At 52.7% G+C, this 1,108,528-nt stretch overlaps 56 protein-coding genes and 1 long non-coding RNA gene across 214 annotated transcripts in view; 24 read left to right on the top strand and 33 right to left on the bottom strand.

The window, feature by feature from the left end:
- The window catches only part of FAM83H (family with sequence similarity 83 member H), a 10,040-nt gene extending 6,496 nt beyond the window's left edge, over positions 1 to 3,544 (bottom strand). For 2 of the 5 annotated variants that reach the window (XM_049854180.1, XM_049854184.1), the window contains exon 1: positions 2,865 to 2,986. The gene's annotated coding sequence lies outside the window, so the exon portion shown is untranslated. The other 3 variants (XM_049854181.1, XM_049854182.1, XM_049854183.1) reach the window with 3 other exon arrangements.
- Positions 3,545 to 8,545: 5,001 nt separating this feature from the next.
- LOC126059065 (IQ motif and ankyrin repeat domain-containing protein 1-like) lies at positions 8,546 to 37,273 on the top strand. The gene is made up of 5 exons (XM_049854589.1): positions 8,546 to 8,653; positions 36,044 to 36,177; positions 36,500 to 36,664; positions 36,902 to 37,073; positions 37,170 to 37,273. The coding sequence occupies exons 2-5, from the start codon at positions 36,157 to 36,159 to the stop codon at positions 37,271 to 37,273; spliced, it is 462 nt and encodes a 153-aa protein (XP_049710546.1). The 5' UTR covers positions 8,546 to 8,653; positions 36,044 to 36,156.
- Positions 37,274 to 70,838: 33,565 nt separating this feature from the next.
- IQANK1 (IQ motif and ankyrin repeat containing 1) lies at positions 70,839 to 72,218 on the top strand. Its single transcript, XM_049853812.1, has 4 exons — positions 70,839 to 71,069; positions 71,175 to 71,265; positions 71,337 to 71,471; positions 71,544 to 72,218. The coding sequence occupies exons 1-4, from the start codon at positions 70,868 to 70,870 to the stop codon at positions 71,860 to 71,862; spliced, it is 747 nt and encodes a 248-aa protein (XP_049709769.1). The 5' UTR covers positions 70,839 to 70,867; the 3' UTR covers positions 71,863 to 72,218.
- A 133-nt stretch (positions 72,219 to 72,351) lies between these two features.
- SCRIB (scribble planar cell polarity protein) lies at positions 72,352 to 97,822 on the bottom strand. Of its 5 annotated transcripts, XM_049853811.1 has the most exons (38): positions 97,628 to 97,822; positions 96,505 to 96,622; positions 96,330 to 96,408; positions 96,145 to 96,234; positions 95,975 to 96,031; positions 95,816 to 95,879; positions 95,654 to 95,728; positions 95,425 to 95,569; positions 93,286 to 93,404; positions 91,874 to 92,073; positions 91,610 to 91,776; positions 91,409 to 91,539; positions 91,189 to 91,314; positions 90,647 to 90,814; positions 90,026 to 90,364; positions 89,164 to 89,226; positions 88,677 to 88,766; positions 87,805 to 87,882; positions 86,976 to 87,305; positions 86,786 to 86,866; positions 86,451 to 86,702; positions 85,860 to 85,970; positions 85,581 to 85,757; positions 85,383 to 85,499; positions 84,861 to 85,049; positions 77,709 to 77,819; positions 77,576 to 77,632; positions 77,239 to 77,313; positions 75,529 to 75,591; positions 74,578 to 74,685; positions 74,313 to 74,472; positions 74,088 to 74,235; positions 73,788 to 73,973; positions 73,527 to 73,669; positions 73,396 to 73,433; positions 73,190 to 73,264; positions 72,842 to 72,893; positions 72,352 to 72,763 (listed from the first exon to the last, which is right to left on the bottom strand). In XM_049853811.1, the coding sequence occupies exons 1-38, from the start codon at positions 97,784 to 97,786 to the stop codon at positions 72,618 to 72,620; spliced, it is 4,887 nt and encodes a 1,628-aa protein (XP_049709768.1). In that variant the 5' UTR covers positions 97,787 to 97,822; the 3' UTR covers positions 72,352 to 72,617. The 5 variants fall into 5 exon arrangements, 4 of the variants coding, with proteins under 4 accessions (XP_049709768.1, XP_049709765.1, XP_049709766.1 ...); XM_049853808.1 differs by lacking the exon at positions 73,190 to 73,264 and having other exon boundaries at positions 85,383 to 85,517; XM_049853809.1 differs by lacking the exon at positions 73,190 to 73,264.
- A 1,202-nt stretch (positions 97,823 to 99,024) lies between these two features.
- Positions 99,025 to 111,611, bottom strand: PUF60 (poly(U) binding splicing factor 60). 6 transcript variants are annotated; one of them, XM_049854491.1, is made up of 12 exons: positions 111,506 to 111,607; positions 106,433 to 106,513; positions 104,294 to 104,389; positions 104,091 to 104,180; positions 103,211 to 103,261; positions 100,921 to 101,082; positions 100,756 to 100,848; positions 100,463 to 100,676; positions 100,198 to 100,388; positions 99,972 to 100,107; positions 99,580 to 99,815; positions 99,025 to 99,468 (listed from the first exon to the last, which is right to left on the bottom strand). In XM_049854491.1, exons 1-12 carry the CDS (start codon positions 111,527 to 111,529, stop codon positions 99,169 to 99,171), a joined length of 1,674 nt encoding a protein of 557 aa, XP_049710448.1. In that variant the 5' UTR covers positions 111,530 to 111,607; the 3' UTR covers positions 99,025 to 99,168. The 6 variants fall into 6 exon arrangements, with proteins under 6 accessions (XP_049710448.1, XP_049710449.1, XP_049710452.1 ...); XM_049854492.1 differs by having other exon boundaries at positions 106,433 to 106,510; positions 111,506 to 111,583; XM_049854495.1 differs by lacking the exon at positions 106,433 to 106,513 and having other exon boundaries at positions 111,506 to 111,611.
- Positions 111,612 to 112,293: 682 nt separating this feature from the next.
- NRBP2 (nuclear receptor binding protein 2) lies at positions 112,294 to 126,317 on the bottom strand. 4 transcript variants are annotated; one of them, XM_049854499.1, is made up of 21 exons: positions 125,870 to 126,317; positions 125,383 to 125,505; positions 125,203 to 125,304; positions 125,013 to 125,102; positions 124,762 to 124,802; positions 124,574 to 124,668; positions 124,385 to 124,408; positions 124,227 to 124,310; positions 124,089 to 124,144; positions 123,913 to 124,008; positions 122,755 to 122,887; positions 122,579 to 122,681; positions 122,421 to 122,471; positions 122,213 to 122,348; positions 121,230 to 121,283; positions 121,034 to 121,097; positions 120,882 to 120,937; positions 120,479 to 120,718; positions 118,251 to 120,285; positions 117,783 to 117,923; positions 112,294 to 113,338 (listed from the first exon to the last, which is right to left on the bottom strand). In XM_049854499.1, the coding sequence occupies exons 1-18, from the start codon at positions 126,002 to 126,004 to the stop codon at positions 120,650 to 120,652; spliced, it is 1,512 nt and encodes a 503-aa protein (XP_049710456.1). In that variant the 5' UTR covers positions 126,005 to 126,317; the 3' UTR covers positions 112,294 to 113,338; positions 117,783 to 117,923; positions 118,251 to 120,285; positions 120,479 to 120,649. The 4 variants fall into 4 exon arrangements, with proteins under 4 accessions (XP_049710456.1, XP_049710454.1, XP_049710455.1 ...); XM_049854497.1 differs by having other exon boundaries at positions 118,251 to 120,718; XM_049854498.1 differs by lacking the exon at positions 117,783 to 117,923 and having other exon boundaries at positions 118,251 to 120,718.
- A 3,955-nt stretch (positions 126,318 to 130,272) lies between these two features.
- Positions 130,273 to 155,986, bottom strand: EPPK1 (epiplakin 1). The gene is made up of 2 exons (XM_049854588.1): positions 155,891 to 155,986; positions 130,273 to 148,571 (listed from the first exon to the last, which is right to left on the bottom strand). The coding sequence occupies exon 2, from the start codon at positions 148,555 to 148,557 to the stop codon at positions 130,273 to 130,275; it is 18,285 nt and encodes a 6,094-aa protein (XP_049710545.1). The 5' UTR covers positions 148,558 to 148,571; positions 155,891 to 155,986.
- Positions 155,987 to 232,691: 76,705 nt separating this feature from the next.
- On the bottom strand, positions 232,692 to 292,436 carry PLEC (plectin). Of its 11 annotated transcripts, none has more exons than XM_049854478.1 (33): positions 292,303 to 292,436; positions 291,038 to 291,236; positions 258,460 to 258,521; positions 257,914 to 258,003; positions 256,972 to 257,049; positions 256,734 to 256,826; positions 255,664 to 255,830; positions 254,991 to 255,106; positions 254,662 to 254,768; positions 253,121 to 253,240; positions 252,950 to 253,045; positions 252,722 to 252,849; positions 252,423 to 252,516; positions 251,583 to 251,737; positions 251,203 to 251,500; positions 251,051 to 251,128; positions 250,768 to 250,929; positions 250,491 to 250,595; positions 249,985 to 250,080; positions 249,512 to 249,637; positions 248,358 to 248,510; positions 248,097 to 248,251; positions 247,884 to 248,010; positions 247,594 to 247,777; positions 247,353 to 247,510; positions 246,917 to 247,095; positions 245,736 to 245,874; positions 245,296 to 245,652; positions 245,055 to 245,138; positions 244,787 to 244,891; positions 244,584 to 244,682; positions 240,273 to 243,653; positions 232,692 to 240,130 (listed from the first exon to the last, which is right to left on the bottom strand). In XM_049854478.1, the coding sequence occupies exons 2-33, from the start codon at positions 291,228 to 291,230 to the stop codon at positions 233,915 to 233,917; spliced, it is 13,701 nt and encodes a 4,566-aa protein (XP_049710435.1). In that variant the 5' UTR covers positions 291,231 to 291,236; positions 292,303 to 292,436; the 3' UTR covers positions 232,692 to 233,914. The 11 variants fall into 11 exon arrangements, with proteins under 11 accessions (XP_049710435.1, XP_049710440.1, XP_049710438.1 ...); XM_049854483.1 differs by lacking the exon at positions 292,303 to 292,436 and adding an exon at positions 291,699 to 291,717; XM_049854481.1 differs by lacking the exon at positions 292,303 to 292,436 and having other exon boundaries at positions 291,038 to 291,610.
- A 316-nt stretch (positions 292,437 to 292,752) lies between these two features.
- On the bottom strand, positions 292,753 to 306,415 carry PARP10 (poly(ADP-ribose) polymerase family member 10). Of its 2 annotated transcripts, XM_049854489.1 has the most exons (13): positions 306,297 to 306,415; positions 305,867 to 305,970; positions 305,239 to 305,329; positions 304,972 to 305,143; positions 304,638 to 304,892; positions 304,336 to 304,572; positions 303,537 to 304,264; positions 303,106 to 303,327; positions 302,934 to 303,015; positions 302,069 to 302,719; positions 301,840 to 301,976; positions 293,499 to 293,673; positions 292,753 to 293,424 (listed from the first exon to the last, which is right to left on the bottom strand). In XM_049854489.1, the coding sequence occupies exons 2-13, from the start codon at positions 305,905 to 305,907 to the stop codon at positions 293,099 to 293,101; spliced, it is 3,117 nt and encodes a 1,038-aa protein (XP_049710446.1). In that variant the 5' UTR covers positions 305,908 to 305,970; positions 306,297 to 306,415; the 3' UTR covers positions 292,753 to 293,098. The 2 variants fall into 2 exon arrangements, with proteins under 2 accessions (XP_049710446.1, XP_049710447.1); XM_049854490.1 differs by lacking the exons at positions 305,867 to 305,970; positions 306,297 to 306,415 and having other exon boundaries at positions 305,228 to 305,318.
- A 1,294-nt stretch (positions 306,416 to 307,709) lies between these two features.
- GRINA (glutamate ionotropic receptor NMDA type subunit associated protein 1) lies at positions 307,710 to 311,189 on the top strand. Of its 2 annotated transcripts, none has more exons than XM_049854502.1 (7): positions 307,710 to 307,823; positions 308,984 to 309,371; positions 309,450 to 309,562; positions 309,701 to 309,901; positions 310,045 to 310,173; positions 310,258 to 310,401; positions 310,484 to 311,189. In XM_049854502.1, exons 2-7 carry the CDS (start codon positions 309,008 to 309,010, stop codon positions 310,631 to 310,633), a joined length of 1,101 nt encoding a protein of 366 aa, XP_049710459.1. In that variant the 5' UTR covers positions 307,710 to 307,823; positions 308,984 to 309,007; the 3' UTR covers positions 310,634 to 311,189. The 2 variants fall into 2 exon arrangements, with proteins under 2 accessions (XP_049710459.1, XP_049710460.1); XM_049854503.1 differs by lacking the exon at positions 307,710 to 307,823 and adding an exon at positions 308,464 to 308,624.
- Positions 311,190 to 318,232: 7,043 nt separating this feature from the next.
- On the bottom strand, positions 318,233 to 348,635 carry LOC126059005 (uncharacterized). The gene is made up of 3 exons (XR_007513345.1): positions 348,582 to 348,635; positions 342,456 to 342,661; positions 318,233 to 318,729 (listed from the first exon to the last, which is right to left on the bottom strand). It is a non-coding gene; the product is annotated as an uncharacterized LOC126059005 (long non-coding RNA).
- On the top strand, positions 342,442 to 365,031 carry SPATC1 (spermatogenesis and centriole associated 1). The gene is made up of 5 exons (XM_049854501.1): positions 342,442 to 342,652; positions 353,845 to 354,531; positions 355,000 to 355,110; positions 355,190 to 355,329; positions 364,702 to 365,031. Exons 1-5 carry the CDS (start codon positions 342,442 to 342,444, stop codon positions 365,029 to 365,031), a joined length of 1,479 nt encoding a protein of 492 aa, XP_049710458.1.
- A 3,001-nt stretch (positions 365,032 to 368,032) lies between these two features.
- Positions 368,033 to 370,512, top strand: LOC126058820 (sphingomyelin phosphodiesterase 5-like). 2 transcript variants are annotated; one of them, XM_049854129.1, is made up of 7 exons: positions 368,033 to 369,277; positions 369,374 to 369,446; positions 369,648 to 369,788; positions 369,890 to 369,979; positions 370,063 to 370,126; positions 370,209 to 370,344; positions 370,420 to 370,512. In XM_049854129.1, exons 1-7 carry the CDS (start codon positions 368,453 to 368,455, stop codon positions 370,510 to 370,512), a joined length of 1,422 nt encoding a protein of 473 aa, XP_049710086.1. In that variant the 5' UTR covers positions 368,033 to 368,452. The 2 variants fall into 2 exon arrangements, with proteins under 2 accessions (XP_049710086.1, XP_049710085.1); XM_049854128.1 differs by having other exon boundaries at positions 369,374 to 369,788.
- Positions 370,513 to 370,602: 90 nt separating this feature from the next.
- Positions 370,603 to 382,198, bottom strand: OPLAH (5-oxoprolinase, ATP-hydrolysing). Of its 5 annotated transcripts, XM_049854125.1 has the most exons (27): positions 381,771 to 382,196; positions 381,057 to 381,280; positions 380,796 to 380,987; positions 380,183 to 380,282; positions 379,983 to 380,106; positions 379,700 to 379,895; positions 379,129 to 379,294; positions 378,914 to 379,052; positions 378,766 to 378,833; positions 378,364 to 378,629; positions 378,154 to 378,266; positions 377,899 to 378,069; positions 377,568 to 377,705; positions 377,334 to 377,472; positions 377,104 to 377,216; positions 376,713 to 376,864; positions 374,729 to 374,889; positions 374,539 to 374,640; positions 374,295 to 374,469; positions 372,704 to 372,888; positions 372,469 to 372,615; positions 372,259 to 372,393; positions 371,961 to 372,110; positions 371,474 to 371,631; positions 371,207 to 371,367; positions 370,968 to 371,065; positions 370,603 to 370,771 (listed from the first exon to the last, which is right to left on the bottom strand). In XM_049854125.1, exons 2-27 carry the CDS (start codon positions 381,225 to 381,227, stop codon positions 370,625 to 370,627), a joined length of 3,867 nt encoding a protein of 1,288 aa, XP_049710082.1. In that variant the 5' UTR covers positions 381,228 to 381,280; positions 381,771 to 382,196; the 3' UTR covers positions 370,603 to 370,624. The 5 variants fall into 5 exon arrangements, with proteins under 5 accessions (XP_049710082.1, XP_049710083.1, XP_049710080.1 ...); XM_049854126.1 differs by having other exon boundaries at positions 374,295 to 374,640; positions 379,201 to 379,294; positions 381,771 to 382,197; XM_049854123.1 differs by having other exon boundaries at positions 374,295 to 374,640.
- Positions 382,199 to 390,562: 8,364 nt separating this feature from the next.
- EXOSC4 (exosome component 4) lies at positions 390,563 to 393,045 on the top strand. Its single transcript, XM_049854251.1, has 3 exons — positions 390,563 to 390,858; positions 391,965 to 392,171; positions 392,271 to 393,045. Exons 1-3 carry the CDS (start codon positions 390,688 to 390,690, stop codon positions 392,628 to 392,630), a joined length of 738 nt encoding a protein of 245 aa, XP_049710208.1. The 5' UTR covers positions 390,563 to 390,687; the 3' UTR covers positions 392,631 to 393,045.
- A 742-nt stretch (positions 393,046 to 393,787) lies between these two features.
- Positions 393,788 to 397,281, top strand: GPAA1 (glycosylphosphatidylinositol anchor attachment 1). 3 transcript variants are annotated; one of them, XM_049854223.1, is made up of 12 exons: positions 393,788 to 393,917; positions 394,181 to 394,360; positions 394,445 to 394,556; positions 394,777 to 394,924; positions 395,042 to 395,101; positions 395,186 to 395,382; positions 395,452 to 395,599; positions 395,690 to 395,922; positions 396,083 to 396,178; positions 396,311 to 396,501; positions 396,575 to 396,745; positions 396,957 to 397,281. In XM_049854223.1, the coding sequence occupies exons 1-12, from the start codon at positions 393,844 to 393,846 to the stop codon at positions 397,198 to 397,200; spliced, it is 1,854 nt and encodes a 617-aa protein (XP_049710180.1). In that variant the 5' UTR covers positions 393,788 to 393,843; the 3' UTR covers positions 397,201 to 397,281. The 3 variants fall into 3 exon arrangements, with proteins under 3 accessions (XP_049710180.1, XP_049710178.1, XP_049710179.1); XM_049854221.1 differs by having other exon boundaries at positions 395,000 to 395,101; XM_049854222.1 differs by having other exon boundaries at positions 395,000 to 395,101; positions 395,452 to 395,648; positions 395,769 to 395,922.
- A 9,885-nt stretch (positions 397,282 to 407,166) lies between these two features.
- Positions 407,167 to 409,513, top strand: LOC126058937 (cytochrome c1, heme protein, mitochondrial). Its single transcript, XM_049854357.1, has 7 exons — positions 407,167 to 407,323; positions 407,855 to 408,051; positions 408,136 to 408,262; positions 408,351 to 408,508; positions 408,594 to 408,754; positions 409,025 to 409,125; positions 409,210 to 409,513. Exons 1-7 carry the CDS (start codon positions 407,195 to 407,197, stop codon positions 409,312 to 409,314), a joined length of 978 nt encoding a protein of 325 aa, XP_049710314.1. The 5' UTR covers positions 407,167 to 407,194; the 3' UTR covers positions 409,315 to 409,513.
- A 928-nt stretch (positions 409,514 to 410,441) lies between these two features.
- Positions 410,442 to 414,411, bottom strand: SHARPIN (SHANK associated RH domain interactor). 2 transcript variants are annotated; one of them, XM_049853965.1, is made up of 9 exons: positions 414,196 to 414,411; positions 413,572 to 413,746; positions 411,707 to 411,844; positions 411,492 to 411,633; positions 411,322 to 411,412; positions 411,094 to 411,247; positions 410,889 to 411,007; positions 410,664 to 410,792; positions 410,442 to 410,588 (listed from the first exon to the last, which is right to left on the bottom strand). In XM_049853965.1, exons 1-9 carry the CDS (start codon positions 414,397 to 414,399, stop codon positions 410,532 to 410,534), a joined length of 1,209 nt encoding a protein of 402 aa, XP_049709922.1. In that variant the 5' UTR covers positions 414,400 to 414,411; the 3' UTR covers positions 410,442 to 410,531. The 2 variants fall into 2 exon arrangements, with proteins under 2 accessions (XP_049709922.1, XP_049709923.1); XM_049853966.1 differs by lacking the exon at positions 411,707 to 411,844.
- A 701-nt stretch (positions 414,412 to 415,112) lies between these two features.
- On the top strand, positions 415,113 to 418,261 carry MAF1 (MAF1 homolog, negative regulator of RNA polymerase III). Of its 4 annotated transcripts, XM_049853967.1 has the most exons (9): positions 415,113 to 415,463; positions 415,740 to 415,859; positions 416,212 to 416,339; positions 416,427 to 416,579; positions 416,651 to 416,816; positions 416,918 to 417,039; positions 417,121 to 417,240; positions 417,412 to 417,549; positions 417,740 to 418,261. In XM_049853967.1, exons 2-9 carry the CDS (start codon positions 415,857 to 415,859, stop codon positions 417,759 to 417,761), a joined length of 852 nt encoding a protein of 283 aa, XP_049709924.1. In that variant the 5' UTR covers positions 415,113 to 415,463; positions 415,740 to 415,856; the 3' UTR covers positions 417,762 to 418,261. The 4 variants fall into 4 exon arrangements, with proteins under 4 accessions (XP_049709924.1, XP_049709926.1, XP_049709927.1 ...); XM_049853969.1 differs by lacking the exon at positions 415,740 to 415,859; XM_049853968.1 differs by having other exon boundaries at positions 415,115 to 415,859; positions 416,451 to 416,579.
- A 42-nt stretch (positions 418,262 to 418,303) lies between these two features.
- WDR97 (WD repeat domain 97) lies at positions 418,304 to 432,039 on the top strand. Its single transcript, XM_049853971.1, is given in 25 exon segments — positions 418,304 to 418,541; positions 418,734 to 418,870; positions 419,038 to 419,666; positions 419,818 to 419,939; positions 420,132 to 420,831; positions 420,912 to 421,054; positions 421,169 to 421,405; positions 421,483 to 421,573; positions 421,785 to 421,917; positions 422,001 to 422,122; positions 422,332 to 422,392; positions 422,618 to 422,761; positions 422,853 to 423,101; positions 423,181 to 423,306; positions 423,403 to 423,482; positions 424,365 to 424,494; positions 424,607 to 424,825; positions 424,930 to 425,091; positions 425,207 to 425,404; positions 425,504 to 425,625; positions 425,701 to 425,863; positions 425,944 to 426,212; positions 426,214 to 426,777; positions 426,876 to 426,937; positions 427,046 to 432,039. Coding segments are annotated over 25 exon segments (5,184 nt in total). The 5' UTR covers positions 418,304 to 418,411; the 3' UTR covers positions 427,237 to 432,039.
- A 3,690-nt stretch (positions 432,040 to 435,729) lies between these two features.
- On the top strand, positions 435,730 to 442,034 carry HGH1 (HGH1 homolog). Of its 2 annotated transcripts, XR_007513321.1 has the most exons (8): positions 435,730 to 436,433; positions 436,507 to 436,607; positions 436,692 to 436,790; positions 436,952 to 437,043; positions 437,127 to 437,249; positions 437,320 to 437,613; positions 440,791 to 440,835; positions 441,247 to 442,034. XR_007513321.1 is itself a non-coding variant. In XM_049854267.1 (6 exons), the coding sequence occupies exons 1-6, from the start codon at positions 435,799 to 435,801 to the stop codon at positions 437,497 to 437,499; spliced, it is 1,230 nt and encodes a 409-aa protein (XP_049710224.1). In that variant the 5' UTR covers positions 435,730 to 435,798; the 3' UTR covers positions 437,500 to 439,033. The 2 variants fall into 2 exon arrangements, 1 of the variants encoding a protein (XP_049710224.1); XM_049854267.1 differs by lacking the exons at positions 440,791 to 440,835; positions 441,247 to 442,034 and having other exon boundaries at positions 437,320 to 439,033.
- LOC126059062 (testis-specific serine/threonine-protein kinase 5-like) lies at positions 439,060 to 441,426 on the bottom strand. Its single transcript, XM_049854587.1, is given in 8 exon segments — positions 439,060 to 439,151; positions 439,253 to 439,368; positions 439,681 to 439,845; positions 439,918 to 440,050; positions 440,447 to 440,502; positions 440,594 to 440,796; positions 440,914 to 441,030; positions 441,223 to 441,426. Coding segments are annotated over 8 exon segments (1,086 nt in total).
- A 3,669-nt stretch (positions 442,035 to 445,703) lies between the features above and the next one.
- MROH1 (maestro heat like repeat family member 1) lies at positions 445,704 to 509,161 on the top strand. Of its 15 annotated transcripts, none has more exons than XM_049853603.1 (44): positions 445,933 to 446,306; positions 446,538 to 447,175; positions 457,989 to 458,071; positions 458,219 to 458,297; positions 458,579 to 458,724; positions 462,081 to 462,212; positions 462,667 to 462,829; positions 463,067 to 463,165; positions 463,564 to 463,715; positions 464,569 to 464,709; positions 465,032 to 465,124; positions 471,373 to 471,451; positions 472,134 to 472,247; positions 474,355 to 474,428; positions 476,102 to 476,227; positions 486,876 to 486,983; positions 487,409 to 487,553; positions 487,642 to 487,682; positions 487,826 to 487,967; positions 488,206 to 488,258; positions 488,381 to 488,488; positions 488,989 to 489,108; positions 489,542 to 489,664; positions 490,207 to 490,452; positions 491,481 to 491,603; positions 491,714 to 491,793; positions 491,984 to 492,098; positions 492,181 to 492,276; positions 492,353 to 492,457; positions 494,621 to 494,756; positions 494,865 to 494,977; positions 495,179 to 495,331; positions 497,475 to 497,629; positions 501,454 to 501,619; positions 502,168 to 502,364; positions 505,790 to 505,927; positions 506,337 to 506,451; positions 506,884 to 507,030; positions 507,162 to 507,350; positions 507,704 to 507,859; positions 507,937 to 508,071; positions 508,142 to 508,244; positions 508,323 to 508,388; positions 508,867 to 509,161. In XM_049853603.1, exons 4-44 carry the CDS (start codon positions 458,219 to 458,221, stop codon positions 508,950 to 508,952), a joined length of 5,058 nt encoding a protein of 1,685 aa, XP_049709560.1. In that variant the 5' UTR covers positions 445,933 to 446,306; positions 446,538 to 447,175; positions 457,989 to 458,071; the 3' UTR covers positions 508,953 to 509,161. The 15 variants fall into 15 exon arrangements, 14 of the variants coding, with proteins under 14 accessions (XP_049709559.1, XP_049709561.1, XP_049709571.1 ...); XM_049853608.1 differs by having other exon boundaries at positions 445,933 to 447,175; positions 476,105 to 476,227; positions 490,207 to 490,353; positions 490,426 to 490,452; XM_049853607.1 differs by having other exon boundaries at positions 445,933 to 447,175; positions 490,207 to 490,353; positions 490,426 to 490,452.
- Positions 509,162 to 509,213: 52 nt separating this feature from the next.
- Positions 509,214 to 531,155, bottom strand: BOP1 (BOP1 ribosomal biogenesis factor). The gene is made up of 16 exons (XM_049853617.1): positions 530,969 to 531,155; positions 527,926 to 528,105; positions 523,204 to 523,272; positions 512,112 to 512,266; positions 511,905 to 512,022; positions 511,729 to 511,830; positions 511,324 to 511,536; positions 511,083 to 511,244; positions 510,905 to 510,985; positions 510,749 to 510,818; positions 510,532 to 510,664; positions 510,275 to 510,455; positions 509,887 to 510,175; positions 509,723 to 509,807; positions 509,530 to 509,637; positions 509,214 to 509,452 (listed from the first exon to the last, which is right to left on the bottom strand). Exons 1-16 carry the CDS (start codon positions 531,080 to 531,082, stop codon positions 509,299 to 509,301), a joined length of 2,214 nt encoding a protein of 737 aa, XP_049709574.1. The 5' UTR covers positions 531,083 to 531,155; the 3' UTR covers positions 509,214 to 509,298.
- SCX (scleraxis bHLH transcription factor) lies at positions 513,729 to 515,683 on the top strand. The gene is made up of 2 exons (XM_049853618.1): positions 513,729 to 514,327; positions 515,313 to 515,683. Exons 1-2 carry the CDS (start codon positions 513,785 to 513,787, stop codon positions 515,349 to 515,351), a joined length of 582 nt encoding a protein of 193 aa, XP_049709575.1. The 5' UTR covers positions 513,729 to 513,784; the 3' UTR covers positions 515,352 to 515,683.
- A 155-nt stretch (positions 531,156 to 531,310) lies between the features above and the next one.
- HSF1 (heat shock transcription factor 1) lies at positions 531,311 to 561,258 on the top strand. Of its 4 annotated transcripts, XM_049853781.1 has the most exons (14): positions 531,311 to 531,615; positions 555,532 to 555,640; positions 556,771 to 556,907; positions 557,324 to 557,448; positions 557,981 to 558,056; positions 558,139 to 558,200; positions 558,274 to 558,370; positions 558,467 to 558,603; positions 558,734 to 559,003; positions 559,436 to 559,522; positions 560,180 to 560,285; positions 560,352 to 560,417; positions 560,520 to 560,589; positions 560,675 to 561,257. In XM_049853781.1, exons 1-14 carry the CDS (start codon positions 531,499 to 531,501, stop codon positions 560,878 to 560,880), a joined length of 1,665 nt encoding a protein of 554 aa, XP_049709738.1. In that variant the 5' UTR covers positions 531,311 to 531,498; the 3' UTR covers positions 560,881 to 561,257. The 4 variants fall into 4 exon arrangements, with proteins under 4 accessions (XP_049709738.1, XP_049709737.1, XP_049709740.1 ...); XM_049853780.1 differs by having other exon boundaries at positions 560,180 to 560,417; positions 560,675 to 561,258; XM_049853783.1 differs by lacking the exon at positions 559,436 to 559,522.
- Positions 561,259 to 561,593: 335 nt separating this feature from the next.
- Positions 561,594 to 574,059, bottom strand: DGAT1 (diacylglycerol O-acyltransferase 1). Of its 5 annotated transcripts, none has more exons than XM_049853775.1 (17): positions 571,707 to 573,885; positions 569,576 to 569,760; positions 569,183 to 569,270; positions 566,939 to 566,979; positions 566,744 to 566,829; positions 566,606 to 566,658; positions 566,343 to 566,448; positions 565,977 to 566,216; positions 565,570 to 565,673; positions 565,444 to 565,482; positions 564,674 to 564,715; positions 564,550 to 564,594; positions 564,359 to 564,471; positions 564,214 to 564,279; positions 563,233 to 563,374; positions 563,074 to 563,136; positions 561,594 to 562,992 (listed from the first exon to the last, which is right to left on the bottom strand). In XM_049853775.1, the coding sequence occupies exons 1-17, from the start codon at positions 571,881 to 571,883 to the stop codon at positions 562,837 to 562,839; spliced, it is 1,746 nt and encodes a 581-aa protein (XP_049709732.1). In that variant the 5' UTR covers positions 571,884 to 573,885; the 3' UTR covers positions 561,594 to 562,836. The 5 variants fall into 5 exon arrangements, with proteins under 5 accessions (XP_049709732.1, XP_049709734.1, XP_049709733.1 ...); XM_049853777.1 differs by having other exon boundaries at positions 563,233 to 563,320; XM_049853776.1 differs by having other exon boundaries at positions 565,462 to 565,482.
- An 8,527-nt stretch (positions 574,060 to 582,586) lies between these two features.
- SCRT1 (scratch family transcriptional repressor 1) lies at positions 582,587 to 585,887 on the bottom strand. Its single transcript, XM_049854023.1, has 2 exons — positions 585,483 to 585,887; positions 582,587 to 583,533 (listed from the first exon to the last, which is right to left on the bottom strand). Exons 1-2 carry the CDS (start codon positions 585,598 to 585,600, stop codon positions 582,587 to 582,589), a joined length of 1,065 nt encoding a protein of 354 aa, XP_049709980.1. The 5' UTR covers positions 585,601 to 585,887.
- A 9,225-nt stretch (positions 585,888 to 595,112) lies between these two features.
- On the bottom strand, positions 595,113 to 596,860 carry TMEM249 (transmembrane protein 249). Its single transcript, XM_049854034.1, has 6 exons — positions 596,621 to 596,860; positions 596,396 to 596,546; positions 596,141 to 596,235; positions 595,762 to 595,957; positions 595,584 to 595,669; positions 595,113 to 595,309 (listed from the first exon to the last, which is right to left on the bottom strand). Exons 1-6 carry the CDS (start codon positions 596,711 to 596,713, stop codon positions 595,121 to 595,123), a joined length of 810 nt encoding a protein of 269 aa, XP_049709991.1. The 5' UTR covers positions 596,714 to 596,860; the 3' UTR covers positions 595,113 to 595,120.
- Positions 596,861 to 597,204: 344 nt separating this feature from the next.
- On the bottom strand, positions 597,205 to 600,310 carry FBXL6 (F-box and leucine rich repeat protein 6). The gene is made up of 9 exons (XM_049854167.1): positions 599,818 to 600,310; positions 599,332 to 599,490; positions 599,126 to 599,189; positions 598,753 to 598,884; positions 598,572 to 598,679; positions 598,374 to 598,487; positions 598,074 to 598,305; positions 597,739 to 597,985; positions 597,205 to 597,448 (listed from the first exon to the last, which is right to left on the bottom strand). Exons 1-9 carry the CDS (start codon positions 600,222 to 600,224, stop codon positions 597,298 to 597,300), a joined length of 1,614 nt encoding a protein of 537 aa, XP_049710124.1. The 5' UTR covers positions 600,225 to 600,310; the 3' UTR covers positions 597,205 to 597,297.
- A 77-nt stretch (positions 600,311 to 600,387) lies between these two features.
- On the top strand, positions 600,388 to 603,741 carry SLC52A2 (solute carrier family 52 member 2). 5 transcript variants are annotated; one of them, XM_049854172.1, is made up of 6 exons: positions 600,388 to 600,964; positions 601,057 to 601,264; positions 601,361 to 601,918; positions 602,140 to 602,246; positions 602,339 to 602,462; positions 602,554 to 602,906. In XM_049854172.1, exons 2-6 carry the CDS (start codon positions 601,135 to 601,137, stop codon positions 602,757 to 602,759), a joined length of 1,125 nt encoding a protein of 374 aa, XP_049710129.1. In that variant the 5' UTR covers positions 600,388 to 600,964; positions 601,057 to 601,134; the 3' UTR covers positions 602,760 to 602,906. The 5 variants fall into 5 exon arrangements, with proteins under 5 accessions (XP_049710129.1, XP_049710126.1, XP_049710125.1 ...); XM_049854169.1 differs by having other exon boundaries at positions 600,388 to 600,722; positions 601,361 to 602,246; positions 602,813 to 603,741; XM_049854168.1 differs by having other exon boundaries at positions 601,361 to 602,246; positions 602,813 to 603,741.
- Positions 603,742 to 612,538: 8,797 nt separating this feature from the next.
- ADCK5 (aarF domain containing kinase 5) lies at positions 612,539 to 627,562 on the top strand. 2 transcript variants are annotated; one of them, XM_049853988.1, is made up of 15 exons: positions 612,539 to 612,623; positions 619,682 to 619,785; positions 620,312 to 620,461; positions 625,119 to 625,194; positions 625,353 to 625,553; positions 625,630 to 625,770; positions 625,892 to 626,005; positions 626,079 to 626,210; positions 626,279 to 626,362; positions 626,465 to 626,546; positions 626,623 to 626,701; positions 626,779 to 626,870; positions 626,946 to 627,198; positions 627,274 to 627,375; positions 627,457 to 627,562. In XM_049853988.1, the coding sequence occupies exons 1-15, from the start codon at positions 612,612 to 612,614 to the stop codon at positions 627,560 to 627,562; spliced, it is 1,728 nt and encodes a 575-aa protein (XP_049709945.1). In that variant the 5' UTR covers positions 612,539 to 612,611. The 2 variants fall into 2 exon arrangements, with proteins under 2 accessions (XP_049709945.1, XP_049709944.1); XM_049853987.1 differs by having other exon boundaries at positions 626,779 to 627,198.
- Positions 627,563 to 627,671: 109 nt separating this feature from the next.
- CPSF1 (cleavage and polyadenylation specific factor 1) lies at positions 627,672 to 650,506 on the bottom strand. 5 transcript variants are annotated; one of them, XM_049853983.1, is made up of 38 exons: positions 650,422 to 650,506; positions 648,673 to 648,831; positions 636,475 to 636,502; positions 636,246 to 636,388; positions 636,047 to 636,127; positions 635,801 to 635,952; positions 635,567 to 635,713; positions 635,289 to 635,428; positions 635,064 to 635,174; positions 634,854 to 634,947; positions 634,658 to 634,760; positions 634,461 to 634,583; positions 634,342 to 634,393; positions 634,158 to 634,252; positions 634,014 to 634,088; positions 633,853 to 633,933; positions 633,652 to 633,741; positions 633,053 to 633,163; positions 632,732 to 632,873; positions 632,478 to 632,656; positions 632,223 to 632,359; positions 631,972 to 632,146; positions 631,685 to 631,891; positions 631,365 to 631,454; positions 631,110 to 631,253; positions 630,880 to 631,032; positions 630,007 to 630,123; positions 629,842 to 629,932; positions 629,619 to 629,703; positions 629,404 to 629,545; positions 629,175 to 629,327; positions 628,893 to 629,069; positions 628,726 to 628,792; positions 628,606 to 628,653; positions 628,379 to 628,534; positions 628,180 to 628,309; positions 627,970 to 628,108; positions 627,672 to 627,894 (listed from the first exon to the last, which is right to left on the bottom strand). In XM_049853983.1, exons 2-38 carry the CDS (start codon positions 648,814 to 648,816, stop codon positions 627,847 to 627,849), a joined length of 4,350 nt encoding a protein of 1,449 aa, XP_049709940.1. In that variant the 5' UTR covers positions 648,817 to 648,831; positions 650,422 to 650,506; the 3' UTR covers positions 627,672 to 627,846. The 5 variants fall into 5 exon arrangements, with proteins under 5 accessions (XP_049709940.1, XP_049709939.1, XP_049709942.1 ...); XM_049853982.1 differs by having other exon boundaries at positions 650,412 to 650,505; XM_049853985.1 differs by having other exon boundaries at positions 633,667 to 633,741; positions 650,412 to 650,505.
- A 6,957-nt stretch (positions 650,507 to 657,463) lies between these two features.
- SLC39A4 (solute carrier family 39 member 4) lies at positions 657,464 to 662,056 on the bottom strand. The gene is made up of 12 exons (XM_049853921.1): positions 661,783 to 662,056; positions 660,891 to 661,175; positions 660,302 to 660,494; positions 659,987 to 660,132; positions 659,732 to 659,903; positions 659,248 to 659,417; positions 658,937 to 659,098; positions 658,736 to 658,855; positions 658,499 to 658,553; positions 658,198 to 658,350; positions 657,820 to 658,007; positions 657,464 to 657,724 (listed from the first exon to the last, which is right to left on the bottom strand). The coding sequence occupies exons 1-12, from the start codon at positions 661,972 to 661,974 to the stop codon at positions 657,596 to 657,598; spliced, it is 1,965 nt and encodes a 654-aa protein (XP_049709878.1). The 5' UTR covers positions 661,975 to 662,056; the 3' UTR covers positions 657,464 to 657,595.
- A 3,025-nt stretch (positions 662,057 to 665,081) lies between these two features.
- On the bottom strand, positions 665,082 to 670,717 carry VPS28 (VPS28 subunit of ESCRT-I). The gene is made up of 10 exons (XM_049854092.1): positions 670,613 to 670,717; positions 669,003 to 669,111; positions 668,486 to 668,514; positions 668,338 to 668,375; positions 668,067 to 668,156; positions 666,683 to 666,788; positions 666,463 to 666,564; positions 665,755 to 665,808; positions 665,543 to 665,634; positions 665,082 to 665,387 (listed from the first exon to the last, which is right to left on the bottom strand). Exons 2-10 carry the CDS (start codon positions 669,037 to 669,039, stop codon positions 665,270 to 665,272), a joined length of 666 nt encoding a protein of 221 aa, XP_049710049.1. The 5' UTR covers positions 669,040 to 669,111; positions 670,613 to 670,717; the 3' UTR covers positions 665,082 to 665,269.
- Positions 670,718 to 670,983: 266 nt separating this feature from the next.
- TONSL (tonsoku like, DNA repair protein) lies at positions 670,984 to 684,560 on the bottom strand. 8 transcript variants are annotated; one of them, XM_049854083.1, is made up of 26 exons: positions 684,482 to 684,560; positions 684,266 to 684,361; positions 684,012 to 684,154; positions 683,053 to 683,236; positions 682,596 to 682,725; positions 682,083 to 682,254; positions 681,888 to 682,002; positions 680,765 to 680,910; positions 680,438 to 680,590; positions 680,108 to 680,233; positions 679,745 to 679,922; positions 678,315 to 678,379; positions 678,124 to 678,213; positions 677,879 to 677,951; positions 677,618 to 677,781; positions 677,391 to 677,514; positions 676,490 to 677,265; positions 676,290 to 676,366; positions 675,822 to 675,975; positions 675,676 to 675,754; positions 674,897 to 675,198; positions 674,595 to 674,766; positions 673,601 to 673,776; positions 673,025 to 673,098; positions 672,361 to 672,494; positions 670,984 to 671,345 (listed from the first exon to the last, which is right to left on the bottom strand). In XM_049854083.1, exons 1-26 carry the CDS (start codon positions 684,504 to 684,506, stop codon positions 670,999 to 671,001), a joined length of 4,275 nt encoding a protein of 1,424 aa, XP_049710040.1. In that variant the 5' UTR covers positions 684,507 to 684,560; the 3' UTR covers positions 670,984 to 670,998. The 8 variants fall into 8 exon arrangements, with proteins under 8 accessions (XP_049710040.1, XP_049710041.1, XP_049710044.1 ...); XM_049854084.1 differs by having other exon boundaries at positions 674,897 to 675,195; XM_049854087.1 differs by having other exon boundaries at positions 674,897 to 674,946.
- A 1,933-nt stretch (positions 684,561 to 686,493) lies between these two features.
- Positions 686,494 to 701,211, bottom strand: ZFTRAF1 (zinc finger TRAF-type containing 1). 5 transcript variants are annotated; one of them, XM_049854044.1, is made up of 4 exons: positions 700,899 to 701,211; positions 691,907 to 692,145; positions 691,115 to 691,326; positions 686,494 to 689,696 (listed from the first exon to the last, which is right to left on the bottom strand). In XM_049854044.1, exons 2-4 carry the CDS (start codon positions 692,125 to 692,127, stop codon positions 689,305 to 689,307), a joined length of 825 nt encoding a protein of 274 aa, XP_049710001.1. In that variant the 5' UTR covers positions 692,128 to 692,145; positions 700,899 to 701,211; the 3' UTR covers positions 686,494 to 689,304. The 5 variants fall into 5 exon arrangements, with proteins under 5 accessions (XP_049710001.1, XP_049710000.1, XP_049709997.1 ...); XM_049854043.1 differs by lacking the exon at positions 700,899 to 701,211 and adding an exon at positions 699,974 to 700,456; XM_049854040.1 differs by lacking the exons at positions 686,494 to 689,696; positions 700,899 to 701,211 and adding exons at positions 689,987 to 690,935; positions 699,974 to 700,339.
- A 301-nt stretch (positions 701,212 to 701,512) lies between these two features.
- TMEM276 (transmembrane protein 276) lies at positions 701,513 to 703,138 on the bottom strand. The gene is made up of 2 exons (XM_049854045.1): positions 702,476 to 703,138; positions 701,513 to 702,253 (listed from the first exon to the last, which is right to left on the bottom strand). The coding sequence occupies exons 1-2, from the start codon at positions 702,566 to 702,568 to the stop codon at positions 701,768 to 701,770; spliced, it is 579 nt and encodes a 192-aa protein (XP_049710002.1). The 5' UTR covers positions 702,569 to 703,138; the 3' UTR covers positions 701,513 to 701,767.
- LOC126059061 (translation initiation factor IF-2-like) lies at positions 702,770 to 704,712 on the bottom strand. Its single transcript, XM_049854586.1, has 3 exons — positions 704,385 to 704,712; positions 703,888 to 704,006; positions 702,770 to 703,096 (listed from the first exon to the last, which is right to left on the bottom strand). The coding sequence occupies exons 1-3, from the start codon at positions 704,710 to 704,712 to the stop codon at positions 702,770 to 702,772; spliced, it is 774 nt and encodes a 257-aa protein (XP_049710543.1).
- KIFC2 (kinesin family member C2) lies at positions 704,395 to 711,510 on the top strand. Of its 7 annotated transcripts, none has more exons than XM_049854270.1 (19): positions 704,395 to 704,809; positions 705,044 to 705,125; positions 705,306 to 705,457; positions 705,746 to 705,860; positions 706,041 to 706,186; positions 706,266 to 706,331; positions 706,415 to 706,543; positions 706,928 to 707,005; positions 707,170 to 707,284; positions 707,359 to 707,468; positions 707,905 to 708,013; positions 708,117 to 708,274; positions 708,655 to 708,759; positions 709,974 to 710,078; positions 710,180 to 710,301; positions 710,400 to 710,523; positions 710,598 to 710,727; positions 710,811 to 711,070; positions 711,175 to 711,510. In XM_049854270.1, exons 1-19 carry the CDS (start codon positions 704,711 to 704,713, stop codon positions 711,427 to 711,429), a joined length of 2,460 nt encoding a protein of 819 aa, XP_049710227.1. In that variant the 5' UTR covers positions 704,395 to 704,710; the 3' UTR covers positions 711,430 to 711,510. The 7 variants fall into 7 exon arrangements, with proteins under 7 accessions (XP_049710227.1, XP_049710229.1, XP_049710228.1 ...); XM_049854272.1 differs by having other exon boundaries at positions 705,746 to 705,884; positions 707,221 to 707,284; XM_049854271.1 differs by having other exon boundaries at positions 705,746 to 705,884; positions 710,222 to 710,301.
- Positions 711,511 to 711,815: 305 nt separating this feature from the next.
- Positions 711,816 to 716,289, bottom strand: FOXH1 (forkhead box H1). Its single transcript, XM_049854275.1, has 4 exons — positions 716,206 to 716,289; positions 713,557 to 715,591; positions 713,134 to 713,238; positions 711,816 to 713,044 (listed from the first exon to the last, which is right to left on the bottom strand). The coding sequence occupies exons 2-4, from the start codon at positions 713,728 to 713,730 to the stop codon at positions 712,220 to 712,222; spliced, it is 1,104 nt and encodes a 367-aa protein (XP_049710232.1). The 5' UTR covers positions 713,731 to 715,591; positions 716,206 to 716,289; the 3' UTR covers positions 711,816 to 712,219.
- A 29,394-nt stretch (positions 716,290 to 745,683) lies between these two features.
- On the bottom strand, positions 745,684 to 756,982 carry LOC126058720 (uncharacterized). Of its 13 annotated transcripts, none has more exons than XR_007513269.1 (8): positions 756,810 to 756,980; positions 755,868 to 756,060; positions 755,696 to 755,758; positions 754,808 to 755,526; positions 752,110 to 752,228; positions 749,611 to 749,761; positions 748,632 to 748,983; positions 747,516 to 748,012 (listed from the first exon to the last, which is right to left on the bottom strand). XR_007513269.1 is itself a non-coding variant. In XM_049853964.1 (3 exons), exons 1-3 carry the CDS (start codon positions 746,744 to 746,746, stop codon positions 745,746 to 745,748), a joined length of 648 nt encoding a protein of 215 aa, XP_049709921.1. In that variant the 3' UTR covers positions 745,684 to 745,745. The 13 variants fall into 13 exon arrangements, 1 of the variants encoding a protein (XP_049709921.1); XR_007513273.1 differs by having other exon boundaries at positions 754,808 to 755,016; positions 756,810 to 756,977; XR_007513276.1 differs by adding an exon at positions 745,684 to 746,369 and having other exon boundaries at positions 747,808 to 748,012; positions 754,808 to 756,060.
- On the top strand, positions 747,263 to 754,094 carry PPP1R16A (protein phosphatase 1 regulatory subunit 16A). Of its 2 annotated transcripts, XR_007513264.1 has the most exons (11): positions 747,263 to 747,522; positions 748,471 to 748,541; positions 748,634 to 748,779; positions 749,713 to 749,816; positions 749,884 to 750,008; positions 750,130 to 750,255; positions 750,338 to 750,413; positions 750,501 to 750,630; positions 750,837 to 751,002; positions 751,329 to 752,101; positions 754,005 to 754,094. XR_007513264.1 is itself a non-coding variant. In XM_049853960.1 (10 exons), exons 1-10 carry the CDS (start codon positions 747,264 to 747,266, stop codon positions 751,701 to 751,703), a joined length of 1,578 nt encoding a protein of 525 aa, XP_049709917.1. In that variant the 5' UTR covers position 747,263; the 3' UTR covers positions 751,704 to 752,114. The 2 variants fall into 2 exon arrangements, 1 of the variants encoding a protein (XP_049709917.1); XM_049853960.1 differs by lacking the exon at positions 754,005 to 754,094 and having other exon boundaries at positions 751,329 to 752,114.
- Positions 754,086 to 757,549, top strand: GPT (glutamic--pyruvic transaminase). 3 transcript variants are annotated; one of them, XM_049853963.1, is made up of 11 exons: positions 754,086 to 754,249; positions 754,377 to 754,466; positions 754,558 to 754,666; positions 754,828 to 754,961; positions 755,095 to 755,326; positions 755,459 to 755,538; positions 755,634 to 755,770; positions 755,881 to 756,055; positions 756,837 to 756,992; positions 757,091 to 757,203; positions 757,272 to 757,453. In XM_049853963.1, the coding sequence occupies exons 1-11, from the start codon at positions 754,088 to 754,090 to the stop codon at positions 757,360 to 757,362; spliced, it is 1,479 nt and encodes a 492-aa protein (XP_049709920.1). In that variant the 5' UTR covers positions 754,086 to 754,087; the 3' UTR covers positions 757,363 to 757,453. The 3 variants fall into 3 exon arrangements, with proteins under 3 accessions (XP_049709920.1, XP_049709918.1, XP_049709919.1); XM_049853961.1 differs by having other exon boundaries at positions 755,095 to 755,338; XM_049853962.1 differs by lacking the exon at positions 757,091 to 757,203 and having other exon boundaries at positions 755,095 to 755,338; positions 757,272 to 757,549.
- Positions 757,550 to 759,202: 1,653 nt separating this feature from the next.
- MFSD3 (major facilitator superfamily domain containing 3) lies at positions 759,203 to 765,038 on the top strand. 2 transcript variants are annotated; one of them, XM_049854419.1, is made up of 5 exons: positions 759,203 to 760,460; positions 760,851 to 760,998; positions 761,086 to 761,195; positions 761,277 to 761,386; positions 764,713 to 765,038. In XM_049854419.1, exons 1-5 carry the CDS (start codon positions 759,725 to 759,727, stop codon positions 764,743 to 764,745), a joined length of 1,137 nt encoding a protein of 378 aa, XP_049710376.1. In that variant the 5' UTR covers positions 759,203 to 759,724; the 3' UTR covers positions 764,746 to 765,038. The 2 variants fall into 2 exon arrangements, with proteins under 2 accessions (XP_049710376.1, XP_049710375.1); XM_049854418.1 differs by lacking the exon at positions 764,713 to 765,038 and adding an exon at positions 761,458 to 761,631.
- RECQL4 (RecQ like helicase 4) lies at positions 761,638 to 767,897 on the bottom strand. 14 transcript variants are annotated; one of them, XM_049854367.1, is made up of 19 exons: positions 767,636 to 767,892; positions 767,465 to 767,562; positions 766,953 to 767,093; positions 765,803 to 766,775; positions 765,567 to 765,674; positions 765,387 to 765,470; positions 765,212 to 765,304; positions 765,007 to 765,143; positions 764,704 to 764,787; positions 764,431 to 764,619; positions 764,160 to 764,339; positions 763,948 to 764,083; positions 763,609 to 763,871; positions 763,264 to 763,534; positions 763,064 to 763,193; positions 762,632 to 762,982; positions 762,362 to 762,515; positions 762,009 to 762,117; positions 761,789 to 761,913 (listed from the first exon to the last, which is right to left on the bottom strand). In XM_049854367.1, the coding sequence occupies exons 1-19, from the start codon at positions 767,817 to 767,819 to the stop codon at positions 761,789 to 761,791; spliced, it is 3,810 nt and encodes a 1,269-aa protein (XP_049710324.1). In that variant the 5' UTR covers positions 767,820 to 767,892. The 14 variants fall into 14 exon arrangements, with proteins under 14 accessions (XP_049710321.1, XP_049710317.1, XP_049710320.1 ...); XM_049854364.1 differs by having other exon boundaries at positions 761,638 to 761,913; positions 762,438 to 762,982; positions 764,431 to 764,787; ... (1 more) ...; positions 766,192 to 766,775; positions 767,636 to 767,896; XM_049854360.1 differs by having other exon boundaries at positions 761,638 to 761,913; positions 762,438 to 762,982; positions 764,431 to 764,787; positions 767,636 to 767,669; positions 767,736 to 767,896.
- A 51-nt stretch (positions 767,898 to 767,948) lies between these two features.
- LRRC14 (leucine rich repeat containing 14) lies at positions 767,949 to 771,447 on the top strand. 3 transcript variants are annotated; one of them, XM_049854413.1, is made up of 4 exons: positions 767,949 to 768,032; positions 769,638 to 769,997; positions 770,200 to 770,784; positions 770,860 to 771,447. In XM_049854413.1, the coding sequence occupies exons 2-4, from the start codon at positions 769,663 to 769,665 to the stop codon at positions 771,425 to 771,427; spliced, it is 1,488 nt and encodes a 495-aa protein (XP_049710370.1). In that variant the 5' UTR covers positions 767,949 to 768,032; positions 769,638 to 769,662; the 3' UTR covers positions 771,428 to 771,447. The 3 variants fall into 3 exon arrangements, with proteins under 3 accessions (XP_049710370.1, XP_049710371.1, XP_049710372.1); XM_049854414.1 differs by having other exon boundaries at positions 767,972 to 768,028; XM_049854415.1 differs by lacking the exon at positions 767,949 to 768,032 and adding an exon at positions 768,208 to 768,842.
- Positions 771,448 to 772,469: 1,022 nt separating this feature from the next.
- LRRC24 (leucine rich repeat containing 24) lies at positions 772,470 to 778,330 on the bottom strand. 2 transcript variants are annotated; one of them, XM_049854417.1, is made up of 7 exons: positions 778,312 to 778,330; positions 777,784 to 777,832; positions 775,627 to 775,702; positions 774,496 to 774,739; positions 774,081 to 774,359; positions 773,713 to 773,881; positions 772,470 to 773,496 (listed from the first exon to the last, which is right to left on the bottom strand). In XM_049854417.1, exons 4-7 carry the CDS (start codon positions 774,670 to 774,672, stop codon positions 772,550 to 772,552), a joined length of 1,572 nt encoding a protein of 523 aa, XP_049710374.1. In that variant the 5' UTR covers positions 774,673 to 774,739; positions 775,627 to 775,702; positions 777,784 to 777,832; positions 778,312 to 778,330; the 3' UTR covers positions 772,470 to 772,549. The 2 variants fall into 2 exon arrangements, with proteins under 2 accessions (XP_049710374.1, XP_049710373.1); XM_049854416.1 differs by lacking the exons at positions 775,627 to 775,702; positions 777,784 to 777,832; positions 778,312 to 778,330 and adding an exon at positions 776,697 to 776,762.
- C15H8orf82 (chromosome 15 C8orf82 homolog) lies at positions 777,028 to 778,556 on the bottom strand. The gene is made up of 3 exons (XM_049854424.1): positions 778,312 to 778,556; positions 777,784 to 777,832; positions 777,028 to 777,521 (listed from the first exon to the last, which is right to left on the bottom strand). Exons 1-3 carry the CDS (start codon positions 778,459 to 778,461, stop codon positions 777,076 to 777,078), a joined length of 645 nt encoding a protein of 214 aa, XP_049710381.1. The 5' UTR covers positions 778,462 to 778,556; the 3' UTR covers positions 777,028 to 777,075.
- A 1,591-nt stretch (positions 778,557 to 780,147) lies between these two features.
- On the bottom strand, positions 780,148 to 883,109 carry ARHGAP39 (Rho GTPase activating protein 39). 6 transcript variants are annotated; one of them, XM_049854372.1, is made up of 12 exons: positions 882,955 to 883,109; positions 833,148 to 833,322; positions 804,888 to 805,325; positions 797,013 to 797,096; positions 794,327 to 795,740; positions 792,269 to 792,830; positions 786,280 to 786,372; positions 783,689 to 783,762; positions 781,857 to 782,056; positions 781,071 to 781,162; positions 780,423 to 780,592; positions 780,148 to 780,342 (listed from the first exon to the last, which is right to left on the bottom strand). In XM_049854372.1, the coding sequence occupies exons 2-12, from the start codon at positions 833,225 to 833,227 to the stop codon at positions 780,148 to 780,150; spliced, it is 3,402 nt and encodes a 1,133-aa protein (XP_049710329.1). In that variant the 5' UTR covers positions 833,228 to 833,322; positions 882,955 to 883,109. The 6 variants fall into 6 exon arrangements, 5 of the variants coding, with proteins under 5 accessions (XP_049710329.1, XP_049710330.1, XP_049710331.1 ...); XM_049854373.1 differs by having other exon boundaries at positions 833,148 to 833,317; XM_049854374.1 differs by lacking the exon at positions 882,955 to 883,109 and adding an exon at positions 847,462 to 848,970 and having other exon boundaries at positions 833,148 to 833,317.
- Positions 883,110 to 885,295: 2,186 nt separating this feature from the next.
- ZNF251 (zinc finger protein 251) lies at positions 885,296 to 951,379 on the bottom strand. 4 transcript variants are annotated; one of them, XM_049854393.1, is made up of 4 exons: positions 951,264 to 951,379; positions 949,863 to 949,995; positions 949,291 to 949,404; positions 885,296 to 885,492 (listed from the first exon to the last, which is right to left on the bottom strand). In XM_049854393.1, exons 1-4 carry the CDS (start codon positions 951,282 to 951,284, stop codon positions 885,476 to 885,478), a joined length of 285 nt encoding a protein of 94 aa, XP_049710350.1. In that variant the 5' UTR covers positions 951,285 to 951,379; the 3' UTR covers positions 885,296 to 885,475. The 4 variants fall into 4 exon arrangements, with proteins under 4 accessions (XP_049710350.1, XP_049710347.1, XP_049710348.1 ...); XM_049854390.1 differs by lacking the exon at positions 885,296 to 885,492 and adding an exon at positions 916,562 to 922,966; XM_049854392.1 differs by lacking the exon at positions 885,296 to 885,492 and adding an exon at positions 948,259 to 948,565.
- A 123-nt stretch (positions 951,380 to 951,502) lies between these two features.
- Positions 951,503 to 978,534, top strand: COMMD5 (COMM domain containing 5). Of its 3 annotated transcripts, none has more exons than XM_049854422.1 (2): positions 951,503 to 951,636; positions 977,627 to 978,534. In XM_049854422.1, exon 2 carries the CDS (start codon positions 977,686 to 977,688, stop codon positions 978,358 to 978,360), a length of 675 nt encoding a protein of 224 aa, XP_049710379.1. In that variant the 5' UTR covers positions 951,503 to 951,636; positions 977,627 to 977,685; the 3' UTR covers positions 978,361 to 978,534. The 3 variants fall into 3 exon arrangements, with proteins under 3 accessions (XP_049710379.1, XP_049710380.1, XP_049710378.1); XM_049854423.1 differs by lacking the exon at positions 951,503 to 951,636 and adding an exon at positions 954,337 to 954,684; XM_049854421.1 differs by lacking the exon at positions 951,503 to 951,636 and adding an exon at positions 976,183 to 976,265.
- Positions 971,371 to 995,716, bottom strand: LOC126058944 (zinc finger protein 7-like). 9 transcript variants are annotated; one of them, XM_049854388.1, is made up of 5 exons: positions 995,652 to 995,684; positions 993,838 to 993,886; positions 993,331 to 993,457; positions 990,835 to 990,951; positions 976,226 to 977,206 (listed from the first exon to the last, which is right to left on the bottom strand). In XM_049854388.1, exons 2-5 carry the CDS (start codon positions 993,838 to 993,840, stop codon positions 977,172 to 977,174), a joined length of 282 nt encoding a protein of 93 aa, XP_049710345.1. In that variant the 5' UTR covers positions 993,841 to 993,886; positions 995,652 to 995,684; the 3' UTR covers positions 976,226 to 977,171. The 9 variants fall into 9 exon arrangements, with proteins under 9 accessions (XP_049710344.1, XP_049710345.1, XP_049710341.1 ...); XM_049854381.1 differs by lacking the exon at positions 976,226 to 977,206 and adding an exon at positions 981,101 to 986,978; XM_049854382.1 differs by lacking the exon at positions 976,226 to 977,206 and adding an exon at positions 981,101 to 986,978 and having other exon boundaries at positions 990,835 to 990,948.
- A 24,225-nt stretch (positions 995,717 to 1,019,941) lies between these two features.
- On the top strand, positions 1,019,942 to 1,022,061 carry RPL8 (ribosomal protein L8). The gene is made up of 5 exons (XM_049854420.1): positions 1,019,942 to 1,020,079; positions 1,020,154 to 1,020,295; positions 1,020,509 to 1,020,727; positions 1,021,548 to 1,021,663; positions 1,021,869 to 1,022,061. The coding sequence occupies exons 1-5, from the start codon at positions 1,019,942 to 1,019,944 to the stop codon at positions 1,022,025 to 1,022,027; spliced, it is 774 nt and encodes a 257-aa protein (XP_049710377.1). The 3' UTR covers positions 1,022,028 to 1,022,061.
- Positions 1,022,062 to 1,025,996: 3,935 nt separating this feature from the next.
- Positions 1,025,997 to 1,046,193, top strand: ZNF34 (zinc finger protein 34). 11 transcript variants are annotated; one of them, XM_049854407.1, is made up of 8 exons: positions 1,026,038 to 1,026,063; positions 1,033,455 to 1,033,596; positions 1,039,167 to 1,039,219; positions 1,039,605 to 1,039,657; positions 1,039,979 to 1,040,066; positions 1,040,258 to 1,040,384; positions 1,040,855 to 1,040,962; positions 1,044,500 to 1,046,189. In XM_049854407.1, exons 5-8 carry the CDS (start codon positions 1,040,034 to 1,040,036, stop codon positions 1,045,861 to 1,045,863), a joined length of 1,632 nt encoding a protein of 543 aa, XP_049710364.1. In that variant the 5' UTR covers positions 1,026,038 to 1,026,063; positions 1,033,455 to 1,033,596; positions 1,039,167 to 1,039,219; positions 1,039,605 to 1,039,657; positions 1,039,979 to 1,040,033; the 3' UTR covers positions 1,045,864 to 1,046,189. The 11 variants fall into 11 exon arrangements, with proteins under 11 accessions (XP_049710369.1, XP_049710361.1, XP_049710363.1 ...); XM_049854405.1 differs by having other exon boundaries at positions 1,039,578 to 1,039,672; XM_049854404.1 differs by lacking the exon at positions 1,033,455 to 1,033,596 and having other exon boundaries at positions 1,026,028 to 1,026,063; positions 1,039,578 to 1,039,657.
- An 8,895-nt stretch (positions 1,046,194 to 1,055,088) lies between these two features.
- Positions 1,055,089 to 1,082,950, bottom strand: ZNF250 (zinc finger protein 250). 8 transcript variants are annotated; one of them, XM_049854394.1, is made up of 8 exons: positions 1,082,891 to 1,082,915; positions 1,072,807 to 1,072,942; positions 1,072,300 to 1,072,359; positions 1,071,434 to 1,071,520; positions 1,071,085 to 1,071,211; positions 1,070,679 to 1,070,792; positions 1,068,788 to 1,068,850; positions 1,055,089 to 1,056,831 (listed from the first exon to the last, which is right to left on the bottom strand). In XM_049854394.1, exons 2-8 carry the CDS (start codon positions 1,072,924 to 1,072,926, stop codon positions 1,055,507 to 1,055,509), a joined length of 1,896 nt encoding a protein of 631 aa, XP_049710351.1. In that variant the 5' UTR covers positions 1,072,927 to 1,072,942; positions 1,082,891 to 1,082,915; the 3' UTR covers positions 1,055,089 to 1,055,506. The 8 variants fall into 8 exon arrangements, with proteins under 8 accessions (XP_049710351.1, XP_049710355.1, XP_049710354.1 ...); XM_049854398.1 differs by lacking the exon at positions 1,082,891 to 1,082,915 and adding an exon at positions 1,072,524 to 1,072,639 and having other exon boundaries at positions 1,072,807 to 1,072,887; XM_049854397.1 differs by lacking the exon at positions 1,082,891 to 1,082,915 and adding an exon at positions 1,072,524 to 1,072,639 and having other exon boundaries at positions 1,072,300 to 1,072,331; positions 1,072,807 to 1,072,881.
- Positions 1,082,951 to 1,083,306: 356 nt separating this feature from the next.
- Positions 1,083,307 to 1,104,826, bottom strand: ZNF16 (zinc finger protein 16). Of its 4 annotated transcripts, none has more exons than XM_049854380.1 (3): positions 1,104,743 to 1,104,826; positions 1,100,858 to 1,101,053; positions 1,083,307 to 1,092,974 (listed from the first exon to the last, which is right to left on the bottom strand). In XM_049854380.1, the coding sequence occupies exons 2-3, from the start codon at positions 1,101,042 to 1,101,044 to the stop codon at positions 1,091,122 to 1,091,124; spliced, it is 2,040 nt and encodes a 679-aa protein (XP_049710337.1). In that variant the 5' UTR covers positions 1,101,045 to 1,101,053; positions 1,104,743 to 1,104,826; the 3' UTR covers positions 1,083,307 to 1,091,121. The 4 variants fall into 4 exon arrangements, with proteins under 4 accessions (XP_049710337.1, XP_049710334.1, XP_049710336.1 ...); XM_049854377.1 differs by lacking the exon at positions 1,104,743 to 1,104,826 and adding an exon at positions 1,104,276 to 1,104,521; XM_049854379.1 differs by lacking the exon at positions 1,104,743 to 1,104,826 and adding an exon at positions 1,103,799 to 1,104,265.
- Between the last annotated feature and the right edge of the window lie 3,702 nt (positions 1,104,827 to 1,108,528).

Below are 1,108,528 nucleotides of genomic sequence, written 5' to 3'. Positions count from 1 at the left end.
TCCCCTAGAGCCCTGAAGGGAGCACGACCCTGCTGACACCCTGAATTCAGACTCCCAGGCTCCAGAGCCGTGAGACGATAAATTTCTGTTCTTATAAGCCCACCACTGTGTTTTGTTACAGCTGCCTCGGGGCTCTAGGACTCTCCCACCCGAGCCTCAGCCCATCTGGTCACACCTCCTCCCTGTCCCCCCGCCCCCACCTATTCACAGAGCTCCAGCCCTTCCATCAATGTCCAAGGCCAGCTGATGGCCCTCTCCATCTCTGACAAACCTGCCTGGATCTGGGCTGCAGCCTATTCCTTGTCCAACCTTAGAGTCCTGTCCCCACCAAGCCTGTCCACGTGGCAGTGATGACCTCCCCAAGTCTTGGGGTCACCACCATGTTCCTGCTGCACTTGGAAAGCTAGGGCCTCTGTGGTGGCTAGCAGGCCTGTCCCCTCACCTCTCCCCCCAACTTCACACCCCCACCTGATCTCCACAGGGCCTCTGGGGCCTGGCCTCTCCTGGAACGTGGCAGTGCCCTTGGAGGCCAGGTGAGGCCACTCTTGGGCTCCTAGGGCCTGTCTGCACCTGTCACTGAAGTTCCTGGATACCTGTCTACCCCACCCCCGCTGTGCCCCCTCGTGACACCCGGGAGGGGGCCCTTGTCCTTCCTGCACTGAGGCTCCTGGCTGGGGTCATGGCTTTGCAGGCTGCCCAGAGGGGAACAACACTGTCCCCAGGAGCAACCAGGTCTGGCGGGACAGGGTGAGTGCTGGCTGGGTGGCTGTGCTGCACTGGGGTCAGAGGGACACAATTGCTTGTGAATGCGGGAGCCAGAATGCTTTTGTAGGACAGGCAATGTGAGGACCCATCCTGGCTGGCTTCCCCATGGGTGACATGCTAGCTGAATGTGGAGATGGGTGGTGGGGCACTCTGCTGCCGCCTGGGAGACACAGCCTGGTCTGAGAAGAGACTTGGTCCCAACATTCCTTGTGGGGTCATTTTTGCTATCCGACTGCATCCAGGTCCCCATTGTACCTGTCCTCATGAGGGCTGTACCAGGAACAGACTGAAGCTGACTACATGGGGTGAGTGGCGCTGTGGGGGCCATGCCTCATGCTATAACTGACCACAGTGGGCAAAATGTGTTTTTGAGGAGGTCTCACCATGTGTGACCATGGTGGACCCAACTGTGGTGTTTGGCTGTGCCAGGGTCATACGTTTCCAGCTACCCTGTCTCTGCTGAGGTTAGTGTTTGACTACACAGAGGTAGGAGACATTGCTCTGTATCAGACTGGAGCAGTGTCATGCACCGTGTCTGACCACAGGGAACGGGGCACTGCCCTATGGACTCTGAGAACTGCATGTCACCATCTGGAAGAAGCCACACAAGAAGTGATACTGTCCCATTTGATGTCCTCTGGAAGGGTCAGGCTGCATGTATGGGGGCGGTCTCCCGGAACTAGGGTACTGCTGTTGGCAGGGAACCTCCCACCAGACTTGACCTTCGAGGAGGGGCACCCAAATATGGTGTGATAACAGGGGGCTGCCCTAGGGCCCCACTCAAAAACACCAGATTTCCAGGGACTATTCCTTGGCCATTTCCTCTCGGGGTTCGCACCCCCACTGCGGACTCCCCTGGGCAGTGACCACGCCCCAGACAGCAGTTTGCTGCCAAACCCTGGTGGCATAGTGGTTAAGTGCTATGGCTGCTAACCCAAAGGTCGTGAGTTGGAATGCACCAGGCGCTCCTTGGAAACTCTATGGGGCAGTTCTACTCTGTCCTGTAGGGTCACTATGAGTCGGAATCGACTCCACGGCAACCGGCAACGCGTTTGGTTTTTGGTTTTGTCTGGGACCCGCTACAGTGCCCCTCCCCACACATTTACCTACGGAACACCTGCCCCGAGGTAGGGAGGCGCCTTAATCCCACCCAGGCCCATGACTCAGCAGAATCCACTCCTCTGTCGCTGACCTCTGACCCGAAGCCAGACAAAACCTTCAGATGCCTCCCCAGGGGTTCCTTCACTTCGGCCTTTGAGAACCTTGTCACTGCCCACCTTCACTGCCCACCGAGTAGAAGGTGGGCGTTTAAGTGCCTGGAACAAGGATCTCGAGGGAAGAGTGTGGGGCTAAGGCACAAAGGGGCGACTCTGCGCCACGTATGGCAGGGCGGGGCGTGAGACACGTTCGCGGGAGGAGGGGGCCTTATAGACATCAGGTTTCAGGCCAGGAGGTGGGTTCCAGTGGTTGGGGCTCCCCGACCGGAAGTTGGGTGAGCTGTAGTTTTATGGGGCGCTCACACAGGGGCGAAGGGGGTTAGCGGACACCAGGAAGTTAGCGGCTGGCCAGCCCAGGGTGCCATCCGCTCACTCCAGTCCAGGGGTGTGGGCCGAAAAACCGGGCCACTTGCTCTCCCAGGCCACCCAGCACGTCGCGGCTTGGGCGGGAAGTTCCCGGGGAAGGGTCCCACAGCGCCCAGGCCCTGCCCCCCCACCCCCGCCCAAGACACACACTCGAGCTAGTGCGCCAGGGCGAGAGCACCGCCTGGGTAGGCTCTCCTCGGGCCGGACTCTTCCCCTCGGCGCTTCCGGGGCCGGCATCGCCCGAGGCCGCTACGTCCACCCCGCACACGCGGTCTGTGGCCCCTGAGGAGCTGCCGCCCCCGCCCCCGCCCCCACCCGGGCCCGCGGCCCGCTCCGCGCACACGCTCGACTCCCGCCGCCCGGCTTGGGGTCGCGGCCCAGGTGCGCCGGTAGGGCGGCCAGGTGCGCGGCGCTAATTGCGGCGGCGCCGGGGGGAGACGGGCCGCACACCCCGCCCCACCCGCCGGCACCCCCTCGGGCACGCCTGCCCCGCCCGGCCGGGGGAGGGGTCCCTACCTGGCCAGGTGCGCAGGGTCTCGGCAGAGGGACAGCAGGAGCCGACCGCCGCCCAGCGGCCCTCGCGGTCCGGTCGGTCCGCCAGCCACTCCCTGCCGCGGCCCGCCCGCCGGCCTGATTCACGCGCCCGCCCCCGCCCCGCCCGCCGCCCCGCCGCCTGCCTGCCCGGGCAGCACCTGGAGGCGGGGCGCCCCACCCGCCGGCGCGCCCGCATTCCTCCGCCCGCGCCCCCGGAGCCCCCCACCCCCCGGAGCCCCGCGCCCCCGGAGACCCCCGTCCCCGAGCCCCGCGCCCCCGGAGCCCCCCCACCCCCCGGAGCTCCGCGCCCCCGGAGACCCCCACCCCCGGAGCCTCGCGCCCCCGGAGACCCCCGCCCCCGAGCCCCGCGCCCCCGGAGCCCCCCCAGCCCCCGGAGCTCCGCGCCCCCGGAGACCCCCACCCCCCGGAGCCTCGCGCCCCCGGAGACCCCCGCCCCCGAAGCCCCCCCACCCCCCGCCCGCGCCCCCCGGTCCCCCCGCGCCCCGCCCCCCGCCCCCCGAGACCCCAGCCCGCGCCCGGGGACCGGGGAGGCCCGCGCTGTGACCCTGACCGCAGCGCCCCCGGAGACCACTGAGGCCCGACTTCAGGGCCTTGGAGCCCGCGGGCGCCCGTACTGCTAACAAATTTCACGTCCCTACGCCTGACCCCTGACCCTTGCCCCGGAAATGGGGGCGAGTCGGAAGTTCCGGCTCTGTCGCTAGGCAACGGGCCAGCCCCGACGCGAGGGGCGGGGCTTCTGATCTGGGCGGTGAGTTTGGGAGGCAGGTGAGGCAGGTGAGGCCGTGGCGGCGGCTCTAAAGCCCGGGCGGGGCCGGGCCTGGGGACTCGACGCTCACACGGGGTCCCCTTCCATATACTGACTCCCACACGTATAGGGAGCCTCGCATGCAACCGTCTGTACACGCACAGGTGACCCCTCAAGTATCCGCCCCCGAAGGGACAGGGGATCCAGCACCCGTAAAGAATCCTACATGCGTACCAATCCCCCCACTCACACCGACCCCACAAGCAACCCAGCAAGTTAAGACTCCCGCAGGCATAGGAGACCCCCACCGGCATACGGGGACTCTGTACGCATCGACCCCACAAGCACAGGAGGTTCCCAAGGCACCGAGTGCGGCATTGGCGGATTCCCCACGCTGGCGGAGTCCCAACGCCCGCTCATCCCCGGCCCCAATTCCACCTTGAGCAGGGAAGGCTCGGCTGCCTTTCGGTCCCCAGCACCCCCAGTACCTACAAGCACTTCAGATCCCTTCTCAGAACCCCAGTTCCCTCTCAGACCCTCCCTGAAGGCTCCTCAGCCTCCTTTGTCCCTGCCCTGCCTGAACCATCAGTCCAATCAGCCTGGCTCCTGACCCCCTCCCGGCACCCTGCTCCTTCCCTGGTCACCCTCCCCTGCCCCCCAGCACCCTGCTCCTTCCCTGGTCACATCCCCACCCCCCAGCATCCTGCTCCTTCCCTGGTCACCCTCCCCTGCCCCCCAGCACCCTGCTCCTTCCCTGGTTACCCCCCCAGCACCCTGCTCCTTCCCTGGTCACCCTGCCTGTCCCCCCAGCACCCTGCTCCTTCCCTGGTCACCCTGCCTGTCCCAGATATCTCTTGAACCTCCTTTCTGCCAGTCTTGAGTCACATCCCATCTCCTTCCCTCTCTGGCTGTGGTGATCGAATTTTCTCTGTGTTCAGGGTCTTAGCGACACTAGTTCCTTCCTCACCCCCTCGGTGACACCGAACAGTGCCAGCTCGGTGCTGAGAACACAGGCATGGGGTCAAACCAGTGTCCAGGCCATCATGCTGCAGTGGGGGCGTGAGGGGCTCTGGGGAAGACCTCAGCGAGCCTGGGGGACCAGAGACGCCTCCCTGGGGAAGTGATCTGTGGGGTGAGCTGGCTGCACTGGGGAGGAATGTTCCCTCCAGGCCCCAACAGCCACATATACCAAGGCCAGGAAAAGACAGCATGGGGCGTCAGTGGCTACTGGGTGGGAAGGTGGTAAAGACTTCATCAGAGGGGGCTGTGCTCCAATGTGTGCCCTGGGATGCTGCCTGTCCAGCTGGGAGCCCAGTGTGGGGCAGGGAGACAGGTACCAGAGCCAGACCCTGGGGAGGATCGGGGAGCCAGGTAGAGGGTAGGCGAGTAAGGATGAGGGGCAGGTGGGCTGCAGCTAGGCACACAGACCCTATAGACCCCATGCCAGTGTGTGTAGGGGCTGCTCTGCTGCCTGGCCCTCTGCCACTCTAAGCACCCCCTCCGTGGGCCTTTTCCTACCTACCCTCAGGAGGATGAGCAGTAAGAAGAGGGAGACCAGATCTACATCAGGGAAGGGGCAGAAGTCAGGCCCCACGGCCAAGCCAAGACCCCCTGCTGGTGAGTGCACCCTCCGGCCTCCAGGGACCCCCATTCAAACACTGACCCTGGAAGACCCTCTCTGAAGCCACCCAGGACACCTCCTCTGAGAAGGCCCTTCCCCTGAGAGTGGCCTCCCAGAGCGCCCTGGCTTGGGCTCAGGTGTAAGAGATGGAGGTTTAGAGGTCAGATGTCTGTTCCGGACTTTGGCCCTGAGTCTTGTACCCCTGGTGGCTGGGTGGGGGCCAGAGATCAGGGTTCCAAGGAGCACAGCTTTAGAACACATGGAGATGGGAGGGAGCAAGAGGGGACAGAAGGGGCCAGTGTGGGCCAAGTCCGTGTTCTGAAACACGGTTCTCAGGTAAGTGCATGGGCCACTCTGAGCCTCTGCTCTACCTGGGCCATGCTATGCTTTTCCCTGCTTGACACTCCTCCCTTAGGCCAACCTCTCCATAGTCTCTTCCGGCTGAACAGTGACAGCTGGTCCTGGAGCTCAGCCTTGCTGTGGGTCAGGAAAGGGACCTCCTCCATGCTTCCCCATCACTCCTCCTGCCTACCCCCACCAGTTAGCACCCCCCTTCTCTAAGTTGCATTTATGCTGTCATGATACTCATCTGAGTTCTTTGCTAAGCTGTGGATGCCTTCCAGGCTGTGGCTCTGGGCCCTCCAGAGCGCAGGGCTGCACTGGGGCCTGTGTCTGCTAATGGGGTGTGGACTTGGCTGCAGAGACCACCCCTCCCCGTGTCCCCTAGACGCAGCCTCCCTGCTGGTCCAGAAGGCTCCTGGATTCACAGGGCCCAGCCGGAAGGAGTGGCTGTGCTTTTCTTCCCCAAAGAGCCCCAGCTGCCTCTGAGACCGGCAGCCCTCCTGGAATGAGGAAAATGGGCACAGGCACTGCGTGCTGCCTCCATGATCTCAGGCCACCGCGCACACACGTTCCCATAAACAGGAACTGGCCAAGAGCCTTGGGGGGCGTGTTCCCTGTTCTGCCACCTGCCACCTCTGTCCATCCAGCCACATCCTAGGCAGCTGCCTCAATGCCCCAGAACAAGTGCGCTCCCGCGGTGTACTCTGTGAATCAGCACGTCAGCCCTCAGTGAGCTTTCTGGTGCCATCTTTGCAGCACTCCAGGTGGTGGGCACCAGTGTGCTTTGACAAAGGGAAAATGGGCGTGCTGACCGTTGTGCCATGGCCAGGCCGTAGTGTGCAGTGCGCTGGGCTCTTCGCTTCCTGGTTCTCTGCAGGCATCCCCAGGTGCCTGTGTGGCCACTGCACCCCACACACTGTCTGGCACCCCACACTGCCCTGTGCCCCCCACAGGCCTTACCTGGCCTTGGGTCTGCAGCTCCTCCACGCCCTCACTCCAGAGCTGCTCCAGGGCCAGGGCCAGCTCCAGCCCCTCCACGTGCACCCAGGCCTGCTCCTCCTGCAGGTGCTGCAGCCACAGCTGCTCCTCCTGCCACAGCTGCTCCTCCTGCCACAGCTGCATCTGCAGCTGGATCTGCCGCCTCCGGTCCTCCAGCAGCAGCTGCTCCTGGGCCAGGCACAGCTGCACCTCGTGGAGCCTCAGCAGCTCTGGACCCAGGCCCAGCATGGGGCCCCCCTCCCCGCAGCCCTCCATGTCCACAGCAGGGACTAGCGCCAGCTCAGACCCAGGGGCAGCCGCCTGCACTGGTCTGGTGGCTTCCTGTGGCAGCTCTGGCCTGGCCTTTCTGGGGTGGCCCTGGGAAGCCGGCTGGCTGCTGGTCACATGCCCCGCGGGGCCCACCCCCGCCACCTCCCTGGGGCCCCCTGAGGCAGGGGGCGGGGGCTGAGCCTCAGGACCCGGCTGCCCAGCTTTCTGCAGAGCCCTGCCTGCCCTCCTGGCCCGGGCTTTTCGAGATCGACCTCGTTTCCCAGACATAGCCCTCTCCAGCTGCCTCTGCCAGCAAGTGTCTGCTCCCCAGGGCCTGGCTCATCAGAGTGCCTGGCTGTGGTCAGCTGCCTCCGAGGGCATCACGGAGGCTGTGGCAGTGCTGCCCCTGCCTTGCCTGGCAGTGCCGCGGCACTGGCTCAACTCTGCCTTTGGCCCTGGTGGGGCCCTACTCAGCAGGCTGGGCCACGCGAGGGTTTATAGGACTCCAGGTGCGGTGCTCCCGCCGTGCAGGCTGACTAACGTGCTGACAGGGCGGCGGCATTTACAGGCCACAGGCCCCACTGGCCAGACTGGGAGGGAGTCTGAGAGAAACTGGAGGCGGCTCTCTGTGGCTCTCCCAGCCGGACCTACGGCGGGGTGCAGGCTTGTCTGCACCTGCCTGGGCGGGTGCCTGCCTCTGCCCCACCCTGCTCGCGGGAAACTCAAACTCCAGGCCCTCAGGCCGGGAGCTACCGCCTCAGTGACTCTGTACCCAGACCCTCACAGCCACAGGAGACCCCAGTCTCAGCCCATACCTAGAACCCTACAGTTCCCTGCTCGGGTCCCAATGCAGACCGGGCTAGTCAGCACCCTCAGAGAAGCCAGCAGGGCTGGGGTCTGCTGAGGTGCCAGTGGGGCAGGCTGCATGTGGGCTGGGGCGGGGCACTGGGCTTGGAATGGCTGCTTGGCTTTCGTGGCCTGAAAATGGGCAGAAAGGGAGAGACCTGCCTGCCCCTGGGCCCTGGGAGGGAGCTCTGGATGCTGCCGCAGTTGTGGGCACTGGGCTGGGTTGGGGTCCAGCTCCCTGCCTACTAAAACATGGGCCCTGTCTGGGTCCCCAGGGACTGACGGGTGGGGGGGGGGGGGTGGCACAAGGCCAGCCGAGATGGTGGTGTTGGCTGGATACCTGTGGGAGGTGAGGCTCCAGCCAGCCTCTGCCCCAGCGTTTCCCCAGCCCAGGGCTGGCTGACTCACCCCCACGCCCAGGACCCAGGACCCAGGCACAACTCTACCACACTGGCCAGACTGGTTTGCTTGGCCCAGCCCTACCCAGCACCCCACCCCCTGCACTCCTCTCCACTGGTCCTTGACTCCAGAGGCCTGAGAAGATGGATGGACAGCCTGGGCAAGGGGTGGGAGGGAAGAAATGGGGAGACGCACAGACCAAAGAGCCTGGGTGAGGGAAGCCGGGTGGGCAAGATGTTAGGGTGCTGGGTGGGGCCGGCAGGCAGGAGGGGCGGGGACTGCCGGGTCCTCAGAGACGGTGGTGTTTGCTGTTGAAGGACGCTCCACCCTTCTTGTTAAAGGTCTCCCGTGGTGCCCCATAAAAAAAAGGAGGCTCATTAATGCCCAGGACGCAGCAGTTCTCCCAGTGCCCCATAAAAGCCTCCGACCCGCACTGACTGAGCACATCCCCTCCCTCAGGGAAGCCAGGAGAGGACCACCGACCACCCGGGAAGACAGGCGAGCACACAAGGGAGTCCGCGCCCCCCGTGGGCCCCAACGTCCCCAGAGGTGAGAGCCCCCCGGGTCCCAATCTGTTCTTCCGGGGCGGGGACGGGGGCCCGGACACGCTGTGTGTGTATGTGCGCGCGCACGCGTGTGAGTGTGTGTGTGTGGCGCGCACGCTTGTGAGTGTGCGCACCTGCGCGTGTGAGCAGACCCCTCCCCTGCGCCGCGGGCGTGTCCCTCGTGGAGGCGGATGGGCAGGGCGACCTCAGCCCCTCCTGGCTCACCGCCCCTCCTCCGCGCATCCTGCGTGAGGGCTGGTTTGGGGACAGCCCTGGGCTCGAGGGCCCTGCTCCCCACTTCTGTCCACCCCTGCAGCGCAGCTACCTGGGGAGCCCCTCCCGTTCACGCTTCTCACCCTCTTGGTTGGGCCGCGGTCCACCGTGTGCTCCTTGCCGTGCGTGTGGCCCCCTCTTGTGGCAGGGAAGGGAGCCAATCGCCCAGGGCTCCCTCGCAGGCGGCCTCAGGCCCAGCGCCGCATCAGACTGACTGTCGGGCTACAGCCCACCTGCAGTTCCTCCTCCCTCCTGGCTGGCGGTCCTCGGCCTCCTTCCTGGGTTCCTCCTGCCTTCGGCTTCTGTCCCCAGCCCTGTCTTCTCACTCCACCCGAAGCTTAGATTGAGGTTTCTTGTACTGAATTCTCACATCTGTATCTTTAGGCCAAACCTTTCTCTGGCGCTCCAAACCACACATTCAGCTGCCGACTGATTCTCCTACTGGGTGTTCCAGCAACCTCAGACTCCCCAATGCACCCAAAACGAAAATACTCCCTTCTTCTCCTGGGCCCCATCCCTCAGTGACTGCTCCTCACTGACCCCAAGCCCTGGTCATCCTAGTGCTGGTCCCTTTCTCCACCCTCAAAGACAGCTAATCGTGTTCTCTGCTTCTTTCCATCTCTCTTGTTTCCACCCTATTCCGCTCCATCTTCTCACCTGGCTGATGACTGGGCTGTAAACTGGCCTCCCGTCCTCCACCCTATTCCACTCCGTCTTCTCACCCGGCTGATGACTGGGCTGTAAACTGGCCTCCCGTCCTCCACCCTATTCCACTCCATCCTCTCACCCGGCTGATGACTGGGCTGTAAACTGGCCTCCCGTCCTCCACCCTATTCCACTCTGTCTTCTCACCCGGCTGATGACTGGGCTGTAAACTGGCCTCCCGTCCTCCACCCTATTCCACTCCATCCTCTCACCCGGCTGATGACTGGGCTGTAAACTGGCCTCCCGTCCTCCACCCTATTCCACTCCATCTTCTCACCTGGCTGATGACTGGGCTGTAAACTGGCCTCCCGTCCTCCGTTTTCTTCTCCTGGTCTGTTCTCCACAGAGTAGGCAGAGCCTTGCATGGCAGATTAAAGTTCAATCCTGAGGCCTCCGTGCTAAAAACCAGTGATTTTGTCCTACCTTGGGATAAACTCCTAGTGCCCGCCAGCCGTTTTTGTATGTGCCACCCCCTCAAGTGCCAGGATAAAGGACCTGACCTTTGCCCCGAGGAGGGGGTGGACCACAGAAGGTTTGGAAAGTAGTGACTTTATTGTTTTCATAAAAATTATATATGTTCAGTGTATTAATGTGGGTTCATGATTGCACACAGTAGAAACGGACTCAAAGGACATGTGCCTGGTAAAGTACAGGGTCAGTGAGAAGGAGGGAGAACCCCAGTGAGGTTGATTGACAGAATAGCCACAGCAGTGGATGAAAACAAACCAGTGAGACCGGGCGACGTTTCCTTCTGCTCTGCGCGCGGTCGCCGTGAGTCAGAGCCAACTAACAACCACCAAGCAGAAATGGAATTCATAGGAAAGACAACCGGGGATGTGAGGTGTTCCTTCTTGCTGGAGATATGGGCTTGGGAAGTGGGCAGAAATGAGAGGACATAGCCGAGGTCAGGCCCCAGAAAATGTCTGGGTAGGATGCCCCTGTGGTCACTGAAGATCACTACTGATGCTAGTCTGTCACCTCTGCTACCTTCACTGTCAGCCACCATCTCTAACTGCTCCTGTGTCTTGGTGTTGCTTTCTCAAGATTCTGACTCCCGGTGAAAAGTCTCACAGTCTGCTCTCACCTCACGGGCCCATGCTCTTGCTGTTAGGGCAGGGGGGCATGTCTGACCCCTCCCCCCGTCTTGGTTTCTGTAGCAGGAAGTGGGCCGCTACGCACACTCAACAACAGCACCCCAACCTTATAAGACACCAGTCCCTCAGGCTTCAGCAGGCCGCTCTGCTCTTCTCTAAGACCAGCTGTTCTGAGCGATGTGGAGTAAAACAAGACCAGTGTGTCCCCTGGGTCCTGTTTCATTGCTGATTTTTGCTATAATGTGAGTTTCTAGCCCAGAGACAGTGCTGTGTAGGGCACATGAACTGTATAAGCAGTTAGTGGGTCTACATAGGTGGTGGTGCTGGTAGAAGGGCAGGAAAGAACACACTAGCACAGTAGGAACATCTGTTTCAGCCCCTTCACAATGGAAGGTGTCAAATAAAACTGCCCTCCAGGTGGCTGGCTCACGGGCTGGGACATGCATAGACAGCACCCTGTCACCATGGCCATGTCGTACGTGAGCCCATGGAGCAAGTCACTGTGTCCGTTTGCTTATTGAGACCCATCTTTGCAGTGGGGCCACTTTGCCTGCGCTCACACGGGACACCAATACCTTCACACTCTGGGTCTGCTCTGAGAAGTGCACTGACAGAGCATCTTTTAACCTCCTCGTCACCATTCTTCAGCCTTGCTCTCTCCCACATTTCTGGTTCTCTCTGAACCATTAGCTAGAGCTAGTGAGTTGGCACAACCTTATTATTTGATGCATCCAGTTTTATAATACTGGTGAGCTGTTGCAATGTTATGCGATACCAGTAAATTGATCATTGCCATTTTTTATCATGGTAAAAATATATGTAATGTAACATTTGACATTTCAACATTTTTTATACGTACAATTCAGCGACGTTCATCCCATTCATCACGTTGTGGAACCATCACCACCGTGCCTTTCCAGACTGATCCCTTGTCATTCTGAAATATTTTTTTCTTTAGCTCTAGTAATATTTATTACCTTAAATTTAGTCCATCTGATATTAAAATAGCACAGCCAACTTTCTTGTAATTAATTGCTGCATAATATATATTTTGTCCTTTTATTGTTAATGTTTCTGTATCTTTATACTTCAGATGCGTTGATTTTAAGCAACATAAAGCTTTTTCAATCCAGCCTGGTAATCTTTGTCTTTTACTTGAAAATCTTTGTCTATTTACATTTAATATAATCTGTGACACATTTGGGTTTTAGTATTCCTTATTAGTATTTGCTATTTACTTTTCTACCTACTTGGTGTTCCTTTCTACTCACTTTTTTTTTTTTTTTGCCATCTTCTGAAGCATTAAAAATTTTTATTATGCAGGACTAATAGACCGCAACTACCACAGCCTCCACCAGATTGAGTCCAGCACAACTAGCTGGTGCCTGACTACCATTACTGACTGCTCTAACGGGGGTCACACTAGAGGGCCCCAGACAGAGATGGAGAAAAGCATAGAACAAAATTCTAACTCACACACACAAAAAAAGACCAGACTTACTGGTCTGACAGGGAGTGGAAAAACCACAAGAATATGGCCCCCAAACACCATTTTAACTCAGTACTGAAGTCACTCCTAAGGTTCACCCTTCAGCCAATGATTCGACAGGCCCATAAAACAAAACGAGACTAAGTGGGCATACCTGCCCAGGGGGAAGGATGAGAAGGCAGGAGGGGACAGGAAATCTGGTAATGGGGAACCCAAGGTTGAGAAGGGGAGAGTGTTGACATGTTGTGGGGTCAGCGAACAATGTCACAAAACAATATGTGTATTAATTGTTTAATGAGAAACTAATTTGCTCTGTAAACCTTCATCTAAAGTACAATTAAAAAAAATAAAGGGGAAAGTAAATGAACATGAGTTTATCTAGGAAAAAAATTTTAGTATCCAATTTTTCCTACTAGTAGCAAGTGTAAATTTGTATTTTCTAATACTGCATTGGAATGCAAAAGTTGGAAACAAAGAAGAAGGATCAGTAGTTGGAAAATATGGCCTTGGGGATAGAAACAATGCCAGAGATCGAATGATAGAATTTTGCAAGACCAACAACTTCTTCATTGCAAATACCTTCTTTCACCAACATAAACAGCATCTATGCACATGGACCTCGCCAGATGGAACACACAGAAATCAAATTGACTACATTTGTGGAAAGGGACGATGGAAAAGTTCAATATCATCAGTCAGAACAAGGCCAGGGGCCGACTGTGGAACAGACCATCAATTGCTCATATGCAAGTTCAAGCTGAAACTGAAGAAAATCAGAGCAAGTCCACGAGAGCCAAAATATGACCTTGAGTATATCCCACCTGAATTTAGAGACCATCTGAAGAATACCTTTGACACATTGAACACTAGTGACCGCAGACCAGACGAGTTGTGGAATGACATCAAAGACATCATCCATGAAGAAAGCAAGAGGTCATTGAAAAGACAGGAAAGAAAGAAAAGACCCAGATGGACGTCAGAGGAGACTCTGAAACTTGCTCTTGAGCGTCAAGCAGCTAGAGCAAAAGAAAGAATTGATGAAGTAAAAGAACTGAACAGAAGATTCCAAAGGGCCTCTTGAGAAGACAAAGAAAAGTATTATAATGGCACGTGCAAAGAGCTGGAGATGGAAAACCAAAAGGGAAGAACATGCTCGGCGTTTCTCAAGCTGAAGAAACTGAAGAAAAAATTCAATCCTTGAGTTGCAACAGTGAAGGATTCCATGGGGAAAATATTAAATGACGCAGGAAGCATCAAAAGAAGATGGAAGGAATACACAGAGTCATTATACCAAAAAGAATTAGTCAATGTTCAACCATTTCAAGAGGTGGCATATGATCAGGAACTGATGGTACCAAAGGAAGAAGTCCAAGCTGCTCTGAAGGCATTGGCGAAAAACAAGGCTCCAGGAATTGATGCAATATCAATTGAGATGTTTCAACAAATAGATGCAGCACTGGAGGTGCTCACTCATCTGTGCCAAGAAATATGGAAGACAGCTTTCTGGCCAACTGACTGGAAGAGATCCATATTTATGCCTATTCCCAAGAAAGGTGATCCAACTGAATGTGGAAATTATAGAACAATACCATCAATATCACACACAAGCAAAATTTTGCTGAAGATCATTCAAAAATGGCTGCAGCAGTATATCGACAGGGAACTGCCAGAAATTCAGGCCGGTTTCAGAAGAGGACATGGAACCAGGGATATCATTGCTGATGTCAGATGGGTCCTGGCTGAAAGCAGAGAATACCAGAAGGATGTTTACCTGTGTTTTATTGACTGTGTAAAGGCATTCGACTGTGTGGATCATAACAAACTATGGATAACCCTGAGAAAAATGGGAATTCCAGAACACTTAATTGTGCTCATGAGAAGCATTTACGTAGATCAAGAGGCAGTTGTTTGGACAGAGCAAGGGGATACTGATTGGTTTAAAGTCAGGAAAGGTGTGCGTCAGGGTCGTATTCTTTCACCATACCTATTTAATCTGTATGCTGAACAAATAATCCGAGAAGCTGGACTATATGAAGAAGAACGGGGCATCAGGATTGGAGAAAGACTCATTAACAACCTGCATTATGCAGATGACACAACCTTGCTTGCTGAAAGTGAAGAGGACTTGAAGCACTTACTAATGAAGATCAAAGACCACAGCCTTCAGTATGGATTGCACCTCAACATAAAGAAAACAAAAATCCTCACAACTGGACCAATGAGCAACATCATGATAAACGGAGAAAAGATTGAAGTTGTCAAGGATTTCATTTTACTTGGATCCACAATCAACAGCCATGGAAGCAGCAGTCCAGAAATGAAAAGACGCATTGCATTGGGTAAATCTGCTGCAAAGGACCTCTTCAAAGTGTTGAAGAGCAAAGATGTCACCCTGAAGACTAAGGTGTGCCTGACCCAAGCCATGGTATTTTCAATCGTATCATATGTATGTGAAAGCTGGACAGTGAATAAGGAAGACCGAAGAAGAGTTGACACCTTTGAATTGTTTCAGGGAAGAATATTGAATACCCCATGGACTGCCAAAAGAACGAAGAAATTTGTCTTGGAAGAAGTGCAGCCAGAATGCTCCTTAGAGGCAAGGATGGCGAGACTGCGTCTTACATACTTTGGACATGTTGGAAGGGATCAGTCCCTGGAGAAGGACATCATGCTTGGCAGAGTACAGGGTCAGCGGAAAAGAGGAAGACCCTCAACGAGGTGGATTGACACAGTGGCTGCAACAATGAGCTCAAGGATAACAAGGACTGTAAGGATGGCGCAGGACTGGGCAGTGTTTCGTTCTGTTGTGCATAGGGTCGCTATGAGTCGGAACCGACTTGACAGCACCTAATAATGACAACAACAATGCTGCATAACAAATTACCACAAACTTACTGGCCACAAGTTAAACTGGGTCCTTCCCGTCGTGGCTCAGGCTGTAGTCATGTTGTTGGCTGGGGCTGCAGTTTCATCTGTAGGCTTAACTAGGGAAGAATCCTCTTCCAAGTTTATTTATGTTCTTGGCAAAATTCATTTCCCCAGCATTTTACTGACTGTTGGCTGGGGGCCACTCTTCTGTCTCAGAGGCTGCCCACAATTCCTTGCCATGTGGCCTCTCCATAGGCAGTTGACACATGGCTGCTTCCTCGAGGCCAACAGGAGACCCATCTTAGATAACACAACATAACCATGGGGGTATATCCCAACACCTTTGCCGTATTCCATTGGCTGGAAGCAAGACAGCACTGATCTCCCCATACTCAAGGAGAAGGGCTTATACAAAGCGTAAAGCATTGGGTGTCACCGTAACATGGGTCTGCCATGACATTCTTTTAATAGTCTTTTAACAGGGTTTACAAAATAATCTAATTCTTCAAGTCTAGTATAATTGTCCTCTTCCCTGACGTTGCAGGAACCTTAGAGCAGTTTAACAACACTTACTATCTTGCCGTATATGTACTATTATTTTTTGTGTATTTTAATTTTCATATATATGTGAGGTTAGTGCTTTTGTTTTATACTATTTACTTACATATTTATCATTTTTATTGAACTTCATTCCTTCTTGCACCTGTAAGTCTTATTTGGCTTTTTCCTTTTGCCTGAAGAACATCTTTTGTATTTAGAGTGGGCCTGCTACTGTTGGATTCTTTTAAGGTTTTTTTTTTTTTTTTTTTTTTGCCCAAAGGTGTGTTATTTCGCCTCTTTTTAAAAACTTTGTAACCTGTTTGAAGACAATGTATCTCATTTCGTCTGACTAATTAAAATTTTTTTTTCCCTGTCTTTAATTTTTAGCTATATTACTGTGGTTTGCTTTGGTATATGTGTGGGGTTTTTTTGTATTTATCCTAATTGGAATTTACAGTGCACATCAAAGCTGTGAGTTGATGTCTTCTGTTAGCTTTGAAAATTTCTCTTCAAATGTTGCTGCCATCCTGTTCTGTCTGTCTTTTTTGTTTGCAGCTCCAGTTACACCTGCACTAGACCTTTTCAGTGTATACCGTACATTCCTATTTTCCATCCTTTTATCTCTCTGTTCATTAATCTGGAAAGTTTCTTTTGTATTATAGTCTAGTTTACTACTTATATTTTCAGTTATATCTATTATGCTGTTAAACTCATCCACTGAGTGCTTAATTTCAATTTTTGTATTTATACATTGCAGACTTTTCATTTGATTCTTTGTTGTTTCTACTTCTCTGCCCAAACTTTTCAATCTTGTCTTTAAATTTCTTGAACATACTGAGCATAATTATTTTAAGTAATGTCTAAGAAATCCATTATTGGATCTCTTTCTATTGTCCATCATTTCTCTTGCTTTTCAGTCATATCTTGTTTTTTCATTTGCTTGATTATTTTTAGAGTGCATGGGGCCCTGGTGGCACAGTGGTTAAGCGTTTGGCTGCTAACCAAAGCTTTGGCTGTTCGAATCCACCAGCTGCTCTTTGGAAACCCTATGAGGCAGTTCTACGCTGTCCTATAGGGTCGATGGCAATGGGTTTGGTTTGGTTTTTTGGTACGTACCATATTAAAAATTTTGGAGTGTGTTTAAGATCTGAACAATAGCACCTTCCTCCAGGGAAGATTTGTTTTATTTCTAGTAGGCAGCTAGGGACAGTCCCAGGTCACAATCCAATCAGGGATCGAGATGATTTGAAGCTGGGCATCTGTTCCAGAGAGTTGCTTTATTTCCTGAAGGATGTAGTCATTTAGGATTCCTACCCAGATACGGCTGCCTGAAAAAAATGAACACCCATTTAAATTTGAATTTCAGATAAACAGTTTTAGTGTAAATATGTCCCCAAAATTGTGTCCTGTATTTTTATTTGCTAAATTTGGCAGCACTAAACCCAAAGCCTTACCAAGTGCTACGAATTTCAATTTTCGTCTCCTCAGCTCTATGATCTGCAAAAGCCTTGTTTCGTTCCTTAGCCTTTCTACTGACACTTTTGCTTTCAATATTGGCAATTATCTCTAGGTAGAACTCACTGTCTTAGTTACCTGGTGCTGCCGTTACAAAAATACCACAACTGGGTGACTCTAAGGAACAGATATGTATTGTCTCACCGTTCTAGAGGTCGGAAGTCCAACTCAGGTCATTGACTAAGGGGAGGGTCCTTCCTTCTTGGCGTTCCTTGTCTATAGATGGTCCTTCACATGGCCTGTCTCCCCTGTGTGTCTCCGTGTTTATTCTGTGCTTTTTCTCCCTCTGAACTTTATTTTGTTGTTGTTGAGAATATACACAGCAGAACATACACCAGTTCAGCAATTTCTACATGTACGAGTCAGTGATATTGATTACATTCTTTGAGGTGTGCAATCATTCGCACCCTCCTTTTCTGGATTGTTCTTCTCTCATTAACGTAAACTCACTGTCCCCCCAAGGTTCCTATCTAATCTTTCGAGTTGCTGTCGTCAATTCGATCCCCTTAAAAGAACATAATGTTGAAGGCAGACCTTTTTTACTAGTTAAGCTAAACTATTGTTTGGTTTTAAGATGACTTCAGGGGATATTTTTGGTTTAAGGTTTGAAGATTATCTCAAAACAATAGTTTCAGGGGTTCATCCACCCTCCATGGCTCCAGAAAATCTAGAGCCCATGCAAATTTGAACTTGTGTCCTATAATTTTCCCCCTTTTGATCAGGGTTCTTCTATGAAATCTTGGATTTAAAATGTTCAGTAATGATAGCCAGGCACCGTCCAGTTCTTCTGGCCTCATGGCAAAGGAGGCAGCTGTTCATGGAAACAGTTAGCCACGGACTCCTTATCCTCCCCTTATCCCCGACTCTCCTTCTTCCTCTGTTGCCCCAGGCGAATAGAGACCAATTGTCATGCCTTGGGTGGCGACTTGCAAGCTTTCAATACCCCAGGGACTATGCAGCGAACTAGGAGGTAGAGCAGAAGCATTAAACATATTAGGGCAATTAACTGGGGTGTCCCATGAAACCCTAACTCTGAACCTCCAAACCGAGGTGCTCAATCCCACGAGGTGTTGGGATGAACATAAGCAGCCTCAGCAGCTACTCTCTCTCTCTCTTTTTTTTTTGGTAAATATGTTGTTGTAAATATCACGCAACTTTTGCCAATTCAACTTTTTACGGGTGTAGAAATTATTGGCAGTGTCTTAGTCACCTAGTGCTGCTATAACAGAAATACCACAAGTGGATGGCTTTAACAGACAGTTTATTCTCTCACAGTAAGTAGGACAGAAGTCCAAATTCAGGGCGTCAGCTTCAGGGGAGGCTCTCTGTCAGCTCTGGAGGAAGGTCCTTGTCGTCAGTCTCCTCTGGACCAGGAGCTTCTCCACACAAGGTACCAGGTACAAAGGAAGTGCTCTGCTCCTGGCACTGCTTTCTTGGTGGTATGAGATCCCCAACTCTCTGCTTCTCTTTCCTTTTATCTCTTGTAAGACAAAAGGTGGTGCGGGCCACATCCCAGGGAAACTCTCCTTACATTGAATCAGGGATGTGACCTGAGCAGGGGTGTTCCATCCCACCCTAATCCTCTTTAACCACAGGCAGAGATTATAATTTATAACACATAGGAAAATCACAAAATGGAGGACAACCACACAATACTGGGAATCATGGCCTCACCAAATTGATACACATGTTTTTGGGGGACACAATTCAATCCATAACAGATGGCAATTACAGTAATTGGCTGTGCAACCCTACCCTTAGTCAATGTGATTTTTCTATAACTGTTAATGCCCCTTCTCCGCTCCCCCCGTCCCTGGTAACCACTAATAAACTTCGATCTGTATACAGTTGCATTTTCTTGCCTCTTTTGTATCAGTAAACTCATATAGTATTTGTCCTTTTGTGGACTGGCTTATTTCACTCAGGATAATATCTTCAAGCTTCATCCATAGTGCAGCATGTATCAAGACTTCATTTGTTCTACTGACTGAGTAGTATTCCATTGTATGTACGTACCACATTCTGTTTATCCATTCACCTGTTGATGAATGTTTAGGTTGTTTTCACCTTTTGGTTATTGTGAATAGCACTGCAGTGAACATAAGTTGTATAAGTCTCTTTTTAAGTCTCCGCTTCCAGGTCTTTTGTGTATACATCTAGGAGTGGAGTTGCTGGGTCATATGGTAGTTCTATTTTTATTTTTTTGAGGAACCATCACACTGTTTTTCACAATGGCTGTACCATTTTGCATTCCTACCGGCAATGGATACCAGTAAAAGAAGTCAAAGCTGCCCTGAAGGCATTGGCAAAAAACAAGACTCCAGGAATGGACAGAATACCAATTGAGATATTTCAACAAACAGATGCAGCATGGAGGTGCTCACTCACCTATGTCAAGAAACATAGAAGACAGCTTCCTGGCCAACCGACTAGAAGAGATCCATATTTATGCCTACTCCCAAGAAAGGTGATACAACCCAATGTAGAAATTATTGAAAAATATCATTAATATTACACACAAGTAAAATTTTGCTGAAGATCATTCAAAAGCGGTTACAGCAGTATATCAACAGGGAACGGCCAGAAGTTCAAGCTGGATTCAGAAGAGGACGTGGAATGAGGGATATCATTGCTGATGTCAGATGGATCCTGGCTGAAAGCGGAGAGTACCGGAAAGATGTTTACCTGTGTTTTATTGACTATGTAAAGGCATTTGACTGTGTGGATCATAACAAATTATGGATAACATTGTGAAGAATGGGAATTCCAGAACATTTAATTGTCATCATGCAGAACCTGCCCATAGACCAAGAAGTAGTCATTCAAACAGAACAAGGGGCACCGCATAGTTTAAAGTCAGGAAAGACGTTCGTCAGGGTTGTATCCTTTCACCACACTTATTCAACCTGTATGCTGAGCAAATGTTCCAAGAAGCTGGATTATATGAAGAAGAACGGGTCATCAGGATTGGGGGGAGACTCATTAACAACCTTCGGGATGCAGATGATACAACTTTGCTTGCTGAAAGCAAAGAGGATTTGAAGCACATATTGATGAAGATCAAAGACCACAGCCATCAGTATGGATTACACCTCAACATAAAGAAAACAAAAATCCTCACAACTGGACCAATGAGCAACATCATGATAAACGGAGAAAAGATTGAAGTTGTCAAGGATTTCATTTCACTTGGATCCACAATCAACATCCATAGAAGCAGCAGTCAAGTAGTCAAAAGACGCATTGCATTGGGCAAATCTGCTGCAAAGGACCTCTTCAAAGTGTTGAAGAACAAAGATGTCACCTTGAAAACTAAGGTGCACCTGACCCAAGCCATGGTATTTTCAACAGCCATGGTATTTTCAATCCCATCATATGCATGTGAAACATGGACAATTAGTAAGGAAGACCGAAGAAGGATTGACACTTTTGAACTGTGGTGTTGGCGAAGAATATTGAATATACCATGGACTGCCAGAAGAATGAATAAATCTGTCTTGGAAGAAGTACAGCCAGAATGCTCCTTAGAAGCAAGGACGGCGAGACTGCGTCTTACATACTTTGGACATGTTGTCAGGAGGGATCAGTCTCTGGAGAAGGACATCATGCTTGGCAGAGTACAGGGTCAGCGGAAAAGAGGAAGACCCTCAACTAGGTGGATTGACACAGTGGCTGCAACAATGGGCTCAAGCATAACAACGATTGTAAAGATGGCGCAGGGCTGGGCAGTGCTTCGTTCTGTTGTGCGTAGGGTCGCTATGAGTCGGAGCCGACTCAACGGCATCTAACAACAGCTATGATGTGTCTTGGTGTAGATCTCTTTCAGTTTATTCTATTTGAGGTTCTTTGAGCCTCTTGGATTTGTAGATTCATATTCTTTGTCAGATTGGGGAAATTTCTGTCATTATTTCTTCAAATATTCTTCATGTCACTTTCTTTCTCTCATTGCCTTCTGGAATTCCCATAAGCATATTAGGTCTCTTGTTGTCCCATAATTCCATTAAACTGTGCTCAGCCTTCTTGAGCCTCCATTCGTGTTTCTCATCAGTGTCTGTAATTTTAACTACGTTTTTCTCTAATTTGTTGATTCTTTCTTCTGCCTGGTTAAATCTGTTGGTAACCCTTCTATTGTGTTTCTCATCTCGGTTATTGTCCCCTTCAGTTGCAATAGATCCTCATTTTGTTCTTGTAGTGTTTTCCTTATTTCTTTTAGCTCTTTTCCTATGTTATCCCTTAGTTCTTTAATTATGTTTAATGTTGTATTATGTTCTTTCATTGTTTTCATTATTTGGTCATCCATAGATGCTCCCTTTGTCATATTCATTTGGATGGGCCATTGTGTTTCTGTTCTTTGTGTGTCTTCTGATTTTTTCACTGGGGCATTGGAATTTTTCGAGGGTGTTGACTTTCTCAGTTTTCCCCAATATTTGGTGTTTTTGCCTGAGCTAATTTCTGCCTTCAGCCTTCGCTTACCGTTTCCTTTTCCGATCTGTGATAGTTCCTTCTCTCTTCCTGGTTTAATTGAGATTCAAAAGTTTCAGATCTTGTTTTTCAACTTTCAGCCTCTCCCAAACACACCTAAGAACATGCCTTGGTCAGTCTGTCCACCAGTAGCCACCACCACTCAGGCAAGACAATGCGTACTAATCAATCTGGCCACCAGGGGGAATAGTCCCCTCTCTCTGGTTATTACTTCCTTCCCTTCTCTATTCCTGCAATCATGTTTGGGGCTTGGTGTTATCTTCTATTTTTTTCTGAGGTTTCCTTCTCTGCTCTGTGGCAGCTGCTTATATCTGAGCTGGCATTCAGGGGGAAGCACAGGTAGACTTTCCTCCATTTCAGGAAGAGGAGCAGCTGGCACTCCCCAGAAGGACCTCTAAGAAGTCTGTCTTCTTGGTTTCACCGCCTCGCTGGCCCTGTGGTGGTTGTGGGAGCAGTCTCTGCTTTGGTTACCCACCTCCTGCCTCTGCTACTGTAGGAGTTTGTATCATCCCGGCAGCTGACAGTTACTGGCTGGAGGCAGGGTAATCACACTCCGAATAGACTCCCAGGGAGGTCTGCCTTGTTGCTATCAGGGCCTACCCCATAGTATGCGGGCTGTGGGCGTAGCCTCTACTGAAGATGCCTTCTTCCTAACACATAGCAGCCTCAGTCAGCAGTCCTCAGTGCCAGCTGTAAGGGGGAGCAGTCAGACCCAAACTGATCCCTGGGGGAGGTCTTTCTGGTTGGTCTCAGAGGCCTGAGCTATGGAGTGCACTGGAAGACAGATGGAGTACTGATTATGGGAGCAGACTCCACTGTAGGGGTCTTGTGTAGCAGTTTGCAACAGCCTGGCAGCCAACAAATACCAGGTGGGGGAGGGGGTGTCACGGTCTGGTCAGATCCCCACGGAGGTCTGCCTTGCTGCTATCAGAGTCCCTCCAGCAGATTGTTGGCTGTGAGCGCAGGTTCCACTTAAGACTCCTGCTTCCTAACACACAGCAGCCTCAGTCAGCAGTCTTCAGCACCAACTGGAAGTGAGGGCAGACTAAGCCTAATTGGCCCCCAGGAAGTTTTGTCCTGCTGGTGTCAGAGGCCAGAGTTGTGGGGTGCACAGGGCTCTTCTGTAGCAATTCACAGTAGGCTTGCAGGTGAGGACAGTGTCTGGATGGGGGAGGGGCTGTTTGTCACATTCCCAGCGGAACTTCGGAGAGGTCTGCCTCCTAGCTGTCAGAGCCCTCCCCGTAGTATGCTGGCTGTGGGCGTAGCTTCCACTAAAGATGCCTCCTTCTTCGCAAACCGCAGCCTCAGTCTGCAGTTATTCTGCTCCTCCTATAAGAATCCGTTCAGAAGGATTAGGTTTTAGGACTCACCCGACTCAGGAATAACCCCATTAACACAACAAAACAAAACTTTTATGTACAAACAGGGTCACATTGATAGGTACAGTGGTTAGGACTTCAACGTAACTTTTTGGGGGACACAATTCAACCCATAACGCCCACCTTCCCAGTCCACTTCCCTCTTCTTGGCCCCATAACCCTTTACTCCTTAATATCTTTCCAATGCCTTCAGACATAGGTTTTAGAAATAGATTTATTTTGTCCATCTTTTCTATTGCTGTCATTGGGAAGGCTCAGCTGACCCTCTGGCTCTGCCAGAGCTGGAAGCAGAACCTGTCCATAGCATCTTCTTGAGATACTTTTTTCACCTCAATATTTTGTGGGCACTGATTCACTGTCGTGTGACACTGAATGCTGCTGTAAAAAGCCTTAGGAGAGACCACTGTTAGGGGGTTGGAGCCACCAGCCTTTCAGTTGGCAGCCAAGCGCTAAACCATTGCACCAACGATTTTTCTTCAGGGCTGGTTCAGACACTGCTTCATCGGATAGAAAACCTGCATAGAGAAGATGGCAGAGTAGTTAGATGCTTCCTGTGGTCCCTCTTACAACGAAGACCCAAAAGAACAAGTGAGTCAGATATATAGGACAAGCTAGGAACCCTGAACATCAAAGGCAAAGTTGAGGAATCGGACTGAACAGCAGGGGGAGGGAGAAATGGTTCAGAAGCAGCAAAGAGTTGCCAGACCTGATTCGGTGGGAACCGACATCCTGCAGGCCAATTCCCGGGCACAAGTGCGGTGAGGCAAGCAGTGGCGTTCGGGATGTGTTTTCCACATTGGGAGCGAATGAGCAGTGGAGAGTCTGCTCAACCCTCCAGAACAAGGGAGAAGAGGCCCTCAATTAGCAAAAGATAAGTACCTGCATTTAACCTACTGTGTGGATTGAAAAATACCCCTTTGGGGAAAACCTCTCTCTCACTGTCACGGATTGAATTATGTCCACCAAAAAATGTGTGTATCCTTTTGCCTGGGCCATGATTCCGGTATTGTGTGATTTTCCTGGATGTTGTAAATCCTGCCTCTGTGATGTTAATGAGAGAGAATGGGTAGCAGTTGTGTTAGTGAGGCAGGACTCAATCTACAAGATTGGATTGTGTCTTGAGGCAATCTCTTGAGATATAAAACAGAGCAGTGAACATAGAGGCAGGGGGACTTCATACCCCAAAAAACAGTGCTGGGAGCAGAGTGCATCCTTTGGACCTGGGGTCCCTGCACAAAGAAGCTCCTAGTTTGGGGAAACATTGATGAGAAGGGAGGCAGAGAGAGAAAGCCTTCCCCTGGAGGTGACACCTTGAATTTGGACTTTTGGTGTACTTTACTGTGAGAAAATAAACTTCTCTTTGTTAAAGCCATCCACTTGCGGTATTTCTGTTATGACGGCAATAGATGACTAAGACAGACTTCGGTACCAGGAGTGGGGAGCTGCTCTAACAGACGCCTAAAATGTGGAAGCCGTTTTGAAACTGTGAATGGATAAAGAACCTGCAGTGACACAGGGCCAGCAGTAACAGAGATCTGGCAGGGGCAGAGAACCTGCAGCGGCAGAGAAGCAGCAGCAGCAGAACAAGGAGACCAGTGCCAGACAGCACTGGAGCTGACCTACTGACAAGAAAGCTGAGTGCCTGTGTGCAGGAGGCTTCCTGGCAGAGTGGGGTGCCTTCAGGCACTTATCGGTGGAACTACGGAGCTTTGGACCACTTGCCCCAGCAGGGCAGATTTGGGCATGAGGCCTCAGGAGCTGAGAGGCCAAGAAACCAGGAAATAGAAGCAGAAGAGACAAGGAGCACAAGAAACCGAGCTGCCTCAGTCTCAAAAGGTATGGCCGTGGCCTCAGGAGTTTCAGAGGGTGGAGCCATGGCCTCTGGTATTTCTAAGGGTGGAGGTGCCACTCAGGTGGACTAGAGAATGGTGCATCTAAAGCCAAGTGAGCAGAGTTGCTGTCCCATTGGGCCTGGAAGGTGGAGCTGAAGCCCAGGGCTGAAGGGCCTCCACTCAGAATCTGGGGAGCATGGCCAATACCTAGAGTTTGGAGGGCAGGGCCCCTGTGTAAATTGTCTCAGAGAACAGAGGATTATTTTCAAAGCTCTGAGGGCTAATGTAATGTGTTCTGCTGACTTGCTTGGTGCCTGTTACCCCTTTTTTTCCTCCAGTTTGTCCCATTTGTAATGGAAATGTGCCTGTTCTACCATTGTACCTTTGGAAACAACTTGTATTCTAGATTTCACAGATGAAGAGAAATTTATGGATTTTGGACTTAGAATTAAGACTTTTGCTATAATATGATGGGGTGAATATGTTTTACATGTGCAAAGATGTGGTTTTTTTAGGGGCCAAAGGGTAGAATGTCATGGATTGAATTATGTCCCCCCAAAAATGTGTGTATCAATTTGCCTGGGCCATGATTCTTGGTATTGTGTGATTTTCCTGTATGTTGTAAATCCTGCCTCAACGAAGTTAATGAGAGAGAATGGGTGGCAGTTGTGTTAGCGAGGCGGGACTGAATCTACAAGATTGGATTGTGTCTTGAGGCAATCTCTTGAGATATAAAACAGAGAAGCAAACAGAGAGACAGGGGGACTTCATACCACCAAGAAAGCAGTGCTGGGAGCAGAGTGCATCCTTTGGATCTGGGGTCCCTCTGAGAAGAAGCTCCTAGTCTGGGGGAACACTGATGAGAAGGCCGACAGAGAGAAAGCCTTCCCCTAGAGTTGACGCCCTGAATTTGGACTTTTAGCCTATTTCACCGTGAGAAAATAAACTTTTCTTTGTTACATCCATCCACTTGTGGTATTTCTGTTATGACAGCACTAGATGGCTAAGATACCCACTTAGCTGCTTCCTTCTTGCTCTGCACTGGGTCCTAGCTGGCTGCATCCCCTGGGCCAGAAGAGGGACCCTACACTTGCCCTGAGCCATTCTCCCAGCCTTGGAGAGGGAACAAATTAACAAACAGGGAAAAAATAATGTGCTGGCTCCACCAAGCCAGGAACTCAGGGCAGAAACAGCCCCTTTGTCTAGGCACACAGGCATATGGGGCCAAGGACTTTGAATGCCTTTCAGCCCCTCATAGACCTGTGTGGGCCCATTTCAACAGCATAGGCCCTCATTAGCACAGCACAACAAGGTATACCTGAAGTCTAACTTCAACTGTTTCAGCTAGATGGTGGAGAGGTAGGTTCATGACATTTGACACTGTTCTGCCTATTAACTCCCAGGGCCTGGGGAGTGGTGGCTCCGCTCATGATACCTAGCCACCATGACAGGTGTCCAAGAATAAGTGATGCCTCCCAGTCCTTACAGCCAACAGCATTGGGTACCCATAGTCCAGCTGCAAAACCTACCCACTTACATGCTCTAGGGAACAGGGACACGCTTTCCTCACAGATGCTCAGGGGCAGTTGTCAGCCCCTTGCTTTCTCAGCGTGTGACCCCCTACTGCAGCCAGATACCTGTGCCTACACCAATCACCCCTGCTCGTCTAAGACTGTAGGTGAGAGCCTGCACCACACACTTGGTGACTGACTACCTGGACACCTGAGCTGAATCCATACAAGAAAAGTGAAAAAACTTCTGGGCTCACATACATAGTAACGGATCTAACCACCTGAAGACAGGACGTTAGAGCTTCAAAGGCACCAATAATCAAATAGCTCACTCGAGCAGCCTATCTGGGCATCTCAAAACAAAACAAAACAAGAAGCTAGGACACAGTACACAAACATAAAATAAAGAAATACAATAACTTATTCATGGCTCAGAGACAACAGTCAATATCAAATCACATAAAGAGGCAGAACATGATGGCTTCAGCAAGCACCCAAAACAAAGAATCAAGAAATCTCCCAAATGAAGAGAACTTCCTGGAATTACTGGAGGTAGAATACAAAAGATTAATATACAGAGCTCTTCAAGAGATCAGGAAGGAGATCAGGCAAAATGTAGAACTAGCCAAGCAGCACACAGACAAAGCATTTGAGGAACTTAAGAAGATAAGAGCATAATGACAAATTTAATAGGCTGCAAGAATCCACGGAGAGACAGCAAACAGAAATTCAGAAGATTGACAGTAAAATTTCAGAATTAGACAATTCGAAAGAAAGTCATAAGAGCAGAATTGAGGCGATGGAAGTCGGAATTAGTGAGCCTGAAGATAAAGCACTTGGTGGCAACATATTTGAGGAAAAATCAGACGAAAAGAGTTTAAAAAAAAAATGAAGAGACCCTAAGAATTATGTGGGACTCTATCAAGAGGAATAACCTACGAGTGATTGGAGTACCAGAAGAGGGTTGAGGTGGGGGAGGCAGGGGATAACAGAAAATACACAGAGAATTTTTGAAGATTTGTTAGCAGAAAACTTCCCTGATATCATGAAAGACAAGAAGATATCAATCCAAGATGCTCATTGAACCCCACGCAAGGTAGATCCCAAAAGAAAGTCACCAAGACATGATCAAACTTGCCAAAATCAAACATAAAGAGAGAATTTTAAGAGTGGCTAGGGATAAATGAAAAGTCACCTACAAAGGAGAGCCAATAAGACTAAGTTTGGACTACTCAGCAGAAACCATGCAGGCAAGAAGGCAATGGGGTGACATATAGAAAGCCTTGAAGGAAAAAATTGGCAACTAAGAATTATATATCCAGCAAAACCGTCTCTCAAATATGATGGCAAAATTAGGACATTTCCAGGTAAACAGAAGTTTAGGGAATTTGCAAAAACCGAACCAAAATTACAAGAAATACTGAAGGGAGTCCTCCAGTTAGAAATTCAATAGCATCAGATAACAACCCAAAACTAGAACACAGGACAGAGCAACAAGATACCAACCCAGAGAGGGAAATCACAAAAATAAATCAAAGCTAAAACGCTCAGAACAGGGAAACAGAGACATCAATGTGTAAAAGATGACAACATTAAAACAAAAAAGAGGGACTAGAAAATGTAGTCATAGATCTTTCATACAGAGAGGAAATCAAGGCAATATGAAGAAATAAAAGATTGGTTTAAACTTAGAAAAATTGGGGTAAATATTAAGGTAACCACAAAGGAAACTAACCATCCTACACGTCAAAATGAAAAACACAAAGACTCAGCAAATACAAAATCAGCAACAATGAAAAAGAGGAAAAGAAAAAAAGTCCTACGAGAGCCCAGTTTTCTTGCTTGTAGGTGATTGCTTTTTTTTCCTTCAATTTTTATTGTGCTTTAAGTGAAAGTTTACAAACCAAGTCAGTCTCTCATACAAAAACTTATATACACTTTCTATATACTCCCAGTTGCTCTCCGCTTAATGAGACAGCACGCTCCTTCCCTCCACTCTGTCTTTTTCTGTCCGTTCGGCCAGCTTCTGACCCCTCTGCTCTCTCATCTCCTGATAGAGATAGTCCACACAGTCTCAGGTGTCTACCTGATCCAGGAAGCTCACTCTTCACTGGTATCATTTTCTATCCCATAGTCCAGTCCAATCCCTGTCTGAAGAGTTGGCTTTGGGAATGGTTCCTGTCCTGGGCCAACAGAAGGTTTGGGGACCATGACCACCAGGGTCCTTCTAGTCTCAGTCAGACCATTAAGTCTGGTCTTTTTGTGAGAATTTGGGGTCTGCATCCCACTGCTCTCCTGCTGCCTCAGGGGTTCTCTGTTGTGCTCCCTGTCAGGGCAGTCATCGGTTGTAGCCGGGCACCATCTAGTTCTTCTGGTCTCAGGATGATGTAGTGTGATTGCTTTTTTAACTTGGGTCCCTAAAAACTTTTTGTTTTGTTTTGAGGTTCAGCAACCTGAGGAAGATGTGTCTTGATGTCCATTGTTTCATGTCCTAATTTTCCTGGTGTATAAAAAAAAAAAAAAAAAAAAAATTTTTATATTTCTTGCCTTTTTTGTCTCAAGGTTTATTTCTTCCTCCTGTGAAATAGTGGCAGTAGCGGTAGTGTCAGAACCTGCCTAACTGTTGGGGGATAATCATCATCATCATCATCAGCACAAAGCGGATTCTCACCAGGGGAAGTCAGATATATCTCCACTCTTCAACCTTTACCAATTCTGACACGAGTCGTTCCTCCCATGGCAGTCTCTACTTCTGGGTTCTATGATCCATTGCAATGGCCACACAGAGCTCACAGACCATACTTACAGTTAAGTGGTTTATTAAGGAAGTGAATTAAGTTTATTAAGGATTGAATTGTGTACCCCCAAAATATGTATCAACTTGGCTAGGCCATTATTCCCAGTATTGTGTGGTTGTCCTGCATTTTGTGGTGTGATATAATTATCCTATGTGTTGTGAATTCTAACCTCTATGATGTTAGTGGGACAGGATTAGGGGCAGTTATGTTAATGAGGCAGGACACAATCTACAAGATTAGATTGTGTCTTGAGTCAATCTCTTTTGAGATATAAAAGAGAGAAGTGAGCAGAGAAGAGGGGTACCTCCTACTACTAAGAAAGAAGAGCCAGGAGTGGAGCATGTCCTTTGGGCCCAGGGTCCCTGCACTGAGAAGCCCCTAGTCTAGGGGAAGATTGATGACAAGGACCTTCCCCCAGAGCTGACAGAGAGAGAAAGCCTTCCCTGGAACTAAAACCCTGAATTTGGACTTCTAGCCTCCTAAACTGTGAGAGAATAAATTGATGTTTGTTAAATCCATTCACTTGTGATATTTTTGTTATAGCAGCACTAGATAACTAAGACAGGAAGCACCAGGGTACAGCTCAGGAGCGGGATCAACAGGCTACAACTCGGGGTCAGGATTAGGCAGTCTTCTGTCTTCAGTACAGGATAGATCTCTCAGCTTCTCTCTGCTGTGGAAGCAAGCAGGCCCTTCTCTCTGCTGTGCATGCCCCTGCTCAGCTATGCAGGGCTCCTTTCAACTTCCTGAGGACAAGCTCCTCTCAACCCCTTGAGGACAGGTTCCTCTTGGCCCGGCCATCTGTCACCACTGACTCTGCTATAGGGCTCCTTCTGGACCTGTTGCCACTTGCCCTGCCGCTAGGCCCCTTCCAGGCCTGTCATTGTCTTCAGTGTTACAGCCCTTGACCCATGTTACAGCTCTTTTGGGAGGTTCCTTGCCTCCTTTCTCTCTGCTTCTTCTCTCTTCTCCTTTCTGCTTCCTGTTTTCCTGCTTCCTTCTGACTGAAAAGCCTCTGTGAGGCTGGCTGCATATATACCACAATCTCCTCATCAATTTCAAGGCATGGCCCTCCCACCAGGGCCACAAACTAACCAATCTCCTCTCGGTAGGCTACAGACGCTTCATTTGCATAGTCTATTGACCAATCCTTGTGTCATGAATTATGTCCCCCCAAAAATGTGTGTATCAGTTGGGCTGGGCCATGATTCCCAGTATTGTGTGATTTTCCTGTATGTTATAAATCCAGTCTCTATGTTAATGAGGGAGGATGGGCAGCAGTTGTGTTAGTGAGGCAGGATTCAACCTACAAGATTGGATTGTGTCTTGAGGCAATCTCTTGAGATACAAAAGAGAGAAGCAAGCAGAGAGACAGGGGACTTCATACCACCAAGAAAGAGTCACTGGGAGCAAAGCATGTCCTTTGGACCTGCGGTCCCTGTGCAGAGAAGCTCCCGGTCCAGGGAAAGACTGATGAGAAGGTCAGCAGAGAGAGAAAGGCTTTCCCTGGAGCTGATGCCCTGAATTTGGACTTTAGCTGATGTTACTGTGAAGAGACAAATTTCTCTTTGTTAAAGCCATCCATTTGTGGTATTTCTGTTATAGCACCACTAGATGACTAAGACGCCCTGCAAGGTGCATCCCAATCACAGTTCAGGCTGCAGCCCGGGACCAGACAAAAAGTATCATAGCACAAGCTGTTTACAACGTACCCAGGAAATGTCAATCAACCCAGACAAAAGCACCAGACAGACCCTCTGGGGTAGAAACTAGAGCCAGGTAACGCCTCAGGGTTTAGGGGAAAATCTCTCAAGCTGTCTTTCCAAAGAACCAAGGCAGAAAGCCACATAAAGGAACTCATTTCACCACACCTCCCTTTCAGGAAAATTTTGTGTATTTTACCTCTAAGTTCCCCCCCCTCCCCGCCCCCACTGGCAGAGAGACACTATTCTTTCAAAAAAAAATTTTTTAAATTTTATGTTGGTGAAACACGCATAACAAAACCTACACCATCTCAGCAATGTCTACATGTACAATTCAGTGACGTTGATGACATTCACCTGTTGCGCAACCGTTCTCGCTCACCTTTTCCTAATCATTCCACCACCATTAACATAACCTAACAAAACCCAAAAAACCAAACTCATTGCCATCATGTTGCAGGGCAAGGCTTCCCAGCTCAGGACCAAGCCCTGCCTAGGTTCTCACCTTCTACTGACCCAGAATGACCAGGAGAGGCCCAGAGGTTCCAACGAACAAAGTTTTATTAGCGACAGAAAGAGAGTAAAGGCTTGCAACCAGGGAACAGAGAGGAACCAGGCATCGCTAGCCTCTGTTCTCCCGAACAAAGGTTTGTCTGGGGCTTATATGGGTTTGGCAAGGATGATCGGGTAATGAATATTTAGTAGGTTTCTTTCAAGCGGCGGGGGGCGGGGGGGGATGCTTCTCAGAATGGCGGTGCATGCTAAATTAGGTTGTGCACGCGTCTGGAATCTAAGATGGAACCCGTAGTAAAGGCCCTGGGACTGGGTGGCAGGACTTATTTTGGGGTGTCCCCCTGTGGCACTGGCTCGATTCCTGTCATGGGTACTTGCATCAGGCGGAAGTCACCCGTCAGCCACCTTGCGGATGTCTGCGCATGCTCCAGGGGCCAGATCGGTCGGTCCTTCTGAAAAACATCTTGCAAGGGAGTACATTGTTTGTTCTTTCCTTATTACACTTTCCAGGATGGGGGTTTTTGCATTAGCCAAGCACATAGTATTGTAAGTAAGTTGCATGTTGCAGTTGTTGCAGGGCTCCTTGCCTGGGGGCTCAGGCCCTGTCTCTTCCCTATCTGGATCTGGTTGATTCCAACTCATCCCCACTCCATAGAGCATAGTAGAACTGCCCTCTAGGGTTTCCAAGGAGTGACTGAACTGCAGACCCTTTGGTAACATAACCTTGGTGCCCTCTAACGTAAAACTCCCCCCAACCCTGGTCACCACTAATAAGCTTTGATTTTTATATATATTCATGTGTTTTTATTGTCTTTGTCCATTATCTAGTGCTGCTGTAACAGAAATACCACAAGTGGATGGCTTTAACAAAGATACATTTATTTCTTCATAGTAAGGGAGGCTAAAAGTGCACGTTAGGGCATCAGTTCCAGGGGGAGGTGTTCTCTCTCTGTTGGCCGTCTCATCGATCTTCTGCCAGACTAGGAGCTCCTCTGCGCAGGAACCCCAGGTCTGAAGGAGGCACTCTGCTCCCAGCACTGCTTCCTTGGTGGTATGAAGTCCCTCTCTCTGCTTGCTTCCCTTTCCTTTTTATCTCTTGAGAGATAAAAGGTGGTGCAGGCCACGTCCCAGAGAAACTCCATGTACACTGGATCAGGGATGTGACCTGGGTAATGGTGGTGGTGTTAGAATCCACCCTAATCCTCTTTAACATAAAATTACAATCATAAAATGAAGGACAGCCACAGAATACTGGGAATCATGGCCTAACCAAGTGGACACAATTCAATTCATGACACTCTGTGCCTCGTCCTTCTAAGTGTTTTCACTCTCGTTTTATCTGTATTGGATCTGATTTCCGCAAGCCTGTATTGTTCACGTCACGAACTCCACTTTCAACCACACTTACTCCTGCTTTGGTGATTGGGTCTTGCTATGGATTGAATTTTGTCCCCCAAAGATGTGTGTCAACTTGGTTAGGCCATGATTCCCAGTATTGTGTGGTTGTCCTCCATTTTGTGATCTGATTTAATTTTCCTTTGTGTCTAACTGTTATCAGAAATAAGGTTCTTGCCTCTCACTGGTCAAGAATGAGCAGGTAAGGCAACGAGAGTTTTCCACATGAGCAAAGCTTTATTGAAGAGGCTTGCAGGTAGAGATGAGGAGGGCCTAGGCAATGCTTACCCCGTCTCACAGAACAAAGTTTTGTACGGGCTTTTAAAGGTTTTTGGGTGGGAAAAGATGTATGTTTATTCATAGGTATAGGTGGGGTTTTCCAGGAGGTGGCTTGTCTGGGTGGAGATATGTCAATTATGGTGCGCTTGCAGCGGCTTCCTATGATGGCTTTAAGATGGCTCCTGTCCCAGAGGCCTCTGGGATTTGTAGCAGGACTGATTATGGGGTGTCACACCTGCACAACCTCTCACTCCCCGAGTTTGATTCCCCAGCTGCAGCCCCTCACTGTCCCTGGTGGAAGGTCACACAGTGGTCACAGGTGGATGTTCTGTGCACGTACTAGGGGCTGGTTTCATCCGGCTGCTTCTGAAAGACAACTTTAAGGAAGTTTCCAGGCTGTTTTCTGATACCCTGCCCCATTGTTCTGGGGAATAGCTTTGTTTCTGCACCCTGGCCCATTTCCTGTTGTTTTGTTACTTTAATTTGTTTATGTGAATTGCAGATTTGGGGGCCCCTCTATTCCCTGTCTTATAACCTTTATGATGTAATGAGGCAGGAGTAGAGGCAGTTATGTTAATGAGGCAGGACACAATCTACAGGATTAGGTTGTATATCGAGTCAGTCCCTTTTGAGATATAAAAGCGAAAAGCTAGCAGAAAGACTTGGGGACCTCATGCCACCAAGAAAGAAGTGCTAGGAGTGGAGCACGTCCTTTGGACCTGGTGTCCCTGTGCTGAGAAGTTCCTAGACCAAGGGAAGATTGATGCCAAGGACCTTCCCGCAGAGCTGACAGACAGAGAAAGTCTTGCCCTGGAGCTGGTGACCTAAATCTGGACTTCTAGTCCCCTGGACTGTGAGAGAATAAATTTCTGTTTATTAAAGCTATCCACTTGTGGTATTTGTGTTACAGCAGCACTAGATAGCTAAGACAGGTCTGTAGGACTGAGTTTTGTTTTTACTGTGTCTCTTTTGCTTTGCTTACTCCCTTCTTTACCTCATTCTGCCATCTCACCCATCTTATCTTTGACCCCTTGTTTCACTGAATTTAATGTTTTCATCAAGACTGTTTGTGGCTTGATGTGCTTGTGGAGACCTGGCTGGGTCGCATGTCTTCTTCTTGCCTGGTTCCTAGCTGTCCTCTAGCTGCCATGCTGTCCCCCCACAAGATGTGTGTGCTCTTTCCTTGCCTTGTCATGTCATGCTGAGCCTGGCTATGGTGGCCAGCTCTGATCAGGTCTTCTCTGTTCTGAGATACAGAGTCATAATTCTAGCACCCATATTGAGCATTTGCTAGGGTCAAGGAACTGTGTGAGTCACAAGTGTTCTGTTATTAGACTGTTATGAATGCTCTGAGGAGGGTATATGCCCATGTCTGGGTCGTTGTAGAGGAAAGCACACTGAGGCTGGTAAGTCGCATGGTCAGGCATGCATGCCCTCTGCAGACCGTGCCGTGGGACCCCCCTGGAGGCCAGCATGCGAGGGTCAGGGTCAGCCTCCTGTGTGTGGCCAAGGGCACAGGGTGGGGTGTGGCCGAGTCTGGTGAGCCCTGGGCTCTACTCCCTCTTCTGAGATCCTGTGGGGCTGTGATTGGGATCCTCTCCCAGGTTCCACCTTCTGAAGACTCAGAGCCTGGACACAGAGGGTCCTTCTGCCCTTCCAGGAAGGGGGTCCTCTGGGACCACAGGGCTCCTCTGCTCTATTTTCCTCATCTCTTCTCTGCATCTCTACCGACTCCTTCAGCCACGTCGTCCAGGTTGAGCTGTGTGTGGGTGGGTGGTGGGAGGTCAGAGATTTGATGAGAGATCTGGGTCCTCTATTTCCGCCTTTGGCAGCCACGAATTAGTCTGGCTGGGCTGTGTTGTGGGGCTGTGTTGTGGGTTTGTTGTTGGGCTGTATTGTGGAGCTGTGTTGTGGGGCTGTGTTGTGGGTTTGTTGTTGAGCTGTGTTGCAGGGTTGTGTTGCAGGGCTGTGTTGTGGGTTTGTTGTTGGGCTGTGCTGTGGGGTTATGTTGTAGGTTTGTTGTTGAGCTGTGTTGCAGGGCTGTGTTGCAGGGCTGTATTGTGGGTTTGTTGTTGGGCTGTGTGGTGGAGCTGTGTTATGGGTTTGTTACTGAGCTGTGTTGTGGGGGTGTGTTAATGGGTTTGTTGTTAAGCTGTGTTGTAGGTTTGTTGTGGAGCTGTGTTGTGGGGCTATGTTGTGGGTTTGTTGTTGGAGCTATGTTATGCGTTTGTTACTGAGCTGTGTTGTGGGGCTGTGTTGCAGGTTTGTTGTAGGGCTGTGTTGTGGGTTTGTTATCGAGCTCTGTTGTAGAGCTGTGTTGTGGGTTTGTTGTATTGGGCTGTGTTGTGGGGCTGTGTTACAGGGCTGTGTTGTAGAGCTGTGTTGTGGGGTTGTTGTGTTGTGGGGCTGTGTTGCGGGGCTGTGTTGTGAGTTTGTTGTTGAGCTGCGTTGCGCGGCTGTGTTGTGGGGCTGTGTTATGGGTTTGTTGTTGGTCTATGTTGTGGAGCTGTGTTGTGGGGTTGTTGAGCTGTGTTGTGGGGCTGTGTTGCAGGGCTGTGTTGTGGCGCTGTGTTCTGAGTTTGTTGAGCTGCGTTGCGGGGCTGTGTTGTGGGTTTGTTGGGCTGTGTTGTGGAGCTGTGTTGTGGGGTTGTGTTGTGGGTTTGTTGTTGAGCTGTGTTACAGCGCTGTGTTGTGGGGGTGTGTTGTGGGTTTGTTGTTGGGCTGTGTTGTGGAGCTGTGTTGCAGGGCTGTGTTGTGGGGCTGCGCTGTGGGTTTGTTATTGAGCTGTGTTGTAGGGCTGTGTTGTGGGGTTGTGTTGTGGGGCTGTGTCGTGGGTTTGTTGTTGAGCTGTGTTGCAGGGCTGTGTTGTGGGTTTTGGGGACATTCTTGGTCCTCTCTCACCTGTGGGGAGGGTCCCTCTTAGTATTAACACCCGGAGGTGATGGAGGCCTCCTGGCAGCGGTGGATGGAGTTTGGAGGGGAGACTGGCCTCCTGAGTGTGGCCTCTCCCCACCTCAGCTCTGACTGCGAAGGACAGGGCGGCCACCGTTATCCAGTGTGCTTTCCGGGGGCTCCTGGCCAGGCGGGAGCTGGTGCGCCGGCAGCAGGAACAGCAGGAACACCTGGAGCAGATGGAGAAGCTGCAGAGGGAGGTGAGGCCGGCCCGCTGGGCAGCCTCAGGATTCCCGGGGGCGGGAGCCGGGAGGAGACGGAAATACCGGGTGTCAGAGCCTGGGGGAGCTTAGGGTGGTGAGGTCATGACCTGAGGGTAGGTGAAGTTCTTGACTTCAGACTGGGGGCAGTGACCTCAAGGCTGGGGGGCAGAGGCCTCTTGGCTGGGAAACCGTGGCCTGGGGCTGGGACGCTGGCAGAGACCTCAGGGGAAGGGGAGGGGGAAGGTGGACCTCGGACGGGGCCTGGCTTTGGCCGTGGGCTAGGTCCAGGCTGGCGCCCCCAGAGCCCCTGCTCTCGCAGGCCTTCCTGGCCATGGTGCGCCGGGAGCAGGAAGCTGCACGGCGGCGGCGCGAAGAGGAAGAGGCTGCGCAGCGGAGGCGCCGTGAGGACATGCAGCGTCGCCACCGCCTGCTGGAGGCAGCCTTCGACGGCAACGTGGGCGAGATCCGGGCGGTGCTGAAGGAGGTTGGCGGGGCAGCGGGCAGGGTCGGGTGGGGTGGGGTGGGGTTCAGGTGGACGCCAGGTCTGGTTGGGCCGTGGTCCCGATGAGTGGGAGTCTGGGTGGCCAGGGGTCCAGGCAGGTGCTGGGTCCAGGTGGAGTGGGGCAGTTTTGGGGTCCAACAGGTGCGGGATGTGGCAAGTGGGGGTCCCGCGGTGCGGTCCAGAGGCGGCCCGGCTGCTGACCGGCCCCCCTGCACCGAGGTGGAGGACCTGCTGACCAGCGAGGGCGTGGGCCACGACGAGGCCGGCCAGGCGCGGCGGCTGCAGAGGTGCGTGGAAATGGTGGAGTGTGAGGACAGCAACCACAACACGCCGCTGTCGGAGGCGGCTGCGGGCGGGCAGCCACAGGCCATACAGCTGCTGGCGGAGCGAGGTGCCAGCCCCAACAGCAAGGTGGGTGGCGGCGCATCTAGGGGGTGTGCTCCCCATGAGGGGTGGGGGGCTGTTGCTTAGGGAGTCCTTCCCGCAGGGCGCCTTTGGCCGGACCCCGCTGTACCGAGCTGCCTTCGGGGGCCACCTGGAGGCGGTGGAGGTGCTGCTGAAGCTCGGAGCCGACCCCCGGATCTACGCTGACGATGGGAACACCCCGGAGCAGGTAGCCGGGCAGTGGGGACGGTGGGGACAACTAGGCAGGGGGCATAGCCACTCCCAAGAAGCCAGGAGCCCAGCGAGGTGCTTCTCTCCTAACTTCCAGAACCCAGTGCCATCTGCAAGGTCCTGGTCTTCAGCCTCCTTGTCACCCAGTAGTAATGGAACTATCTCTCAGTACCTTCCCCATGCAGGTTTACCTTACTTCCTTAACTCTCCCGTCAACCTTAGGAGATCTTAGATAAGGAAACTGAGGCTGACTCCCTCAGGGACTGGCCTGAGAGCTCACCTGGCCCTTACTCTGGGCTCCCTGTTCCTGAAATCTGGGAATCTGCTCATCACCCGCCCAACGCTGCGGCTTTGCCTCTGGGCAGCTTCTCCTTGCTCAATGAAGGTGGTAGAAATGGCAAAGGGGGAGTGGCGGGGGGCCAGAGAGGCATTTTGAGCGCCCTGGGTTGAGCTGGGGACAGAAGGGCCTGGACATGGGTGTGGGAGGCAGTCAGGTAGGGCTGGCTCAGGCTACCAGGGCAGGGATGTGTGGGAAATGCTGTATCCTTAATGTTCGTCAGTCAGCCTAGTCTGATCCCTCCCCCCCGCCCCAACTTGGTTATTGTGTGTGCCCCCATCCCCAGGATCCCACCCAGATCTGTAAAGCTAAGGGATTGCTTGGACCATGTGGGCCTCAGTCTGCTGGCAGGCCCATTGTGCCCAGCCCCTGAGATTCAAGGTCACTGCCCTGGGCTGGCCCCTCCTTGGCCTGTCCTGTCCTGGGGCTCACTGTTCCTTTTCCTGGACTGCAAAGGCGCCTCTGCTGTTTATCTCCAGGACCTTGTGTTGGCTCTTGAATGGACAAAGGGCTTTGAAAGGGCTTCTCACTGCCTCTGCTCTCTCCCCAAACAAAGGACAGTGAGGCCAGGAGGACAAAAGCCTGGCTCCTTGTTCAGGTAGTGGGCAGAAGGGTGTGCAGAGAACCCCATCCCTCATGCAGGGCTGGGGAAGGAGGAGAGGGGACAAAGGAGAGTGCCTTCTGGCAGGTGGGAAAGGCTGGGGGATCTGCGCTTAGAGGTTGGGGGAGCTGCAGGTGGGGTGTCACCAGGTCTTGAGGAGGCTCCAAGGCCATCTGAGGGTGAGGGTGGTCAGCCACAGGGACAGGGAAGGGGGCAAACTCAAGGTGGGGAGGGGCCTTAGATGCCAGAGTCCAGAGCTGTCTCAAGACTAGGGCCATGGGCACGTGGTTGCACTAGAGCACGCAAGTGGAGGGTGTGTGAAGTGGGGGAGCTCAGTCTGAGTGGTGTCCTTGGCGGCAGCTCCCTCAGAGGCTGACAGGGGCTGGGAGGCCAGGAAGCGGAGAGAAAGCAGCTGCTAGGTAGGAGGGCAAGGCTCAGAGACGAGCATTCCAGAGAGCCTCAGGGGAGAGAGGTGGCTGAGGTTGGAGCTGCCGGTGAAGAGTGAGCAGGTGTCAAGCCAGATGTGTGAAAACTCTTCAACAGGAAACAGCAAGGAATCCCTTCAGTTTTCCTAGGGTAGGCAGCAGCCTCATGCAGAGAACACAGGCTTCCACACACACAAGAGGGGCATTTTAAGCTGTGTGGCTGTGGGCATATTGTTTAACCTCTCTGAGTCTTGGTTTCTTCTTTGTAAAACCAGGATAATAACTACCTTTAAGAAGTGTTGTAAGAATGAGAATTAATGAACCAAAACTGTCTGCCCTCCACTGAGCATTTGGTACATATTAGTGATCAAATCATATGATGCTTTGTAATGATGAGGTAATAATGGGGGGAACAAATGGGGACTAAGCTGACCCCATGCTTTTAATCTCCCTTGCTTCAAATTCCCATTCAAATCGCCAACACAGTATTTACCCCCTCTTATGGATTGAATTGTGTCCCTCCAAAATGTGTGTAAACTTGACTAGGCCATGATTCCCAGCATTGTGTAATCTTCCACCGTTTTGTCATCTGATGTGATCTTCCTATGTGTTGCAAATCCTACCTCTGTGATGTTAATGAGGCAGAATTAGAGGCAGATATGTTAATGAGGCAGGACTCAATCTATTAGACTAGGTTGTGTCTTGAGTCAATCTCTTTTGAGATATAAAACAGAGATGCAAGCAGAGAGACAGGGGGACCTGATGCCACCAAGGATGAAGAACCAAGAGTGGAACACATCCTTTGGACCCGGGGTCCTTGTGCTGAGAAGCTCCTACACCAGGGGAAGATTGATGAGATGGACCTTCCCCCAGAGCCAACAGAGAGAAAGCCTTCCCCTGGAGCTGCCACCCTGATTTTGGACTTCTAGCCTCCTAGGCTGTGAGAGATAAATTTCTCTTTGTTAAAGCCATCCACTTGTGGTATTCCTGTTATAACAGCACAAGGTAATTAAGACAACCCCATTGCCGTCGAGTCGATTTGTACTCATAGTAACCCTATAGGATGGAGTAGAACTGCCCCATAGGGTTTCTAAGGAGCAGCTGGTGGATTTGAACTACTGACCTTTTGGTTAGCAGCCGAATGCTTAACCACTGCACCACCAGGAATCCAAAACAATATAGGAAAGGTAAAAAAAAAAAAAAAAAAGGAAAAAGAAAAGTTTTCATCTTCTCACTGCTAGGAACCTGTGCAGATGCCACCCATAGACCTGAAACACAGAGGGATTTCTGAGGAGCTGGGATAGGCTGGGTTGGAGGAAGAAAGGAAGGAAGGGACGGGGTGAAGGAAGGAAGGAAGGGACGGGGTGAAGGAAGGAAGGAAGGGGAAAGGCAGGCAAGCAGGCTGGTGATAACCAGCTCGTGAAGGGAAACTGTATCCATGTGGTGGCCCGTGCATGTGTGCTTACCTCTGTTCCCTGTGCAATGATAGAAAGAGGGTGATAAAGGCTTAAACCCATAGATCAAGCTGGAGGAAGGATGGACAGATGGTAACTAGCTCAGTCATTTAAGCCGAAATCTGTCAGTTGTGGAGCCCCAGATGGACTCAGGAATTGGAGGCACCTAGTACCTTGGAAACCCTGGTGGCATAATGGTTAAGTGCTATGGCTGTTAACCAAAAGGCCGGCAGTTTGAATTCACCAGGTGCTCCTTGGAAACCCTGTGGGGCAGTTCTACTCTGTGCTACAGGCTCACCCTGACTCGATTTCAACTCAATGGCAACGGGTTTTTAACAGGTTAGTACCTTTGAAGGAACCCTGGTTACACAATGGTTAAGAGCTCAGTTGCTAACCAAAAGGTCAGCAGTTCCAATCCACCAGCCACTCCCTGGAAGTCCTGTGGGGCAGTTCTACTCTGTCCTATAGGGTCGCCATTAGTAGGAACCAACCCGATGGCAATGGGTTTGGTTTTTTATTTGAAAGTGGAGGTGTGGGTGAAAAGCAGGCTCTTGGTTGGAAGCCTGGTCCCTTCCCCCACCCCAGCAGAGGACTGAAAGTTTGCTCTCTGGAAATGTTGACCCAAAGGAACCCTGTACGAAAAACATTGGGATCTGTATTGATAGAGGGGGACTAAGTGAAAGTGTCTGTCCTTACTCAACATTGAGACGGTCCAGACCCCTTCATCCATTTGGCCCCCAGGATGCCATCTGCCAGGTTTGTAAGCCCCAGGCTGACTCCTTTCAGATAAATTCACCAACCCAGAAAGAAGACCTATAGATACGCACAACCGGGGACTCCCAAGGTGAAATGGCTCACTTCTATCACCCTACAGTACTCCGCTACACAAATATCCTTGCCCAGGCGCACAGTTTCCCAAAGTATCTTATAAACACAGACAGCTCAGTATCACCAGATATTGAGGAAAGCTTCACTTCACCAACATGTAGATAAAAAGAACTTGGAAGAAACAGAGACAATGTACAGAATTAAAAAAAAAAAACTATGATGAATGTTTTTAGAGAGGTAAAAGATTTTATTCAAGACAAAGGAATAGGAGGCAATGAGGAAAGAATTTTCAGAAAACAAAGCAAAGCGAACAAGCAAAAAAGAACTAGAGCTCTTGGAAATTAAAAAAATATATACGATAGAAGTTAAAAATTCAGTAGAAGTTTTGGATGCTAAAGTTTAGGAAATCTCTCAGAAAGTAGAACAATAACCACGAAAACAAACAAATGAATGGATAATAGGAAACAATAAATAAGAAAACTAGATTTTTCAGTTCAGTGATCTATCACCAAAATAAAAGTAGCACCAGAAAGAACAGACAAAAAGGTGCCAAAAAGCTATTTAGGAAATTGTTCAAGAATACTCCCCAGAGTTGAAGGACATGAGTTTCTAAATTGTAACAGTTCACCAAGGGCTCATGGCTCATAAAAATAAAGAGATCCACACCAATGAGTATTAACACGTAATTTCAAATCACAGGCAATACAGAGACTCCTAGAGATGTTCAAAAACAAAAACAAAAAAACACCAAAAAATAGATCACATCCAAAGAATCTGAATGTCATCTGAATTCCCAGCAGCAACCCTTGAAAATAGAGTATAATAGAGAAATCGATGAGGAAAATGGCCTCCAATTTAGGATTTTAGACCCAGCTGAACTATCAAGCAAGTGTAAAGATAAAATAGAGATATTCTCAGACTTGCTAAGTCTCAAAAAAAAAAAAAAATTACCTCCTTTGCACCATTTCTTAGGAAGCAACTAAAGATGAAAGAAGAAACCAAGAAACGGAGATACGATACTCAGGAAACAATTCGAGTAGCCGCTATATGAAGAACTCAGTATCAGGGTTGAAGGAAGACTCATTAACAACCTGTGATATGCAGATGACACAACCTTGCTACTGAAAGTGAAGAGGACTTGAAGCACTTACTGATGAAAACCAAAGACTACAGCCTTCAGTATGGATTACACCTCAACATTAAGAAAACAAAAATCCTCACAACTGGACCAGTAAATATCATCATGATAAACGTACAAAGACTGAAGTTGTTAAGGACTTCATTTTGCTTGGATCCGTAATAATGTCCATGAAAGGAGAAGTCAAGAAATCAAACAAGGTATTTCATCGGGCAAATCTGCCAGGAAAGACCTCGTTAAAGTGTTAAAAAGCAAAGATGTCACTTTGAGAACCAAGGTGCACCTGACCCAAGCCATGGTATTTTCGATTGTCTCATATACACGCGAAAGCTGGACAATGAATAAAGAACACCAAAGAAGAATTGACGCCTTTGAATTGTGGTGTCGGCGAAGAATACTGAATATAACATGGACTGCCAAAAGAACGAACAAATCTGTCTTAGAAGTGCAACCAGAGTACATCTCACATACTCTGGACATGTTATCAAGAGGGATCAGTCCCTGGAGAAGGACACCATGCTTGGTGAAGTACAGGGTCAGCAAAAAAGAGGAAGACCCTCAACAAGATGGATTGACACAGTGGCTGCAACAGCGGGCTCAAGCATAGCTCTGATTGTGAGGATGGCACAGGACCAGGCAGTGTCATTCTGTCGTACACAGGGTCGCGATGGGTTGGAACTGACTCGACAGCATCTAACAACATCAACAAGACATACCATATAAGTGAAATCACACATGCTGTAATATTTTCCATCCGTTTTCTTTCACTGAGCATGGTGTTTTCGAGGTTCGACCGTATTGTAGCAGGGATCAGCAGTCCGTCCCTTTACTGCCGAGTGGTGGCCTGTCATGTGGGTGGACCGCACAGTGCTCATCTATATTGATGGACATCTGAGTTTTTCCTAATTTTTGCCTGTTATGAATAATGCTGCTTTGAGCATTTGAATATGAGTGTGCGGATGTATTTTCATTTCTCTTGGTTAGGTGCCTAGAAGTAGAACTGCAGTGTTGTACAGAAAGACTACAGAAAGTCTATGTTTAACTTTTTAAGAAACTGCCAAACTGTTTTTCAAAACGTCTGTACCATTTTATATTCCGCAAGCAATATATAAGGGTTCTAATTTCTCCATAACCTCTTCAGTCCTTGTTATTATTTATCTTTTTGATTATAGTCATTTTGGTGGGTGTGAAATGTTTCTCATTGTGGTTTTAATTTGCATTCCTTAATAACTAATGAGGAGCCCTGGTGGCACAATGGTTAAGTGCTCAGCTACTAACAAAAAGGATGGCCGTTTGAACCAACCCGGCGGCTCTGCTGGAGACAGATGTGGTGATGTTCCCATAAAGATTACAGCCTAGAAAATCCTATGGGGCAGTTCTCCTCTGTCACATGGGGTCACTGTGAGACAGAATGGACTGGATGGCGTCCAACAACAACACGGTGTCCTTTGAAGCATTCAGGTTTTTACTGTTGATGACGTCTGATTTACTTTTTTTTTTTTTTAATTTGTGGATCATGCTTTTGGTTTGTAGCTAAGAGCTCTTTGCCTAACTCTGTTTTGGGTTCTTTGACTTTTCATGTAAATTTTAAGATCAGCTTATCAATAATCTGCAGAAGAGCCCGTTGGGATTTTGATAAAGATTGTGCTGAATCTATAGATCGATTTGGGGGGAACTGACATCTTAATAATATTGAGTGTCCTTGTCCATGGACGTAGACTATCTCTCCATTTATTTAGATCTTTAATTTTTCTCAGTAACATTTTGTAGTTTTCAGTGTACAAGTCTTGCACTTCTTTTGTTAAGTTTTTCCTACATATTTTACTCTTTTTTTTTATGCTATTGTGAGTGAAATTGTTTTCTTAATTTCTTCTTAGATTGCTTCCAGATTGTTTATTTCTAGTGTATACAGTTCTGGTTGTTGTCTGAAAGCCTTCTGTTAGAAAGTGATAAAAATACAATTGATTTTTGTATATTGATCTTGTATCCCATAACCTTGCTGAATTTCTGTATTAATTCTAGTAGTCTGTGGATTCTTTATGATTTTCTGCATGTAGGATCATGTCATTTTTGAAGATATGAAACACTTGGATTGATTCAAATCCTTCTAGAACTTGTCCGCGTTATTGTAGATTGCCTCCCATACAGAGAGTCGGCACCCTTGTTTTTCACAGTTTGTGCCTGTGCTGCCAGCAGCGCTGGTGATGTAGCCTTTCTCGTAGAGTGCTCCCTTACTGTCTCGTGGGTACCTTCTCAAGCCACTGACCCCTATTTCACAAGTCTTGATGATGCCACTTTCTTGATCTCACCTGAAGGTGTCAACAAAAGATTTTCAGACAACCAAGACTCATATTTCTTCCTTTGTTGTTCTTAGCTGCCTTCAAGTCAGCTCCAACTCAGGGTGATCCCATGTACAACAGAAAGAAACATTTCCCGGCCCTGCACCATCTTCACGACAGTCGGTGTCCTTGAGTCCATTGCTGCAGCCACTGTGTATTTTGAGTGTCTTCTAACTTGGGGGGCTGAGACAACGATCTGTTGTGATCCATACGGTTTTCATTGGCTAATTTTTGGATGTAAATCTCTAGGCCTTTATTCCTAGTCTGTCTTGATCTTGAAGCTCTGCTGAAGCCTGTCCACCATAGACAGGGCTGGATTAAGGCATGTGAAGGTCCTAATCACTGATAATCTGTGGTGCCCCCTCCTCTGCCCACTCGTGCATCCAACATGATATGTGAGTTATATATATACATATATATGTATGTGTGTCCATGTTGTAACATTTTGGGTGTGACTATAATATTAGCAATTGAAGGCAAAAGTGGTGTATGCCATTATAGTGGAATGAGAAGAACTGGATTATAAAATTTTCAGTGAAGGCAGGGTATGAAGATTTTTACTATATACCACATTTTCTACAAAAAGAATATTCCACTACAAAGAAAATGAGTCAGTAAACCTAGTTGTTTTAACAATCAATGTAAAATTCTGTTGATATCCCACAACGAAAAATTGACTTTCACCAATTGTTAAGGTTGTGTGTCAACTTGGCTGAGCCATGATTCTCTGTGGTTTGGCAGTTATGATGTAGTTTGGCAGTTATGTAACTATGTGATCATGTCCATGATGATATCTGATATAATGTGATCTACCTCCATGATGGGATCTTCTGTGAGTAGCCAATCAGCTGAAAGGGAGTTTCCTGGGGGTGTGGCCTGCATCCAATATAGGTTGACTTTCTGGCAAGGCTTGAGGGCTTTTGCTCACTCTGAATCATGAAGCTGACTTCTGTTCATTTGACTTCTGGTTCTTGGGACTCGAGTTAGCGGCTTGCCTGCTGATTTTGGGATACGTCACCCTCCGCAGTCTGCAAGGAAGCACCTGCCAGCTTACTTGCAAATCTTGGGTTCACCAGCCCCTGCAGCTACGTGAGATAGGAGAAGCCTCCAGCCTGACCCATGGACTTGGGGCTTTCCAGCCTCAACAACTGGGCGAGCCATTTCCTTGATATAAATCTCTCTCTCTCTTTCTCTTTCTGTCTCTCTATATAGACGATTTACTGGTTTTGCTTCTCTAGGGAACTCAGCCTAAGACACAGCTCAACCTTCAGTTTTGATGCTTGTTTTGTAATAAATGCTGTAATTATAAATGAACAAATCAAAAGATGTCATAAAAGAAAATTTAATGATCAGAAAACAAATTACATTTTATTTTTAGATAGATTTTTCATCTCTAATATGTCATAATTAAAAACGTTTCTATGCTTTTACAAAGTCTTCAGTGATTTTGTCACAATTAAGCTGCCAAACAGTATCAACTTCCATACATAATAAGGATAGTGAATCGAGTCTTTCTTGTACACTGAGGCGTTTTGAGGCTCTTTAGGGATGAAAACGAGCATCCTGTTGTGCAATTTGTGATCATTAAAGTTAGGAATATGCACAAAGCAATTTCAACATTGGGAAATATGCACTGTATTTTATCTATTATGAAATCATACATGCCTACATGAGTAAAATTTGTCTTTCCTGAATCTGTAAACTTAGTTCTCATGTAAGAATGAAATTGTTGTACTTCTCTGTAAAGGCTTGCATTTGATTCATTGGGATAAGCCTGCAGTAATTTTTTGGATGCATTCATGCCTTCTCCATTGGGTATATCCACACTGTTTAAGAAGGAAAATCTACTCAAAAGAACTTCATACACCTTTGTCCTTCTTTTCATGCAAAATTCAAGTGTGTCAATGATGGCATAGTATGTGGTTACGTGGAATTAATCTCTGGCACTCTACTTCTGGAGCACTTCTGTCATTTCCTTGCTTCTTTCTAATGCTTCTGTGATGGTGAACTGCTTGGTGATCAGTATTTGGCAGTATTTATTTTGTTGTGTTTTCAAAATCATCTCTTAAATTATGTAAATACTGTGTTAATGACTGGGAGAGAAGTGTGCATGTCTTTAAATTTACTTCGAAACTTTGGAGAGTTGGACTTGTTTGATGGAAATTTTGTAATATATTATTCCATATAATCAACATAAATAGATACTCTAATGTTCGCATTTTGTTGACGATGTCGTCAGCTCTTTTCATATCCCCTTCCTGTGTCTGGTCTTCAGCAATATTTTGTAAGGCATCTAGAATCTGAGTGTACGATTCCGGGATCGCTACAGCATACACTTCCCAATGTGTATTAGAAAGACATTTTAATACTTGATCATTGCCTAAATGTGTTTTAAGGACTGCCCTTCAGTGAGTAGAGGCAGCAAAAAAATGTGGTGAGTAACTGAACAATAGAAAAAAAAATCAACTGCTTCCAGAGAACAATCTCCTGTGCTACTTCCTACAAAATTAAGCGAATACACAGTGTGCATAGCACATGGTATGAAAATGGCAGCATTGTCATAGGACTGGCCTCTGCACTTAGAAAAATCAATTTTGCAAACTTTACATAAATAGTGAAGTACTTGATTTGCAATTTCTTCACTGGTATGACTTTTTAAGAGAGTAAAGTGATCAATTGCTTGACAGGTTTTCCATCTATCGGAGCTATATATCTTAAAACAACACTTAGCTGAGCTGTATGAGAAAGATCAGGTGTGAAATCTACAGACAAATTGAAATATCGATCTATACTTTTTTCACTGAAAATAGTTGATCAAACTTTATCACTCATGAAGTTTATTAATTTTCCACGTTATTTTAGACATATACGATGGGTTGCTCCTTCTCGTCTTAACATGTTTTGAGATGTGACCTGCTAAAAATGGATCCAACTGAGCAACAAATTCAAGTAAACCCCCAAAAGTTCCATTTTTGGGGGATCCAAACACTTCATTTCTTCCCCCAAAAGATAGTCCACATTCAGCAACTGTTATAATGACAGCAACAATGCATTGCAAAATGGCTTTCCAGTAGTGATGTTCTTCAATAATTTGTGTTCCAGTTCGTGAGTTAAGCCAAAATCATGTCTTGGGTTTAAATATGACAACATACAATATCTGTGATTTAAACTGTTTTCATGTCTTTAAATCATATTTGAGTTGCTCTAGTAGCCAAATCCATCTGTAGCAAATCAAGAATTAAATTATTTGGGACTGAATAGTTTGCAAATAAAACAACATACAGAGCTGACTGTTGGAGAATAGAGTAGCCACTCCCTGTTATAATTTTCACCATTAGATTTTTACCCTAGAAATATGTTCTGGATACAGAACCTTGCTTTTTTACCATCCAGAAATTTTCAACATGAATTTTCAAATGTTCCTCTGTGATGGTGACAATCACTTGGCCCTCTTTTGATCCAATAATTTACATCATTAGAAGAAAAATTATTCCACAGAGCAGGATCTGTATTTCTGTTATTTATGGGGTCTGCAGATTCGACAATTTCAGATTCTATAATAGTTTCTCTTTCTACACCATTAATAATTTGTTACTACTGCCGGGAATGGATGCAGAATTTGGGACAAATTCTATAATATTTATATCGCTACTATGAGTCGGAATCGACTCTACGGCACTGGGTTTTTATTAGTAATTTCAGCACTAGTAGTACTAGTACAAACTTTTGTACCCGTTACACTTGAGCATTCAATGGAAGAAGTCTCTTCAGATTCATTACGTTTTAAAAGGAAGTTAATTTTGGAATTGTCTTCAGGTATTCACAAAAAACCTTTTCTTTTTATCTTCTGTGAGCTCTCGTTTTTGTGCTTCACTTAGTTGTTCACTTTTTAATTCTTTCAAGACCCAATTCTTTTCTCCCTCGAATTTTTTGTTGATAGTATATGTTTTCACTAATGAAAAAAAAAGGCATGCTTATTAAAGGACCAATTCAGACTTTTTGTTATGAGTTACAGATTTTGATACCCATTACCTGGGATCACATATGTCCCAGCAGCCTTGGACAATGTAAATCCTGCCAATATGAGTCAATGATAAAATTGGCTTTTAAATTTTTTAAATTTTACTTCTTGAAAATTTGCAAAACATGAGGTAAAGCATGAAGTCACCTGGCAATGACTACACACATATTTCATTCTAGTCTCCTCCTTCTTAGCCTTTTTATTGTTTTTCATGAAACTTTTCAAAACATTCTACAATGTGTTCTTCCTAACTTCAAAAGCAATACTTACAGCCAAAATAAATAAAGCCAAGGGATTTTTTTTATCTTAGGGAAATTACCACTACAATGGTCTCTTCATTACTGCAAAAGGAATACTTAGAGACAAAATAAATAAAACTAAAGGAATTTGAATCTCAGGAAAATTACCACTACTATGTATTCTTCATTGGAACAAAAGCAGTACTAACAGCTAGGGAGCAGAAACTGCTGCCCTGGGACACTGCAGGACTGCCCAGAGTGGTGCATTTCACCTGCCACATGTGGACACAATGATTGGGCCCTAAGATTGAATGCAGGGTAAAAATAACATAGGAGTTCCATCTCTTGAAAAGTACCACTGCAGTGCATTATTCCTTATTGGAAAGGCACTATTTACTGTTCAGAGGCTAGAAAAGAAAGGAGCCAGTAACACCTGGAAACCATAAATTGCATAAAGGAGAAAAGGGCCACTATGACTGAAGGAAGACTAGCAACAGCTTATTCTCACGATAAGCACATTCTCACGAGAACACAGTAACTGGAGGAGGCTTATTTCACAGGAATAGAGGTCAACCTGCCAAAAGTTTAGGAAATTCACACATCTGAGAGGCATCACCTAAGACAATGCTCCATCTACACAAAAATGAGGCTCCTACGCAGGATTTTTGAGTTTCATGCATTTCAAAAGGCTCCCACCTTGAGGATAAACGTGTTAAAATTGTGCTACCCCATTTCCAAAGAATTCAAGAGGCATAAAAAGTGAGCGAGATATCTTGAATGGGTTAAATTTAGTTCTTTTTTTTTTTTAAGTTTGTGTCAAAGACTCATTTTTATTTTTTAGTATAATTACCATATCTTATGCAAATAACGCTCACCTTCTGTGTTTGTTTGCCAACTGTCCCTTCTTCCTGAGAGGTATTTTTGTAAGTGCACTATGCTCATTTTTCTTTTTTTACAGCAACAAGTAAAAAAAAAAATTGCCACAGTAGCTGTCTTTGTTACCTAATGCTGCTGTAACAGAAATACCACAAGTGGATGGCCTTAACAAAGATAAATTTATTCTCTCACAGTCTAGAGGCTAGAAGTCCGAATTCAGGGTGCCAGATCCAGGGGAAGGCTTTCTCTCTGTGGGCTCTGGGGGAAGGCCCTTGCCATCAATCTTTCCCTAGTCTAGTAGCTTCTCAGCGGAGGAACCCGGGGTTCAGAGGACGTGCTCTGCTCCTGGTGCTGCTTTCTTGGTGGCATGATGTTCCCATCCTTTCTGCCTGCTTCTCCCTTTTATATCTCAAAAGAGATTGACTCAAGAAACAACCTAATCTTGTAGATTGCATCTTGCCTCATTAACATAACTGCAGCTAATCCCATTTTATCAATATCATAGAGATAGGATTTACAACACACAGGAAAATCACATCAGATGACAAAATGGTGGACAATCACACAATACCAGGAATCATGGCCTAGCTAAGCTGACACACATAGTTGGGGGACACAATTCAATCCATAACAGTGGTGTTTAGGAAAATACCTCGCAGAGGGAAGGCACAGTTGGCAAACAAATGTAAAAGGTGCACGCTACTTGTGTAAAAATACAGTACTCTCTAAACTTTCAGTGTTTTCAAATAATAATTTGAATTAACTGATTTTTTTTAAACATTAAGTTACAGAAAAATAAACTCTCAACTTAAAAAAATATATGGATCTACTTTTAAATGCTATGCTTGTTTGTTTTTTGCAGTTTATACTATGCAAAGAATCAACTCCAAGTTAAATAGCTTTTATGGTAATCAAATGGAAACTTCTCCCAAATAAAAGTATCCTAAAGTCAAATTTGTAGTTGTTGCTATAGTGACAAGCAAGAACTTATAAACCAACACATTAGACACATTACATTAGTGTCTGAATTTTTAGAGTGTTTCGTCAGAATGAAAAAGCTTTATTCCATTCAGTATGAGCCCATTTTTCTCCCTCTCCTGATGTCCCTTTTATGCTTATTTAAAGCTCCCTTTTATTTTATTTTATTTTATTTTATTTTATTTATTAACTTTTATTGAGCTTCAAGTGAACGTTTACAAATCAAGTCAGACTGTCACATATAAGTTTATATACACCTTACTCCGTACTCCCACTTGCTCTCCCCCTAATGAGTCAGCCCTTCCAGTCTCTCCTTTCGTGACAATTTTGCCAGCTTCCAACTCTCTCTATCCTCCCATCCCCCCTCCAGACAGGAGATGCCAACACAGTCTCAAGTGTCCACCTGATACAAATAGCTCACTCTTCATCAGCATCTCCTACCCACTGTCCAGTCCCTTTCATGTCTGATGAGTTGTCTTCGGGAATGGTTCCTGTCCTGGGCCAACAGAAGGTTTGGGGAACATGACCGCCGGGATTCCTCTAGTCTCAGTCAGACCATTAAGTATGGTCTTTTTGTGAGAATTTGGGGTCTGCGTCCCACTGATCTCCTGCTCCCTCAGGGGTTCTCTGTTGTGCTCCCTGTCAGGGCAGTCATCGGTTGTGGCCGGGCACCAACTAGTTCTTCTGGTCTCAGAATGATGTAGGTCTCTGGTTCATGTGGACCTTTCTGTCTCTTGGGCTCTTAGTTATCGTGTGACCTTGGTGTTCTTCATTCTCCTTTGATCCAGGTGGGTTGAGACCAATTGATGCATCTTAGATGGCCGCTTGTTAGCATTTAAGACCCCAGACGCCACATTTCAAAGTGGGATGCAGAATGTTTTCATAATAGAATTATTTTGCCAATTGACTTAGAAGTCTCCTTAAACCATGGTCCCCAAACCCCCGCCCTTGCTCCGCTGACCTTTGAAGCATTCAGTTTATCCCGCACACTTCTTTGCTTTTGGTCCAGTCCAGTTGAGCTGACCTTCCATGTATTGAGTATTGTCCTTCCCTTCACCTAAAGCAGTTCTTATCTGCTAACTAATCAGTAAAAAACTCTCTCCCACCCTCCCTCCCTCCCCGCCTCGTAACCACAAAAGTATGTGTTCTTCTCAGTTTATACTATTTCTCAAGATCTTATAATAGTGGTCTTATACAATATTTGTCCTTTTGCCTCTGACTAATTTCGCTCAGCATAATGCCTTCCAGGTTCCTCCATGTTATGAAATGTTTCACAGATTCGTCACTGTTCTTTATTGATGCGTAGTATTCCATTGTGTGAATATACCACAATTTATTTATCCATTCATCTGTTGATGGACACCTTGGTTGCTTCCAGCTTTTTGCTATTGTAAACAGAGCTGCAATAAACATGGGCGTGCATATATCTGTTTGTGTGAAGGCTCTTATTTCTCTAGGGTATATTCCGAGGAGTGGGATTTCTGGGTTGTGTGGTAGTTCTATTTCTAACTGTTTAAGATAACGCCCGAAAGATTTCCAAAGTGGTTGGACCATTTTACATTCCCACCAGCAGTGTATAAGAGTTCCAATCTCTCCGCAGCCTCTCCAACATTTATTATTTTGTGTTTTTTGGATTAATGCCAGCCTTGTTGGAGTGAGATGGAATTTCATCGTAGTTTTAATTTGCACTTCTCTAATGGCTAATGATTGAGAGAGCATTTTCTCATGTATCTGTTAGCTGCCTGAATATCTTCTTTAGTGAAGTGCATGTTCATATCCTTTGCCCACTTCTTGATTGGGTTGTTTGTCTTTTTGTGGTTGAGTTTTGACAGAATCATATAGATTTTAGAGATCAGGTGCTGGTCGGAGATGTCATAGCTGAAAATTCTTTCCCAGTCCGTAGGTGGTCTTTTTACTCTTTTGGTGAAGTCTTTAGATGAGCATAGGTGTTTGATTTTTAGGAGCTCCCAGTTATCTGGTTTCTCTTCGTCATTTTTGGTAATGTTTTGTATTCTGTTTATGCCTTGTATTAGGGCTCCTAAGGTTGTCCCTATTTTTTCTTCCATGATCTTTATCGTTTTAGTCTTTATGTTTAAAAGGTCTTTGATCTACTTGGAGTTAGTTTTTGTGCATGGTGTGAGGTATGGGTCCTGTTTCATTTTTTTGCAAATGGATATCGAGTTATGCCAGCACCATTTGTTAAAAAGACTATCTTTTCCCCAATTAACTGACACTGGGCCTTTGTCAAATATCAGCTGCTCATATGTGGATGGATTTATATCTGGGTTCTCAATTCTGTTCCATTGGTCTATGTGTCTGTTGTTGTACCAGCACCAGGCTGTTTTGACTACTGTGGCTCTATAATAGGTTCTGAAATCAGGTAGAGTGAGGCCTCCCACTTTCTTCTTCTTTTTCAGTAATGCTTTGCTTATCCGAGGCTTCTTTCCCTTCCATATGAAGTTGGTGATTTGTTTCTCTATCACATTAAAAAATGATATCGGAATTTGGATCGGAAGTGCATTGTATGTATAGATAGCTTTTGGTAGAATAGACATTTTTACTATGTTAAGTCTTCCTATCCATGAGCAAGGCATGTTTTTCCACTTAAGTATGTCCTTTTTAATTTCTTGCACTAGTACTTTGTAGTTTTCTTTGTATAGGTCTTTTACATCTTTGGTAAGATTTATTCCTAAGTATTTTATCTTCTTGGGGGCTACTGTGAATGGTATTGATTTGGTGATTTCCTCTTCGAAGTTCTTTTTGTTGATGTAGAGGAATCCAAGTGATTTTTGTATGTTTATCTTATAACCTGAGAATCTGCCAAACTCTTCTATTAGTTTCAGTAGTTTTCTGGAGGATTCCTTAGGGTTTTCTGTGTATAAGATCATGTCATCTGCAAATACAGATTATTTTACTTCCTTCTTGCCAATCCGGATGCCCTTTATTTCTTTGTCTAGCCTAATTGCTCTGGCTAGGACCTCTAGCACAATGTTGAATAAGAGCGGTGATAAAGGGCATCCTTGTCTGGTTCCCGTTCTCAAGGGAAGTGCTTTCAGGCTCTCTCCATTTAGAGTGATGTTGGCTGTTGGCTTTGTATAGATGCCCTTTATTATGTTGAGGAATTTTCCTTCAATTCCTATTTTGGTGAGAGTTTTTATCATAAATGGGTGTTGGACTTTGTCAAATGACTTTTCTGCATCAATTGATAAGATCATGTGGTTTTTGTCTTTTGTTTTATTTAAATGGTAGATTACATTAATGGTTTTTCTAATATTAAACCAGCCTTGCATACCTGGTATAAATCCCACTTGGTCATGATGGATTAATTTTTTGATATGTTGTTGAATTCTATTGGCTAGAATTTTGTTGAGGATTTTTGCATCTATGTTCATGAGGGATATAGGTCTGTAATTTTCTTTTTTTGTAATGTCTTTACCTGGTTTTGGTATCAGGGAGATGGTGGCTTCACAGAATGAGTTAGGTAGTATTCCGTCATTTTCTATGCTTTGAAATACCTTCAGTAGTAGTGGTGTTAACTCTTCTCTGAAAGTTTGGTAGAGCTCTGCAGTGAAGCCGTCCGGGCCAGGGCTTTTTTTTGTTGGGAGTTTTTTGATTACCGCTTCAATCTCTTTTTTTTTGTTATGGGTCTATTTAGTTGTTCTACTTCTGATTGTGTTAGTTTAGGTAGGTAGTGTTTTTCCAGGAATTCATCCATTTCTTCTAGGTTTGCAAATTTGTCAGAGTACAATATTTTGTAATATTCTGATATGATTCTTTTAATTTCAGTTGGGTCTGTTGTGATGTGGCCCATCTCGTTTCTTATTCGGGTTATTTGTTTCCTTTCCTGTATTTCTTTAGTCAGTCTGGCCAATGGTTTATCAATTTTGTTAATTTTTTCAAAGAACCATCTTTTGGCTTTGTTAATTCTTTCAATTGTTTTTCTGTTCTCTAATTCATTTAGTTCAGCCCTAATTTTTATTATTTGTTTTCTTCTGGTGCCTGATGGATTCTTTTGTTGCTCACTTTCTATTTGTTCAAGTTGTAGGGACAGTTCTCTGATTTTGGCTCTTTCTTCTTTTTGTATGTGTGCATTTATCGATATAAATTGGCCTCTGAGCACTGCTTTTGCTGTGTCCCAGAGGTTTTGATAGGAAGTATTTTCATTCTCATTGCATTCTATGAATTTCTTTATTCCCTCCTTAATGTCTTCTATAACCCAGTCTTTTTTCAGGAGGGTATTGTTCAGTTTCCAAGTATTTGATTTCTTTTCCCTAATTTTTCTGTTATTGATTTCCACTTTTATGGCCTTGTGGTCTGAGAAGATGCTTTGTAATATTTCGATGTTTTGAATTCTGCAAAGGTTTGTTTTATGACCTAATATGTGGTCTATTCTAGAGAATGTTCCATGTGCGCTAGAAAAAAAAAAGTATACTTTGCAGCAGTTGGGTGGAGAGTTCTGTATAAGTCAATGAGGTCAAGTTGGTTGATTGTTGTAATTAGGTCTTCCATGCCTCTATTGAGCTTCTTACTGGATGTCCTGTCCTTCTCCGAAAGTGGTGTGTTGAAGTCTCCTACTATAACTGTGGAGGTGTCTATCTCACTTTTCAGTTCTGTTAAAATTTGATTTATGTATCTTGCAGCCCTGTCATTGGGTGCATAAATATTTAATATGGTTACATCTTCCTGGTCAATTGTCCGTTTTATCATTATGTAGTGTCCTTTATCCTTTGTGGTGGATTTAAGTTTAAAGTCTATTTTGTCAGAAATTAATATTGCTACTCCTCTTCTTTTTTGCTTATTGTTTGCTTGATATATTTTTTCCATCCTTTGAGTTTTAGTTTGTTTGTGTCTCTAAGTCTAAGGTGTGTCTCTTGTAGGCAGCATATAGACGGATCGTGTTCCTTTATCCAGTCTGTGACTCTCTGTCTCTTTATTGGTGCATTTAGTCCATTTACATTCAGCGTAATTATAGACAAATAAGTGTTTAGTGTTGTCATTTTGATGCCTTTTTATGTGTGTTGTTGACAATTTCATTTTTCCACTTACTTTTTTGTGTTGAGACGTTTTTCTTTGTAAATTGTGTGATCCTCATTTTCATAGTATTTGACTTTATGTTTGCTGAGTCATCAGGTTTTTCTTGGTTTTTATTTTGAGTTATGGAGTTGTTATACCTCTTTGTGGTTACCTTAATATTTTACAAGTTCAATACGGTCCATATTTTTTGTTGAGATATTCTAGTCAAATGTTTTCAGAAAATCGGCAAAGTAAAAATTTATCTGAAGTTAGAGGTCTCACCCGTCCAGTTTCTGTTCCTGAGCTGAGGTGGGGACGCAGGGGACTTTGTCCCGAGCAGGAATCACAGTAACCGCCCAAGACTCCTTACCGATCAAATGAGATCAGGGTGCACCTTAAGGGGTATCGGGGTCCCGATACTCACTGCCCGGGTTTCACAGTCAGCTGTCCTGGCGGAGTCGCCAGAATTTGTAACCTAATGCCACTTGGGTTCTTGTCCTGTCTTATTAGCCGATTGAAATAAGAGGGACACTGCTTGCAAGGGAAACAGAAAGTGGCAAGTTTCTTGTCTACGCATACAAGGAGCGCGTGGGGTCTAGTGACCTTAAGGCCACGTGCTCCAAATTTAGTTCTACTGTAGCAAATAAATTTTAATAATTGGAAATAAGTAACATAAAACAAGTAAAATTTATAAAATAAGATTTACATTAGAATTTGGATGTTAACAGAAAAATTTATATTTGAAAACTAGTAAGTTAAAAAAGTTATTTGGAACACGTAATTTTGTTCTTCAGGTTTGAAATAGTAAAAAGAAATAGTACTTATAAGGCAACTGGAAATAATTTCATTCGTCATATGATGTTTGTTGGTGCACCCTTCGAAAATCTCCACGACCGTTTTTTGTCTTGAAATAATACCTAAAAACTTATGCACTCACTTTCCATCTTTTGATGCTGTGTCTTTACAGTTCCTTGACTACCGCTGACACCCAGCAGGGGTGAGAGTGATCACAAAGAGCATAATACAGAGATAAGCGTGTGCTCAATCTGAAGACGTGTGCTCAATCTGAAGACGTGTTTTGGTTCACTTTGCACACGACAGGACAAGATACGTCATGAGTCACATGATTATAGTGCTGCTGGTGTGTTCTTATGTGGTTGACAAAACAGAAGTGTATGTGAGGTTATACCTGATCAGCCCGAAATGAAAAGGAAAATATAATTGTCATTGTACATAAAATTTATGAAATGTACATTTCTTTGTGGAATTATTCAACTCCCATATCTGGAGATACATGCATAATTGATGTAACAATAGCATCACTGCTGGACAAGCAAGTGTGTTTTGCAAGTCATAACAACACAGATTTCTTAAAAGAAAGTCAGTCTGAAGGGAAATGGAAGATAAAATACATTTCTATAATTTTTATTTTAAAATTTATTTCCTTGAGGAATTGTTTGATTTCCTTACATAGAGATACATAAATATTCTGATAAAACATAAATGTAATGTTCTGATAAACGTCCTCTGTTGCTTTCTTGGAAGATGAATTTAGAAACACATTCATTGTTGCAAAATAACATATTTTGCACGACAAATATGGAATTTTGCGCCCTCTTAACATGCCTAATACTTTGGTTATTAGCGTATGTAAAGTACAGGCACATCCCAGAGATACTGCGGGTTCAGTTCCAGACCACCACAATAAAGCAAATATCACAGTAAAGCAAGTCGCGTGAATTTTTTTGTTTCCCAGTACACGTAAAAGTTATGCCTACACCATACTGTAGTCAGTCAGGCGCCCTGGTGGTGCAGCGGTTAGGAGTTTGGCTGTTAACCTAAAGGTCAGCAGTTCAAATCCACCAGCCTTTCCTTGGAAACCCTATGAGGCGGATCTACTCTGTCCTATAGGGTCGCTATGAGTTGGAATTAACTCAACAGCAATGGGTTGGGTCATCAGTCGGTAGTCTATTAAGTGTGCAATGGCATTAAGTCTAATTTTATATATATATAGATATAGATATACAGAAACCCTGACAGTGTAGTGATTAAGTGCTATGGCTAACCAAAGGGTCATCAGTTCAAATCCACCAGGTGCCCCTTGGAAACTCTATGGGGCAGTCCTACTCTGTCCTATAGGTCACTATGAGTCGGAATCAACTCGACGGGACTGGGTTTTGGTTTTATATATATATATACACACATACATACTTTAATTAAAAATACTTTATTGCTTTAAAAAAATGCTGGCCATCATCTGAGCCTTCAGTGAGTTGTAATCTTTTTGCTGTTGGAGGGTCTTGATTCAATGTTGATGGCTGCTGGCCGAGCAGGGTGGTGTTTGCTGAAGGTTGGAGTGGCTGTGGGAATTTCTTAAAATAAGACAGTAGTGAAGTTTGTCACATGTATTGACTCTTCCTTTCACAAAAGATTTCTCTGTAGCATTCGATGCTGTTTGATAGCATTTTACCCACAGTAAGTACTTCTTTCAAAATTGGAGTAAATCCTCTCAAACCCTGCTGCTGCTTTATCAACTAAAAAAAACTAAGTTTATGTAAATTCTTCATCTTTTGTTGTCATTTCAACAGTGTTCACGGCATCTTCACAAGAGTAGAGTCCATCTCAAGAAGACCCTTTCTTTGCTCATCCATAAGAAGCCACTCCCCATCCAGTGATGTTTTACCGTGAGATTGTACCAATTCAGTCACATCGTCAGGCTCCACTTCTAATTTTCGTGCTCTTCCTTTTCCCACCACATCAGCAATTACTTCCTCCGCTAAAGTCCTGAACCCCTCAGGCATCCATGAGGGTCGGAATCAACTTCTTTCAAACTCGTTAATGCTGATATTCTGACCTCCTCCCACGAATCACAAATTTTCTTCATGGCATCTAGAATGAAGAATCCTTTCCAGAAGGTTTTAAATTTACTTTGCCGAGACCCATCAGAGCAATCACCACGTATGGCAGCTAGGGCCTTATGAAATGCGTTTCTTAAATAATAAGACTTGAAAGCTGAAATTACTCCTTGATCCATGGGCTGCAGAATGGATGTTGTGTTAGAAAAAAACCAAACCAAACCTGTTGCTGCTCAGTCGATTCTGACTCGCAGTGACCCTGTAGAGCAGAGTGGAACTGCTCCTTAAGTTTCCAAGGCGTGCCTGCTGGATTTGAACTGCTGACCTCTTGGTTAGCAGCGGTAACACTTAACCACTACGCCACCACGGCTTCCAAAGAAAGTGTGTTGTTAGCATGCATAAAAACAACATTAATTTCTCCTTGTACGTCTCATCAAAACTTTTGGGTGACCAGGTGCATTGTCAGTGAGCAGTAATATTTTGAAAGGAATCTTTTTTCTGAGCAGTAGGTCCTAACGATGGGCTTAAAATATTCCGTGAGTCATGTCGTAAACAGATGTGCCATCATTCAGGCTTCGTTGCTCCATTTATAGAGCACAGGCAGCGTTGTTGCTATTGGTAGGTGTCATCGAGTTGGCTCTGACTCTTGGCAACCTTGTGTACTACAGAACAGAACACTGCGCCGTCCTCATGATCGTTGTTAGGCTTGAGCCCACTGCTGGAGCCACTGTGTCAGTCCATCTTGTTGAAGGCCTTCCTCTTTTCCGCTGACCCTCTACTTTACCAAGCATGATGTCCTTCTCCAGGGGCTGGTCCCTCCTGATAACATGTTCAAAGACTGTGAGACGAAGTCTCGCCATCCTCGCTTCTAAGGAGCATTCTGGCTGTACGTCTTCCAAGACAGATTTGTTCATTCTTTTGACGGTCCATGGTATATTCAATATTCTTTACCAACACCATAATTCAAAGGCATCAATTCTTCAGTCTTCCTTATTCACTGTCCAGCTTTTGCATGCGTATAAGGCGATTGAAAACACCATGGCTTGGGTCAGGCACATCTTAGTCCTCAAAGTGACGTCTTTGCTTTTTAACGCTTTAATGAGGTCTTTTGTAGCAGATTTGCCTAAAACAATGTGTCATTTGATTTCTTGACTGCTGCTTCCTTGAGTGTTATTGTGGATCCGAGTAAAATGAAATCCTTGACAACTTCCATCTTTTCTCTGTTTATCATGATGTTGCTTATTGGTCCAAGTGTGAGGATTTTTGTTTTCTTTATGTTGAGGTGTGATCCATTTTGAAGGCTGTGGTCTTTGATTTTCATCAGTGGCTTAGTTATCTAGTGCTGGTATAACAGAAATACCACAAGTGGATGGCTTTATAACAAAGAGAAATTTATTTCTTCACAGTAAAGTAGGCTAAAAGTCCAAATTCGAGGTGTCACCTCCAGGGGAAGTCTTTCTCCGTTGGCCTTCTCATCAATCTTCCCCTGGACTAGGAGGCTGTCTGTGTAGGAACCCAGGGTCCAAAGGATTCGCTCTGCTCCCAGCACTGCTTTCTTGGTGGTATGAAGCCCCCAACTCTCTGCTTGCTTCCCTTTCCTTTTATCTCTTGTAAGATAAAAGGTGGTGCAGGCCACACCCCAGGGAAACTCCCTTTACATTGGATCAGGGCTGTGACCTTAGTAAGGGTGTTACAATCCCACCCTAATCCTCTTTAACATAAAATAACAATTACAAAATGGAGGACAACCACACAATATTGAGAATCATGGCCCAGCCAAATTGATACACACATTTTTGGGGGGACATAATTCAATCCATGACAATCATTAAGTGCAAGTCCTCTTCACTTTCAGCAAGCAAAGTTGTGTCATCTGCATAATGCAGGTTGTTAATGAGTCTTCCTCCAATCCAGATGCCGCGTTCTTCTTCACATAGTTCAGCCTCTCAGATTATTTGCTCAGCAAACAGATTGAGTAAGTATGGTGAAAGGATACAACCCTGACGCACACCTTTCCTGATTTTAAACCATGCAGTATCCCCTTGTTCTGTTTGAACGACTGCCTCTTGTCTATGTACAGGTTCCTCATGAGCACAATTAAGTGTTTGGGAATTCCCATTTTTTGCAATGTTATCCATAATTTGTTATGATTCACACAGTTGAATGCCTTTGCATGGTCAACTTTCTGGTATTCTCTGCTTTCAGCCAGGATCCATCTGACATCAGCAATGATATCCCTGGTTCCATGTCATCTTCTGAATCCAGCCTGAATTTCTGGCAGCTCTCTATCAATGTACTGCTGCAACTGCTTTTGAACGATCTTCAGCAAAATTTTACTTGCATGTGATATTAACAATATTCTTCAATAATTTCCACATTCGGTTGGATCGTGGTGCCCCAAAACAATTACAGTAGTAACATCAAAGACCACTGATCACAGATCAGCATAACATATAATAATAATGAAAAAGTATGAAATATTACAAGAATTACCAAAATGTGACACAGAGACATGGAGTAAGCACATGCTGTTGAAAAAATGGCACTGATAGACTTGCTCAATGCAGGGTTGCCACAAAATTTCAATTTGTAGAAAACGCAGTATCTGTGAAGTGCAATGAAGCAAAGAGCAGTAAGAGGTATGCCTGTAACTTCAAACACTGTCCCCCACAAAAGACAATAAAAAGTGAAACTCACATGGTACGTGAATTAAAACATTGTGTTAGGTAATTATTAATATTTTCAGACGTTTGTTATGATAGTATTATATTAAATTATTACCCATGTTACCAAAAAAAAACCAAACTTGTTGCCGTTGAGCTGATTCCGACTCATAGCAACCTTACAGGACAGAGTAGAACTGCCCCGTAGGGTTTCCAAGGAGTGCCTCTTGGATTCGAACTGCCGACCTTTTTTGGTTAACAGGTGTAGCTTTTTAACCACTACGCCACCATGTTAGTAGTATATTACATGTATGTTAGATTGTGTCCGTATGTATGCCAAACATATTTTAAAGTTATGAATATTACTGTTTACAAAACTTAGGACATAACTCTGTACGTAAATGTTCCGCAGTTAAAGAGTAACCAATTGAATTCACTGCAGCGGTTGACTTATGTGAGTTCCCTCGCTTTTGTACATCGTGTGGGACTGGAGTTCCCATTGGCTGTTTATCAGGACATGCTCAAGAGCACGCCCTTGTGTTTGTATCACAGCCAAGAGCATTGCTGGCCCTCCTGGCTGGAGTTACTCAGTCAGCAGATGTGGATGTTCGAGACAGTTCTCTCAAAACGGATCAGGGATGTTATCTATTAACGTAATAGGTTTGTCCACTCCTGCTAAATAGCACATTGTAGTTGCCTTGCACCACATTTTTAGCAACACTTACATGGCCAGGATTTTTTTTCGTTATTTTAAAAATTTTGGTAAAATATATATAAAAATGCTGCTGTTTTGACCTTTTTTCCGTGAACGATCCAGTGACATTGATTACGTTCATCGTGTGGTGGAACCATCACCGCTGTCCACTTTCAGATGTGTCTATCGCCCTTCACAGACACTTAGTGCCCCTTGAACAATGACTTAACCTTTCCTCTTCTGTCCCACCCCTGAAACTTGGGTCTCTATACATTTACCTATTGTAGATGTTCCATGTAAGTGGTATCATGCAATATTTGTCCTTTTGTGCCTGGCTTCTTTCACTCAGAAAGATGTTTTCAAGGTTCACCCATGTCGTAGCATGTGTCAGGACTTCATTCCTTTTCATGGTTAAATAATATCCCATTGTATGGATAATATACCACACTTAGTGTATCCATTCATCTGTTGACGGACATTTGAGTTGTTTCTACCTCTTGGTTATTATAAATAATGCTGCTATAAATATTTATGTACAAGTCTTTGTGCCAAAGTATGTTTTCATTTCTCTTGGGTATATACCTAGGGATGGAATTACTGGGTCATGTGGTAACTCTATGTTTAACTTTTTGAGAAAGTCAGTGTTTTTTTAATGAAGACTTTATGGTTAATGTGTAGTGGTATATGATTCTGGTTTTAATTTGCATTTCCATGTTAATTTATGAAGGTGAGAATTCTGGCTTATGTTTATTGGTCATTTAGATATCTTCTTTTAAAAGTGCCTGTTCAAATTTAGTGACCACTCTTCTCTTGGGTTGTCTGATTTTTCTTTTTCCTTATTGATTTGTAAGAGGTTTTTTTTTTCCCTATGTTCTAGATCAAGGCCTTTACCAGTTACATGTATTACCGATATCTTCTATTTATTTTGCCTTTTCACCTTTTTTTCCTTTTTTTGTTTTATTGTACTTTAGATGAAGGTTTACAGAACAAACTAGTTTCTCATCAAACAGTTAGTACACACATTGTTGTATGACATTGGTTAACAACCCCATGACATGTCAACACTCTCCTTTCTCAACCCTGGGTTCCCTATTACCGGCTCTCCTGTTCCCTCCTGCCTTCCAGTCCCTGCCCCAGGGCTGGTGCGCCCCTCTAGTCTTGTTTTGTTCCATGGGCCTGTTCAATCTTTGGCTGAAGGGTGAACCTCAGGAATGACCTCATTACTGAGCTGAAATGGTGTCCAGGGGCCATACTCTCAGGGTTTCTCCAATCTCTGTCAGGCCAGCAAGTCTGGTCTTTCTTTTTGAATTAGAATTTTGTTCTACATTTTTCTCCAGCTCTGTCTGGGACCCTCTATTGTGATCTCTGTCAGAGTATTCAGTGGTGGTAGCCAGGCACCATCCAGTTGTACTGGACTCAGTCTGGTGGAGGCTGTGGTAGATGTGGTCCATTAGTCCTTTGGACTTATCTTTCTTCTTTTTTTTTTAATTTACACAAATTTTATTTCTTAGACTATTTGCAGTTTGTGTCCAATGACAAAATTTTAATATAACTTGGGATAGTTAACACGAAACACACACACACCCCAAATTAATCTTACCTTATTCAAGGGCTGCATTCCTTACACGTTGCATGTAAACTGATTATACTTAAATAATACCTTAAATAAGGCAATTTGTTATTTAAAGAAATATTAAATATTTAGTAAAAATAGGAAATCACTGTGAAATTTATAATTTTTTTTCTCTTTGGTAAATATGAATATTACTATCTTGAAGAGAGTCCACCTATATACTCATTTGGAAATAAACTTGATAAGAAATATAGAAAGAGCAATAATATCCATATAAAATTGTCAATTAGGTTGTCAGATGCCAGACACTGTCTGCCAGAAACTTCAGGGCAAAGTCTGTCACACATTATCTTTCCCTTGTATCTTTAGTTTTCGTCATTCTTCCTTGCTCCCAAAGGGGTGAGACCAGTAGAGTATACTAGATGGCCACTCACAGGCTTTTAAGACCCAGATGCTACTCATCAAAGTAAAATGTAGAACATTTTCTTTATTAACTATGTTACGCCAGTTGAGCTAGATGTTCCCTGAGACCATGGTCCCCACAGCCCTCAGCCCAGCAATTTGGTCAGTCAGGGAGTTTGGATGTGTCTGTGGAGCTACCATGATCTTGCCTGGACAGGTCCTGCTGGCTTCCCTAGTATTGTCTTCTGTCTTACCTTTCACCAGGGTTACCACTTAATCTATTGTCTATTAAGTGTTTTTCGATCCCCACCCCTCCTCTCCCTCATAACCATCAAAGATTGTTTCTTTTTGTATGTAAACCTTTTCATGGGTTTTTACATTGGTGGTCTCATACAATATTTGTCCTTTTGTGATTGACTGATTTCACTCAGCATAATGCCCTCCAGATTCCTCCAAGTTATGAGATGCTTCACAGATTCATCGTTGTGCTTTATCGTTGGGTAATACTCCATTGTGTGCATGTACAACGGTTTGTTCATCCATTCATCTGTTGGTGGGCACCTAGGTAGTTTCCATCTTTTTGCTATTGTGAACAATGCTGCAGTGAACACAGGTGTACATATATCTATTCGTGTGACAACTCTAATTTCTCTAGGATATATTCCTAGGAGTAGGATTGCTGGGTCATATGGTATTTCTATTTCTAGCTTTCTAAGGAAGCGCCATATCATTTTCCAAAATGGTTGTATAATTTTGCATTCCCACCAGCAGTGCCTAAGCGTTCCAATCTCCCTACAGCCTCTCCAACATTTGTTATTTTCTGTTTTTATTGATGCATGCCAGTAATGCTGGGGTGAGATGGTATCTCATTGTGATTTTGATTTGCATTTCTCTGATGGCTAGAGATCATGAGCATTTCCTCATGTGTCTGTTGGCCACTTGAATGTCTTCTTTGGTGAAGTGCCTGTTCATTTCCTTTGCCCATTTTTTAATTGGATTGTTTGTCTTTTTGTTGTAGAGGTGTTGGATTTTCTTGTAGATTTTTGAGATTAGAACTTTGTCTGATTTGTAATAGCTGAAATTTTTTTCCCAGTCTGTAGGTTCTCTTTTTATGGTTTTGGTGAAGTCTTTTGATGAGCGTAAGTGTTTAATTTTTAGAAGATCCCTCCCAGTTATCTAGCTTATCCTCTGGAGCTCGTGTGTTGTTGGTCGTGATTTGTATTCTGTTAATGCTGTGTCTTAGGGCCTTTACCATTGATCCTATTTTTACTTCGGTGAAATTCATAGTTTTTGGCTTTATGTTTAGGTCTTTGATCCATTTTGAGTTAGTTTTTGTATATGGTGTGAGGTATGGGCACTGTTTCGTTTTTTCACAGATGTACATCCAGTTTTGCCAGCACCATTTGTTAAAAAGACTGTCTTTTCCCCATTTGATGGACTTTGGGCTGTTGTCGAAGATCAGATGACCATAAATGGATAGATTTACATCTGGGTTTTCAATTCTGTCCCATTGGTCGATGTATCTGTCATTGTACCAGTACCAGTCTGTTTTGACTACCGTAGCTGTATAGTAGGTTCTGAGGTCAGGTAGTGTGAGTCCTCCTACTTTATTTTTCTTCTTCAATAGTGCTTTACTTATCTGGGGCCTCTTCCCTTTCCATCTCTTTAAAGAAAGTTGTTGGTACTTGGATCAGTGTTGTACTGTATTTGTAAATCGCTTTGGGTAGAATTGTCATTTTCACAATGTTGAGTCTACCTATCCATGAGCATGGTATGTTTTTCCATTTATGTAGATCTCTTGCAGTAGTGTTTTGTAGTTTTCTTTGTATAGGTCTTTTGCATCCCTGGTTAGATTTATTCCCAAGTATTTTATTTTTTTAGGGGCTATTATAAATGGTATTGTTTTCCTGATTTCCTTTTCCTCGTTCTCTTTATTGGTGTATAGGAATCCAACTGATTTTTGTGTGTTTATCTTGTATCCTGCTAATCTACTGAATCTGTTAGTTCCAGTAGTTTTCTCATGGAGTCTTTTGGATTTTCTACATATATAAACTGCAAATAAGTTCAGTTTAACTTCTTCATTACTAATTTGGATGCCCTTTATTTCTGTTTCTTGCCTTATTGCTCTAGCTAAGACTTCCAACACAATGTTAAATAGGAGTGGTGATAAAGGGCATCCTTGTCTTGTTCCTGTCCTCAAGGGGGATGTTTTCAGCCTCTCCCCATTGAGAATGATGTTGGCTGTTGGTTTTGCATAGATGTCCTTTATTATGTTGAGAAATTTCCCTCCTATACCTACTTTGTTGAGAGTTTTTAAAATCAGGAATGGGTGTTGGACTTTGTCAAATGCCTTTTCTGTGTTGATTGAGATGATCATGTGATTCTTTTCTTTCCTTTTATTTATGTGGTGGATTACGTTGATTGATTTTCTAATGTTGAACCATCTTTGCATACCTGGTATGAATCCGACTTGGTCATGGTGTATTATTTTTTTGATATGATGCTGAATTCTGTTGGGTAGAGTTTTGTTGAGAATTTTTGCATCTATATTCATGAGAGATATTGGTCTGTAATTTTTTTTTTTTTTTTGTGGTGTCTACACCTGGTTTTGGTATCAGGGTTATGCTGGCTTCACAGAATGAATTCAGAAGTATTGTTTCCTTTTCTATGCTCTGAAATAGTTTGAGTAGTAATGGTGTAAGCTTTCCTCTGAATGCTGTTTGATTTCTTGATTGCTGCTTCCATGGGTATTGATTGTGGATCCAAGTAAAATGAAATTCTTGACAACTTCAATCTTTTCTCCATTTATCATGATGTTGCTCATTGGTCCAGTTGTGAGGATTTTTGTTTTCTTTATGTTGAGGCGTAATCCATACTGAAGGCTGTAATCTTTGATCTTCATCAGTAAGTGCTTCAGTTCCTCCTCACTTTCAGCAAGCGAAGTTGTGTCATCTGCATATCACAGGTTGTTAATTAGTCTTCATCCAATTCTGATGCCCCATTCTTCTTCATATAGTCCAGCTTCTGGGATTATTTCCCCAGCACACAGACTGAATAAGTATAGTGAAAAGACACAACCCTGACACACACCTTTCCTGATTTTAAGCCGTGCAGTACCCCTTGGTCTGTTTGAACAACTGCCTTTTGCTCTATGTACATGTTCTGTATAGCACAATTAAGTGTTTTGATTCCTATTCTTCACAATGTTATCCATAATTTGTTATGATCCACACAGTTGAATGCCTTTGCATAATCAATAAAACACAGGTAAACATGTTTTGGGGTATTCTCTGCTTTCAACCAGGATCCATCTGACATCAGCAATGATATCCCTCATTCCATGTCCTCTTCTGAATCTGGCTTGAATTTCTGGCAGTTCCATGTCAATTTATTGCTGCAACCATTTTTTAATTTTCTTCACCAAAATTTTACTTGCATCTGATATTAATGATATTGTTTGATAATTTCCACATTCTGTTGGATCGCACCAGTCTTTTACTCTCCTATATTTTCCATCCTTTTGTCTCTCTTGTCTATTTATGTTGAAACTTTTTTCTAATCCATCTTCCAGTTCAGCAATTCTCTCTTCAGCTTTATCTAATCCACTGTTAAATCTATGCACTTTGTTCTTAATTTTGGTTAATTTATTTTTCATTTCCAGAATTCTATTTGGCTTTTTTTCTTTTTAATACATCCTAGCTCTCTGCCAGAATTCTCAATCTAGTCTTGTATTTCTTTGAACAAAGTGTAGTTATTTTAAAGTTTATAGCTGATAACTGCACTTTCTGATCCCTTGTGGGATCTATTTCTGTCATTTCGTAGTTTCTGTTGTTTTTCATTTATATTATCTTTTTTTTTTTTCCTGTTCATGTTTTATTTGCAGAAATAACTTCAGTCCTAGGAAAATATTATTTTCCTTCACTGAGGTTCTTTTGCCATTCACTTGGGGGCACTAGCAGTCTGATATCACCCCACCAATTTTAGGAGTTGAGATGATTTGAAGAGCTGCAATCCTTGTGAGAGTACATCTAATTCTTGGGTCACCCTTACTCTGAGGGTGCAGTCCTTTGGGCCCCAGTCCAAAAAAAAAGCAAGGGTAAAATTCATATGCTCATGAATTCATATTATGAATTAATTCAGTCATCCATTTATGTTTTTATTTCTCTGTTCATTTATCCGTGAATCCACCCCCATGTTCATCTATCCAATCCCTGTACATTTCCCCTGTCAATACAGATGATGTGAATCCATTCATTCACTCATTAATTCAGTCATGGGCTAATATATCTGTACTAGGCACTGTTCTAGGTGCTTGGGGCACATTTTTGAAAAACACAAAGCCCCAGCCATCACAGGGTTCATGCTCACCCTGTACTGGGAGGAGATGGACAATCAATCAATAAGTGCTATGGAGAATGGCTGCTAACGAAAAGGTTGACAGTCCGAATCCATCAGCTACTCCTTGGAAGCCCTATGGGGTGGTTCTACCTGGTCCTATAGGGCTGCTATGAGTCAGAATTGACTATCGGCAATGGGTTTGGGTTTTTACGGAGAATGGAAAAAACAGCAGGCAAAGGGGATGAGGCTACTGGGTTGGGCAAGGCTGGGGTTGTGATTATAAGAAAAGTCGAAGGCAAGGTAAAACGTGAAGGAGATGAAGGTGTGAGCACTGTGATTGGCGGGCTTCCAGGCAGAGTGAGCATGCGTGCATGCTTGAGGAAGAGGAAGGAGGCCTGTGTGGTGGCAGGGGAGGGGAATGGGAGTCACAGGGATGTACTGGCCAAAGCCCTCATTTACAGCATGTCAGTTTCACTCTGCCAGACCCAGGGACTGGCTGACCTTAGTCTGAAGCCCAAAGCCTTCATGACACCTGCTGCTGGTCTCCTTCCCTGTCTCCTGCACCCACAGATGATGCTCAAGTCAGCATACGGTAACTGAGGCTTCGTGGGCCAGGAGGTCACATTGGGCACCATATTGCTTCTGTCATCCAACTTGTTATATCTGTCTGTCTGCTCTTTTCTCCATTTTCCTTCCTGCCCATCCACAGAATTCTTCCCCTCTCTGCCCACACTCGGGCCCCCTTGGGGTCTCTCTGCTCCACAGCTTGGCCTGTCAAGGGATTTCCCTGGAAGGTGTGCAGGTGACCTTGCTTCTCTCCACCTTTTTCTGTACTCATCCTCCACACCTCATCACTACTGTCACCCTTGCCCCACAGACTCACCTATCCTTCTGTCCCTTCACTGTCTTCTCCCCAACCCAGTTCTCCCTCCACCACCCATCAACCGTTTATGTATTTGTACTTTATCGGAGTATCTGTCAATGGCACCCAACTCACATGTCTCTCTCCCTCATCTTCATTCATTTCCCGCCTGACACCACCACCACCATTCACTTACCCATCTGCTGACCAGCCCCTCCGCCTGTCCTTCTGCCTTGTTTTGGCTCCCGTGTTTTACAAGTCCTTCCCTCCACCAGCGTACGTGCAGACCCTGCATCGCTTTCTCCCACGGCTCCGCCCAGTAGTCCATAAAGGCTCCTTTGACCCCATTGTTTGGAGACCCGGTTCCACCAAGAGGGGCCCCCCAGCCCCTTCCACCGCGGGTTAGGGGTTAGTGAGCGTCCAGTCGGTCCCTTGGACAGCAGGGTCCCTGTGGCAGGCCTGTTCTGCTCCGCCCTGCAGTCATCCATTTAACAGCTGAAAATCTGAAAATGCCGAGGATGGCCCACGGAAGGGAGGGGCTAGCCTGTTCTCAGCAGCTGGGAAGTGCTTTTCATATATGCTCTTCATTTACTCAATGCAGCCCTGGGAAGCTCTCACTGCCCCGGAAAAAATGAGGCCCAGAGCGCCTGCTGGGGCGCCAGTGTGAGCCAGAGTGCCCGCGTGAGCTCGGGGCGCCAATGTGAGCGCCGGGCGCGGGTGTGAGCCGAGGCAGCGGACCGAAGCGGGAAGGGAAGCCTCGGAGCCTCCTTATGGCAGTGGGCACCAGCCTGGACTTGGGCAGGGGCTCGGGTCACGGCTCCGGCCCCATCACGACCAGCGAGGGGCGCCGTAACTCCTCCGGCCTGCGCCTTTACCTCCCCGCAGGTCGGGTGTTGCGCGCGGACGCTTCTGAGAGCCCGGTCCATCGCCCCCCCAGGTGGCCTCCCTGGACGCGGTGGTCAGCGTGCTGCAGTCGTGGGACCCGAGCCTCACCGAAGCCATGCTGCGGAACATGGAGGCGGAGCGGCAGCGCCGCGCGCAGGAGGCGCAGCGGCACACGGAGGCGGAGGCTCAGCGGTGCCCGAGGGCGGGCCGGGGCGCGCGGGGCGGTGGCATGGAGCGGCTCTGACTGCCCGCCTCCCCTCCCGCCCCAGCCTTAATTTCAGGGTGCAGCAGCTGACCCAGGAGCAGCAGCAGCGCCACAAGGAGGTGAGGGGCGGCCCGGGGCCTGAGCGGGACAGTGGCCGGGGCGAGGAGGCGGAGCCCGGCCTCGCGAGGCGGAGCTGGGTAGGCGGGGCCCGGCCGTGAGGGGCGGGGCGGGGCGGGGCCGGGACAGGAGGCTGAGGGGCCAAGGAAGGGCGGGGCAGTGGGGGCGGGGCCGGGCGGCGGGAGGCGCGGCCGAGGCAGAAGGCGGAGCCTGGCCACGGGAGGCGGGGCGGGGCAGCCGGAGGCGGGGCAGGAGGCGGAGCCCGGCCGCGAGAGGCTGGCTGGGAAGAAGCCGGGGTGCGGGTAGTGGGACCCGGGAGAACGGGGAGGCTGGGCCTGGTGGGTAGGAGCCTGGAGGGCCCGCGGCGGAAGGACTGGCCTTACGGAGGGCGGAGGTGTACCCTGGCCAGCGTCTGCCTTCGCCCCTGGGCGCCCCAGCTGCAGCAGGCCTACTGTGAGCTCAACCGTCGGATCACGGAGCACGACAAGTGTGAGCGGAGGCAGATGGGCAGAGCCGAGCTCACGCTGCAGGTGGGCGACACCTGCATGCGGCAGGGTCGGCTGGAGCTACACTGCCCAACTCATTTTGGCTTCGAACTGTCTTGCGTGCACCCTTCTTTCTGGATACCCCTTCTGGCTCACAGTCAGAGCCTCTCCCTCTCAGGCTGGGGGTTCCTGGGCCTGCCTTCCCTTCCCAAACATCTACCCCCTCCCCAGATGTCCGCACCATGTCCAGTGCGGAAGGAATGAAACGTTCAGAGGGGCTGATCTGCGCAGAGGGGGGTGGGAGCGGTGGTAGTCAGCCCCACCTCTCCTGCAAGGCCGTCAAAGACGCAGAGGCCCAAGTGGACAGACTGCGGCGGGAGGCCCAGAAGGCCGAGGAGACGCTGGCTATGGCCAGGCTGGCACTGCGGGAGCAGACCCAAGAGGGTGGGCTAGGGCTGGGGACTGGGGGAGTGGGGCAGGAGAGGCAAGGCCCAAGGAGGGGGGATCGGGGTCCAGCCCTCCATCAGCCCCACCTTGATGTCCCCACAGAGGAAGAGGTTCCTGGGCTGAAGTGCCAGGTGGCTGAGTTGCACGATGTGCTGATAAAAGATGTGGGCGACCGCATCCGCAACGACGGCCGGTCAGTGCTCCGGGACCGGGCGAGGGGCGTGTCGGGCCCAGAAACAGAAGTGACCTAGTGGCTGCCCCTAGGTGGCCTCTTGTCATCGATCCTTCAGGCCAGGCGGCCACTTTCCTGCGCTACCAGGACACTAACTACTTGGACACGATGAACCCAGAGCACCTGCGTCCGGAGAGGATGCGGCTGGCTCTGCTAGGGGCACTCAGGTGAGGCAGGGCAGGGCTCGGGTGCAAGGTGGGGAACGCCCCAGGCGCCCCCTCACCACTCCGCCCCCGCAGGTACGGGAAGCCGCTGGTGTTCGATCTAGGCGCGGTGGACATGTTCCCGGTGGTAGAGCGGCAGCTGGAGGAAGTGCAAGCGGGCCTGGCGCAGGAACTGCTGAGCCGGGCGCTGCTGCAGGAGGAGCGGTACCTGTCGCTGCTGCGCCCTGCCGATGGGCCCGAGTACGGCCCCACCCAGTTCCAGGCGGCGCGCCTGGCTCACTTCCACCTCTTCTTTGTCACCAAGGCGCAGTGGCCGCCGGTGGAACAGCTCCAGGCGCTGCTCCCGGTGCGCGTGCTGCTGCCTACCACGAGCCTCCAGCACCCGCCCCAGTAAAGCGCCTGGCTCCACGTTGCTGCGCCACTCTGCATGTGCCGGGGACCGCGCATGTCCGTGATTGCGGGCGGGCAGAGGGCGCCTGCCCGGTTCAGCCAGGCTGGACTAAGGCTGAACACTGGTTTGCAGGGCACTTGGGGAGTTATGTCTGCAGAGTCCCAAAGCGGTGCAAACGGAGTCTGGAGGTCTGGGTCCACCCAGAGGCGTCTCAGAAAGGCCAAGTAACCTACTTCCCAAAAAATCTGGCACTGAAAAGTGTAGGGACCGCAGTTCTGACACACATGCGGGTGCCATGGTTGTTTCTGGGGTGTAGGCAAGCCAAGCAGTCCCTCTCTGACCTGACCTGGCCCAGCCCAGCCCAGAGTCAAGTGCAGGGCAAATTGGGTCAGGCAGACCAGGGCAGTCAGTGGCCCCCAAATCTCTGCCAGCCCCAGGCTTAAAGGGGCAGAGGTTTGGTCTTGGTGGGTGGGGGGACAGACAGGCAGGGGGTAAAACGTAGTCAACTTTATTCTCCTTAAACCACAAAATAGAGTCTTTGGTTGTACAAACATCACTAGTTACAGTCTCGCCAGAAGAGGTCCCGGCTTGGGAGGGGGAGTTAGTCAGAGGCCAGAACTCCTGAAGGGTCTCTTTAAAACGCTAACACCCAGGTTAAAAGACTCGGGGCAAGGGTGGTGTTGGGAGCTGGCAGAACCCCCACCCCAAGTCGGGGAGGCCCGCCCTGGACAGGCGAGGCCCACAGTGGCCTGACCCCTCTAGGAAGGCACGGGGCCCAGGCCGCGGCGTCCCGGCCGCAAGGGGCGGCGGCTACTGCAAAGGGTCACCTCCTCAGGGCCGGAGGCACCGGACGAGGGTCTGCCCAGAAGCACCAGGGCCACCTCTCCGTCCTCCTCCTGTGGACCTGTGAGGTGGGGGAAGGGTGAGCTGTAGGCATCTGAGCACACCTGGAGCTCACCCCGTCTCCCACCTCCCAACTCACCGGGGCTCGGAGACTTTTCCAGAGACCTCAGCTCCTCAGCAAAACCCGGGGACTGAGACAACGAGAGAAGAGTTTGGTGAGGCCAGGGCGCAGAACCACCTGCAACTACTACCCACCTTGAGCTGGGGCCTGGGGTCCATCTGAGGCCCCACAGAGTCTGGGTAGGGTCTGGGCAGAGCCCAGGGCTCAGGACCCACCCTCAGGAAGGACAGGAGGTGGTGGAAGCCTCCACAACCATGGAGCAGAGGAAACAGCAAGGTGGGGGCCCCACTGGTGGAAGGGGCAGGCTGTGACAGGACAGAAGAGGGGCAAGAGTGTGGTGCCAGGCCCATGTGCGGTGGGCGGTACCTGGATTTCATAGACAGGTCTGGAAGAAGGGAGGGCTGCAAACACCCTGTAGTCAAACTTCTTTCCAGACAAGAACTTGAAAGGACAGCATGAAGAAGGAGATGGGAAAGTGAGAGAAACAGGAGAGCTTGGTCCCCACCATGACAGTGCGAGGAAGAGGAGGGGAGGGCCGTCCCACCACGGCCAAGGCTACCGGGGCGTCTCACCAGCCGTCCAGGGGAGCTGCTGGTCTGAAGGCCGAGGTCTGGGAGACAAGAAGCAGGCGCTGGGGGACATCCGTGTTGCCGGACAGGCCCTCAGCCTCCCCTCCTTTTCTTCCCCCGCCCCCTCCACAGACCTTCCAAGGGGGTGGGTGAGGGGGTGGGTGCAGGCGAGGGAGCTTCAGCCAGCCGCTCCAGGGGCCCACGCTTGCCCCGGCCCTCTTGGGACTTGCTGAGAACCATCTGTGCACGGAGAGCATCCTGCTCCAGAGACTTCATTCTGCGGAGACCAGCAGGCGGGGCTAGATGGTGCGGGTGGGCGTGACTGAACGGTGAGGCGGGCGTGGCTGGCATGGGTGGGCGGGGCTGGTCGGAGCAGGGCGGGGCCAGGGCCTCACCTGGCCGCCCTCCACAGCGCGCGCTTCTCTGCCTCCAGGGCCCGGCGCTCGGCGGGGGACAGGGCCCGCTCAGGTATAGGCAGTTCCGGGCTCTGCACCCGCAGCCGCTCCTGATGGCGCCGCTCAGCCTTGGCTGTCCGCACAGGGGCGCTGCCTCCCAGGGATGGAGGGGACGCTGAGCTGAGCCTGGGGAAGGGGACAGGACAGGAGGAGTCTGGCTGGCTATGGGCGGCAGGGCACGTCAGGTGTCAGAGATAGTGTGGGTCACGCGGGGACCAGCGAGCTGGGACAGCCCCTCACCCTTCTGCAGGGCCCGAGCCGGCCCAGGGCGGCTCCTCCTCCTGCCCGTCCAGGGCCTCCCCGTCCAGGGCGACCCCTGTTTCCGGCTCCCCGGTAGTGGCGGCCTCCTCGCGCAGCACCTGCGCCCTCTTCTGCTGCAGCTTGCGGGCTGGGGGGACGTTAAGGGGGGCTCAGCCCGGCCGGCCCCGCCCCCCGCTCCCGCCCCGCCCCCGCCACCCCACTCACCCTCCTCCTCCTGCATCTTGCGCAGGTCATCGGCGCCCACCAGGGACACGCGCTTGGGCGGGCCCTCTGCCTGGGGCACCCGCACCTCCAGCTCGAAGTACTTCTGCCGCTCGCGAAAGGACAGCTGCTCCGGGGAGGCCGCGGGCCCGGGTGTGGAGGGCTGGGAGGAGTGGGCACTGAGACGTGGCCGGCTGGGCCCCTTAGGGCTGGTGTCAGGGTGGGGCCCACACCCGGGCCGGAGAGGCCCTCAGCCGCCCCTACATACCTGGGCTGAGGCATCATCAGGGGGGTGCGTGATGGGCACGGCGGCGAAGGTCCGGTAGGCTTGCTTCACGTTGGCCGGCAGCTCGTCTGGGGAGGGCGGGGATGGCGGCTGGGGGACCAGGTGTGCGTGAGTGGTCCTGCCGGCGGGTGCTGCCATCCCCCGCTGCCAGCTGTCTCCGCTCAGCTAGGGCACTGGAGCCTGCCACCCCTCTGACCTCCATTCACTGTCCTACAAGGACCAAGCTGGCCCTGCCTACTAGCTGAGTGCACTCACAGAACCGGGGCCACCTCTGCCCCTGTGGGTTGGGGAGCCCTCGGGCCAGGCCTGAGGCAGTGGCAGGACACCCGTGGTTTGGTCTGCTGGGGGCAGGGGCAGAGAGCCACAAGGGAGAGATCTAGGGTTCAGATGGGGGGTGGGGGAGGAAAAGATAGAGAAGGAGCTGCAGTGGGTGCCCAAGTTGGAGGGCAGGGGCCAGGTCTGCATTGCTGGAACCTACTCCCATACTACAATGCAGCAGGGACCCAGAGCCTGGCTCCACTCCACACAGCAGAACCAGGCGGGGTGGTGGGGGAGCAGCTGGGGCCTGAAGGAGTACAGCGAGGAACTCAGGACAAAAGTGTGGGGTGAGATGGGCGGGCAGGGAAGAGTAGCCAACAAATGCCCTAGCTGTGCCTGTGTGGTGTTGGGGCTCGGGCCTCCTGGGGTTCTCAGGGCTGCAACTCCTCTAGGTACAGGGCCCTCCCCCACCCCACCAGGCAAGCTCCAGTCAGGAAAGTGTCCATAAGCTGTGCCCTCAGACAAGACTCCGTGTTATCCAAGGAGGTGGCTGGAGAGGCCCGAGTCAGCCCTGACGGTGATGGGTAGCAGCTGGAAGGGAGGCCTCGGAGAACTGCACCCAGCCCCCGCCACTGTCCTCCCCATCTGTGGGCACCCTTGTCCCAGGACACTCACCTGCTGGCTGCCAGGAAAGCAGGGGGCCTCATCGGTCCAAGTTCCAGTGACCCCTGATGGCACCTGCAGAAAAGGGGCAGCCAGTGGGCAAGGGCCAGGTAGGGCTGGTGACCTGGGAAATAGGGAGGTGGAGCTCCCAGCTGCCAGGTGGGTGCTTGCCTGGGCCATCCAAGGCTAGTCCTCACCTCCCCCACCTGACCCCAGCATGGGGACTGTCCCCAGGGAGGCTTGGACGACCACTTGGCCAGCACGAAGGGGTTCTCCCCAAAGGGGTGAGGCTTCGAGTCCACCAGGCTCTCCCCCTCCCCCCACAATGCTGGGGGATCCTGGCCCTTGGTTCTGCCCCCAGGCCTGGGCCGGGCAGCCAGGTTTCTGTCCACGGTGGTGGGCAGCAGTGGGCAGGGCTGTCCGGAGCTTCACAAGGAGAGAGGGAGACAGGACAGACCAAGACAAGTGAGGGAAGGTGGGCATCGGGAGGTGGGGCCGCAGGGAGAGGTTGACTGGAACCCTACCTGCACACCCCCAAGCTGTGCCTCCTGTGTGCTTCCAGCCTGTGGCCCCAAAGGTAGCCTCGGGCTCAAGGCCCCCCTCCCTGTGGGCCCCCGGAGCCAGCCAGGCCCCACGGCCTCTCAGCTCTCCAACGTCACAGCTGCTGCCCCTCCTGGGGGAGTCCCCCTCCTCAGCTTGGCCAGGCAGGGTCCGGGCCCCTCACCCTCACCCAGGGTGGCCACCTCACTCTCAGGAGGACAGCATCAGCAGCCCAGCCTGTGAGGCTCCTGCAGGCAGCTGGTGGGCGCACACGGGGAGGTTATCTTTAGCTCTGAAAGGCCTCCTGCCAGCCCTGCCTGTCACTGGCCTTCCACACCCTGCCAGCTGTCCAGGGCCCCGCCCCGGCCACCCTTGGCCTCGCAGCTGCTGCAGGCTGTCCAGGCTCATGCACCCCCAGCTCCACCAGGACACCATGGTTCTGGTGGCCTCAGCTGCCTCTACGCCAGCCCTCTGGGGCCCACCACCCCTTCCCGCAGCTCCAAGGCTGAGCTTGGCTCCATCCCCCAGCCTGTGGGGGAGCATGAGAGCGAGGATGGGGAGGGGCCAGGAGCGCCTTCAAAGGTCAGGCCTACCCCTCGCCAGGTGGACTCAGAAAGCCCCTACTTCCGTGCCCTGGGGTCCTCAGCTAACAGCTTGGCTCAGGGATTATGGGGGGCCGGGCCATGACAGGCTAGAAGGCCTGGGGCCTCGAGGAGCACGGGGACAGCCAGCCCAAGAAGCGGGCTTCTGACAGCCCCTAGCCCCTGCCCTGGGGCACCCAGACTTCACCTGGACCCTTGGGGGCTGCCCTGCTCCCACACAACCACACTCACTCCCAGGCCACTCTCATGGGCAGACCCTGCACTGGCTGGGCTTGGTCAGGGACCCAACCTGAGCCAACACCAAGAGGAGGGAGGGGGCTGGGCTCAGGTCCTGGCACCTGTCTTGCCACACTCTACATCCCTGTTCCTCGGCACACCCCTGGCCGCTCTGCTGCAGTGCCCCACCCCGCCAGGCTCCTGCAAGTGCCCAGTGGCGGGACCACCTGGCAGCCTGCTCCCCCACCAGACAGCCCTGTCCCTTGGTGTCAGGTAAACAGAACGCTAGGGCAGGGACACAGACTGATGGGACGGTGGGCAGAAGGGACAGAGGGCACGAGCCCGGCATCAGCCCAACACTGACCCTCTGCACGCTGCCACCGCTGGGCACTGCGGCCAGGGCACGGTAGTCCAGCTTCAGCGGCTCTGGGCTCCGGCCCTGGGGAAGCAGAACAGACAGTGCTGCAATGGCGTTGGCGAGGTGGGGGGAAGGCTGGGAGGGACAGCACTGCAGGGGACGCCTGTGGCTAGCAGAAGGCCCATACGTGGGAGGTGGGCTGTGCCCGTGGGGGCTGGGTACATGTGCACCCTGGGGTGCCTGGCCCTGTCCGCATGCTGCCCTATGGGTTTTGTCTACTTCGCAGCCCCCAGCAGAGAGAAGGCAGCCTGAGCTCACAGCCAGGGGATGGCCTGGCACTCACCGTGGCCTCTGTGGCCTCCAGCTCCCGTGGTGGGGTCTGTCTGGCCAGCTCCTTGTCCTGTGAGCAGAGCACACAAAGGTCAGGACTGAGGGCTGTGGGCTCCTGGCTCTGCCCAGCCACAGGCGACTCTGACCTTGCCAGGGCCCTCGGGGCTCAGCTCACGGTCAATGGAGGAGACACTCTCAAGGCTGTTCCGGCGGCCGATGCCTGCCACAAAAGGGTTGGCGATGACACCTGGGGACACCTGAGAAGAGGGAAGAGCAGCTGGGGGCAAGTCACGGTGCCACCCCACTGGGACGAGCCAGTAGTGTGTGCAGACCAGGGATTGACCTGGCCATGGCAGCCCCACAAAGGACTGTGGGCCGTGCTGGGTTCTGCAAGGCAGGGTGCCCAACGGCCCTGGACACAGTGTCATCATCCCAGGCTGTGTTCCTTGTCTGGGACATGAGGTGGCCGCAGTGCATGGCTCACAGGGCTGTTGTGGGCACAGGTTATGTCTGCTCGACTCCTGGCTCTGTGCCAGCACCCGAGGGGTCTGACCTGCGGCGGGGGCATAAGGGGGTAGGCGGACTGTCCAGGCACTCAGGGTGTAGACCGTACAAGAAGGATGGGGCACACGGACGGGCAGAGGGGAGTGGCGTATGCCCCTGCGGCCAGAGTGCCCTCCAAGGGGGGCTGTATCTGGAGCTTGTAGGTGAGAGCTAAGTACAGAGCTCTGAAACAAAAGCCGCGCTGTAAGAGAAAGTCTGACCGCTTCTGAACCTAAAAGGCCTCCACCACCTCATCCAGACCCAGGCCTGGGAAGGGCAGAAGGGTCCAGGGAGAAAGGCCACCCTGCCGGTCCATCTTGGCAGGGCAGGGGGGCAGGGCTCCCGGGGTGTGAGGGTGTCATCTAGTCAAGAACTATGCTTGGGCTGTGAATGTCAAGGACAAGCACAGGCAGCAGGAATGCAGAGAACAGTTTCACTCCCAACCACCAAGTGACAGGAGGGAAGGGCTGGTGCAAGCCGCAGCAGGGGTGCGGGGGGGGGGGGGGGTAGAAAAAGGGACGGAGGGAGGGGACAGGAATCAGACAGCAGTGGGCACCTGAGTGGGAGTGAGGAGCCCTAGAGGACAGACACTGTCAGTGTGGATGAAAAACAAACCCAGCTCCTTTTAAAGAAACACAGTGAAAATGATAAAGTGATGGGCAGTGGAGCCAGGCAGGGAGAGAACGCAAGGAGAGGAAGTCACTGCCCCCAGATCACACAGGGTTCAAGGTTACACAGGATGAGTGGCAACGTGGGACTCTAACAGGAGAAGGCATGATGCACAAAGATGCGACCGTCATACACTGGGCGCGCTGAACAAGTTAGCAGCTACATAGGTCAAGCAAAGACCACTAGAAATCTGGGAACTTGATAAATACACAGTTATAATGGCGGACTTAGACATGTCTCCTTCAGATTCTGACAAAGCTAGCAGGTTCAACAACGACAAAAGACAAGGCTCCTTCCTTCCCTTCTGCTTGAATACCTTAGTTAAAAAGCTACCAGGCAGACCCGCAAGGCAGGTACTGGTGGGCAGGGAGAACTGTCACACACACAGGGACCAGGCAGAGGTTAACTACAGTAAGGATGATTGGAGAAGGGCATTCTGGTACGGAAAGGGCTGGCCTGGGTGGGGAGGTATGGGTGGGAATGAGTGCTCTCCTGCAGTTATTAACAGACACAATGTGTGTACTCTGTCCACAGAGGGGTCTTGAAACCAGCCACACCTCACAGTAATAAGCACACCCAGTGCCCAGATCTTGGCGTCTAAACATCACTCTCTACTAAAAAGAGCAGTGGCTGACTCCAGGGCTGGGCAGGGAATGTACAAGATGACCTCAGAACACTCTGTGGCAGGAAGAGCATTCTAAGACCATGATCAGAGATCTGCGGCTCATGTCAAGTGACCAGAAGCCAGCCCGAGCCCCTTCTCACTGGCCAAGTCAGGGACAATGTGAGCATCAAAATGAATAACGATAGTAACAAATGACAACCCAGTGAATAAAATACAAATGCCCAAGTCCACACAGATGGGTAAGTAGGCGAACACATCAGTGAGAAGGGAAAGCTCTTCCTTACAGTTCAACAGCTGATAAATGCAGAAGGAACCACGGACGGGACCATCACCACTCAGCCCCCGCCAACAACTCACTGAACAAACACTGAAAGAGGCTGACACCAGCAGGTGGGAAGGTGATGAGGAAGGAGGTAGTGACATAATCTCACAGCACCTGCCACAAAATCCTTGTTAGTTACAAAGGGGAAAGAGTGACTTTGCAGTGGAGAAACCTGGCCGACAGCACCGTAGCCAAGTGATAAAGAGTGAGGTCATCAATAATAGGGAAGACACCATCCAGGCCTCCTGACGGGAGGTTCTGAGAAGACACAGTGTCACTTCTGTGATCATCCTGCCAAAACCACACACACTGAAACTTGTCATGAGGAAACGCCAGACAAACCCAAAGTGAGGGACGCTCTACACCACAACGGTCTCTGTCATCAAGTGTCAGGGTCCCGAAGGCCAAGACAGGAGGTGACGGAGTCATGCCACCTGAACCCAGTGTGGGGCCCCGGGCTGGACCCTTTAGCTATAGAGGACGTCCTCAGGATAGCTGGTGACACTGGGACAGAGTTTAAGAGCTTCCTTGTCTTGTTCCTGCAATTCTTCTCTACACCTAAAACTGGGTATTTGCTTATACTTTTTAGAAATAATGGCAGGATAAATGAAGAGTTAATCACATCGGAGCCTACAAGATAAAGGGACAGAGATGGAAGTGAGACCTTTCATAAGCGCCCTGTTTTACAGTTTGGACTTTGCAACATGTAATTACCTTATTTTATAGTTTAGACTTTGCAGCCATGTAATCGTTTACATAATTAACAGAACTTAAAAAAAAAAAAAAGCCATCTCTAAAAGCTGAAAGCAAATAAGTCTAACTATATGTCAAGTTGGTGGTATAACCATACAAAGAATTATTTCAATGACTTAAAAACACGGTATTTTGCCTGTGCATCCTAGGTAGACAAATCCTAGGGACAAAAAAGACCACAAACAAATCTTAAAACTGCAATGGTCTTTCTGTTGGTAATAATGTCGGTGCTGTTATTTGAAATCATTATGTAATTGTAACAATAACACAGGTGTAAGACTTTAAAAGTCAATAAAATCTGTAATCTTAAACATGAATTGAAAATAACAAACTCATCATTTTCCTTTTTCTAAAACGTCCACTCCCTAGCTCTAACCACTGCAGAGGTATGGAAGCAATGGCAACTCAGTAGGAATGAGCACCGCCCGCACACAACTATGGTCTCTAAACACCACTTCTTTGACCAAAGTCCAAAAGCTGGTTCCTTTAAAAGACCACTAAAATAAAGCCTTAGAAGTGCGATCAGAGAAAAAGGCGGCAAAAACATTACGCTCGAGAAGAGAGATGTAACGGTAGAAAACAAAGGTAACAAAAGGAGGAATAGTTTCTATACCAAACATGTTGAAGAGCAAAGTGAAAAGGTTCTTGGAAAGTGATGTCATCCCAGAGTTGCTTAGGGATCCTGCTGTTGCTGGCGCTGACAGCAGATGCCTGCTGGGCTCTGTCCACTTTATTGAACCCTCTCAACAACCCTATGCAGGAGGCACTGCTATCATCGCATCTTAAAGACGAGGACACTGAGGTGCCAAGAAATAGAGCACTTGCCCAAGGCCCTACAGCAAGGTTTATGCCTATTAGCAAGGAAGCCACTATGTAGGCACCCTAGACAGGAACCAGGCCCAGAACAAAGAGCAGACAAGAGCTGAGAACACCTCCTCCCCGTGCTACAGACTGTTCCAGAGGGCTGCGACAGCCGACCCCTAAGCTGATACAGAAGCTGGTTAGCTTGGGAAAAAGGAAACCACAGACCACAGATGGTGAACTCTAATGTCTGCAGGGCCAGACAGGTTAACAGAGGAGCCCAGTGAGCCAGGCTTAAGACAAACAGGAAGAAAAGCAGGGTGGTGGGAGGGGACTGTAACAAACTGAGAGCAATTCCCCCTGTACCACAGGGGGCTCGGAAACAGACAGTGGTCCTGTGGACTGAGAGGCCAGTGTGCCAGGGCAGCCAATTTGCTCTGAGAAGGCAGGAACCCAGGTATCTCCGTGAAGCAGCTGATTTGTAAGTGCCAGCTACACTGAACCACTGTGGGCTAAACCCCAGCCTCAACTTAGCACCTGCAGGTAAAAGCCAATAAACAGTCTCTAGAAAATTCAACACCCGTTTCAGGTAACAAGTCATACTAATTAGAAATAGAAACAGCTTTCCAAATGCAAAACCTGCTATGAAAGAATCCACAGAGCAATTATCAACATACATGAAAAAGCAGTCCCTTCAAAGTCGGGCTCGAGGCAAGGACACCGGCCACTCTTCAATGCACGTGGGAAGTACTAGCTAACCCGAGACTGGAACAGTATCTGAGAGATGAAATCCTGGACAGGGAGACCCACACCTCTGCCTCTTCAGACAGTGGGGCTTCTACCCAGAAAACTAAACACAAGAAATTTATTAGGATCTATCGGGAGTTCCTGGGTGACCCAAACAGTTAAGACACTTAGCTGCTAACCAAAAGGCTGGCAGTTCTAACACACCCAGAGGTGCCTCGGATGCAAGGCCTGGCAGTCTGCTTCTGACAAACCTGCACTGAGAGCCCTACGGCAGCTCTGCTCTGGCACACACACTGGCACCATGAATCGGGATCCACTTAACAGCAACTGGTTTGATTTAGGAGCTGCTAAAATTAATTTAAAAAAAACAAAGAGCAACCTGTAAATGTACTTGGAACAAGCTCATTCACACTAGAAATGAAGTTCTACAAAAATAATCCCAGTGTCCTAGCCTGGGCTTGTCATGGAACTCGGCAGATTCATTTACACGACAAAACATATGAAAACAGACAGAGACTTGAAAAGAAGAAAAGCAAACGACTTGGCCTGTTAGGTATCAAATCATACTACAGGCTCTTCCCCAGTCATATTTTGAGTGCCTTCCAACCTGGGGGTTCATGTTCTGGCACTTTATCAACGTTCCACTCCTGTTCATACGGTTTTCACTGGCTAGTTCTTTTCAAAAGTAGGCTGCCAGGTCCTTCCTCCTAGTCTGTCTTAGTCCGGAAGCTCAGCTGAAACCTGTCCGTCATGGGTGACCCTGCTGGTATGTGAACACCGCGGCATAGCTTCCAGCATCACAACAACTCGCAAGCCCCCACAGTATGACAAATTGACAGACGTGTGGGGGGAAACTACAGTATTTAAGGTGGTGTGGCATTGGGCCCAGGTCTAGAAAAAAAGCTGGGAATAGGTGAGAATTCAACACACAACAGAGGTAACATTCTTCCCCAAAAGGGGAAACTGACAGACTCTCCAATAAATGGTGTATGGACAACTATACACATTTACCTGGGGAAGAAAATTCTAGGTGGATTCCAGAGCTACATTACTTTTTAAGTTAAAAGATTAGACAAAAAAAGACAATATTTTATAATCTTGCAATAAGAAAGGTTTTCCTAAGCAAAACTCCAAACCCAGAAGTCACTTAACACAACAAAATTTAACTTGTAAAAAACTTAAATTTTGTAAACCTTAAGACACCATTTCAAAAGGGCAAAAGGTAAGTGACAGACTGAGAAAAAAGCCCACCTGCGCCCTATGTAACAGAGGATGGACACCTGTGCAAGAAAAGAGCACATGTATGTCCTGAGAGATAGGGGGCTGCAGAGTGGGAGGTGTGGGACCACAGGAAAGGACAGGCTTCTGACCAGCAACAGGCGTGCCAGACGTCATTCCCACCTGTCAGGTGAGACGGAAACACATTTTTACGACCCCGGGGGAGGACACAGGGAGAATGACGCAGGCTCCGTTCCCCGCAGGGTGAGTGGTGCTGCAATGTGGCCACATTGACTGTGGCTGTCTCCTGACACGGCCAGAATCCCGCCAGGAACAGTTCTTGCAGCACCCTCTGTGCCTGCACCAGCTGTGCGAGTACACGCTCAGGACTGCAGTGGTGAGCTGGACGTGCCACATGGCACGTGTCCACAGCCAGCACGGCAGGCCCCTGCAGTGGTCACACACGGGAAGGGAAGGTGCAAGCAGAACACCTGGGCACCACTGCACTGCTCACCAAGGGCAAGGCCAGGAGTGCATCCACCCACAGAGGACGTGGGCACACCCAGCACTGGCTGAACAAGGACACGCTCACATACACGCTCTAAGGTGCTTGAACGCTTCACAGGAACCACGAATTTGTTCTCCCTCTCTCTGAATAAAAAGCTTTAAGATACATAAATATGTTAAATAAAACATCTCTGATTTATACTTTGAAAAGATAAACACAAGGTAAAACCCTCTCTCCGTCACACGTTTGTCAACGTGTTGTACTGAGGTGGCTTGCATGTTGCTGTGATGCTGGAAGCTATGCTACCGGTATGTCAAATGCCAGCAGGCTCATCTATGGTGACCACGTTTCGGCACAGCTCCCAGACTAAGACAAACCAGAAAGAAGAGCCTGTAAATGTACTTTCAAAAATTAACCAATGAAAACCTTATGGATAACCACACTGATGAATAACATCACGATAAATGGAGAAAAACTGAAGTCGTCAAGAATTTCGTCGTATTTGGCTTGACGATCAACGTCCATGGAAGCCGCAGTCGAGAAATCAAACAACGTACTGCTTTGGGCAAACATACTGCAAAAGATCTCTTTTACATCCTAAAAAGCAAAGATGTCATTTTGATGACTAAGATGCTCCCGACTGACCCAAGCCATGGTCTTTTCAATCGCCTCACATGCATGCAGAGACTGGACAACGAAAAAGGAAAACAGAAAATGAATTGATGCATCTGAACTGTGGTGTTGATAAAGAACGGTGGAATACAGCCAGAAAGAACAAATTAGTCTTATAAGGATTAAAACTAAAACGTTCCTCAAAAATCAGGATGGCAAGATCTGGTCTGCTTGCTTTGGGCACATCATCAGGAACGGGCTGATCGGCTTGTGCTGCGGACAGTGCTCCCTGCCATGATGGGTCCTGCTTCCATCTCGGGACCCGTGTCGCGCTGTACTGGCCCCACCACACAATCCTGCCCACGCCCCTCGCTCTCCCTAGGCCAGCACTGCAGACAAGGTGGGATGACCCCACATGCACTTGGGCCCTCCAGGCTTCCCCACACACTCTTTGGGGGAGGGTCCCAGGACCTGGGCGGGGGCAGGGGTGGAGCACTGACCTCCAAAGCAGTGGCGGTGCTGGTGTCGAAGCCGTCGCAGACGAGCACGGTGAGGGTGTCGCCCACGCTACGCAGCAGCTGCACGGCCTCGGAGTGCGTCAGGCCCAGCAGGCTCTGCTGGTTTACCTCCAGCAGTCGCAGCCCCACCCGCAGCCGGCCGTCCCGGCCTGCTGCCCCCGTGGGGCTCACCTGCAGAGAGGCACGGCATGGGGCACGCAGGAGACCGGGTACCTGGCACCCACCATCCAGCACTTGTCTCCTGACACCCACCTCCTGCCCAGCACCCACCTCTCAGCACCCAGTGTTCGCCTCCCAGTGCCCAACTCCCACCTCCTAGCACTTGGTGCCCACCTCCCAGTGCCCATCTCAGCACCCACGTCACAGCCCCTCGCACCTGTCTCCCTAGTGCCCAGCACCCACCTCCCAACGTGCTACACCTGTCTCCCCAGTGCCCAGCACCCACCTCCCAGTGTCCTGCACCTGTCTCCCCAGTGCCCAGCACCCAAATCTAAGGCAGCCCACCTTGGAAATGAAAACGCCCTCATCAGTGGGGTCACAGGGGTTCCCCGCGTGGCCCTTGGCACCCCCACGGATGCTGATCCCCAGCTTCTCCCCAGGGGCCTTCTGGATGCAGAGCTCCTGGCGGGACAGGCAGGGCTGGGGTTGGCGGCAGGTGTGGGCATGGCCCCTGACCACCCGTGGCTCCAGCCCGGTACTTACCCTCATGCCTGGGGGCGGAGGATCCCTGCGCACGAGCAAGTGCAACTCGAGGCAGGGCCGGAGCAGGGCGCTGACCGCTTCCTGGTGTGTGGCTTCCCGCACATCCTGGCCGTTCACCGCCAGGATGCGGTCCCCGACCCGCAGGCCATTGCGCGCAGCCAGACCTCTTGGGAGCACCTGCAGAGAGAGGCAGGCTGGCAGGTGGGGCCTGCTATCCAGGCCGACCCGCACACAGCCTCCCTCCCTGTGCCCACCCAGGTGCTGCCGTATTCCCTCTACCTTGGAAATGAACACACCCGGCTCCTGGACGCCAAACGGGTGGCTTGAATGATCAGAACCCCCAACAATGCTGAGCCCCAGTGGGCCCCCTGCTCTGGGCAGCCGGATCTCCTGGGGACACGGAGACGGAGAAGACTTCAGGGGCTGTGTCACTGTCCATAAGGACCCATGTCGAGAGAAAACATGGCAGGAAGGATGCTCCCCCAGCCACAAGAACCCTAAGGACACAGCCTGGAGGAGGCTAGCATCCACCCCAGAACCCAGGGCCGTGATGCGGGACGCACGGCCAGTTGTTAGGGATGTGAGATGGGGGCAGGGCCCAACTGACATCTTGCCGCCTTGGCAGTGGACTCCAGCCACGGCCTCACTGACCACAGTCAAGTGACCAGGTGGGGAGAATAGCAGAGAGAGTGCAAACTATCTGGGGGTGCATAGCGGGAAGCAGGGTGAGGACCACACCGGGAAGAGGCCAACTGGGAGGCAAAGCCAGCCAGAGAAGACAGGGCGCCCTCACCACAAGAATAGGGCCTGGGTGACCATGGCCCACGTCCTCAGAGCTGTAGAGGTGGGGGAAGTACAGAGAAGTCTCACCTCCACTGGATAGGGCCCCTCCAGGGCAGTGGCTAGCAGGCTGGGGGCCAGTCTTGGTGGCCCAGCCTCCCCAGCAGTGGCAGTGGTTGGGATGGAGGCAGCAGCAGGGGGTGGTGGGGAGTGTCGGGGAGGGCTGGGGGACAGGGGAGCCCCAGCCTCCCGCTCCAGCAGCAGAGCGATGGTGGGTGAGGCTGCAGTGAGCAGGGACACAGCGTGGTCGTGCCGGGCCTCTGTCATGTCCACGCCATTGATCTGTGAGAGTGATGCCTGGTCAGGGGGCCCGCTGGGGTGGAGAGGGCGCTAGCCCACACCTCCCCCCAGCCCATCTCACTCACCGAGAGGACGCGGTCGCCAACCTGCAGGGTGCCTGCCCGGTGGGCAGCGCCACCCTCTGCAATGCGGGAAATGAAGATGCCCTGCAGGGGGGACCCCCGTGAGGCCTGCACCCGACCCTGTCACTGCCACCCTTGGGGAGCCTGATGAGAGGCACCCACGCCCAGGCCCCGCTAGCTCCCGAGGCCTTACCGCATCGCCGGCCCGGTAGGGAGTGGAGCCTTTCCCACCGGCAATGCTGAAGCCCAGCCCCTTCTCGCTGCGCAGAAGGCAAGCAGCGTGGCGCTGGCGCAGGGGCCCCGAGGCCTCAGGCTGGGGCAGGGGCAGGGGCAAGCGCAGGCTGCCCCCTCGCCTCTCCCGGGGGCTGTAGTCATCCTCGGGTCGCAGAGGCGTGACTGTGACGGCGTTCTCGGGCTCCACCATCCGCTCCCGCCACACCCGCATCCGCACAGTGGCCCCTGCCCCCCGCAGAGCCTCCACGGCCTCATGGTGCTCTGCGCTCTGCAGGGCCACGCCATTCACCTGTAGGGCAGGCAGGCCGTCACCCCACTCCACAAGGGAAGACCGAGGCTCCGGGCTCCGGCCCAGAAGCTCCTGGTGACTCCTGCTCTCCTGCCGACAGGTGCCGTGCAGTCCCAGGGCCAGGACACAAGCTGGCTGGGGAAGCAGACACCTGCCCACAGCACCCTGCTGGCCTGGGCCCAGTGTCCGCACATGCCCCTACCCGTATGAAGGGTACCCCCAGATGCTGGCCCTGGCTGCCCCGTGAGCTCCCAGCACACCTGGACGGCTGGGTGCCAAGGGGCTCCAGCTCAGGGCTTGCCCAGACCTGTGAGAAGTTGGACCCCTTCTGGGCCAGCCCCCTCCAGACAGGCTCCACAGCAGCAGCGCTTCCGTGGCTCCCCACTGCAGGGGCTGCCTGAGCACCTCAGGACCTCATCAAGAGCCCAGCAGAGGAGTGGGTAGGGGTGAGAAAAAGCCGCCCTGAGCACAGCCCCCCAGGACGCTGCCCGAGGCTCACCTCCAGGAGCTTGTCCCCCACCCGGACTCCGGCCCGGGCCGCGGGGCCCTCCTCTGACACGCGGGAGATGAATACACCCTGCAGAGTACAGGTCCGAGATCAGGAGGCAGTGGGCCAGCCACCTCATGTCCTTAGATAAATTCATAGCAGCTGAAAAGCCTAGACACCGCCAAGCCAAGGGAGAGACCCTGCTCCCAGCCCAGCCCTGACCCAGTCGTTCGCTGCCAAAGCTGCAGAGAACCGGCCCAGGTTTTGGTGTGTTGGGACTCGGGGATCAGAGCCCCAGTCTCTACTGCCAGCCGTAGGGTGCAGGCCACTGTGCGGTCCCAAGGAACAGGGTACAGGAATGTGTGTGCCCCATGATGACTTCAAGGCAACAAATGAGTAAGGCCACGGGGGACTGCACGGACTCAGGTGCCTTTTACATTGTTCCCCAACATTAACCACATAGATGTCCCTGTGAGCTGCCCTGATGCTATGTGGGGAAGTGTCGGGCCCAGGCTGCCCATAGACTAGGAACATGTATGTTCACCTGGTGTCAGAGAACTTCAAAAACAAATAAAGCCATCAGAAAACAGTGCGTCGTGACTCCCATGGTGACCAGCACCTCTCGAAGCAGCGAAAAGCCCCCAGACAAGCAGGAAAAGGTACTGAGGACTGGGCAGAGGGGACAGGACGGGGGAGGGCAGGTGGGACTCAGGGCCGACAGGGACAGGACAGCATGGGGACGGGGCCGGGGGAAAACTGGGCGAGACGGGGACAGGACAGGGCAGCGTTGGATGGGGTGGGGGGAAAAAGGTGACATGGGGACAAGAGAGGCAGCATGAGAATAGGAGGATATGGCGCGGGATGTGGGTAGCAGGGGCTCTCACCTCGTCATCTCCCTTGTAGGGACTGGAGCCCTTGCCCCCTGCAATGCTGATGCCCAGGCCCCCCGTCTGTCGCACAATGGTGAGTGTCAGCTAGAAACAAGCAAACACATGAGCATCCAGGTCTGCCCAGCAGGGGACGTGGGAGGAGCCAGTCCTCCCGGCAGCCAGGGCCCTGGTCAGGCCCTGCAGTCTGGAATTGGCCTGCCAGGGCCTGGTGAGGTCAGGGCGAGACCCAGAACAGGCAGCCAGGGCCCGGGAGCACAGGCTAGAGGGCTTGCCCGCCCCTGGTAGTGGAGGTCAGAGGCCACGCCCATGGTGGGAGGGCCTATGCCTCGTCTGCAGGCCTATGCCAGGGCAGCCCCAGCGGAGCAGCAGGCCAGTCTGCCCAGCGCCCTGGCACCCTCCCGGGAGGTGCCGTACAAGCAAAGGGAGGAAGGCGTGTGAGCCAGCAGCCCAGAGGCCAGCGAGAGTGGCGAGCGGTACAGACCTCCTCTTCCTCAATGCGGGCAGGCTCTATCAGCAGGTTATTGGCCTGGTCAAACGACACCCCCTGTTAGGACAGGACCAGCGAGGCATGCAGGTTAGCGCCACCACCACTGGCCCACCACCGCCCAGCCTGGCTGTGAGGCAAAGAAGAGAGAGCACACCAAGCCCCGCGGCCCCAGCACCCGCCCACCTGCACCACCCGCACCCTTGCCGGGGGTGTGCCCTGTGCTCCTTTGGCAGGTGTGAGGCCCTATGGACCCTCTGTGAAGGATAGGGGCCCAGACTAGGCTCGTTTGCTAGGAGATCTACCACCCTCTTGGCACCTCCAAGGTTAACCCACAAGGTCTCCACCTGGACTAGCTCAACACAGCCCTACAGCATGGGGAATCCCAGGATCTTAAACACAGTGTGATCACAAACCACCTCAGGGCAGAAACCGCTGAAGTACCAGAAACACTGAGGAAGGGGGTGGCCCTCCGGACGCCCAGCCCCTGTAAGGGCCGGCAGATGGCCAGACCCTCAGGATGGGGTTAGAAAGCCAGCAGTTGTAGTTGGCCTCCGTGGGCGAGGTGGCCCAAGAGGCGTAGGAGCGAGGAGAACACAGCCCTTGTCAGCAGCTCTGGGACACCCTCAGCTCCTCTGGCCCTGTGATCCCCTTGCCAGCCAGCACCTCGGCAAACATGGACCCCATAGGGCCACCACCAGGAACAGCAAGTGAAGCTGACGTAGGGTGGCCTGTGCAGGCACTCGTGGCAGGCTGGTTGGGCCACTGCTGGGACCGCATGCTGGCTGTGGAAGCCAGACCTGCATCCTGCTCCCTGTGCTCAGTCCACGGGCAGCAAGGGCACAGGGCTGGGACCCACCTTGACGGACGGTGCGGAGGCTGCGGCCTCCTCCTGGGCCTCTTCCTCAGGCTCCTCTTCCTCCTCAGCCTGAGAAGCCCAGGGCGCGTGGGGGCCGTTGTGCCAGCTGCCAGGTGCAGCCTGGCCCTCCCCGTCTGGCCGCATCCCCTGCAGCAGGGCCACAACTGCCTCCGGCTGCGGCAGCTTGGAGATCTTGAAGTGCTTTTTGTAGTGTGGCGTGTCCTTGCGGATCAGCCGTTGCCGCCCGCCCGGGAGGGGCCCGGGGGCCTCGAGCTGCCCCTCCTCGTCCTCACTGTTCATCTGTGGCAACAGTGTGTCCTCTGCGAAGTGCACTGTAGGCTGTGGGTGTGCGTGAGGAGGACGACCACCCAGCACGCCCCCAGCCCCACCTTCTCCAGGGCCGCGGGAGCGCTGTGAGGTCGGGCATTCTAGGTGGTTCCCGGAAAGCCCCACAGAGCAGCGCCAGGCAGGAGACAGAGGTTCCCCGGGGGGTTCCATGCCATGACAAGCCCCGAGTGGTACAGATGGCTTTGAGGGAGGACAGACCACCCGATCCCTCCCAGCAGGGCCCTGCTCCTGCCTCCAGGCTCAGCCTCCCAGCGTCCCCCGGTCTGTCCTTACCTCCTCGTAAGCCTCCTCCGTGTCCTCCTCTGGGCTGGCTGGAGTGGTCTCCTGCTGGTCCAAGTCCTCTTCCTCAGCCGGCGGGCTCTCAGGCTCCCCTGCGGAGCCAGTGCTGGCGGATGGGTGCGAGGCTTCGCTCAGCCCAGACTCAGTGCTCAGCCTCTTCTCCTGAGGTGGGGCAGTGGAGTCAGCCACAGCACCTACCCATTGCAAATGATGCCACCCCATCGCAGAAGGCCCCCACCTGGGGTGCCCTACCCTGGCCCCTCCCATGCTTGGCTATCGTCTGACCTTACCTGCTGCTCTGCACCAACCAGCTTTAGTCAGAGCATGCGAGTCCCCTGTGCTCCCCTGTACAACCCCAATCCCCTGCTTAACGGGCACTCCATCTCGCCTCTCCCGCTCCAGCCCTGCCCTCGCCAACCCTCGCAGCCCCCACCCACAGCCCCGCCAACCCTCATGGCCCCCACCCATGGCCCCGCCAACCCTCACAGCCCCCACCCACACAGGCCACAGCACCCCAACCACGTGCCCACAGGCACCTCCTCGGTGGACGAGGGTGGCTCAGGGCCTGGCTTGCAAGTGGGGACCTCTCCCCGACGCTCCTCAATGCCCCTCTTCATCACCTTCAGCTCGCTGGGGTGAGGCGTGGCACGGCGCTGCAGGCCCTGGAGGGGTGACGGGGTGAGGGGCAGGGGCAGGGCAGGGGTCAGATAGGGTGGCAGAGGTGCCCCGCCCGGGGTCCCCATCCCACCCCCATACTCGCGTCTCAGAAGCGGCCTCCTCAGCGTCCTCGTCGCCCACGGGGGCCTCCAAGAACTGGATGACGCTGACACGGCTCAGTGGGGCATCGCTCCAGTCCTCTGAGGGGCTGCTCTGCTGCCCCGGATCCTCTGTGGGAGACTAGCGTCAGGCTGCTGCGCCCCCGCCTAGGCTGTGCCCAACCTGGATGCTGACACCTACCAAGGCCAGGTGAGGGCTGCTGGGGCAGCAAGTAGCAGGTGAGCACCTTCTCGCCTGTCTGGACGTCATCCTCCGTCTGGAAGCGCAGCATGGGCTGTGCCTGGTTCTCCGCCAGCCACAGGGCCTTGAGATTGAGGTGGGTGAGTGCGAAGGGCAGACTCTGCAGCCTATGGTGGGCAGGCGGGCAGGAACGGTCAGTGGGGAAGGGCCGGGCCCAGGCGGGCCATGCGGTGGTAGTAAGCAGGGTGCGCAGCAGGTGCTCACCGGTTTCCGGCCACATCCAGCACGTGCAGCTCAGCCGTGTGGGCAAGCTCAGGGGGCAGGACGGCCAAGCGGTTGTCCCTCAAAGAGAGCACACTGAGCGCCGCACAGCCGCCTATCTCAGGCGGCAGCCCCTCCAGGCGGTTCCGGTCTGCATTGAGGTTGGTCAGCTTGGTCAGCTTTCCCAAAGATCTAGGCAGGGTCTGATTGAGAAAAGGCAGATGAAAGCTTCTCTAACTCTGACGGCTGCTCCCACCTCTGTCCCCCACCAACACGCCAAGCCAAGCGCAGCCAGAACAGCGGCCACCATTCCTGCATCTCCCAGTGTCCTGGCCGGAGCCCCTGAGGCCACGCCCATTGTCCCACTCTCCTTGCCCACGCCCCGGGAGCAACTGCAGCCGGCCATCTCTGCTGTGCCTGACCCCACTCCGCTGCGCCCTGCCTGCCTGGGGACACCCTTCCTGGGGTTCTGCAGCACTGGCTGCACTTCCCCTCTGCCCGCAAGAGGGTCCCCATACCCACTCTAGTATCAGGCATCACCTTCACAACCCTCCCCAAACCTTCTCCCTACCTCTACTCTCTGGCCTGACTGACTCCTTGGAAAAACAAATAGCCTCCAGCCTCCTAACTCATTCTCTCTAAACACAGGTTGACTCCTATCCCTGCCTCATCACTGACCTGCCCCTCACGCCCCATCACCAAGTTCTTCCTCCAACCTGCGAGGCCTCCCAGCCTGCCCCTCTAACCACCCATCCCAACTACACTTCTTGTCCAGTAAACTCCTTCCTGACAGACGGTTCTTAGCGCCACGTAGTCTCTGAGACGGGCCATCTCCACCTCTACACACACGTACCCATGCGCACACACAGTGACCTACACCGCAACACACAAGTGCACGCACTCACCTACACCTACAAACAAGAACACACACACCGTCACCTACATCTGCACGCTTATATCACACAAACATACCACCACACGCGTCTACACACACACAGCTGCACATGTGCTGACAACCATGGAAACCTGCATGAGCACAACTGCATACCTACGTGTATGCGTAACTCCGCGTGTACGTTTCCATGTGCTGGTTAGCATACACCGGCGTGACAACGTACGCTCCTGTAAACATACAGCCATACACATCTATGACTGCACAACGCACTCGCGCACACACCTGTACCTGTTTTGGCGGACACAGGCACAGACACGTAGGTCTGTGCTCACACACCTGCGTGCTCATGCCTGCACACGTTTCCACACACACATGCTTACCACCAGCACATGCCCACATGCATCACCAGCAGCCGTCACGTTCCCTCCAAGCTCTGGCCCTCCCGCCCTGTTCCAGCGCTCGCTCACTCCTGCCTGAGCTCCCTACCCCCTCTGCCGGGGCCCCCCGGGCTAGGCCCTACCGTCAGGAGGTTCTCAGTCAGGATCAGCTCAGACAAGTTCTCACAGTCCCCGATCGCCTCGGTCACCTCACACAGGCGGTTTTGGTCCACCTTCAGGATGGACAGCTGCTTCAACTGGCCTAGTGGTGGAGAGACACAGCTCAGAAGTAGGCGTGTGGAGACCGGGCACGTTCCTGGCCACCCGGCCGGCGACAAGGCTGCCACTGCTCCTCTAGCCTTAGACTACTCTCTCCTCCCGAGGGCCTACTCTCCCCTCCCGGGGGATTTCATGGCCTACTCCCTCCTCCTGAGGGGGTGCCCTTGGCCTACTCTCTCCTCCGGAGGGAGTCTCCTTGGTCTACTCTCCCCTCCCGACGGGATCTCCTTGCCCTACCCTCTCCGCCCGAGTGAATATCCATGGTCTACTCTCCCCTCCCGAGGGAGTCTTCTTGGCCTACTCTCCCTTCCCAAGCGGGTCTCCTTGGCCTAATCTCTCCTCCCGAGGGAGTCTTCTTGGTCTACTCTTCCCTCTTGAGGGGGTCTCCCTAGCCTACTCTCCCCTCCGGAGAGGATCTCCTTGCCCTACCCTCTCTGCCCAAGTGAATCTCCATGGTCTACTCTCCCCTCCCGAGGGAGTCTCCTTGGCCTACCCTCCCCTCCCGGGGGATCTCATGGCCTACTCTCTCCTCCCGAGGGGGTGCCATTGGCCTACTCTCCTCTCCCGAGGGGGTCTCCTTGGTCTACTCTCCCCTCCCGAGGGAGTCTTCTTGGCCTACTCTCCCTTCCCAAGGGGGTCTCCTTGGCCTACTCTCTCCTCCCGAGAGAGTCTTCTTGGTCTACTCTCTCCTTTTGAGGGGGTCTCCCTAGCCTACTCTCCCCTCCCGAGGGGATCTCCTTGGCCTACTCTCCCCTCCCAAGGGGGTCTCCTTGCCCTACTCTCTCCGCCCGAGTGAATCTCCATGGTCTACTCTCCCCTCCCAAGGGGGTCTCCTTGATCTACTCTGTTCCCTTCCGGTGGGTCTCCTTGGTCTACTCTCCCCTCCCAAAGGGGTCTCCTTGGCCTACTCTCCCCTCCCGGGGTGCCCCTGGCCTACTCTCTCCTCCCGAGGAAGTCTCCTTAGTCTACTCTCCTCTCCTGAGGGGGTCTCCCTGGCCTACTCTCCTCTCCCGAGGAGATCTCCCTGGCTTACTCTCCCCTCTCTATGGGGTCTTCTTGGCCTACTCTCTCCTCCCTGGGGGGTCTCCCTAGCCTACTCTCCCCTCCCTAGAAGATCTTCTTGGCCTACTCTCTCCTCCCGAGGGGGTCTCCTTGGCCTACTGTCCCCTCCCTTGGGGTCTCCTTGGCCTATTCTCCTTTCCGAGGGGGTCTCCTTGGCCTACTCTCCCCTCCCTAGGGGATCCCCTTGGCCTACTCTCTCCTCCAGAAAAAGTTTCCTTGGCTTATTCTCCTTCTCTAGGCGATCTCCTTGACCTAATCTCTTTCTCTAGAAAATCTCCTTGGCCTACTTCTCCCTCCCGAGGGGGTCTCCTTGATCTACTCTCTTTTCCTGAGGGAGTCTCCTTGGTCTACTGTCCCCTCTCTAGGGGGTCTCCCTAGCCTACTCTCCCCTTCCGAAGGAATCTCCCTAGCCTAATTTCCATTCCCGAGGGGATCTCTCTGGCCTAATCTCTTTTCCTGAAAGAGTCTCCTTGATCTACTTTCTCTTCCCGAGAGAGTCTCCTTGGTCTACTCTCTTCTTCCTAGGGGGTCTCGTTGGCCTACCCGCCCCTCCTGAGGGAGTCTCCTTGGCCTAATCTCCCCTCTCTAGGTGGTCTCCTTGGCCTACTTTCCTCTCCCGAGGGAGTCGCCTTGGTCTACTCTCTCCTCCCGAGAGGGTCTCCTTGGCCTACTCTCCCCTCCCAAGGGCATCTCCTTGGTCTATTCTTCCTCTCTAGGGGGTCTCCTTGGCCTATTCTCCCTTTCCTAGGGAGTCTCCCACCCAATTGAAGTCAGGAACCTTCTCCTCAGCACCATCTATTTAACCTCGACTCTAACACTGTACGTGCTAACCAACAAGATACCCCCAGGCCCACCCCAGGCAGGCCCTGCACTTCGCCCCAGGACCCACAAGTACTCTCCTGGTGCCCACCCACTAGCACACCCCCCTGGCTCGCACGCACCAATGCCGTCAGGTAGCCGCTGCAGCAGGTTCTGGGACAGCAACAGGTCCGTGAGCAGTGCCAGCCCACCAAGCTCTGCAGGGAGCTCCTCCAACCGGTTCTCTGACACATCCAGGCACACGAGGCGCCGCAGGTTCCCGAGCTCCTAAGGGCCAGGTGTGAAGGGTCAGGTGGCAGCGGGCACAAGCGGGAAGGAGGGCCCAGGGATCACAGCTGTAACCACACTCACTGGGGGCAGTGCTGACAGCTGATTCCGGTCCAGCCACAGTTCTCGAAGGTTGGGCAAAGCCCCCAGGGTGTCAGGCTGCAAGGGTAGGTAGGGCAATGTGTATGACAGGGAAGAGGCCCTGCCCCAGTGGACCTACCCCCGGGCCTTGGCCCCACCCCGCACCAGCACTTCCAGGTCGTTGCCTCCAAGATCCAGCTGTTCCAGCTTGACCAGGAAGGACAGGGACCTGTGGGGAAGCAAAGCATGGCATGGCGTGGCAGGCGCCCCAAGACTCTGGGCCACACACCTGCCCGTGAGGTGATGGAGGGCCACGACACTCACGCAGGCAAGGACTTGAGCAGGTTCTCCCGGAGTTCCAAGGTGACCAGATTGGCGAGGCTGAAAAAGATAAAGATGACGACAGTTGAACAAGAAAGACAGTGCTAACGATAGAGTACACAGAAACGAGACAGCAAGCACAATGGTGGGGCCCAACCCAGGAGAGCACTCACTTGCCCACGTCCCCTGGCAGTGCCTGCAGGGACACGTCATTCAGGGCCAGGTGAGCCAGGCTGCGCAGCTGAGTGAAGCCGTCAGGGAGCCTGGGGAAAAAGCCAGGAGTGCCACCTCACACACTCAGACCAGAGCTACAGATCCCCCGCTGTGACCAAACCTCAGCCCTGCGCTTACTCCCCACCTGGACAGAGGATTCCCGCTGAAATCAGCAATCTCCAAGGCCTTACAAAACTTTATGCTTTCGGGGATTTCGGGGATGTCTACAACAGAGAAAAAGTTGGTTAAGAAAACGCCCCACCCCCAGGATTCTGCACCAGCCTCCCAGAACTCCACAGCCCACCCCCAGGGTTCTGCACCGTTCCGAGACACGTCCAGCTCCACCAACTGCATGAAGTTGGCCACCTCAGGAGGCAGGCGCTGTATCTCGTTGTCACTGAGGCCCAGTTTACGCAGGTTTAGCAGGCGGAAAAATGGCTGTACGGGCAAGAACGGGGTCAACAAGAGGGCCCCCCAACCGAGAGCTCTCCAGGGCAGAGACAAGCACCTGGACACGGCCCTGCAGACCACAGCTGCCTTCCTCTGGACCCCACAGGAACCTGGGGGCCCAGCAACAACACCCCAGTCTACAGCAGTCAGGACAGCAAAGCACACGCGCCCCGCAAAGTACCAGACTCAAAAACTCCTGCGATCTCTGGGCTACCCGGATAGATGCACGTGACCACTGCCTCACCCCAACACTGGCCTCACCCTTCCAAATCCCGGCTAAAGAGTGTCCTGATTTCAGGTGGGCAAGTACCCCCTTCCCGGCTCTGCTGCTTTACCATAGAGCTCCAGCCCCCATCATTGCCTCTGCCACGCAGCAAGCGAGCAGCCAGAGAAACCCAGTTGCTTGCCCAAACCTATAACAAAAACTTGGTAGCTAATCAACAAGCAAAAAGTAGTAAAGACAACACAACATCCCAAACACGACAGTAACTGTGAGGCAGCACCATCATGCCTGGAACCCCGCCTCTTATGACACAGTGTCCCCAGGCATCAGGCGCTTAAGATCCATCTCCAGGAAGGAAATCCTTTTATAAGCTCCTTCCCCAACGCTCCTCTGTCACGTCCCGACAAAAAGGACCCGCTGTCGTGAAGGGACAGCGCCTGTGTGCGAAGGGCTGCGGGGGGCAGACCTGCTGGGCAGGCACCGCAGGCCGAGAACAGCACGCGGGAGGCAGCTGGCGTCCACCTCCGTAGCGCCGAGCCCCCCAGCACCCATCGGCCAACCCGACCCGTCCCACTGCCGCCACGCCTGCAAGATCGGCGGGTCTCCTGCTGGTGTCCTACTCCTGCAGCCGGCTGCTACCTGGTACCGCCCAGGCGGCTGAGCCAGCCGGGAGGGTGGGGCGGGCGAGCGCGGCTCCGGCCGGCAGGAACCAGCAGGGCCGGCTGGGAGGCATCGGCGCCCCACCCGGCCGAGCAGGTGCCGCCGCTCACCTTGGGCAGCTCGCGCAGCTGGTTGGCGTCCAGGAGCAGCTCCTCCAGGCTGCGGCTGTAGCGGTAGATCTCCTCGGGCACGGCCTGCAGCGAGCAGTGCCGCCGGTCCACCGACTCCACGTGCCGGTTGCAGCGCCACAGCGGGATGCACTTGAGCATGGTGCGGGCGGGGGGGCGCGGGCGCGGGCCGGGGGGCGGGCGCGGGCGCGGGCGCGGGCCGGGGGGCGGGCGCGGGCCGGGGGGCGGGCGCGGGCCGGGGGGCGGGCGCGGGCGCGGGCTCGGGCCGGGGGGCGGGCGCGGGCGCGGGCCGGGGGGCGGGCGCGGGCGCGGGCTCGGGCCGGGGGGCGGGCGCGGGCTCGGGCCGGGGGGCGGGCGCGGGCTCGGGCCGGGGGGCGGGCGCGGGCGCGGGCTCGGGCCGGGGGGCGGGCGCGGGCGCGGGCTCGGGCCGGGGGGCGGGGCGCGGCCCGCATCAGCGGCGGGGGAGAGGCCCGGCCGCGCTCGGGACGCTCAGGGTCCGGACGCCGGCGGCCTAGGGCGCGCGGCCCGGTGGCGCTCAGACGCTGAGAAGGAGGCGGCGGCGGCGGTTCCGCATCCCGCCGGCCCACTCCGCTCTGCCCGCCCGCTCGTCGCTGTGCCGCAGCCGGAACCGCCGCCGCTGCCCGCCGGACTGCCCCGCCGACACCCGCCCGGCCGCGCGCAGCCCGCCGGGAAGCCGAGTCCCGCCCTCGCCAACCGTGCGCCGCGAGAACTGCAAGCCCCAGAAGGCACCGCGGCGGAGCCGCCTCTGGGGACCCGTCGCGGCCGCGCACAGCCTGCCGGGAAGCGCCGCCCCGCCCCGGTGGAGACAGCTCCGGCGGTGAAGTTCACGGCCGCCCCTGCACCGCCCGCCCCCAGGGACGGCCCGCCCCCACGGGGCCCCGGGGCCCCGGATCTAAAGCGTGAGCCCAGTCCTGGCCCCTCAACAGTGACGCGGCCTATGGGACCGCCAGGGCCTCATGCGGGCTCCACCAAGGGTCAGGGAGCCAGCTCAAGCCAGGATAGGCTTCCCTCGACCTGTCCAGTGTTCCCTAGACGTGGGAGCGCTGGCCCGTCACTGCCACCACCTCCGCCGCAGGTAACAGCTGGGTACCGCGAGCCCCCTCGAGCCCACTCTTCCTGCACGGCGGAAAGTCTGGCCCCCTTCCCCTCCTGTCCACTGGGTCATCTGGCTGCCTGGGGTGAGAGAGAACCAGCCAGTGCTACAGAGCTGGTGAACCTCCCCGCGACTGAGTTCTCAGGCCTCGAGGCCCCCTGCCTCCCTCTGCAGCAGGGAAAGTCAGCACCCTCCAGCCCCAGGTCCTTGCCTGATGCCTCTACCCTCCCAGGCTGGATGACAAGACCGATGTCAGACACAGGACAACGGGGCCAGCAGCATCTGCACTTTTATCCACACTATGGACCAGGCTAGGCAGAGGGAGCTTGGCCCAAGAATACCACCAGACCATTCTATAAAACCCAGAGAAAACAAGGAGCAAGTGCAAGTCCTGGGAGGGGGGCCGAGGTCACGCAGAAAGGTCACTGTTATCGAAACGCTCCTGGTCATACACTTCAGCCACCACCTTTCGGCCAGCAAACCAGCGCCCATTGAGGGCCTGGATGGCCTTGTGAGTCTCTGAGGCCATGGAAAACTCCACGAAGATCTTGACAATGATCTCTGCATCCTCCTCCTCACCCTGCTTCTCCTGGTAGATGATGACACGGTTGACGGCCCCAAACTTGCCGCACTCCTCGGTGACCTCCCCCTCCAGGTCATCATCAATGTCCTTGGGGTCCACCATGTTGCGCAGAACCATCACCGTGGACTGTGTGTGTGGGGGGAGGGACAGCTGAGCTCTGTGGCCTGGCTGGACTGCTGCCCCACCCGGGGCCTCCAGCCTGCCCGCCCACCCACCCAGCCAGGGCTGGCTGCCCACCTCCTGCTTTCGGAGCAGCTTCTGCATGACCATGTGGCGGGCGCTGCTGCCTGAGATGCTCATGTGCTCCTGCTCGCTCAGCATCTCTGGCCTCTCCGACTCAGGGAACAGCTCTTCTTCTTCCTTCTCCTTCTTGGGCTCCAAGAGACCCAGCGTTGGAGGGCTGGCAAGGATGGGGTTCACCACCCCCACGGAGGGGATGGTGACCGGGATGGGAGGACGGGCCGGGGTCACACCTGCAGCACAACCAACCAGGTCCAGCAGTCACCCCCTCCCAGCCCTTTCCTGGAGAGAGCTGAGCTGGTCAGCAGGGCAAGTGCAGGCCAGAAGCTGAGGGTGGCTAGAGATGGAGGGTGGAACAAGGGAAGGAACCTCTACCCTCTCAGACTCACCTGTGATGACACCAGGGGCCTGGGCAGCCATGACAGCCTGAGGCAGAGCGCCTAGGGGCTGGGCCAGCGTCAGGGCAGGCGACACCAATCCTGGCGTGGCCAGCGTGCCCAGCACCGCCGCTCCAGCTACTGCTTCCTGCAACCCCAAAGGCCACCATGCTCAGTCCTCAGAAAACTGGAATTTGTCCACCCAAGATCAAACCCACCCAGCTACAGGAGCCCTTACCTGTGCGGTGATCTTGGCTGTGGCTGCAGCTGCGGCCACAGCAGCAGCAGGTGGGAGGCCCCCAGGTGTGGCAGGCGTGAGCAGGGGCATGGGGGGGGTAACGGCCTTGCCTACCCGCAGGTACTGACCGCCCAGGTCGAAGAGGTTCATGGAAGACACAGCATCTTGGGACGACTGGGCTTTCTCATACTCTGCAGGCAGAGACGGCAGTAAGAAAAGCAGCCCCTTCACTACCCCCCAGCCCCGCCTCAGTCCCCAAGCTTACCGATGAAGCCGTAGCCCTTGTGCTTGCCAGTTGTGGGGTCCCGGGCCAGAGTACAAGACTTGATCTTGCCGAAGGCCTCAAACACGCTCTTTATGTCATCATCTGACAGATCCTGATGCACCGAAGCCACGTAGATGCGGTTGAAGGCCCGCGCCTCCTCAGCCAGCTGATCGATGATGGGCTGGGCCTGCCCGATGTTGCTAGGCCTGCCGACCTGGGGAGGGGACGAGGCCACTCTGTGTTTCTGCGGGCAGTGGGGCGGAGCGCCAGGCGCAGAGGGTGCGAGGCCTCACCTTGATGTTCCTGCCGCCCAGCATCACCGAGTTCATCTGCTCCAGGGCCAGCTGTGCAGCTTCTGGGACCTCGTACTCCACAAAGGCAAAGCCCTGGGCACAGGGACGCGCCTGTTAGGCCGAGAACCAGCGCAGGGTGGGCGGCGGGCGGGCAGCGCTGCTCACCTTGTGCTTCATAGTGACCGAGTCCCAGGACATGTCGATGCTCTTGATGGGCCCAAACGGCGCGAAGGCTTGGCGGATAGTGTCTTCTCCCAGCTCGTAGTAGATAGAGCCCACGTAGACCCGGCACATGATGGCCAGCGCCCGCTGCCGCTGAGCTGCCATCTGGAGCAGGACAGAAGCGGGGAGAGAGAGCCACTGGCTTGTGAGGGGGGATGAGGGCTGGGAAGCCCGCTCCCCGTCTGGCCCACCCACCCAGCTCCACTGTGGGGAGGGCACCTCCCGCAGCAGCTGCAGCACAGGCTCAGCACCTGCACAGGACTGACCCCGCCCTCAGGAAGGCAGGCCAGAACCAAAGGCACAGCATCGAAGCACCCTAGCCCACCCAAGTCCCAGACCGACTGGCAGCAAGGCTGACGGTCGGGGGCAGGGCCACGTGCTCTCCCATCCAATCCACCCTCCAGTCTGGGATCAAGTGCACGAGCTGGATGGGAGGATCTCCCACCAGCCTGGCCACATCCCGTGGCAGAAGAAGGAGGGAGGGAGTAGCTACCCAGGCCGGGGCCCTGAGTCGGAGGCCAGAAGAAAGGAGGGCCGAAGACGGGCAGATGCGCCCAGAAGAGCGCCCAGGGGTGGGCAGGAGCCCAGTGGGCCCCGGAGGGAGGAGCAATTGCTTGTGCGGCCGGCCAGCTGGCAGGAAGTCAGTGCTCAATGCCCTCCCCATCCCCAAAACCCAGCAAAAAAGGGCTGCCTAGGGCCCCCCTCTGTAGCCAGATGGGCCTGGCCCCTAGGGGAAACACGAGGTTCCAGAGTCCCTGAAGGCAGAGCCACAAGGCTGCCTCGAAGCCAGGGAAATGAGCAGGATCGGCAGGCCCAGGGCCCTGGTTGGGATGGACTAGCCAAAGCACCAAGGGACCGGGCCCCTCCCACCACCTCACAGAAGACAGGCCAGGCAGAGGTCCCAGAGCCACAGGCAGCAAGCCGCCTGGAGGAACTGGGCCCTGGCCAGAGGCTTCAGCCCACAGCAGCAACTCAGGGCTGGCAGATGGGGCCCGAGCCGCCTGCCCCTCTCTGTAGATGGGGTTCCCTGCACCAAGGCCCCCAGAGTGAGAGGCCCATTTGACCTTTCCACATTGGCTGGCCTGGTATGGGCCAGATTCCGTCAGAGAAGGCCTTAGAAATAACACCCATGTCTCCCACAAAGCAGGACCCACGGCCTCCCCACACATGGGGCTCCCCAAGTAGGCATGGCTTCCCTCAGACCAGAAACTCCCCCAAAATGGGACTGTTCCCTCCTCAGACTGGGCTCCCCAACAAATAAGACTTAATCTATCTTCAGGGACAAGGACCCCGAAAGGTGGAACCACGTTCTCTCTTATCACCAAGACTCCCCAGCCATGGATCCAGGTCAGCCCTCAGGTGAAAGCTCCCCCAGACAGGGCCACATCGCCTCCTCTACCTGGGGTTCCCCAACAATGAGTGGGCAAAATGGCTGTCATAACCACTTCCCTCTCAGAGCAGGGCTCCCCTCCTGACAGATGCTTCCCAGACAAGACCTTGGTCAGCCTGCCCCACGTGAGGCTCCTGAGACCAGCACGCCCAGAGGTGGGGTGGGTCCACCTGCTCCCTCAGGGCAGAGCCCCCAGAGAAAGGGCCATGTCTCCCCCGCAGTCTCCCCAGAGTGAGACCTGGCCTCCTGAGCCTACCTCTGGGGGAAGGAGGAGGCTGTCTCCCTCCCCTGCCTCCTGGGGCCCCGCAGCCAAGGCGCCACTTCTCCCAGCCTCTCTGGCAAGGCTGCTTGCTCCCTGGCTGGTGCCTCAACCGCCACAGCCCAGGCCCAAGGCCCAAGCCCTTGCCCTTCCCTCTGGCTCGCTCAGGGCCCCCCAGCCCCCGCCCAGGCCGTCCACCCTCCCTCCAGGGTCTGATGGGGCCGTGAGTTAGGACCCCTCTCTCCTTAGGGGCCTGACCCCAGCCCAGGAGCCCAAGCAGTCTGGAGACTGAGCGGCCAGCCGCCGGGGGGAGCGGCCACGCGTGCAGGGCCTGGCGGCTGCCCTCCCTGACCGGCTGCCGTGCTGCCCTCCGCAGTTACCTGGCCGGTTAGACTTAAGGTGGGCCCTCAGAGCAGGTGGCAGCCTCCCCGGGGCGGTCCCGGGGGGTGCCCGTACACTGGCCCGCCATGCCTGGTGCTCGTCCAGAGCTGGCGGGCAGCGAGGCCCCAGCTGGCGGGCTGCACTGCCCCCCTCTAGCCCTGACTAAGGACATGAGCCCAGAAGAAGTGAGCATGTCTATTGACCGATTGCAAAGGTGAGAGAGGATCTCCAAAGCCCATTGTCACTGCTGCCATCTGAAAGACAGTAAAGACAGAGTTCAGTCTGTTGGAGCCGAGCAGTCCCCTCTCGTCAACACCTCACGCAGACAGCGGCAGGCCCGGATCCCCGCCCTGCAGCCAGGCCGCCTGCCTGCCTGCCTGCCTGCCTGCCTGCCCACGCTGCTGGCTGCGGGCCGGCGCCTACTCAGGGAGGCCTCAGAGCCCCCGCTGCCCAGCCCCGCAGCCTGGCCGGCCGGCAGAGGACAAGAAGGAAGGGAAGGAGGGGCGGACAGAGGAGGGACACGTGAAGAGCCAGGGCACCTTATAGCAACCTGCATGTCTGAGGGCTGGGTGGGGGTAGGGCTCGAGGCCCAGGGACCTGCCGGCCTCGCCTGGCTGCCCCCACAGGACTAGAGCACTGCCGGGGAGGCGCCTGCAGCCTGCCCTTCAGCCTGCAGCGGGGGCCTGTTGCTCTTACACATGGCCCAGGGCAGGGAGGGGTCACCTCCACGCTGCCACCACCAGCTGTGCACAGGCCAGGGGCTGGGTGGGGGACCCAGAGGCGACAGTGAAGAGCAGGAGGAGCCAGGCTGTGGAGAAGGGCTGGGGCAGAGGGACAGTTGCGCTCACAGGGTCTAGAGGGCCACAGGCAGGAAAGGCTGAGCCCCTTGCGCCTCAGGGAAGGCCCTGGGGGTCCCCAGAATAAGTCCTTGAAAAATTGAAACCATAAAACCTCCTGGGGCTGCAGCAGGAGCAGGAGGAGACAGCGCGGAGGAGGAGACGGCGAGGGGGGGTGGGGGCTTCCCGCCCAGGCTGAGGGGCGCCCAGCACTGGGGCGGGGGTGCGTGCAGCCCGGGCGGCTCACCTGCAGGTTGGTGAGCTGCTGCTGCTGGTGTGCGATGGTCTGCTTCACCAGCACGCTCTTGATGCTCTGTTCCATGGCATACTTCTTGGCCTGCAAGAAACAGTGGTGAGGGGTACTGGGGGGTGACTGGCCCAGTGGGGACACGGCCTTCCTCTGACCCGACCACGTGCCCCCCCACTGCCCCCCCCAGAACTCACGCTCACCTTTTGGAGGGCCTCCTGCTGCTCGGGCGTCAGGGGGGGCAGCCCCAGCTTCGCGGCTGTACTCTGCCCATTTTCTATCTTGATGGCGTCTGTGCCCTGGGGGGTGGGAAGGTCTTTAGGCAACTAGCTCAGGCCTCCTTCACAGAGCCCTGCCCCCCACAGCTGCCCACGGCCTCCAGCTATTCTCAGAGACAGATGGGGCTGTGGCGGCTTCTCTGGCCTGGCCAAGGTCTGCCCTCCCAACACCTGTCCCTGTCCTCTGCCTCCCCAGAACCCCTGGGGAGGACACAGACTGAGGTAGGCAAGCAGTAGGAGAGGATGTCCTGCCCCTTGTTTCAAGCCTGACCCCAGAATTCACCCCCATGCCCTGCAGTGGAGCCAGCCCTCAGTTCTCCTCCAAGGGTGTGGTGAGGGCCAGGGTTCTCTGGCCATCTGCGACTCCCTACTGCCAGAATGTCCATCACCCAGGCCTCCCTGACTTCCTCAGAGTCTGGAAGGAATCTGCCATGGCCACAGACTCAGTGTCCCTGGTTAGAAGGGCTCCCAGTACCACCCATGGAGCAAGTACGGGAAAGGGCCTCTCCCAGCACTCGGCTCCTGCCCTCCCTGCGGACAGTCAGTGCTCATGCCCCTAGTGCCCAGGGTTGCTCTCAAGGCCTCTGCAGCCCCAAGAAGGGCTTGTCTGTGGGCTGTACTGAGCACGTGGGGCACAGAAACAGAAGACCAGCCACGGGAGAGACACAGCTGCCCAGCATCCGGGACCCGCCAGCAGCCAGCTAGGCAAGCACAGAGCCCAGGTACAGCAGGCCTCGGACACACACAGTGCAACCAATGACGCCATACTCCTTCTGTTTCGAGGGGAGAAGGATACACCCGTGTAAGCAAAGGAGAGACCCAGAGGCCCAGGCGAAGGCGGGCATGGGAGCACTCCTGCCTATTGACCTGCTCGTGGTCCTGGGTGACCCATCACTGCATGGGAGACCAGATACAACCTGAGGCACACTCTGCAGGCCCCAAGCACGCAGCTGCACAGGCAGCAGAAGAAGGCACACTGGCGGGGGGACAAGAAGCACAGAGGATCCACAGACCCATGGCCCAGGAACCTACCAGCCAGCCCCTCATGCTGGGTTTGGGGCTCAGGACCAAAGGGCAGGAAGCCCCAGAGGTCCCTTGTGTCCCAAGCAGGCCCTGAGGTCAGGCCTCTCTGTCCCCTCATCCTTGCTGGCCCAAGCCCAGTGTGTTGCAGTGGGAGGGGCCGCAAGGGGAGAGGCTAGAACTCTAGAGCCTACCGTCACCATGGTAATCAATACCAACCCTCTCGGCCCCCTAGAAACTTTTCAATCCCTTCTTTGTCTCGGTTAACAAAAAGCCCTTCTCCACTAACCAACACCCCTGGACAAGCAGACCCGGGTGGAAAGGCCACCTCCCATCTGCCAGAGCAACTTCCCAGGACCCATGCGCATATCATGCTCCCCCCATCTCCAGTGTGCCTGGGGGGCCACAGGGGAGGGCTCAGCCCTGACAGGCCTCCCAGCCACCTTGTCAGCCCCTACTGGAACCCTCTGGAGGCGGGTGCTGCCAAGAAGCTGTACAAAGAACCCCACTGCCCAGTCAACGGGGGGGGGGCCGCCCCCACTGCCAGGACACACCCCCTCGGAGGCCCGGGAGCTCTGTGCCCCTGAGCCAGGGACTAAGTCCCCTCCAAGCCAATTTCCCACCTGCGCACTGCTGTTTTCTAGTCCTGTTCAATTAAGATAAATAATTTGATACGAACGTTTGTATTTCCAGACGTCACCAAGGGTGCAGACTCTGGCACGGCGCTCCCACCCCACCCCACGGCACTGGGGGTTGGAGCATCCGACGGGCTGAGGTCAGCCCCCACCAGCCCCCAGCCACGCCTGGCCACTACCTCCCAGGGCTGACCCAGGGCAGAGGCATAGACAGGAAGCCGGAGCAAGCTCAGAGGGTGGGGGAGAGGGTGGGCATAGTGGGGACCCACCACCCTGAGGCAGGCAGGGACCTTGCCTAGAAGGCAGAGAAGGGTCCCTGGGGTCCCCCAGCCAAGCCTCTCTCTTGGCCCAGGGATGCGCAGGCAGGCGGGCGGGCGGGCCTGAGGGAGAAGAGATTTAAAGTCAGTACCTGTGGAGGTTTCCACTTGTCTCCCGCCGCCGCTGCCGCCACCACCGACTCGGACCCCCCTCCTTGCTGGCCATTTACCTGCTGCAGGCAGGAATAAGATGCTGTAAGGCAGTCAGGCCTCAGGACTCCCCTCACCTCTCACCCGGCTAAGGGCTGCGCTCCTCAGGCTGAAGCAGAGGAGGCCTGGCAGGAGTAGGGGGGAACGAACCCCCTGTCCTGACGTCACCTCACACTGCCCACTCTCAACCCTACCAGCACACCAGAGCTGCCAGGGCCTGGCCAAGGTGCTGCTTAGCAGACACCAGCCAGGCCCAGGGGCAGCCCAGAGCTGGCAGCACATCCTCCAAGGGGCAGGGTGGAGGGCAGACAGCTAAGCTGTGCCCCTGCCCAAGGCCAAGGGAAAGCGACCCTCTCCTGGGCCTAGAGCTGCCCTGTGGCCACCAGCTCTGTGACCCCCAAGATCAGGTCTGCTGCACCCAACAGGCCAGGCCAGGCCCGGGACACGGTGCACAGACAGCTGTCCTCCACCTTCTCCCAAGGCTGGCAGGGCCACCTCCCTAATATCCTGCACAAGCCCTAGGAACAGCCCCATCCACCCCTGAAGACCTCTAAGGGGGCTTCCCTCTGAGCAGGGCCGGCAGATCGTTTGAGCTGCAACCCTTCCCCTCCCAGCAAATTACCCAGGGCTCCTGCCTCCTGGGAGGACAGCAGAGAGCCTGGCCTCACCCTCTGCAGGATGCTGAGGGGCACAAAGCCGTGCAGAGTCAGCCAGGCAGGGAGCCCCCATGGCTGAGGATAGGCGGTGGGCCAGACAGGTTGGGCTATGGGGACCTCACGGCCATGGAGTGGGGCCCAGAGGGCAGAATGCTCTTGCCCTGTTCCCAAACCAACAACACTATGGTGACAGGCAAACCTGGGGTTGCCTTCACCCCTGGACACTGAGGACAGGCAGACCCGCAGTTGCCTTCACCCCTGGAGCCTGAAGCGTATCACAGCAGCCCTAGCCTATTAAAGTGAGAGCTGGCACACAGGCCTGGAGGTCCCGAGAGCACAGACCAGAGCATCACCTCACTCAGGCCCAGCTGCTATCATAGAACGGTAGCCAGAATACAGCCAGAGCAAAGGTGAGTCACGGTGTCCGGGCTCCCACCCAGTGGGCACTCTGAGGTGCCAGAGTCCAGCTTTCCCCAAGAGCCCTGTGGCCCTCAGGAGGCCCGGGGCAGAGGGGCTTACTCTGACTGGTCATCTCCTAACACCCACAGCAAAAGCCTTCTCCAGGTCTGGGGGAGCAGCTCAACCCAATCCTATGATCAGTGTGAACATGTAGGCATATTAATAGCTTTTCGCTCCCCCAAATTATTGCAACAGCCCAGGACATGACTGAAAATCAGACAGACCCTCAGAAGAGACCTCTGGGGAAAGACCAGTTCCCTGGGGAGCCCACACTCACTTCAGAACCAGAGACCCTACCCCCTTCAGGCCTAGAATGCTGCTCTAACCAGATACGGCGCAGTAACTACCCAGCTAATCAGGTGGATGTCTGGCAAAGCTGTGGAGTCACGCTGCCCCCCAGCCTCGAACAGTGCCTCGGTGGGCAGGACACACCCTGAAAGGCGGTACAACCCATAGGTTCTGAGGTAGGTGCCGAAAAGTGCCAGCTCTCCAACCTGTCAACACGCGAAGAAAAGAACTAGGAGAAAATTAAGCGATCTAAGTGTTGTATAGTGAATTGCTTTAATACGGCCCTTCTAACCGTGGTCTTGTAACTCTCACAAAACGATTGGGTGTGACCGTTCAAATAAGGTGCTTGCGGTCCACCAAGGGGATTGGACAATTTTGCTAATTCAACTAAAATACACCGAACCTTTGTGTAGATGGGACCATAGAAATAAGATGCGTGGATCCCCTGTAGGGCATCGGTCAGTTCTGCCATTCCCCTAGGCTTAAAGGGAACCAACCCCAGAGGTTGTGGGGTGGGGGGGGAGCCCCCACCATCAAGCAGAAGAGCTGGGAGCAGTATGTGTACTTTGGTTGGACCCTGGGTTGCTATGCTGAAAACCTCCTAGACCCACGAGAAGGAGAGAGCCGTAGCACCAAAGATGGCACAAGATGGCAGCAAAGTGGGACCAGCAGGTAGTCTCCCTAACCCACTGAGCAAGAGAGCTCAGTGCCCTTAGGCAGGAGGCTTCCTGGTGGACTAAGGTGACTCCAGGCACTTATCTGTGGTGCTAAAGAACTTTCTAACACTTGCCTTAGCAGGGCAGAGGCCAGGCCAAGAGCTGAGAGCTGAAAGAAGAAGCTGTCCTGATCTAAGAACTGTATCCTAAATCATTCCTGTTATTTCCAAGTTGATCCAGGTTCTGATCCTGAACTGTAAGCTAATACTTCCGTGATAAACCCCATAAATGTAAATATGTTCTGTGAGTGCTATGTGGTCATTGCAATGAACTGCCTAACCCAAAAGAGAAGCAAAGAGTGCCATGTTAGTGGTGGCTGGCGTCAGAACAGATCAAGGTGGGAGCTGTCTGACCTCTGCCTCTTGGGGAGCAGCCTTGTGCTGATGTTGATGACACTCATCTCCCCCCCAGGTCTGAGGAAGTCTGAGACCACCACGCATTTCTACACTGGGCCTGGGGCCTCGTGTCTCATGTCTATAAGCTGGAGAGAACGATAACGAGGGTGCCTGTCTCCTAGGGCAGCTGCGCAGATTCTGAATCACTCTACGTAAAGTGCCTGGCCCGGTTCCTGCATGTGGCGCACATGCAGAGTCTCAGGGATCATTATCGTGATAACACCAAACGACAAATCCCCAAGGGGACGGTGGCCACAAGAAGCTGCTTCCACCAGTCCCTTGCTCCAGCCAGAGGGAAGCTGAGGGCAATAGCTGCAGGGCAGGGCAAGTGGAGGTCAAAGACCCAAAGCCACCAGGAGTCAGTGCTCCTGGCAACAGCTGCAGGGCAGGGCAAGTGGAGGTCAAAGACCCAAAGCCACCAGGAGTCAGTGCTCCTGCAGGGCAGGGGAAAAGCTGCATCCCGAAAAGGCTGAGCCACAGCTTAGCAGAGATCAGGGTCCCCAAACACGCATGACACGAGGAGGACAGAACACAAGCAACAGTTCTAGAAACCTTCCATTCAAAGGGTTAAAAGAGGACCATGTTAGAGCTCAGGGCAGCCCTCTCTCCTCATTCCTGGGGTCTGACGGGGTAAACCAAGGGTCGAGCCCAGAATTCACAGCAAAAACGTGTTAAGCTCTAGAGATGATTCCAATAGCCAAAAAACACCAGTGGGAACCCCTACCTGAAGAGGTTCAGGCTGACCGACCGCATCCACCCACGTCTGACAGCACACCACTGCAGAGTAGAGCACAGTTCACCAGCCCTCCTCATCCTCATCCCAATGAGCATGGGGAGCTGGCTAAGCAGCCAGCCCCCACCTCCAGGATCCCTCCCCTAGGCCAAGGTTTGGTGTTCATGCTGCTGTTTGGGTGCTCGGGGAGGTGGGGACCCGCTGCTGAAGATGCTTGGGAAGGTGGGGACCCGCTGCTGAAGGTGCTTGGGAAGGTGGGGACCCGCTGCTGAAGGTGCTTGGGAAGGTGGGGACCCAAATGCTGGCTTCTTCTCCTCTTCACCTTTCCCAGGCATCCCAGTACTTGTCTCCGAGCCTGCCTGCCCTTCCCTACCCAACTTTAACCATGTCCATGACCCTTACCTCTTTTCTCTCTGGCTTCCCCCTCACAAAGGTCATCCGCTCCTATATCTTCCCCAAAAAGCAGGACATGGTAGAAATAGGATGGTGAAGATGGCCAGACTCCAGAGTCACACATTGGCCCACAAGCTGGGGGGTCTTCTGCAAGAGCCTCTCCCTCTGGGAGACAAGGTCAGCCCTCAGCTCAGAGACTGGCTCAGTACTCTCCCTAACCCTCAGGCATCTCCTGCCAAACCTGTCCTTTTCAGACGTACCCTAACACATCACTCTGGTTGTGGGTTGGGGCAGGGTGGCAAATGAATAAAGGGATGAACTGTGGCTGTGAAGGCTCTCAGCTCCATGAGGTGGTGTCACTGGAGCCGAGAAGATGAGCAGATACTCTCCATTTATGCTGACCACCCCTGCGGCTAGACTGAGAGGGAGGCAGCCGCTGCACCCCTACCTGCAGAGGTGAGCACTGAGCAGGGCAGAGAAGCTCCTTTCTCTAGTGCCCACACCTCCCAAACATGACTCCCTCAGGTACCCCGTACATGGCACCAGACCTCTGAACAAGGCAGGAACAGCCTTTGTCTGGTTCCCTACTATGCCCTGAAGTCCTCGCACAGCGCTTGGAACAAAGTGAGGGCTCAAAAACGTTTGCCGAGAGGGGACTTTCTTTCTCTCTGATTGGGAATAACGGGATGAAATGCCTGGACCTAATAACCACTTCCCGCTGCAGAGCATCAGAGAGCGCTGACTCACAGCTGGGGGTGCAAGGAGCCAAGGCCACCTCTCCTCACGGAGCCACCAGTCCCTTCCCACATGTTGGGTCCCTTTCTGGTCCCCCCACAAGCCCGGTGGAGCAGCGCCCTGGGCACCCCGCTTTCGTGTACACCGCTTCAGACAAACGGGAGGAACAGAGGCCATCACTCCGAGGAGCCCCCGTTTCAAAGAGGGGCCGCGGGCGCACATCCCCGCCACCGAAGAGAAGACAACACCCTCTCGGCTCTGCAGGGAGGCGTCTCGCTTGGCGGGCACGAGACAAGGCCGGCGCCGGGGCCTGCTCCGTGCTCGGGAACGCCGAAGCCTTTACGGGCACCCCGAAAACGTGAACCAGGGGCCCACGCCCGAGCCGCCTGCGCCCCGACCCACCCGCGGGGGCTACCGGAAGCCGTACTCCGCGAGCCGGAAGCTGTATCAGCGGCCGGCCTCCGCAGCACACACCCGCCTCCGCCCCGCCCCCGCCTCGCGCGACGAAGAGCCGAGGGGGCCCACGCAGGGCCCGGGAGCGGCCGTCGAGCCTCCGGGCGGCCCTCCGCGCCCCAGGCCAGGCTGATGACTCGCTCTTGCCAGCTGAGGGGCGGGCCGTGGTCATCGGGGCTCCACTTACGAGAGCTATGGTCGCTGCCGCCATCTTGCGTCCGTCGCGGCCGCCGCGCGCGCCACTCGCTCCTGTTCCCTCTGCGGTCTCGCGCGATCTGAGGCCCGGAAAGGACGGAACTCTCGCGATAATAGGCCTTTTTCTCTAGCGACGTAGAGGGAAAAAGGAGCGTGCTTCCGGTGCTGGGGAGGCCAGTTCGCGGCCCCTAAAGGGGCGGACGGAAGTGGGCGGGGCCGGAGCCGTGAGGGGCGGGGCGGTCGCGGGGGCCGCTGGGAGCGTCCCGCGGCGACCGTCCGCAGCCCCAGCCACTCGGCTGCACCGGCCTGTCCGGCCGACCGGCCTCTGCAGGCCCGGCCCCGCCCCTGCCGTCCTCCGCCCGCCCCGGCCGGACCTCCGCGCGCAGACTTCGCCCTGCGGCCGCTGCACTGGTTCTCACCTCCAGGCTGCAGCCGGGCCCCTTCCAGGCTGCAGCCGTCTCCGCGAGCGCCCAGCAAGCTCAGCTGCCCAGACCCCACGTCGAGGGAGGCTACCGAAGAATCGCCGTTTCTCAGCGATTTTGTGCTGCGTCTTCTTTGCATTTTAGCATCTCTGAAACCAGGATGCGCCTAACAGGGGACGGTGTCACCATCTAATTGGCAGTGTTCTCTCTTTTCTAGCGCTTCCTAAAACGCGTTGTTGCCTCTCGTCTGTCTAGTCGGTAAATGCTGCCCCGTTCGCACCATCGCTAGTATCGGTTGTGGACTGCACCCTTGTTATCCTTAGGATTTTTTTTTCTAAGTTTTATTTATTTTGTTGTTGAGAATGTACACAGCAAAACATAAGCAATTCAGCAGTTTCCACATGTACCATTTAATTACATTGATTACATTCTTGGAGTTGTGCGGTCATTCTCCTCCTCCTTGTCTGTGTTGTTCCTCCCTCCTTGACATAAACTCACTGTCCCCTAAGGTTCCTATCTAACCTAATCCAGTTGCTGTTGTCAATTTGATTCCATATAGATAGTTCTTAAAAGAGTGTAATGCTCAAGGCAGACTTTTTTTTTTTTTTTTACTAGTTAAGCTATTGTTTGGTTTTAAGATGATTTTAGGGGATATTTTTGGTTTAAGGTTTAAAGATTATCTCAGGGCAATAGTTTCAGGGATTCACCCCTTCTGTGGCTCCAGAAACTCTGGAGTCCATAAGAATTTGAAATTCTGTTCTGCATTGTCCCTCTTTTGATCAGGATTCTTCTATGGAATCTTTGATCAAAATGTTCACTAATGGTAGCGGGGCACCATCCAGTTCTTCTGGTCTCATGGCAAAGGAGGCAGCTGTTCATGCGGGCAATTAGCCACATATTCCGTATCCTCCTCCTGTCCCTGACTTGGAAACCCTGGTGGCATAATGGTTTAAATGCTACAGCTGCTAATCAAGGGGTTGGCAGTTCAAATCCACCAGGAGCCCCTTGGAAACTATGGGGCAGTTCTACCCTGTTGTATAGGGTCGCTATGAGTCAGAATCAACTCGATGGCAGTGGGTTTGGTTTTTGGTTTTGGTTCCTGACTCTCCTTCCTCTGTTGCTCCAGGTGAATAGAGACCAGTTTTTGTGCCTTGGCTGGCTGCTTGCAGGCCTTTAAAACCTCGGGCACTAAACGACAAACTAGGGGCGGAGGGTTCTCACGGGCTGGTTTTTGGAGGTGGATTACCAGGCCTTTCTTCCTAGTCCCTCTTAGTCTGGAAACTGCTGAAACCTATTCAGCATCACAGCAGCATGCACTCCTCCACTGACAGGTGAGTGGTGGTTGTCCATGAGGTGCACTGGCAGGGAATCAAACCCAGATCTCCCTCGTGGAAGGCAAGAATCTGGAAACAAAACAATGGCTCTTAAAACTGATGGCATCATAAGGAAAAAAAAAACACTCCATGAAATTCAGTTGGTAAACTTCAACCCAAGGCTGAATTCATGAATCCAATCCCTCCAGAAGGGTTTGAACACAATCCTCAGCTATTTTTAAAAGGCTTGACATGCCCACGCCAGGTTTGGGAAGAGCTGCTTGGGACAGCTGCCATATGCCACACCAGACCCAAGACCCCAACGTAGCTATCTGGCTGGAAAGAAGGTAGGTACATCAGGTAACTGAGACTGCCTGCCCAGCAACCTCAGCTTGCTGAGGCAACAAAGTAGCATCCCTAGCCAGGCAGGTCTCTTTTCCACCCAGGGGGAGTTTAGAATTAAATACAGACAATCTTTAGTTCAATAGGAGCCCTGGTGGCTCAGTGATTAAGAGTTCAGCTGCTAACCAAAAGATCGGCAGTTTGAATCCACCAGTCACTCCTTGGAAACTCTGTGGGGAAGTTCTACTCTGTCCTGTAGGGTAGCTGTGAGTCAGAATTGACTCAATGGCAATGGGTTTGGGTTTTTGGTTAGTTCAATATGGGGAAATACCACATTTGCCTCCTGAAACCCCTCTAAGATGATAGAAAATACCACATTTGCCTCCTGAAACCCCTCTAAGATGATAGGAAACTCCTCTAGAGGTGAAAGCCCATAACAGCGGAGGGGGGATATTGTGAAGCTGGAGAAAAGTGGGCAGTGGTAGCTGCCTAAGCAAACTGGGGCGCGAGGTCAGCACCCCAGGGTCATAGGTGAAAGCCCAGTTGGAAACAGGAGTAGACCCCAGACCTCTATCCCTATGGGCTGTGGCTGGCAGACACCGCCCTATCCCAGCAGAGGCTGGGAAGTGAGAGGTCTGGGGGCAGAGCCCTGCTCTGAAAGGGCAGAACAAGTGGGACTCCTACCACTTCCCTACCTCCACCTGGGCTCCCAGAGTCTGGCCTGTGACACGTGCTGCTCAGGCTCCATGGAGCAGTGCGCCAGCTCAACAGAAGAGATTAGCACTTGGAGTCCTCCAGCAGGACAGCCCGGTAAAATCTCTGGCCTCAAAGATCCCCAGCCCAGCCACAAAGACTGCCTCACTCTCAAGTGTAACTGGACAGCCCAGGATCACCAGACACCCGAGAAAGAGGGAAAAAACTAAAAGGAAAAGGAGAAGGGACACAGAAGGAGCAGTTAATAAAGAAGCAGAAGAGCGAGGAAAAATAAAAAGATGCCCTCAGAGATATTAGCCAAGGTGTTGCATCTAAAACATAACAGGAGGCTAGAAAGAAGCATTCAGCGAATGAGAAAGAACTGTTGCAAATTAAAAATAAGAGAAGAGAAACAATTCGATAGAAAGTCAAAATCTTCCAAAGTGAATAGCAACAACAACAAAACCAGGTGGTTAGAAAACAGGAAATGAAATAGTGATCACGAGAAGCCCTGGTGGCTGGCACAATGGCTAAGCACTCAGCTGCTAACTGAGAAGTTGGCAGTTCGAACCCACCCAACAGCCACACTGGAGGACGACCTGGTGATCTACTCCACAGGGATTACAGCCATAAAGATTACAGTATAGGGCAGTTCTACTCTGTCGCGTGGGATTGCTATGAGTCGAAATTCAACGGACAACTCCTAACAACCAGAACGATAATAATCGCACCAGTCAATGCTCCCCAGGCCAGTTAACGGTACAGGCTCCCCAAGACTGGAGAATGAACACAGGGCTGGGCTCTCCATCACCACCAGGGGGAGCCACAAACACCGACCTCTGATGACAGCTTCCCCTGCCAATTTCACATTGACACAGAGTCCTCACGAGTCAGGCACTGTCCTTATTACTTTACACGTGTTACTCATGCGATCCTTACAACAACCCTATGGAGTGGATACTGCTATTATTCCCATTTTTGTTGTTAGGTGCCATCGAGTAGGTTCCAACTTGTAGCAGCCCTATGTACAATAGAATGAAACACTGCCCTGCCCTATGCCATCCTCACAATCATTGTTTTGTTTGAGCCCATTGTTGTAGTCACTGTGTCAATCCATCTCATCAGGGATCTTCTTTTTCACTGACCCTCTACTTAACCAAGCATGATGTCCTTCTCCAGGGACTGGTCCCTCCTAAACATGTCCAGTGTACATAAAGTGAAGTTTTGCCATCCTCGCTTTTAAGGAGCATTCCAGCTATACTTCCTCCAAGACAGATTTGTACATTCTTCTAGCAGCCCATGCTACATTCGATATTTTTCACCAACAGCATAATTCGAAGGCATCAATTCTTCTTCGTTCTTCCTTATTCATTTTCCAGCTTTCACATGCATTTGAGGTGAGTGAAAACACCATGGCTTGGGTCATGCGCACCTTAGTCCTCAAAGTAACGTCTTTGCTTTTTAACACATTAAAGAGGTCTTTTGCAGCAGATTTGCCCAACACAGTGTGTCATTTGATTTCCTGACTGCTGCTTCCATGAGCATTGATGATGGATCCAAGTAAAATGAAATCCTTGACAACTTCAATCTTTTCTCCGTTTATCATGATGTTGCTTATTGGTCCAGTTGTGAGGATTTTTGTTTTCTATGTTGAGATGTAATCCACACTGAAGGCTGTGATCTTTGATTTATATCTGTAAGTGCTTCAAGTCCTCTTCACTTTCAGCAAGCAAGTTGTGTCATCCTCATGTCACAGGTTGTTAATGAATCTTCCTCCAATCCTGATGCCCTGTTCTTCATATAGTCCCGTTTCTCAGATTATTTGCTCAACATACAGATTGAATAAGTATGGTGAAGGAATACAACCCTGACTCACGCCTTTCCTGATTTTAAACCAAGCAGTTGCCCCTTGTTCTCTTTGAATGACTGCCTCTTGGTCTATGTACAGGTTCCGCATGAACACAATTAAGTGTTCTGGAATTCCCATTCTTTGCAATGTTATCCATAATGTGTCATGATTCACATAGTTGAATGCCTTTGTGTAGTCACTAAAACGCAGGTAAACATCTCTCTGGTACTTTTTGCTTTCATCCAAGATCCATCTGACATTAGCAATCATATCCCTAGTCCCATGCCCTCTTCCGAATCCAGCTTGCCTTTCTGGCAGTTCCCTGTAGATATACTGCTGCAACTGTTTTTGAATCATCTTCAACAAAATTTTACTTGCATGTGATATTAATGACATTGTTCGATAATTTCTGCATTCTGTTGGCTAACCTTTTTTGGAATGGGCACAAATATGGATCTCTTCCAGTTGGTTGGCCAGGTAGCTGTCTTCTAAATCCCCATTTTTACAAATGAGAAAACAGAGGCACAGACCAATATCACACAGCAGGAAGCAGCCAAATGATGCCAGACCCTGTGCTCGTAACCACTACATCATAGTACCTTTCGAAAGGTAACTTCAACATCTAAATAATTAATCATAATAATATATTAGAGCTCCAGAAAATAAGGAGAGGGAGAGGAGAAATCAACAAAGAAACAATTCAAGAAAATCTCCTAGAACTGAGTGGGTTTCTTAACTGATAGATCCTATGGAGGGCCTAAGAAAATGGGTGAAAGAGAAGGTCTACATCAAGACATGTTGTTGAGAATTCCCAAAGCACTGGGGCAAAAGAAGGTCCTAACTGTTTCCAGAGAAAGAGAAAGAAATCACAGTTAAAAAGTCAGGATTCAAGAAGGTACGAGACTACTTGAGTCTAAAAGAAAATGACACAATGCCCTCAAAATTCTAGGGAGAAATGATTTTGAACCTAGCCGAACTTTTGTACCTTGTTACACTTCCAAACAAATGTGAGGGTAGGACAAAGACAAACAGGCCAAGTCTCCATAATTTCCCAGACATCCTCTTTCAGGAAGCCTGGAGATGTTCCTCCTCAAATGAAGGGAAAGGGAAGCACAGGATCCAGGACAAGGGAGAGGAGGTGGTCCAGGATCCTGGTGCAGGTGTAACCCAGAGTGACAGCTGGACCTGAACAAATGGCCTGGGGCAGAAGGCTAGCATGGTGAGGGCCACAGGAAAAGATGACACTAAGTGGTCAATTACATGGTGAGTCCCAAGTATTGAAAAAAGGTTCATACTTCTGTAGGGGAATCTAAGGATGAACTAATGATAAAAACCAAAAACCCATTGCCTTGGAGTCAATTCTGACTCATGGTGACCCCATAGGGCAGAGAAGAACTGCTCCATAGGGTTTACAAGGCTGTAATCTTTATGGGAGCATAGTGCCATATCTTTCTCCTGTGGGTGGCTGGTGGGTTTGAACTGCTGACCTTTCAGTTAGTAGCCAAGCTGCCTTAACCACTGCACCACTAGGGCTCCCTGAACTAACAATAAGCACTATAGAAAACAAAGCAAAACAAAAAACATTAGGCAATTATTAACTCCAGGAAAAACAAAAAGTTGTGCAAGAAAGGAAATATACCCTTAGCACACCTTGTTTGCTGCTGAGGATTCTGATAATAAAGCTGTAATAACCTAAGCAGCTATGATGCCCATCACACTGGGATGATGTTGGGTCAGGGGAGCAAAGCGGGTGGCAACCCTCCATCCCATGAGGATGACAGTAGAGGACACCTAATTTAGAAAAAGCAATAAATAGCAGTAAAAGCATACTGTGGTTGTCGTGGATTGAATTGTGTCCCCCCAAAATATGTGTCAACTTGGTTAGGCCGTGATTCCCAGTGTTGTGTGGCTGTCCTCCATTTTGTGATTTTCCTATGTGTTATTGATTTATAGTCTCTGCCTGTGGTTAAAGAGGATTAGGGTGGGATGTAACACCCTTGTTCAGGTCACATCCCTGAACCAATGTAAAGGGAGTTTCCCCAGGTGTGGCCTGCACCACCTTTTATCTTACAAGAGATAAAAGGAAAGAGAAACAAGCAGAGAGTGGGGACTTCATACCACCAAGAAAGCAGTGCTGGAAGCAGAACACATCCTTTGGACCTGGGTTTCCTGTGCGGAGAAGCTCCTAGTCCAGGGAAAGATTGATGACAAGGACCTTCCTCCAAAGCCGACTGAGAGAAAGCCTTCTCCTGGAGCTGAAGCCCTGAATTTGGACTTCTAGCTTACTAGACTGTAAGAAAAGTAATTTTTCTTTGTTAAACCCATCCACTTGTGGTATTTCTGTTATAGCAGCACTAGATGACTAAGACAGTGGTCTTATGAAACATGGACTTTAAATGCCTGAAGAAACAGCTAAGAGTTGAATTAGGGGAAGACTGCTTTTATTGTCTTTATTATTAGCCTAGAAAAAAATCATTTCATTTATAAAACAGGAGATTTATATAACTCTGAAAAGATAATATCTTAAGTGAAAAAGTAAGCATAGGCATTATTACATGAGCCAATGATAGTACTGATACTTTTGGATTCCGTTTGATCACTGGTACAATCCGTTATGTGTTTGCCACTTTAAGACAATGTGGAACCAGACAGCTTGGCCTAAGTGCTTCCACCTAGAATGTGTGAGTTATTTTAGATTTGTGATTTGAATTTGAAAGGTGTGAGAATTTGAATAGTTTTTAAACAGCATTGAAATGTTTAAGACAGCTGGAGATTCACTATATTTGTACATTTAATGTATTTGATAGGCCTTGGTAAGTTTGTTTTTTGTTTTTTGGTTATAGTGGTGTGGTAGGTGGAATAACGGCTCTCACATGTGTCCGTCCACACCCTAATCCCTGGGACCTGTGAATACTTCATGTTATGGCAATAGGGACTTTGCAGTTGTGGTTAAGGTAAAGAACCTAGAGATGGGGTGATGATCCTAGATTAGCCGGGTGGACACAACCTAACCACGAGTCCTTACAAACAGAGAACCTTTCTCGGCTGTAGAGCAGAGAGATGGGTTGTGTGAAAGACTCAGCTGCTATTGCTGGCTTTGAAGATGGAGGAAGAGGTCATGAACCTAGTGATGTGGGTGGACTCTAGAAGCTGGGGACAGACCTCGGCTTGCACCCAGCAACGAAATGGAGACCTAGGTGCTACAACTGCAGGGAGGTGAACTTCCCCAGCTGCCCGAGCGAGCGGGAAACGACTCCTCCCAGGGCCTGTGGAGGAGACCCAAGCTGCCATCACTGTGCCTTCAGGCTTGTAGGACCCGTCAGATCTGTGATTCCAGAACCGTTCGGTACTGTGTCTGTGTTGTTTTCAGCCTCTCAGTTTGTGGTCGTTTATGATGGCGGCAATAGAAAACAGATACAGCTTTCCTGGTTTGGGATTTGAAATGCTTAAGAAGGAATACTCTAGTTTAGACACGCAATTTTAAATGCTGAAAATGGAGACGGGGTGGCTCAAGGACTGAGAGGCTAGGGTCATGGAAAGGACACCCTCAACTCAGACAGGAGCTGAGGGAGAGACAGGGAGCCAGGGCCTGATATCTTCAGGAAGTCGGAGGGGGTGAGCTCAAGGGGAGGAGCAGGGTATGAAGGACAGAACACAGCCCCTTGGAGGCAGCTGCAGAGGTGGGTAGGAACAGCGTCGTGGGGGGCTGCAGGTCCCAGTCTTGAGCAGATGGAAGGAGCAGTCAGAGTGGGGGGCCTAAGGGTGGCCTGCATGGGACCCAGGGCTTTGCTGACAGTGGCCTCAACTCTGGGGCTGCTCTGAGGATCAGAGGTGTGAGAACCACGAGGAGCCCGGACCACAGGCTTCTCAGCAGTGTCTCTGTTGTCTGCTTCTCCCACCACGCCATTGCTCTGTGGTCACTGCTGGGCACCCATGGGCAGGTGCCCAGTGCCCAGCACCCAGCAGAGCCCAACACCTGAAGAAGCTCCACCCTGGGCTCCAGGCTCCGCTTGGCTGCTCTCCCAGGCAGGATGAAGCAGTTCTTTGGGCAGCTGCTTGTCCAGGGCTGACCACCCTGCTCCTTCCTACAGGCAGCTTCCCCAGGCAAGGGCTCAGAGGCCCAGGCACTGGCCAGCCAGGTTTCCAGGGGCTCCTGGCCAAGGAAAAGGGGGAAACCCTGCAAGAGATGCTGTGGTGGAAGCCAGGCTGGGTGGGGCACGGGGGTGGGGGGGTATCCTGCTCCTTATCCACACACTGGCCCTACCCACCCCCCACTCCAGGCTCCTTCATCCCAATGGGCTGGGCCTATAGGCCCCTCCACCCTCAGGGCCTCCTGGGGTCAGGACCTCAGTCCTGCCTGCTGTTGGCAGGCGTAGGTTCACTCGCAGGGTGTGTTCACCAGCACCAGGCTTGCAGGGTCACAGGAGGGAAGAGGCGGCCCTGGTCCAGGGGCCGCACTCCTGCAGGGCTGGGCTCTTCCCCATGTGGACTGTAGACCCCCAGGCTGTGCCGTGGGCTCAGGGCTGTGCCCCGCGGTACTTGTGAAAGGTGCTTTCCAGGAAGGTGGCCAGCTTTGGCCGGTCGTCCTGCAGAGGCAGGTGCAACGAGGTCGGAGGAGTGCGGACTAAGCACGGCTTCCCCAGCCCTGCTCAGAGGCCGCCCCAGCCCCGGCGCCCAGCTCCTGCGCGCCCTCGCCCCCCCATCTCCCCCCCCCAAGCCCCTTTCCCCAGGTGAGCGCGGGCCCCGCACCTCGTGGACAAAGCCGTAGTGCACGAGTTCAGCTGCTAGGTCCTTGGCGCTGTCGGCTGAGGCAGGTAGGGGGCGCAGGGCGACAGGTGAGGCCACAGCTCCATCCGCCCGGTCCCCCCGCCTGCGGGGGTCCCCACCCCCACCCCACCTACTTGGGAGCAGGTCATAGGTGAGCTGCCGGTGCAGGCGGTCCTCCAGAACAAGCAGCAGGGTGAGCTGAGGAGGGGGGAGGCGCGCAGTTGGGAGGCGGACTGGGGACCGGGAGCTCCGCCCCCATACCACTCAACATCCTTTCCGGCCTTCCCTGCCACCCCATCCCTGCCCGCCCCAGCCCAGGCCAGAGCTCACATGCCAGCGCGCCTTGTCCTCACTTCTCTCCATATTACACTGCATCTGGATCACCTGGGGTGGGGGGTCATCAAGGTCACCTACCCAGAAGAGCAGGTGCTGCCTCTAGGGGCCCCTGGAAGGGGCAGGGGTTGGAAAAGGGGACAATCTGAATGGGTGTCCAAAAAAGCATGGCACTACCCAAACCAACTGAGTTAAGGAAAATCTCCAGAAGAGCAGACATTGGGGCTGGGTAATGGAGGATAAACGGTAGGTTCACAGTGGAGAGAACACCTTGAACAAAGAGGTAGCTGTGGGCAGCACAGAGACACCAGCAGGAATGTGGCAGAGCAGGAGTGGGGTCAGGCTTAGGGCTTAGACACTGTCTGTTGGCAGCCAGGAGCCTACTGAGGGTGGAACTGGGGAGGGAGGGTTAGCTCACTGTTAGGTGTGAATTCTGGCTAAACTGAGGAGGCCAAGGGGAGGGAGGCCTGGGCGAGGGAGGCCAGGGCAGAAGCTGGCAAAGTGCCTAGGTAAGGACTCGAGGTGGCCCAGATTAGGGCAGTGGCCATGGGGACATACCCAAGGCCAAAGCCATAGCCCCAGGAAGCCCAGTGGGCAGGAACACAGTAAGGGAGATGGAGATGCAGAAGCTGGAGGAGAGCCCCTGGCTGGGGAAAAGTTTGGAAGAACACTGTGCCTGGGGGGTCTTGAGGGAGACATCAGGACACAGTGTCAGGAATCAGCACACCAAGGGGTGGGATCCGAGGGGCGAGGGGCGTGGGATCCGTAGGCTGGGGAAGGGGAGGGAGCCTTTGGCAATGGGGAGTATCCCAGCTGGTCGTCCCTGGCCCCTGGCCTCCACACAGGGCCCACCCTTGGACCCGGTCTCTGGCAGCCTAGAGGAGAGCTGGGTTGGGAGTCCCAAAGAGCCTGAGAGAGGAGCACCACTTGTCTGGGTGGGGCGGGTGTGAGCGGGCGTGGTGTAGCTGGCAGGGCCTCACCTTTCTGGTCTCCGAATCGAAGGGCTCAGGAGTGGGGGTCTTGACCTTCTGCGCCTCCTCAGGGGGTGGGGCCAGCACACGAGGCAGCCCCAGGGGCCGAGTGGTGGCAAAGTTCATCAGTGGGTAGATCCCATTCCTGGGAGCACACCAGGGTGGTTGGGGGTTGGGCCTGGCAGCTGTCATTACCCACCCGCACGCCAGTGCTCACCTGACGTCCTCCAGGAATTTGTCAAGCTCCAAGAAGGACACCTCCGAATACCTGACGTGGGGGGGCATGGGGGTGGGGAGGGAGGCACATGAGGGGCCAGCCAGGCTGCCCTGATGATGTGGGGTGGGGCCGGGTGGGTTTGGTAGGGGTGTGCTTACCGCCACTGCACTGGGGGCCGGTGGAGCCGCGGGATCTCAGCCAGGACTGCATGGAGGTCCACCGCCTTGGTCTTTTCCTCCACCGTGTTCTCAGGCATGAGGTCTGTAACAGCAGTGGTGCTCAGCGAGGCCTCCCTCCACCTGGCCCCCCGCCCCACCTGTGGGCCCACCCTCACACTGGTGCTGAAGGAAGCAATGTGCTGCCAGGAGCTTCAGTGAGTGCACCTCGAAGAGCACCCGGTGGAAGAGCAGGCTGTGGGCAGAGGGCCTCCGCGCAGGGTCCCGAGCCAGGCAGGAGAGGATGAACTCCTGGGGGCAGAGGGAGTCCCCGGTGGGTGCAGGTGCTCTCTTCTCGGCCACTTGGCCCCACGGTTCACCAGGGGTCCAATCCCACACCCTCCCTCCCAGGGACACTGAGGGGCCCTCACGCTGGACCATGCATGTGGAGCAGTGTTGCCTTAGCAGCCAGGCCAGAACCTGTCCACTTGCAGGAGGACAGCCCTGCCCTGGGCCCAGAACCTTGTCTGCTTTATTTCACATCACCCTCACAAGACCCTTGTGCAGTGGGTATCACTTTCCCCAGTTCACAGCTGTGAGGTCACCAGGTCCCCTTGCAGCCTGAACCACGTCCACACAGCCTGGTTCTCTCTTGGTCACCCCATCCTGGCCCCACGGTTCTGATCTCCAGAAGCCATGGGGTGCCAAGGTTAATTTGCCCGCCTCTGGCCAGAGAGATGGAGGCTGCAGCTTCCATCCTATCCTCTTTGCCTGGGCCACCGCCCACTGTGCTCCCCAACCCCCATCTCAATGACCTCCTGGAAGCTTAAAGGCAAGGACTGGAGTCAGGCAGACCTGGATGCGAACACTGGCTCCACCACTTACTCTAGGCCTTGGACTAAGTGCTCAGCATCTCTGAGCCTCAGTTTTTTCATCTATGGAATGGGCATAATGGTGTACATACAGGGATTATTTGAGGTTAATGTGGGAACTGCTGTGAAGGCCCATCAAGAGCTTGTCACATTGAGAAATGGGGGTGTCTGTCCACATGGGTGTCACCTCCTCCTCAGAGCTCATCCGTGGTTCGCCAGCGTCCCTGGGCCTGAACTTGGCACTATGCTGCAGGAAGTTGGGTTCTCTCTGGTCTTCCCTCCTGGGAATGTGCTGCCCCCTCATGGCTGTGCTCCCTCTGAGGCCCTCCTGGTAGGTGGCCTGGGGGAAGTTGGCTGGCACACCTCCAGCTGCATCGACCCACTGCATCTGCGCAGACGCCAGAGGTCCTGGCCCCACCTCAAGGACCATGAGCCTGCCCAGGAGGAGTGGGGCAACCTGCTCACCCGCATGTTAGGGTCGCTCAGTGAGTGCCTAGCTCGGGCGATGGCCTCCTCCGTGACGCGAGCGTCCCCATTGGCCTGGATCTCCAGCACAGCCATCTGGGGGGGAGGGTCAGGTCAGGCACGGGGCAGAGGCAGCGCAGGTGAGACATGGGGCCTTGAGGCGGTAGAGCCTGTACCTCCAGTGCACACATCCCGAAGGAGAAGATGTCCACGGCGGTGCCATCAGCGACCTCTGAAAGACGGGAGCAGGGAGGTCGGGTAGGGCGAGGCCGGCCCCGGGGTGCGAGCGAAGGCCGGACTCCACCTGGACTCACCGCCGTACTCGGGCGGGAAGAAATGCAAGTTCCGCAGCTCCTGGCGCTCGGCGAGGACTGGGCTCCGAAGGTGGTCCGGGAGCGCTGCGCGGGGCGCGGGGGTGAGCTGGCCGGGCATCTCCACCCTCCCTGCCCCGCTCCCCCCGGTCCCCACGCACCATTGGAGAAAATGCGGTGCCACACTGCGCCGGCCACCACGGGGAGAAAGATCTGCGTCAGCCCTTGGGGGCTCTGGGCTTCAGGGGCCCTCCGCCCGGGAAGAGGCCCACCACCCCGCCCCTGGCAGGCCCCGCCCGGCAGCGAGCACACGGAAGGCCCCTCCCCAGCGGGCCCCGCCCCGCCAGCACCCGAGCCGATCTTGATCAGGCCGTTGTGCTGGATGAAGATGGTGTCACTGGTCAGGTTCCCGTGGATGATGGGGGGACTGCAGGAGTGCAGAAAGCTGCGGGGGAGGGGAGCAGGCGGAACCGTTAGGGGGGCCCGAGGAGGTGGGAGCGGCGGCGGGGGCTAGGGGCGGGCAAGCTCGGGCCCTCACCTGAGTGCGGACAGGATCTGCGTGCACCAGCGCTTCCAGGCCTGGCGGCGGGCGGACGACTCCGTCGGGAGGGGCGCGGACTAGGGGGCTGGCCCTGGTGTTGCCCGCCCGTGTCCCCCCAGGTCCCTGTCCGGGAGGCCGCCCCGCCCGGTCCTCGTACTGGAGGCCTCCTAGCGCCTGCACCCTGTGCTCGTCCCCAGGGCCTGGCGCCCAACCCACCCTGCCGGAGCCCCGGAGCCCACGCTCCGTACCCTAGCGTTCATGGCCTTGTGGTTCTTCTTGGTCTTTTTGAGGAACTGCTTGAGGCTGCCCGATGACACGTATTCTGTGATGAAGATAACCTGCAAGGGGGCACCGGGTTCTCGGACTCTGCCAACTTCGTGGGTTCCCAAGCGCCCCACCCGGCTCAGCCTCAGCCCAGGCTGGCCTTCCCGGGCTCACCCTGGCACTGGCTTCGGACGCATCCAGCCAGTACTTGTGTAGCTTGACGATGTTGGGGTGGTCCACCAGCACCAGCTGCTCAAACATGGTCTGGATCTTCTCCTGGGGAAGGGGGGTGGGCACTGTCACCAGGCCAGGACCCCAGGTGAAGGTGGGATGGGGCCGGGAGTGTAGCTTCACCTCGTGGGCAGAGAAGGCCTTCCTGTCGCTGAAGTGCAGCTCATTCCACACGACCTCCACCCCCTCCTCCGTGTCCATGGCCAGGAACGTGCTTTGGACCCCTGGCATGTTACCCTGGTTCACCTGTGGAGGGGACCAGGCTGGAGGCTTGGCCTCTGCCATTCGTGTGGTTCAGGGCTGCACGACTCTGGGGGGAGAGGGGCCTGCCAGGGCAGTGTCCAGAGGATGGGCAGGAGGTTTGGAGTAGGTCCCAGGGAATCGAGGGGTGATTTCTAGGGAGACAGTAGCTGGACCCAGAAGCATCAGGGAGGTGGTCCCAGGAGGAGGCTGGAACTCAGGAAATGGGGGTTCCTCACGTGGGCGTAGGGGACTGGCCAAAGGGGTCCAAGGGCCGGGCCCCCAGTGAGTTTTAGGGCCGTCAAGCTCCCTCAGAGCCCCCGCGGCCCTGCACGGCCTCCCAGGCCTGAAGACCCCCGCCCGTACCCACCTGCTCCCGCCGCTTCTGCCAGCGCCCGCATGGGCTCTCCTCCAGGATGTCGCTCTCGTCCTCACTCTCGTCCTCCCGCTCCCGCTCCCGCTCCCGCTCCCGGCCCCGCCTCGGCGCCGGATCCGGGGCGGCCATGGCTCGGCGGGCCAGGCCACCGCCCTGCGCGCGATCCGCCCTCCCCGCGCCGCCGCTCCTCTCCCGCCCCTGGCCCCGCGCCCGGCCGCCCAGGCCCAGGAGCCAGAGCAGAGCTGCAGCCGCCGCCTCGAGCCCCCACCCCAGCTCAGTGAATCGGGAGACGCGGGCGCGCAGCGAGCGCGGGGGTGGAGCCGGCCAGCCCCTCCGGAGGCGCCTCCTCGGGCCGGAGCCGGAGCGGAGCTTCCCGGCGGCGGCGGAGCCTGCCTGCTCCGCCCGGTCCCGCCCGGTGGAGCCGGGTCCCAGGCACTGTCCAGCTCCGCCCCAGGGACCGCTCCCCCAGAAGCCCCGCCCCGCTCCGTCCAATGCCCCACCCAGTGGAGCCGGGTCTATGGCCCCGCCCCTCTAGAAACCGCGCCCGGTGCAGGGCCTCACCAGCCGAGCAATGCCGTCCAGGTCGCGGCCGGCCTCCTTCAGGCCTCCACCGCTGTCAGCCGCGCGGAGAGAAGACCCCTGGATCGACCTGAGCCGAGGTGGCCCAAGCCTGCGGCGGTGGCCCAAAGGCGAGCCCGTCAGGGCCTCCCGGGACGCACGACGGGCGCTTCGCTGCCTCCGTGGCCTGCCGGGGTCTCTGGGCACAGCCTCTGGCGAGCTCTCCAAGCTGCCACTGCCTCAGCACAGCTTCGCATCCCACTTACCCATACCTGGCCCGGACGGAGGTGCCCTCTAGAGGCTTCCTTCTGGGGGTAGGCCTGGCCTGGAGCAGGACCCTGGAGCAGCCACTCTGCCCAGGATGGTCCCTGAGGGTCTGTGGAAAGCCCTGGTGCAGCAGCTGGGGACCCACTAGTCCACAGCCACTCCAGCTGCAGGAGCTCCCTGGTTCCCAAATGGGGCCAGCTCGCCACACTAGCCCCCCCCCCCATTAGTAAGTGGGCAGATCACCAAAGGCTGGGGAAAAGGCTCACAAACAGGCTGTTCACCACTAAAGCATGGGCACACACTTCCTCTGGCCCTTAGTCTAGGTTTCCATCTCAGGCCCACAGGCCAGACTGCCTCTTTCCAGGTTAGCCACATAGTGCCTTCTGTCTGGGTGGCGCAGACAGTTAAGGCGCTCGGCTGCTAGCCCAGAAGAAAGGCCTGATGTTCTCCTGAAAAGTCAGCCACTGACCCCATGAAGCAGAGGCCTACTCACACATCCAGGTCGCCAGGAGTTGGAGTCAACTCCATGGCAACTGGTTTTTTAAGTGGTCTCCTCCCGCTTCTTCCCTCCTGAGCAGTGGAAGGAAGCACGGGAGGCAACCCTACCCCACTGTGGAGAGCAGGCTCGCTGAAAGCAAATGTAGAAGTAAACAACATGTGAAGAAAGGAGATAAGATGATGCAACCTAGAGAAGAAAAACAACCTTTTCAACAGAAGACACTGAGACCAACTAAGTCGTAAACAAGGACTTATCAATACCAACCAAATGGGCTCAAAGAGCTCCAACTTGTATGAAAGAAGGGACCCTAAGACTCGTCTTTGCTCGGAGTCACAACCAGAGCCAACTCGGTCATACACTGTGGACTGGGAAGTAGGCGGGTGTGGCAGCTTGCCCGGGCTTACTCCCAAGTCCTAGAGACGTTGCCTATCTCGGTCATACGTTGAGGACTAGGGCCCAGGAGGTCAAGAAGCAGTGGGCCGTGGCAGCTCACCTGGGCTTAATCTTAGTTCACTCCTGACCCAGTACACGTTGCTTTGACCAGACATTGAGAACTAAGGGATAATAAGCCCTTGTGCTCAAGAGACGTGATAGAGATCCAAGGGAGATTCTCGAGCATCAAGGCCAATTTGACACCCGAGCCATTGACGACGGCATGGTCAAGAGTTGGCCTGGACCAGAGAACGATGCTCAGATACCACCCTCATTTGCCGTAAGGTGGCCCGCTTTCCCTCTTCTTTCCCCTGGTGAATTGAGATCTCTGGCCTCCGGGGTAGCCAAGAGCCTGTGTGCCTATAATATTGATAACTAATAAAGACATTGTAGAAAGACACAAATCATTAGGAGTAGTTGTTGCAACCCTCTCCTCACGACACCCACTCCACCTGCAGCCCCACTCTCCCTCCTCACTGCCCTCACCAACCACCAGGCAGCCTCTCAGCAACAGGCTGGCTCCAGAATTCTCCCTCTACACCACCCCCCCCGCCCCCGCCGCCCAGTAACTCTTTTTTGTACTCCTGTGGTGGCACCCAGCCTCCGTCTTCTCTTCCTGGAGAGGAGCCGCTGAGCAGTCAGCCCACCCTCTCTCAAACCTCCCGTCCCCCACTGGTGGGCCTTCGCTCCCGCTGGCCTCTCCCTGTCTGCCACTCTTATGACCAGCATTTCCCACTTGGACCCTGCAGTGCCCTCTCCACGATCCCGGCTACCACCCAGCACCAGGTGACCCTGTGGACATGACACTCGCCTGCTCAGAAGCGTGTGCAGTGAAGGGCTGACACTCCCATCCAGGGCGTTCACACCCTGCACGCTGCAGAGAAAGGATGGACCCTTGACCAGTTCCTGGCAGGCAACCTCTAGGCCCTGGAACACCCTTTCTGACAAGGTGTCATCGTATGCCTGGGGCCTTGGGCCAGCCTGTGCGATTACACTGGGCCCTGGGCCATGGCATCCATTTGCCTGTGGAGGGGCCGCAGACTGAGCAACTAAGGTCAGTGATGCAGGTGCTCCATGTCTGTGTGACCAGCCCCCAATAAAACCCTGGACCCCGAGGCTGGTGCCAACACTTCGTAGGTATTGCACATCATTGCTGGGGGGATTAGGCGCTGTCCGCACGGCTCCACTGGGCAAGGGCAGGAGGGAGCTTCCACCTGGGCTCTCCAGGACTCCACCCAACATGTCTTTTCTGTGGTTGATTCCATCTGTCTCCTTTCTCTGTACTAAGCGGTAACCATAAGTTCAATGGCTTTCTGAGGCCTGGGAGTCCTTCTAGTGAATTATTGAACCTGAGGGTGGACTGGGGACTCCAACACACCCTCGGACAGTCCCGTCTCACTTGCTCAGAGAGGAAGGCCTAACCAAGATCCCCAGGCCACCGAGATGTACCCTGCTGCCGATCTCAGCCTGCAGCCCTCCCTCCTGCTGAGTCCACTCCAGCCACCTGGCCTCTGTGCTGCGTGTCTGGCATGACAGGCACCCGCCCAGAGCCTCTGCACCTGCCCTCTGCGTGGAATGCCCTCACATAATTGTCCTTGGAGTCTCAACTCAAGCGTCACCTTCCCAGAGAAGCCGACTGCAGACACCTGGCACCTTCAAAATAATCAGGCCTGCTTCTATCTCTTAGCAGTTCTGGGGCCTCTTTGCTCCATCTGACCAAACACCCCTGCCCCTGGAAGAGGGTTAGCTGACCCGTGCCAGGGCCATACGTACAAGAACTGAGCCAAAACCTAGAGAAAAAGTTCAGTTTTGCCTCCAGCTAGACAGCACTGGACTGGAAGCCACTGCAAACGGATGCCAAACCCGGAGCCCCAGCCACTTAAAGACACATGAGTGGACAGAAGATGAGTTATCCGCAAACACAGGAGATGTTTCATAATTTATACCAATGCATTTAATACCGTTTTGGAGAAAACCACAAAGTAATATGTACACTTCAGACTGACATGTCCAAGGCTCAGGAAAAGGGTTCTCCGATTAGACGGTGATAGAGTATTTCAGCAATGATCAACTGCAAATTTTCTATAAAATAGAAAAAGACTTGCAAGTGAAACACCTGGCAATTTCTCAAAAAGTTCAGCTTATTGAAAACCAAGCAATTTCACTCCTAGATATATACCCCAAAGAGTTAAAGCAGGAAATCAAACAGACGTGTGTACACCAATGTTCATAGCGGCATTATTCACAGTAGCCAAATGGTGGAAACAGCCCAAGTGTCCATCAACAGGTGAGTGGATAAACACAATGTGGTACCTATACACAATGCAGTACTATTCAGCCACCAAGAAAAACAAAGTTCTGATAGACACTACAACCTGGATGAACTGTGAAAACATTATACTGAATGAAAAAAATGAGACACAAAGGGACACATATTATATGAATACACTTAAACGAACTATCTAGAAAGGCAAATTGCAGGAGACAGAAAGAAGAATGGAGGTCCTCAGGGCTCTCAGGATGGGAGGATGGGGAATTAGGATTTAAGGGGCACTGAGTTTCTATCTGGGACGATGAAAGAGACCCGGAAATAGATGGTGGTGATGGTCACACAACATGGTGAATATATTTTCCACCACTCTCATTTCTCCCCTGAGACAGATAAAAACAGAAGACCAGTGTTGGGGTCGCGCACGCAGCGCCCCAGCAGCTGCAGGTAGGTGAGGTTCTCGTGCGTGTTGGGGTCGAAGAAGCCCTTGGTGTCGTCGCCGGGGTCCGCCAGCACGCGGTTCATGTCCTCGTCGAAGTAGCCGCGCTGGTAGGCCACCTCCACGGGCACGCGGTGGCTGTGCACCGGGTCGATGACGCCGCCCGTGGCGATCTGGGCCTCCAGCAGACGCACGCCGTGGTCCCGCACGATGAGGTCCTTCTGCATGGCCTGGAAGAGGGAGATCTGCTCGCCCGTGTAGGGGTCGGTGTAGCCGGTGACGGCGCGCTCGGCCGACAGCAGCTTCTCACGCACCTCGCCGCCCACCACGCCCTCGGCCACGGCCTCCTCCACCGACAGCCGCCTGTTGCCCACGGGGTCGATGATGAAGCCGGTGGCGGCCTGCGCCTCCAGCAGCACCAGGGCGGTGCCGGGCCGCAGCACGCCCTTCCACATGGCCTGGTAGATGCTCATCTTCTCCTGGCGGCTGGGCTCGTCCCTGCAAGGCGCCAGCACGCCGGCGATGCAGCTGGTGCCCTCCAGGTAGCGCTTGACCGCGTCCATCTCTGTGACCTCCTGCAGGGTCTTGGTGCCCTGGGCCAGGTCCCGCAGGGTCTCCGGGTCCAGGATCTTGGCCGTTCGAAGCTCGGAGGCGGACACCTGGCGCCGCAGGCCGCGGAAGGACACCCGGCTCAGCCGTTCCTCCATCTCCTCGACCACTTGGGTGAGGATGGCCACTAGGGCGGGCAGGGCCAGGGCGCCGGCCGCATGCTGGGCCAGCAGCTCCTCTCGGCGGGTCTCGCTCAGGTAGGAGGACCAGAGGACGTCCCAGGCAGACACCGGCTGGCCCTGGAACTGCCCGACGGCCAGCTCCATGGTGGCAGCACGTAGGACCTGCTCCTGGCGGCGCCGGGAAGCCTGGACGTCATCGTCTGTCTCGGTGTTGGCGTCACTTTTGGACTCCTTCTCGTCCTTGGCGTGGGAGGGCCCCGTGCCAGCCGTCACTTCCTCGTGACCACTCCTCTGTGCCCCGGGGCACCCTTCGGCCTCCTCGATGATGGTGGTCAGCCGGCGGGTCAGTGCGGGCAGGTCAAGCGCCCCCGAGCCGAACTGGGCCAGCAGCTCCTCGCGGGTGTGGACGCTCACGTAGCTGGACGCCAGCACGTCCCAGACGGGCACCGCCCGGCCCTGCAGGTGGCCCACCCGCACCTCCATCGTGGCGGCACGCAGGGCCCCCCGAGGGTCCTTCTGGGAGCCCCCGCGCTCCCCGTCTGCACGGTCCCCGTCCAGCAGTGCCGTCAGGGACGCGCCCACCTCCTGCACAGTCAGCGTGCCTGCCCGGTACCTGCGAAGCAGGTCCTGCCGCTGGCTCTCGGGGACCTCGCGGTGGAAGAGCAGGTCCCACACGGACACGCTCTGTCCCCGCAGGGCACCCGAGCCAGGCGTCACGCGGGCCCCGCGAAGCGCCGCGCGCAGCTCCTCGCCCAGTTGGTGCACGGCAGCGCCCGGGCCCGCCAGCTGCAGCATGTAGAGCCCGGTGTCGGGGTCGCGCACGCAGCGCCCCAGCAGCTGCAGGTAGGTGAGGTTCTCGTGCGTGTTGGGGTCGAAGAAGCCCTTGGTGTCGTCGCCGGGGTCCGCCAGCACGCGGTTCATGTCCTCGTCGAAGTAGCCGCGCTGGTAGGCCACCTCCACGGGCACGCGGTGGCTGTGCACCGGGTCGATGACGCCGCCCGTGGCGATCTGGGCCTCCAGCAGACGCACGCCGTGGTCCCGCACGATGAGGTCCTTCTGCATGGCCTGGAAGAGGGAGATCTGCTCGCCCGTGTAGGGGTCGGTGTAGCCGGTGACGGCGCGCTCGGCCGACAGCAGCTTCTCACGCACCTCGCCGCCCACCACGCCCTCGGCCACGGCCTCCTCCACCGACAGCCGCCTGTTGCCCACGGGGTCGATGATGAAGCCGGTGGCGGCCTGCGCCTCCAGCAGCACCAGGGCGGTGCCGGGCCGCAGCACGCCCTTCCACATGGCCTGGTAGATGCTCATCTTCTCCTGGCGGCTGGGCTCGTCCCTGCAAGGCGCCAGCACGCCGGCGATGCAGCTGGTGCCCTCCAGGTAGCGCTTGACCGCGTCCATCTCTGTGACCTCCTGCAGGGTCTTGGTGCCCTGGGCCAGGTCCCGCAGGGTCTCCGGGTCCAGGATCTTGGCCGTTCGAAGCTCGGAGGCGGACACCTGGCGCCGCAGGCCGCGGAAGGACACCCGGCTCAGCCGTTCCTCCATCTCCTCGACCACTTGGGTGAGGATGGCCACTAGGGCGGGCAGGGCCAGGGCGCCGGCCGCATGCTGGGCCAGCAGCTCCTCTCGGCGGGTCTCGCTCAGGTAGGAGGACCAGAGGACGTCCCAGGCAGACACCGGCTGGCCCTGGAACTGCCCGACGGCCAGCTCCATGGTGGCAGCACGTAGGACCTGCTCCTGGCGGCGCCGGGAAGCCTGGACGTCATCGTCTGTCTCGGTGTTGGCGTCACTTTTGGACTCCTTCTCGTCCTTGGCGTGGGAGGGCCCCGTGCCAGCCGTCACTTCCTCGTGACCACTCCTCTGTGCCCCGGGGCACCCTTCGGCCTCCTCGATGATGGTGGTCAGCCGGCGGGTCAGTGCGGGCAGGTCAAGCGCCCCCGAGCCGAACTGGGCCAGCAGCTCCTCGCGGGTGTGGACGCTCACGTAGCTGGACGCCAGCACGTCCCAGACGGGCACCGCCCGGCCCTGCAGGTGGCCCACCCGCACCTCCATCGTGGCGGCACGCAGGGCCCCCCGAGGGTCCTTCTGGGAGCCCCCGCGCTCCCCGTCTGCACGGTCCCCGTCCAGCAGTGCCGTCAGGGACGCGCCCACCTCCTGCACAGTCAGCGTGCCTGCCCGGTACCTGCGAAGCAGGTCCTGCCGCTGGCTCTCGGGGACCTCGCGGTGGAAGAGCAGGTCCCACACGGACACGCTCTGTCCCCGCAGGGCACCCGAGCCAGGCGTCACGCGGGCCCCGCGAAGCGCCGCGCGCAGCTCCTCGCCCAGTTGGTGCACGGCAGCGCCCGGGCCCGCCAGCTGCAGCATGTAGAGCCCGGTGTCGGGGTCGCGCACGCAGCGCCCCAGCAGCTGCAGGTAGGTGAGGTTCTCGTGCGTGTTGGGGTCGAAGAAGCCCTTGGTGTCGTCGCCGGGGTCCGCCAGCACGCGGTTCATGTCCTCGTCGAAGTAGCCGCGCTGGTAGGCCACCTCCACGGGCACGCGGTGGCTGTGCACCGGGTCGATGACGCCGCCCGTGGCGATCTGGGCCTCCAGCAGACGCACGCCGTGGTCCCGCACGATGAGGTCCTTCTGCATGGCCTGGAAGAGGGAGATCTGCTCGCCCGTGTAGGGGTCGGTGTAGCCGGTGACGGCGCGCTCGGCCGACAGCAGCTTCTCACGCACCTCGCCGCCCACCACGCCCTCGGCCACGGCCTCCTCCACCGACAGCCGCCTGTTGCCCACGGGGTCGATGATGAAGCCGGTGGCGGCCTGCGCCTCCAGCAGCACCAGGGCGGTGCCGGGCCGCAGCACGCCCTTCCACATGGCCTGGTAGATGCTCATCTTCTCCTGGCGGCTGGGCTCGTCCCTGCAAGGCGCCAGCACGCCGGCGATGCAGCTGGTGCCCTCCAGGTAGCGCTTGACCGCGTCCATCTCTGTGACCTCCTGCAGGGTCTTGGTGCCCTGGGCCAGGTCCCGCAGGGTCTCCGGGTCCAGGATCTTGGCCGTTCGAAGCTCGGAGGCGGACACCTGGCGCCGCAGGCCGCGGAAGGACACCCGGCTCAGCCGTTCCTCCATCTCCTCGACCACTTGGGTGAGGATGGCCACTAGGGCGGGCAGGGCCAGGGCGCCGGCCGCATGCTGGGCCAGCAGCTCCTCTCGGCGGGTCTCGCTCAGGTAGGAGGACCAGAGGACGTCCCAGGCAGACACCGGCTGGCCCTGGAACTGCCCGACGGCCAGCTCCATGGTGGCAGCACGTAGGACCTGCTCCTGGCGGCGCCGGGAAGCCTGGACGTCATCGTCTGTCTCGGTGTTGGCGTCACTTTTGGACTCCTTCTCGTCCTTGGCGTGGGAGGGCCCCGTGCCAGCCGTCACTTCCTCGTGACCACTCCTCTGTGCCCCGGGGCACCCTTCGGCCTCCTCGATGATGGTGGTCAGCCGGCGGGTCAGTGCGGGCAGGTCAAGCGCCCCCGAGCCGAACTGGGCCAGCAGCTCCTCGCGGGTGTGGACGCTCACGTAGCTGGACGCCAGCACGTCCCAGACGGGCACCGCCCGGCCCTGCAGGTGGCCCACCCGCACCTCCATCGTGGCGGCACGCAGGGCCCCCCGAGGGTCCTTCTGGGAGCCCCCGCGCTCCCCGTCTGCACGGTCCCCGTCCAGCAGTGCCGTCAGGGACGCGCCCACCTCCTGCACAGTCAGCGTGCCTGCCCGGTACCTGCGAAGCAGGTCCTGCCGCTGGCTCTCGGGGACCTCGCGGTGGAAGAGCAGGTCCCACACGGACACGCTCTGTCCCCGCAGGGCACCCGAGCCAGGCGTCACGCGGGCCCCGCGAAGCGCCGCGCGCAGCTCCTCGCCCAGTTGGTGCACGGCAGCGCCCGGGCCCGCCAGCTGCAGCATGTAGAGCCCGGTGTCGGGGTCGCGCACGCAGCGCCCCAGCAGCTGCAGGTAGGTGAGGTTCTCGTGCGTGTTGGGGTCGAAGAAGCCCTTGGTGTCGTCGCCGGGGTCCGCCAGCACGCGGTTCATGTCCTCGTCGAAGTAGCCGCGCTGGTAGGCCACCTCCACGGGCACGCGGTGGCTGTGCACCGGGTCGATGACGCCGCCCGTGGCGATCTGGGCCTCCAGCAGACGCACGCCGTGGTCCCGCACGATGAGGTCCTTCTGCATGGCCTGGAAGAGGGAGATCTGCTCGCCCGTGTAGGGGTCGGTGTAGCCGGTGACGGCGCGCTCGGCCGACAGCAGCTTCTCACGCACCTCGCCGCCCACCACGCCCTCGGCCACGGCCTCCTCCACCGACAGCCGCCTGTTGCCCACGGGGTCGATGATGAAGCCGGTGGCGGCCTGCGCCTCCAGCAGCACCAGGGCGGTGCCGGGCCGCAGCACGCCCTTCCACATGGCCTGGTAGATGCTCATCTTCTCCTGGCGGCTGGGCTCGTCCCTGCAAGGCGCCAGCACGCCGGCGATGCAGCTGGTGCCCTCCAGGTAGCGCTTGACCGCGTCCATCTCTGTGACCTCCTGCAGGGTCTTGGTGCCCTGGGCCAGGTCCCGCAGGGTCTCCGGGTCCAGGATCTTGGCCGTTCGAAGCTCGGAGGCGGACACCTGGCGCCGCAGGCCGCGGAAGGACACCCGGCTCAGCCGTTCCTCCATCTCCTCGACCACTTGGGTGAGGATGGCCACTAGGGCGGGCAGGGCCAGGGCGCCGGCCGCATGCTGGGCCAGCAGCTCCTCTCGGCGGGTCTCGCTCAGGTAGGAGGACCAGAGGACGTCCCAGGCAGACACCGGCTGGCCCTGGAACTGCCCGACGGCCAGCTCCATGGTGGCAGCACGTAGGACCTGCTCCTGGCGGCGCCGGGAAGCCTGGACGTCATCGTCTGTCTCGGTGTTGGCGTCACTTTTGGACTCCTTCTCGTCCTTGGCGTGGGAGGGCCCCGTGCCAGCCGTCACTTCCTCGTGACCACTCCTCTGTGCCCCGGGGCACCCTTCGGCCTCCTCGATGATGGTGGTCAGCCGGCGGGTCAGTGCGGGCAGGTCAAGCGCCCCCGAGCCGAACTGGGCCAGCAGCTCCTCGCGGGTGTGGACGCTCACGTAGCTGGACGCCAGCACGTCCCAGACGGGCACCGCCCGGCCCTGCAGGTGGCCCACCCGCACCTCCATCGTGGCGGCACGCAGGGCCCCCCGAGGGTCCTTCTGGGAGCCCCCGCGCTCCCCGTCTGCACGGTCCCCGTCCAGCAGTGCCGTCAGGGACGCGCCCACCTCCTGCACAGTCAGCGTGCCTGCCCGGTACCTGCGAAGCAGGTCCTGCCGCTGGCTCTCGGGGACCTCGCGGTGGAAGAGCAGGTCCCACACGGACACGCTCTGTCCCCGCAGGGCACCCGAGCCAGGCGTCACGCGGGCCCCGCGAAGCGCCGCGCGCAGCTCCTCGCCCAGTTGGTGCACGGCAGCGCCCGGGCCCGCCAGCTGCAGCATGTAGAGCCCGGTGTCGGGGTCGCGCACGCAGCGCCCCAGCAGCTGCAGGTAGGTGAGGTTCTCGTGCGTGTTGGGGTCGAAGAAGCCCTTGGTGTCGTCGCCGGGGTCCGCCAGCACGCGGTTCATGTCCTCGTCGAAGTAGCCGCGCTGGTAGGCCACCTCCACGGGCACGCGGTGGCTGTGCAGCGGGTCGATGACGCCGCCCGTGGCGATCTGGGCCTCCAGCAGACGCACGCCGTGGTCCCGCACGATGAGGTCCTTCTGCATGGCCTGGAAGAGGGAGATCTGCTCGCCCGTGTAGGGGTCGGTGTAGCCGGTGACGGCGCGCTCGGCCGACAGCAGCTTCTCACGCACCTCGCCGCCCACCACGCCCTCGGCCACGGCCTCCTCCACCGACAGCCGCCTGTTGCCCACGGGGTCGATGATGAAGCCGGTGGCGGCCTGCGCCTCCAGCAGCACCAGGGCGGTGCCGGGCCGCAGCACGCCCTTCCACATGGCCTGGTAGATGCTCATCTTCTCCTGGCGGCTGGGCTCGTCCCTGCAAGGCGCCAGCACGCCGGCGATGCAGCTGGTGCCCTCCAGGTAGCGCTTGACCGCGTCCATCTCTGTGACCTCCTGCAGGGTCTTGGTGCCCTGGGCCAGGTCCCGCAGGGTCTCCGGGTCCAGGATCTTGGCCGTTCGAAGCTCGGAGGCGGACACCTGGCGCCGCAGGCCGCGGAAGGACACCCGGCTCAGCCGTTCCTCCATCTCCTCGACCACTTGGGTGAGGATGGCCACTAGGGCGGGCAGGGCCAGGGCGCCGGCCGCATGCTGGGCCAGCAGCTCCTCTCGGCGGGTCTCGCTCAGGTAGGAGGACCAGAGGACGTCCCAGGCAGACACCGGCTGGCCCTGGAACTGCCCGACGGCCAGCTCCATGGTGGCAGCACGTAGGACCTGCTCCTGGCGGCGCCGGGAAGCCTGGACGTCATCGTCTGTCTCGGTGTTGGCGTCACTTTTGGACTCCTTCTCGTCCTTGGCGTGGGAGGGCCCCGTGCCAGCCGTCACTTCCTCGTGACCACTCCTCTGTGCCCCGGGGCACCCTTCGGCCTCCTCGATGATGGTGGTCAGCCGGCGGGTCAGTGCGGGCAGGTCAAGCGCCCCCGAGCCGAACTGGGCCAGCAGCTCCTCGCGGGTGTGGACGCTCACGTAGCTGGACGCCAGCACGTCCCAGACGGGCACCGCCCGGCCCTGCAGGTGGCCCACCCGCACCTCCATCGTGGCGGCACGCAGGGCCCCCCGAGGGTCCTTCTGGGAGCCCCCGCGCTCCCCGTCTGCACGGTCCCCGTCCAGCAGTGCCGTCAGGGACGCGCCCACCTCCTGCACAGTCAGCGTGCCTGCCCGGTACCTGCGAAGCAGGTCCTGCCGCTGGCTCTCGGGGACCTCGCGGTGGAAGAGCAGGTCCCACACGGACACGCTCTGTCCCCGCAGGGCACCCGAGCCAGGCGTCACGCGGGCCCCGCGAAGCGCCGCGCGCAGCTCCTCGCCCAGTTGGTGCACGGCAGCGCCCGGGCCCGCCAGCTGCAGCATGTAGAGCCCGGTGTCGGGGTCGCGCACGCAGCGCCCCAGCAGCTGCAGGTAGGTGAGGTTCTCGTGCGTGTTGGGGTCGAAGAAGCCCTTGGTGTCGTCGCCGGGGTCCGCCAGCACGCGGTTCATGTCCTCGTCGAAGTAGCCGCGCTGGTAGGCCACCTCCACGGGCACGCGGTGGCTGTGCACCGGGTCGATGACGCCGCCCGTGGCGATCTGGGCCTCCAGCAGACGCACGCCGTGGTCCCGCACGATGAGGTCCTTCTGCATGGCCTGGAAGAGGGAGATCTGCTCGCCCGTGTAGGGGTCGGTGTAGCCGGTGACGGCGCGCTCGGCCGACAGCAGCTTCTCACGCACCTCGCCGCCCACCACGCCCTCGGCCACGGCCTCCTCCACCGACAGCCGCCTGTTGCCCACGGGGTCGATGATGAAGCCGGTGGCGGCCTGCGCCTCCAGCAGCACCAGGGCGGTGCCGGGCCGCAGCACGCCCTTCCACATGGCCTGGTAGATGCTCATCTTCTCCTGGCGGCTGGGCTCGTCCCTGCAAGGCGCCAGCACGCCGGCGATGCAGCTGGTGCCCTCCAGGTAGCGCTTGACCGCGTCCATCTCTGTGACCTCCTGCAGGGTCTTGGTGCCCTGGGCCAGGTCCCGCAGGGTCTCCGGGTCCAGGATCTTGGCCGTTCGAAGCTCGGAGGCGGACACCTGGCGCCGCAGGCCGCGGAAGGACACCCGGCTCAGCCGTTCCTCCATCTCCTCGACCACTTGGGTGAGGATGGCCACTAGGGCGGGCAGGGCCAGGGCGCCGGCCGCATGCTGGGCCAGCAGCTCCTCTCGGCGGGTCTCGCTCAGGTAGGAGGACCAGAGGACGTCCCAGGCAGACACCGGCTGGCCCTGGAACTGCCCGACGGCCAGCTCCATGGTGGCAGCACGTAGGACCTGCTCCTGGCGGCGCCGGGAAGCCTGGACGTCATCGTCTGTCTCGGTGTTGGCGTCACTTTTGGACTCCTTCTCGTCCTTGGCGTGGGAGGGCCCCGTGCCAGCCGTCACTTCCTCGTGACCACTCCTCTGTGCCCCGGGGCACCCTTCGGCCTCCTCGATGATGGTGGTCAGCCGGCGGGTCAGTGCGGGCAGGTCAAGCGCCCCCGAGCCGAACTGGGCCAGCAGCTCCTCGCGGGTGTGGACGCTCACGTAGCTGGACGCCAGCACGTCCCAGACGGGCACCGCCCGGCCCTGCAGGTGGCCCACCCGCACCTCCATCGTGGCGGCACGCAGGGCCCCCCGAGGGTCCTTCTGGGAGCCCCCGCGCTCCCCGTCTGCACGGTCCCCGTCCAGCAGTGCCGTCAGGGACGCGCCCACCTCCTGCACAGTCAGCGTGCCTGCCCGGTACCTGCGAAGCAGGTCCTGCCGCTGGCTCTCGGGGACCTCGCGGTGGAAGAGCAGGTCCCACACGGACACGCTCTGTCCCCGCAGGGCACCCGAGCCAGGCGTCACGCGGGCCCCGCGAAGCGCCGCGCGCAGCTCCTCGCCCAGTTGGTGCACGGCAGCGCCCGGGCCCGCCAGCTGCAGCATGTAGAGCCCGGTGTCGGGGTCGCGCACGCAGCGCCCCAGCAGCTGCAGGTAGGTGAGGTTCTCGTGCGTGTTGGGGTCGAAGAAGCCCTTGGTGTCGTCGCCGGGGTCCGCCAGCACGCGGTTCATGTCCTCGTCGAAGTAGCCGCGCTGGTAGGCCACCTCCACGGGCACGCGGTGGCTGTGCACCGGGTCGATGACGCCGCCCGTGGCGATCTGGGCCTCCAGCAGACGCACGCCGTGGTCCCGCACGATGAGGTCCTTCTGCATGGCCTGGAAGAGGGAGATCTGCTCGCCCGTGTAGGGGTCGGTGTAGCCGGTGACGGTGCGCTCGGCCGACAGCAGCTTCTCACGCACCTCGCCGCCCACCACGCCCTCGGCCACGGCCTCCTCCACCGACAGCCGCCTGTTGCCCACGGGGTCGATGATGAAGCCGGTGGCGGCCTGCGCCTCCAGCAGCACCAGGGCGGTGCCGGGCCGCAGCACGCCCTTCCACATGGCCTGGTAGATGCTCATCTTCTCCTGGCGGCTGGGCTCGTCCCTGCAAGGCGCCAGCACGCCGGCGATGCAGCTGGTGCCCTCCAGGTAGCGCTTGACCGCGTCCATCTCTGTGACCTCCTGCAGGGTCTTGGTGCCCTGGGCCAGGTCCCGCAGGGTCTCCGGGTCCAGGATCTTGGCCGTTCGAAGCTCGGAGGCGGACACCTGGCGCCGCAGGCCGCGGAAGGACACCCGGCTCAGCCGTTCCTCCATCTCCTCGACCACTTGGGTGAGGATGGCCACTAGGGCGGGCAGGGCCAGGGCGCCGGCCGCATGCTGGGCCAGCAGCTCCTCTCGGCGGGTCTCGCTCAGGTAGGAGGACCAGAGGACGTCCCAGGCAGACACCGGCTGGCCCTGGAACTGCCCGACGGCCAGCTCCATGGTGGCAGCACGTAGGACCTGCTCCTGGCGGCGCCGGGAAGCCTGGACGTCATCGTCTGTCTCGGTGTTGGCGTCACTTTTGGACTCCTTCTCGTCCTTGGCGTGGGAGGGCCCCGTGCCAGCCGTCACTTCCTCGTGACCACTCCTCTGTGCCCCGGGGCACCCTTCGGCCTCCTCGATGATGGTGGTCAGCCGGCGGGTCAGTGCGGGCAGGTCAAGCGCCCCCGAGCCGAACTGGGCCAGCAGCTCCTCGCGGGTGTGGACGCTCACGTAGCTGGACGCCAGCACGTCCCAGACGGGCACCGCCCGGCCCTGCAGGTGGCCCACCCGCACCTCCATCGTGGCGGCACGCAGGGCCCCCCGAGGGTCCTTCTGGGAGCCCCCGCGCTCCCCGTCTGCACGGTCCCCGTCCAGCAGTGCCGTCAGGGACGCGCCCACCTCCTGCACAGTCAGCGTGCCTGCCCGGTACCTGCGAAGCAGGTCCTGCCGCTGGCTCTCGGGGACCTCGCGGTGGAAGAGCAGGTCCCACACGGACACGCTCTGTCCCCGCAGGGCACCCGAGCCAGGCGTCACGCGGGCCCCGCGAAGCGCCGCGCGCAGCTCCTCGCCCAGTTGGTGCACGGCAGCGCCCGGGCCCGCCAGCTGCAGCATGTAGAGCCCGGTGTCGGGGTCGCGCACGCAGCGCCCCAGCAGCTGCAGGTAGGTGAGGTTCTCGTGCGTGTTGGGGTCGAAGAAGCCCTTGGTGTCGTCGCCGGGGTCCGCCAGCACGCGGTTCATGTCCTCGTCGAAGTAGCCGCGCTGGTAGGCCACCTCCACGGGCACGCGGTGGCTGTGCACCGGGTCGATGACGCCGCCCGTGGCGATCTGGGCCTCCAGCAGACGCACGCCGTGGTCCCGCACGATGAGGTCCTTCTGCATGGCCTGGAAGAGGGAGATCTGCTCGCCCGTGTAGGGGTCGGTGTAGCCGGTGACGGCGCGCTCGGCCGACAGCAGCTTCTCACGCACCTCGCCGCCCACCACGCCCTCGGCCACGGCCTCCTCCACCGACAGCCGCCTGTTGCCCACGGGGTCGATGATGAAGCCGGTGGCGGCCTGCGCCTCCAGCAGCACCAGGGCGGTGCCGGGCCGCAGCACGCCCTTCCACATGGCCTGGTAGATGCTCATCTTCTCCTGGCGGCTGGGCTCGTCCCTGCAAGGCGCCAGCACGCCGGCGATGCAGCTGGTGCCCTCCAGGTAGCGCTTGACGGCTGCTTGCTTTTGGATTTCCTCCACTGAGCTCTGGCCTTTCTCCAGAGCCTCCAGCGTGTCCTTGGTGATGATGTGTGAGTTGAAGAGCTCAGAGGGCGTGATCTGCCTTCGGATCCCCTGGAACCATAGCTGCTTTGTGCTCCTCTCCTTCTCTGTGATTAGCTCCAGGATAACCTTCACCACTTTCTCCAGCGCGTGTGATGTTTCCTTTTTGTATTTTGCTACCAGCTCTTGCTTTTTTTCCTCTGTCATGTATTCCGAGTTCAGAAGTTTCCATACTGACCATCGCTGGCCACGATACCGTCCCACCTTGATGTCTACACACTCAGCATCTAGAGCCTTCCTGGTGGCCTCATCAACATACCTGCAGTCCTGTGTATCCTGAGCCACTGGGAGCAGGGCCCAGCCCGTTGCCTCCTCCATCTGGCACTGTGCCTGCAGGTCTTGGTACGTGACACTCTCCTGCGTGTTTGGGTCCAGAAACCGCTTCTTCATAAGCTTCTGGTCTGACACAAGCAGGTAAGTATCCTGGTGCATAAGGCCACGCTGGTAGGCCGTGTCCAGGGGCACTCGGTGGCCATGCAGGGGGTCAATGATGCCACCCGTGGCCACCTGCACCTCCAGCAGCCTCAGTGCGTCTTCCCTTGGGACCAGCTTCTGCTCCATGGCCTGGAACAGTGAGATCCGGTTGCCTGTGGCTGGGTCGATGTGTCCTTTGGCTGCCTTCTCTGCACTCAAGAGTTTTTCCTGTAACTCCGCACCTACCAGGCCAGCCGCCAGAGCCTCGTCCACAGGAAGCTTCTGGTGGCCTCGGGGGTCCAGCATGAAGCCTGTGGCCGCTTGTGCCTCCAACAGCTGCACCGCTATCCCCACAGGCACCAGCTCCTTCTTGCCGGCCTCGTAGATGCCCATGACCTCGTGGGTGGATGGAATGGTCACCCCTGCGATGCAGCCATGGCCCTCAAGGAAGCTCTTCACATGTGCCAGCTTAAGGAGGCTCTGCCCACCGCTCTTCTCTGTTTGCAGAGTATCCAGTGTTTTCTTATCAATGATTCCTGAGTTGAACAGCTCTGCTGCTGACACCAGTCCCTGAGGGCCTGTCACCTGGATGGCTTGGTTTTGCTTCTCGGTTTCTTCGACTGTCGTGGTGATGACTTCCAACAGTCTCTCCAGGGACAGCTTTTTGGTTTTGTATCCCTGGACGAGTTCTCGCCGCCTCTCCTCTGTGAAGTCCTGGGAAGACAGCACGTCCCAAAGGGAGACTGTCTGTCCTGCAAACCTCCCCACGTGCATCTTCATGGTTTTTGATCCCAGAAGGTCCCTGGTGGCCTTGTCGATGAACATGTAGGTTTCTCCTTTCTTGACAATCTGTAGCATGTACAGTCCGGTGTCAGGGTCACGCACGCAGCGCTCCAGCAGCTGCAGGTAGGTGAGGTTCTCGTGAGTGTTGGGGTCAAAGAAGCCCTTGGTGTCATCACTGGGGTCTGCTAGCACACGGTTCATGTCCTCATTGAAGTAGCCGCGCTGGTAGGCTACCTCCACAGGCACACGGTGGCTGTGCACAGGGTCGATGATGCCGCCTGTGGCGATCTGGGCCTCCAGCAGACGCACACCATGGTCCCGCACGATGAGGTCCTTCTGCATGGCCTGGAAGAGGGAGATCTGCTCGCCTGTGTAGGGGTCGGTGTAGCCGGTGACAGCGCGCTCAGCTGACAGTAGCTTCTCGTAGGTTTCCTTGCCAAACATTCCTGCTGAGAACGCCTGCTCCACCGTTAGCTTCTGGTTCTTCACGGGGTCGATGACAAAGCCAGTGGCAGCCTGGGCCTCCAGCAGCACCAAGGCGGTGCCAGGCCGCAGGATGTGCCGGCGCAGGGCCTCAGGGATGCTCATGGTCTCCCCAGTGGCCTGGATGCGCACGCCGGCGATGAAATTGCCTCCTTCCAGGAAGCGCCGCACGCTGGCCATCTGTGTGACCTCTTGCACTGTCTTCTTTCCCTGGGTCAGCTCGTCCAGTGTCTTCTTGTCGATCAGCTGGGACCGGAACAGGTCGCTGGCTGACACCTGCTTCCGGAGCCCCTGGAAGACAGCCCGAGAGGGGTGTGTCTCTGCCGCCTTGACAAGCGCAGTGATGGTGTGGACCACCTCGCGCAGTGCTGCGGCCCGCCCGGACCCGCAGAGTGCTGCCAGCTCCCTGCGCTGCTCTGCGGTGACGTACTCGGAGCGCAGGAGGTCCCACAGTGACACGGCCTGCCCCTTGAGCCTGCCTGCGTCCACCGGTACCTTCATGGCACGCAGGGCCACCGCTGTGTGCTCGTCCACGTCAAGCGTCATGTCCTGTGAAAGTTGCAGCAGCCACAGGCCGGTGGCAGTGTCCTGGACGCACCGGGCTCTGAGCTCCTGGTATGTCACCTTGTCCCGGGTGCTGGGGTCGAAGAAGAACCTCACGTCCTCATTGGTTGAGCTCAGTGCCTGGCCCATGGCCTCATCCAGTAGCCCGAGTCTGCAGGCCACAGGCAGCGGCAAGTGCACCTGGTGGGTGGGGTCCATGGCGCCCCCTGTGGCCAGCTGCGCCTGCAGCAGGGGGAGGCCCTCGGCTCGGGGCACCAGCCCCTGCTCCATGGCCTGCCACAGTGAGAGGGCGCGGCCTGAGCAGGGGTCCGGGAACCCAGCCACCACCCTCTCGGTCAGCCGGAGCTGCTCACTCAGCCCTCCGCCCACCAGGCCAGCCTTGACTGCGTCCTCCACCGACAGCCGTCGGTTGGTCACGGGGTCGACCAGGGCACTGCAGGCCACCTGGGCCTCCAGCAGCCTCTGCCCCAGGCCCACAGGCAGGAGACCATCCTGCATAGCCCGGTCGATGCTGGCTTTTGCCCCTGAGGGCTGCAGCAGCACGCCAGCCACGCAGCCTGTGCCCCATAAGCAGGCTCTCACCACGGGCTGCGAGGCCACCTCATCGGGGGACTGATGGCCTTGGGCCAGTGCCTCCAGGGTGTCTTGGGAGATGATGCCGGCGTCCAGCAGCCACACGGCGGGGACCTCGCCCCTTGGCCCAGGCACTGACACCTGGGTGCGTGCCCGCAGCTCTGCCCCGTGCAGCCAGCTCTGCAGGGCTTCACGCAGCTGCTGCTCTGAGCGCCGGCCCACCCGGAAGTCCTCCAGGAAGCCCTGGCGCTGCTCCTCAGTGAAGTGGTATGACCTGAGCAGGTCCCAGAGCGATGTGCCGTCCTCAGCTCCCTGTGCAGCCTGCAGGGCCTCCTGGACCTGCTCGTCTGTGGGGACGGAGGGGGCGCTGTCTGGCAGTGGAAGGAGGAGCAGGCCGGAGGCCTCGTCACGGGGACAGTACTCAAGAAGCTGGGCATAGCTGGTGTGGCCGCGGCCGTCGGGGCTGGGGAAGGTCTGGGGGGCCCTGCTCAGCACCTTCTCCATCTCCTGGTCGATGCAGCCGCGCTTGGTGGCTGCTGGCATGGGAAGGTGGTAGTGGCCAACAGGATCGACGACCCCTCCTGTGGCCACCTGGGCCTCCAGGAGGCGGGTGGCTTGCTCCACGGGGACCAGGCCTTTCTTCATGGCCTGGAAAGTGGACACTCTCTTCCCGGAGAAGGGGTCTCTGAAGCCAGTGACGGCATCCTCAGCCCGCCGCAGCTGGCCATATATCTCGGGCCCCACCAGCCCCCTGCGCACAGCCTCATCCACTGTCAGAGCCTCCTGGCTGTGGGGGTCCAGCAGGGCCCCAGTGGCTGCCTGGGCCTCCAGCAGGGCCAGGCCCACACCCGGGCCCAGCAGCTTCTGCTGCATGGCCTGGTAGAGGCTGAGGCGCCGGTTGGAGGGCTGCAGCAGCACGCCGCCCAGGGCGCCTGATCCATGCAGGCACCTGCGCACAGCGTCCACCTGGAGCAGTGCCTCAGGGCTCACGGCCCCTGCCAGCACACGGTCCAGAAGCTTCTCATCGATGACGCCAGCCTCCAGAAGCTCGAAGGCACGGACACGGCCGTGAAGTGTGGGCAGCGTGACGTCCGCCCACCGCCGTGACTCTTTCTGCAGCAGGTGAATGATCTGCTCCAGTGTCACCTTCCGTAGCCGGAACTGCCGGAGCAGCTGTCGCCGCCAGTCCTCACAGACATACTCCGAATTGACAAGCTCCCACAGAGTCACCCTCCGGCCCTGGAATCGCCCGTAATGCACCGACAGCAGCTGGCCCTGGAAGGTCTGCCGTGTGGCACCATCCACCAGCTGGGGCTGCCCACTGCTGAGCGGTAGGAGACACAGCCCGGTGTCGGGGTCGCGCACGCAGCGCTCCAGCAGCTGCAGGTAGGTGAGGTTCTCGTGAGTGTTGGGGTCAAAGAAGCCCTTGGTGTCGTCACTGGGGTCTGACAAGACCAGGTTCAATGCCCGGTCAAAGTAGCCACGCTGGTAGGCCACCTCCACAGGCACACGGTGGCTGTGCACAGGGTCGATGATGCCGCCCGTGGCGATCTGGGCCTCCAGCAGACGCACGCCATGGTCCCGCACAATGAGGTCCTTCTGCATGGCCTGGAAGAGGGAGATCTGCTCGCCTGTGTAGGGGTCGGTGTAGCCGGTAACAGCGCGCTCAGCCGACAGCAGTTTGGCATACACATCGGGCCCTATGACGCCGGCCTTCAGCGCCTCCTCCACAGAGTACCTCTTGTTCTCCTTTGGGTCGATGATGAAGCCGGTGGCAGCCTGGGCCTCCAGCAGCACCAGGGCTGTGCCAGGCCGCACCAGCCCCTTGCTGCGGGCCTCGTAGATGCTGAGCTGCTCCTGGGAGCTGGGCAGCAGCAGGCCGGCGATGCTCCCAGTGCCCTGCAGGTAGCGTTGCACCGAGTCCAGGAGGCCCACATCGCGCGCCGTGGCCTGCCCGCGCTCCAGCTGCTCGTACACGTCCCGATCGATGATCTCAGACTCCAGCAGCTGTCCTGGCGTCACAGTGTCCCTCAGCCCCGAGAAGGTGACACTGGCTGTGGCTGCAGCTGCAGCCTGCTCAACAGTGGCCTTCAGCTGGGTGGCCAGTGCCTCCACGGACAGGGCCCCCTCCTTGTGCTGCTGGGCCAACGTGGCTCTCTGCCCCGCTGGGATCACCTCAGAGAAGAGCAGCTCCCAGAGGGACACAGGCCGGCCCTGGAACTTCCCCGCGGAGACAGTGGCCATGGCTTCGCTCAAGGCCTGCCGGGTGCCGTGCTCAATGAATGGGGGCCCCTGGGGCTTGTCCTTGCAGGCCCCTCCTGTGAGGGGCAGGAAGGCAAGGCCTGTCTCTGGGTCAGTGACACAGTGAGCCAAGAGCTGCCCGTAGCTGAGGCTCTCCTGTGTGATGGGGTCTGAGAAGCCTGCAGTCTGTGAGAGGCACTGCCGGGTCTCCTCGTCCAGGCAGCCAAAGCGGAGAGCAGCCTCCAGGGGCAGCCGGAGACGGCGGGCTGGGCACACCAGGCCCCCTGTGGCCAGCTGGGCATCCAGCAGCCGCAGTGCCAGCAGCTTGTCCACCAGCCCCTTCTGCATGGCCTGGAACAGGGGGATGCGCGAGCCACTGAAGGGATCATGGAAGCCCGTCACTGCCTGCTCTGCCACCAGCAGCTGCCCATGGAACTCGGGCCTGACCAGACCAGCCCGGACTGCCTCATCCACCCACAGCTGCCAGCCAGTGGCTGGGTCCACCAGGGTGCAAGTGGCAGCCTGAGCCTCCAGGAGTGGAAGCACAGTGCCCAGTGGGAGCAGGTGCTCTGAAGCAGCCTGGCTAAGGCTCTTCTTGTGGCCAGAGGGCAACAGGACCACCCCAGCCACACCACCAGTGCCCTTCAGGTAGCGCTGCACGTCAGCACGGGCGCTCACATCCGGCACAGCCAGCTGGCCCTCCCGCAGGCCGCGGGATGTCTCCTCGTCCAGGACCCCCACCTCCAGCAGCTCAGCTGTGCTCACGGCCCCACTCAGGGTGCAGAAGGTGGTCTTCAGAGGCAGCAGGGCCAGCCCCGTGCTGGAGGCCTCCACACACCTGCCCAGCAGCTCACGGTATGGCAGCTGCTCCAGCGTGTTGGGGTCGCAGAAGCCAACAGCTTCTGATCCAGGTTCACACTTCTCCAGGCTTTGCCATGTCTCCTGGTCCAGGAGGCCCTGCTGGCAGGCGGACTTCGGATCCACGCGCACACCCTGGGCAGGGTCTACCAGGCCCCCAGTGGCCAGCTGGGCCTCCAGCCACTTCCTCCCCAGTGCCCTGTCTACGATCTCTTTCCCAATGGCCTGGAAGAGAGGCAGCTTTGTACCTCCGTAGGGGTCTGGGTACCCGGTAACTGCACGCTCGGCAGCCAGCAGCTTCTCCTTCAATTCCAGACCTACCAGCCCTTGGCTCAGGGCCTCAGACACGAGTAGCAGCCGGCCCTGGGCAGGGTTCACCAGACCCCCAGTGGCTGCCTGGGCCTCCAGCAAAGCCAGCCCAAGCCCTGAGGGCAGCAGACCCTGCTTCATGGCCACATAGAGACTCAGGGACTGGCCAGAGGCCTCCACGTACACCCCAGCAATGCTCCTGATCTTGGGGGGCAGGGCAGCCTCAGCCTGGGGTGCAGAAGAGATGCCAACTCCTGGAACGGTCTTCCCAGTCTTAGGGACTCTGGACACCTCGAGGCCGTTGGTCACTAAGATGTCGAGAGGAGTGGCGTGGCCGTTCATGGTGCCCGACTGGTTTGCAGAATTCATCAGAAGTCCGCTCCCTGGAGGGAATGAAAAGAATCAGTTAGGGATCCTGCAGTGGCCCCGGAGGGCTGCAGCCAGGGGTCGGTGAGGACACAGTGGGGAGCTCTATTCCCGACCTTACCAAACTGCTCTTAGCCCAGGCAGGGACTGTGTAGATAAACATGACCTGGACCTGCCTCCCAGACCTGGGACCAGGGCCTCTCCCCACAGACCCCTGCTTGTTTTTGGCTGGTACTCCCCTTCTCCCATCTCCACAGCCTGAGCCCAGCGCCACCTTAGAACCTCTGTCCCTTCTCCGCTGCTGGCCCCATGAGACATGCTCTTCTACACAGCTCCACCATCACCTACATCCCATCCTCTCCATGCACCACCTTGGTCTGGCCCCACAGCTAATGGGCATCTTGCAGCCTGCCTTCCCCCACTACTGTGTGCCTAAGGCTGACATCTACATCTCATGGAGCACAAGACCACCCTGCTCCCAACAACCATGCCTTGAAATTAGAAGGAATAAAGGGGTCACCAGTTCTAAGCAAGTTCCAGATCCAGCAGGGCAAAGTCCATTAGGTTTCAGGCCTGGGAATAATTCTCTGTGGCTCTTATCTTTGCCCTCTGGGCCCATGTCTTCACCACCCTCTGCATAGCCACTTCTTATCTATAGAATTTTGAAAGTCTGATAGCCTTCTCTCATTTCATTCTGTCTCCATCCCTTTCAGTTGAAGCTGGGGGAGTTTCTGCTGATAAAACATTCTCAGAAACCTTGTGCATCTCCTGTGTATGTCATGGGGATTCATGCTGTTGAACTAGAGGCTCCTCCACAGATCTTCCCTGGATAACCCATCTCTATTCCTAGCTTCTGCTGAGATGGCTGGGGGATCCAGGAGTCACACGCCTGAGCTCTTCAGGAAAAGATTGTCCAGGCACACCCTTGGCTCTTTCTCCAGAGCACACTATTTGGATAGACTGAGAATTTCCCAAATCATCAAGTGCTGGGTCCTTTTTGCGTAACAGTCCTCCTTCAATTTTTCTCTTTCCTCTTGCATTTTACTACAAGCAGCATGAAGAAACCAGGCTGCACCTTCTACACTTTGCTTGGAAGTCTAAGCTCAATATCTAAGTTCATCACTTGTAAGTTCTGCTTTCCACCCAACTGTAGAACATATTTCATCCAAGGTTTCTGATATTTTATAACAAGGACCTCTAATTTCACAAGGGGGAAGGAGAATCAAGATCAACAGCCCAAGGCTGATTCCTATGAGGCAAAGGTCAGACATGCCTCCTCTCTCCACCATCTTGACCAAATCTGACACCAGGTGTCCCTCCCATGGCACTCTCTACTTCTCTGCTGGGTTTGATAATTCATCACAATGGCTACACAGAACTCATACAATTATGAGGTTTATTAGGGAAGTAACAGGTTACAGTTCAGGTTCAGGAATGTTCAGGAAACAGTTCTTCCATCAGGACAGCCTCTTTTCAGCTTTGTCTTCAGACAAGCCTCTCTCTGGCCCTTGGCCTCTGTCCTGCTCTGGCAAGGGTTATAAAACTCTTTTAGCTCTGCTGATAAGTACCCAGAGGCACCCCTCTCTGCCAGTAAGCCTCCACTGGAACGCACTCAGCTCTAGCTCTGTGGGTCAGCAAACCTAGCTCCACGAAGTGCCCGGAGACACCCTACTCCTCCAGCAAACCTTCTGCCCAAAGGCACTTAGTTTTCTCATTCCGTGGGCCCGGAGGCCCACTGTGCCGTCTCCCGCCGCCATTTGTCTGCCACCGCTTCTCGCTGTCTTCTGTGTTACAGCTCTTCTCTCTCAGCCTCCTGGTTCCAGGAGCTTCTCAATACAGGAGTCCTGGGCCCAAAGGATGCACGCCGTTCTTGGCTTTCTTTCCTTAGTGGTGATGAGATCCTCTCTCTGCTCTGGAATTGGCTCTTTTTAAAGCCTAGCAGGATGGCAAAGCTGACCAATCCCGTTGGTGGGCCACAATTACCTTATGTGCACAGTCCCACCCAATCACTTGGGTGAGGGTTACAAGACCATGGTGAGAAAAGCCACACAAAAGCGACCCATCTGCATCGCATCTTCAGTTACCAGTGACATGCTCCTCATTTGTATCTGAAACCTCCCCAGAAATGTCTTTAGCTCCCATATTTGCACCAACAGCCTCAAGGCAATCTAGGCCTTTTCTATCATGTGGCTCAACATTCTTCAGGCCTCAACCCATTAGTCAATTTCAAAGCCACTTCCATGTTTTTAAGTATTTATTACCAAAGTACCCCACTCCCAGTACCAAAGTCATATTAGTTTCCTAAGGCTGCTGTAACAAATTACCACAAATGGGTGACTTTAAACAACAGAAATTTATTTTCTCACAGTTCTGGAGGCCAGGAGTCTGAAATCAAGGTGTTGGTAGGGTTGGTTGGTTACACGTGGAAGCTCTGAGGAAGAATCCATTTCATGCCTCTCTCCTGGCTTCTGGAGGTTGTTGGCAATCCTTGGCATTCCTAGGCTTATAGGTGCACCACTCCAATCTTTGCATCCATCTTTACATGGCGTTCTCTATTTGTTTGTGTCCAAATCGCCCTTTCCCTTCTCTTATAAAGATACTAGTCATTCAATTTAGGGCCCACCCTAAATCCAGGGGAATCCCTGGGTGGTGCAAACAGTTAAGGCGCTCAGCTGCTAACTGAAAGGTTGGAGGTTTAAAGTCTACCTAGAGGTGCTTCGAATGAAAGACTTGTCGATCTACATCCAAAAAACCAGCCGTTGAAAACCCTGTGGAGCACAGTTCTAATCTGACACACTTGGGGTCACCATGAGTTGGAATCAACTCAACCGCAACCAGACTAGGCTAAATCCAGGATGATTTAATCTTGAGATCCTTGACTAACTACATCTGCAAAGACCCTACTCCCAAACAAGGTCACATTTGGAAATGAAGACCAGACGGACATGAATTTTGGGGGGACACTATCCAACCCACTTGTCTTAGTTACCTAGTGCTGCTGTAACAGAAATACCACAAGTGGATGGCTTTCACATCCACTTAGATGTGAAAGCCATCCACTTTCTATCACAGTCTAGGAGGCTAGAAGTCCAAATTCAAGGTGCCAGCTCCAGGGGAAGGCTTTCTCTTTCTGCCAGTTCTAGGGGAAGGTCCTTGTCATCAATCTTTCCCTGGTCTAGGAGCTTCTCAGTGCAGGGACCCCAGGTCCAAAGGATGTGCTCTGCTCCCTTCGCTTTTTCCTTAGTGGCATGAGGTCCCTATCTCTTTGCTTGCTTCTCTCTCCTTTCACCTCTTGTAAGATAAAGGGTGATGCAGGCCAAACGCCAGGCAAACTCCCCTTACATCATTGGAACAGGGCTGTGACCTGAATAAGCGTGTTGCAGCCTACCCTAATTCTCTTTAACACATCCTAACTTTGCTTCATTGACCACAAGCAGAGATTCGGGTTTACAACACATGGGACAATTACATCAGATCACAAAATGGAGGACAACCACACAACACTAGGAATCATGGCCTAGCCAAGTTGACACATATTTTGGGGGGACACAATTAAATCCATGACAACACTATACACAGCCCCTGTTCCCTCTTCCCAAACCCTCAGTTTCCTCAAGGCACCTGCTCCTTCTGCATGTAGTTCCTTTGCCAAGAACATTCTCCTTACCTTCCCAACACAAACTTCTCTATCCCACGTCTGTCCTCTCCCCTTTCCTCCAGTCTCAGAGAAGCTACTGGCCCTGTGAACCAGCCCCCTTGCACCTGTCTCCCACCTTCCCCATTGTTATTTCCTGTGCCCCATCAGCTCTCCTGTGCCAAGCTCTGTGCTGAGCCTTCCCACGCACCCCCAACTTAACCCTCAGGCTCTTGCTCGCATTTGCCAGAAGAGGACACTGAGGCGTGGAGAGGGAGCTGTCAGCCCTGGTCAGTGGCCAGGGCATGTAGAGTGGGATGTTGTCCCTATATCTAGCGAGCTCCATTCATAAGAGGGAAGCAGGACACAGGCCTGACCCACGCTTCCCCCTTCCTTTTTTTTCTACAGCAGCCACTGCAGGGCCAGCCCTTTCCTGTGACTGTGGGGGGCTGCCTGGAACCATCTCCTTCCTTAGGTCCCTCTGCCTCGCCAGAGTTTGATTGTACCTCTCTGCTTCCTCTATCTCCTCGAGCAACTGTTGTTGTGGACATGGGTGTCCTGGCTCAGGGGTCCCCCCCTACAAGTGTCTGCCCATCCACTGCACAAACATGCTGGGGTGTGCTTGCCCTGGTCAGACTGGTACTCAGGGCCCCAGTGGGCCCAGCACCCCATGCAGCTGGGCTGTGGGAAGGCCAGACAGGGATGGCCCAGGCATGGAGAGGAAGGAGGGCTGTTTGGGAAAGGGGGAGGAGGTTGGCTCTGTGCCAGCTGGGGCAGGGGTGGGGCAGTGGGAATGTAGTGTGGATGGGGGGACACCCTGGGGAACAGCATGGAGGTAATAAGGCAGGGCTTTGCTGTCACAGGGGCCTGGTGTGGAGAGGCCGTGAGACACCCAGATGGCCTCCAGGACTAAACCCATCCCTCTGCCAGCTGCAGGGAAGGCTGTGGAGGGTGGCTTCAGCTGCTGGCCTCCTCGGGAGTCTCCCTGCCCAAGGTCACCCCTTCTGGGGCAGCCCAATTTGTCAGCATGGACAGTGCCGGCAGGGTCCCCTCAACTCTACTTAGGATGACTCAGAGGCCCTTCAGCTTCCAAATACTGGCTGAGGTCCTTGCTGGGACTGGCTGGGGCCGCCTCCCTTCCCTCTCCTCACGTTGGTCCGGAGCATGCAATTCAGGCATGAACTTAGGCAGCAGGTCTGCTTCTCGGAATTGGGCACCGCTGGTGCTAGGGGGAGTGGGAGAGTCCAAAGATGGGGCTTTGGCACTGGCCCCGCCGTCGGCCAGCAAGGGGCTTGTGGGCATCAGTGGAGCGCAGAGGACCCCTGGCTGGAGGAAACTGCAGTGAGCAGGGCAGTGCCAGGCAGAACACAGCAGGAACGCAGCCTCGGCCACCTGAGAATTGGGGGTGGGGGAGTGGTACCACAGGAGGCTGTTGCTGAGTGACTGAGGCTTTGGGAAAGGAAAGCAGTCCTCAAGCAATCAGCAGAAAATCGAGAGGCCGCTGTGGATGCAGGGGCCTCCACAGAAGCCCAAAGTTCCCACCGACTAGGGTGGGGTAGCTGAGGCCAGGCCCAGGCAATGAATCACCCAAGGTGAACCGCAGCCTGGCCAGGCCCTCTGCTGGTCAGCACCCAGGCAGATCGAGACCCCTGGGGTGGGGACGTCTTGGGACGCCCCTGAAAATCCTGGCCAGGGTGCAGGTAGCCCTGTTGCTTGGGGCGCATGATGGAGCAAGCCGACACTGTGATTGTGAGGAACGTGACGGAGAAGACGCAGGCAGGATCAGCTGTGAGCCCCGGGGAGAATCACAAGGTGGACCGTCAGACTCAAAAAGCCAGGACATCGTGCGCTAGGAGAGCTACCTTTGGCTCCCTGAGAGACACAGTGGCACCAGTGGCCCTGGATCCAGAACCAGCCGTCCTTAGCTTAGATGGAATCAGCCTCACTAAGTCACGAGGTCACCGGCCTGGCATTCTGGGACCCATGGCCCATCTCCCTGGGCATCGGAGTCTTGTCTAATGCGCCTGCTCCTGGCCTCCCTGGTAGGGTTTGAGCCCCAGGGTGCCGTGCCTAGGTGGCATCCGGCGCAGCCCAGGGTCAGCAGGAGAGCCATGTAAGACACCACCGGGGTGGCTGGGACCATGAGCCTGTACCAGGAATGATCAAGAAAAGGGACAGGTGAGCACAGCCTGGGTGGCCCTTGACCTGACATGGCAGCTGGAGACAGGCTGTGCTTTGCAGGAAGTGGCCTGGTGGGACCTGGAAAGCAGAGGAAGCCAGCACACAGCTCAGATTCCGGAAACAAAGGGGAGATTCAGGGAGGAGGCCAGGCTGAGGCTGCCCTGACCTGGGGGGAGGGCTCAGAGGGCAGGGGAGAGATTGTGAGTGCATGGGTGTCTGTGCGTGTGTCAGTGTGTGCACACGTGTGTGTGAATGTGTACGTGTGTGTGCAATGTGTGTGCAAGGATGTACACAAGTGCAAGAACATATTAGCATGTGCAGGTGTGTGCAAGTGTGTGTGAGCATGTGTGCAAATGTGCATGTGTGTGCACCTGCATGTGCAATGCAGCCTGTGGCTTGGTTGTGCCGCACCCCATTCAGTAGTGACCTTAGGCCCGGTACGAGTCTCCCCACCCACCCCTCCTCTTCCCAGGCTGTCCCCCTGGATGGTCTGGGAGTAAAGGTCCTTGGAGTGGACACATTGAGTCTGCGGTGGGGACGGAGCAAGGCTGAGGGACAGAGGTTCTGGAGCTCAGGAGAGACAGAGAGGCATTTGAGGGGTGTCGATGGGGGAGGCGGGGGTTTCGGGGTCGGAAACCCAGGCAGCCTGACGTCAGGAAGCCACAGGACCGGCCTCTGTGGGCGCGGTGTGAGAATGGGCTTGCCGAGATGGCTGAGATTCCCATGCGGGGCGGCCCTCTGCGCTTCCCTGAAGTGACCGCACCTCAGGTGCCCAGAGGCGCCAAGGGAAGGGAGGCGATTCCTGCTGAGGGTGGGTCCGCCTCCCTGGGCGTAGGCCACATCTGTCAACCCCGGGCGCACCGCCCGCGCCCAGCCCGGGACTGGGCGGGGGCGGGGCGCGCTGTCGGTCTGAGCCAGACCAGAGCACAACCGTGGCCCAGTGCGCACGCAGGAAGGCGGTGACCTTGGCCCTTGTCCGGCCCGGCGGGGCAAAGACCGGCAGGGGCCGATGGCCCGACCCAGCGTGGCGGGGGGCGGGGTGGGGGGAGAGGGGTCGGGCGGAGGCCGGGCCGAGAGCTGGGCTGTCTCGGCGGGTGCCCCCAGACAGCAGGTGGCGACCCTGTACGGCCGGCGCCTCCCGCCCTGGCCCCGCTGCCAGGCGCCCCAGCCTAGCAATCTGTCAGCCTAACTGCCTCGCACCGCCGCCAGCGCAGACGCCCCCCGGCCCTGGCCCGAGGAGGGGGCGGGACCACCAGACCTGCGGTACCGCCCAGCGCGGCACCCTCCTGCCCGGAAGCCCGGGCGGCTGGGCGGGCGAGATCAGCCCCGCGCCGGTCCTACTGCGTGCGGACCCCCACCGGCTTCCCAAACCTCCACCCGCGCCCCAGGCCCCCATCCGCCCCCTGACCCCCGCCAGCCGACGCTGCAGAGAGCCCAAAGCGCAGCCGCCGCCGCGCAGGTGCTTCGGTTTCGCCCAGCACCGCCCCCCCCTTCACCACCGCCCGGCCAGGCGTCGCCCACCTTCCGCGCGGTGCGGGCGTCAACGCTCAGTTCCTCGTCCGGACTCCGACTCTGTCCACACTCGCCCGGTGCCCACGCCGCCCGAATTTAAACTTGCGCCCAGGCCCCGCCCCCGGCGGCCGCGCCCTCCGTCTGGGGGTGGCGGCCCGGAGGTAGGGCGCCGCCAGGTGTGGGGGTTCCCCGAATGACGTAGGGCTGGCCGATGCGGGGCCTGTGCAGGGCCACGCCCCCTCAGAGAGCACCCCCCCCTCCAGGTAGGCGGATGGGGGCCGGCGGCAAAGCGGCGGTGGGCTGCCCAGGACCTGGGCCCCTTCTCCGTCACCGCTTTGGAATACAGGGCGGGCGCGGAGGGAGCGGACGTTTGAACCCAGTTCGCAAGCGAAACGCGGGCTCCCGGCCTTGCGGTTTTGCTTCCCAAAAAGGAACTTTATAGCCGTCTCGACCCTCCCCTTCCAGCCCTCTGTCTCCCGAGTCCCACCCAATTCCCTGGGGGCTGGCTCCCCACGGCTTCGCGTGCAAAGTCTGCTGGGTCCGGAGGTCCTGGGGGCTCCTCTCAGCGGCTGTCTGCGACCTGGGCCCGGTAGGAGCTGTGGTCCCTGCAACCCCAGCGGCTTTGCAACCCTGTCTGAGAGGTTGGCCAGCCTCACCCACCGTCCAGCCCCCCACCTGCGCAGAGGAGGTGCGCCCACCTGGGGAGGTCCTGGCCCCTCTTTTCTGAAGCCCATCTCAGCACCCACCTTCTGGGGCAGGAGGCTGCTGGAAGCGCTGGGGAGGGCGGCCACAGGGCCCACCACCCAGGACAGGGACGGCTGGTGGATCTTCTGACTTGTGGGTAGGCGTTTTCCACCTGCTCCTTCCCACTCCCCCAGGGCAGGTACTGAGATCTCTCCTCCTGTCTCCCAGTACTGGGCCCCAAGGCCAAGCCCCCCATGCTAGCCCTCACCTCTGCCTGGATCATCCTTGACTGGAACCTCATCCAGGGCCACCCAGCCACCTCCAACGTTCACCGTGAGGGCACCGTCCCTGGCTTGTGCAGGCCCAAGAGGGTGGGGGACAGGGCTCCTGGTCAGGAGGGCTCTTACCCCTCCCACTAGGCCACAGCTCACACCTGCTGGCTGAGACTCCCTGGACCCAGGACAGGCCTCTGGCTGCGCGCAAGCTCATCCCTGACTCTGCCCATCTCAATGGCCGCACTGCGTTACTGCTGGCTGCCAGGGAGCCCTGGCCCCAACAGAGTGGTTAGCCCCTGGCTGGGTCCACACCACCCCCTGGGGCTGTCCATCCTCAGCTCTGCTCACCAGCCTCCAGAACACTGTCCAGGAAGTCCTGCTGGGAAGCACAGCCATTTCTTTCTATGGCCAAGCCACCAAAGGTGGCACCCACAACGGCTCGCAGCATCCAGGTGAGCATCAGCGCCTCTCTATGGGAAGGTCTGTGAGACTGGCAGGCATAGTCCCACCAGGCCAGGTCCCTCTCCCCTGCCCCTCACCTCCTGCAGGGGCAGCTGGCCCTGACCCAGCCTCACCTTGGGCCTCAGCCACTACTGGGGTCCGCGCCAGTCTTTGGTCCCAGGCTCCTCTTCCTGGGCTTCAATGGTGGCCTTCAACTCGGTTCTTTCAGAAACTCTCCTGCGGGGGGGTGGGGGGGGGTGGTAAGTCTGAGCAGAGGCCCTACTCCCCAGGCCACCAGACCACCTCTGATTCAGGCCCTTCGGATCCAGTCCCTCACCTGGAGCTGTGGTCCAGTGCTTCAGCCCAGCAGTCCCCAAGATCCTGGGTAGCTCCACTGGCCCCCCAGGCTGGGCCAGCATCACCTACAGAGCAGGGCAGAGCACCAAGGAATCAGGAAGGGCTCTGGGTGTCAGGAAGCTAGCGAGGTGAGGCCCCCCGACACCCAGCACCTTGGCTGCTCTACCTGCCCTGTGGCCTGGAGCAGGTGCCCCTGCCTGAGCTGGCCACCCAGCACCCAGAGTCCCACATGAGCTGCGCCCAGCACAGTAGGCAGCCTGGCTTCCCCCAGAACACCTTTGAGGCAGAGGCCTCTCAGAAGGGAGGCCCCAGGGCACCCAGAATGGTGTCAGAGTCCACCCGCCCTGTGCTGACCCTGGGCTGGTCCTCAAAGCTGCTGTACAGGTCACAGCCTCTGGTCACAGGCCCCTCCTCGGTCCCACAGGGCACAGCTGAGCACAGCCTAGGCAGAAGCATGAGCAGTTCCTCCAAGTGGCCCGCAAACAGCAAGGTCTTCTCCAGGGTGGGTGGCCTAGAGAGGGCAGGTGGATGGGGTGGGCAGAGGATGGGCAGGGTAGGGTAGAGTGGGGCCGAGGGGTAGCTGACCCCTCCAGAGTGCACAGCCTAGAAAGGTTACAGGTGGACAGGGTGGGCAGGGCTACACCTGCCCTGCCAGATGAGGCCCTGCCACCTCCTGTTCCCCCCAGTGCCCACATCCTGGACCTCCACCTCCACACTTCCACTTGTGCCTCCATCAGACAGGGGTGGCCCTGGGCCAGATTGTCAGCATGGCAGGGGGCCTCGGAGGCACGGTGGGGGGTAGCAGTAGAGCCTCTGCCCATGGGGGCACCCTTGGGGGTGCTGGGGGCCAAGGGGGGAGAGAGAAAGCCAATAGAGCTGGCAGGGGTCACTCCCAAGCTTGAGAAATAAACCTGAGGAGAAGGTGAACAGGGGGTCTGGAACTTCAGAGCAGGATGCAAGCCCAGCTTCTCCCATTTTATAGAAGAGGAGGAGGAGGAGGAAGGCCCAGCCAGGGCATAAACCCAATCTGTCGACCCACAGGCTGGGGGTTGAGGTTGCATTAAACACAGGTGAGGAGGCCCAGCCACTACCTCAGAGCTAATTTTTTTTATATCTTGTTCCAAGTATTTTTTTTTTTCAGAGGCTGCATAAATGGAAGCCATAATTGTGATTTTATTGGGACGGCCACTCAGTAGAAAGGGTGGGTTGTGTGTCCAGTCCCTTGACCCTCTCTGTGTCCACCCCAGTATGGCTTAGAGGCCAGGCAGTGCTACAACAAGAGGTACTGCCCCTGGCTGGCCATGCTCTCCATCCCAGCTCCACTCGTGGGACTGGCACCCGGGGCCTGAACTGTACCTCCAGCCCCAGCCCCTGGAGGAGCAAGGTGGGCATATAAGGGGTCTGAGGTTGTTGGGGGTGGGAACTGAGTCCTGACATTGCCATGGAGATCCCCTTGTGGGTACCCTCCCCTGCTGCAGCCGCATCACCTCCCAAGAGGGAGGGTCTCCCCTCTCTGGGCCCTTCCCATCAGTAGGCAGTGGCTGCAGCCCCAGAGGCTCCCTGGGGTCACCCCTCCCCCACCACGGGGACTCTGGGCGCCTGCATGGGCCCAGAGCCAGCTGTTCCACCGCAGATCCTCCTCGAGGACTGCCAGCTCCACCGGGCCCCGCCAGACCCCCTGGGCCGCTCCCCACATGAACCCAATGTCCTGCTCCTGAGCCTCTGACCAGAGGTCTCCTGGGGGCACCCCTACAGCCTGAAGCACAGCTGGGGAGACAGGACTACCCTAAGAGCCGAACCCTGGATGCACCCCACTTCCACCCTCCTAGCCGGCTTCCTGCACACCTGGGGCCCCCAAGCCCACCTCCTGGGCCTGGCAACACACCATCTGTAAGGCAACCCCTGCAGGTCCCAGGGTGCCCAGTGGGAGGGTCTGCTCCTGGATGGATGCTGGGTGAGCTGCTTGAGCCGTTCTGACAACCAGGCCAGCTTGACACTCCGCTGGGGGGAGGCCAGCATCCTACCAGGTGCTCTGGTCTGGGACCCCAAAAGCCCTTGGTACCCACTCTCAGCCCTCCTGCACCACCACCCCCGGGCAGGCTAAGGTGGTTGCCAACACCTGTTCTTGCTCTTGAGCCCTTGATGTTCAGAGGCTGCCCCTTCCAGTTTCAGCTGGACACCCAAACCTGTCCACAGTGAGGGCACGAGAGGCCCCAACTCTAGGGCCCACAGTAGCTCCTGCTACACACAGACAGCCCCGTCCCCTGCCAGCTGTGCCCACTCCTGGAGCTGCTGCAGCTGCCCCCACACCAGCTGAGCCTCTACCACCGTGCCGGAGGGAAGGGCCATGATGGGCACAGGGACGGTGGGCATGTGGATGTGGGCTCGGGACACACAGAGGGTGGGGTGTTGGCCCTGGGACAGGGGCCCGAGGTGCTGGGAGGGCTGAGGGAGTCCCAAACTCAGAGCCCTGAGGACACTGTGGCAGGGCTGACTGCTAGGTGGAGTGACTTGGCCTCGGGGACCCCCCGCCCACCCACTCACCAGCCAGCAACTCCACCAGCCTCCAGCTGTTCTCCAGCACCTGCTCCGAGTCATCCGCCCATGAAGCAGCCTCCCAGAAGACAAGCTGTGGACACAGCTGTGAGGCCCACGCCATCCCTAGCTCCCACCCACCATGGTCCCCTATGGCTGGGTGGTACCTGCAAGCACTGCATGGCCCCAGGATGCCCACCGGGCCCCAGCCAGCCCTGCCGTAGCTCAGCCAGGAGTGCCCTGCAAGCCGCCCCAAAGTTCTGGGTTGCCAGTACGATCTGCCACAGGAGCCCCGACCTGGGACAGGATGGACGTCAGCACTGGCCTCCCCATGCCCTGCCCCTTCATGTCCTCACGGCCTCACCTGGCCTCTGCCTGCCGCACCAGCCGCTCCCACTGGGCACGCAGTTCTTCCGTGTTCTTTGCCTCCTGCAGCCTCAGCCTGTGGCCCCCGCTCCCGCAGCAGGTGCTGGAGCAGCTGCAGGGAGATGGGGACTTGGAGGGGGGCGCAGAGCATGCTGGCTGGGTGCTGGGTCCTGCAACCCCGTCCTGCCACTGGTACCCCTCCAGGTTTTTGGCATAAGGCCTTGGTAGGTGCTGTCCCCTGACTTTCTGTCGGTCCTGCCAAGGTGAGGGTCCGTGGGGACTGGGGGATCCCAAATGTGCCCAGCCCACCCCCGTGCCATGTACCTCCTGCTCCCGCAGCTGGGAGGCAGCTGCTGCGGCATTGGGGGCCAGGGCCCCTAAGAGGCCGGCGGCCCCTACACGGAGTCCAGCCAGCTGCACAGCACGGCCAGGGGTCCCAGGGGGGTAGGTTAGCCCTGGAAGAGCCTGATTCCCCCACCCTACACCCAGTTGGCAGTCTCACCAGGGCTGGCGGCCATTTTCCGCAGCTGGAACCCCTCTGCACACCCTTCATCACCACCATCTCCATCACCTCCATGACCTCCGACAGCTCCACAGAGTGGGGGCCGCACCAGGCCCAGGAGATCCGGGGTGGGAGTAGAGCCTGGGAGGCAGCTGGCGGTGGTGGGTTGCGTGGCCTGGCCCCTGCGCAGCTCCTCCACTCCTCCAGGCAGCTGAGGCACAAGGCCAGGTTCCCCATAGTGGATGGGCTAAGCACAGCCTGTGGGCAGGAGGGCAGGGTTCCTCCTTCCCACAGCCCCCCACAGGCCCCTGCACAAGGCTGGGGTCATACGCCTGTTAGGCCTGTGGTCACCGCAGAAGGCCCCAGACAGATGTGGGAGCCTATGGGTGGTAAGAGCAGGAGTTTGGGACCTGCACCCACCTTTGCCCGGGGCAGCTTTGGGTCCCCTCGCACTCCCCCCCAACCCTCCCCTCAGCCAGCAGCCTGTGGGAAACTGCCTAAGGTCTCAGCCATGCGGGTGGGGGAGGGGTGGGGAAAGGGCCAAGGCTGGAGCTTCCCACCCCTCCCCTTCCTAGGTGCCTGCACAGTGGACTTTCCCCCAGGCCCATCCGCACTGCTGTGGGCTGAGTTCCCATGGCAAGGTGGGGGCCAGCAGGGAGGGGCCTGCCCTGGGGATGGCCTGGGGGAGGAAACGGGGGTCGCACACACTCCTGGGATCCCCTCTGCAGGAGCCACGAAGGGCTGCGGAACCATGGGGGGTGAGCCCACCTTCTCCTCCTCATCAGCTGCTCAGACCTCTCCTCACTCACCCCCAGATCTCGTGTACTCTGGGCTGCAACCCCTCCCACCCACGTGGCCCTTGCTGGTTCCCCCATCCTCCTCCAGGTGCCCCTACCCCTGGGGTCCAAGATACCCCACAAGGCTTCTGGAGCCTCCACACCTGGGCCACAGGGTCCTCACTCAGGCCTGGGATAAGCCTGCCCTTCCTCTAGCCCAGAAGCCCCCTCCTAGGTTTGCTGGGCAAATGAGGACCTCCCCAGCAAACAGGGCAACCCCCATCCCTGTGGGCACATAAGGCATATGTGAGCACCAGTGTGAGCAGAGCCTGGTCCCGAGGGCCCTTCATTCATTCATTCACTCCTGCATGGATTCCTTCATGCAAAGGTGGCCTTGACTCAGGAGTCAACACTGCTAGTCTACAAACAAGCCAAGGGCCTCCTGTGTCCGCAGCCAGGTGGCTCCAGACCCTCCCAGGAGCCTTCCCTGCCTGGGGAGGGTAATGGAGAGCCCCAGGGTCCTGCCTGGAGGGGTTCAACCTACATGCCCCACGGTCCCTGGGCATGAAGCCACCTCTGCACCCCCCAGCCTTTTGACCACCTCGCTGGCCCTGCCCAGGCATCTCTGCGTGGGGTTGGTGCTGTTGCCCTGGGAACTTTGCATTGGAAAATGCCAGGCAGGGCAGGCAGAGGCAGGCCGGGGCGGGCCGGGCAGAAGAGGGTGTGGGTGGATGGGTGGCAGGCCCTGTGCCTCACCGGCCGGCCACGCCAATGCTGCAGGACCGCCCACCCTGTCCAGCCTGATCCCTGTTCTGGGCCTCTACCCCAGGCCTGGGGAGCGGTTCCTCAGCCTTGGTGGGCCCAGTAAGGGCACGCCCCACCTCGCACACAGACCTCGTCAGGCTCCAACCCAGCAGTCCGCCCAGGGTGTCCCAGGACCAGCACAGCAGAGCCCTCGGCCTCGATACCCTCTCCTGCCCCACTGGGCCTCGGCCCCCCAGGGGGAAGGGGAGCAAGTGTCTCCCATCAAGGCCCTGGGCCCGAACTGAGCAGGTGTCTCTGAACAAGAACAGTAACGCCCACCTCGCAGGCCCCCCACACGTCACTCGCTTGCCCAAGGCACTTGTGGCTACTGTCCCAGCTGCCAGATGTCCAGCTCCTGACAGCTCCAGGTGGCCATGTGCATTCCCAACGGGGCCTCCTCCAACACAGAAACAGAGTGACACCGAGGGATGGCAGAGACAGGCAGAGACCCAGACCCCCAGGCTACTCCACATACCATGCTAGTTCACTCAGAGGGAGATGGTTTCCTGGAGCTTGCAGCTGTGTGCCCCTAACTCCAGGGCTCAGCCTCACTTCTGCCCCTGGGCCTTTGCACTGCCGTTTCCCCTGCCAAGACCTCCTCACTCCATGCCCTGTCCTTGCACATTCGAGCTGGCCCGTCTGGGGTCCCCACCTGACCTATATCCCCACCTAGGTAAGGACAGAGCCTGGCCTCCCCCTCCCCGCTCTCAGCCTTCAGGCAGTAGGGCCCGGGACATGAGGCTCATCATTGGCCTTTCACTGCGCTGAGTGAGGGCATGTGTGCATACACACAAGTGCACACGCGTGTACACATACACATGCAGACGTGTGGACACCCACATGCACACACACAGTGTGTGGTGTGCCACTGCCGCGCCTAGGGGGAGACGCAGACAGATACAGATCAGGACTCAGAGATGGAGCTGGGCTGTGCCGCCAAGTTCTGCTGAGTCCGTGGTGGTTGCTCCTGGCCCTTCAGAGTCAATCCAGCAGTGAACATGCAGTCCATGCCAGTCCTGGGGGGGTCTGCTGGGTAGCTCCAGCTTGCGGAGCTAGGGTAGTGGCTTTCGCCAGCACCCCAGGAAGGACTTCTGCTCACTAGGCATCCATGAGCCTCAGCAGCCTGGACCTTCTGTGGCAGCTTCAGCTCTCAGCCAGGTCGGGGAGACATTGCAGGGCCCCAGCAGTGCCTGGAGTGCAGGCAGAGGGTCTGTTGGGCTGGTGGGACGGGTTAGCTTGGTCAGTGGCACTCTGGTGTGTTTATGGAGCCAGGAGCATGGCCTAGGTGTGGGTGTGGGTGTGGGCAGGAAGTGCCTTTCACCTTGCCTGCTGAGATAAGGAGGGAAGATGGGCCAGGAAGGGGGCAGGAGCCCGCAGGGGCAGCCCTCCTACCTGAGGCTTTCTCCAGTGGATGCGGTGGGGGGTTCTGAGGCCCCTGGAGGAAGGGCTGGCACTGGGGTGGGCATCTCAGGAGACCTGATTCAGGCCAAGCCTGTCTCCTTGGCTGGCAGGGGTGCACTTGGAGCTACATGGAAACCAGAGGTGGTTTTCTTAGCAAGACACAAAGGTTTATGGGGAAGAGATAACGTCAGAGGGGTGATCCTTTGTACACGTGTCTGTGATAGAAACCCCAGAGAGCGTGGGCAGCCTGAGATGTGGGAACACATCCCTGTTCCAGGTCAGTGGTTGGGGAAGTGCCAGCCCTTCTGAGAGCCAGTAGAGAAGTGCCTGCGGGGTAGGCTGGGCAGAGGCCCCACACCTCAGAGAGGAGCAGACTGAGCTGCCTGCTACAGAAACCCAACTCAAACTGGCTTAAAAAATAAAAAAGAGGCAACTCTTGACTCAGGACAATGAGAAGCTGGGAGGGAGCTTGTGCTGAGCCAACTCTTAGATGGTGTCAGGACCCATTTTCTCTGCTTCCCACCTCCTCACAATCCCCCCTGTGAGTCCCAGCAGCTCCAGGCTTTCCCAGTCTTGGGGTGCCAGAGGGAGAAAAGAGAAAGATCAATAAAACATCTCCTTCTCCACTGGCCGTGGGAGGGTGCATGCCAAGCTCTGAAGGAGTGCCTGTGTCCAGGTAGAGAGACCTGGGGGTGGTCACCTTCATGCCATGCACATGGGGAGAGGTGGGAGTCTGCAGGGGAAGCTCTGGTGAGCAGAGGTGGGGGGTCTGTAGGGGAAGTTCTGCTGAGCACAGGTGGGGGGTCTGCAGGGGAGGCTTGGTGGTCACTCAGGAAGGCTGGGATAGGCAGGCAGCAACTTGCCCCTTGGTTGCCCCGCACACACACACCCTTCCCCTGCACACGCATATGAAGTGCGGGCCCCACAACAGTGACTATACCGCAGGCCCAGCCCCTCCAGAGGGGACGCCATGCCAGCTCACCTGTGAAGGTGTTCCTGCTCCATGTCCACTCCTCCTGGTGACTCGTGTTCTTCTCAGGCAGGTGGAGACATTCAAGGCAACGTAGCATTTAACCACTCCTGCCACTCTGGGTGTATGGCAGAGGATAGGGGCCTGGAGGGGTTCTGATGGGGTCTCTGGAACGGGGAAAGAGGTCTGTGGCCCAGGGCACAGCTTACTCCCTGCTGGACACAAACGGCTAGGACTCCAGCCACTCGGGGAGTAAGTGCCTCGGTCAGTGGATTCAGCTGCCCCCAGTACTGCTCCGTGGGAGTATCTCCTGACCTTGATTATGGGGCACACCTGAGAGGGCACCAGGAACCAGGACCCTTCTGTGGGCAGCACCCTGTTCACTGGCCCCTCCAGCAGTCAGCTTCTCCTGACTCAGGTTCCACTGCTAAACCCAAAAAACCCCACCTGCCATCCAGTAGGACTGTGCTCCGTGGAGTTTTCAGTGGCTGACCTATTGGAAGCAGACTACCAGGACTTTCTCCCAAGGCACTGCTCATACAACCCCTTAAAGGCCCTGTGTGGTCACTTACGGCCACTCAGTCATTTCCAGGTCTTTCTCCAGCTGTCCACCCAGCCTCAGGGCAACATGAAACAAAGGAGGAGGGGGGCTCATCTGCCCCTTGCCCCAGGCTGAACTTTGCACCAACCTGGCAGACCACGAGACAGATCCCCGTGCCCTCTGCCCTAGTCTGCCGTAGTTTCACAACTCGCAACATCCCGTTCCTTCTCGTCAGCGGAGGTCGTTTTGATGCTGGTGACAGACCTTCACGGGTTGAGGGGGGCAGCGGCGGCAGGAAAGGGCATGTGTTGCTCACATGAGTAAGAAGTCCACTGAGGAATGACTCAATCTAGGGGGTCAAACAATAGCCTGCTGTTTGTCTCCCTATGTTTCCCACTGTCTTGATCACATTCTCGGCCATATGTGGAAATTCTGGAAGCTCTAAGCTTACATCATCACAGCAGGAAATAGGAAACCCACTTACCTCACTCTCAGAAGTTCTGGAAAAGGCCTATGGACTCTCTTTGGCTTGATTGGGTCCTCTGCACACCAACCACGTGGCTGGGCAAGGACGATGCTCCTGTTGACCTCATGGAGTCATGTGCTGATCCCAGCTGGGGACAAAGTCAACTGCACCCAATACACAGGCCTGGAAGTGGTTGGTGGAGTGTGTCTGAGTCACCTAGTGCTGCTTCGACAGAAATACCACAGTGGGTGGCTTTAAAGAACAGGGATTTATTGTCTCACAGCTTTGGAGGCTGGAAGACCAGATCAGAGCAGTGGCTCTGGGGAGGGCCCTTCCTGGTCGGGAGCCCCGGAATCCCTTGCTGTTCCCTGGCATCCGACCTCCCTCTGTGTTTGTCTCTGTGTCTATTCTACTCTTTTTATAAGGCACCACTAGGTTCAGGACCCACCTGCTCTGGCCTGACCTCATTAAAATAACAAAGAAATCCCCTGTCGTGGATTGAATTTTGCCCCCTAAAAACATGCGTATCAATTTGGCTGGGCCATGAATCCCAGTACTGTGTGATTTTCTACCATTTTGTCATCCAATGTGATTTTCCTGTGTATTGTAAATCCTGTCTATGATGTAGATGAGATGGGATTATTGGCAGTTATGTTAATGAGGCAGGACCCAATCTACAAGACTGGATTGTGTCTTGAGCCAATCTCTCTTGAGATATAAAAGAGAAGTGAACAGAGACACATGGGGACCTCATGCCAACAAGAAATCAGCACCGGGAGCAGAGCACTTCCTTTAGATCTGGGGTTCCTGTGCAGAGAATCTCCTAGTTCGGGGGAAGATTGATGACGAGGACATTTCTCCAGAGCCAACACAGAGAGAAAGCCTTCCCCTGGAGCTGGCACCCTGAATTTGTACTTTTAGCCTCCTCAACTGTGAGAGAATAAATTTGTTTGTTAAAGCCATCCACTTGTGGTATTTCTGTTATAGCAGCACTAGATGACTAAGACAATCCCTATTCCCAGACAGGGTCATACTTACAGGTACAGGAGTTAGGACTTCGGCACATATTTTGGAGGACACAATTCACTCCATAACAGAGTGGTTTCCCAGAGAATAATTGAGGCAATTTGGTTTCTTATTTCCTCCATGATAATGTGAACCTAGAGCTTCCAGAATTTCCACTCTTAGTCCTCATTTACCAGAAGAAGGTAACAGGATGTTGATGGGCAAAGGGGCAAACAACTGAGAGCCGGAGTTAGGCCAGAGTGTGGCTGAGAGCTGGAGGAGGTGGCCCTGGGGATGGGGCGATGGCATCTCAAAACAAAACCAAGCCCATTGCTGTTGAGTTGATTCCAACTCATAGTGACCCTATCAGACAGAGTAGAGCTACCCCATAGCGTTTTCAAGGAAAGCCTGGTGGATTCAAACTGCTGACCCTATTGTTTAGCAGCCACAGCTCTTAACCACTACGCCACCAGGGTTTTTCAAGGGCATCTCAGCAGGTGCCAAAAGAGGGAGATTGCAGTGATTCAAAATGCAAGGCACCCTCCTGGGTCCTCAGCATGCCTGAGCCCCTGAAACTGGAGGCGAACCTCCCAGGAGAGGGAGGAAGCTAGCTGGCTGAGTCAAAAAATCTGCAAAATGGGGGCTCAAGTAAAAATTAACTTCAATTACAAAAATAATACAGTGACATTTCATGCACACCTATGTTTGTGGTCTGAGGTTTTACTAGTTGTATGTTTCAAGTTACAAAGTCTACAAGGGTCCGTGTGGCATCAGAGGGCAGAGGGCAACACTAGAGACAGTTCTTCAAGTCCCTAACGGCTAAATAAGGTTCAGCCATGTCTAAGTAGGTCTGACAGCAAGCGCAGCAGGTGTAATGTTCTAGTGCCCAACCTACCCACGAACCTTCAGTGGCTTCTTTTTGCTGCTTGGATATAGACCCAACTTTCCATGGGTCTACAGACCTTTCCAGCGTCCTCTCTCATCCACGTGTCCTGAACTCCACCCACACTGATCTTCATTTCCATGTGGTCTTTGCCCAAAGAGTTCCTTGTGTCTGGAATGCTTCCCCGTTCACTTTTGCCCAATTTATCTCCACACTCTGGAGAGGGAGATGTCTGTTGTGGATTGAATTGTGTTTCCCAAGATCCTAACCTTGTACCTGGGGATATGACCCTGTTTGAAAATAATAAGTTTTCTCTTGTTTTATTAATGGAATCATATCAGAGTAGGGCAGATTCTGAACCAACTAAATCCCTTCTGAGTTGTCGAGTTGTTAGGTGCTGTCCAGTCACTTCCAACTCATAGCAACCCTATGTACAACAAAATGAAACACTGCCCCTTCCTGTACCATCCTCACAATGGTTGTTATGCTTGAGTCCATTGTTGCAGCCACTGTATCAATCCATTGCCTGTCTTCCTCTTTTTGCTGACTCTCTACTTTACCAAGCATGAAGTTCTTCTCCAGGGACTGGTCCCTCCTGATAACATGTCCAAAGTATGCGAGACAAAGTCTCGCCATCCTTGGTTCTAATGAGCACCCTGGCTGTACTTCTTCCCATAGAATCCTTCAAAATTGTAACTCGAGTCTTGAATTTTTTCTTTTAGTTCTTTCAGGTTGAGAAATGCCTAGCATGCTCTTCCCTTTTGGTTTTCTAACTCCAAGTCTTTGCACATTTCATTATAATGTTTTACTTTGTCTCTCGAGCTGCCCTTTAAAATCTTTTGTTCTGCTCTTTTACTTCATCATTTCTTCCATTTGCTATAGCTACTTTATGTTCAAGAGCAAGTTTCAGAGTCTCTTCTGACACCCATTTTGGTCTTTTCTTTCTTTTCTGTCTTTGTAATGACTCCTTGCTTTCTTCATGCATGATGCCTTGATGTCATTCCACAACTTTTCTGGTCTTAGGTTATTAGTGTTCATCACATCAAATCTATTCTTGAGATAGTCTCCAAATTCAGGTAGGATATACTCAAGGTCATATTTTGGCTCTTGTGGACTTGTTTTAATTTTCTTCAGCTTCAACTTGAACTTGCATTTGAGGAATTGATAGCCTGTTCTGCAGTCAGCCCCTGGCCTTGTTCTGACAGATGATACTGAGCGTTTCCATCATCTCTTTCCACAGATTTATCTGATTCAATTCCTGTGTTTTCTATCCGGTGGGGTCCATGTCCATAGTTGCCATTTGTGTTGTTGAAAAAAGGTATTTGCAATGAAGAAGTCATTGATCTTATAAAATTCTATCATGCCATCGCTTGCATTGTTTCTATCACAAAGTCAATATTTTCCAGCTACCAATCCTTCTGCTTTGTTTCCAACTTTTTTCCAATCATCAGCAATTATCAACGTGACTTGATTGTATGTTTGATCATTTCAGACTGGAGAAGTTGGTAAAAATCTTCAATTTCCTCATCTTTGGCATTAGTTGTTGGTGTGTAAATTTGAGTAGTAGTTGTATTAATTGGTCTTCCTTGTAGCCATATGGATATCATCCTATCACTGACAACAATGTACTTCAGAATAGATCTTGAGATGTTTTTTGACAATGAAAGCAACACCATTCCTCTTCAATTTGTCATTCTTGGCATAGTAGACCATATGATTTTCTAATTCAAAATGGCAAATACCAGTCCATTTCAGCTCACTGAGGCATTTGACTGTGTGGATCATAATAAATTATGGATAACATTGCAAAGAATGGGAATTCCAAAATGCTTAATTGTGCTCCTGAGGAGCTGTACACAGATCAAGAGGCAGTTGTTTGAACAGAGCAAGGGGATACTGCATGGTTCAAAGTGAGGAAAGGTGTGGGTCAGGGTTGTATCCTTTTACCATACCTGTTCAATCTGTTTCCGAGGACGGCACTGGGTTTTACTGGGTATTCAATCTGTATGCTGAGCAAATAATCCAAGAAGCTGGACTATATGAAGAAGAATGGGGCATCAGGGTTGGAGGAAGACTCATTAACAACTTGTGTTATGCAGATGACACAACCTTGCTTGCTGAAAGTGAAGAGGACTTGAAGTACTTACTAATGAAGATCAAAGGCCACAGCTTTCAGTATGGATTACACTTCAATGTAGAGAAAACAAAAATCCTCACAACTGGACTAATAAGCAACATCATGATAAATGGATAAAAGATTGAAGTTGTCAAGGATTTCTTTTACTTGGATCCAATCAACACCCACGGAAACAGCAGTCAAGATATCAAAAGATACATTGCATTGGGCAAATCCGCTGCAAAAGCCCTCTTTAAAGTGTTGAAAAGCAAAGATGTCACCTTGAATATTAAGATGTGCTTGACCCAAGCCATGGTGTTTTCAATTTCCTCATATGCATACAAAAGCTGGGTGATTAATAAGAAAGACTGAAGAAGAATTAAGGCCTTTGATTGTGGTGTTGAAGAAGAATATGGAATATACAATGCACTGCCAGAATAATGAACAAATCTGTCTTGCAAGAAGTACAGCCGGAATGCTCCTTATAAGCAAGGATGAGACTACATCTCACATATTTTGGACATGTTATCAGGAGGAATCATTCCCTGGAGAAGGACATTATGCTTGGTAAAGTAGAGGGCCAGTGAAAATAGGAAGACCCTCAACAACATGGTCCTGCATTTGCAGGACCGGGCAGTGCCTTGTTCTCTTGTATGTACGGTCGCTATGAATCAGAACCAACTTGACAGCACCTAACAACAACAACAATGCCCAGGATATCTATGTCTACGTGTTCCATTTAAGTTTGGTGACTTTCATTTTCCTAGATTTATACTTGGTACATTCCATGTTCTGAGTATTAACGGACGTGTTCTTCTCATTTTGAGTCATGCCACATCAGCAAATGAAGGTCCCGAAAGCTTGACTCCATGCATTCCATTAAGGTCAACTCAACTTTGGGGAGGCCGCTCTCCCATGGTCGTATTTTGAGTGCCTTCCAACCTGAGGGACTCATATTCTGGCACTACATCAGACAATGTTCCACTGCTATTCATAAGGTTTTCACAGGCTAATCTTTTCAGAAGTAGACTACCAGGTCCTTCTGAGTGGTGTCTTATAAAAAGAGCAGAATAGACACAGAGACACACACATAAGGGAGACATCATGTGAAGACAGAGACAGATACATCTACAAGCCAAGGAACGCCAAGGATTGCCAACAGCTACTGGAAGCTGAAATGAACAAAAAAGGACCTTTCCCTAGAGCTGATGCCCTGAATTTGGACTTCTAGCCCCCACAACTGTGAGAAAATAAATTTCCATTCCTTAAAGCCACTTACTTAGGGTATTTTTTTTATCACGGGAGCTCTAGGAAACTAAAGCAGTGTCTAAACAGGCCACTCAGAATATCACCAGGTACTGATAACCTCACCACGGTGGACCAGGGTCATGCTCTGTGGACTTCCAATCAGGGTTCCTCAGGGCCAAAGTGTGAGGGAGGGTGGGAGAAGAGACACTGCCCCGTGGTGAGATGGAAAGGTGCATTGTTAACCCTCCAAGAGAAGGTGAACCACTTTTGATCCTCCTCCTTGATGGGTATGGAAAAGAACACATTCTCCAGGGTTAATTTACCTATAGGGGCAATTCTGGATGCATCCATTCTCCAGAGAGTGATTTACTTACATTGGAGTCTGGCAAAGGAGGCATCACAACAGGTGCATGATCCCATATATGCCTCTCTGTGTCTATTCTGCTCTTTTTATAAGAGACCATTCAGAAGGACCTGGCAGTCTACTTCTGAAAAGATTAGCCCATGAAAACCTTATGAATAGCAGCGGAACATTGTCTGATATAGTGCTGGAAGATAAGCCCCTCAGGTTGGAAGTCACTCAAAATATGACTGGGGGAGAGCTACCTGCTCAAAGTAGAGTCAACCTTAATGACACAGGTGGAGTAAAGCTTTTGGGAGTTTCGTGGCATGACTCAATGAGAAGAAACAGCTGCAAATATTCATTAATATTTGGAACATGGAATCATTAATCATTAGTATCGCACACAAGTAAAATTTTGGTGAAGATAATTCAAAAGTGGCTGCAGCAGTACATTGACAGGAAACTGCCAGAAATACAAGCCGGATTCAGAAGAGGACACGTAACGAGGGGTGATATCATTGCTGATGTCAGATGGATCCTGGCTGAAAGCAGAGAATACCAGAAAGATGTTTACCCATGTTTATTGACTATTCAAAGGCATTTGACTGTGTGAATCATAACAAATTATGGATAACATTCCAAAGTACAGGGATTCCAGAACACTTAATTGTTCTCATGGGGAACCTGTACGTAGATCAACAGGCAGTCATTAGAACAGAGCAAGGGGATACTGCATGGCTTAAAATCAAGAAATGTATGTGACAGGGTTGCAACCTTTCCCCATAACTAGTCAATCTGTACGCTGAACAAATAATCCAAAAACTGGACTTCATGAAGAAGAACAGGGCATCAGGATTGGAGGAAAACTCATTAACAATCTGTGATATGCAGATGGCACAACCTTGCTTGCTGAAAGTGAAGAGGGCTTGAAGCACTTACTGATGAAGACCAAAGGCTACAGCCTTCAATATGGATTACATTTCAACATAAAGAAAACAAAAATCCTCACAACTGAACAATAAGCAACAGCATGATAAATGGAGACGAGGATGAAGTTATCAAAGATTTAATTTTACTTGGATCCACAATCAGTATCCATGGAACCAGCAGTCAGGAAATCAAACAATACACTGCATTAGGCAAATGTGCTGCGAAAGACCTCTTTAAAGTGTTGAAAGCCAAAGATGTCACCTTGAGGACTAAGGTGCGCCTGATCCAAGCCATGGTTTTTCAATCACCTCGTATGCGTGTGAAAGCTGGACAATGAATAAGGAAGACCAAGGAATTGATACCTTTGAATTATGGTGTTGATGAAGAATATCGAATATATCACAGACTGACAGAAAAACGAACAAATCTGTCTTGGAAAAAGCACAGCCAGAATGCTCCTTAGAAGCAAGGATGACAAGACTTCATTTCCTGTACATTGGACAGGTTTTCAGGAGGGACCAGTCCCTGCAGAAGGACATCATGGTAAAGTAGAGAGTCATTGAAAAAGAGGAAGACCCTCAATGAGATGGATTGACACAGTGGCTGCAACAATGGGCTCAAGCATAACAAGGATTGTAAGGATGGCGCAGGACTGGGCGGTGTTTCATTCTGTTGTACTTAGGGTCATGATGAGTTGGAACCGACATGACAGCACCTAACAACAACATGCCAGTGGACCAGCAGACAAGAGAAAGAGTCATTAGTCTGTCAGGGTGATAACCCCGGTCCTAATGAAGAGGTGGAGTTGCTGCATTGAGTGGAGGTGTGAAGGAGTGTGTTAGAACTCAGAAGGCCCATGCAGAATCCATGGGGTCCATGCCCAGTCTTAACTGCGCATGGGCACATACAGCCACCATAACTCACTACCCTGTCTGGCAAAGGCATGGTGACCAAGGCCTCAGACCCCTCGTGTCCGTGTTGCCCCACCAGGCAGGTTGTCTGGACCAACATTGAGAAAGGTAGAATCAGGAGAGGGTGGGTGGTGGAGGAGGGACATGGTGAGTGCCACTTGGTGTCTCTGCTCAAGGGCTGTCTTTAGGGACCAGATGCATGCTTTCACTGCCCACTGGGAGGATCCCCCTCTCTACCTACCTGCAGGGCCACCCCTGTTGGCTGCAGGGCCAGCGCTGTCCCTCCCAGCTGGGACCAACACATTGGTAGAGCCACCTGTTGGCTTGAAACCCCCACCCCTGTCTCCATGCCCTGGTAGTGGATGTGCCCTGGAGGAAGGGATGGAGTGTGGCAGGAGCAGACACATGGGGGGTCTGGGCCACCTGCTCACGCACATGCGTGTGTCCCTCTGAACCTGTACACACCTGGCGTGCCATTTCTCTCGATGGTGGAACGCTGTGGCTGACGCCCAACTTTATGGCCCGTGAACATATAACTCCAGTTTATGATGGGCAGTTCCCTGGTTGGTAATCTGTGTCAAGCAGGGCTGGAGCTGGCCCAGGGCTGGTTCTCAAAAACATGGTGTTAGCGCCCTGGGGCTGCTGCAACAAAGCACCACAAAGTGGGGGCTTTAAAGGACAGAAGTGTATTGTATCATAGTTCTGAGGCTGGGAGTCTAGATTCAGGGTTGCAGCAAGGCTGTATTCCCTCCAGAGTTTCTGGGAGAAGGTCCTTGTCTCACCTGGCTTCTGGTGGCCCCAGGCATCACTTGGCTCGCAGCTGCAGTGCGAACTCCATCTTGGCCTCTGTCATCACATGGCCATCTTCCCTCTGTGCCTCTTCTCCTCCTGTTATGAGGACACCACTGAGATGGGCTCAGGATCCACCCTGCTCCAGCGTGACCTCATGTGAACCTAACTGATAATATCTGCAGAGACCCTGTTTCCAAACAAGGTCACGGTCACAGGTACAGGGGTTAAGACTTTGACACATTTTGGGGGGACATAGTGCATCCCTTAACAGAGAGCAGTCATTGTTGGAGAGGGCATGGTTCTGCTCTGAAGCTCATGGATTCTGTGCTGGGACCCTCCTTGTGGGCTGTACCATAGGCTCAGTCCAGGCTGTTCTTTGGCGAGGACACTGGGCTACAACTCGAGTGGCAGTGTCCAAGAGCCATGGGGCTGACCAGCTTTCAGTGGGCCGGGGAAGTTGCAGAGCCTTCTCTTGCTCTGGGGCCTGCTCGAAGAGGTTACCAGAGAGGCCCCATTTCTCATGGAAATAGGGTTTCTTTGTTATGTTAGTAAAGCAGTATCACTGTGGAGTGTGACCCAAACCCAGTCATTTCTGAGATATAAAAACAGCAGATTAGACACAGATGTAGGCACACCTGGGGGAAGACGGATGCCATGTGAGGGTCACCAGGGAACCAAGGAATGCCCAGGGCAGCTGGCAAGGAAGGAGTCCACACAGCAGAGACCCTGATTTGGATTTTTAGCCTCCAGAACTGTGACAAAATAAATTTGTTTTTTAAAGTCACCCACTTAGGGTCTTTGTGTTACAGCAGCCCTAGCTACATCAGACACCCCCTCAGAAAACAGTCTGACAGCATCCTGAGAAACTTGCCAAACTCACGCCTCCTGTTTTTGGCTGCTGGAAATAGTGGTTTGTAGAAATTAAACGTTTTTCCTCTCCCCTAGAATGACTCTGTCAGGGGCCAGTAGAGATGGGATGGGTGTTCCTCAAAGTCACCTGAGGCCCAGACTCTGCATTTCTGACATAGCATCCTTACCTTTACTTCAATACTCATGATCAAAAGATGGCTGCTGGGGCTCCAGTTATCACATCTGCATGCTAGAAAGGAAGAAGGAAAAACCTAGGGGCAGAAGGGAAGCCCCTCTACCCCAGCAGTGTCTCTTCCAGTGGGCAAAATGGAACATCTCTGTGGGGGCAACTTGCCAGTCTCAGCCACAATCACAGAGCATTCAGCCTGGGGTCCCACCAGTTGTGGGCTTTCCCCACAGACACACCTGCTCTGAGGAAAGACTGGGAAAGTTCAGGGTTAATCAGTGCAGCACTGTTATCAAGGGGAGGAGATCAGAGATGATTTAAAAGGCCCATCTCAGGGACTGAGTAAGCAAACCATGCTGCATCCACACTCCCCAGTACTGGGCTTCTGCTGAAAGGAAGGGAGACTATCTCAGCTCTGCTATGGAGCGAGCTCGAGAGAGTCTGAGAGGACAAAAGGGCAGAACAGGTCAGTGTGCTCTTCTTTACATAGGGAAATGAGGAAATTACAGATTTGTACTTGCATAAAATTTTTTTTTAAAGACACCAGAAGTATGTATATGTAGCTTCCGTTTGGGCTCCAGCCAGGGTTTCTGTTGCTGAGTGGAGAAAGCAATGTGGATGTTGAATGGGCAGCTAGAATTTGCTGGAACAGCTCTTCTTGGTACATTTGTGGGACTTCGTTCCCTGCTCTGGCACGCAAATGTCTCCCACAGCCTAGAGCTGGTCTTAAGGAAGATGGCGAAGTGTACTGCTGCCTCAGGTGGATAAAAGAAAACTGCTCTGACATTTCTAGTTTATTGGAATGAGGGAAGAACGTGTCTTCTCCCAGAAGGCTGAGTCAGCAGCATGCACCGGGAGCACACCGGGAGCGTACCTGATCAAGCCTCTGATTGTCTCCTGTCACTCCCTATCGTGGATTGAATTGTGTTCCCCCAAAATATGTGTCAGTTTGGTTAGGCCACGGTTCCCAGTATCGTGTGTTTGTCCTTCATTTTGTGATTGTAATTTATGTTAAAGAGGATTAGAGTGGGATTGTAACGCCCTTACCCAGTGTCTTACTCATCTGGTACCGCTATAACAGAAATATCACAGGTGGATGGCTTTAACAAAGGGAAATTTATTCTCTCACACTCTAGTAGGTTACAAGTCTAAATTCAGGGTGTCAGCTCCAGAGGACAGCTTTCTTTCTCTGTCAGCTCCAGAGGAAGGTCTTTGTCCTCAATCTTCCCCTGGTCAAGGAGCTTCTCAGGCACAAGGACCCCGGGTCCAAAGGACGTGCCCTACTCTTGGTGCTGCTTTCTTGGTGGTATGAGGTCCCCAACTCTCTGCTTGCTTTCTTTTCCTTTTATTTCTTGAGAGATAAAAGGTGGTGCAGGCCACACCCCAGGGAAACTCCTTTTACACTTGATCAGGGAGGTGACCTGACTAAGGGTGGTGTTAAAATCCCACCCTAATCCTCTTAACACAAAATTACAATCACAGCATTGAGGACAGCCACACAATACTGGGAATAATGGCCTAACCAAGTTGACACCTATTTTGGGGAGACACTATTCGATCCATGACACCCAGGTCACATCCCTGACCAATGTAAGGAATACTTCCCTGGGGTGTGGCCTGAACCATCTTTTGTCTCTCAAGAGATAAAAAGGAAAGGGAAGGGAACAGAGAGGAGGGAACCTCATACCACCCAGAAAGCAGTGCCAGGAGCAGAGCCTGTCCTTTGGACCCGGGGTCCCTGTGCAGAGAAGCTCCTGGTCTTGGGGAACATTGATGAGAAGGTCAACAGAAAGAGAAAACCTTCCCCTAGAGCTGACACCCTGAATTTGGAGTTTTAGCCTACTTTACTATGAGAAAATAAACTCTTTGTTAAAGCCATTCACTTGCGGTATTTCTGTTATAGCAGCACTAGATAATTAAGGCAGAATTTGGTACCAGGAATGGGGTGCTGCTCTAACAGATACCAAAAATGTGGAAGCAGTTTTGAAGCTGTGAATGGATAGAACTCTGACAACAGCAGAGAACCTGTAGCAGCAGAGAAGCAGCAGCAGCAAAGAACCAGCAGCAAAGAACCAGCAGCAGCAGAACCAGGAGACCAGTGCCAGGCAGCACTGGAGCTGACCCACAGACAAGAAAGCTGAAGTCCTGTGTTCAGAATGTTTCCTGGTGGAGTGGGGTGCCTCCAGGCACTTATCAGTGGAGCAACAGAGCTTCGGAACACTTGCCCCAGCAGGGCAGATGTGGGCATGAAGCTCAAGGAGCTGAGGGGCCAAGAAACCAGGAAGCAGAAGCTGAAGAGGCAAGGAACACAAGAAGCTGAGCTGCCTCAGTCTCAAAAGTTATGGCCACGACTTCTGGTGTTTCAAAGGGTGGAGCCATGGCCTCTGGTGTTTCCGAGGGTGGAGTCACCACTCAGGTGGACTAGGAGAATGGTGCACTTAAACCCAAGGGAGCAGAGTTGCTGTCCCAGTGGGCCTGGAAGGCAGAGCTGAAGCCCAGGGCCGTGGGGCCTCCACTCAGAATCCAAAGAGTGTGGCCAATACCTAGAGTCTAGAAGGCAGGGCCATTGTGTAAATTGTCTCCGAGGACAGAGGATTATTTTCAAAGCCTTGAGGGCTAATGTAATGTCTTCTGCTGACTTGCTTGTTGCCTGTTATCCCTTCTTTTCCTCTAGTTTCTCCCATTTGTAGTGGAAAAGTCTAGCTTGTGCCTGTTCTGCCATTGTACCTTTGGAAGCAGAAAATCTGTATTCTAGATTTCACAGATGAAGAGGAATTTTTTAATTTTGGACTTGGAGTTAATAATTTTGCTATGATATGATGGGATGAATATGTTTTGCATGTTTCAAGGATGTGATTTTTGGGGGGCCAGAGGGTAGAATGTCATGAACTGAATTGTATCCCCCCAAAATATGTGTCCACTTGGATAGGCCATGATTCCCAGTATTGTGTGGTTGTCCTCCATTTTGTGATTGTAATTTTATGTTAAAGAGGGTTAGGATGGGATTGTAACACCCTTACTAAGGTCACATCCATGATCCAATGTAAAGGGAGTTTTCCTGGGGTGTGGCCTGCACTGTCTTTTATCTCTCAAGAGATAAAAAGGAACTGAGCAGAGAGTGGGGAGCCTCATACCACCAAGAAAGCAGTGCCAGGAGAAGCTCCTAGTCCAGGGAAATATTGATGAGAAGGCCAATGGAGAGAGAAAGACTTCCTTTGGAGCTGACGTCCTGAATTTGAACTTTTAGCCTACTTTACTATGAGGAAATAAACTTCTCTTTGTTAAAGCCATCCACTTGTGGTATTTCTGTTATAGCAGCACTAGATAACTAAGACACTCCTTGAGACTCACTGCTTCAGGCACTGGACAGATGGAGGAGTCAATGGGCTCAAACAGGCCTGATTTTGTGAAGGTGGCTCAGGAGTGGCCAACGTTTTGATTTGGAGCTGACTCCACAGCACCTAACGACAACAACCAAGAAACCCAGAAGTCTCCACTCTGCTACACCAAGGCCCCATTGCCCCAGGCTCTGCTCAGCCCTTCTGCCTGTTGACCCAGAGGGAGTGCCAAGAGCCCTGGTGGGAGGATCTAAGTGGGCACATTCAGCCCAAACAATGTGACTCTCCTCCCCCATAGCACACATATGCCTCCTGTGGTAGGGGGCACAGGGGGATGCTGCTGATATATGTTAGCAAATCTTCCTGCCAAAATAGCAGACTACAGGCTGCTGACCCTTCCCTCAAAATCAACCCTGGAGAAACTACTGAGCAAGAAGTGAAGTATGAATTCCAGGTAGCCCCTAGCAAGATATGCCTGGGCAGCTGTGGTGGGAGGTGGGTAGTAGAAACCTGGTCAGAGGAGTCCAGAGAGAGGACAGCAGAAGGAAGGCTCCTGGGCTGTGACCTCCCTGCACCATCACCTGGCCTTGGGCAATCTTTGCCTGCCCTTCTCTGCAGTAACTGGTAGCCACCACCATGGCCAATTGTGTCTTTAAGTAAAACCTAGAATGCAGAATAGCCCAGCCGTGTGAGTGGACAATAGGTGAGGGCTGACCAACCACACCCAGGCCTCTTCTTCTCAGCCTCTGCCTTCCAAACACCAGGTCTAGATGGTAAGAACCTGGGGGGATCTGCCTCCCCAAATGTGTTTCTCCCTGAGAATTCACCCAGCAACAGGGGTGATCGGGGTGGTCTTGTGGTACCCTGGGGCTCATCTCTACCCTCTTCTTAAAATCCCCAAGACAGACACTCATCAGGCCCAGCCTCCAGTGCATCACCCATCACACTGCAGAGAGAGGGCTGATGCCTCCAGGAGAACACGACCTTGGAAGCCAAAACCCCCTAATCCCTGAGGAGTAAAACGAGGTCAAAGGAGGACCACAGCTGAACAACATACAAACCAAATGTAGAATTGTTGAAACAGATGTACCCATAAGTTTCAAATAAACATATTTAGGAAACAAAGGGAGTCGTCAGTAATGTGAAGCAAGAACAAGAATTAATTTTACAAAAATAACCAAAGGCAAGTATCCTATATGAAAAAAATAATCATTGTTATCCATTAGGCAGGATGACAGGATGGGAGGTGCACACGGTGAGCCTGGGAACCAAACCGAGAGGTTTTTCAGGTGGCAACTGGGAAGGAAGAGGGGACAGAAAATGTAAAAGATATGCCAAATGGTATGGAGAATGGAGGTGGAGATGGCAACTTCCAGGTAAGAGAAGTCTGAGAAGATGAAAACAACGAACCCAAGTGTGATGGTTACGGTTGTGTGTCAACTTGGCTGGGCCGTGATTCTCAGTGGCTTGGCAGTCGTGTGATATTATGATCACTTCCATGATGGAATCTGCTGTGAGTAGCCAGCCAATCAGTTGAAAGGGATTTTCCGTGGGCATGTGGTCTGTATCAAACATAAGTGGACATTCTGACAAGGCTAATGGGCTTTTTCTCGTTCTGGATCCTGCAGCTAGCTTCTGTTCATCTGACCTCTGGTTCTTGGGACTTGAGCTAGGAGTTTCCCTGTGGTCTTGCCTGCTGATCTTGGTATTCATTGATCTTTTCAGCCTGTAAGCAAGAGCTCTGCTCTCTGATCTGCCAACCTTGGTTTCACCAGCTCACACGGCTACATGAATCAGGAGAAGTCTCTATCCTGAACAATAGACTTGGGACATTCCAGCTTCTACAGCCACATGAGCCATTTCCTTGATATAAATTTCTCTCCATATATATTTATATGCTTTACTGGTTTTACTTCTCTAAAGAACCCAGCCTAAGAGAGTGGTTCTAGAGAAACAAAATTGCAAAGATGAGTTTTCTAGATTTGTTCTCAAGTCTGATTAGTTTAAAGATGTTGATGACTCTGCTTCCAGTAGGAAAGAGGGCGCTGCTAATCCATGGTGTGAGGTGATGTCTTAGTCATCCAGTGCTGCTATAACAGAAATACCACAAGTGGATATTTTCACAAATATAAATTTATTTTCTCATAGCCTACTACGCTACAAGTCCAAATTCAGGGCTTCAGCTCCAGGAGAAGGCTTTCTCTCTCTGTTGGCTCTGGAGGAAGGTCCTTGTCACCAATCTTCCCCTGGACTAGAAGCTTCTCCACACAGGAACCCTGGGTCCAAAGGATGCACTCTGGTCCTGATGCTTCTTTCTTGGTAGTATGAGGTCCCCAACTCTCTGCTTGCTCACCTTTCCTTATATCTCTTGTAAAATAAAAGGTGGTGCAGGCCACACTCCAAGGAAACTCCTTTTACATTGGATCAGGGATGTGACCTTGGTACGGGTGTTACAATCCCACCCTAATCCTCTTTAACATAAAATTACAATCACTAAATGGAGGACAACCGCACAATAGTGGGAATCATGGCCAAACCAAGTTGACACATATTTTGGGGGGACACAATTCAATTCATGGCAGGTGGCAATACAAATGTGAAAATAACACCACTAATAGATCAGGTATTGATGAAAGGTGAAGCTCTGGGTGATTATATGTGTGATACCTTTCTATAATTTTGTCATAATGTGAAGCATAAGGAAGCTGGTTGGTTGGTCCTACTTTGGCTAGACAAACTGGTGAAAGAAAGAGACGAGCTCAGGACTTTAGAGTCAAAGCTCAAGAACCGCATAAATCACCTCAAAGTTTTCACTTGTGCTTTGGACAAAAAAAAAAGCCAACCAAACCCACTGCCCTCGAGTCAATTCCGACTCATAGCGACCCTATAGCAAGAAATAAGGTTTTGAAAGAAAGTCTTATCTCTTGTAGTAACAGAACTGATATTGCTGAAAACCAAAACCACAGTCTTATTGTAAGCATAGCTGAATTACAAAGCCAACTCAATTGTCAACCTCCAAATGTGTATGAAGTTAAATTGAGGGTATTGATTGGGAAGAAATGGGATCCTAAAACTTGGCATGGGGACATATGGGCAGATAATCAGGAAGCTGGAGACATTGAGCCCCTAAATTCCACTGAATCACTCCTGCCAACAGAACCAGCCCTCTCACTCCCACCTGAAGAGATTACTCCATGTTTGTCTGCTAAACCACCCTGCCCAGTAAAACCATTAGCCTCTTTACCCCCATCTAATGAGATTAACCCAGCTGCATCTAAAGAGCCTTTGCCTGAGTCTTTGCCTGGGGCATTGCCTGAGGCAAAACCTTTAGAAGCCAATGCTGAATGTTCTCAAAACACTTCCCCACCACAGATTTGGCTTCTAGACTGATAGCTAGATTTAAGTCCCAGGAAGCCCCAAAAGGGAAGTACAAAATATGACTCAGTAGAAGGTACGCCACACTCCAAAAGAACAGCTTGATTTTTCTAATATGTACAAACGGAAACCTGGGGCATATGTGTGGGAATGGCTGTTAAGGGTGTGGGATGATGGTGCAAGGAACATAAAAGTGGATCGGTCTGAGTTTATTGATATGGGACCACTGAGGACAGATTCTTTATTCAATGTTTCAGCTCGAGAAGTTAGGAAAGGACCTAATAGTTTATTTGGTTGGGTCACTGAAGCATGGATTACACGGTGGCCTACACTAAATCAAGTTGGAGTATCAGACCTGCCTTGGTATACCGTAGAAGAAGGTATCCACAGGCTTAGGGAAGTTGGCATGCTAGAGTGGATTTATCAGGTTAGACCCACAGACCCATACATGGAGTGCCCGGAGGACACACCTTTAGCACAACTGTGAGGAACAAATTTGTGAAGGGAGCCCCAGCATCTCTGAAGACTGCTGTGATTGCTATTTTATTTAAGTCAGATTTGGCAGTGGGAACTGCCCTAACAGAATTAAGACACCTAACTACAGTGGGGCTGACTGGACCCCATGGCATCAGGGCCAAGTTGTGGCACTCGGCCAGCAAAGACAAGGTGAGCGTGGTTACCATAATGGATGCCAGAGCCAAGCAGTAATTGGAACAGTCTGACTTATATGGAATTATGGCACTGGCTACTTAGTCATGGTGTCTCTAGGAGTGAAACAGACAGGAAATCTACTAAATACTTACTTGACCTGTACAAGTGGATGAAGTCTAGGTCAAGTGAACAGCAGTCTAACTTGAATCACCAGAACAGAGAGGCGCTGCCCCTCAGTCAATTCTCAGACCTGAGTGAGTGTAAAGACCCACAGCCCCTTGAATGAAGGGAAGGCTGGGTTCCCTTGAGGACGGACTCCAATACACTGCCCAAAACTTATACTGTCAATCTTCCTCCCAGTCATCCCCAAAGTGATCTATGGCCTTTTAGGAGAGTGTTGATTCATTGGGGAGAAGCAAATAATCAGTCTTTTGGGGGATTACTGGATACTGACTCTGAACTGACACTAATTCCAGGAGACCCAAAACTTCACTGTAGCCCACCAGTCAGAGTGGAGGCATCAGGAGGTCAGGCTATTAATAGATTCTTAGCTCATGTTTGTCTCACAGTAGGTCCAGTGAGTCCCCAAACCTATCCTGTAGTGATTTCACCAGCTCAGGAATGCATAATTGGAATAGATATACTCAGGAACTGGGAGAGCCCCCACGCTGGATCTCTGACAAGTGCCGTAAGGGCTGTTATGGCAAGCAAAGCCAAGTGGAAGCCATTAAAACTGCCCCTACCTAGCAAAATAGTAAACCAAAAGCAATACTGCATTCCTGGAAAGATTGCAGAGATTTCTGACACCATCAAGGACTTGAAGGAAGCAGGGGTGGTGATTCCCACCACAACCCCATTCAACTCATGTATTTGCCATATGCAAAAAGCAGATGGATCTTGGAGAATGAGAGTGAGTTATTGAAAACTTAACCAGGTGGTGACTCCAATCACAGCTCTGTTCCAGATGTGGTTTCATTGTTTGAGTAAATTAATCCATATCCTGGTAGCTGGTGTGCAGCTGTCGACCTGGCCAACGCCTTTTCCTCTATACCTGTTTCAAAGGACCATCAGAAGCCATTTGCCTTCAGCTGGCAAGGCCAGCAATACACCTTCAGTTGCTTACTTCAGAGCAACACCAACTCTCCAGCCCCATGTCATACTTTAATCTGCAGCGCCCTTGATTGCCTTTCACTTCCATAAGACATCACACTGGTCCATTACGTTGATGACATTATGCAGACTGGACCTAGTAAGGAACAAGCGTCAATGACTCTGGACTTAATGGTAAAACATTTTTGTGCTAGAGCGTGGGAAATTAATCCTACAACTTCCACCTCGGTGAAATTTCTAGGGGTCCAGTGGTGTGGGGCATGTTGAGATATTCCTTCTAAAATGAAGGATAAGTTATTGCAGCTGGCCCCCTCACAAAAAGGAGGCACAATGCCTAGCGGGCCTCTTTGGATTTTAGAGGAAACATATTCCTCATTTGGGTGTGCTACTCCAGTCTATTTATCAAGTGACTCAAAAAGCTACTAGTTTTGTATGGGGCCCAGAACAAGAGAAGGCTCTGCAACAGGTTCTGCTGTTCTGCAAGCCACTCTGCCACTTGGGTCATATGATCTGGCTGATCCAATGGTACTTGAAGTGTCAGTGGCAGATAGAGATGCTGTTTGGAGTCTTTGGCAGGCCCCTGTTTGTGAATCACAGTGCAGACCCTTAGGATTTTGGAGCAAAACCCTGTCGTCCTCTGCAGATAACTACTCTCCTTTTGAGAAACAGGTTTTGGCTTGTTACTGGGCCTTAGTAGAGATTGACTGCTTAACCATGGGACACCAAGTTACCACGCTGCCTGGGCTGCCCATCATGAACTGGATGTTTTCTGACCCACAGAGCCATTAAGTTGGACATGAACAGCAGCACTCCATCATTAAATGGAAGTGGTATATACGAGATTAGGCCCAAGCAGGACCTGAAGGCACAAGTAAGTTGCATGAGGAAGTGGCCTAAATGCCCATGATCTCCACTCCTGTCACATTACCTTCCATCTCCCAGTCTGCTCCTATGGCTTCATGGGGAGTTCCTTACGATCAGTTGACTGAAGAAGAGGAAACTCATACCTGGTTTACAGACTATTCTACTCAATATGCAGGCACCACTCAAAAGTGTACAGTGGCAGCACTACAGCCCTTTTCTGGGACCTCCCTGAAGGACGGCAGTGAATGGAAATCCTCCCAATAGGCAGAACTTTGAGAAGTGCACCTGGTTGTTCAGTTTGCTTGGAAAGAGAAATGGCCAGATGTGTGATTGTATACTGATTCATGGGCTATGGCCAATAGTATGGCTGGATGGTGAGGGACTTGGAAGGACCATGATTGAAAAATTGGAGACAAAGAGGTGTGGGGAAGAGGTATGTGGATGGACCTCTCTGAATGGGTCAAAGAAGTGAAGATATTTGTGTCTCATGTGAATGCTTACCTCAGGAGAGGAGGATTTTAACCATCAAGTGGATAGGATGACACATTCCACAGAAACCAGTCATCCTCTTTCCCCAGATACTCGCATCATTGCTCAGTGGGCTCATGAACAAAGTGGCCATGGTGGCAGGGATGGAGGTTGTGCATGGGCCCAGCAACATGGGCTTCCACTCACCAATGTTGACAGCTACAGCCACTGCTGAGTGCCCAATCTGCCAGCAGCAGAGACCAACACTGAGTCCCCAATATGGCACCATCCCTCGAGGTGATCAGCCAGCAACCTGGTGGCAAGTTGATTACATTGGACCACTTCCATCATGAAAAGGCAATATTTTGTTCCTACTGGAATAGACACTCTGGATATGGATTTGCCTTCCCTGCACACAATGCTTCTGCCAAAACTACCATCTGTGGACTTACGGAATGCCTTACCCACAGTCCTGGTATTCAACACAGCATCACCTTGGATCAAGGGACTCACTTCACAGCAAGTGAAGTGTGGCAATGGGCCCATGCTCATGGAATTCAGTGGTCTTACCATATTCCCCATAATCCTGAAGTAGCTGGCTTGATAGAAGGATGGAACAGCCTTCTAAAGACACAATTATGGCACTAGCTAGGTGGCAATACCTTGCAGGGTTGGGGCAATGTTCTCTAGAAGGCTGTATATGCTCTAAACTAGCATCCAATATATGGTGCTGTTTCTCCCATAGCCAGGATTCATGGGTCCAGGAATCAAGGGGTGAAAATGGGAGTGGCATCACTCGCTATTGTTGCTAGTGAGACCCACTTGCAAGATTTTTGCTTCCTGTCCCCACAACTTTATACTCTTCAGGTCTAGAGGTCTTAGTTCCAAAGGGAGGAATGCTCCCACCTGGAGACACATCATTGATTCCACTGAACTGGAAGCTAAGAATGCTACCTGGCCACTTTGGGCTCCTTTTGCCTCTGGATCAACAGGCAAAGAAGGGAGTTACCATACTGTCTGATGTGATTCATCTTGATTACCAAGAGGAAATCAGATTGATATTACATAATGTTGGTAAAGAAGAGTATGTCTGGAATGCAGGAGATCCCTTAGGATGTCCCTTAGAGCATCACTATCTTGCCCTGTGATTAGGGTCAATGGAAAACTAGGGCAACCCAATTCCAACATGACTACTAATGGCCCAAATCCTTCAGGAATGAAGGTTTGGGTCACCCCACCAGGCAAAGAACCCAGACCAGCTGAAGTGCTTTCTGAGGGCAACGGGAATACAGAATGGGTAGTGGACGAAAGTAGTTTTAAATACCGGTTACAGCCACACGACCAGTTGCAGAAATGAGGACTGCAATTGTTATGAGTATTTCTACTTTGTATGTGTGCATAAATATTTTTGTTTTCTTTACTCATAAAATATAAGATGTAAACAGGGCTGGTACGTTTTCAGTTGTATGTGTGTTCATTGTATCAAGTTAGGCACACGTATGACTTTATAGTTGTGTTTATTCAGAGATTATGTATGGTTTAAGGAGATGTGTACAGATGCCAAGTTGACAAAGGGTGGACTGTGATGGTTAAGGTTGTGTGTCAACTTGGCTGGGCCTTGATTCTTAGTGGTTTGGCAGTCGTATAATGTTGTGATCACTTCCATAATGAGATTTGATATAATGTGATCATCTCCATGATGGGATCTGCTGTGAGTACCCAATCAGTTGAAAGGGAATTTCCTTGAGTGTGTGGCCTGCATTGAATATAAGTGGGCATTCTGGCATGGATCTCAGATTTTTGCTCTCTCTGGATCCTGCAGCTGGCTCCTGTCTCTCTGACCTCCGGTTCTTGTGACTTGAGCTAGCAGCTTACCTGTGGTCTTGTCCTGCCGATCTTGGTATTTATCAGTCTTCGCAGCCTGTGAGCAAGAGCCCTGCTCTCTGACCTGCCGATCTTGGTTTCACCAGCTCCTTTGGCTTTGTGAATCAGGAGACAACTCTATCCTAACCCACAGACTTGGGACGTTCCAGCCTCTACAACCTCACGAGCCATTTCCTTGATATAAATTTCTCTCTATGTATATTTGTACTCTTTACTGGTTTTGCTTCTCTAGAGAACTCAGCCTAAGACGCTGAGAGAGGAAGCGTTTGAAGAAATAATGGAGATTTCCAGAATTGAAGGAGAAGGAAAGATCTCAGACCAAGGGCTCAGGGAGAACCGCAGAAGAGACAGAAGTTGAAACTCACCGTAGACAGAATGTGGTGACATTTAATAGTATCAAAGACAGAAGGAAAATTCTAAAAACTTCCAGATAGAAAGAGTTCATAACTAAGGCATCAGTTTCTAAGCGGCAACCCTGGATGCCAGGAGACAATGGAGCACTGTTTCTAAGGCACTGAAGGAAAGGAACTTTGGACCTCAGGCCTTCATGTCCAGCCATTCAAATATAATTCAAATGTCAGGTCATAATAGTAAGGATATTCTCAGGCCGCTAAGTCCTCCCACAGCAAGAGCCTTTTGGAGGCGACAAGCAGGACTCAAATGAGAAAATGAACGAATGCAAAAGAGGCTGCCAAAGATGATAGGAGGGCACCAGGGATCATAACCACAGGGTGAAGAGAAGGAGAGGGAGAGCAAGCACAGCCAGGACAAGCCAGAAAGACAGCTCCATAGACACTGCTCTTGAAAAAGAATATGGGCTGTGGGAGGGAGGCCAGAGGATCAGGAGAGCATGATAAAATGTTTGCCTTCTTAGGGGAAAATATAGATGTTGTTGTTATTGTTAGCTGCCCTTAGGGTCGATTCTGACTCATGGGGACCCCATGTATGCAGAGTATAACTGTTTCATAGGGTTTTCACGTCTGTGACCTTTCAGAAGCAGATCACCAGGCCCATCTTCTAAGGCACCTCTGGGTGTGTTCAAACCACTAACCTTTCAGCTAGCAGTAGAGCGCGTAACGGTGTGTGCCATCCAGGGACTCCATTTAGATGTTGAGAAAGGTAAAAGATAAAGGAGTAAATGAACATGCGTATGAAACTTAAGGGCGATCAACATACAAACAAAACTACAATATATAACTTTTAAAATCAGCAAAAGAAAAATTTGATTTATTCAATGGAAAGCAGAAAAGGAAAAAAAGAAACAAAAACAAAGCATGATAAATAGAATAAGTAAAATAAGATGGCAGAAATAAGTACAAATAAAACAGTAGATAGAACATACATGAATAGGTCAAACTCATCAATTAAGACAGATTCTTAGTTTGGATTTGAAAATAAAAACAAATAAGAGCCAACACAATGTAGTCTATAAGAGACGATCTTAAAATAAAAAGGAATATGAACCAAAAGAAAGTAATCCTAGTCTCTGGTTATTATGGATTGAATTGCGTCTCCCCAAAGTATGTGTTGTAAATCCTAACCCCTTTTTTATACCTGTGTGGGAAACCCTGGTGGCGTAGTGGTTAAGTGCTACGGCTGCTAACCAAAGGGTCAGTGGTTTGAATCTGCCAGGCTCTCCTTGGAAACTCTATGGGGCAGTTCTACTCTGTCCTATAGGGTAGCTACAAGTTGGAATTGACTCGATGGCACTGGGTTTGGTTTGGTTTTTATACCTGTGTGGAGGTAATCCTATTTGGGAACAGGGTTTTCTTTGTTATCTTAACCAAGCCACATCAATGTAGGGTGTGTTTTAAGCCAATTACCTTTGAGGTATATATAAAAGGGCAGAAGCAAGCACAGACAGGAAGACAGATGCCACCTGAAGAACACCAATGAACGAAAGAACAGAAGCTGAAAAGAGACAAGGACCTTCCCTTAGAGCTGACGGAGAATCTTCCCCTAGAGTCAGTGCCCAGAATTCAGACTTCTAGCCTCCTAAACTGTGAGAAAATAAATTTTTGTTCACTAAAGTTACCTGCTGGCACTGATTATGTAGGATTACAGACAGAAAGCATCATAAAAGAAAGGAGGGATGTTATATATACTGATAAAAGGAACAGTAAACCATATAGCACCCAGCGGCACCTCAAAATCTATAAAGGAATGCAGGGAGAAATAGATCTATCAGTAACACTTACCTCTCAGAAACTGGTGCATCAGGGAGAGAAAACATGAAGTGATGTGTTGAAGATCTGACCCACAGAAGTAGTAAATGCGATTTACACACAGCCCACAAACACAGCACACACATTCTTTGAGCCCATTGAGAATATTTCTGATCATTTATTGGGCCACAAATAAGCCTTAAAAAAAAACGTTACTGTAGAGTCAATTCCGACTCATGGCAACCCTAATAGGACAGAGTAGAACTGCCCCATAGAGTTTCTAAGAGGCAGCTGGTGGATTCTAACTGCCGAGTTTTGGGTTAGCAGCCTTAACCACAGTGCAACCAGGGCTCCAAAGAAGCCTTAGAACCACTCAAATAGTTAACCACACAAACACAATAAAATTAGAGATTGACAACATAAATTGGAGATTGCATCTGTTCATCCCCTCTCTTTTTAGTAATAGAACTTCTCCCACCCTGAATTTTTGATGGGCACATGGGAGCTTCATTGTAAACCATGTCTCCCAGTAACGATTGCGGTGAGGTGTGGCCACGTGACTAGGTTTAGGCTGAAGGGTTGTACACTGTCCACTTGTCCTGGCCCTGCCTTTTCCCATTGGCCAGGACACACATGCAGCAGTGGCCCAAGCTTCAACTATGGGCGTGAGTACAACTCCCTAGGGGATTGCAGGACAGCAGAATGGGAGGAATCTGGATCCCTGGTGAGTCCCTGGAGAGCCACCAGACTGCACAGCCCCTCCGGACTTTTTTTGTAATAAGGAAATGAGCTTCTATCTTAGTTAAAGCCACTATATCCTTAAGTATTGTCATGGATTGAATTGTGTCCCCGAAAAATATGTGTCAGCTTGGCTAGGCCATGAGTCCCAGGATTGTGTGATTGTCCACCATTTTATCATCTGATGTGAGTTCCCTTTGTGTTGTAAATCCTGTCGTTATGATGTAATAAGATGGATTACCTGCAGTTGTATTAATGAGATCTACTAGATAGTGTTTTAAGACAATCTCTTTTGAGATCTAAAGGGAGAAGTGAGCAGGGAGACAGGGGGACCTCATACCACCAAGAAATCAGCACTGGGAGCAGAGCGTGTCCTTTGGACCTGAGGTTCCTGCGCTGAGATGCTTCCAGATCAAGGGAAGACGGATGCATCACAAGGACCTTCCTCCAGAGCTGACAGAGAGAGAAAGTCTTCCCCTTGAGCTGACGCCCTGAATTTGGACTCGGAACCTACTAGACTGTGAGATAATAAGTTTCTTTTTGTTAAAGCCATCCTTTCTGTTATATTTCTGTTATAGCAGCACTAGATGACCAAGACAGGTATCTTTGTAACATCAGCCTATCTTAGGAACCTAATTAATACATCTTGTATGTTTAAAAACTAAATAAAAATTTACCAAATAACGCTTGGATTAAATAGAAATTATAAAGCAAATTTAAGATACTGAGAATGAAATGATAATGAAACTATCACATAAATTTAATCTTCTGAAGGTAATGCATTGTTTTAAACACATTTATCAGGTCGTAAGAAAAGGTAAAAGCAGAAGAGTTACACATTTGACTCAAAAAATTGACAAAAGAGGTAGCCAATGTCACAAAACAATATGTGTACTAATTGTTTAATGAGAAGCTAGTTTGTTCTGTAAACCATCTAAGTACAATAAAAAAAAAAAAAGAAACTTCTAAAAAGACCAGACTTACTGGTCTGACAAAGAGACTGGAGAAACTCCGAGAGCATGGCCCCCGAACTCCTTTTAACCCTGTACTGAAGTCATTCCTGAGGTTCACCCTTCAGCCAACGATTAGACAGGCCCGTAAAACAAAAGGAGACTAAATGGGTGCACCAGCCCAGGGGCAAAAATGAAAAGGCAGGAGGAAACAGGAAAGCTGGTAATGGAGAGCCCAAGGTCAAGACAGGGAGAGTGTCGGCATGTGGGGTTGACAACCAATGTCACAAAACACAAAGACAAACAAAAAATTGACAAAAGAAGAAAGGGACAAATAAAAGAAACTAGAAGTAAGGACACAGTTAAGTACAAGAAGAAATAAATGAACTGAAAGATGAAAACCAATAGAAGAAGAAAAAAAACCAAGAGAAAATAACAAAACCAAAAGCTGGTTTGTTGGGAATATTAATAAGATAAACATATTTTTGGCAAGAATGACTTAAAAAGATATATATGTGTGTGTTGTTGTTGTTGTTGTTAGGTGCCATAGAGTCAGTTCCAACTCATAACAATCGCATGCACAACACAACGAAACACTGCCCAGTCCTGTGCCATTCTCACAATCCTTGTTATGCTTGAGCCCATTGTTGCAGCCACTGTATCAGTCCATCTCGTTGACGGTCTTCCTCTCTTTCGCTGTCTATTTTTCCAGGCATGATGTCCTTCTCCAGGGACTGGTCCCTCCTGAGAACATGTCCAAAATACATGAGACAAAGTCTCGCCATCCTGGTTTCCAAGGAGCACTCTGGCTATGTTTCTTCCAAGACAGACTTGTTTGTTCTTCTGGCAGTGCATGGTACCTTCAATATTCTTCACCAACACCATAATTCAAAGGCTTCAATTCTTCTTCGGTCTTCCTTATTCATTGTCCAGCTTTCAAATGCATATGAGGTGATTGAAAATATCATGGCTTGGGTCAAACGCACTATCGTCCTCAAAGTGATATCTGCTTTTCAATACTTTAAAAGAGGCCTTTTGCAGCAGATTTGCCCAATGCAATGCGTCTTTTGATTTCTGGACTGCTGCTTCCATGGCTGTTGATTGTGGATTCAAGTAAAATGAAATCCTTGACAACTTCAATCTTTTCTCCGTTTATCACGATGTTCCTCATTGGCCCAGTTGTGAGGATTTTTGTTTTCTTTATGTTGAGGTGCAATCCATACTGAAGGCTGTGGTCTCTGATCCTCATCAGTAAGTGCTTCAAGTCCTCTTCACTTTCAGCAAGCAAGGTTGTGTCATCTGCATAATGCAGGTTGTTAATGAGTCTTCCTCCAATCCTGATGCCCCATTCTTCTTCATATAGTCCAGCTTCTCAGATTATTTGCTCAGCATACAGATTAAACAAGTATGGTGAAAGGATACAACCCTGATGAACGCCTTTCCTGATTTTAAACCATGCAGTATCATATATATATACATATATGTATGTATGTATATATATGCACATATATGTAATAAAAAATAAAAATAATAAGAAAGGGGAATAACTACAGATATGAAAAGATTTACCAAAAAACAAAGACATTAGAATACCTAGATATAATGGACACATTCCTAGAAACATACGAAATACCAAACTAGAAAATAAAAAATAGAAAATTTCAACAGACCAGTAAAGAAATAGCGGTTAAAGCGTTTACTGCTCTCAAAACTCCAGGCCTGGAGAGCTTTAGAGGTAAATTCCACCACACTTTCAAAAAAAGTTTGTCACTAACTCATAAACAGAAAAACCTACAAGCTCACTTTATGAGGCTGTTGTGTTGTTGATTCCAAAACTAGCTAAGAACAATATAGCACAGAAAAGTGTAGAACCATACAACTTGTGAACATAGATGCAAAATTTTTATATAAAAAATGAAATGCAACAGTGTATTTTAAATATTTAGGGTCAGAAATGCAAGGATGGTTCAACCCCAGAAAATCTATCAAAATAATTGACTTCATTAATAGATTTAAGGAGAAACACATTGATTATACCAACCGGTACAGAAGCATTTGATAAAGGCCAACACCCATTTATGGTTATAAAAAAACAAAAAGCTCTTAGCAAATTATCAATAAAGCGTAACATCTTCAACTGACTTTGTGTTATTTATTGAAAGCTAACAGTAAATACTTTGCCTAATGGAAAAGCTGTAGATGCTTTCCCTTCAAGACTGGGAAAAGGACAAGGATGTTCACAATCATAACCCAATGTACATAATATTTGTTATGGATTCAATTGTGTCCCACAAAAATACGTGTTGTAAATTCTAACCTCTGTACCTGCCATTTGGGAATGGGTATTCTTTTTAATGTTAATGAGTCATTATTAGTGTATACCCAGAAAATGGTGGGTCTTAAATCAATCTCTTTTGAGACATAAAAGAGATTAAACAAGCAGAGATGGGGGAAGATAGATGCCATGCCACAGGAAGATCAACAAGGAGCCAAGGAACAGAAGCTGAAGAGAAAATAGAGAGAGAAAGCCTTCCCCTAGAGCTAGTGCCCTGCTTTTGGACTTCCAGCCTCATTTGGTGGTAGCTGTGAGAAAATAAATTTTTGTTTGTTAAAGCCACCCATTTGTGGTATTTCTGTTATAGCAGCACTAGATAACTAAGACAGTACTGGCGATCCTGGCCAATGTTACAAGTAAATAAAAAGGATGAAGGAGTAAAGGATTGAGAGAAAAGAGAAATAACTGTGTTTATTTGCAAATTGTATTATCGTCTACCTTAAAAAACAACATAATCTTGCAGGCAAGTGATAAGAGCTACTACTATCTAATATTCAGATATAGATTGAATAGGTATGATGAAAGGATACAACCTGATGCACACTTTCCTGACTTTAAACCACTTAGTATGCCCTGTTCTGTTCAAACAACTGCCTTTTGCTCTACATACAGCTTCTTCATGAGCACAATTAAGTGTTCTGGAATTCCCACTCTTCACAATGTTATCCACAATTTGTTATGATCCACACAGTTGAAAGCCTCTGCATAGCCAATAAAACACAGATAAACATCTTTCTGATATTCTCTGCTTTCAGCCAGGATCCATCTGGCACCAGCTATGATATCCCTGGTTCCACATCCTCTTCTAAATCTGACCTGAATTTCTGGCAGTTCCCTGTTGATATACTGCTGCAGCTGCTTTTGAATGATATTCAGCAAAGTTTTACTTGTGTATGACATTAATGATGAGGCATAAATATAGATCTCTTCCAGCTGGTTTGCCAGGTAGCTGTCTTCCATGTTTCTTTACATAGATAAGTGAATACTTCCAGTGCTGCCTCTGTTTGTTGGAACATCTCAATTGGTATTCCATCAATTACTAGAGCCTTGTTTTTTGCCAATGCCTTCGATGCAACTTGGACTTCTTCCTCCAGTACCATCAGTTCCTGATCATATGTACCTCCTGAAATGGTTGAACATTCACCAATTCTTTTTGGTATAGTGACTGTGTGTATTTCTTCCATATTCTTTTGGTGACTCCTGTATGGTTTAATATTTTCCCTATAGAATCCTTTAATATTGAAACTCAAGACTTGAATTTTTTCTTCAGTTCCTTCAGCTTGAGAAATGCAGAGTGTGTTCTTTCCTTTTGGTTTCTTATCTCTAGGTCTTTGCACATGTCATTATAATACTTTACTTTGTCTTCTAGGGTTGCCCTTTGAAATGTTCTGTTCAGCTGTTTTACTTCATCGTTTCTTCCTTTTGCTTTAGCTACTCGACATTCATGAGCAAGTTTCAGAGGCTCTTCTGTGGTTTAAAGTCAGGAAAGGTATGTATCAGGGTTGTATCCTTTCACCATACCTATTCGACCTGTATGCTGAGCAAACAACCTGAGAAGCTGAGCTATATGAGGAAGAATGGGGCATAAGGATTGGAGGAAGACTCATTAATAACCTGCATTATGCGGATGATACAACCTTGCTTGCTGAAAGTGAAGAAGACTTGAAGCACTTAGTGATGAAGATCAAAGACTACAGCCTTCAGTATGGATTACAACTCCACATGAAGAAAACAAAAATCCTCACAACTGGACCAATAAGCAACATGATGATAAACAGAGAAAAGATCGAAGTCATTAAGGATTTCATTTTACTTGGATCCACAATCAACACCCATGGAAGCAGCAGTTAAGAAATCAAAAGACATATTGCATTGGGCAAATCTGCTGTAAAAGATCTCTTTAAAGTGTTGAAAAGCAAAGATGTCACCTTGAAGACTAAGGTGCACCTGACCCAAGCCATGATAGTTTCAACCACCTCATATGCTTTCAAAAACTGGACAATGAATAAGCAAGATCGATGAAGAATTGACGTCTTTGAATTATGGTGTTGGCAAAGAATATAGACTATATCATGGACTGCCAAAAGAACGATCAAATCTGTCTTGGAAGAAGTACAACCAGAATGCTCCTTAGAAGCAAGTATGGCAAGACTACATCCCACATAGTTTGGACATGTTATCAGGTGGGGTCAGTCCGTGGTGAAGGACGTTGTGCTTGGTAAAGTAGAGGGTCAGCAAAAAAGAGGAGGACCCTCGATGAGATGGGTTGACACAGTGGCTGCAACAATGGGGTCAAGCATAATAAGGATTGTGAGGATGGCACAGGTCTGGGCAGTGTTTCGTTCTGTTGTACATAGGGTTGCTCTGAGTCGGAACTGACTGGACGGCACCTAACAACAACAACAACAACAATGTTATTCAAAAGGAAATGGACAACCCAGATGAACCCCAGGGTGTAAGGACAAGGATACTGTCTGTCTTAGTTATCTAGTGCTGCCATTACAGAAATACAAGTGGATGGCTTTAATAAAGAGAAATTTACTGTCTCACAGTCCAGGAGGTGAGAAGTCCTAATTCAGGGCTCCAGCTCCTGGGGAAGGCTTTCTGTCTCTGTCAGGTCTGGGGGAAAGTCCTTGTCATCAATCTTCCCCTGGTCTGAGTTTTGCAGTGCAGTGACCCCGGGCCCAAAGCACGTGCTCCCCTCCTGGTTCTTTATTCTTGGTGGTAGGAGTTTCCTCTCCTCTCTTCTTGCTTCTCTTTTATAACTCAAAAGACATTGACTCAAGATACAACCTAATCCTGTAGATTTGAGTCCTGCCTCATGAACATAACTGCCTCTAATCCTGCCTCATTAATATCATAGAGGTTAGGATTTACAACACAACACATAGGTTAATCACATTAGATCATAAAATGGTGGACTACCACACAATATTGGGAATCGTGGCCTAGCCAAGTTGACACACATTTTTGGGGGACACAATTCAATCCACAACACCATAGGAGGATGTGGATGGAGGGGACAGTCCTGGGCTCTGTGGGGAAAGCAACCGCCTTAGTTTGTAGGCTGCTGCCCCAGATTTCTGAATCCGCGGAGACCACACTCCTACCTATTCTTCATTCAGCTGGTGGTAGTTTGGAGAGACGCTGGAACCCCTGGGAACCCTGAGTCAGAAGACCAAGGTGAGGAAGAGAGCCCACCTTTCCAGGGATCCATATCCGTGTCCCAGGTCCCTTGCTCAGGCTTGAGGGGGCGGGGCTGGCCTGGGGACAATCTCAGAGTGGTGGGCTCTGGGAGCTGAGCTCAGTGATGCCCATAGCTTGTTTAATATTTGGACATGGCTGGTGGCCTCAATTTTTGTGTTATAGGAGGGCCTTACAAATATAAGGGGCCTGGTTATTTGATGATATTAAGCATTGGCATTTTGGCACCATAATGTTATTGTGAGTAGTAATTTTTAAAAGAGTCCTGCCTTTCATCCATGTATACTGTTGAAGGGATGTGGAAAATGAATGAGGGTCTAGAGACCAAAGAAAGTTGGCCAAGAGTTCCTATTTGTTGAAGCTGATGGTGGGTACATGGGAGTTCTTTATTCTACTCTGTCTACTTTTGTTGTACATTTCAATTCCCCACTACAAGAACTTAAAACACACAAACACAGAGACACACAAAAAACTCTTTGGCTTCTCACCTGTCTGGTTCTAGTCAACTCCACGTGCCAGTGGCCACTTCCTTAGATCACCCTCGGACTTTTTCATGATAGACTCCGAAGATCCACCGTATTTCTTTGCTATGTATCTTCTGTCTCTTACTCTAGACTTGATTGTGGGTCCTTCAGTCCCATTTGGAACCTTCAGTGTCTTTTGCTTGAGTCATTTTGTTACTTGAAAGGATTTACCAGGCACCTTCCTAATCCATGCAAGGACTTACAGTGAATGCCACCCTACCTTGGAGCTAATCTTTGTTTTAAGGCTGAGATTTAATAGGCTTCTCTCACTGGAAGCATTTCTGTCCAGGACTGAAAAGCAGTTGTCTCTTCCAACTTCATAAATCCCTGGATTTATGGACTGGCTTGCTTCCACTTCATTCTTGCTCACATACCAGCCTGTTCTTACCTAAGCACAACTCTTTCCCTCTGTTAAAATTGAGATATAATTCATATATCATAAAATTGATCTTTTTGAAGTGTGCAATTCAGTGTTTTTTAGTATAATCACTATGTTGTGCAAACATCACCACCATCTAATTCCAGCACATTTTCCTCACCAGAAAAAGAAGTCCTGTACCTGTTTGGTATTCACTCCCCACTTCCTTACCCACCTCCAGCCCCAGCAACCTCTAATCTACTTTCTGTTCCTACAGATTTGCCTTTTCTGGAAATTTCATATAAATGGAACTATACAATATGTAGCCTTTTGCATCCAGCTTTTTTCACTTACCGTGATGTTTTCAAGGTTCATCCGTCCGTGTTGTAGCACATATTAGTACTTCATTCCTTTTACGGCTGAATAAAATTTCATTGTACGGATATACCACATTTTGTTTATCCATTTATCCGTCAGTGAACATCTGGGTTGTTTCCACTTTGGGCTGTTACGAATAACTCTGCTATGAACATTTGTGTACAAGTTTCTGCATGGACATAAGTTTCCATTTCTCTTGGATATATACCTAGGAGTGGAATTGCTGGTAACTCTGAGGAGCCCTGGTGGCACAATGGTTAAGCATTTGGCTGCTAAATGAGAGGTTGGCAGTTCGAACCCACCCAGAGGCTCCATGGAACCCTGGTGGCACAGTGCTTAAGAGTTCGAATCCACCAGCCACTCCTTGGAAAACCTCTGGGGCAGTTCTGCTCTGCCCTATAGGGTAGCTATGAACCGGAATCGATTCAACAGCAATAGGTTTGATTTTTTTGTTTTTTTTTTTGTTTTTTAGTGGCTCCATAGCAGAAGGACCTGGCAATCTGCTCCTATAAAAGTTACAGCCTAGGAAGCCGCATGGGGCAGCTCTACTCTGTTGCACGGGGCCTCCACGAGTGGGAACCGACTTGGTGGCACCAACGGGGCCTCCACGTGTGGGAACCGACCTGGTGGCACCAGCGGGGCCTCCACGAGTGGGAACCGACTTGGTGGCACCAACGACAGCCATGTGGTAACTCTATATTTAACTGTGAAGCAACTGTGACTGTTTCCAAAGTGGCCATACCATTTAACGCTCCCTCCAGCAATGTATGCGGGCTCTAATTTGTCCTCATTCTTACCAACACTTATTATTTTAATTTTTTTCTATTATGGCCACTCTAGTAAGTGTATGGAAACTCTGGTGGCGTAGTGGTTAAGTGCTTCGGCTGCCAACCAAAAGGCCAGCAGTTCGAATCTGCCAGGCGCTCCTTGGAAACTCCATGGGGCAGTTCTACGCTGTCCCATAGGGTTGCTATGAGTCGGAATTGACTCGACGGCACTGGGTTCTGGGTTTTAGTAAGTGTAAAGTGGTATCTCTTTATGGTTTTGATTTGCATTTCCCTAATGACTGACGTCAAGCATCTTTTCATGTGCTTATTGGCCATTTGTACATCTTACTCAAAAAAATGTGTATTCAAGTCTTTTGTCCATTTTTTAATTGAATTATTTGTCTTTTCAAGGTTCAGTTGTGTAAGAGTTCTTTATATATTCTGAATATTAGACCCTTATGAGATATATGCTTTGCTAGATTCTTTCTCCCTTTATGTGGGTTATCTTTTCAACATCTAGATAGTGTTTTTTATGGCACAAAAGTTTTCAATTTTGATAAAGTTTGTCAGTTTTTTCTTTGGTTGCTTGTGCTTTTAGTGTCTTATTCAGGAAACCATTGTATCACCCAAGATCATAAAGATTTACCCCATGCTTTCTTCTAAGGGTTTTAGAATTTTAGCTTTTACATTTATGTCTTTAATCAGTTGTGAGTTAATTTTTTGTATATGATGTGAGATAGGGGCCTGACTTAGTTATGTAGTGCTGCTATAACAGAAATGCCACAAGTGGATGACTTTAAGAAACAGAAATTTATTCTTTCATAGTCAAGGAGACTAGAAGTCCGAATTCAGGGTGCCAGCTCCAGCAGAAAAATTACACTCTCTGTTGGGTCTGGGGGAAGGTCCTTATTGTCAGTCTTCCCCTGGTCTAGGAGCTTCTCAGTGCAGGGACCCTGGGTCCAAAGGACAGGCTCTTCTCCTGGCACTTCTTTCTTGGTGGTATGAGGTGCCTTTCCTCTTTGCTTGATTCTGTCTTTTATATCTCAAAAGAGATTGACTCAAGATACAACCTAATCCTGTAAATTGAGTCCTGCCTCATTAACATAACTGCCTCTAATCCTGCCTCGTTAACATCATAGAGGTTAGGATTTACAACACATAGGATAAATACATTAGATCACAAATTGGAGGACAACCACACAATGCTGGAATCATGGCCTGGCCAAGTTGATACACATTCTTGGAGGACACAATTCAATCTGTAACAAGGCCCAACTTCATTCTTTTGTATGTAGATACTTGTTGTGGTTTTGATTTGCATTTCTCTGAGGCTAGAGATCGAGAGCATTTCCTCATGTGTCTGTTGGCTGCTTGAATGTCGTCTCTGGTGAAGTGTCTGTTCATTCCCTTTGTGCATTTTTTAATTGGATTATTTGTCTTTTTGTTGTAGAGGTGTTGGATTTTCTTGTAGATTTTTGAGATTAGAGCTTTGTCTGGTTTATAATACCCCCAAATTTTTTCCCAGTCTGTAGGTTCTCTTTTTACTCTTTAGGTGAAGTCTTTTGATGAGCGTTTAAGTGTTTAATTTTTAGAAGATCCCAGTTACCTAGCTTATCCTCTGGAGCTTATATGTTGTTGGTTGTGATTTGTATCCTGTTAATGCCATGTATTAAGGCCTCTAGTGTTGGGTTGATCCTATTTTTAATTCTATGAGCTTCAAAGTTCTTGGCTTTATATTTAGGTCTCTGATCCATTTTGAGTTAGTTTTTGTATGTAGGTCCTATTTAATTTTTTTTGCAGATGGGCATCCAGTTTTGCCAGCACCATTTGTTAAAAAGACTGTCTTTTCCCCATTTGATGGACATTGGGCCCTTGTCGAAGATCAGGTGACCATAGGTGGATAGATTTCCATCTGGGTTCTGAGTTCTGTTCCATTGGTCAATGTATCTATCTGTCTTTGTACCAGCACCAGAATGTTTTGACTATCCTAGCCGTATAATAGGTTCTGAGGTCAGGTAGTGTGAGTCCTCCTACTTTATTCTTCTTCTTCAATAGTGCTTTACTTATCCGGGGCCACTTCCCTTTCCATATAAAATTAATAATAAGTTTTTGCATCTCTTTAAAGAATGTCGTTGGTATTTGGATCGGTATTGTATTTGTAAATCGCTTTGGGTAGAATTGTCATTTTCACAATGTTGAGTCTACCTATCCATGAGCATGGTATGTTTTTCCATTTATGTAGATCTCTTTTGGTTTCTTGCAGTTGTGTTTTGTAGTTTTCTTTGTATAGGGCTTTTACATCCCTGGTTAGATTTGTTCCCAAGTATTTTATTTTTTTAGGGGCTATTATAAATGGTATTGTTTTCCTGATTTCCTTTTCCTCGTTCTCTTTATTAGTGTATAGGAATCCAACTGATTTTTGTGTGTTTGTCTCGTATCCTGCTAATCTGCTGAATCTTTCTATTAGTTCCAGTAGTTCTCTCGTGGACTCTTTTGGATTTTCTACGTATAGTATCATATCAACTGCAAATAAGGACAGCTTAACTTCTTCAGTACCAATTTGTATGCCCTTTATTTGTTTCTTGCCTTATTGCTCTAGCTAAGACTTCCAAAACAATGTTAAATAGGAGTGGTGATAAAGGGCATCCTTGTCTTGTTCCTGTCCTCAAAGGGAATGTTTTCAGCCTCTCTCCATTGAGAATGATGTTGGCCATCGGTTTTGCATAGATGCCCTTTATTATGTTGAGAGATTTCCCTTCTATACCTGTTTTATTGAGAGTTTTTTTTTTTAATCAGGAATGGGTGTTGGACTTTGTCAAATGCCTTTTCTGTGTTGATTGAGATGATCATGTGATTCTTTTCTTTCCTTCTATTTATGTGGTGGATTACGTTGATTGATTTTCTAATGTTGAACCATTCTTGTGTACCTGATATGAATCCTCCTTGGTCATGGTGTTTTATTTTTTTGATATTATGCTGAATTCTACTGGCTAGATTTTTGTTGAGAATTTTTGCATCTATATTCATGAGAGATATTGTTCTGTAATTTTCTTTTTTTGTGGTGTCTTCGCCTGGTTTTGGTATCAGGGTCATGCTGGCTTCATAGAATGAATTCGGAAGTATCACTTCTCTTTTTGTGCTCTGAAATAGTTTGAGTAGTACTGGGTGTAAGCTCTTCTCTGAATGCTTGGTAGAATTCTCCAGTGAAGCCATCTGGGCCAGGGCTTTTTTTGGATGGGAGTTTTTTGTTTTTGTTTTTTATTACCTTTTCAATCTCTTCTCTTGTTATGGGTCTGTTCAGACTTTCAGCATCATTTTGTGTTAGTTTGGGTGGGTAATGTGTCTCTAGGAATTTGTCTATTTCCTCTAGGTTTTCAGATTTGTTGAAGTATAGTTTTTCATAATACTCTGTCATGATCCTTTTTATTTCAGTTGGGTCTGTTGTAACGTCCCGCATTGCGTTTCTTATTTCTCTTCTGTTTTTCTTCTGTCACTTTGGCCAGTGGTTTGTTGATTTTGAGGATCCTTTCAAAGAACCAACTTTTGATTTTGTTGATTCATTGTATTGTTTTTCTATTCTCTATTTCATTTATTTCTGCTCTGATCTTTATTATTTCTTTTCTTCTGGTGGCTGTGGACTTCTTTTGCTGTTCTCTTTCTATTTGTTCTAGTTGTGTAACAAATGTTTTTATTTTGTCCTTTTCTTCTTTTTTGATATGTGCATCTAGTGTATAAATTGACCTCTGAGGACTGCCTTTGTTGTGTCCCAAAGGTTTTGGTATGATGTGCTTTCATTCTCATTTGATTCTGGGAACTTTTTGATTCCATCTTTGATTTCTTCTATTACCTAGTGGTTTTTAAGCAAGATGTTATTCAGTTTCCATGTCATTGATTTTTTCCCTTACTCTTCCTGTTGCTAATTTCTATTTTGATGGCATTGTGGTCAGAGAAGATACTTTGTATTATCTCAATGCCTTGGATTTTGTTGGGGGTTCCTTTGTGGCCTAAGATGTAGCCTATTCTGGAGAACGTTCCATGTGCATTGGAAAAGAGCATGTACTTTACAGCTGCTGGGTGGAGTGTTCTATATATGCCTATGGGGTCAAGTTGGTTGATTGTGCTTTTTACCTCTTCTCTATCTTTGAGTTTCTTTCAAGATGTTCCGTCCTTTACTGAGAGTGGTGTGTTGAAGTCTCCTACTATTATTGAGGAACTGTCAATTTCTGTTTTCAGTGCTGTCAGAGTTTATGTATTTTGGGGCCCTGTTGTTGGGTGTGTAGATGTTTATTATGGTTAAGTCTTCATGATGGATCACCCCTTTAATTGTTATTTAGTGCTCTTCTTTGTCTTTTATGGTGGATTTTGTTTTAAACTCCATCTTATCTGAGATTAGTATTGCCACTCCTGCTCTTTTTTGGTAGTTATTTGTTGATACATTTTTTGCATCCTTTGATTTTTAATAAATTTACATCTTTGTTTCTAAGGTGTGTCTCTTGTAGACAGCGTGTTCATGGATCCTGTTTTTTTTATCCATTCTATTAGTCTATGTCTCTTTATGGGTGCATTTAGGCTGCTTACAATCAATGTAATTACTGACAGGTGTGAGTTTATTGCTGTTATTTTCTAGTGCTTTTTTTTTGTGGTGCTAACATTTTCTTTGTTCCTCTTACTCTCCTGCGCTGAGTTCCTTTTGTTTGTGGATTTCTTTTTCATTTCTTTTGTTTTTGTAGATTTTGTTTTTATCAAGACTTTATGTTTTTCCTCTTTATTTTGATGAGTAGGTTTGTTAACTTTCTTTGTGGTTACCTTGAAATTTACCCTTATCTTCCTATATTTGAACCGGTCTATTTTTTTTTTTTTTTTTTTTACTTGGTATCGCCTTGACTTCCTCTCCATTAGAAAGTTCTACCGGAACTGGGTTTTTTCCTGGGTTATACATATACAGTTTAGTCCCTCTTTTATTGTTCTGATGTTGTTGCCATTTACAGATTAACCTCTCTGGTTCCCTGTTGCAATTGTTTTGGTTTTGGATAGTCCTTGAGAGTTCATTTCCTAGGTTGGTATCTGGCTGGTACAATCTTGCATCCTAGATGTTGTTTGTTCTCAGACTGAAGGACTCCCTTTAATAATTCTTGTAAGTTTAGCTTGGTTTTTACATATTCCCATAATTTCTGTCTATCTGGAAATGTCCTAATTTCACCATCATATTTGAATGAAAGTTTTGCAGGGTATATTATTCTTGGTTGGCAATGTTTTTCTGTCAAGGTTTTGTATATCTCATCCCATTGCCTTCTCGCCTGCATGGTTTCTGCTGAACAATCAGAGCTCAGTCTTATTGTTTCTCCTTTGTATGTGACTTTTTGTTTTTCTCGAGGAGCTTGCAGGATTTTTTCTTTGTCTTTGGTTTTAGTGAGTGTGGTCATGATATGCTTTGCTGTTTTTCTTTTGGAGTCTATCCTATATGGGTTTGTTGAGCTTCTTGGATGGTCAGCTTTTCATCATTCATGATATTAGGGAAGTTTTCTGTCAGCAATTCTTCAAAGATCCTTTCTGTGTTTTCTGTTTTCTCTCCCTGTTCTGGAACTCCAATCACTTGCAAATTTTTGCTTTTGATTGTATCCCACATAATTCTCAGGGTTTCTTCATTTTTCTTCATTCTTTTTTCTGATTTTTCCTCAAAGTTGTATCCAAGTGTTTGTCTTCAGTTATGCTGATTCTATCATTTCAAACCTGCTCCTCGGTGCTTCTATGACACTGTGCATTTCTGAAATCTTGTTATTTATCTTTTGGACTTTAATTGTTGTTTTTGTATGATTTCTAGTTGTGAATTTATTTTGGTATTTTGTTCCTGTATTACTTTCCTGAATTGTTCCATTTTTTGTCTGTATTTTCCATCAATTTGTCTGCCTTTTCCATAAATTCGTCTGTTTTTTCTCATTTTTGTCTGCTTTTTGCTTCAACTCTTGGATTGCTCTGAATATTAGAGACTTGAATTCCCTGTCAGGTAGTTCTAGTGCCTTTTCTTCTACTGGAAAGTCATCTGGTGTTTTATTTTAGACACCTACCAGAACCATCCTGTCCTGTTTTTTAGATATGTTTTTATATTGTCTGCTGTCTTCAGGACATTGAGCAGTTATTTTCTTCATTTCTTGATTGTAGATTTGTTTCATCCTGCTTTTTTTGTTTTCTGTGGTTATGCCTGAGCAGGCAGGCTATGCAGTCTTTGTTGTTTGTCCATCTTTAGTCACAGTACTTTTCACTTCCTTGTCAAAAGGGCAGGTCCAGTCAATCAGCTATGGTGCAGCAGGGCAAGCCCAGCTGAAGGGGAGAGGCTGGGATGGGTTGTTTGTGTACTAGGGCTGACAGGGCAGTCCAGGAATCAGTGCTGGGCAGGTTCCAGTAGACCTAGCCTGTGCTGCTCATGGGTGTGATGTTCAGCGCACGGGGCAGGTAGGCAGGAAAGAGGGGGGGAGGTTGTGATGTGTGGAGCTAATAGGGGTATGGGAAAGGGGAGAGAGAAAAGAGAGAAACAGGAGCCAAAAACAAACAAGCAAAGAAAGAAAGAAAAAAAAAAAAGGTGCTAAGGGAGCTTGGCATTGGAGTGGAGAGATGAGAAGCCAAGAAATGGAGAAAAGCAAAAAGGAAAAAAAGAAAACAGGAAAAAGAAAGAGAAAATAACTAGATAAAAATTTGGAAAAGAAAAGAAAAGCCCCCGGGGGTTCCAGAGTCCCACCAGTGGGGCTGCTAAGGCTGGGGTAGTGGCTCCCAGGCTGTGCCGTATAGCTGTCTAGAGGGGGTATAGATGTCACACGGCACCAGGTATTCAGCAGACAGGAAAAGCAGATAAATGTAGAGAGACAAGAACTGAGAAATGAGGAAAGACAGAAATGGAAAAAGAGAGAAAACAATAAAGAAAGAAATGCCCCCAGGGATCCCACCTATGCAGCTGTGCAGATTGGGGGAGTGGCTCCTAAGCCCTGCAATGCAACCCAGCTAGAAGGGGCTCCCAAGCTGGGAAAAGAAAAAGAAAACAAACAAAACAGGACAAAGCAAAACAAGGCAAAAAAAAAGCCCCAGGGATCCCACCAGCATGGTGTCACTGGCCAGGGGAGTGGTTCCCCAGTTGAGCATGGCTTCATGGCCTTTCAAGAAGAAGCAAAGATGGCACTTGGAGCCAGGTGTTCCAGAGAAAGGAGGGGGAGGTGGTAGGAGGCACAGAAAAAAACAAAAGAGACAGGAAGAACCAACACCAGCTCAGGGGCCCAGCCAGTGTGGGCAGGGAGAATCCAAGCAGCCTGAGGCCAAAGCAGTTGCCTCCTGGCCGAGAGACTGCTGCTAGCTAGCGGGAAGCAGAGGAGGCTGAAGGAGGAAGGAAAAGGGGGGGATTAGGAAAGCGTATGTCGCTGGTTACCGGGTGCTCTGTCTCCTGCTGGGAACTTTGTGAAGCTGCTTTCCCGTACTACCTGTCTGCCCATCTCCAACGTGGGTGGGACGAATCCAAGCTGCACAGACTCTACACTTCTCTGCCGGCTGACCCACAGCAGCCAGCTAGGAAGCTCAGAGGTAGGGCAGCAGGGAGAGAATGGGGTTGGGCAAGCGTGTATGGCTGGTTACGGGGTGCTCTGTCTCCTGCTGGGAGTTCTGGAAGCTGCTTTCCCATGCTCCCTGTCTGCCAATCCCAGACAGGATGGCAGATCCGTGCTGTGTTAGGTGATGGGGCCCTCCGCATGTATCTCTGTCCTCTGTCAGTTTCTTATTCCATTTGGTGCTTGGCTGAGTTCTTTATCTTTTCATTTGACACTTCAGGTTCCAGGAATGATGTTTGTCTCTGTTTTACTTAGTTTTTCAGGTCTTTCCTGTAGAGGGACGGCATGGTGCTTGCATGTAGATATTCACTTTCCCAACAAACTGTTGAAAAGATTATTCTTTCCCCCACTGAATGGTGTTGGCACCCTCATCTAAAATCCATTGATCATAAATGTATGGTTTTGTTTCTGGACTCTCAATTCTCTTTCATTGATCTGTATGTGTATCCTTATGCCAATGATACTGTCTTAATTACTGTAGCTCTATAGTAAATTTTGAAATTGGGAAGTTGAATGCTCGAAATTTGTTCTTTTTGAAGACCATTTTTGCTGTTATGGGTCCCTAGCAATTCCATATGAATGTTAGGATTACCTTGTCCGTTTCCGCAAAAAGAAAGTTGGAATTCTGATAGAGATTGCGTTGAATCTTGCCTGGCTAGAACATCTACAGTTCTACGCTGTTCCTGATCTAAGTGGAAAGCTTTCCCCATTAAGTACTAGCTGTGGATTTTCACAGATTCCCTTTATCAGATCGAGGCAGTTACCATCTGCATTAGTCTCCGAGGGCTGCCCTTACAAAGTACCACAAACTTGGTGGTTTAAAACAACAGAAATTTATCTCTCACAATTCTGGAGGATAGAAGTCCAAATTCAAGGTGTCAGCAGGTCACATTCCTTCTGAAGGCTGTAGGAAAGAATCCCTCCTTGCCTCTTACCTGGCCTTCGTCTCTGTGTGTCTGTGTCTCAAATCTTCCTCTCCTTTCTGTTATAAGGACATCAGTCATTGGATTTAGAGCCCTCCCAGATTATCCAGGATTATTTCTCCTCTAGATCCTTAATTTCATTACATCTGCACAGAGCCTATTTCCAAATGAGGTGACACTCACAAGTACTGGAGTAGGACTTGGACATGCCTTTTGGGGGGAAATATTCAATCCACTACACTTTCTACTCCTAGTTTACTTAATGCTTTTGTCATGAGAGTGTGTTGGATTTTTCAGGTGCTTTTGTTGCACCTCTTGATAGATCATGTGTTTTTCCTTATTCTGTTAATACGCTACATGACGTTGATTTCCTTATTCTGTTAATACGCTGCATTACGTTGATTTCCTTATTCTGTTAATACAGTTATTACGTTGATTTCCTTATTCCGTTAATATGGTACATTACGATCATTTCCTTACTCTATTAATATGGTTATTACGTTGATTTCCTTATTCTGTTAATACGGTTATTACGTTGATTTCCTTATTCTGTTAATATGGTGCATTACGTTCATTTCCTTATTCTGTTAATACGGTGCATTTCGTTGATTTCCTCATTCAATTAATACGGTGAATTACGTTGATTTCCTTATTTTATTAATACGGTTATTAGTTTGATTTCTTTATTCTCTTAATACGGTGCATTATGTTGATTTCCTCATTCTATTAATACGGTGCATTACGTTGACTTCCTTCTATTTCTACGGTTATTACATTGATTTCCTTATTCTGTCAATATGGTGCATTAGGTTGATTTCCTTATTCTATTAATGTGGTTATTACGTTGATTTCCTTATTCTATTAATATGGTGCATTACGATGATTTCCTTTTGGATTGGTTTTGTTAATACGGTGCATTACATTGATTTCCTTGTTCTGTTAATACGGCGCATTGCGTTGATTTCCTTACTCTATTAATATGGTTATTACGTTAATTTCCTCATTCTGTTAATACGGTGCATTACGTTGATTTCCTTATTGTGTTAATACGGTGCGTTACGTTGATTTCCTTATTGTGTTAATACGGTGCATTACGTTGATTTCCTTATTCTACTAATACGGTTATGACGTTGATTTCCTTATTCTGTTGATACGGTGCATTACATTGATGTCCTCATTCTATTAATATGGCACATTATGTTGATTTCCTTATTCTGTTAATACGGCGCATTACATTGATTTCCTTATTCTATTAATACGGCGCATTACGTTGATTTCCTTATTGTGTTAACACAGTGTATTACATCGATTTTCTTATTCTGTTAATATGGTGCATTACGTTGATTTTCTTATTCTGTTAATACGGTGTATTATGTTGATTTCCTTATTCTATTAACATCATTATTACATTGATTTCCTTATTCTATTAATACAGTGTATTACGTTGATTATATTTGTACATTGAACCAACCTTATATTCCTGGAATAAATCTTACTTGGGGTCATGGTGTATGATCATTTTATATGCTGATGGATTCAGTTTGGTAGCATTTCATTAAGAAAGTTTGTGGCTCTACTCATAAGGGCCTTTGGTCTATAGTTTTCTGCTCTTGTGACGTCTTTGTCTGGTTTTGGTACCAGGGTAAAGCAGGCCTCATATAATGAGTTAGGAAGCATTCCCTCCTCTTCCATTTTTGGTAGGAATTTGTAAAGGATTAGTGTTAACCTTTATTTAAACTTTTGGTAGAATTCACCAGTGAAGCCATTTGGTCCTGGGCTTTACTTTGTGGAAAAATTTTTAAATTACTATTTCAGTCTCTTTACTTGTTATAGGTCAACTAAGATTTTTTTTTTAATTTCTCCTGGAGTTGGTTTTAGTAGTGTGTGTCATCTCTCCAGGAATTTGTTCATTTCATCTAGCTTATTTAATTTATTGGCATAAAATTGTTTATAGTATTCCCTTATAATCATTTTTATTTCTGTAAGATCTGAATTACTTTCCTCTCATTCATAATTTTAGTACTTTCAGTCTTCTTTCCTTTTCCTGGTCGGTCTAGGGAAAATTCTGTCCGTTTTGCTGATCTTTTCAAAGAACAAGATTCTGGTTTTGTTGATTTTCTTCATTGTTTTTCTGTATCTATTTATGTCTGCTCTGATCTTTATTACTTTTGTCTTTCTGCTTGCTTTGGGTTTGGTTTGCTGTTCTTTTCTAGTTCTTTAAGGTGGAAGGTTAGGTTCACACCCTGCAGAACACCTAGCAGGCCAACAGGCCCGCTGTCGAAGATCTCTGGGTTTTTAATGCTTCATAGAACGTATGTATCTCTCCATACGCTATCCAGCAATATTTATACAGGAAATCTTATATTTCTATCTCCAAAAATCAATAAAGGAATTTTAACAAAACAGTGTGTGGGAAAAGTCTTATTAGTCATGCGAGAGTGTCTTGAGAAGCTTGAGGGTTAGGAACAGGAAGCGCGCACGGTGGGACGGTGCTGTGGCTGAGGGAGGCCCTGTTCCTACAGGCAGGTTCAGTAGCGCGCCTACTGTCACTGCCATTTGGAAGCAACATGTTAACATTTTACATCTCAACATTAGAGTTGTTACTTACAGGTAAATGTTTTACTGGTTTTTAGTTCCATTATAATTTTTCTCGCTTAAAGTAGATTCCCAGCTGATGTTTTTATGGGGAATGTCTGATTCTTGACATCCAGCAGAAAATTCCTGTGTAACAACAATCGGTAACAACACATCGTTTTTAACAGAGAGCTTGGTGTATGTAGTGTATGCTACAGCATAGATTATTTTTCCAGACTTAGTTTCCAATACTTTTGCTGACGTGCAAATTATGTCTTCATGTTTACTAAGATTGTGGGTAAACGCTGCCACACTTTACACCCACCCTCACTCGTCAGTTGATTTTTTTCCACAGCCAAAGAGGTTGAAATAAAAATACAATATAGACTGTCTTGAATATTATATATTATAAAGAAACCAAGATCTAGTTCCCCCCCCCCACACAAACACTGCTTGGAAGAATTTGTATTTAATAAGTTTCTAAACCTTTGCTACCTGTGAGTACTGTTTGGAAGTAGAAACTTATATTCGAAGAGGATAATTTTCAAGACCATTGTCCCATGTTTAATAGACTCAATGGGGGGTTTCTTTCAGACGCTGACTGGTCAGTTCACCTGTCACATGTTGAGAGGTGTCTGCACATTTGAGGCAATGATAGGGAACGAGGCCACTGAGCTGCTGGGCCCCCTCTCCCTTGGGGGTTGGTGCGGTGGGGTCACTTGGATCTGCTGGGAAACTGGGGTGAAGGACTTTGTTAGAACGAGGCACTTTACTGCCATCTGCTGGAAAACCCTCATAATAAATGCACTTCCTCCGTCAATATTGTGAAGACCGTGAAGCAAAATGTATTACAGTGAAAATGTGAAATGATTGTCCAGCTTAAGGAGCACATCTATTGCCAATGCCCCTCACATGTGATGCCCTGTGCAGCCCTGACCGGGCACCTCCTTGGGGCAGCTCCTTGGCTGCTCAGGAACCAATAGTTGACTACCCCCTTCCTGGCCTGGCCTCTGAACCGATGGAGAAGACAAAGGAGTCAGACAGAGCAGGATCCAATGAAGTGAAATCTGCAATGATGCGTCTCTTACAATCAGCATGGACCTCACACCTTTGGCCACTTGGCTCCTGCCCTCTGTCCGGCTCTTCTCAAGCACGCAGGTGAAGTCTTGTCCAAGTGAGGGACGGAGACGTGGAGGGTGTGTGGCTAGGTGGGACATGGCCAGGAAACCTGGCCCAAGGAGGTAAAGGGCAGACCCGTGGCTCAGCCCTTACACAGTCCAGGGTCTCTAAATCAAGCCTGTCAGAGAAGCGCCCCTCTGGGCAGCCTGAGGAGAGGGGGAGCGAGGGGCTTGGGAACTACCTCCCAGAGTGGGAGAGGGGTTTCCCCAACACTCAACAGCTTTAGTCCTCTAACCCCACTTGGCTATGGTCTCTAAAGCTGTCCACCAGGGGCATGGCTGTGCCCGGGTGGGGGCTCAAGACTGGCCATCCCTCAGGGCAATCTGCTCCCTTCTTCTTGGGCACCCCTCCTAACACCAACCACTGCCCCCAGGGAATCCTACTAGCTCTACAAGTGGGAGTGCAGACTTTGCCCCAGAAGGCTCTGAAATGTGTCAGAAAATGACACTGTTGACGTCAGCTGGGTCTTTTGGGAAGTCTGCTCGTGGTGGGTGGGAGCTCGTGGTGGGTGGGAGCTCATGGTGCCTGGATGTCTCTCTTGCACCCACTGGCCCAGGCCCCACCCACTGGCCCAGGCCCCACCCGCTGGTCCAGGCCCCACCCAATGGTCCAGGGTCCACCCGCTGGCCCAGGCCCCACCTGATGGTCCAGGGTCCTGCTGCAGAGCCACTGGCTTTGGGAGGACACCACTTCCGGGTGGGGTTTCTGGGTAGCTGTGGAGTAAACTGAATTACCAAGGTTGGATGGAATCAGCTGGGGTCCCAGGGAGAACAGGAAGGGGCCCCATCCTTGCCGAATCTGGGGAGGAGAGTCTGGAGACACAATATGGGACTCTTGAGGGTACACAGGACAGGGATGAGAGCTCAGGGGTCCCAAAGACCAGGTCCTGCCCGCGTATGAACAAGCAGGGGCCTACAGGTGCTGCCTCTGAGGTCTCTCCCCAGTGTGCTGGGGCTGTCTCCAAGGGACCCTCAGAAGACAGATGTCAGCTAAGGGGGTACATGAAATTGCCTCCTGCCAGGGTACAATGAAGGGGCTGCTCCTAACACAGGCGCAGACAGTGGCTGCTGACAGTCAGGCCCTCTGACAGCACCACGCACGGCCCCTGAAGGGCCTCAGCCCAGGATGGATGGGCCCAGTTCCCAGCAAGTGGGCTGCATTGGCCCCTGCCCGAGGATTCGCGTACGTCCTGGGGCACATCGTGTGTCATGGCTTGGCTGGATGGGCCCAGTTCCCAGCAAGTGGACGGCATCGGCCCCTGCCCGAGGATTTGCGTACGTCCTGGGGCACATCGTGTGTCATGGCTTGGCTGGATGGGCCCAGTTCCCAGCAAGTGGACGGCATTGGCCCCTGCCCGAGGATTTGCGTATGTGCTGGGGCACATCGTGTGTCATGGCTTGGCTGGATGGGCCCAGTTCCCAGCAAGTGGACGGCATCGGCCCCTGCCCGAGGATTTGCGTACGTCCTGGGGCACATCGTGCATCATGGCTTGGCTGGCTACGTCCATTTCCAGCACTGCAGAAGGAAGGCTTAAGGAGACTGCAGTCCAGGGCAGCCTTTCTGCTCAGGCGGTGCTGACCGCGGCGAGCGTCAGAGCAGCCTTGCTGTTGCTGTTAGTTGCAGGGCTTTGAACCAGTTCATTCTGGTTGAAATCCCGGCTGACAATCAGCATGTCTAACACGTTCTCAGGCAGTGCTAATGCTGCTACTTAGGGATCAATTTTGAGAAGCGCAAGTAGAGCAGTGGTTCTCAAGTTTTATTATACACAAGAATCACCTGGGGGTCATGTCACATTGTAGATTCTGATTCAGTATATCTGGGGTGGAAATGCAAATTCTCAGCAAGTTTGACGCCTGGTTAGTTGCTGCTGAGTCAGCTCGGACTCATGGTGACCCCACGTCCAGCAGAACACAATGTTGCCCAGTCTTGTGCCATCTTCACGATTATTACTGTGCTTGAGCCCGTCGCTGTGGCTACTGTGTGTCCTGAGTGCTTTCTGACCTGGGGGGCTCTTCTTTCCGATCCATATCAGACGACATTCTGTTGTAATCCATGGCTTTCATCGGCTAATTTTCAGAAACAGATCAGCGAGCATTTCTTCTTAGTCTGTCTTAGTCTAGAAGCTCCACTGGAACACGTTCACCATGGGTGACCTTGCTGGAATTTGAACTACTGGTAACAGGGCGTCCAGCATCACAGCGACATGCAAATAAAGGGGACAGCAGAACAGACACAGGCAGTGGTGGGAGGACAGCCTGGGCCCCTGGAACTTCCAGGCACTCACATGTTCCGGGACAGGGGTCAATAGTTTTGACAAGGAAATTCGTAATGCTGAATTGTCACCTGGGGCCTTTACAGAACCAGGTAACTAAATAGCAAATAAAACATCCTTAGAAACTGGGAAGAGAGAAATCCATTCCCCCGTAACAGGGATTGGCAGTTCCCAAACCAGGATATGCCTGATGCAGCAATTACAAGCTTTCCCTCAGGAGAACTTGCCTGGCCACCCTCCCTTGCTGGTTTGCGGCCACCCTGCTGGTATCTTTGTAAATGACCCCTTTGTTAAGCCCCTCTCAGTTATCCTATTTCCTGTCAACTCCAACGGACACAATGAATTTCCATTCTGTCAATAAAACCACCATTGCCTTCAAGTCAATTCTGACTCCTGGTGACCCTATAGGACAGAATAGAACTGCCCCATAGGGTTTCCAAGGAGCAGCTGGCAGATTTGAACTGCTGACCTTTTAGTTAACAGTCGAGCTCTTAACCACTGTACCACTAGGGCTCCCTTCTGTCAATGGTTATTCTTAAATTTTTAACATGAATATTTAACGAAAGCCAGAGTCCATCAAAATCTCTACCTTCTTCCTGGGAAGGCTTACAATATTTTAACTCATATCACCCCTATCATTTTACATGTTGTTGTTGTTAGGTGCCGTCGAGTCAGTTCCAACTCATAGTGCACAACAGAACAAAACACTGTCCGGTTCTGACACATCCTTACAATTGTTGTTATGCTTGAGCTCATTGTTGCAGCCACTGTGTCAATCCACCTCATTGAGGGTCTTCCTCTTTTCCGCTGACCCTGTACTCTGCCAAGCATGCTATCCTTCTCCAGGGACTGATCCCTCCTGACAACATGTCCAAAGTATGTAAGACGCAGTCTCGCCATCCTTGCCTCTAAGGAGCATTCTGGTTGTACTTCTTCTAAGACAGATTTGTTCGTTCTTGTGGCAGTCCATGGTGTATTCAATATTCTTCGCCAACACCACGATTCAAAGGCGTCAATCCTTCTTTGGTCTTCCTTATTCATTGTCCAGCTTTTCACATGCATATGAGGCAATTGAAAATACCATGGCTTGGGTCAGGTGCACCTTAGTCTTCAGGGTGACACCTTTGTTCTTCAACACTTTGAAGAGGTCCTTTGCGGCAGATTTACCCAATGCAATGTGTCTTTTGATTTCTTGACTGCTGCTTCCATGGCTGTTGATTGTGGATTCAAGTAAAACGAAATCCTTGACAACTTCAGTCTTTTCTCCGTTTATCACGATGTTGCTCATTGGTCCAGTTGTGAGGATTTTTGTTTTCTTTATGTTGAGGCATAATCCATAGTGAAGGCTGTGGTCTTTGATCTTCATTAGTAAGTGCTTCAAGTCCTCTTCACTTTCAGCAAGCAAGGTTGTGTCATCTGCATAATGCAGGTTGTTAATGAGTCTTCCTCCAATCCTGATGCCCCGTTCTTCTTCATATAGTCTAGCTTCTCGGATTATTTGTTCAGCATACAGATTGAATAGCTATGGTGAAAGAATACAACCCTGGCGCACACTTTCCTGACTTTAAACCAATCAGTATCCCCTTGTTCTGTCCGAACAACTGCCTCTCAATCTATGTAAAGGTTCCTCATGAGCACAATTAAGTGTTCTGAAATTCACATTCTTCGCAATGTTATCCATAATTTGTTATGATCCACACAGTCGAATGCCTTTGCATAGTCAATAAAATACAGGTAAACATCCTTCTGGTATTCTCTGCTTTCAGCCAGGATCCATCTGACATCAGCAATGATATCCCTGGTTCTCTTCTGAAACCCGCTTGAATTTCTGGCGGTAAATTATATGTTTATGTGTTACTCTTGCCTAATAAAGGAGCCCTGGTGGTGTAGCAGTTAAGTGCTATGGCTGCTAACCAAAGGCTTAGCAGTTCAAATCCCCCAGGTGCTCCTTGGAACCTCTACAGGGCAGTTCTACTCTGTCCTGTAGGGTTGCTATGAGTCAAAATCAACTCGACGGCAACTGGTTTGGCTTTTTTTTTTTTGGTTGGTGGCACAATAGCTAAGCGTTTAGCTGCTACCTGAAAGGCTGGTGGCTCAAGCCTACCCAGTGGCTCTGAAGAAGAAAGGCCTGGTGACCTGCTTCTGTACAGAGTATCGTTGTTGCTAGGTGCCGTCGAGTCAGCCCCAACTCACAGCCACCCTACGCACAACAGAACAAAAGCGTGCCCGGGCCTGCGCCACCCTCACAACTGTGGCTGTGTCAGAGCCCACTGCTGCAGTCGCTGTGTCAGTCCATCTCACCGAGGGTCTTCCTCTTTTTTGCTGACCCTCTACCTTAGCAAGCATGATGTCCTTTTTCAGGAACTGGTCCCTCCTGACAACACGCCCGAAGTGCGTGAGATGAAGTCTTGCCATCCTCACTCCCAAGGAGCCCTCTGGCTGTACTTGTTCCAGGACAGACTGGTTCGTCCTCCTGGTAGCCCAAGCCTCAGAAATCCTGTGGGGCAGTTCCACTCTGCCGCAGAGGGTCACTATGAGTCAAATTCGACTTCACAGCACCTAACAACAACAACATTGTCTGATATTTTTGTTTTATCTTTTTCTTTTCATTTATGTGAATATTTCACAATTTATATATCCATTCACCTGTCAGAGTTAACTTGGGTTACTTTCTGGGTTAGTACCTGGATCACTCCCATCTTTACTTATATACAAGAATGCTGGAAATGTGGCCTCTTCTCCTTGTGTACATGTGTAAGATTTTCTCAGAATAGAGACCTACTTTTGAAAATGCTAGGGCATAAGGGTTGTTTTTAAATCTGTTTTGACATACATGTACACATGTGAAACCATCACCACAATCAAGTTTCCTTGTGGTCCCTCCGTAATCTTTCCTTCCAGCCCCCTTCACACTTTGCCTATTCCCAGGCAACCACTGATATGCTTTCTGTCACTACAAATTAGCTTACGTTTTTTAGAATTTTATATAAATAAAATGTACCCATCTGGGTTCTTTCATACAGCGTAACTATTTTGAGATTCATTGATGTTGTTGTGTGTATTAGCTGTTCATTCCTGTTTATTGCTTAGTTGTATTCCATTGTATGGATATACCCCAATTTGGTATCCATCTAGTTGTTGAGCATTTGGATTGTTTTGAGCAATTACAAACAAAGCTACTATGAACAAGGAGGCTGAGCCAACGTGGTGCTATAGACAGAAGCACCACACTGTCCCTCTGCAGCAAAGACCTGAAAACTAAGTAAAACAGATACAAATGTCTGTCCTGGAACCCTAAGCATCAAATGAAGGAATAAAGAACTCGATCAAGCACCAAATGGAATAAGAAACTGATGGAGAATGACGAGAGCTATGGAGTGGAGGTCCCATACAAGCTAATGTGGCCAGGTTCACCATCTTGGGGTACAGCCACCAAAGAATGCAGACAGGGAGTATGGGAAGGCAACTTCATGAAGCTCCCAACAGGAGACAGAGCACCTGGTAACCCGGGTTACATGCTTTCCCATCCCCCTTCTTCCCTCTACTTGGCTTCCACCACTTTCCAATGGGTCACAGTTGCTCAGCCAGAGAGACACTAGCTCACTGCCGCCAGGGTCTGCCCCACCCCCACTGGCCAGCCCCTTCAGTGTCATTGTCTTGTTTGTTTGTTTTGTTTTTATTTATCTATTTTTGGCTTTCCTTTCCTTTCTCCCAAGTTTGCCCCATGTGCTATCCCCTCCCCTTCTTGATGGGCTCTGATTTTTTTGGTTTGTTTTTGTTTTATTCTTTTTTTTTTTTTCTGTTTCTTCTCTATCTCTCCTTTTCTTTCTCCTACCCACGCAGCGCTGTGTACTGCCCCCACCCCTTCTGGAGGGGCCATGCTGCACAGCTCAGTTGGAGAGTTACTGCACACAGCATTCCTGGGTCTGCACCACCCCCATAGGCTGGCCTCCTCAATGCCATATTTTTTATTTTTCTTTATCTTTCCCCTTCTCCTTTTCCTTCTCCCTTCCACCAAGGCCCTGCACTGCCTCTGCCCCTCCCTGATGGGCTGTGCTGTGCCACCCAGTGAGAGAGACATCAGTTCACTGACCCCCCCCAGCTCTGACCCACCCCCAAGGGCCAGTTCTCCCACCACCGTTTTTTTGTTGTTGTTGCTGCTGTTTTTTTTGTTTGATTGATTGATGGTTTCTTCTCTCCCCTCTTTTCTTTCCTTTCTCCCACTCACCTAGCCCCGTGTGCCACCCACACTGCTTCTTGACAGGACAAACCACACCTCTCAGCTAGAGAGCCACCAGGACACAGCCTCACTGGGTCTGCCCCACCCTCACCCACCGAATCCTAATGCACCACTATCTTATTTACTTTTTTTTACTTCATTTTTGTTTTTTTTAACTTTTTTTTGCTTTTGTTTTTTTCTCTCTTCTTTCTTTTCTTTCATCCACCCGCTTAGCTCTGCACATCACATCCTCTTCTTTCCCTCCTGCCTATCTGCACAGTGCGCTGAGGTCCATGTCCCTGAGTGGTACCAATGAGGTCCCCCAGAACCTGCTCTGCACTGCCACCCAGCCCCACCCCCTCACTCCCAGTTCATGCCACAAATTACCCATCCCCACCCCTCCACCCCGCTAGACCCACCCTGCTGCATCATAGCTGAGTGACCAGACCTGCACACCTGGACAAGGTGGTGAGAAGTATCACGCCCACAGGTGAGCAAGCAACAAAACACACCAGCCTGCCTACTCAGACATAACCAAATAAAACAAAAAGTAAGATGAAACAATCAAATCTACAACCCATAAATGAAAATAATTCCTGAATGTCCCAGAGACAGCAGGCAATATCAAAACATAAGAAAAAAAAAAAAAAGGAGAGGATGGCTCCAGGAAGCAACCAAAATCAAACACCAGATGACCTCCTGCTAGAATAATAGGCAGTGGAACTACCTGGTAGGGAATTCAAAACTCTATTATTCAGGGGTCTCCAACAGATGAAGGAAAATGCAGACAAAAGAAGGAAAAAAACAGACAAAATCATAGGAAAGACAGACAAAACAATGGAAGAATTCAGGAAAATAATACAGGAACAAAACGCCCAAATAAATAAACCACTAGAAATCATACAAAAACAACAATTAGAAATTCAAAAGATAAACAAAAAGATTTCAGAAATGGACAGTGCAATAGAAGGTTTTAGGAGCAAATTTGAAACAATGGAAGACAGAATCAGTGAAATTGAAGAAAATCTCTGGATACCACTTTAAGGCAAAATCAGAGAAAAGAATGAAGAAAAACAAGAAACCCTGAGAACAATGTGGGATACAATCAAAAGCAAAAATTTCCTTGTGATTGGAGTTTCCCTGGGGTGTGGCCTGCCAACACCTTTTATCTCTCAAGAGAAAAAAAGGAAAGGGAAGTGAACAGAGAGTCGAACCTCATACTACAAAGAAAGCAGAACCAGGAGCAGAGCACGTCCTTTGGACCTCAGATTCCTCTGCTGAGATGCTCCCAGACCAGTGGAAAACTGATGACAAGGACCTTCCTCCAGAGCCAACAGAGAGAGAAAGCCTTCCCCTGGAGTGGTGCCCTGAATTCAGATTTCTAGCCTACTGGCATGCTTGGCAAAGTATCGGGTTAGCAGAAAAGAGGAAGACCCTCAACGAGGTGGATTGACACAGTGACTGCAACAATGGGCTCAAGCATAACAACGATTGTAAGGATGGTGCAGGACTGGGCAGTGTTTCATTTTGTTTTGCATAGGGTCGCTATGAGTTGGAACTGACTTGATGGCACCTAACAACAACAACAGCCTACTGGACTGTGAAAGGATAAACTTCTCTTTATTAAAGCCATCCACTTGTGGTATTTCTATTACAGCAGCACTAGATGACTAAAACTGTAGGAGACTTCAACACACCACTCTCGGTAAAGAATAGAACATCTAGAAAGAAATTCAACAAAGATACAGAAGATCTAAAGGCCACAATCAACCAACTTGACCTCATAGATAAATATAGGACACTCCACTCAACAGCAGCGAAGTATACATTCTTTTCCAACGCACATAGAACGTTTTCCAGAATAGACCACATCTTAAGCTGCAAAGCAACAAAATCAACAACAAAATCCAAAGCACTGAGATAATACAAAATACCTTCTCTGATCACAACACCATCAAAGTAGAAATTAGCAACAGGAAAAGGAAAGAAAAAAAAAAACTCGAACACATGGAAACTGAGTAACACCCTGCTTAAAACCCACTGGGTGATAGAAGAAAGCAAAGATGGAATAAAAAAATTCCTAGAATCAAATGAGAATGAAAACACATCATACCAAAACCTTTGGGACACGGCAAAGGCAGTGCTCAGAGGTCAATTTACAGCAATAGATGCACACATTAAAAAAGAAGAAAGTGACAAAATCAAAACATAGCTACACAGCTCAAACAGAAAGAAAACAGCAAAAGAAGCCCACAGCCACCAAAAGAAAGGAAATAATAAAGATCAGAGCAGAAATTAATGAAATAGAGAATAGAAAAACAATACAAAGAATCAACAAAACCAAAAGTTGGTTCTTTGAAAGGATCCACAAAATCAACAAACCGCTGGCCAAATTGACAGAAGAAAAACAGGAGAGGGCACAAATAACCCAAATAAGAAATGAAATGGGAGACATTACAACAGACCCAACTGAATTAAAAAGGATCATAACAGAGTAATATGAAAAACTAAACTCCAACAAAGTTGAAAATATAGAGGAACTGGACAAATGTCTAGAAACACACTATCTACCCAAACTGAAGTTGAAAATCTGAACAGAGCCATACCAAGAGAATAGATTGAAAAGGTAATTAAAAAATTAAAAAAAAAAATTTAAAAAACAACTCCCAGATGGCTTCACTAGAGAATTCTACCAAACATTCAGAGAAGAGCTTACACCAGTACCACTCAAACTATTTCAGAACATAGAAAAGGAAGAGATACTTCCAAACTCATTCTATGAAGCTAGCATAACCCTGATTCCAAAACCAGGCAAAGACACCACAAAAAAAGAAAATTACAGACCGATATCTCTCATGAATACAAATGCAAAAATTGTCAATAAAATTCTAGCCAATAGAATTCAGCATCATAAAAATAATAATAATAATACACCACAACCAAGTGGGATTTGTACCGGCTATGCAAGGATGATTCGACACTAGAAAATCAATCAGTGTAATCCACCACATAAATAAAATAAAAGAATCATCTCAATTGATGCAGAAAAAGTCTAACACCCATTCCTGATAAAGACTCTCAATAAAATAGGTATAGAATGGAAATTCCTCAACATAATAAAGGGCATCTATACAAAACCACCCCCATGTGTCTGTCAGTTTGTCGTACTGTGAGGGCTTGCATGGTGCTGTGATGCTGGAAGCTATGCCACCAGTGTTCAGATACCAGCAGGTCACCCATGGTGGACAGGTTTCAGCTGAGCTTCCAGACTAAGACAGACTAGGAAAAAGGACCTGGCAGACTACTTCTGAAAAGAATTAGCCAGTGAAAACCTTGTGAATAGCAGCGAAACATTGCCTGATAATGTACCGGGAGATGAGCCCCCCAAGTTGGAATGTACTCAAAAGACTATTGGGGAAGAGCTGCCTCCGCAAAGTAGAGTCAACCTTAATGACGTGGGTGGAGTCAAGCTTTCGGGACCTTCATTTGTTGATGTGGCATGACTCAAAATGAGAACAGCTGCAAACATCCACTAATAATTGGAATTCATACTTCATATGAAGTATGAATCTAGGAAAATTGGAAATTGTCAAAAATGAATTGGAATGCATAAACATCGATATCCCTAGGCATTAGTGAGCTGAAATGGACTGGTATTGGCCATTTTAAATCAGAAAATCATATGTTCTACTATGCCAGGAATGACAACTTGAAGAGGAATGGCATTGCATTCATTGTCAAAAAGAACATTTCAAGATCTATTCTGAAGTACAACGCTGTCAGTGATAGGCTAATTACCCAAACACCTACAAAGGAGACCAGTTAATACAACTATTCTTCAAATTTAAACACCAACGACTAAGGTCAAAGATGTTTCAAGAAATGAAAGATTTTTACCAGCTTAAATTGATCGAACATGCAATCAGGATGCATTGATAATTACTGATGATTGGAATATGAAAGTTGGAAACAAAGAAGAAGGACCGGTAGTTGGAAAACACGGCCTTGGAGATAGAAACAATGCCAGCAGTCACAGGACTGAATTTTGCAAGACCAACAACTTCATTGCAAATACCTTTTTACACCAACATAAATGGCAACTATACACATGGACCTCACCAGATGGAATACACAGGAATCAAATCGACTACATCTTCGAAAACAGACAATGAAAAAACTCAGTATCAGTCAGAACAAAGCCAAGGGCCGACTGTGGAACAGGCCATCAATTTCTCATATGCAAGTTCAAGTTGAAACTGAAGAAAATTAGAACAAGTCCATGAGAGCCAAAGTACAACCTTGAGTATATCTGACCTGAATTTAGAGACCACCTCAAGAATAGATTTGGCTCGCTGAACACTAATGACCAAAAACCAGATGAGTTGTGTGTGTAATGACATCAAGGACATCATACAAGAAGAAAGCAAGAGGTCATTAAAAAGACAGGAAAGAAAGAAAAGACCAAAATGGATGTCAGAAGAGACTCTGAAACTTGCTCTCGAACGTCAAGCAGCTAAAGCAAAAGGGAGAAATGATCAAGTAAAAGAACTGAAGAGAAGATTTCAAAGGGCAGCTCAAGAAGACAAAGTATTATGATGACATGTGCAAAGATTTGGAGATAGAAAACCAAAAAGGAAGAACATGCTTGGCATTTCTCAAGCTGAAAGAACTGAAGAAAAAATTCAAGCCTCAAGTTGCAACAGTGAAGGATTTATGGGGAAAACATTATAGGACACAGGCAGTATCCAAAGAAGATGGAACGAATATGCAGTCATTAAAAAAAAAAAAAATTCAGTCATTATACCAAAAATAATTGGTAGACGTTCAGCCATTTCAAGAGGTGGCATATGATCAGGAACTGATGGTGCTGAAGGAAGAAGTCCAAGCTGCTCTGAAGGCATTGGTGAAAAACAAGGCTCTGGGAATTGACGGAATATCAATTGAGATGTTTCAACCAATGGATGCAGTGCTGGAAGTGCTCACTTGTCTATGCTGAGAAATTTGGAAGACAGCTACCTGGCCAATTGACTGAAAGAGATCCATATTTATGCCTATTCCCAAGAAAGGTGATCCAACCAAATGAGGAAATTATTGAGCAATATCAATATGACGCTCAACCAAAATTTTGCTGAAGATCATTCAAAAGTGGCTGCAGCAGGGTATCAACAGGGAACGGCCAGAAATTCAGGCAGGTTTCAGAAGAGGATGTGGAACCAGGGATATCATTGCTGATGTCAGATGGATCTTGGCTGAAAACATAGGATACCAGAAGTATGTTTACCTGTGCTTTATTGACTATGCAAAGGCATTCGACTGTGTGGATCATAACAAGTTATGCATAACATTGTGAAGAATGGGAATTCCAGATCGCTTAATTGTGCTCATGAGGAAACTGTACATAGATCAAGAGGCAGTTGTTTGGACAGAACAAGGGGGTATTGCCTGGTTTAAAATCAGGAAAGGTGTGCCTCAGGGTTGTATTCTTTCACCATACTTTTTCATGTAGTACAAGAAGCTGGACTATATGAAGAACAGGACATCAGGATTGGAGGAAGACTCATTAACAACCTGTGATGTACAGATGACACAACCTCCCTTGCTGAAAGCAAAAAGGACTTGAAGCACTTACTGATGAAAATCAAAGACTACAGTCTTCAGTATGGATTACGCCTCAACATAAAGAAAATAAAAATCCTCACAACTGGACCAATAAGGAACATCATAATAAATGGAGAAAATATTGAAGTTGTCAAGAACTTCATTTTACTTGGATCCACAATCAATGCCCGTGTAAAAAGAAATCAAGAAATCAAACGACGTATTGCTTTAGGCAAATCTGCTGCAAAAGACCTTTTTAAAGTGTTAAAAAGCAAAGATGTCACTTTGAGGACTAAGGTGCAACTGAAACAAGCCATAGTATTTTCAATTGCCTCATATGCATGTAAAAGATGGACAACGAATAAGCAAAACCAAAGGAGAATTGATGCCTTTGAATTATGATGTTGGCAAAGAATGTTAAATATATCATGGACCACCAAAAGATCGAACAAATCTGTCTTGGAACAAGTATAGCCAGAGTGCTCCTTGGAAATGAGGATGGCGAGACTTCATCTCACATATTTTGGACATGTTATCAGGAGGAACCAGTCCCTGGAGAAGGACATCAAGCGTGGTAAGGTAGAGGGTCAGCGAAAAAGAGGAAGACCCTCGATGAGATGGATTGACATAGTGACTGCAACAATGGGCTCAAACATAACAATGATTGTGAGGATGGCGCAGGACCAGGCAGCGTTTCGTTCTGTTGTACATGGGGTCACTATGAGTTGGAACCGACTCTACAGCACCTAACAACGTCTTTGCTGCACTGAATTGCCTTTGTGCCTTTATTTAAAATCAAATGATGTCTTCTGTCCAGCATGTAAAGAGCTTGGGAGTCATCACTCCAGGCCTCACAACAAGAAGATGAAAACCTGAAAATCAACAACTCTTCTTAGATCTCTCAGAGAGTTGAGGTCACAAGACAAACCACCACTCTGAAAACTGGAGATACAGGCAGATACAAAAAATCACAACTTATTGGAGCAGAAACCACAGCTCAGTCCAGCATTGAGTTGTTGTTGTCAGGTGCTGTCGAATCAACTTCAACTCACCATAAATATTTTAAACATATTTAACTATATATTCTTTTTTAAAATAATATTTTATTATGTTTTCAGTGAATATAATACTACATATTCTTTATTAAATACGTCTGGATCTAATTCTGCTGTTGTTTATACTGACTTATTCATGATGGCTTCTTTTCAGGTTTTGTAATTTTGGATATGAGATCATGTTTGGAAGCCAGGCTTTTATCTCCAGGAATCCTGTGTGGCCTTGGTTGGGGGCAAGACCTCCAGAGAAGATTATGTTTGCTTATGTCAGGCACCAGGGCCTAACAAATCTGGAACCATGTTGAGTTAGTTTCTCTGCAGGTGTTCCCCAGACCATACAGTGGGGAGACCTGAGATGAGAAATGCTCAGTGGAAGCTTTTTCTTGCCACAGTGTAGGCATAATCCAATCCTTGCTGTTGCCATTTGCTAGTGGTGGGGTTTTTCTAGTCCACATACATGTTCACTTAGAGTGTAGCCCTTTAAGGATCCAGAGCTTAGGTATGGTCCCTACTTGTTTCCTGCTGTCATGCGTTGAATTGTGTCCCCAAAAAATACATGTATCAATTTGACTAGGCCATGATTCCCAGTATTGCGTGATTGTCCACCATTTTGTCATCTGATGTGATTTTCCCATGTGTTGTAAATCCTATCTCTTTGAAGTTAATGAGTTGGGATTAGTGGCAGTTATGTTAATGAGGCAGGACTCAATCTACAAGATTAGATTGTGTCTTAAGCCATTCTCTTTTGAGATTTAAGAGAGAAGAAACCAGAGAGACATAGGGACCTCATACCACCAAGAGAGCAGTGCCAAGACCAGAGCACGACCTTTAGATCCAAGGTTCCTGCACAGAGAAGCTCCTAGACCGGGGGAAGATTGATGACAAGGACCTTCCTCCACAGCCAACAGAGAGAGAAAGACTTCCCCTGGAGCTGGTACCTTGAATTCGGGCCTCTAGCCTACTAGTCTCTGAGAGAATAAACCTGTTTGATACAGGCATCCACTTGTGGTATTTCTGTTATAGCAGCACTAGATGACTAAGACACCTGCTCAACTGTAAATCTTTGAGTTTATGTTTTCAGGGTCAGCAACCTCCTCAGAAAAGCGTTAGCCACCATGCTGAAGTCCCGCTTAATTTTTCACCCCTAGGGTTTTCCTTTTCTTTCTTGAAACCTCAGCTATGCATTCAAGAAGATATGTATGAGGTTTTCTCTAGGAGTTTTGTAGTTGGAGGTCTTTTCAGGTTATCTAGGCCTGTCACATTGCCGCTACTGTAGAATTCTCATTCTTAAAGCAGATGCTGGTGGTGACTTGCTCAGATCCCACTTTTGGGGTTGGGGTGCCCATCCTCCAGCTGCCACACCCTTCTCCAGAGGTCTGCCCTTGGCTGACAAGAGCTGCCTCACTCAGAGATTCCCAAGAGTTCATCTCCCCACCTCTAGACCCAAAGACTCATGATGTGGGGACATCAGCCCTGACCCCTCGTCTCCTGATAGAAGAATCTCTGAGGTATAATTCATGCTCCTGATCCCCATGGGATCAGGCTGAGGCTAGACTTCAGCTGAAACCACATTTTTGCTAAGCTCTTTCCCCTCTTCATCCTGCTTCTTCTGCATTCTTTTCTGAGGGCATGCCCACCATAAACCACTCACACATGAACCACAACCTCAGGCTCTGCTTCTGGGGACTTGGCCTGAGACAGATGGGGACAGGAGCGGTCCTGGAATGCACACTCTCTGGAAGGCATTTGGAGTTCAGGGGATCTCATCTCTGTGGTGGGTGGGTTTTGTTAGTCTTGGCACCTGTAACAGCGCAAGGTTAATTTTCACCTGTGGTAGAATGTGACAGCCTGTAGGTGGAAGGGGAAGGGCATACTTACCATGGGCAGCAAAGTCGAAATGCCAGCCAGGGGGCCCTGAAGAGACATATAAAGATGGCTTATGGAGCATGGTGTTCCAAGAGGTAAAATAGATGGGCAACCAGGATAGTATTGCTTATAACAGTGGTTTTCAAACCCTTTTACATCACACTCACCTGAAAGGCTTGTCAAAACACAGATTGTTGGGACCAGCCCCATAAATTTCTGATTCAGTAGATCTGGGATGGGGTCAAGAGTTTTTATCTCACAAGTTACCAGGTAATCCTGCTGCTGCAGTTCTCAAGGCTACACGTTGAGGCTCAATGGCTTATTCTATGTAAACAAATTTAAAAATGGGCGAGCAGAAGGTTGAGGTCAGCTATCTCAACAGAAAACAAAATAGCTTGCCTCGTTTCCTTATCTAAGTCGATCCTCAACTGGAACCCAGAAATTGAAAGAGCAGCCAGGTCCCCTTGAGGAAGGACCCTGCAACCCTACATGTGTAGGCAGTAGTGATTCCTCCAATCCTGGGACCTAAAGCCACTTACCTGGACAACTGTGCCTTGGGAAAGGGGAACACCCAGAATAGATCAGAGCTGACACTGATACCTGGGGACTCAAGAATCATCATGAGCCTCCTGTTTGAGTAGGGGCACATAGAGCCAGGTAAATAAATGGAGTCCTGGCTCAGGTCCCTCTCACAGAAGGTCCAGTGGTTTCACAGACCCACCAGGCGGTCACTCCCCAGTCCATGACTTTATAATCGGAATGGACAGACTTAACAGTCGGCAGAACACACACATTGGTCCTTCGGTCTATGCAGTAAAAATGATTTTTGTAGGAAAAACCAAATGGAAGCCCTAGAATTTTTCCCTCATCCCCAGCCAAGATAATAAATCAAAAATAATACTGGTGAAGAGTGAGCTTCTTGGATCAAGTAGACACACAAGACTATGTGGGCAGCTCCTGTCCGGAGAGGAGATGAGAGGGCAGAGGGGGTCAGAAGCTAGCTGAATGGACACGAAAACAGAGTGGAGGGAAGGAGTGTGCTGTCTCATTAGAGGGAGAGCAACTAGGAGTGTATAGCAAGGTGTATATAAGTTTTTTTTACAGGAGACTGGCTTGGTTTGTAAACTTTCACTTAAAGCACAATAAAAATCAAAAATATATGTATTGAATCTTGGCTGAAATGGCAGAGATTAACAGCACCTCAAACACTGAGAGGATGCCTGGGTGATGGTCACCATCTCCCCATTTAATTCACTGGTCAGGTCCCTGCAAAAATGGAATGGATCAGAGTGTATGACAGTGGACCACCACAAACATAACTGATAGTGGCCCTAGTTACAGGTTTTGTGCTGTCTGGCATCTTTCTAGAATAGATTCACATGACCTCTGATAAGTGGTCTGTGGTTATTGATTTGGTGAACGTTTCTTTTCCATACTGATAGAAGGAGGATCAGAAACAGTTCACAATGTTAAGGGATGGACAACAATATACGTTCACATTTTTGCTGTGAGGCTGTGTTACCTTTTCCGCTCTTTCACAGTACAGTCTAAAGGAACTTGGATCATCTGACCAACCCACAACAGAACTCTGTTGAAAACATCACAATAACAGGCCTGACAAGTGGGAAGTGGAAATTATTCTAAATGTCCTGTGAAGACACACGCACAACCAAGTACAGGAGATAAACCCAACCAAGATATGTGGACTGGCCGCTTCATTGAAGTTTTTAGGACCCAGTGATCTGGAGCATGCTAGGACATCCTCTCCAAGGTAAAGGGCATGTTTTGAACCTTACATTTCCTACCACCAAGAAAGAAATACAGCATTTGATGGGCCTCCCTGGGTTTTGGAGACAGCCTATAACACATTCGGGAATACTTCACCAATCCATTTATTGGATGACATGGATGGCTTTCAGTTTTGAGTGGATCACAGAAAAAGAAAGAGTACTGCAGCTGGCAAAGCTGTGGTGCAAATAGTCCTGCCACTTGGGCCACACGACCCAGCAGATCCCATGCTACTAATCTGTGGTAGGTACGTAGAGCTGCGATGTGGGTTCTCTGGCCTGAAAGGAGAACTACAACACAGGCTCCTAAGGTTCCGAAGCCATCCACATACTATCCATGAGTGACTCCTGGTGTGCTACGGGGGCCTGGTGGGGCTGAGCACCCAACCGTAGGACATCATGGTGTGCTACGGGGGCCTGGTGGGGCTGAGCACCCAACCGTAGGACATCATGGTGTGCTACGGGGGCCTGGTGGGGCTGAGCACCCAACCGTAGGACATCAGTAACTATGCAACCATGGCTTCCCAGCATGAGCTGGGTGCCACCAGATCCACCAAGCCATAAAGCTGAGCAGGCTCAGCAAGGATTCACGGTAAGATGGAGTGGGCATGTAGGAGCAGGCTCAAGCAGGGCCAGAGGGCAGGAGTAAGCCACACGAGCAGGTGGCCAAGGACCCCATGTCATCTATCGCTGTTATATCATGACCTCACAGAGGGCTCTGTGTGACCAGCTGAGGAGGCCATAAAACTGGGCCTGGGTCACAGATGGCGGGCATAGTATAATGGTATGGGCTTAGAACAGACAGCTGCGGTGCTACAGCTCCACTTGGGGTGGCCCTGGAGATGGTGCAGAGGGAAATGCACTGGGCAGAGCTTCGGGTGATGCACCGGGTCCTCCACTTTGTGTGAACCGAGAGTGGATCTAGGTGAGGATACCTGTGGAGAGACGAGTGGATCAAGGTGAGGATACATATGGAGAGATAGTGGATCAAGGTGAGGACACACATACAAAGAGAGTGGATCAAGGCAAGAATACTGGTGGAGAGACGAATGGATCACGGTGAGGATACACCTGGAGAGAGAGTGAAACAAGGTGAGGATACTGTTATGGATTTAGTTTTGTCCCCCCAAAATGTATGTCAACTTGGCTAGGCCATGATTCCCAGTATTGAGTGACTGTCCGCCATTTCGTCATCTGATGTGATTTTCCTGTATGTTGTAAATCCTACCTCTGTGAAGTTAATGAGGTGGCATTAGAGGCAGTTATGTTAATGCAACAGGACTCAGTCTACAAGATTAGATTGTGTTTTAAGCCAATGTCTTTTGAGACATAAAAGAAAGAAGCAAGTAGAGAGACACGGGGACATCATACCACCAAGAAAGTAGTGTCTGGAAAATAGTGCGTCCTTTGGACTCAGGGTCCCTGTGCTGAGAAACTCCTAGTCCAGGGGAAGATTGATGACAAGGGCCTTCCTCCAGAGCCAACAGAGAGAGAGCCTTCCCCTAGAGCTGGCATTCAGAATTCAAACTTCTAGCCTCCTAAACTGTGAGAGAATACATTTCTCTTTGTTAAATCCATTTACTTGTGGTATTTCTGTTATAGCAGCACTAGATAACTAAGACAGAATTTGCTACCGGGAGTGGGGTGTTACTCTAACAGGTGTCTAAAACGTGAAAGCCGTTTTGAAACTGTGAATGGATAGAGGCTGGAAGAGTTTTAAAGCGCCTAACAGTAAGAGCCTACGTTGCCTTGAAGAGACTGTTCATGGAATTATAGACATCAAAGACAATTCTGGTAAGGACTCAGAAGAAAGTGAGCTTTTACACTGGAGACGGCACAGACAGCAAGAAGTAGCAGCACAGAAACAGCAGCAGCAGAACCAGACCAGCACAAGGCAGTGCTGGAGCCAACCCAGGGAGCAAGAGTTGAGTGCCTTCTGGCCAAAGTTTACTGGTGGAGTGGGGTGCCTCCAGGCACTAATCGGTGGAGCTGAAGAGCTTTGGAACACTCACCACAGCAGGGCAGATGTGGGCAGTGAGGCTCGAGGGGCTGAGAGGCCAAGGAAGCAGAAGCTGAAGAGAAAAGAAACACAGGAAGCAGGGCTGCCTCAGTCTCAAAGGTATGGCCACAACCTCTAGGGTCTCAAATGGTGCAGTCACCACTCAGATGGACTAGGAGAATGGGGCCGCCCAAATTCGAAGGAGTTGCCCTTCCAGTGGCCTGGAAGGCAGAGCCGAAGCCCAGGGCTGTGGGGCCTCCACCCAGAATCCAGAGTTTGGCCAATACCTACAGCCTAGAGGGCAGGGTAATTGTCTAAACGGTCTCAGAACAGAGGATTATTTTCAAGCCTTGAGGGCTAATGTAATGTTTTCTGCTGACTTGCTTGGTGCCTGTTATCCCTTCTTTCCCTCCAATTTTTCCTATTTCTAATGGAAATGTCTACCTTGTGGCTGTTCCACCACTGTACTTTGGAAGCAGATAACGTGTATTCTAGATTTCACAGGCGAAGAAAGACTTTTGCTATGATGATTGGGTGGATGTGTTTTACATGTGGCAAGGACATGAATTTTAGGGGGCCAAAGGGTGGAATGTTATTGATTGAATTGTGTCCCCAAAAATGTATATTTGGCTAGGCCATGATTCCCAGTATTGTGTGATAGTCCACCATTTTGTCTTCTGATGCGATTTTCCTATGTGCTGCAAATCCTACCACTATGATGTTAATAAGGCATGATTAGAGGCAGTTACGTTAATAAGGACTCAATCTACAAGATCAGATTGTGTTTTAAGCCAATGTCTTTTAAGACATAAGAGAAAGAAATGAGCAGAGAGACATGGGGACCTCATACTGCTAAGAAAGTAGTGCCAGGAACAGAGTGTATCCTTTGGACTCAGGGTCCCTGTGCTGAGAAGCTCCTAGTCCAGGGGAAGACTGATGACAAGGACCTTCCTCCATAGCCAACAGAGGCTTCCCCTAGAGCTGACATCCTGAATTCGAACTTCTAGCCTCCTAGACTGTGAGAGGATTTCTCTTTGTTGAAGCCATCCACTTGTGGTATTTCTGTTATAGTAGCACTAGATGACTAAGTCAGATAAACACTGAGAGTGAGTGGATCAAAGTAAGCATACACATGGAGAGAGAGCAGATCAAGGTGAGGATACTCGTGGAGAGAGACTGGATCAAGGTGAGGATACTTGTGGAGGGAGAATCAAAGTGAGGATACTGGTGGAGAGATAAGCAATCAAGATGAGGATACACATGGAGAAAAAGTGGATCAAGGTGAGAATTTGTGTGGAGGCTCAAGTGATCAAAGTGAGGATACACAGGGACTCACAGTCAAGTAAAAGGCTCACTGGTTGGTCAGGAAGCTACAAGGAGCAAGATTGGAAAACTGGAAAGGAAGCGCTGGATGGACACGTGGGAGTGGGTCTTGTATAGCATGCTGACGACCACCTGAGAGCACCCCCTGCAGGGGAGGCACCAAACAACCCAGTGGACCAATGAAAAAGTGGAAAAAGTGACTTGGCCAGAATTTAGTGCTTGCATGGGGGGTTCCTGATGGAGCAGCCAAGGAGCACAGAAAGACCAAGCATGGTCCTAACAATGGCTCCCTTTTCACAACGCTGACCAGCTCCCCTCATTGCTGCATATCCTGCCTTCCCGCAATGAAGACCATCAGAGGCCCCTGACAAAATTGCATCCCTCCATGAGACCAACTGGTGACCGTGTGGCAAATTGATGACTCCAGACCTGTTCACCTTGGAAAGGACAATTCATGTTTTCCAGGTGGGGGCTTACCTTTCTAGCCTAGGGTGCCTCAGATATCTGACCTACCATAGCATAACATTGCCTCAGAGTACGAGACCCACTCCACAACAGAGGAGGTGCCAAGGTGGGTACTGGACACTGATTCACTGGTCCTCCCACACACCACACCACCTGGAAGCTGCCGACCTGGCTGTTGGAACAGACTACGGGAAGACAGCTGAGATGCTACCTTGACGATGACACCCTATAGGTCTAAGACATTGTCCTTCAGAATGTTGTCTTTACCTTCAGCCAATGGCCATTGTACAGTGCTGTGTCCCCCAGCAGGTATGACATGTGGGTTTGGAGACCACAGGGTGGAAGCAGGGGTACCCTGCTCACCATCGCTCCTGCTGCTCCACTGGGGAAATTTGTGCTTCCTGTCTCTGTGACTTAACTGTGATGGTTTTAGGGTCCTGGTCCCTAGAGTTAAAACACTACCACTTGGAGACACAGTATTAAAGAGTCCCACTTAAACCATGGCTGCCACCAGGTCACCGCGAGCTCCTCATTCCAGCGGACCAGCATGCACAGTAGAGTCACCATGCTGGCAAGTATGACCCTGACCACCACGAGGAGGTGGAGCTACTACTCCAACAAGGGAAGGGAGGAGTATGTGCCCCAGACGATTCCCAGGAGCACCACTCAGTATTTCCATCCTATTTTAACTGTGAATGGGCAAGGAGAGCAAACAGAGGCAAACAAGGGCAGGGAACAGACACTCATACCACTGAGGGACAGGGGGTTGTTTCCTCCCTCCTCCCGGTGAAAAAGGGAGATGAGGGTCAGTCGTGAGCTCAAAACAGCGGCAGCAGTGCAGGCTATGGTTCGTCCCACTCACCTCCTCTTGTTAAGTTTTTCCAGAAATTGCAACCAATCAGAATCCCAGAAAAGTGGAGTCCAGATGGGGCAAACCAAACGTGCGAAGCAAGTGAGTCAAGAGGCAGACTGTGGCAGATGCTGTTGGTGCTTTACCTATTGCCCAGTTACGAGGGGCACTGCTAAGGCCCACAGCAGGGCCCTTCTTTGAAGGAGTGTCCTTGGCTGGCAGAAACCACTTAGCCAGGGAGGTTACTCTTCTCCCTCCTGAGTGGCTGATACGGGGGTAAGATCCTACCTCAAAGGAAAACATACGAGCACATTAAGTGATGACAATGTGTCCAGCCTCAGGCAACAACCACCTGTCACCTGGACTGACAGCGAGGATAGGGAGACCGCTGTGCACAGGCCTCTGCTCTACCCTTTACTGCAGCCCGTTCAGGGCTGGTGTCTGCCCTCCTCACTGCGTGCCCTCCAGCCAGCCTGATGTTTGCTCTTGTCCCCACTGAGGCCCTGCTCCTGCCTCCGGCCGGCACACAGTGACTGACTTCAGAGCACCAAACCTGAGGCTGCAGCATCCACACCCAACACAAGCCTGGCCCAGGGCAAAAGACAGACAGACAGACTCGAAGGGCAAAAGACACAGACAGACTCGGAGCCAGGTTGGAACTGCTTTATTGGGGGCGGGTGCTGCAGGGCCCCCACCCATGGTCAGGTTAGTGTTCTGCCCTCATGGAGGCCCCTCCCCCTGCTGCCTGCCTGGGTTAGTGGAACATGCAAAGCTCAGAGGGTGGAGGCAAGGGTGGGAGCCACCAAGGCCAGGGCTGGGTGGGATAGGAGGGTGGGTGGCACCAGGCTGGGATGCCATGGCCAATACAGATCACCCAACTGGCATCCCTGGGCCCAACAGAGGGGCTACAGCTGCTCCGTGGGTGGGCTCCCTGGGAGAGACAGGCAGGCAACAGCCCCCAGTCTAGGTGGGCACCCAAGGTGCAGCTCCACAGGGCAAGACAGAACAACCCTCCAGAGCTCCCGACCCCACCAGGCCATCCTGGGCCAGCCCAGCCTGACAGCTGGGACCCCAGGGCAAGCCTTTCACAGGCATGTCTGTCTCCCACCCAGGTGTGGCTCCTTGGGGCCTGGGGATGAGGGAGGACACGGAAGGCACTTACTAGGGTAGCTGAGGCTGGAAGGCTACAGCCAGAGGCCTGGGGCCTAGGAGCACAAGAGTCAGGAGGGACTGACGAGCTGTGACGGACAGCTGAGAATGGGCCCCCAGCTCAGGCGGCAGCCGCAGGCGCCGAACAGGGGGCTGGGCCCAGCAGGGCCTGCAGACTGGACCCCCGTCTTCCCATGGGGAAGGGGCTTCTCTGGGCAGGCTGGAAGACATGGCTGACCTGGGGACTCCCACCCCAGCAAAGCCCACTGAGTGAACAGGCAGCCCTGGAAACACTGAGGAAAAATGTTGACCTCGGGGGTTGAGGCCCAAAAGAACGGAGGGCCCTGCTAGCCAGGGGCTGGCCCCAGCTGTGACCAGGGGTGGGACCATCCCCTGGGGAGACGGGAGGTGGCTGGGGCCTGACTCTGGACCCTCCAAGGCACCTGGCTGTGGTGAGTGGCAGGTAGTGGGGCAGTGGGGAGACCCGAGGGGGAAGTGGTCAGTGGGGCTGGCTGGCCCTGCCCCCATGTTCAGGCCATCTAGACAGCAAATATATATTACTACGTTAATCTGGTCTTTTTGGTTAGACTTGAGGCACCGCATTGGAGGAAGACTCCTTTAGACAAGAGAAAGCCCCAGCACCTTGTGCGGAGGGGTCTGGCCGCATGCAGAGCGGGGGCAGGAGGCAGGCAGGGGGTCAGGCCACCGCGGACTCGGGGCCCCCCAGCGAGGTTGAGGGCCCCGAAGCGTAGCGGCGGCCATAGCCTGAAGAGGAGTAGGAAGAGGAGGAAAAGGTCATGGAGAAGCCAGAGCCAGTGGCGTCGAAGCTGCCGCGCCGTGAGCCGGCCCGCGAGCCGGTACGGGAGCCGGTGCGGGAGCCAGTGGTGGAGCCGGAGCCGCTGACGCTGTAGGGGCTGTAGTAGCCCTTGCTAGACTGGGCGGCGGCCTCCAGCAGCCGCAGCCCTGTGCCCTCCTCCACCATGCTGCGATCCAGCGCGTCCTTGTAAGAGATCTTGAGCTTGGTCTTGGGACAGGTGAGGTACTTGGAATAGGCGCTGATGTCACGCAGCTTCTGGGCAGTACGGGCATCCACGGTGCCCTTCTGCAGGGCCTCATCAAGCGGCACACGGCCCGGCACACTGGGCTCGATCAGCCCGCCCGTCAGGTACTGCACCTCCAGGAAGCGCTGGCCGGCCTCATAATAGAGCCAGCCTTTCTTGAGTGCCTGGGCAGCCGACATCTTGGTCTTGGTGCGTGGGTCCTCGAAGCCGCAAAAGGCCTTCTGGGCCAGGCTGATGCGGTCCACCATGATCTTGTCCACCAGGCCCTTGTTGACAGCCTCAGTGACGGAAAAGCGCTCACCTGTGCTGGGGTCAATGATGCCGCCGGTACAGGCCTGAGCCTCCAGCAGCCGCTGCCCCGTGATGTTGTCCACCAGATTGCGGTGCATGGCCTCGGTGATGGACACCTTCTCCAGAGTCTCTGTGTCGAGAATGCCAGCCACTGGGCCTGTCTCCTCTGTGGGGTCAGACCAGGAGGCCAGCTGAGTGCGGGAGACCGCAGGACTGAGTGGGTAAGAGGAGGAGGAGCCCACCGAGGAGGAGCGGGAGCGGAAGCCGCCGGCATTGCCCGAGAGCATGTCGGCGAACTCGGTGATGGAGAGTGTGCCGGCGCGGTACTGGTCCAGTGCTGAGCGGTCAATGAGGTTCTTGGCAATGGCCTCATCGATGTCATACTGGCGGCCAGAGCGCCGGTCGATGATCATGGACTTGACCACACCATCTGAGGAGGAGATGGTGATCTCCTCCCACTCACACTCCTGCTCCGACAGCTCCAGGTACGTCTGGTGGTCAATGAGACCCTTGCGGTAGGCCTCGTACACTGACATCTCCTTGCCCGTCTCAGGGTCCACGATCACCACCCGGCGTTTGCGCACCGAGGACTTGGAGGACGTCTTGCGCTCCCGCTTCTTCTCCTTCAGCGGCAGCAGGCACAGTCCAGTCTGGGGGTCCGTAATGCAGCGCTCCATTAGCTGCAGGTAGGTGAGGTTCTCCTCCGTGTTGGGATCGAAAAAGCCCTTGGTGTCATCTGAGGGGTCGGTCAGGATGTCGTTCATCTCCTCGTCGAAGAGGCCACGCTTGTAAGCCACCTCCACGGGCAGGCGGTGGCTCTCCTCAGGGTCAATGATGCCACCTGTGGCAATCTGGGCCTCCAGCAGGCGGATGCCATGGTCCTTGAGGATCAGCCCCTTCTTCATGGCCTGGAAGAGGGAGATGAGCTTCCCGGAGTAGGGGTCCCTGTAGCCGGTCACAGCACGCTCAGCCGACAGCAGCTTGTCCTTGAACTCTGGGCCCACAATGCCCATGCGCACGGCCTCCTCCACGGTCAGCTTGAGCCCCTTGATGGGGTCGATGACGTAGCCAGTGGCAGCCTGTGCCTCCAGCAGCTCGAAGGCCGTGCCGGGCCGGATGATGCCCTTCTTCATGGCCTGGTACACTGAGAGCCGCTCTTTGGTGGCATCGACAAAGACACCGGCAATGCAGCTGGTACCCTCGAGGAACCTCTGCAAGTTCTTGGTGACCTCCTCGATGGAGGTCAGGCCTTCCTGCAGCTGCAGCGCTGTGGCCTCATCCATCACCTGGGAGCGCACCAGCTCCTCCACCGTGATCTGCTTGCGCAGCCCGCGGAAGGTCAGCTTGCGGGTGTCTGAAAGAGGCAGGAGCAGCTGGCCACTCTTGTCATCCTGGCGGCACCGCTTAAGTAGCTGCGTGTAGCTGAGCCGCTCGTCTGTGGAGGGATCCACATAGCTGCGGACCTCACTGGGTTCTGAGAGCTGGTCGTGTGTGTCCTTATTGAGGTAGCCACGCTGGTAGGCCACCTCCAGTGGCAGGTGGAAGCCCAGGCGTGGATCGATGATGCCGCCTGTGGCCAGCTGGGCGTCCAGCAAGCGCAGTGCTTCCTCAGCTGGGATCAGCTCCTTCTTCATGGCCTGGAACAGTGAGATACTCTGCTCAGTGTAGGGGTCGCGGTAGCCGGTCACTGCACGCTCAGCTGACAGCAGCCGGTCATGCAGCTCGGGCCCCACCAGGCCCTTGCGCACAGCCTCGTCCACCGTCAGCCGTTCGCCCTTCAGTGGGTCCAGCAGGAAGCCTGTGGCCGCCTGGGCCTCCAGCAGCAGGCGGGCCACCTCAGCGTTCACCAGCCCCTTCTTGAGGGCCTGGTAGATGGTCAGCGTCTGCCGGGAGCCAGGAACATAAATCCCAGCCACACAGCCCGTGCCATAGAGGTAGCGCCAGGCAGCCTCGGCCTCAAGCACCTCCCGCAGGGTCTTGGTCCCCTCACGCAGCAGGTTGTAGGTCTCGAGGGAAATGATGTGGGCTTCGTACAGGTCCTCAGCGCTGAGGCGGCGGCGCACATAGTCGTAGGAAGCCAGGCTCTGCTGGCGGACGATCTCTGTCTTCTCGATGATCTCAATGATGATGACGATCACGCGCTCCTTGGTCACCCGGCCAGCCCTGAAGTCCTCCATCAGGCGGGTCCGCTGCTCTGCAGGGATCAGGTCCGACTGCATCACCTCCCACAGCGACATGGAAGAGGCTCCGGGGCCACCACCTGGAAGCTCGATCTGCGTCTCCTCGAATGCCCTCCGGGTTTCCTCCTCCGTATATACCTGTGTGGTCTCCACCACCTCAGGCTCCTCTGCTGCTCTCAGGGGCAAGAGGAACAGCCCAGTCTCAGGGTCCTCCACACAGCGCCCCAGCAGCTGCCGGTAGGTGAGGTTCTCGTGTGTGTTGGGGTCCAAGAAGCCCTTGGTGTCGTCGCTGGGGTCTGCCAGTGCGCGGTTCATGTCCTCATCAAAATAGCCACGCTGGTAGGCCACTTCCATGGGCACGCGGTGGCTGTGCACGGGGTCGATGATGCCACCTGTGGCGATCTGAGCCTCCAGCAGGCGCATGCCATGATCCCTGAGGACCAGGCCCTTCTGCATGGCCTGGAAGAGGGAGATGGTGGAGCCCGAGTAGGGGTCCTTGTAGCCGGTCACAGCCTTCTCGGCTGACAGCAGCTTCTCGTGCAGTTCAGGCCCTACCACACCCGCCTTGACCGCCTCATGGACATACAGCTTTTGGTTGCGCACAGGGTCCACCAAGAAGCCGGTGGCTGCCTGTGCCTCGAGCAGCAGCGTGGCCGTGCTGGGCCTAAGCAGGCCCCGCCGCATGGCCTCATAGATGGTCACTTTCTCTTTGGAGTCCTCCAGGTAGATGCCAGCCACACAGCCGCCGCCCCGGAGCAGCGTCCGCACGGCATCTATCTCGGAGAGGTCCTTGACCGAGGTCTTGCCATCCTGAAGCTGCTCAAACTGGGCCCTGCTGATGACCTTGGCGTCCAGGAGCTCACTGGCCGGGACTGGGGCCCGAAGACCACTGAAAGACAGCTTTTCCTGCCGCCTGGTCTCTGTCTCCTCGATGATGGTGATGAGAATCTTGATGATCTTCTCCACGGTGACCTTGCCTGTGCGATACTGCCGTAGCAACTCCTGCCTCTGCTCCTCCGTGAAGTACTCGGAGCTGATGAGTTCCCAGACACTGACAGTCTGGCCCCTGAAGCCGCCCACAGGGACCTCAACGGTGGCCTTCTCAAAGGTCTCGCGGGCCTGTGCATCGGAATAGAGCTCCTCCTGCCGGGCCCGTGCGGCCTTCTCGGACAGCGGCAGCAGGCTGAGCCCAGTAAGTTGGTCGGGCCGGCACCGCTGCTGCAGCTGGCTATAGGTGACCGGCTCCTGCATGCTGGGATCAAAGAAGGTCTTGGCATCATCCTGGGGTGCCAACAGGGACCTGCTTGTCTCCTCATCCAGGTAGCCCCGCACGTAGGCCACATCCAGGGGCACGCGGTGACTCTTCCTGGGGTCCACGATGCCACCTGTGGACAGCTGGGCGTCCAGCAGACGCAGGCCCTGCTCCCTGGGGATGAGGCCCTTTTTCAGGGCCTGGAACAGAGAGACAGTCTGGCCTGAATAGGGGTCCCGGTAGCCTGTCACGGCCTTTTCGGCCGAGAGCAGCTTCTCATGCAGCTCGGGCCCCACTAGGCCGGCACGCACCGCCTCGTCTACTGTCAGCCGAGCGCTGGTGGCAGGATCGAGTATGTGCCCGGTGCCCGCCTGGGCCTCCAGCAGAGCCACAGCCACCTCAGGCTTCAGAAGGTCTCTCCGGAGGGCCTCGTAAATGCTCAGCCTCTGCCCTGCTTCCTCCAGCCACACACCCGCGATGACATCAGTGCCACGCAGGGCCCGCCGCACGGCATCCACCTCAGCCACCTCCCGCACGGACCGCTCGCCCCGCTGCAGCCGGCTGTAAACGTCGCGGCTGATGACCCCGCTCTCAAGCAGCTCAGCGGCGGGCACCAGGGCACGCAGACCCTCAAAGCAGAGCTGGCCCTTCTGCTCGTGCTCCTCCACCACGGTGATGACGATCTTGATGATCTTCTCCACCGTGATCTTACCCGAGCGGAACTGCCGCAGCAAGTCCCGCCGCTGCTCTGCGGTGAAGTACTCGGAGTTGATGATCTCCCAGATGGTTACTGTCTTGCCCTTAAACTTGCCAAAGGGCGCGGACACAGTGGCCTTCTCGAACACGTCACGCACCTCTGAGTCCGAGTAGACCAGCTCACCACTCTTCACAGCCTTATCCGTGAGCGGCAGGAGGCACAGACCGGTGTCAGGGTCACGCACACAGCGCCCCAGCAGCTGCAGGTAGGTGAGGTTCTCGTGCGTGTTGGGGTCGAAGAAGCCCTTGGTATCGTCACTGGGGTCTGCCAGTATGCGGTTCATGTCCTTGTCGAAGTAGCCGCGCTGGTAGGCAACCTCCACGGGCACACGGTGGCTGTGCACCGGGTCGATGATGCCGCCCGTGGCGATCTGGGCCTCCAGCAGACGCACGCCGTGGTCCCGCACGATGAGGTCCTTCTGCATGGCCTGGAAGAGGGAGATCTGCTCGCCCGTGTAGGGGTCTTTGTAGCCAGTGACGGCGCGCTCGGCCGACAGCAGCTTGTGGTGCAGCTCAGGACCCACTACACCCTCCTTCACAGCCTCATTGACAGTCAGCCGCCGGTTGTGCACAGGGTCCAGCAGGAAGCCCGAAGCCGCCTGCGCCTCCAGCAGCACCAGGGCGGTGCCAGGGCTCAACAGCTTCCTCTGCAAGGCAGTGTAGATGCTCAGCTTCTCGTTGGATGGCTTCAACAGCAGCCCGGCAATACTCCCGGTGCCCTGCAGGTAGCGGCACACATCCTCGCGTCTCGCGAGCTCGGCCACTGTGCTGTGGCCCTGCGCCAGCCGCTGCAGCTCCTCCATGCTCAGGATGCCTGCCTCCTGCAGCCACTGTGCCGGCACCTTCCGCCGCAGGCCCTCGAAGGCATGCTGCAACTCCTCCTCTGTGGTTGGGCCATCAGGTGCATCCCGGCCATTGGGCAGGGCCTTGACGGAGGCGGCCTGTGAGGCGATGACCTCCTCTGTGTGTGCCAGTGCAGCGCGGTGCTCCTCCTCCAGCCGTTGCAGCCGCTCCCGCAGCTTCCGGTTCTCCTCAGCCAGCAGCTGTTCCTGCTGCTGCCGCTGCTGCTCCAGGCGCTGCAGCTCCTCCTGCTTGCGCCGCACACCTTCCTCAGCCTCATGCTGCCGCCGCAGCGCCTCCTCCATGCTAGCCATCAGCTGCTGCTTCTCCTGCTCCATCTGCTGCTGCTGCCGCTGCTGCTCCTCTCGCAGCTGCTGCGCCTTGGCCACCTCATCCTGGAAGAGCTGCTCCAGCTTAGCCTTCTCTTGCTCGACGAAACGCTCACGCTGCAGTAAGCTGTCCTTCTCAGAGAGGAAACTCTGTTGCAGAGCCTGAGTCTCCTGCAGCAGCTGCTCCTGCTGCACTGTCTGCATCTGTGGAGGCAGGGGCGAGTGTCAGTGCCTGCAGGACCAAGCACCCCGTCCCATCCACGGGGCAGACCTCCCCACCCACCGATTTGCCTGCCCACCCACCCACCCGCCACGGCCATCACCGCGTGTGGCGCGGGGCCGGTACCTCCTCGGACTTGAGTTGCAGCAGCTTGGCCTCCTGCTTGAGCCGCTCCTTCTCACGCTCCAGCTCAGCGATGGCCTCCCGCAGGCGTTCAGCATCCTGGTCGCTCTGCTGCCGCTGGATCTCCAGCGTCTGCACCAACGTCATCTTCTCCTGTGTGGTTAGCTCGGTGAGATGCAGCTTCTCGCTGATCTCCTCGGCCTGCTTTCGGAAGCGCTGGGCGTCCTCCTCAGCACGGGCCTGGGCCAGGCTCATCTCGGCCACACGCAGCTTGAGCCGCTCGGCCTCCGCACTCATCTCCAGCTGTCGCTGCCGCTCCACCTCCAGCGTCCGCTGGAAGCCCTGTGTCTCCTGCGCCAGCTGCTGTGCCATCTGCTCCTTGTCCTCTTGCAGCCGCCGCGCCTGCTCCTGTGCCAGCTCCTTCTGCTGCTGCAGCAGCTCGGCCTCGGCCTTGAGCCGTGTGGCTTCCTGTACTGCCTGAATCTTCTCCTTGAGCATTTTCTCAGCCAGGGCCCGCTGCTGTGCCAGATCCTCTTCAGCCAGCTGCCGCAGCCGCGCTGCTTCCTGGGCTGCCACGCTCAACCGTGCTGCCTCCTCAGCCACCTGCTTCATCTTCTCGGCCTCCTCCTGCAGGAAACGCTGCGTGTTGTCCTTGTCTCGCAGAATGAGTGTGCGGTTCTCTGCTTCAATGCGTGCCTTGAGCTTGCTGAGCTCCTCCATCTGCACACGCACCGAGAAGAGCTCCTCCTCCACCTGGCTGCGCTGGCGCGCAGCCTCCGTCACCTCCGCCTTCAGTCGCTGCAGCTCCTCATCCAGGATGCCCTTCTGGTGATCCGTCTCTTCCAGCTGCAGGCGCAGCGTCGTCAACTCCTGCTCCACCTGCGCCTTCTGCCGCAGCGTCTGCTCAGCAAACTTCTTATGCTTCTCCATCTCTGCGTCAGCCACCTGCTTCTGCCGCAGGGCCGCCTGCTCTGCCTGTGCCCGCCGCGCCGCCTCCTGCTCCGCCTCCTTGCGCAGCTTCTCTGCAGCAGCCTGCGCCTGCGCCCGGGCCTGTGCCTGCTCCTCAGCGGCCTGCTTCAGCCGCTCTGCCTCCTCCAACTGCCGCCGGGACTGTGTCGCCTCGCGCTCGGCCCTCTCCCGTGCCTCCTCCGCCTCCTCGGCCGCGCGCCGAGCAGTGTCTGCCTCGCCACGCAGGCGCTCCAGCACACTCTGCTCCTGCTGCAGCGTCTGCTGCAGCTCCTGCTCCTTCTGCTGCACAGCAAAGGCGTGTGCCTTCTCCTCCGCCTGCAGCCGCTTCTGCGCGGCCTCCTGTGCCAGCTGCAGCTGCCGTGCTGACTCCTGCTCTGCCCGCTCACGCAGACGCCGGGCCTCCTCCACCTTGGCCTTGAGCCGCTCGACCTCATCCAGTGCGGCCTTACGCTGCCGTGCCGCCTCCTCCTCGGCCACCAGGCTCTTCTGCACACGCTCCTCGGCCTCACGGCGTCGCTGCTCCTCCTCAGCGGCTAGCTGCCGCTGCCGGGTGGCCTCAAGCTCTGCCTGCTCCTTGCTGCGCAGTGTGTCCTCGGCGTTGGCCCGGATGCGGCCCAGCTCCAGCTCCAGCTCCGCCTTGCCGGCAGCTGCCTTCTCAAAGCTGACCTTGAGAGCGAGGATCTCCTCCTCCACCTGCCGCCGCTGCCGCAGCGTGTCCTCCACCAGCCCCTTCTGCCGCTCCAGCTCGCTCTCTGAGGCCTTGCGCAGCTGCGCCAGGCGCTCCTCGATGTCAGCCTTGTGCTGTGCGGCCTGCTCCTCCAGCCGCCGCCGCTGGAAGGCCTCATCCTCTGCTAGCCGCCGCAACCGCTCGTTCTCCGCCTCCTTCTCCTTGAGCGCGATCTCCGCCTCTGTCTTGAGCCGTGTGGCCTCGCCAATGGCAGCCAGCTTCTCAGCCAGCACCCGCTCAGCCTCCGCCCGCTGCCGGGCCGCATCCTCCTCAGCCAGCTGCCGCTGCCGCTTGGCCTCCTCAGCCAGGGCACGCAGGCGGGCGGCCTCCTCGGCCAGCTCGCGGAACCTGCTGGCCTCGGCCTCCAACCTCTGTTTGGACTTCTCACTGGTGGAGCGAGACTCCTCCTCAGCCCGCGCCTTGCTGGACAGCAGCACCTCCATCTCTGCCCGCACCTTGGCCAGCTCAGCCTCCAGCTCCTGGCGCTTCTGCGTGGCCGCGACTGCCTCATGCTGCAGCCGTGCCAGCTCCTCCTCCAGCACCTGCCGCTGCTGCTCTCCCTGTTCGGTCTCGGCCCGCAGCCTGATCAGCTCCTGCTCAGCCATCAGGCGCTGCTGAGCGGTGCCCTCTGCCAACTGGCGCTGTCGCTCCAGCTCCTGCTCGGCCAGCTCCCGCTGCCGCACGGCCTGCTCCTCCGCCTTGCCACGCCGCCGTGCCTCGCGCTCGGCCTCCTCCTTCTGCTTCTCGGCCTCAGCCTGGGCCAGGCTCTTCTGCTGTGCCACTTCCTCAGCCTGCAGCCGCAGCCGCAGCGCCTCGTTGGCCTTGAGCCGCCAGCGTTCCAGCTCCCGTTCAGCCTCCTCACGGGCGTGCTCTGCCTCGGCCTGCTGCTGCATCCGACGCTCCGCCTCCTCCCGCAGCTGTGCCACAGCCACATGTTCCTCCTGCAGCGTGCGCTCCAGCTGGGCTGTCTTCTCCGCGAAGGAGGCGCGCTTGCTCTGCAACTCAGCCTCAGCGCTGCGCTGTGCTGACTCCAGGGCAACCTGCACCTGGCGTGCCCGCTCTGCCTCAGCCTGCCGCAGCCGCCGCTCCGCTTCCTCTGCCTGCAGCCGCAGCTCCTCCAGCGCCTGCACAGCCCGCTGCTTCTCACGCGCCGCCTCTGCCTCAGCTTGCACACGCAGTGCCAGCTCTGCCTCCGCCTTCTTCTTGCGCTGGTTCTCATCCTGCACCTGCCGCCGCAGCCGTTCAGCCTCCTCCTGCGCCTGCCGCTTCTGGGCCTCAGCCTCTTCGGCACGCACACGCAGAGCCTGCAGCTCACCCTCGGCCCCACTGCGCTGGTGCTCGGTGGCCTCCAGCTGCAGGCGCACCACACGGATCTCTTCCTCAATACGCAGCCGGCTGCGCTCAGCCGCCTCCGCCTGCCGGGCCTTGGCCTGGATGGCCGCCTCCGAGCTCTGCCGCACATGCTGCAGCTCCTCCTGGATGCTGTGCTTCTGCTGCTGTGCGTTCACTGCCGCCTCCTCCCGCCGCGCCACCTCCTCCTGCATGCGCCGCTGCAGCTCCTGTGCCTCTTGCTCTGCCTGCGCCTTGGCCTGGGCATGGGCCTCGGCCAGCTGCCGCTGCTTCTCCAACGCGGCCTCCACCTCTGCCAGCCGCTCTCGCTCCTCTGCCCGCTGCTGCTCAGCCAGCCGCTGTGGCCGCGGCAGAGAGAAGGAGAGACCAGAAAGAGCAGTGAGTGCGTGGCAGCACTCTCAGAACCACCACAGCTCACTTGGGACAGCGCGAGCAGGGCGGGACACGTGCACCCGCCCAGGGCTCTGGGGCAGCGAGCGCAGCCTGGCCCCCGTGCTCACCAGCCTGGGGAGAGAGACCCAGGTGAACTTCCCTCTTCCCGCAGACAGGCGACGAGACAGACAAACGGACAGTGAGAGAAAAAGAGAGCAAAGCAGCAGGTTCGCAGGGCCTGCAAGCTGGCCCCCTGCACGGCCCCCCAGAGCCCCAGTAGACGCAGTGGACCTGGCTCCAGCTGAGGAGCTCCTCCCTGACCAGGGCCATTCCCAGCAGCTCAGCGGGGTGAGGCAGGTGGCCAGGGGGGATAGCAGTGCAGACTGACCCAGCTCAGAAGAGAGCCCTGTGACCCGATAGGAGACAGAACCACACCAGGCCTCATGGCAGGGCCACCCAGGGGTGGGGAGGAGCAAAAGAAGTGGGCACCCACCCCACCAGGAGTACCTGGACACCTCTCCCAGCCCCCACGACCTTCTTGAGCAGGAGCGCAGCAGTCAACACCAAATCCCCAGAAAGAACGTGCACAAAAGCCAAAAGGACCATCAGGGAAGGACCACCAAGGAGGGGGTGGGAGGAAGGAAGCACGCCACCATCAGGCAGTAAGAGGTGGCAGCCAAGCTCCACCGCAAGGAGGGCAGTGCAGCCAAGTTACAGGTGCGGGAGGCTGGGGGCCAGGATGTGGTGTGGGTGGGGAGGGACCCTGGGTGGCACCAGGCCGGGGGAAGGGGCGCTGTACTGAGTGGTCTGAGTAGGGCTGCTGTCGGCTGCTTCTGGGGTGGGTGGGTGCGCAGCAGGATGCACTCTCCACCCCGTCCTACCCCCACCGCCCGTACCTCCTCCTCCTCCATGCGCCTCAGGGTCTCACTGATGAACCTGATGTACTGGCTTGTGAGTGTGGTCAGTTCACTGTAGCGTGTGCGCAGGTCCACGTACTGGGGAGGGGGGAGGCAGGGTCGAGGTCAGGGTCACCCTGCCAGGCTGCAGCCAATCCCCACCCTGTCCCCCCCCACCCCAAAAACACCAGCCCTTGGCTCACCTCCTGGATGACGCTCTCCGACCCTGACTGGACCTTGGGCTTCTTGGCCGGTGAGGCTACCGGCTCAAGCTGTGCCTTATATGTGACCAGTTGGAGCTCATAGTCCTGGGGGACATGCTGGATTGGCCACTAGCCCATGCCCTGGGGGCTGCCCTACATTTCCACCCATCACCCACTGTTGGCCCTACCCAGGGCTCAAACCCAGCCCCCCTACCCCCAACCCAGCAAGTCTCCCCAGCACACCAGGTGGGGCACTGAGCAGGCTTACCTTGATGGCATTGATGTACTGCTTCGCAAACTTTTGGCATTCCTCCACCTTCTCCCTGTGACGCTCGATCTCCTCCAGCAGCGCCTGGGAGGGGGTGGTCAGCAGGCACAGGGTGCACTCACCCCACAGCCCCACTTGCCCCTGACTGCGCTTACCCCAACCTCACTCTATTCTCTTCGCCCCGGCTCCACCCCTTGTTCTAGTCCTGCCTCCATCCCCACCCCACCCCAGCCTGGCCCACCTTCTCCTGCCGCAGCTGCTCACGCACAGCCCGGCTGTCGGCCAGTGGCACTGCTTGGATCTGCTCCTGCCGCCGCTTGGCATCCTGCAGCCAGTCGCCCAGTGCGCCGGCGCTCTCACGGTAGTAGCGCAGCTGGCGGCCCAGCTGCTCCAGCTCACGCTGCCGACCGTCGGCCTGGGCCAACACTGCCTGCCAGCGCTCCAGCAGCTGTGCTGTGCGCTCGCGCCAACGCTCTACCTCCACATCGCGCTCGCCATGCCGCTGCTGCAGTCGCTCGCCCACCTCCTGCGCCGCCCGCAGCTCCTCGCGCAGAGCGTCGAACACGGGCTGCTGTGCCTCGGCGCGGGCCCGCAGCTCCTGCAGGGAAGCAGTTCAGCCCGGGCCCGCCTGCCCACCCGGCCTGACTCCTGCAGCACTCACAGCACGTGCAGCGCACATACCTTCAGTGCGACCTTGGTGGCCTCAAGCTCCGGGAGGGTGGCGGGCACAGCCTGTGCGTCCTTGAGCTGTTCCTCATGGGCCCGCAGCAGCTCCTCAGCCCCCTGTGTGCTGCGGATCACCAGGCTGATGGTCTTGAGCCTGTGGGGAGAGCAGGCTCAGAGCTGGCAGAGGCTCCAGAAGCAATGAGCCCAGCTGGCAGAGCCACAGCCTAACATCCGCCACCCAGGCGCAAAGCCCAGGTTGAGCAGGCCAGAGTCCTGGTGGCCAGCAAGGACCGGTGGTCACAAGCTCCAGGGAGAAGAGAGGGAATCACAGACTTGGAGACGCTGAAGCTAAAGTCTGAAGATCTGGGGAGCACGTGCCCTGCCAGGGGGCAGGACAGAGCCCATCGGCCAGCCATCAGGGCAAACAACTGAGGAGCCAGGGGGTACGGGTCTCGTCTTCCAGTCCCCAGTGGGGGATGGGGGATGCGTGCAGAGAGGTTCGTTAGCCTCATGTGGGAGAGAAAGGCGGCAGCGAAAAGAAAGTCCTGCTTGTCTGCAGTCAGAAAACCCTGGGGTACATCTGAGGACAGAAGAGGGGGATTTATCACCATGCTTTAGAAAGTTAACCTTTGAACCACGTGAAAATAAAACCTTTTAAGTTTCTGTATCAAAATACACCGGCATGGAACATTTGAGGACAGAAAAGACCCTGTGTATGGCCGGTGAGGGCAGGAGATGGGGCGGGGGAAGCCCCGGGATGAGGGGGAAACTCTGTATTCCAGCCAGCGCTGGGGACGAGCAGAGGGGTGGTGGCAAGGACCCCAAAGGAGTCCTGCTCAGCACCCCGACCCTCTGCTCCTTCTCCAGGTTACCAAAGACTTCCACGCTGTAGCTCCTCCTGTCCTCTCCTAGGTTGGGTCCTGGTCTCTTCCTTTCTCCATCTACGCTCTTCCTGCCTACGACTTCCAGTACCCACATGAGATCACCAAGAAATCCCAAGAGTGCCATTTTGAAACTCAACTCCTCTGCACACCCTACCTTGGTCCACACCTGGCTTCCCGACCAGGAGACTCAACCATCCCTGCCTCCTGACGGTCAGTCTGCCCTCAGCCACTGCTGGTCGGGCCCTCCGCTGTGCAGACCCTACCCCCCCATCCTCCCCCTCGTGCGCTTCCGTCCACGAATGGCGCACTCACTTCTCCAGGTAGATGGCAGACAGGCTGCGGACTTGCTCCAGTTTGCCCAGCGTCAGCTCCAGCTCCGAGCGCAGGGTGGGGGCAGCTGGTGAAGGCTCAGGTAGGGCCAGTACCTTCTCAGCCTCGGCAGAGAGCCGGGCGACCCCCTTGCCCAGCCCCTCCACCTCGGCCTGTGATTTCTGAGGAGAGACAGAAGAGGAGACCAGTGACCACCGGAACGTAACCTACACCACCCCTTGGAAGGGAGACAGATGGAGGTTAAGCACAAATGGGGCAGAGAAGATAAAAATATGAAAAAAGACCAACTGGGTGGAAATGGGGGGAGACAGGGAAGAGAGAAGAAAAAGATTAAAATACGGTTGGGGGATGAGGGGACAGCAGACATGGGGGAGGTGAAGTGATGGTGGGAGATGACGGGGCAGGGCTGGGCGCCTGCCTGCTGCTCAGCCATGCGCTGGGCGCACTCGCGTGCCGGCTCTTTGTCCAGTGGTAGCCGCAGGCGATGCACGGTGCGTGTCTCGCAGGCCTCCAGCTGCAGCCGGATGTCCTTGAGCTCTGAGATGCAGCGCTGGCAGCGTGACTCCTCCTGCTCACCTGGGGGACATGCCACGGTCACAGCCAATGGAGCATGACCTCTCACCTGCCCTGCCCACCCACACCAGCCACCCACTGCATACCCTGCTCCAGGCTCTGCAGCAGCTGCTGGTAGTGGCGGCTGCAAGACCCATACTCTCGCTCGGCCTGCAGCCTGTCCTCGGGCCCAAAGCCGCCGGCGTCCTGGCTGTCCCGCAAGAAGGCCTGGTAGTGCAGCTCCAGGCTGCGCAGGGCTTGGCGCTGCTCCTCTGGCTTCAGCGTGCGGAACTGTGGGCGGCACGAGTGCTGAGCATAGCAGACGCAGACATGCAGCCCCAAGGGCCCCGAGGGGACGGGACAGGGATGGGACGGGGCACTCCCCTCACACCCGTACCGTCACCAATGACCAGGAGCGGATGAGCTGCACGTCACGGCTCAGGCTCTGCCAGGCCAGAAGGCTCTTCAGGTCCACGTGCAGCTGATGCCACCTTGCAACCAGGGCCTGGTGCTGGGCCTCCAGCCTGGTGGTCAGGGGCATAATCAGTGGGTCTCCTGAGCATCGGCTCACTGTCCACCCCTTCCTGCAGCCAGACACCCAGGCACCCACCTGGCAACGGCCTCCTGGGCCTCCTGGTTGGGTGGGGGCACAAGGAAGCAGACAGACGGCACAGCAGCCTCGCTGCCGGCACTGCTGAGGACTTTCCAGTGGGACGGCTGCGCGGGGCCCAGCAGCTGGCACTCGTCACCCTTGTGCATCGTCATCTGGGGGCCAGGGCCAGGTCAGCCTCCAGGCCTCAGTGCAGCCTCTGCTCCTGGCCCTCTGCCCCTAAGGCCCCTCCCACCTCCCCATAAGCCCCGCCCACCTCACCTCCACCTGCTTGTAGTCACACACGGCCAACAACAGCAGGCGGCCCCGAACCGGGTGGGCGGGGTTGCGGGGCTTCAGCTGCACAATGGCCTTGGCCCGCTTGGCCAGGCCAGAGAGGTGACCCTTGTACTCGTTCAGCTGCTCCTTCTCATCCTGGGGGAAGGGGGCAGTCAGGGAAGAGTGGCCCAGTGTCCAGACACCAGGGGCTGGCTGAGGTCCCGCCCACCCCCAAGCAACGCACAGGTACCCCAACACCTCCAAGATCAGGGGCAGCGGGGATGCAGTCCTTCTCAGGGCTCCTAGAGCCAGTGCTCTGAGGATGGGCAGGGCTGGAGGCGCCCCATGCTCGGACCTGAGCTGGCCTCCAGAGACCCTGCAACATCCTCTCCCCTACTCCCCTCCTGTGGCCAAGGTTGCAGAGACTACAAGGTCACCCACCCCACGGGGCCAAACCTTATCAAGGACTATTAAAAGCTGAGGAGCCAGAGACCACCCTCGAGCCGACTGCACCCCCCCCACACCTTTCCTGTCCCTACCTCCTGACCAAGGGGGCACCCTGTCCTATCCCATCCCCTCTTGTAAAGCTTCTCAGCTTGCCTCCACCATACCCAGGAGCGCCAGCTCCAGCCCTCCTCCCCTAGCTCCCCTTCTGCTCACCTTTCCACCCCCCACCCTGCTTCCAGAGCATACTGGCTGCCACTCTGCCCTCCCCTAAGCCCTCCACATACACCCCTGCTCTCCCTTCACCCCTCCTGCCCAAATGCCCATGGATCCAAAGGGCTGCCAACAGAGCAGCTGACTCTGACCTCTGTCCACCCAGGGGCTCGCTGGTGGGCTCACACCCTCTGCCCTAAGCCCCTGCCACCATTCCAGGGTCCTGCCATTAACCTCTAGGACCCGCCACATCGCATCCCTGCGCCCTGCTTGGACCTCCAGCCTTGCGCCCCCCTCACGCCTGCCATGTCTCCCGCCCCACTCTGCCATCCCTGCGGGCCTCACTAGTCCCCTGGATGCCTCCAGAAGACCTTCCCAAAGCACCTCTACAGCCATGGCAGGTGGCCAAATGCCAGGCCTCCTCCCTAAACTTGGGTGCCCGGCCAGCCCATGGCCCCACAGGCCTGGGCGCCAAGGCTGAGGCCAGGCAGTCAGCTCACCTGGGCATCCTGCAGCAGGTCCTCCAGGCGGGTGACAGTGATGGAACGGTCACAAGTGTACTTCCTGCGTAGGGTCTCCTGCAGCTTTTGCAGCTGCTCCTCAGCCTCCCGGACATCTGAGAAGAACTAGGGCAGCGGGTGGGGGAGGAACTGGGGGTCACGCTGGGCTCACAGCACTAGCCCCTGCCACAGCACCAGCCCCTGGCCAGAGCTGCCCCAGGCAGGCCTGAGAGGCCTGCTGACAGGACAGAAAGGGGCTGAGGCCAGAATGGGCTCTGGAGGGGGCACAAGAACAGGTTAATGATGGGCAGCTGGGCACGGGGTGGGCACAAGAACAGGTTAATGATGGGCAGCTGGGCACGGGGTGGGCACAAGGACAGGTTAATGATGGGCGGCTGGGCACAGGGTGGGCAGAGGGCTTGGTCAGGCTCCTGAGCGCTCTGGCTGCATGGGTTGGGAGGCTCAGTTTTTACCTGAAAGTAGGCAGTGTTCTCTTTCAGGTGTGTCTCAATGCAGCAACACAGCTGCAGCATCCAGCTCCACTGGGTCTGCAGGCCCGCCTGAAACGACTGAAGGCCCTCGGCCATGAAGCCCTGCCCCCGCCTCCCCCACGGGCCCTGCTCCCACCATGCTCTGACACCCCACCGTGGGCCACCTGGGGTGGTCCTGCCACAGCCTCACCCTCACCCCCACTGTGGGGGTCCTGGGGTGGTCCTGCCACAGCCCCGCCCCCAAACCCACTGTGGGGGACCCGGGGTGGTCCTGCCACAGCCTCACCTTCATCCCCACTATGGGGGACCCGGGGTGGTCCTGCCACAGCCCTGCCCCCAAACCCACTGTGGGGGACCCGGGATGGTCCTGCTGCAGCCCTGTCCCCAGCCCCACTGTGGGGGACCTGGGGTGGTCCTGCCACAGCCCCGCCTCCAACCCCACTGTGGGGATCCCAGGGTGGTCCTGCCGCGGCCCTGCCCCCACCGACCTCCACCGTGGCCCGTGCAGGGTGGTCCTCCCGCAGCAGCCGGTCTCCTGTGTTCTGGATCTGTTTGATTTTCTTTTCTTTCAGCTCCAGCTCACGCATCAGAGCCTAGCACAGAAACACGGGGTCTCAGAGACGTGTGCCCCCCTGCCGCCCCGTGTCTCAGCAAACGTGGCCCAAGGCCCAGTGCTCCCGCCCAATTGGTGGGAGACAATCTCAGGCACAGACAGTGCAAAGGGGCCTAGGCACGGAAGGCTCTGAGAGCCACCTGCCGCCTCACCGAGTAGCTCTCCTTCTTGGCAGCCATGTTGGCGTTACGCTCACTCCAGTCAAAGCCCACCTCCTCCTCCTCCTTCTCGCTCAACCACATCAGCTCTTTGGTGGCAGCTGCCACGAAGCCGTGCAGACTCTCCAGGGCTCGGAGCCGGGCCTTGGAGGAGTTCTGTGGGGAGCAGGTGGGCATCTCAGCAGGTCACCTACACTCCTGGGCCCTGACCTCTGTCCATCCCCCCACTCCAGGTCCCTGCCTCAGCCCCTCAATGCCCTGCCCGCTGGTCTCTCACCAGCAGCTTGGCATACTGCAGGTCCAACCGGCCCAGGCAGTCACAGTAGGCACCCCGGGTGGCTGGGGAGAGCTGGCCCTGCAGAAGATGGGGGTGAGCCCTGTGGTGGCATGGCCCACCTGCCACCCTGCCCACCGGTGGTGCGCCCTCACCTCATCACTGCGTGCCCGCTCAATCTTGGCCCGGAACTCCTCGACAGACTGGTGCAGGCCACGGTGGCTGCCCAGCTGTGCCTCCACACTGGGCAGGTCCACACCCCACTCGGCAACATCCACCCGCCGCTGGTTCTCCTCCACCCAGGCCAGCAGGTCCTGCAGGTAGCGTAGGGTGGAGCTCTCAAGCTCGTGGTCGGGGGGTCTCGGCATGCTCTGGGTCACGGAGGCACCCGCCTTCAGTCGGAGGTTATACTCGGTACGGATGGTGACCAGGCGCTCATGCAGGCGGTATACCCTGGGGATGGCATCAATGGCAGAAAGGTCAGCTGGGGCCTGGCTGCCCAGGCTGGGGCCAGCTGGGGCAGGGCGGGGCCCACCTGCGGTACATCTGCTCGCCCTGTGGGTGCCGCCCATCCTTGAGGGTCTGCACGTCGTTGAAGAGTAGCCTGATCATGCCATCTGCCTTGTCCAGGTCTCGCTCCACCTCGCCTGCCCGCTGCGGTGCCTTGCCTGCGGCTAGCAGCCGGATGTCCTGCAAGGCAGCTTCCACGCTCAGAGCCAGCACCTCAACCTCCCCACTGAGCCCCTGCATCTTCCTAGGGCGCACTCCAGGTGGGACGGGGTGGACCATAGGCCACCACCTGGTCAGGACCACAACCTTCGTGGCCTAACGGCGAGCTCAGGCACCTACCTTTCCCTGCCTCTCCATACCTCCCCCCGACCATCCTCCTCCTGGGTCCTCAACAAACCCCCATCCAGGCCCACACACCCTGCTCCCGCTGGCCCATAGCACTCAACCCACAATGGCCAGAGTACCCCCACAGTCCCCATGAGCTCTAGGGCAAGGCCTGCAAAAAAAAAGGGACCCACAGCCTCTTGGTCCCCTCTGCTGCCCAAAGTCAGCTCAGCACCAAGCGGGCAGTGAGGACAGGCTACACACCAGGGGGTGGAGCTCAGGCCTGGGCCACGCCCCCCAGGCTGCTCCCCCCCACACCCCCCGCCCACCCAGAGCCCAGCAGGCCTGCCCCACCCTCAGCATGCCTGCCCTCTGTGGCTCCCCAGCTATAGGGAGTGGCACCATCTGGGAGCACCTCCCCGCCTCCCTGCCCAGCTGCCTGGTCCCGACCCTCCCCTGCACTCTCCCCACACCCACCCTCCCACCCCCTCCCTGCCCTCTAGACCCCGCCTCCCCGTGCCGCTCCCATCCCGCCCCTCACCGCCTGCAGCAGGGCGTCGGCCTGGTTCAGCTGCTCCTCGCACAGCCCCGACTCCATCTGCAGTTTGCTGACGAGGCGCTGCAGACACTCCAGCCTGTGGCCCAAACGCCCAGCACCGTGAGAGGGGGCCCAAGGTCGCGGAACACAGCCCCGCTCCCCGCTTCCCGCCTGCTGCCTGCCCGCCTGAGGCCCCACTGAGGCGGCCTGGCGCTCCAGCCTAGGGGGGTTTCCTCCCCGCCATGACTCACCCTCAGCGGTTCCCCTGCCACCGCAGCCCCGCCCGCCCCAGGCCCACCCACCTCTCAAACTCGCTGCGGAGCTGCTTCTCCCGCTCCAGGATGGCCATGTGCAGCTTGCCCCACTCCTTCTCCACGTCCACCGGGTGGTAGCCCGGCGCCATCTTGAGCTGGCCCGCTTGCACCGCGCCCTGTGGGCAGGAGCTGAGCTCAAGTCGAGCCCCAGGCCTGCAGGCTGCCCCTCCCCGAGGCCCGCCCCTCCCCAGCCTGGCCCCCAGCACCCCCGCTCACCTCCAAGGACTGATAGATGCCTTTGGATCGGTTCTTGTCGGCCTCCTTGGCAGGAAGCTCTGTCTCCTTAAACTTGAGGAACTGACACCACAGGATCTGAGGGAAACAGGGGGTCAGCAGCTGCACCCAGCCCTGCGCCCGGCCCTGGACCCCGGCTGTAGCGGTCAGCACCTCAATCTCCTCGTAGCTGGTGGGGGACTTGCGCTCCTCAAAAGTGACGGTGTGGTGGCGGATCCACTGTAGCAGCAGCAGCACCAGCTCCCGGTACTCCTGCCATCGCAACTGCAGCTCCTGCAGGGGTTGGAGCGGGCTCAGGGTCAGGGAGGGTGGGCTCAGGGTCAGGGAGGGTGGGCTCAGGGTCAGGGAGGGTGGGCTCAGGGTCAGGGAGGGTGGGCTCAGGGTCAGGGAGGGTGGGCTCAGGGTCAGGGAGGGTGGGCTCAGGGTCAGGGAGGGTGGGCTCAGGGTCAGGGAGGGTGGGCTCAGGGTCAGGGAGGGTGGGCTCAGGGTCAGGGAGGGTGGGCTCAGGGTCAGGGAGGGTGGGCTCAGGGTCAGGGAGGGTGGGCTCAGGGTCAGTGGGCTCAGGGTCAGTGGGCTCAGGGTCAGTGGGCTCAGGGTCAGGGAGGGTGGGCTCAGGGTCAGGGAGGGTGGGCTCAGGGTCAGGGAGGGTGGGCTCAGGGTCAGTGGGCTCAGGGTCAGGGAGGGTGGGCTCAGGGTCAGGGAGGGTGGGCTCAGGGTCAGGGAGGGTGGGCTCAGGGTCAGGGAGGGTGGGCTCAGGGTCAGGGAGGGTGGGCTCAGGGTCAGGGAGGGTGGGCTCAGGGTCAGTGGGCTCAGGGTCAGGGAGGGTGGGCTCAGGGTCAGTGGGCTCAGGGTCAGGGAGGGTGGGCTCAGGGTCAGGGAGGGTGGGCTCAGGGTCAGGGAGGGTGGGCTCAGGGTCAGGGAGGGTGGGCTCAGGGTCAGTGGGCTCAGGGTCAGGGAGGGTGGGCTCAGGGTCAGGGAGGGTGGGCTCAGGGTCAGGGAGGGTAGGCTCAGGGTCAGGGAGGGTGGGCTCAGGGTCAGTGGGCTCAGGGTCAGTGGGCTCAGGGTCAGTGGGCTCAGGGTCAGGGAGGGTGGGCTCAGGGTCAGTGGGCTCAGGGTCAGTGGGCTCAGGGTCAGTGGGCTCAGGGTCAGGGAGGGTGGGCTCAGGGTCAGTGGGCTCAGGGTCAGGGAGGGTGGGCTCAGGGTCAGTGGGCTCAGGGTCAGGGAGGGTGGGCTCAGGGTCAGTGGGCTCAGGGTCAGGGAGGGTGGGCTCAGGGTCAGGGAGGGTGGGCTCAGGGTCAGGGAGGGTGGGCTCAGGGTCAGGGAGGGTGGGCTCAGGGTCAGTGGGCTCAGGGTCAGTGGGCTCAGGGTCAGGGAGGGTGGGCTCAGGGTCAGGGAGGGTGGGCTCAGGGTCAGGGAGGGTGGGCTCAGGGTCAGGGAGGGTGGGCTCAGGGTCAGTGGGCTCAGGGTCAGTGGGCTCAGGGTCAGGGAGGGTGGGCTCAGGGTCAGTGGGCTCAGGGTCAGGGAGGGTGGGCTCAGGGTCAGTGGGCTCAGGGTCAGGGAGGGTGGGCTCAGGGTCAGTGGGCTCAGGGTCAGGGAGGGTGGGCTCAGGGTCAGTGGGCTCAGGGTCAGGGAGGGTGGGCTCAGGGTCAGGGTCAGGGGCCGGCCCCACCCCTGCATGTCAGCCCCCCACTCACATTGGCCTTCACCCCATCCTGCACGTCTGGCACGCGGGGCATGGCATCGTACAGGGACGAGACGTACGTAATGATGGACTTCTCATCAGGATGAGGGACATCCACGTCTGCAGTGGGGAGGCCAGGATTGGGGGGGTCAGGACGGGGTGGGGTCAGGACCGGGCCGGGGGGAGACCAGGATCACAGAGAGGCAGCCTGGTCGGGAGAGGCCAGGACCTGGGGAGGGGGGTCAGGACCGGGTGGGGGGAGGCCAGGATAGGAGAGAGGCAGCCTGGTGGGGAGGGGCCAGGATCAAGGGCACCCTGGACGGATGGGAGTGGCACAGGTACCCTCAGGGTCCAGCAGCCGTGTCACTCCCAGGTCACGCTCCGCCACAGAGAAGGCCTGGTCCAGGTTCTCCAGGTTGGTCTGACGGTATACCTTATTCATGTCGATGAGCATGGGCCTGTGTCAGGCGGGCAGATGCAGGGGGGCCCCAGTCACACAGCCGAACCAAGACGCACACAACAGAACCCAACCCACCTCACCCCAAAAGGCACCCCGCTTGCCCCAACACAGCTGCTCCCTCCCACAGGCACACTTGGACACTGCGCAGTCTGGGCCCTAGGAACCGACAGTGGGACCAGGCATGGGGGCACCCATGGCCACCCTCCTACAGGGTCCAGTCCCGTGTGGGAACCAAGGTCTCTGGGAGCTCCAGCAGGCTGTCCCCACTGTGGTCGGGCTGCCCAGGCCCTTTCTGAGACTTCCGCAGAGCATGCACACACACTGTCGAGAACCAGCAACTCACTGGTCCCCCAGAGACGCTTCTGGAAGGATCCAGAAGGCAGGGAGGGCCCACATCCTCTGCAGCTGGCACCGGCACTCGCTGCCATGGGCCATGGCTCCTGCCAGCGCAGATGCCTCTCCTGCCCCAACGTGTTTGGAGCCACCAGCTGCGTATCCCACTGTGCCTTCCCCCATGCCCTCCACCCGCCGTGGCCCCAGCCAGCCTCCACATACTTGTGCCGATGGATGATGGCATTGAAGAGGCGGCCGTCACGCCAGCTGGAGGTGAAGTTGTCACAGCGCAGGCCCTGATAGCCCTCTACCATGCGCTGTGACCACAGCAGCAGCTTCTCCTTAGCCGTCATGTCCTCTGACTGCCCGCTCACCTGGATATCTGAAATCTGCGGGAGACCAACGGCAGGGCTCAGCCACAGCCATCCTGCCTGGCACATGCCACCCTGCGCCCGCGTGCTTGACACTGGAGCAAGTGAGCACCAGTCAGGGTACCCAGGAGGAAGCAGGGCCCCCACCCACCATCCGCTACCTCAGACCACAAGCTCAGGCCACCCCAGCCATGGCTGCCACAGAATAAGTCAGGGTCCCATCCCCTACTGCTGCCACTTGGGGTGGGTGCCCTGGGAGCTCCTCAGCCAGGGAGGGCCCTTCCTGCGTCCTCTGAGGCTGGCACAGAGGTAGAGAGGGATGGGCACAAGGAGGGAAACTGCACACACAAGAGCACCCCAAGAGCCCCCTGGCCTAGGAAAGGGTGGCAGGCAGCTCCAGCCTCCCTCTCTGCCTACAAGCTGCGGGGCTAGGCGGGGTCTGTGTGAGCCTGGCAGCTGGGCCTAGGCCTGCACTTTCTCCATCCCTCAGGCCTGGGTCTGCCCGCCTGCACGCCCGCGTGTCTGTCTCTTTCTGCCTGTCGGCCTGCCAGCCTGTGTGACTCAGCTGCCGTGCCAGCCAGGCTCAGCCTGCCCAGCTCTCAGATTTGCGGCTTCCTGTGCGGTAGGGACAGGCCCCCGGGTGAGTCAGCTGGCCCAGGCTGAAGTTTCCCCAGGATACTTCCCAGGGCAGGCTGCTGCCCTCAAGCACAGGACGCATTCTTCCTCCGGGAGGCTGCCTGCCCTGCCCATCTGGGGCCAGAGGGTGCAGGAGAGGCGAGGTGGGGGAGTAGCCTGGGCCTTCAGGCCATGGAGCCAGCATGGTACGTGGCAGGGGATCTGGCTGCCAGGCTCCCAGGGCGCGCCCCCCCCAGGGCACACAGCAGGCCTGGAGACCTGAGGGGCAGTGGGCGGCCACTCTACCTGGAAATGCAGGATAATGGTCCAGATGAGGCCCAGGGTCAGCTTGGGATTGCCGTCGGCAATGTCGTCATTTCTGATGTTCACCAGCTTCACCTGCAAGCAAGCTGCCCTCAGTCGCATACCCCAGCACCAAGCCCTGGAAGGGGCGGCGGCTGGCGGGCAGCCTCACCTGGCGGGCAGCCTCACCTTGCGGGCAGCCTCACCTGGCGGGCAGCCTCACCTAGCAGTGTAGCCTCACCTGGCGGTGGCGGAGGTAATCCAGGGCGATCTGGACGTTCTGCAGTTTGTGGAAGCGCATCCTGCCCTTCTCCCGGGGCTGTGAGAGGGCAGCGGTCAGCAACCGTGGAGCAGAGGGCACCACTGGACCCAGCGCTGCAGCGTCCGGGCCCCCCTCCGGCTCCTCCAGGCAGCTACAGCAACTATCCCAGGGTCCCCCCAGCAAAGCAGTAGCCCCGCACCCTGGTGTACCCTCCCCAGCTGGGAAAGGAGGGCCGCCAGGGGCCAGGCCCAGCAGGGGCCAGGGCGGTCCTGCCTCCTGGGCTTTGGGGAGGAAGGAAGGGGGTGGGGACGAGACAATAGCTAGGAAGTCAGGGGTGGACGGCAGTGGCACTGGGGTCCTCCCACCCGGCGGTGGTAGCTACGGCGGCTCCCAGCCCAGCACAGGCAGGGCAGCAGGCAGGTCAGCAGATGGCTCGGGTGCACAACCACCTACGGCCATCTGCGTCAGGCCAGATGACCCTGGTCAGGCCAGACAGGCTGTCAGGCCAGGTGAGCACAGCTCTGGCCGTCTGGGAGCCGCATGCCCAGCGGGCCCAACCACTCACCAGGCGCAAGCTCCTGACCACGTCCCGCTCTCTCGGCTGCCCGGCCAGAGCAGGGCAAAGGGTAAAGGGCAGAGGTCAAGGTTCAGAGTCCAAGCAGCAGAGAAACCAAAGCAGAGCAGAGCGTGAGGTTACTGTGTTGGGGCCTGATGCAGAGAGCAATCTGGGCCACAGTGGCCGTGGCCTGGGGTCGTGGCCTCTGCCAGGCGGGCACTCAGCTGTGGCTCCCGACACCCTGGACCGAGAGGCGCAGTGGGGGGCGAGGCCAGGTGGCCCTGAGAGAAGGCAGGAGGGGCAGGTGAGAGGCCCCAGGCAGGCAGGCAAGGTGTCCAGGTGAGAGGCAGACGGTGGGCACGTACCAGGCTGTCCCCTGAGAGGACCTCCAGCAGGGAAATGAGGTTGTGACCATCACGGAGGTCTTCATACAGGTCACTAATGTGCCTCTGGGCCTGCAGGGACAGCAGAGGGCTGATGGCCACCGATCCCCCAGAGCGACCCAAAGACCCTGGTGGGGTGCTGGCCTCAGAGGGAAAGAGGTACTCAAGGTCACGCAGGGGCCCAGACAGCATGCCCTCCCTGTCCACAGGGGCACCTACCTCTGCCCTCCAGTGCTACAAGGAGGCGCCAGGAGGGATGGAGCAAGAGGAGGAGGAAGAAGAAAGAGACAGGAGGGAGCATGGGGAAGGAAGAGGACAGAAAATCACAGGTTTCAGAGATGAAAGATGAGAACACAAGGCCGAGGGGCCAGCAAGAGCAGCAGGGCGGGATGCCACCCAGCAAGGGCCATCTCGGTCCTCCTCACCCCCATAGGATCTCCCCAGCCTGTGACACACACATGCACACATGTACACGTGCACACATCCATGCACATGTATGCATTCATGCGTGTCCACGCACACACGAACCTTGATGAGGTGCTTGTTGACCCACTTGGTGAAGGTTTTCTTCTGCACACGGTCTCGCTCATCTGGGGAAGACAAGAACTAGGTCAGTCTGGAGCAGGAGTAAAAGGCCACGGGGGCAGGAGGCAGTGCTCACTGGGCACAGACAAGGCCTGGCCAGCCAGATCCAGCCTGAGGAGAGCCTGGGAAACAGCCTCAGCCTCGGAAAGAGCCACAGCCTCAGGCCCCTGGGGACCACACCTAAGGTCCAGGCAGCCCTGGTCCCAGGTGCTCAGTCCTGGCTCACCGCTGAGATGGGTGGGGCCCAGGGCTGGCAGCTGTACCCAGAGCCCAAGGAGCAGCAAGTCTCAGCCTGCCCCACCCCCACACGTGTCTCCAGCCTCTGCCCCAGCCAAAACCTGAGCAGGGGTGCAGGGGTGCTGGCCCCGGGCTGGCCAGAGTGTGGGGAGAGGGGCTGGGAGCCCTCCCAATAGGGCATAGAGAAAACCCCTAGCTGCCCCATGCCCCGGAGGACCCTGCTGGCCTTGCTGACGCCACAGGCCAGCCCTCCTGGTGCTGGGCACCGGGGCTGCCCCCCAGCGGCCCTTCACCCCGGGCCAGGCCCCATCCCCTCATCTACATCTATACCTGACACGCAGACCCTGGCCAGTGCACAGCTTCCTGCCAAAGGAAGTGGCCCTTCCTGCCAGGGGCCCACCCTGCCCGGCAGCAGTGCTGCTACCTTTCTTGCCCTCGGAGGCCCTGAGCACAGCCAGGTAGAGGTTGTCCTCTGAGCTGGTTCTCTGCTGGCCCAGGCCCTGGGGGAGCCTGTGCTGAGACATCGTGGCCTCGGGTGCTGCTCGGGGCACCAGGGTGGCCCACGGGCGGCTGTGGCTGGCGGCAGACTGCTACACAGCTCAGTGGAGCAAGTCAGTGTGGCTGCTCCCTGCCTGCTTCTTCCCAGCCAATGCCCCCGCCCCCAGGGCCCCACCCTGCCCTGCCTGCCCCCCCAGAGAGGGGAGTGTCCGCCTAAGGCAACAGGCGGGAAAGAGGGTGGCCCCTCCCCTGCAGCCGCACCCTGGATCTCCAGAAACAGGAAGCCAGGGTTTCCTCACCCCCCTGCCCCTGCGGTGGGCCCTGGCGTGGGCCATATGTCGCTGCAAACCCAGTGGTACCAGGACTGGCTGGAGGGTACTCCACGGGCCCCCAGGAGGGTGTACCATCAGATTGGGGGAGGGACACCCCATGAGGCTGAGGCCATGAGCCCTCCGGAGAGCACTCCATCAGCCCTCAGGCCTCCCAGGGAACCCACCTGTGTGGCCTCTGACTGGGGGGCCCAGCTGCCCCTGCTTCCAGCGCCCCCACTCTCTCACAGGGCTATACTAAGCAAGGGCCACACCCTGCACCTTGACCCCTGCCCCCCCCCCCCAGCTCCCACTCCATTCCCTGGCTCCCAGAGGCTCTGAGCCTGGGCTGCCCACCAACCCCTCCTAGACCAGAGACCAGTCCAGACCCTGCGGGCCACCTTAGAGGCTGGGGCTTGAGCAGACCGGCACATGGCTGAGCAGTGACTCATCCCGAGGGCAGCCCAACACCAACGCAAGAACACTTCCCACATGGGGGGATGGGGCACAGGGGGCAGAGGGGGGCACCGGGAGAGGTGCAGGGTAGGGTGAGTCAGGCTGGGGAGGGGGTGGCATGAGTCACTGGAAAGGAAGCCACACCTGGGGCAGGACAGGTAGGGGGGGCCCTTTACAGGCAGGCGAGGCTTGGGGAGAGCAGCCAGTCAGGTTGTAAAGGTGGACACTAGGGGCAAAGGGCACCACTGATCAGCCCCGCCCCCAGGGAGCAGCCCCAGGCATTTGGAAGGCCCAGCCCGCCCAACCACTGCGGACCACAAGAATGTTCCAGTCCTGGCAGTGCATCTGTCCTGATAGGATCCAGCTGTGGGCTCACCCCTCCCTCCCACAGCGCCCCAGTCTGTTCCAGGAAAATCTCACCCCATCCTGTCCCTGCTGCCCCCTCTGTGGCCACAGGAGGGCACCAAACCCCGTGGGGTAGGGGTGCCCAAGCTGGCAGAGCTGCTAAAAGGAGGACACCTAGGGGCACCACCAGTCCCCTAGGACTTGGCCAAATGTCTTACACCCTCTCCCTCCCCCAACCTGGGCCCCCACAAGATGCAGGGGAGCCCCCCTGCTCCAACCACAGACTGGCCAGGGCCAGGGGAGGCTCACCAGCTCCAGTGGCCCCCAGTACCCCACCAGGTATCAGCTCTTCCAGAGATTCTCTAAAATCTCAAATCTGATCCCAAACTGGTCAACCCTCCCAGTACAGTCTGCCTCATGCCCCCACACTCCCCCCTGGACCCTCCTGCCCCAATGTGGCACCTCCCCAGAGGGTCCCTCACCCTAGCAACAACCCTGCATTCAAAGAGTCCATACTGAGCACTTGCTGGATGCAGGCTCTCAGCTGTCTGGGATTCATTCCAGTGAGGGGTACAGACACTAGAGGCTCCAATAAGGGGCACAGACACCAGAGGCTCCCAGGATGAGCCAGGAAGTGGGCCCAGGGAACTCCACGAGAGGTTGGAACCTGGAGAGGCCAGGGCCTGGCATCCAAACTTTGTGTGAGCCCCACCCCAGGCTTCAGCCCCTTCTCCAGCCTCCTCTCTGCCACTAACCGCCTCCAAGGACGCTGCCCCGGGCTGGAGGGCGTGGGCTGGGCGTTTACCTCCCCAAGGCCAGCTCTATCACCTGCTCTTCCTGGACGCCTCCTGCCTATGGGCACCTTGGCCTCTAGCCTCCTCCCCAGAGCCCTGATTTCTCCCTCTCCCCTCCCTCTCAGCCCTGACCCTTGCTCGGACTGGGGATACCCACTTCCTGTTCAGACTCTCCAACCAGGAGGCACCCCTCCTGGCTGGTCCAGCCCACCGGCCCCACTAGACCAAGCCCACTCCTCATTCACTGCTGGGCCTCAGCTGGCTCCCCACCTTCTGCCAACCCACCCCAGGAACAGCCCCCGACCCAGCACTGGCCGGCCCAAGACAGCTTGCTCCAGCCGCCAGCCCAGGGGCCCCCGGGGGACAGGGGTGGCCCAAGGCCCACTGAGGGGTGTCATCACCCCTTAGATAAATGTGGAAACCAATACTAGTGGAAGAAGGCTTGGGATAGGAAACCCACCTCAGTTACCAAACAGGTAGAGCTGGAGGGAGGAGCACCCCCTACCCGCAGAGGGCCCGAGCCCCGCCCTCCAGGCCTGCCTCCCCTCTTTCCTCCCCAGCGCCCTGACTGCCCAAGCCAAGCGCCAGGAAACCAAGGACTCGGCCTGCGGAACGCTGAGGGGAGGGCCTGGGCCGCCCTCTCCCATACCCCTCCCTCCAGGAAGGAGAGAGTGGAGCAGGGGACACCGCCATGCCCCACCCCAGGTGCTTCCGGAGCGGCTTGGAGGAGGGGCTACACCTGGGCCCAAGACGCCCCAGCCCAGCCACTCTCCTGCGGCTCGGCCTGGGCGCACCCACCTACGCAGCACAGCTGCCCGTAGAGGTAGCCCCTGCGTGCCCACTCGCAGTCCCCGTCCAGCCAGCACAGCCGCTCCAGCATGACCTCCCTGTGCCAAGCGAAGGCGCCCCCAGCCCCCCACGTCCCGGCCATGAGCCTGGCGCTGGGAGCCTTGCGCCCAAGCCTTCCAGCCGAGCAGCCGCCATTCAACCACATCCGCCCCCGCCCGGACCAGAAAAACCGGCCCGCCCCTCCCCGCCCCGGGAAAAGGACCAGCTGCCCACAGAGCCCAGAGGGAGCCCCGGGGGACCCACTCCACTGGGAAACTCCTAAGTGACGTCTGAGCACTCGCCCGGAGGGACCCCAGAGCAGGAAGGGGGGCCCCGGAGCAGAGCAGGGGCCACGGCGGGGGGGACGGCGGGGGACTTGCCGATGCGGTGACCAAGAACAGCTACAACAGAGGCGCAGATGCCATATCTGGTACCGCAGGGTGGGGGGCGACCGGGAGTCCCCTCCCCATGTGGGAACAAAGGTGGGCCGATGGGAGGACGGTGGGGTGGGTGGGCATTTCTTTCCTAACCAAAACTACTGGGAGGGGAACGCCCTCAGGAAAACACATAACAGAACCTGAGTCACAGCCTCCACTCACGCCCTCAGGCCACGACAGGAAGCCTGTCCTGACTCAGCCTTGGGTCCATCAACAAACGGAAGCGACACAGCAGGCCAGCTAGGGGGTAGTCCCAGTCAGCCTCCCAGCACAGGAAGGAATCCCCCCAGCCCAATGGGCCAGCCCCCATGTCCCATTAGGGCAGTGCCCCTGGCCAGAACCCCAAGCCCCTGTCCTATGCTGGAGCCCAAGGAGGTAGAGCTGCCCTCCATCCTGGTTGCTAGTGGCGTTGCTGCCTCAGATGAGCCCCCAGGAGCAGATGACTTCGGGCAGTGAGAGGGCAAAGCCCAGCCTGGCTGCCCACCGGCCTGGCCCCAGGGTCCTGCCCAGGGGCACTGGGCACCTGCCTCACCTCTGCCCAGCTCAGCCCTACGTCTCTGTGGGGAGAACTCTGGAGCCGCTTGTGGGGTGCGGGGGCGCTGAGCAGGGCCCTCCCCCTTCCTGGGCGGGCACCTCTTTCTCAGGCTCCCAGACATGAGCCCTGCACCTGTCAGTGGCAGTTTCTGTTTTGACATTCACCTGCACTCACCCTGTTCCTGGCAAGACGGCTGGGAGGGGCTGCCCTACAGGAGGTGGGGAGCGCTCCTGCACTGCCCAGGCCCCATCAGAGCCCACCCTAGCCTCTTTGCACCACCCCCACCCTATACGGGGCTCCCTCCAACAGCAGCCCCAGGGATTCAGAGGGGCGCTTTCCCGGACAGCTGCTGGTGTTTAGCTAAGGAACAGAAAGAGAACATGGGCAATGCAGTGGGCGGCCCCTCGGCCCGCCCCGCCCCCAGGCCCTTGGCAGGGGTGGTGGCCAGAGACAGTGGCCACGGTCGCCCGCCGGCGCTTACCTTGCTCATCCTCCACCTGCCGACGCCCCCCGCGCCAGTACCACACGGCAGCCAGGGTGACAACATGGCCCACGACCACCAGGGAGGGAAAGAGGTTGCCGGAAGGCTCCATGGCTCATGGGCCACACGGCTGCTGCCCTGTGTATGCTGCCCCGCCTGCGTCAGGAACCGGCTGCCTCCCCCCCGCTGCGTGGAGGGCGGGAGAGGAAGGGGCTCCCCGGGACCGCCCTGCCTCGATCTCCACCAGCCACCCCGCTGTGTCCCTTCCCGACACCAACTGGGCTCCCAGCCCGCCTCCTCCCTCCCTCCTCCCACCCTCCTGGCACCGTTCCCCACCCGCACTCCTCTCCACCGCGGCTCAGCTGTCCCTACACAGGGCGACTGCGCTCAAGGTTAGCAGAAACCTTAACCCCTGCCTACCCATGGCCACGCCCGCCAGGAGGGGGGACTGTGGAATGACAGTGGCTACTGCAGCCCCCCAACACTGCCTGGGTGGCCTGCAGCCGGTCCTCCCCCTCAATGACCCTGCCACAAGTAGGTTGACCACGGTGCCCAGACACCCCCTTCTGCCTCCAAGGGTGCCGTCTGGTGACAGGTGCCAGGCGCCAAGGGTGGATGCCAGTTCACTCGCCCCATCCACCCCCCCCCCGCAGCTGACCCGACCATACTCAAAGACAAACAGCCTCCCAACCAACAGTCCCAACACCCACCAAGTGGGACCTCGGACCCTGTGGGGACCTCAGGCAGGGTCCAACAGGGGGCTTAGGACGATGACCGAGGAAGCAGCTGCGGCATGCAGAGGAGGAAGGGCAGAACACAGCCTCTCCAGCCCAGGCCCCTGGGCCCTCCCACGGCCGCCAAGGGTGGCCCCACCTACCCGGCACAATCTTCATTGGGGATGGTGGTGGGAGCCCACAGGGTGGACAGGGTGTGGGCAAGGGGTGTGGGGAGGGTCACAGCCCCTCGGAGGCGGCGGGCAAGCCCGGAGTTGCGGCAGCGGCGGGAGGAGACACAGCCGCGCTGTCAGCAGCAGAGCCTTGTCCGTGGGGGAGGGGCAGGCAAGGGGCCGGGGAGGGGGGGCTATAAATATCCAGGGAGGGTGACCAGGGCCGTCATCTGTCCAGACTTAGAACATGACGTGCAGAACAGGGCATTGCGTCCCTCGCTGGAGCCTGGGTCCCGCTGGGCAGTGCCACCCGACACCCCCTCAGGCTCCCACCCAAGATCCTAATAATAAGGACCTGCCAGCTGGCCCCAGGGACCTGCCTCAGAACAAGGCACTCGCACGTGGAGCTTGGGGTATGGGGCACACAGCCCCCCACCCCCGGAAGAGGGCAGGACAGTGTGGCGTGCGCTTTGGAAATACCACGGGGGCCAAGGGAGCACGTTGGTCCCCTTTCTCCCAGAAGGCCCCAAGTATGTTACTTAACACCACACCTGGCCCCAGGGTGGACAGGACAGCCTCCCCAAGGTCAGGCTGGTGGCCAGAGATCCAGCAGCCCAAAATTGGGGCCTGGGCCACAGAGCACCCGCCCGATGGACAGGGCTGCTCCCTGCCCAGGTGGCACTGGTATCCTGGGGTCACTAGTGGGGAACAGCCCCTCCCAGCCAGGGAGAAAGCCTGCCTGGCCCCACCCAGTCCCCATCCAGCCTGGCCTGGGGAAGCCGGGTTGGAGGTCACCCCTACCTAGCAGGCAGGCAGACCCGGTTCACAGGGGACAGGATGTGACATGAGGGGATGATCACAGTCCTGCCCTGTTCTCCCAGGCGCCTGGCCCCCTTGAGCCTGCAGGAGCCCCATTGGGGCCTGGCCGACTGGAGCAGGTGTCACAAATTACATTCCGTGGAGAGCACTTCGTTTGTGTCCAGCACCATCCTATTTTGAGCCCAAGAGAACCTGGCTGATTAAGCTCTGGGTTAACAGCCTCTGGAGCCCCTGGGTGGTGCGGTTAGTGCCAAAAGGATGGCAGCTGAAGTCCACCCAGAGGAGCCTCAGAAGAAATGGTCCAGTGATCTTCCAAAAGGCCACAGCCTTGAAAACCCTATGCACACATGAAGTCACAGGATTCAGAACTGACTCGACAGCTAACAACGTGCTGTCAGCCCTGGGGGCCCCCGACTGGTGCAAACAAATAATACACTCAGGTACTAATCCAAAGCTGCTGGGTAGCAGTCCAAGCCTACCCAGAGGCACCGCAGAAGAAAAACCTGGTGATCTACTTCCAAAAAGATCAGCCACTTCTTAAAAACACGGTCCCACCCTGATGTGCAACAAAGTCACCAGGAGTCTACTTGCCGGCAGCTAATATGCTATTATTCCATTTTACAGATGAGCAAACCGAGGCACAGAAAGGGTGAGGCACTCACCCAAGGTCTTACAGTCAGTGTGTGGCAAGACCACGGTTTGAAGCCGGGTGGTCCGGCCCTGGAGTGCACAGCTTCACCCATGACTGCCCTGGGTGGGTGGGGGACCTGGTCAATGCTGGGGTGACTGCGGGACAAGGAGGATAGGGAGCCAAGCTCTTGAATCCTACCCTTCAGAAACTCATTTCCCAAGGAAACTGGACTGCAGCGGCCAGCTCCAGCAGTTCCAAGGGTCAGAGAGAGACGCAGGCTGTCCAGAATCAGACCTGAGACCCAGAGCCAGGCCAGCAAGGCCAGGACCCAGGCCGGGCCCAGGGCAGCAGCTGGCCAGCAGTGGGCAGGGGACAGCCAGGCACGCACGGGCCTTGGCCCTCTCACTGCCTGCTGTGCTCTGGAGGAACTGTCCCAGGAGCCTGTGACTCAGAGGGAGTGCCCAGGATCAGGAACACCCCTCGTGGCAGTACGCACCCCCTCCACTACCCCACAGCCTGCCATCCCTACTTCCCAGACATCCCTACCCCACGGCCAGACACACCCCAGGGCAGCTCTCAGGGGAGCCATGCTCTCCCTGCATCCCTGAGCTTTGACACCGGAGGGCATGGGGACCCTTCCCAGGCCCCTGCAGCAACCCCTGCCCCGGCTGGCTGCCTGAGAAAGCTGCTGCTGGCCCCATCTGGAGGCCTTGCCATGTCCTCCCCTCCCTCCCCTGCCCTGGCACCTCCAAAGACCCACCTTGGCCCCGCAGAATCAGTTCCTCCATGCTGTACTGGTCCATGGCCGCAGAGCTGGGCCTGCTGTCCAGAGCCACAGCACGCAGAGAGGAAGGGACGGCAGGAAGAAGGGGAGGGGAGGGAAGGGAGGGCACTTGTCCCCAGCTTCCCCACCCAGCTGGGGAGACAGGCTCCTCCTCAAGCCCCTTAGTCAGTGAGTAGAGCCTAATTCAGAGCTGGTGGACCAAGGGGTCAGACCAGCCCAGTCCAGGGACCAGCTGGGTGGAGCAGCAGCCATACGACCAAAACCCCAGCCCCCAGGGCCCACTGGCCTTCCCTATTGTGCCTACCCCACCCAGCCCACTCCCTTCCCTCCGCAGGCCCCACCAGCCTGGCCCGGCCACCCCTACCCCACATTCCGGGCAACTGCCCAGCGGTCCCTCCACGTGGCCACGTGGAGGCAGAGCCCTGTAACCTCCCCCCTCTGCCTCAACACCCCCATTCCCTCACCCCCAAAGCCAGCCAGGCAAACCCACCAGCTCAGTCCCCTCCGTCTGTGTCCCCTGCACCAGCTCCATTCTAGCCATGGGCATCCCTGGGCAAGGCAGTACCTCCTAACCTTCTTCCTGCTTCCTGCAGCCTTTCCACTTGGCCCCCGCAGAGCTCAGTAGAATGCAAACCTAGTCTCATACCAAAAACCAAAACCAAGCCCATTGCCACTGAATCGACCCTGACTCCTGACCCGACGTGGGTTAGAGCAGCGCTAGGCTCCATCGGTTTTCAGTTGCTGATTTTTCAGAAGTAGGTCACCAGGCCTCTCTTCCGCGGTGCCTCTGGGTGGACTCAAGCCTCCAACCTGTGAGCAGCCAAGCACATTAACTGTTTGTACCACCCAGGGACTCCAATCAGGCTATCACCCCACTTAAAACCTGCCAGATCGTCCTACAAAGATCACGTAAACATGCAAAACGACACATCTGCCAAGTTAGGGACTGCCACATACAGTCCCTCCAAGCAGGGACTACTGTTCAGCTGTGAAAACAAAAACCCTCCAGAACACATGCAGAACTGTGTGGTGGGGAGTCCACCTTGTACACAGAGCTGGGGGCAAGAAATACGCAGGCAGACCACCAGCTAGTTACAGGGTAAGGGCACGTGCCTCAGTGGGGCTCAGGTAGGACTTTTTCACTAAACGTTCCGCTTCACTGGCAATTCTGGCTCTCATGAAGCACTGCTATTCGGAGTATAAATGGGACTTACGTACACACACATATAACCTCCAGTAGCTTCCACCGTGCTCAGAGTGAACCCAAATCCTCACTGTAGCCAGGCACCACGTGTCCTCCCCTCGGGCCACCCTGCCTCTCCCTATCCCTCTTGCTAGATCTCAGGGCCTGTCCCTCCTCAGAGGCCCTGTCCCTGTTTACGACACCTCCCCAGACCCTGCCCCCTCGCCCAGCTCATCGTGTGGTCCCAGGCAGGACCCCCGCCTGAGCAGGCAGGGTCTCAGCAGGCGGGTAGCTAGCTCGACAAGGATCAGATGCAGTCCCACATGGACATGCGCATTGAGCACACAGGACACCCCGATAGATGACCATTTCCTTTCTGGAGACCCCAGGCACGGGGTGGGGCCTGGCCGCGCTAGCTGGGCTGGAAGGGCAGAGACAGCCCTTCAAGTGGGGCCACAAGTCCTGACCTCCTCCAGCCTCGCTCCCCACAGTCCCGGAGCTACACTGTGGCAGCTCACTTCTAGTCCTGTTTAAACCCAGGGAGGTGATGGTTTCAGATGTCATCAGAACAACCCCATGACATGAGCCTGGGGACCAGCCCTAGGCCCCCTCACAGTCCGTACTCCAGGCCTCCCAGCCTCTCCGCAGGAGCAAAGCGAGGGGACAGGCCTGGGCTGGGGGGCCAAGGGAGGGGAGTCCGCCCGCCCTGACTCAGCCGGGAGCTGGAGTCCATTTCCTGTTGGAAACTCTGAGCCTGCGGCTGCTGCGGCAGGGAACACTGAGTCACTGCCACGGGGCTGGGGGGGGACCCTGCGGCTCCGTCCGCTGGCCACACCCAGCCCCCTCCCAATGCTGCCAGCTGCCTGCCCTGCCAGCCTAGCCTGACATCAGAGAAGGAAAGAAGGAGGGAAAGGAGGGAGGGGCTGTACTCACACCCCACAGCTCCCCAAGGGGAGGAGAGGGAGCTGGTCTGAAGCCCCCAGGGCCACAGGAGCAGTGCAGTGAGGCTGTGGACCAGGGAGCTAGTTGGTGCTGTCCAAGGCCCCACCAAGTCCTCAAGCGACTGAGGGGGGCTACCACTTGCACCCAATTTACAAGAGTCAGAGGAGCCCTTCTAGCCCCCATATCTCAGCCTGCCAGACTCTGCCCTCAAGCCAACAACCCCATGGCCCCCCCATGTGGCCCTAGTGGGTCTGATGCAGACCAAACCCATGCCACTGCCAGGCCAAAAGCAGGACTCCCGCCCAGCACTCTGCACAGCCTCGGGCCTGCGCTGAGTCCCCTACTCCCACCCACCTGGCACACCCTGCATCCCCCTTCCCCCAGCCAGCCTGGTCCCAGGCCCCCTCCCTGGCCCCTCGGAGACCAAAATCCTCCCCAAGGGCTACCCAAGCCTCAGACCACACAGGACATGAGGGCCCTGCTCATGATCAGCACAGATCCAGGACAGAGGGGTGCCACGGGAGAGCAGAGCTTCCTCTGCTAGGAGGACAGGACCTGCCTCAGCCTTTCCGACCTACTTCCACCTCGACCCCCACCCATGCCCAACACCCGCCATACCTGGCCTCTGCCTGCCAGGGTCTACCTTCTCCCCAGCCCACTCGACTGCCCCAAGCCACCACCAACTCCAAGCCAGCCGAGCACCCCACAAAAAGGGAAATGCCTACCATTCACTAGTGGCACTCAGTACTCTTCACACACACCTGAGCCACCCACACCCCTAAGCAGTGGTCACCCCTGCACAGACCAAGAAACCGAGGCCTGGAAATTAAGCGATTGACCTGGGCCACGCTGCTGGAGAGGCACCAGGCACCCCTCTGTGCCCCCACCCCATGCAGAGGGCCTTGACAGACAAGACACTGGAATGGGGAGGAGTGAGCAGGTGGCATAAGGCGAGGGGCAGGCTGGGGAGGGTCCCTGAGCTGCAGGTAGGAGGGCTGGGCCCACAGCTGGCCCTGCCAGGCTCTGCTGCAGGCCCCACCCCCAGCCTGGGGCGCCTGGGATGGGCTGGCAGCACCCCAGGCTCTTCCTTGCCTACCCACCCCAAGGTCCTCACCCCAGGGGAGGAGCCACGTGGGTCGGCAGACTAGGGGTGTCCCCTGGCGGAGAGAGCGCCACCTGCTGGCATGAGTGGACTCTAAACATGTGCTAGGCCTGGGGGACCCCAGCCAGAGCACCCCTTTCCCATTCCTCGAGGCCGCGGGGACAGGACGCAGCTGACCTGTGGCTGGGGCGGGCTCCGGGCCGAGCTGTGCTAGGGTCCCCAAGGCGGTGGCAGGCACCACGGGGGTCTCAGGCACCCCCTCCTCAGGCTCCTTCCGGCGGTAGACCCGCCGCTCCTCTCTGCCCATATCCTCGGCGGGGGGCAACCCCCGTTTGGGTGGGCAACCCAGGGGTCCCTGCACAGCCTGCACGTGGGGGGTGCGGCGCGGCGGCGTCGCCACGGCGACCGGGCGCCGCACGCGCTGCAGGGAGGCTGGCACAATCTCGGGCGGCAGGTGCAGATACTGGCGCAGGTGGGCAATCCCCTCGTTGGTGAGGTACCAGTAGCAGTGGCGCCAGGCGAAGGTCTCCCGCACCAGGCCCCGTGCCCGCAGGGAGGCCATGGCACGCATGACCTGCAGGTTGGTGACGCCGGACACGTGCGGGTGCAGGCTGCGGGGCCGCCGGTCCTTCTTGGCCACCATCACGCCCTCACGGAAAAGCACCTCGTAGATGGTCCGCAGCTGGTCCAGCGGCATGAGCATGCCGGCCACCATGACTGCAGCCGGGTGGGGGACGCGGGCGGGCCGGGCTCCCCGGGCACCGAGCGCGGATGGCGGCGGGGGGCAGGCGAGGCAGGCTCGGGGCAGGGCAGGCCCGCCTGAGCACCAGGGCGCGGGCTCGGCTCTGCGGCTCGGCGGCGCCGGCTCCCTGGATCCTGCCGCTCTGCCCGCCCGCCAGCCCTCCAGCACGCCCTGGCCGGCCCCCTCTGACTCAGCACCCTGCGGCCCCGCCCACCCACACCACCGGGCAGCGGAGTCGGGGGCACCCGGTGGCCGCGGCCTCCACAGCTGGCCTCCCCGCCTGGGGCCCACGGCCCCAAGAGCAGAAATGACGTCACTTTCTAAACATGTCTTTCAAGGTTTCTAGGATTGGGAAGAGAGGAGCAACAGCTAGGAACCAGGGACACACACAGAATATAAAGAGAAGCAGAACGGGGTGGCGTGGGGTGGGTCGCAAGTAGGGGAGAGGAGGGAAAGAGAGGGGCAAGAGGGATCCGCAGGTAGGAAGTCCAAGCAAGGGTGGTGGTCTCCGGGGCTTGATGGACTCACAAAGAGCTCAGAGGTGCACGGGTGGCCAGGTCTGGGGGCTGACTCAAGAGGTCTCAGAGGCAGAGCTGGGGCCTGGGGGCAGGGATTCAGGGGGTGGAGTTAGGGTCCAGGGAGCAGAGGTCTGAGGGAACCACAGTGGCCAGAGCAGATGGCAGCAGGCACCACCACCAGCTGTACATTGGGCAGGGAAAGGGACAGAGCCCCCACCTCCACATACCTGGCCCAGAGCCACCCTGCCGTGCCAGGCTGGACAGGGGCTGCCGAGGAACACAGCGTCCCCTTCATGGCCCTGAGTCCATTGGCAGGGCTCAGGGTAGGGGGCTCCGAGCAGGGCTTCCATCCCAGCCCCACCAGCTGTCAGAGGCCAGAGACTCCCAGCTGCCACAGGGAATCAAAGTCACCAAATCACTGCCACCCCAGGGCTGGCACCCCTGCCACACACGCAGACACCCAAGTGGGCAGCTTGAATACTCAATGGTGGCCAGACAGATGAAAGGGAGAGGAGTCCACACCCAGGAGACGGTGAGGAACCCCAGCAAAAGAAGCTGCACCAGACCAGGGAGGGGCTGCAGTACCATGTGGGGGCCACACCCATCGATCCCCCCCTCCCCCACATAACTGAGATTTCAAGTTGGATATCCTGCTGGTGCCTCCATCCACCCGTAAAGCCCAACTCTCTTCACGCTGTGCCTGGATCTGCCTTTCCCTGGCCAGACACACCCATTTCCACCAAGCAGGGCACACCAGGGAACCAGTTATAAATAGGGTGGGGGGGCGGTAGGGGATCCCACGGCGGGAGGCACTGGCAGGCAGATAACCAGTGTGCATCAGCATGGAGGCGGGTTTATGGGGCCGTCACCATGGCAGCGCCCCTGCAGGCTCCAAACACACACACACACACACACACACATCACACATACAAACACACACAGCAGCGCCCCTGCAGGCGCCAAACACACACATGTGGCGGAAACGCTGGAGGCACAGCCAGACCAGGCCAACAGCTCCTGCCTGGCCAGTTCCCTGCCCTGCAGCCTGCCCACTCTCCACATCCCCACCCCCAGGCAGCCCGGCCAGGAAGGCGGCCAGCTCAGGAGGCCAACACCAGGAGAAACCAGCTCCCAGAGAGCAGGGAGGCAGGAGAATAGTGACCCTCCCCTCACCCGGTCCAGCAGAGTCTGGGGGCCTGGGCTGACTGGCTTTACCAGGGGTGGGCCCCAAACCACCACAGCTTGACTCTGGGGACCAGCACCAGCTGAGTGTCCAAGTAGGAACTAGGGCCACAGAAGGCCCCCTCAGCCAGGCCACTTAGGCCAACTGCCCCAACCTCCTAGCCTACCTCTCAACTCTCCCCACATCTCCTGGGTGGCCTCACTCTGGCCCAAAGCCTCAGGCCCTCACCCCACTGACCTTCTGAGCCCCCCACCCCCATCCCTCAGCTCCCCCCACTGATCTCCTGGGCACCCCCACCTTATGCCCACCCCTCAGGCCCTCCCCCCACTGACCACCTAGACTCCCCTCACCCCCATGCCTATCCCTCAGCCCCCCCCCCACTGACCATCTGGGCTCCCCCTTGCCCACCCCTCAGCCCCCGCCACTTACCTGGGCATCCCCACCTTTTGCCCACCCCTCAGCTCCCCACCACTGACTTAGGCTCTCCCACCCTGTACCCACCCTTCAGCCCCCCACCACTGACCTCCTGGGCTCTCCAGCGCCACTGCCGTGTGCGCACCCCTCACCTCCCCCCGCACTGACCTCCTGGGCTCCCCACCCCCACCCCCCGTGTGCACACTCTTCAGCCCTCCCCCACTTACCTCCTGGGCTCCCCAGCCCCACCCCCGTGTGCACACCCCTCGGCCCCCAACTGGCCTCCTGAGCTGCTTCCCATGCCCATCCCATACACGCACATATTGCTGACATTATTTCCCCGATCTAATCAAGCTCCCTACTCCGCGCCCCCACACTGCCCCCAAACGACCCCAAGCCACACCCACGACACCAAGCACTTGGACCCCAGTGTCTTCTCCTCCTGCACAGGCCTGCACGGGGTTCCTGGCCTACCCCTGCCCCCCGTAGCCCACCCACACAGCCCGGCCTCCCCACAAGACACCCTGGCAGAAGCAGCAGCAGCCCTGGCTCCCAGGAAGGGGGCGGGGCTCAGTAGGAAACCCCCTGCCCCCCCAGTGCTGCGGCGACTGAAGGAGCAGAGGGCAGCCTGGACCTGGACCTGTTCTGCCCGCCGGCTCGCTCCCCATGCCTACTTCCTCACCCCATGCTGGCCGGGGCGACCCCCCAGGTCCGGCTCGGAGAACGCCCCTCCCCGCCCCGCCCACCGCACCGCAGCCGCAGTTGCTGATTCAGCGATGGGAGGCCAGGGCGGGCAGTCCCTCTCCGCGACTCCAGGCCCCGCTGGGTTTCCAGGGTAACCAGACCAGGCCCTGGGGCAGCCCCCACCCCCCCAGCCCCCCACCCTGGACAAAGAGCTGCAGTGTGGACTTGCCGGGGCCAGCCCGCCCGGCGCCTCCACACAGCGATCCCCGGGGCCTTGTCCTGGCCCCTCGGACTCCTGCTGCTGGACCAGAACCTGGGCAGAGACGCTCCACGGGGTCCCCGAGGAGGGCAGGAGCCGACAGCTTAAAAGCCCCGCTATCGCCGCCCCGCCACCGCCACCGCAGCCCGCCCCGCCCCGCCCCTGATAGCTGCAGGGCCGCAGAGCAGCGGCTAGGGTCGCCCCCTGGGGACCCGACCAGGTGCAGCCCCTGCGCAGCCAGGCCCAGGGCCTCCCGCTGCTCCAGCTCCGCGCCCCCAATGCTGCCCGAGCCGCAGACACCGGCCGGCCTCCCCGCAGGGGGCTGCACCAGCCAGAGGGCACTTTATGGTCCGCACCCCCTGGGCGCGGGCCCAGCCCCGGCCCGCACCTTTGAGGGAGCTGATCTCGTGTTGGATGGCTCGTGAGGGGTCCATGTCTCCGCCGGGGGCTGCGGGCGGCACCACTGCGGCCCCGCAGTGTCCAGCCCCGCACCGCACTGCCCCGCCGGCGCCGCAGCCTGGGGGAGATGCCGCAGCCTGGGGGAGGGGCCGCAGGGGCGGGCGGGGCTTGACCGGCCGGGGGCGGGGCTTCAGCCGATCGATGCGCAGGACACTGGCCTCGCCGAGCGCATGCTCCACAGCTACGCACCGCCCCTCCCAGCCCCCGCCTCCAGATGCTAGACCCCACCGACTCCAGCCCACTGCGAGGTCGAATCCCAGGGCGCTCAGCTGGCCAGCCCGCCCACTCCGCAGTCCCTGGGCCCCGCCGCCACAAGCCATCCTCCGAGTGGCCTCTAGGACACACCTGCATGAGGCAGACTGCGCGCCCTCTCCTGGCCTGTGCGCGGTCTCTCACTCAGGTCTGCTGGCCACCCTGCCCAGCCCGCCTAGGGAGTTCACTCCCACCAAGAAGCCTCCAGGGCAGGCCTGCCCTCCCTCGTGCCCCAGGATCCTGGGCAGGCCCAGGGGGTCCGCCTTCAGGGCTGCCATTCAGGACAGAGGTGCCCCCCCTTCTCTGCCTCCCTCCCCAGCCCCACAGAACCTCCCCTCTTCCCCCTCCCCCCCCACGCCTGCGCACAGGCTCCGTGGGTCACCTCATCTCATCCTGTGGCTGGATGCCCTGTGCGCTCACCACTCCGAAAACGACACCCCCAGGAGGCTCAAACCGGAGCCCCCCTCACCTGCCACTAGCCTCTGCAGATAGCCCACCCACGCAGGCTCCTCATCTGTGGGCCACCACCATCCAAGGCCCAGTGGCTCAGGCCAAAAAACTCTTAAGCCTGCTTCAGCTGCCGCGGCCAACCCTGCCATCCTGCCAGTGCTGCCTCACAGTCTGGTCACCTTCTCCTCCGCCAACACTGGTCCAGGCTCTGCCGCATCACACCAGGACCACCGGGAGGCCTCCACTGGGCCACCACCAATCCTACCCACCCACTGCAGATTAGGGTGTGGACATCCTTGTGAGCCAATACCCTGCCTACCACATCCCTGGGCGGCACAGATAGTGGAGTGCTGGACTACTAGCCAAAAGGCTGGAGGTTCAACCCACCCAGAAGCGCCTGGGAAGACAGGCTGGCGATCTGCTTCCAAAAGGCCACAGCTTTGAAAACCCTACGGAACAGTTCTACTCTGCACACGTGGGGTCACCATGAGTTGGAACTGACTGTACGGCAACTCACGGCAACACAGAGATCACACACAGTTAAATGGTTTTTCACCTAACTTTTCAGAACCATGTGGACACCTGTTCAGAAAAGAACATTCTGCCCTGTGTGCAAAGACCCTGCCCCTAGCAGCTCCCGCCAGCAGGGCTGGCCACCTGAAGGCAGGGACGCTTAGAAAAGCTGTGTCAGCTTGGAGGTACAGGGGAGAAGCCCCCTTAGCCTGCTCTGCCTTACTTCCCGAATGCCGAACACTGGCCCCATGGTGTGAGCCCATCCCTTGGGTCCTTCTGGAGGATTCCTGGAGAGAGGGCGGCTAGTAGGGAGGAAGAGGGATAGGAAAAGGAGTGTGGCCAACCCCAAAGACACCATGGGGGGCTGGAGTGGGGTGCAGGCAGGGAGAGGGGCTGGAGAAGCTGGAGACAGTACAGGGATCTCACAGGGCCTGGGAGGAGCCTCAGGCTGCCAAGGGAAAGGGACTAGGTAAGGGGGGATGCTACTGCCTAGGGGGTATGAGCAGGGGAAGCACGGGTACTGGTGCAGAGGCCTCAGGGGGTGTGAGAAGCAAAGCCCTGGCCCCTCCCCATAGTCCTAGCCTTTACTGGCTTCAGCACTGCAACCAGTGACCTGCCCACGGATCGGAAATGTGTTTTACGTGAATAGCCTGTAGATTTGACCCCAGTTGGGCGGAGGAAACGCCCTGGGCTGGAGCTGGGCTCACCAGCACCACAGGCCAGCAGGACACCTTCAGCCAATGGTTCTGCACCAGCCACCCGGTGGGGTCCTCTAGAGGGCGGGCAGTCTGTCGCAGCCAGGCTTCCTTGCCCAGCTAGGGTCATATCAGGTCCCCTGGGCGAGCCCAAACCCTCTCAAAGCCTCTGCGAGCTCCAAGTGTCACCCCATACCCTGGGGGACCCCAAACCCTGTCGCACCCACACCACAGCCAGGCCCCTCTCCTTCCCAGCCCCTCCCCGCTCCAGGCACAAAGCAACCCCCTCTTCTCAAATCCCTTGATACCCTGGCAGCTTTGCCTCCACCAGAGGCCAGGAGGGGCTCTGACACTGCCCCCCACCCCAACGAACATGGCCTGCTCCCACTCCCCATGCCCTGGACCTGGCTTTCTCACCTCCCAGAAGGTAAGGGAAGCTAACACAACCAGCAATAACTAGCAGAAAAATATACTGGGCAAAACCTCTTCACTAGCAATCCAAGACGCGTATTCAGGAATAAGAAGTCAAGCAGAATTGAGGTACAGATCAGTCTGTAAAGAAAGACCGGCTGAGGGGAGAGTTGCACCCTGAAAACAGAGAGCAGCAGCGCAGACTCTGGGGCTCCCAAACTCATCTCTGCAGGCACTGCAATTCCGATTGACATTTCTGCTTGCTCCATGCCACGGCTCAGTTAATAATTGCTCCATTTGCTTACTTACATAATTTGGTATCAGACTGGCAAGGCTGTCGTTTGTTCTAAACCATCACACCGGGTTCTAGGCAGGCGTCAGGGGCTAACTACCGCTCTCAGGCAGTGCAGGGGGGCTACCTCCTTAGCAAACATCTTAGAAATTGAAAAAAAAAAAATCCTTTGAATAGAAAGTACTCACCTGACTCAAAAGTTACAAAAGTATAAAGACAAGTGCTGTGAAGTCTCCCTCCTGCTCGCCCACAAACCAAAAAAACCAAACCCACAGCCGTCAAGTCGATTCTGACTCATGGCGACCTCATGTGTTACAGAGTATAACTGCCCCACAGGGTTTTCTTGGCTGTAATCTTTATGGACACAGTTTGCCAGGCTTTTCTTCCATGGTGCCACTGGGTGGGTTCAAACCACCAACCTTTAGGTCAGTAGCCAGGCACAAACCATCTGTGCTACCCAGCAATCTTCCCACCACCACGCACGGTGGATGAAAACCATTGTTGCTGGCTTCTTGGTGCTTCCTCCAGAATTTCCTCATGGAGAATCAAGCAGCCATGAACATATTTCTTGGTTTTGCCCCAAACGCAAAAGGTGTCATAGTATATGCACCACTCTGCCCTTGCGTCTCATCAGGAGGGGTCACCTGCAGTCCCTGACATCCGTGCAGGGAGCCCGTCCACACCTGCTGCCATGCTGAGTGGTCCCCATCTCCTGCTCTGACACTGGCAGCACTCACAAACCTGACAGACACCATCATTGGCCTGGTTCCCACAGGCCTTGAAGCAGAATCCAGAAATCCAAATTTTGGGATTTTTGCCAACCTGATAGGTGAAAAGTGGTGTCTTGGTCCAGATAAAGCTCGAGTTTTACGTACCGTTTGACCCAGGAATTCTACTTCTAACTGTAAGTCATAGACTCACATAACCATCAGCTACAAAGCTGTTCACTGCAGCAGTTTCTAACACAAGAAAAACGCCAAAACAACCTTAATGTCCTCCAAGAGGGACTGACTTCAGTATAACATGGTTACTGTACAAACGTTTTGTTGTAACGAGATAGCTGTCCATTTGTATTCTCAAGTAAAAAGAAGTTACATGGCCTGAAGCACTTCATAATTTAATGTTAATTTGAAATTATGAATACATTTAAACACACCACAAAACACCATGTAAGGAGCCCTGGTGGCACAGTGGTTAAGCACTCAGCTGCTAACCAAAAAGTTGGCCGCTTGAACCCACCAGCTGCTCTGCAGGGTAAAGATGTGGCATTCTCCATAAATTGGTTTCAACCCACCTGGAACAAAGGAGAATGAAAAACACCAAAGACACAGGGTAAACATGAGCCCAAGAGACAGAAAGGGCCACATAAACCAGAGACTCCATCAGCCTGAGCCTGGAAGAACTAGTCCCTGACTACCACCGATCACCGCTCTGACAGAGAACACAACAGAGAACCCCTGATGGAGCGGGAAAGTAGTGGGGTGCAGACCCCAAATTCTCGTAAAAAGATCAGGCTTAATGGTCTGACTGAGACCAGAGGGACCCTTTGATAGCCCAAGATTGGAAACATTCTCGAAACCTACTCTATAGACAGGAATTGGCCTGGACTATAAGATAAACAATGATGCTGGTGAGCAGTGAACTTCGTGGCTCAAGTAGACACATGAGACTATGTGGGCGATCCCTGTCTGGTGGCGAGATGAGAAGGGAGAGGGGGACAGGAGCTGGTTGAACGGACACGGACATGGGGAATACAGGGTGGAGAGGAGGAATGTGCTGTCTCATTACGGGGAGAGCAGCCAGGACTGCGCAGTGGGGTGTGAATGGGTTTTTGTGTGAGAGACTGACTTGATTTGTAAACTTTCACCTAAAGCACAATAAATAAATGTTTTTTAAATGTGGCATTCTCCTTCTGTAAAGATTTACAATCTTCGAAACCTTATGGGGCAGTTCTCCATTCTGTAGGGTCACTAGGAGTCAGAATCGACTTGATAGCAATGGTTTTTTTTTTTTTTTACAAAACGCTATGGCACATTTTTTTTGAACAAGCACAAAAAAAGTTTTAGAGGTTTTACAAACATGGAGCAACTACTATAGGGCAACTGGGGTGGGGGTGGGGTTATGGCAGGGAGTAGGGGTGCAGCAGGGGATGGGGGTCTGGCAGTGGGTGGGGGTACAGCAGATTGAACATTGGCTCCAAATACATACGTCCAAGTCCCTGGAACCCGTGAGTATGACCTCATTTGGAAAATGGGTCTTTGCAGATATAGTTAAGGATTTTGAGAAGAGATCATCCTGCGTTATCCAAGTGCACCCTGAATCCAATACCAAGTGTCTCTATAAGAGATGAGAGAGGAGAAGGCCATGTCAACATGAAGGCAGAGTGATGCAGCCACGAGCCAAGGAAGCCAAGGACTGCCGGCACCACCAGAAGCTGGAAGAGGCAAGGAAAAGAATCTCCCCTGGAGCCATCTGAGGGAGCAGGGCCCGGCCAACACCTTGATTTGGGACTTCTGGCCTCCAGAGATGTGAGAGAAAGAACTGCTGTTTTAAGCCACCAAGCTTGTAGTAATTTGTTACATAGTCACAGGAAACTAGTAACAGATTTTGGTACCAGGAAGTGGGTGCTACTGTAACATACACCTTAAAATGTGGAAGTGGCTTTGGAATTGGGTAATAGGTAGAAGCTGGAAGAAATCTGAGCCACATGATAGAAAAGGCCTAGATTGCCTTGAACAGACTGGATGGATGTTAAAGATGTTGCTGGTAAGGCCTTAGAAGAAAATGAGGAAGACATTACTGGAAACTAGAGAAAAGGTCATCCTTGTTATAAAGTGGCAGAAAACTCGGCTGAAATGTGTTCTATGGCTGGCTGGAAAGAACTTGTAAGTAATGACCTTGGATATCAAGCTGAAGAGATTCCCAAGCAAATTGTGGATGATGTAGACTGGTTTCTTCATACTACTTATAGTAAAACATAAGAGGAAAGAGACCGAAAGGACCCGGCATTTGGTGATTTGGGAAATTCTCAGTCTATCCAGATAGTGTGCTCTCGAAAGAGAGCCAGGGTGTGCCTGGACAATCTTTTCCTGAAGAGCTCCAGTGTGTGACTCCTGGATCCCCCAGCCATCTCAGCAGAAGCTAGAAATAGAGATGGGTTATCCAGGGAAGATCTGTGGAGAAGCCTCTTGTTTAACAGCATGGATCCCCATGACATACACAGGAGACGCACAAGATTTCTGACAATGTTTATCAGCAGACACTCCCCCAGCTTGGACTTAAGGGGTCAAAGACAGGATAAAATGAAGGAAAGATGTCAGACTTGTGGGATTCTACAGCCAGAACACAGGTTGATAGAGCTATTCAGCTGTAAACATGTGCTACCCTTCAAGAAAAAGAATTACCCAGAGGGTGAGCATCAAGCCACAGAATATTATTCTGAGGTCTTGAAACCTAATGGAATTTTCCCTGCTGAGCTTCATACTTGCTTAGGGCCAGTGATCCCTTTATTCCTTCCAATTTCTCCCTTCTGGAATGGAAATGTCTATCCTATGTCTATCTCACCATTGTATTTTAGAAGCAGGTAAGTTGCTTTCTAGTGTCACAGGTCCACAGATGGAGAGGAATTCTGGCCCAGGATCTATCATACCCCTACATAGCTCACACCCAAACCAGATTGCAGGTAGACTGAAGATGGAGATGTTACACACACACACACACACACACACACCACTAATAGAAGAAATTACCAGCAGGTGCTTTAATGAATGAAGACCATTTTGACAAAATCAGAAATCAAAAAAGACTGACAATTTTTAAATGTTGATATGACCAAAGATACCACACCAAAACCAGTTACCGGGGAGTCAGTTCCAACTCATGGCAACCCCACGTGTGTCAGGGTAGAACTGTGCTGCACAGGGGTTTTTTATGGCCAATTTTTTGGAAGCAGACCACCAGGCCTTTCTTCCAAGGCACCTCTGGGTGGATCTGAACATCCAGTCTTTCAGTTAGCAGCCAGCAAGTTAACCATTTGCACCACCCAGGGACTCAAAAGACACCATAAACAGAATTAAAAGACAAGCAACCAAAACTAATCTATAATGTGAGATGTCAGGACAGCTGCTACTTTTTGGCCCAAGAAAAGTTCTGTTTCAAGAACTGAGTGTGATCACACAAGTGTGTCCACTTTGAAATTTAACTAAGCTGCATAAGTATAATTTGTGCACTTTACAGTAGGGATGCTATACTTCCATAAAAACTAGGCTTAAAAAGAAAAAGACAAGTTAACTATTGCCCTGAGATAATCTTTAAATCTTAAATCTTAAACCAAAAATATTCCCTGAAGTCATCTTAAAAACAAGCAAGAGTTTAGCTTAACTAGTAAAAAAAAGGTCTTCCTTGGGCATTATGTTCTTTTAAGAACTGTCTATATGGGATCAAATGGACAACAGCCACTCAAAAGATTAGACTGGAACCTTATGGGGGCAGTGAGTTTATGTTAATAAAGGAGGAACACCTCAGAAAAGGAGGATGAAGATAGTTGCACAACTTGAAGAATTAATCAGTGTCACTAAATGGTACATGTAGAAACTGTTGAATTGGTGTATGTTTTGCTGTGTATATTCTCAACAACAACAAAATAAATTTTAGAAAAAAAATTACATTCAACTGAGCTAGACCAATAGATCTGATCCACTGAAACTAAATTTAGTTAAAACTTACGTCCACACAAAAACCGGCAACGAATGTTTATGGCGCTGTATTAATAACTGAAAAAACTGAAAGCAACCAATACGTCCTTCAATAGGGGAATGGATGAACAACTGTGGTATATCCGTACAGTGGTGCACTATCCAGTGATAAAAAGTGAGCTGTGGTGCCGTGAAGAGACATGCAGGAAACGTGAACATGTACTGCTAGTGAAAGAAGCCAATCTGAGAAGGCTACACGCTGCCTGATTCCAACTACATGGCATTCTGGGAAAGGCAACACTAGACAGACAGTAAAAAGACCAACGGTTGCCAGGAGCTTGAGGTTCTGGGGGAGGCAGGAGGAGATGGAGCATGGGGCACTTTTTAGGACAGTGAAGTTATTCTGTAAGATACTGTCACAGTGGACACATGACATTTGTCACAATCCCTGGAACTGTACAACATGAAGAGTGAACTTAAACTATGACTTTAATTAATACTGTGTCAATATTGGTTTGATTGTAACAAATGTACCACAGGAATGCAAGATGTTAATAATAGGGGAATAAAAGGGGAAACGGTAGGGGAAGAGGGCGTTTATGGACACTGTACTTTTCTCAATTTTTCTGTAAACCTAAAACTGCTCTAAAAAATTAAGTTTATTCATGTCTTTAAAAAAAAAAAGAGACAAGCAACATATGTAACAGACAAGTGGTTAATATCCATAATATATAAATGCTCTTAAAGTCAAAAATAAAACCTCAGAGAAATGAGCAGCACTTTTGAATAGGCAACTGCAGTGCAATGGATCACTTTTATATGGCCTTCCATCGCTATGACTCGGAATCGACTGGATGGTAACAGGTTGCCATAGTCTTGTAATTCCTACCAAACGACTGGGTAAGTCTATGCAAAGGAGGTGCTTGTGGCCCATGACGGGGACTGGACAGTACGCTAATAACGCAAATGGTGTACACAGCCACCTTGTGAGGGTGGGACTATACACATAACACACGTGGAACCCTAACAGGTTTGCCATCCAGCTAAGCTGCTTAAACAGAGACAGAGAGAGGGAGGGAAGAGCTGTAACATGGGAGACAGCAACAGACGGCAGCAGAAGAGCCAGGAGATGGGCACAAGACAGAACAGTGGGCTTCCCAGCCACTGCAATGGAGCAAGGTGGTTACGGTGGGTGTACCAACCCACAAAGCGAGAGAGCTGAGCACCTTCAGGCTGAGGCTTACGGGCGGAACGGGGTGCCTCCAGGTACTTTTTTGCAGAGCTAAAGGGCTTTGTAACGCTTGCCCAAATAGGGCCGAGGCTAGGTCAAGGGGCCAAGGGGCCAAGGGCCGAGGGCCAGAGGGAGGCCTCCCTGTGGGTATGGCTAAGAAGAAGCTGTCTCGATTGAAGCTATCTTGGTGGGAGAATTGTATCATGAGTTGTAACCTGTTACTTCACTAGTAAATCCCATAACTGTAAGTACAATTTGTGAGTTCTGTGTGGCCACTGCAACAAATTATCAAACCCAGCAGAGAAGTACGGAGCGCTGTAGGACAGTCGGCTGGTGTCAGAATTGGTACAAAGATTGGAGTGTGGAGATATGTCTGACCTCCACCTCATGGGAGTCAGCTTTGGACTGTTGATATTGGTTCTCCTTCCCCCTTGTGAAGTCAGAGGAGGTCAAATGCCCCCACCATGCCATTTTTCCAGCAACTCATAAAAGAAAAATGCAAATGGCCAATAACTATACGAAATGATGCTCAACTTAATTAATAATCAAAAAACCCAAATTAAAACAAATTAGAATTTTTCAATCACTTAGCTTGTCAAGGGAGTGGAGAACTAGTCTGTGTCCTATCCGCTGGGCTCATCGACACCAAAGGGCACTTTAGAAACACAGTGTAACTTGTGAGAGCCGGAACTCGGCAGGACTGCCTTGTTTTTCCAGGTCTCACAAGCTTTCCGCCTTTCACATGATGCAGTCTTATCACTTTTCTATAGCTCATTTTAATGGAAAATATTTGGGTTTCCTTCTCTGACAGGACTGTACCAGCTTTTGCAGGTTCTACTGTACAATCGCGTTTAATGATAGGCCCAAATGTCCTTCCACAGAGATCAGATGAGTAAAGTGTGGTAGATTCATGGAATGGGATATTTTGTAGCCACTAAAAAGCATGAAGGTGGCAAGTCCATCCAATGGGGGAAAAAACTGTCTTTTCAACAAATGGCTCTAGGTCAACTGGACATCAACATGCGAAAGAATGAAGTTTGACCCCTACTAGATAAGCAAAAGTTAACTCAAAATGGATGGAAGACGAAATGTGAGAGCTAACACTATAAACCTCTTAGAAGAAAATATAGGGGTAAATCTTCATGACCTTGGATTAGGCAATGACTTCTCAGACATGACTACAAAAGTATGAACTACTAAAAAAATTAAGTAAATTGGACTTTGTCAAAATTGAAAACTTTTATGCTTTAAAGGACATTACCAAGAAAGTAAAAGGACAGCCACAGAGTAAGAGAGAATATTTACAAATAATTTATCTCATAAGGCACCTATGTCTAGAATGCATAAAGAACACTTACCGTTCGATAATAAAAAAGATAAAAACACAATTTAAAAATATACAAAGGATCTGAATAGACATGTCTCCAAATAAGAACGGCCACTAAGCACGTTAAGAAGATGCTCCTCATCAGCCACCTGGGAAACTCCAGTCAGAAATCACAACGAGATACCATTTCACATCTGCTTCCAGAAAGAAAAACAGTTGCCTTCGAGTAGATACCGACTCATGGTGACCCCATGTGTGTCAGAGTAGAAATGTGAACCCGAGAGCTTTCAGGGGCTGATTTTTCACAAGTAGACAGTCACGTCTTTCTTCTTTTGTCATATAATTCACAAAAACGTGGAGAGACCTGAACCCCTATACACCAATGGTGGGAACGGAAAATGGTGCATCTCCTTTGGAAAGCAGTCTGGCAGCTCCTCAAATGACTGAACGTAGAGTTACCATCTGACCCAGCAATTCCACTCCCAGATATAAACCCGCTGTTGTTGAGTTGATTCTGACTCATAGCAACCCTGCAAGTCAGAGTAGAACCGCCCCATTGGGTTTCCGAAGAGTGGCTGGTGGATTTGAGCTGCCAACCTTTTGGTTAGCAGCCAAGCTCTTAACCACTGTGTCGCCAGGGCTCCACTCCCAGATATAAACCCAAGAGAAATGAAAACATGCCCACATAGAAACTTGTACAAAACATTCAAAGCAAAATTATTCCTAATGCCAGAAAGCGGAAACAATTCAAATGTCTATCAACTGAGGAAAGGATAGGATAAACAAAACGTACTATATCCACACCATGAAATATTATTCAGCCGTAAAAACAAATAGTTCTGATACCTGCTACCATATGCATATGGGTAACGTTGGAAAATGTACTCTAAGTGAAAGAAGGCAGTCCCAAAGGGCCACAGAGCGTGTGATCCCCTGTACATGAAGTGTCCAGAATAGTCAAACTCAGAGAGGCAGGAAGTAGCTCAGCGACCGCTTAGGGCAGGGGTGCTGGGAGGAAATGGACGGTGACTGCTAACGGGCACAGGGCTTCTTTTTGGGGTGATGAAGATGTTCTAAAATTGACTGTGGTGCCGATGGTTGCACAACTCTGTGAACAAACTAAAAACCACTGAACTGTACACATTAGACGGTGACCTGTATGATACGTAAATCCAATCTCAATCAAGCTGTCACTTAAAAAAAAGCAGGCACAAGGTCAACCTAACCTGTGTGGGCAGGGGAAGCCAGCTACTCCCTATAAGGGTAGGAGAAAATCACACCCGCGTTCTCTCTCTCTGCCTCTCTCTCACGCACACAAAGTAAGGCCCCAAGAAAAGTCTAGAAGGGTCCACACCACAGACAGGGAGACCAGGGCTGGAGATGTGACCTCCACTGTTTTTCTTTATATACTTCCACAGTGCTTGATTTTTTTCTTTTTTAAACAAAGAGCACATTTGACTTGGACAGTAAATCCAGACCAAAAGCCCTCCCCAAAGAGTCCCAGTGACTGCCTGCCTGGGCTCCTGCCCACTGAGCTTGGCCCACAGACGATGCCCCAGCCATCACCCACTCACTCTGCAGGCACCCTGCAGACAACAGCCAAGGGCTTGGGCTGGTGCCAGGACACAGACTGCCAAACTCAGAGTCCAATATGAGGATGGTGGGGATATGGAGGGGGGTGTCAGGCACCCTGGAGGGCTTGGGTCCAAGAGGCAGCGTCAGGGCCCCAGGGCTGGTCATGACAAACCTCAGGAGAGCTCACTCACCCACACCCACTGCCCCCTCTGGGACCATCGCAGCAGCCCCTTCATGAGCCCCATGCCTACCCTCCAATCCACGTAGACTGTTGCCACCCTGCTCCCCGCCCCAACAATAGGACAACCTTCAAGTCCCTACCCCGGGCTGCCGGGCCTCTCCCTGCCCCTCCTGGCCCCATGGGTGGCTTCCTGCTCTCTCTGCAGCCGGCACCACTTCGGGGCTAGGGCTGCTCCTTCCGCCCCAACACCCACCCCCCCCATTCACCTGTTACCCCCACTCCCCTGGACGTCCCTGATTGCAGCTTCCAGCTGGGCTCCTATGGGGCACCCTGAGGTCCCCCATTATGGCCCAGGGGTGTCAGGGTCACAGGAATCTGCCCGGGCAGAGGCAGGGCAGCGGGGGCTGAGGGCTGCAGGCTGACCAAAAGCTGAAGACGCCCTGGGAGAAACACTGATCACTGGGCAGGACTGGAGATTTCCAGGGGGCAAATTTGGGAGTGACACATCCAGGCAGGGGAGTGGGCCTCAGATGTCGAGGTGTGAAGATCACTGGGTGGAAAGGCTGGGGGTGGACTTTAAAGGAGCAGAAGAGAAGTGACGTGTCCACGTGAGACAGCAGGCAGCGCTGGGGCTGGGGGCAAGGGGTGGTGTGGGGTAGGCCAGGAGACAGAGGCCAGGGACCTCGGCAGCCCTGGACAGGGGTCCCAAGGGCCTGGGCCTCCCTCCCCTCCTCGGCCAGCTACTGCTGTGCCAGGCTCTTCCTGTCTGTTACTCACCTGCTTACAGCATAGATGACTCGATCCCTTCCTCCATCCCTCTCGCATACGGTGGTCACTCACTGGCTGACATCAGACGCCAGCTCTTCTGTGTCCCCTCCACCTCCAAAGCCACCTACCTTGCCTCAGGCCTCTAGCAGGTCCAAGGGGCTCGCCAAGGTCAGGCCACCCCTGGTTCTTGGGCGGTGGCCTTGGCCAAGCCACAGGCACCAGCCCAGCCACTCGCCAGTCCCCTTGATATAGGGATCAAGGAGACGAGGAGGCCTCCAGTGCACCCCAGAAGCACCCCTTTCTCCTGGCCCTGCTCAGGAAGCTCCCCTGCCCCTGCAGTGTTGCTCTGGGACTCTCCAGCCACACCAGGCCAGTACCACATGCACGGCAGCTGCACCCGTCACCTGGCAATTCTACCTTAAGCAGGTGCCCCAGTGTGCTAGGTGAGGTCGAGCCTAGGAGGAGCGTGGGAGCCAGAGCAGCCAGCTGTGTCTAACACCAGACCTGGCTTTCAGAGCTGGGCTGGGGGCAGGGTCCTGAGGGGCTCTGGTACCCTCAGACGTGGGGGAGGCAGGCCCTGCCACAGAGAGCAGAGGTAAAACACACTTGGCTTGTGACCTGACCAGGCCGGAATGAGGATTCTGGAATGAAACGCTGTTCTGCGTCCATGTCCTGTTTTAAATGTAGTGGTCGGTTCATAAACAGGTCCACCCTGAGGTTTTCCAGGAGGGCCATGGCCCAAGTGGTCCCGCAGCCTGTGGTGAAACAGCCCTCCCTCTACAAACTGGCCTCACCGCCGCGCGGTGGTCAGGAGCCCACTTTCTCAGCAGCGTCTGTACCTGGCCCAGCTGAACTGTTCCTGGAGACAAACAGGTCGGCTGCAGCCCGGCAAGGCCTCACAGGGGACACAATGGCACCTCTGCCCTCCCTGGACCTGGCAAAGGCTGTGAGGGAGGACCGCCTGGCAGCGGTGAGCCTGAGGCACCATGAAGCTGCCCTGGAGAGGTCAGCGGGCAGAGGGCGCACACAAGGCTCCAGCCAGCACCAGCAGGACCTCTCCCTGAGCTGCCCTTGGGGACCATGCCAGCTAAACCTCACGCGGAGCTTGAAACCCACTCTGCTGGCTGTGCCCGGACCCCTCCCCAGCAGCTCACTCCCAGGCCTCTGAGCCTCAGCACCTGCAGAGAGCTCAGCCCCCCAACCTCAGGCAGCAGAGAGGGTCTGCAGGTGCAGACAGACCCCAGCAGGCTGTGGTGCCAGGCAAGGCGGTCTGCCAGAGCCAGGCACAGCAAACACTCTATACCCCTCCAGAGAGGAAGGGGGTTGGCCTGACTTCCCCACCCACAGCTGTCCCCAGGAGCCGAAAAGGGGTGCAGCGGGAATCCCTGCCAAGGAAGGGTGGCAGCAGCAGGCGCCCGCCAGTTTGGGGAGGTGAGGAAAGGCGGCAACTATGCGACCCATTGCCAGGCAGCCACAGCCGCCCCCGCCCCATGGGGGAGGCGCTGGCCGCAGGGCAGGGACCAGCTCAGCCTTGACCCACGTGTTTGCCGGGCACAGGCCCGCCGGCCCCGGACCCCAACGAGCCCTGCGCCCCCGCCCCTGCGCGGCCCACCCCACCCACCCGCGCTGCAAGATGTCCTATTAAGGGCATAGTAGCGGGGGCTTGGCGAGCGCGCTGAACCGCGCGCCCCGTCCCCGGACGCCGGCGGCGACAAAGTGTGAGAGGCAGCGGGGCTCTGCTTGGGGCAGACTCCGGACGGCCACTGTGGCCCCGGTGGTCAGTGGTGGGGCTGTCAGGAGGCCCGAACTGCCGGGCCCGTCCGGAGGGCAGCTCGCCCGCAGGGTAGGTGGGGGCGGCGGTCATACCTTTGTACTTCTCCCGCACCTCCTCGTAGGCTTGGATGAAGTCTAGCTCATCGGGCGGCAGGGGACCAGCCATGGCCAAGGGCGCGGGGCAAGGCGCGGCGCTGCACAGGGTGCGGGGCTCCAGCCCCTGGCGGCCGTCTGTCACCGCGGCCGCACTCGCCGCTTAAAGGGGCCGCCCCAGCCCCGCCCCCGCACCCAGGATGCCCCAGGGCGGGGCGGGGCCGGGGGCGAGGCCCGCCCGGCCCAGGGGAGCTGCGCAACCCCGACGCCCCGGCGGCTCTCCGCGTTGGCCCGGCCGGGGAACGCTCTGGCTCTCCGCGCCCTGGGCGAGTGCGTGGCCCACGCAAAGTGCGGACCCCATGTGCGTCCTAGCGGGCGCGCACCCTTTCCAGCTCCCGACCGAGTCGCGGGCAGCTGACAGCTGGGATCCTCTTCACCCCAAGTCCTACCCCAACCCCGCGGCCCCTTCCACCCAGTCTGACCTCTCCTGGCCGCCCCAGGCTCACCCTTCCTTGCTCCTTTCCACCGAAAGCTTTACAGTCTCAGAGGTCTGCTTTCTCCCCACTATTTAAATGCAACTTGCCAATGCAACATTCAAGAAATCAGTTATCTTCAATATATAAAAAGCTCTTAAAACACAACAACATCAAAGTAACCACAGATAAAAGAACCAAAATAGGCAACTCTTAACAAGAAAATGCAAATGCCTTAGAACAAATAAAAGAAAGATTTTTTTCACCATCAGACTGGCAGGGCGCCCCTCCCACATCTGCCATCTCCCAGTGTTGACAAAGGTCCTCCTTCCCAGACTGCCCCTAGCAATGCTCCTCTATAATCTTACAGTCCCAAGTCCTGTGACTGAGGAGAGGAATCCCACTTGTAGGAATTTGCCCCAAGGAAGCCATCATAACCCACACAGCACCCCAAGCCATCACTGCAGTACAGTGCCAGCCAATGACCCCAGTGCAGTCGATGACAGGGGCTGCCAAATTCCCTGTGGCTCCGGCCCCTCCCATCTTTAAAGGTGACACAGGAGAAGGGCCAGGGATGGGGAACGACAGTGGAGACCCGCTCTGAAACGGGAAGAAAAGATCTTATTCCTCACATTCCATATGTGATACACAAAAAGGATGGGAAGGTCAGGCGAAATGTCAACCCCAGCCCCTTGGCTAGAGGTGGCACACACAGTATTCATTTGCCCCCTTTTACTGGTTAAGAGCTTACCTGCTAACCAAAAGGTCAGGAGTTTGAATCCACCAGCTGCTCCTTGGAAACCCTATGGGGAAGTTCTACTCTGTTCTATAGGGTCACTGTGAGTCGCAAGCAATGTTTTGGGGTTTTTTATTTTTTGTGTGTGGATTTTGGCCTTGAGGACTAAGGTGCACCTGACCTAAGCCATATTATTTTCATTCACATCATATGCACGTGAAAGCTAGATAATGAGTAAGAAAGACCGAAGAATAGCTTCGAGTTATGGTGTTGGCGAAGAATATTGAATGTACCATGGACTGCCAAAAGAATGAACAAATCTGTCTAGGAAAAATTACAGCCGAAATGCTCCTTAGAAGCAAGGATGGCGAACTTCATCTCACATACTTTGGACATGTCATCAGGACGGACCGGTCCCTGGAGAAGGACATCACGCTTGGTAAAGCAAAGGGTCAAAGAAAAAGAAGAAGACCCTCAGCAAGATGAATTGACACAGTGGCTGCAACAAGGGGCTTAAACATAGCAATGATCGTGAGGATGGCGCACGACCAAGCAGCGTTTTTCGTTCTGTCATCCATAGGGGTGCTACGAGTTGGAACCGACTTGATCGCACCTAACAACAACAACTACTTTACCAAGCATAATGTCCTTCTCCAGGGACATATGGTCCCTATGAGTCGGGAACTACTTGGTGGCACTTAACAAACAACTCTTTTGCAGCACTGTGAACTGCTGCTTCTGCTATCACAACACTGAGAGGCTGGCCCGGTTCCTCAGGATCATAGCACCCCCATCCTAACCTGGCCTGCCTTCTAGTCTTCTCCCTACAAGACTCAGTCTACCCTCCTGGCCACCTCCAGATTCCTCAGCATCATCCAGGGGTCCTAGTGGAGCCAGTGGGGTCAGTAAGCCACAGCTGAGCATAGAGGGCTAAGTGAGATTGCCTTTGTCGTCTCCTTCCCAGCACCTCCCGGCCCTGGCCTCCTGGCCCCAGCTCAGGCACTTTCCAAGGCTCAAAGGCAGGGCCCAAGTCCTCCTCCTCCCAGGGACATCACTCTCCAGCTGCCAGACCCACCTGCCCAGGCCTCTCCCCAGTGTCCATCCTCCTCCTCACTCTGGCAGCTACAGGAGGGCAAGGCTCAGAGAGGGGCTGGCCAACCAGGTGCCCACCTCCTGTAGGTTTCCTATGTGCTCATGTCACCCCACTCCCGTGGCGGCTGCCAGCATCAGGGGCATTGGAGGGCCCCAAGCAGCCAGCAAAATTGTTATCACCGTGTCTAAGCAACGGACCGTTATCATAAGGCCACGGATGGCCGGCTGTCCACAGCCTGGTCCACACGCTAACCAGTAGCAGGAAGCCCCACCTCCGGCTCCGGCAGCTCACTGGGTGGCCAGCAGGTGGCGCCGTGCCTGTCTGCGTTCACCTCGGACAGAAGAGGCCCTCAAAGCTCTCTTCCCAATCGAATACCTGCACGCAGCACACAGCAGGTGCTCAATCAACAAGGTAGACCACCGAGGCCCTTCGCCCTTACCTGCAATGCGAATGACTGCCCGCTCAGCGGGGTCTAGGACACTCCCGTTGGCCCCGGAGCCACCCCCGCTTCGCCTGCTCCTCTGTGTCTTCCCCAGGTTCCAGGGCAGAGTGTCCCCAGGGCTGGGGGAGCTGCTGCCTCCATTGGAGCCATCCTCAGCCACTGGCCGCACCTCAGGGCCTTCGCCTGACATAGCCTCCTGGGGGGCAGTAGAAAGGGAGTCACACTGTGGAGGAGACAGACACCACACACTGACCCCACACCCTCTGTGTGTCATCAGGATCCTGACCCCGCTTCTCTGCAGCTGGCAGCAGCCAGTCCCTTCCCTTGGCACCGGGATTCCGACTCCCCATCCCATCACCACGACACTGACCTCATCCTCCACCCTCTACACTGCCAAGTCGGGGGCAATTACCTTCCTGTGGACGCTGCCCGCACCCCCAACCCCATCAGTCAGGTACTGACCACCCCAACCCAAGCCTGGATGGACTTTGATAAGGCGCTGCAGCAAGGAAGCCACCAGCACGCTCTGGCCGCTGACCACCGCCTGCCCAGCCTGCTCCCCAGGGAGAAGGCTCACCCCCGCCCTGGACACTGGCACTCTACCTCCAAGCTGTCTCCAGGACCCTCCATCACCCCCACCCTGCCCGCGCAGTTCCACCTCGGTCTCCGCAGTGAAGGTCTATTAATAGCTGGAGCCGCCGCCGCAGCGGCGTGGGCCGTAGGAGCTCGGCTGCGGGAGGCCGGGAGGAGCTGGAGCCGCCGTTCAGCAGCCCAGCCTGCGAGGCACTCGCAGCGGCTCCGCGGGCACAGCCAGAGCGCACGCACACCCACGCGCGCACGCCCCCAGCTCCCAGTCCAAGAGCGCTGGCGTGCGGAGGTGACCCGGGCTCTGTCCCGGCAGGGGCAGGGTGGTGTGAAGGCACAATGTGGGCTCTGTGCCTCCGCCCTCAGACTCAGGGCTGGGAAGGGGGCCGCGGGCATCGAGCCGGGCCCACGCCGCCCGGCCCCCCGGCTCCTCGCAGCCCGCCCGGCCCCAGCCCCCGTCCCGGCGCCCCGCCGTCAGCACCCCCAGCAGCCTTTCCTGCCCACGCCCCGGCCGCCGCCCGTCTAGTTCCGCAGTCGCGGGAGCGCGGGGAGGGGTGCCCGCCCCACGGCAGAAGGGGCTGAGGTGTGGCCCCTCATCTCGGGACGCTTGCGGCCGCCTCCCCGTCCACAGCTCTGCAGCTCTGCGTCCCTGAGGCCCCGACCCGGCTTGTACATGCCTGCTGGCTCCGCTCGGCTCGGCTCGGCCACCGCAGCCAAACTGCTCCGCCCGGAGAGCCGTGGAGGCGGCGCAGGCGGGGCGAGCGCAGAGCCCCGCCCCGGCCCCGAAGCCAGCGGCGCGGGTCCCGGCTTGAGCGAGCGGGCGGTGCGCGCGGTCCGGGCGCCGTGTACGCGCGGGGCGCGGGCCACGCAACGCGGCTGGAGCCCGCGGGGCACGGCCGGGCCCGGGAAGCCTGCCGCGGTGCGCACTCCCGTGGCCGGCGCGGCCCCCTCCCTGCGTGCCCAGGGCGGCAGGTCGTCAGGGAGACGTTGTCGGGCGCACGTGACACGGAAGCTGCGTGGGGTCGCGCCAGCGCGGCTCGGCCCGCCCGGGCTCCGCCACCGAGGGCTCCTCCCAACCGCCTAAGGAGGCTCGCAGCCCGGACCCCGTCCCCCATCACCCCCAGGCAGAGGTCGCACCTGGAGGTCCACCAGGTTTCAAGTACAGGTTTATTCAAATGGCAGAACCGCGGGGAGGTTCGGCTGAGGCGGGCGGGTCAGCCAGCCACCCTCCTCCAGGGCTCTGCTGACCCCTGGTGGTTGGGCCTGCTCAGCCTCAAACGGGACCCGGCCCTGGACCCTCCGCCGCGGCCGCCTGTCCCCACCCCGCCACAGAGGCTGGGGCACCTCCGGCGGCAGCTCAGCTGCAGGGGGACGGTAAAGCTATAGGGAGCAGGGAGCTTGGGAAGCAGGAAGCCAGCGGCTGAGCCGACGGTTGCGGGGGGGCTTCTTGGGTCAGGAGGTCGGGGAATAGCCTCAGACCCTGGACAGGTCCCCAGCGGAAGCCTGGTGCGTGCGCTTGCACGTGATGAGGTGGGTGGGCAGCGCCTGGGTGTCGTGAAAGATGACGAAGATGCTGGGTAGGCGGAGGTTATCCACGGCGCTGTCGTAGCGCAGGAGATGGTGGCCAGAGGCCCTCGGAGGGGGCGCCCGCAGTCCGCGATGGCCTTGCCCGTAGTCGCCGGTCAGCACCCGCGCCACGAACACCGCCTTGTGGCCGTCGGCGTTGGGTGGCGAGTAGCGGTCCTGCACCGACAGGGAGGCGCGCTTGGCAAAGTACACACCCTGCCCAAAGAGCGTACCTGCGGGGCGAGGAGGAGCGCGTGGTCAGGGGCGCCAGGGCCATCGAGCCCCGCCTGCCTGGCCTGCGCCTCACCGTTGCGGCCACAGAAGCTGCGGTTGAAGCCGTGCGCGCAGATGTCGGGCACGGCGGGCGCCGACGTGCCGTGGTACAGGACCTGCTCGACCGGCCGCTGCTCACAGCGCTGCTCCAGCCGCTCCCGGTGCAGCTCGTACTGTCGCTGTAGCAGCGGGTGCGACACGCGCTCCACCTGCGGGATGGCGCCATCAAGCGGGGCTGCGGGGCTGTGTTCCCGCTCTCCACCCAGGATCAGAGCTGAGCCCTGCCTCAGGGCGCCTCTTGGAGTTCAGGGGCGGGGAGACCAATGGAGCCCCCATGGCGTTATGCCCAGTAGCAGCAGTAGCAGATATTAGCCACCCCCGTCGGGGTTGAGTGACAACTGAGGTCTTTTAGGTAGACCTGGCCCCCTCCACGGAAGTCCCACCCCCTCCCCCTCTAGTGAAGTCCCATTCCCTCTAGGTAGGCCTGCAAGTGGGCACTCAGCCCACTCACCAAAACTTGGGCACCACACCACCAATACTGCCCAGCAGGACTTGATCCCAACACCATAAGATGCCAGCCACCACTCAGTGCTGGGTGGCACAGAAGGCTCAGAGTGACCAACCTCACAGTCTGCCCTGAAGCACAAATTAAGGGATCCACCAGAGCTTTGGAAAAAAGTCTGGAACCCACTCCCAAGGAGTCAGTTCTGACTTATGGCGATGCTGTAGCACACAGTAGAACTGCCCCACAGAGTTTCCAAGGAGCACCTGGTGGATCTGAACTGCCGAGCTCTTGGTTAGCAGCCATAGCACTTAACCACTACGCCACCAGGGTTTCCAAACTAGTCCGGAGGCAAAGGAATATTGTATCTACGAAGCAAGGCTAGCTGCCATGAAAAAGAAGTCTGAAAATAGAGGTCTTACACTGTGGGTGTGATCGCTGAGTGGGTGGGCTAAACACCCAGCTTGTGCCAGAGGGTCACGCTCAGGGGCCACCCAGTGCAGAGCTAACCAGAAAGAAGGGGAGAGTGGGTAGAGCGTGGAGGCAGGTGGGAGTCGGCTGGTCACAGCAACTCCACAGGAAGAGGACAGTGGAGGAAGAACCTGAGGAAACCCAGATGTTCCTAAGCCGAAGGCAGCACCTTCGATTGAAAGGACCACCAAACTACCAAGAAGGACAAGGGAGAAAGACGCACTGCTAGCACCTACCTGCCAGGGAGACCCCACACCTTCAAAGTGGAGGAAACCTCCAGGAAGTGTTCCGACACACATGCACACACCACCACCAACACCCAAGTGGATACACAAACCGAAGAAAACCTTACCCTGGGCTTCTCACCACCAATACTGGATCCTGAGACCAGGGAGAAATTATGTTCTAATTTCCAAAAATAAAAAATTTTAAGAGGAAAGAAAAAGAGCAATGTCTTCAAAGATCTGAGGGTAAAAGTCCTCTGAACTGGACTCTGTATACGGCAAAACCCTTAGTGAAAAATGAGGCCAAATGAAGGCATATCAGGACCCGCAAGGACAGGGAGAGCTTATACCAACGTCTAAAAGCTGCAAAACAGTTCTGTCAAGGCAAAATAAACTTAAAAATCAAAGATGTTCACCACCCACTCAAGAAGATACTCCTACTAAACAAGAATCCACACAGAAGGTAGCTGAGGGAGAAAGAGTGACCCAGTGGAAAGTCAGGGAAATGAGAAGATCCACTAGCCCTTGACCCGTAGAAAATTCTCTTCCATGAAGTAGTTTTAATGACTGGGATTTCATTTGCCTCTATGGTTCTCTGGGGACATTGGTGGATCCATGGTAGAATTCCCGCCTTCCATGCGTGGGAGCCCCCACCTTTCTGTCAGTTTGTTGTACTGTGGGAGCTTGTGTGTTGCTGTGATGCCGGAAGCTATCCCACCGGTATTCAGATACCAGCAGGGTCACCCATGGAGAACAGGTTTCAGCTGAGCTTCCAGACTAAGACAGACTAGGAAGAAGGAGCCAGCAGTCTACTTCTGAAAAGCATTAGCCAGTGAAAACCTTATGAACAGCAACAGAACATTGTCTGATATAGTGCTGGAAGATGAGCCCTCAGGTTGGAAGGCACTCAAAAGATGACTGGGGAAGAGCTGCCTCCTCAAAGTAGAGTCGACCTTAATGACATGGATGGAGTAAAGCTTTCGGGACCTTCATTTGCTGATGTGGTACGACTCAAAATGAGAAGAAACAGCTGCAAACATCCATTGATAATCGGAACCTGGAATGTATGAAGTATGAGCCTAGGAAAATTGGAAGTTGTCAAAAATGAAATGGACTAAAAGGACCCCGGTGGTCATGGTCCCCAGACCTTCTGTTAGCCCAAAACAGGAACCATTCCCGAAGCCAACTCTTTAGACAGGGTTTGGACTGGACAATGGGATAGAAAATGATGCTGGTGAAGAATGAGCTTCTTGGATCAAGTAGACACATGAGACTATGTTGGCATCTCCTGTCTGGAGCGGGGATGAGAGGGCAGAGGGGGTCAGAAGCTGGCAGAATGGACACTAAAAGAGAGAGTGGAGGGAAGGAGTGTGCTGTCTCATTAGGGGGAGAGCAATTAGGAGTATACAGCAAGGTATATATAAATTTTTGTATGAAAGACTGACTGATTTGTAAACTTTCACTTAAAGCACAATAGAAATTTTTTAAAAAATGAAATGGAACGCATAAACATCAATATTCTAGGCATTAATGAACTGAAATGGACTGGTATTGGCCATTTTGAATTGGACAGTCATATAGTCTACTATGCCAGGAATTACAGCTTAAAGAGGAATGGTGTTGTGTTCATTGTCAAAAAGAACATTTCAAAACCTATCCTGAAGTACAGCTGTGTCAGTGATAGGATAATACCCACACGCCTACAAGGAAGACCAGTTACTATGACTATTACTCAAATTTACGCACCAACCACTAAGGCCAAAGATGAATAGAAGATTTTTACCAGCTTCAGCAGTCTGAAATTGATTGAACATGCAATCAGGATGCGTTGATAATTACTGGTGATTGGAATGCAAAAGTTGGAAACAAAGAAGAAGGACCAGTAGTTGGAAAATATGGCCTTGGTGATAGAAACGATGCCGGAGATCACATGATTGACTTTTGCAAGACCAACAACTTCATTGCAAATATCTTTTTTCACCAACATAAACAGCAACTATACACATGGACCTCGCCAGATGGAATACAAAGGAATTAAATCGACTACATCTATAGAAAGAGATGTTGGAAAAGCTCAACATCATTAGTCAGAACAAGGCCAGGGGCTGGCTGTAGAACAGAACATCAATTGCTCGTATGTAAGTTCAAGTTGAAACTGAAGAAAATCAGAGCAAGTCCACGAAAGCCAAAGTATGACCTTGAGTATATCCGACCTGAATTTAGAGACCATCTCAAGAATAGATTTGACACGCTGTACACTAATGACCAAAGACCAGACAAGTTGTGGAATGACATCAAGGCCATCATACATGAAGAAAGCAAGAGGTCATTAAAAAGACAGGAAAGAAATAAAAGACCAAGATGGATGTCAGAGGAGACTCTGAAACTTGCTGTCGAATGTTGAGCAGCTAAAGCAAAAGGAAGAAATGATTAAGTAAAAGAATTGAACAAAAGATTTCAAAGGGCAGCTCGAGAAAACAAAGTATTATAGTGACACGTGCACAGGTCTGGAGATAGAAAACCAAAGGGGAAGAACACGCTTGGCGTTTCTCAAGCTGAAAGAATGGAAGAAAAATTCAAGCCTCAAGTAGCAATAGCGAAGGATTCTATGGGGAAAATATTAAGCGACCCAGGAAATATCAAAAGAAGATGGAAGGAATACACAGTCATTATACCAAAAAGAATGAGTCAACATTCAACCATTTCAGGAGGTAGCATGTGATCAGGAACCAATGGTACTGAAGGAAGAAGTCCAAGCTGCTCTGAAGGCACTGGGGAAAAACAAGGCTCCAGGAAATGATGGAATATCAGTTGAGATGTTTCAACAAACAGATGCAGTGCTGGAGGTGCTCACTCGTCTATGCCAAGAAATTTGGAAGACAGCTTCCTGGCCAACCAACAGGAAGAGATCCGTATTTATGCCTATTCCCAAGAAAGGTGATCCAACTGAATGTGGAAATTATCGAACAATATCATTAATATCACACTCAAGCAAAATTTTGCTGAAGATCATTCAAAGTGGCTGCAGCAGTATATCGACAGGGAACTGCCAAAAATTCAGGCTGGATTCAGAAGAGGACGTGGAACCAGGGATATCATTGCTGATGTCAGATGGATCCTGGCTGAAAGCAGAGAATACCAGAAGGATGTCTACCTGTGTTTTATTGATTATGCAAAGGCATTCGACTGTGTGGATCATAACAAATTATGGATAACATTGTGAAGAATGGGAATTTCAGAACGCTTAATTGTGCTCGTGAGGAATCTATATACAGATCAAGAGGCAGTTATTCAGACAGAACAAGGGGATACTGTCTGGTTTATTCAATCTGTATGCTGAGGAAATAATCTGAGAAGCTGGACTATATGAAGAAGACCCGGCATCAGGGTTGGAGGAAGACTCATTAACAACCTGTGTTATGCAGATGACACAACCTTGCTTGCTGAAAGTGAAGAGGACTTGAAACACTTACTAATGAAGATCAAAAACCACAGCCTTCAGTATAGATTACACCTCAACATAAAGAAAACAAAAATTCTCACAACTGGACCAATAAGAACAACATCATAAATGCGGAAAAGATTGAAGTTGTCAAGGATTTCATTTTACTTGGATCCATGAACAACATCCATGGAAGCAGCAGTCGAGAAATCAAAAGATGCGTTGCACTGGGCAAATCTTCTGCAAAGGACCTTTTTAAAGTGTTGAAAAGCAAAGATGTCACCTTGAAGACTAAGGTGTGCCTGACCCAATTCATGGTATTTTCAATTGCATCATATTCATGGAAAATCTGGACAATGAATATGGAAGATCAAAGAATTGACACCTTTGAATTGTGGTGTTGGCAAAGAATGTTGAGTATACCATGGACTGCCAGAAAAACTAATAAATCTGTCTTGGAAGAAGTACAACCAGAATGCTGCTTAGAGGCAAGGATGGCGAGACTGCGTCTTACATACTTTGGACCTGTTGTCAGGAGGGATCAGTCCCTGGAGAAGGACATCATGCTTGGCAGAGTACAGGGTCAGCGGAAAAGAGGAAGACCCTCAACGAGGTGGATCAACACAGTGGCTGCAACAATGGGCGCAAGCATAGCCACGATGGGAAGGATGGTGCAGGGCTGGGCAGTGTTTCATTCTGTGGTACATGGGGTTGCTATGAGTCGGAACTGACTCGACGGCACCTGACAACAATGTGTGGGAGACTCAGGTTCAATTCCCAGATGATGCACCTCATGTGCAACTACCTCCGCTATGTCAGTGGAGGCTTGCGTGTTGCTGTTCTATGCAGCAGGTTTCAGCGGAGCTTCCAGACTAAGACAGATTAGGAAGAAAGGCCTGGTGATCTGCTTCTGAACATCAGCCAGTGGAGACTGTGCAGCACAAAGGTCTGAGCGTGGGGTCACCGGGAGTCAGGGGCTGTCCTGACAGCAGCTCATGACAAAACCAACAACAGTTCTTTGATAGATATTTTATCATCATCCATCAGCCTACGGAGCACTGGTGGCACAGTGGCTAAGAGCTTGGCTGCTAACCAAAAGATCAACCATTCAAATTCAGCAGCAGCTCCTTGAACCCCGATGGGGCAGTTCCACTCTGTCCCATAGGGTCGCTGTGAGTGAGAATCTACTCGACGGCAAGGGGTTTTTTTCATTTATCAGCCTATGGCCAAAGCACAGAGGTCTCACGACAGTTACTGAATATAAAGTTAGCAAACTTGACTATGTAATAAAAATAATGTAAATGACCAAACTGTGACCCAGAGTAGGGAGGGAGATGCCAGAGAAGGAAGAGCAAACGTGCAGGTGGGCAGCAACGGTCTCTGAAGTTGTTAAATGAAGGAAAAGGTGTAGCTAGAAGAACCAAGTTGTGTATAATTAACAAAGCCAGCGAGGGAGGAGATGACACGAGGGCAGTGAGTCTGTCCTCTCAAAGTGCAGAGCTGACAGCTGCCGAGTCCGTAACTAGAAGGAGAGCACTGGATTCAGTCACAGCGGTCATCTCCTGGAAGGGCGTGGTGGTGGGTGGTGATTGTCGGGGGCAGTGAGTGGGTGGTAGTTGTGACCCAGGGAGAGAGGAGCCTGCAGTAGAGAGGTGGAGACCTGGCCAATGTGGGTGAGTATGAAGGAGGGGAGGGCAGCCATAAGCAACTCCCTCCTGCATCCTCCCCTCATACCAGGGCTCTCATCCTATAACTCCCAGTGTTCTCTGGGGCTCTGTGTCACCACTGGGCACATCCAGAGGCTGAGACCAAGCAGTGACACAGCCACCTCCCATGGAGCTAGAGGTCCTGGGCAGATGCTGCCCAGAAGGGGGACTCAGGACTGTTCCCCAGGGGGGCACCTCTGGGGCCAGCATGCTGAGGGGAGCAAAAGGGAAGTGTACTCTGTTCCTGCAGGGGTGCCTCAGAGCCCTCCCCTTCTCTCCTGGCCAGTCTATAGCTGGGAGCGACCCAGCACTCTGAGCCCCAGCTGGAAAAGGGCTCCGAGGGGGCGTCCTGAGCTTAGGGGCTGCGCTCCCCTGAGGAGCTTCACCCACCTCAACTTCTGAGCACTGAGATGAGAACCTTTCAGCAATGACCTTGCTTACAGGTGTTTACCCTTTGTGAGGAGTCCCTGGGTGACCCAAACAGTTAATTGCTCAGCTACTACCGAAAAGACTGTCAGTTTGAACCCACTCAGAGGTGCCTCGGAATAAAGTCCTGGCAATCTATTTCTGAAAGGTTGCAGCCTTGAAAACCCTATGGATTTTCTACCTCCACCCACACTCTTCCCTCCCATGAGGGTCCAAGCACCCCCTCCCCTACCAGCCCTCTCTAATATCCCCTCCTTCAGCTTGGATCAGTCTTGTCTGCTGGAAAACCTAGTCTCCAACCCTTTACTCCCCTCTACCCACCCCCCATGTCCCTCCTCCCTGGTTCAGAGCTGTTCACAACTGCAGCCTCCTTGTCCTCACCTTGCTCTCAACCTGCATTCACAAACTGCCCCCGCTTCCCTGCAGTGGAGACCCCTGCCTGCACCTGCTGCTCCGCCCACTGCTGCACCTGCTCTCAGCCCTTGGCCCCACCTCACCCACTCACCCACCTCCAGGCTGGCGTTCTTGAGGGTGTCACTCTGACTCCCCGCCTCAGCTCACAGCACTTGTGTTGCCCACCAATCACCCCTCTGAAGGCCCTCCCTCAGCCTAGACATTCTCAGTCCCTAGTTCTCCTCCTCCAGAAGGACCACTAGTCTTGGTCTCCTTTGCTCTGGGAGCCCTGGACCTCCTTCCTGTCCACCATCACTTTCCTGGTGGGGTCACCTGGTCATCTGACCACAGGCTGGCCCTCCATCTCAAACGCCCCAGCCAGCCCTGGCTCCATCCACATCTGCCCCTTCCCCGCTGCCCAGCTCAGCTGAGAAGAGCCCGCCCTTCCAATCGCTCAGGTTCAAACGTCGAAGTCATCCTGACTCTCTCTGAGGCCACATGGAATTCCATGGGAAATCTCCTCAGCCCTGCCTCTGAAAGAGCCCCATAACCCAGCACTTCCCCACCGCCCACCTGGCCTGTCCTGCTCTCATGGACCACAGGGTGGTGGGAGCCTCTGGCCGGCTTCCCCCTCCACCCTGTGGCCTCTCCTGACCCACTTCAGAGGGACCCTTGGGCACACAGGCAGCCTCCGCCACTCCTCCTGACGCCCTGCCAGGCCTCAGATGCCTGACCAACGCCCTCCTTCTGCTTTAGACCTCCTCACATTGGTGGCACCATCACAGATGACGCACTTGTCTTTGCCCGCTTCTCCCTGCTAGACGCCAGCACCTCAGAAGGGGCTGGTCTCATGCTCACCTGCGTCCCAGCACCTAGACCAGCACTAGGTATGTCCTCAAGTAACCACAACATGCCACTGACACCCCACCTTCCAAACAGAGAAACTGAAGCACAGAGCAGGTCAGCACCATCCACAGGCACCCACTGTAACAGGTGGAGTGGTGACCCTGGCTCAGGCTCATCAATTCCAGGGCTGACCCCCAACATCTCTGCCCTCTGTCTCTCCTACCCGACCTTGTGAACTCCCTCTGCCAGGGAATGAGGCTGGGAGCCCCAGTGAGCTTCATCCGTACCCCAGCTCCCGGCCAGCCTGACTCGGACACAGGGAGAACAACAGCCCACAAACTGGGCCAGGCCCAGATGGTGCTCACGCGGACAATGCGAATCCTACTGTGGGCAGCGTCCAGGGTGTCATAGAAGGCCTGCACCACCTCCTGGAACTCCTCGGAGCTCTCAGCCAGACACTCCAGCCCCCCGTTGGAGGGGCCCTCCAGCCTCGGCTGAGGCGCTGGCATGGGGAGAGAGGGGTGAGGGCTGTGCCTGGGGCCCTGGCCCCTGATGGCTGGGCCACCCACCCGCCACCGTGCTGTGTCCACTCACCGGAGGGGCCCGAGGCTGCCAGGGGAAAGACCTCACTCTGATCCCAGGGGCAGGCCAGCAGCGCTGCGAAGTGGCGGGCTGCACGGGCTGGCTGGGCTCCAAAGCCACGGAGGACAGCATAGTCCTCATGGAGGCCAATGCTCACACCATGGCACTTTTCCAGCTGGGCACAGAGCTCTGCAGACAGCACTCGGCCCCTGGAGTCCACTGTCTCCTCCCGGAGGTGGGCCTCCAGGGCAGCCTCCAGTGCCCGGTCCAGCTCCTCCATGTCCTGCTCGAAGGCTGAGTGCACCACCAGCTGGGCCGGCCCGCCTGCCCCACTCCCTGGGGGCTCTTCTGCCTCTAACAGAGGTTGCTCCAGCAGGGACAAGGCCAGGGCTTGCTGCAACGCTGCTGCCTCCTCCCGCTCAACTACGCTGTCTCGTGGCTCCAGTGACCGGTGGAGGGCCAGCTGCAGTGCGGCCTCCTCCTCTAGTCTCCCTAGAGTCCCAGGGTTGGGGGCCACAGGCTCCTCCACTGAGCACCCCAAACTCACTGCTTCCTCCTCCTCCTGGGGAGGCTCCTTCTCAGGCTCCTCTTCCCCCAGCTCCAGGGGCAGCCACTCCTCCCCATCCAAGCCCTCCAGGGTGGCCAGCAGCTCTCGGACCTCCTCTGGGGGCAGGAGAGGCCCCTGGGTCAGGGTCAGGGTCCCAGCCAGAGTGGGATGAAAGACATGATGAGTCAAGGAACAGTGAAAGATAAAGAAGGTTTAGGAGCTATAGGGTACGAGTGGGCAGGGTCAGGCAACAGGTAGATTGAGAAGCAAGGCAGAGAGTGAGATCAGGAAAGGCCCCAGGATGCATGGGGGGTCCCCAGGGAGCCTCACCCAGGCTCACGTTCTCCTGGACACTGCCTGCACTGTCTGAGGGCAATGGGATGTGGGCCTGGAGGGACTCAATGGGGTCCATCTGCAGGGAGAAGTCAGGGCCAACCAGGCTCACACCCCTGCTCGGTCCAGGGGTGGGAAGGGGGAGGGTTGGGCAGGACTCCACCTGTACCTCTTCAGGGCCTATGTCCAAGGCAGCCCTGGCCAGTCGCTCTGTCCCAAAGACACACTGGAACTGAGCTTCCAGTCCCCGAAGGAGGCACTGTCCCTCCGGGCCCAACAGGAAGCTCGCGCTGCCCGGGTGCCTAAGGCTCAGCACGTAACAGCTAATACTGCTCAGCAGGCTCCGAAGAAACTCCTCGGCCGCCTGGCACGGGGCCAGGGCGCCACAGAGCTGCAGGGCAGGGTAAGAGCTGTCTGCAGGGTCAGGGCACAGGGAGAGGACCCAGAGCCCCCGTGGGAGGAGGACCGACAACGAGGACCCAGAGCCCCCGTGGGAGGAGGACTGACAATGAGCAGAGCCCCCGTGGGAGGAGGACCGACAATGAGCAGAGCCCCCAGTGGGAGGGGCACCGACAACGAGGAGTCCCAGGAGTCACATACCCGAAAGCCAGTCACATCCATCCCTTCCAGGGGGAAGAGGGCAACATCTCCCAGGCTCGCCAGAAGGTCCTGGTGGTGGAGCTGCAGGAAGCGCAGCGCCCCGGGCTCCATCGACAGCACCGTCTCCACCGCACCCCTCTGCTCCGGAGACCCCACACGCCCCTCCTGCTCCAGAGACCCCGCACGCCCCTCCTGCTCCAGAGACCCCGCAGGTCCCAGGCCCACAGGCCCCTCCTGACCTGGAAATCCCACAGGTTCCAGGTGCACAGGCCCCTCCTGCTCCAGAGACCCCACAGGTCCCAGGCCCACAGGCTCCTCCCGCTCCAGACACCCCACAGATCCTAGACTCACAGGCCCCTCCTGCTCCACAGACCCCACAGGTCCTAGGCTCATGGGCTCCTCCTGACCTGGAGACCCCACGAGTCCCTGGCTCAGTGGCCCCTCCTGCCCCAGCAGCTCCACGGGCCCCAGCCTCAGAGTGGTCTCTGATTGCCCTGGTGCCTCCACAGGGTCTGTCATTGTCAGAGCTCCTTGGCCCTCCACAACCCTCGTCGGCCCTCCAGCCTCCAAGAGTGTGTGCTCAGAGGCCTCAGGACACAGCTGGGCCAGGCAATCCCTTTCACAGGTGTCCTTGGCAAGCTCCTGGGGTTCCAGGATGTCGTAATGGGGGATGAGGTGCAGCTTAGAGTCCTGCAGCCAGTGGTCCCGCTGCAGCACCCGCTCAGCCGCTGGAGGAAGGAATGGATGAGGTCAGTGCTCTGTGGTAGTGGGCCGGGCATGCCCAGGCAGTCCCACTCACCCCGCCACTGCTGGAAGGAGACGATGATGCCCAGGGCCCCAGGCAGGCTGCGCAGGTCTTCCAGCGGCCCCCCACCACTGCGGGGCTCATTCTCCAGATACAGCTCCAGCAGCAGCGGGTCTGGGGCCGGTGTGCCCCCCACTACCCGCACCGCTCGGGCCTGGGGCATGCGGGCCAGGGTCACTACAGCGCCGTCCAAGCCCAGTACTCGGGCCTCCTCCTCCAGGACACCAACCTCTGTGGGGAGGGCAGGAGTCAGCTGGGCACCTCCCTACCCACCCCCACGCAGTCCCGCCTCTCACCTGCCTCGGAGAGCTGCGTGGGCAGCTGGACCAGCGCACAGTCCGGCCGAGGACTGGCCAGGACACGGCAGGGCTGCTCTGGGAGCCCGGCTGCGCACAGCAGAGCCTGCACATGCTTCTCCAGGCGCGGGGCCGCGAAACCAGGGGGCAGCCCTTGCAGCAGCAGACGCCCGGGGGCCCGGGGCGGGGCCGGCCGCAAGCTCAGCCGCGCCCGGTGCAGCACGTGTTCCCCCTGCGCCAAGACCCTCACTGCATCTGCGGGCAGGGGCGGACGCGGGTCAGAGCTGGCAGGCTCTTGGGGCTCCCAGGCCGCCCCTTCCGCTAGCCCCCTCACCTGCGGACTCCTGAAAGGTAAGGACGCCTCCACAGCCAAGTCTCTGCCAGCTCAACACAGGACCGCCCCCAGAGCGCCGCCGGTTCTCGAAGTAGAGCGTAAGCAGCTCATCCGGCACGTCGGGAGGCAACCCACGGACCTCCACTGCCGCGGACGCCTCCGCCATCGCAACCTGGGGCCAAGCGGTGGGAAGGAAGAGCCCAGGCCCACTCCATCCTCAGCCCCTCCCCAGCCCCCCCGCCACGTGCCCTCTAACCTGTCACTTACATACACCCCACCAATCTGCGCCCGGTCCCCAGCCCGCAGCCTGGCTCCCGAATCTGCCCCGGGGTCCCGTCTCGCTCGCCGGCAGGCTTCGCTTGGAAACAAAAGTGAAACTGTCAGAGGGAACTAGAGAGGGAGGGGCCGGGCCTGAGGCTGGGGACTGGGTGCCTCCGGTCAGGTGCTTCTGCAACGTCTGCCGGCGGCCCCTCCTGCAGAAGCCCGCTCGCCCCGCCTCACCCCACTGCACCCCACCTGAGAAGCTTCTCCCACCAGCAACTGGGCCCAGAGAGCCCGGGTCACCAGGAGGTGCTGGGTGGCCTTGCCCCTCGAGAGGCCTGGCAGAGGGAGGAGTTGTTGGTGAGTGGTCTCTGGTACTCCTCAGCTTCAGCTGGCCTTTCCCTGTGGCCCCCCGAAATGACCAGTAACCCCTGCCCCACTAAATCCACCCAAGGGGACTCTGAGTCACTGCCCCAACTCAGGGACCCCAGACTTAGGGGCTCCCAGGCCTGGCTGTCACTCCAGCAGCATCTGCGGCTCTGGGGCCCTTTGCCTTCCTGAAGACTGAAGGTGAACGCTCCCACCCTGACCTACAAGAGCCGGGCTCCAGCCAAGTCTCCTTCCCCCTCCTCACCTCCTGGACCTGGCCAGCTGCCCAGTCACCATCACGGTCATTGTGGCTAACCCCACCAGGAGTGCTGTGCTGAGTGTCCACACACCTCACTTGCCTTTTCCTTGCTGTGCAGGGAAATGGGGTGCAGAGGGGCCTTGTGGCACCAGGCCTCACACCTGGGCTACGTCTCAGAATCCACTCCCTGCCACTGCCCTTGTCCCCCCACCCTCACTGTCCCTGGTCTCCATGTCCCTACCTCCCTTCACCGCTTGGCCCATGCAGTCTGCACCCCATTCCCTCTAGGGGCTGAGCATACCCATGGCCCCCCATGTCACTCAGAGTAAAAACCAAAGTCTCTCTGTGTTTCCACCTCCCTTCACCCCTCAGTCCATGCAGCCTGCACCCCACTCCCTCCAGGGGCTAAGCACACCCTCGCCCCCAAGTTGCTCACAGTAAAAGCCAAAGTCCTTTGGAGGGTCGTCCAGGCTCCGTCTGACCTAGCTCCAGTCCCTGTCGGCCTCATCCCTCCAGCAGCCACCCGGGTGGGCAGTGGACGGTGGGTGGTGGGCGGTGGGCGGTAGGCTCTAGCCTCCTGGCCTTGGGCTCTTCCTCCAGCACAACAGGCGACTTGCACCTCACCCCTGCCTCTGTCCCTCACTCTACCTGCGCCCCGTCCCCACAAAGCCACCTGGCCAGCCCTCCCCCTGCCTCTCCCACCATCTGCTCAGTGAGGCCCACCCTAACTACTCTTCACAGACAACCCACAAAAACTGTGCTTCCCCTATTTGGCTCTTAATGGCAGAATTAACATGAACTTAAAATCCCTGAAGGGCCTCTGACCTGTGTGGGCCCTCCCAAAGTCAGTGTGAAGCTTTGTCATTTTAAATTGTTCTGAAAGAGGCCCCTCAAAGTGTTTAAGCTTTTGGTTCTACCAAGCCTGAATCCATTCCTGTCTGCTCCACTTTTTTCCTCTCATGGAGTGTATCCCATTCTAACACACTGAATAACTCATGTGACTCGAGCCGCTGTTGTAGAGGACCTGCCGTAGGGAGTTCTGGGCTGGAGCCAGCTCCTATGGGACCAGAATGTCCCATTTTCTGGACTTTCTGTGAACTGGTTGTTGTTACATGAATTCAGCCACGCGGGAGTATATACACTGCACAAACGTACAAAGGCTAGAACCAGGGCCTCCCCGACCAGAGCCAGATGTCCAGCATTGAACTACTGGCACAGGACAGAGCGTTCCAGAACCACCACAGGCCGGGGAAGCACAGTAGTAGGTGGCCTCATGGGCGCTGGAGACCTGCTGAGTCCACGGCCCAGCCAGGAAGTTAACCTGCATCTCCAAACCTCAGACCCTTTAACCACCCTGACAGTTCGTTGTGGAGATGTGAGGAAGACGGCGAGGATAGCAAGTCTAGCACCGTGCTAGACACACACATGGTGTAGTCTCAACTGATAGAGACAGTAATGCAATTAAACCACTAGGCATCTGGATTTAGGAGACTCCAACGAACAGGAATAATGAACGTACTTTAGCTGCAGAAAGGGACGGACATGCGTCAATGGAACGTTGAGCCAAATTTGCCAGGCCTGGTCTCACCTCTGTCCTGGGCAGGGAGTAGGGGTCGGGTCTGCGCGGGAGGAGCCCCGCAGACCTAGCCTTGCGCACATGGGGGACTGGTCTAGCCACAAGCCCCGCCCCATCACAAGCCCCGGCCCCGCCCCATCACGAGCCCTCAGGCCTAGCCCCGCCCCCGGAGGCCCGGCTCCGCTCCGTCACAAGCCCCGCCCCGCCCATCTCCGTCACAAGCCCCGCCCCGCAGCTGGCCCCGCCCCGTCACAAGGCCCCTGCGTCTCCCAGCCGCAGGCGCAGGCCCAGCTGAGCCGGCCGCGGAGCGGTGTAGGCGGAGCGGCCCGTCGACCGCCCGGCCTCCCAGCGGACGCGAGCGCACCGGCCAGCGGCGCCCAGCGAGCGGTGAGCACCGGCCTGCGCCCCCTCGCGCCTGTCCGGCCGCCAGAGCCCCGGGCCCGCCGCCAGAGCCCCCGCGAGCCCTACGCAGCCACCGGCAGGGAGCGGTCCGGCGGGCAGGGCCGGCTCGGGGCCCGCGGGGGCGGCGGGGGCGGGGAGCGCGGCGGGCCGAGCGGGGGGCGGCGCGCTGCGGCGGGGCGAGAACCGCGGCCGGGCTCCCCCGCCCTGGGCTCCGGCCCCCGCCCTGGGCTCCGACCCCCGCCCTGGGCACCGACCCCCGCCCTGGGCTCCGACCCCCGCCCTGGGCTCCGACCCCCGCCCTGGGCACCGACCCCCGCCCTGGGCTCCGACCCCCGCGGCTGCCGCCTGCCCGCCCCCGCCCTGGGCACCGACCCCCGCCCTGGGCACCGACCCCCGCCCTGGGCTCCGACCCCCGCCCTGGGCTCCGACCCCCGCCCTGGGCTCCGACCCCCGCCCTGGGCTCCGACCCCCGCCCTGGGCTCCGACCCCCGCCCTGGGCTCCGACCCCCGCCCTGGGCTCCGACCCCCGCGGCTGCCGCCTGCCCGCCCCCGCCGGCTTTGTTCCTGCGCCCTCTGGTCGCCTCCGTCGCCCACACCCGCGCACCCCCCGTTCTGCGCACCCCACGGCAGGCTCCGCAGCCGACCCAGGCCTGCCCCTCCCGCGGAGGGCCCGTCCGCCGGGGGGTCAGCCCCCGTCGTCGCAGATGGCCTAGGGATTTCCTGGGATAGAAACAGCCGCCGGCGCCGGCCCTGAAAGCTGCTTACAGCGGGGAGACGAAGGGCAGGGTCGGCGCACCCCACCCCACCCGACACGGCCCGGCCGGCCGCGCTGCCACTGGGGGCGGGGGACCGGCAGCGCCCAGAAGGCACCTCCAGCTCCTTGTCCAAAACAACGGGGCCGAGTCTGGGGCTGATAGCGTCGCCCCATCGTCCTCCCCTCCCCCACCCTTGGGGTGGGCCTGGAGCCCCCTTCGGAAGCTCCAGGCTTGGCACCGTGTCCCCTCCCGCCTCTTCTAGCCCCACTTCTCGAGCAAAAATCGGAGACTTCCTGGCTTTCTTAACCCCTGGGCTGGGGCAGCAGGTGCGGCTTGCCACAGCCGGGTTCCAGGCTGCAGGTCGACGTCGTCTCTCTCTTTCTCCTCCAGGGGGAGGCCGCAGAAGCTGAGGCCATGTCCCATGAAAAGAGTTTCTTGGTGTCTGGGGACAACTATCCTCCCCCCAACCCTGGATATCCTGGGGGACCCCAGCCCCCTGTGCCTCCCTATGGGCAGCCTCCCTACCCTGGGGCCCCTTACCCTCAGCCCTCTTTCCAGCCTGCACCCTATGGTCAGCCAGGGTACCCCCAGGGCCCTGCCACCTACCCCCAGGGCCCCTCCCCATACCCACAGGGCCCCTACCCTCAGGGGCCCTATCCCCAAGGGGGCTACCCACAAGGGCCCTATCCCCAAGGAGCCTACCCACAAGGGCCCTATCCTCAGAGTCCCTTCCCCCCCAACCCCTATGGACAACCGCAGGCCTTCGAGGACCCAGGCTGTGAGTAGGGGCTTGGGGGGCAGGGGGGTGGGCCTGGGCTGAAGCCTGTGGTTGCTGAACCTGCCACCCTGCCCTCAGCTCCTCTGCGGGGAAACTACCATGAGGAAGGGCCCCCGTCCTATTATGACAACCAGGACTTCCCCGCTACCAACTGGGAAGACAAAAGCATTCGGCAGGCCTTCATCCGCAAGGTGGGTGGGGCGGGGGGGGGGGGACCTGGCTGCAGGGCAGGTGGCTCTCAGCTTCTTCCCTCACAGGTGTTCCTGGTCCTGACTTTGCACCTGTCACCTGGGTGCAGGCAGGCAGGGTCTGAACCTTTTCTCTCACAGGTGTTCCTGGTCCTGACCCTGCAGCTTTCAGTGACCTTGTCTTCTGTGGCCGTGTTCACGTTCGTTGGGGGCGTGAAGGACTTTGTCAGGGCAAACGTCTGGACTTACTACGTTTCCTATGCCGTCTTCTTTGTTTCCCTCATTGTCCTCAGCTGCTGTGGGGACTTCCGGCGAAAGCACCCCTGGAACCTCATTGCCCTGGTAACCCCGGGCCCTCGGCCCCCAGGCCCAGCCTTCCAACCCCACGGTCCCCCTCCCTGGAGCCTGGTCACCCTGGGATCCTTTTGTCTGCAGAGGGGCACAGTGGCGGCAGAGTGGCTCAGCACGCTCACATTTTCCCACAGTCAATCCTGACCGTCAGTCTGTCCTACATGGTGGGCATGATTGCCAGCTTCTACGACACGGAGGCCGTCATCATGGCTGTGGGCATCACCACGACCGTCTGCTTCACTGTCGTCATCTTCTCCATGCAGGTGAGGCCCCTGAGGCAGGCTGCAGCCCCCGGGGTAGGGGCCTCCGAGCCCAGCACCCAGGCCCGTGTCCTTGTGTCCCCGCAGACCCGCTACGACTTCACTTCGTGCATGGGGGTGCTCTTGGTCAGCGTGGTGGTGCTGTTCATCTTTGCCATCCTTTGCATTTTCATCCGGAACCGCATCCTGGAGATTGTGTACGCCTCGCTGGGCGCCCTGCTCTTCACCTGCGTGAGTGGGGCAGCAGCGGGCGGGCAGGTTTCTGTGCCGGAGGGGCCGAGCCTTCTCTCACTGTGGCGGCACTGTCACTCAGTTCTTGGCGGTGGACACCCAGCTGCTGCTGGGGAACAAGCAGCTGTCGCTGAGCCCGGAGGAGTACGTGTTCGCGGCACTGAATCTGTACACGGACATCATCAACATCTTCTTGTACATCCTCGCCATCATCGGCCGCGCAAAGGAGTAGGCCGTGCTGCTGGCTCGCCATGCCCCCCCGGGCTGGCCAGGACCCTGCCCCTGGCATGGCAGTGCCATCTGTACCTCCCCCCTCTGGCCCTGGGTGCAGCCTGGGGTGGAGGGCGCCCTCTCCAACCTGTACGTACACCGCAGATACTTTGTATGGACTCGCGTGGCCACGCATGGCCTCTTGTAGCCCTCCCGCCCCCGCCTGGGGTGATGGGCAGGATGTCTGTGCCACCTTCCGCCCCTCACTGTTGCATGAGCCCTGCCTGCCAGCCCCACCCAGGGTCTGGGGGCAATACCAGGTCCCAGGGAAGAGGAATTAAGACAAGAGAAGAGAGTGCACGTCCCCCTTTCTGTCCCAGCTCCTCAGCCTGGCATAGTCTCCCCTCTTCCTCCCCACCCTGGAGTGCCACTTTCTCGGGCTGGAGGGTGGGGGTCTGCATCTCTGTGCTGAGCCCCGAGGACAGAGGGGGTGCGGATGTTTCAGGGTTGGGGGGATACCTTCCTCTGTTCTGCCGTCATTAAAGTTCCAATAAGTGGAAACATCTCTGCCCTCTTCTCACCCAGGTGCTGGTGGGGGGGCGGGGGGCGAGCCCAGGCACCCCTGGGCAATGAGGAAAACAGAGCAGTGTCCACACTTAGAAGAAGGTCTGATAGGCCTGGAGGAGGCAGCCAGCAGTTAATCCTTTAAACACATCCACCTCTTCGCTTCCTGTTCCACAGTCTTTCTGGGAGCCACGTCACGAGGTATATATCTGCGTTCCCTCTGACAATGGGGACCCTGAGGCTCACAGCACCCTGCCTCGCCATACGGTGGGGAGGGGCCTGGCTGTGTACCACACTGGCTTCTGGAGATGGGTACAGAGTGATGGGGTGGGGTCTCCTGTGAGCCCCAGGCTTACCCCATGGCCAGCCTGTCCTACGTGGGGAGCCTAGGGCCTCCCAGTCTCTATACAGTCCCACACTGAGCACTCGGATATGCCACAGGGCTAGGCTCACACAAAGACCCCCACCCTCACTCCTCCACTTTCCCCACAAGGAAGCTGCAGGCTGGAGCCCAAGTTGGAGAGCTCTTGGCCAGTCAGGCCCCAGCCCACTTACGGCTCCCTGCGGGCCTGACCAGACCCCTTTCCAGGACCCTCAGCTCAGCTGGTTCTGCATTTCCTCCCCAGCCCACCCTCTGGATGCTCGGGCAGTGTTCACTGAGGGTCCCTCCACTGCCTGAGCCCTGTCCTGCCTGAGGACCCACCACCTTGTGCTCTAAACCACCCACCCCAGGCTCTGGGATAGAGACAGCCTTGGCCCTGGACACCCCACTGAGGCCTTCCTCCACTGCTTGTCCGGAGGCTCCAGCCATCTCCCTGCCACTGTGTCCTCTCCGCCTGTGTGCCTGGCACCCAGCCCCCACACTGGACCCCACGTGAAGACAACGACACTGCAGCCTACCCCAAACCTGCTGCCCTGCATCTCTTATCTACGTGACCGCTATCCCACCCCCAGGAACCCAGGCAGGGAACAAGCCATTCTCGTCCTGAGGTGACGACGTCCTGTCAGTCTGCCTCCCACCCCTCAGTGCACCCAGCCCCTCTGTCTAATGCAGGCTCCTCAGGCCCACTCCATGCTGCTGCCACTGCCCAGCCACCAGTGCGTCTCTAAAGGGCGGGATCATGTGCCACCACCCTCCCAGCCCTGGAGCCTGCAGTGGCTGCCTGTCAGATAAAGTTCACATCCTCAACCTGGTGTGTGGACCCTGCTATCTGCCCGCAACTTCAGTCCTGCTGCCGGTCTGACCTGCTGGGCCAGAGCCACAAGGAGGTGCCACCCTACAGCGCTGTCCACCATTCTGGCCCCCCGACACCCCTGGCCCCATGCTGGGTCCCGCACACTCTCCACAGCAGCTGCGTGTCTTGGCACTGCTAACCAGAGTTACACTGCCTGTTAACACTTCCCTCCCACACGGAGCACCCCTTAGCACAGGCCTTGGCAGCGGCAGCACCACCCATTTCCAGCCGAACTTCCACAGCAGGTGCCCATCATCGCCCTGCCTGGGGGCACTCGAGGCGGTGATGAGGGGAAGAAGGAACCCCTCAGTTCAACTCAGACCCTGGCCCATCAGGATTTCACAATGAAAGGGAAGCCACGGAGCATTTATATGGTTAAGGGAATGCATATGAATAATCCTAAATGCAAGGACAGTCCAAGGTGGGTGGAAACTCTTGCTAAGCTACATTTTGGGGGCAGCTCCCTGCGAGGGCTGAGTCTGCAGGTGTGGGGCAGGGGCAGCAGAGGCCTTGCTGCCAGATGGCCCAAGCCCCTCAGGTCCTGATGGGCAGATGTGTCTATAGAAGGTCGTTCTGTTGATTCACGAAGCAGAATGAGACCAGAGCAACCGTGGAGTTAACCAGCTTGAGTTTTCAGGTGAGAAGAGAGGCAGCCCCAGCACCAGGGGGCTGGGCACTCAAAACCTGCCCTGGTTATGCTGGGGGCTAGCCTGCACTCACAGATAGGCTTGGTGGCTGCTGGGTGCTAACCTGCATTCACAGATAAGCCTCTGAGTTCTGTTTACAATAAAAACAATTTAATCCTGTGACCGTGATGGATGAAGACATACATAAGACCACACAGTAGTCATGTCTGGATGAGACATTATCATCTTCCAAAACACGGAGGAGCAGACAGCCCCATCCTGGCCACTCCTAGTAGCAGCAGCCCCTTTACAATTCTGGCTCCAGCCTCACTCTGTCTGCCTTCTTCCAGAGATGTGTGTGTGTGGATGATGCTCGGGTGTAGACTGAGCTTGCTTCCTGACAACACCCAACCCTGAGCAAAGCCCCAGCGCCTCTCCAGACCACCTCAAACGAGCCCAGAGCCAACACCGCGCCTCTCCAGACCACCTCGAACAAGCCCAGAACCAACACCGCGCCTCCCAGCAGCCCCTCCGGAGAGTCCCCAGGCACACACAATTGTCTTCTCCTGCTGCAGTGAGCAGACCTCACTCCTTCAACCCCAGGCGAGTGCCTGCAGGCCCTCGGCTGCAGGGCACTGGCACGGGTTACCATACCATGGCCAAGGAAGGCATGGTAATTTTTCTATTGAAGATGTTTATTTACCTAAGTAATAATTAAATCCGGTCTTCTAAGGGTTGAAAAACATAGACATCTTGAAACAAACTATCAGAGTCTCCACTATACCCTGCCCTCCAGTGTGACATTCAACAAGTGCCTGTTTGAGAGCCAGCTGGGGCCAGGCCAGGAACCCCACCCTCTTCTCAACAAGACTGAAAATTTTCTAAAACTAGCGTCTCAGTCATCTAGTGCTGCCATAACAGAAATACCACTAGTGGATGGCTTTAACAAGGAGAAATTTATTCTCTCACAGTCTAGTAGGCCAGAAGTCTAAATTCAGGGTGTCAGCTCCAGGGGAGGGCTTTCGCCCTCTGTCGACTCTGGAGGAAGTCCTTGTCATCAAACTTTCCTGGTCGAGGAGCTTCTCAGTGCAGGGACCCTGGGTCCCAAGGACGTGCTATTCTCCCGGCTCTTGTTTCTTGGTGGTATGAGGCCCCCATGTCTCTTGGCTTGCTTCTGATTTTTATATCTCAGAAGAGATTGACTCAAGATACAATCTAATCTTGTAGATTGAGTCCTGCCTCATTAACATGAGTGCTGCTAATCCCACCTTGTCAACAGCATAGAGAAAGGATTTACAACACAGAGGAAAATCACATCAGATGACAAAATGGTGGCCACAATACTGGGAATCATGGCCTAGCCAAGTTGACACACATTTTGGGGGGATACAATTCAATCCAGAACAACTGGTAAAGTGCCAACCCACAGAGAAAGCCCTGCAAGCCCCAACAGAATACTTAAGAAAACCACACCTTGAAACTTTGTAGTAAAACTGATGAAAATTCAAAAAAGAGAGAAGTTTATTGTGCTTTAGGTGAAAGTTTACAGTTAAGTTAGTTTCTCATACAAAAATTTATACACACATTGTTATATGACCCTAGTTGCCATCCCATATCATGACAGCACACTCCTTTCCACCCCAGGTTTCCTGTGTCCTTTCAACCAGCTCCTGTCCCTTTCTGCCTTCTCATCTCACCTCCAGACAGGAGCTGCCCATTTAGTCTCGTGTATCTACTTGAACAAAGAGGCACACTCTTCACTAGTATCATTTTTTGTCTTATAGTCCAGTCTAATCATTTTACTTGGATCCACAATCAACACCCATGGAAGCAGCAGTCAAGAAATCAAAAGATGCATTGCATTGGGCAAATCTGCTGCAAAGGACCTCTTCAAAGTGTCGAAGAGCAAAGATGTCATCCTGAAGACTAAGGTGTGCCTGACCCGAGCCATGGTATTTTCAATCGCATCGTATGCACGTGAAAGCTGGAAAATGAATTAAGGAAGACCGAAGAAGAGTTGACACCTTTGAATTGTTGGCGAAGAATATTGAATATACCATGGACTGCCAAAACAACGAACAAATCTGTCTTGGAAGAAGTGCGGCCAGAATGCTCCTTAGAGGCAAGGATGGCGAGACTGCGTCTTACATACTTTGGACATGTTGTCAGGAGGGATCAGTCCCTGGAGAGGGACATCATGCTTGGCAGAGTACAGGGTCAGAGGAAAAGAGGAAGACCCTCAACAAGGTGGATTGACACAGTGGCTGCAACAACGAGCTCAAGCATAACAACGATTGTAAGGATGGCGCAGGACCAGGCAGTGTTTCGTTCTGTTGTGCATAGGGTCGCTATGAGTTGAAACTGACTCGACGGCACCTAACAACAACAACAATCTTTGTCTGAAGAGTTGGCTTAGGGAATGGTCAAAAAAGAGAGAAATTTTATCTCATAAATAGACCAGACTTAATGGTCTGACTGAGACTAAAAGGACCCCGCTGGTCATGGCCCCCAGACCTTCTGTTGGCCCAGGACAGGAACCATTCCCGAAGCCAACTCTTCAGACATGGATTGGACTGGACAATGGGATGGAGAGGGATGCTGGTGAGGAGTGAGCTTCTTGGATCAGGTGGACACTTGAGACTATGTTGGCATCTCCTGCCTGGAAGGGAGATGAGAGGGTGGAGGGGGTTAGAAGCTGGTGAAATGGACACGAAGAGAGAGTGGAGGGAGAGAGCGGGCTGTCTCATTAGGGGGAGAGTAATTGGGAGTGTGTAGCAAGGTGTATATGGGTTTTTGTGTGAGAGACTGACTTGATTGGTAAACTTTCACTTAAAGCACAATAAAAATTATTAAAAAAAAGAGGAATTTTAAAGCAACCAGAAAAAATATTCACATTACCTTAAAAACAAAATAAAACAGCATTAATATAGCTGTCTTCTCAACAAAAATGATGAAAGCCAGGAAACAATGGAATGATTTCTTTAAAGTGTTGAAAAGATAAATTGTCAAACTACAATTCTATATCCAGTGAAAATATCCTTCAAAAATGAAGATGAACTACAGGCTTTATCAAAAGAAAAAAAAGCTGAAGGAATTCACAGCCAAGAGGCCTACACTAAATGAATAATAAAAGGTGTTCTTTAAAGCCCAAAGGAAAATAGCCTCAGATTCTCAGAAACTGCAGGAAGAAATGAAGGCATCAGAAAAAGTAACTAAAAATGTGTTTTGACTGTTTAAAACATAATAACAATAATGTCTTGTGGAATTTACAAACTATGTAAAACACATGACAGCAATCATACAAAAATGGAGAGTGAAGCTGCTCTAAGTTTCTGGCATCGTTTGGGAAGGGAAAACTATTTAATGCAGAAAGTATTTACTTAACAAATCAAGGATACACTTTTTAAATCTCTAGGATAAGATAATAACAAAACCAAAATCCATCACTGTGGAGTCGATTCTGACTCATAGCAACCCTATAGGACAGAGTAGAACTGCCCGAAAACTCTTAACCACTATGCCACCAGGGTTTGCTGATAATGGGGACAAGGAATATACAAATAAAAAGCTAAGTGGGGGAAAGAGGGAAATCATAGATCATCTTCATAGACACAGAAGAAGCATTTCATAAAGTCCACTACGCATTCATGATGAGAACTCTTAGCAAATTAGGAACAGATGAAAACTTCCTTAATCCAATAAAGAATACTTATAAAAATTCTACAGCAAATATCATACTTAAGATGATGATTGAAAGCTTTCCTCCTGAGGCTGAGAATGAGCTGGGTGTCTGTTACCACCTCTTCAACTCAGCATTGTTCTGGAGGTTCTGGCCAGTGAAACAAGGCAAGGAAAAAAACAAAACCAAATCAAGACTGAAAAAAATAAATTTTTTTTCGAAGAAATGGAATTGTCATTATTTACGACATCATGATGGTGAAATACAAAATCCGAGCTAATCTGCAGGCAGACCATTTGACTTAAGTAAAATTAGCACGTCTCTCAATATAAGGTCAATGTAAAAAAAATCCATTGTATTTCTGCACACTACCAAAGAATAAAATTTTTTTTTTTTTTTACCGAAGAATAAATAGAAACTAAAATTTTAAACTTTAACATTTACAATAGCATCCTAGGTATAAATCCTAAGAATTAATACCTAGGGATAAATCTAATGAAAGATCTGTAAAATCTATACATTCAAACACACAAAGTGCTACTGAGAGAAATTAAAGTAGTCCTAAATACTTTGGACACAACTCCAGGAAAGACCAGTGGCTAGAAAAGGACATCATGTTTGGTAGAGAGTGAGTGAAAATGAGGGAAATCCTCCATGAGATGATTGACACAAAGCTGCAACGACGGGCTCAAGCGATTGTGAGGAGGGGGCAGGATGGGGCAACGTTCTGCTGGGCACAAGGTTGCCACGGCTCAGAGCCGACTCAGCGGCAACTAAGAACAAACACTACGTTCTCAGTAACTGATTAAACGAGAAGGGTGAAAATCAGAAAGTACATAAACCAAAAAAAAACCCAAACCCGTTGCTGTCAAGTTGATTCCAACTCGCGGCAACCCTATAGGACGAAGTAAGCTGTTTCCATAGGGTTTCCAAGGCCGTGATCTTTAGGGAAGCAGACTGCCCCATCTTTCTCCCATGGAACTGCTGGTGGGCTTGAACTGCTGACCTTTACCTTAGGAGCCAAGCACTTATCCACTGTGCCATTAGGGCTCCTTAGAAAGTACATTAAAAAAAAAAAAAAACGTTGCCATTGAGTCGATTCCAACTCATAGCGACCTTATAGGACAGAGCAGAACTGCCTCATAGGGTTTCCAAGAAGCAGCTGGCAGATTCAAACTGCTGACCTTTTGGTTAGCAGCCAAGCCCTTAACCACTGAGCCACCAGGGCTCCTTAGAAAGTACATAGAAGACATAAATACCACTAGCAACCAATTCGACCTAATTGACATAGAGCAATTCACTCAACAGCCAAATGCACCTTCAAGTGCACGTGGATCGTTCACCAAGAATAAACATATGCTGGTCATATACAGCATGTTCTCAAATCACAACAAATTGAATTAGAAATTATCAGAAAGATATCTATATATATATATATAAAAAAATAGATATACATAAAAACCAACAAATATTTGCAAATGAAACAACACACTTAGACAATCCATGGGTCAAAAAAAAAAAAAAAGAAATCACAAGGGAAATTGGAAAATATTTTGAAGTATATGATTACAAAAATACAATGTATAAAAATCTGTGGTGCAGCGGTTTAGCGCTGACTGCTAACCAGAAGTTAGCACCGATGTTCGTTACAGCACTATTCACAACTGCAGGAAGGTGGAAACAGCCCGAGCATCCATCAACATGTAAATTGATATGCAAAATGTGGTTCATGCATGCAAGGGAATATTATTCAATCATGAAGAGAAATGAAGTTCTGATAAATGCTACAACATGATGAACTTTGGAAATATTACGATGAGTGAAATAAATCACACACAAAAGGATAAATATCGTATGATCCTGCTTACATGAAATATCTGTTGTTGTTAGGTGCCGTTGAGTCCGGTTCCAATTCATACGACCCTATGCACAACAGACCAAAACACTGCCCAGTCCTGCGCCATCCTCACAATCGTTGTTATGTTGGAGCCCATCGTTGCAGCCACTGAAACATCTAAAATAAGGAAAAGCACAGACAGCAAAGTTAGTGATTACCAGCACGGGAGGGTGGGGGGAACAGGAGGGTGGGGGAAAGGGGAGTTACTGCTCGAAGGGCACCGAGTCTCTGTTAAGGATGATTAAAAACTGGAAACCGATAGTGGTAACAGTTGCAGAACATGGTAAACATAATTAATGTCACTGAATTGCACACGTAAAAAAGGCTGAAATGAAAACCATGCAAAATCTACAAAAAAAAAACTAGAACTAACAAATGAGTTTAACAAGGTCACAAAATTAAAGCCCAATAAAAAAAAAAATCATATCACTGTATACTAGCTACAATTACAAATTAAAAACACAAGTAAACACGTATGTGTATGTGTGTGTGTGACTCACAATAGTATTTAAAAAGACATGAGCTACTTAGGGATTTGTTCAGTGTCCCCAGACCAGCTCTGGATCCGATGGTCTGCTGGGGAGGATTCAGCGGACAGTCCACTCGTGGCTGAGGTTTGTTACAGAAGGGTACACAGCAAAATCAGCAAAGAGGAAAGATACATGGGCCACAGTCTGGAAGAAAGCAGGCGCAGGCTACCAAGAGTCCTCTCCCCTGGAGTCCTATAGGACATGCCAGGTTTCCCCAGCAACAAGCTGTGACGACACGTGTGAAGTGTCCACCAAGGAAGCTGATTAGAGACTCAGTGTCCAGGGCCGTGATGATGGGGGCCGGTCACTTAGATGCCCTCCTCCAGTATTCACCAGAGTCCCAGACTCCCAGAAGGAAAGTAGATGGTCAGCATAAACTGCACTGTTTGCACAGCTTAGACCTCGTGAGCCATTCTCACTCTTCTAGAAAGGGTGGGAACCCTCCCAAAATCCAAGTTCCCAGACAACAGCCAGTGGCCAACCATGCAAGCAGTCCTTTCTAAGGCTAGCGGCCTCAGGCCTGCCTTATTAACTCTTTTCTACACAGGGATAAATTTGGAGGACCTTTGCTACTACCTGATTTCAAAATTTAATCTAAAGCTACGTTAATCAGGACAGTGTGAAAGCCAAAGCCTTAGGGAAGAAACCCGTCTACAGAGCTAACAGCCTACACGAACCACGGCCTCATCTACCCTTCGACCAGAAGAACTGGATGGTGCCCAGCTACCCCTACCGACCATTCTGATCAGGGCCACAATACATGGACCATGATAGAAATGGAGAAAAACACAGAATATAACTCAAATTCTTAAAAAGTCCAGACTTACGGGACCAGTTGAGACTAGAGGACTCCCCGAGACTATCGCCCTGAGATACTTTTTAAACCTTGAACTGAAACTATCCCGAGGTCATCTTTTAGCGAAATAGCAGATTGCACACAAAATAAAGAATATTATCTGTGAGTACAGTGCTCCACTAAGAAACCATCTATATGAGACCAAAAGGTCAACAATAACTCTAAATCAAAGATGAGAATGTAAACGGGCAAGGAAACTAGCTACTGGAAATGGAACAACCAGAAAGCAGTTAAAGACAATGTTGACACAATGTGAAAGACGTAACTAATGTCACTGAACAATTTGTGTAAAAACTGTCAAATGGGAACCTAGTTTGCTTTGTAAACTTTCACTGAAAACACAGTAAAATATTTAAGAAAAGAAAAAAAAAAAAAAAAAAAACCTGGGGGAAGAGACCTATATGGAGCCTCTGAGCAGAAGAGGAAAGGGAGCTTGTACAGGAGCCTGAGAATTCCACACTACGGAGTTGGAACTGTACTTGGAGGACAGTGGGGAACCACTACAGGGTTTTGAGCAGAGAAGTGACCTAAGCAGAACCCTTTTAAAAGAAAATCACCCTCTGAGGACTAGAACTAATGGTGTGTGGAGGCCTAGGACCAGGTTAAATAAATGTTCTCTGAGTCTGTGGGGGAAAAAAAGATAGTGTGATACTGGGATAAGGATGTACATACAGACCAGTAGAACCAGAGAATCCAGAAATAGACAGGGAACAGGCCAGAGAATCCAGAAATAGACAAGGAACAGGCTAGAGAATCCAGAAAGAGACAGGGAACAGGCTAGAGAATCCTGAAATAGACAGGGAACAGGCCAGAGAATCCTGAAATAGACAGGGAACAGGCCAGAGAATCCTGAAATAGACAGGGAACAGGCCAGAGAATCCTGAAATAGACAGGGAACAGGCCAGAGAATCCTGAAATAGACAGGGAACAGGCCAGAGAATCCAGAAATAGACAGGGAACAGGCTAGAGAATCCAGAAGTAGGCAGGGAACAGGCTAGAGAATCCAGAAGTAGACAGGGAACAGGCTAGAGAATCCAGAAGTAGACAGGGAACAGGCTAGAGAATCCAGAAAGAGACAGGGAACAGGCTAGAGAATCCAGAAAGAGACAGGGAACAGGCTAGAGAATCCAGAAAGAGACAGGGAACAGGCTAGAGAATCCAGAAAGAGACAGGGAACAGGCTAGAGAATCCTGAAATAGACAGGGAACAGGATAGAGAATCCAGAAATAGACAGGGAACAGGATAGAGAATCCTGAAGTGGATCTACACACAAATGGTCAATTAGCTTTTAGCACAGGTGCCAAGATAATTCAATGGGAAAAGGTTGTTAATGAGTCTTCCTCCAATTCTGATGCCCCGTTCTTCTTCATTTAATCCAGCTTCTCAGATTATTTGCTCAGCATACAGGTTGAATAGGTACGGTGAAAGGATACAACGCCAACGCACACCTTTCCTGACTTTAAACCAATCAGTATCCCCTTGTTCTGTCCGAACAACTGCCTCTTGATCTGTGTGTAAAGGTTCCTCATGAGCACAATTAAGTGTTCTGGAATTCCCATTCTCCGCAATGTTATCCATAATTTGTTATGATTCACACAATCAAATGCCTTTGCATAGTCAATAAAACACAGGTAAACATCCTTTTGGTATTCTCTGCTTTCAGGCGGGACCCCTCTGACATCAGCAACGATATCCCTGGTTCCATATCCTCTTCTGAAACCAGCCTGAATTTCTGGCAGTTCCGTGTCAATATACTGCTGCAGCCGCTTTTGAATGATCTTCAACAAAATTTTACTTTCCTGTAATATTAATGATATTGTTTGATAATTTCCACATTCAGTTGGATCACCTTTCTTGGGACTAGGCATAAATACGGATGTCTTCCAGTCGGTTGGCCAGGTAGCTGTCTTCCAGATTTCTTGGCATAGACAAGTGTACACTTCCAGCGCTGCATCTGTTTGTTGAAACACCTTAACTGATAATCTGTCAATTCCTGGAGGCTTGTTTTTCACCAATGCCTCCAGTGCAGCTTGGACTTCTTCCTTTGGTACCATCGGTTCCTGGTCATCTGCTACCTCTTGAAATGGCTGAACATAGACCAATTCTTTTTGGTATAATGACTCTGTGTATTTCTTCCATCTTCTTTTGATGCTTCCTGTGTCATTTAGTATTTTCCTCATAAAATCCATCACTATTGCAACTCAAGGCTTGGAGTTTTTCTTCAGTTCTTTCAGCTTGAGAAATGCTGAGTGTATTCCTCCCTTTTGGTTTTCTATCTCCAGGTCTTTGCACATGTCGTTATAATACTTTACTTTGTCTTCTCGAGCTGCCCTTTGAAATCTTTTGTTCAATTCTTTTACTTCATCATTTCTTCCTCTTGCTTTAGCTGCTCTACGTTCAAGAGCAAGTTTAAGAGTCTCTTCTGACATCCATTTTGGTCTTTTCCTTCTTTCCTGTCTTTTTTAACGACCCCTTGATTTCTTCACATATGATGTCCTTGATATCACTCCACAGCACGTCTGGTCTTCGGTCATTGGCGTTCAGCGCGTCAAATCCACTCTTGAAATGGTCTCTAAATTCAGGTGGGATATACTCAAGGTTGTACTTTGCCTCTCATTGAGTTGTTCTAATTTTCTTCAGTATCGACTTGAACTTGCAAAGGAGCAATTGATGGTCTGCTCCACGGTCAGCCGCTGGCGTTGTTCTGACTGATGATGTAGTCGATTTGATTCCTGTGTATTCCATATGGTGAGGTCCATGTGTACAGTCACGGTTTGTGTTGGTGAAAAAAGGTATTTGCAATGAAGTGGTTGGTCTTGCAAAACTCTATCAGGCGATCTACAGCATCATTTCTATCACCAAGGCCATATTTTCCAACTACCGATCCTTCTTTGTTTCCAGTTGTCGCATTCCAATCACCAGTAATTATCAGTGCATCCTGATTGCATGTTTGATCACTTTCAGACTGCAGAAGCTGGTAAAAATCTTCAATTTCTTCATCTTTGGCCTTAGGGGTTGGTGCATATATTTGAACAATGGTCGTATTAACTGCTTTTCCTTGTAGGCGTATGGGTAATTAGTCTATCACTGACAATGCTGTACTTCAGGATAGATCTTGAAATGTTCTTTTTGACAAGGAATGCAATGCCATTCCTCTTCAAGTTGTCATTCCTGGCATAGTAGACCATATGACTGTCTGATTTAAAATGGCCAATACCCGTCCATTTCAGCTCACTAACACCTGGGATATTGATCTTTATGCGTTCCATTTCATTTTTGGTGATTTCCAATTTTCCTAGATTCATACTTCATACATCCACAGATTGAATAGGTATAGTGAAAATATACAACCTTGAAGCACACCTTTCCTGACTTTAAACCACGTAGTAGCCCCTTTATCTGCTCCAACAACTATCCTGAGCTGTTGCCTAGGGATCCAAAAAAGAAAAGTCCTGTTGGCTACAGAAACTGCTCCATGGCTTCCTGCAGAAAAGAAATGCCCAGCACTCCGCTGCTTGCCAGCACTTCCTGGCCTGTACTCTTCCAAATAGACTGGTGCCAAGTATAGCTTCGCATGTGTTTTTGTGAGTCTGGATGCTTGCTAGAGTTAAAACCCCGGCAGACCCTGCAATGGGTGTTTCACAGAAGAGTAAATGCAAATTGCCAGTAAACACAGGAAGAGATGTCCCACCTCTTAAGTTATCAATGGAATGCAAATCCCGTTCTAAAGGAATGCCTGGCACAGAGTAAACACTCGATAAGTACTTGCGGAATGACCTGATGAGATTAACATTAATTCAAATGAGAAAAATTAAGAAGTCTGACGATATCAATACCGAGTGTTGGAGAAGATACATATCAACATGATCACTTTGCACATTGCTGGTAGGCATGGAAATTAGTAAATCACTTTGGAAAACCAATTTGACATTATCTTGTAAAGATGAAAACTCACTTTCCTACAACCCAGAATTCTGCTCCCTAGGTATGCCCAAGGTAAATTCTTATATATGTATGACAGAGGCATGTATCAGAGTGTTCACAGTGAAATTGCTTACATTAGCAAAAACTTACAAACAACCTGAATGCCCAGAGAAAAGACTATGGACATATAAACCGTGGTACTCTTACACAATGGAAGAAGGTACAACAATCGGAATGAAAGATGACAGCTGTGTGAAGCAGCGTGGGTGAACCTGAGCAACACTACACAGAACAAAAACAGAAGTCCCAAAATCTATACGTAGCAATGTCCTTTAAAAAATTATTCATTGTAGTTGGGTGCCATCAAGTCCATTCCAACTCATACCAACCCATGTGACAGAGTAGACTGCCCCATAGGATTTTCTAGACTGTGATCTTCATGGTAGCAGATCACAGGTCTTTCCCCCATTGAGCCACTGGGTGACTTCAAACTGACAACAATTCTGTTAGTAGCTGAGCACTTAACCATTGGCGCCTGTATCTACATCTATAGATAACTGTTTCATCTATCTGTCTGTCTGTCTGTCTGTCTGTCTGTCTGTCTGTCTGTCTTCTTGATCTACTTGTTTCTGAGAGCACTGTGTCTCAATCTCCTACAACTGTGGATTTGTTTATTTCCTCTTACAGTTATGTTAATTTTTGTTTCATTAAGTATTAGAGCTATATTGTTACAGACATATACAGGTTCAGAATTGATTTATCTTCTTGACGAGCTGTTATTTTATCATTAACTACCTCTCTATCTTGAAATGACAAATTCACAGTTGTAGGAGATCCTGACATACCTCTCTCAGAAACAGGTAATGGATGGATAAGTAGACATACAAAGCAATTATATGTACACATTTTTTTGTTTTGTTGGTTTGGTTTTGGGTATACACGTAGATGTAGGTATAGGTATATTTCCCCAACAAATAGAAAAGTACCACCCATGCATGGAATATTTATGAAAATTAATTATGTAACGGGCCACAAATTTTTTTAACAACTTCTGTCTTAGACTGGGTTCTCTAGAAGAGCAAAACCAGTGAAGCCTATATATAAATATACAGAGAGAGATTTATTTCAAGGACATGGCTCATGCAGTTGTAGGGGCTGGCAAGTCCCAAGTTCAGGGGTCAAGCATTAGGCTGGAGGCTTCTCCTGACTCATGTGGTTGGATGGGCTGATGAACCCCAAGTCTGCAGGTCAGGTGGCAGGCTGCTGACTCGCATCTCAAGAACTGGAGGTCAAAGGGTAATGAGTTGGATGCAGGATCGAGAGAGAGTGATATTTGCAGACCATCCATGTATACTAGATACAGGCCACACCGCCAAGAGAAATTCTTCTTTCAACTGATTGGCTGCTTACATCAGATCGTAAGACGAAGGATGATTACACAGTACCTGCCAAACCACTGAGAGTCACGGCCTAGCCAAGTTAACACATAACCTCAGCCATTACAACTTCCAAATAATTTATATCATGCTGACCTTGTTTTCTGGTAATGAAATTAGAAATTAACAATAATAATGTAATATAAATACATTTGGAAACTAAAACACTCTTCATTGGCTATGCCTCGAAGATGAAGTATTTCTCAATAAGGAAGCTTCTGTATTTGGGCAGAACAAATCCTCTATTGTGTGGAACTGTCCTACATAGTGTAGCCTTGGTGGCATAGTAGTTAAAGAGCTTGGCTGCTAACCAAAATGTTGGCAGTTCAAATTCACCAGTTGCTCCTTGGAAACCCTATGAGGCAGTTCTACTCTGTCCTATAAGGTCGCTATGCGTCGGAATCGACTCCACGACAATGGGTTTGTTTTTGTTTTTTTGATCCTACGTAGTGTAGGAGGGCTTAGCATTTCTGCCATGAATGCCCATAGCATCCCACAGTCCTTGTGACAGCCAAAACAGCTGAGGATAAGGAGGAGGAGGAAGGGGCAGCAGCAGCAACAGAGACCATATGGAGCTGTAAAGCTTAAGTTACTTACTATCTGGCCTTTACAGTTTGTGACTCCCACCCCAGGGCGCCATCCCCCTCCCATTCAAGGCCAGTCCCTCCATCCTGGGATATGGATCCTGCTGCTTTCTGTCTCCTTGGGGAATGGGACTCCCCCAATCACCAATGCTTCCTCGCTTGTTCAGTCAGTGGGCTGCCCCTCACTGCAGGTCCCTCACACCTGCTTTCCCCTTCCCTCCCCTTCCCTCCCCCCTCCGTCATCCTCCCCATTCCCCATGCTGCCACACTGGCTTCTGCTCACTGTTCATGCCCTCCACTGGCTTCGGCCTATCGCTGCCCAGAGCAGCTCTTGCTAAGGAATCTCCCATTCAAGGGATACTTGTGTCCCCTCCCTCTTACTTTAAGGTCTCTGGACACTGGACACTGTTGCTGCTGCCCCTTCTTCCTCCCGCCCCTCCTGCAGCTCCTTCACTGCAGGGCTGCGGAGCCGCACTTGACCCGCTTGCTGGATTAAGTCCTATCAACTGATAAAAGTGGGCAACGGTGGTCCAGTGGTAGAATTCTCACCCTCCCTTTTGGAGGCTCCGTTCAATTCCCAGCCAATGCACCTTGTTTGTAGCCACCACCCACCTACCAGTGAAGGCTTTTGTGTTACTGTGACCCCGAACAGGTTTCAACAGAGCTTCCAGATTAAGACGGACTCGGAAGAAAGGCCTGGCAGTCTCTACTACAGAAGGGCAGCCAGTGAAACCCTGTGGATCACAACCGTCCTATCTGCAACTGACCACGAGGCGGCACGGGACCGGGTCGGCGGCTGACCGCGAGGCGGCATTACCTGCCTACAGCCACAGGCTCTGGGACCCTCTTGCATCTCTGTTTTCACCACCTGGGCTGTGGGATAGGCCAGAGTTCTATCCCAAACCCTTATAAGCCAGTTGGACTTATTATAATTTAAAACTACAAACAAAAAATAAAAGAAAAAAATTGTTGCTTCTATGATAACTAAGTTGAATGCTTTAAAAACAATAAAAAGTTGCTGAGCGCCCTTAAAAATAAATAGGAATAGATAATTTTCAGGTTTTCAAGACTTATTGAAAATAAAAGTCCTCATAATCCCACTTCCAAGAGGTAGACATGTTAAAGGTTTGAAATATACGTGTATGTTTGTATGTGAACATGTTTGTGAAAAATGACTTCCTCATGGTAGCGTAATTATGGAGAGTTTAACTAAGTAAACATTATAATTCACAATTTTATAATTTCTGTGTTTGCAGGGCAATGAATTACTTAATGTGGCCCTTCTAGACAAGTAACTCCCACCCAAGTGATCTGATGGGACTGTGCAATTAAGGTAATTCTGGCCCACCAAGGGGACTGGTCAGTTTTGCCTTAAGAGAGAGCCAATTCTAGAGCAGAAGAAGATCTCACCACCACCAAGGAAGAGTAATCAGGAGTGGAGGGCGCCTCCTTTGGACCTGGGACCCCTGCGCTGAGAAGCTCCTGGACCCAGGAGACAGACAGCCGTAACAGTGAAGACGGCGAGACTTGGAGGCAGAAAAACAGTGGCAGGAGAGACTGGCAGGAGAAATCGGCAGGAAACCGCACAGTGGGCTTCCCAGTCCATGGAGTGAGAAGGCTGAGTGCCTTTAGGCGGGAGGCTTGCTGGAGGAGTGGGGTGTCTCAGGGCATTTGGGGGAGCTAGGTTTGCCACCCACAGAGCTAGAGCTGAGCACCTTTGGGCTGAGGCTTGCTGGTGGAGTGGGGTGCCTTTGGGCACTTATTGGCAGAGCTAAAAGAGCTTTGTAACACTTGCCTAATCAGGGCAGAGGCTGAGGGGCCAGAGAGAGGCATGCCTGTGAACACAGCTGGGAAGAAGCTGTCCTGATGGAAGAACTATATCCTGAGTGGTCCTCAACCAGAATTGTAACCTGTTACTTCCCTAATAAATTCCACAGAGTATTGTCTGTGAGTTAGGTGTGGCCACTGCAATGAATTATCAAACCCAGCAGAAAAGTAGAGAGTGCTGTGGGAGGGACAGTTGGTGTCAGAATTGGCAAAAATGGTAGAGAGAGAAGGGATGTCTGATCTCCACCTCACAGGAATCAGTCTTGGGCTGCTGATCTTGATTCTCCTTCCCTTTTGTGAAATTAAAGGCCAGGCGCCGCCCCCGTGCCATTCTTACGATGTATAACTCTTGTGATCAGAAAAACACTACAAAGTAAAAGAAATAATAATGTTGCAAAAAAAATTTTGTGTTGAACTATGAGTACAGGAGACTACTTTTTTTTTTTTAATTGTGCTTTAGATGAAAGTTTACAGCTGAAGTTAATTTCTCATACAAAAATTTATACACACATTGTTATGTGACCCTGGCTGCCATCCTGTAATGCGATGGCACACTCCTCCCTTCCACCCCAGATTTCCAGTGTCCGTTCAAGCAGCTTCTATCCCCTTCTTCCTTCTCATCTCGCCCCTGGACAGGAGCTGCCCATCTTGCCTCATGTATCTACTTGAACTAAGAGGCACACTCTTCACAAGTATCATTTTATGTCTTCTTTTTTTTTTTAGCCCAGTCTATTCTTTGTCTGGCCAATGATCGTAAGCATTTCCTCATGTATCTGTTAGCCACCTGAATGTCTTCTTTGGTGAAGTGTCTGTTCATATGCTTTGCCACTTTTAAATTGGGTTATTTGCCTTTTTGTGTTGAAATTTTGCAGTATATTTTAGGTTTTAGAGATTAGGCCCTGATCAGATGTCGTAGCCAAACATTTTTTCCCAGTCTGTACGTTGTGTTTTTACTCTTTTGGTGAAGTCTTTTGATGGCGTGTTTGATTTTTAGAAGCTTCCAGTTATCTAGTTTCTCTTCTGTGTTTGTGCATTGTTAGTAATGTTTTGTATACTGTTTACACCATATACTAGGGCTCCTGGCATTGTCCCTATTTTTATTTACATAATTTTTATCATTTTAGATTTTACATTTAGGTCTTTGATCCATTTTGAGTTAGTTTTTGTGCATGGTGTGAGGTATGGGTCTTGTTTCATTTTTTTGCCAATGGATATCCAGTTATGCCAGCACCATTTGTTAAAGAGACTGTGTTTTCCCCATTTAATGGACTTTGGGCCTCTGTCAAATATCAGCTGCTCATAGGTAGATGAATTTACATCTGGATTCTCAATTCTGTTCCATTGGTCTATGTGTCTGTTGTACCAGTACCAGGCTGTTTTGACTACCATGGTGGTATAAAAGGTTCTAAAATCAGGCAGTGTGAGGCCTCTTCTTTTTGTCAATGCTTTACTTATCTGGGGCCTCTTCCCTTTCGAAATTAAGTTGGTGATTTGTTTCTCCATCTCATTTAAAAGTGTCGTTGGAATTTGGATGGGGATTGCATTGTGTCTGTAGATTGCTTTGGGTAGAACTGACATTTTCACAATGTTGAGCCTTTCTATCCATGAGCAAGGTATGTTTCTCCAGTTATGTAGGTCTCTTTTGGTTTCTTGCAGTACTGTCTTGTAGTTTTCTTTGTATAGGTCTTTTACGTCTCTGGTTAGATTTATTCCTAAGTAAATTACCTTCTTGGGGGCTATTGTAAATGATATTGATTTGATGATTTCCTCTTCGAAGTTCTCTTTGTTGGTGTAGAGGAATCCAACTGGTTTTTGTATGTTTATCTTGTATCCTGGTACTTGGCTGAAATCTTGTATTAATTCCAATAGTTTTCTTGTGAATTCTTTGGGGTTTTTTGCATATAAGATCATATCATCTGCAAATAGAGGTACTTTTACTCCTTTCTTACCAATTTGGATGCCCTTTATTTCCTTTTCTAGCCTAATTGCTCTGGCTAGGACCTTCAGCACAAAATTGAATAAGAGTGGTGATAAAGGACATCCTTGTCTGGTTCCTGTTCCCAGGGGAAATGCTTTCAGACTCTCCATTTGGGATGATGTTGGCTTTTGTATAAAAAAAAAATAAATGCCCTTTATTACGTTGAAAAATTTCTATTCCTATTTTGCTGAAAGTTTTTATCATGAATGGGTGTTGGACTTTGCCAAATGCCTTTTCTGCATCAATTGATAAGATCATGTGGTTCCTGTCTTTTGTTTTTTTTTTTTTTTTTTTATAATAACTTTTATTAAGCTTCAAGTGAACGTTTACAAATCCAATCAGTCTGTCACATATAAGTTTACATACATCTCACTCCCTACTCCCACTTACTCTCCCCGTCTTGAGTCAGCCCTTTCAGTCTCTCCTTTCTTGACAATTTTGCCGGCTTCCCTCTCTCTCTATCCTCCCATCCCCCCTCCAGACAAGAGTTGCCAACACAATCTCAAGTGTACACCTGATATAATTAGCTCACTCTTCATCAGCGTCTCTCTCCCACCCGCTGACCAGTCCCTTTCATGTCTGATGAGTTGTCTTCAGGGATGGTTCCTGTCCTGTGTCAACAGAAGGTCTGGAGAGCATGACCGCCTCCTGTCTTTTGTTTTATTGATGTGACGGGTTATATTAATTGTTTTTCTAATGTTGAACATCCCTATATTAAAAAAAAAAAAAAAATCCCTGCATACCTAGTATGAATCCCACTTGGTTGTGGTGAATTATTTTTTGATATGTTGTTGAATTCCATTAGCTAGAATTTTGTTGAGGATTTCTGCATCTATGTTCCTGAGGGATATTGGTCTGTAATGTTTTTGTGGTGTCTTTACCTGGCTTTGGTATCAGGCTTATGCTGGCTTCATAGAATGAGTTTGGGAGTATTCCATTCTTTTCTATGCTCTGAAATACCTTTAGTAGTAGTGGTATTAACTCTTCTCTGAAAGTTTGGTAGAATTCTCCAGTGAAGAAGTCAGGGCCAGGGCCTTTGCTTGTTGGGAGTTTTTAATTACCTTTTCAATCTCTTCTTTAATTGTTCTACCTCTGTTTGTGTTAGTTTAGGTAGGTAGGGTGTTTCAGAAATTTGTCCATTTCCTGTAGGTTTTCAAATTCATTGGAATACAATTTTTCATAGTATTCTGTTATGATTCTTTTAATTTCAGTTGGATCTGTTGTGATATCACCCACCTTATTTCTTATTCAGGTTATTTGCCTCCTCTCCTGTTTTTCTTTTGTCCATTTGGCAAATGATTTATCAATTTTGTTGATCTTTTCAAAGAACCAGCTTTTGGCCTTGTTAGCCCTTTCAATTCTTTTTCTATTCTGTTTCATTTAATTCTGCCCTAATTTTTATTATTTCCTTTCTTCTGGTGACCAAGAGCTGCTTTTGCTGCTCTTTTTCTACTCATTCAAGGTGTAGGGTTAATGTTTTAATTCTGGCCCTTTCTTCTTTTTGAATGCGTGCATTTATTGCTATAAATTGAGTTCTGAGCACTGCTTTTGCTGTGTTCTAAATGTTCTGGTAGGATGTGTTTTCTTTCTCATTTGAGTCCATGAATTTCTTTTTTCCATCCTTAATGGGCAAGGCGTTGTTCAGTTCCATGTATTTTTTTTTTTCCTTGCTGTTTGTGTTATTGATTTCTACTTTTATGGCTTTATGGTCAGAGAAGATACTTTGTAATATTTTGATGTTTCGGATTCTGTTAAGGCTTGCTTTGTGGCCTACTATGTGGTCTGTTCTGGAGAATGTTCCATGTGTGTTGGAAAAGAAAGTATACTTGGCTGCTGTTTAGAGTGTTCTGTATATGTCTATGAGATCAAGCTAGTTGACTGTGACATTTAGTTCTTCTATGTCTTCATTGTGCTTCTTTCTGGGTGTTCTGTCCTTCACTGAAAATAGTGTGTTGAAGTCTCCTACTATTATTGTGGAGCTGTCTATTTCTCTTTTCAATGCTGTTAGTTTGTTTTATGCATTATGGTTGTGTCCTCCTGGTGTATTGACCCTTTAATCATTACATAGTGTCCTTCCTTATCCTTTGTGGTGGATTTTGCTTTAAAGTCTATTTCGTCAGAGGATAATATTGCCACTCCTGCTCTTTTCTGACTGTTGTTTCCTTGATACATTTTTTCCATCCTTTGAGTTTTAGTTTGTGCCTTTAAGTCTAAGGTGTGTCTCTTGTAGGCAGCATACAGACAGATCATGTTTTTTTCATCCATTCTGCCACTCTCTGTCTCTTTATTGGTGCATTTAGTCCACTTACAGTCAGCGTAATTATTGATAAATATGAGTTTGGTGCTGTCATTTTGATGTCTTTTTTTGTGTGTGTTGTTCACAGTTTCTTTGTTCCACTTAATTTTCTGTGCCGAGTCATCTTTCTTTGTGCATTTTCTTTTCATCTTTTTCATTGTTGCTGATTTTGTATTTGCTGAGTCTTTATATTTTTCTTGCTTTTTATTTTGATGTGTAGGATTGTTAGTTTCCTTTGTGGTTACCTTAATATTTACCCCTATTTTTCTAAGTTTAAACCAATCTTTTAATTCTTCATATTGCCTTGATTTCCTCTCCATATGAAAGATCTATGACTACATTTTTTAGTCCCTCTTTTTTGTTTTAATGTTGTTGTCTTTTACACATTGATGTCTCTGTTTCCCTGTTTTCAGTGTTTTAGCTTTGATTTATTTTTGTCACTTCCCTGTCTGGGTTGGTATCTGGTTGCTCTGTCTCATGTTCTAGTCTTGGGTTATTATCTGATGTTACTGATTTTCTAACCAGAGGACTCCCTTTAATATTTCTTGTAATTCTGGTTTGGTTTTTACATATTCCTTAAACTTCTGTTTATCTGGAAATGCCCTAATTTCACCATCATATTTGAGACAGTTTTGCTGGATATATAACTCTTGGCTGGCAATTTTTTTCCTTCAAGGTTTTATATATGTCATCCCATCACCTTCTTGTCTGCATGGTTTCTGCTGAGTAGTCTGAGCTTAGTCTTATTGACTCTCCTTTGTTGGTGACTTCATTTATCCCTAACCCATTGACCCATTGCCATCAAGTCAATTTCAACTCATAGCGACCTGATAGGACAGAGTAGAACTGCCCCACATGATTTCCAAGGAGCACCTGGTGGATTCAAACTGCTGATCTTTTGGTTAGCAGCCATAGTTCCTAACCAATACACCACTAGGGTTTCCCATTTATCCCTAGCCTCTCTTAAAATTCTCTTTGTCTTTGGTTTTGGCAAGTTTGATTATAACATGTCTTGGTGACTTTCATTTGGGATCTACCTTGCATGGGGTTCAATGAGCATCTGGGATAGATATCTTCTTATCTTTCACAATATCTGGGAAGTTTTCTGCCATCAAATCTTCAACAATTCTCTCTGTATTTTCTGTTATCCCCCCCGTTCTGGTACTCCAGTCACTTATAGGTTATTCCTCTTTATTGATAGAGTCCCACATAATTCTTAGGGTTTCTTTATTTTTTTTTAATTATTTTATTTGGTTTTCCCTCAAACATGTTGGTGTCGAGTGCTTTATCTTCAGTCTCACTAATTCTGAATTCATTGCCTCAATTCTGCTCCTATGACTTTCTATTGAATTGTCTAATTCTGGAATTTTGTTGTTAATCTTCTGGATTTCTGTTTGCTGTCTGTGGATTCTTGCAGCCTATTAAATTTGTCATTATGCTCTTGTCTAATCTTCTTAAGTTCCTCTAATGCTTTGTCTGTGTGTTCCTTGGCTTGTTCTGCATTTTGCTTGATCTCCTTCATAATCTCTTGAAGAGTTCTGTATATAAATCTTTTGTATTCCACCTCTGGTAATTCTAGGAAGTTCTCTTCATCAGGAAGATTTCTTGATTCTTTGTTTTGGGAGCTTGCTGAAGCCATCATGGTCTGCCTCTTTATATGACTTGGTATTGACTGTTGTCTCTGAGCCATCAATAAGTTATTATATTTATGTTTGTTTACTGTGTCCTAGCTTCTTGTTTTGTTTTGATATGCCCAAATAGGCTGGTCGTGTGACCTAGTTTGATTATTGGTGTCTTTGAAGCTCTCATGTCCTGTCTCCAGGTGGCTAGAGCTGTTACTAGGTATGTGAGCCCAGTAGTCTGTTTACTTTCCTTGTGTGGATTCAGCTCAGGTGTTCAGGTTGTCAGTCACTGAGTGTGTGGTGCAGGCTCTCACCTAGTCCTAGATGAGCAGGGGTGATTGGAGTAGGCACAGGTATCTGGCTCCAGTAGGCGGTCATGCGCTGATCAAGGCAGGGGGCTGACTGCTGCCCCTGAGTGTCTGGGTGGAAGGCATGTCCCTGTTCCCTGCAGCATGTAGTAGGTGGGTTTTGCAGTCAGACTATGGGTACCCAATGCTGTTGCTGTAAGGACTGGAAGTCACCACTTATTCTTGGACCCCTGTCTCAGGTGGTTCAGTGGAGTGGGTACAGCCACCAGTCCTTAGGCCCCTGATGTGGGTAGGTGGGGACACTGCTTAACGGGCAGGGTGGTGTCAAATATCACAAATCTGCCACTCTCCCTTATAGCAGATACAGATGAAAATAGGCTTCAGGTATATACCCTGTTATACTGTGCTAATGTGGGCGTACACTTTTGAAATAGGCCTATACGAGTCTACGCAGGGGTGAAACGCGTTCAAAGTCTGTGGACCCCTTATGCCTGTGCCTAGGCAAAGCGGCTGTGTCTGCCCTGAGTTCCTGGCTTAGGGGAGCTGGCAGATTATTTCTTCCTGTTTGTTAATTTGTTCCCTCTCCAAAGCCAGGAGAATGGCTCAGGACACGCAATGGGTCCTACTTCTGGCCCAGGGAGCAAGCATTTGCTGAGGCAGACTGTGACCCAGAGCAGAGCAGAGAGGGGGGCAGATAAATGGGAGAGAGGAGATACTTATCAAAAGGGTTTTTTTTTTTTTATCTGTGCAGTAGATTAGACACTTGTACTTATCTTTTGCTGACTGAACACTGTTTCTTGCTGGTCCTGGAGGTTTGTGCAGACTCTTTGCCACTTGGCCTCTCCTCATGTGGAAAACTCATCCTGAGCACCACTGCTTGCCTCATCACTTGTGCTAGCTGATCCAGCCTATAGGGTGCCAGTACTGACCAGGTCTGGCAACTCCTCACTGCTTCTGAACTGTCTCTCCCTCCCCCTGCTGCTCAGTCCAATTCCTCAACTTTGTCTTTGATGTTCAGGGCTCTTGGATTGTCATATATAATCAATTCACTTGTTTTTTTGAGTCTTGTTATAAAAGGGACCACAGGAAGCATCTTACCACTCCACCATCTGGCCACACCTCCAAGACTACTTTTTGACAGAAAAGATTGGAAAATATATATATAAATTTAAAAGGATTCCATACTCAGATTAGTTTGCTCAACTTCAAAGAAATCACACTGTAAACAGTAAGTAATGACAGGGAACTCCAGACAACCAACCCACACACCAAAGAAAACAGACTTGATCCTTCATCAAAAAGTCAGTGAGTGAATGCATGTTCCTAGGCTCTAATTAAACTAGAATATAAATAAGTATACTGCCAGTTCTGTGATGGGAACATACATGATTTAACAACCACTGCTTTATGCAAAACTGTGTGATAAAACCCAAAAGACTTATGAACAAATGGAGTTGGGGCATGTCGTAGTTATCTAGTGCTGCTATAACAGAAATACCACAAGCGGATGGTTTTAACAAACCGAAATTTATTCTCTCACAGTTTAGGAGGCTAGCAGTCCAAATCCAGGGTACAAGCTCTAGGGGAAGGCTTTCTTTCTGTCGGCTCTGGGGGAAGGTCCTTGTCTCCATTCAACATCTGTGGGCCTGGCGTTCCTTGGAGATCTCTACGTATGTTGGCATCAATCTTTCCCTGGGTCTAGTAGGTTCTCAGTGCAGGGACCCTGGGTCCAAAGGATGCACTCTGCTCCCAGCTATTCTTTCTTGATGGCAGTAGGTCACTCTTCTCTGCTCGCTTCTCTCTCCTTTATATCTCTTTTACGATAAAAGGTGTGACTCAAGAAAGAACGGTGCATTCCACCCTAATCCTCATTAACATAACCTAATTATGCCTCATTAACACAATGGACAACTCACTTTCAAATGGGATTGCTCAATACACCATGCAAACGAAGTGAGTACATACCATGCAAATGAAGTGACTATAGCCTATTATGCAAACTAAGCATCTGTGGCCTACTGAGAAGGGATTGGTCATTTTGTGGCCCTGGTGGGAGGGCCATGTCTTGAAATTGACAAGGACTTTGTGTATTTTTTTTGTGTGTGTGTGTATATATGCAACCAACCCCACAGAGGTTTTTCAGACAGGAAGCAGATGGAAGCAGAAGGAAGAAAGAGGAGAGAAGAAAGAAGAAGCAGTGAGAGAGGAAGCAAGGAACCTCCTAAAATAGCTGTAACACAGGTCAAGGGTTGTAACACTGAAGATGGCAAAAGGTCCAGAAGGGGCCCTGTGGCAGAATGACAGCAGGGAGACCAAAGGCAGAGAGGCCTGTCCGGAGGGGGCCAAGAGGCAGCCTGTCCTGAAGGGGTGAGATGAATCCTGCACAGCTGAGAGGGGACATGCACGCCAGACAGAAGGGACTGCTTTTTTGCATGGCTGAGAGAGCAGTTCTGCACTGAAGAAGCGAGGAATGTGCTGTCTTCCAGGGAGTGTTCCAGAATGTCTAAACGCCTCCTGATCCTGATTCCAGTTGTAGCTTGTTGATCCCAATCCTAAGTTGTACCCTATTACTTCCTTAATAAACCACTTAACTGTAAGTATGGTTTGTGAGTTATGTGTGGCCATTGCAACGGATTATGAACCCAGCAGAGAAGGACAGAGTGCTGTGGGGAGGACAGCTGGTGTCAGAATTGGTAAAAAGTTTGGTGAATAGAGGTATGTCTGATCTCCACCTCACAGGAATCGGCCTCAGGCTGATGTTGATTGACATTATCCCCCCTCAAGTTGGACACGCTCCCACGCCGCTGCTACTACTACCACTTTACACACTGAGAATAGCTCCTTGCCATGCTCTATACACTCCCAGCCTTTCTGCTGCACTGGGTATAAAATCAAAGTCCCCATGACAACCGGCAGGACCCTATCTGGACCCCTGACTCAGCTCCCCACTCTGTCCCTGGCCAGTCCCACCCCACCACACAGCCTCCCTGATGCCCTCAGCATCACACCCAGATGCCTCAGGGCCTCTGCACTGGCTGTTCTGCAGTCCAGAAGGTGTCATCCCCTAACATCTTTGTTCCTTTTCTTCACTTCTTTCAGGTGTCTTCCCACACGTCACCTGGTCAGACGTCAAGCACCTCCCCCCCGTCACTCTTCTTTCTCCTTGTGGTGCCCATCTCCTCAAGGCCCATCGTCCATCTATCTGTGTATTGCCTGTTGTCCCTGATACAACACTACCTCCGCAGCCGCAAGGCTTCTCCGGCTCCCCGCCAGTGAGAGAAGGGGTTCGAGGCCTGCTGCAGAGTGAATAGCCCAAAAACAGTCCCAAACGAGCAAAGTGAGGCATAAAAGTTACCCAGTGGTAACAAGCAGAGCACGGACCCTCACTCAGGTCTGTCAGACCCCAGGCCCGGTAACCTCTCTGCCCACTGTCTCTTATGCCCAGACCTGTGAACTCCCTCTGGGCAGGGGACAAGGCTGGGGAGCCCCAGTGCACGCCATCCCTCAACAGCTTCCAGCTGGCCAAGTGCCAGGTAGCTCCCAGCCATATAAACAGTGGCCAGAGAGAAAGCAGAGGCTCTGCCATGTCTGGGCTGTACAGCTGTGTCCTCTAGGACCCATGAGAGTGTCTGGCACTTAGAGGGCTTCCAAGTTCCAGGGGCTGAAAAGAAAATGTAGTGACAGCTCCCTGTTTTACACACATTACATGAACCCTCACACAGCAGTATGAGGAAGGAACTTAACTGTCCCCACTGGACAGATGAAGAAACAGAGACACAGAGGGTCGGGGGCCTGCCCTAGCTGACAGTGGGACTGAAGGGATGCTGGGCTTGTAACTGCCCTGTGAGACTGCTTCCTAAGGAGCAGCTAGTGTGATGGGGCAGGGTCCCTAAGGGGTAGCCCGTGAGCTGAGGTCTGAAGGAGGCATGGGGATTAACTGAGGGCATGGCTGGGGCAGTGAAGCTGGCAGCAGCATGGGGTGGGGGCAGGGAAAAGGCAGACCTCTGTGTTGGTGGCCAAGTGCCACACTCCCAACAGACTCTGCCTCCAGCCTCGACCTCAAGGGCCTTTCCTCTGCCCCTCTGCCCAGATCCAGATGGGCAGGGCCTGGAGAGAGAAGCAGGTTCCTACTCTCAGAGCACCTGCCTTCCCTCCCCCTCCAGACCAGTCTGGGGATGACTGGTTCCCAAGGAATCTAGGGGCACGTCTGTCCCAGACACACAGAAGGCCACTTAGCACCTTATGTGTTTCTACTGCTGGTCCACACCACACCTTTTCCAGCTTCAAGGGGGATTCTCTTAGAAAAAAGAAAAAAGGTCAAATAAAAATGCACTCATGCATTTATTGAGCCCCCACTATGTGCAGGGCCTGTGCTGGGCTCTGGGATACAAAACAGGGTGTGTGTAGCCCTGTCCTCCCCCAGGACGTTGCCTGACATCCCTCCCTCATAGCTGTGTAGACAGAGGCTGAAGCAGAGGGGTGAGGCTGCAGTGGGAAGAGAGAGTGAGCAGTTAGCATGCCCAGCTGTGCCCTGACCCCAACAGCTGAGAGTGTGGGGGAATGGCAGGCACAGCCGTGCTGGTTCCTTCCTCTGTCTATTACAGCAAAGCCTGGCATACAGCAGGCACTCACCAAATGTCACAGTGGCCCTTTCACTGTGTGAGGTGGAGACAGAGAGAAGGAGGGGGCTCCGCTGAGGGTCCCCCCTAGAGCTCCTGGCCAGCAGCAGGCTGTGACCTCAGGCTGGTCAGCCTGAGCAGCAGGCAGGATGGGGGTCACTTGCCCAGATAGCATGGCACAGATGGTCCTGGTGGACAGAGGTAAGATGGGGCTGGACTCGGGCAGGAGGCTCTAGATGAGAGACCCCTGGCTGTCACGGATTGAATTGTGCTCCCCAAAGAAGACATACTGAAGTCCTAACCTCTGTACCTGTGAATGTGACCTTGTTTAGGGAAATGGGAATTTTCTTTACAGATGTAATCAGTTAACGAAGTCATACTAGAGTAGAGTGGGTCCTGACCCTAATCCCTTCTGAGTGGCATTTTATAAAAAAGGACCTGTAACCCATTGCCATGGAGTCGATTCCAACTCATAGCAACCCTAAAGGACAGAGTAGAACCCCATACGGTTTCCAAGGAGCAGCTGGTGAATTCGAACTGCTGATCTGTTGGCTAGCAGCCAAGCTCTTAACCACTATGCCACCAGGCTCCACAAAAGAGGACAGACACGGAAAAAGAGACATGCACAGAGGAAGAAGCATGTTAGGATCCGTGGACAAATCAAGGAATGCCAAGAAATGCCCAGGCTGCCAGAAGCTGAGAGAGATGAGGAAGGATCAGAACCTAAAGCCAAGAGAGAGCAAGGGCCTGTGGGCCCCATGAATTCAGACTCCTAGCCTCTAGAACTGCAAGAGAGTAAGTTCTGTTCTTTAGAACTGCCCACTCTGGGCACTGCAGCTCTAGGAGGAGAGACGCTGTCCTTCAGCAATTGTCTGCCTTGAAAGACAGTTTTAGAAGGAAGCTTGTTAAACCTGCCAAGAATCCAAAGCCAAGAGGCTCAGGGAGCAAAGATCCCTTACAGCCTCACCAAACTGGAACAATCAGCTGAATCTAATGAGGCAAATCCAAAAGGGGACAAACTGTGCAGAAGCCACTGGCCCAGGAACAGAGGGAGGGCTCTGACTCAGCACACACTGATGGGAAGACACTCAAGGAGGTGTGCATCGGATTCCAAATGAGTGTGCGAAGGGAGACACCAGCTGGACCTCAGCTGCATGGACACTGGGAGACGCTGGGTCCAATCACCTCCCCGCGGGGCTGATCCCTGCGGTTGGGTGTCCCATGCTGCCCTGAAGTGTGCTGCCCCAAAGCAATGTCCTCAAGGGGTTCAGACAGCTGGACCAAAGGCAGCATAGAGACCCAATGTCTCCCACGCCCCAGACTCACCCCCAAACACACAGTCCCAACTGGTGTGAATAAATTTTTCACCCTTGCTCTCCAAACTTTTGCTCAATCCCAAACTCAAAACTCAAACTCGACAGATCTGGATGCCAAAGGACACTTGTGTATAAACAACATAGCCCAAAACACGGCAAGCAAATTGGGATGAGGAGAAAATAAGAGTAGAGAGAAGCAATGAGGCCCAGAGGAGGGGCGTGCAGAGAAAGGAGCAGGAGGCTGAAGGGAATGCTCTGGGAGCCGGGGGGTCTTCTGAGGACATCTCCTACACCCTGCAGCTCCCAGAAGACCCATGGTGGCAGGGGCCTTAGCCATGGCCGGGTCGGGGGCTGTATCTGGCCTGGTGCCAGGCTCTGAGAGGAGAAGGGGGAAGAGAAGGGAGAATCTGTTCACTACCTCTGGTAGCCAGAAAGTCTCAGAAGAGCCATATGCCTACTGCCTCCTGGACAGAGCTTCTCGGCTGCCTCAAGGGCGTCTCGCTCTTAGCAAGCACAGTCAAACCCGGCTCTTGGTAAACTTCCTTCCAAACTGGTCTTTTTCCTTCACCCCTCCTTCAACCTCACAAAGACCTATCCATGCCTGCTAAACAGTTCTCAGATCTGTCCACTTCTCCCCACTGCCACCCTCACCTCTTGGATGACCATGGCGGCCCCCTTAGTCTGCTCCGCACAGCAGTCTTTCCCTCTGATCTATCCCCACACCCCTTTCTTTGGAACCATTCAAGGACTTCCCGAGGCTCTCAGGTTGAAGATCCACGTCAGTGCACAGCCACAGACCTAACCCCTCTGCCCTCCCAGCACACACATCCACTCCCTGCACTCTCTGTGGTCCCCCACATGCCTTCTCTCAGTTCCCCCCGTGCAGTGCACCCCCATGGCCAATGCACAGGCTGTCACTCTGTCGGAGAGCTTGTCCCCACTCTGCCCTTCACTTCATAATGTCAGCCATCACTTCCGCAGGGACGGCCGACTTCTCTGTGGGGTCTAATCCAAGCACCGCGTTTCTCCCCACATGGCCCAGCTGCAATGTGACTGTCCATGTGGCTATTCGATGAGTTCCTGCTTGCCGACTATACAGTAGGGCCTACTAGGCAGGGACAATGCCTGAGTTTGAGCAGCACTGAACCTCATCTCCTATCACAGTGCTGCCACACAGCCAGCTCTCAGTGCATATGTGGAGGAAAAAAGCACCACTATGACGGGAAACAGACAGCAAAGGTGGCACCAACCGGAGGAGAAGGCAGACAATAGGGTCAGGACAACAGGGAGAGAGCTGAGGGGACAATGGGAAGGTTATACTGGGGTGCACCCCTGAACAGAGGGTGTGGGGGCCTGTCCCACTGAAGAGGGTGATGGCCTGGTCCAGGATCTGCAGTGGCTCAGCAGGATCACAGTCTCAGGCATCAGGGCGGGTGGGGGCTGGCCCCCCATTATGAGGTCCAGTGGAATGCTCAACTCAGGTTGCCCCAGCCTAGGCCGGTTTCTCCCCCTTTTGGCCCACCAGAATTCTGCTCTGATCTATCCCTGGACTTTCCCAGCCTCCTGGCCCCCAAAAAGGCCTGAGAGCTGCCACCCGCAGAACCTGGGGAGGTCACAAGGACATGGCATTCCTCAGCCCCCCAGCCAGTCCCACTGAGCTCTCTGCACAGACAGCGCTGAGAGAGAGGAGCGCGATGCAGACTGAGCGTCTGGAAGGGGAGACCTTGAGCTCTTGAAACCAGAAGAGGGATGCAGTCTTGGGTTCTTGAAGGCCTAAAGTCAGGAAGATTTGGAGGGGCTGCTGCCACCAGAGGATCTGGACCTAGAGGGTCCTTCATCATCAGACATGGGCAAGCTGAGTTGCAGGAAGCCAGGTGCTCATACAGGGGGCTCAGGGCCAACAATGCAGGCCTAGCAAGACCCTGAAGGCCTGGGATCAGAAGAAACCACAGGCAGGTGTCCCAGCCAGAGCGTCCCCAGAGGACACCAAAAGACTCATCAGGCAGGCCCAAGATTGAAGGAGAGGGGCGCCTGGCCAGGAAGTAGGTGGTGAGTTTTCATTCTATACTAAACAAACATCTCAACTACCTACCACACTGGCCTTAGGCACATCGCTGGATGCTGGGGGTCCCTGCCCGCACAGTAAAATGAAAGGAACAGCAACAGAGAGCACCGCAGAGACCTGTGGTAAGGGCTCCAACGGGGAGGGACCACCAGCTGGGACCTAGCACCCGCTGGTACCTTGTAGGCAGCGAGCAGCATCCAGGGGCGTGAGGCAGCTTCAGGGAGGAGCGTCTTGAGAGCAGGGATGGCTAGGCAGAGCAGGGTCAGACATTCCAGGCAGAGGCCAGGCCGTGCACAAGTCTAGAGGCATAGGCAGCTGGGCCTGGCAGCCTCTGACCTCACAATACCGGCCCACTGGGCTGGCCTTGCAAACTCTGCGCCCGCTCCAGCCCGGGCCTCGCCCGGGGCCCTGGGCAGCCTCCAGGTGCAGTGCCCTCCTGCAGGCCGCACCTTCCCGCCACCCTGGGGCATGTCTCTGCTCACCAATTACGAGGGGCTGCGGCATCAGATTGAGAGGCTGGTGCGGGAAAATGAGGAACTGAAGAAGTTGGTGCGGCTCATTCGGGAGAACCACGAGCTCAAGTCAGCCATCAAGACCCAGGCAGGCGGTCTGGGGATCAGCGGGTTCAGCAGTGGGCTCGGAGAGGCGGCCGCCAACCCGGCGCCACGCCAGGGCAACTGTAAGAGGCCTGCGTGCAAGGAGAGCGGGAGGGAGGGATGAGGCTGGGCCCAGAAGGGGCCTGCGGTGGGCAGGGGTTGGGAGCTCCATGAGAGAGGAGCAAGCTGACAGCTGACAGGTGGTGGCCCCCCCAGGAGAGGGAGGATGAGAACACACGGCCATCAGGACAACAGGGCAAAGCTAGACCCCAATCCCATTCACCTACTGTGGGGACTGCCCCTATCATAGCTCTCGGCTAAACTTCCCAGAAGCTCACAGACGGGGGCATTTCCCAGCTCTGCTGGGCCCAATGTGTTGCTGACCCTCAGCCTCCCCACCCCTCCCTATCCTCAGTCTTCCCTCCCCCATCCCTTTGCGCCCCCATACCTCAGCCTCAGCCCATTTCCACCCTCTTCCATTACTGCCCAGTTGGAGACAGCCAGGGGCACTGACAATACGGGCCTGGAAGCTAGGAAAAAAGTCAGGACTGAAGACCCAGGTCTGGGTACCACATGCGCGATGGAGAAGGGGTACAGAGCAGGGTGGGCAGGAAGGGTGGGCATAGAGTGGTTTGCCCTGGAGGTATCAAAGAGAGAACGACTGGGGCCACGAGGCGCAGGTGTGGCCTCGGGCGTCAGTGCTGAGATGGCGTGCTGGGGGAGCCCACCAAGGGCGAGCGGGGAGTAGATACCGCAGTTGTTCGTGCGCACCCCCCTTACAGCCACCCTCCTGTCCTCTTGAAACGGAACGTCTCCATGCGCCCTCGGGAACCCCCAATGATGTGCCTCCACCACATGCCCCCCACGTCTCCACTGTGCTGGGCCCACACCCCTGTCCTCAGTCAGGCTATGAAGCTCCCTCCTTTCTGCCCTTCCTGGTCTCTGCCCATCCGAGCCTCTACAGCTGGCAGCAGACTCCGAAAGGGTCCCAGTGGCCTCCTAGGTGCCATATCCTTCTCAGCCTCTGCTTTGCATTGGGATCGATTGCCCCTTCTTCCCACCCCTCTCTCTAAACATGCCACACACCCACCCCCAGCTCAGCTCCCAGCTCTAGGTTCAGCCCCTGCCCCTCCACCCTCAGCCAGCACAGCATGTGTGGCTCAGCGCTCATCAAGTGGCCAGCTCCCCTGTGAGAGGGCCCATGGCCAATGAGTGCCTACAACATAAAAAAAAAACAAAAAAAAACTCATCACCTTGGAGTCCATTCAGACTCATAGCAAACCTACAGAACAGAGTAGAACTGCCCCCATAGGGTTTCCAAGGAGCGCCTGGTGGATTTGAACTGCCCACCTTTTGGTTAGCAGCCTTACTTCTTACCCACCATGCCACCAGGATTTCTGCCTGCAACTTAGCTGGCTCCAAACTAGATGTGTTTCTGACAGAGCATTTGAGCCTTTCCACTGGGACACTCAAGCCCCTGGAGTCTGTTCTCACCCCCTCCTCTCCTCTTGTTCAGGCTCAAAGCCTTTTTCTCTCACTCCTGACAGCCACCTCCACCCAGCTCCCCCTTACTGATCCCAATTACAAGCACACAAGTCCTGCCCCTTTTAAAGTTTATACCACCAAGTACTCTAAGATGACAGATAGGGAACCAAAAGAACACACATAGGGGAGGAAAACAGTCAAGAAAGCTAGGAAACTAGACTCTGGGTTCTGACTCCATGCTAACCAAGCAGGCCTTCTCCTCTTGTTTTGATTCTTAACGGGATCTTTGAACCACTTCAGATCTTGAAATGCCCTGGGGGCCAAGGACACGGCTTAGGCCAGGTTCTGGAGAAGGGGAATCACAGCCAGTGGTGGTGAGGTGGGAAAGGGCGTTGCAAACAGAGGACACGCTTAGGCAAAGCCTGGAACTTGGGAGTTACAGGAATGACAAGCAGATTAGTGTGGTTAAAGTCTAGGCTCTGTGTGTGTACGCGTCTGTGCGCGTGCACATGATAAGTGAGCGTGTGTGAGTGTGATATGTGTGGAGTACGTGTGGCATGTGTATGTGTACAAAGTGTGTGTGTGAGGTGTGCGGGAGTGTGGTGCGTGAGCGTGTTTGTGTAAGTCTGTGTGTTGTGTGTTTGTGATATGTGTAACTGTATGATGAGATGTGTGGGGGTATGCGTATGGGTTTGTGAAAGTGGAATGTGTGTGAGTGTATGGGTGTTTGAGTGTGTCTGAGTGTGCTTTGTGTGATTGAATATGTGAATGTGTGTGAAGTGTGTAAGTTGTATGCTATGTGTGTGTGTGAATGGGGCATGTGAGAGCACATTTGCATGAATGTATGAGTGTGAATGTGTGTGAAGTGTGTGGGGGAATGTGTATTTGTGTGGAGTGCAGTGAGCGTGTTTCTGAGTGTGAGTATACGTGTGGGTGGCTGTGAAGTGTATGAGTGTGTTTGCACGTTTGTGTGACTGTGTGAATGTGTGAGTGTGTGGTATGCACAAATGTGTGTGGTGAATGTAAGTATGGTGTGTGAGTGTATGTGGAAGACGTGTAATTGCATTCATGTGTGAGTGTGGAGTGTCTGTGAGTGAGTATATGGTGTTTGTGTTGTGGTATGTGTGAGTATGTGTGCTTGAGTGTGTGCTTCAGGTGATGGTGAGTTTGAGTGTGTTGAGTGTGTTAAGTGTGTGTGTGGCATATGGGTTTGTGGTGTGCATGAATGTGTGGTTGCGAGTGCGTTGAGTGTGTATCGGTGTGAGAAGGTGTGATGTGTGTGTTTGTGTACTATGTGTGTGTTTAGGAGTGTGCTACGTGTGTGTGTGGATATGTGAACGTGTGTGTCAGCATGTGTGTGAGTGTATGTGGTATGTGAGTGTGTATTAGTGTGGGGGTTGTGTGTAGTGTATGGTGTGAGTTGTGTGGTGTGTGTGTGTGTGTGAGTCAGCATGGTGTGTGGTGTGCGTGTGATTGTATGTGAGTGTGTGCTGGACCTGGTGAGTCGTGAGTGACAAAGCTAGAGAGGTCAGCAGGGGTCCCAAGGACTGTGAATGACATGCTAAGGAGCTTGGACTTGATCCTAAAAGCGATAAACAGACACTGGTGGTTTCAAGCAGAAAGTAGTCATGTTTGTGCCCCAAAAGACCATTCCAGCTGCCGTGGAAGAGATGGACTTGAAGGAGACCAGGGCGAGGTAGGGAGGCCAGTTACACTGAGGCTGTTGCGGTCCATCTCAGTAGAAGATGATGGTGGCATGAACTAGATGGTGGAGACACACTGAGTTAGGTTATTCAGTAGGAAAAGCAGACACCCTAACTGCTGGGGAGTGAGAGATGAAGAGGAAGCTTCCAGGGTGTCTTCTGCCTGATGGGGTAACTGGGCGACTAGTGGTGACACATCTGAGACTGTAGAACACACCATCCCCATCTCCAGCAAAAGTGAATTCCTGTACAGTGCCTCTTCCTCTGGACACTTCAGTGGCGTCATTGGGGGAGTGGGGGGGTCCTATTGCACTGGGTGACACTGTCAGAGGGGGTGACACTAAAATGACTGTCTATAAAAATATTCCTGTAGTTAGCTATAACAACAAAAACATTTTTCATAAGACCAGCTTACATGTATTAATATACCGACAAGGCTAAAACTCTATGTTAATTTACTTTTTGAACCTTCTAAAGCGCTCTGGTCAGAGCTGTCGTTATTACTCAATTACAATGAGCTTCGAATCACGTGGTTTCATCTTTACACACTACAAGCACGCACTGTTTTCATTGCTGCCGGTGTTTTTACAGTTGCTGATTTTGTCAAATTTTTCCGTGTTTTAAACTACGATATTGGGTAATTAATATTTGTGAACCCATATCAATAACTTTTTTGAGGATAAAGTAGTAATTAAGGGAAAAGGACTGATATACAGGAATTGCTACTTACAAGAAACACTGGTACAAAAAATTTACTAAAGATTCTGTGTGGTCTGGTATCGGAGGAAGTATATGGGGGGGTGACACCATGAGTTACTGCACTGGGTGACACAACCCTAGTGATGCCACTGGGCTACTTCCTCATCCTGGATATTCCTCCGCCCATTCCCTATGACTGCCCCTCCTCTTGGGGTCAGCCTCTTATTCTCCGTTTTCTCTGAGTATTGAACCTGACCTTCAGTTCCCCTCACTCTGGGCCCACTCTTCTCCCTTGTGCTCTTGTACACAGTCCTGTCTCCTAAGTTCCCTGGTCCAGAGCTTGGGCCCATCTCACTCAGGAGGGACACAGGAGTAAAGGCAGCTTGAGAGATGTGGTCATAGCATGGACGCATGGGCTGCGGGGGCTCACAGCATGTGCCCCATGCCCCTCACAGTTCAGGACTGAGCCCAGGTCTGGAAGAGGAGGGCACAGGATGAGGGTCAGGGCTGGGGCTGGCTCTCAGCCTGGGAAGGAATTCCAGGAATTCTAAGTTCAAACCTGACCTTCCAGGGTGTTACAAAGGATTATTTGTCAGGGTAAGAAGATAGGGCATAACATAACAGTTCTAAAGAAAACTTTTAAATATTTCGACATATGGTATGTGGGCCTCCATTTGTGCTCTTGCCCAGGTCCTGCAAATGTTAGGGGTGCTCCTGGGAGGAGGAAATGGAGCTTTGGAGGAAGAGAACAAGTTGTATTTTGGACAAGTTGACTTTAAGACATCCATGTAACATCTGCGTAGAGTGTCTACGAAGCGGTGGCTGTATGAGCCTGAAGCTCAGAGGAGAGATCAGGCCTAGAGAAGAGATTCAAGAGTTGGTGATAAGTGAAGCCACAGGACAGGTGAGACTGTCTGGGAAGAGTATACAGGAAGAGGAAAAGAAGGCTACAGGACAAGTCTCGAGTGAGGACAGGCAGAGGAGGAGCTGGCAGAAAAGGCAATGGGAACTTCAGAATGTAAGGGAAGGGAAGTCAAGAGACAGCTTCAAAGTCTGCCAAGAGGTCAAGCAAGAAGAATACTGAAAATGTCCACAGTCTAATGACTGAAACCATTAATGACCTTGGTTAGAGGGATGCCGAGATAGGTGGGAAAGGCAGACTAGAGTGAGGTGAAGACTGAGGGAGGAAATGGAGATAACAGATGGTGACATTAGTCCAGGAAGTTTGGCCATGAGGGGGAGGAGAAAAAGCAATAGCTGGAGAGGAGCAGGGAGTCAAGAGGATGAGACAGATGGTCAGAAGAGAACAGGCAGTCAGGATGGTACAATGAGTCAGGAAAGGACAGGTGGTCAGGAGGGGACATGCAGTCAGGACAGGACAGCCAGTCAGAAGGGAACAGGTGGTCAGGACAGGGGAAGTGGTCAGGAGGGGACAGGTGGTCAGGACAGGACAGGCAGGTGGTCAAAACCGGGCCTTTATCTCTGCTTTTTCCACCTGGCATGCCCTCCCCACTTCTCCCTCGACTAAGCCCACCTGCCTCCCCAGCCCCCCATTGTCCTCTTTTGGGGGTGCAGGCTGGTGGGGGCTTCCTGGGCAGGGGGCAGCCTGCCTCCTTTTTTCAGTAGGGTTCTTTACCACTCCTTTCCACCCTATCCACCCCATCTGTCCTGTCCCCCACACCTCTCAGGGGCTGTCCCTACCCTCATCCTTCCCCCTTACCTTCCGGCAGGGTCCTGCCCCCCCCCAGGCCCCACCTTCCCCTCAGGGCCCGACCCCTCCTCAGGTCCCGTCCACCTCCCTCAGAGACTTTACCACCCCTCTCAAGACCCCATCCTCCCACTCAAGGCTGTTCGCCAGCCTCAGGTCTTGAACTCATCTCAGGCCCTGTCCGCCCTCAGGTCCCATCCTCACTTCAGGTCCTGTCCCCTTAGGTCTCATCTTCACCTCAGGTTTCCTCCCGTCTTAAGCCCCGTCCCCTCCCTTCAGGGCCATCTCCTCTTCAGGGCCCATTCCTTCCCTCGGCCCTGCTTTCCCTCCGCCCACACCTCTGTCTCTCTCTCCAGCCCGCCACACCTCCACCCCTTTCGGAATCGCGCCCATAGCCGCCCTGGCTCACCAGCCTACCAGTCGCCCTCAGTCGGTCTCTTCTCCAGGACCTCACCAGTCCGGGCCTCAGCTTCCCGCCCAAACGCCCGGCCCCGCCCCTAGCCCCGTCTCCGGCCCGGGCCTCGCCCGACGCTCAGGCCCCGCCCCCGGCGTCAGGCACCGCCCGCCGCCCGCCGCCCGCCGCCCGCCGCCCGCCGCCCGCCGCCCGCCGCCCGCCGCCCGCCGCCCGCCGCCCGCCGCCCGCCGCCCGCCGCCCGCCGCCCGCCGCCCGACCGGCGTCCTCTCAGCCCTCCGGCCGGCGGCCCCCGGCGCCTCAGATCCCGGGCGGCCTCCGTCTCCGCGCGTGGGCCGGGGTCTCCGGGCGCCGTCCCGCCCGTGGAGCCTTGGAAAACCGGGACGGGCCGGGGCCTCCGGCCTCCGCGGGGGTTGCGTGCGGCGGGCGGGGACGTTGTCGGTCCGCGGAGACGCGGAGGCCCGATGGCCGTGTGGGCGGAGGCGGCTCCCGACCGAGCGGCTGTGGAGACCGGCGCGTCCCGGCGGGCTCCGAAGTGACGGGGAAGAGCCGGCGCGCAGGTCGGGTGGAAAGCGGGAGCTCCTTCAACAGTTGAAGGCGCTGGTGAATTTAAGACCTTGGCTTTTCTTCTTAACTCCAGTTGTCTGACGGAACAAACCTTTCTGGACCCGCAATAATTTCATCTTCCACATAAAGTGTATAAATGCAGAGATTCTCGAGTTCTCTTCAATATTCTAGTGCTGTACCTAAACCTTGGAAGATTTCCAACCCACAAATCTAAATCACTTACAAATCTGTTAAAGTTAAAAAAAGTGCTCGTTTGTACGTTTTACGTCAGATTACAAGGCTGTGGGACTCGGCCTCCCGTCTGAGGAGCATGCTGGTTGTAGATCTCCCACGACAGATTGGTTCCTTCTGGCAGTCCATGGTGTGTGTGTTCGGTACTCTTAGTCAACACCGTAATTCAGAGGCGTCAGTTCTCCAGTCTTCCTCGTTCGCTGTCCAGCTTTCACATGCATGTTGAAATTTTCTTGAGGCAACTGAAAATAAGGTCAGGCACACCTTAGTCCTCAAAGTGACATCTTTGCTTTTGAACACTTTAAAGAAGTCTTTTCCTGCAAATTGGCCCAACGCAATACGTCCTTTGATTTCTTGACTGCGGTTTCCATGGCCATTGATTGTATATTCAAGCAAAATGAAATCCTTGACAATTACAAACTTTTCTCCATTTATAATAATGTAGCTTATTGGTCTGTTGTGAAAATTTTTGTTTTCTTTATGTTCAGCTGTAATCCATACTGAAGGCTGTGGTCTTTGACCTTCATCAGTAAGTGCTTCAAGTCCTCTTTGCTTTCAGCAAGCAACGTTGTGTCATCTGCATAATGCAGGTTGTTAAAAAAAAGCCCTGGAATTCCCATTCTTTGCAATATTATCCATAATTTGTTATGACACACACAGTCGAATGCTTCTGCCTATTCAAAAAACACAGGCAAACATCTTTCTAGTATTCTCTGCTTTCAGCCATGATCCATCTGACATCAGCAATGATATCCCTCGTGCCACATTCTCTTCTGAATCTGTCTTGAATTTCCCTGTCAACGTACTGCTGCAACTGTTTTTTAGTTATCTTCAGGAAAATTTTAGTTGCGTGTGATTTCAATATTGTTAAATAATTTCTGCGTTCTGTTGGATCACGTTTCTTTGGAATGGGAATACGGATCTCTTCAAGTCAGTTGGCCAGGTAGCTTTCTTCCAAATTTCTGGGCATAGACAGTGGGTGCTTCTCGTGCTGCATCCATCTGTTGAAACATCTCAGTTGGTATTCCATCAATACCTACAGCCTTCTTTTTCACCAGTGCCTTCAGTGCAGCTTGGACTTCTTCCTTCAATACCATTGGTTCTTGATTATATGCTGCCTCCTGAAATGGTTGAACATTAACCAGTTCTTTTTGTTACAGTAGCTCTGTATTCCTTCCATGTTCTTTTTTTTTTTTTTTTTCACAGATCATACTCACAGTTATGATGTTTATTAGGGCAGTAACAGTTACAATTCAGGTTCAGGAATGCTCAGGGTACAGTTCTTCCATCAAGACTTCCATGTTCTTTTGATGTTTCCCACATCATTCAATATTTTGCCCATGGAGTCCTCTAAAATTGCAATTTGAGGCTTGAATTTTTTTCTTCAGTTCTTGCAGCTTGAGAAATGCCAAGGGTATTTTTCCCTTTTGGTATCTAACTCCAGGTCTTTGCACATTTCATTATAATACTTTACTTTGTCTTCATGAGCTGCCTGTTAAAATCTTCTGTTCTGCTCTGTAAAAACAGCTTGGGGGCCACAAGGGGGAGGGAGAACCAAGATCAGCAGCACAAGGCTGACTCCTTTGGGGTGGAGGCCAAACAAGCCTCCTTTCTCCACCGTCTTTACTAATTCTAACACCAACCGTCCTTCACAGAGCACTCTCTACTTCCCTGCTGGGTTTGATAATTCATTGCAGCAGTGGTTCTCCTTCCCACCGAGGCTCGAGGCTCCTTGAGTTCTTCCCCACATTTGGCCCTGGTTGTTTCCTCTCTTTCAGATTCTTCCTCTCCATGGGCTGCCTCTCTTTGGCCCACAAACATTATCGTCTCCTTACTCCTAAATAAAAAATGTCCATGAAATCAAAACTAAACTTATAAAGGAAAAGAGTAGTTGATTTGATTATTGTAAAAATGACAAAGTGGCAGTGTCTGGCCACCTCTAACTTCAGAAGGGGAAGAAGACTCAAAATCAACAGCCCAAGGCTGATTCCTGTGAGGCGGAGGTCAGACATGCCTCCTCTCTCTGCCATCGTTACCAATTCTGACACCAGCCATCCCTTCTACAGCACTTTCTACTTCTGTGCTGGGTTTGATAATTCATTCCAATAGCCACGCAGGACTTCCAGACTATACTCACAATCATGGGGTTTATTAGGGAAGGAAGACTTACAATTCAGGTTCAGGAATGCTCAGGATACAGTTCTTCCATCAGGACAGCCTGTTCTCAGTCATGCTCGCAGGCACGCCTCTCCCCGGCCCTAGGCCTCTCCCCAAAAGCACTCAGCTTTCTCCCCCCGTGGGCCAGGAAGCCCGCAGAGCCGTCTCCTGCTGCCAGGTCTCTCCTGCCACCGCTTCTCACAGTCTTCAGGGTTACAGGTTGCTCTCTCTCTGTCTCCTGCTTCTAGGAGCTTCTCAGCACAGGGATCCAGCGTCCAAGGGCGTGCTGGCTCCTGGCTGTTCTTCCTTGGTGTCAGTTGGACCCCTTCCTTCTTGCCTCTGGAATGACTCATTTCAAGCCCAGCAGGATGGCGAAATTGACCAATCCCCTCGGTGGGCCACAATTACTCTATCTGCACAGCCCATTCAATCACATGGGTGGGAGTTACAAGACCATGGCAAGAAAGGCCACATGAAAGCAAGTGATTCATTGCACTGCAATTATGTAATTTAAATTTATTCATTTGAAAAAAGAAAATTTAGAACTCAAAAGGCAAATGAAGCAGCGGGACACCTTACAACATGCGCTGGGTGAGGACCAGCAGAGAGTTAAGTAACATGTCAGACACTTCCAGGTGCATGTCGGAATATTTCTGGGAGGTTCTAAAAAAAGGAGATTTGGCCTTGAGCCTCTGAAATGTCCATTTCCAGAAAAATCAATAATAAATATTTGTGTAGTAGTATTGCTTGTTGGTGGGGGAAACTGGAATCCATTTAAATGCCCAACAATCAGAAAAGGCTCCATGAACAACGGCACATTCACAAGGGGAGTCTCAGCTGCCACAATACCGGCTGTTTCCAAGGAGGGACCCTGCTGGAAGCAGTGAGGTGCACCCAGAGCGGAGAAGCTGAATTCAAAAGACCTCCGACCCCCACCTGTTCGCACACAGCCAGGACTGAACTCGGCCTTTCACTGACAGTCCGTGAAACACAGCCATGCCCACTCATTTGCATCCTCTCTGAGGTGAATTCTGGATTTGACAGCAGAGTTGAGTGTTTGTGACAGAGAACACATGACCCACAAAGAGGCCAGAAATATCTGCCATCTGGTCCTTCACAAGGAAATGCTGGTGGCATAGTGGTTAAGTGCTGCGGCTGCTAACCAAAAGGTCGGCAGTTCAGATCCGCCAGGCACTCCTTGGAAACTATGGGGCAGTTCTACTCTGTCCTATAGGGTCACTATGAGTTGGAATTTACTCGAAGGCAACAGGGACAGACCTTTACAAAGAAGGTTTCCTGACCCCTGTGCTGTGCAAACACATGAAGAAAGTCAAGACAGGACAGAGCCTTACCTTGCGGTGACTGGACCAGCTGCGGTGCTGACTTTGACCTGTCTGTATTCCCATTTTTCCCTATAATGAACATTACTGCTTTTATCACAATACAAAGTGAATGGGGAGGATTTCAATTAAATTGCACACCCTCCAAAACTTCCTTGCACTTGCTGCCTCCTCGTCCCCCACAAGCTGCTGTGCCTCCAAGGGGTCTTCCCTCAATCCTACCCAAACAGTGGTGAGTGGGTTCTCCCCGGAAACCCACCCAGGGGTCCAGAAGGGTGAAGCCTATGAAGTAGGTGTCATAGGGGCTACTCCTCTCAGCTGCGCCTGCACTCCCTGTCACCAAGCAGACCCTGAGCACACCCAGCAGGAGCTAACCCCCCGCACCTGTTCTAGCTCTGGCCTCCCTGAGGGGCCCCTACCTTGTGAGTTGAGCTTCTCCCCCCAGAGATGGTGGTCAGGAGGCCCAACCCCACTCCTCCCTGAAGGGAACAGTGGGGCCAACTTGGTGACCTGAGAGTCGTGCCGGGTGACACACTCCTTGTGGGGACACGGAAGGCACCAACAGCTCAGAGCAGTGGGCAAATTTGGGGGGCATCCCCATGGCTGGGAGAGCAGGTGATCAGAGATGTGTGCCTGGGACTGAAGGGCGACTTGAGCTAAGGAGGGACCAAGGAGCCCACAGAGGATGGAAAGGAGGGGGTCTCTTGCAAAGGACAGAGGGGAGGGGTGCCCACAGAGGGCAGAGGCGGGGAGGCCCAGCAGAGAACAAGGGGAACGGAGCTGGGGAGCCCTGCAGGACAGAGAGGAGGGGGGCTGGGTAGATGCCCTTGGACATGACTCTGGCCCACCCAAGACCCAAGGTCACAGAGGTAAACTGGTCCCTAAGGGCACCCATCTAGTTGGGGACAGCCCATCCCTGCCCTCCCATGAAGGGGGCTGCCTGAGTGTCAGCACTGTCTCTGTGTCTCCCCAGATGTCTTTCTGCCCCCATCCTCAGCAGCAGCCAACCAGCCAGGCCTGGAAGATGTCGGGATGGTAGCCCTGGCACCCCTGGCTGACATGTTGAGCAGCCCGCAGCCCAGCCCTGCAATGGGCTCCATCGTGAACCCCCTGACAGGCCAGTTCAGCGCGCTGCTGTCCGGCTCCGTGCCCATGTCACAGAATAACCAGCTCAGCAGCCTCCTGGGTAGCCCAATGGCAGTGCCCCCGGCTAGCACATTGGCCAGCTCCCTGGGCCTGCCTTCGACCGGCCCCTTGAGCAGCCACCTGACCAGCACAGTGGCAGTGCCCCCAGCAGGCACGCTGACCAGCTCCCTGGGTCTGACATCCACTGGCCCCCTGACTCCAAGCAGCCCTATGGCGGTGCCTCCAGCGGGCACGCTGACAACCTCCTTTGGGCTGACTTCGACTGGCCCCCTGACTCCAAGCAGCCCCGTGGCAGTGCCCCCAGCTGGCACACTGACTAGCTCCCTGGGTCTGACTTCCACTGGCCCCCTGACTCCAAGCAGCCCCCTGCTTGCCCCCACGACGGTCCCTCTGGCTGTACCTCAGAACCTGCTGGCCAACCCCATGGGCAACCTGGTGCTGTCGGAGCCCATGCGAAGGTGCTCCTCTGGGCGCCACCCCTCAGCAGGCTCAGGGCCTGCTGCTCCTTCAAAAGGTAACAGGTGTGGGAAGGAAGGGATGGCGGGGTGCCCTGGGGAGACGCAGTGGGGCAAGTCCCAGTCCGCTTGGCTCTGACCCTCCTCCTCTCACCCCCCCACCACGTCCCTAGTCCTGATGTCTGCTGAGCACCCCCGGCCGTCCCAAGACCTGCAGACCCACAGCGTGACATTTGTGGGGGCACCTATCCAGACATCCACCCCCATCGGCCCCACCATGGCCTTCTCCTATGGCGTCTCGGACCCCCAGACCCAGCCCAGTGCCCCCCAGGGGCAGGTAGTCCCTGGCCCTGTCTGTGACTCCTCAAGTGCCTGCTCCACCACCCCTACTCCTGCCCCCCAAGCTGCTGCTGCCAACCACACTTCCTCAAGCACGACCCACATCGCCCACGCCACCACCCACTCCCCCACACGGGCTTTGCTCACCCTCAACTCCCCAACTCCCACATCGTCCTCCCCAGCTTCAGTCAACGACGCCCGGGGGTCTCGAACCTCAGAAACATCACGGAAAAGCATCCTGGATCTGGAGCGAAAGCTGGCCCACCGCAAGGCCAGCAAGTTCCCTGACAGCCCCCGAGGTGAGTGACTGCGGCTGCTGTGGCTCCTCCGACTGTGCCTGCAGGGTGGCTCCTCTGACGACACCTGTCTCACCCTCAGAGTCAAAGCAGCTGGCCTGGGAGCGGCTGGTGGGAGAGATTGCCTTCCAGCTGGACCGCAGGATCCTGTCCAGCATCTTCCCAGAGCGCGTGCGTCTTTATGGCTTCACTGTCTCCAACATTCCCGAGAAGATCATCCAGGTTGGTGGCCGCCTGCAGGGATGGGGTGTGCGGGCCCTCAAGGGGTCTTTGGAGGCCCTACCAAGGCCAAGCGAGTTGGAATCTGAAGGGTCCCTAGGATGATGGAAGCACAGTTCGTAGTCCAAGGGGCCAGAGAGTGTCCCAACTAGTCCTGCAGCAGGAGCAGCCCATGCCCAAGCCAGAGAAGGGGAGGGGAGGGGAGGATGCAGGGTACCACAGGCCACTCTCCCCGTTTGCCTCCTTTGGTGGCCTTAGGGTGGCTGGACAGCCTCAGGGTCGTTGAACGGCCTTGGGGTAGCCTTGGGGTGGCCAGGCAACCTCAGGATCCTACGCCCTCGATCCAAGGCTGCGCAGCCCATAGTGCACAGTCGCCCTCCTCCACCCGCACCTGCACAGCCAAAGGCCTCTCCCTGGCCCTGTGGGTCCCTGCGAGGGTCACTGGGGCTTCAGGGGACGCAGGTCCCTGAGCCCTCAAGCAGCTGGCTGCCTCGTCTCCAGGGACCTCAGGCCAGGGCTCATTCAGTGTACTCCCAGGACGCCATCCACGTCCTCCTGCGCCTGTGGAGGGGCATGGAGAGAGGAAGCTTCCCCTAGGGACAGTGGCCGCCACAGCGCAGCCTACAGAGGGTTGCTCCCTCCTCCTCCGCACAGACAGGGGGTGGGACCCCCCTTGGGAGGCAGCGTGGGTGGGCAGTGACCCAGCCTATCCTCTTGGAAAGCAGCTTCTCTGTATTCCCCGCCTCTTTCTCTCTTAAACCAAAAAAAAAAAAAAAAAACCAAACCCACCGCCCGTCGAGTGGATTCCGACTCATAGCGACCCTATAGGACAGAGCAGAACTGCCCCATAGAGTTTCCAAGGAGCGCCTGGTGGATTTGAACTGCCAACCTTTTGATTAGCAGCCGTAGCACTTAACCACTACACCACCAGGGTTTTCTCTCTTAGGTGGTTTTTATTCTGGATTTGAGACCCTCTGTGTATAATATAGAAGGAACCCTGATGGCACAGTGCTTAAGCACTGACTGGGCTGCTAACCGAAAGGTCGGTGGCTGGAATACGAGTTACTTTTGGGTCCGAGAAATGATTACCGAGCCAGGTGTGAAGCACCTCTTCCTTTTGGAGAGGTGTCCTTTGTTGTAGGATTTCCATTTCCACGTGGTCAAGATTATCCGTCTTTTCTTCTATTTGTGCTCTTCCTATCTTAAGAAATCCTTCCCTCTCAGAACCAAAAACAAAGCCGTTGAGTCGATTCTAACTCATAGTGACCCTATAGGACAGAGTAGAACTGCTCCATAGGGTTCCCAAGGAGCAGCTGGTGGATTCAAACTGCTGACCTTTTGGTTAGCAGCCCAGCTCTTAACCACTATGCCACCAGGGCTCCTCCCTCTCCAAAGATCCTAAAGATACTCTATAGTTTCTATTTTCTAAATAATTATGTACTTTCTTCTAACGGTATAAAGTTTAGTTTTTACACTGCTGCATCGTTAATTCACTATATGATAACTGTGGATGATGTAAGGTGAAGAACAGCTTCGCCCCATGTATGGACACCCCAGCCCTAGCACCAGAGGCCAGCAAGGACACAGGTGGCCCACTCAACTAGGACCGAGGGAACAGAGTTACTACAGGGCAGCATGGAAGGACCCTACCAGGGACAGAGCAGCCGTGGCCAGTAGACTGAGTGGGCAAGGAGGGGTGGCCAAGACCAGAGGCAAAAAGGGCTGGGTGGACAGGACCCCCGCCGGAAGGAGCTGAGACCTTCCTTCAAGGGGCAGAGCTGGCCCAGGTGACCCCATAGGGAGGGAGCCCATCCTCCCACCTCCTCATGGGCCCCCCGTGACTGAGTTCAACCAGAAGCTGGAGGACATGAGAGTCCACAGGTGTGGTCCTTTGAATCAGCCCCCCAAAGCTCAGTGCAGGCAGGGAAGGGTGGAGCAAGGTGGGGGCAAAGGGAAGCGGCCCAGCCCCACTGCTCAGTAAGGCCCCTGGGCACACCTACGGTTCTGAGTCTGTGTGGCTTTGGTCTGCTGCTCTGTCCTGCATCAGTTCCACACTGTCTGCAACACTGGAGGGTGGAGGAGCTCCGGGCCTCTTAGGGCCAGCCCTCCCACCTTGCTCCTCTTTCAACTTCTCTTGGCAATTCCGGACACTCTGCTCTCCAATATGGACTCTAGGGTCAGTCCGTCAAGTTCCAGGGAAATCCCAGTTTCCATTTTGGGTAGTTGTGCACTGGTTTCTAGATTAATCTTTGCAGTGCTGGTTATTCCTCAGCATCACTTCTGTTGCTCCTTCCAGGGGGCCTCTCCTGGACTTGCTTCTGGTTGATGACTCTTGATGGCGTCCAGGAGTGCTGCCTCTGCAGCTCTTCCCAAATGCATCCTGCTGACGGCTATTTAAAAATCACAACCAATGTTGTAGAAACACGGCTATTTATGTCTCTAAAATGCAGCATCTGATGTTCCTTTGGCAAAGACGACACTTAATTACAGTGTGACTCTAGCAGTCCACATAGAAATTAGATATCGCACTGTAAAAAGAAGTTTGCTATTGTGTAAAAAAAAAAAAAAAAAGGCAGTTCAAATAGGAGATTATAAAAATGCATCGATCTTTAATGCAGGAATTGGCTGTGCAAGAGCTCTACTGCCTCTCACAGAATTCCCTTTTACTTGGCATGCGAGTTACTGGTCACACCATAGAGTTAACAGTCACAGCACTAGATGCAACTCTTTAGGGAGGAGGCAAGAAAATCGTATTCATTTCCTAGGGCTGCCATAAAAAAGCCACAAATTAGGTGGACACAGATCAACCCATGACACCTGGTGATATCCAGATTTGGGTCATTGGCTCCACGAGCACTGTGTAGCTTTATATCACAAGGCTGAAAGGGATAACATAGTCCCATTACTCAATGAGCACTCGTTGATTTTCTTCATTGAACTTATCTTTTTTATGACTTCACAGACAATTATGCCATCTTTTAAGCCCAACTATAAAGTTTTGCTGAAGATTATTCAAAAGTGGTTGCAGCAGTACATCGACAGGAAACTGCCAGAAGTTCAAGCTGCATTCAGAAGAGGACATGGAACCAGGGATATCGTTGCTGATGTCAGATCTCAGCTGAAAGCAGAGAATACCAGAGGGTTTACCTGTGTTTTATTGACTATGCAGAGACATTCGACTGCGTGGATCATAACAAATTATGGATAACATTGCAAAGAATGAGAATTCTAGACACTTAATTGTGCTTATGAGGAAACTGTACATGGACCAAGAGGCAATCATTTGAACAGAACAAGGGGATACTGCATGGTTTAAAATCAGGGAAGGTGTGCGTCAGGGCTGTTTCCCTTCACCATACTTATTCAATCTGTATGATGAGCACATAATCCGAGAAGCTGGACTGTACAAAGAAGAACGGGGCATCAGGACTGGAGGAAGACTCATCAACAACCTGCGATATGCAGATGACACGGCCTTGCTTGTTGAAAGAAGACGTGAGGCCCTTACTGATGAGGATCAAAGACCACGGCCTTCAGTATGGATCACACCTCAGCATCAAGAAAACAACGTTGGTCCTCACAACTGGACCAATGAGCAGCAGCATGATAAATGGAGAAAAGATTGCAGTTGTCAAGGATGTAATTTTACTTGGATCTGTAGTCAACACTCATGGAAGCAGCAGTCAGGAAATCAAACGACACATCACGTTGGGCAAATCTGCTTCAAAAGACCTCTTTAAAGTGTTAAAAACAAAGCTGTCACTTTGAGGACAAAGGTTCACCTGACCCAAGCCATGGTATTTTCAATCACCTCAAATTATGCATGTGAAAGCTGGACAATGAATAAGGAAGACTGAAGAATTGACTCCTTTGAATTATGATGTTGGCAAAGAATTTTGAATATACCATGGACTTCCAGAAGAATGAACCAATCTGTCTTGGAAGAAGTACAACCGGAATGCTCCTTAGAAGCAAGGATGGCGAGACTGCGTCTTACATACTTTGGACATGTTGTCAGGGGGGATCCATCCCTGGAGGAGGACATCGTGCTTGGCAAAGTAGAGGGTCAGTGGAAAAGAGGAAGACCCTCAACGAGATGGATTGACACAGTGGCTGCAACAATGAGCTCAAGCATAATAACAATTGTAAGGATGGCGCAGGACCGGGCAGTGTTTCATTCTGTTGTGCATGGGGTCACTATGAGTCGGAACCGACTCAATGGCACCTAACAACAACAATAATAGCTTGCATATTGTCTTGGTTTTTCTGTACAGACAAACATATTGCCTACAGATAAGGACAGTTGCAACTCTCTTCTAATTCTCCAATCTAATTTCTTTATTGTCTTAGTTATCTAGTGCCGCTATAATAGAAGTACCACAAGTGGATGGCATTTTTTTTTCTTCTTATTGTGCTTTAAGTGAAAGCTTACAAATCAAGTCAGTCTCTTGTACAAAAATTTATTTGCACCTTGCTTTATACTCCTAGTTGCTCTCCCTGCAACGAGACAGCATACTCCTTCCCTCCACTCTCTATTTTCATGTCCATTCGGCCAGCTTCTGATCCCCTCTGCCCTCTCTTCTCCCCTCCAAACAGGAGCTGCCACAACTGGATGGCTTTATCAAACAAAAATTTATTCTCTCACAGTCTAGGAGGGTAGAAGTCCAAATTCAGGGTGTCAGCTCCCAGGGAAGGCTTTCCTTTTTTGTCAGTTCTTGGGGAAGGTCCTTGTCATCAATCTTCCCCTGGTCTAGGAGGTCTCAGTGCAGGGACCCCGAGTCCAAAAGACATGCTCCACCCCTGATGTTTCTTTCTTCATCACATGAGTTCCCTCTCTCCTCTGCTCACTGCTATCTTTTATGTCTCGAAACAGATTGATTTGAGATACAACATAATCCCGTAGATAGAGTCCGGCCTCATTAACATAACTGCTTCTAACCCTGCCTCACTAGCACCACAGAGACAGGATTTAGAACACATAGGAAAATCACATCAGGTGACAAAATGGTGGACAATTATACAGTACTGGGAAGCACCGCTTAGCCAAGATGACACACATTTTTGGGGGACATAATTCACTTCATAAGATTTATCGTCATACCTTATAACATCTAAATTCCCAGGTACGGTATCTAACAGGAGTAGATCTGATATGGGTAACCTCACCCACCCAGTTTCACCATTATGTATGATGTGTGTTCCAGGCTTTTTGACGGATCATCTTTAGGAGACGGATCAACCAGATTCTTTGTTGCAAACGACAAAATTCACACCAGCTGATTTTAGCAGAAAGGGGTTTATTACAAATGTTTAGGCGGTTGGAGAATCACCAGGAAGGACACAGAATCAGGGGTATTTGCTATATGGCCAGGAGAAATGCCAGCACACCAAAGGACTTTTCTATCGGGCACACCATTACCACCACTGCCCCAGAGACATTTGGTACAGCTCTCCCTGAAGACCCAGGACTGTGGTCCTTCTGCTCCCAGAAAACCTGCTCTCTCTGCCTGGGCCACCTCCTCAAGATGCTCACTTCCACCTACCAGTTCCACCCACGTGCCTGTGCTCGTTGGAAACCCGGGTCAGGGGGTAGCTATAGCTGCAGGGGAGTCTTAAAAGGTGATTTTAGCTTCCAGCTTCATGTAGTTCGGGAAGGCAACAGAAGGCACTCGAACACATGCTGGGTGAGCCAATTGCAGCAACTGCCACATCAGATTAGGAAGTTTTCTTTCTGTTCCTCATTGCTGAGTTTTTATCTAGAAAGAATGTCAAATTCTGTAAAATGCTTTTTCATTCTTTCATTGAGATGATCACGTTTTTTCCCCTCCTTTTATCTTCTAACCTGTAAAGCCGTTACATTAGAAGACTGATGGTAAACCACAGCAGTCACTGGTATAAACCTTGCTTAGACACAATGAATTGTTTTTCCTGCACTGGTAGGCTGTCTTAGTCACCTAGTGCTGCTGTAACAGAAATACCACAAGGGGATGGCTTTAACAAAGAGAAATTTATTTCTTCACAGTAAAGTAGGGTAAAGGTCCAAATTCAGGGTGTCAGCCTCAAGGGAAGTCTTTCTCTCTCTGTCGGCCCTCTCATCAGTCTTCCCCTGGACTAAGAGCCTCTCCACACAGAGACCCCAGGTCCAAAGGATGGGCTCTGCTCCTGGCACTGCTTACTTGGTGGTATGAGATTCCCCCCTCTTTGCTCACTTCCCTTTCCTTTTTATCTCTTGAGAGATAAAAGGTGGTGCAGGCCGCATGCCAGGGAAACTCTCTTTACATTGGATCGGGGATGTAACCTGGGTAAGGGTGTTACAATCCTATCCTATCCTAATCATCTTTAACATAAAATTACAGTCACAAAATGGAGGACAACCACACAATACTGGGAATCAGGGCCTAACCAAGCTGACACAATTCTGGGGGGACACAATTCAATCCATGACAGAGGCTCAGTTGTAGCTTTCCTTTGCTAGTTAGAGGTGCTGCTTCAGGAAGCCAAGAGTTAGGTCTCTGGGTGACACATACTGTTTGCTCTATGCTACTAACCAAAAAGTTGACAGTTTGAATCCATCCAGTTTGCTGTGGAAGAAAGGCCTGGCAATCTACCTCTGTAAGGTTACAGCCATTGAAAACCTACAGAGTACAGTTCTGCTCTGAAACGTGGGGTCCCCATGAGTCAGAATGGACTCCATAACGGGTTTGGTTTCGGCTTTTAATTTCTCCACAGGGACATTCAGGGCCCTGGTCTCCCTCTCCCCACCTCCTGGGCAACTCAGCCCCGGGGGCGGAGCTTGGTTCCCCAGGGGGCAGAGCTCACAGCCATAGTCTCAGCCCGTTGGCTCAGACCTCACCAAGGATGCGGAGAAGGAGACGGGAGGCAGGCGGGAGAACTGCCTGGGGCTCTGTGGCTGCCTAACTCTCAAGTGAGACGCGTCTGCTTTGTCCGGCTTCATCCCGCTGATCCTCTCCACTGAGTCTTTAGAGCCTGTTTCCCGATGTCCTTCTTTCTGTTTCCTTAAGATTTACTTTGTTATTTTTGGAGATTTAATCTACTTTCTCAAGTTGAACACCTAACTCTTTTTTTTTTACACATTTGTTTTTAAATAAATACGCGTAGGGCAATGAAGTACTCTCTAATGAGGGAGATACTCAAAATGTTTAACACCTGGTACAACATGCGCACCAGGCAGAGCGGACACTGGCCTAGGAGAAGATGGGGCAGCCGACTCGGCTACTATCTCCCGCTGGTTCCGAGACACTGCAGCCCCCCACGTGTGCCCCATATGTGCCCCGTGCATGCTTGCTGAGTGACCAGCCTGCCCTGCGTCCCACAGGCTACACAGGAAGGCTTGTGCCTGGCTCAGGTCCAAATGTTGGTCGGCCGCATTTGATTTCCTCTTTAACGCATAAGTCCATTAACCCCCAGTGCCGTCGAGTCGATTCCGACTCATAGCGACCCTATAGGATAGAGTAGAACTGCCCCATTGAGTTTCTAAGGAGCGCCTGGAGGATTTGAACTGCCGACCCTTTGGTTAGCAGCTGTAGCACTTAACCACTACGCCACCAGGGTTTCCAATTAGGATTTAAGAGCCTATCACCTGAGGGGCATTTGGCTCCATTTTTCCCCCACATAATTTTTTTTATTGTGGTAAAATATGCATAAGAAAATTTCAGTGTACGTCCAGGTGGCATTAGGTACAGTAACAGGGTGGTGTGGATGTACTTAATCACCACTATTTCCAGGCCTTTCACTTCATCCCAAACAGAAACTCTGTGCTCCTCAAACAGTAATGTCGTTCCCCGCTCCCACCACCTCCTGGTAACCTCTAATCCACTTCCTGTCTCTACACCTTGCCAGCAGGTGGGACCACACAATATTTGTCCTTTTTGTGTTTGGCTTGTGTCAGTGAGCACAATGATTTCAAGGTTCATCGACGTTGCAGCATGTGTCGAAACTCCGTTCCTTGTTATGGCTGCATAACATTCCATTGTACGGGGGTGCGCTGGCAGTGGGCCCCCACTCCCCACAGGGGTTGGGGCTTAAAGATGCCGTCCCACTCTACTTAGTGCATCAGGGGATCACTGGCTGCAAGCTCACCCACCACCCACACGTGTGCTGAGCGCCTGTGGTCTGTCCAGCCAGGGCCTAGGAATAGGGGATAGAGGGAGAAATCTCAGGGCCATGAGAAGCCCAGAGCTGGGGAGCTGGCATGTGCCCAGGTGGCTGGCCAAGCAGCAGCAGCAGCGAGAACAGGGCACTGGAACACCATGGAGGAGCCTGCTCTGCCCATATTGCTCAGCGAACACCCGGGGAAGGGGCAGGGGAGTCATCCCAAGAAGGTGCCGCTGAAGAACTTGGGCGACAGAGTGTGGGGAAGCACGTTCCCAGCAGGGAGGGAACCAGCATTGGGGGCATATGGGGGATAGTGTGGCACATTGGAGGGGCCGGATCGGGGACAGCCTGCAGGCCAGTCCTGGCCTGAGAGTTGGGCAATGGGGAAGTATAGCAGGGGTCAGACTGGGAGAGGCCCATCCAAGGAGGACTTCAGACCCATTGCTCTCCCAGCCACGCAGAGAGGCAGTCTGGAGGCTGGAGCCACCTCCATAGACTACAGGCTACATCATTTGCAGAGCTCAGTGCATATGAAAATGGGGGGATCTTGTTCAAAAATTACTAAGAATTCAAGATGCAGCAGCAGAGCACTGAGCCAAGAGAGGAACCTTCTGATAGTGGCCCATGTGACTGGCTGGTGGCAGTCAGGGACGCTGATGGAAGGGAGGACCAAGAGGTCACTGTCTGGCTGGGGGACACAAGCAGTGAGGAAGAGGGTAGGAACCCACAGGGCAGGACCCCAAGCGGGCAGGGTAGAGGCGGTGGAAAGCCAGAGGGAGCTCCCTCCCCAGGCTCTGGGCCTGGAGTCAGCAGTTCAGTGTGTGTATTGGGGAGGAAGGGAAGTCAGAGGAGCTGATGATGGAGCCCGGTGTGATGGAAAAGGGACCTGGAGAAGAGGCTGAGGGGTAGAGTGGAGAGCAGGAGGTCAGGGAGATTCCAGGGGTGTCTCCGGGGTCAGGCAACCTGGGGGCACTGGGAGGCACTGTGGGTCCCTGCCACCCCCACTGTCTTTCCTTCACCTCTGGACTCCCACCCATGATCCCTGTTCTGCTCTCCTGCCCTCAGCTCAGCCCCAAATCCCTGGTGGTGGGGGGGAAAGGACAGGGAGGGGGCGTCCCCTCATCCCCTGGACTGAGACTCCGCTGGGCAGCTGTGGGCCCTCCCACTCAGGCCCAGCCCACCCAGTGGGCTCCCCCTCAGCACCTTCCCCCTCCATAGTCCATGTGGGCAGGAGGGGCCCTGACGGCTGTGTCCCCACAGGCCTCCATGAACCCCAACGACCACAAGCTGGATGAAGAGCTGTGCCAGACACTCACACAGCGCTACGTGAGCATCATGAACCGGCTGCAGAGCCTGGGCTACAACGGGCGGGTGCACCCGGCACTGACCGAGCAGCTGGTGAACACCTATGGCATCCTGCGCGAGCGGCCCGAGCTGGCCGCCTCAGAGGGCGGCTCTTACACTGTGGACTTCCTGCAGCGTGTGCTGGTGGAGACCGTGCCCCCCAGCATGCTCACTGACGCACTGCTGCTGCTCTCCTGCCTTAGCCAGCTGTCACATGATGACGGCAAGCCCATGTTCATCTGGTGATGCTGGCACGTGGCCGGCCCCACCTGCCCCGTGCCCCGGGTGCAGCCAGTAAAGCTCCCACGGCCACTGGCCGCTGGCCTCTGGGCCCTCGCTGGCACTCTGATGGTGCTGCTTCCTCTGGGGAGCTCGCCATTGCTCCCCAGCGCCCATTGGTCCTGCCTCCCTTGAGGTCCATGCCCACCCTGGGCTCCCTCCGCGAGAGCCTTGAAACTCAGGTTCACCCCAAGGCTTCCTCCTGTCGCCTGGTGGTGGGCACAGAGTGCACCTGAGCCTCATAAGAGCCAAGTAGGAGGCCGGGAGGAGCTGGCAGCAAAGGGCTGTGGCCCACGGCTCTGTGCCCACCTGCAGCACCTGCTGGGGTGCAGAGCTGAGACCTCGGGGAGCAGGACCAGGATGTGGGTGTGGGAGGCCCTCCCCCCTATAGGCAGGGACAGGACTCCCAAAGAGGGGGCAAGAGGAAGAGGTGAGAGGGGTAATGAGGAGAAAGCAGTTACACCGAACCTAGGTGTGGGGCAACCCAGGGAGGCGGGGCCCCTTGCCAAGGCATCTGAGGTCCCAGAAGAGGGGGCTAACTCCCGATGCTGCCTGCAGATCCCAGATGGGGACTCAGAGCTGTGAGGATGGACACCACCTGCTGCAGGGGCTGAGGAGGGCGGGCTGGAGGGAAAAGCAGGGTAGGAGAGAAAGAGTGGAGGACTGTTAGGATGGGATGCAGTAAGCTGGCCTGTAGACACAGATGGAGGAGGGGTTGTGCAGGGTGCAGGGAGCTAAGGGTGTGTTGACCAGGGTGGGGTGTCCCTGGGGGCAGTGCAGGAAAGCCTACAGGTTAGCCTCGGGCCCACACAGTGGCAAAGGAGAGCACCTGCCCAAGGGGAGGGGAAGGGAGAAGGCTGGACCAACACAGGCTGCCAGGGATGGGCCAGGGATGGGCTTGTGGACCACAGCCAAGGAGGAGCCACGACAGCCAGCAGAGGGATCAGAGGGGTGCTGGGGCCTCCTACTGGGATGCCTAGTCCCCAGAAGCTCCAGCTCTCTGCCCTCCCCACTCCCAGACCTCCTGTGACTTCAGAGAAACCCGCCAGAATACTGTGCCTCTTGCTCAGCCCCTTTGAAGGGCAGAGAAGGATGACTGGCTCAGAGGACACCCTTTGCAGCAGCCCCGAACTGCGGTGCTAGCCTCAGAGCCCAGAGGCTCCCCCGTCTCCCCACCAACCAGGCTGAAGGGCAGGCCTGACCCAAGCCTCCTGGCCTATTAAGAGACACCTGTTCCCACACACTCCTTTGGGGCTGGAGCTGGTTCATAGCCCACAGAAGAAAGGGGGCCCTAGGCCCAGGTTCCACTGCTATTCCATATTTACACCTGTTTCAAAGAAAGGTGATCCAGCAGAATGCAGAAATTATCAAACAATATCGTTAATATCACACACCAGTAAAATTTTGCTGAAGGTCATTCAAAATCAGTTGCAGCTGTACTTTGACAGGGAGCTGCCAGAAATTCAGGCCGGATTCAGAAAAGGACATGGAAGAAGGGATGTCGTTGCTGATGTCAGATGGATCCTGGCTGAAAGCAGAGAGTACCAGGATGTTTACCTGTGTTTTATTGACTATGCAAAGGCAATCGACTGTGTGGACCATAACAAACTATGGATAACATTGTGAAGAATGGGAATTCCCGAACACATAATTGTGCTCATGAGGAACCTGTACTTAGACCAAGAGGCAGCCATTTGAACAGAACAAGGGGATACTGCGTGGTTTAAAGTCAGAAAAGGGGCGCATCAGAGCTGTATCTATTTACCATACTTGTTCAATCTGTGGACTAAACAGATAATCCGAGAAGCAGGACTATATGAAGAAGAACAGGGCATCAGGATTGGAAGAAGACTTATTAACAACCTGTGATATGCAGATGACACAACTTTGCTTGCTGAGAGTGAAGAGGACCTGAAGCACTTACTGATGAAGATCAAAGACCACAGCCTTCAGTAGAGGTTGCATCTCAACATAAAAATCCTTACAACTGGATCAATAAGCAATATCAGAATAAACGGAGAAAAGATTGAGGTTGTTGCGGGTTTCATTTTACTTGAATCCACGATCAATACCTATGGAAGCAGCCGTCAAGAAATCAAAAGACACATTGCATTTGGCAAATCTGCAAAAGACTTCTTTAAAGTGTTAAAAAGCAAAGATGTCACCTTGAGGACTAAGGTGTGCTTGACCCAAACCACAGTGTTTTCAATCGCCTCATATGCATGGGAAAGCTGGACAATGAACAAGGAAGACTGAGGAAGAATTGATGCCTTTGAATTATGGTATTGGAGAAGATATTGAATATACCATGGACTGCCAGACTAAAGAACAAACCTGTCTTGGAAGAAATACAGCCAGAGTGCTCCTTAGAAGCAAGGATAGCAAGACATTGTTTCACATACTTTAGACATGTTATCATGAGGGACCAGTCCCTGAAGAAGGACATTATACAGGTAGAGGGGCAGCGAAAAAGGGGAAGACCCTCGAGAAGATGGATTGACACAATGGCTGCAACAATGGGCTTAAGCATAACAACGATTGTGAAGACGGCGCAGGACCCGGCAGTGTTTCCTTCCGATGTACATAGAGTCGCTAGGAGTTGACTCCCCGGCGACTAAGGACAGGCCAAGGTACCGAGCTGACGGGGAGCGCGGTGCTGCGGTCCTGGAACCACCCGAGCGCGCGCGAAAGGCCGCCGCGGAAGGGGCGCTGGCGCCCTCTGGCTCGCGTGGCCCCGGGAGAGCGGCAGGGCAGACGAAATCAACGGTCCCTCCACCCGGACTGGGAGTTCCTTGGGGTATGGTTACAGGGCAGCCAACTCTGAGTGCGGCCTTTTGGGGGCTCTGCTCCGCGCTGGGCGGGAGGCCGGCCAGGACACTCCCAGCCCAACCTCCCTTCGAGGGTCGTGCCTTGAACTCAGGCTCCAGATACAACGACCCTGAGAGAAACTGTGTTGGTAGCGGGGTGTACCCCACTGTCTGGGAAGCCGGAGAGCCCACCGATTCCACGCAGAATGGCGGCAGGGAGAGGGCGAGTGGGACGCAGCACTACCAAATGGTCGCCCTCTGCGGGGTTCCCTTGCGGCTTCGGGAGAGGACTAGGCGGGGCGAGAAGGGCCGGGGCGGGGCCGTGAGCCCAGGGTCCCTTTCGTTTTCCACCAGAGCCGCCGAACTTCCGCGTTCATGAGAGGACGCCTTCCAGACGCGCCCTTTTCCCCCTGAGCCCGAGCCTCCAGGCTCGCGCAACACAGCATCTCAGCCACACGCACCGGCCGCGCAATATGGCCTTAACTTCAGTGGCTCCCCTGCAGCTCCCACAGACGCACGGACAAATCGACTCGTACGCTAGAAGCGAATGAGCTGCCGGGGTGCCCTGTGGCCCGCGCGCCATGCAATCCCCGCCCGACTGGCCCCCGGCGCCCGGCTCTCTACGGCCCTCGCCCTTCCCGCACCCCGTGCTGCACGCCCTCCACGGCCTGGCCCGCGCGCTGCTGTTCCCAGCCTACTGGGCCCTGGACCAGCTGCTGGGCTACTGGGCGCCGGCGACACGCTCCGGCGCCCTGGGGAGGCTGAGCGCGGCGGCTGGCGCGGGGGCGGCGCTGCTCCTGTTACTCATCAGCCTGCCCCTGGCGCTGCCGGGTCTGCTGCTCTGGCTGCCGCTACAGGCCTGGCGCCGCCCCTTCTGCTACCAGCCTCCCCCGCAGTCCTGGGCGCCACCAGCGCCCTGGCGCCCGCACTTTGAGCCGGCGCGCTGCTTCGGCTTCCTCAGCGCCAACCTCTGCCTTCTGCCCGACGGGCTGGCGCGCTTCAGCAACCTGCCGCACAGCCAGCGGCGAGCCCAGGCCGTGGGCGCCGCGCTGCTCGCCGGCCTGAGGTCCTCGCGCTACGGAGCCACGGACTGCAGCCCGCCGCCATCCGGCACGCCGCGTGGTGTGCTGGCGGCCGCGGTACCTGCAGGCCTGGACTTCGTGTGCCTGCAGGAGGTGTTTGACCTGCGAGCTGCACGCCTCCTCGTGCGCCGCCTGGCGCCCAACCTGGGCCCAGTGTTGTACGATGTGGGCGCGCTCGGCCTACGGATGGGGCCGCATCTCAAGCTTCTGGGCAGCGGGCTGCTGCTGGCCTCGCGCTTCCCGCTGCTGCGCGCCGCCTTCCGCTCCTTCCCCAATGGGCGCCGCGAGGATGCGCTGGCCTCCAAAGGGCTGCTGTCGGCACAGGTACAGGACCTCCGGGCTGCCGCGCGCCCTGGCGGGGGAGGTGGCGAGTGTGGGGTCAGACGGATGAGGGGAGCTGGGATGTCCGTGGTGTTGCAGGCGCAGCTGGGCAACCTGGACGGGCGCCGCATCGTGGGCTTCCTGCATTGTACGCACTTGCACGCGCCGAGCGGTGAGCCGGCCCACTCCCACTCCGTGGCGGCTGCGGGTCCCAACGCTGACCTGCACCTCCTCAACCCCTTCCCGTTGGTTCACCACCCAAGGCGCTGCAAGTCCCGAAGAGTGCCTGGGTGGGTCCACGGTCCAGGACCCGGCCGGGAGAGGCGTCCACGATGTGGATCCATACCCGGGGCTAAGCCCTCTCTCCCGGCAGATGATGGGCCCGTGCGCTGCAAGCAGCTGGGGCTGCTGCTGGACTGGGCTGAGCAGTTTGAGACCGAGAGCCGACAGGGTGGTGAGGAGGTGGCCTTCAGCGTGCTCCTAGGAGACCTGAACTTCGACAACTGCTCGCAAGGTAGGGGAGGGGGAAGGGGAGGGGGAAGGGGAGGGGGAGGGGAAGGGCGGGACTAGATGGGGGCCAACCCGGCGGCTCACTGAGAGCCCACCTGTCTGCAGGGGACTCCCGTGAGCAGAAGCACCAGCTCTTCAGCCGTTTCCAGGATCCCTGCCGGCTGGGCGTGCGCCGGGAGCAGCCCTGGGCCCTGGGTACGACCCTGGAAGGCGGCGGGCCTGGGGAGGAGCCAAAGGCCTGGCTCGTGCTGAAAGGAGCCTCCCTCTTTTGCCTCTAGGGACATTGCTGAGCACCCCGGTGCTCCACCAGTCAGAAGCTAGCTCCCCGGAGATGCTTCGCAGGTAAATGGCAGGCCGGGGGCCAGATACCACCGGCGGGGGGCGGGGGGGCACTCTGGCCTTGGTAACACCATCCCTCCCCCAGAGCCCTGGAGCAGGAAGAGGGGCGCCGCCTGTACTTGGCTGGCCATCCCCGCGTAAGCTGCCCCGCTGAGCCCTGGCGGGGCCGGCGCCTGGACTATATCTTGTACCGCGGAGTACCTGGGGCCCCGCTGAGCCCGGTGAGTCCCAGAACTGGGGGGAGAGGGGGACAAACCAGCGGAGGGGCGTTCTCTTCAACCTCACTCCCTCCCCAGGAGGTGGAACAGGTAACCTTCAGCACTGCCCTGGCGGGACTAACAGACCACTTGGTCGTCGGCCTGCGACTCCGAGTGTCAGCACCCTTGTGACCCGGGAACGTACAGACCGACAGTCGCGCGGGGTTGCAAAGATTGACGCTTAAGCCTATCAGGGGCCTCCGCCCCCCAGGATGGGCGGCTCCAGAGATCTTTATTGGGGGCCTCACACGGCCTCTTGGGCCCGGCGGTACTCGTACACGCTGCCGCGCTCGGGGAAGGCCAGGGCCTGCGGGGGCGATCCCGGGGCCGGGGCAGGGTCCTCGGGGTCTCCATAGCCACCCCCGCCAGGGGTATGGAGGCAGAACACGTCCTGTGAAGCAAAGGGGCAGCTCAGCACGGCGCCTACTCCACCGCCTCCAGCTGCACCCACCTCCCCAGCCGCCTGGACCTCAGCCCGGGGCCCGGGGCCCTTTTCCTCTGAAGCCAAAAGAAACTCGAGCTTTGGTAATTTCTGTAACTCTGTTGGCTTTCCATGGGGAGGGAGCTGGGCGGACCGGAGCACTTACCCCAGGGTTCACCGACACCGACGTCTTCCCGCCCAAGTTCACGGTGCGGCCATCCTTGCGAATCAGCAGGTTGAGGCCGCAGGCTCCCGGCTCGCCTCCTGCAGGGAGAGACATGTGGGGGCGGTTGGGCTGCAGGGTGGGGGCATCAGGGCGGGCTGAGGCAGAGCAGCAGAAGTCCAGCGGGGTGGGAAGGGGCCGGGCCGGGGGCGGGAGACCTGGCGGGACGCGGCGCTGCTCACCGTGGAGGCCGTAGGGCCGGAAGGCGCGGCGCTCGGTCAGCACCGACAGCAGCGCCTCCTCGCGGAAAAGCAGCTCACGGATGACGCCGTCGCCGCCCCGGAAGCGGCCGCGGCCCCCGGAGCCAGGCCTCAGCTCGAAGCGGCGCAAGATGACCGGGTACCTGCGCGGGCGGGGACGCTGAGCGGAGCGCCGCGCAGGCGGGGCGGGGCTGAGCGCAACCCCACCCCGGGCGCAGGCCCCGCCCTGCCCCGCCCCCGGGCCCTCACCGGCTCTCCAGGATCTCCGGGTCTGTGATGCGCGTGTTGGTCATGTGGCTGTGCACGCCGCTGCGCCCATGCCAGCCGGGGCCCGCGCCTGCGCCGCCTGCCACAGTCTCGTAGTAGCCCATGTGGGCATTGCCCAACGTCACGTTGTTCATGCAGCCCTGGGACAGGCAAGGAGCTGCGGGCTGCCCACCAGCAGGCCCCGCCCCCAGACCACGGCCACGCCCAGCAGGCCACGGCCATGCCCAGCAGGCCACGCCCCCGGCTCCACCCAGCAGGCCCCTCCTCGCTCGCAGCCCCGCCCGGCAGGCCCGCCCCCAGACCGCGGCCCCGCCCAGCAGGCCCCATCCCCAGACCACAGCCCCGCCCAGCAGGCCCCGCCCCGGTCACAGCCCCACCCAAGACGTCCTGCCCCCAGACCGCAGCCCCCCAGCAGGCACCGCCCCCGGGGGGGGGGAGCCCAGCCTCAGAAGGCCCCGCCCCGTCACACCTGTGAGGCGGCGCAGGCCCCAAAGGCCCCCAGTATGACATCCACCACGCGCTGCGAAGTGAGTACGTTGCCACCAACCACAGCTGCCTCTGGGGACGGGTCCAGAATGGACCCTCGCGGAATCACTAGGCGCACTGGCGCCAGGCAGCCCTGGGGAGCACCGCACTTAGGGGCGAGCGGGGTGGCCCCAATCTCAGAGTTAAGAAAGACATGCCCCCCAGCACCCTGGGGTCAGTCTCCAGCTGGGATGGCCCCACCCCCAACCCCCGTACCCATGCACCCTGGGTGACACACGTACCTGGTTAAGCGGGATGTCTCGGCCCACCAGACAGCGCAAACAGTAGATGAGGGCTGACAGCGTGATGGCCCGTGGAGCGTTGAGGTTGCCAAACACCTCGGGCCCGGTACCGCTGAAGTCAAACACCGCACTGCCCTGTGAGGATGGGGACAGTGAGCAGCTGGAACCCACGCCCAATGGCCCTGTGTGGGCGCCTCCCTGTGGCCTGACCTGACCCAAATTAATCTGCACCCGGAGCCGGATGGGGGAGCCGTCGTCCATGTGGTCCTCAGCAGACACCTCCAGGGGCAGACCCCGGGCCTGCCTGGAGGTCCCAAAGGCCCGAAGCATGTCCCGCACTGCCAGCTCAGCATTTGCCTGGCAGGGAGAGGGCCCAGGCCAGAATGCCACCTCCAGTGAGGGCCAGGCACCCCCCCATGCCCCCACCCCTGCCCCAGGGACCCACCTGGATGTGGCCCATGTAGGCCTGCACCACGTCCAGCCCATACTGCCCAATGAGCTCCCCCACCAGCTGAATGCCCTTCTGGTTGGCTGCCACCTGGGCGCGGAGATCCGATAGGTTGTCATGGAGGTTCCGGGTCCCACTGCAGCCTGGGATCTTTCCTGGTGCCCGCAGTGCCTCAGTCACCGCTGGGTGGACAAGGAGTCGCCACTGAGCCACCCTCTAGCACCCCCAGGCCACCTGGTGCCTTGTTCCCTGCCCCTGCACCGTACCGGGGCACTGTGCCCCCATCTTGGCCCTTTACTGGTTCCCTGCTGCCCCCCTCTGTGCCCCTTCAACCCCCAGCCTCCACCTCAACCCTCTGCTATACCTTCTCCCTCCCATCCCCCAGCACCCATGTGCCCTAGGCCTGGGCAGGCAGCTCCACCTCTGACTTTACAGGAGCCAGAGGCCTAGAAGGGGGTGGGCTAGTTCCTCCGCAAACTCCCCTCCCCCTTTCCATCCCTCCTGCTTCCCTCCCACTTGGCCCAACTCTTCTTGCCCTCTCTGGGCCTCCCTCTCCTCTTCAACTCTCCCCTCAGCCCTTCCGTTTTGACAATGGCATCAACAGGGTTGTCTCTACTACCCCGCCCACCTCTCCACTCCTAGGAAGTTTCCCAGGCCCCCCCTCCAAAAAAAGGCTGGGGACAAGGTCTCCATCCCTGGCAAACGGGCACAGCTTCCCCGACCCCAGAAGATCACTGCCCTGGGAAAGCTCAAGACTGGGGCAGGTCCTCTCCAAGCCTCCCTGGCATGTGCCTGCATGCATCTCTGACAACATCCAGCCCAGGAGACAGGCACAGAGCACGTGGGACAAGGCAGTGGCCAGGCCTGATTTGCCCCATTTGTATCCTTGACACCCAGACAGCCCATGGCTTGGCTACCCCTGCCCACTCAGGGATGACTCCCTGGGCTCCTGGTCCCCTGTGGCCTCAGCCCAGCTCAGTAGTTCCTGCTGCCCCCACCCCACTGCCACTGAACTGCCAACTTCCCTGAAGCCTGCTCTGTGCCCCATCAGTGCCAGACCTCCATTTCCCAACAGCCCAACCCAACCCCTCCCCCTCTCCCCCAAGTCCCGTCAAATACCACCTGCAGCCTCCATACCAGCTACCCCCCAACTGCTGCCCTGTTCAAGGCTCAGCACCATCCAGGGTGACTGCAGCCACCCCATCCCACTATCCCCGCGCAGCCTCTAGGCCGCCCTCATGGCAGGCAGGGGTTCTTCCCGGTGCCTGGACACACCACAGTATGTCCTGCTTCAGCTTTATAGCTGCCCCACCACAAGAGGGCTCGGGCCTGGGCCAGGAAAGCTCTCTGGGGCCTGCAGCCCTTCATCTCCCCACTGCTCCTCTGCAGCCCCCAGTTTAGGGCACAGGTACCAGAAGCACTACCCGCACCCCCTTCTGCACCCTACTCCAAGTCTCCTGGGCCATCCATCTCACCACACTGTGGGGTCACAGCCTGTCTCTGCCCCCTCGAGGGCAGGCCTAGGCTGATGGGTGCATCCCAGCATCTGTCCACCTGGCCTGCCCCACTCGCAGCCCCTCCCACTCACCCTCCTCCTGGAAGACGCCCCCCTGGACGAGTTTGAAAGATAAGAAGACAGCACCCTCCTGCTGCAGCATGGTGGAGTGGGGGGGCATGGAGCCTGGTGTGATGCCTCCGATGTCTGCATGGTGCCCGCGGCTGGCCACGTAGAACACAGGCCGTGTCTGGCCTGGCCAGAACACCTGGTGGGTGGAGAGGATGTTTAGCTGCATTGGCGGCCCCAGCCCCCAGATGGCAGGATGGGCTCTCACCGGTGTGATGACGGTCAGGTCTGGCAGGTGGCTGCCCCCCGCACTGGGGTGGTTGCTCAGCAGCACGTCTCCAGGGTGGAGGTCAGTCCCCAAGTGCTGGATCTGAAACCAGAAGACAGGATGGAGCAGAAAGACAGGGGAGCCAGCTGGCAGGGGAGGGGGCAGGAGGGGAAGGGGGAGGCCGCCAAACCTGGAACTGCACAGTCTCCTGCATGGCACCCAGGTGCACTGGGATGTGGGGGGCGTTGGAGACCAACCCCCCGTCGGGCCCGAAGAGAGCACAGGAGAAGTCCAGCCGCTCCTTGATGTTGGTGGAGATGGCCGTGCGCTGCAGGATGCGGCCCATCTGCTCTGGGGGCACAGAGGGACCAGATGCCCACCGGCCCGCACCCCACCACAGGCCACGACCCTGAGGAGCAGAACCCAGCAGCATTTCCGTACACTGGTGCACGAGGCAGCGGGTGTGTCCACCTGGCCGCTGTGAGGTGCGGCCCTAGATGTGGTGGCCCCTGGGATGTGCTGGAGGTGGGACTTGGGACCCCTGGAGCCAGCCCGCCCCCAGCCTGATGGCCCCATGTCACCTCTTCATGCTCACTGTCACCTGGACACCTCCCAGTAGGCCCCACAAGACCTCACCCAGACCCTGAGGCCAGAAAAACTAGACGGTGCCCAGCTACCACTACCGACTGCTCTGACTGGAATCACAACGGAGGATCCCAGACAGAGCAGGAGAAAAATATAAAGCAAAAAATCAAAGTTGCAAAAAAGATCAGACTTACTAGTCTAACAAAAAAAAAAAAGTCTGACAGAGACTGGAAAAACCCCCAAGACTATAACTCTTCTGATCTGGAACTGAAGCCATTCTCAGAGACCACCTTCCAGCCAAACAACAAACACGCCCATAAGATAAACAATAACACCCAAGAGGAACGCGCTCCTTAGAACAACCAGTATTACGAGATCAAAAAGGCAATATTTCCCCAAAAGCAAAGATGAGAAAGCAGGGAGGGGTAGAAAATCAGGAAAAAAGAAAACAGGGAACCCAGGGTAGAAACGGGGAGAGTGCTGACACATTGTGGGGAATGAAGCCAAAGCCATGAAATATTTATGTACGAACTATCAAACAGAAATCTAATTTGTTCTGTAAACTTTCACCTAAGGGACAATAAAAATTTTTTTAAAGACCTTACTGTTGGCATCTCTAGGGTATTTCTCTGACACTGGGCATGTGGCACCTCTGAGCAGTTTCTGTTAACCCGGTACTGCCCAACATCCTTCCTCAAGCGCGGTAACATTTTAATTAAAAGGTTAACGAGCTTCAGTAGTATTTTTGAGCTGATATTACGGTGACGTTATCTAAGAAGAGTGTCAGATGTTTGGACAGAGACACAATCTCAGTGTTTGCCATAGGCGCCATTTTCTGTAGGTAAGTACCAGGTTAAAAAAAAAACTGCCCAGTGGCCCCACACGTCCAGGGTCTGGTGTAGTACCTGCCATACCTGCCAACCCTAGTTATGCTCTGGCCCAGACCAAACACCTCTGCCCAAGTACATCAACTCCTCCCCCCACACACCCTACCCTGAGCTCCCAGAAGAACCTGGATCCAAGGCACCAAGCCCCTCCTACCCTCTACTCTGTACAGGTGAGCTCACTGAGCCTAGTTCCCATAAGGGTAGGGAGGGAAAAACCAAACCAAAAACCAAACCCATTGCTGTCGAGTTGATGCTGATTCATGGTGACCCTACAGTACAAAGCAAAACTGCCCCACGGGGTTTCCCAGGCTGTAATCTTTATAGAAGCAGACTGCCACATTTTTCTCCCAAGGGGCTGCTATGGGTTCGAACCGCAGAACTTTTGGTTAGTGCCTGAGTGGCTAACCACTGCACCACCAAGGCTCCTTGTAGGGAGGGATGGCCATCCCCAAATTGCAAGGCTGCTGGTAAGAGGAGGACACCCAGCCTCCCCGAGGCCACCCCAGGGCCACGCTGCCTGCCCTGTCGCCAGGTGGATTCTCAGTCATTCTTGCTGTGCACACTCCTGCTAGCCCACCCCATGTGACTGGAGCCAGCGCCCACCTCTGCCTGACATACCGACCACGGCCCACCCTGTGCTCCCACGCCTCAAGGAGAACTGGCTCTGCCCCCAGAGCCAGGGCTGTGGTGGGGGACACTCACCCGCGATGCTCATGAAGCGGTGTGAGAAGATGGACAGCTGGATAGGGTCGAGCCGGGCACCCACTGTGCTGGGGGCCTCAGCCCCGACGGAAATCCGGATGTCCCCTGTCTCTGTCACCTCTGCCTGGCAGCCTGGCTCTACCAGGATAGTGCTGGGGATGGGGGGACATAGAGGGGCTGAAAGGGCCAGGCCAGACTACCCCCCAACCATGGGCCCCACAGCCCCAGGCTAAGGGACACCCAACTATGGGACCCCCCTCCCCAGAAGCCCTCAGCCCTGAAGCCTTGGGCCAGAGAGCCGCCTGCCACGGCCCCACAGCTCATCCACCCCCAGTAGCTTTGGCCCCAGACCTCCCCTCCACGGCCTCCACCTGGCCAAGCCTCAGCCCACCTGTTGCTGTCGATGATGAGGCAGGGCCCCTGGAGCTTGTGCCCATAGCCCAGCTCTCCCAACAGGTACACAGGGGTCTCCTGGTAGCCCCCCTCAAAGTAGCACTGGGTCATCTGTGGAGAATGTGGGGTGAGCATGGCTCCTAGGCTCGGCACCCTCCCTCAGGTCTCTCAACAGGGCTCGCTCTCCCTGTCCACACCTATCCCTGTGCCCTGGACAGGACCACCAACCTTGTCCACTCGGGGAGGCCCGGTCTGGGCTTTGGGGTTGTCCTCAAGACGAAGGCCACTGCGGCCGGTGCCCCTCACTCGCACGTCATCCACCACAACGGGCCGCTCAGGGATGACGAAGCCGAATTCCCTCATGTACCTGCAGGACCACCAGTGCCAAGGGAGGGTCAGGGCAGGCTGCCAGGGGCCTGCAGGCCACCCTGCCATGCTCCCCAGGACACGGAGCCCACATACCTCTCAACAAAGGCTGCCCCAAAATCGCCAGAGCAGGGAGAACGGACAGTGGCCGGGTGCTGGTGGGCAGAGACCATCAGGGCACAGTCAGTGCCCTGGTAGCGCAGGTGTAGGAAGTTCTCAGTGCTGATCTGGGACCTGTGGGTGGGCAGGCTGGCAGAGCGCTCACGCAGGGAGCCCCTGCTCCCTGACCCTGCCCGGGGCCCTGCCTCCTTCAATGCTACCTGCTTCCCTACCTATGAAGGGGGTGGGTAAACCCATCTGGGGGGCAGCTGGGGAGGTATGAGCCCTCGGCCAGCCCGGCCTCTGAGACCCTGACCGCTGTGCCCACCTGGGGAAGCCCTGGGCCCGCAGGACGTCCACACACTGCTCCTCCAGGCGGCTCAGCCTCTGGTCCAGCTGCACGAAAGTCTCGGGGGCATACGGCAGGGAGCAGGGCTCCTGGGCCTCGTGTACCACATCTGCCAGGGCCAGCCCTAGCGCCGACAGCAGCCCGCTGTGCCTGTGGAGAGGGGGGTCACCACGACGACAGGCAGGATCCTATGGCTGCTCCCACCCCAGAATCCATGCGCACTCCCAGGCACACCTGTGGATGTGCACGGTGTCCATGCCCAGGGCCCGGGCGATAGCACAGGCATGCTGCCCACCAGCTCCCCCGAAGCAGGCCAGCACGTGAGCTGAGGGGTCGTGGCCTCGAGCCTGCAGGCCAAAAGGGGTTAGTGGCCTCTGCTACCCCACGTGGCTGGCCCCCCAGCCCCTCGCCCATCAGACTGCCCCAGTGGAGTGAGAGGAGTACCTGTGTGAGCGCACGGATAGGCCGGCACATGGCCTCATTGGCCACGCGCACGAACCCCATGGCCACCTCTTCCAGGCTCAGTGGAGAGGCTGGGCAGGGCCCATTTGCCAGGAAGCTGTTGATCTCGGTGGCCACAGCCTCCAGGGCCTTGCGGGAGGCCTCGGGGGACAGTGGTTGGTTCTCTCCTGGTCCAAAGATGCAGGGGAAGGAGGCAGGCAGCAGGCGACCCAGGACCAGGTTGGCATCCGTCACTGTCACAGGGCCCCCTGGAGGTGGGCATGGGGTGAGCTTGGGGGCTGGAGGTGGGGGTGGGCAGCAGGGCAGGGGCTAAAGGGTGGGTGCCCACAGGCCCGGGGCAGCATGGACAGGGTGGAGCCTAGTAAAGCAGATATCAGCTCTTACCTTTTCGGTAGCAGGCAGGGCCGGGGTGGGCTCCAGCAGACTCAGGCCCAACCACAAAGAGGCCCGACCTTGGAAGTAGAGGGAACTGGGATTGGAAGTGGGGAAAGGGAGGGGCGAGGGATTCCAGCCAGGTGGTGGGAGGGCTGACCTGAAAAAGAGGCGGGAGCCCCCACCAGCTGCCACCGTGTTGATGTCCAGCTGGGGGGCCTGGAGGGTGATGCCAGCTGTGCTAGCCTCAAAGACATGTTCAAACTCTCCAGCATAGCGGCTCACATCAGTGGACGTGCCTGGTGGAGAAGGGGTGGGGGTTACCCGCAGCCCCGATGCCCAGCCTCCCATGACCCCAGCCTGTGGTCCTCATACCTCCCATGTCAAAGCCGATGACTGGCTGGCCACCCTCTGCCCGATAGGTAGTGGCTGAGTAGCCAACCACACCTCCTGCAGGGCCCGAGAGCACAGCACGAGAGCCGCTGAAGGTGTCCATGGGCGCCAGTCCGCCATCGGAGCGCATAAACAGAACCTGTACGTCCTGGTGGTGATGGGCGGGTGGGCAGTGAGGGGCCAGACCAGGTGCAGGGGGCCACGTGGGCGGGTGGGTAGTGAGGGGCCAGGCCAGGTGCAGGTGGGTGGGTGGGCAGTGAGGGGCTAGGCCAGGTGCAGGGGCCAGGTGGGCAGTGAGGGGCCAGGCCAGGTGCAGGGGGCCAGGTGGGCGGGTGGGCAGTGAGGGGCCAGGCCCAGGGTGGGTGGGCAGTGAGGGGCTGGGCTGGACCTAGGGTGGGTAGACATTGAGGGCCCAGGGTGGGAGGGCAGTGAGGGACCCAGGGTGGGTGAGCAGTGAGGGGCCAGGCCAGGTGCAGGGGGCCAGGTGGGTAGGTGGGCAGTGAAGGGCTGGGCCAGGTGCAGGGAGCCAGGTGGGTGGGTGGGCAGGCCTCACCTTGAGCTGACCCTGGAAGCCGTGGCGGAAGCCCTGCACGTAGCGCTGGATGGTGGGCGTGAGGTAGGCATCGGCGCAGGCAGTGTGGCCCCTTGGCACGATGCGTACCATCGGCATGGCCTCCGAGGACAGTGAGACGTGCGTGAAACCCAGCTCCCGGGCCAGCGCACCCACCTGCTGCTCATGCTGGGCCCACCTAGGATGAGGCACCTGTAGCAATGTACCTACTGCCTACCACCTACCCACTGCCCACTGCGCACACGTGCCAGCCGCCCTCACTCACGTGTACGAGTGCATGAGCACCACGGCCAGGCTGCGGATGCCGCGGGCCAGGAGCCCCTCCAGCTTCCCACGCAGGCCACCCAGGTCCACAGGCTGCTGCACCTCCAACAGATCCCCTGTGCGACCTGCAACAAGTCCGTGACAGTTAGAGGCAGTCATGGCCTGGTGCCCATGTCCACCCCAATGTTGGCCAGCCCCCACCTTTGACAGGTGTGCCGGCGCCTGGCTCCCGGTGATACAGCACCACGCGTTCGTCTACCTCCAGCACCTCCTCGTACAGTACCTCAGGCATGGGCACAGCCTGGGGTAGGGGGGCAGAGGCTGAGGGCAGGCCAGGCCCGGGGAGGGAGCAGAGGCTGAGAGAGGCCAGGCCTGGGGTCTGTGGTGGGGTCCTGGTGGCTGGGGCAGTACAACCCTGGAGCTGTGTCCCAACAGGTCCATGGCCAGGACCAGGAGACAGAAGGGCAGGTGAGCTCCAGGGAGGCCCACCCAGAAAGGGCATCTCATTGCCCTGCCCCACAAGAGCAGCTCCTTCCTGGAACCCGTGTGGAGAGTGGGAGTGGGCGGATGGGGCCACCCCACAACCAAAATCCAGGACAGGATGTGGTAGTAGAAAATAACAGGGTCTCACGTGTCTACCCCCGAGGGCTTGGAGCATGTAGGGTCTCACGAAGAGTGACCACAACCTCTACTCTGCCCATCAGGTGGTGGCTTTGGGCTGACACTGACCCTCCCTAAGACAGCTCTCCCACGAGCCATAGCATGTGCGGGGTGGTGTAAGCCACACAACCCACCTTGGCGTCACGGGACTCACCAGGTCAAAGAGATCCTGGCGGGCCTGGGTGCCAATGTGCAGCAGGTCTCGGAAGCCGTGTGTTACCAGCAATGCCACCCTCTCCCCCCGCCGCTCCAGCAGTGCGTTGGTGGCTACCGTGGTGCCCATGCGGATGCTGGCAATACGGCTAGTGTCCAGCGGCCGGTCCCGGGGCAATAGCACACCCCCCTCCTGGGGGCGGAGGTCAGAGTCAGCCCTCTGGCCCAACCCCCTCCTCCCCAGCCCCCAACTGTGGCCCACCTGCTCCAGGATTCGTCGGATCCCCTCGGTGGGTGCATCTCCATAATTGGCAGGGTCCTCTGAAAGCAGCTTCAAGACCCGCACGTGCCCACCTGGGCACTGGGCGAACACATCGGTGAAGGTGCCCCCTCGGTCAATGGAGAAATGGAAGCGCCCCTCCGGGCTGCCCATGAGGATGGAGCTGGCGTCCAGGAACAACTCCTCCGCGGGTAGCTCTGGGAGAACTGGACAGACAAGGGGGTGGGGCGGCCTGGGTCAGCCACAGGTGGGGGGAACTGACCTCTGAGCAGAGACTCCGCCCCTCCGGGCAGGGCTGGGAGGGGAAAGGAAAAGTATGGAGAGGATGGGGGGCGGGCGGGCTTCAAGTCCAGGAGGAGAAACCCTCGGGTGCGACTCTGGGCGGAGCCAGAGCTGGGCAGGTTGGGGGGCGCACTCATTACCGAAACCCACCTGGACGGAAACCCAGCGCCCAAGCAGGCCTTCCCAAAGTGGAGGCGCCGCTGGGCCCCTGGAATCTCTCGGGCTAGGGCCCTGGGTGCTTCTAGCAGGAGAAGGCTGGAGGGCGGAGAGGGGGGCCGCAGGTGGGATAGCCTGTTCCTACTTAAATCCACCTTCACCCCCCAGGGGCGGGGCCGCGCAGACGACCGAGGGGTGCAGCGAAGTGGGGGGCTTGCCACGGAGGGCGGCAGGCCCCTCCGCTCCGGGAGAGCCCACCTGGCCTGTTGCTCCGGGTCGCTGGTGGTCTCTCGGCTGCGCGCCCTGAGCTCGAGTAGGGGCCTGGGGCTGTGGAAGCGGGCCCGCCCCCTCCTATCCCGCAGGACCGATGCCGGAGCCCGCCCCGCGGGTTACGTCAGCCCGGCCTGCCCCAGCCTCACTGCGCGCCGCGACTTGCCCCAGGACGCCGGCCAGGGCCCTGAGCCCGAGGCTCCACCCCCGCGGCCTGGTTCAAGGGCACCTTGGCCGCTTGGTGTCCGGGGCGCACGCCGCCTCCCCGCCCCATGGACCGACGAGCCCGGACTGCGTCCTGGAGGACAGCGGGGGTGCCCTGCGACGGGCCGGATTGGAGGGGACCGGCTGGGGGAGGGGCGCGCGCCCCAGAACCTCCACTCGTGCGCGCAGGCGCTGTGGGCAGGGGCCCCCAGCCACACCTGCCCTGTCGGTGCCGGCACACCTGCACACACCTTGACGAGCCGGCGGAGGGCGGACCGTCTGGAATGCCGGTGCGCCCACGTGTTCCCCTCAGCTGTACAGTGGGCCAGAGCCGCCCCATAACCTCCCGGGAGCGGCGGTGGGCAGACGGGACAGCAGATGGAGGGGCACAGAAAGAGGGGGCTCGGGAGCGCTGCCGGCAGGATCCTTGCCTCACCCCCAACGGCTCCCCACACCCCTTCACATTTGATAGTGTCATCTCCCCCTCACCTGATCCCCTCTCCGCCCCTCCCACCTCCCTGTTATCCCAACTCCCCACCCCCATCCCAGCCTGGTGGGAACCACCTTTCCCTATCGCAGGATTCCTCAGGAGCCTCCCTCACTCCAGCTAAAATGTGGATTAGATCACCAAACGGTGTACTTGAAGCCCTGAGGCCCTTGTAGCACCGAAATAAACCCACAAGGCTCACCCTGTCTTCCACCAGCAGCCGTTGAGCTCCCTCACTTTCGGCAGACTGGGGGGTCCTGTAGACCCTCCACTCACTTTTCCCTCATCCTGGGTGTCCACCAGCCTGCCAGGCAGTCCCCTAGACTTGCAGAATGAGGAATCCAGGAGACTTGGGCTGGGTCAGCCTGGCTGGAGCAGAAGGCAGGGGACATTGGCAAGCGCAGGCCAAGGCTGGGCTAAGGAGGGTCAGGAGCAGCCCCTGCAGGAGGTCACACCAAGTGAGAATGGGGAGCCAGGCTCTGGGACTGAGGAGCCTGGACAGGTGGACATGGCCTAAGAAGAGGTCCCAGAGAGTGCAGCTGTGGGGCCATGGAGGTCAGCTGAGCCTAGGTCCTCACTCAATGTACCAGGCCAAATGGCCATGTGCAGGGACCCCACCTGCCCCACCCTATGCCCCCAGGCTATCCTCATAGAGCTTTGCTGGCCCTTCAAGTTCACCCAATCTGCCAGAACTGGTGGCCTTAGGCCACAGTGTCCCCTCCGTGAGATAGTGGATTGAAGGACAGACGGGGACGAAAGGGAATGTGGTTTAGAAGCAACTGGCCCCAGTGCCTGGCCCAGGTTGCCACAGGAAAGACAGACCCCGTGGGTTCAGAGCAGCGCTGGCCCCTTCTCTGCTATTTCCAAGGACCCTCAACAGTCGCTGTGGGTGGAGGACTTCAGATGTCACAACAAACAGGGCCATCTGAAGAGAATTTCAGGCCTTACCCACCTTGACTCTGCCTGTGCTTCCAGCCAAGGTCTTTCTGCCCAAGGTCATCACCACAAGCCCTTTCTGCCCAAGGTCATCACCACAGCAGCCCCACCCCACTGTTTTCACTCCACAGAAAACAAATGCATCTTGAAAAGGCCTGTTCCCGTGCCCCTCTGACAGCACTGCTGGGGGCTCTGCTCCTTCATGGAGGGGTCCATCTCTCCCCTTCCCCCCATGCTCTCTTGGCCCCAACTCCACTAAGGCAAGAACAAAGGAAGGCCAAGCCCAGTGCCCAGTCCTCCTCTGGCCCCCATCCAGCACTTCCGCCCCACTCCCCACCACCCCCTCCTGGAAACACCTATCCTTTGGGCCCCAGCCCTGCCTCACCAGTGCCCGTGGCCTTCTTTACCAGATTTTCATCTCTCAGTCCCTGAATGAGGATGGTTCTGCTCTCCAGCTACACTCTCCTCCTTGGTAATGTCACCCAGACCCTCAGTGGAGAGGAAGAGTGGTACCAGTCCTGATGGGACTCCCATGTGCCCATCCTCCCACTTGTCCTCCACTGGGCTCTGTAGGGCCAAAGGCTCCCCCAGGGCATGGCACCAGTGTCCACTAGGACCAGGGTCACCTGCCAGACTGCCCTATCCCAGGACCAGTTCTCAGGCCAAAACCCTGCAAGCTACCGTCAAGTTTCTTCCTCTCATACCCCAGGCCCAAACGGCCAGAACTGTTACTTCAACTTTCAAAATGTATCAGAGTTAAAGATGTAATACATGGAGAGATGTTCCATGTTCACGGATAGGAAGACTCAATATTATTCAAATGTCAGTTCTTCCCAACCTGATCTATAGATCTCTGCAACCCCAATCAAAGTCCCAGCAAGTTATTTTGTGGATATTGACAAACTGATTCTAAAGTTTAAATTGAAAGGTAAAAGACTGAGACTGGCCAACACGATATGGAAGGATAGAGTTGGAAGACTGACACTACCCAACTTCAAAACTTACTATAAACCTACAGTGATCAAGACAGGGTGGTATTGGTGAAGGAAAAGACAAACAGATCAGTGGAACAGAACAGAAAGCCCAGAAATAGACCCATATAAATACAGTCAACTGATCTTTGACAAAGCAGCAAAGGGGACTCAATGGAGAAAGGATCATCTTTGTAACAAATGGTGCTGGAACAGCAGGGCATACACATGCAAAAAAAAAAAAAAGGATCTACACACAGAGCTTACATCTTTCACAAAAGTTCAAGATCACAGACCTAAATGTAAGATCTAAAACTCTACGACTTTTAAAATCTAACACTGGAGAAAATGTAGGTGAACTTGGGTTTGGTGATGACTTTTCAGATAGAACACCAAAAGCATGATCCATAAAGGAAAAAGGACACACTGGACTTTGTTAAAATGTAACCGTCTATCCTGTGAAAGACACTATTAACGGAATGAAAAGACAAGCCACAGACTGGGAAAAAGTAATTTACAAAATACATCTGATAAAGGATTTGTGTCCAGAATATAAAACCCACTCAAAAACCTAATAAGAACAAAACTCAAGAATAAGAAAACAAAATGGGCAAAAGATCTGGATAGTCACCTCACCAAAGAAAATATACTGGTGGCAAATATCATACGAGAAAATGCTCAACATCACGTGTCATTAAAGAAAAGAAAAAACCATTGCCGTCGAGTCAATTCCGACTCATAGCAACCCTATATGTCATTAAAAAAAATAAAATAATAAGGAGACACCACTACACTACACACCTATTAAAAAAAAAAAAAGAGTGGCTAAAATCCAGAAGCCTGACAACACCAAATGCTGACAAGGACATGGAGCAACAGCGCCCTCACTCATGGCTGGTGGGAAATGGCACAGCCATGGTGGAAGGCAGTCTGGCCGTTTCCTACAAAGCCCGACAGTCTCAACTTTGCTCCAGCGATCGTGCTCCTAGGCATTTACTCACGTGAGATGAAAACGTGTGTCCACATAAAAACCTGCACATGAATGTTTCCAGCAGCCGTATTTGTAATTGCCAAAAAGGGGAAGCAACCAAGATATCCTTCAACAGGTGCGTGGGTAAACTGCGGTGGCTGCTCACAGCGAAGTTATCATCCAGCGATAAAAAGAAATGAGCTCTCAGCCACAACAAGACATGCGGGAAACTTCAACGCATGCGCTCTGCTAGGTGAAGGAAGCCAGTCTGGAGAAGCTATGTTCTGTGTGAGTCCAACTACACGGCATTCTGGAAAAGCCAAAACTACGGAGACAGTGAGAAGAGCAGCGGTTGCCAGGGGCACAGGGGGAGGAGGGAGGGATGACCAGGTGGAGCATTGGGCTTTGGGGGGCAGTGAAACTGTCCTGTGTGATACTGTGATGGTGGATATGTGCATTATGCGTTTGTCATGATCCACAAAACTGTACAACACAAAAGTAAATCCCAGTGTAAACTATGGACTTAAGTTAATAATAAGGTACAAAAAAATACATATATCTCCAGTGTCTGGCTCCTCCAAAAAGTGGCCATGCCCCACTGATGGGAAGGCCAGCTGCCTCCCACTGCAGCCCAGCAGAGCCCCCCCAGTCTGAGCTGCCCACCTCTCTCGGCATCCTTGAACTTGATAGTCCTGCGCCGGGGCAGCCGGGGACTGGCGGGCACATTGGCCAGGAAGCCAGAGCCACAGAACCCCAGACCGCTGCTTCGGTTCCTGAGCACCAGCTTCAGCTCCTGGTTCTCCTGGATGAGCTGCACCAGCCGCCGCAGCTCCTCATTCTCTTGTGCCAGCCGCTGGATCTCCTGCCGCAGGCCTTCGTAGCTGCTGAGGAGGGACATGCCCGGAAGCAGGGGCAGCAGCTGGCCAGCAGCCAGCAAGCTGGCCCAGGGCAGTGGAGCCCACCATTGTGAGGTCAGCAGCTGCCCCTGCCCCGTGCCTCGGCCACATTCCACATTCCAGGGCTTAGGGCCCCAGGCCCAGTTATCCCAACCCCTCTGGGTAGGCTCACTTGACCTTTGACCTGTGGGCCCCTATGCCCTATGAGCTTGACAACCAGCAGGTGCCCAGCCCTGCCCCAGGTGGGGGAGGTGGGGGGTGGGACCCCAGAAAACCCCTTCCTCGGGGGTAAAAGCCTCTTTGTCCTCAGCTTCGCTGGGGTGTGCTGCTGGGAGGGGTGGGGGGCAGGATTCAAGCATTCCCACCCACCCACCTGGCCTCCCTCGCAGTGGCCACCAGAGGAATCAACATGGCTGACACCCTGGCCTTGGACTCTCAGCCTCCAAAACTGTGAGAATAAACTTCTATTATTTAAAGCCACCCACTTTGTGGTATTTTGTTATGGCAGCCGAGGTGGGAGCCCACCTGGGGGCACCTCAGAAGAAAGGCCTGAGGAAAAATCAGCCACTGAAAACCTTGTAGAGCACAGTTCTACTGTGACACACATGGGGTCAGCGTTGGGTCAGCCGCAGCTGGTTTAAGACATGGATGCACCCCTGACACCCATCTGTGGGCCAGAGGGGTTGCTATGGAAGAAGTACGGCATACCCTCTTCCCAGCCCTGGTACAGTACTGCAGGGGTTCTGCCAGGGTGACGGGAGGGCTGGCAGCTCCACAGCTCTGCTGAGCAGCTGACTCTGTTTGGAAGGCAGTGTGTAGAAACTCATGCCTCCGGGGCGTTGTTAAAAATTCAGCTCTTAGGGGTGTCATCAATCCCGAAAAACAAGTTATTTCTGATACTAATAGCAACAAATGAAACCAAAGACCACCCAGAAGTTTAACAGAGAAAATCTGGGAAAGAGACAGCTAAAAAGGACTCAGCCAAGACTACATTCATTCTTGGCGGCCCCGAAGGCTGTGCACAGGCACGAGGCTGTGCCCACTCGGGCTGCCAGAGCAGGTACTTGAGAGCCACTAGTCCCTGGGTGCTTTCCTCTCCAGCTGCTTCTTTAACAAACTGCCACAAGCTTAGTGGCTTAAAACAACAGAAAGTTATTCTTACAGTTCTGGAGGCCAGAAGCCTGAACTGAGTCTTCTGGGGCCAAAATCAAGGTGTCAGTGGGGCCGGTTCCTTCCGGAGGCTCCAGGGGGCCTGTGCCTTGCCTCTTGCAGCATCTGGTGGCTGGTGGCCCATGACTCCAGTCTGTTTCTCTGTGGTCACTTTGCTTTCTCGTCCGTAGTCACATATCCCTCTGCCTCCCTCTTATAAGAACACTTATGATTAGGTTTAGGGCCCACGGGGTAATCCAGGATCCCCTCCTCCATCCAGTATGGCTAGGAGAAAAGGACTATAACCCATCTCAGCGTCAGACCAGGTGCAGCCGCAAGGCTCTGGCTGGCTTGCTAACCCTGGTGCCGCCATGACTGACTAGACTTGTGCTCCCTGGGAGGTGGTATTTCCCTAGCCCATCACAGTAAATCCATCCCACGTGCTCTTTTTAAAATGCAACATTGGCATTCCTCTCATAGGGCAGTGGGGTCTATGTCCTCTCCCCTTTAGCCAGGGCAGAACTTTGGGACAGCCTTGACCCGTGGAGTGTTGCCGGAGTGACAATAGTGATAGTAATGTCTGGCTTCTGAGGCGAGGTCATAAAAACACCATATACATCACCCTGCCTCTTGGGATGCTCACCCTTATATCCCTGCCGCCATGCTTCGAGGAAGCCCAAGCTACATGGAGAGGCCACATGTAAATGTTCTGACAGCCCCAGATGAGGTTCCAGCCAACAGCCAGCATCAACCAGCAAACATGTGAGTAGGGAAGCCTTTAAGATGACTCCAGGCCCAGCCACCATCTGGCAACAACCACACAGAAGATCCTAAGTGCAAACCGCCTAGCTGAGCCCAAGTGACCCCTCGAACTGTGAGAGATAATAACATGTTTTTGTTATTTGAAGTCACTAGGGTCTGGAAAGTTTGTTATGTAGCAAGAGATAAATAGACACACAGTACCTTTTTGAAAAAAAATGAAGGTATCTTCATTCTCAAAGGAAAAATAAAAAGGAGGCCCATTTTATTGTGGTGTGGGGGCTGATGTAATGGGGAGACAAGTGGATCTGAATAGTGCCAGGTATGGACCAGGCTGGGATACAGCTGAGAACACCTTCTCAGCCCCCTTCAAACATGCCTCTGCTCTGGGTCAACGTTAGAACCATGTCCGTTCATCCCTTCACTTTCAAACTTATGGCGTGGAATCTGCCTCCTGAGCCGCTGCAGCGGGGCTGCATAATGCAGCCTGTAGGAGCGGAGATACTAGCTCCGCACTGGTGAATGGTAAGCGCTAGGAAACGGGAGACAGGAGGTGCCAGGGCAGGAGGTCCCCTTCATTTCTTCTTCCTGTAGGCAAAACAGCAGTTCCTGGAGGAGCAAATCCAGGTAACCAAGTCATCGGACCCCATGAGGTGAGATGCAGGAGTCCACCAGGGCCAGGAAATGCAGGAGAGAGTAACAAAGCTGTGCTGGGTAACACCTCGCAGGCTGGCCAGGATTATTTTAAAATCTGTGACATTTACTTCTGGTGGGAAAGAAGGGAAAAAGGAACTCTGGTACATACAACCTTCACCCAGAAATCCTACTCCTTGAGCACACTGGCTCCCCGTCATGGGAATGGCCAGAACGAATCCTGGTAGGGTACTCCATGGATGTCAAGCAGCCAACGAAAAACCAACACGAGCTCCGTTGGACTGTTTGGAGAGATTTCATGAGGAGTTTCTGGAAGAAAAACAGAAAAGTATGAAATGATCCCATTTTAAAAAATAACCAGAGATCCCAAAGTCCCTGTGTGGCTGTATGTGTACAAATGCATGTGTTGGTGTGTGATTTGTATGGAACTACGGGAGCATGAAGACAAATACAGAAGACACTATTTGTTAGATCATTAAAGTAGATGTGGAGGGTGGCGGTGGCAACATAAGAACCAAGCAAATGAAGAGAAATTTTAAATTGCCTTAGCAGCCATCTAAGATGCATCAATTGGTCTCAATCCACCTGGAACAAAGGAGAATGAAGAACACCAAGGACACGAGGTATTTATGAGCCCAAGAGACAGAAAGGGCCACACTAACCAGAGACTACATCAGCCTGAGACCAGAAGAACTAGATGGTGCCCGGCCACAACTGATGACTGCCCTGACAGGGAACACAACAGAGAACCCCTGAGGGAGCAGGAGAACAGTGGGATGCAGACCCCAAATTCTCATAAGACCAGACTTAATGGTCTGACTGAGACTAGAATGACCCCAGAGGTCATGGTCCCCAGACCTTCTGTTAGCCCAAGACAGGAGCCATTCCCAAAGCCAACTCTTCAGACAGGGCCTGTAAGACAGGAAATGATACTGGTCAGGAGTCACCTTCCTGGATCAAGTAGACACATGAGGCTATATGAGCAGCTCCTGTCTGGAGCGGAGATGAGAGGGCAGAGCGGGTCAGAGGCTGGCAGAATGGACACAAAAATGGAGAGTGGAGGGAAGGAGTGTGCTGTCTCATTAGAGGGAGAGCAGCTAGGAGTATACAGCAAGGTGTATGTAAGTTTTTGGATGAAAAACTGACTTGGTTTGTAAGCTTGCACTTAAAGCACAATTAAAAAAATATATATCCAAAATAGATAGTTTTTCCTTAAAAAAAAAATTAAACTGCCCTTCAAAGAACAGGACCACACATGCGTATGATGTAAAATTGTGTCTAAACGGTAAGAAAGTGAAACGACAGGAAACGGTCTGCTTGCAGAGTAGAGGCTTCCACTCCGACAACCGCTGGCTTCGCCCGGAGAACCTCGAAGGCGCCTCTCAAGAAGCAGCAAAGTCGAGCCAGTTGGCGCCGGGGACTGAGCGGAGCTGGACCCGCAGGCTCGGCGCCCTCGGGCCTCCGGGTTCTGGCCAAAGAGGTGCGCCCGGCGGGGCTGGGGCGGGCGTCCTCTGCCCACCGGTGTACCGAAGCGCAGCGGCGGCCAGAGCGGGAGGGCCCCGGGGCCGTCAGAACAGCGCCCCGCCGCAGGAAGGCTCCGCCACCGGCCGCGGCCACAGGCTTCCGTCCCGGGCCAGTGCAGCGGTCGTTCCCCGGGACCTGAAATGCGGAGTGGGGCCCTCGGAACTGTAGTTCCCGAGGTCGTAAGTAGTGACACGACCCCCGGAAACCCAAGTCCAATTGACCGGAAGTGGGCGCGGACTCGCCGGAAACCGAGATCCTGGAAGTCGGACGTAGGGAGCGGGGCCGCCGGGAACTGTAGTTCTCCGCGAGCGGGGCTGGCTACCTAGTGGCATGGCGGGGCTGGCTACCTAGTGGCATGGCGGGGCTGGAGCTGCTATCGGATCAGGGCTACCGCGTGGACGGGCGGCGAGCCGGGGAGCTGCGCAAGATCCAGGCGCGGATGGGCGTGTTCGCGCAGGCCGACGGCTCGGCCTACATTGAGCAAGGCAACACCAAGGCGCTGGCGGTGGTCTACGGGCCTCACGAGGCGAGTGGGTGTGCACCGGCCGGGCTACCTCCGGGCAGGTGGAGGGATCGGGCCGAGGCGGGAGCCGCGGGGCGCGCGGGCCGCGCGGGGCGCGCGGGGCGCGCGGGGCGGGGTGCTCCTCGGTTCACTGAGCAGAGGCGTCAGGGCCGCATCTCACTTGGAGTAGAAGCCGAAGTCTTCACTTGGGTGCCGCACGTGGTCCGCACTTCTCATCGGCCTTGTCCCTTGCGCGCTGCATTCTTGTTCGCTGTCCCTGCGGGTGCCGCGCGCACCCCACCGCCCCACCTGGGCACTCAGCCCTGTGGCTTGTCCGTCGCCGTCCGGATGATAGCGTAGCGGACCCCGTTATCCACGTGGCAAATTCTCTCTACGAGCGCACACCTCTATTCCTTTCTCTACCTTTTTGTGCCTATCACCTGAAAACATCAACTTTCTCAATAGATGAAATTTATGTTTGTCTCCCCCACTGGAACATAAACGCCACGAGGACACGGTGGGACCATTAGTTTTTCTGCCGCGCCCCCAGCACTGTCACAGTGACGGCGGCGTAGGCACTGAAGAAAATGTTTGCTTGGCGAATGAGTCTGGGGCTCAGCTTTCCAGACTGAGAGAACCAGAACGGTGGGAACCAGCACAGCGTGTGTGCAGAGCAGAAAGGCTACTGGTTGGTCGAAGGAGGAATAATTCCCGATGAGGTTGAGGGGTTTCCAGGAAGGAGAGGATCCGGGACCTTGTAGACCAGGGAAAGGTTTGGGGTTTATTTCACACGCGGTATGAAGCCTTTGAAGGTAAGCAGGACATGTGAGTGTGTAGGTGAGAACCAGACTTGGTGTTTGTAAATAAACTCTGGATGCCCCGTGGAGGGTGGAAGTGGGTGGGGCAAGGATGGAAAGAGGGAGGCAGTTTAGAGAGATGTGATGCCAGAGGTGATGGTGGCTTAGGCTGCCCAAGTGGGCCTCCCTCAGGCTGTGTTTCGGAGGTGAGTAGCTACCCTTTGGTGAGCCGTTGGAGGTAGGGGGAGGGGCTGAGGTTTGGGCCTGAGCCACAGAGGACAGGGAAGCGTGTGCTGGGAGAAGTGGTCCGGCTCATGGGCCCTTCCTCCCTAGATCCGGGGCTCCCGGGCACGAGCCCTGCCTGACCGGGCACTGGTGAACTGTCAGTACAGTTCAGCGACCTTCAGCACAGGCGAGCGCAAGCGGCGACCACATGGGGACCGCAAGTCCTGCGAGATGGGCCTGCAGCTGCGCCAGACCTTCGAGGCAGCCATCCTCACACAGCTGCACCCTCGTTCCCAGATTGACATCTATGTGCAGGTGAGCAGGCAGCAGCCCTCAGCCTGGGGGCAGGGATGTGGGGATGGAGCTGAGGGTTCAGCAGCCTGACCGACCGATGGCCTCGGGGGCTCCCTGCAGGTGCTGCAGGCAGATGGTGGGACCTACGCAGCTTGTGTGAACGCAGCTACCCTGGCAGTTATGGACGCTGGTATACCCATGCGGGACTTTGTGTGTGCATGCTCAGCTGGCTTTGTGGATGGCACAGCCCTGGCGGACCTGAGCCACGTGGAGGAAGCAGCTGGTGGCCCCCAGCTGGCCCTGGCCCTGCTGCCAGCCTCAGGCCAGATTGCACTGCTGGAGATGGACGCCCGGCTGCACGAGGACCACCTGGAGCCGGTGCTGGAGGCTGCTGCCCGGGCTGCCCGCGATGTACATACCCTGTTGGACCGTGTGGTCCGGCAGCATGTGCGAGAGGCCTCTGTCTTGCTGGGGGACTGACCACCTGGCCACCACGCTCTGAATAAAGTCCTGCTTCTCTGCTCACACGAGCCCTGCTGTGCTTCAGTCCCCACCCTCCCCACAGAGCTTCCACGCCCCATAGCCTGGCCTGGTGTTTGTTCCTGGGATAACCAGAGGCCCTCGACCATATGTCAAGTGCATACCTCCTGCACCCTCAGGTTTCAGACCTGAAGAGAAAGATGGAGCTGGGCCTGGGGGGTGGTCTCAGTGGAGAGAACAGCATGACCAGGAAAGGCTGAAGGCAGAGAGCTTTGACGTGGGCCTGGCAGAAAAAGCCAGGCCGCTACACTGTGGGGTTTGTACATCACCACCCACCACACCCTTCTAGGGGGCCTGAGCATAGGGCTTGAGAGAGAACTCAGTAGCTGTGGGTACCAGCAAGGGGATGTGGAGCCATCTCCCACATCCTCTGGGCCACGGCTCAGACTGCATGTCTCTTGGGCTCCAAAAGTACAGCAGACGCCTGCTCTCACTGGTGTCTTCTCCCTCCGAGGTCTGACCATCCCTGGTCGGACACACACACCACAGCCACTGCACCCTCTGCAAGCTTCCCTTTCAACAACCTCCTTTCTGAAGATTGGCTCCACCGCCTGCCACAAACCGGCCTGAGCCTGAGCACCAGCCCCTGCAGCGGGCACCAGGGTTAAAATCCCAGAGACCTGGACTAACCACCAACTCCAGTCACTCGGCTCTGACAGTGTCCAAACTTGCCGGCCTTCCACCCGCCTGCCCTTGTAACCCTTCTCTGATTCCCCTGCCAGGCGGGGACGCCCAGCTATCGGACGGCGCCTTCTTGCTGCCCCGTCCCTCCCCTGCCAGCTCAGCCGGCAGCCGCTCATCTTCACCACCTTCCCCAGTCGTGCGGCCACCCGCCTCCCTCTGGCGCCGCGGATGGCCGGCCCGACCCTCCCGGGGGCCGCTCCCTGCAGATCTCCAGTTTCCGACCCCAGCTGGGCCCCGTGACACCGACGCCGCCGCCCCGGGCCCGGCCGGCCTCGGCTCTGGGCATGCGCCGCGGGGGCTCCCGGGGCAGGAAGTGTGGTGCGCTCACCGGAAGTGCGTGCGTGCGTGCGTGCGTGCGTGCGTGCGTGCGTGCGTGCGTGCGTGCGTGCGGGCGGGCGGGCGGGCGGGCGGGCGGGCGCGGAGTCCCGGATGACGAGAGCGCTAGCTCGGCCGTCGGAGACAGCCAGCCATGGGTCTCCTGTCGGACCCGGTGCGGCGGCGCGCGCTCGCCCGCCTCGTGCTGCGCCTCAATGCGCCGCTCTGGTGAGAGAGAGGCGGGCCCGGGAAAGCAAGACCTCAGGGCCCGGGGCTCGAGCGGCCGTGCCCCGCGCCCGTTCCCACTCGCTCCCTTTCCCTCCCGCCCGCCTGCGGCGCTCGGGTCACCCGGCCCGGGGCTCAGCCCTCCTGCCCGGCGTCCCGGGTGCCCGGACGCGGCCCAGGTCCCTCAGACGTAGCGGTCGAAGCCGCGGGCAGGGCCCCGGGTCCCGCTGACGCTCCGCTGTTCCTGCCGTTTCCTCTCCCCGCAGCGTGCTGAGCTACGGGGCGGGCATCGCCTGGTTCCTGGCGCTGGCTTTCCCGCCGCTGACCCAGCGCACTTACATGTCGGAGAACGCCATGGGCTCCACCATGGTGGAGGAGCAGTTTGCGGGCGGAGACCGTGCCCGCAACTTTGCCCGGGACTTCGCTGCCCACCGCAGGAAGTCGGGGTGAGCGGCAGAGCCGTGGGCATGGGGGAGCAGGGGTGGCCAAGGCCAGGGAGTCGTGCTCAGGGGCTCTCCTTGTGTCTCCAGGGCTCTGCCAGTGGCCTGGCTGGAGCGAGCGATGCAGTCAGTGGGGCTGGAGGTGTACACGCAGACCTTCTCCCGGAAATTGCCCTTCCCAGATGAGACCCACGAGCGCTATGTATTTGGAGGGCTGTGCTTGCTGTCACAAAGCACCATGGTGGGGGGAGGTGACCTGGGTACGGAATTATTGACGGGGGGAACCCTGGGGCCAGAAAGGTCAGTGGAGAGGTTTTCTGAGACCAGGGAAACACTTGGTGGGGCGTGTTCTAGGGCCAGAAAGGGGGGCTTCAGGGCTCTGTGGTGGGTGCGCTCTGAACCCCCTCCCGTATGGCATACAGATGGTGTCAGGCACTAATGTGTATGGTATCCTGAGGGCCCCGCGTGCTGCCAGCACTGAGTCCCTGGTGCTCACGGTGCCTTGCGGCTCCGACTCTACCAACAGCCAGGCTGTGGGGCTACTGCTGGCGCTTGCTGCCCACTTCCGAGGTGAGGCTCAGGATGCTGATCAGGGAGGGTCTGGCCCCCACCCCAGGCCCAACTGACCCTGCGCCTGGCCTTCAGGGCAGATTTACTGGGCCAAGGACATCATCTTTCTGGTGACAGAGCACGACCTCCTGGGCACCGAGGCTTGGCTTGAGGCGTACCACGACGTAAATGTCACTGGTGGGTGCTCACAACTTGCTCTGGCCCCCTCCTGGCCCCTGGCCTCACCAACCTCTCATTGACAGCCCATTTCCATCCTAACAGGCATGCAGTCCGCGCCGCTGCAGGGCCGTGCTGGGGCCATCCAGGCAGCCGTGGCCCTGGAGCTGAGCAGTGATGTGGTCACCAGCTTGGATGTAGCTGTAGAGGGGCTGAATGGGCAGCTGCCCAACCTCGATTTGCTGAACCTTTTCCAGACTTTCTGCCAGAAAGGGGGACTGCTGTGCACGTTGCAGGGCAAGGTGGGGCTGCCGGCGGGGGCGGGGGGGCCTGCATGAGGACTTACCTTACACTGTCTCCACGCCCCCAAGCTGCAGCCCCAGGACTGGGCATCTCTGGACGGGCCCCTGCAGGGCTTGCAGACGCTGCTGCTGATGGTTCTGAGGCAGGCCTCTGGCTGTCCCCATGGCCCCCATGGCCTCTTCCTGCGCTACCGTGTGGAGGCCCTGACCCTGCGTGGTATAAACAGCTTTCGCCAGTACAAGTATGATCTGGTGGCAGTGGGCAAGTAAGTGGCTCTGACCATGTTTTCCTCTTCCCGTGTTTGAGGTCTGGCCTGGGGTGCTAGGCTCTGCGATGGGAGAGTTGGCGTTCTCTGGGCCTGCCATGATGCCACCTATGCTGGCAGGGCCTTGGAGGGCATGTTCCGTAAGCTCAACCACCTACTGGAACGGCTGCACCAGTCCTTCTTTCTCTACCTGCTGACGGCCCTATCACGCTTCGTCTCCATCGGCCTCTACATGCCCGCTGCCGGATTCCTGCTTCTTGTCCTGGGACTGAAGATATCCTCCTTCCCTGCTCCCACATGGTGCCAGCTCCGGCCCCCTCCCCCTAGGCTGGGGAAGCCCCGGTCCTGCTCCAGGTGCGGGTTGGGGGGTGAGCCCTGGACCCCAACGCAACAGGTCCCGTCACATTTCCTGTCAGGGTCCTTGACTGGCCCACGCTCTGGAACTGTGGATGCAGCTCCATGAGGCCGGAGTAGGTCCCGAGGAGGCTGGAGGGACCCCTGGACATGTGCCTCCCCTCCCCCCAGCACAGGTGACCGCACCCCTCCCGGGATCAGGACAGGCTTTTGGGGTCCATATTGGTGGTTCCTCAGTGGGGGTGAGGAGGGTCCCTGGGGTGCACTAGCGCATAGACCTGGTCTCCAGGCGTCCTTGTGCCCTGCAGGGTGTAGGGCTGGCCTCGCTCGTGGCGCCCCTGTTGATTTCACAGGCTGTGGGCCTGGCCCTTTACATCCTGCCTGTGCTGGGCCAGCATGTGGCTGCCCAGCATTTCCCCGTGGCTGAGGCAGAGGCTGTGGTGCTGACGCTGCTGGCCATCTATGCAGCAGGCCTGGCTCTCCCGCACAACACCCACAGGTGAGGGGCAGGACGGGTGCCCTGGGGCTGCAGGCGGCCCAGGAGGGGTATCTCTGAGTCACTTGCCTTGCAGGGTGGTGAACACACAGGCCCCAGATAGGGGCTGGATGGCGCTGAAGCTGGTGGCCCTCATCTACCTGGCCCTGCAGCTGGGCTGCGTCACCCTCATCAACTTCTCTCTGGGCTTCCTGCTGGCTGCCACCATGGTGCCCGCTGCTGCACTCGCTGAACCCCGTGGGCCCCGGTACTTGCCATTCAGCCCCCTACACAGCCCGTGCTCCTCTCACAGCGGCCCTGCCCTGATGCAGCCCCCTGCATCAAGATCTCATACCTGATGCAGTCTTCACCTCTTTCTGCTCCATGAAGCGCTCCCTAATTTTGTTGTCATTTTCCCCCCAACCCGCCAAAGCACCTGCTCTAACTGCCTCCTGACATGTGTGTGTCATTCTCCTCAGGCCGGTCTACGCTGTCTTGCTGGTGCTGACGAGCCCAGCAGCCACACTCCTGGGCAGCCTTTTCCTGTGGCGGGAGCTGCAGGAAGCGCCGCTTTCCCTGTCGGAGGGTTGGCAGCTCTTCCTGGCGGCGCTGTCCCAGGGCGTGTTGGACCACTATGCCTACGGTGCTCTGCTTTTCCCGATGCTGGCCCTGGGTTTCTATCCTTGTTGGCTGCTGTTCTGGAATGTGCTTTTCTGGAAGTGACATTTGCTGCCCTGACGGCAGGCTGTGGCGGGACTCCCCAAACACCCATTTTTCTGGGAAATAAACAGGTGTTTTGTTTCAGGTGCTCTGTGGATCCTTGGCCCGCTGTCTATGTGGGTCCCAAGGGTGGGGGTGGCACTCCCAGCTGCCCAGCACTGCTGGCGGGGGGGGCACCAGCTGTACCAGCCATGGGCAGGACCATGACCCCCAGCTTGGCCTGGGCTCTAGAAGGATCACAGCCCAGACACTACACTTCCACGGGTTGGGGCCTGGTGCTCTGTGAGGCGCTGTGCTGGGAGGTGGGCAAGTGGGCATGGCTAGGGGATCTGCAGAGCTCCAGGAGCAGCTCTGTGCTGCCCCACACTGTGCTGAGGAGAACTGAGAGCTGGAGCCTGTGGGGTGGGGCAGGGATGCAGAAAGTCGGGGGAGAGAGCAGAGCTTACCCACACCACCCAGAGCACAGACAGGACCCGGAACAGGCTCCCAAGAGCACCACTGCACAGAGGACCAGAGGTGGAGGGTGCTGGTAGGTGCTGGAGAAATCCCACATGGAGAACCTCCATCAGAGGAAAAGGAAATGCAGTGTAATCCTTTGGTGATACTTTCCGGTCACGTCAGACCTCAGAGGCTCCACTCAGCAGCCTTTCTTTCAGGGCAGGGTAGGAGTCAGAGAAGTGCTATCTTGTTCCTTCCAGTACAGATAGGGTGTTATGGGCCCGGGGCTCCCGGGACTATTCCCTCACGTCAGACAGTGGCTTGCCCTGCCCTTCGTCCTGTTTCTGCCTTGTTCCCTAAGGAGACCCTTCCCAACACGGAGCCTTGGCTATGGAGGTGCTGCTCAACTCTGGGCTTCCCAGGGATTGGGGTGAGCTCCCCCAGGGTCCAGTGAAGGGGTTCTCAAGGACCACTTTCTCCAGAGATGAAATGGCTGGTCTTTTGGATAGGGGACAAGCAACTCAGGTTGGTGTCACTGGGGCTCTGCGAGGCAGGAGACCTGGAGAGAGAAGGTGGCCTGGGGAGCAGGAGTAGCTCTGAGAGCCAGGGGAGGCTGTGTGGCCTGTGTGGATAGATGGTAGCCATGAAGGCAGGTCTCAATGCCCTGGATATCTTGCATCTCCACGGAGGGCCACGTGGTGGAACGTGCCAGTGGCTAGGCAGCTTGTGATGATGGGACAGTGGGGCTAGTGCTGCGTGGGAGGGTGGGTGGCCTGGGCCTAACCATTGGCAGGGGAGAAGGGGTTGAGGTTGGGGTATTTTTGGAGGCAGTAAAGAAAGTTGGCTTTGGCTTGGGAGTGGTGGAGGGCACAGAGAGCCGAGGCCAGTGCCTCCACCTGCCTTATGGACACAGGGTGTGGGGGCTCCTCCGTGCACTTCTCAGACCCTTTGCCAGATTTCCTGCCCCTGGGAGCATGAGCCGACCGGCACAGAACAGAGGACTGTTCACTGAGACTTGGGTACCCCGAGGCCAGCTTAGCCCAGACCCTGCTCTGAGGCCGTCAGTGGCCCGGATGGACCCAGAGCCATCAGAATGTGCCACAGGTACCCCACCCTCCTTCGCCTCCCTCCAGACCCCGGCTTATGCTCCCTACTCCCTGGGGGTTGAACGTGCACCCCCTCCCTCACCCACATCTGTCTTACCACTAGGCCTCATCTTCTCCCTTTCCTTCTCAAAGTCCATGCCTCTCCACCTTCACTGACGCAGTGGCGTCTGCTCTCCTGAGCCCAGGCACCCCTGAGATGCAGTGTAACTCTGCATCTGAGCTTTCGTTCCTTGGCTTGAGGGTCACGGCTTTCAGGATAAAACTCTTCCCACCTTGGTGTCCCAGATTGGCTCCACCACTGCCTGCCCTGCTCTTTGGGACATTTCCATGGCCCCCAAAAGAAACATACCCACTAAGCAGTCATGCCCCACGTTCCCTTTCCCTTAGCCCCTGACAGTCTACTTTCTGTCTCCCTGGATTTGTCTATTCTGGACGTTTCTTATAAATTACATGGGATGCAGCCTTCGGTGTCTGGGTTCTTTCACAGCATATTTTCAGAGTTCGTGTTGTCACGTGTATCCGTAATTCGTTCCTTTACGTGACTGACGTTCCGTTGTATGAGTATGCAACATCTGGGTTATCCATTCCTCAGTTGATGGACGTTTGGATTCTTATTGGCTATTGTGAATAACACTACAATGAATAATTCATGCACAGGTTTTTATGTGGGCATATGTTCATTTCTCTTGGGTATATGCCTAGCACTGGAATTTCTGAGTTACTTAGTAACTCTAGTTTAACTTTGTGAAACTGCCCAACTCTTTTCCAAGCAGCTGCACAATATTACAGTCCCACCAGCAGTGGCTGAGTGTTCTAGTTTCTCCACACCCTCAACAAAACTTTTTACCTCATGATCTTTTTTTTTTTTTAATAGCCATTCTAGTGGGTGTAATTGTGAGGGTGGCGAAAGACCAGGTGGTGCTTCCTTCTGTTGCACACGGGGTCACTGTGAGCTGGGACTGACCCGCGGCACCTCCTGACGACGGTGGGCGTGCAGTGAGGATGCGATTCTGATTTCCACTTCCCTGATGGCTGGTCATGATGAGCATCTTTTCATGTACTTCTTGGGCATTTGGAGCCCTGGTGGTGCAGTGGTTAAGTGCTTGGCTGTTAACCAAGAGGTCAGCAGTTTGAATCCACCAGCTGCTCTTTGGAAACCGAATGGGGAAGTTCTGTATCCTATAGGGTTGCTATAGGTAGGATGGCTATTAAAAAAAAAAAAAAAAATCAGTGGCAACAGGTTTTGTTTTTTGGGTTATTGGGGATTTGTATATTTTCTTCAAAGAAATGTCTAATTCATTATTTTTAATAATTTTTTTTTTTAGAGCAGTCTTCAGTTTACAGAAAAATTGTGCTGAAAGTTTATTGTCCCACTTCCCACTTCTCTGCTGCACTTTTTCCTGTTAACATCTCGCAGTCCTGTGGCACATTTGTGACAACTGATGAACCAATATCGATACGTTATTATAAACTAAGTCCATAGTTTACATTAGACTTCACTCTTTGTGTTGTACAGTTCTGTGGACTTTAACAAATGCATCACGTCATGTGTCCACCATTACAGTAACACGGAATAGTTTCACTGCCCTGAAAGTGCCCTGTGTTCCATCTCTTCTTCCACTCCCCTCCCCCTGAGCCCCCATAATGTCTTCACTGTACAGCTTTGGCACAGCTATCCATAAAGTTTTCACTAGCCAATTTTTTCAGAGGTAGATCATCAGGTCCTTCTTCCCACTCAGCATGGAAGCTTCACTAGAACTTGTCCACCACGGGTGACCCTCCTAGTACTTGAAATACCAGTGGCATAGCTTGCAGCAGGATCACAGCAAAATGCAAGTTACCACAGCACAAAAAACTGGCAGATGGGTGGTAGCGTGGCCTTGGTGCTGGAAACCATGTGGTAGATTGCATGATAGAATTTTGAAACTGAACAACTTACTCAATGCAAATACCTTTTTTCAACAACATAAACAGTGACTGTACACATGGACCTTGCCTGATGGAATACTCAGAAATCAAATTGACCACATCTGTGGAAAGAGATGATGGAGAAGCTCGATATTATCAGTCGGAACAAGGCCAGGGGCTGCCTGTGGAGCAGACCATCAACTGCTCATATGCAAATTAAAGTTAAAGCTGAAGAAAATTAAAACAAGTCCATGAAAGTCAAAGTACAACCTTGAGCACATCCCACCTGACTTTAGAGACCATTTCAAGGATAGATTTCATGCAGTGAACACTAATGACAGAGATTAGACGAGTTGTGGAATGATATCAAAGACACTGTCTTAGTTATCTAGTGCTGCTGTAACAAAAATAACACAAGTGAATGGCTTTAACGAAGAGAAATTTATCGTCTCACAGTCTAGGAGGCTAGAAGTCCAAATTCAGGGTGTCACCTCCAGGTGAAGAAGGCCTTCTCTATCGGTTTTGGTAGAAGTTCCTTGACATCAGTCTTCCCTGGTCAAGGAGCTTCTCAGCACAGAGACCACAGGTCCAAAGGACAAGATATCCTCCCGGCTTTTGTTTCTTGGTGATACGAGGTTCTCACGTCTCTCTGCTTGCTTGTGTCTTTTATATCTCTAAAGAAATTGACGTAAGACACAATCTAATCTTGTAGATGGAGTCCTGACACATTAACATAACTGCCTCGAATTCTCCCTCATTAACATCATAGAGGTAGAATTTACAACTCATAGCAAAATCACATCAGATGACTAAATCCCGTGATACTAGGAATCGTGGCCTACGCAAGTCAACGCACATCTTTGGCGGACACAATTCAGTCTGTTACAGACATCACACATGAAGAAAGCAAAAGGTCTTTAAAAAAAAAAGGAAAGAAAAAATCGAAATGGATACCAGAAGAAACTGAAGCTTGCTCTTGCATGTACAGTAGCTAAAGCGAAAGAAAGACATGATGAAGTAACAGAGCTGAACAGAAGATTTCAAAGGGTGCCTCGAGAAGATAAACTAAAGTTCTATAGTGAAATGTGCAAAGACCTGGAGTTAGAAAATCAAAAGGGAAGAACATGTGCAGCATTTCTCAAGCTGAAAGAATTGAAGAAAATATTCAAGCCTCAAGATGCAATATTCAAGTATTCTATGGGCAAAACCTGTTACGCAGATGACACAATCATGCTGGCTGAAAGTGAAGAGGACTTGAAGCACTTACTGATGAAGATCAAAGACCACAGCCTTCCATGTGGATTACACCTCAACGTAAAGACAACAAAAATTCTCACAACTGGACCAATAAGCAACATCATGATAAATGGGGAAAAGATTGAAGTTGTCAAGGATTTCATTTTACTTGTATCCTCAATCAACACCCATGGAAGCAGCAGTCAAGAAACACAAACGACTCATTGCATTGAGCAAATCTGCTGCAAAGGACCTCTTTAAATATTTGGAAAGCAAAAATGTCACCTTGAAGACTAAGGTGTAACTGACCCAAGCCATGGTATTTTCAATCACATTATATGCATGTGAAAGCTGGACAATGAATAAGGAAGACAGAAGAATTGACACCTTTGAATTGTGGTATTGGTGAAGAATATTGAATATATGATGGACTGCCAAAAGAACAAACAAATCTGTCTTGGAAGAAGTACAACCAGAATGTTCCCTAGAAGCATGGATGGCGAGACTGCATCTTACATACTTTGGACATGTTGTCAGGAGGGATCAGTCCCTGGAGAAGGACATCCTGCTTGGTAAAGTACAGGGCCGGCGGAAAAGAGGAAGACCCTCAATGAGATGGATTGACACAGTGGCTGCAACAATGGGCTTAAGCGTAACAATGATTTTAAGGATGGCACAGCACTGGGAAGTGTTTTTGTTCTGCGGTACATGGAGTTGCTATGAGTCGGAACCAACACGACTGCACCTAATAACAATGACAACAGGCAAAAAATTGAACAACACAGGAAGCATCAAAAAAAGATGGAAGGAATGCAGAGAGTCGCTGTACCAGAAAGAATTGGATGACATTCAACCATTTCAGGAGGTAGCATATGATCAAGAACCGATGGTATTGAAGGAAGAAGTCCAGCTGCACTGAAGGCATTGGCAAAAAACAAGGCTCCAGGAATGCCTGAACACCAGTTGAGATGTTTCAAAAAACGGATGCAATTCTGGAAGCACTCACTCGCCTATGCCAAGAAATTTGGAAGAGAGCTACCTGGCCAACTGACTGGAAGAGACCCATGTTGTTGTTGTTGTTAGGTGCCATTGCGTTGGTTCTGACTCATAGGGACCCTAGGAAACACTACCTGGTCCTGCTCCATCTCCACAATCATTATGCTTGAGCCCACTGTTGGAACCACTACGTCAGTCCATCACATTAAGGGTCTTCCTCTTATGCGCTGACCCTCTGCTTTACCTGCGTGAAGTCCTTCTTCAGGGACTGATCCCTCCTGATAACATGTCCAAAGTATGTGAGATGAAGTCTTGCCAGCCTTGCTTCTAATGAGCATACTGGCTGTATTTCTTCCAAGACAGGTTTGTTAGTTCTTTTGGCAGTCCATGGTACATTCAATATTCTTAGCCAATACCATAATTCAAAGGCATCAATTCTACTTTCGTCTTCCTTATTCATTGTCCAGTTTTCACATGCATATGAAGCAACTGAAAACATGACTTGGGTCAGACACATCTTAGTCCTTAAGGTGACATCTTTGCTTTTTAACACTTTAAAGAGGTCTTTTGCAGCAGATTTGCCCAGTGCGATGCATTGTTTGATTTCTTGACTGCTGCTTTCATGGGCGTTGATTGTGGATCCAAGTAAAATGAAATCTTTGACAGCTTCGAGATTTCCTCCTTTTGTCATGATGTTGCTTATTGGTCCAGTTGTGAGGATTTCTTGTGTTGAGGCGTAAGCCATACTGAAGGCCGTAGTTTTTGATCTTCATCAGTAAGTGCTTCAAATCCTCTTCACTTTCAGCAAGAAAAGTTGTGTTATCTGCATAATGCAGGTTGTTAATGAGTCTTCCTCCAATTCCGAAGCCCCGTTTTTCTTCATATAGTCCAACTTCTTAGATTTTTTGTGCATCATACAGATTGAATAGGTATGGTGAAAGGATACAACCCTGATGTATACATTTCCTAACTTTATTTTTTATTGTGTTTCCTGACTTTAAACCACATAGTACCCCCTTGTCCCGTTCGAATGACTGCCTCTTTATCTATGTACAAGTTCCTCATGAGCACAATTAAGTGTTCTGGAGTTCCCATTCTTCACAATGTTATCCGTAGTTTGTTATGATCCACACAGTTGAATGCCTTTGCATGGTCAATAAAACATAGGTAAACATCTTTTTGGTATTCTCTGTTTTCAGCCAGGATCCATCTGACATCAGCAATGATATCCCTGATTCAATGTCCTCTTCTGTATCTAGCTTGAATTTCTGGCAGTTCCCTGTCAGTGTACTGCTGCGGCCATTTTTGAATTATCTTCAGCAAAATTTCCCTTGAGTGTGATATTAATGATATTGTTCAATAATTCCCACATTCTGTTGAATTGCCTTTCTTTGGAATAGGCATAACTATGGATCTCTTCCAGTCAGTTGGCCAGGTAGCTCTCTTCCAAATTTCTTGGTAATAAGAAGGAGTACTTCCCCTGCTGCATCCATTTGTTGAAACATCTCAACTGATATTCAGTCAATTCCTGGAGCCTTGTTTTTTGGCAATGCCTTCAGTGCAGCTGGACTTCTTCCATCAATACCATCAGTTCTTGATCATGTGCTACCTCCTGAAATGGTTGAATGTCATCCAATTCTTTTTGGTACAGTGACTGTGTATTCCTTTCATCTTGTTTTGATGCTTCATGTGTTGTTCAATTTTTTGCCCATAGAATACTTCGGTATTGCAACTCGAGGCTTGAATATTTTCTCCAGTTTTTTCAGTTTGAGAAATGCTGAACATGTCCTTCCCTTTTGGTTTTCTAACTCCAGGTCTTTGGATATATCATTATAATACTTTACTTTGTCTTCTCGAGGTGCCCTCTGAAATCTTCTCTTCAGCTCTTTTACTTCATCATTTCTTCTGTTTGCTTTAGCTATTGGATGTTCAAGAGTAAGTTTCTCAGTGTCTTCTACATCCATGTTGGTCTCTTCTTTCTTTCCTGTCGTTTGAATGACCTGTTGCTTTTCTTTATGTATGATGTCCTTGGTGTCATTCCACAACTCATCTGGTCTTCAGTCTGGTCTGGTCTTAGTGTTCAACATGTCAAATCTATTCTTGTGATGGTCTCTAAATTCAGGTGCAAGATACTCAAGGTCGTACTTTGGCTCTTGTGGACTTGTTCTAACTTTCTTCAGCTTCAACTGGAACTTGTATATGAGTAATTAATGGTCTTCCACAGTCAGCCCCTGGCCTTTTTCTGACCGATGATATTGAGCTTTTCCATTGTCTCTCTCCACAGGAGTAGTTGATTTGATTCCTGTGTATTCTATCTGGTGAGGTCCATGTGTATGGTTGCTGTTTATGTTGGTGAAAAAAGGTATTTGTAATGAAGAAGTAGTTGGTCTTGGAAAATTCTATCATGCGATCTCTGACATCATTTCTACTACTGAGGCCATGTTTTCCAACTACCAATCCTTTGTTTCTAACTTTTGAATTCCAATCACCAGTAATTATCAATGCATCCTGATTGCATGTTCAGTCCATTTCAGACTGCAGAAGTTGGTAAAAATCTTCAATTTCTTCATCTTTGGCCTTAGTGATTGGTGCATAAATTTGAATAATAGTCGTATTAACTGGTCTTCCTTGTAGGTGTATGGATATTATCCTATCACTGACAGCGTTGTACTTCAGGATAGATTTTGAAATGTTCTTTTTGACCATGAATGCAACACCAGCCATCTTCAAGTTGTCATTCCCGGCATAGTAGACCATATGATAGTCTGATTCAAAATGGCCAGTACTAGTCCATTTCAGCTCACTAATGCCTAGGATATCGGTGTTTATGTGTTCCATTTCGTTTTTGACGATTTCCAATTTTCCTAGATTCATACTCATACATTCCACATTCCAGTTATCAATGGATGTTTGCAGCTGTATCTTCTCACTTTGAGTTATGCCACATTAGCAGATGAAGGTCCAGAAAACTTGACTCCACCCACTTTATTAAGGTCGGCTCTGCTTTGAGGAGGCAGTTCTTCCCTAATTGTATTTTGATTACCTTCCAACCTGAGGGGCTCATCTTCTGGCACTATATCAAACAGTGCTCCACTCCTATCTGTAAGGTTTTCACTGGCTAATTCTTTTCAGAAGTAGATCACCAGCTCCTTCTTCCTAGTTTGTCTTAGTCTGATAGCACAGCTGAAACCTATCCACCATGGGTGACCCTGCTGGTATTTGACCTTGCATAGCTTCCAGCACCACAGCAACACACAAGCCCCTACGGTATGACAAACTGACAGATGTGCGGGGGTCCGATGCAATGCATTGTTTGATTTCTTGACTGATGCTTCCATGAGTGTTGATTGTGGAGCCAAGTAAAATGAAATCCTTGAGAACTTCAATCGTTTCTCCATTTCTCATGATGTTGCTTATTGGTGTAGTTGCGAGCATTTTTGTTTTTTTTATGTTGAAGTGTAATCTATAGTGAAGGCTATAGTCTTTGATCTTCATCAGTAAGTGCTTCAAGTCCTCTTCACTTTCAGCAAGGAAGGTTGTGTCATCTGCATAATGCAGGTTGTTAATGAGTCTTCCTTGAATCCTGACACGCTGTTCTTCATATAGCTTCTGGGATTGTTTGCTCAGCATACAGACTGAATAAGTATGGTGAAAGGATGCAACCCTGATGCATATTCATGACCATTCCAAAGAAAGGTGATCCAACAGAATGTGCGAATTATCCAACAGAATCATTGATATCACAGTCAAGTACAATTTTGCTGAAGATCATTCAAAAGTGGTTGCCGCAGTACATCGACAGGGAGCTGACAAAAATTCAAGCCAAATTCAGAAGAGGACGTGGGAGATGAGATATCATTGCTGATGTCAGATGGATCCTGGCTGATGTTTATTTATCCGTGTTTTATTGACTATGCAAAGGCATTTGACTGTGTGGATCATATCAAATTATGGATAACACTGCAAAGAATGGAAATTATAGAACCATCGCGCCAGGAATGGAAATACTGCTAAACAGAAGCACTCGGTGTTGAAGACGTCTATGATTCCGGGCTGGGTATTTTCATCGGCGTTGGGCGGGGGGGAGGGGGGGGGAGGGGGGTTGTCATGGCAAAGGAGAGACGCGTCGGGGCCCCGCCCAGCCATCGGTTTCCCAGACGACAGGAGGAGGGCGAAGAGGCGGTGCGCCGGTCCCTTTAGAGCAGAGCCAGCGCCAGCCCCGCCCCTCTCGGGCGCCCCGACTCTCGCGACGTTTGAGCGCTCGCGGTGCCGCAGAGGCCGACGGGAGCGCGGCCGCGCTGAGGAGGGCCAAGATGGCGGCGGCGGCGGCTTCCGTGCGCCGGGCGGTGCTGGGTCCGCGGGGCGCGGGGCTCCCGGGCGCACGGGCCCCGGTGCTGCTGTGCGGCGCGCGGTCCGGACAGCTCCCGCTGCGGACGCCTCAGGTGAGCGCGCTGCCGTATCCCGCCTGGCGCAAGGCCCCGTAGCCCCGTGAAGGTCACGGCGGGGAGGTTCCGGGCGCGCGCTGGTCAGCTGGGGAGCGGTCCCGGCGACCCCGCCCCTGCCGAGCCCGTGGTGCCGGGCGACCTTGGACGCTCGGGGGCAGGACCGGGCGCCTACTCCCAGCGCCACGGGCGCCCGGTCCTGCGGCTGGGGGCGGCGGGCGGGCTCTCTGCCGAGTCGGGCTGTGGCGTCCGTCGAGGGCGCGCCGGCCCGGCTCCCGCCTCCGGGGGTCCAGACTGAGCCCACCGCCCGAATCGACCTCAGCCTGACCTGGGTCAGCCGCTCGTGACCTTGGCCGGCCGCAACTCCCCGGATCGCTTCCACCTGAGCCGGGTCGAGGGGTCAGCAGCGGCTTGGGTGGGCGGGCAGTGGGGCAGGAGGCGCCCGGTGCTAGGCGGATGAGAGCAGCCGAGAGTCAGATCCGCAGGTGGGCTGGGCCACGTTCTGGCCGGCGCTGAGCGGGGCTCTTGCAGGCAGTGTCTTTGTCGTCGAAGTCCGGCCTGTCCCGGGGCCGGAAGGTGATGCTGTCAGCGCTGGGCATGTTGGCGGCAGGGGGTGCAGGGCTGGCCGTAGCTCTGCATTCCGCCGTCAGTGCCAGTGACCTGGAGCTGCACCCCCCCAGCTATCCCTGGTCTCACCGTGGCCTCCTCTCCTCCTTGGACCACACCAGGTGTGCGGCTGGTGGGGGTGGGGGTCGTTTCTGGTTGGCCTGGGTGCGGTGAAATACTTGCACTAACCTTTTTTCTCTCTTTAGCATCCGGAGGGGTTTCCAGGTATATAAGCAGGTGTGTTCCTCCTGCCACAGCATGGATTATGTCGCTTACCGCCACCTGGTGGGCGTGTGCTACACGGAGGCGGAAGCCAAGGCACTGGCAGAGGAGGTGTGGAGCTCGCGGGTGTGGAGGACCCGGGGCTTGGGGCGTCCACTGTGGTGGACAGCACGGCAGTGATGGGGCATCTCGCTGGCAGGTGGAGGTGCAGGATGGCCCCAACGAGGATGGGGAGATGTTCATGCGGCCAGGGAAGCTGTCCGACTATTTCCCCAAACCATACCCCAACCCTGAGGCTGCCCGTGCTGCCAACGGTGGGGCTTTGCCCCCTGACCTCAGTTACATTGTGCGAGCTAGGTACATGGACACCTATGGGGTGATGCTGGGGAGGGTGAGGAGGACCTGATGCATGCAGGGCTGATGAGCCACGATCTGGACCCAGGCACGGTGGTGAGGACTACGTCTTTTCCCTGCTCACGGGCTACTGTGAGCCACCTACTGGGGTGCCGCTACGAGAAGGCCTCTACTTCAATCCCTACTTCGTCGGCCAGGCCATTGCCATGGCCCCCCCCATCTACAATGAAGTGCTGGAGTTTGATGATGGTGAGAGTCTCCCACCCTGGGAGTGGCATATAGGATCTGGGCCAAGGCCCAGCCCTCTTGCTGGCTGGGTGCTGTTTGTCTATCTGAGGTGTTGTTTCTGGGCAGCCCTCACAGCCCTGTCTCTGGCCGGGGTCCCTCTCTATGTCCTGGAGGTCCCATCCTGTGTGGACTTAGCACGGGCCTGTCTTTGTGGGAAGGAATGTGCTCTGAGGCACCCCAGGTTGAGCAGAATCCTGAAGGGCAGCCCTTACTAACTTGTTCTTGGCCCAGGCACCCCAGCCACCATGTCTCAAGTGGCCAAGGACGTGTGCACCTTTCTGCGTTGGGCCTCTGAGCCAGAGCATGACCACCGCAAGCGCATGGGACTCAAGGTGAGTGCACTGCCCAGGGGCATCAGAGGGCTGGGAGCTAGCGGGGGTCCTGGCTGTCTCCCCCTGAGCTGCCTTGTCCCGCAGATGTTGATGATGATGGGCTTGCTGCTACCCCTGGTGTACGCCATGAAGCGGCACAAGTGGTCAGTCCTGAAGAGCCGGAAGTTGGCGTATCGGCCACCTAAGTGACCCTGCTTGACATCTGCTGCCGTTTCGCCTGAACAGGCCCTGTGCCCAGGAGCCACCTTGGGCCTGGTCAGGCCTCAGCTGGGCCACACACCCAAACTCCTCTGCCTCTGGGACAACAGGGGATGGGGTAGGAGACCAGGCTCTGGCTCCAGTTCCTCCTCCACCCCTCTCATGGGAATAAATTAAGTTTCTAAACATATATATGTGAGCTCTTCTGTGAAGGAACACAGGCTTACAGAAGAGTCTGGGATCAGGGTTCTTGCCCCCCACAGCTCCCAGGGTTGTCTCACACATGGGGCCAGCACTGCCCTGGATTCATACGTGGCTGGGAGTCCAAAAAGGACCAAGCGAGTGTGGAACAGGGAACAGAGAACTGACTGTTCAGAGATGGCTGTATGGAGAGGCAGGAGGCAGCTCTCTGCCATGAGGGAGACAGGGATGGGCAGGCAGGGGAGGGTGCCTGGGTTGTCCCTGTGGCCTCTTGGTGGTCATGCTGGAGGAAGGAGTGTGTTTGTCATGGGGTGGCGCCTTACAGCAGTCCACAGGGCCCCTGGTGGCAGGTCCAGGCCCACTAGCCTAGCGTGGGTTGGGATCACAGCAGTATGTGGAGGAGAAAATGTCTGGTCTCTGAGCTTTTCTTGTCTAAGAGGAAATTCAAACACCTGCCTCTGTCACTGGTAAACATGATCCTGGGTAAGGTACAGGAAAGTTGTGGCCAGTCTAGGGAGGGCAAGAGCTGGGGGAACAGGTGGTAGACAGGCTGCAGGAGCTGAGGGCAGAGGAGGTGGTGAAGAAGGATGGATGGCCCTGGTGCTTGAGGCCCCCCCGCCCCCTGCCCCCCGCCTGCCCGCACCCCCGCCCCCCAGCAAACAGCATGGAGCGAGGCCAGCTGTGGAAGAAGGTCTCAGCCAAGTGTGTAGAGCACCACCCCCAGCTCCTGGTCAGCAGCCAGAGGGGACCCTGCACAGTCTGGGAAGCAGTAGAACTTGGTCTAAGCCCACTCCAGTAGCCACCTGGGCCTGCTGGGAGGCTGCTCAGCTGTTGAGACCCCAGCCCAGGCCCCACCTTCTGCCCTGCAGCCTTGAGCCTCAGCAGTGCCCTCCACCCAGTTCTGCCTGCAGCCCTCCCCACAAAACACTGAAGACTACTCGCTGGCTCAGAGTGTCTTTAATGTCTCTGCTTGTAGCTCCTCCAGCCTGGTCTGGCCACATGGCCCATCAGCAGAGGTCCCCTGAAAGACCTGGGAGGGAAGGGCCATCCTCTCTCCTGGTGACCTGCAGGGAGGCAAGGGTCATGCCAACTGCTTCTGTTGTACTGCCCGTTCCCTCCCCTGCCTCTGCCTCTGGTACCTTTGGTGGCTGCTGAGTGGAGGCTGTAGAGATGGGGTCCCAAGTGGAAGGCCTCTGGGTGCTACACATCTCACAACCAGGTCGGCTTGGGGCGTTGATGAAGGTGCAAGAAGGGCAGGACCAGCCGGGCTAGGGGGAACACCGCAGTTGCTGACCCTTTCCTTCTAGGGCCCACAGCAGCCCCTGTCCTGCCTCCCCCCACCTCCTGTCTGGTCCTTGGCCCACCTGCAGGGGGCTGGGGAGGCTGGAGCTGGCAGGCTGGGGGGCTCGAGGCAGCCCCAGTGACTGGGGGAACAGGCGGCCTAGCTCGCCATCCGTCTTCTGGGGTCGCTGAGGGCCACATCCTGTGGCAGAGTGGATAGGGTTCAGGGCCAGCTCAGACTGCAGCATCCCACCTCCCCCCACCCATGCACCCCAACCAAGGACTGACCTGGGGCTTCTCGTGGGGCTGAAAGCAGGTAGAGGAAAGCAGGATCCCCATCACGCCGCACCCCGTACGAGGCGAGGGTGCGCTCGGGCATGCACAGGCACCGCCCGACAACCCAGCGCTGCACAGCGGGCGGGAAGCCAAACTCGGAGAACACCTGGAGCAGAGGTCAGCCGGGACGTGGTCACCCACAGCTCTGCCCCCACAGGCCTCCCCAGAGGCTGTGCTCACCTGTTCCTGCAGGGCGGCGACAGTGCAGTGGGGGTGGACCTGCAGTGCAATGTGGGCAGAGGATGCGGCGTCTTCAACCGTGACCTGCAGCCTGGGCCAGAACATGGGTCAGGGGGACAGGCCAAAGAGACCTGGGAGAGGGCGGTGAGAAGTCCCAGGCCAGGCCTTACCTGATAGGGCCAGGAGGGAAGCAGGTCTCCTGGAGTTGGATGTTGAGGGCCACCTGACACTGGGCCAGGATGGCCGCCACTTGAGCTGCGCCCTTCTCGTCCCCACCTGCGATGGCCCGGGCCAGGCGCCCAGCCAGCTCTTCTGTGAGGAGAGAAAGACCACCATTACAGCTGGGCACCTGCTGCTCCCCCACCCCCTCGGCCCCTGTCCTTACCTTTCTCTGTCAAATTTCCAGAGCTCCAAGGAGGATCCACCTCAGGTCGGGGGGCTATAGGGGCGGGGGCTTCAGGGGGACTGGGAGGGGAAACAGGGCAGGTCTCTGGGCCCAGGACTTGGGGTAGGCTACTGCTGCCTAGGAGAGAAGATGGCGGTGCGCTACTGGCCTCGTGATCAGTCCCCACCAAGGCTGCCCCTCACCCTGGCCTCTCTGCTCTTGAACTTCCGGCTTCCGGGTCTTTTGCCTCTGTCCTCTGCACTACCAATATCAGTGCCCGCCTCAGTCACCTGTCAGCCATGCCTCCCCTCCAGCCTTGGCCCTGTAACCCCTTTAAGGCTGCTGCCTGACGTCTCCTGGTGCTAAAGCATGCAGCTCATGCTTGGGTCCCAGTGTCCTGCTGGACCCCTCTGCTGCCTAGTCTCGCCCATCCGCACCCTCCACAGAGACCAGGCCCCCTTTCCTGGCCTCCTGGGGCCCTCTCACCTCACAGCAAAAGCAAAGCACGCGCCCAGACAAGAGCCTGCCTTTCAGCAGCCCCATGCTTTGGCGGCCTCAGGACCTCTGTCCCCCTCTTCTGCTCCACTGTCATTACAGGACGTATTCGGGCTGCTCCCATTCCAGGCCCTCGTGGGCCACTGCCTATTTTGAGCAGCTTTTCAGAGCTGGGCATGCAGGCTGTCTCCTCTTCTTACCCCCCACTGCAATGGGGAGGGGTCAAACAGTTCCTGGATGGCCTGAGGCCCTCAGTTACGGAGCTGTCTCCCCACCAAGATGGAAGGTGCTCCCTGTTAGGGGCCCCCAAGCACCAGCACACACTGAGCCTCGGCTGAGCCTCAAACGCACGCAAATGCCACCTCAGGGTCTTCGTACTTGCTGCTCCCTTGGCCACGTGGTTCATGCCATAACCTTCCAATTTCACCCAAATGTCTCCTCAGTGAGGTTTCCCTGCCACCCTATTTTAAATTGTAGTCTGTCCAGTTTTAGCATTCTCATTCCCTCTACCACCAACAGAAATTTTATGTACTTATTTTGTATGCTTCCATCTCCTCAAAAAAAAAAAAAAATTGCAAACTTCCTGACAGCGGGAGGTTGAGGTTTTGTTTGTTGCTGACTCTCCAGGACTGGACAAGAGCCTAGTGCGGAGAACGAACCGAATACACGTCAGGAGAATGAACAAATACGTGAGACGACCAGCTCTCCACCTTGAGACTCTGAGCTGCCTGGGTCTCTGCTGCTTCTTCCGGTCTGGCTCTCATCTTCTCCACCTCCTTATGGGCTCTATTAGTCTCCCCACTATCTGCGTATCAGACCCCTCTCTTGCTTCTCTCTCCTGGTGACCTTGGCTGACCTCTACCCTTTTCCATCTTGACCTCTCCTGGACCCCAACTCTGGCACAGTTCCACCTACACCCCTGGATGTGTCAGAGCCAGGCCACTGCCAGCCCTCCCAGATGGGCCTCTACCTGGGAGTCCTGCTGCCCCTGGTCCCTCCAGCCTTCACTGCCTTGACTACTAACTCTTCCATTTAAAGCCCTGAAATCCAACCAATTCCATCTAACATCTCTGGCAACATCCCTCCTTTCTCCAGCCCTACCTGCACCACCCCACGGGACAACAGAAGTCTCTACCAGTCTCAAGCAGCACAAACCTAAGATTGTCACTGTCCCACAAACCCTTCACAGTGCTCCTGATAGCTTGTCCTTTTCATGCAAGTCTGAGGCCCTGCACACCTCTCTGGTACTCTAGCCTCCGGTGTCCTCCCTCCTGGGTACCTTCCCAGACCCCCACTCCCATCCAGGACTCTCTCCCAGCTTAAACACAGCCTCTAGAAAAGTAAATGCATTTTGACTCCAACATACTGACCATTCTGCTCGTCTGCAGTGGCACCTCGGACCAGTGCTGCCCACCGCTGAGCTTCCTGAGGGTTGGGGAAGTGCAGGCTGAGGGCCCCAGGCCCTCCTGGTGGAGGCTGCAACTCATGCAGGCTGGGGCCTCGGACCGTGTAGGAGACTGACTCCAAGGGCCACTCCAAGCTGACCTGAAAAGGGGGAGAAACCAGGCTCAGTGTCTCTCCCCAGCCCCGCGATAACCAAAACAAACGTGGCATTTACAGGCCACCTTCACTGCTCTGGAGCCCTGGTGGCACAACGGTTAGGAGATGAGCCTCTAACCAAAAGGTCGGCAGTTCGAACCCACCAGGCGCTCCTGGGAAGCCCTATGGGGCAGTTCCACTCGGTCCTGTGGGGTCGCTAGGGGTCGGGATCGACTGCACAGCAGTGGGTTTGGGTTTTGGAACACGGCTCTACTTCTCTCGGGAGACCAATCTCATAAAATCCTCACAAAACTCGCGGAAAGGTGGGCAGCAGCACTGCACCCACGTAACAGACAAAAAACAGGAGCAGAAAAGTGACTGCTCGCGGGCACGCAGCTGCCAAGCGGAGGAGCCTGGACCCAGGGCGACGGCGCCCGCCCCGCTGCCCCACTCACCGCCCCGGGCCCCGCGCTCAGCAGCTCCAGCCGGAAGCGCCCGGGCCGCTCGGGGTCCGCGCTCAGCTGCAGCCGCCGCAGCTGCGCCTCGACATCCGGCCCGGCGCCCAGCGGCCTCACGGCGGCGTGCACGGCCAGGAGTACGGCCGCTGAGCCCGCCGCCGCCGCCGCCGCCGCCGCCGCACCGCCCGCCGGCGGGGCCATCTCTGGTCCGGCTGGTCCCGGCCCTCCGAGCCCGCTTCCGTCGGCCGGGCCGCGCAGTAACTCCGCCGGCCGGAAACCGTGGCCGTGAGCCTCTGGTTCCGGGCGGGGCCCGAGCGGCGGAGATCGAGGGTCGTGAACCCGCCGAGCTGATCCGCCCGCCTCGCCCAAGGACGGACAAGGCCCGTGTTCGGCCGGAGCATCGCCAGGACAGAGTGTCCAGGGCGGTCACGTTAGAGCTGGGCCTTGAGGCCCGTGTGCGGGACCAAGTGTCACAGACGGAACCACGGCCAGAAGGGGAAGGCAGACGTCGTTCCTGCCTCTAGGAGCCAGGTGGGCAATGTCCGCCCAGCCGACGCCTGAAGGGGAAGCCGGCTCCCGGCCGGACGCTCCGCCCCTCGGGCTCAGAGGCGGAGCCTTGCCAGCCCGCCCCATCCGCCGCCTTGCGCTCCGCCCGCACTGCGCTTTGTCGGCGGCGGCGGCTTCCGGAGCCGGTCCGCCTCCAAGGGGCGGAGCAGGCGAAGCCGGGCCAATGGGTGCCAGGGAGAAAGGCGGGCTCGCACGGCCCAGAAGAGTGACCGACGGGAGCGCCAGCCAGTAGGAGTGGAAGAGGAGAGTGAGCGGCGGGTAGCTCTCCCAATGGCAATCCGAGCTCTGGGTCCCGGCGGCTGGAGCGGGCCATTCAGAGGAGTGGGGCCGGGCTTTGCGGACGCTTGTTGTTGTCCGGCCGAGAGAGGCGGAGGTCGCTTGCTCGCTCGCTCGCTCGCTCGCTCGGTCGCCGGGGCGATCTGTGGCGGTCGGCGGGCAGGTCGGTCGCAGTAGTCGGCGCTGTGCAGGGGGGTGAAGCTATGTCGCGGTGGCAGCCCGGATGGGCCGGTAAGGCCGGGAGTAACGGGACGTCGTCGCGGAGCTTCTTCCCCCGGATACAGTGCGGCCCGAGCGGAGGCCGCGTCGCCGCCCTCCGGTCCTGAGGAGTCCGCGCTGCCCAGAGCCTGCACCGCTCTCTCTCCGGCACCGACGCCAACCGACTCGACCCGGCCCAGCCGGACCTAGCCTGGCCCACACAGGTAGGTGTCCATCCTGCACCTGGCCGCTGTCTCCGGGCCTGAACTACAGCGCCCAGCAGGCCTCGCGCCAGTTGCGCATGCGCCCGGCCCGGCCGCACTGCCTCCTGGGATTTGTAGTTCCCCCACCCCGTTTCGGTCGGAGCTTCCCTTAGCGGCTCGCGTTTAGGCCTTTTGGGGACCGTGGGGCCTCCTCCGCCCTGGGGCGTCCGAAGTAACCAGACGCACTCGCGGAGAACGGAGGAGCTTATGGGTTTCCTCGACCCCTCGCCGGGGAAGAGCGCCTCACCCAGGTGACTGCAGGGAGCCCCAGGTGTCCTGAAATCCTGGCTGAGCCCAGCCCAGGTGACGGGTACAGCAGGAGTCGTGTCCCTTCGCGGACTCAAAGGAGCCCTCATGGTAGGTGGGGCTCTTCTGAGGGAATAAGGGGAAGTTGGAGAGATTCAACCAGCAGCCCCAGGGGGAGCAGGACCCCCAGCTCTCCCTCCTAGCCTGGCCCAGAATTCGTGTGAGGTGCGGGGGGGTGTGGCTGAGCTGGGGCCCTACTTGCCACCAGCCTCAGGTAACAGGATCCCGTTCTCTCTCTGGCCAGCTGCAAGGGCTTGAGAACAGACGGGAGGAGGTGTGAGCTGGTGAAACCTGGGCAGGGGCCAGGTCTAGCTTGCTTACACCGTCTCTGTTCACTGGGGCAGAAGGGCGAAGGTGGAGCCCCACGGCCAGGTATTCATGGCCTGGTCTCCTGCACCCTCAGGAAGCACTAGCCCCTCTGGAGCACAGAGCCCACTTCTCAAGGAGCATGAAGCTGTTGGAGAACTCAAGCTTCGAGGCCATCAACTCGCAGCTGACTGTGGAGACAGGAGATGCCCACATCATTGGCAGGTGAGGTGGGGGCTCTGGGAATGACGTCTCAGGGGTCACTCCGTTCTGGTGCCCTAATTCAAGCCTGGGCTGTGATGTGCTCCGTAGTCCCGCCCGTACTCCTCCCTGTAGGATCGAGAGCTACTCCTGCAAGATGGCGGGGGATGACAAGCACATGTTCAAGCAGTTCTGCCAGGAGGGTCAGCCTCACGTGCTGGAGGCACTGTCCCCACCCCAGACCTCAGGGCTCAGTCCCAGCAGGTGAGCGGGGGCCTGGTCTGCCCACAGCTGGGGGGACAGCGGAGAGCTCCGTGACGCTTCTTTCTGTGCAGACTGAGCAAGAGCCAGGGTGGCGAGGATGAGGGTCCCCTCAGTGACAAGTGCAGCCGCAAGACCCTCTTTTACTTGATCGCGACGCTCAACGAGTCCTTCCGGCCCGACTATGATTTCAGCACAGCCCGGAGCCACGAGTTCAGCCGGGAGCCCAGCCTCAGCTGGGTGAGGGGGGTGGATAGGACCCATGACCCCACAGCCATTCCCACTATACCCCCTGCCCCGGCACCCCCAGGCCCTGCCAGCCTGACGGTGACCCACTTTAGGTGGTGAATGCTGTCAACTGCAGCCTGTTCTCGGCTGTGCGGGAAGATTTCAAGGCCCTGAAGCCACAGCTGTGGAATGCAGTGGACGAGGAGATTTGCTTGGCAGAGTGTGACATTTACAGGTGGGCTAATATCCCTCCAGGCGTGCCTCTGGCCAGTGGGGCACCTGGGGTCTCATGGTGCTTCTCACCCACACTCCCCAGCTACAACCCGGACTTGGATTCAGACCCCTTTGGAGAGGATGGAAGTCTCTGGTCCTTCAACTACTTCTTCTACAACAAGCGCCTGAAGCGGATCGTTTTCTTCAGTTGCCGCTCCATCAGGTTGGCAGTGTCCACTTCCCTTCCCCAACTCCCCATAGGCCCCCAAACCATTTCCAAAGCAGTTCCCACCCTGCTTCTTACTCTGTCCTGGGCCATCTTCCTTGGGCCTCAGAGGCCAACGGTAGGCCCGGGGTAGGTGGTTCTAAGACTAGTCCTCCCACCTTCCTCAAGTGGCACCACCTATACCCGCTCGGAGGCGGGTAATGAGCTGGACATGGAGCTGGGAGAGGAAGAACATGAGGAGGAAGAAAGCAGAGGCAGAGGCAGTGAGGGTGGGGCTGAGGAGACCAGCACTATTGAGGAGGACAGGTGTGTGATGGTGGCAGTGACCAGGGCCCCTGGAGCCTGGGGTGGGTAGGGCAGGGAGGGGAAACAAGTGTGATGGTGGTGTGGCCAGGGTCCCTGGAGCCTGGAGGGGGGGGCGGGTAGAGAGGGGACCTTCTGCATGGTCTCTAGGTTGTGGCTTCTCAAACTTCTCTATGTGCCCACTGCTGCCCAGGGTCCAGGTGATCTGTATGTAACTAGGAAGAACAGAGGCCCCAACTTCATCCAGCTTCAACTGACGCCTGGATCTTCTGCCTGAGGGGCCTGAGTGCCTCCCTCAGCTGCTGGTCACAGCCCTGGCACTGCCAAGGCCAGCCTACTAGTCCTTTGGCTCCAGCCTGTGAATGTCCACTCACCCCCACAGGCTCCTGCTGCCCACACTGCGGATGGATGGAACAGCGTGGGGCCTGCTGGGAAAAGCACCTGCCCTGCCCAAACGAACTGCCACAAGGCAGGGACAGCTGGACCACAGAGTTTATTTTTCTATTTTGTATGGAGCTAGATGTGGGCCTTCACACTCCAGTCCCAAAAGCCCACTGCCCAGACCCGGCAACAGGCCCCAGAGGTCATCAGCTCTGGGCTTGGGCTGGCCAGACCTGGCGTCCACCTGTATCCCCCAGTTCGCCTGTCAGGCCACGTGCACTGAGTGTCACTTTGCTGCAGCTCGTTTGTTTCCAATAAAAGTTTCTGTGACTTAGTGCGGAGCCGGACGGACGGTGGTGGTGGGGGAGGGGGGCTTGCGTCGGGGGCGGGGCCTGCGGCGTCAGGTATCGTAGCAACAGCCAGTGCGGACACTACCGCTAGGTGCTCCGGAGCTGTTGGGTGGCCTAGAACCTCAGCCTCCGAAATGGAGCCAAGAGTGTTCAACACAGGCAGCCCCTTTCCGGCGGAGGGCGACAACCTGACTGTGGACGTGGGCCTGTATGACACAGACGTCAATGATGCTCCTGACCCGGGACTGCTCAAGGAAAGGAATGGTGAGGGCCGCCTGGCCTGGTCCTGCTCCCAAAGCTGACCTCAGGCACACCTCCTTTCCCTGAGGAGGTGCCGGCCCTTGGGCAGTCTCCTGACCTGGGGGGCCCCTTAGAGCTGTTCTCCAGGCTGCCCAGGACTTCCAGGGTTGGGGCACGAGGCCATGCAGTGATGGCGTTTCCGCTGTCCACACACAGAGTCATTGTTACCAGAGACAACGCAGTTCCTGCGGAATTTTACCACTAGCCCACAGTGGCTCAACATGACCCCACGGGCCCGTGCCCGTCAGCTGTGGCTACTCCTGCGCACAGGTCTCCACGACATGGTGGAAAAGGTGCGACCTCAAAGTCTTCTCTCCGGCTCCGTCTTTCCCCTAGGGATCCCCAGCATGACCCTGCTTGCCCCGCTGGCTTCTCTTGTGCTCCCCCAGGCAGGAGAGCGCCCTGTCCCCTCCTTGACCCCCTCAAGGGCTGGCTCCCCCCATTGACCCCCGTCCCGCAGGAGAAGAGAGCCGAGCTGCGCGTGGAGCGCTTGACACACGGGCTGGAGCCACTGCGCCGCCTGGACATGGCGGCGGGGCTGCGCTCCGTAGCGCAGGACCCGCTGGGTAGACGCCTGGTGGTGCTGGACGGCGCGGGCAGCCTGCACCTACACAGAGAGGACGGCTGGGTGCGTGAGAAGCTGCCGGCCCCTGCCGAGATCACAGGGCTGGTGGTTGTGCCAGGCCCGCTGGGTGACGTGGGCCGCTTTGTGGGCTGGGGCCCCGTGGGGCTGGCTATACTAGGACCCGACCTCCGCCTGCTGTGGCAGAGCAAGCTGGGGGTGGGCAGGACAGGGAGCCTTGAGCCCACCTGCTGCCTGCCGGTGCCCGACTCCGGGCTTCTGGTTGTGGCCGAGGCGGGCGGCGGCCTGGAGCTCTGGAAGTTCCGCTCGGGCGGTCGCCTCCTGGTGCCGCGCGGGCCTCTCCTGCAGCCTCCGCGGAGCTTCGCGGGCGCTCTCACGCGTCTGGCCCTAGGGGGCGCGCCGCCCTGCCACCTCCCGCGCTGCTTCGCCGCCTATGGCTCTGCGGTGCTCACCTTCGACCTGCACAGCTGGACTCTTGTAGATGTGCGCCGAGACCTGCACAAAACGTGAGAGGCCACCGGGCCGGGGACACAAGGCGGGGGCCGATGGCCAGGCGGTGGGGGCGAGCCGGTGCAGGCAGGACCCAGGCGCTCCCTCTAGGCGTGGGGCCGAGCCGAAGCGGCCCCGCTGAGTCCGCCTGGCCTCCGTCACCCGCAGCACCATCTCGGACTTGACGTACTGCGAGGAGGTGAACGCCATGGTGACAGCTTCCCGGGATAGCACGGTGAAGGTGTGGGAGGCCGACTGGCAGATCCGGACAGTGTTCGTGGGCCACACAGGTGCGCTGCTCGCCACGGTGGCTCTGGAGGCAGCTCTCCCCCCACCTCCGCGCAGCCCTCTGCCTTCAATTAGTACTTGGCTGCCCAGACTTCCCAACGCCTCTGGCTGCGTTTCGCTGCGCTGGCCGCCACCAGGGCTGATCCCTCCACCAGAGACCCTGACGCGCCAGGGCGATGCGCGCTCTCCCACAGGTCCCGTGACGGCTCTGGCCGTGCTTCCGAACACCGCCCTGGTACTGTCGGCCTCACAGGACGGGACCCTGCGCACGTGGGACCTGCAGGCGGTGGCGCAGGTGGGCGAGGTGGCGCTGTGCAGTTGGGGCCGTGACGTGCCGTTGGGGCGTGTGACCAGCCTGCTAGCGCCTGCGAGCCCCGGCTGGCCAGTGCTGTCGCTGAGCCCGGGCAGCGTGGAGCTGTGGCGCGTGCGCGAACTCTACTCGCCGCTGGTGCAGCTGCCCGCCCCGGTGCTCCACCTGCAGGTGGCACCCGCTCTACCCGCTCATCCTCACCCGCCGCTGCCCATACGCCTCCTGTGTGCGTGTGCCGACGGTTCGGTCTGCCTGGTGTCGGCAACCACCGGGCGCACAGTGAGCGCGCTGCTGCTAGGGCCGGAAGACTGTGCCGCCGCGGTGGCCTACTGTCTGCCACGCGAGGCGCTGTGGCTGCTGACGCGAACCGGGCACCTGGTGCGCGCCAACGCGGCGCGGTGCCCCATGCGAGTCCTTCATCGCGTGCGCCCGCCGCCGGCCCCCGCGCCGCGGCCCTGCTGCCTACACCTGTATAGCCACCTCACTGACCCTGGGGGCGCGCGCGACTCCTGGGAAGTCGTGCGCGAGCACGGGGGCGAGCTGCACCGCAGCGACACGGCTTGGGCCCTGAAGGACAAGAACCGGTGGGCGCCGGGGCTGGCAAGGGCCGGGCTGGAGGACAGGGGTCTGGGCCCGCACCAACGCGCTCTACTGCCGCCCGCAGGTACCTACCCGTGGTGGGGCACACGGACGGCGCACTGTCGGTGCTCGAGTGGTGCTCGTCAAGGACTGTCTTCCATACAGAGGCGCATACCCCAGGCCCTGTCACCGCCATCGCGTCCACCTGGAATAGCATCGTGTCTTCGGGTTAGTTCCTCCCCAGCTCCGCCCGGCCACCTGCCCAGGGGAGGAATCCTCCCCCCCTCCCCTCCCCCTCCCCCCTCCCCCTGCCAGGCCCAGCCCCGCTCCTGCCGCTCACAGGCGGAGACCTGACTGTGAAGATATGGCGCGTCTTCCCCTACGCCGAGGAGAGCCTGAGCCTGCTGCGCACCATCTCCTGCTGCCACCCAGCAGTGGCGCTCTGCGTGCTTGACAAGCGCGTCACGGTGGGCTTCGAGGCCCCTGCAACCGCCACCTATGGCCTTGTGCAGTTAGGCCTGGATGACCACCCGCGCTGTGACCACCGACCCCAGGACGACCCCACGGACCACATCACTGGTGAGGGCACAGGGCGAAGCTGAGGCCCAGGCCCCAGTACTGCTCCGATTTCTTACCCTGACACCACCCCGACCCAGGCCTGTGCTGCTGTCCCACGCTCAAGCTCTACGCGTCCTCCAGCCTGGACTGCACCGTCCGCATCTGGACAGCTGAGAACCGCCTGCTGCGGTGGGCTGGGCCCAAGGGGGCGGGGCTGGTGCCGAGGGAGGAGGGGCTAGTGCCGAGGGAGGCGGGGCAAAGGACATCCTATGGCCTCTGGTATTCCTGCCACCAGCAGATGCCAGTAGCTGGGCTGAGGGGAGAGGGCCTTGCCCCTGCTCCTGCCTCAGGTTCCAACCTGTGGAGCAGGGGCTGGACTCTGGCCCTGGGCACCCTCCAGGCTCCTGCAGCTGAATGGCGCCCCCCAGGCCCTGACCTTCTGCAGCAACAGTGGAGACCTGGTGTTGGCACTGGGCTCCCGCCTCTGCCTGGTGCCCCACAGGCTGTACCTCCCCACTTCCTACCTGGTTAAGGTGTGCAGTGAGAACAGGGTGAGGCTGCTCGGGGAGGACAGAGGCCCCTAAGCCAGGGCTCCAGGCTTCTCTCTCTTGCTCAGAAGCTGTGCCAGAAGGCCCCTGAAGTGGTGGATGACCCTCCGCTGCCACTGACCAGCCAGGAGTCGCTGACCTCTGCCCAGCTGCAGAGGCTTGCCAACCTGCATGGAGTAGCCAGTCTCAGGTCTGCTGCAGGCCCACCCAGACATGCTGGAAGCCCCAGGGTTTCTGGAGCCTCAGAGGTCACCGCAGCTTGTTCCATCCCTGGCATCCCCACTGCTGATTATTGTGTCCCATCCTGGGCCTTGCAATCCCAGGGTCCCTGTCCCAGCCCCTGCCTGTCCCACTGGTAATGCTGCCCATCACCCCACTTGTGTACATCTCTGTCTGCAGTTCAGCCTTGTCTTTCATCCATCAGCAAAAGGCAACATCTCTGCAGCCAGTGTTGAAAGAGGTGAGATGGGTCCCTACCACTCCCCAGTCCCTCCCCATTCTTCCCACCACCTCCCTGTCCCTCACCACCCCCACCCCATCCCCTCACCACTACAGTACACCAACTTCCCCTTGTCCAGGCTTGGGCCACACCTTCTTACCCTCTCAGGCCTAGAATCCCTGTGGTTGTCTGGGTAGGACAGGGTAAAGTTCAAGGAAAAAGTGGCTGACCACTGCCCCCATCCAGGACTTCGAAGCCCTAGCTGCCCGGGACCTTCAGAGGCTGAGGCTGGGGCTGGTGGTCCCTGCAGTCCGGCCCCCATCGTCCTTGCAGCAGCGCCAGGAAGCCTTTGACAACTACCTGCGTCTGATCTACGGGCCTAGCCTGGTGGTGGGTATGGGGCTCCCCAGGCCCCTCCCTGACCTGGCCCCTCCCTCTGCACTGAGGTCTCTGGTGCCCCCACCTGCTCTCTCCCTCCTAGGGGGTGCAGCCTGGAAGGGCATCCCACCAGTGGAGCTCCATGACCCTCTCCAAGGAGAGAGAGGCCAGCACTCTGCCCACAGCTGCCCCCAGCCTCCAGTGGGCTAGGGTCTGCACAGAAGGACAGACAGTGTCAGCAGTCCAGCCCCCAAAGGACCTGGGGACCCTGCGCCAGCGATTGGCCCGCCCTCCCCGGGTCGCCTTGCCCATCCCACCTGCCTCCCGCAAGGTGCACAGCAGGGCATCGCAGGTGAGGCCTCCCACCCTCCGTACCTCTGCACTGCCCTAGTGACCGCCACCCTGCCCATGCCTCCTCCTCTCACCCCTAGCTGCTGGCCCAGTCCTCACTCAGCTGCAACCTGGGCCTCAGCCTGGACCTGCAGCTGCAGGCAGAGCACCTCCGGGAGGGGGAGCAAGTGTCCCTGGAGCCATCGTCCTCCCATGAGCCGAAAAGGGTGAGGATTCCAGGCAGGCAGGTAGCCCCTGCCTGGGGCAGAGCTGCAGGAGTGCTATGGTCCTTGCTCAGCTCTGAGCCCCCATCCCACCCCCAGATCCCGCTGAAGAGGCACCCCAAGGAGCTTCTCTCTAACCTCAAGGGCTTCTTTCCTGCCACTGTTGAGCCCCTAAACCAGGTGAGAGCCCCTCCTGGTTCTCCCTAGAGGCACCCTACGGGGGGGGGCGGGACACCCTTCTTGCCCACCCCAGTTGCCCTTTGCTGTGAATCTTTATGTGTAAATCTGACCTGACAGCAAGCCACGCCCACCTGTAGCCTAGAGGTCCATGGTCCAAGCCCCTTCACCCTGCCAGCCAGGTCTGGTGCAGCTGCCCTTCAGGCACAGGCTCCCTGCTGCTCTGGGGGCAGGCTGCCTCCCAGGCCTGAGCCTGGGCTGGGTGATGGGCCCTCCCAGAGGCTCCAACAGCGGGCTGTGCCTGCATACCACCCCTCCCTAGAAAGTGTCAGGTGTGGGTCCACCTGTGGACTCTGTAGTTGACCCTGGGAGACCAGAGTCCCTGCCCTTCAGAGGAGCAAAGCCAAGGGGAGCTGGCCCCTTGCTTTCTACCACCTTCCTACTCTGACCCACCCCGGGTTCCTGGGCAGGCCTCGGCTCCTTCCCATCACCTGCGCAGGTGAGTCATCGGTCTTCCAGCAGTTGCACCTTTTGCCCAAGTCCTCGCTTGCCCCCTCTCCATGCCCTTTCTCACCTATTTCCCCCATGAGCTTTAGACATCTCTCCAGAGCTGGGACCAGAGTCCCGTGGAGGGCATACGGGGTGCTAGGGCTCCCCAGGGGCCAGCGGCTCCCCAGGTCTCCCTCCCTGACGCCTCACTGCGGCCCTCCCTGCTAGTCTCTAAAGGTTTTCTCTGCCCGTGTGTTGGGAGGGCAGGAACGCCCGTCAGCTCTCGGAGACCTGGAGGGCAAAGCCAGGCTCTGCAGAGGGTGGGGTGATCCAGGCCCCCGGGTGCCTCACCCTGCTGCCGCTCTGCCCCGCCCCGTCTAGTTCCGGCGGCAACCCGTCCCCAGGCCCCTCATCTTCCCTGGCTTCCTGCCCAACTCGGTTGTGCTGCAGCACCTGTGGCTGCCAACAGACATGGGTGGCCTCGGAGCCCTCGCCCAACTCTCCCCTGACCTCAACAGACCCAAGGCAAGCGGCAGGGCTTGGGGGGCTGGCTCGCGGGAGGGGGTCAGGCAGGGCTCGCGGCGAGGCCCTGTCCCTGCAGCCTGCGAGCGCCACCTCGCACTGTCTTCTTCCGCAGCCCGGACAGAGCCAGGACGACTTCTGGCTGTCGAGGGGCAGAAGGTATACTGCCACGTGGCACCAAAAGCTCCTCGGCTGGCTAGGGGGGAAGGCCGGGGACGAAGAGGAGGAAGAGGAGGAGGTCGAGGAGCTGGACTGGCTCTCCGCCGCCTTGGGCCCGTGGAGTCCTCGCTCAGAAGAGCCGCTCGAGCCCTCGATGCTGGAGCCGGAGGTTCAGGTACGCTCCCGTGCGGCCGCGGGAGGGCCGGGCTCCACCCCAGGACAGGCAGGACCTGCAGTGCCCGCCGCCTCACCTAGAGCCCCGCGTACTTGACCTTAAAGCGCCGGGGCTCCCGCTATGCCCACACCTCGGCGGAAGTCTACGCACGCTCCCGGACCCGCCGCTCACCCTGGGAAGAGCACTACGCTCACCTGCCCAGGTTCCTGCGGTACTTCGTCGGCCAGAACTGGTTCAAAAAGCTGTTTCCCATCTTCACCCTGGAGGTGAGACGGAGTCTGGGACGTTTGCGAAGCACAGGTCGGGGAGGGGCGAAGAGCAGCAAACGGAGCGCACCTGGTGCGTGTTTGGGGGCCGGGCTTCAGCACACGGGTTCCGCAGGCATACCCCGAGGTGGGCACGGTGGAGGGCCTGGCCTCGCTGCTCCTGGACCTGCTGGAGGATGCCTCCTGGGGGGACGGCGTGCACATCCTGAACGCGTTGCTGAGGTTGCTGCCTGACACGAGCTGCGACCTCCGCAGCCGCCTTCAGGACATCCTTGTGCGCTTGCTCAACCTGGACCAGCCCCCTAGCCTCCAGGTGTGTCCCCACCCCCTGCACCCCCTGCGCCCCACCGTGCCCCCCGCGCCCCACCGCTTGCCTCCCACACGGCCCACCCTCCACTCCGCCTGCGCTCAGGACGGAACACAGAAGCAGTTCGTGATGCTGGCGCTGCAGCTGCTCCTGGCCTGCTCCCTGGAGTCCAGGGATGTGGTCCTGGAGCTTCTGTCCTATTTCCTCTACTCACCAGCCAACTGCCAGTGAGTATCACCCCCACCCGCCTCACCTTCCCACTGCCGCAGGCTTCGGGCTAAGCTGCATGCCCATCGCCCCAGGACGGAGCTCAAGAAGCTACTGAGTGCACTGGGCCTTCAGGATCCGCAGGGCTTCCTGTTCAAGGAGATGGTGACCTGGGCCCAGGGCTCAGAACGCGACTCCAAGGCCTTGCTGCGCAATCGCTGCAGCCAGAAGCTGGAGGACATGATCCAGAACCTGCAGGTCTGGCTGGCGGTGAGGGAGGGGCGGGTGAGTCACCTCAAGCCTCTTGCCTTCTTGCCTGAAGCTTTCCTGAAGTCTAGGTCGGAGAGCCAGGCCAGGCCTGCAGGCTCCTGTCCCTCCTGCTTCCCCGATGCATCTCTCGGGATCTCCCTAATGCTCCCCCGCCATCTGCAGCGGAGTCTCGGGCTTGGGGCCAGGACAGCACCAGGCGGGTCGCCCTGTTAGGGGAGGGCCTCTCACTTGGGCCGTGGTTCTGGCAGGGGCTCAAGGAGCAGAGGGCCCTTCCGCTATTGGCTACGTCTCCCACAGATGGAAACCTTGCGGCCATCTGCAACCAGGTTGTCTGTGGAGCAGCCCAACTCTTCTGAGCCTTCGGGGCTGACGCTCCCCAAGGCGACCCTGACGCAGGCCTCGCAGGTCTCAGGGCCGGCGTCTCACGTCTTCCGGACGTCCTCGCGCGTCTCCGGGACCTACTCAAATATCTCTTGTGCTCCCTCGCGCGTCTCCGAGACGCCCTCGCTGATGATCTTGTCTTCCGGTCTGGACTTAGCCGCTCAGGAGTGGCAGGCGGAGCCGGTGCAGCTGAGCACCCGACGGACCCGGCGGACACTCTCGGACTCGCTGCAGGCCTTCTGCGTTGTGCCGGAGGCCTGCACGCGCTTCTCAGCGCCCGCGGCGCTGCAAGGCCTGCCACTGCCGCTGCCGCTGGAGCAGACCGACTGGTCGCGCTCGCAGCTGCTGGACCTGGGGTACATCGATATGCTCAACTTCTTCTGCGAGCGGCAGCTGGAGCGGCACCAGAGCTCGCCGCTGGAGGAGGCGGAGCCTGAGCGCCCGAGCTCGCTCGTGCCCGTGCCCGTGCCCGTGCCCGTGCCCGTGCCCAGCACCGTGGTGCCGCAGCCCCTGGATCGCCGGTGCGGAGGGCGCGCGAGGGTGCAGGCGGGCGGGCGCAGGGAGGGGCGGCACGGGTGCAGGGAGCCAGTGCGCCCTAACCGGCCTCCTCTTCACCCAGGTACCAACCCATACTCCGGCTTCAGGAGTCCAGGGTCCAGATGGCTCGGGTGAACCTGAGTGGTGAGTAGGTAGTGGGGTAGAGAGAGGGCCCTGGATCACCCCAGCCCCACTGGACCCACTAGGTGTGGGTCCCACCCTGTTCAGCCTCATTGTCCCGCCCACCCCCAGGCCGGAAGCCGCGGTGGCCCTGTGTAGGCGGCCCTCTGCGTATGATCAAGCTGCCGCTGCCACGGGTGGAGCTGGAGCCTTTCCCCCCGAACTGGCCCACGCCAGCCCGCCCGCTACCCCCGCTGCTCCTGCAGCCCGCGCTGCGGCGCTACTTTGTGCCAGAAGATGCGGACCCTGACAGCTACAGCTGACCTCGGAGCAGACAGCATGCACCTGGCCAAAGGGCTGGAATAAAGTACAGAGGCCAGCCAGCAAACTAGATGTCACCTTCCTCTTTAGGGGCGTCTGGAGCAGGCAGGGCAGTCTGCAGCTGTGGCCTGAACTCAGCGGGGGCCAGTCACATGTGGAGGCTGGAGCTGGGGCAGTGGAGCCTGGGGTGTGGTCAGCTTCTGTAGTGGAACAATGTTCCTGGTGGGGTGTAGCCCCCAAGGGCCTACCTGGTGTTCAGCCAGCTTGTATCTGTCCGTTACTGGGTGCCAAGATTTTGGGGGAAGGGCAGACTCTGGAGAAGGTTCTCCGTGCAAGCTTCTCCTGGATGGTTGAGAGTTCGTCTTCCACATCTGCCCCCCAGGCCCCCAGCCCGCCAACTGCACAAAGGCTCTTTCCACAGGGTGAGTGGCTCACCCCAGGGCCAGCCAGGGCCTTCTTTCCTGGAAGGGAGTCAGAACATGCTAGGCCCACCTGACATTAAGAAAAAGGAATTACACATGCTAAAACCAAAAGATGGTCTGCTCCAACTGGTGTCTCATTCTTCAAATTCTAAAAACAACAGGTGCTTTTAAAAATACAAACATGAGAAAGTAGGGAAGAAAATTAAACAGGCCACAAAAAAGAATTCACAAGAGAAAATATCAATTTATTAACACACGCTAATATACAGTTATTTCTTTAAGAAATCTGTTCATCTCAGTATATCACAAAGAGAGTAAGCCACAGAGTGGGAGGAAGATGTAACTGAAAATGGCTCATATCCAGAATATACAAAGAACTACAAATCAACAATAAAATCAGACAACCCAACAGAAAAATGTACAAAAGACTAGAACGGAAATTTCACAAAAGAATTAGTCAAAATAGCCTATGTATATATGTTACGTAAGCAGCTACCGTGAATCAGAATTGACTCAATGGCAGCTTTTTTTTTAATGTACACACATATATGGAAAGTTTCTCAATGTCACTGTAATCAGAAAAAAGCAAACTAAAGCCATGATATATCCCCACGATGTTCACCAGATGGAGTAAGAATTAAAAATCTAACAAAATGTGAGGATGTGGAGACAGAAACACTAGGCTCTGCTGGTGGCAGCGAAACCCCTTGGGAGAACAACTGGGCACTTCCTAGGGAGCTGGACATACACAGTCCCTGTGGCCCAAGGATTCCACTCGAGAGGGGCATGCTCAGGCCTCAGGCTACACAAACAAACATGTTGGTGGCAGCACTGTTCAAAACAGCGTGAAATTGGGAATGGCCCACATGTATGTCATCCGAGGAACCCATGGATAAATGGGGACAAAAGCACACAATACAGCTGTGGTGATGAAGCAGACAAAGCAGGGCCATTTCCACAATGTGCACGAACCCTAAACCCACGGTCGAGCAAAAGAACCTGCCGTATGATGCCACGTGTGGAGTTTGCTTCGTGTTTTTTAAAGCTGAATTATCCCGAATGCATACTTTGGTGGTATCACTCTAAAGTAGGAAGTGTTTATCTGAAATTCAAGTTTAACTGGGGGTGTCCTGTATTTTTTAGCAGCCTGAGATATAATTCACGTACTATGAAATCCACCCATCTGAGGCGTGCAATTCAGTGGTTTTCGGTACGTTCGACAGTTGTGCAGCCATCACCACCATCTAATTTTAGAATATTTCCATCATCCCAAAAAGAAACCCTGTACCCATTAACAGTCATTCCCCACCCCTCACCGTCCAGGCCTAGGCAACTATTGATCTTTCTGTCTATGGATTTGCCTATTCTGAACGTTTCATGTAAATGGATTTATACAATAGGGGGTCTTTTGTGTCCTGCTGCTTTCACCTTCCATAATGTTTTCGAGGTTTGTCTGTGTTGTAGCACGTATTAGAACTTCATTCATTTTTATGGCTGAATAATATTCCATTGGGGTCCCTGGGAGGCACAAACAGTTAAGCGCTTCACTACTAGCCAAAAGATTGGCAGTTTGAACCCACCCAGAAGTGCCTAGGAAGACAGGCCTAGCAATGTGCTTTCAAAAGATCACAGATTTGAAAACCCTACGGAGCAGCTCTACTCTGCGCTCATGGGGTTAAAATCGACCTACGAAAATAATATTCCATTGTATCCATGTGCCACGTTGTTTATCCATTTATCAGTTGATGGACGCTTGGGTTGTTTCTACTTTTTAGGTATTATGAATACGCAGCCCTGAATGTTTGTGTACAGGTTTTTGTTTGAACACCTGTTTTGAATTCTCTTGGGTGTGTACCTAGGAGTGGAATTGCATGGTCATATGGTTAATTCTATGCTTAACTTTTTGAGGAAACTGTTTTCCACAGTGGCTGTAGCATTTTACATTCCCACCAGCAATTTTTGAGGGTTCCAGTTTCTCTCCATCCTCACCAACACTTTTTATTGTCTGCCTTTTTTATTATACCCATCCTAGCTAGGGTGCTTGGCACCCATGTTTGCTACATCCTACTTTTACAAGTTTTGCAAAACCACAGGGTCATGTGAAAATTTTGCTAGGGCTGCTCTCGGACTTTGGAAGGGACCCATGGAAGTGAGGGCCCTGAAGCTTAAATTTTATTGTTAGTTGCTGTTGTTGTTAGGTGCCGTCAAGTTGGTTCCAACTCATAGCTACCCTATATACAACAAAATAAAACACTGCCCAGTCCTGTGCCATCCTTAGGATTGTTGTTATGCTTGATTCCATTGTGTCATTCCATCTCGTTGAGGGTCTTCCCCTTTTTCACTGATCCTCTACTCTACAGACATGACGTCCTCCAGAGACTGATCCCTCCTGACAACATGTCCAAAGTATGTGAGACATAGTTTCAACATCCTTGCTTCTAAGGAGCATTCTGGTTGTACTTCTTCCAAGACAGGTTTGTTCATTCTTTTGGAAGTCCACGATATATTCAATATTCTTTGCCAGCACCACAATTCAAAGGCATCTATTCTTCTTCAGTCTTCCTTATTCAGTGTCCAGCTTTTGCATGCATATGGGTGATTGAAGACACCATGGCTTCAGTCAGGCGCACCTTAGTCTTCAGGGTGACATCTTTGCTTTTCAACACTTTAAAGAAATCTTTTGCAGCAGATTTGCCCAATGCAATATGTCATTTGATTTCTTGACTGCTGCTTCCATGGCTGTTGATTGTGGATCCAAGTAAAATGAAATCCTTGACAACTTCAATCTTCACCATTTATCATGATGTTGCTCGATGGTCCACTTGTGAGGATTTTTGTTTTCTTTATGTCGAGGTGTAATCCATACTGAAGGCTGTGGTCTTTGATCTTCATTATTAAGTGCTTCAAGTCTTCTTCACTTTCAGCAAGCAAGGTTGTGTCATCTGCATAGCGCAGGTTCTTAATGAGTCTTCCTCCAATCCTGATGCCCCGTTCTTCTTCATATAGTCCAGCTTCTGCTTATTTGCTCAGCATACAGACTGAATAGGTATGGTGAAGGGCTACAAAGTGACTCACACCTTTCCTGATTTTAAACCAATCAGTATCCCCTTGTTCTGTTCCAGCAACTGCCTCTTGGTCTATGTACAGCTTCCTCATGAGCACAATTAAGTATTCTGGAATTCCCATTCTTCTCAATGTTATCCATAATTTGTTATAATCCAACAGTCAAATGCCTTGGCATAGTCAATAAAATACAGGCAAACATCTTTCAGTGAAGATCCACTGACATCAGCATTGATATCCCTGGTTCCACATCCTCTTCTGAATCTGGCTTGAATTTTGATGTACTGCTGCAACCCTTTTGAATGATCTTCAGCAAAATGTTACTTGTGTGTGGTTTAAACACAAAAGAAAACATTCTTTGATGGTTATAAGGAGGGGGAAGGAGGGAGAGGAGAATTCAGTAAGTAAATAGTAGACAACAATTAGCTTAGGTGAAGGGAAGCACAACACACAATACAGGGAAAGAAGTCAGCAAAACTGGATTAAAGCCAAAGCTAAGAAGTTTCCTCAACACAGCCAAACACTTCAAGGGACAGAGTAGCAGGGGTGAGGGTCTGGGGACCAGGGTTTCTGGGGACATCTGAGTCAATTGACATAGCAAAGTTTATTCAGAAACTGTTCTGCATACTACTTTGGTGAGTGGCGTCTGGGGTCTTAAAAGCTAGCGAGTGGCCATCTAAGACACATCAATTGGTCCCAAACCACCTGGAGCAAAGGAGAATGAAAAACACCAAATACACAAGGAAAATATTAGCCCAAGAGACAAAAAGTGCCACATAAGCCAGAGATTCCATCAGCCTGAGACCAGAACTAGATGATGCCTGGCTACCACCCTGACAGGGAACACAAGAGAAAGTCCCTGACGGAGCAGGAGAAAAGTAGGGTGCAGAACTCAAATTCTAGTAAAAAAAAAAAAAAAAAAGAAAAACCAGACTTAATGGTCTGATTGAGACTGAAGGAACCCCAGAAGAACCCCTGGACTCTGTTAACCCAGAACTAAAACCATTCCCGAAGCCAACTCTTCAAAGATTAGACTGCAGTGTAAGACATAAGATGAAACTTGTGAAGAGTGTGCTTCTTAGTTCAATCAGATATGCGAGACCAAATGGGCAGCTCCTGTCCAGAGGTGAGATGAGAGGGCAGAAAGGGATAGAAGCTGGTTGAATGGACACAGGAAATCCGGGGTGGAAAGGAGAAGTGTGCTGTCACATTATAGGTATAGCAGCTAGAGTCGCATTAACAATAAAAATGTGTGTGTAATTTTGTATGCAAAACTAAAGCTGTAAACCTTCACTTAAAGCTTAATAAAAATAAAATTTATTTGTGTGTGATATTGTTCGATAATTCCCACATTCCAATGGATTACCTTTCTTTGGAACGGGCAAATATGCATCTCTTCCAGTCAGTTGGCCAGGTATCTGTCTTCCAAATTTCTTGGCATAGACGAGTGATCGCTTCCAGTGCTATATTTGTTCGTTGAAACATTTCAATTGGTATTCCATCAATTCCTGGAGTCTTGTTTTTTGCTAATGCCTTCAGCGGAGCTTGGACTTCTTCCTTCAGTATCATCAGTTCTTGATCATATGCTACCTCCTGAAATGGTTGAACATCCACCAGTTCTTTTTGGTATAGTGACTGTGTATTCTTTCCATCTTTTGTTGCCTCCCTTGATGTTTACTATTTTCCCCAAAGAATCCTTCAATACTGCAACTTGAGGCTTGAACTTTCCGTTCTTCCAGCTTTAGAGATGCTGAGCGTGTTCTCCTTTTGGTTTTCTAACTCCAAGTCTTTGCACATTTCATTATAATACTTTGTTTTCTCAAGGTGTTCAGTTCTTTTACTTCATTTCTTTCTTTCGCTTTAGCTACTCAATGTTCAAGAGCAAGTTCCAGAGTCCCTTCTGACATCGATTTTGGCCTTTTCTTTCTTTCTTGTCTTTTTAATGACCTCTTGCTTTCTTTATGTACGATGTCCTTCATATCATTCCGCAACTCAACTGTTCTTTGGTCATTAGTGTTCAATGAGTCAAATCTATTCTTGAGATGGTCTATAAATTCAGGGGGAATATACTCAAGGTAGCACTTTGGCTCTTGTGAACTTGTTCTAATTTTCTTCCACTTCAACTTGAACTTGCATAGGAGCAATTGATGGTTCATTCTACAGTCAGCCCCTGGCTTTGTTGACTGATGATACTCAGCTTTTCCATCATCTCTTTCCACAGAAGTAGTCAATTCGATTCCTGTGTATTCCATCTGGTGAGGTCCACATGTATAGTTGCCATTTATGTTGTTGAAAAAAGGTATTTGCAATGAAGAAGTTGTTAGTCTTGCAAAATTCTATACGCGAACTCTAGCATTGTTTCTATCACCAAGGCCGTAGTTTCCAACTACTATTCCTTCTTTTTTTTTTTTTTTTATTCCTTCTTTACTTCCAACTTTTGCGTTCCAATCACCAGTAATTAACCATGCATCTTTTTTTTGATTGGGCATTTAATCAATTTCAGACCGCAGAAGTTGGTAAAAATCTTCAATTTCCTCATCTTTTGAGAAGTAAGCTCTTCCCCAGTCATATTTTGAGTGCCTTCCAACCTGAGAGTCTCATCTCTTGGCGTGGTATCAGTGTTCTGCTGCTATTCATAAGGTTATCACTGACCAATTTTTCAGAAGTGGATCACTAGGTCCTTCTTCCCAGCCTCAGTCTGGAAGCTCTGCTGAAACCTGTCCACCACGGGTGACCCCTCTGGTATTTGAAATACCAGCGGCATAGCTTCCAGTAGCACAGCCACACACAAGCCATCACGGTAGAACAAACTGACAGATGTGTGGGGTCCTCTGGATACTGGTATCTTTTTGTGTGTGCGTGGTGAAAACATGCACAATACATACCACTTCCACAATTTCTACACGTACAATTCAGTGAAACTGGCTACATCCTGTAAGTGGTACCACCTTTCTCGACAGGTTTTTCCAGACTATTTCACCACCACTGACACAATTTCACTGCCCTCCTAATCTTTTCATTTATCCTTTCAATTGTTGTTGTCAATTTGATCACATATAATTCTTCAAAGCATTGGGTAAATCTGCTGCAAAGGACCTCTTCAAAGTGTTGAAGAGCAAAGATGTCACCTTGAAGACTAAGGAGCGCCTGACCCAAGCCATGGTATTTTCAATCACATCATATGCATGTGAAAGCTGGACAATCCATAAGGAAGACCGAAGAAGAATTGATGCCTTTGAATTGTGGTGTTGGCGAAGAATATTGAATATACCATGGACTGCCGAAAGAACGAACAAATCTTCCTTGGAAGAAGTACAGCCAGAACGCTCCTTAGAGGCAAGGATGGCGAGACTGCGTCTTACATACTTTGGACATGTTGTCAGGAGGGATCAGTCCCTGGAGAAGGACATCATGCTTGGCAGAGTACAGGGTCAGCGGAAAGGAGGAAGACCCTCAACGAGGTGGATTGACACAGTGGCTGCAACAATGAGCTCGAGCATAACAACGATTGTGAGGATGGTGCAGGACTGGGCAGTGCTTCATCCTGTTGTGCATAGGGTCGCTATGAGTCGGAACTGACTGGACAGTACCTAACAACAACAACAACAATTCTTCAAAAGAGTTGGGCACTGTTACCTTGGAGGAGGATAGAAACTGAGCAGTCATGCGGTGGGAGGTGAAGGGGACAGTTTAAGTGCCAACCTTGTGCACAGCTGGAGGAAGAGTTTTCCAGGTAAAGCAGACAGCAAGTGCAAAGGCCCTGAGGCTGGAAAGACCCTGATATACTCTGGGAAGATCCAGACATCCTTTCTATCTTGTCCTCTGTGTCCTGAGGAACCAACCTAGCACCTGGCAGGTGGAAGGTGCCAAAAAAAGGTTGGTTGAGTGAATGAATGCCTTCTTTTGCCCTCCCTCTCCCCTTCCTGAGACCGTGTGTTTCTAGAGGGTGGTTGCTTCACCCACAGTGGTTGACCCAATGGAGGACAGGAAGAACTGAGTGGAGTCCCTCCCAAGTACAGATCTCCAGATGCTGGGGTCATAGTAACCATCTTCTGCTCAGACCATGTAGCCAGGAGGCCCCAGATCTGCTGAGAAAATCCACCAGCAGCAGGGGAAGGTGCTATGGAACTACTGAGAAGCAGGGGTGAAAGAAGGGGAGAGAGCTGTAGAGTAGACAGCCCAGAGATTGAGAGAACTCCTGGATCCAGCAATGCCTGAAGCCAGATACCCCTCTGGACCCCCTGATTATGTGGGTGCATTACTGATTTTCCTTTCTGTGCAAGCCACTTTGAGTTAGGTTTTTGTCACTTACAACCCAAGTCCTGACGAATGCCCCCAAAACAACCCCCTTGTAGATGCCCACAGGCCTGCCCAAAGCTGCCATCTCAGTGCTCACCCTGGGTCCTGTTCTGCCCAGTTCCCTGGTGGTTTGGCACCAAGGTCCTGGTGGTGGGAACAGCTCAGAAAACAAGGGCGGGGCCTTCTTTCCAGGAGGACCTGAAGGCCGCACCCTCATTCAGTCATCCACTGAGATGTGCCGGGGCCTCCGTGTGCCAGACCTGGGCGGGGAGCTGGGGTGCAGACCCTAAGCCTCTCAAACACCTCAGAGGCCACTGGCCAGTAAACCACGGGCCAGGCAAGTGGAGGAAAAACATTGTGACCTGACCTGAGTGGGCACTGAGCTTCCCCCGGCGCATGTGGCGACGTGCCCGGGTCTGGTGTACAGGCTAAGGAGGGGGTGCAGGGGAGCTTCTGGACGGACCTTCTAAATTAGGGCAACGAGGTTAGACCTGCAAAACACCACTACGCCCCCGGCGTGACCTGGTGAACCCAGTAACGGTGGCGCGGCAGTCGGGGTCCTCGGACAGCACGGAGCTGCGCCTGAAGTCTACGACTTCCGGCAAGGCGCCGAGTCCCACAATCCTCCGGGCCTCGGCGTCTCCCCGCCCCCTGCGCAGAGCGCGCGGCCTGGGATTGGCCACGGAAACGTCTGCGTCCCTGTGGGCGGGGCCGCGGCTCCCGTGGCGGCTCTGGGAGCTCGCCGGCGGGTGGCGCCCCGGCTCTCCCCGGGCCGGCGGCATGGAGGAGGAGGTGGCGGCCACCCGCGCGCCGGGAGGAGCGGAGGACGGCGGCGCGTCCGCGGGCTCGCCGACCCTGGAGGCTGGCATCGAGGCGGAGGCGGCGGAGCTGCTGCCCTTCTTGACGCCCGGGGCGCGAGCAGAACTGCAGGCTGAGGCTGCACGGCACGTGCTGGCGCTGACGGGCTCCGGGCCGGGCCGCGCGCTGCTAGCAGGGCAGGCGGCGCTGTTGCGGGCACTGGCTGAACTGGCGGCAGCTCCGGTCCCGGCTCCGGCCTGCGATGCCTCTCGCGCGCTGGTGAACCTGGCGGCCGACCCGGGACTGCACGAACTGCTGTTGGCGGCCGACCCCGGCCTGCCTGCCCGCCTGCTAGGCCGCGCGTTGGATCCACAGTGGCCCTGGGCGGACGAGGCGGCCGCTGCGCTGTCCAACCTCAGCCGCGAGCCGGCGCCGTGTGCCGCTGTAATGGCGGTGCTGGAAGCCGCGGAGCCGGGGGAGCCAGTCCTGGAGCGCTTGGTGCGCGCGCTGTGCACGCCCGGCTACAATGCCCGTGCGCCCTTGCATTACCTGGGGCCCCTGCTTTCCAACCTCTGCCAGCGGCCGGCGGCGCGTGCCTTTTTACTGGACCCAGACAGGTGAAGATCTGGGCGGCCGACGGGTGGGTGCTTGGAAGTGAGCCGGCCGGCACTGATAGGCGCCTCTCTCCAGGTGCATGATTCAGCGGCTGCTGCCTTTTACCCATTACCCAGATTCCTCCGTGCGCAGGGGCGGAGTGGTGGCGACGCTAAGGAACTGCTGCTTGGAGCACCGTGAGTGGTGCTGGGGCGTTGCCGGGGGTAGGGACTGGACTTCGCGGGTGCCCTAGATAGCGCTCATCCTTGTTTTTCCCCCAGGACACCACGAGTGGTTGCTCGGTTCCGAGGTGGACATTCTCCCGTTCTTGTTACTTCCACTGGCTGGGCCTGAGGACTTCTCCGAGGAGGAGATGGAGCGTGAGTGGCTTGAGTGGAGCCTCAGGGTGGGCCCGGTAGAGGGGCGGTGGCCAGGCGTAAAGTTCTAATGACTCCTTCCAGCAGCGAGTTCTGAGACCACGGGTGGGCGTAAAAGGCAGGGCCCAGCCTAGGGACCCAGCGCTTCTCACACCTGCCCCTAGGGTTGCCTATCGACCTGCAGTACCTGCCTCCTGACAAGCAGCGAGAACCCGATGTCAACATCCGCAAGATGCTTATTGAGGCCATCATGCTGGTGAGCCAGGGTCCTGCTACGATAATACCATCCCCCACCCACATGCACACTCTGATCTCTGGGTGATCCCTACTCCTTCCTAGCTGACAGCCACAGCGACAGGTCGGCAGCAGGTGCGGGACCAGGGCGCCTATCTGGTCCTTAGAGAGCTGCACAGCTGGGAGCCAGAGCCTGCCGTTCGGGTGACCTGTGAGAAGCTCATCCAGGTGGGCACAGCACTGGGTGGGAGGCAGTGTCCACACTAGCCAGCTGCTCACCTATTTCCCCTGCTGGCAGGTGCTTATTGGGGATGAGCCAGAACGTGGCATGGAAAATCTGCTGGAGGTGCAGGTGCCCGAGGATGTGGAATGGCAGCTGCAGCAGCTGGACCGCCAGGAGCAGGAGCAGTGTGAGCAGGAGCGGGAGGCGCAGCAGCTGGCACCAGAGCAACCGCGGGAGAGGCCTGTTCCCCGCTGAGGCCTCTGCAGCCTCCACCACCTCCAGGCCCACCTTCGCTCCCCACAGGCCTCTCTGGACCCCTGAATGGAAGGCTGTGTCCTGCTAAGAGGTGGAGCTACATTTAGACTCCAGGTGCGAGCTGAGGACTCCAGTAATGGCGAGTGTCCAGTAAACATTAGGGCAGCTGAGGGCACCTCCCCATCCTGTGCCCTGTGGCCACCAGCAGGAGGTGCAGGTCATCAGAAGAGCACCGGGCTCTCATCTGCTTCCACATGGGATGGGGGTAATGGGGGGATGGCCAGCGGAGCCACTGGACAGAAAAATATTCAAGCCCTGAGGGGCCAGCTGGAGCCTCCCATGTTGAGGGCACCGCAGGGGCCTGGATGGAAGCAGTACCCCATCCTGTCATCCCCACCCCAAGTTCATCCTGGGCCCCCAGGCTCTGCCTGCCTGACACCCAGCCTCAGAGTGGGCCTTTAGTGACTTTCCTGCTGTTCCAGGCCCACCTGGATCCTGTCCTACGTCTGCTTGGGGCTGTGTGCCCTTCCACACCTGCACTGGCTCCCCACTAGCCTGTGCCTAAAGTGTTTACTGCTGCTGCTTCCTTCTGTGACTTCCACCTCCCTTTCGGATCTGTGCCCAGGGCCCTGCCCTTAGCCCTGCCAGCTCCCAAGTCCTCCCGTGTCTAAGCCTGTTGGCCTGGCTCCCTCCCTCTCCCCTCTTCTAGGCCCTCTCCCTGGTCAGCTCCCTTGAGCCTTAGCTGCTCTTCAAGACATTCTAGACCCTCTTCCCAGAGCCCTTTGCCTACCTCTGCTGAGGCTTTCTAATATGCCTATGGTCCTACCCTCTGCCCAAGCCTGTCCCCTTGGATCCCACCATGGGCTCCATTCGAATCCCCAGTTCTCCAGCTGCTGAGGCCCCAGGCTGCTGTAGTGGCCCTCCTCCCATTCTGCTATCTTCCTGAGCCAGACATCAATGCCACCTGCACGTGACCCCTAAGATTTGTCCTTTCCTCACCAATGGGCCCCCAGGGACCCCGTACTGTGGTACCAGCATGTAGCTTGTCTTCCCTGCTGACCATGACTGGGGCCTCCCTAACGCCCCCACTGCAAATCCTTAATCTCAAAGCTGGCCAGCAGAACTGGGCACCAGAGAGCTCCCTCCATGTCCCCCACGTATAGCTCTCCCATTAAAGCTCTGGCACTCTAGGCTGGTGTGGTCTGTGGTCTGTTTTCCCCCATGGGGAGCCCCAAGGGTCTGTGATACCCTAAGGCCACCAGCACGGAGGTATCCACACTCTGGGCTCTGACAGAATAAATACTTTATCTGGCCCCGCCCTGCCCTGCCCGACCCCTCCTGACCCCTCAGTTAGCCAGGTAATTCCTTGGCCCTTTGGGGATTGCAGACACAGAGCACAGTGATAGCAGCTGCCTGGAAGTTCAGACAGCCCCTGAGCTCGAGTCCCAGCCTGGCGGAAGCTGTCCCTGGCCTCAGGTGGGCCTCCGGTGGCCTGGGCACCCCGAAGACAGGCTCCAGGCCAGGGGTGCGCTCATGGGGGGTGCTGGGCCACGGGGGGCACTACAGCTGCAGGGGTGGCCCTGGGGGTTCGGAGTCCGTGCAGGGCTCCGCAACATCTGCAGCCACCAGGAACTTGCATTCCATCTGATTCTCTGCAGCGGGTGGCAGCAGGGTCAGGCGGGGTGCAGAGGGCTAGGCTGGCCACCTGCCGGGTCCCCACTGCCCGGCCAGCACCTGGTGTGGTGCCCAGCACGTTGCAGAAAAACATGTGTGGCAGGCAGCATCCAGCGGTGCGCGGCCACCTGCTGCAGGTCGAGGCGCGCGTGTGGGTGCGGCTGGAGCAGGCCACGGATCAGATCCTGGCACTCTCTGGATGAGGGTCACGCCTGCACCCAGCTGCCACGCCCATCACCACCAACAGTGCGGGCAGCTTTGAGGGGTCATCCCAGGTGCCAGAACAGCCTGTGGGCCAGCCCCGGTGGGGACACTAAGGCACACAGAGGTGGGCGATTGTCCTATGAGGCTAGCTTGGGTTTGAGCTTAGTGGGGCTAAGAGTCATCAGGCCCTTCTTCCCCAGACCACCTTCCCCATCTCCAGGTGCTGTGCAGGGGGTGCTGAGTCCCCTCCACCCTACCCAGCAAGGTGAGCCTTCTGCAGCCCAGGCCACTCCTGCTGTCCACCTTCCAGGTGTGAGCTGGATTTTGGGTGGGGCACAGGTGGTGGTCTCCCCTGGGGACAGGCCGGGTTGAAAGGTGGGGCCATGGCGAATCAGATGCAGCATGCAGTGGGGTTGGCGCTCCTTGAAGGGCAGCTTCCCAGTCACCATGGCGTAGAGGATGACGCCTCTGGGGGCACAGGCTCCTCAGGCCGCGTCCCCAACCCAGGGTCTGGCCATGGTGTGCCCTGGGGGTACTCACAGGCTCCACAGGTCCACCTGTTCACCACTGTACTTCTTGCTCATGAGGATCTCTGGGGCCGTGTAGGCCACTGAACCGCAGAAGGTGCTTAGCAGCGTGTTCTTCGATCCAGTGCAGCTGGCAAAGCCGAAGTCTGGGGAGGGAGGTGCAAGAGGAGGGTGAGGGAGGGGCAGGGTGTAGAGAGAGGGGCTCAGGAGGCTGTTTTGGTCCAGAAGGATAGTGGGGGCATGTGGAGTGTTTGGGTGGCAACAGGACTGGCCGGGGCAAGGGGTAGCTGGTCTGGGGGAGGGGGTAGGGCTGGCAAGTGAGGCTGGGCTAGAGTTGAGGGTGGGGGGTAGGCCTCCTGGGAGGGTTGATGACCAGGATCAGGCCAGGAGCAAAAGTGTGGCCCTGTTCAGGGTTGAAAGTAGGGGCTGAGCCAGGTTGAGGTTGGGGCCTGGTCAGGTGACAGTGAGCTATGGACCTCCTGCAGAGCTGGAAAGCTGCGTGAAAGGTGGGCGTCAGGTGGAGGCTGAGAGCGCCCACTCACCTGTCAGCTTTAGGAGGCCTCGATCATCCAGCAGGATGTTCTCACACTTTAGGTCCCTGCATGGGGAAGGGGAGGTGGGGCTGGGCCTGGTGCTTGGTGGCCTCGCCATGTGGGCGGGCAGGCGGGCAGGCTGGGCAGCACCCTCACCGGTGCACAATGCCTGCACTGTGGCAGTGTACCATGGCGCTGACCAGCTGCCAGAACAGTCTGCGGGCCTCCTCCTCCTCCAGCCCCAGGCAGCAGCGGAGGTCTGACACGGTGTTGATGTGCTCCAGCAGGTCCCCACGGGCTACCAGTTCCAGCACCAGGTAGGAGCGCTGATTGTTCTGGTATGTCTCCTACAGCTGGACCTGCCGGACCCCCGCCCTCTTCCATCACCTCAGGACAAGGTCAGCTGGACACAGGTTGCGGGGGGAGGAGGGCCAGGGCTGGGCGGGGCAGCAGATGTGGGGTGGGGGGGTGCGGGCTGTCTTGGGGCATCTCAGGTGCTTGTAGGTGGCATTGAGAGATGAGATCTCACGGGGCAAGAACTTTCGGGAGAACTCCATGGGGGCCTTAGCCATGGAGACAATCTTGATGGCCACCTGTGAGGGGAGGGGGCCGTGGGAGGGGCCAGGCTGCCATCCCCCACAACAGGGAGGAAGCAGGACTGGGGAAGGAGTGGGGTAAGATGAAGGAGCACCAGAAGTGCCTGAGTGAGTTTGAGAAGGGTGGCCTGGGCCAGGCCAGGCACTGTCCCTGCCCTGCAGAGCCCATGGGGGGTTGGGTGGCCTCACGATGGTGTGACGCTTGCCTTGCAGGTCAGAGGACAGCTTGAGGTTGTGCTGTATCCGCTCATGGGTGGCACAGGCCAGGTAGACCTTGGAGAAGGTGCCAGAGCCGATCTGCTTGAGGGAGAGCAGGTAGCCGTTGTCCCGGCACTCCCGTATCTGCTCCATGAAGGCCCGCTGGTCCAGCCTGCGCCTGCTGCTGCCCTTCATGGGGGGCAGGGACCTGTAGTGGGGTGTGGAGGTCCAACTCACCACAGGACCATGGCAGGGGTTGGCAGGGCCATGGCTGAGACCACACTTCTACCGGAGGGGCAGCAGGCAGCAGGGGCCGTGTGGGGCTTGTGCTCCTTTCGAGGCAGTAGCCAAGGCTCTGGAGACTCCGGGGCTGGGCAGGTGCTGGGCAGGGACTGAGCAGGGATGAGGGCGCAGGGCAGGAGGTTTAACACAGCGGGGGCTGGCACAGGGGAAGGTGGCTCTGAGAAAGCTGGGGCAGGTTCTAGAATGGGGGGTTCTAGAGCTGCTCCTGCATTGTGCTCTCAGAGTGGTTCTTCCTGCCCCAGGACCTGCCGCCCTGAACACATCACGCTGGGTGCCCTGCCATCTGTGGGGTGAGAACCCACTTCAAGGGTAGGACCCCAGTGCAGCCTCAGTGGCTTGCCACAAAGGCCCTCAAAGAACCCGGGGTGGGGGGAGGGGAGGAAAGGAAGAAGGGTAGAGCTTTTTCCTTAAACTTCCCAACTCGAACGGCATGAGGAAAAAGAGAAAATTACCTGCACCAGCAGCCCTTTTAAGCAGACCCTCTCCCATTGAGAAAGTGCCATGGCATCAGGGGCGGGGGGTGGGGTGGGTGGGTGGGGACTGTAATAGAGGCTGAGCTGGGAGAGGGCATGGGGAGGGGGGCTTCTGGTTCTCCCTCTGCTGGGGCCTGGAAGCTTCTGGTCCAGGTCAAGGCCCTGCTGTAGGAAGCCTTCCCTGCTAGGCTGGCAGCCCCGAACTCTCCATGGTACTTGATCACACTCCCCCATGGCAAGCAAGAACCCCAGGCCTGGGCCCACCTCAAAGACCCCAGCCCTGGGAGAGAGATGCCAACCAACACCACTTCTCCCTCTCCTGGCCCCCAGAGTTCTCTGTGAGCAGCGTTACCACTAGGAGTAGCAGCAGCATTTACAGAGCACCTGTTGTATGCAGGCATCCTTCTGAGCAGTTCAGTTAGCTGTAGCTGCCCCCACAGCATGCTGCTTCCTGCTGGCAGAACACACCTGGTGTACCTGCCTGTGCCACGTAGCTTCTATCCAGGATCTCACATCCAAACACCACTTGAGATACCCATTCTCTGGTCTGAGTCGGAAGGCACAGTGGCTGTGGGCCTGGAAGGCAGGAGCCACCTGGTAGGTGTGGCTCCCTGGAGTGTCCCACAAGAGCCTGGCCCTCAGGAGGATCTCCATGAGTGCCTGTGGGACTAACCTGCCCTGCACTGCAGTCGGGATGGGTGTGTGCGTACCCACTTCAGCAAAGGCCACAGCAGTGGCAGGCTTCAACTGTTGGACCATCAGCTTTTTGAGAGCAAGGCTTCTGTCTGATATTCCCTTGGTCACCTGAGGAGTGTGGCTCCTGGCCAAAACCCTAACTGTGACCTTTCTGGTTTGACTACAGGAATTACAAGGCTGTGTTTGGCAGGCCTCCGGGGAATGCTGCCTTCCCCAAGCAGACTTGGTGGGTGGCCGGTGCCCTGCATCTCTGGAGGGAGTTGCAGCCAAGGACTCAGGGCCCCTGCTGGCTACACATGCTCTTTCCCATATCTATACTCCTAGCCCAGGCCCCTTCATTTGGGGTCTTCAGCTTCAGCAGAGACCTTCCTCAAGCTCCTCTGTTGAAACTCCTATATGGGGGGGGGGGGTAGGGAATTTTGAAAACACTTTTCCCCACTCTAACTCAGTACTTTTCCATGCCTACCCTCCCTTCCCCAGGAGAAGTCTTTTGTTCAAAGCTCCCAGGGCAGGAAGATGGGGGGAGGGGGTGGACTTGATGCTTTCTTCTGGGTTACTCCCTTGCTTATACTTTCACAGTAAGTTATTAAAAGCTTGGCTGTTTCTTCCATTTTGGCTCATTATCTTAATTAGCTCCTCCAACACCTGGCAGCTCAGCACCTTGATCTCACCTACAGCACTTGTCTAGCAAATTGCCTGGAATTTAGAAAAGATACTGACCTGGAAGTTAGGAACAGAGAGCCCACTGCAGATATTTCAAGCAGAAGGTATTTGATATGGGGATGAGTTACTCCTGTGTTAGAAGCGCTGGAGAAACATGGACAACGTGAGGTTAGTCTAACACACAGCCATCTCCAGAGCTGGGGCAGCAAAAGGGAACTCGTGTGACCCCAGGCAGGGGTGGTGGTGCTGCAGAGTGCTGCTGTTGAGCCTGGGGGCTGTGAACACCAGCCACGTCCTCCTCTCACCTTTCCGGCTCCCACCAGTGCCAGCAGCCAACTGGACACTGGTGAGTGTTGAGCTGAGAGGCAGCAGGCAGGACCCAGGCTAGTCATCGGCTCTTGTCCGCCTTCCTTCTGAAAGCCATTGCTATTCTTTTTCTCTTCACCCTAGTTCATCTGTCCATCCATCGAAATGCACTGGGTACCCATTCCCCAGGCTCTGTGCTGGGCACTTGGGCACAAAAAGCAGATGTGGGCCTCAGGCCTTTCCCTCACGGAGCTTACCCTGAGTAAGGGAGAGGGGCATTAATGATGTAATAAATGTAAAATGACAACCTCAACAGATGTGGGGCACAGTGTGTGCTCAAGGAGTGGAAGATGGCCTCTGGGACTGGAGATCCAGCTGGGGCTGGGAGGTGGCAGGATCATAGGGCCCTGTAAACCCTGGGCAGAGGTGCTGTGCATTGGAAGAGGCTGTGGGGACCAGTGCAGGGTTTTGGGCGAGTGAGCTAATAGTCTAGGGGTGGGCTGGGAAAAGGCCTCTTGCCTCCTTCATGGCAACTTCCTCTGGTTAACTCCTCCCACCCGGCTCTGCCTGCTTCTCTTCCTGGAGCTGTTCCTGGGCCAGGCTCCCCAAAGCACCCCACTCTCTCTGTTGGCTCCATCTGAACAACAGAAACAGGCTCGAGGCTATCCCCTGTGGAAAAAGAACATCCTCCCCTACTCTGTTCTTTCAGCTGCCATCCTGCCTGGTGTGCACCATGGGCTTCCCAGTGTGCCTCCCCACCTCCTTTTGGCCCACTGCTGGCCACTGACCCACCCACAGCAAGACAACTTGACTTCCAGCCTTAGAGACATTTGCAGGCAGTGGATGGAGGGCTAGTGACCACTTCCTCCTTCTCAAATTCCTCTCTCCACTTCCTTAGCTTCCAGAATGCCACTCATTCCTTCTTTTCTTTTTGGTTTGTACACTCAGGTGATTCCAGCCTTGGGGACTTTGCAGGGGCTGGTATGTCTGCACAGAACCTTCTTCTCATCCTTCTTTTAGCAGTCTCCATGGAACCTCCTTTGGGCGTCTCTGGAGAAGTCTGCCCATCCCCCACTGCACCCCTTCACAGGACTTGGCCCAAACTGTCATTTGTCTTGTTAATTTGTTACTTGCATATTATTTGGAGCCCTGGTGGTGAAGTGGTTAAGAGATGGCTGCTAACCAAAAGGTTAACAGTTCTAACCCACCAGCTGCTCCCTGGAAACCCTGTGGGGTAGTTCTATAGGATCACCATGAGTCAGAATCTACTCCATGGCAATGAGTTGGTTTTCTTTTGCTGTGCGTATTATTTGCCTTTCCAGATTCTAAGGTCCTGACCCAACGATCTTTTCATCTTGATTTCCATTGTCTGTTGGTAGAGTGAATGTGTGCTGCTTTTGTGTGTGTGCCTGTGTGTCTGGGAGCTTGTATCTGCATTGTGTGTCCCTGTGAATGTCTGCGAGCTGTGTCTGCATTGTGTCAGCGCGTAGGTGTGCCTGCATCTGCTGTGTGCTGCGGGGTCTGCCACCAGGGCCTGCGGGGGTGGTGTTGGGTGTTCACTGTGTGTGGTTATGTGTGGCAGATATAGGGCATGACCGTGGCCCCGTGTGTGTCCGGACTCGTCCCTGTTACGTCCCCGTTGTGTGAGAGGGCGGGTCTGGAGCTGTGAATGCTGAGGACGGGGACACGGAGCTGAGGGGGACTGGCGCCCAGGTGCAATACCTCTGCGCGAGCAGCGCGCAGAAGAAGGAGGGCCAGCGGCTGGTGCCTGCGTAGCTGCCGGCCGCGCCCACGCGGGTCTGCGGCGCCCGGGCCCCAGCGCTCGCGCCAACAGTCAGGTGCGGAGGTCACCGGACGTCGGGGCTGGGCGGGCCGGGGTGGCTGCGGAGCATGCGCACTCCCTCCTGCCGGGGGCCAATGGGCGGGCGGGAGCGCGGGACAGACGCGCGGCAGGCCAATGAGCGCAGGAGCAGCGGGGGGCGGGGCTGCGCCGCCGAGCTCAGGGCTGCGGTTGGTTAGGGCGGCGGGGCCGGCCGTGCGGCTCCGCCCACTCCGGTTGGCGCGGGAGGGAGGGCGGCGCCTGGGCGGCGGCGGCGGGTTCTGAGGTAAACGGCGGGCGGATCCCCGGCGGGGCGGCGAGCGGGGAGGCGGGTCGGGGCCTCCCCAAGGTCACCGGCCGAGCCCCGGCCGAGCAGAGCACCGGCAGGGCCCGGCGTCGTGGGGACCGGGCCCGCCCCACCGGCCCAGGTGCCAGGCCTCCCGCCTCCCACCCCGGAAGAGAGGCCGGGGAGTCCCGCAGCCCCCTTTCTCCCCAGCGCTGGCGCGGGGTCCCCCGGGGGACGTGGGGTCCCCAGTCCCCGTCCTGCTCCCCTGGCGGTGTCCCGGGCTTCCCCTGTGGAAGCCGCCAACAACCGGGCCGTCCCCGAAGCCCCGACAGCCAGGCGCCCTGCAGCCCCGGCAGGGAAGCGGTTGTCCGGGGCCTCAGGCCGGGGCGCGCGCGGGCTGGGGTCTCACAGCCGGGAGGGCCTGTCCGCCGAGGCGGGAGCTGCAGCCGCGGAGCCAGCGCCTGACCTTCCCGGCCGCGTCGGCCCGCAGCGCAGCTGGCTCGGCAGCTTCCGGGCTTCGGCGGCTCAGGTGGCGCCCTTCACAGGCTCGCGAGTCCCAGTCTCCACCCGGGTGGAGGGCCCTGGAGCGGGGCGTGAGCTGGAGGGGCTGGCGGGGCTGCGGTGGCCTGCTCTGTGGGGGCGGCCCCGGAGGCCCCGTGCTTTGGAAGGGGTGGTGGTAGAGACGCCCCTCTCTGATAGTGCAAGTGGGGGGAGTGGACGCCTTCACAGGGTTGCAAATACTCCCTGTCACCCACCCTAGATGGCATCCAGGATCCTGGTCCCAGGCAGGGAGGTCAACATCCATACTTTGACACAGGTGGAAGGAGATGTCTTGAAACCCCAGGGTAGGGAGACCCATTCACACCTCTGCCAGCCCGATCCCCTAGGTCATTCCTGTGCCTGATGCTGGAGGTAGAGGCTAGAGAGCTGAGTGTAGGATGATCCAGGGACAGGGGAAGGTGGGGTGACTTAGGCTGGGGTGAAGAGTGGGGTGTTGGAGCTGTTGGGTATGACTGGCTGAGACACCCAGCGCTGGGCCCTGGGGGGCTGGAGACCGGTGTGGGATTGTGGTCCTGGCATGTTTCTGCAGTGGCGTGTCTGTGAGGCCCTGGGCTGGTGTGTCAGCATGTTTTCCTCTGAGGCCTAGGTCTTTTGTGACCATGTTGTTGGGAGGGGTCTCTAGTCTCTCATGGCATCAGTGGAATCACCTGTGATTGATCCGGTGTCCTTGTTGCTCTGAAATCGATGTTCGGACCTGCATCTTGTTTTCTGGGCCCCCGGGTTCTTGGTGGCCTGCTGGAGAATGGCAGATTGGAGGTGCAGCCCCCTCCCTGCAAGGAGTGCACCTGCTCTTCTTTGTGACCTCTCTCGCAGTGGAGCCTGTCCACACTGGCTCAGGTGAGGGCTTGGGCTGCTGCCCGAACATTTGTGACCAGAGGCTCCAGACGTTGTGACCCACGTTCAGATCCCTGAGTTACGGTTTTAAAGGCATGCCTTGTGTCTGCTCATGCAGCTTAATCTTTGTGGGACAGGTACAGGTACGCAGGAAAGGGGCATGTGGTTCCCTCACATTCCTGGCCAGCGCTCGGAGGAGCTGCAATGAGCCTTCAGGGCTTAGAGTGTTCCCTGCAACCCAGAGATGCAGCCGGGCCTGGCGTAAGCTGAGAAATCATTTTCTCAGATACTTCATGAGTCAGATTCTTGCTGGTAACTCTGGAAGCTGCTGTGTAGCCGTTGTGTGGGTGGGGCACTTCCTGTGAGTGAGCATGCCTGCGGGGACAGCCCCGCCATGAGGTGACCCCTGGGTGCCTCCACTGCGATTGTTGGAGGGCAGTGCCTCAGCTCCAACTGCACTTGAGACTCACCAGGAGCATTTTCTAACCAGGGATACCTGGGTTTCCTCCCTCCCCCAACTAGCATTTCTTACCTAATTGGCCCGATATCTTACAGACTTCAGGTAATTCTAGTGGGCAGCCAGTCTCAAGACATCTGTACAGCCTTGGTGGTTATTTTTTGTCATTCCAGGGAGGGCGGTGTTGAGACTTGGGGATCCAGTATTTAAAGACCATAACCCTCTGGGATAGCTGACCTCTAACAGATGCCCCTCTCTGATAGTGCAAGTGGGGGGAGTGGACGCCTTCACAGGGTTACAAATACTCCCTGTCACCCACCCTAGATGGCATCCAGGATCCTGGTCCCAGGCAGGGAGGTCAACATCCATACTTTGACACAGGTGGAAGGAGATGTCTTGAAACCCCAGGGTAGGGAGACCCATTCACACCTCTGCCAGCCCGATCCTCTAGGTCAGTCCGGTGCCTGATGCTGGTGGGGACCACCAGGGACCTCAGGCCTGCTCCGGCTCTGCAACCTTTCCCCTTCCCTGCACACATTCAACCCTCCAGGCAGGCTTATGCTGCCTCCTCTGCTGGCTTACCCCCCTAACGCTTGCAGGGCTCACCTGCAGGCCTGCCCTTGGAGTCCTTGTTGACCTCCCCACCCCAGCATGCCTCTGTTAGTGTGTGGGGGCACACCTGAGCTGTGGGGCACATTGAGCACACCTGTTATTATATGCCCTGTTTTGTGGTGTTGTAGCCATGGTATGCTTGTATGTGCTTTCTGCAGGCTGAGAGAGTCTTCAGGCCAGGGAGTGTATGGGCCCGGGATGGCGCCTGGTGGGCTTAAGGAACTGCGACTGAATGGATGTTGGGTGCAGAGGGAGGACAGGAAGCCGTGTCTACACATTGAACAGTGTGCATGACGTGGTGGGGAGTGCCTACGGCCATCACCTGGCCTGTATCAGCTTCGCTTTTCCTTCCCAAGGGTCCCCTGTGCTTGTGCTAGCCTGTATCACAACAGGGTTGGAGGTGGGGTGTGGGAGCCAGCCTGTTGAGTCCTGCCCACCACTAACTAGCCACTAGCCAGCTACTAACTCGTGGTGTGTTGTTCAGCCTTTTGAGGATTAAGCTTGAGGGGCTTGGTGTGTGCCAGGCACGATCTGTGTTGTTCAGAGCATTTCTGCAGGAGATGGGGACCCTTTTCTGCTCCCACACCGCCTGTTCCCTTCAGAGCGCTCCTCTTGGCTCATGGTCAATAATGTGCTCATGGGCTGTGCTGTTCCTGTCCGTGTACGATGACTGTTGGCACACACTGCCTGGTGGCCAGGGCAGGTGGGGCACCAGCTGCACATACTCTGCTTTTCCATGATGTGATGAGAGACTTTGCTGTTCCTCTGTGCTAGTACACACCCACTTACTTACCCACCCACTTACTTACCTACCTACCTGCTTCTGCTGGTTTTTTTTTTTTTTTTTTTTTTTTTTTTTTTTTATAATAACTTTTATTAAGCTTCAAGTGAACGTTTACAAATCCAATCAGTCTGTCACATATAAGTTTACATACATCTCACTCCCTACTCCCACTTACTCTCCCCGTCTTGAGTCAGCCCTTTCAGTCTCTCCTTTCTTGACAATTTTGCCGGCTTCCCTCTCTCTCTATCCTCCCATCCCCCCTCCAGACAAGAGTTGCCAACACAATCTCAAGTGTACACCTGATATAATTAGCTCACTCTTCATCAGCGTCTCTCTCCCACCCGCTGACCAGTCCCTTTCATGTCTGATGAGTTGTCTTCAGGGATGGTTCCTGTCCTGTGTCAACAGGAGGTCTGGAGAGCATGACCGCCGGGATTCCTCCAGTCTCAGTCAGACCATTAAGTTTGGTCTTCTTATGAGAATTTGGGGTCTGCATCCCACTGCTCTCCTGCTCCCTCAGGGGTCCTCTGCTGAGCTCCCTGTCAGGGCAGTCATCGATTGTGGCCGGGCACCAACTAGTTCTTCTGCTCTCAGGATGATGTAGGTCTCTGGTTCATGTGGCCCTTTCTGTCTCTTGGGCTCTTAGTTGTCATGTGGACTTGGTGTTCTTCATTTTCCTTTGCTCCAGGTGGGTTGAGACCAATTGCTGCATCTTAGATGGCTGCTTGTTAGCATTTAAGACCCCAGACGCCACATTTCAAAGTGGGATGCAGAATGATTTCATAATAGAATTATTTTGCCAATTGACTTAGAAGTCCCCGCAAACCATGTTCCCCAGACCCCCGCGCTTGCTCCGCTGAGCTTTGAAGCATTCATTTTATCCCGGAAACTTCTTTGCTTTTGGTCCAGTCCAATTGAGCTGACCTTCCATGTATTGAGTGTTGTCTTTCCCTTCACCTAAAGCAGTTCTTATCTACTGATTAATCAATAAAAAAACCCTCTCCCACCCTCCCTCCCTCCCCCCCTCGTAACCACAAAAGTATGTGTTCTTCTCAGGTTTACTATTTCTCAAGATCTTATAATAGTGGTCTTATACAGTATTTGTCCTTTTGCCTCTGACTCATTTCGCTCAGCATAATGCCTTCCAGGTTCCTCCATGTTATGAAATGTTTCAGAGATTCGTCACTGTTCTTTATCGATGCGTAGTATTCCATTGTGTGAATATACCACAATTTATTTACCCATTCATCCGTTGATGGACACCTTGGTTGCTTCCAACTTTTTGCTATTGTAAACAGAGCTGCAATAAACATGGGTGTGCATATATCTGTTTGTATGAAGGCTCTTGTATCTCTAGGGTATATTCCGAGGAGTGGGATTTCTGGGTTGTATGGTAGTTCTATTTCTAACTGTTTAAGATAACGCCAGATAGATTTCCAAAGTGGTTGTACCATTTTACATTCCCACCAGCAGTGTATGAGAGTTCCAATCTCTCCGCAGCCTCTCCAACATTTATTATTTTGTGTTTTTTGGATTAATGCCAGCCTTGCTGGTGTGAGATGGAATCTCATCGTAGTTTTAATTTGCATTTCTCTAATGGCTAATGATCGAGAGCATTTTCTCATGTATCTGTTGGCTGCCTGAATATCTTCTTTAGAGAAATGTGTGTTCATATCCTTTGCCCACTTCTTGATTGGGTTGTTTGTCTTTTTGTGGTTGAGTTTTGACAGAATCATGTAGATTTTAGAGATCAGGCGCTGGTCGGAGATGTCATAGCTGAAAATTCTTTCCCAATCTGTAGGTGGTCTTTTTACTCTTTTGGTGAAGTCTTTAGATGAGCATAGGTGTTTGATTTTTAGGAGCTCCCAGTTATCGGGTTTCTCTTCATCATTTTTGGTAATGTTTTGTATTCTGTTTATACCTTGTATTAGGGCTCCTAGGGTTGTCCCAATTTTTTCTTCCATGATCTTTATCGTTTTAGTCTTTATGTTTAGGTCTTTGATCCACTTGGAGTTAGTTTTTGTGCATGGTGTGAGGTATGGGTCCTGTTTCATTTTTTTGCAAATGGATATCCAGTTATGCCAGCACCATTTGTTAAAAAGGCTGTCTTTTCCCCAGTTAATTGACAGTGGTCCTTTGTCAAATATCAGCTGCTCATACGTGGATGGATCTATGTCTGGGTTCTCAATTCTGTTCCATTGGTCTATGTGTCTGTTGTTGTACCAATACCAGGCTGTTTTGACTACTGTGGCTGTATAATAGGTTCTGAAGTCAGGTAAGGTGAGGCCTCCCACTTTCTTCTTCTTTTTCAGTAGTGCTTTGCTTATCCGGGGCTTTTTTCCCTTCCATATGAAATTGGTGATTTGTTTCTCTATCCCCTTAAAATATGACATTGGAATTTGGATCGGAAGTGCGTTAAATGTATAGATGGCTTTTGGTAGTATAGACATTTTTACTATGTTAAGTCTTCCTATCCATGAGCAAGGTATGTTTTTCCACTTAAGTATGTCCTTTTGAATTTCTTGTAGTAGAGCTTTGTAGTTTTCTTTGTATAGGTCTTTTACATCCTTGGTAAGATTTATTCCTAAGTATCTTATCTTCTTGGGGGGTACCGTGAATGGTATTGATTTGGTTATTTCCTCTTCGGTGTTCTTTTTGTTGATGTAGAGGAATCCAAGTGATTTTTGTATGTTTATTTTATAACCTGAGACTCTGCCAAACTCTTCTATTAGTTTCAGTAGTTTTCTGGAGGATTCCTTAGGGTTTTCTGTGTATATAATCATGTCATCTGCAAATAGTGATAACTTTACTTCTTCCTTGCCAATCCGGATACCTTTTATTTCTTTGTCTAGCCTGATTGCCCTGGCTAAGACTTCCAACACGATGTTGAATAAGAGCGGTGATAAAGGGCATCCTTGTCTGGTTCCCGTTCTCAAGGGAAATGCTTTCAGGTTCTCTCCATTTAGAGTGATATTGGCTGTTGGCTTTGCATAGATGCCCTTTATTATGTTGAGGAATTTTCCTTCAATTCCTATTTTGGTAAGAGTTTTTATCATAAATGGGTGTTGGACTTTGTCAAATGCCTTTTCTGCATCAATTGATAAGATCATGTGGTTTTTGTCTTTTGTTTTATTTATGTGATGGATTACATTAATGGTTTTTCTGATATTAAACCAGCCTTGCATACCTGGTATAAATCCCACTTGATCAGGGTGAATTATTTTTTTGATGTGTTGTTGGATTCTATTGGCTAGAATTTTGTTGAGGATTTTTGCATCAATGTTCATGAGGGATATAGGTCTATAATTTTCTTTTTTTGTAATGTCTTTACCTGGTTTTGGTATCAGGGAGATGGTGGCTTCATAGAATGAGTTGGGTAGTATTCCGTCATTTTCTATGCTTTGGAATACCTTTAGTAGTAGTGGTGTTAACTCTTCTCTGAAAATTTGGTAGAACTCTGCAGTGAAGCCGTCCGGGCCAGGACTTTTTTTTGTTGGGAGTTTTTTGATTACCGTTTCAATCTCTTTTTTTGTTATGGGTCTATTTAGTTGTTCTGCTTCTGAATGTGTTAGTTTAGGTAGGTAGTGTTTTTTTTAAAAACTATTAACCAGACCCCCACGGGCATCCTGTCTTCTCCATCATTCACACATGTGGGTCTCTGTGTAGTTGTGTGAGCAGACATGTGGAGACAGAATTATCTTCTTCACAGTCTGGCTATCCTGGCTGTGGTGGACGATGCTAGGCTACCTCCCATGAGGCCCTGCCAGCTCTGCTCACACAGTAGCACCAAGGCTGCCCCGTTTTCCCTGGAATGGTGACCATAGCACCGTGATGTCCAGTGCTTGCTGACCACCTGCCACGTGGCGGGTCTGTTTTCACCAGGTACAGGTGATGGTGCACAGATAGTTATATAGTGTGCAGTGTACAGGGAGCTCCCAGGTGTCTGGCCCTGGGCTGCGTCCTCAGCTGACCACTCCCAGCTCAGGAGAGGCAAGCAGACCTTGTCCTCACAGGTGGTGGTCCGCACTTTTCTCACGTGCCTGGCGGCTGTTTCTTCTGAGGATTGCCTGTATGCATCTTCTGCCCATTTTTCTGTTTGTGTTATTGATGGAGTAGACTAGCTGCTTTTTGCACGTTAATATTTGAGAAGTTTGCCTTTTGTCCTACATGTTATGAGTGGTTTGTCATGCTTTGTCCTTTATATGCCATGTGTGGGGATGTGTGTGTGGGAACATGGGATTGTGTGTATGGTTTTTTTTTTTTCAGTATGTTTTTTAACATTCAAAAATTTGAAATTTTTCTGTAGTCAAACTGAACAATGATCATTTTGGTTTCTGGGTTCAGTTTAGAAAGTCTTTTCTTGCTCTAAGACTGTTAAATATTTACCAGTGTTTTCCACATGGAATTTATTTTGAGGTGAGGAGAGATGTGTGGAGGGAAAATTTACCCCCTAAGTGCCTAGCTAGCTGTTTCAACACTATTTACTGACCTGTCTGACTATGATTTAAAATCTCACCATTCTCTTATGGTACCTCTGCTTCCTTCTTGGTGTTTATTTGTGGACTTTCTACACTGTTTTGCTGATTTGCGTGTTGTAGCAATATCATAGTTTTAGTGATTGTAGCTTTTAAATACATTTTGTTGCTGTTGTTAGGTGCTGTCAAGTTGAGCGACCCTGTGTACAATGGAATGAAACACTACCCTGTCCTGTGCAATCCTCATGGTCATTGTTACACATTGTTAGCCACTGTGTCAATCCGTATTGTTGAGGGTTTTCCTCTTTTCTGCTGACCATCTACTTTACCAAGCATAATGTCCTTCTCCAGGGACTGATCCCTCCTGACAACATGTCCAGAGAATGTGAGACATAGTCTTACCATCCTTGCTTCTAAGGAGCATTCGTACTTCTTCCAAGACAGATTTTTCTTTTTTTGGCAGTCCATGGTATATTCAGTATTCTTCCCCAACACCATGATTCAAAGGCAGTAATTCTTTGGTCTTCCCTATTCATTGTCCAGCTTTCAAATGCATATGAGGTGATTGTCAGGCGCACCTTAGTCTTCAAGGTGACATCTTTGCTCTTGAACACTTTAAAGAGGTCTTTTGGAGCAGATTTGCCCAATGCAATGTGTCTTTTGATTTCTCCACTGCTGCTTCCATGGCTGTTGATTGTGGATCCAAGTGAAATGAAATCCTTGACAACTTCAATCCTTTCTCCATTTATCATGACGTTGTTTATTGGTCCAGTTGTGAGATTTTCATTGTCTTTATGTTGGGATGTAATCCATACCGAAGGCTGTGGTCTTTGATCTTTGTTAGTAAGTGCTTCAAGTCCTTTTCACTTTCAGCAAGCAAGGTTGTGTCATCTGCATAATGCAGGTTGTTATGAGTTTTCCTCCAGTCCTGATGCCCCGTTCTTCATATAGTCCACTTTCTTGGATTACTTGCTTAGCATACAGATTGAATAAGTATGGTGAAAGGATACAACCCTGATGCACACCTTTCCTGATTTTAAATGACACAGCATCCCCTTGTTCTGTTTGAACGACTGCTTCTTGATCTATGTACAGGTTCCTTGAGCACGATTAAGTGTTCTGGAATTCCCATTCTTTGCAGTGTTATCCATAGTTTGTTATGATCCACACAGTCGAATGCCTTTGTATAGTCAGTAAAACACAGGTAAACATCCTTCCAGTATTCTCTGCTCTCAGCCAGGATCCATCTGACATCAGCAATGATATCCCTGGTTCCACGTCCTCTTCTGAATCCGGCCTGAGTTTCTGGCAGTGCCCTGTGGATACACTGCTGCAGCTGTTTTTGAATGATCTTCAACAAAATTTTACTTGCTTGTGATATTAATGATATTGTTTGATAATTTCCACATTTGGTTGGATCACCTTTCCTGGGATAGGCAGAAATATATTTTAATGTGGGACAAATCCCCCTTCTTGTCATAACATTTTCAAAATTTAAGTTTTATTTGTTGTTGAGAATATACACAGCAAAACATACTGTTGTCGATTTGACCCCATACAGAGACGTCTTAAAAGAGCACAGTGCTCAAGGCAGACATTCTTTACTAGCTATGCTAAACTGTTGGTTGGTTTTGAGAAGACTTGAGGGGATATTTTTGGTTTAAGATTTAAAGATTATCTCAGGGCAATAGTCTGTGGGAGTTCATCCAGCCTCCATGGCTCCAGAAAGTCTGAATTCCATGAGAATTTGAAATTCTATTCTGCATTTTCTCCCTTTTGATCAGAATTTTTCTATAGAATCTTTGACCAAAATGTTCAGTAATGGTAGCTGGGTACCATCCAGTTCTTCTGGTCTCATGGCAAAGGAGGCCGTTGTTCATGGGGGCAATCAACCCCAAGTCCCGTTTCTTCCTTCTGTTCCTTACTTTCTCCCTCAGCTGCTCCATGCCAGGTAATTTTTGACTGAATGCCAGACTGTGTGTATTTTGTTGGCTGCTGAGTGTTTCTGTATTTCCGTAAGTGCCTTGTGCTCTGTGCCGTGATGTGGCTGAGTTACTCAGGAATAGTTGGATCCTTTCAGGTCTTTCTTTTACTTTGTTAGGCGGGACCAGAGGAGCATTTAATTTAGGACAAATTTTGCTTCACTACTGAGACAAACCCCTCTGAGTACTCTACCTGGCGCCCCATGAATTTCGATGTTTTCCACTCTGGCTTCTGGGAACAGGTGCTGTTCCTGGCCATTTGTGAGCTCCAGGGATTACTCCTGCTAATCACCCTCCCCCACTTTGGGTAGTCTCTTCTCATTGTGGCTCTTGTATTAATTTTCTATTGCTGCTGTAACGAAGTAACACAGACTTAGTGGCTTAAAACACCCCAAACCCAAACCAGACTCATTGCCGTTGAGGCAATTCAGACTCATGGCGACCCTATAGGGTAGAGTAGAACTGCTCCAAAGAGTTTCCAACGCTGTAAATCTTTGAGAAGCAGACTACCGCGTCTTTCTTCTGTATAGTGGCTGGTAGGTTTGAACCTCCAACCTTTCTGTTAGCAGCCAAGTGTTTAGCCACTGTGCCACCAGAGCTCCTGGCTTAAAACAACGTAAGTTTATCATCTTATGTTATTAGTTCTATAGATCAGAAGTCCAACATGTCTCACTGGGCTAAAATCAAAGCGTTGGCAGGGCTGCGCTCCTTTCTGGAAGCTCCAGGGGGAATGCATTTCCTTGCCTCTTCCAGGTTCGTGAGGCCTCTGTCCAGCACTCCTCTCAGCCCCTTTCAGAACCAGCGCAGAGGGCTGACTGCTCATAGGCACCATCTCTCTCTCAGCCAGCTGCCATCGGTTCTCCCCTTTGAAAGATTCATGTGATTGGATTGGATTCATCCACATAATCCAGGCGAATCCCCCATCTCATGGTCTTTAACCGTAATCACATCTGCAAAGTCTCTGTGCCACGTGAGGTGACAAATTCACAGGTGCTGGGGATTACGTCTGGGCCTCTATGGGGCTATTATTCTGTCAACCCCTGCGGTGACCAGCAGCTGTCTCTGGGCAGCTCCTTCTTTGGTGCTGGACCCTGCAAACTGTAGCTACCTCAGGCTACCGACACACCCAGTCTCCTCTCTTCAGCTCAGGTGTACCTCTGGGCCCCCACAGAGCTCGCCTCGTGGTGGTGGTGGTGGCGGGGGGCAGGGGTCGCTGTTCCTCCTTTCCTGGTGCCTAGCATCCTGAGAAATTGTGGCTTTATGTAGTTTGTCTGATTTTTCAGTTTTAGGCTGGAGGGCAAATTCAGAAGCCAAGGCCTCTGCAGGTTACTTACTGTTTACTCGGGTTTGAATTGGGCCAGGGAGCACAGCCATTTGCACTTGTGTGAAGGGTGTCCCAGATGGGGTGGAGTCAGAGCTGGCTTAGCCTTTCTTTACTTCCCATAGGAGGAGGGAGGTGGGCGGCTATGGAAACCCATGCAAGCTTCGCCTTAGATGGGCTCTTGATGACAGGTGTTTCAGCTCAGACTGGGCCAGGGAGCATGGGACCTTGGGGTCCGTCTTGGGGTGTGCCCTTGCCTCTGAGAAGCATCTTCTGTAGCCTCCATCTGTAAGCTTCCGCCCAGTACCCCGTACCCCTTCATGGTGTGGGACATTAGCTGTCTCCTTGCTGTGCTGCAGACAGGGTATGTGTTTTTATTTCCTGTTCACGTTGTGACTCTGAGGCTTTCTCCAGGAAGGAAGGGAAAATGCTGGCTGACGCCTCTGTCTGCAGTCAGAGTCTTCTCCATCTGCTCTTCAGCTCCCGGAATTCCTGGAGATTCCTGGCCTGCTAATTTTGTCCTTGCTTGTCTTCTAGTGCTCTCACGGTGTATTCTTTAAAACGTGCATCCTTCCCGTCATTTTACTGGGGTCAGGGTGGGCCAGGTGAATACTGGTGACCATTCTGCTCTCTCCAGCTAGAGTGCTCTCTTATTTTGATTTGACTGCCTCCTGGACGCTACACGGCCCCTCGGTGCTCCTGCTGTGGCTGCCCAGCCAGCGAGCATGTCCTGCTGGCCAAGAGGGCTGTGGGCATCCATCCTTGGTTTCCCCAGGAGTGCGTCAGGGAGGAGGGTAGGGTGGGAGGTGATGGCGGGAGTGGGGCCCGTGGCATCACTGGAGAGGAATGTGCAGGTATAGGAGTGGGGGCCCACGCTGGGGCAGGTGGTGGTGCTTCGAGGCACGTGGTGTTTGAGTCCCTGTGGGTGTGTCTGAGACTGTGGGCCTCAAGCACAGTTCTCCTCTGGTCCCTGGGTGGGACAGATGGGGGCTGACCTCCTAGTCCCCTGCTGGCCACCAGAGGGTTGTTTTACTTAATGCTGTGTTAGGACTTGTAGGTTTGGGAAGTCCTGCCTAACACACCACAGCTGCTGTTCTCAGTCCTAACAGGAGGGAGGAGCCATTTGCCTGCTGTGCAAAGCTGGGAATCAGGGCCCAGCTCAGCTCTCCCCTCTCTCCCCTGCAGAGTGAAGAGGACAGTGCTTTAGGTGGCAGTGGCTGTGCACTCCACGGCGGCCCCTTGTGCGCGACTTGTGCGGAGGCTGTGCTGTACGTGGTGGGCTGTGGTGCCCTCGGTCCTTGGGGTGGCTGGCAGCAGAATGCGGCACTGTCATTCCCCCCAGAGTGAGTTGATTGACGGGGTGTGTCCTGCACACATGTCATAACTGCTGTTGATGTAGGAATCACGTCTTGCAGATGCCAGAGGGGGCTGCACGCTTCTGTGTTGGACACGAGGAAACTGCAGCTGTGGACATGGCTGAGTCATACGTGAAGAGTGAGTCATGGCTGGGTGGGCGGGGCTGTTCCTTGAGGTCATTTAGCCCTGGGCTGTGGGCTGAGGCAGTCCCAGCCCTTGCGACCTTGAGGGGGTGTTGAGATGGGGTGGGGGTGGATGGAGCCATGCTTGGGAGAACCTGGTGACAGTGCCAGGTGTGGAGTAGCCGCAGGTGTGTGCTCCCAAGTCTGCTCGCCTCTCAGGCATCTGCAGGCTCTGTCCTGGCACTGTGCCCAGTGGAGCAGTGTGCAGACAGGGCCGACCAGGCTGTCATTCTGCAGAGTTGTGCACCACCCTGATGGACGCGGTTACCGACAGGGACCCGCAGGTGCAGGAGCAGATCTGCAGCGCCCTGTGTGCCCTCGGTGAGGCCCAGCCAGGGGAGACGCTCCGCGCCTGTGAGAGGTACCTGCAGCGGCATGAGAAGGTACACCTGGCCCTTGGCAGCCTCCCTGCTCGGGAGGTAGTGTCGTCATGGTGCATGGTCCACATGTGGGGTCTCTCCAGCCAGCCCTTGGGGCACGGTGCTGTGAGAACCTGTCTTGGGTGGGACAGGGGTCCTCGCACCTGGGGCAGGGGGTGTTTTGTGTCCAGGGCTGGGGTTGGGAAGGTGAGGGGGCTGGTGGGGAGTGAGCACGTCCTCTCAGCTCTCTCAGGTCCGTCTTGGACCACAGGGTCATTTCCAGGACAGGCAGCCTGGACTTTTCCTGTCATACACGGGTGTGGCTGCACCCCCTGCAGAACCGAGGAGCCCCGTTGTGTAATAACCGGCATTCACAGTGTGGTCTTTGACACGCACGACACCAGGGCTGGCTGTGGCAGGCACAGGAGTTGTTGCTGTGGTTGCTCAGGACTGTCTGGGTGACTCATGACTCCCGGCTGTCAAGTGCCGTGTATGGAGCTGGGATGCAGACATGGTCCCTGCCTGGGCAGAGGAAGGGTCCCCGGTGTGCAGGCCCAGGAAGGCCCCTGGGAAATGCTGTGAGGGAGCGCCCAGGCTTGGCATTAGATAGGGTTAAGAATTCTGGGATGACTGCTTTGGTCCCTTGGCCCTACCCTCCAGAGTGCTGCCCTGTGACGGTGGACCACCCGCAGTGGTGACAGCCACCACCCTGCACTCCTGTGCAGACGCTGTGACTTGGAGGAAAGGCCGGAGCTTCACAGAGCGGCTGAGCTCTTGGGCTCTGCAGGGGTCCCAGGCTGATGGTGCCCAGGGCCACCCCTTAGCCTGTAGTCCTCCTCCTCTAGAGTGGTGACCCAGCTTTATCGTGGTGGTGGTGGAGAGCTGTTCCTGGCAGAGGAAGAAACTTCTGCAGCCTCTAGAGCTGTTTTCTGTTTTACTGATAACTTGACATGTAAAAAGGGTCTTTATACAATGTGGTGGAGTCCCTGGGTGGCATGAAGAGTTACGTGCCTGACTACTAGCTGAAAGGCTGGTGGTTTGAAGCCACCCAGAGGTACCTGAGAAGACAGGCCTGGCAGTCTGCTTCTGAAAGGTGAGAGCCTTGAAAACCTTGTAGAGCAGTTCTGCTCTTTCACTGTGAATCGGAACCAACTTGATGGCAACTCACAACAGCAGCACAGAACGTGGATTGGTTCTCTCTTACCTGCTGTATCCTGGGGAACCAGCCAGCAGGCTGACTGCGGCTTTAGGATCTCCTGGCTGTGAGCATACCTCTTCCTCTCCCTCTCCTTTTCCAGCTGTTATAGCTCTTCTTGGCCTTGGTATTTGCACCTGAGTGTTGGGTGGCCCGGTGGGCCTTTGGCTGGAGTTGTGTGGGGCTTGCAGGCCAGCCGGGGAGAGTTGCCACCTTGTGTGTGAGTGTGGTGCGTCAGGCCCTGGGTGAGAGACTGAAAGGCTATGTCATGATGACGCCAGCGTCCTTGTCCTATGGGCAGATGAGGGGAATTGAGCTGACTCTGCAAAGCGCATGAAGGCAGGTGGGAGCCTTTATTGTTTCCAGCGATTCTGGCAAAACTAGGTGTGCCCTGGCCTCCTGTTCTCCCCCAGCTCGTTTTTTCTTACCCTCTTGTAGCTTTTTTCTCTTAGTTGTTCCTTCACTGTTCCACATTCCTAGTGAGTTCACGTTAGACTGGAACTTCCGATCCTGTGAGGTAATGCCATGTAGATGTCTCACCTGCATGCCACCCAGAAGCTTTAGATCCCTCCCACTTTGGTCACTCCCTGACACGTTGGCTGCACCTTACCTGGATGGCTTGTACGTTTCAGAGCCCTTAAATCCCCCCACAGGGTACGGACAACAGGGAAAATTGTGTGGCACCGTCTGGTATCATGTCTGTGGTATCACGTCTGGGTCACCACGGTGCTGTTTCCACAACCCCAAGGCCTGGGTGTGTGTGGCTGCTTACAGTCAATCCCACCCCACCTGGTGCCAGCGAGCCTGGGCTCTGCAGTCTTTAGACGCTGCAGCAAACACCTATGCCCAGCGTCCCCCAAAGCAGCACTGCTAACATGGTGACAGGCTCCGTCACACACGCCAGCTGGGCTGGGCTGGGAAGAGGCAGGAAGAGTGAGACCACATTTTCAGATGGTAGCTGAATTTCTTTCCTTCCTTTTCCATTTCCTTTTTTTTTTTTTAATTTTCTGCTGGCTTCATTTTCAAACATGACTGTCTGGTCCCTGCTCTGTGGTTTCTCTAGATAGCCTCCTCCCCACTTGGTAGGTTTAATTGGCCCACATCCACGTGTGCTTGTGGGGTGCTGAGAGGTTGCATGGTGGCCCGTGTGGTGTCGGCTGTGCCAGCATCCATCCGCAGAATGTGACAGTGACTCTACCTGGCGTCAGCCGATGAGCCCACTGGCTCCATCAAAATGGAGTTGATTAGAGAGTTACATAAGGTCTGTTAGAGCCCAGCATCGAAAATACGTTAATGCTTGATGCTGTTTGAACTGGAATGTAGACTTTTGCTTAGTCTTAGGTTTTCTTCTAGGGGCCTGATCAGAGTTTTCTTACGTGAGTGGCTCTGCTCACCTACTGAAGACTGGAGGAGATACTGGGGTCCACCATGTGCCAAGGGAACGGCAGCACGGCCCCTTGTAAATCTGAGCGCATTAATAAGCTCAGGAGGGCCACAGTCCTCATGGTCCTCTGGGCCTCATGGTCACAGAGCATTGTGTTACTATGGGACTGGTGAGCTGAGGGCAGGAGGCCACTTATCCTCAATGTGGGAGGATGGGGGGCAGAGTCTGCCTTGCACAGACAGCCCTTGGCACTTTTGGAGGGTGGGCGCCCAGCGACTGAGGCCGTGTCTGCACAAGCACTCATCCAGGCTCTGAAGGGCATGGAGACTGGGCAGGTGAACCAGGCACTTCCTTCCTCCATGCTAGGTGCAGAGGTGGGTGATTGTGTGTGTGAGATGCAGTGGCCACCCTGGGCCCTCATGGCTTTCTCCCCTCGGCTGGCCCACCCGGGCCTCATGGCGTCCCCCTCCCCTCAGCTGGCCCACCCGGGCCTCATGGCGTCCCCCTCCCCTCAGCTGGCCCACCCGGGCCTCATGGCATCACCCCTCAGCTGGACCACCTGGGCCTCACGGCGTTCTACCCCCAGCTGGCCCACCTGGGCCTCGTGGCTTTCTACCCCCAGCTGGCCCACCTGGGCCTCGTGGCTTTCTACCCCCAGCTGGACCATCTGGGCCTCACGGCTTTCTACCCCCAGCTGGCCCACCTGGGCCTCATGGCATCACCCCCCAGCTGGCCTACCTGGGCCTCACGGCTTTCTACCCCCAGCTGGCCCACCTGGGCCTCGTGGCTTTCTCTCTTTAGCTGGCTCATCCGTACCGTGCAATGATCCTGAAGGCTGTGGAGGCGGTTGTGCGTAGTCACATCAGTAACCTTGACAAGGACATGGCCAGGGCCATCATCCTGCTGGCTTCCAGCGAGATGACCAAGGCTAAGGTGAGCGTGCATGCCCATCTGGACTTGCGGCTGTCTGCCTGGGCTGAGGCATGGAGAGCTGGTTCTGTCTGGTGTCACCTGCTCTCCTGGAGGGCTCACCTGTAATTTTCAGGAGGGAACTGAAGCAGAGAGCAAAATACCTAACTCTTATGGAAAATACCAGGGTGTTGGTGTCTGCTTAGGCTGTAGCCGTGGAGGGGGTCACCCTGGTGTTTCGGGGGGCCACATGGGCTCAAAGGTGACGCTGGGTGGTGGCAGGCTGCTCCCCTTACGGGTGTGTGGCTTTTCAGTGGTGAGCCAGTGGGCACGTCGTCACCTGTGCAAGCAGCTCTGGATGGGAGGCTGGCTTGCACTCAGTAGGGCATCTGGCTGTGCCTCCTGGGCGCCATCAAGGTGAGGCTCTGCCAGTGCCTTGGGAGCAGGTGTCAGCTCAGACTCTGTTCCACGGATGTAGGACCTGGTACCTGACTGGCAGCAGGCTGCAAGCAGTGTCCTTGTGGCTGTGGGCATGCGGTTCATCAATGCCGTGATGGAGGAGCTGCTAAGTCGGTTCCAACCGGGGCTGCTGCCCCACCACTTTGTCGTGCAGACGCTTGCCAGCCTCGCAGCGTCCAACGGTAGGCATGCTAGCCCTCCCCTCCCACCGCCAGCCTTGGGCTGTTGTGAGCCTAGGTGCCCACATTGTGTGAGCTCCTCCCCCTAGGAAAACCTGCAGGGGGTGGAGGGCATGTGGGGCCTGGGGGTGGCAGGCTGACCCAGCCTCCCCTGCAGTGTCCGGCATGGCTCCTGTGGGCCTGCGGGGGCAGAGGGCATGTGGGACCTGGGGTGGTGGGCTGTCTCGGCCTCTCTTGCAGTGTTCGGCATGGTGCCCTTCCTGACCTCCATCCTGAGCACCATGCTGCCCATGCTGCCTATGGCCAAGCAGGACGTGACGCGGGTGGTGTTCTGCTCTGGTGAGATGCCCACCTGCCCCCTGCCCCTTCGTCTCAGAGCCCCCTCCTGGGGCATACTTGGTCTCAGCACCACCCTGGGGGTCATCAGACTTTGGTGTTGGGGGATGAGAGGGACAGTGGAGAGGAGGGAACACCGGCCTCTGGCCCCCGGCCCTGCCCGGCACCTGCTGGCTAGCTTGCCCATCTGGTTGCCCACCCCACAAACACCAGCAGCCTCAGGGTCTGGACCTCATGCTCACGGTGCTGAGGCTGGCCTATGGCAGGAGCCCTGATCATCAGTGCTGCCCCTCTCCCTCGGGTACTGCACCCCTGGGCCGGGGCTCCCCTGGTAGTTCTCCTTTAACCCTGCATGCTTCTTGAGTGTACATAGCCTGCTCACCATCACTGAGTCCTTGCAGCACTGCGGCACTTCAGTGAGAGCACCCTAGAGTACCTGGCCAACCTCGACCAGGCCCCAGACCCCACGGTCAGGAAGGACACCTTCTCCTCTGAGATCTTCAGTGCCTATGACGTGCTTTTCAATCACTGGCTGCAGAGTCGTGAAGCCAAGGTACACCCCTGCCCCATTGACGACCCTACACCTGACCCCACTGGGCTCTACCCCCTACGCATGCCTTGTGTCCGGCTCGGGCTCTGCTTGGGACACTAAGCGTCTCCTCTGAGGGTGGGGTCATGGGGGGCTGTGGCATGTGCTGTCCTCCCAAGGGCCCTGAACAAGTTGGAGCTCAGGAGGCAGGGCCTTTGTGATGTCTCACCTGTGTGTCCCTACACCTGTGTGGTGTCTTGCCTGTGGGTCACCACACCTGTGAGGTATCTCACCTGAGGGGCCCCACACCTGCGCGATATCTTGACTGAGTATCCCCACACCTGTGCGGTGTCCTACCTGTGGATCCCTACTGTGGCTGTCTGGCAAGCTCTGGGCTGTGCACCCTGCCCACCTCGTGAGCATGTGCTCCTGATGACCAGTTGCCACAGACACTCCCCCTTCCCTCACCCTGAGCAGCACAGTGTTGGCTGGGGAGGGGGAGACACAGCGTGACAGCCACTTAGTGCTCGCACTGCTGCGTGTCTTGCACACAGGGCCCCACCGCCCAGTTGCAGCCTCACCTCTTGCTGCGATCACCCCACGGTCACTCGGTGGTCACCCCACGGTCACTCGGTGGTCACCCCACGGTCACTCATTCACCTCATGATCACTGCAGTCACCATGTAGTCACTTGATGGTCACCCTGTGGTCACCGTGTGGTTACCCCACGGTAACTCGGTGGTAACTCTGTGGTTACTTGGTGATCACCCCACGGTCACTCGGTAGCACCCTGCAATCACTTGCTGTCACCCAGCACCCTGTATCTGGGTCCTGATATGGGCCCTGATATGCACCCTGTGTCCACGTCTGCCTGCAGCTTAGGCTGGCTGTTGTGGAAGCCCTGGGGCCCATGAGCCACCTGCTGCCCAACGAGAGGCTGGAAGAGCAGCTCCCCAGGCTCATCCCGGGGGTTCTTGCCCTCTACAAGAAGCATGCTGAGACCTTCCACGTGTCCAAGGTGTGCCCACATTCCTATATCTGTGTGCACTGCACTGGAAGGGCTCAGCCCTGAGCTGGATTCTGGGTGGGGTGTCTGCATTCTGGGGGGAGCTTAGCCCAGTGCCAGGGTCCTGGGGGGGGGGTGTCTGTGTGTAGGAGGACTCAGTCCTACACTGCCCCCCTGCAGTCCTCTGACCTAGAAGGCCATTTCTTGACACCCCCGGCCTCTTCTGAATTTAGTGAGGGAGCCAGCACTTCCTCATTGGCCCTGTGGGGGTCCATGCCATCTGGTCTACCCCGTGGGCTGGCCTCTCCTGACGCTTCTTCTTCCTGCCGGGCAGAGTCTAGGTCAGATCTTGGAGGCGGCCGTGAACGTGGGCAGCCGCACGCTGGAGATCCAGCTGGATGCACTGCTGGCTGCCCTGCATGCCCAGGTAGGCTGTGGGGTTGAGGCCAGAGAGGAGCCTTTGGTAGGAATGTTATCCTGTGAGGAGCTAGGCCAGGAGCCTGGGGCTGGGTGGTCCAGCTGCGAGGGGCTAGCAGATGGTCCCCACGAATTGTCCAACGTGATCTTCCTGTGCCCCAGCCACGTGCCTCCTTCTGTACTCAGTGTGGTACTTGTGTTATGTCGGTGCCCCAGGGTGGGAGGGAAGGGTGGAGAGAAGTGGGGTCAGCCTGTGTTGAGCCCTGTTGCAGGGGCTGCTGCTGGGGTCTCTGTGTGCATGGGATTGGCCTGGCGTTGGGATGTAGGCCTGTTCAGGCATAGCTGTGTTTTTGCTCTGTGTGCTCCACCAGTCTTTCTGGTTATTCTTCGCATTGTGCTCGGTTCCCTCTGCTAGCCTCTCCCCGGATGTTCTCCATGCCCCTCAGCACTTGGACAACTCACTCACCACTGGGCAGACTCCCACGAGCGGGGGCTTTAGTCCTAGGAGGGGGAGAGTTTTCCGGGTCTGGACGAAGGTCCCTGCTGTGGAGAAAACAGCAGAGGAGGGAGGTGGGACAGTGAGGGGGCCGGTGTGGCTGGAGTGGGCCTTGCCCTCACCCTGAGAGAAGTGGGTCCTGTGGCCAGGCTTTGGGCAGGGAGCTGACCTGGAGGGACTCCCTCCAGTGCATGGTAGGCGGTGGCAGGAGGTGGCTGCAGCATCGAGGTAAGGGGGACTGGGGCTCAAGTGGGGTGGGCAGAGGTATACTGAGTGGCGAATTCTGGGGTGAGAGAGGGAGGGACGGGTGACTGCCCACAGGGGTGAGGGCTGTGGTGCGTGGAGTACCTGGCAGGGCTCTGTAAGGAGGTGCTGGCCTGCAGTGATGGCCAGTCAGGGAGGGGCCTAGGGGCATCTGCATGTCACTGCATTGGGTGGGGATCCTGAGGAACTGAGTGCACACAGGGTGGAGGCCCGGGTGGGCTGTGGGTACCCAGGGTAGGCAGAGGCTGTAGCAGGAGCCGAGGAGGAGGGTCTTTAAGGGGCGGCTGGCCAGCTGTGCAGATGCTGCCTGAGATCAAAGCTGATGAGGCTGAGACTGGCTGCTGGCTTGGTGTTGGTCATAAGGTGTCCCCAGAGGGCAGTGAGGTGGGGCTGTGGGGATGGAGGTCTGATTGGACTTTCTGGATGAGAAAAGAGGAGCGCAGGAGGCTGGAGACTGCGAGGGTAGGTAGCTCTTACAGAGATTTCGTGGAGGAGAAGCACAGAAGTGTGAATTGGCTTATTTGCACCATGCCCACTGTAGCCTCTGCTGGCCCCTCCCACCCCTGCCGGAATGCTAACTGGATCTAGGAATACTCAGCTCCCTGATGTAATGGGCCATGCTGCCCGGATCCTTGGCCCTGGCACTGCCAGCTGAACCCTCAACCCTTGGTCCTTGCCAAGGGGAAGGCCAAGGGCTATAACAGAGCTATTAAAAAGTAATAAAAGCATTTTGAACGATTACATGGTGGTGAGCTTGAAAACTATCAAATGGATAGATTTCTAGAAAAATAGAAAATGTCAAAATTGGCAGAAGAAAGAGAAAACTTGAATAAACCAATAAAGAAATGGAAATAATATTCCAGGACTGTCCCTCCTTAAAACAAACTCAGGACCCAAATGGTTTTGCGGTTGGGATCTACTGAGCTTTTGAGGAAAACTTAATTCCTGTCCTCACAATTGCTTTGGGAATCAGAAAGATCCAAAGCTGCCTGATTTGTTCTGTGAGGCCAGCCTTCATTCCAAATCCATATTGGGCCCTTTGAGAAAATCTAAGTGTGTAGTTTTGAGTGTTGATGTAAAGATCTCATAGAAAATAGCTGCTAACTGCATCTAGCACTGTACTTTTGAAACACGTGATCAAGTAAGTTTAGCCCAGGAATGCTAGCCTTGTTCAGCTTTCAAAATCTATTGGCGCATCTTATCACCGTAATAGATAAAAGAAAAATATCTGATCCCAATCGATGCCGCAAAAGCTTATGATGAAGCTCAACACCTATTTACCATTAAAAACTCTTAGCAAACTAGCACTAGAAAAGAGCTTCTTAACCTTATACAGTTTACACACCTGTCTTAGTCATCTAGTGTTGCTGTAACAGAAATACCACAAGGATGTCTTTAACAAAGAGAAGCTTACTCTCTCACAGTCCAGTAGGCTAGAAGTCTGAATTCAGGGCACCGGGTTCAGGGGAAGGCTTTCTCTCTCTGTCTGCTCTGGAGGGAAGTCCTATTCGTCAGTGTTCCCTTGGTCTGGAAGCATCTCAGCACAGGGACCTCAGGTCCAAAGGATGTACTCTGCTCCTGGTGCTGCTTTTTTGGTGATATGAGGTCTCCATGTCTCCCTGCTTGGCTTCTCTCCTTTATATCTCAAAAGAGATTGGCTTAAGACACTACCTAATCTTGTAGCCCTCATCAGTGTAACTGCCGATAATCCGTTTTATTATATCATAGTGATAGGATTTACAACATATGGGAAAACCACATAAAATGGTGGACAATCACGCAATACTGAGAATCACGGCCCAGCTCAGTTGTCAGAGATTTTGGGACACAATTCAATTCGTGACATATACCCAAACCCCCAGTACACATCCCAGTTAATGGGAAACTTGGGGTACGGTCCCTTTAAGATCAAGAGCAGAAAGAACCTTGACCATCCCTTGGGTGTAACCCATGGCCAATGCAATAAGGAAAGAAAAAGGCGTGGGGCTTGAAAGAGAAGACGGATTGTCATTTGTCATCCGCTGCCCCACCTTTCTTGTCCTATTCTCAGCGTTGTATTCATAGCACATGCATCCTTTTAACATAGCTCTCCTCAGCTAGCATGTATACTGCATAAGGTCAGGAGTTCGGTCTGTTGTTCGTAGGCTATGCCCATGCACCTAGAATAGCACCTGCCCCTTAGTGAGCACTCAGTAAGTACTTGTTCAATGGATGACTGAGTCATCCATCTAGAAAACTAGCTGAATCCATGCATAAACTGTTAGAGCTAATAAGAAATTTCAGGAACGTCGTCAGATACAAGCCCAACCTATAAAAATCAATAGCACTTCACTACACCTAGTAACCAACTGATGCCTTTGACTTAATGGTGTTGGCAAAGAGTATGAGTATACCATGAACTGCCAGAAGAATGAACAGACCTGTCTTGGAAGAAGTACAGCCAGAATGCTCCTGAGAAGCAAGGATGGTGAGACTTCATCTCCTATACTTTGGACATGTTATCAGGAAGGAGCAATCCCTGGAGAAGGACATCATGCTTGGTAAAGTAGAGGGTCAGCGGAAAAAAGGAAGACCCTCAGTGAGATGGATTGACACAGTGGCTGCAACAATGGGCTTAGACATGACGACGATGGTGAGGCTGGTGCTTTCGTTCTGTTGTACATAGGGTCCTTATGACTCGGAACTGAGTCACCTAACAACAACAAGAAGTAACCAACTAGAAGGTGTATTTATGATGGCAACAAAAATTTAGAAGTACAGGCAGTCCCCGGGTTACAAATGAGTTTCCCTTCCTGTCTTTAATTTGCATTTGTACATTAATCAGAACAGTTAGGTACAGCTCGTATCTAATGCCAGTTAGTCACGTATTTATCTTAGTATGTAGTGTACTTTCTATGCTAAAAAACATTAAAGAAATACTTCCAGATGCACTAAACATCTTTAACATGATAATACAGTGATAACGATTTTTTTTTTTATTCATAGTGACCCCACATCACAGACTAGAGCCACTCCATAGGGCTTTCTTTTTTTAATTTTTATTATGCTTTTAAGTGCAAGTTTACAAATCAAGCCAGTCTCTCAAACAAAAATTTATATACACCCTGATATATACTCCTAGTCGCTCTCCCCCAATGAGACAGCACTCTCCTTCTGTCTACCCTGTATTTCTGTGTCCATCCAGCCAGCCTCTGTCCCCCAATAATGTTTTGATGCACGTTGTACAGTAGCACCTGTTTGTTATTGTGAACCATTGCCACGTACCTCGAATTTTTAATATAGTAGGCTTTATGGGAGTTGGTTCCTAACTACAGGTTGTACGTAAGTTGGACGTTAGTAACCATGGGACTGCCTGTATCTGGGAATTAACCTAACCAGACGTCCAAGACCTCGATAGAGAAAAGTTTACACTTCTAAACACATAATAGAAAAAATGACAGATGTAGCACATATCATTCACTTGATATAAGTAAGTTTGGTTAGATTGGCTGCTAACCAAAAGGTCAGCAGTTTAAATTCACCGGCCACCCCTCAGAAACCCTATGGGGCAGTTCTACTCTGTCCTCCTACAGGGTCACTGTGAGTTGGAATTGACTCCATGGCAATGGGTTTTTTTAATATAAAAATGCACAAAACAACAGACATTTGCAAAAACTATAAAAACAGATACTTGTTGCTTTAGAATGGTTACTATGGTGGATGGGAGTGGGGAACAGGTAGAAAAGGGAAACACATATACACTCTGAGAAGGTGGGAAAAAATGTCATTTCTTTTTCTTTGAACTCTGTTCATGTCTTTTTTTTTCTTCTTCCTATTGGGTTTTAGGTCTTTTACATATTAATCTGTAGCAGTTTGTTATAGTCTAGTATCATATATGCCTAAGTATTTGTTCCTACTTTATCCTTTGATTTTATGGTACTTTTTTTTGCCACGCAAATTTTTACGTCATCTTTTACCCACCTTCTGCGTTTTAGTTTGTTTTGTTATACTTAGAAAAACCTTTCAAACAGGCAATGTCAAAGTCTCTATTCCCCTCCTACTTTTTTTCTTATTAATATTTTATTTTGCACAGCAAAGTCTGCTCCCATTCAGCAATTTTTAGACATAATGGTCAGTGATATGGGTCCATAAAGTTTTTATTTTGTTGTAGTTGAGAATAGATTCAGCAAAGCAGACACCAGTTCAGCTGTTTCTGCACGTACAATTCAGAGACAGTGACGACATCCTTTGAGTTGTGCAACCATTCTTACCCTCCTTGTCTGAGTTGTTCCCCCTCATGCTTTTATTGTTTGATCCATTTGAAATTTATTTGAGGGAAGGAGCGAATGAGAATTGACTTTTTTTTTCCCCCCAGATGACTACCCATTTGCTTTAGTTGTCATATTACCCAAACATAACACCTTAGAACAACCACCGTTTACAATCTTGTGGTCACTGTGGGTCGGGAATCCTGGGTCAGCTCAGCCAGGTGGTTCTGGCTCAGGGTCTCTTCCAAAGGTGCAGTCAAGGTGTCTGCCAGGGCTGCATCATCTGAAGGCTCCAAAGGCTGGAGGGTCCCCTTCCAAGATGGCTCCTCACATGGCTATTGGCTAGGAGGCTTCAGTTCCTCACTGCGTGAACCTCTCCAAAGGGCTGCTTGAGTGTTCTCACAGCATGGGAGCTGGCTCCCCTGCATGGCTCATCCTGCAAGAGAGCAAAGAGGAGGCTGTAGCTCCTTTTGCGATCAGATTTGGTGTTTACAGTGGAAATGACAGGGCCTCACCTGGGAGCAGAGCCCCTCGGCCAGAGCCTCCCCTTCTCTCTCCTTCCGTCTGTTCCTGAGAACTGCCAAAGTCCGGCTTGTGGTGGAACTTGAGGCTCTGGGGGCTTTGTTCCATGCTCGGTCTTCTCATGGACCGTAACATGGCTTTAGTGCCCTTTGCTATGACACTGGGGACTGAGAGTGGGAAGCCAGGGTGTCACCCCCAGCTCCTAACAGGTGAGAGTGGGAGGAGCCTCTGGGAAAGCCCCAAAGTCAAGACTGCTGCAGCCTGGTGTTGACTTGTTACCAGTGCAACAACTTTTTACTTAATTTACTATTTTTGAATGAATGTTTGCCCAGGGAAGTAGGTAACTGTCGTCTTTATAAAAAAGCTTCTTCTGGGGATTTGTCCTCTTGGGCGCTCGTGGGAAGGCAGGAGGTAGTGGAGTGAGGACTTTTCCAGGCTCTTGAGATGAGGAACAGCTGTGAGAAAGTCTGTGTGTGTGTCCCTGACCAATGGGGGTGTGTGTGCGTGTGTGTGTGTGTGTGTGTGTCCCATCCGTCTGTCTCCCTCCCCACCACAAGGGGGCAGGTGTGGACCCTGAAGCAGTCTCTGATTATGTGGGAGAGGCCCCCAGCTCCCCTGCCTTTGACCTGGACCGCTGGGACCCACCCCTTTAAGTGCTTCATTTCCTCATGGCTGGGCCCCAGCCCCCAGCTGCCCCTTGGTGACCCCTGCCCTCTGTCCCTGGAACAGATCTGCGTGCCGGTAGAGTTGTCCAGCCCCTTGGTGGTCAGCAACCAAAAGGAGGTGCTGCGCTGCTTCACTGTGCTTGGTGAGCAGGTGGGGAGGGTGGGGGCTCTCTGGACTCAAGGGTCATCCAGCTTTAGGCTGGCCCAGAGTCAGGACAGAAGGAGGGGTGCTGGGGGCTCTGTGGGCACTCCCCAGCATATGAGAAGCTTCAGTGGGCCTCTGAGAATCTGTGTCCCACATACCACCACACTTCCTGTCCTATGAGAGCACTGAGGTCTCAGGCTGTAGAGCACTCCCCAGGGAGCCTGGCAACGCTAGGCCATTGGGGTCCTGAGCACAGGAGCACCCAGACCTGTGTGTAGAACCCCTTCATCCCCCCAAGGCTTCTCTGGGTGGTTCTAATAGGAACCCTTTGGTTGCCCTGTGACAAAGGCCAGCCAGTGGTGTTGCGGGGGCTGCCATGTAGATCCTTGCCCTTGCTGGCCCCTTGGGGACTTGTCCCTGTGACTCCGCCTGGTGGGAGAGGCAGACACAGATAGTTGTCCTGTTAGGCCCAGGTAGGGCTAGGCAAAGGGCTGGCTCCTTACGCCTGCCTTCTTGTTCGGGAGGCTGGGCAGGGGCCTCCCCTGGGTGGTGGTGTAGGCTCCAAGGAGGGGGTTCGGCCTGGTGATGGGGACGAACAGACAAGTTCCTAGCCCACCCGAGAAGTTCAGCCCTTAATGAGTAGGTGTGGGGCAGAGCTGGCTGACTGCAGGTTTTTGCAGCCTGCTTCGCCCCTGACCGCCTGCTGGCCTTCCTGCTGCCCAAGCTGGACACCAACAACGAGCGAGTCCGTGTGGGCTCCCTGCAGGTCCTAAGGCATATCATCAACTCGGCTGGTGAGTGCCCTTCGCACCCGAGGAAGGCGCCGTCCGTTGTTCAGGTGAAAAGTAGCACCCTGACTTGAATTCTTGAAAGATTTTTCCCAACTGCCTGTTTTGCAAGATTTCAGGCTTTTTTAAAGTTGCAGGAACAGTACAGTGGAGCTGTCAGCCTGCCTGCCACTTAGAGGTCTAGTGCTGCACTCCTCCCACAGACGGCTGTGCCAGGGTGCTCTTGGGCTTTCCCTATGACGGGTGGGCGGGCAGCCGGTGTGACGTGGCCAAGTGTCAAATGCTGTCTCTTCTCACAGCTTTCCCTCCATTGAGGGCTAAGCAGGGGCACACGTGGACTGGCTGTCTCTTTAGACTCTTGGAGTCAAGAAAAATTCCCCACGTTTTTTCTCTTGGTCTTTCCCGACACTGACATTTCTGAAGAGTCTGGCCGGTTAATTATAGAATTTCCCTGTGTCTGATGCTCCCTCGTGATTAGACCCAAGGGACCAGGCTGGTGGGATGGGTGCTAATGACAGGGCCCTGCGTTGAAGGCTGGTGGGATGGGTGCTAATGACAGGGCCTTGCGCTGAAGGCTGGTGGGGTGGGTGCTAATGACAGGGCCCTGCGCTGAAGGCTGGTGGGGTGGGTGCTAATGACAGGGCCCTGCGTTGAAGGCTGGTGGGTGGGTGCTAATGACAGGGCCCTGCGTTGAAGGCTGGTGGGGTGGGTGCTAATGACAGGGCCCTGCGTTGAAGGCTGGTGGGTGGGTGCTAATGACAGGGCCCTGCGTTGAAGGCTGGTGGGGTGGGTGCTAATGACAGGGCCCTGCGCTGAAGGCTGGTGGGGTGGGTGCTAATGACAGGGCCCTGCGTTGAAGGCTGGTGGGGTGGGTGCTAATGACAGGGCCCTGCGTTGAAGGCTGGTGGGGTGGGTGCTAATGACAGGGCCCTGCATTGAAGGCTGGTGGGGTGGGTGCTAATGACAGGGCCCTGCGTTGAAGGCTGGTGGGGTGGGTGCTAATGACAGGGCCCTGCGTTGAAGGCTGGTGGGGTGGGTGCTAATGACAGGGCCCTGCGTTGAAGGCTGGTGGGTGGGTGCTAATGACAGCGCCCTGCGTTGAAGGCTGGTGGGGTGGGTGCTAATGACAGGGCCCTGCGTTGAAGGCTGGTGGGGTGGGTGCTAATGACAGGGCCCTGTGTTGAAGGCTGGTGGGTGGGTGCTAATGACAGGGCCCTGCGTTGAAGGCTGGTGGGGTGGGTGCTAATGACAGGGCCCTGTGTTGAAGGTTGGTGGGTGGGTGCTAATGACAGGGCCCTGCGTTGAAGGCTGGTGGGGTGGGTACTAATGACTGACAGGGCCCTGCGTTGAAGGCTGATGGAGTGGGTGTTAATGAGCTAGGCCTGTTTCACACAGAGCATGTTGGTACCTTGTCTGTGCATTGCCTGTCTTGGAATCAGCAATCTGTGGCAATGCTGGTGAGCTCAGAGAGGGTTTTACGTCTTAGAAGGTCATAAAGGTAAATAGGAGTATGTGACAGAGACCCAAGTGGCGGGGACACCTGCAATGGCACTTTCCACAATGGGTATGGCCCACCCTGTGAGGATCTTCCCTGTGGGGATTTTTGCTGGCCTGACAGGCTTGGCTGCAAGCAGGCAGTTTTCAGAGCTGTGGGAATGATGTAGAAGCAGCTTGGGAAAAGGGCAAGGATTTGAGAGGGTAGTGGCATTGGGACCACAACCCAGATTGTGCCACTGAGCTACAAGTCTGCTGATGGCGCTGCAGAACCCTGGCACCCTTAGCGGGCCAGCACAGCCCACGATGGCCAGACTGCCTCCGAGGGCCTGCTACTTTGGATGATACTCCACCCGAGCCCAGGTTGGGTGCTGCGGAGGGTGCGGGGCAGCTGAGCGGAAAGGAAAGCACCCCCTCCTTAAGCAGTGCTTTAGCCGCCCCATGGGGACCCCATGAGGTAGCATGCTGTCCTCAGGTAACTGAGGTTGAGAACTGTAAAGCTACATGCTGTCTGGCACATCCGGGGGGTGGTATGGAGATGAGGCCCTGGCCCTCTAGGGGCCGGTGGCTTCGGTCTGTGTCTTAGTGGGGACTGAGCCATCCTGGGGGTCTCTTGCAGCTGCTCAGATGGAAGTCCGGAAGCTTTTCATCCTTTCCTCCATGCGGCACCCCCTTCTGGACACCAATAACAAGGTAGCCGTGACCGGAGCACAAGCAGGGCCAGTGCAGGGGCACCTGCTGCCTCCTATGGGGGCTGGTGCTCCTGCACCTTACTCTCAATGCCGGAGACCAGGGTGACAGCGACCAGGTCAGTCCCCTGTGCCAGCTCAGGATTGGCTTCCCTGCAGGACCCAGAGGGTTCTCCTGCCACCCCAGGGTCACTGCAGCCTGTGTGCTGCCTACTGGGCCTGCTCGCGGGGCCTTCTCTGAGAAGCTCATCATTCTCCCCCAGCAGTCACTGACATTGACCCAGCAGGCTCAAGTGGCCTGCATCCTCAGCCTGAACGCCCACGTGCTGCCACTGCCCACTTGGTCCATGGGGGGCTGGGAGTCAGGGCAGTGGCCGCCGAGGCTGGGGTTGCCTGGGTTGGCAAAAGAAGGCTGAGGTGGGCAGCGTGTGGGAGGAGCTGGCCAGGGCGGGGCCTGCATCTCTCCCTGAGGTGGGGAAAAGCATGAGGTGAGGGGCGCTGGCTTGAGGAGAGAGAAGCTGTTCTTGTCCACGGAGGACTGCCAGGTCCTTAGACACCAGCAGGTCATTGAGTGGAGGGTGGGCACTCAGGGTCAAACTGCCAAGGACTGTTTGGACAGCAGCTGCAGGCCAGGTCCTCTCCCTAAAGGGCAAACAATCACAGGGTGATGTACACCAGCCCCAGAGGACACCAGCACGTGTAACTGGGTCAGGGAACACATGCTTGGGGCTAGGGGAGCCAGAGAGCCCAGCCCAGCGGTGGGTGAGCAGGGCTGGGTGTCTAGGGAGTGGGGGCTGGTGGTGGTGAGTGGGGCTGGGTGTCCAGGAGGTGGGGGCTGGTGGTGGTGAGCAGGGCTGGATGTCCAGGAGGTGGGGGCTGGTGGTGATGAGCAGGACCGGGGTGTCCAGGAGGTGGGGGCTGGTGGTGGTAACCGGGGCTGGGTGTCCAGGAGGTGCGGGCTGGTGGTGGTGAGTGGGGCTGGGTGTCCAGGAGGTGGGGGCTGGTGGTGATGAGTGGGACTGGGATGTCCAGGAGGTGGGGGCTGGTGGTGGTGAGTGGGGCTGGGTGTCTAGGGAGTGGGGGCTAGTGGTGATGATTGGGACTGGGTGTCCAGGAGGTGGGGGCTGGTGGCGGTGAGCGGGGCTGGGTGTCCGGGGGTGGGGGTGGGCCCAGAGCCTCTGAAGCGTCGCTTTGATGGAGCTGGGGCCGACACTCCATCAGAGTGGATGAGGAAGGAAGTCAGTGAAAGGGGAGCTTGGAGGGGAGCAGGGGAATTGAGGTCAGAGCTGCTTTCCCCTAAATACCCGAGCGTGACCCCAAGCTGGAGGGAGCCCCTGTGCAGCCGGAGAGACTGCAAAGAAGGCAGATTGGGTGCAGGTACAGGTGTAGGTATGGGTGGGGGTACAAATGAAGGTGTGGGTGCAGGTACAGGAGTGGGTATGGGTGTGTGTGCAGGTGTGGGCAGGAGTACAGGTGCAGTGAGGGTGCAAGTACAGGTGTGCGTGCTGGTGCAGGTGTAGATGTGGGCAGGCGTACAGGTGCAGGTGTGGGAGCAGGTTGAGCGCAGGTGGGGATGTGGGGGCAAATGCAGTGCAGGTGGAGGAAGGGCGAGCCTTCATCTCCCAGCAGGACCGTGAAGAGCCTGCCTTGAGCACTCTGTCTCCCCCCTTGTCCCAGCAGGTGAAGCGGGCTGTGGTACAGGTGATCAGTGCCATGGCCCACCACGGCTACCTGGAGCAGCCCGGAGGCCAGGCGATGATGGAGTATATTGTGCAGCAGTGTGCACTGCCCCCTGAGCTGCAGGTGAGGCCACCATACCTGCTCCCCGGTGGCACCTCCTTTGTCAGGCTGTGGGCATCTGCTGGAGGGGCCTGGGCTGAGCACCAAGTGCTCTCTCCAGTTGTGAGTCAAGGTCGGTGCCCCAGCGGGGCCTGGTTCACATCACTTGGCAGAAGCAGGAGAGACACTTCGCTATCTTTGGGCTTTTCTATTTAGAAAGTCACCAAGCAAGTGCCAAGGTCAGGAAAGGACAGGTGCACTGTCCTCACAACACTGGCATCTTGACTGTGGTGCCCTCTATACCCAGAATCGAGCAGTAGAGCTCAGTAAGAGTGTGTGTGGTCATGGGCACGTTGTTGCTCTTAGCTGCCATCAGATTGGCCCCCAGCTCACAGTGACCCACGCACAATGGAACGAAACACTGCCTGGCCCTGTGCCATCCCCACGACTGGTTGCAGATCAGACCGTTGTGACCCACAGGGCTTTCACTGGCTGATTTTTGGAAGTAGGTCACCATGCCTTTCTTCCTAGTCTGTCTTAGTCTGAAGTTCTGCTGAAACCTGTTCAGAATCACAGCAACACACAAGCCCCCGCTGGCAGATGGGTGATGGCTGCACACGAGGCGTTTGCTGCGTTGGCTGAAGACTGAATGCAGGTCTCCCGCATGGAAGGCAAGAACTCCATTGCTGAACTCCACTGCCCTCTGTGGGTATTTCGTTCCTTTGCGTTTAATAAAAGGAAGCTTTCTCAAGCATGAACGTTTGCTAAGAGCGTCAGATCTGGGGCTTTCCTGCAGGCCTCTGGGGAGTGGGGTCCTACTGTTCTTGTGGCCCCTCTTTTTGGCAGCGCTGAGGGTCTCCAGGTATGAGAGTTCCTGCTGCTCGTCAGCACCTGCTCAGTGTCTTGTTCTCTTAGCCATCCCAATAGGTGGTACTTCACTGTGGCTTAATGCCAGCTGAAAGTGAAGAGGACGTGAAGCACTTGTTGATGAAGATCAAAGACCACAGCCTTCAGTATGGATTACACCTCAACGTAAAGAAAACAGAAATCCTCATAACTGGACCAGTCAGCAACATCATGATAAATGGAGACAAGATTGAAGTTGTCAAGGATTTCATTTTACTTGGATCCACAGTCAACACCCATGGAAGCAGCAGTCAGGAAATCACACGACCTTTGCTTTGGGACAATCTGCAAAAGACCTCTTTAAAGTGTTCAAAAGCAAAGACGTCACTTTGAGGACTAAGGTGCCCCTAACCCAAGCCATGGTGTTTTCAGTTGCTTCACATGTGTACGAAAATTGTACAATAAATAAGGAAGACCAAAGAAGAATTGATGCCTTCAAATTACAATGTCGGTGAAGAATATTGAATACACCATGGACTGTCAGAAGAATGAACAAGGCTGTCTTGGAAGAAATACAGCCAGAGTGCTCCTTTGAAGTGAGGATGGTGAGACTACGTGTCACGTACTTTGGACATGTTATCAGGAGGGTCCAGTCCCTGGAGAAGGACATCCATGCTTGGTAAAGTAGAGGCAAAAAAGAGGAAGACGCTCAATGAGGTGGATTGACAGAGTGGCTGCAACGATGGGGTCAAACAAGAGCAACGACGGTGAGAATGGCGGAGGACCAGGCACTGTTTCATTCTGTCGTATACAGGGTTGCTATGAGTCGAAACCACCTTGGTGGCACCTAACAGCAACAACAGGGATTATGGTTGGTTATGACTTATTACTCTTGTACTGTACTGCTGGAAGTGATCTGTTCATATTTTGTTGAGAATTTTTATATTTCTTCATGAGAGATTTTGGTCTGCCCTTTCTTTGCCTTGTCTGTAATGCTAATGAGTTTAATTTCTGGAAGAGTCTGTCAAGAATTATTTTTCTCTTAAATCTTTGGTAGAACTCACCAGTGAAACCATGTAGGCCTGGAGGTTTCTCTGTTGGGACATTCTTAGTCGTGAATTCAGTTTCTTCAGTAGGCAGGACTATTTGGGGTATCTGTTTTTCTTGAATAAGCTTTGGTGGTGTATCTCTGGGTTGCGGGTCCCAAGACCACCTCTGTGTTTGGTGATTTGCCTAGAAGGACTCAGCAGGGCTCAGAGGCAGTTATACTCACAGCTGTAGTTTATCACAACGAGTAAATGACCCATATCAGGTGGGTTCTGAGGGAGGGGCAGCACAGTATACTCCCTCTTGCAGCAACGGGATGCAGCAGCGTGTCAGCCCAGGGACACCTATCAAAAACTGAGTCCAGGGTTGTTATTGGGGGCTGGTCATATAGGCGCTCTGCCAGCCACAGCCACCCAAGTTCCAGACTCCCAGAAGGAAAGCAGGCGCTCAGTGCCTCAAGCAGCCCAACCATCTTAATACTTAGAGAATGTTTCAAAAAGCCGTTCCAGGACTCTAGGCACAGTCCGGCCCTGCAAGCAGACCTTCTAAAGATCAAGCTGCTGCTAACACATTGTCTTTCCAGAGTTTTCTCCTTTTGTCTAAGTTGTTGAATTTGTGGGCATAAAACTGAGATTGCTCTTTTAACATATTACAAATTCAACTTTTTAATAGTCTTTCTAGATGATACACTTTTTTCCCCCAACCCTAGAGCTAGGCAAGCTGATTCTAAAACAACATGGGAAAAACAACAAGCAAAACATGCCTGCGCAACCACGTGTATTTATCACTTCTTTCCCCAATAGCAAGTTATTTCTAATATTTGATACCTTTTGTGCTAATTAATAAACACTCCCTTGCAGAAATATTTGAAACTTAGCATGACTACCTCTGAAGTGAGGATTCCATTGGGGGCTAAGGAGTGCTAACTCGCTTCTGGGATGCGCAGCACTACCCAAGGGTGTGGGTGAAACATTGACACAGACGCACACGCAGCTGTGTTTATCCTGGAGTTAGACAACACGTTTCTAAGAAAAAACTGATTATTGCTGAGTTAGTGGTACTTTCTACTATCATTAATTTTCAGTTAAACATGGTTTTATGATTTTTTCACTTTAAGTAGTTTGTTAATCCTTAAAACTAACTTTAATCCTTGAAATTAAGTATAAAGGCCTTGGACTTCTTTATCTCTTCTTAGGCACTCTGTCAGTTTCTGCAAAAACAGCTGGGAGTTTGATAGGGATTGTGTTGACTCTGTAGATCAGTTTGAGGAGTATTGCCATCTTAGGGAAACCCTGGTGGCACAGTGGTTAAGTGGTACAGCTGCTAACCAAAAGGTCGGCAGTTCGAATCCACCAGGTGCTCCTTGGAAACTATGCAGCAGTTCTACCCTGTCCTATAGGGTCACTGTAAGTCGGAATCGACTCGACAGCAATGGCTTTGGTTTTGCCATCTTAGCAATATTAAGTCTTCTGATCCATGATGTCTCTCCATTTATTTAGATCTTCTTTCATTTCCTTCAATAGTGTTTTGTACTTTTTAGAGTATAAGTTTTATACTTCCTTTATTAAATTTATTCCTAAGTATTCTTTTGATGCTACTGTAAATGTAATTGTTTTCTTAGTTTAATTTTTGTTTTGTTCATTGCTACTGTATAGAAACAAAATTGTTTTTCATATTGATCTTGTATATTGCAACCTTGCTGAGTTCATGTGTTAGCTCTAATAGTTTTTTTAATTGATTCCTTAAGATTTACTGTGTACAAGATCATGTTATCTGCATATAGAAATAGTTTTACTTCTCCCTTTCTTATCTGAATGCCTTTTATTTCTTTTTTTGGCCTAATTGCCCTGGCCAGAGCCCCCAGTACACTGTTGAACAAAAATGGTGAAAGTGTACCTTCTTGTCTTGTTCCATTTCTTGGGGTGAAAGAATTTACTGTTTTACCACTAAGTGTGATGTTAGCTGTGGGTTTTTCATAGGTGCCCTTTATTAGGTTGAGGAAGTCCCCTCTGTTCCTCGTTTGTCGAATGTTGTTATCATGAGGGGATGTTGGATTTTGTCAGATCTTTTTCTGCGTCTACTGAGATGATCACCTGGGTTTTGTCCTTTATTCCAGTGATAAGCTGTGTCACATTAACCGACTTTTAGATGTTGGACTACCCTTGGATTTCTAGGGTACATCCCACCTGGTCATGGTGTATAATCCTCTTTACATGTTGCTGGATTCAGTTTACTGCTATTTTGTTGAAGATCTTTGCATCTGTATTCATGAGGAATCTGGGTTTGCAGTTTGTTTTCTTGTGATGTCTTTGGCATTCTTTATTTTATCCACACACATGCATACACTGCACGTACACACACAGTTTCTTTTTTTCTGAATCATTTGAGAGTAAGTTGGAGACATTTTGCCCGTTTAAAATCCCTAAATACTGAGCATGTTGTTTATTTTCTGAAAATAAAGACAGTCTCCTACCTAATCATGGTACAGTTGTCAGAATCAGAAAATTCAACATGAGACCATACTGTTACTTTGTTGTTGTTAGGTGCTGTTGAGTCTGTTCTGACTCATAGCGGCCCTGTGCACAACAGAACGAAACACTGCCCGGTCCTGCGCCATCCTCAAAATTGTTGCTATGCTTGAGCCCATTGTTGCAGCCACTGTGTCAGTCCACCTCGTTGAGGGTCTTCCTCTTTTCCGCTGACCCTGTACTCTGCCAAGCATGATGTCCTTCTCCAGGAACTGATCCCTTCCAACATGTCCAAAGTATGTAAGACGCAGTCTCGCCATCCTTGCCTCTAAGGAGCATTCTGGCTGCACTTCTTCCAAGACAAATTTCTTCGTTCTTTTGGCAGTCCATGGGGTATTCAATATTCTTCCCTGAAACAATTCAAAGGCGTCAACTCTTCTTCGGTCTTCCTTATTCATTGTCCAGCTTTCACACGCATACGATGCGATTGAAAATACCATGGCTTGGGTCAGGCGCACCTTAGTCTTCAGGGTGACATCTTTGCTCTTCAACACTTTGAAGAGGTCCTTTGCAGCAGATTTACCCAATGCAATGCATCTTTTGATTTCTTGACTGCTGCTTCCATGGCTGTTGATTGTGGATCCAAGTAAAATGAAATCCTTGACAACTTCAGTCTTTTCTCCGTTTATCATGATGTTCCTCATTGGTCCAGTTGTGAGGATTTTTGTTTTCTTTATGTTGAGGTGTGATCCATACTGAAGGCTGTGGTCTTTGATCTTCGTTAGTAAGTGCTTCAAGTCCTCTTCACTTTCAGCAAGCCAGGTTGTGTCATCTGCATAATGCAGGTTGTTAATGAGTCTTCCTCCAATCCTGATGCCCCGCTCTTCTTCATATAGTCCAGCTTCTTGGATTATTTGCTCAGCATACAGATTGAATAGGTATGGTGAAAGAATACAACCCTGACGCACACCTTTCCTGACTTTAAACCAATCAAATCCCCTTATTCTGTCTGAACAACTGCCTCTTGATCTATGTAAAGGTTCCTCATGAGCACAATTAAGTGTTCTGGAATTCCCATTCTTTGCAAAGTTATCCGTAATTTGTTATGATCCACACAGTGGAATGCCTTTGCATAGTCAATAAAACACAGGTAAACATCCTTCTGGTATTCTCTGCTTTCAGCCAGGATCCATCTGACATCAGCAGTGATATCCCTGGTTCCATGTCCTCTTCTGAAACCGGCTTGAATTTCTGGCAGTTCCCTGTCAATATACTGCTGCAGCAGAAATGTGGATCTCTTCCAGTCAGTTGGCCAGGAAACTGTCTTCCATATTTCTTGGCACAGACGAGTGAGCACCCCCAGTGCTGCATCCGTTTGTTGAAACATCTCAGTTGATATTCCATGAATTCCTGGAGCCTTGTTTTTTGCCAGTGCCTTCAGAGCAGCTTGGACTTCTTCCTTCAGTACCATCGGTTCCTGGTCGTATGCTACCTCTTGAAATAGTTGAACACCGACTAATTCTTTTTGGTATAATGATTCTGTATTCCTTTTATCTTCTTCCTGTGTCGTTTAATATTTTCCCTATAGAATCCTTCACTATTGCAACTCAATCGAGGCTTGAATTTTTTCTTCAGTTCTTTCAGCTTGAGAAACGCCGAGCGTGTTCTTCCCTTTTGGTTTTCCATTTCCAGCTCTTTGCACATGTCATTATAATACTTTACTTTGTCTTCTCAAGCTGCCCTTTGAAATCTTCTGTTCAGTTCTTTTATTTCATCAATTCTTCCTTTTGCTTTAGCTGCTGGACGTTCAAGAGCAAGTTTCAGAGTTTCCTCTAACATCCATCTTGGTCTTTTCTTTCTTTCCTGTCTTTTCCATGACCTCTTGCTTTCTTCATGGATGATGTCCTTGATGTCATTCCACAACTCGTCTGGTCTTCGGTCACCAGTGATCAGTGCATCAAATCTGTTCTTCAGATGGTCTCTAAATTCAGGTGGGATATACTTAAGGTCATATTTTGGCTCTCGTGGACTTGCTCTGATTTTCTTCAGTTTCAGCTTGAATTTGCTGTTCCACAGCCGGCCCCTGGCGTTGTTCTAACTGATGATATCGAGCTTTTCCATTGCCTCTTTCCACAGATGTAGTCGATTTGATTTCTGTGTATTCCATCTGGCGAGGTCCGTGTGTCAGGTTGTCGTACTGTGGGGGCTTGGGTGTTGCTGTGATGCTGGAAGCTATGTCACCGGTATTCAGATACCAGCAGGGTCACCCATGGAGGACAGGTTTTAGCTGAGCTTCCAGACTAAGAGAGACTAGGAAGAAGGACCCGGCAGTCTACATCTGAAAACATTAGGCAGTGAAAACCTTATGAATAGCAGTGGAACATTGTCTGATATAGTGCTGGAAGATGAGCCCCTCAGGTCGGAAGGCACTCAAAAGATGACTGGGGAAGAGCTGACTCCTCAAAGTAGAGTCGACCTTAATGACATGGGTGGAGTAAAGCTTCCGGGACCTTCATTTGCTGACGTGGCATGACTCAAAATGAGAAGAAACAGCTGCAAACATCCATTACTAATAGGAGCCTGGAATGTACAAAGTATGAATCTAGGCAAATTGGCAATCATCAAAAATGAAATGGAATGCATAAACATCGATATCCTAGGCATTAGTGAGCTGAAATGGACTGGTGGCCATTTTGAATCGGATAATCATATGGTCTACTATGCTGGGAACGACAATTTGAGGAGGAATGGTGTTGCATTCATTGTCAAAAAGAACATTTCAAGATCTATTCTGAAGTACAACACTGTCAGTGATAGGATAATATCTATACACCTACAAGGAAGACCAGTTAATACGACTATTATTCAAATATACGCACCAACCTCTAGGGCCAAAGATGAAGAAATAGATTTTTATCAGCTGCTGCAGCCTGAAATTGATCGAACATGCAATCAAGATGCATTGATAATTACTGGTGATTTTAATGCAAAAGTTGGAAACAAAGAAGAAGGACCAGTATTTGGAAAATATGGCTTTGGTGATAGAAACGATGCTGGAGATGGAATGACAGAATTTTGCAAGACCAACAACTTCTTCATTGCAAGTACCTACTTTCACCAACATAAACGGCGACTGTACACACGGACTGTTACTTTAGTGTGACTAATCCGTAGTCCATGTTCTTATCTCAGCAGCGTCTCAGTTACATCCTTGGTAGCTACTTCCTTGTCCAGGATCCAGTCCAGAGTCATGCATTGTATTTAGTTGTTACGTTTCTTTAGCCTCCTTTCTTTGTGCTTCTGGACCTTGATATCTTTTAGAGTTCGGAAAGGCTGTTTTGCAGACTCTCCCTCTGTTGGGGTCTGGTTGGTGTTTACAGGTGGTGAGATTCTGGTGTTTCTGCCGGGAATGCCGTGTGTCCTCCAGTGCCTCACGTGAGAGGCTGGTGGTCTGGGCTGTTAGGGTAGTGGTGCTGCTGGCTCTGATTGCTTGCTGGGGCTTGGCCTCTGCTCTAGGGAGTTACCGCCAATTCCCTGGTCATTAAGAAGTCGTTTGTAGGGAGTTGCTTTGAGACTCAGTCAACATCTTCTTGCTCATCAAACTTTTACCCACTAGTTTTAACATCGACTGGTGATTCCTTAACTCCATTAATTTGTCTTTGTTTATTCTTCGGAACTCTGCTGTAATAAAGTTGTATGTTTGTACATGCACACATTCATATGTTCGTATACACATTCCTGCGTCCACACGGGCGCACGTTCCTGCGTCCACACGGGCGCACGTTCATGCGTTCACACGTTCATACACTCATGTTCATAACTCACAGATTTATGTGTTCATACAATCACACGTTCATATTTGCATAGTCATGTGTTCATGCATGTTCGTGTGTTCATACTTTCACAGTTCATAACTCCTGTTCGTATGTTTATAACTCATATTTGTACGTTCATGCAATCATATATTCGTATTTCTAAAAGTTCACATGTTGCTGTATCCATATGCTCACGTTCATATGTTCATACAGACATGTTCTCATGTTCATACGCTCACGCGGTCGCACGTTCACACATTCATATGGACATTTACCTACTCACTTGTTACTATGTTCATGCATTCACACATTTCTGTTTATAACTCACATGTTCCTGTGTTCACGTGTCCTTATGTTCACACAATCGTATGCATGCCTCAGTGTGGACCTTGGGCTCCTACCTCATGCAGTGGTCTGTACCCATTACTGCCGTTGGTTTTGGTGCTCAAGCTGTCCCAGATTTGGCCAGTGGAAGCCCCTTTATGCTGGCTCCTGTGTCCTTTTTTTTTATTATTGTGGTAAAATATATATAATAGAACATTTACTGTTTCAACGTTTTTTGCAGGTACAACTCAGTGGCATTAATTACAGTCACCATCACTGCAACAGAAACTCAGTCCCCGTCACGTGACACCTGCCCTTTCTACCCTGTGTCCTCTCGACGGGTCCCCACCGTCCTTTGCATGCTCCCATACTTCTTGGCACAAAAAGTCGCCTAGGCCCACCTCAGGCTTCCCTGCCCAGTACCGTGGGCCCTTTTCAGATGAGAGGTTGTTATCCCTCATTTCTGGGACTTTCATCTCTGTCATTTCTATAAACGCTCCCTGTTCTCTGTCGTCTCTGATGCTGGCCCTTCTGTTGTCTGTCAGTGTTTGCCCTCTACATCTCGTAGGCTTCTTTTTTCTCGTTCTTTTAAAATTTCTGTTCTTTCTCTCTCCTTGCAGGCTTCTTCAATCTATTCTTCAAAGTTGGTAATTTCTTCCTTGGCTATATCCATTTACTATTTTTTTTTTAAACTTTTATTGTGCTTTAAGTGAAAATATATCCATTTAACTATTAATTTCCTGAATCGAATTCTTTATTTTAACTGTTATAATTATTCACATAATATTCCTGGAGTGTTTTTCTTGTTCTTGCTTCATATTGCTCCCATTTTCCCATTTATAGTATGTTTATGAGGCTAAGCACTCGTTCTTGGCCTGTGTGTGTGTCCGGTGGCCTTGGCGTCTGGGTCCTCTCGATGTTCTTTATCAGGTAGTTTGCATTTTCTCTTGGATTTCTTTGTTAACCCAAATGTATTTTTTAGGGTGTTTAAACATGTTCATCTTTCCATTTGCGGGTTTGTGATTTTATTGCATTGTATACACTGAATTTGGCCAGGATGATTTCTGCTTTTGAGTGTCTGCTGAGATTTCCTTTTCAACCTAACAGATGATCAGGTTTTAAAAATTGTTTGAGTGCGTTTGGTGTAAAGTTCTATCTGTATTTTAGAGCATGCTTAAAAGTTGTTGTTCAAGGCCTTGATGTCGATTATTTCTTTGCTTCGACCTTTGGTTTCCAGGGGAGATGTGTGAAATTTTCCCACAATCTCTGTGGTTTTGCAGTTTCTCTCTGTAGTTTCAGTTTTTGCCTTTTGGTGTTCAGAGCACCCTGTGTATGTGCTTCCTGTGGCTGCTGCAACGCATACCACACACTGGGTGACTTCTGAGAACAGAAATTCGTTGTCTTTCCGTTCTGGAGGCTGGGAGTCTGAGTTCAGGGCACCGGCAGGACCACGCTCTCTATTGGCCCTAGGGGGGGAGCCTTCCTTGTCTCTGGTTTCTGGTGGCCCCAGGGGTTCCTTGGTTAGTAGAGGCGTCTTCACACGTCTGGCTGTCTTCCGTCTGTGTGTGTCTGCGTCCCTTCTCCTCTTTTATGAGGGTACCACTCAGTGAGAATAGCATCCGCCCTACTCCAGTGTGATCTCGTGTTAACCTAGCTGACCACATCTTCAAAGACCTGGTTTCTAGACAGGGCCACGCTCACAGGTACCGGGGTTAGGACCTGATGCATCTTTTTTTTGTGACACACTTTATGACACCCTTGCAGAGAAGTCTCCCGGATCCAGGTTTTGGGGCCTTAACTCCGTGGGTGAGGGGACCACAGCCGCTGCTGGGAGTGGCCACTTACCTCCCGAGGCTGCTGCGGTAGACAGTTGGTGGTAGGAATGCAGCAGCTCTTCTGTGGTGCCGTTTTCCACATTATCTGTGCCTCCCATGTCAGTAGACGGAGGACTTGGCGCACCACTGCTGACAGGAGTGCTTGGTGTCCTTCACTTTGCAGACCAGCACTGAGCCAGCACCTGCCTTCAGGGTGGCCACAGCGCAGGGTGGGGTTTCAGTCTGAGGCTGGCAGGGGCCGGATGGTGCCTTGCGGCGGAGTGCCTGGCCCTGCTGGTGAATCATACATAAGAGGGCAGGTTGCCCTGCGGCCACCCACACACACTTTTGCCCCCAGCCCAAGAGGCAGGGCCTGGGCAGTGAGGACCTGCCTGCGGACAGCGTACGCGCGATCAGCATCAGCACCCTCTACCTCATCAGCACCACTGTGGACAGGATGAGCGACGTGAGTGCGTGGCCCCCGCCAGCCCACCCCCAGCCTGTCGGGGAGTACCCCGTTCTGGCTGTGCCCCCGAGTAGAGCCCTCAGCACAGGGTCCCCCCCACCCTCCTCTGAGCCCTTGCCCATGTGGGGTCACACCTGCTCTGTGACGGACCATTCTCCCTCCAACCCTGGTCAAGTTGACCATAAAGGGCGGCAGTGGGCAGCCCTTCCTGGGGCCCTCGCAGCTTATTGCTCTTAGCAGGACAAGCAGAGAGTCTGCCCAGCCCTTCCTGAGCCTGGAGCAGGGATGGGCACACATGGGACAGACTGGCCTCCAGAGCGGTCCAGGCCCCCACGTGTCTCCTGTGGGCGCTGCCTCTCCGGGCCTGTCCGGGCTCCCCTGCCCACTGGGGACCACCGCCCGCAGACCAGGCACTCTGCCCCCAGGTGCTCTGGCCGTACCTGCTCGAGTTCCTCACACCCGTGCAGTTCACCGGAGCGCTGACCCCACTCTGCCGGAGCCTGGCACATCTGGCCCTGAAGAGGCAGGAGGCTGGGGCCGACGCCTTCCTCAGCCAGTACGAGGCCAGCGGTGTGTGCCGTCCTGCCTGGCGCCGAGGGGTCTGGGAGTCTGGGGCATGGCTTCCCCGTGTGACGGCGCCCTTGTGCTCTCGTTTCAGCGAACCTCCCGTCACCCTATGCCATAACTGCCAGACTGCTGGTGAGCGCTGCCCTGGTTCTGGGTCCCAGGAGGTGGGGGGGGCGCTCCCCTGCTGCTCAGTTCTGGCGGCCACCTGGGGGGAGCTGTGTGCAGCCAAGCATGCCTCCTCCAGCCAGCCTGCTTCTCACCGCCACCCCCTGCAGGTCGTGTCCTCTGACCCCTATGTGGGGGATGGCCGTGGTGCGGCCTCACTGCGGCTGCTGCACGTCCTTCATCAACACATCCACCCTCTGCTGGGCCCGAGGTGGGAGACGACTATCCCCCGGCTGGTGCAGCACCTGGACGGTGAGGCCCCGCAGCCCCGCGGGGGGCTGGGGTCTGGTTGATGGGAGGAGCAGCCTCTGTGGTAGGTCAGGATGGCGCTCCCAGTGCAGTTACATTGTGGGAAGTGGCCCAGCTCTAGGCCTGGTCACCTGGGCAGGTAGGGCAGGTACTGGCTGCTGGGTTGCCGAGGCCACACCTGTGTGTATGGGGTAGGCCTGCATGGCCAGGCCCAGGCCGACTGGGTTTCTGCTCCTCCCAGAATGCACCGAGGAAACCCTGTCGCGGAAGGAATGGGAGGAAAAGCTTTTGATGGTGAGAAACGAAGGGAAGGCAGGGTAGCCTGTCCCAGCACAGAGCCCGCAGATACTAGGGGTCTGTGGTGCCCTCTCCCCTGGACATACTCCATCCCCAGTGGCATCTCTTCTCGCTCACAGTTCCTGAGGGACACTCTGGCCGTCGTGTCTGACAACACATGGGTCTCCCAGCTGAGCCTGGAGATGTGCAAGCAGCTGCCCTGCTACAACGGGATGCCCCAGGAGAAGGTGCGTGGGTCCTGAGTGCCAGGCCCCTTCCATTGCAGGTTGGGGGTCAGCTACCCTGCTACAACGGGGCACCCCAAGAGGTACGGCCTGTGCACTGGGCCCTGTTCCATGACAGGTCAGGGGTCAGCAGCCTGCACCACCCAGGGAGCAAACACTGGAGCCAGGGCCTGACCCGGGCAGTCTGGCTTGGGACCAGTTGAATGGTGCAGCCTCTCCCTCCTCTGGCGCTGCTGGCCGTGACTTCTTCGTGCCTTTGCTGGGCCACGTTTGCACCAGCTCAGGGTCCTGCTATGGCTCAGCTGGTGTTTTCTCCAAGCACACTGCCCCTTGTCCCCCCAGCCCTGATGTCCTGTCACTTGGTGCCTGAGCTCCCACTCTGGTGGCCCCGGCGTCCGGCACAGCCTTCTCTGGGTCAGCCAGGGCATTATTGGCAGGGCTGTGGCTCCCGTGCATCTCTCCACTCTGGAGTGAATGCCCCCGTGCTCTGTGCTCTGTTCCAGAACTTCCTGTATAAATGCATAGGGACCACCTTGGGTGCTGTATCCAGTAAGGAGGTGGTGAGGAAACACCTTCAAGAGCTGCTGGAGACGGCCAGATACCAGGAGGAGGCGGAGCACGAGGTGCCCCAAGAGCCACTGTGTGTGCAGTCTGGACGTGTGTGTGGGGGCAGTGTTTGCACATCATGCGCACACGTGCACATATGTGTGTGCATGCGAACCCTGTGCATGTGTGTGTACCCCTGACACGCTGCTCTCAGGGCCAGCCCAGGCCCCTCCCCTGCTTGTCAGGCATCTTCCTCCAGGCTGGCCTGCCCTGCCTCCTACCCTGAGACCAGTGCCTTGTGCAGCAACAGGCCCCTCCTGGGAGGCCAGCTCTGCTCCTGAGTCAATGGCAGGCCCACCAGGCCCTCGCCGCAGGCTCAGGTCCAGGAGAAGCCTCTGGGCAGAAGTGGGGCGCAGTGCTGTCCTTTGTGCCCCTCCCACCCTTTGGCCAGATGTCCCCAGGCCTGTGTGTGGGAGGCCCTCACCTTGCAAGCCCCTGTGTGACCCCCAGGGCCTGGCCTGCTGCTTCGGCATCTGTGCTATTTCACACCTGGACGATGCCCTGGCCCAGCTGGAGGACTTTGTAAGGTCTGACGTGTTCAGGAAGTCCGTCGGCATCTTGAGCATTTTCAAGGTATGGAGGGCAGGCAGGTGGGGGTGGGGTGGGGTGGGGGACCCAGGGACATGCCCGGTCCAGATCTGTGATCTGTGTCCCTGTGGCATCAGGGGAGGGTGTAGTGCCCCTTGGGACAACTCTGTTTCTCTCAGCAACGTGGTCCCGCCGGACGCCTAGGCCCAGCCCAAGTGTGGGCTCCTCCCAAGCAGAGGAGGGCAGGACTGAGCAAGCCAGTGAGCAAGCCTTGGGACTGCCTACCAAGCGTTTTGGAATCTGCTCTGCCCCCTGGTGGCCATGGCTACTAAGCATATTTGGAGCCAGGCACCATTAAAGAAGAAGGGATAGCAGAGGCCATATATGTCCCCTTGGTCTTGTTCTGCTCACCCGTCCCCCTTTGTCCCCAGGCCCGGCTGGGCAGTATCCCTGTGGTCAGCGGTGCTTTTGCCGTCATTGACCGACTCTGGCCCTTCTTCCCTGGAAGGACTTGCTAGTTAGAGCCCCGACGCCTGCCTTGGTGGAGGGCATTTGTATAATCAGAGTTGTGCCCTTCACTGACCCAGGATCGGAGCGAGAGCGAGGTGGAGAAGGTGAAGGGCACCCTGATCCTGTGCTACGGGCACGTGGCTGCGCAGGCGCCCCGCGAGCTGGTGCTGGCCCGGGTGGAGGCAGATATCCTGCGGAACATGTTCCAGTACTTCAGCACCAAGGTGGGCCGGTCCCCGCCCTGGGGGCACTCACATGGGCCTCGTCTTGTGACTCTCTTGCTTTCTGTTGTTCAGGTTCTGGGGATAAAAGTAGAAACCAAGGTACAGTGCTCAGAGCCGAGCGTGACTCTGCTTTCAGGCTCTCTCCTCCTCTGCTTGGTTGGGGGCTGCAGGGCAGAAGCCAGACGGGCACACTGGGGCCTCTGGTCCCAGCCCACAGGAACGTTCTAGAATACCACTGCAGGGCCCAGCACTGTCCCTGTGTCCTCAGGAGCAACCCCTCCCCTTGGCGTGGGGAGGAGATGGGGGCTGCTGCCCGCAGGCCTATGGGGAGCCCAGCGGCCGACCTACCTCACGGCCACAGCACAGCTGTCCCCTCTGGCTCTGCCCCCAGCGCCTGCTGGCTGGCTGTCTGTCCCCAGCCAGGGCCGACGTCTCCTGGCCTCGCTAACGTGTTTCCTTTTTCTGGACTTTCTTTGGCACTAACTTGATGGGGCACAGCCTCCGCGAGTGACCGGAGACCCACGTTGGGGGTGGAGTCCTTCTCTTGAAAAGCAGCCCTTCCTGGGACTCCCGTGTTGGCGGGGAGTGAGAGAAACAGCCACACCACCTGCTCTGAGATGCGCCCCTGTTCTTGAACCTATCAGAACGGGAGCCCCTCTCCCTCTTCCCCCGTGGCACACAAGGCCGCTGCCTCTGGACCCCGGGCTGCCACAGGCCGGCTCACTCATACCCTCAGGAGAGCTGTCCCCTGTTCCTTTTCTGACCTCACAGGGCCTGTCGGCAGCATGGAGGGGGTGCCTTTCCACTCCCCGCGAGGGGAGGTGGGAGGCAGCGGAGGGGGCCCCTCTGGCCACGGGGTAGAGCCCAAGGTTGAGTCCCAGGCCCTGTGGTGCGGGCAGCAGAGCCAGGACATCCCATGCAGTTCTCTGTCCACGTGTGGCTTTGGGCAGGGGAGTGGCGGCAGGCTACAGGGCCGTGGCTAGCTTCGGAGTGTGGGCGCTGTCTCGGGTTTCTTTCAGAATGGGGGGGGGACCGTTTCCGGGCTCTGCTGCTGCTCTGGGGTGCCACTGTTTAGGTAGAGGCTGGTTAGGGGTGGGGTGGGCCCCTGCAGCGCACTGTCTCCCCAGGACCCGGCCTTGAAGCTGTGCCTCGTCCAGAGTGTCTGCATGGTCAGCCAGGCCATCTGTGGCAGTGCGCAGGCTGGCGCCTTCCATTTCTCATGGAAAGCAGAGCTGGTGGCACACATGATGGTGAGCGGGAACATTTGGGACAGCACAGCACACAATGGGCAGCACAGGGGGAGGTCAACGTGGGAAGGCAGCTGGGCCCCCGGGTGCTGAGCTGGGTGCTGCCTGGGTAGGAGTTCATCCGGGCAGAGCCCCTGGACTCCCTGAGGACACCGCTGCGGAAGATGGCCATGGTGGCGTGCACACTGCTGGTGTATCCTCTCCTTCCTTGTTCATGCGCAAACGTGTGTGTGCCAGTCTGTGTGGAGGTGTGTTGGCACGTGACTACGTGTCCACTCTGGGGAGTGGGGTGCTGTCTTGGGCCTGGAGTGCCTGCGAGCACATGGGGCACTGTGCTGATCCACTTGGGGACTGCCCTGGTTGCCCCTTGACTGGCTGCTCAGCTCCCTGGAGCCACCGCTAGAAGAGCAGATGCGGGCAGAGGTGACCCATGGCTGCCTGCACAGCGTCATGGCCTTGCTGCCGGAGCCCGAAGGCGAGGATGCCAGCGACCGCAAGGTGTGCATCCCCTGCTGCCCGCATGCCCTGTGCCACAAGCAGGTCACTCAGGGGAGGTGGTGGCCTCATGCTCCTCTTCCAGGCCCTGTACTTGGACACGGTCCACGCCCTGGAGGACCTGCTGACGAGTCTCCTGCATCGGAACATGACCCCTCAGGGCCTGCAGATCATGGTGGAGGTATACAACACCCTCGCCCTGCGTCCTGCCCTCAGCCAGCCCCTGCAGCCTGTGGTGCAGCCCCCCTCTTCCCCAGCACCTGAACCCATGGATCAAGTCACCCCGCAGCCACGAGCGGGAGCGTGCGCTAGGGGTCAGCGCCTGCCTGCTGCGCTACTTTCTGGAGCACCTACACGTCAGTGTGAGTACGGGCCACCCCACCCGCCACACCCCGACCTGTGGCCTGGCCCGCCCGCCACACCCCAACCCGTGACCCATCCTCCATGGCCCACCTGCTGCACCTCTGCTTGTGACCTGCCCACCAGCCTCCCTCTCATGGTTCTTGTGCTATTCCAGGCCCAGCACACCTGCCCTGGCCTAGAACCCTCTTTCTGGAGAGAATGGTCGAGGACATGCAGGGGCAGAAATCACCCCAGGCAGACACGGGCTCAGGGCTAATGGGATGATACGTGTGCTGTGTTCCCCAAACTGGGGCCAGAGGTGATGGGGGATTGGGTCTGAAAGCAGCAGAGCCAGGGCACTCCAGGCAGAAGTAGCCATTGGGGCAAAGGCAGGGGCTGGGTGCCCAGCATGGGGTGGGAGCTTGTTTGACAACCGCACTTGCGTTACACGCACTTCACTATTTGCTAAGAGCAATCGCGTAATGCTATGCTTTTGCAGAATTTTCTGTGGCTCCTACGAGGTCATTAGTTGGGGTGATTTTGAAACAGACATGGGCGTTCCTGTGCGATGCTGTTGAGGATCGCGTTGACCCGATGGACCAGTTTGTTGGGCAGCAGCATCCTTGAATGAGAAACCCGCTTGAATAATGAGGCACATCACCTTTAGGTTCCTCAGAAGCAACGTCCGGTCTCCTTCACGTGCCCTGGCTTTGGGTTCAGGGTCTGGCTAGAGCCTTGTTGGCAGTGTAGTTTTTCTTCCACTTTGTGATGGGTCATTGCTGGTGTATAGGAGAACTGTGGGTTTTTGGATAATTATACTCTGGGTAGTTTGTGAACTCTTTTGTTGTTTCTGATGGTTTTCTTAGTCTGCTTAACTCTTGTGCTTTTTTGGTGTCGTCAGATCATTTGCAAATGCTGATAACAAAATTATTTTGCCTCTTTTCCCGGTATGTTCACACCTCAGGTCCTCCTGCCATCTGGTGCCTCCAGAGCAAAGACCAATGAGGCAGCAGCAGCACTGGGCCTTGGAGCGTCACTGCTCAGCATAGTGCTTGATTTCCGTGGCAGTGTTTAGTTTTTTATCATGTTCTGGAAGCATCTGTCTGTCTTAATGAGGACTTTTGTCAGGAACAGAGACTATAAGGATCTTTTGTCATTTGTCAGAATGGCTGCACACTTTTCCCCCTGGTGTTTTGTTTTTTTCAAATGAACCAAACCTTTAGTGCCTACACAGGCGGATCCGTGCTCTGGTCTCCCTGTGGCTGCACCTTGTGTGTCCCTTCGCAGCCCTTCCTGCTCCCAGCCTCGCACGGCCCGTTCTTCAGAGTTTGTTCTGGTGCTGGTGGCACGCGCCCATCCCGTGAAGATGGGAGCCCCAGCCTTTCCCTCCCGACTTGAACCACTTTCTCTTCGTTGGCGACTTTTGGGACATGGCCAAAACGTGGTCATTGCTTCCTTGAAGGGGCTTGAGAAGGGTGGGCTGGGCACTCTTGGGTGCTGCAGGGGACATGGGGTGAGGCAAGAAGGCTTGGGCTGGGGGGTTCTGGACATGTGTCACAGGACCTACTGCAAGGAGTAAGGTTGTTGTCAGGAAGGTGGGGAAGGGGCAGGACCTGAGGCTCTGGAAAGGCTTAAAAGGGTGGGATCCAGCCTTTTCCTGTTGCACAGCCCCTTCCCTCATCCTCCACACCAGGATCTGCCTTCTGGGGAGGGGACTTCCCAGGGTGGCGATCGAGCCTGGTCTGTGCCCTCCCCCTGTGTTCTGGGCACCCCAACTCTGCTGCACTGGGTGGGGGGCTGCTCTTGCATGCCGGCCAGGCCTCTGCCTGTGACCTGCAGCCTCGCCCTCCTCCTCATCCTTGTCCCCAAGGTCAAGGGTGAAGGTTCCCTTCTGAGGGGCACAGGTAGCTGGTTGTGGTCAGAGTTGAGGGGCGGGAGCCTGTGTGGAGCGTGGGGCATGGTGTGGTGGGGTGTGGAGGGTGGGGTGTGATGTGGCAGGCAATCCTGGAGGTAGGGCATGCAGGTATCAGGAAGCCCAGGGCTGCGTTCCAGCCACTGGCTGTTGCTGGCCTGACTTTCCTCGCCTAGCAGATGGTTCCCACGGGTTGGGGGATGCAGGCTGGTGCCGCCTCCCATGAGTGCTCACACAGCCCAGCTCCTCCCTTTGGCCTCCATTGTCCTAGGCACTGGTGCCCTTCCACAACCTGGGCCTCCTTGTCGGCCTCTTCTCCCCGCGATGTGCTGACCTATGGCCAGCTACCCGCCAAGAGGCCGTGGGCTGCATCTACTCGCTGCTCTACCTCCAGCTGGGCTATGAAGGTGAGCCCCTGGGTGGGTGAGGTCCATGGATCCCCCAGGGTAGTGGGCTGGTGGGTGACAGGTAGGCAGCTGGTGGCCTCAGTAACCCTGGCCCTTCTGTCTCTGCAGGCTTTGCCCGGGACTACCGAGACGACGTGGCCGAGCAGCTCCTGGCCCTCAGAGACAGCCTTGTGCACCCCGACCTCTCTGTGCTCTTCCACACCTGCCACAGCATTGCCCAGGTGCTGTGGGCTCCACATGGGGAGGGGGCTACCTGGCCAGCATCACTTCACTGTCCTGTGAGCGCACTGGGCCAGAGTGCAGGGATCCTGTGTGGAGGGAGGCATGTATCGGGGGTGCTGACCCGATGTCCATCTCACTGAGGCCTAGGAGGGCATCACCTGCTCATCTCCCCTGTCTGTGACACCACTGTCTCCTCTCAGATCATTGGGAAACGCCTCCCACCGGATCAGCTCATCAGCCTCCTGCTCACTATATTTGAAGCTCTGGGGGATCCCGACAAGAACTGCTCCCATGCGGCCACCGTCATGATCAACTGTCTGCTGAAGGAGCGTGGCGGGGTTCTACTGGAGAAGGCAGGTCGGGGGACGGGGGAGGCCTGAGGGGGCAGGGCTGGGGTGAAGGGCAGGGACTGAGGCAGTGGGGCAGAGTGGCATGGAGCCAGGCCAGAGTGGGCCAGAGTGGGGCTGGATGGGCTGGAGGGGTGATGTGGTGGGTGAGGGCCGGAGTCCATTGAATAATAAGATTTAGTTCAGAGAGATGACAAGGATGACTGGGTGAAGCACAGGGCTTTTAGGAACAATGAAAGTATCCTACTGTCCTACTTAGTACTGAAATGCAGGCTGGGAAAGACCTGATGGGGGAGCGATCCTTCCAGACCTTGCTGGGATTTGACCCTCCCTGCCCTGCTCCCTTGCCCCGAGGGCCTGATATGAACAAATCTTTCGCTTGTCTGAAGACAGAGGTTAGGGTCTGGCAAAAGCAGCTCTGCTAAGGAACTAAGGGGGCAAGAGAGAGGAGAAACTGCCAGAATGTAGCAATCCTGCCAGGAGCTGGTGTTGCTGAGCTGGCTGCTCGCAACACTCAGTGTGGATGCAGTGCAGAACCACAGGGTTCCTATGCCCACCATGTCAGGTCCATGTGGGGTGAGGGTCTCCACGCTGCCCCTCACTTGGCCTGTGCCTTGGCACCATGCAGTAGTGATTCCCAAACAGGTGCTTCACCTCCTCTGAGTCCCACGTGGTGGGGAGTGGTGACTGAGCCTGTTTGCGGTTGGGTAGAGGTTCTGAGGCTGGGGGCTGCAGAGTGGGTGTGCATATGCTGCTGGCAGGTGGCCAGGAAAGGCACCTGATCTCTGTTAGTAGGAGGGAACTCGTGCTGAATCTAAGCACAGAAGCAGAAAGGGGAGCTTATTGCAAGGGCCTCCCGGTGATGTCCCAGAGGGTGGCACAGGCGGTGTGGCCTGTTCGGCAGTTATGTAAGGGGGACATGCGGTGGGTCCACCTTGTGTTATCATACCGAGAACCAGCAAAGTGTCAACTTGAATGAGAAATACTATCAACCGATACCAACACCAAGACGCCTCGGATGATGGGGCTGTCTGATAAGGACTCGAAGCAGTCGTCGTAAAAATGCTTCAACGAGCAGGCTGGAAACATGAGAAATTAGAAAGTCATAGTATGGGAATAGAGCAGAACTGAGACATACAGCAACACAAATTAAAACTACTATTAAAACAGAACCGAGGACTAAAGAAAGAATCAGTGAAATGGAAAATAGAACAATAGAAAGTACACAATCTGAACAATAGAAAAATAACAACATGAACAGGGCCCCAGGGACCCGTGGCCAACAACAAAAAATCTAACGTGCGTCTTATCAGAGTCCCAGGGAGAATGAGAAAAAAGAATGTGTGGCTGAAAAAATATTAGACATTTCTCACATTTCTCAAAAGACATAACCTACTGATTGAAAAAGCTGAATGAATCCCAAACAGGATCAACTCAAAGAAATCTACCACAAGACATCTCATAGTCAGACTTCTAGGAAGTAAAGAGAAAGAAAAACCTTGAAACAGTGAAGAGAATACCTTATTGGTAAGGGGAAAGCAATTCAAATGATGGTGGATTTCTTATCAGAAGCCAAGGAGGCCCCAAGGAAGAGCATACATTTTTCAAGTGCTGGAAGAGAAGAACCGTCAACCCAAATCCTATTTAAAAAAAAAAAAAAAGTTGCCGTTGAGTCAATTCCAACTCATAGTGACTCTATACCCAGTGAAAATATCCTTCAAGAGAGAAGGGGAAGTCAGACACCTCAGACACCATCTTGGCAGTTTTCACCCCAGACCTTGGCATTTCCCAGTTGTGTGGCCTTGGTGGTTGGGCTCCCTGTGGTAGAGTCCAGGCCAGCACCCCCACAGGCACGGGGTACCCACGAGAGTGTGGCTGTCAAGTCCCTGCAGAGCCGGGGCCAGCTGAGTTGGGCGACCTGGGCTTCACTCTGTCCTATTCTGTACCTTGCATTTTATTGTCCCTTGAGATACGGTTTCAGCCAGGCAGCAGTCCCCTCTGTCCTCTCTGCCCCCAGCTTGCGTCAGTGCAGGAAGGCCATGTGGGGGCTGTTGGTAGGCCAGTGCAAGTCCCACCTGGGGGGGCCTTGGGCCATCGGGGCAGGTGAGGCTACATCCTGACCACATGGCCCATTGTGTGCCCCATGCAGGTGCCCGAGATCATAAGCATGCTGCGCTCCAAGCTTCAGGGGACCCAGGAGGAGCACGTCTTGAAGGCTGCCCAGCACAGCGTGTATCTGCTGGCCTCCCAACACCGCGCTGCTGTTGTGTCCAGCCTGCTGGGCAGCCCTCTGCCCTTTGACAGGTACCGTTTCACCTCTGCTTGACACCAGGCCCTCTCTTGCCCCCCCTTTTTTCATGGAAACCTTGAGCCAAGTGTGGTGTGACAGTCACATGGAGAGCAGGGCCCGGGGATCAGGTGCTCTTGGTTCAGCCCACCCCATCCCCAGGCTCTCCCTTATGGCCACCCGGTGGGCAGTGGGTCCGATGTCCCTGTCCATCCTCCCCTGAAGCCCCTTCTGTAGCCATGAGGCCACCCTGGCCTCTCCGTTGGATGCATTGCAATGTACACAGGCCATGTCTGGCTCTTGGCGTGCTCCTTCCCAGCACACTGCCAGGGAAGGGTCACCTGCAGCCATGGCCACACTCCAGCCCCCAAGCTCCCATCAGTGGCCTGTGCTTTGTAGCCCTCCCTGCAGCTGCCCCCAGTCCAGCTGCCCCTGCCCTCAGCCCACTCATTCCCCTTGCCCTCTGCCTGAAGACTTTGGGCAGCCCCTGACTCCTTGGGCTGCCTCCCTCCCTGCTTGCCCTGGCCTGTCGGCACACTGAGCACCCAAGTCCCCCAGGGAGGCCAGCCCTGGGCAGCAGTGTGAGCTCTTGGAGACTCTGTGCTGGACGCAGTCCCTTGGCCCCTGCAGCTGTGCTTGACATTTTTCGCAATGTGCAGTCTCTTCCTTTGCTTTTGTTGGGTCTTGTTTCTGTGTGTTCTGAGGCTATGTTGTCAGGCATCTCCACGTTTAAACTCCTTGGTCCCCCCAGGTGGGTGGTGTCTCGTGTCCACTAGGGCACTGATTGCATCATGCCCCCAGTGTGTCCACAGGAGCGCCCTTCCAGCCAATCTGTCGCCGTGGGTTCCAGAGGTGTTCCTTCAGAGCACGAGCCACTGCACCTCGTGCTCCTGTGTTGGGTTCAAGTCCTATGTCTTGTCTTGTGCTTTCTGCTAGTGTCACATGTTGTTGTTGTTAGGTACCATCGAGTAAGTTCCGACTCATAGCGACCCTGTGCACCACAGAACGAAATACTGCCCAGTCCCATGCCATCCTTACAATCATTGTTATGCTTGAGCCCATTGTTGCAGCCACTGTGTCAGTCCGTCTCGTTGAGGGTCTTCCCCTTTTTTGCTGACCCTCAACCAAGCATCATGTCCTTCTCCAGGGACCGAACCCTCCTGACAACATGTCCAAAGTATGTAAGATGCCCTCTTGCCATCCTTGCTTCTGAGGAGCATTCTGGTTGTACTTCTTCCAAGACAGATTTGTTCATTCTTTGGGAAGTCCACAGCATATTCGATATTCTTCGCCAACACCACAATTCAAAGGGGTCAGTTGTTCTTCAGTCTTTCTTATTCACTGTCCAGCTTTCACATGCATCTGGGCGATTGAAAACACCATGGTTTGGGTCATGTGCACCTTAGTCTTCAAGGTGACATCTTTGTTTTTCAACACTTTAAAGAGGTCCTTTGCAGCAGATTTGCCCAATGCAGTGCTTTGTTTGATTTCTTGATTGTTGTTTCCATGGGTGTCACCTAGTCTCTCTGTTTTTATAGCATTTTTGTTGTTGAATTTGTTTTTATTGTTGATTTGTGACTTGGGATACCCCAGGTGTTACAGAGTGGAACTGCCATAATAGAGTTTCCTTGGTTGGAATCTTTATGGAAGCCTATTGCCAGGCCTGTTTCATCTGCGGAGCCACTGGGTGGGTCTGAGCTACCAACCTTGTGGTTACCACCTGAGTGCAAACCATTTGCACCATCCAGGGGCCTTTGTTTTCATACTCCGTACACCTCTGCTTCTTTGCTTTTCGCAGTTGCCCTACTCTGACATTGACGGCAAGCGCAGTTACCCATGTGTGAAGTCTGGCGCTCACGCAGCCTCCAGGCTTCTGACTGCTGTGCCTCCTTGCTGGGTTGGCCCACAAGCTTATCATCGCTCTGCACTTAATGTCCAGTGTCCTTTGTCACATAGCTGCCACTTGCTTTGCTCTCCACTCACCTCTGTGCCCCCTCAGCCAAGTCCTCTGGGAGGTCCGCACCATCTGGGCCTGTCACCAGACCAGGACTTGGTGTGTATGGATTTAAGCAGGCCGTACTTCCGCTGCTCACACCTTCCCGTGGACCTGTGGTGTTGGTGTTGCTGTGTGCACTGCACACTTTATCTGGACACTTAGGTGGCTTGCACTTCAGAGCCATCAGGGACGATGATGCTGCGGACATTCTTGGTCATCCTCTTGGTGAGCAGAAGCCTGTTTGTCTCTTGCATACACATGGAGGAGCAGAATTACTCTAGGTCTGGATTGCCAACTACAGCCCTGGGCCACACCTGGCCCACCTCATTTTTTTGTGCGGCCTATGAGCCAAGGATGGATTTTACATTTACAAATGGTTTTAAAAAATCAAAAAGAACGGTAATATCTCATGACAGTTGAAAGTCATACGTAAGTCAGATTTTAGTGTCCACAGATAAGTCTTGTTGGAATGCTTCCATGCCCACCGTTTACATCTTGCCTGCGGCTGCTTCCGTGCTTCAGCGGCAGAGACAGTGAAGGGATATCCAGAAAGCCTGAGGTTTTCGCTCAGGGTCCTTTTGGGAGACGTTCTGGGCACTGCCCTGGCTGCAGGTTGGTGCGACTCCAGCAGACGGGGCTGCACATCCTCTGGTGGAAGCCGGGCAACTGTAGCACTCTCACGCACATGTGCTGTAGTCACGTCCTCGTCAGCACATGGTGTTTCCTCGTCCTGGGTGTGTGCCGTTGCCCACATATTTCCCACCTTGTCCATGGTCCCAGGTTTCCGTCACTTTCCTTCTGCCTAAGGTGAGGGGTGTGTGGGTGACAAACTCTCCACTTTTGCTTATCTGAAAATATTTTCATTTTGCCATCACTCTTGAATACTATTTTTGCAGGGTCTAGAATTCTAGTTTGGCAAGTATTTCCTCTTAATCCACCTAAAAAGAATAAAAGACATTTTATTCTTTTTTGGCTCAATTGTTGTTCTTGGGAAAGCAGCTGCAAGGCTAACCATTACTGCAGGAAGCTGCTGCGTCTCTTGGTGTTTTGCTGGGGTCCATGCAGAGTTCTTTTCTTTATTTGGCCTGGCCCTGCTGGCTGCTCGGGTCTGAGCGTTAGTGTAGTCCATCAGGTCTGGAAGGTTCTTAGCCTTTCCTCTCAAGTTGTGACCACTGCCTCATTCTCTCCCTCCTGCCTCTGGGATTCCAGTCAGACGTGTGTTAGACCTTTGCATCCTGTGACCCACCGTCTCCCGTCTGTCCCTGAATCTCTCCCTTGTTCCATCTCAGTGCTGGGTTCGGGTAATTTCTCCTGGTCCGTCTTCTTGCTCACTGTCTCTCTCTCCTGCTGTATCCAGGCTGGCACCAGTGTCTAAAGAGCTGTTGGGTTGTTCCCTTTCCAATCTGCTGTGTCCAGTAGTCTGATACCTGCCACTTGTTCCTTTAAGTACACAAAGCAGAGCTGCTCCTCTGTCGGCATTGACGTCTATAGGGCACTGGGCCAGTCTCTTCTTGGTGGCATCTGCGTGACCTCCTTTGTTTCTTTGTGTGCCTGACTCTTGGCCATGGAGTGCTCATTGCTCTTGAAAAGTTAATTGTATAGGCTCTCTGAAGCCGAGATGGACCCACCCCCTGCAGAAGGGCCCTTCCTGCCATCCTGCTTCACGCCTCCACATCTGGGCCCAGACCTGTTTCCCATTCTTCTCTTCCTGTTCTGCTCAGCACCAGGGCAGCCTGTGCACAGAGCCCAGGGCCAGAGGAGGCCCATCCCTGTCTGGCGGGTGTGTCTGAACAGCGTGGGGCTGTGCTGGCATGCCTGTAGGTGACTGTCCCCCGTCTGCCACAGCCACACCTGCACTCTTTGGCGGGCTCTGGCCGTGGACCCCAGCCTCACCACCCAGGTGCTGAGGCTGCTGTTGGAGAAGATGAACAGGGACGTCCCATTCAAGGAGAGCCGGGCCTTCCTGCTGAGCAGCACTCCTGACCGCGTGGCCACCCTGCTGCCCCTCGCGGTGAGTGCACCCAGGGGCCCCCAACATGTACCATCCCTTCTCTCTCCTCAGTCTCTGCCCACGCCACCTGGGGTCATCATAGGCCAGGAGGCCAAGCGGGGGCTGGCCTTATGGAGTTAGTAGGCCCCTCCCCACAACAGCCTGGGCTCACCCGCCAACACCTGGCCACTGCCCCTGGGGACGCTGGGCCTGCGAGCGCCATAGCCAGGCTCGTAAAAGGCCTCTCAGGTGTCTGTCCCCAAGGGAGATCATTTTGCGTTTTATCCTGCGAAAAAAAAATAAACCCAGCTTGGCCACTTTTTAAGCAGTAAAGCAGCTGTGAAAATTTCCTCCTCCCACCCCGCAAAGAGCCGAGAACAGATGGTCTGCGGCCTGACCTGTGGAGGCAGGCACTGTGGCCCCTGCCCCAGGCTGAGCAGTTCCTCCCACTCCCCTGACGAACGCGACCTCCCAACGGGGTTACAGGCTGAGTGGGTCCATGGGGTTGTTGGGCCCAGCCTTTGCTGCTGGAGAAGGCCGGGGTGGCATGTCTGATGGGTCCCCACCAGGCCACGTGTGCGCTGTACGAGGTCCTGTCCGCTCCGGCCTCTGGGGCCGCGGTGCTAGAGCTTTACCCCGAGCTATTTGTGGCACTTCTGCTGCGTATCAGCTGCACCGTGGGTGTCCAGCTGCCCCGGAACCTACAGGCCAAGGAGAGAAGGAGCTCCGGTGGCCCCCCGGCCATCAGGAACCTGGAGCCCTGCAGGTAAGTGAAACCTCAGGTCCCAGCCCACGGTGGTGGTTGTCAGCACAAGCATGTGTGCGTGCATACTGCGTGGTGTGTCTGCATGTGTGTGTGGTGGGTGCTGATGCATCCATGTGGTGTGCTCGTGTGTGGCGGGTGTACGTGTGTGTGTTCCTGTGTATGCATGCATGCGTGATGGTTGTGCATGTGTGTGGTAGGTGTGCATGTGTGTGGGGTGTGCACACCCTTTCTGTGTTGGAGGTGAAGATCTCCCCTTGGCTGCCTCCCAGGTCCCACTCCCAGGCCTCTCACTCACCTCCCATGTCTGGTTGGGGGATGAGGAGAGGGGCCCTGCTTCCCATGGGAAGTCAGAGCTGTAGGGATGCTGTGGCCTTGGCCTTGTGGGGCCTCTTGTCCTGTGGCACTCTGGCCGTCCTACAGCAGAGGACATTGCCAGGAGGTGAGCCTCTGTGCAGCGCCCTGTGGCTGGAACCTCAGCCGCTTAACTCAGTTCTGGCTTCCTACACTCAGAGCCCCGCTTCAGATGGAAACTCAGCGGAGACCTTCATGGCTGGGTCAGTCCCCAGCTCCCAGGTCCCCCAGACCCTCTGGCCCTGGCTCCTCAGCCCCCCAGTTCCCCCAGCCCCTTGGCTCCCAACTCTGTTGGGAATGGGGTGTGGCTCAGCTCAGTCTATCCCTGCTTGTGCAGACACCTCATGGCTTTGGCCCTGTGGTCTCTGCAGAGTGGGTGCCAGGTCCCAGACAGGAGTCAGGGCGGGTGGGTACGTGGTGCTACCAGCTGAGGGCATCTATACCTTGCCTGTCAGTCGTGGCCTCCACAGCCTCTCCCCACATGTCCTTCGTCCATGGGCCCTGCCCACCCTGGGATCTGGCCTGAGTGTGCACACATATGTGAGGGGAAGAGGCAGCCCCACTGCAGGACCAACCCGTAACCTTTCCTGCCCTGCTCTCCGTAGATCAAGTGGGAAGAGTGAGCAGGGACCGGCATGGCAGGCCCACATTTCCTCCAGGCACCCCACTGCCCTTCTCTAGCCTGTGGATGGGGGACGAGCCTCTCAGGGCCTAGCCCCATGTCTACCACAAATGCTTTCAGAGCCTAGGTCTCGGCCCAGAGGCAATTCACCGGGAGAGTGGGCCCTATCAACGCCAAGCCTGTCAAGACTGGGCAGGAGGTGGACTGGCAAGGGAGGCCTGAATCTGAACTATCAACACATTATGAGTCTACACTGAGGTTCATGGCTATTCATGGCTGCAGCCTGCCCCGCAGTCGGAGTAGGTGGAACAGGACAGGGAGCCCACCAATCCCCTCACCCTGCTGGCCACCTCTCCCACGACCCACAGGGGCACAGTTCTGCCTGTGGTTCATGCAGCCACCCAGGCCAGAACCAGGCTCTCCGACTGGAATCACGGGGTTCCTAGTCTTTCTCTCTGGTGAGGGGAGTACCAGAAGTGTGGGACCTGCTGACACTTCCTATGGCAGTGGCTGCCACCCCTGTGCTCTGATGTCCCCACAGTCCTTGAGGACCATGCTGGCTGAAGTGCCACCAGCAAGGACGCTGGGCTGCAGGAGGCAGCCGGCTTCTGCCCAGGGCAGGGCCCCTGCAGTGTCTGCTCTGCAGCGTGGAAGTCCTTGGGACCTCAGAGGTCCCAAACCAAGCTTGTCACCCTATGCCCACCCTTCTCTCCTCCCCAGACGCCCTCACCCCGCTGAGCTGCTCAGAGGCTCTGGCATACTTGCCCCTTACGCCCAGGGCAGCAGCCACCCAACCCACCCACTCCCCACCACTGTCCATGCCTTGGCCCCCGGGGCCCCTGCTGGGCTCTGGTCTCCCAGGGCAGGGGGCGGGCAGCTGTTCTCCTGGCCCCGCCCACAGGCTGCTGAGCCAGGAAGGGTTTTATCTGTGAGAGGGGCAGATGCTGGATTCCAGACAGGCCCTGGAGAGGCTACAGTATCAGACTCATTTCCTGTGCGGAGGGCTCTTGGCTCCTCCTGCAGGGAGGCAGCGAGGGTGGGAAGGCCTGGCTTGTTGGCACGACAGGAAGCCAGAGGGGCTCTGGGGAGTCTGGGGGCCCACAGAAGTCACCCCGGGGGAAGGCCGGCCCCTCCTGCCCTTCAGCCCACCCCTACCCATACCCCAGGCCTGGCCTAGCAGGGTCTCTTTGCTGTTCGTCTGTGGCCCCCTCTCGGAGTGGACATGCCTGTGCAGGTGGAAGAGTCTGAGGTTGCCGAGAGCCAGGAACAGAGCTCTTAGGGGTCCCGGCTCGGGCGGTGGAAGTGGCCCTGAGGGCACCAGCGGTGCCGGCCCACACATGGGGGACAAGGCTCCTGGGAGGAGAGCTGGCTGTCGGATGTTTGCCTCAGCCAGCAGTCCTGGGCAGCAGTGCCACTCCAGGTGCCCAGGTTAGCACCATCTCCAACAGGGCAGCTGACCGTGAGCCCTGTACTCCTGCCCACGTGGATAGCACAGCGGCCCCCAGGCTGCACTGTTCCCCCGGGGGCTGTCACCTAGGGCCTCCTGGCTATGGCCCAGACCTTGCCCTCACAGCCATCTTCCTTGCGCCCCACTCAAACTCTAGGTCCCTGGGGGGCTCAGTCAGTTGAACTCAGGGTGTGCCTGGCCAGCTTTTTTAATTACAAGCCTTGAAGGCAGTCAAAGCTGCTGGCCAATAGCCAGGAAGTCCCAGCTGTCCCTGTCCCCACTGGGGCTAGCACCAGCGCACTGCCAGCTTCTGTGGATGAGCCCTGCCTCTCCTTCCTGGCCCAGGCCCTGGCATTCACTGCTCTTGCCCACAGGGCTGCCTGATGTGGAGCGGCTGGCAGCCAAGCCCCGTTTGTGTCCACACACGAGTTCTGCAGCCCTCTGCATCCTCAGGCACCGTGTCTGGCCAGGAGGAATCAACACAGGCTGGGACTTGCATAAGAACCTGGGTCAAGGGTCAAGACCTGTGCGAGGCCCCAGGGTGTGGCATCCGCGGCAGATGGCTCCCCTGTGCCTGTTTTCTGAACCTGGCAGAGACCTCGCAAGCCCCCCACCCAGCCAACAGCTCAGCTGGCAAAGGGCCCTCCTTGGTGGGCAAGGGGCAGAGGCATAGGGAGGGTAACAAGCACCCAAGGGCAATCTAAGCTTGTGGCACTCCTCTTCCCCCTGCTGGCCTCATCAGCGGAGGGTAGGGGTGATTCACTGGCCAGCCTTGCTGGCACCCCCTTGGACTTGTGCCCAGAGTCAAATACCCACCTCTTACAACAGCTCACTATGCCTCTAGAAGGGGGGTCTCATTGGGGGGTATACCGAGGGCCTCCCAGCTGTACTTGGAGCCTGCTCCCTGAAGGTTGGCCCAGACCAGGCACAGGACAGTGGGGGACACGTGTGCACATGTGTGTTTGGGGGGTGGGGCAGGAGGAGCTGAGCGAGGTGTCCCTGCAGCTCTGCGGTGGATACGCTGCAGGCCATGCTGCTGAGGGGTGGCAGCGAGGAGGTGGTGTGGCACCTGGAGCTGGAGGGTGGCTGGGAGCTGCTGAGGACCTCTGAGGGGCATGAGGAGGGCGTCACTCAGCTGGCCAGGTAAGCAGGCCCCCCTCCCTTGTGCCTAGGAAGCGGGGAACAGCCAGGAAGGCACAGGACCAAAGGGAGGGGGGGAGATGCTGAATGCTCATGGGCTGGTGGGAGCCAAGGACCAGGCCAGCTTGGGGCCCCCTTTCAGCACAGTGGTAGGTCAGGTGTGGCCTCATGTGGGATGTCCAGGATGGCAGTGGGACATCAGATCCCTGCACACCCCCAGCAAGTGTGTGTGTGGGGCACGTGTCTGAGCAAAAGGATGTGACCTGGCAGCTGGTGGGGCAGCGCTCGTGGACAGGAGCCACTGCCACAGCTCTCAGCATGAAGGTGGGGTCTGGGGCACCAGGTCCTGGAGGTGCATGGATGGGGCAGGGTAGACGGCAGCACACCCTCTGACACCCCTGCCCCCCTCCAGGGCCATGGCAAAACATGCGGGCCCCCGGCTGCCGCTGGTGATGAAGGCCCTCATCTCCACACAGAGCAGCGCATACGAGATCCAGCGGGTCACCTCCACGGCCTTCTTAGCAGAGGTGAGGCCCGTCGGGGCAGTCCCACTAGGGAGCTGCTGGGCAAGGATGCAGTACGCCTCCATACACCCTGTCTCAGCCTTCTCGGGCTCAGCAGCTCGAGGCCAGCCCTGGTGGGGGTAGGCCGCTCACAGGGGGCACAGGCCTTCGTGGACGTGGTTTTGTCCATTGTGTCCCAGGGCCGTGGCGGGGGGACCAGGGGCACGTGGGGTCAGCTCTAGAGGACCCAGGTGCACAGCCTGAAGTGGGGGTCAGCACAGGCCTCCCTGCTGGCTTGCTTTGTCTGCTCCTCACATGGCCTTGGCTGTAGACCTGTCTTTGCACCCATATGGTGTCACTGCCAGGGCACTCTGGGCGAGGCTGGTTGGGGGGCCCCTAGGGATGGGGGAGCCTCCAGGACAGGGGCCATGGGGGTCAGAGCGCCTTTGTCTCCAGCTGCTCAGCAGCAACGTGGTGAATGACCTGATGCTTCTGGAGTCACTGCTGGTCAACCTGGCGGCCCGGCAGAAGGACACGTGTGCCAGCGTGCGGAGGCTGGTGCTCCGTGGGCTGGCCAACCTGGCCTCCAGCTCCCCTGACAAGGTGGGCCCATCACTGGCTTTGCCATGGGCACCCAAACAGACCCAGGAACGGGTGGTGGCAGGGCCACGCATGGGCATGGGTGAGCTCTTGAGGTCAGGGCCCCAGGACCCTGAGTGTGCGCCGGCTCTCAGGTTCGGGCCCATGGCCCCCAGCTCGTAACAGCCCTGATTGGTGGGTTGGATGATGCGGACGACCTGCACAGTCTGGTGGCCCTGGAGGCCATGGCGGGCCTGGCAAGGCTGCTGGACCTGGTGGAACCGTGGGACCTGCGCTCGGTGCTGCTGCACGTGGCCATCCGCATCCGGCCCTTCTTTGACAGTGTAGGCGAGGGTGGGCTGAGGAGACATCCTGACCCTAGCCAGGCCAGCTCCTGCCAGTCCCCAGAGCCCTAAAACCTGCCCAGTTCCCAGGAGTGGCCTCCACCATTCCTTCCCGACCCCCATACTGGGCAGCACCTCTGGTGCTCTCCCAAACCCACTCCCCCCGTGGCTGCCAGTGGGACCTTCTTCAGGCAGGCCCTGCTGCCCCCGGGGCTGAGTGTCCCCTATTACCACCTCTCCACCCTGAATCCCCAGTCCCTGCCGTTCTCAGGTGGGGACAGCATGCACAGTGGGAGGGTAGCAAGGGCTGGCTGGTCATGGGGGCTGTGTGGGGTGACGCCTCGCCGCCCCAGGAGAAGGTGGAGTTCCGGCGGGCATCCATCTGCCTCTTTGGACACCTCAGCAAGGCCTGCCACGGGGACTGTGAGGATGTGGTCCTGGAGCAGACCCTCAGCGCACTGGCACCCCTGCTGCTGCACCTGTGTGACCCCCAGGCCGCTGTGGTCACCGTGAGCCGCTGGGCGGGGTGGGGTGGGAGGGGGAGGCTGGGGCAGTGGGGGGGCCTCAACACAGTGCCCCCCACCAGGCCTGCAGGTTTGCTTTGCGCATGTGTGGCCCCAACCTGGCCTGTGAGGAGCTAACAGCCGCCTTCCAGAAACACCTGCAGGATGGCCGCGGCCTGCACTTTGGTGAATTCCTCAACACCACCTGCAAACACCTGGTGAGGCAGGGCAGCCAGGCAGTTGGGTGGGCTGGGGCGGTAGGCCCAGGACTGATGGCCTCTGCTGCAGATGCTCCACTTTCCTGACCTGCTGGGTCGCCTGGTAAGCACCAGCCTGTTCTACTTCAAGAGTAGCTGGGAGGACGTGCGGGCCGCCGCCCCCATGTTCACGGGTGAGTGCCCCGGGGCCCACGCGCCTGCCTTGGCTCCGTGGAGCTCCCCACCCTGACCTGGCCCACCTCCCGCTGCAGGCTTCCTGGTGCTGCATGCGGACCGCGAGCTCCGGCATCAGGTGGACCTGGAGCAACTCTTAGCTGGTGAGCGGGTGGGCCTTCCCAAAACTGCCCGCCAGCCCCCTCCACTGGCACCAGACACGGGCTGCCCCACCTCCCCCCCACCCCTCCCCCCCACAGCCCAGGGGGTGGCCCACAAATCCCCAACCTGTCCGGCCTGCTGGGCCCTGCTGACCCGGGAGGCGGGGTGGGGGGGGGGCCTAAGTGATTTTCCTGGATTTCAAGGATTTTTCCCTGTCATTGGTGACCTCATCGTCTCTGGTAATTCACGGAAACTTCCTAACTGTTCCAAAAGAGCTTAAAAAACACTAAAAAAGGAAAAACTATCTTTCCGTTGGCTCCCGAGCTCTGCCGGCAGAGAGGCCTGTTTGGAGGGTGGCGGGGCCCCACGCGCAGGCACCAGCGTACCCTGGACTGGGGTGGCAATGTGCCCGGGGGGTCAGGTGGGGGCCCTCAGAGGCCCATGGCTCAGGCGTGGCTGGTGCCTTCTGTCCCCACCCAGCACTCCAGCTCCTGCTGAAGGACCCTGTGCCCATGGTGCGCATGAAGGCGGCAGAGACACTGGGCCGCCTGGTGAAGTTTGCCTGAGTCCCAGCCAGCCCATCCTCACAGCCATCCCCCAGCAGGACCCTGACCTGGGCTGGTTCAGATCCTGAGCCGGTTTGGGGCCTTGCAGCCCCTGCCTGGGGTGGGGAAGACACGAGAGGCTGAATGAGGTGGAGGATGGCAGTTCCTGTGTGCCCTCTCATTTCTCAATAAAGCCGTGTGCCCCCCAGCAGTGCTGTGGGGGGCTGACACCTGGCCTGTCTTCTGAGGCTGCAACGATCCCACGTGGGAAGGTTCAGGGCCTTGAGTGAAGGGTCTACACATAGGCAGCGGTGACAAACAGCTGTATTTCCCCCCCAACCCCGCCCACGGAGCGCTGGGCTGGGTGCTAAGTAAAGAGGCGGAGGGTGCCGTCAGCGCCTGAGGAGAAGAGCCAGGGCTGGGTAGGGTGGAAGGCCACGTCAAGCACGCCCAGGCCTCGGGTCAGCACATGGCCTTTCAGCACCTTCACAGGTACCAGCAGCGGGTTCTGCAGCAAGTCGCTGTGGAGAGCAGAGGGGCTCAGAGACCCGCGGGGCACTGGGGGGTGAGGGGGGCGCCCTGGGGGAGGGGCACTCACTTGTACACCATGCCGTGACAGACAATGACACTGCCATCGTCAGAGCCCGATGCAAAGAGCGGGTACCGGGGGTGGAAGGCCACGGCCCGCAGGGCCTTCTTGTGGTGCCTGGGGAAGGAAGGAGCTGATGTGCTCAGGGCAGCAGAGAGAGGCTACCTGCCCTGCCCAGTCCCCATAACTGCCCCACTCTCACCTCAGCACTTTGTAGGGCCGGGTAGAGAGATCTAGATCAAACCAGACCAACTTGCTGTCGTAGCTGCCACATATGATGTTGTCACCTAGGGGCAGAGCATGGAGCGTGGGTCACAGTGGCCTCACCTGGCCCTCCACCCCCGGCTCCCCTCCCAGCGGCCTCACCTGCTGGGTGCACAGCAAGGCTGGACACCCACTTGCAGTTAGGCATCAGCTTCTTCGTGAGCTCCTGGCGCAGCAGGTGGTAGAGGCGGATGCTGCGCTGGGAGGCCACCAGCAGGAAGGGCCGGGAGGGGTGGAAGGCCACACGCTGCACCTGGCCGTGGCTGCGGCGGAAAGGGCTCTGGCTGCGGCGCCGGCTCAGCTGGTGGATCAGCACCTGCGTGTGGCCCTGGGTTGCCAGCACCACAGCCAGGTAGTCCCCACGCCCATGCCAGGCCACCTGTGTCACTGGCTGCAGGGATGCAGGAGAGGTGGGCTGAGCTGGCCTCTCAGCCCTGCCCTACCCCGCCCCCACGACCCGTGCCCCCACGATGCCCGGCCCTCCCCGCACCTTCCCGTGGCAGATACGCAGACGCAGGCCACCCTGGCGCTCCTCCTCGGCGGCCTCCAGCCACTGGGCAGGCTGCAGGGCTGGCTCCTCAGGCGGGCAGAAGGCACTGAGCAGCTGATCGGTGCCGTCTGCCACTAGCCGGTCCCCGAGGGCTGGGTTCAGCAGTAGCACAGCATCCTCCCTGCAGGCCACACACAACCCTCAGCTCCTACTGGCCCCGCTGGCCCAGATCCTCCCCTCCCCCAGCCCCCACGCACACGGCCACAGCCACCAGGCAGACGGCAGGGTTGGGGTTCCAGGTGATACTCTTCACCACGGCCCCCACGGGCACCGTTTTCATGCAGCGGGCACTGGCCACCTCCCAGAGCCGTACTGATCCGTCGTCTGAACCTGGACACAGGCGAGAAGACCCTCAGCAAGTGGCCCCTTGCCTCTCCCCTGCCCCCCCAGGACTGCCTCCAACCCCGGGCCCACCTGATGCCAGCCACTGGCCCCCCGGGGAAACACTGAGACAGCGGACCAGGTCACTGTGGCCCCTGTAGACCTACAGAGGAAAGGGGTGGGGATGAGGCCCCACCCAGCAGATCCCTCCCTCATGGAGCGGCCCCTGCTGACCCCACCCACGCTCACCAGTGCCTGGCAGGTAGGGAAGGGCTGCAGGTCCCTTGGCCTAGGCAGTTTGGGGATGAGGTCTTCGGGGTCCACGTTCACCTGTGGCAGGGAGAGCACACAGTCATGGCCCCCACACGCACCCCCCCATGCCGGCCTTGGGGCCCGCCCCACCCATGTGCCCGCCCCACCCGCGCACCCGCATCTTGCGCTGTCGAGGACACAGATAGAGGTCAAGGCAGCGCTCAAAGCGTTCCTGGATGAAGCGGCTGTAGGCAGGCACAGCCCGCAGGCTCGGGAACTTGCGCGGCAGGAAGTCAAGCTTTCTCTCTCCAGGTTCCTGCCGTTCCCATGCAAGGCGCTGTGGAGCCAGGAGGTGAGCCCAAGATGCGGCTAGCCAGGGCCCCTGCCCTGCCCCCACCCACCAGCACCAGGTCCACCTCCTCTTCACTGGGCAGGTACTCAGGAGGGGGGTTGTACGACTCAGCGTGACCGGGCAGGGCCAGCTTGGGGGCGGGCACGTGCATCTTGTGACGCCCCAGGACAGCATTGGGGTCCTCCTGGGCCCACAGGTCGTAGTAGCTGGGGGCTGGGTCACGGGGCCGGCGAGGCTGGATCCAGCCCATCTTGATGGCGTGCACCATCCTAGAGACCTGGGCACACATAGCAGCAGGGGTCCACCTTAGGGTCGGGCGGGGCGGTGGTCAGCCATACCCTGGGGTCAGCGCAGGAGTGGAGAGCCCACCGACCACTGTGGGGTGCCATACCCTCAGGAGCAGCACCACAGGGCCAGGGGCAGCACTATGGGGTCGGGGGTAAGCAATGTAGGGAGGGGCTGCACGCACCTTCTCCTTCTCCACGAGCGATGGGATGAAGCTGCGCTTGTCGGCAGGGCGGTTGGTCACCGGGTGGATCATGAGGTCCCCGCTGAAGAAGTCCACAGCCGGCTGGGGGGGAAGCATGGGTGGGCCGGGGCCCTGCCAGGTATCCCTGCCCCTGGGGCTGCCGCCCAGCCACATACCTCATAAGGGTCGAAGCTCACGTCCCCGAACTGGCCCCTCTGCAGCCGCCGCACCAGGGCCACCTGTTCGTCGGTCAGCTGCACCTCCCTGCCTGTCGCTCGGTCCTGCACCGTGCGCCTGGGGGCAGCCCGCCCACCCAGTCAGATGGCCATCCCCCAGGCCCCCCCCGACCTTGCCCGGCTCCTGCCCCCCAGGCCTAGGCCCACCAGTAGTTCGGGTCATCCATCTTGTCCAGGAACTGGTCAAGCTCATCGCGGGTACGCAGGGGCTTATAGATGCGCCGGCCATCCAGGTCATAGCCCACGTGGGGGAAGTCTGCGTACCACTCCAGGGGCACATTGCCCACAGTGTTCCGGATGTCCTGCAGTGGGGGGGGGGGGGCAACCTATGTCACCCCGACCCCGGCCCTGGCTGTGCCCTCCTGCTGCCCCGGGTCTGACGTGGCACGGCGGCCGGCTCTGCCCCCACCCGGCCTCGGAGGCGCCGGAGCTGCACCTTCACATTTTCCACTGAAGTGGTGCCAGCCCCGCGCCTCCCCCGCCGCCAGATTCCTTGGCCAGGGCTCTGGGCAGCCACAGACAAGGTGACCTCATCGCCCGTGGGCTCCCTCCCCTGGCGGGGCCCTGAGGCATCGAGGTGGCAGCCACAGGGCAGGGACACCAGGCTGAAGGGGAGGCAGCTGCTGCTAGCCCTGCTCTTTGGGCGCTTGGGCCCCCACCTGCCAGTCCTGCCCCTGGCCCTCTAGCCTCCAGATCCCCTGCCCCCTCCCATTCTCTCCAGACCTTTTGGTCCTGCCCCCCACCCCCTGCGCTGCCCCCGGCAGGCCGAGCAGCTGCATTCCTGGACGCACATTCCTGGTCGAAGCCCTGCCAGCCACCGCCACCTCATTCCGCCCAGCTCGGGGACTGCTGCCCAGGCGGCTGCTGGCTGCAGCAGTAGCCATGTGGGGGAGGGGCCCAACAAGACGGGGCACAGCTGGGAGCCCAAGGACCCCCAGACACAGCAAGACAGAACCCCCAGGACCCCCTGAATTTGTCCCTCCTGCCCCTCCCGTGGCATGGCCCTCGTGTCCACTGCTGTCCCCTCTGCTCACGTCTACGTCACCACCCCAAGTAGAACAGATGGTGGGAGGGTCCTGTGTTTGTTTCCCCAGGGAGTTGATAGCCTGAGACCTGTCCCTGCAGTTATATGGCCATCCACAGGGGCAAGGTTCCTGGGAGGGCGTCAGGTAGAGAGCTTGGTTGTGTCAGACCTGGGGCGCCGGTGCCAGGTGGGGGACAAGATGGGGGATGGGGACAGCCTATGCCTTTTGTGATCCCATACCATCACCTCCACAGCCCGACACAGAACGCCCAGGTACACGCGGGAGAGACAGACACGGTGGCTTAGGTGCCAGTGGAAGGCCAGACCAGGGCACTGAGGGGAGAGAGTTGGGGTCATGGTAGAAGGTGACCCCCTCCACTCAGCCTAGGCGAATGCAGCAGCAGGCACTGGACAGCCGAGCCTTGGGGGCCCAGTACCACCCAGAGGGGGCCCCGTTTCCTCTGCATCCCCTAGAGAAGGATGCTTCAAATACCTGCCCCCCTAAGCGAGGCCCGGAGAAGGCCGCGGGAGGACGAGGGCGGCTCGGCTCCGACCATCCTCCAGGGGCTGGGGGCGGGGCTGGGGGCGGGGCGGGCCCGAGCGGCCCCGTATAAAGGCCGGGCCGCCCGCTCCAGGTCGGGACGCACATGTGTGCGCGGCGCCCGGAGCCGGCCCCGCCCGGCGCTGCGCAGACCCCGGCCCCGGGCTGCCCGCGAGGCCCGCGGCGGCGGCGGCGACAGGCGGCGGCATGTGCGGCGGGCGGCGGCGCTGACGGCCCGGCCCCGTGTCCTTCGCCATGCTGCGCGCGGCGCCGCCCGGCCGCTACCTGTGCCCCGAGGTCAGCATGCTGTCGGAGGACGAGGACAACGGCAGCGAGAGCTCGGGCTCGGACGGGAAGCCCTGCCGCGTGCACGCGGCGCGCTGCGGCCTCCAGGGCGCCCGGCGGCGGGCCGGGGGCCGGCGGGCGGGGGGCGCCCCGGGTCCCGGGGGACGGCAGGGCCGAGAGCCCCGGCAGCGGCACACAGCGAACGCCCGCGAGCGGGACCGCACCAACAGCGTGAACACGGCCTTCACGGCGCTACGCACGCTCATCCCCACCGAGCCTGCCGACCGCAAGCTCTCCAAGATCGAGACGCTGCGGCTGGCCTCCAGCTACATCTCGCACCTGGGCAACGTGCTGCTGGTGGGCGAGGCCTGCGGCGACGGGCAGCCGTGCCACTCGGGGCCAGCCTTCTACCACCCAGCTCCTGCCGGCAGCCCCCCGCCCCCGTCCCGGGACAGCGAGAACGCACAGCCCAAGCAAATCTGCACCTTCTGCCTCAGCAGCCAGAGAAAGCTGGTGAGCACTGGGGGCCAGGACCACCTCCAGCCCACGTCTGCTGGGCAGAGAGGCAAGGCACAGGGGGCTTGCAGGCAGGAGCAGCGCAGACCGGGCCAGAGGCAGGCAGAACCCCAGCAGCACCTGTAACCCAAACCCAGCCTGACTTCAGGAGCCCCAGGCCCAGGGGAGGGAGAAGCTGGGAGAGCAAGGCTGGGCACCTCTTTGGGGCCCTCTCCCCGTGAGCAACCTGGACACAGGCTCCTGCAAGACTAGGGGGAGAGGGCAGGAGGTAGGGACAGTCCAGAGGGGTCCACCCAGGCAGGACCAGGAAGGGGTCTGGGGAAAGGACCAGAGTGGGTTCAAGTAGCTCTGGCCACCCACCTTGCCCCCACAGGAAGGGGACTCGAGGGGCAGTGAGGAGGGGCCCTGGGGCCACCGCACAGCTCATAGCCCTGCGGCCTGCCCTGGCCTAAGGCCTAACAGGCACCTGCTAACTTTTGCCTCGGTCCCTCCCCCGTAGCCTGGGGCTCCATGTCCTCAGACACCAGGCCTCTGGGGACTCCAGGCTGAGACATCCAGGGGCCCTCCAGCTGCCAGGGGGCTGGGGGGAGGCAGGGGGCTGGGTGGGGACACACCAAGGGGATGGCGTGGCCCGTGATTTACAGCCCTGCTATACTTGGTGGCACCGGAAAGGCAGGGTGAGTGAGGAGAAAATACGGCCTGGCCTTCCCCAATCCCCATTTCCTCTCCAGACAGCACGGGCAGGAGCTCCTGGGGCGTGCACATCTGGGGAATTTAATTTTACAATTTCGGCTGTGCAAAGTGCTCCCCCCGCCCCCCACAACTGCACGAGAAAGCTGGGGCAAGTTTGCAAAGGCAGTGCCTCAGCGCCTGCTCCCCGGACAGCACCCAATGGGAAGAGCTACAGGGGGCTGCACAAGTGGGCTGGCCTGGGGGGCCTGGGCCCCCCGCCCGCCTGATGCTCCCCCCCACCCCTCTGCAGAGCAAGGACCGGGACAGAAAGACGGCAATTCGGAGCTAGAGGCTGACCAGCCAGCTTGGAGGTGGCCCACTGGGGGGAGAGCCGGGAGAGCCCCCACGGACCCTTCGCAGGACCCTCCACGAGCGCCCAGCAGGCTGGGGCCAGGACAGAGGGCGGCCAGGCCTAGCCCAGCCCAGCCCAGCTGGAGTGGGGTCGACAAACAGATGGCGGAGACAGTGGCGGCGGCAGGACTCTGAGCCCCAGCACTCACCCAGGCCGCCTGGAACTTTCTCTGCTGGCTTTCTACCTTGGTTTTCTCTTGGGTCACTATGCTTTGATATGATAATATAAAGTCTGGAAATTTTGTATAATTAAAAACAAAACTGTACCTTCCAGACATGGAGATGCTGTGTCCTCTCATATGCTTCCGGCCCACACTCCCTCCTGTCTCTCGGGCAGAAGCACTGCAGAGCAGGTGCCCATTCTGAGAAGGGTGGGGGCGGCCCCCTTGGGCCCCTAGTGGGCTGAGCGAGACTGGGGAGGAGGCAGAGAGCCAGCGAGGAAGCAAAAAGTACGTGGCAGCGATGAGGATTCTCCCCCACATGCACACTTGGCCGCCGGAAGAGACACTGGCCAGGCAGCCCGCTGGGGTGGTAGGAGAGCCCGGGCTGCTCTGCCGGCGCCCAAGGGCCACTGAAGGCTAAGGAGGGTGGAGGCTCCAGCACACCCGCCTGGCCCAGCCCGAGAGGTGGATTCATTCTCCATGCTGGCAGCCAGTCCTCAGTGGAGGTGTGGGGAGGCCAGCACACAGGGGTGGCCCTCAACTCCCACCCTACTCAGGAGGGTCAACGCCTGCCCCATGGCCTGCCCAAGCCCAGAACCCTGGCACTCTGCAGTCCGTCTTCCTGGACGGCTCCTCACATCCCACAGGGCCAGCCTCGAGTCACCCGTCTGGTCAGAACCAGGCCTGGGCCCATCCTTTACCGCAGCTCACCACCCCCAGCCCAGCACGTCAGAAGCACGTCTTTGGAGAAAGTCCCCAGAAGCCTGTCCACCTCTCTAGGTGGGAAGCACCTCCCCACCCACCCCCCACCTGGCTGCCCTGCCCCCATACGGACAAGCAGCAAGTGCACAGGCCACCTTCTGCCTGACCTAGCCTTCTCCGCACTGTCTGCCTGGGCGGAAAGACCCTGGGTAGCCCACCACTCCCCCACCAAACTCCCAGGCTCCACCCGCCCTCTCAAGGGGGGTGACTAAGCCCCCCACCATGTGCTCCGCACAGCTGGCCAGCCATTAAAATCCTACAGGTGACAATTATAGTTTAGTGGTGTGAGCCCCATGGGGTATGGCGGAGAAAGCAAGGGGGCAGGCGGCCCCAGCGGCCACCCCCTCCAGCCCAGGAGGCGAAGCCTGACTTCCGGGCGGGTGGGTGTGGGTGTGATGCAGGCAAGCGCCAGGTGCCGTTGACTGCTGGGCCAAGGCAGCTCCCCAACTCTGGCTGGCAGCGGGGATGGTGAACCCGGCTCCTGAGCCTCCCTCCTGCCCCCCCAGAGCAGGCTCAGAACTGGCACGGCGAATGGGAACACACACGGGGTGCCTCCCAGAGCGCAGCAGCTGAACCCCGGCTGGACACGTGTGCCCACCCCCCACAGCCCCACTCTTCTGCTGGGACGGGGCTCCAGGGACATACAAGGCAGGAAGCGGCAGTGTAATTTTGGAGGAAATTCTCAAAGCCAGACCCATTAAGGGCTGGGGGCTGTGTCCAATCTGACAGAAATATAACAGGACAAAAACCCTAATGGCTGGCTCCATTCGGAGAGAAACCCAACCCCAAATTTCCTTTCCCTAATCCTGCAGGAACCACAGCTGGCGGGGGCGGGGGCGGGGGCGGGCAGCCACGGTCACCACGGAGGCCCCCGCCGGCCATCCCGGAAAGCCAGGCCAGGATGAGTGAGGGGTGCAGCTGGGGTGGAGCCAGGCACCCCAGTCCTTCTCCTGCCACTCTGGCACAGCATCCTGCCCCAGCCTCCTCCTGGACTCCCCGGGCACCCAGGCCAGCAGCACGCGGCCACTGGGGGGATGAGGTGGCGGGAGGAGGCCCCCCAACAGGGTCTGTGCCAGCCTCCCCGGGGTGACCCAGAGTCTCCACACCCATCCCCATTCCCCATCCACAAGCCACGCACGGCTCAGGACCTGCCCCCCGCCACAAACCCCAGAGGACGGGAGCCCACACACCACTACGGATACAGGTTCCGGAAGAGCAGACCCCACTGAGGGTCTCATGTAGAGGGTGCACCCCTGGGCGGAGGGAGGACCCTGTGGTCCTTGTAGCACCCCCCTCTGCCCAACTGGAGGGGCAGTGACCTTCAGCCTGAGGGCCCGGCACAGGTGTGGAGCAGGCAGCACTAGCAGGAGCATTGGGCGTGGTGATACTGGGACCCCAAGGAGCGAGTGGGGGAGGGGAGAAGTGATGGGAAGAAAGCCTAAAATTCTAGGAACATTTCCAGGGCCAAACAGGAGAACAGGTAGAAGTTTGACGCAGAGGGTGAAGAGAGGAACCAAGACACACCCAGCTGTCAGTGGACTAGGCGCAGGCCTGGGTCTGGGGCAGCCTCGAGCTGAGGCCCCGATGCAGGCGAGGGCCTGCAGGCCCGGTTGGTCAGGGCTGTCCCCTGCACCCTGGGGCTTTCCCACAGCTGCCCAGCCCTACGCTGCCTCAGTCCGTGGCTCCAAAGCAGCAGCAGCTTGGCAGGAGCGGGCGGCCGGTCAGGCGGCGGCCCAGAGGTCCTGGTAGCAGCCGAGATCCCAGGCAGCCAGCAGGACTGGGAGAGAGGGAGGGGGCAGGAGGCGAACGCTCCATCACCCTCCACTGCTCCAGAACTCAAACCAGATCTGGGGCAGGGCCGTCTCGCTGCCCCAGTGTCCACATGGCACCGAGCGGGGCCCCAGGGCCCAGGACGGCAGGTGCTCCCTGCCTGGCTCAGCTGCCCCTGCCCAGCCACAGGGACACAGCTGGCAGCACTCAGGCCCCCTGTGCTCACATCCCAGAGGGGGCTGAGGGTGGGGGCCGCCAGCCGCCCTGCAGCCGCTGGGCTGGGCTGGAAGTGCTCTCAGCCTCAGCTGTCAGCTCCCTGTCCCCGGCCGGCCGGGAAGGAGCTGCGGGCCGCACCACATGATTCATCACCGGCCGCCTGCGCCCAGACCAGCCCCCGCCCTGCTCGGCACCTGCGGCTGCCAGGAAACACATGTGACCCCTGGGCGCACGGGCCCAGGACCCCCACCCAGCAGGCACTGTTCCTGGGGACCCCAGGCCGGACCCGGCCAAGGGTGCAGCCGGCCAAGGGTGCAGCCAGCCCAGGACCTGGCTGTCCTCTCGGGGGCCGCCACGAAGATGACGCTTGAGGGATGTGGCCCGCCTAGGGTCCCACGCCACCCACTGCTGCGTGCCCCCCCAGACGAAACCGGACACAGGCCAGCGACGGGCTGATGTGTCGGCTGGGATTTTTCCGCTCTCGATGAGCTCCCTCCCCTCCCCCTCCCCAAAGTGGCTGCAGCTGTCAGGACCACAGATTGGAAGTGCAGGTACAGCCTGGCCGGCTGCCCGCCCCCAGTGTCTGTCTGCAAGAGAGGAAGCCGGCCCACCTCTGGAATCCTTCACTCTCTCCTCGTTCCCGCTCCCCACCTGTCCCCCGGGAGTGCGGGGTCAGCCGCCCTCGCTGGTCCCGCTCTCCCTGCCCCTCTCCGATTACAATGCCGGCAGTGTTCCTATGCTCCCCCGCTGCACGCGGCCCCTCTGTCTCCCAGCACCACTCAGCCTTCCTGCTCCTCCAGCGTCTCTTCATCTCTGTCAGATGGCGCAGGGCTGCGGGTGGTGCAGGGACAGCCGAGCCTGGGCTCACCTGCAGCATGTCGTCCACAGAAGGTTCCGGAGTCCTGGCTGACAGACCAGAGGGGAGGAAGCCAGGTCCTGCTGGGCCCCCTTCTTGCCCCCAAAGGCCAAAGCCGGCCATAGGCCCCGGCCAGGACAGCTCAGCAAGCCTTAGCCCCAGCCCCTCCCAGGAGCGCAACCTCCCCCCACAGCGCCCACTCACCACTCATGAGCCCACAGGAGCGCTGCCAACACTCAGACTCCACTACTGTCCACGGAGACAGCATCCCCCCACGGGGTCCCTGCTTCAGCTCCTCAGGTGCCCCAGACCCCCACCCCAGTGCCTACATCAATCTCCTGAGCCCACCCAGCAGCACCCCCACCCACCAGTACCCTCACTCACCCTAAGCCACACCCCCTCGCCCCACCTCCAAGCTCCCACCCAAGGGTCTGGCCTCCAGCAAGCCTTGCTGAGCAGCAGAAGTCTGTGTTAAGGCCCCTTCTCAGACACAGAAAAGTAGCTGCATCACGTCTGGGGCTACCGGAGCCCCCACCTGTTCAGCCTCCAGCCCCACCCCCAACTCCAGGCACCCCAAAAGCTCCCTCTGAATGAGCCCTCAGCCTCCCCCCCGAGCCTCACCCCATACTCAAGCCCTACCCGTGCCACCCCCTGCAGCCAGCTCCTTGCAGGGTGCAGGGTCCCGGACCCACATCCCACTCCAGAAAAGCCTCTCACCCACCTGTCCCCATAGGACTCACAGGGGCAAACCCTTCCCACCCACTGCCTGGGTCCCCCCTGCCCTACACCACTGCCTCCATGGCCCAGGGGACCTGTAGCTGCCCCTTCCCCACACTGACCCACTCCTCCCAACCAGAGCGATAAACAGTAAGGACAGCTGAGGGCCACCAGGCCTGCGGAGGCCCAACAACCACAGCAGGCGCACCTAGGAGGCGGCCGGAGCAGCCAGCTCCACCTCATTCCACCTCACACCCTGGCATGCCCCCCACCCCAGTACAGAGTGGGACAAGCAAAGCCCAGGGGCCAGCTGCCCCTGCCATGGTCCCCAACCAGCCTGGGGCTTCAGTGCCCACCCTCAGGTGCCCAGGCAGGTGGCTTCGGCCCTGAGAACTGCACACAGGCCCACCCTGCTGGGAGGACGAGGTAGGTCCCAGAATGCGGAGCCAGCATCCCCATCAGAGGGAGTGTGCTGCTGGCGGCAGCAGGAGGACAGGCGGTTTCAGGCCCCAGAGGCAGCAGGGCCAAGCCGGCGCTTCACAAACAGCGGGGAGGGAAACTACTCCAGGGCTCAGAAACCTGAGCTGCCGGCCTGGCTGCCAGAGCCGAGCTCCCGGCTCTGTTCCCCGCTCCCAGCCGGCAGGCGTCCAGGCGGGCGGGGCCGCAGGAGGAGCCGCCAGCACGGAGGCAGCTGCCGTTCAGTAGCCGGGAGAAGCCATTAACGGCGTTTGGCCCAAGAGCAGAGGGGATGGCGGGCTCTGGATGCAGACAGGCCGGCCGTCCCTGTGGGCTCCCGAGTTACAGCCGGGCCAGGATGGGGGGCCTGGCGGCCAGGGAGGCCTGCAGTCCAGCCCGGCCAAGTTCACAGCCACATGACCCTCACCCTGACCCTACCGTGCTTCTTCCATATGTGCCCACAGGCCACCAGGGCCTCAGTTTCTCCCAGCCGCTAGGCAGAGAGGGGGAGGGGGTGCTGCTGGGAAGGCTGCCACCCCTCGCCCCGCCCCTCGCCCCCAGCCCACCTCCCTGGGGGTCCCAGCAGCGGATGAGATCACGTCTGTGAAGCACGCCACGGTGTGGGGAGGTGTGAGGTGGACATGTGGGGGCGGGGTGGATAGCAGGCGCGGGCCTGCTCCTGGGGGGCCACCCCCGGCTCTATTGCGGCAGAACCCATCCTGCAGCGCCCCCTCGCCCACAGAGTATGAGTTTGGGGGAAAAAGAAGGAAATGATCAAGTGCCTCCATGAGGCCTGGTCAGTGTCAGTGCTGGGGGTCACCCGAAGAGAGGCCCCAGAATCCAGCGGTCAGAGGCCCCACAGTCCCAGCTGCCCCTCACCCAAGGCCCCTTTGACCTGCTCAGACCCAGGGTAGGTGAGAGAAAATGCTGGTGGGAGAGGGTGGGCAAGGGATCTCCCCAGGACACCCCAGCTGCGTTCCCTCCTGCTGAACTCATTTCTTCCAGAATAGCTCATCACCAGGACCCCAGCCCCGCCAAGGGCCTGTGCCTGGGGCCTGTGGTAGGTTGGGGCAGAAGCGAGGCTGCACGGGCCTGGTTCTAATATGCCAGTACCGCCTGGCCCATCTGGGTTTTCTAGGCTGCTGTGCCAGCAAGCAGGGGGATGCCAAGAGAAGTGTCCAGAGAGGGTCCTGGCACTGTGGCTACCACCAAGAACACACCAGATGCCCCCTCTCCAGCAAGAGCCCAGGTCTTCTTGCAGGTGGGGCCCAGCTGAGAGTACAGGGGTGCATCCTGACAGAGACACACCCCTCCGACCAGGGACTCCTGGGTTGGACACTTGGCCGAGGCGGAATAGTGGTCCCAGACCCATAGGGGGCAGCCTGGAGGGCAAGGCTCCCAGGCTGCCTGCCAGTCCCACACCCCAGGGTGTGAGGCCCGAACACCGGCAAAGGTCGGGGATGGGCCCGTGCTGCCTCCCCTTCACCATGCTTACGGACTTGGGGACCAGCTGTGACACCCTGGCCTGGCTCCTGAAAGCTGAGCTCTGCCGCCCCCTCGAGCCACCACTGGCTGGCTGTGCTGGCGGGAACCCGGGAGGGGTGGGGGGCAGCACGTCACTCAGTCCCAGGGCCATATGGGATAGTCATCGCAGGAGGAAGTGCCCCACCCCCACCCCTTCCTCCGCCCTACAGGCTGCCTACCGCCCTACAGGCTGCCTACCGCACCCCCTGCCGCGCGCCATGGGCTGCCCCAGGACTCCTTGCCAGGGCTGGGAGTCCGCCCCCTTGCCTCCGCCACACTTGCAATCATCAGTGACTTCTCACAACACCAAATATAAAAAAGCAGCCGACAGGATGTGGCTGCCGACGGCCAGGGCCCCTGGGAAGGGGGATGGGGAGGTGGTGGAGGGCCATGCTGCACCCCCTCGCCGCACGCCTGCCGCTCCCGGCCAGGAAACCAATTTATTTTGTTTTGTCTCTGTTCTCTGAACGCACAGCAGAGCCCGGATTGGGCGGAGGGCCAGGCCCGTGCAGGCGCTGCCAGGAGTGGGAGGAGGGAGGCCATGCAAAGGGAGGCGTGTCCCCAGGGCCCTAGTGGGGCCTCCCCAGGTTGGCAGGAAGGGCTCCAGAGGGTTTGTCCTGCAGACCCCACACCGGAACCTCCCCTCCGGCCGCCCCAGGCCCAGGTGTGCCTAGCAGAGGGTGGCAGCCTGGCCCACAAACACCATCACTGTACCTGGGCTCCAGCTCCCAACGCCCCCTGACCCGCCAAGGGTCAGCCCAGGCCCAGGTCACCCAGACGCAGCCTCAAGGACATTGCTCCCGGGCTGATCACATCTGCAGGGCCTCTGAACCTGCCCAGGGCACCACCCTGACTCACAGGACTGGCCACTATGTCTGCTCATGCAGACCGCAGCCCACCCCACAGATGGGCAGTGTGAGCCTCCTGGGCAACCCAGGGCACGTGGGGTGAATACGGGGCACCATCTGGCCAGCCCCCTCCCCAGGGTCCCAGAAGAGGCTAGGTGGGTACAGAGAAAGCCACCTGCACTCAGGGACACCTGGACTGGCCAGCACAACCCTGAACATGCCCCGGATGCAGAGGCCTGGCCCAGAACCATGCAGGGGCCCTCCACCTTCCCGGGCAAAGGGCAATGACACATGCCACCAAAGTCATGCATCCTGGACCCCGAATCGCTCCTCCAGAAGGATACAGCCCTGACCAGGATGCCCACTAGGACTGCTGCAGCCTCACCAGCACCCCCCCACCCAGCCCACGCACCGCCCGGTGCCAGCCCAGCTCAAGCCAGGACCCCCTGGCAGAAGACTCCACCCTCCAACAAGTCCTACCTCCTCATCAGAGCTATCCTCCGCGTACTCGTCATCCGTGGCCTCTGTCCTTGGCGAAGGGGTGCCAGCCTGCAGAGAGGGGGGAGCTGTCATGACGGGGGACGCGTGATGAAAGCCCAGGGTCACAGAGAGGAAAGCACTCGGGAAGAAGCCTTTGCTGAGGCCTGGGTTCCCACAGCCCTGCAGGGCACCCACCACCCCAGCCCACGGCCCCTCAGGGCATCTGCCACCCCCAGACTTCTGAGCAGCCTGGCCACAGTCCCAGGACAAGGCCAGAACACCCAGCTCTGAGTGAGTCTTTTGGGCAGCCCTGCCAGATTCCAACACCACAGGCCTCTGTCAGGGCCGGGACCCACCACTGTCCAGACCTCAGGTACACAGCCAGGGCTCCGTGTCCCCCCAGTCTTGCACGTGGGGCTGACCCCACCAGGCCGCACAGGGCACGGTCAGGTCACATCGTCCAGTAACGGGGCCCTTTCCTGTCCTCCCCCACACAAGCCATAACGTGAACACCGGCTGCGCAGCCCTGGTCCAGGGCCCCCATGCTCTCCCCACTCTGGGCTCAGACCCAGCAGGGGCGGCTACAGTCCACAGGCGACAGCAACGCCAAGGCTCGGGCTGAGCAAGCCTACGCCTGGGCCATCCCTACCTGGGCAAGACCCTCACCAACATCCCACCCATGTAGGACCATGCTAGACACCTCTAACTCAGGACTCGGGAGGAAGGTGCACACGCCCCCCCACAGCACGGCAGCCTCCCTCTGGGGCGGCAAGCTGTGCTGTCAGCACTCACACTCTGAGCTGAAATACAGATTCCCTGAGGTACCCAGACAGGAAAGGGCTGATGGGAAAAGCAGCTGACTCCCACCCCTGGGGCAGTGGAGCACTGGCTGCCCCAGCCCAGCGTGCCTGCTCTCCCTTCAGTACTCAGCAGGGTGAGCGGGTAAGTCTTTTTCCAGGAAGGATTCCGTTTCCTATCAGCCTCCCATGCTGCCCTGCTCACCCTACTGCATGTATGCAAGCCCACCAGGAGCCCACCCAAGGCTCCTGACCCACCGGGCCTCCAGGTGCCAAACCCTCATGGCAGGGCCAGAGCTGCCACAGCACCCTAACCGGGCCCACAGGCCGCCACCATGCCAACCTGTCATCCAGTGCGCACACACCCCACGCTGCAGGGCGGTGTGCGCTGGACCATGGGGATCAGGGATGGGTGCCCCACGCACCCCCATTCTGCAAGGAAAACCCTGGGGAGCAAGGAAGGGGTGCCTCATGCACCTCACACTGCAGGGAAAATCGTGCGGAGCAGGGAGGGGTGCCCCCGCGGACTTCAGTCTCCAGGACCGACCTCACACGGGGCCCTGAGCGACCCTCCTCAGGGTTCAGAAGAGGCTGCAGTGCCGGCGGGGCCCACCAGGGGGCAGCCGCGACGCCGCAGACGTGTGGGCTCCACGCCAACGCAAGAGACGGGAAACCCCTTCCAGCTTTGGAAACAGTGCTCTTTGGTGGGGTTTAAAAAAAACTTAAAAATTAAGAAAAAAAAAATCCATAAAAGAGCGCTGACACCAAAAGTTAGGCAGACGCAGCTATGAGCAGGGCCGGCCTCCCGCCAGGCCCACCCAAAGACTGGCTCGACCCGGTCAGCGGAGGCGGGCCGGGGGGCGCGGAGTCGGGAGGCTGGGGACCAAGGGCTCTCTACAGGCAGGGTCCCCTACGCAGAGTTAGGACACAGGACGCGGACAGGGTGACAGCTGGTGGGGGGCGTGGGACCTCCATCCACAACCGCTGGCCCCCAAGCCCACGGGGCTGCGGCAAATCAGGGGTAACGGGCGGCGGTGGGCGAAGCGAAAGCCCAGAGACCGCGGTTCAAAGAAGCGCCGGCTGGGGGCGGGGGCAAGCGGGGAGCCGGACCCAGCCTGAAACAAGCGGGGAGAAAGGCGCCCCCAGGGGCCAGCAGAGGACAACCTGGGAGGAGGGCAGCAAGAGGGGCCTGAGCCCACCGCAGGACCAGCGGGCTGCAGTCCAGGCCCCAAACGGCCTAGAGAGCGTGCAGGCCCAGGGGGCCTGCGCAGAGCTCCCACCGAGCCCTATACTGAGACTGACGCTTAGAAGCTTTACCCTGGGAGCCCCAAGAGACCCATCAGAAAAGCCCGGGGTGCAACGTGTCTGCCAGCAAGCAGTCACCCGCAGGCTGGGCTGGACTGGGCAGAGAAAATCGAAGGTGCTTTCGAGCCCCCCTCAGACCGTCAGGAAAAGAGAAGAGACCCCCCCCCCCACTCTTCCCACCCTCCAGCAGAAGAGTTGCAGTCCTGCCCCTGCACAGTCCACGCAAAGGACACGGGAACAAAGGGCCGCTCTGGGCCTCCACCAAGTGTGGGTGCACAAGGACCTCACCTATGCCAAGCCTGACTTCAGTGACAGTGCCCCAGGGCAGGGAGCAGGGAGCAGGGGGCAGGGGGCCCTAGCATGTGGGAGGCACTAGGCAATCTTCTGCCAGCAGGTGGCTTTAAACATGGCTGCAGATCTTTGATTTTTCTTCCTGTTGAGAGCCAAGCCCCCCTTAATTTAAGGGCTGGGAGGCACTGGGGGTTCTGGGGCCACCTGCAACCCAAGTGGGTGGCTTTACAAGACAGCCCCCCACTGCCACCTGGCTGATCTGGGCCTGACCCTAGCTGCCAGCCTCATCCTGACCAGGGGGCTGCAGGGGCCTGCCCTGGAAGGGGAGGGCAGAATGACAGCCGTCTACTCTGCAGGGACAGGAAGGGCTCTCGTCCTCCAGAGAAGGCTGAGCATTTACTATCTTGGGCTGTGGCCAGGCCCGAGTGGTGTAAATAGTGAACGTGCCTGGCTGTTAACCAAAAGGTTGGAGATTCAAGTCCACCCAGAGGCACCTCGAAAGAAAGGCCTGGCCATATACGTCCAAAAATCGGTCATTGAAAACCCTGTGGACTACAGTTCTATTCTGACATCCACTGGGTCACCTTGAGTCAGTCAACTTGAGGGCAACTGGTTTTCATGGTTGGGCTGTGGATACCAGCCCTACAGTATGACCAAGCAAAGGGACCTGGGTGACCAGATAATACGGGACACACTGTGGGGGCACTTACGGACATCCAAGCAGAGAACTGAGGGGGACACGTACTACCCCCGACCCCTGCTGGGAAGGGGAGGGGGTGCCATGCTGGTCACACCCAGCTCAAGCTCCGTGTAGCCCTGTGCAGCCCTTCCTGTCACCACTCAGGCCCACAGCGGAGGAGACCTGCCCTCCCCCTCAACCCTCACTGCGATATCATCTGAGATACCCAGACACGTCACCTGTTTTAGAGAATCCAGTGAAAGGAAAACAACTTAAATCTAAACAGGTGGATTTCTTCACTTAAAAAGCGGGGAGACTTGGAAATCAAAAACTATTAACTATTGTTATGGACTGAATTACGTCCTGTCCACAAAAAATACCGTGTTGTAAATCCTAACCTCTATGAGTTGAAATTGACTCAACGGCAAAGGCTTTGGTTTTTTCCGGGGTATGCCTGTGGTTATAATCCCATTGGGGAATGGGTTGTCTATGTTAACGAGACAGGATTAATTTAGAGTGTATCTTGAGTCAATCTCTTTTGAGAAATAGAAGAAAACAAAGGAGCAGAAGCTCAAGGAGACAAGGAGAGAAAGCCTTCCCCTAGAACCAGAACCCTGAATTCAGACTCCAGCCTATGAGAAAATAAATTTGTTAGAGCTACCCACGGTTACAGCAGCACTAGGTGACTGAGACAGCTGTACTCACCACCTGGGGCCAAGGGCACTGCAAGGGAACACACACTCATTACTGAACATGCTGACATATCATCAGACTTTTCTTCAGAGAGGGCAGATTTTGTACTTTTGAGAAGAGAGGGAAAGTTTCCCATGATCCTACAAGCCAAAACAGGCACAGTGCATGTGGCCCTTCCCAACGGGGATGACGTGCCCCGCGGCCATTCGCACCAGGGTCAGTGCAGGTCCCAAATGGCAGATGCTGAGGACGTGAACTGTGGCTCCATCTCGTCTTCCTTACCAAACAAATCAAACCCAGTTGAAACAACCACAGCATTCTTGGTGCTCTTACAGGAGTAGACTTCTGTGTAAGTCAAAGTCACGAATACCAGAACACCAGGGCTGTTTGAAGTACAAACTGGTGTAAACTAGTTTCTAGAACTTTTTAACATAGTCAGTTTGTATTTTGTTAAATTAAGCTTTTCTCCCACTTTCCTTAAATCAAGAGCAGGGATCAACCTTCCCCATCATCACAGTACCCGGCCCCGGTCCCCGCAGGGCTCCCATGGGTCAGCCAGGCTCCGTGCTCTCTTCCGTCGCCCAGGTGCTCCACCTACTCCTCATAAGTACCCTGGGCTGGGACACGGGCCTCACCCCAGGCTCTGCTAAGCTAAAGTCTGGCTGGGCCAGGAGAGTTCACCCTTGTCCTGTGGGGGTGACATAGTTTTTCCCCAGTGACTGACACCCACTGTGGCTGGAACCAGTGTTCTGGAGCCCAGCTACCCCAGCTACAAACAGGTGGCTGCACTTGGCACTAAAGGTGCCCCAGGGGCACTGAGGAAGGGGTGCCCACGGGGTTCCCGAGGGAGCTGTGGAGAAAGGCACAGCCTCTTGGTGAGCCCCAGGCCTGGCAGGCACTGCTTGCTCCTGGTTGCCTGGCTTCTGGGGAGGCCCACAGGAGGCCCTGCCCACCCACCTGTGACTGCTTCTCAATGGTCTTCCCCGTCCCGACATGACCTTCATCACTGTTGGCCCCATCCTCACTGTCGTTGTCACTGCCAGAATCTTCTAGGCCGGAGAACACGCTCTCCTCGCTGTTAGAGAGGCCAGAGTCACTGGTATCGATGTGACTAGGAGCAGGGCTGCAGAAAGAGGGCTGCAGGGAAGGAGAGTGTTGGTTCAGCTGGAGCTGCCTGCCCACCTGCCTGCCCACCTGCTTGCCCACAGGCCCTGTGCTGAACAGGGAGGCACAGCAGAGACCGGCTCCTCCAGGCGCCACCACAGCTCTGAGCAGCAGCAACCCTCCACCTCCACCCAAGCCATCCAGCCCAACCCAGACCTTTCCCATCTTCCACCTCCACTGACAGCATCGCCGTTCACCCTTGAATGGGCGTTTTACTTCCCAGTATCTCACAAGACACAGAGACTTTTCAAGGACACCATCCTCTTCTTAGAGTTTAGTTCTCACTGCCTTCCCAAAACCGGCTTTCCATGCCAACTGAAACCCCCCATGCCTCACCCTGATATTCGAGGTCCCCAGAGCCATGAGAGCACTACTAGGAAAGGGGCTGGGGACAGCAGAGAATTAGAATCCACGAGGGACTTTTACTACCCGAAGCAAAAGCCTCCTCATCGCATGAGATTGGGACAGCCAGTCAATCAGTAAACTGACAATGTTGGTTAAAGTCATTCATAAACGTGATGCAGTGTAGGGCCTGGCTCTCTGGGCCAAAGTCTGAGACTGAGGAGGCACAGTGGGCGATCCTGGCGTGGCCTTTACCAAAGGACAAGGACGCAAAGGCGCTTAGGAAGCAAACTGAATGCAGAATTCTGGATTCCCACCTTCTTCAACATTTCACAACCATCTCGCCTAATTGGACAGCCTGTGTTTATCAGCGGTCCCTAGCACTCAACTTCATCTTTGCCTATGCTCACCAGCTGTTTCTAGCATCAAACTTTGTTTTCACAGATATGACCCTCTCATACGCTCACACTATATCTCTGACGTTTTGATAGCTACACATCACAAAAGCAAGTAGAAATGGCATAAGCTGGTTTGGAAACAAACACGACAGAAACTCTTGATGAGTGCCCAGCCCAAGTGATGGCCGCAGCCACGACCAGAGTGGAGCACTGCCTGCTGGGGATGAGGGGTGGGCAGCAGCAGAGGCGGTGTAGGTGAATTTATCTCACAAAGAGGAGGGACAGCTCCCACCAATCCAGCTAAGTGGTGTCAGCTGTGAGAGGATCCAGCGGATGTGCCTCTGTGCTCCAGATGTGACGAAACCCCCAACCAAGCAGGATTGAGCTGGGAAGCAGAACCAGCAGTGCTAAGTGGGTTCAGTTAAAACAACGTGTCCAATGCAAGAGGCTCAAAGGCAGACTGTCCACTGGGCTCTAGTTACATTTCTGCGTTCTAACATCCTTTTCTCCTTGCTGTAATATATCTAACATATTAGCCTCATAATACAAACAAGTACTGCATAATTAAGCGTATATTGGAGGAGCAAGCTCAAGTGTTCTTTAAGTTTTCATTTATTGGTTCTTGTTGAGAACGTACACAGCAAAACACACCAATCCAACAGCTCTACAAGTACAATTTAGCAATGATGATTCCCTTTGAGTTGTGCAACTATTCTCACCCCCCTTTTCTGAGTGGTTACTCCTCATTAACACATTCTCACTGCTCCCTAAGGTTCCAATCTAATTCTCCAGTTGCTGTCGCCACTGTGGTCCCATATAAACAGTGCTAAAAAGACCATAATGCTCAAGGCAGACATTCTTTACTGGCTAAGCTAAACTACTGTTTCGTGTTAAGAAGACTTCAGAGAATATTTTTTATTTAAGGTTTAAAGATGATCTCAGGGCACCCTCTGTGACTCCAGGAAGTCTGGATTCCATGAGAATCTGAAATTCTGTTCTGCATTTCCCCCCTTTTATCAGGATTCTTCCACAAAATGTTTCATCAAAACATTCATTCACGGTAGCTGGGCACCATCCAGTTCTTCTGGTCTCATGGTAAAAGAGGCAGTTGTTCATGGGGGCAGTTAGCCACACGTTCCGTATCTTCCTCCTACTCCTGAATTTCCTTTTTCCTCTGTTGTTCCAGGTGAATGGAGACCAATTGTGCCTCAGATGGCAGCGTGCAAGCTTTTAAGACATCAGGCACTACACAGAGCGCCAGGCAATAGTACAGAAGCACTGAACAGTGACCTGGGATATGCCGTGAAACCATGAACCTCCAAACCAAGAAACCAAATCCCACGAGGTGTTGGTGCACAAGCAGTCTCAGCACTGCTCTCTGGTCCTTGTAGTTCAAATGTTCTTAATGACAGGGTGATGCCCTGCCCTCCATTCCCACCCTCTTCCCATTTCGCTCCTCCTTAGACACTGTTCTCCAACCCCACAGAAGTGCCCCTGATTCCAGACTGCCTAGACACCTCTGCCTGGACCCCTCCCCTGCCGCCGCCTCCACTAGAAGGCAAGGCCCGATTCCCACGGCACCTTTCCTAGATTCCTAGTTCCCCCACGCGACTCAATCCTCGCTCTCAGCTCCAGCCCGACACACACTTCGAGTGGGCTCTCCTAGCTGCGTGCCGGCGAGGTTTGCTTGAACAGCCATCAACAACAGGCCTCCACTAGGATGCCACCCGACACTAGGGCGGGAACGCCTGCGCCGCCTGTGAAATTAATGCCGAACCCCAGGTTGCTTAGGGAGGCGGCTGTCCCATCCTACCCGCCCTGGGCACGCCTGGAGCGGTCCCCTGCAAACAGCAGCCCGGCACCGATACCCTTTCGGTTAAAGGAAACCCCATCCCCGACCTTCACCTCCGAAGCCTCGCCAACTCTGACGCCTCCTCTCCGCCCAGCCACCGCGCGATGTGTCGCTGCCACAGCCACGGAGGATGCGCCCAGCAGCCTCGGGGCGCCCCGCACGTGCGGCCGCGTGGGCTCGGCCTCGCCCGCCCGCCGCCGCCCCGGCCCCAGCGCCCGCCGCCCCGGCCCGCGCCCGCTGTCACCTCCTCCTGCTCCCGCTCCGACTCCCGCTCGGGCTCCGGGTCTGGCTCCGCGGGCCGCTTCCCGGGCCGCGACTGCGTAGCCGCCCCACGTCGCGCGCCCCGCGCGCCCGCCATCCTCCGGTGAGCCTGCTCTGCTTAAACAGCCGCTTCCGGCAGCGACCCGCCGCGTGCGCCTGCGGGGCGTGGCAGCGGGGTCAGAGGGCGCGGCCGGCCCGCCCCGCCCCGCCTGCGTTGATTGGTGAACGGTGGCGGGGGGCGGGGCAGAGCCATCCCGCGCAGGCGCGTGGCGGCCGGGAAGGGGCCCAGAGCCGGGAGCGCGCGCGCGCCGGTGGGGACGCAGGCCGCCGGGCGGCGCCAGCGGGAGCGCGCCCGTCCCAAGATGGCGGCGGCCATGGTAGGCCCCGGGGCTGTGTGTGCGCAGCGGGAGGCTGCGGCGGCGCGGCGCTGGCTGCGGGTGCAGCGACGGCGCTAGCCCGTTCCTCGGCCTCTGCTCGCGGCCGCTGTCTCTGCCTCTCCCTGCCTTGTCCGAAATGGATCTGCCCGTGGGCCCCGGCGCGGCAGGGCCCAGCAACGTCCCGGCCTTCCTGACCAAGCTGTGGACCCTCGTGAGCGACCCGGACACCGACGCGCTCATCTGCTGGAGCCCGGTGAGGGGGCCGCCGGCCTGTCGGAGGGCGGGGAGGGAGCCCGCCGGGCGGCGGGAGGGCGGGTCCTGCCCCGCCGTGGGAGGGAGGCCGCTCCGGGAGGGGCGAGGGCCGCCCGCGAGTCCCGGTGGGAGCCCGGGAAGGCGGGGGCCAGGTTCCCGCCTCTCACCCCCCGTGGGCGGGGCGGGGAGCCAGCCAGCCAGCCACCGCCGTGGGGGCGCGAAGTTTTCAGGGGACGCCTCCCCGCTCGGTTCCAAGGCCTGCAGGTCTCGAGTTTGCCCCGTAGGAAAGGGAATTCCAAGACTCGGTCCGCTTTGAAGCATGTTTAGGGTCCTGGGGGTAACGGCCCTGCTCTTCCCACACCCCGACTTGGTTTCAGGGATTTTCAGCAGGTGAGGTGGCAGCCTCTAGCAACGCTGCTGTCCTCAGCCTCCTCCTCGTTCAGCTGCTGACCGGCTGAAGATTCTCCGGGACGGGAAGGGAAGGCTGGACCTTCTCGTTCTTTGCTCCTTTGCTAAGTGTTGGACAAGCGTGGAGATGTACTGTCCTTAGACCAAACGTCCAGTTTCTCTAACGAACATTGTGCCAAAGTGGTGATTTTTATCTCCAACGTGTTACTGCGGTGGTGTTACTCAGAGGCAAATCAGAACTTGGCACATGAATCGCAGGGCGCTGCTCTAGTGGAGAGGAAAGGGGATGAAAACAGAAAGTAAAACGTCATAAACTCAAGCTGATCTCCTGTGCGTTTCCGGATCCCAGAAGTGGGTTTCCTTAGAGCAGTTTTGTTTTTCGTTCCTGGTGGGGCATCTCTGTTCACGTCCTTGTAGTCCGTTGCCCGGCAGCAGGCTTGTTTACGCGACCTGACCCTGAAGTACCCGACAGCTCTGGTTTGTAGGAGTTAATCCGTGATTATGTCTGGAGTTGGCGTTCAGATGGCTGTTCACATCCTGGCTGTGACAGTGTGTCTGATGAGGGCCACAGACCCAGCTCAGGGCTGGGATGTGATTGGTGGCCTGAAGGAATGCACTTTTGGAGACACCATGTTAGGGCTGGGTGCTTCCAGCCATACTTAGACTTCCTGTGAGCTCACACATTGGAATTTCTCAGACTGCAACTATGGCCCTTTTGTAGGCCAGTTGCTTAAGCTTAGTTGCCATCAAGTGATTCCGACTGCCAGTGACTCCATGTGTGTCAGACTAGAACTGTGCTCCAAATGGTTTTCTGTGGCTGATTTTTCTGAAGTAGATTGCCAGGCCTTTCTGCTGAGGTATATCTGGGCAGACTTGAACCTCTGACCTTTTGCTTAGCAGGTGAATGTCTTAGCCATTTGCACCACCCGAGGACTCCTCCTTGAGCCAGTAGGAATGAAGAGAAGTCTGGGCTGAAGCTCTGCCTTGTCAGAGGGCATTTGGGGATAAAGAGAAGGGTAGAGCACTCACCCTGCACTCCCTCAAAGCGCTTTTCTGAGAAATTTTTGCCTCTGCTCCCTGCCATCTCCTGTGTGGGTATCCCCTACCCCACCCACCCACCCCCCCATCCCCTACCACCATTTCTTTAATGCCAGGTACAGGTCCCTGGAAGAGGCAGTGGGCTTCCCCCGCATGCTCTCTTCATGTTTCCGCCATCCCTTCCATCTAGACCTCAACCCTTCCTGGCCAGACAAGATGACCCAGTGCTTCTTTCTCCCTGACCCTCTCCTCCCACCTCTTGCTCATTCCCCTTAGCTCACAGGAGGGGGAGGGGTATTAGGGGGCTGATCCTAGAGGTTGCAGAGGCTGTGAGGCACCACATCTCAGGCCTCTGGGCCAGCACACTCTCTTCCGGGACCCTCTGTGTGTTCTGGGAAAGGCCTTTGCCTGGAGCATTGTACTTGGCTGGGTTTGCGGCCATCGTCCACCAGGCATAAGCCTGGGCAGGGTCCCCAGAGAGGCTTTGCTCTTGTATCACAGCCATCTGTGATCCCATCGATGGGGCGGGAGCCAGCCAGGGTGCAGGCGTGTGGTTCTCCCTGGTTAGCACGCAGCCTGAGTGGCTGGGGTCAGTGCAGGACACAATGGGGCTGGTGGTGACAGTGAGCCCCAAAACCCAGCTCTGGCAGAGAGAGGACTGCGGGCTACCTGGCCCTAGAAAGGAGGGGATGTTCCCATCCTGCAACATCTGAGGACACCCACCAAAGCCCTGCAGCCCCTCTTTCAGCTCAGCCCCAGTCCAGGACCCTGCAGATTCTGTCACCCAGAGCCCAGCCCCCAAAGGCCTCAGGGAGGCTGATGTTCGTGCCTGTGCTGGAAGCGTTCTCCCGCTCTGCCCAGAGGTGCTGGCAGGCAGGCGCAGTGCTCCCTTGTGTGACACGGGACGGGAACTAGAGGCCTAGTGAGAATAACTCACAAGACCGACCTGCATTTGCTGGGCCATCAGAGTGAGCACCTCCTTAAATGTTGTGCCCTGACAGGAGAGTGGGGACGCTGTGGTCCCCAGGGCATGGGCCCTTCCCAGAGTGCCCGTAGTGTCAGTCTTCAGAGGCCTTGCTCGGAGAGGTGCTGAGCCTCTGTGTGGACTTGGTCCTGTGGCTGGGCAGGAGTCAGGCCAGCCCAGGTATTCCCTGGGCAGTCACACCAGACTCCAGGAGTTGGCAGGAGCTGGACCATGGGGTGCACGGGCAGTCTCCCATCCGCCCCAGAACCCACCCAGCTTCAGGGCCAGGTCTGTTGGGTAGGGGAGCTCATTCAACTCAAGCTCTTGAACCCCTGGCCTCGGACTGTTGCCAGGGCTCCCTAACAGAGGCAGAGCACCTCTCTTCCCTCAGCTCTGAGGTGGGCGTGGTGGTGCAAGCCTGCAGGCTCATTCTTAGACCAGTGCCTGGGCAGGACCCAGCCTGCCTGCCCAGAGCATGTACAAAGGGCAACAGCTGCAGCCCCACCCATGAGGTGGCAAGGGAGCCCTGGGCCACTGTACCCAGCACAGGCTGTGGGTACACCCCAGGGTCAGGAGGCCCCAGGCTCCTTTTCTGATCCTACGGTGAATCTGGTAGTGACCTTCAGGTGGACATACCATATCATGCATGTTGTCTGTGTGTCAGGACTAAATCAGGCATTTTCACATGTTACTTCTGTCTCTGCACGTGGATGACTGGCTTCCCATTTTAGAGATGAGAAAACTGAGTCACAGGGCCATCGAGCGCTAAACGAAATCAAAGCTTGAAAAGCAGGAAACCAACCCCAAAGTCTACGTTCTTTGCCCAGTGCTGTCCACTGCCTGTGTGTACCCAGCGCCCCATAGTGTTTCCCATGTCAAGGGCAGCAGGAGACCCCCCACCTCTCCCCATCCCTCAGAGTGAAGCCTCTACCCGTCATGGGAGGAGCTGGGAGCCTGGGCCATAGTGGTCTGGGAAGGAGGTAGATGCCTGTTGCATACCAAGCCAACAGACGGCCAGAGCCAATGTCTGCATGTGGTCTTCATTGAGGGCCCAGGGCAGGCTGAGGGATCCATGCTGGCCCCGGGAGTCCCTGGTGGTAGAAGAGTGGGGGTGGGGGGGCTCAGCTGGGCCCACAGCACCCACCCTGGGCTGAGCAGACTGCACAGCGCCAAGCGGGTCTTCCTGGGGTGGGCAAGCACTCACGTCAGTGACCCCGGGCCTGCTCTGGCTGTAAGGCATCCTCAAGGCCTGGAGGAATGGGGGTGGGGGCAGCCCTGAAAGTGTTTTGGAACACAGGGGAGGCAGCCTGGTACACAGCCCCTGCTAGCTGCAGGGTGAGGACGGTCAAATGCCCACGTGTCTGGTAGACCCAAGATTGGCAACAGAGTGACTGGAAATGGGTACTGTGGGTTGTGGTGCTTGTGCTGCAGGAAAACCAGTGCCCACTCTCTTCAGCATAATAAGAAATGTACTTATGACAGGGCATGGGGTCTCTCTCTCAGATGTCAAAGAGAGGGACAGAGGGCAGCCCAACCTTGTTCTGACCCAGCTCTGCAGCACCTGTCTGCCTCACCTGGAGCCACCAGGAGCCAGGAGAGAGGCAGGAACAGATTCTCCTCCAGAGCCTCAGGAACCAACATGGCTGACATCTTGGTCTCGGACGCCTAGCCTCCAGGCTGGAAGACAATAAATTTCTGTTGTTTGAAGCTCTTATGTTGTGGTACTTTGTTACGGCGGCCCTAGGACACTAATACACTGGTCTGTCACTTTTCGCCGCTCTTCCATATTTCAAATCACAAGTTTTCTTTTCTTATGTCCAACAATAAGCTCAGACCCCTTCCAAGAATTGCCTTGTTGGCTGTGGAGAAGAGGGGACCTTGAACCAGTGAGACAGTCAGATGAGACTTTGGGTTCTCAGATGGAGGGGCTTTCTTTAGCAGCAGACCCTCTGAGACTCACTGCCCTTTAGAACAGGACTGTCATGAAATGTTCAACTTGGACTTCACCCATAAGGCCATTCAACATTGGAAAACAGGGAGGCAGGGCTGAGGTGAACCACAGATTGCTCAGACTTTCTGCCTGGAGACAGCTTTCAGCCTGCATTGCAGGGAGGGAGATCCTCAACCACCCAGATGCTGGGGAAGCTGAGGCAGCGAAAATATACGGGGCATGGGATCAGAGGGGAGGAGCTACATCAAGAAAGAGCTCCAAGCAACAATAACCAAAAAAGGAGTGTGTGGTCATATAGGTAGGTGTATAGGTATATGTGTATACAGGTAGGTACAGACGTATGTATGTGTGTGTAGATAGAAATACCTATATAGAGAGCTAATACAGGTATGTACGTACATGCATATACACAGAGGACAGAGTTACAGATACTTCTCAGACATAATCAAACACCTCGCGAGAATAGTTTTCTGGATTTGAAGGCTTAGGTCTTTAGTCTGATGGAACAACTCAGTTGGCACCACAAAGTTCACATTTTGCGTACTAGTAAGGTGAGAAGTGTCTGGGGTCTTAAAAGCTTGCGAGCAGCTATCTAAGATGTAACCATTGGTATCTACTCGTCAGGAACAAAAGAGAAAGAAGGAAACCAAAGTCTCAGAGAAGAAACCAGTCTACAGGGCTAATAGCCTATACAAGCCACGGCTCATCTACCACGAGACCAGAAGAACTAGATGGTTCCCGGCAACCACTACCGTTTTGATCAGGGCCACAATAGATGGACCCAGATAGAATGAGAGAAGAACACAGAACAGAACTGAAATTCTTAAAAAGCCTAGACTTACTGTACCAGTTGAGCCCGGAGGACTCCCTGAGACTGTTGCCCTGAGATACTCTTTAAACCTTGAGTTGAAACTAGCCCTTGATGTCACCATTTAGTGAAGTAACAGATTGACACACTGTTATTTAAGATATATAAAGTAAAGGATATTACCCATGAATACAGGGCTCCATTAAAAAACCGTCTGTATGAGACTAAAAGGTCAACAGTTACTCTGAAGCAAAGAGAGAAGACAAGGGGGGCAAGGAAACTAAGAGTACTGGAAGCAGAACATTGTGGAAAATGTAACTAATGTCACTGAACAACTTGTACAGAAATTGTCAAATGGAAACCTAATTTGCTGTGTAAATTTCCACCAAAGATGCAATGAGATATTTTTTTAAAAAGCTACAGAAGTTCGCATGTGGGTCCTTTTGAGTCCTTGTCTAAATACTGATTGGCTCGTGTAGGGTGAGACCTCATGAAGCCAGGCAAGGAGCAGCTTCCAGGGAGAGAACAGCTGCCGGGAATTATAAGGGGCGGAAGACCAGGGCTTACCCAGAGCTACGAGCTGCTCGAGTCTCCACCACCCAGGGTAGGGGAGCCCCTCCAAGTGCACAGAGCATTCTACAGAGACCTCCAGAGCCACCACTGGAAGTGGGGCTGAACTGGCCCAGAGTAGGGGCTACCCTCACCACCTAGAAAGCTCCAACCAATTTTTGAAAGGACCAAATGAGTCCACACAGAACTTAATTGTCTACCAGAGCAAAGCCTAACACTCTTTAAAGGAAGACAGCAAAACCCAGGCACACAACATAAACGTCCTGGACCCAGGCCAGGAGTCAGTCAAAACCTGGTAGATGTGCTAGTAAGCAGGACAGTATGACCTGAAACGTGGGGAAAGCCCATGGTGATAGACCCAGACATGGTGGGATTAGCAAACAAAGACATTAAGACAATTATAAATATGCTCTGTATGGAAACCCAGGTGGTGTAGTGGTTAAGTGCTAAGGCTGCTAACCAAGAGGTCAGCTGTTTGAATCCACCAGGCGCTCCTTGGAAACTCTATGGGGCAGTTCTACTCTGTCCTTTAGGGTCTCTGTGGTCAGAATTGACTCGACGGCAGTGGGGGTTTTGATGCTGTGTATGCTCCAGGATGTAACGAGAACGTCAAGACAGAAATGAAGGGTGTGAAAGAAGCAAATTGAGTAAACCGTCTCTGGAACAAATCTCCCATGCAGAATAATTCCAGATAATTTGTGGAGCCCCCCCCCCCTTCAGGGAGATGTCTCATAACTCCTGCCCTTTAAGTGTGACTTCTTTCCCAAGAGGACAGTATTAAAAGGAGGGAAGAGCGATCTTACAGCAGAGAAACTTAATATCACCTCAGCCAGGTGATTGCTGTCAACATCAACAGTGACAAATCATGTCTGTAGCGTGTGCCCTTGATATGACATGATGAAAATGGAACTATACTTCTATGGCCTTCCTTTCAAAAACTTACGTAGCTCCTCTAATATGAGAAAAACATCAGATAAATCCAAATTGAGAGACATTCTACAAATACCTGACCAGTACCCCTCAGAACTGTCAATGTCATCAAAAACAAAGCCTGAGAGACTGTTACAGCCAGGAGGAGCCTAAGGAGGCATGATGATTAAGTGTTATGTGGTGTCCTGGAAAGGATCCTGAAACGGAAAAGGGACGTTACGGAAAAACTAAGGAAATTTGAGTAAATTGTGGGCATTAGTTAATACTAATGTTTCAATATTATTTCATTAATTGTGACAGATGTAGCATACTAATGTAAGATATTAGTAGTCGGGGGACTTTCTGTACTGTCTTCTCAACTTTTCCGGAAATCTAAAGCTTTAATAAGATGAAAATATATTCAATGTTTAATCCCAGTCAAACTCCTAGCAGGCTTTTTTGTAAATATCAATAAGCTGATCCTACCATTAGTAAGAAACGAAGGACAGAGAATACCCAAAACCGTCTCTTTAAAGGATGACAAATTTGGAAGACTCACACTGTCTGATTTCAAGATTTCTGTAAAGTCGACTCAAGGGCACTGGGTTTGGGTACAGGAAACCCTGTGGCGTAGTGGTTAAGTGCTGTGGCTGCTAACCTAAAGGTCAGCAGTTCAGATCCACCAGGAGCTCCCTGGAAACTCTATGGGGACAGTTCTACTCTGTCCTATAGGGTCGCTATGAGTCGGAATCGACTCGACAGCAACGGGTTTTGTTTTTTTTTTTTAATAAAGCTGCAATAATCTGGACTGAGTGATAGTGACATAAGTGTAAACATACAAATCGGTGGAACAGAATAGAGAGCCCAGAAACAGACGCACACATCTAAGGTCAGTTGAGTTTTTACGAAAGTGCCAATGGGATTCAATGGACGAAGATTCATCTTTTCAACAAATGATGCCGGGATAATTGGACACGAGCCTCATTCTTTACCTCACACCATATACAAAAATAACTCATAATGAGTCATAGGCCTAAATGTGAGAATCAAAACTATGAACTTCTAGAAGAAGAAGAAAATCTTTGTGATCTTGAAGTAGACACAAAAAGTACAAAGCATAAAAGAAAAAAATGATAAAGTGGACTTTGTCAAAGTTAAAAACTTCACCTCTTCAAAATACACTGTTAAGAAAACAGAAAGCAAGCCACAGAAATGGATGAAAATGTTTGCAAAGCGTGTATCTGATAAAGGACCCGTAACCAACGTATGTAAAGAACTCTTGTAACTCAGTAAGACAAACAACCCGTTTTAAAAAAAAAAAAAGGCAAAAGATTTGAGCAGATACCTAACTAAAAGAAAATATAGGAATATCAAATAAACAATGAAAGGACTTTCAGCATCGTCAGTCATCAAGGAAATGCAGATTCAAAGGACAGCGACGTACCAGTACGTACCTACTAGAACGGCTGAACTCAAAGACTGCTGACGAGGATGTGGAGCCACTGGAACTTTCCTGTCTTGCTGAGTATACAAAATGGCACATTCAGTTTGGAAAACGGTTTGGGAGTGTCTTGTAAAGTTAAACATACATTCACCCCATGGCCCAGCAGTCCGACTCCTAGATTTTTCCAAAGGTGAATTAAAACATACATTCACATGAAGATCTGCACACAGATATTCATAGCAGTTTTATTTATAACTAGCCAAAAACTGCAACAACCCAAATGTCCATCAGCTGGTGAGTGGACCACAAACCGGGGCAATTATACAATGGAGCACTTTCTGGCATTGAAAATGAGTGAACTGCTGACCATGTAATGATACCGATAAATCTCAAATGTATTATGATGAGTGAAAGCAGCCAAACACAAGATGCACATACTGTATGATCCCATTTATATGACATTCTGGAAAAGGCAAAACCAAAGGGACAAAAATCAGGTTAATTGTCGCCTAGGGGCGAGGGTAGAAGATTGACTACACAGGGACACCGGACCACATTTTAGGGTGATAGAAACTTATTTTCTTGTGGTGATTAAATAAACCATATATCAAAATAGATTGAACCGTGGTAATTTTTACTTATATAAATTATATTTTCCTTTTTAAAGACAGAGGGGAAAAAATCCTTGATGTCTACCTGTGTAGAGATGCCTAGTAAGCAAGTTTGGAGCTCAGCAAAGATTCCGTGCTGGGGATGGAGACCAGATGTGATTTAAGTCATTGTTTTTCTTAGGTGCCTTCAAATCGGGTCCGACTCATAGCGACCCTGTGTACAACAGGACGAAACACTGCCCGGTCCTGTGCCATCCTCACAATCGTTGTTATGCTAGAACCTACTGTTGTAGCGACTGTGTCAGTCCATCTCGTTGAAGGTGTTCCTCCTTTTCATGGACTGCCTACTTTACCAAGTATGACGTCCTTTTCCAGGGACTGATCCCTCCTCATAACATATCCAAAGTATGTGAGACGTAGTGCACACCACCTCCATCCGAGGTTTAGGGAGGGGTAGACCCCCTAGAAGGAGCCATCTTTTCCTTACCTCATTTTCTTCCATCTGAGAGGATCTTCATCAAAAAAGAAATCTCCAGACTCAGGTGGCTTCACTGGTGAATGCTACCAAACATCTGAAGAAAAAATAACACCAGCTTTCTGCTACCAGCGTTAGGCAAAAACAGTCCAGGGTGGAGAGGAAGCAAAATTACAGAATAATACCCCTCAGAAGTGCAAAGATCTTCTATAAAATATTAGCAAATAAAATTCAGCAAAATATAAAAATAATGCCACACCAACTGGATTCCTCCCAGGAATACAAGGCTAGTTGAACACTCAAAATCAGTCAATATAATCTACCATATCAACAGTCCAAAAAAGAAAAACCACATTAATAACAACATATTATTTGATAAAAACCATTTGACAAAATTTGCAATTTATTCACAATTTAAAAAATTCTCAGGAAACTAGGAATAGCAGAGAACATCCACAACCTGATTAAAAGGATCTACAGAAAACCTACAGCTAACGTCATGCTTAATGGTGAAAGGATATTTTCCACCTCAGATTAGGAACAAGGCACAACATCTACTTTCACTCGTCCTATTATACATTGTGCTAGTACTGTCTACCCAATAAGACAAAAATAAAGACATACAGATTGGAGAGGAAAAAATAAAATTCCTATTCGCAAAAGACACGATTGTATACACAGAAAGTCCCAAGGAATCTACCCAAAAAACCCTAAAAACTAAGTTTTGCAAAGTCACTGGATACAAAGCCAACATGCACAAGTCTTCTCATATCCCTACATACTAACGGTGATCTATAGTAAACCAAACTTAAAAACGATACCACTTAAAATAGTTCGAAAAGTAAATATAGATTTACATAATATATTAACATATGAGTATACATAATTATCAGTACATATGTAATTACACAAGCGATCTGTTCCACAGTCAGCCCCTGGCCTTGTTCTGACTGATGTTATTGAGCTATTCCATCGTCTCTTTCCACAGATGTAGTCAATTTGATTTTTGTGTGTTCCATCTGGCGAGGTCCATGTGTATAAAAAAAATTTTTTTCTTTTTTTTTTTGGTGTATACTCGGTGTTTATGTTGGTGAAAGAAAGTATTTGCAATGAAAAAGTCGTTGGTCTTCCAGAATTCTATCATCGGCTCTCCGGCATTGTTTTTGTCACCAAGGCCGTATTTTCCAACTACTGGTCCTTCTTCTTTGTTTCCAACTTTCGCATTCCAATTGCCAGTAATTATTAACGCATCTTGATTTCATGTTCGATCAATTTCAGACTGCAGCAGCTGATAAAAATCTTCTGTTCCTTCAACTTTGGCCCTAATGGTTGGTGCGTAAATTTGAATAATACTCGCATTAACCGGTCTTCCTTGTAGGCATATGGATATTATCCTATCACCGACAGCGTTGTACTTCAGGATAGATTTTGAAATATTCTTTTTGATGATGAATGCAACTCCATTCCTCTTCGAGTTGTCATTCCCAGCATAGTAGACTATATGATTGTCCGATTCAAAATGGCCAATACCAGTCCATTTCAGCTCACTAATGCCTAGGATATCAATGTTTATGCGTTACATTTCATTTTTGACAGTTTCCAATTTTCCGAGATTCATTCTTCGTACATTCCAGGTTCCGATTATTGATGGATGTTTGCAGCTGTTTCTTCTCACTTTGAGTCATGCCACATCAGCAAATGAGGGTCCCAAAAGCTTTACTCCATCCACGTCATTAAGGCCAACTCTACTTTGAGGAGGCAGCTCTTGCCCAGTCATCTTTTGAGTGCCTTCCAACCTGGGGGGTTCATCTTCCAGCACTATATCAGACAGTGTTCCGCTGCTATTCATAAGGTTTTTACTGTCCAATGCTTTTCAGAAGTAGACTGCAAGGTCCTTCTTCCTAGTCTGTCCTAGTCTGTCAGCTCAGCTGAAACCTCTCCTCCATGGTAGCCCTGCTGGTATCTGAATACCGGTGGCATAGCTTCCAGCATCACAGCAACATACAAGCCCCCACAGTACGACAAACTGACAGACATGGGGGGGCCGACTGTGGAACAGACCATCAATTGCTCATATGCAAGTTCAAGCTGAAACTGAAGAAAATCAGAGCAAGTCCATGAGAGCCAAAATATGACCTTAAGTATATCCCACCTGAATTTAGAGACCATGTCAAGAATAGATTTGATGCATTGAACACTAGTGACCGAAGACCAGACGAGTTGTGGAATGACATCAAAGACATCATCCATGAAGAAAGCAAGAGGTCACTGAAAAGACAGGAAAGAAAGAAAAGACCAAGATGGATGTCAGAGGAGACTCTGAAACTTGCTCTTGAGCATCGAGCAGCTAAAGCAAAAGGAAGAATTGATGAAGTAAAAGAACTGAACAGAAGATTTCAAAGGGCCTCTCGAGAAGACAAAGTAAAGTATTATAATGACATATGCAAAGAGCTGGAGATGGAAAACCAAAAGGGAAGAACACGCTCGGCATTTCTCAAGCTGAAAGAACTGAAGAAAAAATCCAAGCCTCGAGTTGTAATAGGGAAGAATTCCATGGGGAAAATATTAAAAGACACAGGAAGCATCAAAAGAAGATGGAAGGAATACACACAGTCATTATACCAAAAAGAATTAGTTGATATTCAGCCATTTCAAGAGGTGGCATATGATCAAGAACCAATGGTACTGAAGGAAGAAGTCCAAGCTGCTCTGAAGGCATTGGCGAAAAACAAGGCACCAGGAATTGACGGAATATCAATTGAGATGTTTCAACAAACAATTGCAGCGCTGGAGGTGCTCACTCGTCTACGCCAAGAAATACGGAAGACAGCTTCCTGGCCAACTGACTGGAAGAGATCCATATTTATGCCTATTCCCAAGAAAGGTGATCCAACCGAATGTGGAAATTATAGAACAATATCATTAATATCACATGCAAGCAAAATTCTGCTGAAGATCATTCAAAAACGGCTACAGCAGTATATCGACAGGGAACTGCCAGAAATTCAGGCCGGTTTCAGAAGAGGACATGGAACCAGGGATATCATTGCTGATGTCAGATGGATCCTGGCTGAAAGCAGAGAATACCAGAAGGATGTTTACCTGTGTTTTATTGATTATGCAAAGGCATTTGACGGGGTGGATCATAACAAACTATGGGTAACACAGTGAAGAATGGGAATTCCAGAACACTTAGTTGTGCTCATGAGGAACCTTTACATAGATCAAGAGGCAGTTGTTCGGACAGAACAAGAGGATACTGATTGGTTTAAAGTCAGGAAAGGTGTGCGTCAGGGTTGTATTCTTTCACCATACCTATTTAATCTGTATGCTGAACAAATAATCCGAGAAGCTGGACTATATGAAGAAGAACGGGGAATCAGGATTGAAGGAAGGCTCATTAACAACCTGCGTTATGCAGATGACACAACCTTGCTTGCTGAAAGTGAAGAGGACTTGTAGCACTTACTAATGAAGATCAAAGACCACAGCCTTCAGTATGGATTACAACTCAACATAAAGAAAACAAAAATCCTCACAACTGGACCAATGAACAACATCATGATAAACGGAGAAAATATTGAAGTTGTCATGGATTTCATTTTACTTGGATCCACAATCAGCAGCCATGGAAGCAGCAGTCAAGAAATCAAAAGACGCATTGCATTGGGTAAATCTGCTGCAAAGGACGTCTTCAAAGTGTTGAAGAGCAAAGATGTCACCCTGAAGACTAAGGTGCGCCTGACCCAAGCCGTGGTATTTTCAGTCACATCATATGCATGTGAAAGCTGGACAATAAATAAGGAAGACCAAAAAACAGTTGACGCCTTTGAATTGTGGTGTTGGCGAAGAATATTGAATATACCATGGACTGCCAAAAGAACGAAGAAATCTGCCTTGGAAGAAGTGCGGCCAGAATGCTCCTTAGAGGCAAGGATGGCGAGACTGCGTCTTACAGACTTTGGACATGTTGTCAGGAGGGATCAGTCCCTGGAGAAGGACATCATGCTTGGCAAAGTAGAGTTACAAGGTCAGCAGAAAAGAGGAAGACCCTCAACGAGGTGGATTGACACAGTGGCTGCAACAATGAGTTAAAGCATAACGACGATTGTAAGGATGGCTCAGGACCGGGCAGTGTTTCGTTCTGTTGTGCATAGGGTCGCTGTGAGTTGGAACCGACTCAATGGCACCTAACAACAACAACAATGACATGTAATTACACATGTGTAAGTATAACACTCTACCACTTACCTGTAAGTTTGTTGTTCTGTGGTGCCGTGCCTGTTGTTGTGATATTGGAAGCTATGGCACCAGTCTTTACAGTAGCAGCAGGGTCACCCATGATGGACAGATTTCAGCACAACTTCCAGAGTAACACAGACTGGGAAGAAGGACCTGGCAATCTATGTCTGAAAAAACTGGCCAGTGAAAACCTTATGGATGGCAGCGGAATGTTGTCTGATATAGCGCCAGAAGATGAGCCCCTCAGTTTGGAAGCCTCTCAGAATACTACTGGAAAAGAGCTGCCTCTTCAAAGTAAAGTTGACCTTAATGATATAGATGGACTCAAGCTTTCGGGACCCTCATTTGCTGATGTGGCACCGTGCAAAATGAGAAGAAACAGCTGCAAACATCCATTAATAATCGGAACGAGGAATGTCCAAAGCATGAATCAAGGAAAATTAGGATTCATCAAAAATGAGATGCATTAAGATTGATATCCTAGGCATCAGTTAGTTGAAAAGGACTGGTACTGGCCATTTTGAATTGGATAATCATATGGCGTACTAAGCCAGGAATGACACATTGAAGCGCAGTGGCATCACATTCATCATCAAAAAACAATATTTCAAGATCTGTCCTGAATTACAGTGCTGTCAGTGATAGGGTAATAGTCATACGTCTACAAGGAAGACCAGTTAATACGCCTGTTATTTAAATGTACACACCAGCCACTAATGCCAAAGACTAAGAAATTGAAGATTTTTACCAACTTCTACAGTCTGAAATTGATCAAACATGCAGTCAAGCTGCATGAGTAATTATTGGTGATTGAAATGGGAAAGTTTGAAACAAAGAAGATGAATCGGTAGGTAGAAAATGTGGCCTTGGTGATAGAAATGATGCCAGAGCTCACATGATAGAATTTTGCAAGAGCAACAACTTGTTCATTGTAACTACCTTTTTTCAACAACATTAACGGCAGCTATACGCATAGACCTCACCAGGTGGAGTATACAGGAATCAAGTGTATTACATCTGTGGAAAGAGATGACGGAGAAGCTCAATGTCATCAGTCAGAGGGAGACCAGCAGCTGGCTGTGGAATAGACCATCAAATTGCTCATATGTGAAAATCACCAGCTCAATACTATTTACAGTAGCCCCCAAGAAGATAAAATACTTAAGAATAAATCTTAGTAGAGATGTAAAAGAACTATACAAAGAAAATTACAAGACACTACTGAAAGAAACAAAAAGAGATCTACGTAAGTGGAAGAACGTACCTTGCTCATGGATAAGAAGACTTAACATTGTAAAAATGTCTATTCTACCAAAAGCAATCTATGGATACAATCCAATTCCGATCCAAATTCCAACAATGTTTTTTAATGAGATGGAGAAACAAATCACCAACTTAATATGGAAGGGATAGAGGCCCCAGATAAGTAAAGCATTACTGAAAAAGAACAAAGTGGGAGGCCTCACTCTACCTGATTTCAGAACCTATTATACTGCCACAGTAGTCAGAACAGCCTGGTACTGGTACAACAACAGAAAAATAGACCAGTGGAACAGAATTGAGAATCCAGACATAAATCCATCCACATATTAAAAAAAAAAAAAAAAGGCAGCTGATATTTGACAAAGGCCTAAAGTCAGTTAAATGGGAAAAAGACAAGTCTCTTTAACAAATGGTACTGGCATAACTGGATATCCATCTACAAAAAAAATGAAACAAAACCCTTGCCTCATACCATGCACAAAAACGAACTCAAAATGAATCAAAGACCTAAATATAAAATCTAAAATGATAAAGATCATAGAAGGAAAAATAGGGACAACGCTAGGAGCCCTAATACGTGGCATAAACGGTGTACAAAACATTACTAACAATGCAGAAAGAGAAACAAGAAAACTGGGAGCTCGTAAAAATCAAACACCTGTGCCCATCCAAAGACTTCACCAAAAGAGTAAAAAGATTACGTACAGACTGGGAAAAAGTTTTTGGGTATGACACTTCCAGTCAGCATCTGATCTCTAAAATCTACATGATACTGCAAAAACTCAACTACAAAAAGACAAATAACCCAATTAAAAAATGGGCAAAGGATATGAACAGGCACTTCACTAAAGAAGACATTCGGGTGACTAACAGATACATGAAAAAATGCTCACGATCATTAGCCATTAGAGAAATGCAAATCAAAACTGCAATGAGATTCCATCTCACTCCAACAAGGCTGGCAGTAATCAAAAAATATATAATAAATGTTGGAGAGGCTGTGGAGAGATTGGAACACTTCTACACTGCTGGTGGGAATGTAAAATGGTACAGCAACTTTGGAAATCGATTTGGCACTTCCTTAAAAAGTTAGAAATAGAACTACCATAAACCAAAACCAAACCAAACCCAGTGCCATCAAGTCGATTCCAACTCATAGCGACCCTATAGAACTACCATATGATCCAGCAATCCCACTCTTTGGAACGTATGCTAGAGAAATAAGAGCCTTTACACGAACAGATACATGCACACCCATGTTCATTGCAGCATTGTTTACAATAACAAAAAGATGGAAGCAACCAAGGTGCCCATCAACAGATGAATGGATAAATTATGATACATTCACACAATGGAATAGTACACATCAATAAAGAACAATGATGAACCTGTGAAACATTTCATAACTTGGAGGAACCTGGAAGGCATTATGCTGAATGAAATTAGTTGCAAAATGACAAATATTGTATGAGACCACTATTATAAGAACTCGAAAAATAGTTTAAACAGAGAAGAAAATATTCTTTGATGGTTACGAGAGGGGGGAGCGGGGGAGGGAGAGAAAGGTGTTTGTACTGATTAGATAGTAGATAAGAACTATTTTAGGTGAAGGGAAAGACAACACACAATATAGGAGAGGTCAGCACAACTGGACTAAACCAAAAGCAGCTTCCTGAATAAACTGAACGCTTTGAAGGCCAGCGTGGCAGGGATTTGGGGACCATGGTTTCAGGGGACATCTAAGTCAATTGGCATAATAAAATCTATTTAGAAAACATTCTTCATCCCACTTTGGAAAGTGGCATCTGCGGTCTTAAATGCTAGCAAGAGGCCATCTAAGATGCATCAATTGGTCACAGCCTACCTGGAGCAAAGGAAAATTCCAAACACCAAAGACACAAGGTAATCATGAGCCCAAGAGACAAAAAGGGCCACATAAACCAGAGCCTGTATCAGCCTGAGACCAGAAAAACCAGATGATGCTCGGCTACAACCAATGACTGCCCTTACAGGGGACATGACAGAGAACCCCTGAGGGAGCAGGAGAGCAGTGGAATGCAGACCCTAAATTCTTGTAAAAAGACCAGATTTAATGGTCCGACTGAGACTAGAAGGACCCCAGAGAGCACAGTCCCCAGACCTTCTGTTAGCCCTACACAGGAACCATTCCCAAAGCCAACTCTTGAGACAGGGATTGGACTGGACTATGGGATAGAAAATGATACTGGTGAAGACTGAGCTCCTTAGATCAAGTAGACACATGAGAGTATGTGGGCAGCTCCTGTCTAGAGAAGAGAAGGCAGAGAGGGGCAGAGGCTGGCCCAATGGACACAAAAATAGAAAGTGGAGGGAAGGAATATACTGTCTCATTAGAGGGAGAACAACTAGAAGTATATAAAAAAAAAAAGGAGTATATAGCAAGGTGTATATAAGTTTTTGTATGAGAGACTGACTTGGTTTGTGAACTTTCACTTAAAGCACAATAAAAAAAAATTTTTTTAATTGCTCATATGCAAGTTCAAGTTGAAGCTGAACAGATTTGACACATTGAACGCCAGTTACTGAAGACCAGACTAGTTGTGAGATGACATCAAGGACCTCATACGTGAGGAAAGCAAAACGTCATTAAAAAGACAGGAAACAAAAGATCAAAATGGATGTTAGTAGAGACTCTGAAACTTCCCTTGAATGTAGAGTAACTCAAGCGAAAGGAAGAAATAATGAAGTAAAAGAGCCAAACAGAAAATTTCAAAGGAGGACTCAAGAAGACAAAGTATCATAATGACACATGCAAGGAGCTGGAGATAGAAAATCAAAAGGAAAGAACGCGCTCGGCATTTCTCAAGTTGAAAGAGCTGATGAAAAAATTCAAGCCTCGAATTGCAGTAGTGAAGGATTCTATGGGGAAGTATTAAACGACACAGGAAGCATCAAAAGATTGTGGAAGGAATACACAGAGTCGTTATACCAAAAAGAATTAGTCTACATTCATCCATTTCAAGGGGTAGCATATGATCAAGAACTGATGGTACTGAGGAAGGAAGTCCAAGCTGCACTGAAGGCACTGGTGAAAAACAGGGCTCCAGGAATTGACAGAATACCAGCTGAAATGTTTCAGCAAATGGATGCAATGCTGAAGTGCCGAGTCATCTGTCCCAAGAAATTTGGAAGACAGCTACCTGGCCAATTGACTGGAAGAGATCCATATTCATCCGCATTCCAAGGAAAAGTGATCCAACAGAATGCAGAAGTTATCTATCAGTATCATTAATATCACATGCAAGTAAAACTATGCTGAAGATAATTCACAAATGGTTGTAGCAGTACATTGGCCGGGAACTGCCAGAAATTCAAGCCGAATTTACAAGAGGACGTGGAACGAGGAATATCACTGCTGATACCAGATGGAACTTGGCTGAAAGCAGAGAATACTAGAAAGATGTCTACCTGTATTTTATTGACGATGCAAAGATATTCAACTGTGTGGCCCATGACAAATTATGGTAACATTGCAAAGAACGGGAATTCCAGAACATTTAATTGTGCTCGTTTGGAACCTGTACATAGACCAAGAAGCAGTCGTTATAACAAAGGGATACTTTATAATTTAAAATCAGGAAAGGTGTGTGTCAGGTTTGTATTCTTTCACCATACTTATTCAATCTGTATGCTGAGCAAATAATCCGAGAAGCTGGACTATATGAAGAAGAATGGGGCATCAGAATTGGAGGAAGACTCATTAACAACCGCATTATGCAGATGACACAACCTTGATTGCTGAAAGTGAAGAGGACTTGAAGCACTTACTGATGAATATCAAAGACCACAGTCTTCAGTATGGATTACACCTCGCCCTAAAGAAAACAAAAATCCTCACAACCGGACCGATAAGCAACATCATGTTGAATGGAGAAAATACTGATGTTTTTGAGGATTTCGTTTTACTTTGGTCCACAGTCAACACCCTGGACAGAGAAGTCAGGAAATCAAACGATGTATTATTGCATTGGGCAAATCTGCTGCAAGACCTCTTTAAAGTGTTAAAAAACAAAGGTGTCCCCTTGAGGACTAAAGTATGCCTGACCCAAGCCATAGTATTTTCTTTCACCTCATATGCATGTGAAAGCTGGGCAGTGAATAAGGAAGACCAAAGAAAAATTAATCCATTTGAATTATGGTGTTGGTGAAGAATATTGAATATATGGACTGCCAGAAGAACAAATTTGTCTCTGGAGAAATACAGCCAGAATGCTCCTTAGCAGCAAGGATAGCGAGACCTCGTCTCACTTACTTTGGACATGTTATTAGGAAGGACCAGTTCCTGGAGAAAGACATCATGCTTGGTAAAGTAAAGGGTCAGCAAAAAAGAAGACCCTCAACGAAATGGATTGACACAGTGGCTGCATTAATGGTCTCAAACATAGCAAAGATTGTGAGGATGGCACAGGACCAGCAGCGTTTCATTCTGTCATACATAGGGTCACTATGAGTCGTAACCAACTCCAGGGTCCCTGTCTTAGGCTGGGTTCTCCAGAGAAGCAAAACCAGTTGTGTTAGTCATCTAGTGCTGTTATAACAGAAATACCACAAATCGATGGCTTTAACAGAGATTTATTTTCTCACAGTCTAGGAAGCTAGAAGTCCAAATTTAGGGCATCAGCACCAGGGGAATGCTTTCTCTCTCTGTTGGCTCTGGAGGAAGGTCTTTCTCGTCAATCTTTCCCGTGGACTAGGAGCTTCTCAGGCGCAGGGACCCCAGGTCCAAAGGACACACTCTGCTCCCGGTGCTGCTTTCTTGGTGGTATGAGATCCCCCCTCCCTGCTTACTTCTCCTTCCTCTTATCTCTTGAGAGAGAAAAGGTGGTGCAGTCCACATGCTGGGGAAACTCCCTTTACATTGGATCAGGGATGTGACCTGGCAAGGGTGTTACAACCCCACCCTAATCCTTTTAACATAAAATTACAATCACAAAATGGAGGACCACCACAGAATACTGGGAATCATGGCCAAACCAAGTTGATACACACATTTATCTGTAAAGCATATAAATATATATAGCCCCCAGAATAGAGAGAAATTTATATCAGGGAAATGGCTCATAGGATTGTAGAGGCTGGAATGTCCCAAGTCCTTGGATCAGGACAGAACCTTCTCTTGATTCACAGATCTGCATGGGCTGGCGAACTGAATATCAGTAGGTCAGAGAGCAGGGCTCTTGCTCAGTCTGTGAAGATCGACAAATCTCAAAGTCAGCAGATAAGCTGGTAGCTCAAGTCTCAAGAACTGGACACAGCCATAGGATCCAGAGTGAGCAAAAAAGCCAGACCGTCTGCTTATATTTGGATGTAGGCCACACCCCCAAGGAAACTCCTATTCACCTGATTGGCTACTCACAGCAGATTCCATCATGGGAGTGAGCAGATATAAACACTGAGAATCATGGCCCAGCCAAGCAGACATACAATCTGAACCACAGCACCTATCAACAACAACAACTTGTATAATACTAATATACATGTGCAAGATCTGTATGCCAAAAGTTGAAGAGTTATAAAAAACTTACAAATCAAAAATGATCTAAGTAAATGGAGAGGTATACTGTATTCATTGATTGGGAGACTCAACATAGTAAAGATATCAGTTCTCCACAAATTGACCTGTAAATTTAATTGCAGGCTTGGTTTCTCTTACCTCCTGCCTACTTCCTATTCTGGATTCCTTGAGAGCCTTGCCTGGTAGGGAGCTTCTGGGAATTAGAAACACATTACATTTGGGGAGGATAAGGGCTTTTTAAGTCCAAGATGAAACAACAGACAAAAAAAATTGGTGGAGCCCAGGTAGTTGTTCCCTCACCTTACGGGAGGTTGTGGCTTGGCAGACACCAGCTGTAATGGCTATACCTGGGACCAGATCTACCTTGGAAATCTAAGCAACACATTTTTTTCCTTGCTTTTTACAAGTAACTTTTTTCTTTTTTGCTTTAAAACAACCTCATATAGAGAAAAAATTACAAGTAAAGATTTTTTACCTGAACCATTTGAGAGTAAATTACTGGCATGATGTCCCACCACTCCAGAATACTTTGTGCAAATTTCCTACACACAAGCTCTCGCAGCACCTCATCACAGACATGGACACAGGACATTAACTTTAATACATCCCCCATCTAACCACTCAAGACTCCATTCACATTTCTCCAGTTATCCAGTGTTGACTTGGACTGCAGAGTATCCAGTTTGGAATCTCATGCTACATTTACTTGTTTCTTCAGTCTCTTTCAATATGAAGTGCTTCCTCATTCTTCCCTTGGTTTTTATGACCTTGACACTCTGGAAGGTCACCGGTCAGTTATTTTGTAGCATGTCCCTCAATTTGGTTTGTCTGGTGTCTCCTCTCAATTATCGTTGTTAGGTGGTGTCAGGTCAGCCTCCGACTCATGGTGACCCCATGCACAACAGAACGAAACATGGCCTTCTGGCCTCCATGGTTTCTGATTTGAAATTAGCAGTTAGTCTTATTGATCCCTTGTTCATAATGGGTTGATTTTGTCTTGGTACTTTCAAGATTCTTTATCTTTGGCTTTTGGCAGTCTGATAGTGATGTGTCTATGTATGGATCTCTTTGAGGTTATCCTACTTAGAGCTTGTTGAGCTTTCTGTATGTATAATGTTTTTCATCAAATTTGGGGAGTTTTCAGCCATTATTTTTTCAAATATCTTTTCTGCCCCTTTCCCTCCTTTCCTTCTGGGACTCCCATTATGCATATGTTGGTATACTTGATGGTGTCCTACAAGTTTCTTGAGCTCTTTTTATTTTTCTTTATCCTTTTCTCTTTTGGTTCCTCAGATCGGATAATATCATTTAACCTATCCTCTAGGTTGCTGGTTTCTTCTGCCGGCTCAAATCTGCTCTTGAGCCCATCTAGTAAATTTTATTTCTGTTATTGTACTTTTCAACTCCAGATTCTCTCTTTGGTTCTTTTGTATAATCTCTGCTTCTTTATTATCTCTATTTGGTGAAACATCATTCTCATATTTCCCTTTAGTTTTTTGGTCTCCTTTAATTCTTTGAACATATTTTAAACAGCCGATTTTAAAGTCTTTAGTAAGTCCAACATCTGGACTTCCTCAGGGACAATTTCTATTGATTGCTCTTTTTTCCTTTGTATGGCTCATACTTTCTTGTTTTGTTGTTTGTTATTGGTTGTTTTTTGCTTTTGTTTTTTGGCATGCCTTGTAATTTTTGTCAGAAATTGAACATTTTAAATAATATAATGTGGCAACTCGGGAAATCAGATTCTCCTGATTCCCCAGGGCTTTTAGTATTTGTTTGTTTATTTAGTTACTTTTCTGAACTAATTCTGTACAGTCTGTATTTTTTGTTGTACGTGGCCACTAAAATCTCTGCTTGGTTAGTTTAGTGGTCACCTAATGACTGGACAGAGATTTCCTTAAACACCTGGAACCAACAAGTTTCCCAGTCTCTGTCCAGGGACTTTGTGTTAGGGTGCTCCTTCAACACTCAGCCAGATATCTTGACTTAGTTTTCCCTTCCTTCTGCACAGAACCTCAGGTTCAGCCCGAGGTGAGAGCTTAGGACCCTCTCGGACCTCTCCTGAGCGTACGAGCAGCGCTTTTTGTGTATGTGGCCTTCCAGATTCCCAGTTAGCCTATTGTTTACCCTGTTATCCACTGCCTCAGGCAGCCACAAGGTTTAAAAAGTACCCGTTAATATTTACAACAAACACCCCCAGGGAAAAGGCATTTTGGACTGGGAGAGCTCGGGGTCTAGTCCGATAAAGACAGCCTTGTGAGTAGGTCTTCCAAAGAACTGCCAGGCAGGTCAGATAACCACCATTCTCTGGGAAGGGGCTTTGAAGGAGTTCCAGCCCAAAGCTTTCCCCTTCGGTTGCTGCCAGACTACTGGCTTTCTCCATGATGGCCAGCTGTTGGCAACTACTGTATTTTTATGGAACTAATATGTGCATTAAACCAGAACTGTTTTTCTTAATTTCATCATTTCCATACGTTATATGTGTGGGCATGTTATTTGCGGGGAAAATAGTACAGAGCTGGAGAGAGGGGCTGGAAATGGAACAAGTTAACAGGCCCACAAGGCTTACTGTTCTTATTGAGATTCAGCCATTTTTCTTGAATAAATGCTCCTTGGATTGCTCCAAGCCTTTGGTTAATTTCCGGGATTCGGAAAAATTTGACATATTTGCCAGTTTTCTCATTGCTTTCATGGAGGAGAGAAGTTTCAGAGGTCCTTCTTCCCGCATTCTCACTGACCTCACATGTTTACCTCTGTGTTTATGTTTCTACATATTTAGAAACGATACTGTAGTTCTGTTTACATCATACGAGTCATTCTAGGTGCTGCCTTCCCATGTCTGTGACTCCCTCCTCCAGCAGTGAGAAACCCGGCTCCCCTCGTCCTGTCCTTATTTGGGTCAAATCATCCTGAAGGTACCCAGCCAATGGCCCATCTGCCCTGCCCTGTATGGACAGGGTTCCCTGCTCTCTCGTCCTGCTCTGGCACCCACACTGCCCCTCCCCCCCCCCCACTGACTGACCTCATCCCCACCCCACACAGTCTTTGACAACCTACTCTGGACCACCTGGCTACACCAGCACAGACCCCAACCTTGTAGCCCCATTAATGGCTTTTGGACTGAGTTCAGGAAAGAGAGGGAAGAAGGGGGTATACACAGTTTTTGACAGCCTCTTTCCTGTCTCATCTGCCCGATGAATGATGAATTTGCATTTCTGAACACAGTGTGTGTTTTCTACCACAGTAACTGAAGTTGAGTCCGCATTTCCTTGGTGGCCTCAGTTGGGGTCTTAGCTGTTCTTAGGGGAAACGTGTTGATTAAAGCCAAAGCAGGTCCCAAAGCGGGGGGTGTGGAACATGCAGTCAGTGTTTGATGAATTTAAACCTGGCATCTGGGGACCTCCAGAGCCCTGGAGGAGCTCCCACCCCGAATCAGGAAAAGGCCCTGGGACAGAGGGTCACACACTGCACAGGCCTGCGTCTCCAGCTGCCCGGCTGCCAGCACCCAGGATTTGACCTCAGCAAAACGCAGGCAAAGCTGTAGGGCAGAGATGAGGCCTGTCTGGCTGGGGCTGCAGGGCCACATGCTGTCTTCCTCCAGCCCTATGTGGCAGGAGCGTGGCCCCAGCTACACGCCGCATGAGGCGCTCAGACAGTGACCCTACCCTGTCTCCTGACAGAGCGGGAACAGCTTCCATGTGTTCGACCAGGGCCAGTTTGCCAAGGAAGTGCTGCCCAAGTACTTCAAGCACAACAACATGGCCAGCTTCGTGCGGCAGCTCAACATGTGTGAGTACCCTACCTTTCAGGCCACCCAGGATCCAAGCTCTGCTGGGTGGAGGCAGGGGTTCTCCTTCCCAGAGGGTTCTGGTTTGCCGGGGCCAGGGTGTGTCCATCCGCACCCCCATCATTGCTCCCACCTCACCACTCCACCACTTCCTCCACTGCCATCCCTGTCGCCTTCCCCTTAGTAACCCGGAGTCCCTGGTGGACCCCATCTGCCTCTGACAAATGTCTGTCCAGTGACTAAGAAGACCAGATGGGAGCTAGGAGCCTCCTCATTGTCAGAAGAATACTTTGCTTTTCTTTGGCCTTTCACAGTTGTTCTGGCCTCAGGAGCTCCTCGAGGTCTGGGATGAGGTGGGGTCCACACTTCTGCAGACCAAGCAGTGCACACTCGGGCCAGCCATTCCCTCTCAGGGGTGACCTGGGTGCTGTCGGGGGCCGAGCAGCATCCTGGCCTTCACTTGCTCAATGCAAGTAGCAGCTGTGCCCATGGTTGTGATGCCCAGAACTGTGTTCAGGCTTGCCTCCAAGCCTGGCCTGCCTCGGGCTTACCCAGGGTGGGACAATGCCCGCCCAGCACATGATCTGCTTCTGGCCTCTCTGGCAGCCCATGGGGTCGGAGCTGTGACCCATTTCTCAGATGAAGACAGTGAGGCTCAGAGAAGCCAAGCGGCCCGAGACCACCCAGCACTGAGGTGGCAGGGCAGGACTGTACACGGAACACCAGGAAGCGTGTGGCTCAGCACTCAGGTGGTGGAGAGATGAGATGGTGAGAGGGTTACCAGCGCTGCCATTAGGGACGTGGTGTCCACATCCCAACACGGCCTTGCGGCCCTGGGCAGCCCTGCTCCAGCCTGCCCCACCCTAAGAAGCAGGGGCCCCTACTGTTCAGGTGCCCTATGGCGGAAAGACGTAGGGGTGCACCCATTGTGCAGAGCAGCCTAGCCCTCCTCAGGCCACTCCTTCAGGCTGTCCGTGGGGCCTCACTCTCTACAGTTCTGAAGGTGATGGAGGCTGGCAGGGCTGTCATATGACCAGCTGGGAGACCTGGGATGAGAGGCAGAGCCAGCAGCCCCGGGCCTTTGTGGTCAGTGTGGTCCCAGCCTTACGTAGAGGTGCCCTCTTGTATGCAGACGGCTTCCGGAAAGTGGTCCACATTGAGCAAGGTGGCCTGGTCAAGCCCGAGAAGGACGACACTGAGTTCCAGCACCCATGCTTCCTGCGCGGACAGGAGCAGCTCCTAGAGAACATCAAGAGGAAAGTGACCAGCGTGAGTGGTGGTCTCCCAGGCAGCTTCCTCTCCTGCCACCTCCCCTGTCCCCTTGCAGCCCATGGGGCAGGAGGAGGCTCATGGGAGTGGCATCCATTCTGTGTCCTGTGCGGGCTGACCCGGGGCATGAGGAGGCTGCTGGCCCAGGTCGGCCACTGCATGTGTGTCACAGACCCCCATAATCGAGCCCATAGCCACCCCTCCCCACCCCTCTTCATTGCTCTTGGACCAGCGTCAGGCAGCAGCAGCTGGGGCCCACCCTCTGAGTGTCCTGGGGGCAGGGGGCTGGGTGACTGGACAGGGAGCCGGGGTGTCCCTGCTGCTCCCCTCCTCCGTGCAGTGGGACACAGCTCCATCCCAGACCCCATGCTATGGGCCACCCCAGTGACCCTGGCTCCTGTCCCCTTGGGACCCAGGTGTCCACCCTCAAGAGCGAAGACATAAAGATTCGCCAGGACAGTGTCACCAAGCTGCTGACTGATGTGCAGCTGATGAAGGGGAAACAGGAAAGCATGGATTCTAAGCTGCTGGCCATGAAGCAGTAGGTCCCTCTGCTGGACGGGTGTGGGTGCCCCCCTCAGTGAGGTCTCTTGGCTGGACAGGGCACGGGCAGCCCCGCTGAGTGAGGTACCTTGGCTGGATAGGGCATGGGCAGCCCCCTCAGTGCACGTGGAGCTGGGGGGCAGGGGTAGAGTTCAGGGATCTGCCACCACAACCCTGTTTCTAGAAGGCCCCATTTAGTCTTGGCCGGGACACCCAGCAAGGACTACCCTGGGTCTCTCCTCTGCCCAGCCCCTCCCCTGGGAGCCCCCAAGCAAGGTGCACACCCCAGCTGACCTAACTGGTCCATTACGGCTCCTCACCTTGAAGTGTAGCACAGCCAGCAGGCCCCCGCCCGGCCCCATCAGGTGGCCATCCTCATAGTGGGGGGACAGGATGACAGCCAGGCTCAGACATCACAAGGTCCCTGGAACCTGTCCCTCTCAGCCTGCCTGGGGGCTTTGGCTGGGCTCAGACATGGTCAGCCCCTGCCTGGCAGAGTGCAGGGCCTCGCTGACCCTGAGTCATTGCAGTGAGAACGAGGCCCTGTGGAGGGAGGTGGCCAGCCTGCGGCAGAAACATGCCCAGCAACAGAAAGTCGTCAACAAGGTGCGGGCTGGCGGCAGGTAGGGAGGGTGGGGGAGGGCAGACTAGCCAAGCGTCCAGGTGACTGGGTCCTCTCTGCCGACAGCTCATCCAGTTCCTGATCTCCCTGGTGCAGTCAAACCGGATCCTGGGGGTGAAGAGAAAGATGTGAGGCCCGGGGACACCTGCCCATGGAAGGGCCCCGCAGCGCAGGCCCTCACTAACCCCCCCTCCCCCGCAGCCCCCTGATGCTCAGTGACAGCGGCACGGCGCACCCCATGCCCAAGTATGGCCGGCAGTACTCGCTGGAACATGTGCACAGTGCTGCCCCATTCGCGGTGAGCGCTGGGCCTCACCAGTGGGGTGGGCACAGGGCAGGCAGGTTGCGCGGGGTGGCCCCGCGCGTGCATGCCGCCAGCCGGCTTCCCTTGCAGGCCTCATCCCCCACCTACAGCGGCTCCAGCCTCTTCTCCCCAGACACCGTGGCCAGCTCCGGCCCCATCATCTCCGACATCACTGAGTTGGCTCCAGCCAGCCCCTCGGCCTCCCCAGGCGGGAGCATCGACGAGAGGTGGGGGCCACGTCACCCTCCCCAGTCCTCCAGTCCCCACCTGGGACAGAGGTGGGGGTGGGGTAGGGCCCTGGCCAGGAAGACTTGCTGAGGTCGCGCCCCCACCCTGAGCATCCACGTGCCCTTCCAGGCCTCTGTCCAGCAGCCCCCGGGTGTGTGTCAAGGAGGAGCCGTCCAGCCCCCCTCAGAGCCCCCAGGTGGAGGAGGTGAGCCTCGGGCAGCCTTCCTCTGAGGTGGAGACGCCCTTGTCCCCAACTGCCCTCATCGACTCCATCCTGCGGGAGAGCGAGCCCACCACCGCCCCCTCGGCCACCCAGCCCACACACGACGGGGATCGAAACCCCACGCCCCTGTCCGCCACCGCCCCGGAGAAGTGCCTCAGTGTGGCCTGCCTGGACAAGTGAGTGGCCCCTACCCCTGCCACTAAGCCCCTGGGAGCAGGGGGAGGTGGCTCCAGCAGGATGTCCAGGACCTGGACACCCGCCCAGCCTCAGGCCGCCCCCAGGGCCTGTGGGTGCAGGGCTGCTGGGTGGTGAGAGGGCCCTTGCCGGCCTCTGAGCTTGTAGCCAAGGAGGGTGCAGACACTAACCAGATCAGCCGCAGCCCCCATTGTGCAGGAGCCAGGGCATGTGGCAGGCCACCCCACGACAGGCCCTCCCTTGCATCCTCCCTCGTGTCCTCGCCTTTGTGTGCTGCCCAGCCCTGGCCTTAGACCGGGCAGAAGATGGTGAGCGAGCCGGCCTCACCCCGGCTACCCGGACTGGGTGAGCGAGGGTGGGGCGGAGCTGCCCGGCCCCCTGCAATCGGGGGTTCTTGTCTTTGTATCTTGCAGTTGGGCTCGCGCTCCACAGATGTCTGGGGTCGCCCGCCTCTTCCCCTGCCCCTCCTCTTCCTCTCTGCATGGCCGAGTCCAGCCAGGGTTAGCGCCGCCCCACCCGGGAGGGAGGAGGGCTCCACCAGAGTTCCGGTCCTCCCTCACCAGAGCCTGGCCTGTGCTCGGGTACTCAGCCCTGCCCAGTGGCGGGCAGGCATCCTGGGCCCTCTGTCAAGGGAGTGGCCTCGGGTCTGCATCTGCGCTGACCCCTGGGCAGAAGCCAGCCGTCTAAGTCAGTGCTGTTCTGGGGATGAGCCCTCTAACCTGACGCCCTTGCTTGGCACCCAGGCTGTTGTGCTGGGGCCAGTGCCCCTGCTCTGGGCTACTGGGGCTGTCACAGGGCCCAGGTGAGCCAGGCAATCCAGTGAAACGGGTTGCCCACAGCCCTGTACCTAACATAAGTCTTCGTTGTCCTCTGTCCGAAATTTGTCCCAAGTGCAAAGGCGAGGCCTTGTCCAGCCTGTCCCCGGAACAAAACCACCGAGGGGCCTGCTGGCCTCATGGCAACAGGCAGGTCCACCACACACTGCCCCATAGCCCTGCCTGGCCCCCACCAGTGCAGGGGCTCCTGGTGAGCCCACCATGCACCAGGGACTCCAACCGCCCGAGCCAGCAGGCTACTGTGGCAAGGGAGGCTATGCTCTGAGGGCTGTCCGGGGTGCCTGGGCTACACTTCACCCACCTCCTGCTCACCTGGGCCAGGAACGAGCTCAGTGACCACCTAGATGCCATGGACTCCAACCTCGACAACCTGCAGACCATGCTGAGCAGCCACGGGTTCAGTGTGGACACCAGCGCCCTGATGGACGTGAGTGCCTGCCTTCCCCACCCCGCCCCATTCTGGGCACAGCCCCTAACTGCCCTTTTCCCACAGCTGTTCAACCCCTCGGTGACCGTGCCGGACATGAGCCTGCCAGACCTGGACAGCAGCCTGGCCAGCGTGTGTGGGGGCAGGGTTGGGGGAAGAGTGGGGGAGCAGGGTGGAGTGGGTGAGGAGCAAGGCAGTAAGAGCCCTCATGTGCCCCCTCCCTGCGGCTGGCAGATCCAGGAGCTCCTATCCCCCCAGGAGCCACCACGGCCTCTGGAGGCAGAGAGCAGCAGCCTGGACTCAGGTGAGCGGCTTCCCCTGCCGCCCCGCCCCCACCCCTGGCCCCACTCTGACCCTACCCACACCCTGACCCATGGACCCCCCCACAGGGAAGCAGCTGGTGCACTACACAGCGCAGCCCCTGTTCCTGGTGGACCCTGGGCCGATGGATGTGGGTGGCAGCGACCTGCCCGTGCTCTTCGAGCTGGGGGAGGGCTCCTACTTCTCTGAGGGGGATGACTACGCAGAAGACCCCACCATCTCCCTGCTGACAGGCTCTGAGCCCCCCAAAGCCAAGGACCCCACCGTCTCCTAGAGGCCCAAGGAGGAGCCAGGTGGGGCCACCCACCCTCCCCCCAGCTCAGGGCTGGCCGAGGGCCCAGGACCAGGGTCCTGGGGCAGAAAGAGGACCTGCGGGGCAGGCTGGGAGCGGCCAATTGGCAGCCCCGCCGCAACCCCACCTGGGTCAGGGTGACGCAGTCCCGGGACCTGCCCAGCCCGGTGCCTTCACTTCCAGCCCTGTGAGCCCCCTGATCTAAGGGGGGGCTTGGCAGCCACACTTTGGACTGGCCCTGCTGTTGTTCATAGTCAGAGTTGTATTTTGAATTTTTACAGAGAAGTCCCACTCCCTTCTGTAGAGATTCGCAGACACACACGGACGGAGATCTATAAACAACATGCTCTACGCTTAAGGCCCCCGTGTCTGTGTGCTTCCTCCCACCCCAAGCTGAGGAGGTGGGAAGTGGGTACAGTGAGGAGGGGTGGCCTGGGAGGGGCCCAGAGGCTAGGCCATGGTGGCCACGGGGGGTAGATGCCCCCCGCACACTGAGCGGCCAGATGGCCAGGGTAGTGTTTGCCCAGGGTCTTTATTGAGGGCTCAGAGTAGGCTCCAGAGGGAGGGCAGTGGCCTGGAGACAAGAGTCCTTGGGAGTTCACTCTTACCAAGGCCAGGGACAGAACAAGCAGAAGGGAGGTGGCCAGGTCTTGACCCCACCAACAGGATGGCTGAGGTGCCACCCTGCACTTTCCTCCAGGCCCTGATGTCACTCTGGCCTGAGGACACCCAAGAAGAGCCCTTCCCACATACTGAGGTGCTGGCCACCTGGACGGCCCCCAGGGTCAGCAGGCGAGCCTCTGCCATGGGGCAAAGAGAGGACTTGGTGCCAGCCTCAAGGAGGGTGGCCAAGACAGAGTGGGAGGTGGTCCTCACCTCAGTGGCCCAGAGCAGAGATGACCCTGGGGTCACAGATGCAGGATGGAGCTGGGGTAGCCAAGTCCTGAGGGTGCCTGCCACCTGCACGCACCCAGCCCTCCCTTAAGCCTTGTCCAGCCACAGTTGAAGGGTCAGGGCACCTGGGGCCAAGGCTGTCCCCATCTCCCTCCACCACCAAGGTCGCAGCCTCACATCTAGCTGGGTGGGTGTCAGGGCCTGGGGAACAAGACCCCCATCAGAGGACCACTCGGCCCAGCACAGGGCAGGAGGGCAGAGAGCCTGTTCCTGGAGAGGGGGGTGACAAGCCCCATTCCGGGACCCCCCCGGGTGTCCGGGGTGAAGGCACCATCTGCCCCTAGGTGAGTGCCTCAGCCAGTAGGCCCACCTATTGGGATCAGTCTTCATTGTGGGGAGTCCCTGCCCATCAGACACTGAGTGGAGAGTGGACACGGAGAGTTTCTATGTCTGCCCCAGCTCCGCATCACCCGCAAACCACAGGTCCACTTCCTAAAAGCCCACTGAGCCCGTTTGGGGCTCCCGCAGTGGAGTGCGCCTACCCAACCCGTGGGGGGCCAGCAGGGGCAGCGCCCCTATGAAACCGGTTGATGCGGGGCAGGCTGTGTCACCCCCTGCCAGCCGCCCTCCGTGCTCCCTGCAGGGGCTCAGCCAGGCGGTGCTGCGCGGTCCCTGCCAGGTAGCGAGGGGCACTGTGGAGCTCAAACTCTCCAGAGAGTTCCGTGGTGGGGCACAGCAAGCGGGGTGAGGCTGATGGCCCCTGACTCCTGACCCGACAGGCAGCTGCCCCCAGCAGGCAAGGGACTCGCTCCAGACAGCGCTTTAATAACACACGCAGCCCAGTGAGCACAATCTGTAGAAACCGCAGGCGGTGGCCCTACCCACCCGCCCCCTGCTACAGTGTGATTCCTGAGTGGGACGGGGGTCCCGTACTGGCAGAGGTCTCCTGGCAGGGAGGAGGACAGGAGGCCTGCGGGGAGTCGCCCCCATCCCCACCCCAGCTCTGGGCGGTGGGTGGTGGGCAGGAGTGGGCAGCCGGAAGGCTCAGGCGCCCGTCGTCGCAGCCTCATGGTGGAGCACGTAGTAGTCATGGACGTACATGAGCACCGCCACCGGCTGCCCAATGATCAGCGTTAGCCACACGGCAGCGTTGCCGTAGTTGCCCTGGAGGAAGCGGCCAGTGATCCAAGCCAGCGGGACCTGGGGGTAGGCGGCCAAAATTAGACTTTCACTTGGCCCGGGGGTGGATGGTGGGTGGGGGAGGGAGGGCGGGACACTCACCTGAGCCATCATGCCCGTGAACGCCCAGAGACGGAACATCCGCAGGGGGATGCTCACCAGGTACTGCGGAGAGAGGGGGAGCTCGTCAGCAGGCCTCACGCCCCGCCCCGGGGGGGCCCCTCCCGTGGCCGCAGATGGAGGCGGCCCGCCTGCACTGACCTCGTGGAAGAAAGCGGAGGCTAGGAACACCCCTATCCTTGCCATCCCTGGGCTGACGCCCTTTCGGAGCATGGGCTTGTAGAAGTGTCTGCAGACAGAAAGGACCACGATGGGATGGAAACCTAGGTCCATACGTACACATCTGCAAACACACAGTACACCCAAGGATGCCCACCCTAGCACGTGAGCACACAGGTGTACACAGCACACCCAAGGGTGCCCACCCTAGCATATGAGCACACAGGTGTACACACAAAGCACACCCAAGGGTGCCCATCCTAGCATGTGAGCACACAAGTGTACACACAGCACACCCAAGGGTGCCCACCCTAGCACGTGAGCACACAGGTGTACACACAGCACACCCAAGGGTGCCCACCCTAACACGTGAGCACACAGGTGTACACACAGCACACCCAAGGGTGCCCACCCTAACACGTGAGCACACAGGTGTACACACAGCACACCCAAGGGTGCCCACTCTAACACGTGAGCACACAGGTGTACACACAGCACACCCAAGGGTGCCCACCCTAGCACGTGAGCACACAGGTGTACGCACACAGCACACCCAAGGGTGCCCACCCTAGCACGTGAGCACACAGATGTACACACAAAGCCCACCCAAGGGTGTCCACCCTAGCACGTGAGCACACAGGTGTACACAGCACACCCAAGGGTGCCCACCCTAGCATATGAGCACACAGGTGTACACACAAAGCACACCCAAGGGTGCCCATCCTAGCATGTGAGCACACAGGTGTACACACAGCACACCCAAGGGTGCCCACCCTAGCACATGAGCACACAGGTACACACACACAGCACACCCAAGGGTGCCCACCCTACCACATGACCACACAGGTGTACACAAACAGCACACCCAAGGGTGCCCACCCTAGCACGTGACCACACAGGTGTACATACTTTTGTACACCACACTCCTGCACTCAAGTGCACCTGTGCACACACTCCACCCACCTGAGGCACCACTTGTGGACAGGGATGTTCCAGTTCTGCCAGAAGTAGCTGACCGACTCCGAGTTCCTGGGGATGAGAGAACAGGAGTGCCCCGTGCGCACGACCATGCCCGCCCCCAGCCCCCGGCCGGGCCAAGGCCACCCACCACCAGTCCCGGTAGAACTCCCGGTCTCCAAACCGCATAAGCTCAGCCACGGCGTTCAGGCAGGAGTGGAAGAGCCAGTAGAAGAAGATGAGCCAGATGAAGTGATTGGGGACCTGCGCGAGGGCAGCTGTGGGTTCCAGAACGCCCCCGGCCCGCCCGGCCCCCGCCCGGCCCCCGCCCGGCCCGCTCACTGCCAGCTTCAGGAGGCGCTCGATGATACGGGAGTAGTCCATGTCCTGCGGCGGAGACAGCGGTCAGCCGGCCCTCGGCCGCCGGACCCCCACCGCCCGGCCCAGGACGGCCCCAGCCGCTCACCTTAAAGGGCTTCATGGAGTTCTGGATGGTGGGCACCATCCACTGCAAGGGAGGGGGCACAGCGTCGGCCCGCGCCCCTCCGCCCCGCCCCTCTCCGCCCCTCTCCGCCCCGCCCCGAGCCCCTCGCCGCCCCGCCCCGCGCCCCTCGCCACCCCGCCCCGCCCCTCTCCGCCCCGCCCCGCGCCCCTCGCCGCCCCGCCCCGCCCCTCTCCGCCCCGCCCCGAGCCCCTCGCCACCCCGCCCCGCGCCCCTCGCCGCCCCACCCCGCGCCCCTCGCCACCCCGCCCCGCCCCTCTCCGCCCCGCCCCGAGCCTCTCGCCTCCCCGCCCCGCGCCCCTCGCCGCCCCGCCCCGCGCCCCTCGCCGCCCCGCCCCTCTCCGCTCCGCCCCTAGCCCCGCCCCTCTCCGCCCCCGCCCCGAGCCCCGCCCCTCTCCGCCCCTCGCCGCCCCGCCCCTCTCCGCCCCTCGCCGCCCCGCCCCGCGCCCCTCGCCACCCCGCCCCGCCCCTCTCCGCCCCACCCCGCGCCCCTCGCCACCCCGCCCCGCCCCTCTCCGCCCCGCCCCGAGCCTCTCGCCTCCCCGCCCCGCGCCCCTCGCCGCCCCGCCCCGCGCCCCTCGCCGCCCCGCCCCTCTCCGCTCCGCCCCTAGCCCCGCCCCTCTCCGCCCCCGCCCCGAGCCCCGCCCCTCTCCGCCCCGCCCGCCCCCGCCGCCCCGCCCCTAACCCCGCCCCCCGCCGCCCCGCCCCGAGCCCCGCCCCCCTCCGCCCCGTACCTGCTGGATCAGCCCCACCTGAAGCTGCGTGAAGAACAGCTGAGGAGGGAAGCAGAGCAGCCCGCTGAGCCGCAGGCCGCCGAGTGCCTCCCGGGCGCTCACCCAGCCTCCCGCGGCCCCGCTCACCATCTCCAGGAGCCGCCGCAGGAGGAAGCGCTTCCGGATCCGGGGCGAGCGGGGAAAGTTGAGCTCGTAGCACAGGGTAGGGGCAAAGAGGAAGTAGTACAGGTCTGAAAGGGGGACAGGTGGGCTGGCACCGGGACCCGCCGGTACGGTCATGACCCTCCGGCTGCCTTCTAGTCCTGCCCTCAGGGGAGCTCACCTTCCTCTCGGCCTGGCCCCGCCTGCCCCTTACCCCGATCCCCAAGACCTGCCTTTCCCGTAGTCCCGCTCCTCCGTGTCTACCTTCCCCTTAGCCCCACCCCCCGGGGGGGGTCCACCTTCCGTTTGGCCCCGCCCCACAGGCCCCACCTTCCTCCAGACCCCTGCCGTCTGGACCCCGCCTCCTCTAAGCCCCGCCCCGAAGCGCTCACCTCCGTAGGTCAGGTTGTCTGGGTAGCTCACGGAGGGCTGTGCTGCAGCCCCGTTGGCCTTCTTGTCTGCAGAGGCCCCGAGCTGGGCCCTCAGGCTGACCGTGCGGGCCCCAGCCCCTGGCTGCCTCTCACCAGCCTTGGCCCCGGCCCTGAGCTCACGGCACCACAGGTTCACGTCGCGGTAGGAGAAAAGCTTAAGGAAGAGGTTGGTATACACGAACAGCGCCAACACGGAGCCCACTGCAGGAGAGAGGCAGGCTGGGAGCGCAGTCCTATCCTCCAGGGAGCCCCGGCCCAAAGGAGCCACCGCTGGCCAGGGCTCTCCTGCGGACACCCAGAACGGGGAGGGGATGGGACGGGGCACACCTGGAGTGATGGACTCCACCAGGCAGGCCACTGCCGCTGGCAGGCAGAGAATGGTGACCAGGTTGGCCACGTGCAGCAGCAGCCCTGCCCGCTCCGTCAGGGCCCCCTGTGGCAGGGAGGGGGCAGGAGCTCAGCCAGGGCACTCAGTCCCCTCGGGCCTCTGATGAAAAGTACATGCAGTCCTGGCTCGGAGCCCCCGCACTGGTGGGGACAGCTAGACAGGTAAGTGGGGACCATGGTAGGCGGCAAGGGGCACTTCTTACCACTGCCAAACGTTTCTCAACCTGGAATCCAACCAGAGCAAAGACGTTGGCCACTGGGGACAAAAACGCCAATGGTAGGTTCAAGACCGGAGTGTCTAAACGTCCCCACCCAAAGCCCCTCCCCAGTGCCCAGCTCACCAATAACCAAGCACAGGGCGGGCCAGCTGTAGGGGTCCTTCAGAAACAGAGACACCACTTGGATGGGATCCACCAGGATGCCGTACCTGGGGGAGTGGAGGGATGGTGGGTGGGGCCTGAGCCCTGTAGGTGGGGCCACAGTGGGTAGGACCTGCCTGGGGCAGACCACGCGAGGAGGGGCTGTGAGGGACTCACTTGATGAGGTTCTCTAAAAACAACCGAGCGTTGCTCAAAATCTGAAAGAGAGAGGGCAGGGGTTACACCCCCGTTAGCCCCGGCCAAGGGGCACCCCCAGCATTTGTCAGGTAAAGCCAGGGACAGGGTGGTGCAGCACCAGTCCTGCAGGAGGACCCCTTGCTGGCTGCCTACCCACCTCTCCCCACGTCAGTGCTGGAGCAAGCAGAGGTGACTGCCATTCTGTCCACAGGAAGGGTCCCAACCACAGAGGGAACAGCCCTAGCACCAGCACCCACGAGCTGTTCCAAAGCCCTTGCCTGCCCCTAAACTGGTGAGGGCATACAGCCCCAAAGCCCAAGACTGCCCCCCAGAGAAGCAGTGTACCAGGGGACAGTCCCTCCTGGTGATACAAGCTGAGGAGTGGAAGGGCACCTCCCCTGCCCAGGGCACGCTGGGCAGAGGTGGGACAGCATGATCAGCACCTGCCCCCTCCAGCCATGAGGCAAGAGGCTGCAGCAAAGGAGCCCAGGCACTGGGGGACAGTGAGGGACCAGGCGAAGGGATGGAGAGAGCTGCTTGTGTCCCCTGCCCTGCTCAGCTGCTGCCAGCAGCACCCACACCCCAGGTGCCTAGCCCCAAAGCAGCTTCCAAGGACCTGAGCCCTCATCCAAAGTGGATCCTGATTCCAGCCTGGGGCTGGGGGTGCCTGGCCTCTGAGGGGACAGGGACCTCCTCACCGGCCCACGGGCACCTCTGGCACTTCCGTAAGCCCGCCTATCCCTAGAGCCCAGCCCATGATGAGTACTGTGACAGGCAGTGCAGCCAAGGGGTCACTGGTGGGTGGCCCTCACTGGGGGGCCCAAGGAAGGCAGCAGCAGAAGACACAGGGCCAACTGCAGGGCTGCTCTGCCTGCCTCTGCCAGACACACACAGGGGCCTACAGTCACCACCTGGTAGTGGCCTATCCTGTCAGGACCCACAGCAGGCGGGAGCTGTAGTTGCCAATGGTGGCACCCATGGCGCCCACCTCGAGGTCCAGACCACCGTGGGGCAGCGGGAGCCCAGCACATAGACTGCAATCTTCCACAGGGACAAGATGGCCACAAGAAGGGAAAGGTTCTGGGGCTGCTCATAGGGCCTGGCCGGCCCATAGGACTGCTGGGAGACAAACAGTGCCTCCTGACAGAGCCACCCCGTGGCCAGAAATGGCCTCTGGAGGGCCAAGAACACATCACTGCCCCCTGCTTCCTGCCACCAGGCTGTATGACCCCCACTACAGGTGGCTGAGACTGCAGGCAGGGTATGGTGTATAGAGCCTTTTCCCCACAGGCACCCTGCCCAAGAGCAGGTGCAATACATCTGGGCAGGGGTCAGGGGTCAGGACCACAGGCCAGATCAGCCCTGAACAGCAGAGGGTCAGCCCAGAGAGGCCTGACTCTCCCTGCCCCTCAGAGCCCTGGATGCCAACTGCTTCCAGGGCAGGGCGGCCTGGTCCTGGCACCATCAAGGGCCAGCCTGAAAGAGGCTGCTTGCTAAGAGGCAGTGGGCCCCTCTCCAAGACACTCACCATGGTGCATAGGCCACAGGGTAAGGCAGAGGTGCTGCCGACTCACCTTACAGGGAGCCTCCTACCCCCAGGATAGGGAGGTAGGGGCTGGGGACAGAGTTGGGGCCTGGGTGGCCTAGCCAAAATCCAGGCTCCAGCAGTAAGTACCACAAGCCAACCTCTCAGCGCTGCTCTCTCCCAGCTGGTGGACTGGGCCCCAGCCACGCCCACGAGGGCCCCATAGACGCCCCTCAGACACCTTTCCAGGGAGGCTTTATATCCACCATGTGCCCCCAGCCACAGCCCCAAGGCCCTCCACAGCCCAGGGCCACCTGCCCAGTGGTCACCCAGCCTGTCCCCTCCCTGTCTCCATGGGCCGACACCCGTCCGGCAAAGCCTCCAGAGAAAGTCCTCTACTCTGTAGGCCCAGCTCACAGCACAAAGGTTTTCTGTCCCGGTGTCACCACCCCAGACTCAGGCAAGCCCCCAACACCCAGTCAGCAGCGCCCCCATCACCCTCTGGACTGTTGGGTTTAAGTAGGAGGCACACCATGTGTTGGCCCACAGAGCCCACTTGTGGCCGCTGCAGGGAAAGCTGCTGAGCCCTCCCCACACCAGCCCCACATGTGCTCCTGGGCCCGTTCCTTGGGCCCACCAGTGCCTTAACAGAACCTGGGCCAGGTGGCCAGCGCCACAGTCAGTGGAGCCCCACTCACCAGCATCACCACACACCAGTTCAAGATGCCACGGTAGTTGCTGAAGCCACTGTCAGAGCTGAACAAGGACTCCTGAAGGCGGTGGCAGCTGGCAGGGCAGGAGATGAGACACCTGGTGAGGCCCATGAGCAGAGCAGGCAGCCAGCGGCCTGGGTCCCCTGGGCTGCCTTGACCCCAGGCATTGAGGACTTCACAGGGAGCTAGGGCAGGGCCACAGCACATGTGGCTGCCACCAAGCCCAAGAGCTCACCAGCAGGGACCGGAAGATTTGGCCGGAGTGAGGCCAAACCCAGCCCCTCCATCTGAGCTGAGCCCTTTGTCCTGACCCACCAGTCCTGATACACACACCTACCCTAAACACTCTCCGCCCCACATGCCCAGGGCCCCACTTACAGCTGGAAGAAGACAGTGGTATGCAATTGAGAAGGGCCACTTGGCCTATAGCGGGCAGAGCTTCGGGGACCACTGACAGGCCTGCCCCTTGGGCTGCTGGAGGGGCTCAGCTTTGTGGAGGCGGGCACTCCCAGGCAAGGATCCCCAGCATTGTTCCAGGGCCTCTGGCTGCTGCCATGCCCTGGCTACACAGAGACATTGGAGCCATAGAAAGAGTCCACCCTGGGCGTCCACAGGATGCAGGGCAGGGCACTGAGGCTGGCCTCACTCAGTTGCTCATCCAGCGCCCTGCAAAACCCCACACCCAGCTGCACCTCTGTCCCCTCACTGGCCATGCAAGTCATGTGGGGAAGGATCCCAGGCCTGAGCCCTGGCCTGACCAACACCTCCCTGGGTGGGACCTGGCCTCCTTGCTTTTCTCAAGTTTCTGAAAAATCACAGCCTGGCCGTTAACTCAGGGGTCCTGTATCCTTCCAGGGCTGAAAAGCCCCCTTGGGGAACAAACCCAACCATGAGGAGGGCTCAGGCAGGAGCCCAGCCCCCACCTGTGCACCCAGGGGCTGGGCTAGGGCTCAGGCCAAAGGCCACCTCTCATGCCCCCGACAAAGATAGGCCCGGGGCAGAGGAAACTTCCACTGCTACAGACCCTCCAGTCTCTGCCCATTTGAACGAAGCAGGTAGGGGAGGGGTGCCTGGCCCAGAGGAGGGTGTACCCCAGGGCCTCCCTGGAACCAGAGCCCTAGAGCCCACACAGCTGTGCCCCTGGTGCCTCCAGCCCATAGCTGTTTCTCCCCAGGAAGCCTGGCAGGGGAGCCCCACTGAGGCCTTGATCAAGGGCTACTCCGTTTTGTAAGAGGAGAGGGCAGGGCCTCTCTTCCGCTCTGGATGGGGGCACAGGGCTGGGAGTACAGGGTAAGACGTACCGGAGGATGCTGGGGGCATGGGTCAGGAGCACTGAAGCGAGGCTCAGTGCACCAGAAGCGAGTGCTGGAGGTGAGCACTGGGCTCCAGGAGGGGCTGCTCCCCCAAGCCTTCGCCAGGGCAGTGGCAACAGGCTGACCTCTGCCTGCCCAGATCAAGGTCTGCCACCTTGCCCGGCCCACCCCACTCTGGCCTGACCCCCAGTGCCACGTGCCAGCAGGCACCTCTCTAAGCACCAACCTGGGGCAGCTCCTCCAGGGCTCTCCCTTGCCCCCTCCCCCAGGCCTGTCCTGGGCCACACAGTGGGGCTGTAACCTCCACCTGGATCAGACGAGCCCCACCCTGAACCTGAACCCTCCCCCTCCCACTGAAGCTGCACCTCCAACTGGCCACTGGGTGCCCTTCCCAATGCAAGCAGGAGGCTGGGTCTGTGCCTGTCCACCAGCACCTGGAGGCGAGCAGGTGCAAGGCCCACCTTTCCTGCGAGGACAGTCTCCCTGAACCCACAGCTGTCCCTTATCTTTCATCCCCACTGCCTCCCCTGCCAAGTTTCAAGCCCATTTGTGCTCATCAAAACTATCCCCAAAGACCCTGCCCAGCCTCCTTGGGCTTATATGGCTCACACAAGTGGTGACCCCTACCCCCTGGGCCACCAGGCCGTGCTGACTTTATCTGTGGCAGTCTCAAAGAAAACAGCGAATCTGACATTAGACAATCTCATGAAAGCATTTTTCACGTCCCCCCTCCCTTGAAAGCCCCAGATCGCTCTCCATGTAAAACCTTGAGCCAGGCTTTCCACACCTTCCCCCACCCACCCATGCCTACCTTCTGGGGTGCCTCCACAGGCCTCCTGGCCACCCCCAACCCCAACCCCACAGGTCAGGGGTCCCCTGCCCCAGGAGGATGCCCACTTCCCACTAGGTCCAAAGGCCCAGCCCTGCGGTGTGATCAGCTGCAAGTGGCACAGGGGGCAGCAGGTGACGGTGCCAGCATGCCAGAGCCCTCACTGCCACCCTCTCCCCCACCCACTCCCAGACCCCACCTCCCACAGGGCCTAGCCCGGAGGACAGGGATCAGGACTGCCTTCATGATCGCGCTCTGAGCTCACCCAGATCCCAGGCCACCAGCCAGCCCTGCACTGACTTCCCCTATTGTCTCTCCCGATCCCAAGTTAACACTGTGAGCAGGCATAACTGTCCCCCATGCACACCAGGGCACGCAGAGGCTTGTCAGGGTTCGAAGACTGCCCGAGTGTGGAGACGAGTCCGTCGGGGCCAGGACGCAGCACAGCACAGCGGCAGACAGAATTCAGCCTCCCCGCCAGCAGCCGCGTCCTGTATACTTCCTGCCCAACAGCCTCTGGGCCACAGGTGGACTGAGAAGGCATTCTGGGACAAACACCCCTGAAGGCCCTGCCTAGAGGCCATGTCTGAGGGCCTGCAGGAGTCCTGGGCACTGGGGATGATGCATAGAGCCTGGAAGTGGTGGGCCGAGGGGCAGAGCAAAAAGGAGTCCCTTTGGTTTCACCCCACAGCCTCACCTTGCCACAGCCAGAAGAAAGGAGCTCACACTCAGGCTGAACCCCTGTTCAGCCCAAAGTGAGCAGGAAGTCTGGGGGAGGGGAAGAGGCCCAGAGCACAGGGAATCATGAGGAAGGGCCGGGGGGCAGGTGTGGGAGGGTGACAAAAGGAGTGGCTTGGCCACATCCAAGAGGGCAGCCAAAGCAAGGCTCCAGGGACAAGTACACAGAGCCGGCATGTCTCTAGACCCCCAGCAGGGTCCCACCGTATCCTCCCCAGGGCTCCCGCTTCCTGGCCTCACCCCAGCCCCAAACCAGCAGAAGTACAGAAGAGGTTTGCTGGCCATCTGGTCGGAGCAAAGCAGGAAAGTGACTGCTCTGCCTACCTCTCCCAGGGGTCAGCTCTGCCCAGCGCTGGAACCCCCATCTCACACAAACGACCCCAATTCCCATCCCCGCCAGAAATCACACAGACCCTCCCCCTGCCTCCAGGAGAGAACTTGGTTAGTTAGCAGAGATGAGCACCAGGAACCTCCGTTCCAGGCAGGAGGTACTGGGCCAGCCCCCTCAGCACCCCCAGCCCTGGTCCACAGGAAGGAAGCCCCCTCTGGGTAGATCCACATCTCTGGCCCCATGGTGCCTCCTGACCTTTGCTCACACTGCTCCCTGTTCCATGCCTGCCTAGCTCTGAGGCTATCTTATCTCCCAGGTGGACTGTGAGCACCCCAAGGACAGGGGCAGTGCCTGCACCCTGGCTCCAGGGTGTACCCCCCAAGCCCCACCCACAGTGTCTGATGAAGACATCCTCAGTTCTTGCTTACTCAGAGAAGAAACCCTTGTCAACCAGTTGACCAATCACCCACTTCCTCCTTGATAATCTCTATCCCTTCAGCTGCTCCCTAAACCAGAGCCTCAAGGGCCCCTAGGCCAGGGTGAAGGCCAGAAGTGGGGTAAGAAAGGCAAAGGGACCACCAGGGTCAGCTTAGAGGGGAGAACCGATGCCCAAGCTTGCACCCCCAGGCACACCATCCGTCATCAGCTAAGCAGGGCACCCACCTGTGGGATGTCCACTCCAAGCCTGTCTCCTGAACCACAGCTACCAGAGTCCCTCTACCAGACCCAACTCTGTCTTTCTGTCACATGAGCAGGACCCTGGCTGGGCAGCCACTCGGTAAGGGTGTCCAAGACAGGAAGGAAGGGACCCCTGTGAAGACCACCCTCTGGTGGGTCTGCAGGAATGAGAACTTATTTTTCTGCACTGCCGCTGGCCCTGGGCAGAAACACACGGACACCAGCGTTCCTGTACACACACAGTCCCGGGCTCCTGCCGGCCCCCTCCCCACCTGCCTGCCCTGCCCTCCTCTGGAAGCCTTCCTTAACCGCCAAGGCACTTCTCCTAGATCTCAGAAGGGGCCCCAAACCCATCTCTCTCCTGCCAGACAGCAGAGACTTCTGCAGGGCGCTGAGCAAGCCCACCAAGGCTCAAGGAGGAGCCCCCCACCCGCACACCTGAGAATGCACAGACGGGGGGGTCTGCGGGTGGGGCTGGCACCGGGGTCCCTTCAGCTCCGCGCCCGCGCCTGAGTGACCTTGGCAGGTCGCCCTTCCCTAAGTCTCAGTTTCCCCGCGGGGACCCGCGCGGTCCAAGCGAAGTCTGGGATCAGGCTCTCGGACTAGAGCACGCGCGGCTCCCGCCACTCCTGGGGGACCGGAGAGGGTCGCGGAAGCCGGGGCGCCGGGGGCAGTTCCGAATTTAGGGGTCAGGCACACCGTTACCTCAGCTCCCGGGGGCTGCCCCCCGCAGCGTCCCCGTCCTTGTCCGGATTCGGGGCCGGCGCGTCCCCCCCGGCGCCCACGTCGGGGCCCGCGGGCGCTCCCCGCACCGCCTCTTCCGCCGCCTGGCTCGAGGGCCGCGGACCCGTCCTCCGGCGCCGGGAGCCGCCCGCGCCGCCGCGGTCCCCCATGGCCTCGCCGCTCCTCGCCGCGGCCAAGTGCTCGCGCCCGCCGCCTCCCCGCGCGCAAGGCCGCGGCCCCGCCTCCGCTCCGCCGCCAACGGCCGCCGCCGCCCCCTGCCGGCCGCCGTAGCCCGGGCGCCCGAGCCCGCCCGCCGCGCTCCGCCCACGCGCGTCACCAGCCTCCCCGGGCCGCCGCTCCTCCTCCCCGGGGCCGCTCCTCCTCCTCCCCGGGTCGCCGCTCCTCCTCCTCCCCGGGGCCGCTCCTCCTCCCCGGGGGCCGCCGCTCCTCCTCTCCGGGTCGCCGCTCCTCCTCCCCGGGCCGCCGCTCCTCCTCCCCGGGGGGCCGCCGCTCCTCCTCCCCGCGGCCGCTCCTCCTCCCCGGGTCGCCGCTCCTCCTCCCCGGGTCGCCGCTCCTCCTCCCCGCGGCCGCTCCTCCTCCCCGGGTCGCCGCTCCTCCTCCCCGGGCCGTCGCTCCTCCTCCCCGGGGGGCCGCTCCTCCTCCCCGGGTCGCCGCTCCTCCTCCCCGGGTCGCCGCTCCTCCTCCCCGGGCCGTCGCTCCTCACCGGGGCCGCTTCTCTCCAGCGACACCCGCGCGCCTTTGGGGCCCGCAGGCCGGGAGCTGAGGCGGGGCTCCGGGAGGGGCGAGGCGTCGCGCGTCCTGTCTGCCCCTTGTCCCAGTTCTAGAAACATATTTCATTACTCTCGGCCCAGGAGACCGGTTTTTGGGATCTAGGTTAATGAAACGCCTCTTGTGCTGCCACCCAGCGGCCCAGGTCCGCGAGTATACGAGCACGGGCAGGTCACGCTTCAGACTAGGGGCGCAGTGCAGGGTGGTCTCGAATCGCCCCCCTTCCAGGGCGTGCGCGTTCATGTCGAGCGCGTACCTGCGGGAACGCGTCTCAGCGCAGTCTCGTTACATCAGCCTCCCCCACCCCCCATTTAACACTGGTGGGACCCGTTTTTCTCCAGCTTAGGGAGACCCGACAGCGGCCGGGTCAGAGGATCGTGCAGGGAAAAGGCCCAGGCCCCGCATCACCCGGGAAGCTGGTCCTCCACCTCTTGCAGGCTCGCCAAGTCTCACCCTGTAGGGCCGGCAGGAAGTAGGGCGAGGGCACAGGTTCTCGGGCAGCCTTGCGCCAGCAGTCCCACGCAGCTGCCCAGGTCACTGCAGCCCTCACCCAGGCCTCCGGCGAGGGAGCGCCTGCCTTGTCCCGGGCTGCGTGTGTACCTGCGTAAAGTACAAGGTTGGAAATTTCCTGGGGTCGGCGACCAGAGATAACCTTACCAGCGACTCTGTGAATTCTCACTCGGCCCTGGCTTGCTCCTGCCAGAAATTCTTCATAAAAAGATTCCCTCTAGAGTGACTCGTGGCTGCACTTGGCACGTTCCACCCGGGCCCACCACCCTATTCACAACCCTCTTCCCAGGTCCTGCCCTGGGGGGGCTTCTCCTTAGGCGACATCCTTGGTCGCAGGGGTGAGGGAGAGCGCCCACCTGGAAGCCTCCCCTGTGGGTTTCCAGGAGCAAGTCCTTGCAGGGCCTCCCAGTGTCCTACCAGGGCAACCTCATGAAAGCATGGTAGGGCCTGGGGTGCCCGATCGCTCAGGACCCCAGAGGTGATTGGCAGGTCATTCAGTGAAACCTAACAGCCTCCCAGTGCAGCCCACCTTTAAGACAGTTGGAGTCCCACTCGGCCTGACACGCATCTTGCTTGCACAGGGCATGGAGCAGAGCGTCCTGGATCTCGGGTGCCAGGGCTAACTGGGGTGCGGGGCCTGGTTTACCCAAGAAACTTCTCTGGAAGCAGACAGCCTTCACCCTGCAGTGAGCAGGGACTCCAGGAGCACCTTCTGGGTACAAACAAAGCAAAGGGCTCAACCTGAGGCCAGCTGTCTTCCCTATCCACTGGCTATAGGCCTCCTGCTGGCTCAACCTTCTGCCCCACCACCACCACTGACAAGTGGCACACCCCCACCACCATGTTCTTGCGCTGATGCCAGCCTGGTGGGTTAGGCTACCCTGTAGGTAGCCGTCTTGATGTAACCTGGTGAGGTGTCCACCCTGATAGGGCCGAGAGCCCCTCATGCCTGTCCATGGCAGCTGGCCTCAGTCAGGGCAAGCCCTGTCTCCCACCTAGTCTGGGCCTCCCAGAACATTCATCCATGTATCCCATCGCCCCTGGCCGAGTACACTGCAGGCTTCCGGGGGCAGGCAAACCTAGGCCTTCCCTAGTAAACCCCATTGCCGTCTCATAGAGACCCACTGTGACAGAGTAGAACTGCCCACAATGTTTCCAAGGCTGTAAGTCTTTACAGAAGCAGACTGCCACAGTTTTCTTCTGCAGAGCAGAACTGCTGGTGGTTTCCAGCCGCCGACCTATGGGTTACAGCAGACCTCTTAACCACTAGGCCGCCAGGGCAGCACACCCCTCCCCCGGCTGAGCACACTGCAGGAGTCAGGGGCCAGGCAGAGCTGGGCTTTCCTGACTATTCACCCCAAAAGGAGAGAGCGCGGCGCGCCGTGTGAGCCACGGGAGCCCTGACACACGCGTGCACGTGTCCCCGCGTGCTCACGCCGGGCGCCGACCCTAAGAACCAGGAACCACAGCGTGCGGGCCTGCCCGGGTCCCGCCTGCCGATTGGCGGAGGACAAGATTGACGGCTAAGCCTGCCAGTAAAACCGAGAGGCTGACGGCAGCGGCCAATGAGGAGTGACACGTCGCTTTGGAGGCGGCTGCCCGCGCTCCTGTCCCGACCTCAAGCTGTCGGCCTGAATGTGGCCGCAGGAGTGAGGTGACTAGAGGGTGGGCCGGGGGCTACGGGGGAGGGCCGGCCCGGCTGGGGGCAGGGGAGCCCAGGAAGGGAGGTGGGCCCGTGGCCGGGGCCCGGGAGAGGGAAGCGGGACTGCGAAGCAAGAGGGCGGGGCGCGCCAGGGGCTGTGGGCGCCGGTTCCTGGCCGCCCTTGCGCAGGGGAAGAGCGCAGGGCCTGAATCGCCCGGACAGCCCCAGCGCCCCGGGGGTCGAGGACGAGCCCAGGGCGCTAGGGGAGAGGGCAAAGTCAGGGTGAGGAGGGGTTGCGGTCAAAGTGTGCACAGCCTGACGGGTGTGGGGGAGCCTCGAAGCCTGGGGGAATAAAGGCCGGGATGGGTCAGAGCTTAGGAAGGGCCTCGGGCTGACTCTGGGGCAGAGGGGCTGCGGGCCAAGTGAGAAGTGTGGCCAACAGGGTGGGGTTCATGGGAGGTGATGGTCAGCGCCGGTGTTGCCTAGTCTCTGGGAGGGAATGTCGTGTCCACGGGCAGGTGGGGGCTCTCTGAAGACTTATCCCAGGCCTTAAGGAGGCCGCCTCCATCCTTTCCCCACCCCCAGTCAGAGTCTTTGCTAGGAGACTGAACCTTGAGTGGGGACTCCCAGGCTGAGAAGCCTTGTGGGAAAGGAGTGGGCAGCCAGAGCCACCCTGCGACTGGCACCCATCCAAGTGTAGATTCAGGTGTAGGGTGGGTGGACTATTGGGCCAGGGTTTATGTCACAGGCAGCCGAGGGTTTGTGACCTTGAACAAGCTGTTCAGCTCACTGAGGATCAGATTCTTCACCTGTGAATAGGGTGGATGACACCTACCCGACCGGGGAGAGCAAAAGTGAAGAGTCACGCAGGGCCTGGCCAACACCGCGTGGCTCTCTAGTCTGGCCATGGGAGGCGCACACTACCTCTTGGGGCTACCCTAGTGTGAGGTCACCCTCTACACACCACCACTCACACCTGCCAGGCTAGGTGGGGAGCCTGGGTGGGAGGGCCTAGGCACTATGACCCCTGCTGACACCAGGTGCACCTTCCCCCACTGTGTCTGCTGCTGCTGGTAGTGCTCACTAGAAGGGATGGTCTCCTCCACTGGAGGCCTCGCCAAGCATCAGGCCCACAGCTCGACTGCCATTCACTTCGCTTAAGTCTGGGGGACGTGATGTCTGTGCGGCCTGTTCCTTGCCCCTGCCAGGGTGCTGGTGGCCATAGTGACCCTGGGGCTACTGATGACCTACTTTGACCTCATGCAGTGCAATGAATTGCTTTTATATAGACTTTCTAGCCATGGTCTTGTAACTACCACCAAATGATTGGGTGGGACCATGCAAATAAGGTGCTTGTGGCCCACCCAAGGACATTGGACAGCTTGCTAATAATGCAAATAAGGTGCATGCCCTCGTGGGGGTGGTTCTATACAAATAAGGTGTTTGGAACCCTAATGAAGGAATTGGTCAGCTTTGCCATCCCACTAGGCTCAAAATGAGCCATCCAAGAGGCAGCAAGGGGGGACCTCACTACCACCAAGAAGAAAGTACCAAGAGTGGAGCATGTCCTTTGGGCCCAGGGTCCCTGCACTGAGAACTTCCTAGACCCAGGAGACAGACAGTTACAACGCCAGAGATGCCACAAGACAGCGAGAAGCAGAGGCAAGGGCGGCAGAAAGCTGGCAGCAGCAGAACCAGGAGACCAGCAGGAGCCGGCACAGTGGGCTTCCCTGCCCACAGAGTGCCTTCACTGGAGGTTTGCTGGTAGAGTGAGGTGCCGCCAGGCACTCATTGGTGGAGTTAGGCTTGCTGTCCCACGGAACTAGACAGCTGGGTGCCTCCAAGCGAGGGTTTACTGGCAGACTGGGGTACCTCTGGGCACTTATCGGTGCAGCTAAAGAGCTTTGTAACACTTGCCCGAGCAGGGAAGAGGTTGGGCTGGACAGAGGGGCCGAGAGACCCAGGGCCAGGGTGAGGCCTGCCTGTGGGCATGGCCAAGAATCTGTCTTGACCAAACAACTGTATCCTGAATTGTTCCTGATGCTGAATTGTAACCCGTTACTTCCTTAATAAATCCCATAATCGTTGATTATTATCTGTGAGTTCTGTGTGGTCCTTGCAAGGAATAAACAAACCCAACAGAGAAGCCGAGAGTGCTGTGGAAGGGACAGCTGGTGCCACAACTGGTTAAAAAGACTGGATAAAAAAACCAAAAACCAAACCCAGTGCCGTCGAGTCGATTCCGACTCATAGTGACCCTATAGGACAGAGTAGGACTGCCCCCATAGAGTTTCCAAGGAGCGCCTGGTGGATTCGAACTGCTGACCCTTTGGTTAGCAGCGATAGCACTTAACCACTGCGCCACCAGGACTGGATAGAGGAGGCATATCTGACCACCACTTCATAGCAATCAGCTTTGGGCTATTGACCTGATAATGCTTCTCCCGCTCATGAAGTTAGAGGTCAGATGCCCCCACCATTACCACTTGTACACCTTATATGCCCCCAACACTTTAGGCCTCTCAGCTCATGCCTGCTTACCTGGTCACCAGGGGGGACTGTGGGCAGGGGTCTTTGCCACCAGGCTTTCCTAGCCAGCACAGCCCTGCCCCTTATATCCCCAACCGGGCTCATCCTGCCAGGAACCTGAGGGTTGTGGGCAGCTGCAGAAGCTTCTCTGCCTACTGGGCACCTCCTCCTGGGAACCGGCCCGGGCCAGCTGTCCATGGGGCCTCCTCAGGCACTGGAGGAGTCTGGGGGTCAGGATATGGGCAGCAGGCTGCAGGAAAGGGCCAGGTCTCACACCCTCTGCCATCCCCGATCCCTCCAAAGGTTGCCCTGAGGGCTTGCAGGTGGCTCCCAGGCCCACACAGGGTCGGTGGGAGGCCAGGCAGAGGGCTGTGGCTACAGGCCCTGCTGTGCCTACTCTGGCCATTCTAGGTCGGCCTTGGGCTGGATCTGACTTCCCTTACCATCCCCAATTCCTGGTGGAGGGTGGGTTCACCTGCCCCAGGGGAGATGGGAGATACCAAGTGCTCTACATTTGGACCGGTGCTCCTGTGGCCACGCCCCTGAAGTCGGCCCTTCTGGCGGAAGAAAAAGTGCTCCCTTGCCAAAGGCTGCGGAATCACCCCGCGGCTGGATGAGCCCAAGGTGGGCCAGCCATCTCGAGTGCTAGCGGGGCCCGGAAGACGCCCCCAAACTCTCACCGGCCGCCTCAGCGCCCCCTGCGGAGCCGGCCCGGCCCTGCACACATCAACCTGAGACACCAGTTCTATCAAGAGTGGCATTTATTCTCCTCATGGAGGCGCGGCGCTCCGGGGAGCTGGTGCTATTGTGCTTAGGAAGGAGGTCTGTCCGTCCGTCCGTCTGTCCGGCCGGCCCGGCCCCAAACGGGGGCGGAAGAAGGGCGCGGCCCGAGTAAAAATCCCGGCCTGTTCCGGGTGGGAGTATGTACAAGGCGGCGGGGCGCAGGCGGGGCGGGGGGCGGAGCGGGCCGGCGGCCGCAGCCCCCACCGGAGGGCCCCTGCACCTCGGGGCCTCCTCGTAGACTCAGTACAAAATAGGTGCTACCTAAACGTTCCTTCTACCTGAATTCGCTAGTCGGTTATTGTGCTGCTTCGTTAGGGGCGGAAGGGGGCCATGGCTTTCCACGGCGGCGGGTGGGGTAAGGGGGAGGCCCTGGCCAGCCCACGGCCCTCCGGCCTTCTCCTCAGGCAGGCGGACAGGCGCGTGCGGGCGGGGGGGCGCCTGTGTGGACGTGTGCATGCGGGATGCCCAGCCTAGAGGAGCAGGCCCCTGTCCGGAGCTGTGGGCACCGCGCCCGGGGCCGCGGGGCGTTCTGGGCGTGGGCACCGCTGCGCTGGGCCCCCGCTCGCCCCTGCGGGGGCAGGCGGGGCGTGCTCGCCGGGGTGGGCTGGCCGGGTCTAAGCTCCAGCTGCCCTCCTCTCGCCCAGTCCTGGCCTGTGCAGAGCCGCGGGGCTCTGAGAATTGGCCGCCGGCCGGTGTGGACCTCCGCAGAGGCCCCCCCGGCAGCCGGGGCCCTGAGTCTGTCCGGTAGGAGCTGGAACGCAAGGCCCAAGTCAAAGGTAGAGCCTGGCTGCGCCAACACGGACCGGGGCTGGGAGCAGAGTGGGCACTGTCTTGGTCTGGGTCCGGGTCTCTGCATGTGCAGCCCTCCCTGGCCCACCCACGCCGGTCGGGCCCAGGTCGCTGAGATCACGTCGTGGACACGCCCCCCCCAGGGCGCTGCATCCCTCACGGACTCAGCAGCGAGCCTGGCACTTAGTAGGCGCCCAGCGAGCCGTCGGTGAGTGATGGACGAGTGAAGAAGGGGTGTGGGGTGCAACCGCCCCGCCCCGCCCCGCCCCAGAACCGCTACACCCGCCGGGCTCCGCCGTGGGGGGAGGGGGAAGGCGGGGAAGAAAGTCTGCGCGTCCGGCCCCGCGCAGCGTCCCTGATCTAGGGGCCTGTGGGGCGGGAAGGGCAGGGGATACCTGATTCTCAGTAACTCTAGAGGCGGCGGCAGCTTCGCATGCAGTGCGCATTATTGCTCTATGGTCGGCATCTGACTAACTAAGGGGGACGGGAGCCGGCAGCCCCGGGAAGGGACAGGAGGGGGTGGGGCTGCATGCAGTGACGTCTCACGGCGGCGGCCAGAGGGGCGGGCCCTTGGGGCGGGGTCGCCGCCGAGGCTTTGGCATAGACGGGCGAAGTTGGCAACCGCGTGGGGCGGGGCTCGGGGAAGGGCCGGCCTCCGAGAGGCGGGGCCCGAGGCTCCCGGGAGGCGGAGCCCAGGTGGGGGTGGGGCTTGGGGTGGGGAAAATGATCCTGGACATCCCAAACCCCTGGCGTCGGCGGGAAGGATGAGGGGCTCAGCGCCCCCTCCCTGACCCGAGTGCAATCCGTTCATAAACAAAACGTACAAATACAGAAAGAAAGAAACCCGACGCGTCCGCGACCCCCCCCCGGGGGGCTTTACCCGCAAAGCAAATACAGAGAGGTGTGTAGAGGGCAGTGCCCAGACCTGCCTGCCAGCCCCGGGTGTCCGTCCTCCAACACCGAATGCCCGGGGTACGAGGGTGGGGGCCCCGGGGCAGGGCGAGAGCCGGGTCTGAGGAGGTCGGATAAGTTCATGCTATTCGATGTGCGTCATTATTATTCGTTATGGAGGACAGAGCCTGGGAAGCTGGGCTGGAAGAATTCGGATTTGGCAGAGGATACGAGGCAAGGGTAGCAGGGCGACTTGGATGAGGCCCCAGAAGGGACCCGAGGGAGAGGGTGCCGCCGTCCGCCCCCCTCCCCAATTCCCAACGCGTCTAACCCTCCTGTGGGGTTGGCCAAGGCTGCAGGGCAGGAATGCCTCTGCAGGCCCGCTCCCCCGCTCCTCCTCCCTCTGTGGGCTGGCTCCCTGGACGTCTGGGCCCAGGCCCGACCCTGGAAGGCTTGGGGAGGGTGGGGAAGTCCTGAGTCTCTGCGACGCGATGCCGGGATGCAGAGGAAGGAAGAGGAGGGCGCCCCTCCCCTACCTGGCCCCGTCTTCAGAGACTTAACTCGGAGATGAGGTTCGGTACTGGGTCTCGTCGACCCTATTGCTGGGAGAAAGCCTAGGGGCACCCTGGACGGGAGGGGAGGGGCTCGGGGTGGGTCTCCCCTCGGGACCCTATTGCTTGAAAGGGCCGACAAGGCCCCTGGCGGGCGGGGCGGGGCCGAACCCCTCCCCCTATTGCTGCGAGGAGGGGCCCGTCCTCCAGCCCCTCAGCCCCGGCGCCGGCGGAGACTTCCCTAGGGGCCCATATTGCTGAGAGCAGAGCCGGCTGGCGAAGGCGCCGCTGCCCTAGGCCTGCACCGGGCTGAGCTGCGGCGGCGCAGCGGGCGCGGGGGCTGCGGGACCGTCGGTGCCGCCGCCGCCGCCCTTAAAGCAGGCCGACTCGTAGTGCTTGTTGAGATAGGACTTGAGCGCGAAGCTCTTCTTGCAGCGCTTGCACTGGAAGTGCTTAAAGGCCGAGTGCGTCTGCATGTGCGCGCGCAGGTTGGAGCGGTCGGCGAAGGCCTTGCCGCAGTGCGCACAGCCAAAGGGCTTCTCGCCAGTGTGCGAGCGCATGTGGCCTTGCAGGAGCCAGGGCCGCGAGAAGGCCTTGCCGCACACGCCGCACTTGTGGCGCAGGTCGTGCGTGAGCAGGTGCATGGCCATGGCCGGCATGGACACGTACACCTTGCCGCACGTCGGGCAACGCCGCGCCAGTTGGCTGTCTAGGCTGCGGTGCGTCTGCTTGTGGCGGCTCAGGTTCGACGACGTGGCGTACGTCTTGCCGCACTCGCCGCACGCGTGCCGGCCCCCCGCGCCGCCAGCCCCGGGCCCCGCGCGCGCCTCCGGGCCCGCCCCCGATCGCGTGCCACCCCGGCCTCCGGCCCCCGCCCCCGTGCTGCGTGCACCCGCCCCGGCCCCGCCGCTGTCGCCGTCCGGAGCCGCCGCCGAGACCGTGGAGGGGGCGGCGGTGGCGTTGACATTGGCTGCCTTACGGCGCGAGCGGCCGTCAGTGATGAAGAAAGCGTCGGCCGCATAGCCCTCGCTGACCGCCGCGTCGCCGTTGATGTAGCCGCCCGCAGCAGTGGCCAGCTCCGGGCGCGGGGTAGGCGGCGGTGCCGAGCCAGCGGCCGCCGGGCCCAGCTCTCCCCGCACAGCCGCAGCGTACATGGGCTCCGGCGACGGCCCTTTGAGCAACGCCGCCTCGGCGTCGCCATCGTAGACGGACGCGGGCCCCGAGTAGTCGCTGAGGTATCCTGCGGGGCCGAGGCGGACAGACAGCGGGAGGGGAACGGGGCAGCGGGTGAGACACACACGGGACGGGCGGCGGGAGACAGAGCAGACACAGGCCGGATATACGGGGATCCGGGAGGCAAACACCAAGAAGGACAAAGAAGAAGGGACCGAGGGAGAGTGGGGCAGGGAGGATGGAGACGCGGGGCGGGGGGGGAGGGGGAAGAGAGGAAAGAAGAGATGAGACAGGGGCAGACCCCGGCTCCGCCTCCGCTCGCCCCTCCCTCGCGGGGGGGAGGTGCATCTTTGGGTGCGGCTACCCCCTTCCGAGGAATCTCAAGGTCAGGGGGGAGGGGCGGCGCTTCACTCGCCCTCCTCCCCCTTCCGCCCTCCCCTCCCCCTCGGGTTCTCCCCACTTCAGCAGTTTTCCCTGATTATGCAACACACTGCAGACCCGCAGCCGCACAAAGCCAGGCCCGCCGGGCTCGGGGACCCGGGATCTGCCCGCCAGGGTGCCCGCCGGCTTTGTCCCCGCCCGCAGCACCCGCGCCCACCATTGATGTTGCGGTCCACTGGTCTGCTACCCCCACTCCCTCTGGCCCTCACTAGCACCGTCTCTGATGTTCCAAGTCCCCACTGCTAACTGGGCTTGAACCCTACTCTTCCGACTCCAGCGCCATCTCCAGCAAGTCTGCTTCTCTCCTACTCTCTGCTGGCATCCCCACCCTTGGATAGTACCCTGTTCCACCTTGCTCTCTTCCCCCAGGCCCTAAGCCTTGCAGGGGCCTTTCCAAGCCCTGGCAGGTGACTAGGGAGACTCTGCAGCAGGGAGAGTGCCAGGGCCACCAGAGGACACCTCCCCGGGGATGAACCGTAGGCGAGCAGTGTCATTCATGCCAGTAACTGCAGTCGTGCCCAAGGTATATGATGGATCTCACAACCTGAAAGTCACAAACGCACGCCCCTCATGCTGCAGGCTCTGGCTCCTTCAAGCTTACACCCAGCCACCCAGCCTGTCAGACCCAGAGACTCCTCACAGGGTCAGCACACTCCAAGGGTCACACATGCAGCCACCCCAGCCACACTCTCAGCCAGGGTCGCCAGTCACATGGTTGCACAGCCGGCCTGAGTCACATGGTTCCATGTAGTGGCACACAGGCAGGCACACACTCACACAGGGTCACACACAAGCAAACACAGTCACATGGCCACACGCAGTCACATGGGCACACACAGGCTCACACTCCTGCAGGTCACACTTGTTCTGCCACCCCATGCTGCTGGCACTCCCTGCCCCCTTGCCTGCATGCTAACAGTTGTCCTTGAACTTGGGCACGCTTACACAAAGAGCCTCCCCCTGCCTCCAGCACTTTGGGCTTTCCCTGCCCTCACCCTTCTCTCTGACCCTGGCTTCAGGCAAGATACTGCTGCTGCCTCTGCCGGCACCATAGAGTTTACAGGTGGGCGGCCCCCGCTGGACCCCATGCCTACTCCCTGGAGCTCCTAGCACTTCCCGGCTGGCCCTAGCAGGGGTCCTGGTGGGGCAGCCAAAAAAGGGACAAGGGTACTGCGGCGGCCCAGGTTCCTTGGTGTGTGTGAGTCTGCCTGTGCCAGCTCACTAGGTCCTGTCCTGGCAGCAGGTGTCCATGAGGCTGTGTTTGTCTGGGCAAGGGGCAGGATGTGGGCACCTTCCGCTCCAGTCCCCCTACTCCCCTCCATTTCTCCGGGTCGACACTCTCCCTGCTCTGCTTTGGCCCGGTTCTGGGCTGCCTTTGCATTCCCCTTCCCCATCCCCCATCTCCATCCACAGTCCTGGCTCCAGCCACCGCCTCCTGCTGTTTCTGGCTCCCTTGGGTCTATTTTCTGGCCCCTGCTCCCTCCACCCCCACACTGTGCCCTCCACTCCTTCCAGCAATGCCCTGGCACCTCGGCCCCAGCCTCAGCTGAGGCTGGGAATCTGCCCAGCTCGCACCTTTCTCGTGCAATCGCACGCCGAGGTCGCTGCGGGTGCGCCCGTAGGAGCTCTCGAGGTCTGCCGAGGAGGAGAACGTGTCAAGTTTGACCTTCTTGACCAGGAAGGACCTGGGCATGGTTCCTGCGGGGCTCCGGCGCTGAGGGCCTGCGGAGCCGGGGCGCGGGGGGGCTGCGGCCGCGGCGGGGCCTCGTCACCATCCGAGGAGTGGCGGAGGCAGCACAGTCCCCACTCTGGCCTTCAGAGGCTACCCTGAGAGTGCGTTCTCTCTCCTCCTTGCTCTGCGTCTCAGCCTCGGCTCTTCCGGATCCTTCTGCTCCTTCTCCTTCCTTCCCTTATTTTCTTGTCTATTCACTGCTGTTCGTTTCCTTCCTTCCTTCCTTCTTCCTTCCTTTCCTCCTCTGGTCCCGGCTTCCCAGCCCGCAATGCCGCCCCTGGACAGGCGGGGGAGGAGGCTGGGGGGCGGGGAGGGGGGAGCGGCTCCGTCCCGGGCCCGGAGGCTGCGAGTGGGTGCAGGGCTGGCCCGGCTCCGCGGCCCCCTTCCCCTCCCCCCCGCCACCGCGGCGGAGCCTCAGTCAGCGGCCCCCCATGCCTCCGGGGACGGCGGTGCCGGGCCGGGAGAACGCGGCGACGACGGCAGCGCCGGCAGCTTCAGCACCGCGGCCAGCGCCGGCCCGGGCAGCACCGCGGCCAGCGCCCGGGCGCGCTCGGCCGGCGCGGGCGGCGAGGGGCGGGCTGCGAGGGCTCGGCCGCGGGGCGGGGGTCCTCGGCGGGGGTCTCTGGGAGGCTTGCTTTATTGTTCTGCAGCCGGAGCCAGCGGCGGCGGCAGCGGGCGGGGGGCGGGGGTCCTGGGGGGAGGGGTGCGCAGGGAGGGCGGGCCGAAGGAGGGAGGGAGGGCCGGGGCTCCGGGGGCGGAGCTCGGCGTTCGGACAGCTCCTGGGCAGGCCTCCGCGCCCGTGGCCGCCTCTGCCAGAGGCCGGGCCCAGCCTCTGGCTTTTAAAGCCCAGGATCTGGGGGCGGGGGGAGGAGGGAGGAGGAGAGGCCGGCGGAAATGGCTGCGCAGGGCCCGGCCGGCCCTACTCTCCTGGGAGGGGTCGCGGGAATACCACCGCCCCGCGCGTAAGGAGTTCCCTCCCGCGGCTCAGGATGCAAAGAAGGCCCAGTGGTCGGCGGCCTTTTCAGACGTGGGGAAAGAGATGAAAACAGGCCTGGGACCCATGCGCCCCGGATTTGGGATATTTGGGGGAGGAACGCAGGGCGGGTCCCAGCCGGGTCCCGGCCTGCCTCGCTGCGGGTCTGGAGGCGCGGGCTCTGCAAGGGGGGGGGTGGGGGCGGGAGGCGAAGAGCGAACGCTGAGGCGGCGGAAATGCAGTGTGGAGTGCCGCGCTCGCCCGGTGGCGCAGTGTCTCCCTGCCACCTGGTTACCCGGGCTGACCCCATGCCCGCTGTAGGGTCCTCCCAGGCGTCCCCCTCCCGTGGGGTGGATGTCGGGCGCGGAGGCGATGCGGCGAGCCGGATGTGGAGGGTGAGAGGCGTTGCCATGCCCATGCTCCCGAAATTCAGCTTCATCGGTGATTTTGCGCCCTTCCGCGCAGCTGCAGTTCCCCCCGGCGGCTCCGCAACCAGGCGGATAACCCTTCTCGCGGCCGCCCGCCCCGAGTTTGCAGCCCCCATGACGTCAGGCCCAGCGGCCAATAGCGGGGCTCGGTGGGCTCCCGGGCGCACAATGACCGCGCTCGGGGACATATGTCCCCAGTTAGGGGCCGACGCCACCATTGTCCCTTCACCCGGCCCTGCCCGGACGTTCGGCTCTTCGCGCTCCTAGAAAGCCCCCACCCAGCCCGCTGTCGCTGGGGACCAGGGTCGTAGGGTGGCTCTGGGCGGAGCTTCGCCGGGGGCGCGCCCGAAGCGGGGGGCGCGCGCTCGTGGTCGTGGCTGCGAGGCTTGACCTTGCGCGTGGTGGCCCCGTGGACACAGGCCGGGCGCGCGCCGCGGGGGCTGAGCTCGGCGCCTCGGCGGCCCACCGGGGCCGGCTGTGCCTCGGCGCCGGCTCGTCCTGCATTCCGTGCGGGCGGAACAGCTAGGGTGGGCGCTTAGGGCGCGGAGCAGACTGCGGGCAGTTTTTGTGCGGCGGCGCCGCACGGCAGCGGCGGGTCATCCATCTCTCCTGGCAGGCGCTCCCGAGGGGCGGGGCGCGGCGCGGCCGCCCCCTTATCGCTGAGCGGCAGCCGGCGAGGCCGCAGTGGGGGCGCCGGGGCGGGGGTCTTCTAGGCCTGCCACTCGCCCCCTGCTCCCTCCCAGGAGGGCAGGGCCGAGGCGCAGCCGGAAGCTCGGGGCCAATTAGCATTTTGATTGCAGGACTGGGGGGGCCCATCTGGACCGAGGCCTAATTACCGGGCGGACCCTCGGGGAGCTGGCGAGACGTGCCAGGCGCGGTCCCCTCGCCCCGCTCTCTCGCCTACTTCCTCCCGGACCTTCTGTCTCCGCCACCGTCTCTCTGTCCCTCTAACTCCATCCCTCTGTCCTCCTCCCTCAGTCCAGTCACCCTGTCGCTCTGTCCTCGTCCTTTTGTTCCTTCGGCCCCCATCTCTGTCCTTTTCCCTCATTCTCTAACCTCATTCTTCCGTTCCTCTATCCCAGGACCCCGTCCCGTCCTTTTGTCCCTCTCTCTTCACCGATCCCATTCCTCTCACTCTCTTTACTTTTCCCTCGTGTCTCCATCCCTCCATCTCCCGTCTCTCTGCCCGCGTCCTTTCCTCTGTCGATTTCCCCGCTCTCCTGGCCCCCACCCCCCTTGACGAACCAGGAGTCAGAGCACAGACACGTGTCCGGCGGTCGTGCGCTCCCCAGGGGACCATTCCGACGGCCCTTGCTAGCCCTCCGGTGGATCCCACAGCCCCCCGGGACGCCCGACTGGGAGTGGCAGCTGCGCCCAGGCCTCAGCCTGATGGCCACAGCGTCCCGGGTGCGGAGCGCACATGTGGCCCGGGAGCAATCCCTTGGGCCTCCGTGCCTCGCCTCTTTTCAGGCAACCGGATCCTGCTCGCTTCCGGAGGTTGCCACCCTGACCCAGTCCGGGCCGGTCAAGACAGGCTAGGGAAGGACAGTTGAGGATTCTCACCACGAACTTGAAAAGTTTTACCTTCCTCTACTGGAGACTGCTCTCAGTCTCTCCCACGGAGAGCTAGGGGCGTGCGGGGCCTTGTTGCAGGAGAGGAGACAGTCTGGAGGCCGCCTCCTTGACCCCCATGGGATGCTGCAGTCTTCCCAGGAGATCCAGGCTCCAACTGCTCTTGGCCTCCCCACCCAGGCAGTACCGGTTTACTCTGTCCAGCCCCTTAACCGTGGTGGTGGGAGGGAATACGGTGTTGGTTCTGTGGCTTCCATCTGCTTCTGGGTCTGCCACTCCAAATCCTGAAGAGTCCGAAGTTGCCCCAAAGGGCCTGGTTCATGGCAGGGCTCCCACTGCTGTCCCCAGCAGCCGTCTGTCCCCAGGTGAGCTGGGTAAGGAGCCTGTGTGTGTCCTGCTCACAGCCACTTCCACCCTAGTGGCTCCACCCCTTCTGTTCTCGGGTGCAGCAGACTCCTTCCAGCCTACCTTTTTTTGTCAGCTGGTATACAGCCTAGCCTCAAAGGATCACCTCTCTCTTTTTTTGGACATCCCTCTACTTGACTGCTGAGACCACACCCTGGGTAGGAGCCTCCTCTGGTCTGACTCCTTGGCACCCTGGCACCCCCTCAGCCTTCTCTTCTACTGCAGAATGGAGGGCGTTGTTCCCTTTCCAGAATCCATGTAGATAGGGTCCTGCATGCAGAGCAGTTTAACCCTGATCTGCTGGCTCTGCTCACCTCCACTCAAGCCTCAGCCCTCAGTTTCCATACATGCAATAGGCTCACAAGCTCTAAGCAGCGCCTCCTCCACCTGCACTGGCCACCCTTCAAGGCCCTCAATACCTGGGGCCTTGCCCCCCTGGGCCACAGCAGAACCTGCCTGTCTGGGGGCTTCCTGAGAGAACAGGCTGGGTTGGTGTGGGTGGAGCTAACTGAGAGCTTGGGAGGCCTGGGTGGGTCTAGAACCATTTCTGCCTTCATTCCACACACCTGTATTGAGAACCAACCTGTGCTCTGCCCTAATCCTAACCCTAACCTTGCCATCCTGGAGCCCACGTTCCTGTGGAAGACACAGGTGCTAACTAGAAAGAGGTGAAAGCAGGAGGGGTGGGGGGCATTGAAGCTGGAGATGAGCAGTGGAGGGGCAGTGAGCCTCAACAGAGAAGATTACTGTCCCAAGGCCCTGAGGCTAGAGTGGGAGATGTGTGAGCAAAGCCAACTGCCAAGAGAAAGAGGTGTGTGAGGTGGACAGTAGCATCAGATTGAGGCAGGAGAGGAGGAAGGGGCAGATTCTGCTGGGCCAGGTCCCAGAGCGGAGGCTGGGGGGATCTGGGCCAATTCTAGGTGAGGTAGGATCCAGGGGAGTTTTGGTGAAGGAGGGACATGCTCTGACATCACATTTAAAGTGTCTGAAGCTCTGCTGATAGACACTTGGGTTGTTTCCACCTTTTGGCTATTGTGAATAGTACAGCAATGAACAGTCATACAAGCATCTGTTTGAATCCCTGCTTTCAGCTCTCTTGGATATATACCTAGGAGCAGAATTGCTGGGTCATATATATGATGATTCTGTTTAACTTTTTGAGGAACCACCAAACTGTTTCCAAAGGTCGCTGCACCATTTTACCAGAGCTTGGTTTTTGACCTGTTAATTTTGAGACGCTTGACCTTCTTGTGGAGGTGTGGACTTGGCAGTTCTGGGGAGAGATCCCACAGCTGCAGACTCTGGGGAGTCGTCAGCATGTGGTCAGCACTTTCAGCCTGGCCAAGATGCCAGGTGGCATCACCAGGAGAAGAGAGTATGGCAAGAGAAGAGGAGAGGGGCAGGCCTGGGCCAGCAGAGGAGCCGGCAGAGGGGGCTGGGAGGAGGTGGTCAGAGCAGGAGGAGGTGTGAGAGAGTGTGGGGCTGGAAGCCAGAGGGGTTGGGGAGGAGTGGACCACAGGAGGGTCTTGGTGACCACGAGAGGGGCTGTTGAAGTGGCATGTGGGGACAAAAGAAATGGGAGAAGTCAGAGATAGCCAGTGTGGATGACCCTGTTGGGAGGTTTTCTTTTAAAGAAAGAGGTGGAACAGCAGCTGGAGGTGAGGCCGGGGCCAAGGAGGGTGTTTCTTGAAGATGGGCAGGATCACAGCAAGTCTGTGTTTTTGAGGAGCAGCCAGGTGGCCAGTGGGGCTGGAACCAGTGAGCAACTGAGGGGGTGCCTGGTGTGAGATGAGGCCAGAAGGGCAGTGGGGATGATGGATGAAGCTGGACTGCAGGGCCTTGCAGGCCAATGCCTTGAGTGAGTGAGGGTGGGGTTCTAGTGGCCATGTGAGGGCTATGAGCACAGGTGTTCATCCTGGGGACAGGTGGGCAGCAGGGCCTGTGGCCAGGTGCTAGGGTAGACGCTGGAGTGGTGGGCATCCCAGGATGTTCTCTTCTGCTTGGTTCTATTTCTTCAGTGAAGTGGGAAGCAAGGGCTTCGGTTGAGAGTGAGGTCAGAGGAGGAAAAGAGGCTGGCAACAGTCCCCCAGAAGAAGCAGTGGATGACCCAGGCAATGTGACAGGATCGCTTGGCAGCACCGAGGCATGTAAGATGAGAGGACATGAACTTAAATGCAGGTGTGGGTTTTCTCCAGCCACGTTCAGCTGCCCAGGTGCAGTGGGCTAAGTGGAGGGGTTGGGTTATCCAGTTTTGGGGTTTTGCCAGGTGAGCTACAGAGAGGGGCAGTTCAGTCAAAGGGCTGTGCAAGAAAGGGATGGTGGTGATTGTGGACTCTACAGAGTGGAGGGGGTGGGGAATGGCATGAGGATAGGGCGGGAAGTCCCTGGAGTGGGGGTCAGGCTTTGCTGGAGTGAGCTGGGAAGAGGAGGTGATGGGCAGAGAAATGGGCTTGGAAATGAGATGGAGAAGTCATTGGTAATGATGGGGTCAGGGCACAGTCATGGAGTCGGTGGGCGTGGTGGGGCAGAGGACAAGGTCACTGGTGGGACAAAGTTCAAGGATGTGAGGGGCTGGGAGTTGAATGGTGGCCCAGGAGGATATTGAGACTCCCAGGACTGAAGATATGAGCCCAGGGTGAGGGTGGGAGCCAGAGCAGATATCTGCAGAAAAAGGGGTGATGCCCTCAGCAAGGGGTGTTGTGGGGTGGTTGGTACAGTCATAGCCCAAGTGTCACAGCTGGGACTCGTTGCGGGGCGTGGTCTGCAGTCAGTAGAGAGAAACTGGGAAGTGGAGACTCACCTCTGGGCAAGGGTGCTGAAGTGTGGAAGAGAAAAAGCTACCTCAGAGAGAGAGGCAGCAGCGTGGTGGTAAGGCACAAGGGCAGAGCCCCAGGGCTGGGGGCAGGCCTCAGAGCTGGGTCTGTATCCCAAAGGGTATTGCCTATTCTATGTAGAGAAGCTCATGGGGACAGGGCCTGAGTAGCTGGGTAATGGCCGGTCAGGCCAGCCCAGAGAGCCCGTCCCTGCTGGGGGTAGGGAGCCTGGGTCACCAGACAACTGAAAATTTCCACACAAAAGAGACAAGCAAAAACAGAGGCAATACCAAAAGATTAGAAAATATGTGAACTGGACACAACAAAGGGCTAATATTCTGATTATAAAGAGAAATTACTTATAGAAGAAAACAATACTGAGACTCCCAAGGGGCTACCAGACAATCCACACAAGAAATGAGACACCTCACGAGGAACCAAAGAAAAACAAATTGAAACAACAAAACACGGGTTTCAGGGTTAAAAAATATATATATATTATAGAAAATATCAAATCTACACTAAAGTGGAGAAAATATGAAACCTACAGCACAATAAGGTGCCCCTAGGCACCGTGCCCACCCTCCCTCAGACCAGCGCATAGCCAGCCTGCTCTCCTCTCTACCCTCACTGCCTCCCCTCGTCCTTTTGGACAAACCCAAGATATCTTATCGTAAAATCCCATTTTTCTGTTAATAAATAAGCAAAGACGCAAGAAGTGCAGCCAGGGCCAGGCAAGTGGGCAGCTAGGGGGTGGCTGCCCTGGGTTGGCCCAGCCAGGTGGGGCACTGAACATGTGGTCGGGCCTGCCACCTCCTTGCTTTGGGCAGAGCCACCCCTCAGCTCCTTACCCAGCATGGGCTTCCCCCTCCCCTCCTTGGGCACCCACCTGGCCCATAGCCTCACACCCAGACCCCTCCAGGTCTGTCCTCCTGCTTTCCACCCCTTTGTAGGAGACTTGTGAGTGTCCACACGAACAGCCTCCCCACCCTCGCCCCGGCACCATCCCCATCCCTGCCCAAGGTCATGGTGGCCATCAGCAGCCTCCTCTCTGGTTGCCCCTTCACCTTTCCACTCTCACAGGAGCCCTGCCGCCCTGAATACTGCACTTCCTTCGCATCCTCCACCCCAGGCAGCCCAGAGCCCAGATGTGGGGCCTCTTTCTGGGCCCCATGGCAACGTCCATGCTTGCTCTCCCAGGAAGGACTTTAGCCCCACTGCTGGGGCGCTCAGAGTGGACACCTAGGCTGTGGAGAGTGTCTAGCCCAAGGCCACATCCTCCTAGGGGCGGCCCGTGTCCTGCAATGACTGATGCACGGAAGAGCCAAAGATCTGGCCACTTCGGCCCCATGAAGGACCTCTTTGACCAGCTGTTCCAACTCCAGAGCTCCTGATGGGTGGTTGTGGCCAGCGGGCCTGGCACCCAGCTTAGCTTCTCTCTCTGCTCACCCTGCTTCCTCCTCCTCCATCCTACAGGCGCTGTGGGAGACTCTGGCTCAGATTATCCTTCCTGGAGAACACAAAACTGCTGCAGTTGAGGCCAGGAGTGTCCAAGGAGTTGGGCAGTAGAGGTTTGGGGGCTGGAGGGTACTGGCTGTTGTTGGTAAGGACCCGTCAGTGGCGTCTGCGGTGCTGAAAGTTGTTAGAACTTTCACTGCGGCAAACCGAGATCACCCAGGAGGGTAGGAATGTGCAAACTGATATGGGTATCAGAAAGCCAGCACACCCTGAGCGGCTTTCCTCCTTGCAGCCCACCAGCAAATCCTGCTCCCGTGCCTTCAAGATGTGGTCAGGCATGAGCCCCGGCTGGCCAAGCCGAGCAGTCTCCCGGAGCCCAAGGGGGTGGTGTGTGCCCTTCAGACCTCCATCAATGCCGACCAGCAGCCTGGACATCCCAGGCCTGGCTCACCCACAGTTGTCACCCAACTAGTCTATACCCTCGGCCCACCCCTCACACTCCTTGTCTCCACCTGCTGCACTCTGCTTTCCAACCTGCCCCAACTCTTCAGGCGCTGGCACCTGACCACCACCTCAAGACTGCCCCTTTGGTAGAAGCTGGGCTCTGTCGCTCTGTAGCCACCCTGGCCCCCATCTTCTGGGGGGCGGGGTCCTGCCCTTGTCCCTACAGCAATTGTGACAGCCAGGCCCTGCCCTAGAGATAGGCAGAGTGCTAGTGCCCCCGTGGGGCTGGCCAGCCTCTAGACCTGGAGTTGACCCTGATGCTGAGCCACAGTCACAGGCTACAGGGTATGATCTGGGCAGCCAACCAGCCCCATGCCTGGTTATTGCCCTGCTGTAGCCGTGTTGAAACTCTTGGCAATTTGAGAATAAGGGCCTCCAGACTATCATTTTGCACTGGGTCTGGCAAATTATGTAGCTGGTCCTGGTTCTAGGGACACTCGGCTGACTGAGTCCCTGATGGCCTTGGTCATCAGCCTGGCCCTGAGGCCATGCTGACCTGGGAGAGTCAGTTAACTGTGCCAGATGCCACCCACTCCCTGGACCCTGTGGCCCATTGTCTTCCCTGCTCCCACAGGAGGTCCTGGCCCCCAGGCTGCTGCAGGTGCTGGAGTGAGATTTGGGGAGCTCCTCAGGTGAGGGAACATGGACACCCAAGTCAACGGATCCAGCAGGCTTTGTGCCCTGGCCTGCATCTCTAGGTAGTCTACACCCTAGGGTTTGGGCAGAAGCAACTTTGGGATGTGTCTAGCTCAGAATGAACCCCCACGCACGAGGCTTGTCCAGGGCCCTGCCCCATCCCATTGCTGATTGGACAAGGAACAGACACCTAACCCAGCATAGACTAATCAGATTCCAACTCCTAGAGCTCTACTTATTGGTCATGCCTGTGCACCTGGTAGGCCCAGTTCTGGCCACCAATTTCAAGGGGAGTGGGTGGGAGCCCAGAGTAGGAGAGAAGTACTAGTGGCTAAGAGGGGCACTGGGTCTTGCACCTGTCCCATGGTGAGTCCAACCTCTAAGACCCCCACTGCCCTTGGTTCCCACTCTACATCGGTATTCCATCTGGAAAGGCCACCCAGGACAGGCTCCCTAAAGCCCTTAGAGGTGTGTGCTAGGGGAAGACCCTGGAGGGCAGCCCTTCCCATCCCCATCCCCAGCAGAGGGAGACCCAACCTTGGGTCCAGAGCAGAAAGGTAGCTTTATGGAAGGGAGGTCGGTGGGTGAGACTACCACGCTGTCCGCCCTAGGGTGGGGTGGAAGGGCTCATGGGCTGGGTGGGGGTGGAGGAAAAGGGAGTGGGGTAAGGGCTAGGGTGCAGGCACATGCTGTCACACGTCCAGGTCGGACAGAGAGCGGTTGGTCTTGTCGTATGTTTGGTTCTTGCCAAGCACAACGCCTGGGCTGCAGGTGGCCCCCAGCGGCCAGTGGCGGATCACGTGCCGGTAGGACGTGGTCAGGTAGTCGAAGTAGTTGATGTTGAGCTTCCGGGCGATACGACGGCCCAGGAATTCCATTTGCTGTGGGAGCGGCGGCGTCAGCTCTTGCCCAGTCAGGAGAGAGCTCTCCAGGTGTCACCACCGCCCCCTGCCAGGACGAGGGCCTCAGCCGTGGCCAGCCAGGCCCTCGCTGGGGGCCGCTATGGCCAGGCGGCTTCTGTCCCGTTTCACATACTGTCAGCCTTCTAAACGGCCGGTTCTATGACCGTGAACACTGTCAAGCCTAATTTTGTCCCAAGGAAGGCAGGCGGCGCCCCACGAGGGGTCGTGTCGGGGGCGGCAGGGCGGCACCCACCTCGTAGTGCTCAGACAGCTGCACCAGCACCAGCGGTTCCAGCTTGTGGCCGCACAGGACCAGCTGGAAGAAGTACCTTCCGTAGGCTGGAGGGGTGAGCGGGGCGAGCGGGGCTCAGGCCTAGGCTGCCCCGGGCCCGCTTCCCGCGCCCCGCCCCGCCCATCCCAAGAAGCCTCACCGTCAGAGCTGAGCGCCAGGCGCACGTAGACCAGGTGCATGGGGCCCTGATACACGGTGCGGCCCTGGATGGAGAAGTGGTATAGGCCGCGCGTGTGGTTCAGCACCAGGCGGCGCCGCGGCAGCGACGAGACCATAAGCCACAGACCCACGCCCACGCCGTACGTGGGGAAGCCCCAGGTCTCCTGGTCCTGCACCTGCGGGGCACGCGAGGAGTCGGTCTGTGCGGCCCCGGAGGGCTCGGGGGCGGAGCGCCGGGTTGGGAGGGGCAATTAGGACCGGGCGCCCAGGTGTTTGGGCTTTCATGGGCGGGGCGCCGGACGACGGGGTCCCGCCCCCTGTGGAGGAAGGCCGTGGGGGTCCCGCCCACCCGCGCAGACCTTGCTCAGGAAGCCGCAGCTGACTAGTGCGAGGCAAACGACGAAAAGCAGCGTCCCCTTCCACAGCGTGTCCAGGTAGTACTCGAGCACGAAGACTGCGGGCGGGGCGGCGGGTGAGGATGGCCGGTCCCCGCCCGCCCCACGCAAGCACTCGGGGCTGCAGCCTGCATCTTGCGTGAGGTCTCTGCAGCCCATCGGTCCCCGCCTCGCCCGCGCCCTCAGCCGCGCCCTCAGCCCCGCCCTTCCGGCGCGCACCGTTGGGCTGCTGCCGCGAGAACGGGTAGAAGCTGTTGTTTTTGAGGCGCTTGGCCAGGTGGCGCTCGGTGCAGAAGCAACCCAGTGCCCACAGCTGGAAGTGGTTCCCGCTGAAGATAGTGGGCAGGCCGCTGATCTGGCCCTTGGGGACCTGGTCAGGCACAGGTGGTCAGTGGGGCCGGGTCACCTGCGACCGCCGCCCGCTGCCCGCAGTCTCGCTCCTACCTGGGGGAGGAGCGTGTCCAGGGCTGCGGCTCGCGAAAGACCACAGGGGCGACAGGTGCAGGGCCAGGCGGCTGTCCAAACCAGGCCGAGCATAGGTTCTAGAAGTTCTGGGCTGCACGTTCTAGAAGGGGCCCACTCTGTTGACCTCCTTTCTTCTGGGTCCCGGCGTCAGACCCCGCGGTAGGTGTGCACTTCCTTGCCCACCTCCCCCTGCCCAGTACAGCCCACCTCAGAGTCCTCACCTGAAGAGTGGGATGGTTGAACTTGGCATCCAGGCCTTAGCTGGAGTGAAATCTACAGGCCACCCCAAACCCCAAGGTGGAGCAGGACACTACCTCCTGCTGGAGCCAGAGCCTCCTGGCACCAGGAATAGCCCACCTCAGTGTCCTGGGCTCAGCATCTGTCTGTGCCTCACCCACCACACATTTGGTCCTAAACAGAAGCCCAGTAGAGGTATAAAGGTACAGTACCACTGGGCCCATGAGCACCCCCTCCACTGGGCTGGCACTAGGACCTCAGTGGTTAGTTCCCTCAGGTGTGCCCCTACCCCTCACCCCTACCCCACGGATTACACAGAGTTCCTAAAAGTTTTTTATTGTAACAAAATACTCAAACATCCGACACTGGTTAAGAGGAACAGAGCAGGGCTGGCTGAGGGGTCTGAGGCCTGAAGCTGCCTAGCTGGGGAACAGGGGGCTGGTGAGCAGTTGCTCCAGGCACCACTGGACCTCCTCTGGGCTCCGGTAGGCCCGCTTCAGGCCCCGGGGAAGGCAGCGGCAGCATTCCAGGTTGAGGTACACCAGGCCTGGGCAGCTGCTTATCACAGAGCTGTGAAGGTGCGACAGGGCCATGGGATTGAATCCTGCCCAGAGTCACAGCCCCCAGCCAACCTGGCCCAGACTCTGGAGTCTCTAAGCTCCAAGCCTGCCTGTCACCCACAGCCCAGTACCCTTACCATACCGGAGCCAAGCACCACCTGAGAGCCAACCCCAAGCAGGTGCTTGTCCAGTGTGTGCTCCCCTCTCTGGCCCCCCTAGAGGTAGTGTGACAGGCTGCACACACCAGACAAGCAAGGTAGCAAGCCATACTTGCTCCAGGGCCTGGGGGTGGGTGCTGACCTGACTGTGCTGGCTGTGACCCGTGTGCCCCTGAGGTTGAGGGAGCACAGGACCGGGTGTGAGCCCCGAGGGACACCCGAGAAGGCCGCTAGTGCCTGCTCCAGGTCCTTCTCACTGAAGCCCTGGCCGCTCAAGTCCAGTTCCCGCAGGGTGCAGTACCACTTCTGGGTCAGCAGAGGGCTGCCCTCCTTGGCGAGAGACAGCCTGTCGGACATGCCATACAGGCCCAGGTACAGATGCTCCAACGCTGGAAGCGGGAGGGGCAGCATGAACCGGGGTTGTGGAGGGCCTCCACAACCCACTTGCCCCACCACCCACCACCCAGGTCAGCTGACCCTGACAGGGCAGATGGTGCAGGCCGGCAGGTGTGATGCGGGCACAGCCGCGAAGATCCAGTAGGCGCAGGCGGGGGGAGCTGTGCAGTAGGCGGCCCAGGACCTCGTTACTCACGAAGTTGCAGGTGGAGCTGGCGAGGCAGAGCTCCTCCAGGTCAGGGAAGCCTGGGCCTGGGGCCACCCCATGCCCCAAAGGCTTGGGCAGCCACATCAGGTTCAGTAGCCGCAGCACCTGGGGATGAGGCCCAAGCTGCAGATGGGGACTGGGGTGGCAGGCGTCGGGGGTGGGGTATCAGGTACCTGCAGCTGGGGGCAGGCTTTCTGCAGGGCCTCGACCGGCAGCTGGAGAGGGGTGGTGTTGCGGCTGATGCCGGTGCTCACCGCCAGGATCCGGAGCTGGGGGCAGCAGCTGCCCTGCAGGGATAGGGAAAACGGGATCAGTGGCCTGGCTGGGGCTGGGCTCAGCATCTGTAAGTGCCTCACCCACCATCAACCTACCAGCAGTGCGCCCAAGATGGCTGTAGTCTGGGAGCTATATGTCAGCCACAGCCTGAGCATTCGGGGCCCCGCCTCCTCCAAGAAGCTCACCAAAGCTGTGGACTCCACCTACGGATCCAGCACAAGAGTGCCTGTCACCTCAGCCCGTCTTCTCCAGGGCCCCTGGGGACACGGATCTCACCATGGAGTGCTGTAGATCCAGGCTGTGGAGCTGGGGGCAGGCTTTGGCCAGCATGACCAAAGTGTCAGGGGTCAGCCCATGGCAGTCAGCAAGCTTGAGGAAGGTGAGCCGAGGACAGGACTCACTAGCCAGCTGTGGAATACAGGGGGCCAGCCAAGAGTGGGGAGGACAGGCTGTGGTCCACAAGGGTGATGTGATGTCTCTTCTGCCCATACCTGGACTCCCACCCCTGACACCACCCTGCTGGGTGCAGGGCAGATGCAGCTGAAGAAGATGCCAGCAGCCTGCGCTGGACTCCTGCAGTACCTGACCCACTCCTGGAAGTGCTGAGTAACCCCAGAGGCTCACACTGGTGTGCAGTCTCCATGCTCACCTTCAACACGGGGTGCACCTGGCACTTCCAGTGGAGGAGGGTCAGCCTCTGGAGCTGGGAGAACCTGGGGCAAAAGCAGAACCAGAACTGCCCCATTGTCCTCCCCACCCAACGCCTCAGTGCAGGGAAAAACAGAAGGGGTCCTCAGGCTTTCTACACGCCACAAAGGTAGAGTGAGAAGATAAAGAAAAAGGGAAACTCCTCACCTGTTGGGTATAAGCCATTCCAGGGAAGCAAGGAGCTTCTTTTCTCCCTTGGCTCCGCCCTTGGTGGGACGGCCGGCCAGAGGGGGCGACAGGGTCACCGTGTGCCAGAGTAAGGGCTGGGAAGCGGCCTCGTGCCAGCGGCGGCACACGCGCGCAGCCCTGGAAAGAAACAGCTCTGCTGAGGGGCTGGGTCCCTCCTGGGCGATGCCCGCCACCAGCTGCCGCTGTAGGGTTTCCCAGGAGGGGGTCCTACTCCCCCAAGTCTCGGAGTGCGACGGACACCCCAGCTTCAAAGCCAGGCACCTGGGCTCCAACTGAACCACCTGAGAGAAGGCGCCTTGCGGCTGGATCCCCGGGTACACGTGTGTGCCATTCAGACGTTCTCACTGTCCCCCGCCCCGTCCACCCGCTCGGTAAACAACAGGTCAGCCCGGGGCGCCGCCGTGAAGCCGCCCGCCGTCCCCAAGGCATGGGGTGTTGTGGTACCTGCCGAGGAAGGGCATGGGCCCCTCGGCCGCCACCAGCAGCCCGAAAATCTGCACCAGGATTTCCAAGGGGAGGCGGTCGCCCCAGCCCGGGTCGGGCCCCCGCTCGGGCTCGGGCTCGGGCTCGGGCTCGGGCTCCGGCTCCGGCCTGGGTCTGGCCTTGGCCGCGGCGGCGCGGGGTCCCGGGAGCGGCTGGCGCCGCGCACGGCGGGCGGCGCGCCTCTGCGCGCGGGCTCGGGCGGGGCCTGGGCCGGGCAGCACCAGCAGCATGCTGTCCGACGGCAGCAGGTGGAGCCCCGAGCCGCTCGGCGCCAGCCGCTCCCACCACCAGTCCTCTGCCGAGCGCGCCCGGGCCGGCGGCGCGCTCCGGGGCCTGCGCCGCGCCCGGCGGGCCGTCCCTGGCGCCATGCCACGCGCAGCGCTCGGCGGGAGGGCCGGGGCGCGGGGCTCTGGCGGGACCGCGAGGCGAGGAGCAGCCGGGACCGGCGGCCGGGCCTCCTCCCGCCCGCGCCCCTTCCCGCGGGCTCACTTCCGGGGCGGGACTTCCGGCGCGCGGGCCGCGCAGGGGCGGGTCCGGGGTGGCGGCCGGCGGCCTCGGCGGGTCGCGGCGGGTGAGCTCACGCGCGTCCTGGCGCCGGGCCGCCTCCCCTGCCGGGCGGGCAGTGGACGGGGACAGCGCCCCTCGCAGCGCCGCGGAGCGGCCGGCGGCTGGTCAGGAGCGCGCGGGCTCCTGGACCCAGAGGCGCAGGGTTTCGGCGCGCTCGGCGCGGTCGCGTCGCCCTCCTGACGCCGGCAAGCGGACGGTGCCCGGGGCGCTGCTCGGGGCAGAGCCGCCGCTGCCACGCCCTCCTCCCCCCTGCCTGGCGTCCTGCCGGCGTGGGTGTTGCCGAAGCCACGGACTCACAGGTGGGCGCGGAAGCCCTGGGGGTGTGCGTGGCGCCTGGGAGGCGCCCCTCTCTCGGGGTCCTTGTTCCGTGTCTCTTTCGGGGTGAGGGTGGTGGTGGCGGCTTTGGCGGTGCAGATCCGTGAGTAGGAGGAGCGGCTCCCCACCATCCTGTCCTGGGGCTGTGACGCCTGCGGTGCGACTTCCTGCTCCCGCACCTGCGGGCGTTGCTGTGCCGAATCCCTCGGGCAGGCGGCGTTTCTTGGTATGCTTCAGTCTTTTCTCCCCTGTGCTACCTTCAGTTCTCGGAAATCTGAGCTCTTCCCTGACCCCAGTCACGTGTCCTCTTGTTTCAAGCTGGAAGAGACCTTCAGCTCCCAGGAGAGGCGGAGAGGTGAACTGGGCTCTGCACCGGAAGGTCCAGCCTTGAACTGCATGGCAGCACCCCCGCTGGGCCTCCTGGTGCTGGCCCACCTGCTGGTGGCCCTCTTCGGCATGGGCTCCTGGGCTGCCATCAATGGGATTTGGGTGGAGCTGCCTGTGGTGGTGAAGGACCTCCCTGAGGGTGAGTGGGCCTCGGAGGGAAGCGGGCAGGTGCGCCTTGAAGGCTGCTCCAGGACCTTTGGCCACCTTGCCCCTGACAGTCCCCCCTTCCCTGCAGGTTGGAGCCTCCCCTCATACCTCTCTGTGCTGGTGGCACTGGGGAACCTGGGACTGTTGGTGGTGACCCTGTGGAGGCGGCTGGCCCCAGACAAGGGCGAGCGGGCCCCTATCAGGGCTGTGCAGGCGCTGAGCGTGATGGGCACGGCCCTGCTGGCCCCCCTGTGGCACCGAGTGTCCCCTGTGGCAGGGCAGCCCCACTCAGTGGCCTTCCTAACATTGACCTTGCTGCTGGCCCTGGCCTGCTGTGCCTCTAATATCACTTTCCTCCCCTTCTTGAGCCACCTGCCACCTCCCTTCCTGCGGTCCTTCTTCCTGGGTCAAGGCCTCAGCGCCCTGCTGCCCTGCATGCTGGCCCTGGCTCAGGGCGTCGGTCGCCTTGAGTGCCCACCGGCTACCTCCAACGGCACGATGGGGCCTCCCCACTACTTCCCGGAACGCTTCTCGGCCAGTTCCTTCTTCTGGGCACTGACTGCCCTTCTGGTCATCTCAGCTGCTGCCTTCCAGAGTCTCCTGCTGCTGTCGCCATCCCTGCCCCTGGCACCCACAGGGGGGCCAGGTTCGGACCGTCGGGTGGGGGCCCCACAAGCTGGTCCTGAGGAGGGGGAGGAGGAGGAGGAGGCGGCTTTACCCCTGCAGGAGCCACCAAGCCAGGCAGCAGACACCACCCCTAGCACTGACCCCAAGGCACACAGGCTGCTGTCAGCCCACAGTGCCTGCCTACTAGGCCTGCTGACTGTCACCAATGCACTGACCAATGGCGTGCTGCCTGCCGTGCAGAGTTTCTCCTGCCTGCCCTATGGGCACCTGGCTTACCACCTGGCTGTCGTGCTGGGCAGCGCTGCCAATCCTCTTGCCTGCTTCTTGGCCATGGGCGTGCTGTGCAGGTGAGAAAGGGGCCCCAGTCCCCTTGAGAATGGAACATGGGGTTGGGGGTAGGTGTTGGTGAGGCCACCCTTGAGTCTCCGCTCCCTTACAGGTCACTGGCAAGCCTGGCCAGCCTCTGTCTCCTGGGTGTGTTCTTTGGGGCCTACCTGATGGCACTGGCGATCCTAAGTCCCTGCCCACCCCTGGTGGACACCTCTGCAGGGGTGGTCCTTGTGGTGAGTGCTACCCCACACTGAATCGAGGAGGGTGGCAGGAGGAGAGGGGAGGGGGCATCCCTGCTCAGGCTCCTGCTGTGCCCACCCTCAGGTGGTGTCCTGGGTGCTGTGTCTGGGCTTGTTCTCCTATGTGAAGGTGGCAGCGAGCTCACTGCTGCACGGTGGGGGCCGACCAGCACTGCTGGCAGCAGGTGTGGCCATCCAGGTGGGCTCCCTGCTCGGCGCTGTGGCCATGTTCCTTCCCACCAGCATCTACCAAGTGTTCCACAGTGGGAAGGACTGTGTGGATATGTGTGACCCCTGAGCTGGATGGATGGAGTCCTCACCCACCCACTGCCTTCACCTTCCAGTTGCCTCAGTGCCTCAGTGCCTGCGACCCCACACCACCACACTCTGAATACCTGCACACTTCTCTGGCGATCCTGGCACTCAGGCCAGGGTGGGGACCAAAGAGCAGGCAAGGTCAGGACAGCCCTGGCTGTGGGTCTGTCTGTCTCCCCACACTAGGGACGTGCTATGAAATGTGCACAATAAAACCTTTTGTTTCTGGAGAAGGAGTTATTATGAGAGAGAAACAGACAAACAAATGTTTGCACATATACTGGAAGTAGTGGCCGTGTCTGTCCAGCAGGAACCCCCAGCCTCCCCACTTCCCAGGACCCTGGGACAACCTCTGGGGAACCTGGGCGGGGCCCAGCCAAGGTTCCCAGCCACCCCCAGGCTGCTCTTAGAGGTCCCGGCCCACTGCCTGAGCCCAGGACCACTTTCTTTTCCTTGGAGCCGCCCAATGGAGAACTGCCTGGAGGTGGGCCGGAGGCCAGCTCCCAGAACACAGAGTTAGTCTTCTGAAGAGTTTTTCAGAAGCCCCCCCTCTCCCCCACTGGGTATCTCCTCCACAGGTGGCTCTGGAAGGTGGTGGGGGCAGAGCCAGCTGGGGATGAGGGTCATATAGTATGGATGTATTAGTTGCCTAGTGCTGCTGTAACAGGAATACCACGAGTGGTTGGCTTTAACAAAGCGAAATTTATTCTTTCATAGTCTAGGAGACTAGAAGTTCAAATTCAGGGTGCCAGCTCCAGGGGAGGGCTTTGTATGTTGGCTCTGGTGAAAGGTCCTTGTCATCTATCTTCCCTGGTCAAGGAGCTTCTCAGCTCGGGGATCCCTGGTCCAAAGGATATGCTCCCCTCTCGCTTCTTCATTCTTGGTGGTAGGAGATTCCCCTGTCTCTCTGCTCTGTTTTGCATCTCAGTTTGACTCAAAATACAATCTTGTAGATGGGTCCTGCCTCGTTAGCATAACTGTCTCTAATCCTGCCTCATTAACATCGTAAAGATAGGATTTACAACACAGGAGAATCACATCAAATGAGAAAATGGTGGACAATTACACAATACCGGAAATCAGGGCCTAGCGAAGCTGACACACATTTTTGAGGGGCATAATTCAATCCGTAACAATGGGACTATTTCACTTGGGGTCCCTGTCTCACATGGCACTTGGGAATGGATGCTTACCTCTGGTGATTTCGGCTAGGGTTTGGTGTGAGATGGAGCTGTGCTAGGAGATGGGCGAGTGGTACTCAAAAGAGACCGGGTCCTATGGTGCCAGCCACCCATCCCAGGACCCTCCTGCCCAAGAGCATTCCCCTCTCTGGGGCCACCAGCCTTTCCAGCTTCCACAGTCAAGCCCCCAAACCCTTTACTCTGGCAAACTCAGCTGCCTTCTCCCTGGGCAGGTGGCCTCTGGCCCCAGGAGACCCATCCCTGGCTCCAGCCCTGGGGTCAGCAGTCAGACCCTTTGAATTTTGGCGTCTACCAGGGGCCTCAGCACTGGCCACAGCTGTCCTGGGCAGGTGGCCTGGTGCTCCTGCATGGACTGGAAACACCTGGCAGAGGTGTGCGCCTGAACTGGGCAGGCAGAGCTAGGAGGGTCTTGGGGGGGGCATATGCTAGGGGGCGCGGGCAGGGGCTGGGCACTGTTGCCTCCTTTTGGCCTCGTGAGAGGCAGGTAAGAAGGAGAGAGTCCCAGAGGAGGCAGGACAGACCCAGGTTTTGATCTGGCATGGCGCCCAGTCTCCACAGATGAGGGAGGTGGCCTTGCAGCCTCAGCTGCTGCGAGTGGAGGAGATGCTAAGGGAGGTGTCTCCTGCCCTGGCTGTCCATGGTCCTCCCCAGGTTGTTCTGGTCTCCGGATGCTTGTCCTGAACTTCAGAGACCTGGCCTTGACTTTGGCAGCACATGGGCCTTTGAAAGGCTTCCTCTTCCTCCCCTTGTCCCTGCCTCCCTGTCTGGGCAGGACCAGCGAGCAGGAGGCAGCTCCTGCGGGAGGGTTCTCCTAGGCTATGACCACAGGAGCTCTGGTCTGGGGCAGGCTGGGCTCTGAGCTGGCTCAGACACAGCCCAGCTCTGGGTGGGAGGCCTCCGGACCACCTCCTCTCAGGATGTTCCGCACATGGGCGGAAGGGCTGGGGCAGCTTGACGAGACGGAGTTTTCTTCCTTTTGGAGGGTGGGCTTTGAAAGCAGCCCCCGTTGGTGAGCAAGGAGAGAGTCAGAGGCAGAAAGACTAGGGGTGGAGTCACTGGCACTGGTCTCGAGCAGTGGGGCCTCAGTTCCCTCGCTGAGCTGGCACCCCAGTCATTTGGGGGCTGTTGTCCCTGCCCACCCTGGGATGGGGCCTGGCAGACCCATCTCCCAGTACCCTCCTGTCCAGCCCTGTGGGTATGGGTCCTCTGTACTGTGTGGGTGTTGAGCAGATAGGTGTGGGCCACCTGAGGACCAAACGGTCTGCTCTCCTGGACGGGAAAGGCAGGTGGCCCTGACCCTGGGAGTGGGGCTGGGGCTGGGGCTGGGGCTGGACAGCTCTAGGGGCAGCAGGAGGGCTGTGGGAGGAAGGCACTGCCCTTTGAAGTCCCCACAGGCCTTCCTGTTGGTACCCGGCAGGAAACAGGGTAGGGTCAGAATAACAAGGGGAGGAAGATGAGGAAAAGCCAGGGCCTTGACAGCGACTCCCTGGGCCAGGCCACCAGGCCCCACAGAACCCCTCAGAGGCAGGAGAACCCACTGCCATAGCGCCACCCCCTTGGAGCCAAGCACCTGCTGGCTAGCTGGGCAGGGCCCCCAACCTCCGGCAGGACAGCAGGGTGGCCAGTGGCCTCCAATGCTCACAGCCCTCCCGCGGGGCCTCTCAGAGCTGTGGGACTGGGGTAGTTAGAAGACCCAGAGGGCAGGCAGCGGGCGAGACGTGACCTACAGTGCCTGACGTTCTCCAGAGGGCAGTCCCCAAGTTGGGCAAGGCCCGACCCCTGAAGCCACCCACTGCCCTGCCACAAGGAACAGGGCTCTTTTGGTTCCTTGAACTGGAAAGGGGCCACCCAGGCTGTGGCCTGCCACAGGTAACCAACCTCTTCTCCAGTGTGGCTGTCTCACCCCCAGACTGAGCCCACAAAGGCAAGGAAGGCTCACCTGGCTGAATGACTGAAGGTAGAGGGCCTCTGTTCCCTCCAGTCCCATGCCCTCAGCCCATTGGAATCCCAGGCAGGTGTGGGGTCTGATGTGGCTGCAGGTGTGACAACGCCTGGTGAAAGAACAGTCATGTCCCTTTATGTAGGCACATCTGCTCAGAGCCCACTGCCTGTCAGGACAATGGCTTTCAAAGGGCTCCCTCCCCTTAATGGAATTCAGAGGCGACCCAGGTTCTGTGGTGCCAGAAAACAGGGATGTGGGAGCTGCTGGTTTAGACCTCTCTGGTAATGTTGAGGGGTAGGTACAGGTCATAAGCGATTCCGGAATCAGCTACACTGGCCACTTCTATGCCCATCTTGGGGGAGTTTGCTGCCCACTCCCATAGGGCCACTTTGGCCTCCCCCACTCAAAGCTCTGGCCTCATTCTCCCCACTGCACCTTCCAGGGGCTCAGAGGTCACTAGGCTTCTGGTGGGGTTGTCAATTACAGGACCCCCCCTGCCCCTGCCTCCCCCCCATATGGATGGCCAGTCTTGGTGCCCATGCTCCCTGCTCACAGTGACTGAGCTGGGTGGGCAGTGAGCCCTCCAGAGCTAATTAGAGTTCCCCAGGTATCTGTCAATGGTTGTCAGGCTTAAAAGCTGTAAAAACTAACTTCTCAGGAAGCCTACCTGAGAAGCTGGCAGCTCAGAGGCTAGCAGAGCCAAGAGGTGGAGGGACACAGAGCATCCTGGCATCGCCTGAATCCAACTGTGTCTGAAACTAGACAGCGCTGGACTTGCCAGTTATGTGGATCACAAATCTCCTTATTTGTTTAAGCAAATGTGAGTTGGTTTCTGTTTTAGTCATCTAGCGCAGCTATAACAGAAATACTGCAAGTGGATGGCTTTAACAAAGAGAAATTTATTTTCTCAGAGTAAAGTAGGCTAAAAGTCCAAATTCAGGGTGTCAGCTCCAGGGAAAGGCTTTCTCTGTTGGCTCTGGATAAAGGTCTTTGTCCTCAATCTTTCCCTGGTTGAGGAGCTTCTCAGGTGCAGGGATCCCAGGTCCAAAGAATGCGCTCTGCTCTTGGTGCTGCTTTCTTGGTGGCATGAGGTCCCCAACTCTCTGCTTCCTTCCCTTTTATCTCTTGAAGAACAAAAGGTGGTGCAGGCCACACCCCAGGGAAACTCCCTTTACCTTGGATCGGAGAGGCGACCTGAGTAAGGATGAGGGTACAATCCCACCCTAATCCTTTTAACCACAGGCAGAGATTATGACACATAAGAAAATCACAAAATGGAAAACAACCACAGAATACTGAGAATCGTGGCCTAACCAAGTTAATATACACATTTGGGGGGGGGGGACATAGTTCAATACATGACAGTTTCTTTCTGTGGCTCACAACTGAGGGAGTGCAGACACCCAAGCCCTCTCTGTTCCCTCCTTGAAGCACTTGGGACAGCTCAGACCATTGGAGGACGACTTCTTTGGCTAGCATTAATTAATAATTTTAATAGAACCTTTGACACATGTTCATTTTATGTCTGTATGACAGCCGTGATTTTACTCTATTCTGAAAATTATTCTTTAATAGTCTTGAAGGTCTTCTTCAAGGAAACGCAAATAAAAACCACAATGAGATAGCACCAGGATGGCTGAAAGCAGAGAATACCAGAAGGATGTCTACCTGTGTTTTATTGACTACGCAAAGACATTCCACTGTGTGTATCATAATAAATTATAGATAACATTGCAAAGAATGGGAATTCCCGAACACTTAATTATGCTCATGAGGAGCCTGTACATAGACAAAGAGGCAGTCATTTGAACAGAACAAGGGGATATCACACGGTTTAAAGTCAGGAAAGGTGTGTGTCAGGGTTGTATCCTTTCACCACACTTATTCAATCTGTATGCTGAGCAAATAATCTGAGAAACTGGACTATATGAAGAGAATGGATTGGAGGAAAACTCATTAACAACCTGCGTTATGCAGATGACACAACCTGGCTTGCTGAAAGTGAAGAGGACTTGAAGCACTTACTAATGAAGATCAAAGACCACAGCCTTCAGTATGGATCACACCTCAACATAAAGAAAACAAAAATCCTCACAACTGGACCAATAAACAGCGTCATGATAAATGGAGAAAAGATTGAAGTTGTCAAGGATTTCATTTTACTTGGATCCAAAATCAACACCCACGGAAGCAGCAGTCAAGAAATCAAACAACACATTGCATTGAGCAAATCTGCTGCAAAAAAATCTCTTTAAAGTGTTAAAAAGCAAAGATGTCACTTTAAGGACTGTCTTGGGCTGGGTTCTCTAGGGAAGCAAAACCAGTAAAGCATATAAATATAGATAGATAGATAGATGATAGAGAGGTAGAGAGATAGGGAGATAGAGGTAGATAGAAAATAGAGAGGTAGGTAGGTAGGTTAGATAGATGATGATAGATTGATTGATTGATTTAGTGAAGGCTGACGAATCCCAAGATTGGCAGGCAAGATGCAAGGCTTCCATTGATAGATGTAGCTGCAGGGGCTGGCGAACCCAAGATTGGCAAGGTGGAGAGCAGGACTCTTGTTCACAGGCTGTGAAGTGTGATGAATCCCAAGATTGTCAGGGAAGACCGCAAGTCTTCTCCTGATTCACGTAGCTGCAGGGTCTGCCAAACCCAAGATCAGCAGGTAAGCTGCTGGCTCAAGTCTAAGAACCGGAGGTCAGATGAACAAGAGGCAGCTGCAAGATCCAGATCAAACCAAAAGCCTTGGCAAGGCAGGGAGGAACGAAGTAGACAGGAGAGGGTGGAGAGATGAAGGCTGAGAGGGCAGTGAGCTGCCACAGGCCCCACCCTCACGGATACCACTCAGCAGATTCCATCATGGGGGTGATCATGTATCAAATCTCAACAAGGAAGTGATCACAGCATTATACAGCTGCCAAAACACTGAGAATCCTGGCCCAGCCAAGTTGACACACAATCTTAATCATCACAAGGACTAAGGTGCACCTGACCAAGCCATGGTGTTTTCAATCGTCTCATATGCATGTGAAAGCTGGACAATGAATAAAGAGGACCGAAGAATTGATGCATTTGAATTATGGTGTTGGTGAAGAATGTTGAATGTACCATGGACTGCCAGAAGAATGAACAAATTTGTCTTAGAAGAAGTACAGCCAGAATGTTCATTGGAAGTAAGGATAGCGAGACTTTGTCTCACATACTTTGGACATATTATCAGGAGGGATCAGTCTTTGGAGAAAGACATTGTGCTTGGTAGAGTAGAGGGTCAGCGAAAAAGAGGAAGACCCTCAAGAGATGGATTGACTCAGTGGTTGCAACAGTGGGCTCAAGCATAGCAATGATTGTCAGGATGGTACAGGACCAGGCAGTGTTTTGTCCTGTTGTACACAGGGTCACTATGAGTTGGAACCGACTCAATGGCACCTAACAAGAACAACACCAATGAACAATCAGAAAATGAAATTAAGAAAATGATTAAATTTACAATAGCATCAGAAATAATAAAATACAGTGAGACCTGCAAAAGCCAGAACCTGTGCAAAGCAGAAATCTGTCAGAGAAGGAAAACTAAAATATTTTCCGTAGCAAATAGATATGGACTGACACAGTGGCTGCAACAATGGGCTCAAACAATAATGATCCTGGTCATGTTTCCTACCATTCTACGTAGGGTAACTATGAGTCGGAACCAAGTCAAGGGCATGAAACAACAACAATAGAGAGAGTGGGACCCTCCTCTGGTCCTGCCTGGCCCTCTGTCTGGGAGGGTCCCTATGATGTCCCAGCCTGGGCTCTGTTCCTTCCCGTAAGAGCCTTCCAAGTGGGCCAGTCATGGAGAAGGCATCCCCAGGCTGGAAGGAAGCTTCCCAAGTCATGGCATGAAGGTGTGGGGAAAGGGGAGATGAGGCCCAGGGTGGCCCCAAGGGATGCAAGCAATGAGCACTGCACAGCACACCCAGGCATCAAGACTAGGGCCAGACCTGGCAGAAGGGCCATGCTGAGGTGGCTGAAGCCTTGCCAGGGCAGATGTGTCTGAAGAAGCTGTGGTCTGAATGGAAGCTAAGCCATTGGGTAGGCCCTGGGGCAAGGTGAGGCACTGACTTCCAGAGGAGAGAACCTTGATGTGATGCTGGCAGGGAGCAGAGGAAAATCAGGGATGGGAGGGAGGAGAACCATTGGCATGTCTGGCAAGGGTGGCAGGCTGGTAGAGAGGCCTTCGAGGGGGAAGGGACAGTCCTGCTTGCCTGGAGGGAGGTAGGGGAGGGGGCTAAGTGAGGATGGGGACAGACATGCAGGAGGAGGGGGCTTCTCCTTTGCCTTGTTCTCCCCCATGCTCCCCATCCACAGCATCTCACTGCCTACCTTCCAGACCACGTCAGGGTCCTCCGCTCCACACACATTCGGTCTGGGGGAACATGGGGCTCCCGCTAGACATCGCACCCATCAGCGAGCCTGTATTAGCTTTTATTGTTACAACCTCATTTTGCAGAGGAGAGAGTTCTGAAGAAGCTAAACTGGCAGTCTGGCTGTGAAGACCTCTGGAAGCTCCCAGCCCACCTCAATCCCTGTGACAGGCCCACTTCTCAGCCCCTCCGCCTGTCTCTCAGGTCTTGGGCTCCAAACTCAAATTCCTAAAAAAAGGCCAGACTTACTAGACAAATAGAGTCTATGGGAACCCCCAAGACTATCACCCTGGAATAACCTTTGTCTTGGTCATCTAGTGCTGCTATAACAGAAATACCACAAGCGGATAGCTTTAATATAGAGAAATTTATTCTCTCACAGACTAGTAGGCTATAAGTCCAAATTCAGGGCGCCAGCTCCAGGGGAGGGCTTTCTCTCTCCGTCGGCTCTGGAGGAAGGTCCCTGTCATCAATCTTCCCTTGGTCTGGGAGCATCTCAGGGTAGGAACCTCAGGTCCAAAGGATGCGCTCTGCTCCTGACACTGCTTTCTTGGTGGTTTGAGGTCCCCATGTTTGTCTGCTCACTTCTGTCTTTTATATCTCAAAAGAGATTGGCTTAAGACACTACCTAATCTTGTAGCCCTCATGAGTGTAACTGCTGCTAATCCATCTTATTACATCTTAGTGATAAGATTTACAAAATATAGAAAAATCACATAAAACGGTGGACAATTACAATTACGCAATACTGGGACTCATGGCCCAGCTAAGTTGACAGACATTTTGGGGGGACACAATTCAATCCATGACGCCCTTTAAACTTGGAACTCAAACCACTCCTGGCCATCACCTTTCAGCCAAATGACAGACTGGCACATAAAATAAATAGTGTCACCTGTGAGTACTGTGCTCCTCTGTCTTAGTCATCCAGTGCTGCTATAACAGACATACCACAGGTGGATGGCTTTAACAAAGAGAAGTTTGTTTTCTCACAGTAAAGTAGGCTAACAGTCCAAATTCAGGGTGTCAGCTCCAGGGGAAGCCTTTCTCTCTCTGTTGGCCTTCTCATCAATCTTCCCCCAGACTAGGAGCTTCTCTGCACGGGGACCCCGTGTCCAAAGGACGTGCTCTGCTCCTCGTACTGCTTTCTTGGTGGTATGAAGTCCCCCTGTCTCTCTGCTTGCTTCTTTTATATCTCAAGAAATTACCTCAAAACACAATCCAATCTTGTAGATTGAGTCCTGAGTCACTAACACAACTGCCGCCCATCCTCCCTTATTAATATGATAGAGGCAGAATTTACAACGTATAGGAAAATCACACAATACCATGAATCATGGCCCAGCCAAATTGATACACACATTTTTGGAGGGACACAATTCAATCCATGACACCCTCTAAGTAATCATCTAAATGAAACCAAACAGTAAACATTTCAAAGATGAGAAGTTAAAGGGGCACAGGGGAGCTAGATTAATGGAAACAGAGCTACCAGAATGGAAATGAGGATGCTGACACATTGTGAAAAATGTAACCAATGTCACTGAACAATACGTATAAACCCAAAACCAAACCCACTAACATCCTGTTGACTCTGACTCATATCAACCCAATAAGACAGGGTAGAGCTGCCCCATAGGGTTTCCAAGGAGCGGCTGGTGGATTCAAACTACCCACGTTTTGGTTAGCAGCCAAGCTCTTAACCACTGCGCCACTACGTTCCTAAAATATGTATCCTGAAACCCATTGCCCTCAAGTCCATTCCGACTCATACCGACACTGTAGGAGAGCTGAACTGCCCCATAGGGTTGAAAATATGTATAACAAAAAAAAAACACCTAATTTTCTGCGCAAACTTTCACGAAAAACACAATAAAATATTTTCAAAAAAAGAAGACCCTATGGAGCAGTTGTCCTTTGTAACGCGTGGAGTCGCCATGAATCAGAATATACTCAAAACTATAAAAAACAAAATTTATCCCCATTTCGCCAGCCAAAATCCTCCGTGGGGAGTGTGGGTCTCGAACCCTCAGCTTTCTAGCGGGCGGTCCTAGTTGCAAGAGCTAGGCCGCCAGTGACCGCCAGGGGCGCTGGTCCCCACGGAGGCGGGACCGACTCGGACGTGATCTCCAGTCCCCGCCCACTGCCGCGGGGCGGTGCCCGGGCCCTGGCGCGCGTGCGCACTAGTCAGCAGGTGTGCGCGCGGCGGCGCGGGGAGTGCTGGTCCGGGCGACGCGAGCCGGCGCTGAGCGAGCGGGCGGAGCGCGGGGCGATGCGGCGACCGGTGAGAGCAGGCCGCCGGCCGGCGTGGCGCCCCTCTGGCGGCCCCGTCAGCGGCTCTCTGGCCCGCGGATTCCGACCCTCGCCCCCGTGCCCTGCAGGGACCCCCGGGCCCCCGTTAGACACTGAGAGACCCCCCAGCCCCATCAGAGACCCTCGCTGTTGTCAGAGCCCGTCGGGTACGCCCTCCTCTTCAGAGCCCCGCCTGACCCCAGACCCTGCCGGGAGACCCCAGGTGCCGCTTACAGCCTAGCAGACAGCGTGTCACCGAGGCTCACCCCCAAGGTCGCCTCCCCTCCCCAGAAGCCGACTTTGTCCGGGTATGAAGCCCCCTGGCTGTGCACCCCCTTCCCAAAGAGAAACCCTTTCCCAGGGCAGCTGCTCAGTCTGCCCTACGGCTTCCTGGGCGGGTGAACACCCCTCTGACCTTCTCCTGCCCTGTCTCCACCTTAGGCCCCCCTCACTGCTGAGGCGGCCGGAGCGGAGTTCCTTGACCCCCCCCCATCTTTGACCTGCTCCTTGAGAGCCTCTGCCCCAGTTTCCTAGAGGACTCTCTCAGCAACCCCCACCTAAGATCGCCCCACTGATGTCCACCCCCCAATTCAGAGACACACCCTTTCTGGACTTCTGCCTCACTCAAGGCAAATTTCCACCAAAAAAAAAAAAAGGGTGAAACCATACCCACTGTCAATTCTGACTCATACTGATCCCACAGGGCAGAGTAGAACTGCCACATAGGGTTTCCAAAGCTGTAAATCTTTATGGAAGCAGACTGTCATATCTTTCTCCTGCAGAGTGGCTCCTGGGTTCTAACCGCCTATTTTAAGGTTAATAGCTGTGTACTTTAACCACTGTGCCACCAGGGCTCTCTTCCAGTTTCCACAGTCCTGGGCATGGTGGACTGCTCAGCCCACCCCACTGGACTCCGACTGTTTGGACCCTGAAGATGGTGGCCAACTTCCCTGTTCTGTTTCCTGGTTGAGCCTACAGTTAGGATTGTCACCTTTCCAACCCATGGTGTCATAGCCATCAAATCCCTTCTCACACACTCCCATCCCAGGAATATAGCCCTTGCCCCACATGGCTTAGATCTGAAGAGACAAAAGGAGCCTGTCAGCATTGCTCCTTTTTAACTTGGAATTTTCTGTCAAACTTGTATTTTTCTAGTAAGCCTCGTAGGTTTAGATACTAAGAAAAAAACAAACGGTTGCCTTTGAGTCCATTCCAACTCATAGTGACCCTATAGGACAGAGTAGAGCTGCCCCAAGGAGTGCCTGGTGAATTCAAACTGGCAGCCTTTTGGTTAGCAGCCATAGCACTTAACTACTACATCGCCAGGGTTTTCCTAGGCACTAAGAATAGAAATGAATTTCCCCCGGCTTTGTGTGGCTTACAGTTAGCAGCTGTAAGGTGTGTTTTATGGGCTCAGATGATGAGGGGTTAGTCTGAGAATCAGGCAGAGACACTGACTGGCCTTTGGTACAGCACTTTACAGTTTACAAAGCTTCCTCCTCCATCTCAGGCCCCTGAACCCTTCAGACAGCCTTTGGAGTAGATGGGGCGGGTTTCATCCCCTGATTCGGAGCTGCTCACAACCAGTGGAGCTGGGCCCGCTGTGCTTTGGAGTTCTGTCCGTCGTTGAAAGGTCACAGAGCCTTGGAAAAAGGCAGGACATTTGTGATCATTCAGACCTACCTCTCCTTGGTACCGATTTTCTGCGGTGTGAACATTTCTGTGCCTTAACTTCTTCTCTGATTGAGATGTGAAGGGCTGTTGACCCTGCCACTAATGTGCCTAGGTTCTTGTAACCTCTGTATAGTGTTTCTTACTGCTGTGGGCCTTCTTGTCTGCAGTGACCTTTCTGATCTGTGTGTTAGAAAACCAGGGAGCGAAGCTTGTGCCTGGAGTGTGAGCGGTGATGGTCTGCCATGAAAAAGCGCACTTGCTCTTGTTTGTGAAGTTGGAGTGTTACTCAGTGTTCTGTTTGCAGCCTCATGAGCTGTCAGCTGTGTTCCAGATGAATGCTGGAAAAGAGTGTTTTAGATAAGTGAGGAGTTTGTGTTGGTGCAGAATACAGCTAGAAGGAGGGCCAGTATCTTCTTATCCAAAAGGACAGTTTGGAGGGTGAAGGGTTGCTGGGATGACAGGTGTGAAGTTGGGCTGCCCTGGGCAAGCCAGCACATAGGCCATCCTGGTTAGAAGGAACTGGTGTGTGGGAGGGTATCTGCCGCCACGGTGCCTGGTGATTGTATTCTGTCTGCATTGGGGTCACGTGTGGTGTGGCGGAGTCAGCCTGAACTGCATCCCAGGAGGTCTGGTTGCAGGCTCACCCCCAGCACTTAAAGCCACATGACCACTTTGGGCTTTGGGGCATCTCCTGTGGGACAGGGCATCTCAGGGAAGGTAGTTTGAGGAGCACTGGAAGGAGCTGGGCATGTGAAAGTCCATGGACCCTGGCAGGTAGGACTGTCAGCACAAGGCTGAGCCCACTGGTGTCCTGTCAAGGGCCACACTGCTCCAGGGGCCGCTGCTGTCTCGTGCCTGCCTGTGCGCCCCCCACCTGTTGCTGGGGGCTCCTAGCTTGGGTCATGTGGGGGATCTGGTTAGAGCTGTGCTTTCCAGTCGTCTGGTTCAATTCAGTAAGCATTTGTGGGGTTCCTGTCTGGATCTTGGGACTGCAAAGGGAGGTGGACCCTGCCCGAGAGCTCACGGTCTAACAGGAGGCAGATAATGTGAGCTCAGTGTGATAAGGATGGGGAGAGGTGTGCAGGGTCCAGAGAGGCCTGAGGGAGGAGGGGCAGTGGGAGGGCTGGAGGCTGGGAGACGGGAGGAAGGCACCAGGTGGGGCTGTCAGGTGAAGAGGGTGGACAAAGGGGTCTCAATGAGCGCACAGAATCAGCACCTGCAACCCTGCAAGCAGGAGGGGACCATGTGACGCTGTCACTGCACCCCAGGCGCTCGGCCTCAGGGCTTTGTGCGGTTCCTTTCTTGCCCTGAATCCACTTGGCCGTTACCCTGCCCTTCCTTCCTTCCTTCCTTTGCCACTGCCCTGACTCTGGCTGCGGTCCTTCTGGTTGGGCACTTGTCCTTGATGACCTCCCAGCTGACAGACCCGCACTCCCAGTACCTTCCCTGACCCGGGTCCTTGTACTCCCTCCTGACTGGGGGCTAAGGGAGCCCTGGACACTCCCCCTCCTGGCTCCAGCTTGCCTTGCGCCCACCTTCTTTGGGGGTGGTGTCCCACCCAGGACATATTATGATTCCAAGCCGTGCTGTCCTTTCCTCAGATGTGCCTTGTACTTTGACTTGATGAAGCTGTGACCCTGCCTAGGGAACCCTCCCCCAGTATCCACATGAAGACCCAGCTCTCATGCTTGCCCCCCCAGGCTGTAGTCCTTTCCCACCCCCACGATTTCCTGCCCCTGTTGTAGGGCCAGCAGCTGTGTGATCATGGGATCAGGGTGGGTGGTCCAGGGAGAAAGGGAGGAGTTCCTCCTCGGGGGATGTGAGTAGGCTCCTTAGAATGGGCCTGGAGCTGGGAAGACAGCACCTGGGAGGGGAATGGGCAGGGACACAGTGGGGTGTGAGGAAGCAGACTTGGTTGGATCGGGGGATACAGGACCCTTCTGGGGGCATGTGTAGATCCTGGTCTGGTGGATGATGTCGGCAATGGTTGGGATCTATCTGGACCCAGCCATCTGCCGGCTGGTGCCCTGAGTAAGTGTATTGGCTGGGCCCAATGCCCGGCCCCATGCCTGCCTCTCCAGCACGGTGGCCCTGGCACCGCGAGGAGGCAGGGGGAGGCAGTGTGTTGTGCTGCCGTCCTGTGCAGAATACCTGGGGTCTGGATGGCAAGCCCTGCCTGCAGCCGCCTCCCGGCCTGCGGTGCCTTCCTGGCCTCTTTGGGGTTTTCCTGGAGGGTCGACAGTGGCTGTGTGTGTGGCCTTGCCGAACAGAGATTTTCTCTCCTCTCTGTGCTTCTCTTGGGACAATAGGTCATGGGTCTTTGCGTTGTTTGCCGTCCTTGGACCTGTCGGAAGGGCCAGAATGTGATAGGGAAGTCGCTTCTTACTTGGAGCAGCATTCATGACGACAGTAACTGCCAAACCTTGGTCATGACTCATTAAGTCTTTTTTTTTTTTTTTTAATAATTTATTTTTGTTATTGTTGAGAATATACACAGCAAAACATGCCAATTCAACAATTTCTACATGTATCGTTTAGTGACACTGATTACATTCTTTGATTTATGCAACCATCCTCACTCTCCTTTTCTGAGTTGTTCCTCCCCATTAACATAAACTCAGTATTCCCTATGGTTCCTATCTAAACTTTCAAGTTGCTGTTGTCAATTTGACTCCATATAGATAGTTCTTAAAAGAACATAATGCTCAAGCAAACCTTTTTCACTGGTTAAGCTAAACTATTGTTTGGTTTTAAGATGACTTTAGGAATTTTTTTTTTTTTTTTCCAGGAAATGTTTTTGGTTTAAGGTTTAAAGATTTTTCTCAGGGCAGTAGTTTCAGGGGTTAAGCTGGCTTCCATGTCTCCAGAAAGTCTGGAGTCCCTGAGAATTTAACATTCTGTTCTACGTTTTCCCCTTTTTGATCAGCCTTCTTCTATGCAGTCTTTTATCAAAATGTTCATTAACGGTAGCTTGGCATCATCTAGTTACTCTGCTCTCATGGCAGAGGAGGCCATTGTTCATGAAGGCAGATAGTCTCACATTCCATTTCCTCTTCCTGTTCCTGACTCCTTCTTCCTCTGTTGCTCCAGGTGACTAGATGCCAATTACCGTGCCTTGGATGGTCGCTCGCAAGCTTTTAAGACCCCAGGCACTACGCAAGGAACTAGAAGATAGAGCAGAAGCATTAAACATGTTATTAGGCCAGTTACTGAGATGTGTGAAACTGTGACTCTAAACCAAGGAACAAAATCCCATGACATATTTGGTTGTACATAAGCAACCTCAGCAGCTATGCTTTCTTTTTTGTCATTGTTATAAATATATCCATCACACAACTTATTGCCAATTCAGCTTTTTAGGTGTACAGCTTATTGACTGCACTTAAAATAATTTGCTTTGCAACCCTATTCTTAATCCGTGCAATTTTTCCATTACCGTAAACTGAAACTCACACTCCATAAAAAATAGCACCCCTCCCTTTTTCCATCCCTCCTGCCCCTAGTAACCACTTGTAAGTTTTGATCTCTATACATTTGCCTTTTCTTGTCTTTTTATATAAGTGAGTTCATATAATATTTGTTCTTTCGTGATTGATTTATTTCACTCAGTGTATCTTCTAGCTCCATCCATATTGTGTGTATCGAGACGTCGTTTCTCCCCTGGTTGAGCAGTATTCCATTGTACACATGTACCACGCAGTGTTTATCCGTCCGTCTGTTGATGGGCATTTAGGTTGTTGCCACCTTTTGGCTGTTGTGGATGTTGCTGCGGTGAATCTAAATCAAAAAACCAAACTAACTGCCGTCGAGTCGATTCTAGCTCATAGTGACCCTATAGGACTGGGTAGAACTGCTGCACAGGGTTTCCAAGGTCGTAAATCTTTACAGAAGCAGACTCCCACATCTTTCTCCCACGGAGAGGCTGATGGCTTCGAACTGCTGACCTTTTCAGTTAGCAGCCAAGCACTTAACTGTAACGAACGTCTGTTTGAGTCTCTGCTTTCAGGTCTTTTGGGTACATACCTAGGAGTGGAAGTGCTGGATCGTATCTACTTTTAGTTTTTTTAGGAACCGCCACACTGTTTTCCACAAAGGCTATACCATTTTGCATTCCCACCAGCAAAGGATGAGGGTTCCAGTTTCCCTACTTCCTCACCAGCATTTGTTATTTTCTCTGTTTTTGTCCTGGCCGTCCTAGTAGAGTGGAAGGGTATCCCGCCGTGGTCCTGATTTGTGTCTCTCCAGTGACTAATGATGCTGAACATCTTTCTATGTGTCACTAAGTCTTTCCTCCTAAAACTTTCTTGTTAAGAGGGTTTACAGTTGGGGAATTTGTGGTTGAGGAACTTTTAAGACCTCATAGTTAAGATCAGATCGGGATTCTGGTTGCAGGTAAACACAAGAAAGCCCCAGTCACTGAAATGAGGTTGCGCATGATACGACAGTACCATGTTTTCACAACACGCACATGGAAATGACATGCCCACACTTATAATGTGTGAAAATGAAGAAATTAAGAAAAACAGCTGTTTGCCTGAAAACATGGTAGTGTCCCGATCCTCTAGGACTCCTATTCCCGCCTTCTGCATGGTTGTTCAGGCGGAAGCCTTCCAGGGCCCTCACCTCGCAGCTTTAATGAGTTACAACTTACTGCACACCCACTCACTCTCGCAACGCCAGCATACCTGGGGGCAGTTTTCCTGTGTCTGGCCTCTGCCTTAGAGTGGGGCGCCTTCTTTCTGGTGGTGTGATTATGCATTCTTGACACCCTGCCTGGGGGTGAGGATGGCCACCCCCTGGTGACTTGTGAGACGTTACAGCAGCGAGAAGTGGTAGATGACTCACAGGACGTCACAGCCCCTGGGGTCCCGTGCGCAGGGGCTGTGGTGGGCGGGGTCTCATCCTAGGCAAGGTGGTCAAGGTGCACGTTCTTCCTTCAGAGCCTGGGAGACATTCAAAGGGGCGTTTCAGTGGGCTGCAACTAGCCCACAGTTCGTGGTGCAATGGGGCAGAAGCCTCAGCTGACCCTGCGTTGGTCTTTCCTCTCCTCTCAGATGATACTGTTAACCCTCATCCCAGCTTTTAACAGGTGGCATTTCCATTCTGAGTCAGGCGTGTGAACCCAGCCTGGCGCGGGAAAGCACAGCCTATCAGTGGACGTGCTGACGGTGTGGAGGGTCTGCGTGGATGTTGGTGTTGGCCATGTGGAGGGGGGTGCGGCAGCCCAGGCTTTGGGCTTACATAGAGGTCGGCACTGGCCGCATGGAGGGTGGTGTAGTGGCCCGGCACGTGGACGTTGGTGTTGGCCACATGGAGGGTGGTGTAGTGGCCTGGCACGTGGATGCCACTCTGACCTTGCTGCTCGCTCTCTCACAGTCATGGCTTTGCCACTTCCACTCTGCCCTGCTGCTGAGCAGAAGGAAGCCCCAGCCACCCCCCACCACTTTCTTGAGGAGGAACATCAGGGTCTTGCATGCAAGGTAAGGTCAGCATGGCACCCTCACCAGGCAGGGCAGTGACGCCTGTGTGGACGTGGAGGTGAAGGTGTAAATGGGGTGGCCTCCCTGGCTCTGTGGGAGCAGTTCAGGGAGCCTGAGTCTGGCCCTCCTCCCGGCCCCTCCAGACAGGATATGTCTGCCCCATGGGATCCTGCCCTGACTTGCTTTCCTCTGGGTGAGCAGGGCTGGACACTCGGGCCAGAGCATCTTTGCTATGGTTGACATGACTGAGGGTCGTCATCCCAGGGCTGCGTTGGGGGCACTTGGTGCCCATGTAATGGTGCCTGAGTATAGAGACAAATGGTGCTCCACCGTGTGCAGTGTGCATCAGGCTCCGACTGTATACAGCGTGCATTGCGCTCCAGCTGGGTTCGGCACGCATTGAGCTCCAGCTGTGTACAGTGTGTATCTTGAGCTTTGGCTTCAGCTGAAAGCTGGCCTAGCAGGAGTGGGGGAGGGAGGGACAGAGTCAGGGAGTAACCAGGGCCCGTGTCTGTCTCCCCTCCAGCTCCGGGTGCCCCAAGCCGCTGTGGAAGAAGATGATGTCTGCTACGGTGGTGGGAGTACCTCTGCTCCTTGGCGCCCACTACCTTATGGCAGAGGCACGGGAGAAGAGGAGGATGCGGCTCGTGATAGAGGGTGTTGGGCGTTTTAGTAGGTCAGTGGCCGCCAGGCCAGGGTGGAAGTGTTGCAGCCTCGTCCCCTTTGTGGCTGCTTAGGTTGGCCTCAGTGTGGCTGGTCCCACTGGTCACGTGGCCTGTGGTCACCTTAGGAGGGGTTGCAGGGAGTCCACATGGGCCTGGGTTGGAGGGGCTGGACCACTGTCAGTGACGTCAGGCCCCACAACCTTTTCTTCAGACTAGCCTCTGCCCTCGTGGGGAGGGGCTCTGCACATGGCTTGCCCCTCCCCAGCCCCAGCCACCAGGCAGACAAGCCTTTCTCTCCCTTCCTCCTCTTCCCTCTCTTTCTTGCCTCCCCCTGCTGTACCCCTACAACAGAGGCCAAGCAGAGTTGGCACCCAGACAGGGAGAAATTTGGGACGCAGACAGAAGGCTGCTGCTCTCACCTCACTCCTGGCGAGTGATGTCCAGATGTGGGCTGATCTGTCCTTGCTGTTGGGTCCTCAGCTGATGGTTTTACTGGAGCCCTGTCATCTCCTTTACCTCCCAGCACAGGCTTCTGGGTGGGCACTTCCTGCCAGAGGGCCTTGGTTCACATTCTGCTCCTGGTCAGCTCTGGGGCTCCTGCGGCTGTAGGCCTGGTGCCTGAGCTGCTCGGAACCAGCTCCTGGCTCTGAATGAAGCTTCAGTTAGCTGGGACCCAGTTCATCCAGTGCCCGTTAACCACAGGGGTCAGTGACTGCCTCACTCCAGACCTTGATCAAAAGGTTTCAGGTTCCCGGGGGCCTCTGTCCTCGCTCTGATGTCTTCTGGCACCTCCATGTCTCCAGGTCCAGGCTGACTTCCAGAGGAAGCCGCTTAGGACCCGCTGGGTCTGTGGCAACAGGGGGGAGTCATGTAGGTTCATTCTGTTCCCAGAGGGCATGTGGCACATACATGGATGGATGGATGGATGGGCGGATGGATGGGCGGATGTGTGGGTGGACAGGTGGATGGACGGACGGACGGACGGGCAGATGCGTGGGTGGACAGGTGGACGGATGGATGGACGGATGGATGGGCGGGCAGATGCGTGGGTGGACAGGTGGATGGACGGACGGATGGATGGGCGGGCAGATGCGTGGGTGGACAGGTGGATGGACGGATGGATGGATGGATGGATGGGCAGATGCGTGGGTGGACAGGTGGATGGAAGGATGGATGTGTGAAGATTTCCAGCCCAAGGACAAAACAGACAACCAGAGGTTGCTCCTCTAAGCCCCATCTCCCTGAGTGCTGTGGTTAAGGGGGTTTTCCTGGCACTCCTTCTTGTCATCCTTGTTAGTAGGTCCTGGGAGGTGTCCTCTGTTCTGTTCTCTCTTTTCCAGCCCTGGGGCCCCTGAGGCTCGAGCCTGGGGCTGTCAGTGATGTCTGTGGCCCCTCCACTGCGGTCAACTGGAGGGAAGGGGAGGTGGGCATGCCAGGTGTGTCGGGTCCTGGAGTGCGTGCTCTGCGATCTGGGTTTGTCTTCACATGTCTGGTCTGCCTCACTGCATGTGCTGTCTCCTGGTGCTCAGAGACCCAGTGATGGCCTGGTCTGTGCCTCACTGCTCTCGGCCTGAGCTGGGATCGGAGGGAAGGAAGCTCTAAGGCTTAACAGTTGCCAGGGCCAGCAGGCCTCGCAGAGCCCTGGTTGGGCACGGGACCCGGGGCCCTGGGGTGTGGGCAGATGTGCAGGGGTCCAGGGAAGTGTGAGGTGTGTGATCACTCGGCTGGCGCCCCAGAGAAGGGTCTGGAGGGGAGGAGAAGTCAGGATTGTACACGCCTAAGTGCTCTCACCCTGTCTGGAAATGGAAGGTTCCGGAGTGTTCCTCTTTGCATCGTTGGCCTGGCTTCTTGCCCCTGCCCACTTAACTTCATCTAAAATTTTTACATCACCTGTGGGCTTTTGTTTTTCTTCTTTTTGTTTTGAAATAATTTCAAACGTCCAGTAACATTCCAAGAATAATGCAAACAACTTTTGTTTTTCCATGTATTTTTCTTTGCCCTGGACCATTTGAGAGTAAATTGTCCACATGCCCCATCATGCCTGCACCCTTAGTGTGTCCTTCCGTGAAACAAGGCCATTCTCCGATGTAACCACAAAGCCGGGAAATTGGTACGTGCCTGCCGTCTAACCCTCAGACCCCACTCAGGTGTCGCCGTCCAGGGTCATGCCTAGTTGTCACAGCTCTCGTCCCTTCTAAGCTGGAGCAGTTCCTCAGTGTCTCCTTGGCTTTCACGAAGTGACATTTCAAGATAACAGACCAATTATGTTATACAGTAGGCTGGCAAACCATAGCTCTCAGGCCAAATGCTTCTGTAACTCAAGTTTTATTGGAACACAGCCACACCCGTTCATGTACAAACTGCCTGTGGCAGCTTTGGCTTGTGCTACAGCGGCAGAATTGAGTGACAGCAACACAGACCGGGTGGCCCCCAAAGCCTGAAGTATTTCTGTCTGGGCCTTTCAGAAGTCTGCCGACCCCTGCTGTCAGTGTGGGTTTGAGTTTGTCTGGTGTTTCCTCATGGTTAGATGCTGCAGAGTGAGGCTGCTCCTCTCATTGGGTCCTGTCAGGCCGTGCCTGCCAGGTCTCACTGCTATGCAGCTCCTTGTCACCAGCAGCCCCGGCAGCTGCTGTTTGGTGTGTCAGTGGCCTGTTGCTCATTGCACTTCCACCCTCTGGCTTCAATACGCGTTGATCCTTCTTGAGTGAATTGACTGTGGCTCTGACGTTGCCGAGTGGTTGTGGCTCGGATGCTGCCGTTGCTTCTGCGTTGGTTGGTGGCATTCTGCTGTAAGGAAGGATGTTGCCCCTATTTGTTCATATCAGTGTGGATGTGGGGATTTCTGCATTATTCAGTGGGTTGTTATCTGTTCACGTCATTGTCGTTTGGTTGTGACGGTTGTCCCAGATTTGATTCCTGGAGCCCCTTTTTATCCCCAATTTTTTTTTTTTTTGATTGTGCTTTAAGTGAAAGTTTATAAATCCAGTCAGTCTCTCATACCAAAATTTATATACACCTTCCTATATACTCCTAATTGCTCTCCCCTTAGTGAGACAGCACACTCTTTCCCTCCACTCTCTTTTCATGTCCATTCGGCCAGCTTCTGACCCCCTCTGCCCTCTCATCTCCTCTCCAGACAGGAGATGCCCACATAGTCTCATGTGTCTACTTCATCCAAGAAGCTCACTCTTCACCGGTATCATTTTCTATCCCGTTGTCCTGTCCAATGCCTGTCTGAAGAGTTGGCTTTGGGAATGGTTCCTGCCTTGGGCTAACAGAAGGTCCGGGGACCATGACCACCGGGGTGTATCCCCAACATTTTATAAGGAAGAATTTCAAACACAGCAAAGTTGAAAAAGTTTTATAATCAACACCCACATGCCCACCACCTAGATTTTACCAGGAGCATTTGTGTATATTTTTGACATGTCAGCATCATTCTTTGAGTGTTTTATTCCTCCCTGACCCTGAAAACCGAGAATCTGCATTGAAACCCTCCAGTCTGATCTAGCACAGGGCTCTGTCTGGTTCTGCCTTCCCATGTCTGAAGCTTTCTCCCATTGTCCATGGCACTCTCACTCACTCAACCAGTCGCCAAGGGTAGCCACAGCCCCGCTGGGTCCCCACACTGCCCCTGCATAGGCACCCCCTTGTCCTGCTGGGCTCCTGCAACCAGGCCAGTCACTGCTACCCCCCAGGCCTGCCAATTGGATCCCCTCCTTGATTCAGCATCCCAGGTAGGGCGGGCCTGCACCTCATGGCTTTTGGATCGAAGTGTTCAGGAAGGAGGGAAGCCCAACACTTTGGATTTTTTAAAAAATAGGTTTTGTTTTTAGAGCAGTTTCGGGTTTACAGAGCAATTGTGCAGAAAGTAGAGAGGCCCCCTTTGTGTAAGCCCCTCGCCCACGCACCTGTCATTAACATCTTGCACTCCTGTGGTGTGCCTGTTAACGATGCGTGAACCAGCGTGGATATGTCATTGTTAGCTGGTTTGTGGTTCCCGTTAGGGCTGACTCTGTGCTATTCTGTGGGTTGTGACAAATGCCTCACGTCACGTCACGTCACGTCACGTCACGTCCACCATCGAAGTATCACACAGAACGTTCACTGACCTAAAACTGCCCTGTGCCCGCCTGTGGAATTTTTTTTCCAAAGCAAAAGTCTACAGAATTTTTTCACCTTTTATTTTTATTACAAAAGTATTTTGTTTAATATAAAGATTCTTATAGAAGTAAAACAATGTGAATGCACCTCCTGACCCTACACCAAGGGCGAAGGTCAGGGTTTGTCGGTGCGTATGCTGAATGTGCACCGTCTGACTGTGCTCACACAGCAGGGCAGAATAGAAACAGGCTCGTGCCATGGACACTGCCCCAGGGACCCCAGCCCCTGGCCTAGGAACCCTTTAGCCAGTGCATGGGGAAGTGGGCACCGCACAGGACAGTCTCACATGGCTGCACATGGCTGCTCAGTGTCCTGACAGTAAAGAAGCCCTGGGTGTAAGATTCTCGGGAGCATGTGTCAATGGGTCGTGGCCCACCAGGCAGAGCTCTCAGTCCCGGGTGGTGCGTTATTCAGATGGGCTCCCAGGGACAGGCTTCGGGCCTATAGTAAGCTGTGTGGAGGGGCAGGGGGCCTGGCCCAGTGCTCAGTGGCCTCTGCCCGCAGGTCCCTGTGTGTCGGCTTGCAGATCTCCATGGACTACTGGTGGTGTACCCACATTCTCCTGCGAGGCGTGGACGAGGTTTGTCCTGTGTCCTGGGTGTGGCTGCAGGCGCTGGTGCCAGTCCCGCGGGGGGGGGGTTGGGGGGGTAGGTGCCCGGGATGAGGCGGGTGGTGGCCCAGGCTGGGAGGAGGTGGTTTGCTGCTCCCACCCCATCCCTTCCCTATGCCTGTGGTCAGAACAGCCCGAGGTATGCAGAGGTGATGTCTGCATGCCACCAGAGGGCAGCAGATGCCCTAGTGGCCGGGGCTGTCAGCAACGGGGGCCTCTACATCAAGCTGGGCCAGGGCCTGTGCTCCTTCAACCACCTGCTGCCCCCTGAGTACATCAGGACCCTGCGTGTGCTGGAGGACAAGGCCCTCACGCGGGGCTTCCGGGAGGTGAGCATGGGGCCGGGAGGTGGGGCTGGTGGAGCCCCCATGGTCGGTGGTGGTTGCACCAGGCCTCCCCGCCCAGGTGGACGAGCTGTTTCTCGAGGATTTCCACGCGCCAGCCCACGAGATCTTTCAGGAGTTTGACTACCAGCCGATGGCCGCAGCGAGCCTGGCCCAGGTGCACAGGGCCAGACTGCACAGTGGCACTGAGGTGGCCGTGAAGGTGCGTGGGGGGCCACTAGAGGGAGTGAGGAGCACGGGGGCTGTGGGGGCTGCACAGCCACGCTACCTGCATGTGCCCAGGCCCAGATGCAGTACATCGACCTGCGCCTTCCCTGGCCCAGGTGCAGTACATCGACCTGCGGGACCGGTTCGAGGGCGACGTCTACACACTGGAGCTGCTGCTGCGGCTAGTGGAGCTCATGCACCCCAGCTTTGGCTTCAGCTGGGTCCTCCAGGCCAGCCTCCGCTGGGTGGTGGTGGTGGTGTGGGGGGGTGCCCGGCACAAGCCTGACGCCGTGTGGCCCCCAGGACTTGAAAGGGACGCTGGCGCAGGAGCTGGACTTCGAGAACGAGGGTCGCAACGCGGAGCGCTGTGCGCGGGACCTGCGGCACTTCCGCTACATCGTGGTGCCACGCGTGCACTGGGACAAGACCAGCAAGGTGGGTGGGGCCCGCCCATGGGGCGGGGGGCGGCTGGGCCTGCTTAGCCAGTCCCTTGTCTCTGCCAGCGCGTGCTGACCGCCGACTTCTGCGAGGGCTGCAAGGTCAATGACGTGGAGGCTATCAAGGCCCAGGGGCTGATGCTGCAGGACGTGAGTGTGCCGCAGGGGGCGGGAGTGGGCTGACACTGCAGGACGTGAGTGTGGCACAAGGCGGGAGGTCCGAGCACCCCATTCCCACCTGTCCTCCCCCAGATAGCCCAGAAGCTGATCCAGGCCTTTGCAGAGCAGATATTCTACACGGGCTTCATCCACTCTGACCCACACCCCGGCAATGGTGGGAGAGGTCCCCGGGGGGAGGGCTGAGGGGGTGGGCTTAGGGGGCAGGCCTGAGCCTGCTGCTGTGTCCCCAGTTCTGGTGCGGAAAGGCCCAGATGGGAAGGCAGAGTTGGTGCTGCTGGACCACGGGCTCTACCAGTTCCTGGATGAGAAGTAAGTGGGGGTGGGGTGGGGGTGACTGCCCATGGACCGGCCTGCCCCGGCTGCTCCAGGTGACTGCTGACTTGCAGGGACCGCTCAGCGCTGTGCCAGCTGTGGCGGGCCATCATCCTGCAGGACAACACGTCAATGAAGGTGCACGCTGCAGCACTTGGGGTGCAAGGTGAGGGTGCTGGAGTGCCAGGACGCTGGGGCGGCAGGTCTGCAGACCTGCTCAGCCCTGCCCATCGCCCCCCAGACTATTTCCTGTTCTGTGAGGTGCTGATGCAGCGGCCGGTGCGCCTGGGCCAGCTGTGGCGCTCCCACCTGCTGAGCCGCGAGGAGCTGGGCTACATGCAGGACATGGCCCGTGAGCACTTTGAGGACATCATGAGCGTGCTCAAGGCCCTGCCGCGGCCCATGCTGCTCGTGTTGCGTAACATCAACACCGTGCGGGCCATCAACGCCTCCCTGGGCGCCCCCGTTGACCGCTACTTCCTTATGGCCAAGAGGTTGGTGGCTCCCGGTGGGGAGGAGGGGGGAAAGGGCATGAGGGGGGCACGGGCTGACCCATATGTCTCCGGCAGTGCGGTCAAGGGCTGGAGCCGCCTGGTGGGTGCCAACCGCTTCAGCCTCTTGCGCCAAATCAAGGTGGTCTGGGAAATGCTTAAGTTTGAAGTGGCCCTGAGGTGAGTGGGGGGGCGGTGTGGGTGGGCAAGGCCCAGGGCCAGCTCCCCACCAACCTGTGCCCTGTGACCTGCCCACTCCAGGCTGGAGATTGTCCTGATGCGGCTCACAACCCTGGTGGTCCGTACCCTGGTCCACTTGGGCCTCATGACTGAGCCCGAGGGCCTCTATGAGTACCTGGAGACCTAAGCCATCCTTCCTGCAGGACAGGAGGACCTCAAATGCAGAAGGGCTCCCAGCAGTGGCCCAGCGGAGCCACCACTCAGGACTGGCGGTGTGGATGCTCAGACCTGGCCCCAGAGCAGCTGCAGCCTGGTGGGGGTGCAGTGGGATGCAACAGTGGCCTGGCTGGGAGCCCTGCAATGACCACACGCTTTTCTCAAACAAATCTTCTCAAACAAATTGTTTTGTGTTTTGTACAAAAAGGGTGGAGAGCGGGGGTTGGGGCGGGGGCAGCAGCTTCAGCCGTCGGACTAGAAGTGGGCGGTAACACGGTCCGTCTCCAGCAGGTCATCCAGAATCTGTGGGGACAGGTGAGGCGGTTGAGGCCCGTAGGATGGGGCAGCGGGTTGGGGCGGGTGGGTGGGGGCACTCACGATGTCGGGCGTGGTGCCGATCTTCTTGGCTAGCTCGCCGCGCTCCATGGTGCTGAGGTAGAGGTAACGGTTAAGCAGCTCCCCATCCAGGACGTTGCGCACAGCATTCTGCAGGACACGCCGGTCCACGTGCAGCATACTGGGGGCGAGGCAGGGAGTTAGGGGGGACTAAAGGGGGCGTGGGCTGGGGGACCACGGGCCAGCACCTACCGGAAGGCGCGGGGGTTGAGGCCGGCGTGGTGGGGCAGCATGGTGGTGAGCGCATTCTGCAGCATCAGCAGCCGCCGGTAGGTCTTCTCCTGCATGGGCAGTAGGAGCCCCACGCCGCCATCCAGGGTGGCTGTGGGCCAGACACATCAGTCAGCTGGTGCCGCTGCAGCCCCCGCCCCCAGCCCCCACCAGCACTCACCGAACCATGTGATATGCTTGTTCTCCCACACCACGGACTTCTTGCTGGGCCCTTCAGTGGCACCCCGGCACGGGGTCCTCCAGAAGGTGTTCACGTGGGCACCCACGTGGAAGTCAGCCCGGCGCAGCAGGCGCATACCCCCAAAACTCTCTTTGGCTAGATGGAGACCACAGTCACTGCCCACCCTGCCCCCAGCCCCCCACCCCAAGGGGAGGGCGTCAGCTCACCTTCCGGCAGGTACATGTACACCATGAGGTTGCGGTCTCGGTCGGACACTGGGCAGGAGAGACCAGAGTCAGCCACCAGCCTGCAGAGCCCGTCCCTGTGCCCGCCCTGCACCCACTCACCCAGGAAGCCCAGCTGGGCATTGTCCACCATGAAGTCCACGCTGTACACCTCAAGGGGCTTTGCGTCCTAGGGAGGGGAAGGAGGGAGTCAGGTCTGCCTGGGGCCAGCCCCATGTGGTCATGGGGCATCAGCCACACCCGGACACGGGGCGCCAGCCCCCAGGTACCCGGGACACGAGGCTCAGGGTCTTGCTCTCCTCCTGGTAGCGCAGCAGCGAGATGCTCTTCATGACGTCAGCAGCCAGGATGAAGTTCTTCACGCTGATCATCTGGTGGATGTAGAGCTGTGTGTCGATGAAGGCCATGCCCGTCAGCTCGCTGGCCCGCAGGCTCCACAGGAAGATCTGGGGGGGGGATGCGGGGGGGGGTGAGCGGGGGGGATGCGGCGGTGGGTGCAGCTCCCAGAGGGAGCAGGGTGGGAGGGGGCTCACTCCTGGGGGACACCACACCTTCTGGCCGATGGCTGACACCAAGTGGCCATTGCAGTGGCACAGAGCAGTTACTGGCCCTTTCTGCTCCTTCTCGTACAGAACCTTGAACTTGTTCTTGGTAAGGGGCTGGCCGGGCTCAGGCACCACCTCGATGACGTCCATGATCAGGATCTGGGGGGTGTGGGGGCTGTAGCACGTGGCAATGGCAAAGGAGTGTGGGGACAGCTCCCCAGCCGCCCTGCCTTACCCGCCCTCGGCACGTAACCTCCTCCCCCTGCATGAGGCAGGTGCCGGCGGCCACGTAGCCCTTGAGGCCTGACACGGTCTCCTCACTGCGCAATGACACCGTCTTCATGCAGGTCACATGCTCCCACTCCTCCAGCTCGATCCTGCGGGGGGGGCCTCATCAGGATGTGCCACACCACACCCAGCCCACCCCCATTCGCCCAGGCTGAGCCCCACCTGGCATTGGGAATGGCCTCCCAGCTGACCGGGGAGATGAGCTGAATGGAGAAGGCTTCCTGCTGGGGGTGGATGTAGCGCTCATCTGTGGGGAGAGGGGAGCAGATAACAGGGTGGGGGCAGAGGAACATTGGTTACAAAGTGGAAGTTGCAGGGGGGAGATGGCAGTGGGGTGGCAGTCAGGCAGCATGTCCCAGACGGGCCGTGTGAACGAAGGACACACCCCTCTCAATGGTCTCAAACTCCTTCTCCTCGCCCGTCATGCGTGGGATGCGGGTGCAGGGCGCGTTGGTGCTGGTGGCCACAGCGTACACCTGGGGGTGAGGCTGGCCGTTAGGAACCAGCCAAGAGCCAGGACCAGAAAGCCCCTGTGGGGTGGGGGTCAGACCTTAGACTCCACGTGGTAGGCCACGTAGTGGGCCGTGCAGCGCAGTGGGACCTTCCTGACTGGCCACGGAGCATCGTAGGACAGGTAGGCAGGCAGGACGCTGATGCGCAGCTCGCCCTGGGGGCACAGGGTCAGGAGCGGGGGTGGGCAGGCCAGCCCACTCCAGGAATGTCCTGGATTCCTGCCCTCAGAGCTGGAGGTGTTGGGGCACCCCGTTGGCTGGTGCACCCCAGGGGCCATGGCAGTGGGTGTCCAGAGCTGTGTCAATCTCTTTCCTTGGGCCTCTGCCCACCCCCCACACTCACCGAGGCTGGGCACAGGGCAGGGGTGGGTGGCTGGAGTGTCATGGGAACCCAGGCAAGGGACCACACAGATGAGGCTGAAGGAACCATGCGAGACATGGCCACCCCTCCTTGAGTGGGCTCCCCATAAAGTACTCCCGTGTGTAGCTAAGCTCATGCTTTATGGCCCAGGTGGCAGCTGTCCCATTTTGAACATGAACAAGGACACTAAGGCTCAGAGGGCACGTGGCCTGCCCCCTCACACCGCTGGCTTCAAACCACACGTGCTGAGACCAGACCCAGGCAAAGGACAGGCCAGCAGAGTGGTGACAGGACATTGCCCCCAGCGTCAAGCCCAACTAGGAACTCCAGCTGGTGGCCACATCAGCCTGCCCTCCACCCCTAGCTGCCTCATCTTCCAAGCCTCCCCAGCATGGAACCCCATGTCTGCCTCATTGCCCTTGGCCTCCCTCTGGATGCACCTCCCTGGCCCAAGTAAGGAAGGGCCCCTATCCCAGAATCTGAGGGCCTCACCTCCAGGTCCCAGCACCCAGCCCAAGAGGCATCAGCAAGAGTGGGCAGGGGCCCCTACCTGTCTGTTGAAATAAAGGAACCCACGGGGACAGTTGACATTGTGGAAGGGGGCGAAAGAGTCGATGGGGCCATCAATGCCCATGGGGTGCAGCCGCAGGGCCCCCCGCCCGGTCACCAGGAGCCAGTGGGGCGAGGGACCACAGATGAACACCTGGGGGCGGGTGCCATGAGGAGGCTGGCCCTTCCCCCTTGCCCACACCCGGGCACTCCAGGACCAGCCTGCCCTACCCCTGAGTAGCCATAAATGTCCTCAAAATAGCGGAAGCGTGCCACACGGGCCCGGGCGCCAGCCCCCTCCTCAGCACCGCCACCCTCGGCCTTCTTCTTGGATGGCTTTGGTCTCTTCTCCCGAAAGTTGATGTTGTGGGGGACCTGGGAAAGGCTGTGTGAGGGCCTGGCACCCAAGGGCCCTGCTGATCAACCCACCCCTCTCAGCTTGAATCTACCCTTCCCCACACCCCCAGCCCTGCCAGCCACTGGCACCTTCTTGAAGCGAACTTTGAGGTTGCCCTGGCCAAGCTGAGAGTCGTGGGAGAAGGCCTCGTAGATGAGCAGCTCCTGGTCCACGTGTACCTGGAGGGGCGGCGTGGGGCCATCAGTGGGGTGAGCAGGAGGCAGTGTGGTGCCATCAGTGGGGTGGATGGGGGGTGGTGTGGGACTGTCAGTGTGGTGAGCGCGAGGCAGTGTGGGGCCGTCAGTGGGGTGAACGGGGGGTGGTGTGGGGCCGTCGGTGGGGTGAATGGGGGCAGGGTGGGGCTGTTAGGGGGCTAAGTGCGTGGAACGCACTGGCCCTTGGCCCTCACCAGCAGGTAGGGCCGGCTCTGACGGCTCCCCAGCGCCACCAGCAGCACCTCCTTGACGAGGGGCAGCTCGCCCTGGCGTGTGACCTCCTCCTTGCGGGTCTCGCCTTGTGTGGTAGGCTGTCCAAAGGAGCTGTCCACCAGCACACGCTGCCCCACAGGGAAGTTCTTTACCAGGAACACCAGGCGCCAGTCAGGAAGTTGGTAGATCTGGGGGGGTGGCAGTGGTTGGCCAGAGCAAGGTGCAGGTGAGGGGCCAGGCTGGGCTGCGCAGGGTCGAGTCCACCCACCTCCATCGCTCCATTCTCCCGCACCAACAGGCACCAGTGGGTGGGCTCGGCACGGAAGGGTGCAGGCTCTCGGTCAGCCGGGGGCTGGCTGCTCCTGCGAGCCTCCTCCTTGCTGGGGCTGAAGAGGGAGCTCGAGTCCCCATACAGCATCTCCTCCTCGTCGTCCACTGTGGGGCTGGGCCAGGCAGCACATCACGGGGCTGCTGCGGGGCTGGGCCCCGTAGCTGCCCCCCCCACCCCCTGCTACATACCTGGTCTCCGAGCCCAGGCCCTCGGCCTCGGAGCCACTTCGGGTCCCCAGCTCATCACGGGCCCCGCCCAGACGGCTCTCAGTGGTGAACATGCCGCTGACATCACGGTACACACACAGCGTGATCACCTTGGACTGCTGCGGGGAGAGGGGGGCTCAGCAGAGTGGGGTGAGGCACGGGGGCGTGGGGTGCAGGGACAAGGGGGTGAGGCGCCGGGCACAGGGACAATGAGGAAAAGTGCTGGGCGGGGCCTACATGGTGCAGCGGGGGCTTGTGCAGCGCCAGGCGATGGTGGCGGCCCCCGTATGAGTCACTCTTGAGCAGGAACGTGGTAACGTGGCCCTCGGCACTCATGATAACCACGTAAGGGTCAGCCACAGCGCACTGCACAATGGGAGAGCCCAGGTCCACGGGGATGAAATGCAACTGGTTCACTGCGGGGCACAGACGGGCGGTTGGCTCGGCCCAAGCACTCAGCACCCCCCACTCCCCCAGCCCTTTCCATCCACCTCCTTCCAGCAGGCGGATGCCCAGCGGTGACACTTGCACGATGTAGCGGTTGTCCCCAATGTTGCCGGCAAAGACTGTAGGGCCCTGTGTGGCAAAGCCACTGGTGTCCAGCTCCATGATCTCTTGCCCTGTCTGCAGGATCTGTGGGTGGCAGGGTGGTGGGTGAGGTACCGCCCTCACGCGGACCCTGTGGCCCCGAGCCCAGGCCCACCCTCACCATGGTGGAGTCCTCCGGGCTTGGGATCTGCAGGCAGGAGGGCAGTGGGTAACATGCCGCACTCACGCAGACCCTGCAGCCCCGAGCCCAGGCCCACCCTCACCATGGTGGAGTCCTCCCGGCTCAGGATCAGGAAGCCATGCCTCTTCCCCTCCTCTTCTGCTTCAGGGGTGCTGGGCTCCTGCTCCACCCCCTCCCCCTTGGGGGTCTCATCCTGTAGGAGTAGAAAACCAAAACTCACTGCCATCGAGTCGATTTCGACTCACAGGACCCTATAGGACAGAGTAGAACTGCCCCATAGAGTTTCCAAGGAGTGCCTGGCAGATCTGAACTGCCGACCTGTTGGTTAGCAGCCTTAGCATTTAACCACTACGCCACCAGGGTTTCCGTAGGAGTAGAAAGGGAGCAAAAATCCCCACCTGGCCCTCCCGACCCCTTTCTCCTGCACAGTCAGGGCAGCCATCTCAATATAAGCCACCAGCCGGGGAGGCCTGGACTCCCTAGGGTCTGAGAGGAAGCTGGGCCCATGGTGGGGAAGGCCCCCACCGGACAGCCCCCAGGGTTAGCCAGGGGAACAGGGAATCTCTGCTGAGATACTCAGGTCAGAGCAAGCATGCACTGTGACCTCCTCAACTGCTCTGGGCACGCTGCTCTGTAGGCTGCCCTTCACACAGCTCACCAGACGGCCCCTATCCCACCTACCTCCTCCTTACGTACAGGAGCAATGACCGTCCACATGTCGTAGCAGCCAGGAAGCTCAAAGGTTGTCACCACCTGGGGCCGGATGCTCTTCTGCGATTGGCGAGGGGATCAGCCCAGCCCAGGCCCCCGATGCACCCCTCCCGCCCAACCACACACCTGCAGCACCAAGGCCCTGTGCACTCCTCCCGCCCGACCACACACCTGCAGCACCGATAGGGCTCCGTTCTTCCCGTAGCCAGAACAAACCACGATCTCCAGGTCTGGCTCAGGACTGTTCTGGAACTACACCGGAAGGCAGGGCGGGTGGTAAGAACCACTGTTTCCCTGTGGTACACCCCGCCCCCAACCATCCCTGTGGGCACCTCTTCAGAGAGGAAGGCAGGTTCACCCATGGTGGCGTTGGCACAGGGTCCAATGTTGAGGATGCTGTCACATACCTGTGGGCACAGCAACAGTCAGGCGGGCCAGCTGGGAGGGTGTCTGGGCATCCCCTGCCCCAGCCTTACCTCAAAGGAGTAGGTGGCCAGCTGCGTGCCTGACTGGGCCTCGCTCCCGTACACTTCAATCTCATCCACCTCGTCCTGAGGCACCGACTTGCCCCCTGCAGCACCAAGAGCCCTCTGAGCACACCTGCGCCCCCTGGCCCCCATTCTCCAGCCCCCTGGATTCACCGATCTCCTAGCTCCTCACCTGACCAGCCCACTGCAGCATCCACCCGCTTCTTCTTCACGGGTGGTTCCTCCTGTGGGTGCAAGAGACAGTGAGCCACCTGGGCCCCACCCCCCCAGCCCCTCCCCTACGCCACCCACCTTGTCGGCAGTCTCTCGGACGGAGCTGGCCAGAGGCTCCTGCAGCTTCTCTGTGTACTTGAGGAGGAGGGAGTTACCCAGGCGAGAGCCCAGAAACAGATACCCAGGCTCCATAGTGACCATCTGAGGGGAGACAGCACGTGAGGGCATGCAGAGGCCCAGGACCTGCCCCCATTCCCCACCTGGCCCCCACTCACGCTGGTGGTGAGGACGCTGGCAGCCGCCTTGTCAAAGTGGAAAGCGCGGACGCTGCGCATGCCATCGGTGATGAGGGTCAGCACATAGCTGGGAGAGTCAACACTAAGTGGGGGCAGGGCAGGGCTGGGGGTAGGGAGAGGGCACTGATTGGGGGCAGGGCTCACGGGCAGGGAAGTGTCAGGATGGCACACTCACATCTCACCACCCTTGAGAGAGATAACCATCTTGTCATAGGAGATGAAGGCGGCCTGAGCACAGTCGAGGGTGATCCTCACGCCCTCCTGTATGCCTGTGGTGGACGGGGCAGTCAGGCAGTACTGGGGAGATGCCCCACAGCCCCGCCCCTCAGCCCCCACCCCCCCAGCCCACAGCCCCATCCCTCTGTCTGTGGCCACCTTCACTCACGCAAGGGGAAGGCGGTGGTGCCTGTGGTGAGGCTGTTAAGGGCCACACCATAGGGCGGGACGCTCTGGTTCAGGTACAGCAGTGAGTTGACAGCGAACACCACCACCCCGCCTGGAGGACATAGGAAGTGGGCAGGACTTGGCAGCCTCTGCTCCACTGGATGGCCCCTAGCCCCACAGCCCTTTTCCACCCACTAGGCAGACCCACAGCCCCCAGACCCCTCACCTATGGGCTTGGGCACGGCCAGAGCCTGAGTGCAGTCAAAGGGCAGGTTGGTGAGTGACCAGATGACAGGGTGGACCTTCTGTGTGATGTTCAGTGAGATGGCCACGATGGAGCACGTATCCTGTCGCACGGCCACCCGCCTAGGGGCACAAGCAGGGTTAGCGGGTGCCAGGCTCACCGTGCTCCAGGCCATCACCTCCTCCTCAGTGGACTCCTGCCTGCACTCCCCAACCCCATCCACCCCTCAGGGAAGGGGGACAGTTAGAGCCCAGTCTCACCCAGGCCAGGTCTGGTTGGGCTCAAAAAGGATGAGCAGGGTGGGCTCGTAGTAGCCATGCAGGAACTGCAAGTCAACAATGTTGAGCAGCTTCTCGTCCAGGGCCCGCACGTCGATGATGTAGCTGGGCAGGAAGCTGGACCTCTGCCTGGGGGGTGCGGGGCCTCAGTGGGGGAGGCTGGGGGAGCCCCACAGCTCCTGGAATGCAGGCACCCACCATCTGCACAGCACTCACCCCTCACCCATGAGCCCCTCGTGCTCCTCGGCCAGGCTCTCCCTGCGGAAGGGCAGCACCACCAGCCGCGTGCCGTAGGTGAGCATGACAGCACAGCGCCCGTCGGGGTCCACCCGCACCCGTGGTGTGTGCACGTTCTGCACAAACCCATCCTAGGGGCAGGGGGCATCAGTCAGACCATGGGTAGGAGGTCTCCGACCCAGGGAACAATGAGGATGGGTGTGGGGGGAGCCAGGCCGGGCCTACCCGTAGCTCAGGCTCCTCGAAATAGTGCAGGGACAGAGTCTTCAGGTCATGGGTCCCTGGGTCGTACTCCACCACTGACAGCTGGGGGCAGTGGGGCAAGGGTCAGGACTGTGCCCAGCACTGCCAGCAGCCTGGCACCTCCACCAGCCCCTGCTTCTCCTCGCCGGCCCCCACTCCCACCACCTGCTGGCCCACCCACCTTGGCATCCTGGAAGCTCAGGAGCAGGGCATCCCTCTTGGCACCTGCCAGCTGCACGCTGGCCATGGACATGACGTTCCCAAAGAAGGAGAAGGAGGCTACCAGCTCCAGCCTCTCCCGGTGCTCCCGATGGGCTTTCCCCTCTGCGGGAGAGGCCAGTGGCATGTGCTTGGACCCCCACCACCTCACATCAGCAGGCACGGAGCCCGGCAGCTGCCCCCTCACTCACCTGTGCTCCGGTCATTTTTGGTCAGTGCCTGGAAGAGAGGGAACAGCAGTGAGGAAGCATATCATGCCACTGCACACCGGGCCACCTCCCCCTAGGGACACAGGCAGACTGGAGGGCTACTGCAGAGCGAGCCCTTGCTGCACAGAAAGTCCTGCAGGCACCTCCACCAGGCGGCCTCCATGAGTTACCTCCAGGAGGCAGCCTTTCTTTATCACTCGGCTTCGACCAGGCAGCCTCCAGGAGGCACTTCCGCCAGGCAGGGCAGGCCTCCAGTTGCCCCACCCTCATCTTCTGTAAGCAAGGGAAGTGTGGACCTGTTGCTGTGCAGGTTTTCTGCCTGTCACCTGGCAACGTGCTTAGACAGTCAGCTTCTGAAGGAGACAGGCTTTCTCTGGCAAAAAGGCACTGATCCCCAGTTCTGTTTCCTTTTTATTACTATAAGAGACTGTTTGTTCTTAGCTACTAAGTAGGCAATTAAAACAAACTGTTACGGATTGAACTGTGTCCTCCAAAAATGTGTGTCGACTTGGCTAGGCCATGATTCCCAGTATTATGTGACTGTCTACCATTATGTCACCTAATGTGATTTTCCTATGTGCTGTAAATCCTACGAATGTGATGTTACTGAGTTGGGATTATCAGCAATTATGCTGATGAGGAGAACTCAATCTACAGGATTAGGTTGTGTTTTAAGTCAATCTCTTTTGAGATATAAAAGAGAGAAGTGGAGGCGGGGCCAAGGTGGCTGACTAGGTAGAAGCCACCTCCGATCCCTCTTGCAACAAAGACTCAGAAAAACAAGTCAATCGATCACATACATGACAATCTACAAACCCTGACCATCAAACACAGACCTAAAGAGTTGACCTGAGTGACACAGACTGAGAACAAGCAGCCACGGGGAAGCAGCAACTGTTTTCGGAACCTGGAGCCAGCGTCCGAGTCAGGAAACCTTGGCGCCGGGCTTTGGACTGGGCGCAGGGGAGCTGAGCACGGCATCCTGAGAGGGCACAAACACGGGGCGCAGCCCTAGCCCCCAGAAGTGACCTCGGGGGAAGCCCAGCCAGTGCACACAGGCAGAGCAGTGAGGCAGCTGACAGGAGGAGGAGTCACCAGGAGGCAGCGACTGATTTTAGAGCCGGGAGTGCGGTGTCCCAGCCAGGAAACCTTGGCGCTGGGCTTTGGACTGGGAGCAGAGAAACTAAGCACAGCTTCTGGGACAGCACAAGCATAGGACGTGGGCCTGACCCTCGGGGGCAATCTCTACCCACCCAGCACACACAGTCGACGTGCCCCTCGGGAATTTCAAATAAAACAGTCATCCCAAGCAAGATAAGTAACTTTGTCTATATTCCGGGGTGCTACTCTCTCCTATTTATCTGAACCCTCCCCTTCCCTTCCCAGGTGGCTTCATTTACATTGGAATTTCCTGAGCCAGAGAGTGAACTGCTCTGCGGTTTTTCTTTTTTTTTTTTTTGGTCTTTTCCTAACCCTTTCTCCTGGCCTGAGAGAAGCAGCTACAAAAAACCCAGGGACCAAAAATCCTTCCCTAATTGGACTAAAAACACAGAACCAGCTCCAGCCAAGCATATGTGATCCACAGTCTTGGGCTCTCATCCCTACAGGGAACAAGGTGGCTATTATAATGCAAAGGCAATTCTGATAGGGATCTGACTGTAATGGTTTTAGCAGATTACTGGAAAGACAAGTTTCCCAGGTCTGATATCTCTGCTTATTCAGCAGAGCCCTCACTGACCCACAACAGGGAACTGAGGGCTGAAGCTCCCCCCAGACCACCTAGCCTCCTGCCTTAGGGGTCTAAGGAGGGTGACACCTACCAATCTGTAGAGGTACCTGCATTGGGGGCCTAAGGTACAGCTGCAGAGCCCACCCACCACAGTGCTTTAGGAATAGAGACACACCTACCTCACTGACACTTGGGGGAAGCCTGTCAGCATCCTGCCCCCCTTAGAGTGTGAACCTCTGCTGCTACTAGAATCTGGTGCACACAACTATCACCACTACTTCTCTAGGTGGGTAGGTGACAGTCTGCACCACACACCTGATGACCCAAAATCAGATTCTACTCAAGAATAGTGAATGGACTCTTAGGCTTATATATCTGACAACAGCCCAAACCAGCTGGTAATAGGACATAAGTGACTCAAGGGCTACGACAATCAAGACAGCGCAATCTAGTAGCCCATCTACGTATATTGAAAGAAAACAAGATAAGACTCAGTGAGCAAATATAGAATAACTCACTACAATATCTTAGTGATGGCTTGGAGACAGCAGTCGATATCAAACCACATAAAGAAGCAGACCATGATTGCTTCTACAACTCCCCAAACTAAACAATCAAAATCTTTCCCAAATGAAGATACAATCCAGGAATTGCCAGATGCAGAATATAAAAAACTAATTTACAGAATGCTTCAAGACATCAGGGATGACCTCAGAAATGAAATAAGGCAAGCTACAGAAAAAGCCAAGGAACACACTGATAAAGCAGCTGAAGAATTCAAAAAGATTATTCAAGAACATAGTGGAAAAATTAATAAGTTGCAAGAATCCATAGAAAGACAGCATTCAGAAATCCAAAAGATTAACAATAAAATTACAGAATTAAACAATGCAATAGGAAGTCAGAAGAGCACACTCGAGCAACTGGAATGCAGAGTGGGAGATCTGGAGGACCAGGAAATCGATACCAATATAGCTGGAAAAAAAAATCAGATAAAAGAATTTAAAAAAATGAAGAAACCCTAAGAATCACGTGGGACTCTATCAAGAAGAATAACTTGCGTGTGATTGGAGTCCCAGAACAGGGAGGGATAACAGAAAACACAGAGAGAATAGTTGAAGATCTGTTGGCAGAAAACTTCCCTGACATCATGAAAGACGAAAGGATATCTATCCAAGATGCTCATCGAACCCCATTTAAGATTGATTCAAAAAGAAAATCACCAAGACATATTATCATCAAACTTGCCAAAACCAAAGAGAAAGAGAAAATTATAAAAGCAGCCAGGGATAAAAGAAAGGTCTCCTACAAAGGAGAATCAATAAGTTCAGACCACTCAGCAGAAACCATGCAGTCAAGAAGGCAATGAGATGACATACATATAGCACTAAAGGAGAAAAACTGCCAGCCAAGGATCATATATCCAGCAAAACTCTCTCTAAAATATGAAGGCGAAATTAAAACATTTACAGATAAACACAAGCTTAGAGAATTTGCAAAAACCAAACCAAAACTACAAGAAATACTAAAGGAAATTGTTTGGTCAGAAAACCAATAATATCAGATACCAGCACAACACAAGGTCACAGAACATCCTGATATCAACTCAAATAGGGAAATCACAAAAACAAATTAAGATTAAGTTTAAAAAGAAAAAAACGCTCAAAACAGGGAATCACTGAAGTCAATATGTAAAAGATCACAATAATCAAAAAGAGGGACTAAATACAGGTCGCACAGAACTGCCACACGGAGAGGGATACAAGGCGATATAGGACAATACAAGTTAAGTTTTTACTTAGAAAAATAGGGGTAAATATTCAGGTAACCACAAAGAGCTATAACAACTCCATAACTCAAAATAAAAACCAAGAAAAACATAACGACTTAGCAAACATAAAGTCAAATACTACGAAAATGAGGAACACACAATTTACAATGAAAAATGTCTCAGCACAAAAAGTGGAAAAATGAAATTGTCAACAACACACATAAAAAGGCATCAAAATGACAGCACTAAACACATAAAAAAAAAAACCACACACTTATCTATAATTACGCTGAAGGTAAATGGACTAAACGCACCAGTAAAGAAACAGAGTATCAGAATGGATAAAGAAACACGATCCGTATATATGCTGCCTACAAGAGACACACCTTAGACTTAGAGACGCAAACAAACTAAAACTCAAAGGATGGAAAAAAAATAGATCAAGCAAACAATAAGCAAAAAAGAGCAGGAGTAGCAATATTAATTTCTGACAAAATAGACTTTAAACTTAAATCCACCACAAAGGATAAAGAAGGACACTACATAATGATTAAAGGGACAATTGACCAGGAAGATGTAACCATATTAAATATTTATGCACCCAATGACAGGGCTGCAAGATACCTAAAACAAACTTTAACAGAACTGAAAAGTGAGATAGACACCTCCACAATTATAGTAGGAGACTTCAACACACCACTTTCAGAGAAGGACAGGACATGCAGTAAGAAGCTCAACAGAGACACGGAAGACCTAATTGCTACAATCAACCAACTTGACCTCACTGACTTATATAGAACACTCCACCCAACTGCTGCAAAGTATACTTTTTTTTCTAGCGCACATGGAACATTCTCCAGAATAGACCACATATTAGGTCATAAAACAAACCTTTGCAGAATCCAAAACATCGAAATATTACAAAGCATCTTCTCAGACCATAAGGCCATAAAAGTGGAAATCAATAACAGAAAAATTAGGGAAAAGAAATCAAATACTTGGAAACTGAACAATAATACCCTGCTGAAAAAAGACTGGGTTATAGAAGACATTAAGGAGGGAACAAAGAAATTCATAGAATGCAACGAGGATGAAAACATTTCCTATCAAAACCTCTGGGACACAGCAAAAGCAGTGCTCAGAGGTCAATTTATATCGATAAATGCACACACACAAAAAGAAGACAGAGCCAAAATCAGAGAACTGTCCCTACAACTTGAACAAACAGAAAGTGAGCAACAAAAGAATCCATCAGGCACCAGAAAAAAACAAATAATAAAAATTAGAGCTGAACTAAATGAATTAGAAAACAGGAAAACAATTGAAAGAATTAACAAAGCCAAAAGCCGGTTCTTCGAAAAAATTAACAAAATTGATATACCATTGGCCAGACTGACTAAAGAAATACAGGAAACAAATAACCCGAATAAGAAACGAGATGGGCCACATCACAACAGACCCAACTGAAATTAAAAGAATCATATCAGATTATTACCAAAAATTGTACTCTAACACATTTGCAAACCTTGAAGAAATGGATGAATTCCTAGAAAAACACTACCTACCTAAACACAATCAGAAGTAGAACAACTAAGTAGACCCATAACAAAAAAAGAGATTGAAACGGTAATCAAAAAACTCCCAACAAAAAAAGGCCCTGGCCGGGACGGCTATACTGCAGAGTTCTACCAAACTTTCAGAAAAGAGTTAACACCACTACTACTAAAGGTATTTCAAGGCATAGAAAATGACGGAATATTACCTAACTCGTTCTATGAAGCCACCATATCCCTGATACCAAAACCAGGTAAAGAAGACATCACAAAAAAAGAAAATTACAGACCTATATTCCTCATGAACATAGATGCAAAAATCCTCAACAAAATTCTAGCCAATAGAATTCAACAACATATCAAAAAAATAATCCACCACGACCAAGTGGGATTTATACCAGGTATGCAAGGCTGGTTTAATATTAGAATAACCATTAATGTAATCCACCATATAAATAAAACAAAAGACAAAAACCACATGATCTTATCAATTGATGCAGAAAAGGCATGTGACAAAGTCCAACACCCATTCATGATAAAAACTCTCAGCAAAACAGGAATTGAAGGGAAATTCCTCAACATAATAAAGGGCATCTATCCAAAGCCAACAGCCAACATCACTCTAAATGGAGAGAGCCTGAAAGAGAACCCTTGAAAACGGGAACCAGACAAGGATGCCCTTTATCACCGCTCTTATTCAACATTGTGGTAGAGACCCTAGCCAGAGCAATTAGGCTAGACAAAGAAATAAAGGGCATCTGGATTGGCAAGGAGGAAGTAAAATAATCTCTATTTGCAAATGACATGATCTTATACACAGGAAACCCTAAGGAATCCTCCAGAAAACTACTGAAACTAATAGAAGAGTTTGGCAGAGTCTCAGGTTATAAGATAAACATACAAAAATCACTTGGATTCCTCTACATCAACAAAAAGAACATCGAAGAGGAAATCACCAAATCAATATCATTCACAGTAGCCCTCAAGAAGATAAAATACTTAAGAATAAATCTTACCAAAGATGTAAAAGACCTATACAAAGAAAACTACAAAGTACTACTGCAAGGAACTAAAAAGGACCTACTTAAGTGGAAAAACATACCTTGCTCATGGATAGGAAAACTTAACATAGTAAAAATGTCTATTCTACCAAAAGACATCTATACATAGAATGCACTTCCGATCCAAATTGCAATGACACTTTTTTAATGTGATGGAGAAACAAATCAACAACTTCATATGGAAGGGAAAGAAGCCTCAGATAAGTAAAGCATTACTGAAAAAGAAGAAAGTGGGAGGCCTCACTCTACCTGATTTTAGAACCTATTATACAGCCACAGTAGTCAAAACAGCCTGGTACTGGTACAACAACAGGCACATAGACCAATGGAACAGAATTGAGAACCCAGATATAAATCCATCCACATATAAGCAGCTGATATTTGACAAAGGACCAGTGTCAGTTAATTGGGGAAAAGATAGTCTTTTTAACAAATGGTGCTGGCATAACTGGATATTCATTTGCAAAAAAATGAAACAGGACACATACCTCACACCATGCACAAAAACTAACTCCAAGTGGATCAAAGACCTAAACATAAAGACTAAAACGATAAAGATCATGGAAGAAAACATAGGGACAACGTTAGGAGCCCTAATACAAGGCATAAACAGAATACAAAACATCACCAAAAACGACGAAGAGAAACCAGATAACAGGGAGCTCCTAAAAATCAAACACCTATGCTCATCTAAAGACTTCACCAAAAGAGTAAAAAGACCACCTACAGATTGGGAAAGAATTTTCAGCTATGACATCTCCTACCAGCACCTGATCTCTAAAATCTATATGATTCTGTTAAAACTCAACCACAAAAAGACAAACAACCCAATCAAGAAGTGGGCAAAGGATATGAACACACACTTCACTAAGGATATGAGCACACACTTCACTAAAGAAGATATTCAGGCAGCTAATAGATACATGAGAAAATGCTCTCGATCATTAGCCATTAGAGAAATGCAAATTAAAACTACGATGAGATTCCATCTCACTCCAACAAGGCCGGCATTAATCCAAAAAACACAAAATAATAAATGTTGGAGAGGCTGCGGAGAGACTGGAACTCTTATACACTGCTGGTGGGAATGTAAAATGGTACAATTACTTTGGAAATCTATCTGGCGTTTTCTTAAAAAGTTAGAAATAGAACTAGCACACAACCCAGAAATCCCACTCCTCAGAATGTACCCTAGAGAAATAAGAGCCTTCACACGAACAGATATATGCACACCCATGTTTACTGCAGCTCTGTTTACAATAGCAAAAAGCTGGAAGCAACCAAGGTGTCCATCAACGGATGAATGGTTAAATAAACTGTGGTATATTCACACAATGGAATACTAAGCATCGATAAAGAACAAGTGACGAATCTGTGAAACATTTCATAACATGGACGAACCTGGAAGGCATTATGCTGAGTGAAATTCAGTCAGAGGCAAAAGGACAAATATTGTACAAGACCACTATTAAAAGATCTTGAGAAACAGTGTAAACTGAGAAGAACACATACTTTTGTGGTTAGGAAGGGGGAGGGAGGGAGGGTGGGAGAGGGTTATTTACTGATTAGTTAGTAGATAAGAACTACTTTAGGTGAAGGGAAGGACTCAATACAGGGAAGGTCAGCTCAACTGGACTGGACCAAAAGCAAAGAAGTTTCCGGGATAGACTGAATGCTTCAAAGGTCAGCGGAGCAAGGGCGGGGGTTTGGGGACTATGGCTTAAGGGGACTTCTAAGTCAATTGGCAAAATAATACTATTATGAAAACATTCTGCATCCCACCTTGAAATGTGGTGTCTGGGGTCTTAAATGCTAACAAGCGGCCATCTAAGATGCATCAATTGGTCTCAACCCACCTGGATCAAAGGAGTATGAAGAGCACCAAGGTCACACGACAACTATGAGCCCAAAAGACAGAAAGGGCCACATGAACCAGAAACTTACATCATCCTGAGACCAGAACTAGATGGTGCCTGGCCACAACCGATGACTGCCCTGACAGGGAGCACAACAACAGTGGGATGCAGACCCCAAATTCTCATAAAAAGACCAGACTTAATGGTCTGACTGAGACTAGAGAAATCCCAGCGGTCATGGTCCCCAAACCTTCTGTTGGCCCAGGACAGGAACCATTCCCGAAGACAACTCATCAGACATGAAAGGGACTGGACAGTGGGTAGGAGATGCTGATGAAGAGTGAGCTATTTGTATCAGGTGGACACTTGAGACTGTGTTGGCATCTCCTGTCTGGAGGGGAGATAGGAGGGTAGAGAGGGTTAGAAACTGGCAAAATTGTCATGAAAGGAGACTGGAAGGGCTGACTCATTAGGGGGAGAGTAAGTGGGAGTATGGAGTAAGGTGTATATAAGCTTATATGTGACAGACTGACTTGATTTGTAAACGTTCACTTAAAGCTCAATAAAAATTATTAAAAGAGAAAGAAGTACGCAGAGAGACGGGGACCTCATACCACCAAGAAACAAGAGCCAGGAGAAGGTTAATGACAAGGACCTTCCTCCAGAGCCAACAGAGACAAAAGCTTTCCCCTGTAAGTGATGCCCTGAATTTCCACTTATCACTTACCAGACTGAGAGGATAAATTTCTCTATATGAAAGCCATCCACTTGTGATCACTTACCAGACTGAGAGGATAAATTTCTCTATATGAAAGCCATCCACTTGTGATATTTCTTTCAGCAGCACTAGATAACTAAGACAAAAAACCTACAAACACTTTTATTCACCATCCCTCCATGGCAAAAGAAAAGTTTAAACAAAGAATTAAAGATAACGGTTTTTAAAGCCACACTATGCCCCGGAGAAGCACCAGGTAAACAGCCGCAGGCTTAGTAAATACTGCCTGTCAACTCCACAGCCACAGAGGGCGTGCGTGCCCTGAGTCCAGTGCCCACCTCCCAGCAAACCAAGAAAACTCTAGACCTCACCAGCAAATTCTACCTAACCGCTAAGAAGTAATGACCTACAGTAAAATAAAACCAAATTAACACCCAAAACTGAAACCCAAGGCACAACGTCAACCTCACACATCTGCACACGGAGCTGTCGTGAGCAAGAGAAGACCCTGCCTCTGCCAGGTTAGCTCCAGGGATGCAGTTACCACAAGGCATCTGCCTACACCATTTACCACAGTCAGAACTGAGAAAGCTGACAGACAGGGAAGGCATGTGACAACACTCAAGACCCATTCGTGTGCCTCCAAAAAAATCTACGGCCAACATCACAGGTGGGTAAAGCATTAAGCTGAGATCAGGGTGCAGGAAAGAACACCTGCCCCCTCCTCGTCCCTCAACATAGTGCAGGGTGTCCTGGCCAGAGCACTGAAGAAAGACAAGGAAACAAATGCCCTAAGGGGGTGGGGAAGACTATTGTGATTTGCAGATAACTGTATATATGAAGCCCTGGTGGTGCAGTGGTTAAGAGCTACGGCTACCAACCAAAAGGTCGGCAGTTTGAATCCATCAGGTGCTCCTTGGAAGCTCTGTGGGGCAGTTCTGTTTTGTCCTGTAGGGTCACTATGAGTCAGAATCCACTCGATGGCAGTGGATGGGTATATATGAAAATGGAAAATAACTTACAAATCAATTGCTGGGTACATGGCATTCCTGCACACAAACAAGAAACAGCCTAGGAGATTTTAAAAGAATTTTAAGACAGAATTAATAAACTTGAAGCCCAGTCAGTAAAATATATTTAAAGTGAAGCAGAGGAAGAAGAAAAGAGCGTGGGTAACAGGCATGTGGTCACAGGATGGCACACACACTGGAAGGAGAGGGGAAAGGGGAAGGGCGAGAGGACTGACCAACGTCTGAAGGAATAATGGCCAGAAGCTTCCCAAAACGGAGGAAAAGCATCAGTCCACAGGCCCAAGGAAGTCAGCGAATCTCAGGCAGGTCAAGTGCAAAGGGATCCACACTCACAGGTGTTGGGGCACCTTGCTGCGTAGCCACAGGTGAGACCATGTCGACCCCACCTCAGGCAGCAGCACCTCCACCCTTCTGGCTGTTGCTCTGACCCTTCTCTTCCACGCCCACACCCTGTCCACTGGCCAACCCTGCGGGCTCCCCAGAACCTGGCCAATGCCCACCTCATCCACGGCCACCAACACCCCTTGCCCTTCACTGTGTCCCCTCCTTTTTCTTGGTCTCCCTGCCCCCACCGCCACCTCCCTGCGGTCTCTTCTCAGCAGAACCACTGAAGTAACCTTTTAAAACCTGAGTCAGAGCAGCTCCTCCTCAGAGTCCATCCTTGCAACGGTGCTCCACACCCACTCCAGGACTTCTGCCCTTCTCATCCCCGCCACCACTCTGCTCCAGCCACAATGGCCTCCTGGCTGCACACTTGCACACCTGCCCCAGGACCTTTGCTGTTCCCTCTGCCTGGAATGTTCTTTCCCAGACACCCATGGGCTCTCCCTCCCCTTCACATGCTCAACTCTCACCTTCTCAAGGAGGCGCCCTGCTCCCCTGATTCTGCTGTATGCTCTTTCCCATACCACTAGTTACCTCCTCCCCCTCGACTGTGTCGTTAGTCTGTGGTTTGACTCCCTGCAGGCATCTGACTGCCACTCACTGACATCGCCCAAGATGCCTGGCACACCAAACCCGTTGCTATAGATCCCAACTCACAGTGACCCCACAGGACAAAGCAGGACCACCCCATAGCGTTTCCAAGGCTGTATCTTTACGGAAGCAGATTGCCACACCCTTCTCCCATGGAATGGCTGGTGGGTTTGAACCACAGATAGGTTAGCAGCCAAGTGCTTAAACACTGTGCCACCAGGGCTCCTTGCCTGGCATACAGCAGGCGCTTAATAAATCTCTGTTGGAAAGACGAATAAATTAATTTCAGTGAGTGAGCTTTCAATCCACTTGTTAAAAGTGTAACAACGGAACAACTTCCAGTTTGTTGTAAAAGTTGACTGGCATCAGGAAAAAGGGAACTTTACCGGCTAAAAAAATTGAATATTTGGAAGATTAGCCTGCAAACACCAGTTTCAAGATTCAGTAACAACAGCCAAAGACACTCCCGTTCAGTGTGGAGCTATGTGTACTCATCCGCAAGATCACTTTTTCAGTTTTAATCTCCGTTAAAGCTAAGTACCCACCTCAAAACTGCTGTATTGAAGAAAAATAAACCAAGACAGATACTTTTATGACAACGCACATTCAGTCACAACGTTCTCACTGAAATACTGCATCATTTTCTATTGTGTCTGCTTTATCACGTATATGGTAGTCCAGCAGTACACACATTAAATGAGAAGACAAACGCGTGCCCTATGGTGGGTGCCCAGCAAGGTCAGTGCTTTCCGTTGGCCTCTGACCTGCTGCAACAGTTATGCGGAACCCTTCAGTGACTCTTCACTGCTTTGTGGGGACCAGACCTCACCACGGTCTGCCATCTAGGGCATCCCAGCCCTGCCACGTCCACCTTACAATCCAGCCACACCAGGTATACCCCCTACTCCACCTCAGCTGCCTCTGCTCTGTGCAGGGGTGCTCCTGCCTGGCTAAGTCGTAGGCCTTCTTCAAGAACAGCTAAGACATGGCCACTTCCAGGAAGCCGTCCGGAGCTACCTCTGTACTTCCTCCGTTGAGTAGACAGACTGTACCCTACCAGACACAGCCATGTTCCTTTTGTGGGAACATTCCTCCCCGACTAACAGCTTTGGGGAGGCCTTGCTAATCCACCAACTGGGACTAGGCTGCCTCCCTTGTCCCTCCTTTATCTCCTGGGCGCCCTTTGTTGCAACCTGAATGGTGATGGAAGTATCTGCTTAGTCATGTCCCCCGTCTGGACTGCGGGCAGGTTTCATTCAGCGCCATAACCCTACAGCCCGACACACTTTAGAAAAGGGGGGCAAACCCGACGGCCGAGGGGTGAGAGGAGAGGGAAGCCGGGTTACACGGTGGGAAGAGGATGGTCCAGGATCGGATCCCGACTCCTTGGCCCCGGAAACTGAACCAAGTCCTCTGAGTTCTCCTTCCATAACCACGGACTGTAACGGACTGTAACGGTGCCCCCACAGCTGCCGTGAGGACCCACCTCCGCGTCGCGGCTGAGGCGATAGACGTAGAGCTGCGAGGTGCCGGCCACCACCAGGTTGCGCTCGCTGTTGCTGAAGAAGTTGCAGTACATGGAGAACTCCAGGCCGGTGGGCGGGTGCGCCTGCTTGTATACGGCGTACATGGCGCCGAGCCCGGGCTGCGCGGGGTGAGGAGACGGGGCGAGCGGGGTGAGGAGACGGGGCGAGGAGACGGGGCGAGCGGGGCGAGGAGACGGGGCGAGCGGGGCGAGGAGACGGGGCGAGCGGGGCGAGGAGACGGGGCGAGCGGGGTGAGGAGACGGGGCGAGGAGACGGGGAGAGCGGGGCGAGGAGACGGGGAGAGCGGGGCGAGGAGACGGGGAGAGCGGGGCGAGGAGACGGGGACAGCGGGGTGAGGAGACGGGGCGAGGAGACGGGGAGAGCGGGGCGAGGAGACGGGGCGAGGAGACGGGGCGAGCTGGGCGAGGAGACGGGGATAGCGGGGCAAGGAGACGGGGCGAGCGGGGCGAGAAGACGGGGATAGCGGGGTGAAGAGACGGGGCGAGGAGACGGGGCGAGCGGGGCGAGGAGACGGCGAGGAGACGGGGCGAGAAGACGGGGCGAGCGGGGTGAGACGGGGCGAGGAGACGGGGCGAGCGGGGTGAGGAGACGGGGCGAGACGGGGCGAGCGGGGTGAGGAGACGGGGCGAGACGGGGCGAGCGGGGTGAGGAGACGGGGCGAGAAGACGGGGCGAGCGGGGTGAGACGGGGCGAGGAGACGGGGCGAGCGGGGTGAGGAGACGGGGCGAGACGGGGCGAGCGGGGTGAGGAGACGGGGCGAGGAGACGGGGAGAGCGGGGCGAGGAGACGGGGACAGCGGGGTGAGGAGACGGAGTGAGGAGACGGGGCGAGGAGACGGGGAGAGCGGGGCGAGGAGACGGGGCGAGGAGACGGGGCGAGCTGGGCGAGGAGACGGGGATAGCGGGGCAAGGAGACGGGGCGAGCGGGGCGAGAAGACGGGAATAGCGGGGTGAAGAGACGGGGCGAGGAGACGGGGCGAGCGGGGCGAGGAGACGGCGAGGAGACGGGGCGAGAAGACGGGGCGAGCGGGGTGAGACGGGGCGAGGAGACGGGGCGAGCGGGGTGAGGAGACGGGGCGAGACGGGGCGAGCGGGGTGAGGAGACGGGGCGAGGAGACGGGGCGAGCGGGGTGAGGAGACGGGGCGAGAAGACGGGGCGAGCGGGGTGAGGAGACGGGGCGAGAAGACGGGGCGAGCGGGGTGAGGAGACGGGGCGAGAAGACGGGGCGAGCGGGGTGAGGAGACGGGGCGAGGAGACGGGGCAAGCGGGACGAGGAGACGGGGCGAGCGGGGTGAGGAGACGGGGCGAGCGGGGTGAGGAGACGGGGCGAGGAGACGGGGCGAGCGGGACGAGGAGACGGGGCGAGCGGGACGAGGAGACGGGGCGAGCGGGGTGAGGAGACGGGGCAAGCGGGACGAGGAGACGGGGCGAGCGGGGTGAGGAGACGGGGCGAGGAGACGGGGCGAGCGGGACGAGGAGACGGGGCGAGCGGGACGAGGAGACGGGGCGAGCGGGGTGAGGAGACGGGGCGAGCGGGACGAGGAGACGGGGCGAGCGGGGTGAGGAGACGGGGCGAGGAGACGGGGAGAGCGGGGCGAGGAGACGGGGCGAGTGGTCCACCCCCACAGAAGCCCCTCCCGACGCCCCCTCCCCGGCCACGCGCCCCCGCCTCACTCACCCCGGCCCACCTGGCAACCGGAGCCAGCTCGCTGAGGGACCCGGAATAGCAGCGCCTACGGCCCGTCGGGACCCGAAAGCTGGGCACTAAGGTTCCGGGCACTAATGGTCCGGGCTCCTGCGCCTGCGCAGCCCCACCGCAGCGGAAGAGGCTGCAGGGACGACAGCGGCCCCTCGTGGTCGGACGCTGCGGCTCGAGTGTGGGCGGTGCCCGTGGGGACGGCTGGGTCCCACCACGTCCTGGGAACGCCCCGGCTACAACTGGGCCGCCCCGTCTGCCCCTCGCTCCCAGGGCCCTGGGCCGGGAGCATGGCGCTGTAAGGGAGCACTTGCCCCCCGGGACTCAGGCAGGACATCTGACTGAGGACAGGAAAACAATCGTAGAGATCAAACAAGGGAAGAACAGCGTGGCAACTCTTCAGAAAGTTAAGCAACACACCGAACCGTTGCCATCGAGTCCGTTCCGACTCATAGTGACCCCATAGGGTTTCCAAGGCTGTAAACCTTTACCAAAGCAGACTGCCACATCTTTCCTCCGCGGAGACCACTGATGGATTTGAACTGCTGACCTCTTGGTTAGCAGTCAAGCACCTAACACTGCGCCACCAGGGCTCCTTATAATTTGTAAACTAAAGCCAACGACTTATTGCCGCCTAATCGATTCTGAGTCTGCGACCCTGTAGGACCAGTATTCAAGTACCAGTGGGGTCACCCATGGAGGACAGGTTTCAGCTGAGCTTCCAGACTAAGACAGACTAGGAAGAAGGACCCGGGAGTCTACTTCTGAAAAAAATTAGCCAGTGAAAACCTTATGAATAGCGGCGGAACATTGTCTGATATAGTGCTGGAAGATGAGCCCCCCAAGTCGGAAGGCACTCAAAAGATGACTGGGGAAGAGCTGCCTCCTCACAGTAGAGCAACAATGGGCTCAGGCATAACAAGGACTGTGACGATGGCACAGGACGGACAGCGTTTCGTTCTGTTGTACATAGGGTTGCTATGGGTCAGAACCATCTTGACGGCACCTAACGACAACAATAACAGGATGGAGTAGAACTGCCGCATAGGGTTTCCAATGCTGTAAATCTTTATGGAAGCGGACTGTCACATTTTTCTCCCACGGAGCAGCTGGTGATAAAGGACCCAGCAAATCCACAACTAGGTATATACCCAAAATGAATAGAAATCAGGGACTCAAACAAATACATTCACACACATGTTCACAATCACTGAAAGATGGTAAGAATCCAAGTGTTAACAGATGAATGGATAAACAAAATGTGGTATATAAAAAAAAAAAAAAAACAACCATTGCCATTCCGACTCATAGTGACCCTAAAGAACAGCCCCATAGGGTTTCTAAGGAGTACCTGGTGGATTTGAACTGCCAGCCTTTTGGTTAGCAGCTGTAACTCTGGACCACTATGCCATCAGGGCTTCCCAAATGTGGTATACACATGTTAAATATTAAATAAAAATCAATAGCTGAATTAATGCTGACTGAAATAATTCAGTCGCAAAAGGACAAATACTGTATGATTTCACTTACATGAAATGAGCAAATACACAGAAAAGCAAAGATTATTAATGGTCACCAAGGGTGAGAGGGAGGGGAAAGGGGGAGTTTTTGTTTAGAAGGTGTTGCATTTATGTGAATGGTGGTGGGAAGCTTTGGATAAGAATGTGGATAAGGGTGGTACATCTTGAAAATGTGATCAATGTGATTGAGTTGTAAATGTAGACATTGTTTTGGCATGTATGTTTTCACCACAATAAAAAGGAGAGAAATTAATTGGCCCTTTTTAGCCAGATGCAAAGCCCGTCTGAGAATAAGAAATCAAAATGGCCACTTGTGCCAGGTACAAACCTTGCCAGAACAAGAGGGAGTTCTCAAAGAGTTCTAGCCTCAGGAACACGCCTAGAAGACAACTTGACATTGAAAAATGTTTCTGACTCACCATACCAGATTCCACCAGTTCCCAAGTGTACTTATAAACCAATAAAAGAAAGACCCCCGCTTTGTAAGACCCTCAGCTCAAGTAAAGACATACCTAAGATCCAGTCATTGTAACTTCCCTGCTGGAAACCCCCCAACTGCCTTTAAAAATCCTGTAGTCACGCTGCTTGAGCAAGCTCATTACCTCTTTCAGTTTGGAGGAGCCCTGTCCATAAACAGCTTCTGAATCAATAAATCCTATTGATGAATTGAATTAGTTGATTTTTTTTCCATTAAACACATACAATGTAATTTTATTGAGCCATAAAGAGAAATAAAGTTCAGATATCTGCTACAGCCCAGATGAACTTTAAACATCCCATGCTGAGTGAAAGAAAACAGACACAGAAGGCCACATGTTGTGTCTGGCTGCTTGGGGCAGGAATGGGGCTGGGCTCTCACACATGGACCAGGCATCTGTCCTAGGTGTTAGGGTCTCACGGTTTAGGAAGGAGGTGGGTACAACATCCTCATGCCCAGGGACCTGCCCCAGCCTCTCTCCCACTCTCCCACCCTCTGCCCCCAACCCTGCCTCTTCCACCCTCACCCCTGCTCCCCAGGTGGTCGGGTGCCATCCAGACCTCATTCTGCCTCCCATCCCCTAGCCCAGCATCCTCAGCTAAGTGGGCCCCAGCACCCACACTGCCAGCACCCCTGGGCATAGCCAGGCAGGCACAACTGTGCCCCACCTCGCTGAACTCAATTCACAATGACCAACAGGCGGAACTGTTCAAACGTCCAGCAAAAGATTACACACAGAAGCACGATATAACCACATAATGGAGTACTTTTCAGCCACATCCACAAAAGAGAATGAAGTACTGATGCAAGCTTCAGTGCGCACATGCCTTGAAAACATTATGCTGAGTGAAAGAAGTGAGGCTTTAGGGGTCACGTAATATTGTAGGATTCTATTTATGTGAAGCACAAAAAACAAATCAAACCGCTGCCGTCGAGTTGATTCTGACTCATAGTGACCCTATAGAACAGAGTAGAACTGCCCCATAGAGTTTCCAAGGAGCGCCTGGCAGATTCGAACTGCTGACCTCTTGGTTAGCAGCTATAGCACTTAACCACTACGCCACCAGGGTTTCCAGTCCACCGAGACAAAGTAGATAAGTGGTCACCAGGGGTTGGGGAGGGGGTTGTTGTAGTTGTTAGGTGTCGAGTCAGTTCTGACTCAGAGCAACCCCATCTGTGTACAACAGAACAAAACACTGCCTGGTCCTGCACCATCCTCACAATCATTGTGCTTGCGCCCATTCTTGCAGCCACTGTGTCAATCCATCTTGTTGAGGGTCTTCCTCTTTTTCGCTGACCCTGTACTTTACTAAGCATGATGTCCTTCTCCATGGACTGATCCCTCCTGATAGGAGATCAGTAGGGGAGCGACTACTAAATGAGCCTGAGGTTTCCTTTGGAGACCTTGGAATTGTTGTAGGGGAAAAAAATCACAAAGTTTTGTAAAGCAAAAAGACAGTTTTATTGGGTATATATTCAAAAAGACAAAAGTTGAGAAGCAGGCAGGCTAGCTGCCAGAGCTAATGTCTGCCCAAGTCCAAGGAAATATTACAGAGTAAGCAAGAATGGGAAAACAGATGAGCACGTTTCACAGTCAGGTCTGCCGGAGTCCAGGGAAATTACAGAACAGACAAAACGGGGAAAACAGGCAAGCATGCTGCCACAGTCAGGTCTGCCCGAGTCTACGGAAGGTTCCGGAGTCATCAGTATATACTAACATTACAAATGGGCAAAACCTTCACCTTTTCAGATTGGTCAGAAACTGTCGTCCCACATTTTGAATTGTCTTTCTTAACAATCAATCATTGGTACAGGTTTCAGTAATGACAGGAGGGTCTTCATTGGTCCAACAAATTTCTATTCGCTGTATGTTAATAGACAAAGGTAACAGTGGGAAGTCTTTTGTGTTGTTTGATTATCTTTATGTGCAAATTCCCTGAAAGATATTTTCCAAGATTATCTTAGCTATTGTCTTTGTACCCCAGGGCCCAGATGATGTGTCCTTGTGAATCCTTGTGAGCCCAACTCCAGCTAGGCCACGTTCCCTATACTCAAGGACAGGGAACGATGACTCCAATATTATTTCCTAAAGCGGAACTCAGTGGCAAATGTACCGAATGCCCAGCAGGGCCTTGTGAATGTGCTAAATGCCACGGAAGTTTTCTCTTTAAACGGTTGATTTTATGTTGTGTCGATTTCACCTCAATAAAAAAAGCCAGGGAGAAAACAAAAAATTCACTCAGCTCCTGCTGGGCTCTTTTGGGGTACTCCCCTGGGGAAGCCCACCACGGTGCAGGAAGGCCGACTTACCTGAAACGGTGCTGGGGAGGCAGTGTGTCCACGAGTCAGCTGGCAGCCTGGCCTCCGGGCGACGGTCAGCACCAACCTTCAGCCCTCTGAGCTGCCACGTAGTTGTCTACCTGGTCACATGTCCAGGTGACCGCATCCCCAGCTGATGTCTGAGTGCAACTGCACGAGAGACCCCAATCAAGGGATGCCTAGCAAAGACCTCCCCAAATTCCCAGTGAAACATGTTGTCTGACACCAAGAGAAAATAAAATAAGAAAATATAGCCGCACCCCAGAAAATGGCCTGGAAATGTGTTCATGTTTAGCATGAAGATCGGCCCACTAACATGGGTCTTCCAGGGTGAAGAGAGGAGCCCTGGACCCCTCGGGTGACCAGCTGTGGTTCCTGGGCCACATCCATATTACCTGATTAGGGTCCTGCCGTGGAACAATCAAGCCAGTGAAACGTACTCCAAGTCAGAAAGAGTGAGAAAGTTTATTTAGGGGATGTATACATCACCGGGAACCTAACAGCAACACAGGCTGTCTCTATGGAGTCCCAAAGAGCGATTTTACGTTAACGCTTACATAGAATCTTACAAGGGTTAGAAGTGTCTTTGTGGCCCGCAGATGGCCGGAGGAGTTATTCATTACAAGATAGAGACAAAAGACTCTTTATCAGACTGAAGAGATATATGCTGGACATCTTTTATCAGGCTAAAGACATACATATTAGACACCTGGGCTCTGATTTTCCTGTAGGGGGCTTGTAAGTCACAGGCGGTTGGACAGAACAAAACAAAGTTATTTGCATCAGATTGAAACAAAGAACAAAGTTATTAGCATTAGGTCAAAACAAGTCATTAACAGAGGAATGTGAAGGAGGGTTCAGGCAGAGGAAGGAGAAAAACTTACACACGTTCATCGTGGCGGTAGTTATGTCAAGCTCTCAGTCACCCATTTTGGAAAGGAGAAAACATGTATTAGGGTCAAACCCAGCCACCTTTAAAAGTCATAAGAAAAACTGTCAGCCCAGGACACAGCGAGACGGTTTGTGACCATGTGTGTGGCACTGGAGGCAGCTGGGGCAGAACGGAGGCCCCAAGGCTCGAGCAGGACACCAACACTCCATGTCCATCTGCCAGGTGGACACAGTCGAGGCAGCAACACAGGGCGCCTGAGATGGCCCATAGAAGCCTAACTATGGGCTCAGACTGGCCAATCCCCTCACACATGAAAGAGCACTCATCTGTGGGAGAGGGGTGGGCAGTGCTAGCAAGCCGGAGTCAGGGGGAGAGGGAAGAAGGCTGGAGGAGCTGCAGAGGGGGAAGAGTCTGGATGATCATGGAGTGGTGGTAGTGAAAACCCCAGTCAACACCCTTCTCCCCCCACTTTCTTCGTCTTGCTAACCACAAGCTTGTTTTGAGCAACATTTTTCAGGAAATCGCAGCAGGTAGTGGCTCCATCCACTGAACTAGCCCCAAGCTATACCTTGAAGCATGCGCAAATGGAAGAGACCAAGTCCTTCAACCCATCCTGGACCCGATTGTCTCAGGAAAGAACAATATTTCCCAGCCCATGATTTCACCCGATTCCATTTTAGAAGCGAGGGGTCCCACTACACGCACATCCGATGGAAGATGATTTAATATCCGGACCTCCAAGTATAGGCATGGGAGGGCTAAAGGCTGAGAGTTCCGGGTACCAAACCTAACCCCCGATGCCACTGAAAACAAAAATCTCCCCAGCCCCCTCAGATGGTGAGCACGTGACCTTATCCACTTTGTGTTTCCCTTAAAACTGGTGGTGCGGCGTCTGTCGTATTTCCATCGGCTAATAGGACAGGACAAGAACCCTTGTTCAGTTACAGTAGAGGGGCCGCTTCTGGAAGCTGAGGTCAACAGTCTTCTAGGGCTCTCAGCTGCTCCATTCAGAGGCTTTTGCCCCCCAAAACCAACTGCATTCTCCCTCAGACCTTGCAGCTTGGGCCCCCCGCCTCCAGGCCTGCATGGCCTACTGCTTGCTGTCCCAGCCATCTTCGTGGGGGAACCCTGGCACAGGCCCTGTGCTGGGAGCCGGTGGTTTTCTGCAGGCACACACCCCATGCTCTTGGACATCTCTTTATGTTTAGGAGGGTGGGATGGACGTCCTTGTGCCCTGGGGATCTGTGTCAGGCCAGCCAGCATTCAAGATATGGCCCTTCCTGCCAAATTTATCTCAGAGGCCTGGCAGGTGAGTCCTTCTCTGCTACCCCTCTCCAGTGCAGGTGGGCCTATGAAGCCTAATGGGAGCCCGACTTCTAGCTTTCCTGTCCGAGCGTCTGCGTGTTGGGTGAATGGGATGCTGGATTTGATGTCCCTCTTAGGCCCCTTTCCGTTTTGTTCTTTCCTACCTCCTTTCGGCTGCCTGGAAAGTATATGGTGATGGCTAGAGCTCTGGCAGCCATTTTGGATCATGAGGGGTGATATGGGATGAATTGTGTCACCTAAAAATATATGTTGAAGCCCTAACCCCCACTACCTCAGGATGTGACCTAATTTGTAAATGGCGTTGTTAGAGATAGAATTAGTTAAGTGAAGGTGTGGTCATCCTGGAGTAAGGTGGGCCTGCAATTCATGGTCTGTGTCCTCATCAGAAGAAGAGAAGAGGCAGTCCTTCAAGGGCCCCAGGCAGAGAAAGGAAGAAGCCCCCTCCACTGCCTTTCCTTAGATCCTTCCATCCCATTGAGGAGGCCAGGCCTGGCCCCAGGGCAAGAGCATCTTTATTGAAGCTGGTGACTTGAGCAGGAGAGGGTGCCTTTCAAAGACACATAGGTTGTAGGTGTGCCAGGGGCCAAGGTAGCCTGGGGCTGGGGTCAGAGTCTCAGCCAAAGACTATGGGTCAGAGGGAGATTTTGTCCTCGTATACGGACAGCAGCAGCAGGATGACCCAGCCGCCCAGCAGGCCCACGTTGTGCAGCAGAAAGAGCAGCCAGGGCCGCGGGTCCTGCACGTGCAGCATGGCTGGGAGCTGGGGAGCAGATGGGTCCAGTCAGCGGCAGCTGGGCCCCCACCCGACCGGATCCCGGGCAGCCTCCCCCCGCCCCCGTTCGCCCACCACCGCACCATGTCGCAGAGCGCCACATAGAGGAAAAAGCCCGCGGCCACCGCCAGGATCCAGGCCTGGCTGTCCTCGCCGACGCCGACCGCGAGCGCCACGTAGAGGCCGAAGAAGGCTGTGAGCGCCGAGACCAGGTTCAGCAGCAGCGCGCGGCGCACCGACAGCCCGGCGTACAGCAGGGTTGCGAAGTCACCTTGCAGGGGGCGGGGGGGGGGATTCGGACCGAGATGTGCACCTCATCCAAGTAGACTATGCCCCCGCCCCAGGTGTCGCCCACCCTCCCCTATTGAACCCCGTCTCCCGCTCCCCCCACCCTTCCCTCTCTGGATGTCCTGCCTGCCCCAGGTATCCTCCACGGCCCCAGGCTGGCCCTGCCTCCTCACCCAGCTCGTGTGGCAACTCGTGGCAGAGCACAGCCAGCGAGGTGGCCAGCCCGGTCTTCCAGGAGGAGGCGAAGGCGGCGCCCATGGCCAGCCCGTCGGCAAAGTTGTGCACGGCGTCACCCAGCGTGATCATGTAGGGCAGAAGCCGCGACTCTGGAGGCGGTCACAGCAGGCGTGGGTCCCGGGTTCACGGGGGAACCCACTTCTCAGGTCCCCCCTAACCCCCAGCCCGCAGTCCACACCAAATCACACTCGGACTGCCCAGGTGCCTCAACACCCCCAGGCCTCCCTGAGTGCTTACCTGAGCTCAGTTTCGGGGTCTCCTGACTCTGCTGGTCTGGGCTTTCTGCCACGACCTGGGGGGATCCATGTGGATGAGGCTCCGGCAGGGGAAGTGGAGGAGGGGTGCAGGGCTGGGTCCCCAGTCAGCATTGGACGCCAGTGGAGGAGGTCTTGGGGTGGGGCCTGAGTGTAGGAGTGGGAAGGGGCTCCTGGAGGGCGCTTAGTATAGGATGGGGGAGTCAAGGTGCTCACTCACCAGGTCAGCCTGCGAGCCCTCCTGGGGCTGCCTGGGTGGCTGGAGCTGGCTGGGCTTCAGCTGCAGGGACATACTGTGGCTGTGGCCGCCACGGCTGCAGGACTTGCCCTTCTCCAGGTCCTGTGGAGAAAGCAGCTCAGGCCCTCCACTCCCCACCCCGCCTTGCCTGTCCTCCCGGGCCTGGGCTGTGGGGAGCCTGACCTCTGGATCCTGGGGCAGCAGCAGGTTGAAGAGGTTCTCAAACAGGAAGAAGGCATAGATGCCACCAAGCACAGCCAGGAGGCGCCAGGTGGACTGGGGACTGAGACCCTCCTCACCGTGGCTGTGATCGTTGTCATTGTCATGGCTGTGCAGCCCGAGCACCTGGGGGATGGGGTGCGGGGTCAGACTAGCATCTCGGGGCCCCCCCTCTTTCCCCTGCCTGTGAAGGAGGGCTCCCCCAGTAGGGTGTGCCCTGGAGGGTGGGAAGAGGAGTCCCGTGAGGGGAAGGCTGTGGGTGTCTGAAGCCTGACCTGCGGTGTCAGGTGCAGAAGGGCATCGCCAGTGAGCGCGCCTACAGCCATGCTGAGAAAGGTCTGGATGATGTAGTGAGTGGCAGTGGGGCAGCCCTTGCAGGCCAGCAGTGCACCTGGCACCGAGAGCAGGCAGATGAGCAGCGTGGCCAGTGAGCCATACAGGTACTCTGGGCGGAGGAGGGGGGAGTGAGGGGGGGCATGAGTCCTCCCATCCCCTATCCCTGCCCCTAGCCCTGCTTCCAGGTGAAGGAGCCTGACTCAGGCCTCTGCTCATGGTGACCCTCCAGCTCAAAGCCCTCACTCCCCTTCCTCCTTTCCCTTTCTATCCTCAGCTCCTCCTACCCCTGCCCAGGGCTTGCCACTCCTCCCCCAGCCCAGTGCCCTCTGCCCACCATCACCTCTTCCTCCCGAGTGCATCCCACTGTCCACACTGTCAGCACCCCTGGCACAGCCAGACAGACACAACTGGGGAGGCACTCACTCTCTGCCTGGCTGAGCTGGTCCTGGGTGGGGTTACTGGGCTGGGGGCTGCAGGCCCCACTCAGCTGCTGCTGCACCAGGGCAGGGCTGAGTTGGGCCCAGGCCTCAGGGGCCACCCCGGTCTGCTCTGACAACCCATACACGGCCATCACATCGCTCGGGCTCAGGCATACCTGGCGGTGGCAGGGTGGGATGTCAGGGGCTGAGCAGAGCTGTGGAGCCCACCTCCCCAGGACCCTGGCCACAGAGTACTCACTGTGTCCCACACATTGGAGCTGCTGTTGGGGGTGGCAAGGGGCACAGGGCCCTGGCGGCTATGGCTGCTGTGGTCACTGTGGTCCTGGGACCCATGGGCCTCCCCTTCTCCTCCTATCCCCAGGCTCTCCATCAAGGCGGCCAGCTCTGGCAGGGGGAGATAGCCAATGGCCACCATTCTTCGGTGTGGGCCCAGCTGTGTTCTCCAGGAGAGGGGCACAGGGGTGAAGATCCATAGGCCACAGGCCCTCCTCAGCCCTGCATGTATACCCAGCAGCCCCATGGCACCGCTCGCCTGCTCCAGGCCGGACCTCACCAGTCAGTGTAATGTTGGGGGCCTCGCTGTTGTGTTGCCGAAACACAAAGTCCACGAAGTACTGTGGGGTGGGCAGGGCGTGGAAGCAGGCGCCACTCTTGACGTGGTCCAGGAGGGCGGCCAGGGCTGGGCCGGGGCCCCCAGGGCCATCCGCCGATGCCTCTTCCAGCAGCTGAGGTACGTCCACACAGGCCTGGGGGAGAAAGGCAGCCCCGCCCTCAGGGTCCGCCACTGCCTCGAAGCCTCCTGCCAGCACCTGCCCGGGGAACATCACCTCCTCAAGCCTTTTCTGGATTCCTCACCACCTCCTCCTGCCTCACCCCAACCTGGCCCCCTACCACAGCCTGGTCCACTGCGTTCAGCTTTCCCAGGCTCCCACCATCTCTCTGGTGCTCCTCCCTGCTGCCCAGAAGCCATGTCTGCTCTCCAGGCTGATATCTATGGCCGTCTTTCTCCATCCTTCTCCCCTGGAGCACCCCCCCACCATAGTTGCTGGGAATTTCCGGTGAGGCTTTGCCAGGTGTTCTCTTGCCATGGCCAGGCCCCGGGCCTCCTCTCCCCTGCCTCACCCACCTGCCAGAGCCCTCACCTCCTCCGAAGCACGCTGGGTGCCTCCCTGGATCTGGATCCTCTGGAGCAGCCGGCTCAGGCCCAGGGTCAGGGCCTCAGGGCGTTCAAGCGCAGCCAGGAAGTGGTCCGCGCGGGAGCCCCAGCGGCCCCCCTGGATGTCAGCACATGTGCCCTCAGGGTCGCTGAGGTAGAGGGCCACAGCCGCGCTGAGGCGGGCAATGTCCCCAGCGTGCAGGACAGGCTCCGGGGGAAGCCCTGGCTTCCCAGGCCAACCAAGGGCCAGCACATCCTCCACAGACAGACACTGTGGGCAGAGGGGCAGGTGGGCCGGGGCTGGGGCCACAGAGGACACCCCCTCCCTCACCCCCTATGCCTCCCTACCACTCTGGGATGCAAGTGGGGGCCTTGGGCATGGGCCTTTCTCCTCCTGGAACCACAGCCAATGTGACAACAAGGGGGTAGGGGACCCCAGGCTCCGGGGAGAACTGTGTGCCCCCAAGTCCCTGCCCACCCACCCCCAGCCTACCAGGGAGAACTGTGTGCCCCCAGTCACTCACCCACCTACACCCAGCCCACCAGGGAGAACTGTGTGCCCCTAGCCACTCATCCACCCACACCCAGACCCTGCCCACCAGGGAGAACTGTGTGCCCCAGCCACTCACCCACCCGCACCCAGCCCTCCGCCCACCCACTCCCAGCCCACCAGGGAGACCTGTGTGCCCCCAGCAACCCGCCCCCCCAGCTCACCAGGGAGAACTGTGTACCCCCAGCCCCCTGCCTACCCACCTCCAGCCCACCCCTTCCAGGACAGGCCCTGGTCACCTGGTGCCGCCCCCTGGAGTTTGCCCGGGGCCCTTTGTGGTAGCCGGGGTGAGGCGGGTGGGGGAGGGACGAGCCTGTCGGGTTCTTACCTTTCCACACGGCCCAGAGGTGCAGTGCACACGGGCCGCTAGCGTATTTAATAGGCCGCCCAGTGCCAAGCGGTCCAGAGCACCGCGACCCGACGTGAGCACAGTCAGCAGACGGACAGGCTCAGCTGCTGCTGCCACCACCAACAGTGTGGCCAACAGCAGCCCTGGGCCAAGTCGGGCCAGGTAAGCCATGCGCAGACCCCGGACTCTGTGCTGTAGGAGGAGGTTAACGTCTGCAGCTCGACCACCAGGGCTGCTTGGGCCAGACTGAGGCCGAGCTGGGACCTGCCCGGCTCAGGCACAAGACCTCTCCTAGGTATTTTCTGTGGGGCACTGTGATTGGCTGCCAACACGGCCACAGATTAGGCTTTCCAGTGGCAGATCCTCCCAGATAGTGCTGGGGGCGGGGGCCGCACCCCTTCCCCTGAAGGGGCAGCCTAAGCCTCTGAGGGAGCTTGGGGTGTCCCCCCGCCCCGTAACCCTTTCTCTGGGGCTGCCCTGAGCTGAGGGCCTGGGGACAGGTGATGCCACCACGATCACAGCGGGCCAGAGTCACAGCCTAGTCCCACTGGGGACATTCTCAGCCCTAGAGCCCGCCCCTCCTGGTGGAACCTTCCTGGCCCTGCTACTCAAAGCTTCTCAGAGGCTCAGAATCTTTGGGGCCTCAGTTGGGGGTGGGAGGTGGAGGATCTCATCTGGGGCAAGAGTGGAGAGAACAGATAAGCTCCTGGCAGAGTCATACGCCTTCCAGGCAAATTCCCCAGAAATAGACAAAGAGGGAGGAATGTGGTCTTCTCTCCTGCCCCTTGAGGGGGACTTTGTGGGCCAGGCCCCTTCTGGGACTCAGGCGAGGTGCCTGGGGCCTGTGGGGAGAGGACTGGTCCCAGTACTGCCTCTTCCTGCTGATCATTCCTCGGCCTTTGCACCCCTGCGGCCTTATCTCTGGTGGCCCAATACTGCTGAGTCAGGAGGCTGAGGGCGGGGTGGACCCCAGGGCACCGACCCCCCCCCCCCCAGATGGATGTAGGTCTGTCCTGGGTACTGGGAGTCTCAGGACAGCCTGGCCTCCTGACTCCCTAATCAGTCAGGTAACAAGTTGCTGCCTGCCACGTCAGCTCAGCCAAACCCTGACCCCAAGCTCTCTGCTATCCAGGGAGCTGGGCGTCTGCATAGGAGCCTTGGAATTCCCCTGAGGTGAGGTTGGAGGACTCTGTCCGCTGGCCCTGTGCCGATGGCAAGGCGGGCAACAGCAGGTAAGGTGGGGCAGCTACTCAACAGCAGGTAAGGTGGGGCGACAGCTCAGAAGGAACTCTAAGAATCTCGGGTTCCTGTTTGGAGAATGGGGCCTCCAAGAGATGGCATGCAGGTACTTGCGCACGTGTGCACACGTAACAGGACCCTCCTGCACACTTGCTGGGCACACATGGTGGCTCTTCTGACCCGAGCAAGAACACGGGCAGTGTAATATCCAGGGATCCTAAGAGCAGCTGGGAGAGGGGAACCTGGGGAGGGGCGAGGAGACACCTGCCTGCTGGAGGTTCAGATGATGCTTGTATGCCTGAGCCCGGTGCTGGGTCAGTGTGGTAGGAAGCAAGACAGAAGGAGGGCAGCTTCATGCCCAAACCACTGCACCAGGCTAGCCTCCTTTGAACTGCCTCTGGCCACCCCCTGCTCAAGGGGTCAGCACAAAGGTCCTGGCCCAGGTTCCTGGGTTGGTCTAAACAGGCCTCCCATGGCCCCACTTCATCCCTCTCCCCCAGCGTACCTCCTCTCAGTCACCAGCTTCCTGAAATCTTCCCATTGACCCATGGCTCCTCCTAAAGCCAGACCCTTCTCTGGGCCCCCGGACCCTCTGTCCTGCATCACCACACCCCTCTCCACTGCCATCCCTTCATCCCCACCATGTTCTCATTAAGGTCATCAAAGGCCCTCCTGCCAGTCCAATGGGGCTTTTCCTGTCACATCAACCTGCCCTTGACCCCACTCCATTCCACCTTCCTGTCTGGGGGCTTCTGCCCCCACTCCCGCCCTTCTGAGGCTCCTTTTCAGGGTCTCTCCCCAACCTAGCCCTGGAGAGTGCCCAGGCAGGTCCTGAGACCTTCTGTGCACAGACTGGTAGCTGGGATGGCATCCCCCTGTGCGTCAGGACTTCTTCTCACAGGACCTCTTTCTAGAACAGCAACCTTGTCCAGCCACCCCCTGGACACCTGCCTCAACCCCAGCCCCCACATTTCCGCAGGAGCCCCACCTCCTCCCAGGTACTCAGTACCTTCTTTCCACCCACCACACCCATCATACACCCTTTAACCCTGCAGACAGACCGGTTCTGCCCTAGCACAGCCTCCAGGTCATTCCGGGCTGCCTCTCCCAACCCATTAATATAGCAGTAGTCTCTGGGTGCAAGGTGAAAGCCAGCCCCCCCGCCACCCTTTCAGCTGCCCCTCCCCACCTCTGCTTCAGGAACAGGATTCCACCATAGACCCTGACTTCCTGCCAAGAAGCAGCCTTGTTTCAGGAGAAATAAAAGTGCTACAGTTACTCTGCCTGCCATTGTCCTGATTCCAGTTGTTAAAATGTGAAAGACAAGTGCATCTCACAACCGAGGTGTACTGTTGTGTGATTTGTTTGGTTTCCTTACAGGGCAGGGTGCTGTTGGCACTCATAGTCCTCTAGTGCTCGTGAACAGACACCCCCAGCCCTGGGCAAGGGCCACTAAGCCCCGGGGCCCTCTTGGCATGGGCCTACCATGAGCTGTCCACAGGGCCCCACACGAGCTAGGGTTTAAGGAGGGCCCTGCAAGGGAAGGCTTGACCCACCCTGCAGCTGGGAGTGTGGGTGCCCCACCCTCTTCTGTGGGCCCTCAGATGCCTCTCTGTTCATGGTGAGGGACAGGTGGTCTGGCAGGAATCCATGAGGACTGGCAGTTGGCTGGAGCCTGGGGCAGGATGGACAACACTGCCCCTGCCCCTGAAACATGCCCTCAGCTAGAGGGGAGCGTGCCTGCAGCCTCTTCTACTGCTGGACTCAAGCCACACCTGGTCCAGGTGCTGCAGAGCCCCCGACACAAATACGAAGGCCGCCCCTGAGCTTAGCCTGCTGCCCCCAAACTGGCATCTGGGCTCTTTTTGACGAAACGGGCTATGTGAAGGACACGGGGGCAGTGACAGAGCCAGCTCCCACGCTGGCGGGGGGTGGGGGGTGGGTACAGCACAAGGCCACAGAGCTTGGAGCACCCTCTCCAGAAGCAGATGGGGGACCCAACACCAGGCCCAGAGAGTGACAGAACACACAGGCTAGCCTCTGGGAGACCCCATAGCATGTGCAAGGTCAGACAGCATCTTTATTGTAGGCAGGACAGGAATACGCCCTTGGGTTGAGGCCATGCCCCCAAGCACTGATGCCTCAGACACATGGACAACACCCGTGACCATCCAGGAAAGAGCCACCACGGAAAAGGCCACCCCCAGGCCAGGGTGGGGGCCGAGCCTCAGGCGTGCAGGAAGCGGTTGAAGGCATTGTAGGCTGACTCCAGGTCAAAGAGCATCTGGCGCACCTGGGAGTCGTCCAGCTCATCCGAGGCGGACATGCCGCTCAGGGTCTGCAGCCTGGAGGGAATGTGGTGGGTGTGTGGCTGTGTGGTGGGGAGTGGGAGAGCCTGGGGATAGTGGGGGGGGGGGGCAGGGAGTAGGGTGGTGGGGGACAGGGAGCGGGACAGGAGCTCCCAGGGCTGGGAGGCTCTGCCCAGCAAGGACAGACTCACCACTGACTGACCGTCTGGCGGCCCTCAAAGTCGGGGGGCAGGTGGCTCATTCGGTGCATGGTCTCCATCAGCTCCCGTAGGTCAGGCTGGATCTGCAGACACCACAGCCCCACTTGGACCCACCACCCCAGGCACTCACCTCCCAGGAAACAGGAGGGCCCCACAGCCCTAGCTCCTAGCAGCCCCAGCCCCAACCCCAACAGGTGGGCGACCTCGTCCATAGCTCGGATCTCCAGGCGCAGCTTGTCCATCACTGTGATGAAGAGCTAGGGGGAAGGCACTGAGTGAGTCCACTGCCTGGTTGAGCCTGAGCTGGGGCGGGGGGGTAACTGCAGCCGTTCTCCTGGCCTCTCGTCTCCCAGGCCCCTCGCCTGTCCTCTCCTCCTCAGCCTCGGCTCCTGCCTTTGCTGGGCCCTCCTCACCGCACCCCTGTCCTGCTGCCCCTTGGCATCCTGGCATGTGGCTCCCCAGGTCCCACACCTCCCAAGGGTACCTGAGGCACTCAAGCCCCTGCCCAGTGTGACCCTGAAGGCATGCGGCACCACCTGCGTGTCTGGATGTCCCAGCCACGGGGATTCTCTAATGCCCGGGGGGAAGCAGTTGAAAGAGACTGGTGGATACCCACATACACTCCAAGGAAGGGCACGACCCCAGGAGCTCCGCCAGGGTGGATTCCATACTCGTCCCAGCAGAATGCCCCCCAGGAGTGGCTCCTCTCCCCCATCACACGCTGCCAGGGTTCTGGGGGGAGCTGCCTAGAGACCCTGCCTCCAGGGAGACAGCCTGCCCATCTCTCTTATCCCTGACTCAGAGCTCATTCCCAGCTGGGGACCGGTGCCCCAACGAGTCAGGATCCCAACCAGTTCAGGACGCTGGGATCCTGGGTGCACCCCCCACCCCCCAGATGGGCCCCTGCCCACCGAGACAACGTCGGCAATGCAGCGGTTGAGGTTGCCCTTGTCATCCTTTATGGTGATGGGCCGGTCCTCCTTGATCCTCTCCATGGCCAGCGGGCAGTCCAGCTGCAGGGAGGGTGGTGTGGGTACCTGGCCTCAAGGAAACGATGCCCTGGAGCAGATGGGCCCCGCCCCAACAGCATCCCCATACACCCCCTATTGGGGCAGAGGACTGAGAACTCACGCGAAACTTGCGACAGAACTCATCGATGGAGCTGATCTCGGAACCCTGGACCTGCCGGAAGGCAGCTTTGTACTGGACCAGGAGCCGGGAGCAGGCAGCCGTGTACCTGGGAGGCCAGGGCTGTGTCAGCACATGCCCAACCATGCTGCACACCTTGCTGCTCCCCTGGGCCATCCAGACACACAGATAGCTCTCCTAGGAAGAAAGAGGCCTGGTGCGTCCAATGAAAAAGCTCTGGAGAGCAGGGGAGGACGTGCCACAAACCCGGGCAGCCTGTGTGGCCTAGCCTTTTGCCCCCTGACCACGCTGTCCATCCCTCAGCCTGGCTCTCGTTGACAGCCGACCTGCACACTAGACAGGCCCTGTACACTACTATGCATCAGGTCCCTGGTGGCTGCCTGAGACCCTCCCACAGGTGAGGGGACCCCCAGGGAGCACAGTAGGAAGCATGCCCCTCCCCTGGGATCTTCTACCACAGCTGCCAGCCTGATGGCTAGATACAGTGCGGTGGATCCCTTTTGTGTGGGTTTTCTTGCCGTGCTCATGTAACTCCCGCCACGTGATTGGGCAGGACCCTTGTGATAAGGTGACTGTGGGCCACCAAAGGGACCAGTTGCTCTGCCATCCTGCTGGACTTGAAATGAGCCACCTCAGAGGTGGGAAAGACAGCATCCCACCACCACCAAGTAAGAACAGCCAGGAACCAGCAAGTCCTTCGGATTTGGGATCCCTGTGCTGAGAAGCTCCTAGAAGCAGATCAGGAGAGAAGATGAGCTGTAACCCTGAAGACAGTGAAAAGTGGTGGCAGGAAAGACCTGCCAGCAGGAGATGGCGAGGTGAGCTTCCCAGCCCACAGAGTGAGAAAGCTGAGTGCCTCTGGGCAGAGGCCCAGGCCCAGGGAGAGGCATGTCTCCCAAGCGTGGCTAGGAAGAGGTTGTCCTGACTGAAGAACTGTATCCTGAGTGTTCCTGAGCTTGATTTATAACCTGTTCCTTCCCTAATAAACCCCATAATCGTGAGTAGGGTCTCTGAGTTCTGGATGGCCACTGCAATGAACTAATGAAGCCGACAGAAAAGTAGAATGCCGTGGAAGAGGTGGTTGACGTCAGAATTAGCGAACACGGTGGAGAGAAGAGACCATATCTTTACCTCACATGAATCACCTCTGGGCTGCTTAGCTTGATTCTCCCTCCCCCTTGTGAAGTTAGAGGAGGTCAGACACCACCCCCACATGGTTTTTACATGGGGGCAAAGGGAGAGCCCTGGGGCTCCTGCTCCCACCGGCCACCCAGGCCACAAAGGGCAGGAACAGGCTTCCGACGACAGGTACAGGGTGACACCGGGCACCGGCCAGAGGCCATAGGGTGGTATGCTACAGACTCACTCATTAGGGGTGACACAGTCTTTGATGTATGCCTTCTCCAGGGCCTGCATCGTCTTCACAACCGCAAAGAGCTCTGCCATGTTGTCGTACCTGTGGGTATGCTACCTGTCAGACCCCCATTGAAAGTGCAGTTGAGCAGACACCTCTGCCCACCTCCCTAGCCAGGCCTGACCACTGTCCTCCCCGGCCCTTGAGGTGCGGGTGGGCAGAGAAGCTGCTCTGAGGAGGAGACCGGTGGGCATGGGGGATTGCATGAGGGCCCTGGACTCACTTCTCACGCTCACGGGCGTTCTTGTACAGCTTCACTTCCTGTGGAGAGAGCGGGGAGTGTGTCAGACCAGCACCACAAAGGCGGCTAGGGACCCTGATGAGGGTCGCAGGGCGTGATCCCATGGCGTGTGCTGTTATCTGGCACTCACCTCATACAGCTCAGGCTTGTTCCCTGGAGCTGCAACAGAGCAGGCAGAGCTGGCAGGTGGCCATGGAGGCAACCAGGACATATGCCCCCTCCACCCTAGCCCCCTTCACAGATGCTGCCCCTGTGCTGTATACCAAAGAGCCGTAGGGAACTGGAAGACAGGGTTGGTGTCTCCGCCCCCTACCAGCTTGCGGGAGGACCAGGCAGGGGATGTTGCCTGGGGGCCAGGAGACTAGGTGTCAGGCCTGGCCCCCCCACTCAGTTGCTGCTCCTCAGCCCCCTCGCCTGCACAGTGGGGTGACAGCACCTGGTGAGCGGCATCGTACAACAGGACTCACACTTCCTTTGCAAACTTTAGGCCTGGACCACGCCCAGGCTTCGTGACCCAGGAGGCCAGGACACCTGAGGTTCAAGAACTAAAGGTTCACCTTCTCTGTGCCTACAGCTCCGGCCACCCGAGTTATAGCTCCCTGCCCGTCAGCCCTGCAGCAGGGACAGACAGCTCCAGCGACACTTACCTCCCAGGCCTGGAGTGGCTGGGATCCCGTGGAACATGCTGGAGGTGCAGGTGGTGCAGCACAGATCTCAGTGTGACCCTGAATGGGAAACACCCGACCCACCTGGGACCTGTCTGGAAGAAATGAGGCCAAAACCAAGGCACGGGGGTCAGGGGCCCGAGTGGAAGCTCAGAATGGCTCAAAGAGTGGAGCCTTTAGGTGGGCAATGTGCCACAGTGAAAGAAATGGGGGCATCCGGGATGGCCCTCCTAGGCCAGGATGCCAGTGGCTGGGGCCAGAGGGCAGCAGTGGAGGCAATTCCAGACTGGCTTTCGAGGTAGAGCCATGAGGCCCCGTTCAAGAGTTTGAAATTGGGGTGAAAACCAGGAAGGAGCCAAGACTGATGGCAGGGTGAACTGAGACAGGCAGAGCAGAGGAGCAGGTGTGGGGGCAAGCAGGCAGATGCCAGGCGTATCCTGGTTGGGGCCCTTGGTTTCAAAGGCAGTCACCATCAACGGTGACTGGTCACCATGAAGACAGCGTTTAACACCTGGGAGTGCGTGGGTACCTGGGCATGGTGGCCAGTGGGGGAGGATACGAACTGGAAAAAAGAGTGGTGCTAGAGAAGGAGGTATGGCTTGTGTTAAATTCTGATTGGGCACAACCAGAAAACAACTGCTGGGTGGGAGCCCAGGAGCTGAGGGAGAGAGCCTGATCAGAGCAGGTAGAGAACCACACGGTGGGATGCCACTCAGAACAAACGCCAATGTCCCATGGCTACAAGCGAACAGTAGACCTCACCAACCAGCCAAGGGGCAAGCAAAGCCAGGCTCCAGGGAAAGCTGGAGCCCTGGTGGCGCAGTGGTTAAGAGCTCCGGAGTAGATCAAAAGGTTAGCAGCTGGAATTCGCCAGCTTCCTTGGAAACCCTACGGCGCAGTTCTACCCTGTCTACACTGGTCGGCACGGTGTTTGGTTTGGTTTAGGGAAAGCACAGCGTAACCGTTGTGAGCTTCAGGTTGCCACAGGCCATCTGGCAGACAGTGGTGGCGACCCCCGGCTGGGCAGCTAGAATTCGCAGAACTTAGGGGCGGACCGGATGTGGGGCCTGGGACGCCCAGGTCTCTGTCCTGGGCGATAGGGGGTGGCCACGCAGTCTGAGATGCTCAGACAGAACAAGGGGCTCCGGCGCAGTCCAGTGGAGAGAGGCCCGGGGAGCCGCGGGTCAGGGGTCTGGGCTCCAGACACGAGACAGCTGGCGAGGGGCGCGGGGCAACTCCCCTAACCCCGGGGAAACGGCTGCAAGCCACGAGCCGCTCCGCCGGGAGCCCCCGCACTCCGGGACCCCGACCCGGCCGAGTCTACCCCTCGGCGCGAAGGCCGAGACTTCACGAAATGGGGGGGCGGGCAGAACCCCGAGCGAAGAGGCAGGGCGCAGCCCCCGTCGGGGGAGACGAGACCCCAAACCGTGGAGTGTAAACACCGGGACGCGCCTGGCGGCCCAGGAAGCCCCAGCGGGGGCAGGGGTCCCTCTAGCGACCGCACGACGCCCGGACACTCCAGAGCCCAGACCAGAGTCGTCCTCTCTCGCCCGGCCTCACCACCTCCTCCCCTCGGCTCCGGCCCCAGGTACCTGGCTGCCTCCGCGGCTCCGGGAGATGGCGCCGGGGGCGGGACGCTCCCGACCGATGGCCCGGCGCTCGACCCTCACGCCTGCGCCTGCGCACGGCGGGGACACTCCCGCTCTACCGCTCGGCGCTAGCCCGTCCCATCTGCGCCCTGGGGCGGAGCGGCCCTGACTTCCGGCCACGCCCGCGACGCGGCTGGGGGCGGAACCAGGCTGCATGTGGCACGTGCGGCCGCGCGCTCTCCTGACGCTTGAGGCGGTTGGAGCACGAGGGCCAGCCCCAAGGCTCCGCATCCCAAGTGCGGTGTTCAGGGTCTCCGTGGGCAGGGTCTACGGGGGAAAGGGCCCTGGCTTCCCCACCGCGATGAGCCGCCGGTCCCACACTCCCCATTTCAGACAGCAACGGTGGAGGCAGCACGTCGTTTATTAAGGCTTTCGCAATGTCCGCAGCAGGGTGCATCTGGTGCGCCGGTGGGTGAGGGGGGTGCCGGCTTGTCAGAGGCGCCTGAAAAAGAGTTTGGCGCCACGGTCCAACGTGCACATGGCGAGGCCCGGCTGGGTGGGCAGCACTCTGTGGCGTAGGGCGTCCCGGTCCTCGGGGGCGAGATGGAGGCTGCACAGCTGCAGCTCCTGCAGATGCGCGGTGATCTTGTCCCAGAGGCCCAGGCCCAGGGGACCCTGGACGGCGCAGCCTGCGGGGTGGCAGGAGCAGACCTGAGGGAGCTGCTTCTGGCAGGTCCTGCGTGGGGGACCGCAGGTGCCAGGGGTGTTTAAATGTCTTGCCACAGGTCCCATGGAGGCTCCCAAGCCCACGTTCTTCCCTCTTTACCAGTGTGGCGCTTGGGAACAAACACACTTCCCCTGGGACCCCAAGGGCTCAATGGAGGGCCCGAGAAACATGGGCTCCACTGGATAGCCAGTAATGGGGCAGGAGGGAGGTTGGCTTAAATAAACGCTGGGTTCAGTCTCTGCCTGGGAATGTGCTGTGCTATTAAGGTGTGACTGTGCCTCAGTCTTTCTATCTGTATTATGGACATGTCTACCCCTGAACATGTAAACTGTGGGTCCAAGTTGGCTCTGGAGAGCAAGGTTTGATTTTCAGAGGCCAGGGAGCCCCAGCAGGCTCAGGACCCTGGGAGCTGGGTGAGAGTATGCAGACACCAGGTGCCTGGGTGCATGGGGAATGGCCCTCAGCGGAGTGCAGATTTCCCACCAGCCTGCCTTCAGAGGTGCCTCACTGGAGGAGTCAGTCTGGTCTTGGGGGAGGGGGACAGCACAGGAGGAACCCAGGGTTCCGATGTGCACTCCCACCCCTGGCCCCTTGGCCTGGAAAGTGGAAGCCCCAGCTGTGCTGCAGGCCAGAAGAGTGGGTAGTTGTCCAAACAGGTCAGTGGGGAGGACTGCCCTGCCATGGCTGAGATGAGAATAAGTTACAACTGACTACAGAAGGGCCAGGACAGCCCCTGCCAGGAGATGGGAGGGCCCTTGGTGGCACCCCTAGCCACCCTGAACTGGGACTCCCTCTTCTCACCATGGAAGGGGTTCCATTTGGCACACTGTTTGCCAAGGATCAGGTGGTGGCCCAGAGGCTGGGCCTGCTCCCTAGAGCTGCCCTGCGGTCTTAAGAGCTGGGCTCATGCCCCCATCCTGGGGGCTGTCCCTCACATCACCACCACATTACCATCCCCAACACCCAGTCCCCTGGGCATGAGCAGGGTGCCATGGTGGCAGAGGAGGGGGGCCCAGGCCCTGACCTGACAGGCTGAGGAAGCTAAGGCTGCGGGGCCGCTCCTGGAGGGCAGACAGGAGCTCCTTCAGGCCAGCACAACTGACCTCGGGGTTGGCAGACAGGTCCAGTGAGACAAGCGAGGGACAGAGAGGGAGACATCTGAGGGGGCCAGGGGAGAAGCACAGGGGTCAGCTTCCTGGGACGGAGCCCCCACCCCATTGCCAGGGAAGGCAGCTGCACAGGGAGCCCCAACAGGCAGGCAGGTCTGCCCTGGCCAGCACTGCTGGGCGTCAGGACCGAAGTGGTCAGGTCTGGGTATGCCTGGCTCTGCTTGGGCACCTGCTGATACCCCCCTAGAGCCAGCTGGGGCTCGAGTGCTTGATGCAAACAGGGTGAAAAGGGGACATAACCAGAGCGGAAGGGCCAGAGAGTGCTAGAGAGAGAAGCAGGAGCTGGTAGGGCAGGTGGAGGGCGGGGGGAGATGCCACATGGCCAGAACCTGGGGGCAGGGCAGAGCCAGGGGGAGAAGGGGTGGCTGGATCACCCCAAGGGGGCTCACACCACCTCTGCAGCCTGCCTCTTCTGACCAACTCCACCAGGATCCTAGGCCATGAACTCAGACCCTTCCCTCAGGACAGTGGGCAGCAGGACAGTGGGCAGCAGGACAGTGGGCAGCAGGACAGTGTCACCTGCTCAGGTCTCTCACAGCCTTGTCGTCCAGGTGGTTTCCAGACAGGGTCAGGTATGACAGCACACAGCCCTCCTAGACACAGCAGCAGTCGGGGTGGCCAGGTCACTTGGGTCTGGGCCAAGGAAGAATGCCCCCCAAGGCCGTTGCAATGCCCCCCTTCTCAGGAAGGGGTACAGAGAGGAAGCCTGATCCTCTAGCCCCAAGGTGGTGCCCCTCAGTTTAGAGTTCAGAAGACATTTTTAGGGGCCTGGTTCTCCTTCCAGGTGTGAATGGAGCTCAGCACACTGTGCCTGGACTCACAGGGTCTCCGTGAGCCCTGGGTGTGGTTCCTGGACCTGGGACCACCTGCTTGGAGTATGGGTGGGGGGAAGCAACCCTGGAGGCAGGCTGCCCCTGCAGCTTTTCTTTCCAAGCCCCCAACCCCTCAGCCAGAGCTCATCACTGGTGGATGGGTCCCACCCACCTAGAATCTGTACAGATGAGGCCCTCCCAGCCTACCCACAGCTCACCAGCCAGGACCCTGTGACCAAACCTGGGGTATGGTGGCCCCTTCCCGTCTTGGCCCACTTCGTACCTTGGTCAGGTACCTGACCATGGGTTCCATAAGCCCTGCATCTCTCTTGCTGGCCACCACGGAGCTGAGCTCTAGGCGCAGGAGGGCATGGATGGGCAGGCTCTGCAGGGCCTGGGCCAAGGCTTGGGCACCCAGGGCGTTGTAGGACAGGGACAGGGTCTTCAGGCGCTCGGCATCTGCACAGGGCAGGGCCTCCGTCAGCCCCATGTGGCAACCCCCCCACTCAGGACCCTCAAGACTCCTCTGTGGCGAAGCTGTCATCCTGACTTCTTGTGTGCAGAAAACAGGTTCAGAGAGGCTGGGAGGGCAAGACTCTGGAGCCTAGCTTCTCTCCATCTCTGAGGGCCCCTCTTCACCCATCCCCACCCCAAGACAGGAGGGTCCCAGGGGCCTGAGGCAGTGCCCCAGGCCAGGATGTCTGTGTGGGGCAGAGAGTGGTTGCTGTGTGTGGTGGAGTCAATTCAGACTCATGGTGACCCTGTAGGACAGGGTAGAACTGCCCCATAGGGTTTCCCAGGAGCAGCTGGCAGATTTGAACTGTCGACCTTTTGGTTAGCAGCCTGAGCTCCTAACCACTTTACCACCAGGGCTTCGCAGAGAGTGGGGGCGGTGTTCTAGCTGGGCAGAAGCTTGACTAGGTGAGCCTGTGCCCTGGCTCTAGGTGCACCGTGGGACCACCGCTCTCTGCAGCCTGAGGTAGGCTCACAGTGGGACTGCTTTAGACAAAGACAACACTCAGAGCTGGTGAGCACAGGGGGCTGGGTGCCTGGGACTCGCCCTGGGGGACACAAAGCCCAGGCTGGCAAGCACTGAATGCCCCTCACAGGCCCTCCACCCACACATCCGCCCACCTGCACACTCCTGGAAGCCTGGCCCCTCCTGGAAAAGCCTGGCTTGGGTGTTTTCAGGGCCTCTAAGCCTCAAAACACACCCTCCCTCGAGGCAGCTGGAACCCAGCCCTTCGGCCAGGGAGTGAACGTGCCTGCCAGCTAACCTCGGAAGGCGTCACCCAGGGCTGCCTGGTGGCTCAGGAAGATGCTGGGGCCGAGGCCACAGGACTGGAGGTGCAGGGTGCTGAGTGAGGGGCACGCTCGGAGAATGGAGGCCAGGGCCAGGCCACAGCTGTCTCCAAGGGGGTTCATGCTCAAATCCAGCTCTTCCAAGCTCTGCAGGAGACACAGGCTGGCACTGGGCTCCCAGAGCCACAGGAGCCAGCTCCTCTCCCCAAAGAGCCCGTCCTGCCCCTCCACGGGACCCAGGACCATGCATACCCCTGGCCCCTGCTCCAGGCTCTACCTGAGAGGCAGCCTGGCCTGGGAGGCCTGACGCAAGCTGGTGAAGGCCGGCTGAGCCCAGGTGGTTAGAGGAGAGGTCGAGGAGAGCCAGGTTAGGCATGGTGCCCAGGGCAGCCAACAGCTCAGCAGCACATCCGTCCCCTAGCCGGTTCCCTGCCAGCCGTAGCTCCCGCAGCGCTGTGTGCAGCTTGAGGGCCCGCAGCAGGGGGGTGAGCTGGGCCTGGCGCAGGGCCAGGGAGCAGGCACCAAAGGCGGGGCCAGAGCCCTGGCGCTCCACAGCCTGCAGCACCTGCGGGTGCTCTGCTGTGGGGGGTGTGGTGTCATCATGACAGGCTGGGCGATGCCCTTCTGCCCTGAATCCTGTGGGTGACCAGGCAGCCCCACCTGGGGTACTTCTAACCCATCTGTCATGTCAGCTCCACACCCTGCCAGGCTTACCCTCCGCCGACTGTCCCTGCCCCCCGCCACTGCTCAGTCCTCAAGATGAGCTTTCTCTGGGGGGGTCCCAGCTTCCGTCAAACTCTCCTTATGTGACTTTCAGGGGCCCTACCCTGACTTCCTCCAGGCAGAACCTGGAAGCTTGGGGCTGTCTTCACCCACCTGCCAGCCCCAGTGCCAGCACAGAGCTCAGCACCCACCAGACACCAGACCCCGTGGGAGGGAGGGAGGGAGGGAGGAGCCACCTAATTGCAGCAGTGAAGGCTTGGATAAGTCTGGAGGGAGGGGTGTCCAGGCCCTGACACGGCCTCTGCCCCACAGCAGTGGCTCTTGGGTCCTCACCTTGCCCCAGGCTCTGACAGGCCCTGTGGTAACGGTCAGCCAGTGGGGGCAGGTCCCACGAAGTCACCTGGGCCAGCACCTGGATGACACGGTCAGTGAGGACCCTGTGGTGCCTGATGCCCAGCCCCCTTAGTCCCTGTGCTCACCTCCTCATTGCTCTGTAGCACGTCGGGGATGGCATCCTGAGGGGCTAGCAGGGCCCCCTCCTTCTGCAGCGTCAGCCGTGGCAGCAGCCCACAGGTCTGGTAGTAGCGCTGGGCAGCCCGCTCAGCCAGCCAGGCCACAGAGTGGGCCTCGGTGCTGTGGGGCAGGGGGGGCGGCCTGCTTGGGGTTCTCAGCTCCCCCTCTGGCTCCTCCCTGGGTCACCTGGCTCCTCACTGCCCTGCTTGGGACGCCCCAGGCCCTTCCTGTAGCTGGGCACACCTCTGGCTCTTCTGGGCTGTTCTAAACGGCCACAGGGCCTGCCGGGACCACCAGGGACTCTGCTGGCCTATTCTTGTACTCTTGCCCAGGCCTGTGGCTCCACTCTGACCACCAGAGACCTGCCAAGCCTCGTCACATGTCCCAGGCCACCGAATCTGCAGCAGGATGGGGGAGGCAGGCTACAGCCTTACCTGTGTGGGACGGGAATGAGGAAGAGATTATCCTGAACTCGGACTCGAACCCGGATGGGCGGGGCCAGGGCTGGGCCCTTGTGGACAGATGGGGAAGACAGGCAAGTCAGGAGACAGCCCCCTACTGCACTGCAGTTATCCCTGCCACCCCCACTGGCCCCGGGCTAGGGAGCACTCTGCTCCAGTTAGCACACACCCACCGAGGGCTGGCCTGCCAAGAGACTCTCCTGGCCAGGACCTGAGGCCTCCGGAGTGACAGGGCTCCCTGCAGCTGAGTTGGCCTCTGTGCTAGCTTTGACCTCCACATTCCAACTTTTGTGGTAGATCGGGGTCAGATGGCTCTGCCGGGTCCGGGGCCTGGTGGGACGCTCACTGCCACCTGAACCTGAGGCGTTGCACCTGGTGCTGTCCCCACTGCCCGGAGGGTGGGGCCGGCGACTACCCCTCTGGCGTCCGAGAATCACGGGTGAGTCGTCTTCCAGCCAGTCCCTAGTCAGGCACTTCTCCTCAGGAACCAGAGCTGCCCGGGGGGCTGGGGTCTCAACCAGGCCCCAAGGCTGGCTGGGTCCCAGATGTCGGCTCTGGGCACTGCCCACGCCCCGGATGGCTGACTGGTAGGCTGCCCGACTGGCACTGGCCATGGCTGCCTGTCTGTCTCCAGCAAAGCTGGCCATCTGGGCCGGGGCCTGATGGATAGACGCTGAGGGCCGAGGCCTCTTTTGGGCTGGCTGGCAGGGCCCCTCGCTGTCCTCACTCTCCGAGCTGCTGCTGCTGGCCAGCCCGAGCCGGCTCGTCCGAGGCCTGGCCACAGTCGGTGCTGCCTGCCTGGGAGAGAGCCTGGCACAGGCCTTTGAGGCCTCTGAGGGCCTCAAGTCACAAGAGGGGGATCCTGGGCAGGGGCTCGAGGGAGGAGAGGTCTCAGGGTCAAACAGGGGGTTACTTGGAAAGGCCTGGGGCACCTGGGAGCCCTGGGGAGCTGTGGGGAGGAAAGGATCCAGGTAAGACAAGGGGGCTGGGCACCGTCTCTACCATGTCCACTACAGTTTACCATCAGGGCACCCCCAGGTGCTGTCCCTGGGGCTAACATGTGTCCCTGCTTGCCTTGGCCTGCAGCAGCTGTCTGGAGCAGCCTCTCCATGGCACCAGCCTTCTGCCATGTCTCTTGGTCGAGATCCCTGCTATATAGCCGCACCCACTCCTGCAGTGTCTCCAGGGGGCTATGGCCCTGAAGGGGGTGACAGTGGGCCCTGAGTGAGCTGGCAGAGCAGCCCTCTGCCTGTGGCCCCACTCCCACCTGCCTGCCCCGCTCACCTTGGTTGTTTGCTCACCTTGGTTGTTCGTAGGGTAACAGATGCACCGCGCTCAATGAGCAGCTCAGCCACCTCGAAGTGGCCGCAGGTGAGGGCGTCATGCAGCGGGGTGATGCCCTCACAGCCTGAGCCACCTGGGTCGTCTACTGTGGCCCCGTGGTCCAGCAGGAAACGGACGATCTCTGTGGGCCGGTGGAGAATGTGAGCTCAGCACCAAGTTCCCTCCTCACCCTTGGGCCCCACCCCATTGTACACAGACCCCACCTGGCTCACACTCACCCAAATGCCCGTGGTTGCAGGCCTCATGCAGAGGTGTCCAGCCACAGTAGTCCCGAGGGTTGACAGGGTGGCCCTGGGCCAGGGACAGCAAGCAGCCTGGCTAGAGAGTGCTCCAGGCTGCAAGCAGCTGGAAGGAGCCTGGGAGGGCCAGGATGGACATGGGGGCCCCAGGGGGCTGGGACAGGTTAGGGGTCCCCAGGTGGGCCAGGACAGAAAGTAGGGATCTGGGGGGGCTGGGGCCCCACCTGCTTCACCAGGTCCTGGATGCGGCGCAGCTGGCCCTCAATGCAGGCTCGGTGCAGCAGGGTCTCACCCATGTCGTTCCGCCGGTTCCACTGTGGGCACAGCCGTGGGTGAGGACAGGGCTCAGGGGTGTCTAAGGGGGGCTGGATGGGGCTGGGATGCCCAGGAGCAGGGGTGGTCACGGGGCCCTCACCTTGTTCATCTTTCGCTGGCCCAGGCAGCCCCGGAGCTCCTCATCCTCTTCTGGGTTCTCGTTCTCTGGAAAAGCCAAGCCCACTCACCCCCCTGAACATCTGAGCCCCGCAACTGGCTCTCCAACCAGGGAGGGCTGAGCTGTGGCCAGGGGGCTCTGGAGGACTCCTCTGCCGGGTGGGGACCCAAGTCAAGGGCAGTGGCCCTCCTCTGCTGCTATGCCCCCTCTGGGGACAGCCCCACTTCCATTCACTGGCCCTTGCTGCCCTCACCCTCTGCCCCAGGGGATGCTTCTGACTTTCCTTCCTGATCAAGCCCCCTCCCTCATCCTGGCTGCCAGCTCCTGCTCCACTCACGGTCTTCCCCACCAAGACCTCTGCTCACCCCTCTCACTGCACTGGTCCTTGGGCCAAGGCACCCCCCATGGAGACCACTCATCCTTGGAACTCACGCTCTCTGGCTACACCCTTCACCTGTGTCTGTGTGTGCTGCCATACCCCTCCCCAGCAGCTCCCACACCCCCATGCCCAGTGCAGTGAACACATCCCACCCCCCACCTCCTCCTGGGATGTCATGCCAACCCCAATCCTCAGGATGCCCTCTGTTCCCTTTTGGCTGTCCTGCTGTCTGAGCCTTTCCGGAACCCCTCTTACCCTGTCCATCTCGAGTGGCACCTCTAAAAGCTCCTGTCCTCAGTCCTCTACCCCTGCAGGGCGCGTACCACCTGCACCCCCAGCAACTAGCCTAACTCCCTCTTAAGCCTGAACTTCCCTGGCCTCCTGGACCCCTCACCTGGGGGTCATGGCATCTCAATTTCAAGATGGAAGTCACGGCTTTCCCATGGTCCCCCGGCTCAGGGAATGCCTCAGCCACCTGTCACTCCAGCTAAAAACCAGCACTCTCGACTGCCTCCCTCTTACTCCTCCGCCCCACCTCACCCCTTCTACCTGGCAACCAGGCCTAACTCCTCTCATCTGTCCCAGCCTTGAGCTCACACCTACCCTCACATAGCTGACCTTGGCAGTCCCTGGAGAAGCGCCAGCACTAGCTCTCAGGGTTTTCTGGGATGTGCTAACTCATGTTTCCGACGGCCCCCATGATGTGCCCTGCCTGCGCTGGGCTGGTTTCACGTCTGTCCCACCTCTGGTGGCACTGTCACTGGCCTCTGGCCCTGCTGCCCCCTCACCTGGCTGACAGCCTCCTCCGACTGCCTCTACCTGCAGGTGCTTCTGGGCCTGCCCTGGGCTCCAGGCACACAATTAGCCTGGACGCTGGGGAACACGGTCCTTCCACCTCTGCCCGCCTCCATGGGACACGGGGGACCCCTCTTGCACAAGCTGTTTACCCTGAGGCCTCAGGGCAGCTCCACCCAGCCCTGCTCAGGAGGGCACTGGGTGGCTGACACAGCACCAGGGTGACACGCGCCCTCACCACTCTCTGAGAGCTCCACCTCGCTGGCCTCCAGAGCCTGGCTGTCCTCCTCCTCCTCTTCCTCCTCCTCCTCCCCATCCTTGGCCACATCTAGCTCCTGAAGTCTGGCCTCAGTGCCAGGGGCCTCCTGGGGCTGCAGCCTTAGCTGTACCACCTGGAAGTGCTGCAGGATGCGCCTCTGAAGGACAGGGGGCAGAAGGGTGGTTTAGATGGCTTAGGGGAATGTTCAGGCAAGGGTGAGGGGGGACGCCAGCTACCCCGTGGTGGGGAGAGATGGGCGATGCAGGACAAGGGGGTCAGTCGGGCTGTGAGGGAGGCCTAGGTTTGGAGGGGCCTGCAGTGTGGGTGGGAGGGCTCCTGCACCTGCAGCCGGAGCTGCTGGGCCTGCTGGGCACAGCTGAGTGCCTTCTGGAAGCACGGTGCCAGCAGCTCATAAGCATCCCCAGCCTCCTCTCGGGACAGCGCAATGTTGAACCAGGTCTTTGCCTCCTGAAGATAGAGGGGGAAGGATGAGCCTGGTAGCCACACCACCTGCCACATTGGACCAGCTTCCCCCTACCGCCTTGCCCAAGCCTGTGGGGGAGGGGGATGCCTGTCAGCCCCATCCCACCCCCAGTGCAGGGGTCCCGAGGCAGAGCCCTTGGGACAGTAGGGGAGACCGGTGCCACATGGGCGGGACACAGTGCATCTCACCTCCAGGGGGTTCCCGCTGCGCAGCTTCAGCTCCTCCTCATAGTGGTGCACTGCCCGGCCCGGCTCCTTCATATCACCCCAGGTGGTAGCCAGGGACACATGGATGACAGCCAGCTCAGGCCCCGGCCGGCCTAGCAGCTCCGCAAAATGCAGCTGGGAAGCCAGCACCAGTGAGGACCACGTCACCACCCCCACCCTATTCCCTCCTGGCCCCACCCCAGACAGGGCCTGGCCATCCCCGCTTTACCTCCTGCGGCACCCTTTCCCAGCCAGGGGCTGCCACCCCCTATCCCTCCAGAAGCAGCCCACCCTAGCTGGGCTGCATACCTGCTTCTGGTAGGCCTTAGCTGCCCTGGGGAAGTCGCCTGCCTTGGAGAACAGGTCCCCTAGTTGTTCACAGATTCCCATGGCACTTTCAGGGTCACAGTCCTTGGCCTCCTCCAGCTGCTGCTGTAGCCGGATCACCTTCAACACTGTGGGAAGAGCCTCGTGCAAGGGGGCAGCACAGGGTGGAGCCCTGCTCCTGGCGCTGTCCCTTGTTGGCTGCGTGCCCACAGGAAGGCCACCAACCCTTCCAGGCCTCCATTCACTCTCTGGTAAAAGGGGGTTGCAAGGAAGCCTATCCCATAGGAGAACTAATGAACTTAACAACTGAGAACACCTGGCTAGGGTGAAGCTGGCTACTGTCACCTACTTGGAAACCCCACTGTCATTAGTGGCCCTGAGCTAATCAGCCCATGGGCATTGGGTCCCTGTCCCACTATGTGGAGGGACACAGGTTACCTTGAGCTTGTCAATGAAAAAACTAGCGTTATAGATTAAATTGTGCTCACAAAAAAGATATGCTGAAATCCCAACCTCTGTATGTATTTATGACCATGACTGTGTTCGCAAACAAGCAGTTTCAATACGTTATCAGCTATGTTTATGTGAAGTCACACTAGGTGACCCACCGTTAGGGCGAGTCCTGATCCTATGTGAGCGGTGACCTCATAAAATGGTAAGAAACACAGAGATAGGAGACAGCCATGGGATGCTGCAGCCATGAGCCAGGGAACGCCTGGAGCCACCAGAAGGTGGCAGAAGGGCCTGGAACAGATTCTCTCTCGAAGCTCAGAAAGAATCAAAATGACCAACACCCATATCTTTGCTTCTGAGCCTCCAGAAGTGTGAGAGAGTATATTTCTGTGGTTTCAAGCCCTGGCTTTACAATACTTTGCGCCGCAGTCCCAGGATACTAACAGCTGGCTCACAAACCAACATCCTGCTAGTCTCCGACCACCTCGCTAAGGCATCGTGCCACAGGCTCAGAGAAGAGACCCTGGTACTGAAGGTGCTGCCTTCCCCAAGGAGGCATGCCTTGGCCCCTCTGCTAGGGGCAGGGAGCCCTCCCCAGCTCTCCACCCCTTCCTGTGGGGTTTCTGCACCCAAATCCCCCTTTCAGTCTCACCATACTTCAGGTTGCTGCAGACTACCTCCCTCTGCAAAGGCTTTTGGGAGCCCAGCCTGTAAGCCTTCTTCAGGGCACGTTTGGCAGCTAAAAAATCCCCCAGGTCTTGGAGGATCTGGGGGGCAAGGGAAGAAGGCAAGACTCACACCTTGCCCAGAGGCCTGCCCGACCAGGGCCCCAGGGCTGCCTGCATACCTGTGAAATTGCCAGGCAGCACTCACTCTCCATGAACCCCCTCTTCAGTGCACGGGCACACTCCCGGGCACCCTCCAGGCAGCGCATGGCCTTGGAGTGCTGCCCCCTGCGCCAGTGGATGGTACCCAGGTTGTAGCGGGCACGGAACAGGTCCTCGTGGAGGTGGTTCTGCCTGTGGGGCGCGGGGGGGGGGGGGCAACAGGTGCTCAGGGTCTTTGGGAGACTCCTGTTTGTAGAACAGCGACGGTCTGGCACCTGAGGCACCTCAGGGGGTCGCTAACGAGCAGTGAGCGCTCAGCAAGTTATAGGTACTGACACCACCACTATGCTGGAGTCCAGCCCTGCTGAGCCTCAGTCAGGGGCTTCTCCACTCACCTCCCTGCCCCTGCCAAATCCAGCCTGCTCCTCCTGGCATTCAGGGCAGAGGGAGGGCCAGATTGAAAGGTGGTCCAGGGACCTGCCACCCATGCCTGCTTCCCCCGGGTCAGGGAATAGGGCCAAAGAGGGCCTTACTCAGAGAGGAAGATGCTCTTCTTGAAGTAGTTGCTGCACAGGGCCGCCTGCTGCAGGCTGTCAAAGGTGAGGCCCAGGTTCAGGTAGAGCCGAGTCCTCATCTCAATCAGCTCTCGACGGGCCACAGCCCCTGCAAGGCGCACCCCTAAACGTTCAGCTGCCTTGTCCCCAGTTGGGGTCTCTAGCCTGGCCCTATGCCCTGTCCAGCCTCACTCCACCCCCAATGCGGGCCATCAAGGGCCCTGCTGCGGACACATCAAGGGTGAAGGGCGAGAGCAGACGGTTTTTAAATGAGGTCTCCGAGGCAGGGTATCGCATTCCCCCTCAGGAGGGGCTTCTAGCACAGGGAGGCCCCAGGCGGAGACGATCGGCCAGCAAGCTGGGCTGATGGTGAGGCAGCAGTCTCCTTGCCTGCAGCTAGTGGTGGGCAAGGGCCAGGCCTCTGCTGGGCACCTACCCTCCAGCTTCTCGTCCACAATTGCCAAACTCTTCTCAAAGGCAGCCTGGGCCTGCAGCAGGGCATCCCGCGACTGGCTGTGGTCATAGATGTCCAGGTAGGTGCGGCCGATGGTGGCCCAGGCCCTCTGCAGCTCGACATGGTTGGACAGGGAGTAGGCCAGCTCCAGGTAGCGCTGCTGATGCTGGGGCAGGAGGGGTAAGGGCTGCTGTAGGCTGACAGAACTCAAGCAAGCTTGACCTTCCCCAGGGGAGCCCCCTCCCCAATAAGATCTCTATAGAGTAGGTAAACGTCAGGTCCCACATGTCCCAACTCCTCTGTGCCAAAGGCTGTCTGTGGTGAGAGCTGCCCCCGATGCTCCAAACAGCTGGTGGCATCACAAGGGAGAAAGAGGCGTCAGCATCAGAAATGCCAGGAGCTGGGGTGCCACAAGGAGCCCTGATGGTGCAGTGATCAAAAGTACAGCTGCTAATCAAAAGGCTGGCAGCACAAATCTGCCAGGCGCTTCTCGGAGACCCTATAGGGTTGCTATGAGTTGGAATTGACTTGATGGCAATGGGCTTCGTTTTGTTTGTTTGTTGGGGTGCCACAGCCCTGCTCCCAGCAGCCAGGGTGTCCTTGTGTGGACACTTGGATCCTGGTCCTTCCAGCATCTGACCCACAAACAAAGCTCTATTAACGTTTTCATTACTGGTTCCTGGGCAGGGAACTTGCTCCTGCCCGGGCTCTAGGAGGAGCTGCTGTGCCCCACTCCAGGACCAGGCTACCTGACCAGTCCTGGGCTCCCTGATACCTGACCACTCACAGGGCTCCCTGAGGCCCTGTCACAGCACACTTCTCCTCTCCCTCTGCTGGAGACTGTGCCTCCCTCCTCAGAAAGGGACCCCAAGAAGTGCAGGCCAACCCCAGGCTGGGGTGCGGCTCGTGTGAGTGAGAGCTGGTCCTCCCCATCCGCATACCTTCAGGGCAGCTGAGTAGTCCTCCATCTCCGCCAGCCGCTCTCCGATCTTGCGGTGGGCCACGGCGCAGCCCAGGGCGTCGTCGGCGCTCTCCAGGAGCTGCAGCTCCCGCTGATGCTCCTCCAGGGCCTCCGCGTAGCGGCCTGGTTAGTGGGGCACAGAGGGCCTCAGGCTCAGCCCGTCCGCAGCCTCGGGTGCAAGGCGGGTGCTGGTGCTCCACCCTCCCTGGACCGGGCCCAGCGGGTGGCACTCACCATGGCTGGCCAGGAGCTCCCCCAGCTGGTGGCAAGAGGCGGCCTCTTCCCGCAGCTGCCCGTTCCGCTGGGCCTTGGCTTTGGCCTTGCTCAGCTCTGCGGAAGAGAGGAAAGGAAGCGCGCGCAGAATGAGCGGGGCCGCTCCGTCCAAGAGCCGCCGGCTCCGGCTGGGTCCCAGTCCCGCTCCCCGGCGCTCCGGGTGCCCGGGGGACTCACGGCGAAGCTCGCGCTCCAAGCTCATGGCGCTGTCGGGGCGCCGCGGCGGAGATCCGGACTTCCCGCGCTCCTGCGGCCCCGCCCCCGGCCCCGTGCGCAGGCCCAGCCCCACCCCTCAGGCCCCAGACCCCGCCCCGCCGTCAGCTCCCGAGTTCCCGCCCCCAACCCTGAGGCCCCGCCCCCAGGCTCGCGCAGGCCGGGTCCCACCCTTTCGCCTTCCGCGGCTTCGCCCGCAGCCCGGTGCGCAGGCTCAGTCACATTTCTCTGCTTTGGCGTTGGCGTTGGCGTCGGCGGCGGGAGCTGGGGCGGAGCATTCTGGGAGTTGCAGTCCGGCTGGCGCAGGGGCGGAGAAGCGGCACCAATGGGGCGAGCCCGGGCGGACCGGCGCTTCCCTGGACTCAAAGGGCCACCCCAGCTGAGCGCCCTGCCGGGGCCTGGGGTCTCCCGAGCCCGCGGTGTATCTGGTGGAGACTCCGCTCCTCCTAGCAAGCGGCGAAGACACGAGCGGGGAGTGCGGGGCTCCAGACAGACCAGGCATCGGCCCAGCCCACGGACCTCCGGCGGTGGTGCAGCCCCCTGCCCGTCCCCGGCCCCGGGCTGTCGGTCGATCCCTCCGACCAGCTCCCCGCCGTGGACAGCAGCGGGCCCTGTGAGGCAGAGGCCTTTCACGCAGGCCGCCCCTCCCCCCTGAGGTGGGGTCTCCGCTCCAGTCCCTGAGCTGGAGCCCGTGGGCCCGGAGTCCACCGCCCCCTTCCAATATTCTGTAATGCCGCCCCTTACTGCCTATTGAAATTCAATTTAAAAAACACCCTCCTACATACAGGATTTAGAAAAAGGAACATAATGCTCTGATATAAGGGGACGTGGAAGTCACTGATGTTTGAATGTTTGGATACATGAACAAGAGCGTCATATGCACCCCTTCCACGGAGCCCAGGACACAGGCCTGCTGCAGACAGGGACAGCGGAGTCCTATTTGATGGCTCAAACCCCCGTGCTGCTGGGAAGGGGAAGGTGATTTCCAAAATGTGCAACGGAACTACTGTGTGCGCCAATTGCATTCCTGGAAAATTCAGTGTATACACATTAAAACTGCAGAAATGGTTTGTGTTGAGGGGTGAACGAGTTAGGATCTAGGCTCAGGGACTGTAAACCAGGCTCCTCACCTGCGTGAGTTGTGTGGCAGTCAGTGGACTTGGGGCAGCCCCAGATGTCTGTTGTCCCCCAGTACTGGGAAGATCAAAAGCTCCCAGGGGCAGGCCTGGTCACCTCTCAATCTAGGCTGCTCCTTGAGCTCAGCCCTGGCCTGCCTGGTGCCAGCAGGTGGGTGCAGAGCTCCCACTGAGGTCCGGGGGGCAGGAATACACGCGTTTCTCCCATAACCAAAACAGGCCCAATGGGGTAAAACCCTCGGCCCCCCGGGTAGACAGCGGTGGCCAATGGCAGCTCAGCCTGGGCTCCTGGGTCTAGGGATGGCTACCTCCTGCCCAGGCTGATGGGCAGCAGAGCCTGGGCTCCAGGTATAGTGCAGAAGCTTACTGGTGGAGCCGTACAGGTGCCGGCCACCACTTGAGGTGGATGCTTGATCCAGGTAGTCTTCCTCTTGGGCAGGAGAGGCTCTGCCCAGCCTGGGTGTGGGAGTAAGGACAGGGAGACTTACACCACCCCCTTACCAACCCAAAGCACAGCTGGCGCCAAGGCAGCCACTGGGAGGGTGGTGTAAGGTGTGAGGCTGGCTCAGTGAAGGGTCTGGGGGACACGGCCACTCAGAGGAAGGGGCGTAGGGGAGGCTCCAACTACTCCTTGTCTATTTCCCCACTGACCAGATAGGGATTTGTATACGAGGTGGTGCTGCCAGAGGCCAGGGAATGGTGGCCAGAGACTGGTGGGCGACAGGGACTGCCGACCCCTGGCAAGGGGGTGCCCATCCATGGGGGCTGGCTTCTCTTAAGGAAACACAGACAGGATGTGGTTTGGAATACTTTTTTAAACTACAGTTACATACACAAAACTTCCAGAGAACACAGACCACAAAAGTGACATGTGAGTCATTGCCAACAGGGGTAAAAACGCCTCTCGCTCACTCTTAAAAAAATTATTTTTATTATTTTTGTAAATTTCTCACTTTGGGCAAACTGAGGGGTGTAGTGTTCACAGGGTAAGGGCCACTCTCTCCCTCTCCCCTTGAGGCACCCCCGATCCTCAAGGGATGAGAGGGCAGTGAAGGAGGTCGGGAGGCTGAGATGATGCAGGTCAGGGGACGACAAGGACGTGACATTTGCCAGTAAGTCCATTACCCACGGTGGCTGTGCTGCCAGTTGCTCAGGGTGCCCCCCTCCCAGTGGTGGCAAGGGGTATACTACAATCTTCCAGGGTACCTGGTCGACCAGGCTGTAAGGCTCAGCTTTTGGTGAACTTTGAGGGAGGGAGGGGACAATGCGGCAACACTCCTGCAGACACACAGCACGTTCCCATGGGGCCTCGCCCAGACCTTGGACACTGCCTGCTTACCCTGGCGGCCCAGCTGCCCAAAGTAGGGGACTGTGCATATCCTGCCCTCTCTCCCCACAGGGCCACCTGCCTGCAAGACTGCTCAGCCAGCCTCGGACTCCCCCTCCTCCAGGCAGGTGTTTATCCTCAGCCCCCAAAGCAGCCACATCCATTTACCTGCACACAAGAGACCTGCTGCCCCAAGCCCTCCCAGGTAGCACACCCCCAGGCCACCATCCCAGCCTGGCTATGCCCAGCAAAGCCAACCATGGGACACACCCAGCACCCCCTCCCCACCTAGGACACCCACCAGGTTGGCTTTCTGCCTGAATCCCTCTCTCACAGGCACCCACACACACGTGGACAGGAGCAATCCCCCAACACAGTCGCTTTAGAATCCTGAAACACTCTTGAGACGCTGAGATAGTGTGGCACAGCCCCCAAGAAACACAAGGCCCCAAGGACCAGCGTGCCACCCACACAACCCTGAAAGACACCGTCTACCCTGAGTGCCGTCCTCTGCCCTGAGGGGCGGCTGGGAGCAGGGGTGCAACCCCGTGGTGGATAGTGCTTGGTGGGTGGCCCGAGTTAGTGGGACTCACACAGGGAGCCCCGAGTCAGTCTTGCAGCCCAGAGCTGCACGGAAGATCTTTCTGTGCAGCAGCAGCAGCTTGGAAACCTAGCGTACCTTTTCTACCTTGGTGTGGGAGGTAACATTCCCCTCGATGCTTGGCTGTGAACAAAACCCAAACGAGCTTCTTGTCAACAGCTCTGAGAAGCTAACTACTAGACAGCGAGGGGCAAACGGCACCCAGGAATGGAGGCCCAACATGGAGGCCATGTCCACCCAGCTGTGCTCAGGGATCTGGGCTCAGTGCCCCACTCCACAGCCCCTCTGTCCACCAAATGCCCCCCTTGGCTGTCCACGATGGGTGGGCCCACTGCCAGGCCCAGGTGACCTGCTCAGACCCTCCTCTGGAGGGGCCAGCCGGGTCAGCAGTGCTGTACCCATAGGCAGGGGGCTGCCCCCGCTCCCAGGTAGGCACCCCAGGCCACCTTCTCTGCAGGCGTCACCCAGGCAGGCATGGGGGCAGAGGAACCCCGGTTCTTTGGTATCGAAGTAACACAAAACTATGGCAGAACAGCCACTTCTCCTAAATGACAGGGGGCTTTATCCTTCTCAGGGGCGCTGAGGGTCCCAGGGGAAACAAAGACACCCTGGTCAGCCCCTCCAGTACAGGCTCCTTCTGCCCTGGCCCCTGCGCACACCCAGCCTAAGAGAACCAGCCAGCTGCCACCACACAGACTGGGAAGAGCCGGCCTCCTTTAGGTGAGGGGCCAGGAACTCCAACCTCCTCGATGGACCCTCTCTCAGCCAGGCCTGCTCTGCCACTTGTGGCCCCCAGAGCTCTCTCCACAGCCTGGAGCCTGGGGACGCTGGGCCTTGGGGCTGGAGATAGAAAATGGATTTTCTTGCTAAATTGCATAATCTATAGAAGAGCCTGGGAAGTTTAATTTTTTTCCTAGGAAGAGACAGAATTTCACCCTGCATTCCGAAAACGTCTGCTGAGCCCTGGTGGCCAGTCCTGCCTCCCTGGGTGGGCTGGACAGGTGGCCCTGGTCAGTCCCCTCCAGAGCGGGGGACCGCCCAACTCTCCTGCTGTTTGCACCCCGTGACAGGGTGGGGGTGGTATCTCAAGTCTCTTGGGGGGCACACAGGGCGCAGATGATGGGCAGGGCAGGCTGACTCGTGTTGCGTCCCATGTGCTGTCAGGCTCCAGGCCACACCAGAGCTGGGCTTCCGCGCTGTCCACTCGCGGCCACACCTTCCCCTCCAACAAAACAAAAAGTAGGAAGCAAGGGAGGCTTTTTAATTGCAACCAAATACGCCTTCTGCAGTCAGCAAGGACCCAAGCCAGCCCGGAGCTGAGCGTGGAGCCACAGAAGGGCGCGCCACACTGCCGCCGGGAACACAGTCCAGGCGACTCACACTGTGCCCGCCCTGTGACCCTCCAGGGCTCAGGTGTCTCCTCTGCCACCTGCAGGCAAGGCAGGGTGGAGACGTGGCTGCCACACGTCCCACGTGCATGCAGACTTTTACCGATGTGTTTTGGTTCATGCTTTCCTCCTTCTGCTGAAATGACCGGGTGTGAAAAGCGCCCAGCCTGTGGTGGCCTGGGCTGCAGTCGGCCTGGCGTCCCTGTTGCTGAAATGACCGGGTGTGAAATGCGCCTGTGGCGGCTGCAGTTGGCCTGGCGTCCCTGTTGCTGAAATGACTGGGTGTGAAATGCGCCTGTGGCGGCTGCAGTTGGCCTGGCGTCCCTGCGGTGCGGCTACTTCTGGATTTGGAACAGGAAGAGCCGCAGGTTTATGTTCTTGGCGGCCAGCAGCTTGTTGCACTCCACCGAGTCGGTGATGGGCAGCGGCACGTAGTCGGTCTCGTTGCTCTCATTGGTGAACACGAAGTGGTAGATGACGGGGTTGATCTTCACATCGTCGTAAGGGCCCTTGAGCAGCAGGAAGGAGCACTCCAAGGGCGCGTTGACCTTGCTCTTGAGGATGAGCTGGAAGGAGAGGGTGCGCTTGCATGACAGGTTGGGGTTGCGCTCTGAGTCGTTCACTCGAGCCTTCAGGACCCACGTCTGGTTCAGCACTGTGAACCGGGGCGTCTCATAGTAGAGGCGTGTGATGAAGTCGTCCGTGCGGTATGGCCGGAACTGGACCTCTGCAGAGACAGACAGGGCAGGGGTGGCAGTCAGAGTGGGCAGGGCAGGTGGGAAGAGCACTTACCGGAGGACATTCAATGTGCTCTACTGGCCCAGTTTTTTTACTGGCCCAGTGGCAAAGAAACGGCGTAGACATACGCCTTGGGGGAAACAACTGCAGACAGAGGTCACGTGAACTGGTCTGGAGGCTGCCAGAGGCGAGCGAGTGCCCAGGGCCAGGGTGCCCCTGACAACGTGGTCCCCTTGCCCCAGGCCCAGCCCAGGCAAGGGAAAGGCTTCTGCCCATGGGGCGGGGCAAGCAGACACACAGACAGGGTGCAGTTCTGAGAAAAAGTGTACTTTATTGGTTCCGATACAGAGCTGCCAGCAAAGCCGGTGGGCAGACGCCCAGCACCCACCCTGCCTGCACAGTGAGCTGCACCCAGGGCTGGCCTCTTGCTAGGGGCTGGGGCTCTGTCGCTGTCTCGGAGGGTCCATGAGGCAATGGCAGCCCCTGCCTTCTGCACAGTCCTCTCAGCTCTGCCCGCAGACTATGGCTGGCGAGTCCATGTCGGAGGGGCCAGCGCCCAGTCCTTCCTGCACAGACAGGGCCTCCGCCCCGCCCCTGTCACATGCCCAGCCACCCGGACCCCAAGAGGCCTGGACTGCCTGGGCCACGGCACCCACCTGGGGCCGTGGCCTCCGCTGCTGTCTAAGGCCATGTGGGCCCTCGACCACGTGGGCACACACAACCCACACCTAATGGACTGGCCCAGGCAGTGAGGTGTGACTGGCTACTGGCTGCCCATGACCACTCAGACTGTGAGTTGGCTGCCAGGATGGAGGTCAGTGTCCCTGTGCAGGCTGGCGTCAGCAGCTGCTCCATGCTCCTCACAGGTGGGCTCGTCCTGGGCCCTGGCCCCCGGCACGTCCGAAGGCAGACGGAGGCCGGGAAGCCCACGAGGCTCATGAGCCTGCCCAGCTGCCAGCTGGGTTGTGGTGTCCACTCTGTTCTGCAGTTCAGGCTGGCGCACTCAGTTCGTTCTGGAGCCTCTTAGCTTTGTGCCGGCCTCAGGCCTGGCCCCACAGTGACCGCCCAGCAAAACACGGCCCAATGAGCATCTTCTTGCCTGCTGCCTGGGCCTCCCACAGATGCGCCTGTCTTCTGGTCAGACACTGCCTGTTCCGAGTCCGAGGAGCCCCTTGCAGTGAGGATGCCCCCCTGCTGGGCGGCGGCCAGTGGAGAGGATGGTGGGGGCCTGTGAGAATCACGCAACTGCACCCTGAGGCCCAGCCCACCCTCGGATGTCTGCTGTCTCCGGCCATCTTCCACCCAAGGCATCCCCCACGGTATGGCCATGCCCTTGCAGGGGCTCCCCCCACAGCCCGTGAGCAGCCCCCGCCTAAGCTGCATGCAGTGGGCCGTGCGGTGCCTCACCTGTGTAGCCGATCTTTTCGAAGCTGAGCAAACTGAAGATGCTGTTGTAAAGCTGCATCTCCTTGCGGCGGCCCTGGTCCATCTCGTCCAGAATCTCCATCAACTCATTGCCTGTCTTGGTCGGGTGGGCACACGCGGCCTCGTGTGCTGTCAACTCATGGAAGGGGCCATGCCATGGGCAGCCGATGCGCTTGTACTTGCACTGGGTAACCCTAGGGAAGGTGGCATGGCAGGGTCAGGGCCTGCACCCCCGTGGCAATGGGCCCTACCCGCTCACACGCACCACCTCCTAGACATGCTCACCATGTGTGCGTGTGTGCGTGACACAGAGGCAGGGACAGAGGCAGGGAGCAGATGTGTGGAGTGTGCCGTCAGGGCCCCAGTTGCAGGGTGGTCCCCTGCTTGGCAGTAAGCGGTGCTGATGGCGGCCCTGCATAGCAGCACCCAAGGCTCGTTTCTGAGCAGCAGTATAAGTGAGTGGCCAGCCAAGGCTGGGCTGGTGGCCATAGGACCAAGACAACTACCCCCCACAGGGAGCTTAGGGCCAGGTGGGGCCCTCCAACAGTCCCTCAGAGCCATGTCCTGGGCTAGGTGCCAGAGAGACCTCCCAGGCCACCCTGCAGCCACAGGACCTCAGCCAGGCTGCTGTGCAGACTCAGCCCCCACCCCGTCCTCACGCAGAGCCCTGGTGGTAGCTGAGGAGGCCTGGGGACCCGTGACAGGGCCTTCTCTGGCCCGTGGCCCCTGAGGCTGGGGCAGCGAGGACTGGCAGGCCCGCAGCACCAGCGGTACCTGTCCTGGCACTCCTCCTTCTGGTGCCGCTCCAGCAGTGAGCGGGGAAACTGGCGCAGGCAGAAGCCACACTCAGATGGCAGCTCACTCACAGCCTTCTCCACGGCCAGGTTCCGGCAGCAGAGGCTCTTACTGATCTCACAACGGCAGTTGGGGCATGTGGCCTGTTCCTCCTTCAGCCGGGCATCTGCTAGTAGGTGGATAAAACAGCCAGCGCACATCAAGTGACCGTTAGTACACTGCGAAGAAGGAAAGGGAGATGATGCTCACAGACCTGGAAGGACCAGGCACGCGCCCACCACCGCAGCTCCAGCCAGGCTGCCATCCTCTGGGGACTCCAGGCAGGCAGGTTGGCTGGCGGCAGAGGTACACGTGGCTCTCTTCCCAGGGCCCCTCCAAGGATAGCCGACTCGGTTCCCCTAGAGATGTGGCGTCTTGAGGATGTAGCCCCCGTCGCAGGCCGAGGTCGGGGCTCTTCACTGAGGCAGACCCCACAGGAAGTAGTCAATTTGCCCATACCAGGGCTTGAGGCCTGACCCATCCCCAGTCTCCTGCAAGCCCTTGACTCCAGGACCTACAGGAGTACCCAGATGGCAGCCCGCATAGGCACACACAGTATGCCACTGCTGAGCAGAGGGGCGGACGCTGCTCCCCCCATGCCCAGGTGAGCACGTCTGCTCCTCAGCCTTCAGAAAGGTCATCTGCACTAGAGACAGGAACCTGCTTAGATGGGTCCCTGTCCTGGTCCCTGGCTCCATCACCTGCCCAGTGAGGCCAGCCACCTGCAGGGCCGGTGGGAGGCCAGGTCTGCCAGGAGCCAGAGGAAGTGTCTTTGGGGGCAGGAGCAGGGGCTGCAGATCTGGGGCTGGTGGGTTGGCACAGGCGATGTGAAGTCAGCTAGCCGGAGCCAGTCTGCCTTGGGGCCTAAGGTAAGACCTACTTCTGGGTCTGCAGGGCTGAGGACAGACCCTGGGGCCCTGTCCATGTGGATGGCAGGCGGCTGCTATTCTGGGTCTCTTTCTTGTTCAACACCCCCAGAGTGCCCACTCTGCCTGTCAAGTGGAAACACAGGGCTTATGGCCCTGGCCTCAAGGTGGTACTGGTTCCACGGGGTCCCACATGGAATCAAAGTGTCTTATGGAGCAGACAGCTCCCCATTCTAGCCTGGCCTGTGGCAGGTGCAGGGAGTGGGGCAGGGCAGATGCGGCCCTGAGTGCAGGCACAGGCTTTGTTTCGAGAGGCTGCTCCAGCACTGCCTGGGTCTCACCAGCTGGGGCGAACCTTGAGAAAGCCACCAGGTCAGGGGTCCCTTGGGGCCCAGGTCCTTTGAGAGCCGGATGCAGCACAGAAGGAAGGGGGGCGTACCTATGTGTGCCGAGACCCCATCAGTGCTCACTGAACTTCTAGTGTCTGTTTCAGGGCCATGGGCCCCGAGGAGAACACTATGGAGGCTGAGCATGGCCCCGTGTCCCAGGCCTGGGTCCTACACACTGAGCAGCTGGGGCAAAGGCTTTACTCACAGAACTCAGTCACACCAACTCCATGGACTTTGCCACATTCAAGTCTCAAGTTCTGAATTAGGCCAAAAATTAAGACGCATCCAGTGAGGAAGGGAGCAGGTCCAGCTTAGCCCAAGGAACAGGCCGTGTGGCAGCCAGTGGGAGAATGCACGCTGGCTGCGGGGTGGGAAGTGAGGACTCAGCCTGCCCAAGGAAGAGCAGGGAAGGACAGCTGGCTGGCCCGTTCCCCCTGGGGTTAGCAGAGGAACCACAGGTGTGGGGAGTCCAGCTGGCAGGCAGGCAGCACAAGAGCTGTCTGCTACCACCTGGCTACGGAGGTCACAGACCAGAGCCCAGGTCACCCTGCCCAGGGCCCCACAGACGAGATGCCCAGGCATGCCATTGGGCCCACAGCAGATGCAAGAGCAGCGCCAAGGGCTTGCATCTGCCCCATTTGGCAAAGTACCCCTGGTGGCCACAGCCCTGCACCCCCGAGTGTACATCCAACATCCATTTTCCTGGGAGGCCTGTGTGCCTGGGGCTACCCCCACACCTCGGAGCCCCACTTGCCACTGAGCCCCTCGCTGGCCAAGCCCCACACTAGCCTTGGCCTTTGTGGCTACCCTGGACCACAGCTGACTGGCAGGAGAGAGGTGGGGCTAGACTGCTTAGCACTAAGGTCCAGGCTGAGGCCTGTCACTGCTCCTCAAAGGCGGGAGCTGAGCAGTGGAGGGCCAGGTGGCGGGGCAGGGGGAGAGAGAAACCTCAGGCGCCTGCCCTTACTTGGAGTGAGGCTGAGACATACAGCACTGTGCTTGGTGAGGCTCCTAATACCCACCACGTCCCCCACCCTGAAACCCCACGCCCTCCCAGGGCCTGAAGCTCCACAGATGCCTCTCAGAGGAGGAGCTGCACAGCTGCTCCAGGGCTCTCCGCCCAGCCCAGGTTCCCCAAGCAGGGCTGGGGTACCTGCGCCCCATGCGTCCAGGCCTGCCTTGCCACTGTGAGCGACTCAGGACTGAGTCCAGGCCTAGCTGGGGGCCCCAGCACCATGCCCTGCCATCGTCCCAAGGCCACATCAGAGGAAGAAGAGAACAGACCTGGTGGGCCCTTCCTCAGGCCCTGGCTCCAAGACTCAGCTCCCAGCCGGGGCCCTCTATGCCCGTCACCCCCACCACACTGCTCCTCTCCTCTAGATTCCAACACGAGTTCAGCTCATTCGGTCACTGGCCTGAGCTGGCTACATCATAAGTGGATGGGATGCTAGTTCTGGGTGCCTTGACTCTGCCCTCCTCTGGGCCCCGCCGGACTTCCAGAGGGAGTCCAGGAGCTCTGGGAGGGATGGGTTCACTGCCCCTGCAACCCTAACAGCTTGGCTGTGTTGGAACGTCATGAGCTGACACGACGTTCACAGGTGCCACTGGCTTAGCCAAGGGACAAGCCACCCCAAGGATGCCAGGCTAGTGGACACCAGACTGTTGGCCTGCCTAACTTTCAACCCAGGTCTCTCCATGGAAGGTGGTCACCATGCTCCAAAGCCCCCCACCTGCTATTGGGCCCACAGCTTCCCGAGCAAAACCTGTCTCTTTGTGTGCAGCCCAGCCACAGGGCAGCCACTACCTCAGCTGCCATTTGAGGGCAGGGCTGGGCTGACCCCCCCCCCCCACTTTTTTGCCACCACCTAGCTAGAAGCCAGGCCCAGAGCCACTGCACCAGTGGACAGCATAGCTCATGGCACTACTGAGAGTCCACGCATGCCACGCGCCAGGGCCTGGCTGGCACCTCCCACCACGCAGGTCTGCAGGGGCCCCTCAGCCCGAAAGACCAGGGCGGAACAGTTGCCCCTGCGAGCGGGCACTGCTGGCCACCCAGCCCAGCTTACCAGCAGTGTGCCCTCAGGCTGGTCACCTCCTCCCTGGGCCTTAGCCTACTCATCTGTAGGCACTGACGATAGGCTGGCCTCACACCACGCTCGTGAGGTGACACAGGATAGCACGTGTCACCAGGCATGCAGCAAGTGTCGAACAGATGCCACTGTCCCACGGCCCCTCCTTCCACCTTGGAAGGGACTCCAGGCACAGCACTGTGATTTCAGCAGAAGCCCACCCCTCGTCTCCCCACCATGGTGACCAGGAGCCAGTGGATGCGCCTCTGCACTAAGACACCAGCAGTCCACCCTCCCTGTGCCAGAGGCCTCTTTGTCAGCTTCTCTCAGGATGAAGAAAGGGGCACTGGATGGTCCATCAGAACCACAGGGGGCAGCCCTGGCCCCCAGGCCTGGACTGTAAGCAGGCCTTGAAAGATGGACCCCTCCCAGCTCTCGGGGACAAGTTGGCCCTGTGGCCAGCAGGCCTAAAACAAACTTTCATGCCTAGGGGTCCTCACATACCCTGAGCACCCCTCATTCCACTCTTTTCCCTGAATGGCCTGGGGCACAGATGCCCAGGCCCATCTGGCCAGCCCACAGCCCACCCAGAGGTTCAGTTACCCAGAGGCCTCAGAGGCAGCCATGATTCCAAAGCATAACTGAGGGATTCCCTGTAACACAAAACCCAAAAGCACCGCCCACCCAGCCCCAAAATACCCATCCTTCCTCCTGCACCGTGCTGGTGCCCAGCATCACTGCCCCCCAGTGTCACCTGAGGAAACCCCCTTCTCCTCAACCTCTTCAATCAGAAATTGCTGCCCCACTGTCACCGGGAACCCGTGGTCTTCTGCAGCAGCACCACCCCGAGATCAGGGCCGGCGACGCAGCACTTCCTGCCTCCTACCAGCTCTCACGAACACTGCTTGTGCCTGGCCAGGGTCTTCCGAAACCACCCGCCCTCCCCCTCACCAGTGTAGTTATCGGGTACCTAACCACGCATGTCCAGAAGCTCTTTCCCACAACCTTCCTCACCTCCAAGAACACACCTGCTATAGCCCTGTGCTGCTGTTGCCATCGCCTCCCAGGAGCTGAGAAGAGGCCTCTGAGGGCCCAGGCCACCTGGGTGAGGCCCCCCCACACCCCAGGGAGGCCTCACAGGGAGTTCCTTAAGCAACACTCAGAAAGAGCAGATAGTACATCAACACAGACAGCTGGCCTGGGCCCTCAATAGTCTTGGGGCTGAGCCCCTGGGCCTGTCCTCCCACACTGCAGGGTACCCGATGAAGGGTCTGGGCAGCCCGGGCAGGGTGTTCTCTGTCCACTGTCACTGCAGCCTCAATTCCTGGTGGGCCTAGTGGCCAGAGCGCCCTCACCCTGCCTGAGAGCTGCCTTGCCTTCCACCCAGGCCCGCTTCACAACATGACTGTCCAGCAAGTAACCATCCCCACGGCCAGATCCTGCACTGAGTTTGGGTAAGGTGCATAGCAGGACATGACTGGTCCCTACAAGCAGATGGTGGGAGTGTTCAGGGGAGGGAAGCACTCTGGGGGAGAAAGGGCATGCTCACAGCAGTGGGCGGGGGCGTCGGAGTCAAGGCTGCCTTGGTTGGGCCTAGGAGAGCAGAGGTGGACAGACAGATGGGAGGTCTCTCCAGGCAAGGGGGTGCATAGGGGGCAGAGGACAATCCTGTGGGGGTGGGAGACGTGCAGTACTTCTTCCACACGGGGGTCAGGGCTCAGGGCTCAGACCAAGCAGGAAGGGTCAGGGCCAGCTCTGTGCTGAGGATGGGGCCAGCAAGGGGAGACCAGGGAGGAGTCAAGGATCAGGCGCTGATAACTGTCCACAGCAGAGGTGGTGGATTACTCAGCCCAGGCTGTGCCCAGAGCCAGTGGTGCAGTGCTGCCTGGCAGCCTGGGAGGCCGGGAGTCCCTGGTGGTGTCCTTTTTGCGCCTCCAGCCTGCCTGCTGCCCACCTGCACGCCTGCCCAGGACTCCAGGAGGTGACTGTGTACCTCGTCAGGCCTGTCACAATGGGCACACCCCACACCCACGTGAGGACGTCAAAGCTGATACTCCTGCTGTACCTGCTGCGGCCCTGGCGCAGTGCTGGCCATGGCAGGGAGACAGCTGCCTGTGCTGGCCCTGATGTGACACCTGAAAGAGGTCCCCAACCTGCCCACTCACACAGAAGGGAGCTCGCGCCACACCAGGGGGCCCTAGCAGGTTGGAGGGAGAGCTGGAGGGCAGGTCTCGGGTTACCAAATCAGGCTTAGCACACCAGCTCAACACAGCCTCCTGCTCCTCTTTTCACCCCAGAGCTGGGCACACCACCCAGCCCTGGCCCCTGGCCATCTGAGCCAGCACCCACGGCACACAGTGTGGCTGGTGCGCTCCCGAGTTATGTCCTGCTAGATTCAGGCAGGACACTGCCAGCAGGAGTAGAGGGCAGGACACATTGACCACCTGAGATCTGCTCACTAGATAGCTACCAATCAACAGGCCTTAGCCAGAGACCCAGCCCAAGACAAGGGGCCAAGCCAGTGAGGGGAACCCAACACATTCTGAAGCAGCTTGCATGGCCCACACCATCCAAGACTGGACCCCCAGGGAGCAGACCCACCTCTGATGCCAATCAGGCAAAATGGCCCAGGGCTTGCAGGCCCATCCCGATCTGCCCCTTGACACCCCCATCAGTAAAACGTGGACAGCAAAAATGACTGCACACAGGGCCACTGGTAGGATCAAGTGAGACACCGCCTGCAGCAGAGTCGGAGCCTGAGGGGTCACAACGAGCTGTCCCTCCTTCCCCAGCACAGCACCATGGTGCATTCTCACCCCACACCCCACCCATGTAACACGTCAGGTCTGTGTGCAGCCAACGAGGCCTGGAGCAGGGCTCCAATCAACCCCTGAGAGGCAAGGCTGTCCTACTGACAGCACATCCTAGAGCTTCTCCAGGACTCTAGAGACGTAATGGAAACACCCCTGTAACCAAGACCCAGGTGTCACCTGGAGAGTGGGGTGGTAGCTGGGTGAGAAGCCAAACCTGCAGCTGGGCATCAGCACCTGTGGCCCTCATCCCAGCTGGCTCACAAGGAACAGAGCAGAGCCCTCGAGGCCCCAGTGCCTCACTCCCCACCAGAGCCTGCCCAGGAAGGAACTGAGCTCCCAGCATAGCGCAGGTCCAGCCGGTCTGAACCAGCCGGCTCAGAGGCTGGGCCACCTCAACTCTGGCTGTGCTAGGCCAGCCACAGTTGTGGGGCAGAGTGGACTAAGAGCCAGCACCGTGTGGCCCATCCTCTCCTGTGAGGCGCCTGTTCCAATCCACCCATGGGAAGAGGAGACAAGGAGATTCTTGAATTCCTCTCAGATCCCTACCATGGTCTCAGCCCCCTCGTCTCTCACTCAAGGCCCAAGCAAGTAACTCTTCCACCAGAAAGAATTACAAAGTTGTGGAAAAGGGGCTGGAAAGTGAGGAGATCCGGAGGGGACCTGAGGCTGGGTGGTGACTGCTGCTCTGGGAGCCAGCAGCTGTTAGAAGTGTTCCTCTAGCTGGCGCTGGGCCAGGAGGCCACAGGATTCGCAAGCCAGGGCCTCTGGCCAGCAGCTTTCCGAGTCCCAGGAGAGTCAGTTGAGAGCCAGTGTCCTCTCCCCAGACAGCTCAACCTACTTTCCCTCCAACCCCTTTCCTCTCCCCATTGTCCAGGCACATTAGGGTCCTCCTAAACAAACTTCCAACAGAAAACAGAACGACTTGGAGCTCCAGAAGTAGGAGAAGTGGCACCCAGACCAGGCCCCTAAGAAAGGTGCTGGCTACAAAAGTGACTCCCTGGTCAGGCTCCGAGCTTGAAAAGAAAGAGTACAAGCCCACCACCCACTCCCAGCTCCCATAAATGTAAACAAAGCCAATGGGAAACCAAAACAGTTTCATTCCTTATTCTTCAGCAGGACTCGAGAAGAGTAGAGATAAAGGACGGGACCACATAAGGTCTCAGCTCAGAGATTTGCTTTGCTGTTTCATGGGAGGGGCACTCTGTGGGTCTTGATGCAGACAGCTCATCCAGACAAGGGTGAAGGGAAGGGCAAGGAGAGGAAAAAGAAATGGTCCTGCCTCTCCTCAATGCTCTTTGGGAGGGAAATGGCCAAGGACGCCAGGAGCCTTCCATGGGGCAGAGAGAAGCAAGTACAGAGTAAAAGGGTACAGGAAGGGAAAAGGTAGCCTTGGGGGTGTGGCTGCCAAAAGGATAGAGAAGCTCTAGGTGAAAGGGAGAGCCCAGGGGCTCCCTGGGCCCAGAGGACTTACGAGTGGGGGCAATGAACCTGTCACCAGACCTGGCTGGGTTCAGCTTGAGATGGCGGGATGGGATGGTGAGGAGGGGCAGCAGCGGGGGAATGTGGAGAAGATACGGGAGTCTAGGTAGCAGACAACTGATTCAGACCTACGTCGGAAGATACGGTAATCAGAGCACGGAAAAGGGGGATTCAGGGCAGAAATGAAAAACTCTGGAAAAGAGAATAGGAGCTTCAGAATCGGCGCTGGAGACCCGCCGGCGGAAGAACGCAGATGTGAGGACAGGAGGGGGCTCCCTAGTGGTGGGTCCCGGGGCCTCCAGGCCGGGCCTCGGGCCAACGCAGTACCTGGGGGCGGCCGCGGCAGGGGTTCGAGCCCCGGGCCGGGTCGGGGTCGGGCCGGCGGCCCTACCTGGTACACGGAGGCCTTGGGCAGATCCAGGCAGACGGTGCAGCACAGCACAGAGTAGAGCCGCTCCTCCAGCTTTCCGCTGCCGGCCGCCGCCGCCGCCGCCGCCGCCGCCTCGGCCGCCTCGGCCGCCCGCAGCCGCTTCTTCGGCGGCGCGTCGGGGTCGCCGGCCGCCTCCTGCAGCTGCAGCTGCCGGGCACCGGCCAGGCCCGCCTCGTCCGGGAGCCCAGGCCCCGCCGCCTCGCCCAGTGCCGCCGCCGCCGGCCCCGAGGCCGCCCCAGGCCCAGCTCCGACCCCGACCCCGGCTGGCACGGCGCCGGCGGGCCCGGCGGCCGGGCCGCCCCCGCCGGCCTCCTCTGCGCCGGACATCGCGGCGCGGCCGGCCGGCCCGGCGTGCGGCTGCCGGCACGCTCCTGCGGCTGAAGTTACCGGCGCCGCGCGCTCCCGCCGCCCTCTCGCCGCCGCCGCGACCCCGCAAACCCCGCTCCCGCCGCCGCCGCCTCACAGGGCCCGGCCCGCACGTAGCCCCGCAGCCGCCGCGGCCACCGAACCCGGCGCGGCCGCCATCTTTGTTTTCGCTGCGCCGAGACCCCCCCCCGCCGCCACCGCCCCCTCCATCCTCCCGGTCACGTGAGGGCGCACAGGGCCAATGGGAGCGCCTCTCGGCGTTAGGCTCCGCGGCGGTCAGAGCCAATGGGCGCGCGAGGCCGCCTGAGGGCCCACCCCGGCAGCTGATAGGCAGGAAGGGGGCGGGCCCGCGGCGTCACCCCCGGGGCGCGCGCCTGGGGCGGGGAGGCCCCCGCGGTGGGCAAGCGCCGCGCTCAGATTCGCCGGGCCAGCTAGGCGGAGGGCAGCCCCGGGCCCCAGGCACAGGAGTGTGCTGCACCTTTGTCCCCGGGACTCGGGCTTGCGGGTGGGGTGCTCTGACCTGGCTCGCCGGATTGGATGGGCCCGAGCGAGCAAACGCGCCCGGCGCCCCTCTCCATCCTGTGCGGGACCGGATGTGTTTCAGAGAGGCGGCAGGGGAGGCACTGTCCCCGGGGAACCCACTGCTCTGCCCAAGCCAGTTTCCTGACCCTGCGGTGGGGGGCTGACGAAGGGTCCACGGAGGAAAGTGAAAGTTTTGGGTAATTAAACTTGGCTGGCACAGGCCGCAGAGAAGCCGGAGGGCAAAGAGGTAGAGGTCGTCACCCAGGGAGGGGACTTGCGTTTCTGGGAACAGCTGTGTGGTAAAGGCCTCCCCTGCCCCCACCCCAGCCGGCAGCCCGTGAAGGTCGCTGCCCTACAGAGCCACCTGCCAGCCTGTGCAAGGATATCTGGAGCTCCACGATGTCCCAGGAGAGCGAGAGCCCGGGAGTGTATCCTCTCAGCCCAGGGGCCCTCCTGACAGGTGCCCGCAGGAACCCAGGCTGGGTGAGGCCGTGCTAGTCTCACAGCACCCCCTCCCTTTGCTCAGGAGAACCAGTTGCTGCCCTGGCCCTTAGGTAGCTCACTGGAGGTCCCCTTAATCCCTTTAAGAATGGGCAGATTCCATATTCCTGCCGAATCCATAAGGTTTATTGGAGACCAAGCCTCACTCTGGACCCATGACCATGTCCAGCCCAGAAATAGGCCCCATAATGTGCCTCAGACTCTGTTCACCTTGACTCTGGTCTAGGCAAGTCCCTTCTTACGGTCAGAGGAGGAGCAGCCCCAGACTCTGTCCCCTAACCAGTGTCAGAAGGAGGCCCCAGGAGCAGGTGGTAGGAGGGGGAGGAGGTGCAGCCAGGCAGCAGCCCTGCCCTGTGGTCCCGACTGTCACTCCCACTGCAGGTGCTGTATATGCAGGGCCCGGCAATAGGCCCAACTGCCTGCAGCTAGGGCCCAGCGGCAGATGTCCTCCTTGGGCAGCAGCAGCAGTCTGTCCTCCTCCAGCCGGCTCAAGAGGCCAGCTGCACCCAGCATGGCGCCCCCCCACATCCCATAAGTGTTGGCTGTGAAAACAGCCACGATGAGGATGGTCACCGAGACCACCAGCACCACTGCCTGACCAGCCACAGATCGGCCCTCACTGCCGAGGTGGTCACCAGCCACAGCCAGCACCATGCCTCCTCCCAGGAGCAGGTTGGCAGAGGAGCGGTCCCCATTCATCCAGTGGAAATCAAAGGCCAGAAGGGGCAGGCTGATGACGGTGGCCACCCAGGCTCCAGCAAGACAGTCTTCATCTGTGCCCAACCCTGGCACCAGCATGGTGGCAGAAGACACGGCCTGGAGCAGGAAGCCAGCAGCAGCCCCTCGACTCGCCTGTGAACACAGGGAAGGGAGAGGATGTGAGGAAGGGGGCCAGCTGCCATCCCTCTAAGCAGGAAGGATCTGGGGCTCTCATGGCAGCCTGGCCCCCAGACTTATCTCCCAACACCCCTCCCCAATTCCAGTGAACTGGCCTAGATCCTTGGGTTTGGGGTGGGAATCAGAGCCCAGAGGGAGAAGGACTATGGAGCACCTAGCCCTTCCCCATCTACTCACCTGGGCAGTGCACACAGCTGCATGCAGAGACACCACTCCAAGCACCAGGTGGGAGAGGGCTGTACCCCAGTCTTCCCCAGATTTGGAGGTCATGGTGGTAGCGTTTGATGAGGTGCCAGGAAGGGGATCCTCAACTTTGGAGAGAAAGAAAGTGCAGAAGCCAGCGGCCTGGAGTCCTAAGGGCTGCTCTCCAGGAATTCTAGGATCCACAACCCCTTGTATAAGTGTTGGGATAGGTTCATCCTTAATTTTCCAGGGCCCTGAAGCCACTGGAACACAACAGCGAAGAAGAATCTAATTCGGCAGGGAAAAGAGTGGGGGAAGCAGCATGGTGTCTAGGCTGGATGGGTGTGAGTCCTGGGGCTCCAGAGCCCAAGAGGGACGCGTGGGGCCGGGGGAGAGGAGGGCTGAGCCGTGGCAGGGAGGTGCCTGCCTCGGCCTGGTGCCTGCGCTCGGAGAGGCGGGAAGGGCCGCGGGCTCGTCCTCGGAACCCGAGCTTCTAGGGATCAGCCGGCCTCGGCAATTTCCAAGCCCCAGACGCAGCGACGAGCGAGAGACTGGGCCCGCTTGCTGAGCCGTCCGCCGCGCCTGTGGCTCTGCGTCCAGGCGCCCGGCCTCGGGCTGTCCGGGACAGCACAGTCACAGCGCCATGACCAACGAGAGGAACAGAGGCTAGAGCGGCGGGGGGGGGGGGGGGGGGGGCGGGGCCTGGGGCGGACGATTGGGAGGGCTGTATGAGACGTGTGGGTTACACCTCCACATAGAGAAAATAAAAATTCTCACAACTGGACCAATAAGCACCATCATGATAAACAGAGAAAATACTGAATTTGTCAAGGATTTCATTTTACTTGGATTCACAATCAATGTCCATGGAAGCAGTAGTCAAGAAATCAAAAGACACATTGCATTGGGCAAATCTGCTGTGTTAAAAAGCAAAGATGTTACTTTGAGGACTGAGGTGCACCTGACCCAAGCCATGGTACTTTCAATCACCCCATATGGATGTGAAAGCCGGACAATGAATATGAAAGACCAAAAAAGAATTGATGCTTTTAAATCACGGTGTTGGCAAAAAATATTGAATATAACATAGACTGCCAGAAAAATGAACAAATCTGGCTTGGAAGAAGTGCAGCTGGAATGCTCTTTAGAAGCAAGGATGGCGAGACTTCGTCTCACATAGTCTGGACATGTTACCAGGAGGGACCAGTCCCTGGAGAGGGACATCATGCTTGTTCGGCAGAAAAGAGGAAGACCCTCAAGGAGATGGATTGACACAGTGGCTGCAACAGTGGGCTTAAACACAGCAACGATTGTGAGGATGGCACAGTACCGGCAGTGTTTCGTTCTGTGGTGCACAGGGTCTCTATGAGTGGGAACCGACTGCAGTGCGCCTAAGGACAACTTACGAAGGGAGTGGTTTTGTGGGATCCGGTTAAGGAGTAGTGGGGGTGTGAGAAGAGGGGCCTGGGGAAGAAGCTGGGAGAAGAGGAGGGGCCTGGGGCGGGGCTGTGAGGGGAGGAGGGGTCTGGGGAAGGGGTTGGGAGAAGAGGAGGGGTCTGGGGTGAGGCTGGAGGGGAGTAGGGGTCTTGGGAACAGGCTGGGAGAAGAGAAAGGGTCTGCGGAAGGGGCTGGGAGGAGAGGAGGTGGTAGCACACCTATCAAAAGAAGGCTTTAGAAACCGAGAGCAATGGGGGTCTCAGCGAAGAACAGGGGTGGGGATTCCGAGAATAGGAGCAGGAGAACGGGCTGCGAGAGGTGGGACTTAGTCACGTGGAGCGATGCTGGGAGAAGGAAGGGGTCTTGGGCGGGGCTAGGAGGAAGGGCGGGTCTGAGAGGAGAGGCGGAGTCTGGGGAGGGGCTGGGCAGGGCTGGGAGGAGGGGACCAGCAGAGGAGGTAGCGCACCTGTCAGCCGAGCAATGGGGAGTCTCCGCCAAGGGGGGGTATTCCGAAAGGAGGGAGCGGGGGCCGAGGCCATGGGCGCTCTCAGCCGGGGGTCCCCGCAATGTAGGAATGGAGAGCCGGGGACGGGGTTGTGAGGAGGACGGGTCCTTGGGGTGCGGCCCCGGACATCGGTTCCAGGCGCTCTCCTCGCTCCCCACTGCTGCGCGGGAGCGGGCCTGGGGGCGGCCGGCCGAGCATGCGCACCGGCGCGGCTGCGGGCGGGTGCGGATCCAGGCGCGGGGACGCGGGGCGGCCTGAAGCGGGGTCCTCTGCCGCCCCGCGCTCCCATGTACGCCTTCTACTCGCTGCTTATCTACATCTTCTACAGCCTGTTCCGCAGGGATGGCAGGACCGCGGCGGCCGCGGACCCCGGGGACTCCACCCAGGTGAGCGGGGGCGGGAGCTGCGCCCCGCTGAGGAGACAGATGGGGTCCTGGCAGGCCCACGCAGCCTACGTCCTCGGGCGCTGCCCCTGGGGAGTGGGGGCCATGATGAGAACTCCGTCTCTGTTCAGGTGTTGGAAGCCAGAGACCTCGGTCCCAACCCCTCCGGGCCAGCCCCTGGAGGGAGCCCCGCAGGCTGTCTGCCCCCTCCCCAGAGACTCCTCTGCTCCCCCCTAGAGTGTCCACTGTCATACCAAAGGCCGCCGCCGCCCCGGCCAGCCCCCGCCGCACCTGTGGACCGAGCTGATCGGCCTGGCCGGTAGGTGCTCCGCGGTTCGGGAACGCTGCGCCTGAGGCGGCGTGCGGGTACCGGCCATCCTAGAGAGGGAGGGGCGCAGTGACCTCATTGGGAGGGAGGGACACGGCAGGTGACAGATGGAGGCCGGGCCTCCTGCACGTGATCTGGAGTGCCCCCTCCTCTCACTCCCTGGCCCCGCAGGCTGCTCCGAGTCCGAGGATGGACCGGGAGGGGCAGTCGAGGGCCGCCCGGCCGAGGTCTCCCTGGAACAGGCTCTCACGCGCCTTGCTGAATTCCTCTCCGTCCACTTGGGGGCGGAAGAGGGCTACGGGAACCCTTCCGAAGCGGGCAAGGTGAGCAGGGCTAAGGGTTGCATCCCCACTTTGCTTTGCTCCCCATTCTCCTGACCCTTCTCTGTTCCTGTGACCTCATCCCCAAGACCTTCCTTATATACCGTGCACAGACTCCTGCCTTTGACCCGCATCCACTAAAAAAATGACAGCTCCCTCAGGAAGTTTTTTCTTTCCTAGGAACTACTCCCCACCCCTTCCCTCTAGACCTGTTCTTTCTCCCCAGCCCTGCTGCCCCCAGCCCTGGCCCATTTCCCCAGAGTGTCCCTGCCCTGGTCTTATCTTCTACAGACCGTTGAGACTCCTCCACTGTTGACAGTTACCAGTCAGCTCTTAGCTCTCCTAGCATGGATTTGGGGCCCCAGAGGAAGGCAGGCCTTGCTCCAGGGGACTCAGCCAGCCGCAGGTGTGCAGCCCCCTACTCCAGATGGTATGTAATGGGTATTGAGTTGAAAGGAACCCTGTGGAAAGAACAAAGTCACACAGATCTGGGCAGCTTGGGGTCCAGGGTCCTGAGCCCTGCTCCCAGGGTGCCTCCTTCAGGACAGAGACCTCTTCATTCCTAACTGGGTCTACCGCACCCCAGGACTCCCATCCCAAGAAGAAAGCTCTTCTTATCCTGCCGCAGACTCGGGGGAGGCACCAAGGAGTGAGGCCCAAGTGCGGCAGCCCCCCCAGTTGGAGGAGGAACAGAGGGCTTGGCATAGGTTGGAGCAGCTCATCCTGGGACAGGTGAAAGCCCAGGACTTGGCAGGGTTGGGGGTGGGGGTGCAAGGAAGTGTTCTAGCCTGTGCCCCTCCCACCTCCCCAGTTGGAAGAGCTGAAGCTACAGCTGGAACACCAGGAGGAGGAGCTCGGCCGGCTGCGCTTGGGAGTGGTGAGGCTGCTGGGGGTGCAGGGAGAGGGGTGTGAAGGGGCATGGCTTTCAGGTTAGGTGCTGAGGGTTTCCCTCTCCACCAGGGAGCTACGGACTCTGAGAAGAGAGTTCAGCACCTTACTCTGGAGAATGAGGCCCTGAAACAGAGCCTGAGCCTGATGCGGGACCTCTTACTGCACTGGGGGCCTGGCCCCCACTCCAGGGACCCTCAGGTACCCGCTCCTCAGCTGCTACTACCCAAGCTCCCCCAGGGCCTCATGCTAAGAGATCACCAGGAGGTCTCTTAACCTTTCAGTTTCCCTGCCCCAGGCTTGTAGATGAGCCCTGGAATGGTATGGCAGGACAGTGCCACCCAGAGGCTGATGCTCATGGGAGAACCTCCCCCCCACCCCCGCCCTGGGCCTCTCTGAGTACCTGACCCCAGGAGAGCAAAGGAACTTGGAGGATGGAGCCCCATATGCAGTTGGGAGGTGTGGGCTCACACCTGCTTGGCCTGCCCCTCCTATCTCCCTATCTGGGAAGTGGGGCCATTGGAATGCCTGTCCCCAAGTTCCCTCCCAGCTCCACAGCCCACCTGGGTCCTGCCCCGCCAACAGGGAGAAGCTGAGGCCCTGGTGGAACTCCAGAGCCGGCTTCAGGAGGCCCAGGACACCATGGAAGCCCTCCGAGTCCAGGTGGGCTGGGCAGAGGGGGTGCACCCAGAGGGCCTGAAGGGCTGGGGCACATGGAAAGGGAGACAGGGAGAGAGGGAGATGGGGAGGAGGATGGGGGACACAGGTAGGCAGGGCCTGGTAAGTGCCTGTTTCCTCAGTGACAGGGGTGGGGTGGGGTGGGGTAGCTGGGGGTCCAGGAGGTACAGCTGCAGGGCCTCCGGGGGGCCCTCCGGCAGCTCCAGCAGGAGACAGAGCAGAACTGCAGGCAGGAGCTGCAGCAGGTGCACGGGCAGCTGGCAGGTAAGGGCTGGGAGTGTTGCAGTGGGGGCGGGGCCGGGGCCTGGGCTTTCTTTCCAACAGACTTGCCCCACCAGGACTCCGGGCGCGCATGGCCAGCCTGCGTCAGGGCTGCGGGGACCTCCGAGGGCTGGTCAGCACCTTCACTCAGAGCTGTCAGGGCTCGCTGAGCGAGGCCCAGGGCCAGGTCAGACCCCTCCCCTCCTGGCACCCATCTCTGGGCCAGCCCTTCTCTGTCCTCCTCTGGGGACCTGCCCAGCCTGTTCTCCCTCCCCCCTCCCCGTGGGGGGAGGAGTAGTTGCATGCACTGATGCTGATGGCGGCTCTGTTACAGCTTCTGTGTGACCCTGACCTTACTCCTGGGTCTCAGTTTCCTCATGTGCAATTGAGGCGTTAGCAAATCCTTCATAGGCTTACCATGAAGCTCAGAGGTGTGTGGGTGTGATGTCCTTGTACATGAACCCCTCAGACTTCATCCCAGGCCCAGAAGACCTCATGCCACTGAAAGTTGTGGGTGGCCACTGTGGTCAGTCTACAGTGTCCCCTGTTCTGCCCTTAGCAGTACCCGTCCCCCAGCTCCTCCTGCTGCCCTGAGTGTTCTCCTCACATCTCTGTCCCCCCAGGTATCCTGGGCCCTGGGGGCGCTGGCAGCTGAAGGCATTGGGACTCAGCTCTCTGAGGAGCAGCAGGAGCCCACAATGGGGTGCCCAGGGCGGCTGCTGGAGCTGAAGGGTAGGGCAGACTTGAGGGGCGGAGGAGGGCAGGGAGGAGGGGAGCCTCCCTGAGCTTCAGACTTGGGCAAGGAGGCAGCCCACTGACCTGACCTCCACTCCAGGGAATATCCGCGTGCTGTGCCGGCTGAGGCCAGGGACACCCTGTGGCCTAGTGAGCACAGAGCCTGGCCCTGGCGGCACTGTCACTACCTGCTATCGAGGGCGCCAGCGCCGCTTCCGTTTGGACTGGGTCTTCCCTCCCGATGCCAGCCAGGAGGAGGTGACGACACACCTTGCCTCTGTCCTGATCCCCCCTCAGAGTCCTGGAGTCCAAGGAAGCCCCAGTCTCCCCTTCTCTACCTACTCTGTGGGGGGCTGGGCTCCAACAGGGCAGGGAAGGGAGCAGCAGGCCTGGGGGCAGGACAGCCAGCCCAGCTGGGTGTCTGCTTCTTCTGGGGTTCTTCCTATCTGCCTTTCCCATGGAGCTCTGCAGGCCCAGGGGCAACAGTCTCCTTGGTTTAGACAGGAAAGTTAACATCTCACACATGAAAGACCACGAGCTCATGTGTGGTGACAGTCACTGCTTATGCAGAACTGACCACAGAGCGTGGCTGGGACTCCACAGGCAACGTCTTGGTGCCTCATCCTCTTGGGCAGCAGTGGCTGCCCCTTTCCAGGGCCTGGAGTTCACCCAGCGGTGCAGGCAAGCAAGCCCCCAAGCTCTGCCTCATTCTGTGGCCGAGGCTGATGAGGGTGTGTGAGCAGGTGAGCTTGGTGCCTCAGCGCACTCAGGCTGCCCACAACCACCCTTCCTTTTGCTACTAGACTCAAGTGGGGAAGCAGGGGTGTTGGAGTGGCCAGACAGATGTGGGTTCAAACCCTAGCCCACTGCCAAAAGCGACTGTCTCTCTGACATAAACGTTGACCCTAGAGCTTTCTGTAGATGAGAAGGAGGAGGTTCAGAGTGGGCAGGGGCTGGGCAGAACTGGTAGGGACTCAGACTGGGTGCCCAGTGGCCTCTGTGGCTCTTTTACCACAGGCACCTGTGGGGCCCCCAGGGATGAGAGTGTCCACCGCTGGCAGGTACTCTCTCCCCATCTCCTAGGATCTCAGTGATCCTCTTTCCCACTTATTTTCTGTCTAACCTACATATCCCTGGGTCTCAGCCCACCACCTGCACAGTCCCCAGAACTCCAGTCCCACTTGTCCACTGCCCTCCAGGTAGTGTTTCTGGACAGAGGCCTCCAACTCAACATGTCCAAACCAAAGAGCCAACATCAACTGTGGCAATGGTGCCACAGTACACCCTTCCACACACCACCCCCAATGCCTCCTTCCTCCGTGGAATCTCAGTGGTCACATTGGTCAGCCTTTCAAGCAAAGTTGAGGAGTCCACAGAGTTAACAGTCCCCTTCCAGTTACTGCAGGATGAAAGTCCCAGCCCCGTTTCCTGACAGCCTCCTCTGCACTGGGAAGGCCCAGGCTCCAGCTGTCCAGGCTGGCTGCCCCCCAGGGCCCTTCCTTTAGGCTCCTCCACGTGCACATTCTCCCATTGGGGGACAGGTGCATTGCAGCCTCACTTCACAGAGGGGAAATCTCCAGGAAGGGCTGTGGGTGAGGAAGAGTAACTTACCTTCAATCACACCCAGTTTGAACAGGCAGTCCAGGCTCCTGACCACTATTCCATGGGCTCCCAGTGATCTTCAGGACTCCAGTCCTTCCCACAGGCTGTGTCCACTGCCTGTCAAGTCTCTTCACTCTTTGCCTGGCAAAACTTTACTTCTGCCTCAGACCCCAAGCAAATGCCACCTTCTGTATAGAGCCTTTTGTCTGGGGGGGGGTCCACCTTCCTGCTGTGCCCCTCTAAAGCCCTTGTCTCACACTCCACTGCTCAAGTAACCCCCCCCCACTCCCCACCAGTCCTTAACAGGGGACCCCTGGGAGGCACCCAGCACACCCCTCCTGCCCCTCTACCCCAGGTCTTCCGGGAGCTCCAGCCAGCTGTGCTGTCCTGCCTCCGAGGCTACAGCGTCTGCATTTTCACCTATGGTCAGACAGGGACCGGGAAGACCTACAGCATGGAGGTGGGGTAGTGCCCACTCCTTGATGGAAGAAGCCAGGGGGTTGGGTGGTCCTTAGGCTGGGTGGAATGTGAACCCAGATGTGGCACCTCACCCCGCCCCAGGGTCCACCTGAGGACCCCGGCATAGCTCCTAGGGCTCTGCAGTCCTTGTTCCAGGAGATGGGGGCCGGAGGGCAGCACCGAGTGACCCTCAGCATGGTGGAGATCTACAACGAGGCTGTCAGGTCAGGCAGTGAGGGCAGCTTCCCCACCCCCTCCCACCCAAGGTCCCCCACAGCCACCCTCAGAGTCTGAAACCAATTCTTCCCTTCTTTCTCACCAGGGACCTCCTGGCCCCAGGGCCTCCGCAGCGCCTGGCGGTGAGGCAGGGCCCAGCAGGCCAGGGGGGAATCCAGGTGGCTGGCCTCACCCACTGGGACGTGCCCAACCTGGAGACGCTGAACCAGGTGAGGCCCTCTCCCTGTCCTCGACCTGGGGGCAGGGGACCTGCACAGGTCAGCCATGTCGCTCTGCCTTCCAGATGCTGAGCCTGGGGAGGAGCAACCGGGCCACTGCAGCCACAGCCATGAACCAGCACAGCTCCCGCTCCCACGCTCTGGTCACGCTGACGTTGCGCGTGGCGTCCCTGCCGCTCGGTCCCGGCACTGCAGGTATCATTGTTGCGCCACGCCCTGCCAGGGCCCACGCCTCGCTCGGACCCGCCTTCCTCCAAGTCTGGCTTCGCTCGCCCCAGCAGGCACGCTGCACCTGGTGGACCTGGCGGGATCCGAGCGCGCCTGGAAGGCGGGGTCGATCGGCGCGCCCCCGGGAGACAAGGACCGGGCTCGGCGGCTGCGGGAGGCCCGGACCATCAACCGCTCGCTGCTGGCGCTGGGAGGCGTCATGGCCGCGCTGCGCGCTCGGCGGCCCCACGTGCCCTTCCGCGACTCGCAGCTCACCCGCCTGCTGCAGCCGGCGCTCGGGCCCGGCGCTACCGCCGTGCTGCTGCTGCAGGTGGGCGGCTCGGGCTGGCGGGGCGCGGAGGCTCGTTTGCATAATCTTTGCATGCCAGGCACCGCCCACTCCGGGGTCCGGGCACTAGCGCCGATTCCTCGCAGATCTCCACGCGGCCAGAGGACCTCGGGGAGACTGTCTGCTCCCTCAAATTCGCCGAGCGAGTGGGCCAAGTAGAGCTGGGGCCAGCCCGACGCCGCAGAGCCCCGCGCTCCGGGACGCCCTCCTCCTTCAGCACGGACACCCAGCTCACGGAGACCCCCTGCACTCCCACACAGTCCCCCGGCAGCCCTCAGAGCCCATTACCCGACAGCGGCTCTGGCTTGGCTTTAGCGGTCGCAGAGGGCCTGCCCCGGTAGTCCTACACGCGGCGGTGCCCAAGGGGTCTGGGGTCGCGCCTCTGCCGGCAGAGGCTGCAGGAAGTCCCCACACCCTGCCTTGTGGGGTGCAAAATCCCCTTGACCTCGGGGAGTCCACTGAATCCCCCGACTCCCAGAGTCTCCCCTCCCCCCACGAGGAGTGTTAAACCTAGAGAAACGATGCCCCCGCCCCCTGCCCACAGGTCCTCACCTCCCACCTTATCGCCATTTGCTGTTATCGAGACACACAGCAGGGGATCCCAGAGCCGCACTGAATGGTTGCTCAAATCACCAACCCGCCCCCAAAAACCAGACATGGCGTTAGAATGCTGTAAGTTCCTTTATTGTTATCGCCCCCGCCCCCCCAAGACCACATAGGGCCCGGTTTTTATTCACTCCCCCTTCCCCCAAAAGGTGCTATGTCCTTCTCAGACAGCTGAGGGAGGACTAATAGACTGGAGCCATCACTGAGTTCTCCTTCCCCCAGCCCAGAGCCAAGGAGGGGAAGGGACAGATGTTGATGGATGGATAGACAGACTGACAAGGCTGAGAACATGGGACAGGAAGGGCTAATCCAGGCGGAGCCCTGCTCCTTCCAGACTTGCATCTTCGGGGTGGGGGTGGGGAAAGGCATGACTGACCCAGGCTAGGTTTGGGCCCAGCCTGGCTGCCACCCTTCTGTGGGGTCATCCAATAAACGTCCTGGACTCTCACCTGGTGACGTGAGGCTGCTGTGGCTGCAGGCACCCTCCCTTATGGCAGGAGAGGACAGCACCTCTCCCACGGAGCCTCACAGGCTGTACCAGGAGAGCAGCCAGCCCGGGGCCGGGGCAGTCAAGTCCCGAGGGTGGCTGACCCACACGTCGTAGATGCTCTTGTTGGGAGGCACCCCCTGGAAGAGGGCATCTAGATCCCAGAACAGCCCCGGGGGCCCTTGGGCTTCAGGGGCCACCCCCCAGTAGGCTGGGCTTGCTGCAGGTGGGCACTGGGGGCAGGAGGTGGGTGGTAGGCGGGCCAAGGGCATTACCACATTGGGGGTGTATATGGGCAAGTAGGAGGTGGGCAGCTGCCCCAAAAATGGCGTTCTGTGTCCCCCGCCGGCCAGTCCCTGAGTGTCTGGAGTACCCTGAAGTAGGTGGAGGGGCCAGGCCCTGGGCTCTGGGGAGAGGGCCAAGGGCCGGGTGGTCCCACCCCTGGAGTTCTCCTCTCCTCTCGTGGGCCCGGGGAGTGGACAGAGAGGCCACAGAGGCCTCTCAGAAGAGGGCAGGGGTGCAGCGGACACCCCCTCCCACTCCCCAGTGCACCCTGTGTCGGCTAGAGCTGGACTTTTCTTCGGCGGTGGCTGCGGCCAGGGTGGCCCCTCCCCAGGGTCCCCTAGCAGGGACTTGATGCTGAAGCCCTCGTTGGGTGCCGACGGGGGGCTGGGCGGCTGATACGGCTGACCATGTAGGACGTAGGGGCCCAGGTCCTTGGCAAAAGTGCTGCGAGCGTCCCTGCTTTGCCAGCGCCGGCACAGGGCCGTGTTCTGCAGCCTCAGTGCCTCAGCCGGGATCAGGCTCACGTCGACTGCCCAGAAGTTGCCCTTGGCCTGCGGCTTTGAAGGGTCTTTGGGCACCTGGAGAAGTGGGGACAGGCTTGGGTGGCACTGCCTGACCCTGGATCCCCAGGACCCCCCTGCCCACCCGGCCCCTGGCCCGGCCCCACCTTGTGGAAACATCGATTGGAGGATAGGTTGTGGCGAATGGAATCCTTCCAGCCTTCATAGTCATCCCTGAAGAAGGGGAACACGGCCTGGACCTGACGGATGATCTGAAACCACACAGGAGCCCCGTGAGCTGGGCAGGGAGGGCAGCACCTCACCCCTTCCCTAGAGCCTGGCCAGAGGCAGTTCTCTCAGAAGGGTCCTATGTAAGCCCCTCAGCTCTCCCCCTCTGTCCAGGCCGAGTGCTGGCCCCACTTTGGCATAGCTGGGTGGGGCGGGGGTGGGTGGTGGAGGCTGGAGCTTGAGCTGGGCAGTGGGTGGGAAACAGGTCTGGGGAAGGAGGAGCCCTACCCCAAGGTGGGAGTTAGTGGGGTGTCTGAAGAAAGGTCCGCCCACTGGGTGGGGGGGTGGGGGTACCCTCTCACCTGGGCCAGCTTCAGCCTGCGTGAGGGCGCGGCCTGGATCACCAAGGCGATCATGGCCAAGTAGGTGTAGGGGGGTTTGTCATGCCGCAGGTATCTCTTCTTCCTCCTCTTGGGGGGCTGGGAGGGGGGCTCCATCTCTGGGGGACCCGGGCGAGGGTCTCTGCAGGGCCCCATGCAGGGGAAGCAGGCAGCCTGGGCCCAGCCCGGTGGAGGGGTGCAGGGCACTGGGGCTGTGTGGTAAGGCAAGGCCCGGGCCTGGGGCCGGGTGGGGGCAGGCGGGCCAGGTCCTTTATCATTCGGATGGAAGGGGGAGGGGAGGGAGAGAGGCAGGAGGCTGTGGGGGAGGGGAGAGGGGTTTGGCTGCCACAATTAGCAAGTTTCTGTTAATCTGGAAGGGAGGGGCAAGGAAGTTTCTAGTGGGGACTTCCCTCAGCCCCCACCCCTAGGCTGCCCTCAACTCCCGAGGCAGCGCCTTTCAAGCTAGAAGGAAAAGCCCTTTGAAGAGGCACACAGTCTGAGGTTCCTGCATCTCATTCCTGGGTGGTGGTCTCAGGCCCCCATCAACAGATGGGGAAGCGATTTACCCAGGCTGGCAGCCAGTGGACATACATGCTGGACTTCCCTTCTCAGCCCACTTTCCCTGCCTGAGAAGGGTCAGGAGGTCCATTGGAGTTCAAGGCCAAGCACTAGGGCCAGGGCTTCGCAGGCTGGGACATTGACCGAAGCTGCCCTTTAGGGAGGGTTTGAGTCCCTGAGTGGTGCAAATGGTTAACACACTCGGCTGAAAAGTCGGAGGTTCCAGTCTACCCAGAGGTGCCTCGGAAGAAAGGCCTGGCTATCTACTTCTGAAGAGTCAGCTGTTGAAAATCCTATGGAGCATAGTTCTACTCTGACACATGTGGGGTTGCCATGAGTCAGAATCAACTGGATGGCAACTGGTAGTCCAACTGAAGGACCCACATCGGAGCCCTCATCTCTGGACCAAAAGAGGAGAGCAAGTGACTCCAGCGATTTGCCCTAGGGCATGCTGGGTGGGCTCTTCTGGGGTCCTGGAAGCCATATTCCTCCCATCCTGCCTGGGGCCTGTAAACAGTGGCTCCTGGCAACTGATGGCCCTCTTCCTTAACCATCGAAAGGAAAGCCTCGGTGGGCCCTGGGTGAGCTGGCCCTGCCTGGAAGCAGCACTTGCCTTCCTCTTCCTCCTCCAGTTCTCCAGGTCCACGTGCTCTGGAGGTTGCTCTGGGGAGGATGCCCCTTGCCCTCGGGTGGGTGTGTGTGGAGAGGTCTCCTTGTTGTAGGGGTTTATTAGGCACCTCTCACGGCCAGATCTTGAGGAAATGGCCCAGTGGGCCATGGTCCCTGCCCTGGAGGGGACTGCAAGGACCACCTGGAGTCCTCTTGAGTGCGAGAGTGTGGGTGTTTGTGGGTGCACAGGAAGGGCTTCCCAGGCACCCACAGGGCCCAGGGACTTGGTCTGGAAGGAGGAAGATGCCTCCCAGGTGAGCAGGTGACCTGGTAGGAGGAAGAGGCATGCTAGAGAGGGGAGGTCTGAGAGGCCAGCACCCAGTGCTCAGGCCTGGAGGAGGAGCTTCAGGCAAGACCTTCTTCTGAGGGTGTTGTTCCAGAAAGATGCCTCTTGCAACTGCCCTGAGAATGGTCCTCCTAAGTCCAGACTCTTCTGTCCCCTTACCTTCTCTGCCCTGGCCATCTGATCTCTGGCTCAGTCAAGGCCTGTGCTCTGTATGCTGCCCTTAAGCCAGACACATCTGGGTGAGTCTGCCCAAGAGGGTACCAGGTCCAGGGCACTGGCTGGTGGACGGTGCCAGTACCAAGCCCTGGGGGGAAAGGAGGGCCCCTAGATGTGAAGTGAGACTGCAGGAACACAGGGACAGCACCCTAACATCTGTGGCCCCAAGGCAGGGTAGAGGCGGGAGGATTAAAAGATGTCAAGGGGTGGGAAGATGTTTGGGAGCTTCCAGCTTCCGTGTAGGAGGGATCCTGGGAATTCAGCTTTTCTTGTACAGCCCCATTACACCTATAACCAAAAAGAAAAAAACCAAACCCATTGCCATCGGGTCGATTCGTCTCATACAGACCCTACAGGATACAGTAGAACTACCCCATAGGTTTCCAAGGAGAGGCTGGTGGATTCGAAATGTTGACCTTCTAGTTAGTAGCCGAGCTCTTAACCACTGCACCACCAGGGCTCCATTTTTGGTTTTGGTTATTACATCTTTAAAGGGTTGAAAATCTGCAGTATACAGTGGCTGCCCAACACATGTTGAAGAAGCATGCTGGAGGAGGAAGCCTGCCATTTCGCGCTGCTCATGTCCCAGCCAGGTCCGGGTCGTGCCCTCCCCAAATCAAACCGGGCCTTCAGCTCTCACCTGGCTTCCTCCGGACTCCCCCTCCCCTCGCCATCCTTCAGGGCTCTAGTTGGAGAGGTCCCGTGTCTCACCTGGGCCACCACTAACGACCTCCCAAAGCTCAGCCTGCCCCACTCGGCCAGCAAAGAGGTCTTTCTCTCCTGGTCGCGCCCCCTCCCCAGGATAAAGCCCGGCTCCTCGGTCTGTGGCTTAAGGCTCCTCCTGTCCGGACACCGCCCATCTCTGTGATCGCACTCCGTCTCCAGCCTTCCTAAACCACTACCTGAGTGCCTTTCCATTCGCCCAGAGCTCATGCTGGTCCCTCCCCCTACGACGCCTCTGCTTTGTCGGGTCAACTCCTGGTCCGCCTTCGAAGCCCAGCCTAGCTGGCCGGTCCCGCTCCCGCGAGGCTTCCCGAGCCTGCCTCCCCCCACTCCCCGCCGCTCCTCAGGCCCCGCCCCCAGTCTAGCTCCCGCTCCCTGCTCCGACCCGGCGCCACGACTTCCGGCTCTGGGCCACTCGGGCCGGAAGTGTAGCGTTGCCATGGCGAGGGCCGGCGCGGGGTCCGCCCCCGTGGCGCCGGGAGGAGCGCGGGGCTGACTGACTGGTCCGAGCAGACCCGATCGAGGCGCGGCGGTGGCGGCCTGCGCCAGGCGGAAGGTGAGGCACGGATTTCCGGGGTCTGTGGCGGGAAAGGAGGCCGGGCTCGAGACGGGGAGGAGGCCGGGTCCGGGGGACAGGAAGCCAGGAGAGGAGGCCGGGCCTGGGGGGAGAGGAGGCCGGGCCTGGGGGGACAGGAGGCGAGGCCTGGGGGGACAGGAGGCGAGGCCTGGGGGACAGGAAGCCGGGAGAGGAAGCCGGGTCGGGGTGACAGGAGGCCAGGAGAGGAGGCCAGGCCTGGGGGGGAGAGGAGGCCGGGCCTGGGGGGACAGGCGGTGAGGCCTTGGGGGAGACTGGGCCCTGGGGGACCGGCTTGTGGGGGGCGGCCAACAGGAGGTCGGGCCCTAGGGCTGAGGGGGGGAGGCCCAGAGAGGGAAAGAGAAGAGAGAAAGGAAGGGGGCGGGGAGAAGAGGCTGAGTGTGAGAGGGAAGAGAGGGAAAGGAAGGCTTGGGGGGGCAGCTGGGGGAGTCTTGGGGAGGGTCTGCACTCAGAGCAGGCCAGGGCACTTTGGCAGTAGGGCCACTTGGGCCCTGGTGGGTGAGGCCCAGGGCAGCAAGTGCTAAGGTCAGGAGAGGCTGGAGGAGTGGCAGCCACCTGTTGGTCAGGTAGGCAGCACTGAAGTTACCTCCATTTTCAGAGCAGGAAATGAAGGCCCACAGAGCATAAGTGATTTGCTCGAGCTTCATGTGGGCGTTGGAGTTAGGCCAAGGGGGAGAAACTGGATCCTCTCTGGAGCAAGTTATGTAACCTTTCAGAGATTCAAGTGAGCTGCAATGTGGGGCTCATGGGCCCCTCACAGACGGGGGTCAGCATGAGAAGTACTAACTAAGCTGTGAAAAGCACCTGGCCCTGTGCAGGTGCAGGAGAGGTGCTCCCAGCCTGGGATGGACTCTGGGACTGTGGGATTAATTTCCATGGGTGCAGGGAGGGAAGGAGCATGTGGAATCATTCCAGGCTTAGGGAAGCCAGAGCAAGGTTACCAACCTGTTGCTGTCCTGCATCAGAGTAGAACTGCAGTCCGTAGGGTTTTCAACGGCTGTGATCTCTCAGAAATAGATTTCCAGGCCTTTCTTCTGAGGAACTTATGTGTGGATTCAAATCACCAACCTTTCTCATAGTAGCCAAGTGCTTGACTGTTTGAGCCACCCAGGGACCCCTCCAAAAGCCCTGTGTCTTCCTTTTCGTCTGGGATCCTCAACTTAAATGGGGACATTGCTCTTCTCAAACTCAGTCTGGCCCAGCAGTGAGCCTTCCTGGCTGCCATTGCCTTTTCAGGTGCTCCCCTGGCAGAATTGGGGTTCCCCCAGGAGAAGTGTCTTGGCCTGCAGCACGCTGGCTGCTACCCCCGTTCGGTTCAGGGCCACAGAGCTGCCATTGGATGGTGAGGCAGGGTTTGCACTGCTCAAGACCACTTGACTGAGGGGCTAGTGAGGGCTGGAACACAGCCTGTCTCTGGGTCTGGGTAGGGAGCGCCACCACGGGGCTGAGCTTTATGCTTGTCCTATGGGAGGTGCTTGGGGTTGAGGGGCCAGCAGCCTGCCCCTGCCCCCAGTCTTGCTCAGAGCTGGTGTCAGGAGGCCTTATCTGGTCCTTCCTTCCCTGGGCTGGAGTTCTACACTATTGGCTGGGGCCTCACTCCTTGTCTAGATTCTCTCGTCTTGACCTTCTCATTGGCCTGTTTTGGGCTTTCCTGGACTCAGCTCTCCCCAGGTAGTTGCCTAGGCATCTAGGAACAGGGCTCCTTTATCTTTGGGCACAGATTTTGGGGTCTGTTCTACATATTTCTGAATCTCCAGTCTGTATCTGGATGTCTCCTCTGCATGGGCCTTAGGAGCATCAGGTGAACTTCAGGTCACCCAACAGACCAAGTGTGCCCCACCCCAGTGCCTCTGTCACGGTCCCCCCATTGGCCAAAGTGGGACATCTGGGCAGCAGTTCCAGGCTCTTCTGTCATCTCCATGCTCTCTCAAAATTTCTTCCTAAATACTCTTCAATTCCTGCCCATCCCTTCTACCATATAGCCTGCCTCTGTGGCTCCTGTTCCCTCAGGCATCCCAGCAGTTGTCCCTAGCTGATCTTTTTGGCTCCCTCTCAGCATCTCAACTTCATTCTGCTCACCTCAGCTGGAGTGATTTACCTGAAATGCACATTGAATCTCTCCTACTTGAGGTCCTTCCTCACTGACTTAGATCAGGCCAGCTGTCTCTGCAGGCTGACCCCAGGGGCAGGTAAGGCTGGCCCTGGCCTCGTTGCTGACCATCTGTCCCTGAGCACTTCTTGCCTAGCCACACTGAGCCTGCTCAGTGGTAGGATGGGAGCAGACCAGAGGAAGGAAGCAGAGAAGCCATATCCATTTCCAAGTGCTGTGGCCGTGGCCAGGCCTAAGAAAGGCAGACTGAGAAAGGAGTGCTAGAGAAGTACAGGGAAACCCCAAGAGTCCAGTTTCACAGAAACCAAGGGAACAGGGCTGGTCTCTCCTGAAGGAGGAGGATGGGATGGACTGTTGGAAACAGCACGAAGGCAAATTAGGTGAGCTCCAGAATGAATACTGTGTAGTATGTGAGGCGAGATCTAGGGTGGACACTGTATACTGTGTGAGGTGGGATCCAGAATGGACACTGTACTGTGTGAGGTGAGGTCCAGAGTGGACACTGTGTAGTGTATGAAGCGAGGTCCAGGGTGGACATTATGTACTTTGTGAGGCGAGGTCCAGGGTGGACACTGTGTACTGTGTTAGGTGAGAACCAGAATGGACACTGTGTACTGTGTACTGTGTGAGGTGAGGTCCAGAGCGGACACTGTGTACTGTGTGAGGTGAGGTCCAGAGTGGACACTGTGTACTGTGTGAGGTGAGAACCAGAATGGATACTGTGTACTGTGTGAGGTGAGGTCCAGGGTGGACACTGTGTACTGTGTGAGGCGAGGTCCAGAGTGGACAATGTGTACTGTGTGATGTAAGGTCCAGGGTGGACACTGTATACTGCATGAGGTGAGGTCCAGGGTGGACACCGTGTACTGTGTGAGGTAAGGCCCAGGGTGGACACTGTGTACTGTGTGAGGCGAGGTCTGGAGTGGACACTGTGTACTGTGTGAGGTGAGGTCTGAAGTAGACACTGTGTGCTGTGTGAGGCGAGGTTCAGGGTGGACACTGTGTACTGTGTGAGGCAAGGTCGAGGGTGGATACTGTGTACTGTGTGAGGCGAAGTTCAGGGTGGACACTGTACTGTGTGAGGCGAGGTCCAGGGTGGATACTGTGTACCGTGTGAGGCGAGGTCCAGGGTGGATACTGTGTACCACGTGAGGCAAGGTTCAGGGTGGACACTGTGTATTGTGTGAGGTGGGGTCTGAAGTGGACACTGTGTATTGTGTGAGGCAAGGTGCAGGGTGGACACCGTGTACTGAGTGAGGTGAGGTCTGAAGTAGACGCTGTGTACTGTGTGAGGTGAGGTCCAGAGTGGACACTGTGTACTGTGTGAGGCGAGGTCCAGGATGGACAGTGTGTAATGTGTGAGGTGAGTTCCAGAGTGGACCCTATATACTGTGTGAGGCGAGGTCTGAAGTGGACACTGTATACTGTGAGATGAGGTTCAGGGTGAACACAGTGTACTGTGTAAGGTGAGGTCTGAAGTGGATGCTGTGTACTGTGTGAGGCGAGGTCCAGGGTGGACACTGTGTACTGTGTGAGGTGAGGTCCAGGGTGGAGACTGTGTACTGTGTGAGGTGAGGTCCAGGGTGGATACTGTGTGCTGTGTGAGGTGAGGTCCAGAGTGGACACTGTACTGTGTGAGGTGAGGTCTGAAGTGACACTGTGTACTGTGTGAGGTGAGGTCCAGAGTGGACACTGTGTACTGTGTGAGGTGAGGTCTGAAGTAGACACTGTGTACTGTGTAAGGTGAGGTCCAGAGTGGACACTGTACTGTGTGAGGTGAGGTCCAGGGTGGACACTGCATACTGTGTGATGTAAGGTCCACAGTGGACACTGTACTGTGTGAGGTGAGGTCTGAAGTGACACTGTGTACTGTGTGAGGTGAGGTCCAGAGTGGACACTGTACTGTGTGAGGTGAGGTCCAGGGTGGGCACTGCATACTGTGTGATGTAAGGTCCCGGTGGACTCTGTGTACTGTGTGAAGTGAGGTCCAGGGTGTACACTGTGTACTGTGTGAGGTGAAGTCCAGAGTGGAAACTGTGTACCATGTGAGTCAAGGTCCAGAGTGGACACTGTACCGTGTGAGGCGAGGTTTCTGGAGTGGACACTGTGTACTGTGTGAGGTGAGGTCCAAAGTAGACCCTGTGTACTTTGTGAGATGAGGTCCAGAGTGGACACTGTACCGTGTGAGGTAAGGTCTGAAGTAGGCACTATATACTGTGTGAGGTGAGGTCCAGAGTGGACACTGTGTACTGTTTGAGATGAGGTCTGAATTAGACACTGTGTACTGTGTGAGGTGATGTCCAGAGTGGACACTCTACTGTGTGAGGTGTGGTCTGGACTGGACCCTGTGTACTGTATGAGCTGAGGTCCAGGGTAGACACTGTGCACTGTGTGAGGTGAGGCCCACGGTAGACACTGTGTACTGTGTGAGGCTAGGTTTACGGTGGACACTGCTTGCATACTGTGACTTTCCTTACGAGCACAGATTGGACTGGTAGCTGGTAGAGAAGCACATAGGAGGGCAGGAAGTAGAGATAGGCAGACAAGTTTTAAGAAGTTTTGATGTGAAGAAGAGGGTTGTAAAGTCCTGGGAGGGCTTCGTATGTGTGTGTGTAACAGGGGGATTGAAGTAGGCTTGAATGGTAAGGTTGGTCAACACCCAGAGAGACTGCAGACTGGGCAGAGGAGGTCAGACTGACAGCTTAGAGGTCCTGGGAAGGTGGAAGAGGGATGGGCTGCAGCAGGGAGGTAGAAAAGCTGGCCGTTGGTGACAAGAGGTGGGTGGTGGTGCTGCCAGATGCCCTGAAGGGGCTTGCGTCTCCTACTCAACCCTCAGCCCCATCTCACCATGCCAGGGCTCTTTGATCTGACTATCGCTGTTTTCATTTTATGTGTTGTGCTGTGCATTCATCCTCCTCCCCATGTGCCCTAGAACCCCCTCCTGTTGCAGGATCGGGGGATGGCACGGATGCAGGTGACACCCTGGAGCCTGTAGGACTCAGTTGCAGAGTCACTCTTGTGTGGAGCCCTCCCCACTGAGAGGTGGGGTTGGAGGTGCCTCCCTGTGCTGGCTGGGCACAGAAACCTCATATTGCTGATCCACCACTCCCTCTCCCTGTGCATGGCTTTTTGCCAGCAAGCCTTATTTATGGTCACTGAAATTGGAATTTCATGTCCTTTTCACATGTCACAAAATACTTCTCTTTTGACTTTTTCCAACCATTTAAAAATGTAAAACCCATGCTTAGCTCACAGGCCAGATTTGGCCCACAGGTCCTTGTTTGCCGACCCTTGTGCTAGACTTCAAAAGCACTCTGCATTAACTCATTGAATCCTCACAGGAACCTCATGAAGAAGGCACTATTAGCATGCCACTTACAGATGAGGAAACCAAGGCAAAAGAGGTCAAGTTCCCATAGTGTAGAAGTGGTGGAGCTGAGCTCTTAGCCCTGAGATACGTGGAACCTGATGCTTGTGAGGTGTGGAAGGAGGGTGGTAGAGGATGGGATTGGGAAGAGAAGCTGGGGCCTGAGTTTTATAGGCTAGGGTAGAACTTCTGCATTTTATACGATTTTTTTTTTTATAAGAAACTTTATTGAAGTATATTTACATACAATAAAATGTACCTCTTTTAATAGTTTTTGGCAGATTTGCACATTCTTGTGAACACCACTATAATCGAGATATAGAAGAGCATTTCCATCACCCCAGAAAGCTCCCTTACCCCCCGTTGTAGTCAGCTACCCCCAGCCCCAGGCAATCACTGATCTGCTATACTATAGATTCAATTTCCCTTTTTTAGAATTTCACATAAACAGAATCATACAGAGTGAGCTCTTTTGTTTCTGACTTCTTTCTCTAGGCATAATGTTTTGGAGATTCACGTTGGGTGTATCAGTAGTTTGTTCCCTTTTTAGTGCCGAGTGGTTTGGTATTCCAGTATATGGATATGCCACAATTTTATCTACACCTGTTGATGGATACCTGGCTTCTTTCCAGTTTTTGGTCATTATGAGCAAAACTGCTGTGAACATTCATCTGTGCAAGTCTTTGTGTAGGTGTGTTTTTATTTGTCTTGGGTAAATACCCAGCATTAGAATCGATGGGTTGTAGTGTGTGTTTATAAGAAAGTACTAAAATGTTTTCCAAAATGGTTCTACCATTTTACATTCCCAGTTGCTCCACATTTTCTTTAACTTGGTATTGCCATTCTTGTAAGTTTTAGCCATTCTTATGGGTGTGTCACAGGAGAAAGATGTGGCAGTCTGCTCCCATAAAGATTTACAGCCTTGGAAATCCTATGAGACAGTTTTACTCTGTCCTATAGGATTGCTATGAGTTGGAATTGACTAGATGGCATTGGATCGTGTACTGCTATCTTGTTGTGGTTTCAACTTTCAATTCCCCAGTGATGAATGGTATTGAGCATTTTGCCATGTGCTTGTTGGCCATTTGTGTGTCTCCTTTTGTGAAGTGTCTGTTAAAATCTTTTGCCTGCTTTAAAAAATGCGTTGTTTATTTCATTGAGTTCTAAGAGTTCTTTTTATATTCAAGATGCTAGTCCTTTGCAGATGTATGTTTTACACATACTTTTTCCCAGTCTATGGCTTGCCTCTTAATTTTCTTAACAGCATCTTGAAGAACAGATGTTTTTAATTTTGATGAGTTTATGAATTTTCTTCTATTATGGTTCGTGCTTTTTTTTTTTTTATGGTATGACTAGGAGTCCAGGTTCATCTTTTTCTGTAGGGATGTCCAGTTTTTCCAGCACCATTTTTTGAAAAGACTTATCATTTCTCAATGGTATTACTTAACACCCTTGTCGAAATCAGCAGTATATGTGTGGCCTCTCTTTCTGGATTCTCTATTCTATTCATTGATCTCATGCCAATAGCCCACAGGTTTGATTATTGTAGTATCATAGTAAGTCCTGAGGTCAAGCAGTGTAAATTCTCCAACTTTGTTCCTCTTTTTCAAATCATTTTGGTTATTCTAGATCTTACCAATTTTAAGAGTATAAATTTTAGAATCAGCTTGTCAAGTTCTACAAAAAGGCCTACTGGGATTTTGATTGGGATTGTATTGAAACTAGATTTATTTGGGGCAGAATTGAGATTTTAACAATATTGAGTGTTCAGATCCATGAACATTGTATATCCCTCCATTTATTTAGGTCTCTGTATTAGTTATCTATTGCTATGTAACAAAGTAGCTCAAGACTTAGTGACTTAAGGCAATAAACATGTGTTACCTCACAGTTGCTGTGGGTCAGGAATTCAAGAATGACTTAGCTGGTGGTCCTGGCTCAGAGTCACCAGTGGTTGCCTCAAGGGCTGCGGTCATCTGGGGCCTTGGCTGGGGCCGGAGGATATACTTCCAGGGTGTCTCACTTATGGGGTTGTTGGCCAAGGTTGCAGTTCCTCACACAAGTGCCTCACAACTTGGCAGCTGGTTTCTCCCAGAGTGAGCCACCTAAGAAAGCATGCAGGAAGTTGCGTTGCTTTTATGCCCTCTTCTCTGAAGGTGTACGGTGTCATTTCTGTTACTGTTCTTTGTTTTTGTTTTTCTATTTGTTAGAAGCGAGTAACTAAGTCCAGCCCACACTCAAGGGAAGGGACTAGGCTCCACCATTTGAAGGGAGTGTCAAAAAATTTATGGACATGTTTTAAACCACCAACATTTTCTTTTTTGTTTAAATGGACATTATTTCTCGGAGCAGTTTTAGGTTTACCGAAAAATTATGCAGTGAGTTCCTGTGTGTCTCTCTGCCTCCTGCACACTGTTTCTACTGTTATTAACATCTGCTTTCCTGTGGTACATTTGGTACAATTGATGAACCAATTTTGATACATTATTATTGACTAAAGTCTATAGTCTACATTATGGTTCACTCTTTGTGTTGTACAGCCCTGTGGTTTTTGACAAGTGCATAATGTACATGTCCACCATTACAGCATCATGCAGAATAGTTTCACTGCCTAAAAATGCCCTGTGCTCCACCTGTTCATCCTTCCCTGAACCCTGGGCAACCACTGACTTTTTACCATCTCTATAGTTTTTTGTTTTCCAGCATGTTATATGCCAAACCAAAAACCAAACCCACTGCCATCAAGTGGATTCCAACTCATAGGGACCCTGTAGGCAGAGTAGCACTACCCCCTAGGATTTCCAAAGTTGTGAATCTTTACGGAAGCCAACTGCCACATTTTTCTCCCACAGAGTGGGCTGGTGGATGTGAACTGCTGACTTTTTGGTTAGCAGCCGAACACTAACTGCTGTGCAACCAGGGCTCCTAGAATGTCATATAGTGGGCATCATATCATATGCAGCCTTTTCAGACTGGTTCGCTTCACTTAACAATATTCATCTAAGGTTCCTCTGTGTCTTTTCATAGTTTATTTTGTTGTATCACTGAATAATACTCCATTGTTTGGATGTTCCACGGTTTGTTTATCCACTCATCTATTGAAGGATGCTTTGTTTGCTTCTAATTTTTGACAGTTATGAATAAAGCTGCTGTAAACATTCATGTCCAGGTGTTCTGTAGACATACGTTTTCATCTAATTTGCATAAATACCTAGGAGCATGATTGCTGGATCATAAGGTAAGCCTATGTTTAGTTTTGTAAGGAACTGCCAGACTGTCTTCCAAAGTCCTGAACCATTTTGCATTCCCACCAGCAATGACTGAGAGCTCCTGTCCCTCCACATCCTCTCCAGCATTTGGTGTTGTCAGTGTGTTGGATTAACCATTCTAATAGGTATGTAGTGATATCTCATTGTTGTTTTGATTTGCGGTAACCTACTGACATGATGTTAAGTGTTTTTCATATGCTTATTTTTCGTCTGTATATCTTTTCAGTGATGTTTCTGTTCAGATCTTTGGTCCATTTTGTGATTAGGTTGTTTATTTTCATATTGTTGAGTTTTATGAATAATTTTTTATATATTTTGAATACAAGAGCTTTATCAGGTCTGGGTTTTGCAAATATTTTGTCCTAGTCTGTGGCTTGTCTTTTCCTTCTCATAGTAGTGTCTTTCCCAGAGCAGAAATCTTAATTTTAATGAAGTCCAGCTTGTCAATTTATACTTTTTTGGATTGTGCTTTGGGTGTTGTGTCTAAAAAGTTGTTGCCAAACCGAAGGTCACCTAGATTATTTCCTATGTTATTTTCTAGAAAGTTATGGTTTTGTGTCTTAGATTTAGGTCTGTGATCCATTTTGAGTTAACTTTTGTGAGAGATAAAAGCTGTGTGTCTAGATCTTTTTTTTTTTTCATGTGGATGCCCTGCTGTTCCAGCACCACTTGTTGAAAAGATGATCCTTTCTCCATTGAGTCCCCTTTGCTCCCTTGCCAAAGATTATTTGACTGTATTTAAATGGGTCTATTTCTGGGCTTTCTGTTCTGTTCCACTGATCTATTTTTATATTTATATTTTAGTTATCTATTTTTATCTATTCCTTTGCCGAAACCACATTGTCTTGGTTATTGTAGCTTTATAGTAAGTCGAAGTCAGGTACTGTCAGTCCTCCAACTATGTTCTTTGGTATTGCGTTGGCTATTTTGTGTCTTTTACCTTTCTGGATAAACTTTAGAATCAGTTTGTTGATATCCACAAAATGTCTTGCTAAGACTTTATTGGGATTTCGTTGAATATATAGATTAAGTTGTGAAGAACTCATGTCTTAATAATATTGAATCTTCCTATCCATGAACATGGAATATCTCTACGTTTTATTTAGCTCTTCTTTGATTTTTTTCATCAGAGTTTTGTAGTTTTCGGATGTAGCTCTTGTCCGTATTTTGTTAGATATGTACCTAAGTACTTATTTATTTATTGCTGCTAATGTCAGTGGTGTTGTATTTTTTTTTTTTTTTTCAAATTCCAATTCTTCATTGCTGATGTATAGGAAGCAATTGACTTTTTATATTAACTTATGTCCTGCAACCTTGCTATAACTGCTTGTTAGTTTCCAGGAATTCATTTGTTGGTTTTATTGAATTATCTACTTAGAGAATCGTATAACCTGCCAACAAAGTTTTATTTTCTTTTTCCCAATCTGTATACCTTTTTTTTCCTTTACTTGTTTACTTTCATTAGTGAGGACTTCAAATATGACATTCAATAGTAGTAGTGACAGGGGACATCCTTGCCTTATTCCTGATCTCAGGGTAAGGCATCTAGTGTCTCACCATTAAGTATGATGTTAGCTGTTTTTGTAGATGCTTTTTTATCAGTTGGAAGAAGTGCCCTCTATTCCTAGCTTGCTGAGAGTTTTTACCACAAATGGGTGTTGGATTTTGTTAAATGCTTTTCCTGCATCTATTGATATGATCGTAAGATTTTTCTTCTCTAGGCTGTTGATATAATGAATTCATTAATTGATTTGTGAATGTTGAACTAACCTCGCATACCTTAGATAAATCCCACTTGATTGTGTTTTTTTTTCTTATATTTTGCTAGATTCGATTTGGTGCTTTTTTGTGTAATAAAGGACTTTTGTAACTATAAAAAAAACCGTAACTGTACATGAGGGAAATTGGTCTGTGTTTTCTTAAGTTGTCCTGTCTTTGGTTTTGGATCAGGGGAATGCTGGCATCAAAATCATTTGGAATGTGTTTCTTCCTCTTCTGCTTTTAAAAAGGTTTTTGTGGGATTGATATTATTTCTTAGGCAAATGTTTGATAGAATTTGCCAATGAAGCCATCTGGGCTTGGAGTTTTTATTGTGGGAAGGTTTTTAATTAAAAATTCAATTTGCTTAATAGACATAAGGCTATTCAGATATTCTTGAATCTATTTTGACACTTTGTTTCCTCCAGAAAGTTTGTACATCTTATCTAAATCAAACATCAGCAATTTTTTTCTGTAAAGGGCCAAATAGTAAATACTTTAGGCTTTTTAACCTATTTGGCCTCTGATGTAACTACTCAAATCTACTGCCAAAGCACAAAACAGCCATAGACAATATGCATACAAATGAGTATGACTGTATTCCAATAAAACCTTATTTACAAAAACAAATGGTGGGCCAAATTTGGCCCAGGGGCTATAGTTTGCCAATCCCTGATCTAAGTTTTTCAGTTTATTGTCATAAATTATTCATAATATTCCAATTTTTATCCTTTTAATGCCTGTAGGATTGGTAGTGATGTCCCCTTTTTCATTAATGATATTGTAATTTTTGTCTTCATTTTCTTGATCAGTCTAGCAAGAAGTTTATCAATTTTACTGATATTTATTTTCAGAGAAACATCTTTTGGTTTCAGTGTCTTTCTCTGTTATTTGTCTGTTCCTAGTTCATTAACTTCTGCCCTTATTATTTTCTTCTACTTTGGGTTTAATTATTTTATTTTATTTTTTTTAGCTTCTTAAGTCGAAAGTTTAGGCCGTTGATTTGAGCTTTCTTATGTTGCTGTTGTTAGGTGCCTTCGAGTCAGTTCTGACTCATAGTGACCCTATGTACTACAGAACAAAACACTTCTCAGTCCTGCACGGGTGCTCACAATTATTGTTATGCTTAAGCCCACTGTTGTAGCCACTGTGTGAATTCATCTCATTGAGAGTCTTCCTCTTTTTTACTGATCTCTTTTTTTTTTCCTAAGGGCTACTTTAACTATATTCTTATATTTTGATATTTTTTCTTTTTCATTAGGTTCAAAATATGTTCTAATTTCCATTTTGATTTCTTCTTTAACCTATAGGTTATTTATAAGTGTGTTTAATTTCTAAATATTTAGGAATTTTTCTAGATCACAGATTTCTAATTTAATGCCACTCGGTCAGTGAACATACTCTGTATGTTTTCAGTACTTTCACATTTATTGAGCCTAGTATTGTGTCCCAGTATATGGTCTATCTCAGGGAATGAATTATTATATATTTTTTAATTTTATATTATGGAAATTTCCAAACATCTACCCAAGTAGGCAGAATAATACAGTGATTCCCACATATTCATCACCAACTTCGACAGTTGTCATCTCATGATCATTTTCTTTCATCTGTACCTTTACCCACTTTCTCACCTCTTATATTATTTTGAAGCAAATCTCAGATATCATGTAAACTCTAAATATTTTTGTGTATATTTCTAAAAGTGATACTTAAAAAAATACATCACTTTAATAACATTATTACATTTTTAAAAAAATGAGTACAATTCCTTAATATAGTCAGTGTTCAAATTTCCAGTTGCCTCATAAACGTTATTATTGTTGTATTTTTTACAATTTGTTTGAATCTGGATTCAAATAAGTGCATACATTTCAAGTGTCTCTTAAGCCAAGTCTCTTAAAATATGTAGCTTCCTCAATCATTTTTTTTTTTTTTTTCCTACTCAATTTATTTATTGAAGAAACTGGGCCACTTGTTCTGCAATTTCCTGTACTTTGGATTTTCCTGATTGCACCCCGTGGTGTCATTCATCACCTTCCCTGTCCTGCGCATTTCTTATAAATTGGTGGTGGAATCAAGGTTTGATCAGATTCAGATTGAGTTTTTTTTAGGACATGATGTGGTGGTTAAGAGCTCATCTGCTAATCAAAAGGTCAGCAGTTGGAATCCACCGGCCGCTCCTTGGAAACCCTAGGGGGCAGTTCTACTCTGTTCTATAAAGTCACTGTGAGTTGGAATTGACTCAGTGGCAATGGGTTTGGTTTTGCTTTATTTTACGGAAGATTTATTGCATTGGTCAAATCTGCTGCAAAAGACCTCTTTAGAGTGTTAAAAAGCAAAAATGTCTCTTTGAGGACTAAGGCACACCTGATCCTGTTGTACATAGGGTCGCTATGAGTCTTCACAGAAGGCAGTTGTTCTTCCATCATGAGGCATGTTATATCTATTCGTCTCTCTTTTTGTGATTAATGAACATTTCTCCTCATCACTTGTTTGGTACAGCTGTGTGGGAAAGGGCAGCTGTCTTACACTGGGTTCTCTAGAGAAGCAAAACCAGTAAAGTGTATAAATATATACATATATGGAGAGATTTATATCAAGGAAACAGCTCACGTGATTTTAGAGGCTAGAACATGCCAAGTCCATGGATCAGGATACAGGCTTCTCCTGATTCACGTAGCTGCCAGGGCTAGCCAACCCAAGATCAGCAGGTTGGAGAGCAGGGCTCTTGCTCACAGGCTGTGAAGATTGACAAATCCCAAGATCAGTAGGCAAGACTGGAAGGCTTCTCCTCATTCAGATGGCTGCAGGGGCTGGCGAACCCAAGACCAGCAGGTTGGAGAGCAGGGCTCTTGCTCACAGGCTGTGAAGATTGATAAATCCCAAGATCAGTAGGCAAGACTGGAAGGCTTCTCCTGATTCACATGGCTGCAGGGGCTAGCGAACCCAAGATCGGCAGGTTGGATTCTTGCTCGCAGGCTGTGAAGATTGACAAATCCCCAGATCAGCAGGTAAGCTGCCAGCTCAAGTCCCAAGAACTGGAGGTCAGATGAACAAGAGGCAGATGCACCTGAACACATCTCCCCAAACCATGCATAGTCTCTGAATGAAGATAATTACAAAGTCACACTTGCACTTAACATGATACAATTAACACACATACAACCAAAACACGCTAGCCCCGTTTACATCTTATATTTTGTAAGTGAAGAAAACAAAAATGTTTGATGTACACATACAAAGCAGAAATACTCTTTAACAATTATAGTCCTTGTTTGTGCAATGGGCTGCATGGCTGTAACTAGTATTTAGAACTACCTTTTTCCACCACCCTTTCCGTATTCCCTTTGCCCTCAGCAAGCACCTCAGCTGGTTGTGGTTCTTTGGCTGGTGGGGTGACCCAAACATTCATTCCTGAAGGGTCTGGGCCATTAGGAGTCATGTCGGAATTGAGTTGCTGCAGTTTTCCATTTGGAAACCCTGGTGGCGTAGTGGTTAAGTGCTATGGCTGCTAACCAAGAGGTCGGCAGTTCGAATCCGCCAGGCTCTCCTTGGAAGCTCTATTGAGCAGTTCTACTCTGTCTTACAGGGTTGCTATGAGTCGGAATCGACTCAACAGCAGTGGGTTTGGGTTTTAATTTTCCATTGACCTTAGTCACAAGGTGTGGTACTACTAAGAGACGCCTTAAAGGATTTCCTGCATTCCAGACATACTCTCCTTTACCTCCAGTATGTAATATCAATCCGATTTCCTCTTGGTAATCAGGATCAATCACACCAGCCAGTATGGTAACCCCTTCTTTGCCTGTTGATCCAGAGGCACGAGGAGCCCAGAGTGGCCAGGTGGCACTCTTAGCTTCCATTTCAGTGGAATCAGTGATGTGTCTCTAGGTGGGAGCATTCCTTCCTTTGGAACTAAGACCTCTAGACCTGCAGAGCATAAGGTTGTGGGGACAGGAAGCAAAAATCTTTTGAGTGGGTCACTAGGGCTAATAGTGAGTGGTGCCACTCCCATTTCCAGCCTTTAATTCCTGGACCCATGAATCCTGACTATGGGAGAAGCAGAACCATATATTGGACGCTGGTTTAGAACATGTACAGCCTCCTGGAGAATACTGCTCCAACCCTGCAAGGTATTACCACCTAGCTGGCACCATAATTATGTCTTTAGGAAGCCAGTCCATTGTTCTATCAAGCCAGCTGCTTCAGGATGATGGGAAACACAGTAAGACCAGTGAATTCCATGAGCATGGGGCCACTGCCACTCTTCATTTGCCGTGTATTGAGTCCCTTCATCAGAGGCAATGCTGTGTGGGATACCATGACAGTGGATAAGGCATTCTGTAAGTCCACAGATGGTAGTTTTGGCAAAAGCATTACGTGCAGGCAAGGCAGATCCATATCCGGAGTAAGTGTCTATTCCTGTAAGGACAAGATGCTGCCCTTTCTATGATGGAAGTGGTCCAATGTGATCAACTTGCCACCAAGGTGGCTGGCTGATCACCTGAAGGGATGGTGCTGTATTTGGGACTCAGTGCTGGTCTCTGCTGCTGGCAGACTGAGCACTCAGCAGTGGCTGTAGCCAAGTTAGCCTTGGCAAGTGGAAGTCCATGTTGCTGGGCCCATGCATACCATCCATCCCTGCCGCCATTGTCACTTTGTTCTTGGTCCACTGAGCAAAGACGGGAGTTGCTGGGGAAAGAGGGTGACTGGTTTCCACAGATGCGTCATCCTGTCCACTTGATGGTTAAAATCCTCATCTGCTGAGGTCACCCTGTGGTGAGCGTTCACATGGGACACAGATACCTTCACTTACTGCCCCATCCAGAGAGGGCTGTCCACGTACCTCTTCCCCACAAATCCTTGTGTCTAATTTTCCAATCATGTTCCTTCCAAGTCCCTGACCATCCATCCAAACCATTGGCCACAGCCCATGAATCAGTATACAACCACACATCTGCCCACTGGGAGGCTTTCGCTTCACCACTGTCCTTCAGGGAGGTCCCAGAAAGGGGCTGTAGTGCTGCCGCTGTCCACTTTGAAGTGATCCCTGCATGTCACGCAGAACCATCTGTAAACCAGGAATGAGTTTTCTCTTCTTCAGTCAGCTGATCATAAGGAACTCCCCATGAAGCCATAGGAGCAGACTGGGAGATGGAAAGTAATGTGACGGGAGTGGAGACCATGGGCATTTGGGCCGCTTCCTCATGCAACTTACTTGTGCCTTCAGGTCCTGCTTGGGCCCAGACTCTTATATACCACTTCCATTTAATGATGGAGTGCTGCTGTGCACATTCAACTTTATGACTCTGTGGGTCACATAACATCCAGTTGACATTCACCCAGCTCAGGCCACATGGTGACTTGGTGTTCCATGGATAAGCCTTCAGTCTCTGCTAAGGCCCAGTAACAAGCCAAGAGCTGTTTCTCCAAAGGAGAGTAGGCATCTGCAGAGGATGGTAGGGCTTTGCTCCAAAATCCTAAGATTCTGTCCTATGGTTCACCAGTAAGGGTCTTCCAAAGGCTCCAAACAGCATCTCTGCCACAGACACTTTAAGCACCATTGGATCAGCTGGATCATATGGCCCAAGTGGCAGAGCAGCTTGCACGGCAGCCTGAACCTGTTGCAGAGCCTTCTCTTGTTCTGGGCCCCACACAGAACTAGCAGCTTTTCGAGTCACTTGACAAATAGGCTGGAGTAAAAAAAAACCCAAATGAGGAATATGTTGCTGCCAAAGTCCAAAGAAGCCCACTAGGTGCTGTGCCTCCTTTTTAGTTGTGGGAGCAGCCAGATGCAACAACTTATCCTTCACTCTTGAAAGAATATCTTGACATGCCCCACACCACTGGACCCCTAGAAATTTCACTGAGGTCGAAGGTCCCTGAATTTTTGTGGGATTAATTTCCCACCCTTTAGTACACAAATATTTTACAGATAAGTCCAGAGTCATTCATTGATGCTTCTTTACTAGGTCCAATCAGTATAATGTCATCAGTGTACTGGACCAGTGTGATGTCTCATGGAAGGGAAAGGCAATCAAGTTCCCTGCTGACTAAATTACAACATAGGGCTGGAGAATTGATGTAGCCCTGAGGTAGGCAAGTGAAGATGTGTTGCTGGCCTTGTCAGCTGAAGGCAAACTGCTTCTGATGGTCCTTTGAAACAGGTATGGAGAAAATGGCATTAGCCAGATTAGTAGCCATATACCAGGCACCAGGAGATGTATTTGCTCAAGCAACGAAACTACATCTGAAACAGCAGTTGCAATGAAGAGTCACCTCCTGGTTAAGTTTTCGATAATCTACTGCCATTCTCCAAGATCCATCTGTTTGTTGAACAGGCCAAATAGGTCAGTTGAATGGAGACGTGGTGGGCACCACCACCCCTGCATCCTTCAAGTCCTTGATGGTGGCAGTAATCTCTTCAATCCCTCCAGGAGTGCGGTATTGCTTTTGGTTTACTCTTTTCCTAGGTAAGGGCGGTTAAATGGCTTCCACTTCACTTTTTCTACCATAATAGCCCTTACTCCATTTGTCAGGGATCCGACGTGGGCGTTCTGCCAGTTGCTGAGTGTATCTATTCTGATTATGCATTCTGAAATGGGGGGAATCACTACAGGATGGGTTTGGGGAACCACTGGACCTACTGTGAGATGGACATAAGCCAAGACTCCATTAATAACCTGACCTCCGTATGCCCCTACTCTGACTGGTGGGCCACAGTGACGTTCTGGGACTCCTGGAATTAGTGTCAGTTCAGAGCCAGTATCCAGTAATCCCCCAAAAGTCTGGTTATTTCCTTTTCCTCAAGGAATAGGCACCCTCATAAAAGTTCGTAGATTGAGTTACATTCTGCCTGTCACCATAGTTGGCAGTCCTGTAAGGCGTCGATGGCTGGATTCTCAGAGTTGGAGACCACGTCATTCTCACTGTCTGTAGGCTGCCTCTGTAGAGGCAATAGCTGCACAGATTTCATTTCCTTTTCTGTGGACCCACTGTCCCAACTCGTGCCTCCAGAGGAGTAACATTCTTGGCTGGCTTCAGGTCAAATGCTTGCTTTCTTTTCTAGGATTCATCAGTCACCCTTATCATATCCTCAAGTTTTTTTGAACTCTGTCATCCTGTATATTGTATCCCTTTCTGTTTTCCTCCCCCAAGACATCCCTCAAGGAGTCGTCTTTTCTGACCCAGCAATGGTGATGCTCTTAGACTCCCTTGCTTGCTGCCACGCCCTTGTCCTCCTCCCTGTGCCCTGCAACACCTCAGCTTCCTGGATGCTTGTCCTCCCTCTGCCGGTACTCACCCCCTCCACCTGCAGCTCCTTTCATCACTGTGTGAGAAGAGGAAGTGAGGGAGGCAGATTTCCAGTTCTTGAGTCTGGAAATGTTTGGTTCAGTCCTCACACCTGGATCTTGATTTACCTGGTGTCTTAATCATCTAGTGCTGCTATAACAGAAATACCACAGGTTGACGGCTTTAACAAAGAGAAGTTTATTTCCTCACAATAAAGTAGGCTAAAAGTCCAAATTCAGGTGTCAGCTCCGAGGGGAGGCTTTCTCTCTCTGTAGGCCTTCTCGTAGACTTTCCCCTAGACTAGGAGATTCTCCATGCAGGGACCCCAGGTCCAAAGGATGTGCTCCATTCCCGGCACTGCTTCCTTGGTGGTATGAGGTCCCCCCTCTCTGCAAGCTTCCCTTTACTCTTTATCTCTTGAGAGATAAAAGGTGGTGCAGGCCACACCCCAGGGAAACTCCCTTTACATTGGATCAGGGATGTGACCTGGGTAAGGATAGTGTTAGAATCCCACCCTAATTTTTTAACATAAAATTTCAATCACAAAATGGAGGATAACTACATAATACTTGGAATTGTGGTCCAACCAAATTGATACATGCATTTTTTGGGGTGACAGAATGCAATCCATGACACCTGGGTATAGAGTTCACAGTTGTCTTCAGAACGTGAAGGCGTTGCACTGTTGTTTTCCAGAATCTAAAGTTGCAGATGAGAAGTCCAGAGCCATTCTAATGCTTCTTTGTAGGTGCCTTCGCCTCTGGAGGATTTGAGGATTTTCCTTTTATCCTTAGACTTCTGAGATTTCTTAACAACTTGTCTCACCACCAGTTGCCATGGAGTTGAATGAATTATTTAGGTGTGAGTTTTTCCTCCCACTCCCTCTCCCCCTTTTTTCCTCACTTGTTGTGCTGGGTTCTTGGTGGGCTCTTTCCACTCCGAGAAGTCATTCCCTTTAGTTCTGGGAAGTTCTCTATTTCTTTGATATTTTCCAAGCCTCCTCATCCCCCACTCCTTTTTTGTTTTCTCTCTTTGGAGCTTTTGTTAGTCTCTTGCTGGACCAATATGTCTATTTTGTTTTTTGTTTTCCTCATATTTCTTTTCTCTGTCATTTTGTTCTACATTTCACAGATTGCCTCAGCTTTGGATTTCAACCCACCTTTACATTTTTTTTTTTTATGGAGCCATATTTAATTTCCAAGAATGTGCTCTTGCTTTTGACTGCTCCTCCCGTCGCACCCGGTTCTCGGTTCTCACTGTGAGTGCAGTTTCTTTTCAGTCTGAGTTTGCGGATTCTTTTCTTAGCTCCGTTTCTCTGAAGATCTCTGCTTCTTCTTTTTCTTGACTTTTTTTCCCTAAATTTGATTTATTCTGATGTTGTTGAGAATACACAGCAAAACATATACCAGTTCAGCAGTTTCTACATGTGCAGTGACATTGATTACATCCTTTAAGTTGTATAACCATTCTCACCCTCCTTTTCTGAGTTGTTCCTCCCTCGTTAACATAAACTGCTCCTAAGGTTCTTACCTAATCTCTCTATTGCTGTTGTCAGTTTGATCCCATATAGATAGTTCTTAAAAGAGTATAATGCTCAAGGCAGACATTTTTTACTAGTTAAGCTAAACCGCTGTTTGGTTTTAAGATGACTTCAGGGAATATTTTTGGTTTAAGGTTTAAAGATTATCTTAGGGCAGTAGTTTCAGGGGTTCATCCACCCTCCATTACTCCAGAAAGTCTAGAGCCCATGAGAATTTAAAATTCTGTTCTGTATCCCCCCTCTTTCGATCAGAATTCTTCTATAGAATCTTTGATCAAATGTTCTGTAATGGTAGCTGGGCACCATCCAGTTCTGGTCTCATGGCAAAGGGTACAGTTGTTCATGGAGGTTATTAGTCACACACATTTCATATCCTCCTCCTAGTGTCTTGAGTCTTTTTCATCTTGATCCTGCTCTTTCTAGTTGAGGCTCCCTTCACATGCCAGGGCCTTGGCTGACTACATTGCTGGAGAGTGAGGAGGAGAAGGCTCAGGAGATGGCTCTATGGCTGGCAGGCTTTGTGGTGTCAGCCTGGGAGCCCAAACTGCCTAGGCAGGGCTTATTCTTGGGGCCTAATCCTTATTCCCATTGTCTTGATGGTTCCCTCACAGCTTTCTCAGTTTGCTCTATATATGGGCTTACCTACTGCCAAGGATCAGGATCAACTTGGAAGTGACAGGAGCAATTTGGGAGATGGAATACAGTTCATCAGCCAGGACAGCTTTCAACCTCAGCTCCTTCTCAGCTGTGTTCACAGGCAGGGAGACCTTGCTCTTGGCTGTGCATGCCCCTGGCCCTCGCTTTTGGTCTCCGCCCTGCACAGGCAGGTGTTACCACTCTTTAGCTCTGCCAATAAGTGCCTGGAGGCACCTTACTCTGCCAGGTGGCCTCCTGCCTGAATGCACTCAGCTGTTTCCGTGGGCCAGGAAGCCCACCACAACCATCTCTCATCTCCTGGTTCTTGCTTCTCGTACCATCTTGTGCCATCTCATGCCATCTCAGTGTTACAGCTGTTTCTTTCTCCTGAGTCTAAAAGGTTCTCAGCACCAGGACCCTGGATCCAAAGGACATGCTCCACTCCCAGGTCATCTTCTTGATGGCTGTGAGGTCCACTCTCAACCTCTAGGATTTGCTCTTGTAAGCCTAGCAGGGTTGCAAAACGAACCAATCCTCTTGGTGGGCCACAGGCACCTTATTTGCATAGTCATTGTCCAATCCCTGCAAGAATTTTACACACTTTATTTGCATAGTCCCAGCCAGTCATTTTGTGGGAGTTACAAGACCATGGCCAGAAAGACCACATAAAAGTGGTTCACAACACCTCACCTGCATTTCTGTGTTGGAACCTCTCCTCGTCAGTCCCTGCGTCCCTTGATCTGGGCCCTGCTTCTCACGCTGCCTCCACCCTCTCGCCAGCCATCCTCAGCCTGGGTTCTCTCTGGGTTACTGTGAAGCACCCATGTTACATCTGCTCGGTTAGCTCCCATCAGTCCTCCCATCACTTCCTAACTTCCATAAATTGGCAGAGTAACTGTGAAGTCTCTTCTTTGTGAATGCTGCCCACCAGTTCTCTTCTTGGGGCTTTTAGAGTCGCAGACATTGTGGTGCTTGCCTGCTCATGTCATCATCTTGACCCCCTATTGCGTGACCCCAATGCTGGGCCCTGTGCTGCTGGCAGCAGCCCACCCCCACTTCCTCTTCCTGCTGTCCCGTTGCATGGAGGGTCACCATCTGTGTGGGGGTGGGTCTGGAGTCAACCTGACCCAGGGTTGCAATACCAACCCTTCTGAGGGGCTTTTCCCTATACTTGCCAGGCCTCAGTTTGCAGATCTATGCAGTGGGGGTCGTGGCCCTGCCAGAGCCATGAGGCTAAGGAGACTGTGCTCGTGAATTGGGGTCTGTGACCCTGGTTGCTAGCAGGGTCCTGGAGTCCCGCCCTGCCCTTCTTCCCTGTCTCCTGGCTTGTATACTCAGTTCTCCTGAGTCTCTTCTTAAATGTGGATATCTAAAGCCTCTGACACCTTGTTGTGAGTTGGTTTATTAGATTTGTTTGGAGCTGGGTGGCAAAGGGAAAGAGAATCGAGGAGGGCAGTTGGAGGCCTCCCTGATTTCTGGGCAGAGACCCTCCCCGATTTTCTACTCTGAACGGTACCAGGCAGGCTGGAAGCTTGGCCGAGCACAGGCACCATGGGATCATCCCACCCACTGTCAGCCTGGCAGAGAGGACTGACCAGTGAGGGACAAGTATTATTGAGCCAAATGAAATTATCCCCATAGTAGCTTACAACAACAGACATTACCTTGCAGTCACTGTGGATCAGGAATTGTAGAGCAGCTCAGCTGGGTGGTTCCGGCTCAGGGTCTCTCCCAAGGGTGCAGTAAAGATGTCTGCATCATCCGAAGGCTCCAAGGGCTGGAGGATACCCTTCCAAGATAGCCCCTCATGTGGCTGTGGGCTACAGGCCTCAGTTCCTTGCCACATGGAACTCAGAGCTGCTTGAGTGTCCTCACAACACGGCCACTGGGCTCCCCCAGAATAAGTCATTGTCCAAGAGAGTGCAGAGAAGCTCCCGTGCCTTTCATGTCCTACTCTTAGACATTATTTGTGTCACTTCTGCCATAATCTGTTCATTATAAGCAAGTCACAGAGTACAGCCCTCACTTAGGAGGAGGGCATTTACTCTACTCTTTGTCCTTTGAAGGAAAGAGCAGTATCAAAGAATCTGTAGACATGTTTTCTTTTTTTATTGTGCTTTAGGTGAAAGTTTACAGCTCAAGTTAAATTAATTAAATTTATACACAATGTTATGTGACACTTGTTGCAATCCCTATATAATGTTAAAGTACACTCCCCATTTCTACCCTGGGTTTCCCGTGTTCATCCAACCACCTCCTGTCCCTTTCTGCCTTCTTGTCTTGCCTCCGAACAGGAGCTGCCTATTTGGTCTCCTGTATCTGCTTGAACTAAGAAGCACAGTCTTCGTGACTATTATTTTATGTTTTATAGTCCAGTCTAACCTTTGTCTGAAGAGTGGGCTTCGGGAATGGCTTTAGTTCTTGGTTAACAGAGCGTCTGGGGCCATGGCTTCAAGGATTCCTCCAGTCTCAGTCAGACCATCAAGTCTGGTCTTTTTTCATGAATTTGAGTTCTGCATCACACTTTTCTCCTGCTCTGTCAGGGACTCTCTGTGTGTTCCCTGTCAGGGCAGTCATAGGTGGTAGCGGGCACCATCTAGTTCTTCTGGTCTCAGCTGATGGGGTCCCTGGTTTATGTGACCACTTTGTCTCTTGGGCTAATATTTTCCTTGTGTCTTTGGTGTCCTTCATTCTCCTTTGCTCCAGGAAGGTTGGGACCAATTGATGCATCTTAGTTGGCGGCTTGCAAGCTTTTAGGACCCTGGACGCCACTCACCAAAGTGGGATGCAGAACATTTTCCTAATAAACTTTATTTTGCCAGTTGACCTAGGTGTCACCTGAAACCGTGGTGCCCAGACCCCAACCCCCTTGCTGCTCTGTCCCTTGAAGTGTTTTGTTCAGGAAACTTCTTAGCTTTTGGTTTAGTCCAGTTGTGCTGACTTCCCCTCTATTGTGTGTTGTCCTTCCCTTCACCTAAGATGATTCTTGTCTGTTATCTAGTTAGTGAATTCTCCTCTCTCTACCTCCCCACCCTCTTAACCAACAAAGAATATTTCTTTATGTGTTTAAACCTTTTCATGAGTTCTTCTAGTAGTGGTCTCATACAATATTTGTCCTTTTACGACTGACCAATTTCACTCAGCATGATGCCTTCCCGATTCATCCATGTTGTGAGATGGTTCACAGATTCATCCTCGTTCTTTATCTTTTTGAAGTATTCCATTATGTGTATGTACCATAATTTATTTATCCAGTCATCTGTTGATGGGCACCTAGGTCGTTTCCATCTTTTTTGCTATTGTAAACAATGCTGCAGTGAACATGGGCGTGCATATATCTATTCGTGTGACGGGTCTTATTTCTCTAGGACATATTCCAAGGAGTGGGATTGCTGGATCATATGGTACTTCTATTTTTAGCTTTTTAAGGAAGAGCCAAATGGATTTCCAAAGTGGTTGTACCATCTTACATTCCCACCAGCAGTATATACGTGTTCCAGTCTCTCCACAACCTCTCCAACATTTATTATTTTGTGTTTTTTGGATTAGTGCTAGCCTTGTTGGGGCAAGCTGGTATTTCACTGTAGTTTTGATTTACATTTCTCTAATGGCTAATGATTGCGGACATGTTTTACAACCACCACAGTCCTCCACTTGACACCACACACAAACAGCAGCTCCAGGTGTGTTACAGACCTAGATGGGATGCAGACTGAACTATAATCCTCAGAGAAATGCAAATTGTAGCCATAGTGATGTCCCACTACCCACATACCAGCTTGGGAAAAATTTAAGTTTGAAAAAAACAAGTGTTGGGGAGAATATGGAGAGTAACCGGAACCCTCTGATGTTTGTGGGAATGGACATCAGTACGGACACTTGGAAAGCAGTTTAGTGTCCAGTATAACCCCGTGATTGCTCCCAGATTTTGCACAGGTATTCACAGCTGCACTGCCTGGCACAGCCCTGGCATACCTCGGCAGTAGGAGGCTGCATCATGGGAACTGAGCAACACGGTGAAAACTAGAGCCACAGGCCACAAAATGGACAAACACCACAAACATAATGTTGAGTACACTAGCACAAGACAAAAGAATGCACATAGTATGACCCCATTTGTGTAAAGTTCAAAGCTGTGAGCACTGAGCACTGTTGTCACTGAAAAAGTGCTCTGGGGGGGATATGGCTGTGGGGTGTAGAGGAGGGAAGGGAGGGGCTCTGGGAACTGTTCACTTTCCTGCTGGGTGTGGTTACAGGGTGTTAGTGTGTTCCTATCACAGTATGGTGTTTTATGCACATGTCCATATTCACATGTCCATTTTCCGTGTTGGAAAAAGCTTGGTGTTTTACTCTTTTCCTTTGTTCTTTAACTTTTTAGATAATTCCAAATTCACACACCTGTTTCCATCGAGTCAATTCTGACGCATAGTGAGTCTATAGGACAGAGTAGAACTGCCCCACAGGGTTTCCAAGGAACAGCTGGTGGATTCGAACTTCCGACCTTTTGGTTAGTAGCTGTAGCTCTTAACCACTGTGCCGTCAGGGCTCTCGATTCACATACCAGGCCCAGTGCATACAGCTGCAAGAAATAATCCAGAGAGATCCCTCACGCACTTGCCCAGCTCCCCCTAGTGGTAGTATCTTGCATAACTAAAGTACGCTGTCTGCAGTGGGACATTGACCTTATTCAGATTTCACAAGTTGCATGTCTGTGTGTGTGTGTGTGTGTGTGTGTAGTTCAGTGTACGTAGTTTTGTCATACTACCAGTCAAGACACAGAACAGTCTATCACGACGACGACTCCTTCCCTACGCCTCTGCTGACTACTCTCCTGACTATGCTTGACCACCTGGACACATCCTCGCAGCCTCCTTGGGCCCTGGCCTCTCCCTGGGGCCCTCTGTCCACCCTCCCTGCTGTGCCTGTGGTGGGGCCACCTGGGCTCCTTTCTGCAGTGTTGTAACTCCCCTTACGTCTACTTTTCTCTGGTGTCTGAGGAGAGCTGGGTTGGATCACACCCTCATTTCGTTGAAAGCCTTCTGTGGTTCCCACGGCCTGCTGGATGGAGGCCAGACACCTCAGCCTCAGACAGAAGACACACCAGGATCCAGACGAGGTGTTGCAGGGACCTTGGTCCCCTGCAGTCTCCACCTCTGCTGCAGCCACTCCCGATGCTTCCAGCTTGCTCTTCTGGGGCAGGACCTGGCACTCACTCTTCCTTTCCTTCCATCCTCATCCCCACCCTGCCCTCCCTGCCCCATACCGCCATATCCCTCTGCCCACTTGCTATCCACCTGATGTGCTGGGGCACTGCAGCCCTCCCACCCAAAGCAGAACTCCTCAGGTTATTTGTGGAGAGGTTTTCCTTCAGGTGGCTTGGAAGTTAACACAACACAATCTCCCATCTCTCTGCTCCCTCCCCACCCTTCCCTGTAATCTTGCTTTTGTGTGTCTTTCTCCTTTTTCTTATGCAAACATAAAGTTATATGTTTTTTCCTTCTTACGAAAACCAAAAACCAAAACAAATGTTGAGCCTCTTCCAACTCATAGCAACCCTACAGGTCAGAGTAGAACTGCCCCGTAGGGTTTTGAAAGAGCAGTTGATGCATTCGAACTGCCAACCTTTTGCTTAGCAATCGAGCTCTTAACCACTGCGCTACCACAACATATACACGATTTTATACCTTTTCGCTAAACCAGTATTTCTTAGAGATCTTTCCGTAGTAGTACATAGAAACCTTCCTCATCTTTTATTTTTAGCAAATGAGTAATATACCATTATATGAACATACTGTAGTTTATCAGACCCCGTTGATAGATTATTTCCGTATTTTCTGCTGCGGCAAATGCCTGGCCGTCGTGTGCCCTGTTTCGCACGCGCACGGGGAGCGCTGCAGAGCAGGATTGCGCCCCCCGGGGGAGAGCACCAGAAGCAGAACTCCTGACTTCCCTGCGCGCCCCTAAAGCTGCTCTGGGGTCGGCCCTCTCAGTACGGGACCCCTGCCTCCTGTCTGTCCCTATCCCGCACATCCCACACACCTGTCCACTCTTCCACTCCGGCTGCGCCATCTCCTTAACTGCTGCGCTCACGCTACCCGCCCCTCAGAGCAGTCGGGCGGTCGGCGGCCTCGCTCGGGCCGGGGCTTCTGGCCTCCCCACTGGCCTCCGAGCGAGCGGACCCAGGCTCCTCGCTCCCTGGGGAATTCGCTGGTACCCCCTCCTTTGTCCTGGAGTCTCAGCGCAGTGGCCGGCAGACAGAGAAGGCCACTGGTGCCCTGGTTCTCCGCCTGCAGCCTCAAGGTGCCCCAAGGGCAGGGGTTTCCTGTGCAGCCCATGCAGGACGCAGACCCCTGTGACAACCCAGGTGCTGGGTGTGCCCACTGCCTTCCCGCCCACGGCCTCAGGGAGACCCCTCTTCCAGGCGCTGGGTGCATCCCCGAGGAGCGGTGGAGAGCAGGGCGTGGACCATTCCTGCCAGAAGCTTGCGGGTCTAGGGGAAGAGACCAGCGGAAAAACAGCTCGGTGTCAGTACAGGGAAGCCCGCTGGACCGCGCCCTCGAAGGTGAGCGCTGCAGCCCTCTGGGACGTGGAACCTGCGTATGTGTGTGTGTGTGGGTGGCCTGGGGCGGAATGGGGTGGAGTCCAGGGCGGGGCCAAGTACCTAGGGGGCGGAGCCCAGGGGAGGGGTGGGGTGGGGTGGGGTCCAGGGCGGAGCCAGATCCGTTATGGGTGGGGCCCAGGAGAGGGTGGGGCTCAAGAGAGACAGGCTCTTTGTACCTCTACAGACGAGTCCTGTCCTGGTACCTCTAGCCTGACGCGCTGGTGTGAGCATGGGATTTGCAGTAGGGCGGGCTGTGCTTGGACATGCGCAAACAGTACACTGGTCCGTGTTGTGACCCGCGAGAGTAAGGCCTACCGGGGCTCTCCCCTGTTTTCAGCCTGGGAGGCGCTGTCAGCCCGCCTCCACCGAGGCTGCTCTCTGCAGGGTCCACAGCGACTTTTCTAGTGGCCAGAGCCAAGGCTTGCCCCTTTCCCTCACTTCAACTTAAATACTGTTTCTCTCAACCCCCATGGGCCAAGAGGTGGACCCGAAGTCTTGTCCACACCAGGCTTCCGCCCTGTCTCTGTCCAGAGGCGGTGCTTGTCTGGGCCAGGGGTATCTTCACTGACACACTCAACGCAGACCCAGGAGTAACACACACCTATGAGTGTGTGGGTGTCGTCTTTTCTGCACACACAGCAGCATATGGCACACGTTGGCACCATGCGTGAGGAGAGCGTCCTGTGATGGGTCAGGACTTCCCCACCCGTTTCCAGAATGGTCTTGGTCCTGCTTTGGGCCAGGACACCTGAGCTGGCGGCTTAGTAGATGCTGCCCTCCTGCCTTCCAAGGACTGACCCTCCACAGCCTCACTGACTTCGTGCCTTTATCTTCCCACCTCCTGCTTTTCCTATGTCTCTTCCTCACCCTTCTTTCTCCCCCACACCCCTTGTTCTTCCCTCCTTATCCTCATCCCCCTCACCCCCTTCTCCCCATCCTCTGCTTTCCTTTTTCCCTCCCACAGCCCCTCTTCCCTGCCTCCCCTCCCTCTCCCTGAACAGACCAGGCCTCCACCTGCCTGCATCCAGTCCTGGTATACCGCCCTCAGAGGGCATCCCTTCCCCATGGCACAGCACAGGCTCTCTGCCTCTGACAAGGCTTGGCTGGGAGGCCCTGGAGGTCACCAAACCCAGAGTGACCTCCATCTGCCTGCATCCAGGGCTTGCTGCCCTTGTAGGCGCCAGCTCTGCTCTGGCTGCACCTCCGCCATGAGTTCTCAGAAGGACTCTGTGAGGCCCGCAGAGAGACAATGTGGTAGAGTGATTAACAGGCGAGTCCTGGGTCTAGACCTGGCCTCAGTTTCCCCACATGGAGCTGGGATGACAGGGATTTACCAGAGGAGGGCTGTGGTGGTGGAGACAAGGTGAGGGGGACCAGGCATCCTGGCCCATGTGAATTTGTCCTGGCTGGTGCTGCCAAGAGCTGGGCTGGTATCTGGATGAGTGCCCCCCACCCCGAGGCTGGTGCCTGGGGCCCAGAGGTTCTGGGTAAGGGGGAGAAAAAGGGGGGTCCTCCCACCCTGGGGCACACACTGCTCTTGGACTTGGGACAAAGTGATCAGATTGTCTCTGTTTGACATTCCAGGGAGGCTTGGGGCAGGATTTGTGGATGGTGCAAGCTGCCCTGCTCTTGGCGTGGGTGTGTGTGTGGTGGTTGTTTGGTGGCTGGCAGAAGGGCGAGTCCTGCATGCTCTGGTGGGCCATTTTCTGGACCACCAGGTAGCTAGGAGGAGGTGGCAGGGTGGGTGGTACTCAGCTGCAGGGCAGCTAAGACTCAGGTAGGAGAGAGGTGGCCTTTCCTCTCAGAACCCCCAGACCCACCACCGGCCTTTCCTCTCAGAACCCCCAGACCCACCACCGGCCTTATCCTCTCAGAACCCCCAGACCCACCACCGGCCTTTCCTCTCAGAACCCCCAGACCCACCACCGGCCTTTCCTCTCAGAACCCCCAGACCCACCACCAGCCTTTGGCCAGCCTGTTCCCTTTGAGGTGGCCTTTGAGCAAGGGGACTGGGCAGACACAGAAGGGCAGTGACTCACAGCTAAGAACTCAGCCTGGGGGAGGTGGGCGCTGTGACAGCCCCTCGAGGACCATTGGGACGGGCACCCCATTTCAGCATGGATGTCCAGTTTTTGGGTCACCTTGGATAGCTGCTTTTACCTTAGAGGAGAAAGCTGGGCCCTGGAGCAGGGAAGTTATCCAATCTAGGTCACCCTGAGACCTCCCTCAAGAGCTTTTGACAAGGAGTGCCTGCTAAGGGGCTCTCAGGGGGGCCGGCCTCACAGGGGGGCCTGGAAGACTGGCCTGTAGAGGTGAGGCCCATGTGTTTGGAAGGGCAGAGCAAGCCTCCCTCGTGCTTCAGGGACCCAATGTGGTGCTTTCTGTCCACTGCAGCCATAGCGGGAATGGGTGGGGTACCCCAGCTCAAAACGACATTTTCAACCCAAAGAACTGTTTTCTGTTCTCAGGTTGTCTTTTCTTTTGGAGAAGGAGAAAGGCACTTAGAATATTGTTTATTTTATGAAAGGATGGGGTAGTAGATGATTCTTAAAAATCCTTTAAGGTTAGCGGAATAAGGAGTTGGCACCGACATTGGTGCAGTCTCTGAGAAGTGAAGCTGGCCCCTGAAGCCCCGTGAGGGCCCCTCTGTAGATACGGGCAGCCTGGAGTGCTCTGCAGGGTCCTCTCCTTGGCCTGGGACTGTGGAATGGGCAGGGGCAAGGGGTTGCTCTCCAGGTGCCTTCTCTGAGGTCCCACAGCTAGGTGTGGCAGAATATGGAGGTCCCAGCATGCTGTGGGTGGCCTGCAGGGAAAGGGAGCTCATACGGGGATTAGGGCCAGTATCATCATCTGTGTGGACTGGGGAGCAGCCCAGGTGCTGTCAGACATGGCCCTTTGGCCCTCCTGGGGTTTGGGAAGCTGTCTCTAGAGGGGCTTGGGCAGGACTCTGGCACCTGGAGAGGTGGTCTTTCTTGGGACAGCAGCCCAGGGGGAGTGTGCCCAGGATGGCAGTCCGAGAGCAGCCCAGGAGCCTCCCAAGTCCCCGGACTGTGGGTCCTGAGGTGCTAACCTGTCCCTCCCTGGTCCTCGGTCCCCCAGGGAGATGATGAGCCCTCGGGGCACCAGCCTGCCATTGCCCTGTGCTTGCAGCTTTGCACTGTGCAGTGCTCTCTGTGGGGAGAGGGTGGGCCCCACACAGGTCAGCCCCTGGAGATGGCACTGAGCCCATGGTTTTGCCAAGGCCCAGGGGCAGGGACCTGGGTTCCCAGAGCCTGCCCTGCAGTGCACCAGCCTGCTCTGATGTGCTTCCTCTTCAGGCCGGTGCTCCAGCTCCTCTGTGTTTGTGCTGCCGGAAAAGGTGACTCCGCAGACTGGCCAGCCTGCCTGCCCTCAGGGCCTTGGCCGCCTAGACAGCCTCCCCACAGCAGCCCCCCATGCACCTGGGGCCCAGGACTGTGAGCACGTGCTGAGTGGCCCAGCCCACAGGCCTTTGTGCCCTGACAGCACCCTGGGCCATACACTGTGGGGGTAAGGGGAGGCCAGGCCATGGCTGTTCGCAGGCCCCACCCAGGGTCCTGAGGCCTGAAAGGTGAGCAGCAGGGCTTCTAAGACTCAGGGGTCACAGGTGGCTGCTGCCGATTGGCCCCTGTGTGCCCTTCCCCCTTGGCGAGGTGCCAGGAAGCTGTGACTCTGTTATCTGGGTAATTAGCTTCAGACCCTGGACCGAGGCCGGCCAGTTCCTGCAGCTGCTTCCCACAGGCTGTGCACCCTGACCCTGAGAGGGAAGTGAGGCCCAGCTTGGCCAAGCAGCTAAGGTGCCAGGTGGCCTGGTGAGTGGGCCGCAGTGCCTTCCCAGCTGCTCCCTTACTGGGGCTGTGCCCTCAGGTCAGCCTGAGCCTGGTGAACTCCAGGGCCTCCCGACCTGGCCTTGCCAGTGGCGGAGGGCCTGTGCCTTGGGGAGGGGATGCCCCCTGAGGGTGCCAGTACAGCCAGCCGCCCCACAGGCCAGGCCCCTGTGCCCCTCCGCGGGCCCCTTGAGCTGCCACGCCAGCTGCAGCCCCTGCCATGGCCGAGCACTTGGAGCTGCTGGCAGAGATGCCCATGGTGGGCCGGATGAGCACCCAGGAGCGGCTGAAGCACGCCCAGAAGCGGCGTGCCCAGCAAGTGCGGCTGTGGGCCCAGGCCGAGAAGGAGGCGCACGGCAGAAAGGACCCCCGGGAGCAACCGTGGCGGAGCACAGACTGTGGCCGGTTGGAGAAGCGGGTCCTCTTCCCTCCTGGTGTCGTCCTCCTGGAGGCTGCTGCCCGAAACGACCTCGAGGAAGGTATGTGGATGCAGAGACCCAGCCAGCGGCCATCTTGTTGGGCCCCAGGCAGCACCCCTCTCCACAAGTGCCCAGGCACAGGCAGGCCCTGCTTTGGCTCTGTTACCCTCCTGTGCTGGGCTCCGGCCTCAGCTGCAGCTGCCTTGGGCACCCCACCAGGCAGTCACCGTGTGGGCTGTGTTAGGGAGCAATCTTGGACAGGGCAGGGCAGGGTGGGGCCGTGGAGCTACCCTCCCCCCACGCGATGCCCCACCTCTGTGGGTTCTTCACTTCCTCCCTCCTTACCTGAACATCCTAGTGGGGCAGGCAGGCCCTGAGGGGTCAAATGTCGCCATGGATCCTGTGAGAGGGTGCTCAGCAGTGGACAGCTGCCTTCCAGCCCTCGCACTCCAAGCCCAATGCTGGGTTGAGGCCACCTGCCTTCATTGAGGCAGGGAGGTTGGCCATAGCCCCTGGGAATCCCCGTCCTCTCCAGGCTGGTCTTAGGGCACTGTGGCAGCAGGACAGAAGGAAGGAGAGGGATAGTCCAGGTCACACCCCAGAACGTCCCTGTGTGAACATAGCCCCTCTGGGCTCCAGAGGATTCTGCTCTAGAGGGGTGCTGACACCCCCCAGGCCCCACACCTCCCTACAGCCTTCCCTACGGGCAGGCCTGCCCCATATGCTCCCTCTCCTGAGGGCACAGCTTAAGGCGTACATCCGGGCCTGGCCGGGGCAGATAGGATGCCTGGGCTCCTGGCCTCTGAGCCCTTGCCCTGGGCTTTGCGATCCCTCTACCATCTGTACCACTGTCTGTACCACAGGGACCCCAAGTACAGTGGGCCCAGGTGGCCTGGAGCACAGGGGCCTGGGTAGGTTCTAGACTGCAGCAATGGGGACCAGGGGTAGCGTGCAGGCTGGACAAAACCTCTACCCCAGTCTTGACCACAGTCTCCCTCCTCCTTGCAGTCCGTCAGTTCCTTGAGAGCGGTGTCAGCCCCAACCTGGCCAATGAGGATGGCCTGACGGCACTACACCAGGTCAGCGTGCACTGTAGGGGCTGGGGGGTGGGGGTGAGGGGGCTGGTGGGGCCCAGATGTGATCCAGTCACTCAGGTCCCTGTGGCTCACAGTGCTGCATCGACGACTTCCGGGAGATGGTGCAGCAGCTCCTGGAGGCTGGGGCCGACGTCAATGCCTGTGACAGTGAGTCCTGGACGCCCCTGCATGCTGCAGCCACCTGTGGCCACCTGCACCTGGTGGAGCTGCTCATTGCCCGGTAGGGCCTGGGAACAGGTGCAGCCTCGGAACCAGGGCAACTGCAGCAGGGAGGGGATGTCTTCTCCTTGAAGAAATAGCCCAGCCCTTGGCCTCCTGTGTCCCCACCTTTGGTTGTGCAGATCATGCCTGCATCCTGGCTTGGGGGGTGGGGCTGGAGCGGGGCCTGGGGCAGGTGCATCAGGCACTACTGCCTCTCCAGGGTCTGCGCAAAAAGAGGCCCAAGAAATCTTGGTCAAAATGATGAGAATAGACTTGGAAAAGGAGAGAGAGCAGAGAGCCAAATTGCGACCCTGAAGGAGGGACCTGGGGCACAGGTGGGGCCTTTAACTTTAGCGAGGAAGAGGGCAGACCAGGGACTGGGCTCCTGAACTGACCTCAGCCAGCATGGGGAGAGGACGCTGGCTTTACCAGGGTCCAGAGGGTGGGGTCCCACCCTCACCATAGCTCCTGAGCCCTATGCTCACTCTGTCCATCCTTGGAGCTGTGGGGATGAGGTGTGTCCCCTTCACACACAGGCGCTGTGGACTAGGAGGGGCTACTGGTGCAGACTGGAGCTCCAAGAGCTGCAGACCAAGGCCTGGCCCCCAGCTCCTTCTGCCCTGGGTTCCACTTACCCTAGGCAGCAATCCTGCTGCCCCACAGGGTCTCCTAACCAAAATGGGTCTGCTCCCCCCTCAGTGCCCTCTGTTCCCTGGGCTCCCAGGGTCCCTGCACCTCCCAGGGGGCCTTCCTGTGTACCTTCACCGTCTGGGCATCCGCTCTGCACAGTACTGGGCAGCCCTGGGCAGAGGGAGGACCCTGAGAGGAGGGGGCTGCCAGGGGCCAGGACCTTGTGCGTCTGGGAGGGCCTGGTGGCGGCACCCCTGCAGCCATCCTCCTCATAGGGCTGGGTGCCGGCTGGAGCCTCTCCCAAGCCCCGCTTTCTCCCCAGTGGTGCCGATCTCCTGGCGGTCAACACCGACGGGAATATGCCCTATGACCTGTGTGAAGACGAGCAAACGCTGGACTGTCTGGAGACAGCCATGGCCGACCGTGGTGAGTGAGGGAGCCACAGCGCGGGGTGGGGCTGTGCAGACAAGCGTCTGAGCCTGCCGCTCCGCAGGCATCACCCAGGAGAGCATCGAGGATGCACGGGGTGTACCAGAGCTGCGGATGCTGGAGGACGTCCGGTGCCTACTGCATGAGGGGGCGGACCTCAATGCCCCCCGGGACCATGGGGCCACGCTGGTGAGGGTGGGGCCTCAGGGTCGGGATCCGAGCCAGCCAGGGATGCCACCGGGTTTGGGGAGCCCTGGAGGGACTTCCTCTTGGCCCTCCCCCACACTCAGGGCTGGCGCTTTGCCTGCAGCTACACATCGCTTCAGCCAACGGGTTTGGGGAGGCAGCCGCGCTGCTGCTGGAGCACCGGGCCAGCCTGAGCGCCAAAGACAGTGACGGCTGGGAGCCGCTGCACGCAGCAGCTTACTGGGGCCAGGTGGGTGCGGTGGCAGGGACACGGGTGGAGGCATGCCCCAGGCTCCGTCAGCCTCAGCGTGCACCCCATCCGCTGCCCGCAGGTGCACCTGGTGGAGCTGCTTGTGGCACATGGGGCGGACTTGAACGGGAAGTCCCTGATGGATGAGACCCCGCTCGGTGAGCCTCATAGGGGTCCTGCCCCCAGACTAGCCCACAGGGAGGCGGGAGGGCCACCATGTGACACCTGCGGTCCCCCTCCCCCAGACGTGTGTGGAGACGAGGAGGTGCGGGCCAAGCTGCTGGAGCTGAAGCACAAGAGGGACGCCCTCCTGCGGGCTCAGGGCCACCGGCGCTCCCTGCTGCGCCGCCGCACTTCCAGTGCTGGTAGCCGGGGGTGAGTGCTGACACGACCCACCCTCTCAGCACCCTGCCAACTGGCACCGTCCCCATACCGGCCCTGCCCCTTGTGCTTTGCCCTGACACGGGGAGGGCCTGGTGACGTCGGTTGGTGTACGGATGTGCCAGCTGGAGCTTGGAGTCCCCAGGGCAGGGCCAGCTGGGTGGGTGGCTTCCCCAGCCCTTCGCCTCCCCCTCCCCCAGGAAGGTGGTGAGGCGGGCAAGCCTGACCCAGCGCTCCAGCCTGTACCGCAAGGAGCATGCCCAGGAGGCTATAGTGTGGCAGCAGCCTTCACTGACCAGCCCTGAGCCCCCTGAGGAGGATGAGGACCGCCAGACCAATGCTGAGCTCCAGCCACTACCCCCTGAGGTGAGTGCCGGCCCCTGTGCTGCCCTGTCTCCAGGATGAAGTGCTAACCAAAAGGGCAGACCTGGGTGGATCTGAGTCCCTCCCACCATGGCTGTATAACCTGGAGTCCCGTGCCTTGGTTTCTCCCATGCACCAGCAGCTCCCTTGGGGTGGTGCTGCAGGGCCCAGTGACCTATGTCTCTAGTGCAGGTTAGCGGCCCCGCCAGGGGCCTGCTGCCCCCCTCCCCCGCATCTGTTCCTCCACTACTGCTCTGCCTCTAGTACATTCAAGGCTGGGGAGAGGAAGGGGCACCCCCTGACGTCCACTGGCCTGGCTCCATCCACAGGAGGCAGACCCTGAGGCTGCCCACCCACATAACGGCCGTGTGGGGAGCCCCCTGGGGCGGCACCTGTACTCCAAGCGGTTGGACCGCAGTGTCTCCTACCAGCTGAGCCCTCCTGACAGCTCCACGGCTGAAACTCTTGGGAGGGACAAGGCCCACCACACCCTGGCGGAGCTCAAGCGCCAGCGAGCCACTGCCAAGCTGCAGCAACCCCTACCTGAGGGGCCTGGGGCCCCCAATTCTGGCCTGTCTGCTGACACTGAGACCCCCCAGTCTGAGTACGGCTCTGGGGCTGGCGGGGACCCGCCCCTGCTCAAATTGACAGCCCCCTCGGAGGAAGCCCCTGGGGAGAAGAGGCCATGCTGCCTGCTCATGTGACCCAGTTGAGGGTCCTGCTGCAGGCCCCACCCTGGATGCCCACCCAGAGTGTGCTCTGGTGCTGTGGGCAGGCGGCCAGCATGGGCCTAACCCTCCTGTTAAGGACCGACCACATGGGGTGGAAGCCATATCTGAGTGGGGCTGGGCTGCAGAGACTGCTTCTATCTGTGACTGTTGATAAAAAGGACCGCCTGCCACTGTGCTGTGTTGTATGTCTCCACCCGGCCACCGTCCCCACTTGGGGAGCAAGTTGTGCTGCTGGGCCCTAGGCTCCTTGCCACCGTGCCCCACCCCACCCCTGCAAGCACTCTTCTGGGGCCTGTAGGTGCACGCTAAGGCCTGCTGTGGCAGCCGCAGCCCTTGTGTGGGAAAGGCCACAACCGGGAGCAAGAAGCCTGGTACTTACTGCATCTTCCAGAGTCCTCTTAAGTCTTTGCTTCCCCAAGGGGAGCAGAGTGCTGTGGAGGGAGGCTCCTCAGGGGCCAGGACTGGGGGTGTCCATGCCGGAGGGCCAGGGACTCTGGCCTGGAAAGGGAGGGGGCTGTTTTCCTTGGCACTGCTGAGCCAGAGCCAGAGAGGGGAGGCGGGTACAAAGTGGTGTCAGAAACCTCCCTGGGGGGAGGGGTCCTTGGCATGCAGCCCTGACCCAGGGGCCTGCTGCCAGTTCCGCCTGGGCTGGCAGAAGGGACAAGCAGTTGGCCACTCCAGCTCTAAGCTGGCCAGGCACAGTGTGTCAGGGTGAGGGGCCCCTTAGGAGCCTTCAGTGGGTTGGTGGAGGGCACTGCCTGCACATATGCCACCAGTGCTGGGTGTGGTGGGCTTGGGCCTCCCCTCCCCTCTGTGCCTGGGGCCCACTGGGACAGCCCGGTATCCCTGGGGCCAGCCATTCTCAAGGTGTCTGTGGTCGGAGGGCTATCCTCACAGGGCTGGGGGAGGAGTGGGAGCAGGCATGGGGGGGGTATTAAATTTAGTGTGGGGCAGTGAAGCTGCCAAAGGTCCACCTGATGCCTCTTGGGGCCTGCTGCCAGGGACGGGAGCGGGCTGGCCCTGCCTGGGACTGGGCCCATATTAACCGGTATTCCCACTGGAGGCAGAGGGGAAGCCTGTACGCTAGGAAATCACAGTGACAGCAGAGCCAAGAAATTTGAGGTGAGAGACTGCGGGCAGGGACAGCTGCCCTGGGCTTCCCTCCCAGCCATCAGGGGACTAGCAAGACCAGAGGGAGCCAGGGCTCCCCCTCCAGCCCAACCAGCCACCCACAGCCCAGCTCAGAAGGCCAGCTCCCTGACCCTCTGCCCAGACTCAGAAGCCAGCTGGCAGCCACCAGGGAGGCCACCCCTGGGCATGGCCTATCAGCACCTGGCAGGCCTGTGGAGGCGGGGCCCTGAGGGCCTATCCCAACTTGTTTCCCACTCCACCCACCAATCAGAAGCAATTGGGAAGGGAAGCTCAGGTCACTTTCTGCTCCGCCAGGCCCTAGAGTGTGGCCTCAAGGGCAGCCCTAGGCTGGGTGAGTAGTGAAAGGGCAGGACAACCTTCTGGGCAGCTGAGGCATCAGAAGGACCCAGAGTAGCCTTTCCCTGTCCCCAGCCTCCTCTCCCAGAACCACAATGGAGCCTTGAAGCCTCTGATTGGGGACCAAGGTCCGACCACTGGGCCTTTGTAGTGTTCAGGATGCAGCCGCCAGGCTGGGAAGGGTGGATGAAACCCAGAATCTGAATACCTCACTCCCCTTCCCCAACGGCCCCCAGGATTCCTGAGGAGGCCTGGCTCGGTTACCTAGGAGACGGGTGTGCTGGCCCAAGCAAAGATGGGGGCCCAAGAGGGTTAGGCCTTGGCCAGTCCCTGCCGGGCTCCTGTCTCACCACAGCAGTGCACCGTATCACCATGCTATCTCTTCCCTGTTCACTGCTGCCCAGCTCTTTGAACCCCTCAGGGCCCCCTGGGCCCAGGCTCCCTTCTTCCCAGGCGCTCAGCCCACCTTTCCCTCTCCCACTCAGCCCCTCAGATCTTCTCAAACCACAGCCATGCATGACTATCTGTCTGTCTCTACCCCCCACTCTGGGTCTCCTGCTACCCTACCACGGGGACAGGCACTGGGCCTCGACCCAAGCCCCGCCTGTGTCCTTACCCACTCCCTCTGGCTCCCTGGAGCAGAACTGTGCCCAGGCGGGTGGGGCAGGGCCAGGCCGGCCCAGCACCTTCCTCAGTCTTTTTTGTCCCTCTCAGCGGGCTAGCAGGCTACAGCAAAAGAGGGCGCTCTCTTACTCCAGCCTTTCTAGCCAGGCTCCCCTTTCCCAGCCCAACCCCCAGCCTCCAGCCTGCTGCTTCTGGATCCTGAGGCTGCCTCTTGAGCTTCTCTCCTGCCCAGCCTGAGAACGGTCATGGCCTTGAGGGCAGGTGACCAGGGGCAGGTTGCAATGAACGGGCTGAAAGAAAAGGTGCTGACGCTGGACACCATGAACCAGTGTGTGCGCAGGGTGGAATATGCGGTACGTGGCCCCATCATGCTTCGTGCCCTGGAGCTGGAGCAGGAGCTGCGCCAGGTATGGCCCTGGGCCCACTGCTGTTCTTTAGGCTACACCTGAGCAGCCGGGTCTGTCCCCAGCCCTGTGGCAGGTAGGGCCAGAGGGGGGTAAGGCCAAGGCGTCTCACTGCCCCCACTCCACCCAGGGCATGAAGAAACCTTTCACCGAAGTCATCCGTGCCAACATCGGGGACGCACAGGCCATGGGGCAAAAGCCCATCACCTTCATGCGCCAGGTGAGGCTCCAAGGTCCCAGCCCCCTCCGGCTTGGCCCTCCTTCCCTGACCTCACACTTGGTCCTCCCAGGCTCACACTTGGCTCTCCCAGGTCCTGGCCCTCTGTGTTGACCCTGAGCTCCTGAGCAGCCCCCACTTCCCCAAGGATGCCAAGAGAAGGGCAGAGCGCATTTTGCAGGCCTGCGGGGGCCACAGCCTGGGTAAGTTCCGGGTGCCCAGACGAGGCCCAAGTCCCAGGAAGGGTAGGAACTAGAGAGAGGAGGTCTCAGAGAAAGGGTGGATCTGCCCACTGGAGGGGGCGGATCCCTGCGGGAGGACTGTGGGGTACCCTGCTCCCTCACCTGCCCTTCCCTGAGCCTAGGGGCCTACAGCGTCAGCTCCGGCATCCAGCTGATCCGCGAGGACGTGGCGCAGTACATCGAGCGGCGCGACGGAGGCATCCCCTCAGACCCCAACAACATCTTCCTGTCCACAGGAGCCAGCGACGCCATAGTGGTAGGCCGGGGTTAGGGCAGGAAGGCACAGTGGCCTTTTGCGTGCAGCACGGTGGCTGGGAAGAGAGATCGGCAGTCCCTGGGGCAGCCTGGGCCCGTGCCCCCACAAAACGCCCTGTCCCGGTCCCCCGCAGACGGTGCTGAAGTTGCTGGTGGCCGGCGAGGGCCGCACGCGCACGGGCGTGCTCATCCCCATCCCGCAGTACCCGCTCTACTCCGCCACGCTGGCCGAGCTCGACGCCGCGCAAGTGAACTACTACTTGGACGAGGAACACGCCTGGGCGCTCGACGTGAGCGAGCTGCGGCGCGCGCTGGTCCAGGCGCGCGACCGATGCCGCCCGCGCGCGCTCTGCGTCATCAACCCCGGTAACCCCACCGGTGCGCCGCCCCGCCTCGCGACCCTGCCCCTCCCGGCGCGGCCCCGCCCTGCCCCGTTCCCGTTCAGGAGCAGTGTGCGCCCTCAGCTGACCCGGTCGTGCCGCGCCCCCACGCCCCCAGGGCAGGTGCAGACCCGCGAGTGCATCGAAGCCGTGATCCGCTTCGCCTTCGAGGAGCGCCTATTCCTGCTGGCTGACGAGGTACCAGCTAGGACGCGCGGGGGCCGGGGAGCGCGCGGAGCGAGGGGAGGGGAAGGGCGCGCGGCTCCGCCTTGACGGCCCGCCCGCCTCCCCAGGTGTACCAGGACAACGTGTACGCGGAGGGCTCGCAGTTCCACTCCTTCAAGAAGGTGCTCACCGAAATGGGGCCGCCGTACGCCGCGCAGCAGGAGCTCGCCTCCTTCCACTCCGTTTCCAAGGGCTACATGGGCGAGTACGTCCGGGACAGGGGCTCAAGGGGCCCTGGAGCGGCCGGACCCACTCGGCCTGCCAGGCCGACCCCTTTTCCCCGGGCCACCCTCGACGCCCACCTCGCCCCGGCAGGTGCGGGTTTCGCGGCGGCTACGTGGAGGTCGTGAACATGGACGCCGCGGTGCAGCGGCAGATGCTGAAACTGATGAGCGTGCGGCTGTGCCCGCCGGTGCCCGGCCAAGCCCTGCTCCACACGGCGGTCAGCCCGCCCCAGCCCTCCGACCCCTCCTTTGCGCAGTTCCAGGCGGTGAGCTGGGGGCGCAGAGGGGGCGGTAAGGGAGGTCGGCAGTGGGGAGGGGGCGGCGAGGGGCGGGGAGAGGCGGGACGAGCACCGGAGGAAGCGGGGCCTGAGGGCCGGGCGAGGAACGGGAGGGGGCCTGGGGGCCTGGGGGCCGGGCGAGGAGCGGGAGGGGGCCTGGGGGCCGGGCGAGGAGCGGGAGGCCGGGGGCCTGGGGGCCTGGGGGCCTGGGGGCCTGGGGGCCTGGGGGCCTGGGGGCCTGGGGGCCTGGGGGCCTGGGGGCCTGGGGGCCTGGGGGCCTGGGGGCCTGGGGGCCGGGCGAGGAGCGGGAGGGGGCCTGGGGGCCTGGGGGCCGGGCGAGGAGCGGGAGGGGGCCGGGGGGCCTGGGGGCCGGGCGAGGAGCGGGAGGGGGCCTGGGGGCCTGGGGGCCGGGCGAGGAGCGGGAGGGGGCCTGGGGGCCTGGGGGCCGGGCGAGGAGCGGGAGGGGGCCAGGGGGCCGGGGGGCCTGGGGGCCGGGGGGCCTGGGGGCCGGGGGGCCTGGGGGCCGGGGGGCCTGGGGGCCGGGGGGCCTGGGGGCCGGGGGGCCTGGGGGCCGGGGGGCCTGGGGGCCGGGGGGCCTGGGGGCCGGGGGGCCGGGACTTGGAAGGGGCGGGACGAGAGCGGAGCCAGTGGTCCGGGCGGGCAGAGGAGGCCTAGAGGGATGGGGCCTGGGCGGGAATGGGGGCGGGAACGGGGCGGGGCCGCGCCCCCCGCGCGCTCTCACCGGCCGTCCCTCACGCTGTGACCTCAGGAGAGGCAGGCAGTGCTGGCCGAACTGGCGGCCAAGGCCAAGCTCACAGAGCAGATCTTCAGCGAGGCTCCCGGCATCCGCTGCAACCCGGTGCAGGGCGCCATGTACTCCTTCCCCCGCGTGCAGCTGCCCCCGCGCGCCGTGCAGCGCGCGCAGGTCAGGCGGGGCCCGGGCTTGGGGGCGGGGCCGGGCTTGGGGCGGGGCCGGGCTTGGGGCGGGGCCTGCCTCCCCGCCCTGACCCGCCCGGGCCTCAGGAGCTGGGTCTGGCCCCGGACATGTTCTTCTGCATGCGCCTGCTGGAGGAGACCGGCATCTGCGTGGTGCCCGGGAGCGGCTTCGGGCAGCTGGAAGGCACATACCACTTCCGGTGAGGCCCGGTTCGCACAGCCCCTGTCCACATGCAGTCCCCTCCGCTGACAATCCCCCGTTTTTTAGGATGACCATTCTGCCCCCCATGGAGAAGCTGCGGGCCCTGCTGGAGAAGCTGAGTCAGTTCCACGCCAAGTTCACCCTCGAGTACTCCTGAGACCGTCTGGGGACTGCGCAGACCAGGCCAAGCCGGCAGGGCCACCCTGGGAATCACCGTGCCCAGGACCCTGGGAATTTTTGGGGCCCTCTGGACTCGCTCTTGTTGCCTAGAGAGCTGCGCCCCTGCCTCTCTGCAGGCTCCTAATAAAACTGGGACACAGCCTGACTCCCTGGTGGCTTTCTGGAGGCTCTGCGTGCGACCCTGGCTTTCTCAACTCCTAAATGCCTTTCCTTGCTGGTTCTGTGCAGGCCTGGGGACCCAGCCCTGAGTGGACACTCTTCCTGTCTTTCGAGGGGCAGCATATTCTGGTGGGAGGAGGATCCAGGATCCAGACGGGCTCCCAGAGGAGACAGCCTCTTTGGGTCTGTTCCTCCTGCCAAGGCCAGTGCATCCTGGGTGGAGCCTCCAGAGGGAAGAAAGAGTTGCATACTCTAAAGAGAATAAAGATACGAGGGCAGGCTCCTCAGGGGGAGACTCCAGAGCTGTTAGGTGAGAGGGTGTGGCTTCTCAAAAAATCACAGGAGCAGGAGGCTCAGGGTGGTCAGGTCAGAAAAAAAATAGCCTTTTCTGAAGAAGACATAGAAAGGGGAATCCCCCATCCTGGTACTGCTCCTGGACTGTACAGCTCTTCCCTAGCAGCACAGGGGAAATGTTAAGCCATAAGAAGTTGGCTGGACAGTGACCCTCAGGGTACAGAGAGTGACAGTGAGAGCTCAACGGTGAAGTCTTGGTTTTCTCTTAACTGGGCTGACAGTTGGTCGTGGTGCCCCCATCAGGGGGCTCTGGGAGAGCAGGAGGGAAGGAGTGAATGGGGTGTTGGGTTTGAAGTGTACAGGGTGCATTTGTGTGACATCCAAGTGGAAATGCAGTCTTTTGGAGGGGAGGGACTGGGGGGCAGGGAGAGAGCGCAGAGGTCCAAAGTTTGAGCGAGCTCTGGAAGGGGAATGCAGAGGGAAGTTTTGAAGACAATGCTGCTGGGGATTACTTGCTTCATCTGCACAAGCGGTCCTCTGAGGTTGGGCTGGTAATTTCACAGATAAGGAAACTTGAGGCCCAAGAATATGTTGCCAGTAACAGAAAACCAGCTCACAGTGGTTTCAGCAGCAGGGGCTGTTCATTGACTCACTTGCCCACCAGTTGGCCCAGGGGTTGGGCCAGCTTCAGGGACCCACGAACTTGAGACAGGACCTGCTTGTCACCTGGACACCGAAGGGCGTTGAGGGCAGCATGGCTGTGTCCTGGCTGAACCCTGGGCCCAGACCGTTGACACAAAGCCCCTGCCTTCCGAGGTCTTCTGCAGCCACAAGCAAGGTGGTTGTGGTGGTGGTTGGGCGGGGGGGGGGGGGACCCCATAGTGGGGATATCCAGAAGTAGATAGTGGCACTGTGAAGAGGCTCACCCATCCCTCCATGGGGGTTCCGGGAGGCACCGGGCCCAGTTCACTGTAGCAACCAAGTCCCAGGTCAGTCTGACACTAAGAAGCACTACAGGAGAGTTAGGGTCCAACTCACAGATTGGGGGCCCAATCTGATAACCCTGGCTAAGGACCAGGGCTGGTGATCACTGTGAGGAGAGGATGGGGCCACGGGTACAGGTTGATTCCTACGTTCAGTTCCTCTGCAGCTTCCCTCTGATCCTCTCCCATTCTCGGACGATTTCAGTGTATATTTGCGTGTCTATGAATTTTTTTATGAGACAGGGGTCCCATGAGCTCGGCCTGGCGCCTTTACCCAGGTTTACCACCGGAGGCGCTAGGGAGCAGGAGGGCCGACGCTCTAGCTGGGTTGAATTTGTCTATGACCGCCGCGCAGTTTCCCGACGCTTCCGGGCGGACTTCCGGTGCTGGAATCTCAAGGACCGTCTGCCCGGCGCTCAGCTTCCCGGTCTGCAGAAGCGGGAGGGTGCTAGAGGTCGGGCGGCGGCAGAGCGGGCGGTGCCGGACTCGGGGTGAAGTGGACGCAGGTGGAGCCTGCGAGCCCCCGCCGCTGGAGGCGTTCCCCTCCTGGGCGCTTTACTTGCTGCCACGCGAAACATGCCTGCATCCCGGGGCCTCCTTTCTCCCCGGAACCCCCTCGCGTGTCTGGAGCATCCACCCCTGGGAGGAACTACCTCTCTCGCCGCAATTTGGACCCAGTTTCGGCTCTTCTGAGGCATTAACACCCCCAGGACCTGAGGGCGCGAGTCCTGACCCCACCTGTCCAACCCTGACCCCATCACCAAATCCAAGCCGAATTGTGACCTCTGACCCTATCCTGACCCGACCATACTTTGTTAGGCCCACCTGGAACCTGACTTGCCCTCCCCGCGGCTGTGACCTCTGGCCCCACTCAGACGGCGTCTTGCACCCAGCCGGACCGCCATGGCCCGGCGCTCCCACTCTGCCGCTGCCCTGGACCCTTTGCTGGCTCCAGCCGCGCGTGCAAAGCTGCTGTCGATGGCCGCCCTCTACCTGGTGCAAGGCCTGCCCTACGGGCTGCAATCTGGCCTGCTGCCTATGCTGCTGCGGGTCCGCGGCCTCTCATTGACGCGAGTGGGGCTGGCCAAGGGGCTGTATGCGCCATGGCTGTTCAAGCTGGTGTGGGCCCCACTAGTGGACACAAGGGGCCCTCCACGGGTCTGGTTGGCGCTCAGTACGGCTGCACTGGGTGTAGTGTGTGCGCTGCTGGCAGCGCTGCCTCCAGCAGAGGCTGGCCAGGTTGGGCTGCCGGTCTCCGCAGCAGTGTTGCTTCTGTTGCTAAACCTGGGAGCAGCCGTGCAGGACGTGGCCCTCGACACACTGGCTGTGCAGCTCCTGGAACCAACCGAGCTGGGCCCTGGCAACACAGTGCAGGTGGTTGCCTACAAGCTGGGAGCGGCTCTGGCTGGGGGTGGGCTGCTGGCCCTGGTGCCCACTCTCTCCTGGCCCCTGCTTTTCCTGCTCCTGGCTGTCACCTATCTGCTAGCTGCTGCACTGGCTTGGGCCTCACCAGCCCTGCAGCAGCTGTCACAATCTCAGCCTTTAGAGCCAGCCCCTCACCCTGGGCACCACCTGCAGGCCCTGCTGGCTGTGCCTGGGACTTTGTGGATGGCCGGCTTCGTGCTTACCTACAAGTTGGGTGAGTGAGGCCTTGAGCCAGGCAATACAGGGCTGGGGCTTGGGGGCAGCTAAGGTGGGTCCCCAGGGTCTCTGGAGCCCACTTGTGGGGTTGCCCCCCCCCAGCTCTTGGGGTACAACCTGTGAGTCAAGTCCAGGACTGCAATTGAGACTCATTCCTTCTGTTTCCCTGCTCCAGCGACAGCCCCAGGTCTTGCTGAGGCCATTTTGTGCTGACCCTGGGCATAAAGCCGTTTTCTTCCAGGGCTATTTGCCTGCTGGGGCTGGTGTTTGGGCCCAGGAGAGAGGCAGGGCAGGGACCTGGCTGGGTAGAAAAAGAATGGGGCCCCAGCTGGGGAGAAGGAAGAGGGGGCCAGGTTTGAGGGTGCCCCCATCACCCTCTACCCTACAGGTGAGCAGGGCGCTGGCAGCCTGTTCCCACTTCTCTTGCTGGACCATGGCGCCTCTGCCCCGGAGCTAGGACTGTGGAATGGCATGGGTGCAGTGGCCTGTTCCATCGCTGGCTCCTCTCTGGGTGGGGCCCTGCTGGCCAGGCACCGGTGAGCCCAACTCCCTGCACCCCCAACCTGCCAACCCTCCCCATTCCCTGCACCCCCTGACCTGTCCAACCCCTACCCCTCCCCCAGGCAGCCGCTGCCCCTCCTGAGGCCAGTGCTGCAGCTCCGCCTGGTGGGCCTTGCGTGCCAAACTGCTCTACTCTTTCACTTGGATGCCCTGGGGACCAGTGTGGGCCCAGGTACAGCCCTGAAAGGTGAGGGCCAACTGTGGGGGGACAGCTGGAGCCCTGGGCCCTGCTGACCTCAGCCCTCCCTTACAGGGCTGGCCTTATTGAGCCTGTGTCTGCAGCACTTCCTGGGGGGCCTGGTCACCACTGTTACCTTCACTCTGATGATGCGGTGTAGCCAGCTTGCACACAGTGCCTTGCAGGTGAGGGGCATGGTGGGGCTGGGGGGCTGTAGGCTGGATGCCCCCAGGCTCTGATCCTCTTTCTCCCCCAGGCCACACACTACAGCCTCCTGGCCACCCTCGAGCTGCTGGGAAAGCTGCTGCTGGGGACGCTGGCTGGGGCACTGGCCGACAGCCTGGGGCTGTGGCCCTGCTTCTCCCTTTTCCTGGCTCTCTCGGCTGTGCCCACTCTCTACTTGGGCCTGGCACCCAGCTCCTTGGCCTAGTAGCCAATAAAAACGAGTGTGCGGGGCCCTGGCTGTGTGTGCAGTGCATGAAACTGCTGTTGGGAAGCAGGGTTCTGAAGATAGTCAAGGTCCTTTTATTCTACGTTTGGGGCCCCTGCCCCCCACAGCCCTGCTGGTGCGCTTTTGCCCAGGGTGATCAGTGGCCCCGCAGCAGCAGCTCCTCCGTGGCCAGGCGCATCAGGGCGTGGAAGCTCACATGCAGGTACCTCCTCCAAAAGCGCCTGTCTCGCCCGAACACCTGGGCTGGATAGCAGGGGCTTCCTGTGGTCAACAGGACACAGAGGGGTTGTGAGGGCTCTTGGCCGGTTCCGGCTCTCAGCCCCTGCTGTGCCAGGGCCAGGCCCCCAGCCTCTCACCAATGCCGTGAAAGATGCGGGCCACAGCCCTGCCTGAGAACTTCTCCTCCGGCCGCAGGGACAGGAGCTGGCGGATGTCTCGGCGGATCTGGTCCTCCCAATCCTGAAGCTGGAGTAGGATGAGTGAGAAGCCTTCCCTGCGCTGCTACAGTAGGGTGCTTCCACATGCTGGGGGTACCTGGGGGCTTTACCCCCAATTACAGCCGCCTCGGGTTCTTCTGGTTGGGGAGGCAGGACAGAACCCGTCACAGTGTCAGGCAGGTGTGTGTATGTATGTATGTCACTGCTCCCACCTGTGCTTGGCCAGGTCCCCTCAGTAACCCTATTCTGTGCCAGGAGAGGCTGGCACTCACTCTGGCCTGCCCAGGCTCTGGGCCCTCTTCGTCCTCCATGCCCTGAGGCCCCAGTGTCTCCTCCTCAAAGTAGCACCTGAGCAGGGTCTTGAGCTGGACGCTGCGTTCCTCATTAGGCCGTTCCAGGCAGGGCCCACAGCTGGGGTAGGCCACGCTGCGGGGAAGGAACCTGTCAGTGCTGCCCAGCCTCGGGGTGGGGATGGGCTGGGGGCAAGAACAAGGTACAAGTACGGGCAGCCTGGGCCCTGCCCCCTCCCCCGCCCCTGACACCTGTGAAAGGCCTGGAAGGTGCGGCGCAGGCGGGCCAGGGCCTCCTGCTCTCGCGCCTGCACACGGCCATGCAGGAACTCGCAAAGCTGGTCCTTCTCCTCGGCGGTCAGGTTCCTGGGGCAGTGTACGTGGAAGGCCAGCTCCCCAAACTCCACGAGCACCCCTGTGCCCTGCGGCATCCCTGACCTGGGATTTTGGTCCCACTGCAGCTGACACAGGGCCCGCCGCAGGGGGGCCAGCTCCCAGCCCATGGAGTCTGCCAGCTCAACCACGTTGAACTCCACGGAGCTGCTGCCACCACCTGTGTCTTCAGGTGGCTGCTGGGCCAGGCACACTGCCACAGGGGGACACCTGTGCCCAGGGTGGGAAGGGGCGTGTGACCACCGGCCCCCATCCTACTGTCCCCACCCCCAAGTGTGGGCACATGCTCACCTGAGGGCCAGGGCACTGAGCTGAGCGGGGCCCCTCGGGGAGTGCAGGCGGCAGTGGGCGTAGGTGGGTGCCAGTAGTTCTAGCCAGCGCTGTGGGTGCAGCTCCAGGTAGCACAGCAGGGTCTCAATGGCTGGTGGCAGAGCAGAGTCAGGAGATGCAGGGGCATGGGAACAGCCCAACCTCCAGCCCCAGGTCCTTACCCTCCTGGGGCATGTCCAGGGTCTGCTCCATCGGCTGCACAGGAAGGGCCCGTGTATGGCCCAGGCAGGCGCTTGACCCAGAGGGTGTGTCCTGGCTGCCACACTGCCTAGTCTCTGGTGGGAGTGTGACCTGCTCTCTCTTCCCACCGCCCTCCGGAGACGGGTGGGCACAGGAGCAGGGGGGGAACACGGTCTGCACCAGCCTCTTCACGGTGAGGAAATCCACGGTGTGGGCATGCACGTGCCTGCGCAGTTCCTGCAGGTCTTCCCCCTGCGCAAAGCATTGTGAGGGGAGAGGATAGGAGTGTCTTGTGTGAGGGAGGGGGCAGCCACCATGGCATGTACCTGGGGCTGCAGGAAGAGGTGGCAGTGGGCAGGCTGCCCATCGCGCCCCGCCCGGCCTATGGCCTGCACGTAGCTCTCAAAGCTCGGGGGCAGTCCCAGGTGCAGCACGGCCCGCACGTCTGGCCGGTCCAGCCCCATTCCAAAGGCCACTGTGGCCACCACCACACGCAGCCGACCCCGCATGAAGGCCTGCTGCACCCGCCGCCGCTCCTGGGCACACATGCCAGCGTGGTATGCTTCGGCCACAGCCTCAGGGACGCCACCTGGGGACAAAGACAGATGGTGGAATGGGGCTGGCACTGTGGGCTGCATGTGGGCCCGAGCCCACCTGAAGCTCACCTCTGGGGCCTGGGGTCTTGTGCAGGCAGGTGCGGAGGAGGGCGGCGACACGCTCTGTGTCCTCGCGCCTGTTGCAGTAGACGATGGCGGAGTCCAGGCTGCGGAAACGTTCCCCTTGCAGCAGCGTCACCAGGGCCTGGGGGAGGGTAGTCAGTGGAAGGGGGGGAGGTGCAAAGGGGCTGGGGGGGCACTCCCGGCCTGCACAGCTCTACCTGTTCAGGATCTCTGTCCATGGATACAGACAGGTGCAGGTTGGTAGGGATGGTTGGGAGCCCACTGGGGCTTGGCCCTTCAGTCACACCCAGATGCCGGGCCACATCCAGGGCAGTGCTGCGTGGGGCGGTGGCTGTCAGACCCAGAAAGCAGTGCACGCCCATGTGTTCCCGCAGCACCTACCGAGCAGAGGGGTGAGGGCTCTGTCCCATCCTGCCCTGCCCTGTGCCAGCCCCCCTCAGCCCCGTTCCCGCAGGCAGACAGCTGCACCTTGCACACGCGGAGGTAGCAGGGCCGGAAGTTGTGGGACCACTGTGAGAGGCAATGCACCTCATCGATGCAGGCAAATGCCACTGGGGGCAGCTGTGAGGCGGGGGGCAGGCAGACAGGGCCCCCTGTTCCAGCATCCACCAGCGCCTCAGGTGACAGCATGAGCACATGGACCTGGGCCGCCAGAACCTGGAGAGGCAGAGCCAGAGGCAGAATGGAGGCAGAGCCCAGGTGTCCCCCCCACCTACCCTCTTCTGAGACCACGCCTCTCACCTTCCGCAGGACACCCTCCCGCTGTTTCCTGTTCATGCCTGAGTGGAGGCAGGCGGCCTTCAGACCTGGAGGCAGGTGCGACACCTGGAGGCAGGAGCTCACCCATTATGGCCTGTCTCCCCCAGATGCCTTCTCTGGGACAGAAGGCCTGGACCAGAACTCTGGATCTTTAGACTGAGGGTTCCAAACCCTAAGGGCAAGGTCTGGCCTGCCATGTGTACTTATAGGCCACAAACAGACCTGGGGGGTTGACGACAGCCAGGCTGGGGTGGGAGTGGGTAGGAAACAGCAGCCCCCACACACCTGGTCATCCATGAGCGCCAGGAGCGGGGAGATGACTATTGTGAGGCATGGGCTGCGCTGGGCATAGAGCAGTGCTGGGAGCTGATAACACAAGGACTTGCCGGCACCCGTGGGCAGCACCAACAGGGTGGAGATACCTGTGGGGCCCAGGAGTCAGCAGGAGGCTCTGCCCACACAGCTCCCCTGGCCCTGGCCCCTGGCTCACCTGACAAGATCCGCATAACCGCCTGCTCCTGCCCGGGGCGGAAGGCTTGGTACCCCAGCTGCCCCAGGGCCTGGAATACCTCAGGTGGGGTTTCTGGGGACATAGGCACTGGGTCAGTGTGGCATTTGGATCACCCCCTCCCCACCGAAGGCTCTGGGTGGCAGTATCTGCTCACCTGCCACCTGCCCCAAGGGTCCTGGCAGGTAGAGCGGGAGCACCACATTGGGTGTATGGGGCCTGGCAGATGCAGTGTCCTCATCTGCTGGATCAGACAGCAGAGGGTGTGGGGTGGGTGCTAGCTGGGTTAGAACCATCTTAGTAAGACAGCTGCTGTCCTGCTGCACCCCCCACTCACCAGAAAGTTTGCAGTGGGCAGCACCTGTCTTCTGGGCCACTTCTTCTAGAATAGACAGGAGCTGTGTGCCCTCGTCTCTAGTGCCCTTCTTTTGGGCTGGGGCAGGCTCTGGGCCGGGGTGGGAGGGAGGTAAGGCCTCTTGTTTAGGCCAAAAGTATCCCTCGTAAAGAACACAATGCCTGCCCCGCACCCCCTGCTGCTGCCCAAGCCTGACCTATTCTCTGGATGGGACCCACCTGGCTGGTGGCACTGGGAGGCCCAGTGGCCAAGCTGCCCACAGCGGAAACATGAATTCTTGAATGTGGATTTGGGGTGACTGCCCCCAAAACATTCCTGTTTCTTTTGCCACTTCTGCTTCCACACCTGGGAGACAGAGAAACAGGTCACAAGGGTGCAGACAAGGTAAGGGTGAGGGGCACTCCCCACCCACCTCACCTGCTTTCGGAGTTGACTGCCCCGCAGGGCTGGGCCCCGCACGTAGCGTTTCTGCCTCAGGTTGAGCCTCACGTAGTTGCCCCCTTCCTGGAGAGTAGACCTAGGAGAGATGTCAGGGTGGGCTGTGCCCACAGCCCTTCGCACCCAGCTCAACTCAGAGGTGACCCACCTGGTGGCCAAAGCCAGGTACCTGGGTGCTGTGGGGCCACTGGGAGGCCGAGGTGACTGCTCCCCCAGTGGGTCTTCCTTAGGCTCTGCAGCCCCAGCATCCTTTGGCTGGGGTCCCACATAGCTGCTGTCCCACTGAGCCTGTGAAGGGGCCCCCCCAGCATCCCCACTCTGTCTCTGCTTCTTGTTGGGCTGAACGCTCCTTTTATTGTCACTGGCTCCCTCTAGCACTGGAGCCTCAGAACCGCTGCAGGTACGAGGGGCGGCCAGCACACCTGAGGTGGGAGGCTGTGACCCCTCACCAGGGCTGCACAGCTCTTCTGCACCTAGGCTAGGCCTGCAGGCCCCGGGAACCCCCAGCAAATCTGGGGCCCCATCGTGACATCGCTGCAGCCAGCCAGGATCCAGGGAGCCCAGCCGTAGGCTCAGGGATGACTGTAGATGCTTGAGCCGGCCTGGCCTTGGCTGGGGCCCAGGGCACTGGGGGGGCACCTGGCTGAGTCCTGGAGAGGTGAGGGTAGTCCCTGTGTCTGGCAGCCCCAGGGCAGGTGTCTCAGATGAGGGTCTTCGTGGAGCCCGGGGTACATGGCCTAGGGCTGGCTCAGCCTGGAAAGAGGGTACACCAGCAAACAGCTCAGGTCCTGGCTGCTGCAGATTTTGAAAGCTGTCCCAGGGCCCCCACCCTCAGTGATTGGGCACAGGGAAGCTGGGACAGAAAAGAAGTTGCGAGTGAGATCCTAAGTTAGTGCAGGTGACCATACCTGTGTGTAGCATGCCCCTCACCTGCAGGGTGCCCTTTAGATTGGCCTTAAGCCTCTTCCCATAGTCTGGCACGGACCTCTGGGTGCTGGGTGCTGGGGTAGGGTGTGGACTCTGCCTCACAGCCCGATTCAGGTGAGGCCCCCAGCAGGTGGGCTCCAGCTCCTACAGGGGGAGATGGCAAGGGGCTCGGGACAGGAAGAGGCTGGAAAGCGACACAGGACTTAAGTGTTTCCGCCCCCTCCCCAACCCACCCAAACCCACTACCGTCATGTTGTTCCCGACTCCCAGTGGCTGCATGGGACAGACTAAAATGGCCCCAAAGAATTCCTGAGGCTGTAAGTCTTTACGGAATTAGACAGTCACACCTTCCCGAGAAGTGGCTGGTGGGTTCCCACTGCCAACCTTTCGGCAAGCAGCCGAGCGCTCTAGTCACAGAGCCACCAGAGCTCCTAACCCCTCTCCAGCCCCCCAGGAACCCGCCCAGCCCTCCTCCCCACCCTCAAATGGGCGGGTGATCGGACGACAAGTATCACCTGGGTCGTCACAGGAGCGGCCTGCTCAGGGCTGCGGGGCCGGACGCCGCCTGCCTGGCCCAGGACCTGCTTCAGGTCGCGGTACTCCCGGTAGAGCGCTGGGAGGGCGGAGAGGGGTCAGGGTTGCACCGGTCCACGGGCCCCGCGACCCCGCTCCGGCACCACGCTCACCCTGGGTCTCCTCGGTCGCCGCCGCCACGTCCGCCTGTGGAGGGAGGGCGTCAGTCCCCGGCCGCGCCCTCCGCCCGCTCCTGCCCCGAGCAGCCCGCACCTGGCCCGGCCTTCGCCCGCGCCGCCGCCGAAACGCGCGCTCCCAAGCCTGCAGACGCGCCCGCAAGTCACGCAGCCTCTCCATGGCGCTCCCGCGCGCAAACCTCCCGCCGCCGGTGTCGGGCCGGCCAGCCAATGGGGGCGCAGGGCGGGGGCGGGCAGGCGTTTCATCCAATCGGTGGGCCCTGGAGGGGCTGCCAATGGGAGGCGTTAACGTCATCGCGGCGCGCCGCGGCGCTGGGTGGGGCGCGCGGACAGCCAGGCGGGGCCGGCGGCGGTGGCGGCTGCTGGGGGGTCGGTGAGGCTGGCGGACGGGCTCGGGGACGGGAGGGGACGGGCGCGGGGGAGCGGAGCTGGGCGGCCAGCGCCCGCCAGCCCTGCCTGCTGCGGGGGGCGCTCGGGCCTGCCCCCAGGGGAGGCGGGGGCGTGCGTTGGGTGCTCTGGGCCGGGGGCGGGAGCCAGGCGGGCCCAGCCGGGGGGGGCGGGCCCGGGGCGTCCCGCGCGGGGCCAGGCGGCCTCGGGGCCTGGCAGGACTACGCAGCCCGGTTCGCGGAGCCGGCCTCACCCGGGTGGGCGCAGCGAGTACAGAGAAAGGGCGTCGATGCAGCAATCCCCAAGGCTCGAAGCCGGGAGGAGCCGGCGGGGGCGCCTTCAGGAAACGCAGGAGCCACGGACCGAGGTGTTCCCCTGCGGATCAGCGGGAGGGAGCGGGGGGCCGTGGCGCAGGAGGCTCCTCCCCTAGTGGCCAGCCTGGGTGCTTTCGTTGCCTCTCGTGACAGGTGATCGGTTGGTTTGTTGCAGTGAGATATGAGTCGTTCTCGCGAGATTTGTTTACAGGTTGGTGTCGGGGGTTTCTCGAGAACCAGCGCCTAAGTACTAGTTTGTCTGTGGAGAAGATAGGAAGATTGGGGGCCATGGGGCCGGACGTCTCCTTTTGGGCAAGGCCTAGGTTTTAGCTTTCTAATGTTTTGGACGGCCACGATGACGCCCACTTTCTGGGCAGTTTTTGAGCCCGAGATGCCTGATGCATCGTAATCCGCTAACTGTTGCTGCTGCTGCGTTCGTCTCCTCAGATCGGCTGCCAAGTCTACAGCTACCTCTGCCCTGGGTAATGTCCGTCCTGGGGCCTTCCAAATCCTGTGGGTTTGAGACTTCGTCTCTCAACGTCCGTTCCCCAAGGAAAAGGAGATGTGGCGAGGATTGTGCGTGTGTGGGTGGCTTCTTTCTTTCCGTGGGCCTCCAGGGGCTTCCATGCTTGTGGTTGCCCCAGATGATTGTAGTTGTAGCTGGGACTGGTGTTGACGGCTTGGGTTCATACTGGCTGCCTTGTGCCAGCTCAGCCGTCTCTTCCCTTTGCTTTTGTCAGGTCTTTATTAAGCTGCCTTTGCGCACCCAGTTTTCTCTGCTGCTCTGTGCTGGATCCAGGGGTGTCCTTCCAGAGTCCCTGTGAGGGGTGAGGGAGGCAGCCACTGTTCCTGGGAGCGTCCCAGCCCTTCTAGCACAGACGAACATACTTGTATTCTGTGGTGGGGTGTGCGATCTGGGGTTTGTTTTATTTTTGAGGAACGACTCCTAAATAATAATTTAGTGATTTGACAGCTACGAGAGGCTCGGATGGTGGGCCTTGGAGAGCAGCAATCCCATATCAAAGGCATGACACAAGCGGGCTGGTTGTTGCTTTTGCTATCTGTGCACCTTGTGGCCATCCTGTTTGATTTGAGAGACGCTATGCTCCAAAGGAGCACAGACTGTGGTGTGGCTTTGTCCCATTCTCTCTCTACCCAGCTCAGTGCTGGTTTGTGCAGCAGCCTCCACCCAGCACCAGTTCTGTGCTGGGCTGTTCTACCAGTGGGGCATGGAGTTACTGGGGTCTGCCCTCCCTCTGAACACTGTTCTTCTGCAGGTGGCCGCCTGCCCGGCCCAGCGCCATGCACACATTGGTGTTCCTGAGCACGCGGCAGGTGCTCCAGTGCCAGCCAGCTGCCTGCCAGGCCCTGCCCCTGCTGCCACGTGAGCTCTTCCCACTACTGTTCAAGGTGGCCTTCATGGACAAGAAGACAGCCGTGCTGCGTGAACTGGTACACACCTGGCCCTTTCCTCTGCTCAGCTTCCAGCAGCTGCTGCAGGAGTGTACCCACTGCAGCCGCGCCCTGCTGCAGGAGCGGCCTAGCACAGAGAGCGTGCAGGCTGTGATCTTGGGGCTCACCGCCCGGCTGCACACACCGGAGGCCGAGGCCGACAGTGGCACACAGCCCCTCTGCAGGTACAGAGCCACCTGAGGGGTTCTCAGGCTGTGACGGGTGGAGCTAGAGGTACAAAGAGGGTTCTCAGAGGAGGTTCTAGGCTGGGGTTCTGAGGCTAGCAAGCATTAGGTGCAGGAGCTGGCACACTGCTCCTGTCTCAAGGTGGTTGGGGAAGATGGGTGTGCCCCTGTGCACAGCCCCTTCAGAGCCCACTTCCCCCAGGAAGCATGTGTTGCGTGTGCTGGACATGACTGGTCTCCTGGATGACGGTGTGGAGCAGGACCCTGGCACCATGAGCATGTGGGACTGCACTGCGGCCGTGGCCCGCACCTGCATTGCCCAGCAGCAGGGGGGTGCTGCGGAGCCTGGGCTGGCGCCTGCCCCCGTAGAGGTTCGTGTGGACCTGCGCGTGAACCGGGCCTCCTACGCCTTCCTACGGGAGGCACTCCGAAGCAGTGTGGGTAGCCCGCTGCGCCTCTGCTGCCGCGACCTGCGGGCTGAGGACCTGCCCATGCGCAACACGGTGGCCCTGCTGCAGCTCCTGGATGCAGGCTGCCTTCGCCGTGTGGACCTGCGCTTCAACAACCTGGGGCTGCGTGGCCTGTCCGTCATCATCCCACATGTGGCCCGCTTCCAGCACCTGGCCAGCCTGCGTCTGCACTATGTGCATGGAGACTCGCGGCAGCCCTCCGTGGATGGCGAGGACAACTTCCGCTATTTCCTGGCCCAGATGGGGCGCTTCACTTGTCTGCGGGAGCTCAGCGTGGGCTCCTCTCTACTTTCGGGCCGGCTGGATCAGCTGCTCAGGTGAGCTGGCCCGTACCCTACAGGGCTCTGCGCAGGCCTGCATGGAGGTGACCCCTACCCCTTTGTCCCCTGCAGCACCCTGCAAAGCCCGCTGGAGAGCCTGGAGCTGGCCTTCTGTGCCTTGCTGCCTGAGGACCTGCGCTTTCTGGCCCGGAGTCCGCACGCCGCACACCTCAAGAAGCTGGACCTGAGCGGCAATGACCTGTCTGGCAATCAGCTGGTGCCCTTCCAGGGCCTTTTGCAGGCGGCGGCAGCCACGCTGCTGCACCTGGAGCTGACTGAGTGCCAGCTGGCTGACACCCAGCTGCTAGCCACGCTGCCCACCCTGACTCGCTGCACCGGCCTCCGCTACCTCGGTCTCTATGGCAACCCACTGTCTATGGCAGGCCTCAAGGAGCTGCTGCGGGACTCAGCAGCCCAGGCTGAGCTGCGCACCGTGGTGCACCCCTTCCCTGTGGATTGCTACGAGGGCCTACCCTGGCCACCGCCCGCCTCCGTCTTGCTGGAGGCTTCTATCAACGAGGAGAAGTTTGCCCGCGTGGAGGCCGAACTGCACCAGCTCCTTCTGGCCTCAGGCCGTGCTCATGTGCTCTGGACCACGGACATCTACGGGCGCCTGGCTGCAGACTACTTCAGCCTGTGACTGCCAGACTTGGGTACAGGTGGCCATCCTGAGATCAGGGGCAGGCAGAGCCGTTGCCGGGACCCTGCTGAGGTCTCGAGGACCCACTCAAAGGTACTTGTCTCAGGTTTCCTGCAGGTTCCTGCTACCCTTTCCACAGGGTCTGTCTTGCTCCTGTCCCGCCTGCAGCATTCCACATGGTGTGGCCCCGACCTACTCCCAGACTGTGGCTGACCTGACCACCCCTGGGCCCGAGGCCTGCAGGAGCCCTGCCAGTTGGCTGCACTTGCCAGGGCCCTCCTGGGTTATGGCCTTTTCCACAGAATACTCCTAGGGTCCCAGCTGTAAACTTCCTAGGTTTTCTCTCTAGGCCTTTCCCACCCCCTTCCCAAGAACCAAGTGCCCTGGGGGTGAAGTTGGAGGAGGTGTCTGTTCCAGAAGAGGGGAGGGTCTCCTGCACTCTGTGTTCTCCCCACCCAGCACCCAGGAGACAACTGTCCTGCACCACTTCAGCACTTGGGCCTGGGTGGAGGAGTGTCAATAAGGTGCAGAATGTGCAGTGTGTTTGGAACTTGAGTCTACGGCTGTGTTGTCCTTATTAGCCGAGCCAGTCGTGCCCATCTGGGTCGGGCCGTTAGGTAACGGCTGCCGTCCAGCGGGTCATCACCCCCCCTCCCAGCCTTTCCTAGGAACCCCAGGCAACTCCCCTGCTTCTTGTCACCCGCGAGCCCTTGTTCCTCCGTCCGGCAATCTCCACAGCCCGGGTCCCTGCACCTTGGGGCGGCCCCACAGCAGGACAGGCCGGACGGGGCCAGAGCTGAGCCCCTGCAGAGCGTGGGGGCTGGGCAGATGGCGGGAGGGTGATTTCTCGGGGCTCAGCGGGGTGTTCCGGGAGTCTCCCGGCCGCCCGTCCCTGCGGAGCCCCTCGTCCGCAGACCCGGACGCGGGCTACCGGCGGCCAGGTGGGCGGAGCGGCCTCTGGCCCCGGCCGGTGCAGCCCGCGACCCCGACACACGGCTCGGCGCACACTGCGCAGCTTCCACCCTTTACTGACGCTTGCGTCGGAGCATGCGCGAGGCTGGGCAGCCAATCCGCGGGGCCCGCCGGACACGTCATCAGCGCGCGCCGCCCGCCGCCGCCGCCTCAGCAGTGGAGCTCGTAGGCGACCGGCGGCGGGAAGAGGAGGCCCGGGGCCGAGCCGGGCGCGGCGCCCTCGGCGGGAGCGCGGTCCGGAAGCGCCTCGGCCACCGGCCCCTCGGTGAAGAGGGGCTTGGAGCGGTCGATGACGAACATCTCGTGGCCCCGCTCGTCGCGGAGCTCCTCGAGCTGGGCGAAGGTGCAAGGCCCGTCCGAGTAGTCGTTGACGAAGAGCACGCTCTCCCCCGGCGGCCCCGCCGCCTTTTTCCGCTTGCGCCGCTTGCGGCAGATCATGGCCGCCAGCAGCAGCGCCGTGAGCGCGAGCAGCGCGATGCCTGCCGCGATGGCCGTCTGCGTGGCCAGGCCCAGGGCGCGGAAGGCCATGCTGCCCGCCTCGTACAGGGGCTCGCGGCTGACCGGGCCGGCGGCCGGGGGCGACGGGGGCGCCGGCAGCCGCTGCTGCTGGGACAGGTTGACCAGGAGCTGGAAGGGCACGCGGGCGGCGCCGCCGGCGTTGGAGGCCTCGCACTCGTACTTGCCCGCGTGCGCCAAGGAGATGTTGGTGAGGAAGAGCATGCCGCTGCCCGTGTCGGGGGCTCCGTGCCCGCCCAGGCCCGGCGCCTCGCCTTCGGCCTGGGCCTGGGCCCGAGGCCGTCCCTCGCGAGGCTGGCTGACCTTTCTCCAGGTGACCAGGGGCTGCGGATAGCCGGAAGCCTGGCAGGCCACCCGCAGGTCCTCACCCAGGTTGGCTGTCATCTCCAGAGGATCCACGTGCACAGAGGGTGGGATGCAAATGAGGCTACTACCAGATACGTCCAGGAGACTCTGAAGTGCCAGGCGCGGGGGCTCTGCACACACTATCTTCTTGTCCCTGGAGCTGAGCAGCCGCTGCCCCCCCTCTTTGATCCAGGTGCCTAACCAGTGCAGGGCACAGTCACAGCGCCATGGGTTCTCTGCAGGCAGAGCAGCAGGCGTGTGGGCTCAGGAGCAGCCCCAGAACACAGCCTGTGCAGTTGGGGGTTTCTTGGCCAGGGCAAGAACTGTTTCTCTTCTTCCATCTCCCACAGCCTCCTCACATGGACTCCAGGAGCCCCACCACCCCTTCTCAGACCCCAGGTGCTTTGAGATGCACCCTCGCCAGAGACCCGTGTGCCTGCAGAGGGAGGTACCTGTGAGACGCAGGACCTGCAGGCTGGCCAGGGGCCTCAGGGCCTCGCGGCTGATGGTGCCCAGCTGATTCCTGCTGAGGTCCAACAAGGCCAGAGAGGAGAGCCCTACCAGGGCTTGGTCCTCCAGCAGCTCAATGCTGTTATCTTGCAGGTGCAGCTCCTGCAGGCGCTGAAGGAGAGACAACTGGCCATCAGGGAAAGGGCCCTGGGAGCAGGCCCCAGCGTCCCCCATTTACCCTGCAGACTAGCCCCTGCTACAGGCCAGGGTTTAGGCTACGTTGGGGGTGGCTTTTCTCCCCATCACTATTCCAACCCTGCAGGGCGAGTGGCGGCACAGAAGGACCCCCACCCCTTTTGGCCCCGCTTACCGGCAGGTGTAGGAAAGTGAAATCCAGCAGTCGCTCCAGCTGATTGCCCGCCAAGTAGAGCACGCGCAGCTGCGCCAGCCCGGCAAAAGCGCCGCCGCGCAAGCCGCGCAACCGGTTGCCAGTGAGCGCAAGTTCCAGCAATCGCGACTGCGCGCGGAAGGTGTCGGGCTCCAGGGCGTGCAGGCTGTTGTTGTGCAAGTAGAGACGGCGCAGGGCGGCGAGCGGCGCCAGGGCGCCCGGCTCCAGGCGCGCGATGCTATTGTCCTGCAGGAACAGCGTCTGCGGGCGGGGAGGGGGTGCTTACCCCGCCGTAGGGTTGCCCTCGCCACCAGAGCGCCCCATACCCCGCCCGTACCTCTTCCTCTCAGATCAGGGCCCCTCCGCCCGCGTCCCGGCGAACTCACGCGGAGCCCACCTGCGTGCCCGGCGGGATTCCAGGCGGGATGGCGCGCAGCCGCAGGGCGCCGCACTCCACCGTGGCGCTGTAGCAGCGACAGGCGGCTGGGCAGCCGGCGGCGCGTGGCGGGAGCCCGGGTAGCGGCGACGGCAGCAGCAACAACAGCAACAACAACGCGGGCACCCCCGGGGCCATCTCCCGCGGGACTCACCGCAGACCTCAAAGCTGCGGCCTCCCACGGGCCGCCAGGGGTGGGGTGCTCCTGAAACACAGTGAGCAGACCTGGCCCTAACTTTTGGGAGCCGGCGTAAGGGCAAGTGCAGGTGCAGGCCACATCATACGTCTGTATTTCAAAAGTTACAAATCAGATTCAGAGATAGATATATAAAACGATTTAGTCTCCTCCCTTGACAAAAACACTTCCATAAATTTCTGGGACATCAGTTTCGAAGTTGGAATTCCTGGTCTCCTCAGTCTTGTCCCAGGATGTGGGTGTTGGGGGGAGAGCCGCCTGACCCAGAGCCCAAATCCCATCCCACCCTGCTCTGTGCTGAGGGGCTTCCTGCTCCTGCTTGTGGACAGCCCCTCACACTCCTCCCTGCCCCCTGGTGGGGCACTACAAGTGGGCTGGGAATATGTGGGCAGCGAGTTCCTGCCACTACTCCAGCATGGGCAGAGGGAGAGCACTCCCGGTCCACAAAGTCTCCTCACCCTGTGAGGCAGGCATGAAGCCCAGAGTTGAGGTCCCTTTTGTACCCTCAGGATAAACACACAGCCCCACGATGCCAGTGTCCTGTCTCCATCGCAGGTTGACCCTACATCTCAGGCTCTGCCCCCTTCCTGGGTTTCACCTGTTGGACTTGGTGGGGGCATGGGTAGAGCTGACCTCAGAGGAGCCACCGGCCACAGGGGAGGTTCAGGGCATAGCTCTGTCCAGTCCCTGCCCTCCTGGGGGGGGGGGGTGAGGTGACTTAACTAGAATTGTGGCTTTTTCTCAGGGAATTTGTTAGCGAGCAGGGAGGGGATGAGGCAAGCAAAAGGAAAGGCAGCCCAGGGGCCACAGCTGTGCTCCCCATGCTGGCTCCCGGAAGGACAGCTCTGTCTATCGGGGTAAGTGGGGGGTGTGAGACAGGGGCCCTGGGCCACCACCTGGGTTCTGTGGGTAGTGATTCCAAGACTGCAGGGCTGGATGGCTCCTGGGGATTCACACACTGCAAATGCGTCCCTAGAGAGATGGAAGGTGGAGTCTAGCTCCTGGCACAAGCCCCATTTCAAAGGTGGGGACCCAGCTGAGAAGTCCAGTTCTTCTGGAGCCAGGGACAACAGGGCAGAGGGTGAGCCCCCAGCCCCTACCTGTCCACCGGTCTCCCCACAGACTGTGAGTCTTCAGGGGAGGTGTCACATGGGCTTGTTATTTGTTTAAATCTTATCCTAAATTGTAACTCATGTGATTATGTAAATTAATAGAGATGAGGTGTGAGAACTTAAGCACAGCAACGAAGTTTTAATGGTAGAGCTTTGGCCCAGGCAGAGGCAGTTCCTAGGTGTCCACGACTTGTATGAATCCCAAGAATATGGGGGCGTTCTCTGGGCCCCTGCAGTCCATTTCCCTGAGCACAAAGGCTGACCCAGGGCTCCAGGCCTTGCAAACGAGCCTCCAGCAGTCAGGCCTGAGTTGGAGAGCCTTCTTGGCCTCCTCGTCGGACTCAGAGCACTGCTGCCCGCAGGAACCTCTGGACGCAGGTCTGGGTAGTAGAGCCAACAGGGGCAGGGATGGGAACCCAGTGTGGGGAGAGGGGAGAAGGCCAGAGCAGAAATTCTTTACCCAGCAAACAACCCCCTAATCCGGCTGGACAGAAGGCCGGGCACCACGCACAGGAGTTGGCGGAGCCTGTTACTGCTTTGCGGGCCCCCATCTGTGTGCGGGCTGGGAGGAGAAAAGCCTCGCACCTGTCCTCGGGTGCACTGCATGGCTCCTTCAGGATCTGTGGGCGGCTCCCGCGCATCCCCGCAGCGCTGCCGCTGGGGGTGCCCTTGGCACCCCCAGCGCCACCCTTCCCCGCCACCACCTCCCGCGCGGGTCGGCCCAGGGCGTGGTTTCCGCGTCTCCCACCACCGCCGGGAAGCACGTCCTTCTCGGTGTGCGCCAGGGTCAGAGCCAGGGCCGTGCCCGACCCCGACCGCCCGGCCCGGTGACCTTGGCTCGCGCGCCCCCTCACCTGACGCTCTGGCGGCGCGAAGCTCCCCAGCCTAGCCTGCGGCGACCCCGGCCCAGCAGAGCTGCGGTACGGGGAGGGGCGGGGCTCCTCTCGCGCACGCGCACTGTGGGCTCGTGCCTCCTGCCCCAGCCGCCTCGGCCTGACGTCGCGACCGCAGGTCAATCCAGAGGACGCCCGAAGCCGCGGGGTGGGGGCGAGGGGCGAGGGGCTCGTGGAAGGCCCGCTACCTCCGGCCCTAGCAGCGGTCGGGTCCCGGAGAGGCGCTCGTCGCCCGGCTGCGGCAGCACCTCGGACAGCGGCGGGCGGGCGGGCGGGGCCGGCAGTACACCCCGCCGCGCACGCGCGCTCGGCCCACCGCGCTCTCGGACGGCGCGTGCGCTCAGACCCGCGGGGCAGCGGGCAGCAGCCGAGCCAGGTCCATGGTGAGGGCGAGGCGACGGCCCCGCCAGCGTACGTGCGAGGGCAGCGCGGGCGCGCCGGGCCTGTACTCGAAGCAGGCGCTGAGCTCGAAGGCCAGGGCCGAGCGCACCAGGCCCACGCCGCCCGCGCGCTCCGGTGCCGGGTGGTAGAGACGCCCGTTGGCGGCCAGGGGCAGTAGGCGCGCAGGCTCGAAGGGCACGGCCAGGGCCTCGCCGCCGCCGCAGTAGGAGAGGCGGGGGGGCCCGGTGCCCTCGGCCAGCAGGTGTGTGAAGACCACGGGCAGGTCCTCGCAGCGCAGGAAGTTGCGCTCTCTGCCGCAGAGCGAGAGGAAGGGGAAGGCGGCTTCGTACCGCCCGCTGCGGTTGGGTCTCAGGCGGGAAAAGAAAGCGACCAGAAACTGCGGGTCTGGGGGGACGAAGGGCGCAGCTACAAACCTCGTGGGCCGGGCGCCCCAGTCCCTGCCCCTCATCGGGTGGCTCGCCTTGGCCACATCGCAGGCCGGCACCGGCTGTCCCGAGGGCCAACCCGATCTTGGCCTCACTTTAGACAGCGGGGCCCTGAGAACAGGACTTCCAGTCCCTCGCTATGTCCTGCCACTGGCAGCGTTTGTATAGGGGAGCGCACCCGGGCTGTCCCGAAGGTGGGAGGAGGGGGAAGGTCGCGGTACCTTTGTAACAGGTGATGAAGTTCTTCATTTTGGAATCATCCAGGAAAAGCTGGAGACAGAGGGCAGGCCGTGGCCCATGAGTTCCACAGCCGGCCCAAGGGGGCAGGATGGGGGAGCCCCGGGGGGCCTGAGCTCTGTGTCCGGGTGCAGGGAGGTGCGTGGGAAGGGAAAACTGGGGGCCCTTCCCCGCGCCTCTTCCCTCCACGTGTCTAATTTGATGTGCCAGCGCCTCCGTGGAGGCGGTCTTGCCTCTTCCCGGACGAGTAGGACGCCCCATACAGGGCTTCCAAAGCAGGCGGGCGGCGGGCGTGTCCCGGGCAGCGGTGGCTAGAGTCCACGCCGGGCTGGGGCCCAGGTGGGTGGGACGGGTCCTCGCCCCGTGTGAGGCTGAGCCGCTCAGGCCCGCACTCGGCGCCAGGAGTCTCCGGGGCGCCGTCCCAACGCTGCAGCGTCGGGGTAGTTCGTCTTTAGGTCCGCCCTCCCTCGGGTCCCGCCGCCTCCTGCACAGGGGCCCTGCCCCCGGCTCACCTGGCCCTGGTGGTCCACGTAGTAGAAGTACTCGCGCGTCCGGGGCTCGGGGCTCTGGCCCTGCGTGTAGGAGACGCCCCCGCTGCAGGGCCGGATTCCCCGAGGCTGCGCCAAGGCCAGGGCCCGGAGCGCCCCGCACCGAGGCCACATCCTGCTCCCGCGCCGGAAACGGCCGCCGGTCACGGGGCGGCGCTGCGCGAACACGCATCCCCCTACGGCTTCCGCACTGCGCTTTGGGTTCCGCGCGGCCGCCTGCGCCCGTCGCCCCGCCCGCGGTTGGCCCCTGGCCACCTCCTCCTCCCGCGGCTTCCCCGGGCCCGCTCGCCCGCTCGCCCGCCCTGCCCTGCCCGGGGCCCAGCGCGCTGGGCCGGGCGTGTGCTCCGGGTCGGGTCTGCGCTCGGCGAGGTGCGGAGGAAAGGCGTGGCGCAGACACGCGCGGGCCCGCGTCCGGCCGGGGCTCGTGGCGTCAGGCCCGACCACACCACCCCCGCGGCCCGCGACGACGGAAGGAACAGGAGGCGGTGACCACGGCCGGCCAGTGTCCATACGTAGTTTATTCACAGAGTGGAGTCGCCTCTCCAAGAGTCAGACTCCCACCGCCGCCCTCGGCCCGCCGTCCGGGACACCCGGGCCTGGCAGGGCTGGGCTTTTTAATAATAAATAAAAACTCTAAAAATATATATATATAAAACCTGGGGGGAAATTAAGTTTTACAACAATTGGAACTCAAAATTCCAAAATGGAAAATGTACAAACCGGGGGCCTGGGTGCCCCCCAACCCCCAGCAGCTCTGGCCTCTAGGAAGGGCGCCCTCCGCTCGTCTGCTGCAGGTCGGGGGATGATGGGTCGGGCAGGGCTGGGTTTTGGTCAGAAGCCAAGAAAGGTTGGAGAAGAAAATCAAAAAATGACATTAAGTTGCTCTGCACAGAGGGCGGCCAGGACGGCTCAGAGAGAGATAGCATTTGGGTTAAAACTATGTCATTAGCAAATTTAGTCCTTAGAACTTTCGCTCTATTTACATCTCTATACACAGGCTGGGATGCAGAATAGATTCTGGGTTTATAGTTACACTAACAAAAAATACTCTCGCCTCACAACCACCCCGCGCCAAGAATGCCTGCCCAGCCCTGCTCCCCACCCAAAGACTTTGGTTTGGGGGCCCCTCCCACCCAGAGATTGCCTGCCAGTCCTGGGCTCCCTAGACCCTGCTCGGTGGAGGACAGCCAGTGCCCTGGAGCCCCCAAACCCGTGTGTAGTCACCATGCTCGAGGCAACAGGTGGGCAGGCGGAAGAGAGAGGAGGGGACAGGGAAGGTCAAGGGTGTAAGGCAGCTCCCTGGATAGGCCTGGGAGCTGCAGCCAGGAGACCCAAGGGGAGAAGGGGGTGAAGAGGGGAGGGGGGCGGGCAGGGCCAGGCAGATTGGAGCAGAGGCAGGCAGCCCACCCTCAGGGAGGGCGTATGTGCTCGCCGGCCAGGAGGGGCAGTGTCGCTCGGCTCCGGGAAACAGAAGGCACTTACTTAGGGCTGCGCTGCTGGCTCACCGGACTGACCCACGGTCGCAGTGGGCAGGGAGGGCCGGCAGGAACTGGCCGTGAGGTGGGGGGCCAGAGGCGCTCTTCCCGTAGTCAGAGCTCTGTCCTGGCCAAGGTGCACCCTCACACCCAGCAGGGTACGTGGGGAGCCCTGGGGGCACGAGGGCCTGGGTGGGGGAGGGGAGGGTGGGCTCCAGGCGGCACGTCTACTCTGAGCAGGCAGGTCGGCGGCATGGAGGGGCTAGGCATGCGACCCTTGGGCTGAGACGGCCCCCCTCCCACGTGCTCCCGCCCCACCCACCCGCTATAGCACGCCCTCCATGAAGCTGGTGTCCAGGTGCTGGATGAGCACGCGCAGGAAGGACATCTCTTTGCGCGTGTTCTCGAAGATGACGCGAGGGTCATCCGACTGGCAGCGCAGGCAGTTGGGCGCCATCACCATGGCCAGGTTGCTCACGTCCATCTTGGTGATGGCCACGTTGGCGGGTTGCACGAACACCTGTGGGGAGGGGCGGGCGGAGGGTAGAGCCGGCAGGGGGTTGCAGGGACCGGCTGAGGGCGGGCTCAGGGAAAAAGTACCTGGAGGAAGCGGATGAGGTAGCACAGCACCATGCGGTTGATGCGCGGCAGCGCATGCACCACGGCCACCGCGGCCTCCGGGCTCTCGTAGTGCGCGATGCACTGGTCGTAGAACTCGTGTGGGATCAGCGGCTCCTCCAGCTCCCGGTACCACAGCTTCAGCAACGATGCTGCAGACACAGCGCACGGTGCTCAGCCAGGGCCCAATGGCCAGCACCCAGGCAGGAAGCACATCCGCCCAGCGAGTGGCCACAGTGTAAGGGGCGCTCTGGGCTGAGGGGGCCTGTCAGGAAAGGGGTCCACTTGCAGACATGGTGGGGATGGTAAAGACCCTAGAGGGTCTCCACTAGGGGAAGGGGCAATCCGCAGGGGGAGATGCTGCGGGAGCAGACTGTTAGAAGGCGGCGTGAGCACCCAGGTGTGGTGGCCAGCTAGCTTAGATGATGGGCAGGTACCAGGAAGTGGGGGGCCAGCCATGCTGAGGGGCAGGGAGCACAGGCCGGGGTGGGCGTGGGGATGGCACTTTATACAGGCTGAAGCTGAGGTCACCGCTGGGCCTCAAATGGACCATCGACCCCTGGGGCCCCTGAGACCCCACTGCCTGCACTGCCAGGCCCAGGCTACCACAGAGGGTTGGGGGACCCTCACCAGGGACGTGGGGGTCTTCCAGGCCTGTCGGCACCTTCCACTGGTCCACCTGGAGCTTTAGGGCGTTCACTTCATCAATGTCTCCAGGCACCCTGTGGAGCACAGGCCAGTCTCAGATGGTGTCTGCCACAGACCCAAGGTGGGTAGGCAGGGCCTAGCAACCAGAACCCCCAGCCCCACACAGCTGTTCTCAGCCCTCCTGGAGGCCCCTGGACTATGCAGCTGGACCTAGGGGTGAACAGCTCTGATCCTTTCTGGACCTTGCCGGGAGCAGGAGGCAGAAGGCCCTCTGTGAAGCCCAAACCCAGCAAGCCTCAGTTTCCCCAGCCATCCTCCTGCCTCCTGGAGCCTGGGGGTCCAATCCTGACAGGCGAGTCACGCAGTTTAAGTCACCTCTGTGGCCACTGCAGCACAGCAGATACCACTCGGACTTGTGGCCAGCCTCACTGGTAGGGGACCTGCTGCTCCTCACAAGCCTGTGCAGCAGGGCCATCACCGTCCTGTTCAGAGCCGAGGACAGGCGTCTGGTGGGGTGGCAGAGCTCTGCTTGAGTTGGACGCATGGCTCAGGGAACACTCATGCCCTGCCCCGTGACTGGAGTCCACACACCCTCTGGGCCTTCGATGGCCATTTCTGCAGGGACCACCTTCACTGGCCACCCACCTACCTAGGCTGAGTGGCCTGGGGTTGATGTAGCAGCCAATGGGCTGGGTGTGGGAACCCTTCATCACCACATGCCCATCTCCCCTCACCCCGTGCCCAGGGCCAGGCAGCATGGTGTGGCACCTGAAGATGCCCTCTGTCTGGTCGCCATTGAGGGCCAGCACCTCCTCCGAGAGCCGCGTCTGCACCCAGGGCAGCTGCCGCTCAGGGTAGCGCTCCTTCTGCATGCTCATGACCTCCTGCAGTGCGCTGCCGAACATGGATGGGCTGAACACGGCGTTCTTAGCGTGCCGGATCTCCTCCACGGTGGGCTTCCGCAGCCCCTGGAAGAGAGCTGGCTCTCCTACTTGTCCTGGCCTCCCAGGATCACCCCTGGGTTTGGCCACCAGGCCCTCCCTGTCTGGGCTTCTCTATCCTCTTGTCCCTGTAAACTCCAAACTTCTGCCCACCGCCATCCTGGGGGCCACCTGGGTGTACCCACAGCTACATGGTCCCCAAGTCCTCAGCCACCAAGGGGCCTCCCGCTAGCCACCTACAGTGCCCTGAAACTTCAAGAGGCCTGGTGGGCACGCAGGAGGCAGGCCGGAGAGACCCCTGGACAGACCAGTCCAAGAGCCACCTAGGGACCACAGCAGGGGCCTGGTAGCTGATCTGGGTCATGAGACCACCCTGGGGGGGGGTCCATCCTGGGGGTGAGGGCAGGCGGTGGTTTCTGGAGGTCTGGCTATGACAGAAGAAATGGCTGAATAAAGCCCTGGGTAGGCGCAATGTGTTAAATGGCAAGAGGGCCTGGGCTGGAGCTGGGCAGTAGCCTCCACAGAGGCAGGCGAAGGCAGGGGGGCAGGAGGGTCTCTGGGTTGAGTCGGGGAGGGGGACAAGGACACTGCACCTGGGTGGGGTACAGGAGGGAGGAGGGACAGAGGGCTGGCACGTCCCCGTGAAGCCAAGGAACAAAACCCACTGGAGTGGGCAAGTGAGGGGGGGGAAGGGGCTGGTCAGGGAGCTCAAGGGCCTCCGGGATGTGTCCTCCTCTGCCTGTCCTGCCAGACCTACACTTGGCTGCAGGGGTTTCCCACTGGCCATGGGCACAGCCTCTTCCCCAGCCCGACGGGCCCCAGGCAAACTCGTAGAGAATTTCCAACGGCTTCTCCCAGGTCCGGTGTGACCCTCTCAGGTGGACACCCTGCAGTCTGTGCCCTCCCTGGAGGAGGGAATATGAGCACCCCAGGGACCAGGAGGGCAGGACTGGCTGAGCCCTGCTGGGTGTGCAAAGGCCCCAGGTCAGAGTGGCAGCTGGGCGGGAGCAAAGACAACCAGGGCTGGTGGCTTGTCCACAAGAAGCGTTTCTCCTGACCGCCCCGGGAGGTGAGGCTGACAAGGCCAGGTGTCCTTGGACTGGTCTGCCTGGTCTTCATGGGCTCAGAACAGTACGCCCTCTGGGGGTATCCCCAAGCCTCGTTGCTGGCACCAGACGAGTCCTAGGATGGGGTCTGGGGCTCTCCGGTGCTGGGAGGAGGGTGCTGCATAGACTGTGGACCCCAGGACTTCGACCTGCCTGCTGGTGGGAGCGGCCACTGCTGGGCTGGCGGCTTGATGTGGAGAAGGACCTGTGTCTGGTCCCTGGCAGGTGATTTCTGAGCTTGCCCGGGAGTCCAGAGTGGGGCCTTGCACAGGCTAAGGGGCAGCCTGCAGGGGTGGTGGGGCAAGGGTCCCCTGGGGAGGAGTCATCTCATGGTCCAGACCCCCCCGCAACCTGCTGCCCTGGCTTGGCACCTGGACGGGGGTTTAGGCACCAGTGGGACCTCCTTGGGGGAAAGGTGAGGCAGCCCCTGCAGAAGGGTCTTCTCCCAGCCCAGGGCCTCTGGGCCCAGAGTGTATGGCTATCTGCCAGCAACCCCTGCCTGCCACAGAACCTTGAACTTGGAGCTTCGCCACCAGGCCTGCCTAGCTCTTACCTTCTTGGCCCCAGTCAGGGCGGCCTTCTGTAACTTGTGGTAGCAGTACTTGGCATATGTGCTTATTGCCACCCCTGCAAAAGAGTGGACACCGTCAGCCAAGGCAGGGCACGCGGGGAGACTACAAAGAGGAAGCATAAAGAGGGCAAAGAGAAGCAGCTCCTGGGAGACCCTGGGGCCAGGCCCACCTCTCGGGGCAGCAAGTCCTCACGCTGTCCCTGGAAACAGAGACCACTTGGGAAGGGGTGAGGCTCAGGGTGGGCAGAGGCTCATGCCCCTAGAAGTCACAGGGAGGACCCTTCTGCCTCAGGCCTACTCTGTGTGGAGCCCCTGGAGGACAGGGGTTATTTCCAGGTGCCCATTCCCAATGACACAGGCCATTTGGTACCCATGGCCTGGAGGTTAGCAGGCCTGCAGCAGGAGAGGGCCCCCCTCTCAGCCTCCTCCCCTGGCTAGGTGCTCATGGACCTGTTCTCAGAGGGGCGGAGGAAGGTGCTCAGACAGACAGACCTGCCAGCCAGACCACCCAGGTGTATGGAGCTTCCACAGTCCAGGGCAAGGGCCGTGGACCCAGGGCTGGAAGGTGCTCCCAGGTGGGTGCTATTAAGGGCCGCAAAGCAGAGGTCAAGGGCATGGCCTGGGGGGCAGAAGGGGCAAGCCTGGCACTGCAGAAGAGCTCATCTGTGGGCCCCTCATGACTGAGGGTGGTGCCTCAAGAGACCTCAGGCCTCCTGTTCCAAGGCGGGGCGTTTCCCTAGAGCTTCATGTTGGCAGCAGAGCCCAGGCCCTGGTGGTCCCAGCACTCTAGGGGCAGGACAGGCAACCTGGAGACAGGCCAGACAGAGACTCCACCTGGATGGGTCTGGGAGGGAGGAGAAGCAGGAAAAACGTACACCAGATAGAGAGTCAGAAGAGTCGTGGATGCTGTCTGGGCCAGGGGTAGCTCAGACAGGTGCAGACACACAGGGCCACGTGCACGGCCCCAGGACCCAAGCCAGTGATATCGTCCATGCGCCAGGGCCAGAGCAGCCTCAGATCTGAGCCCTTGAGTCTTGCTAGTCATTATGAAATAGCTGTCACTCTGTTAAAGGGATTTTTTTTTTTTTAAAGACTAATCAAAATGAAGACATGATTAAGCATTTTTCCTGGACAGTTCTGGAGAATCTGTCTTGGCCTCTGGGGACCCCAAGTGCCCATGGGGAGAGCCCCAGTTCCAGCCCTGTCCTTGCACTCGGGCCCAGTTGGCCCCTCAGGGCCACTCCATGGCTCCCTAGGTGGGTCCTGCTCCCTCCTGCCAGAGAATGAAATGTAGCTAGCGAATGGGACCTGGGCCAGAGCCGGCACAGAGGAGAGTGTTGCAGGCAGGAAGCCAGGGGGCAGCGCCTGCCTTTCCCCTAGGTCTCTGGCCAGTGCAGAAGGGGCTGAGCATCTGCTGCCTTCCCCTGGTCTCAGGCCCCGTGGAGCCACAAGCAGAGCCCTGTCCCAGGCTGCCCTTGATGGGGGGCCAGGCCTCACCTCTCTGACTGGCCTCCTCTATAGGATGGGGACAGGACAAGGCCTGCCTCGAGGGCTTGGGAGGGACAGCTAGAGAACAGGCCATGGGGTGGAGCACGGACCCTCACTCAACAGCCGAGGTCGCTGGTGTCCTAAGTGGCATTGGGTGCGGCACATGCACCAGGAGTCCAGGGTCTACAGTCTCTAACCTGGTACTGCCCATGGGTACGGCCTCCAGGTCCAGGACTGCAGGGCCAAGAGGCCAGATGCCCACCCAGCCTTCCCCCACTGTGGTGCCCACAAGCCCAGGCTGTAAACCCTCCACACCCCTCCAGCCTTCTCCTGGCTCAGGAGTTGGTCCCCAGCAAGCCTCCTCTGGAGGAAGTGCCCCTGGCCTTGTCTTGGGGCCCTACAGGCGGCGTGCAGTCAAGGAGGACCTCCCCAGTCTGAGTGGCCTCAGAGGATTTGTGTGTTCCCAGACGCAGAGTGAAGACAGCTCAGCCCAGAGAGGTGCCCAAGGAGGCCAAAGGCGGGCTGACTACAGCACAGCTCCTGGCAACAGGGACAGCCTTGGGCATATGGCATCTGCCCTGGGCCAGGGCCCAGGAGAAGAAGTGGGGACCAATTAGGAGGGACTGGCAATGGATTGGGAGGATGCTGGAGGAGGCAGGAGCACCCAGAGAGAGGTAATTCCTGCCAGCTTCTGAATGCTGGGCTTTGCTCCCTCAGGGTACCCCCTCACCCACCCATGAGCCTCCCAACAGGCCAAGCCCACTACACTCACCTGGGGACTGCACCTCCGGGAGGCCTTGGTAGACTGCTTCCTCCTCCCCCTCCAGCATGCAAGCTGGAAACGGCTGGAGCCGTTTCCAAAGAAAAACATCACAGGGGCAGACGCCACCTCTCCTAGCCCAGGATCTTGGGGTTCGGCACCGCAGGTGAACCCGGGGCCTCAGCTCACTTGAGGCAGCTGCAGGCCTGAGGGTTAGTGCTCCCGCCCCCCAGCCCAGAAGCAGTTAGAGGCAAGGCCAAAGGCGGAGAGAGGAGAGCTAGGCACAGGCGTAGCCGCCACGCTGGGTGGCGGGAGAGGCCCCTACCATCCGGCTCTTCAACATAAGGCTTGGGTTTCTTTCTCAATTTGGACTTCTTCTTAGTGTTTCTCTCCAGGAGCTCTTTTATGTGCTGTGTCACTGGGGAGCAAACACAAAGGTGAGGACCACGGAACAACAGGCTGGGAGTGCGGGCCCATGGGGCCTCCATTCAGAGGAACACAGCTAGGGGGATGCTGCACCTTATTGGGATCCTGAAGGGAGACAGGCCTGGGTTTTGCTGGCTGACTGGGGTCAGCTGCTGGTCTCTGGGGACACTGGGGTTGATGCCCATCTGTGGGCTGGCAGGGCTGGAGCCTGGGAGTGCTGGGGTGGGCAGTGGGGGTGATGAGTGTAAGTGGCTGTTTCCTGTCCAGACCCTGGGGACAGGAAGGATGAGTGCGTGTGCACATGCAGGCTCCATGAGAGAGTTTGGCCATCAGAGCACTGTCTGGACTAGAGAGCAGCTCCTCTTGCTGGCAGTGGGCAGGAAGTGCAAGGGAGGCGCCAGGGCAGCAAGCCCCTCTGCCCCACAGCTAGGCTAAGGGGGGCTCCTGAGGGGACCCTGGCCCACCCTTTGGGTTCCTAAATGGCTGTGCACTGGGGGCAGAGGTGGGCCTGGGTACTAACTGGGCTGCTGCTCAAGGTGGCTCCAGCCTGCCAGTTTCAAAGCCCCTAAAATTGGGTCAGTTCAGGCTGCCCAGGACGGGGTGGGAGGGTCAGGGGAGGGGGAGGCAGCTTTAGTGTGCTCAAAGGATGCCCGCTGGGCTCTCACAGCCCTCCCAGCACACAGTCCCCCACCCTCAACCTTCCCACCCTCAGGCCTTCTCCACGGGGCTGAGTGTGGTTCTCTCTTGCTCCCATCCACCTGTGTCTCTGATGCCACCTCATGCGGTCATCCCCCCAAAACACCAGGCCACATGCCTCTCACCACCTGGACAGCCAATGTTTGACCAGCATGCACTGGACTACACGGCATCACCAGTCCCCCACCCACCTGTCTAGGGCTTTGTTTTGGCTTCCCAGGACCCTCAGGGCCAGGACAGTGGCTGCTCTGGTGGGGAGGTGGAGATGGTGGCTATGAAGGAGGATTCCTTGATCTTAGAAGATACACGCTGAAATATTTTGGGGTGAAGAGTCATGATCTTTGTAGCCTAACCTCAAATGGTTCAGGGTTAAAAATGTATCTCAGGGTGACCAAACAGATGCTATGGGAAGAGAGCATGAGAAAAAGAATGCCAACAGGGCAAGATGTGAGCCTGTGAATTCTGGTCAAGGAAGTGGGAGTTCTTCACATGTCCCGTGTGCACGTGAGAAGAGTGTGTATCCACTGTTGGGAGGAGTGCTCTATACGTGTTAGGTAGAAGTGATTGACAGTGTTAAAGTCCTCAATTTCTGTACTGATCTACTTGGTTGTTTTATACATCATTGAAAGTGAGGTACTGAAGTCTCTATTATTGTAGAACTCTATTTCTCCCTTCAATTGTCATTTTTTGCTTTATATATTTTGGTTTTGTTGTACATTAAAAAACAAAAACAAAACAAGCCACCAAAGCCATTGCTGTCCAGTCAATTCCGACTCAGCAATCCTGCAGGACAGAGGAGAACTGGCCTATACGGTTTCCTAGGAGCAGTTGGTGGATTTGAACTGTCAGCCTTTTGGTTAGCAGCTCAGCGCTTTAACCACTGCTCCACCAGGGCTCCAGCATACACACAGGTTCATAATTATTCTATCTTCTTGATGGATTGAACCTTTTGTCGATATATAATGTCCTTGTCTCTTGTGATCTTTTTAAAGCCTATTTCGTCTGACAAAAATATAGCCACCTTGCTCTTTTGCATGGCATTATTTTTTCCCTCATCCTTTTCCTTCTAACGTTTTTGTTGTGTCTTTGTATCTAAAGTGAGTCCCTGTAGACAGCATATAGAAGGTGCCTGTTTTTTAAATTCAACCTGGCAATTTCTGCTTTTTAATAGATTTTAATCCATTTACATTGAACGTGACTCTTGATAAAGAAGGATTTACTTCTGTGAACTAGGTATTTGTTTTTTGTACGTCTTAAACGTTTTTGTGCTTTAATTCCTCCATTAATGCTTTATTTTGTATTTACTTATTTATTTATTTATTTTGGGTGTTTTATTCCCACTTTCTTTCCTTTTCTTTCTCTCTATATATTTAGCTGTCTCCTTAGTGGTTACCTTGGAGATTACAAATAACACCTGAAACTTACGGCAATCTAGTTTGAATAATATCACCTTTGTTTTAATAATATACTACCCCCTGCTCCTATATATCTCTATCCTTCTCCCTTAATGTTCTTGTCACAAATCCCATCTTTATATGCTGTATGCCTGTTAACATAGATTATAATTAAGCACTTACTTTCTAAATCATATACAAAAAAGAGAGGTTACAAGCCAAACAGAAAGGACATAATATTAGCTTTTATATGTACCTTTTAAGTTACCTTTACTAGTGTTATTTTTTCTTATGGCTACAAGTTACTGTCTAGTGTCCTGAAGGACTCCCTTTAGCATTTCTTGTAGGGCAGGTCTATTGGAAATGAACTCCCTTAAGCTTTTGTTTATCTGAAAATGGCTTAATTTTTCTTTCATTCTTGAAGGATAGTTTTGCTGGATTTAGAATACTTGGTTGACAAGTTTTTTCTTTCATTCAGGACTTTAAATATGTTATCTCACCAATTCTGTCCTCCATAACTTCTGAGGTAAAAATCAGCTGTTAATCTTATTGAGGGTTCTCTATATGTGATGAGATGCTTTTTTCCTGCTGCTTTCAAAATTTTCCTTTTCTTTGGATTTCAACAATTTGATTACAAAGTGTCTTGGTTTAGATCTCTGGATTTATCCTGCTTGGAGTACGCTGGGTTTCTTGGATGCATATAGTTATGTCTTTTACCAGATTTGGGAGGTCTTCAGCCATTATTTCTTCAAATATTCTTCCTGCCCCTTTTTCTCTTCTGGGATTCCCATAATGCATATGTTGGTATGCTTGATGGTGTCCCACGGATCCCTCAAGCTCTGTTCATTTTTCATCATTTTTTTTTCTTTCTGCTCCTCAGAAACCCCTGAGAAGAACTGGTCAAGGATTTTGCAGAATGTCCTTCAATTGGGGTTTGTCTGATATTTTTCTCATGGTTAGACTAGGGTCAGGGCTTCTTGGGACCACATTATATCAAGGGCACGTCATATCCACATGACTTAATACTGTTGATGTTGGCCCTGGTCACCTGGATGAGGCAGTGTTTGTCATGTTTCTCCACTACAGTTACTGTTTTGTTCCCCATTTCCATTCTTTATTTCCAAAGGAAGTCACTATGTTCAACTCAACACGTAAGGAGTGGGGAGTTATGCTCCACCTCAAGGAGCTACATAAATTACTTGGAATTCTTCTGCACAGACTAGTCTGTTCTTATTTTATCTAACTCATCACTTATTATCAGTGTTGACTTATGGATACTCATTTTATACTTCCGCCATAAAATGAGTGTCTGTCTGGCTGTCGTACTGTGGTGGCTTGGGTGTTGCTGTGATACTGGAAGCTTTGCCGCTGGTATTTCAAATACCAGCAGGGTCACCCTTGGTGGACAGGCTTCATCTGAAATTTCAGACTAGGAAGAAGGACCCGGCAGTCTACTTCTGAAAAAATACTGATCAGTGAAAACCTTAGGAACGGCAGCAGAATGCTGTCTGATATAGTGCTGGAAGATGAGCCCCTCAGGTTGGAAGGCACTCAAATATGACTGGGGAAGAGCTGCCTCCTCAAAGTGGAGTCAACCTTAATGATGTGGATGGAGTCAAGCTTTTGGGACCTTCATTTATCTGATGTGGCATGACTCAAAATGAAAACAAACAGCTGCAAACATCCATTAGTAACAGGAACATGGAATGTACAAAGTGTGAATTTAAGACCCCAAGTGCTTTCCAGCTTCCAAAAGACCGTTGCTCCTTTTCCTTCACTTTGTCATTGTAGGTATTCGTCTTTTAAAAATTCCTTCCGTTATTTTAGCAGGAGTTCAAGGCAGAGTGTAAGTAAATGCATAACATTCAATCTGCCATCTTTAACTGGAAGCCAGGAAGTCTTGTTGAATGAACAAAAGCACGAGCAGTGAATGAAAGCTCAGGATCTGTCGCGTCCACTGCCAAGCACTTCTGCAATGTCTGTGCTAAGAGAGCCTGTTTCAGGGAGGTCACAGTGAGATGAACCCCAGCTGGTGCCTGCAATGAAGGTGTGACCATTTACAAGACAAGGCTAAGCCAAGAGGGGCTCATGAGACCTTAGATGGACAGTGTGACTCTCGGCGGTTCACCAGGGGGAGCCACCACACAGTAAACATCACACAGATGCTGATATTGGTGGATGAATCAAAGGCTCCTGAGGCCAAGGCAGGCAGTACAGAGGGGGGTGATGGAGCCACTCACAGAAGCTGGACTCAGCTGCGCCTCTCACCAGCCACATCCCCCAAGGAAGGTACTCATCCCTCTCAGCCTCAGTCTCCTTTCTGGTGACAGCCATGTTTCTCAGGACTACGCAGCAGACCTGTTCATCCTTTGGAGGAAAGGCAGCCCCCTCCTAGGCTGATAGGGCACGACTTTTCTGACACGGAGCAGCCAGTGCACTGATCCACGTGGGTCTGAGATGAAAGGACAGTTACCAAGGCTGGATGGACCTCCTCAGACAGCAGGCTGATCTGGAAGGGTGGAAGGGCCATCTGAGATGGGGGTGGACACCCTGTGTGGAGGTAGAAGGCCCTCAGGCAGAAGACAGGGGTTCTGGCTGCCAGGCTATGCTGGCCACAGACGTGAGACCAGACCCCACAGTTGGGACACAGGACCTGCTGGCAGACCACACAGACCCCCAAGTCCTTTCTGTGGTCCCGGTTCAGCTGGCGGCTCTAGAACCACACAGGCCTTACTTGGGTGCCTCGAAGCCATGGTTGCTGGGGCTGAAGCCCACTCATGCTCACATGGAGGCTGGGGCCCCATGGGCATAGAGCACGTACAACCCCTGGGTGAAGGGGAGCGAACTGCGGGGCCCATGATAGAGATGGCTGGGCAGAACACCTAGTTAGCTGGCTCTTCTAGGCTGGCCTGTGCCTGGCCCTGTGGCCTCTGGCTGTCCATCTCCTACCTGTTCTCTTTTTCCCCAGCAGACATTTTGTGGGTGCTTGCTATGGGCTGCATGCCATGTCGGCAATGGAGACACAAATACTTCTGCTGCGGCCTCTGGCTCAAGGGTCCTCTGGAAGGGATGAGGTGAACTGTGAAGCTGATGGGGACGCAGCTCCCAGAGAGGCCCTGAAGACCAGGGATGGGCGCACTGGTCCTCACTGCAACCCCAGCCGAGAAGCGCCACCTGGAGGTGAGGCGCTTCTGCTGACTCGGCGATTTGTGTCTGACACTGCACCCCTAGGCTTCAGAACCTCCACTGACACAGACATGCTGGATGGCACTACACTGCCCCAAGCAGCCTCACCGAGGCCTCTGCTGCTCTCCCTACAGCTGGACTCCCCCCTCCCCAGCACTGGAACCTAGACACTGAGGCCAGGCCAGCAGTTGCCCCAGTGGTGCCCCAGGACCCTCTGCTAGGTGTAAACACAGCTCTTCTCAGGACCCAAGACACAGACTCGAGTCTGCATGCCATGAGGGTGCCCTGAGCACACCCACGCGCAGGGGACCTGCACAGAGTTTTCTAAGGGGCATGGCACGCACGTCTTCACGGAGGCAGCACTCCTGTACAGCACTTTGCCCTCCCTATGCGCCGCCCCACGTACCTCCTGCTCCCACGGCACCAGTCTGCAGCAGGAGCTGTTAAAGCCCCTGCACTCACCAAGGGTGGCCAGCACAGCCAGGAAGCTCTCACCATGGTCCCAACCTTACCTCACAGCAGGCCTGGGGTGCAAAGGGGTCAGGTGGGCCCAGGACTGGGTGCTGTGGCTGCGCTGAACTGGGCAGCTGAGCTTCTGCGCTCGGGCCTTACCTTTGGTGTCGTTGACAGGGTCCATGTGCCGGTATATGTAGCCTTCCAGGTAGGAGTGGAACTTGGGCGTGGGCGGGAAGAAGGCCAGGCAAATGGCCATGAGTTCCCAGCCGCGAGCCAGGCTCTCAAGGCGGAAGTTCTCTGTGGTCTGCCGACAGAGCTGGATGTAGAGCTCGTCCCGCAGGCCCTGAGTGCTCCAGCCCTTGGTGGCCACCTCCAGGGCTACGTGCAGTGGGTCAGCCTTGGCCCGCCGGTCACCCATGTACATCTGGATGAGCTTGAAGATCTCACAGGCCTCCTTCTTCACATGCCGGTCGCTGGTCATGATCATGGGCTTCTTGATGGACTCACTGCTCCAGGCCAGCATGTTGGCGATGGATACCTTGCGCCGGAAGAGGCCCTGTGTGTGCTTGTTGAAGTGTTTAGAGGCCCAGTTCTCAATGTCCGTCTCCGAGGAGGGCTTGCGCAGTGTGAAGGCGGGGAAGACGCAGCTGGCACTGGGCACCATGCTGCGACCCTGCCGGCCACTCTCAAACTGGGCGCAGCTGCCGAGGTCTTCGGACTGGGGAGGGCAAGTGGGCTGTTAGGGGCAGGGCCAGCTGACTGTAGCCCAGGGGTGTGAGTCAGGCCTACCTGACCAGTGTAGGAGCAGAGTGTGAAAAGGTGTGAGGACACCAATGTCACTGGGTCCTGGGACCAGGCCCAGGCTGGCTTCCCATGTTCGCTTTGCTCTGTCCACCTGCCAGGGAACTAACACCCACCCTGGAGCTGGGATGCGGGGATGCAGAAATCAGACAGGGCGCAGGCTGCAGGTGGGAACAGGGACAGGAACCCAGGCTCTGTGGTTCCAAAGTCCATCCCCATGTCCATTATCCCTGAGGTCTGACTCAGGGAGTGACCCCAGGGCTGACACTTCTCCCAAACCTTGCCCGAGGGACATGCCCTCTGGTGGAGGTGCACCCTGAGTCACTGGAGGCACCCCGCACCCAGGCAGTGCCTGAGGAAGGAGGCCTATGGCTGCGGAGGGGCAGGGTAGAAGGAAGCTGAGCCCCACCCCAAATGACAGCACTTAATGCAGACAGTGCCCATTCCCTCACAGGTATAACATTGGAAGGAGACAGCCTTCAGCTTCCAATGGCTCAGGGGCTACAGGAGACGTGAGCTGAAGACGCAGGTCTACCCGGCCGGCCCATGGCAGTCCAAGCCCTACCTAGGGGGCAAGAGTCCCAGAAAAAGGGAGGGACAGAGGCGGCAGAGGGTTGAGCAGGAGCCCATCCTTGTCTGTACAGGCGGTAAAGGTCCATGAGAGCAGGGGGGTTTGAAGCGGAGCTGACATGCAGGAAAACCCCAAGTGTGAAGCCCTGAGCTCCCCAGGTGCAGGAGGGCAGGTCCCTCTCGGGTCCTGGCGGTGATGCCCTCACCTCCACCAGCCAGGTTCCTAGGACCTCTTCCTCCTGTAGCCATGAATGGTCCTGTACCCCTACATACCCCTAGAAGGCCCTTTACCCCTCTGTGGGTGGCCCTGCACCCCCATACCCCCAAGGGCAGCCCTATCCCCCCACACCCCCATGGATGGCCCCGTACCCCCACGGCACTGCAGTGGGCACTGCACACCCAAACACCCCCAGGTGACATTGGATACCCCCATGGACATCCCTGCACCCCACCCCAGGGCAACCTTGCACCCACACACCCCCAGACAACCCTGCACTCCTACCTCCTCCCCCCGGATGGCCTGAATGCCAGGTCGCCTGCCCCCCTTCAGGCATGCCTACTCTCTCCTGTCTTCTCCACTGCCCACCTCTGCATCCTGCAGTCATGGCCAGGTCTCCTGGGACCCAAAGCTAAGGATGGCTGTGTGATGAAAGCCCCGGGGCCCCCACCTCAGGGCCTCACAGCAGGCAGGGGTGCTGGGGCAGGGCCGCATCTCAGGAGGCCAGGCTTGAGAATGGTGCCTCATGGGGATCCCACCCCTGCAACCGCCCAGGCCCCACCACTGCAGACAGTTGTCTCAGGGTAGCATGGGCCCCGTCCTTCCCCGCCCACCCACCACATTACCTGTGAGGGGTGCAGGTAAGGCTCCGGGGAGGCCAGGTTGGTCTGCACGGAAATGCTCTTCTCAAGCAGAATCTGGGGGAAGCCGAGCTTCTCAAAGGTGCTTCTCTTCCAGTGCTTGCTCTCCTGCTGGGCCAGGGCCTCATCCTCACTGAAGGCGCGCACCACGGGCCCCGGCATAGGCAGCGGCACCGCACCGTCACTCTCGTAGCCCGAGCCGTCTTTCTGTGAGTCCCAGCTACTCCGCTGCTTCATGTGGTGGTGCACCTGCTGCGCCTCCCAGGCCAGCCGTGCCTGCGCCAGGAAGGGCTCACAGGCACCCCGTGCCCCCTCTGCCTCGCCCAGCCGCCCATCTGCCCGCTTCAGCGGGGCCAGACTGGGCCCGCACGGAGGCCTCTCCTCAGCCAGAAGGGGCTCGCTGAGAGGGTTGCGGTCCCCTGAGCCGTCGGTGGACGAGGTGTGGGGATCCTGGCACAGGGAGGGTTTCCTGCTCTTCCTCTTGCGAGGGCCGGGGGAGCAGCCTGTGGAGGACATGGTGTCCTGCTGGCTGCACCAGGACATGGTGTCATCCTGAGCGGGGGGCAGTGGTGTGGACGGCGGTCCGTGCCGGAAGTCGGGCCCCTCCATGCTGCTGTAGTCTCCCGACCGAGCCTCCAGGCGCTGATCCCTCACCAGGCAAGGGCTGGGCTGCAGTGAGTAGGAGCCACCGCCGGGGTTGGGCGCGTACTTGTGGCGCGGGCCGGCACGCAGCTTGGGGCTGGAGCCGGCCTGCTCCACATAGACCAGCTGCCGTACATACTCCTTGCCCGCAGGGCTGTAGTCCAGGCTCAGGAAGCGCTCAGGGCCTCTCTGCTTGGTGAGTACCAGCTGCTGGTAAGGCGAGGGGGATGCGTGTTTGGGCGACTGAAGGAAGGGGCGTGGCTTGCGCACAGGTGATTTTTGCGGTGAGCCGGCCTTGTAGCCCCCGCTGACTTCATACTGCATGTCCACAGGGGGCTCATCATAGATGGGGGCCTGGTACTCCACAGGGGGTTCCTCATAGAGGGGAGGCTCGTAGGCATAGCGCGGGGAGGAGGGCTGGGAGTCACTGGAGGGCTTTCGGGGCTGGGCCTGCAGCGGGCTGCAGAAGGCTTCGCCCCCACGTCCTGGAAGTGGGGAGCAGCTCCCCGTAAGCTCAGTCCTCTTCAGGAAGGGTGACGGCCGCCTCTCAGGGAAGAAAATGGCACTGTCTGTGTCAGGAGCGAACGTCTGCAGGCCTGGGGAGTGCTGGCCACTGGACGGCCTCTGGGTACGGGCCCCAGGCTGGCCATCAGTGGGGAAGCCATTGCCCTGGGGGGTGAGGAAGCTGGGCTCGCGGTCTGTGACCTTGATAAGCATGCGTTCCTTGGTCCCCGTGGTCCACTGCAGTGAGGAGGCCCTGCAGGGAGGAGAGCACAGCTCACTTGAGGCCCTCGCCAGTTTCTGTGAGTGACTGTGTGCCCCTAATTGTGGGTCCTGGCCCCTCTTGTCTGTGGGCGCCCCCACGCGCCTCCTGCAAGGATGCTGAGCCTGTCACTGCCTCATCTCCAGCTCCCAGCCCGGCACCAAGCAGAGGGAGGCACGAACCAATTTCCATAACTGAACAGAGGCTCCAGATCGGAAAGGGCCCTGAGCCCGATCCCGGCCCACCCAGGCAAGACACACAGGTTCTTCGGCCTCCCCTTTCCATCCACGGTATCTCCAGTGAGGCTCAGAGAGGATGGGAGCCCTGCTGGCCTAGGCCAGAGCACCGCTCGTGGTCCCTGCTCTGCACCCTGCACCTAAACAGAAGCATGACTACCCAGTGCTGCCACGCCTTCGCCTACAGCCCCTGGGGAGTGCTAGACCTGAATCCCAGCCCCGCCCAGCAATGACTGTGCTGGACATTTGGCCTCTTGAGCCTCAGGCAGCTTGTTTCCAACCTGGGACACAGCCACTGACCGGTGGACACGACACTCATATCATGCCTGGCCCAGCCCTGCATGTGCTCAGTGCGACTCCTGCACCCCACGTCTGTGCCACCCACCACCTGATGCTGGCCTTTATCTATGCTTGCTCCTGTAGGCTCTGGTCAAGGCTGGGCCAGCATGTCTGGACAAGGGACCACGCCTCAGACAGGCGTTCAGGCTCCGAATGCCTTCTGGGGCTGGTAGAGCACGGGGCACAGGGAGGCAAGTGCTCACCTTCTTCTCTGGGCTCCATCCATGGCCTGCCCACCCCAGGATATAAAGACATGCTGCTGGTCACCTGTCACCCAGTATCCCTAGCACGTCCATCACCACATCCATGGGAGCTGGCTGGCCTGTGGCACTCCTGGCGCAGCCCAAGGGACCCAGGCTGCAGGGCTGGCACTGCCCGTTAGCCAACAACAGGTTGCCTACACCCTGTACCTGGACAGCCCGACTGCTCTGTAGGTGGGAACCGTGTACCACTAGGTGGGGTGCTCACGTTTGCCCTGTGAGGAGAGGCTGACGGGCTCCGAGTGGCCATCCTTCTCTGTCCTCAGTGATCACCCCCCTGCATCCATTTCAACCTGAAGACAAACCACAGCCCCACAGCCTGGCTCCAGCTTCTGTCAGCCTCCCTACTGTGCCACCCACACATTGCACCTCCCTGCCAGGGCAGAACCGCCCCCTGCCCAAGCCTGTCAGACAGAGGCAAGCAGGTCTACCTGTAGTGGAGAAGTGGGCCGTCCATGCCATAGTCCCGGTAAGTCTCATAGTCCTTCTCAAGGAACACGCCTGGTGGCGAAGAGCTAAAACAGGGCAGCAAAGGAGAAGTGACTGTAAATGGCAACTTAAAAATACGGTGCATTTAAAATAACCCATCTTTCGCTGCCTCTTAAGAATGTTGGTGTCACCCAATTGCTTTCTATTTCCCCAGAATGCACCCCCAAGCCCTGGCCCATCCCCTCCTTCATTTCCTTTGGCCCAGTTCTCTGCCCTCAGCCCGCACCCTCCAGTACTGCTGGCCAGATCCAGAAGGGATAGCTCACGCTGTGGCCCTGCCCCGAAGCCACGGGGCAGACAGGACACTAGAGGAGCAGGGCCACCAAAGGGCGCTATCCTGGATTTCAGGACTCTGACCTCCAGAGCTTGGCCCAGCGCTGGGTTAGTGGGAACCACAGCTTCAACCAGAGGTGACACGATGGTCTGGGAAGGAAGTGCAGACGGAAAATCCTCGGGGCACTCACAAGCTTCATGAGGGTCCCCCACTGAGACCTCGCCCCTATCGTGGGACTTGGCACACAACAAGCACTTGATGACTATTTGTGAAATGAAAGAATAAGTGGGTGACTACCTTGGCAGATGTCCAAATGCCTGATCAGATTAATACCTATTTATGATTTAACAACTTCTCAGTCATCCAGAGTAAAAACACATTTAACCTGATGCAGAATACCCATATTAAACCAAAATGCCTTCACGGTGTTCAGTAGTGAAGGTGGATGCACACCCATTAAAAACGGGAACGAGACTATCTGCTCTCACCACCAGTAGTTAATACAGTTTTGAAAATACCTGTCAGTGCAATAAGACAAGAAAAAAAGTGATCTAAATATATGAAAGAAAAAGATAAAACCATCATTAGCTGTCAACCTGGAAAACCCAAAAGAATCGACTAGAAGTACTAAGAGAGCCTAGTGATGTATTGCTCACATATGGAACACATGAAATCAGTGGCTTTTCTGTGTGTTAGCAGTAACTGGTCAGAAAAAATTATAATGAAACTGAAGTTCACTTTCACGATAGGAACAAAAGAACAAAAACAAAATCCCTAGGCATACGTTAACAAGAAATACGTAGGCCCACTATAAGTAGAACTATTAAACTTTATTGAAATCCTTAAAGGAAGACCTGAATATACAACACAGAAGCACGTATTCTCGGATGGAAAGACTTTGTAAGTATTAAGATATACCTTCTCTCTAAATTAGTTAGTAAATTTAATCTAACTCTCACATAATAAAATTTCCAATAAAGCTTTTCTTCTTTAGAACTTAAAAATAGTGTGGGACTGGTAGCAGAAGGGCTGATTCTGAAGAAAGCCAAATATTAACCCAAACAACTGTCCAACTTTTGCAGGCACACGAAGAGCCTGAAAACACCACGGCTTGGGGCAGGCTGACTTCGTCCTCACGAGGACATCTTTGCTTTTCAACACTTTAAAGAGGCCTTTTGCAGCAGATCTGCCCAATGCAATGAATGCATCATTTGATTTCTTGACCCCTACCTCCACGGATGTTGATTGTGGATCCAAGTAAAAGGAAATTCTTGACAAATATTTTCTCTGTGTATCATGATGTTGCTCATTATTGGTCCATTTTTGTTTTCTTTATGTTGAGGTGTAATCCATACTGAAGGCCGTAGTCTTTGATCTTCATCAGTAAGTGCTTCAAGTCTTCTACACTTTCAGCAAGCAAGGCTGTGTCATCTGTATAACACCGGTTGTTAATGGGTCTTCCTCCAATCCTGATGCCCCGTTCTTCATATAGTCCAGCTTCTCGGATTATTTGCTCAGCACACAGATTGAATAGGTAGGGTGAAAGAATACAACCCTGACGCACACTCTCCTAATTTTAAACCACGTAGTATCCCCTTGTTCTGTTCAACGAGTGCCTCTTCATCTACGTACAGGTTCCTCATGACCACGATTAAGTGTTCTGGAATTCCCATTCTTTGAGATGTTATGCATAATTTGTTATGATCCACGCACACACAGTCGAATGCCTTAGCATAGTCAACAAAACACAGGTAAACATCTTTCTGGTATTCTCTGCTTTCAACCAAGATCCAGCTGGCGTAAGCAATGATATCCCTCATTCCATGTCCTCTCCTGAATCTGGCTTGAATTTCTGGAAGTTACCTGTTAATATACTGGTGCAACCGTTTCTGAATTATCTTCAGCAAAATTTTACTTGCATGTGATATTAATGATATTGTTCAATAATTTCCACATTCTGTTGGATCACATTTCTTTGGAATGGACACAAGTATGGATCTCTTCCAGTCGGTTGGCTAGGAGGCTGTCTTCCAAATTTCTTGGCATAGATGAGTAAGCACTTCCAGCATTGCATCTGTTTGTTGAAACATCTCAGTTGGTATTCTGTCTCAACTGGTATTCCATCTCATTAGCCACTAAAACCAAAAAGACCCATTGCCATCGAGTTGATTCTGACTCATAGTGACCCTATAACCTACTAAACCAAAAAACCAAACCCATTGCTGTCGAGTCAATTCCAACTTATAGCGACCCTATAGGACAGAGCAGAACTGCCACAGAGAGTTTCCAAGGAGCCCCTGATGGATCTGAACTGCCTACCTTTTTGTTACCAGCCATAGCTCTTAACCACTACGTCACCAGGGTTTCCACTAAGCCACTAAAAAAAGGGAGACGCAAATTGAAACTACAATGAGATACTGCGTCGCCCATTTAGAATGGCAGTGATCAAAAAAATGGAGAACGGGTACCGGAGGGGTTGTGGAGAAACTGGTGCCCTCATGCACTGCTGGTGGGAATGTAAAATGGTACAGCCACTGTGGGAAACAGTTTGGCGGTTACTCAAAAAGTTGAACATAGAACACCCATGTGATCCAGCAATCCCAACCCTAGGTATACATCTAGAAGTGAAGATCTGTGTCACTGACACAGACGATTAAGCGTTTTCAGCACCCACTCCTGATCAGCCTCATGAAGCAGCCACAGAAGCTAAGGAGGATGGCTGAGGTACAAGGGCTGGCCTGGACACAGGTGAAACCCAGTAGTGGCTCCACACTGTGTTGAGAAGTCCAGGAAAAAAAACGCACCACAGTGTCCAGGGGCCTGGATGGCCCACGTCTGACCCTACACTTCAGGCATTCCCCCAGAGAATCGTGGAAGGGCCATTCCTTCCAGAACCAACCGGAAGCCACAGCTGCTAGGGGCCCTTGCTACACTTTGTTACTGTCCCTAAGTCTGATCGAGCCTTGTTGGGCTGTGTGGCAGCACCCACCAGGGACTTCAGGTGCCTTTTGCGACAACAGAGGATGTGGAGCAACTCACCAGGTGCTGGGCAGCCTCCTTGTCGTCCACTGTGAGGGCCATGCCTTCTGTCCATTTTAAAACTGGACTGTCTTATTACAGGGTTGTGACAATTCTTCATATATTCTGGATTCAAAGCCTTTGTCAGATTATGTACGTCTGTGATTACTCTCTCCCCACCTCTAGCTTGTCTTCTATTCTACTATCAGTATCTTTTGAAGAGCAATGATTATGGTTTTGACCAAGTCTAACTGATCAAGTTTTCCTGTTATGATCAGTGTTTTTGTATCCTAAGTCCCCACCAACCAACCCCAAAGTCTGGAAGAGAATTAGGTCTACGATCCCATTTCAATTAGTTTTTATGTATGAGCTGAGATAGGGTTTGAGGTTCATTTTTGTCCTTGAGGATATCCATTTGTTCTAGAATGATCTGCTGAAAAGACTCTTTCCTCGTTGAGCTGCCCCAGCACTCTGTCCAGCTCACTGGCCGCGTACACAGGTCCACTTCGGGCCACATGCCTCTTCTCCAGTGATGACCACCCCTGGTCTTGTCTATTCTTCCCACCAACTATTCCTCTTCCTTTTAAAACTTATTTCAGTTGTTGTTGAGAATAGAACATACACCAATTCAACAATTTCTACATGTACAATTCAGTGACATTGATATTTTAGAGTTGTTCAACCAGTCTCACCATCCTTTGCCAAATTTTTCCTCTGCCATTAACATAAACTCACTACCCCCTAAGTTTCCTGTGTAATTGGTTGAGTTGCTGTTGTCAGTTTGATCCCATATAGATAGTTCTTAAAAGAGCACAATGCTCACGGCAGTCATTCTTTACCAGTTAAGCTAAACTACAGCTTGGTTTAAAGATTATCTCAGGGCAATAGTTTCAGGGGTTCATCCAATCTCAATGGCTCCAGAAAGCATGCATTCCATGAAATTTGAAATTCTGTTCTGCATTTTCCCCCTTTTGATCAGGATTTTTCTACAGAATCTTTGATCAAAATATTCAGTAATGGTAGCCAGGCACCATCCAGTTCTGGTCTCATGGAAAAGCGATTATTCTTCTTTTTCAGAACTGCTGGCTATTCTAGGTCCTTTGTAATTACAAATACATTTTAGAATCAGTTGTCAATTTTTATTTACAAAAAAAAAAAAAAAGAAATCCTGCTATGACTCTCCCCGGGACTGAGTTGACCCTACAGACTATTTTGGGAGTGTGGATCTGCCTTGCCCACTGGTCTGTGGTCCAGCATCACCCACAGCTCTTGTGGTCCAGTTCCCTTACAAACAGCTTTAGCAGCATCTCCCTTCGTGTGGTGGAGCTCTCACTCATGTTTGTGGACGTGACGTGTCTCACGTGAGCTGACGTGTGGGTTGACAGCCCACCCACCTGGTAGCCCACATCTCCTCTCATGTGAGGTAGGTAGGCCCTCTCTTGTGCACCCTGTATGGACTTCCACCCAGTCTGCCGCATTTCCTAACTTTAGAGTTTATGTCCTGTCATGCTCGAGTTTACGTTTTTATGAACTCCATATTGGGCAAAGCGGTGTCATGTGAGCCCCACCTGACCAATGCTGGGGTCTCATATTTAAATATGGAGGCCCAGAGGGTCACTTGGTGTTAGGGGTACCCCAGAGATGGGGCCACACCCTTGGTTTCACCTTGCACATCTGGTTGCCGAGGACCCTGGTCTCTATGTGAAGCTGAGACTACCCAGATCTGAGATGCTGGGCCAAGTCAGGCAGATTCTTGAGGGCGTTCTAGTACTTTCCAGCACTTGCTGGCACATGGGCACATGCCTGACCAGACTCTACACTCCCTTCCTTCTCCCACCCCACCCCATCTCCCACAGTCCCTGCCCCTCACTCCTCAGACCCCCTTGCGCCCTTAGGCCCTTCCTCTGCAGCACAGGCAGGCATGGGCAGTATAGCTGGGCCATGGTGCCTGGAGGCACCTCCAGCACATTGGCCAGGGGACAGAGTACCAGGTACCCCCCCTCAGGTACTCACCACGCCATGGATGCTGAGGTGTGCAGGGCCCCAACACAAAGCTGGCGAGAGGGGTCAGAGCAGGACATGGGGGGCCAAGAGGTCAGAGCAGGACACAGGGAGGGACGAGAGGGTCAGAGCAGGACACAGGGAGGGACGAGAAGGTCAGAGCAGAGCACAGGGAGGGAGGAGAGGATCAGAGCAGGATATGGGGAGACGTGCAGAACAAGGGCGTGTTGTGCAGGTAAGAGCCAAGGATCTACAAGCAGCAGGGTCCTCAGCCACGGCCTGTCTGGACATGTCGGCACATGTCCCATGGCTGCCAGACCCCATCTGTCCAGTGTGTTCACGCTGCCCCTCCAGTGCACAGCTCTCCTGCCCTTTACTTAGCCCCAAGAGCCTGCACTTTGGCTGGGAGTGTTAAGGGGTCGTGGGCAGTTTTCAAGCATGGCTCCATGCACTCACAGGCTTGCCTCAAGGCTCAGGTGGGCACCTCACCTCTCCACGGAGGCACTGACACTCGGGTTTCTTCAGAATACCTCTGCTGTGCTGAGCACCTGGAATCTTCCTGCGTCCCCGCCCTTCACTTCCTGGTGGAGGCTTAATTTGGCTGCCGCTGCCAGATGCTGCCAGGGTTTCCCACCATAGCTGGGTGCCCCCGTCCCTGTCAGCCACTTGGCTTGACCCCTTGGCTGTGCCTAACCTTCTCCGCCTCAGGTCTCTTCAGCCCCATTTTCTGTGGTGGCATCCTTCATTGGTGTCCCCAATACTTGGAGGCCGCACCCTGGGCTCAAGGTGCGTGCCCCAGAGCTCCCACGCTGTGTGGGTGCAGCACACCCCTTCACACCCAAACAGATTCTGAAGCTGCTGGCTTCTGATTGCTGTCACGTGGCTGCCTCACAAGCCCTCATCTTTGTCAGCAGCAGCAAAGGGGCCCCCAAGTGTAAATCGGGTCGGGATGCCCTGATCCAATCATGTTAATGCCACTTGCCCATTCCTTTCATCTCCAGGATGTGCCCAGTTTCCCCTGCCCCCCGACCCCGGGGTGCGCCACCTCTGTTCTCATCTGTCCCCCCACTGAGCTGGCCTTTTCCAGGGCCGGGGCTTGGCTGCCCTGTGGCTCCAAGTTGTGCATGCACACAGCAGGCGCTCAACAAGGGCATGCCGTCTCTGAGCACCGAAGAAGGGTGCCCGGGGATTCTGTGACTGTGTGGAAGGTTGTCCACTGCTGGCCAGGTAATCAGAGAGCACGGGATGTCTCTAGTCTCGTCTCCATAGCAACAGTAACAATACACGTAAACTACACACAAGGAGGGGTTGGCAGTGTGAGCGCCAGGTACCCAGTGCAGGCTCTGGTTGACACATAGGGCCCTCGGAGCACAGGGCACCCACACAGCTCACCAGGACAGGCAGGGTTGCAGTGTCAGGAGGGAAGGACTGAAGAAAGGTCCGGGCACACAGAGCCTCGCAGACTGGCTGGGCCTTGCCTGCCTCGAGCTTGTGGTGGCCCCCAGGATTCTGTTACGCTGGCAGGTGCCAGCCTTCTGGTCCCCATGGATGGGGCAGGTGGCAGCAGGAGTTCCAGGTGATGGAGGCGACGCGCACCCACGATGTACATCACAGGTTGTAAAAATGACTGAGAGACAACAGGACCAGTCCTAGAGGAGGGGGAGGGGTGCCCAGGGCCTAAGCATGAGGTGCCATAGGGGGCTGTCCAGGCGATGAGGGTGCACAGCCTGACCACCAGGGCTGAGAGGGGGCTAAGGGAGCCCCCCTTATGGCAGGTTTACTGGGTGGACGGTGGTGCCCTTGTTGGCAATGGCAGCTAGACAGGGATGGGTTGGGATAGGGTGACAAGCTCCGAGCTGTGGCACAGCTTCTGTGCTTGCAGAGAGGGGGCACTGCCTGCTCACCCTGTTACTAGACAGGAGATCAGGCATCGATGCTGGCACCACGCCTGGCACCCTGACCATGTGAATGCCCTGATGCTGCTCCACTGGCCACTCTGCCCTGCACAGGACAGATGTTACACTCCTGACGCGGGCTCCGCTTTGGAGCCTCCAAAAGCCTATTCCACAAGCAGACGACACCCACCTGAACCAAACCCAGAACCCTCCACCACAGATGCTCCCAACAGGACAAGCAGCACTGAGGACACTTGGGATGGAAAGCACTCAGGTTGGCTGCATCTGAGGAGGGAGCAGAGGAAGTTCTCAACATTCCTGACACTCATGGGTGTCCCCCTGCTCCAAGTCTGAGCTCTGCAGCACTACACAACCCACCAGAATGTTCCAGGGGGTGAAGGAAGAGTGCCGGGCAGACGGGTCCAGCTGGACTGCCAGTGACCATCACCCACCAGATCTACCCAGGCAAGGAAGGTGGACGTGACCAAGAGGGGGATGGTGGTACAGAGATGACAATCCTCTTACCATGGACTACAGGTCACAGTGTGGTCACCTGGAAGATCCTGGCTCTGGCACAGCCACACCCACACGCTCATCCCACCCCTTGCCCTCTACCCCTGTCCCCTCACCTGCCACCATGTTCCTCCTTAGTGGCCCCGAATGGCACTGGCCGCCCTGTTTGCCCTGGCAGCTCCTGCGCCTTCTCGCTTGTGTCAGGCTCCGGCTCAAGGGAGGTGCTGGGGCTGCCCTCACGGCTGATGGCGCCGCCCCGCCCAGGGCTGCTCTCAGCAGAGACACGGGGAGACTCGGTGTTCTGCTTCAGGGTCTGCAGCTTGGCTAGCGGGATGATGTCACAGTTCTGTGGCCGATGCCACACAGTGCGCTGGGTGGTGGCATTGTAGTAGTAGAAGCGCGATGTGTTGGGGTCGAAGAGCTCCCACCACTGATTGTCGCTGGTGCGCTTGATGCGGACGCCGGTGGGCGGGTCCCACACACACTCGCCTGTGACCAGATTGGCATACATGCGCTCTCGGGTACGTGGCTCGATGATCTCCACCCACTCCAGCCTGGGAAGGAGCAAAGACAGTGTCAGCTGGAGGGGACACAATGGTGGGCCCCATGCTGGCAGCCGAAGACAGGCCCTCATACCCAGCTGTAAGACCTTTCCCACATCCACCAGCTTCAAGCGCAAGAACCTGGGCCACTTCAAACAAGAGAGCCCAAGCCACAGCCCCAGAACTGGTTCCTAAGTGGCCAGAACCCCAGAGGGGTGGGTGGCCCTTCGTATGTCCCCTGGGCCTTCCCTGTCTGGCCCCAAGGTGAGGGACGCCACTCCACGCTGCCCAGTGCTTCCCCATCCTCACCCCATCCAGGTCTGGCTATCACGGGAATACTGCTGAGGGTCTGGCGCCACCCCAGGCTGCACCACTCCTGCCCCTCTATCCTTCATGTGCTCCCACTGCCCCCTGCTCTGTGCAGAGGTAGGCCTACCCAGCACCAGCAGCCCCGGCAAGCTCTGGGGACTCCTTCTGGGCCTCCAGAAGCCTGTGGGGCTTGGCGTGGGTTCCCTGGACACCCCCCAAAAAAGGTTTCAATGGCAGGGTCAGGGTGAGACCTTCTCCAGTCTGAGCAGCAGTGGCACGTGGAACAGAAGGCCTCGCCAGGTGTATGATGTAGTTCAGACGGATGAGACCAGTGTCCGGTACTGACGGGCAACAGGGAAGGGCGGAGGGCCAGGTGGCCATGGCGACATCTCCATGACATAGCTGTTTGTCAGCGTGATGGGGCACGAAGGGAGGGAGTGGAGGGAGCCCCAGCCTCATCCCGTCCCTGGTGCATCACCCACCACCGTCACTGTGGGAGGCGTCAGCTGACGGGAGGATCTAACTCCTGGGCAGCCACCCTTGTCTCCACTGATTCCTTTCTTCAATCCAAATTCCCTGACAGGTGCGGGCCTCAGCCAGGCAGTCCCCCGCCCCATCCACAGCCGCTCCCACATGTGTGCCGGGCCCCCGTGTGAGGTGAGGCAGAAGCGAAGGCAGCTCTGGAGGTTGCTGACAGACGTCTGTATGTGCACCCACATTACTGAAGGCAGGGACGGGCAGCAGAGCCCATGGTGTACGCGCACTGTCCTTCACAGACGCCCCGGCCCAGCCTCACTGAGGGGTCCAGAGGTGGTTCCACTGAAGGTATGTCACGAGAGCAGAGACACAGACGCACCAGGGCAGGGAGGGGCCCTGCTGGCCACCTGCCCTCATTGAGGCCTTGGGGACCGGGACACCCCCACCCTGTGGTTCCAGGACATCTACTGGAATGCCCCCCTCACAACCAGGATGATTCCATCAACAGGCTGGGCTGCCTGCACTACCGGCTGGGCCAAGGCAAAGGACAGCGCTGGCTTTCTCACGGCATTACTCCCCGAAGGCGACGGGGAACAGGCGTGGCAGCATGCGGGGAAGGCTTTAGGTGCCGCGTCTGCACAGAGGGTCAAGGACGCTGCGGCCAGCGGGTTTCTGTCTCAATGGACTGGGCCTCTTTAATACTTCAATCACGCCCTCTTTCTTTTATCTATACATTCTTAACTTCTGTTTGAAAGAACTGCAGATCTACCAAATTTTGAAAAACAGCCCTCGCCCAGTCCTCACATACCACAGGGTGTGATGGGCGTCAGGAAGCTGTACACTCTGGACAGGAAGGAGGGGGGAGGTTGTGAGCTCAGCCATTTTGTGGGGCACGGGTCTGTCCCCTTCCCAACCACAGCCACTTGGCCCCTCGCCCAGTGTCCCCACAGCGACCTCACTGCTTTCTTCTTTCTCTTTGTAATCAGCACACAGTTCGTAGGGTGATGCTGTCAGGCCACGCAAATCCCACTTCTCATGGTACTGCCACCCGCTAACGTTACCCAGAGCTTCTGAGGCCTCAGGCTCTTTCCTGAAGTTGAGTCAGCCCAGGGGACACGCCACGTCCCTCGGAACCCACCATTAGGACTGCTGACAGCCAATGGATGGGGCCGAGGCAGGGGAATGCAGGAAAACATACTGACAGAAACAAGTGAGTCAACAGATACACAAGGAGGAGGCAAATCTCCAGGCAGAAGAATCCAAATAACTTGTGTGGGAGCTCCCAACGGAGGGCAGCTTCACTTCCAGTCCTCAGGTGTGGCCTACACAGGCCTTTCAGGGCACAGTGAGCGAGGTAGAAAAAAGAAACTGCGGCAGGGACCTGGGGACTGGGGCCAACAGCACCAGCGGTGGGTCATGCTGTGATGAGGACAAATCACTCCATGGTCCTAAGAACCCAACACCCCAGTCTAACACACCAGACAAATCCCAGTTGAGGGGCATCCCACAAAATACCTGACCAGCACGCCTCAAACTCTAGGATCCAAATCCCTAGAAACAGTAAGCAGATAGTGGTTTCTAGGGGCTGGACGGGGGGTGGTATGGAGAGTGGCTGCTAGCAGATACGGGTTCTTTCTGGGATGATGAGACCGCTCCAAATTATTAGACTGTGGTAATGGCTGCATGAAGCAGCTCTGGCGGTTCAGTGGTTCAGCGCTTAGCCGCGAAGCAGCAGGTCTATGGTCTGAAACCATTAGCCACTCCGCAGGAGAAAGACCTGGCAACCTGCTCCCATAAAGATTACAGCCCTGGAAACCCTAGGGGGCAGTTCCACTCTGTCTTACAGGGTCGCTGTAGTTGGAATCAACTCAGCGGCACACAACAAGAGTCGCGTATACTAAAAATCACTGAATTGTACACTTTGTTGTTGTTAGGTGCCACTGAGTCAGTTTTCACTCATAGTGAAACCATGCACAAAAGAACAAAACACTGCCCCGTCCTGCGCCATCTTCACAACTGCTATTATGCTTGAGCCCATTGTTGCAGCCACCATGTCAATGCATCTCATTGAGGGTCTTCCTCTTTTTCGCTGACCCTCCACCTGACCAAGCGTGATGTCCTTCTCCAGGGACGGCTTCCTCCTGACAACATGTCCAAAGTATGTGAGACGAAGTTTTGCCATCCTTTCTTCTAAGAAGCATTCTGGCTACACTTCTTCCAAGACAGGTTTGTTTGTTCTTCTGGCAGTCAGTCCATGGTATATTTTATATTCTTAGCCAACACCAAAATTGAAAGGCATCAATTCTCTGGTCTTCTTTATCCACTGTCCAGCTTTCTCATGCATATGAGGCAATTGAAAACACCATGGCTTGGCTCAGGCACACCTTAGTCCTTAAAGTGACATGTTTGCTTTTTAACACTTTAAAGAGGTCTTTCGCAGATTTCCCAAATGCAATGCATTGTTTGCTTTCTTGACTATTGCTTCCGTGTGCACTGATTGTGGATCCAAGTAAAAAGAAATCCTTAACAACTTCAATATTTTCTCCGTTTATCATGATGTTGCTCATTGGTCCAGTCGTGAGGACTTTTGTTTTATGTTGAGGTGTAATCCGTACTGAAGGCTGTAGTCTTTGATCTTCATCAACCAGTGCTTCAAGTCCTCTTCACTTTTAGCAAGCAAGATTGTATCACCTGCATGTCGCAGGTTGTTAATGAGTCTTCCTCCAATCCTGATGCCGCATTCTTCTTCATATAGTCCAGCTTCTCAGGCTATTTGCTCAGCATACATATTGAATAAGTATGGTGAAAGGACACAACCCTGACACACCTTTCCTGATTTTAAACCACATGGTATCCCCTTGTTCTGTTCGAACAACTGCCTCTTGATCCACGTACAGGTTCCTCATGAGCACATTAAGTGTCCTGGAATTCCCATTCTTCCCAATGTTATCCATGATTTGTTATGATCCATACAGTCAAATGCCTTTGCATAGTCAATAAAACACAGGCAAACATCTTTCTGGTATTCTCTGCTTTCAGCCAGGATCTGACTTCAGCACTGATACCCCTGGTTTCAGGTCCTCTTCTGAATCTGGCTTGAAGTTTCTGGCAGTTTCTTGTCGACGTACTGCTCCAATTGCTTTTGAATGACGGTTCAGCAAAATTTTAGTTGTGTGTGGTATTAACGGTATTGTTCCATCACTTCTGCGTTCTGTTGGATGAGCTTTCTTGGGAATAGACATAAATCTGGATCTCTTCCAGTTGGTTGACCAGGTAGCTGTCTTTCAAATTTCTTGGCATAGAGGAGTGAGCACTTCCAGTGCTGCGTTCATTTGCTGAAACATCTCAATTGATATTCCGTCAATTCCTGGAGCCTCGATTCTCGCCAGTGCCGTCAGTGCAGCTTGGGTCTCTTCCTTCAGTACCATTGCTTCCTGATCTTATGCTGCCTCCTGAAATGGTTGAATGTCAACCAGTTCTCTTCTTGGTGCAGTGACTGTGTACACTCCTTCCATTCTCTTTTGATGCTTCCTTAAAAAGGGTGAATTTTTGGCACGTGAATTACATCTCAGTAAAGAGCTGCCAAGGTCCTCAGAGACAAAGAAAGTCTAAGAACTGCTACAGCCACAAGAAGCCCAAGGAGACGTGACGACTAACATGACGCAGTCAGGATGGGATCCTGGACAGAAAAGGGCCCTAGGGGACACCAAGAAAGCCCGCCTACACCCAGCCACAGTTGCTGCTGCCACTCTGATGCACCACCCTCACATGGTGTTCAAAGCTGGATGGGCCTGGAGCACAGCGTCTTTGTAACTAGCTTCACACCTTTTCTGTAAATCTAAAACTCTACTAAAATATAAAGTTTATTTTAAAAAGTAAACAGTCTCCTTATTTTCAAATGCTAATTTTATACCTCATAAGGTTTAAGAGGAAAATCTCCTCAAGTTCCCAGCCAGTGACTGTTTCAGTGCTTCTTCGTACCTGGCAGGGGACCTACTTCCACTTGGTGAGGAAAGAGCCTGCTCAGGGCTGCACCGGGGGCACAGGCTGGCAGAGGGATCTGGCTTCCAACCTCAGAGGACAGGGTGAGGTGGGGAGCCACCAAGAGGGAGTCACCAAGGGGCACAATAGAAAGCCTTTCCTGAAGTCTGGCAGCCTGGAACACCCCTCCCCACACTAACAAAGGTGATTACATCATCCCATCACCATTACATCACATCATCCTACCACATCACCCACCACGTCACCCCATCACATCACCCCACCACGTCACCCGTGTCACCCCATCACGTCACCCCGTCACATCATCCACCACGTCACCTCACCACAACACCCCACCATGTCACCCCATCACATCACCCCACATCACCCCACATGTCACCCCATCACATCACCCCACCACGTCACCCATGTCACCCTGTCATGTCGCCCCGTCACATCACCCACCGCATCACCCTACCACATCACCCACCATGTCACCCCGTCATATCACCCCATGTCACCCACCATGTGACCCCATCACATCACCCCACATCACCCCATCACATCACCCCACGTCACCCACATCACCCCATCACATCACCCACATCACCCCACCATGTCACTCCCGTCACGTTGCCCTGTCACATCACCCTGTCATGTCAGGGCGCTAACAGCCCCTCGGGGAACTGGGCACCAGAACTGGGCTGTCAGTCAGGCGCCCATGATATGCTGGCAGCTCTAAGAGAAGAATGAGGTCCTGGGAATGCCTGGCAGGAATCACTGCAGGACAGGCTCAGGGGCCGTGGAGAGGTGTGCACCCCCAGGCAGAGCTGAGCAGTCGCTGGAGACCCTCAGTCCCCTGGCAACGCAGACTATCCCTGACAGGCAGGGGCTGGTTGCCAGCACTGACCATGGGCATATGCAGGGTGAAGAGATGGGTAACACCAGCAAGCACACCCACATCCCATCCGCTATGGGCCTGATGACACACAGACGCCGGGGCCACCCTGGGCAACGCAGTGAGCATGGACTGCAAGACTCAGTGTGGTCAGTCACCCCTGGAGCCAGCTGCTGCCTGGGCACCCTCCTGAGCCCACACCACTCATGGCTCCCAAGAAGTGGCCACTTGCCTCCTGCACCCACAACACCGTGAGAACTGTCATAACTCACAGAGCAAGGCCAAGACATCCCCAAGTCATTCGGAGCACAGAGACACGCAGAAAGCTTAAAATACACTTTGATTGAATTTAAGCATGATAGCCCCTCCCCACAAAGAATAGCCGTTTGTTCCCTTTCCAACGCACCCTTACATGCAAGTAGACAGGACACCAGCTCTTCAAGGACAACATCCGGGCCACCTCCTGGGGCACCCACCACATTATCCTGAGGTCCCCAGGAGGCCCAAGTACAGAGAAGGGTGTAGGACGTGGTATGTGGACTGTGGGGTGGCTGCAGCAAGGGCTCCAGAGGGCAGACAGGGCACACCAGCCTGAGCAGACTGTGGCGGGGGGCTGGCCCTCAGGACAGGGACGGGCATGACTGGTGGCCACAAGTAGGGTCTCCATCCCTGTCACCTGTGGCCATGCCAGCAGTCAGCTCTTCACTCAGCAACTCACGGCACAGTGGGAGGGCAGACGTGGTGAAGGTGAGAGAAAGCCCTCACTTGCCAGTTGGGGTCCCACTGCTCTACCCACTCAGTCCTTAGCAGCTATGATTCTTCTTGGCCAGGGGTGGCAGGTGCACAGACCAGGAACCAGGCATGGTGCAGATGCTGTGGCATCTGTTGGCTTGGGGACAAGGTCACACAGCAGTTTGGGATTGGCCCCTGGGGGCTCTGCCGTCAGGACAGAGAGTCAGGACTTTGTCCTGCAAGAAGTGGGTGTCAGCACTGACATGACCCAGGTTGTGTTTGGGGAAGTTATATTTGTCAACAGTGTTTAAAATGAGGAAGAGAAAAAAAAAAAACAAGCCATCTGGTGACAGGGTGGACACTGGGGGACTTCCCACGTCTTGGGGAACTGGCAGATGGGATGCACTGCCTGAGGGGCCCTGGGGCTGCTTACACTGATCCTTAGGAAGACAGCACAAGATAGGACCCCCTCCTTAGCTGTCACCTGGTATATACTAAAGTCAATGCAAAAACAATCTCCCTGTCTCTCCCACTTCCTAGAAATGTGTATCTGCAGCCAATGTTTAATGTTCAAATAACTATTTCTTGAATGAACTTAATGAATGCCAAGTATGTGCTAGGCAATTTGCCAGGTGTTAGGGACACAAGAGTGAAAAAATACATTTCCGGCCCTCAAGTTTCTTACAACCAGGGTGCCAAAACCATTCAACAGAAAAAGGATGTCTTTTTAGTAAATGATCCCGGGACAACTGGATCTTCACATGCAAAAGAACAAAGTTGGACCCCTACCTCACACCACATACAAAAACTAACTCAAAATGGATCAAAGACCTAAACGTTTAAGAGTTAAAACTATAAAACTCTTAGATAAAAACACAGGACTAATCTTTAAGACCTTAGATTAGGCAATGGTTTCTTAGATATGACACCAAAAATATAAGCAACCAAAGCAAAAACAGATAAACAGAGCTTCATCAAAATTAAAATCTTTTGTGCTACAAAGAATACCATCAAGAAAGCGGAAAGACAACCCACAGATTATGAGAAAATATTTGCAAATAATATTCTGAATATTTGCAAATATTTATAAATCATATTCAAAATAGATAAAGAACTCTTAAAGATAAACAGCCCAATTAAAAAATGGGCAAAGGGTCTGAAGAGGTATTTCTTCAAAAAAGATACACGAATAACCAATAAGCTCATGAAAAGATGCTTAACTTCATCAGTCATTAGGGAAATGCAAATCAAAACTACAAGATACCGCTTCACATTTACTAGAATCAAAAAGTCAAATAACAGTGTTGATGAGGATATGGAGCAATTGGAACCCTCATACACTGCTGGTGGGAATGGAAAATGGTACAGCCATTGTGGTTCTTCAAAAAGTTAAAACATAGAACTACCACATGAGCCAAAAAATTCTACTCCTAAGAATATGCCCATGAGAATAAGAAACCTACATCCACACAAAAACTCGCACACCAGTGTTCGCAGCAGCATTATTCATAATAGCCAAAAATTGCCACTGTACTTGGCCACCCACCTATCTGTCTCTCTTCCAGGCCGTGGTCCCAGGAATCTGCCACCAAATCGCCTTAGTCATGATGGGCAACATGGGCAATCACAGACAGCAACCCTAGAGACAGTGTCTGAGCTCCCCTCCCTCACAGTGTCGCTTTCCTTGGTAGGCGACATCAGACATGGGAGCAAGGTGGACAGATGGTAGGGAAACACCAAAGACACTCAGGAAAGAGGACAGAGGGTGAAGAGTAGGCAAAAAGACAACCTCAGTAAGAACAAAACCACAGCAAAGATGAAAAAAGAAGGGGTGGACCCAGGTGACAGGCTTCAGCAGGCCAGGACTCCTGCTATCTCTCACAGCCATGTTCTCCCAACACCAACCTAGTATTTCATTTCAAGAATATTCTTGACAAAATCCCAACAGGACACTGGCTCTGGGACAAGGGATTACCTAAACAAGCTAATTCTATCACTTGTATAGCAGAGCAGAGAATAGCCAAGAAATCACTGAAAAGAAGGAGGGGTGGGGCAGGGACCTGTGAGACCAGACAACAAGACTGGAAGCTGAGGAGCGTCCCAGCTTGGACAGATGGAGGGGAGCCCTGCAGACAGGCCTCACACTGGGGGAGGAAAGACGTTGTGGATGGGCTGGAATTGACGCTGTCCCGTGACAGCACCCAGAGAGGAACACTCCTCACTAACACCTCCTGGGTAAATTTAAAACACACAAGGAAAGGCAAAACCTTTCAACTTCTAGAAGAAAATACACAGACTGCTTCATTACCTCAGTTTAGGGAAGGATTTCTCAAAGAAGACAGGAAGGACATGAAACTTGTCAAAACGGAAAGATGGAAGACTGATTACATTAAATCGTAACATTTCTGTTCTCCAAAAAACTCCGAAGGCAAAGAGAAAATCCAACTGCAGGCTGAGACCAACTATGCAGTACGTACAATCAACAAGTGGCTGTGTCCAGAGCTCACCGGAGCACACCAGTCACCCCCGAATGGCCAGAACACCAGACAAACACAGCATCGCAGAGACTGGCCACTGGCCACGCCAGCCGCAGCAAGCCTACCACAGCGGGCACAACTGGCCAGATGGCTGTTGGAGTAGCGGGGCAGCACCCAGGCAGCTGAGGGTTCATGGCCCAGCCTCGCCCTACAGCAGCAGCAGACTGCACGTTCTCTGCAGCGCCGCCTGCGAGCGGGATTCCAAACACAGCCCACATGTCTGTCGTCTGTTGGTGGGAGTCGGCACGGCTGCGGCATACTCTGCCAAGGACGCTTTGTGCAGTTACGGTATGTGGCCCCATACGGGAGAGTTGGCATGCACGAGAGCTGAGGACACGCTGGGGGGAAGCTCTGAGGGGGCTGTCCTACCAGAGTTAATGCCGCAAAGCCTCTATGTAAGACAGGCGGGCACGTCCACAGACATCCCCCAAAGAGATCTGCTGTCCTACAGAAATCGGTGATAAGACCAGGGGACAGCCTTCTCAATAAAAAGTGCTGGGACAACCGGATGGCCGTGTGGAAATTGAAAAAATCAGATCCATATCTGACACCACAAACAACAAAAAACTCAAGTGGATCAGAGCTCTAGATGCAAAAAATGAAACTGCCTCAGCGCTTATGAAAGCACGGTGTGTTCCCTCAATACCGGGAGAGAGGAAAAGATCTCCAAAGAGGACTAAGGATCCAGATGCACGAGAAGAAAAGACTGGTAAATCTGACCACATAAAAATTTAAAAACTTTTGCAAGGCAAAAACGCCCTAAGTCAAGCCAGAAGTCTTTGAACTTTTTGGACATACCGAGTGATACTATTTACAAGATAAGTCACCCATATAAGGGTAATATCCTCAACATATAACTATGAGCAGGAAAAGACCAAAATACTCTACAGAAAAATGTCCCAGCCCACCTGTCCAAAAAAAACAAACCTCCCACCATTGAGTAGATTCTGAATCATAGAGGCCCTACAGGACAGAGTGGAGCTGTCCCGGGGGTTTCTAAAGAGTGACTGGTGGATTCGAACTGCCAACCTTTTAGTTAGCAGCTGAGCTCTTTAACCACTGTACCACCAGGGCTCCACTACTTCACCTGTAACCAGAGGCAAACCCTCACTCCCCACCAGGCAGCCCTACCCAAGCTAGACAACCCCTCTTTTGGTGAGGTTGCGGAGGGGACATGACATGGCAGGACTTATTGGAGCAGGTGTGATGATAGCAACAAGGACTCTTGGGCTCGCCTGCGACCCAGTGACCCCTCCCCAGCATCATCCTGAAGAGGCACCTCCACCAGTACAAACACGTGCATCTGCAAGGCTAGCACTGCAACGGCAAAATATTGGAAAGCCAGGATTTGCTGAGTTAAGTGCTGGTAGACACACACACGTGAGGATGAGGAAGCTGCAGGGAAGATGGAGGAGGCCTCCATCCAGAGACTGTGATCACTGGGAGGCACTGCTAAACAGAAAAAGCAAACGCACACTGGGCAGGCACAGGGTGCAGGAACGGAGGAAAACAAAGCTGTAATGCCGTGGTAGTGGTGTCAGGCCTTGTCTAACTTCAGGGAGAACGAGAATCCCCATCAGATCAGCCCAAAGCTGATTCCCACGAGGTAGAGGTCAGATACACCCCCACTCACCAACCTTTACCAGTTCTGACACCGGCTGTCCCTCCCACAGCACGCTCTACTTCCCTGCTGGGTTCGGTAATTTGCTGAAATGGCGACACAGAACTCAAGAGACCATATTCACAGTTATACGGCTTACTAGGGAAGGAACATGGGATCAAGATTAACTTGGAAGTAACAGAACAGGATCAGTGTCAGGAAGCACAAGGGCAAGGTCTGGAAGTCTCCCCCAAAGTTAGGAGCACACCCCTCCCTTCTTTTGTGTAGGACAGTACGCTCTCTTGCTCGTACTCTCTGTCTCTCATGTACACCCCTTAAGACAGGCCTCCCGTTGGCTGTGCACCCCCATTCTCAGACATGCACATCCTCTCGACCCCTGCTCTGCTTGGGCAAGTGTCACAGCTCTTTCAGCTCTACTGACAAGTACCTGGAGGTACCCCACCCTGTCAGCAAGTCTCCTGACTGAAGGTGCTCAGTTCTCTTGCTCCATGGAGGGGCAAGCCCACTGTAGCCGTCTTGCTCTGTGGGCCAGGAAGGCCACTGCACTCTCTTGCACTGGTCTCCTGGTTCTGCTGCCGTTTCTCTGCCGCACTTGCTGCTGCTTCCTGCCGTCTCCAGTGCTACAGCTCTCTCTGTCTCCTGGGCCGAGGAGGTTCTCAGCACAGGGATCCAGGGTCTAAAGGACACACTCCACCCCAGGCTGCTCTTCTTGATGGTAGTGAGGTCCTCCCGGAACGTCTGTGGAATGGCTACTTATAAAGGCAAGTGGCTTAGTTCTACTGGGGATCTTATAGACCCTATTTGCATAGTGGAGCCCTGGTGGCGCAGTGGTTAAGAACTCGGGCTGCTAACCAAAATGTCGGCAGTTAGAATCCACCAGCTGCTCCTTGGAAACCCTATTGAGCAATTCTACTCTGTTCTGTAGGGCTGCTATGAGTCAAAATCGACTTGATTGCAATGGGTATGGGTTATGTGCACAGTAAACTTGACCAATCCCCTCACTGGACCTAACTGACAAATTCCCCTTCCAAGTGGCTTCATCTATTTGCATAAATGACGTTTTCTGCCAGCAGGGAATGGCTTCTTGCCTGGGCAAAAGTTACAAGCCTCTCCAAAGGACTAAGGCAATATAACAACTCCTTAGCCCAGGGGAAAAAATCTCCCAAGTTGATTTTTTTTCTTCCCCTGTTTCACGGAACCAAGGCAAAAAGCCACATAAAGGAACTCATTTCCCCAGAAAAGCACACCTACATCTGTTGGTCTTATAAGCACAAAATGGGAGTGGGATATCAGGACATGGGAACCAGGTACGTACAAGGGTTGGCAAACAGAGTCAATGTACAGAGGAGGGAGTGACCCTTCTTGGAATAAACCACTGTGTGACCTTTGAAAACTAATGTTCTACATATTAAAACAAAATCAGTGGAGATGGAAGGGGCACAACTCAAACTGTTGTTGAGAATATACACAGCAAAATGCACACCAATTCAACAGCTTCTACACGCACAACTGGAGCTATGCAACTGCTCTCATCGCCTTTCTGACTTGTTCCTCCCCCATTAACAGAAACGCACTGCTCCCTGAGCTTCCTACCTTTTGAGTGGCTGTTGATCCCATACGAACAGATCTTAAACATGCGTTATGTTCAAGGCAGACAGTTTTTGTTAAAAAAAATTTTTTTTTTTTTTATTTATTAGCTAAGTTAAATTATCATTCGGTATTAAGAAGACTTTAGGGGATATTTTTGGTTTAGGGTTTAAAGATTACCTCAAGGCAATAGTTTTAGAGCTTTATCCAGCCCCCATGGCTCCAGAAAGTGTGTAATCCGTAAGAATTTGAAATTCTATTCTGTATTCTCCTCCTTTTCATCAGAATTTTTCTATGGAATCTTTGATCAAAATGTTCAGTAACGGTAGCCGGGCACCATCCAGTTCTGATCTCATGGCAAAGGAGGCAGCTGTTCATGGGGGCAATTAGCCACACAATACATTTCTTCCTCCTATTCCTGACTCTTCTTCTAACTGTTGTGCTTTGGACGGCCATTTGCAAGCTTTTCAGACCCTAGGCCACCAGGTGTCTGTCAGTTTGTCGTACTGTGGGGGCTCGCATGTTGCTGTGATGCTGGAAGCTATGCCACTGGTATTCAGATACCAGCAGGGTCACCTATGGAGGACAGGTTTCAGCTGAGCTTCCAGACTAAGACAGACTAGGAAGAAGGACCTGGCAGTCTACTTCTGAAAAGCATTAGCCAGCGAAAACCTTATGAACAGCAACAGAACATTGTCTGATATAGTGCTGGAAGATGAGCCCCCCAGGTTGGAAGGCACTCAGAAGATGACTGGGGAAGAGCTGCCTCCTCAAAGTAGAGTCGACCTTAATGATGTGGATGGAGTAAAGCTTTTGGGACCTTCATTTGCTGATGTGGCACGACTCAAAATGAGAAGAAACAGCTGCAAACATCCATTAATAATCGGAACCTGGAATGAATCTAGGAAAATTGGAAATCATCAAAAATGAAACGGAACGCATAAACATCGATATCCTAGGCATTAGTGAGCTGAAATGGACTGGTATTGGCCATTTTGAATCAGACAATCATATAGTCTGCTATGCTGGGAATGACAACTTGAAGAGGAATGGTGTTGCATTCATCGTCAAAAAGAACGTTTCAAGATCTATCCTGAAGTACACTGCTGTCAGTGATAGGATAATATCCATACGCCTACAAAGAAGACCAGTTAACACGACTATTATTCAAATTTACGCACCAACCACTGGTGCCAAAGATGAAGAAATAGAAGATTTTTATCAGCTGCTGCAGTCTGAAATTGATCGAACATGAAATCAAGATGCATTGATAATTACCGGCGATTGGAATGCAAAAGTTGGAAACAACGAAGAAGGACCAGTAGTTGGAAAATATGGCCTTGGTGATAGAAACAATGCCAGAGATCGAATGACAGAATTTTCTAAGGCCAATGACTTCTTCATTGCAAAAACCTTCTTTCACCAACATAAACGGCGACTATAAACATGGACCTCGCCAGATGGAACACACAGAAATCAAACTGACTACATCTGTGGAAAGAGACGATGGAAAAGCTCAAAAAGGCCAGGGGCTGACTGTGGAACAGACCATCAATTGCTCATACGAAAGTTCAAGCTGAAACTGAAGAAAATCAGAGCAAGTCCACGAGAGCCAAAATATGACCCTTAGTATATTCCCCACCTGAATTCAGAGATCATCTCAAGAATAGATTTGATGCATTGAACACTAGTGACTGCAGACCAGATGAGTTGTGAAATGACATCAAGGATATCATACATGAAGAAAGCAGGAGGTCACTGAAAAGACAGAAAAGAAAGAAAAGACTAAGATGGATGTCGGAGGAGACTCTGAAACTTGCTCTTGAACGTCGAGTAGCTAAAGCAAAAGGAAGAAATGATGAAGTAAAAGAACTGAACAGAAGATTTCAAAAGGGTATCTCGAGAAGACAAAGTAAAGTATTATGATGACATGTGCAAAGAGCTGGAGATAGAAAACCAAAACGGAAGAACATGCTCGGCGTTTCTCAAGCTGAAAGAACTGAAGAATAAATTCAAGCCTCGAGTTGCAATAGTGAAGGGTTCCATGGGGGAAATATTAAAAAACACAGGAAGCATCAAAAGAAGATGGAAGGAATATACAGAGTCATTATACCTAAAAGAATTAGTCAATATTCAACCATTTCAAGAGGTGGCATATGATCAGGAACCAATGGTACTGAAAGAAGAAGTCTAAGCTGCTCTGAAGGCATTGGCGAAAAACAAGGCTCCGGGAATTGGTGGAATATCAATTGAGATGTTTCAACAAACAGATGCAGCGCTGGAGGTGCTTACTCATCTATGCCAAGAAATGTGGAAGACAGCTTCCTGGCCAACTGACTGGAAGAGATCCATATTTATGCCTATTCCCAAGAAAGATGATCCAACCAAATGTGGAAATTATAGCGCAATATCATTAATATCACACACAAGCAAAATTCTGAACATCATTCAAAAACGGCCGCAGCAGTATATTGACAGGGAACTGCCAGAAATTCAGGCCGGTTTCAGAAGAGGACGTGGAACCAGGGATATCATTCCTGATGTCAGATGGATCCTGGCTGAAAGCACAGAATACCAGAAGGATGTTTACCTGTGTTTTACTGACTATGCAAAGGCATTTGACTGTGTGGATCATAACACACTAGGGATAACACTGAGAAGAATGGTAATTCCAGAACACTTAATTGTGCTCATGAGGAGCCTTTACATAGATCAAGAGGCAGTTGTTCAGACAGAACAAGGGGATACTGATTGGTTTAAAGTCAGGAAAGGTGTGCGGTAGGGTTGTGTTCTTTCACCATACCTATTTAATCTGTACGCTGAGCAAATAATCAGAGAAGCTGGGCTATGTGAAGAAGAACGGGGCATCAGGATTGGAGAAAGACTCATTAACAACCTACGTTATGCAGATGACACAACCTTGCCTGCTGAGAGTGAAGAAGACTTGAAGCACTTACTAATGAAGATCAAAGACCACAGCCTTCAGTATGGATTGCACCTCAACATAAAGAAAACAAAACTCCTCACAACTGGACCAATGAGCAACATCATGATAAATGGAGAAAAGATTGAAGTTGTCAAGGATTTCATTTTACCTGGATCCACAATCAACAGCCATGGAAGCAGTAGTCAAGAAATCAAAAGACGCATTGCATTGGGCAAATCTACTGCAAAGGACCTCTTCAAAGTGTTGAAGAGCAAAGATGTCACCCTGAAGACTAAGGTGCACCTGACCCAAGCCATGGTATTTTCAATTGTATCATATGCATGTGAAAGCTGGACAATGAATAAGGAAGACCGAAGAATAATTGACGCCTTTGAATTGTGGTGTTGTCAAAGAATATTGAATATACCATGGACTGCCAAAAGAACGAAGTAATCTGTCTTGGAAGAAGTGCGGCCAGAATGCTCCTTAGAGGCAAGGATGGCAAGACTGCGTCTTACATACTTTGGACATGTTGTCAGGAGGGATCAGTCCCCGGAGAAGGACATCATGCTTGGCAGAGTACAGGGTCAGCAGAAAAGAGGAAGACCCCCAACAAGGTGGACTGCCGCAGTGGCTGCAACAATGAGCTCAAGCATAACAACGATTTTAAGTATGGCGCAGGACCGGGCAGTGTCTCGTTCTGTAGTGCATAGGGTCGCTATGAGTCGGAACCGACTGGATGGCACCTAACAACAACAACAACAAGACCCCAGGCACTACACACTGAACTAGGAGGCAGAGTAGAAGCACTAAACACATTATTAGGCCAATGAAACGGGATGTTTCATGAAACCATAACCCTAAACCTCCAGACCAAGGAACCACATCCCATGAGGCGTTTGGTTGTACATAAACAGCCTCAGCAGCTATTCAACTGTATTTCAATGAACATCATAATCACAATGTAGGGGAAAAACACTAATCCCAGTAACTTAGGAGCACAGGGTTGAGACACTGTACCCTCTTTCTTGAAGGAATGTGAGCAGACACTGAGCAAGGCTGTGGAGGGGACACCGTGCAGCAGGACCACCGCAGTGCAGTGGATGAAGCATTCTGAAACCATCTCAGACGTGCCCATCAGATTAGCACAAACGTAAACCTGGTTCTTACCAAGGAAGGGGGCACACGAACATACAGAAAGGGAGAAGGCATGAGGATAACCTGTGGGGCCGCATGTGTGTGTACGTCCGTAAACGAGTGTGTGCAGATATACGTAGGGTTATGTGTGCACTGTGCACACACATGCACGCGTGCATACAGGCAGGCATATGTGTTCTCATTTCATTGGCTAAAATGGCAAAGAGGCAAGTACACCCAAGATGTGTACAAGATATGTGGGCAACCATGACAGCCCAGCTATTGTTCTCTAGCATGTGTTCCCTGAAAGGAAGCAGGGCTCCTAGGGAAATGGCCAATTCCAGGGCCACATCCAGTCATACAAGATGAACCAGGAGCGTCTTTTGTGCCAGAAAGAAAGAAATGCTCCAAAGATGACAAGACCATGACACAGGGCCTGTGGTGCCAGCTATAGGTTCTCAAGGACCTGCCTGGGACAGTGTGAGCAACAGGACAAGTGAGGACAAACGGGCTACAGCCCACTTACAGAAAAAAGGCATGAACGTGAAGACATCAACACTGACAGTGAACAAATGCATGAAGGGCAGAGGGCAGGGCTTTTTTTTTTTTTTAAATTTGCTTTAAGTGGAAGTTTACAAATCAAGTTGGTCTCTCACACAAAAATTTATACACACCTTGCTATATACTCCTAGTTGCTCTCCCCCAATGAGACAGCACACTCCTTCCCCCCACTCGCTACTTTCATGTCCATTCAGCCAGATTCTGACCCTCTCTGCTTTCTCATCTCCCCTCCAGACAGGAGATGCCAACATAGTCCCATGCATCTACCTGGTCCAAGAAGCTCACTCTTCACCGGTATCATTTTCTATCCCATAGTCCTGTCCAATCCCTGTCTGAAGAGTTGGCTTTGGGAATGGTTCCTGTCTTTGGCTAACAGAAGGTCTGGGGACCATGACCTCTGGGGTCCTTCTAGTCTCAGTCAGACCATTAAGTCTGGTCCTTTTACAAGAATTTGTGGTCTGCATCCCACTGATCTGCTCCCTCAGGGGGTTCTCTGTTCTGTTCCCTGTCAGGGCAGTCATTGGTTATACCCGGGCGCCATCTAGTTCTTCTGGTCTCAGACCGATGCAGTCTCTGGTTTAGGTGGTCCTTTCTGTTACCTGGGCTCATAATTACCTTGTGTCTTTGGTATTCTTCATTCTCCTTTGCTGCAGGTGGGTTGACACCAACCGATGTATCTTAGATGGCTGCTTGCTAGCATTTAAGACCCCATATGCCACTCTCTGAAGTGGGATGCAGAATGTTTTCTTAATAGATTTTATTATGCCAATTGACTTAGATGTCCCTTGAAACCATGGTCCCCAAACCCCCGCCCCTGCTACGCTGGCCTTCGAAGCATTCAGTTTATTCAGGAAAATGCTTTTGGTTTAGTCCAGTTGTGCTGACCTCTCCTATATTGTGTGTTGTCTTTCCCTTTACTGAAAATTGCTGTTGTTGTTAGGTGCCATCGAGTCGGTTCCGACTCATAGTGACCCTATGCACAACCAAACGAAACACTGCCTGGTCCTGCACCATCCTTACAATCACTAGGCTTGACAAGCTCATTGTTGCAGCCACTGCATCAATCCACCTCGTTGAGGGTCTTGCTCTTTTCTGCTGACCCTGTACTCTGCCAAGCATGATGTCCTTCTCCAGGGACTGATCCCTCCTGACAACATGTCCAAAATATGTAAGACGCAGTTTTGTCATTCTTGCTTCTAAGGAGCATTCTGGTTGTACCTCTTCTAAGACAGATTTGTTCGTTCTTTTGGCAGCCCATGGTATATTCAATATTCCTCGACAACACCACAATTCAAAGGCGTCAACTCTTCTTCGGTCTTCCTTATTCATTGTCCAGCTTTCACATGCACATGATACGACTGAAAATACCATGGCTTGGGTCAGGTGCACTTTAGTCTTCAGGGTGACATCTTTGCTCTTCAACACTTTGAAGAGGTCCTTTGCAGCAGATTTGCCCAATGCAACGCGTCTTTTGATTTCTTGACTGCTGCTTCCATGGCTGTTGATTGTGGATCCAAGTAAGGTAAAATCCTTGACAACTTCAATCTTTTCTCCATTTATCATGATGTTGCTCATTGGTCCTGTTGTGAGGATTTTTGTTTCCTTTATGTTGAGGTGTTACTGAAAATAGTTCTTATCTATTATCTAACTAGTGAAATCCCCTCTCCATCACTCCCTCCCTCTCTACTCTCCCAGCCATCAAAGAATATTTTCTTCTCTGTTTAAATTATTTCTTGAGTTCTTATAATAGCAGTCTCATGTAATATTTGTCCTTTTGCAACTAATTTCACTCAGCATAATGCCTTCCAGATTCCTCCATATTATGAAATGTTTCAAAGATTCATCGCTGTTCTTTATCAATGCGCAGTGTTCCATTGCGTGAATGTACCATGATTTATTTATCTATTCATCCATTGATGGGCACCTCGGTTGCTTCCATCTTTTTGCTATTGTATTGTAAACAGTGCTGTAATGGACATGAGTGTGCATGAATGTGTTTGTGTAAAGGCTCTTATTTCTCTAGGATATATTCCAAGGAGTGGGACTGCTGGGTCATATGATAGCTCTATTTCTAGTTTTCTAAGGAAGAGCCAAATCAATTTCCAAAGTGGCTGTACCATTTTACATTCCCACCAGGACTGTGTAAGTGTTCCAGTCTCTCCACAAACTCTCCTACATTTATTATTTTGTGTTTTTTGGATTAATGCCAGCTTTGTTGGAGAGAGACGGAATCTCATTGTAGTTTTTTAGAAATCTTTATTGTGCTTTAAGTGCAAGTTTACAAATCAAGTCAGTCTCTCACACAAAAACCCACATACACCTTGCTACATACGACCAATTACTCTCCCCCTAATGAGATGGCCCGCTCTCTCCCTCCACTCTCTCTTTTCGTGTCCATTTCGTCAGCTTCTAACCCCCTCCACCCTCTCATTTCCCCTCCAGGCAGGAGATGCTAACATAGTCTCAAGTGTCCACCTGATTCAAGAAGCTCACTCGTCACCAGCATCCCTCTCCAACCCATTGTCCAGTCCAATCCATGTCTGAAGAGTTGGCTTCGGGAATGGTTCCTGTCCTGGGCCAACAGAAGGTCTGGGGGCTTTGACCACCAGGGTCCTTCTAGTCTCAGTCAGACCATTAAGTCTGGTCTTTTTATGAGAATTTGGAGTCTGCATCCCACCGCTTTCCTGCTCCCTCAGGGGTTCTCTGTTGTGTTCCCTATCAGGGTAGTCATCGGTTGTAGCTGGGCATCATCTAGTTCTTCTGGTCTCAGGATGATGTAGTCTCTGGTTTATGTGGCCCTTTCTCTCTCTTGGCCTCATAATTACCTTGTGTCCTTGGTGTTCTTCATTCTCCTTTGATCCAGGTGGGTTGAGACCAATTGATGCATCTTAGATGGCTGCTTGCTAGCGTTTAAAACCCCAGAGGCCACTCTTCAAAGTGGGGTGCAGAATGTTTTCTTAATAGATTTTATTGTGCCAATTGACTTAGATGTCCCCTGAAACCATGGTCCCCAAACCCCTGCCCCTGCTACACTCGCCTTTGAAGCATTCAGTTTATTCAGGAAACTTCTTTGCTTTTGGTTTAGTCCAGTTGTGCTGACCGCCCCTGTATTGTGTGTTGTCTTTCCCTTCACCTAAAGTAGTTCTTATCTACTATCTAATTAGTGCAATGGGTTTTATGGGCTTACTATCTAATTAGTGAACACCCCTCTCCCACCCTCCCTTCCTCCCCTGTCTCGTAACCACAAAACAATGTTTTCTTCTCAGTTTAAACTATTTCTCAAGTTCTTCTAATAGTAGTCTTATACAGTATTTGTCCCTTTGCAACTAATTTCACTCAGCATAGTACCTTCCAGGTTCCTCCATGTTATGAAATGTTTCACAGATTCCTCACTGTTCTTTACTGATGCATAGTATTCCATTGTGTGACTATACCATAATTTATTTATCCATTCATCTTAAGATAGGCACCTTGGTTGCTTCCGTCTTTTTGCTATTGTAAACACTGCTGCAGTGAACATGGGTGTGCATATATCTGTTTATGTAAAGGCTCTTATTTCTCTAGGATATATTCCGAGGAGTGGGATTGCTAGATCCTATGGTAGTTCTATTTCTAGCTTTTGAAGGAAGCGCCAAATCAATTTCCAAAGTGGTTGTACCATTTTACATTCCCACCAACAGTGTATAAATGTTTCTCTCTCTCCACAGCCTCTCCAACATTTATTATTTTGTTTTTTGGATTAATGCCGGCCTTGTTGGAGTGAGATAAAATCTCATTGTAGGTTTGATTTGCATTTCTCTAATGGCTAATGATCCTTAGCATTTCCTCATGTATCTGTTAGCTACCTGAATGTCTTCTTTAGTGAAGTGCCTGTTCATATCCTTTGGCCATTTTTTAACTGGGTTATTTGTTTTTTTTTTGTAGTTGAGTTTTTGCAGTATCATGTAGATTTTAGAGATCAGACACTGATTGGAAATGTCATAGCTAAAACCTTTTTCCCAATCTGTAGGTGGTCTTTTTACTCTTTTGGTGAAGCCTCTGAATGAGCATAGGTGTTTGACTTTTAGCAGCTCCCAGTTATCTAGTTTCTCTTCTGCATTATTAGTAATGTTTTGTATACTGTTTATGCCATGTATTATGGCTGCTAATGTTGTCCCCTATGAGTCGGAATCGACTCGACGGAACTGGGTTTGGTTTAGTTTTTTAATGTTGTCCCCGTTTTTTCTTCCATGATCTTTATTTTTTTTAGATTTTATATTTAGGTCTTTGATCCATTTTGAGCTAGTTTTTGTGCATGGTGTGAGGTATGGGTCTTGCTTCATTTTATTGCAGATGGATATCCAGTTATGCCAGCACCATTTGTTAAACAGGTTATCTTTGCCTCATTTAACTGAATTTGAGCCTTTGTCAAATATCAACTGCTCCTATGTGGATGGATTTATGTCTGGATTCTCAATTCTGTTCCATTGGTCTATGTATCTGTTGGTGTACCAGTACCAGGCTGTTTTGACTAGTATGGCGGTAGAATAGGTTCTAAAATCAGGTAGAGTGAGGCCTCCCACTTTCCTCTTCTTTTTCAGTAATGCCTTACTTATCTGGGGCCTCTTTCCCTTCCATATGAAGTTGGTGATTTGTTTCTCCATCTCATTCAAAAATGTCACTGGTATTTGGATCAGAACTGCATTGTATCTAGAGATCGCTTTTGGTAGAACAGACAGTTTTATAATGTTAAGTCTTCTTATCCACGAGCAAGGTATGTTTTCCCACTTATGTAGGTCTCTTTGGGTTTCTTGCAGTAGTGTCTTGTAGTTTTCTTTGTATAGGTCTTTCACATCTCAATTTATTCCTAAGTATTTTATCTTCTTTGGGGCTACTATAAATGATATTGATTTGGTCATTTCCTCTTCGATGTTTTTTTTTGTTGGTATAGAGGAATCCAGCCGATTTTTGTCTGTTTGTCTTGTATCCTGATACTCCACTGAACTCCTCTATTAATTTCAGTAGTTTTCTTGAGGATTCTTTAGGGTTTTCTGTGTATAAGATCATGTCATCTGCAAACAGAGGTACTTTTACTTCTTCCTTACCGATCTAGATGCCCTTTATTTCTTTATCTAGCCTAACTGCTCTGGCTAGGATCTCCAGCACAATGTTGAATAAGAGTGGTGATAAAGGGCATCCTTGTTAGGCTCCCCTTCTCAAGGGGAATGCTTTCAGACTCTCTCCATTTAGGATGATGCTGGCTGTTGGCTTTGTATAAATACCCTTTATTACACTGAGGAACTTTCTATTCCTATCTTGCTGAGAGTTTTTATCATGAATGGGTGTTGAACTTTGTCAAATGCCTTTTCTGCATCAATTGATAAGATCATGTGGTTCTTGTCTTTTGTTTTATTTATATGATGGATTACATTGTTTTTCTAATGTTGAACCACCCCTGCATACATGGGATGAATCCCACTTGGTCATGGTGAATTATTTTTTTGAAATGTTGAATTCTATTGGCTAGAATTTTGTTGAGGATTTTTGCATCTAACTTCATAAGGGATATAGGTCTGCAATTTTCTTTTTTTGTGGTGTGTTTACATGGTTTTGGTATCAGGGATATGGCGGCTTCATAGAATGAGTTTAGGGGTATTCTGTCCTTTTCTATGCTCTGAAATACCTTTAATAGTAGTGATGTTAACTCTTCTCTGAAAGTTTGGTAGAACTCTGCAGTGAAGTTGGGAGTTTTTGGATTACCTTTTCAATGTCTTCTTTTGTTACGGGTTTATTTATTTGTTCTTTTTTTTTGTGTGCCTCTGTTAGTTAGTTTAGGTAGGTAGTGTGTTTCTAGGAATTCATCCATTTCTTCTAGGTTTTCAAATTTGTTAGAGTATTTTTCACAGTAATCTGAAATGGTTCTATTAATTTCAGTTGCGTCTGTTGTGATATCGTCCATTTCATTTCTTCTTTGGGTTATTTGCTTCCTCTCCTGCTTTTGTCAGTTTGGCCAACGGTTTATCAACTTTGTAACTTTTTCAAAGAACCAGCTTTTGATCTTGTTAACTCTTTCAATTGTTTTTCAGTTTTTTTATTTCATTTAATTCTGCTCTAATTTTTATTATTTGCTTTCTTCTGGTGCTTAAGTGTTTCTTCTGGTGCTCTCTTTCCATTTGTTCAAGTTGTAGGGATAATTCTTTGATTTTGGCCCTTTGTTCTTTTTGTTTGTGTGCATTTATTGATATAAATTGAACTCTAAGCACTGTTTTCGCTGTATCCCAAAGGTTCTGATAGGAAGTGTTTTCATGCTCATTGGATTCTATGAATTTCTTTATTCCATCCTTAATGTCTTCTATAACCCAGTCGTTTTTGAGTACAGTATTGTTCAGTTTCCAAGTGTTTGATTTCTTTTCCCTGGTTTTTCTGTTATTGATTTCTACTTTTTGGCCTTATGGTCAGAGAAGATGCTTTGTGGTACTTTGATGTTTTGGATTCTGCTAAGGCTTGCTTTATGACCTAGTATGTGTTCTATTCTAGAGAATATTCCATGTACACTAGAAAAGAAAGTAAACCTGGCTGCTGTTGGGTAGAGTGTTCTGTATATGTCTATGAGGTCAAGTTGGTTGATTGTGGCATTTAGACCTTCTGTGTCTTTATTGAGCTTCTGTCTGGATGTTCTGTCCTTCACCGAAAGTGGTATGTTGAAGTCTCCTACTATAATTGTAGAACTGTCTATCTCACTTTTCAATGCTGTTAGAGTTTGTTTTATATATCTTGCAGCCCTGTCACTGGGTGCATAAATATTTAATATGGTTATATCATCGTGGTATAGTGCCCCTTTAATCATTATACAGTGTCCCTCCTTATCCTTTGTGGTGGATTTGACTTTAAAGTCTATTTTGTCAGAAATTAATATTGCCACTCCTGCTCTTTTTTGATTGTTTGCTTGATATATATTTTTTCCATCCTTTGAGTTTTAGTTTGTTTGTGTCTCTAAGTCTAAGGTGTGTCTCTTGTAGGCAGCATATAGATGGATCGTGTTTTTTATCCATTCTGCCACTGTCTCTTTATTGGTGCATTTAATCCATTTACATTCAGCGTAATTATGGATAGGTATCAGTTCACTGCTGTCATTTTGATGTCTCTTTTTGTGTGTTGTTGACAGTTTCTTTTTTCCACTTAATTTTTTGTGCTGAGCAGCTTATATATTGTCTTTCTTCTTATTCGTTGTTGATTTTATTTCTGCTGAGTCTCTGTTTTTTTCTTGTATTGTATTTTGATGAGTAGGACTGTTAGTGTCCTTTGTGGTTACCTTAATAGAAACCCAAAACCAAAGCCAGTGCCATTGAGTCGATTCTGACTCATAGCAACCCTAAGGGAAAGTAAACCTACCTTTTATTTCTTTATGTTGCCTTGTCTTCCTGTCCATAGGCAAGATCTATGACTACATTTCTTAACCCCTCTTTATTGTTTTAATGTTGTCTTCTTTTCCATAATAACATCGCTGTTTCCGTTTTGAGCGTTTTTTTAATCTTGGATTATTTTTGTGGTCTCCCTATGTGGCCTGACATCTGATTGCTCTCTCCAGTGTTTTAGTCTTGGGTTGATACCTGATATTATCAGTTTTCTAACCAAAGAATTCCACTTAGTATTTTTTGTAGTTTTGGTTTGGTTTTTACGAATTCCCTAAACTTCTGTTTATCTGGAAATGTCCTAATTTCACCTTCATATTTGAGAGACAGTTTTGCTGGATAAATGACTTGGCTGGCAATTTTTTTCCTTCATTGCTTTATATAAGTCATCCCATTTCCCTCTTGCCTGCATGGTTTCTGCCAAGTAGTCCAAGCTTATTCTTATTGACTCTCCTTTGTAGGTGATTTTTCATTTATCCCTAGCTGCTCTAAAAGTTCTCTCTTCATCTTTGGTTTTGGCAAGTTTGATTATAATATGTCCTGGTGACTTTCTTTTAAGACCTACCTTATGTGGAGTTCAATGAGCATCTTGGATAGGTATCTTCTCATCTTTCACGATATCAGGGAAGTTTTCTGCCAACAAATCTTTAACAATTCTCGCTGTATTTTCTGTTATCCCTCCCTGTTCTGGTACTCCAATCACTCGTAGGTTCTCTTGATAGAGTCCCATATGATTCCTAAGGTTTCTTCATTTTAAAAAATTCTTTTATCTGATTTTTCTTCAAATATATTGGTGCCAAGTGCTTTATCTTCAATCTCACCAATTCTGCCTTCCACTTGCTCAATTCCGCTCCTCTGACTTTCTATTGAGTTGTTTAATTCTGCAGTTTTATTGTTAGTCTTCTGGATTTCTGATTGCTCTCTATAGATTCTTGCAGCTTATTAAATTTTTCATTACGTTCTTGAATAGCCTTTTTGATTTCTTCAACTGCTTTAACTGCGTGTTCCTTGGCTTATTCTGCGTATTGCCTAATCTCTTTCCTAATCTTGTTCCTGATGTCTTGAAGAGTTCTGTATATTAATCTTTTGAATTCTGCATCCAGTAAATCCAGGAAGACACCTTCATCCAGAAGATCCCTTCATTCTTTGTTTTGAGAGATTGTTGAAGCGATTGTGGTCTGCTTCTTTATGTGATTTGATATTGACTGTTGTCTCTAAGCCATCTATAAGTTACTGTATTAGTTTATTTTATGTTTGCTTACTATATCCTAGCTTCTTTTTTTTTTTTTTTTTTTTTAATGTCCAAATGGGTTGCTTGAGTGAGCTAGTGCTCTGATGTCTTGTCACCAGATGGCTAGATCTGTTATCAGGTGTATGAGCTTATGAGTCCATTTGCTTTTCTTGTGTGGATTCAGCTCAGATGTCCAGGTAGCTGGTCATCACGTGTGTGGTACAGGCTCTGTCCTACAGTCTTAAGAGGGGCAGGGGTGACTGGCATAGGTACCGGTATCTGGTTGCAGCAGGGGGTCACGCTCTGAACAAGGCAGGGGGCTGACAACCATCCCCCGAGTGTCTGTGAAGAAGCGCGTCCCTGTTCCCTAGAACATACAGGTGGGTGGGTTCTGCGCAAGGACCATGGGCACCCAGTACTTTTGGTTGTAAGGACTAGGATGTACCAGTTATCCTTGGACCCGTCGCGGGTGGCTGGGTCACCTGAGCAGAGCTACCAGTCCTTATGCTCCTGATATGGGTAGGTGAGGACCCTGTTTAATAGGCAAAGTGGTGTCAAACATCAAACACCCACCCCTCCACCGCACAGCAGAAACAGTTGCAGTCTGCTAACAAGGACCTATCCTCATGAAATAGGCCCACACAGATCCATGTGGGGGGAAACGTATTCAAAATCCGCGGACCATTTATGCCTGGACAGGAGCTGCTTCTGTCCTGAGCTCCCCAGGTCAGTGGAGTTGGCAAATTATCTTTCCCTGCAATTGTGAATTCATTCCTTCTCTAAGGCCAGGAGAATGGCTCAGGATGCTCAGCAGAACCTGTCTCAGGCCCAGGGAAATCAACAGCCACTGAAGCCAGCTTGGGGGTGGGGGGTGAGGTAAAATATACATAAGTACTTAGCCTTTGCCGAGAGCACCATTCTTCTCTCGTTCCAGAAGTGTGAGCAGGCCATGCGGCTGACTGTTCCTCCCTGAGGAAACTGCAGCCGAATGCTACTACCAGCCTGCTGCAGCCGCTCCTGGGAATGGTGCCTGAGGGCTCCCGGTGATTCAGGTCCAGTAACTCCGCTCCACTTCTGAGCCATCTCTCCCTCCCCCTGCCAGGCAGTCCATTTTCTTACTTTGCCTTTGATGTTCAGGGCTCCTAGCTTGTCGTAAATATAATCATTTCACTTGTTTTTTCAGGTCTTTGTTGTAAGAGGGATCACCAAACGTGTCTGGCTATTCTGCCATCTTGGCCCCACCTCCGGCTTCTTTTTTTTTCTGTTTCTTTTTGTTGTTGTAAAAATATACATAACACAATATTTGGAGGGCAGGGCCACCCCAGTACAGACCAGACTATGTGAAAAACATCGATCATCAAAGCTGACGAGGAGCAAGATGTGTTCGTGACCTGAAAGCATGTGTGTGCATAACGCACAGACGTCTGTGACCTGCAGACATGCGTGTAACCCACCAGCATTTGCATGTGACTCAAAGGTGTATGTACGACCCAAACGCATGTGCATAACCCACAGGCGTGTGCATGTGACCCAGAGGTGTGTGCGTGTGACCCAGAGGTGTGTGACCCACACAGTACTGGCAGGCGACAAGAGGAGCGCAGTGGAGGGAGCAGACGGATGCCTGGGCAGACACACTCGGCTGGGAGACAAAGGCTGAGGCCTCCGCAAGGGCAGACGGATGCCTGGGCAGACACACTGGGCTGGGAGACTAGAGGTGAGGCCCCCACAAGGGCAGATAGATGCCCGGGCAGGACACACAGGGAGGAATCCAGCTCAGAAACATTCTGGGTTACCGTCACGACAACATGCCAACATCACAAAAGACAAAGAAGGCATTAGGAATCTTCAGGTTACAAAAGGCTAAAGAGCCATGGCAGCAAAGGCAATGTCTGACCCTAGGTGGCGTATGTATGAGTGTGTGTCTATGCAAGGGGTGTGCCAATGCTAGGCTCACAGAAGGTGATGGCGGTCTTGTGGTTGTGCAAGAACATGTGAGGAGGCTTGCCCAGAGACCTGTGGGGCCGAGTGCCCTGGTATATATCACCCTTATACGGCTGAGAGAAGGCCTGCATGTGGAGGGGCGGGTGGGCACAAAACCCCCAGTGGTGGTCTGCACGAGCGTTCGCACACTCACAGGACCACTCTCGTTCTTGCAACTTTTCTGCAAGGTGAAATTATTTTCCAATAAAAGGCTAAAAATTAGACAGAAGAGAACGGCAGCTACCAGCATTGAGTGCTGCAGCCACACACTGGAGGCCAAGGTCAGGAGGGAGGGGTGTCCACAAGGGTGCAGAGCTCCCAATTTCGGAATCACCCCTCCCTAAAGAGGGGTGTTACAGCACTGAGGCCCTGCATGCTGTGACAGTGTGTCACCACCACGAGACCCCCCAGATGGTGCTTCCCTGTGAGGGAGGGTCTGCCCGTGAACATAGCTGCTGCGCCTTACCTCGTGCTCGACCCAGAAACCCTGGACTCGTGTGCATCAGCATTATGGCTCCTGCAGTCGTAGTCCTGTGTCTGGGACATTGCAGTCTGCTGCCTCAGAACCAGGTGGCTAGATGGATGCACGGACGTCAGCAGGTCATCAGGGTGCCTCCAACCTCAGATGGGGAGGCGCTGCGCTGGAGAAAGGAGAAGCCTGTGAGCAGCCACCCAGCAAGCTGGTGGTATGAAAGTCCAGAACACATCTTATTATACCTCTAGGTTTTAGGGACCCAGCAATTCTGGCCCCTCACTAGCCAAATGTGCTGGTGAGAAGGCAAGAGAGGCCTTCCGGCCCAGGCTGTGTGCTCAAAGGCATTCTGTGTGCCAAGCCCCTGATTCACTGCATGACTCCACCAGGAGCCTCCAGTGTGGCTGGGAGGACCTGCTTGCCCAGCTTCCTGGCAGCAGCTGCAGCCCCTGCACAAGCCCACAATGCTCACAGACCCATTTGCCTGGCCCTTGGGATGGCTACCTGACCACCTCCACAAGGGGCAGGGACTGCAGGGCTGGGGGGATGTAGGGTCCTGCTGGCCCAAAGCAGGCAGCCTGACCCCTGTCCCGAAACTCAGGGTCCTCAGCTCTAGCACAGGGATAGACCTGCTCATAGATAGTTACTATGAGAGCCAGACAAATGGCAATCACAGAGTGCTTAATGCCAGCAGTCAGAGGTGTGTGCGTCTCTGCAGGTCCCTGCACCCTGCGGGGCTTGGTGGTCACAATTACATGCAGTTAAAGCACAGTGCAACACCAGTGCACCCACCCAAACGGCTGACAAGGAAAAGACAAAAATGCCAAGTGATGGCGAGGATGTGGATGAGGGGAACACGTACTGCTGGGCACCCATGGGAGACGCAGTCCCCGGCCAAGGGTGGAGTCCCACACCCGTGCCCCCCAGGATGCATGCACTGCTGGGGTGCCCATGCTGGCCGGCCTGTGGGGAAGCTGTCCCGGTCCAGAGGCGGAGGTGCGCACCACACCTGCCAGGACACGCAGGTGCCCGCAGCAGCACCGTGCACATGTCTAAGCCCAGGGTCTGTGCAGGTGCTGGCAGCATGGCAGGTGCCCTGTGCAGGCAAATGCTACCTAGCAGGGAGGGCAAAGGGCCACCCCGGTGTCTGGAGGAACCACCCAAATTGGGGGTGGGGGCGAAGGAAGCCAGACCCCGAGGAATATGCTCACACGATTCCCTTAGAATGCCCAGGTCAACACCAGGCAAGGATGTGCCTGCAACTGGACATGAGGACCTGCAGCCTGGGCTAGGCAGGGCTGGGAGGCTCACGGCCTGCCCTGCTTCCTGGTCATGCACTGCACAAGCGCTCACTTTGTGAAAGCTCAGAGCGGCTCCACTTCTGACCTTATGCTTTACATTCTACTTCAGTCTGCAGACTCCAGCAGCATGGGTACCACAGGTGTACTGTGTGTCAGGAGGTCTCGTCCTGGCTCCAGGCAAACCAGCCACAGCCCAAGAGGAGGGTCTCCGCAGGCAATGGGAGTCTTTCTCTAGGTCCCAGGTGGAGCTACAGAGCTCAGCTCACCCCTTGTCCATAGACAGAGGACCCTCCTGGGACTCAGGCAGCTTTCACCTCCTGCCATGTGGATGTCCACTTGGCCACCGATCAAATGTGGACGACTACCAGGAATGCCATTTTCAAACAGGAAACACAAGTATTTCCAACTTCTCGGTTGTCTGAGAAAGAACAGGCAACTTGGAATTGCTTCAACGTTTTTTTAAGCGAGAACAAAGCAGTGTTAGGGGATTCTGAAAAACTAAAGGCATCTACTGTTACTGGACAATGCCTCAGTCCCACCACCCACCTATGTTTCCCTGCTGGGGCAGGAGCGCCACGGTCCGCCGCCGTTACAGGCTGGCCGCCGCTACAGCTCCGCCGCCCCAGAGACCCTGCTGCTCTTGCAGACTCAACTCACCCAGCGCCCCTCCCATATGAAGGGCACCCCGCACAGTGGTGACCCCACATGCCCGGGGTCTTCACATCAGGGAGCGCTGATCCTGCAACCCTGCTCTTCTTTTCTAAAGTTGTTTTGGAAATTCTAAGGCTTTTGCATTTCCATATGAATTTCAGAATCAGTTTCTCAGTTTCTACAGCATAGCTTGCTGAGATTTTTATTAGAGTTGTATGGTATCTACGAAAATCAGTGTGAGGAAAATCCGCATTTTAACCATATTAAATCTTTCAGCCCACCAACGTGCATCAATGCTGGCTCATTAACTATGACACACACACCACACTAACGCAGGATGTCAACAACAGGAAAAACTGGGCAGGGCACGGAGTCCTACGACTACCTTCACAATTTTTCTGTAAATCTAAAACTGTCCTACAATACAGTGAGATCTGTGAGAGCTGGAACTCAACAGGTCTGCCTTGCTCTTCCGGGTCTGACAAGTTTTCTGCCTTTGACAGGGTGCAGTCTTATCACTTTTCCATTGACTGTTTTAGTGGAAAACATTTGAGTTTTCCTTCTTTGATAGGTTTCTGCCTTACACAGGTTCCAGCTTTTGCAGGTTTTACTGTTTATTTAGAGAAAAAATACTTGTTTCTAGAAAATAGCTAACCAAACATCCCTGGCACTGATCACTGTCCTTCTCCAGTGGTTTCTGATCCCCCCCTCCTTTAAAATTCGGCATGATCATAATTTAAGTTTTGTAACACTTAAGTCGTGAGAAACTGAATCTGCTAGGGGCTGCCCTGTCTGTCGACTGATCTGTCCACCCCTTCTTCCATCAGTACCACACTGATTTTAATTACTATGACTCCATACTTTTATCACTTGCTAAGGTTCTTCCCATTATTCTATTCCCCTCATTAGCCTACATCATCAAATTCTTACAGCTGTCTGTTTATTAAGATGGACTTAAGAATTAAGTTTCTAACATCCCTCTCTCCACCCATATACACACAAAAAAAAATCCTACTGGTGGTCTGATTGGAACCACGTTTAACAGATAACTTATTCAGAAAGAGTGAGCATATTGTACGATTTAGTCTTTCGTTCAGGAACATGGTGTGCTTCTTTAGTGACTCCAGGCATCCTTTCTACATGCAGTTGACGAAGCTTTCTTCACACTCAACCTACACATTTTTAGAGTTATCCCTCGTTATTTTTTATTGTTCCTACAACTGTAAAGGGATTTTTAAAGTTGTATTTTTTTTGTTTGTAACATTATAGTTATTGGTTTTATGTATTTGTTATATGGTTTATTATTTTTATAATAACTATATTGCCCTGTACCAGGAAACTCTTCCAACATTTATAACCATTATTTGTTTCAAATCTAACTGCACTGATAGGAACTTTCAGAATGATTCTGAAGAATCATTACTGTGAGTTTTTGTTTTGGTCCCGCTTTCAGTCAAAACGATTAAGCCTGGCATCTTATCTATGCTTCCTCTGTTTTATTAACCATAGACATTTATCTGCCGATGCACAGCTCTGAAAGACGAGGACACGGGTAGACTTCCACCTCCACTTTACCTCTAATGCCAGGTTACTCTCTTATTAACTTCACGCAACCGACTGACCGCTGTCCCGCAGGCAGGCACCCACAGCTCTCACGGTGCGCAGCCTGTGCAGCCCTCACGGGCGCCATCTCTTGGCTGGCTAGGCTCCGTAGAGTTCTCTCGGGATGCTCACGCACACTTGCCCCCCAGCCGAGCGTAGAGTGTCCTCCTGCCTCCTCACTAACCACTCTGGACAACATGTCTCTGACCCTCAGGGCAGTGCAGACATCACTCTTCTGGAAGGGTCACTGCAGAGAGGGAGATGCACTGGAGATGGACGGGGGCCCCCAACATGAGGCACTTGCCACTTTACATCCACCTTTTCTGCAACATGACGTGCCCTCCAATATTCAGTCACCTCTGCCTTCATTCCAGTCAGGTTTGGTTTGGTTTGCATCACACTCTCAGCACCGCTTCTGCTCTGTACTCAGCAGGAACTCCTGCTGGATGCGAGGTCTCCTAGCTGGTCCTCCCACCCAGCAGCTTCTAACCATCTTCTCATTTTTTTTCCCTACCCTTCGTGATTTCCTCCAACAGCCGGTCTTCCAGGTGACCGCGTCTGCGGCAGTACTGACCCCAGTTCTTGCTGATGCGAATGGGGTTTCACTTTGCAACGGTTTTATTACCTTCAATTTCTTTTCTCAGCTTTGCCAGTTCTCTTTTATCTCCTGTTACCTTGACTCTTCTCAGCTCTTCTTTTTATTTTCAATTTGGTAATTTTTAGTATACAGAGAAGGTTTTATCTAAAACGTCCTTTGTTTCCTAGGTTAGTTTTTTTTCTAAATGTATTCTTTATTGGCTGTTTGACTCTCCCTTTCTCCTTCTTTTAATGTCTACACAAGGGTTCGTGGTGGCTGCTGGTTAGCACACGTCTTTGAATAAGGGAAGGCACAGGACTGAGTTAGCGCAGCCTCTAATCAGTTGTGTCCTTGAAGAATGCTCTACTGCCAACTTCTTACAAGCTCTGCTCTGGGAGTTTTCTGGTATCGTGACGTTCATGGTTGCAAGTGACAGGAACCCAACTCGAACAGGAGAAAGATAAGGCTGACTTGCAGACACAGTATGCTGGACCACAGGAAGCTGCCAGTTCTGTCTTCCCTCAAGGCCCAACTCTGCTCTGAGCAGCTGCACTTTCTGGCAGGCATCTCTGTGTGCAGCTTAAGATGCAAAACCCACCACTGAGCAACATTCCCACCACAAGACATCTTCTCCCCAGTAGCTCCAGCAGGGAATCTGGTGGAGGCTCTGGGCAGTCACAGTGGTCTCTGGAACAGGTGTGGCCTACCTTGCCTGGTGCTGTGCGTGGGTGGGAGGGGGAGTTCCACGCAGCCTGTGGAGAAGGCTCGCCTAGGAGGAGGCTCCACTGTCGGCTGGCGCAGTGCACAGGGTCAGCCCCTCAGCACCCCCTCCGGCAAGCTGGCTCGCAGGCACCTTTGGGCCCAGGTGCACGTTTAGTGGCTGCTGTCTCTCTGAGTCCCAGCATCTCAACGGCAGCCCTGGGTGGCTACTCTGACCCCTTTCTCTGTCCCCCACCTCACTCTTCAGTGTCATCTTGCAGGAACAAGGTGCAGTCCCTCAGCCCCCTTTACCTGCGCCTGCAGATCCAGGTCCCCCTGGACCACTGGAGCACAGACCTTGGTCCTCTAATAAATGCTTGTGTGTGGTACCCAGAGACCCTCTTTCTGAGTGAAACCCTGGCCTTGCTGAGATCCCTGCCACCAGCTGTAGCTTCTGCACCCAGAATCCTGAGATTCACTGCACAGCAAGCCTCGTTCCCGACTTTTCGTTCTTTTTGTTCACTTTGGTGAGTGTCAGGGAGGAAAGCAGAATAAACAAGTCTTCACTCAGCTATCATTTCCGGAAGGCCCCGGCTCCACTCTCAGCGCGGTCTTCAGTAAGCAAGTCTTCTAATTCCCAACAATGGGCTTGTCTCAGTTTCATGCTCTCAAAGGCCACTGCGAGTTGGAACACAATGCCCCATTCTCCCATGGGGTGGGTGGGGGGAGGAGGCTGGCCTCACCGGCTCTGAGCAGAGGGCAGGCCCGCCACTCCTCCTCCTCCAGAGCACAGCACTGTCACTGTGAAACCATGATCCAGCCCTTTTGCAGTCACCCTTTCGCGGCCATGGGGTCAGTTCAGTAGGCCCGAGATAGCTCCCTAAACTGTCCTGGGGCTGGAAAGAGGGTGTCTGCCACACCACATGCAGAAGTACCAGGTGCCTATGTTTCCCTCAGGTGCACTGGTCAGGCAACCTGCCCCAGGAGGCTGCGTGACAGAAACGGTAAGGCAGGACCTCGTGTCTCCTCCAGGGAAACGCAGACAGACCTGGGCAGCCCCTTGCTAAGCAGGTCCCTCCACCCTCACATGCCAGTTCAGTGCTCCCTCTTGTCCAGGGCTCCCTTCACAAACATACACACCCAGGGCCCTGAGGTACAGCCCCCATCTACAGCGTGAGAACATTGCACACCTGCATGTCCCTCATCAGGAGAAGCCCAGCCTGTGACAGAAGGCCCAGCTCCCTGGGTGAGACAGAAACAAGAGGATGCAGGAAGAGCACTGGAAACAGGGGACACAGCAACCGCAGCTTCACCAGGCTTTGCACCGAGGGGGCAGGAACATTCCTGGCCACTCTTCTTGGAGCCTCCTCTCCCTCAGGGCTGGGGCCTGGGGGCTGCCATTTGCAGGACCCCCTGTAGCCACAGGTGATGGGACGTGGGTCTACCTCTCACACAGGGCAGCCCTGGACACAGGTGACAGCCCTGGCGCAGGGACAGGCAGCTATGTGGGCAGGGAAGTTCTTGCTTAAATCTCTTTAGAAGATAGTTGCTTAAAACCCCCCTAGACAAGAATAAAGTGACACCGGTTGTTTACTACTGGACCTCTAGTATCTAGCAATGCCTAATAAACACTTGCTCAGCGACTGAATAAACATTTTTAAGTGAAATAACTGGTTGATTTCTTAACAAATCTCCTGAAATGAAAATGACAGTTTTAGAGTTTGACAAACAAGAAGATGTAGGAAATTCAAGCCTTCACTGTTGTAGAGGGCACTGCTTCTCACCTGAGGGGGACCCCACCTGCAGGTGTCCCACTGCTGGGGCCCCTGCCCCTTCGCCCTCCCACACCACAATGGTGGCCAGCCAAGGGCCACAGGTGGGGAGGTTGGTGTTGCCCAGTAAATGCAGCTGCATGGGAGACCCACAGACATGGTGGCCTCCTGACCGGCCTGGCCAGCCTCAGGCCGTACCTACTAAATGAGAAGACTCACCTCCACATGGGGTGACCACATGGAAAACAAGAGCTCACAGAAACACAAACAAAACAGAAAACATAATAGGGGGCAGTGACAGGAGTGCTCACAGCCGGCCCCACATACACTCATGTCCGGCTCGCCTGACCCCACAGACAAGCCGACCTGGCCTGTAACCTAGGGACAAGCCAGCTGCTTGAATAGTGAATTGAAAACATTTTCTCATGCCCACACTTATTCTCTGACCTTGCTTTTGGCTTGTTTCCTTTCTACGTGATCTTTGCCTACAGTGAGACTTGGTTCTGTTCGCTCTTCTCCAATAATTTTTTAAATCCTGCTTTTATAGGATAGGATGTTTTAATCTCTCTTAGTGGTTACTACCAGCAGCTCTGCAGGAGAAAGATGTGGCAGTCTGCTTCTGTAGAGATTTACAGCCTTGGAAACCCTATGGGGTCACTATGAGTCAGCAAGGACTTGATGCCAGCGGGTCTGGTTTTTGGTTTTGGTTTAGTGGTTACTACAATGTTTCTCAAAAGCTCCTTATGCTTGCATTTACCCAATTCTAACTTTGTTTCTTAAAAAACTTCAGCTGTGCCTCCACGAGTGAGAAGACCCCGCCCCGGTGCGATGCAAGCAGCCACCACCATGACCAGCCCACTGCTGCGCAGCCTCCGCATGCTGGTTGGGGCATTGGGTCAGCCCATGGGTTGGCTCATGGCCAGGGTGTAGGGTTGGCCCACTGCCTTGCAATTTGTGTGTGCTAGCTGGGGTGCTTCAGCCCATTCTGCCCAGTAACTCAGTTTGGGCCTTCAAAGAAGAGCGTACAGCATGACTTCAGTGAGAGAGATGCTCTGCTTTATACCTGTTTTCTGACAGATGAACACTCCATCGGGGGCACAATCTGCCTCTGTGTGTGGATAGTCTAGGACATGCTCCGAGGAGCCCCATCATAAAGATTCTCACTTGGAGTCACAGATTGAATTGTGTCCCCCAAAAGTATGTGTCAACTTGGTTAGGCCATGATTCCCAGTGTTGTGTGGCTGTCCTCTACTTTGAGATTAATATAATTTTCCTATGTGTGGTGAATCCTTATCTCTGCCTGTGGTTAATGAGGCAAGATTAGGTTATGTTACAGAGTATGAGGGTGGAATGTAACATCCTTGCTCAGGTCACATCCCTGATCCAATGTAAAGACAGTCTCCCTGGGGTGTGGCCTGCACCACCTTTATCTTACAAGAGATCAAAGGAAAGGGAGGCAGAGAACTGGGGGACGTCATACCACCAAGAAAGCAGCACTGGGAGCAGAGTGTGTCCCTCGGACCCGGGGTTCCTGTGCGGAGAAGCTCCTGGCCCAGGGGAAAATTGATGAGAAGGACTTTCCTCCAGAGGTGACAGAGAGAGCCTTCCCCTGGAGCTGACGCCCTGAATTTGGACTTCTAGCCTACTAGACTGTGAGAGAATAAACTTCTATTTGTTAAACCATCCACTTGTGGTATTTCTGTTACAGCAGCACTAGATGACTAAGATACTTGGGGGTGTCCTTGTTACCTGTAAGGTCACAGAGCCATGCAGCATCAGAGGACCTAGCACTGGGTATGGAGGCTGACTAGCCTCCTTTGATTCCAGCCTCCCTCACACAGCTCAGGAACAGTGGGCACTCTGGGTAGGTTCCTGAGGAGGGGGCCGCACCTGAACCTAGCATTTGGCTCTGTGCTCACTAGGTTGGCTGTGGCACCTCCACCTGCCTGTACGCAGCCCTTCCAAGCTCCTTTTCTGGTCTCGTCTACTTGAACAGTGAGACAAATAACTTAAAGGTGCTGCAGTGAAGTCGCAGAGGAGAGACCTGGGCCCAGTCCTCTGGGCGCAAAGTCAGACAGTCCCGCTCCTCTGATCCCCACTCTACCCTGTTAGGGCTCAGGTGGATACGTACCTCTGCCCTGGGTGCCCCACTTGACTTCAGAGTCACCCATCAGGGTAGCAGCCCAAGGCCCAGGACATGGTCTCCCACATCCTTGGAGGGCTGCAACCCTTCACGCTCACTTACTCTCTATGTACACACACACACACGCACATGCATTCATACATACGTGTGCGCATACACACGCAATCTGCACACACGTGCACTCACACATCCACGTTTTGGCACGGAACATCTGTAACAGCTTAGAAATCGTGATGCCCTGAACATCTCAGCACGCATCTGCGAAAAACAGCCATGACCCCAAGGTCACACAGAGGCATGCAGTGTTGATATGACAGTGTTACCTGGTGGGCAGTACACACTCCAACTCCTCTAAGCCCTCAAATGCCCCTCATGGGTGCCTTTCAGTCTGAGATTATGCTCTGCACTTGGTGGTCAGCACCGGCCTCTGTTCTTCCCTTTTCTTCTAGACATGAGGATTTTAGAAGCAACGTGCAGCTGGCTGTCTTGTAAAATGTCCCAGAGTGCCTTCTTAATGCATGGACCACAGCCCTCCTCTGGGGCCGCCACTCAGTCACCATAGGCCAGGGACCCTCAGCATTCTTTGTGGACGCCCTTTAGCCCTAGGCTTCAGCTCAGCCTTCTAGGTCTGCTGAGAATCCAACTCAGCTCCCTAGGCTTTGGTCAGCCCCACTGTTCTAGTCCATCTGAGTGGTGACCCTACTCCCTCAGCCTTGGTAGGCTCCATTTGTCTGCCTCTTGGGTATAGGAGCCCTTCCCCCTCAGTTCTGGGCACTGGGCCCATCCCCCTGACACTCACAATGACAGCCCCACACTCTTGAACTGAACTGGTGAAGATCTGGCTCTTTTAAACCAGGAGGCTGTGGTTCCGCCCTTGAAAACAATGCAGCCCTGCTTCCTGTGCTCCTCGCAACAGCTCTGCTGATCTCAAGTTGCTCCAGGGATATTCCTTCCTTTTATTTTCCCCCTTGGAGGATAACAGATGTAGTGCCTTTCGGCCTGTTTTCCAAGGGCCGATATAGTTCCCTCCTTTCATTCTCCCTCTGTCCCCTTCGGTCGATGTTGATGAGTTTTCTACTGTGGTAGCTGGTTGGATATCTCAGTCACAAGCATCATCAGAGCTCATGTCTGGTCTGGGAGAACACAGTGAGTAGCCAGGGAGCAACAACCGCCACAAAGACATCACGGTAGAAGCTGCAGTGACCAGGTGGGGGTGTGACCTTCTCTAGCCACAGGCTGGTCAAAGGCCAGAACCTCAGGACGCAGAGGCGTTGGAAGGCGGGACAGGCCTGCTTAAGGAGCACAGGGTGCGTGGTCTTCCAATGATCACACCTAACATGCACAAGCAGCCAGAGTGTTCTGTTCTTCCTCGGTTAGGGACATCACCCAAGAAACAAGCCAGGAAGGAGGCTCTGTGGGGCCAGGCTCTTGGCCACTTCTCAAACCTATCGGATGCACAGTGCTGCTACCTACGTGCTGACCAAGTGGACCAGTGTCAGATGGGCCCTGGGTGTGAGGGATCGGAGTGCTAGGAATGATGCAGGACACCAGGCAGCAAGTCCATGGCCCTGGCCCTGCGGACTTGTCACCGTAGCCACACAGAAGGTGACCCACATCCCACACCTCACAGCCAAGCAAAGACAGGTGCATGGTTCATGTCTCAGATGTCCTGGCCAAAACCAGGCAGCCTCCATCTGAAAACCAAGCATTTGCCGAAACGGAAGTCTCACAGAAAGGCTGCAGGGCAGGCAGAGCCCGGGCACAGACATGCGGCGTCTCCTGTCCGCACAGGAAACACAGTCCCTGAGACACTGCAGTCAGTGAACTCACGCGCAGCAAGTGTGAGTTCTGAGCACAAACACCCACCTCCCCAAGCATGTCAACAGCACCATGGCTTTCATGCCAGGAAGCATTCCTCAAGCGTGAAGCTGGCCAGTTCCCACAGACAGATCAGTCCGCACGTGGGGAAAAGCCCGGTGGGCGGCTTCCACAGGGAGCATCTCGTGGCACAGGCTCTGAAGACCCACAGAAGACCCTGACCTCGTGCCAACACCGGGAACCAGGGTCTGGAGACAAAGTGCTGAGAGGTAACTGCAGCACTTTCTGGGCTGCGGGGTCACTTTTCAGAGCTGGGGTCATAGAGAGCTTCAGACACGGGGACAGAGCATGCCACACGTCAGGTGCGCCTGGGGGAGGGCGGGGCCGGCAGAGACAGGTGGGCAGGTATAACTAGCCACCGGCAAAAAAACCCTCATTTTCAGTGTTTTTAAAAGGGATCAAACTAAACTTTCAGACCAAACTTTCAGACCAGAACAGGATGGGGCAGGGGGGTCAACGAGTGGTGAAAGTGCTAATTTCCTTCTCATGCCCGCCAAGAGGATAGAGATCCGGAATAATGACACATTTATTAGCAGAATTTGCAGTTAGCGATGTATGGTGAGACTTATGGGTAACCATGAAAATGAACAGCACGGGAAAAAAGAACACACAGAAAACCACATTCCTCCAACCGTGAGCAGGAACAAAGCAGGGAGGGGGAATAAACGGGAGACAGAAGGGAAGCAAGTGCACCTTCAGACCGGGGCAGGATGTGCCGAGGGATGGGGGCGCTCGCCTGGCCATCAGCGCAGGTCTCCCGCAGGCATGCTGAGTTTGGCCAGGGTGTGCTGTGGATTTGGGGCGCCTGCCTGGGCCAAAGAGCCTCCACTGCCTCTGGGGTCATGCGGCCTCCAGTTCTTCAAAAGAAATTTTCCAGAAAACAGCAGATCAGCCTCACAAGGAAGACATTCCAATGTGAGCAACAGCACAGCTGTAAATCTAATCTAAGAATTCCGACAGCAATGTTAACAACACTCCTGCAGAAAAAGGGAAACATGCAAAAGGGGACTGCTCCTAGAAAGCAGACCCTGCCCGTGGCCTCTTCACGCCTGCTGCCCCAGGGGTCTGGCCTGGCTCGACATGGGGCAACAGCACAGGGGGATACCGGCAGGGCAGTGGGGATGGCGCAGCTGCCCATCCATGGTCTTTGACAGACCCGCTTCCTACTTCCAAAGGCGCACGCTGCTGGCAGTATGGAAAACCTAAGAAGACTGGGCAAGGGCTGAAACAAGGGGACCGAGGCGGGTGGTGGGGCCACAGTGAGACAGGCTGCCCGTGGCCAGCAGAGAAGAAGGATGTGAAAGTGGCCCTGGCTTGGACGAGAGGGATGCTGTCAGCACAGAGGCACCAAGGTGAAGTGGAGAAGCAGCAGCAAAGCAGGAGATGCAGGACGGCTGGCCTTCAGGACACAGGGCACTCCCACCACACAGGCTGCTGAGGCACAGGAAGAGGCAGGCAGAGAGGACCCCAGGACACCCCAGCGCCGAGCCCAGGTTCATGAGCGGAGTCACACCACGTTCACGTGTTTGCTGCCTAAGGGCAGGTGTCTGTAGCCTGTAGGCATGGGGCTCTTAAATGGGCAGCAGCACCCTGGCCTCCACCCACCAGATGCCAGTAGCACCATGAGTCGTGACACCAAAAATGCCTCCAGACACTGCCAGTGTCCCGAGAGCTGCCCAGGTTGCAAAGCACAGCCTTGAAGGAATTCACATCGTTCACATTCTCTCTGAAAAAGACACCAAGTGTTTCTGTTACTACACTTCTGGTTCTGCATGGGTGAATGGTCTGAACTAAAATATACAGCTATGACGGGCAGACGTTTCCCAGCCAAGCTGCGCAATGCAGTCATGGCCCACAGGACTCTCTGAGCTCCTCCCTGGAGAACACGGAGCCGTCTGCAGCGCAGCCCGTGGGGCTGTATGGGGAGCGCAGGGTGAGGACGCAGGGGCAGGATGCCCAGCTCACAGTAAGGAAAGACCCTGCCGTCACTGTCATGCATGGTGCCACATGCGGTATCACACGGTGCCACACACGGTATCACACACAGCATCACAGTGTCACTTGGCACCACACAGTGTCACACATGGTGCACACACATCACATGCAGTGTCACTCGGTACCACACACAGTGTCACATTTGGCATCACACATGGCGCCACAGCGCCACAGTGTCACGCACAGTACACACACAGTGTCACACATGGCATCACACGGTATCACACGTGATGCCACACACGGTGCCACACACGGTGTCACACACGGTCACAGTGTCACACACGGTACTACACACGGTGCACACACACTGTCCAGGGACAGATTAGCCAGTAAGCGAGGTACACGCAGGGTCACTTGTGCTTACTTACTAATCTGTAGGGCACAATTTCACCTGATGTGGTGATACCCCTGTGAAACTGTACACTACAGGTCAGGAAGCAAGCACAAGTGAGCCCATGGGTACTCTGCGTGCTGCTGAATCTGCCCCGACAGTGTCACACATGGTGTCACACACGGTGGTTCCCCTGGGAGAGACCTCACAGAGGACCCTTGGTCCCACGGCCTGGAGAGATTCGGCTCTGGATGGGCAGAGGACTCCAGCCCCCAGCTGGTGCCCACCCATCTCTGCCCTCGTCACAGCAGGCCCCAACTTGCAGGAGAGCCATCTGGCAGAAGCTCACTCTGCCAAACCTTCAACCAAGTCAGGGTTGGACAATAGGGACTAAGAGCAACAATAGTAACTTTCTGAAGTGACGCACCCCGCTAGGACATCCTGGGAAAAGTAAGAAAGGACTGTGGCAGGTGCAGGATCCCAGCACAGAAGTCAATCTTGTTTCCTGAAGCTCACTTCAGTGATCAGGCACAGTGGCACCTACTGGAATTAATTTCTGAAGTAAACAAACACTCCCCGACTAACCCTCTCAACATAAAGCAAACAAAGACAGCATATAAAGAATTTAAAAACATGTTAAATCCAAGAGAAAGCACAGAACTCAGAGGGCACAAATTAAGTGCAGCAGGAGCTGGAGGGGACATCTGACCCCTGGGCTTGGCCAGCAGGAGGCAGCTGGCCTGGAACTGGCCAAAGCACAATCCGCTCAGAGACGCCCCTGGAGCCGAGACCCCGGAAGCAAAGCAAGCCCCACCCCACCCCACCGTTGCACTCTCAGGGCCCCCAGGGAAATCCCAGTCAGGAACCTTACTTGGCTGCGAGGCTGCTAGGTACGGTGTAAATAGTAACGCTGTGTCGAGGGTTGAGAGAAAGACACACAGAGGAACGGCGACGGGTAGAGAGCCCATAAGTGGGATGGAAATAATCAGAATGTTCTAAGATCTTTGAACTGTTTGGAGGAGAGTAAAAATGTTAACTTTGGGTTTTGATAAATTAATTCTGCACAGTGATTACATCCCATCTAGTAGAGGAAAAAAATTCCCCAATAGAAGTCAAGGAGAAAAAGAAAAAAAAAGCCCTTCTCCAAAAACACCCGGGACAGATAGACAACACAAAGATGGTAGAAATAAATTTAAATACAACATTACATTAAATACAACAAATGTAAATGGACTAAATGGCCTAGTTAGGAAGACTGCCAGACCAGTTTTTAATCCAGACATATACTTTTTATAAATCACATCTAAAACGTAAGAACATGAAACTTTGAAAGGCAAGAATGAAAAAAGAGACACTGACCCAAGAGAACGCTGGCGTAGATACATGAACCTCAGATACTGCTGGACGCAGGGTCCGTCCCATACGTAAGAGACGTGACAATTCTAACGCACGTGCGCAGCCTCAACTTGTAGAAAGCAAAAACGGGCGGATGAAGAAGATACGAACACAACCAAGTCAGCTTCCTCTCACGGCAAACACAGATCACTTCACCCGGGGAGCAGAGAAAGCACCCATTCTTCTCAGCCACCCATGGAACATTTTTGAAAACTGACCACATACCAGGGTACAAAGCAAGTTCTCAGCAAATGCCAAAGGACTGGGACCATCGGCCCTGCTCTCTGAACACAGTACAACTGTCAGAAATCAGTGCCAAGAGCATATTGCGCCAGTGAGAGAGAAGCCTCCAGATAAAGGCACTGATACCAAGTGCAAGACCTGTCATTTGCCCCCATCAGTTCTCTGTCACCATGAAAGCAGCATGCCAAGTTGAAGAAAAGAGAAGGAAAATGCACGACTTGTGCTCTCTAAACCAAAAACCAGTTGCCGTTGAGTTTGCCTCTGACTCATGGCAACCCCATGTGTGTCAGAGTAGAACTCTGCTGCACAGGGTTTTCGGTGGCTGATTTTTTGGAAACAGATCACCAGAGCTTTCTTCTCAGGTACAGGTGTGCAGGTGAAGACCCTGTCGTCTGCCCTAGAGGATTCATCCTGAGCCTGAATCAGTGGACAGTGGAAGAGATCGTTACTATTTTCATGATTCTTTGGCATGTTCTTCACAAACCTATACCCAAGCATCAGAAATGCTAACAAAGAGACAATTAAAAAAAGAAAGAAAGAAAGAAAAAACAACCCGGTGCTGTTGAGTACATTCCGACTCACAGCAGCCCTACAGAACAGAGCAGAACTGCCCCATGGGGTTTCCAAGGAGTGGCTGGTGGATTCGAACTACCAACCTTTCAGTTAGTAGCCAAGCTCTTTTCTGCTGCCACCAGGTCTCAAACAAAGAGACAGTAAGGAAAAATAATTCTCCGTGAGTCATGGTCACAGTTGTGGGGGTTTTATGTGTTCCTAATTAGAGGTGAGCTATGCATTCAGCTTGGGGAGTCTCCTGTAAAGCCCAGATTTCAAAGGTCACCACTCCCAATGTGAAGCTAAGTTCTTTTTATTAATTATGAATTTGACCAAGTTCATGTTCAAATCACCCTCTGCTTTGATTAAAGCACTCCTTCACGACACAGACCAGTAGAAACAAAAAGGAAGATATGAATCATGGAGTCCTGAGCACAATCCGGAATCAGACACGTCACAAAGAGCCACCTCCGTGGGAACCCACAGGGACTAAGCACTGTGGTCAATGTTGCAGTGGCAACTGCTGGGTTCTGGGGAGGAAGCCGGCAGAGAGGGAGACAAACCCTCAGCCCAGTTAAAGGAAAGAAGCAACAAAATTCAAACAGAGAGGTCCCTTCACACCACACCACTGAGCCACGGATCTAATCAGTCACCAGAAGCCTTCTAGCCAAGGCAGTGGTTATTCGTGTGTCCTCCCAAGAGAACTCTGAGCTTCTGCCCAGACTCCCCTTGGGCACCCAGTCCCAATCCAACCCCACTGCTCCTCCCACCTTCCCCTCTGCCATGGGTGGCCTGGTACCTGGCACCTCCCCCTCTGCTATGGGTGGCCCTGGTTTCTGGCCTGGGGGGTGCCTCCTTCTCACATCTGCCTGGAACACCACTCTGCAAGTTCAGGGTCCCCGTGTTACCCCTTCCTCAACTCTTGCAGGCTGGGGCGAGGTGCAACACGACAGCTCCCCACCAGCCTCTGCCCACCGTGACCTTCAGTGGTGGCCTGGCCCCACCATGCAGCTGCCCAACCACAACATGCCTTTGCTGCGCCTCAAGTTCTCTCGATTCTGGTCCCACGTCAACTCTCTGGGCGTGCTAACTTTTTCCAGAAGCAACTGCCTGCTGCAGGAGCCCTGCCAGGATGGTGTGGCGGACCAGGGTGGTGTGGCGGACCAGGGTGGAGTGGCGGACCAGGGTGGTGTGGCGGACCAGGGTGGTGTGGCGGACCAGGGTGGAGTGGCGGACCAGGGTGGTGTGGAGGCCCAGGGTGGTGTGGCGGACCAGGGTGGTGTGCCGGGCCAGGGTGGTGTGGCGGGCCAGGGTGGTGAACCAGGGTGGTGTGGCGGACCAGGGTGGAGTGGCAGACCAGGGTGGTGTGGCGGACCAGGGTGGTGTGGCGGGCCAGGGTGGTGTGGCGGGCCAGGGTGGTGAACCAGGGTGGTGTGGCGGACCAGGGTGGTGTGGCGGACCAGGGTGGTGTGGCGGACCAGGGTGGTGTGGCGGACCAGGGTGGTGTGGCGGACCAGTGTTGAGTGGCGGACCAGTGTTGAGTGGCGGACCAGGGTGGTGTGGCGGACCAGTGTTGAGCGGTGGACCAGTGTTGAGTGGTGGACCAGGGTGGTGTGGTGGACAGGTTTGGCCCTGCCTGGCACAGCCTCGCACCCACCTCCTGCCTAAGCGCCTCCCTTAAGGGGCCCTCACAGGCAAGCGGGGCCGCGGAAACCCTAGCACCTGATGAATGTCAGGTCCTTCTACCCTGCACCCAACTATGGCCTCAAGCAGGATGAGGTGCTCTCCCCTGCCTCTTCCAGGACCCCTCCCTCAGGATACCCTGTCCCTGAGCACACACTACAACACTGGGCTGCAGCGTGGACAGCAGCATCATGCAGGGAGCCCACAGGAAACATTGCGGTGCTCTCCTGAGACTGTTGGGGCGATCAGTAAGCCTCACGGTGGTGGACAAGCTGCTTGGCAGTGACAACCTGACTGTGCACTGGGTGAGCCATCTGAATATTGGGACAGGTGAGTTCACCAGTTATACAAGAACGATTTATTCCGGACAACTTCCTAACCACCAGGCTCAACTGCTGCTTGAAGTGCTTCCTCATAGAATGAGTCCTGTGACGCACAGTCGCCACTCTGCCGCCACCACCAGGAAGCACTCTTCGGCTAAAGCAAGGAGGCGGTGGCTCCAGCAGATGGCAGAGGCCTGATACTGTGCACACCTCACCCACCAGGCTGCATCAGTCAGCTTTTGCTCAGTTCAGATGCAGCAACAAACAGCCCAGTCCACAGAGGCTCACATGGTCTACTTCACAGGACAGCTGCGAGCCAGCTCAGCCCGAGATGCAGGCTCAGAGAGCAGAACACTTCAGGGCGCCAGGTTCTTGACAGGCAAAAGCTCCAGGCTGGCACACTGCAGCCTCTACCCTCATTTCATCAGCCAACACAGACCACATGGCCAAGCTGCCACCTGTGAACAAAAGAAAACCCTCTAGAAGGCCTGCAGTCCCCACGGCAAAGGGAGGAGAGTGCAAACACTAGGAACAGTGATGCAGCACCAGGGGCCTTTCTGCTGCACAGCTGGGCTCCCATCAATGGGCCCCTCACCACCTCCCCCCCACCCCCCCGCCCCCACAAGCAGCCCAGATGCCGAAGAGGATGCACATGGCCACGCAAAAATGCTGCCTCCCATCCTTGCTCCCGTCTTCCTGGGGCAAGTTCAGAGCCTGGGAGTGAGGCTGTAAGGTCTATAGTAGTGTGGCCACCATCCATCACACTGGCTTCGCCAGCCTCAGCCAATGCTATCTCATGGAGCCGCTTGATGTAAAGAACCTGGTGGGTCCACAGACTCCCGCCTTAAGATGTCTGTCTGACACTCTCCCACCTAATGACAGAGAAGCGTCAGCAACCAAACCTGTAGCTAAGGAAAACCGAATTAAATAATAACAATAAAGGTTTGAAGGCAGTAAAAAGCCACAATGCAGCCAAGAGCTAAAGGACCCAGATCTGTGAAGTGAGCCTGGCCCTCTGGCACCCCTCCTCCAGCGTGCATCGATTCCTAAGTAGGGCGAGCCCTGAGCAGAGGCTGATGGGCCAGAGAGTGGCATTCAGGCCACCAATCTGTGGACTCTCCATAACTTTGACAAACATGCTCCAGAAAACAGATGAAAGATTAATAATTTCACCAAAGAACTGGAATCCAGAATTGTGACTCAAATGTAAACTTGGGAACTGCAAAATAGAAGAACTGAAATTAGGAACTCAGTCAATGGGTTTAACAGCAGACAGACCCTATAGGAGACATTAGTCAACTGAAAAAAAAAAGTCAACGTACAGGATCCAAATGCAAGCAAACAGAGAAAAAGGGTGGGGGGTGGGGGGTAGGTAACAGAGAGAAAAAAGCAGGGAGAGGGGTGGGCAGGGAGAAATACGGAAGGGAAATAAAGAGACTAGCGGAACATGGTGACAAGGCCTAACACACGTCCCCAGAGTCCTAGAATGAGAGATTGACAAGGGCACAGAAGCTGCATTTGAAAAGATGATGGCTAAGAATTTTCCAAAACTGATAAAAGCATCAATCACACATTCAGCAAGTGTCACGAACCCCAAAGGGAATAAATACAAAAACACCACACCTAGGAATGTTATAGGCAACAGTTGACAACCCAATGCAAAGGGATAACCTTAAAAGCAGCCAGAGAAAAGCAACAAAGGTTCCAAATCATACATCAAGTGGCTGGCCGTACTCAACCAATGCAGTCAAACAGGCTGGCAGATTTAGAGCAAGACTGCTCCAGGTGCTACAGGTTTCTTGCCAAGCCTTCCAATCTCCTATTAAAAAGATAGCCAGTTATTCCAGGAAAACGCCAAGTATTCCCCGATCCTCCCAGACCCGACCCCCACACTACCTTCTCCCTGCCCACAAACACTTTCACCACCTGCTGTCTTTCCATCTTGTACCCACAGCACCTTCCTTGACTCCATTCTTTCACTTCTCACTACAACCCGTTTCTCACCAAAAATCTACAGTTCCTTCCCTCTCCCCACACTGGCTGTTGTACATTGAATTGTGTTCCCCAAAAATGTGTGTCAACTTGGCTAGGCTAGGCCATGATTCTGAGTATTGTGTGACTATCCACCATTCTGTCATCTGATGTGATTTTCCTACGGGTTGTAAATCCTACCTTTATGATGTTAATGAGGCAGGATTACAGGCAGTTATGTTAATGAGGCAGGACTCAATCTACAAGATTAGACTGTATGTTGAGTCAATCTCTTTTGAGACATACAACAGAGAAAGGAGCAGAGAGACAGGGGGACCTCCTATCACCAAGAACGAAGAACCAGGAATGGAGCACATCCTTTAGACCAAGGTTCCCTGCGCTGAGAAGCTCCTCGACCAGGGAAGACAGATGACAAGAACCTTCCCCCAGAGCTGATAGAGAAAGCCTTCCCCTGGAGCTGGCACCCTCCTAGACTGTGAAAGAATAAATTTCTCCTTGTTAAAGCCATCCACCTGTGGTATTGCTGTTACAGCAGCACTAGATAACTAAGACACCAACCATACCAACCAAAAACTGCTACAATACCCAGCTAATTTCAGTGGAGGATTCGCAGGAATAGTGGGGCAGGGAAGGAAAACAAAAGGAATAAGAAAGCCCACAGTCAATCAGCAGACCATTGAAGTTGATTTGTTTTGCTTTCACTGAGGTAGGGGGTGGGGTAAGGGGTACATAAAGAGTAAGAAAGGTGACTACGGAAGAAAATACAGAACCTCAGGAATTCTGTGCACCAAATCCAAACTCCTCCCCAAGCTCCTATCTCCCCATACAATGCAGGTGACACGAAGGCTCCAATATCGCAGGGAGGGCCAACTACACCAAGAACTTGCCAAACAGGAGATTATAAAACAGATACACATCACTGTAAAATTCCATTTTTACTTCAGCCATATAAATAAACTATGCATAATACCCGCTACTTTTTTGCATTTTATTTTTTTAAATAATATTTTATTGTATTTTTGGTGAAAGTGTAAACAGCAAAACAAGTTCCCATTCAATAATGTCTACACATTGTTCAGTGACACTGGTTACATTCTTTTTTTTCCTTCTATTACTGCCCAGGGTTTATCTGTTTTTTACAAAAGTAGAATATAACAGCAACAACACTAGTCTAATGTGGGTGACAGGGTCAGTGCCCCTCCTTATGTCCTGGGATCTTGGTATCATTTTTTGTTGTTGGGAATATATACAGCAACACATATGCCAATTCAAGTTTCTACACGTACAGTTCAGTGACACTGACTACATTCTTCTAGTTGTGCAACCATTCAAACATTCTCACCTTTCTTTTCTGAGTTGTTTCCCCCCATTAACATAAACTCACTGCCGCGGACCTTCCCATCTAAACTTTCCAGTGCTGTTGTCACTTTGATCTCATAAAGAAAGTTCTTTAAAAAGCACAGTGCTGAAGGTAGACATCGTTTACTAGTTAAGGTAAACTACTGTTTGGTTTTAAGAAAACTTCAGGGGATATTTTTGGTTTATGGTTTAAAGCTTAACTCTGGGCAATAGTTTCAAGGCTTCATCCAGCCCCCACAGCTCCAGAAAGTTTGGAGTCCATGATAATTTGAAACACTGCTCTCTCTCTATTTTCCCCATTTCGATCCGAATTTTTCTATAGAATCTTTGATCAAGGTTCAGTAATGGTAGCTGGGCACCATCCAGTTCTTCTGGTCTATGGCAAAAGGGGCAGTTGTTCATGGGGGCAATTAGCCACATATTCCATCTCCTCCTCCTATTCCTGACTCTCCTTCTTCCTCTATTGCTCCAGGTAAACACAGAACAACTGTTGTGGCTTGGATGGTCACTTGTTCAACATCATCGGACATCAGAGAGACACAAATCAGACGCACAATGAGATAACATTTCACTCCTACTAGGATGGCTAAGACAAAAAAAAAAAAAACAGAAAATAACAAGTTCTGGTGAGGATGTGGGGAAGCTGGAACCCTTATCCATTGCTGGTGGGAATGCAAAATGGTATAGCCATTGTGGAAAACAGTGTGGGATGGTTCCTCAAAAAACTAAGCAATTCCTCTACTAGGTATATACCCAAAAGACATGAAAGCAGAGATTCAAACAGAGACTTGTATACCAATGTTCATTGTGGCACTATTCACAACAGCCAAGAAGTGGAAACAATCTCAATGCCCACCAACAGATGAACAGATAAACAAAATGTGGTATATACATCACTGGAACATTGCTCAGCCAGTAGGATAAATGAAGTCTTAATATATGCTACAAGGTGGACAGAGCTGGAAGACGTTACGCAGAGTGAAGTAAGTCAATCACAAAAGGGCAAATGTTGTATGACCTTATTCATATATTGGAAACCCTGGTGGTGTAGTGTTTAAGAGCTATGGCTGCTAACCAAAAGGTTGGCAGTTCAAACCCACCAGGCACTCCTGGGAAACCCTATGGGGCAGTTCTACTCTGTCCTGTGGGATCACTAAGAGTCAGAATTGACTCGACTGCAATGGGTGTTTAACGGGTTACTCATATAAAAACACAAGAAAAGACAAATGTATACAGACCGAAATTTATTAGCAGCTACCAGGAGCAGGGGGGAGGGTGATTGGGGGGAGGGTTAATGGTGATGGAAAAATTTATTGATTAAGGGTAAGACTGCAGTGATTATTATAATTGCTGTCAATAAGTCATACACCTGTAAAAAGTTGAACTGGCCAAAGATGTGTGAGAGATACATTTACAACAACAACAAAGAATAGCTGCTGAGGCTGTTTATGTACAACCAAAAACCTCATGGGATTTGGTTGCTTGGTTTGGGGGTTTAGGGTCATGGTTTCAAGGGATATCTCAGTTAATTGTCCTAATAATGTGTTTAGTGCTTCTGTTCTACCTCCTAGTTCTTTGCATAGTGCCTGGGATCCTAAAAGCTTGCATTTTTATTTTTAATCACACAGCTGAAAGGACCAAGGTGCATTCCGCCTCTAGTGCTCACTGTCATCCTCAGCCTTCCTTCACTAACACGTGCTGGATTACCATCACGTGCTGAACTGCCTGTCCCGTATCCCACAGACTGCTGTATCCCAGGGCTTAGCTCTCTCACTTACCACCATGTTCTGCTGAAGCGTATCTCCAGCCACTTCCAGAGAAGGGAACGATGGGAGGTAAATTTTGAGGCCATTGACAGCTTCAGTGGGTATAGAATGCTACACTGGAAATCACCTTCCATCAGAATTTAAATTCCAGGACTGCTGTTAAGTCCAAAGTCACACTGATTCCTGATCCTTGAATGTGACCTGTTTCTTTCTCTCTGAAAGCTTTTAGAATCTTCTATTTGTCCTCAGATTGGGCAAATCTGCTGCAAAGGACCTCTTTAAAATATTGAAAAGCAAAGATGTCACCTTTGAAAACTAAGGTGCACCTGACCCAAGCCATGGTATTTTCAATCGCATCATATGTATGCAATAGCTGGACAGTGAATAAGGAAGACCAAAGAAGAACTGACGCCTTTGAATTGTGGTGTTGGTGAAGAATACTGAATATACCATGGACTGCCAAAAGAACGAACAAATCCGTCTTGGAAGTACAATCAGAATGCTCCTTAGAAGCAAGGATGGCAAGACTGCGTCTTACATACTTTGGACATGTTGTCAGGAGGGATCAGTCCCTGGAGAAGGACATCATGCTTGGCAGAGTACAGGGTCAGCAGAAAAGAGGAAAACCCTTAATGAGGTGGACTGACACAGTGGCTGCAACAATGGGCTCAAGCATAACGATTGTGAGGATGGCACAGGACAGGGCAGTATTTCCTTCTGTGGTACCCAGGGTCGCTATGAGTTGTAATCAACTCGACGGCACCTAACAACATTTGTCCTCAGTGCTCTAGAATTTCAAAATGAAGTGTCTTTAATGTGGGTATTCTGGTAGGCTCTGGGACATTTTCTTCAATGGCTTTGTTGATGACTTTCTCTTAATGACGTTTTCATCATCCCATTTCAGAAACTTACATTATTCCTAGACTGGCCCTTTAATATTCTTCTCTTCTATCCTATTTTCAGTGCTTTTTTTTTTTTAGTTTATTTATTGTGCTTTAGGTGAAAGTTTACAAATCAAGTCAGCCTCTCATACAAAAATCCACACCCACCCCACCATGCACTCCCAGCTGCTCTCCCCGTAATGAGACAGCAAGCTCCTCCTCTCCACCCTGGATTCCCCATGTCCATTCAACCAGCTCCTGCGCCCCTCTTCCTTCTCATCTCATCACCAGACAGGAGTCACCCACAAAGTCTCATGTGTCTATTTGAGCCACGAAGTTCACTCCTCGTCAGCATCACTGTCTATCTTATAGTCCAGGCCAGTCCCTATCTGTAGAGTTGTTTCTGGAATGGTTCCAATCTTGGGCTATCTAAGGGTCCGGGGACCGTGACCATCAGGGTCCCTCTGGTCTCAGACAGACCATTAAGCCTGGTCTTTTTATGAGAATTTGCAGTCTGCACCCCACTGCTCTCCCGCTCCATCAGGGGTTCTCTGTTGTGTTCCCTGTCAGGGCAGTGATCGGTGGTAGCCGGGCACTAGTTCTTCCAGGTTCAGGCTGATGGGGTCTCTGGTTTATGTGGTCCTGTCTGTCTCTTGGGCTCATACTTACCTTGTGTCTTTGATGTTCTTCATTCTCTTTTGCTCTGGGTGGGTTGAGACCAATTGATGCATCTTAGATGGCCGCTTGCTAGTCCAAAGCTAAATTTTTTTTCTATTATCTGAGAGATTCTCAATTTTATCTTGCAACTCATCTATTCAGGATTCATTTTTTTAATTTTTATTATATGCTCCTGTTGTTTAACCTGCCTTTTTATTAACTCTACAAGAATATACATTATTATTATTTTATGCTACGTTTAGGTTTAGAGGGTTTTTTTTATTTGTTAGTTATTTTTTGTATCTCATTCTTTCCTTTTAAAATCACTTTTCTTCTGTATCTTTTAGGAGCATCTTTAATGAAGGTCTATTCTTATTAACTTTTTTTTTAATCAGAAAATATCTTTACCCTTCATTACGGATTAAATTGTGTACCCCAAAACCATGTGTTGTAAATTCTAACCTCTATGCCTGTGGTTATAATCCCATTTGGGAATGGGTTGTCTTTGTTATGTTAATGAGAAAGGATTTAGTGTAGTGTGTGCCTTGAGTCAATCTCTTACAAGATATAAAATGAGATAAAGGAAGCAGAAAATTGGAGAGATGACAAGCCACTTAAAGATCACCCAGGAGCAGACGCTCAAAGAGACAAGGAACTTCCTCCAGAGCCAAGAAAGCTAGTACCTAGTGCTGGTACCCTGAATTCAGACTTGTAGCCTCCTAAACTGTCATAAAATAAATTTCTGTTTATTATAAAGCCATGTATTTGTGGTATTTCTGATATAGCACTACTAGATAACTAAGATACCTGTTCTTAAAATAGAAATTTGCACCAATTTGCTGTGCAACCTTTCACCTTAAACACATTGTTAAAAAAAAGAAAGAAAAAGATTTTGCTGGATGCTCAAGTCTAGGATGATGGCGGTCCCCTTTTCTCAATGTTTAAGATTAGCTCCACTGTTTCCTGGCTTCCAATGTCACTGCAGAGAAAGCTGCTGTTGGTCCCACTGCCATTCCTCTGGGATGGTTTTTCTCTTATTTCAGGTTGCTTTTAAAACATTTAATCTCTGGTGTTTTGAAGCTTTACTATGATGTGTCTCAATATGGATTTATTTACTTAATCCAGTTTGAAATAGATTATATTTCTATCATCTATGGATTCATATCTTTCATCAGTTCCAGAATATTTTTCAGCCAAAAACTCAAGTATTGTCTCTTCTCCATTTTGCCTTCTGGGGATGCAACCAAGACAGGATTGAACCTCTGCACCCTCCACATCTCGGTCAACTTCTCTGTCCTATTTTCCATCTCTTTGATTTTAGTTGCTGCATTCTTAATAAATTCTTCCAGCTAGTTCACAAATCTCTCTTCGCCTATATATAACCTGATAGTTAATCTGTTGCACGAATTTTTTATTTCAACTGTTATTTGTTCCCATAGTTTCCATTTGATCTCATTCAAATCTTCCCGATTATTTCTGAGTCTCCTGTTTTCAGCTCATCCTTGTGGTTCTCTCCTTCAGTTTTCTGAAGTCCCTGGTGCCTCCAATTTTTAAGACTTTTGAGGGTTCTGTAGCAGAAATAGGATTAGTTCTCAACTTCTCTCACTACCAACATAGAATCTGGCTTTTTCACATTGGCTGAATCAACTACCACTTATCCATCTGCTTCTCAGCTTCAAAACTTTGTTGCTATTGTGTCTCTCCCACTTGCACACCCTTGTGAGTTTGACTTTTTCAAACATCACTTTGCTGTTCATTTCACAGATGTTCAGAAGAGGAAAACTGCGTGTATGTGTTCAATCTGCCACCCTTAACTGGAAGCCAAAAGTATTTCTTTAAAAATTACCTTCAGAGTGAGCTATTTGTATCAGTTGGACACTTGAGACTGTGTTGGCATCTCCTGTCTGGAGGGGGGATGGGAGGGTAGAGAGGGTTAGAAACTGGCAAAATCGTCACGAAAGGAGAGACTCGAAGGGCTGACTCATTACAGGGAGAGAAAGTGGGAGTATGGAGTAAGGTGTATATAAACTTATATGTGACAGACTGACTTGATTTGTAAATGTTCACTTGAAGCTCAATGAAAATTAAAATAAAAAAAATTTGAAAAAAAAAAAGAGATTAAACAAGCAAGGGAGAAGCAGAGATGGGGAAAAGAGATATCAAGCCACATGAAGACTGACCAGGAGCAGAAGCTCAGAGACAAGGACTTTTCCCCAAAGGTGGCCCCTGTATTCAGACTTCTAGCCTCCTAAACTGTGAGAAAATAAATTTCTGTTTGTTAAAGCCAAAAAAAAAAAAAATTACCTTCAGCATAAAAAATGGAATCGGAGTTGGACTCCAGATATATTTTTTAATTTAAATTTCACTTTCACCACAAAAATCATTTCAAAATACAAAAGAAAATTACTTCTTAGCGTCGTCACCCGCTTAAAATTAATCATATTACAGACAAAGGGATGCCTCACAGTATCTTCTTGGTTAACATTTTCTTTTCTTTTTTCCTTTTCTTTCATTGAGGTATAAACCGAACAAAGCATATTTTCCTAATATATTATTTTACTAGTTTATCAGGTCTGCTCAGGTTACTCCACATGATTGCTAGCACTTTACACTAGTTCTGGTTATAATGTCATCCTACGTTTTCATAGCACATTATAATTTCCTATTTTAGAGATTAAAAATTTTTTTCTTAATTGTACTTTAGATGAAGGTTTACAGAACAAATTAGTTTCTCATTAAACAATACATGTATAGTTTTGTGACCCTGGCTGTCAAACCCATGATGTATCAACACGCTCCCCTTATCAATCTTGGGTCCCTCGTTATCAGCTTTCCTGTCCCCTCCTGTCTTCTCGTCCTTGTCCCTGGGCTGGTGTGCCCAATTAATCTCATTTTGTTTTATGGGCCTGGCTAATTTTTGGCTGAAAGGTGAACCTCAGGAGTGACTTCAGTACTGAGTTAAAAGGGTGACTGGGGGGTGGTTAGCATTTTCTTGGTAGACCTCCTTTTGGTTCTAATACCTACAGGTCAGAAATGATATGAGTCAGTCAATGTGTATTTCAACCAATGGTTAGAGGGGAAATTTATATTTACATAAAAAAAATCAACATTTTCAACAAATGTTCAAATGTTTTGAGGAAGGGAGGTCTTGTAAATGATGACCAGCTGAACTGGCAACAAGAAAGAGATGCCAGGTTTTATCACTCAGAGAACCTCATTGTAAACGCAACTAAGGAACATATTTCAGAAAGAAAATGGGCCTGAAGGGAAACAGAGGTGAGCGGGAAAGCACACAGTGTTGGCAAGCTTAATTACTAACTGCTTAAAAAGTTTTATACTAAAAGACCACGTAGGAGGGAAGGTCAGTGAACGGAGAATGTGGAAAAAAAGCAATCCTGGCTGCCCACGAAATCACCTGGGAACTTCAAAAACCTAGTTTTTAAAAAGTAGCTGAGGGCAGGGTCTAGTTGTTTTTTAAGTTCTCAGGGTGATTTCAATGTGCCATCAGAGTTAAAAACCACTCACAGAACAGTAATTGAAGCATTTATAGGAAATCACAGAAATTACAAATAAACAGGACATTGTATCAAGAAGTTATGAGCACACTGAACACAGTGCCTGACACTTAACTGCTTCATTAAGAGCTCCTGAAGTAATGAATCATGGGATAATGACCCCTTCACAGGGTATCCAGTAACCTCCTGTCTTAGTCATCTAGTGCTGCTATAACAGAAATACCACAAGTGGATAGCTTTAACAAAGAGAAATTTATTTTCTCACAGTCTAGTAGGCTACAAGTCCAAATTCAGGGCATCAGCTCCAGTGGAAGGCTTTCTCTGTCAGCTCTGGAGGAAGGTCCTTCTCATCTATCTTCCCCTGGACTAGGAGCTTCTCCGCACAGGAACCCCGGGTCCAAAGGACGTGCTCTGCTCCTGGTGCTTCTTTCTTGGTGGTATGAGGTCCCCACTCCCTGCTTGCTTGCTTTTCCTTTCCTCTCTTGTAAGATAAAAGGCGGTGCAGGCCACGCTCCAAGGAAACTCCTTTTACATTGGATCAGTGATGTGACCTTAGTAAGGGTGTTACAATTCTACCCTAATCCTTTTTAACATAAAATTACAGTGACAAAATTGAGGACAACCACACAATACTGGGAATCACGGCCTAACCAAGTTGACACGTTTTTCGGGGACACAATTCAATCCATGACACGTCCCATGACCCCAATGCTATATACCCATCTGCACTGAGAATTCCCACAAGGTAACATCACCAACACTGATGATCAGGGACCCTGGTGAAACATGAGGCCTAACCTCCACACCCACACCTAAGCTGCAGTCAGGACTCCTCCTGGGCAGAAAATTAACCTGAAAGAACTAAGGATGTGTTTTTTTTTTGTTCAGTGGAAGGCCAGAGTCCCAGTCATGATGGAGTAGCTGGAACTGGATTTGCCTTCCTACACAAAAACCGGCCTGAGCAAACAGATGAAATACATGTTTTTAGACACTGAAAAACAAGCACACAGGACTGTGGAACCCGAGAAAGAGAAATGAGGTGGCCCACAACCTCCCTGCTTTCTGTTTGGAGGCATGTTCCAGACCACAGTACAAGGACAGGGACCCAAGTAGAGCACAAGGACTCCCTGAGCGGAGAAGAGTCACTGGATGTGATTAACTGCCACTGCGCACCACCACTGTGCCCTGTAAAAAGAAAAGATCAGTGCACTTAAAGACAGCAAGAGAAACTATCCAAACTGAAGCACAGAAAAAAAACACTAGGAAACCAAAATTACTAGAGCTCAGTGATCTATGGGACAGTATCAGGCAGTCCAACATACACATATATACGTTAAACATATACATGTACATTCCTGCATGGCACAAATGGTTAAGCACTGGGCTACTAACAGAAAGGTTGGCAGTTCAAACCTACCCAGAGGCACTCAGAAGACAGGCCTGGAGATCTGTTTCTAAAAGGTCACAGGCTCAAAAACTCTAAGACAGTACTGCTCTGTATATATGTGGTCACTGTCCTAGTTATCTAGTGCTGCTATCACAGAAATAACACAGTGGATGGCTTTAACACAGAGAAATTTATTCTCTCACAGTTTAGGAGGCTGGAAGTCTGAATTCATGGTGCCAGTTCCAGCGGAGGCTTTCTCTCTCTGTCGGCTCTGGAGGAAGATCCTTGACATAAATCTTCCTCTGGGTCTAGGAGCTTCTCAGCACAGGGACCCCAAGTCCAAAGGAAACACTCTGCTCCCGGCTCTTCCTTCTTAGTGGTATGAGGTCCCTCTCCTCTCTGTTCGATTCTTTTGTATCTCAAAAGAGACTGACTTAAGATACAACATAATCGGACAACTTGAGTCCTGCCTTATTAACAACCAAAAAAACCCCACCCAGTGCTGCCACTAATCCTGCCTCATTAACATCACAGAGGTTGGGATTTGCAATCTAATCAGATCCTGAAATGGTGGATAACTATGCAATACCAGGAATCACGGCCTAGCCAAGCTGACACACATTTTGGGAGGACACAATTCATAACAGTCACCATGAGTTGGAATTAACTCTACAGCAACTAATAATGACTACAGATATACATATATATATTTTTTGTTGTTGTTCTTGTATGTGTTTGTGGTGCTGTGGTGGCTTGTGTGTTGCTGTGATGCAGGATGATATGCCACCTATATTTCAAATACATGGTGGACAGGTTTCAGTGGAGCTTTCCGACTAAGTCAGACTAGGAAGAAGGACCTGGCAATCTACTTCTGAAAAAAAAAAATCAGCCAGTGAAAACATTATGGATTGCAGCAAAACACTGTCTGATAGGGTGCTGAACGATGAGCCCCTCAGCTTGGGAGGCACTCAAAACACGACTGTGGAAGAGCTGTCTCATCATGGTAGAGCTGACCTTAAGATGTAGATGGAGCCAAGCTTTTGGGATCTTCATTTGCTGATGTGGCATGACAAAAATTGAGAAGAAACAGCTGCACACATCGTTAGTAATCAGAACTTGGAATGTACAAAGTGCAAATCAAGGAAAACTGGAAGTCATCAAAAATGAAATGGATCAATTAAAGATCGATATCCTAGGCATTACTGAGCTGAAATGGACTGGTGTTGGTAGTTCTGAATCAGACAATCATACGGTCTACTATGCGGGGAATGACAAATTGAAGAGGAATGGTGTCGCATTCATCATTAAAAAGAACATTTCAAGACCCATCCTGAAGTCCAACCCTGTCAGTGACGGGATAATATCCATACAGCTACAAGGAAGACCAGTTAAAAAGAGTATTATTCAAATTTACGCACCAACCACTAATGACAAAGATGAAGAAAGTGAAGATTGTTATCAACTTCCGCAGTCTGAAATCGATCAAACATGCAATCAAGATGCGCTGATAACTACAGTGATTCCAATATGAAAGCTGGAAACAAAAAGAAGAATCAGTACTTGGAAAATAAGCCTTGGTGATAGAAGCAGTGCCGGAGATTGCATGATAACAATTTGCAAGACCAAGGACTCATTCACCAGAAAGACCTTTCTTCAACAACACAAAGGGCAACTACAAAGACAGACCTCGCCAGATGAAATACACAGCAATCAAATCAATTACATCTGTGGAAAGAGATGATGGAAAAGCTCAATATCAGAACAATGCCAGGGGCCAAATGCAGAACAGATTATCAACTGCTCATATGTAAGTTCAAGCTGAAGCTGAAAAAAATTAAAACAAGTCCATGAGAGCCAAAGTGCACCTTGAGTATATCCCGCCTGTATTCAGAGACCACACCTCAAGAACAGATTTGATGCTTTGAACACTAACGACCAAAGACCAGATGAGTTATGGGATGATACCAAGGACATCATATATGAAGAAAGCAAAAGGTCATTAAAAAGACAGGAAAGAAATAAAAGACCAAAATGGATGTCACAAGAGACTCTGAAACTTGCTCTTGAATGTAGAAAAGCTAAAGCAAAAGGAAGAAAGTAAAAGAGCTGAACAGAAGATTTCAGAGGGTGGCTCGTGAAGACAAAGTAAAGCATTACAAGGAAATGTGCAAAGACCTGAAGTCAGAAAACCAGGAGGGAAGAATACACTCAGCAATTCTCAAGCTGAAAAAACTGGAGAGAAAATTCAAGCCTCGAGCTACAATACTGAAGGATTCTGTGGGCAAGAAAAGAACATGCAGGAGCATCAAAAGAAGATGAAAGGAATACACAAAGTCACTGTACCAAAAAGAATTGGTCAACATTCAAACATTTTAGGAGTTAGCACATGATCAAGAACCAATGGTACTGAAGAAAGAAGTTCAAGCTCCACTGAAGGCAATGATGAAAACTCCAGGAAGAATACCAATCGAGAAGTTTCAACAAACAGATACAGTGCTGGAAGTACTAAATTATTTATGCCAAGAAATTTGGAAGACAGCTACCTGGCCAACCAACTGGAAGAGATCCATACTTATGCCTATTCCCAAGAAAGGTGATCCAACTGAATGCAGAAATTATCGAACAATATCATTAATATCACAAACAAGCAAAATTTTGCTGAAGATCATTCAAAACCAGTTGCAGCATGTCTTGACAGGGAACTGCCAGAAATTCAAGCTGGATTCAGAAGAGGATGTGGAACCATGGATATCATTGCCGATGTCTGATGGATCCTGGCTGAAAGCAGAGAATACCAGGAGGATGTTTACCCGTTTTTTTTAATTGACTATGCAAAGGCATTTGACTGCGTGGATTGTAAGAAATCATGAATAACATCGTGAAGAATGGCAATTCCAGAACCCTTAATTGTGCTGGTGAGGAACCTGTAACTTAGACCAAGGGGCAGTCATTCAAAGAGAACAAGGGGTATCTGTAGCTTAATTAATTTTTTATTGTACATTAAGTGAAAGTTTGTAATTCAAGTCAGTCTCTCAAACACTTATATACACCTTGCAATGTACTCCTAGTTGCTCTTCCCCTCATGAGACAGCACATTCCTCCTTTCCACCTTATATTCTGCGTGTCCATTCAGCCAGCTCCTGTCTCCCTCTGCCTTCTCATCTCGCCTCCAGGCAGGAGCTGCTCACATAGTCTCATGTGTCTATTTGAGCCAAGAAACTCACTTCTCACCAGTATCATTTTCTGTCTTACAGTCCAGTCCAATCCCCGTTTGAAGAGTTGGCTATGGGAATGGTCCCAGTCTTGGACTAACAGAAAGTCCACAGACCATGACCTCTGGGGTCCTTCTAGTCTCAATCAGACCATTAAGTCTGGTCTTTTTATGAGAATTTGAAGTCTGCATCCCACTGTTCTCCTGCTCCATCAGGGATTCTCTGTTGTGTTCCCTGACAGGGCAGTTGTCGGTTGTAGCCGGGCACCATCTAGTTCTTCTGGTCTCAGGCTGATGTACTCTGGTTTATGTGGGCTTTTCTGTCTCTTGGGCTCATAATTACCTCGTGTCTTTCGTGTTCTTCATTCTCCTTTGCTCCAGGTGGGTTGAGACCAATTGATGGATCTTAAATGGTTGCTTGAGCATTTAAGACCCCAGAAGCTGCTCTTTGTGTGGTTTAAAGTCAGCAAAGGTGTGCATCAGGGTTGTATCCTTTCACTGTATGCTGAGCAAATAATCCGAGAAGCTGGAGTATATGAAGAAGAACGGGGCATCAGGACTAGAGGAAGACTCATTAACAACCTGCGTTATGCAGATGACACAACCTTGCCTGCTGAAAGTGAAGAGGACTTGAAGCACTTACTAATGAAGATCAAAGACCACAGCGTTCAGTATGGATTACGTCTCAACATAAAGAATACAAAAATCCTCACAACTAGACCAAAAAGCATCATTATAATAAATTGGGAAAAGACTGAAGTTGTGAAGGATTTCATTTTACTTGGATCCACAATCAACACCCATGGAATCAGCAGTTAAGAAACCAAATGATGCATTCCATTGGGCAAATCTGCTGCAAAAGACCTCTTTAAAGTATTCAAAAGCAAAGATGTCATCTTGAAGACTAAGATGCACCTGACCCAAGCCATGGTATTTCCAATAGCCTCCTATGCATGCGAAAGCTGAACAATGAATAAGGAAGACCAAAGAAGAACTGATGCATTTGAACTATGATGTTGGCCAAGAATACCAAATATGCTATGGATTACCAGAAGAACAAACCAATCTGTCTAGGAAGAATTTTTTTTTTTTTTAATTTTTATTGTGATTTAAGTGAAAGTTTACAAATCAAGTCAGTCTCTCACACAAAAACCCATATACACCTTGCTACACACTCCCAATCACTCTCCCCCTAATAAGACAGCCCGCTCTCTCCCTCCACTCCCTCTTTTCGTGTCCATTTCACCAGCTTCTAACCCCTCCACCCTCTCAACTCCCCTCCAGGCAGGAGATGCCAACATAGTCTCAAGTGTCCACCTGATCCAAGAAGCTCACTCCTCACCAGCATCCCTTTCCAACCTATTGTCCAGTCCAATTCATGTTTAAAGAGTTGGCTTCGGGAATGGTTCCTGTCCTGGGCCAACAGAAGGTCTGGGGGCCATGACCACCGGAGTCCTTCCAGTCTCAGTCAGACCATTAAGTCTGGTCTTATGAGAATCTGGGGTCTGCATCCTACTGCTCTCCTGCTCCCTCAGGGGTTCTCTGTTGTGTTCCCTATCAGGGTAGTCATCGGTTGTAGCCGGGCATCATCTAGTTCTTCTGGTCTCAAGATGATGTAGTTGTGGCCCTTTGTGTCTCTTGGGCTCGTAATCACCTTGTGTCCTTGGTGTTCTTCATTCTCCTTTGATCCAGGTGGGTGGAGACCAATTGATGATGCATATTAGGTGGCTGCTTGCTAGCATTTAAGACCCCAGACGCCACTCTTCAAAGTGGGATGCAGAATGTTTTCTTAATAGATTTTATTATGCCAATTGACTTAGATGTCCCCTGAAACCATGGTCCCCAGACCCCTGCCCCTGCTACGCTGGCCTTTGAAGCATTCAGGAACCTTCTTTGCTTTTGGTTTAGTCCAACTGTGCTGACCTCCCCTGTATTGTGTGCTGTCTTTCCCTTCACCTGAAATAGTTCTTATCTACTATCTAATTGGTGGATGCCCCTCTCCCACCCTCCCTCCCTCTCCCCTCCCGTAACCACAAAACAATGTTTTCTTCTCAGTTTAAACTATTTCTCAAGTTATTATGATAGTGGTCTTACACAATATTTGTCCTTTTGCAACTGACTAATTTCACTCCGCATAATGCCTTCCAGCTTCCTCCATGTTATGAAATGTTTCAGATTCCTCACTGTTCTTTATTGATGCGTAGTATTCCATTGTGTGAATATACCATAATTTATTTATCCATTCATCCATTGATGGGCACCTTGGTTGCTTCCATCTTTTTGCTATTGTAAACACTGCTGCAATAAACATGGGTATGAATATATCTGTTCGTGTAAAGGCTCTAATTTCTCTAGGACATATTCCGAGGAGTGGGATTGCTGGATCATATGGTAGTACTATTTCTAGCTTTTGAATGAAGCGCCAAATCGATTTCCAAAGTGGTTGTACCATTTGACATTCCCACCAGAAGTGTAGAAGTGTTCCAATCTCTCCACAGCCTCTCCAACATTTATTATTTTGTGGTTTTTGGATTAATGCCAGCCTTGTTGGAGTGAGAGGAAATCTCATTGTAGTTTTGATCTGTATTTCTCTAATGGCTAATGATCGTGAACATTTCCTCATCTATCTGTTAGCTACCTGAATGTCTTCTTTAGTGAAGTGTCTATTCATATCTTTTGCCCATTTTTTAATTGGGTTATTTGTCTTTTTGCAGTTGAGTTTTTGCAGTATCACATAGATTTTAGAGATCAGGCACTGATCAGAAATGTCATGGCTAAAAACTTTTTCCCAGTCTGTAGGCAGTCTTTTTACTCTTTGGTGAAATCTTTGGATGAGCATAGGTGTTTGATTTTTAGGAGCTCCCAGGTATCTAGTTTTTCTTCTACATTCTTTATAATGTTTTGTATACTGTTTATGCCATGTATTAGGGCTCCTAATGTTGTCCCTATTTTGTCTTCCATGATCTTTATCATTTTAGATTTTATATTTAGGTCTTTGATCCATTTTGAGTTAGTTTTTGTGCATGGAGTGAGGTATGGGCCTTGTTTCATTTTTTTGCAGATGGATATCCAGTTATGCCAGCACCATTTGTTAAAAAGGCTGTCTTTTCCCCCATTTTACTGTTTTGGGGCCTTTGTCAAATATCGACTGCTCATATGTGGATGGATTTATGTCTGGATTCTCAATTCTGTTCCATTGCTCCATGTATCTGTTGTTGTAGCAGTACCGGGCTGTTTTGACTACTGTGGCAGTATAATAGGTTCTAAAATCAGGTAAAGTAAGGCCTCCCACTTTGTTCTTCTTTTTCAGTAATGCCTTATTTATCCGGGGCCTCTTTCCCTTCCATATGAAGTTGGTGATTTGTTTCTCCATCTCATTAAACAAAGTCGTTGGGATTTGGATCGGAATAGCATTAAATGCATAGATTGTTTTTGGTAGAATAGACATTTTTATAATGTTAAGTCTTCCTATCCACGAGGAAGGTACGTTCTTCCACTTATGTAAATCTCTTTTGGTTTATTGCGGAAGTGTACTGTAGTTTTGGAAGAATGCTTTTTAAAAGCAAGGTGGTGAGACTTGGACTCATATGCTTTGGACATATTATCAGGAGGAAACAGTCCCTGGAGAGGACATTACGCATAGTAAAGTAGCGGGTCAGTGAAAAAGAAGACCCTCAACAAGATTGACTGATGCAGTGGCTACAACAATGGGCTCAAGCATAACGATTGTGAGGATGGCACAGGACCAGGCAATGTTTTGTTGTGTCGTACAAAGGGTCGCTATCAGTGGGAACCGACTTGATGGCACCTAACAACAATAAGAAGCCACATTTCAAGGCTCAATATCCACGCATGGCTAGTGGCTGTCGTGTTGGACAGCACAGCTCTAGGACATACCTATCTTACAATCTTTATCCAGGCTTATTTCTCACTCCTCCTTTGTTCCATTAAAGATTTATTAATTGTCCCCAGTTATGCCACACATTTCCCAGGCCCCACTCCTATCTGGGTGCTTGCTCCGTGCCTGGGTGCACTCACTCCTCTCTCTTCTTTCTAACTGAACCACCAATCTTCAGGACACACTAAATGGGGCTCTCCCCTCTGAACTGCTGGACATTTATTTCTATCATTTTGTCTTAATTATTTATAGCACTAGCTTGCCATATCTCTTGCATCCCTGAATGATCTCATTAATTCTACTATATATTTTTTTTATGTATCCATTCATTAATTCATTCCAAAAATAACACTCTTGTGTCCGATATTGTACTATGTCCCAGGTATACAGCAATGAACAAAGCTGATATGGTCCATGTCCTTACACCCTAAAGGAGAAAGACAAAAAAATGAATATATAATGATAAATTCTGATAAGTGCTATAAAAAAAAAAAAAAAACTCAAGTCTATGAACAAGAATTAGGCGAGAAGAGGCCTCATCTCCAGTAGGAACCATCTAAGAAGAGACCTCAGAGAGGAGAAGGAAGCTGGCCATGTGGGGAGGGAGGGTCCTCGCAGGACGACCTGAGGTAGGAAAGGCTCTGCATTCCAGGATTCCGGGGAGGGGGGAATGCCAGTGAGCCTGCAGGCTGGGGAGGCCTCAGCAGTCACAGCCCTTAATTTTCTTGTAAGTATAAAAGCCACCCAAGGATTTGCAGCAGGGGAGTAACATACCAAGACACCGAACCCGCTGCCATTGAGTTGACTCCGAATCATAGTCATTAAAGTTATAAAGCAATATCCCATCTGATACGAGCACCACCAACTGGACAGGGCCAAATGCACACGGCTCTGTATCGCATGATAAACTGAACATAATCGGATTTGAACCTCAAAGGTCTTCCACAATGAACATTCTCGATCCAAGTAAGAAAAGTGTGCTTTGTCCGCAAGAGGCAGTGAGGCATGGTGGCAGATCACTTGAGCTCTGGAGTACAAGGTCGTGGTTCAGATTCTAGCCATACTCCTGACCAGCAAGCTCAGCCCTCAGATGGCCTTGGGCCTTGCACTAAAATGGTCAGACATCAGCTGCAACCACAGCTGCTCAAGAAGAAGCCACTGCTCGCCAACTCAGTCACGCATGCGACACACTACATGACCTCGTGCGCTTAACACGCTACCCTGTGCTACATGGGCTTCTCTCTGGTTCCTGGTCCCCTCGCCCTCTAACCCAAGCACTACCACACCCCTGAGCTCATGGTTCCTGACCACCACAGCTCCTGGCCCTCCACAGTCAGAGAGGAGAAAGGCCCAGGCCCCCACTAACATTTTCTCTTCAGTGGAAAAGGGTACTCCTTCCCTTTTCCACTCCACTTCCATTCTGAATAATTCACATATCTATCAGTGTTTATACACTCAGAAGGATAAGGAGGAAACTGGAAACAGGCCATCATCCCATGAATGGGTAATGCCACAGACATTTGTTTTAAAAAATAAATTATATTCACAACACAGGTGAGGATTCCAACAAAGATACATGGCTAATTTTCTTATGTTTCCTTCCATAAAAGATGCTATGCATGTATCAGCCTATGTAAAACTACATGTTCTTCCTTTTAATGTACAAAAAATAAGTCCTACTTTATATACTGTGAACTCTTCGCTTTTTTTACTTTGTGTAGTTTGACAATCTTTGCATATCTCTATGTATACGCGCCTCTGAATGTGCGCATATACACCTACACACGTGTACACATGCACACGGCTGCATGTGAATGTGTGCGCGTACACCTACACACGTGTACACATACAGCTGCATGTGAATGTGTGCACATACATCTACACACGTGTACACACACACAGCTCCATGATATTCCACTGTGCATGTATGTCATGATACAATCGCTTCTGGTGAACATCAAGGAGGTTGTACCTAGTTCCAAAACCAATCTCACTTCAGGTTTCACATTCGACCAGTTCTGTCTTCAGTTTCATGTGTGTTGAGAATCCCCTTCCACAGCAGCTCAGGGTTTTACAATCCAACATGTGGTCAAGTGTGCGGCAGCTTTTCTTGCAATCAGCACCTTCAGTGACAAGGTTCCCACTCTTCTGATGGGTGCCTGTCTTCCTGCATAAAGACCTCAGGAAAGCCATTTAGAGCTGGCAATTTTTGAAATACCGGCCCACCCATTCCCACAAGGGCAAAGGCCCGCCAGCCTCCCAGCTCCACCTTCAGAATGTACCACCTGGTCCAAACGCAAGTCACAGCCACACACTCCTGGACCACCACAGTCTCCTCCTTCCACCTTCCTCAGTGGCCAAAAAGAACTTTCCACGGTGTTGCTCTGATGTAATCACTCCACTGCCCATTGGCCTGCAAGGTTCTCCCAGCTCTGAGAACAAAGCTCCCTCCTACTCCATCCTCCTCACCCAGCCTCCCTTCCACAGTGGGGACCAGGGCTTCACTCTGTGATGTCTGTGACTCCCAGTCCCTGCTCACCTGGCAAGCCAGCAGCCATGGGTAGCCAGCTCCTCCCTCGCCCAGAAGCCAGCCCACCAACCCAACATCTCTGCTGACATCATCATCCCTCAGCTGCACCACAGGCATAGCCTGACCTGTCTCTGTCTTCCAAATCGCTCTCCTCCAACTCACTCCTGACACAACAGACAGTGATGCTTCGGAGAGATAAGCCATTCCGTGTCTGCCCCAGTGGCTTCCCAAAACCTCCCTGTGGCCGAGGCCAGCCTTGCTCATCTCCTGCCCTCTCCCTGGCTGTCCCCCGGGCCCTGCTGCCCAGGGCTGCCCGAGAGCTGATGCCTCACCCCAACTCCTGGTCCCCCAGGGAGGCTGTGCCGGCTCAGTCTAAGTGAGGTCTCAGAGAGGTCACCTGAATGTCTGCTCCCGTGGTGGCCCAGCTGCAGGGGGCCCACCCAGAATTTCCGGCTCTAGCATTAGCTCTGCCCAATGGAAACACAAGCACTATGCATGCACGCTCCCAACGGGAACAGGCACCAGCGGCCAGCACACCAGGCGGCCAGGCTTCAAAGAACACCAAGTGCCAATTCCAAGGTGTAAATTCCAAGTCAGCGCAGAGCTTAATGAGAAATGCAGCCTGTGCTATGTGACTTGTCTCCACCACCACCAATGTTCCACAACCACGGGGCAGCAGCACCGAGGTGACCAGTCTGGACTCTCGCACTGACTGACATTATCACTCACAACACCTCAGAATGGATCACAGTGGGTAACAACTTTAGGTACGTTTTCCAGAATAGAAGTGGAGGGTAAAGCTGTAGCAAGAAAAAGGTTTTTGCAAAATCCATTGGTTGTCATCTTTTGAGGAGGCTTAAGTGGAGCGGTGCTCCCTCAGAAGGCAGTTTAAGTGCTTCGCATTTCAAACAACACCGCACAGCAGCCTCAGCCTGCTGACCTTCCAGGTGCCGCCCCACTCTGCCCACTGGAGACTTCAGCCACCAAGTCACCCACACATTCCTGCTGTCTCCTGCCACATGCTCCCCTCCCACCTAAGACTTGCTGCCTGTGCCTGGTTAATATTTTCTAACGCTCCATCACAGATACTTCTTCTGAATGAGATGCCCCCTCTTCCAGAAGCTGACTAGGCTCCGTACCACTGGGACGCAGCAGCCATGCAGGGGCTCCCTAAAGCCCTAAGCACACCCTATACCACTGTTCCACACAGCGCTACCATGGTCCACTCCTGTGCCCCATGCAGGAAGCGAGACGAGTGACAGGACTGACCAGAGCAGGTGGGCGTGGAAGACCTCGCAAAGACAGAGGAGATGTAAGCTGTGGCACAGGAAAGGAGCTGGTTCTGCATGATGGTAGCTCCCACACACCCTCCTAATGGGGACTCTGGCACTCTCACGTCACTCCTCCCCCACTGTTAGGAACCAGGGGCCACTTCTGAGACTTGGAAAAAGCAGGAATCCTAACGGCACAAACAATCAACACCACTGTGACTGAGCAGGAAAGCCAGTTTCAGAAGCTGCTCCAGTATAGACTGTACCTTTATCAATGACACCTGCTGCATAAAGACCCTGAGGCCCGTGGAGAACTGCTTCAGGGATTTAAATCCATCTGCCTCAGCACAATCTTAACTGCCACAGAAACCCTACCACTACAGAAAGTCAGGGCTGGTACCTGCTGGCAAGTATTACCGTGAAACTCGGTCTGCTAAAAACCCCATTGGCTTTCTCCTCCCATGAAGACAGCTGTCTGACCACGGCTGGGCCTAAGGCAGCTTCCAAAAATGACCAAGAGAACAAGCAGAAAAGACGAAAGAAGCAAGGCAGAAGGAAGAAGTCAAGTGCTAGGCCACGAGTACAAGTGCCAGTGCGGCCCAGGGAAGCTTCTGTCCTGGATAGTAGTTCTCCCGTTTGCACCTTCCTTCCTTCCGTTTAAACTGTACTCAGTTACACTTGGCGTTTGTCTTAAGACCAGCCTGCAAGAGGACAGAGAAAGTGCTCTGCTGGCTCCTCAGCCCACTGGTGCTGAAATTAAGCCTTTAAACCTTATACACGTACAACACTTAGCAATTCACAGCTCTGAAAGCCACCATCAGCCTCACCACCACCCTGGAAAACACACCGGACAGGTGCCGTCTAATCTGCCGCTGAGAAAAGAGGCTCGGGTGGGGTGAGCGCTTACCTGCGGTCACTTACACTAGCGGGCGTGGGGTCAGTTTAACTGCAGTCTCCTGCCTCCTGATCCAGCACTGCATCCGAGGCAGCACAGCTCCCCGTCTGATCCCAGGTCTACTGACACGCCTCCCTGGCTGCCCCCAAAGTTCTCACCATCACTTCCCCACGGCCCTTCTGTGGGGCCGGTTCTCCAAGTGCCAACTTGGAATGTTCCCTTCAGAAAAGCCCTAGCCACCCTTCTCGCTGTGTTAACAGCTTTACTGAGACATAATTCACATACAACCCACCCATTTAAAGTGTATAATTCAAAGACTTTCAATATGTTCACAGATACGTGCAACCATCACCAATCAATTCTAGAACATTTTCATTACACTAAAAAGAAGCCCTGCAACCCTTGGTCTTCCCACTAGCCTGGGGCAACCACTAATCTCTCCTCTGTCTCTGTGGCTTTGCTATCCTAGACTTTCACATAAGTGGAATCAAGCAATGCATGTCTGCCTTCTTTCACTCAGCAGCATGTTTTCAAGGTTCATCCACGTATCAGGACTTCATCCCTTTTTATGGCTGAGTGGTACTCCACTGCGCAGATATACCAAATTTTGTTTATCTATCGTCTGTCGAAGGAACCCTGGTGGTACAACGGTTAAGCACTCAGCTGCTAACCAAGAAGTCGGTAGTTCAAACCCATCCAGCAACTCGGCGGGGAAAAAAGGCCTGGCAATCTGCTCCCATAAAGATTACAGCCTAGCAAACCTACAGGGCAGTTCTACTCTGTCCTATGGAGTCGCTGTGAGTGGGAACTGACTTGACCGGACACAACATCATCATCCATGGGTGCACACTGGATGGTTTCCATTTTTGGGCTGTTATGAGTCAAGCTGCTATAAATATTCACGGAACATTTCTGTGTGGATGTATACCTTCCTAGTCAGTTTTCATCATAAGAACATGTGAAAGGTGAACCAATTTCCAGTTAAGAATCTCTTCAGCCATCTAAGATACATTAATCGGTCCAGTCCCATCCCATCCTGAGCAAAGGGAGAATGAAGAAAACCAAAGACAGAAGGACTAATGGACCACATGAACCAGAGACTCCACCAGCCTGGGCCCCAGAGAACTAGATGGTGCCCTGCTACCACAGACAGCTCTGACGGGGATCACAATAGAGAGTCATGGACAGAGCTGGAGAAAGATGTAGAGCAAAAATTCAAATCCACAAAAAAAAAAAAGGCCAGACTTACTAGTCTGACAGATTGGTGGAACCACTGAGACTGTGGCCCCCAGACACCCTGCTAACTCAGAACTGAAGCCACTCCCGAAGTCTACGTTTCAGCCAAAGATTAGACAGACATATAAAACAACAACACACACAAGGAACATGCTTCTTCTTAGTTCAATCAAGTATCTTCTTAGTTCAATCAAGTACGTTAAGACCAAATGGGCAATACCTGCCCAAAGGAAAAACGAGAAGGCAGGAAGGGACCAGAAAACTGGTCATATGGACACTGGTAACATGGAGTGTAAAGAGAAAGAGGGAGAATGCTGACACATTGTGGGGACTGCAGCCAATGTCACAAAACAATCTGTATATTAAGTTCTGAATGAGAAACGAATTTCTGCTGTAAACTTTCACTTAAAGGATAATTAAAAAAAAAAAACTCATTTAATCCAAATAAATCACAATCAACTAGATAGCAGTGGATTATGGTGTTTAAAAGATAGGAGGATGGATGGATAAATGAGTTGGTGCCTGGCTGGCTGGCTAACTGGGAGAAATAAAAGACCAATGGAGTCGTTGAGTTAAAAACGTTATGAGGCACGAGCAAAACCTGACCCAACGGGATAAATAACTACTGAAGGAGGAGGCGATACTGCTCGCGAAGCACCGTACAGGCGCACGAGAAACAACATCCACCAGGAAAGGACCGGGAAATAAACCGTAGCACCTGCAGGCAACAGAACACAGGAGCCAGGAAAAACAATGTACCAGAAAATGCACTAATATGGAATGACCTTCCAAATACAGTCAGTCACAAAAAAAACAAGGTTCAGAAACTTTAAAAGGAAGGGGCGGGGGGGGGGGGGGATAAAGGACTGCACAGTTACAAAGTATCTCCAGGAGAGACAAGAATTCAGCCTGGATGGTGAAGCCTCCAGGGAACCAGGTTCCTGGTGCAGAGACTTCACTGTGCACCCTTTGTATTTTTGAATCATGTGAACAAACTATCTATTCAAAAATAAATAAAAACAAGACTCTTCGGGAAGCAAAAAGAGCTCCTGCAGAGGGAACCTGAGCCAGGGTCCAAGGGGCTGAAGGAGCTACCTAAGCTGCTTACTTTGGCTCCTGGAGGAGGGACTGCAGAGTGGGGAGGAGAGGGAAGAGGGGCTGCAGGGTGGGGAGGAGGGGATTTAGAGGGGGAAGGAGCGTGGGGCTAGCCTTGGCCCAGTGGCCACATAGCTGGTATCACTGGAGTGCAGAGTGGGGCTGGGCAGAGGCAAGAGGGAGGAGAGGGAGAGGCCACAGCACACAGGCAGGGCCGTAAACGCTGCGTCTGGGAGGCACTAGGGGATCCAAGGACAAGTGCAGGGTAGGGCAGGGCCGCGGCACTGATGACAATCAGGGCCAGGTTGTTCTCTGGTATGAGGAGGCCTGTAGGGTGCCTAAGGCATCCCTGGCCACCATGCACTCATGCCGATGGCTCCCAGTTGGGACAACCAAAAATGTCTCCAGATAGGCCAAATGTCCCCTGGGAGTGGGATGGGAGTGACAAAACTGCCCCGGTTGAGAACCACTGCTCTATACATCCCGAGGAGCACCATGGACAAGCGAGGGGAGGGGTGCAAGGACAGGGGCAGCAGACTACTGCAGAGGCAGAGCAATGGCCCTGGAGGAGGAGGGAGACAACAGTCTTGGGGGCCGGCGGCATGTGGGGTGAGAAGGACCCAGGACACCCAAGCTTCCAGCTTCAGCAACCAAGTGAATGGCAGCCAGGAGCACAAAGGTGAGGCCAAGGACCTAAGGACACTGTGTCAGCAGACAGCTCAGAGGTCACCCAGAGCAGACATCTCAGACACCACTTTTGCCCGGCTCGCACCTGCAACTTCCCAGCTTTCGCCCATGGTGGCTTGTAGCTTTGTCCTCCCACCAGAGCTCCAGACCCCAATCCCATCCCTCCAAATATTCTGCTTAGGGACCCGCTCTCTTGAGATCCAGCCTGCAAGCAGCTGCAGACACCAAAGCGCATGGCGCAGGGGACAGAACACAGCTCTTCCTATGACTGCCTAAACCAACTCATCTTCCCTCCAAACCGCGGACGGATTACTCTCCTCATCCTGAAGACGGGGAATGCCAGTGGCCTCCGACCTTGCCACCGATCTGTGCCCTCACATCCCCTGGCACCCCTCAGTGGGACACAGATGCCTGCCAGGGGTCTCATCTGGGCTCCAGGACTCCCCCCCCCCCCCGTCCCCGGGCCCTGTCCCGACCTGCTCTCTCCTGGCTCGCTTGAAGGGGCCTTCCTCGTTTGAATAACTGTTCTCCGTCCGGGGAGAGCACTGCCTCCAGCTGTTCACTCCTTCTTCCCCGTAAGGGCTTTACATCTGCCCACTGCCAAGGGACGAGCATAAGTCCCCTCCAAGTGCGGGCTCGGCTGTGTGGCCCACTTTGCCGATGGAATGTGACTGTCATGGCCAGTCCCAAGCTGGAGCTGTAAGAGCTACCATGGGTTTCTACCACTCTCTCTCTCCATAAAAATATTACGTCCCAAAAAGGGCCGGTCCTTCACAGGACCCAGGAAGGAAGACATTGAAAAAAAAGCTATGCACAGAAATGAACCTCTATTGCTGTAAGCCACTGAATTGCTGGGGCTACGTGTCACCACAACTGTCCCTGGAGGAAGCTGCCCCTCATGCTCTCTGACCCGCCCTACGCATTGCTGCCGCTTAGATCTTCCTGAGCCGTCTTACTATGGCTCTCCCTGCTCACAAACCTGCAGTGGGTCCCTGTGAAACTCACATTGTGATCGCAGCTGCCTTTTCAACTGTACTTTTGACTTTTCCTTACACAACCTTCCAACCCCCCCAAACCACACATAACCCCCCTTCTTGCCTTTGCTCCCAAAGCCTGAAACACCTTCTACCTGTGGTGCTGTGGCATTCTAGCTCCTCTCCCTACTCACGTCCTGCTGAGTAAGGCTTGGCTAAAAAGGCCGCCTCTTCCTTGAAGGCCTCCCTCACTTCTCTAGCCCCTGCAAATCACTGCCCTGCTGAAGTTCTAGAGCAGGGGTTGGAAATGTTTCCTGTAAATGCGCCAGAGTAAATAATAAGGGCCTGCTGATAAGAACAGAGATCTCTTTGCAGGACACACACGTGCTGTCACAATGCTGCCAAAGCTGTCACAGACAATATTTAATGAATGGGTGTGGCTGTACCTCAATAAAACTTTACTTACAAAAACAGGCCCTGGGGCCACATTTGGTCCAGGGGACAGAGCATAGTTTGCTGACCCCTGGTCTAGAGCACTGGTTTGGTCCTTCAAAGGGTTTAAATCCTTAGCTGGGGTCCCTGGGTAGCACAAAAGGTTTGTGTTCAACTGCTAACCTAAAGAACGGTGATTCAAACCCCACTAATGGCAACACGGAAAAAGGCCTGGCGATTTGCTTCCAAGAAAACCCTATAGAACAGTTCCACCGTGTAACACATGCGGTCACCATGAGTTGGAACTGATTCAATGGCAACAGGTTTATTTACTTGTTTGTTTATTGTACCCTTAGTAGACTTTTCTTTGTCTTCCCAAGCTCCCTGAAAGCACAACATGCCATGTCTGTGGTGCTTCAACACAACCGCTGCTAACAGCACAGATTAGATGTTCAATAAAGGGAAGTAATGAGTAAATGATACTTGGAAAAAATTTTACAGAATATTGAAAAAAAAATCCTAATGCTGAATATTACGGTTTTCTCATAGAATTCCATAGATTCAAAAGAAATATATGGAAAAGTCTCATCAAATTTTAAATCAAGAGCTCCACCCAAAGAGGCATAATAGTGGTCAATACAGTAGTTCCCCTCTATCTGCAGGGGTACGTTCCAAGACCCCTGTGGATGCCTGGAACCGCGGACAGTACCCAACCCTCTATGTGGTATGTTCTGACCTATACATGCATACCTCTATGATAACATTTAATTTATAAATTAGACACAACAAAAGATTCACAATAATTAATAATACAAGAGAACAATTATAACAACATACTATAATAAAAGTTACAGGAATGTGGTCCCTAGGCAGGATGCAGCAGAAAGGCACGAGATTTCATCACACTACTTATTTAACATTTTTGGACAGAAGCTGACCGCGGGTAACTGCAACTTTGGAAAGTGAAATCGCGCATGGGGGCGGCTACTGTCCTCTTCACGGCACACAAACTGTGTCAAAGCCCTAAGTGAGTTTATTAAGCTAACAAGGGGGTAGGGTAGGACTATCCCACGTTATCAGAACAGAAGCATGACAACAAAATGAACTTTATGTCACTATCATATGTCAGGAGGTTGAGCAGGAGGGCAGGGACTGTTGAGCAGCTGGTGTTTTAGGGAGAGACTAAGGCCCACAGAGAGTGGAGACAGGAAGGAAGCACTGCAAAAGCGGGAGTGGGTGGGGCCCAGGTGAGAAGTGTCCATCACAGCAGGGCAGAAGCAGGGTGTGGCCGGAAAGGAACCAAGGTCAGATTTATCCTAGGGAAGCAGGGAAGACCTGCTGGTGAAGTCAGGTGCAACTGCTAAGAACCCAAGGAAAGACAAAGCCAGGCAGGCACTGAGGTAGCAGACACAGCCAGAGACTGAAGGTCAGGAGCACTCTGGGGAAGCAAGAACAGCAACAGGAGGCGTGTGGAGGCAGGTGAGACAAGCTAGTCCAACTCGGCCAGAAGGCGTCTTCCAGGCCTGAGGCTGCACCCCTGCATGGCTCTTGTGAAAGATGCCTCATGGTACCGTTATAGGACACCCAGCAAAACTACCTTTGAGAAGGAACATAAAAAACCCACAATGCATGACCACAAGGCAACAGACACAGTAAAGGGGTATCGCTAATAAGACTAGAGATATCAGTACGAGAAAATATTGCTTGGACTTTTTTTTCCCAGTAGCACCAAAGAACCAAATAGAAATCTAACAAGAGGCTGTATTCACCAGACAGCTGTCATCAAACTGTCCAAGCACACGCTGAGTGCCTGTGGTATGCAGCTTCCAACTGAGGCATCCCACGTCAGCACACATGCGGAGAACGCTGGTATAGACATTTCAAAAATTCTACAGTGATGTCCAAATATGCTCACAGAAACTGTTTTCCTTACCACTTTTTTCAGAAAATTAAACATCCTTACCTTAAACCCCACAAATGCTAAAAGACTGAGATGAATGGTACCCCCTTAATCTCTGATCATGCAGTATAAATGAGGCCAGATGTCATTTTCTAGGATGTGTCTTATGGGTCTAAGACACAGAGGGAAGAGATGACCAAATCTGAGAAAGAGACATCTCCTTAGGAAATGGTGGAAACTGTGCCACTTTTTTCTGAAGTTAAATCTTATATCTCACAACAGCTCTGCAAAGCAGAATGTTAACACAGAGGCAATTCCAAGTCCTCCATTTTTGTTGCTTACACCCATCCTTACTGTCATTTAAACTTTAGCCTAATAAATTACCTTTTCTATTAAAAAAAAAAAATGCTTCGGTATGGATTACACCTCAACACAAGGAAAACAAAAATCCTCACAACTGGACCAATAAGCAACATCATGATAAAGAGAGTAAAGATTGAAGTTGTCAATCCTGGATCCACAATCAACACCCACGGAAACAGCAGTCAAGAAATCAAAAACGATGCCACTGTGAGGACTAAAGTGTGCCTGACCAAAGCCATGGTGTTTTCAATTGCCTCATGTGCACGGGAAAGCGGGACAATGAATAAGAAAGAACTGACGCCTCTGAATTGTGGTGCTGGTGAAGAACGTTGAATATACCATGGACTGCCAAAAGAATACACAAATCTGTCCTAGAAGAAGTACAGCAAGGATCCGCCTTAGAAGCAAGGATGGGAAGACTACATCTCACATGCTTCGGAGATACTATCAGGAGGGACTAGACCCTGGAAAAGGACATCATACTTGGTGAAGTACAGGGTCAGTGAAAAAGAGGGAGACCCTCAACAAGATGGACTGACACAGTGGCTCCCAACAATGGGTTCGAGCATAACAATTGTGAGGACGGCACAGGACTGAGCAGTGTTTCCTTCTTTTGTACACAGGATCACTGTGAGTTGGAACCGACATGACAGCACCTAACAACAACGGCTGCGAAGTTTACCAACAAGTGTTTGGTAGTTTATTTTAAAGACAGAAAACCCAGGAACTGCTTTAAATCTCATTTCCAGCAGTAACAATCCTAGCTAACCCCCAAATCTAACCCTAACTTTAGCCCCGGCAGCACCAAATCTTTTTAGTGATAACAATTCCTAACTTTTTTGAACACTTGCAATGTGCCAGGCACACAGCATATGACAAGTCTCAATTCATTTAGTCCTCATAACAATTCAGTAAGGCCAGTATTATCAGTATCCCCATTTTACAGGTGAGGAACTAAAGGCACAGAGTACCTTGTCAAGAGCCACAAAGCCAGTAAGCCAAGAGTTGCCACTCAAAAGCAGTCTAGCTCCAGAACCCTTGCCCCCTGCGCTCTCCTGCCTCTAGGACCCCTGGCCTCTGTTCCCCAAGCAAGCACGTAGGGGTCCTGAACGAGCCCAGGCTGGTTTATGGAACAGTCTCTTTGCTCTACAGTCACACCTCCTATCAAATCTCCCTGTCCTCCCCCCGCTCCAAGAACACACCTTGCTTACTGTTACAGGGGAGGGCTCGCTGGAAACCACCTGCTGTTTCTGGGTGGCACCCAGCATGCACGGACTTAAATTCCCCTCAAAGGTTTCAAAAGACAAATCGCCATATTGTGCGCACCAGGCGAGGAACAAGGAACTTTGCAATTGTAGGCTTTTCTGCGGAGGTCACCGTAGGCTTGAAAAGAGGGGGAGAGGAGGGGCTAGCCGCATTTTTGCTGAAGGCTGCACAGCGCCCACAACAGCTGCTGGTGGGAAGCAGCACGTAACACACCCACAGCTGCCGCGGCCTCGAAGCAGGCTGCACATTTTTAAATAAAAGACGTCCTGAGCCCTAGATCCACAGCCTGCATGGCTTGTGGCCCTCGGCACGGAACACTCTGCCTCAACCCACACCACCTGCAACCAGAGAAGCAAACCCAGGGAACGAGACTGAAAGGAGGTGCTAAGCAGGAGCACCCTACCGAGGGGCTGCGCCCTGAAACGCCCCAGCCCTGTCCTTGCTGCAGAGGGAGGTCCGGGGAGCCCACGAGGCGCCGCACAGCCGCGCACTCGCCGGGGCAGAGCCCGCAGGCAGTCGTGCCCCGGACCCGGAGCCGCCCATCCTGACTCCCTGCGCCTCAGAGTCCCGGGACAAAGCCGGACCCCGACCCCTCTGCCCGCTCCGCACCAGAGGCCGCCCTTCACGACGCAGAGCGAGCCCCCGCCCGCCTGGTGCCCACCTCGTCCCGGCGCTGCAAGGTCCCTAGGCGGCCGGGCCCCCGACACGCCCCGACTGCGCCCCGGAAACAGCGCGGGCGCCCCCGCGCTCAAGCCGGGCATATTCCTGCCTCCCCATGCTCCGGCCGAGCACACTCACACTCGGTCGCCCACCCTCCGGCCGGGCACACTCGCACTCACGCCCACCCTCCGGCCGGGCACGCTCACACGACCACCCACCCTCCGGCCGGGCACGCTCACACGACCACCCACCCTCCGGCCGGGCACGCTCACACGACCACCCACCCTCCGGCCGGGCACGCTCACACGACCACCCCCCCTCCGGCCGGGCACGCTCACACGACCACCCACCCTCCAGAAGGGCACACACGCGCACTCACATCGCCCCCACACCCACGTCCCAAGCGCGCCCGGCCCGGCCCTCCCCGCGCACACTGACGAGCGCGGCCTTCGCCCCTCACGCCCCGCGCCCCCCGGCCTGGCTGCAGTGGGTGCGGGCTCCGCACACCCACGCCCTCTCCCCGCAGCGGCCCCTCCCCGCCCCCCTGGCCCATGGCGGCCCAGATCCGCCGAGACCGGGCCGGGGGCCTCCGCCGAGGCTGAGGCCGGGGCCACGGGGGCAACAGCGCCGGCCTCTCCGCCATCTTCCCGGGCCCGCCCGCCCCCCGCCCAGTGTCCTCACCGGCGGGCTGCACGCGGGCCGCGTCGCCACAGCCCCTCATGTCGGCCCACGAGCCGCGTGAGCTGCCCCGCGGCTCCCGCCGCTGCCGCAGCCCTCGCCGTCCGCGTCGTCCACTGCTGATGCCGCCGCCTGCCCAGTGCGCGGCGGCCGCGCGTCCTCCCGTCACCAAGCGCAACCCCCCGCCTCCGGCCCCGCCCCCGCCCCCGCCCGCCGCCCGCCGCCAGGGGGCGCCGCTCCGGGGCGCAGTGCGCGTGCGCAGACGCGCGGCAGGTCGGGAGCCGCAGTCCCGCCGACGGCGCGCGGCACGCTGGGAGCCTGGGGTCTGCAGAGGGCCTGGCTCCGCCCACAGTGCGAACAAGTGTCCTTGTGCGGTCTCTGGGGTGCGGGAGTGGGACGGGCTGCGCGGGGTTCCCCCTCGCCAGGTTACCCGGGTCCGGGGAGCCCTTCCTCTTGTCCCGCGGTCTGCAGACGATGTCGACCTTGTGTATCTGGTCTGGCGATTTTTCTTCTCTTGGATACGGTGCAGCTAACATCTGACTCTCCTTGGGCTTCCTAAATATGAGAATTCTGGGAAGTTAGCACCCATTATGTTTTAAAATATGGCCCTCTTCCATTTTTTAAAATTTATTGCATCAGTTGGACCATCTCACCGTATCTCCTGTGCCTCTTCTTTTTATTATTTTCCATCTTTTTATCTCTTTGTCATCTTAATTCTTGGTAATTGACTCAGCAACGTCTTTACTAATGCTCTTTTCAGAGATTTCTAACCTGCTTTTAGCCTGGTCTTGAGGTATTAACTGTTGCCTATATTTATTTCTAGAAGTTGTATTTGACTGCCATTTCTGATAAAATGGAGACTAAACGGCCCCACACCCTGGCGGGGGGAGGTCGTCACAAGAAGCTGCAAAGCTCTGAAGTTCCCTTTCAAAAGCCCCGTCCTGCCAGCTCCACGGCTGCCCTACTTCCACCTTATTGGGCTCTGTACTAGGACTCCACCACTCTCATTACCGCGCACTTCCGTCCTTGCTCATTCTCACAGTTCACTCTGACAAGTGGACTCTGATCTCTCTAGTTCCCTCTCTCTTGTACTCACCCGAGAAGACTCAGCCCGAATGAACCCAACCATTCTCCTCCATGGCTGCTACAGAAACATCACACAGCAGGCTGGCTGGCTTCACTTTATACCCTAGACCACTCTCTGGAAATATAATAATTTTCTCCAGGAGAGTAAGACAGCCACTCCCTAAAGAGACCAGTGGATGATGTCTCAGGCCTCTCTAGTCAAGCCTCCCACATGAGACCAAACTTGCTATCACCAAATGACAGGCCTGTCCACACGCCTCCCACCTTCCCTCCTGAAAACATGCAGAAAGTTTCCCTGCACCTGTTGAAGGCAATTCTCCCTCAGGTGAACTGGAACCCACCCCCTTGTGCACTCTCAAAGATGTTGCCCAGTTAGCCTCATGTCTGCATCATCAATTTAAGCATTTCCATGAGCATACGTGCTCTGGTTTCTATCATTATAAAAACAAAAAAGACTCCTTAACTCCACATCCGGATTCCACCACTTCTCTGACTCGCTCTGGCTCTGCTTCTCAAAACAGGTGTCTGCACCTCACCATCTCCTTTGCTTTCTCTCGTTCTCTCCCTCCACCCCTTCCATGGCAAACGCTTGTGTTAAGGTCACATGCTGCTAAATCTAATGCACGTATTTCTCTTATTGTCTTACTTGCCCTCTCAGCAACATCCGACACGCTGAATTTTAGTTGCCTCTGAGACGAGATGTTGAGTGAAACACTGGATACAGAAACCAGGGCTCAGAGGGGGTGACTTTGTGTGTCATCTGCATGTAACACTACAGAATGTCAGAGCTTTGGCTGAAGACAACTGGTGTAACAAGTCCACACATTCTAGAAAGATGCCAATCACATGTACTAAGGGCTTCAGAGGAGGAAGCCAAAGACCCAATCTTCTTGCATTCTTGAAGATTTTGCTCAGTTATCCTCTCTTAATAGCTTTAGTCTAGTGAGCTAAAGCTGCACTGAGAAAGTGGATGAGGATTCCCTTGGATAAGGGTGAAGACTTAACAGTGAGAAGCTTTTCTGTTTCCAGTCTCCTTTCCTGACAAACATAGGGAAAGCATAGAGGTAATGGAAAATTAAAGTGTAGAAAAAGATATGTTATGGGGAAATGATCCAAAATAAAGCCAAGGGAGTAATTTTAATACCAGGCAAAATAAAATTCAAGTGCAAAGCATCTCAAAGAACAAAAAGGGAGATTCCATTCTGTTAAGCAAGAGACTGCCAATAATTAACAATATATGTCATATCAAGCAGGGTTTTCCAGAGAAACAGAACCAGTAGGAGAGTGGCTAGCAAGTCCAAAATTTGTAGGGCAGGCTGGCAGGCTGGTGCTCTTGGCCACGAGCTGATGCTTCTGTCTTGAGGCAGAATTTTTTCTTCAGGAAACTTCATTTTTTCCTTTTAAGGCTTTTCAATCGATTAGATGAGGGCCATCCACATTATGAAGGGTAATCTCCTTTACTTAAAGGGAAAAGATTATAAATGCTAGCAACAACTACAAAAATACCTACACAGCAACACCTAGTTTAGTGTTGGATTGAATAAGTGAGTACTATCCCATTGTTCCCCCACGTGTCTGTCAGTTTGTCATACTCTGGGGGCTTGTGTGTTCCTGTGATGCTGGAAGCTATGCGACTGGTATTCAAATACCAGCAGGATGAGACTAAGACTGGGAAGAAGGACCTGACAGCCTACTTGTGAAAAGAATTAGCCAGTGAAAACCTTATGCATAGCAGCAGAACATTGTCTGATATAGTGCCAGGAGATGAGCCCCCCAGGTTGGAAGGCACTCAAAAGACGACTGAGGAAGAGCTGCCTCCTCAAAGTAGTCGACCTTAATGACGCGGACGGAGTAAAGCTTTCGGGACCTTCATTTGCTGATGTGGCATAACTCAAAATGAGAATAAACAGCTGCATATCCATTAATAATCGGAACATGGAATATATGAAGTATGAATCTAGGAAAACCGCAAATCATCAAAAATGGAATGGAACACATGAACATTGATATACTAGGCATTACTGAGCTGAAATGGACTGGTATTGGCCATTTTAAATTGGACAATCATATAGTCTACTATGCCAGGAATGACAACTTGAGGAGGAATGGTGTTGCATTCATTGTCAAAAAAACATTGCAAGATCTATCCTGAAATACAATGCTGTCAGTGATATGATAATATCCATACACCTACAAGGAAGACAAGTTAATACAACTATTATTCAAATTTACACACCAACCACTAAGGCCAAAGATGAAGAAATTGAAGATTTTTATCAGCTTCTGCGTCTGAAACTGATTAAACTTGCAATCAGGATGCATTGATAATATTGCTGGTGATTGGAATGCAAAAGTTGGAAACAAAGAAGAAGGATCGGTAGCTGGAAAATATGGCCTTGGTGATAGAAACAATGCTGGAGATTGATAGAATTTTGCAAGACCAACGACTTCTTCATTGCACCAACATAAAATGTGACTATACACATGGACCTTGCCAGATGGAATACACAAGAATCAAATCAACTATGTCTGTGGAAAGAGACGATGGAAAGCGCAATATCATCAGTCAGAACAAGGCCAGGGGCTGATTGTGGAACAGACCATCAACTGGTCATATGCACGTTCAAGTTGAAACTGAAGAAAATCAGAGCAAGTCCACCAGAGCCAAAGTACAACTTTGAGTATATCCCACCTGAATTTAGAGACCATCTCAAGAATAGTTTTGACTTGTTGAACACTGATGACTGAAGACCAGACAAGTTGTGGAATGACATCATACATGAAGAAAGCAAGAGGTCATTGAAAAGACAGGAAAGAAAAGAACAAGATAGTTGTCAGAGGAGACTCTGAAATTTGCTCTTGAATGTCAAGCAGCTAAAGCAAAAGGAAGAAATGAAGTAAAAGAACTGAACAGAAGATTTCAAAGAGTGGCTCGAGAAGACAAAGTATTACAATGACACATGCAAAGAGCTGGAGATACAAAACCAAAAGGGAAGAATACGCTCGGCGTTTCTCAAGCTGAAAGGACTGAAGAAAAAATTCGAGCCTCGAGTTGCAATAGTGAAGGATCCTGTGGGGAAAATATTAAACAATTTAGGAAGCATCAAAAGAAGATGGAAGGAATACAGAGAGTCATTATACCAAAAAGAATTAGTTGACCATTTCAAGAGGTAGTATATGAACAGGAACCAACGGTACTGAAGGAAGAAGTCCAAGCTGCACTGAAAGCATTGGCGAAAAACAAGGCTCCAGGAATTGACGGAATACCAACTGAGATGTTTCAGCAAATGGATGCAGCAATGGAAGTGCTCACTTGTCTATGCCAAGAAATTTAGAAGACAACTACCTGGCCAACTGACTGGAAGAGATCCATATTTATGCCTCTTCCCAAGAAAGGTGATCCAATGGAATGTGAAAATTATCGAACAATATCATTAATATCGCATGCAAGCAAAATTTTGCTGAAGATCATTCAAAAGCGGCTGCAGCAGTATATATTGACAGGGAACTGCCAGAAATTCAGGCCAGATTCAGAAGAGGACATGGAACCAGGGATATCATTACTGATGTCAGGTGGATACTGGCTGAAAGCAGAGAATACCAGAAGGTGTTTACCTGTGTTTTATTGATTATGCAGAGGAATTTGACTGTGTGGATCATAACAAATTATGGATAACATTTCAAAAAATGGGAATTCCAGAACACTTAATTGTGCTCATGAGGAACCTGTACGTAGATTTAGAGGCAGTTGGTTGAACAGAACAAGGAGATACTGAGTGGCTTAAAGTCAGGAAAGGTGTGCGTTAGGGTTGTATTCTTTCACCATACTTATTCAGTCTGTATGCTGAGCAAATAATTTAAGAAGCTAGACTATATGAAGAAGAACGGGGCGTCAGGATTGGAGGAAGACTCATTAACAACCTGCATTATGTAGATGACACAACCTTGCTTGCTGAAAGCGAAGAGGACTTGAGGCACTTACTGATGAGGATCAGAGACCACAGACTTCAGTATGGATTATACCTCAACATAAAGAAGACAAAAAATCCTCACAAATGGAGCAATAAACAACATCATGATAAACAGAGATAAGATTGAAGTTGTCAAGGATTTCCTTTTACTTAGATCCACAATCAACACCAATGGAAGCAGCAGTCAGGAAATCAAAAGATGCTTAGCATTGGACAAATCTGCTGCAAAGGACCTCTTTAAGGTGTTGAAAAGCAAAGATGTCACCTTGAAGACTAAGGTGCGCCTGACCCAAGGTATGGTATTTTCAGTCGCATTGTATGCATGTGAAAGCTGTACAATCAGTAAGGAACACTGAGAAGAATCGATGCCTTTGAATTGTAGTCTTGATGAAGAATATTGAATATACCACGGACTGCCAAAAGAACGAACAAATCTGTCTTGGAAGAAGTACAACCAGAATGCTCCTTAGAAGCAAGGATGGCAAGACTGCGTCTTACATACTTTGGACATGTTATTAGGATGGATCTGTTCCTGGAGAAGGACATCATGCTTGGTAAAGTACAGGGTCAGCGGAAAAGAGGAAGACCCTCAACGAAATGGATTGACACAGTGGCTGCAACAATGGGCTCAAGCATAACAACGATTGTAAGGATGGCGCAGAACCCAGCAGTGTTTCATTCTGTGGTACATGGCATTGTTATGAGTCGGAACCAACTCACGGCACCTAACAACAAGAACAACAACATCCCATTGTTGGAGCCCTGGTGGCGCAGCTGTTAACCAAAAAGTTAGCAGTTTGAATCCACCATGCGCTCGTTGGAAACCCTACGGGGCAGTTCTACCCTGCCCTATAGGGTCACTAAGCATCGGAATTGACTCAACAGCAACGTGTCTTTTTTTTTTGTCCCAGTGCCATAGAGTCAATACTGACACATAGCGACCCTATGGGACAAAGTAGAACTGCCCCCCACAGGGTTTCCAAGGCTGTAAATCTTTACAGGAGCAGCCTGACACATCTTTCTTCTGTGGAGTGGATGGTGGATTCAAATCACCAACCTTTTGGTTAACAGCCAAACGCTTTAACCATTATGCCACCAGGGCCCCTTAGCTGAGCCCCTGAGCAGTATCCAAAAATCAAACCCATTGCCCCAAGTTGATTCTGACTCATAGTGACCCTGTAGGACAGAGTAGAGCTGCGTAAAAGTGTTTCCAGGGAGTGGCTGGTAGATTTGAACTGTAGAGTTTTTGGTTAGCAGCCTTTGCTCTTAACCACTGTGCCACCAGAGTTATAACTGAGTACTATTTAAAAACAAACAAACAAAAAACAAATCCGTTGCTGTTGAGTGGACTCGGACTCATAGTGACCCTATAGGACAAAGCAGAACCGCCCCATAGCACTTCCGAGGAGTGGTTGGTGGACTCGAACTGCCTTTTGGTCAGCAGCCAAGCTCTTAACTATTGAATACTATAGCCTAGCCAAATCGACATATAAAACATATAAAAGTAACCATCACGTATATTAAATATGCATTAACAGTATACCTCAATGTCATGGACTGAATTGTGTCCTCCCAAAATATCTGTCAACTTGGCTAGTTCATGATTCCCCATATTTTGTGATTATCCACCATTTTGTCATCTGATGTGATTTTCCTATGTGTTGTAAATCCTACCTCTATGATGTTAATGGGAAACACTGGTGGTGTAGTGATTAAGAGCTGTGGCTGCTAACCAAAAAGTTGGAAGTTAGAATCTACCAGGTGCTCCTTGGAAACCCTATGGGGCAGTTCTACTCTGTTCTATAGGGTTGCTATGAGTTGGAATCTACCCAACAGGCACCGTTTTTTTTTTTTTTTTTTAATTGTCTCTTTGTTAGCCAAGCACTGCGCCACAGGGCTCCTTTCCAAATGTATAACCATCCTTTATTCAATGAACTGAAATACCACCTTCATGATACAGTAAATTCGTCTATTAGGATCTCTTTCTAGGCCCTCAATTTTAGTCCTCTGATCTATTTGTTTGTTTCTAGGCCAATTCCATACTACTTTGTTTCCAGAGGATTTAGAATATAATTTAATATCTGGAAGGCAAATTCCCTCTCCTAATCCTTCATAATTTGCTTGACTATTCTCTAAATTTATTCTTCCATGTTGTTTGGCAGCCAAGTGCTTAACCGGTGTACCACTACAGCACCTTCTTCCATGCATACTTTACCCTTTTAAAAAATACAACCATTGGAAGTTGAGTTAAAATTGTAATAATTGTATATGTGTCTTATACATATTTAAGAAGAATTTAATTGTTACTATTTTTTATATTGTCTTCCTATCCAAGAATGCGAACATCTTATTTTTCAGACCTTGTTTTACACCCTCCAGTATGATTTAGTGCTTTATAACTTACTACACCTCACATTATCATTTATTATTTTATAATTTTTGTGGCTACTATGAATGAACCACTTTCTCATCTCTATTTCAAGTTGTTTTTTGAATAGAAGGCGGCTATCATGTTTTGTATACTTATTTTTTACCAAGCAACTTTAACAAATGCCCACATTAATTCTAGTAGTGTTTCCTAGGTAGATAAGCATATCATCATTAAAAATAAAAAAAGATTAATGTTTCTTCTTTGTCAGTATACATAGTAATTACTTTTCATCTTTTTGTTGTTGTTAAGAATTAACAAAATGCTGTTGAACAACAGTGATGCAAGTTGGGGTTCTTGTCTTGTTCCTGATTTTAATGGAAATGGCTTTCCATAAGATAATATATTGATAAAATGCTTTTTTTTTTCCTCTTGTAATTTGTTGTGCTAATGAATTTCAGTGGTTTTGGGCCTTTCTTGCATTTCTGAAATAAGCCACACTTGGCCATAGTATATTATTCTTTTGGTATGCTGTTTGATTCTATTTGCTAACGTTCCATTTATAATTTTCTGTCACTTGAGCTATAGGTTCTTTGAACGTTGTTATCATTTTGGAATGTGAAGCTTATTCTGAATTGTGGAATCGTATCTTTTTCCGTGGCCCGGAATATTATAAAAATTCAAATTTCTAAAGGTTGGAGAGAGCTCAGCTGTGAAGCCATCTGGTCCTAGAACTTTTCTTAATAGTAGCTTTTTTTGTTCGGATTTGAATAGACTATTTTTCAGAGTAGCTTTAGGTGTATAGAAAAATCATTCAGAAAGTAGAGAGTCCCACGTATCCCCTGTGGTAGCTTTTTGATCACCTCTATAATCTTTTCCTTTGGTGAATAGTTGATACAAGTTTTCTACTTGGCTTGGGTCTCTTTGATGTTTATGTTTTGCTAGTGGTGTCTGTTATTCAAATTTATTCACCAGCTGCTAAGGCCAAAGATGAGGAAATTGAAGATTTTCACCAATTTTTGCAGTCTGAAATTGAACAAACATGCAATCAAGGTGCATTGATAATTACTGGTGATTGGAATGTGAAAGTTGGAAACAAAGAAGAAGGATTGGTAGTTGGAAAATACAGTCTTAGTGATAGAAACAACACTGAGAATGCATGATAGAATTTTGCAGGACCAAGGACTTCTTCATTGCAAATACCTTTTTTCGACAACGTAAACGATGATTATACATGTGGACCTCACCAGATGGAATATAGAAGAATCGATCAAATCAACTAAATCTGTGGAAAGAGACAATGGAAAAGCTCAATATCATCAGTCAGAACAAGGCCAGAAACCGACTGTGGAACAATCCATCGATTGCTCATATGCAAGTTCAAGTTACAGCTGAAGAAAATTAGAACAAGTCTACAAGAGCTAAAGTGTGACCTTGAGTGTTTCCCACTTGAATTTACAGACCACCTCGAGAATAGATTGGATGTGTTGAAGACTAATGACAGAGGAGTTTCTCATTGCTCCAGTGTGTGCAAGGGCTCCCCTAGGCCCTGCAACCTGAAGAAGAGGAGGGAGCGGAACAGGCAAGGAAATAAGAATTTAAAAACAGTTCTTTGTGTCTGCACATGTCTTCCTCTTAGGTGTAAGACTGGCAGATCAGGAGTAAAGGCCCTTTACTGAAAACCCACCCCGGTTCCACAGGCCCTGGGGTCAGCACAGGATTTTCTGCTCCTCATCCAATCTGTCAGGAGTGAAGGAATTAAGACACCTGGGTCACAGATGAGTGGTAAGGATCCAGCACAGCATCAGAGAGTGTCAGGGAGACTCTGAGTCATCCAGGGGTCGATGTACAGGATATGGGGTTGTGGTTCCAGGGTAGTGTAAGCTGGGCTCTGAGCAATGGGTGTTTCTGGTACTATTGCCTCCTGCCCTGCAGAAATAATAGGGATCTGTCTTCCCTCCCCAATGACTACCACAGTGCAGCCAACTCTGCCCCAGGCTCCCTGGGCCCCACCATCCCCTTATATGTATGTTCATACACATAAAATACATGCATGTATACAAGATACATACACATGAGCTTGTGGTGCGATGGGTTGCTTTTGCATGGCCTTTCTTGTCATGGTCTTGTATGGCTGGAACTGAGAAAATAGGGTAATTGTGGCCCACCAAGGGACTAGTCAGTTTTGCCATTCAACTGGGCTTTACATGGGCCATGCCAGAGGTGGGAAGGAGAGGATCTCACCACCACTAAGGAAGAACAGCCAAGAGCAGAATGCATCCTTTGGACCCAGGATCCCCGAGCTGAGAAGATCCAGGAACCAGGAGACAGAGAGAGAGAAAAAAAGAGCTATAACACTTAAGATGGTGAGAAGCGGTGGCAGAAAAACAGCTGCAGGGGAGACCAGCAGAAGACAGCACACTGGGCTTCCCAACCCACAAAGCAAGAAAGCAGAATGCCTTTGGGCAGGAGGCTTGCTCAGGACTAGGGTGCCTCTGGTCACTTGGTGGAACTAGGTTTGTTGACCATCTTAGTCATCTAGTGCTGCTATAACAGAAATATCACAGGCGGATGGCTTTAACAAAGAGAAATGTATTCTCTCAAGTCCAGTAGGCTAGAAGTTCAAATTCAGGGCACCAGCTCCATGGGAAGCCTTTCTCTTTCTGTCAGCTCTGGAGGAAGGTCCTTGTCATCAGTCTTCCCCTTAGTCTGGGAGCATCTCAGCACAGAAACCTCAGGTTCAAAGGATGTGCTCTGCTCCCAGCACCGCTTTCTTGTGGTATGCAGTCCCCCGTCTCTCTGTTTGCTTCTCTCTTTTATATCTCAAAAGAGATTGGTTTAAAACACTATCTAATCTTTTAGACCTCATCAGTACAACTGCCACTAATCCATCTTATTACATCATTGTGATAGGATTTACAACACATAGGGAAATCACATCAGAAGATAAAATGGTAGACAATCATACAAGGGAATCATGACCTAGCCAGATATCTTGGGGGGACACAATTCAATCCATGACAAGGACCAGTTAATATGACTATTATTAAAATTTACCCAACAACCAATAAGGCCAAAGATGCAGAAATTGATGATTTTTTCCAACTTCTGCTATCTGAAATTGATCCCACATGCCATCAGGATGCATGGATAATTACTGGAGATTGGAACGTGAAAGTTGGAAACTAAGAAGAAGGATCAGTGGTTGGAAAATATGAACTTCGTGATAGAAACGATACGGGAGACTGCATGATAGAATTTTGCAAGACCAACGACTTCTTCACTGCAAACACCTTTTTTCACCAACAAACAGTGACTATACACATGAACCTTGCCAGATGGAATACATAGGAATCAAATCGACGATATTTGGGGGAAAAGATGATGGAAAAGCTCAACATCATCATCAGTCAGAACAAGGCCAGGGGCTGACTGTGGAACAGACTACCAATTGCTCGTATTCAAGTCCAAGTTGAAAATGAAGAAAATTAGAACAAGTCGATGAGAGCCAAAGTATGACCTTGAGCATATCCCACCTGAATTCAGAGACCATCTCAAGAATAGATTTGATGCGTTGAAGACTAATGATTGAAGACCAGACAACTTGTGGAAGGACATCATACACGAAGAAAGCAATAGGTCATTAGAAAGACAAGAAAGAGAGAAAAAAAAACAAAATGCATGTCAGAAGAGACTCTGAAACTTGCTCTTGAACATCGAGTAGATAAAGCAAAAGGAAGAAATGAAGATTTCAAAGGGCGGCTCAAGAAGACAAAGTATTACAATGACATGTGCAAAGAGCTGGAGACAGAAAACCAAAAGGGAAGGACATACGCTGCATTTCTGAAGCTGAAATAACTGAAGAAAAAATTCAAGCCTCAAGTTGCAATATTGAAGGATTCTATAGGGAAAATATTAAACGACTCAGGAAGCATGAAAAGAAGATGGAAGGAATACACAGAGTCAGTATAGCAAAAAGAATTTTTCAACGTCCAACCATTTCAGGAGGTACCATATGAGAAGGAACCAATCGTACTGAAGGAAGAAGTCCAAGCTGCACTGAAAGGATTGGTGAAAAACAAGGCTCCAGGAATTGATGGAATACCAATTGAGATGTTTCAGCAAATGGAGGCAGCAGTGGAAGTGCTCACTTCTCTATGCCAAGAAATCTGCGCCTGGCCAACTGCCTGGAAGAGACCCATATTCATGCCTGTTCCGAAAAAAGGTGATCCCACCAAATGTGGAAATTATCGAACAATATCATTAATATCACACGCAAGCTAAATTTTGCCAAAGATCATTTAAAAGGGGCTGCAGAAGTGTATCGACAGGGAGCTGCCAGAAATTCAAGCTGGATTCAGAAGAGGACGTGGAACCAGGGATGTCATTGCTGATGTCAGATGGATCCTGGTTGAAAGCAAAGAATACCAGAAAGATGTTTACCTGTGTTTTATCGACTATGCAAAGGCATTCAACTGTGTGGGTCATAACAAATTATAGATAACATTTGGAAGAATGGGAGTTCTAGAACACTTAATTGCATTCATGAGGAACATGTACATAGATAAGAGAGGCAGTCAGTAGAACAGAACAAGGGGATACCGCATGGTTTAAAGTCAGGGTTGTATCCTTTCACCATACCTATTCAATCTGTATGCTGAGCAAATAATCCAAGAAAATGGACTATATGAAGAAGAATCCGGCCTCAGGATTGGAGGAAGACTCATTAACAACGTGTTTTATACAGATGACACAACCTTGCTTGCTGAAAGTGAAGAGGACTTGAAGCACTTTCTGATGAAGATCAAAGACCACAGCCTTCAGTATGGATTACACCTCAACATAAAGAAAACAAAAATCCTCACAACTGGACCAATAAGAAACATCATGATAAATGAAGAAAAGATTGAGGTTGTCAAGGATTTCATTTTACCTGGATCCACAATCAACACCCATGGAAGCAGAAGTCAAGAAATCAAAAGACATATTGCATTGGGCAAATCTGCTGCAAAAGACCTCTTTAAAGTGTTGAGAAGCAAAGATACCATCTTGAAGACTAAAGTGCACCTGACCCAAGCCATGGTGTTTCCAATTGCCTCCTATGCATGCGAAAGCTGGACAATGAATAAGGAAGACCAAAGAAGAACTGATGCCTTTGAATTGTGGTGTTGGTGAAGAATATTGAATATACCATGGACTGCCAAAAGAACAAACAAATCTGTCTTGGAAGAAGTACAACCAGAATGCTCCTTAGGAGCAAGAATAGCAAGACTACATCTCACATATTTTGGATATGTCATCAGGAGAGATCAGTCCCTGGAGAAGGACATCATGCTTGGTAAAGTAGAGGGTCAGCAAAAAAGAGGAAAGTCTTCAATGAGATGGACTGACACAGTGGCTGCAACGATGGGCTTAAGCAACAATTGTGAGAATGGTGCAGGACCAGGCAGTGTTTCATTCTATTTTACATAGGGTCAATATGAGTTGGAACTGACTCAATGGCACCTAATAACATAGCAACAATCTTGTAGATCTCATCAATATAACTGCCACTAATCCATCTCGTTACATCATAGTGATAGGTTTTACAACACATAGGAAAATCACTTCAAATGACAAAATGGTAGACAATCATACAATACTGGGAATCGTAACCTAGCCAAGTCGATAGACATTTTTGGGGGACACAATTCAATCCATAACACTGACCCACAGAGCTAGAGCTGAGGGCCTTCAGACAGAGGCTTATTGGCAGAGCGCGGTGCCTTGGGGCACTTTTCAACAGAGCTAAAAGAGTTTTGTAACACTTACCTGAGCAGGGCAGAGGCCAAGGACCAGAAAGACGCATACCTGCAAGCACAGCTGAGAAGAGGCTGTTCTGATGGAAGAACTGTATCCTGAGTGTTTCTGAACCTGAATTGTAACCTGTTACTTCCCTCATAAACCCCATAATCGTGAATCTGTGAGTTCTGTGTGGCCATTGTAATGAATTATCAAACTCAGTAGAGAAGTAGAGAGTGCCATGGGAGGCATGGTTGCTGTCAGAATTGGTAAAGGTGGCGGAGAGAGGGGGCATGTCTGACCTCTGCCTCACAGGAAGAATCAGTCTTGGACTGTTGATCTTGATTGTCCATACCCCTTGAGAAATTATAGGACGTCAGAAGCTGCCTCCATGCCATTTTTCCAGAGAAACACACATATAAGATATGTATGTGTATACAAGATACATACAAGATATGTTCATATAAGAAATGTTCAGACAGACAATATGCACACATACAAGATAACATACTGTCCAGGTATGGACCAGTAACTTGAAATTTGTGTTCAAAATTGGAGGGTGCTGAGAGACGAAAGAAAGAGGAGGGCAACTCCAGTGTGGTGGTGAGAGAGCTTTACATACTGAGGCAGTGGTCCTTGGTGGCAGGAGGACCAGGACAGATACCCATGCCCAGTAGCAGGGAGGTGGAGGCTTTATACTAGTCAAAGACAAAGGTGGCTCTGAGCCAGTGAGGTACATAAGACTGTCTCAGTGAAGGTCGCATAAGAAGGGCTTGGAAAAACAGCGGTGAATTAATAGAAATAGCAATGAACTAATGGAAAACCTGAGGGCAGCTGTGTTCTGCCTCACACAGCCTGTTTTCACCTTTACATACATATATGATGCACACATACATACAAGGCACACGCATACAAGACAATGTATACCAGTGCATGCATACATGCAAGACCCTACATACGAGATGCATACATACGAGGTACGTTCAAACACAGAAAATAAATACAAGGTATTTATATACATATATGCATACATACAAGACACATGCATAATTGTTGTTGTTAGGTGCTGTCAAGTCACTTCCAACTCATAGCGACCTTATGCACAACAGAAATACTGCCCCGTCCAGAGCCATCCTCACAATTGTTGCTATGCTTGAACCCATTGTTGCAGCCACTATGTCAATCCTTCTCACTGAGGGACTTCCTCTTTTTCGCTGACCCTCTATCTTACCAAGCATAATGTCCTTCTCCAGGGACTGGTCCCTCCTGATAACATGTCCAAAGTATGTGAGACGTAGTCTCACCATCCTTGCTTCTAAGGACCATTCTGGTTGTACTTCTTCCAAGACATATGTTCTTACTTCAGGCAGTCCCCCGTATCTTCAATATTCTTCGCCAACACCACAATTCCAAGGCGTCAATTTTTCTTCAGTCTTCCTTATTCATTGTCCAGTTTTTACGTGCACATGAGGCAATTGAAAACACTATGGCTTGGGTGTTCAGGGTGACATCTTTGCTTTTCAACTCTTTAAAGAGGTCTTGTGCGGCAGATTTGCCCAATGCAATGTGTCTTTTGATTTCTTGATTGCTGCTTTCATAGGTGTTGATTGTGAATCCAAGTAAAATGAACTCCTTGACAACCTCAATCTTTTCTTCATTTATCATGATGTTGCTTATTGGTCCAGTTGTGAGGATTTTTGTTTTCTTTATGTTGAGGTATAATCCATACTGAAGGCTGTGGTCTTTGATCTCCATTAGAAAGTGCTTCAAGTCCTCTTCACTTTCAGCAAGCAAGGCTGTGTCATCTGCATAACACAGGTTGTTAATGAGGCTGTCTCCAAGCCTGATGCCAGATTCTTCTTCATATAGTCCAGCTTCTCAGATTATTTGCTCAGCATACAAATTGAATAGGTATGGTAAAAGGATACAACCCTGACTCACACCTTTCCTAACTTTAAACCTCTTGTTCTGTTCTAATGACTGACTCTTGAGCCATGTACAGATTCCTCATGAGCACAATAAAGTGTTCTGGAATTCCCATTCTCCCCAACGTTATCCATCATTTGTTATGATCCACAAAGTCAAACACCTTAATATAGTCAATAAAACACAGGTAAACATCTTTCTGGTATTCTCTGCTTTCAGCCAGGATCCATCTGACATCAGCTATGATATCCTTGGTTCTCATGCTCTTCTAAATCCAGCTTGAATTTCTGGCAGTTCCCTGTCGATACACTGGTGCAGCCACTTTTGAGTGCTCTTCAGCAAATTTTAGCTTGCATGTGGTATTAAAGATATTGTTCAATAATTTCCCCGTTCAGTGGGATCAGCTTTCTTGGGAATAGGCATAAGTATGGATCTCTTCCAGTCCAGTTGGCCAGGAAGCTCTCTTCCATATTTTTGGCATAGACAAGTGAGCATTTCCTGTACTGCATCCATTTGTTGAAACATCTCAGTTGGCATTCTGTCAATTCCCAGAGCCTTGTTGTTTGCTAATGTTTTCAGTGCATTTTGGACTTCTTCCTTCAGTACTATCAGTTCCTGATCGTATGTTACTTCCTGAAATGGTTGAACGTCTACCAACTCCTTTTTATATAGTGATTCTGTGTAGTCCTTCCATCTTCTTTTGATGCTTCCTGTGTCATTTAATATTTTTGCTGTAGAATCATTCGGTATTGCAACTCAAGCCTTGAATTTTTTCTTCAGTTCTTTCAGCTTGAGAAATGCTGAGTGTGTTCTTCCCTTTTGGTTTTCTATTGCCAGCTTTTTGCACACGTTATCATAATACTTTGTCTTCTGAAGCCACCCTTTGAAATCTTCTGTTCAGCTATTTCATCATTTTTTCGTTTTGCTGTAGCTACTCAAAATTCAAAAACAAGTTTCAGGATCTCTTCTGACATCCATTTTGGTCTTTTCTTTTTCTCGTGTCTTTTTAATGACCTCTTGCTTTCTTCATGTATGATGGCCTTGATGTCATTCCACAACTCATCTGGTCTTTGATCACTGGTGTTCAATGCATCAAATCTATTCTTGACATGGTCTCTAAATTCAGGTGGGATATACTCAAGGTCATATTTTGGCTATCGTGGACTTGTTCTAATTACCTTCAGTTTCAACTTGAACTTGCATATGAGTAATTGTCTGTTCCACAGTCAGCCCCTGGCCTCGTTCCAACTGATGATATTGAGCTTTTCCATCTTCTTTTTCCATAGATGTAGTTGATTCGATTTCTGTGTATTCCGCCTGGTAAGGTTCATGTGTAGAGTCACTGTTTATGTTGGTGATAAAATGTATTTGCAATAAAGAAGTCGTTGGTCTTGCAAAATTCCATGATGAGATCTCCAGCATCGTTTCTATCACCAAGGCCATATGTTCCGACTACCGATCCTTCTTTGTTTCCAACTTTCACATTCCAATCACCAGTAGTTATCAGTGCATCCTGATTGCATGTTCAATCAATTTCAGACCTCAGAAGTTGGTAAAAATCCTTAATTTTTTCATCTTTGGCCTTAGTGGTTGGTGCATAAATTTGAGTAATAGTGGTATTAACTGGTCTTCCTTGCAGGCGTATGGATATTATCCTATCACTGACAGAGTTGTACTTCAGGATAGATCTTGAAATACACTTTTTGACGATGAATGTAATGCCATTCCTGCTCAAGTGGTCATTCCCGGCATAGTAGACCATATGATTGCCTGACTCAACATGACCAATACAAGTCCATTTCAGCTCACTAATGCCTAGTATATAAATCCTTATGGTTCTGTTTCATTTTTGATAATTTCCAATTTTCCTAGATTCATACTTCATACATTCCAGGTTCCAATTATTAATGGATGTTTGCAGCTGTTTCTTCTCATTTTGAGTTATGCCATATCAGCAAATGAAGGTCCTGAAGTTTTGACTCCATCCATGTCATTAAGGTCAGCTCTACTTTGAAGAGGCAGCCCTTTCCCAGTCATCTTTTGAGTACCTTCCAACCTGAAGGGCTCATTTTTTGGCACTGTATCAGACAATGTTCCATTGTGATTCATAAGGTTTTCACTGGCTAATTCTTTTCAGAAGTGCACTGCCGGTTCCTTCTTCCTAGTCTGTCTTAGTCTGGAAGCTCAGCTGAAACCTGTCTGCCATGGGTGGCCCTGCTGGTATGTGAATACTGGTGGGACGCTACTAACAGCACAGCAACACACAAGCCCCCACAGTACAACAAATTGACAGACACGTGGGGACATGCATACTAGATATGTACATGTAAGATGTATACGTAAAGATATGTACATACATACAAGATATGTTTCTAAGCATTGTTGTTGTTAGGTGCCATCTAGTCAACTCCGAGTCATTGCGACCCCATGTACAACAGAATGAAACACTGCCCAGTCCTGTGCCACCCTTACATCTGTTATGGTGCTTGAGCCCATTGTTGTAGCCACCGTGTCTGTTCATCTTGTTGAGGGTCTTCTTTTTCTCTGATCCTCTACTTATCAAGCATGATGCCCTTCTCCAGGGACTGGTCCCTCCTGATAACATGTCCAACATACATGAGTCCAAGTCTAGCCATCCTTGCTTCTAAGGAGCATGCTAGTTGTACTACTGTCAAAGCAGATTTATTCATTCTTATGGCAGTCCATGGTATATTCAATATTCTTTTTTTCCCAAGCATATTAGTTTATGTTCCTTTTATTATACAACTGATAGCATACTCTGTCCAGTCAGTTTTCACACTTTGCTTTTTTCATTTAATAACGTGTCTTGGGATCATCCTGCTCAAGCTGCTCCCCTTGCCAGCAGGGGGACATTCCAGTGATTGCACACACCCTGGTTTACTGAACTAGTTCCATATTGATGGCCTTGCATGTTATTTCCAACTTTTGCTATTATAAACATGGTTAAATGGATGCCCTTATGCACATATAGTTTTTCAGGCATACAGTGGTTTCTAGGATGCTGGATTAAAAGCTATGACTATTTTAATGCTGATACATTGCCAAATAGACCTCCGTGAAGGTTGTACCAATCACACCACCAGCAGCCTGGGATGAGAGGGCCTGTTTCTTCACGTCCTGTGCTGTTAAACACTTAGCTCCAACCTTACCCATCAGAGGTGGAAATGGCATCTGGTTGTAGTTTTAATTTGCATTTCTTTACTAATGAGTGATCTTGGGCCAATTTTATACACAGCCAACATCCAGCTAGTCCAGTTCAGTGTTTATTGAAATGCAGGCTTCTCTCATTATTGGAGCTCCCTAATTATGGATGCTTGATGTAATGACTGGCAAACATTCTTCTCCTCAGTTGCACATCAGACTCAGCAACCTGGTGCTGAGTCTGCAGGTGCTCGCCCAGGAGGGGAGGGAGAGATGTGGGCCAGCGGGTGGAAATGAGCGGCTAGCTAGCCCGGCGGCTCTCCCCAGAGCCAGCTCCCGCTTGTGCTGCTCAAACCCATTGCACTTCATCATTTTCACTGTCCCCACATTACTAATGAAAATGTCTTCTAAGAAAGTGAGAAGGCCTGTAGAAATAGCAGATGAGCCCACACATGAGAGAAGTCGAAGTGAAGATGCCCTGAGAGAACACATGACACGCTAGCTTGCCCGTGGCTCCCCTGCGCACATGCCCTTGCCTCCCACACACAGAGATTTTCTATGCATGAGAAAATAAAGACAAATGGCTAAAGTTGCTTTTTCTGGAAAGCTCCACTGTGCTACTCCAGCACGGCATAACAAGCAAGAAACACCTCTGTGCCGTGGACAGAGAGTCCTGACACATAGTGTGTCATCGGCCACGTGTTGACACAGCAGAAGGCACTGCACATCTTTGAAGATCTAAAGGAGGAGGGAGTTGATCCCATGGACAGTTGAATTTCAAAGCAAGCCAGGATGATTTGAGAGATTTAAGAATGACACAAGACTGCATAATTCGAAGAACAAGCATTTTTGGATGAGCTAGGAATCCACTCTTATTTTTCCCATTGCAAGGTTCCTGCTATGTGAAAATGTACTCTCCAACACACTGTTAGAAATGGATCCTATTCAGATAATAAGGACTGTTTCTACTTCCATACCAGTTGATTCACTGGTGTAATAATAATAATAATCCATTGCTGTTGAGTCGATTCTGACTCATAGCAACACTCCAGGACAGAGTAGAACTGCTTCATAGGGTTTCCAAGGAGCGCCTGGTGGATTCAAACTGCTGACCTTTTGGTTAGCAGCCGTAGTTCTTAACCACTATACCACCAGGGTTTCCAATTTGTATAATATAAATTGTAAAAAGCAGTAAAACTAATCAAGATATAAATTCTAAACCAATTGCTAAATGGTCTTGCTGCATAAGACCACATTCTGAATGCTTTGGAGACAAAGCTCAGGTAGTTACATGTTACGAAAAATAGTTGGCATGGCAATGGAGATTTTAAAAATTGTACCAGTTGATGTAAAATATTTAAGAGTTAGTTTACCAAGCTTTTCCTAAAGGTACATTGTGTTCAAAACCACTAAAAGCCCCAGTTATCAGAGAACCCCTGAGGGAGCAGGAGAACAGTGGGATGCAGACCCCAAATTCTCATAAAAAGACCAGACTTAATGGTCTGACTGAGACTAGAAGGACCCGGGCAGTCATGGTCCACAGACCTTCTGTTGGCCCAGGTCAGGAACCATGCCTGAAGCCAATTCGTCAGACATGGATTCACTGGACAATGGGTTGGAGAGAGATGCTGATGAGGAGTGAGCTACTTGCATCAGGTGGACACTTGAGACTATGTTGGCATCTCCTGTCTGGAGGGGAGATGAGAGGGTGGAGGGGTTAGAAGCTGGCAAAATGGTCATGAAAAGAGAGACTGGAAGGAGGGAGCGGGCTGTCTTATTGGGGGGAGAGTAATTGGGAGTATGTAGTAAGGTGTATATAAGTTTTTATGTAAGAGACTGACTTGATTTGTAAACTTTCACTTAAAGCACAATAAAAATTATTTAAAAAAAAAAAAAAGCTCCAGTTATCTTGGTGGTTAAACAAACAAAAAGAAAGGACATAATTCTTGGTAAAGCAGACGATCAAGCCATGGTGTTTTTCATCACCTCATATGCATGTGAAAGCCAATGAATAAGGAATACCAAAGAAGAATTGATGCCTTTGAATTATGGTGTTGGTGAAGAATATTAAATATACCAGGGACTGCCAGAAGAACAAACAAATCTGCCTTGGAAGAAGTACAACCAGAATGCTCCTTAGAAGCAAGGGTGGCAAGGCTTTATCTCACATACTTTGGACATGTTATCAAGGGGGACCAGTCCCTGGAAAAGGACATCATGCTTGGTAAACTAGATGGTCATTAAAAAAGAGGAAGGCCCTCAACGAGATGCATTGACTTGGCGGCTGAAACAATGGGCTCAAGTATAACAACAATTGTGAGGATGGTGTAGGAGGACTGGGCAGTGTTTCATTCTGTTGTGCACAGGGTCACTACAAGTTGGAACAGACCCGACAGCACCTAACTACAACAAGAAAGTGGAGGGCCAGAGAAGGTGAGGGAGGCCCTCCATGAGATGGACTGATGCAGTGGCTGAAACAATGGACTCAAACATAGGAATGATCAGGAAGACGACACAGGACTGGACCACATTTTGTTCTGTTATACATAAGGTTGCTATCAGTCAGAGCCAACTTGATGGCAACTAACAACAACTAACAATCTAGTTGATGTTAAAAGAAACAATTACTTTGGTCAGCTTCCCACTGCCCTAGAAGATAAAGTGACACTGGCAGTGTTCCTGAGTCTTAAATTCATCCCAAAACGTTTAACGATGGGTTTTGATATCAGTAGATTTGGTGACTTGGTCATTCAGTGAAATTGTTTTAAAAGTCCTAGAAATGCCAAAACCTTCCCAAACAAAAAAAGAGTATTATGAAAACAATTAGAAATAACTCAATATAAATGGAAAGCACCCACATAAAATGCTGAAATCTAGGTTCCAACTTTTAGTGAAATCTATTCACTGACTATATTCAAGAGATATACTCATAGTAAGAGTATCTTCATATTTAGAGAATATAGTTGAGAAGATTATTTCTTCAAATGATTAAAAGCTGACTTATCAGAAACAGTGGAGGCCAGAAGGCGGGGCGATGACATATTCAAAGTGCAGAAAGAAAAAACAAACAAAACTTCTACCTAGAATATTTCCAGTAAAATTATGTTTTCAAAAGTGAAGGCGAGGGGGCAGAGCCAAGATGGTGGAATAGACAGACGCTTACGTCGAGCCCTCTTTACAGCAAAGACCCAAAAAAACAAGTGAAACCAGTATACTTGTGATAAGCCCTGAGCATCAAAGGCAAGCTTAGACAATGAACTGAGGGGCAGGGGAAGGAAGAGACTGTTCAGAAATGGAGAGGAGTTACCAGACCTGAATCACGGGGAGCCCTCAGGCACCATTCCCGGAGCTGCGGTGGCGGCGGTGGGCTGGCCCTAGAGTTCAGCCGCAGTTTTCCCAGGAAGAAGCAGCCACCCACACAGCACACTCACACCCCCAGAACCTGAGCAGAAGGGCGCTCTCGGCAAAAGCTAAGTACTTGCATATATTTTACCACCACCCCCCCGCCCCCAAGCCAGCTTCAGCGGCTGAATCCCTGGGCCTGAGATAGACCCTGGTGAGCACCTGGAGCTGTCCACCCAGCATTGGGGAAGGAAAGAATTTGCAACTGGGAGGAAAACATAATTTGCTAGCTCCATTAACCAGGGGAGCTCAGGACAGAAGCGACTCCTATCCAGGCATAAACCGTCTGTGGACCTTGAGCACCTTTCCCTTCTGCATGGACCTCTGTGGGCCTATTTCCGTAGAATAGGCCCTTGTTGGCAAACTCCAACCATTTCAGCTGCGTGGTGGAGAAGTGGGTGTTTGATGTTTGACATTGCTTTGCCTAGTAAACAAGGTGTTCACCTACCCACATCAGGGACCTAAGGACTGGTAGCTCCACTCAGTTCACCCAGCCACCCGTGACAGGGATCCAAAGATAACTGGTACCTCCCAGGCCTTACAACCAAAAACTTTGGGTGCCCATGGTCCCTCTGCAGAACCCACCCACCAGCACACTCTAGGGAACAGAGACATGTTTACTTGTCGGGAACCAGACAAGGATGCCCTTTATCACCACTCTTATTCAACATTGTGCTGGAGGTCCTAGCCAGAGCAATTAGGCTGGACAAAGAAATAAAGGGCATCCAGACTGGCAAGGAAGAAGTAAAAGTGTCTCTATTTGCAGATGACATGATCTTATACACAGAAAACCCTAAGGAATCCTCCACAAAACTACTGAAACTAATACAAGAGTTCAGCAGAGCATCAGGATACAAGATAAACATACAAAAATCAGTTGGATTCCTCTACACCAACAAAAAGAACATCAAAGAGGAAATCACCAAATCAATGCCATTTACAGTAGCCCCCAAGAAGATAAAATCCTTAGGAATAAATCTTACCAGAGATGTAAAAGACTTACACAAAGAAAACTACAGTACACTTCTGCAAGAAACCAAAAGAGGCTTACATAAGTGGAAGAACATACCTCGCTCATGGATAGGAAGACTTAACATTATAAAAATGGCTAGTCTACCAAAATCGATCTATACATTTAATGCAATTCCGATCCAAATCCCAAGAACATTCTTCAATGAGGTGGAGAAACAAATCACCAATTTCATATGGAAGGGAAAGAGGCCCCGGATAAATAAGGCATTACTGAAAAAGAAGAACAAAGTAGGAGGCCTTACTTTACCTGATTTTAAAACCTATTATATCACCACAGTAGTCAAAACAGCCAGGTACTTGTACAACAACAGATACATAGACCAATGGAACAGAATTGAGAATCCAGACATAAATCCATCCACATATGAGCAGCTGATATTTGACAAAGGCCCAAAACAGTTAAACGGGGAAAAGACAGTCTTTTTAACAAGTGGTGCTGGCATAACTGGCTATCCATCTGCAAAAAAATGAAACAAGACCCATATCTCACTCCATGCACAAAAACTAACTCAAAATGGATCAAAGACCTAAATATAAAATGATAAAGATCATAGAAGAAAAAATAGGGACAACGTTAGGAGCCCTAATATATGGCATAAACAGTATACAAAACTTTATGAAGAACATAGAAGAAAAACTAGATACCTGGGAGCTCCTAAAAATCAGACACCTATGCTCATCCAAAGACTTCACCAAAAGAGTAAAAAGACTACCTACAGACTGGGAAAAAGTTTTTAGCTATGACATTTCTGATCAGCGCCTGATCTCTAAAATCTACACAATACGGCAAAAACTCAACTGCAAAAAGACAACCCAATTAAAAAATGGGCAAAAGATATGAATAGACACTTCACTAAAGAAGACATTCAGGTAGCTAACAGATAGATGAGGAAATGTTCATGATCATTAGCCATTAGAGAAATGCAAATCAAGCCTACAATGAGATTTCATCTCACTCCAACAAGGCTGGCATTAATCCAAAAACCACAAAATAATAAATGTTGGAGAGGCTGTGGAGAGATTGGAACACTTCTACACTTCTGGTGGGAATGTCAAATGGTACAACCACTTTGGAAATTGATTTGGCGCTTCCTTCAAAAGCTAGAAATAGAATTACCATACAATCCAGCAATCCCACTCCTTGGAATATACCCTAGAGAAATAAGAGCCTTTACATGAACAGATATATGCACACCCATGTTTACTGCAGCACTGTTTACAATAGCAAAAAGATGGAAGCAACCAAGGTGCCCACCAATGGATGAATGGATAAATAAATTATGATACATTCACACAATGGAATACTACACATTGATAAAGAACAGTGAGGAATCTGGAAACATTTCATAACATGGAGGAAGCTGGAAGGCATTATGCTGAGTGAAATCAGTCAGTTGCAAAAGGGCAAATATTGCATAAGACCACTATTATAAGAACTTGAGAAATGGTTTAAACTGAGAAGAAAACATTGTTTTGTGGTAACGAGAGCGGGGAGGGAGGGAGGGTGGGAGAGGGACATCCACTAATTAGATAGTAGATAAGAACTACTTTAGGTGAAGGGAAAGACAGCACACAATACAGAGGAGGTCAGCACAATTGGACTAAACCAAAAGCAAAGAAGTTTCCTGAATAAAGTGAATGCTTCAAAGGCCAGCGTAGCAGGGGCAGGGGTCTGGGGACCATGGTTTCAGGGGACATCTAAGTCAATTGGCATAATAAAGTCTATTAAGAAAAAATTCTGCATCTCACTTTGAAGAGTGGCATCTGGGGTCTTAAATGCTAGCAAGCAGCCATCTAAGATGCATCAATTGGTCTCAACCACCTGCAGCAAAGGAGAATGAAGAACACCAAGGACACAAGGCGATTAGGAGCCCGAGAGACATAAAGGGCCACATGAACCAGCGACTACATCATCCTGAGACCAGAAGAACTAGATGGTGCCCTGCTACAACCGTTGACTGCCCTGTCAGGGAACACAACAGAGAACCCCTGAGGGAGCAGGAGAGCAGTGGGATGCAGACCCCAAATTCTCATAAGACCAGACTTAATGTTCTGACTGAGACTGGAAGGACCCTGGTGGTCATGGCCCCCAGACCTTCTGTTGCCCCAGGTCAGGAACCATTCCCGAAGCCAACTCGTCAGACATGGATTGGACTGGACGATGGATTGGAGAGGGATGCTGGTGAGGAGTGAGCTTCTTAGATCACGTGGACACTTGAGACTATGTTGGCATCTCCTGCCTGGAGGGGAGATGAGAGGGTGGAGGGGGTTAGAAGCTGGAGAAATGGACACGAAAAGAGAGTGGAGGGAGAGAGCGGGCTGTCTTATTAGGGGGAGAGTAATTGGGAGTGTGTATCAAGGTGTATATGGGTTTTTGTGTGAGAGGCTGACTTGATTTGTAAACTGTCACTTAAGGCACAATAAAAATTATGAAACAAAAAAGTGAAGGTGAAACAAACACATTTGCAGATAAACAAAAACTGAGAAAATCCATTGCTAGCTAACTTGTCCTAGAAGAAATACAAAGGGAAGTTCTTTAGTCTGAAAGGAAGCGACACAAGATTAATACACAAAAACCCACTGCATTTCCATTTATTAGCAACAAACAAGCCAAACATGATTTAGGAAACAATTCGATTCATGACGCCATCAGGAAAAAACAAAATACTAGAATGGCTATAATCAAAAAGACTGACAATACCCAGGTTTTGGTTTATTTTATTGCAGTTTAAGTGAAAGTTTACAGTTCAAGTTAGTTTCTCAGACAAAAATTTATATTCACATTGTTATATGACCCTAGTTGCTCTCCCTGTAATGTGACAGTACATTCCTCTTTTCCACCCCAGATTTCCCGTGTCCATTCAGCCAGCTGCTTTCCGTTTCTGCCTTTTCAATCTTGCCTCCGGACAGGAGCTGCCCATTTGGTCTCATGTATCTGCTTGAGCTAAGAAGCACACTCTTCACGAGTATCATTTTATGTCATATAGTCCAGTCTAATCTTTGAAGAGTTAGCTTTGGGAATGGTTTTAGTTTTGGGCTAACAGAGAGTCTGGTGGCCATGTCTTCCAGGGTCTCTCCTGTCTCAGTCAGACCATTAGGTCTGGTTTTTTTAAATTAGAATTTGAGTTCTGAATCCTACTTTTCTCCTCCTCCGTCAGGGACTCTCTGTTGTGTTTCCTGTCATGGCAGTCATTGGTGGTAGCTGGGCACCATCTAGTTCTTCCCATCTCAGGCTGATGGAGTCTCTGGTTTATGTGCCCCTTTCTGTCTCTTGGGCTCATATTTTCCTTGTGTCTTTGATGTTTGTCGTTCTCCTTTGCTCCAGATGGCTGCTTGCTAGCTTTTAAGACCCCAGATACCACTCACCAAAGTGGGATGCAGAACATTTTCTTAATAAACTTTGTTATGCCAATTGACCTAGATGTCTCCTGAAACCATGGTCCCCAGACCCCTGCCCCTGCCACTCTGTACCTTGAAGTGTTCGGTTGTATTCTTGCAGATAAGAACAATTCATTTTATACAACCCCAAACCATAGATATAACTGAATAGTTAGTTTATACAAAATGGTTGTTGAAAAGTTATCAATTGGATTTACCCTTTAGGCACAATCCAAGTGTGATGTGATGGATCACTTTCATATGGCCTTTCTTACTATGGTCTTGTAACTCCCACTCAAATGATTGGGGAACAATGCAAGTAAGGTAATTGTGGCCTACCAAAGGGATTGGTCAGTTTTGCCATCCTATTAGGCTTGAAATGAGCCATTCCAGAGCCAGGAGGAGAGAATCTCATCACCGTCAAGGAAGACGATCTAGGAGCACAGCATGTCCTTTGGACCTGGGATCCCTGCGCTGACAGTCTTCTATATCCAGGAGACAGAGAGCTATAACACTGAAGACGGTGGGAAGCAGCGACAGAGAAACAGCAGCAGTAGAGACAGCAGAACCTGGAGACTGGCAGGAGACGGTGTGGTGGGCTTCCCAGCCCACAGTGAGAAAGCTGAGTGTCTTCCGGCAGAAGCCTTGCTGGTGGAGTAGGGTACCTCCAAGCACTTGGTGGAGCTAGGTTTGCTGACCCACAGAGCTAGAAATGAGCACCTTCAGGCTGAGGCTTACTGGTGGAGTGGGGTGTCTCAGGGCACTTATCAGCAGAGTTAAAAGAGCTTTGTAACACTTGCCCAAGCAGGGCAGAGGCTGAGGTCCAGACAGAGATGTGCCTGTGAGTATGGCTGGGAAGAAGCTGTCCAGATGGCAGAACTGTATCCTGAGTGTTCCTGAGCCTGAATTGTAACTGTTACTTCCCTAATAAACCCCATAATCCTGAGTATTATCTGTGAGTTCTGTGTGGCTATTGCAATAAATTACTGAACCCAGCAAAGAAGTAGAGAGTGCTGTGGGAGGGATGGTTGATATCAGAATTGGTAAAGCTGGTGGATAGAGGAGGCATGCCTGACCCCTGCCTCATAGGAATCAGCCTTGGGCTGTTGATCCTGATTCTCTTTACCCCTTGTGAAGTTAGAGGAGGTCAGATGCTACCCCCATGCCATTTTTACACGAAGGCTTCTTATAAGAGGAACTTTGGAGAGGAACATGGCTGTGAAATGCATCAGTCCTGTCCTCCTTTGCCACCAGGCAGTGGTGCAAATTGAACCAAGCTGGTCCATTTGTCTTCAGAGGCCCCAACTTGAGGACAAATTTCAGAGGCATGAACCAGCAACTAAGCCAACATATGCTCAAGGGCTTCCCACACACAGTCCTGGATGAAAGGAGCAAATTGTTGCCGAAAGAGAGGAGGGGTTTCTGAGTCTTCTGCACAGTCCTGTGTTCCTCATAGGGAAAACAGACCTCACATTCATACAAGACAGATATAGCAGGTGTTGTCACAAAGAGGTACTTCCTTGGTTCAGTGATGGAGACATGGCTCATTCCTTTCCACTCATCCAGTTGTACACATCCTTAGAACTCCATCTGATGCCTGTAAAATGTTGTAAGTATCACAGGACTTCCAGAGGAGGGATGGGGCCCTGGTAATTTGGAGAAGTCCCCAGTCCCATGGGCCCCTAACAGTCCTTATTGTCACATGCCACCCTGTGATCATTGAGGTCATGTGTCCGTTTGGCTGGGCCATGATTCTCAGTGGTTTGGTGGTTAGGATGTAGTTTGGCAGTCGTGTAATGATGTAATCACTTTCATAATGAGATCTGATATAAGATGATCACCTCCATGATGGGATCTGCTGTGAGCAGCCAATCAGTTGAAAGGGAGTTTCCTTGGCAGTGTGGCCTGCAGCCAATACAGGTGGACTTTCTGGCAAGGCTCGGGGCCTTTGCTCGCTCTGGATCCTACAGTTGGATCCTGTTCATCTGACCTCCAGTTCTTGGACTTGAACTAGCAGCTTGCCTGCCGATCTTGGGATTTGTCACTCTCCATGGCATGGATCTTGGGTTCACCAGTCCCTGCAGCTATGTGAGTCAGGAGAAGCCTCCAGCTTCACCTGGGACTTTGCAACCTCTACAACTGCATGAACATTTCCTTGATATAAATCACTCTCTAGATACATGAATAGAGAGAGAGAGAGATGCTTCACTGATGTTGCTTCTCTGGAGAACCCAGCCTGAACTTTCTAAATTGGTTCTCAAGTCTGGTTAGTCTTAAAGATGTTGATGACTCTGCTTCCAACAGTAAAGAGGGCACTGTTAATCCATGGCATGAGGTAGCAATAGAAATATGCAAAATATCTCCACTAATAGATCAGGTATTGGTGAAAGGCAAGGCTCTAGGTAATTGCACGTTTGATACCTTTCTACAATTTTGTCAGAATGAGAAGTATAAGGAAGCTTGTTGGTTGGTCCTTCTTTCCCTAGACCAAGTGGTAAAAGAAAGAGATGAGCTCAGGGCTTCAGCATCAAAGCTTAAGCACCACATAAATGGCCTCAGTTTCCACTTGTGCCTTGAAAGAAAGCCTTATTTCTTGTAGTAACGGAGCTGATATTGCCAAAAAACAAACCAAGACTCTTATCGTAAGAGTGCCTGAATTACAATGCCAACAGAATTCCCAACCTCAAGTGGCATCCGAGGTTAAAGTGAGAGCACTGATTGGGAAGAAATGGGATCCTCAAACTTGGGATGGGAACATATGGGCAGATAATCAGGAAGCTGGAGACACTGAGCCCCTAAATTCCATTGAATCACTCCTGCCAACAGAACTAGTCCTCTAAATCCCATCTTAAGAGACCACTCCATCTTTGTCTGCTAAGCCACCCTCCCCAGTAAAACCATTAGCCTCTCCCTCTCCATCTAATGAGATTAACCCAGCTGTGTCTGAAGAGCCTTTGTCTGGGACTTTGCCTGAGGTAGATGCCTTACAAAACAATGCTGAATGTTCTCAGAAAACATCCCCACCACCCATTTTGGCTTCTAGACCTATAACTAGACTTAACTTCCAACAAGTCCCAAAGGATGAAGTACAAAGAGTGACCCATGAGGTGGTATACTACACTCCAAAGGAACTGCTTGACTTTCATAATATGTATAAACAGAAACCTGGGGAATGTGTGTGGGAATGGCTATTAAGGGTGTGGGATAATCATGCAAGGAACATAAAGATGGGTCAGTCTGAGTTTATGGATATGGGCCCACTAAGCACAGACTCTTCATTCAGTGTTTCAGCTTGAGAGGTTAGGAAAGGATCTAATAGTTTATTTGGCTGGGTTGCTAAAGCATGAATTATGCTGTGGCCTATGCTAAATCAAGTTGAAGGACCAGACCTGCTTTGATATACTGTAGAAGAAGGTATCCAAAGGCTTAGGGAAATTAGCGTGTTAGAGTGGATTTAACAGGTTAGACTCACAGACCCACACATGGAGTGGCCAGAGAACACACCTTTTACCACAACTGTGAGAAACAAATTTGTGACGGGAGCCCCTGCATCCTTGAAGACTGCTGTGATTGCTATTTTATGTAAGTCAGATTTCACTATGGGGACTGTCCTGACTGAATTAAGACACCTAAATACAATGGGGTTAACTGGACCCCGTGGTGGTAAGGGCCAAGTGGCAGCACTCATTCAACAAAGACAAGCCGGGTGTAGTTACGGTAATGGACAGCAGAATCAAAGCAGTAATCAGGATAGTCTCACTCATATGGACTTACGGTGTTGGCTACTTAGTCATGGTGTTCCTAGGAGTGAAACAGGGAATCTACTAAATATTTACTTGATCTGTACAAGCGGAAGTTTTCTAGGCCAAGTGAACAGCACAGTCAAATGGCCATAATAGAGTCACCACCCCTCAATCAATTTGCAGACTTGAACAAGTTTAAAGACCCACAACTCCTTGAATGAAGGGGGGGGGGTCCCCTTGAGGAAACACCCCTACTACATTGCCAAAAATGTATACTGTTAATCATTCTTCTAGCCTTCCCCAAAGGGATCTATGGCCTTTTATGAGAGTAACTATTCATTGGGAAAAAAAGAAATCAACAGACTTTTCAGAGATTACTGGATACTGGCTCTGAACTGACACTAATTCCAAGAGACCCAAAACATCACTGTGGCCCGCCAGTCAGAGTGGGGGCATATGGAGGTCGGGTTATTAATGGCATCTTATCTTATGTCCATCTCATTAGATCCAGTGGGTCCCTGGACCCATCATATAGTGATTTCCCCAGTTCCAGAATGCACAATTGGAATAGACATACTCAACAATGAGCAGAACCCCCACACTGGATTCCTGACAAGTGGACTAGGCCTGTTATGGTAGGAAAGCCAAGTGGAAGCCATTAGAACTGCCCCTGTCTAGGAAATGAGTAAACCAAAAACAATACCGCACTCCTGGAGGGATTGCAGAGATTACTGCCACCATCAAGGACTTGAAGGATGCAGGGGTGGTGATGCCCACCACATCCCCATTCAACTTGCCTATTTGGCCTGTTCAACAAACAGATGGATCTTGGAGAATGACAGTAGATTATCGAAAACTTGACCAGGTGGTGACTTCAATTGCAACTGCTGTTTCATTGCTTGAGTAAACTAATCCATCTCCTGGTACCTGGTGTGCAGCTGTCGACCTGGCCAATGCCTTTTTCTCCATATCTGTTTTGAAGGATCACCAGAACCAGTTTGCCTTCATCTGGCAAGGCCAGCAATACATCTTCACTTGCCTATCTCAGGGCTACATCAACTCTCCAGCCCTGTGTTGTAATTTAGTCTGCAGGGACCTTGATCACTGTTCCCTTCCACAAGACGTCACACTGGTCCATTACATTGAGGAGATGCTGACCGGACCTAGTAAAGAAGAAGAGTCAATGACTGTGGACTTACTTGTAAAACATTTGCATGCTAGAGGGTGGGAAATTAATCCCACAAAAATTCAGGCACCTTCCGCCTCAGTGAAATTTCTAGGGGTCCAGTAGTGTGGGGCATGTCAAGATATACCTTCTAAAGTGAAGAATAAGTTATTGCATCTGGCTGCTCCCACATCTGAAAAGGAGGCACTATGCCTAGTGGGCTTCTTTGGATATTTGAGGCAATGAGTGTGTTACTCCAACCTATCTATCAAGTGACCAGAAAAGCTGCTAGTTTTGAGTGATGGCCAGAACTAGAGAAGGCTCTGCAACAGGTTCAGGCTGTCATGCAAGCCACCCTGCCACTTGGGGCATATATCTGGCTGATCCAATGGTACTTGAAGTGGCAGTGGCAGTGGCAGTGGCAGATAGAGATGCTGTTTGGAGTCATTGGCAGGCCCCTGTTGGTGAATCACAGTGCAGATCCTTAGGATTTTGGAGCAAAGCCCTGCCATCCTCTGCAGATAACTACTCTCCTTTTGAGATACAGCTTTTGGCTTGTTACTGGGCCTTAGTAGAAACTGAACAGAACCATGGGACACCAAGTAACCATGTGGCCTGAGCTGCCCATCGTGAACTGGGTGTTGTCTGTCCAACACAGTCATAAAGTTGGACATGCACAGCAGCACTCAATCATTAAATGAAAGTAGTATATACGAGATTAGGCCCAAGCAGGACCTGAAGGCACAAGTAAGTTGCATGAGGAAGTGGCCCAAATGCCCATGGCCTCCACTCCTGTCACATTACCTTCCATCTCCCAGTCTGTACCTATGGCTTCATGGGGACTTCCTTATGATCAGTTGGCCGAAGAGAAAGCTTGTGCCAGTTTACAGATGGCTCTGAGTGATATGCAGGCACCACTCAAAAGTGGACAGTGACAGCACTACAGCCCCTTTCGGGACCTCCTTGAAGGACGGTGGTAAAGGGAAATCCTTCTAATTAAGCAGAACTTTGAGCAGTGTACCTGGTTGTTCACTTTCCTTGGAAGGAGAAATGGCCAGGTGTGCAAAAGTATACTGATTCATGGACTGTGGCCAATGTTTGCCTGGATGGTCAGGGACTTGGAAGGAACACGATTGGAAAACTGGAGCCAGGTATTTATGGGGAAGAGGTATATGGATAGACCTTTCTCAGTGGGCCAAAGAAGTGAAGATATTTGTCTCATGTGAATGCTCACCAGAGGGTGACCTCAGCAGAGGATGATTTTAACAATGAAGTGGATAGGATGATGCATTCTATGGATACCAGTCATCCTCTTTCCCTAGCCATTTCCATCACTGCCCAATGGGCTTATGAACAAAGTGGCCATGATGGCAGAGATGGAGGTTATACAACAGGCCCAGCAACATGGACTTCCACTCACCAAGGCTGACTTGGCTACAGCTAATGCTAAGTGCCCAATCTGTCATCAGCAGGGAGCAACACTGAGTCCCCGATATGGTACTGTTCATCAAGGTGATCAGCCAGCAGCCAGGTGGCAAGTTGATTACACTGGACCACTTCCGTCATGAAAAGGGCAGTGTTTTGTTCTTACCGGAACAGACACTCACTCTGGATATGGATTTGCCTTCCCTGCATGCAGTGCTTCTGCCAAAACTACCATCCTCATTCACAGTCATGGTATCCCACACAGAACTGCCTCTGATCAAGGGACTCACTTCACAGCAAATGAAGTGCAACAATGGGCCCATACTCATGGAATTCATTGGTCTTACCATGTTCCCCTTCATCCTGATGCAGCTGGCTTAATAGAATGATGAAATGGCCTTCTAAAGACACAATTATTGTGACAGCTAGGTGGCAATACCTCGCAGGGTTGGGGCAATGTTCTCCAGGAGGCTGTGTATGCTCTAAACCAGCATCTGATATATGGTGGTGTTTCTCCCATAGCCAGGATTCTTGGGTCCAGGGATCAAGGGGTGAAACAGGAGTAGCAATGCTCACTTTTACCCCTAGTGACCCACTCACAAAATTTTTGCTTCCTGTCCCCATAGCTTCATGCTCCGCAGGTCTAGAGGTGTTAGGAATGCTCCCATCTGGAGACACATCTGTGATTCCATTGAATTGGAAGCTAAGAATGCCACCTGGCCACTTTGCTCCTCATGTCCCTGGATCAACAGGCAAAGAAGGGTGTTACCATATTGGCTGGTGTGGTTGATCCTGATTACCAGGAATAAAGAAGAGTATGTCTGGAATGCAGGAGATCCCTTATGGCATCTCTTAGTACTACCATGCCCTCTGATTTAAGTCAATGGAAAACTACAGCAACCCAATCCCGACCTGACTACTAATGGCCCAGGCCCTTCAGGAATGAAGGTTTGGGTCAACCCACCAGGCAAAGAACCACAACTAGCTGAGGTGCTTGCTGAGGGCAAAGGAAATATGGAATGTGTGGTGGGAGAAGTTAGTTCTAAATACCAATTACGAGCACATGACCAGTTGCAGAAATGAGGACTGTAATTGGTATGAGTATTTTTTTCTGTGTGTGGGTGCATCTGATATTTTTATTTCCTTCACTTATAAAATATAGGGTGTGAACAGGGGTTAGTGCATTTTCAGTTTTACCTGTGTTAGTTGTACCACATTAGGTGCAAGTATGACTTTAGAACTGTCTTTATTCAGAGACTGTGTATGGTTTAAGGCGATATGGACAGGTGCCAAGCTGACAAGGAGTGGACTGTGATGGTTAAGGTTGTGTGTCGACTCGACTGGGCCGTGATCCTCAGTGGTTTGGTGGTTAGGACAAGGGGTGGACTGTGATGGTTAAGGTTGTGTGTCGACTCGACTGGGCCGTGATCCTCAGTGGTTTGGTGGTTAGGACAAGGAGTGGACTGTGATGGTTAAGGTTGTGTGTCGACTCGACTGGGCCGTGATCCTCAGTGGTTTGGTGGTTAGGACAAGGAGTGGACTGTGATGGTTAAGGTTGTGTGTCGACTCGACTGGGCCGTGATCCTCAGTGGTTTGGTGGGTAGGACAAGGAGTGGACTGTGATGGTTAAGGTTGTGTGTCGACTCGACTGGGCCGTGATCCTCAGTGGTTTGGCGGGTAGGGTGTAGTTTCACAGTCATATAATGATGTAATCCTTTCCACGATGAGATCTGATGTGATGTGATCACCTCCATGATGGGATCTGCTATTAGTAGTCAATCAGCTGAAAAAGAGTTTCCTTGGGGGTGTAGCCTGCATCCAATATAGGTGAACTTTCTGGCAAGGCTCGCTGGCTTTGTTTGCTCTGAATCCTGCAGCTGGCTCCTATTCATCTGACCTCCAGTTCTTGGGCCTTGAGCTAGCAGCTTGCCTGCTGATCTTGGGATTTGTCAGCCTTCATGGTCTGGACATTGGGTTAGCAGCCCCTGCAGCTATATGAGTTGTGAGAATCCTCTAGCCTGACCCATAGACTTGGGACTTTTCAGCCTTTACAACCACATAAGCCATTTCCTTGATAAAAATATCTCTCTACATAGGTATATAGACGCTTCACTGGTTTTTATTCTCTAGAGAAGCCACACCCCAACAGTCCTTGTACCCCCGAATGCCTTCTTCCTCTCCAACTGCCCAGACCTCAAGGAGCTCAGGTTAGAAAACCTGAGGACTTTTCTTTGAATCCTCCTCTTCTCTGTCATCTACCTCATCCAATCAATAACCAAGTCCTGTCTCTCCAAGTACCTCTATTGGCCTCTATCTCTCTTCATCTCGTCCACCTCCATTTTGGTCCAAGTGACCATCATTCTTCCCTGGACTTTTGCCATAGATTCCTAACTAGTCTGCTGATATTCATATTGCCTGCCACCCCCTCCAACATGACCTTTTCCCCACCCAGAGGCCAGAGTGATCTTTCAAAACCCAAATCTGATTTTGTTACCACACAGACCCTCCCATGATGGTGCCTGCCTTCCCCCGCCCCTCAACCAACACCATACCACCACACATAAACTACATTCCTCATTGCCCTTAGGATAAAGCTGTAATCTTTAATATGGCCAGCCTTTCACAATATTGTAGCACTTGCAATTATTTATTTATCGTGTCTCCCTTCATTCCACGGGGAAGGGGCGACAGTTTTATTCACCACTGTACCCGAGTCGGAAACTCTGGTGACTCAAAATGTCGGCAGTTCAAATCCACGAGGTGCTCCTTGGAAACCCAATTGGGCAGTTCTACTCTGTCCTATAGGGTCGCTATGAGTCGGAATTGACTCAACGGCTATGGGTTTTTTTGTTTGGTACCTGAGTCAAGCACAGGCCTGAGAAAAAATAACTGCTATATGAAGTCTTGAATCTGGATTGAAAACCAGGAGAAGATGCAGGAACACTTCCTGTGACTTTGCTTTGTTTTTCCCATCATGCTTGTGGAGGATGGAAGGGGCGGGGCCATGAGGAACCCTAGGGTCAGAGGTCTTCCAGGCATCCTTAGGTTACCAGAGAGCAAAGGCACAGACCTGGCTCCAGGCAACTCCTTCCAGTGGCTCTGGCGGTGGCCCACGTGGGGTGGGCTGGGTCCAGCAGGGTGAACCTAGCAGGTTTAAGGTTCTCACAGTGGTTCGGATTAAACCATTGTATTAAAAAGGGCTTAAAACTGGTGAACCAGTTTTACTGGTTCACTCACGGCCAATGAAGCAAAATGGGAACAAACCTGAAAATTTTTTAAATTTGAGTGAAGCAGAATGTGAAATATGAATCAAAGCCCTGGAATTGGAAACCCAGAAGAGGCATGCTGAGCCTTTTCAGAACCCTGATGTGGAAGATTGGATTACTGCCAGGACTGTGGAGGGCAACACACATTCAAAGCATCTCTGTATCCATAAAAACCCAAAAAACCAAGCCACCCAGTGCCGTCGAGTTGATTCTGACTCATAGCGACTCTATAGGACAGAGTAGAACTGCCCCATAGAGTTTCCAAGGAGTGCCTGGTGGATTCAAACTGCCGACCCTTTGGTTAGCAGCCATAGCTCTTAACCACTATGCCATCACGGTTTCCCTTTGTACCCATGGAGGCTGTAAAAAGGTTAAGGCCCCCAGAGCTGCCATAGCATCAGTTCTCAAGCTTGAAGCTCTACTTTTGTTTTCATTTCATTTTTAGCCCCTGGTTGTTCACTTTTTTCTTGGTGCTTACCCATGAGTTTTTCTACTAACATCTTCAGTCCCAGGTTCCCCCAAAGGTAAAGGCCAAGTGTTAGAGAGGCTATTAGAGCTGCCCACAAGCCCTTCCAAGGGCTAATGCTGCCACCACACACAAACATTAGCTATGGAGCACTCCAGCAGCTTAGGAAGGGAAAAGTTTTAATTTACCCAGTATACTTTGTGAACAAAATGCAAGCAGAAACACATAGTGCTTTCACAAAGTGCTTTCACAACACTGCTTTCCTTCCCATCTTTCCTACTCCCAACCTTTCTCCTTTCTTTCTTCCCAAACATGTCTTGAGCACTGTTACGGATTGAATTGCATCCCTCAAAAATATGTGTCGTAAATCCAAACAAGTGGTTCTGTACTCAAGAATTTTAGCAATATAACAGAAGAGACAGAATATAAGCAGATGAAATAAGTGGAGCAAATCACGGAACAAACTTCAAACCAAATGTAAAAGTAACCTCACATTCCACAAGAAAACACAGTAAGTGTAGAAAAAAGGGTAGAGCAGAGATTAACTAAGGAAGCCCCTTGAAGTGGGTGATACTTGAGTTGGGCCAGGAGTGAATAGGAGTGGATTAGAAAAAAGGCTCTTTGAAGTAGAGGTTCGGAACTGAAAATCAGGATTTTAGAGGTCATAGGGCCCACAGATATGAACTAGTCCGGTGCTTTTCAAACTTTCCAGTAAAACTCTTTAAACAGGATCTTATTGTCCAACATATGTAGGACTGTGTTATGGATTAAATTGCGTCCTCCCAAAATATGTGTTGAAATCCTAACCCTTGTACCTGTAAATAGGACTCTGTTCGGATTCAGTGTTTTCTTTTGTTATGTAAATGAGACTACACCAGAGTAGGATGGATACTAACCCAAATCACTTCTGAGGTATAAAAAGAGCAGAAAAGACACAAAGACACACACAAGGGTGAAAGGAAGACAGGTGCCTCTACAAGCCCCTGAATGCCAAGGATTGCTGGCAGTTACTAGAAGCTGAAATAGACAGGAGGGACCTTCCCTTACAGCCCACGCCCTGAATTCAGGCTTCTAGCATACTGAGCTGTGAGCAAATAAATTTCTGTTCTTTAAAGCTACCCATTTGTGGGTATTTCTCTTACGGCAGCACAAGGTAACTAGGACAGATTGCAAGTGGGTAAGCTCAGCTACAGACCTGGGCTTAGATAGCAAAGAGGTGAGGGTGGAGGTATATCAGATAGAGTAGAAATTGTACTGGTGAGCTCACTTTTCATGCATTACATTCATTCATCATGTGTATCTGAATATGGCCTCTGTTGTGGATTGAATTGTGTCCCCCAAAATATGTGTCAGCTTGGCTAGGCCATGATTCCCAGTATTGTGTGGTTGTCTTCCATTTTGTGATCTGATGTGATTATCCTATGTGTTGTGAATCCTACCCTCTACACGTATGGCTATGATCCTATTTGGGAGTGAGTTGTCTGTTATGTTAATGAGGTAGGGCACAGTCTAGAGGATTAAGTTGTATCTTGGGTCAATTTCTTGCGAGATATAAAAGATATAAGTGAGCAGAGAGGAGCGGGACCTCCTACCACCAAGAAAGAAGAGCTGGGAGCAGAGCATGTCCTTTGTACCTGGGGTCCCTGCGCTGGGAAACTCCTAGACCCAGGGGAAGACTGATAACAAGGATCTTCCCGCAGAGCCAACAGAGAAAGCCTTCCCCTGGGGCTGGCACCCTGAATTTGGACTCCTAGCCTCCTAAACTGTGAGCGAATAAATTTCTATTTGTTAAAGCCAGCCACTTGTGTTATTTCTGTTATAGTAGCACTAGGTAACTAAGACGGTGCCACACTGGCCACCTTCTAAATAACTATAGCCTTCGCACAGATGAGATTATTTTCCAGAATGAATCCTCTCGTGTTTACTTTCACATTTAAAATTGAGTCATCTGTGATGTTTATTTTGCTTTGCCAGTAATATTTAGACTTTCTTATTTACTTTCATTGCACCACAGATCACCTGTACAACAAAAACGGAACATAGTCGTGTCCATACAACAAAAGAGGGGAAAATGGCTGAATCATTCCCATATTTATCATATTAAAGATGTCTTTCTCAGAAAATCTTTTTGATAATGAATAAAGTATCTTCCAGACTTGTCACTTAAAGGGGGTTTCTCCCCAGCTTTGCTGGTGTAGTATAAGCTGGGAGCTCTGGCTGAAGGCTTTCCCACACATGGAACAATGATAAGGTTTTTCACTAGTCTGGGTTACCTGGTGTTGAATAAGGGTTGAACCCCAACTGAAGGCTTTTCCATGTTCATGACATTTTTTGGGTTTCTCCCCAGGATGAATTTCCTGATGTTCAGTGGGCTGTGATGTGGGCCTGAAAATTTTTCCACATTCACTACATGCTAAGAATTTCTCTTCAATATGAATGTTCCAGCACAGAACAAGGTTTGTGCTGTGGCTAAAGGCTCTTTCATGTTCATCGCACACACAGAATTTCTCTACAATGTGGGTTGATCCACGTGGTACAAAGCTGGGGCCACGAACAAAGGCTAGGCCACATTTCCTGCAGTCACTAGGCTTCTCTCCAGTGTGGATTCTCTGATGCTGAGTGAGGGTTGACCTCCGGCTGAAGGCCTTCCCACAATTACCACACTCATAGGGTTTCTCTCCAGTGTGAACCCTCTGGTGTAGGGCGAGTTGTGAGCTCTGACTGAAGGCTTTCCCACAGTCAATGCACTGATATGGTTTCTCTCCAGTGTGAACCCTTTGATGCTGGACAAGAGTTGAACTCCGACTGAAGGCTTTGCCACATTCATTACAAACATAGGGTTTTTCTCCAGTGTGAATCCTTAGGTGCTCAGTAAGGTGAGAGTTAAAGCCAAAGGCTCTGCCACATTCATTACATACATACGGTTTCTCTCCGGTGTGAATCCTATGATGGAGAAAAAGGCTTGAGCTTTGACTGAAGGCCTTCCCACACTGTTTGCATTTATGGGGTTTCTCTCCAGTGTGGATTCTCTGATGTTGAATAAGGCTTGAACTTCGGCTGAAGGCCTTCCCACATTGAGTACACTGATGAGGCCTCTCTCCGGTGTGAATTCTCTGATGCTGTGTTAACTGTGGGCTCTGGCTGAAGGCTCTTCCACACACATTACATTTGTAAGGTTTTTCTCCTGTGTGAATGACACGATGTTGAATAAGAGTTGAGCTTCGACTGAAAGCCTTCCCACACTCACTACACCCAAAAGGTTTTTCTCCAGTATGAATTCTCCGGTGAAGAAGGAGATGGGTATTGAGCCCAAAAGTTTTCCCACATTCATTACATTTAAATGGTTTATTTCCAGTGTGAACTCGACGATGCAGAATCAGGTTTGAGCTGTGACTAAAGGCTCGCCCACACTGAACACATTTATAAGGTTTTTCCCCAGTATGACTTCTCTGATGTCTACTTAGGTCTGAGTTATACTTGAAGGTTTTGCTGCACACATCACATTTAAAGACTCTCTCCTCTGTTTTATTTCTTTGAGGTCTGACTGCATTTTGGTTCAGGTTCAAATTTTTATCAAACATACTACATTCCTGGGTTTGTTCTCCTGGAGATCTCTTCTTATGCATGACTGCTGTTTCTCTAACTCTCTTGTGAAGATTGGGTTTCTGTCCAACAGAACTTCCCAGATGCCCTTCTAGTTTACCCACACACCAAGCTTCCTGCATCTTGGATGCCTGCAGATTACCCCTTGAGAATCTACTTGATCTCAATTCTGTAGTGTTTACTTCTTCAGAACATTTCTGGTTTCGAATGGATAGTTCTTTCTCAGTTCCAATCTCAGAATCTGTTAAATAAAAGCATAAGTGAATTACTAGAAAATGTTCCATCAGAAATAATATCCATATGTGTTAAAAGCTCCCATGAATCATTATGCAAAAGCTAGACACTCCAATAGAAAAATGGGTCACAGGCAGAATTCAGAAGTACAGATGGCCAATCAACAGAATAAAAATACTCAAGCTCATTAGTAATCAAAGAAATCAAAGTAGAACAAATTATGACTTTTCACCTATCAAAGTGACAAATTTATACATTCAACAGATATTTTGAAGGCCAGATTCAATGCTAGGTCAGAAATATATCATTTAGGAAGACAAATATAGTCTCTGACCTCATGAAGCTTATATTCTATTCAGATAGACAAATATTTAAGCAAGTTAATTTTTTAAAAAGCATGATAAATCTTGTGATACAGAGACATGAGAATACATCATGGGATTCCAACATATCTATGGGGCCAGAGAAGGCCTCCGGGAGGAAGTGAAATTTAAGCTAAAACCTGAAGATGAAATAAGTTAGCAACAGCAGACACGCAGGACTGGATGCATGACAGAATTAGCCAAGTTCAAGAATGAAAAGAATTCCATTGCACCTCAGCTAATGCAAGAAGCACAAGGAAGAGAATGGAGAGGAGTGGGGGTGGGGTGCGGGGAGAGACAGATCATGGAAGGCACTACAAAATGGTCACGAAGTTTAGACTGTATTCCAATACTTAAAAAATAATAACGCTCAATGATGCTGAGAATCTAAAGAAAATCATTGTCATATAATGCTGGTGGAATTATTAATATGATTTTTTTTAAAGAGAAGGTTAGTAATATGTACCACAAAAATTAGTATTTTACATGCCCTTTGTCCTCAAATTATCCTTCTAGGGATTTCTCCTAAGGGGATAGTCATATGCACAAAGAAATTACTTCTGTGACAGTTACTGAAGAGCTCTTTTAATCAGAAATGGGTCTATATCATCGTAAAGAAACAAAAAACAACCCAGGTGTCCAAAAATAGGGGATTATTTAAACCAATTATAGATGTCTCATGTAATGGAATAGCATTCTGCCATTAAAATCATATAAGAATCAATACATAATTACATATTAAAATGATATAATAGAAAAACCTATAATAAATTAAATATTAAAAATACCACTCTTAGAGGACTAGGAACAGAAGGAAATTCTCTTAATATAATATGGGGTGAGTATCTACAAAAACACCTTGTTACGGATTGATTCGTATCCTTAAAAAAATACATGTTCAAGACTTAACCCCATTACGTCTGAATGTGACTTTATTTGGAAATAGTATCTTTGCAGATGTAATCGGTTAAGTTAGTATGAGGTCATACCGGAGTAGGTTGGATCCTAATACAATATGACTGGTGTCCTTCTAAGAAGAGGAGAAGTGACACAGAGACTCAAAAAGAGACGGAAGAAAGACAGTCATGTGACGAAGGATGTAGAGATGGAAGGTAAGCTGCCACAAGCCAAGGACCTCCTAGGGCTACCTGAAGAAAGGAAGAGGCAGCAATGAAGGACCCTACCCTAGAGGGGTTGGAGGGAACAGAACCCTGCCAAGACTTTGATTTGGTACTTCTAGCCTCCAGAACTGTGAGTGAACACATTTCTGTTGTTTTAAGCCATCCAGTTTGTAGTCCTTTGTTGTAGCAGCCACAGGAAACTAACATATATCCACAACAAACATTATGCTCCATGATGAATGTGGAAAGCTTCCTTTTGAGTTTGGGTTTGCCTGCCATCGCTGCTTCTGTTCAACTTTGGGCTCAGTGTCCTAGCCAGAGCAGTAAGACAACAGAAAGAAATAAAGCGTATAAGAATTAGAAAGGATGAAACAAAATCATCATTCGCAGAAAATAAAAAATAATCTACAAGTATTAGAATTAATAAGAATTTATCAAGGTTGCTCAATACAAAATCAAAATATTAATTACATTTCTATATACAAACAGAAACAAATAGCTAGAAAATTACAGTTAAAAAATACCTTTTAAATTAAACCCAGAAAACTACCCAAATACCCCATCAACAGTAGAGTGGATAAATAAATTGTCGCACAGCTGTGCAATGGAGTATCATACAACAATGAGAATGAATGGACTACAACCACACACAACATGGTTGAAATCTCACAAATGTAATTTTAGTGAAAGAAGCTGTCATGGATTGAATTATGTCCCCTAAAAAATCTGTGTATCAACTTGGTTAGGCCATGTGTGGTTGTCTTCCATTTTGTGATTGTAATTTTATGCTGAGAGGATTAGGGTGGGATTGTAACACTACCCTTACTCAGGTCACCTCCCTGATCCAAGGCAAACAGAATTTCCGCAGGGTGTGGCCTGCACCACCTTTTATCCCTCAAGGGATAAAAGGAAACAGAAGCAAGCAGAGATTTGGGGACCTCATACCACCAAGAAAGTAGCACCAGGAGCACAGCGTGTCCTTTGGACACAGGGTCCCTGCACCTGAGAAGCTCCTTGACCATGGGAAGATTGAGGACAAGGACCTTCCTCCAGAGCCGACAGAGAGAGAAAGCCTTCCCCCGGAGCAGATGCCCTGAATTTAGATAGCCTACTTTACTGTGAGGGAATAAATTTCTCTTTGTTAAAGCCATCCACTTGTGGTACTTTTGTTATAGCAGCAGCAGATGACTAAGACAGAAGCCATATAAATGGAATAATACAACTTACACAAAACAGCATAAGTTGTATTATTCCATTTATATGAAGTTCAAAACCAGGAAAAATTCAGTAGTTACCTCTAGGGGCAATAGTGATTGGAGGGGATACAATGAGGGCTTCTGTAGTGCTGATAATGTTCTGTTTCTTAGTCTGAGCACTGGTTACGTGGCTGGGTTCAGTTTTTTAAAGTTTAGTAAGCACAAAATCATTTGTGTGCTTTTACATATTGTATTACATTTCAACAAAAAGCATTTTTAAAGAAAAATTAATATAACACCCTGGCTATAATATAAAGGAAAAATAAAGGTAATTTACAAAATACCTAGGAATAAATCTAACCAAAGAAATAAAAGACTTCCTTGCAGAAAACACACTACAGTGAAACCTGTGAGAGCCGGAACTTGATGGAACTGCATTGTTTTTCTGGGTCTCGCAAGTTTTCTGCCTTTGACAGGGAGCTGTCTTGCCACTTTTTATCACTTGTTTTAATGGAAAATATTTAAGTTTTCCTTCTCTGACAGGCTTCTGGCTTTCGCAGGTTTTACTGTACATTATTGAGTAAAGCTTCCGGCTTTCACAGGTTTTACTGTACATTATTGAGTAAAATTAAGGAAGACCTAAGTAAATGAAGAGATATAACACGATCATGAATTGGGATATTCAGATTGTAAAGACAGCCCTTTCTCTCCAAACGGATTTACTGCAACTGCAATCAAATCCCAACCATTTTTTTTTTTTTTTATCAAGCTGATTCTAAAATCAATGTGGAAATGCAAAGGGTCAAGAACAGGCAAGATACCATTCAAGACAAGCAACAAGGTGGGAAGACTTGCTCTGCTGGATATCAAGACTTCTTATAAAGCTACCGCATTGCTGACAGTGATCCAAGAGGGCCAAACAGACGATGGGAGAGGAAAAAATACATGTATGGACTTGCATGTTTGTGGGCACACATGCATGTAGGTATGTTTGAGCTTGAGAAGGAATGTGTATATTCTTCTCACTGGAAAGAGAAGGGGTCTTCTGCTCCCCTCTTTATGACAGAGTGTACAGGAGTGAAGGCTTTGGGGTTCTTTCTCTACAAACTGGGTCAGCGGGATACAGCAGTAGTGGTGGGGGCTGGGCAGCCACTGGGCCACTTTTCTTGTTGAAGAGGACAACTGAGAGTAGTTAAAAACACGGACTCTGAAATCGTACTGCCTGAGTTTGTGGCAGCTGCACCCAGGGGGAGCCAAGGCAAATACTTAACTACTTTAAGCCTCACTTCTCTCATCTGAAAATAGGTAGCAATAGCTTTCTTTTAAAATGTTATGTAAATATATTTGAAAACTTTGGTATTAAACAATGTTGTTGTTGTTAGATGCCATCAAGTCAGTTCTGACTTACAGCGAAGCTACGCACAACAGAACAAAACACTGCCCAGACTTAGACTTACACCATCTTCACAAACATTATGCTTGAGTCCATTGTTGCAGCCACTGTGTCAATCCATCTTGTTGAGGGTCTTCCTCTTTTCACTAACCCTCTACTCTACCAATCATGATGTCCTTCTCAGAGACTGGTCCCTCCTGATAACATGTCCAAAGTATGTGAGATGAAGTCTCACCATGCTTGCTTCTAAGGAGCATTCTGATTGTACTTCTTCCAACACAGATTTGTTTGTTCTTTTAGCAGTCCCTGGTATATTCAATGTTCTTTGCCAACACCACAATTTAAAGGGATCAATTCTTCTTCAGTCTTCCTTAATCACTGTTCAGCTTTCGCATACATAGGACACTAAGGCTTGGGTCAGGCACAGGTTAGTCTTCAAGGTGACATCTTTGCTTTTCAATACTTTAAAGAGGTCCTTTGCAGCAGATTTGCCCAATGCAATGCATTTTTTGATTTCTTGACTGCTGGTTCCATGGGTGTTGAGTGTGGTCCAAGTAAAATGAAATCATTAGCAACTTCAATCTTTTCTCAGTTTATCATGATGTTGCTTATTGGTCCAGTTGTGAGGATTTTTGTTTTATGTTGAAGTGTAATCCATACTGAAGGCTGTGGTCGTTGATCTTCATCAATAAGTACTTCAAGTCTTCATTACTTTCAGCAAGAAAGGTTGTGTCATCTGCATAACACAGGTTGTTAATGAGTCTTCCTCCAATCCTGAAGCCCCGTTCTTCATACAGTCCAGCTTCTCGGATTATTTGCTCAGCATACAGATTGAATAAGTATGATGAAAGGATACAACCCTGATGCACACCCTTCTTGACTTTACACTAGGCAGTATCCCCGTGTTCTGTTTGAACGGTGGCCTCTTAATCCATGTGCAGGTTCCTCATGAGCACAGTTAAATGTTCTGGAATTTCCATTCTTCACAATATTGTCCATAAATTGTTATGATTCACACAGTCGAATGCCTTTGCATAGTCAATAAAACACAGGTAAACATCTTTCTGGTATTCTCTGCCTTCAGCCAGGATCCATCTGACATCAGCAATGATATCCCTGGTTCCACGTCCTCTTCTGAATCTGGCTTGAATTTCTGGCAGTTCCCTGTCGATATACTGCTGCAGTCACTTTTGAATTACCTTCAGCAAAATTTTACTTACGTGTGATATTAATGATATTGTTTTATAATATCCCCATTAGGTTCGATCACCTTTCTTGGGAATAGGCATAAATACAGATCTCTTCCACTCAGTTGGCCAGGTAGCTGTCTTCCAAATTTCTTGGCATAGATGACTGAACACTTCTAGCAGTGCACTGGTTTGTTGAAACATCTCAATTGATATTTCATCAATTCCTGGAGCCTTGTTTTTGTTTATTGATTGTGTTTTAAGTGAAAGTTTACAAATCAAGTCAGTCTTTCATACAAAAACTTATACACACCTTGCTATGTTCTCTTAGCTGCTCTCCCCCTAATAAGACAGCATACTCCTCCACTCCACCCTGTATTTCCCATGTCCATTCAACCAGCTCCTGTCCCCCTCTGGCTTCTCGTCTCACCTCCAGACAGGAGCTGCTCACATAGTTTCAGGTGTCTACTTGAGCCAAGAAGATCACTCTTCACCAGTTATCATTTTCTGTCTTACAGTCCAGTCCAATTCCTGTCTGAAGAGTTGGCATCAGGAATGGCTCTGTCTTGGGCTAACAGAGGGTCTGAGGACAATGACTTCTGGGGTCCCTCCAGTCTCATTCAGACCATTAAGTCTGGTCTTTTTACAAGAATTTGAAGTCTACATCCCACTGTTCTCCTGCTCCATCCAGGATTCACTGTTGTGTTCCCTTTAAAGGCAGTCATCGGTGGTAGCCAGAGACCGTCTAGTTCTTCTGGTCTTAGACTGATGTAGTCTCTGGCTTACGTGGCCCTTTCTGTCTCTTGGGGTCATCTTTACCTTATGCCTTTGGTGTTCTTCATTCTCCTTTGCTCTAGGTGGGCTGAGACCAATTGATGCATCTTAGATTGGAGCCTTGTTTTTTGCCAATGCCTTCGGTGCAGTTTGGATATCTTCCTCCAGTACCATTGGTTCCTGATCATATGCTACCTCCTGAAATGGTTGAACATTGGCCAATTCTTTTTGGTATAGTGACTCCATCTTCTTTTGATGTTTCCTGTATCACTTAACATTTACCCCACAGAATCCTTCAATATTGCAACTGGAGGCTTGAATTTTTTCTTCAGTTCTTTCAGCTTGAGAAATACTGAACATGTTCTTCCCTTTTCGTTTTCTATCTCCAGGTCTTTGCACATCTCATTATAATACTTTAATTTGTCTTCCCAAGCTGTCCTTTGAAATCTTCTGTTCAGCTGTTTTACTTCATTTCTTCTATGTGCTTTAGCTACTCGATGTTCAAGAGCAAGTTTCGGAGACTCTTCTGACATCCATTTTGGTCTTCTCTTTCTTTTTTTTTCTTTCCTGTCTTTTTAGTGACCTCTTGCTTTCTTCATTTATGATGACCTTGATGTCATTCCACAACTCATCTGTCTTCAGTCATTAGTGTTCAATGCATCAAATCTATTGTTGAGATGGTTTCTAAATTCAGGTGGGATATACTCAAGGTCGTACTTTGGCTCTCATGCACTTGTTCTAATTTTCTTCAGTTTCAACTTGAACTTGCATATGAGCAGTTGATAGTCTTTTCTGCAGTTGGCTCCTGGCCTTGATATTAGATAATAATACAATACAAGAAGATGAGATTATGAAGAAAGCGAAAAGACAACCTACAGAATGGGAAAAAATATTTGCAAATCATATAGCTGATAAGGGTCTAGCCAGAATATGAACTCTCACAACTCAACAACAAAAGGCAAACAGCCAATTAAAAAAGTGGGCAAAAGACTCAAATAGACATTTCTCCAAAGAAGGTATACAAATGGCCAACAACACATGAAAAAAAGATGCGCAACATCATTACCAGTAGGAAAACACAAATCAAAACCACTATGAGATACCACTTCACGCTCCCTAGGATGGTAATAATAATAATAGTAATAGAAAACAATGTGTTAGCAAAGATATGGAGACATCGGAACTCTCCTCCATTGCTGGTGGGAATATAAAATGGTTCAGTTGGAGTGGACAACAGTTTGGCGGTTCTTCATTAAACATGGAATTACCCTATGATCCAGAAATTCCACTCCTAGATATATACCCCAGGGAATTGAAAACAGACTCAAACAAGTACATATACACACAAGTTCGCTGCAGCACTATTCATAATCGCCAAAAGGCAGACACAACTCAAATGTCCATCTACAGATAAGCAGATAAACAAATTGTGATATATGTACACAATGGAATATTATTCAGCCATAAAAAAGAAGTACTGATACATGCTAAAACCTGGAAAAACCTCAAAAATATTATGTTAAGTGAATGAAGCCATTTACATGAAACGTCCAGAATAGGAAAATCCCTGGAGACAGAAAGCAGATTGGTGGTTGTCAGAGGCTGAGGAGAGGAATGGGCAGTAACTGCTCAACAGGTAAGGCGCTTCCTTTGGGGGTGATAAAAATGTTCGGGAACTAGGCAGAGGTGACTGTTGCACAACATTGTCAATGTACTAAATGCCATTCAATTGTTCATTTTCAAGTGGTTAATTTTGTATTACGTGAATCTCGCCTCAATAAAAGGAAAAAATTGATGTTTCTCAATTTCAAAGTGTCATTACCTGAAACTCTAGATTAAAACCATGAAAACTCTTATGGAAAATTAAGTACTGTCTTTGTTTTTTAAGCCTGTGGTAACGGCACCCAATATAAAAATGAAATAGAGATGAAACATTTTAATCCATACGAAGATTTGGATTTTTTATACCAAAATTGCTAAAGCTGCTTTTATTTCTTAAACTAGTCTTGCTAATAATAAATGATCCTTATATAAGCTGAGATTAATGTATGAAAATGCAATGTGAACGTGGGTTACAACTAAAATGTGCAAAGTCTACAAAAACCAGAAGTACTCTTTATAAATGGACTCTGATTACATGTAGATCCTCAAAGTAACATAATATTATAATTAAAAAATTATATATTACCTTATATAATATTATATATATTATATAGACCTATAAAATTTTTGCATTTAATCTTTCTCAGTACAAGTTAAAGGTATGATGTTTCTCTGATGGAAGTTAATGTTAATTTTGCATTATATTTTGCCAGTAATGTGGGTTTTTTTTTTCTGTCACTCTTAAGTGATTAGGGAATATTAAGACTATTTTGAAATTGAGGTAGTAAATACCTATGTTAAACAGGTTAACAGGTATATAAAGATTTTTAAAAGTAGAGATTAACCCGAAAGCTTCCTTCTATAAAAGTTAAAAGAGAAATTTGAAAAAGACTAAAAAATTTTCACGTCATTTCCCCTATATTTTCTTTCTGGTAATCATAGAGAATTCCCGTTGAACACTAGATATCCTCCCCGATGGCTCCCACTAATGCAAATCAGAATTTAAAAATACATCTTGTCTCACACTGTCAAAAGCATTCTACATTTTCGCCTTTCTGATTGGAAGCACCATATTACACTCAGGTTGAGACGGCCCGTAAAAAAGTCCAATTATGACACGCTCTCAAGATTGCTGCATGCCTGAGTCCTGCCCCTCGCCCCCTGCTGGCTTTATAACAGGCCTGGCAGTCCTCTTACACTCCTACACCAGCGGAATCAGTCCTCCCATACTCCTACACCACCAGAATCAGTCCTCCCACACTCCTACACCACCAGAATCAGTCCTCCCACACTCCTACACCACCAGAATCAGTCCTCCCACACTCCTACACCACCAGAATCAGTCCTCCCACACTCCTACACCACCAGAATCACTCCTCCCACACTCCTACACCACCAGAATCAGTCCTCCCACACCCCTACACCACCAGAATCAGCCCTCTTACACTCCTACACCACCAGAATCAGTCCTCCTACACTCCTACACCACCAGAATCAGTCCTCCTACACTCCTACACCACCAGAATCAGACCTCCCACACTTGTACACCACCAGAATCAGTCCTCCCACACTCCTACACCACCAGAATCAGTCCTCCCACACTCCTACACCACCAGAATCAGTCCTCCCACACTCCTACACCACCAGAATCAGTCCTCCCACACTCCTACACCACCAGAATCAGTCCTCCCACACTCCTACACCACCAGAATCAGTCCTCCCACACTCCTACACCACCAGAATCAGCCCTCCCACACTCCTACACCACCAGAATCAGCCCTCCTACACTCCTACACCACCAGAATCAGCCCTCCCACACTCCTACACCACCAGAATCAGCCCTCCTACACTCCTACACCACCAGAATCAGTCCTCCTACACTCCTACACCAACAGAATCAGTCCTCCTATACTGCTACACCACCAGAATCAGCCCTCCCACACTCCTACACCACCAGAATCAGCCCTCCTACACTCCTACACCACCAGAATCAGCCCTCCCACACTCCTATACCACCAGAATCAGCCCTCCCGCACTCCTACACCACCAGAATCAGCCCTCCTACACTCCTACACCACCAGAATCAGCCCTCCCGCACTCCTACACCACCAGAATCAGCCCTCCCGCACTCCTACACCACCAGAATCAGCCCTCCTACACTCCTACACCACCAGAATCAGCCCTCCTACACTCCTACACCACCAGAATGAGTCCTCCTACACTCCTACACCACCAGAATCAGTCCTCCTACACCACCAGAATTAGTCCTCCTACACCACCAGAATCAGTCCTCCCACACTCCTACACCACCAGAATCAGTCCTCCTAGGCTCCTACACCGCCAGAATCAGCCCTCCTACACTCCTACACCACCAGAATCAGTCCTCCCACACTCCTACACCACCAGAATCAGTCCTCCCACACTCCTACACCACCAGAATCAGTCCTCCCACACTCCTACACCACCAGAATCAGTCCTCCCACACTCCTACACCACCAGAATCACTCCTCCCACACTCCTACACCACCAGAATCAGTCCTCCCACACCCCTACACCACCAGAATCAGCCCTCTTACACTCCTACACCACCAGAATCAGTCCTCCTACACTCCTACACCACCAGAATCAGTCCTCCTACACTCCTACACCACCAGAATCAGACCTCCCACACTTGTACACCACCAGAATCAGTCCTCCCACACTCCTACACCACCAGAATCAGTCCTCCCACACTCCTACACCACCAGAATCAGTCCTCCCACACTCCTACACCACCAGAATCAGTCCTCCCACACTCCTACACCACCAGAATCAGTCCTCCTACACTCCTACACCAACAGAATCAGTCCTCCTATACTGCTACACCACCAGAATCAGCCCTCCCACACTCCTACACCACCAGAATCAGCCCTCCTACACTCCTACACCACCAGAATCAGCCCTCCCACACTCCTATACCACCAGAATCAGTCCTCCCACACTCCTACACCACCAGAATCAGCCCTCCTACACTCCTACACCACCAGAATCAGCCCTCCCGCACTCCTACACCACCAGAATCAGCCCTCCCGCACTCCTACACCACCAGAATCAGCCCTCCTACACTCCTACACCACCAGAATCAGCCCTCCTACACTCCTACACCACCAGAATGAGTCCTCCTACACTCCTACACCACCAGAATCAGTCCTCCTACACCACCAGAATTAGTCCTCCTACACCACCAGAATCAGTCCTCCCACACTCCTACACCACCAGAATCAGTCCTCCTAGGCTCCTACACCGCCAGAATCAGCCCTCCTACACTCCTACACCACCAGAATCAGCCCTCCCACACTCCTACACCAGCAGAATCAGCCCTCCTACACTCCTACACCACCAGAATCAGCCCTCCCACACTCCTACACCACCAGAATCAGCCCTCCTACACTCCTACACCACCAGAATCAGTCCTCCTACACTCCTACACCAACAAAATCAGTCCTCCTATACTGCTACACCACCAGAATCAGTCCTCCCACACTCCTACACCACCAGAATCAGTCCTCCTACACTCCTACACCAACAAAATCAGTCCTCCTATACTGCTACACCACCAGAATCAGTCCTCCCACACTCCTACACCACCAGAATCAGTCCTCCCACACTCCTACACCACCAGAATCAGCCCTCCCGCACTCCTACACCACCAGAATCAGCCTTCCTACACTCCTACACCACCAGAATCAGCCCTCCTACACTCCTACACCACCAGAATGAGTCCTCCTACACTCCTACACCACCAGAATCAGTCCTCCTACACCACCAGAATTAGTCCTCCTACACCACCAGAATCAGTCCTCCCACACTCCTACACCACCAGAATCAGTCCTCCTAGGCTCCTACACCGCCAGAATCAGCTGGAAAACGCCCAGCCAGCTCGCTGGGAACAGAAGGAGTTGAGAGGTCGAGCTCTGCCCACCAGCAGCACAGGGGAGGATTTAACCGCCTGGACATCGCTGGGCAGTCAAAGCGAGGCTCTGCCTCCCCCAAGAGGCCTTCCTTGGAAAGACAGTGACTACAAGGTGGCGGCAGATACCCTGGTATCATAGTGGTTAAGGGGTATGGCTGCTAACCAAAAGGTCTGCAGTTCAAATCCACCACAGGCTCCTTGGAAACTCTATGGGGCAATTCTACTCTGTCCTATAGCATCACTATGAGTCACGATCAACTTGACAGCAACAGGTTTTAAAAGGTGGTGGCATGTGGAATTAAAACAAATTAATACAGTGAACTACCACTGTCAGTTCACCTTTTTCTCAATCCTAATTTTTTAATGCCTATAATCTTCTAAACTTTATAGTGTGGCATCCCAACCATTCTGCTTTATATTTAATAGTTCCTTCGACAGCAGTGGGTTTGGTTTTTTTGGTTTTTTACCAGAATAGTTCTATGCTCCTAAATGACCAACCAAACTTCCAATTGCCTCAGTGTAGTTTATTTGGTGGCTTGCGTGTTGCTTTTATGCTGGAAGCTATGCCACTGGTATTTCAAATACCAGCAGGGTCACCCATGGTGGACAAGTTTCAGCTGAGCTTCCAGACTAAGACAGTCTAGGAAGAAGGACCCGGTGCTCTACTTCTGAAAAAATGGCCAGTGAAAACCTTATGAATAGCAGTAAAACATTGTCTGATACAGTGTTGGAAGATAAGCCCCCCAGGTCGGAGGGTACTCAAAATATGACTGGGGAAGAGCTGTCTCCTCAAAGTAGAGATGACCTTAATGACGTGGATAAAGCTTTCAGGACTTTCATTTGCTGATGTGGCATGACTCAGAATGAGAACAGCTGCAAACATCCACTAATAATCAGAATGTGAAATGTATGAAGTATGAATCTACGAAAATTTCAAGTCATCAAAAATGAAATGGAACATATAAAGATCAATATCCTAGGCATTAGTGAGCTGAGATGGACTGGTATTGGCCATTTTGAATTGGGCAATCATATATGGTCTACTATGCCAGGAATGACAAACTGAAGAGGAGTGGTGTAACATTCATCGTCAAAAAGAATATTTCAAGATCTAGCCTGAAGAACAGTGCTATCGGTGATAGGATAATACCCACATGCCTACAAGTTAGACCAGTTAATACAACTATTATTCAAGTTTACGCACCAACCACAGAGGCCAAAGGTGAAGAAATTGAAGATTTTTACCAACTTCTGAGGTCTGAAATTGATCAAACATACAATCAACATGTAATGATAATTACCAGTGATTGGAACATGAAAGTTGGAAACAAAGAAGGATTGGTAGTTGGAAAATATGCCCGTGGTGATAGAAATGACACCAGAGATCGCATGACAGAATTTTGCAAGACGCACGTCTAATGCACCGCAAATACCTTTTTTCAACAACATAAACAGTAACTATACACATGGGCCTCACTGGTTGGAATAGACAGGCGTCAAAATGACTACATCTGTAGAAAGAGATGATGGAAAAGCTCAATATCATCAGTCAGAGCAATGCCAGGAGCTGACTGTGGAATTTGCTCATATGCAAGTTCAAGATGAAGCTGAAAAATATTAAAACAAATCCATGAGAGCCAAAGTATGACCTTAAGTATATTCTACCTTAATTTAGAGACCATATCAAGAATAGACTTGATGCATTGAACACTAATGACCAAAGACCAGATGAGTTGTGAGATGACATCAAGGACATCATACATAAAGAAAGCAAAAGGTCTTTAAAAAGACAATAAAGAAAGTAAAGACCAAAATGGGTGTCAGAAAAGACTCTGAAATTTGCTCTTGAATGTAGAGCAGCTAAAGCAAAAGAAAGAAATGATGAAGTAAAAGAGCTGAACAGAAGATTTCAAAGGGCAGCTCAAGAAGACAAAGTATTATAATGAAATGTGCAATGACCTGGAGTTAAAAAACCAAAACGGAAGAACACATTTCACATTTCCCAAGCTGAAAGAACTGAAGTAAAAATTCAAACTTTGAGTTGTAATAGGAAGGATTCTATGAGCAAAATATTGAATGACACAGCAAACGTCAAAAGAAGATGGAAAGAATGCACAGAGTCCGTGTACCAAAAAGAACTGGTCGATGTTCAGTCACTTCAGGCGGCAGCGTATGATTAAAAACCGATGGTATTGAAGGAAGAAGTTCAAGCTGCACTGACAGCATTGGCGAAGAACAAGGCTCCAGGAAATGACAGAATACAAATTCAGATGTTTCAAAAAATGGATGCCGTGGTGGAGGTGCTCACCTGCCTATGCCAAGAGATTTGGAAGATATCTACCTGGCCAAATGACTGCAAGAGATCCATATTTGTGCCCATTTGAAAGAAAGGTGATCCAACAGAATGTGAAAATTATCAAACAATATCATTAATATCACATGCAACAAAAATGACTGCAGCAGTACCTCGACAGGGATCTGCCAGAAATTGAGGCCAGATTCAGAAGAGGATGTGGAACATGGGATATTATTGCTGATATCAGATGGATCTTGACTGAAAACGGAGAATACCAGAAAGATGTTTATCAGTATTTTATTGACTCTACTTGTGTTTTACTATCCTGTTAACTAGTGCTGCTGCAACAGAAATACCACAAGTGAATGGCTTTAACAAAGAGAAATTTATTCTCTCACAGTCTAGGAGGCTAGAAGTCCAAATTCAGGGTGCCAGCGCCAGGGGAAGGCTTTCTTCCTCTGTCAGTTCTGGGGGAAGACCCTTCTCATCAATCTTCCCCTAGTCAAGGAGAGCTCAACACAGGGACCTTGGGTCCAAAGGACGTGCTCTGCTCCCGGCTCTGCTTTCTTGGTGGTAGGAGCTCCCCCCTCCTGCTCACTTCTCTCTTTAATATCTCCAAAGAGATTGACTCAAGACAACCTAGTTTTGTAGACCGAGTCCTGTCCTCTTTAACATAACTGCCTCTAATCCTGCCTCATTAACATCATAGAGGTAGAATCTACAGCACATAGGAAAATCACATCTGATGACAAGATAGTGGACAATCACACAATACTGGGAATCATGGCCTAGCCAAGTTGACACACATTTTTGGGGGACACAATTCAATCCATAACACTGACTATGCAAGGGCATTTGACTGTGTGGATCATAGCAAATTATGGATAATACTGTGAAGAACGGGAATTCCAGAACACTTACTTGTGCTCTTGAGGAACCTGTATGTAGACCAAGAGGCAGTCATTCAAACAGAACAAGTGCACACTGCATGGTTTAAAATCAGGAAAGGTGTGTGTCAGTGTTGTATCCTTTCACCATACTTATGCAAGGTGTATGCTGAGCAAATAATCTGAGAAGCTGGGCTATAGGAAGAACAGGGTATCAAGATTGGAGGAAGACTCATTAACAACCTGCAGTATGCAGATGACACCTTGCTTGCTGAAAGCGAAGAGGACTTGAGGCACTTACTGATGAAGCTCAAAGACGACAGCCTTCAGTATGGGTTACACCTCAACATAAAGAAAACAAAAATCGAATGAGCTTCTTGGAGCAGACACATGAGACTATGTTGGCATCGCCTGTCTGGAGGCGAGATGAGAGGACAGAGGGGGTCAGAAGCTGGCCGAATGGACACAAAAAGAGAGAGTGGAGGGAAGGAGTGTGCTGTCTCATAAGGGGTAGAGCAATTAGGAGTATATACCAAGGTGTATACAAATTTTTGTATGAGAGATTGACTTGATTTGTAAACTTTCACTTAAAGCACAATAAAAAAAATCCTCACAACTGGACCAATAAGCAACATCATGATAAATGCAGAAAAGATTGAAGTTGTCAAAGATTTCATTTGACTCAGATCCACAATCAACACCCATGGAAGCAGCAGTCAAACAATCAAATGATACATTGCATTGGGCAAATCTTCTGCAAAAGGCCTCTTTAAAGATGTCATGTTGAGGACTAAAGTGTGCTTGACCCAAGCCGTGGTATTTTCCATTGCCTTATGTGCATGTGAAAGCTGGACAATGAATAAGGAAGACCGAAGGGTTGATGCCTTTGAATTATGGTGCTGGCAAAGAATACTGAATATACCGCAGACTGCCAGAAGAACAAACAAGTCTGTCTAGGAAGAAGTACAACCAGAGGGCTCCTTGGAAGCCAAGATGGTGAGATTTCATCTCACGTACTTTGGATATATTATCAGGAGGGACCAGCCCCTGGAAAAGGACATCAGGCTTGGTAAGGTAGAAACCAAAAAACCAACCCGTTGCCGTTGAGTTGATTTCAACTCATGGTGACCCTATAGGACAGAGTAGAACTGCCTCATATGATTTCCAAAGAGCAGCTGGTGGATTCAGACTCCTGACTGTTTTGGTTAGTGGCTAAGCTCTTAACCACTGTGCCACCAGGGCTCTGGCAAGGTAGAGGGTTAACAAAAAAGAGGAATACCCTTGATGAGATGGATTGACATAGTGGCTACTACAATGAGCTGAAACATAAAAACGATTGTTGAGGATAGAGCAGGACCAGGCAGTGTTTCTGTTGTATATGGGGTTGATATGAGTTGGAACTGACTAGCAGGCATCCATCAAAAAGTACAGTGAAAACTGTGAGAGTCAGAACTGGATGGGACTGCCTTGTTTTTCTGGGTCTTGCAAGTTTTCCATCTTTGACAGGGTGCAATCACCACTTTTCTATTGCTCTCTATTTAGTGAAAAAAATTTGAGTTTTCTGTCTCTGACAGGTTTCTGCCTTACACAGTTTCCGGCTTTTACAGGTTTTACTGTACTAAAAAACTGTGTTACAACTCTCCTGCCACATGATCCTAATGTAATCCATATCTCAGATATAAAATCCATATGGAGACAAACCCTGACAACGCTGCCTGTAGAGCAAGATCAGAAAAAGCAATCAACGAGGACAAAAACAATGTCTCCCTCCCCTCACGCTGCTCCAGTTGCCAGTTGTTCCCCAGGTTGCTGGGTGCCTCATCTCTCAACACCCTTCAGGTGCTGAGAAACCTTGTCTCTACACATTGAATACTGACCATATGACCAGGTTGGCTTTGGCCACGCCACCTCACTTGGAACTGAGTTGGGATAATAACTCCTAAAGCAGGGTACTTGTGCTCATCAGCTCTCTTGCTAGAGAAAAGGCAACAAACACATCCCATCCGATTGACAAGACCTTACTCTAACCAAATGCCACAGAGTTGACTCCAACTCATAGCAACCTTACTCTTTGTTGTTAGCTGCAGTGGAGTTGACTCTGACTCATGGCGATGCCACGTATGTCCGAGTAGAGCTGTGCTGCACAGAGTTTTCAAGACTGTGACCTTTGGGAAGCAGATTGCTAGAACTTTCTTCCCAGATGCCTCTGGGTGGATTTGAACCACCAACTTTTTTGGCTAGTAGTCAAGCACTTAATGTTTGTGCAACCCAGTGACTCCTAACCTTTCTCTATACCTGCCCAAGTGACTCAGGTGCCCAGAGGCTGTTCTAGGAACTTCCCTTCTATCAGAGAAAAACATTTATCAGCAATGCTTGGGCTCCAGGGCCTACATTACTCTTCCTAGTCAGGGTAGGGGTGAGGGTCTCACTCAAGGTTGAACAGGATTGGCCAATACTGGCTACTCTGCTGTTGTGTATAGATATATTGGCCTCTGACTGTCTCCCACAAGCCTTAATATGTCTACGTGATGGGTCTTCTCTCAGGAGCACTGACAAGAGAGTCCCATGATATCATTTCATTTCACCTGAAATAACCCAAAAGACAATTAGATAGCAGAACTCAACGCCATGTTTTATTTCATGTTCTAAGTATGCAACAGCCCAATTCCACCATAAGTTTAGAATAACTTAATCAGTACTTTAGTCAAAATTATCACAAAATAGGAGCTGTTAAAAAAAAAAAAAATCCACTGCCATCAAGTTGATTCTGACTCATAGTAGCCCTAAAGAACAGAGTAGAATTGCCTCATAGAGTTTCCAGGGCTATAATCTTTACAGAAGCAAACGGCCACATCTTTCTCCCACAGAGCAGCTGGTGGGTTAGAACCACCTATCTCTCGGTTAGCAGCCAAGTGCTTTAACCACTACACCACCAGGGCTGCTTGCAGTGTTTTATAAAACTATGTGGCTCTTAATTTTTTCCCAGACAATACAGGCTCACGTGTGCCCTCAATAAACCTTCCTGCATAACGAGAGAACTTTCTAGGGTGATAAAGTTCTATGTCTTGATACAGGTTTGGTTTACAAAGAGGCATTTGTTTGTTAAAAGGCAGCAAATTTACACTTACAAGTTGTTCATTTCATTGATGTAAATTTCATCTTAAAAGAGGAAAAATAAACAAGTACTGATTTCTTATTAATGGTATATATGTATTTAAGGGAAGTGAAAACAAAAAATAAGTGGTTTATTGGCTCAATAAGGATTTTGAAGTGGCCATTATAATCATCCTCAATTAAGTAAAACAAAACATGAAAATCTCAGGGAGGTGGGAAGTCTCAGCAGAAAAGCAGAAATAGTTAAAAAAAAAAAAAAAAAAAACACCTTGGAACTGAAAATAACAATTTCTGAAATAATACACTCGGTGATGGACTTATCAGATGAATGAACGTGAAAAAAGAAAGAGTAAATGACCTTAAAGATGGCTTAATAGAAATTATCCGAAGTAAGGAACACAGACAAAAAAGATTTTAAAAATAATAAACAGTTTCAGGGACATGTTAGATGAAATAAATGGTCAAACATATGTGTGGTGAAATGAGTTCCTTTATGTGGCCTTTTGCCTTGGTTCTTTGGAAAAATATTTGAGAGATTTTCCCCCTAATCCCTAAGGAGTTACCTTTGGCCTAATTTTCTATCCTAGAGGGTTTATTACTTTTGTCCAGGTTGATTGACATTTCCTGGGCAAGCTGTAAACAACTTGACTTTTTGTCTGGTCCTGAGCTGCAGCCTGCCCTGTGACTGGTATGCAACTTGCTGGGATTGGTCAACATACCCATGCAAATAAAGTGACTATGGACTATGCAAATAAAGTGACTACTGCCAACTATGCAAATGAAGTATCTGTGGCCTACCGAGAGGGCATTGATCAGTTTGTGGCACCATACTGGTAGGGGCCACACCTTGAAATTGACAAGGAGTTGTGTATATATGCTGGCAACCCCACAGAGACTTTTGAGACAGAAAGAAGCAGGAAGAGAAACAGCAGGAAGCAGAAGGAAGAAAGAAAAGAAACAGGGAGAGAGGAGGAAAGGAATCCCCTAAAAGAGTTATAAAATGGTTCAAGAGCTGTAACACTGAAGAGAGCAAGAGGCCCGGAAGGAGCCCAGAAGCAGCGAAACTTCAGCAGAGCCAAGAGGAGGTCCATTCTGAGGGGGCTGAGGAGAAGCCTGCACAGCTGAGAGAGCTGTCCTGCACTGAAGGGAGAATTTTTCTACATGCTTCCTGATCCTGACCCTGCATTGTATCCTGTTACTGCCATACTTACTTATTGATCCAGTTGCGAGGATTTTTGTTTTCTTTACGTTAAGGTGTAAGTCATACTGAAGGCTGTAGTTTTTGATCTCCATCAGTAAGTGCTTCAAGTCCTATTCACTTTCAGCAAGCAAGGTTGTATCACCTGCATATTGCAGGTTGTTAATGAGTCTTCTTCTAATCCTGATGCTGCATTCTTCTTCATACAGTCCAGCTTCTCGGATTATTTGCTCAGCATACAGATTGAATAAGTATGGTGAGAGGATACAACCCTGATGCACACCTTTCCTGATTTTAAATCACGCAGTATCCCTTATTCTGTTCTAACTACTGCCTCTTGGTCTGTGTACAGGTTTTGCATGAGCACATTCAAGTGTTCTCGAATTCTCATTCTTTGCTATGTTATCCATAGTTTGTTATGATCCACGGAGTCAAATGCCTTTGCATAGTCAATAAAACACAGGCAAACATTCTGGTATTCCCTGTATCTTAGTTATCTAGTGCTGCTATAACAGAAATACCACAAGTGAATGGCTTTAACAAAGAGAAATTTATTCTGTCACAGTCTAGGAGGCTAGAAGTCTGAATTAAGGGTGCCAGCTCCAGGCGAAGGCTTTCTCTTTCTGTTGGCTCTGGGGAAAGGTCCTTGTCATCAATCTTCCCCTGGTCCTGGAGTTTCTCAGTACAGGGACCCCAGGTCCAAAAAGGACACGCTCCCCTCACCGGTTCTTCATTCTTGGTGGCATGAGATACCCTGGTCTCTCTGTTTGCTTCTCTCTTTTATATCTCAAAAGAGATTGACTCATGATACAACCTAATCTTGTAGATTGAGTTTTGCCTCATTAACATAACTGCCTCTCATCCTGCCTCATTAACATCATAGAGGCAGGATTTACAACACGTAGGAAAATCACATGAGATGACAAAACGGTGGACAACCACACAATACAGGGAATCATGGCTTAGCCAAGTTGACACGCATTTTGGGGGGACACAATTCAATCCATAAAACCCTGCTTTCAGCCAAGATCCATCTGATATCCCTCATTCTACATCTTCTTCTGAATTCGGCCTGAAATTTCTGGCAGTTCCCTGTCGATTTACTGCTGCAACAGTTTTTGAATTATCGTCAGCATGATTTTACTTGCATGTGATATTAATTACATTGTTTAATAATTTCCAAAGTCCATTGGATCATCTTTCTTTGTAATGGGCACAAACACGGATCTCTTCCAGTCAGTTAGCCAGGTAGCTCTCTTCCAAATTTCTTGGCATAGACAAGTGAGCACTTGTAGGGCTGCATCCATTTGTTGAAACATCTCAATTTGTATTCCATCAATTCCTGGAGCCTTGTTTTTTGGCAATATCTTCAGTGCGGTTTGGACTTCTTCCTCCAGTACCATCGGTTCCAGATCATACGCTGCCTCCTAAAATGGTTGAATGTCGGCCAATTCTTTTTGGCACAATGACTATGTATTCCTTCCATCTTCGTATCATGTTTCCTCTGTTGTTCAATTTTTTGCCCTTAAAATCCTTTAATTTTGCAACTCAAAGCTTGAATTTTTCTTCAGCTTTTTCAGCTTGTGAAATACCAAGTGTGTTCTTCCCTTTTGGTTTTCTATCTCCAGGTCTTTGCACATTTCGTTATAACACTTTACTTTGTCTACTTGAGCTGTCCTTCGAAATCTTCTGTTCAGCTCTTTTACTTCATCATTTCTTCTATTTGCTTTAGCTATTCTACATTCAAGAACAAATTTCAGAGTCTCTTCTGATACCCATTTTGGTCTTTCCATTCTTTCCCGTCTTTTTAAAAACCTTTTGCTTTCTTCATGTATGATGTCCTTAATGTCATCCCACAACTTGTCTTTGGTCATTAGTGTTCAATGTGTCAAATCTTTTATTGAAATGATCTCTAAATTCCAGGGGATATACTCAAGGTCATACTTTGGCTCTTGTGGAATTGTTTTAATATTTTTCAGCTTTGACTTGAACTTGCATATGAGCAATTGATGGTCTGCTCTGCATTTGGCCTGTGGCCTTGTTTTGATGAATGATATTGGGCTTCTTTCTACAGACGTAGTTGATTTGATTCCTCTGTGTTCCTTCTAGTGAGGTCCGTGAAGCAGCACTCAAGAAATCAAATGACATATTGCGCTGGGCAAATCTGCTGGAAAAGACCTTTTTAAAGTGTGAAAAAGGAAAGATGTCATTTTGAGGACTAAGGTGCACCTGACCCTAGCCATGGTATTTTCTATTGCCTCATATGCATGCAAAGGCTGGACAATGAATAAGGAAGACGGAAGAATTGATGCCTTTGAATTGTGGTGTTGGTGAAGAACACTGAATATACCATGGACTTTCAGAAGATTGAACAAATCTGTCACGGAAGAAATACAGACAGAATGCTCCTTAGAAGCGAGGATAGCCAGACTTCATCTCATATACTTTGGACATTTTATTAGTAAGGACCAGTGCCTCGAGGACATCATGATTGGTAAAACAGAGGGTCAGTGAAATAGTGGAAAACCATCAACAAGATGGATTGGCCGAATGGCTGCAAACAATGGGTTCAAACACAGCAATGATTGTGAGGATGGCACAGGACTGGGCAGTGTTTTGTTCTGTGGTACATAGGGCTGCTGAGTCAGAACTGATTCAACAACACCTAATAACACTACTTCCTTAATAAACCACTTCACTGTAAGCACAGTCTGTGAGTTCTGTGTGGCCATTGCAACAGATTATTGAACTCAGAAGCAAAGTAAAGAGGCCATGGGTGGGACGGCTGGTGTCAGATTTGGTAAAAAAGTTGGAATGTGGAGGTATGTCTGACCTCCACCTCGTGGGATCCTGCTTTGGGCTGTTCCTGGTCATCATCCCCTCTGAAGTTAGGTTCTGATGTTACCACTACTACTACCATTTTACAATATGTATAATTAGGATCCCAGAAGGACATCAGAGAGAGATTGGTGCAGAAAAAAACTGAAGAAATAATGGCTGAAAATTTCCCAATTTTGATGAAAGACAGAAATTTGCAGAATCAAGGTGCTAAGTAAACACTAAGCAGAATACAGAAAGAAGCCCATACTGAGGCACTTCATAGTCAAACTGTTGAAAACCTAAATTAAAGAGCAAGTGTTAAAAGCAGCAAGAGAATGACATATAAGGGAATAATAATCCAATCAACAGCTGACTCCTTATCAAAAATCATGGAGGCCAGAAAAAGATGGAGCAATATCTTTAAAGTGCAGGAAAAACAAACAAACCTGTGAATTCAGATTTCTGTATCAAAAGAAAATATCACTCAAGAATGACAGCAGCCAAAGTCTCAAAGGAGAAACTAGTCTACAGGGCTAATAACCTGCACAAGCCATACTTCATCTACCCTGAGACCAGAAGAAAGAGATGGTGCTCAGTTAGTACCACCAACTGTTCTTATCAGGGCCACAACAGATGGACTCTGATAGAATGGGAGAAAAACACAGAATAGAAGTGAAATTCTTAAAAAGTCCAGACTTACCAGACCAGTTGAGACTGGAGGACTACCTAAGACTATCGCCCTGAGATACTCTTTAAATGTTGAACTGAAACTATCCCCTGAGGCCACCTTTTAGCGAAATAACAGATTGACACACAAAATAAAGGATATTACAGGTGACTATGGTGCTCCACTAAAAAACCATCTACATGGGGTCAAAAGGTCAACAATTACTCTAAAGCAAAGATGAGAAGATAAGGGAGCAGAGAAACTAGAGTACTGGAAACGGAACATCATGATGGATGCAAGTACATTGTGAAAAATGTAACTAATGTCACTGAATAATTTGGACAGAAATAGTCAAATGGGAACCTACCTAATTTGCTGTGTAAGCTTCCACCAAAAACACAATAAAACATTATTTAAAAAAAAAAAAAGAAGGAAAGCAAAATACAGGTACTTTCAGAGAATTGTTTTTGAAGACCTGCACCATGAGAAATGCTAAAGAAAGTTCTTTAGGCCAAAAGGAAATAAAACCAGATAAAAGCTCAGATCCTTAGAAAGGAATAAAGAGCACTGGACATGAAAATTATTAAACGCAAAACACTATTTTTTGGCCTTTTTCCTCAAGTTTTTGTAGGCTATATACTCTTTAAAACTAAAATTATAATATTGTTTTGTGTAGTTTAAAGATGTGTATAAATGTATTATGTATAACAACATAATAACAAAAAATAGGGAGGATGGTCCAGAGGTTGCACGGTTTCTATATTTTATGTGACATACTATAAAATAAACTGTAAGTAGACTGTGAAACCTAAATGTGTATATTGTAATCCCTAGGATAAACACTATAAAAAATAATGCAAAAAGGTTACTTAAAAAACAACCAGGAATATTAAAACGGAGTTCTAAAAAACATTCGAAATAAACCAGACAGGCAGGGAAGAGGTACAGAGGAACAAAAAAAAGAAGAGACAAGTATAAAATAAAAATATTATTCACAAGAGCCTTTATGAACCATATCAATAATTGCATTAAATATTAATAGGCTAAACATTCCAATTAGAAGCCAAAATTTGACTGAATGCATAAGAAACTAGACCCAGCTGTATGATGTCTACAAGAGATGTATTTTAAGTACAAAGATACATATAGGTTGAAATTAAGTGGATGGAAAAAGTTGTACCATGCTAACAGTAAGTATAAGAAGGCTGGAATTACTATGTTAATATCAGATAAAATATATTTCAAAACAAAATTATCAGAGATTAAAAGGGACCGTTAAAATGATAATCATAAATATGTATGTGCCTAACGTAGCTGCTTCAAAATACATGAAGCAAAAACTGAAAAAAAAAAAAAAAAGAAAGGACAGACAATTCTATAACCACAGTTGGATAGTTTAACACCCTTCTCTTGGCAACTGACAGGATATCTTCAGCGAAGACAGAAAATCTGAACAACCTAGACAACGAAGTCAATCAATCAACCACCTTGACTTGACTGATATTTAAATACCACCACAATGCAGAATACTCAATCTTAAGTGTATGTGATCTATTTACCAGGACAGACCATAGTTTGGGTCATAAAGCAAGAGCCGATAAATATACAAAGAATAAAATCATATACAGTATGTTCTCTGACCATAAAGGAACTAAATTAGAAATTAATAACGATAAGATAACTAGAAAACACCATTTAGAAATTAAACAACACATGTCTAAATAGTCACTGAGTCAAAGAAATTACAACAAAAATCACATATTTTGAACAAAATGATAATGAAAATACAACATATGAAAATTTGTCGGGTGCATCTAAAGCTATCCTTAAAGGAAATTTTATAATTTTAAATGCCTATATGAGAAATATAGATGAAATACTTCATCTCACATACTTTGGACATGTCATCAGGAGGGATCAGCCCCTGGAGAAGAACATCATGCTTGGCAGAGGTTCAGCAAAAAAGTGGAAGACCCTAAGTGAGATGGGTTGACACTGTGGCTACAACAACGCACTCAAGCGTAACAACGACTGTGACGGTGCAGGACTGGTCAGCGCTTCGTTCCATTGTACATAGGGCCACTATGAGTCAGAGTCTACTCAACAGCACCTAGTATAACAACATGTTAGACAAGAAATAATACTTTAAATCAATTATCTAAGCTTCTACCTTTAGAAACTAAAGGCTTCATACAACCAATTTTGAATGTGCATGAATTTTGGATATATTATTCATAAGAGTCTTTCTGAATAAACTATCACAAGACAAGCTTCAGACAACCAAGAGATGGATGGAGAAAATGCTGGTAAAAGGACCAGAGGTAAATGACGCATATACGTCACTGCAGATCTAAGGGAATAACAAAGGTGAGGACACAGGTGATGAAGTGGTCTCTGACCTGACAAAGCAGAAACAACACAACCAACCAAAAACTGGAGACTAAAGTAAACATTTTTTTAAAGGACAGTATTGGCTAAAAATAATAATAAATAAAATATAAATAAAAAATCCGAGAAGCTGGACTATATGAAGAAGAACGGGGCATCGGGATTGGAGGAAGACTCATTAACAACCTGCGTTATGCAGATGACACAACCTTGCTTGCTGAAAGCGAAGAGGACTTGAAGCACTTACTAATGAAGATCAAAGACCACAGCCTTCACTATGGATTACGCCTCAACATAAAGAAAACAAAAATCCTCACAACTGGACCAATGAGCAACATCGTGATAAATGGAGAAAAGACTGAAGTTGTCAAGGATTTCATTTTACTTGGATTCACAATCAACAGCCATGGAAGCAGCAGTCAAGAAATCAAAAGACGCATTGCATTGGGCAAATCTGCTGCAAAGGACCTCTTCAAAGTGTTGAAGAGCAAAGATGTCACCCTGAAGACTAAGGTGCACCTGACCCAAGCCATGGTATTTTCAATCACATCATATGCATGTGAAAGCTGGACAATGAATAATGAAGACCGAAGAAGAACTGACTCCGTTGAATTGTGGTGTTGGCGAAGAATATTGAATATACCATGGACTGCCAAAGGAACAAACAAATCTGTCTTGGAAGGAGTACAGCCAAAATGCACCTTAGAGGCAAGGATGGCGAGACTGTGTCTTACATACTTTGGACATGTTGTCAGGAGGGATCAGTCCCTGGAGAAGGGCATCATGCTTGGTAAAGTACAGGGTCAGCGGAAAAGAGGAAGACCCTCAACGAGGTGGACTGACACAGTGACTGCAACAATGGACTCAAGCATAGCAACAATTGTGAGGATGGCGCAGGACTGGGTAATGTTTCATTCTGTTGTGCATAGGGCCGCTATGAGTCGGAACCAACTCCATGGCACCTAACAACAACATCAACAACAATTAACTAAAATTGGGAGGTGGAGGAGAGGGGGTCAAGGGAGAAAAAGGATACAGGTACTATTTTACAGTTGAAACTGGTAGGGAATCAATAGCTATTGTCCAAAGAAAAAGGACAATAAAGTTATCACACAAAGAAAGGAATGAGGGTGCTATAAGAGTATAATTACAATCACTAAAGCAAGAACACAAACCTCCCTAATTATTAGAAGAACTGTACAGTTTTCAAAAGCAAAGCAAACAGATCAGGATGTGTGTACATGCTTCTATGTATATATGGCAGTGTTACAGATTGCCCCTTGAGAGGCCCATGGAGGGAGTGCCATCACCCAACCAGCCCCTCACTCTGGGGATGGGAAGCCATCCCGAGACTAGCTTCCTGCCCACCCTCACCTGGCCTGCAGCTTCTCAAGACCTCTGGTTCCTCAGCTTCCAGAAGATCTAGGACCCATAGCTCCTCCCCTTGCTCCATCTGGGAGATCAGCTCTGGCTTAGCAACAGAGAATCCTGTTGAAGGTAAGGACAATGGGTGAGCTGGTGTGGCCTGGGGAGCTGACCGTTGGACTTCCAAGGCCAGGAGAAGAGATAAGTGCAGTGTCACGGAAGCTTACTCAGACAGGTCAGCAGAGCTGAGGGGACTCTCAAGGTGGGGCAGGGGTGTCACAAAGGCTTCCGTGTATGGGAGGGACGGACACTGTGAGTGCTGAAGAAGAATTCACCCATTTGTTCTCCCACCCCTAGAGGGATGCCTGTGGGGCCAGGGGCATCTGGGTGAGAAGTCCCTGGAACTGAGGAGCAGGGCAGGCCCTACAATGGGGAGGAGGCAGCCCCTGTCATTCTGTAGAGACCAGACTGGTACCTGGGGACAAGGGGCAGGACTCTCCTCCTTGGGCTCCAAAGTGCTGAATCAACCCACCAAACTCTTTAGAGGCCCCCACTGGGAACCAGGGACAAGAGAGGCTCACCCAGGGAGGCCATGTTCCCGTAGTTCTCGAGCATCACGTCCCGGTAGAGTGCCCGCTGGTGCGGGCCCAGCTGCTTCCCCTCCGCTTGAGAGAAGTACACGGCCACATCCTGGAAGGTCAGGGGCACCTCCTCCTGCAACAACATGTCAGAGCTGTCTGGGGCGAAGTTCACTGCACCACAGACAGGTCCACGGGGCCCAGAGCCCTACTGTAGTCAGTAGCAACCACGGACTAGCTGTCTGTGTCGGCACAGCAAGGGCCAGCTGACCTTTTCAGCCATGGGGACTCCAGCAGACCCCTCAGAGCCCCTTTCCCAGGGAGATGACATGAGTTCAGATTCCAGAACCCTTTCTTTGAGAGTGCTTTGATGCCCTGGCTTTACCAGCTGCTGGGCTCAAAACTCCGGAGTGGGGAGTAAGACATGGCGGGCAGGGAGGAAGGTCAACTTACCCAGGACCTGGGTATTGACAGCTTGGCTGCCATTCTACTCCTGGGGAGATCCTGAGTGAGGCAGCCTGGCCTGGGACTTCCCCCACCCACCTTACTCTCAGGTGTGTGTTCAGGAAACCGAGGCTCTGCCCCTTCTCGGTGTTACTAAATCACTCTCTTAACTTCCACGCGTTAGGGGTGTGGAGTGAAGTATTGCCAAAATTGATTCCTAGTGTCTCCACCTGGGGCTAAGTTATGAGGCAGTCATTCTGCAGCCCCCCAGACCTGCCATAGTGACCACAGAGTCATTCCAGAAGCTCCTGCTGCAAATGGCTTACGTGTACTGCCAGAGCCCGGGTGGGGACTGGCTAAGCGGTGAAAGCTGGCAGCTACAGTACTCCAGAAACCCGCTAGTGCCCCTAGAATTGAGTCCAGGACAACCGGTTGCCAAAAGCAGCTTGGGTGGCATGCGCCCTGGGGACAGGCTGTGCAGCTCACCCCTGACAAGGCTGTGGGGATGAGGGAGGGCGATGGGTGGAGCTGAGTCTCCAAGTAAAGCCAGAAACCGCGTCATCCTCACCCCTTCCTCCCCACGCTCAGGTCAGCCCCATATCCTAGTCCCCCTTCCCTCCTGCCTCCTGAGACCAACCCGGGGGGCTCCTCACGATTCCAGCAGAGCCTCCCTGGCCGCGCCTCCTGCTGCTCCAGCCCCCCTGAAGCGGCCTCCCTCACAGCCCCGCGGCACTCTCGGTGGTCCCCCCGCAGGCCGCCCGCCCTCCAGCCCCCAACCGGGAGCCCCGAGTCACAGCAGGACGGTTTCTCCCCCGCCCCAGGTCACGTCCACCGCCGGCCCCTCTGCCCGGCACAGTCCTCCCTTAAATCTCTACCTGTGCCCCGGGTCACTAATGCAACCTCGGCGGGGCCCCCCACGCGCCCTCCCTAACCCGGCCACTTTCCATCATCTGAAGTTACCTTGTTCGCGTCCTCAGTCATCTCTGCACGCAGCCCGCGCCCCAGGCTGCAGGCGGTGCCCTCGGGGAGGCTCCCCTACGACTCAGTAGCCAAGAAGCGATTCGCACACCTGGCAAAGCCGGAGGGGTAAGGGCGGGGCAGGAGGGGGCGGGGCCGGGAGGGCGGGAGGGGCGGGGCGGGCGCGTCGAGTTGCGCACGCGCAGGACGCCCCGCCCCGCTTCCAGGTGGCCAGGAGGGTGCCTCGCACGCGCCCGCGCGCCTCGCCTCGCCGAGACTAACAAGGACCGGAAGCGGGTGCCGGGAGTCCCGCCCTGCCCCTGGGGTACTTCCGGGCGGCTCTAGGCTTCCTGCCAGTCTGTGGTCCGGTTGCCAGGTACCGACGGGCTGCGGAGGGACCGGCCTCCCCTCGTGCCCACTGATGGCGTTGGGGAACGGCCGCAGCCAGGGCGGGGGGGCAGGTGGCGGCCGGGGCCGGGGGGGGGCTGTGGCGGCGGGGGTGGGGGGGCTGTTCCCGGGGCCGGGGGGGGGCTGTTCCCGGGGCCAGGGCGTGGGGGTGTAGGGGAGGCTGTCGCCAGGGCGGGGCCTCGCGCTCCTCTCTGCAGCTCGCACTGCGTCCTGCCTGCCCCCAGGCCCTGGAGACGCTTCCTTTGGGACTGGATGTTTTGAGGTAGTTAACTCTGGTTGCATAGTGGTTAACTGCTAGGGCTGCTAACCAAAGGGTCAGCAGTTCAAATCCGCCAGGCGCTCCTTGGAAACTCTACGAGGCAGTTCTACTCTACCCTATAGGGTCGGTGTGAGTCGGCATCCACTCGAGGGCACTGGGTTTGGTTTTTTTTATTAACCTTGGTTGCATAGTGGGTAAGTGCTATGGCTGCTACCCAAAGGGTCGGCAGTTCATATCCGCCAGGCGCTCCTTGGAAACTCTATGGGGCAGTTCTGTGCTGTCCTATAGGGTCGCCATGAGTCAGAGTCAACTCGACGGCAGTGGGTTTGGTTTTGGTTTTTTGGGACTCGTCCTGTGCCACTTTCTATCCTGGGGCCACCGTTTCTCCCACCCGGACTGCACCACCAGCTTTCATTGGTCTCTCCTCCAGTCTCTGTCCCCTCCAGTCAGCCCACCACACTCAGACATACCATGTATTTCTCTTCATAACAACAAAATCGAATATAAAGATACTCAAATAAAACATGGTTAAAAAATAGCATTTGATAAAATTGAAGAGGAAGCATTGCAGATGAAGAGGACAAAATACGGAAAGGAAAAATTAAATGAAGTCAAGGATGACCTTGCCACTCAATATATGCCCTAGGCCCTGTATACTTTGCTACAGTTGTGTCACAAATTTAGTTTTGAGCTTGAGGCAATCGACAAGAAGAATGTCTGAAAGTTAAACACTATGCAAAGTTGTCACAGGAAAGCTGCCATGCACTATAAACAGTGCTGAGAAGAATGTGTGGTTAGACACCAGCCCTGCTGGTGGGAATGTGATTAGTACAATCTTGAAAATTACCTAAGCTGTATTTTAAAAAAAGAAGAAAAAAAAACCCAAACCCATATAAACCCAGTGCCGTCGAGTTGATTCCGACTCATAGTGACCCTATAGAGAGCCTTAAACATTTATATGCTCTAAGCAAGCAAGTCTACATCTAGGAATCTATTCAAGCAAATCACAAAAGTTTTAAAGACAGATCACTTAGAGCTGTTTTTAAACCAATTACCTCCATGTTGCTAAAACTAGTGGACATTTTTTTTTATCTTACTTGACCTCTCAGCAATATTTGACACAGTGGACTCTCTATCTGCCTTGAAACACTCTTACCTTATCATTAACGATACCGTAATTCCCACTGTTTTCTGCCCACCTCTCTGGATGCTCTTTCTTAATCTCCGTTGCTAGCTTCTCGTCTACCGAGTGTCTTCCTGGGCTTTCTCCTTATTTTACTCTACATTTTTCCCTAAGAGAGCTTACTCTATCCCATTTCTTCAATTACAGTTAGTTCAAAAATGTAAATTCACAATTTTAATCTCTACACCAGACCTTTTTTCTGAATTCCAGTCCTGAATAAATAACTGCCTACTCAACATATCCATTTGGGCTGACCATCCAAAGCGATCAGTGGAGGAGAGCGCAATATGGACTGGGTACCTGGGCACACTTTTGTTTTTATTCCTCACATTTACACTAAACAGGCCAGCCTCTTAGGAAGTGCCGGCAAGCAAGATACAGGCCCTTCTCCGAGTCAGCACAACTGGACTAAGCCAAAAGCTAAGAAGTTTCATGAATACAACCAAACACTTCGAGGGACAGAGTAGCAGGGGTGGGGGTCTGGGGACCATGGTTTCAGGGGACATCTAGGTCAATTGGCATAACAAAGTGTATTAAGAAAACATTCTGCATCCCACTTTGGTGAGTGGCGTCCAGAGTCTTAAAAGCTAGCAAGTGGCCATCTAAGATGCATCATTTGGTCTCAACCTACCTGCAGGAAAGGAGAATAAAGAACGCCAAAGATGCAAGGAAAATATGAGCCTAAGAGACAGAAAGGGCCACATAAGCCAGAGACTCCATCAGCCTGAGACCAGAAAAACTATATTATGCCTGGCTACCACCAATGACTGCCCTGACGGGGAACACAACAGAGAATCCCTGGTGGAGCAGGAGAAAAGTGAGATGCAGACCTCAAACTCTAGTAAAAAGACCAGACTTAATGGTCTGACTGAGACTGGAGGGACCCCAGAGGTCATGGCCCCCGAACTCTCTGTAAGCCCAAAGCTAAAACCATTCCTGAAGCCAACTCCTCAGACAAAGATTAGACTGGAATGTAAGACAAAATGATACTGGTGAAGAGTGTGCTTCTTAGCTCAAGTAGACACATGAGACTGGGCAGCTCCTGTCCAGAGAGGAGATTAGAAGGCGGAGGGGTGTATAAGTTTTTGTATGAGAAACTGACTTGAACTGTAAACTTTCACTTAAAGCACACACACATACATAAAAAGACAGGCCGTCTCTCTATGCTCCCTCTTGTTCCTTCCCACAGAAGGGGTGGCAGGAAGAGCCTGATGTCCATGGGGGACTTGCTAACTAGAGCAGTCATTGCATAGAAGTGGGCAAGGGTCTGTGTTTTCTTCCCTAGCTGAGCTGAGGTACATGGAGTACTTGCGTTTCGAGTCTCCATGCAGAAAACACCAGAATTTAGGGAGCTGGATGTTATAAAAAAAATTAATTTTAAAACCAATTAGGGACCATGATTTTGGACCTGCAGCCAAAAGGACCTACTACTCTGCTGAGCTGACTCATTTGCCCAGTGGCAGGCAGACCTCTCTGCCATGGGAGAGAACAGATCTCAGTGTATCCTGATCACAGGGGAAAGAACTCTGAAACAACCAGGAGCCACAGATTCCCAATTCCTTCTCTTTTCTCAGGTAAATCACTCTTCCTGCCCTGCAGTCAGAGGGTGGGGGAAGCCAGGGTGCTCCTCTAAAACAGCCTCTGCCTGGAGAGGGCAGGAAAGCAGAGTCAGGACTTAGGATTCCGGCAGCAGCATGAAGGGAGTGCTGGTGCTCTCTGAGACTTCTGTGGTTGGAGTGGGGCCAGGAGGGGCAGCATGACTGTGGCCATGCCAAGGCAGTCCCTTGTGGCTGGAGGAGAGTGAGCTGGTGGGGATAGTCTGTGATTGCAGGTGTAAGTAATGCCAGACAAAGGGACCCAACTGTTGTCAGTGACCTCGACCAAGCATAACAGGCTGAGGCTCTGGAGTACATACTGGACAGAAGAAAGGAAATGAGGATGGAGGAAAAGCATCACGGGAGGCTCCTTTCCTTTCCTTCCTCTGCTCTAGGGGTCTTGTCCCTTGACCTGCCCATGGGACTGAGCCAGGCTTGCAGCTGGCTCAGTGAACACTAGCTGGCTTTGAAGATGTGGACTTGGCTTCCTGGGACAGTGGGGCGGCTGAGTAGAGGAAAAGAACGTGGGGAACCATTGTGTAGATAGATTGGAGACTTGGCCCCAGGTGGACTGGAGGAAGGTGAGTGAGAGTGGGGGTGGGTGTGGGCGTGTATGAGCAAATGTGAGTACGAAAGTATGTGAGCATGGGTGAGAATGTGTGTCTAGGTGAATTTGAGTATGAGTGTGTGTGTTGGACAGTGAACATGTGGACGTGTGTGTGTGGGTTAGGGAGTGTGTATTCGAATGTGAATGAATATGTGTGAAGTGTGGATGGGAGTGTGTGACTTGGGGTGGGAGTAGGGGGCCAGAGCAACTGGAGTTCCAAATTGCTGCTGGATTTACAGGCTTTACTGCTTGTGGGCACTGGAACCCCAGAACATGAGTCCTCTGTGCAGTACAGAGAGGCCCAGGTGGTCCCTTAATGGACAGGCACCTCCAGTGGTGGGCACTACAAGCGGGGTGTTTCCTGAGGCCCAGCTCCCTCCTGAAGTGGCACAATGGCCCAGCTCCTGGGGGAGCTGGACAGGAGCACGTTCAAAAAGTTGCTGAAGCTGGTGGTCAGCAGCGTGCAGGGAGAGGGCTGCCAAGAGGCTTTGTGGTGCCTCAGGGCCAGCGTGGGCCTGCCAGAGGAGCAGCTGGGCACCCTGTTCAAGTTCACCCAGGGCCAACCTGAAACCCGAGGCCTTGCAAGAATCAGCTCAAGGAGCTCTGTGTCCCCTAGGACCTGACTGGGGACCTGGCCACTGTGGTGTTTGAGAGCCAGCAGCCCCTCCTTGACTCTCTGGCCAGCCAGCAGGGGCCATCTTTAATCTGCCACAGCAATCATCACAGGCAAGAAACACTAATAAATACTAAAACTAATTGGCCATTGTCAGATAAGGATCAGAATATTATCAAAATATCACCGCACAAAAAACTATTCATTACAGAGGTGACTGTAGTAACTACAGAAGACAAACCTGGCAGACAGTAATTTAATCAAGTGATCTAAGTTAAAACCACAAGTATTGGTACAAACCAAAATTGTGTGCCAACCTTTGGATGCAGTGAGAAGAGCATAGGATCTGTGATATTTCTGCCAAAAATGTCTGATCTGGTTGTGTAGTAAGGGTAATCTTCCATTGGATTGTTCTGTCCACTTGACATTCGTGTTCAGAGCAGTTCTAGCTCTAAATTGCCCAGTCCAGAATTTGCTTTCCCTTAACCAGTGAATGGCCCATGCAAGTACTTGCCCCCAAACTGTAGAGCCTTCTACCCTCAAATCTTCTTTTTGAAGATTCTTTGCCAATCTTTTGTAATTTTTTACAAAATAGTCTGCTGGGACTTTGACTGGGATTGCACTGAATCCACAGGAGAATTTGGGTTTGGTGGGGTGGAGCAGATGGACATCTTAACAACACTGAATCTTTCAGTCTGAGAGCATGGGATGATTTTCCATTTATTCAGACCTTATTTAATTTCACCCAGCTTGTGTTTTGTAGTTTTCAGAGAAGTATTACATGCTTTAAGGAACCCTCTTGGTGTGGTGGTGAAGCACTTAGTTGCTGACTAAAAGGTCAGCAGTTCAAATCCATCAGCCCCTCTGAGGGAGAAGAATGTGGCAGTCTGCTTGCATAAAGATTGCAGCCTTGGAAACCCTATGGGGCAGTTCTGCTGACAAATTGTCGACAATTCTCTGTGCATTTTCTGTTATCCCTCCCTGTTCTGGTACTTCAATCACTCGTAGGTTATTTCTCTTGATAGAGTCCCGCATGATTCTTAAGGTTTCTTCATTTTTTTAAATTCTTTAATCTGATTTTTCTTCAAATATATCAGTGCCAAGTGATTTATCTTTAGGTTCAAAAATTCTAGCTTCTACTTGCTCAATTCTGCTCCTCTGACTTTCTGTTGAGTTGTCTACTTCTGTAATTTTATTGTTGATCTTCTGAATTTCTGATTGCTGTCTGTCTATGGATTTTTCCAGCTTATTAAGCTTTTCATTATGTTCCTGAATAATATTTCCAATTTCTTCAGTTGCTTTACTTGGGTGTTCCGTGGCTTGTTCTGCGTATTGCCTCATTTCCTTCCTGATGTCTTGAAGGGTTCTGTATATTAAACTTTCGTATCCTGGCTCTGGTAATTCTAGGAATGCACTTTAATCTAGAAGATCCCTGGATTCTTTGTTTTGAGAGCCTTGTTGAGGTGATCATGGTCTGTTTCTTTATGTGACTTGATATTGACTGTTGTCTCCAAGCCATCTATAAGTTATTGTATTAGTTTATGCTTGCTTACTGTGTTCTAGCTGCTTGCTTTGTTTTGTTTTGATATACCCAAATGGGTTGCTTGAGTGAGCTACCTTGATTATTTTTGTCTTTGTAGCTCTGATGTCCTGTCCCCAGCTGGCTAGAGCTGTTATCAGGTATATCAGTCTAGGAGTCCATTCAGTTTTCTTGTATGAATTCAGCTCAGGTTTCCAGGGAGCTGATCATCAAGTGTGTGATACAGACTCTGTAGTACAGTCTTAGAGGGGCAGGGACGATTGGCGTATATACCGGTGTCGATTGCAGCAGGGGGTCATGCTCTCAACAGGGCAGGGGGCTGAGAACTAACCCCTGAGTGTCTCTGAGGAAAGCACGTCCCTGTTCCGTAGAGCGTGCAGGTGGGTGGGTTCTGCAGATGGACCATGGGCACCCAAAGATTTTGGTTGTAAGGACTAAAAAAAAAGGTACCAATTATCCTTGAAACCCTGTTGTGGGTGGCTGGGTGACCTGAGTGGAGCTACCAGTCCTTAGGTCCCTGATGTGGGTAGGCGAGGACCTTGTTTAATAGGCAAAGAAATGTCAGACATCAAACACCCACCTCTCCACCACACAGCTGAAATAGTTGGAGTCTGCCAAAAGGGCCTATTCTCCTGAAATAGGCCCACACAGGTCCATGCAGAGGGGAAAGGTGCTCAAAGTCTATGGACCATTTATGCCCGGACAGGAGCCGCTTCTGTCCTGAGCTCCGCTGGTTAGTGGAGCTAGCAAGTTATCTTTTCCCCCAATTGCAAATTTTTTCCTTCCCCAAGGCCGGGAGGCTGGCTCTAAGTGCACAACAGTGCCTATCTCAGGCCCAGGGATTTCAGCCGCTGAAGCCAGCTTGGGTGTGTGGCGGGGTGGGCACATTAAAATATATGCAAGTACTTAGCTTTTGCCAAGAGCGCCGCTCTTCTCTGGTTCCTGAGGTGTGAGTAGGCTGTGTGGCTGGCTGCTTCTCCCTGAGGAAACTGCAGCCGAACGCTAGTACTAGCCTGCCGTGACCGCTCCGGGAATGGTGCCTGAGGGCTCTATGGGGCAGTTCTACTCTGTGCTGTAGGGTCACTATGAGTCAGAATTGACTCGATGGCAGTGGGTTTGGGTTTTTTTTTTTTAATTTGGTAATATATAGTAAAGGAGTCCAGTTGGCAAAATGGTTACATGCTTGGCTGCTAACCGGAAGACTGGTGGTTCATACTGTCCTAGGGTAACATCACCAAAACGTTATAGTAAAGCAAGAAGAAAGATTTTATTTGGCATATGTTCCAAGAAGCAAAAGTGGGAAATGGACAAGCATGCTGCCAGTGCTGCGTCTGCTTGCGTCTGAGGAACGCTACAGAATCATCGGTATACGTTGACATTACAAGTGGTAAAATCATTAAAATCTTCACCTTTACACAAATTGGCTGAAAACTGCTAAATCATCATGACTCTACATTTTGAATTGTCTTTCATAATAATCATCTGCACAAGTTTTAGTAATGAAAGGAGCTTCTTCTTTGGTCCAAAAAATATTATTTCCTAAATGCTAATAGAAAAAGATTCAAGATAGCCAATACAAGTTCTTTTCAGGTCACTAACACCTAGGATATCTATATTTATTTTCCTAAATTCATACTTCATACATTCTATGTTCTGATTATTAATGGATGTCTACAGCTGTTTCTTCTCATTTTAAGTCATGCTACATTGGCAAACGAAGGTCCTGAAAGCTTGACTCCATCTACATGATTCAGGTTGACTCTACCTTGACAAGGCAGCTCTTCCCCAGTCATCTTTTGAATGCCTTCCAACCCGGGGGGGTCATCTTCTGGCATTACATCAGACAGTGTTCCGCTGCTATTCTTAAGGTTTTCACAGGCTAATCTTTTCAGAAGTAGATGGGAAGATCCTTCTTCCTAGTCTGTCTTAGTCTGGAAGCTCGGCTGAAACCTGTCCTCCACAGGTGACGCTTCTGGTATCTGAATACCGGTGGTATAGCTTCCAGCATCAGAGCAACACACAAGCCCCCACAGTACAACAAACTGACAGACACGTGGGGGGCATTAGTGAGCTGAAATGGATTGGTATTGGCCATTTTGAATTGGACAATCATATGGTCTGCTATGTTAGGAATGACAGCTTGAAGGAGAATGCCGTTGCCTTCATCATCGAAAAGAACTTTTCAAGATCTAGCCTGAAGTACAACACTGTCAGCGATAGGATAATATCCATATGCCTACAAGGAAGACAGGTTAATGCAACTGTTATTCAAATTTATGCACCAACCACTAAATCCAGAGATAAAGAAATTGAAGACTTTTACCAACTTCTGCACTCTGAAATTGATCAAACATGCGGTGAGGATGCATTAATAATTACTGGTGACTGGAATGAGAAAGTTGGAAACAAAAAAGGATTGGAAGTTGAAAAATATGTCTTGGTGATAGAAACGATGCTGGAAATCACATGATAGAGTTTTGCAAGACCAACTTGTTCACTGCAGGTACCTTTTTTCAACAACATAAATGGCAGCTATACACATGGACCATATCAGGTGGAATACACAAGAATTAAATCAACTACATCTGTGAAATGAGACTGTGGAAACACTCAATATCATCAGTCAGAACAAGACCAGGTGCTGAATGTGGAACAGACCATCGATTACACATATGCAAGTTCAAGTTGAAGCTGAAGAAGATTAGAACAAGTCCATGAGAGCCAAAGTATGACCTGAAGTATATCCCACCTGAGTTGAGAGACATTTCAACAAAAGATTGCACACATTGAACACTAGTGACCAAAGACGAGATGAATTGTAGAATGACATCAAGGACATCATGCCTGAAGAAAGCAAGAGGTAATTAAAAAGACAGGGAAGAGAGAAAAGACCAAAATGGATGTCAGAAGGGATTCTGAAACTTGCTCTTTAATGTTTAATAGCTAAAGAAAAATGAAAAAATGATGAAGAGCTAAACAGAATATTTCAATGGGTGGCTCGAGAAGACAAAATAAAGTATTATAATGACATGTGCAAAGACCTGGAGATAGAAAACCAAAAGGGAAGGACATGCTCAGCATTTCTCAAGCTGAAAGAACTGAAGAAAAAATTCAAGCCTCCAGCTGCAATACTGAAGTATTTTACAGGGAAAATATTAAATGACTCAGGTAGCATCAAAAGAAGATGGAAGGAATACACAGAATCACTGTATCAAGAATTGGTTTAAGTTCGATCATTTCAGGAGGTAGCATATGATCAACAACCGATGGTACTGAAGGTAGACGCTTCACTGAAGGCATTAGCAAAAAAAAACGAGGCTCCAAGAATTGATGGAATACCAACTGAGATATTTTAACAAATGGATGCAGCGCCACAAGTGCCCACTCATCTATGCCAAGAAATTTGGAAGACAGCTACCTGGCCAACTGACTGGAAGAGATCTGTATTTGTGCCTATTCCCAAGAAAGGTGATCCAACTGAATGCGGAAATTATCGAACAATATCATTAATATGACATGGAAGTAAAATGTTGCTGAAGATCATTCAAAAGTGGCTGCAGCAGTATATTGACAGGAAACTGCCAGAAATTCAAGCCAGATTCAGAAGAGGATGTGGAACCTGGAATATCATTACTGATGTCAGATAGGTCCTGGCTGAAAGCAAAGAATACCAAAAAGATATTTACCTGTGTTTTATTGACTATGCAAAGCATTCAACTGTGTGGATCATAACAAATTATGTATAATATTGCAAAGAATGGAAATTCCAGAACACTTAATTGTGTTCATGAAAAACTTGTGCATAGATCAAGAGGCAGTCATTCAAACAGAATAAGGGGATACTGCATGGTTTAAAGTCAGGAAAGGTGCACATCAAGGTTGTATTTTTCACCATACTTTGTCTGCTGAGCAAGTAATCTGAGAAGCTGGACTATATGAAGAAGAACACGGCATCAGGATTTAAAGGAGACTCATTAACAGCCTGCAGATGACACAACCTTGTTTGCTGAAAGTGAAGAGGACTTGAAGCACTTATTGATGAAGAACAAAGACCATAGCCTTCAGTATGGATTACACCTCCATAAAAAGAAAACAAAAATCCTTACCACTGGACCAATAACATCATGATAAATGAAAAAGGTTGACGTCAAGGATTTCATTTTACTTGGACCAGAATCAACATCCATGGAAGAAAAAGTCAAGAAATCAAATGACACGTTGCATTAGGCAAATCTGCTGCAAAAGACCTCTTTAAAGTGCTAAAAAGCAAAGATGTCACCTTGAAGACCTGACTTAAGCCATGGTGTTTCAGTTGCTTCATATGCATGCAAAAGCTGGACAGTGAATAAGGAAGACTGAAAAAGAATTGATGTCTTTGAATTATGGTGTTGGTGAAGAATATTGAATATACCATGGACTGCCAAAAGAACAAACATATCTGTCAGAAGAAGTAGTGCCAGAATGATCCTTAGAAGCAAGGATGGTGAGACTTTGTCTCACATACTTTGAACATGTTATCAGGAGAGATCAGTCCCTGGAGAAGGACATCATGCTCGGTAAAGTAGAGGGTCAGCGAAAAAGAGGGAGACCCCCAACAAGATGGGTTGACACAGTGGCTGCTTCCTATGGGTTCAAGCATAATAACGATTGTGAGGACAGTGCAGGACCGGGCAATATTTTGTTCAGTTGTACATAGGGTCTCTATGAGTCATAACCGACTCAATGGCACCTAACAACAACAATAGAAAAAGATAATTATTGTGATTGGAATGCCAGAGTTGGAAACGAAGAAGGATTAGTAGTTGGAAAATATGGACTAGGTGACAGAAATTACACTGGAGATCACAAGATAGAATTTTGCAAGACCAATGATTTACTCATTGCAAATACCTTTTTTCAACAATATAAATGGCAACTATACACATGGACCTTGCTGGATGGAATACGTAAGAATAAATCTACCACATCTGTGGAAAGAATGATGAAAAAGCTCGATATCATCAGTTGGAACAAGGCCAGGGTCAGAATGTGGAACAGATCATCAATTGCTCATATGCAAGTTGAAGTTGAAGCCAAAATGTTAAAACAAATCCAAGGGAGCCAAAGTACAACCTTGAGCATATCTCACCTGAATTTAGAGACCATCTCAAGAATAGATTTGACACGTTGAACACTAATGACCGAAGACCAGACAAGTCATGGGATGACATCAGGGACATCATATGTGAAGAAGTAAAAGGTCATTAAAAAGACAGGAAAGAAGAGGCAAGCCCAAGATGGTGTAATAATCACGTGCTTTATGTTCTCTCTCTTACAACAAAGACTCAAAAAAACAAGCCAATAGGATATACGGCAACCTAGGAACCCTAATTATCAAAGACAAAGGTGAGGAATAGGACTGAGCAGCAGGTAGAAGGAGAGACAACTGAAAAACAGCGGAAAAGGCGAATTATGGAAAATGGGATCGCTGCTGTTCTGCAGGCTGAAGCTGTGCAGTGCCCCCAAGCTGAGGCAAGCAGCATCATCCCAAGGCGAAACCCACCCCATCTGGTGCAGCCAAGCAGCAGTGAATCTGCATGCACCCCTAGAACCAAATAGGCACGACACCAGACCTGTGAAAGTTAAATGCAAGCTCCCAATTCACTGTGTGCCCTTCCCCCACCACAGCGCCACAGCCAAGGTGTACTCCTTTCCCCCCACACATCTTCCTCCGTGCTCTGACACCAGTCTCCCATGGCATTCAACAAAGCCATGCTCCCTAAGCCGGGAACTTATGGCTGGGTCCGGAGGCACCAACTCCACCCAGCCACTGGCGTAGGGTGTGTATGGATTTGGAGCACCCCCACCCCAGTGCCTTGTGGACCAGTCCAACACCAGATACCCTCATTAGAACATCATGGGCAGGACATCCACCTAAAGCCCATTTTCACCTACAGCAGTCAAGTGGAAGCTGCAGACCTGTGACATTTGACACTTCCCTGCCCCTAAGAAGGGGCCTTGCCACCCACACCAGAAGCCTGAGGGCCCGTGGTACAACCCACTCCATCTAGTGGCCCACGACAGGAGACTGAGAATTAGTGGTGCCTCCTAGTCCCTCCAGCTAACAGCACCACCCAAGGACCAGCTGCACTACCCACTCTCCACTAAGTACTCTGGCAGAAAGGGGCATGCCCTCCATTGGGGCACCCAGGGGTAGCCAACAGCCCCCTGCCTTGTCTACCACATCAGCCCTCATTGAAACCAAAGACCTGTACTTCCTCCAAACACCCCCCATGCAGCCCTGCCCACCTAGGACTGTAGGTGAGAGTCTCCACACCACACACGTGGTGACTGATGACCTAGGCACCTGTGACTTGCACAGCCACACTCCTGCAAAAACAGTGAACACACTCCCAGGCTCACACACCTAGTAGTTGCTCTGACTACCTGGAGACAGGAGGTGAGAGTGCCAACAATGCCAACCATCAGAGCAGCACAGTCACCCAGCCTACTTGGACAGATCAAAACAAAAATACAGTAAATAAATAACTTATTTATGTTTCAGAGGAAGTCGATATAAAATCATATAAAGAAGCAGCACAAGATGGCTCCAGTAAGCAACCAAAATAAAGAACCAGAAAACCTTTTGGAGAAAGAGAAGGCAATGGAACTACTTAGAGAAGAATTGAAAAGACTAAAATACAGAGCTCTTGAAGAGATCAAGGAGGAGATGAGGCAAAACACAGACCAAACCAAGGAACAAAAAGACAAAGCAATAGAAGAATTCAGGAAGACAATACAAGAACAAAACAACAGGATATACAGGCTGCTAGAAACCATACAGAGACAGTAACTAGAAATCCAAAATATTAACAAAAAATTTCAAAATTAGACAACGGAAGGTCATAGGAGCAGAATTGAGACAACGTAAGTCAGAATTGGTGAGATAGAAGATAAATCCCTTGACACCAACTTGTTTGAGGAAAAACCAGAAAAAACAATGAAAAAAAAAACATGAAGAAAGCCTAAGAATTATGTGAGACACTAACAAAAGGAAAAACCTACAAGAACAGGGGGATAATGGAAAACACAGAATTGTTGAAGATTGGCTGCAGAAAATTTCCCTGATATCATGAAAGATGAGAAGATACCCATCCAAGAAGCGCAACAAACCCTATACAGGATAGACCCAAAAGAAAGTCACCAAGCCACATCATAATCAAACTTGCCAAAACTAAAGCAAGAATCCTGAGAGCAGCTAGGGATAAACAAAAAGGTTACCCACAAAGGAGAACCAACAAAACTAAGTTCAGATTACTTGGCAGAAACGGTGGAAGCAAGAAGGCAATGGGATGGGCATATATAAAGCCTTGAAGGAAAAAAAATGCCAACCAAGAATTATGTATCCAGCAAAATTGTCTCTCAGACATGATGGTGAAATTAGGTCCTTTCCAGATAAACAGAAATTAAGGGAATTTGTAAAAAACCAAACCAAAATTACAAGAAATATTAAAGGGGGTCCTCTGGTTAGAAAAGCAGCATCAGACAACAGTCCAAAACTAGGACACAGGACAAATCAACCAGATAGCAACCCAGCTAGAGAATTTACAAAAACAAGTCAAAGCTAAAAGACTGAAGACAGGGACCCAGAAACATCGATAAGAAAATGATGACAATGTCAAAACAAAAAAGAGGGAATAAACAGTGTGGTCATAGAACTTCCATATGGAGAGAAAGTCAAAATAGTATCATGAAATAAAAGACTGGTTTAAACTTAGAAAAATAAAGATTAATTTCAAGGCAACTACAAAGGAAACTAACAAACCTACCCATCAAAAAAAAAAAAAAAAGACTCAGCAAACAAAAAACCAACAATAATGAAAGAGATGAAAAAAATACATAAAAAGAACTCAGCACAGAAAAATAAGCAGAAGAATCCATTAACACCACACACACAAAAAAAAACACCAAAATGACAGCAGTAAACTCATACCTATCAATAATTATACTGAATTTAAATGGCCTAAATGCATCAGTAAAGAGAGAGTGACAGAATGGATACAAAAACACGATCCATCTATATGCTGCCTACAAGAGACACACCTTAGATACAAAGACATAAAGTAAAACTCATAGGGTGGAATAAATATATCAATAACCAAAAAGGAGCAGGAGTGGCAATATTAATCTCTGATAAAATAGATTTTAAAGCAAAATCCACCATAAAGGGCACTGTATAATGATTAAAGGGTCAATACACCAGGAGGACATAACCATAATAAATACATATGCCCCCAATGATAGGGCCCCAAAATACATAAACTCTAACAGCATTGAAAAGAGAAATAGACACAATAATTCCATGATAATAGTAAGAGACTTCAGCATACCACTTTCAGTGAAGGACAGAACATCTAGAAAGAAATTGAGCAAAGATACAGAAGGTCAAATGCCACAATCAAACAACTTGATCTCAAAGACATATACAGAACACTCCACCCAACAGCAGCAAACTACACATTCTTTTCCAATATGCATGGAACATTCTCCAGAGTAGACCACATCTTAGGCCACAAAGCAAGCCTTGACAAAATCCAAAACATTGAAATGATACAAAGAATCTTCTCTGATCATCATGCCATAAAAGTAGAAATCAATAACAGAAACAGCAAGTGAAAAAAATCAAATACATTGAAATTGAACAACATCTTACTGAGAAATTACTGGGTAATAGGAGAAATCAAGGATGGAATAAAAAAAATTCATAGAATCAAATGAGAATGAAAACACGTCTCACCAAAAACCTTTGGGATACAGCAAAAGCAGTGCTTAGAGGTCAATTTATAGCAATAAACATACACATCAAAAAAGAAGAGCTAAAATCAAAATTGTAATAACTCTGCAACTTGAGCAAATAGAAAAAGAGCACCAAAAAGAGCCCTCAGGCACCAGAAGAAAGGATTAATAAAGATCAGAGGAGAAATAAATGAAATAGAGAATAGAAAAACAATTGAAAGAATCAACAAGACCAAAAGTTGTTTCTGTGAAAAGATCAACAAAATTGATAAACCATTGGCCAAACTGACAAAAGAAAAACAGGAGAGGAAGCAAATAACCCAAATTAGAAATGAGAGGAGTGATACCACAACAGACCCAACTGAAATAAAAAGGATCATAACAGAATACTATGAAAAACTGTACTCCAACAAATTTGAAAACCTAGAGGAAATGGACAAATTTCTAGAAACACACTACCTACCTAAACTAACACATACTGAGGTAGAAAAACTAAACAGTCCCCTAACAAAAGAAAAGATTGAATAGGTAATTTAAAAAAAACCCTGGCCCAGATAGCTTCACTGGAGAATTCTACCAAACTTTCAGAGAAGAGCTAACACCAATACTACTCAAGCTATTTCAGAGCATAGAAAAGGAAGGAATACTCCTGAACTCATTCTGTGAAGCCAGTTGTATATAGAGATTTACATCAAGGAAACAGCTCACGCAGTTGTAGAGGCTGGAACGTCCCAAGTCCGTGGATCAGGCTGTGCTCCTGCTCTCAGGCTGTGAAGATTGACAAATCTCAAGGTCTGGAGGTAAGCTGGTAGCTCGAGTCCCAAGAGCAGGAGGGAAGATGAATAGGAGGCAGCCACAGGATCCAGAGAGAGCAAAAAAGCCAGAACATCTGTTTATATTCGGATATAGGCCACACCTCCAAGAAAAACCCTTTCATCTGATTGGCTACATACAGCAGATTCAATCATGGGAGTGATCACATATAAACACAATGATGGACCAGACAAGTTGACAATCTTAACCATCACACTAGCATAACCCTGATACCAAGGCCAAGCAAAGACACCACAAAAAAAGAAAACTTCAAACCAGTATTTCTCATGAACATAGATGTAAAAATACTCAACAAAATTTTAGCCAATAGAATTTAACAGCATATCAAAAAAAATAATACATCGTGACTGTCTCAGTCAGCTAGTGCTGCTATAACAGAAATACCACAAATATAAATTTATTCTCTCACAGTCCAGTAGGCTACAAGTCCAAATTCAGGACGTCAGCTCCACGGGAAGTCTTTCTCTCTGTCAGCTCTGGAGGAAGTTCCTTGTTATCAGTCTTCCCTTGGTCTAGGAGTTGCTCCATGCAGAAACCACAGGTCCAAAGAATGCACTCTTCTTCCAGCACTGCTTTCCTGGTGGTATGAGGTCCCCCACTCTCTACTTGCTTCCATTTCCTTTTATCTCTTGTAAGATAAAACGTGGTATAGACCACACACCAAGGAAGCTCCCTTTACATTGGATCAGGGATGTGACCTTAGTAAGGGTGTTACAATCCCATCCTAATCCTCTTTAACATAATCTAATCTTGCCTCATTAACCACAGGCAGAGATTAGGATTTACAACACATGAAAATTACAATCACAAAATGGAGGACAACTGCACAATACTGGGAATCATGCATAGCCAAATTGATACACATATTTTTGAGGACACAATTCAATCCATGACAATGACCAAGTGGGATTCATATGAGGTATGCAGGGATGGTTCGGCATTAGAAAAATCAATGTTATCCACAACATAAAGAACCACATGATCTTACCAATCAACACAGAAGAGGCATTTGACAAAGTCCAACACCCATTCCTGATAAAAACCCCCAGCAAAATAGGATCAGAAAAGAAATTCCTTGACATAATAAACGGTATTTATACAAAGCCAAGAGTCAAAATCATCCCGTTGTTCTGCTGCTACTCATAAGGTTTTCACTGGCTAATTCTTCTCAGAAGTAGACTGCCAGGTCCTTCCTAAAAAAAACCCACCCCCACCCCCCCCCAAAAAAAAACCCAGTGCCCTCGAGTCGATTCCGACTCATAGCGACCCTATAGGATGGAGTAGAACTGCCCCATCGATTTTCCATCCTAGTCTCTCTTAATCTGGAAGCTCAGCAGAAACCTGTCGGCCATGGGAGACCTTGCTGGTATTTGAATATTGGTGGCATAGCTTACAGCATCACAGCAACACACAAGCCCTCACAGTACAACAAACTGACAGATGTGTGGGGCTACAGCAGTGTATCGACAAGGAACTGCCAAAAATTCACGCCAGATTCAGAAGAGGACGTGGAACCAGGGATATCATTGCTAATGTCAGATGGATCCTGGCTGAAAGCAGAGAATACCAGAAAGATGTTTCCCTGTGTTTTATTGACTATGCTAAGGCATTGACTGTGTGGACCATAACAAATTATGGATAACGTTGCTGAGAATGGGAATTCCAGAATGCTTTATTGTGCTCATGAGGAATCTGTATGTGGATCAAAAGGCAGTTGTTTGAACAGGACAGGGGGCTACTGCATGGTTTAAAGTCAGCAAAGGTGTGCATCAGGGTTGTATCCTTTCACCATACCTATTCAATCTGTATGCTGAACAAATAATCTGAGAAGCTGGACTATATGAAGAACATGGCATCAGGATTGGAGGAAGACTCATTAACAACCTGTGCTATGCAGATGACACATCTGTGCTTGCCAAAAGCGAAGAGGACTTGAAGCACTTACTGATGAAGATCAAACCACCGCCTTCAGTATGGATTACACCTCAACACAAGGAAACAAAAGTCCTCACAACTGGACCAATAAGCAACAGTATGATAAATGGAGAAAAGATTGAGGTTTTTGAGGGTTTCATTTTACTGGGATCCACAATCAACGAACATGGAAGCAGCAGTCAAGAAATCAAATTGCATTGGGCAAATCAGCTGCAAGAGATCGCTTTAAAGTTTTAAAAAGCAAAGATATCACCTTGAGGACTAAGGTACGCCCACCCCAAGCCATGGTGTTTTCAGTCACCTCATATGAATGCAAAAGCTGGACAACGGATAAGGAAGACCAAAAAATAATTTACACCTTTGAATTGTGATGTTGGCAAAGAATATTGAATATACTATGGACTGCCAAAAGAACAAACAAATCTGTATTGGAAGAAGTACAACCAGAATGCTCCTTAGAACCAAGGATGGCGAGACTGCTTCTCACATACTTTGGGTGAGGTATCAGGAGGGATCAGTCCCTGGAGAAGGACATCATGATTGGTAACGCAGAGGGAAAAAGAGGAAGACCCTCAACGAGTTGGATTGACACAGTGGCTGTAACAATGGGTTCAAGCATAGCAACAATTGTCAAGATGGCACAGGACCGGGGAGTGTTTTGTTCTGTTGTGCATAGGGTTGCCATGAGTCAGAACAAACTTGTCAGCACCTAACAACAACAACAAGAGCATTGCAAATGGCGAGAGACTGAAATCATTCCCCTTGAGAACAGGAACCAGACAAGGATGCCCTTTATCACCACTCTTATTCAACATTATGCTGGAAGTCCTAGCTAGAGAAATAAAGAAAAAGAAATACAGGCCATCCAAATTGATAAGGGAGAGATAAAACTATCCCTATTTGCAGACAATATGATTTTATACACAGAAAACCGCAAAGAATTCACAAGAAAGCTACTAGAACTAATAGATTTCAGCAAAGTAGAAAGATACAAGATTAACATACAAAAATCAGTTGGATTCTTCTACAACAACAAAGAGAACTTCAAAAAGAAAATCACCAAATCAATACCATTTACAACAGCCCCCGAGAAGATAAAGTACTTAGGAATAAATCTAACCAGGGACATAAAAGACCTATACAAAGAAAACTACAAAACACTACTGCAAGAAACCAAGATACCTACATAACTGGAAAAACATACCATGCTCATGGATAGGAAGACATTGTGAAAATGTCAATTCTACCCAAAGCAATCTACAGATACAATGCAATCCCGATCCAAATTTCAACAATATTCTTTAACGAGATGGAGAAACAAATCACCAACTTTACACGGAAAGGGAAGAGGCCCTGGATAAGTAAAGCATTACTGAAGAAGAAGAACAAAGTGGGAGGCCTCCCACTACCTGATTTTAGAACCTATTATACCGCCACAGTAGTCAAGACAGCCTGGTACTGGTTCAACAACAAACACATAGACCAACGGAACAGAATTGAGAACCCAGATGTCCGCCCAGCTATAAGTAGGGAAAAGACTGAAGTTGTCAAGGATTTCATTTTACTTGGATCCACAATCAGCACTCATGGAAGCAGCAGTCAAGAAATCAGAAGACACATTGCATTGGGCAAATCTGCAAAAGACCTATTTAAAGTGTTGAAAAGCAAAGATATCACCTTGAAGACTAAGGTGCACCTGACCCAAGTCATGGTGTTTTCAATCGCCTCATATGCATGTGAAAGCTGGACAATGAATAAGGAAGACCAAGGAAAAATTGACGCCTTTGAATTGTGGTATTGGAGAAGAATATTGAATATACCATGGACTGCCAAAAGAATGAACAAGTCTGTCTTGGGAGAAGTACAGCCAGAATGCTCCTTAGAAGCAAGGATGGCAAGACTTAGTCTTACATATTTTGGACATGTTCTCAGAAGGGATCAGTCCCTGGAGAAGGACATCAAGCTTGTTAAAGTAGAGGGTCAGCAAAAAAGAGGAAGACCCTCAATGAGATGGAGTGACACAGTGCCTGCAACAAGGGCTCAAACATAACAATTGTGAGGATGGTGAAGGACCAGGCAGTGTTTCGTTCTGTTGTATAAGGGGTCACTATGAGTCAGAACTGACTCGACGACACCTAACAACAACAACAATATGAGCAGCTGATATAAAGAGCCAAAGTCCATTAAATGGGAAAAAGACAGTCTAACACATGGTGCTGGCATAACTGGATGTCCATCTGTAATAAAATGAAAAAAGATCTATACCTCTACCATACACAAAAACTAAATCAAAATGGATCAAACATAAACCTAAATATAAAATCTAAAACAATAAAGATCATGGAAGAAAAAATAAGGACAATGCTAGAGGCCCTGATATACAGCATAAATAGGATACAAACTATAACTAACAATGCATAAACACCAGAAAAGAAACTAAATAACTGGGAGCTCCTGAAAACCAAACACGCTCATCAAAAGACTTCACCAAAAGAGTGAAAAAAGAACCTACAGTCTGGGGGAAAAAAATTGGCTATGACATATCCGACAAGGGTCTAATCTCTAAAATTTGCAAGGTACTGCAATACTTGAACAACAAAAAGACAACGTAATTTAAAAATGGGTAAAGAACATGAGCAGACACTACCAAAGAAGATATTCAGGCTGAGCAAATAATCTGAGAAGCTGGACTATATGAAGAAGAACATGGCATCAGGATTGGAGGAAGACTCATTAACAACCTGCACTATGCAGATGACACAGCCTTGCTTGCTGAAAGTGATAAGGACTTGAAGCACTTACTGATGAAGATCAAAGATCACAGCCTTCGGTATGAATTACACCTCAACATAAAAAAAAAAAATCCTCACAACTGGACCAAGAAGAAACATCACAATAAATGGAGACAAGATTGAAGTTGTTGAGGGTTTCATTTTACTTGAATCCACAATCAACACACATGGAAGTGGCAGTCAAGAAATCAAACAACATATTGCATTGGACAAATCTGCTGCAAAAGGCCTCTTTAAAGAGTTAAAAAGCAAAATGTCACTTTGAGGACTAATGTGTGCCTGACCCAAGCCATGGTATTTTCAGTTGCCTCATATGCATGCAATGGCTGGACTATGCAACAATAAAGAACAATGATGAATTTGTGAAACATCTCACAACAAGGATGAGTCTGGAGGGTGTTATGCTGAGTGAAATAAGTCAATCACAAAATGGCACACAGTGTATGAAACTACTATTATAAAACTAATGAACAGGTTTACACACAGAAAGAAACAATCTTATAGAAAGGGAGTGGTGGGGAGGTAAAAACACTAAACAGTATATAAGTGGTAAGACAGTACACAATACTGGGGAAATCAGCACAACTTGACAAGGGTAAGATCATGGAAACTTCATAGATACATCCAAACTCCCAGAGGGCTGAGGGCTGGAGACCATGGTCTCGAGGGACATTTAGTTCAACTGGCATGAAGAAAATGTTCTACATTTTACTTTGGAAATTACCATCTGGGGTCTTAAAAGCTTGTGAGTGGCCATCTAAGATACTCCATTGGTCCCACCTTGTTGGGAGCTAGGGAGAATGAAGAAAACCAAAGACACGAGGGAAAGATTAGTCCAAAGGACTAATGGAGCACAACTATCACAGCCTTGACCAGACTGAGCCTAGCACAAATAGATGGTGCCCAGCTACTACCACTGACTGCTCTGACAGGGATCACAACAGAGGGTCCCTGACAGAGCTGGAGAAAAATGTAGAACAAAACTCTAACGTACAAAAAAAAGGACTAGACTTACTGGTCTGACAGAGACTGGAGAAACCCCGAAGTATGGCCCCCAGATACCCTTTTAACTCAGTAGTGAAGTCACTCCTGAGGTTCACCCTTCAGCCAAAGATTACTTGTATCTGTTGCCGTCAAGTCAATTCCACCTCATAATTACCCTATTGGACAAAGTAGAACTACTTCTCAGGATTTCAAAGGAGAACAGGCAAAACAAAATGAGACTAAATGGGCACACCAGCTCGGAAGGCAGGAGGGGACAGGAAAGCTGGTAACAGGGAACCACAGGTCGAGGGGGGAGAGTGTTGACATGTCGTGGGGTTGGCAATTAATGTCACAAAACAATATGTGTATTGTTTAATGGGAAACTAATTTGCTCTGTAAACCATCTAAAGTACAATAAAAAAATTATTTAAAAAAATCAAATGACATAACATTGGGCAAATCTCCTGCAAAACATGTCTTTAAAGTGTTAAAAGGCAAAGATGTCACTTTCAGGACTAAGGTGTGCCTGGCCCATGCCATGGTTAGACCCACAGACCCACACATGCCGTGCCCATAGGACACAACTTTTACCACAATGGTGAGGAACAAATTTGTGAAGGGAGCCCAGCACCCTTGAAGACTGCTGTGATTGCTATTTTATGTCGGATTTGGCAGTGGGAACTGCCATAACTGAATTGACACCTAACTACAATGGATTTGGAGCCCTGGTGGCTCAGTGGTTAAGAACTTGGCTGCTAATCAAAAGGTTGGCAGTCCGAATCCACTAGCTGCTCCTCGTAAACCCTATGGGACAGCTCTACTCTAGCGTACAGGGTTGCTATGAATCAGAATCCACTCAAGGCAACAGATATGGGGTTTAACTACAATGGAGTTGATTGGACCCGGTGGTGGTAGTGGCCAAGTGGTGGCATTCAGCCAACGAAGACAAGGTGGTCGTGGTTACGGTAATGGACAGCAGACTCAAAGCAGTAATCAGAATAGCCTGACTCCTGTGGACTTATGATGTTGGCTACTTAGTCATGGTGTCCCTAGAAGTCACATAGATACAGAATCTACTAAATTTTTACTTGATCTGTACAAGCAGATGAATTCTAGGTCAAGTGAAGAGCAGTCTTGCTGAAATGACCGGAATATGGAATCACAATCCCTCAATCAGTTCCCAGACTTGAGCAAGTGTAAAGACTCACAACCCCTTGAATGAAGAGGAGGCTGAGTCCCCTTGAGGAAAGACTCCAAGACACTGCCAAAAACTTATACTGCCTTTTGCAGCAGATTTGCTCAATGCAGTGAGTCTTCTGATTTGACTCCTGCTTCCATGGATGTTGATTGCAGATCCAAGTAAAATGAAATCCTTGACAACTTCAATCGTTTCTCTGTTTATCATGATGTTGCTTATTGGTCCAGTTGTGAAGATTTTTATTTTCTTTATGTTGAGGTATAATCCATACGGAAGGCTTTGGTCTTTGATACTCATCAGTAAGTACTTCAAGTCCTCATCACTTTTTGCAAGCAAGGTTGTTTCATCTGTATATCGCAGGTCGTTAACGAGTCTCCCTCCAAACCTGATGCCATGTTCTTCATAAAGTCCAGCTTCTTGGATTATTTGGTCAGCATACGGATTGAACAGGTATGGTGAAAGGATACAACTCTAACACACACCTTTCCTGACTTTAAGCCACGCAGTATCTCTGTGTTCTGTTCGAACAACTGCCTCCTGATCCACGTACAGATTCCTCATGAACACAATTAAGTGTTCCAGAATTCCCATTCTCCACAGCGTTATCCATAATTTTTATGATCCACATAGTCGAATGCCTTTGCATAGTCAATGAAACACAGGTAAACATCTTTCTGGTATTCTCTGCTTTTAAAACCAGTATCCATCTGACATCAGCTATGATATCCCTGGTTCCACATCCTCTTCTGAGTCCAGCCTGAATTTCTGGCATTTCCCTGTCAATATATTGCTGCAGCTGCTTTTGAATGATCTTCAGCAACATTTTACTTCCCTGTCATATTAATGATATTGTTCAATAACTTCTGCATTCAGTTGGATCACTTTTCTGAGGAATAGGCACAAATAGGGATCTCTTCCAGTCAGCTGACCAGGCAGCTGTCTTCCAAATTTCTTGGCATAGACAAGTGAGCAATTCTAGCACTGCATCTGTTTGTTGAAACATCTCAACTGGTATGCTGTCAATGCCCAAAGCCTTATTTTTTGCCAGTGCCTTCAGTGCAGCTTGGACTTCTTCCTTTAGTACCATCAGTTTCTGATCATACGTTGCCTCCTGAAATGGTTGAACGTTGACCAATTCTTTTCGCTTTAGTGATTCTGCGTATTCCTTCCATCTCCTTTTGATCCTTCCTGCATCGCTTAATATTTTCCCTGTAGAATCCTCCAGTATTGCAATTCGAGACTTGAATTTTTTTCTTCAGTTCTTTCAGCTTCAGAAATGCTGATCATGTTCTTCCCTTTTGGTTTTCTATCTCCAGGTGTTTGCACATGTCATCATACTACTTTACCAATACAAACAGGAAAAAAAGTACAGCTAACATCATAACTTTATTCATAAAGTTATGATGTTAACTTTTTTTGTTGGTTTGTATATGCCCTTTAAGGTATTGAGGAAGTTTCCATTTATAGTTGGTTGATAGTTTTTAATCTTTGATATTCTCTTCAAAAAAAAAAAAACCCAAACCCATTGCGGTGGAGTTGATTCCAACTCAATTCTAACTTTGAGTTTGGCCTGGATGGATCGACTTGCTTCTAATGAATAGAAAAAGCAGAGATCACAGTGTGTTACTAGACCCCGCGGAGACCTGGGCTCGTCAGGCTTGTAAATGGCCTTTAAACTCAGCCTCCCGCTGCTGAACCAGGTCCCAGAGACCCGACCGGCATGCCAGGGACCGGGCCCCATCGGGGATCAACACAGTGTCCGCCTCAGGACCTGAAAAAAAAAACTACATCTGTTACCTTTCTCCCAAGAAAAAAGGCGTCGGGACTGGCTGCGGCATGTACCGCGCGGCCCCGGCGGTGTGTCCAGCGCTGCCGCGCGGCCTGGAGAGCGGGAGCCACCCCGGGCGCTGCGCGGGGCGCCTGCACCCTCCTGAGGGGCCAGCCCGGAAGACGCGCCGCGGGGTCGCAGTTAACGAGGACAGGGTGTGGAGCTGCACAGAGGAGAGGACAGCTCCTCAAGGCGAGGACGCGACGGAGGCCGCCCCGGGTGAGAGGCTAACGCGGCGGGGCGGGGCACATCGGGGACGCGGCCTGGAGCGGGGCGGGCCTGACGCGCCTCGGCTCCTCCCCTCCGGCCTCGCGGACCACCGAGGGAGGTGGTCCTCCCGGCTTCCTAGAGCGACCCGGAAGCGACTCTGGGGGCGGGTCTGGAGATCACGTACCGCTTCCGGCTGCCGTGCCAGGTAGTGTCGGGCCGTTCCGCTCCGGATCGTTGGCGCGAGGTACTATAGGCCGCGGGGGCAGGGCTCGTGGGTAGCTTGGGTGCGGCGGGGTCGTCCTCCGTGGGTGGTTCGTGGCTCTCGCAGCGCCGCGAGGGGGCGGGCGCGGACGGCGGACCGGAACATGGCCCTTCGCCGCCACATCCCCGGAGCCCTGGAGACTGATGGCTTTTCCGTCAGAGGGAGGATCGATCCAGTGCCTCGCGTCGGGGGCGGGGAAGAATGAACAGCTACGAGCGCGCGCCCGGCCCTGGAAGTGCACAGATGCTCCCAGCACCCACTTCAGGGATGCATTGCAGCGTGGTGACGCAGCATGGTGCGCAGGGCCCGCCGCGGACCCACCACGGCCGGAATCGAGCCCGGGGCTGCCTCCCCAGACCACCCGTTCCCGGACTCTGCGACCCGCAGAGGGAGCACCCGGAAGCCGCCAGCACTTTGGGTCGTTCTCAGGGGACCTCAGGGAACAGGGTCTTGGCAGCAGGACTGCCCAAAAGTCCTGGTACTAGCAAGGTGCACACCGGAGAATGGGGTGCAGTGAAGCCCTTAGGGCTTCTGTGCTTTCAGGCTCTCCCTAGTGCTCCAGCGCGCCCTGATCCCGCTGGGAAGGCCCTTGGGGGTAGGAGCTGTGCTTGGACGGTCTCTGCTCTAGCACCTGGGGGACTGAGTTGGGCAGGTCCACTCTTGTGTGAGCAGATGTACGGGACTCTCACCTGTGACGAGCTGGTGATGTGCTGCCTGTCAGATACCATCACAGCCCTTTTCCTTAGATAGCTCACATACATCTGTTGTGCACGTTGCTCCTGTTAGAGTTCGTTTGTTCTCTCCTGGGGGCTGTGTCTGGTCCTCCGGTGCTGCAGCAGAAGGCATGGGAACTTCTGAGTAGACAGGCCTGGGTTCCAGTCCTTGACTTCATCGCCTCATGTTTTGAGCCTCTGTTTCCTTATCTGTAAAATGAGAATGATAACCAGCTTTTGCACAACTATTACAAGAATTTCAAATGGAGTAGTTAAGTGGTCCTGGCGTGGCTGGTGGTGGTGGCCATGTCCCCCGGTTGCCTCGCACTTTGTCCATTACTGTGGCCCCTATTCCTGGTCCTCGTAACTTTTCTTGCCTCCACCCCACCTCCCTTCATGCCAGCTGCTGCTATTCCTTTAGTCTCGGCCACCACTTCTTCTAGGAGGCCTTGTTTCTTCCCAGGACTATCATGGGCCCCTCTGCTACCTGCCCCCTGGCCACACCCACCACATGTGACTGTCAGCAGTGGTTCACACTGTCAGCATCCTGAAAGCAGGGACTACATCAGGTCTCACTCACTGGGGTGGCACATGGAGTCACTGGGCTTCTCCCCTTCCCCTCCCCTCTAGGCAGCAACATCTGAAGGACCTGCCGTCTGTACTGGTGGAGTGAGGAGGAAGAGGCAGTGATGTCTGCCGTGGGGGCTGCAGCCCCATACCTGAATCTTCCTGGTGATGGTCACAGTGGCCAAGTGAGTTTTCTGGGGGCCCAGCTCCCTCCTGAAGTGGCAGCAATGGCCCAGCTCCTGGGGGAGCTGGACAGGAGCACGTTCAGAAAGTTGCTGAAGCTGGTGGTCAGCAGTTTGCAGGGAGAGGACTGCCGAGAGGCTGTGCAGCGCCTCAGAGCCAGTGTGGGCCTCCCGGAGGAGCAGCTGGGCACCCTGTTCGCAGGCGTGCACACACTGCTCCGGCAGGCCCTGCGGCTGCCCTTGGCCAGCCTGAAACCCGAGGCCTTCAAGAACCAGCTCGAGGAGCTCTGCATCCCCCAGGACCTGACCGGGGACCTGGCCAGTGTGGTGTTCGGGAGCCAGCGGCCCCTCCTTGACTCTGTGGCCAGGCAGCAAGGTACCTGGCTGCCCCATGTGGCCAACTTCCGTTGGCGGGTGGGTGTGGCCATCTCCACTAGCTCCCTAGCCCGCTCCCTGCGGCCAAGCGTCCTGATGCAGCTGGAGCTTTCTGATGGGTCGGCACACCGCTTTGAAGTCTCCATGGCCAAATTCCAGGAGCTGAGGTATGGCGTGGCGCTGGTTCTGAAGGAGATGGCGGATCTGGAGAAGAAGTGTGACCGAAAACTCCAGGACTGAGCCCTTTGGGGCAGCGGTGTGGACGTGGTCCGAGAGCACAGCCCACTCATCCTGGGGTTCGTGGCAGCAGAGACCCCCGAGCGTGATGATTGTGTTGTTTTCTTTTTCACTGAAGAAGACAGCTGTGCCTGTTTATTTTCTTTTTTTTTTTTGAAGTAAAGCAACTATAAAACACCTGTCCTTCTCAGTGGGCATCAGAGAGGGGAGCAGGGGCCCTCCTCGGTACTTCTAGGATGAGAGTGTGCAGAGGCCACAGACAGCTTTGTACCCTCAGCATCACTGCACTCCCTGCCGGGGCCTTGGGGTGCTGCTCTCTGCAGAGCCTAGTCCCCTTTGCTGTTGGACCATGTTCCCCCTGGCAGTATCCCTGCCCTTCTGGTCTGTTTTCTGTTTGCTCTGTGTGGAGAACCCAAGTCTCATGTGAGTAAATGGGGTGTACGCGGCATGCAGGAATTTCCCAGATGACAGCAGATGTGCTTTAGAGCCCACCTTGCCTCTGTTGACAAGCTTGGCATCTTGTGAGCTCCTTGCTCCCCACAGGCTGCCTCTTGCTGTCTGCCCCCCACCCCGTGTGCACTTGGGGACCTGGGCTTTCCAGAGGAGGAGGAGGTTGTCCTCAAGTCCACTCCTGGCAACTTATGGTACATTTGAGAAAAGCTAAAACAAAGTACACACACCAACACACACAAACCTTACACAACCCCTGCCATAGACAGACCTGGAAACATTCTGACCTGTTTCTTCCTAGACTGTATACTTAATGCTGTGTGTGTCTGAGTCTGCATATCTGTGTGCATGTCCATGTGTTAACTGGGCTCTGTTCATGTAACTTTTCCTGAGTAGAGCAGTTGTGTTCAATGGCTGCAAAATGTGCCATCCAGGTGGGTGTGCTCTAATTTGCTTAACCCTTCACTTGTTCATGAACTTCTAAATGTTTCTTCAGTTGATTTTTGGTTACTAAAATTCACCCAGTGATGTTGGTACTCATATTAAAACTACTTACAGTGGGATTATGAGGTACTAGAGTGTGAACACTTTAAAGCCTTTGATTCTCTTGCTGAATTGTGACTCCACTAGGCTGGTTCTTTCATTCACCAGTAGGTGCTTCTCGAGCACCGCCTGTGCCAGGCCCTGGCAATACAGCCATGAGTATACACTGGCCATGGACATTACCTGTGTGCCTGTGAGGATGTGGCCACATAGCTCATCCTCACTGAGGGACCACAGGCAGGGACTAGTCCTCACAAGAAGGCTCCCACGTTACAGGTAGGGCAGTGAAGCTCAGCGGTAGGACTTGACAGTGTCACACAGCTAATGGGGAGCTGGTGTTTGTCCACCTGGCTTCCCTCCCCTCTTCCAGCCATTGACATTGGGCGTGGTCCTGTGTTTTGTGATGACTGGGGCTGAAGGGACCTTGTGTCTGCCCCCAAGGAAGGCTTCCCTGCTTACCCTCTTGTGTCCTGAGCAGTTACAGGTCTCAGAATGAGGTGATACATTGGAGCCAAGCCCACCAGCAGCCATGTCATCCTCCTCACAGACACTTAGGGGTGAGAGCCACTGGGATTTGGGCTGTGTGTTATGCAGTGTTATTGGTACAGCCAGTCAGTGGGCGGGGTCGGGCTGGCATGTTCTGTATGGCCTCCTGGCCAAGTTTCTCACCATGCGCCCTGCTGCCAAGAAGCCCTGTGGACTGTGGGAGCTGGAACACCCTTTAAATCACAGGCTTGGTGGCAGTGAGGGGAGGCTCTGTCTTGGGTGTGTGAGAAACACGTAAACCCCTTCTTCAGGGACCAGGGTCATTGTCACCCACACCAAGAGTATCCTCTGGGGGCAGGACAGGGTTGTCATTTGCAAACATGACCTCAAGCCTTGCAGTAATCCTTACAGATAAAAGTTGTTTTTCCGTTTCATAGGTATACTGAGGCTCAGAGGTCACAAGCTTCAAACAGTATGTGAGAACAGGACTTTGTGGGCCCCTCTGCCTTCTGGGCCATACAGGTGGCCCCTTTGTCCTGTAAGCAGAGCCTGAGTTACTAGCCTGGTGCCTTGTATAGCTCTGCCTGTCAGGACAGCCATAGCACCACAGACAGTAAGTACACAAGTAGGCGTGGCTGCATTCCAATAAAGCTTTATTTAGGGATGCTGAAATTTGAGTTTCATGTGTTGTGAAATATTTTTATATGCCTTTTTTTCCAACCATTTAAAAACCATTCTTAGCTTTAAGTCCTTACGATAGAAACCAGGTGGCCATGGAATTTGGGCCTCCAGTGAGTTTGCTGAGCCCTGCTCCAGCTGTCCACCTCCCTCACCCCAAGCTTGGGTGGTGGCCTCCCCATGAGCCCACAGGACTTCCCTTGGGATGCAGCGTGACTGTCCATCCGGTGGGTGTCAGTCTCCACCACCAGACTACAGGGGCTGTCATTCCACCTTTGTCCCCTTGCAGGAGGGACAGACACTTGTGTCTGGAAAATCGCCCCTTTCACTTCTCTTGGCTTTACTTAGTATTAGTTCTCTGTGGGAACTCTTTGTGCCAGTGAGCTTCTACCTGGATGCTACCCCAATGCATTATAGCTTTGCTCAGCAAACACTGCTGGGGCTTTGAATAAGCTGCCATATTGGGGACTGGATCCAGGCCTACCCTCGCTTGGCTCCATTTTGTTTGTGAAGCTTTTAGAAAGCTTAACATAGTTCAGATTCAACATCACAAAGATTAATCTGAGAAGAGATAACAATTTCAGATCAAAAGTGTGGGTTTATTTTCATTAATTGGTCTCCAAAATAAAAATCCAAAATGTTTAAAATCTAGTCTGAAATAAAATTCTGAAAGTGTTTAAAATGAGTTTACTGTGATGTTTATGGAACCCCAGATTGGATGTATAGCTTGACAGTAGAGCAGAGTATTTCTGTACTGCCCCTGGGCAGCCCTCTAAGAGCCCCAGCCACCACCTCTTCCATGCGGCAAACCAAGCAGTGCACGCACCTTGTGAGGCAGAGCTGTGCAGCAGTTTGCATTGAACGCGTTTGCTTGTGCATATTTTATGGATGAGCAGAGAGATTAAGTAGCTTGTCCAAGGCCACACTCCTTGAAAGCAACAGTACCATCTCTCAGATGCCTGTCAGCACAGCCCCTGCCACACTCATGCTGGAATCACGTGGCCTGACTTCTGCCAGACCAGAATGTAGGACTTAGATTTAATTCTATTGAATTGACCGAACTGCCTCATTCACAGTTGATTGAGACTTGCTTCAGTTTATTGGGACATTTAGGTGAACAAGCCACTAAGAAGTGCACAGAGGAAAAGGAATTCTTCAAAGGCTGAGGGCATGAAGTTTTCATCCAAGAGCTCACGAGGGTGAGGCAGGCTAGTGCAATGGAGAACACTGCGAAAGCAGCCAGAGGAGATACACAAATGGATGTCTGTGGTCCAATAAAACTTAGTTCATGCACACTGAAATTTGAATTTCATATAATTTTCGAATGTCACAAAATATTATTTTTCAACTATTTAAAAATGTAAAAACCATTCTTAGCCCTCAGGCCATACAAAAGCAGGCTGCAGACCAGGTTTGGCCCGCTAGCCATAGTTTGCCAGCCCCTGATCAAGGACCGTGTTACTGTAACAAGAGAATCCAGGTGCTGAACATGAATTAAGTGTGACTCTTGCCAGCCCCTTTTTGTCCACCCTGCATTTGCTGTTACAGGAAAGAAAAAAGCACCATGCCAGGGCGGAATCTAGAATTTTCAAAACAGTCTATATCACCTTCCACCTCTTTTGGCCTGATCATGGTGACCCAGGAAGTAGGTGAGAGGAGATGACCACTTTCTGTGGACAGCCACATTCAGTGACCAGACTGCCTTACTAAGGCATGTGGACCAGGAGGAGGTGAGGGAGGGTATCAGAAATCTGGTCCTCTCCACACTCAGCAATCCCAATGCCATTGAGTACCTTGACTATTGTCCATTGTTGGGTGGCCTAGCAAAACCTATTTACTGTATGGCCCTTTAAAGACAAAGTTTGCCCAGCTGTCCTAGATAAAAAGGTAATGACCGATTGGTTGAGTATGTTACTTGCTTTACAGTAGCCTACACTACCAAGGTGGGGGGTTTACAGCTTACAAAACTGCCTGTTCCTCACGTACCTGACCCTTCTGGACAAAAGGTCTGAGTGTGAGTTGGGGAAGGCAGGAGGAAAGGTGATGTAACAGCTAACTGAAATGGGGCACACTAATTCTTGGCTGAACGACAATCCTGGCACCTGGGGAGGGAACACTTTAGATCCCTGAAGGTGCAGTTGGGGGGAGAGCGACAGCCGACAGCCAACGCTCTAGATCTAGCACTGCACCCAGTCAATATAGGCACGCCATCAATCAAACCAATCACACAGTGTACCCAGGTTGAGCAGCAGTGGCTGGCAATTAACCTGGTTTAGCATCTCCATCCATGTGCTGTAAAGACAGAACTCACGTGGACAAGAGTGGTTCTGAACTATTCCGACAGCACTTGAACTTCTCTAGTACATGTGCAAACGCGGGCAAGCACAATCTTGCTTCAAATCTGATATGAACATACACACCTCTGATGCCCAAACTGCCCTAGGTTATGCCATCCATGCCAATCGAAGCTGCAATTTGACGGTGACAGTGCCCAGTGTGAGTGACCGACCTGTGTCCCCTTAGGTTACATGTTTGTATGTGGGGGGATGGGCCACAAAGTCTCTCTCCATTAGGGATGGGAGAACTTTTCAAACAATTATTACACCTGTGATTATTGGTACTAGGAGCCCTGGTGGCACAATGGTTAAGCACTCGACTGCTAACCAAAAGGTTGGCAGTTTGAACCCATCAATGGCTCCATGGGAGAAAACACCTGGTGGTCTGCTCCCATAAAGATATTTAAAAAGAAACACTCATCGCAGTTGAGTTGATTCCAACCCGTAACAACCCTTTAGGACAGAGTAGAACTGCCCAATAGGGTTTCCAAGGAGTGACTGGTGAATTTGAACTGCCAACCTTTTGGTTAACAGCCATAGCTCTTATCCACTGTGCCACAGGTTCCACCATAAAGAAAACCCTATGGGAAGTTCTACACATAGATAGGGTTGCTATGTGCCAGAGCCAACTCGATGGCAATTATTGGCAATGAGTGCAAAGATCTCGTGTGAGTCATTGTGTAGAACAGACTGGCCTTGGGCCACATCCTGGCTGTCTGAAATAAGACCTACTAGTCCCCTGGACTTGTTCATAGTTGGGAAGCCCACGACCCAGGGGTAGGATTCAGGTCAGTCCTGGAGGTGTCAGACAAATGGATTTGGTCCCAGCCCCTCAGATTAGGTTAACATGAGTGGCCAGTGGAGGGGAGACTCATGTGAAAATTCAAATTCATCCAAGATTGTACCAGGTTGAGGGGCAGGCTGCTGGGAGAGGCGCTGCGCCATGGGTCCAAACTCACCTGCACGTTCTTGCCATATGGTCTTACCGTTATTCGCCTGAAGTTTGTGTTGACAGCAAGCAACCTCAAGGGATGAGGTAATGTCTCCAGAGGACAGAGCAGCTTGCTTACCATTCATTATAAAAGCTGCAAGTTCCTGAGCTTAATGGTCCCTGCTGTGACACCCACACTGTGTGCACAGAACCATGGGACTCAGTGGGTGCTGTGGGAATGGATGTCACATTAACACCTGACTACAGCTTCTGCTGTGAAGAATCTGGTATCCTTTGCCACATCCATTAACTTGTTAGCATGTAGAAGGGTAAAATCTCAGACCCTTCAGTTCTCGACAGTTGTTTTAAGGCAGGTTTTGAGGTCATTTGTTATGCAGCAATAAACACATGTCCTAAGCTCTGGCTGGCATCTTCTGTAAAGTGGAGAGCTGGGCCAATGCGAGACAGGTCATCTAGCCCACGTGGTTGGTGTCGACAAGGTGAAGCATGGCTGGGAATGCTGGTTTAAGAAGTCTTGGCTCTGGGATTGTTGGCCAAGTAGGGTAAGAGAATTTAACCAGTGCTTATTTTCTGCCAGGCACAGTGAAAGGTGTTCTTGTGCATTGTTTAATCCTTTTAACTACCCTCTAATGCTGCATATTTTCAGATAAGGAAATAGACTCTGAATTTCAGGGAGGGCAGGTGATGTCTCAGGATCAAACAGTAAATCCATGGTCCCCAGGTGTGACTCCAAAAACCCCTGTCATGACACCAGGGCTGTTTTTGGAGTGCTGGCACAAAATCTGTGCTCTGTGAATGATACCCACAAAAGTAATGGGTACTTTGCCAGCCCAGCCCTGCCTCTGAAGAGGAAGGGGCTGGATCCCTGGGTTGCTCCAATGTGTGGGGAGTTTTATAGAAAAGGAGTCAAGTGAAGAAGTTAGGAGAAAGGAAGCCTAGGTAGTGTTCTTCTGGACTTTATCTCATGAGAGCTAATCAATTTCTTTATTGCTTAAACCACTTTTGAGTAACTGATCCTAAAAGGAAAACATTTAGAGTAACTTTTTTCACCTACTCAGTTTGGCAGAGCTCAAATGGTGTTTTGTACACAGCTTTCCCATACTCAGGGACCTGGAATCGTCTATGAACTCGAAACTCTACAGATGTGCACCTTGAATGTGAGGGACACAGGCTTTATTGAATTAAATAAGATCAGACATACCAGCAAATAACATACATTTTGTACGAATTTGGATGTTCTCTTTCTTGAGAACAATTAAATCTTTCTCAACATTCTAAATTGTTGACAGTATAAATAACCCATCTGAAGTGACTTAAGGCTGTAGGTTTATTCACATTATAAATGTAAATGGTCTACCCCATATGACTTTTCTGATGGTGAGTGAGTCTTGAGCTGCGATTAAAAGCTTTCCCACACTCATTACACTTATAAGGTTTCTCTCCAGTGTGAATTCTCTGGTGTATAATTAGGTGCGAGCGCCACCTGAATATTTTCTCACATTCATTACATTTATGTAGTTTCTTTATAGTATTAACTTTTTTACGGCTCACAAAGGTTGAACCTTCCAGGGCATTCCCATATTCATAATACCACTGGGCTCTTGTGTGAATTCTCTGGTGTTCAATAAGATATGAACTGCGACTAAATGCCTTCCCACATTCACTACATTCATATGGCTTCACTCCAGCATGAATTATCTGGTGCTGGAAAAGGGTTGAATTTTGACTGAAGGCTTTCCCACATTCATTACACTTGTAGGGCCTCTCTCCGGTGTGAATCCTTTGATGAATCGTAAGTTGTGTGCTCATACTGAAGGCTTTTCCACATTCGAGGCATTCGTAGGGTTTCTCTCCCTTATGGATTCTCTGGTGGTAAATAAGGCTTGAGCTCTGACTAAAGGCTTTGCCACAGTCATGACATGCATAAGGTTTCTCGCCGGTGTGAATTCTCTGATGCTGAATAAGATGTGAGCCCTGGACAAAGCCCTTCCCACATTCATCGCACTTAAATGGCTTTTCTCCAGTGTGAGTTCGCTGATGGCGAATAAGCCGTGAGCTACAACCAAAGGCTTTTGTACATTTGTTACATTTATAAGGTTTCTCTCCAGTATGGATTAACTGATGCTGACTAAGGCGAGAGATCCACCTAAAAGCTTTCCCACATTCATCACATTTAAATGGTTTCTCTACAGTGTGAACTCTTTGATGTGAAGTAAGGCTTGGATTATCCAAGGTTCTCGAGATTTGAGATTTCTCCCCAGTGTGCATTCTCTGATGCTGAGCTAGAGTTGAGCTCTGGCTGAAGGCCTTCCCACATTCCTTACACATGTAGGGCCTCTCTCCAGTATGAGTCCTCTGATGTCTGATCAGCTGGGACTGCTGACTGAAGGCTTTCCCACATTCATGACAACCATAGGGCCTCTCTCCTGTGTGAATTCTCTGATGGTGGATGAGGCTTGAGCTCTGACCAAAGGCTTTTCCACACTCCTCACACCTGTAGGGTTTCTCTCCAGTGTGAACTCTCTGATGCTGAATAAGTTTGGAGCTCAGGCGGAAGGCTTTTCCACACTCAGTGCACTTAAATGGTTTCTCTCCAGTGTGGATTCTCTGATGCTGATTAAGCTGTGAACACAACCTGAAGACTTTTCCACATTCCTCACATTCATACTGTTTCTCTCCTTGGCAATTATTTTGATGTTTCCCCTGTAAGCAATGAGATAATTTTTTTTGGCATTCCTGACATCTGTTAAGTTTCTTTTGCTTGTTAACTTCCCAGCGTACAGCAATGTCTGAAATGGATCTGAAACTTCTGCCACACCCATCACATCTCTCTACTATCTCTTCAGCAGTATCTCTCTGATTCTCATTAAGTTTACAGTCCAGGCTGCCACTGTTCCCCACCTCATTACATTCCTGGGACTTCTGGGTGAAGGTCTTCTTGAGCGTCACGGTCCCTTTATTTAAACAGTTTTTCTGGAAGAGGGAGTTCATCACTGTCAGCCTAGGAGGTCTGCTCTGACTATTCTCTAGCCAGACCTCAGAATCTGAAGAGTCTGCAAAGCCAGGACTTGGAGGAATATCCTGTGGGGGGATTTTGATCCTCATTCCATTTAATTCTGATTTCAGAATATCCATTTCCTCACAAGCCTGCTCATTATCAGTCCTAATAGTAGACTCTGTAATAAAATAAAAATGCTCTTTAGCCCCTGTGCTCAAAGCAGGAAAGATAGTTTGTCACTGGGGGAACTGAGTCCCGAGCCTCGAGTACAGTGATGCCCCCAGTGAAAGCATTATGAGGGGTCAGAACCTTGGACAGTTCTCAAAATGTGCTTTCATTCACAGTTTTGACTTTATTCATCTCCCCACTCAACAATGACTGCAAGCTCATTATGTACTAGGCAGAGTGCTAAGAGCTGCACATCTCAAGAGTAAAATCAGCAGACGGGTTCATCCTATAGGCAACAGGTAGGAGGAAAAATTCATAAAGAAGGCAAAGTCATAAGAAAGTAAGCCTGAGAAGGATACAGAGTTTCCCAAAAGGAAGGACTAGGCTAAGAAAGTGAGAGACTCCAAATGCCCAAGGCAGTGACAGATGTCAGAGGGAGTGGGAAAGTGAGGGGAAAGAAAGGAGTTTCAGAACTATGAACGGAGTAAATGGGTAGGTAATGTGAGTCCAAATGAACACTGGGCACAACCCACTCTGAACAGCCCCGACCACAGCTGTTTACCAAAGTGGGGTTCTCTGAGCAGGACCCCAGACCTAAACCCTCTGCTCTCTCTCTAGCTACTCCTAAGACCTACTCCCAAGACCTACTCCCACCCAGCTTGTACCTACCCACAGCCCTTGCTAGCCTGCACCTCAGCTTCCAGGTGGACTCACCTACCTCCAGCCCACACTGACTTCTTCCGCCTTCTGGAACCCTTCCTTTGCTAATGTCAGACATCTCCGTGCAGCCCGTATGCATAACCACCAGTTCCCACATGAACATTCCAGCCTGTTTCTGCTCCCATGTATAAGGAGATTGTAGCTCAGAGAGGTTAAGCAACTTGCCCAAGGTCACACAGCTAATGAGAAAATAAGGACTGGAACCCAGGCTAGTCTAGCCCTCAAACCCACACTTTTCCAGCCTCGCTGTGTAGCAGGGATGCACCAGGTGCCACTGGACACAGCAAGCACGCACCAGACCTTGTCTTCCCATTTCTCCTTTCCCACACAATCACACAACCTCAGCAAACCTGTTCGTTGCATGAATGGTAAACACTACATGCTGGCTGCTCAATCCCCACTCCAGCGCCCTTCTCCCTGGCATCCTCTGCGGTAGAGGTGAGAGAGCAGAATTCTGAGACTCCCTTGAAGCTGGGCGTGAACATGAGACAGGCACTGATTCCCTTCTGCTGGGCATGTGGCAGCCATGCCTCTCCAATCACAAGGATGGAAATCACACACCAGGGAGGGCAGAAAAGACACAGGGGAGGTCAGAGGCCCTGCCGAGCCCGTGCCAGCCCAGGACCCCCTGCTGCCACATGTTTAAGCTGCTTGCAGCCAAGAGCACTGCTGACTGAGGACCAGGAAGCCACCAACCCATTCCAGCTACTCTGGAATCACCCCCCTTGGTTCCCTGTTACTGTCTGCAAGCAGCCTGCGTTGCATGTACAAACTCTCACCTCTAAGGAAACATGGTGAAACCGGACCTGCTCTCCTTCCCTGACAAGCCCTCACCACTGTCCCAGCACCACCACTTCCAAGGCCTTGGCTCCCCGGACACTGAACTGGTCAGTCCTGTTTTGACACTCGTCTGCCTTGCATGCACATCCTCACACCCCTTCAGCCCAGAACGGGCCTGCATGATGTACAGCCGTTTCTTCCTGTCCTGACTAATCAGTGACCACCCATAGCCCTGCCTGGTGCCCCAACATGGTGGCACCTTAGGGACCTGTGATGTGAGCCCAAGGTCTTCACCCCTCCCCTGGGGCATGAAAGCCCTTCTCCAGAGAGCATGAGGTAACCTCTAAGATGCACCCACAGGCTAAAAAAGTAAAAAACCTCACTGTGGAAGTGGTGTTTCTTCTGAAACAGCCATCAAGCAGAGGCAGAGCACAGGCCAGACTGTTGGCCCACCAGCTGCTCCCTTACACGAGCATCCACTAGGGACCATGATGTGGACAAGGGGCTGCAGACCTACCGGCAGAGCCCCCACACTCTGGGCCTCATGTGCAGGTACTGGCAGCCCAGCCATTCCAAGTGGCCTGTCTGGGCGGTGACATTTCTTCTCAGCATGCTCCAGGGTTACGTTAGGGTATATTTTCCTCTAAGACGTCTCACTCCTGCCCTGAGCTTCCACCTGCAGGAGTGAGCTCTGGCCAGCAATGGCAACTCTGGGCCTGGGATGCAGTAATACTTTTGTTGTCATTTTATCACCATGACAACCATGCATTGCGTAAAAACCCCTGAACTAGCGAACACACAAGACAGTCCCTGATGGAGTAGGAGAAAAGTGGGACTCAGAACTCAAATTCTGGTAAAAAGACCAGACTTGATGGTCTGACTGAGACTGGAGGGACCCCAGAGGACATGGCCCCTGGACTCTCTGTTAGCCCAAAACTAAAACCATTCCCAAAGCCAACTCTTCAGACAAAGATTAGACTGGACTAGAAGACATAAAATGATACTAGAGAGGAGTGTGCTTCTTAGCTCAAGTAGACACATGAGACTATGTGGGCAGCTCCTGTCCAGAGGTAATACAAGAAAGCAGAGAGGGACAGGAGCTGGCTGAATGGACACCAGTAGGGTGGAGAGGAGTGTGCTGTCACATCATAGGGAGAGCAACTAGGATCATATAACAATGTGTATATAAGTTTTTTTAATGACAAACTGACTTGAATTGTAAACTTTCACTTAAAGCACAATTAAAAAAAAAAAACCTGAACTACACAGATTTGCCAACTATAGCTGGCTTCTCTGCCTCGTGCCCTCTTTAAAATCATCCCCAACCTTGACAATACTGAATGGGAGCTGGGTTTCAACTGGGTCACCGTATGCTTCACCTCCTTTTCAGGGAGGACAAGAGTCTGAACAGGACAGTGCAGGGGCAGACAGGCCCAGCCAATGGTCAGGGGCTGTGTGGGGTGGCGCTCCTGACCCTCTTTCCTAGACACCAGACCCAGCCTCGGGGGCCAAGAGCAATGCCACAGTACACTCTGGGGTGCACATGACTAGGTCCCACAGTGACCATGGAGTGACAACACACCACAGGGTGTGCACGACAAGACCCTGGGCATTCAGGTGAGCCTGCTTTAAGAACACTCCCTCAGTGCCCCTCCAGGCTGCCTGGGAACATATTACATACTTTCCACCATTCTGGGCAGTCCTCTTGCAGCCATGCCATCTACAGCAGAGACCACGCGGACAGGGTGGCAATGGGGAAGGGATTTCCTGCTGGTATGTACAACCCACCGCCCTGTCATCTCAATGCCAAACTGGCAACATGCATCTGCAAAGGAGGCTCAGAGGCATCGCCCTGACAGCCTGGGTGAGTGAGCATTGTGCCCTGGAGGCTGACCACAGAGGCCAGGTTACTGGCAGAGACCGGGTCACCTGGGGCCAGAGAAGTCCTGGAAGGGGCTGCTAAGGGGGTAGGGAGAGCTGTCTTAAGGACAACGTTTACTATGGAGAGGCTACTACGGGCTAAGTTTAAAGGCAAGAACGGTTTGCTTGGCACATTTGTACCTTTGCTCTAGCAACAGCATTAGTAAACGAGAAACTGAATAAAACATGATTTTAAAACTAAACACTATTTTTGCCACAACACACGGGTGTTTTGTATCCGTGCTTTCCTGTGAATCATAGCCACTCCTGAGGAAGTCCCCTCCCGCCCCGGCCTGGGCTATTTCCACCCTGATGGTGGTCCCAGGTGTTCTAGCAGAGGGCCCATGGGTGGCCAGGATCAGCCTCAGGGCTGGCCTCGGCCCACACCCTGCACAGCCTCTCTAAGGCAAGTTTCTGAGCCCCTCCTGCCCAGACCCAAGCCGCACCTGTCTGGGAGGTCCTTGGTGTCTCTCTGCCCTCCGATCCCTGCAGGTCCAGCACCCATGGCTCCTGCCCCTGCTCCAGACGGGATATAAGCTCAGGCTTGAAGACCAGGACTCCTGCTGTGGGGTGAGCAGAGAAGCTTACTGGTTGGGGGGCCGAGCACAGTGTGCAGGGTCCCTGCTGGCTTGTAGGGGTAGAGGAGTGTGAGCCAGAAACAGACCCTCTGAGGGGGCAGAGTGGAGAGGATCTGGGCACAGGGGTACACAGGACACTCCTGAGGCCAGACAGTGAGGGATACCCACACGCCCAGCCCAGGCCCCATCTGCAGCAGGCCCATTGTCTCCATTAGGCCCTGTCACCGAAGAGCCTGCAAAGAGCGGGTGAGCCCCACCCTTGGGACATCAGAGGAGAGATGTGGGCATGTTGCCAGAGCTTTCCTTGGCAGGACGGAACCATCCCCTCAGTGCAGGGAGCCAGATAGTCTCAGAGGTGGGGCAGCTACAAACATAACAACCCACAAAACAAACCAACGAAGCAGCCCTTAAATCAAAGGGCACTAGTATGGTCTGTGCTTCGCTGGCCCCGTCCCACCTTGCTTCCCTCTCCAAAACAAGGGTGCTGGCCACTGTAGGCTCCCACCAGCACCTGCCTCCTTGGTGCCACCCCAGCACCTGCCCCACCCCATCACTGCCAGGTGGCACAAGGATGGGCATCCCAGCCAGGAGAGGTTGGCCAAGGCCTCGGTGTGGAGGCTTCTCCCAGTTTCCTGCTGTGGATGAAGAGGGGCAGGCAACAGGCCCCAAAGGTCTGCACTCAACAACCCTGACCTATCTGATGTGCTCTGAACATCACACACAACTGAAAACACACACACACTTTTTAAGGACACAAGGAGTGCTTACAGGAAAAATCCCTGTCTTAGGCTGTAAACAGAGCCTCAGTACAGTTCCAAAGGAATGGCATCACAGACATATGGCCCACCAAAAGGCAATTAAATCAGAAATTAAAAAGGAAAGGAACTTAAAAGCTATCATGTATTTGGGAAGTAAATAACAAATTACTAAGTGGCAATGTAGTTACTGTCAGGCAAAATTTGCAGGACACAGCGAAAAAAAAAAAAAAAAAAACAGTTGCTGTGGAATTGACGCCGACTCAGGGTAACCCCGTGTGTCAGAGCACAGCTGTGCTCCACAGGGTTTCAATGGCGGAGTTTTTGGAAGGTTTCCAGGACTTTCTTCTGCAACACCTCTGGGTGGGTTCAAGCTGCCAACCTTTCCGGGACCTGAGTACTCAACTGTTTGTGCCACCAAGGGGGCCAGTCCCAGCTAAAGCAATACCTAAAGACGGAACTTTATGTTTTTTATAAAGCCTGGTGGCACGAAGTGTTAAGCTCCTGGCTGTTCAAAAGTTGGTGGTTTGACCCCAACCAGAAACTGTGGAGAAAGACCTAGCAATCCTGGTTCTGTAAAGAATACAGCCAAGCAAGCCCTATGGGGCAGTTCTACCCTGTCAAATGGGTTGCCATGAGTCGGAATCGACTTGACTGCACCTAACTACTAGAAATAAAAATGCAAAAAAACACAAATGAGCTAAACACCAAACTCGAGAAGTTGGGAACAAAACACAGCAAACCCACAGGAATGGTAAGGTATGAAACAATAAAGGTATGGTAGGATTCAATGAAATAAAGAACGAAAACACAATTAAAAAAAAAGATTCGCCAAAAAAAAAAAACTAGTTCTTTAAATAAGGTTAATAAGATAATCTTGTGCCAAAACCAATCAAGGTCAACATAGTGAAACAAACCCACTGCTTTCGAGTCAATTCCGACTCATAGCAACACTACAGGACAGAGTAGAACTGCCCCATGGGGTTTCCAAGGCTATGACTCTTCACGGAAGCAGACTGCCACATCTTTCTCCCTCAGAGCGGCTGGTGGGTTTGAACTACTGACCTTTCAGTTAGCAGCCAAGCGTGTTAACCACTGCACCATCAGGGCTCCTCAATATAGTGAACACATGCCAAAAAAGGGAAATGAGAAACAGCTACAAACACAACAGATTAAAAATAAGAAAAATTATGAACGCACTACTAAAATACTTGAAAAACTAAATGAAATGACCAATTGCAATAAAAACTAGAAATGACAAAATTACTACAGGCAAAATTAAAAAGCCCAAACAGCCCTTTAAGATTTAAAAAAATTGAAATGCTAGTCCAAGACCTTCCTTCCCCAAAAGCCCAGACCCAGACAGTTTTACAAGTGAGTTCTACCAAAAAACTTTAAACTGCAAGTATTTCCATCCACATAAACTTTTCTAGCTCCCGGCCCATTGCTCATGCCCTACAAGTTGGCCACACAGAACCGCAAGGACTCACACACCCAAGGCCCATTAGCCCAATGGCCTGAGTACAAGGCCTCTGTACCCCAGCAGGCCAGGGCGGGGCAGGGGGGCAGGGGCTGACGACCCTATGGAGGCCCCGACGCACAGCCTCACCGAGTCCAGCCACACTGCTGTGGTTCTCCAGCATCACCTCCCTGTAGAGCGCTCTCTGGCCCGGGTCCAGACACTGCCACTCCTCCCGTGAGAAGTGTACAGCCACGTCACCAAATGTCACCGTTTCCTGAAAACACACACACAGTGCCCCAGGAAGGCCTGGGTACCACCCCACCCTGGCACCGCCTCATGGCCTGTCTCTGGCAGGGGCACCATGGGGTTGGGCAGGTGGTCATCAAGGCCCCTGTGGCTCTAAAACCCAGGGGGAGGGGCAGCCTGACAGAACCATAAGGACCCAGACCACAGCAATGGCACACACCCTCTCCCCTCTGAGCCTCAGTCGGGCCCAGGTCTGGGCAGCAGTTTGTCTACCTTGGGGGTGGGAACAAAAGGGGCATGCCTAGGTGAGGGTCAAGCAGGGACTGGGCCCAGGGCCCAGCAGCGAAGATGGAGGTTGAGGCCCTCATGGGGCAAACGAGGGCATGGAGCTGTCGTCGGGCTTCCTACCATGAGGCTTGTGGGTGGTGGGCATCCACACGTCCTGGCCAAGAGAGTCCTGTGGGCAGTTGTGAAGCGGAAAAAAGGTCAGGGGATTGCAGACCCCCCCAACTTCCAAGCTAACCAAGGGGGTCTGTGTTCTCCGTTCCTTCACGTCAGACCCTGGTTGTTATCTGGCAGGAATGGGGCTGGGCCATGGGAGTCAAGAGAGCATGTGCCCTCCAAGCATCCCCCTGAAGGCTCTGTTCATTCTCATTTGTGTGTGTGAGAGAACCACTCCACAAACATGAAATGAGCACTTCCACAGCCACTCAACTGAACCAGGCTAGTATGGCAGCAAACACACGGACAAGGACCCGTGGCCTGTGGGAGAAAAGAACTGAATGATCACAACCAGGACACGGCTAAAATACTGGGAACCCTGAAAGCATTTATAGTAGGAAATGCTGATTTATTCTAATGGGTCACTTCCCTGAAGAAGAGACCTATCAGGTGAGCCAGAGTTAACCAGGCCAAGAAGGTGGAGGTGAGAAGGGCACTTGGGGCAGCAGGAACAGCAGGGACAGCATGTGCAAAGGGTCTGAGGCAGGAAGTGTGACTCTCATACCTACAAGATGTTTTCTCCTATTCAAAATGGGTGATTGAAAGCTTGACATAAATAACACCATAATGATGCTCTAAGTGGTCTCTAAGCAGTTTATTTTTTCATTGCATCAGCTGCACTGGTCTCTTTCCAAAGGGTTGCAGAGCCCTCTCGGCTCCTGTGGCCTCGGTCTCTCTCGTTGTCTTTGTTCTTTTGAGAAATGGCCTTCAGCCTGCAGGACGGCAGCTAGGAAAGCTGCCTGGTACTTTTGATCTGCAACTTTCTCTCTGGCTCCTTGTCTCAGTCAGAGTGGACTTGGCAGGCCACTTCCACTAGGAGGGAAATTCTTATGTACGTTTTTTTCAGCGTGTTACAAACATACAGATTAGCATCCAGATGTCCAAAATGCATACTTTTAGCTTAATAGTTTCTTACAGCTGTTTTGCAATGTATCTGACCATCTGTGGACTAGTGCTTAAAAACATTAGGTAATCCTTGCCGAAACGATATATAAGCTCTGACGTAAAAACTGCTTCTGGGGGACTCCGTAACCGACACAGCCTGCGTTGCTGTGGGCGGGGGAGGGGCAGAGGGCCTCGGTTGGTAACACCTTCTAATAAACTTTCTCTCTTTCTGACTTTGAAGTACGTTTCATTGGCTCCACTGCTCCAGGGCACGGACCCCAATCGGATAACGAAGGAACGGCGCTGTATGGCGCCAAGGAGGCTGGATCACAGGCACCAAGAGGAAGCAGGGAGTGACACCCAAGACGCCGCCCTTTTTGTCACTGCCTCTAACTCCGGGCCGAGGGACAGTGAGGGGAAAAGCGAAGACCCTAGAAGCGGGTGCTCTGCAGGAGGTGAGGCAGGGGCCCTCCTGAAATCGAAGGAGACCTGAGAGAAGGCCGTGCTAGCGCTCGCCTTGCTCAGGCCCCAGTGGAGCAGCGGGACTCCCCCAAAGACTCCCACCCCAGCCGACTCTGGCTAAGGCGGTCGCTGTTCGAGCACATCCCCCACCAGGCGTCCACAGCCTCTCCAGGCCGCCCACCGACCCGCGCTTCCCCGGGGAAGGCCGAGAGGGACCGGGGCGAGCCTGAGGGAAGCCCGGAGCCGGAAAGCCCGTGCGCCCGGCCTGAAGAACCGGAGGCGGAAGGACACGGGGCCCGGCGGCTGCTCAGCCAGAAGACGGAAAGCATGCGGGCCGCTCCCACCCGGCCGCCTCGCCCGCCGCGCAGACTCACCCTCCCAGAGGACCGCCCGAGTTTCGCCCGCGCGATGACACCGGAAACGGGCCTTGGGCGCCCGCGCCCGGCCTCCCCTGAGGACTTCCGGCCTCTCTAGGCGTCCCGGAGGCTCGGCCATCTCTGTGGTTCCCAGCCCCGCCACCCCGAAACCGAGGGAGGGGCGGGGCCAGAGCTGGGGCGGGCGGGGCCAGAGCTGGGCGTGGCCTCGGGACGTGGGGACTGGGCTGGCGTCCGGAAGAAGCGGACGGCGGGGCCCCGCTTTGAATCTGGTACCCCGACAGAGTCCGTCAGTTTTTCCAAACCAGAAAGTACTCGTGGGCGCGCACCAGGACCGGGATTGTGGAGACCACCACCCTCCCTCCCCAAACTCAGATACTGATCCGGCGACAGAGGGCTCACGGGAGGGAGGAGAGCTCAGGGGCGAGGTAGGAGCAGGTGTTAGGGAAGAAATAAGTTTCAGTGAAAAGCCTTAAATGTGCATCTCTGTGTATATGTGCGAGTGTTTCTGTAGGAGAGGTTTCTAGTGAAACTGCTAGGTCTGAGGACGTGTACTAGTAAAAAGGATGTACCAGTGTGCACTTAGTGCTGCATGAGTGTCCCAGGCTTTGCCGGGGTTTGAAATTATTGATCTTTGCAAAACTGAGAGTCTGAACATTTCATTCGTGGTTTCATTTCAGTTTCCACTCACGCTAGCGTGGTTGAGTATCTCTTCACATCCTTTTAACCGTGTGTAATTTTGTCGTCTTCTCAAGTTTTAGACAAAGTCCAGCATTTTACACAAAGAATACGCTCAGCATTTCTCAAGCTGAAGGAACTGAAGAAAAACTCCAAGCCTCGAGTTGCAATACTGATGCATTCTACGGGGAAACTATTCAAAGACACAGGAAGCATCAAAACAAAATGGAAGGAATACACAGAGTCACAGCATCAAAAATAATTGGTCAGTGTTGAACCATTTCAGGAGGTAACATATGATCAGGAACCGATGGTACTGAAGGAAGAAGTCCAAGCTGCACTGAAGGCATTGGCGAAAAACAAGGCTCCAAGAACTGACAGAATACCAACTGAGATGTTTCAGCAAATGGATGTGGCACTGGAAGTGCTCACTCGTCTATGCGAAGAAATTTGGAAGACAGCTACCTGGCCAATCGACTAGAAGAGATCCATATATATGCCTGTTGCCATGAACAGTGATCCCACTGAATGCAGAAATTATCAAACAATATCATTAGTATCACACACACAAGTAAAATTTTGCTGAATATCATTCAAAAGTGGCTGCAGCAGTATATTGACAGGGAACTGCCAGGAATTCAAGCCAGATTCAGAAGAGAATGTGGAACCAGGAATATCATTGCTGATGTCAGATGGATCCTGGCTGAAAGCGGAGAGTACCAAAAGGATGTTTGCCTGTGTTTTATTGACTATGCAAAGGCATTCCACTGAGTGGATCGTAAGAAATTATGGATAACATTGCGAAGAATGGGAATTCCAGAACATTTAATTGTGCTCATGAGGAACCTTTACGTAGATCAAGAGGCAGTTGTTCACATAGAACAAGAGGACACTGCGTGGTTTAAAGTCAGGCAAGGTGTGCGTCAAGGTTCTATCCTTTCACCATACTTATTCAATCTGTATGCTGAGCAAATAATCCGAGAAGCTAAACTTTATGAAGAAGGACACGGTATCAGGATTGGAGGCTGCTAGGTGCCATCCAGTCGGTTCCAACTCATAGCAACCCTATGTACAATGGAACGAAACACTGCCCAGTCCTGCACCATCCTTACAATCCTTACTATGTTTGAGCCCATTGTTGCAGCCACTGTGCCAATTCATCTCTTTGAGGGTCTTCTTCTTTTTTGTTGATCCTTTACTTTACCACGCATGATGTCCTTCTCCAGGGACTGATCTCTCCTGATAACATGTCCAAAGTATGTAAGATGCAGTCTTGCTATCCTTGCTTCTGAGGAGCATTCTGGTTGTACTTCTTCCAATACAGATTTGTTTGTTCTTCTGGCAGTCCATGGTATAGTCAGTATTCTTCCCCAGCACCACAATTCAAAGATGTCAGTTTTTCTTTGGCCTTCCTTATTCATCATCCAGCTTTCATACATATATGAGGCGAAACACCAAGGATTGGGTCAGAAGCACCTTAGTCTTCAAGGTAATGTCTTTGCCTTGTAACACTTCAAAGAAGTCCTTTGCAGCAGATTTGTCCAATGCAATTCGTTGCTTGATTTATTGACTGCTTTTTCCATGGGTGTTGATTGTGGCTCCAAGTAAAATGAAATCCTCAACAACTTGTCTCTTCTGCATTTATCAGGTTGTTGCTGATTGGTCCAGTTGTGAGGATTTTTGTTTCTTTATGTTGAGGTGTAATCCGTACTGAAGGCTGTGGTCTTTGATCTTCATCAGTAAGTGCTTCAAACCCTCTTCACTTGCAGCAAGCAAGGTTATGTCATCTGCATAACGCAGGTTGTTAATGAGTCTTCCTCTAATCCTGATGCCCCGTTCTTCTTAATATAGTCCAGCTTCTTGGATTATTTGCTCAGTATACAGATTGAATAGATATGGTAAAAGGATACAACCCTGATGCACACCTTTTCTTACTTTTAACCACAAAGTATCCCCTTTTTCTGTTCAAACAACTGCCTCTAGATCTATGTAGATATCAGCTATGATATCCCTGTTCCACACTGTCTTCTGAATCCAGCCTGAATTTCTGGCAGTTCCCTGTCGGTATACTACTGCAACTGCTTTTGAATGATCTTCAACAAAATTTTACTTGTGTGTGATATTAATGATATTGTTTGATAATTTCCACATCCAATTGGATCGCCTTTCTTGGGACTAGGCATAAATATGGAGCTCTTCCAGTCGGTTGGCCAGGTAGCTGTCTTCCAGATTTCTTGGCATAAAAGAGTGAGCACTTCAGCACTACATCCATTTGTTGAAACATCTCAATTGTTATTCCATCAATTCCTGGAGACTTGTTTTTTGACAGTGCCTTTAGTGTACCTTGGACTTATTCCTTCAGTACCATTGGTTCCTGATCCTATGCTACCTCCTGAAATGGTTCAACATTAACCAATTCTTTTTGGTGTAGTGACTCTGTGTATTCCTTCCATCTTCTTCTTCTTCTTTTTTTTTTTTTTAGTTTTTTAGTGTTCATGTTTATTGCATGGTTTATGCATCTTGCCCTTAACAATGGTTATAGGTTCTATCAAGAGTTTAAAACATACAAAAAAATAAGAGTTGGCACCGATGCGCTTCAACAAAGGTCTTAAAGGAACATGAGGTAATTAGGTATTACCCTTCAGACCTTATCACCCTTAACATGTAATTTCTCAACATGCTTCAAAGTGACCCCTTCTTTTTTAAAATAAACCAAAATATTAATGTGATAATGAGTGTATTGGGAATTATCGCCTATGACATTCAGCTATATTAAATTTTCTCCACAAAGGGGAATAATACCTTGTATTTCCAGGTTTAAAAAGCAACTTTGTTCCAGTTACCTGTTGCCATCAAGTCGATTCCAACTCATAGTGACCCTATAACTTCCACTTCTTTTGATGCTTCCTGCATCATTTAATATTTTCCCCATAAAATCCTACAGTATTACAACTCAAGGCTTGAATTTTTTCTTCAGTTCTTTCAGCTAGAGAAATGCCAAGTGTGTTCTTCACCTTTGGTTTTTTATCTCCAGGTCTTGCACATGTCATTATAATTTATTTTGTCTTCTTGAGCTGCCCTTTGAAATCTTCTGTTCAACTCTTTTGATTAACAACCCGCATTGTGCAGATGACACAACCTTGCTTGCTGAAAGTGATGAGGAATTGAAGCACTTATTGATTGATGAAGATCAAAGACCACAGCCTTCAGTATGGATTGCTCTTCACGTAAAGAATACAAAAATCCTCACAACTGGACCAATAAGCCACATCATGATCAATGGAGAAAAGATTGAGGTTGTTAAGGACTTCATTTTACTTGAATCCACGATCAACACCCATGGAAGCAGCAGTCAAGAAATCAAACAACGAATTTTCACCGGGAAAATCTGCTGCAAAAGACCTCTTTAAAGTGTTAAAAGGTAAAGGTATCACCTTGAAGACTAAGGTGTGCCTGACCCAAGCCATGGTGTTTTCGATTACATGCAAAATTTGGAAAATGAATAAGGAAGACCAAAGAAGAATTGACATCTTTAAATTGTGGTGTTAGCGAAGAATATTGAATGTGCCATGGACTGCCAAAAGACCGATCAAATCTGTCTTGGAAGAAATACAGCCAGAATTCTCCTTAGAAGCAAGGAAGGTGAGACTACGTCTCACATACTTTGGGCATGGAATCAGGAGGCATCAGTCCCTGGAGAAGGACATCATGCTTGGTAGAGGGTCAGCGAAAAAGAGGAAGATCCTCAACGAGATGGGTTGACACAGTGGCTGTAACAATGGGCTCAAACGTAGTGAGGATTGTGAGGGTGATGCAGGACTGGACAGTGTTTAGGACTCGACAGCACCTAACAGAGACAACATTAATCTCATGTATTGCGAGTATTTTCTCCCAGTTAGATATTAATTTTACTGATTTCCCATTTGCTAGTTTTCTTTCCTCCAGCATAGATAACAGATTGTTTGGTTTTCCTAGATTTGAGATCGCAAATGGGAAGATGTGTGAAGAAGTATTACCCACAGATAATGGATCTCGTAGTGGGACTTCTGCAAGACCCTGGGTAGTGCCCAACAGGGAATTATTGGTGAAGAAGCCTGTGTGCCTAAAGGAAGCTTAATGAGTCCCCAGAGAAAACCTGTAGGGGTGACTAAAGAAATCCCTTTCTTAGAAGAAAATTGAATTGACTGCGGCTCATGAACTACACCCGGAAGGAGGCAAATCTGAAACATACCATGAAATTGAGACAGGTGGATGCATACACAGACCTAACTGTGGGTTTGGGTAAAACTCCAAGGGAGCAGATGTGCCTGCGAGGGCCAAGTCTGACCCCCTTCTACAACAGAGAGTCCACATGATGAAGAAGCCCTACAGGTGTGATGACCATGCAAAAGCTCTTCACCTGAGCTCAGAACTCACACTGGGAAGAAGCCCCATAAGCATGATAAGTGTTTCAGAGACTTCAGAGTCCCGAAATTACTCAACATCAGAGAATCCACAGGGGGAGAAGCCCTGCAGGTGTCAGGAAAGTGGGAGAGGATTTGTGAGCTGCTCAGATGTGTGCAGTGGTCACAGAGTGGTCAGGGGCTGCCCGTCTTTGTGAACTCCCTGAGTCACTGGCAGTGTAGGACAGTGCTACCTGCTGGGCATGAACCCTGTCCAGCTACAAATTCTGCACCATGCAGACACTTGGGACCTGGTGGAGTCTGGTACCACGCCTGCGAGGGGCCCGGACTGGGACGGGACTCTGACTTCTGCAGAGGGAAGTGGTGAAATGGGAAAATACTGCTTGAACATCCAGATGGTAGAATAGTTAATGTTTATGGGAACTGATGAAACCTCCTGTGAGCTGTAGCATGCCTTGTGATTCTTTTCTGATTGTTCTTTCTTAATGTTGTAAAGGTGTAAGATTAACCTATGTTTTCTCTCTAAAGATGAAAAACAAGTGATAGGATCTGGGAACCGAGGAGTCAGGAGACAGTGGTATCAGAAGACGAAACTTTAATGATGCAAGAAGGAACCCTAAGAAAACCTTGAAAAGATCATCACGTCTGGCAGGTGATTTGCAAGACCACCTGCTTTACCTAGTGGTGGCTCCTCAAAAAATAAGCATAGAGCTTAAGGGAAGTTGAAAGGCCCAAGGACCAGGCTTGTGCCCCAGAGAGCTCTCCATGACTGTGTTACCACTGAGGGCACAGAGGCCCTCTGGACTCAATGGGTTCTTGTCTTTCTCTTGTAAGAATACACAGAGGAGACAATTTTGGGTTCAGCTTTAACAGGTTTGTTTGACTTGTGACAAGTAAAAGGAGTCAGTGGGGGCTCATGCTGCTCCAAAAGACTGACTTGAAAAGGGAAGCAAAGTGAGGGCTTGTATGGATTCGGTGGGGACAGTAGAGCAATAAATATTCAATGGGTTTCTCTGAAGGGGCGGGTCCCTCTGGGAATGGCGGTACATACTAATTAGGCTGCACACCCATCTGAAATTCAAGATGGAACCCACTAATATTTAAGATGGAGTCCTCTTGTCAGCCCTTGGTACCACTTATTATGGGATATAGTGCAGGCACACTGATCTTCTGTACTACATTGCCCCCTTCCTTGGGCCAAGGAAGGTGAACCAGCGGTCACACTTTGTTCTTCTTCACGTGCGGAGCCTGTAAAGGGGAACCAAAACCAAAACCAAACCCACTGCTGTTGAGTTGATTCCGACTCACAGCGACCCTATAGGACAGAGTAGAACTGCCCCACAGAGTTTTCCAAGGAGTGGCTGGCGGATTTGAACTGCCAACCTCTTGGTTGGCAGCCGTAGTACTTAACCACTACGTCACCCGTAAAGGGGGAATGGACTAGAAAAGTGCTAAGAAGGAAGTAGTAATTCACGGGTTGTTTTAACCTTATCTCATGTTGACAGGATGTGGTCCCTGTTTACCCAACTTCCAGGTGGTAGGCTTTTAACAGCTCTTCTATTCTGCCAGCACAGTTAAACCTGTCTGTCTCAATGGGAATGTCCATAATGGAAATAGGAGGCCTCGGGTCCAGGCTGGGCCTGCAGAGTGGAAGAGGACAGGTTCTGGGGGAGGAATACCTCCAGGTTCACATCAGTGCTTTCCAATGTGGGGTCCGTGATCTCAAAGATGGGGTGGCAGACCACACATCCTCAGTCTCAGGAAAACATGGCCCATCCTGCTAAAACATTAATTTCACAGGAGGATTTTTTTTTTATTGTACTTGAGATGAAGGTTTACAGAACAAACTAGTTTCTCATCAAACAGTGCTCACATAGTTCTATGCCATTCGTAAACAACCCCGTGACATGTCAACATTCTCCCTTCTCAACCCTGGGTTCCCTATTACCAGCTTTCTTGTTCCCTCCTGCCTTCCAGTCCCTGTACCAGGGCTGGTGCGCCCCTTTAGTCTTGTTTTGTTCCATGGGCATGTTCAATATTTGGCTTGGAAGACTTTTTGAAAACAAAACTGATTTTGTTAAAACAGTCCAGGTTATCTTAGGGAGTAGAATACAAAATACTCATGATATTACAGAAAAAAGTGTCACACAGCAGTTTACTTAAGGTTTCAACTTTAGTCACCATGGAGTACCTATCCAGTCTACCAGTTTCGGTTGTGAGTTTTGAGAAATGCCTCTTTTTAAAGCAGCAAACTGAATAAAAAGGGTTTTGGCATCAGACAGTGGTATGTCTTTAGGCTTTCCACTGAGTGGGACACCATCTGGGCTGGGGCTGGCTGGGTAGTTCAGGCTGTGTTCCAGAGACCCTTGGAGAGAGTAACTGTGAGGAGTTTCATGTGCTGGAGGGAAATGCCCCAATCTAGGCACTCGGAGATAACAGGGAACATAGAGATAATTCTGGTGTTTGCCAAAGGGAGGGTGTGAAGAGACAACTGGTGAGGCGAGAGTTCTCAAAGGGTGAATGATTAAAAGTTGGGGTGTCCTAACAGGGGAGGGGATACCCAGGGTCAGTGTGGGGGGTGATGCTCTGAGGACTGGGTTATCCCTCTGTCAGTGATGTAGAAGGGTGTGGTTGTGAGGGGCTGTGGTGCCAGGTTTGCTGTGTGGGCCATTCTCCTCCAGAATGAATTGGAAGTTTCCTTCACGTGCTCCTTACCGTCCCTGGAGGTGAATGCTTCAGGCCAGGCAGAGAGTCCTTACCGTCCCTGGAGGTGAATGCTTCAGGCCAGGCGGAGAGAGGTGCTGCCTCTTGCCTTTCTTCAGGGTCACCTCTTCCCTGTCCTGAGGCCTCTGCTTCCCTCGAGCTCCTTCCTTATCTCACCTTTTCTTATCAGTGCATCTCCCCCACTCACTCAACTGGTGCTACTGCCTTCTACCTCTTCTAGGTTTTTAAAGCCAATTTTGTTTCTTATAGTGAAATTTAATTTATTTAATTTTAAATGTACTTGCCATGTAGTATATTTACATGGTAACATTTGAAAATGTAAAAAGAATACACAGCGAAAAGTCTCCCTTGCAGTCTTCTGCCCCCACCACCCACTTGCCCTCCTGAAGAGCCTTTGTCCCAGTCACTTGACTGTCCCCCAGAGGTATTCTATGCCTACCCACAGGTGGAAGCATGCATTGAAGCCTGTTTCAAGAACTTTTAAAATTGTACTGCTCTTAGACTTGAGTGTCTGTGATCCTATTTCCACTATATCAGCTTTCTTTCAGTTAATATAACAAGATGATGGTTTTATGTTTGTTTGTTTGTTTTTCAGCTGCTGAGATGGAGGTTTAGAACAAATAGTTTTATGAAAAAAAGAAAATGTGTAAAGGTATCGAATTGGAAGGAGTTATCACCAGACATTATTTCGAGAGATATTTCTCAGGGTTCCGGTGTCAGAGAAATTTTAAATGTGAAGGGACATCAGAGGAAGACTCAGCTAAGCTGAGTTTAAAGGCATCCTTTTCCCAGGATAAGGACCTACACCGATTGACTATGATCTTCAAGAAAACTCCCAAAGGAGATATAGCCCAGTAATGCAATAAATTTGGAATACATTTCAGACTGAATTCAGGTTTCGTTAGATGTCAGATAGACTGCATAGGAAAGAGAACCTATGAGTGTACAAAATGTGGGGAAATCTTCAAGTACAGTTTAGCTTTTATTTAATATCAGAGAAATCATATTGGAGAGAAACCGCATGGAATAAAATAATATGGAATAAGACCTTCAGTCTGAACTCAGAATTTATGTTAGAAAACCCACACTGGAGAGGCTCCTTACATATGTGACGAAAAGAAGGTGGATTCCACAGAACAACTGGATACTGTGTGGTTCAAAATTGGAACATGCATGCAGCAGGGCTGTATCCTTTTACTTTTGTCTTAGTCATCTAGTGCTGCTATAACAGAAATACCACAAGTGGATGGCTTTAACAAAAAGTTTATTCTCTCACAGTTCAGTACGCTAAAAGTCCAATTTCAGGGCATCAGCTCCAGGGGAAGGCTTTCTCTCTCTGTCAGCTCTGGAGGAAGGTCCTGGTGATGCATCAGTCTTTCCTTGGTCTAGGAGCATCTCAGGACAGGAACCTCAGGTCCAAAGGGCGCGCTCTGCTCCTGGTGCTGCTTTCTTGGTGATACGAGGCCCCCAACTCTCTGCTTGCTTCCCTTTCCTTTTATCTCCTGAGAGATAAAAAGTGGTGCAGGCCATACACCAGGGAAACTCCCTTTACATTGAATCAGGGATGTGGCCTGAGCAAGGGTGTTACATCCCACCCTAATCCTTTTTGACCACAAGCAGAGATTATGATTTATAACGCATAGGAAAATCACAAAATAGAGGACAACCACACTTACTGGGAATCATGGCCTAACCAAGTTGATACACACATTTTTGGGGGGACATAATTCAATCCATGACAACCTTATTTATCAATCTGTATGCTGAACAAATAATCCAAGAAGCTGGACTATATGAAGAAGAATGTTGCATCAGGATTGGAGGAAGACTCATTAGCAACCTGTAATACACAGATAACACAGCCTTGCTGGCTGAAAATGAAAACTCTTGTCAGATGGACCTTGGCTGAAAGGTCCAGTTTACGGGGAGTTGAGGATATGGACTGCAGGCCCCGTGACAGCAGTGGCCATGTGTTCTTTATTCATTGTATAGCCAGCACTTGACAAGTACTAAACCAAACCAAAAACCAAACCCAGTCCCGTCGAGTCGATTCTGACTCATAGCGACCCTATAGGACAGAGTAGAACTGCCCCAAAGAGTTCCCAAGGAGCACCTGGTGGATTCAAACTGCCAACCCTTTGGTTAGCAGCCCTAGCACTTAACCACTACACCACCAGGGTTTCCTTGACATGTACTAGGCCTTCAATATTGAGTGAGTGAAGCTGCAGGGTATAGTCATTGCGGGGGGGGGGTGGAAATATCTCCAGGTGAGGCCAGGTAGAGGAGCAGATGTAAGAATTGGGAGCAGAAAGAAAGGGAGAGGTGGCAGGTGTAACAAAGATTGGTGTGATGTTTAAGATTGTGTCTCAACTTGGATGGGCCATGATTCTCAGCATTTTCATAATTGTGTGATGTTGTGGTCACTTCCCTGTTGAGATCTGATATGTGATCACTCACCTTGGGCTTGTGGCCTGCATTGAGTGTGGGCAGACGTTCTGGCAGGACTCGGGGGCTTTTGCTTGTCCTGGATCCTGCAGCTGGCTCCTGTTCGTCTGACCTCCAGTTTTGGGGACTTGAGCTAGCAGCTTTCCTTTGGTCTTGTCTGCCAATCTTGGGATTCCTCAATCTTCACAGTCTCTGAGCAAGAGCCTTGTTACCTGATCTGCCGATCTTGGGTTTGCCAGTCCCTGCGGCTAGTAAATCAGGAGAAGCCTCTATCCTGACCTACGGACTTGGAACATTACACCTTCTACAACCACATGAGCCATTTCCTTGATATAAATCTCTCTATATATATATTTATGCTTTTTACTGGTTTTGCTTCTCTAGAGAACCCAGCCTAAGATAATTGGGATCTCTCTTTACTGGTAGGTTTTTTTGTTTGTTTGTTTTAAACATCTTAGGACTTGGACCTGAGTTGCTGCCTCCTGAGATTCCATGCTGAGAGTCCAATTCCCTCTGCCAACTCCCCACAATCTAGGCTTCAATGCCCACCCTCTTCTATTCATCTCCAATAGTGGAAGAGAATAGAATGCTTGAGACCAGTGGTTTCAAGTGAAGAATTTGGGTTGGGACGTCAGTGCCCTAGGCTTCAATGGGATCATTTCTACAAAGCAGACATCACATCCCCTTCTGTGCTGTCATTTGATCTTTCAGTACCATTCATTGTCAGAGAATGTCCTTCTACAGGGGAATTTCAACTGAGGTTTCCTCCTCTGGCCCAGACCCTATCCTGGTCGGAGCAGTTTGTGGTATCTTTTCCACTCCTCCCTCTTCAATTTAACAGACACTTTTCTGAAGGTTTAATGTGGGTCCTAGGAACTTGAGATACAATGGTAAACAAGAAGGTTGAGGAAGTGATGAGTTTAATTTCAAACTTGTCTTGAGAAGTCCAAAAGGAAACGTCCTGTAATCAGTTGGATATACAGACATGAAATTCAGGACATCAGGACTAGAGGTACAGATTTAGTGCCATCAACATCTATACAAGAGAATTTAAGCGTGGAAGTGTATGAAACTGCCCTGTAAGAGTGTGAAAGAAAAGACAGATGGCCAAAGTACAGAAGGAAATACCAATACTTAAGAACCGGCAAAGTTACAGGAGGGGAAGGAGTGGCAGAGAGGTGAAAGGAAAACCAGGAGTGCAATGTCATGACAACACAGGGAAGACGCTGTTTAAAAAGGAAAGCACAGAATACCAGAAGGATGTTTACCTGTGTTTTATTGACTATGCAAAGTCAAGTCACTTAGAGTTCACTGTGTTTACATTGGTCGCAAGAATGATTTGAGTGGATAATGGGGTTCAAAATTCAACTGGAGTGCATTGATGATTGAATAAGAGGCAAGGGATGTGGAGATAGTGTGAGCTCCTTCCAAAAGTTTCACTACGATGGGAAGAAGAGCATGGTCACTGGAGGGAAAAACAGACTGAAAGAAGCTATTTTTAAAGAAGGCAAGACTTAAGCACATGTATGTGGGAAGCCATCAGTAGAAAGGGAGAAGACCATAATGTGGGAGCAAGCAATGCAATGAGAAAGTCTGCAGCTTAAAGGAGGTATTGAAGTAACCAAAGGGAAGGGACATTTCTCAATGTTGGTGGGCTATGGATTCCCTTGGGATATTTGGAGTTGCCTATGCTACCAAGACAGACAGAACTGAACAGAAGATTTCAAAGGGCAGCTCAAGAAGACAAAGTAAAGTATTATAACGACATATGCAAAGAGCTGGAGATGGAAACCAAAAGGGAAGAACATGCTTGGTGTTTCTCAAGCTGAAAGAACTGAAAAAAAATTCAAGCCTCGAGTTGCAATAGTGAAGGATTCCATGGGGAAAATATTAAATGATGCAGGAAGCATCAAAAGAAGATGGAAGGAATACACAGAGTCATTATACCAGAAAGAATTAGTCAATGTTCAACCATTTCAAGAGGTAGAATATGATCAGGAACCGATGTTACCGAAGGGAGAAGTCCAAGCTGCTCTGAAGGCACTGGCGAAAATCAAGGCTCCAGGAATTGATAGAATAGCAATTGAGATGTTTCAACAAACAGATGCAGCGCTGGAGGTGCTCACTCGTCTATGCCAAGAAATATGGAAGACAGCTTCCTGGACAACTGACTGGAAGAGATCCTTATTTATGCCCATTCCCGGGAAAGGTGATCCAACTGAATGTGAAAATTATAGAACAATATCATTAATATCACACGCAGGCAAAATTTTGCTGAAGATCATTCAAAAATGGCTGCAGCAGTATATTGACAGGGAACTGACAGAAATTCAGGCTGGTTTCAGAAGAGGACATGGAACCAGGGATATCATTGCTGATGTCAGATGGATCCTGGCTGAAAGCACAGAATACCAGAAGGATGTTTACCTGTGTTTTATTGACTATGCAAAGGCATTCGACTGTGTGGATCATAACAAATTATGGATAACGCTGTGAAGAATGGGAATTCCAGAACACTTAATTGTGCTCATGAGGAACCTTTACAGAGATCAAGAGGCAGTTGTGAATGCTTCAAAGTCCAGCGTAGCAGGGGCAGGGGTCTGGGGACCATGGTTTCAGGGGACATCTGTGTCAACTGGCATAGTAAAATCTATTAAGAAAATATTCTGCATCCCACTTTGGTGAGTGGCATCTGGGGTTTCAAACACTAGCAAGTGGCCATCTAAGATGCATCAATTGGTCTCAACCCACCTGCAGCAAAGGAGAATGAAGAACACCAAAGACACAAGGTAATTATGAACCCAAGAGACAGAAAGGGCCACATAAATCAGACTACATCAGCCTGAGACCAGAAAAACTAGATGGTGCCCAGCTACAACCGATGACTGCCCTGACAGGGAACACAATAGAGAACCCCTGAGGGAGCAAGAGAGCACTGGGATGCAGACCCCAAATTCTCATAAGACCAGACTTAATGGTCTGACTGAGACTAGAAGGACCCCGGTGGTCTTGGCCCCAAGACCTTCTGTTGCCCCAGGACAGGAACCATTCCCAAAGCCAACTTTTCAGACAATGGGTTGGAGAGGGATGCTGGTAAGAAGTGAGCTTCTTGGATCAGGTGGACACTTGAGACTATGTTGGCATCTCCTGCCTGGAGGGGAGATGAGAGGATGGAGGGGGTTAGAAGCTGGGGAAATGGACACGAAAAGACAGAGTGGAAGGAAACAGCGGGCTGTCTCATTAGGGGGAGAGTAATTGGAGTGTGTAGCAAGGTGTATATGGGTTTTTGTGTGAGAGACTGACTTGATTTGTAAACTTTCACTTAAAGCACAATAAAATTATTTTTTTAAAAAGGCAGTTGTTCGGACAGAACAAGGGGATACTGATTGGTTTAAAGTCAGGAAAGGTGTGCATCAGGGTTGTATTCTTTCACCATACCTATTCAATCTGTATGCTGAGCAAATAATATGAGAAGCTGGACTATATGAAGAAGAATGGGGCATCAGGATTGAAGGAAGACTCATTAACAACCTGCGTTATGCCGATGACACTGCCTTGTTTGCTGAAAGTGAAAAGGATTTGAATCACTTACTAAGGAAAATCAAAGACCACAGCCTTCAGTATGGATTGCACCTCAACATAAAGAAAACAAAAATCCTCACAACTGGACCTATGAGCAACATCATGATAAACGGAGAAAAGATTGAAGTTGTCAAGGATTTCAATTTACTTAGATCCACACTCAACAGCCATGGAAGCAGCAGTCAAGAAATCAAAAGACGCATTGCATTGGGTAAATCTGCTGTGAAGGACCTCTTTAAAGTGCCGAAGAGCAAAGATGTCACCTTGAAGACTAAGGTGTGCCTGACCCAAGCCATGGTATTTTCAATCGTATCATATGCATGTGAAAGCTGGACAATGAATAAGGAAGACCGAAGAAGAATTGATGCCTTTGAATTGTGGTGTTGGCGAAGAATATTGAATATACCATGGACTGCCAAAAGAATGAACAAATCTGTGTTAGAAGAAGTACAACCAGAATGTTCCTTAGAAGCAAGGATGGCGAGACTGTGTCTTACACACTTTGGACATGTTGTCAGGAGGGATCAATCCCTGGAGAAGGACATCATGCTTGGCAAAGTACAGGTCAGTGGAAAAGAGGTAGACCCTCAACGAGGTGGATTGACACAGTGGCTGCAACAATGAGCTCAAGCATAACGATTGTAAGGATGGCACAGGACCGGGCAGTGTTTCGTTCTGTTGTGCACAGGGTCGCTATGAGTCGGGACCGACTCTACCACACCTAACAACAACAACATGCTAGCAAGGTTGGCTCACTGGAAACCCTTGAATGGGACAACAACAAGAAAAAAATTGGTATTAAAGGGGTCTTCAGGTCTCAAAATAAATGTGGTTTGTATTCTTGGCTGGGGATATGGAGGGATAGATACAAGCTACTCCAGAGAGGCCTAGAGGAAAGCTTGACAGGGTTGTAGGTGTTGGGAGAAAACAGCCCCCGCTCCAGGAACTCAAGAGTTCAGTGTTCGTTATTAAAAGAAAGGTGTAATGTAGGCTAGCATTTTTCAAACTGCAGGTGGAGAACTGTTACTGGATTATAAAATCAATTTAGTGGCTCACAATCTGTATACTTAAAAAATAGAAATACAAAACATTGCCTGCAATAACAGTGTTTCAGTTTTACACTCATACACATAGACACCATTGTGTGCGTGAGAAACATTTCTTTATAGGTCTTCTAGTAAGCAGAGTTTAAAAGCCTCTGGTGCAGACCTATTTATGTATCAATTAAAGGTAAATTCTAAGAAGATGAATGGCTAAAGGTGTGTTTTCTTAGAGGCCACTGAGTTGGTCCAACTCAGAGCAAACCTATGTACAACAGAAGGAAACGCTGCGCGGTCCTGCGCCATCCTCACAATTGTTGTTATACATGAGCCCATTGTTGCAGCCACTGTGTCAATCCATCTCACTGAGGACCTTCCTCTTTTTCGACAACTCTACCAAGCATGATGTCCTTCTCCAGGAACTGATCCTTCCTGATAACGTATCCAAAGTATGTGAGACATAGTCTCGCCATCCTTGCTTTTAAGGTGCATCCTGGCTGTACTTCTTCCATGACAGACTTGTTCATTCTTTTGGCAGTCCATGGTATAGTCAGTATTCTTCACCAAAACCGTAATTCAAAGGCAGTAATTCTTCTTCAGTCTTCCTTATTCATTGTCCAGCTTTCCCATGCATATGAGGCGATTGAAAATACCATGGCTTGGGTTAGGCACACCTTAGTCCTCAAAGTGACCTCTTTGCTTTTTAACACTTCAAAGAAGTCTTTTGCAGCAGATTTGCTCAGCACAATGCGTCGTTTGATTTCTTGACTGCTGCTTCCATGGGTGTTGATTGTGGATCCCAGTAAAATGAAATCCTTGACAACTTCAGTCTTTTCTCTTTTTATCATGTTGTTGTTTATTGGTCCATTTCTTTATGTTGAGGTGTAATCCATACTGAAGGCTGTGGTCTTTGATCTTGTAAGTGCTTCAAATTCTCTTCACTGCCACAGGTTGTTAAAGAGTCTTCCTCCAGTCCTGATGCCCTGTTCTTTTTCATATAGTCCAACTTCTTGGATTATTTGCTGAACATACAGATTGAATAGGTATGGTGAAAGGATACAGTCACCACTGCCCATCTTCCCCTTCCATGGTGACCCTTCAGTCTTTGCAGCTGGTGTCCCCCAGTGCTCACTGGATGGGGTGCCACTGACCTCTCAGGATTTGCGTGGCTGGGGCCCCCATTCCACAGGCTTTCCACACCTCCCTGGAGCCCACCGGGGTTGGGGGTGGTGGTGGTGGCCCTGGGTTTCCCGCTGCCTCTCCCCACCGGCCATGAACGGGGAACCCGCTCGACCTTCCTCTGCCCTAGCCCCGCGTGCCCCCTTTTCTCTCCCCGCACCTAGTTCTCCGGCGCCTTCATGCTCTCGTTCGGCCTCCCTCTACCAGTTCGCGACCCCGCTTCGTCCTGCCCTCACCTTGCGCCCGCAGTACCCAGGTGCCTGGACAGCGCGGGTGAGAGAAAGACCTAGCCGGTCCTGAGCATCCACTGTCCGGTGTCGGGGTGGAGAAAACGGAGGCAGTGGGAGGAACTGGGGGTGGCCGCGCCCAGAATGACAGGTTTCAGCGAGGACGGCTGGCGGCACAGAGCACGTCGAGGCCAAGGCTGGGTCTTCCTGCCCACCGCTCTGGCCAAGTACCGAGCGCGTCCCAGCGGGAGGTTTAAAGACTCTCCGGAGATCGCCTATCTGCTTGTGGATGGCACAGTGGATTGGCCAATAAAAATGGGCACAGGGTGTTCATAGGAAATTCACCAAGAAATGCAAATTAAAACAAAGTGGCTTTTTTTGTGGTTAAGGAAATGACTAAAAAGCACCACCCCTTAGTATTCTTGATCTGGAAAGTCCATTTCCAATTCTAATGACATCATCATGGATCTGTGCAAATGTGAGCACGTTGTGGTGTTAACTATAATAGTGAAAATGTGAGGGAAAAGATGTCTGACAATAAGGGACTGTTAAATAAACTGGGGTTCCTATAAAATGGTAGACAGATGAGGGGTGGTTGTTATCCAACCATTAGGTATAAAATTCTAAACAAAGCATAACCCCAGATCTGTAAATATCTATACACATGGATTAGAATAAGAAAGCACACCAAAACATCAGCAGTGGTATCTCTGGAGAGTGGAATAAAGGGCAATTTTTTGTGTCTTCTTTATAAGTTTCTGTGTTTTCCAAACGCTCTACAATAATTTTATATTTTATATAAATAGAAAAAAATGTTAATTAAAAAATAAATGCTCATAGGCCAGCTGTCAGCTCAGTTGTGGGGAGGACTTTCCTTCCCGGCAGACGCTTTGTAAGACTGTCTCATAGCTGTCTCAGAATCCATGGCATGTTCTTGGGGTTGCCAGAGAGGGAGGGCCTGACGTGAAGAGGGGTCACTAAGACTTCCTGGTCATCACTGAGGCTTCAGGGTGCTTCTTCTCAAGGCTTCAGCCACTCACATTCCCAACACCTCCTGGCTTCCCTGGCTGTTTGCGGCGCAGTAAATTACTTTATATGGCCCCCTAGCTATGATCTGGTTAACTTTCATGATTGGGACTATGCAAATAAGGTGGTTGGGGTCCACCATGGGGATTGGACAGCCTGCTGATAATGCAAATAAGGTGCATGGAACACTTTCAGGGATGGGACTATGCAAATAAGGTGCACAGAACCCTTATAGGAAATTGGTCAGTTTTGCCGTTCCCACTAGGCTTAAAGTCAGCCAATCCCTGAGGTGGACGGAGACCTCACTACCATCAAGAAGAGGAGCCAGGAGCAGAGCACATCGTTTCGACTGGGGTCTCTGTAGAGGAAACTCCTATGCCCAGGAGACAGAGAGCTGTAACACTGAAGACAGCAAGAGACAGCAGTGGCATGGGACTGGCAGGTAAGGCTTGCCAATCCATGGAGATGGAGAACTGAGCACCTTCGGGAAGGAGGCTTCCTGGTGGAGTAGGGTGCCTCCAGGCACTTGTTGGCAGAGTCAAAGAGCCCTGTAACACTCAGCTGAGAACAGAGCAGAGGCCAGGGCTGAGAGGAGCCTGTCCTGAGGGAACCATGAGGAGGCCTGCATGGCAGAGAGAAGGACCTGCTTGCTTGCATGACCAAAAGGAGCTGAGAGAGCTGTCCTGCACTGAAGAAGGGAGACTTTGCCTACATGCTTCCTGACCCAAATCCTGAGTTGTAGCCTGTTCATCCTGATACAGAGTTATACCCTGTTACTTTTTTTTTAAATAATTTTTATTGCACTTTAAGTGAAAGTTTACAAATCAAGTCAGTCTCTTACACAAAAACCCATATACACCTTGCTACACACTCCCAATTAATCTCCCTGTAATGAGACAGCCTGCTCTCTCCCTCCACTCTCTCTTTTCGTGTCCTTTTCACCAGCTTTGAAACCCCTCCACCCTCTCATCTCCCTTCCAGACAGGTGATGCCAACATAGTCTCAAGAAGCTCACTCCTCACCAGCGTCTCTCTCCAACCCACTGCCCAGTCCAATCCATGTCTAAAGAGTTGGCTTCGGGAATGGTTCCTGTGCTGGAGCAACAGAAGGTCTGGGGGCCATGACCACTGGGGTCCTTCCAGTCTCAGTCAGGTCATTAAGTCTGGCCTTATGAGAATTTGGGGTCTGCATTCCACTGCTCTCCTGCTCCCTCAGGGGTTCTCTGTTGTGTTCCCTGACAGGGCAGTCATCGGTTGTAGCCAGGCACCATCTAGTTCTGGTCTCAGGATGATGTAGTCTCTGGTTCATGTGGCCCTTTCTGTCTCTTGGGCTCGTAATCGCCTTGTGTCCTTGGTGTTCTTCATTCTCCTCTGATGCAGGTGGGTTGAGACCAATTGATGCATCTTAGATGGCTGCATTTAAGACCCCAGATGCCACTCTTCAAAGTGGGTTGCAGAATGTTTTCTTAATAGATTTTATTATGCCAATGGACTTAGATGTCCCCTGAAACCATGGTCCCCAGACCCTTGCCCCTGCTACGCTGGCCTTCATTCATTTTATTCAGGAAACTGCTTTTGGTTTAGTCCAACTGTGCTGACCTCCCCTGTATTGTGTGCTGTCTTTCCCTTCACCTGAAGTAGTTCTTATCTACTGTCTAACTAGTGGATGTCTCTCTCCCACCCTCCCTTCCTCCCCCCTCTCGTAACCACAAAACAATGTTTTCTTCTCAGTTTAAACCATTTCTCAAGTTCTTATAATAGTGGTTTTATGCACTACCTGTCTTTTTGCAACTAATTTCACTCAGCATAATGCCTTCCAGGTTCCTCCATGTTATGAAATGTTTCACAGATTCCTCACTGCTCTTTATCGATGCATAGTATTCTGTTGTGTGAATATACCATAATTTATTTATCCATTCATCCGTTGATGGGCACCTTGGTTGCTTCCATCTTTTTGCTATTGTAAACAGTGCTGCAATAAACATGGGTGTGCATATATCTGTTCGTGTAAAGGCTCATATTTCTCTAGGATATATTCCAAGGAGTGGGATTGCTGCATCATATGGTAGTTCTATTTCTAGCTTTTTAAGGAAGCGCCAAATCAATTTCCAAAGTGCTTGTACCATTTGACATTCCCACCAGGAGTGTAGAAGTGTTCCAATCTCTCCACAGCCTCTCCAACATTTATTATTTTGTGTTTTTTGGATTAATGCCAGCCTTGTTGGAGTGAGATGAAATCTCACTGTAGTTTTGATCTGCATTTCTCTAATGGCTAATGATCGTGAACATTTCCTCATCTATCTGTTAGCTACCTGAATGTCTTCTTTAGTGAAGTGTCTATTCATATCTTTTGCCCATTTTTTAATTGGGCTGTCTTTTTGCAGTGGAGTTTTTACAGTAAGTAGATTTTAGAAATCAGGCACTGATCAGAAATGTCATTGCTAAAAACTTTTTCCCAGTCTGTAGGTAGTCTTTTTACTCTTTTGGTGAAATCTTTGGATGAGCATAGTTGCTTGATTTTTAGGAGGTCCCAGGTATCTAGTTTTTCTTCTACATTCTTTAAAATGTTTTGTATACTATTTGTGCCATATATTAGGGCTCCTAATGTCCCTATTTTTTCTTCTATGATCTTTATCATTTTAGATTTTATATTTAGGTCTTTGATCCATTTTGAGTTAGTTTTTGTGCATGGAGTGAGGTATGGGTCTTGTTTCATTTTTTTGCAGATGGATATCCAGTTATGCCAGCACCGTTTGTTTAAAAGACTGTCTTTTCCCCCATTTAACTGTTCTGGGGCCTTTGTCAAATATCAGGATGGATTTATGTCTGGATTCTCAATTCTGTTCCATTGGTCCATGTATCTATTGTTGCACCAGTACCAGGCTGTTTTGACTACCATGGCGGTATAATAGGTTCTAAAATCAGGTAAAATAAGGCCTCCCACTTTGTTCTTCTTTTTCAGTAATGCCATATTTATCCAAGGCCTCTTTCCCTTCCATACGAAGTTGGTGATTTGTTTCTCCATCTCATTAAAGAATGTCGTTGGGATTTAGATCGGAATTACATTAAAAATATAGATCGCTTTTGGTAGAATAGACATTTTTATAACGTTAACTCCTCCTATTGAGGCGCAAGATATGTTCTTCCACAAGTGTACTATAGGGAACCGCACAAGATTTACGGACAACTTATTGGCACATAAGTGCAGCCACAATATCTGAATGCTGTGAAATTGGGGTCGGCAGCCCTGAGGGGGCCATGGTCCCTCCCCAAGGTGCTCAGGGCTGTCAAGACAGAGCAGTTGCCCAAATCCATAGAGTGCCTCTGCCCTGCTCAGCTCAGGCCTCCCTCCTTCCAGCTCTCCCTTGTCCTCCCAGTGTCTGTCTGGTTTACAAGCAGATCCCTATCACCAGCACTAGTGCTGCTGGGACTCCAGGCTCCCCCAAGGAGCCTGAGAGTTCTAGTAGCATCTAAACATTCAGGCTGGGGACAAAGACGACCTGGACTTCACATAAGCTGCACCACCCACATGCAGAGTGCCGAGCTGGGCCTGCTGAGGGAAGGGACACCAATGCATGTCACTGTACTGAACGAAAAGGAGAAAAAGTTTCCCGATCCATCCTGAACACACATCTGACTCTGTTCCTTACTAGCTGTGGCCTTGGGGCAAGGCCCTTCCCTTCTTTGAGCACTCACCTCCTCACAGTCTGATCAGCAGTTGGAGGCTATGAACGCAATGGGCATGAACGAAACCTTCTACAAGTGCTTGTGGAGGTGTGGGGCACTGCTCCAGCACATCCATTTTACGGAACCAGATGGTTTCCCGCCTGCCAGGATGTTTTCACACCAGTTTAGTGGTCAAAGAATGTGACTGGAGCCAGTTTGAGGGCTGAATCCCAGATCTGCTATTTTTAATTGTACACTAGGTCAAAATTTACAGAGCAAATCAGATTCCCATTTCATAGTTTGTACGTATATAGTGGTTCATTCCTCATAAAGTGTCAGCACTCTCCCCATTTCCACCCTGGGTTCCCCATTTCCTTTTGTCCTGATTTTCTACCCCTTCCTACCTTCCCATTTTTGCTTTTGGGCAAATGTTGTCCTTTTGACCTCGGATAATTGATTGTTCTAAGGAGTATGTTTGTCTCAGATGTTTTTATTTTATGGGCTTGTCTATTGTTTGACTGGAAGGTGGTCTCTGGGAATGACTTCACTTCCAGGTCAGAAGAGTGTCTTTGGGCCATAGTCTCAGCAGTTTCTCCAGTACTCTGTCAGACCCCCCCATCTCTCCTCCAACTGTGACACTGACTGTCCACGAGATTCCATTCGAGGAGCTAGCCTGGTGCCTGACCCAACGCAGTGTCAGCAAGGTCCTGGATGCCCACAGTGGCCCAGTCTGCCTGCTTCCAGCTACATCCCAGGGCCTTGGCACCCACCTCTGAGGGGCAGAGGGAGAGTGGGGGCCCAACTGCCCCCTCACAAGTAACATCCCATCCCAAGGATAGTGGGATCATATCAGGAACTCCACACCCTGTGTGTCCAAGCCAGTCTCACTTCTGTGCAATAGCCAGGCCTCCCTCTGCCCTCTGGACCTCAGGGCCTATCCCTACTGACCCCAGAACCTCCAAGGAGGCCCAGCCTGGCCCTGATGCCCTTCAGTCCCCAGTCCTGGAGTGGGCGGTGGTGCCTCCTAAGCCCTCATTCTACGGGGTTCCTCCTTGCTCCTCCTGCTGTCCCCTGAACTCCACCTCCATGGCCTCTTGAGGGTGTCTCATGCACCAACCCCCTCCTCTTCCCCGGGGCCACTTGGCACCCTTTTCTCCCTTCTCCTGTCACCTTCTTGTGATGGCACCACATCCAGGTGGGAGACCCCTGGCAGATCCTCATCTCTGCCCTCAGAGGGTCTTTCCTGACTGCATCAGCCTCCCTCCCAGAGTCCTGACTGCAAGCTGGGTTCTCCATCCTTCCAGAATCCTCCCTCTAGCCCCTCCTTCCTCTGTGAGCCTCACTTGCTCACCCAGAGCCTAGGTTAACAAAGCTCTCCCTGCCAGCACCTTCTGTTAGAGAGGGGCTCTCTTCCGTTCCTGGTTAACTCATGAGATTCTCTCCTGGAACCCCACCCCCACACCTATGCATGGGTTCCCACCCCTCAGGACACCACTCCAGGAAGCCCCATCCCTTTCTTGCTGAACACCCCCACCCACCCAGAAACTCCTTATCTCCTATCTCTTACCCCCACAGCTCTTGCCCAGCTGCCCCTTTCTGGGCTCCTCTCCAGCGTTCCTCCTCCACCCACGTATCCCGTCCACAGAGCTGCAGTCACCGTGTTCCCTCGCCCCAGGGTCACTCGTCCAGTCTCCCTATCCTCATCCTCTCTGCTGCGTGTGACACCCCCGCACCCGACTTATCCCTGAGACACCACACTTCCCCCTCCTGGGCCGCCTCCCCCTCCCCTTTGTGACCCCAAATACTCTCCAGCATGTTTTCTTCTATCTCAAAAGGGGCAACTGAAAGCTTGACAACTAAAGCCATGATGAACCTGTAAGTTTTTCTCCTTCCTCTGTCTGCTCCCTCCTTCACATACGTCTGTTAATGACTTTGTTCTGTTTTAAACTGATGTAAATAATCTTTTGTTTTGTCTAACCACCTGTGACTTACAACCTGTACAGGAAAATCAGAGCCCAGGTATCTGATACGTTTATCTTTAGCCTGAAAAAGAAATATCTGGCAGGTATCTTTTGTCACTATCCTGTAAGGAATAACTCCTCTTGACCATACCTCCAGCCAAGTAACTACAAAGACACTTCTTACCCTTGAAAATTCTATCTAAGCTCTATTGTAAAGTTGCTCTTTGGGACTCCATAGAGACAGGCTGTTTTGCTGTCAGGTCTCTGGTGATGTATGCATCTCTGGAATAAACTTCCTCCCTCTGACTTGCAGTACGTTTTATTGGCTCGACTGCTCCAGGGCATAGACCCTATTCGGGTAACACCTTTCCCTCTGACTCCAGGTAAAATACAGCCCCAGGTTCCTCTTCCCGACACCCACACCCAGGTCCAGCCACTCCGACATCTCCGACAGCCCTCAAGCGGATAAAATTACAGCGTCCGCGGAGTCATTTGCCATCTGTTACCCAAACCACTCGATAGACCACGACGTCCCCCGAGCCCATCTCCCCGTCTGCTCCCTGGACGCAGTGCACCCGCGGGAGCCCCTCACCGGACAAGGGAGTCCCTCTTTCCCGACAAGGCAACTCATGACCCTACATTTGGGGTTCTCAGTGGACAGGTGGCCGCCGCTGCTGACAAGAGAGCCCCTCACCCTACGGGGGGCAGTCTGGAGCCCCGCGTGTCTCCAGAATGGGGCGCTGCGGCTGGACAAATACCTAAACTTCCAGTGCCTCTTCGGCTGCTCAACAGGCGGCACTACCAGCCAGAAGCCCTCGATGAGGGCCGGGAGGCTGTAACCTCCTCTCAGAGCCCCGACTCCACGACGACACAACGCAGGCTAGCGGCTGCCAGGTGCGACCCCCGACCCTCCGGGCTCCGCGGGCTCGGCCTCCCCAGTACGCCTGCGCAGTCTCCACGGCGGCGGAGGTGGGGCTCTGGACACCCGCTGGCCGACAGCTCGTCCCAGAGTGCTTTGCGCGCGGGAGGGCCAGGCGCTCGCCCCGGAAGATAAAGCGGCCCGCGGGTTCCGCCCCGGAAGATAAGGCGGCTCGCGGGCGTCGCGTTTCCTCTTTCGTTCGCTCTCGTGAGCAGGTAAGACGTGAATACGGCGCTGCGGGGTCGGGTCCATCCGCTGCCATCCGTCGCCCTGGGGCCCGCGGGGGACCTCTTGCGACTCTCCTGTGGGGGCGCTGGGGCGCATGGCCGGGCTGGAGCTGCGGGGCGGGCCGGGGCTGGGGGCCAGGAGCCCTGGATTCCTGGCCGGCGGGGATGCCCGGTCCGCCCGCGCTAACAGTGAACGCTCTCCAGACCCGCCGCCATGGGCCGCGTAATCCGTGGACAGAGGAAGGGCGCGGGCTCCGTGTTCCGCGCGCACGTGAAGCACCGTAAGGGCGCCGCGCGACTGCGCGCCGTGGATTTCGCCGAGCGTCACGGTTACATCAAGGGCATTGTGAAGGTGCGGGGCGCCGGGACGGGCGGGGGGCGGGGGAGCCTGCCGGAACCCTGTCCTGACGCAGCCTCGGCCCGCAGGACATCATCCACGACCCGGGCCGCGGCGCGCCCCTCGCCAAAGTGGTCTTCCGGGACCCGTACCGGTTTAAGAAGCGGACGGAGCTGTTCATTGCAGCCGAGGGCATCCACACGGGCCAGTTCGTGTACTGCGGCAAGAAAGGTGAGCCTTGTGACTGTAAGGATGGGGTCCGGTGAGGATATGGGGTTGTCTGAGAAATCTCGGCTTCTCCTGGGGACACCTGCGTGACCAAAAGGTAGCAGGAGACCTGCGGAAGCTGGACGTCTAGTGCTGTCTTGGCTCTACGGGGCCGCCCGGAGCGAGTGGGTTAAGGCGGCCACAGTGCTGCACTGACCCAGCTGCTTTGCCTCGCAGCCCAGCTCAACATCGGCAATGTCCTCCCGGTGGGCACCATGCCTGAGGGCACTATCGTGTGCTGTCTGGAGGAGAAGCCCGGGGACCGGGGCAAGCTGGCGCGAGCCTCCGGGAACTACGCCACCGTCATTTCCCACAACCCTGAGACCAAGAAGACCCGCGTGAAGCTGCCCTCAGGCTCCAAGAAGGTCATCTCCTCAGCCAACAGAGCCGTGGTTGGTGAGTGGCAGGCAGCGAGTAGCTAGTGGATGGGTGTTCCAGCCTACGGCCAGTCATCACTGCCTGTTTGGCGAGTTCCAGTCTGTTATCTCTGGGCTCAGTCACTTGAGCACCTTAAGTGGGCTCTGAATTGTCTTAATCTGTAAAATGGCACAGTGGTCCCAGCGTCACAGTTGGCTTAGGATTGAGTGAGCTTTGTCAGGCAGGGAGTGTGTTTTTCCTGGTGTAACGTGGACTGATGTAATTCTCACAAATTTATCCAGAGATAGTCATTTGTCCAAAGCCACACAGAAAGTGGGAAAAGGGATTTGATCTCAGGCTTACTTGTTCACATTGTTGCTTTGCAACGCCTTTGAATCCCTGTGCCAAATCATGCCTGCACAGAGGTGGCTCTGGGGCGTGTTCATAAAAGGAGCAGACTCCTGGTTGTGTTGTAGTAGCTGCCCTGTGTGTGAGAGTAGGTTGAGTGACTTGTTTACAAAGGCAGAATTCTAAAAATGAAAGCTTACTGGAAAACCTCAAAGCACTTTTGGCATCCCAGATGATGCGGGTGAGGGCCTGGCATGACCCCAGGGAGCTTGAAGAAACTTGGCCGTCAGCACAGGCTGTGAATGGCTCCTTGGGACAGAAGGTCAAATGGGGTAGGCTGTCTTCTTGGTAGCTGTCAGTTACTGAGGCTCCTGGGGACAGCGTGGGAGTAGGAAGAGAAGATGATTAGTGCAGGGGACTAGGCATTGGCAAGGAACCAGCAGGGGAGCCTGTGTCTGGGGAGGATCTTGACTTGCAATGCATTGTCCTTGAGGTGCATGCTCTTTACCAGGTGTGGTGGCTGGTGGTGGCCGCATTGACAAGCCCATCCTGAAGGCTGGCCGTGCCTACCACAAGTATAAGGCCAAGAGGAATTGCTGGCCACGTGTGCGGGGTGTGGCCATGAACGTGAGTAGCCTAGAAATGGAGGTGCAGGGGCCGAGAGGCTGGGTGGACAGTTGTCTTCCAGGAGTGTGCCCCCCCCCCCCGCCCATGAATGACTTACAAGGGGATGCACCGGGGTGCTGCTTTGTAGTCTCAGGCCCATTTCTCCTGTCCTTGAGTTCTGGCAGGTGGGTTCACCCACACTAACACCGCTGTTCTCTTCCTGCAGCCTGTGGAGCATCCTTTTGGAGGTGGCAATCACCAGCACATCGGCAAGCCTTCCACCATCCGCAGAGATGCCCCTGCCGGTCGCAAAGTGGGTCTCATTGCTGCTCGCCGGACTGGACGACTCCGGGGAACCAAGACTGTGCAGGAGAAAGAGAACTAGGGCTGGGGACCCAATAAAGCTTGTTCTCCTGCCACTTAGCTGTGCATTGTGCCTGTGGTTTCAGAGTGAAGGGCCTCCGCAGGGAGGATCCTGTTTTGGGGCTGGGCTGCAATGTCACCTGTGGAACATGCTGTAAATGCACCAGTGAGTGGTGGAAGCTTTGGAGGAAAAGTCCACTGCAAGAGGAGAGGGGCATGCCGAGGGCTAGAGGCCAGGTTGGAGGGACAAGAGCAAGGGCCTGGTGCTCACCATCAGCCAGTGGATCAGTCCTCTTGCTGTGGTGCTTGGGCCCGAGGAGAATTTTGCAAGTAAGGAATTGAGTGCACAGAGCTCGTATTTGAGGCCCAGTGTGTGAGATGGAACTCCTGTACTTCCAAGCTTCCTGTTGGCCATTGTATGGCAAGGACCTGTGGTTACAACCTTCACCTGTCCAAACAGTGGGCGCACACGTCCCTGCAAGGCTACTGTTGGGGTGTCTGACATGCAGGTAGCGACATGGGTGTCGGGCCCACCGCTGGTCTGAGCACTGGGAGTCTTGTCGTGTGCATAGGGCTTTTGGGGTATGGCTGGTGCTCCCAGTGGGCCCCGGGGGGTGGCAGGGTCGGGGGGAAAGACAACCTTTACAGCCAGGATGGCCAGGTGTGGTTTTGCCTCACAATTCTGCCTGTCCTTCCTCTGCTGGTCATCAGCAACAAGCTGCAGCTGCTCTGACCAGGCGGCCCACGCCCTGGATGTGGCAGGGGACCAGGCGCCTCTACTGGGGCTGAAGGTCCCATGCTCCTGGGCACCTTACCCTCTGGGTCAGGCCGCCTCATCTACTCCTGCCTATCCTCTGACCTAGCAGGGAAAAGTGAGGTTAAGGTCAGTGATTCTAGGCATGGGGCTTTGCTGAACATCCAGAGAATAAATGGTGGTGAGCTTGGGGTCACCCAGCAGCCTTTGGGGCATCTGCCCTCCAGGGCCCCATCACCGCATCAGGACTCTTTAGTGGAGAGCTCCAGAAAAGGCTAGATGGCTGTACACAGCTGACCAAAGGATGCAAATTGTTTCCCAGACCTCCCCTGGCCATCACCTACCCGCTCCCACCCAATTAGTCTCAGAGGTCCAGGCTTTATCGCGTATCTACCAACACCCTGGCTCACCTTGGACACTCCCTGATGGCAGGATATAGCCCTGACCCATGGGCACCAGCACTTGCACACAGCAGGCGTCCTGAGAGGCCCTTGGGTTCCTGGTCACCAGTCTTGCCCCATCCTGCCGTCAGTCTCTGCAAGGACTTTACCCTTGAAACTCCAACACCATGCCACAGGCATGGGGCTACTCCTGCACTCACCCACTCAGGTGTGGAGGCTCACTGTTGGGATGGAGACGAAGGGTGTGTAGCATGTCCTCTGCCCTGGGGAGGCCCACCATCAGTCTGAGCATGGCCTGGTGCACCTGTACCACTTGCGAAACAAGCATATCAAAGCCAACAACCAGGATTGATGCTGCTCAGGGAGCCAGGGATACTCCTTTCCTGGACACCGTCTGGAACCCCTGCCATGGCAGTTCCCCTCACAGCCCCTTCAAAGCCAGTGCAGCTGCAGGTGTTCCAAGCTACTGTCTGACTACTCATGCCCAGAAGTCTGCCAGGGACAGCCTCATGCAGGATGGAGGGATCCTTATTGGGTGAGTCCCTAAACCTTGTGTGTGAGAACAGATTATCTCAAGGTTGTCCCAAGGGGCTGTGTGGCTTCCAGGTGGGGTCCCTCCTGGGTGACAAAGCTATGCTGTGCTGCCAGGCAGGTTCCCATTCATAGCCCATGCCCACCTCTCATGTGAACCTTACCCCCATTTTTTGGTCTCATCTTCGTGATTGTGCTGGTGTGGTCCTCTCTGCCCTTGGGCATCTCACCCCACCCAGGTGGTTCCTGTGGGGCTAGGACCTTGGTCTGGTCTCCTCTATTGTCATCCACAGTGCTGCCCTAAGCTCGGCAGATCACATTTACATCATGAAGAGTTTGGGTGTAGAGAAGGCAGGTGCAGCATTTCCTCCCAAGAACAGGCATCTGGAAGGAGGGTAAAATGGTGGCATTGGCTGTGAATCGCCACTGCTTTTCTGTTCCCTTCTGGGCAAAGTGGACTAGGGCTTTGGCCAAGGGAAGCTTCAGGGAGGGAAGTCATTCGGAAGGGCTTGCCTCAGGAGAGGGTACAGCTGGACTGAACGCAGTGGTGACATAAACCTTGGAAGAGCTCACCTAGCATATTTGAATGAAGGGTAAGAGCCCAGGAGCATTTGTGATGAAGCTTTTTTTCCCTCTGGGTACAAAACTCACGTGTACTCATGGTTAACAAATTCATCAAGAAGCTAAAGGAGCTTAAGGGCCCATTCCAGGCTCTGGGCCCAATTTATCTTCATAATTTTTTTTTTTCCCTGACCCTCACGTTTATAAGCCCCAAGCCCTACAAAACCTGGCTTCTCACCTTTTGGAAAACATGGAAGAGTTCAAAGAAGAAATTGAAACCCAACAATGCAGTAGTTAAGCGATTGGCTGCTAACCAAAAGGCTGGCAGTTTGCATCCACCATTCACTCCTCGGAAGCCCTATACGGCAGTTCTACTCTGTCCTATATGGTTGTTATAAATCGGAATTGACTGGACAGCAAGGGATTTTTCGTGTGGGTTAATCCCCGAGGTGACCACTGCCAGCATTTTGGTATCTGTATCTTGGTCCATTTATTTTCTGCACAACTACGTTCTGTGTATCTCAGTTTCTCAGCCAGCTGACAGGTCAATATTAATGCTTATTCCTTCAGCTCTTGCACCATGGGAGTTGATCTCCCACTTGGGGTTGCTGAAAACAGAACGATTCAAAACGATGGACACGATTTCCCAAAATGGGACAGAGTTAGAGGATGTGGTGACAATGAGAGTATTCCTCAGGGGGGCCCTTTGCAGTTCCAGCCGTCCATCGGCTCTCCTGGCTCCCAGCCCTCCTCTCCCGTCCCTGCTGCTGCCCCACTCACAGGGCAAGACCCACTCTCTGCCAAGCACAGACCACAGGGTTTGCAGGGCCTGCCAAGTCTGGCCCATGATCTTCTCTGCAGACCAGGGCACCGCCCCTCAGAGTGGCCCTGCGGCAGGTCTGAGTCGGCGTTGTGCAAGAAGCCCTAGGCATCAGCAAGCAGGGGCCCCGTGGCTAAATTCAAGGGGGTTGGAAAGACGAAATCGGGCTGGCTGCCCTTGGAACATCCATGAGGCCCTGGAGGCAAGAAAGTCTGCGATGGACAACCCTTAAGGGTGGACAGAGGCCTCTGAGACTAGTTAGCGTGGATTCTGGGCCCATTTACAGGGGTGCGACAATGGGTTACATCCTAAAACAGGCTTCTTTGACCAGTAAGCATTTACTTAACATCCTGGGTGAGCACAGGATCTTGAGGGAAGGGTGGGGTTACCCGGCGCTTATCCTTTGTTGGTTGGGTGACATTAGCTGCTCACTAAACTAAAACTCACGGGAGAGATTTTCCCCCCAAAACAGAATTGCTATAATCTGTTAATCTTTTTTTTCTTTTGGTTAATCTTCAAGTTGGTCACCAAAGCCTTTGGCCATACAGTCCCTGCTCTGGGTCATGGTTCCAGACTGTCACCTGGTGACAGCTTTCTCAACTTTTACAGCATTGCTACTTAAGGTTTTCGGAGACCCAACCCTGGTGGTGTAGTGGTTAAAGAGTTAGGCTGCTAACCAAAAAGTAAGGAGTTCGAATCCACTACACCTCCTTGGAAACCCTATGAGGCTGTTCTGCCCTGTCCTATAAGGTCGCTCTGTGTCGGGATCCACTGGACAGCAACGGGTTTGGGTTTTGGTGCTCGGTATGGTGGACCAGAACCTCATACCACCGAGATGCAAGTTCCCCTGCGTCCCAGAGCAGCCGCAGCGCGCCTGTAACCAGGACGGCGTGGGGCTCGGCTGGCGCGTCACTTCCGGCTCGATTCCGATTGGCGGGGCTGGCGGGGCAGGCGGGGCCTGGGCCGGTGGCCGCTCCTCCGCGGCGCTGAGGTGAGTGTGCGGGCCCGAGGGGGACGGGGCGGAGGTGGCCGCGGGGCCTGCACAGGGGCGCCAGCCATGCCCACGCCACCCGCTGCAAAATCCTCCCTTCCCGCACTGCTGCGGGCCTGGGGTCCCCCCGACCGTCGGCGACACCCCCCGCCCCAGGGTCCTGCCGACAGACCCCTCTCCAGCTCTGGGGCCCCCCGAACAGATCCCATGCCTCGCTCCGGGCCTCCCCACGAGGATGCTTCCGCGCCCGGGGGTGCCTCGGACCCCTTCCTGTCGCCCGGTGACCCGCCCTTCCCCTCCCCCTGTCGTTAGTCCCCATCCCCCTCCAAACTCTTCCAACCCTCAAATCCCAGTCCGCGAAACGGGCCCGGCCTTCCTTCGCACACAGGCCCGGGGTCGTTTGTATTCATCTCCCCGTTTCCCGCCCACTAGGTTCCCCCACCACATGCCTCCTGTGTGTGTGGGGGGCGTCACCTGGCCTCCTGGGGACAGTTAATGCCAAAACACACACGCACACTTTCCCGGCAACACTGAACTTGTTTCACCGCCCCATATCAATAATCCTCCCTTTTTTTTTTGCCCCAGCCCGTCCCGTAGGCCCCTGTGCCTTTTAGCAGCCAGATTCTCAAAACAGTTGTCCCCTTAGATGTGCCCTCTCTCCGAGGCCACCCTCCCCACAGCCAAGCAGCCAACTTTTTGGTTCATATTTTAGAGGCCTTTTTTTTTAAAGGCTTGGAACCTTTTTATTTGTCTCTTGGTCTTGTGTGTTTTTATTGTCATACTTTAGATGAAGGTTTACAGAGCAAACTAGTTTCTCATTAAACAGTTAAGACACATGTTGTTTTGTGACATTGGTTACCAACCTCACGACATGCCAACATTCTCCCCTTCTTGACCTTGGGCTCCCCATTACCAGCTTTTCTGTCCCCTCCTGCCTTATTATCCTTGCCCCTGGGCTGCTGTGCTCATCTAGTTTTGTTTTATGGGCCTGTCTAATCTTTGGCTGAAGGGTGAACCTTGGGAGTGACTTCATTACTGAGCTGTAAGAGTGTCCAGGGGCCATACTCTTGGGGTTTCTCCAGTCTCTGTCAGACCAATAAGTCTTTTTTTTTTTTTTGTGTGTGAGTTAGAATTTTGTTCTATGTTTTTCTCCAGCTCTGCCTGGGACCCTGTATTGTGATTCCTGTCAGAGCAGTTGGTGATGGTAGCTGGGCACCATCTAGTTATGCTGGACTCAGTCTGGTGGAGGCTGTGGCAGTTGAGGTCCTTTAGTCCTTTGGACTATCTTTCCCTTGTGTCTTTGGTTTTCTTTATTCTCCCTTGCTCCAGACAGGATGAGACCAGTGGAGTATCTTAGATGGCCGCTTGCAAGCTTTTAACGCCCCAGACGCTACTCACCAAAGTAGAACGTGGGACATTTACTTTATAAACTATGTTATTCTAGTTGAGCTAGATGTTCTCCAAGATCATGGTCCCCAGCCCTCATCCCAATAATTTGGTCCCTCAGGGATTTCTTTTTCTTTTTTTTTTTTTTCCAAATCTTTAAAAAATATATACATTTTGAGAATTTTTTTAAAATAAAAGAACATACATAGAATAGATTAAGAAATACCAGTGACTGGGATTGCCAGTTTCCTTTTTGCCACATTCGTTCCAAGCCTTTTTTTTTTTTTTTAATTGTGCTTTAGGTGAAAGTTTACAGCTCAAGTTAATTTCTCATACGAAAATTTGTACGCATGTTGTTATGTGACCCTAGTTACAATCCCTGTAATGTGACAGCACACTCCCCCTTTCCACCGGGAGTTTCCCATGTCCATTCAACCAGCTCCTATCTCTTTCTGCTTTCTCATCCTGCCTCTGGACAGGAGCTGCCCATTTAGTCTCATGTATCTACTTGAACTAAGAAGCACACTCTTTATGAGTATTATTTTATGTATATAGTCCAATCTAACCTTTGTCTGAAGAGTGGGCTTCGGAATGGTTTTAGTTCTGGGTTAACAGAGCCCGGGGGCCGTATCTTCTGGGGTTCCTCTAGTCTCAGACCGTTAAGTCTGGTCTTTTTACGTAAATCTGAGTTCTGCACCACACTTTTCTCCTGCTCCGTCAAGGACACTCTGTTGTTCCCTGTCTGGGCGGTCATTGGTGGTAGTGGGCACCATCTAGTTCTTCGAGCCTTTATTTATTTACTATTTCTTTCTTTTTTTATTGTGCTTTAAGTGAAAGTTTAGAAATCAAGTGAGCCTCTCAAACAAATATTTATATACACTTTGCTATGTACTCTCAGTTGCTCTTCCCTGAAGAGACAGCACACTCCCTCTCTCCACCCTGTATTCCCCGTGTACATTCAGCCAGCTTCTGTCACCCTTTGCCTTCTCCTCTCCTCTCCAGACAGGAGCTGCCCACATAGTCTCATGTGTCTACTTGAGCCAAGAAGCTCACTCTTCACCAGTATAATTTTCTATCTTATAGTTCAGTCCAATCCCTGTCTGAAGAGTTGGCTTTGGGAATGGTTCCAGTTTTGGGCTAAAAGAAGGTCTGGGGACCATGACCTCTAGAGTCCTTCTAGTCTCAGTCAGACCGTTAAGTCTGGACTTTTTACGAGAATTTCCTGCCCCATCTGGGATTCTCTGTCAGGGCAGTCATCAGTTGTAGCTGGGCACCATCTAGTTTTTCTGGTCTCAGGCTGATGTAGTCTCTGATTTATGTGGCCCTTTCTGTCTCTTGGGCTCATAATTACCTTGAGTCTTTGGTGTTCTTCATTCTCCTTTGCTGCAGGTGGGTTGAGACCAATAGATGCATCTTAGATGGCTACTTGCTAGTGTTTGAAACCCCAGATGCCACTCACCAAAGTGGGATGCAGAATGTTTTCTTAATAGATTTTATTAGGCCAGTTGACATAGATGTCCCCTGAAACCATGGTCCCCAGACCCCTGCCCCTGCTACTCTGACCTTCAAAGTGGTTGGTTTATTGAGAAAACTTCTTTTTCGTTTAGTCCAATTGCGCTGACCTCTCCTGTATTGTGTGTCTATCCTTTCACCTAAAATACTATCTAATTATTGAATACCCCTTTCCCTCCCTCCCTCCCCACCCTCATAACCATCAAAGAATATTTTCTTCTCTGTTTAAACTGTTTCTTTAGTTCTTATAATAGTGGTCTCATACAATATTTGTCCTTTTGCGACTGACTGATTTCACTCAGCATAATGCCTTCCAGATTCCTCCATGTTATGAAATGTTTCACAGACTCTTCGTTGTTCTTTATTGATGCGTAGTATTCTGTTGTGTGAATATATCATAATTTATTTATCTGTTCATTTGTTGATGGGCACCTTGGTTGCTTCCATCTTTTTGCTATTGTAAACAGTGCTGCAGTGAACATGGGTGTGCTTGTATCTGTTCGTGTAAAGGCTCTTATTTCTCTAGGATATCTTCCAAGGAGTGGGATTGCTGGATCGTATGGTAGTTCTATTTCTAGCTTTTTAAGGAAGCGCCAAATCAATTTCCAAAGTGGTTGTACCGTTTTACATTCCCACCAGGAGTGTATAAGTGTTCCAGTCTCTCCACAACCTCTCCAGCATTTATTATTTTGTGTTTTTTGGTTTAATGCCAGCCTTGTTGGAGTGAGATGGTATCTCATTGCAGTTTTGATTTGCATTTCATTAATGGCTAATGATCGTGAGCATTTCCTCATGTATCTGTTAGCTGCCTGAATGTCGTCTTTGGTGAAGTGTCTGTTATATCCTTTGCCCATTTTTTAATTAGGTTATTTGTCTTTTTGTAGTTGAGTTTTTGCAGTATCATGTAGATTTTAGACATCAGACGCCGATTGGAAATGTCACAGCTAAAAACTTTTTCCCAGTCTGTAGGTCATCTTTTTTACTCCCTTTGGTGAAGTCTTTGGATGAGCATAGGTGTTTGATTTTTAGGAGCTTCCAGTTATCTAGTTTCTCTTCTGGTGTTTGTGCATTGTTAGTAATGTTTTGTATACTGTTTATGCCATGTATTTGGGCTCCTAGTATTGTCCCTATTTTTTTCTTCCATGATCTTTATCGTTTTAGATTGTATATTTAGGTCTTTGATCCATTTTGAGTTAGTTTTTGTGCATGGTGAGAGGTATGTATGGGTCTTGTTTAATTTTTTTTGCAGATGGATGTCCAGTTATGCCAGCACCATTTGTTAAAGAGACTCTCTTTTCCCCATTTAACAGACTTTGGACCTTTGTCAAATATCAGCTGCTCATATGTGGATGGATTTATGTCTGGATTTTAAGTTCTGTTCCATTGGTCTATGTATCTGTTGTTGTATCAGTACCAGGCTGTTTTGACTACTGTGGTGGTAAAATAGGTTCTAAAATCAGGTAGAGTGAGGCCTCCCACTTTGTTCTTCATTTTCAGTAATGCTTTACTTATTTGGGGCCTCTTTCCCTTCCATGTGAAGTTGTTGATTTGTTTCTCCATCTCATTAAAAAATGTCGCCAGAATTTGGATCAGAATTGCATTGTATCTGTAGATCGCTTTTGGTATAATAGACAGTTTTATAATGTTGAGCCTTCCTATCCATGAGCAAGGTATGTTTTCCCACTTATGTAGGTCTCTTTTGGTTTCTTGCAGGTAGTGTCTTGTAGTTTTCTTTGTATAGGTCTTTTACGTCTCTGGTTAGATTTATTCCTAAGTGTTTTATCTTCTTGGGGGCTACTATAAATGATATTTATTTGGTGATTTCCTCTTCGATGTTCTCTATGTTGGCGTAGAGGAATCCAACTGATTTTTTATGTTTATCTTGTATCCTGATACTCTGCTGAACTCTTCTATTAGTTTCAGTAGTTTTCTTGAGGGTTTTCTGTGTAAAAGATCATGTCATTTGCAAATAGAGATACTTTTACTTCTTCCTTACCAATCTGGATGCCCTTTATTTCTTTATCTAGCCTAATTGCTCTGGCTAGGACCTCCAGCACAGTGTTGAATAAGAGTGGTGATAAAGGGCATCCTTGTCAGGTTCTCCTTCTCAAGGGGAATGCTTTCAGGCTCTCTCCATTTAGGATGATGTTGACTGTTGGCTTTGTATAAATGCCCTTTATTATGTTGAGGAATTTCCCTTCTATTCCTATTTTGCTGAAAGTTTTTTAATCATGAATGGGTGTTGGACTTGACAAAATGCCTTTTCTGCACCAATTGATGAGATGATGTGGTTCTTGTCTTTTGTTTTATTTATATGATGGATTACATTGACTGTTTTTCTAATGTTGAACCATCCCTGCATACATGGGATGAATCCCACTTGGTCATGGTAAATTATTTTTTTGATATGTTGTGGAATTCTTTTGTTGAGGATTTTTACATCTAAGTTCATGAGGGATATAGGTCTGTAATTTTCTTCTTTAGTGGAGTCTTTACCAGGTTTTGGTATCAGGGATGTGGTGGCATCATAGAATGAGTTTGGGAGTATTCCATCCTTTTCTATGCTCTGAAATACCTTTAGTAGTAGTGGTGTTAACTTTTCTCTGAAAGTTTGGTAGCCAGGGCTTTTTTTTGTTGGGAGTTTTTAATTGGCTTTTCCATCTCTTGTTATGGGTTCATTTAGTTGTTCTACCTCTGTTTGTGTTAGTTTGGGTAGGTAGTGTGTTTCTAGAAATTCATCCATTTCTTCTAGATTTTCAAATTTGTTAGAGTACAATTTTTCATAGTAATCTGATATGATTCTTTTAATTTCAGTTGGGTCTGTTGTGGTTTCGCCCATCTTATTTCTTATTCGGGTTATTTGCTTCCTCTCCTGTTTTTCTTTTGTCAGTTTGGCCAGTGGTTTATCAATTTTGTTAATTTTTTCAAAGAACCAGCTTTCGGTCTTGTTAACTCTTTCAGTTGTTTTTCTGTTCTCTATTTCATTTAACTCTGCTCTCATTTTTATTATTTCCTTTTTCTGGTGCCTGAGGGTTTCTTTTGTTGCTCTTTTTCTATTTGTTCAAGTTGTAGGGATAATTCTTTGATTTTAAAACCTTCTTCTTTTTGGATGTGTGCATTTATTGCTATAAATTGACCTCTGAGCACTGCTTTAGCTATGTTCCAAAGGTTCTGATAGGAAGTGTTTTTCTTCTCATTGGATCCTATGAATTTCTTTATTCCATCCTTAATGTCTCCCGTAACCGAGTCATTTTTGAGCAGGGCATTGTTTAGTTTTCGAGTGTTTGATTTCTTTTCCCTGCTCTTTCTGTTACCGATTTCTACTTTTATGGCTTTATGGTCAGAGAAGATGCTTTGTAGTGTTTCAATATTTTGGATTCTGTTAAGGGCAAGCCTTTATTTTTTTAAGAAAAGAAATAAGACATTACTGTTAGAGTAAAACTACTCTTAGACCCACCACTCCCTAGTCCCTTCTTTTCAGCCCATTTTCTGATATCTCTACATACCTAATATTGTGTTTGTCTTTTAAAAACTACATGCATATCATACTATGGAGCCCTGGTGGCACAGTGCTTCAGTGCTCTGGCTGCTAACCAAAAGGTTAGCAGTTTGAATCCACCAGGGCTTCTTGGAAACCCTGTGAGGAAGTTTTTCTCTGTCTTATAGGGTTGCTCTGAGTCAGAATTGACTTGATGGCAACAAATATATCATACTATCAATACTGTACATTTAGCATTTTTATTCAACCATATATCTTTGTCTCCTTGAAAATGATGTGGTTCATTCATTTCAACTGCTGTGACCAGACCACAGGTCATTTGCCCATTCCCCTGATTATGGACACTAAGGTTGTTTCTCTGTTTTTCTTATACACAGACATGTGATAGCATTCTCGTGTATCTCCTTGTGTGTGTTGGCAAGCATTTCTATAGGCAAATACCTAGAAATAGGGTTTCTGAGTAAGAAGTATGCAGGGTTTCAGTTCTACCAGCTCCTGTCAGATGGATTTCCATAGTGGCTCTAGTGTTTACAGTCCTACTGCATGCCAAAAGTCTCCAGGCTTGCTCATGTCCTCAACAATATCTGATATTACAAAGTATTAAATTTTCTTCAATCTTGAGGGGTAGAAGTCTTGTAATACTGTTTTAATGCACATTTCCTTGATTCTTACAGACATTGAAAATCTTTTTAGGTGTTAATTGGATGGTTGAATTTCTTTATCTTATTTTCTAGGTCATATCTTTTGTCCATTTTTTAATTGAATAATTTGTGTTTTTCTTCTTTTTGTATTCTTTATATATTTTCTATACTTATCCTTTTTTTACATATGTTGCAAATATCTTCTTTCACTCTGCAGCTTGTCTTTTAAGTTTGTGATGTCTTTTGTACAGGAAGTTTTAAAAAATAATTTTTCTGTTTAGTTTTTGTACTTTTTGTACATATTTTTTATAATAGTTGTAATTTTCTTTTTTTTTTTTTTTTTTAACATTTAGGTCCTCAACCTACCTGACTTATATTTTTGTGTACAGTAGAAGGCAGGAATCCAATTTAATTTTGTTTTTCCTGTGGAAAACCAGTGGTGCCAACACCATATATTCAATAGCACATCCTTACCCATTGTCATTACCATTTCAGGTATGTCACTAACGTATGCATCAATCTGTTCTATTATCTTTTCACCTCATTTTTCATTACTGTAGACTTAAAATAAATCTTGATATCTGGAAAGGCAAGCCCCTGCCTTCCTTAGTTCTTTTTTCTGTCATGGCCTTGGCTAATCTTGGAAACCCTGATGGCGTAGTGGTTAAGTACTATGGCTGCTAACCAAAAGGTCAGCAGTTCAAATCCACTAGGCACTCCTTGGAAACTCTACGGGGCAGTTCTGTTCTGTCCCATAGGGTTGCTATGAGTCGGAATTGACTTGATGGCAACAGCTTTGGTTTGGTTTTGTCAAATCTTGGATCACTACTTTTTTCGTGAGATATTTAGAGTCATTTTGGTTAAGTTTCATGTTATGTCCTATTGAAATTTTGACTGTAATTGTATTGAATTAATAGATCAATTTGAGGAAGATTGACATGTTTATGATATTGAGCCCTGTCAATTACGAATATTGTCCATTTATTTATTTTAGGCCTTTTTAATGTCCCTTAATAAAGTGTTTTACTTTTGTCTGTAATAGTTTTTGTAGCTGTTGTGAATGTCACTTTGGTTGCTGACTGCTAGTAGATAGCAATGGTAATACATAACTCTTTGATACTCTTGGATTTTCTGTGTAGATGATTTTATCATTCCCAGATAATGATAGTTACACCTCTTTCCTTCCAATCCTTATTCCTTGTACTCGTAGTCCCTGACTTAATGACATATTCGAGTTATGATGAACTACACTTATGGCCATTTTTTTTTAATGATTTGTATGTTTTATATGTATATGTATGTGTGTATTAAAATATATATGTAACTTTATATATAGTGTTTCCAACCCCCCAAAGACAAACATCAATTTATAACGATACTGATAATAAAAGACAATAATAATGAAAACTAAAAAAAAAAAAAAAGTATTTGACTTAGGTTTAAAATTTGACTTAGGTTAGAACTGACTTATGATGGAACCATCTGAACAGAATCCCATCGAAGTTGGGGACTACCTGTACTTCTTTTTCCATGACCTGACACATGGGGTCACCATGAGTCGAAATCAGCTTGATGACAATGGAGTTTTTTTGGTTGTTGCATTGGCTCAGTTCTTTGGTAGAGTGTGGAATAGCAGCAGTGAGAGGGAGCATCTGTGTTGTCACTGACTCCAATGGGAATGGTTCTAATATGATGCCACCAAGTGTAATGTTTGTTGTAGATTTCTAATAGTCTTTATGAGATTAGAAATGTTACTTTCTATTCCTAGTTTGCTAAGATATTTTACATAGTGGATGTGAGTTCATTTTTGTCAGATGTTTCTTTCTTGAGATGTAGCACTGTAATAGATTTTCTAAAGTTGAATTGTCCTGGCATTCTTGGTATTAAGCCTACTCAGTCATTACATACGTAGATTATTATTTTTTAAATTATATTGCTTAGGATTTTTATTTGACATTATACTGCTGTATTTGAGTTGCTAACATTTTATAAGGATTTTTGCATCTATGGTCATACAATGAAGTTGGCCTCTACATTTTTATATTTCCCTTATCTGGTTATATTAACCTCATGGAATGAGTTGGGAAGCATTCTCTATTTTTTTTTTTTTTCCTGGAACAAATCGAATAAAGATAGGATTATCTGTTAATTTAATTAAGAGACTTGTACTCCCCCCCTCCAATAAACTACCTCTACTCCTTGGTTGGGAGAGATCTTTGACTACTAGTTCAGTTTATTTAATGATTACTGTCTGTTCTGACTTATAGTGACCCTATGTGCAACAGGATAAAACACTACCCAGTCCTGCACCATCTGTACAATCATTGCTATGTTTGAATCCATTGTTGCTGCCATGGTGTCAGCTCATCTCATTGAGGGTCTTTCTCTTTTTCGCTCACCCTCTACTTTACCAAGCATGATGTCCTTCTCTAGGGACTGGTCCCTTCTAATAACGTGTCCAAAGTATGTGAGATGAAGTCTCACCATCCTCGCTTCTAAGGAGCATTCTGGCTGAACTTCTTCCAAGACAGATTTGTTCATTCTTCTGGCAGTCCTTGGTATATTCAGTATTCTTTGCCAACATCATAATTCAAAGGCGGCAATTCTTCTTCGATCTTCCTTATTTATTGTCCCACTTTCCCATACATATGAGGTGATTGAAAATACCATGGCTTGGGTCAGGTGCACTGACTTATTTATCTAGTGCTGCTCTAACAGAAATACCACAAGTTGATGGCTTTAACAAAGGGAAATTTATTTTCTCACGGTCTGGTAGACTAGAAGTCCAAATTCAGGGTGTCAGCTCCAGGGGAAGCCTGTCTCTCTCTGTTGGCTCTGGAGGAAGGTCCTTCTCATCAGTCTTCCTCTGGACTAGGAGCTTATCTGTGGGTCCAAAGGATGTGTTCTGCTCCGGGTGCTCTGTTCTTGGTGATATGAGGTCCTCAACTCTCTGCTTGCTTCCCTTTCCTTTTATCTCTTGTAAGATAAAAGGTGGGTGGTATAGGCCCCACCCCAGGGAAACTCCCTTTACGTTGGATCAGGGATATGACCAGAGCAAGGGTGTTACATCCCACTCTAATCCTCTTTAACCACAGGCAGAGATTATGATTTATAATACATAGGAAAATCACAGAATGGAGGAAAACCACACAATACTGGGAATCATGGCCTAACCAAGTTCCCACGTATTTTAGGGGGACACAGTTCAATCCAGGACATGCACCTTAGTCCTTGAAGTGACATCTTGGCTTTTTAACACTTTGAAGAGGTCTTTGGCAGCAGATTTGCCCAGTGCAATATGTCGTTTGATTTCTCGACTACTGCTTCCATGGGCGTTGATTGTTGATCCAAGGAAAATGAAATCCTTGAAAACTTCAATAGTCTCTCCTTTTATCATGATGTTGTTGTCTAGTTAGGTTTATATTATTCTTGAGTCTATTGCCCATTTTATATATTTTAAATTGTTTTTATAGTTATTTATATTACTGTTTTTAAATGTTTCTGGCTGCCATTCTCAAATGTTACGGTTTTACACTCTTAAAGATTATTGAGGGCCCCCCAAAGAGGTTTTGTGTCGTACCTATCAATATTTAGTATTTTTGAAAATAGAACTGAAAAATTTGAAACACAAGGATATGCAACTAGAGAGGCCATCAACCATTAACACATGTATGTAGCCTTTGGAAGACTCCACTGTATAGCTGTGAGAGGGTAAGCGTGAAAGAGCAGAAGCATCTTAGTGTTGTTAGGAAAACAGGCTTGAGCATGCCAAACCCAGGGCTTCCAGGGCCACAGTCTGAGAACACTGCTTGTAGAATCTAAAATGCCCCCTTTCTTGTTCTTAATAGCATTTGGTTTGCCATCTCTTTTCCCCCCTTGATTGGACTTGACAGATGTTTGTGTATTTTATTAGCATTTTTCAAATAACAAATACTTAGATTGTTTCCTGTTTTTTTAAGCCATGTTTTTGTTATATTCTTTCATCTTCTTTCCTCGAATTACTTTCGTATTTTCTTTCTAGTTTCTCGTTGAATGCTTAGATCATCCTGTTTTTTAATCACATGTTAAGTTCATTAAGGCTGTACTTTTTCTTAGCCTTTGTTTCCATTTTCATTTTCTATGTTGTTGCTTTTGGGGGTTCCTTTTATCATATATTTAGAGTATAACAACAATGTGATCAGAGAATTTTTGCCAGATGGTATCAGCCTTGGGAATTTGTTGAGACTTCCTTGGCTGCATGGTGTGTGGTTACTTTTTTTTTTTTTTAATTTAATCATTTTTATTTCAAGTGTATTTGGAAAATCATAAATGGAGTTTTATAATCCAAAGTCAGAACACATTTATTCCTCTTAGCTTCAGAATTTGACCAGATTCCAGATCATGCTTTCCAAATCCAGTCTTCTTTGCTATTTTGCAGACTTCTGAAACCTAGAATTTAAGGTATTCTATTTAAATGTACAAGTTTACAACTATTGTACACTTGCTGATAGGAGGGTTTTCTCAAAATAGTCCATCAAATATAAAGAGTGGTTTCTGTGCAAGGATAACCAGTGAGGGAAGAAATATTTAACACTTATCAAAAAATCATTTATTGATTTTTAACAATTACAGAAAGTGATGTTCTCTATCACAAAAGAGAACACACAAGATTAAATGATTTTTGTAGGCTTTGGTAATACTTTACTCCCTACACAGGCTTCAATCCTATTTAAAGAGCTTTTAAACAAAGTTACCATCAAGATTTACTGAGTAAAACTCTCAGGTGTAACGTGGCCTGAGAATGTGCTATTCCAAGGAGGAACAGGTGACTTTTCAGGAAAACAGCTGCCTTGATAACTTCCATCCAATGCTGTTTTAAATAAAAATAGTTAATGAAAATATTCTTCAAATCATGTTTGTGTACTACCTAGTACATTGCCCACCAACAGAACAAAACAGGAAATCAAAACTTTTGTTCCCATTTTAGCAAATTTTCCACTTTTAGTTTTAAAATTACAGCTATTCACTTTTTTTGACTGTCGAATTCAGTATATCAGTTTTTTAAATTATGCATTTCAGTATAATAAGACCACTCTTTAAAATTATCTTCACAACCTAGAACATAGACACCAGAGCAGTACTCTCAAGTCATATTGTTTGACCATAATAAAACAAAATGGAAACAGATGGCTATCTGAAGATAGGCATTCCCTCTGCTCCGAAGGTTTACAAGTTTTTAACATGGGAGCAACACATAACTTCACTCCTTTGGAGATTCCTAATACTCATTATGCTTCCAATTAATAAAGTCAACATATTATTCCTAGCCCCTGCTTGCCATCTTCCTCCTCCCCTGGCAGCCCCCTGTGGTTACTTTTTGTAATATTCAATGTGCGTATTAAAAATGTATATATTCTCTATTTTTTAAGTGCAGGATTTTCTACTTGATCTCCTTGTTTCTGGGGGAGGTATGTTAAAAATTCCTCACTCCAGAGGAAAGTTTGCCATTCCTCAGTGGTAGTTCAGTCAACTTTGGCTTTAGACATTCTGAAGGTTTATAATTAGATATGGACGTGTTTGTAATTATTACAGCTTTTTGGTGAGTTTCTCTTTTTATTATAATATGCATTGTCTGTCTTTGTTCCTGTTAATGATTTTTGCTTTCACTTCTGTTTTGATTGGTATTATAGCTAAACCACATGCAGCAGTGTATATGAAGCTTACAAACACCATACTGAGCAGAGTATAGATTCATCAAGTTTAAAACAGGCTCAGCTGATCTGTGGAATTGGCAGTCAGGATAGAAGTTCAGTTTTGGGTTGGGGGGTGGTGATTGCAAGAGCACAGGGTATCTGGGAGCAGGTCTTGTTCTTGATCTGGGTGCTGGTTATGTGGGTCGGTGCTGTTTGTCATTTTCTATTGAGCTGTACACCTAGGACTTATCTACTCTTCTGTAGAAATGCCATACTTCAGTAAAAGGCTTAAAACATGCAGAAAAAGGTATATAAGCTACAACAGCTTTATTTTAAATAGTGATTGTTAGGTCTGTCTGTCTTGTGTTCAGCCTTTCTGTTATTTTATTTTAGGTCAAATAGCTGTATTTTGTGTATCTAATTGGAGAGTCTTGCGCTTCTAATAAGTGAGTTTAATTCTTTTCTATTTGTTACCATTACTAGTATGTTTGGACTTATTTCTACTACTTATTTTGTGTTTTTTTTTATATTCTATACTTTGTCTTGGAGCTCTGGTGGGGCTTAGTTAAGAGCTTGGCTGCTAATCAAAAAACTGGCAGTTCAAATCCACCAGTTGCTCCTTGGAAACCCTATGGGGCAGTTCTACTCTGTCCTATAGGGTCGCTATGAGTCGGAATCCACTCGACAGCAACATGTTTGGTTTTTTTGGTTCATACTTTGTATTTTATATTCTATATGTTGTTGACTTTTATTTCCCTTTCTTCCCAAGCCTTTAACATTCTGTCTCTATTCTGTTATATAAAGTCAATGAGTATCTCTGCCTTCCTCCAGAATGAGACAACTCAGCATCCCAGGGAGAAGGAGGAAGAGGACAACCTAAGGGGGTAGTTGAGTTGGGGGTCCGTCCACATGGGCAATGGGGACAGGCCTGGGGAGGGGAAGCCAGAGGCAGAGAGCAGAGTCTCCTGTGCCTTGGGGGGTGGGGGACATATGATGAGATGGCCTGGGACAGGGGGCCTCCTGCCTCAGAAGTGCCTCTCAGAAATAGCAGAGGCTGTGGGTGGGCAGTGCCCTGGGACCAGCCTGGAGTTGGTGTTGGCAGATGGGGGCTATTGAAGGCATGGGAGTAGGACAATACAAGGGGGCCCCAGCTATGGAAGAAGGGGCCAGACTGGGCCTCCACATGTTCCTTTTTCTTCCCTCAGCACCTGTATGACTGGGTCCTGCCCATAGCCCCTGGAACATCCAGGGTACCTGGTGATGGCAGCAGAGCTCCTGTCTGCCCAGCCCCAGGTGAGTGTCTTCTCTGGATGTGTGAGGTCACTACCGAGAGCTTCCCACCTTAGTGAACAGTCAGGTGTCTCTGGGCCAGGGTTCCAACAGCATAGAAGGGGTGACCCTGGGCTCCCTGTGCTGCTGCCCCCCTATCCAGGGCTCCACACTGGGCTGGATCCTGGGACTACAGCAGGGTCCTGTCATTCCAGGCTGTGGTGACCTTTGAGGACATAGCTGTGCTACTCTCCCGGGACGAGTGGGTTCACCTGGTCCCTGCTCAGAGGGACCTCTACAGGGATGTGATGCTGGAGACCTACAGGAACCTGATCTCGCTGGGTAAAGCCCCTCCCCGGGACTCAGCTCTCTGAACAGGTTGGGGACCGAAGGCTTGGCTGGGGCTGGGCCAGGGCTTAGAGGCTCCTCATGCCCTGGCCCCAGAGATAGGTGATGCCAACCCTGATCCTAGTCAGGCTTAGTCTTTGGAGAGGAGGGACAGGTGAAGCTGGGAGCTTCCCTGAGTCGGTCCTACCCTCCCCTGAGCTCCTGGAGGAGAACAACCTCCCTGCCTCAGACAGACCCATCCCCACGGAAGTTACCCACCTCCAGTGGAGAGAGCTCCTGAGCTCTTATTCCCTGTGCTTAGATCTTCATCTTCATGAGTACTCTCAGCCCAATCTTGAGTTGCCCCTCCCAGAGGGTGTCCAGATGTCCCTGGGCTCCCCCCACCCCAGTGCAACTCCAGCACTAGACTGAACTGGTTCAACCCGTGCCCTTGGTACCAACCTCCAGCCCCATCTCCTTCCCAGGAGCAGGACTTGCAGGTCCAAAACCTGGGGTGATCTCGCAGCTGGAACGTGGGGATGAGCCGTGGGTCCTGGATGTGCAGGACACCAAGGGGAGAGTCGATGGCTCAGGTAAGTGAGGGGTGGCTGCTCCGCTCTCGACTCAGTTACTGAAAAAGCATTTGTTGGGGTCCAGGGTATCTGGTTAATGACTCAGGAATTTAGAAGAAGATACATCAGGGCCAGCGCAGGAGGCTTATGAGAGTGGCTTCTGCATAAGCCTGTGGCAGTCACCCTCTATCAGCCTGGATGCCTTCAGAAGGGATAATCTTCAGCTGTCTTGGAAAATGGGAAGGGGAAACATTGGAGGAGGAGATGTGGGAGGGGTGATCTGGGCAGAGGTGGTTCAGAGAAGAGTGAATGGTTGCAGAGGGAGGGGTGTCCTGTAAGGTACCCACAGGACCCCATAGACCATGCAAGCATGGGGGTTTATCCCTACCTTCCAAAACTCATACTCTACAAGGAGAGTTAGAGAAGGACACAGTGATGGAGACCATTACTTCATTCTCTGCGTTTCTAAATTAACCCATCTGATGAGTATAGACAATGATGGAAAAGTGAGAGAATGTGCATCACCCCAAATCTCATTACCGAGAGACAAACAAGTTCTAGTAAATGCCCTGCTCTACCTTTTCTAGCATGGTCTGTCCCATCCACGTACAAACACTGCTTAGGAAGAGGACTGTTGTGATTCCGTGTGCGCTATTGTGTCATCCGTGCTTTTTCACTAAATGCTTTTCCGTATCTATACACGAGTCTCGGTCACTGTTCCCTGTGGCTGTGTGGTGGCATAAACATGGAAGTGCCAATGAGAAGATCGTTCTATAGTTTTCACTGCCATGGATGGCTCTGATGTTCGTCATACACATTTATTTTTTTGGCACTTGTCTGATAATGTCCTAGGAGGGAACTGCTGGCTCAAAGGACTTGAATTTTTCTTTTGTAAATTTGCTTATTTGAATGCAGATACTTACAGAAAAGGCACAAGCCCTGAGTTTACAGCTCAGTGAAGTTTTGCCAAAAACCATGCCCTATTCAAGGCAGGGAACCTTTCCAGCTGCCCAGGATCCCCTGTACCTCTTCTTAGCATTCCCATTGCACCCCCACAGGGCCCCTCGTTTGTTCAATATGTGAGAGTCATCTGTGTTGCTTTATGGAACAGCAGTTCTCTTTTGTTGCCGTATAGTGTTCTTTTGTGTGAACATACCGTAAGTTATTTTCCATTCTACTTGTGGAGGACATCGGGTTGTTTGCAGTTTGGGTCGTTGCGGATGAACTGTTGTGAACTTCCTCATGTATGTGTCTCTCCTGGCTCACAGAGTGTGCGTTCCTGTTGTGTACGTACCTAGGAGTAGAGTTGCTGGTCAGAAGACACGCAGAGTCTGCTTTAGACAATGCAGTTTTCCAAAGTGGCAGCTCCCGCTTAAACTCCCAGCACAGGGACTGTGAGCTCTGTTTGCGGCACATCCCGGGTGGCGCTGACTTGTCTCTTATTTTCACGTTCTGGTGGATGTGCTGTTATAGCATGCCATGCTTTTAACCTGTATATCTTTGAGGTATAAAGTGGTTCAGCACCTTTACGTGTTAATTGGCCATTTGCAGTGGAGGAGTGGGTGGAACCCTCAGGAGTGGGAAGGGAGCAGTGATGAAAGTAGCCGTCATGCAGCTATTTGTTTTCAAGACTCAGTGCATCAGGCATGGTGCTGGCACAGTGCTGAGTGCTTGCCAGTCATTCTGTTGTTTAATCCTCTTCCATTCTCATGACAGTGCTGTAAGGTAGCAGCTGGTATGACCCTTGTTATTGAGATGGGGAAATTGAGGCTCACAAAGGTAGGTAAATTGCTCCAGGTCACTTGGCTGGCAAGTGGGGATCAGGATAAAATCCTAAGTATTGCTGGTGGTGTTGATCTCTGAGGGGTCACACAGCAGGACCCCACCTGGCTGCCTGTCACCGTCGGTCTTCCTCCTGGTAAACAGCTGTACAGGAGGAGTTTGGGAATATGTGTGTTGAGTCAAGGAAGGAAGGAATAGAGATTTGAGGGCATCATGGAGCATTCTGTGTGGGTGCCTTGAAGTTTGAGGTGCTGGTGGCTCACTAAGGTGCCTCCTCAGACACTTGGGGAAAGCCTTGGGAACAGATGTGGGCTGCTATGGAGAGCCAAGAGACCCCCAGCCCATGCATGCTTCTACGCCTTCCCCTTAGGGTTGGCAGGTACTTGGTCTTCTACCTTCCATGTGAGGCGATTGGTTTTCCTGCCATGCTTTTGGGTGGATTAACTGTTGCAAGGGGACCTTACATTTTCTCATTTTTTTTTTTTCTTTGTCAAATGTCCTTCCTGATCTTTGGGGCCTCTCCTTGGTCTGGTCTCCATGGTGCTGTGAAGCCTCCATCTTTTGTCCTTTTGGCAGTGGTAAGGACAGGCCTCTTGCATTCCCACTCAGGTCAGTTTTGTTTTTTTTTTAATTTTTTTTAAATTTTTTTGTGCTTTAAGTGAAAGTTTACAAATCAAGTTTGTCTCTCACACAAAAACTTATATACACCTTGCTACATACTCCCAGTTGCTCTCCTCCTAATGAGACAGCCCGCTCCCTCCCTCCACTCTCTCTTTTCATGTACATGTCTCCAGCTTCTAACCCCCTCTACCCTCTCGTCTCCCCTCCAGGCAGGAGATGCCAACATAGTCTCAAGTGTCCACCTGATCCAAGAAGCTCCTCACCAGCATCCCTCTCCAACCCATTGTCCAGTCCAATCCCTGTCTGAAGAGTTGGCTTCGGGAATGGTTCCTGTCCAGGGCCAACAGAAGGTCTGGGGGCCATGACCACTGGGGTCCTTCTAGTCTCAGACAGACCATTAAGTCTGGTCTTTTTACGAGAATTTGAGGTCTGCATCCCACTGCTCTCCTGCTCCCTTAAGGGTTCTCTGTTGTGTTCCCTGTCAGGGCAGTCATTGGTTGTACCCAGACACTATCTAGTTCTTTTGGTCTCAGGCTGATGTAGTCTCCGGTTTTATGTGACCCTTTCTGTCTCTTGGGGTTGTAATTACCTTGTGTCTTTGGTGTTCTTCATTCTCCTTTGCTGCAGGTGGTTGAGACCAATTGATGCATCTTAGATGGCCACTTGCTAGCATTTAAGACCCCAGACGCCACTCTCCAAAGTGGGATGCAGAATGTTTTGTTAATAGATTTTATTATGCCAGTTGACTTAGATGTCCCCCAAAACCATGGTCCCCAGACCCCTGCCCCTGCTACACTGGCCTTTGAAGCATTCAGTTTATTCAGGAAACTTCTTTGCTTTTGGTTTAGTCCAGTTGTGCTGACCTCACTCAGGCCAGTTTTGTGGGTAGAAGACAGGCAGGCAGACACATGGGTGAATGATGGAAGGGCATGATGTTAAAGTTAATAAGATCTGGGTTGAAATCTTTGCACTGCCATGTAACTGTGGCCCTGGGTGAGGTCTTTAAGCCTCTGAACTCCAGGGACTCATCTCTGCAAGACTGTTGTGACTCTGGAGACAATGAAGTTGCTTTTCTGTAGGTGGTAAGCAACATCCTCATACCTTCCTTCTAGAGTCAGAACAAGTGACCCTTAGATGTTCTGTTTGTTGTTTCAGGTTGTGGGACCAGGAATGAGCTCAAGGAGTTGACTTCAGGAAAGATGTCTGGTGGGGAACAATTGGATCGACTCAGGGGGATTATTCCCCAGGGGCTTGACCCGGGAGAATACACTGAGCATGTTGGGGAGCTGGAGGAGTGCCTGGACAAGCCAGTGGGACAGAAGGGCCCTAGGCCAGTCATGGTGACTAGCAAGGAGAGGGGCCAAGAGTCTGGGGGAAGCCTCAGGTTGGGGTCAAGCCCTATCCCAGATCAGAGACCTTACAAATGCGATATATGTGAGCAAAGTTTTGAGCAGAGATCATACCTCAACAACCATAAGCGTGTACACAGGTCCAAAAAAACAAATATAGTTCATGATTTTGGGGAAATGTACAACGCAGATTCAGTTGTTAATGAAGATCAGAAAATTCTTATTGGGAAAAAACTGCATTACTGTAGCTACTGTAGGAAAACCTTCAGGTATAGTGCTAACCTTGTTAAGCATCAGCGGCTTCACAGTGAGGAGAAGCCCTACAAGTGTGATGAGTGTGGGAAAGCCTTCAGCCAGAGCAGTGAGTTCATCAATCACAGGAGGGTGCACTCAGGGGAGATCCCGTACAGGTGTGACGAGTGTGGGAAGACATTCAATAGGAGGCCCAACCTCATGAAGCATCAGAGGATTCACACTGGGGAGAAGCCCTACAAGTGTGGTGAGTGTGGGAAACACTTCAGCGCCTACTCTTCCCTTATTTATCACCAGAGAATCCACACTGGAGAAAAACCCTATAAATGTAACGACTGTGGGAAAGCCTTCAGTGATAGCTCAATCCTTATCCGACATCGGCGAACTCACACTGGAGAGAAGCCATTTGAGTGTAAAGAATGTGGAAAAGGCTTTACCCAAAGTTCTAACCTTATCCAACATCAGCGAATTCACACTGGAGAGAAACCCTATAAATGTAATGAATGTGAGAAAGCCTTCATACAAAAAACCAAACTTGTTGAACATCAGAGAAGCCACACTGGAGAGAAGCCCTATGAATGTAATGACTGTGGCAAAGTCTTCAGCCAGAGCACACACCTTATCCAACACCAGAGGATCCACACTGGAGAGAAGCCCTACAAGTGTAGTGAGTGTGGGAAGGCCTTTCACAACAGTTCTAGACTCATTCACCACCAAAGATCGCATCATGGAGAGAAGCCATACAAATGCACTGATTGCAAGAAAGCCTTCAGCCAGAGCACTTACCTTATACAGCATCGGAGAATCCACACTGGAGAGAAGCCCTACAGGTGCAGTGAATGTGGGAAGGCCTTCCGCCACAGCTCCAATGTGTTTCAGCATCAGAGGATTCACCTCCGGGAAGACTTCTCCTCGTGACTGCAGAGGAGAGTCCGTCAGTGCAGAGACCTACTGTGCGCTTCCTTAACCCTCACCTACCTGCCTTTATTTATTGTTCACACAGTGTTGTCAGGGTGAAAGGACGTTTGGTAATTAAAGAAAACTGTTTCCTTAATCCAAAAGCATGTTTGTTCGTTTTAAAGAAATTAAGACAAAAAGGTGAGCAAAAAGGGGAAGCTCCTATAATTCCCTTACTTAGAAAAAAAGAAGTCTCCACTTTGGTATGTTTCTATTCAGACTATTGAAGAGCGTTTACAAAATGAAAATATTGTTACGTCCATTATCACAGCTTTTCACCTTTGCTGTTTCTCCAGCACCAAAAAAACACACTGGAATTTTGCATACTTGCTATATTGTAAATTTAAAAAGATTACCATTATATCATCCATTCTTTTCTGTGATACAACATAGTGTTGATAGTTGTCTTTTTAAATAGCAACATATCCAATTGACATATTTTAGTTGATAAACTTATCGTTTAGACATACATTATTCCACAGTGACTAATTACAGGGGTTTAACATATTCTTTTAAATTACGTTTTTAGGATATATCCCTAGAGACAGAATAAACATTTTTAAGGACATTGATACATAGACCCAAATGCTTTCCAGAATGGTTGTGCCATTGACACCAGCACTGAGTCATTGAGAAACTGTTTACTGAGGGTATCCTGCCTGCTAAGAGGCAGAGTTGAGCACAGCAGTGTGGACACACAGTCTGATTTTCACAAGCCTTCCTGCACTGGACATTGTAATTTTAACCTCTGCTTGTTAACTGAATAAGCATGAGTCTGCGACTGGAATTGATTGCATTTGTCTGATTCCTCAGAAGCTTGCATTTCTCCATAGTGGTTTCCATGAGAACCACCTCTTCCTTCATGTCTTTTGCTTCATTACCATCTTTTGCCCCATCACCACTTGCAGCCCAGATGTTTTTTCAAATCAGTTATTTGATAAGAACCCTTGCTCTAGGGCATCCCTTTATCCTATCAACATGGTTGTCCCCCCAAACCATTAGTACCCCCGGGGGCTGTGGCTTTGTTGAAGGGAGCTGCTCAGGTGACATGGACCACAGGTGGCTTACGTTTCCCTGCAGCCCTGTATGAAAGGGTTGGAGAGGTAGAAGGGCAGGGAGAGCAGTCTAAAGAAGCATTTAAGGGTATCTAGGTGAAAAAAGAAAAATATGCTGGTTGCTTTCATAATGCAAATCACAGAAAATATGGTTTGACAGTTTTCTTGGCTGTTGGAGTTTGGCTCAAGAGGGCTGGGGGTCGAGCTTTTAGCCCATTTAGGGACTGGAGAGGGAAGCAGAGAGGGTGCATGGAGCAAATTGCCCCACTGGGTCTTGATGTTTCCGTGGGGTTCCTCTGGCTTTTCTAGATTATGACCACCTTTGTCAGTCACTCCTGGGTTTCTGGTGCTTGCAGCTGTCCTGGTGTGTCCTCAGCTCACAGGATCAGGAACCTCCTGATGACAGGCCTCTGAAAATGATGTCATCCTAGAGAGTCAGGAGAGGAGCTGTAGGAGTCACAGGGTCAGACAGCCAAGGACCTATTAGGGAATCTCAGAGTCACCAATCCTGTGCAAATGGCAATAATGGTATCCACCGCTGAAGGAGTTGCAAATGAAGGCCATGGTGGGGTTACGTTAGCAGTGAGCATGTCAGTGTGGTGCTGATGTCCTTGGTCTGTGGGGCTGGGCCCGCGCGCGCGCTTGCGCGCTTACACACGCACACGCACACAAGGGCTGAGGGACCCACGCAGGGCACCAAATCCAAACCAGAGGGTGGACGTGAGGTTGGGCTGCCAGGCTCCTCTCTCGGGCTGGGCCAGTCCGCAGGCACCCGCCAGTGCTAGTGGCCTCCATGTTCTTCCCGAGTCTCCGCCGGAGGCGGCGGCGCTGCGCCTTGTGCCGAGGAGGGAACCGAGGCCTTGCCCAGGGCCCACAGCCGACCAGAGCAGAGGCTGGGGTGGCCCGAGGTCGCTGTGCCGGCCGGCTGTAGCCCTGCCCCAGCCCGTCCCTGGTTTCGCCACTGGCAGAGAACCCTTCAGTGGAGGTCGTGCGGCTCGGCCTGCGCCCCCTCCGTGGGGATTAGCGAGCAGGCCCCCCGACTCGGTGACGCGCGCGCCTGGACGCCAGGATCCCAGCGCGTCTAGTGTCCCGGGCCATGAAGTCACAGGGCGCCCGGGACCCTCGGCCCGGGGGGCCCGGCCGTGGGGTTCCGGCGGCGTCCTCCGCCTGGAGTTTGGTGGATCGCGTTGTTAGCGCACAGCTGTGTTACCTAATTGTGTCCAAAAGACCGCTTATGACGTGTGTTGCTATCTTATTCTTGGTAAGCTTTGTGTATTTTCATAAAACCATGTATTTGACTCAATAATTGATCCTATCTTTTTTCTAATTTTATGCTTATGTAATGTCCTTCCTCGTTTATTTTTGTGATTCTCCCCCGAAACTTGTTTTTCCTTCAGGCTGCTAAAAACCGTTAAGTTTTGACCCCGTTGGCAGTTCTGGCCGCGCCTCGCGCTGCGTCTGCTCTCACGTGGATCGGCCTCCTGGACCCTGAGCACCTGGGATGGGGAGGTCTCCGGGGCCATCGAGGGACGGAGTCTCGGGACGTGTCTTGAGCCTGAGGCGCACAGCCAGCCCGGCCCCCGGAGGCGCTCTGAGAAGGCCTGGGCGGGAAGCGGGGGCAGGGCCAGTCTATCCTCAGGAACAGGCAGACTGATCTGCGGTCACCTCCCTGCGGTGTCCCTGGCGCCACTCTCAGTGCTTTGCATTCCTGGGCGTTGCTGTGGATTTGTAAGGCGCACAGGCTCCGGTGCTCCCGGGCACCCGGGTGCCCCACGCCCACCAGTCCCTGCGCACCCGCGCTCTTCGGTGGGGCCTAGCGCGCCCCGGGGCTGGGGGCGCAGACTTGCCGGGGGAGAAACGCTGAGCCGGCGGCCGGAGCCGGGGCGGCGTCCAGGATGCGGGGATTCTGGGTCCCGGCGAGGCGTCATTTACGGCTGCTCAGACCCTTTGGTCCGTGGCGACCACGCCAGGGCGTACCACTGCGGTGACACGGACCCTGGCGAGTCACCCAGCGGAGGCGCAGGCCAGGTCTTTGGGGCCGCAGTGGCAACCCACCAGGAACTGCCCTTTCAGACTGCGGACCTACCATGACTCTGGCCGCTGGACAAGGGCTAACAGGCCCAGCTTTAGGAAGTCTCCTGTGTACATGGGGTGGGCACAGCACCTCCCCCAGTGGTTCGCACACAGCTCAGAGCAGAGCTGACCAGTAATGGCCCATCCCTGTGGCCGCCTGAGTAAATTCTCAGCGTCAAACTTCACCCAGCTCTTCTGAACTATCGGTCCTCACCGCACAGTTAGGACATCCTCCCAGATAAAACCTAGTCTACCCTGCCTTTCTCAAACCCTCCCCACTCCTGAGCCTTGGGGCCTCCAGGATGAAGTTCACTTGCTCTTTTTGGCCTTCAGGCTTAGGGTCTGTCCAGCCTGTTGGAACTTGGCACCCAGCACTCTCTGCCTGGCACTTGACCTTTCAGCAATGGGACCTGCCTGCTGTGAGAATACTCCAAGCTCTTTCATTCCACGGGGCTCCTTCCTATACCAGGTCACTCTGCCTGGGAACTGTCCTTGGATGCCTGCCTCAGTGGGACCATCTTTGTGCCCACCCTCCAGCTGTTCCTGGCAGAGGTTGTGGAAGCTGAAATGGTTTGCCTGTTTACTCCAGGCAGTCACCTCCTGACTCCTGGGGTTAGTCCAGGGAAGAAGGGGCACTTTTTTTTTTTTAAACCAATATCAAGGAGCTATGAGTAAACGCTGCAGCACACCTACCCAGTACCGGGGTGGCAATAATTCAGAGCTACAGAATGCAGAACAAGAAGGGGTGGTCTCATTTCGTCAATCACAGAATAAGATGAGAAGTTAGCTGAATGAGTGTGAGCTGTAGGTGGAGTGTGAGCATTGGGAAAGGCTATTCACATGGCCGTGAGCGTCCTGCGTGTTCTTGCTGGGTCAGCCAAGAATGCCAAGACTACTCTTCACTCAGATCATTTCTCAGGGCTATGTTTGCAGTGAACAGTCTTCAGGAATGACATAATGTCTCCCTCAGGGACAAAGAGCAGGCTTGATTACTGCTTGCTGTAGAAGAGGAGGATTCCCCAAGCTCAGTGTTCCTCAGCTATGATGCAAACCTGCTGAAGCCCAACATCTATCTGGCACCATCTTGTGTTGCTCCCGAGGGACTTGGGGACAAGGGAAACAGACACAAATGATGCTTAAGCTGCTTGCTGTGCTGTGAGTAAATAGTCTTTTGTCTCTGACCCAGGAGTTTCGTGTCTTCTGCCAGCATTCATGGAACAGCAGGCTAGCTTATGAGTCCGAATTGACTCGACGGCAACGGGTATTAGCTTGCAGGTAGGGTAAAACCAAATCTCAGACCTGACAACTAGCTGCTCAACCTGAAATGTTTGAAGACAGATTGACACCATAGGGCAGCTAGGGGTAAAAAAAAAAAAAATTTAGGGAGGTGGAATTCTGTGCATGGGAAAAGGCCGCGCTGGGGTTCTTGGGACATGGTAGGGAAAATTCCTTCCCTCTACCAAGCCCTCAGCCCAACTATAGCTCACCCAGGGGACTAAGGGTGCCAGATGAACTAGGACACACAAGCAACAGGGCAGAAGTCCAGAGTTACCATACACTTGACTATATCCTGGGTGCTGGGCTGGGCTTCCTATGATGATTTCATTGTATTGACATGGATAGTATTATTCTCATCTACAAATGAGAACCTGAGGCTCAGGAAGGGTAAGTGGCTTGCCTGAGGTCACAGAGCAGTTGAAGGCAGGGCTGGGGTCTGACCCACTCTTGACTACCCGCCAGATTAACCTTACCCAAAGAGAGGTCTGGCCTTTGCCCTTGGCTCCTGGAAGGTAATCTCTAAACTCTTGGAATTCCTACTTGATAAAAGTATCTTTCATTTGGGGGCCTTCGGCCAGGTGGGAACCCTGGTGGCCCAGTGGTTAAGAGCTTGGCTGCTCAAATCCACCAGCAGCTCCTTGGAAATCCTATGGGGCAGTTCTGTGCTGTCCTATAGGGTTGCTATGAGTTGCAATTGACTTGATGGCAATAGGTTTGATTCTTTGGGGGGGGGGGGGGGCCAGGCTAGATAGTCTATGCTAACAATGTGATTTATAGTGGGGGTACTTGGGCCATGCGGTATAAGCTGAACCTAAGGAGGGGCTAGAGGCGAAAAGCAACCATGAGGGTGATCAGCCATGTCTCCAGGACTGAATCTCAATAAAAACTCTGGACACCACAGCTTCCCTAGTTGGCATTACTTACGCATGTTGTCACACATTTTTGCTGGGAGAAGTTAACAGTGTCCACAACTCCACAGGGAAAGGACAACTGAAGGTTTGCATTTGGAACTCTCCTAAACTCTACCCTATGTACCTCTTTCTTTGGCTCATTTTAATCCGTACACTTGAGATGTAATAAACCATACCTATAAAACCACTGCCAACTCTATTGGAGCCCTGGTAGCACAGTGGTTAATAACTCCGGCTGCTGACCAGAAGGTCAACAGTTCGAATCCACCAGCTGCTCCTTGAAAACCCTATGGGGCAGTTCTACTATGTCCTATATAGTCGCTATGAGTCGGAACCAACTCCGTAGCAATGTTTTTTTTTTTTTTTTTTGTATAACTGTATAACGATGAGTTCTGTGAGTCCTTCCAGCAAATTACTGAACCTGAGGGGGGTCTTGGGGACTCCCAAACTTTTCACCACCTCACCTGTGTTTCTCAGTTCAGGAACTTTTAAGTATGAAACTAAAAATGCTCCCCAATTCTCACCAAGCGTGCCAGGGCAGAGACGCCCCAGTGTGTTGCTCCTACTACCACCCTTTGTGGTTACTCTCCTCCATGGGACAAGTCCAACTCCTAGGCAAGACTCTCCTGGCCTTGACCACCAGCTCCTCTGTGCACTGAGGAGCCTTTGGCAGCACGCCAAAGTCTTTGGCAGCTTTTGCCCAGCCTATCCACCAGGAGTGCCACTGCTTCTCCCAGAGCTACCTCTGGGCTGCTCGGCACCTGCTGAGCTGATTCCTGGCGTGCTGTCATCTTCCTCCAGAGAAGGGTTGGGTCATGCCACCATGTCCCTGCGTCTGGCACATGCTAGGCATTGCAATGGCCACCTTGTGATCCAGAGCTTGGTTAGAAAAACAGGAGCAGCTACATTACAGTGTTATGTCAAGAAGTTCCCTCTTTGGCCTTCAGGCTTAGGGACTGCCCGGTGGAACCTTAGCAACCGAGTACTCCCTGACCGGTACTTGACATTTCAGTAAGTGAAATTCCCAAGAAAAATTGTATGTAGCTATTTGACTTCTTTTGTTTAGTAAAATTTGCATGTTGCATGGGGAAAAAGGATTGTATTAATTGACAGTGTCATTAGCAATGCATGAAATTACCCATTTTCCCTGGGCATTACAGGATAATCTTTAGTAATTGATTAGGATTAGGTGGTACTTTGTTTTAGGATTGGCACACTTAAGCCTTTTTCAGTTTTCTAGTTGTATTTCCATTTATTGAGAATTGCCTATTTATGTTCTATGATCGGAAACCCTGGTGGTGTAGTGGTTAAGTGCTATGGCTGCTAACCAAAAGGTCAGCAGTTCAAATACACCAGGCGCTCCTTGGAAACTCTATGGGGCAGTTCTACCCTGTCCTATGGGGTCGTGAGACTCGATGGCAATGGGTTTTATGGGTTCTATGATCACTGATTTGTTGGACATCTTTATGCCAAAGTAACTTATCTTCCTTTAATCACAAATATTTAGTCATTGCTTTTTTATTGGAAAATATTAGCTTATACACAGTATACAAAACTGAATTCCGGATGGACTAAAATGTTCTCTAAAATCATAGAAAAAATTGAAGAGAACTAAATAACAAATTCTTAGTAGTTGACGGAGAAGTAACAGAGATTTAAATACATAACATGTAGATATATCTGAAAAGAAATTAAAAAATCCAAAATAAGTATGGAATGCTGCTGACGAGACAGAGGTGGGAGGTAATGGCTGAGGCGACTTGTTATCAGTGAGTGGGACTCCAAGGGTTGTTTTGGCTTCTGATGACATGTCCCAGAAAGGGAGATGTTCACATGTTCAGGAAGGTGGTGTGTCGCCTCCTGCTCCTTGGAGAGGAAGAGGTGAGTGTTGAATATGTGGCCTGGGGATCCTCCCCAGGGAGAAGGGCACCAAAGTCCACTTCCTGGTCCAATCAACACCTGAGCCCTGCATGCTCACCAATGGCTCAGGGGAAACCCAAGGCAGAAAGTGAGAATGATTTTTAATTTTAGCACACTCTGTTTAAGAAGGCAGGAAAGCAAAATATACATTTCAGAAAGATTTTCCTGAGAACTATTTAGGGTCAACCCCTAGTTATTGGAGGATTTAGCAATCCATAATGACTCATACTATGTAACTTAAGTTGTCCTGTGACATATAGAGTGACTTACTAAACAAGTATTTCTGTATACTGAATCTAATCCAACTTTTATGCTCATCTTGATGGAATATGACTTTGTCTCTAACTCGTCCACATGATGTAGAAATGGTGGCCTGAGTTGTGGCAGACTGTGAACAGGAGCCACTGAATAATCTGCCAGCTGTGGACTCAATCCAGTAGGATCTGTGGCTTCCTTTTGTGGGGAACTTCTGAGGCAACATCTCAGTTACCTCAGCTCTTCTGAAGTAACACCTCAATGATCTCATCTCTCTCTGAAATGACACCTCAGTAATCATAGCTCCTCTCTGAAGTAGCACCTTGGTGATCTCAACTCCTCTAGGCAGTGTCTTCACAGAGAAGGCAATGCCAGCTCTTGCCCACATCACAGTGTATTGCTGTGGACTTGAAGATCAACGCCTTAGTGCCTCATTTTACACAGAAGCTGGTAACTCTTTTCAAAAGAGGGAAAAAAAACCTTCCTCCTTCTAATAGGTACTTAACATCTTGAGAAGCTGAAAGTGGTCTGAATCTCATGAAATATTTGTTTCTTTTGTGGCTTGCTGCTAGGAGAAATAGCTCCTACCCAAATTAAATTACAACCGTTGTATCCCTTACAGCAGAGCAAATAATTTTGAACAAGCTGAACTCAAAATTTTAATTGTGAATAAATCGATTCATCGTAGTATATGGCAATAGTTACTAAATTCTTTTTCATTTCAGTAAAAAGTGAAAAAACAACCCTCAAACACATGAATATGAACAGTAAACCTAGGGAAAAAAAAAGCAAAGCTATTTGAATTTGAGAATTTGGTTGTTTTAAAAATGTGCACCCAAATACTGTCTTTTTAGTAACTTAAAAAACAGAACATTGTAATGTTTAAAGAGGCACGCAATTGGTGTAGCAGCTGTGGGGTCTGGGCTCTGAGTGTGGAGCTCCCCTCCTGCACCTGCATGGGGCTCATAGGCCTGCGATGCCCTCTGGTCTCTGGGGCATAGAGTTTGTAGTTTATAAGGGTGGGTTTTGAGGATAATATCCATTTTGAGTTGAATTTTCACTAAGAAGTTGATATTCCTTCTGATCTTGAATAAAATTAAAGCACCAGATAAAAAATTTTATAAGTTTACATCTCTCCCTAATGTATACCTAGACTTTTTCTTCTTTTTTCATACAAAATAGGTGATTTTACATGTGTAGAATTTCCAGTCATTTTACATGATAACACTTGATAATACACCCACGCCTCACTTACTGACATGGTTAGGTTCCAAAGACCAGATCATTATGTGAAAATCTGCATTATGCAAAAATGGAAGATGATCACATAAGCTCACAAAATGGAGGATGATCACATCATTACATAAAATGTCATTACATAACTGCTAAACCACTGAGAATCACAGCCCAGCCAAGTTGACACATAACTTTAACCATCACAGCCAGCATCACTCTCACCTTGTATCTTGGCACTCGATATTGCCAGACATATGTTGTTAATGCACCAAATAGTCGGATAGTAGATTTTTACTATTGCTGTAAATGTGAAATGTTGGATAATGTGATAGACGATAAGTGAGGAGTAGGTGTATATATTTTCTATCACTTATCTACACAGCACTTTATTGTGCTAACAGAATACTGAAAATGGACATTCTAATTTCCAGTGCAAAAATTAGAATGATCAGTTATATTTAGGAAACACATGTAATGTTCTATGAGAAAAAACTTTATTTAGAATATAAGAGTTTTATTGTGACAGCTGTCCTTATATCTTAACTTCCCTTAGATACCCACTTTAAATGAACCCTCTCTTGTTAAATAAGGAAATAATTATGGGTAAGTCTTTACCAAAATTTACTCCAACGTTGCAGTTACTCTCCAATATAACTGTGAGACGCTGAAAGAAACCCCAGGCATCCTCTGAAGTTTTTCCATAGGAAGGACATGCCCAGAGCTTCTCTTTGGAGTTATTTTCAGACACTGAATCACCATAGATGGTTTTCTGCAGAGTTAACAGAAGCTTCTCCTGAGCTGAAGGCTTTTCACAGTGCTGTGTGCATGACATTTCTCTGGGTGTGGACTCTTCCCATTGCTTGTGGCAGTTGAGGGTTACAGCTTCTTGTGCACTTTCTGGTGCTGGATCAGATGTCCATGCTGGTTGAAGGCACGCCCACACTCCCCACACTCATAGGGCTTCTCACCCGTGTGGATCCTCTGGTGCTGGATGAGCACAGAGTACTGGCTGAAGGCCTTCCCACAGCTATTGCACTCATAGGGCTTCTCACCTGTGTGGGTCCTCAGGTGCACAATTAGAGTTGCTTTCAGGCTGAAGGCTTTGCCACATTCCATGCACTCGAAGGGCTTCTCGCCTGTGTGGATTCTCTCATGTTGAATTAGAGATCTGCGTGCACTGAAGGCATGTCCACACTCGCCGCACACGTAAGGTTTCTCCCCGGTGTGAATCCTCTGGTGCTGAATCAGGTGTGAGTGCTGAACAAAGGCCTTCCCACACTCATAGCACTCATAGGGCTTCTCCTCAGTGTGGATCCGCTCGTGATTCATCAAGGTGGATCGGTGGCTGAAGGTTTTCCCACACTCACTGCACTCATAGGGCTTCTCCCCGGTGTGGACATTGTGATGTTGAATGAGGACTGAGCGGTCGCTGAAGGCCTTCCCACACTCACTGCACGTGTAAGGCTTCTCTCCAGTGTGGATCCTCTGATGCTGGATGAGTGTCCTCTTCACAGTGAAGGTCTTCCCACATTCACTGCACTCATGAGGCTTCTCACCGGTGTGTACCCTTTGATGGCTCCGCAGCACAGTGCTGTGGTTGAAGGCTTTCCCACACAATGGACACACATAAGGCCTTTCTCCTGTGTGGATCCGCTGGTGCTGGATAAGATGCGAGAGCTGAGTGAAGGACTTCCGACATTCAAGACATTCATGAGGCTTCTCTCCTGTGTGTATTTTATGATGCTGGGCAAGGTCCGAGCTCACTCTGAAGGCTTTCCCACATTCTTTACACTCATAAGGTTTCTCTCCCGTGTGAATTCTCCTGTGTTTACTGAGAACTGAGCTCTGGCTGAAGGCCTTCCTGCATACACTGCATACGTAGGGTTTCTCTCCAGTGTGGATTCTCTGATGTTGAAGGAGATGGGAGCTCCGACCAAAGGATTTCCCACATTCAATGCACTTGTAGGGTTTCTCTCCATTAGGAACCACTGGATGCCGAGTAAGGGGCAAGCTCTGACTCAAGACCTGAACTTCCCTATAGCCAATGGGGTTTGAACCCAGATGGGAGCTTCTTTCAATTTCATTGTATTCTTGATCAATCATCCCCGTGGGAGTTTTCCCCAGAGTCACTGTTATTTCCTCTGAAATTAATGACTTCAGACTCAAACCCCTATTTTGGTTGTCTTCCTTGGTTTCACATTCTGAAACAACAAATTCAAAGTGAAAATGTTAACGCTATTCACAAATGCAGAGTAAGCACAACTCTGGAGCTGGCTTTGCTGGTGAAGGGGCATGGGGGACAACCAACTAGAAATGGGAGATGACATGTATTTAAACAGGAACACATCAAGGCAAAGAGCAGAGTTTAAGACGATGACATAAACCCTAGTTTGAGGCCATTCTCCTACGCTAAGTGCACACATGTAAGAAGCACAGGCAGCAGCCCAGTAACAGCTCATTGCTGCCTGTGACCTGCTCTCCTTGGAATTCTCATGTGGACCAAGTTTACAGAGGCCATTTGGAGAGGGAATAAATGCAAGATTTCGGGACCCCTGCAGAGCAGGTAGCAGCAGCACGTAGATGGGAAGCCTGGTCTAGAAAGTGTAGGGGAGAGGTGCGAGCTATTTTATGCAGGTCACCAGTGGGATGTAGTCCTGGGGCCAACAAAGAACCAATAGGCTTACATTCTGTGGGGGGTGGGGTAGGGGGTGGTCTGTGATTTTTTATTTGTGGAAGCTAATTTTGTGTGGAAAATGCACTGATGGATGTCTTAGTCATCTCGTGCTGCTGTAACAGAAATATCACAAGTGGATGGCTATAACAAAGAGAAATTTATTCTCTCACAGTCTAGTAGGGTTCAAGTCCAAATTCAGGGTGTCAGCTTCAGGGGACAGCTTTCTCTGTTGGCTCTGGAGGAAGGTCCTTGTCATCAATCTTCTCTAGTCAAGGAGCTTCTCTGCGCAGGAACCCCAGGTCCAAAGGATGCACTCTGCGCTTGGCATTGCCTTCTTGGTGGTATGAGGTCCCCAACTCTGTGCCTGCTTCTTTCACCTTTTGTAAGATAAAAGGTGGTGCAGGCCACACACCAGGGAAGCTCCCTGTACATTGGATCAGGGATGTGATCTAAGCAAGGGCGTTACACCCTACCCTGATCCTCTTTAACCACAGGCAGAGATTGATTTATAATACATATAAAATCACAAAATGGAGGACAACCACAGAATACTGGGGATCATGGCCTAACCAAGTTGAAACATATTTTTTGGAGGACACAATTCAATCCATGACAATGGGGCCAAGACTGGAGACACAGAGATGTGATGGGATTTAAAAAAAAAAAAAATTTCTATTGTGCTTTAAGTGAAAGTTAACAAATCAAGTCAGTCTCTCACACAAAAACCCATATACACCTTGCTACACACTCCCAACTACTCTCCCCCTAATGAGACAGTCTGCTCTCTGCCTCCACTCTCTCTTTTCATGTCCTTTTCGCCAGCTTCTAACCCCCTCCACCCTCTCATCTCCCCTCCAGGCAGGAGATGCCAAGATAGTCTCAAGGATGTGATGGGATTTTGTTGCTAAGTTTAGGCAGAGACGAGGCCTGCACAGGAGTGGCAGTGTAGATGGTGAAGAAGAGCTGAGCTAGAGATGTTCCTGCACTGAAGTCAAGGTACTGGTTGAGGGGGGCTGGGGGTGCTGAGGATGCTTGTTTATTAAATCTAGAGATTGTGTCATTGAGGATACAAGATATCACTTGAAGATTGAGAGTGCACAACGGGAAAAGGCACTGATTTGGAGGATGGGCCGTGGTCAGGAAATGATCTTCATAAGGACTCACAACACATGGAGCTGGTCCCACATCAGGGCTAGAAGGAGTAAAAGTTGACCACGGGACATGTAGTTAGGGCCTTTATGTTTTCCCGAAGGTGAAAGATTCATGGGTCTCTTCCTATAGTGTCCAGTTTCAACACTGAGCCTTGAATGCCAACACTACCCCTAGTGCTATCACCACTGCCTTTCCAAAGTTCTCTCTAGGGACGGCATTAAAAAAATTTTTTTTCATTGTGCTTTAAGTGAAAGCTCACAAATCAAGTCAGTCTCTCACACAAAAATTTATATACGCCTTGCTATATACTCCTAGTTGCTCTCCCCCTAATGAGACAGCATACTTCTTCCTTCCACTCTCTATTTTTGTGTCCATTCGGCCAGCTTCGGACCCCCTCTGCCCTCTCATCTCCCATCCAGACAGGAGCTGCCCACATACTCTCATGTGTCTACTTGATCCAAGAAGCTCACTCCTCACCAGTATCATTTTCTATCCCATAGTCTAGTCCAAGCCCTGTCTGAAGAGTTGGCTTTGGGAATGGTCAGTCTTGGGCTAACAGAAGGTCTGGGGACCATGACCTCCAGGGTCCTTCTAGTCTCAGTCAGACCATTAAGTCTGGTCTTCATATGAGAATCTGAGGTCTGTATCCCACTGCTCTCCTGCTCCCTCAGGGGTTCTCTGTTGTGTTCCCAGTTAGGGCAGTCATCGGTTGTAGCCAGGCACCATCTAGTTCTTCTTGTCTCAGGCTGATGTAGTCTCTGGTTTATGTGGCCCTTTCTGTCTCTTGGGCTCGTAATTACCTTGTGTCTTTGGTGTTCTTCATTCTCCTTTGCTGCAGGTGGGTTGAGACCAATTGATGCATCTTAGGTGGCCGTGTGCTAGTGTTTAGGACCACAGATATATGGATGGCATTTTAAAAAAAAATTGTAGTATAAATGAGCGGCATTCCAGAATGAGAATATGAGAACAACCCAAATGTTCATTAGCTGATGAATGGATATACAATGTATCATAAGTCCATAAAGTGGAATATAACCAAAAAAAAAAAAACAAACCCAGTGCCGTCGAGTTGATTCCGACTCATAGCGACCCTATAGGCAATAAAAGTAGTGAAGTACTGATAAATGGACGAACCTTGAAAACATTATGCTACATGAAAGTCAATCACAAAAGACCATATATTGTATGACTGCATTTATAGATAATGTCCAGAACAGGCAAATCTATAGAGATGGAGCATAGATTAGTGGTAGTCTAAGGCTTGGATTGGGGGACAGGATGGGATGGGGTGTTAAAGGGTCTGAAGTTTTTTTGAAGGTGATGAAAATATTCTAAAATTATGATGGCTGCACAACTCTGTGAATATTGCAGTGCAGTGAATTACTTAATATAGCTCTTCTAGCCATACATAGTCTCGTAACTCCCACGAAATGATTGAAACTATGCAAATAAGGTACTTGTGGCCCACCAAAGGGACTAAAGGGTTTTTGCCAATGCAAATAAGGTACATGGAACCCTAGAGAGGGAGTTGGTCAGTTTTGCCATCCCACTAGGCTTAAAGGGAGCCAATCCCAGAGGCAGAGAAGAGGGGATCTCTACCATCAAGAACAGCCAGCAGCAGAGTGCATCTTTTGGACTCAGGGTCCCTGTGCTGAGAACCTCCTAGACCCAGTAGAGAGAGCTGTAACATTGGAGAAGGTGCTAGATGCCGAGAAGTGGCGGCAACCACAGCTGAATCCAGTAGCAGAGAAATGGCAGCAGCAGAATCAGGAGACTAGCACGAGACAGTATAGTAGGGTTCCTGGTTCATGGAGTGAGGTGGCTACTGTGGGTGTGCTGATCCATGGAGGACAGAGCTGAGCGCCTCCAGGCAGGAGGCTTGCTGGCGAAGTGGGGTGCCTCCGGGCACTTACTGACAGAGCTCAAGAGCTGTAACACTTGCCCAAGCACGGCAGAGGTCAGGCTGAAGGCTGAGGGCCAAGAGAGAGGCCTGCCTGGGCATGGCCAAGAAGTTGTCCTGACCAAAAACTGTATCCTGAGTTGTTTCTGATCCTGACTTATAACCTGTTACTTCCCTAATAAACTCTGTAACTGTGAGTACAGTCTGTGAATTCTGTGTGGCCACTGCAAGGAATCATCGAACCTAGCAGAGAAGCAGAGGGTGCCATGGGAGGGATGGCTGGTGTCAAAATTGGTAAAAAGTTTGGAGAGAGGAGGCATGTCTTACCTCCACCTCATAGGAATCAGCCTTAGGCTGATGATCTTGATTCTCTCTCCTGTCCCTTGTGAAGTTAGACGAGGTTTGACAACGCTATGTCATCTTTACAATTATACTAAAAGCAATTTAATTGTATACTTTAAATGAGTGAATTGTTTGGTGTGTGAAAGGCCTCATAAAGCAATTTAAAAAGATACAAAGAAAAATGATAGAATGAACACTCACCTATCCATTATCTAAGAAGAAAAATGTTATCACAATCTTGGAAGTCCACTGTGCCCCTCTGTGACCCTGACCTATTTATTCTGTCTCCTCAGAGGCAACTGGTATCTCAATTTTATTCATTCTTTGCTTTTATAATACTGTTTTCCAGAGTGTGTCTTGCTTTTTCACTTAACAGTCTTTTGAAGAGCAGATGTTCTTAATTTTGAAAAAGTAAAATTTATCAAATTTTTATTTAACGTATTGTGCTTTTGGTATTTTATTTAAGAAATCTTTTGTCTAACCCAACATCGCAAATTTTCTCATATTTTTTCTTCTAAAAGTTTTACAGTTTTAGGTTTTATATTTAGGTCTATGATCCATTTTAAGTTAAATTTTGTTTATGATAAAAAAATGATAGGAGGTGTAAATCAGGATTTTTTCTTTTTTTCCCATATCTAGCAGTATTTGTTGAAAAGAACTTCCTTTCTCCACTGAATTGCCTTTCCACCTTAATCAAAATCAATTTTTGACAATGTGCATGGATCTATTTCTAGATCCTCTATTCTGTTCTATTGCTAAATTGTTCTATTTTGACACCAATACCACACTGTCTTGATTGTTGAAGCTTCATAATAAGTCTTGAAGTCAGGTACTGTACACCTTCCTTTTTTTCCCCCAAACTCATTTTCATTATTCCAGGTACTCTGAATTTCCCCATGAATTTTAGAATTAGCTTGTCAATTTCTACAAAAAGAAAAGAAAGAAACAAACAAAAACCCTCAGATTTTGACTGGAATTGCATCAAATCTAGAGATCAATTTGGGAATGACATCTTAATGAGTCTTCCAACCCATGAACATAGTGTATTTTTAATTTATTAGTTCTTCTTTCTCTCATCAGTGTTTTGTATTTTTCATTGTATAGGTCTTGAACACTGTCTTAGTACACTTGTACACTGTCTTACTGTTGTTAAGTGCCGTCGAGCTGATTCCAACTCACAGTGACCCCATGTCACAGAGTAGAACTGCCCCATGGGGTCTTCTTCACTGTTATCTCTATGAAGCAGACTGGTAGGTCTATCTCCTGCAGAGCTAGTCAGTGGGTCTGAACTACTAACCTTTCAGTTAGCAGCCAAGTGTTTATCCATCGTATCACCAGGGATCTTTGTTCACTGTCTTAGCTATAACAAATACCACAGAGGGGGTGGCTTTAAAAAAATTTATTATTGTCTTACAGTTCTGGAGGCTAGGAGCTTGAATTCAAGACATTGGCAGGCCATGCTCTGTCTGCTGTAGGGGAAGATCCTTCATTGTCTCTTCCAATTTCTGGCAGTCCTGGACATTTATTGGGTTCCTTGGCTTTTAGATGAATCTTTACATGGCATCTGTCATACCTCTGTGGAACTCTGTCCCCTGTCTTTTCTCCCCTTTTGTAAGATACCACTCACAAGGGATTAGGACCCACCCTACTCTGGTATGTCCTCCTTAATTTAATAACATCTTCAAAGAAACAACCTATTTCCAAAGAAGATCACATTCACAGGTACAGGGGTTAGAATTTCAACATATCTTTTTTGGGGGACTTGACTCAATCTATAACACATACCTTTTGTTACATTTATTCCTAAGTATTTTCTATTTTTTGTGGCATTTAAATGATATTGTTTTAAATTTCAATTCTTGATTATCCATTGCTGGTATACAGAATACAATTAATTTTTGTACATTGATCTTACAGCCTTCAAATATGCTAAATTCACTTATTCTAACAGGATTTTTGTAGATTCCATAGGATTTTCTACGAATATGATCATGCCATTTCCAAACATGATTTTCTAATTTGGATGCCTTTTATTTCCTTTTCTTGCCTTATTGCACTGGCTAGAACCACTAGTACAATGCTGAACAGAAGTGGGAGAGCAGGCATTCTTGCTTTGTTCTTCATTTCAGGGAGAAAGCATTCAATCCTTTACCAGTAAGTATGATGTTAGTTGTAGGTATTTCATAGATACCTTTATCAGGTTGAGGAGGTACTCTTCTATCCCTAGTTTTCTGAGAGTTTTAAAGAAGAATGGATGTTGGATTTAGTAAAATGCTTTTCTTTTTTATTCTGTTAATATAGTGAATTATATAATTTTTTTGAATACACTTTTTATTTTGGAATTGGGGAGTCTGGTTCCAGGCCAAAATCTTGTGTGTATAATCATTTCTTTCAGGTCTGACCATAGGCAATTACAAGGCTTTTCTTGGCAGACCTCATGAGGGGAAGCTGGTTTCCCCACACTAGACTTGGTACATAGCCAGTGCATTCTAGTTTTCTGGAGAGAAATGTTATCAAGGACTCACCCCACCCCAGCCAGCCATGTTCACACTCATATCTGCATTCCTAGCCCAGGTGCCTCCATTCAGAGTCCTCCTTATTGGGGACCTTGGCTGAGGTACTTTTTTTCACCTTGACTCAGTACCTTTCTACTTCTAGCCCTTCCCCCCTCCCTCCTCCTAGTACATGGGTTCATAAAAAGTGATCCTCAGCAGTGAGACAATTCTCCTTATCTGCACTGCATCCAACAGACCCTCACCTGGTACTATTCTGTGGGGAAAAGGAACACTAGGGAGCTGGCACCTCTTTTGCCTCTTGTTTGTACTGTAGCAGTAAGTGAATAAAGGCTTGATTGTTATTTTCAGTTTGACTTGCCCAAATTGACCCTGTCAACATCTGATTGCTCAACAGAAGTAATTTTAAATTACAGAGAAGCTGCAATGATAGCACAGAGTTCCCTTATACCCCTCACCCAGTTTTCTCTTTTATTAAGAACTTACATCACACTGGTACATCTGTCAAACTAAGAAACCAACATTAGTGCATTGTTATTAACTAAATTCCAGGCTTTATTTGGATTTCACCCATTTCTTCAGGTATCACATTGCATTTAGTTGTCATGTCTCCTTAGCCTCATCTGGTCTGTGGTAGTTTCTCAGTCTTTCCTTGTTTATCATGACCTTGACAGCTTTGAGGAATACTTATGTCTGTCTTTCCAAACTCTAGTCTTTGGAAATGAGTCACTAAGTCTAGCCACCCTGAAGGGGCAAACATCAAGTTCCACTTCCTGGAAAGATGCCATTCTATGCATATTACTTGGAAGTCTTCTGTAAGAAAAATTTCTCTTCCCTTTTATATATATATATATGCAGGAGTTTTTAATATCAATATGGACTTGTGTATATTAATTTTATACTTTAGATTATAATCCAATGCTACATATTGACTTTGTTGCTCAAATTGTTCCAGCATTGACTGTTAGGAGCCCTTTCAGGTTGGCTTATGTGTTCCTTTGACATGTCCATATCTTTTTTTTTTTTTTTTGAGTACTTCCTTAGTTTCTGGTACTATATGATGGCCCAGGGTCATCTTAGTTTTCCCTGCCCCAGCCCTAGAATCAACCATTTCTTCAGGGAACCCTGGTGCTTTTTATTTATTTATGAAGAAACCAAGATCTGAGCTCTAGGTGTGCTCGTTGCTACAAGCTGTCGATGCCTCTAGGCCCTCTCAACAGACAGAGCTAGGTAATATACATATGTATACTACCCACGTACACACATATCTGTAATTCTTTCTATAGCTACTCATCTGTGGACACAGACGCAGGTACACACACTTATTTATTCATTAAGCTACGCATGAGCTCATACTCTTGTCTCCAGCACTAATCTAGTACCTATCACTGGGTTTATTCTCACCTTTCTTTCTTGATTATCTGTAACTTCCCTCTCCAGTGCGAAACTTGTCTCCCACGATCTACCAAATACTTACTTACTTGTTCAACCTCAACATGCATGTAACGCAATTTCAGAATTATTAATCTCTACTTCCGTGAGACTCTGAAACTCGCTTTTGAACATCAAGTAGCTAAAGCAAAAGGAAAAAATGAAGTAAAAGAGCTGAACAGCAGATTTCAAATTGAGGCTCGGGGAGGCAAAGTATTATGATGACATGAGCAAAGAGCTAGAGATAGAAAACCAAAAAGGAAGAACATGCTCAGCATTTTGCAAGCTGAAAGAGGTGAAGAAAAAATTTAAGCCTCAAGTTGCAATACTGAAGGATACTACGGGGAAAATATTAGACAACGCAGGAAGCCTCAAAAGAAGCTGGAAGGAATTCACAGAATCACTATACCAATAAAGGTCGATGTTCAACCATTGCAGTAGGTAGCATATGACCAGGAACCAATGGTACTGAAGGAAGAAGTCCAAGCTGCACTGAAGGCATTGGTGAAAAACAAGGCTCCAGGAATTGATGGACTATCAACTGAGATGTTTCAACAAATGGATGCAGCACTGGATATGCTCACTTGTCTACGCCAAGAAATCTGGAAAACAGCTACCTGGCTAACTGACTGGAAGAGATCCATATCTATGCCTATTCTCAAGAAAGGTGGGGTCCAACCGAATGTGGAAATTATCAAACAGTATCATTATTATCACATGCAAGTAAACTTTTGCTGAAGATCATTCAAAAGTGGCTGCAGCAGTGTATCAACAAGGAAGTGCCAGAAATTCAAGCTGGATTTCAAAGAGGATGTGGAACCAGGGATATCATTGCTGACGTTAGATGGATCCTGGCTGAAAGCAGAGAACACCAAAAAGATGTTTGCCTGTGTTTTACTGACTATGCTAAGGCATTTGACTGTGTGGATCATAACAAATAATGGATAACACTGCAGAGAATGGGAATTCCGGAACACTTAATTGTGCTCATGAGGAATCTGTACATGCATCAAGAAGCAGTTGTTTGAACAGAACAAGGGGATACTACATGGTTTAAAGTCAGGAAAGGTATGTGTCAAGGTTGTATCCTTTCCCTGTACTTATTCAATCTGTAGGCTGAGCAAATAATCCGAGAAGCTGGACTATATGAAAAAGAACAGGGCATCAGGATTGGAGGAAGACTCATTAACAACATGAATTATGCAGGTGACAAAACCTTGCTTGCTGAAAGTGAAGAGGACTTGAAGCACTTACTGATGAAGATCAAAGACCACAGCCTTCAGTATGGATTACACCTCAACATAAAGAAAACAACAATCCTCACGACTGGACCAATACGCAACATCAAGATAAACGGAGAGAAGATTGAGGTTATCAAGGATTTCATTTTACTTGGATCCACAATCAACACCCATGGAAGCAGAGGTCACGAAATCAAAAGACGCATTGCATTGGGCAAATCGGTTGCAAGAGATCTGTTTAAAGTGCTAAAAAGCAAAGATGTCACCTTGAGGACTGAGGTACACCTGATCCAAACCACGGTGTTTTCTATCACCTCACATGCATGCAAAAACTGGACAATGAGGAATAAGGAAGACCAAAGAAGAACTGATGCCTTTGAATTATGGTGTTGGCAAAGATTATTGAATATATCATGGACTGCCAAAAGAACGAACAAATCTGTCTTGGAAGAAGTACAACCAGAATGCTCCTTAGAAGCAAGGATGGCAAGACTACGTCTCACGTACTTCGGACATGTTGTCAGGAGGGGTTAGTCCCTGGAGAAGGACGTAATACTTGGTAGAGGGTCAGGAAAAAAGAGGAAGAGCCTCAATGAGATGGACTGACACAACAGCTGCAGTAATGGGCTCAAGCACAGCAATAATTGTGAGGATGGCACAGGACTGGGCAGTGTTTCCTTCTATTGTGCATAGGGTCGCTATGAGTCAGAATCAACTTGATGGCATGTAACAACAACCACCTCCATGAGGAACAAATTTACCAACTGGAATATAATGCTTATGTATAATTCATCTGTCTTCAGCCTTACAGGGTCCCATATCAAAACAGTTTTCCAAAGTTACATAGGTCAGTTTCTTTTTAATCCATCCCCTGGAGCCTGACTTTTTCATACATTTGTGATACAGTTAGAGTCATTTGTCACAGTCTGCATTCCAATACTGTTTTTTTTTTTTTTTTTTTGGTGTTAAGCCAACCCTACATATTTACAATAAATCCCTCTTGAGCATCATGTATTATCTTTTTTATATATCGTTGAATTCTACTCACTAAATTTTTGATTTAGAATTTTTGAGCCATATGTTCCTGAGAGACTTTAGTTTGTAGTTTTGTTTTTCTTTTTTGTAGTGTCTTTTTCTGGTCTTGGTAACACAGCAACACTGGCCTCATAGAACCAGTTCAAAGGTATTTCCTCCTTCAATTTTTTGGAAGCGTTTGTAAGAACTAGCATTATTTTCTCCTTAAATATTTAGTTGAATTTGCCAGGGAAGCCATTTAGGCTTGGTGTTTTCTTTGTGGAAAGATGTTTTAAATACAAGCTCAATTTCCTTAACAGATACAGGGCTATTAAGGTTATTCATTTCTTTAGTGAACTTTGGTGTTTTGTGTCTTTCAATGAATTAGTCTATTTCATCTAAGTTATCAAATATGCTGGAATAAGAATGTTCGTAACTCTTTTTGTATCTATAGGATCTTTAGTCGTATCACCCCTTTCATTCCTAATGAGTTATTTGTGTCTTCTTTCTTTGTTTCACGATCAGTCTGACCAGAGATACGGCAATTCTGTTTCACTGATTTCTGCTCTGATCCTCATATTTCCTTCTTTTTCTGGTTACTCTGGGTTTCATTTGGTCTTCTTTTTCTAGTTTGTTAAAGTGAAAGCTTTAAGAAAGTAGAGGATCAGCAAAAAAGAGGAAGACCCTCAGCGAGATGGACTGACACAGTGGCTGCAACAATGGGCTCAAACGTAGCAAAGATTTTAAGGATGGTGCAGGACTAGGTAAGGTTTCGCTCTGTTGTACATAGGGTCGTTATGAGTCAGAACCAACTCAAGGGCACCTAATAACGACAACAAAGTGAAAGCTGAGGTCACTGATTCAAGGCCTTTCTTATTTCCTAAGTGTTTTAGTGCTTTAAAAATCTACAAATACTGCTTTAGATGCATACCATAAATTTTGATATATTTTATTTTCATTTTTATTTAGTTCAAAATTCTTTCTAATTTTCTCTTTGACCCATGAGTTATTTAGATGTTGGATTTTCCAGAGATTATTCTGTTACTGATTTTTAATTTAATTCCATTATGACTGGAGAACATACTTTGTATGAATTAACTTTTTAAATTTATTGTAGCTTTTTTTTTTTTTTAAATGGCCCATAATATTTTCTATCTTCACATATACTTGAAAGGAATGTATATTCTACTGTTGCTGGATGGAGTTTTCTATGTCAATCAAGTCAAGTTCGTTGATGGTGTTGTTCGAGTTCACTATATACTTGCTGTCCTTTCATTCTACTTGTTTTACGAATTATTGAGAGGGTGGTGTTGAAATCTCTGACTGTAACCATGCATTTGTATTTCTTTTTCCAGTTCCATGGTTTTCGTTTCATGTATTTTGAAGCTAAGTAGGTGCCTAAGTGTTTAGTATTGTTATATTCTCTTGGTGACCCCTCTGTCATTACAAAAAGACCTTTTTTTTAATCCCTGGTAATACTCCTTGCTCTGAAATCTACTATGATATTAAAATAGTCATTTTGGCTTTTCTTTCATTAGCACTAACAAAATTTCATTGGTGGTAGAATAAACCTTTTTCCATCCTTTTACTTTTAACCTATTTGTGTCTTAATATTTAAAGTGCGTTTCCCGTAGGTCGCATACAGTTGGGTCTTTTTTTTTTTTTTTTTAAGTCTGTATTCTTTTCAATAGTCTCTAATGCTGTGTTTTCAAGTTCACTAATCTTTTCTTATACAATGTCTGATCTGCCATTAATCTCATCCAGTGAATTTATATAATGGTAACACAAGTTCTAATCCGAGTACCCTGGGAGACCTCTTTACATGCTAACATGACCATTAACACCTCTGGGATTGTACTACATTAAAAAGAAAATCAGGTGTAAACTTACCCCGAGGACAGGATAAATTGCCTTGGTACATGCAAGTTATAGGGTGGTCACCGTTGAGGTTGTCTGCAAAAGGGACAGAGTTGAAGTCACAACAAAACACTTCTGAGAGTGGAAAAATCCTTTCATTTGCTGTTACAACATTTAAGTGCAATTCACTCAGTTGGGTAGGTGAGCAACTTATCCATCCTGAGGAGCCACCAGGAGCAGGTGCTGGCTTTAAAATGAAGTCACATGCTCCATATCCCCCACTCTGCTCTGTGCTTGCTCTGACGACAACCCAAGGTGCTGTCCCAGGCTACTGGCAGGTGGTCTCTGGCTCTACGCACGTCGTTAAATCTAAAACACACACTCGGTTCCTTCCTCCTCCATGGCCTGTGCAGAGACCAGCTGCTTCTGTGCAAAGACTTCCTCTCAATCTCCCATCTATCAGGCTCACGGAGAAATTTCACCCTCACTTCTGCATCAAATTTAAAGGGCATTGTCTAAGACATCCCAGTCAGACAAGGCCACAGACCGCCACCACGGAGCCCGGGTTCAGTGCCGGCTATAAAATGTGCCCTGTGTTTTCTTATCCATCTGGCTGCAGTCAGCAAACAGCTTAAAGAAGTCTGCGTAAGATTTCCACAATGTAATGTCAGGTCTTCTTTTACATCCTTTGGAAAATTAAATTCCCTGAGGCTGGCATATTCATTGTTCTTCTGAGGCTATCTGGTTTTGCAGGTCAATAGGAGGCAGACTGTAACAACGGTAGCCCTGCCCACACATCTCTAAGAAATAAGTAGCCACTTTCAAGTGGAAAACTACCACACCCAAGAAGCTGAAGCCCATTGAGGGTATGTCCCCACCTACCCTGAAGGGGTCCACATCCTGGTAGAGTAGGCTGACAGAAATTGCACCCCGAGACTCAGATGTTACCCTTCTGCAGTCGAACACACGCTGCCTTCAGGGCTGGATTTATCTGTAACTGCCATCATTTTCTTTATAATTTTCCCCACAAAGGTCTTACCTTCTTTTGTTAGATTAACTCCTGAGTCCTTCATATTTCTGATGGTATTGTAAATGCTATCTTTTAAAAAAAATCACACCTTTGTTTTCTGCTGAAGACTCGAAATATAGTTGATTTTTGTATCCAGCAACATTATTAAACTCTCTTGTTCATTCTAAAAATATTCTGGGAATTCTTCTGAGTTTTCAAAGTGTACAAAAAAAAAAAAAAAACTTTTCTCTTGACTTTTTACTCCCTATAGCTTTTTTTTTTTTTTTTATATAGCTTTAGTCTTTTGTTTATTATTAATTTTTCCTTATTTCACACATGGGGTCCCTAGTACATTGGTAAACAGATGCAGGAATGGTCAACATCCTGTCTTGTTCTTGATCTTAAACAGATGCTTTTAACACTTCACCGTATCAGGTCCAGACACCTCCCTTCTACACTTAGTATGTTTCATATTTTTCTAAATCAACCAGGCAACCTCTAAAATCTGAACATTCCATGAGGACAGAGACCTGGCTAACAGTTTTTGTGTTCTCTGGGCAGGGACAGAAGCCCCACTCTGTGCTCTGGGCCCATTTCTGTGCCTCGATCAGGCCTGTGCCTCACCCTCCATGCCCATCCCTGTCTCCACCCAACTCTACCATTCTGTCCATATTCACCACCACGCTCACTTCCTCCCATTCCTGTCTTCTACCTTCCTTTGTCAGGTGAGGCCTGATGTGGTCTTGCACCTGGCAGAAGCCACTCCCAGTGTTTCACATAAGCTCTCAGTCTTACTCCAGCACAGGAGTGAGGGGCTGGGCGTGAACAGGGTCTTCCACATCCTCTGAACTCTGCCCCATGGCTATGCCAGGACTGCTCAGCCCTCAGTGAGGCGGTCCGGCTCCCCTCACTCACCTGAATGGCCATTCTTCAGATGCTCTCTCCCTTCAGCCTCGTGCCCACCCAGTACCCACGGCTCTTCCCCTCGCTCCAGCTGGGAGATCACGTCAGGCTTGGATCCTGGGAGTCCTGCTCGTGGGGAGGGAAGTCCTTCTGTTTACAGTTATTTTCCACCCTGCCCCCCCGCCCACACCATCTACAGGGGCATGATAATGAACAGGACAAACCTGCACAGGGCTCGGCACTGTGGAGAAAACATTGGGTACAAATGCTGGGAGCTCAGGGTCATTGTCCAGACTGAGCATGACCAGCTCACCCCGAGGCCCCCACCCTCCCTGGGGAGCCCCCACTCACTGGCCCTGTATACAGACAAGGTCTGTGTGAGGGGGAGCCTGGCTCATGCTGCCTTCAGAGGCCTTACCCAGAGAGACCACATTCCCATAAGTCTCCATCATCACGTTTCGGTAGAGGCCGCGCTGAGCAGGGCCCAGGTGGTCCCACTCCTCCTGGGAGAGAAGCACAGCCACGTCCTCGAAAGTCACCTCAGCCTGAAATGACAGGGGCTGCACTAGGACGGGACCAAGTCTGGACATCCACAATAGGGAGTAGGTGCAAATGGGTGGGGAGGGCTGTGATCCAACTTGGGGTTGACTGCAGAGAGAGCCAAGGGCAGAGTGCAGGGCATGGCAGAGATGTCCATGCTGCCGTGGAACCCTGAGTCTGAGAAAATTGGGGAACCTGCTGGCCTCGCAGTCCTGGGAAAAGCTCACCTGGCGTCTTGCCACTGGCAGGAGCCCAGCTGCTGCCATCACCTGGTCTCCCGGGGCCTCTGAGGACACACGGAAATCCACGTGGGGCTAAGGGAGAGAAGGGAGCACATAATGGGTCCAGCCTTGTCCCTGGCAGACCCCAATTTCCTGGGAGGCCTCAGGAGGTTCCTGGTCCCCTTGGGCAAGCAAAGTCAGTGAGGGGCATGCTGAGGGAGGACTTCTCACTCCTGCCGCAGCCTTGCTCTGCCCCTGCTGGGCTCCCCGCCCCCTGCTGACTCTGACACAGTGGTCTGGGAGCCACATACAGGCGCTGAACAAACCTATTCTTAGCCCTGCCCTGGCCCTGGGTTGTGGGCCCAGGAAGGACACACTTAACAAGCTCCCAGGGGTCTCAGACCACCAGGCCCAGGGTAGACACATACAAACCCACTGCACCCCGAGGGCCCCAAGACTCTAAGTTCTACTCTCCAGACTCTGGAGCCCTCAGGGTGACCATATTGTACCCATGGTGGGGGGTGGGGGGGGCACTGGCAAAGGCCCTGGGCCACCTGCCTACCTAGCTCACCAGGGGCCATTTGACTGGTTCTGTCCCCTCCGGGCGCCTTCAGTCGCATTTCAGCACTCTCACCAGAATGGAATGTCCCACCTCAGGGTCCTGGAGGAAGGGTTTGCCTTCGACCACCCGCCCAGCATGTCCTGGGCCTGTGAGGTCCTGTGACCACTGCTTGGCAGGGCTGCACATGCAAACAAGGCAAGGTCCACTTGACTTACTGGTGCCATTTAACGCAAGACCCTCATCCATTTTGACTTACAGGTGCCATTTAATGCTAGACCCTCATCCATTTTCAATTGACCTAACGAGTTACCTGCATTTGGGGCATGCCTGGCTCTTCCCTGCCTGCACACAGAATTTCCAAAATGAAATGCTGTAAAATAAGGAAAACATGACCAGCCTCCACAATAAAAACACACCATACAAACTACAGTTAGGCACAATATGGACGAACCCCACAAAGTGTAAAAGCAGCCCTCAGCAGAACAGGCACCGTGTGATACATTCATATCAAATTCAAAGATGGGTACCACTAACCCAGGGTGGTAAAGGCAGGGTCACCCCAGAGGGGCTCCTGGGGGCTGGAGACATCTGTGATTGGGAGCTGGTACTGGGGTGTGTTCATGTCATGAAAATTCAGGCTGTGCCTTATGCTGCAATGAAAAGTCCACATATAACAAAAGCTGTTGATGTAACATCTGTGGAGAACAAGGGGTAACAGTGGCCAGACTAAGCAGCACCTGGAGACACTGTGCAGACCCTGGACCTCTGAGAGGCAGGGCTACTGAGGGTGGACCAGGAGGGATACAAGTTGACCTACCCTGAAGAAGGACCACTCTGGTGGCCCTGCCCACTCCACAGCAGTGCAGGCAAGAGATGGTTGTGGCTTGGCAGGGTGCTGGCAGCAGAGGCATGAGAAGTGGTTGGATTCTGGTATCATAGGACTTACTGATGAACTGGATGTGGGTGAGAGAGAAAGGGGAGTCAGGGGTGACCTGGGGCCCTGGTGGGCCTGAACAAGGACCTGCTGTCCAGTGAGAAGCAGATGCCATGGGTGGGAAGGTTCTGGGGGAAATAACAGGAGTTTGGATTTGGACAAGTTAAGGTGAGGTGTCTATTACACTCCAAACTGCCAGGGCGGAACAGGGAGATCAAGAGCTCTCCTGGTGCCTTTGGTCCTGTGGAAAACTGGCTTCATGATCTTCTGGAATGTTGGGGAGGGATCTGTGCCGGGACACAGAGCGCTGAGCAGCAACAAAAGGAGGCAGGTCATCCAAGAAAACACAGTCTGGTTTAAGAATGAGGCCATTTCTCATATACTTGGCACAGCAGGGAACCATGATGCTATTAAACACAGAATAGCAAGGTAACAGAAAATTGTGATATAATTAGAGCAACTACATCGTTTATCATTCAAACAGACATTTCAAGTGTGAAAGGAGTGCAAGCAGTGCTAGAGTGACCGGGGAAACTACTTGGGTGCTGGAGGAGGGGCCTGGGAAGGAAGTCCATGGGCGTCTCTAAGAATGATGTGGTAGAGAGTCTGACCTCCTCCAACTCCACAAGGGGGAAGGAGAATCAAGATCAACAGCCCAAGACTGATTTCTGAGAGGCGGAGGTCAGACATGCCTCCTTCCTCTGCCATCTTTACCAATTCTGACACCTACCGTCCTCCCGCCGCACTCTCTACTTCTCTGCTGGGTTTGATAATTCATTGCAATGGCTACACGGAACTCACAGACAATACTCATGACTATGGGGTTTATTAGGGAAGTGACAGGTTGCATTTCAGGTTCAGGAACACTGAGATACAGTTCTTCCATCAGGACAGCCTCTTCGCAGCTGTGCTTGCAGGCACGCCTCTCTCTGGCCCCTGGGCCTTTGCCCTGCTCAGACAAGTGTAACCAAACTCTCTTTTAGCTCTGCTGATAAAGTGCCCTGAGGCATCCCACTCTGCTGGTCCCTGGTCACAGGGCTCAGCTCTAGCTCTGTGGGTGGCAAACCTAGTTCCACCAAGTACCCAGAGGCATCCTACTCTACCAGTAAGCCTCTTGCCTAAAGGCATTCGACTTTCTCGTTCGGTGGGCTGGGAAGCCCACTGGGCCATCTCTTGCTGCTGTTTCTCAGCCACCATTTCTCGCCATCTTCACTGTCACAGCTCTCTCTTTCTCTTTCTCCTGGTTCCAGGAACTTCTCAGTACAGGGATCCTGGGTCCAAAGAATACACTTCGTTCTTGGCACTTCTTCCTTAGTGGTGGTGAGATCCTCTCCTTCCTGCTTCTAGGATAGTTCATTTTAAGTGGGATGTCAAAACTGACCAATCTCCTCATTAGGGTTCCATATACCTTATTAGCACAGCCCCACCCAATCACTGTGTAGAAGCTGTAAGACCAGGGCGACAAAGGCCACACAAAAGCCATCCATCGCATCACAACATCATAACCCTATGTTCTTTATAAAACACCAGAGGTACGCTCACGTTTGCATAGACAACTTTCAGAAAGACCCAAGGAATAGGACAAGGATACTTGGGAGGTAGAGGGAGACTGATGCTCAACCTCCCCAATCCTGTTCTCCAAAACTGCCAATTCTCCCCAAATTTGCGTGTGTGCATTTGTGTAAGTGTGATGAAATTCTAATTAAAATCCCAACAGGAATCTTTGAAAGGAATTAATAAAACTATCTTAAAGTTCACATGAAGAATTAATGCTAGAAAACAGCCAAGAATGGAATGGGATGGGGCTGCCTCACTAGGTATCAGAAAGATGCTGTCCACAGAGAACAGAGAATTCAGACAGCTCCAGCAGGCATGAGGATTTAAAAGACGTCAAGACTGGAAAGTTCCACTTCAAGGGGGAACAACGGTGCTAGTGTACACAGCTGTCCAGGTGGGATATGCAACAATACATTTCAGGTTAAGTAAAGATTTAAATGAGAGCAAAAACAGTGGTCCTCACAGGCTTGCCTCCTGCCCTTTGGGTCACCGTAAATGACCCCCCTTAATGGCTGACCTGAAATGCGATCCCTTCTAGGTCTCCTGGATGCAGTGTTGTCTGGTCTCATCTGGTCTTTGCAGGTTCCTTCTCGGCACACTCCCTCTACTTCACACTCCCTCTACTTCACCCTCCCCTGTACGCAGTGGCTGGGCGGCCCCTCTGTCCATGAGAATTTGACCTTCTGGTCCCCTGGAAACCTGGAAGTGGTAGATGGTCATCTGTGCTACAAGACAACGGCCCTGACTGCACCTGGCCTAGGATTCAATAATACATACCCACAGGAACTCACATTCAAGGACTAATTGAGTGCAGTGCTCACAGGCCCAGGGCCAACTGGTGCAGCTGACCATAGGATCTGTGTGGTCATGAGGCTTCAGATCAGGTGGCTCCTGCACCTGCCCTGCATCCCATGTTCCTGCTCCTAAGCTGTCCCTGGATGGCTGTGAGGACAATGTCCACTGACTGGGGCTTCCAGTCCCACGTCCTTCCCAGCCATCCTGGCTCCAGGCATGTTTGTCAACTCTGAATGTTCAGTTGCGCCAAGAAGGGCCCTATGTGAGTGCTGTAGAGCTGGCAATCCCCCTTCCCTCCTACACAACATCTCCATGTTTGTATCTCATAGATCTCAGACATTTAACATCCAAAACTGAGGTCCACCCCAACTTCTGCCCTTAACTTAGTTAACGGCAACTCTGCTCACCTGTAGCAGGAGCCCAGAGCCCAAACCTTGCCATGTGCTAAGCAACGACCCCTAACCCCTGCACCCGTTCATTGGTCACACTGGCTGCAGCGTGAAGAGTTTATTCTTCAGATTCAGAAATTTTGTTTTTGGAAATTTCCCAATAAATAACCCAAATCAAAAGCAAGAATCGATAAATGTTCACAGCAGCAACAGTCACTCTAAAGAAAACTGAAAGGACCCTCATTACCAGAAGCACCCTCTGCCAGGCAGGCAGTCGACACCTGGAGCTGGCTCTTGTGACCACACGTGACAGGAGCAATTTGCGAACATGCACGCATGGACAGGAACTGGAAATGGACATGCAATGATGCCAACAGCTTAGAATTTAATGTTTATTATTTTTGTTGTATAAGCTAAATTTTGGAAACCCGTTCTTATTGGAATTACTGATGGTCTCGGTATGACAGATGGCATGCCTGTCCATTCAGAGGACATGGCATATGGTAACATGTTGTGACAGGAGAGCTCCAAGTTCCATCAGCCCAGTCCCTGGGTCTAGGGTGGGCAGCTCACAGGACCTCCCCCAGGGCCGGGGTCTGGCCTCCTGTCTTCATTCCTCTGCCTTTCCTGCTAGAAGCCCTGCTCCCTCTTCATTGCCATCCAAGCCCTTCAAGTTGAGGCACCTTCAGAAGGGGCAGTTCTGAACCACCCATGAGTGTAAAGCAAAGCACTGCTAAATGCAACTACTTCTAATCTTCCAACCTTCCCAGAGTATATGATCACAAATATGCATCCAAATCAATACTTCCATTACCTAACAACACAGAGTCAGAAAAGATAAAGGAAAAAAAGATCATATCACAATAGCAACAATAAAAAACAAGGTTAAATTAACCTTTAGAAATGTGCAGGATCCTTATGAAGAAAACTATAAAGCTTTAAGGCAACAAAAGACACTCTAAATAACACACATAACAAGATATCACAGCAATATTAATTTTTCCTACTTCACCCACAAACGTAACACATTTTTTATTGATTCTTATGTTGATCTCCCCCACGTGTCTGTCAGTCTGTCGTACTGTGGGGGCTTGTGTGTTGCTGGAGGACAGGTTTCAGCTGAGCTTCCAGACTAAGACAGACTAGGAAGAAGGAGCCGGCAGTCTACTTCTGAAAAGCATTAGCCAGTGAACACCTTATGAATAGCAGCGGAACACTGTCTGATATAGTGCTGGAAGATGAGCCCCCCAGGTTGGAAGGCACTCAAAAGATGACAGGGGAAGAGTTGCCACTCAAAGTAGAGTCAACCTTAACGATGCATGGATGGAGTCAAGCTTTCAGGACCTTCATTTGCTGATGTGGCATGACTCAAAATAAGAAGAAACAGCTGCAAACATCCATTAATAATTGGAAGGTGGAATGTATGAAGTATGAATCTAAGAAAACTGGAAATCATTAAAAATGAAATGGAACACGTAAACATCGATATCCTAGGCATTAGTGAGCTGAAATGGAAAGGTGTTGGGCATCATGAATAGGACAATCATATGGTCTACCATGCCAGGAATGACAACTTGAGGAGGAAGAGTGTCGCATTCATCGTCAAAAAGAACATTTCAAGATCTATCCTGAAGTACAATGCTGCAAGTGATAGGATAATATCCATATGCCTACAAGGAAAATCAATTAATACGACTGTTATTCAAATTTACGCACCAGGAATCAATTCGACGGCACTGGGGTTTTCATTAAGGCCAAAGATGAAAAAACTGAAGATTTCACCAGCTTCTGCAGTCTGAAATTGATCAAACATGCAGTCAGGATGCATTGATAATTACTGGTGACCGGAATGTGAAAGTTAGAAACAAAGAAGAAGGATCAGTAGTTGGAAAATACGGCCTTGGTGATAGAAATGATCGCATGATAGAATTTTGCAAGAGCAACGACTTCTTCACCGCAAATGCCTTTTTTCACCAACGTAAATGGCGACTATACACATGGACCTTGACAGATGGAATACACAAGTATCAAACTGACTATATCTGTGGAAAGAGATGATGGAAAAGCTCAGTATCATCAGTCACAGCAAGGCCAGGGGTTGACTGTGGAACAGAACATCAATTGCTCATTCGCAAGTTCAAGTTGAAACTGAAGAAAATCAGAACAAGTCCACAATAGCCAAAGTATGACCTTGAGAATATCCCACCTTTTAGAGACCATCTCGAGAATAGATTTGACACGTTGAACACTAATGACCGAAGACCAGACAAGCTGTGGAATGACATCAAGGGCATCACACATGAAGAAAGCAAGAGGTCACTGACAAGACAGGGAAGAAAGAAAAGACCAAAACGGGTGTCAGAAGGGACTCTGAAACTTACTCTTGAATGTCGAGCAGCTAAAGCTAAAGGAAGAAATGATGAAGTAAAAGAACTGAACAGAAGATTTCAAAGGGTGGCTCAAGAAGACAAAGTAAAGTATTATAATCACATGTACAAAGACTTGGAGTTAGAAAACAAAAAAGGAAGAACACGCTTGGCATTTCTCAAGGTGAAAGAACTGAAGGAAAAATTCATGCCTCAAGTTGCAATACTGAAGGATTCCATGGAGAAAATATTAAATGGCACAGGAAGCATCAAAAGAAGATGGAAGGAATGTACAATCACTATACCAAAAAGAATTGGTCAATGTTCAACTATTTCAGGAGGGAAGCGTATGATCAGGAACTGATGGCACTGAAGGAAGAAGTCCAAGCTGCACTGAAGGCACTGGCGAAAAACGAGGGTCCAGGAATTGACGGAGTATCAATTGAGATGTTTCAACAAGCAGATGCAGTGCTGGAAGTGCTCACTTGTCTATGCCAAGCAATTTGGAAGACAGGTACCTGGCTAACCAACTGGAAGAGATCCATATTTATGCCTATTCCCAAGAAAGGTGATCCCAACAAATGCGGAAATTATCAAACAGTATCTTTAATATCACACGCAAGCAAAATTCTGCTGAAGATCATTCAAAAGCGGCTGCAGCAGTGTATTGACAGGGAGCTGCCAGAAATTCAGGCCAGATTCAGCAGAGGTCATTGATCCGGGGATATCATTGCTGATGTCAGATGGGTCCTGGCTGAAAGCAGAGAATACCAGAAGGATGCTTATCTGTATTTTATTGACCATGCTAAGGCATTCGACTGTGTGGATCATAACAAATTATGAATAACATTGAGAAGAATGGGAATTTCAGAGCACTTAATTGTGCTCATGAAGAACCTATACATAGATCAAGAGGCAGTTGTTCTGACAGAACAAGGAGATACTGTGTGGTTTAAAGTCAGGACAGGTGGGTGTCAGGGTTGTATCCTTTTGCCACCCCTAGTCAATCTGCATTCTGAGCAAATAATCTGAGAAGCTGGACTATATGAAGAAGAACATGGCATCAGGATTGGAGGAAGACTTATTAACAACCTGCATTATGCAGATGACACAACCTTGCTTGCTGAAAGCGGAAAGGACTTGAAGCACTTACAGATGAAGATCAAAGACCACAGCCTTCAGTATGGATTACACCTCAACATAAACCAAAACCAAACCCAAACCCACTGCCGTCGAGTCGATTCCGACTCATAGCGACTCTATAGAACAGAGTAGAACTGTCCCATAGGGTTTCCAAGGAGCACCTGGCGGATTCAAACTGCTGACCTCTTGGTTAGCAGCCATAGCTGTTAACCACTACACCACCAGGGTTTCCACCTCAACATAAAGAAAGCAAAAATCCTCACAACAAGACCAATAAGCAACATCATGATAAACAGAGAAAAGACTGAAGTTATCAAGGACTTCATTTTACTTGGATTCACAATCAACACCCATGGAAGCAGCAGTCTAGAAATCAAACAATGTCCTGCATTTGGGCAGATCTGCTGCAAAGGACCTCTTCAAAGTATTGAAGAGCAAAGATGTCACCCTGAAGGCTAAGGTGTGCCTGACCCAAGCCACGGTGTTTTTAATCACATCATATACATGTGAACGCTGGACAATGAATAAGGAAGACCCAAGAGGAACTGATGCCTTTGAATTGTGGTGCTGAGAAAGAATATTAAATATGCCATGGGCTGCCAAAAGAACGAACAAATCTGTCTTGGAAGAAGTACAACCAGAACACCCCTTAGAAGCAAGGATGGCGAGACTGCGTTTTACATACTTTGGACATGTTGTCAGGAAGGATCAGTCCCTGGAGAAGAACGTCATGCCTGGTAAAGCACAGGGCCAGTGGAAAAAGAGGAAGACCCTCAAAAATATGGATTGACACAGTGGCTGCAACAACAGGCTCAAGCATAATAGTGATTGTGAGCGCGGCGCAGGAGCGGGCAGTGTTTCCTTCTGTCGTACATAGGGTCGCTACGAGTCAGAACTGACTTGACAGCACCTAACAACAACAACAACATGTTGATTAGGGAGAATAAACACTGGAACGTCTCCAAGAGCACACTGAGAGAGGATACTAATGAGGGCATCTTCTACCACAAAGCTATAACAAGAGCCTCGTGGGTCTGACCAAGAGTGGGTGGCTTCAGGAATGGATGGCAGGGCCAGGGCAAAGTCTACAAACAATTGGAGTAGGACAGACGTGGTATTTCTAATTACTGAGGCAAAGATGATTCAGTAGATGGGCTGTTTTGGGAAAAATAAAACAGGCCTTTACATAAAGCTCAACAAATCTCCCAGAAAGTAGAGCAAAGACAGAAATAAAAAAGAGAGCAAAAACAAAAACAAAACAAAACAAAAAAAACCCTACATCTTTATCTCATACTATATATTAAAAGTCTAATGCATTTACATTTTAAAATTACACCCTAAAAAGAACTTCGATAAAAAAAATACAGGTAAATTTTTAAATATTATTTCAGGGTGGAAGGGGCCTTCTACACAAAATACCAAAGGAAGAAAGCCTGGAGGCAGAGACCCACTCATCTGCCACATGTAAATCAAAATCTTACGCACATCAAAGCCAGCACAAACTCCAGAATGGAACCAAAGACATATAAGAATTTAGTATACGACAAAGGTGGTTTTTCAAATCAATGGAGAGACAAATTATTCAGTAGTGTTAGAAATAGGTATGATTTAGGGGAAAAAAAATGAAGCTGTATTTCAACCTCACTCCACACCAAAAGAATAGTGAATATACACCAGAAGAACAAACAAATCTGTCTTGGAAAGAAGTACAGCCAGAATGCTCATTAGAAGGGACGATGGCAAGGCTTTGTCTCACATACTTTGGACATGTTATCAGGAAGGACCAGTCCCTGGAGAAGGACATCATGCTTGGTAGAGTAGAGGGTCAGTGAAAAAGAGGAAGACCCTCAATTAGATGGAATGACACAGCGGCTGCAACAATGGGCACAAGTGTAACAATTGTGAGGATGGTGCAGGACTAGGCAACGTTTTGTTGAGTTGTACATGGGGTCGCTATGAATCGGAACTGACTCGCTGGCACCTAAGAATAACATAATCACAACAAAATAAATTCCAGATGGAGCAAGCATTTTACACGTACCAGGAAAAAACAAGAGTTTATTTTAAAAACGTTCTTGGAGTGGAAAGGCCCTTTACAAAGCCCAAAAGCCTTAAGGGAAAATATGTAATCATCAAAAACCTAGAATCTTCTATCTCGGAAAAACCCAACCCAAACCAAGACAAAACATCATAATGGGAGTGAAATGACAAATTGCGAAAAATATTTTCAACATATATGGAAAAGGGCTTATTTTCTTAAGTTATAAGGAGCTTCTATTACACAAATCCATAAGTAAAAAACAACAAAATGGGCAAAGAACATGAGCTGGCAAGTCACAAAGTACAAATGACTAAAATACACATGAAGAGATTTCAAATTCACCAAAAACAGGGGAACGGAAAGTAAAACGATCTAGTAAGAATGCCAGCACTGGGATACCCCACACCGGCGGGAATGTAAGTCGTCGTAGTGTCTGTAACAATCGAATCGCCTTAACCGCCAACCTTCACTCCACTTCTAGGAGTCCGCCCTACGGAGAAGCCGCCGGTGTGCAAAGTCCATGGAACAGAATTCTCGAGGGCAGTTTGTACCGGTGGGAAATTTGACAACTATTCAACCTGGGGCGTGGTTCCTGCAGCCGGAGAGGGCAGAGTCGAGCTACCACTGCTGCCCAGGGCGAAGGAGGGCTGCCAGGGGTCAAAAAGGGTGGTGTTCAAAGGCTAGAATTGTAATTACATTAAAAAACCCGGAAAGGGTACACAGGGAACTACCCACAGTGCCTACTCTGCGTACACTGAGAGGGTTTATGGGGAAGGTGGTTTTTACTTTTTATATTTTCCTGACATACTTGCATTAAAAAAAAAATTGCCAGATAATTTTCTATTAAAAAACCCTCCACCTAAAGTAAACAAAAATTTCAAACTATGCTACAAAAGTTGGTCTCATTCATTAAAGTAAAGCTCTTAAAATTAATAACAAAAAGACAGCATCAACAGAAAAATGGGGAAAGGATAGGAAATTCGGAAAGAGCGTTTGGTCAACAAAGATGAAAAAAGCTCAAACTCCCTTTGATGCGCGGAAGGACGCCTTTTTGTTAAATGAAAAAGGCGCTCCGTGCGCGCCGCCGGGCCCTCCTGAGCTCCACGTAGGGCCCCTCAGGTTGTGCATGGAGCCAAAAAACCCTCGCCTTCGTATTTTGGGGAGCGCCCCCGCGCCGTCCGCGAGGTCAGAACACGCCGGGCAAGCACACGCCAAACCTCCCGCCGAGACCCGACCGTGGAGCGCGCGGCTGGGGGCGGCCGGGGAACCTCGCCTGTGACGCCCAAATGCCGGTCGAGGTGGGAGGGGGCGGCGAGGGGATTAGGGTCCTGGCAGGGTCCAAAAGATGAGGGGGGCGGCGAGGGTCCGAGGAGCTGGGAGCTCAGGGAGCAGGGAGAGGGTGCGGCGGCGGTCTGAGGGAGCAGTGGACGCGACGAGGCTCGGAGGAGGTAAGGGCCGCGGCGAGGGGGGTTGCAGGGAGCCTCCAAGGAGGAGATGCTCCGGAGGGTCTGAGGGAAGAGGTCGCCGCTGTCCGTACGTGGTGTGAACCGGCGGGAGTGGAGGACGCAGTGCGTGCCCATGGGGGAAGTGTCCGTTCCGTGTGCAGGGCTGGCCTGCTCTCGTGTCCGTGAGAGGAGAGGGTCCCAGCCCCCCGCCGCCCACACTTCCCCACTCACCGTCCGCGCCGCAGCCTCACGAGCGAAGGAGTGGCCGCGCGCAGAGCACCCAGACAAAGGGCTCACCCCACCCCGTCTGCGGAACCGCCAATCCCGGGGAGGCACGCCCCACAGGCTCCGCCCCCACCCCACGGGTCACCAATCCTGGATCAGGAAACCTTCCTGTCCGGTCGTCGGCCCCGCCCCGCCCCCGCCGGGCGTGTTTCTCCCTGAAGGCTCGGCCTCACGCCCTGGAACCACGGAGAGCGGAGTCCTCCGCGGCGCCCAGAGAGGCCACTCCGCACGCTGGACCTGTGTTGGTCGGGCGTCCCCAGGCACACTTCCGGGCGTGTCCGCAAACGCCGCCGTCGGTGGCCCGCGGGAGACTCACTGCTCCTCTCGCTGCAGGCCGAACCCTGTCCCACTGTCAAGCTCTTTCCCCTGTCGGACGCTTCACCTGGCTGATTTCTGCCTCATTTTAGTTCATGTCACCTTTTCAGTGTCCGTTTCCTTTATCACAACACTCAGAAATCATCTAGTTTGTTTAACGTGTGTTTATCATTGTTATTTCCGCCCACTAGAACGGTGAGGGCCCTGAGGTCAGAGGCCGCGGCTCTGTCGCTCACTGAGATGCCCCTGGTCCAGTATGGTCCTGGTAAGTGGTCGTCACTTTGTTAACAACGTTTAGGGAACAATCACTGCCTTGGCAGAAGAGTTAGCATGGCAGCCAGGTGGTACAGTAGGTGTATGTTTATAAGGAACTGCCAAACTCCTTCCCAGAGGTTTTTTAAAACATTTTACATTACCATCAGCAATGTGACAATTGCGTTGATCCACATCCTTTGAAACACATAGCATAGTCAGTCTTTTTAAAATTTTAGCCATTCCAATGGGTGTTCAGTGGTATTTCATTGTGGCTTTAATTTGCATTTCCCTAATGCTGAGTGAATGAAAGGAGCCCTGGTGGTACAGTGGTTAAAGCCTTGGGCTGCTAACCAAAATGTTGGCAGGAGGAACCCACCAGCCACTCCCTGGAAGAAAGATGTGGCAGTCTGCTCCTGTAAAGATTACAGCCTTGGAAAGGTGGTTTTTGTTGTTGTTAGGTGCCATTGAGTCTATTCTGACTTATAGTGACTCTGTGTACAACAGAATGAAACACTGCCTGTTACTGTGCCATCCTCACAGTCGTCATCATGTTTGAGCCCACTGTTGCAGCCACTGTGTCGATCAATCTCACTGGGCGTCTTCCTCTTTTTCAATGACCCTCTACCAAGCATGATGTTCTTCTCCAGGGACTGATCCCTCTTTGATAACATGTCCAAAGTATGTGAGTATCAGTCTCACCATCCTTGCTTCCAATTATTAACAGATCTTTGCAGCTGTTTCTTCTCATTTTGAGTCGTGCCATATCAGCAAATGAAGGTCCTGAAAGTTTGACTCCATCCACATCAATAAGGTCAACTCTACTTTCAGGATGCAGTTCTTCCCAGTTGTATTTTGAGGGCTCATCTCCCAGCACTGTATTGGACAAAGCTCTGCCGCTATTCATAAGGCTTTCACTGGCTAATTTTTTGCAGTAGACTGCTGGGCCGTTCTTCCTATGTTTAGTCTGGAAGCTCAGCTGAAACCTGTCCACCACAGGGACCCTACTGGTATTTGAATACTGGTGGCATAGCTTCCAGCATCACAGCAACACACAAGCCCCCACAGTACGATAAACTGACAGACAAGTCAATTTGATTATAGTTTTAGGACCCACTTGTGGTGCATGAACTGTGGGAGTTCCTGAAGATATCCCAGGACTCTACCAAGCACATGACGATCACAGGGGGTGCCCTCAACCCACATGGACCAGTTGTTCCCACTGGGAGCAAGAGTGTACGCATCGTCAGGCTCGTAAACCTAACTCTAAGCACTGTCGTGCGTTCAAAGAAAAGCACCTTGCCCCTTCACAGCAAGGTGTTCTATAGTGTCTTGTCAGTCATGAGCATAAGGAGCCAGGGTCAGGTTTTGTGTGTTTGCGTTCTGTGATTAGATATGACGGAAATATTCCGTTCCTTCCTGAGTCATTCTTTACTGGTTTTTCTCCTTTCCTAAACTCTTAAACTCCAAATTTTTCCTCACAATCTCTCTTTCATGTGGGAATATGGTGGCTGCATCATGAACCATGCCATCATTGATAGCTGTTATCCCTCTGGCCTACAATGATGACATCAAGCCAGGCATCACGTGGAGTCCCTTCCCTTTCCCAAATTACCCACCACTGGGGGAGAGTTCATGCTTAAGTTCAAGGTTTGTTTCAAGGCTACGAAGCACTTACCTTGTCCTTGGTCTTGCCACCTCCATCCAATACTCCACCTCTGCAGCACCCCCAAACACCTGCCCCCTGAAGATCCCCAGCTGTGTCCACTGGACTGTATCTGATTTTTATAACATACAAAATGCCAATTTTCTGGGAAATGATCTGGACACTTTTAAAGCTGGACTGTCCTGTGGTGGATGGGGGTGGGGGTGGGCAAGGTGATCCAGGCCATGCATAAATTTTTACATCACTAGCTTGGAATCAAGCTACCATATAAAGCCTTAAGGGTGAGCTGGGTGTTAATGGAGATTTCTTTCCCAAGCCTGAGAAAATAATAGAGAATGAAGTGGATATGAAGATGAACAAAGAGTTTGCAGTTGTTGCTGATAGTGCCTCCACTTCCTGTCCTCAGTGCCATCGAATGGATATGCCTGCAGTGCTCCAATAAATTCCCGTTCTAACTTATGCTGGTCTGGGTGGATATCTTTATTTGCCACCAAACAAACCTGAAGACACCTGGCTACTCTGCTTACATGTGTCTTCTTCCAGACGAACTATGGGATAATTTGGACTAGTCCCCAAACCTTTTCTATTAGGATTTCAACTGGGGCTGTATTTAACTCATAGGTCAGTTTAGGAAGAATTTTCATATTCACAATATTGAGTCTTCCTATGCATGAACAAGATATACTTCGTTATTCATGTCTCCCCCCACGTGTCTGTCAGTTTGTCGTACTGTGGGGGCTTATGTGTTGCTGTGATGGTGGAAGCTATGCCACCGGTATTCAAATACCAGCAGGGTCACCCATGGTTGACAGGTTCACCTATGGTGGACAGGTTTCAGCTGAGCTTCCAGACTAAGACAGACGAGGAAGAAGGACCTGGCGCTCTACTTCTGAAAAGAAGTAGCCAGTGAAAACCTTATGAATAGCAGCAGAACACTGTCTGATATAGTGTCAGAGGATGAGCCCCTCAGGTTGGAAGGCACTCAAAATACAACTCAGGAAGAGCTGCGTCCTCCAAGTAGAGTCGACCTTAATGATGTGTGGATGGAGTCAAGCTTTCAGGACCTTCATATGCTGATGTGGCATGACTCAAAATGAGAACACCTGCAAACATCCATTAATAATCAGAACATGAAATGTACAAAGTATGAGAGAACATGAAATGTACAAAGTATGAATGTAGGAAAATTGGAAATCATCAAAAATAATATAGAACACATAAAGATTGACATCCTAGGCATTAGTGAACTGAAATGGACTGGTATTAGTCATTTTGAATCACAATCATATGGCCTACTATGCCGAGAATGACAACTTGAAGAGGAATGCTGTTGCATTCATCTCAAAAAGAACATTTCAAGATCTATCCTGAACTACGATGCTGCAAGTGGTAGGATAATATCCATACACCTACCAGGAAGATCAATTAATACAAGTATTATTCACATTTACACACCAGCCATTGAGGCCAAAGATGAAGAAATGGAAGATTTTTACCAGCTTCTGCAGTCTGAAATTGATTGAACATGCAGACAGGATACACTGATAATTACTGGTGTTTGGAATGTGAAAGCTGGAAACAAAGAAGGATCGGTAGTTGGAAAATATGGCCTTGTTGATAGAAATGATGCCAGAGATCGCATGACTGAATTCTGCAAGACCAACGACTTCTTCTTCGTTGCAAATACCTTTTTTCACCAACATAAACAGCAACTATAGACGTGGACCTTACCAGGTGGAGTACAGGAATCAAATCGACTACATCTGTGGAAAGAGATGACAGAAAAGCTCAGTATCATCAGTCAGGATAAGGCCAGGGGCTGACTGCAGATCCGACCATCAATTGTTCATATGCAAGTTCAAGCTGAAACTGAAGAAAATTAGAACGAGTCGACAAGAGCCAACGTACAACTTTGAGTATATCCCACCTGAATTTAGAGACCATCTCAAGCACAGATTTGATGCGTTGAGCACTAATGATCAAAGACCAGGTGAGTTATGGAATGACATCAAGGATATCATACATGAAGAAAGCAAGAGGTCATTTAAAAGACAGGAGAGAAAGAAAAGACCTAAATAGATGTCAGAAGAGACTCTGAAACTTGCTCTTGAACATCAAGTAGCTAAAGCAAAAGGAAAAAAAGATAAAGTAAAAGAGCTGAAGAGAAGATTTCAAAGGACGACTCGAGAAGACAAAGTATTATGATGACATGTGCAAAGAGCTGGAGATAGAAAACCAAAAGGGAAGAACAAACTTGTTATTTCTCAAGCTGTAAAAATGGAAGAAAAAATTCAAGCCTCAAGTTGCAATACCAATTCTGTGGGGGAAAATATTAAGCGACAGAGGAACCATCAAAAGAAGATGGAAAGAATACACAGAGTCACTATACCAAAAAGAATTGGTTAGTGTTCAGCTATTTCAGGAGGTAACATATGGTCAGGAACCGATGGTACTGAAGGAAGAAGTCCAAGCTGCACTGAAGGCACTGGCAAAAAACAAAGCTCCAGGAATTGATGAAATACTAATTGAGATGTTTCAACAAACAGATGCAGCACTGGAAGTGCTCACTTGTCTATGCTGAGAACTTTGGAGGACAGCTACCTGGTCAATCAACTGGAAGAGATCCATATTTATGCCTATTCTCAAGAAAGGTGATCCCACTGAATGCGGAAATTATCAAACAATATCAATATCACACGAAAGCAAAATTTTGAATATCGTTCCAAAGCGGCTCCAGCAGTATATCTATAGGGGACTGCCAGAAGTTCAAGCCGGATTTAGAAGAGGATGTAGAACCAGGGATATCATTGCTGATGTCAGATGGATCCTGGCTGAAAGCACAGAATACCAGAAGGATGTTTATGTTTTGTTGACTGTGCTAAGGCATTCAACTGTGTGGATCATAACAAATTATGGATAACGTTGCAGAGAATGGGAATTCCGGAACACTTAATTGTGCTCATAAGGAATCTGTACATGGATCAAGAGGCAGTTGTTTGAACAGGATAAGGGGATACTGGATGGTTTAAAGTCAAGAAAGGTGTGTGTCAGGGTTGTATCCTTTTACCATACCTATTCAACCTGTATGCTGAGCAAAATAATCCAAGAAGATGGACTATAAGAAGAAGAATGAGGCATCAGGATTGGACGAAGACTCATTAACAACCTGCGTTATACAGATGATACAACCTTGCTTGCTCAAAGTGAAGAGAACTTGAAGCACTTACTGATGAAGATCAAACCACAGCCTTCAGTATGGATTACACCTCAGCATAAAGAAAACAACAATCCTCACAACGGGACCAACAAGCAACATCATGATAGACGGAGACGAGATTTCATTTTATGAAGAGGATTTCATTTTACTTGGATCCACCATCAATACCAATGGAAGCAGCAGTCAGGAAATCAAAAGACGCACTGCATTGGGCAAATCTGCTGCAAAGGACCTCTTTAAAGTGTTGAAAAAGAAAGATGCCACCTTGAAAACTAAGGTGTGCCTTACCCAAGCCATGGTGTTTTCAATCACCTCATATGCATGCGAAAGCTGGCCAGCAAATAAGAAAGATGGAAGAATTGATGCCTTTGAATTGTGGTGTTGGCGAAGGATATTGAATATACCATGGACTGCCAAAAGAACGAACAAATCTGTCTTGGAAGAAGTGCAGCCAGAATGCTCCTTAGGAGCAAGGATGGCGGGACTATGTCTCATACACTTTGGACATGTTATCAGGAAGGATCGGTCCCTGGAGACGGACATCATGCTTGGTAAAGTACAGGGTCAGCAAAAAAGAGGAAGACCCTCAATGACATGGATTGACACAGTGGCTGCAACAGTAAGCTCAAGCGTAGCAACAATTGTGAGGATGGTGCAGGACGGGGCAGTGTTTTGTTCTGTGGTACACAGGGTTGCTATAAGTTGGAACTGAGTCGATGGCACCTAATAACAACAACGTTCATGTCTCTCTTCTAACATCCCTCTGTAGAATTTTATAGTTTAAAAATAGAGGTTATTTACATATTAAAAAAATCAACAAGGACAAGGGGAAAACACTAACATGGAATATAACGGAATTAAAGCCTAATTGTGTTAAAATTGAATAACATAATCACTGTGAAAGCTGAAAAAAACAAACACAATCCAAAGACTCAACTAACTTTGTACACGATTTTTTGACTGTATGTCCTCAAATCAAAGAGGAAAAAAGCTTGTACACAAATCTTGAACTCTAGTTCATAGGTTGTTTTTACCTAATGGTTATGGATTAGGAGCCCTGGTAGCACTGTGGTTAAAGCACTCAGCTACTAACCAAGAGCAGTTTGAACCCACTAACTGCTCTGCAGGAGGAAAGTGTGGCAGTCTGCTTTTGTAAAGATTTACAGCCTTCGAAGCTCTATGAAGCTGTTCTATTCTGCCCTTTAGGGTCACTATGAGTTGGAATCGACTTGACAGCAGTGGGTTTGGTTTGGTTTTGGTTATGAGTTGGCAAATTCTGAAGCTACTTTTGTACTTTTGCTACAAAAAGAGCAGATCAGTAAATATACTAAGGATGATAGGAATCAAATTTCTGTCAAAAAGGAGTTACAAATACGAAAAGTGGAGAAGGGCAGAATGAGCCCTATAGTGATGGATTGGAATTGGCAGAATCAGTAAAAACTCATGTTTTTTTAATATATTGATAGGTGCAGAAGTTGATATGACACAGTGTGTATACATTAAAAAAAAAAAAAAAAACACAAAACCAAAAAGTTACCATCAATTCCAACTTATGGTGACCCCATGTGTATTACAGTAGAATTGTGCTCCCTAGGGTTTTCAATGGCTGGTTTTTTGGAAGTAGATCACCAAGCTTTTCTTCTGAGGTTCTTCTGGGTGGACTTGAACCACCAACCTTTCAGTTAGCAGCCAAGCACTTAACCATCTGACTACCATAACTACACATTTATTTCCTAGCTGTCTGCTTAGGGCCCAGAAGCAATGATAACCCCAGTAGCAGTGAGCACAGCTAACACCCACTTCTTGGTTTCTAAAAACCATTCTCCACTAAACGGGACTAGGACTCCTTGGTAAGTGGCTAATTCCAGGGCTGAGGCAGGGAAAGGACAGATTGAGTGTAGAGTATCTTGTGCTAGAAAAGTAAAGGAAGTGCTAGAAAAGTAAAGGAAGTGCTAGAAAAGTAAAGGAAGTGCTAAAAAGTGGGGATGTCAGAAAGACACGGCACTTCATAAATGCTCGCTGATGAACAGATCTGGGAGAAAACCAAGCCCGAAAGCTTGTGGGAAGGAAGAGGTGTGTGGAGAGGGAGAGCTTTTGTGGGGCTGTAGGCAGGGCCATGAGGTACAAACTGGAGGTTGGGAGTCACAGCTAACTAGGGAGGATGAGAAAGCATGACTTGGATTGCACACAGACAACCAAAGGCTGAGGAACTTGATGGTTATGAGCATGTGCCACCTTTAGGAGAGGGTGACAGCAATCAGAGGAACCTAAAACTCTGAACTTGATTTTATGTAACTAGGGTTTCTATTATAGCCATTGACAAAGGACTTACTACTCACAACTAATTACCAAACAAGAAACCTACTGTGGTTGTCTCAAGTCAACTGTCAGTTTACATTTTTGGTAAGGTTTGATTACAATAATAAATTCTATTCATGAATACTCAACCTTCATAATTTTCCCCCTTCCCAAGAAATGCAGCAAGGTGCTTACAAATTATTTAAAAAAGGAAGGGAAAAAAAAGCAGAGGTGACTAGAGGTGCAGAACAGTGGGTAGTGGGTTTGAGAAGGAGGGTCCTGGGCTTGGTAGGTGGCTGGACATTGGAGTGGAAGGGCAGTGAGGAGGGATTCTGGGCTTTATGTCCGGAAAGTAAGAGGCCAAGACAATGGCCAGAGAGGAGCTGGAGAGGAAGCCACACTGAAATTCACTCCCATCAACCCAACAGGCTACTCCCTTGTGTGAATCAGTTGGTGCTTGATCAGCTTTGACCGCTGGCTGAAGGCTTTCCCACAGGTGGCACAGCTGTAGGGCTTCACTCCAGTGTGAATCCTCTGGTGCTGGATGAGGACTGAGCGCTGACTGAAGGATTTCCCACACTCACCGCATTTGTAGGGTCTCTCACCAGTGTGGATGATCTGATGCTGGATAAGGTGTGAGCTCTGGCTGAAGCCCTTACCACATTCCATGCATGTGTAGGGCTTCTCTCCAGTGTGAACTTTCTGGTGATGAATGAGATTTGAGCTTCGGTTGAAGGCTTTGCCACACTGATTACATTCGTGGGGCTTTAATCCATTATGAATTCTCTGATGCTGAATAAGGGTTGAGCTCTGGCTGAAGGTTTTTCCACACTCAGTACATTCATACGGTTTCTCCCCAGTGTGAACTCTCTGGTGAAGAATAAGGTTGGAGCTGCGGCCAAAGGTCTTCCCGCACTCACGGCACTCATAGGGCTTGTCACCTGTGTGTACGCCCTGATGCTGAATCAGGGCAGAGCTGTGGCTGAAGGCCTTCCCACAGACACCACATTCATATGGCTTCTCCCCCGTATGTATGATCTGGTGCTTTCTGAGCACTGAGCTATAACTAAAGGCTTTTCCACACACATTACACACATGAGGCTTTTCTCCAGTGTGAATTCTCCGATGCTGAATAAGGCTTGAGCTCTGACTAAATGCTTTTCCACAGTCACTGCATTTATAGGGTTTCTCTCCGGTGTGAACCCTATGATGCTTAATGAGGTTGGACACCCGACTAAATGGTTTACCGCAGTCATTGCACTCATAGGGTTTTTCTCCAGTGTGAACTCTCTGATGCTTCCTCAGATGTGCGCTCTGGCTAAATGCTTTTCCACACTCGTTACACTCAAAAGGCTTCTCACCCGTGTGAATCCTGTGGTGTTTAATGAGGTTTGAGCTCCGCCTGAAGGCCTTCCCACACTCACTGCACACATACGGTTTCTCTCCAGAATGAATTCTTTGATGTTGGATGAGGTTTGAGCTCCGCCTAAAAGCCTTCCCACATTCACTGCACTCGTAGGGTTTCTCACTTATGTGAGACCTTTGATGCTTTTTAAGGCTTGAGTTCTGGCTGAAGGCTTTTCCACATTCATTGCATACATAAGGCTTCTCTCCACTGTGGCTGATCTGATGTCTGACAAAGCTGGAGTGCACACTGAAGGCTTTCCCACACACACTGCACTGGTAGGGCTTCTCACTCAAGTGAGCTCTCTGGTGGTTTTTAAGAACTGAGTTCTGGCTGAAGGCTCTTGCACATTCACTACATACAAAGGACTTCTCTCCATTGTGGATCACCTGATGCTGAGTAAGACCAGAGCTTCCTCTGAAGGTTTTTCCGCATTCACTACATATGAACGGGCTGTCGGGTGTGTGACCCACCTCATGGCTAGTAAGGTCCATGCTATAGTGGAAGCTCTGGCCACACATGCCGTACAGACATGACCCCTCTTCTGTAGACATTCCCTGACATGCTGTCGGGTTTGGGCTCAGACTGAAGTGCCTCCCCAAAACATTACAGTCCAGCACTTTCACTTCTGTCGAAGTCTCCTTAAAGAGCACTGTCATAGGTGTGCAGTCCCCTTCCTGGCATAGGGACTGCACCAGTCTCTCATCTTCAGGAACTCTCCATTCTCTTTCCAGTATGTCATCACAGAGTTCTCTGAGCTCAGGTGCCTGGGAAGCATCACTGACATAGCTTTCTGCTATTTCTGCATCTGATTCCAAATCCTCAGAAACTTCTTCTATCTGAAGGAGCTCCTTGTTCTCAGTCCCAGTGTCACAATCTGAAAGAATAAATGTAAAGTCACTTGGGAGGAAAACCACAGAAAACGAGTCTGCAGAGCTATCTCAGCCTTTTGCCTTCTGTGGAGGAAGCAAGGGGAGCAGGAACCCACGAAGGGAGGAGGTCCCTGGATATTGTGAGGGGGCAATGGAGCTGGAGAGCTGCCAAGTGATGCAGGCTGTCAATGGACCCTGACCCACCCTCCCAGGGTTCCCCACCTCAGAACATGCACCTGCAGTTTCACTTCTGACTCAGGCCAAAACCTTGTGAGCCCCTCAACCCCTCTTCTTCTCACACCCACAGCTGAGTCATCAGCAAGTCCTGTCAGCTCTGCCAAATCCAGGCCTCCCTCAGCCCACCTCTCCCACCAGTACAAGGACACACGACAAGCCTTTTACACTGTCATACATTCTACCCTGCTTTTTCCTTTTCCATGTGGCAAGCTGTAAGCTCCTCAGGCTGCCTTTGTTCTCTCAGCAGCAACTGATGGAGTTCTAGTCTCAGCCATACAGCTGCCAGTGTGAAATGGCTGGCCCCCTGCTGGCAGGTGCAGGGTAGCAAAGCCAGGGGCAGAGTCCCATGGAAGCACCATCCAACCTCCATGCAGCGGGCACTTGCGTGAACCTCCAGCTTCTGTTTGACCGAAGAGCCTTCAGAGACTGTGGCTATGTCCTGGGAAATGGGCCTTTTACCATGTAAACCTGCAATTTTCAGTGGGGTCTTGCCCTCGTAACAATCTTTACACTGCTGTGTCTATCTTTCTGAAGACAGTGGTGTGTATAAGGTGCCTCATGAAGTCAGAAGGGGGCTTTGGCATCTCTCTTCTCTCCACCAGAAGGAATGACAAAACCCTCACTGCCATGGATCCCTTACTCAAACAAAGAACTTCAGAGTCTCTGTCTCATTCAAACTGAGACACTCCAGGCTACACTGCCGTCTTCCTGTGCCTGCATGTTCAGTAATTTGCCCAGTCTCCCTACTTTCCCTCCTGCTCCTGGACAGCCTAGTCACATCAGGCCACAGTGCTGTCACTGCACTCAGAGCACTTCCAAGTCCTCCCAGGGCCAGTGTACCCAGGCCCCTCCTAACTCCTCTTGCCATCTCCACTCTTGCTGCTTCCTCTCCTGGAATGCTCTCTCCAGTAATCCTCACATTCCCTCCTTCCCTTCTGCCAGGTCTCTGCTCAAATGCCCCTCATTGGAGAAGCCTCCTCTGACCACCCACATAAACGTCTGCCTCCCCCACATCTCTCTCCTCGCCCCTCTTCCTTGCTGTTTCCTACACAGCACTGATTACTCCCTGACGGGAGCAGGGACTCTGCATCCCAAATCTGGAAAGCCTCCTTGTCTAGCAGTCTCAGTAATGCTGACGGCATGAAAAAAGGACACGGTTATGGGCGAGATCATATCCCCCCAAAATGTGTTGAAATCCTAACCCCTATACCTACATAAATGCAATCCTGTTTGGACATAGGGTTTCCTCTATTAATAAGATCATGTCAGACTTGGGTGGGTTTTAAATCTAATCACTTTTGAATTATAAAGAGCAGACCCAACCAGGGCTTCTAACTAGTTCTTCCTAGCTCAGTCATGGCTGAGAAAGCATCACTGAACAGACCTAAACTTTTAAAATTTGGGAAAGCTGGAATGATAACTACAATAGGAAAAATTATAGGTTGAAACTCTGCTAGAAACTTAATCTCCCTCTTGGAAAACAAGGGTAGCGTACGCATTGCACAGTAACCAAATCTCTTGCCCTTGGATTCTGAGTAGAGTTGGAAACAGTGCTGTCCCTCTCGAAGATGGTGGCTGACCACCCTGCTTTGAATGTTTGTTGTTCCCCACAGTCCTGCCAATAATCCAATCTCCTGCATCAGGCTCCTAAAAGGGCTCAGAATACCTCTTCCGAGTCTCCCATTCCAGGGCTTCAACGTGTGCTGAATCACTCAAATTGTAAAACTTCAGGTCTGTTCCTATTTCGCTTCATTGGCCATGACAGAACTGGTTCGAAGCCCTGGACCAGACACAGAGAGATGCACACATGGTGGGCTGACAGATGCCTTGGGAGGATCACCAAGAAATCAAGGCATGCCCAGGGCTACTAACATAGTTGAGACCCTGATTTGAACTTTTAGATTCTAGGACTATGAGAAAATAAATTTTTGTTCTTTAAAAATCACTGCTTGAACTGGACAGTGGGTAGGAGAGAGATGCTGATGAAGAGTGAGCTAATTATATCAGGTGGACACTTGAGACGGTTTTGGCATCTCCTGTCTGGAGGGGGGATGGGAGGATAGAGAGAGTTGGAAGCTGGCAAAATTGTCACGAAAGGAGAGACTGGAAGGGCTGACTCATTAGGGGGAGAGCAAGTGGGAGTACGGGGAGTAAGATGTATATAAACTTGTATGTGACAGACTGACTTGATTTGTAAACGTTCACTTGAAGCTCAATAAAAGTTAATAAAAAAAAAAAATCACTGCTTGTATTTCTTTTACAGTAGCACTAGGTAACCCTCTCCACTCCACCTCCCCACTCCTTGGGTCCAGTAGCCCCTCCACCACACCCCTCAATTCAGGGTGACATCACTCTCCCTCTTTAAGACTCCCTAAGTTACCAAACACAATGACATTCTCTCCATTTCCCTGCCTTCAGTCTAGATGCTTCTTTCTTGGCAGAACCACCTGGGGTGTCTAAATGCAGACCTGACCTGGCCACATGTGTCCCTTATAGGGCCAGCCCCTCTGCCCACCACACCCTCCACCTTGTCCTTGATGATGATGACACTTTATGCCCTAGACACCCTGACATCTGTGGCATAGAAACACTGCACTCTCTGGATCCTCTGGCTGTCCCCTTCACAGGTACTAGAGACAGACGTGGGTACCTCTCCTTCCCTTCCTGTACTCACACAGCCCAGGGAGCCCACAGCCATACTCTGACCGTGCGTGACCCAGGCATGGGGCAGGGAAGGATGAAGGCTATGATGATTACACAGACAGAAGTTCACAAAGCTTTTCTGTAAGGAGCCAGAGAGAACCTATTTTAGAATTTGCAGTTCTACGGTATGAGTAATGTTTTCTTCTTAGCAATCCCTTAAAAACCGCAAGCTGATCATAGCTTGTGCAATAAAGGATATAAAAAACAGGCCACTATACCCGGCTACAACCGATGACTGCCCTGACAGGGAACACAACAGAGAACCCCTGAGAGAGCAGGAGAGCAGTGGGATGCAGACCTCCAATTCTCGTAAAAAGACCAGCCTTAATGGTCTGACTGAGACCAGAAGGACCCCAAAGGTCATGGTCCCCAGACCTTCTGTTAGCCCAAGACAGAAGCCATTCCCAAAGCTAACTCTTCAGACCGGGATTGGTCTGGACTATAGGATAGAAAATGATATTGGTGAGAAGTGAGCTTCTTGGATCACGTAGACACATGAGACTATGTGGGCAGCTCCTGTCTGGAGGGGAGATGAGAGGGCAGAGGGGGTCAGAAGCTGGCTGAATGGACACAAAAATAGAGAGTGGAGGGAAGGAGTATGCTGTCTCATTAGAGGGAGAGCAACTAGGAATATATAGCAAGGTGTATATAAGTTTTTGTATGAAAGACTGACTTGATTTGTAAACTTTCACTTATAGCACAATAAAAATTAAAAAAAAAAAAAAAAAGCCACTAGACGGATTCTCCTGAGGGTGGGCAAACGACCCTGGATTTAGACATGACATCTCCAGTATGGATCAGGAGGTGCTGACAGGGAGGCATAGACAGCACTGGGTGGACTCAAGATGGATACACAGAATGGGCCGGCAGAAGGGGAGGGCCGAGCAGGAGGAAGCGGTGGGGCTAGCCAAGGGTGCACCACTGCACCACTTCCGGCCTGAGCCGACAAACAAAAATGCAGAGGGAGAATGGTGGAAGATCACAAGTTTACTTTTTGGATTTGTCAAATACAATGCTACTTTTCTCTGCACATAAACGCCCTGGGGAAAAAAACATAAAAGCCCTTCCTTAAAAAAGAAATATAAAATTAGAATTTTTTTTCACTTTAAGAAAAATCTTTAAAAAGCCATTAAAATCTGGGTTTAAAGGCTAAGAAAAAGGGTTAAAAGCAAATATACTTGCTTCCACTGTACTTGCTGCTCCCATTGACCCTGGCACCCTCTGAGCCCTTCTAGAACAAAATAAGCCTGTTAAGTTTTCTCCTGATAGAAAACATTCACTAAAGCCCCTTACCCCATGTGTCTGACAGTTTCTCTTACTGTGGGGGCTTGCATGTTGATGTGATGCTGGAAGTTATGCCACCGGTATTCAAATACCAGCAGGGTCACCATGGTGGACAGGTTTCAGCTGACCAGGAAGACGGACCTGGCAGTCTATTTCTGAAAAGAATTAGTCAGTGAAAACCTTATGAATAGCTGCAGAACACTGTCTGTTACAGTGCCAGAAGATGAGCCCCCAGGTTGGATAGCACTCAAAATACGACTGGGGAAGAGCTGCCTCCTCAAAGCAGAGCTGACCTTAAAGACGTGGATGGGCTTGAGCTTTCGAGATCTTCATTTGCTGATGTGGCATGATTCAAAATGAGAAGAAACAGCTGCAAACATCCATTAATGATCAGAACGTGGAAAGTATGAAATATGAATTCTGGAAAATTGGAAATCATCAAAAATGAAATGGAACGCATAAAGATCGACATCCTAGGCATTACTGGGCTGAAATGGACTGGTATTGGCCATTTTGAATTGGACAATCATATGGTCTACTACACCAGGAACAAGAAATTGAAGAGGAATGGCATCGCATTCATCGTCTAAAAGAACATTTCAAGATCTACCCTGAAATACAGTGCTGTCAGTGATAGGATAATATCCATACGCCTACAAGGAAGGACAGTTAATACAACTATTATCCAAATTTACATACCAACCAGTAAGGCCAAAGATGAAGAAATTGAAGGTTTTTACCAACTTCTGCAGTCTGAAATTGATCAAACACGCTATCAGGACGCAATGATAATTACTGGCAACTGGAATGTGTTAGAAACAAAGAAGGCTCCGTAGTTGGAAAATATGGCCTTGGTGATAGAAATGATGCTGGAGATCGCCTGAATAGAATTTTGCAAGACCAACAACATCTTCACTGCAGAGACCTTTTTTTAACAACATAAACAGCAACTATACACGTGGACCTCACCAGATGGAATACACAGGAATCAAATCGACTGATCAGTGGAAAGAGACGACAGAAAAGCTCAATATCATCTGCTGGAACAAGGCCAGAGGCCGACTGCAGAACAGACTATCAATTGCTCATATGCAAGTTCAAGCTGAAGCCAAAGAAAGTTAGAACAAGTCCACAAGAGCCAAAATATGACCTTGAGTATATCCCACCTCAATTTAGAGACCATCTCAAAAATAGATTTGATGCATTGAACACTAAAGACTGAAGACCAGATGAGCTGTGGAATGACATCAAGGACATCATACACGAAGCAAGAGGTCATTAAAAAGACAGGAAAGAAGAATAGACCAAAAGGGATGTCAGAAGAGACTCTGAAACTTGCTCTTGAACATTGAGTAGCTAAAGCAAACGGAAGAAATGATGAAGTAAAAGAGCTGAACAGAAGATTTCAAAGGGTGGCTCGAGAAGACAAAGTATTATGATGACAAGTACAAAGACCTGCAGTTAGAAAACCAAAAGGGAAGAAAACGCTTGGTATTTCTCAAGCTGAAAGAACTGAAGAAAAAAGTCAAGCCCTGAGTTGCAATTTTGAAGGATTCTATGGGCAAAATACCAAACAACACAAGAAGCATCAAAAGATGGAAGGAATACACAGAGTCACTGTATCAAAAAGAACTGGTCAATATTTAGTAATTTCAGGAGGTAGCATACGATCAAGAACTGATGGTACTTAAAGAAGTTGTCCAAGCTGCACTGAAGACACTGGCGAATAACAAGGCTCCAGGAATTGATGGAATACCAATTGAGGTGCTTCAACAAACAGATGCTGTGCTAGAAGTGCTCACTTGTCTATGCCAAGAAACTTGGAAGACAGCTACCTGGTCAACTGACTGGGAGAGATCCATATTTATGCCTATTCCCAAGAAAGGCGATCCAACCAAATGGGGAAATTATCAAACAACATCATTAATATCACACACAAGTAAAATTTTTCTGGAGATCATTCAAAAGCAGTTGCAGCAGTACATCGACAGGAACTGTCAGAAATTCAGGCCACATTCAGGGTGTGGAATGAGAGATACCACTACTGATGTCAGATGGATGCTGGCTGAAAGCAGAGAGCACCAGAAGGATGTTTACCTGTGTTTTATTGACTATGCAAGGGCATTCGACTATGTGGATCGTAACAAGCTATGGATAACACTGCAAAGAATGAGAATTCCAAAACACTTAATTGTGCTCACGAGGAACCTATACATAGAACAAGGGGCAGTTGTTCAAACAGAACAAGTGGATACTGTGTGGTTTAAACTCAGGGAGGGTGTGCGTCTGGGTTGTATCCTTTCACCATACGTATTCAATCTGTACGCTGAGCAAATAATCCAAGAAGCTGGACTACACGGAGAACATGGCATCACGATTGGAGGAAGACTCCTTAATAACCAGCGTTATACAGATGACACAACCTTGCTTGCTCAAAGTGAAGAGGACTTGAAGCACTTGCTGATGATGATGAAAGACCACAGCCTTCAGTATGGATTACACCTCAACATAAAGAAAACAACAATCCTCACAACTGGACCAATAAGCAACATCATGATGAACAGAGAAAAAACTGAAGGTGTCAAGGATTTCATTTTACTTGGATCCATAATCAATACCCATGGAAACAGTAGTCAAGAAATTAAAGGACTCATTGCACTGGGCAAATCTGCAGCAAAAGGTCTCTTTAAAGTGTTAAAAAGCAAAGATGCCAGCTTGAAGACTAAGGTGTGCCTGACTCAAACCATGGTGTTTTCAACTGCCTTATATGCATGTGAAAGCTGGACAATAAGTAAGACAGACCAAAGAAAAATTGACACCTTTGAATTACGGTGCTGGTGAAGAATACTCAGTATACCATGGACTGCCAAAAGAAAGAACATATCTGTCTTGGAAGAAGCGCAGCCAGAATGCTCCTTAAAAGCAAGGACGGCGAGACTTCATCTCACATACTTTGGTCAGGAGGATCAGTCCCTGGAGAAGGACATCATACTTGGTAAAGCAGAGGATCAGCAAAAAAGAGGAAGACCCTCAATGAGATGGACTGACACAGTGTTTGCAACAATGGGCATGACGATTGTGAGGATGGCACAGGACCAGGCAGTGTTTCGTTCTGTTGTATATACGTTAGCTTTGAGTCGGAACTGGCTCGATGACACCTAATAACAACAACAAAGCTCCTTATGATTAGTGGCTTCCAGGTTTGTGAAATACAATGTAGATAATGACCCCAGTCATGAAACTATGCTTACATGAATGTTACTCATGGGTCTGATGCCGGTGATGCAACAGTGACCTCACCTGGCACCTCACCAAGTCTGTCTACCATATACCCTCCAAGAAGCACTTTTTGCTCAGATAGGGTTTCCCTTGCATCAAAGGCAGGGGACCCCCACTGGCCTGGCTGACAGGCTGTAGGGCAAAGCAAAGCACCATGGCAGCTATCACGTTGGCCCCCTCATGTGCCAGGTGAAAAAACCAGTGTCTTACTCAGGGCACCAGGGCCCAGGCCAAGAAGACTTCCTGCCTGTTCTCTAACCTCAGACCCCTGGGTCCATGAGGCACCTACTCCCAAAGACAACACAGATGCCTGTGGGGTGAGTGCAGGGTGATGAAACACTGTCTCCTCAGAACAAGGGGCCAGTGCAGGACTCACTCCAGGTACCTGAATGGTGATGAGAAGCAGGGACAGCTCCTGGCTCAGCTTCACTGCAGCAGAGGGCACTGAGGAGTGCAGATCCAGGATGGGTCATGGCAGGAGTGCAGGATGGGGCCGAAGGGGTCCCAGGGGATGGTCCTGGAGCCACTGGCTCCATCTCCACCTCCTCTGGGCGAGCTCTAGGACTGGGCATGGCTGGGACCTGGAGACCAGTGGGGAAACATGTGAGCTGTGCAGAAGGCCCATCTACCCATACCGTCCTCCCATTGAGCACGGGTCTCTTCTTCCATCCCTGTAACCTGAAGAGGGTTCTGACCCCGGGCCTAAGTAGAGGGACCACCAGACACTAGGGCGAGAGACTAACCCTGGGGTGAGGAGGAGTGGCCACCTCAGAGCCTGCGCCCACCTCTCACACTGCTTGTTCCTGATGCTTAACAGGCCCTGAAGGTAAACATGCCAGGCCCCTCTACAAGGCAGGAAGCAGTACCTGAGGGGCCGTCCCACACTGCAGACACTTGCACAGTCACCACTCACAGCCACCATGGTGCCACACTGCCAACCCCAGCAGTCAAGTCTGCATCATGCCCTCACAGGTGTCCCCACCCCCAGGCCTTCCTCTCACAGCACCAGCTGCCCCCTCCCAGTCCAGGAGGACTTCTCCTCATCTCTGTCTTCATGTTGGTGCCCAGGGCTCCCTTCTGCTGCTGCATGGACTTCCTGGGTGATCTCTCCTGGTCCTGAGGCATCAATACCCCTTATCCTGTGAGGACTCTCAAACTCAATTCTCCAGCCCTAACCATTCCCCTTGACAGGAGATGGGACACTTCCACCTGGACACATGGTGGCCCCTAACATGGACTGAGTTACTGACCTCCACCTCCCACTGCCTGTCTGAATAAATGCACTAGTACCTGCCCAAGGGCAATGCTGGGAGTAGGCTTGACCCCCCCCCTCCCGTTGGCTCCTGACCTATATCACCCCACTGGCAGGTACCTGACACCCCCATTCCTACCATGCCCCCAGCACAGCCCAAGTCATCTAGGTGACCACAACAGCTGCCTCCCTGGGATCCCTGCTGCCTCTGCCCCACAGTCATCCCTCAGCTGCAGTGACAGGTGGTATCCAGCAGACCCTACAGACCTCCAAAGCCCCCCTACCTCTCTCTGTACATTATTCACTCCTTTGTCCTTTCAGCAGGCTGAGCTCTTTCGTGCCTCAGGCCTCCTCCAAGCTCTGCTCAGACACCCTTTCCTGGTCTCCAGTTCTTTGTATCATCGGAGAAGACAGCGTGAGAGCAGGATCCCACCCATCTTTCTTATCCCCATAGCCCAGGGAGGTGCTCAGTGTTTGGTGCATGAGATAAGGAGTCTGGAGCCATCATGGGAGGGCTCCAGGGGACAAGAGACAGGCCTGATGGGCTAAGGTCACAGAGCTACAACAGAAGCTGGTGAGACTTCCAGGTCCCGGAGAGTTCAGAGGCCAGGGCCTGTTGTAGACGCTGCCTGACAGCCTAAGGACTGGACTCGTCCTCTTGGACACACACTTTTCTAGTGTCTACTATGTGCCAGGGTCTGTTGGGGGTCAGGGAACACAACAGTGACCAGTATCCTCAAGGGCCCCAGTGGGGGCTGTTTCCAGGGGTAGCGGGGAGGCCAATGTGGGTGGAGAAAGGAAGAAGCAGGTAAAGCACAAGTGGCTCTGCATCATGTCCTGCAGGCCTGAAGCGAAGGTGCAGCCTACACCCTATGAGATGGAGACAGAGGCTAGAGGTGCTGGTGATACATGGAGGGCAGCCTTGGAATTGGCTCCCACCACCTCGTCCTCTACTAGGGTGCACTCTGTCCTGATGCAGCATCCTTCGCTGAGGGGCTCCCCACACCTTCCATGACTTTTCTGGCAGTGGTGAGGCTCACAGACAGGAGCAGGGTCTCTTGTTCCTTTCTGCCTCACCTGGAGGAAGACATGTGGTTCGCTTTGGATGGAGACAGAGTTGAGATGGCAGTGTAACTTGCTGAGAGTGAGGGTGTGGTCCTGGGATCTGGATGGGGCTGAGAAGTAGCTTCTCTGTAGAAAGGTGGCAGAAGGATGGTGAAGGGAGTCAAGGTGATGGCAGGTGTCACCCACGGGACCCAGGCTGCTCACAGAATGGAGCGGGGCTGAATGGGGCTGCTGGACTGAGATCAGGAAAAGCCAGACAGTGGTGATCTCAGGAGGGCAGGTGTGGGGATACAGGTGGTGGGTGAGGCTGTGAGGCTGGAGTCCCTGTGCAGTAAGAGGGACCAGGCCAGAGCGGGGTGCTTTGGCTAAGCCTGGAGGAATTCCTGAGTGTGGGCAGGGCTCAGACATGATGTGCCTGTCCACACGGCGGCAGAGACTTAGGAGACTAGAGAGCTGACCCTGAGAACATGAGACCATCAGTGACTGCGTTCACTCACTCTGACAGTACAGGCATTCCATTCCATGGGGGACACCTTTCTCACTCTTCTCCACCCCAGGGGAGACTCGATCATTGCAATATTCACTCAACTTTATTTTAAAATATTTCAAATTACCATCATTGTTACTGAATGGGGCACTGGGCACAGTCACACAGCTCAATATTCAAAAAAAATAATAAAAAAAGATTTACAGTGAAAATCTGCTATCCCTTCTTCAGCTACTTGGTTCTCCTTCCCAGTTTCTAGTGTTCCATTCCAGAATGCAGGCTTACACAAGCAAAGATGTATATGTTTTCTTTGCCATTTTAGCATAAATTGTAGCAAACTACCCTCGTTTTACACCTTTCCTTACCTCATTATATGTAGGACGGATCTTGCTGACCAAAACACAGACTGTGTCTGTGGTAGGCAGAGTGCCCCTCGCCATGTCCACATCTTAACCCCTAGAACCTTGACTATATTAGATACACAGTAAAAGGAACTCTGCAAAAGGAATTAAAGCTACGGACCTGAATTATCCAGGTGGACCCCATCTAATCACAGCAGCCCTTAAAGGCAGAAGTGATGTGACAAAAAAGATCCGGTAGAGAAAAACTCAGAAAGATTCCAAGCCTGAGAAGGCTTCTACGCTCCTTGCTGGCTCTGAGATGTACTAGGGCCGTGCTGGAGAGCAGCCTTGAGTCGTTGCTATGGGTGTCCCCGACTGACAGCCAGCAAGAAAACAGAGACCTCAGTCCTACAACGGCAAGGAGATGGCTTCAGCTAACAATCTGAATGAGCCTGGAAGCTGATTTTCCTTGCTAAGGGCTCAGCCTGCCGATGACCAACTGAAAGGACCATCAGCCACCCGCCCACCGCAGGCATCCACAGGAGGGGCCCTACTCCTACGGGGGAGAACAGGTCCTTCTCCACCCAGAGGGAGAATCCACCACCGACGGGGCCTCCCAGGCAGGGCACTTGGGGCTGCGCGCACTCCCGTTTCTCACCCGGCTCTGTGCAGTTCTGGCGTTCGCAGCAAGCTGCTGGACCCCTTCTTCCACCCCAATCCCCCTCGCGCCTGGGCGCACCATTCAGTGGTACACCTGCCCCGTCGCGCTCCAGCGCTCCTGCGGCGGCCTAGCCAGGCGGTCGATATCACCGGCTTCCGGGGCAGGGCCCCGGCTGCGCAGCGCCGACCCGCTCGGCCTCCCGCCACACAGCCCCCTGGGTACCCCGCCCGGGAACGCCGCCCTCCGAGGCCACGACCCCCTCCCGCGCCAGCAGCGCCCGCCCCGCCTCACCCCGCCCCGCCCCGCCCCCTGCGGCTCCCACAACCCCCCGCGCGGCTCCGCCCCCACCCGAATCTGCGCCGGGCCACCGGAGACCGCACAGCGACCCGCCACGCACCGCGGGGACATTGAGGCCACGCAAACTCTCCGTCGGAAACGTAGAGGCTACGCTCGCGCGAACTCACCTCCTTTGGGGGCTGCTGGAGGCAAGGCCGCGGCGTCGCGACGCCAGAATGTCTCAGCCGCAAGGGCGCATTGAGCCCCGGAAGTCCCGCCCCGACCTCTGGTTCACGGCCCGGCGCAGCCGCTCTAGGCGTGAGAGGCCGGCGCGACTTTGTGGTTCGGCCGGTCCTGGTGCGGCTGCCACGACCCGGGCCCGAAAGCCGGTCGGTGCACCAAACAAGGTGGCAGCGAAATAAGAAAAGATAATTTATTAAAAATGCGGGGAGAACTAGATAAAAATACTGCACAAGTGGAAGACTTTAAAACCCAGATCCCCAGAACCGGAACGGGTGTAGTTGACAAAAACGTAAGGACACATACGGCAGAACTGAAGTCATTCAGTCAATAAGTAATTGGACAGACATACGGAAAAACTCATATTCCATACATAGGATATAAGCATTTTGGGAAATGCCCAATGGAACTTTTGCAAAAATTGATCATACACTTGGACTTTAATTTCTCAGATTAAAGTATAAAAATTTAGGAATGCATAATAAAAGGTTGACAAAGAAGCTTAACTATTGGAATTTAATAAACACATTCTAGATAACTTTTGAATAAAAAATGACATTAAGGTCAACCGATTTTTGACAAGGGTGCTAAGTCACTCAATGGGGAGAGATGAGTCTCTTCAATAAGTATTGATGGGAAAATTGATCCATGCCTCACACCATACACAGAAAGAAATTACAAATGGATTAAGGACCTAATTTTGCTAAGTAAAACCATAAAATTCTAAGGCAAAAAAGTAGGGGCAACACCGTCAGGCCACGCTTATCACAACGGATTATCTAATAACAGAAGCACAAACAGGAAAAGACTAAATAAATGGGGCCTTATAAAAATTAAAAACTTTTGTTCATTAAAAGACTTTACCAAAAAAGTGAAAAGACAAGCCACTGACTAGAAGAATATTTTTGGAAACCATATATCTGACAAGAGCCTAGTAACCAAAATATACATAAAGCTTTGACAACTTAACAAAAAGACAAATATAATCATAAAATGGACAAAGAACTTGAATAGACGTTTCACCAAACACATGAAAAGATGCTCAGCGTCATTAGCCATCAGAGAGATGCAAATCAAAACCATGATGAGATACGATTTCACTCTTGCTAGGAAATGGTGACAAAAAGACAAATATAAAATGGGCAAAGAACTTGAATAGACGTTTCACCAAACACATGAAAAGATGCTCAGCGTCATTAGCCATCAGAGAGATGCAAATCAAAACCATGATGAGATACCATTTCACTCTTGCTAGGATGGCTAAGATTAAAAAAACCAGAAAACAACAAATGTTGGCAGGATGTGGGGAAATTAGAACACTTACCCACTGTTGGTGAGAATGCAAAATGGTACAGCAGTGTGGAAAACAGCATGGCAGTTCCTCAAAAAATGAAAAATAGAACTACCATATGACCCAGCAATTCCACTCCTAGGTATATACCCGAAAGACTTCAAAGCAGAGACTCCAACAGAGACCTGTACACCAGAGTTCATGGCAGCACTATTCACAATATCTAAAAGGTGGAAAAAAACCTAAATGCCCATCAACAGATGAATGGATAAACAAAATGTGGTACATACAAACAATGGACTACTACTCAGCCAGTAGAAGAAATGAAGCCTTGATACATACTACAATATGGATGGAGCTGGAAGACATTATGCTGAGTGAAATAAGTCAGCCACAAAGGAACACATATTGTATGTCTTCACTTATATAAAAAGACAAGAAAAGACAAATGGATAGAGAACAAAATTTATTAGTGGTTATCTGGGGCTGAAGATCATTCAAAAGCGGCTCCTGCAGTATATCACCAGGAAACTGCCAGAAATTCAGGCCGGATTCAGAAGAGGGCATGGAACCAGGGATATCCTTCCTGATGTCAGATGGATCCTGGCTGAAAGCAGAGAATATCAGAAAGATGTTTCCCTGTGTTTTACTGACTATGCAAAGGCATTCGACTGTGTGGATCATAACAAATTATGGATAACACTGCAAAGAATGGGAATTCTGGAACACTTAATTATGCTCCTGAGGAACCTGTGCATAGATCAAGAGGCAGTTGTTCAGACAGAACAAGGAGATACTGTGTGGTTTAAAGTCAGGAAAGGTGTGCATCAGGGTTGTATCCTTTCACTGTTTTTTTTTTATTCAATCTGTTGGAAGAACTGGTAGCTTAGTTGTTAAGAGTTACGGCTGCTAACAAAACAGTTGGCAGTTCAAATCCACCAGGTGCTCCTTGGGAACTCTATGGGGGCAGCTCTACTCTGTCCTATAGGGTCGCTATGAGTCAGAATGGACTCAACAGCAATGGGTTAAGTTTAACGGTTATTCAATCTGTATGCTGAGCAAATAATCTGAGAAGCTGGACTATATGAAGAACGAGGCATCAGAATTGGAGGAAGACTCATTAAAAACCTGCATTATGCAGATGACACAACCTTGCTTGCTGAAAGTGAAGAGGAGTTGAAGCGCTTAGTGATGAAGATCAAAGACCATAGCCTTCAGTATGGATTACACCTCAACATAAAGAAAACAAAAATCCTCACAACTGGACCAATAAGCAACATCATAATAAATGGGGAAAAGATTGACGTTGTCAAGGATTTCATTCTACTTGGATCCACAATCAACACCCATGGAAGTAGCAGTCAAGAAATCAAAAGATGCATTGCAATGGGCAAATCTGCTGCAAAAGACTTCTCGTAAGTGTTGAAAAGCAAAGATGACACCTTGAAGACTAGGGTGCGCCCGACCCAAGCCATGGTATTTTCAGTAGCATCATATGCATGTAAGGCTGGACAATGAATAAGAAAGACTGAAGAAGAATTGATGCCTTCGAGTTGTGGAATTGGCAAAGAATATTGAATATACCATAGACTGCCAAAAGAACAAATAAATCTGTCTTGGAAGAAATACACCTAGAATGCTCCTTGAGAAGCAAGGATGGTGAGACTATGTCTCACATACTTTGGACATGTTATCAGGAGGGATCGGTCCCTGGAGAAGGACATCATTCTTGCTAAAGTGGAGGGTCAGCAAAAAAAAAGAGAAAGACCCTGGATGAGATGGATTGATACAGTGGCAACAACAGTGCACTCAAGCATAACAGTTATTGTGAGGATGGTGAAGACCAGGCAGTGTTTTGTTCTGTTGTACGTAGGGTCACTATGAGTTGAAACTGACACAACAGTGCCTAACAACATCAATAATAAAAAAAGACATTAGCCAGAAAATAAACTATAAAGGAATAAAAAATAAAACACTCATTCTCAAACCTATGAGACCTGGTGTAAACTGTGATACAGCCTTAATACTATTTTTGTTATTAAAGAAGACAGAAGTATTTTAAGAAGTTAGAAAAAGAACCAATAGCATTGCTCTGCACTAGCAATAACCGACCAGATAATATAACAAAAAATAAAATGTTCTCTGCAATAGCAACAAAAACCATAAACTGCTGGGGAGTTAACAAAGAATATGCAAGACCTCTGTGGAGAAAATGTTGAAACTCTAATAAAGGACACAGAAGATGGCCTGTATAAATGGAGAGAGATTTCTTGCTCTTGGATGGGTCAACTTGATACTATAAAGATTCCCCAACTTAATGTATAAATTCACTGCAACCCAATCAAAATTCTACTTGGAATTTTAAGATAAAAAGCAATAAAATGTATATAGAAAAATAAAAGTAAATGAATAAATACCTAAGTCAATTTTAAAAAGAAAAATG

Source organism: Elephas maximus, chromosome 15 (assembly GCF_024166365.1).
Source record: "Elephas maximus indicus isolate mEleMax1 chromosome 15, mEleMax1 primary haplotype, whole genome shotgun sequence".
NCBI lineage: Eukaryota > Metazoa > Chordata > Mammalia > Proboscidea > Elephantidae > Elephas > Elephas maximus.
The sequence above is the reverse complement of the archived record's forward strand: the minus strand, read 5'-3'. Positions and strand labels throughout refer to the sequence as shown.

Coding starts and splice junctions, on each gene's coding strand:
- IQANK1 (XM_049853812.1), top strand. CDS start 70,868: ATGTCCAGTGCGGAAGGAATGAAACGTTCAGAGGGGCTGATCTGCGCA. Junction 71,070..71,174: donor GCGGGAGCAGACCCAAGAGG/GTGGGCTAGGGC, acceptor ATGTCCCCACAG/AGGAAGAGGTTCCTGGGCTG. Junction 71,472..71,543: donor GCTCTGCTAGGGGCACTCAG/GTGAGGCAGGGC, acceptor CCGCCCCCGCAG/GTACGGGAAGCCGCTGGTGT.
- FOXH1 (XM_049854275.1), bottom strand. CDS start 713,730: ATGGGGCCCTGCAGAGACCCTCGCCCGGGTCCCCCAGAGATGGAGCCC. Junction 713,239..713,556: donor GCAGGCTGAAGCTGGCCCAG/GTGAGAGGGTAC, acceptor GTGTGGTTTCAG/ATCATCCGTCAGGTCCAGGC. Junction 713,045..713,133: donor CCAATCGATGTTTCCACAAG/GTGGGGCCGGGC, acceptor CCACTTCTCCAG/GTGCCCAAAGACCCTTCAAA.
- PUF60 (XM_049854491.1), bottom strand. CDS start 111,529: ATGGCGGCAGCGACCATAGCTCTC. Junction 104,390..106,432: donor ACAAGTGGAAACCTCCACAG/GTACTGACTTTA, acceptor CCCACCCCCCAG/GGCACAGACGCCATCAAGAT. Junction 104,181..104,293: donor AGCAGGAGGCCCTCCAAAAG/GTGAGCGTGAGT, acceptor TGTTTCTTGCAG/GCCAAGAAGTATGCCATGGA.
- ZNF251 (XM_049854390.1), bottom strand. CDS start 951,284: ATGACTGAGGACGCGAACAAG. Junction 949,996..951,263: donor TGACTGAGGACGCGAACAAG/GTAACTTCAGAT, acceptor ATGTTGTTGCAG/GAGGAGGTGCCCCTGACCTT. Junction 922,967..949,290: donor CTTGAGAAGCTGCAGGCCAG/GTGAGGGTGGGC, acceptor TTTATTTAACAG/ATTCTGAGATTGGAACTGAG.
- ADCK5 (XM_049853987.1), top strand. Junction 619,786..620,311: donor ATCAGGGTCTTGCATGCAAG/GTAAGGTCAGCA, acceptor TCTCCCCTCCAG/CTCCGGGTGCCCCAAGCCGC. Junction 625,195..625,352: donor TCCTGCGAGGCGTGGACGAG/GTTTGTCCTGTG, acceptor GCCTGTGGTCAG/AACAGCCCGAGGTATGCAGA.
- LOC126059061 (XM_049854586.1), bottom strand. CDS start 704,712: ATGGGAGCGCGGGGCGGCAGAGGACCCCGCTTCAGGCCGCCCCGCGTC. Junction 704,007..704,384: donor CCCCATTGCTCGGCTGACAG/GTGCGCTACCTC, acceptor CCCCTTCCCCAG/ACCCCTCCTCCCCTCACAGC. Junction 703,097..703,887: donor CCCACAAAACCACTCCCTTC/GTAAGTTGTCCT, acceptor TGTCCCGGACAG/CCCGAGGCCGGGCGCCTGGA.
- SHARPIN (XM_049853965.1), bottom strand. CDS start 414,399: ATGGCCCCGCCGGCGGGCGGTGCGGCGGCGGCGGCGGCGGCGGCGGCG. Junction 411,248..411,321: donor TCGCCGCCCTGCAGGAACAG/GTGAGCACAGCC, acceptor CCTCTGCTCCAG/GTGTTCTCCGAGTTTGGCTT. Junction 411,008..411,093: donor AGCCCCACGAGAAGCCCCAG/GTCAGTCCTTGG, acceptor ACTCTGCCACAG/GATGTGGCCCTCAGCGACCC.
- LRRC14 (XM_049854413.1), top strand. CDS start 769,663: ATGCACACATTGGTGTTCCTGAGCACGCGGCAGGTGCTCCAGTGCCAG. Junction 769,998..770,199: donor GGCACACAGCCCCTCTGCAG/GTACAGAGCCAC, acceptor CACTTCCCCCAG/GAAGCATGTGTTGCGTGTGC. Junction 770,785..770,859: donor CGGCTGGATCAGCTGCTCAG/GTGAGCTGGCCC, acceptor TGTCCCCTGCAG/CACCCTGCAAAGCCCGCTGG.
- TONSL (XM_049854083.1), bottom strand. CDS start 684,506: ATGAGCTTGGAGCGCGAGCTTCGCC. Junction 678,380..679,744: donor GGTGGAGCTCTCAGAGAGTG/GTGAGGGCGCGT, acceptor TGGCTTTTCCAG/AGAACGAGAACCCAGAAGAG. Junction 675,755..675,821: donor TGCTACAGAGCAATGAGGAG/GTGAGCACAGGG, acceptor CGTGTCATCCAG/GTGCTGGCCCAGGTGACTTC.
- OPLAH (XM_049854123.1), bottom strand. CDS start 381,227: ATGGGCAGCCCGGAGGGGCGCTTCCATTTCTCCATTGACCGAGGGGGC. Junction 380,283..380,795: donor GCCAGGATCTCTTTGACCTG/GTGAGTCCCGTG, acceptor CCCCTACCCCAG/GCTGTGCCCATGCCTGAGGT. Junction 378,834..378,913: donor GGCTCCCGCCTCTTTTTCAG/GTCAGCCCTCCC, acceptor TCTACTTCCAAG/GTCGGGCCTCTTTGTGGTTG.
- SPATC1 (XM_049854501.1), top strand. CDS start 342,442: ATGTCTCTGCTCACCAATTACGAGGGGCTGCGGCATCAGATTGAGAGG. Junction 355,111..355,189: donor GTTCCCTGACAGCCCCCGAG/GTGAGTGACTGC, acceptor TCTCACCCTCAG/AGTCAAAGCAGCTGGCCTGG. Junction 355,330..364,701: donor TTCCCGAGAAGATCATCCAG/GTTGGTGGCCGC, acceptor GTGTCCCCACAG/GCCTCCATGAACCCCAACGA.
- LRRC24 (XM_049854417.1), bottom strand. CDS start 774,672: ATGGCCCCGGGGGTGCCCGCGTTGTTGTTGCTGTTGTTGCTGCTGCCG. Junction 774,360..774,495: donor GAATCCCGCCGGGCACGCAG/GTGGGCTCCGCG, acceptor CCCCGCCCGCAG/ACGCTGTTCCTGCAGGACAA. Junction 773,497..773,712: donor GCAGGTCCTGCGTCTCACAG/GTACCTCCCTCT, acceptor CTCTGCCTGCAG/AGAACCCATGGCGCTGTGAC.
- EPPK1 (XM_049854588.1), bottom strand. CDS start 148,557: ATGAATTCTGCAAACCAGTCGGGCACCATGAACGGCCACGCCACTCCT.
- SCRT1 (XM_049854023.1), bottom strand. CDS start 585,600: ATGCCCAGGTCCTTCCTGGTCAAGAAGGTCAAACTTGACACGTTCTCC. Junction 583,534..585,482: donor CGTGCGATTGCACGAGAAAG/GTGCGAGCTGGG, acceptor TCGGCCCCGCAG/GATACCTCAGCGACTACTCG.
- LOC126058820 (XM_049854128.1), top strand. CDS start 368,453: ATGCAATCCCCGCCCGACTGGCCCCCGGCGCCCGGCTCTCTACGGCCC. Junction 370,127..370,208: donor TCCCCGGAGATGCTTCGCAG/GTAAATGGCAGG, acceptor TCCCTCCCCCAG/AGCCCTGGAGCAGGAAGAGG. Junction 370,345..370,419: donor CTGGGGCCCCGCTGAGCCCG/GTGAGTCCCAGA, acceptor CTCCCTCCCCAG/GAGGTGGAACAGGTAACCTT.
- EXOSC4 (XM_049854251.1), top strand. CDS start 390,688: ATGGCGGGGCTGGAGCTGCTATCGGATCAGGGCTACCGCGTGGACGGG. Junction 390,859..391,964: donor TGGTCTACGGGCCTCACGAG/GCGAGTGGGTGT, acceptor CTTCCTCCCTAG/ATCCGGGGCTCCCGGGCACG. Junction 392,172..392,270: donor AGATTGACATCTATGTGCAG/GTGAGCAGGCAG, acceptor GGCTCCCTGCAG/GTGCTGCAGGCAGATGGTGG.
- SLC52A2 (XM_049854169.1), top strand. CDS start 601,135: ATGGCAGCACCCCCGCTGGGCCTCCTGGTGCTGGCCCACCTGCTGGTG. Junction 601,265..601,360: donor GGTGAAGGACCTCCCTGAGG/GTGAGTGGGCCT, acceptor CCTTCCCTGCAG/GTTGGAGCCTCCCCTCATAC. Junction 602,463..602,812: donor CTGCAGGGGTGGTCCTTGTG/GTGAGTGCTACC, acceptor TTCACCTTCCAG/TTGCCTCAGTGCCTCAGTGC.
- ZFTRAF1 (XM_049854043.1), bottom strand. CDS start 700,339: ATGTCCGGCGCAGAGGAGGCCGGCGGGGGCGGCCCGGCCGCCGGGCCC. Junction 691,327..691,906: donor AAGGAGGAGTGCCAGGACAG/GTACCGCTGGTG, acceptor CACCTTCCCTAG/GGTTACCCAGTGCAAGTACA. Junction 689,697..691,114: donor CGAAAAGATCGGCTACACAG/GTGAGGCACCGC, acceptor CTGTCTCTGCAG/AGGTCCAGTTCCGGCCATAC.
- GPT (XM_049853962.1), top strand. CDS start 754,088: ATGGCCTTGAGGGCAGGTGACCAGGGGCAGGTTGCAATGAACGGGCTG. Junction 755,771..755,880: donor TCCAAGGGCTACATGGGCGA/GTACGTCCGGGA, acceptor TCGCCCCGGCAG/GTGCGGGTTTCGCGGCGGCT. Junction 756,993..757,271: donor GCGCCGTGCAGCGCGCGCAG/GTCAGGCGGGGC, acceptor CCCGTTTTTTAG/GATGACCATTCTGCCCCCCA.
- MAF1 (XM_049853967.1), top strand. Junction 417,040..417,120: donor GCAGAGTGTGACATTTACAG/GTGGGCTAATAT, acceptor CACACTCCCCAG/CTACAACCCGGACTTGGATT. Junction 417,550..417,739: donor AGCACTATTGAGGAGGACAG/GTGTGTGATGGT, acceptor ACTGCTGCCCAG/GGTCCAGGTGATCTGTATGT.
- SCX (XM_049853618.1), top strand. CDS start 513,785: ATGCTGCGCGCGGCGCCGCCCGGCCGCTACCTGTGCCCCGAGGTCAGC. Junction 514,328..515,312: donor TCAGCAGCCAGAGAAAGCTG/GTGAGCACTGGG, acceptor ACCCCTCTGCAG/AGCAAGGACCGGGACAGAAA.
- GPAA1 (XM_049854221.1), top strand. CDS start 393,844: ATGGGTCTCCTGTCGGACCCGGTGCGGCGGCGCGCGCTCGCCCGCCTC. Junction 393,918..394,180: donor CGCCTCAATGCGCCGCTCTG/GTGAGAGAGAGG, acceptor CTCTCCCCGCAG/CGTGCTGAGCTACGGGGCGG. Junction 395,923..396,082: donor TTCTTGTCCTGGGACTGAAG/ATATCCTCCTTC, acceptor TGACTGGCCCAC/GCTCTGGAACTGTGGATGCA.
- ARHGAP39 (XM_049854372.1), bottom strand. CDS start 833,227: ATGTCCCAGACACAGGACTACGACTGCAGGAGCCATAATGCTGATGCA. Junction 783,763..786,279: donor TTATGTTGAAGAGCCGGATG/GTAGGGGCCTCT, acceptor ACTCTTTTGCAG/GGGTGGCAATAAGCACATAT. Junction 782,057..783,688: donor CCCTGACTGGGGCCAAGAAG/GTAAGAGCTAGG, acceptor GCTCTCTTCCAG/GGGCTGCGGAAGCCCACCGT.
- ZNF250 (XM_049854394.1), bottom strand. CDS start 1,072,926: ATGATACCAGAATCCAACCACTTCTCATGCCTCTGCTGCCAGCACCCT. Junction 1,071,212..1,071,433: donor TGCCAGTGGCAAGACGCCAG/GTGAGCTTTTCC, acceptor CTGTCATTTCAG/GCTGAGGTGACTTTCGAGGA. Junction 1,070,793..1,071,084: donor TGGGAATGTGGTCTCTCTGG/GTAAGGCCTCTG, acceptor CCCCACGAGCAG/GACTCCCAGGATCCAAGCCT.
- RPL8 (XM_049854420.1), top strand. CDS start 1,019,942: ATGGGCCGCGTAATCCGTGGACAGAGGAAGGGCGCGGGCTCCGTGTTC. Junction 1,020,080..1,020,153: donor ACATCAAGGGCATTGTGAAG/GTGCGGGGCGCC, acceptor CTCGGCCCGCAG/GACATCATCCACGACCCGGG. Junction 1,021,664..1,021,868: donor TGCGGGGTGTGGCCATGAAC/GTGAGTAGCCTA, acceptor CTCTTCCTGCAG/CCTGTGGAGCATCCTTTTGG.
- LOC126058944 (XM_049854381.1), bottom strand. Junction 990,952..993,330: donor CAGCAGTGTGGCTGGACTCG/GTGAGGCTGTGC, acceptor CTCACCCCACAG/CAGGAGTCCTGGTCTTCAAG. Junction 986,979..990,834: donor ACCAAGGACCTCCCAGACAG/GTGCGGCTTGGG, acceptor ATTTTATTACAG/AGTCTACTATTAGGACTGAT.
- BOP1 (XM_049853617.1), bottom strand. CDS start 531,082: ATGGCGGGCGCGCGGGGCGCGCGACGTGGGGCGGCTACGCAGTCGCGG. Junction 528,106..530,968: donor CGGAGCGGGAGCAGGAGGAG/GTGACAGCGGGC, acceptor CCTTCCCTGCAG/CCCTCTTTCTGCAGCCCTGC. Junction 523,273..527,925: donor CCATTGAGAAGCAGTCACAG/GTGGGTGGGCAG, acceptor CCCTCTCTGCAG/GCTGGCACCCCTTCGCCAAG.
- RECQL4 (XM_049854358.1), bottom strand. CDS start 767,819: ATGGAGAGGCTGCGTGACTTGCGGGCGCGTCTGCAGGCTTGGGAGCGC. Junction 767,094..767,464: donor CCGCTCCTGTGACGACCCAG/GTGATACTTGTC, acceptor CTCCCCCTGTAG/GAGCTGGAGCCCACCTGCTG. Junction 763,872..763,947: donor CAAGACCCCAGGCCCCAGAG/GTGAGCTTCAGG, acceptor CTTTGTCCCCAG/GTGGCGTCCCTGAGGCTGTG.
- TMEM249 (XM_049854034.1), bottom strand. CDS start 596,713: ATGCTCGGCCTGGTTTGGACAGCCGCCTGGCCCTGCACCTGTCGCCCC. Junction 596,547..596,620: donor TGGACACGCTCCTCCCCCAG/GTAGGAGCGAGA, acceptor GTGCCTGACCAG/GTCCCCAAGGGCCAGATCAG. Junction 596,236..596,395: donor CTCGCGGCAGCAGCCCAACG/GTGCGCGCCGGA, acceptor CCCCGCCCGCAG/TCTTCGTGCTCGAGTACTAC.
- KIFC2 (XM_049854268.1), top strand. CDS start 704,711: ATGTACGCCTTCTACTCGCTGCTTATCTACATCTTCTACAGCCTGTTC. Junction 705,885..706,040: donor GCAGCCCCCTACTCCAGATG/GTATGTAATGGG, acceptor ACCGCACCCCAG/GACTCCCATCCCAAGAAGAA. Junction 711,071..711,174: donor CCGCCGTGCTGCTGCTGCAG/GTGGGCGGCTCG, acceptor GATTCCTCGCAG/ATCTCCACGCGGCCAGAGGA.
- HSF1 (XM_049853780.1), top strand. CDS start 531,499: ATGGATCTGCCCGTGGGCCCCGGCGCGGCAGGGCCCAGCAACGTCCCG. Junction 531,616..555,531: donor CGCTCATCTGCTGGAGCCCG/GTGAGGGGGCCG, acceptor GTCTCCTGACAG/AGCGGGAACAGCTTCCATGT. Junction 559,523..560,179: donor CATGGCCGAGTCCAGCCAGG/GTTAGCGCCGCC, acceptor CACCTGGGCCAG/GAACGAGCTCAGTGACCACC.
- SCRIB (XM_049853811.1), bottom strand. CDS start 97,786: ATGCTCAAGTGCATCCCGCTGTGGCGCTGCAACCGGCACGTGGAGTCG. Junction 73,670..73,787: donor GCGCTGTGGAGGGCGGCCAG/GTGAGGCCCTGG, acceptor TGGTCTCCGCAG/AATGAAGTCTCTGGAGCAGG. Junction 72,764..72,841: donor GGAAAAGTCTCCGAGCCCCG/GTGAGTTGGGAG, acceptor CCCACCTCACAG/GTCCACAGGAGGAGGACGGA.
- TMEM276 (XM_049854045.1), bottom strand. CDS start 702,568: ATGACCTCCAAATCTGGGGAAGACTGGGGTACAGCCCTCTCCCACCTG. Junction 702,254..702,475: donor CAGCTGTGTGCACTGCCCAG/GTGAGTAGATGG, acceptor CTGTGTTCACAG/GCGAGTCGAGGGGCTGCTGC.
- MROH1 (XM_049853602.1), top strand. CDS start 458,219: ATGCCAGAGGGGGCTGCACGCTTCTGTGTTGGACACGAGGAAACTGCA. Junction 489,109..489,541: donor AGGAGGAGGCGGAGCACGAG/GTGCCCCAAGAG, acceptor TGTGACCCCCAG/GGCCTGGCCTGCTGCTTCGG. Junction 506,452..506,883: donor CCACGGCCTTCTTAGCAGAG/GTGAGGCCCGTC, acceptor CTTTGTCTCCAG/CTGCTCAGCAGCAACGTGGT.
- PLEC (XM_049854479.1), bottom strand. CDS start 270,497: ATGGTGGCCGGCATGCTCATGCCGCTGGACCAGCTGCGGACCATCTAC. Junction 252,517..252,721: donor CTCCGCAGCGAGTTTGAGAG/GTGGGTGGGCCT, acceptor TTTGGGCCACAG/GCTGGAGTGTCTGCAGCGCC. Junction 248,011..248,096: donor GCCCAGGAGGCCGTTGCCAG/GTGGGTGCCTGG, acceptor CCTGACCACCAG/GCTGGAGGCCCAGCACCAGG.
- PPP1R16A (XM_049853960.1), top strand. CDS start 747,264: ATGGCCGAGCACTTGGAGCTGCTGGCAGAGATGCCCATGGTGGGCCGG. Junction 748,542..748,633: donor GCCTGACGGCACTACACCAG/GTCAGCGTGCAC, acceptor TGTGGCTCACAG/TGCTGCATCGACGACTTCCG. Junction 749,817..749,883: donor GACAGCCATGGCCGACCGTG/GTGAGTGAGGGA, acceptor GCCGCTCCGCAG/GCATCACCCAGGAGAGCATC.
- CPSF1 (XM_049853983.1), bottom strand. CDS start 648,816: ATGTACGCCGTATACAAGCAGGCGCACCCGCCCACCGGCCTGGAGTTC. Junction 634,089..634,157: donor TGGCCACCTACTCCTTTGAG/GTAAGGCTGGGG, acceptor CTGTGCCCACAG/GTATGTGACAGCATCCTCAA. Junction 631,254..631,364: donor TCAAAGTTCGCTTCAAGAAG/GTGCCAGTGGCT, acceptor AGCCTTTCCCAG/GTCCCCCACAACATCAACTT.
- DGAT1 (XM_049853775.1), bottom strand. CDS start 571,883: ATGCCTTCTCAGTCCACCTGTGGCCCAGAGGCTGTTGGGCAGGAAGTA. Junction 566,980..569,182: donor ACTGGTGTGTGGTGATGCTG/GTGAGTGGGGCT, acceptor TCTCTCTTTCAG/ATTTTGAGCAACGCTCGGTT. Junction 564,595..564,673: donor ACTCCATGAAGCCCTTTAAG/GTGAGCGGCTGG, acceptor TCTCCGCCGCAG/GACATGGACTACTCCCGTAT.
- VPS28 (XM_049854092.1), bottom strand. CDS start 669,039: ATGTTCCACGGGATCCCAGCCACTCCAGGCCTGGGAG. Junction 665,809..666,462: donor GCATTGCCGACGTTGTCTCG/GTGGGCAGGGGC, acceptor CCTTCCCCCTAG/CTCTTCATCACAGTGATGGA. Junction 665,635..665,754: donor AGATCCGAGCTATGGACGAG/GTCGCCCACCTG, acceptor TGGTGTCTGCAG/ATCCAGCCTGACCTACGGGA.
- GRINA (XM_049854502.1), top strand. CDS start 309,008: ATGTCCCATGAAAAGAGTTTCTTGGTGTCTGGGGACAACTATCCTCCC. Junction 309,372..309,449: donor GGCCTTCGAGGACCCAGGCT/GTGAGTAGGGGC, acceptor CCCTGCCCTCAG/CTCCTCTGCGGGGAAACTAC. Junction 310,174..310,257: donor TCGTCATCTTCTCCATGCAG/GTGAGGCCCCTG, acceptor GTGTCCCCGCAG/ACCCGCTACGACTTCACTTC.
- NRBP2 (XM_049854497.1), bottom strand. CDS start 126,004: ATGGCCGCCCCGGATCCGGCGCCGAGGCGGGGCCGGGAGCGGGAGCGG. Junction 124,803..125,012: donor ACAAGGCCATGAACGCTAGG/GTACGGAGCGTG, acceptor GCCCGCCGCCAG/GCCTGGAAGCGCTGGTGCAC. Junction 122,349..122,420: donor AAATTCCTGGAGGACGTCAG/GTGAGCACTGGC, acceptor GTGTGCTCCCAG/GAATGGGATCTACCCACTGA.
- SLC39A4 (XM_049853921.1), bottom strand. CDS start 661,974: ATGGCTTACCTGGCCCGACTTGGCCCAGGGCTGCTGTTGGCCACACTG. Junction 660,495..660,890: donor CCCAGCGTGCTTCGGAGGAG/GTGAGGGCTCTG, acceptor TTTCTCCCCCAG/GCCTGTGTGGACGTACCTCA. Junction 658,008..658,197: donor CGAGTTGCCACACGAGCTGG/GTGAGGAGGCAG, acceptor GCCCCCTGCAAG/GTGACTTCGCAACCCTGCTG.
- C15H8orf82 (XM_049854424.1), bottom strand. CDS start 778,461: ATGTGGCCTCGGTGCGGGGCGCTCCGGGCCCTGGCCTTGGCGCAGCCT. Junction 777,833..778,311: donor ACGTGGACCACCAGGGCCAG/GTGAGCCGGGGG, acceptor CTCTGTCTCCAG/CTTTTCCTGGATGATTCCAA. Junction 777,522..777,783: donor CTTCATCACCTGTTACAAAG/GTACCGCGACCT, acceptor TCGTCCCCCCAG/ACCCGCAGTTTCTGGTCGCT.
- LOC126058720 (XM_049853964.1), bottom strand. CDS start 746,746: ATGGCCTGGCCTCCCCTTACCCCCACAGTGTATGGCCCAGGGTGCTGT. Junction 746,370..746,455: donor GGCAGGCTCTGGGAACCCAG/GTCCCTGCCCCT, acceptor CTCTCCCCACAG/AGAGCACTGCACAGTGCAAA. Junction 746,002..746,268: donor CGAGGACCAGGGAGGGACAG/GTTAGCACCTCA, acceptor CTTTCCCTGCAG/GCCACCCACAGCATGCTGGG.
- ZNF34 (XM_049854402.1), top strand. CDS start 1,043,029: ATGTGGGCTGCTATGGAGAGCCAAGAGACCCCCAGCCCATGCATGCTT. Junction 1,043,333..1,044,499: donor CCTCTTGCATTCCCACTCAG/GTCAGTTTTGTT, acceptor TTGTTGTTTCAG/GTTGTGGGACCAGGAATGAG.
- LOC126059065 (XM_049854589.1), top strand. CDS start 36,157: ATGGAGAAGCTGCAGAGGGAG. Junction 36,178..36,499: donor TGGAGAAGCTGCAGAGGGAG/GTGAGGCCGGCC, acceptor CTGCTCTCGCAG/GCCTTCCTGGCCATGGTGCG. Junction 36,665..36,901: donor TCCGGGCGGTGCTGAAGGAG/GTTGGCGGGGCA, acceptor CCCTGCACCGAG/GTGGAGGACCTGCTGACCAG.
- LOC126058937 (XM_049854357.1), top strand. CDS start 407,195: ATGGCGGCGGCGGCGGCTTCCGTGCGCCGGGCGGTGCTGGGTCCGCGG. Junction 408,052..408,135: donor TCCTCCTTGGACCACACCAG/GTGTGCGGCTGG, acceptor TTCTCTCTTTAG/CATCCGGAGGGGTTTCCAGG. Junction 408,509..408,593: donor AGTTACATTGTGCGAGCTAG/GTACATGGACAC, acceptor ATCTGGACCCAG/GCACGGTGGTGAGGACTACG.
- PARP10 (XM_049854489.1), bottom strand. CDS start 305,907: ATGACCGTGATGGTGACTGGGCAGCTGGCCAGGTCCAGGAG. Junction 303,328..303,536: donor TGGATGTGACTGGCTTTCGG/GTATGTGACTCC, acceptor CCTGCCCTGCAG/CTCTGTGGCGCCCTGGCCCC. Junction 302,720..302,933: donor CCAGGAGAACGTGAGCCTGG/GTGAGGCTCCCT, acceptor TCCTGCCCCCAG/AGGAGGTCCGAGAGCTGCTG.
- HGH1 (XM_049854267.1), top strand. CDS start 435,799: ATGGAGGAGGAGGTGGCGGCCACCCGCGCGCCGGGAGGAGCGGAGGAC. Junction 437,044..437,126: donor TTATTGAGGCCATCATGCTG/GTGAGCCAGGGT, acceptor ACTCCTTCCTAG/CTGACAGCCACAGCGACAGG. Junction 437,250..437,319: donor CCTGTGAGAAGCTCATCCAG/GTGGGCACAGCA, acceptor CCCTGCTGGCAG/GTGCTTATTGGGGATGAGCC.
- COMMD5 (XM_049854422.1), top strand. CDS start 977,686: ATGTCTGCCGTGGGGGCTGCAGCCCCATACCTGAATCTTCCTGGTGAT.
- FBXL6 (XM_049854167.1), bottom strand. CDS start 600,224: ATGGCGCCAGGGACGGCCCGCCGGGCGCGGCGCAGGCCCCGGAGCGCG. Junction 599,190..599,331: donor GAATGGCTTATACCCAACAG/GTGAGGAGTTTC, acceptor CTTTTGCCCCAG/GTTCTCCCAGCTCCAGAGGC. Junction 598,680..598,752: donor TGGATCTACAGCACTCCATG/GTGAGATCCGTG, acceptor CTGGATCCGTAG/GTGGAGTCCACAGCTTTGGT.
- ZNF16 (XM_049854377.1), bottom strand. CDS start 1,104,359: ATGGTGCGCCCAGGCGCGAGGGGGATTGGGGTGGAAGAAGGGGTCCAG. Junction 1,101,054..1,104,275: donor CCAGAACTGCACAGAGCCGG/GTGAGAAACGGG, acceptor ACTGGTCTCCAG/GTCCCAGCCATGCCCAGTCC. Junction 1,092,975..1,100,857: donor TGCTTCTCATCACCATTCAG/GTACCTGGAGTG, acceptor TTATTCTTTCAG/ATTGTGACACTGGGACTGAG.
- MFSD3 (XM_049854418.1), top strand. CDS start 759,725: ATGGCCCGGCGCTCCCACTCTGCCGCTGCCCTGGACCCTTTGCTGGCT. Junction 760,461..760,850: donor CGTGCTTACCTACAAGTTGG/GTGAGTGAGGCC, acceptor TCTACCCTACAG/GTGAGCAGGGCGCTGGCAGC. Junction 761,196..761,276: donor GGGGACCAGTGTGGGCCCAG/GTACAGCCCTGA, acceptor CCTCCCTTACAG/GGCTGGCCTTATTGAGCCTG.